This window comes from Vanessa tameamea, chromosome 26, assembly GCF_037043105.1.
Source record: "Vanessa tameamea isolate UH-Manoa-2023 chromosome 26, ilVanTame1 primary haplotype, whole genome shotgun sequence".
NCBI classification, from domain to species: domain Eukaryota; kingdom Metazoa; phylum Arthropoda; class Insecta; order Lepidoptera; family Nymphalidae; genus Vanessa; species Vanessa tameamea.
In genome coordinates this window covers 3,501,203-4,375,499 of record NC_087334.1, presented here as the reverse complement: position 1 = coordinate 4,375,499, position 874,297 = coordinate 3,501,203, and the positions used below count along the sequence as shown (strand labels likewise).

Sequence of the window (874,297 nt, the reverse complement as noted above, 5' to 3'; positions counted from 1 at the left end):
AATAGTTAATTGTCTTATCTAAATGTATCTATATTATATGTATGTATATATATTATTATAATAATATATTTAATTATTATTTTAGGTAAAAAAATGAAAATTTACAAGGATCTTTGGCGCAATGGCATCGGATGCATGGCATGGCATCCATGGCAGCATATGGATCGCCTATTAAATATCAAATAATGTAATCGCAAGATCAATGGGATTATAACGGCAAGGGCTAATGGGTTATAACAGCAAGCTTCCCATTACGGAGCGAAGAAGCCTCTTCTATTGAGGATTAGGCTTGGACCTTATTCCACCTCACTACATATTATGTGGAACAATTTCATCAGTAACGTGCTGATTTTCGACACACACACGCTGTATTTCTCAACTGCTAAGCATGATTTGAATTATAAAAACAAATGACGCCTATAAAATCTCGCTGATACAAGCTCGGACTTTAACTCGCAATACTCCATTAAGGGACGTGTGCTCTAACCATTGCGCCATCTCTCCTAGTTACTCCTATTAATTCCAGGGGTAATTAGGAATACTGGCATCCTTATAATTCTTTTTTTTTATTTATAACAGTCTTAGTGTATAGATACGGATATACCGAAATCGCATTTAGTTTTGAATGTTTTTATTTACCTAATTTATGTAATGTCTAGCCACTCGTCGAGAAAAATAACCGTCAATTTATACCATAAATGCTGCAGAGATGTTTTACTACTTTATATATTCTACTAATATTTATTAATTACTAGCGACCCGCCCCGGCTTCGCATGGGGGCAATGCTGCCACTAATATTACTATAGCATGTCTTACGTTACAGTTTTTCAGTCGTTAGACAATACAAACAGCTTTGTCCCTGTGTTTTAAATCTATAATATCTTCGAAAATATTCATTAAAATTACATGCTGTCACTTAAGGTACTTAATTCGATAAGGATTCATGCTATATTGCTTAAAATCGCTTCGAAAATAAGCCATTGTTTCTCATAAAAAATGCTTATTGTGGATTGTCCCTAAGAGATAGACACATACCATCGCATTTTTGAAGACCTCTTTAGGGTGTACAATACCATAATACATTGTTTTGAATTTTAAAGATCTAAGCATACATAGGGACAGACAGCGGTATGCGACTACTTTTTAATGATTTAATAATTATATATTTTCTAGATCGCTTAATATATTTGCATTTGTAAGTATAAGTTGGGTGACGAATATAATACATTTTAAATTTACACCTTTCAACACTACCTAGTTCGTTTTTATATATATTGACTGCTTCATTAGTCTGTGGCTGGGCTAGAAGGCTGCCGATCTCGAGGTCTTCTCAATGCATATAAATTTTACGCATGAATGTTTTGTTTCTGCGATTTATCTATATTTTTGCTGTTTGCTGTTAAGTGGTCATCAACGCCAAAGGAAATGGGCGCTGTAATTATAATAATATTTAGTAAATATAACCTGCATTGAGATCTCCGATGAAATCCTTCCGAGAAATTAGAAGTAATGTAAAGTAACTTTGTGGCTGTAATTACACTAGCTCCCTCACTTTTCAAACTAGAACAATACTAAGTAGGTGTTTAGCGGCAAAATAAATGTTCAGTAGTCGGCACCCATTCATACAGTTTGTGCAAGCGCACAAAGTCCTACCATACATAATATACAAATACTTCGATGCTGTTTTATGTAGCCATGTATTTATATATGGCACTAATAATAATCACAAATTTCATATATTTCTACCAGATTATATAAATCCACTTACTGGCAACCTTTGGTTGGCACTGAAAAAAATACGTAGAGATAAAAAAAAAACTTAATTATTTATGCTTCAAGTAAAAAAAACACTGATCTGAGTCAGTAAAGGAAACAAAATAGCTTCTATTATGAAGGTCGTAGAATCAACTTCATTATTTCGACTCGTAACACAAAAAAACTAAATCGAAATATAAATTTTATCCCCGGCGGGCAAATATTTTACGCATGTACAAGAAATACAAAGGTTGATCAATGTCTTATCGTAACTACCACAACATAGCAGTACCATATATATTGTATTCGGCTTCGTATCTATGGAAAGAGTAACCTGTTACTGGTATTCTAGCAGAGCAGCGCGTCTATGGTAGCGAAACAGCCATTTTTGATGTTGTTTAAGAAGAAATAGGAATGTTACCAGGGCGCCAATTCAGCGGTGATTTGCTATTTAATATTAAATAATTATTACAGTATTGATTTCATATATTTGATCTTAACTGTTTGTGGAATATTATAATACTTTATCACATGTAAAAGATTGTTTTGTATTTTTTTTATTAATTGCCCACTATACACGCTGACCATTATGAATTTTGATGAAGGTCATCCTGCGCTATTATATTTATATAAAGATATTGTCAATAAAATATAATCAGTTTGTTTTATTGGTCTAATAATTAGCTTTTAGTATTTTTTATCATAACGTTGTGGCGTCTTTTCCACTCCATAGATTTCGATTTAGATTGAAAAAAATCAAATTCTCCAAATGATTCCGAAATGCTGCCAGGAGACAGGCGATGACGCGATGTTTCGATGTAAATTTAAAGGATGTCGGCGTTTTTCAAAGCGCGCTGTCTACGAATACACCCGACTCAGATATGGCAAAAATAATATAGTTTTGATTATAAGGTTATTATTATTGTTGGTGGTGGTGCAAATATTATTAAGGGAACTATAGGCCTGATATTTAGTTTTGTCGCTAAAAAGTCCCAAAAAAACAGATAAAAAAATTACACGAGTATTATGAATTGTGTATTATTTTGATGCTCTTCATTTTTTTTAACCTTTTATTGCTTCTTCGTGCAGCTGTAATTAACTATGTTTTTTATCGTCTTAACGTAACGATTTGTCCTACATTTACTTATAAGCTGAAATCTCATTTTATATATTTTAAATAGAGCCAGATACAACTTGAAAATTACCTTTGCAAAAAACTTATTTTAATATTATGTTACTGTACATAACCATGATTACAGATTTTTAATACTAATAGGTACGAAAATAAATAAACTTTGGTAGCAATAAAATATGTATAATAATAAAATTAATTATTGAACTCCCAGGAAAAGGATAACAATTTATTATAATATTAAGAATATGAAAGAAAAACTACTACCCCGTCAGGACCTATAGTTCTTTTCAAACCGGACAAACAACACAAAAACAGCGAGTTTAAAAGAGTCATTTTTTATAGATGTTTAAAATTTTCAATAATGTAATATTAATATTAAGTTTTATTAACATGCTATGCATCTTATCCCCAGAAACCGCTATATACGTACTTATTATGAAGTCATTAGTCCAAAAAAAAGATTACGTTATTATTTGCTTGGTAAGCAATTGAAACAACTGAAAATATTTCAGTCTCAAACTTTACTTAGTGGTAATTCTTTGTGCAAGTCCATATGTGTGGGTACCATCAAATCATCATTTATCCTACCGTTAATGCATTCACGATGTAAGGAATGTTTACATTTACGGCACCTATATCTATTGGCAGAAGTCCTATTTGGTTTCATTTGCCCGTCCTACCTGTGCCATAAAAATACATTTCTACTCTACACGGTCGAAGACGCAGTTATAAGCTAGTCAGCTAGTCATAAAAAAAAACAAGTTACCATATTTATATAATTCATTTATTTAAATTGTATAGTATTCACATTGTCGCTACGAGTTTCAAGACGTGAAACACCAGCTTTACATACAAAATGAGAACACAATGTTTCACAAATAAACTAAGTATAAAGAGAAATGCAGCATTCAACGAAAGCTATAATAGTAACTAGGGGTCCGCTATACATAACCTTGGGATATAGCAAATTATACTTATAATTAAACGTACTTGGCAGTTGAATGAGACTTGGTGAATGATTTAATACTGATCATTGCCAAGCAGATAGCTTATGAGGCTGTGAGGCGTCGATAGAATGATTTACTTTAGTGAACACCCTGTAGATAAAGGTGCTATAAGCTATTAGTATACACAAACCTGTATTCTCATACCACTTGTGCGTTACTTCACAAACACATTGCTTATAATACCGATAATTAATTTATTTAACAATAACCTCACAGCTTATTCAATGACATACAAACGCAATAATTATCATAAGCTATCACAATTTTAATTCCATGTCGACTTCCACGTTACATAATTAGTGTACAGTCAGCTACAAATATATATACTTCAAACAACCAATAAAATTAACTGTTTATAATATTTCAACTAAATTATCGATATGTCGATATCGATTGCCATTCTTTTAAAAAATAAACATGTCATTAGAAATGTCAATAAAATTATTCAAGTCACTGTTCGTACACAATGTTCAAAGAGAAAAAAATATACAACAAAATTCCACATTACTATGCAATTAATTTTTTATGCTGACTGTACTGTCACGTATATCATTGAACATGTGAAAAGATCGTTCGTGGATTGCCTCCCAGACGAAGCCATCGTAAAATAAGCTTTACAATAATTGACTAAATACCTTAAACCGCTATTCGGATAAAAAAAAATAATAAACTAATAACACCAAACGGCTGTGTTAGCTATGATATAAATCTATTGAGCATAATAAACGCAGGGCAGTCAACTTAATACAAGTAGCCAAAAACAAATGCTGTATCGAGTATAGTTTACATTCAATGAAATAAAATTCAAAGATTATTCAACTATTTAATTTAAAACAATTCTCTATACATATTCGATATTCTATTACCAAATCAAACGGTACGCGCAAAATCATCGAAATAAAAACAATTTATTTATTCTTTACAACTAAATAAAGTATTTATTATCCTCTTAGTCACTATTTGATTCCGTGAACGAATTTCATTTTATAACTAAAAAATATCATTATAAACCATGTTTACCACGAGTTGCGCAAAGACCGAACGGATTAACTCATAATGTGCATTTCATTGAAATTAATATAATTTATGTAATTACATACATAATGAATTATCTATAAACTATATGAAAAATAAAAATGCATTAGTCGATTATACAGATAATATAGGCCTTTGTAAAAATTACAAATATTCAGGAAGACAAAAAAACGAGACGTTCAACGAGTCGAAATTATTGCACTGAGATGTTCCGAGGGATGTTACGCTGCCAAATTAGATTGCACGTCGGTATCGATACATTCCGTAACGTTTAGCCGGCGCGTGCATAATGGGACGATATTAACAATAAAGGAACCATTTGTTTTATAATGAACCGAATTATTATGTACTTTAATGTTTTGCAATAAAGTTTATTTTTATGTAACAGCTGTGTGCGAATTTAAGCGCTTCTATCCACTGAATAAATCATTTCAACCCATCACATCCTTTATACTATTATCCACCAAATTAATCGCAGTTTCCTCAACTACATAAAAAAAGGCCTTGCGACTAACTAACCTTAAATCGTTTAAGAACTCCGAATATAAGGTCACCGACACTATATCACTTGAGAGATTAACTTATTAGAGACTTAAGTCAAATCGTAAAATTAAAATTAGAAAACGAAAAATCATAATTGTTGTAGAAAATCGTTTTTTAGTCACACACATAATAGCTTAAACTACGGCTTTCGAGAGAGAATTTTCAAAAAGAAATAATAAAATTATTGACGCTCCGTGGCTTCGACGAACTAAAACAAGCGCACAGATACGCGTGACATCAAACCAAATTCAGTTAAAATCTTGTGTTAAACGCGACAAGATTCTACGAACTTTCACAGCGCACGTTCAAACCGAAGCGTGACTGTGAGCGGCGAAAAAAAAAATTCAACTCTCGAAATTACAAGTCGTTTTTCGGTAAAATGTTCAAAGAGTTCCCTTAAACAGTGGTCGAGGTTTCCTAACACTAAACAAGACTTAGCAGGCACTAACATCGACACGATCGACTCACAAACGTCCTTACGTTACATGTATAATACATAGAAAACAGTAAAACACGTTACTCGCACAATTCCACTAGATGTCCGCATATAATATACGTTTTTGTAGTCTTTATTTATTTACTGAGATCAATTTTGCCTCTATGCACTAGATTCATTTGGACGCTCGCCGCCAAGCGAAATTGTTCTTTATTGCCCCGCTATTGCGTTATAAACGTCAAAATATTGATTAAACACTTAGGAACATGAGCCTTTATGAACGTAAATTACACGATTCTGTTCAAACGACACAGATTGGTCTATTCTTGCGCTGTGTCGATTGTAGAGAATCGAAATCTTTTATAATATAACTTTACTGTAGATTACACTTCCAATCATTCGATGTATAAGCTTATTGCATCATTACATATTCCGATAATAATTTACACTAAATGTTACGACGTTTAATATAAAATTTTAAATGCAATATTCGATCTTAAAGCTTAAGTAATAAAGTCTACGATATCTAAAACTTTTTCGAAGTCATAGGCGCTAGGCAGTGTAGGGTATATTTAATCTGTACAAAGCATTCGTCGACACTGAAAGACTAAGGACGCTTTATAAGGCAATAGCGGGTCTTATCGCCACACAACACACTATTGTTATCACTTTCGTCCGGCACCAGGCCCGTCACCACCAGATAAGCCACACCACCACAGACTGCATCGTGTTTCGCTTCTGTGTTCGTGCTATTTTAAGCATTTGAGACCGAAGACAGCGCCGTGTAAAAATGTTTCAGAACAGCAGACACGATTCTCCACAGAGTTGGTCCAATGTACGACACTATTTCGAATTGAGTTAGAGTCATCCTCGCTTGCGTCTATACTGGTACTTTCAACTGTGAATTGATCTTTACTCTCTCGAGGCTGACAGCAAATAACACTGTTTAGACTTCCCAGTCGGTGAGAGTTAGAAGTGGAAGGTTGGGGCGTGCCTCTAGAAGACAGACTGCTATCCCGTTGTAGTTTTCGAATATTGTCGGCTGATTTAATTGGTCTGTGCGTGCCAGATTGTACTTCAGCGCGTTGGTCGTGACAGGAGCATGCACTCAGATTCGAAAGACTCCAACAGGAAGAACGCCCGTCGTGCCTTCGGTACGGCTCAGCCGTTTCGGAGCTGATATCGCTAAGGTTGAGGCTGTACCTTCTATCGCTCTCGTCACTTCTTCTGCTATCGGACGACGACAAGTCGGACGTATTTGCACGGAGTTTAGCGAAACTACTCCTAACATTTACATATTCTGCGGTTTGCGCGTCTGCGGCGTGGTAGTCGTGGGACCGACCGAACTCGACACTGTCCCGGCGTCGGCCAGATCCGAAGCCGGAACCGAAGCGGGATCCGCCGGGTCGATAGGGCTCGCGGGGCTCGAGGCGCAGGCGGGCGGTGTGTCCGCAGCGGTAGGTGACCTCGCTCCAGCGGGGCCCGCGGTCACCGGCGCGGGGGGGCGCGGCGCGTCGGCGGGGGGGGCGATCAGACGAGGTGGTCGCGGTCGTCGAGCGAGGCGTCGGAGTCGCGGTCGGCGCGCAGCTCGCGCTCGAGGTCGAGGCTGCGTCGCTCGAGCTCGAGGCGCGCGCCGACGACGCCAGCTCGCCGAGGAGCCTCCAGGGATGAGACCTGCCCGAAGGAAATATTATTAAATACTACGATCTATTCTTGTTCACCTCTCGGTTAGCGTGCTTTATTGTAGACTGCATTTACATTTACTGTTCAGTTTGTATGTGGTCTAAAACAAATAAAAATTAAAAATGCGTAAAAAATAGTTACTCGCTCTGTTTCCGACTCACTAGTATTAGATTAGCCGTATAGCTCTGAATAGTTAAGGCATAAAGGAATGACTGTCTGTCAGAGAGGCTACAAGTGCGAGTGCTGTCTCACCTTGGCAAGGCGACGCACAGAGGGCGGGCGCTAGGAAGGCGCCGGGAGGTGCGGCAACTTGCCGGCCGTCCAGTAGCGCCCCCCCACGCCTCCCACCGATCCACTCATGCCGCTGCTGTCCTCGGATAGTGCGGCTTGTAATTTTGCTTCTAGGAAGTTAATATAATTATACTGAAACTAATGTTATACAACTGAACGACGTTACCTACTTTAAGTGTTACTGTACCTAACGTGTTCTGGCTTATAAATTTATATAAGTCGTAAATAAATCTAAAAATTAATCGATTCAAGGTTAATTTATCTGTTAATACTCTGACCAGTTGTGCTACAATAATATCAATTAAGAATGACAATAATTATCATCCATACGATTGAATCTTATGTCGATAATAGTACATATGGAATCATGCAATAACTTTGGCTTATCTGTCAATTATATATTATTAATATATTATACTGCCAAACAGTAATACTTAGTCTTGTTGTGTTCAGTTTGAAGGATGAGAGGCAGTGTACCGACGGACACAAGGGACACAATATCTTAGTTCCAAGGTCGGTGGTGCATTGGCAATGTAAGGATGTCTATGGGCCGTGGTGATCACTTCCATCCTATTAATTGACGACCTCCGTGGTCGATTAGTGTATACACCGGTTTTCATGAGTACACCACTCCGACGCCCCGGGTTGGATTCCCGGACGAGTCGATGTAGAAAAAGTTCATTAGTTTTCCATGTTGTCTTAGGTCTGAGTGTTTGTGGTACCGTCGTTACTTCTGATTTTCCATAACACAAGTGCTTTAGCTACTTACATTGGGATCAGAGTAATGTATGTGATGTATAATATTTATTTATTTATTATTAAATAAATAAAAAAATATTAATTTATAAAAAAAGTGATCGTAGGAGATCGGTACGAGGTACCGGCTATGGACAGCAATGAAGTGAACTCACTGGCGACTTGCGACGCGTTGAAGGTGACGGGCGTGCGCGCCAGCGGCGTGCGCAGCGAGCCCCCGCGCGCCCCGCACGCCGCGCCGCAGCCCGCCGCGCCCGTCTGCAACGCGCAACCGCCGTCAGCTACTTCAACCCAGATCTCGATATACTTTATACGAGTTGGCTTTTACATGCAATTTTGTATCGTCATACTACCCAACTTCATTAAACATGAAGCTACTCCATCGCTACCCACCCGCGCTCGTGTTCGTCTTATTTGTTTTGGGTCGAAGCATGGATCCAATTTAACGATTTAAGGGGCAAGAAAAGTGAAAAACATTTAACGATTATATTTATAACTATATAAATTTCTCTCCATACGTATCTGGGGGCACGGTAGTGCCCGCCAAGTTAATTTTTTACAACCCCGTTCCCTCCTTGGGAACTCTTTAGGTGGTGATTGGTTTCCGATCCATGGATGTGCCTTTGTTTAGAAATGACTAGATCGACTTTCGAAGCTGAGAATGCGTCGAAAAAAAATAGTAAGCAACAGTGGGCCACCAAGAACACGCACACAAGTAAGTATTCTACGATAGCTATACAACTCAACTATTCTACAGTACTAATGTATACTATAATAACTACAATACTTATAACCCATGTAGAGTATGTAGAGTATATACTCTCTGAGCAAAAGGAGTAGAGTTTTATAAACAACTTTGATATTAAATTGATATGATATCGGTAGTCGAAATATAAAATAATGTGAAATCTGTTATGGATTCGTGTTTTTTTAAGTGTGTGAGATTTAAGGCCTTATATTGTTTTAAATGATGGTATATGTATTTCAAAGGTCGCTAGAATGAATATTTTTTTCACAAAAGATATTATAATTAGACTACATTTAAATCATAATTAATAACTAATACCAAATAGATGCTCATACCGACTTTGCACGGGTGAAACATAAACTTAATCAAGCTGTTACTTTCCGGGACCTTTGCAACGTTTCCAACTTAAACCACGCACACACACACACATACAAAAATAATCATATAAATCTGACTGGACCTATTATGATGTCGTTTGTTGTGTCTAAGGAGTTTAATGACAATCACCCGTACAAAAGAATTATACATATATCTAAAGATAGAGATAGATTAATAAATACTTACTTTATACGATCTAAGATTACTTTATAAAATTAATTGAAATTATATCACATATTAATCTTAAATTTAATAAGAACCTTAAATATAATTAATTAACATGTATATAAATAAGAAAAATAATAATAATTTGCAAATTAACAATAATAAAATAAAATAACTTAAAAAAATAAATAATAATTGGTGATGCTTGTGGTTTTAATTTAATATTTTATATAAAAAAAACGCGAGAAAACAAATATGTAGCAACGTCGTAATTCATTTTATAAAACCGTATGTTTGAAATAAAAAAAAAGTATATTACGAAACGAATATGTATAACTTCTGAAGAAAAAAATACTATTCGTATATTTTTAAAGCATAATTCGTTATCAGCCCATTATCATCTGTTGGAGGACACAAAGCTCTCCTATGGCACGCCAATGAACCAGATGTTCGGCTTTTATTTTAAATTATTTGTTAGAAGGTCAGATGTTCGCTTAGGTTACGTTCTTAACTGTAACCTTGACAATGTATAGTTACATTTTCATGATGATTAGTTGAAACATAGTACATTCGAATTTATATAGTACTACTTGTCGCCCGCGTCTTCGCTCGTCAGATGTGTTATCAGTTGTTAGGAATAAAAAAGTAGCCCGGGTCCCTCCTTGGGGTTCAAGCTTGCTTCAAACCCAATTACATCAAATTCGGTTCAGTGCTTCGGACGTCAAAGCGTAACAGACAGACAGAGTTACTTTCAAATTTATAATTTTAGTAACTTACTTTAGTAACTAAAATATTATTTATTTAAAATTAAAGAAAAAAAAACGAGATGCGAAGAAAGCTTCATTCGACTAATTTTAAACAGAATCCAATTTCTGCCACTGTCAATAAATAAATTTTATGTATATATACATTACAAATTAATATAAATCAAAAAGTATATAATTAATATACTAGATACATATATTCTCCTTACAAGAAGCTTTTATCAAGCTGCGGGCCATTATAGACCCGACACTTAACTTTAAATATATTATGTATATATGTATTTCTAGTCGATAGTATATTTATATGCATCCGGCTTATGACTCGTTTGATTTGCAAGCCGGTGATAGTTTAACGTTTAATTAAATATTGTGAACACGTTTTAAAAGCGAATTATTTGTTGATTTGATACATCATTTTTCATCATTGCATTAAATACATAATTGTACAATCAAATCGCTAAAAGCATATAGGATATATAGGTAAATTTATAATCCAATCAACAAATCAATTCAGTAATTTATAATATGTAAAGTACATTTCTGTTAGATAAGCAAAAGTGGACTTACGGAAAGTCACTTATCGTACAAATTAGAATGCAACGCCCCTTGAGACAAATCGCACCCACAAACTACTCACACCGCGTTAAACTACCTATCGGAGTCTCTCGCAGCAGCCGCGCGACTACACCCTACGAGTACTCTATGACCACAAGCATCACGCGATAAGAAGCGAACTCAAACAAACCTATTTGTCATTGCACTTGGTCTGCGCGAGGCGCTTGACGTGGTGCGCGATACTAACGTTGGCGGGGGCGGGGGGCGCGGGCGCGGGCTCCTCGTCGTGCGGCGGCCGCGGCAGGCGCCGGCGCAGCCACGCGTGTCGCAGCGCCTGCACCGGCGTGAGGCGCTTCTCGGGCTCCCATTCTAGGCATCTGGAATTATGCATCGATTTCATATATAGTATCTATTATATAATATTTATATCATAAAACAAAAATAAACAATATTGTCTGTTAATAACTGCGACTCTCTTTCACGTATATGCCATTGAATTTAAAACTTATATTAGATATTCTAATTTGAAAATAAAAATATTACAATAGTACATTTCGAACGCTTTACATCAAAATCAAAATATACTTAATTCAAATAGGCTTTTACAGTTACTTTTGAATCGTTTAAAGTCATTTAAGAAATTGTATTAAGTGAAGTTACCACCGGTTCGGAATGCAGATTCCACCGAGAAAAACCGGTAAGAACCCATTAGTTACTCTTTTTCAATATTTAAAAATATAAAGCCACAATTATATACCTATGTATTTAAAACAATACTTTTAACTCTAGTATATAAACAATAATGCCAATATATAATAACAAGATAACGTTACGAAAGCAATATCAGTACATTGGCTATATATTACGATGTTGGAATAGTGAGATGTATTCAATAATAATAATAAAACACTAAGTGACACATATTCAGGTATATAAAGTAAGAGTCCTGATTTTCAAATTCGTGTCGTTTTCAGGACGAACCAACATTTACAAATCGAATAATACGATTCAACAATATATTAATGACAATTGATAGAGTATCATTCAACTCACCGTCTTATAAAGTCGATGAAGTATTTGTCCTGGCAGCCCTTGAGCGCCGTTACGAAGCTCTTAGAGCCTGGGAGACCTCGTGGCTTGCCTCTTCTCGACATACCTGAAAAATTTATAAAGCATTTTTAGTAAAAATCCAATACGACTCGTAAAACTATAAACTACAATAGTAAAATATCTCTGATATAATAAATTAAAAAAAAAATTAAAATAAAATAACATTGACGAGATTTACCCAATTTGGTTTATTAAATATTATTTTGGATCTGATAATATATAAATAGCTGGGTAACGGAATGTACTCTCCCTATACGCTGATTGGTCTAACCAATGTAACAGACTATATCCTCGCTTTGGAAAATATTATGAATACGGATCTAAGTTTTAAAAATATTTTCTTGATCTCAAACCGTCTGTTACCGTTCAAACGCAGCCTAATTGAAAACGATCGAAAGTACTAACATCTTAAAGAAATCGGACACCACCGAATTAAATCGATTAATCTTCAAAAAAACAAGCCCTCGAAGTAACCCAATAGTATTACATGTTGTGATTATTCAAAGCATTACGTATTCGTTGGCGCTTAACCAAATATAAATGACGTTTTAAATTCGGAGAATACACGGGCTGGATGCCATAAGTGTTACAAATGCTTTAAGAAAAAATGAATTTATTTAATCCCTTAAATCGCTATTAAACTATAGTAATCATTGTTTAAAAATCGAATCACATGCGCCAATTGAGTGGAGTGACGCAATCTGCTGTAGAGTTAAGAAAAAATAGACATGCCAGACTAGAATTATACAGAACAATCAACTGAGAATATCTTATAAATTAAATAAGTGCTTGTTATGATATCCTCAATAAAAACAGCGTAACAAGTCAAAAACCGGTACAATTGGATTTGTTCCAAATTGTGATCAATTACATGGTGTTTTCCGAGCTCGCCCACGTCGTGTCTGGTATTGAAGACATCAATATTGATAGAATTAGCGGAATTCCTTAAGACGCTATTAAACCGACCATCAAATTGTGATATAGTTACCAAATAACCTATCATAAAAAATATTTTAATTAACGATGCTAAAAAACTTGCAAGGTAAAAAGGTAACTACAGGCACGAGGGACGTAATATCTTAGTTCCCAAGGTTGGTGGCGGATTGGTGATGTAAGGAATGGTTAATATTTCTTACAACGCCATTGTCTATGGGCGGTGGTGACCACTTACCATCAGGTGGTCCATTTACTCGTCCGCCTACCGATATCCTAAAAAAAAATAAAAAATCAACTTCAGTTGTACATGTCTAACTCTTATTTATCCGTCTCAATTATTTTATCGTTCTTGGGTGTTACAAGAGAAATCTCTTTAAAAGACAAGCAACTTTATTTCACAATACTATATTGAAATTCATTACCTAATGTCCGGTTACTATATTCAAGAATGGTTCTGATTTATCCATTGTCTTGGACGCGTAATTGGACGTAACCACGCGTTATTAAATAAGTAACGTAAAAACTTATAAACGTAACAATATCTGAACCGTGCAATATATAAATGATTCAGTTTTCGAATAGATTCAAATTTACGGTAAACAAAAACATAAACAAAATTTGATGTATTCCTCGTGACGTTTTCACGTTTACAGAATATTATACGAATTGTTATCGAATCAAAGCCCCTTCGTAACATTGCAAAATTGATTATTGTACTCTCCATTACGTTACATGTTTTAGGGCGACTGTAGCACAAACAAGTCAGGGGGAGTAGGAAATGAAGTACCGACGAGACTTGCAACCCTTTCCGACATAAAAAAAACACGCTGTATAAATTTCTTTCCGTCTGATAAAAGTTGAGAATGAGTCACGAATTGGACAGACACAGCGTTTACAGTCACTGTTATTATTTACAATGACGATAGTTAGCAAAACATTTGGAATTTAAAGAAAACTCTTCAATTATTTCGTTGTGGGTTTGGTATTCGTGACTCATTTTATTTACCCGTTGCATCTTGAATTTTGTATACAAGCTGAAGAGTTTACAACGTGACAGTTCAGATATAAATAGACGTGATTAGACGTGATGAGGTGTTAATATTTCAAGTCTATGATTAAAAGTTGTAGAACCCGCTATCCCTGACGCATTCTAATAATATTTCAGTTTTAATGAAACGTAAGATCAAAGCTGATTTTCGTAACCGTATACGATAAATCATCGTGTACCATTTGGGCTATGTTATTTACTCTTTTATTTACAAATAACAAGTTAAGCTACGCGATCCAATTCGCCTGCTTAGGTCTCCACTACATTTACGGAAAAGATTCAAAGTTTATTCCACCGTATTACATACTTCAATGCGACGTGGTAGAAATTCTCGTACATATAACAGATATATACTTGAAACATTTAGGTTTTCTAAAAATGTTACTCGCAAATTAAGTATAATATGAAAATTCAATGGTGCTTGTCAAGGTTTGAACCCGTAGTCTTTGGAAAATATGGTAAGTGGTCACCGTCACACTGTGGCAGTAAGAGATTTTAAACATTCCTTAAATCTCCAGCCTTGGGAACTAAGATGGTATGTCTCTTGTGCCTGAAGTAACATCGGCTCACTCAACCTTCAAACCAAAACAATAATACAAAGCTGCTGTAGCTGCTTGGCGATAGAATAAATGATGAATGGGTGGTATGTACAAGACGGGCTTGTACAAAGACCTACCACAAAGTGAATCATCAATATCGGTTCAATAATTAATATTATTGCAATAGACTTTTTAATATTAAGGTAATTTCACAAATCGATGTGTATGATGTATGACAATGTGATGTATATCGAATAATTCCAACTTACCACCACTGAGGACTGTAGTTCCGTCGGCGAGCGTGGACGCCGTACAGTACCGCGGCAGTCCTTTGCTACTTATGAAGTTTTTCGAGCGTTTGCCCTGTTCTATGAGCCTCTGGGGAGGCATTCCGAGTAATTCTATGATGCACGCCATTTGATCAGCCTCATCCTCGCCGGGCAATAAGGGGAAACCTGGAAACATATACGAATTTTTAAATATATCATCAGGTATTATTACGACTGAAATTTTTGGATGTTAAAGTAACAGCTCGATAAAATTTGGCCTCTAAATACGAGGCAACTGATCTTTGGTGGTGACAAACGCAGAAAGATATTTATAATGTAAAAACGTGACGCTTACCTGAAAACTTGGGACTAAGATGTTACATCCATTAGGGTTGTAATTACTTTTGTTTTAAAAAAAGCATGATTTTTAATAGTAAATTTCACAGAACATATTTCGAAACATGCTGGATAATTTACAGTTAATGTAAGCATAAAAAATCATCTAGAGCTCAACGGCGATCAGGATTCAAATTTCTGACTCTTGGTTAATATAAGATAATAACCGCGTCATCTGGACTTTCGTGAAATGCATGTGTAAAAATTACTCTGTGTATTTGTACATAGTATATTTATTTGATTAAGTCGAAACTTCGATAGTTCGTAGAGTTGTTTATGACCGTATAACTCAGCGTAGAATAGTTGACAAAATTGGTAAAAAAAAATAATAATTAAAGAAGTATTACAAATAACTTAGTTTAATTCTGATACAACGCACCTGTGAGTAGTTCCGCCAATATACACCCAAGCGACCACATATCGATTGGCATGCCATACTTAGCGCCCATCATCACTTCGGGAGCGCGGTAGAACCTCGACTGTATGTATGTGTAAACACGCTGGTGCTCGTAGCATGAACTGCCGAAATCAATAACCTGAAAGAAGATAAACAGAAACATATCAATATGGATACAACGCACATTTTACAAATGCAAACATTTTAGATATTCATCAATATCTGAATTTGTTTGCAAAATTTAACAGGTAGCAAAGTGAGCGGAGTGTTTAACCAAAATTTATTATACAAATTGATTAGTTTGAAAGGTTTTAAAAAGATTGGGCTTACGTTAAAAAGGATTGCCTACCTAATCGACGGACAAAAATCTGCAATCGACTTAATACCAAGAATCGTCAATGATAATATGAGGATGCGGATTCCATCGCGACTTCTTACACTACCATATCATGTTACTAGTTAGGTTAAAAGACCGCTATTTCAAAATCAAATATAAGCCAAAAAAAAATAAAGAAGTTTGGATTTTATAATGATTAAAATGTCGAAAACAAAATCGCAAAAGCTTTCAACAAAACCAACATAAACATCAATGTTGAAAACAGTGTATAATTATAAAAGGAAACACAACTCGTTAACTTTGTGTAATCTAACTGTACATTTAACAAAGTCTATGTTGAAATGTTATGTTTGAATGCTTGCATTAAATATAGCGAAGTCTTTGTAAAACTTGGTGGTAGGGCTTCGTGCAAGCCTTCCTCGACATAGACGAGTAGCTCTATCTACCCAGATAGCACTTACTCGTCATATATTTTACCGTCAAAAAGTAGGACAATGTCTATGGATGGTGATCGCTTATTAATAGGTGACGCATTTTGCAGTCCGTCTATACTCTATTCCAACCATAAGGAGAAAAAACTAAATCAACAACATTTTACAGCAAATTGACGTGTTAGCACTGGTCGCTTGATTAACCTATGATATTCACTATTTACCCGTCCAAAAATGGCGTTTTGAACGTCGACGAAACTATTATCGGAATTATGGAAATAAAATTAAAGTGAAAATAAGTAGTTAAGTTCAATAGTGTTGTATTATAAATAAAGATATATTAATCATAAACTCTTAGTAGTACCAATATAGCTGAGTTATTAGCAAATCGCATGAAATACGTAAATCTAAGTTTTGTTTGTATATTCCTACTTCGATTGGAATAGCTATATCTTTTTTATATAGTAAACAAGACCCATTTTGACGTAGAAAACAATCGCTTCTAAAGTAAATCTAAATGCATTTCGATACAATCCATTACGGAGAAAAATATACGATAATAGTCCATTCCGAAGAAAACTTTCGGACGATGTTTGAATATGCAATGCGCGATAGTTTTCGGATCGTTATATTTTCGTTGGCTTTTATTTCTTCGATATTATTTACATTGATGTTACACGATTTAGAAACTTTTTGTTTTCAATTAAACTTGTTTTGTTGCGATTTTGAAAGACTAACTTACGTATTTATTGTAACCAGAAATACTGAAACGATAGAAAGCGCGTTCGCCAAAACTTAGTTGCAATTATAATAAACAATGAATTTATTTCATTGGATTCAAATAAAACGATTTTTTATACGTATGATGTTATAATTATATTATCGTATCTAGTTGCTACAATATAACTTATATTATAAATGGAAAAGTATTTGTTACGTTCTAACGTCTAAACTATATTCAATCAATATTTTGCATACACGTCGTCAGAGTATATACCTACAGAAAAGTTAAAGTTACTTTACCCCCCCCCCCCAACTAGTACTTATATAAAAGTGAAATATCACTACCTGTTTAATAACGAAATCTCATTAACTATAACACCTACCTTGAAAGGTAGGTTTCTTATAGGACGTAGACATCCGTTATGAACGGATTATACGAAACTCCACCACTAAGGGGGTAAAATGGGATTTGTAAAGCAAAGCCGCAGGTTCAGCTAGTCAATCATAATACCATCAAATCCTCGAAGCATTCAGATTTCTGTTACGGCAACAATGGTAAACCAATTACCAGGTCTTGGAATCAGTTAAGCATAACAGTTTCCGATTATACGGCAACAACGAAATTTGCGCGTGCGCGTATTGACGCACGGCGGCACGAGGCGTTTATTATAGCCTATTGTGCTTGCTTGTTAATCTTAAAAGGTATTGCTCTTGGTACTATAGTTAGCCATAATTTATGGCTGTGGATGTCATACGAATAGATTCATAGTTATAACATCATACTTATACTACTCAGGGCAAAGCTATTTAAGGAGTCACCTTGGACTATGAAACTTCTTTTAATCTTGTATATAAATAATTAATATAATTTCCTTTAATGTAGTAAGTAAAATACGGTCTGTTAGAGTCCCACGGCTGGCCTGTCCCCCTGTCCAAGAAACTTATTTCACTGTTTAAATTCGGTTTGGTGAATAAACTTATACCAGAATTTCAGTGCAATTATGCAGGTTTCCTAACGATATAGTCCTTCGCCATAGATCACAAGATAAATTATAAACATAAAATAAACACATGAATTCAGTGGTACTTGTCTGAATTTGAACCCGCAATCATCGATTAAGGTCATTGCGTTCTGACCACTGGGCCATCTTGACTCTCTTTAATGTGATACATACATAAACTTTTTTTTTTCGTATTAGAAGAAAACATAATTTATATCTTGGAATTGCGCCAAATTTGAAAACAATACATGAACCTTGTACGTATAGTTCCGGTGAATGGAAATGATAAACGTAAATAAGACTCCAATAGAACAAATCACTCGTCAAATTAACGTCGACACAGGAATAGCGATAACAAACTATATCACGGCTCCCAATGCCAAGATTTCAAGATAAACACACGAGTTATTGTGAATATATCTTTCGTGAGTAAAAAATCTGTAAATCATAATAAATTCTTTTGATGGTATAGATAGGGGGACGCGCAGATGGGCCACGTGGTGGTAAGTGGTCACAAGAAATATTAATCATTCGTTACCCATGCGGCCGTACTCGAAGTCCTACCACCAAGTAACAACATCCACGGCTCTGCCCCTTGGATCCGAGCTTGATGTCGTACAGTCAATAATAACCTTGTTCCAATAATGGACTACTATTGATTTTTTTTATATGCATGTATATATGAATGATTTTTTAATTACGAATGTTTTTAGACAGACAAGGAGGTTCAAACAAAACAATCATTTTTTTTTAGCTTTATAATTAGTAATACAGATGATGATGTCATCCTGATGGCCATGTCGGCCAATCTCAAAGGTGACCAGCCAACTACGCAAAACATATGTATCACAGTGCACAAGTGTGTGCACAAACACAGGTGCACTCACTTATCCATCTCGCTCATAATCCGATAGGACGGCAAATCCGACTTGACTAGGACTTGAGGTACGTCAGTGTATACACTTCCGACTTTCAGACTCCAGGCTGTTACTGAGTATAAAAAAACCAATAACTTTTTATCGGCTCAACCTGGGGTTTGATCCCAGGACATCGGGATCTGCGGCCTTATATTTAGCCACTATACAAACGAAGCAGTATGGATTTAAGACCTCATTTTTATTCAACATCTTTGGGGACAATAAAGTACTCAAATAAGTAGCAACGATAAGAAAAATCAATTCATGTAACAAGTGATCGACGTCTGAAATTTAGGGCATAAATTCTAGAATTCTAGAACGGAACTAAACTAGAAACTTACTGAACCGTGAAAACAACCAAAATTTGGATACGAGTCAACGAACTGTGACATATAATTATTCGAACCCAGGAACGATTGCAAGTTCCTTAGAAAATTGTTAGCGACATTAATATATAAATACGTTCCGAATTCGAGTTTTCTGAGAAGCGCCAGGTCTGGCACGGGGCCAAGGGTGGTCGTAGACAATACACGTACGACGTGTTATTAATGTTTTTTATAAACTTAGAAAAATAAAGCGTTATTACTTGGTGATGGGCTTTGTGCAAGCTCGTCCAAGTATGTACCACCCACACTCCACCACTCACCATAAATTCTTTCACCGAGTAGCTATACCTAGTATTGTCGTGTTATGATTGGAAGGGTGATGAGCCAGTGTAACAAGCACAAGGGACATAACATCCTAGCTTCCAAGGTCATCGTGAGCTAAAGCATGCTTATGTACTAAATATTTCAGACATTCTAGAACATGAAAAAACGAATATATTTTCAACGAAGTGAATAAATAAAATAAAAATGATTAATTGACCACTTACGTTTACCGACAAAACTTTTATAGCGTAATTCTAAAGACGAACTCGTATGTTAATAAAAAAAAAAAACATTTTTCGAAGATACATTATTCTTAAAACCTTACTTTTGGATATTCGCCCTATAATATAATCCAACATTAAATTAGAAGTAAAAGCCAAGCTTACACATTTCCAAGAAAACATATTTTAAACGTATCTGGACTTGAATATGTATCTTATTAACGAATTTGTTTTATCAAACAAGGAAAAATCGTATCAGTGTATTACATATGAAGCGGCCATTTTTTTATGAATCAGGTACCAGGAAAGACGCGCCCGTGTGTTCTGTTAAACTTGGCAAGGTGTGTAAAAAGTTATGAGAATGATTGACGTCTCGCTTCTTAGAACTTATAGACCGAGTATATTTCGACAGATCTATTGTGCCAGCGTATAAAAAAAACTTAAGGTAATGAGGCAATTTCCAAATACAAATTACCAAGTGTATTAGGTATTGGTCGCCCATGTATTGAACATGTGACGCGAGATGACGTACCGGATAGAACTCATGGCAATTGATGGTCGCGAGTTGAAATTCTAGCGAGCATTATTTATTTTTTCAAGTTACTATTTATTTTGTTAAATGACGATTCAAAAGTGCTTGTAAAAACCTACTTGAATAAAGTGTATTTTGAAAGGAAAATATCAGAAAATGAGGTTTTGTTATGTTATCCAATAATGGACACTTAGGGAACGTCACGATAATTTAATTTAATTTATATATCAAGTCAAATCGTATAAATACTTTGAACAATCATTTCATTTCTAAATTGAACGTATAACTAAAACATGTTGATCAAAATCAAAATATACTTTATTCAAGTAGGCTTTTACAAGCACTTTTTAATCGTCATTTAAAAAACTATTTAAAGTAAAGCTACCACCGGTTCGGAATGCTGATTCAACCGAGAAGAACCGGCAAGAAACTCAGTAGTTACTCTTTTTCAACGTCTAAAAATACAGTCATGTTAGTTAAATACAATTATATACGTATGTTATGTCTCCTGCCTGGAAGTCAACAAGCATTAACTGATTGTACTGAACCGACAATAAACTGGGTAGTTACGCCTTTTTACTAATTATATTATTTGTAATGAAATTTAAACAATTTTGACATAAAAATAACGAAAACGACCTCAATGTGGCTTTATCTTCATAATTTTGAAGACAAAAAAATTATAAAATTTAACTGTCGACAGGATTACGCTTGACCACAATTATACTTGTCCAATTACTGATGCAGTCTAACGACCGTTTTCGATAACCTATCTAAGATTACGAATAAATCCTTATCTTCGCATCGTGTAGTATCCAATTCATGGAATCGTAGTGCCAGAAGTATGCGATGAAGGGTCGATATACCATGATTTTTGAAAAAAGATCGTCCCGACGACGGATGTATAGTTTCGATAGAAAATGCCACGTCGATAGGTTTATTGAAAAGAAATTAACGGCAAAAGAACAGATTGAGCTATCTCTAGTTACTATAACTAGGAATAGATAGGTCATTGAAAATGGCCGTGTAGACAAAACGTAATAAAATCAATATGTTATAGATTTACGTTCAGGAAAACTATTTTAAAAGCTATTTCTATTTCGTGAAAACTGTGAAATAAATCAATTTAAATTTTGGAACACATCACACAAAATAATGAAAAACGAGTCCATAAATTTTATCCTAATTAGGTTTTCATCTGAATACGAAAATCCCTTTCATTATGCGTTAAAGAAATTTCTAGACATCCTAAACATAATCTTAGAACATATGCAATATATTTTATCGGTATGATCATATTTAATAATACGTACTTCTTAAGTACTTACTTACCAGTAAAATCATTATTAAGAGCGATCATTCATATAGGATAAGATCTTAGTTAATCTACTAGCTTTACGATCATGACGTCGTATGAGTAGACTAGTAGATATATAACCTATTTAATATGTATTTCATAAATTATCTTATAATATATATTTTAAAACGCAATATTCGCCTTCGCTTTGATCTTTCGATCAAGTATACATTTCGATATGTAGTAAAAACTGAATTAGGCACCTTTTGTTTTTTAATTACGTTCGTGCTTCGTACGGGTGAGATTTATTAGTAAAGAAAAAGAATATCTAGAACATCATTTAGAATTGGTCACGTCTACTAGAGTTGTACTGTTTTACGAGGTTTTTATTTTCGACTTGTTATATAAAACTATGATAGCTCGGTTAATATATAATTTAATATATCATGCATACTATAGCAATAATGAATAATGTTGTGTTATAATATGGAAAATAAATATAAATGGATCAGTAATTCCGAAGAGTAACGCCTACATACAAACTAACAAATTCTACCTCTTTATAATATCCGTATAGATAATCATAATATCTAGATAATTTTATATTACACAGCTACATTACATTTTAACGATTAATTAAACAATTTCTCCCTCTCATCATCTTATCAATACTTAATTATATACTCGTAATTAGGGTAATTAAAATTAAAACAAGCCTTAAAAGCCTGTTTATATATATATGTATAAATATATAATCCCATAAATATTCGACATATCGGCAAAGATATCTCTTAAGGAGAAGATTGGGAACTCGAATACGTTGCTGCAATGTTTGTTTGTGTATACAGATATGTCAGAATTACAAATGACTCTGGTTTCATCACGACTACAATATGAATTATAAACACAAATTAAACACTTAAAAATACAGATTTGCTCGACATAACTTGAATTCTTAATCCTCGACAAAAATGCACGCTCTATCGTAATATGGTCCATATCAGTACTCATGTGTGTGTAAGTTTAATTCAAAGAAAATCAATCTCTTGAATTGTATTAAAGAGAAGTAAATTTTTCCTTGATGATTCCTTGACATATTTTTATCATCCACTGAACGCTATGCGATGTTCATGCTAGTGGAAATAATGTTATATCTCACATGCTGTAATAATGAACTTTATATATGGACTGTCGAGGAAGAACTTACAAGTAATAGAGACTTGAAATCGAAGTTAGCCAAGTGAATGAATATGGATTCTACTTAGAAGAAAAATCAATAACATTTATGATCAATACAATTTTCTATAATTACTAGCTGAACCTGCGGCTTTACCTGCGCAAATTTATAAAATAGTACTATCACCTCGCATTTTACCCCTTGATGGTTAAATTAAATAAAGTAGCCTATGTCCTATTTAAACTATCTCTATAGCAAATTTAATCTAAATAAGTTCAGCGGCTTAAGTGAAGAGGTAGTTTCGCATTTGTAATCATCATCATTACATAGTATAAAACAAAGTCGCTTACCGCTGTCTGTCCCTATGTATGCTTAGATCTTTAAAATTACACAACGGATTTTTATTCGTTATTTTAATAGATAGATAGATTCATGGGGAAAGTTTATATGTATAATACATGCACAATATAGTAAAGAAACAATGATAATTTTCGAGGTTTCTGAAGTCATGTCGTAAATAAACACATTTTTTTGCGCTTAGTTTAATGACTGAAAAACTGTAAAGTTTGTAAGACATTCTGGAGTATATTTAGAATCAGCATTGCACCCGTGCGAAGCCGGGGCGGGTCGCTAGTATTAGTATAGATTTACAATCAAAGCAATTTTTCTTTTTAATAGCTATTGATTTTATCAAGCATAATGCAGTGGAACACGATCTTGTAATAACGTAAAAATATGTGTTTTGCGTAGGCGCGTAATACACATTAAAGTTTTTCGAAACACCTTTCGTGATATTCCGCTCGGAATTCGGAGCGAATTTAATAAATTGCTAACGGTTTCATTTTGCGAATTTATAATCCATGACATTTTAATGTTAAATAAGACATGACATTAATACATTTCTTAAAAATAAAAATTTTGTGTTTACTTTTATATTTACGCGTTTAATTAAACAAAATCATATCCCGTTAAAAGTCCCACGGGTGGGCTAACGCCACTTCTTTTGGAGGAGAAGGTTTGGAGCTTAATTCATGATGTAATTTCAATGTGCATTGGTGAATACCGGTGGCAGAATTTAATCCAACATCCATATCCTCACGATGTTTTTATTTATCTTCAAAAGCAGCTCCTTGTTTGAATATTCTTATACAGTAAATAAATATAAAACAATATTATGTATATATGTATATCAGCTTAGTATGCAAGTATACATAACGCATATCAATAGAGGAAAGATTTACAAATGTAAGTACGGTCAGAAAAAAAGTAATCACTAAATTAAATTGAATGTATATTTATAGTGAACATAAATAAGGTTATGGAAGAAAATAAAAGAAGTTAATTATAACTTTTTGTTCGTCTACCAGATCAAATGTTTTTCTTCAGAGTATTTTATTAATTCATCTTTCGTCACTCCGCAAAACTTAACCCCTTTCAGGAAAAATCATTTAACGGTGACGATAGCAATTAACGTACATACTTGAAATGAAAATTAAAAAGTAATTAAGACATGTTCGTCGAATTTTTAAACGTAAAGTGTACAACAGAGTTGCAAGCCCGTCTGGGTAGATACCACCCACTAATAACATATTCTACCCCTACACAACAATACATAATATTGTTGTGTTTCGGTTTCCGGGCAAGTGAGTGTAACAGATTCAAGGTTCCCCTACAAGTGTCATAGTTCCTAAGGATGGTGGTACATTGGCTTAAATAAATAATTCTTACGCTACCAATATTAATATTACCAATGTTTGCTAGTTTGTTCATTTAAAATTAAAAAAAAATATTCTATCTTCTATTCAGACACAAAGAGGCAATCTCTTCTCTTGAAAATTATAATAGTGTTTAAAGAGAAGAAATTATTTCGTCAATGTCACGTAGACTGGAGAATACACGACGGATATTGATCAGTACATCGGGATACCAAATTACATTATAATTCATGGAATAATTAACAATTACTTTGATTGGCAATACTTTAACCAATCAAGACACCTTATTCAGGTTTTCGAAAATCGAATAATGAATTCGGATCTTAATTAATTATCACCAGCAGATCAATGTTTCAGATTGAATTTGTTGTCCGTTATATGTAAAACGGAGATTGTATTTGATTAATCTATTCATAGAAAAATACTGTTGATATACCAAAAAAAAACTGAATAAAATTGCAATATTTTTATATTAAAGGAAAAGAACTATATTTACCCATACCAATATGAGAAACCAGTCAGATATTATCATTTTTTTCTTTAAACACCGGCTCTTAAGAATTCCTCATAAGTATCTTAATGTAAAGGCGCGTTGCTAATGTTTACGAAGTTTTTTAGTTAATTTATCCATCCGCAGTTCCGTCGGTGCTTGTTAACAATTAATAATATTATAAAGTGAATTTAGGTATTATTTTTAACAGCGAAATTTATTATTCGTTCAACTCGATTGTTATGCTAATCTGAATATGAATTAATTAACTCCACGATAAACGCAACCTAACGACGAAAAGACTTTAGTTATTATTATGGAAATTTGATCGCCACGTACAATATTTCAGGATTTTTTAATTGTAAAAAATTTACTGAATCATTGTGAATAATTTATTTTTATCTTACCCTTTTAGGATCAAGACTGCGGTGATTAATATACATAAAAGTATAATAGAGTACATCCTTAAGTTATATATACATATATGTTCCAAAGTATTCCAAGGAAGAACATAGGCTACTTTTTATGCATTAATTATTCATACTTTCAACCAACCCCAAAAACGCAAGCAAAGCCGCGGACTACAACCAGTTACTATAGATAATGTTATATCTAATTGTGAAAAATTATGCTGTTTGACGGATTCTAATAAAGTTTGATAAAGTAGTCGATTATGTGTCATCAAATTAAGTATGGTTTTAATGAATTGCCTAACGACCCAGACGCATTAGAACTATAATAATATATATTTGCAGCCGAACTTTTGAAACACTTCTTTACTTTGAAGAAATTCATAAATTATGTCTCAAATAGAACGTGTTAAAAAATATGTGCTGTAGGAACAATCTGTATCAACCAAGCCGGATAAACTCTTGTTAATTGACAGCGCCGTGTTTATCTTAACTCTGTCGTCACGTCACAGCTGTTTTGTGATTAAACAAAACAAACGATAGACAATGTCGTTTATTTTCCACACCGCTGTCTTTCCACGGATTCCCGGCGCTAATTCGTCCGTCGCGATCTTATTTACACTTAGAACCAGGTCACGAAAGTCAAAACCGAAGCGGCAAACACTATGTAACCTTCAATGAAAAACGATCGCGAAAAAACACTCAGCTCGTACACTCGAATAACACTTCATACACTGAGATACACTTAGACAATAGTGTCTGATTTTGTTTAAAGGTAACGTAAATTGTTATACGTAATATTGTGTCAGTAATCTCAGGACAGATGTGGGCTGCGACCCCGTTACGAAGCTGTAACGATACGGTTTGTAATTAAGACGGCATGAGATCCGTGTCATTAGATTTAAGAATAATACATACAAAATGATACATTTTCGAACGTCTGAATAACACTTGATATTCCAAGAATGTTTTGAGGATCATGTTTTTTTTTTAAACGTAGTGAAAAATTCGTTCCGTTCGACCCGGTTTTAATTACTACGAAAGGGCGATTAGTCTTCTCATCCGAATATAATTTTTTTCGAAAAATATGTATTAATAATTTTTTTTTTTTCGAAATTCCAAGAGATTTAGAATGACATATTATGTTTAGTAATATAACGCAGTTATGAGTTGCTTTTTAAATAGTAGCAAAAGTGATTATTTACGTTCGTCGTAATTCTGTAATTTTCAATAATCTACCCGCATTCCGTTTAAAGTACATATTTAGTAGAGTATTTAATATAACTTGACACATCAATGATCGTCGACGACGAAGGTGCACGATAAAACTCAAATGAGTTTATCGTTACGTATAAAAATTGTACTCTTTTATTTGTTTGAATTAAATTAAATAATCAAAAAGTATATTTTCGGCTCAACTGTGTAATAACATAACGATCTATAACTTATCATAGTTTTAAATACTTTTCAAACAACATGTATATTACTATTAAAACGTACTTTAAAATGTTTCAATGACAGTTAATCTCGTATTATAATGCAAACGAACTAATTAGTGACTGTTAAATTTATTCGAAAATATATTCGTTTTACTGAAGGATAGTAGAATTGAATTGACGTTTAAAATTAATTTAATAAAATCAGGACTTATCTCTCGTATATCCTTTACATCTAGCCTTTTGTAGTACTTATAGCATTCCAATGAAATCTTCTTAATATAATATAAATAGCAAAAATTGTTTTTCATCAAATCAACGTAAACACCGGTTTGCCAATAATATTTACGCTACAAATAAACTTAATTAATAATTATAAACATCATTCCATAATATTTGTATTGAAAACGATAAGGCGCACGTGCGCAACGAGATTGTCGCAAAAGTCAATGATTCATGACATGGTCGACTCACTTGTGTTAAGTATACACAGACTTATACCTAACACAAACTTAGCCACTATAACATAACATATAGAAAACTTACTTCACATTAAGATTATAAGATTTTTATATATAGATATTTTGATATAGATAGACAATTATAAATACCAGTACCAATAAAAAAAAAACACAATATGGAATCTATTTCCGGTTTAGATCAACTTAATGTTTTTATAGCGTGACGAAAAGACACCAACAGTACCTACTATACTGAAAATGTCAAGAAGCACAGCTTTAAATGGTAACATTAATTTGTTACTTCTACTCAAGACAGTAACAGATTGTAAATATAATACTGAACAGACTATCTTTAAGCGAGGGTTAGGATCATATTCCGCTTAACTCAGGTTTAATACACAAACACGTGACAAAATCACGAAAATTCTACCATAACCAAACACAAGGTTAAATAAAACTAGTGTTCAGATTTAAATCCAAGTTCTTTGATATACATTTGTCTAAACCATTGGGCCAATTCAGCTTTACAACGCAAAATATACAATGTAAATATATTATTCTTCACAGTTCCGCCGTAGTCGAGTAAACATCACTCGGTACATTATTCGTTTCCCATATAAAAGCTTGTAAACACGAACGTTAATTGTGTACCAGTGAGGAAAACAGTTACCTCGTAATCATTTATTTCACTAAACTTTTACAACTAAACGAAAACATTCAATAATTACTTCCAAGATAAAATGTAAAACATCGATGTGTGCACGATAATCGAAAATGTATTCGCGTATTCAATATGTATTATATAAAATATAAATCGTTCAAATTCAAGGGAATCAGCTTTGTTTGTGCGAAATCAAAAGCACGATCTGTTTACCTTGCGTTTTACTAAATTCGCGAAGATAGAATAACAATGAAAAAAAAAAACTCAGAATTATTTACAATCTATGTTCACGTTCCAAATTTAAATTTCCTTATTCATGTGTAAGCACTACACTAGTCTTATTGATAATCAAAATAGCAATTACTTCATTTAACTTCAACGTTTTCTATTAACATTCGCTTATAGGCCAATGCTGCGATCGTCGAGTATTCTTACAATTAACGTAACGAAAAAACCGACTGGCCAAGAATTACTGAATAGAGCGAATTGAAAAACAAAGTGTAGGAACACGGACCCTGTCACGAGACAAATGCTAACAAGTCAAGATAATGTTATGATTACCATACAAATATTACGATTTTCTAGAGCAACTTTCACCTACTTACTGTGATTCCTCTATCACATACTATCTCTGGAACATTAAGTGACTCACCATCAGTAACCTTCACCAATAAAAATGTAAATAAACAAGTGGTCTCATTTTTTTCTTGTTTAATACATAAAACCTCGTTTTTGTCAATAAAACTTTTCCTCGAAATACCGCATCTTCAAACCATTTAAAGTTTTCAAACATAAAAAATATTATGTTCATATTTTACGCGCCTCGATATTAAGGTTTATTGATTTTCTTCAAAATCGACTGGCTGTTAATATTTCTTAATTAACCACTTTAACTGTGTCAGTAACACTGAAACGAGAAAGTGTACAAGATTTAAAGATAAAATTGTCAATATTAAAAAGTTGATAATTGCACATAAAGCTGTCGGAGACGAAATAATTTAAAATTCCTTAAATATAAATCATTCAGATAAAGGAATTCATTTGAGAGAAAAAGTTTAAAAAAATTTACTGTATAGTGTTAATACATAATGTTAGTTCTTGGAATGATTCTCTTCCGTAAATCGGAACTGCTGAACTTAGCAAAAGAAATGGGGTCAATGTAAACGAACATGAAGAAAAATAAACAACGGTAAATAACGAAGAAAAATAAGAAGCACTTAGCCTCAAAGACGAAATCTCGAGTTTCAATCGTATGAAAAGGGGAATACAAACAGGAAACACGACAAAACAATACGCAATACACTTTTGTATCATTTAAAAATCACTTGAAAAAATATTCATAACTCTTTAAGATAAAGGTCAATTACGTCACCAAAAATGCTGTTTAACATAGCGTCCCTTATTTGGATATTAATTTTTTTTTTATGTTAGAGGTGGCAAACGAACAGGAGGCTCACCTGATGGAAAGTGACTACCACCGCCCATGGACATCTGCAACACCGGGGGGCTTGCAGGTGCGTTGCCGGCCTTTCATGAAGGAGTACGCTCTTTTCTTGAAAGTTCCCAAGTCGTATCAGTTCGGAAAAACCGTCGGCGAAAGCTGGTTCCACAGAGTGGTTGTGCGAGGCAGAAAATGTCTTAAAAATCGCACACCGAGCTTTTTTGATGCCAATTTGGCTTTGCCTTCCAATTGACCGCGGAACTGAACGAGGCTCGAAATATCGATGCCAAGTATTCCGATACTAGCTGTGGCGGCTAACGGAATGTTCTCGAATCGTGGAGATACGACAAATGGTGTTTTTTTAGCAGTTAACGCGCAAACTTGCGTCTTTTTGGGGTTGAAATGGACTTGGTTTAGCCGACCCCAGTTCGAGACTTTGTTCAACGAAAACTCGATTTCAGACACAAGTTTGTTCCGGTTTTCTTCGACGTTTTCCCGAGAAATATTAGCACGGCCGGTGTATGAGGTGTCTACGGTGCTATCGTCTGCATAGCAGTGAATGTTACTGATTTGCAACAAGTCATTGATATGCAGAAGAAACAGAATGGGTGATAGAACGCAGCCTTGTGGAACACTAGCATTGACGAATTTTAAGTCGGAGCATGCACCACCACAAGGTCGACAACGACCTTGATGCTCCGATCTGCCAAACAGTGACAGTGGTCCGACGAGCCCAGAGGGGGATCGACGATAACCTGGTAGCCATCCGGATGGGAAGTCAGCAGAAGATCCAACAGGGAAGGTATATGATCCTCCACGTCCGGTATTCGAGTTGGCGAGGTGACCAGTTGTGTCAAATCATATGCTAAAGCGAAGTCAAGAACAGATCTACCTGCATGATCGGTAGTGCATGATCCAAGCCATTCGGCATGGTGGGCATTAAAATCGCCAAGAATTACGATCTCTGCGGATGGGATCTGCTGCAGCACGGAATCTGTAGCCATTTGGACGTGCTCAACCAGTCGGTCGGTTTCGGCATTACCGCTACGGGACCTTTTAAGGCACGTGTAGATTCGCGGATGGTCGTCGCAGTCTACACGCAGCCAGATAATCGATAGGTCCTGCCCTTCAAGGCTGCCGAGAGCAGATATCATCTCTGACGTAAACGCACACCCCAGCTCCTGGTACAAAGGAATGTTCCAATTTGTACCCGGGATAAGAAAGGAAAGTCGTATCGGCAGGAGAGGATATCTGGGTCTCGGTAAGAAAGAGCAAGGCCGGCTTCGTCGTCTCAAGGTGAAAGTGAACGGCATTCAAGTTGGAGTTGAGTCCCCTTATGTTGCAGAAGTCCACAGTGTGGGTGGTAGGGGTTGCCTTATGATGCCTGCTCCGCTTGCCCCGAATAGTGGCGAGCGCAAAATTGCCCCCCCCAGAATTCGAAGGGCAGCCTGGGCATCCCTGCTCAGGTGGTGTACGTCCTGAGCATGGATACCCAGAGAGGGATTCTCCACCGCAGTCGTTGATGGTACCCTCCTGGAGTAATGAAACCAAATTCGGCACAACCATTATGTTTTGGGGGGGACGGGGATCGGGCCTGCGGGAATCTCACATACCGGACGAAACGCGGTAGCATAGCTACCACTTTACGCCGATTATTTTTTTAAGTGAGAGAGTGGTACTTCCCCGGACGTGCCGGCCCATTCGGCTGCAACCCGAAGGTATGCAGTGTGGCACTACCACTAGTAGTTAAATTATGAACTAATTATATCCATAAAATTTCTATAATACATTAAAGAGAATTGTAACAAACGAAAGTTTCTTTTGAAAAATCTTAAAAAGTACGTAGGTACATAGTCCAACTTAGTATACAATATTGGTAGGTCTTTCTTGCTTGTTTGGGTAAGTCCTAGTCATCATTCTACCGCAAAACATCAAAAACTTGTATTTTTCGTTCAAGATAGATAAGCGTAACTGTTTTTTTCTTTCCTGAAAGTACTTCTATGACCGATGAATATTTATCATCAAATCCATCAGGTAGCCCATTTACACCTTCGTCTTCGGACTTGATATATATATATAAAAAATACAATCTCAGAATGGAGCCGTTGTGTTACGTTAATAAAAACATGGAATAATACGGTTTACCGAAGTGTTTGTCGTTACAAACGATGTGATATTATTGAATGAGGACAAGCGTTCCTCAGATTCCGTATCAAGTTGCGTTAAAGGAATAAGGTTACCGATTCAGTTGAATTTACCTCATGCCAATTCGAATTGGCAAATAGCTGTTTTATTATGTACAATATTATGAGATATAGACATCTACATAATTTAAGCATCTCTTTGGACTATAAAGTTATAATTTTTTTTTAATTAGTGAATGATATATGACTATTCCATATGACTCTATTCCAACCATAAGAGGAAAAAAGCCAAATAAACAACATTTGACAGCAAATTGAAGTGATATCATTGATCGAGAGCTTGATTAATCTATGATATTCACCGTGGAATTGCGAAAAAATGCCGTTTTGAACGTCGACGAAACTGTTATCGGAATTTTGGAAGTAAAACTAAAGTGTAAATAAGTAGTTAAGTGTAATAGTGTTGTATTATAAATAAAGATATATTAATCAAAAACGCTTAGTAGTGCACAATATAGCTGAGTTATTACCAAATCGCATGAAATACGTAAATCTAAGGTTTGTTTATCTTTTTTCCTACTTCCATTGGAATAGGCTATACATAATATAAAACAAAGTCGCTTCCCGCCACCTGTACACTTAGATCTATTATAGATATTAAATTAAGAAACGGATTTTAATACGGTTTTCATAATTAAACAGATTGATTCAAGAGTAAGGTTTACAGGTATAATAAATATATTGTAGAGAAAAGCCTAGAATTTCAACCTAACCGGTACAAAACGAGATTTTCTTTTTATGTTTCTATGGTTCTTCTCAAAGGTGTTTAGACCCTTATTGAACCCTTGTAAAGACGAGACGTGTGGTTATAGTATATTGTACAAATGACAAGTCTTAACAATATTACATTTTATATATATTATGGTTTTCCTAATAATCTTTAAACATATATATTGCGTAACCATATTGAGTTAACGTTTAGTATGTGCCAGGTTTTCGTATGAAAATATTCTTAAAAATCTGATTAACGTCCTGTAAATACATATATTATATTTCATACAAAATAAATGACTAAATTTTATAGTCATAAATACTTGGTTTAAACAATTTCAACGAAATTCTAGAAAAGTATTGGCATCCTTATTCTTACACTTAGTCTATTTTTGTATCATGGTTTAAAATGGTCGAAAGTAATTTAGATTGGGTTCATATAAAGAGTATATGTCTCATCCGGTCAGAGCATACAATAGAATCATATACATGAGCCCAATATGATATCACAAAGGTTTGGACGACCTCACTTAAGCTTAATAATATAACAAATACTTGCATGCGAAATTGATATTTAAATGAGCGCGATAACGTTTATATTGGGTCGTATAATTTTGGACGTAATTATGTTGTGCCTGGGGTGTTATCTGATAAAGCCGCACGAAATTGGTTGTAATGAAGTGGTGGGCCATACTAGTCGTATCAGTATATTTATAATTTTGTCTCGTATATTGCAAGCGATGTAACACACTAAAGATAATCCTGACAATTTGGAAAGGTCGAATATAAATAGTGTTTTTACGAAATGAAAACACGTTTTGAATTTTTAGTTCAATATGCAATATGCAATACATGAATATACATCAGGGAGACAATTTCTCATATCCATAAACAGCTGTAAAAGTCTCTTAGTGTCATAATATAAATATTTCAATGAAAATATTCTTTATTTAAGTAGGCACATAAAATCACTTTAAAATCGTCATGTTACACTGTTGAATTACCGCCAAGAATACCGCTCAGTTAATTTTTTCCACCATTTTAATTACAGAGTATTTTAATTATATAGATACGACAATCAACGAATAAAGAATACAAATATTATTCATACCTGACATTGACGCGTAACACGTCGGAAGTAATAAGAAAATCCAATTAATTATTAGACGACACGATGCTTCTGATCTAAATTAAATCGTCACAAAACATTGACTCAAACCGGTGACGAATGGTTAGTGTTAAAACGATTCACGCACGTCGCGTTAAGTTTGTAACGTGTCTCACCCTACATCTGATTCAGTCCAGTTTGGTTTGTAAATAAAAATGGAAATGAAATGTCAATAGCATCAATATTGGATTTTATTTGACGATCGTGTTGTTATCTGGATATTTGCTCCCAGGCAGGTGTAAAGCGAAATTTAAATTTTATAAAAAATATTTTGTAATGTAAATATGTTTTATGCGTATACGGTTTTTTTCGTGTGTAATTCTGACTACAGAACTTTAATAAAAATACACAGCTTTTATTTTATGACGTATAATTCATGAGACCAGTATAGATCCATTCGAGTGACACTAGTGCTCACAAGATCTCTTTGTATGCGTGTTATGTCTAATGTAAAAATAAAGACATTCAAAAAATACAAATTATTTTGAGATTTAATTTGAACGGAGAATATATTCGAAAAGACAAATAACCAAATGAGATTTATTATATTTATAGGCGAAAGGAAAGAGGCTAGGCACACTTCAATTATGGATCATAGGGACTAACTGTGAAGAAATAACCCGGAATGGAAATGACTACATTGAAACTCAACAAGATGATATTTTATACCAAACAACATATTATGAAGATAGCCGCGATGATCCAGTGGTTATAAGACGTGAATATTAACCAATGTTCTGAGTTCAAACGACAATTTTGTTTTTATAACGCATTTCGTACTTGGCGATGATGGAAAACATCGTGAGGAAACCTGCACGTAGTGGATGAGAGTCTACCATGTGTATCCACCAAACCCCATTGCAAAAAGAGAGAGGAGGCATTTTTCCAGCAGTGGGATGTTAATTACAATCCGAAAACTGTGTTATAACTAATAGATACGGGAGAAATTCTAAATAATACATTAAAAATATAATTACAATTCTAATATTTCATTAACTTACATTATCAGTTCTATTTATTATTAAATTCTATTAACAGTTCTATTTCGTACTGGCAAATTACTCAACGTAAAGTCGTATAAAATAAAAAAAAATAAAAAACCCTGTTCAAAGTTTACATATACTATCTATATATATAATTGCCTGAACTGTATATGTAGTCAAAAAAAAATCACCGTAGAAAATAAGATACATAGCCGATTTAATGATAATATACGTTATTTTGAGAAAAAAACAATAGTGCATATAAATTATAATTCATAGCCTATAATAATCCCGTAACTCCAAATGGTTATCCTGGTTTTAAGATATTACATACAAACTGATAATTAATATTCCTATGTATAATTCAAACTTTATATTTTCATTATGACATTTTACAAATTCAACATTGTATTTAAACACACAATCGATAATTTTGCTTAATTTAATTTATTTTTAACATTTTGACATAAAACCGTATTTAGACTGTTTTTTCTATTGTCTCTTTATTTTTATTAATTTTATAATGTTTTATTTTATCAATTAGCTTTTTACAATGTTGACTTATATTTCAATTTCTAAGTAATCTTAGAACACTTGTAAAAAAAGTATGCAATTACCCATTTACTTATTATGACTTTTGGTTTACCGTGTATTTTTGTTGTACTACTTGTTGGTGTTGTCAAATAAATAAATAATAAATAAATAATTGATTTTATTTTTTATAACGTACAATATATAAGAGGAATTTCACGAATAACTGGATGACGCTTTAAAATATAAAACATTGTTATTAATACAGCGTATTGAATTGACGTTTTAATTAAAATTTTAATTGTATATTTTATTGTTTTCAATATTACTTATGGCATACATCGATTGGTTAAACTGGTTATATGCAGTGAAAACCAGTAAAGGCTCTTTGGATTAAATAAATTTCAGGTTCAAATCCGGACAAGGTTTTATTTATAGGTACTGTATCACCGCTTTGTGATAGTAACACTCATCAGATATTCTAACGTTATACACATTGCTGTGTTAGTATTGACTTAGTATTGTCATGTTACAGTTCGAAGGGTGAGTGAGCCATTGTAACTACAGGCACATGGGACGTAACATCTTTGTTTCCAAGGTTGGTCTCATCCAAGGCGATGTGGGGAATGGTTTATATATCTTACAGTATCAATATATGAGCGATAACCATTCACCATCAGATGGATCATTTGACAGTCATATCTTTTGCTTAAAATACCACGTGAATGACATTAAAATCAAATAAAACACAGCAGATAAATGTGGTCTAGACTTTACTAAATAGAGGACTTCGACCAGCCGTCGTGCATTTAGGAACTGTTACTGATCATAGTCGGTTCGTGACTTAGACATATTTCAAAACCTATAAATACACGTCTCATTTAACAACGATTCTTTTAACTGAGACATTCATTCCATCTCATTCGTGTCAGAGTACAATACATAAAGACTCGTTTACACAGCTCACATCTGGAGCATTTATACCTCGCTGTAAATTCAACGTTGTTTTTTAGACTTATTCTAGTCGAGAGAAGCCACAAAAATCAGCTAATATTATGATGGAATGCGATTCCGATTTCCAAGTTCATGTATTCATTGCTTCAGGTCATGACCAGCTCGATGCATTATAGCCACGTAAGCCGATTAGCAACAATCTCCGGTATATTGCTATTTCGCGTTAACAGTTTTATTATGTTTATAACGTTTTCCTCTGAAATACGAAGAAATTTTAATTATGATGACGTTCTCGTAAGCGATTTCACGTCGGCCATTTTTAATAAGTCAACTGTATTATAGGGCACGTGTGAAATATAAATGCTTCCACCCATTATAATCCTGAAGTAAGCAGTAGCACTCTTTGAAACTACGCTCTGCTACTGGGATTTTTTCAATCGCAAAATCTAATAACTTTTTATTAGCCTCAACACAAATTGAACTTAGGACCCAGGGATCTACAGCCTTATAAACTGCCATAGACCAACGAGGTAGTAGCTATAAAATATAAAGTTATGGTCTTCCGGCTGAGTTGATGATCATAACAAACAAGCAAGGGTAATCTTGTTTTTAGATCTAATAACCTTTTTGGTCGTTCGTAGACGAACCCAACAAAATTTAACCACAATAGGACGAATGGTATAGAAACGCATAACAATTTTATTTAGGTATATAGATAGATAAAAGATAAATTTCCACGCTCCTCTATAAAGCACACAATTACACCACGATTTTAGCACAAAGTCTAACGATAAATAATATATATTTAACATTATATTACTCTAAAGAGAAAGAGCATACAGTCTATAGTGCGGTTCACCATAACCATTAAACACGTTAATTGTAGCCCGGCGGGAAGAGAGCGTGACAATGGCCCGACACTGAAAGTCCGGGCTGACGTGACGGTGGGACAAATAATGCGCTTGGTTAAAATATACCTAAAGTTTTTAAAACGACTCTTCTTTATTACTTTCGTAAATAACATTTGTTTTTTCATATGAATACGGTCCCGGATTTGATCTCGTTCTTGACTTGCAATTGAACAGCATATATGTACTTGTGTTAAAAGAAGTCTCATTATTGACCATAACCAAATACGTTTAGAGTTTATTTAAAAACTGAATTATATAATCTTATGTATAAAAAATATAATACTTCGATACTCATAAGTTTACCGTGAGATTTAGTATATAATATGCTATGGAATTAGTTGAAAATCGTCGCTAGATAGCGTTTCAATAAAATCGGCCTATTGGTCGCCATATCAGTTGGAAGATATAGTTACACATTCAGAAAAACCTTACTAACAATTTTAGTTTGTAATCGCTGAAGCGCTTTATGATACAATGTAACTAATCTAAATATTTTTTTTATAATACAAAAAAAAGAAAAAATATACTAGACAATCACCAATAACAATAGTATATTATTATATTTCGTCAATAAGTTGTTGACGCGTCCACTTACGTTACGACTCGTATTATACCGAAACACATCGATTATTCGTCGATGAAAAAGTATAACATAAACAATAATAATATTAACGCAGTAATAACTCATAATATCCGAATACATATTAAATTAATACATAACCCTTCACCTTTATCGTGATCAAGTAACGCGCAAGTCCAAGTTACATCGTAACGTGGTATTTCACTCAATACTCGCTCCACCTTGAGTAGCGTAACGTAATCGCTTTCAGAAGTAATCCCTCGGATTACTTACAGGTTTGGTTTATGTTCATGTGGAATTGGAATGTATTGCGTCTTGATTGATTCAAAGTATCTATACTATTATATCAATAATTTCATCGTTCAACTGCCCCGTTAGTCGAGTGTCTAACTCACGCAGGTACAGATTTCGAGGTCCTGGGTATATATAATTACGTATAGGTAGTATATAAATGATGTATTAGTATATTTTTATAATTATTACTAAAGGTAGGCAGACTGACATGTCGTTCACCCCATGATAAGTGGACAAAACTACCTTTATATAAACATTGGCATTGAAAGAAATGTCTAGCATTACATAACAAAACATGACATCTCATCTCTAACCAATCTTGGGAACTAAGACATTGTCACTCACTCTTCAAACCACAATACAAAGTATTGACGGTGGTAAATATGATGGATGGTTATGCTACCCAAAGGGGCTCTAGTTCTGAGGTCCTAGATTAATGCCTTGAAAACGTGATATAGTATGTCCAGAATAGAACCCGAGTCATTTAGTTAAGAAAGAGTCCACTAGGCTGTCTCAGTTCTAAATTTAAATTAATAATTTTAAATGTTCACACTCATCCGTAAGATTCTAGGAAGGTAATGCGATGATTACGTGTGCTGTAAATCATAGCCTCGCCTCTTTATATATTTAGCTGAAAAAGATTCGATATGCTTATAGAATATAATACCATTTTTTTTCAACGTGTTGCTCTTATTTGTTTATTAAATAAAAAAAAAAAAACATCTATGTATCAATAACTATTTCATATTATATTTTTTACATTAAGTAGATTTTTAATTATAAAAATCAAATGAAATTCTAATTATATCCATGTACAGATATGATTTTTTTTTTCTTTTTCTTATCTAGTTAAAAATACTGAACGTATCGATATTATTTAACGCCAAACGAAGGGGCAACAACTAGTTTTAATATAAAATGATAATATAAAAAATTATACTACATTCAAGTACGTTCATGGTATTTTACAGGATTAACTTGAACACTGCCATTGCTACCTTTAGTTTAGACTGTAGACCAGACCTGTATCTACTGTAGAATTTACTAGAAGTTACTAGTAAGTTTTTATCCAAAAGAGAAAACATAATCGATACTTTTTCATCGTCTATAGCAGTGATTCCCAAAGTGGTCCAGGTGGACCCCCAGGGGTCCACGGGAGACTTGCTGGGGGGTCTACGTAGGTGTGAATAAAAAATGGGGGTCCATAAGATGTTAATGGGGGTCCACGAAAATTTGATAGTAAAGAGCAAAAATGTAAGCATAGTTTTTATAAGGGCCTACGTACATAGTTTTAAGTGCCTAAATAAGCAGATAATATTTTAATAAGGCAAGCGACTGTTACTTGTCCAAACCTGCGTATTCGATATTACGTACAATTTCGTGTACAGACTTGCAAAGCGCTATCCGCCCGACAATTCTTAATGCTTTTTCAAACATGAACTTGATCACCACTATAAATACTTGATGCCAAAGGTAACCTACCTTTTTCTTTTTCGTCATCAGTTTGAGAAAAAAAAAATCATAGATTTTAATTGCTGAAATACTCGTAGGGTTACTAAGGATAGAATTAAAAGCACCAATATATAGGTGGTCCACGAGAAAAATAAGTTAGGGAACTACTGGTCTATAGTCTTGGATTGAGTAATATAATTAACCTAATATATTAAGAAATGTTTTTGTGCTTATTTACATGTATTAATATTATATATAAAATCTAAATATGTGAAAACGTAAGAAAGTTCAGTGATTATAACGATTTAGGTCACAGCCCCGCAGCTCATCCGACGTGACACTTGCTCCAAACCGAGTTGACTTCACAGAAGCGGTGTTATGAGAAATAGAAGTACTTAGCGGCCGGATTACATTAACACTATTACAGATACGAAAAATATATTTATGACAATATAAAAAAAAAGTACACAAATTTATCACTTCCTAAACTGATCAAAGCAAAAAAAAATTACACGTTTTATTTTTCTTTTAAACTATTAAGAATAACATATATTTTTTTAAGAATATAATTTATGTACTGAAACATATAATTTACGTATTTTTATGGGCATCATCCCACATCCGTACAAAGGTTGTTAAAACGAACGTTTCAGAGTTTATTTCTCCCCAAATCAATACGGGTTAGCGGATTATCAAAATAAAAATACATTCAAATTTCTTTTAACAATGATGCAACAAATTTTCGTCTTTAAGAAACAATTAAGAGATATACAATTTCGATCTTCCTACATCTCAGCCAGAGAATATAAGTAGGTCAATACATTATTTATAGTTTGTACGTCAGCAGACAATCTTCTGCCGCCAGTAAACAAAGTCGAGGCGCACGTGTGTACGAAACACGGTATACTCAGGGCTACCAACCCTACGAACATTCCATACCTTAGCAATACATAAACAACCTGTAGGGGGTCACAATGCTGGACTAAGGCCATCTCTCCGTTTAAGAAGGTTCTTCTTGAGCTTATACCACCACGCTGATCCATGCGGATTGGGAGATACGCCCATATTTTATAAATGTCAGACATATTACGATATTCACGTATTGATATACCCTAAAGATAACTAGGGCTGAAACGTCGAGCAAAATAAAACGGTCATAACTAAAGCTATATTTATACGAATTAAAATTAAAACATCAATCAAAGAGATCATTAGACAATACCGACCCACGCCAAAATCGTATAATCACATTTTTCTTAAATTGAGAAGTAAGCATGTTATCCAGAGTTAATCTTACATGTCTCAACACCAAAATTTGATAACTGGTTTTATGCGAATAAGCGAAGAAGCCTATCATTTGTTTTTTGAAATTTATCCATAGTATTAAATTCATTAGACACCATCTCCAAAGACATAGCGATCGCTTCTGCTAATATAACTAGAAGTTAATAAGTCCATCTATTCATGAAAATAATTATCAGTCACCAATTTATTACAAAGACGCACACATTTATGGATTATAGATAAATAATTATAAAATAATTTAATCATTAGTAATAACAATGCACGATTACAATTTCATTATAAACAAAATAAAAAATATATTAGAAATTTTAAAAACTACTTTTATAAACTGGCAACCCTTAAACTCATTACACGGAGACATTATTCAAAAAAAACAATAGTACGTATTACCTACGCTACGGATTGAATTGTGAATAACATTATAGTATCGTAATCACTGAAATAGTTATATGGACTATTAAACAAACGATTAAATAAATCATACTTATTACATATGCGAATGTATTGACGTGATGCCTTTTGTTATCAAACTGTGAATTGATTTTACACTTTTTAAACTTATAAATATATTTTTTATTGTAACGTTTCCATATGTAACGTCTCAGTAAAATGATTTTGAATCAAAATGGAATTTCACGTAACTTAACTTTTTTTTGTTGTGGCCGTAACCTTCATCATTATTGTTTATTAGTATTGTTAAAAATTTTTATAAACAAACAAGTAACACAAGAGTATAATATAATTTGCATATATTAAATTATTGGTTAATAGCGGCTGCGCAGGCGCAGGTGTGCGCAACACCTGGCTTGTGGCTTCACTGAAACACTATACTTGTACCGTTATTACTAGATTTGTTTCGGTTTTATTGCTTAGTAATTATTATTACACAACTAACAAACACAAACGTATATTTGAATAAAAAAATTATTATATTGATATTTTGATTGATTTCATAATTAATAAAGGTTTTGGACATCGACTGTAAAAATAATGTAAGCTTTTAGTTTACAATTTACCTTAAATTTATGAATTTATTTTTCTAGATATCTAACGTACATGTGTGTGTCACACAACATGCATATATTTTTACTTAACATTTGCACACATACTACCTTTCGTGTACGTTTTGAAGTTGGTAGAGAATGCAGTAACGTTAAGCTCACCTTTTTGTAAAATTTAATTATGCTGTGTTTATAAGGTATATAAATAGTAGTCCGCCCCTGGGTTTGGAAGGGGAGGGTGTTGTGTGGCAGGTTTTAGCTACCCCTGTCTTTTCTTGTACCGCTGGTAACGTGTTTCAAGATATCATGATCGGTAGAGAAGTTAATACGACATAACTTAACAAACAAACTCACGATCTCGTTTATAATATTAGTTAGGATATAATTTATAACTTTGTTCAAAGTTACGATCATATTAAATATATATTAATACAATATTTGTTTACTGATAAAGGCCAGTTTACCACTGGCAGCTATCACGACCTATAAACATTTAGCGACGACAAGATATTCCCCAGTCATTACTCAGACACTATTAATAATTCGATATCGTCACAGGAGGAAATAAGGGGCGTATCTTGGAAATAAATCGAATCGGTACGAAATTTATTAATAGCAATTTCTAAATAATACGTATGTTTATAATTTACATCATATATGCAAAATATACTATGCATACCAAAATATAATTGTTTATAACTCGTTCCGTGGTCGGCGGTAAAGGAAAACATCTTGAAGAAATGATTCAATTAAATTCAGCCATATGTTTGTCTATCAACTCTCGTTGGAGGAACGCGGTGGAATTAGCTCCAGTATTAATCCACGAGAGGATATCCTCATAGCTCAGCAGCGGTACTTAGGCTGTTACTTTTTTTACATCAATAATTTAAGAAACATGTAACTAATAGTGTAATCACAGGCACAAGGGACATAACATCTTAGTTCCCAAGGTTGGTGGCGCATAGGTGATGTAAGGAATGGTTAATATTTCTTACAGCGTCATTGTCTATGGGCGGTGGTGACCACTTACCATCAGGTGGCCCATATGCTCGTCCGCCAACCAATGCCATAAAAAAAAAAAGCAAAGTCATGTTAAAATTATAGTTTAAATAATACCATGCTTATGTACCTACATACATACTTAATATATTTATTTCTTGTACATTTTCAGAATAATTCTTTAAAAGTCATTTATACATTGTAACAAAAAACTTTAGGCAACGTTTTTTAATAACATATGTCTTGTCATTTAATCAAAACTCCAAACTAAATCATTTTTGTTTTTTTTTTTTCAGTGGGACGATAATATTATAACCGATAACCCTATATTCAGAAAAGAGTTTTGAACGAGATTCTGCACAGGAGTATTATTTAGCTTTTTCCATTCTATTTGTATACATGGGAGCGCTGTTATAAATTCTACTGTAATTTCAAGGGTCATTAGTTCGACTTCCGCCGAATATATTCTTCAAATCAATATATTGACAGGATACTTTTTTTTATTATTAAAACACTTACCAAAAACCCACGTGAAACTTTATCGCCATTTAATATGATGACTAAGCACTACACGTTCGCAAAAATTTCGTCCAACTTTCACTAAAATTACCACTTAACCGAGATAAAAGCCGTTAAATTTATTTTAACCTCATCATGTGAATATATTAAAAAATACTTTATGATTTTAAAACGAAGTAAACGATCTTGACATTGAATTTTAACATTGATTAAAAACGTCACAATTTTTTTTTAGCCCTTAGCCCTGACAATGGTAAGTTGTCACCACTGCTCATAGATATTAGGACTGTAGGAATTTGTTATAATGTTAATTCCCTTATTCCTGTAGTGACACTGGCTTTAATCACGCTCTTTAAATCGGAACAATATAATACTACATATTGTTCGGTGTTAGAATATTCGATCAATGGATGATCACCGATATCAGTAATGACCAAGAAAAATAATCGCTAGTAGGTAATTCCAAATACGGTCATAATTCATACAGTTTTGAATGGTAAACAAGTTTTTTATTTTAATTTTACATTGTTTTGTTGTAGCTTTAAACCATCATCGGGATTACCCCTTTTTCGATTATATGTAGATAAAGAGAAATCCAGTGTAACGGATGAATAAGCTCAATCATCACAAGTTGAAATGTATTTTCCAATTCGACGCGGTATACAAACTGCATGCGTCCGTCAACTAGCCTCGTTTTCCCAGGATTCACTGTGAGTTGCGTTTCAAACTAACGGGTGGTTTTATGCAAACATTAGAAACATATTCATTATGAACTTGTTGATAGAACCGAGACGGGTAGCCGACGTTTTAACGTATAGTTTTATCACTACTTATTTCGTCATACCAAGAAATTCTTTGTTTCCTTTATTTTCATCATAAACTCTATAAATATAAACTAGTACGAATATCAATGTGTTCGAATACGCTTTTACTTCTGCACTTCAATATGACTACGGCTTCTACCGCGTTGTCAGATGTTAAGTATCCTGTCATTTTCTTTGTGTCTGACGTGTATGCAAAATTTCATGATGGTCAGTTGAGTACTTCGTCGTGAAAGCGTCAAAAACAAACTCACTTTCGCATTTATAATATAAGTCAGGAAGGTACGTACGTATTTTATCGATAAACGTTCGTGTATTATGTATATTCAAAATAAAATAGAACTTTTTGAAACATACGGTGACAATCAGTGTACAGACACGAGGAAAGATAAACTAGTAAGACCTAGTTTCCGACTTCGCAAAGCCCATACATCGTTCTTGGGGCACGATATTCGTTTCTATAATAAGATTCCACATTTATTTTTAACTTGACCTATTCAAAAATTTAAAGTTCATGTAAAAAAACATTGGCACATACGGCTTAGTACTCAAGATAACATTATATTAATGATAAAAAAGCTTGGACTTAGTACTTGTTACTTTCTAGGCAGGATACACATAAATATAATTCTACTTTATTACCATACTCTGTAATTGAAATGGCGGAAAAGATTGCCTACTGAGTTTCTTGGCGGTTCTCCTCGTTAGAAGCTACTTTCCGAATCGATAGTGATTGATATTTCATTCATACTGGAAGAGGACGATTCAAAAGTGCTTTTATGAGCTGAGTCCTCGAATAAATATATTTTGATTTTGATATCATCGAAGCATAACAAGCCACCATCTATTCACTCACCAATTTCAAACTAATATCAAAAATCTCTTACGCCACCTTTGATATATTCAAATCATTCTCATTTTTCTTTCATCGAACATTCTTACAAATTCATATATATTTTATGTCTATTACACTATAACACTATTCAATTTCAGTTTGAATTCGGAACAAAGTAAACAAACGGATCATCTTAGCCAAAAACCCTATAATATAATCTGTAATAATTCGGAGTAACGAAATTACATAATATTAACCGTTATTGGATGAAATCCAGCCGTTTTTCGGGACAAAGATGAAATCATTTAATGAGCTTGTAAATCATTTGTACGAAATTTTATTGTACCTAATTTACACAATCGTAATACGGTTTATAGTAGTTGCGGTCGTTTTAATTGATTTCGTCCCCGATGTTGAACTGGAACATTGGAATGATAAAAATATTATAGCGGATTTATGTTTCATACACAAATCAAACTATCAAACGCAAAAGAGTTACAGCCAAATATTTTGACACTTGAAATTTTTTGGAACAGAATTTAAAACTTCACGATTGGTACTATATATCGTTTTATCTCTTTCTAATGAATATAAGTCATAGCTCAATATTGCATTAAATTATAATGCCAATGATCTTCAAAGGGAATATTATGTTGCTGTCACCAATGTTCTTTGTCACGCAAGGGAGATAGCAACAACATTATCCTTACTAAATGACCATGCATAACTTTAATATTTAGCCATGACTAGCTATAGTATTACATTAACACATCATACTAAACGTTACAAAAACATACCATTACAATATTACAAAAATAATTTATATATCAATTTTGACTGTTGAATACGTAATCTTGATACTTTATAATTAAATGGAAGTCTGTATTAAAATTATAAATAATAAACTTAACTTGGCAATCGGTATATCTATAAATAATATAAATACTAATTACAAGTCTGTAATATTTACATACGACTGTACGTTCTGTACGACTACCTTCCAAATTAATTCCTACTACGTACCCCCGTGAAACTCTAAGCTATCTATAAAGGAATTGGTCACATTTTCAGCATAGCATTAAACCTTAGCGAGCTCAGCACACAACAGTTTAACACTAATGAGAAAACAATCAACATTACTGTCGCATTCAGCATTACAAGGGACACGTTTGATCCCCTTTGTAGTCGTAAACCCTTGTCAGACGTCTAGATAGCTGGAAACGTGGCTTAATTTAAGCGAATTAAGCGAGCGGTTCCCTTTTAAGCGGAGTTATTGAGCGAACTCGGAAACATTTTAGCTTTATTACTTTTGTTCTGAACCATTATTGATTATTCTGTTAGAGTTGCCTGAACTAAAGGTTTAGCGATGCAGAATAATTAGACGTTGAATTTTCTAAAGGATCTATACTTTCGTTTATCTGGCTTTATCATAATTTACATGAATATGAATTGCAAGATAAAATCGCCAATACGTTTATCTAATCTGGAAGAACAATTGGAAAATATTGGATTGCCGTCAGATTAAGAAGAATATGACCTTTAAAGAATTCTCGCACTTGGTTTAATCCCTTTCGTTGCTTATCACTATCATAATTTATATTGTAAATGTGAAAGTGAGTGTGTTTATATTTGTTTGTTACGATTTCACGTTTTAACTTCGTCTTATGATCGTGAAATTTTGCATAGATTTTTTTTTTAGTATCAACATTATTATTTGTTTTTTAACTTATTTTTAATTAACAACTACAGCTACCGTTTCTATAACTTTTCTCTCTACCTAATAACAACCCAATATTATCTGGCTACCAGAGAGTGGTAACCACATAAGGTTACATTTATTTGGTGAAATACATGTCTTTATTTGTATGATATATGCAAGCCACAAAACTTAGACACATACGAAATATATAGAAAGGATATAATATCTTAGTAGACATCATAAATCGACTTATGATTTGATTCAAATATATTTTTTGATTTAACCCCAATTAAATTTATATTGGAACTTACATAATAATAGATGAAGCGATTCTCTTGAAATATTAAGGTCATTCCTTACATCTAAAATCGATTGAGAAATAATAATATACCATTAAAGGTTCTTAACCCTTTTAAAATAAAAATAGTTAATTTAGTACAGACCCAGTATACTGTTATCGGATCAATATAACATCCGTCGATCAAAATGGTTTGTTAGCGAACCATGGAACGTCATAAGCCGGCGACCCCAAATTTATATGATGTCATTGACTGTACACTCTACGACATAACCCGCACATAGTCCTTATTGATTATCACATAAGGGTTAAAATACAATCGTCTAGGTTGACCACCGTACAGATTCAAATTGGCAATTGCAATGACGTAAATGCGATGCACTCGAGTTGCATCTAAAATTGAACTGAGCCTAAAGCAAGTTGTAAAACGGTAAAATCGTTCTAAATGTAAACAAATTTAACTACCTATACTTAGTATCGTTAACCTAAAAATAAAACAAAGAGTGAACCATAACAGACTAGTTATAAAAATACATTTGATTTCAGTACAGTAAAAGCCTAAAGGCTATTTTCTTTAGGAGAAGGTTTGGATCTTATTCCATTACGCGGATCCATTGCGGGTTGGTGAACACATGCAGGTTTCACAATGTTTTCTTTTATCAAACTCTGTGCGGCTTACGGCCACATGAAACCTTTCCTGAAACTTATTATATTTTCCGGTGCAATTAATTGTCATTGTCACGTTTCACTGATATTATTATTCTGTACCTCGTCTGGCTGATTACCAACCTTAGAATAACCAACAAATACAATGATCACTGTGATCCGATTTGATTGATAAGCTTATCATTACAAATACGAGAGTCTTGAATTGAGACATATTTTTGCAGTGTCAGGATCTTTGAGCAAAGATCACTGATCATCTGGTGACCAGTGAGACTGTGAACTTTAGTTGAGCTCGAATAGTTACAAATAGAGAACACTAATCACATTGTAGCAGTACTCTTTCATTTGGAATTGCTTTGATTTGAATGTAATTGTTACTGCGAGTATGTTTGAAAAATAATTCATCTCTAAAATGGAAACGTACATATTCAATATTCATCCGTTTAAATCAACGATCGGAAATGTTTTGTTTATGTTTTTGATCGATTTCAATAAAAAAGATATACATTCTATGGAAAAAATGTAACGAGTTGATACCAATTTAAAAAATATCCTCTTAGATCTCACTCTAATCGGATACAAATTACGTTTCTGATTCAAAGAATCTTTTGTTTAAATGTTTGAAATGTAGTATTCTCGTAATGGTTAGTGGAAACACGAAGTACGCACACTAACGCACGTGTTTATTTCCTACAGTTTGGCAGGTCTCCTCTGTTAAAGAGGAAGTATGGAGCTTACTCCACCACGCCACTCCATTGGGTGGTATTTTTTGCTATTGTTTAACATCATTTCAATTTGTTTCCACAATATTACACTATGTAAAAAAAAAAAACGATATATATACATTGCAAGCGTTAACTACAACTGCCTATGTGGATTCAGCACCGTTACTTAGGAAGCTTCACCGTTCAATGGTGCGATGGTTACATGTGTCAGAATTATCACGAACGTAAATAAGTATAAAATTTAAACTACACACAATACTAGAACCATTCTTGAAGCTTAATACTGAACTATCATCTTTATAAAAAACAGTTATTTATTAAATTATTAAATTCTCATTAGTGTCATTTCACTAATATTGATCAGAAAATGTAATTGTTTCTTAATTATGTACTTTAATATCAATAAGCTTGATTTTACATAAGCATAATGAAATCGACATTTATATTAAATAACGTTACACTCATCATAAAATGCGAATTTGTAAGACTAATCAGCTGATTTGAATTTTAAAAAAAATCGGATAATTAGTCTTGTAACACTTTACGGGCAAGTCACGAGTAAGTCTAGTTAAACCGAAAGTAAAAAGCAGTACGAGTCAAAATTAAAAGAAATTCTCCAAAATCTAATTATAATTCACGATTCTAATTAAAATATAAAACTCCGCACACTATAGTGCTTCTATAGAATTTCAAGACATAAATAACCGAAACGCATTTGAAATAAAAATAATAAAAGAAAGAGGGTCGCGACGCTATGCTTCAAGCTCTAATAATTTTTAAAGATCAACATGTCTTAAATGAGAAGAATTATAACTGCAATATAAATACATACAGTTTTTGTATTATCGTGGTAGAATATCATCGGACACATGCAGGTTTCCTCGCGACATTTTATTTCAGACAGACAGAAAGCTCGTTTTAACTCAGTAATATAGTTTGGTTAATTTAGCTGTGTTCCGTTCACTAGTTATCTATACCTACTTAAATCACAATAATGGTCTGCGCAATATTTTGTTCTACTTAAAATAGGTAGGCATCGGGCATTTGGACTACCGGATGGAAATTGGTCACCAACGCTCATATACATTGGTTCTGTTTTAAGGATTCCTTAGAACGCCAACGCGTCGCCAACTTTGGGAACTAAGATGTTATGTTCCTTATACCTGTAGTTAAGTTACTCTCTTCAGGCGCGGCATTGTGTTAGTACACTTGTGTTGTACAAGTAAGACGGATATTGTTCTTGGAATTACCTTCTTTCAACAGAAGAGGTATTTACTCAACAGAGGTATCTACTAATTCAGATATGTAATTTGAATTCAAAGTAATCATTGTAAGCTGATGTAGTCCATCATGAAATTGAACAAGCGAACAAACTCCTCACAGCACATCTCATTTAGGATATTGGACTTTGGACGTTGGGGGAGCAAAAATAGTCCGAACCTTTTCTTCATTTTCGGTCCTTTCGTAGCGATAAAGGTTTTTGTGACTCATCAAGACACTTGCGAACAATATCGTATCCCTTGTTTTGTATTCGTATAAAGAAAAATATCTTCCGTACTGCTGTAATATGTTTAGACGTATAGATAAAAATGTATGTTTATTTAAATCTGTTTATAAACATTCGGATGTATTACGTAATATGTTCCAAGGTTTATATTATATGAGATATTAAAAATATAAATTTATTAGTTTCCTCGCAACTCGTCTAACTGTCTCGAACTAGGGTAATATTAAATCAAAAACTAATTTACTTTAAATCAAAACCATATATAAAAACAGGTAAACCCATTTATATCTACAAATGGAAGTTGAAGATTTTTTTTCTGTGAATATATCAGAAATTATACCGACAGAGATATGATATCTACAGTTAAGCTACATAACAAAAACAAAGAAACAATCTATCAAGGCTAAACTCATGACTCAATATGACACAATTCGACAGAGGTTAATGCCCTAAAAACATCGCCACAGTGACACAAAAACACTCTTAGCGGAAAAAATGTCTCTAAAACTTCATCCCGGTATCGGGAATGAGGTATACCTGTGTAACACTTTTAGACGGGCTTCCCCGAACTTATATTACTTGCGTCTAAAATACGAAGGCGTGACTACGTGTTAAGTGGAAGATACTAACGTTTCGTCTTCCTGAATCCCGCCCTCTCCCGTCTTGCCGACCTATAAATATGATGCTGAAACTGTTTCGCTTCAGTCGCAAAGGAAAGCGCGAAGTGTATACAGCGTGCCAAAACCCGATATTCCCGAGTGACAACGTGATACGAATCGCGTACACCATAATTTTGTCTATTGCTCAATATCGTTTCGTAATACCAACGTGTTATAAAATAATATAAATTTTGAATTGTGTTTTGGATTGTGAACGGAACTGTGTGGACAAGATGTTGGACAAGTCCATCCTAGGCGGTAGTTGGGAGAGCGTGGTAAGTTCCATATTTAAAAATTTCCATATACGTAATAAAAGCCTTTAACAGACGCGTCCTCGAGTCCCACGTATTTTTCATTATGGTATCGTCTGTTGTCTCTCTGAGTTACGCAAACTGCATGGCGAGTTTAATGCGCTTAAAAGGCAACTGGCTTGTCTATGGTCGCTGTCAATGAACCGCAGCTCGTACGTGTCTGATGTTTGAATATGGTATTAGTTCTTTTTGTGGTTAAGATCTTGACATTGCCCTGATTTCACGGTTACCGATTCGGAATTAGCTGCATCGATGTTCGAATGTTATTAATCAAAGTTGAAAGCTCTCTTACGATTGATTACATTTTTCATATAGATTGGGTCTGTCGTAAAGTTAATTTATTTCATGTTGATGAAAACTCGAAAACAAGTTTGAGAAGTCATCAGCTTAACTGTTATACAAGTCAAGTTCGACGATTTATATTTACTTGGTTATTAAACCTGAAATTAATTTATTAGAAGCTTTTTCCAATACAGATTATTATTTAAAATCGATATAATGTGTCATTATTACGTGTTAAAAATATTATCATTAATTACGAGATATCATTCAAATTACCAAATTCCAAACATTTTACGTAACGTTCTAGTTTTTTTTTATATATATTTTATCAGTATTCCTTTTTGGAAAGCGTACAATTTACATTCGCTGTCAAAATTGCCGATTGTAAAATTATCCAGTTTTTATGTTCGATGTTTAGTTGTCACGAATTTTTACTTTCACCGCTAAAATTAAACTTGACATCGAGAGATGAATGTTATAAGAGACTTGGCATATGTTAAAAAAGAAAACAAAAAAATAAAATAAGGAACAAATAAATTTTAAATTTCGAATTCGATCTCAATTACATTTATTGAATAAAATAATATCATTATTTCTTCTTAGAAGAAAATATTCCTGCCAGTCATATATTATCAGTATCTACGTATAACTGTTTACCAGATAGGCATCTGACCTCCCAAACCTTCACGTACGAGCGTTGGATATCTCGTAAGAATCAGTGTTCCATTATATAAAAAAAAATATATATCACCTTGGTCATTTAAACGCGTAATGTCACGTTCGGAAACCAGCGTCTAATCTTTCGCTGTTATTCATATTCCGATTTCTAAATTCGAAAGTGTTTAACGTACCAAGTTGAAATAAAAAATAATGTTAATAGTATACAAAATTACAAATTAACAATTTTTGTAATATACCAAAAAAAGAAGATATTATTAGAATCGTTCCAACATTTTAACAAAGATACGACCATTCTTTTTTTAAAGAAATTATGGAATGCTTATAATCATAATTTTGATATATAACAGCAAAAATTAATAATCTATGACAAGAAACCTAGTAATAGATACCATATAATAATTAGTTATTACTAAATATTTATGTATATATTTTTTTTATAATTATAGGACGTTGGGGTGTCATCGTACCGATCGAATTTCTGATTGATCGAGCACATTTTTGTATTAATTCTGTTCTCCAGGCGATATAAGCTAATAAAACTTCTACTGACAGGAGAATAACATATAAAAAGTGATCGAAACAGCAATTCGGTATTCGGTTATTCAATCCGTACAATTTTACCCCAATGCCAATCTTGACCCACCTAGCCTATATAAAATCAAAAGGCATAACATAATAAAATAGAAAGTAACATATTTTACTTTATATGTTTCTTCTACAGTTTCTTACCGGTTCTTTAGAATTCAAAATCAACATTCCGAGCTGTTCGAAATTTAAATTTAACATTGTATAATTTCGATTCAAAATAATACGTGTAAGAGTTTACTTTAATTATCATTCAAAAATACTTATGCCATAGAGAAGCACGAAGACTAATGTCCAAGTAATGGGTGATAACTACAGACAGATAACATTTTTTCTAGCTCTATTTCACAAAGGAATTATTATTTTTTAACTAGACCTCCACAAAGTTTCGATTGACTTTAGTAGTAACAAGGCAGTTAACACATAATTTAAAAAAAATTGTAATATGTCTAAAAAAAATATTACTCATCGAAAAGTCACTGGAAAATCGAGCGTGGGCGTTAAAGATTTAGTCAGTGAGTTTACTCATAACTATTTTCAATTGTCACACAAATTTTTTGTATCGGTTATTAACCTTCGAGTTTAACTTTGTATCTATTTATACAATGTTATTGAAATAACAAGAATAGAATAATTAATAGTATATTATCCAATAAGTAGCTGGCATCAGAATCCATTCATACATAACTGTATTAAAGTCTTCAATAATAGCCTTGAAATTGTATACTAACAAATCTGCTTAATTTAAATAAAGAAAATTTTCTATGATATAATTTACTAGTTAGTAAATCGGTTCAAACGGCTTCTGTTTAAATAAAATCATTTTAAAATAAGAAGAGTACTTCAGAAACGTTCCATTTTTGAAATCACTTAAAAATCGAACAAAACCACATCAAATTGAAAATAAGCCGTTAAAATCCAAACGGTCTTGCATTATAAATTCCGAATCTCACGCATCGCTAAATAAGAACCCACACATGTAACTATCTATGTATGTGTCTGTAGCTGTAAATTAAAAGAAAAAACATCATCAGAGCGCAATGGTTTTGCGATTTCGCACACGGCTAACGGTATCTTACAAGTCATATGTTAGTACGCCCGTTTAACCGAAAACAACTCTGGTGTGTACGTCGTTTTTTTTTGTGAAGATCGTCATCCATTACGGTATTGAATATCAATTAACGCGTTGTCCGTTCGTCTTATTCACGATATACTGACCCACTCACACAAAAATGGACGCGTTTCCTTTTAATACATTCTTAAGTATAAAGTAAGTTGGTGCGATTTAATATTAAGCACAGATGACCCAAAAAAATCGCCTTTCATCGTTGAATCTTGCTATTATTAATTCTTGTTATTAAAATTTTGTATAAAAGTAAATGGACTTAAGTCCAGATAAGATTCGTTTAAAACTTTACATATGAATATAATAAGATGTAATTTCGCTTAGATGATGCATACTGAGAAACTTATGACTATTACTAGATAATTCTATTATTGCCGTAATAGACTTTCACATATCATAATATAATCATGCTAATTAAAAAAAAAACATCATATTTCTGAACGCAAGAATGATATTGTAAATTATAATTTCAAAAAAAGAACCTTTTAAAAAACTAAAACCGAGAAACGTCACGAGCGTAGAGCGAGCGAGCCGTTAGTATAAATATAAAACGAAACCATCGACCCTTGAATTGCATTGAACACTTTCAAGTATTGTCTAAAATAGCTCGTGACAAATATATCCGTGCCTATTAGTATCACCTTCGTATATTAATAACGTCCACAAATAACACGAAATATGCACAACCAGACAGAAATACTACACGCACATAGCGTTTAATACGCAAGATATAGGACGCGGGGATAACGTGGGAATCCGACTCACCGGTACATTACATTAGTCTTCAAATATTTACCTGAAATTAAAAAAACAAAAAAATTAATGCAATTGACAAAAGTGAAATAGTTTATACATAAAATCTAAAATGAACCGACATGAGCTAGAAACACGTCAATTAAACAAGAATATTGTGGCATAAAACCCGAGCAAGCGCCACCCACTTTTCATATGCCCAATTTGTATGCCATCTTATGCTTGGCACACCTGCATTTGTCGGAAATTCAGTCATATAAGTACCCCGCATAGGAAGAGAGTGGATATACGTCAAAGCATCCTCCTCCTTACCCCACTTATGGGATACATGACGATTAAAAACTGCTTTTATGAGCCTACTCGAATAAAGAATACTTTGATTTAGATCCATACACTTAAATTCGACTTTGAAATTCAATCCTTTCGCACAAAGTTCAACTGTTAATTTAATGTAAATGATGTAATACACAGAAAACGTAATGTTTTAATTGGGCCGTGTTAATTAACATCGATAATAGATCTGGTATTTTTACGTGACCCATTTTACTTTGCGACCCAAATTCGCGAGTGTAACTTTTAATATGTGACCGTTAAAAAAATGTTACAAAATACGACATGTCAAACTGTGACGGTGTAACATTTGTCGCGGCAGGAATGTTTGACGTCGAAATAATATCCTACACACCTTTTATTTAAATTGCTGAATAGATTCAAGACGATTTTTCAATGGCGAATTTAACCTGGTTCTTACGGGATTATAATAGAGATAGAAATAAAATTATAAAGTATTTGTGGAATAAATACGACTTCATTTAAAGTATTATATATTCTATGAACAGACAGTAATATTCATTATTGTTGTGATCCGGTTTGAAGGGTGAGTGAGCCAGTGTACAAGGACAGGGGAACATATCATCTTGTTTTCCAAGATTGAATTTTAAACGAATCATGTATTCACGGTTCGAAATTTTCTCGTAAATACCGATTGTAAAATCTAATTATAACTGACCCATTCTTTGACCAACGCTTGCTCCATAACATTATAGAATTTGAAGAAAAGCAATAAACAACATTGCACAATAGCACATAAAAAATAAAACGGAAAATTTTTGAAACATTTAAAAATTACGAAACTTTTATAGACGACTGCTTTTAATTCAATAAATGTTTTTTAACGAGATAAACAAAACGACATAATTTTGAAGGGCGCCATTCAAATTTCTCAATATCAACTATTTATATTCGATACATCAGCTTCGTTTTATTAACGACGAGCTACGGACGGATAAAGTTATATATCGGGAACGATCACTCTTTTATTTTCTGTAAACTTCCTTGACAGTTCACTGCCGAGTTAGTTTACAATCAACATAACATGTTGGCATTAGCTCCAGCGTCAGGGCATATGTCTAAGTCGACAGGTGCTATCAGACATGTGGGCACCGAGCGAAGGGCTCGAATGACGAAACAGAAAAAGACAGATGACAATATTTAAAACGTCTGAAAGGGACAGCGATACGGCCCTAGTACCGTTCGGTGTTATGTTCGAAGTCACGTACGACATTAATATATTAATACTTTAAATAATCCCCAAGATCTCTGATCCGACGTATTTTATGTGACAGCGATTAAAGATCGACCAATTTGTTGTTATTTATTCTACAATAATATTACTTCTCGTCTCATTTCTAATGGCAAATGTTTGTTATTTTTCAGATCTCGAGAGACGACTACGAGATCGACTACAGTCCAAGTCCAAGAGGATCACCTCTGAAGGAAACAACCAATATCCAGGAGGAGCAACCTTACTTGATCAGTCGCCACAATCCTAACAAGACGTTCCGTCGAGAGTCCGTCATTGCTTCCTGGAAAAGTTTAAAGAAGGAGCGAGAACAGGCCTTAGGGAAACGTGTCGTGTATGTCGACGCTGATAGTTATGAAGATTATTACGGGAGGAACGAAGTCAAACGTTGTAAAAGCGAAAGAACAGCAAACGCTCCTCGTGTTCTCAAAAAGGTCAAACGTACATATTCCGTATTGTATAGATACGACCCGAACGAGGAAAAGGTTGTAAAGGAATACAAATATCAACCGGCCAAGGAACCTGAAATGTCAACGATCACAAACCTTCAGAAATCTTACTCGGAACCATTTCTGAGGCCCGAGAAAACACCTAAGAAGAAGGTAAAGAGGTCTATCACAACGTTCCTTAACATCAAGACGAAGTTAGTCAGCTTATTCTCGTCCAAGAGTTAAGATTAGTTTTTTAGTTATTAGGAGAATAGTTGCTCAATTTAATGCATTTTCCTTAGGTTAAGTAAAATGAAACCATAGTTCAGAATGTTGTGGTTACGGTGGTTCAATGTGCTTGATATCTCATTTAATTAGGAATAGAAAGTAGTTATTAAGAACAAGTTCTGGCTGGGTTAGCGAAACCTGTCAACGTCTTCCTTGGAAACCAATTATTTTGGTAAAATTTTTGTTAATACATTTATTTGAGCACAAATCAACTTCATCACAGAAGTTTTTATGGAAGACATAAAAAGCCAAAAGATATTTATAAAAGTTTATTTAAAAAAAAAATCTAGTAATACCTTTTTTTTTTTAGGAATTACTAATATCCTATAATTCCTTCCAGTCTAATAGTCCAAAAGTGAGGATCAAACTAGCGTTGTTCACGTAGTTAAGACTCCCGTGTACCATTGAGCTATTAAGGCTTAAATACTTACAATATACATACATACAAGAAATAGTTTGGCCATAATTCTTCTACTCTTTAAACATAATTGACGTAGATGTTATAAGATTTTTTGTGATATTTCTGTGTGTTGTGATATATTAGTTTTAAACTACTTCGAATATATAAGGTCATACTTATATACTTTGCAAGTCGATGTATATGAAGTTAATAGCAAAATAAAAATCTAACATAAAATTAGTAATACATTTAAAAAAACTACTTGATTAATCTATAATTCATGAAAATATTATTTGATTTTTTAAAGTATATTTTAGTAAATTCATAATTATTGTACCTTATTTGCAAAAAAAAAATATGACGACATTTAAAATTGTATGATAAAAATTAAAAGCAACATTGTTAAAATATTTATTACACATAATACTTTAAAAGTTCATTTGTAAATTTTTAGTAAAAATTAAAATGTTCATAATATTTCACTATAATTAACATGATAATGTATTTGTACAAAATATAATTCTTTATATTTAATCATTAAATATATAAGCAATTATAATCATTGCTATTATAATTTTATAATACTCATTCCTTTTTAATATATAAGATTTAGTATTTTAATATAATACGAACAATTTATAAAGAGTCATTATGTAAAGCTTGAATGCAATATATAGTAATAGTAATTAATCTTTATGAATTAGAATAATTCAATTATATTATTATTAACAATTATTATTTAATCTTTAGTTTCAGATCAATAAATATTTGATAATAATTGTATTAAAAAAATGTGTTTCATTTATAATACTTCTAATTGGGTACCTATTGTTGTTCTTATAAAGTAAATATGCAAACGTAACCACGTTTGATGTCAATTGATTTTAATTTAACTTTCAAAATATAATTAAATACTAAATTAACCACAATATTATTTATTAAATCCAGTGTCACGTACATTATTTATCAACAAATACAAAAATGCCCCCATACTATGCTTATAATATAGTATGGAATACATTATAATATAATATATAAAATTCGAGTATAAGTATTATAATATTCGTATTTCGAATATCTTGTTGGTTTTTTCGAAATCCATTAAAAACAAGACTTCGAAAAACTTTTTATTCTATAAACATTAAATAGTTTTCAATAACAAATGTAATTATAATTAAATATACAAAGAAACGAGTACACCGTCACGTTTATAAAGATAAATTCCGATTTGTTTTCAATATTTACATTGAAATTCGTGGATTTGAAAAAAAATTATAGAACGCGTATTCTAAAATAACTCTGACGATCTCGGAAACATATTGAAGGTTTAATTTGAGCTATAAAATATTAAGGGCAAATCGGTTATTGCGTTTATAAAACTGTGATTGATTTCCAGCTTAAGCTTCACATAGTTTAGTGAAAGACTAAACTATGTTGATGTATATTGGGTAATTTATGAATTATGCGAAGAGTTGGGTATATAGGTCATTACATATTATAGGCGATAGAAATATGTAATTTAATATCAATAATCTGTACAATTATATATTTGTTCATAGATATTTTGAAATAGATATTAAATATTTAATTGCACACATATATACTGTTGTTTACATAGAAAGTTTTTGTTATTCAAATGAGAATTACTTAATATTTTGCGGCGGAATCTACAAGGATATTATATTAAAATAAACAACTTAAAACATTAGTAATATAATTTATTGATTAACCAATAATATATGTACATAGACCAGATTTGACAATGTGTGTGTTAACTAATATCTACTGGTTATATACAAAGAGACATACATACAAGTTTCATAAAAAATATAGAAAAAGAATAAATAAAATTCATGGAATACATAAACGGATGCCAATTTGAAGAAAAGCCTACAAAGCCAGCGGGCTTTGTACAGGATTTTCAGGAAGCGTTTATGTGAGAGAAAATGAATTTATAAATGCAAGAAGAAAATGGAATTTTTAATAAGAGCTCTGGAAATGATAAAAGTTAATTTGTTCATTTTAAATGTAGCCATAAAGATTCTTTACCTTCGATATTAATTTGGGATTAATTGTGTACGTTTGCAAAATTTAAATATTTAATTGTTATTTTTTTTTATCTATAATCCTTTGGCACTGTAGCGATCAATTCATCGCTAATTAATATGTTTTCAGTCTCACGCAGGTACTCTTTCTCAGGATGAGTTTGAGTTTGAGTTTAAGAATCATTCTCGATAGCGATGACCTTTGGTGGCGGACACTTATGAGGCATTCATAACACTAAAAGTCACACTCATCATACGGATTTAATCTGCCACCTAATGTCATCTATCATCTAAAGAAGGCCAGTAAGTGTTCTCGGTTCCCTGAGATAACCTCAAAGCAAATGTTTGTAAGCAGAATACAATACAAGCACAAGCGGTACAACATCCTATGGTGGGCAACTTGGTAGCACATTATTCATACTGTATGTATTATCTTACAATAAAAATGCCTGTTGAGAGACGACCGGTATGTGGTCAGCTGTTCAAGTGGCTCGTTAACTGGTCGGCCTTTCTACTTTGTGCAAAAAACGACGTCTGCGGTAACGGTCGCGGATTCGATGTTTACATACGAGTTAAGTTTTAGTCGTAGTTTCTGCTTGTCTTGACTATATTAATATTACTTTACCTTGAATCGAACATGCAGACGTCAGACTTGCATTGCATAATGAATAATTTATTAATTACCTACATAATTAAAAGATAATATAATCTTATTAAGAATTCACCATTGGAATTACTATATAACTTCACACTTACTAGTTCAATACGTAGTATACTATGTATTATACTGTAAGTATTTATATGTTCCTGCTAAATGCTAGCTAATCTCTAAGAGCTATACGACAAGATTTTAATTATCTCACGTGATGTTTATATGTGTAGATCATACCTGACAAGTCAATTTTGAATAATTCCATTTAATCGACTGTACAAAAGTGCACACAAATTTTATAAATTTAAGCTCAACATGGTTCACGTGTGCGGCTTGCATTATTTTAATAGATGTTTGTCTGTGAAGTATTACCTAATCAAGCGTTAATCGCTTAAAACACTCACGTAGTAATATTGAACACATGTTCATGGAATACAAACGGACCCCATTGCACGGCACGTGTGTCGTTTTCCGTACCTGGTGCCAATCGTGGGAAGTTCACGCTTCACGGTCAAGGGAAACAGACTGTACCTACACCTTTATTAACCTATACAAACTATTTATATACTACGTTTGATGTAAGTTGGTTAATGTCATACGCGGTTATTAAAATAATAAAAAGATTAGTTTTTTTTTTAAATAGGTATATCTATTTTGTGCCAATAGTTTAGCTATAACATAAGTTACATTAATAATTTTCAAGTACTTTATGATTTCAGATAGAGATATATTCTAAAAGGAAAGTCCTGTTTACACTTCTAAAATGTTATCTTGACTATTAGAAAGCTAAGATGCATTAAGATAGTCAGCGGGCGTCAGTCAGTCCAAGGTCAAAGATGAACGACGCCGAAACACCAGACAAAACAAGATATCTATCATTTATATGCATTTCTTTATAATAAACAAGCGACCTGTCCCAGTTTCGCATGGAATGATATAGTATTCAATAAGTGAAAAAAAATATAAGAACTTGATCATTAGATCCGGAGACTAACCTTTACATACACACAAACAAATATTAGTATGTATATACTATATTAAAAGAATAATCGTGATTTCAGAATCCGGGTAAACACCACTTTTAAGTGCTGAATTTATATTAATAATATGTATATCTCAAGCCAGGAAGCAAGTGATGTGGTGGATTGATCTCCAAGCAAAGGCGAATGCCCAGCATTGTGATATTTTCAGAATGTTGCTTATATTATTTGTCCAACAGCCTCCAAAATTCCATCATTATTTAGTTATGTTAGTTCACTGTGACACAACATTTTATATACAGTAGGTATTATTTTACCACGACACTTTTTAAGCGCTGTATAATCGCTGTAAATTGACCTCGCTATATTTATATCTACGAAGAGCATACATTATGTCGGCTTAGTATCGATTATGCGGTGAAGTTACAAAATGGCGTTAAATGCGAACCAAGTCGATCTCAGCTTACTTCTCACTAATGTAAATAAATACGTTTTATATCTATACTTTAAATTCATTTGATAAATTTCCATTTAATTAGATTAGTCGCTTGACGTGTTAAGCAAGTTATATCCGCCATATTGGATTTTTTATGACATTTATGACACACTAGATTCCCAGACTAAGTTATCAGCACCTTTAGTCGAAAAATTGTATGTTTCTTAAGACTGATGGTTTTGGCAGTTTTTACGGCCTGCCTTACGTAAATCTAAATTGGGAAAACTGTTGCTGGTGGAATGGTGACTCGCCACATTATTGTTATGTATTGTAGTATGCACTTAACTCAAATTTTAGGCATTTTAAATGCAAAACATGACAAGCCTTCCACCATCGCATCACCTCTTCAATAGAGCAATATGTTTTATCCAACAAACTACAGACACACATAGACACAATAAAATTAAAATCTATGAAAATAAAATGAATTCCGTTTTCGAAAATATGCTTTCAAAGGTCAATCCTTGAACTCGCCGATAATCTATCAAAGAACACGGCTTGGACTAACGGTTACCAAATCGATGTTTTGCTTAAGAATATTTTTAGTTCAATTTAAGGCTTTTGAGTAACGGAACTTATGTTAGAGAAATTGCTTTGCAACGTTTCATAAATTTAATCCATGTTTAGACTATGCTTTAAAAAACGAATCAATTTAAAATATCTCGGAAGCAGAACGTATATTTGAAAGAGGTCTTAATTTATTTTGCTTCATTGCCTTTTCCTTACAGGACACAGTATTCTTTCTGAAGCCATTAAAAAAAGGCGGAGGTCTCAATTCTCCGCAAATATATATAAATCAGCGAGTGCCACATATTCATCACGAGAACTACGAAAAGACTAATGCGATTGTCTTGAAATTTATACAATTACTCCTTTGCTTCGTAGACGCTCCCAAAGATAAGATTTTGGAGCTTAAAATTTCAACTTCAAAGGAGAAGTGGGAGGCGTAACTTTGTATGAATTAATGATAGTAACTAGAAGTATCTTATATGTTATATATGTTCGGGGTAAAAACATTTTCTTTTCAATGTTAGACGATTTTATTAAAATACTTCCTATGTTTAACATGAATGTGTTTTCTTGTGACAATACAATCTAAGTATATAAGATGTTGTTAGATTTCTCTGAGTGCTATTCTTATGACGTCAGACATTTAATATGGCAGTTAATAGCCAGTAAGTGACTTTAGCTCTAACTGAATTGGATAATTCCACTAATGCACTCTTGTTAATCTTTGCAGCTAAATAATTTTAACATTTTGACTTGACTTCAAAACCAAAAAAAAATATTTGTTTACGAACATAGCACAATAATCGAATTTAAAAAATATAAAAGTGTAATTTAAAGTTACAGTCCGAAAATATCCCACTGCTAGGTAAAAGCCTTCTTTACCAATGCTGCTTAAAATTGGACACAAAAGTGACAGAATTTCGTCCGACGTTAAGACAATGCAGGTTCAATCATGATGTTCTACTCTACCACTGAGTTCAAAACTATTTTATACACAATTTAAGCAGAAGTCAAGATTTTCTAATCACTGGATCATATGAAATCGAAATTAGAAAATTATTTATATAAAAAGTAACTGACTAACTGAAGCTGCACTTTTCTCTACTGGGAAATATTGAATACACTGCGAACCCATCCTGTATGTTTATTTAATCTCATCACACAATAATACATAAGAACAGATGACATGTTTGAAAATGTTTTTAACTTGATTTGATATTCTGAATGAACGCTTTTAAAACAAGATTTGTTTAGACTGTTGGTGAAATAAAATTACTACTGACTTATAGGCACAAGGTTGAAAAAGAATCTTGAACTCAACCTCTGACGCAGCAGCAGAACTAATCGTTCGTCACGGTTACCAATCTGTAAACTATTATTTATTTAATTGTTTGGCTTAAAACAATTGGGAAATATTTTAATCAAAGCTCTATTCGAGTTTTTATAAGTATTCAATCTTCGGACACTAAAGACTCAAAGAGTTTTAATACATCTGTACCTAATAAAACCGTTCGGATACTTCAACAGACAAGAACTTAACCCAACAATCGGACTCTGTATTTCATTATTACCTACTTAAAAATTGTGTATTCTGATTATTTGATAATGATGATGAAAAACATTAGGACTCCATACTTCTGTCCACAATTTCAATAATAAATTGACGATATTGAAACTTCTCATGTATCAAAATATTCGAAGCGAAAAACCTCTCCCCTCGAGCTTCTCATGACTAACACTAGCAGAGCCTAGGCCACTTCAAATAGACCATTTACGACTGGTAAATGGTCCATTTACCAGTCTTCCTGCCTAAATTATAAAAAAATATATATTTCATACAGACGAAAAGATTAACGATCTTTAGTTAAAATAAGATCATAAACAATGACATAATTGTATCTTTAAAATATACCGGTATTATTAAAAGCGATTTATTTTTTCTGTGATTTAACTTTGAATGTTTATATATGAAAAAAAAAAACGAAATGAAAAATACGAGGCTGAATAGTACAAATATCCGCTATACTACAAATAAAACAAAACATAGCACCGACCACGTGTACCGATTCAAAAATAAATACACAATCATTTCCTCTCAATGAATATTAATATTAGGGAAAGGTGAATTGAACTCACGATATTCAATGTCAAAAACGTTTGCTTAAAGTCCCGATCGAATATATAATATCAAGAATAAAATATAAGTACAAAATTATAGTATGATAATAATTCGGATTAAACGTTAAACCTTATACGTTAGCTGCGTAAAGTTAAGCCTACACTACACCCCACAGCTGGACAAATGCATACTTGTGAAAAAAACTTATAGGAGCTTATTCTATGACGCTTATCCAAGGCATGTGATGAGAAACGATGTGAGAAAACCTGCAGTTCGCTCACGATGTTTTCCTTTTCACCGAATTATAAACACATATGATTATTATAACACAACCGGAGGCCAGTTATACTATTTATACCAATTACGATACGTTCTCAATTCCATTCCCACCATTCTTCACAACAATACTCAGCTAAATCGTAACTGGCTACCAATTCTACTCGTTTTTAACAGTTACAATACATCTCGATGTTATTCCGATCCAACTTCGATCGAACATTTTCATTTTACATATTGACATAATAAAGTATTTATTTATATAAATAAATAAGCTGATTTCATATAAACGTATAGGTTTGTTAATTATAAAGTTGAAAACCACACTCAAATTAATACAAAAATGGCGTATAAAATATCTTTGTGTATAGCACATAAGACAATTTAACACTAGAATAACTCTAGACAACGGCAGAAAGTGTACTTAACGGCGTAAATAACACTTAATTTAACAATGAACGCTATTTAAAATAAACATTAAACATAATAGTGAAATTAATTATCTTATAAATTAAATCACACGATAGGAGAAATTTTAACATGAACAACAACATTGTACGCCATCTACCGGAAATAGAAAGTATTAAACATGTTAAGACGCTTTCGAACTATTAAATATTGTTATAAGCATAACGATCCAAATTTATATTTCATCAGAACTGGGCTAAATCATTAGGTAATAGAAAAAAAATTACTAACATTTAATTTCTTCTTCTATTTCGATACACTGCCATCTAGCGGGATTTCTATGAATTGTCTGATCTGGGATCGATGTAAGCTTTCCCGACTGTTCCCGATTGTACGAGTGCCAAATCGTTTTCAGCGCTCGGATTTAGTTTGGAATAACAACACCCAACGCTTTCCTCACACAAATTATTCGTTATTTAAAAGCAATGCACGTATACGAATTTTCATGGTTGCGCACCTATAAAATTTTTTTAGGGGTTGATCCGTTAAATAATGTTGCGACTTCTTCGAATGCCAAATCAATGATGACAAAAAAAGAGAAATACTTAGTGTGTTTAACTCAACATCCTCGAATCACTTAAAGCCTTAAAAATGCCTGTATTATTTAAAATGAGTATAGAGTCGGATGGAGTATGCATCTGATTATGGGAATTTCAATCATTTTAGGTAGGGCTTTATACAATTTGTACGGGTAAACATATATTCTACTGCAAACCAGCAATACTTAGAATTGTTGTGTTCTGGTTAGGAAGGTGAGAGTAAGGAATGGTTATATCTTACGGCGCCAAGCCGATAAAAAAATCTTTTTTTTAAATAATAACAATAAGATTATGGATTATATTTAAATGAACTATATATAGAGGAAAACTATTTTAAGTATATCATTACAACTTAATATGAAAATAAAAGCAAGGCAGGCAATGATGCTATTTATATGACACAGGTGACACAGGTGACACAGGCTTGATCTGGTACAAATTACATACTCACATAGAAAGTAAATACAAAATTATAAAAAATCAAAATTGAAAGTCGTAGGTTTGAGTCTTAGAAGCAATCATTCGGTTGATTAGTTTGACAAAAAAAGGTCATTGGATGGCCTTGTTCTGACTTTGTTAAAAAGTATAACTAAATCAGTCAGAAGAAATCTCTTTTTTTCATATTCATATAATCATCACAAATTCTAATATTTAGCCGAGATTGCCGGATTGTTAGGTCACGTGAATATTAATGAAGACTACAATTTAAAATCAAGACAAACACCTCTTAATTTTCCTGTGCTTTATAATTTACCTCGTGATTGATGATAAACCACTCGCCTGCCGTTACTATCTATAGTCAACTATTGTGTATGTTTTGTACCGATGTGTTTTGGTTTGAAAAGTGAATCGCGAAGAAGCCAATGTAATTACAAACACAATGGACAGTATATCTTCGATTCACACGAGCTGGAGATGATTTGACCACTCAAGAACTGACTGAGGTTAACACTTTAAATGATCAATAGCTGATATATGACTTCTTTCCATCAGGTAGCCGCTTTTCCGAAAATAAAAAACAACGGATGACAAATTGAAATTTTAGAGTAGTAATCTGTGTCTATTCAAGATTTTTAAGCAGTATTTGCCGTATACGTCATTTCTCCGCCTACGCACAAAATTACAAGTCTTGGACAATTTATCATAATTATAAAATAATTAAATATTTCCTTTTTTGAAACGGAAAGAAAATAAAACAATAAAAAATATATGACTGAACTAATTTAAAAGTCAAATTCATTCTAATCACCATTTAAGTTGGAAAGCAATAAAAAGGTTTAAAAAAAGTTAATAATTAATCAGAAGATTTCTTTAAAAGCCAAATATAAGATTAACTATACACATCAAAAAGAGCGATCTATAATGAATTATACAAATCGTCATAAAACAAAACATAAAATCAAGGCAATCCATTAAGATTTAAAATCAGCCTTATAAGACCATCACATAAATTTCTAAGACAAAATGCTAATTTACCGTTAGTTGATTGGTTGCGATAAAATTGGTATTTTCTGATTGGTCAATGAAACAAAACCAATAATAATTAATATATATTTTATTAATCAAAAAGAACCACTACATAAGCACTTCCAAAGTCCTTGAAAGATCATTTTTTTGTCCAAGAATTTTAACTTCCTCTGGTGAAGATCAGATGAACGAGGAACCGATATAACCAGAACCAAAAAATCTGGTCTAATCGACCAGAACGAATTATAAAATTAAAAAAATAAATCTTTATAAATCTTATATGTTCGTCTCTCGATATAAATAATATAAGATTAAGACATTATTTAACAACGCAGATCAAGATTATTCTGATAATTATATCTATACCAAAAAAAAACATTTAGAGCTGAACTACGTAACTTAGCTTGTTAGAAAAAGTAAACGATCAAATGTACGATTTTCCAATCAATGTTCGCGTCAATCAAGCAATTAAAGTCATACTGATTTACTCGCATAGTTTAGAACTAAATACTTTAATAACAAAGTCTGGTGTCTTGGTAACGAAAACTTTCAATTGAGTCGAACTAAAAATAGAGTGAGTTACTTTCGTACTTTAATTTTATAGCTCCTCTCACTTCTTTTGAATATTTCTCTATAGTAAATTAAAGCTTGTACACGTGTATTCAGGAACTATGAGAAAACTACCTTAAATATATAATAAGAGCCTTATTTGCCGAGAGTGTCATAATCGTAATGAAACAATTTACTTAAAAAAATTAAAACTCAGCTTCAGTACAATCCCATAAATGTCTCATCGATGGAACCTCTCATCTTAAGGATAAAGTTTGCTTATTTCGCCCACCACGCACTATTTTAGTAGAGCACCACTGCAAGATTTTGGAGATAAGTATATGTGGCAGCGATTGAACTAACAAGTTAAGATTTTCTTCCGAGTTTTCCTTCACCATTAGTGGTGAAAGAAAACACGGTTTATGAATGCACCTAACTAAATGGTGCATTCATAAACTTAGCTTTTATTAATTCATAAACAAAGCTTGATTTGCTTTAATTCGTAAAATTTAAACATTAATGACTGCTCGGAATGTCACTCCTTTAATAAGAGCTTCAGTTTATTCATTTTCGAGATAGAAAATACGACATACTCACGCACTAGTTCAGTTGATTATAATATGGGGCGAAATAATATTTGTAAATTACCTGTGAACAAAAAAAAATATAATTTAGAAAAAGTCGCTCATTTTCAAAGTCTAGTCAACTGCTCAGCAAAACTCTCAGTTTTTATAACGATAGTAACCACTGACCAACCTTACTAAATCGGGGCCACTGTTGAGTATTACAAACATCAATAAATAAATCAATAGAATTTGAATTCAGGAACTTGGAATCTGCAGCCATATTAGCAAACCACTTGAATTCATCATTCAAAGAGGCAGTGAGTGTTCAATTACAGGGACAACGACATCTTAATCTGTTTGATTGTTTTTAAATCAAAAACCGGTGACCATTTATAATGAGGTTGATTTTTGCTCGTCTGAATTATTATTCCTAAAAGCCACGATTACAAATTTAATAGGCAGTAATTGCAGAGTACCTACTATCTACAGTATTCTTAGGTTTCGTCAGACATAGATACGTCACTGTTATAGCTTTATAAAAAAAAACGATAAAATAAAAAGAATATATATGGCATGATGTAAAACCAGTAGTTCACACGTTTCTTTATAATAAAATAATAATATTGCTTTTGATTATCATAATCGATACCGCCAATATGTAAATGAGATTTTGGTATTATAAAAAATATTAATTTAAACATAGGTATATTACACGATGAGATATAAACTACTATTGATGCAAATCATTTAAGTACATAATCGCTTTCATTATGAATTTAATGCATTCCCTTATTATGTAAGCATAATATCATAAAATCCAAGGATTATCTTTGTATATATAAAAATAAATACATTTACATACAACATATCTTTGGTACCGTCGTTACTTCTGATTTTCCATAACACAAGTGCTTTAGCTACTTACATTGGGATCAGAGTAATGTATGTGATGTTGTCCAATATTTATAATTTTTTTATCTATAACAAGTAATGAATATAATGAATCTTTATTTGTAAAACTGTGTACTCTGATTGAGAGTTTGTCCAGGTTATCTATTTAAGATCTTCAATTCCAAAAAATGCAATTCAGTAAAACAATTACCAGCAAAAATAATTCAGAGGTACACTTCACCTGATTTGCGCTTAAAATGATGAACTCCTGATAAAAACACTTCCTAAACCAAACCAGAGTGATAGACCTTAGTTCAGTTGTATTGTCGCGTGACTACGACCCTGACCTTGGCAGCCATAGAATAGAAGAATAATTTATAGCGGCAATAAAGAATAAGGCAGCACTTATATCATAGAATCTGGAAGCGAATAGACCGTGTGTAAAGTGTCACCGATGAATTTGAAGGTTACATTGTGATACTTTATCACATTCATTTAGGAACACGAGACAGTTACAGATCTAGATTATATGTTATAGCTAACTTTGAAAATTTTTTTAGTAACGTACTTTTTGTGTTTGTTGTTATTACGAGACAATCGTTTATAAAAATAGCACTACTCGTGTTAACGAAATTGAAAGAGTAAATATCCTTAAAAATGAAGATAATTTCACGAAACGATATGACTTTTTCAATTTTATATTTTTAAAGTTGAATTTGAGAAAATATCAAATATTCTTTCGACTTCTTCGATCTCGAATGTTATAAAATTTGCTCTTTTAAATCCAACGTAATCTAAAGAAAATCCATTTGCAATATGGGCAAGTGAAAGTTCATCCTTTGAAGATTATGCCGTCCGTCTAGTCTAGACTACTAAATATCTAGTCTGGCAACAAGTGATCAGTATTCCAATGCCCGTATCCTGACTGTGGAGTCAGTGACTAATGTTCGCAGCACATCCGGAAAATCGATAAACATATACGCTAATGGATTTTTTGAATTAAAGTCATATTTTAACTTTATTAAAACCTGTACTACTTACAATTTTAGTATAAATATCCATTAAACCACTAAGCACTGAATATTCTAATTTCGGCATGAATATTTTGAAGGCGTTAAGCTTTAAAATTAGGTTACGAGCGTAAATATTCTAAAGCGACCAAAAGCAACAGGTGTTTACGACACTTCCATCGAACAGGCAGATTAGTGAGATATTATCATGACAAAGGCAATGCTTCGTAATTTCAGCACAACCTATATTGTGCTTACAGGAATACTGAACGCTTTGTGCGTCATGTAACCCTCAGGACGAGGGCGCATTTGAACCGGCTAGCTATTCAAATCCATAGATGGAAGAACCTACCACTAGAGCTATTGGTGGACCACTTGCTTTGAGCCCTTTAGTGTAACTTGTTGCGTGGGGAATCAATGTACAAAATGCAGGCTCATTTCGTCAAACGTAAAGGCATCGTGAAAAGCTTTTCAAGATGCATAAAAAAAGAATTGTACGTGTAACAGTCAACTTTAGATAAATGTATGTGCATTGTAGATTTGGTGGTTTTCAACATGCATGTTTTTGTAGTTATTTTTTTTTAAAGCATAACATTGTTTTCCATCTATGAAACGAATTATATAAAATATAACAATATATATTATTTAACAAAACACATTTTTTAGTGATATTTTTTTAAATAGGAAAGAAAGTATTGTAGCGACAATCAGAACATACCATATCAGAATTACCAAATATTCCATGTGAAATTAAGCGATACAATCCATGATAGATTTATGCGTAGGCGCCACTCCTGTATCTGCCCTCATAACCATTATAAGGCAGTTATCAATTCAGTTCGTCCAATACAAACAAACCATAATAAACGAACAATAGCACCCCCCACAGAGGGCTATCGTTCCTTATGGAGGGGAACTGGACAGATTATATTCCCCATTGTCCGAAAGCGAGAGGGTGGTTTAATAGTGCCCTGCGATTTCCTGCAATATATTTGAGCCGCATGTTTATAGCTTTTATCCTAAAACGTTTCGTCTATACAAAGTCGAAATGCAATGGCTTTCAGGTTTGTATCGTGTTCCATTAATAGAAGCATTTGATTCAAAATCGAAGGAAATGTGATATTATAGATATCTGTGGCAGGACATATACTAATGTTTACATTCCTATTGAGGCATATTCGGTTAGAGGATAACATACAATTCTGAATACAATACAACAGGTCATCAAGAAACTCTACACGATGGTATGTGATCTAAAAGTGCGTTCATAAATAATCCATAGTATGCCCTTGTAGCGAGACAAAGCCGTGGTTGTTATGGCAGTATACCTAAGTAGACAAAGAGGCAGACAGACAGACAAAGGCACGATGTGCGGTCCCTTGGATGTGTGCCAAGATCATTTAGAACATGAACACGTCATCAAACGGGTACTTAATAATCGTTGCTGTATCTTAATACGTTCAATCATCTTTTACATATTTACTACTTTTCATATTGTTTTTTATAATGCTATTTATGTCTTCAAGTGGTTACTTGAATAGTTGTTGTATCAACAAGATTTGATAATTTTATATGCTTGGACAAAAATTCTGCTATCTTTGAAGGTTATAAAATATGCAGGTTTTAAAAATTGAACCATATTATATATCCATGCTGAACTTAACTTTAAATAATGGTTTAGTGTTGTCCGTTCTCCTTATCATTTAGGCTAAATCTTTTGCTGATGTAATTTTACTAAAATACATTGTAACGAATTTACATAAAAATAATAATATTTAAATCGTGGGCTTTTCATTTACAGAATTATAAAATGTGTTTTGTGGGTTAATTAACACTAAATAATTTATATATTTTGGGTAAATAAAAAAACTCAACGAAGCCATCACACGCATTCCACATATATGTTAAAGTCGGGGTCACAAAATATAAACACGACGCTTCAATTTTTTCATAGAATCATGCCGTTATTTAATTTTTTCCGTCCCGTGGGAAAAGAGCATCATGTTCCATCTCTCTTCATATTTCTGACACATTTTAATGGGATGGCTGCCCTCCCCGCCCCAATTACTTACGATAGAATGGGCTCGTTACTCATAAATTGCATTTCACACTCATTTAAGTTGACGTTTTATGTGGGTAGTTTACTAGTGTATTGTAGACTGTTGGAAATTAAGTAATTCATCGTTAATAATTCTTTGTATTATTATAGTACGGCTAAAAAGTATCTATTCAAATTTAAATACTATTAAATTTATTTTTTTCACACGCGAGGTGTTATGTCTGTTAAAATTTGAAAGCTTACATAAAATAGATGCGCAATAAAGTAGACAGTAAAGACAAAAGCGTCTCATATAAGATATTGCCTGCGGAGCCTGCCAAAGTGCCAGCACAGATCGTCTGCCTGCCAAGCAATTACACTAAGGGCCCTTCCAGACGTGATGACTTTTCAGCTCCGTATTTCTTGGCATTTTGGCTTTAATAGCCAGTATTACCTAGCTTGAAACTATTTACAATTTTAGTAAACATTCAAATATTTTTGCGTTCTAAGAGTCTAGAATAAAAATTTTAATTGTCATCAAGAAATTAAATTAGAAATCATCTTGACTTTATTTATTGCAAGAACAATGCTGTAATTTTTACGAGGTCAAAGAAAATGAGATTAAACTATGAACAGCGTTTCGTTAGTTGGAACAGGCGGTACTGTATAAGAAACATCGATGTTATAATACAGAAATCAGATTTAAAGCAATAGACTAATAGTGATCCATAAACCATATCCTGTTCGCAGATTCTATCACGTATCATGTGTACAAGCTCTTATAACTATTAAATTATCGTTTTTATAACAGCGAGTGTGTCGTAATGCGTTTAACTACTACGTAGGTTTACATTAATTGCGACGCATATGATAATGTTCACTTCCTGCATATCGACTAACTTTTATGATTCACTCAGAAACGCATTAAGTACATTATATCGTTCGAGTCACGTGGTCTGGTAACGTGGCGGGAACACAAAGGGATATTATTATATCAGACGATAATATGCGGTTTTCATTGCATTATATTATTATTGTTTAGTCGGTTGAGTTTTTAAATGAAAAAAATGTACTTTGTAACAAAGACTTAACTATACAACATTAATTTATAAGACCTCCTTGATCAAACACTGTAATCGCCAGCTACGGAAAAAAATCTCATCGAGATGACACGCGTGCACATAATTCAAGGTTTTTCTACCAAATTCTTACTAGTAAGTAAGTACTTCAAATAAATCTATCGAAGAATATTTGGTAACCATTTCGATTTGTTTATCGTAATTTCTAAACTTGAAACGAGACTCTAATAAAGCTTAATTGAATTAAAAATATGCAAACAGTTTAAACAATAACATTAGCACAAAAAGGCGGTGATAACGGTACTTGAGCCAGTTTTCATTGGACACCTTTCGTCGAAACTTTGGTTCAAGGTGTTTCTTCGACCAGTTTGTGTAGATCAAGGTTAGTTCAAGGCGCTGGAGAAACTCGACCTCCCGATTGAAGCATGTCGCTTTACCATTTAAATAATTACAACCATTACGGTATCAACGCAACTCAGATAAACATTATATCTGACACTATGCGCTTCTCACTAATCTCCTAACGACGGATGTTTGTTAGTAAATCACGGCAGATCGGCCGAACGAATCTGAATGTAATTTGGCACAGTTTGCCGGATTAGAACTTAAGGTACTTTTTATTCCTTACACTTGCAAGAAGAAATTTTAACTATTCATTAAATTGTTAATACGTCACCTACCTATGGGGATTACGATGTTATGTCCATTGTGCCTGTAATTACACTATCTCATGCCCCCTTCAAACCGAAACAAAGCAATACTAAGTATTGCTACGTGACGGTAGAATATATAATGAGTATTGGTACCTACCCCGACGGGCTTGCAGAACCCTACCACATAGTAAAATGTTATTATTGTTATTGTTGTAAATAAAATGAAACACATTAATGATAAATCATGTACTTATATGACAAAAACCATGCCGAATTGATTTCTATCAACTAATTAATTATCAGCCAATCACAAAATTGATTTGGTTTCGATTAAACCTTTACTATCTTAGAACACCGATTCCGAAACATTCACGTAACATTTCGTAATATCTTGTAAAAATCAGTTGGTTAAAGTTTACCTCAAACAAAGATGGTATAAGTTAAAAGGAGCGGTGTATAAAAATGTTGCAATAACACTAACTTTGGGCGAAACTGGAAGATTTTATCTCAGTTCCCTAAAGGCGTTACATCACTCGGAGGCATCTTGATAATGCATCTTGAAATTTATTTTGGAGAAAATCGTTTTAAATTTATAATCATTAAACGTAAACAACTTTTGGAATAAAATGATGGTTTTTTTTGGATATGCATATCAATTATTATTAAAAAAGGATCCAAAGATTGATTAACTTATATTTAAAATATTATATACAAAGAGTTTAAGGCTTTTTTTTAACTATGTGTCGTTACTTAATCATTTATTATTGCTTAACTTAACTTGAAATTATAACAAATTTGACACAGTATACAGACATCCATCTAATAAAACAGAACAGAATTTGGCGACCTCAACTAAAATGGTATATTTTATCAAAAGTATTTTAAAATTCGAAAAATCCGTACGACTTCGAACCGACGGAAAAATCCATCGAAAATAGAATCGTTTGACAAAATTAAAAATATATACTAAATACAAATTCCAGTAACGACATACGAATGCGATGATTTTATTATTAAATCGTGTACAAAATTATTATGTATTGTTTTCCGTCGACCCTTCGCATCCTTTAATAACAAAGGATACCATCAGACGCTTCTACGAAAACGACGTCTGCGCATGAGCAAACTCATAAAAAAAATTCATTTTAAAATAGACTTTATTTCTATAAACTTAAAACACATTTCAACATTTTTCTTACAAGTGTCATTTGTGTCATAACGAAACAGCTTAAGTTTTTAAGCTACGTGTTGTTAAACTGACTGAAGCAAAAATTAAAATAAATTCATCTGAACGCTTTTATAACTTTAAAACTAATTTGAGCAATTACAGGAGTTGATTAACGATTAAAATAAATAGTCTATCTACTCTAAATTCTCTGTTACAGAACGAAAATGTGTCTAGTTGTAGGTAAAATATACCAATAAAATTAGTGGACGGAAGGGCATAATTTTTTTAACAAGACATTAAATGTCGGGTCCATTTTAAAGAATACTATAGTATGGAAACAAGTTGTGTGTCGGTAGCCCATCGGTCGATATTGATGACGAATATAAACTGTTTCATACACCTTCACCTTTGTTTTTAAATACGTTTAAAAGCTTTTGTTTAACTTGATCTATTTGTTTTTTCTAAGACATATCTTGAACTTTGTTTGATATAAATATAATGTGTTTTATTAATATTTTCTATTATACACCACAAACATAAAGTATACCATAAATACGGAAGAATTGTAGAATAAGGCGATATTATCACTTATTTGAAATCATGCTTAAACCGCTGAATTGATTTAGATGAAATTTAGTGTGGAGATAGTTCGAGTCGCGGAGAAAGACTGAGGTCACTTGTTTTAATTCTAAGCTATAGCTACAGGTCAAGACGAAGGTTCAACTAGTACTAATATTAAAAATGCACAAGTGTGTTTATTTTTTAGCCTTTCGCGTCTTAACTAGGAGCTTATCATCATGATATTTTGCATACCTAACACATGCGAGCGAAACCGCAGACGGGAAATAATTATTAATAATTATGTACATATACAAAAATTCAAAAAAACACACAATTTACAATTACACATACAAACGCTATGAAACGGTCATGGAATCTATTAAAATTGGTACAGTATATCATTTTGACTAATCCAATAACCATTAGGGTGTGGGATGTGCCCCCTCACATTGATAAATCAACAAATTCAATCTACCAGCTCTATGCCTCGCTTGGCCTCGGTAGAAATATTTATGTCATTTGCTATTGAATATGCAAAATAAATAAGGTATTTCCTGTACCTTTATTGCATTTATATTTGTAACAAATGTATTATTAACATTGAATATTGAAAATTATATTTTTTTGTTCCATTTTAAAACTACTTCAATAAATAAAGAGTTTCTTTGTGTAACGTAAAATCGATTACTACGTTACATGAAATAAAACCGACTCATTGTAAGCTTCAATTTGCAAAGGAATCAAATTGTTCCTCAGATTAAATACAATTTTATCATAATTTATTATAATATAGGTAACTTGGATAAAGTCAGCACAATACACGGAGTCGAGGACTTTAAATCTTATAAAACTGTCGTGAAATCATAGCACATAAATCAAGATAAATAATTATTATTGTTATTAGTTAAGTACGTCCGTCCGTACTAGCACGTAAAACGAAAATAATTGAACATTTTATTTATGGATGAAATCTGCAACAATTGCCATATTAATATATATCAAGTACCATTTACATCTGATAAACAAATTGAGAGCAATCATTTGATATTACATTGCTTCATGAAAACTATATTCCACAAGCAATGCGTTTTCTCTAGTCTACCAAATTCATTTACTAGCGATTAAAATCTTGATGACAATCACTATTATGATTAAACGTATCTACATTGTCGTCTAAGAGGTCAAATGTATAATTCGATTTAACTGTCTTTGTTGTCTCGTTGGCGAATTAGCGAAGTTCCTTTCTCCGCTCTTTTCATTATCAGTTGCATTTTTTGCTTTCAAGGTCTAAAATGTTCTTCACATTTGCTCTTTGTAAAGGTGCGTTTTCACTGGAATAGTTGGCAATTTTTCAGAAAACAATCTTTTGTTTATACTAGGAATTGAAATCAACACAGAAAACGCTTATTCATTTGATGTTTACCGCCAAAAATACAAAGATTATTATCAATATATATATGTATGTATATGTTTACAATTTTGAACTACTTAAAGTAATTTTGTTTTCAACTTTCCATTCGTGAAAACTCACATTAAGGTAAGGTAAGATCAGACTAGAAACTCGACGTGGATTTCGAAAGTGAAATTTAAATATCGACTTTGAGGCGCTATATAAATTTTTACATCATTTAATTATCATGTTTATATCAAATTTTGTTATTCACACTTCTCACTCGAGATTTCGCATATACATATTTTTTTATAGAAAAGCCTACCGTTTTGTTTCGGTGACGTATCGATTTTAAACCTAAAGAAATCAAATATTACGTTGACTTGAAAAAAATTGTTTGTTTGTTTCGTTTTCTTTAAAGTCGAAATTTCTTTTCGATAATATCGACTTTTATGACGCACTAATTATTATTTATATTTAAGATCAATACGTATATCCAAGAAAGTTAAAATGTCTCATTTAAAACAATTTTAATTCGCATTATATTGCCATCAATAAACCGTTTCCCAGACAGATACGTGATTTAGTTCCGTCGACTATATGATTATCTGTTTAAGTACTGATTTGAACTCAATACCTCTTTAAAAAAACGCATAAATAATTTTATTGACATTCGTTCTCTACTATCGTTTTCGTAAGAGTATTAATGTAACGGTACTTCATGACATGAAATACTAAGATATATATTATGATACTAATCATTTTCACAAAGCAGGTTATTTGATATAGGTGGTAGTCAGATGAGCAAATGGACCTGGTGGTAAGTGGTGGTGGTAAATATTAACCATTTCTTACATCCTCAATGCGTCATCAACCTTGGGTACTAAGATGTTATGTCCCTTATACACTGGCTCACTTAAACTTCAAACCGAAACACAACAATAGTGAGTACTGCTGTTTGGCGGTAGAATATCTGATGGGTGGCTGGTACCTACACAGAGGGGTTGCACAAAGCCCTATATAATAACAATAACAACAATATAACCAAGCTTTTTATATATGTACATATATACAATAACTAATCAAAATAGAGACTAAAAGAACTGTTTTCTTTGCGTCACATAGAACATTAATAGTATGCATATAATTATCAAATTAATTACTAAACGAGATTTTCTTTCTTTCTCTGTTAATGACACAACCATTTATCAGCATATTCAAATAATTTCCCCACTCGATGCTAAAGATTACGTGGTGCATTATAAATGGTTAATTTAAAAAACAATTAAAGGATTTCAAATAAATAAATAATGACGAAGCTGCAATAATCATTATACGCATATCATCTCTCAGTATCAGCATAGATATGCCACGAACAATAATATAATTTCGATTTTATTTTATATTAGTTTAAAGCTAAACTACTAACTAAGTACTTGTGTAATTAGTTGTTTCATTACGAGCCTATATACTAATGTAATACTGTTGTATGCTAACTTTCGTTCCAATTTAAAAAAGAAAATATTTCAAGTACGGTCAAAAAATTCCTCGAACACGAATGAATGTAATTTATACTTTATTTACAAGAGCTAGAGATCAATTTCAGACGATCATCTCAGGTACGGTCAACAGTGTTATGTCCGATATGATTATAGTACGGACAGCAAAATAAACCGGGTCAATGCCCTGTAGTAATTGGGCATGAGAACAATAGATCAACTCTAAGCTAGATTATAGCCAGGATCGAGATAAACGATCACGACTTAGCATTAATCACGGCTAGACACGATTTTTAAACTACCATTGTACTGAGGCTGATATTTTTTATTTATTGATTCTATACATTCGAGATATATAGTATGTTCAATAAAAACACTTTAAAACATTAAGTTTCAAGGCTCAATGCTACAAGCAATACGTGCCAGCTCACGATTTGACAGATAAAACTCCGATTCGATTTTTGAAAATAGAAAATAGGATAACGTTATTCCTACATTTGCTCTTTGTTTAGCTTTAACGGTAACTCGTTGCGCGTCTTTTCTTAAAATTTATTTAAATAAGATACATTTTAGTAACCTCCAACAGAGATGAGTATAAGAGTGCTCTACTAAAAGTTGTTAAATATACCTACATATTCTTAAAGTTCGTGGATGTTTTCTTTAAATAAAAAAAATACTTAAAGTAGCGACACTCGTTTAAATTCGGTTAATTGTTTTATCTACTTGAACATCTCGGCTCTTATTGAAGTTCTTAGAATGAATTCCACTAATAAATAATTTAGCAGAAATAAGAACATTACATTACCTTTATGAGGATGGTAACTAACAAGCAATTACTCAACAATTTTCATCAGATAACGCCGAGTGGGGCAATGGGAGATCGAACTGGGCTAATGCCTTCCTAGCGCTACGAAACCGAACCAACCAGACTCACATCTTGTATCCGAGTCTGTCTCTACTTTTGGTGAAATCCTATTGAATTTGATTCAACACAAAGTTTACACATTTTTTAACTTTTTCATTTAACAGAGTAACATTACTAGATTCACGGATATATTTTATATGTATGTATATGTTTAACTGAACATTATTATTTTCTGTATATGAAGATTGAATAATATTACTAATATATAAAATAAAAACTGGGTTGAAATTTTTAACTTTTCTCATGTATAATATCTGTACTATGTATTTAATATAAACCTTCCTCTTGACTTCGCTCTGTTTTTTTGTTGGAAACCGCATTAAAATCCGATAGTTAGTTTAAAAGTTCTAAGCGTACAGACAGTAAGCTACAGTTTTTATACCATGCAGAGACTAGTATATACTTTACTCCTTAGTTAACAATACTTTTTTTAACACACGAAAAATATTCTTTCTCCTGAGTAGTAGGATTATAGTTTTATTTCCTAGCAAACGGCAGACGTTTTCCTGTCTGTACTTTTAGAATATAGCCTAGTAAATATGTCGATCGGTGTAGAATTTGATATGCTAATTGAGTTAAAACAAAAGTGAACAGTATAAAAACCGTCTCCATAAAGAAAAGTGTTCTAACTATCACGGCGATCAGTCAGTGTTGAAGTCTATTCATCTCAATGATATACATCTATTTTTATATTTAAGATACTATTTTTGTATAAAAATAATGGAATCTTGTAACTAAATCTTCATTCCCTTCCAGTTTTCCAAATAATGTTCACTTCCTCACGTTGAATTTATAAAAACTTCCCACACGTGGTCGAATAATATAATATTATTGAAAATATTTACTTATAAATAGTTTATAATTGTATGTAGAGATATTGCATCAGTCGTGTTGTGTGGAATCCCTGATTGTGTTTGGCAATATGCTAACTTACATTGTAAGTATTGTAACCAATTATATTCGATTCGTTTTAATTACGTTCACACGAGAAATAGTCTGTTCTTTTATAACTGTAAGAGCAATCGGTGTCTTTAAAGCTGATAGTCATACGTTCGATTTCACACAGAGATATGATTTTGGTTTCTTTACCTAAAGAAAACCCTATAAAATCAACGACGTCTGTCTGGCACATGGCTGTATCTTAAGTATTGTAATAGCTATTGTATATTCCAACCACTGACTACTGGCGGCGAATGCTTAAATTCGAATCTCAGATTGTCACTTTACAGATGAGTGCTGTCGGTGTCGGACCGTCTTAAGAAAACAATTAATAATATTTTAAACGTCAGTAAGTAATGATGATTACGATATTTTTGCCGACCGTTCTATAACCTCATTAAAAATTGTTTTAAAAAAAATATTTCAATAGATTAAATAACTCAAATTAAACAAAAAAAAAAATGTATGCTTGGTATCTGCTGCTCTCATGGACTAGACGCTAATTGGTACTTAATATTAAACGCATGCCGTGTCTACATCATGAAAAATGTAATCATGTGTATTTTTGTGATTGTCATTTTGTTTTGTAGACCTTTAAATATAAAAATAAAATAAAAAAATAAAAATGATCTAGATTTCTGAGGATTATAACATGATAAATTAATATCACTTGTATGTATTGTTATTTGTGAATTGATCGTATTTCCTACTCCGAACACTTATAATATGATAAGGTTTTTCTGAGAAACGCTCAGTGAAAGTCTGTTGTATAAATAAATATTTACCAACTTATAAAAAGTCAGTTTTCATAACACTTTTATAGTCATTAGGACTTATTGATTCTATGATGCAAAAACAAAGTAACTCAAAATCCCAACATACGAAACACTTATAATTGTTATTAAGGTCGAAAAGCCGTTTTACGTGACTGCTTTTAAAACGAGTTCTACATATACTTGTAAAAAAAACGAAAATTTAAGTACACCCGGTTGCACCCGGCAACTACATGTGTCAAAAGTAAAACCTTTATGCGTCAATAACGTTGTTATTGTCACTTAAACTTGATATGGTTTTAATTGAAAATTTTGTATCCTTTATATTGTATAACATAAGTGATTACTCCGTGCAATTTCAATAAAATCCATCCAACTGTTCCTACGTGATCCACACAAACAAAGCAACTTTTTTATATTGCAAATAGGTAGGTAGACTGTCAAATGGGCCATCCGATGGTACATGGTCACCACCGCATAAGAAATATAAACTATCCATTACAACTCCAAATGTGCCACTAACCTTCGTAACTAAGATGTTATGTCCTTTGTGCTTGTAGTTACACTAGCTCACTTACCATTCAAATCGACACACTACAGAGCTGGTGAGTACCACCAAGGAACCGCTTTTCAAATATTAATATATTTACATTTTAATTACAATATAAATGAAATATTAGGCGTTTTAAACCAATACCATATCCGCCCTGACATTTACAATTCGACACGGACTTGAATTCGTTCCCACCGACGGACTTATAGTTTATAGATCAATTAAGAGGTACCATTAATGGATGTCATCGACATCGGAAGGTCATTCAACTATCAGCTGTTTATTTAATATTTAAATATGTCATGATATCGATAAAAAACGAATAGAATATTAATAGTTCAGCGTTTCTAATCGATTTTAATGGTTTTCGTATTTGTTTCTCTAGGATTGAAATTTACGATTTACGAATTTGCGCAAGGTATGTTATCATGCATCGGCTACTGCTATTATTATTTGTTTATTACAAATAATTGTGTTCATATAATTACGTCGAATTACCGGTGATTATATTTTACGTAAGCAGTGACTACTTTATTGAGTCGGGAAACGGTAAATATGTTATAATTTATTTATTTATTAATAGATTACCTACTAATTAAACTAATCTTTTTCATTAGAAGTGAACAACTGTTCTTATGAGTTATTTATATTTAACCAAACTTCTAAATTCTAAATCTAAATAGGTATTAATTAACTACCTATGTTGGACGTCACAGCACACCACTATAGAATATATACTTTCAATTGAAATTTTACTTTAAGAGTGCAAATAAAGGTACCATCTTTTTAACAATACACTCACAAATTATATAGGTGCCTCATCACTAATTGAACTACTCATGATATTGAGTAGGCTCAGTGGTTTAGAACACGTGAATCTAAACCGACGGTAACCGAGGAGTTTGACGCATGTAAACATATTCATCTACCTACTCTATGCGGCTTATCTTATATACCTACTAATATATATATAAATAAATGTTTCTTTGTTCCGTTTGCACCGTATGAACTAAAACAGTACAGTTTGTACAACTTTGTTCAGTTGTTGACACTTGCGTTATGGTTTCTGATATAGTAACGTAACCTAGAGCGTATTCCACTGGGAGCAGGTGTAAAGACATATAAATCATAAATTAACGTATCCCATACAATTTGATAATAGCTCTGATATATTCAGCAATTCAAAGAGTTATTTATGATAATATTTTTATTTTATAATTAGTCGTCGCCTTCGGCTTCGTTCGCATTTGAGGGGGTTAGTCGTCAGTTGTTAGGTATTAAAAGTAGCCTGGTTTTTCCTTGTAGTTCAAGCTTGATTCATACCAAATTTCATCAAATTAGGTTCAGGTAGTTTGGACACGAAAGAGCAATAGATATACAGACACAGTTACTTTCGCATTTATAACATCAGTATAGATGAAACACATTCACATCTACATTATTACATCCACTACCTAACTAACTAACTATTTATATCCACTTTAATTTTACTTACTTAGTTACAATAACAACTTCGCCGACATACATAATAAATACTCAAGATTATTCAAGATCTCATACAATGATATCCTGTTAATTCAATGTCAAAGTTTTTTATTTTACCTTACTCCTACTGCCATCGGAATACAACAATGAGTGGCACGTGAGTACTATCCGATATCGTTTACAAAAAAATAAATAAAGAGGCATTGCAAGGTCTGGCATGCCAAGAATCCATCTGACCACTAAGTCGCTTAACAAAAAGTCAAAACTTAATAACTGTATCAACTTAATCATTTAATAAAGAAAACAATTGGTATATATCACTAAAAACACTTTTTGTTACATTTATGTAATTTCTATGATATTTATGTGATTTTGTAAATCTTGTCTAAACTAAGCAGACACTTCACATTTCGCGGTATTACCAGATCCAATAGAAATATCAAATAATAATATAGGTAGTCATAAAAATTCTGAACAACGAAAAACTCTATCCAAACTATATTTGGTACTGTTAGAACGAAATTTTTGTCACGTAATATAAAAGGCGAATGCCGACGTATAAAAAAAAAGATTTGATCTGACGATTCAAAGTACCGAATAGAGCACCTATCCTGCATGCACAGATTGTACAAAAATGTGACAAACGTTCGAAGCATACCCAAGTGAAGATACATTCAATTGTTGGACATTTAGATACAGACACTATTCCCATAAGCATTTCGAGAACCTCGTTTCTTCTAGTGGCTATTTTATAAGACCGCAAACTTCGAAGTACTGCATTAAAACCCTGCGTCGGAACAATGAAAATTTTACTCGATTTTTACGTAGATAAATTTTCAGTAGCAAATCGGAATCTGGGATTTGCCATGACTTTGATTTGCATTGCCATGACTACAATCCCTACCACGAAAGCGCATAAAGCCATTGGTCCTGCTCATGATATCTGTTTGTGTCAGATTTCCCGTCTTATCGGATTATGAGAGTGAGGAAACAGAGAGTAGACTCCTTGAACACACGCTTGTCCACTATAATATGTCCTATTCATATGGTTAATATCTCTTGTAAATGGTAGAATTCTGGAGAATATTACCATAATAAACCTAACCGACCAAATTAAATATATATATCATTTGTAAATCAAACATTTATTTCAGAAAACGTTTTCGCAGCAATCACAAATCTCTATTAAATCTTTATAAGCTCTTGCTGAAATTCAACACATAAAAGTCGTCGTAGTTATCTAAAAGAAACTTCAAATCTCTGAAGAAACTCAATAAGGCGAGGATAATTAGAATCCAAGTCACAGTGAGGCTATGTAAGGAGAAGTTCCGATTCTAAAGGAAGCCTTTACTCTAGAACACTTATAGGCTGTTCTCCTTTCAGAACTTCGTAAAAGCACTTCGTCCTTTATAGACGTAATAATCAACCGGAATAAAGATGTTAACTTGTACTAATTACATGGATTTCTGGGAAATCTATTATTGCAAGAATAAATACCACTATTTAAATAACAAGGAAAATATAACTAGGAACTTAATACAATTTTAAAACTGATCGACTGGTGTGTGAGAATTTGCACATAGTTGTAAATTAATCTAATTAAAGGATATTTGTAATTTATTGGAAAGTTCTTTATGATCAACGTTCAAAAAATCGGTAATAGGTTCAAACGATGGACCGAAAAAGTTTACAAAGTACTCGAGCAATAATTGAGTCCTATAAACAAACCGAAATTTATTCTAAATTTAAATCAAATCAGTTTTTTTTTTTTTACTTCAAGGAAGATTAAGTCCAAGTCCGACATTATAGAGTATATGCCCTTCAACTATATTTGGCCTTTGACCTACAATGAGCACAACGTGCACGATGGTTTTACCGCTACAGCACTTTACATGAGTAATGATAATGGGTCAATTCTTCCTCTTTCCTACTATTTCTTTGAAACTGAATACGTTCGTTAACCTTATTAGGAATTTATAATTGACCTCTTAATTACACCGAACGATCGATAGGAGAGTTTTTCCAATTAAGCGTGAACACATTCAGAGCGCCTTGATTTCAACCAATAGAATAGCCAATTAAATTCATGTCGCTCAATAAATTATTAAATTATATTTAAAACTCGATTTATTTAATTTTATAAAAACTGTATACAAATAATTTTGACAAAAATTCGGGTTAATCTTATTTACTATTTTGTGTATGTGTTCCAACTACGTAAATTAATGACTAATTAGTTTTAAATTAATGTCATCGAAGCCACAACACTGCAATTAACAGATAAATAATTGACTAATGGAAGGATTGTTATAAAAGGACAATAATATTTATTGAACTAGTTTTCGCCCGCGTCTTTGCGCTTGCTTAGGGGTCGATCACGAAAAAAAGAAGTTCAAGCTTTCTTCATACCAAAAATCATCAAATTCGTTTCAGTGATTTGACCGTGAAAGAGCAACAAACATACAAACAGAGTTATTTTCGCATTATATATATAATTATATTTATATTACACAAAAGTTTACATAAATACAAGATTCAAATAAGTCTATACTGATAAGCTATTCAGGTGTCTTCTTTGAACGGAAGCGTGAGTCTAGTGACGCCACGCGACGATGCGCATCGGCGCACAAAATGAACATGGCGATCAGACGATGGTACGCGTGTGTGCGGTTCCGGGAAAGAGAAATACATACTTAACTTAATAACATGGTCTCACACATTGAGGAAACAAACATGTTAATCGAGTATAATTATTTCACCGGATAAGATGTAAAAAAAATGGCATTGAAGGCCGTTAACTCACAGCAACAAATTGACATTGTAACTTAGATTTAATTGTATAATAAACGCATAACTTTTGATATTGACACATTAAACGTTTTATTTTTTACCAACTCCGAAATGTAGCGATACCTAGCGAGTCTGAAGAATGTATACCATCTAGAAATCCACTTAAACATTATCAATAAAAAATATCAAAATTCGTCCAGTCGGACGAAGTTAGTCGGACTTCAGTGACACGTAGGTACATAAAATTTATGTACATTATGATAGTTAAGTCAAAGAAAAACGAAATATTTCTTCGTTAAAAATATGAATATTAATGATAATACTATTCGAGCTCCTTAAATTCAACTAAAGCATTGAGTACACAAACATATAATTAAACATAATTTTAATTTCACCTCAGACTCTCATAAACTAGTTACATAAATAAAACTTTCTCGAATTAAAAAGCCCACAAACGACTTCGCGTAACATATTCACGAAAGCGAAATCTTAATAAAACCTCTGACAATTAAGATAATTCGAAACGAAGTCTTAGATGTAATAGCTAAAAATAATAATGTCGTAAAAAAAAAATAGACGTAGAAAGCGAATCCTCGACTGATAGCTCCGTCGTGTATTCCATTTCTTTGATACTTAATGAGCAATAAACGATCTCTAACGAGCTTTAAGACAGCGCCACGGCTTCGTTTAAATTATATCGTGATGTATATAAAAAAATCGAAGTTCACTCACATACTATATTATATAAATTCTTAGATAAATTCTGTTTAAATTCATCATTAGATATGCATTACGTATTATGTGACATTTTAACTATTTTCTATATGCAACGTTTACAAATAAGTTAACGATACTGTACGACTAGTTGCGTTTTGTATACGTTTAGTGAGTTTTAATAAATACTTATAAAGTGTTATCTCGTATTGCGATGATGGAACAAATATTTCAGTAAACGCGGGCTGTTTCAATCTATATGGTAATACGTAGGTATTATTCTGAAGAGTCTGTGCAAATGCATTATACACATCACTTACCCCGAACACGACGTTTCGCTTATAAACTGGACAACGTTAAGAATGAAACTTCAAAGATTGTCTGATTTAGACATTAACTTTGGATAATGTAAATTTTATATAAAACGTTATCGATACACTAATAATTATCATGTAAGGATAACCAACGTATCTTAAAAAAAACTTACATCTTGTTTAGCAATGTGTTAAAAGAAAAGATGTCTCCACAGTACCTAATCTTTGAATGGATACAGTATACAACATAACAAAAAAGACCATACAGCTCACAATACGCTAGACACATTTAGATCCGACATCTGGTGGCTCACGTGAAATGCGCATAAATATTTCCGTTGCAACCAGCGCAATATTAACTTCGTCTAAAACAGGTCTCATTGTCTCAACGTTGCCACATTTCTCCGTAGCAAAAAAAAAGGCGAATTTAATCCGGCAGTACAAGGACAGGTTTTAAAAGAACGAGACAGACATACCTCCAAGAGTATAATATGAGAGTGTGAAGGCGAGACAAATCGATTTGTGCAGCTCCATAACATGAAATTAGATTGGAGAAAGAGATAATGCTATATAAGATCCTGGGGGAGAAAGGATGGTAACGAGATTTGGTTCCAGTATTGTGCCTCGAAAGATGCCGTATAAAAACGAGAAGCTTTTGTAAGGATTGCTTTGGGTAAAAAGTTTAAAAACAATTTGGAATGTGGTGGACGTGTTATTTTTAACCGTAAATGGTATTTCGTTGTATAACGTTCGTGATAAGAACATTCTGTTATCTCGACCCATCATTAGTTTGTCTCGTTGAGGCAATTAGACTTCAAGGGAATGACGCCAGGACTTTAAAATTTTATGAATGAAGTCACTTAATAAAAGTGGAATCTTGAACGATTATTCTGCCTTAAATTAATGATAACTTCTGGCGAGACCTTAACAAAACCTTTTATTCATAAAGTCGGACATCATTTTATAATTAGAATTTTAGAATTATTAAACGGCAATAAAAATATTTTGTGTATTATCTTATATATAAAAAAATGATTTCAGTAAATCTGTTTGCAATTATAGACCGTAAAAAAACACATATGTGTATGTTTCATGAAGGTTTTTTTTTTTATGGTGACTCGCTGCTGGATGGTACTTCAGCTCCCTTAATTTTATAGCGTTTAACGATCGTTGTAACAATTGATATATAGGTATGAAAGTAAATTTCTAATAAACTCCCAGTAAGCTAAAAGAAATACTTAGATCATCAAGTGCCCCTTACACTTAGGGCATACTTTGCAACAGGGCTTCAAATCGATAAAGTTCAATTAAGACCCTTCAGCTCTAGACAGCGGTCACCCTAGTTAGGTATGATCAAGCACCCCATCTGGTATTGATGATGGGGCATAGTTTGGGAGGGTGGTATTGATTTTACCACTAATTTATTCGAGCTCGTAGTGTTCATGAATTGTTTTTAGTTTGTTTGTACTATTTTGTTTAATTATTCATAGTAATTTCTTCAGTTAAACTTTCTTCTCGGTTGAATTAACATTCCGAACCGGCGATAGCTTGATATTAAAATAAATCTTGTAAAATTACGACCCAAAATTTGTAAGAGCCTATTCGAATAAAGTATATTTTGATTTTATTTCGACTTTCACGGCGTTCATTTTAATATGACATCAAACGAGATAGCTTGATTTCTGATTGGTACAATGTTAGATTACATTGAATGTTTGCGACAATGTCAAGAGTTGGAATCTCAAAAACGATTGTTGTTTTTGTTGTGTTTATAATATTATTCGTGTTCGGTTTTGAAGAAAAATATCGTAAGGTAACCTGCATGTGTCAGATGCAGACACATGGTGGCTTAGTTCAGTAGTATTTACAGGTGGTTACTGTTTTCATGGTTGATATTAAACCTACCGCATTAATACAAGCTAACATAAAATCACCATCTTACAGACGGCATTGGAAAAAGCTATATATGTAATATTACTTCCATGTAATAATGCAATGCAACATAATAAGATACTGTTGCGTAGCATTGTTAAGGTGAGATGGGAGTAACACATGATACATGGCTTAAGGTCAATGTTGGTATTCCAATAGCATTGTTCGTACCTCTCGAGAAGTTAAATGACCTCAAAAATTTAATTTACTTGAATTTTGAGCGATGACAGCTGTACAATGCACAATTTGGCAACAAATGTCGGTCAAGTAGTTTTCCACTTGCATCATTCCTATGTAGAATTATCGGTATCTAATATTTTATATAATGCATGTAATTTATAGAGATTTACGGCCTTACTTATAAACATAGCAGTTGTTTAGCTATATACTGATCTCTCTCTTTCTTTCTTCTTTGATTTAACATTAAAAAGAAGAAGACAACATTGCATTGACAACGTAGGTCGTTACCTATAAATGTTTTTGGGAGCGATCATGCTTTTAGACTTTTCAAACTTTTAGGCTTTTAAACTTAAAAAAAGTTTTTTTTTGTTAGCTTATTATAAAAAATAATGGTAATTTCTTGATGTGGTAGCATGCGTTTACCCTCGTTCAAGTCACGTGCGAGACTGGGCTAGTGGCGTGTTACGACGGAAACATGTGATTTTTACGCGCTCTATTTATACTCTGTAACTGCGCGGGCGCAACAAGTCTTGCCATTGGTGGGAAGCAATTTAGTGTTGTTTTGATAAGATTTTCATCGATGTTGAAACATTATTTATTATTGATATTTTCCTGCCATTAATCTGAATTAATTCACCTGAGTGGATAAGCCATGTTAATGTTAGTTTAGATGAACACTTTAACTGAGATTGAAGGGAATCGTATGACTAATATTGATTAACACTTTAACATACTTAACTATGTCATAAATAAATCCAAGTGTACAAGTAAATAGATAACCAATAATGAAAACATAACAATACTGTTACTGTAAATAATTTTGGTACTGTTATTGTTGACTTGCAACATGCATTGTGCAAGCCCGTCGTAAAAATAAAATGCACGATCCTGTGACGTGTATCAATAAAGTAGTAAAGTAGATCCTGTGACGTGATTCAATATTATATTATGTAAAAACTAAAACTCATGACTAAATAAAAAGATAAAAAAAATGTTTTGAGTGGGTTGATATTATGATTCTATTTTTTAACATCAATTTATAGTCATACTCATATATAATATATATACCGAAGGGGTTAAACATCAACTCATTATCAGACATGATGATATTCGTAATGTAATTCTATTTGTTCACGTTCGTGATATATCCCTTTTTTTATTCCATCAACTCTGACACTTTTGGTTGTCACGATTTCTCTACGCCATACTGACGTTGCCAGCATGTACGATAAAAAATAAAAAAATCCAAATTAAACTTTTTGATGCTTCGACATATATATCATTGACCATTATGACCATAACAATACACGTCTTCATTATATAATTGAATATCGACAAATATATTCAAATTTTGAAATCCCTAAATTTAAATATAGCGTCAGTTAACGTCAAAACTGGCTCGTGTTCAGACGTACTTTTCTATAGGTATGGCAGAATTTTATTCGATTATTTGATGTTATAATATACGAGCAGTTATTTGGCAAGGCTAACAGTTCTGAGCAATAAATATTTGATGTTACTAATAACACACTACACGTTACGTCGAAACTAACTGAGCGGCTATTTTCATACACGGATTTGAGCAGATTTTTGCGATGTTTTCACTAAAATTTTAATAGGTTTCGAATAAAGTTTGAAACCGCGAACATACTTAATACCTTGCCAAACGATTTCACTTGTCTACCGCCAGCATTATTGCAGATCACATTGCAATTGATTTGTTGTTAAAAAGCATTAAAAAATATAATTATGTAACTAAACAATATATAATTATTGTAACCAATTAAAAAACTATTAATCAGTCAAATATGAAGTTGATTTTAGTATTGGATGTTTTTCTAACTAAACCCATTGTGGACGCAGTCACTACCAACACAAACAAATATCCTATAATATAACATAAAAAAATCGTACTTTTAGTATCCCCATTGCATGTAATTGATACCCTTTTGATACAAGGAAAACATAAAATATAAGAGAACAAGTTCAACTTTGTACCAGGAGAACAGGACATTGTAGGGCGTCGTCCGGACCCGTGGCTATTTTGAGCTCAGACGATATCATGGCATATCTATCGATCGTTTAATACGTCGCAGAAGTTGAAACGGGGCGCCCGTCAGATGTCTTGGTTCCTCATTTTTTACAAACTGGTAGTATAGCCTGTCATTTCATATGAAAAGTTATGAGTAGGGATAAATTTATTGGATTTGATAATTCGTTCTCTGAACAAAATATCTTTTGTTGAGAGTTCATTGAAAAATAAACACTTAGTATATTGAACAATGGCGTACATTAAACAGTATATACTACTAGTATATCAATATTCTAAATTTAAAGCGAGTGAAACTGCTAAGCACAAATACTTATATGATAATATTATATATTAAAACATTCACCAAAACGCGCTGTACCTTCTGGTATAAGTTTTATGGAATATACATTTAATTTTTTTCATTACAAAATCGTCTCCTCCAGTATCGAAAATTCTAAGTTAATCTACTCAACGAAGTATACTGACGTGAAATCTTAAAAAAAAACAGTGACTCCATAACAACTGCGAATAACTTCGAAGTTTAAATTTTATCAGAACGCATATGTCCGGTTCGTTTGAACCGTTTCATTCGGAGTAAACTTACGGGATGAGTTTAAAAGGCCACGGTTTGAGGTTAATCGTGGTAACTTTTAACATTTCCGACGGACTGAATGCTAAATACATGTGAGCTTTATGAAATTTCAACCAACGAAGTCATGAATAGTACGGACAGTTTTAATAATTTAAGTTCTAAAACTGGAATTAAATTTAACACTAGCTACGTAAGCTTGTGTTTCGAGTTGGATTTTTTAATACATCATTTTGAAATTGTTAATGTGTGGCGGACTAAGATCCAAAAGAGTGGACCTTTGTTCAGATATGAGACATTTTAAATACGAGCAAGAGATATTTTCTATTCTTCCCCAATTGACAAAGGTGTTTAGGAAATTATGTAATCAATAGTGTTTGATTATTCAAAAGGTTATTAGAAGTGTAATTTCTACATCGTTTAGACAAGACTAAAGAATAATGAATTGTCGATAGAAGAAACTAAATGTACATTTTTTTATTATCCCGTCTATCACAGTCACGCCTCTGATCACAACTCACAAATATAGGTTCGATTTTTTCGATAGTATCACTTCCGAGAATAAAACTCCTAAACGATACTGTCAAAATTGTATTCGATATGAGCCAACAATCTGTTTGCTGTCAAAACTTCATTATAAAAAAGATAAAATCAACGTCTTTAGAAATACATTTATTCATTAATATCATCATCTACATTCACAGCTTCCTCGATCCCACAATTTGGTATAGGCCTTTCAATATGCAAGCCATCTGTCTCGATTCGAAAGATGAGCTAGTGTAACACGGGACATAATATGTAAGGAATGGTTAATATTCTTTACAGTCTCAATGTCTATGGACGGTAATTTTTACGTACCATCAATTGGTCCATTTGCTCGTCCGCCTTTTTTTATTTTTATAAAAATCTATAGCAACGTGTTTTGCATTTTAACAATAACAAACTAGCACTTGGAGATTCGAGTATCACACATCACGCCATTCTTACAAATATATTCAACAATTTAAAAAAAAAAGCACGTATTGGAATAGTGCGATAGTATAAACCAAATCTTCTTGAAAGTGGAGCTGGTCTAAACCCAGCTATGGGAGATTCATGATCTTTTATACTTCAATATATATAAAATCAGGCCACTTTTACTTTCATAACATAAAATCTATCACTAATATAACATAATGACATACATCATTCACTTTCAGATAATGCACAAAATAAAGTGTCGAGACTAACGAACAATGGTTCACCGCGAGACTTTCCCTTTACAGAACATAGTCCGATTTTCCAAAGATTGAGTTAGTCTCAAATCGCTTATTCAAAAACGTCTATTGTTAACGAACACCTCATCGAATTTGAAGTATACGTTCTATCACGATGGGATTTGGGGGAGAAAAGGTTTTCTTGTTAAAGAAACCTTCTAAACTCGGAATTGTATACGAAATCGATACTATCTTGTTTCTGACAACGATACAGATAAAAAATAAAAAAAAAAACGTATGAAAACACTCAATGAACTATGAAAATTAAATACAATAGAACTTCGAATACAATTGAACTAGAATGCGTGGTTAAAAAAAAAACTCGGTCAAGTGTAAATTTAATGTGCCACGAGTCCCCTCACATGCAACTCGTTTTGTTTTTAGCTACAGTCTAATTACCGAGTTATTTCAATCGATAACGTAACATATATTTCAATAATTAGTATTTTGATATCAGTAGGCGGATGGGACAATGAGCCACCTCATGGTAAGTTATCACCACCGCCCATAGACATTAGCGCTGTAATAAATATTGACCATTCCTTACATCACCAATGCGCAACCAACCATGGGAGCTAAGATGTTATGTCCCTTGTGTATGTATTTACTGGCTCACTCAACCTTAAAACCGGTACTCACCAATACTAAGTATTGCTGCTTGACGGTAGAATATATAATGAGTGATACCAGCCTATACTTGCACGAAACCATTCCAGCAAAAAAATAATAGTAATTATATGAACATTCCGTTTATTACCTGTGAACCTATTAATAATAACGGTAGTCTGAAAAGCCAATTTAAACCTCCTTCTAATTTTTTATAAATAAATAAATATAAATATTGAACAACATCACATACATTACTCTGATCCCAATGTAAATAGCTAAAGCACTTGTGTTATGGAAAATCAGACGTAACGACGGTACCACAAACACTCAGACCCTATATAATAAAGATAAGAGCCAGTTTTATTTTTAAATTTAAAGACTAAAAACAATGTACTGTAATCACTAATATTGATTTGGATTGATGGAGGTTGGATTTCATATTCAACCTTTTTGGTTAAACTTTTAAGAGCTTTTAATTGAGCATTGTGAAATTGTAACTCTAAATTTAATAGCTATAGCAGAGCCCGCTCGGTTATGACGCCTACTAAAAAGTTAGGTAGGTGACTGAAGCGGGTATATGTAATTGAAGAAACTATACAGAAGATACGATCGTGATTTTATGAGATTATCATTTAGTCTATAGACATAAGTTATTGTTATAAATAATAGCATTACCACGAAACAATTCATTATCTTCTCAATGCCAGAGCAAAAGGGTCAATTACCTGTAACAAAAAAAAAACATTGTTAAAACATGTAACACAATGGGAATGACCGGTAAAAAATATAGCAATAAAACATAATGTTATTACACACGACTTTAATCCATATTTACACATGGAAAATGGGTCTATAATAGTTTAAATGTTCACGATAAAATTCTATTTCGAAACCCGTATGTTGAGGAAAATGTGTAAATTAAACAACCTTAAAAAAAAAATAATAGCACTAGATTAATATTTGTGATTTTTCTTTAAAGATATAATTTCTGATGAATCATACACGATAAAGGATTTTATTTTTTTTATTTAAAGTAAGTTGCGATATTATTTATGACCAAGGCGTACGACTATATGGTTAAATCGTTTAAAATATTTCCCTAAAATTACTACATAAAGTTACTTAGAAACACGACACTTTATGGGTGTTCATATAATTTAGGTCCCAGTGTAAAATTTTGTTAAATTACTCTTTATTTAAATATGTATATTTCTAAAAAGCAATAAATTTTTACACAGTTTATAATTATAACATAATTTGTGCCTTAGCTCAATTATTAAGTTAACTATTAACAGTGCTAGTAAAAAAAAAATAACAGAAATATCCTCGTAACGAGACAATACTACGTTCAATGGTATAATGCCATATTATTTTATTCTAAATGTACCTATAGCAAGTTTATATAAATAAAACTCATAAATAGAAATATTTGTCACGAGCGGAAATCAAATCGGCGCCGGTTCCAGTGAAGACTGCAAAAACTCGAGCCAAATACCTACGTTGTAGTCTCGGCACTTCTAGTCAGCTTTATTTTAGTAAACTATTTTGTTTCTATTGTTACTACGATTAAAATAATAAAGATAATCCTTTATTTCATATTTAATCACTATTTTATACAATTCAATTGAAAGTCTACAATTGTGTGATTGCTATTGATATTTCTTCGTGTCAAATATTAAAATATTTATAGAATAATAATCAAAATACATAACCAGCTACTGGTGCCGGCTACATACGGGTACAATATGTATATGGAGCCTTATATAAAACATGAACAAACATAAAAAGAAAATTCTTGTTTTTTGGGCTAACGTAGCTGAAATTCTCGGCTTTTCTCTAATATAATATGCATGTTGTATATATACTGTTGTATGTAATTATATGAAGATAATTCAGGTGCAATTTCGATTGCTAAATATGGAAACTTTACTAAAAATTCAAAGTACATTGAAGTGCAGTATCGTTATATAAATGAAAACTATGAAAAAGGTATAATTGATATTGTCAAAATTGATTCAAAATTTAACTTGGCAGACATTTTAACTAATAGTTTAGATAAAAATAAATTCTTAAAAAATAGGATAGGTTTAAGATTATCTTAAGTTCAGTAAATGGAATAGTATAAATATATAAGTGATAGATAGGTATATGACAATTATATGAGGTATTGTTCGTGCTAATGGTATTATTAATTATATTTATGGCTTCTGTCAATAGGTTGACAATTCTGCCAGTGTCAGGGTTGAAAAATACACGTGGTTGCTTGGAACAGCACTTTTTCGTTCTGCCAAATGACTAGTATGCTAATAGTAAAATAAAAGATTATAATTTAAGGAGGCGTGTTGTAATCTGTGGTAAATTTATATTTATAGTCTGTTAACGTCTAGCGCCACCTATAGTTAAAAGGTGAAAAACTCTCTGTCATAACCTTCGTACCGATGTAGTCGATATTTTGTAAATCTCTGTTAATTAAAGTATAAAACAATAATTCCGCATTATTTATTAACATCACCAATCGCTCCAATAAATAAAACATATACAAACCTTCTAATACTCTGTTTATTGATGAGAACCGCATTAAAATCCGTTGCATAGTTTAAAAGATCTAAGCTTACAGACAGCGGGAAGCGTCAGGCGTGTTTTATAATATGTACAAATTAAAAAGACTATATCGTGACGCATAAAAGACAAACTACCATCTTTACTTACGTCGGTTTTTAATGAGAAGACCTGGAAAGAAAATCGACAGCTACTCTTCACTATCCTAAAACATAATATATATTTTTATAACTTACAATTACAATTTAAATATACCCTTACCAACCCTTAATCGGGTTGCTTGTTTCACGCTTTTATAATCTACTATCAAAATCCGGCACGTATCTGCTTTGTGTGGCTGTGTATACAAATATTCTTCGGTCGAACGGTATAGAAGTTGATTAAAAAAAAAAACAATATTACTTAGCTTTCCATATAGTATATAGTAATCGATCAAATGCCTATTAATCTCAAATAGATAAATAAGGCATATTGCTCAATACAAGATTATATTAATGATAAAAAAGCGTGGACTTAGGCATTTGTTGATTTCTAGGCAAGAAATATATATTTCTTTATTTCATTGTACTTTTCTGACATACTCTGTAACTAAAATGGTGGAAAAGAGTACTGAGTTTTTCTAGCCGGTTATTTTCGGTATAATCTACTTTCTGAACCAGTGGTAGTTTTATATTTAATACACTGTAATATATTCAATAGTGCTTTTATGAGTCTGCCTGAATAAAGAATATTTGGTTTTTAATAGATGTACCAATATTTATTTTTGTGTACGACGCGCATACAATGGCTAGGACAGACTAATGTATACATTTTGCTTTTGTATATTTATAAATCAAAGTTAAATTTAGTAATAGAACTATAATCGAAAATTAAGTGCTACGAAAAGCCCTTACGTCTGAACATTAACACGATTTAACCTATCATTCAATATCATTCAAATGGCACACGCGATATTAAGTTAATTCAAATCTCATTGGTAATGTTAAACAAAGCGACATTAATAATCCTGTTAAAATCTTGATGACTCATAACAATATATCATATTAAGCCTCGTTTACGCTTAAAAGCTTTGCTTATATAAAAGTACTCAACCAATCAGACACACTATAGCAATTTGAATAACAATCTTGAATAGATTGAGAGTCGTATAATAATCATTTACACATCAAAAGATTGATCGCTTGTGTCATTTTTATAATAACTGCGAAAGTATCTTTGTCTGTCCGCCTGTTGCATATCACGGCCAAATTACTGAACCGAATTTGATTAAATTTGGTATGAAGCTAGCTTGAACACCTGACGACCATCTAAAACGCGAGTAAAGCCCTGAGTGAAAAATAGTGACAAATAGATATATGAAGGAAATGTACTAACTGTCTTTTCTTGTAAATTTTCATTAGCCTGTTGTATGTTTCTTTCAAAATCAACGACGATGGCCGATAGTGTTAATTAATAATTTAAAAAAAGGTAACGTAATATATTTTTAAATTTTTCATACAAATTATTAATAATAACTGTTTAAAATATACTATTTTCTAACACTAAATTCAAGTATGTATGTGCTTGCTTTTATCAAAGCTGTTGCAAATTTTTTACATGTTTAGTAGGTATATCTGTATATTTGAAAATGTCCTCGTACAAAACCGTGCATTATCCCAGTTGATGTACATTTTTTTCTTAATCCTCTTCAAATACACGAGCTTAAGCGAGAACAATTGCCATGGGATCAAAAATAAAACGCTAGCCTTCGAATACAAAGCTCGACTATGTAACATTAAAACGATAAAAGTACATGCACTCAGATACTGGAATAAATAACAATGTTGCCAATCGTAAAAACAATTATTAGTTATGACAAAAGTTTACGTGCAAATTTATTAATATATAAAATTAAAACGAACGGATTTCGGAATGTTACACTGAAAACATTAAAAATCCATTGCACTCGAAAATACGAATATTTACTCGAACCGAAATTATTTTAGTGTTAAAACTTAAGTTAAAACGTCTACCAATTTAAACCCTTAAAAAGTTATTATCACATTTTTCTCCTGACGGTATAAAAACTGCGTAAATAAAATAGTATCTGTAGGCGGATGGGTAAATGATCCATCTAATGGTAAGTGGATCCCATAAACATTAGTTGTACGAAATATTAAATATTACTTACATCAACCATGGGAGCTAAGATGTGCCTTTAAGTATTGCTATTTGACGATACAAACCACCAAGTACAATTATATTATTAGTCTTTGTTAGCACATTTGTCTGACTGAACATAACAAAATAATTTTAATAATTGACAAATGCGTGAACGAACGCGAGGCTAACACTTATAAACGACAATAAACTTAAATGAATACCACCAACGCAAACGCACTCGGAATTACAACAAAGGGTTATGGCGATGAATCAATCAGGGAGATCATAACAATATCAACAATTAAGGTCCAACGCCCGGTCTAGACTAGAACATCTCGTGGCCGATGAACTCAGGTTACGATCTAGCTATTACGCGGAATCGTACTTCTTATACTGTGTAATGGACAGAAATTTATAACTTAGGTAAAATAGACTTCAGACTTTAGATTGCTTTTTGAATTAAGAAATACTAAAATTTATTTAGATATATATTATTTATTTATCGCTGAAGAGTTTTTGTTTCATTGAAGGCGGTAAACTGATCTAATAAATATTTTTTGCTTTATATATTACGAGCTACGAGCTTTATATATTTATAAGAGCCGAGATGGCCCAGTGGTTAGAACGCGTGCATCTTAACCGATGATTTCGGGTTCAAACCCAGGCAGGCACCACTGAATTTTCATGTGCTTAATTTGTGTTTATAATTCATCTCGTGCTCGGCGGTGAAGGAAAACATCGTGAGGAAACCTGCATGTGTCTAATTTCAACGAAATTCTGCCACATGTGTATTCCACCAACCCGCATTGGAGCAGCGTGGTGGAATATGCTCCATACCTTCTCCTCAACGGGAGAGGAGGCCTTAGCCCAGCAGTGGGAAATTTACAGGCTGATTATGTTATGTTATGTTATGTTATGTTTATGTTATATATTACGACTAACGGATCAATTCATTATTATATATTTACTATAAATGGAGAAAAAAAGAAACTTATCTGGCAATACATACGAAAGGAAGAATAGTTCATGCAATTTAATTTAATAATATAACGAATCCTTTACAATAATTGTTACAGGAATTATTATAATTTAGTTTCTAATTTATGTATATCCGAAATTATATGCTAGAATTAATAACAATGTTTAATACTGCAATTATACGTACCTATGTTATATAATTACAATATCTCATTCTAGTAAATATTAATTTTAATTCTACATCAAATACTTCACAATTTTAATGACTAATATAATATTATACGGAAACTTTAAGTACCATTAAAGTATTTAGTAGAGCAATAGTTTGTAACTATGACCATTAATTGGTATTTTTCAATAAGACGTACATAACTTTGGCCTGTGTTATATTATACTACAGTATAGTACCAATGTATACTAATATTATAAACGCGAAAGTAACTCTGTCTGTTTCCATTCACGATTAAAGCGCGGAACCGATTAAGATGAAATTTAGTATAGAGATAGTTTAAGTCCCGGAGAAGGGCATTGGCTACTTTTTAATTCACCCCTAGAGGTAAAACGTGGGGTTACGGTTTGTGTGCTAAAGTTTTATAAATCTCGCGAAGGTAAAAACACAGGTACAGCTTGTCAATACATTACATATATGGTTCAGTTGGTAAGTAATCCGTCATCAGATACTCTACCACCAGACAGCAATACTTTCATAACATAACATAATCAGCCTGTAAATTTCCCACTGCTGGGCTAAGGCCTCCTCTCCCGTTGAGGAGAAGGTATGGAGCATATTCCACCACGCTGCTCCAATGCGGGTTGGTGGAATACACATGTGGCAGAATTTCGTTGAAATTAGACACATGCAGGTTTCCTCACGATGTTTTCCTTCACCGCCGAGCACGAGATGAATTATAAACAAATTAAGCACATGTAAATTCAGTGGTGCCTGCCTGGGTTTGAACCCGAAATCATCGGTTAAGATGCACGCGTTCTAACCACTGGGCCATCTTGGCTCTATATACTTTGTATTGCTGTATTTCGGTGTGACGGCTGAGTGAGCTCGGAACTACAGGCACAAGGAACGTAATAACTTAGTTCCCAATGGCCATGCTTTGTCAGTCTGTCCAACTATTTTAAATTAAATAATACCTTCATACATTACAATAATTTGATACGACTAACACGTAAACTACTGCGCGTTGTCGGTACTGTATCAGAAACATTTTCGCAAGTGGCGACGACAAAGTTAATATGTAACAAAGAAACATACATATATGTCATGACTCAAATACTCAATGAATAATTTATGATATTACCTATTAGGTTTTTAGAAAAACGTTCTTGAAACAAAACAAATTTTTATTTATACCTATCGATTTGCAATGTGACCGACATTTAATTTTTCGAAATTATTCAAGAATGCAGTTATGTAGTTATTATACTTTTTTAAGCGCGTCGAGAGTACACTTTTTGGTAGAACGGAAATGACAAAAAAAAATAATAAAGAGAGTTAAATATATAAACTAACATATATAACTGTTATAATCGTCATCATGTCATCAGTCATGTTAGTTTATAGTGACACAAGTCAATTTACCGTGCTTAAAAGTCATTAGTTAGAGTGGAGTCATTTGAAGCGCGATACTCGAATCCAGAGTGATAGACAATATTTTCCTTGACAACCATACCTTTAATCAAGTAAACGTAAAAAATATAGGAATAGAAGTTTAATTCAAATCACTTTTGCAAAACAGACATCACCTAGTTTTAATATGTAAACTTATTACAAAGAATAACTTGGTATTCATTAAATACTGTGCTGGCCCATTGGGTAAGTACGTAGATCTTAAAAGAAGATCGCGGGTTCACAACCGGACAAGCAAAACTGAGTAGTGTTGCTTCGATGTGAACCGGACTTTTGAACCGCGAATTTATGCGCTTCATTTGAAAGTTGAAACGTGACGAAATATGCATTCGTTGGATGAAATCTCACAACCAACAAAAATTAGATCAACATAAGCTTTAAACATTTTCCAAGATGTTCCATACTCAGCAGTGGGAAAATGACAAGATTTTAGTTTATTTAACTAAATATTCTATAAAATATTTGAATCTCACACGTTGTACATAACAAGGAAACTAGAGATAATACAAGTACAAATACTTATATTTTCACGTATACACTGACATTGTTTATCAATCACACGTCAGTTCACCTCAGTCCATGATCCGTGTGTGACGTATCAAGAGAACGCGTGGGCAACGCTAGGTCAGTCATGTCAGTACGATAAACCACAGGACACTGACCTATCGTGTCTAGTGTTGACTTATTCTCATTAACTTTGTACCGTTTACATTAAAACGAAACGGTTATTTACAGAACAGAATAATTCGATATTATTTTTTTAAAAATGATTCCATTTTTAAATGTTAAATCTTGTGTTTCAGACACAGATCACAAATGATGACTCAACTTCCTGGATAAAAGTTAGTTACGAGGCTATAAAATATGCATTGCCTGCTTTGACTGGATAATGAACCCATGATCGATTGGACACTTCGGCTGTTAAAGTGAGGACACTTTATTGTACACAAGTGTGGTTTGTATTTCAAACCAGTACGAGATCTACAACCTCGTACCTTATAAAAACTCATTGTCTAAGATTGAAAGTTGTAGAAAAAACACATAGGCTCATTTGGGTTTTTTTAACACCACCTAAACAAAATAATATTAAAACTAAAATTAAATTATATATTGTACATTTCTTTGACGTGAATAATGAAATGTAACTGCGTAATAATTTATTTTGTTGTAAATAACGTAAATATTTTTCGTTACTGACACAGTTCGGTTAAGGCAGAATTTTAAAAGGACAATGACACATCTTTCGTAGACTAACTCATTACACGGATCGTTGGTTTTAAGAAATTATTTACATTATGACAGGCAGTTGGATATTTTCCAATAAAAAAAAAAACTGTCAAAAGCTTTTTATTATTTAGCGTTAGTCATTTCGTTTTATATTTTACCTATTCATATAAATTATTATATATACCATATTAAAATGTATGAATGTATTAGAAACAACATGAATTCTATACATATATATAACTTTAAACCATCTCTCTTTCAAAATGTCCTTTTAAAAATACAACGAACTCAAAGGACCTTAAACAGAGATTTGTCGAAATCTGGCATATATATAAAAATTGGAGAAATTCCAATGAATTCCAAATTTAAAAGAGTATCTTTTAAATTAATAGAGACATAATAGATATAAAACCTGATAGAAGTGAAATATGTACATTTGCTTCATTAACTTCAAAACTTTGAAATCTATACTAATATCATAAATGTGAAAGTAACTCTATCAGTCCGTCTGTCTGTCGCTCTTTCACTACCAATCCACTGAACCGAATTTGATGAAATTCGGTATGAAGCAAACTTGAACTCCGAGAAAGGACATTGACAATACAAGGCTACTTTTTTGCCTAACATATGACAACCAACCCCTAGAATGCGAGCGAAGCCGAGTACAACAACTAGTATTAAATAAAGATATTAGAATTTACAAAAGCCGATAAGACATAATGTAAACGGTACAAACGCTTAAGGCAATATACTTTTATTACTTCCATGTGACATAGTCTATACGTAATTCATCAACGTTCTTGATTACGCCAAGGAATTTAATGAACTAAGTGATCTTCATAGATAATAATAACGTCGTAACACTTTAATGTTCTTTGTTATGAATTTTCGAACAACTAGAATATAGAACAGGTTGGCATGATGAAGTCGGTCGAAAATTGTCGGAGCGATTTCGATCTTAGTTCGATCTTATCTAAATTATTCAATTAAATCTACTGTTGATCACGTTATAAATCGAATATGTATGACATTTCCTTCGACAATAGCTATGTGACTTTGTCTAGACCCGCAGGTGAAATACATTGTCTTTATTTTCTTAATATACAAAAATGTTTTTAACGCTCCAAATGTTTTTGTTTTTTTCAAAGAGTGATTCTTTACAACGAATAAAAGATGGACAACACTAATTACATTTCCAACGTAACGTTTCCTTTTGATCTGTAAGTTTCCGCAAATTAAAAACGTTCCCATTCCAGTCATTCACACGCAGCCGCGACGGATCAAAAGAACTCTGTAATTATAGCCAATATACGAAAAACGCAGTTTACACTAAATATGTCCGGTATTTGTTTCATAAAGGAAATACACTGTTTAAACTAATGAATATTTATTATGGTTCAAAGAGTGATCTGATCGTTTGAATTAAAATTAAATGCATTTAAAAATTATTAAACTATACTACAGAACATTGGAACAATGTGGCGAAATAGACTGTTTTTTATGTCATAGATAATCACTGATGCTAAGTGGTCACCACTGCCCATAGACATTCGTACTGTAAGATATATTAATAGACTCATATTAACAATGCGCCAAACCGGAACATTAGCGGTGGAATATATGATAAGCGACCATGCGCATACCCCTCCTCCAAGTAAAAACGAAGAACTCCTTAAAAGAAGAGGAGGCCTTAACCCAGCACTGGAACATTTACAGGTCGCTAATGAACTTTACCTCAAAACTATGTTACTTATCGTCAATGGAATGGAAGAAAATCTTAAGTGCCACAATGATACTCTTTAAAATATGAGGTTTATAGTTTTTGCTTTAAATCCTTTTTTAAATTAGCGTGTCTTCGTATTCACTTGACGATATTAAATAGGTAGGCATTCTCGCAAATTGGTCTCCTAATAACAAGTGGTCACTACCGTCCATAGACATTGCCAATGTAAAATATATTACTATATTCTTTTCAAAATCTCTATTCACCCAGTTCCAGAACTTTCTATCACTTTAACAAACACGACTCGAATGCTGTGATTTTTTACTCGGTTGGCCAAAGCAATAAGAAATATAACGCACTGTAATAAAGTCTTGAAGTTTATCTCGAGGAAACATGATTCATGTCGTATTTAGCAGGTAGCCTGATTCACGATCACACCACAAAGTTATAAACATGAGAATTAGATGGAATAAGACCGCACGTTACATGAAATAAGACTGATTTTCTCATTCGTGTCTTTTGTTAGAATTTATTGCAATAGATCTTTTTGAATTTCTTTTTTGTGTCTGTTATTATTCTCTACTTGATACAAAAAAAACACAATCTCCTTTTTTTTTACGTGACGGCTATTGTGAGCGTTTACAAATACCCTCGAACCAATTTGATATTAGGAGGCTAGATGATGAAATTTTCATATATGAATTACCATCCAGGATCATCCTAACAGGCTGAGCGGGACATATTATATTTATATATTTTTTTTTATACATATTATGTGTTTACGCAAAATTAATAAGTATTTAGGTATTGACCCGACGCAGGTTTTAATAAAATTGGAAGACCGACAAGGAAGTCAAAACATTGGATACTTCTATCAAGTCAAATGATCCGAATTAATCCACCACGTAAATCTACAGGGTGACTATCATGTAAGCTAGTCTTTATTAATCTAACATATTATAAAGCATCAAGGTCGCCTTATAAACCATCAAGATTCTGAGTTTGTGATACTGCATTAAATGCTGAGAATCAATTTTGCGTCATAACTAATACTTTACAAGCCTACAGATAGATTGATAATTTCATACCCTTGAACAGAATTATAAAAAAAAACCTATTAATATCAGGCTCCTCTAAAACCTGCTTTGAGTATTGATTTCTGTTCCTGGGTAGGTACCAACCAGACATCACATACAGCAATACACAAAAACTTAGTATTGTTGTGTTTCGGTTTGAAGTGTCAGAGCCAGCGTTACTACAGACACAAGGAGTATCATCTCAGTTACAATGGCGGCGCATTGGCGATGTGAGTTTATATAATTACAGTGCCAATTTTTATGGGCGGCGTTTTCACTTACACAGTTAGACCATACTATTTGACAGTCCGCCTAACTAATTTATAAATATTAGTCACGACCTGAAGAACTAAGTAAACGTGGGGTCAAACAGTGGAACGAGTAAACAACATTAATTATACAAAAATACAATCAGTACAATTATTCATTACATTTAAATCTATTTGCATAATTTATTTCCAGAGTTCCTTTTTAGACTTCGATAGTAGTTTATTCTTCAATCTGTCTGTCGCTCTTTCGCGGCCTAACCACTAAACCGAATTGGGTGGAATTTGGTATGAAGCACACTTGAACTCCAGGGAAGGACATAGGCTAAAAAAATTGTTTAAATAATATTATATAAAACCGTATATAACAAAAAGAGACAGGGAACATTTGAAAGAGAGGCAAAGCGCTTTTTCCGTACGTGTCTGTAAGTTCACTCTACTGTAAGCCGCGTGTAACAACTTCGTTCCAATTAAAACATCTGGAAGCATCCACACTAATAAACTGAGTAACCAAATCAAATATACTAATGAGGCCATTAATAATACAATGGCAATAAGTACATTGGTATGTCAATTGTCTACGATAGTATAGCTTTATATTTATAACTACTTTACTTGCTATATTATTTGGAAATTAAAATATACTATTTAAAAATGACTCGCTCATGATTTTGAGTAAAATAGCCTAAAATTTAGTAGGTCGAAGTAATGAAGCAGGATTCCTAGTCGGATAATAATTCACTTCATTTAACAACTTTATGCCTAATTGTTCATCCGACAGACGGCTTTACAACCGAAACTTAAGTCAACTATGTTCACAACAATATAATTTGTAGCCGCGACTGTGTTCTCGACAATTTTATATAAGGAATTTCATAAAATGATATCCACAACTGTGAGCAATAAAGATGGTGGGCACGCGAATATATAAAATAAACAGTTATTAACTTCAGCGCTTCAAGAAAAGCAAATTTAGGATTAAATTTGACTGTCAAAGGCAGTATTTGACTGAAAATAAACGCAGTATTCTGATGAATCGTTTGTAAAACGTTGATCCAATGTACAAATACAAGATATTTAAGAAAACATATAATATAATAGCCTCTATGAATATAACACGTGAATTTTAATTTAAAGTTAAAATCGGGGCTAAGCACTACTAAATTTTCGCGTGCTTTTACAATAATTTATGTTTTAATATCGGGGAAAATACTATTATGAGACATCGTTAAAGTGTCGGAAAAATACTCTATATGTACATAGTATACTCTGGAATGTGTGGGGAAAAAGGTAAATTCAAATTATCCTGTCCTAAAACTAGGACAAACCGTGACTTGGTGTAAGCTATTACCACAAACGTTGTCTTAAACATGAGAGTAGGATACACCATCCCCCGCCAATATAAAATTAACAGACTTTTCAGTAATTATACATTAGACGAGACCTATTTCAGTTCCACATGTATAAAAATAGACGAGCATTTAACTAGAAATGGTACAAAATATGAGACCTAAAAGTCTAATTAGTGTAGTAATTCTGCTTCATTAACAACTTGGTACCTAATTGTCCGTCAGTCGCTCGACACGGTACACTCAACTATGTTGTAGGGGGGATATAGGTCATGACGTCACGGTGTACACGCCCATCGTACCTAAATAAATATATTTTTTTATGTAATGGACAAGGATATACAGCATATTTTACAAACTTAGAGACAAACGTTTCAGCAATTTAATTTACACTAAAGTTATTATGTATACATATATGTACCTATATATATGTATCTCATACAGTATTATTATAAATATATATATTTTAGATGACTGATTTATTATATGATTTGAACTTAGTATTCATTTATCTTGTGTTTGGCAGTTTTGGGAAAACATCGTAAGGAAACCTTGGTATCGAACCAGTTTTAGCAATATTCATAATATAACTCCAAAACATTAATAGAAGAGGAGGCTTGTGCCAGTATTCGGTATTTCACACTATAACTTAATAATAATATGTATTTATAAAATATTCATTAAGATTGACTTTTAAGAACATGCTTGAACAGATTACATTTATATTTCATTTAAAGTAGAGCATATTTTTTCAGTACCTATACAATTTTGCTACTAAAACAAGTCCTGCCTCAGTAACATTTAACAAATGTAGAGCATACTGTGGTGTCTGCTCACAATGGATATGGTAATCCCATTGTATGGTTTTTCAGCTACACAAACGGTAGTCAATTGACATAGAGATCGCGCGTATACGATTTTGAGCTCAGGACTTATTGCTAGTGACAGCGGTTTAAAAAAATAGATGAAAAATTCAGTTTGAAAAGAAAAACTTTTATTACGATTTTTCATAATACAATTCAATGATACATATATATATATTTTATTAATAAAGATAGATATCTAATGTTATCCAACATATTATATTTTATTACGAATTAAAAATAGGTAATGTTTTAGGTAGTAGGGCTTTGTGTTCGTCTTCAAAAACTGTTTGTTTTAATATTTATTTACCTTAAGCATAGACCCTAATAATGTAACTAACATACGACAAAGTGTAATATTTATAACATGATTCAGTAGATTGATTTGTGATTATAAATTTTCCCATAGTTCAAGTTCCCATAAAACTAAAACCTTCAATTAAAATATCTGACTACAATATATTTATCTAAGTAAAGATAAAAATAGCTAACATTCTTGGTAATAGAATTTCGAATAAATATGAGTTGTTCATGGCTAAGGGCTTTAGACATACATTTTAACTGAAACCGGATTTCAATATCGATACTAATATTATAAATGTGAAAGTAAATCTATATGTCTGACTATTTGTTACTGTTAATGGCTAAACCACTGAACAGATTTTCATGAAATTTTGTATGAAGCAAGCTTGAAATGAAAGGAAGGGCATAAGTAACTTTTTATACCTAAAACCTACGACCAAACCCCCTAAAACGCTCGAAAACTATTATCATACATATTGTATTTATGTGTAGTGGTGTACCTATGTGTGTAAAATGTGTGTGTGTGTCTGTGGAAGTGAATTCCTTTCTCTGGGTATTATTATATAAGAAAGGTTACTCAAAATATATTTAAAAAATTATACTCCCGAGAGAAGATTCAATATGAAGAACAACTTGTTAAGTATATATTAATCAACAATTTATTTCAAGTTTAAAATAATTAAAAATAATTTTTAGCTACATATGTCGATATACATCCGTTCAGTTAACGATGCATAGGATTAATTATATATTCTGTTCATCTGGAAAATTAATGCCTAGTACGTGTATTATAAAAAAAAAAGTACAGAGTCATACATCCTGTTCCCAGTACTTTTCGAAAGACATTTTCATTGACAATGAGACAGTGATTTAGAATCTCCAAATCCCTTATCTAAACATGATCGTCGTAATTAATTATTCCGCGTCCGCCTGTGCGTAAAACCTCTAACTCACGTAAAAACCTGTCTCCGATTCATATTTAATCAAGCATTGAACAAATATCATTCATCGTGTAACGGTTCCGTTGATTTTTGTGATTGCCCCCTGCGGTGTATGTACTTGTGGATATCGTATGAAGTATACGTTACACTAGCTGTACACCATTTTCATTACACGTTATATTCTTATCGATTTAGTAATCTTTTTTACTATTACTACGTTCAAAGCAATCGTCTGAATTCAATAAGTGCCCACACTTAATGACAGTTTTAGACTAGACAATGGTTGTATTTAATTTAAACAAATAAAGTGCTGAATTAATTAACGTTATCATCAGGTGTTCGGGAAGCAATCATTGTCCGGGTTAAATTAAATTAGACATACGAAAAAACATACAAAAAGACGCGGAAGCCGCGCGTCACAACGCAAAAACTATCGCATAAACGCAAACACAAATATTCTTTGAAAATTACATAATCGAAATCTGGGTCCTCAGAAAACGGAAATTTCCTACAACAGGACCTATTTAACATCTTTCAAATATATATATATATATATATATATATATATATATGTTGATTTTCCCAAGTTAACAATACGTATTTCTACGATATCAAATATCAAAGCTATTATATATTTATTTGTTATATAATATTGATTTAACAATCAAATATTTATTGAATCCCCGAAGTTATTATTAAATCATTAGATTACATGCAATTCACTTTAAAAAATTTAATACTATACCATATTTAAGTAACATGAGGTTCAAATGTATTGCCTTCTTTGTACGTTAATGTAAATAGAAATACCTGAAACAAAAAAAATACACATTTAATTCGACCTTAGATTAAAACAAATGTTAAAAAAATATATAATTAAGAATAACTTTATTAATTATATAAATTTAAATGTTTGGAAACTTTAATAGGCGCATTATAAAACAATAAAAACGTCAGCTGCTAAACTATTGAATACGCTAAGCATCTGGCACTTGGACATAAGTGTTACCTATTTATTATTAACCGTTGATCGGCAGCTAAGGGAATCCTTCATATAAAAACTATTATATATATATTTTTAGCTTTCATTTAGCTTTCTTCCTTGGCTCTTATATTTTATTTAAGAAATAAGAAATATATATAATTTTTTTAATAATTACTGTTCTACGTTCAAAAACTAATATTATTTCAATTGTTACAAAACAAATTCTAGACACGTTTTTCATACAATGTTGCTTCCTGCTGCCGTTGACCTTAAACCGTGCGTGTGTTATTTTACCAAACCCAAACCATTGGTCTTTGTTATCAAATATATACTTCGTTAAAATAACAAACAGTTTCATTCGGAATTAAATTCCCTTTGTAGTTACTGTTTCATCCCCTACAATATTTACAACAGCAATCATAAAAATGGTTGATCTGTAATGTATTTACACGAGAGTACTAAAAAAATAAAAACCTTTGAAAATTAATCCCGGAAATAACAAAAACCGTGTAAAAAACATGTATTCTATTTTAAAATCTCAGAGATTACAGAATTTCTCCCAGCATTGCTCTTTAAAAATATATTCACTACCAAATTTACATTAGAGTGATTTATTTGCCAGCCGTACGGTATTTTTACTGTAAGTCATCTATTATATTAACCAATTGATGTGTAAACGCGGAAGTTAAATTATCCAATGACGGACGACTGCACTACATCATCAGCCAATACACTCAAGGAAAGTGCTAAAGATATGTGAGAATTTTATGAAAGTCATTTTTCATTCGTATCAAGTTGGATGTGCGCTTTCTTAGTTTAAAATAATTGTACTATAAACGAGTAAGTATATGCATCCTTATATATAGTTATCGGCTTGTTGTATGAACCGTTTAAATAATAAATCAAGCCAGAAATAAGCTGTCGATAAATTATGAACGACGTATATTGTATTTAATATAACGAGCGAATTCAAGTTAAATCATAAACAAACTAATTGTTAGGTTAGTAACATAAAAGACTATAAACGCGTTTCATTGTCGAATCGAATGTTCCGTTCACATTTTTACGACATTTTACAAACAGTCATTTATTTTTAACTTGGCCTATTAAAAAAATTATATATTTAAATTAAAAAAAATAACATTGATAAACAAGGCATAAATGCGTGGAGTTAGTATTTATTGATTTCTAGGCAGGATATATAAAAATTTAATTGTACTTAACTGACATACTCAGTAATTAAAACGGTGGCAAAGAATAACTACTGAGTTTCTTGCCGGTTCTCCCCGGTAGAATGTATTTTCCGAACCGGTGGTATCTTTACATTTAATTTAACACTGTACGACGCGACCGATTCAAAAGTGCTTTATGAACCTACTTGAATAAAGAATAATTTGACTTGATTTGTCTAGACTTATAAACCAACGGTCCCTATAATTTTACGGTTACATATCTTTTTTTTTATGATATCGGTAGGCGGACGAGCAAATAGGTCACCTAATGGTAAGTGGACACTACCGCCCAAAGACAATGGCGCTGTAAGAAATATTAACCATTCCTTACATCACTGGCTCACTCACCCTTCAAATCGAAACACAACAATACTAAGTACTGCTGTTTGGCGGTAGAATATCTGATGAGTGGGTGGTACCCACCCAGACGAGCTTGCACAAAGCCGTACCACCAATGAAATAAATAATGGCTAAGTTTTATCAAAATATATTTAATTATTTATGTTCATATTTTGAATACATAAAACAAAACACAATTCCTATATAATATATATCTGCTATGGTCCTTATTTTAGTGTTTGAAAATTATATATTTCCAAAGGATTACATTATAAAATTATCGTCTTGAAGCAAAGTCAATATAATATTGGCTCATTCGCACTTCGTACCGAAATATATCACGATAAACAATTGTTATTTGACGATAGTATCCCGACGAGTGGGTGGTACCCAGACAAGTCTACCGAGATTAACATTAATATAAAGACTTGTTATTATTACACAACTTTATCAAATTAAAGAATTCGTAACAAAACAAAATATTGGAAACATTCTCAGACTTGTTATCAAATTTATTTAACCGTCTAAAATTCTTTTGGGAATTGTTTCAATGTACAAAGAAATTGTACAAAAACTGAAATTGGTTAGAGTTCTAGTAATTTTACCTGTATATTTCATTTTATTCTACAAACGTTATAGAATTACTTTGCCTTCTAATAAATTTTACAAACTTATTATAGAAATGTTGCATTAAATTTAACCTTGAAATTTTACTTTCAAAAATCCTATAATACTCCACCGGCACTTAAACGTCATAATCGACTTCTATACCTCATAAGTATCAAGTCATTCGAACATGACAAAATTAATCATAATAAAACATTTTAAATCTCGACGAACATTAATGCAAAATTAATCTCCATTGAAATGTAATTGACAAGTATAGAAGTCAAGAACACATAGGGTTATATTTCATCCGTATGACGGAAACCGAACACGAGCCGTTGATTAGTCATTTCGTAATACCGATGTTGATAACGGCTTTCAAGGCGCGGTGTTATTTATACAAACCAAAGCATTAATTATTATAATAGGCAACACGCGTTTTACATTCAGACCGAAAAGTTTAAATATATATCAACTTATAATGGTTTTAGCACGAGGCTATCCATTGAGGCATTTGGATTTGGAAAATCTTACTCTCGAACTGAACAGACGAATCAATGATTAACGTCACAAAATTGAAATATGTTTGCGATAAACACGTTGCACTCTAAATCGACCTCGTCTAATCTCAACCAGTCCAAAGAATATTCACACCAAAATGTTGAAATTCAAAATTATTGCAACGAATATTCATATTTGTTACGAAATAAAATTTAAAACTGCTTAAAAAATTATATATTTCCATACGTATGCCTCATATATAAAAAAATATATATCAGGTTTTTTATTTAATGAATGTAGGAAAGATTATATTAGATAGCCGTCCTATCAATGTAAAATTTCAACCAGTCATTCCAATCAATAATATTATAAACGTCGCAAAACCATTACCATCAAGAATCGCCACAGTAATGACAGTCATTACCGTGAAACTTAAAACGTCCTCCTAAGTCATTACAAGACGTTTACCAGGACGTGAAGAAAGAAGACTCCCGCTGGGCTCATAAATATATTACTGTCACCGGACACACATGGCCTTTCTAAAATACAGCGGGCCACACACATAGGAACATCTTATCGACTGTGCATAAATTATAAAATAATATAACATTATGATAGATGAAATACATATATAGAAAAAATCTCATTACGAATATTGCTTACGAGAGAAAAATGTAACAAAAGATTTAAAAAGATTTATATTTTTGATATCACTACATATAATAACAACCACAAAACAAAACTTATAGTTATTATTGACCTGTTTTCGCCCATGTGAGTGTAGGGGGGGAGGGTTATGTTTAGAAAAAACCTAAGATTTGGGGTTCTGGCTCCATACTTCATACGTGAAAGTATAACAAACAGATAGAGCTATTTTTGTATTCATAATATTGTCTACTACATATATATGTATTATAAATAATACATAACTAACTACATAAAAACAAATACAAAAATAAACTCCTTAAATGTTTTACCCAACTACAGAAAAAAATAGTAAACGCTGTTGATATTCAAAATCAAAGCTATTTAAAAAGTTAATTTCCACGCCAATGAATGTGCAGTTGAGTGTTGCACTATAAAAATATATTTCAAACTCGTATAAAGATAAGGTATTTTATCTCTCCTATCTACGTTTTCAGGTTTAATCTAGGTCATACGGTCACGCTATCCTATATATTAGTTACGTATTGACTTCTTCCATTGTATCCAATACAACACAAATATTTGCTTTTAAAATAATTGCGAAATAGAAATGTTGAAGCAGCTATTATACTGCCAATAAAAATGTATCCAACTGTTCCTCAGTTTTGTGTGATTTAATTATCAATGCAACTGGCCTGTTAATAACACACAGATCCAAACCTACAATAGTTCAACATGTATGTTTAATTTGAGAAAATTAAAAATCGAACGATAAATAAATAGAGATGAACAGATAACTCCTTTGGGAAAAAAAATGTTTAATATTGTACGCTATCTAGGATTTCAGTTACGCGACTAAGTTAAGTTGAAATGTGATGATGAGTGTTTGTTAGTCGGGCTTTTACTCCTTAATTTGTTCGATATTGCCTTATTATTCACGAGACATATTTTAAATGACGTTCTAAAAGTAAAAAAATAAAAAATATTGTGGAATAGAAATGCATTCTTTAAAGAAGAAAAAAAAGACTGAGCTCGTATTACTTATAGTACCTACTCGTATGTTTTTTTACGAAGTACTTTTTTTTATATTCAATTAGCAGCATTTTTTTCTTTTTTAAATTCCTTTTTCAAATACAAAGTATATATATATGTATGTGACATGTGTGTGGCAATACGAAGAGTTACGTTACGTGTTCGTAAAACGAGTGTGTTTTTCGTTTCTTGAACTTTGTCCGACAAATTTAGATGTTTTGTGTTAACGAACGGCCGTGAAATGAACTTTCGGGGGTACTAAAATGTCTTAATCCTAACTAATATTATTATATGAAAATTAGTCTGTTTGTTACGTTTTCAGGACTTAACCAATAAAAGGACGTAGGTACCTAACATCTAACCATCAAACGTGAGCAAAGCCGCGGACTGAAATATTGAGTAGTAGGATTATGATATTTGATAGTTATGGACACAAAATTATATTAAACATACTAATATTATATAAAACATAATTTTAGTATTATTTTTTTGTTCACAACTTACTAATTCGATTGATATGAAACTTTCACATAAGTTAAGAAAGTTATCATTCTATTAAAAAAATATAATAGATACAAGAAAAATAAGTACGATTATTTGTAGATCTTCTTAATATTTGCAAAAATATCTTATCTTTTATAGAATTATAGATAACTGATAAGTCATTTTAAAATGTTGCATTAATAAAAAATAACAAATAAAACGCTTATTTTACTCGTACGATGTTAAGACGATTAGCGTATATATTATTATTTTAATTTAATTAATGACTAAGTACGTGACTAAACAGAATAAGTAAATATTTAATCACGATTGACTAATTCCACTGACAAGTATACATTATTTATGACAGGAATTCAGATGACAGGGCTTTGTAAGAAGCTCGGATCGATGCCAAAATAAACAAAAGTATTTGCACTCATATCGATGTGGCATTTTATATGCCCGGTGCGTTGACCCTTGCGAATCGCACTGTTGTGCAACTCCTGCGCGTGTCCAGTATGAACCAGAAATTTATTTTGACTTACGTGTTCGGGCACGCATTATTAAATAAAATGTATTAAAATAAAAATAAAAAAATCAATTTTATTACAATAAATTAACATTATTGTTACTATTCTTTAAATTCTATTTAAATGAACATATACATTATATAGGTACATATTTGTATTACTTGACTTGAAGTATTATTATTTTAGTTTTTGAAAAAGTATCAAGAATCTTCAACCGCACATTAGCATTTAGATAGTTCTCAAAGACCAAAAATGGTAAAACCTCACCATTGTTCAGAGTTTTAAGACGCGTTAATCTCAAATAAATCGTGGTGCAAGCAGACAGCTCATTTTGCATTCGTACAGTGACATGTACCGTTACGGCATACGGGTACGTCTTCTCGGAATACTCGAATTTTCGTGTATAACGGCTTCAGTTCAGACTTTACACGCTAATGTTTTAAGGACTCTTTGGTTTATCTTTGAGTCACCAACGATTTAGTACTGTTAAAATACTTGGAAAAGTTAATGACAAATTACTACATTCAAGAACGAATTTTAAATTATGTTTTATGACGGACGAGCAAATGGACCACCAGATGGTAACTGGTTACCACCGCCCACAGAGAATGGCGCTGCAAGAAATATTAACCATTAAATCGCCAATGCGCCATCAACTTTGAGAACTAAGATGTTACGTCCCTTGTGCCTGTAGTTACACTGGCTCACTCACCCTTCAAACCGGAACACTGTACTGAGAACTGTTGGTTGGCTATAAAATATATGATGAGTGGGTGCTACCGAGACGAGCTTGCACAGAGCCCTACCAAAAAAAAGATGCCTATAAATTAATATAAAGTCGAAACATTCAACTTTATTCGCATCTTTGCAATGGACACATTGATTCTAAACGTAATGAAATACAAATCTAATTTTTCAGTCAACGCTCTGCTATGAACTCATCATCGATACCGTTTAAATATTCATACTTATCACAAGATAACTGCGCGTGCGCCGTAATTGGCGTGGGACTTACAATATTACAGATCATCTCCGTTTTATCAATTCTAGATTAACGCAATTTATTTACAGCCCTACACGGTATCTACTCGTTTGGTAGGTAATACTTACGTACCTACTAGCATTCTAATTTAAAGGTTGTAGGTTTCAGTACAAGTACATCAGCAATGTTAAACTTCGATTGTTGGGTTCCATTCGGATACTGGACTTTGAATACGAATTAGTTGAACTTGCTACAATTTATTACGCGTTTGGAATCCAATTAATTCCTACAAACATTGTAAATGTTTATTAAGTAAGACCAACAAAAATCTACTAGCAGTTCGTAAAGAAACAACTATTTCTGTTGGTTTAGGCATGTTTCATGATATTAGTTATATCTAATTCGATATAAACGAATTAAAAACATAAATAAAATAAAGTATATTATTGTAATTCATTCGATCAACCTTTTTTATATTATAATACAAAATATAATACTGCCAAAAAATAATGCTTTGTATTGCTACTATTCGGTATAACTGTGAATTCACCAATACAAACTCATTACACGAATTAAAGACGTAACGATTTAAAAATCACGATAGGCAACGCAGGAAGTGATATATACATATATATGTATGTATGTGTTACATGATACATATTATATGATTACAGAAATTAATCTTTACTTGAAAAACAATAAACAATTATATATATATATTTTTTAGTGTTATATATATGGGTTGGTACACTTGAACCTTAACTTTAACATGTAAATATATGCCTATTCTACAGAATTGGTTTTTATTTATATATATAAATCTTTTATATTATTACTAAAAATATGTACAACAATGTTACATAATATACAATATTAAGACAGCTATACTAATAGGCAGTCTTATTACTAAAGCAATTTCTGAGAAGAGAAATATTATTACATAAACAAATAGAGAAGCGGATAGCAAAACTATCTGTAACATATAACATTAAGAAAAAAAAACTACTTAGATGAACACACACATATGTAAGTAATGATATATAATAATTACACACTAATGCTACTACTATTAGTAGGCAGTTAGTGGCGAGTCGTTTGGTGACATAGCTGTGAAATTACAGTATGTTGTGGTATTATTGAAATGTACTAAAACATAAGTTTATATATTCATCGAGTTCTTGGAGTAATTAAATAAATTAACTTCAGCTTCCTCACAGAAACCGGTTTAGAAAGACGCGTTAGGGTTCTTACACTTAAATAAGTTGTCATGTATTTTCACTTTGAATTTTAAAAATATTTTCTCAATCTAGATTCTAGATTATGTACCGTTGTGTATATTATATACGGTTTGAGTGAATCTACAGTACATATTTAATTTTTTTTCATTTTTTTTTATTTAAATAATGCAAAAATGCTCTTAGTTTGATTTTGTAATTTTATTTTATTAACATATATACATAATATAACATTATAATTCTGTCTTATGGTATTGTTAATAATTATCTTTTCTCTTTATTTAATTTAATGTCCTGGTGGTTCAAGGTCGTGGGGAAGGAACACGTCCGCGTGGTTAATATCCAACAAGATGGACCGACATAATAAGATCTGCTACTTGCTTATCAATTATAGAGTGTTCTCGCAACCTCTTCAATGGAAGCCGTTGGAAGAAGACCGCAAGAGCCGCATCAAAACAATATATCTGGTAATCACGACCACTCTGGCGAGAATGAATGACGTAGAAGAAAATTTAATGTCCAAAAGCGGTCTGGAAGAGATCCCTCCTTTAGAAATATATACGTAATTTTATTTTACTAGAAATTCCTTGTACGACGAATAATATTCGAATTTGTAGATACATTGATTATGTATAAGACATACTTTTTTAATAGAAAATTTCAGTATGCAAAAATATCTCAAGATATATCTAGACAAAGAAATGAGGGCAAAATAAGCAACGCAGATTCATAACGTATTACATTTCAAATGTAAACTACAAGATTGTTGAATATGATTGAACTCAATAAGTGTAATAGTATAACCTGGTGTCGTATAACCTGAGAACAAAGAATTGTTTGGAGTAGAAGGAAAGAATTATTTTTAATCTTATGCTGATGTTTGAACTGAGATAGTTGACGTTCTGTGTGCAAGTCACCTTCCAAAAAGTTTCAATGCTAACTGAATTAAATAAAAATTTTAAATTTTGTGTGAACAACATTAAAATTTAGTTTATTCTTTAAGCAAATACGCATATCAATATTTTAATAGATGTTCGATATAATATGGATTTTTTTTTTATCACAATACTGCCTCAATAAGAAGGAAATAAATAGAAGTGAATTAAAGTGAAATGTAAAGACAGGAACAGTTTCTTGCATTTTTTATATTTATTAAGACATTTTGAGTATACCTCCGGATATATTTCTCAAATTCCCTGTTCTGTGTACAGTAATGAATTCTCCGTTTGCGATGCGATACGCATTTCAAATATCATCCCATTAGACGTAAACGCATGACGCTTACTGTTTACTGTGATCTTACTTTATACAATGTTGCTATACGAGAACTCGCTAGTAAATCCAACACATAACCCTGGGCACTTGAAGTAGATATATAAGGTTAACTTACAAACAACTTAACTTTTATAACTTCTACCTAGACTAAAAAAAACTTAAGTAAAATTAAATTAAAAACATAATTAAATGTAGTAAAATTTAAAACAACCCAAAAATAACCATGACTCAAACATCAAAATATATCACAATTAAAACTAGCTTATGACAATAAAAAAATCCGTAACACATAACCGTTGTACATCACAATAAACCAGATGACATTGTCCAACAGCGAACACTGACATATATTTTGTTTCCCGCCAAGCGACAATGCACGCGCCGTTATGGCGGCCATTGTTTTTTGTTTTTTTTCTCACCAAGTTTGGCGACGGCATGTGGGTGTCACTTTTTATTCGCACGAAGTTGCGATTATAATGACGAATTGATTGGGCCAATGTTTGTAATGAGGACAGTTGTTTGTAAGTGGGAGTGCGGGTTAATGATTCGAAGGAAGGCAGTAATGATCAAGACCGTTGCTTCGACCTAGATTATGTATTTTTTATCTTTACCAAAATTCATTGAGTTAAATTCGAGATGATTAATTCATATAATGAAACAAGAAGATTTCTTAGTCATCCTAATAATAAAATAAATCATGATATCATTTTTCCGTGTAATTGTTCCATAGCCGGGTTAAGACCTACTCTCCTTTTAAAAAGGTTTGAATTGTATACATTCATAAAATTCTGAGCTGAGGTTGGCCCGGGTTTGAACCTTCTATGTTTTATAGTAAGATTCACGTGTTCTTAATAGTTAACGTTTCTTTTGCGTACTAATATTGGAGTTCAAATACAAATTTAATCATTTTTTGGTAATTTTATAACGTACATATCAAGATAACTTGAATTCATATAACAGCTGAAAGAAAACGACGATGGAGGATATTATGTCAATAAAGATTTAATATCATGCTGCAGAAACTTTCCGTCCTGTCGAGTTTAATATACAAAGTAGGATATCCTGATCTCATAACAGTTGTTGATTCTGTTATTCAGAAAAGATTTATTGATGGAAAATGTAATTTTCTTCTCGAAGGAATGTTTCATATTCAATTGCTATATGAAATTATTGTTCACGATTTAAAGAGTCCATGTTCAATATGCCGTATGGGCTTCGGTAGTCGGTCACGATCGGACAGACTTCAGAGGCAGTATCAACTACTTCACAAGCATTCCAATATCGAGCTGCTGATGAGAATGTCGAGACGCAATAACTATATATCCGGAGTTTGAATCCAGGACTGGAACCTGCAGCCTTATAAGCTAGTCACTAAGTCAAAGAGGCAGTCAAAACAAACAAGATTTATAGGTACATATCATTATTGATATTCGTTATCTCTGTCTAGAGTACCTATTGCTAAATAGGAGTATATATACGAATGATTAGTTCTGTTCGTTGACTTTATACAGATCCAAGTAGGTACAATTTAAACATCAATTATTCTCCTACTAAACCGTAATACTAAATAAAATATTCAGCGTAATTTCAGGCACATGTGGCATAATAGCTTAAGTCAGGTGCTTGTAGCGAATTGACCACTATTCGAAGTGACCTTTTATACTCTGCAAATATTTAATTAATACATCGATATTATATTGTAAAAAAATAATAAATGGAAACCTAAACTAATATTATGAACGCGAAAGTAAATCTCTCTGTTTTTTCTTTCACTAAAACCGCTGAAACTATTTAAATGAATTTTGTCATATAGATAGTTTGAATCCCTGGGAAGGTCACACGTCTTTTATAATTCACCCCCGAGGGTATAAATGGGAAGTGACGGTTTGTGTGCTATAGGTAAAGTTTTATAAATTTCGCGTAGGTAAAGCCTAGTTTATAATTAGTAAAACATTTCATACATTATTAAAATAAATAGATAATTTTTCAACAAAGCAAGAATTGAAGCAAAAAATCAGAACAACAAACTTTCAATGCGAAAGGATCTGTATAGTTATTAGTCACACATCATAAATTAAACATAATTAGTTAAACATAACTGTAACAATTTCCTGTTTAAATATACCAGTAATGTTATGTACAGTTTAAATGGATAACGGTATTGCCTCGAGATGTGCAATACAATATACTCAACGTGTAAGATATGACTTTAAGCTTAAGACAAAACGAAAATGAATTACCGTTTTGCATACAATGCAATAACGTATTTACTAATATCATAAATGCAATGGAACCTTTGTCTGTCTGTTATGCTTTCACGACCAAAGTACTGTCAGGAATTTGATTTTTTTTTTTACCTACCAGTCCAACCTCTATAACGCGAAGCCGCGAACGACAAATAGTTCATAATATATTTAATGAATGGGTATTTCGTTATTTATATATAGGACAAGTATGGAACATGTGTCATTGTGTCGTGAATTGATCTACAAAGTGAAAAGACACTTGAAATAAAAGCGTTAACGACTATTACTGGTGCTTGCCTCGATCATTGACTCATATGGCTTCACAGACCAGTTCTTTAAAACGAATCACTTCCGTACAGTCACATTAACAGAGATAATTGTCATTTTAATGACTTACAAGAACATATTAAGATAATATGAGTAATACTGAGTACTTTTGTTCTAGATCAACGGTTTCCTAACGTGTTTTTCTCCAATTAAGCCCTTAAACAGGACTTGTTCATATCTGAATGCTTCCTTTAACTAGATAGAAAAAATATTTAAATTTGTGTATTTATATGCATTGGTTTATAGTATGAAGTATAAGCGCGTGTCAAAAATATACATATTTATTTATTAGGAAATCCAAAGCAATAATACCATAGCATATGAAAAGATCTAAGATATTATGCTCCTTATGCCTGTAGTTATGCCTCACTCACCCTACGAATAGGAAATCAACAACACGAAGTATTGTTATTTGGCGGTAGACTATGTGATGAGTGGATGGTACCTACCGAGGCGGGCTTGAAACGAGCCCTACCACCTAGTAATCATATTATAAAATTATAAATAATTGATATTCACTTTGATAATGATGACCACATAGTATCTACTAATTTAACTATTATGAAAAGCATACCGACTCATAAGCACGAAGATGAGGGATTAGAGACCTGCAGCTCGTGCAGAGTACTACATGTATACATTCCGGAAGTTCGAAAGCATAATCAAGATGACCGACTAATCGGTCATAGTGATTCATCTTCCAAGTTCGATGAGGCAATGCATATCGATCCGTCTGCACGTGATTTATCTACGAAACTGTACAATCATCGAATCGCCTTATCGCTTCTTTGAAACCCGATCCATAACGCGAGATAAATATTTTGAAATATTTCAGATAAAATGGTTTTCTGGTTTTAGAATATGCAGATTTATTTTAGAATAATTAATAAATTTATTCGTACTTCTAGATTTAATAACTTGTATCAACAGATTTTACTTGCAAATTTATTTTATAACTAAAGAAGTATTAGAGTTTAAATAAAGCTTTAAGTTAGTTTTGCAAATGTTTTTTAAGACAATTATTGTTTTAAAAGCATATTGCCTGCAAATTATTTACTTATTAGGAATTTATTCGTAACATAGTACTTTTGTGAGTATAAAGATCTACCAATATAAAGTCTACCATCTCTGGTAGAGGTCTTCTTGAATCATGAATATTGGCAATGTCAAGAGTGTAATTTAAATTCTAAAATAATATTAAATATTGAGACACAATGACTTAAATCGGCGTCCAAGGTGATTTGCCATTTAAGATATGCATCGGAGTGTCTGCAGCGGCGATTTTTAAAACGATGCATGTAATAAAGTTGAAATAGAAAAAAATTATACATTTTTTTGCTTATTAGAATCAAAATCCAAAACTTCTGATGTCGTCCAGACGATTTATAGGCCACGGCGCCCAATCTCAAGGCAGTCAACTAAGCTGGACATATTATAGTGCACAAGGGTTTGCGAAAACACAGATTTCTCACTCTCATAATCTGATGTGTCGTCAAACCTGACTCGACCGGAAAGAGTTCAGCCACAGGACTAACGGCTTTAAGTGCTTTGTGTGTACATACTTCCAACTTCAAGACTCCATCACCGAGAATTTTCGGCAGAAAAATCCAATAACTTTTTATCCACCCGACTTTGGGTTTGAACCCAGGACCTCGGGATCTGCCTTATATTAAGCCAAGAGACCAACGAGGCAGGCCGTAACTACGATACATTACACTACATACACTATATTGCAGAACATGTTAAACCATTAATGTTTCATTATTTAGATGATCATGAATGGAGAACCAAAATGAATCTTGAACGAATATTGCTGGTTCAAGCCCAGGCCAGTACAATTCCTTCTTCCTTCTTAAAGACAGGAGACCTCAAACAAACAGGTTGTTAGTTTAATTACTTAACTATGATATAAATATGATATCCGGGAAGATAATTTTATATTCATTATTGGGTCGCAACTTACGATAACTGCCACTTACCTTACAGTTATATCTTTAATTTTTTATTTGCTATTGATTTTCGCAAATAAAGTCAATATCATACGAATGGTTCTAACTAACGTGTAACATGTATCTATTTACACTAGATTTACATTCGCTCACTCGATGTTTACACTGATACACAAATAACACACAACATTATTAACTGTTATAGAGAAATTCATAACAAAACGTATCATAACAATTGTTTGCACAGCGTATTGAGGTCAGACGTCTGAGATAAGATATGATATAGTTACATATCTATCTTTAGTAATAATATGCCGTAACCGAATATTATTTAATTTCTATTATAACAAACTATCAATATAACTGTCTTGTATGGAGTTCAATGTATTATGGTACTAACATAAATATATTGTTTAATAACATACTCTATAAAATATAAAATACCATCATATTTTTTCGTATCAAATTTACTTCGAACTGTACTTATAATCTTTTATTATTTTATTGAATATAGGTAGACAGCCTGGCGAATGGATCACCTGATGGCAAAAGACTACAACAACACTATTAATACTACAATAGAAGTAATTAGTATATAGTACAAGAAGAATTTCCTGTTTGTAATATAAATTTCTAAATACATTTGTTGCAGTTACATTGTTATTCATTATGTATTAAATAAATTAATTACGTATATGCAAATACTATTGTAATAAAGTCGTGAATTACACCAGCGTCCCTTAGACTTTGGAAAATGTATTAAATGTCAGCACCTCGGTTTTGGTCCGCTCATGACTATGACAAGTTAACTGATGAGTGTTTTATACCAATAATTTTGCACAAATACCATAGAATACTACATAAATAGATTTGAAATAACAAACACATTTCGAATAGTATATGATTTTGAGTGGCTACGTGCTTCGGGCTGATATAAAAAGCCTTTTTAATAGCTTTGCTGTCACGGTTCGGTAATTGTAGTCTGTGAAAACTTAAATTTATAACAACGATATGGCCGTACGTTGTCTCCGTTTGTTATTCGTTTTTGTTCGACTTTATTTAAAACATTTAAAACGTACGAACTCATAGATACACGAATAATTTAGATGACAGCATAGATTCACATGACACTTTACGTAATGGCGCTATTTGATACATAAAGGACGACAGGGGACGTCATATGGCACACATCATGTTGAACTGAGGAAGCTTTTCGTGGGCCGGTCATTTACAACAGGCTATTGGCGTCATATTAAAAACTTCATCAGTAAGTGAGCTGATGCAGAGCAATGAGTCAGCAATTAATTTGTATATACGATGCTAACTTTGTAAACTGAAATAATAATTTTACGCATCGACGAAAACGAAAATGTTTATTTATTAATTTTGAAAGGACAGAGAAGCGAATGGACCGTCTGGTGGTAGGTGTTTGTTGTAGCCCATGGACACACACTAAGAAATATAATAAGTCCCACACACTAACAACACCAGTGCACCGCCAATTAATAATACACAGTAATCCAATAATCATATACAATTCAATTTATAAATTCACCATGAAAATCATAAAATTCTCCAAGATTTTAATCATATTATATACAGTTTTATACACAATAATATGCCGTATTTATTATAGCTCAAAATTAATTCATTTTATTTATAAAATATAAAATGATAAAATAAAGCATAAAGTGAACTATTTAATGACATTGAATAGTCGAAAATTTAATTATTATATGTTATTTTAAATTAACTTTGAAAATGCGTGAATTTGCTAAGCACATGGACCACTTTAGGTAAACTGTATAGAAACAATATAGTAATAACTATTTAACTAATTATAATATACTTTACTTGTCTCAAAAACTTATTAACAGATTAATTTAGTAACAAACCGAGAAGGTTATTAAGAACATTTGAATAATTGCACAATTCATCAGTACCTTAACTTGAGGCGAAGTTTATTTTAATTATTATCTAAATTATTCATGCACGTACCTCGTTTCTAGTTTTATAAAATAACTAGGATACCGCTTTTGGCGTTAAATTACTGTTAATTGTATCCTTAGCCAAAATAAATTGTTAAATAAAATAATTATTCCGGATATTTTTTTATTAATTTAACAGATAACATTTAAAAAAAATGCATCTAAAAAACAATTGGACTAGAAGATAAAGTTGTACACAAATATTTCATTTCAAAAAAACCTCATCTAAATGAGTTCAGGCTTATGCGATACAGAGAAAAATCAGGTCACGTGGTATACAGATTATTATTAATCAATATTTACACTTATAGATTAACCAGCTGCTTTTGTGAATTTAACTTTAAACAAATAATGACGATGTCCTCCTGACTAGTATCGCAATAGATTTTAACTATTACTATATTAATAAAATCACTTATGCTTTTTTAATTCCCTTACTCGATGTCCTCCTGACTAGTATCGCAATAGATTTTAACTATTACTATATTAATAAAATCACTTATGCTTTTTTAATTCCCTTACTCGATGTCCTCCTGACTAGTATCGCAATAGATTTTAACTATTACTATATTAATAAAATCACTTATGCTTTTTTAATTCCCTTACTCGATGTCCTCCTGACTAGTATCGCAATAGATTTTAACTATTACTATATTAATAAAATCACTTATGCTTTTTTAATTCCCTTACTCGATGTCCTCCTGACTAGTATCGCAATAGATTTTAACTATTACTATATTAATAAAATCACTTATGCTTTTTTAATTCCCTTACTCGATGTCCTCCTGACTAGTATCGCAATAGATTTTAACTATTACTATATTAATAAAATCACTTATGCTCTTTTAATTCCCTTACCCCGGGCATAGAACAGCTGCAGAGCCCACGTCTTGATACAAAAACCCAACAACTTTTATTAGTCTGATAGATAGATAGTCCATTATTAGAGTTTAGGATATCATTTTCTCTGATGATCGGCAGCCGTACATTCTAGCTACTAAGCCGACTAAATGCGAAAGCAACTCTGTCTGTTTGTTCACGGCTAAACCACTGAACGAATCTGATGAAATTTGGTATGAAGCAAGCTTGAATTCCAAGGAAGGACATACACATAACACGCAAGCGAAGCCCCGGGCGACAGCTAGTGTATTATATATCGATTCTAACTTGATAATAATCGAGTACTTGCCTTGATTGAAATATAATTAATACGTGTGGATTATAAATTGAACCATAACCTGGTTTTAATTAAGAAAACTTAGTTTGCACTTAACTCTAGCCCAGACTTCCAGGTCAGAGTCGAGTATTATTAAAGCAATCAGCTTTCCCCCACTAAGATGAAATCATAATTCTCGGCATCAGAGTGAACAAGCTGTAATATAGCATTTATTCTTATATAATTACGGTTTAAAGTCAAATGTATATTCATGAAAAGCCGATGCGTCGTTCCGTTGCACGACGTCTAGTTATTTTATCGGTACGATACGAAACATCATCAACGCAATTTAGACTTTACACTTAAGGTTTCAAAGGTTATTATTAAACTAATTATTCTGGTGGTAAGCGAAGTTAAGTTAATCCCATTCGAGGTATAGAATTAATATGTCGATATATGTACATTTTCTTCTCCGAATTGTCGATAATTTCCTTATCAGATCAAATATGACGTTCCGAGTACTTTGATGACGTAGTAAGTAGTGCTTATTGTTAAACAATATCGATTACGAAGTATATTGATAAAATTATATTTATTAACTACTGACGAGTGCAATTTATTAAAGATACTATAGCACTCAAAAATAATGTTGGATTCTACCAGTTTCTATTCTTCAGATTTACCATTTTTAAGAATTGTATCATTTGATCCACATATAACCCCCTATATAAAAACAAATAAATGTTACCACTTTATAATATCTATTAATTTAGATAACTAGTAACGATGCCATTCGTTTTCAATTGAATATTCTGGTATTTGATAACACTTAAGGCACATTCCAATAAGTCATATTATGATTTTATTTGCCCATTCATTGAATTAAAACTAGTCGAATTATATACGTCAATTTATATAAAGTATATGATTAGTATTCATCTTATGCGAAGGAATAAGGACTATGTTGTGAGGAAGGTCTAGAGCATGGACGTGGATGGATATAGACGAAGGGGCCGACCAAAGAAACGATGGATGGATTGTGTGAAAAACGATATGGCTGGAAAGAATGTTAATTGTGAGATGACATCCGACAGAGAAGTATGGAAGAAGAAGACACGCTGCGCCGACCCCAAATAAAATTGGGATAAGGGCAGGAGGATGATGATGATAATTAGTATTCATTGTTTAGTTAGTAGTACGCAGTACGAACTGTAACCGCTGAGTTTAATTCGCCGGTTCTTCTCAGGTCAGGGTATTTTCTTTCCGAACCGGTCGTAGTGTTAAATTTGACAATAAATAAGTGTAATGCTTCTATATTGAATAAAGGGATTTGATTTGATTTCTAACTGTACAGTCATATATATAACAGAGTTTGTTTAATTGTTTGAACGACTTTATCTCAGGATATACAAATTTGAGAATAACTTTTTTTCGTCAGTCAGTTTTAATTGAGAAAAATTATATAACCTATAGAATGGAGGAGAATAGTTTAGTTCAGGCAACACAAGCCAGCACTTCTTACTAATATTATAAATGTAAAGTTTGGATGGATGGCTGTTACTCAATCACGCCGCAACCGCTGCACGGATCTGAATGAAATTTGGCACAGAGATACATTATAAAATAGCACACAGGTTACTTTTTAACTCGGATATATTTAACTAACGGGCGAAGCGGACGGAAACCAATCATACATATATATAGGTATCTACGTAATCTTTATAAAAAGAAATAAAAATGTATGTATCGTGTATTAACATTGTGAAATTGTATGTCTATATATTCTACCGTTAAACAGTTCTACTTATTATTGTTCTGTTCCGATTTGAAGGGTGAATGAGCTAGTTTGATTACAGGAGCAATTGACATAACTTCTTACTAGGGTTAATGACGCCTTAGGATTGTAAAGAATGGTGAATATTCCAGCGCTAATGTATATGGGCTGATGCCATTTACCATTAGGTCTCCTTATGTATGAAGGTGGCGGACATAGCTCAGAGGATTAGCCAGCTGAAGTGACAGTGGGCCGGTCACATCTGTCGAAGAACCGTACCGTGGCAAGAAGGTTCTACAGTGGAGACCGCGAATCGGCAAGCGTAGTGTAGGACGGCCTGTAGCACGGTGGAGCGATGATGTACGGAAGGAGGGTGATATTCTATGTTTTGTACCTACTGTCGAGGTTTTGTATGGTAGCTATGTTTTGTACCCTAACTTCTAGACATGAGACTGCTCTATATAGTATCTCAAAGTCTTTAAGTTTTCCCATTTAGGGCTGTCAACCGTATGAGAAATTTTATGTCCTACTACCAAGGATAAAACAGTTTTTTTTTTTAAATAATTTATGCCTTCTTCCTTCTACTAATTTACCAAGATTAATTATTTTTTTATTAAGAAAGTGGATGAGAAGGACCGAAGATCAGGCTCAGTGGCGCGCCTTGGGGGCGCTATGTCCAACAGTAAATTAATACAGGCTGATTATGATGATGACTATGTATGAAATTATATAATAGGAAACAAAACAATAAAACATGAACTCTTAGATAAAACATGTTACTTTTATTTATTACCCATTTCGATATATTACATTGTTAGATAACAACAACTTAAGATCAGTTATACGACTTTCTCGCCTCACATTACTCCAACTTAACGTGCACATAGAAACACTAACTTGAAGGTAAAATATATACACTCTTAGACATAAATATACATTGTACACGAGTGTACATTATTTATGCAGCCAGACTTACGACACAGATCAACCTAAAACGTCAGACGCGTCAAATCATTATCGGATCAGATAGTCGAAAGGTATAAAAAAGGAAAGGCTAACCCACCCACTTTCTATACCACAATGCGCGGATCATCTCGCGATGTGCGTTTGCGCAAACCGGATACGTTTTGTGCGCGAGCGCTCGTTTTTTGAAAGTACAACAATATTGCACCGTAATGTTTGAAACTGTATGTATATAATGATAGATTTATTGCGGATCTATGGACCATTTATATTGTATAGACATGAATGAATTAAATTTTGACTCATCATTTTAAAAAAAAAAGTAAAAGTATTTAAATAATGTTTAACAAATCAAAACTATTCTTTGTATATTTAAACTATTCGGTGATTGGTTGAAAATGGAAAATTTAGAAAATATTACATAAAAATAAACATAACTCAAATTATAGGCACACTTACAAGCACACTATAAATATAATGAATTAATTAAACATGAAACTTCGGAAATTGAAGGTTCGGAATGTAGTTCCTACGAAGCAGAATAGCCAAGAAACTAAGTTACTCTTTTTGCTAAATAAACACATGTTCTTACTTTATTTTCTTTAAAAGCAAAATATCCCGCAGATCCTATTATATTTTATAGAAACAAATTCAATCACGGAACAGTGTCAATTAAATATCCAAAGAGCGTTTACTTCGAACTGGTTCAAACTGGTTCTCGACGTATCAACAATTAAGACTTCCTGTGTACAAGGCCCATGCACCAACAGAAGTTTATAATGTACCATCATCTCGATCAATGCAACACGATGTAAATTAAATAACGTGATAAGATTAATAAAGATGTTTTTTTCAACATATTATGGTATATAATCTATATATATATATATATATAAAATATCTTTATATATAAAAGCGAAATACCACTCACTGATTAATCAAGAAATTTCAGGAACTGTAACACCTACAAACTTGAAATTTGTCAGCTACGTTTCTAATAGGATGTAGACATCTCCTAAGAACGGATTTTACTAAACTTCACCCCTAAGGGGGTAAAACGGGGTTTGAAAAGTTGTGATTTATAAATTTCAGCTAGTATATATAAATGTATATAAGTGGATGGTAATATATTTGACTGATATTAACAGACTTCGACATCGTTAAACTGATTACCAACCATACCATACAAATGTATCTTTTAAAAGATGTCTTCAAACTATTTACTTTGTTGTAACTAATCACCAGGTTGCGCTTCAGCACATCAACTTCGATACCGTTCAACTGGTATTAAAAAAGCCGAGTTTTGCTAGTGAGTATCAAAGTTGTAACTTTTATTAGGATAATCAAAAATCTAATTCCATTAAACCACTAACAATGACATACAAACGGTAACCCGTTATTATTATACGGAAACCAAAACACACCTGTATGAACAGTAATTATTTAATAAATAAATAATATTATTACTTCGACATTACAATTACGAACAGCTGGTAGCCGCACGTTTAATCGACAAAATAATAAAGAGGCGATTTAAGTGTCCTTCAAAGACTACTTTCGTACGGTTTATTTTGATTATAACCATCGAGGTGTATGAGAAACTGAACATAATTATACATACCTAAGAAATATTTTAAATAAAAAATATATTTAAAAAGTCAAACGTTTGTCATTGTTTTGTTTGGGATTTGTCACAACGAAGGATCCAAAACTCAAGGTAGCTTTTAATAGCTATTGAAAAGTTTCACTATTACCTCCTAAAAACAGATCAGCTAAATTGCACCAAATTACTGTATTGTCATTACATCTGTTACAAAGTGTTAAATACATATATTCCTAGATATTTATTTATACCGTGATTATTAGGTACATGTATGTATGTATGTATGTATGTATGTATCTATGTATGTATTTGTAAAAAAAAAATAAGTATACGATATAATAAATAGCAATGACCATCAATAGCCCTATATGTAAGAAACCACAGAACCAAACAATCGGTCATGTACGATTGTTCTAATAGCAGCTGCAACTCAAAAGTCAACGAATTCATTAAGTTGCGTACGCGCATACAAATTGTTTTATTGTTTTAAGCAACTGTTCCGTGAAAATAATTCTTTTTAAGTTCATATTATGCACAAAATGCGTCCGCGACTTTGTCCGCGTGAATTTAGGAGACGGAGGTAGGATTCATTATTAAATACTGAATGTGGAATATGGAAGCTAATAAATAAAACGTAAAATAAAGCGCATTTGACTCTGTACTATGTACGGAGTATTGTACCTTAACCTTTATTTAATAGAAATGTTTCATACAAATTCAATATCAGTTTCATTCAAAAATTTATACACCACACACACCACTTTAAACATTTCAATTAACAAGTTTAATATTTATTTGGTAATTTTATTATTATCAATAGTTTCTTTAGCCTTCAGTAACTCTATTGAGCTGAAGGCGTTAAAAGCTATCAACACAGTTTAGTCGATTTTATACAGTTAGTGTCTCGTGGACTTGAGATACCTATTGTTACATGAGACTTATTATAGAATTATTATCGTTACGTATTTAGAAAAAAAAAAGAATCGCAGCGGCATTTTAGACTATGTGTAGAGGAATACCTAAATGATTTAAAAAAATTGCTAATACCCACTCTAAGCGCCTACACATATGTATCTTGTACCCTTGAACTTGAATTAAACGCCTTATTTACTACCTTTTTTTAAATCTTAACACAACGTCGTAACGTTCAAATCTTATTCGCTTTATTCAACGACTACTGTATTTAAATATTTAATGTTATAAATAAATTTTCATGGCTGATCCAACGTCGTATAAACACATAGAGGATGTTCTACTTGTATATATATAATATATAAAATGTATAAAATCTACTATATTATCTATTTGACATGGTTGATTTATGTTAACGATTATTAGATAAGCTTACGATACATCCTTATACACTGAAAGTTTCTAAAAGAGGTATCATTGGAAATAATTTATCCTACGTATGTATACTTTTTTCTTGTAACATATTACGAAGTAATTACTTCATGCCAAATAGAGATAAAATGAGACGAGATGATGAGTCTTAAGAACTACGAGTAAATTATGCAAATGCGAATCAGGTGTTCATTGTAAGGAATATTTCTAATACCTTTAATCAGGTACTTAATAATTAATGATTTATATAAAAAAACGTAAAAACAATTACACACACATTTTTAATTAATGGATACAGTCAAGTCAATCTGGTTTTTTTTCCTACTAATGCTAGTGCTACACATGAGTCATTACTGTAACGATACTGACATAGCAAATTTTTAAGGTATATTCGGGAACTATTTTGAGAATAGAGAATTATATTAGATTGCAATACTGTCAGTATAGGATAACACACAGACTATATCTCGTTTGGCGGCAAAATAACTAAAGCTAGATAAAACTAGTATTGCAATACCTGTAAAATTTAAATCTATACTAATCGATATCAAGAAAAACCCATCTGATTTCGTCGTCTCATTAAAACCTGCTTCAAAACTTGACGCTTATAAGTGTTTTATAGTTGTTTGGTGAGACTTCAGACCTATCACATAGTTTTTACAACAAGATACGTAATAAAAAATGATTTCATTGTAATACAGGCATAAACGTGCCATTGTGATTATTCAGTAATCGGACGATAATTTTTTACGTCTTTGTTTTTACTCGTGCGATATTTTCACGTTCCATATTTATAAGGCGACCTTCCGCGAGTGACGCCAAGGGCGAGAAATTTGTGTCTTTTTTTAGACTTTGACATGGCGAAAGCGAAGCTTTAAAGATTTTCCTTAAGATAATACGTACGATAAGACTTCAAAAGACTCTTATTAACCGAAACTAAACCACATATATGGACTTTTCAAAGAGTTTATGAATCATTCTTTATATTGTCATTGTTATGCTTGGAAAGGATTCTATATAACGTATCTTTAGTATTACTTAAACTATCAACTTAATTGTTAACAAGAATAATTTGTAAAAAATATATTTAAAACCCGAGAAAGACTTCTCATATAGACAAATAAGGATCAGAATTTATATATTAGTATAATATCTATGAACGAAATATTTTAATTATTTATCATTCTCTAATCTATAAATCTATCATGTCGGCCAGTCATGTTTGTCTTGACCTCAGGGCTTTTGTTCAGTATAATTATGCATTTCGTAGTTATTTTTTAATTAACAACTAACCGTAGAACCATTATCGATCACATTACTTATCTCGAATTATAATTCCTGTAATTAAATATACTACAAGTAATATTTAAAATATGTTAAAATGTTGTAAAATTTCTTTCTTTTTTATCACGGCCTGTTTCTCAAGGTGTACAATCTTAAATATTTTTACTTTTTATATTTAATTTTTTTAAATTATAACATACATTTACAATAAATGTTTAAAATGAAATAATTTTTGTTTTATCCCATTTTTTGACGTTCACTTTAAACAGTGTGAAATATCGTATTTGGTACAACTTCGTTCATTCAATAAATAAATATAATAAATAAATATATAGCCAAGAAATTATAATATTATTCGCTTTGCCGAACTTCGGTTACAGAAACAGATTTCAAGGAACAGCTAGTAAAAAATACAAGTGCGTGCACAAATACAGTGCGCTTTCCGTTCTCTCGCTTTCGTTATAAAATGAAATCGACGGCAACTCGGCACAATCCGACAGTTTTATTTGCTTTACGAGGCATGGGAGAAAAACCGATATGTTTTCTCAGCACGGATCGAGATTTGAAGCCAGAACTTGCGTAACTGGAGTCGTATAAGCTAGCCACTAACCAAGGAGGCAGGGGAGTTATAAAATTTAACACAAGTAAAATTTATAAAACCTCTTAAGGATTTTAAGCTTTGCAAGTCATTATATTCCAATTCAAGCTGCCGGTTATTGACTTCGATATTACCGATAAAAAAAAACTAACACTGAGCTAACAAAAACTAATAGATTAGGCAACGGGTTTACAATACACAAAATAGCTTTAATATTCATACACACACAGACACACATTCATAAGACTAGATCTTTTTAAAAACGCGACTTTCGGGAAAAATCCCTGTCTAAGTCCATAAACTACGTGAAAATGACATCAATAATTGGCTCCACTAATTAATGAACAAACACATTATCGTATTTATAATATTCTAGTTTTCAACTGCGGCTTCGCCCGTGTGTTGTGGGAACGGTCGTAGATTTTACGTATAAAAAGTAGCCTATGTCCTTCCTTAGAGTTCAGACGTGGAAGTGCATCAGACACACAGACAGAATTAGTTTCGTATATATAATATTAGTATACATGAACAAGTGTGTCCGTGTGAAATAAAGACATTTACATAATGACTACATCTGAAAAATATAAGGGAATTCTTGCACGTTTTAACTAAACTGGTTGCTGGAGCAGAAAATGTAAATCATCACGATTTTACCACGACTTTATCAGTTAATTTACAAACAATCCTATGTATTTCTGTGGTTCACTATCAAAGCGATTGAACCAATTACAGGCACAAGTGACATAACAACTCAAATGTTAATTATGAAGCATTTATAATTGCAATACAGTTACAATGCTGTATGTACACAAATAGATAATTATAACGGCAATAGAAGACTCAATCGCTCTTTCCATAGAAATAATATTATTGGGTTTGTCTGTGACATCACTATAAGAATTTCAACTTTATAAAAAACATCCCGAACGGGCTATCGAGCCTGTCATTGTATATACATATATATTTTATGGTGTGTATATATATATATAAACCAAACTGTCTAGGCACTTCTTAGTGGTAAGTAGGGCTTTGTGCAAGCACGTCTGCGTAAGTACCACCCACTCATCAGACATACTACTGCCAGTAGCAACAGCAGTACTCAGTATTGCTGTTCTCCGGTTTGAAGGTTAAGTGAGCCAGTGTAACTACAGACACAAGGGAGATAACATCTTAGTTCCCAAGATTGGTGGTGCAATATTGATAATTGGTAAGGAATGGAAAAGAATTGCTTACAGGGCCATTGTTTATGAGCTGTGGTGACCACTAAGCATCAGGTGTCGCATTTACACGCCTACCTCATAAAAGAAAAATATATTTTAAGAAAGTGTTTTAAAAATATTTTTAATATTTTCACCATTATATCAGACATTACGCTTAAAGCTTGTTAAAATATAATTTCATCTTTTCACATTAATAATAATATAAATAAATGTAATTTCGTTTATTTAAATAAATAATTAGCACACGTGACGCATTTATAATTGCGGTGATATTCGAAATGATTGGACTAACGAGAAAATTTTCATTACAATTTTTTGCTATCATAGTTTTTATTATATTCGTATGAAAATGTATATATATTATATATTCGAAAGAGAATCCATAAAGTCTTAAAGCAACAACTATTTTTCTTGTCGGTTCTTCTTGGTAGAATTTACATACCGAACCGGAGCTTAACGTTTAATACAGTTCTGTAAATTGTCAATTCAAAAGTGCTTTTAAAAAAAAGGCTTACTTGAATAAAGTAAATTATTTTGATTGATATGACTTAACATTTATTTTATATTAAATTTGAATTTTAAAACAAATTTCGAGATATTGAATAAATACTAAGACTGGAACTTATGTCATCAGGAGAGCTAACTCAAGCTCTTATTTTCACAAGGTAAAGTGCATATTGTACCGTCTAACAACAGTACTTAAGATAGTTGCGTTATAGTTTAAAGTGTAAATAGGCCTCAGTGTAACTACTGGCACATGACATATGTTAGGCTAGGATGTTATCCAAGGTTATCCATTGACGCATGGTGTCGATGTAAGGGATGGTCAATTTTTCTTTCTGTGCTAGTTAGGTGGTGACCACTTACTATCAGATGCGTTATTTGCCAGATTTAAATTAGATAAAATAAATAAAAAAATCTTGCCAGTTCTACAAGGGAAATAAAACTTTTTTGATATTTTAATATATTTATTTAAGACAATATTTGTTTAAAATAAATTATTTTAATTGTGAATACAGCGCAAGGTGTTCAACGACTATTGTTTTAGAAAATCTACTAAGCTTGTGGTCTTGTGAAAGTCTAGAATACTGTGGAAATAAAACCCTGGCCGCAAGATTTCTAGTGTCTAATGATATTCAATGTTCTTTAATTCTATTCACATACACACACATAAATTATTTTTTTATTTGATAAAAATAAAAATAAAATATTTTCTATTTATACTTATTTTATAAATGCAAATGTCTGTCTGTCCCTCATTTACGCTTTCACGACTAAATCACTGAACCGAATTTGATAGGATTGTGTATAAAGTATCTTTAATCCCAAAGGTTATTTTTTATAGATAAAACATACTACCGCGCCCATCCTAACACGAGAACAGAACCGGTAAATAACAATAGGTATATCTAAATAAACCTTTTTATGAGAAATGTCAAAAAATTCAGATTTTAAGCAGTTCATTTACACTATGTTAAGTTTTAGCATAGTTGGTACTAATATTAGCTTTGAGTATAAATCTATTTGCCTGAATCGACAAACCATTTTGCAAAAATTGAGGCTATTTCGTTACATATATAATACAGAACGTGTTATAATTTATATTTGTAAATAGATATGTGTAGTACTGCCTGATGTATACACAGGCACAGGCACAGAGACAATAGTATCAATGTCACTCACGATTAATCTCACTGATATTTATAAATGTGAAAGTTTGTAGGTATGTTTGTCACTATGCCGCGCGCGGATGGAAGGGTTCAAAATAAATTGGACATATACATATACGTCATAGAATTTCCTACGAATACTTTTTTATATTTGGCTTTGATGATTATTGTTGATTGTTTGATTCAAATTCAAACCACAGCATCTCAACATAGTCAAGTATTAGTCTATACTAAAATAAGTTTAATTATGACTTTAAATATTTATATTTTTGGATATAAAACTGTTAAATAACCCATGAATGTCGACGACCGATGAACAAAAGGGCACGAAAATGTCATTAAAAACAAGGCCTGAGATAAAAATAGTCAAGATTTAAGCCTCATTAGAGATGCGCGGATCATATTGAATGCATCGTTTAAAACAGATTACTGAAGTTGTTACGGTTAAATGAACGAGAGGTTTTCAAAACATTTTCAAGCGTAGAGTATATTGTCCGCACTATAAATAGGTTAATTTGAAAAGATAATTATTTCTATTTCAATACACTGAGCAGAGATGGCCCAGTGGTCAGAATCTACAAAAAATGTTGATGAAACTTGCATTAATCAGATGAAAATCTGCCAAATATGCATTCACTAACTTGCTCAGAAACAGCGTGGTGAAATAAGTTCTAATAATTCGCCTAAAAAGGAAAATGTCTGCCTTCATAAGTTTTATGAAAAAAAAAGTATCTGATTTCTACGTTCAAAATGAGGCCTTCAATTTCAGGCCGTGACAAATATTTATAAAGGCATTTTCCGTATTGGTTTTGCGTGATATGGGCACATTTATTATTTATACATACAACGTCTTTGTAGAGGCGATTGGTTTTTTTCTATTAGGGAATATGAGCATGAGGATATGGTCGCTTTTGGTGCCAGGTAGAACGGTCACAATGCACAAAAAGTCAGCCTTTTTTTATTTCACTTTACGTATTGACCTTTTTGTAAAATCTATCGATGTCTGATATTTTATAATGTTTGAAGGAACCGTGACGTTAATAAAGGAATAAATGAAGCAAATGAGAGTTTCGTAATTTTCTCCTGTACTTTTACTTCACGTAGCCAACGTAAGGGCGAAATCATAATGGCAACAAACATCGCTGATATGTATTTGAATTCTAAATAATCATCTTTAACATAAACCGTCCTTCCATAGTCCTAAGTCTTGTCATATTTTTTCATATTTTTAATTTAAATTTTTGTTTGTTACTTTGTTTAGATCAAATCTTAATATTAGCCAGTTCTTCTTAGACTACGGATTGAAGTTATTCACGTCGGCTCAATTTCGCTGTCAATTTTTTTTTTTCATGTTAAGCACGATTTGATTGTACACCTGGATTGGCTACAGACAAGGGAACTCCTCACAGCATAAAGATGATATTTTTTAATTATCACGACTTTTTGAACGTTTTTTTTTTCTATTAATTTAATATCATGTAAATATTATAAATTTATTAATCAAATGTAATACAACGCAAAATGTGTTGTAAATTACTGTAAAGTTTATTCAAGGGGCGTAGAATTAGGCCGTTACTACTATTTCTGTCCGTCAAAATGTCATGCGACGGTTGCGCAAACGCATGTCGCTTACGACACTATGAAAGTGGGACTCGTTACAAAAATTAAGATTAATTAGTGAGATGCAATCTTATCTTTAAACAATTGTCTTGTATGAATCTGTTATAATCAAAAAGGTTTAGTAACAATGAAAATAAGAATTATATATGAGCAGGATTCCTGCGAAAGTTATGTAACTTTTATATTTTATGTTTGTTATTTATAATAAATGAAAAATTAAATGATTCGTATTTTTTTTTATTAGTTTTTAAACATGCTTATTCATATAAAAGAAAGCCTTGAGTCCATGTAAACTAAGGAACGAACGTCCATATGTAATTTCATCTACTACGTAATCACTTATAAAATGATGTTTATAAGGTTAAAACTGATTTACTCTTTTATTTAATAACTACAGATTATTAAATTAATCGTTATATAAAGAACATTACGTATTAAATTAGTGGCACATGATATAAAAAAATCGCTTCAAATAACAAAAAGACGGAGATTTCTAATCGGTTCAAATTTAGACCGACTTGAGATAAGATCAGATCGACCGCGTTACGAGATAACTTCGTTTGTTCTAGACAAAGTGTACCCGACGGTCTAGACTCGAACGATCTCTGGTCGAGATGGGATATTAAACTAAGTTTAGTCGTACCCGTATAGAAAGTGTTCCACTGATCTTTCGCTTTTAATACGATTTGTTATCTTGACTAAAGGCTTTTGGACATTAAGTTTTTGTATGAGTACTCTTTTCCCTATTATTTACTTTATTTCTATATCGGGGAATAATATCTTATAATAATGTTATAATGATAGGCCTTGGTGTTAGCCTGTCTGGGGAGGTACCACTTACTTATCAAAAATTCTACCGCCAAATAGCAATACTTGGTATTGTTGTGTTCCATATTAAAGGGGGTTTGAGCCAGAGTTAGCTCAGTTCCCAAAATTGGTGGCGCATTTGTGATGTAAGGGATGGTTAATATCGCTTACTGCGACAATGTCTATGAGCGGTGGTGAACACTCACTATTAACACATTTGCCTTGCCACTTATAACATCAAAAATATTTGAATATACATACATACTTATAATTTCCAATCAAAGTACTGAATATATTATAATTATAAATTTAGAAAAAAGAAACAATTAAGAAACACAAACCTCTTTCTTTGAATTAATTAATTAATTTCCTATAAATTGTTTAACTCACATAATTCCCGTTATAATACTTTAATAGATGCAGGGCAGTCAAATATTTACCTGTAACAAAAATAAATATAAATTAAAAAAAAAAAACAAAAACAGTTGCGGTTTTGTTACCATTGAATTTAGTCTATTTCAATTTAAAAACGTGCGTAGATACGATATCAAATTACATTCTGACGAACGTCCCGCCAAGGTTTCTATAATTATTATTAATAAAATAAATAATACTTCGAGACGCGTGGTTCAGATTTAAAATTCAGATAAAAATAATCTCAATGTAATTTGCAACATAATATCACCTAAGGTTAAATTAATTATGGATTTGGTTTGTATTAGTAATGTCGAGCGCAAGAGCTTCGAAACGAAAACGAAACTCGTAAACGCATGTACCGATTTAGTGTTTTTTTTTAATCTTAGTTATATTTAGCTATGAATCGGTTCAGACGTTTCAAGATCATCAACAGTGGGCCAACATTACCAAACTTCGACTGTTTCTCACAAAAAATTGCAGCAAACACAGAGTAAATTGAAGCCGTGTATATTTTTATTACCGAGTTTTACTTGGAGTTCATAACAATTATTTTTTTTCAATAGATTTCGAAGAGAACTATAATTACTTTGGTAGTCGGATTTATGAATAGCTTAACAAAAACCTACACGTGACTAAATCATACATATAAGTTAATAACAAAAAGTCAAGGAGGTATTTTTTTTTATAAATAAATAGGTAAAAATGTCATCGTAGTTATGTCCGTACATACATACATACACAGTGAATGCAAAATTAACTTCAGAATTCTGTTACATTTCGAGGACTGAAGGACGAGGGTTTATCCAAATTATATATAAGTTGGTAAGACAATCCAGAAGGTAAAATAATATAGCTGAATTTAATCGTAATGAGTAATTTTATTACGTTTTAACTTTGCCATATTCAATATATGGTATAGATTCAATTCGTTTCTTAAAAATATATTTACAAATAAGGCATAAAGGATAAAAGCGTGGAGCTCATTATTGTAAACTTTCTGGTAGTATCTTTATCTTTACATAGTATAAAACAAAGTCGCTTTCTCTGTCCCTATGTCCCTTTGTACGCTTAAATCTTTAAAACTACGCAATGGATTTTGATGCAGTTTTTTTTAATAGATAGAGTGATTCGAGAGGAAGGTTTTTGTATATAATACATAGACAATATAGTTAAGTAACACTGATAATTTTAAAAGTTTCTAATGTGATGTCGTAAATTTATACATTTTTTTGCGCTTACATTGGAAACGCTGGCTGAACCCTACTAGATAGATCAAAATAATGTACTACAGAATTGTACACCTCAAAAATGTCTACAAAAAAGTCCGCGATGGTATATGTCTATCTCTTAAAGATAGCCCACAATAACATTTTTTTGTCATTTATTTTTTACCACAAATATTGGCCAATTTTCGAAGCGATTTTAACCTATACAGCATTAATCCTTATCCAATTAGTACCTTAAATAAATTGTGCACTCAATATAGATCAATATGGCCCTTTACAGCATGTAATTTAAATGAATATTTTCGAAGATATTACAGTTTTAAAACGCAGGGACATAGCGGTTTGTCTTTCCTAATGAGTGAAAACTGTGTGCGTTGTACCTGTTTGTTATCACTATATAGTATAAAACAAAATTGTTGCCGCTGACTGTCTTTTTCTGTCTATGCTTAAATCTTTAAAACTATGCAACGGATTTTGATGCGGTTTTTTTTAATAGATAGAGTGATACGAGAGGAAGGTTTTTGTATATAATACATAGACAATATAGTTAAGTAACACTGATAATTTTAAAAGTTTCTAATGTGATGTCGTAAATTTATACATTTTTTTGCGCTTACATTGGAAACGCTGGCTGAACCCTACTAGATAGATCAAAATAATGTACTACAGAATTGTACACCTCAAAAATGTCTACAAAAAAGTCCGCGATGGTATATGTCTATCTCTTAAAGATAGCCCACAATAACATTTTTTTGTCATTTATTTTTTACCACAAATATTGGCCAATTTTCGAAGCGATTTTAACCTATACAGCATTAATCCTTATCCAATTAGTACCTTAAATAAATTGTGCACTCAATATAGATCAATATGGCCCTTTACAGCATGTAATTTAAATGAATATTTTCGAAGATATTACAGTTTTAAAACGCAGGGACATAGCGGTTTGTCTTTCCTAATGAGTGAAAACTGTGTGCGTTGTACCTGTTTGTTATCACTATATAGTATAAAACAAAATTGTTGCCGCTGACTGTCTTTTTCTGTCTATGCTTAAATCTTTAAAACTATGCAACGGATTTTGATGCGGTTTTTTTTAATAGATAGAGTGATACGAGAGGAAGGTTTTTGTATATAATACATAGACAATATAGTTAAGTAACACTGATAATTTTAAAAGTTTCTAATGTGATGTCGTAAATTTATACATTTTTTTGCGCTTACATTGGAAACGCTGGCTGAACCCTACTAGATAGATCAAAATAATGTACTACAGAATTGTACACCTCAAAAATGTCTACAAAAAAGTCCGCGATGGTATATGTCTATCTCTTAAAGATAGCCCACAATAACATTTTTTTGTCATTTATTTTTTACCACAAATATTGGCCAATTTTCGAAGCGATTTTAACCTATACAGCATTAATCCTTATCCAATTAGGTACCTTAAATAAATTGTGCATTCAATATAGATCAATATGGGCCTTTACAGCATGTAATTTAAATGAATATTTTCGAAGATATTACAGTTTTAAAAATTGCGGAACGTAGCGTTTGCGGTGGTACCGGCCGGCCGGGGCGGCGGGAGCGTGCTATAGGCGCGTCGGATGCCGCGGTTCTCCCTGTAGCACTTTGAATTTAGCAGCGATCGGACGCGGTTATTATCGGAGCTCTCTAGCGATTGAAATAACAATCCATACTTCCATACTAATATTCTAAATGCGAAAGTAACTTTGTTTGTCTGACTGTCTGTCTCGCTTTCACGCCAAAACTACTGGACCGATTTAAATGAAATTTGGTACACAAATAGTCTAGAGCCTGAGAAAGGACATAGGCTTTTTATTTGGAAAAAGTGCTGTGAAGGGTTGAAAAGGGGGATGAAAGGTTGTAAGTTGTTGAAAGTATTGTCATGTTTAGAATTTTTAGAACTAGAAGCATAAAACTTATATTTTAGGCTGTACACTTATAAAATAACATAATATCATGACACCCACTCGGGAGCGAATTTTGGATATTCTACCCCTAAATGGGTGAAATAGGGGTTGAACGTTCGTATGGATTTCTTTAAGTTAGAAACATGAAACTTTATTTTTGGGATACTGATTAAAAAGGAGTAGATACTTATTTAAGTGTTTCTGCATATTCTACCCCTACGGGGGTGATATAAGGGTTGAAAGTTTGTATAGAAGTCCGTCATTTTTAAGATAGAAACATGAAACTTTATTTTTGGGATACTGAATAAAAATGAGTAGATACGTATTTAAGTGTTTCTAGATAATCTAACATTAAGGGGGTAAAATAAGGGTTGTAAGTTTTTATGGAAGTCGTCATTTTTTAAGCTAAACATATGAAACTTTATTTTTGGGATACTGATTAAAAATGATTATATACGTATTTAAGTGTTTCTAGATATTCTACCTCTAAGGGGTTTAATAGGGGTAGGACATTTTTTATATAGGTTAGTCTGGAAATCCGTCATTTTTTAAGTTAGAAGCATGAAACTTTATTTTTGGGATACCGATTAAAAATGAGTAGATACATATTTAAGCGTTTCTTAATATTTTACGCCTAAAGGGAAAAAGTAGGGGTTGACATTTCGTATACAGGTGTTAGTCTGGAAGTCCGTCATTTTTAAGTTAGAAGCATGAAATTTTATTTTCGGGCTACCGATTAAAATGAGTTGATACGTATTTAAGCGTTTCTGGATATTTTACGCCAAAGTGGAGAAATAGAGTTTGACATTTCGTATATAGGATAGTTTGGAAGACCGTCATTTTTGAAGTTAGAAGCATGAAACTTTATTTTTGAGCTACTGACTAACAATGAACAGATACGTATTTAAGCGTTTCTTGATATTTTAGACCTAAAGGGTAAAATAGTTGTTAACATTTCGTATTCAGGTTAGTCTGGAAGTCTATCATTTTGAAGTTAGAAGGTCGAAATTTTATTTTTGGGCTACCGATTAAATATGAGTTGATTCGCATTCTAAGGGTTGAAATTCATACCAATGTGGTATTCAAAGAGGTATTACATTAACGTAACATTTTAAATTAATTTGTAAATATATTCATATTCTACGCGAGCAAAGCCGCGGGTAAAAGCTAGTATATTACATAACTTTAATTGTATTTAACACTGAAATAACTTTGTACTTCAAATGGCGGAAAACAGCAACTATTGAATTTCTTGTCGGCTCTTCTCGGTAGAATACACATTCCGAACCGCTGGTTGCTCTTCGTTTAACACAGTTCTGTGGAATTACGACTCGAGAGCGCCTGCATGAGTAAAGTATATTTAGATTTTGTAATATATTTTTTTAACAATAGTTGGCCTTAGTCATCAATTGTTCTACAGATCGGCAATACTTAGGAAAATATGTTGTGTTTAGAATTGAATAATAGTGTACCAGTATGAAACAAAAGAGAGAAATTCCCTTAGCTCCCATGGTTGGTAGCGCATTAATGGTAAAGTCTATTAGCGGTGGTGACCACTAATTTCACACCTTCCTATTACAAATACATAAAAAGAGCTGTCGTGATACACCTAGTTGAAACGAAGTTTCTTTCGCTGTAATAATAATAAATAAACACAATTATATACATTATACAGAATAATTAAATGACAAGATTTTTTTTATTTTTAATAATCTCGTGTGAATTAAAGAAATTACAAAAAGTACAAATAAACAGAAAGAGAGAGAGGGAGAGGTCATCTGGAGGAGTATAGCTCTTTTTCCTCACGTGATAATTTTTACCATTTCACTGTATGTAAGCGTAGAAGAACTTCGTTCCAAGATCAAAACAAGTTAGATTAAAAATACAAATTAGTTAACAACTATATTAGAGATAGCATTGGTAGATTGGTGGCTGAAGCAAACGCAGCCGATATAGGAAACCGTGCGGAACGAACTAAAGGACAGACATCGATTAAATAACGGTTAACTTTTCCTAAATACATGTTAAACAATTTAGAAATCTTGAAAAACTTCTTGCGTTGCGTAATTCGGAATTCACCTTTCTACATTACAGTTTAAAAAGGTAAGCTAATTTCTTGCTTATTCTTAAATACCTATGTACAAATGTACGCGTACATACTATTGTCAAAAGATAATTGAACATTTTACTTGCAATTAAAATATTTCCAAATAATATTTTTTAATTCATTGGAAAGTAAATTACGTCCCAGACATTAATTACTTAGTTTTTTTTTTCTTTGCCATAGGACATCCGCTGTCGATTACATAATACGTATTTAAAAGATCTTTACGTCGATTTAAAAAAAGAGATTTCGTTAAAGCTCAATATAAACGTAATACTATAAGTTTCACTTTTGTAACTATAAAATATTTAATTGAAACCATAAAAAATAAAACACCAATGTAACCAGTTCTAACCAGTTTTTCTCGGACAAATCCAGTTTAAACCAATGTTAACTCCACTTTTGATATACACTCGTATGTTAAAGTAACGTAACAGCTTGTAAAGGCAATGGGAACTACAGCGTCCTCTCCTTTTGAAGAGTTAGTTTGGAGATTATTCCACAACACTGCACCAATGCGGGTTGGTACATACACATATGACATGTTCTCATCTGACAGCTATACATACTTGTGTATGTATATATATAGAATGCATAATTAAACAGAAATTCAGAAGACTCGGATAATATTTAAGATCACGTTTTAAACTAAACCAGCTCGGCTCTTATCTGAAGCAATATATATAACGTAAGCTATTTCTATCCTCTTCACGCTAGCGTTATAAAGTCGTATCTACACTTGCGAGTACAAAAGATCGCTATATTCGGATACGCGGAGCTCTCCGTAAACAAACAATCGATCAACGTCTGATTGATACCGACCGGGCTATGGAGGGACATGATATCCGTTTCCGATCACATATGACGCATGTGTATTAATATCGTTGTTACGTTTCTTGTAAATCTATGAAAAACTAGTTAAACCTGTGGGTTTACTTGCACAAAATTTGTAAAACTTAACCAATAGCACACAAACCGTCACGTCCTTTCCCACGACTAAAACTCGGTTCATTGGTAAGCGTGAAGAGGTAACAGACATAATTCCTTTGACATATATGTATAATTTTAGTATGGATATTTTATTTTACCAAATATATAAGTATACAAGTTTTCTTGGCAGTTCTTATCAGTATAATCAACATTCCAAGCCGGTGGTGCGTTTAGATTCAAAAGTTATTGCAACATTCTCATTTCGAAACTTATTTAAATTTAGATTCTATTTGATTGTTTTTTTAACTATTATTGAACTAGAGTTTTGAAAATACAGACTAATAAAATACAGATTTAATAATAATGTTTAAATAAAATTTAGTAACAACCTGCAAATGTCGAGGAGGTTTGGACCACCTTCCTTATTCCACCACGCTGATCCAATGCTTAATAATTGTGTTTATTGGTTTAGCTGTATATTTAATTTTATTATTATGTCCATACATACATTTTTGAAGTCGACTAGAAACTCCTCAACTAATTTGTTCTATATACAATTTGCTTTCAAGATATTTTTTTATTTATATTTCTTTATAACAATAATATTTAAATACTCAGTGGTATAAAAACTACACATTTTTTTTCTACTGATTGACTATTTTTTTTACAAATCGAATTGCGATTGTCTCGGTAAAAAAATTAAAATGCAAATTTTATCATTTTCTAGAATATATGCTTCAATGCATATAAATAATGTCAGTTAGACATAAATCGTCCAAACAAAAGCGATTTAAATATAACGATTCCGGCAATTGTTTTCAACCGGACGGAACAATGGAAGGAAAAAGCTCTTATGTATATAAACATTTAACAGACTTTCTTTGTAAATAGACTGATTTCCAACAGTTAAAAGAGATTTTTTTTATATTCATTTCGTAATTATTTTTAAAATAATCTAAGTAAAGCTTTTGACAGTACACGTAATGGTTTACCTGGATAGTAACAGTCTGTATATGTCTCACTGCTGGACTAAGACCTCCTCTCCTTTTTGAGGAGAAGGTTTGGAGCTTGCCCCACCAGTTTTGGTGAATACACATCTGGCAGAATTTCATAGAAATTAGTCACAAGCAAGTTTCCTCACGTTGTTTTCCTTCGCCGCCGAGGACGAGATGAATTATAAACACAAATTCACCTGAAAATTCAGTGATGTAACCATCTGTGAAGATGCACGTCTTCTAGCCACTGGGTGATCTCGGCTCATATCATATCAACGTTGATGGATACTCTTTACATGGATACGTATGTATAAGAGCTTTGAGACAATTTAAAAAAATAGAGTATCAGCCAATTATACGTCATAAACATGCAGCCTCCATCACGATGATAAAACTTCACTACCGAAACTAAAACAAAAAACACGCCAAATCAGACAATGGATTTAAAACCGCTATCTGTCATCATCCACGAACTCTAACCACTTTGCTAATACAAATAAAATCATAAATGCCATATAATTTTAAACGTCAGTCGTAAGCGAGGTTAGTACAGCCATATTACGGTCAAATAAATAAAGGCAAGCGCAATCATATCGAGACGTACGAACAATGAAATGGCCCTTAAGATCTACTATTTAAAGACGAGATTTCTTAGATGAATAAATTAATGATACTTTATGAATACAGGCTGATGTGAAGTGACAGATAGCAACAATCAATTGGTGGGAGCACCATTTGACCGTTTCTGTGAAGAGCTCAGAGAACACGGATTTAACTAGAATGGCAACGAACTTATTATATAGAATTTATTAAGGTTATGAAATTAATTGATTTGAGTTACGTGATTTAATATGCGTGTGTATGGATTGAACTATTTGAGTTATAAAAGAAAAAAATAATATACCAAATCGCAATGGAGTAGTTTTGACATGAACGTCTATGTTACACAAAGACAATATCTAAACTAATATTATAAATGTGAAAGTAGCTCTGTCTGTCTGTCCGTCCGTCTATCTGTTGCTGTGTCACAACCAAACCACTGGATCGAATTCGATGAAATCTGGTATGATGCTATTTTTTATGCCTACCATCGCTGTTGGTTATCCCAACTGAAACTGCGAGCGACAACTACTATTTTATAAACATACTAGCTTTTGCGGTTCTATCCGCAGTAATCGTAGCGTTATCTTGTATATTCTAAAATCATTCTCAAAAAATATACTATGTCACGCAAAACGATTTATTCACGTAGCGTATAATTGTTATTTAACTTATTTTTAAAATCGCAAAATTCTTTATATACTCACAACTGGAGATACAAATAACTAGATATCACTAACACAATCTATATTAATAATATAAAGATGAAAAGATTTGTTTATTTGACATCGATAAATTCTTAAACTACTGAACAAATTGTAATAAATCTTTGACCATTACAAAACTACTTTATTCAGATTTATATAAGGCTATATTTTACTTCAGTAATAATAAAACTTATTGAAATTAATCCAATGCAGGCGAAGCCACACAGCTAGTAATATATAATTTTAACACAAATGTGCACCTGCCACTTCTAAAACACTTCTCCGTCCGAGGTTCAACTGGTAACGTAAAACGAACAATACGATGTTCTATAAATACCTTAATGTATTCGAAAAACGTGAGCGAACATATTTTATATTAACATAAAGTGTACGTTATATCTTCTCTCGAGATATTCTTGATGTACATTAAATTCTAAGGCTTGAGAATATTTGATGGGATACGGTTATATAATAAAAAAAATGTAATGTAATGTAATCCAATTCATTATTTACAGAAACAAATCTACGCCTTATTTATTTGAAAAAAAAAAGAATAATAATATGAAGTGGTAAATTTAAAAATTAAATTGTAATTTTATTGCCTCAACTGATTAAACCGAAATTTTGTACACACTAAGGTACAAAATAATTTATTATAATTAAAAATTTGTTCTTATTTTTTTTTAAACGTACCTTTTCAACCTTTTTGAATTAACGGTATTCTCTCACGATTTCTTGGTGCAAATACTTGATTAAAAAATAATTAGAATTTAACCTATAACATTTAATTTAAAATAAGAATACGCTATGGATTTTTTGCGTTCGTCTCAATTTTTTTTGTGGCAAGACAATGTATAAATAATTATATTTCTGGTTAGATTTCATTAGGGTTACGGATCGTGACTACATTCGTGACTGAACGGATGAAATAAACGTTATGCCCATTAAAATAGTGGTTTTCAATTATTCAGCCTTGGATGCAATTTTAATCTATTATTCTTTAATAATACCTATAAATATATACAATTCAAACCGTTTTTATTTATTTGTTTTCAAAAACTGTTTAAAGTCCATTTGAAAAAGTGGTATATTGTTGTGGCCATGAGCATTTGCACGGTTAGAAATATTAACTAGCTCCTGCGTACGGTTTAACACGCGTTAAAAACAAGAGTAGGAACGCGGAGTTTAACTATTATTTTTAAAACGATACTAGCCAACTGTCCAATACAAGGTACGCAAACAAACTTTTCTCTTACTTTAAAATCGGATGCAAATCCTAGTAGGATCAACGGCTTTATGTGGTAGCAGAGACCCGGCTAAAAACTTCAAACTTCCTTACTTCGGGCTACTGCTGAGAATTTCTCGTTAAAAAAACTCAATATATTTTATTGGCCTTATGGGGAAGCCATTCGACCAACGAAGCATTCAAGGAATAATGAAACAATAATATCATCAGAGACCTGAGACATATAGAGACCAGCTTCCACAAAATCTTAAACATCAGTAAGCATTAATACCAACAAAGCCGTTTATTTAAGAAGTTACCAAAATGTATCTTGATAATGCAAGAAAGTGAGACTTTAGCCCAACAGCGGTACATTTACGAACTGTTACCATTCAATATCGCAGCTAAGATTAAAAATTTCTGATATTGTCGCCGAATGAAATTAAAACAATGTTGAAGCCATTATTTTCGTAACCTTTAAATGCTAATCACAACAACATGTTGCATCTATTGTTGTTAAATAATTTCGTACAATATTCACCGGTGTCAAGGTTTCATATTGTAATTATTATTGCCTTCGCATGTCTAGTGCTCATGATCGTGTTAATATGTGGCATGGCGCTTGTTCCTGTTTGCAATCCTCAACAAAACCTTCCACAAATAATAGTATATTTTTTAGTTCAATGATTGATTGGAAACTATTTCAATTAGAACGCTTGCATCTTAATCGATGGTTGCGGGTTCAAGGTACCATTGAATTCTCATGTGCTTAATTTGTGTTTAAAATTCATCACGTGCTCGGCGGTGAAGGAAAACAACGTGAGAAAACCTGCATACGTCTAATTTCAATAAAATTCTGCCACATGTGTATCCATTAACCCGCATCGGAGCAGCATGGTAAAATTAGAATCAAACGTTATCCTCTATGGGACAGGATACCTTTGTCCAGAAGAAAGAGATTTACAGGCTGTTACTTTACATCCAATAACGATCAAACAAAGATAAAACCAAAATCCAGCATATTCAAATAAAATATATATAAATCAAAGAGTTGAATACGAGGTAAAAAAAAAAAACGACGTATGATCCAAAAAAAAACTAGTACGCGTCGAATTGTGAACGAGATCAGGCCAATTAACGGATTCTCCTTCGTATGTGCTTTGTATGATTGAGATACATCGATACAATACGCCTACAATACGATGTAACCGGGTCGAGTAAACGGGCTAAAAAACTTAGAATTATTATTATTAATAGAGATGCTTTATAATGCCTTCTTAACTGGGTTAAATAATACTAATTGATATATGATATTAAAGTTTATGTTTCATTAATATCATCTTTATTTCGTAGTGCTAAACTATGTATCACATACATATAATAAAATTGGAGTGTACATATGATTGTAATATTAATATAACCGCTTTTTATATACATATGTATGTATACACGGTACATATATCATAAATAATCTTTTTTCGAATTTTGTCTGTCTGATTGTTTGTTCCGGTTAATAAAACGGCTGGACTGATTTTGACGGGATTTTCACTGGCAGATAGCTGATGTAATAAGGAGTAACTTAGGCTACAACAATAACTTTTTTGTTCAATTCAAACGCACAAGAAGTCGCGGGCACAGCTAGTCGTTAATAAAACTGAACAGGGTAATTTCAATTTTTTTATTTCTGGAGCTGTGTTACAAGATGGAGTAAAAATAACTTAAAGTTATCTTCAAGACCCAACATATTTCTATCTTCAACTAACTTACTAGTACCTGTTTTTAATAGCTGTTTTTTAACAAGTACACGCTTATTCGTACACGAAATTCGAGGAAAGCATACATGAGTTTGCGAGTTTCTAACATTTTTTTCTACACTTGTTTTTTTTTTATATACAACTCATCAGTAATCTCATTATAAAAGCTCATCAGTACAAGAAATGAAGAGAAAATCGTTTGACAAACAATAAAAGGTACTGAGGTGTTTTGTCGTTGCCATTTTTACATATAGATTTCAACATTTGATATTTGACATCTTGAAAAACTATATCCTAGTATTATTTCACATAAATAAAAGCCTATTTTTTATTAATTTTGCTATCAACCTCAAAATTGCTATAATTTTCACTTGTTGCTTCATAATTTTTTCTTTGTACTAATTATTTTAGAAGTTCGGTTATTAACGACAAAAAAATACGTTCTCTTTCTATACCTGTAATTTCTCAAGAGTCTCGATTCCTTTTGATTTAACTTGAAACAAAGGGAGCCCTGAAAACAACTATCTCTACTATAAATCTTAGTGGTTTCTTGAAATAATGTCATCGGTGACGATAATGCGAAGTGACCTACAAAGCAAGCGAAATGGAACGTATCGGATACAAATAACGCAATGTACACCATTAAGTAAGGTTAAGGTATGCAAAAATATATAATTTTTTATCTTTTCAATTACGAACAAGTGACACAGTTTTCAACTCCAAAAGAGATTTTTTAGACAACTTACGTAATATTAAAAGGTCACAAAAAGTTTTTTTGGGTATTAAAAATTTATATTTTTCAATTCATTTAATAAAAAAAAACAAACATGTTCGTGATGAATCTCCATTACAATTCCCGAATTCATTCAAGTAAAATAATTCTTAATTTTTTTTTTTCTTAATTTAATGATCTAAATTTAAACGTTATAACTTGTTTTTTGTATTTACTTAAGGTTTATGTATTATATGACTTCGATAGTTTGTGGTATTCTTACTTTGTACCACCCAATCATCTGATATTTTACCGCCAAACAATTGTACGAAATATTTGGTATTTTCACAGGCAAAAGGTACGTTAATATCTTAGCCCGATCACTTGGTCGATCAATCGGTACACATATTATGAAAAATTTTCTATCCCAATTTGGTGAAAAAAATTAAACAGGATAAAAAAATAAAAATAGATTCAAGTCGTATGTCAATCAACCGTGTGGCACAGGTCGTGTGGGTTTGACATTAACCCACTTTCAAAAACACGTGGGAAGCAATTTTAAAGATATGATTAGAAAAAAAAACGCCAACGTTTGTTTGCACTACGTATACGCAACGATACAACGGTTAAGAATAAGTACGGCATTGAATTAACTAAACGCGATTGACGGTGACTAATAACAGTAATTTTACGCGTGGGTGGGAAATGCAGTGTGCAGATGTCCTAAATTCTTGACTAGATTGACACAGATTTAGCAGTGTATGGCTGATGTATTGCGATTCACGAAGTCAAAATTTTAGAACAATTTAAAATACCATTAAAGCTGTAGCTAACTTTACCTATTTATAAATATTCGGAGCTCTAAAAACATGAAGACCAAATATACTATGGAAACAACAGAAAAGTACATCAATGTCGTAAGAAATTTACAGCAATATAAAAGACTACAGTTCCTTACTGCAGAGTTGAAAGTAATAATTCACTATCTTAGATAGCGTATAGAGAACTAAGATAATGTTTACTTATAGAATTACGTGTAGCGGTAAAAGCATCAATAATGGACGCCTCTACTATTTTCATTCATCAATCAGACAGATCAAAAGAAACTTACGGTAACTAAACATTCAAAGTAGGTAAAATTAACCGACCTGAATTTTCAGTGAAAACAACATCGATGGCATTAAAACATTTAATGAATTCAACTAGCTCTAACATTCTTCGTGTCATGAAAGACCAAGCTTCAAAGAGACCGATATTTTCACCTTTATGCTATTGTAGTAAAGTATATATTAGCGCATCACTTATTGTCGCGTGCAAACATACAACCAATGCGATACGTATATCCTCACAAATTTGAGTTGATTACGTAAAGGCGACTAAAAAGCATGATTCGTTTGAAATCACTCTTTCGAATTGATTTTTAGATTATTTTTGAAAAATAACAGCTGGTTGTTGTCTGAAACTGATAAAAAAGCATATAAATAAAAATAAAATGTTGATAAATAACATTTTTTTTAAAATTGTTATCAATACCTATTCTTATCAATATTTTTACGTATAAACTAAATAATAAATAAGTAATTTATTATTTTTATCTCGAATCACGGATGTTCTAGTTTTTAAAAATACTCAAAATACCAATCGTACTGTGAATAATTTTATTTCGCAAGCTACACTTTAATAATTTCATACAATCGTGAGTAATCAAATCTCCATTCAAAGTAACGCTTCTACTGTCTAACCAACTTGATCTCTTTCATGTAATTTTGAATGAAGCGTTCAGATGACATTATAGACCTTGACGGAAGTATTTTTTATTACAAAAATAATGATGATGCAATATTACGTATACACCAACAGCCCAATGTCCCACTGTTGGGCTAAGACCAATAATGTAAGAATTTGTAATTGATTTTCCTAGCAATTTAAAAAACACAATAGATAAAAATGAAACTAAATTGATTACCCATACAAGTTACTAAACTAGCTAAGCTGAAATGGACTCTGACATAATCATTTAAGGTGATATAAAAGGGGTTTCGATCGATTTAAAGAACCACTTACAATAATTGGATCCTTCCCTACCGAAAAGTAAACTGAACGCCAAATATTTGAAGAAGGCGACGATTGCGAACTTCGCATAACGAATATAGGTTATCAAGTTTCGCTGATAAGTGTGTTTGCTATGATAACAAGCAATGCGCACAAGTTAAATAAATATATTATCTATATTAAAGGTGATCTAAATCGACTTATAATATATAGTAATTCAGTTCAATAACCTTTAAAAAGTATTACTACAGCCAAACTACATAGAAAGGCAAATGACCGTTCAAAAGTACGTTACTATTTTCGGCCCCTTTTTTATTCATAAGAGCTGAAAATTTTCTAATTAAATTAATTACTGCATAAAGCAGCCTCATTTGCTGAAACATTCAGTTTATAAGCTCAACGCTTACATAATCTAACCCGATTTCAAATTTTACATCATAATTACAACTTCATAAGGGAACGCCAGGGAATTTCTCGATGAGTTAATTAATAGCTCCTATGTACGATGTAGCTAGCTATCGAATATTCCACATAACTATGAAGTTTATGCACAATAGACTTAATGATACGCTCTTAGCTTTGAGCCGGCTCTTGTGAGCTGTTAGAATCCTCAAACCTCGCTGATTATCCTGAATAAGTGATTCACTTACAGTTGAAAAGGTTGAAATTTCTACCATGCATTCAAAATTAAATTGTACGGAATTGCTGAATACAAAATTTAGGTAATGAAGTAAAATTAGACAGATCAATAACATACCCAAAAGACAATGTAAGAAAAAGTATGATTTTTATTCTGAATTGTTAATTGAATTAGATTTTAAGAAGATCCCGAATTGTAACAATTTCTCTATGACTGCGCACAGAGGTTACCATTCTGCGTACCTGAGTTAAGTAGGTCATCGCCTGATGGGAGCGGGATCGATGAAACCACGCAATAAGATACCGTGAGGTTGTTGCACTACGCTGTTTGTTTTTAATTTACGTTCATCAGATCGTTGGCTTTTTGTACGCAGTCGAAATTTAAAAGCATTTTGATGTGGCGCCAATGTGATTCAAAATGATTGCCTACTATTGTCTGATAGTAGGACAAAGACGTTTAGTGAATTTTAAGAATAACTATCACGTTCGTCGATGCGTCACGCAGGCAATGTAATCATTGGCCGAGAACTTCTGTCTTGACATTAAAAAAGTCGAAGGCAAAGACCTTCGAGGCAAGTCGAGTACGATTGTTCGGTACTTCAAACAATACATTATTATTGTATTCGTAAAAATTCCACGTTCCATTAGAATTGTTGCCATTTCCGGATTTAAAATGATTCCTATCAACAAAATATCTTCTCTTTAAGACATTTTTTATATTCATCAATTACTTTTAATTTAGTTAAAAGTAATTTAATAAATTGTGTTTAGTAAATCATCTTATAGCTGGCTGTTACAAATTATTACAATTTAATTGTCTGATCAAAATACTTCTGCTTAGATCTATTAGGTATTATGCCTGCTTTGATAATTGCTTAGTAACAAAATCAATTTGTCCGATCATTATCCTATCAGCAACATTATGAAATTAAATTAAGTGACTAACATATTTACAATAAATTATACATTTTCATTAACTCTATGTGCTGTTTATATAAATAAAATGAGCTAATGTAATGAATAGTGAACAGCAAACAAGGCTGGTAGAGAATGGAAGATATTATTGACATAGTAAAATTGCGTAATACCAATTGTAATCAAGGTTGCTTCAACAATAATAAATTGAAATTAAAAACATCAATGTTTTATGAGCTAAAAGTTAAGAGCTCATTTAATACGATGAAATAAAATAAAAACAAATGCAATGGCCAAATAATGTTATAATCTTGAGCAACAATGTTAAATATTTAACGCGCTGACTGAGGAAATTTCAAAATAGAAAAGTAATTGAGATTTCAAAGCGTTAAAGCATAGGACTAAAACTAGTAAGCCCAAGGCGACTTCAGTGAAGTCCACTTTAAAAGTTTCCCAACTAGATGGAGCTAGTTGCGACTTCTTTAACCTAAACTCTTCGTTGCATTTGAGAGCGCATAGCAACAAAGCCTTCGGGTCTTCTGTATAAAAATATCTCAAGAGAATAACCCTTCAGTTATATTTAGATTCCAACACTTACTTTTAATAATGTTATCATATTCTAGAAAATTGATATAATGAAATAAATTGGAAAAAATGTTTAATATAAATATTCATAATTTGGTAAATATCAGTGCTTGTTTTGTGCATCAGCTAACTAATCTTAGAAAAATATACGCACTATAAAATCCATCAGTAAGTATCTTTTAGCGGGTCTATTTTCAAAGCTCGTTAGTATAATTAGGTGGCCTGTCAGACGTTGTTGCGACTCGATAGCAGCTTATACTATGACCTTATTACCGGTAAAATGCCCACGTGTCGCAGTGAACCGTTCCGATTTAAGATCAGCACATTTTACTAATACCTACACTCTGTATGTGTAAACTTGAATATTACAAGAATTTTCTTTAATATCTTGGACGTATTAACTACACCCAAAATACGTTTTATCCGAATAAAGATTTTACCAGACCCGAATAGGTCGACGACCTATAAAGAGAACCGGAAGCTTTGGTCCATCTTGAGAGAACCCCATGTCCAGCAGTGGATTGCGTTTGGCGGTTGATAATGATAAATACTTAAAAAATTGTAAATATAAAGAGATTTTATTATATTATGTTTCACATTGAATTCAGTTTAAAGGTCCTTAAATCAAAGAATACTAACGTTATAAAGTATAGATTCATTCCAGAAATTCCTAAAACATTTCGTCGTTCTTATAACTTTTCGTAGCTACCGATATTATTATAATATTAATTTCGTGTCTCTCAATATAATTGGCAAAGCTTTTGTTACAAATAGTGCACGTGCCAAACGTCATGCCTTGAAAGCAGTCTACGTTTCCACAAGGCATGTCTCACGCCGATTGTTTGTGAACAACGGTTTAATTGATAGGCTACTGACAGGTAAATCATTTACTAGACGTCTTTACTTTCAGCTCAACGATAACTTCCACCGTTCTTCTATTCAGAGATCAAAATCGAGGGTTTTTACAAGTATTTCTCATCGAATCCACAATCCACAGTATCAAATAGAATATAAACTTAACACCAGCTTAGCAGTTACTCATCAAAAAACATAAATCAACTACAACACAATATTGACAATAAAATTCTGTGTCATTGACCTGCTGATATATAGCCTGTAATACTATTTAAAGTTTAAAACAAAAAACAAAACGAATAGCTTTTGGTTTTAGGATTTTGAGATTTCAACACACCGAAGACTCGTGTTTTGCTGGGAACGAGGCATACATTTAATATTAAACCAAACAAAACGCGTGGTCTTTTTATATTTTTTGCATTTAAAAAAATGATTGAAAGCTGTTAATGTACAATCTATTTTTAATATGTAAATAAATATATTGAGAATATGCACATTTATAAACTTTATTTTTACTTATGTACCTATCTCCAATATTTACGCAACCAATAATAATCATTTTCAGATACTTCAAGTATTTTGTTAAATAATATAGAAATCGCTTTACGCCAGTCACTTAACGTTTCAGTCACGATTTGCGTAAGATGGTAAAATCGATAGAAGCCGTCGCGACCGTATGACCCAATTTATCTCACAAGGACTGCGAATGTCATCCTATCTTGAAAGCGGATTTCGGCAACGGGTCATTAGATCAAATACGATATGCGTCTCGTATTGTTGTCGTTTCGTACGCACGGACTTTTTTTATTTTACTATACCAACCCATTTCGACGTTGACTTTTCGCTTGGATATAAGTTAAGTGTGATACAGTTTCTCATTTTAAAAATAACTGTAACACACTAATTCCAGCCTATCACCTTTTTTTTTTTTATTTGTCTATCACCTTTGTCTAGTACAGCAATAAATTTTCAATTCAATTGCCGAGCTCGATGCATGAAGCTCTTTTTGTCCCATGCTTGGCATATAATGGGATTATTAAATTTTTCTGACAAGATCGTCAGCATTATTCTGTAATGCAGAAATTAACTGTTTTATATGGCTCTGTAAACATGTAAAGTCGTCCGTCCTGCACATGATTTCTTTCCGGTTGCGTTGGATTCCTTTTCAATAGGATAAGGAAATAAATATTACACCTGTGTTTGAGCACAGGTGGCAAGTTGATTATCTGCGACATTCATCTGATTCATCGAGGAGACATCTCAATAATTTATAAATTTAACGACGATCCATAACGCCAAGGAAACTATAAGCTATCATGACGTAAAGTCATATGTCATTTTGAGGTGAAAATTGGGAGCTTATCCATATTGGTAAAACAAACTATTAAAACAAATAAGTCTACTTCACAAATAATAAAGAAGTTCTCTCGGATAGTAAACTATTGATTTTCTTAAGGTAAATCTTGGTTTTGATAATTTTAAAGAATCTACTGTAACATGGGATATATTTAAATTATTTTATTTCAGACTAAAAATAATTAAACTATACATTAGTCCCAGTTTTCACAACCAATGTGACCAATGTCTAATTGCAAAGGTTAATCTCGACGGTATGAACAAAATGTACTGCTTTATACAAAATTTAACTTTATTCATAATAAAATAAAGATACAATTACCTTGATGTAAAAAAAAAGCCTAAACGCATTATATTTAAAATACATAAAATAAATATGCTTAATTAATATGGACAAATAAAATGTTAAATACATTTTACGATATACATTATTTGCGTGTGTAATCTTACTTAAAATATTCCGGTTTTTAATATGCAACCGGCACATTTCACATTAACAAGATAAAATAAGTATTTACCGCATAAACTTAATAACTACTAACGTTTAAAGTAATCTTTATTACTGTTTTCTGGACAAATGTAAATGTATGATGAGGTTACAACCCTTCGATTGGTGCTGTAGGAAATATAAATATTATACTAAATAAAAAATAGTAACTACTGAGTTTCATGCCGGTTCTTCTCGGTTCAGTTCTCGGTAGAATCTACATTCCTAACCGGTGATAGCTTTACTTAATACAGTTTGTAAAATGACGATTCAAAAGTGCTTGTAAAAGCCTACTTGAATAAAGTGTATTTTGATTTGAAATATTAACCATACCTTATATCGTAAATTCGCCACCAACTATCTCAATCTAAGATGCTATGCAAGTTGGTGAGCCAGTGTATTGGTAAATGCACTGGCTCACCAATGTTCAAACTCATTCTCTCATTTGTATCGTAAAACGAGCTTTTTTTTTATTAATTTGGCTTCCTTTAATCGAAAATCGCGTGTTCTTAATCAAACTCGATAATTAATCCAAATATATACTTTATGAGTTCAATGAGTTTTTTAACATGAGGTCATTAACCTTCATATTTTTCCTACATCGCATTATTAAGGGCAGTCAGAAATAGAATTTATCGAGCCTTCTGTATTGTTGTACTGATTTATTTTGACTATGGAGTTCCAAGCAATTTTAATTATTTTAGTTCCTTATTACTGGACGATAAAGTCTATTTCGCACACCCCATCCCGGTTGCGTCCGTTTGCTTTGTGTGACAAACCTGTTTCAGGTTAGATATATAAAGCTACCTGGTTTCGTACAAGTGTATCGGGTATTGTATACACTCCAGTCATCTTGCGTTTTTTGTTAGCAGGTCAAATTTTAGGGTCCCACTTTCTGTATGTACCTACATTTAATTTTTTTGAAGTTAATAGTGACTTTTTTTCGAAACAGAAGTTCCGTTATTGACACAATAATTTGTTCCCGGCAGTTTAATTTCATTGCGGCAATGCGGGAGCGCACACTCGAACGGTAAATATTTGACGGCAAGCGTAAATGTTTTCAAGCATCCTTCAATTGCATTCGATTGCATTACATTATTTAATTCTATAAAAAAAAAAAACAATTTGAAAATAGAGCACCTTTCATCAATAAAAGTAACGAAAGTTACTTCACTCGTAGTTACAACATTATCGTTAAGTAAATTATATTTTCTCCAACTGAGCGAAAGTTTTTCAATTGACAAACTTGACATAAAGAAAGTTGGAGACAGACACGCTCGCTAGCTTGTCATTTAGTGGTCGAATGGGATGATTGGTTCCGTTTAAAATTGCTGCGTGACTGACTGACGTCGTTGCAGCGGTAGACGTTAAGGAAAGAGCTTGGAATAGTTTTCGGTTAGGATAAAACAAACCGACACCGGCTGACGAATTCGCAACAGGCTGGATGAAAAAACATATCGGTCGCTTTGAAATTTCACAAACATTTCGCAGAAAAGTTGAAAAAACTGCGGTACGCCGTACGTCGAACTCGAGATCAACTCCCGCGACAGATAACATCGGCAATAAAACTAACATACATTGAAAATATATATATAATACCTATGTTTGGTAAGGGCCAAAAACGAATAAAAAGTAAATATTTCTTCTTACTTAAAATTTTAATTCATCTCCAATTAAATAATAATTAAAACGATATTTTCATAATATAAATATTAATTAATAACAGAATATAATGATTAAAGCTTTAAAAACCAATAATTCGAAATTATTGGCTTCGAACCGGTTCGTAAAAGAAACTACCGCTAGGTGCCGTCGTCACGAGAAAGGCTACCAACATAATAAGCAAAAAGACTATTTATTTTTATAAAAGTTACAAAATAATATTTAATTTCTTAGAGCTAATGATTCTGTTTATTAAAAAAAAACGAAACATTTCTGACCGTCTGCCATAAGTAAAAAGTTTTAACCTAATATGTAATATCATTCAGATGTTTTTTTTTCAATTTAATTGATAGAAGCTACTAACACTCTTGCCAGTTCTTCTCGAACATTTCGAAACAGTACGTTTAATGTAATCCTTTTCAAATCCAAGAGTTTGTAAGCAAGTTTATGTTGTATGATTATATTTGATCGTCTACAAAAAAATACAATATAGATAAATCTTTGAAATAAGTTGACAATCTAGCTCATTATTATAGATAATATTGATAGTACTGTCAACGTGAGATGGTGTCAATAAATTTTGCAGCAAATACATTTTTGTAACCGTATTTTCGTGATAACGTAATCAAGAAAAAAAAAAGTTTGATACAATCGGTTATAAACAAAACATTTATATAATTATCTTATCGTCGACATTTATAATCTGGCGCCTAACATCTAAGTAGGACTCACCTGAATAAACAAAAAGTACTGCACTTGTACAAATTCCTACTGTCCCTATTTGAATTGTTCAATTTATGTAATTTTGCGGAAAAGTATTACATTCAATTAAGATACACACATGTTTTTATATTCATAATAAATTATTAAACATGCTCTCAATATATTATGAATAATAATAAACCAACATTTATTTTTATTCTAGGTGATATTAACCTTCAAAGAAAGTAGAAAAAAATCGGAATATCGAGCGTGAAGCATTAATTTTAAGCCTTCAAGTTTAGTTGACGACGTAAAATTGGATTTCGACAACGATTTCACTCAGGCATCACCAAATCATCAACTTGTAGGTCATACTTCGTTCACAGACGAGTGAATGGTTGAAGGTTTATTATTCGCTCATAAATAATATAATCATTTGTTTGTAACGAATGACATTGACTTGAATATTTTTAATTGCGAATCTTCAGTCTTGTTTTGAAATCTTACGGATGCGTTCTGACGTAAATAACCGACTAAATCACAAGAGAGCATAGCGAGTTACTAAATGTATCGGGAAGCTTTAAAATAGAACTGGATGCGTGGCCGGTTCTGGGCGACTTTGTAACTCGTTCCGATAACGTTTATCATAACGTCCATGCAATGAGAAACATAATAAAAGATCGTGTATCGCAGAACGTTGCCAGACAGATTTCTCAGAGATTCGAAGTAATAAATGTTTATTTTTCATCAGGTCAGGTTAGGAGTTGTAAGAGGCGGGTGTGGCCAGCTGATCGCAAGGCACGCACTGGGGCAGCTGTTCACAACAACTGTTATCGATTTTACCCGCCCGCGGCCCATCTCGTACGTGAACAGGTGTTTAGAAATTCGGTAACCTAATAACTGTACTGTAATATAGCTGATCTGTTTCGCATAGTTTATAATTTTAGGTTAAGTTTGAGTTTAAACTGTATATTATTTATTTACCTTGATTCCAGAGCGTCCCTGTTGCTTCAGCAGTACATTTTCAGGTTTCATGTCGCAATGAATGATCCGGTTCTTGTTAAGTGCGTGTAGGCACTGGAGCAGGCTATGCGAGAACTTGCGTACCAGCTGCAAGGAGAACCCGTGGAACTTATTCTTCTTTATCAGCTCGTAAAGGTTGATAGAAAGAAGTTCGAAGGTGATGCATGTGTGATTCCTGAACGTGAAGGAATCGAACATGTGGATCACGTTCATCGTGTTGTCCTGGTCTTGTTCGCGGAGGTGTTCAAGTATGCGAATCTCCTCCTGCGCCTGACGATGGAAACGCTTTTCGTTCCGTACCATCTTCAGGGCGACATTCTCGCGCTTTTTATGGTCGTAGGCTTTTACCACTTGGCCAAAACTGCCCTTTCCTATAACCTTGAGTACCTCGTATCGGTACGCTATGTGGTCGTGTGGTATGTGAATGTAGGAACCCTGCTCGTTGTCATACTCGCAATTGTTCGGAAAACCAACGAGACCGGGACGTTTCTTAGCATTCGCGCCTATGAAGTACACTTGGGGGTAGTTTAATATCTCACGATGTTCATATGGGGTAAGTTTGTTCATATAGAGCTTCATGACCTGCTCAGGGCTGGCGGCCGCAGCCGGTGGGCGCTTGTCAGGCGGCTGCGCGTTGGCCGCCGGTGGAGCGGGTGGACCGGGCTCCAGCGGCGGCAGCGCCCCGTCCCGGAGCAACGCGCGCCCGAACGCGTGCGCGCTCCCTAGAGGCATGTCGCCGGTCATGGCCGAACGGCCGCCGCCACCTCCGCGCACCTCGCTCGCCGTGGCCGAACCGACCCACGCTCGCTCGTACACACCACTGCACCTCACTGCACTTGCACTGTTAGACGGAGCCACCCTGGGGCACTGCACGACATTTCACATAGACCGCGACGAGTGAAAACCACGCTTCCACTTATGCGGACACATTCCGTCTCGGACACGATGCGATAGAACCGTCACAGATGATACCGTGCGACGCGAACGTGAAACGCAAACAAAGACCCCCTTCCTTGCGGGTCGACCCGACGACAGAACCAGAGAGAAAATAGAAACTGGTCGCCAAAGTCATTGAACCGTTCGACTGCGAAGAACACACGAGTGCGAGTGAGAAGGGATACGTTTCTTTGATTTTAATGTCTGTTCCTAGAGGGCGCTGTATGTTTTATCATTTGAAATGTGAATCATTGTGAAAGACCCAATAAAATTGTTAAGAAAATAGTCAGTGTTGCTATCTTTTTTTTTTTTATTGTAAATAAAGTATTTATTTACATAAGAATAACTAATATGAAGGCCTTAACTATCAACAAATAAAAATAGAGGAAACTGATAATATTCGACATTTGTACAGTAACAAATAAGACAATAATGTTAAGAATGGTGCATAAATATTAATAGCAATATTAGCTTAATTTAAGTTTTGTTTTTACTTTTATTTCATAAATTCGTAAAACATTTTAAAAAATAGGTTTAAATTGCAGCGAATATTTATTAAAAACTTCTCATCTAATTTGCTAATAAAGTACTGTAATAAAATTATTCAAATGAAAAAATAACATCTTATCAGTAAGTTAACATAAAATGTATTTACGTATTAAGAAAACTTTATATTTTGTAAGTATTCATATCTAAAGAAAAAAAGAAATATTATAAATACATTTCAAAAACAAAACTTCTAAAAAGTTTCTCATGAAAAATTGTGATTTTGAATATTTTTTGCTATTAATCTTTTATTTAATACCAACTTTGTTATACTATAATAATTCGTTAAAAACAAGATTAATCTATTATAAAGTTACTTTGAAATTAGGTCTTTCTACAGGACATATATTGTCTATGACTTAAGCGATAGTGTCGCCATCTGTTGAAATCTTCTAAACCAAAGAATAGTGCACCTTCCATCCAATCTAGACGTCTTTTTTCACTCCGTTGTTTTCTGTCATTTATACAATCGTAACTATGTGGTAATTTTATTTTTATTGTAAAGAAAAAAATATGCACAGAGACTATTGTGTAACAAATCAGTGTTAGAAAACAGAAGACGATAAAGTTGTGTTGTTTAATATATGTAAGTGTACCTCATATTATTAATGATTAATCTTCGACTGATTTCTTTTTTGTCGTATTCTAACTGCTTATGTTCGTCTGCTAAATTTAATCTCGATATTTCGGAGACGACACAATAAAATTCCCATTGTGAATTCGACGATAAGATTTGGTGTATTAAAACATAATATTAGGATGATAAAAAAAAAGTTTGATGACCATAGTTCGCGATATTTTAACCATTTATTTCGATTCAACATAAATTATATTGATTAGTACTTGGAACGATACAGCCCAGGATGCAAGTACGTGAACTCTTCAAGGTAATTATAGGCACTGATATGGTATGCAGTGCTGTTATAAATTCTCGTCATCATAAGACTCAAAGGCGCATTTATATATATTATTCAAATGTTTTGGACGTAAGCCAGTGCACCAATACAAATCAACACGGTATTTGGTTGTGATTAAATTTTAAATTAAACAAAAAGCTTTCTTTTGTTTACCATGCAACACTGACTCATTCAGTAGTAAGGGTAATAAAAATTAAATGCTTCAAATTAGTCATCATGAGAGTAACTTAAAGTTACATAAGCAAACACGTTTTATGAGCAGTATATAAACTATTATGGAGTGATTATAAACATCCTTACTCTATTCTTAGCCCATGGTTGTGTTGTGCAGTTAGTTAATCTTGATCTATTAGTTAAAAATATTTAACAACCAGTGACAATTATCAATACTGTGTGATTAAACTATATTATATATTACTAAAATGTAACATCTTGGTCTCTATATAAATAAGTACCTAATGTAGAGTGATCATTAAAATTTCCTCACTAGTGCAGGGTTATTTTAATAGACAATTCATAATAAAAAATAATGGTACCAATGGATCCCTCTCTATAGAAAATATACATAGTAATTTAAAATTCTTCATAGCAAACTAATGCAAACACATAACTGGTTCAATTTATCTTCTATGTGCATTTGGAGAAAGTATGTTTACAATTAGATGGTTCCAAATATAGCATTAGCTTTGAATAAAGACACCAAATGAACGAATTACATATAACATTTGAAAGAAATTCACAGTCAATTTAAATTCTATTTACTTGTATTTAAAAAGTTCCATGTCTCTTGGAAATAATGATAATACAGTCACCTAAGTGTTTAAACAAGTTGTCTGGAGAGTAAATATTATCTTAAATGTACAGTCCTACTTACAGCTAGATTTTATTATATTTATTTCGATAAATAAATGTTTTCTGTTCTTATTTTAATAAACAAAATATCTATAAAGTTATGTTTTATGTCAAAGAGTCTTTATGTGGTAATTTAATGTTACTTGTTTTCTCTATTTTCAGTGATAACTTTTAATACTTTTTGAGAAAAATATATATATGATGTTTTAAGTTCCGAGTTTATGGTAGATTATACTTGAAGATAGTTATTTAAGAATTTTTCAAGTAAGATTTAATTTTAAACTCTTGAACTTGAGTGCTTAAACTTTTAATTTTTTTTATTAGATAAATTTGTTCTATCCTAACTTTACATAATCTTTCTTTAATATTTATATTTGTAAGTGGTATAATTCATTTCCCGATTGGTTTTAAGTACTTTAATTTTAATAAAAACATTATTCCTTAAAATAACGATTATCTTTATAATATCTAAATTACACATTAAACAAACGTAAACTCATTCTATTATAATGTCAATGACACTAATTAACATTAACTGAATGTAACTAATTATTATAATAAAACCTAGCCATGTGTGTTTTATGGCTTGTAGATATAATTGTTGTTTAGAACATATTTAAGTATGTTCACTATGTTTAACACATATTTCGCTTTGCAAACTTATAATGATGTATCCCTTCTTTATTAAGGCTTTATATCTGTGAAACATAGTGTGGATTATTTCACACATTTATTGTTGCAAATATACTATTTAAATTGACTGAAGTTGTCGCATTCTTATTGAAAGGGTTACAATATTTGTTGCTCAGAAGTAGGCTATATAATTAGCTTATAATATTAGCTATAATATTTTTTTGTATATCATTTTCATATGATCCTTTCATTATCAATAAGGGTTGTAACATTTACCGAGATTGCTTGAGTATCTTTTCTAAAATAAGTATACATTAGCTTTTAACACCAATCGATTTATGGCTAAATTATAATATTGTTAATTGATTAGTTAATTTGTTCTTGTTAAAATTCAAATGCATTATAATTGCCATCGTTCTAAATATTATTGTTTACCATTTTCAGAATGTTAATCTATTCTCTGAGTCTTCTTCGTTGACATTTATAGTGATTTTACTTTAAATATTGAAGATGTGTTATTTATATTTAACAAATAGTACAAGTGAGTATTTTTATTTTATTTTTTATTTGTGTTTGTTAACAATACAATTTGATAATATTGAATAAAGAAAATTATATTTACATTTTAAGACCATTATAGACCCTTTATTATGATAATAGACCTTGAACACATATACATTTTCTTTATAGTAAATTTTTAGGTTAATAATCGAAATTTGAAAGTATATTAACTAATTAAAATTACTCAATGCAAATGTATATCTATATTAGTTAACTAGGTTACTGTAACAAGAAAACAAACATGATGAATGAAAAGACCGTAAGATCTATCCAGTCTAGAGTTGTCAATTGATATTAATTACTTGGTTCATATTAATGGACGTTTCATGACGCGGTAATTAATTCATGACAGGGTTACCGCCTTTAAAAATTCTTCGAATATCATTCGTATTGTTATTGTTAGATAAGATATGATACGCCTTTATCAGTTTTTGGAATAGTGTTCCCGATACAATTGTTAAATTATATACTGAAATCTAAGATTAGGTTCATTCTATTATCGTCAAAAAAAAAACAATTGAAATGCTTTTATATGCATAATTAAAGTAAATTTTTCCCACGTCATTTGAGTTATTGAATCTTGATGATCTGTCTGACGTCATCATGAATTAAAAAAATGTTTTATGAATAGTATAGGACTGATTTAAATATTTATCCATTAGAAGGAAGCAATTCAAGAGATTAATACATAAAATTTGTAAAAGACGATGTTTTTATAAATAATTTAATGACACTGGAAGCCATATTGAAGACTTCTTAATTAAATTTTGTTATTTAAGTAGCTAGGGTTACCAAAAACCATTTACGATGTCAGCCATTTCGGGGCTTTCGTTGTTTTTTAATCTGTATTTATAAAAATAAATAGTATATTTTTACACGAAATCTTCGTAGCTTAATTTAAGTAAGGTAACTATCACTTATGTGTGTCAGTATTTTCTAATACATTATTTATATGTAAAAATACACATTTGAATACAAAAAGTAATCTAAAGTAAGCATCAATTAGACACATATCTGAACATAATACTCAAATCCGTATGGCTTAGACTGGGATTATACCTAGATCATTCTACGTAACAGGAAATGAGACCTTCGCCCTGAATTGAAACGTTTACGCGCTGTTACAGATATGGAGGGTTCAATAAATTCAACCTTTAATCAGATCAGTTCATGGACGGCTTAGGTCCCAGAGCAGGTAGCTAGTTAGTTGTTTCTTACCTTATAAGTATATATATATTTTAACTTGGGTGACGTCATATAAGTAGGCTAATGCTTATTAAATCCTACTAATATTATAAATGTGAATGTTGTACGTTTGTATGATTGTTACTCTATCAATCAAAAACGGTTCGACGGATTTTGATGATATTTGGATCAGGACTCCCTGTTACACCCCCGGTTGAAGCTTCGAGCAGAATCTTGTATACCTAATATTTATACTTGCGTGACTTTATTCGTAATCTCAATCAAACAGCAAAACTTCGCACCTTTATTACAATGTTTTGACAGGTGATTAAGCAAATATAATTACAGTCATGACGGATATAATATCATAGATCACGTTGTATTCGTGATGTTAAGAATTGTATATACCCCATAGTGCCAATTATTCGGGCAGAGTAGACACTTATCATAAACTGGTACATTTACCCTATTAAAAATACTCTATAACATAAATACGTATTAAATAAAACTGAACTTACTTTGAATTTTATCCATTTACATTGAAGTATAATCCGATATTATTTACACAGCGTATAAATAACATCTGCTAAGACCATTATACCTGATGCACGTTTTGAGTTCTATAAATAAATAAACAATGTCTATGAATTATAAAACGTCTGCGAATAGGACGAAATGTTTAGTTTTGGCGGGTTCGTAACATTTTTTTAAGCATATTAAAAATGAAATAGTTGGAAAAGTTAATCGTTGTATTAATGGTTGATGATGATTTCCTACTGACCGATTTCGGCCTCCTCGGCTATTTTCAAGAATTACTTGCTAACCACGCAGAGCATATTATAGAGCACTGTATGCAAACACACTCGTGCATAGATTCTATTATCTTATTCTTATATTTCAACCCAAAGGCAAATCGGACACGACTAGAAAGAATTCAGGTGCTAGAAAACCCCCAAAAAAAGACGATCCTCCTTTCGTCTTTTTTCCCAATAACTTTTTTCGGCTTGACCCAAGGTTTAAAGGTCGGTAATTGCAGGTTCTTAAGCTAGCCATTAAATCAACGAGGCATTTATAAATTTACCCTTTTTTGCACCCAATAAAAATATATATAATACAAATCGTCTCTTACAAGTACTCTTGACGGTTTACAAGTCAGACTTATATGAACTTATTGCCGGTTCTAAATGCAAACCCTATTGACAAGAACGTATAGAAACCCTGTACTTACCCCGTCCTACATACAAAAGTACTTATATTAATTATTTATATTCCATCAATTCTGTATGAAGATCAATACAAAATATGTTCGCGGTTTTTATCATCTATATAATTGTATATGGAGTACGCCACGGCGGATAGTCTCAAGAGTCTCCCTTAGACCGACTGTGCAGGACATATAGTGCACAAGTTTACGCTAAGATGCCCTATATTCCTCAATCTCATTATCCGATGTGACGGTAAATCCGACACAACCGGATAGCATTCAGGCGCAGGACCAACGGCTTTACGTGCTTCCCGACGCACGGAAGTGTACACTATTCCATAAATAGCAATTGCAAATGACCCACTGCAGGCCCCCAGCAAACTTTTGAGGAGAAAGTTTGGGGCTTACTTCACCGCGCTGCTCGAAGGCGGGTTGGTTGGATATCATCCGATACATGCAAGTTACCTCATGATGTGTTCCGCCTAACACGAGATACATTTTGTAAACATGATATTACATTTAAACTATCTATGAAAAAATCGGGTAAGGGTATATGCTGTCGCTGACTTTTCTAGAAACTTAAGAGATCTAGAAATCTGTCATATAGTTTTTGTGTACGCTGAGCACTTTTAAACTGCGCAAAGGATTTAAATGCGGTATTAATAAATAAACATATTGATTCAAGTGGAAGGTTTATTTGTATAATACATGGATAGTACAGAAAAGCCGATACTTTTAATTTTCCTAGTCGAAAAAACAAGAAATTTATTATTATGTTTGTTTTTCAATCTAAAAATTGTATATTCGATATAAGTATAGTACATTCTTGTACCCGTGTGACGCCAGGACGAGTAGCTAGTCAATTATATGTTTTGGCAGCGTTCGCTGATACATTCTGAGTACGTCCGCATATTATCTCCGTACTGAAACGATGAACTATAATAATATGAATTTTCTTTCAATAGAATTAGTAGTTTTAACGAAAATTGATCATTACCGATTTATGTTAAAATAAACTTTAAAAACATACCTCATTTAAAACTTTCGTACTGACGTATGAAAAATGACGCATACCAATCAATACTAAAATTATAAATGGACAAGTAACTCTGTCTGTCTGTAACGCTTTCACGATTACTACACAACCGAATTTGATGAATTAGTTACACTTTTTTTATTCTTAGATATAAAAAGTTCATGTAACCTACGACTGTAACACACGGCCTACCTTCTATTTTAAATTTAACAAAAATAAATTAAATTGAAATTACTATAAGAGGGTTTACTGAACTTAAAATCGGCTTCACCGGAATTTATATATATACAAGGCATTTGAAACGTCGGTAACAATTTTCAGGTTTCTGTGATAGTAACGTTTGTTGACATCATATCAAAGTCGAGATAGATACATTTGAAGTGTCTTTGTTTATACTCGAGACGACACGATTTTTTTAATATAAATATTTACAATTATAACTCACGTGTGATTAGAATCAAAACTCATGAAAGATTTTAACCGACAGGAATCTGTGTGCAATTCTTCTGTGCAAAAAACTATACGATCAAAGATACTCTTTTTTTACGGTGTTTACTTTTAATCATTATACGAATAAGAAAGTAATAAAGTATAATTGTTCAAAGTAATTGAAACAAGCCATCAAGATTAAATAAGATGTGCCCACTAATATTTTTTTGCTAAGATCACTTAACAGTTTCTTCATCACGACATTTGACGACCTCCGTGGTCGAGTATGTAGAGAGTGTGTACACCGGTTTTCATGGGTACGCCACTCGGAGGTCCCGGGTTCGATTCCCGGCCGAGTCGATGTAGAAAAAGTTCATTAGTTTTCTATATCGTCTTGGGTCTGGGTGTTCATGGTACCATCGTTACGTCTGATTTTCCATAACACAAGTGCTTTAGCTACTTACATTGGGATCGGAGTAATGTATGTGATGTTGTCCAATATTTATTTATTTATAATATCGAGACAAAAATCAATATTTCACTCGAGCGAAACCGAGGCGGTTCGCTAGTAACAAATACAAAATCTTCAAATCAATTGTGTGACGTAGGTTTGTGTATCGATTTTCCACAATAAGCGAGCATTTAACAAAAGATATTATGTAACTTAAGCTCTGATTTTCTATTCAGCTGATCGAAACAGTTAATGAAAGTCTATTGTGTCGACTCTCAGTTCTTGAAAATTCTAATTCACTTTGAGAGAGTTGTATCTTTTTCGATCAAAATTCAAATCAAAACAAAATATTCATAATTCAAGTAGGTTCGTGTAAGTACGTTAAGGCACGTTTAGGAACATTATTAAACAATGGTAATTTAATTCCACCAATTTACAATAAGCATCTGAAATCGCTCCAGTTGTATTAGACTATCGTCATTAAATTGTAAGAGGTAGGTCGCAGAGACTGAACCTGCTTTATATAGATTTATGTAATACTAGATATCGCCCGCGACTTCGTTCGCGTTTTAGGGATTGGTCGTCAGGTATTAGGTGACATCGGTGGTTTAGGCATAAAAAGCCGGTACCCTTCCTTAGGGTTCAAGTTTGCTTCATACCAAATTTCATCAAATGCGGTTCAGTGGTTTGGCCGTGAAAGAGTTACAAACAGTCAGAAAGACAGAATCACTGCTGTATTTGTATTAATATACATAATATATGTAGAAGGACGGATAATATCTCCTACGATAGTCTATTGGGATTTTTTGTCCTGACCGAAATCTGTTAGGAAAATCTATTTGACACAATCTATTTAGACAAGATCAGTGGTTAAGATTATTAAGATATTATGTCCCTTGTTTCTTACACTGGCAAAGCGACCCTACACAAAATACTACTATATCTGCAATACACAAATACTAAGTATTAGTGTACGGCAGCACATGAGAGGTTGGTACTTACCCAAAGGGACTTGCACATAACTCAACTACCAAGTAAATATATACTATACAAAAGAACCTATACAGACGTATGTATACGAGCCTAGGTATTTCTACTGTACTACTTGTACAAGTATTGCATGTGATTCTGTAAGAATTCACTTCGTATCTCACTCTTGAAATGTTGACAATCGACTTACAGTGATACGCCATTTTGATACGTGTAACCTATTAAATAACTATTAAACTCAATGTAACATATCACATTCTGACATTTCACGCTAATGTTCGGTGTGATTCGAGTTTCTTGTTACAGAATAACCCTCATGGTACTGTATAGAAATTATATTGACGAGAATATTATATTTCGACTTTACTTTTTCTTCCGGAGCGTGTTTTATATTTATCACGCTTAACATTAATTAATTGTTACAGCACGTAACGTAACGTAACGTTACTTGTATCACGAAACGAATCGATAAATATTGGATTAATTTTACGTAATAAAAACTCTTTTTATATAATAAGTCTCTTACTGATATATGGATATAAGTGATGATATTTAATCATAAATATATGTAAGTGTCACTTTAAATATTATAGTATAAAGAGGTCAAAATTGTTTGTGCTTAGGGTGTAGGTAATCTTCGCATTTTTTTCATTGGTAGAAAGCTACGTTAATCCTGCTACAATAGGGTACGACCGTACCTTATATATTGCACTTGGAAAGGGTCAATGAAGTGAACCTGGAACATTTAATTAGAATGTATCATACTCACTTTATCTAATATTCTTTCCAGCAGACGTCTCTCGCTGACATTGATCATAAGACTAGACTCGCCGTGCGATTTCACCCACGTGACATTAAACAGTCTATAAATTTTCTTAATATATTTGGCTGTAAATAGTTTGCTCAACGCAATTTTTATTTTTAAATCATACTGGTTAATAGGCCTTTAAACACTTAGACTTAGTGGTAGGATTTTGTTCAGACCCGCCTGGGTAGGTACCTACCACCCACTCATTAGATAATCTACAGCCAAACAACAGTACTCAGTATTTTTGTATTCCTGTTTGAAGAGTGAGTGAGCCAGTGTAACTACAGGTACAAGAGACATAAAATCTTAGCTCCCAAGGTTGATGGTGCATTGGCGATGTAAGGAATGTTTAATATTTCTTACAGCGGCATTGTCTACGGGCGGTTGTGACCACTTACCAGCAGATGGACCATTCGCTCGTCCGCCGATCTATATCATAAAAAAATACTTCAGCTTTATATTAATTATGATGACATTGGTCGTCAATTATTATTATTGATTTGCAGTTGCGTATTGGCATTGATGATATGTATATATGTATATATTTGCTTACTTAACAAGCAATTAAGTAACTAATTACTAATATTTGAAAAAGATATATAAAAGAAAAAATCTCAACTAAGATTCCATTGGAAGATTCCATTCCAAAATGTTTAATATTTTTATTCAATGGATGGACGCAGTGCGTATGGATTTCAAAATTAGAATATATTGTTAAAGGTTAATTTTATATTATAAAAACTTATATAGATGTAAAAAAAGTGCTTGCCAAAGTCTAAGCCTTAGCGAGTACACAAATATTTGATCCCGTTAAGTAGATTAAGTGTCTTTGTTAAAGACTTGAATGTATCAAAGTCTTACGTTAACACTTTTCAATATTATATTATAACTTTATATCCTACTAACAATATAAAGGTTCAAGTTTGTTTGCTTGGAGGTTTGTTATTAAATCAAACGAAAACGGCTGGATGGATTTTGTTGAAAATTGGAATAGAGATACTTCATATCCTAGCAAGATCGCCTCATACTTCGACAGTCTTGCCGTCTCTTGTACCTATCGGGTAAAAGTGTTGTGCAATAATAAATACGAATATGTTCTTACGGATTCTGCATGAGATAAATCTAAATTACAGTTCGCTTTCGAAATTATAATTTTTACACCGGAAGTCGTGCGCAGGAAAAGTACAATTAGTGCAACAGCGAAGCTCCAAATAGACAATGCAAACTTGACGCACGAGATCGTTGACTCGTTCAAACAATACAAGACTATTAATATTGTAACTAATATCGCGTATTATGTTTAGTTAAATGCAACCTACGGCTTTGTTCGATAGCAGACGTTTGACTTTGCGAAATCCTATAGATTATGTTATTGTTTCAACATATTCATATAACATAATCAGCCTGTAAATTTCCCACTGCTGGGCTAAGGCCTCCTCTCCCGTTGAGGAGAAGGTATGGAGCATATTCCACCACGCTGCTCCAATGCGGGTTGGTAGAATACACATGTGGCAGAATTTCGTTGAAATTAGACACATGCAGGTTTCCTCACGATGTTTTCCTTCACCGCCGAGCACGAGATGAATTATAAACACAAATTAAGCACATGAAAATTCAGTGGTGCCTGCCTGGGTTTGAACCCGAAATCATCGGTTAAGATGCACGCGTTCTAACCACTGGGCCATCTCGGCTCTTTTTCAACATATTCTAAGTTAATTAATTAAATGAATTTATAAGACCTATGTAAATACTTTTGTTTCAGCCTTTGGTCTGAACATGACGCATTATTCCATCGATGACTAAATAAATAAACCGTTCTAGAAACTTCTATATCTTCAGTGAAATTCGACTTAAAATTCATTGATCATGGATGCAAAATGTCTATGTTTTTATGTATGACGTGTTTATATAGTAATACATACGCAAGTTTTGTTTGTTAATAATAGTTTAGAGGAATGAGCCACCTGGGGCTGTTGAATAGCGCAATGGTAGACCATTAATTTGCGTGACTTAGCTAGATTGAATGCACTAAGTGATACCTAGAGTTACATACAGTGCTTTAAATACTACTGTTACGAGGTCGCATATAAACTGACTATACAGAGACTAATCTTACAAGACTTTGAGCATTGTTCGAAACTACATTTGTTAGGTACGTGGTCTTTTTAAATAAGTCGGTTGTTCCGGATTCAGAACATTCATATTATTTGAATAATTTAATATTCTCACGTATGTAAGGCATGTATGTACGTCATTGCCAATTGTAAAACTTCAATCTTTTAATAGAAGTTTATAGAGTATATCAGTTTTTCGGCGTCAATTGTAAATAAATACATATAAGTAACTACCGCTGTTTACATTTAAACATTCAAAAATACGTTTTTATTTTATAGTGTTTAATTGTACTTGTTGTTACTGGATATGCAATTCACATAATACATTATAAAAAAATGTTAATTATTAATTTATATTTGATAATTTTTAATATCCAACAGAAATGGAACACAATAGTATTTAAAAAGAAACTATACATAATAATTAACGAACATTATTAATAATTGTAATTACAAATAATATATATTATTTAAGATTGAATATAATATTTGTAGTTAAAGCTAGTGGAACTAAAAAGCGACATCGTTTCGTAGTTCACAGCTATGTCGTACGACTACTTATCTAGATGATCCAATTAAATTTGACTAGGTATGCTATTTACCTAATTGCGTGAATTCAACTTACCGAAAAGCTAATAAACTCGCATAAAACGTTTCGTTTAAATTTTACAAGCAATAAAACAAGAATTATGTACGTATATAAATAAAAAAGTAATTTAAAAACCGTTAGTTAGGATACAAATAGAATATTTATCGTATGGCTTGTAAATTTAGTCGTAATTAAATTGAATAATATTAATTTTTAATTGTTATTGTTTGCAATGTATATTGTTTGTTGATTTTGCGTTATGTCCGAGCTAAAGGGATTTGGTGGGAGGGCTTTGTGCAAGCCCTACCTACCCAGACGGGTAGGTACAACCCACTCATCATATATTCTCCGGTTTAAAGGGTGAGTGAGCCAGTGTACATGCACAAGGGACATAATAACTAAGTTGGTGGCGCATTGGAGATATGAAGAATGATTTAAATTTCTTAGGGCGCCAATGTCTATGGGAGGTGGTGACCCCACCTGATGGTAATCAGCTGGCCCATTTGCCCGTTCGCCTACTATTTCATATAAAAACATACAGAACCATTGCGATGGAATTGGCTTTATACAATCCGGATAGGTATATGACTCCATTCCATCTGGGTAAGTGGTAGTGGAGTCCAAACGCGAAGACGGCCAGTACAGTCACAGATAATGAACTGTACTAGTCGCCCTCGCCCTCTTTTTGCTAAACAACATTTTATGTTAAACTTTCTGTTGTCTATGTTTTTGTTCCGTATTGTGTGGCAATAAACACGTTGTTCTATTTATTCATACTAACCATACTAGACAAATGCTTCTCAAGATTTGTAAAACTGTCATTGAGCGAAAAGAGAATCCCAGGCTTATAGGACCGGTCGCAGAAAATGTTTAACACATATAAGTTTTAATACGTTTTACTTTATCACCAAAAACATTGTTATAACAAAGTATAGTTATAAAATAAAACAAGAAAAGTAATGCTTGCCCGGCATTGAACCCGCAATCTTTGCTTAAGATCGTCATGCTTGTGTGCTGAGCAATCTCGTTACAGTTTATCGAATGTACAATTTAAATTTTATTTATAAAGATAAAAAAAGCACGTGTAAATCTCTACACGTGACCGAAATAAAACCTTTTTCATCTGAATATATTCAGTCAAACGTTTGTTATAGAAATGCTATATTTAAATTCGACCTTGATATTGTACTCTTATCAAATTCTAGTTGGTATTGCGCTACATGGGCATTAAATAAATCTGATAAAAAAGAGGGAAGGAACAACAACGGGATTCCAATACAAGGAAAGAAATACATATTTACGTACCATTTACAGACCATTCAGCGTCCATTGTCATAGTCTTATACCGATACGTTCATTGGTTTTGACTAGATTGACGTGTACATACATACATTAACAGCCTGTATATTTCCCACTCCTGGGCTAAGTCCTCCTCTCCCTTTGAGGAGAAGGTTAGGACCATATTCCATCACGCTGCTCCAATGCGGGTTGGTGGAATACACATGTGGCAAAATTTCGTTGAAATTAGACACATGCAGGTTTCCTCACGATGTTTTCCTTCGCCGCTGAGCACGAGTTTAATTATAAACACAAATTAAGCACATGAAAATTCAGTGGTGCTTGCCTGGATTTGAACCAACAATCATCGGTTAAGATGCACGCGTTCTAACCACTAGGCCATCTCGGCTCTTACTAGGCCATCTCGGCTCTTCGGATTGACGTATAAAGGAAATATAAACATATGTACGTATATTTCATTAATAAAAATGTATATATTTACAAACCTATTAGTAATCCTATTTGTGACAAAATTGACACTGCTAATGCGATGTCAAACGGGTTTCATTTTCTATCCGTAATTGTGTGATTAATGACAAAAACACACGTTACGTGGAGTTTCATCATTGTGACATGAAATATGAATAAATAAATTACCATAATACATATATTTAAAAAAATAAAGTAATGAAGTTACACGGTGTCTCAATCTGAATTATTCTGACAATGGTTGTACGAAAACTTTTCTATTCTAGAATTTTCAGGACTTCATTTTCTCTTTGTTTTGCATTTTTTTTCTCCTTCTTCTCTCTGTACTAATATTAGTTTCATTTATTACATCAGATTTATACATGTCCAGACCACTCACTACAATACATATTTTCTTAAAATAGAAGCCTGATAGACGGGACTTGATCTAATTGTAATATTTGATTGTTTAACATTATTTGTAAACATGGAGTTTCCACCAATTGGGATTAAAAAGACAAAAATAGTTTTTTAACAGTTCTATTTGACCAGTGGGTCATTGTGTGATCAGTTGGTACTGACATTAGTCACAGCCGATTGAATTAGTATGTCATATCTTGTCACACAATTCAGTACGTTAACGAAGGGATTATAACTAGCCTGGTTTTATTATTTTTTTTTTATTTTTTATTTAACGATATTATATTTGTTAAACGCTGAATTTAAGTCTTGTTTTCGTAAGTACAGGTGTGTGAAATAGAGGTTTCGTGGGACACCGGGTTGGAACGAAGTGCTTTCCCTATGTATGTATGTATTATGTATTTAATGACACTATATAACTTTGTATTTTAAATGTTGGAAAAGAGTAACTACTGAGTTATTGCCGGTTCTTCTCGGTAGGATCTACATTCCAAATCGGCGGTAGGTTCACTTAATGTAGTTTTGTAAAATTATGTTTCAAAACTTTTAAAAACCTCATTGAATAAAGTATATTTTGATTTTGACAGATAGTGGAAAATGTTTGAGAATAACTCAATGACAAGAAACTAAATTGTTATTAAAATCTTTTTTTTATTAAAACAATAACAAAAAACAAAAAAAAAATGTTCAAAGAATCATTTATAAAACCGAATATAAAAGAAATAAACACACAGGGGAAGGTCACTTGGATAGACATAACGCTTTTTCCTTCGCGACTATTTCTGCCAGTTCACTCCACTGTTCTATACCGATGAATTATATGGTTAAGTCCTCTTCCTTGTACTGATGGACTGGGATAGTAATTGTGATATCCATACCTATTCGTTGAATTTCCTGTCCATACTATAATAATAATCGGTTGCCAAATCGATATAAATACAATATTTAAAGACTGGATAAAACGATCGTTATTCTGTACCGATGAAATATATTATCAGAGAATTCTTTCTTCGTATAGTAACGTAGTGTTTTTTATTCACGAGTCCGGAACGCGACTATGAATATTAAATTTCGTCAAATGACAGATACTCGTGCCAAATCTTTATTGCCATTTCTACTTCGTTCCGTATAACATTATATATATCGATGCATGAAATTTCCCACTTCTGGCACTTTGTAGTCGTTAACATTGAAATACGGAATATATGTTCAAGTTGAACAGTTTACCGCTTGTCTGTGATGCATTTTGGTTTAAGGATTTAATGATACGTACCTCCTGTGCAATCTGATACAATATCATGGAATAAAATGTTATTATTTAAAAATGTTTCTATTTCTTTTCTTTTTTTTTGGCTATGCTATGTATTGTTGAGAGGTTTCTTCGTTTTGAGTCAATCTTGGGACCGAATCTACTGATAAAATGATACTTTATCGCAATCAGATCAAAACAATAATTGCCGTTTAGCCGTTTTGCTATCATAGCAGAATCCATAAAGATCCAATTGCAATTCGGATCGGAATAGAATCAGATACTTATCGTATTCTATAAATTAATAAAATTTACCCCTAAGTTCCGATTAATCTGAGGTCCCTCTCTGTGACCGTTATAAATGAGTAGAATTGCTCCCATGTTTTGTCTTCGAAACTATACTAACATGTAAGGTTTAAACTCCATAGCATATGAGGAAATGGTTCTAATTCAGCTCGCAATATTTGATTTAAACACAAACATTGCAAGTTAAATGAAAGCTTGTGATTGAAAACAATAATAGAACTGTGTTGAACATAATACGTTCCATCGAACTGATTATTTATTGAATACGATTTAACGCACTATTGGCTATACCTACAAGTTGTTGTAAACAAGTAACTCCCTAAAGGGTGAGATTAGATACCATGTTGTCTTATTCTTTCGAATGTCAAGTGAATTTAACAAAACAGCCGCTAAACCGAGTTAGTAAGTAAAGCCGTATTTTTTAGTATATTTCGTTATATTCTTCGTGTTTAACATCATACGAGTAAAGTAGGTGTGTTTAAGTAGGTATATAGGTACATATCGTGAAAAAGCACCTTGTTAGATCGATAATGTTCCATCGAACCGAGTATTTGTCTGATATAATAGTTTATTAATTAACTTACCTTTTTTGTAATTAATTAATTTACATATTGTGATTGAAGCAGAAATAGTTGTAATTACACGTTAGAAATAATACGTTTCTCAATATTCATAAAATTATATTTCGAGTGGAAAAATTATATTCTATATATGTGTGCATCCAAACAACATATAAACATTTAGTAAACAATATTGTACGTGGTATGCATTGATTATGCATGTGCGTGTGTCACCGGCTTATAACAACAGATAGGGCATTCTGTTTGTCTGTGTGTGTTGCCGTTATCATAAAAAAACTGGACTATTATTAGTGGATATGTTATCTGAAAGCTGAGATAAAATCTTATTAATAATATTGGTAATGAGAATGTATTTTTGTACTTGAAATTCAAGTTTAAACGACTGAACGGGTTTTATTGAAAGTTGATTATGTCTTGGAAGAGACATACTAAAATATTTATTTTTAATTTATATTTAGACATATAGTAGACTGACGTGAATTTTAACGGAATATTGTAAAACTCCACATTTTTATACACCAGTGTGTTATTAGCCTTTAAATTGCACATTACATACATAATACTAATAGTACTTATAACCCCTTCCAATCTATCAATGGCTTGCAAATAGGTAATCAATATAATATATCATTATAATAAAATATATTATGTATGCTAGTAAGCTTATTCGCTTTGAATTTTCGATTACTAACATGAATTGGTACTCGACAAAGGTTAGTCAGCCCTCGACCTCTCAAGCGCGAGGGGAGGTGTTTATGAGCCCGCATATTTCTACCCTCATAGCCGCACAAGATGCCGCTAAATGACCCTGAAAGTCGTTCGTAATTGTCCGACAATATCATTTTATTTGTATCTAAATAAGGCCGCTTAGTAAGGACTTATACATGATGGTACAAGTCCACCTTGATTTTGTAAATACAAAAAAAATATTGTCAAAAAATAAAATTTCGACAAAGAAATACAGTTTTTGTTTTTCTTCTCTAAAAGTTGTCCTTGTACAAGTTATTTGTTAAAACTTTATTTTTAATAGATATGCGTTAGACTAATCGGGTACTATACTTTATACCCGTTTTAAAGATTTATCAAGGCAAAAAGGACTGAAAAACAAAAAATGGTTTTGTTAACTCGTAAACAATAAATAGGTATGAGACAATTTGATTCATTTGTATACTGAAATATGTTTATAATTCCTTAAATTATTTTTTCCTAATCATCGACATTTTATAAAAACAACCCACATTTTTATTTATTTTACAACAAACTGATTTATGATTATCATTTCTAACGTAATGGATTTGAGAACCGTGTCCTTGTTCTTGTGGTCACAATTAAAAAGTAAAATTAAAAAACATTTATTATTTTAAAATATTTCTTATAATACCTCAGTATGTTTACACGAACATAAATCTATCTCTTTTTAAATGGTCAGATTTGTGAAGAAAGAAAGGGACGAAAGTATATTTCACTCTGGATGAATGATTTAATTGGTATCCACAGGAAATTATTAAATTATGGGGTCAATGACTCACGGCCCAGACGTCTGACATAGCTCATATCACCCATTCACCCAGCCGCCGTGTCAAAGTTCAACCATTAGGAACCAACTGATCATATCAACCATTTTACAGCCAATTTGTTTCTTTGATTTTATTTTTTATCAATTCGTAATTGCTACGTATAATGTCTGATTTTAAATATACAGCTGTAGGCAATTTGAATACGGTTCGATGTTTTATCACCTTAGAGCAGTGATTCCCAAAGTGGTCCAGGTGGACCCCCAGGGGTCCACGGGAGACTTGCTGAGGGTCTACGTAGGCGTGAATAAAAAATGGGAGTTCATAAGATGTTAATGGGGGTCCACGAAAATTTATCTGCTTTTGATAGTAAAGAGCAAAAATGTAAGCATAGTTTTTATAAGGGCTTACTTACATTGTTTTATCTATTGTAGTACCTAACTAAGCATATAATATTTTAATAAGGCAAGCGACTGTTACTTGTCCAAACTTGCGTATTCGATATTACGTACAATTTCGTGTACAGACAGACTTGCAAAGCGCTATCCGCCCGAGAATCACTAACAAATTCACAGATTTTAATTGCTGAAATATTCGTAGGGTTACTAAGGATAGAATTAAAAGCACCAATATTAAACAAATTTAAATTTAGTTCATATTTTAGTGTTTCTCTCAAACTGTGGTTACGGACACATGCCAATAGATGGTCCACGAAAAAAATAAGTTTGGAAACTACTGCCTTAGAGCAAAACCAGTATCCATTTTAAAGTTCATTGTAGATCAATAGCCACGCTGTAGTTTAGCTTTACTTTTTTTAATCCCAGCACCTGCTGTGAGCGGTCACGTTTGCCAACACACAATGAAATTATAAGAAGTATTATTTTGTTCAGGCACTTCCAAACATTAAACTGATATACTTTTACTCAGTGGTAACTGCTTTGTGCAAAGCTGTCTGGTACCCTCAGACACTTTACCGCCAAACAGAAATATTTAGTATTGTTGTATTTCGGTCTGAAGCAACGTAACGAAAGGCAGAAGGCGGTGGTGGTGGTGACCAAATAATTCGGTATGCGGAAGAGGGGTAGATTGTATGTAGTACTCATTCGGGTGGAGCTGTCATAAGTGAAGTTTTCTTATAACGTTATTAATTACTAGCGAGTCGCCCGCGAATCTTCGCGTTTATTCAAAAGATTTTTTAGGTATTTCAAAATGACTGGTTTTGTTTTGATTTCATTTCATTGTGAACTGATGAAACCTTTTTTAAATGTCTTTTTTAATGTCAAATAGTTCTCTATAACCGGCCAGTAAATTTTATCCGCTCTCTAAAATTAATTCATTATTAAATTGTAACAATTTTTAATATATTATGATCAAGAATCCTCTTTATTTTTCTGCACATCTGTGACTGGAGCTCTTCAAAATGAGACCATGACCGATTTTTTATATGCAGCTATCGTCCCATAATCACCGGGACAAAAATCGACTTACGCTATTAATATATAAGATTATTATGATTTATAACTCTAAATTGTTTAAATCTGTTAAGATCACTTCGATTCGTATTGATAATAGACGCATTAAACCCCGTCCGCGTCGTTGTCGGAAACAACTGAAGCTAATGGAAGCATTGATAAAGTTATCGGCTGATTACAAATATTTAATGTTCATTCAATTGTTACCACACAATTTGTTTATGTATTTTTTTTTATAAAATAAATAAGTATGTTTATATAATAAAACGTCATACGTATATTATATACTATTTATAATCTTAAAGCAGATATTTTTAAAGTCTACATTCAATAGTTTTTGTTTATAATTCATCTCGGGCTCGGCGGGCGGTGGCGAGAAATATCAAAAGTAAATCTGTATGTGATAAATGAATTACGCCACATGTATATCCGCCGAAGCGTATTGAACCAGTGTGCTGGAATAAGCTCCAAGCCGCCCCTTGAAGAGGAGTCTCAGCTGGGACAAAATTAAATGTTTATTCTTTGAAATAAACTCGTCAAATGAATGTTATGATTGCAATCCCGAAGAACTTGCTGGTAAACACCTAAGACTGAGTCCCCGTCATGAATAGGATGGTCACAAATTCTTGTGTCAACGGATGCCAATACAGTTTGACCCACATGACAACACATGAATACGTGTGTTTCCCAAGTTTCCAATCGCTACAACAAATAGAAGTAGGTTAATAGCTTCCTAGATTACATACTGACCTTTGACTGACGGTAGTCACATAATACAAGTTTGTCTTGTGTAAAGTGAAGCTAAAAGCTAGTGTGTGGAGAAAAGAAACGATTTGAATTTTGATTATGTTCCAACTATAAATCTGAATAGCATTGCAAGTGGCACATTCACGACATTTCAGTATTTGGTTCGTATTTACTGGGGAACTCGAAATAATTCGAAATATCAAAACAGATTTTTTAAATAAGAACGTACATACATTATCTCGATAGTGATAAAATAGATTTGAATGAAATAATTTTATAACAGAGACGTCACTATTACGTCTCGTGATCGTCATGAATGCGAAAATAAACTTTATATTTATAAACGCTACACTTTCCCTGGCTTTGTTCGTGTGGCTTTGAATAAAAGACATTTATTGAACATCTGAAAAAACGTCATAAGTAATCAGAAGAATAATAAGTGAAAATTAGCTCGTTCGAGCAATTCCTTCTTCATTCTTTTTATTCGGAATGTATTTTACTCGTAGCCCTAATGGCTTCTACAGCATCACTGGGCGGGGAGGCGAGTTAAAATACTTAAGTCAGTTGGCAGCCCGCTCAGGGCTCAGAGTACACGCTTCCTAAGGGTGCCTCTTGTTAGCCGGACCTCGGCTTAGGACGCCGTTGACGCTTCGATGAGTCGTAACGAATAAAGGACCTCGACCCCGCCGTCGGGGTCGGCGTGTGTTGTGTCTGTTTCCTAACAAATCGATGTTGTTAGCAGTAAGTCTGTCAACGGTATAAGACGTGCTCAGGGCGCCTGCGGATCGGATAAGGTTGCTGTTGCCTATAATTTGTTGCTTACATTTTTATAACATTTTTTTAACATTTTTTTGATTGCTTGCGAACTTTACATCAACTATTTATTGTGCGACACGCTATGTGAAATATATCGTAGTTTTTTTTGACGTTTCGGATTTTCATTTAATTACACTTGAAGCAATACCCATAAAGAGTAATATAAATCCTTCGCGTAGTTTCCGCATGATTCGTGCAGTACTGAGAGATTATTTATTGTTTTTTGGTAATACGGATTACCATTAATTATATATATTAAAATATATTATCAACTATGTGAGTATGCCTTAATGTTTATGCATCGTTATATGTAATATTTACTGTAATAAATTAGAACATATTAATATTTCTCTGGACGCACATAAATAAAATAAAATCAATATGCAAATATAAAATATGATCGGCTTACGAGGTCGTTACTGTCAAGGACGTGCTCGATTGGTTTAGTAGCTTTGTCTATATAAGGCTGCCGATCTCAAGTCCCTGGGTACCAATACGGGATGGGGCGAAAAGTTTTCTTTCGGCTTTTCCGTCAGTAAATTCTCAGTAGCATCTTGGATTTAGTAAACTGGCAGTGTTACAATTGCTGCGTCCTATCGTTTTCGGTGTGTCGATTTAAATCTCATGTTTGCCCGCTCACTTGTGCACAATGTGTATGGGGAGTTAAAGAGTGGCCAGGTTCAGGGTTTTAATTTTTTTTAGCGTGACGCGATATTCTCAAAAGATATCCCACCAGATATTTACTTTAATCATTTAAAGCAGCAGCCTAAAACCAATCAGCAGCTCCTTGTGATAAAATGTTTGTAATGAGTCTTCCAAATTTTCTCTGTCTCATTGTTTAAGCAATGCGTTGGTTCTCAATCATCCTTTTATAACGTACATAAAAACTTAACCAAAGTTAAAGTTACATTAAACACAACCACAATACTGCACAACATGTTTATGTAAATCACAATTCAAGTAGGCTCGGTTTAATTATGTCACTTATACTACATATTGGTCGAATGCCAAGATCACAACAAACTCAATTCTCAGCTAAGCTAACAATACTGAAGAAAATATTGCCCATTTTAAAGTTTGTGTTGCGTTTTAATATTTACTCTATAGTTTATTACGCGTGTAATTTGTAGCGACTATTATTGTTGTTGGCTAAGTAAATGTATAAGTTTATTCGTGTGGTTTCGGATATATTTTTTATATATATTATTTATAAAGGTGGATTTACAAGTAGATCACGTGATAGTCTGTGACCATCGCCCATATACATTGACGCTAATCATTTCTAACATTCACTAATTTTGGGAACTAAGAAGTTACGTCCCTTGTGCCTTTAGTTACGTGAACACTAAGTAGTGTTGTTTAGCGGTAAAAAAAGTAAATGGTGGTTCCATTTACTTTTTCATCCAGGCTTTGCACAAAGCTCCTAACTCCGAGTAAATAAAAATATGTTCGGAATTTCTTATCTTTGTAGATATATTTTTTTATATTATTATTACCTAGCTAAACCTGCGGCTTTAATGTCGCGAATTTATAAAACTTCACAGCACACAAGCCTTCATCCTCAGTTTTCCCCCTCGATGAGTTACATTCATTTTAATATAAATACAGGTGAAGATAGATAGTTCTTTTAAAGGGATTTCAGTCATGGGAAATTTTAAGGACTATTCTGGACTAGTGTTCGTCTGTGTTCAAACTAAGGAGCTCTCTCTATATTAATATTATCGTTCGATCGGATGGCAATCCGTCACGACCGGGAGCGATCAGGCGCAGGGCCAACAGCTTTACGTGCTCTCTGATGCATGAGTGTGCGACACTGCCAACTACATAACCCCTAGTTGCGACTGAAAAATTTTTGATATAAAAACTTTTTTTTATAATATCTTATTCAAATAGCATTGGTTGTCGTTTTAGAGTCTCATTTGTTACTTGTACTTTTTTGTATTGTCAGTGCGCTGCAAATAATATATGTACATACATTTTAATAAAAGTGCAAAAGAATTTAGTAGACATATTTTATTACCTACGTGTTTATATTTACATAGACTCGATAGATAACCGAATAAGGTATGTAAACGTTATCCTAAAGAGCGATACTAATATATTATTGATAAGACAAAGATTGTCTTCATGATTATGTATAGAGTTAATCCCATTTACCATATATTATGTAGGTCAATTGTATCTGTAAAATTCATACAATCCATGCAAACAAATGCTATTATATAAATTTACCTTAAAAATAATGGAAGCGTCATTAATTTCCCACGGTGATCGTTTAAAGCATTGCGTAGTCACTGCGTTTAAACCCAAGTCGCTTCCCGCTGTATGTATGCTTACATCAATGAAACTGCGCTACGGATTTTGATGCGGTTTTTTTAATAGATAAAATGATTTATATGTATTATACATGTGTAATATAGAAGAGAAATGATAATTTTGAAGATTTCTAATGTGATGTTGTAAATAAGTATTTTTTTTTAAATAAGTTTTGTTTTTCGTCCTATACTTTTTACGAAAAATAATGGCTTATTTGCGACGCGATTTTAAGTAATACAGCATAAATTGTTATCCAATTAAGTAAATTACATACATTGTGCATTTAATACAGATCAATATGTCCCTGAACTGATTGAAAAAGCTGTGAACGTTGTTTATAAAGACAATCGGTAGTATATTTAGTATCAGCATTGCACCCTTGCGCAGCCGGGGAGGGTCGCTAGTATTACAATAAATTAAGGACATAGCTACAGAAACAGTTTATATAATGTTAAACGGTTATAGTATTTTTCAGGCGTGTGTAAGCCAACACGTTTTTACTCTGTTTTTACTCAATCTCATATTAAGAGGATACGATAGCAATCCTTTACGATGTGTACGCTTCCCGTGCTGTCCAAGTCCCAAGAATTTAACTGACAAATTTGTAAATCTGCTACAGAAATTTTCTTGACTCAAACAGGATTTGATATTAGGTACGATAACAACTAAGAGCCGAGTTTAAGATCGTCTTACGTCTTTCCACTATTAATATTAATAATTTGTTTGTTTAGATCTGTGATCTTGATCTTGATTGATCTTGATTATGATTCGTTTAGCTCAACAGCTAAACGAATCATAATGATATTTGGTAGATACATACATATGTATGTCTATTATATTATTAAATAGGACCTATGGTACTTATTTTATGATTTACGCTTAGCAAAGGTTTTACACTAACAATGTGTATGTTTAGTAAAATTCTAAATAATTTTGATATCGTTATATTACCAAATTTTCTTACCAGAAAGATAAAGACAATTATGTCTTTATAATATTAAAGACATTTGTTTTACAACATTCAAAAACATATATTATCTTCATCACTACACAATATGTTTCTGGTAACTTTCTAAAAACGTCAGCAATGTCACATATATACTCTATACCAACCACAAGAGGAAAATAGCCAAATAGCCAACATTTGACAGAAAATTGACGCGATAAAATTGGTTGAGAGTTTGATTAATCTATGATATTTACTATTGATATGCAAAACAACGTCGGCGAAACTGTTATCGTAATTTTGGAAATAAAATTAAAGTGGAAATAAGGAGTCAGGTTTAAATAAAGATTAATTAAGTTGTATTATAAATAAATATGTATTAATCATAAACTTCCTTCTATCCATTGGAATATTATGTAACTCTTTTTAAAATTTGTGGTTCCTAAATTACTCAGCCTTTTTTCGTATACCAACCAATTAAATTTTTGCATCAAATAGCACATCTAGAAGGGTTCTATAACAAGAATATGTGCGCAGGTTGCTCGAATTTAATTATAACAATATTTTTTTTCATTGTTTTTTTTTTTATTTCATTAATATAGTCTTATAATCTATAACATATTTTCCACGTAGTTATTACAGCAGTTGACATTGGGAAAGTATATTACGAACTATGTATTAATTAGCATATTATTTTGGTATGCAATACGCGCCATCGTGATTGACAGACAAATGATTTACGCCGTGAGCCATACGTCGAAGACCAGTTTGTAACATGATTGCGTCGAATAAGGGTTGACTACCGTTCTTTGTGCTTATTAGATTAGCTTAAGGCTTTTGCAAAGTTACAATGTATTAATCGGTTCTACGTTGAATTAATGTTAACAATATTTTAAGATATTATTACAGACTTAAGAGAAAATTACTAGGTAGGTTCGAAAATTGGTATTACACCTCAATATTGAAAAAAAAATCAACTAATATTTCGGTAAAGTTTTGTATAGTCTTTTTGGGTCGTATTTTAAATAAACCTTTATATAACAATGTATTTTTAATTATGTACAGTATTCAATATTGTTCGTTTATTAATATCGGGTAGTAGTGCTTGAACCTCCATTGACCCTTAATTTTCGCAGTATAGAACCCAAATGAAAGGAAATTATTTTCAATTATTTTTTTTATAATTAAATATATAACTTAATCGAGACATTTGTTCACATTCACACAAGTTACATAAGTTCAAATCCTTAACCGAAGTACCTTTATAAAAACAGGAAAAGATTCAACGCCCTCGCGCGTTTGTCACTATGAGTCATAGTAAAGCTACCGTCCGATCAGACATCTGTCTCTTAAAGATATCTTATTCGCTTCGCCGCGCCGTACGACTGTTCGCTATCCTTAAAAACCATTTGTCTGAATCAAATATTAATAGTTCTGTCACTAAGCCAATAATGATAGATAAACATAAATTATATTATGTTTGTATTTATGTGTGCCAAAAGCTATTAATTATATCGTGTTATACGTTAAAACAATATGAATGTAAAATACTGGCAACACTGTTTCATTGTTATCTTAAAGAGTTGAAAGTATCTTTTGCAACTAAGTTTGTTCTTAACTGGCGGGAATCGTGACGTAAGCGTTATGCCCCCTGCAGGCGATCCTTCTTTCTCTTTCTGTTCTTCTCTGTCGCTTTCTATTAGTATGTAATAGAAAGAGACTGAGTTTTAATAACAATATTCAAACTTTTTTATTGTTATTGTTTTAATTTAAATGGTCGTTGTTAATTTATTCCATTGTGTTATTTAATAAATAATATTCTATTCTATTCAATTTCGTTCTAACTTGTTGCCTATAATTTTTTAATACAAATTGTTAAACGGTTTTATTCAAAAGTTGCTTACCACACTGGAGACTTTCGGTTTCTGAATGCACTTTTAGAAAGAAGGCTCATGATGGCTTCTTGCGTCTTAAAACTGTCTGTTTGATTGGACGTATTCATATGATATGAAACGCCATGATTCTCTTTTTGAAATTGGAACCAAACATATTTAAAAAATAAAAAAGCAGTCATACGTTATCCATTCGTTTTTTTTTATAACGGAAATAAACAATTAAGTTTCATATATTTATATTAAGAAATACAATTAAAACAAGCTTCCTTTAATAATGAGTTATGAGTAATGATCGCTTAAACAATTACGACGTACAAAAGAAAACAATACTAATATATTAATTAAAGGTTAGACATTAATAATTATTTATTACGTAGACTACCGAAAAATATCACCACGAATGGGATATTAGATAAAATATTCAATGAGCGGTACAAATGGGCTAAATGTCTTAACAGCATATAATCTGGTTCTTAAATTAATAATTAATAAGTATTATTTTATGATCATTGTATTATTATTATTAATAATAAATATATTTTATGTATGTATTGTAAGAAAAATAATGAATTGTATTCATAATCGGTACCACATTGTGACATCGTGGCCTTTGATGAGAAACACGATAATTATTTGTAATTGTTAAACATTTTTCTAATTGCAAACTTAGATTGAATTTTTTTTTCTTTACAGATAACTCTCGAAGGAATGGAGCTAACGAAAGTAACAAAATACTTATGAAAAAATAATAAGGCATAGATCGCCTCGTAACAAGTCCATGTAAGGTGATCCGGTGGCGGGGTTCGGTGGTAAGGTGGCGCGGTGGCACGGTGCAATGGATACGTTGCATGTGGGGCAAGGGCACAGCAAGGGATCGAGTAGGAGTCAGTCGCCCTCCGCGGCTGATTTACGCGACCCTGCTGTGGTGACGGATGACGTCATTCGGTCAAGGGTACAGTCGCCGTCCACAGCACACCATGTAAGTTAATAAAAGATTTTCGTTCATCATTCGCTTTACCTATTCTATTCTACTTGCTTGGGATTCAGAGCATTGTGCGTGTCTGATAAATCGCCTCGGGAATGCATTCGTTAGTGGTGTGCTCTCCCGCCACAATAGGGATTGTTCGAGCGCTTAGTGCTGATGGTATTGACAAAAAAACCTTCGTAGGCTCCTTTGACATCACACTGATTAATCCATGCAAGATTGTATCTTAGTATTAGTTGATTTTCATGCAGGATATACGTTTACGGATATGTAATTATATATTGAGTTCTATCTAAACGGTATGTACTTCGAATCAAAGAGTTACTGATGAGTTACTTGCCGGCTCTTACTTGAATCCACAATCCGAACCGGTCGTAACGGTATAATTGACGACAGACGCAACATTTAGGAATGAAGATTCAAAAGTATGTTACTTGTCATAACCTAAAAAGTCTAATGACTAACTTAAGGCAGACTCCGATTTCTCGAGTTTCCGTCCCAGGGTCAGTAATAAATTGTTTTTCCTTCAAAAAATTTATGTAGCTGTAGTATTACACTTCCGTGCCTTGCAAAGCATATAAAGATGATATCTCTCGAATCTTGTCGGATTACCGTTTAATTGTATTATAAAGGTGACGGAATAGAATAGTGCAACTGTGTTTGTGCTCGCACACTTGTGCACTGCAATGTCTTATGCAGTTAAATAGTCCTTGAGATTCGCGGCCGTGACCAATGAGACTGGAAATATAAAGACTTCAGAGTCGTGCGTTCAGCTCATTTATACTTAATATTCATTTCCCGAATTGGTTAATAGAAAATCAGTTACAAAGTATTTTTATTATCCATAATACAGAGTGTTCACATGCCTCAGTGGTTAAACACGTAAAACTTAATCGAAGATCTGGGCATCAGTGAATTTTCACGTGCTGAATTTGGGTTTATAATTCTTGTTATGCTCGGCAGTGAAGGAAATGCATCTGTCACATATAACAAACTGCCATATTTTTAATCACCAACCCAAGTTGGAATAGCGTGGTGGTATTAGCTCCTAACCTTTACAACAAAAAGGGGAAAAGGGCTCAGCTCAGCATTGGGGATTTTATAGCCTGTTTCTTTACTTTTATACAAATAATCCTTAAATATCACGCTATATAAGGTGAAGAAAATGAGTAGTCTTATTTATATACTCTAACAAACCCTAAGATTAATTAAATAAAAAAAAATAACACTTGTGGCTAACCTATACTTCTTTATTTATTTATTTATTTATTTATAATCGAACACAATTACCGTCAGTATATAACTTTAATCAACTATACAAGAATATTTCAATACATAAAGAGTTAATAATTATATAAGAATAGTAAATATCACGACCGATACGAACAGAGTCGGACCTAATCGACCGACAGACAACCGAACATTAAACCCGTTATTAAGCGCTCTGCCGTATTTATGTGATTCCGCTCGGTCCAGGCTGAGGAGAGGGTAGTTCTTGTAAGAATACATATATATATAATGTTGTTGTATATATTATTAATAATTCCTTACTATCATCAAATACGTTAAAACGGTTAATAATTCAAAGAAACATGAGGTCTTTAACATTTGACATGCATCTTAATAATTAGCTCAGTTTAGTAACTGATAACGTTATCAGGCAACAAGGACGAGGCGAGACGCAGTTTTGAAACGTTTTATGCTATTGCATATATTAGATAAAATATATCGTAGAAAATTAACTTCCGTTTATTCAAGGTTATATTTAAAAATGTTCTATTTTATTTTACATATAAAATATAAAAGTTACGTCCTTTTTATTTATTTGATTGAAATTAATGACTTTCTATAAAAATATTACAAATATATTTTTTATAGTCTGTTTATATATTAGGGCAATGAAATTTCACGCTCAGGCCCTAAGTAATAAGTTAGTAACCAATAAATCTGACGTACAAACTAAAACATTTATGTATAATCTAAATTTAACTCAGGCAAAATCGCGTGGGACTCTTAGTTTTAATATCAACCTACAAGTTTAAGCCTGTTTTTAAGTTCGGGTATGGATAGTGGGGGGGGGGACGTCTAATCTAAACTAATTAGGTCAATTCGTCTACTCAGCCTATAGATTAGTTGGTTTCTATAAAGTTTTAACTGCCTCACTTGTCTAGGCTTGTAGATAACTTAAGTTCCTCTTGATTTGTTTTGGTTTTACGTCAGTATCATCGAATGGATTGGTTGATCATAAATGACAGTAAATGATACGCGATATTGACTGTAATAATAATAACATTTTAAACACACACTGATCAAAATAGCATATCATTGTAACCCGTTTTCAACATTTCACGACTGAGAAACTTTGGACTTTGGATTTACAGTCTTATATACTAGTCACTAGACTAACAAAACAGTCAGGAACAACTGCAATGTTTGATTATTTATATACAGTTTCATTATTTATTTAAAATCATATCGTTAATAAACTTAACTCAATATTTAATAGAGAAGCAAAGACAAAACAGTTAAGAATATTTTTCTCACTTTGTCAACCAATTTTCTTTTTATAATATAATATATTAAGTATCTGCCATAAATGTTGATATAAGAATAGAAATAAAAAATGATCGAAACGTGTCAATATATAAATGTTTTCATTATAATAATTGTATTCTCGTCGAATTTCAGCCACTTGCCGAATTAATTAAGATAATTAGACAATAATAATAAAAATGTAAATAGAAAAATCTTCCATTGTTCGTTGTTTAATAGGAAAACAAACACAGTACTTACAGTACTTACCGGAAACGCAGTCAATATCAATAATATATACTCGAGGCCGACGACTCACAATAATGTATGTGTGTTCCGTTCAATTTACATAAACATACGAATTGTTTTATTTTATTTAGTTTTGTCTGTTGTTCAATATAGTAAACTAAACTCAATGTCCATCCAAGCTCCAACCATTCATTAATTATTCTCCTACGTTTGGTCTAAGCTTGGGTCAGTTCGGCATTAGGGACAACTTAGTTAAAAATATACATATATATGTACTTTATTCAAGTCGGATTGTATGTGACTGTTTAAATGGTCAATTATAAGATTGAATCATACGTTAAATATGACTGGTTCATAATATAGTTTATGATATTGATATAATTATATCTAAACTAAGAATAAGAAAATGTTTATTCAGCACAAACATACATTGCAAAAATAAATAATAAAAAAAAACATAGGAAATTAAAGATTAACTAATGACTATAAGAAAACAACAAAAAAAAAAGAACTAAAAAATTGAAAAAGAATAAAAAGCGCAACAAATTTATATAAACAAACAAAAGAAAATCATAACTTATGATGTCTGCCATCGTGATGTGTCCTGACTAACATTATAAATGCGAAATTAACACTGTCTGTTACCTCTTCACGCATAAATCGCTGAAACGATTGGATTGAATTTCGTATGGAGATAGTTTGAGTCCCGGGGAAGGACATGGATACTTTTTTTAATTCATCCCTCGAGGGGGTAAAAATTGCGGTGACGGTTTGTACGCTAAAGGTAAAGTTTTATGAATTCAAATTAAATCAAATTATTTTATTCAATATTGATTATAATGAAATTAAACACTACCACCGGTTCGGAAAAGAAAATACCCTGACCTGAGAAGAACCGGCGCAAGAAGCTCAGCGGGTCTTTTCTCTTTCTAATGTAAATCTGTGATTATTTACAAATATTCTATATCAAAAAAGAAATAACCTGGCAGCGAAAAACTTTCGCTTCGAACTTAAAAGTTATCAACCATGAACTCAATAAATAATAAATAATATAATATAATATATAATATAACCTTTCGCACACAAACGTTCTTTAACATATTTTTTTTTATTTAGCAACAGAACAATATCGCTCAGGTAAAGTCGCAGGTTCAGCTTACTATGGTATAATTGTTAAATTAAACAGTCAACTATATATATTTGACGACCTCCGTGGTCGAGTATTGTGTACACCGGTTATCATGGGTATGCCACTCCGAGGTCCTGGGTTCGATTCCCGGCCGAGTCGATATAGAAAAAGTTCATTATTTTTCTATGTTGTCTTGGGTCTGTGTGTTTTTGGTATCGTCGTTACTTCTGATTTTCTATAACACAAGTGCTTTAGCTACTTACATTGAGATCAGAGTAATGTATGTGATTTTGTCCAACATTTATATTTATTATTTATTTAATTACATATGATTACGTTTACATATCCTGTATGGGAATCAAGAAATACTAACCTCTAGAACATATACTTATATTTAATCTTGCATATTTATGTCCTTGTTTGTTATTATTAACAACATATAAAATATATGATATAATAATTTACAATAATGATGATTTAAGGAGTCATCGCGTCACGGGGAGAGCAGGGCGCACCATGTCAAGTCTCATTCCAGAGATCTCGGCAGCAGCCCGATGTCCAGTAACACAACGGCGAATAGTTCTAGAGAGTAAGTTAATAATTACTTTTGTACTAGTTTCAAGCAATCTTTAGCCGCCATCGTCATCTTTGTATTGTATTCTATATGAGGAAAATTAATAACAATAGTATTTATTATGAATCATTTTTTTTTAATTATATATAAGTCATATTTGATATAATATATTACGTTAATAAGATGGACAATATCTGTCTAGTAACGTTGTATATCTAATGTTACTCGTAGAGAATTAATGATACCACTGTTTTTTAACTAATAAATCGATCGTTTATATTATTGATAGCAACACTCGAGTCACTTGCTTTAAAATTGTCATTGATTTACAAATGACATCAGGATAACTCTCACGGCGATTAAATCGACGCTTGTACACAATACTACACTAAATAGTATTTGTATTGTTATGTACTGTATGAACTATGTTATCCACCAATTGAAAAAAAAATAATATCAACAATACAACGGGTTATTATTATTTATTCTTCAATTAAGTATAAAACTTGTGCAATTATTGTATCGCTAGGTGGTCCGTGTCATCATAGAGATATTGAAGATTAAATATCTTTTCAGCTTAGAAGATTCACCCCAAAAGAAGAATATGTCGAATATTTTGGCGCCCGGTGATTACGCGTATGCGGTTTGCAGCCCGAACGTGTCCTATGCATTGTCGTCGGCCGATGAATACGGCTCGCCGGCTTATAGAGGTGAGCGAGATTAATTTCGATAAACTCTAGCGTTCTCAGTCGTAGCTATGGGAGTCTAGTTTTATGACTATCGATTTTACGATCCGTGTATTGGATAAGACGTTTCGTAGAATGCTTTTTTTTTTTTTTAATTCGAGATTGCTTCAAGCTGTAAAGTGTTAGTAGCTGAAAATATTCATAAAACAGAAACACCAAGGAGGACCAAATATAAGGTTGCGATTTTAATTCATCCTTTTAAAGGCAAGAAATTGATTTTACTTGGTGATAGGGCTGTGAGCGAGACCGTCTGGGTAGTTACCACCTCATAGTAAAAGATACAAGAGACATAACATCTTGGTTCCGAAGGTTAAGTAGCCAATGAAAACCCTTCGCCAACCAAAAAAATGCACATTCAAGACATAGTCTTGTATTAGTTATTAAGAAAATTATTAAATAGTATTGTAGCCAATAATAATATAATAATAAATGTAAACGACCAATAGAATATAAATAAGTATGCAATAAAAAAAAATCTCTGCAACTCTCTCTGGTCGTGTCTGGACTACCTGAATTTTATATCTCATCGAAATTTGTCAGCAGGATACACAAAGTGACTTTTTAGTGGTTTTCTATACAATCATACATTACATATGAGCCGTTCCACCCGGACATCCGTTTTGTATTCTTGACCGATGATTAATTTAAACCTAGATAAGTACCACTGAATTTTCATATTCTTATGTTTCGTTTATAATTCATGACGTGCTCGGCGGTGAATGAAAACATCGCGAGGAAACCTGCGCGTGTCTTCAAAAAAATTCTGCCACATGCAAATTCCTACACACATGATGGATGGATACACATCCACCAATCCGCACTGGAGAATTGTGGTCCCAATGGGAGAGTAGGCCTTAGTCCAGCAGTAGGACATTTCCAGTTTTACTTTTTATAAAATTTGACAACGAGGATGGTTATGACAAATATATTATTTCTCTGTTCACAGGTCAAGATGGAGATTATATCAATCAAGGTACACTTTAATTTTTCTTTAACAAAATTAATAATAAATAAATTCTAGAAGCTTCTTTAAAACTCTATCTATCTATATATACAAAACTATACAATAGCTTAAAGTAATATTTTAACATGTAAATATATTCAATCAATGTCAACTAAACGTACCTTATTAACGTCATCAATCAATATGTAAACGATCGCTTTTCCCTGTAAATTAATTCTTGTTCTTTTTCTTTTTCGTATGCTTCATTAAAGTTCAAATAATACAAAAGATAAACAAAAAATATGATAGATATTTTATTATTTCAATTAAAATAGTGTCCGTATTCTCAGTAGTAGTGAAGCCTTAGTGTTGTTAATAAAAAAAAAAAGAAACGTTAATTTCAGGCGACGAAATGGACGGGGGCGCGAACGTGACGTCAGCGAAGGCGCAGGCCGCGATCGCGCACCTCAACAGTAAGATCGAACGGACCAAGGACCTCATACGTCTCGAACAGACCATTAGAGATGGTGAGATGCAAAATATCATAATTGGTTTCGCTGCTAGTCAATGTTTACCTCGAATTTACCTTTAATCTATAGTCTATTCCAAACACGAGGACAAAAGCCAAATAAACAACATTTGACTTTGATTTGACGTGATATCATTGGTCTATGATTTTCGTTCTGGATTTTCGAGAATCGACGTTTTGAAATTAAATTAAAATGGATATAAGTCGCTAAGTGCACAATATAACCGAGCTATTAGCAAATCGCATGAAATACGTGAATCTAAAGTTTGTTTACCTTTATTCCTTCTTCGATCGGGATACACTATAGATGTTTATAACGATCCCCTCTTGCTATTTTGTAAATTAAAAAGTATGAGTGATATCTTTTTTTTACACACATTTAAGAGGAAAATCTTTTAAATATTACAGATCATATGCGTGGTGTTTTAAGCGTTTATATACCAGATTTAGTTATTTAATATTTGTTTAAAAGTGTTTCATTGATGAAAACGAATAATTACTGAGTTTATTGCCATTACTTCTCGGTATAATTTATATTCCTAACCACTGAATCATCGCAAACACCGCCGAATTCAGTCACTAAATTTATTAACTCATTAAAAATTTTCAGATAACGTTAATGAGTACCTGAAGTTAGCAGCTAACGCTGACAAACAGCAGCTGCAGCGCATCAAAGCGGTGTTCGAGAAGAAGAACCAGAAAAGTGCACTATGCATCGTCCAGCTGCAGAAAAAGCTTGACGGTTATAACAAGAGGATTAAGAACTGGGAGGTATGGCATAAAGACTATGTTATGAGCCGTGCGAACTTGACTGACTATCGCGACCTGGGCTCACACAACGCACCGTTCAATCGCCTACCTTGGAAGATCGGGTCGGCGAAGTCGGTACGTTTTGTCGGTTTTTTGACACAGATCAAAGGTAAAGGCGACCGTAGGTGCAGCTTGTGTTCACGCTTGTGAAAACACAGTAAAGTGAGCTAGTTGGTACGGAGTAGCTATCCGCACGACCAGCGGGCGGGTCGGCCTGAGGCTCGCTGGGCTGGGATTCACGCTTGACACGCCTGCGGCCCGTGTGACGTCATGACACGTGACGCACTGCTTAACCACACCTTTACAATATTATAGTACTGAAGTATTCATCAGCAAAGTGGAGTGATTTATGACTAAAAAGTTCTCTATACTTCATTTCAGCAACACGGAACAAGTGGACAATCACACAGGCAACCTCGAGAAGTTTTACGGGACATGGGACAAGGCCTCAAGTTAGTATCGTTTGTTTTTCTCATATGATGTTGTAACCGGTTTATAATATGTGGAAGCTTATACCTCTTGTAGATTTTAAATTTGTTGAAAAAAAGTATTTTTGTAATTTAAGTAACTCGCCCCCTCTTGTAACTTAAAAATTGCAAAATTCAGATTAACCTTTCACAGTAGGTTAATATTATTCCAGAAGCTTCTTCCAGTAGATTAAAATTAATGTAAAGCTACCAATGATTCGGAGAGCTAAGTACTATACACCTTGTGATTTGATAAGTAACTTATTTCAAGAATCAATTAAACGTAAAATTTGGACACCGAACGCATTGAAATGAATATCTAACCAGCATTAAACGTAGTATTGATTTATGTCGGCTACAATGCACACTAACGTACGTGTCCCGCACTGTTCATCCCCAGGAACGTGGGCGGGAACATCCGCGACGGCATCACGGGGCTGGGCGGCAGCGTCATGTCGGCGCCGCGCGAGTTCGCGCACCTGTTCTCGCGCTCCAACCGCTTCGGCTCCGCCGACAACATCGCGCAGCTCGCCGGTCGGTACACGCGCCTGCCGTCTCGCTCTCGCACACGCCACCTCTACACACCTCTCTCTCGCACACTGGCGCCCCCGCTACGAGCCATGTCTCATGAATGGTCGTCGCTTTACCGCGAAGCTTCTCTGCCGCTTTTTTTACGATATATTTTTTTCTGTCTTTCTGTCTCACTCGTACACAAAAACACAGGTACATCTTGTTCGGTACACCGGAGCCTATTGTTGTTCCACCACTTCCCCGACAGCTACATATGAATGCATTTTTAATATCAACATTTTTTACGAAATACTTTATTATTCAAACACTTGTATGCTTTTTAATTATTTTCAAATATTTCTTAAAAATATTTTAATTTATATATAAATGGCTAAAATATTACTTCATAAACTATACTTTCAAATATTATTATTACAATATCCTCTATGCACTGGAATTATTTTAATTAGATCTCTTTATAATAACAATTCAAAATATATATTAACTTTCCAAGTGATCAGAACTCGTCTTAGTTACCATATTTTTTCATAATAACTTTAGTTTTCTACTGTAGAAAACATATTCGATATCTATATTATTGTAAGATATATAATAACTATGTATCAGTAGTCATTTACCTTACCTAGCTAGTTTCCATGTCATAAATATTGCTATGTGATACTTATATGTTCATATTTTCTCTCGCAGAGAACACGGGCCCTTGTAAGTATGTCGCATAGATATAATAACTCCTGCACCTACATTTTTAATATTTTTTGTTCACATCGTAGATAATTCATCTGTGTTAAAATTATACTGACTAATATTTTTATATGAATACAAAAATTTTAACGTTAATACTATTTTAAAAAAAAAATTACTCAGACAACTTTTTTTTTTGTCTTTTTTGGTCAATATCACGTTAGAATGAAATTGGATGATTTCTTAACATTAAAAGTCAAATTATTTATATTTTATTAAAGTAGTCACAGCAAGTAGTTTTGAACAGTCAACGGAAAATAAATATAAAGTTAGTAGCACCTGTTCTTTTAGTAGATTCTACCGATAGAACCGAAAAGAAACCCGTAGTAGTAGTTGTCCTCTGCCAAAATTGAATTAACATAATTATTTATAACAATAATAATATATTATTAGACTTATATCCTGCATGAAAGTTAACAAATAACAAACCTATGTTGAAACCATTTATTTCATCCCCAATGCGCCACCGACCTTGAGAACTAAGATATAACGTCCCTCGACCATGTAGTTACACTGACTCACTGACCCTTCAGACCGGAACATTTCTGTTTTGTGGTAGAATATATACGTAATGAGTATCTTCCTTGTCGGGCTCGCGCAAAGCCCTACCACCTAGTATTTATTTATGTAATACAAGCAAAACCGTGTGCAGACATTGTCTGTCTGCTGTGTATTATATACTAAAACCTTCTTCGAAACGCGCTATACTGATATAAGTTTTAAATATATATCGTAATGAACACTAAGCCTTGTATGTTTCTATAAAAACTTAAATTACCTAAATCTTTCCAAATAATATAAAAGACTATTTGATTAAAATGATTAAATTCTACAAAAAAAAATTAAATAGAAATGATGTCATGCATACAGTATATATCATGACTAACTTACACTTGATATTTGACGGACGTATCTCAATGTGTCTAAGCAATGCATTATGTAAATACGAATATGTTTCATTGTTAACTAACATTCATACGTTATCTTAACATACGAAGGTCACTGTTATGTTATAGATTATGTGAACCAAAGATAATTGTGATGTAGTGCCAAGCTCATAGACAAATCTATAACTTGTGACTCAGTGCCGCGCAACCTTCAACGTAGAAACAACGTATTCACGTAGGTTTCGTGCGAATTAATTCCTTATTCGTTATATATTTAAACACGTGAATCGCTTGCACGACGACATAAAAATGTAACAGTTTGAAGTTAAGTGAAATGTTCTTTAAAAAGTGCAGGAAATGTCGACGGAAATGTAAATTTTTTTTTGGATTTTTTTTTGTTGTATGACTCATTTATTTCGCACAGTAGTTAATAATTGCATACAGTTTGTACTTGTTTTACATACTACGACTTTGTTGTTGTGTTTTAATTGATATTTTCCCGTCTTTCTGTGTCAATGATATTATTTAGCGGCAACTCTTATATAAAAAAATATAATACTTATTTAATTTTCAAAGTAATTGTTTGTCTATTCAATTTTGGAATGCTCTGTTTTTATTGGGAATTTTCGTCTTTCTTGATTAATAAGATATTACTGACGGGAACTTAAACTTTTATTTGATTTTCATAATAATAATCGTTGTTATATATTCGGTATGTGACAGTTCCATTTTTAAATTATATTTCAACAGATGTTCAAAAAAAATTACATCAAATATTTACTAAATCAAATATTTTACTATCTATATAGTTTTACATATAATTAAATAAATAATTATTATTTAATAATTAAATTAAACTATATTATTATTAATTCTCAATATATATATATAATATATCATCTTTAATCTATCCTCATTCGTATTCTCTAATTATCTGTGATCATCAATTCCATCCAAATGTGTGCTTATCATTCGTCTCATTCTTGCACGCCAGCCCCACAACACGCGGAACTGAGAGGTAAATAAGACTTGTATTATTTTATTTATTTACATATTACTCTATATGCTATTTATATTATAGATCTTCTTTATAGTGTGGTGATATAATTTTTCTTATTACGATATGGGTTTAACTAGCTTAACAACTTTAAATCATGAGAGATCGGGTTCCGGGTAGGGAAAATAAAAGGGATTTCTGTCAATAAATTTACAACACTAGGATGTGTTAAACTGCCGTGCCCCGTATAGCACGTATAGCTATAATTCCGGTTTCCGATCTCACTCCGGTCGTATCAGATTGAAATCCCATTCGACTATGAGAGTTAGGGGATACAGATACTTGTTCATTAAAGTTTCATGTGAAGCAGCTAGAATAGTATAGTACGACTTAAACAACCAATAGAAATAGCTCCCTATCGCGCTATTCGACGCTATTCGACGCTAATCGACGCTATAGATTCCCGCTTCAGTTCAACCCGAGACAGCGAAGGGAATGCACGCGAGTGAATCATTTTGTACACTGCGTGACAATTTAATGGTAAAGTAAATATTATTTAATTTTTGTTATATTTTCCAATATGACATCGTTGAAACGAGGTAAGCCATATAATAGCCAGAGTCGAGAAATAATTTATAATGTTTATCAATTTATGAGACGAGAGGCCACAGAGTCTAAAAACATAGTTCATGATCATCCAAGAGCGAACTGCGAAAGCAACTGGTGTGTCGCGTAGAACAATAAGCGCTGTTTTGAAGGAGCATGACGATGCCTTGACTTCTACTAGTTCAGCTGTTGATTCTGCTTCTTATAATGCCACGGCTTCGACTAGTTCAAGTCGTGGTCCCTCCCTGTACCTTTTAATTCACCCCAAAAGTCTAGAAAAAAGAAAGTACATCGAGAAAATTTAGATGATTTTGATTATAATGTCATTAGAAGGAAGATATATATATGAGTTTCATCTTACAGAAAAAAGGATGCCTACAATAAAATCATTATTAAACAAATTAAAGGAAGACATAAAATTCACGGTCTGTCGAGAAACTTTGGGAAGAATATTGCATGAACTAGGTTTTAAATTTAAGAAAATTACGTAGCGGATTAAGTATCTTCGACAGATACAAATGTTTAGGAGTGAAGGTCGGGATATAATTTTTACTGATGAGACTTACATACACGCCACCCATACAAAGGAATATAGTTGGATGGATAAGTCTAAGAAAGGTTTAAAAAAACCGATCTCAAAAGGTGATCGATTAATCACTGTGAACGCTGGCAGCTCAAGATGCTTTGTACCTGGTGCTCTCTTAGTTTACAAATCATCGCAAAGTACTGGCGATTAATATTACAAAAAATGGTCAAAACAACACCTCATTCTGAATTTACGACCTAAAACAGTAGTAGTCGTAGATAACGCTCCTTACCTACACACGAATAGACAATTCACCGAATTCCAGCTCTCTAAAAGCAACCATGCAATCATGGCTTTTATCTAAAAATATACCCTTTACATCAAACCTACTGAAACCGGAATTGTATGAAATTATTGAACATCACAAAGCAAATCATATTCAATACTCAATCGATCAAATATTGTCGGAGCATGGTCATTCTGTTTTACGGTTACCTCCTTATCATCCAGAATTTAACCCAATAGAAAATATTTGGGCCCAAGTTAAAGGTCACGTTAGTTCGAAAAATGTCTCGATGAATTTAACAAAAGTCAAAGAACTATTGATGGAGAAATTTGAATCTATTGGCGTATCCGAATGGGAAAAAGTAGTCAATCACGCGATAAAATGTGAAAAAGAACATATGAAACACGAGGACATAACAGATCAATATGTGGATGTATTTATCATCAACCTGAATGACTTTTCATCAGATAGTGATGAATCATTATCTGATGAAGAGTTATTTAACACGACGATGAACAACGATTCATATCATCGATTTTAGTGGTGCTATTGGCAATGAGGATGTCCGTTTGAATGCGTGATCATTCCAATAAGAATAACTGTATTCCACAACATCAGTTGTCATTAACTTAATAAAAATTTGTTACCTTGGAATTTTTGAATTCTAGCTATTTACTATATCATTTCCATCAAATGTAAATAACTTACCTTTTTGAAGTGAGTTAAAAACAAATAAAAATTTAATAATGTGATCATTTATTTTGCTATCAACTGTACGTAATTTTTTGCGTCAATTTGACGAATGTATTTGGTTATATGACATCACTAGTTATTACGTATGCGTAAAGATCATATTCACATAAGAAATAAATAAATGTTGATGTTTTGGGAAGGCGTGCTTAATTCGGATGTGATCGGTTTTACGAATTTTGCCGATGCTACATGTAAGTTGTGTCGTACTATACTTTGTTAGTAAAGGTTTTGTTTGAGAATCTTCAATTGAGTATACAAGATTATATCACCATACAAAGTATGACTTGCCTGTACACGTATTATATATATAGGCTATTTTCTTTTAGTTTATTTTGATTTCCGCTCTGTATTAGTATTTTATGCATTATAATTCCCACCTTAAACATTCCGATCGTTTCACAGTGCTTGATGCATCTTGTGCATTTCATATGTATTGTGTGGTCCAAGCATATGTTTGTACACTTATATTAATAATAATAAAACAAATTAAAAAAAAATCAAATATTTTTAAACCAATTAGTTGTTCTTAATTTAAAAAAAAAATGTTTATTAGAATGTAAGCAAGTAAATATTTAGTAATATGTGAATGTTACCCGTATTATTAAAGACGCATGTGAGACTTATATATGAACTTGCATGGCAAACGATAGCGAGTATTTTTCTTGTATTATTAATGGTGTAATAAAAGAAATGAACTGAATATATTAGATTGTGTGGAATGATCAAAGTAATCCAAAAAATCCTGTATTTGGGGGGGGGGAGCAATGAAAAATGCAAATTAATATCACATACTAAGTATCGGTAACAAAAAGAAATAATGTCTCCCTACCTGCCGCTGCGACCCCCGGACCTAAGGTGGCAGGCACCGCAGGCACGGGGCAGTCCGTAAGACGGCAATTCGCGTATTGAGCTTCTACAACTCGCAGCGAACGCGTCGTCGGAAGGCTCGCGCGCGTCGGAGGCGGGCGAGGCGCGCGGGGAGGGGCGCGGCTCCACGCTGCCGCGCGCCGCCACCGCCAGCGCCGCCTCGCCCGCGCACAAGTACTCGCCCGACGCCTCGCCCTCCTCCTCCGTCACCAGCGAGGGCGCGCCGTGAGTGCCCCATGTTTCTACGTAAGATCAGCGACCGGGACGTCGGTCACCGCTGCCCGTAGACATTGGCGCGAGAAATTTTAATCATTTCCGATGCGCCCCCAACCTCGGGAACTGAGTTATTGTGTCCCTTGTGCCTGTTACCCTGGCTCGCTCGCCCGTCAAACCGGAACACAGAAATATAAAGTACTACTCCTTGGCGGAATACATAATCTGTGGGTGGTACTTACATCAACGGGTTGGCACAGAGCCCTCCCACCAAGAACTGTCTAGACTATATATATAACACCACACGATATATATTTATATATATACGATGACGGAGCTCGAGAATAAAATTTTTAATGGTACCGAACGATTGCCGTAGGTATCCAACGCAACCTGGGTCGAATAACATGTCCGAAGCTACCTTCAGTATCAAGCCCATACTGAATGAGCTCCGAGAACGGCGGGAGGACTACGAGCGGTTAGCGGAAAAATTAGATTCCATAAAGGTACGTTATTTATTAATTTGACCAATGATTAGATGATTACATATAAACAAACCATAGATTGACATATTCCTTTCGATATTCAAACAAATCTGTGATATTATCGCAAAAAATTCAAATTGGTATAATTCTGACCACACAATAATTAATGACCCTTCAAAATTCTCGTTCTTATAAACAAATAATCAGCTTAAATTATATTTTATGAATTCAAATTTGATAACTATTAAAATTAATATATAACGTTTCACGTTAGTAATAAGCAATATCATCATGAAATTATCTTGGAAAATGTGTTGGTCTAACGGCCGACTGCAGCACCGCGCGCGCAGTCGAATCGAATAGAGCGCACTTTCCCGGCTTCCTGTTACACATTTCCGTCCCTTATCACGAAATCTTTCCTATAGATTACAGGAAATCGTCGAGAAAGATGTAACGCATTAAAAAATAGTAAAATCTATCTTTCATTCATTATTCCACTTTTGTGTGAAGAGGAAACTTAAGCTGTTCCAAAGATATACAGATATGTAAAAAAACAAGTTATTTCCACTACAAACGACATTAGTTGGCAAAGACTGCAATGTTTAAAATTATTTAAAATAAAGTTTTTTTCTTTCTATTTAAGGCGTTTATTACAACCGGACACTTATTTTAACTGTCCTTTTAGTTTATAAACATTTAAATTTAAAAATATTGTCTTCTATTTGGGTCTGTTTCAATTTTTTTATTTAAGGAAAATTTCTTCGTTTTCAGAATTTATCGCAGGACGTGTCTTTCTTGTCAGCTGCGTTACAAGAGGAACGCTTCAAGACTGAACGACTGGAGGAACAAATTAATGATCTCACTGAACTGCACCAGAATGAGGTATAGTATTAACATATACGTACATGTCGAAGTAACACTATAATCCTGGACATTTTAATTTTTTGTCTAATCACTTCACAGTTATAAATATTAAACCAGTCAAAAAACTAAAAACAATTATTTTGTCCTTCTATGATTCACCTCGACCAAGCGTCCTAACCGAATCCTCATTTTAAACAAAAACAAGATGGCGCTATGACCCAGCTCGGAGCCAAACCTCAAGACTTTAAGATTTTGAACAGTATATAAAATATAATGAAACAAATATATATATAAACTATTTCAATTATAATCAACCTATAACTTGTGTTATATAACCAACAATTAACTGTATTGCGTTAGTTCTTCGACATATAATAAATAGCTGTAAATAAATAGTAAGAAAAAAGTCCGCACAAGAAGTATTTAAAAAAATATTGTATTATATCCATAAAAAAGGTTATTGCACTTACAAAATACGGAAAAATAAGTCAAAATTGTAAGACTGTGAATATTATTTTAACATATATAATCATTGTTTTATCGCTGAAGTTTTAATTCTCTTCTAGACAATCTCACAGTATTCACGCTTATCCTTATTATAATTCAGTTTGAATGCGTAACAATGCAACGCATTCGCACACGCCAGTGTGCGTAATAAAAATATAAGTCAACATTTTTTATTTAATTCCGAATTGTTTATTTTCAGGTAGAAAATTTAAAACAAGCACTCACGGACGTCGAGGAGAAAGTACAGTACCAGAGCGAAGAACGAATACGAGATATACACGAGGCGCTCGATCTGTGTCAAACTAAAGTAAGATCATAAATAATATATCGGGTAGACCGGTTCCTTTTGATACAACACATTAAACCCCACACGTCTCACCTGTCCCGACGCGTCCGTTGGTCCGCTGGTAGTTGTTCGACAGTGTGGCGAGACGCTAATGTCACACCTCGCGCCTCAGATCAGCAAGCTGGAGCAGTGGGCGGCGGGCGGCGGCGGGGCGGGCGGCGCGGGGGGCGCGGGCGGCGAGGCGGGCGGGGCGGCCGCGCTGCCGCCGCGTCTGCTGCTCGTCAAGCTGCTCAACGTGGCCATCACGCTGCTGCAGCTGGCGCTGCTGCTGGTGGCCACCGTGGCCGGCGTCGCCATGCCCTTCCTGCGCACCAGGTACTCGCTACTATCCATACTTCAAAACTGTCACACATAAGCACCAGTGATTCTTCAATACTCCTGTTTGTGATTAATTTCGTCCAGTGCTTGACAGTGAAGCAAAACTTAGTTAGGAAATTCTGCCACACGTGTAATATCTTATATAATAAACTACAAACCTTCCCTTAAAGAGGAAAGGCTCTCCTCTCCTTGAAAGTATGACCCTCTGTGGGTTGTTATTTTACTTACTCTTTCATTTTGGTGTCACTTATCGAGAAATTCTTGACATGTTCCGACGGATAGCAATTTTCAATCGAAATAATGTTTTATAAAAAGATATTCTAATGTGTTTCAGGGTGCGAGTCCTTACAACAAGTTTAGCCGTAATGGTCGGTGTTATGGTCTTGAAGCAGTGGCCCGAAGTCACCCAGCTATCAGAGCACCTGGTCCGACGCCTCAAGGAGTACCTCCTAGACAAGCACCACGACAGGTAATGCACACCATAACTAATGTTACGCTTAGGGGAAAGAAATCGTTTATTTGGACAGTAATAGTACGAGGTTAATTTAGCCTTTACGTTCTGGCAACAAATGTGTTTCGTTCGGGCGATGATATATGTTGGCAACACTGGTTATTGTATTATGTTACTTACGGTGGATATGGTCAATGATACATTTTAACGCTTTTTAATCCGACTGGGTTTGGACTGGTAGTTATTTAAAGTTGCTGTCATTATGAAAGTAGATTTAAGAGATAAATGTCTTAAATTTATATTTGTGATTATTTATCTAGATGTGTTTTATTATATAATATCAATACTGTATCTGTATTTGATTATCGCCTGGTAATCTATATATTTTTTTGTTTATTTTGTTCTTTCATATGGTTATAAATGAACCATAAAAATAGATCTGTAATAAAAAGTACGCAACTATTCCCTTATCCAGTACAGACCCAATTATCTCAAAATAAAGGCAATATTTCCGTGCAATATTGAAAAAAAAAAATTAATTAGTAGAAAAAATTGTTATCATCATTCAGTCTGTATATAGGCACTGCTGGGTGTAGAGGCGCCATTTTCGTTACGCCAACTTCAATAGTTCTATGGTCTCCATGTCCACTAATTTCCAGCTTTACCGAGAATGGGTTGCTGGTTGCCCAAAAATAGCATTAAATTAATTCAAATATTATTTTCATACACATTATAGCTCAAGTCTGCTAATAAACATATTCAATTTTTGTTTTAAAATACATTTAATGATTATTCGAGTTTTGCTAGAATTTAAACAAAAATAATACATTAATCTCATACAATTTTGGACCAAAATAAATTATTATTCATGAATATATTGCCTTTATTTCGCTATTTCATGCTTATAAAGAATATTAATAGGGCGTTAAAAAATAGTTGCATTAAAATAATTACTACTGCTCAATGTTTCATTTCACCCCAAGTCACCCCTAATATATTATTAAAATGGTATACCTACTAATATGTATTATTGCAATAAAGGTTGGATGGTATTCAAAACTAATATTTAAATATTTGGTCGTCCGGTTTATAAAAATAACCATGAGATTTTATTCCGACACGCTTATTAATAGTGATAAGCATGTTATTGATGTGTCTTATAAACTTCGAAGCGGATTTGAGGTTTCAAATGAACTCAAATAATATAAAACCTTATGTTTTGTATACTTCGCATTTTCGTTATTTTAACATTTCATTATTTAAAAAAAAGTATCTGTCCTAAGATTATATTATTTTTAATGAATATAAAAACTCTTTGAATACCACCCGTTCTATAAATAACTTATATTTTAACGTTAAATTAATAAAAATAAGTATATGTATATGAAACACGCTTTGTTATGTACAATTATAATGTACAATGTATGTATAGCTATCATATCAAGTGGAATGTGTAATTTATTAGGTAAAGAGAAGTTTATGTAATTAAAAGTAACTCATCATCGATTTATGTTGTTAATATTTTATGAATGGACGCAATTGCAATAACAATATTTATTATTTATATTATGTTTTATTTATTTTTTAAAACATTCGAAATTAATTTTGGTTATGGCAACATTATTTGCAATGTGTTTTTGTTAGCTTGAAGTTGCTTTGTATTATTTATATGTATGTGTATAATACGGGGTTAATGGTAATTCGACGTATTCCCGTTAGGAGGTGATAGGGGTGACTATTTGCGATGGTGCAAAAGTGAGCCATTTTTGAGTTATCGTGTTTTTTAGATTTTTTCAAAATAAGTCAAAATTGCGACTTCAAAAATTTATTAAAAAAAAAGTTTCGATTAAAATCTACTTTTTTATTCTGATTTATAAAAACGATTAAACACTGGATATTTTTCAATATTTTAACAATAATTATCGGACCAAATTTAAAAATGCGAGACTGAAAACGATATTGTTTCAATATATTTCCCTCAAATATACCTGAAAAACAAAAAAAAACATTATAAAACTTGTTCTACACATTATTTTAAAAATATAATTGTTTAATTAGCTTTCCGAAAATGTATAAAAACTAGGAATTTATTTCAAACAAACCGAAATAAAATGATCAGAAAGGACGCTGGCGGAAATTCGTATTCGAACATGACCGAATTCGTACTAAAGGTCGCTCTTTAAAATTCACACAAAATTGATTTAAAATAATAACCAATGTAAAAAAAAATACTTATTTACTTAACTTACTTACTTAATACAAATTTAAAATAAAATTTATATATATTTTGTAATTTAGCCTAGTTCTTGCTCGAAGTGACTTCCCCTATTGCGAACGCAAAGTCGCATTCTTTTTCTAAGTTGTGACTTAACTACCGAACTAGTCAAATTATTCCGCATTGTATTTGAAGCGTTCATAATTCTTATTTTGATTTCTTCCACGGATGACACGGGCGAGACGTCATAAACTAGGGATTTGATCTGACCCCAAATATAGAAATGTACCGGCGTTAAGTCCGGACTCCTCGCGGGCCACGGGATGGGTCCCCTTCGGCCTATCAAGCCATCGCCTAACATTGATACCAAAATGTGCAGGACATCCGTCTTGCTGGTATAACATATTACGTGAATTACCAATAACCCTGTATATATATATTTAATAAAATACTAAAATTATTCGAGAAGTTATGTTGAATTTATTATTTATAACATTTGAAAATCGCTTTCTATGCGATGCTAGAAGACTGAACTAATTGTTCGCTTCCAAGCAAATACTTAGAATCCAAAAGTAAAATGTATACTAAGATTTATTCGAATGTACTAACTAAAAAAATATCTTTAATAAATCCTATTTTAAGGTACGACATTTCAATCTAAAGATATTTCTCGTTTTTGAAATAAAAATATCGTAAAACTTTTGATCTATGTATATCTTCACTCTAAATTTTATAATACTTCTAAATGTTTACAAAATTATTATTACTTTTTAACTATATTATATTTTAATTTATTTTTCTTTTTTTTTTAATTCAGGTATGAATGCAAGTCATTGTGTGGTTGATATATATCGGCGTTTTTTTCGGAGATTCGGTGATATTGCAATTTTGTCCTGATTCGTTATTGAGTAAAATATAAAGGTATTGATTATGGAACTAAATGTTTTAAAAATATATTAACCTTTTAAGTGGGACAAGATAAATAAGTATTCATAAACGTATACGTGATTATATTGGAGGTGAAATTATTAAAATATACTCCATTACAAACGCAACATACTTTTTTTTTATTTTATTTAAGATATATGTGATGAAAATAAATGTACTGACTGTGATTTTATTTTTAATTATAATGTATTATGATTTATAATGTTTCTTTAATACAATAGTATTTTAGAAAAATATTCTTATTTATCTTGTTTCATAGATGAGTTTTTACAATTATGAAGTTGCCTTACAGACATATTGTATGATGGATGGTAAATAACGGTCTAGACTTAGTTTTATTATTAAATAATCTAATAATATCTTTCATATAGAATTTTATGAAACATTGTATCCCTCGTACCTATTATTAGTTTGAACAGTGTTGCAATTGCAATAATTAAAAATTTATGAACAATGTTTAGAACGGGCTGGATCCCTATAACTAGTGATTTATTTTAATGTGGATTTTCAGTCCTTAAGTAAATTGATGAAATTGTAAAAATAAATGATCGCACATTTAGAATTTGAAATGTTTTAATTTTTTTTTAAATTAAATTCATTAACGTAACTTAACTTTTTTTTAAAAAAATGTGTAATTTCTCTGCCATTCTAAAAGTGCGACATATCCTATCAATAGTTAAAAAATGTCCGACTTTTAAAATTAGCGAATTTTTTAATAACGATTCTTACTCATAGATGTTTAGCTTTTTTTTATTAAAAAACGTACCTCTATGTAAAGGCTGATCGAAAAGTTAGTTAAAATAAACTCGAATCGATTTAAAATAGCGAAATGTGACAAGTAAATAAGGTGATGGAGTTTCTTTTATTTGCAATTATGTAATTTTTGTATTATATAATGTAATTATTGCTCGGTTGCCATTGCGTTAGAGTTTTAGCTGTTTATAATTATTGTAAAAATATTTTTTCAATGAAAAATAGTTTTAGTAAAGAGAGTGAATTGGTAATGAAATAAATATTTATTTAATTTAAAGTTCAATAATGGTATTTGTAATAGGAAAATTAGAAATTTGAATATTCGGTCCTTTATAAAATGGGAATTACTTAATTTAAATTGTTAAATTATAAATTGGTATTGTTCCTTTTCATATAATGATTTAAGTTGTGTTTGTATCAACTGCTTTTATTGATGTTAAAGAATCAGTGAAAATTCTAGTGATGTTACTGCGTTGAGAAACGATTTTAATAAGTGACGAGTTTAATGATTTCACATATTTTGTTATTGTAACACTCGCCCCTGCGCTTCGTCGAAAATAAATGAATAATTAAATTTTTATCGTTTTATAGTGAGATTTTTCGTAAATAATATTTTTATACGTTAATAAAATGTATAGTTTAGCAAAATACGCTATGAAATCATTACTCTAGCTTTGATATTCAAACTACTATTTAGAAAAATCTTTTCTAATTATATTGATATTTGTAAACATTCCAAATTACTTACTGATCGAATAGTTTAATCGGATTGACCTAAATTATTCTAGAACTAGACTTAATTCCCGGTTTTTATCCTCCACCTTCTTAATGTAAAAATACTATTTTTGATTTTGTTAATCTGTATATTGTGTAAATACGTTTTTTTTTTATTCAGGGCTGTAATCATTTCGTCTCTACTTTTATTTCGTGTTTGATTCTGCTGTAAACGATAGGCAAGTTTGTGTATCGTATTGTCAATGCTGTAAAAATGTTTTGTATAGAAAGCAATATGTAAAATGTGTGTATTTTATTTTTCACTGAGATTTTTGTTGCGAATGAACCATTTCACTATTCCAAGTGTTTCTTTTGTTGTCAATATTTATTTAGTATTGATATGTAAACAATTTCATTTTCTTTTGCCGGCTACGGATTGAATTAAATCATCACAATTTTATTCAAAACTGTCTTTTATTTAATAATCTTTAAAATAATTAAGGAATTGTCATTTAAGGCTCGGGCTCTAGACTTTTTATCAGGATTTGTAGATTATATGGATTTATAGGAAACCTTGACGAATGGTATTATAAAACTTTATTAAAATAAATAACCCATGAATTTATAATAGTTTCCTTGACACTAACGCAATTGTCTAGTCAAATAAAATTTTAATCGAAATTACGTTCAAACAAAATAATTTACCGTAAATTTTGACAAGAGTAGAGTTTGAGTAAGGCTATAAGTTAAAGTGATGCTATAATAAATACTGATTATCCTTTAATCTTGTACCTGAAAAAAAAATACATAATACGCTTAAACAAATACGCTTAGCCAAATGAAAAAGGAAAAAATATTATTAAAACTTTTATTTAATACCCATTCATGTAAAACATATAAATAACTTTTTTAAATGCAGTTAATGCATTTCGATGACTTTAGTTTAGTTTCATTCATGTACATAAACTTCATATCTCTATGTTATCTCCATATTCATAATATTGTCAATAAATAATCATAAAAAAATAAACTATGAATCTTTCAATTATCGTTAAAAATGTATATAGCATTTGGTATTACAATTCCTCCTTGGCGGAGGTAACAGAAATGGATCGTGGTAATGGCGACAAATTTTCTGGTTTCGGTGGTAACATCGGTTTTTCGACAAATTCAACTCTCAAGCCCGAATCATTAATCTCCTCAGTGTCTTCAGCGTGGTCCACAACTTCGACGGGTTCCAAATTATTATCTAGAAATGATCCTTGCTCTAAATCACTGTTTTCTACAACGTGTACGCCAGACCTTTAATAAAAAAAAAATATTCATTTTATTTCGAGACAAAACATGTTGGGTAACGAAAAGAAAATCTTCAAAATAGAGATGGCGTGTGTGGACTAATGCTATAAAGTGAATGAGATATTCTTCTGTTCTATCAATACCATTGCTATAACTATATATATTCAGCGAATGTACTAGATTATTCCTTTGGTGTTCAAAAATTTTGTATTCGTCTCTAAAGTGACGACCATGTTATTTTTTTTCCGCGTACATACCTCAACGGACTTCTCACTTGGTCTGACCATTCTCAAAACTGGATTACCTGTGCTTAACAGGAAGAGCGGAAAGCAATCTCACACCAACAAAGGAACAAGAAAACACAAAGCCCCCAAAACCAGACAGAATGTACTATTGATTTAAATATATAGTTTTGAAGAGAGAAGGTGCACAATAGTGTCATTAAAGGTGTGGTGAAATGAAAAAAATATTCAATTCCGATTTTATTTATTTATATGCTTACATATTATTTTAAACATTAATGACAGCTAGCATATCGCTATATATGTATAGAGTATAGGGTAAAATAGCTTCAACTATTATTTTGATTCATATATCTATGCTATTACGAAATTATACTTCAATTAGCATTCACTATCAATCGATCACTTAAAAATATCTAAAATCGAATAAAAAAATACTTAATAACATAAAATGTCTAACAAAATAAAAATTTACATTAAAAAAATCAAAATATGGTATAAAATAAATCGTTGTATTCCGTGGGAATGTCACATCAATAAATCTATACGAAAATATTCCAAAATAATATAATTATTTGTATAATAAAAATATACAATTTAAAGATTTTTAAATTATATAAATAAATGCCAATCGGGAATAAAAGTCGGAATGTAGTATCATTGAAATTTGTTAAAAATGTTAGATATTAATTAATCCAAATTATATACGAAATTATGTACCGGTTAAATCTCGTAGCGTATTTACTGTACGAAATTTAATAGCAAGTTTAAAGACATTATTCAAATATTGACTCATTATTTATTTAAAATACGTTTGGTCGTATTATTGTATAAACTTAGCTAGTTTACTAGCGCTCTTAGGCCAGCCTATTATAGCGATAGGCATTCTCGCCAATTAATGACATTTAAGTACCAATATTAGGAATTGAATTACTTAAAACACATGAGAGTCAAATAGAACACGCAGACAGCATTAGCGTCAGAGCCGTGCATGTGTCGTTTAAAAATCTTACTATCGTAATTTGAATTCGTTGTAAAAATGTATAAAACCATTGACACGTTTTAATACTAAGTACTATAATAAGCCTTTATGATTTTTATACGAAATATATTAGGATTCTTGTTAATTTTCAAGACTCGTCCGTCTCAAATAAGTTATACTTAATTATATGCATGTTACGTACACAATTATTACAATCTTAACACTAGCTAAGACTTAGCGGCGTAGCTTAGCTTTCTTGGCGTTAGCTTTCTCTGGGGTGGACACAGGGCTTATTTATTCTTGAGTCACCTGGATTTACTTGGAGAAACAAAATACTTGCCCTTTTCTAGCTACGCCCAAGTCTAAGATTACTACCTCCCGCCAGGCTAGCGACATTAAATCGGACATCACAACACAAACAATTCCATCACCGGGTGACAGTATAAAGCCAGGAGACCAGCCGAAAGGGAAATGGCCAGTTTACACAGAGTAAAAACTGCGGTAAGATTAATGTGCAAATATTGTGATTAAAAGCGTGTAAAGCCTTCCGGGTGACTGCTGCTTTATATACTGTGACCGTCACCTGCTTACATTCTATATATACTCGTATATAAAGGTACTCGGAATATCGGAATGTACGACAGTCTATAAGTGGACCTCATTTTAGGTCATGATTTCTCGTTATGTCATTCAAAATAGTGAATACATATCTTATTATTATGTTGTACGTGTTAGGTGGGTTCAAAACATCGAGTCAAGATGACTCTTGGCCTTTAATTTGTTTTTCATTCTAAATACATCCCAAGCTTATACCCATCGTCGTTTTTGATAAGAGTTGTAAATCAAGTAATTGTATTTTAAGCTTTATTTTCTTATAAAAAGAAGTATTAAAAAAAAATGATAAATGTCTGATATGCTTATTTACAAGACTAATCAAAATGTATAATATAACAATGAATGATCAACCATCGCTTACTTATTGTCCGTTTCATATGTTTCTAGTACTGCTTGTACGGATAGGTAATGTAAATATGTTTAAATAAATATATGAAGTTATAATTCAAACGGAATGATCAGACATGTTTTGAGTAAATTTAACGCAGGAATTAATAATTATATATAATATTTATGGCTTCCACGATCACATTGAACATGCCCAAATTAAAATCTCATAGATACCGCCGCGTCATTTATTGGTAAATTATTAAAATCGACATACCCTTACGAGATCGGTAGCCCTCAGAGTAATTTTGCCTGCGATCTCACGTATCGAAGACAAGAAAAATGTTTCATTATATACAGGGTTATTGGTAATTCGACGTATTCTCATTAGGAGGTGATAGGGGTGATTAGTTGCGATAATTTTAACCCCCATATAACCCCATATAAGACGAATTTCCACCAGCGTCCTTTGTGTTCATTATAGTCATTTCGGTTGTTTTGAAATAAGATCCTAGTTGTTATACATTTTTGGAGAGCTGATAAAACAGTTATGTTTTTAAAATAATCTGCAGGACAAGTTTCATAACGACTTTTTTGTTTTCAATGCATTTTTGTGGGAAAAAAACCAAAAAAATTTGAAATATCTTTTTCCGTCTCGCATTTTTACATTTGGACCGATAATTATTGTTTATATATATATAATTATTGATTATATATTGACTATAGATTAAATAAATTTTTGAAGTTGCATTTTTTGACTTATTTTGAAAAAATCTAAAAAACGTTATAACTCAAAAATGGTTCACTGTTGCATTATGCATGTGGGGGTTAAAATTATCGCAAATAATCACCCCTATCACCTCCTAACGGGAATACGTCGAATTACCAATAACCCTGTATTTAAAAAAATGATCGACCAACGAGCTCCTTAACTACACAAGACGACCCGATGGTATCTACAAGAAATCGACGTTTCGAAATATATGGCTAGCGGCAATGACGTCACACCACCATTCCCCCGAGGCGGAGGGCGGGCTTACGGCAGCGTGGGCGCGTCCATGGTGGGGATGTAGTCGAGCGCCATGAGGCAGGCGAACACCGTCATGATCATCTTGGGCTTCCGCTCGGTGATGTCCTCGGGCAGCGCGTACACGCGCGCGCCGCAGCGCCGCGCCATCGAGATCGCGTACTTCGCGTTCGCCAGTTTGTCCTGGAAATTTCAGTGATGCGAGTTTTATAAATCTTGCGATAGTTAAATGTAAATGTATTATGATGGTCAAATCACCAAGTCAACTGTCAACATCGTAATATAATTCACAAACTATATACATTAAATTCAATATATTACCTCTTCAGTACCACCGTGGAGTACCAGATCATAATTGATGGCACCAGGTTTGATGGCATCTATCAAGTCCAGCACCACCTTGCCATCTGCTAAAACTTCATCCTGAAATATATTTAAAATATTGTCAAAAGATACATAATCTTTCTATAAACGCGTCCATCGATTGTCGCACATTCCTGTGCCAATATATTACTGTTAACCACTGTTTAATCATCTACTAATACGATTGCTTCAAGAAATGTGCCAATGGCAATATTTATTCAATAAAAAAAACAAATAGACCTTAAACATATATGGATTTCGTATTGTTATTGTAAAATATAAGTCACCTGGAAACTCTTGATGGAGGATGTTTTTCCGGCGGAATTGAGCTTGGTGTTGACCCACTGGACGATCTCACGCTCGATGATGGGGTTGCCGGTGTTGGCGAGCCGCGTCAGCACCGACAGCGTGTACGCACGCATCAGCTGCCAGATTAGCGCTGGAAATATAAATTATTACAGATTTAACACATTGACATATTTTCATTTCATTTTTTTTTCTATTGTACAGTCTCAACTTATTATTAATAATTCATAGAATTTTGACAATCCGGTAGAGTTACGAAATTATGGAAAAAATCTTTGTGGGAATATATTTAAATTCATTAAAAATTAATCTCGAAATATATGGAAAAACAACTCTATTACAAAGACAACATTGTCCCAAAATATAACATATAAATTAAAAAGAAAGAAGAAAAAGACGTTCTATATTCTGGATCGTTTTGATAAACAATACATAAATAATACAATTACTACTTTTTTGCAATTAGTTGCAATGTTTTAAATATTTTTTTCTCCTATTGTCCATCACATAAAGTCATGATCATTTTTGAATAATGTAAATCTAATTACCGAATTACTATAAGATATTTAATATATTTAAGATAAGCTGACGAAACTGAAGACCGACGATCTTATGTATCGTCCAAGCCTGAGCTTTTGAGAGAAGTTGAGAAGTTCTACGGACAGTTATACACGTCGACACGAAAATCTGTCACAAATCTGGAGAAAGACCCCAGAGCCAGATTAACCCGACACTATACCGAAGATATCCCGGACGTCAGTCTGTGCGAGATTAGTATGGCTCTCAAACAGCTTAAGAATAACAAGGCGACGGGTGATGATGGAATTACGGCTGAGCTGCTGAAGGCAGGTTTAGCCGGTTTTAAAATCCCTTCAGAAACTTTTTAATTCCGTCATACTCGAGGGCAAAACGCCACAAGCTTTGAGCAGAAGTGTGGTGGTGCTTTTCTTCAAAAAGGGCGATAACACCCTACTGAAGAATTACAGACCCATCTCACTACTGAGCCACGTTTATAAGTTGTTTTCGAGAGTCATTACGAATCGTCTCGCACGCAGATTTGACGACTTCCAGCCTCCCGAACAAGCCGGTTTCCGTAAAGGCTTCAACACCATAGACCACATACATACGCTGCGGCAGGTTATACAGAAGACCGAAGAGTATAACATGCCATTTTGCTTAGCGTTTGTGGACTATGAGAAAGCTTTCGATTCGATCGAGACTTGGGCTGTGCTACAGTCTCTCCAGAGGTGCCAAATTGACTATCAGTACATCGAAGTGCTGAAATGCTTGTACGAAAACCCCACTATGTTAGTCCGACGACAGGACCAGAACTCGAAACATATTCAACTGCAGCGAGGAGTGAGACAGGGAGACGTTATTTCTCCGAAACTGTTCACCGCTGCTTTGGAAGATATTTTCAAGCTTCTGGACTGAAAAGGATCTGGCATCAACATTAACGGCGAGTACATCAGTCATCTTCGGTTGGCTGACGATATAGTAGTCATGGCTGAAACCATGGAAGACCTAACCACAATGCTCGATGACCTCGGTAAAGCCTCCGAACGATTGGGTCTTAAAATGAACATGGATAAGACGAAGATTATGTCGAACATCCATGTTGTGCCCACTCCCATAAAAATCGGTGAATTTACACTCGAAGTTGTCGATGACTACATATACCAGGGACAAACGATCCAATTAGGTAAGTCCAACTTCGAAAAAGAGGTCAACCGTCGAATCCAACTCGGTTGGGCAGCATTCGGGAAGCTACGAAAAATCTTCTCGTCCCATATACCGCAGTGTCTCAAGGCAAAAGTCTTTGAACAGTGTGTGTTGCCAGTGATGACTTACGGCTCTGAAACGTGGTGCTTCACAATGGGCCTCATAAGAAGGCTCAAGGTCACCCAAAGGGCAATGGAGATGGTTACGCTCGGAGTTGTGGGCTGCACAAGACCGGTCGTTGTGGCGATCTTTGGGGGAAGCCTATGTCCAGCAGTGGACGTCCTTCGGCTGACATGAATGAATGAATGATAAGATATTTACCAAGGGTAAGTGTTGCGTTTCCCTCATTGATGTCAGCTCCAGCGATACCAACTAATGAGAAGCCAAGTTGTCTCCCGAGTTCCACTGCGTAGTTGCAGTTCTCAAGTCGCTCCATGAACTTGCGGAGTTTGGAGAATTGACGGTGTACCTGAAATGGCATATTTATATGATTTATTTATGAACCAATTTATCTTTACTGGTAGTTGTTTTGTCGTTCGGGTCTTGTGAGAGTTCTTCTGGGTAGGTATGGTGGTGGTACTTATGACTTCAATTCATTATATAATTTAAAAAAAAAAAAGATTGTTGCCGTGTTTCAATTTAATAGGTGTGAAACGAATGAATCAGTTTAATTGTAGGTAACTGAGACATAAAATACAACATAACATGTATCAAAATAAGTAGTATTTCTTAAAATGGAAATCAGAACTTAATATAAGAATGTAAATTAATCTAAGGTCATTGATAATTGTTTTGATCTTTAGTAATATTAATAAGGTAATTTTTCCTATTTTCCATAATCATCATAATCATGAAATATGTATATTCGAATCGAACCTTCTTCCAGTTAACAATGCCGGGTTTAATAATGTCGTAGAGCTGGAAGATGACGAGTCCGTCGGTGAGGTCGGAGTACAACCAGTTGACGTGCGGAGCCACGCCCATCGAGTTCATCCAATTACGGTACGCTGGAAACAAAAAGACGGTTATGAAATAGGGTAGGTAAGTATTATTTTAATAATTATTATATTCAATCTTTTTTGTAACTTTTTTTTGCCTTTATCTGCCGTAAAATTATTTATTATTATTATTAAAAGTAAATCATACTCTTCTCTTCTCGTGTCTCATCGAGCTGGTGGTAAGTGTCGTTGTCTGCGGCTTGTCTTTGCAGACCAGGGTGCTGGTTGAAAAGATTGGCAACGAAGGCCAAGTTCAGCTTGTAGACTCCGCCCACAACGTCGGCGGCCGTCACGAAGGCGCGACAACGCAGCTTGGCAGCCTGCTGCAGCATCACTTCCGCGCGACGGAGTAGGTCGGACTCCTGGAAAACCGATAATAAAGGATTACTTTGAAAAATAACAAAATAATCAATGATTAATTTATCTTTCTTGTACTTTATCAACCTTTTTTTACTAACTTTAAACTTAATAATGGTTATGTTAAAAAACCACAACTGACCCGCAAGGCATCAAGTGTGACTCCAGCATCATCAGGTGCAATTTGTTTAAGCAGGTACGAATATATCTCTGAATCAGCTACGTCCTGCTGGAAGTTGGTACAGCGTCTCGTAACTCCAGCGCTCTGCAACTGGTGATTGACCCAGCGAAGAAGGATTGCTTCTGGAGACAGAGCGAGAAGATCTTCGATACGTTCCTGAAATACAATGTTGCCAGTATTAATAAACAAATTATAATAAATTAATATATCACGAACATTTAAATATGGAATAAGTTTAAACATATACACAATTAATGGTTCGATTAAGAAATCATAAAAAAAATTACAAACTTAAATAATTATTAACATCTCTATATAAGATTTTTGATAGGACTTTTAGAGCTGCCTTTTAACTATAGTAGTTAAAATTATTACCTGGTCATTGAGCAGTTCTGTGAGACCAGGGCAGTGTTCCAGTGTGATCTGGTTGAAGAGACCAATACGAATAATTTGCCATAAAAGGCCGAGCACCAAATGAGGTTTGCCTGTGAAAAAAAATATATAAACAACTTAATACTAATTTAATATACTATAATCAAAGTATAAATAGAGAAATGGCCTTTGAAAAATCGATGCATTAGTATTTTTCCATGACCCAATTTTCAAGGTTAGATTTACTCACGTTTTCATTAAATTTGCTTTTTATTAGTAACCCATACAACAGAAATATTTAATTAACTTTGTCTAAGAAACAGCCTGTAAGTAACCGTCTGCTTAGCAAAGACAAGACAATAATGTTATTCCTCGTGATGTTTTTCTTCCCCACTGAGTATAAAATCAAAAAACACAAATTGAATGCTAGCAACCGAGTCGGCTTTTGTTTTTTGTATAAATAACAATTCTATATAAAGCATTGAATGATTCTTTTTTCATTTCATTTGTTTATAATGAAGTCTTACCTTTAGCCAAGTCGTGGGCATCGATATTAACAATATTACAACCGATAGCCTGGGAGGAGACTAGCGCCAGGGTGAGGTTCTCGTGCTTGGTGTAAAGTGTAAGGTTCTTCTTGTTGATGGCCCTCTCGTCGATTGTGTCTGGGCAGGAGTGGTTGATTACCTTGCTGGAAACATTTTACTCTATTAGAATCTTCAAGACCAGTGTATTTTACGTTAGTTATACATGGGTGAGTTTAATAGATCGCAATTTAGAATTTGTAAAATATTGTTAACATTAACACATAAATTTGGTAGTCATTTCTTGAACAAGGACAAAAATAGAATTATAGCTTCTCTTTTTAAATTGAGCCCTACAACATTTTTAAAAGCTATTCATATTGTATTTAAAATTTTAAAACAGTATTTGATTACTCATTCAGTTATTTCACAGCATAGTTATTTTAACGGTATACAAAAAAAAAACCGATAATATTTTTAAAATTCACAAGTTCGATCCTGACCTATCTTATTATTTTCCAAACTCTTATAACTACGCTTAATAAGAGGATAAAATTCCAAGTCATTTTTTGCTTCAGATAGTAAAATGATTATAGAATATCATATAGTTACGCGGGTTGAGAATGTATTTATGAAGACACACACACAATAGTCTAAGAACTTACCATAAAATAAGACCATCTTTTAGCTTTTCGTACAGCTGTTTGCCCTCAGGATCGATAGGCAGTAAATGTTTTAAGTCTGGATCGTGTTCCAGGTTGCTATTTATCCAGCCAGAGAACGCCATCTGTTCTTCGAGACGAACTGAGTGTGTTGTACCTGAAAAAAAATTAGAATTAGCCATCAATGTGATAATCATGTTAAAATGTAATATTTGGTAAGTGATTACCACCACTCAAAGATATTAGTTTTGTAAGAAATATTTATTCCTCATTTCACCAATGCGTCAACAATCTTGGGAGCTAAGATGTTACGTCCTTTGTGCCTGTAGTTACACTGGCTCACTCACAACTGGACTCACAAAGAAACACAATAATATTAAATATTGCTGTTTCGCGTTGGAATATATTATGAGAAGGTGGTACTTACCCAGTTGGTCTTGCTCAAAGCTCTACCACCAAATATTCATAACATACATGTATAAGGCACCTGTTGCTAAACAATAACCTGTTACCAGTGTTACTTAATTCCGTAGTTAGTAACTATATTTCCGTAGCATACAATTATACTACAGGATTCCAGAAAGCGTCCTCACAATGACTAAATTTAAAAAACAATACACTTTTATGTGTAACTTGGATATTATTTATTTTCATAATAAATATAAATTAATGTCTCCTATTAAAGTTACCTTTGAATAAATACATACAAACATTATACAATCGAAAGTGAGTTTATTTGTTTATTGTTACGTTTTTAAGCCTAGTCTAAGTATGACATAGGGTACTTAATACCTGCCCCCCGCCCTCCCTCAATAACCAAGTACAAAATGAACAAGTACTTAATAATGATCTTCTAAGCCAAATGAATTAGCTTCAGTTCAAATACATTCATCTGTTCATGAACGATTAATCGCTTTCATTCGGAATCAATTATTGATGCTATAAACTCGCTTATTAGTAGGGCATCAACACCGTCGCTAACATAGATCAGTGTTTAATAGAAGTGGCACGTCATGAAAATATTTTAATATAAATGTCCATCATTTATACATCATATACATCAAATTCGTTTTTGTACGTATTCTGTGTATCGAATGCTTTCGATCGAGTTGACACTTCTTTGTACAGTTGTTAGTACTGTAAACATAGACCAGTGTTTAATAGAAGTGGCACGTCATGAAAATATTTTAATGTAAATGTCCATCATTTATACATCATATACATCAAATTTGTTTTTGTACGTATTCTATGTCACGCATCGAATGGTTTTTGAGTTGACACTTCTTTGTACAGTTGTTAGTACTGTAAACGTAGACCAGTGTTTAATAGAAATGGCACGTCATGAAAATACTTTAATGTAAATGATGGAATACATCAAATTAGTTATCGCACGTACGTCTGTCACTACTGTCACGCATCGAATACAACCAAATGAGTTGAAACTTTGTACAGATGTTAGAACTTGTTAAAGTTTTTGGTAAAGAAGTATCAGGTGACTCGCGATTCGACACGAAGCAATTTTTTTTTTTTAAATAATTCAATGACAATTAATGGCGAATATTAGTTAGAAATATATAAAATAATATATAGTAATACATCGTCCAAAGCAATTGAGGATATCAATGGATTGTAAATGTAGATGTTTTTGTAAATAAAATTGGATGACTGGTGAATTTGATGGATTGGTGAAAAGTAAAGAAATTTTCAATATGTATGTATATATCTATATATATCTAATATGTATGTTTACCGTCGCTGGACGCTTCACTCATGCCCCCCAAGTGTTCAAGGTTCTCCTTTTTACTGACCGCCTGTTTGAATGTACTGGAGACCTGTAATAAAAAAAGTTACTATTTGTTAAGTGTACAAAACAACCGAAACGGAGCTGCGTACATGGTATATAGAGTTTAATTTCTATGTTCGCAACATTTATAAGTACGAAAAAAGATAATATTTTTATTTACAAGGAATTCATTTTTATAATAATAATAATACATATATAATTTGAAAAATATAATTGAATGCGGTTTTTTCTTATAAAAATGAATACTTAAAATTTAAGGTATTATAATATATGGAAGACTAGTTGTCATCCTTGGTTGCGTTTGCGTTTTAGATTTTATAGTCAGTTATTAGGAACAAAAAATTGTCTTTTTCCGTTCTTGGGGTTCAAGCCTGCTTCATACCAAATTTCATCAAACTCGGTTCAGTAGTTTGGCAGTGAAAGCGTAATAAACAGACAAACACACAGACAGACAGAGTTACTGTCGCATTTATTATATTAGTATAGATAAGTATATGCAACACAGATCTAAAGGCATAAAACAGTTTAGTCGTGGACAGCGTTATCTAAAAAAATTACGCTTCACGACCAAAGAGGATTTAATACTTTAATTCAATTCTATAATAAGCATATCCTTGTTACTTATAAATAATTGGTTTATTAATAATCCCCAATAAAGGGTCGTTTAATACGTTCTAACGTCTAGTTAACTCATAAATGACCTTTGTAACAATTTCTCGCTATTGACTTCTTTGGCTTCGAATTGACACATCGGATTAGGCCGATTACGAATATATTCAATCGGTTACAATTGAATACGATAACATATTAAGACAGAGTAAAACAAATTGCTCTCTATCTGTCTGTATGTTCGTATCAATCTCAATTAAGCTGGTTGGTTTTTGTTTTTTCTTACAAACTTAATTCAAAATAAAATTGTTCTCTAAATTTGTCGTCTTGAAAATATGCTTAAGCCTATTCGGCCAGCTGGTAAATCTACCAGAGCAAATGTCTTAAAAATCGAATTGTATACGTAAGGTTTATGTGCGTCGGAAGGTACTTCACCTGCTGTGCTTTGAGATTGGCACACAGTTCTTCGAATTCTGTGAGAGAGATGCCATTCTTCCTCGCATCGCCGTTCATGCTACCGTTGACGCCACGACCACTCTTTCCACCATTATCGTAATACTCTTCGATCATACAGCGAACCTGAAATATGAAATACAAACCTTAGCTTAGAAGTGTTATTATTAATAATAATAATGATGATTTATATTCACGTGAACATCTAAGGAGGATCAAGGAATTCGTTATGTGTAGACGGTGTTGTCTGCCCAAGCTTTTAAACAGATTTGTTGGCTCGAGTGACACATGCACATGTGCAAGATTCTCATCCGTCACAGCTAGTTTTCCTCATGATGTTTTCCATCGACACGATCACAAGATGAATTTTAAACAAATTAAGCAAATTATAATTCAATTGTGCCTCGGTTAAATTTGAAGCTGTATGTTAAGTCATGATTTTTCTATCCACTGGGCCATCTAGGCTAAAATGATAAATGATAGTATTCATTTTAGTAAATATCTATATTTAAACTTATCGCAATTAAATTTTCTAAAAGAATTTCGGAGCGATAAGTTCTTATCGAAATAACTTAATTTATTGTGTACCTGATTATTATTTATTAATATCTATGCATAATTATATGAATTTTATTATTATATCGATTTAAACCGACATCACTACAAATATTATCGACATTTTATTAAAAACTGTTGAATTCAATGTTACTAGACTTTTCGAATAATTGTAACATTAAGTTAAAAAATTGTCGACGCTCGAATACGTCTTCCTTTAAATGTTGCGTATGTGTATAAATGACATATTCATACAGTATAATAATTTATAGTTCGCACACATAGCAATTATTATATGTGTGCTATAATATATAATGAAAAAATAATATATAGATCTATAATACGACTAAGTTGAAAAGTTTAAACGTGGCAATGCTGGCGTCAATTCAATTTGACGAGATTCTCCGACTTCTCCTCATTGCTATTGAATCACTCTCTCCTGATAGAATTGTAATTTATCAGTCCTTGTTCCTAATCTAGAAAATCCATTGCTTAGTTGGTAGTGTTACAATCCCGTGCCTCGGAAAGCACGTCAAATCTGGCTCTGCGCCTCGAAATTTGTGAGCGAGGGAATATAGTGTACATGGGTTTGGATACTCATTTATGCACCATAACTCCTACATAGATGGTATAACACATGACCTATGCATGAAAGAGATAGCAATATTTTTAATCATAATTTTGATGACTGTTACCGATACTAAAATATATTTTACGTTAGTTATCAGTCAATTTATCGGATTTCAATTTTTATTACATAGAAAATTAATTCAAGCTCTTCTATCTTCTTCATGACCCTGTACAGTATAATATGCTTTCCTTGTAGTTTTTTTTTTTTTAACATAAGTATATAATTTTGACTCACCTTCCAATGCGGAATTTTGTATCCGACGCTGTCTAACGCATCTTTCAGTTCCTTCAAGTCAATACTGCCGTTGCCGCTTGTGTCGAGCTATAATGAGATAAATTGATTGTTAACATGTGACCTCAAATAATTTATTAAGCATTATTGTATATATTTTTATAGATAACCTCAAGGAGTACATATTAATTTGATACTAATACTTAATACATGAGATGTTTCTATTTTGTAATGCCTAACAAAAAAATCTGCTATTTATAAATAAATTATACGAGAAGACGCTGCGGAGTAGTTTTTAGCTTAGATTAATTGTATGTCAAAGCTAAGATCACGTCGGAAAAATAGCGGCCACTACATACAAGCACACTTGTAAAGTAGTATGACTTTGTCAAGAGTATCTATCACGCACACCAAGATAATAAAATTGGCACGTTTGTTTTAGTCCTTTTGTAATGCGACATTCTATCTAGACATATAAATAATGTAAGGGTTTTCGTATATAATTAATATAATTACATAAGTGACGGGCATCAATTTTATATTATTGTATAATATGTGTATATAACATAAAATAAATAGTATCAAAACACATATACCTATAAGTATGCTATGAACTGTTGGGTATTAAATTTTCTCCAATAGACAGACTAATTTGCGAGACAGGTTTATATATATTATCTGTTTTATATTTAAGTTGTGAAAGTACGCAGACTTAATCCACTAATATGATGATATCGTCGTGTCCCTGGGTCTCGATGGCGTGCGATTCGTAAATCGATATATTTATTTGAAAATTGCGTTTCGTGGAGTTCCCATACGTTCATAAGAAACTATCTACTTCATTCCGTAAGCCTTTCCTTCAACGCAAAAACTTGAGCTAAAAGAAATAAATATTAAAAAAAAAAGATTCAATATTTTAAAGAAAAAAACGGAGTTGACGTCGTCTTTTTTAATGTCTGAATATGCAATTACGTAGTATTATGCAGTGCTATTCTTTTTAACCTCATAAATAAGAAAGAGACAGGACCATTCCAATATTTATTTAAGAACAGCATCCTTAATCCGCAATGATATATAAAAAAATTAATAACTCGTAAAAATCTATTTACTATGTAAAGAACTCCCCTCCGTTCCCAACGGTCTCCTCATAGGAGCTTATCCTTATTATCTACATATTTGCACTATATACACAGGCGTGGTAGTAAATAAGGTTTTTCAGAGGCTTTGTTTGGATAACTGAGCAGCCTTTACCGTGTCTTTGACCTTTTGACATTAACATACTGAATATCAAACCATTTTACCTTTAATGTTAATAGCGACGTAAAACTTTGCCATTGTCAAATGCTGTTCGCTCGAAAATCAAATATATGCTCTATAAGAAAAAAAAATATAGTATAAAAATCTTTTTAGAGAATAAGTTTTGATATGGGAGTCACTTTAAAATGAAATTTGTATCTTAAATTGTATTGTCACCGATTTAGTAATCGCTCTTGTGAGGTTAGACGCATACGCACTAAACGGTAAAAAAGTATTAATTTATATACGAAAGCCAATAGTAACTGAGGTAACCTTAGATGTCATGTAGGTAGGTTATTAAACAATTAATGAAAATAAAAATTAAAAAAAAAATTAACAAAAGGAAACCAGCAAAGCATGAACTCGAGTCTAGGATACAAAATCACTTAAAAAAATACATTTAACAATACAATAGCGTTCCTATATCAAAAAAAAAATATATTGATTGAAGTGTAAATACCAACGCAAACAATACATTAACTAAGTAGATTATATTTATTCCTATTATTATCTACACAAGATATATTCATTACTATAACAAGGTCATAACAAATTGGAACAAATTCAATTCATTTACTTAATTAAGCAAACAGCTGACTTGTCAAGAGTGTCAATAAATCTTTCTTTGTATAAATCAATATATACATTCACAGTAAATTGTTTACCTTCGATATTATACGCGTATAATTGCATAAAACTGTAAGGACTAATGTTTAAATAATTGATTTATTAATAGCATAAATAATTATAAATACGTAATAGAACCCATACTGGTATCTAAGATGCGAAAGCAACTCAAATGTCTGTCTATCATTGGTGCTATTACGTTTATAGCATAGCAACTGTTGCTATCAAATATTTGTTGTTGATTGATAAATGTTGCAGTCGATATATCAGTATTGTGGAGTATTATGCTACTGCATAGGTCCATAATACTGATCTTAATTTTTGGTTTGATTTCATATCAATCCGCAACAAGTATTTGATAGCAAAAGTTGCTATGCTATAACCGTAATTGAGCCACTGTTGTTCTTTCACACCCAAACTACAGAACCGAATTTTTAAAATTTGGTATAGGTAAAACTTGAACTCCAAGAAAGGACATAGGCTACTTTTTATGCCTACCACGTGAAAACCGAATCCTAAAACGCGAGCAAAGCCGCGAGTAACAAAAAGTAGTTTAGTATACAAAAATAAAAAAAATCGATAAAATATTTTCCAAACACGTTCAATGAACTAGTTCATACTCATAGGGATCAAAGTTTAGGTTTAAGGGTTAACAAGGTGTTGACAATATAAATGTTAATTCCCTCTACAACGACAATTCGTATAAGCAAAAGTTCCCACTACCACATCGTATTTAATAAAAATAATATTACGAATTAGAAATTCAACATTTCAACAACAAATTAAACAGCGTATCGTATATCCTTTTCCAAAATGATTGGTAAAATTTCCTCCAGATCGTTTTCGATAATAACGGCCATTCTCGTTGCAGTTTAGCTAAACACATACGAAATACAACAGATAACTTTTACTTAGCATTAGCGCTTTGTGCAAGCCCGAGTAGGTACCACCCATTCATCAAATATTCTACCGCCAAACAGCTGTACTCAGTATTGTTGTGTTCCGGTTTAAAGGGTGAGTGAGTCAGTGTAACTATAAGCACAAGGGACATAACATCTTAGCTCCCAAGGTTGGTGGCGCACTGGTGATGTAAGGAATGGTTAATATTTCTTACGGCGCCATTGTCTATGGGCGGTAGTGACCATTTACCATCGTCCGCCTACCGATATCATAAAAAAAGTGCACAAGTGTGTAAGATGTCTCTATTTCCTCACTAATAGCAATACAAGACCACAGAAGAGATATCAGGGTAAGGATCAATGTTTTTGAAGTGATAACTTCTTATGGGAGGGTAAACCGCTTTGTAACGTAACGTAACACAGCAATAACCGTATTTCGGTTAGTTTAGGTTATCACTTCTGTCGGGCATCCCTAGACGCATTGTTTTTTTCGAATCTAATGTCTTAACTCAGGACTGCTACAGATGATAAATTTGTTAACAGAAATACTCAATAACATTTGTCTGCGGATTTACGGACCTCGTATTCTGCAATCTCATACGCCACTGGATAAATGAGATTGTGATCGATCAGACACTCAAACACACGAAATATATTGAGTTAAATATTAAATAAGTAGCTTCATTTATCAGATTGCATTGAAACATTTTCAATATAATCGGAAGTCGTAGTAGAACGGGTCGTTAAATATCAATAAAAATATTAGCCGTGACTGAAGATAAATTGAAAGGAATATTTTTTGGACCTTGTTATACCGTATTCGTTCAAGTCTTGTTTAATATTTATGGTAATGAGAACACTTATGCAGTTTTATTTTGGCGCCATTAAGCGTTTTTATCAAGGAAACCTCACTATATTCGGAAACTATATTTATGTTTGCATGCAAACGAGACTATTGTTGTGTGTTCAATGTTTTATTGTAAACAATTAATTTTTTTTACATAAATACTGATGAGGCAATACGGATAAATGGTGATTATTGGGAAAATTAACATTATAAAAAAGAAATCTTCTCTCAAGTGACGTCATTTGAAACTGTAGTCTTATACAACATATGAATAGAACGGCTGTACCGCGAACAGCATTTGTTCGTGTAATAAGCGATGATTGGACGATATATTCCGTGATCAACCCTTACATACATTTATGACCAAAAGATACTACTACGCCATATTACATTGCTAAACATAAGTTGCTATATATCTTTATAATGAGCCCAACTAGTTAAGTAAGGTTAATTTAGCCGACGATTACTGTTTTTATTTTAACAACATTGGTAGATGGATGGACTAATAGCCCGTTTGAATGTATGTGGTCACCACCACTTATACACATTGATGCCGCAAAAATTACTGTGAATATGTTTATAATTCATCCCGTGCTCGGCATTGAAGGAAAACATCGTGTTAACGAGGAAAACATTGTTTAAATCTTTGATTATTTATGTCTTAATATATCGTTAAAGCTGAGAACACGTCGAAAAAACTTGTGACAATCAATTTGCCTGTAAGTACAGGCACACTAGTTAAATAGTTTGACTTTTGGGGAGTGTCAAAAGCCATCACGCACACCAAGATAAAAAAAATGGGCTCGTTCGTTTTCATTTTTTTTAAGTGCGACACTCTAAATAAAACATTTTATGAATAATAGAAATTCTACTAAAACCAATAATAATTCCTAATTTAACCATTTAGGAATAAAGCTTGTGATCAGGATCGATCCACCAGCTATCACCAAGCTAAGCGACCTGGATACAATTGATATGAAACCTTACATTACCTAACCACTTAAAACTTTAATATAACAGAATATTCGAGAAATTATCTATAGCATTCGTGTATTTAAACATTCATATAAACCGACGTAATAAAAATCCATTGATTCTGAGTGACAATTGAACAATAACATGTTTATTTAATAATATATCGGCGTAACGTGGAATAATCATCAATGTTATGTACGATTAATTGTGTGTTATACAATCGTGACGTCAGTTATAGTATATTCATGATGTCCTGTCGACTGATTTCGGTTTATCGGACAATTCGTTCATCTAAGTGTAGAAATGAAATTAAGGTGATATGATCTCAGAGAATAGCAATCATGTTCGCCTAAACTTACTTTTAATTGCATTTTATAAATAATTGTCAGAAATGATTATGACTCATATTAAGGAGAATTATTGAGGCCGTTTAGATTATTTCTACGATAGAAAACAAATTAGCAATTTCTTATAATAATCATAAGATTTTCAGACTAATGCCACTTTCGGACACATTTTTTATTGCTTTAGAATAAGAATGGTTCATTGAAAAATATATAATTGTACTCAATTTTTATTAAACCAAGTGTTTCAAGTGATTAAAACTGATTCCTAAAAAAAAACTAAAATTAGCACATATCTGTTCAAAATAATCTATTCCAGAGGTCCCGTATGTCAACGACGGACCACACCTAAGTCTTAGGAATTTATCTAAATGTCGGAAACACTAAACATTATCTTTAATCCTATTTAATTTGAATGGATTTAGCTGTTGAGAATTTATCATTACCCGGAGTCAATGTTTAACCTGCCGCGCCTCAGACATCACGTAAGGCCCGTTGGTGCTCAACTCGACTCCTTCCCGGTCGTATCAGATTGAGAGAGGGAAATGATAGTACCCTACACTAGAAATTGTGCACGCAACTGTAAATGAATATATGTCCTGCGTAGCTATAGCTAGGGTGACGTTGAGACTGGACGCCATATCGGAATTTTTTAAGGACATCATAGTAATTTCTGTTTAATAAATTTAAACTAGCACTATTATACATAGCAGTAGAATTATACATTAGTAGCCTGTAGATTTCCCACTGCTGGGCTAAGGCCTCCTCTTCCTTTGAGGAGAAGGTTTGGAACATATTCCACCACGCTGCTCCAATGCGGTTTGGTGGAATACACATGTGGCAGAATCTCGTAGAAATTAGACACATGCAGGTTTCCTCACGATGTTTTCCTTCACCGCCGAGCACGAGCTGAATTATAAACACAAATTAAGCACATGAAAATTCAGTGGTGCTTGCCTGGGTTTGAACCCGAAATCATCGGTTAACATATACGCGGTCTAACCACTTGGTCATCTCGGCTCATTAGAATTATAACTAATACAAATATTCCCTACGAGACGTATTACACGTTACCAGTACAAATAGTTGAATGGAGACAAGAATTATTTTACAAAACTGGAGAACTATATTCTTTCTCAGTACCATGACCAACCAAGCTACGCTAATGATGGGGGTAGCTTGCTCGTTATAGACTTAATAATATTTAATAGTAGTTATTTTACCTCTGTTACACGTGGAGTAATCGTACATTGTTTATGAACGTGTGATTTATTCAGGTACAAACCAATTGTTCCTAGATCCTAATACATGTTTTTTAGTTTAACAATCCTATTTGTTCTTGGTGCGTTTTCATGCAGGGTAAAAAATAAACTGAATTGTATTTCATCAACAAACCTATGTTAATTAGTTTAATTAATAGATTTACATTTGATTTGATATTACGTAATATGACTATTCAAAGTGGAGCAACATGATGTCTTAAATACATAATAACTTCTGGATGACACATATGGATTTTTTATGTATGTCTCTATGTGTAAACGGCTAGATAGATCACTTTGGGTTTAAATTGTAATCTAGTAATAAATAGATTTGTTCATAAGTAGACTTATCGGCGTTATAATATAATAAACTTGCCTAAGTTATGCTTGGGCTCTCACACACACCAAGACATTACAAGATGTTTTGGTGTGTGTGAGAGCTTGAATAAGAGTAAAGACAGCAAAAATATAGATTATATTTATTAAGCTAATTTAATTAAAACATCGATAATTAAACATGTAAGGGCGCGCCTTCGTGAATGAATAGCTCTTTAAGTCCCCAGGTGTTGTACGGTTTTATTACTTTACTTTCTACGATTTTGCTGTTAGTATTTATATAAAAAATAATTATTAACATTACGTCCTTAACAATATACAAATATGAATGAAAATTAGTCATGATCGCGTGGAATGGTGACAAGAATGCTAGCAGCATTACCCCGTTGAATCGCAATTCCGATTCTCTGGACAAAAAACCAGCCCTCCTGTCACCAGTGGAGGTAAAAGAGGCGAGATGTTATGCTTTTAATAAACTACTACTCGAAAGTTCAAGAGTTTTAACAGCAAATGGGACAAGATCATAATTTGACATACGACACGAATGGAATTATGAATATTCAATATCGTAGTTAACTATTTCATTATGATAACGAATAATGGAAACGATATATTTTTTTTTTTTTTATTAGCAGCCTGTAAATTTCCCACTGCTGGGCTAAAGGCTTCCTCTCCCTTTGAGGAGAAGGTTTGGAACATATTCCCCCACGCTGCTCCAATGCGGGTTGGTGGAATACACATGTGGCAGAATTTCGTTGAAATTAGACACATGCAGGTTTCCTCACGATGTTTTCCTTCACCGCCGAGCACGAGATGAATTATAAACACAAATTAAGCACATGAAAATTTAGTGGTGCCTGCCTGGGTTTGAACCCGAAATCATCGGTTAAGATGCACGCGTTCTAACCACTGGGCCATCTCGGAAATAAATATTTTTAATAATAAAATGTTTTAAAGAAACGATGCTATACAATTAGTTTAGTACGACAGTATGACGAGTAATGTTTTATTAAAGAAGTTACGCTCCGTTCGGTCGAAATATGGTAACAAGGTCAACCATTTGTAACTAGTTAAACAGACATACAACATACACTTGTTATATAAACGTGAATAACGTTGCATAACTGAATAACGTATGCAACGTCGTTAAGCAGTTAAAGTACGCGTTAATTAAGAAATAACTATGTTGCTTTAATTACATAGATAGGTTTAAATATATTATATTTATATAAATATTTTTTCTAGGTGTGTATGTCACTGAACTTTGACAATTTAGATTGGACCCGGTATGAGTTTACTTGGTGGTAGGGCTTTGGGCGGGCCAGTCTGGGTAGGTACCAGCCACTGATCAGATACCGCCAAACAACAGTGCTCAGTGTTGTTGTGTTCCGTTTCGAAGGATGAGTGGGCCAGTGTAACTACGGGAACAAAGGACATAACATCTTAGTACTAAGGTTGGTGACGAATTAGTGATGTAGAGAATGGTTATGTTTCTTACAGCGCCATTGTCTATAGGTGGTGGTGACCACTTACCATCAGGTGGCCTATTCGCTCGTCCGCCTACCTATACCGTAAAAAAAGGGTGAAAAATTTAGATTTCAACCAGCGTTGAATAACAGATCCAATGTTTTTTTGCCAAAAATAAATATAAAGGAACATAGTACGAAGTGGGGACAGGCAGCTAGATATATATATATATTATTTATTTCGGATTTTTCAAGTACTTACGTGAATAGTTAAAGTTTAAATTAAGGTCTAACATTAGGGCAACGATTTACTTGTCACGTTTGAGTGACGTTTTGCACGAACAAAGAATTTAGTCGTGACACATTTTTTAATATTGATAAGTCGAAGTACAGAATTTTGATATTAAGTGACAATCTTAAATATCTAAGTAACAATTTAATAATTAGTAATTTAAAAAAAGTGTCAAGATTAATTCGAAAACAATATGCCTAATTGTATGTGCCCGCATAACGCATACACCGCTTGATAGCGATACACGAACGAAGCGTGGTTACAGAACATTAGTTAGAATACTATTTATTCCCTTCAAGTAACAGCCTGTAAATCTACCACTCTTGGGCTACGACCTCCTCTCTCTTCGAAGAGAAGTTTTGGACCTAATTCCACTACGATGCTCAACACAAGGCTTCCTCACGACATTAATTAAGGAATTACTAATATTCCTATTTAACGCTCCTTTTAAGCATATCACTTGTGTTAGCGGGTACGACAATAGCACAAGGGATCAGGATCTCAATCGTCGATCAGTCGCAAATTCTGCGACTTTTTACATCACTAGGCGCCCCCTAAACCTAAATTAAGCACATGGAAATTCAGTAGTGCTTGACTGGTTGAACCCACAATCATCATGTTCTATCCACTGGGCGATCTAAGTTTATATATAAATATATATAAAAATATACAAATATGGAATAATTAATTAATACTGTAATATATTTAAACTGTACTATGTCATACAGAAAATAACCAACACACAGATTAATATTATCATTGCAATTATTGGAGACACGATAACCTTCGTCCGATATCAGTGTAATTGAAAAGTACGCTGACCTATTAAAACCGCCGGACGTGGACCGTTCAACTTTTAAGGTCAATATCAGATAGGCAACATGTTCTCGTTAGCTATATATATAGTTCTATGTGTTTTGTTATGGATATTTTACTTCTAATGAATTAATTAATGTTTGTTGTAATGTTTAATAGTCACCACCGCTAATATACAATGGCACTATAACAAATATAAACCATTCCTTACATCGTCAATGTACCAACAACAGTGTTATGTCCCTTGTGCTCATCCTTCAAACCGGAACAGAAAAATACTAGGTTGGTAGTTTGGCGGTAGAATATCTGAGTGGGTGGTACCTACCCAGACGGGCTAGCACAAAGTCCTACCACCACGTAAAATCTAGCGGTGCTAAGGAGAACTCGGGTCGTGCATATAAAATATAAAGAATTCGTGTTGACATTCGCATTAGCTTTCAGGAGTTATGAATGTTGGCAGTTTACACTCTCGTGGCTCGAAAAAGCAAGTAAACCAAATCTTGCGGCTGATCTCTTCCACTCATGTTGTATTTACCGTCATATCGTGTTTCGCGCAAACAAGCGACGAAAACCGCTTATCTTTGAAGTTTGTTAATAGAGCCTAAGTGCGACGCAATTTTAGCATGATTAAGCCCTCACGAACAAAGTGGCAGGAGTCCAGTGGCAGCTGCGTACAAAGATCATAAGAGCACGAGCAACGTAACGTACACTTACACATCACTTACGCTGGTAACACTTAAGTAACTAAACTTTGACCGTATAAGGTAATAGTCCTGATTTAATAAAAAAAGTATAATTTTCCTATTAGATCACTCGGTTTACTTAATCCATACTTACTTCTGTTGTTACTATTTCAAGGTCAAACCACTGAATCGAATTTGATGTCGTTTGGTATGAAGCGAGCTTGAACATCAAGGATACTTGAAGGAAGGACATAGGCTACTTTTTTAAACCTACAAATTGACGACCAACCCCTAACACGAGTGAATTCGCGGGCGACAATTTGTTATTTATATATTTATTTTGGGTAGATTTTTCGCCATGTTAGCAAAATCATAAGTATGTGTCGGTTGGAGCTATGAAGGTATATTATGATGCTTACAATAGGATCTAAAATTTCTTACGCTTATAAATAATGAATCGAGCTTATACTGGTTTAAACCGGAAAACGGCAAAAAAGTGGATATTGCTAGGTTTCAGAGTAAGTGGTAGATCTTCATATAGAGTCTTGACGAAGCTGCTCATGTTGGCATTATTTAACAATCTAGAATCTAGATTCTCGATAGATCGCCTTCTCATTTCATTCATCGCCTATGAATGAAGGCGATGAATTCGATGCATTAAGACTATTGTGACGAAATTAACGAATATACTCTATACTCTATTTCCTACACTCAATTAAACAATAAAAAAGAAAATTTCAACTTTTTAAGGCAACTACCGGCTTCTCTTTTTGGTAATAATTAACAATCTCGCTATCTCTCTCTCATGCTTGTCTTCGTGATTTTTGTTCTCTTTCTAACAAACATCGAATCATCCAAACGGTATCATCATATCGTATGTTAGCTACGTGACCATTTAATGTATATTAAAACATATAATAAATTATTAATTTATTCAACATTCTAATACTAACAACCCAGTAATCGGTTACACAAAGGAAATACCAAACCAAATAGGCCCAAATAGGGACAAACACAATTCCCGTTCCATTACAATGAAGTATGCGGTTATTCCTCATAGTCTTATAAAAATTACACTATTACAAGAACGAATGACTCATATCGTATATGTGATTCATTCGAGGACATATCTTGTTTACATAATATAAATGTGTTATGTATTTAACATGTTATGACCGTTTTTGTATCGTTTTCGGAACGCGTGAAATGCGGCGCGGAATATTCATGAATGATTTCGAACCACTAATTAAGATATTGTGAGTTGGGAGTTTTTGTTTCCAAAATATAATAGAGCAATTATTTATAAGCTTAATAAATCTAAAGCTGTTAGCCGAGATGGCCCAGTGACTAGAACACGCGAATTTTAACCTAAGGTTATGGGTTCATTGCTTGTTTATAATGAAAATCTGCGTCTCTTCAAGATGATTCTCTGATCTCTCTTCAAGGTGATCCCTTGCCCAGCTGCTGCATGAGTTTGGCCAGATAACCTTGCTCAGCAGTGAGGTAGTAAGAAGGTGCTCAAATATAATAAATAACAAATTTAACACGAGGAAGAACGTATTTTTTATAAGGAAGGCGCACGAACAAGGTGCCCAAGTATTTTAAACTGGTCGAAAACGCCAGAGACATTGACAATGCCATGACACAAGGAACTATGATCATATATTTTGAACTTGTAATCTTAAAACAGAAATCTTCTGATTCTTCTTATTAAAATCGATATGTTTTTAATATTTAAAAATATAATGTCACGTACATAATAACGATTATTATAAATTATATATTATATAACAAACAACATATATAATCACTGAGATTATTTTAATTCAATACAACTTCTAATCTCGACATGGAAATAGCATTAATTAATTTGTTTGTCGTTTGATAACGAGAAATTCAATTTTCAGTCTTTGTTATCTATGTCCATCTTTGAATTCGGAACATTTCGGTTTATTTAAAAAAATATATTAATTGCAAACTCCTTTGTACATTTATAATTATTTTAATATACAATACGCATTATAGCTTTCACAATAAAATTGGTAGGAATTTCTGTAGACCAGCTTAGACGTGTACCACCCACTAATTAAACGTTCTACCGAAAATACCAACATTATTCGTCACGGTTTATTTAATTTTGAACCATATTTCTTGTATCATAAAAGTTGTTATCGCTAGTTGCTAATAACTAGTACGACACTTTTTAGGACAAGTTTTAGTTTTCAAGGACGAGTAAGCCATATAAATACAAACATATAATATTGTTAGATAGATAGGTACACATTGGAGATGAAAAGAGGTTTTACTATAAGAATTAAACATTGGTAATGTCTATGGGTGGTTGAACTTACTATCTGGTGCCCCGATTACCTACCCTTTATAAAATACATTATAACCTCGTCTGTTGCCGTTGTTATTTTATAATGTGCAAATTACTTTAGATTATATTTTTTATGAATTAAATTCAAATAGATATTATTAAAAAGATTTACATGTACATATACGAACATAAGGCATTTAATTATAAATATAACAGAAGAGATTATACCTATTGCAATATTCATATAGATATTGTATGTATAGTATTTGTTTATACTTTATCTAGAAGTTGGTAAGACAATAAATAGCTCAAAGGGTCACGATTTAAATTACGACGCACACATCGCTAGACTCACTTGTATAAATTGACCTATTAAGAATGTTAAATTGATTTGATCGTTCTAGATATAAGTATATGAATCTTAGTGTAAGGTACAATCTCTGTACAAAGATTTAAAAAGCCGGTTTCAAAAGCCGGTACGGTTTCAATTTTAAAATAAATAATTATATTGAAGTTCAAAACTTGCCATATAAGAAAATTGCATTATTAATAAAGATTTTACACGAGATATTTTTTTGTATCCTTTAACTGTCTGTCGCATCGCTCTGTCAGGTCAAGGACCCCAGCCGATGCTAATTCGATTAGAGACCATTGACCCAATACGTCAATGGCTTTGAATTATGCTTATCCAATACCAGAAATGATTTGTTGAAACTATTGTTTGGATACTTAAAACATATTTACAGAATCAAATATCAAGATTGATTGCTTAATAAAATGTTGGATTTTATGTATAATTTGTTGGAGTTTAAAAACTCCTTAAACTAGATAAATATAGGTACTAGTTTAATAAACATGTTATTTACAGATGAGCGTCCTTGCCCTTAATTAACAAAACCGATATTTTTTTAAATTTTAGTTTGTTCATAATGAACATTGCCAGCATTAACTTAACCCGTACGGACACATACTGATCGAAGATCCATTACGGATACATCACCGTCGCTTAAAAAGCTTGAGAGACCAAACTCTACGACTCCGGAGAGGGCCACGTGAGAAAGAGCTGTGTAGATGACATGGGAATTAAGTAAAAAAAAAAATATAAATTGAAATAGATAGAATATAAACGAACAAAGAGTTAAGCTATCTCCATACCGATCACGTTTATGAAGAATTCGCTATCAAACGATAAAGCCTCGTTTTAACAGACTCTTATATATTATGATAAGTGAAGTAAGTGTATGTGTACATAACGAAATAGTATATAGTATATATATATATATATTTATTTGATGAGATCTACAAGAGTAATGCTTAAACAGAATAACATAACGAACCTTAATAAAAAAAACTGCGATTTAGCAAATTCAATTCCTCGAGAAGTCTCGGAAGTTAATACAAGATAACATTACGAATAGCTTTTGTTGTAATGTTATTCGTTTATAACGAATTTCAATCATTGCACAATAAAAATAACTTAGCAGTACAATTTAGAAGTAATTAAGATTTTTATTGACCAACCTTATATATAACAAACCTCATTCCCATTCAAACGAATAACTAGGTACCTACTATGAATATTTTTTAAACTATTTCAGGTTTTTAGTATCGAAGTTTCACTGTATAAACAATAGTATCTATCGTAGTACGAGACACGTTCGTACTGTAATAATATTTTGCATGGAATTGGATTATAGAATCCTTATTCTAATATTATAAATGAGAAAGTGTGTTTGTTACGCTTTAACATCTTAACTGATCAACCGAACATCGTGAAAATTTTTATTCCAATTGTCAGTTGTACAAAAATGTACACTTAACACGTGCCCCACACACGCGGGAACTGGTTAAAAATAGAAAATAAAAACAATATTAACGATACGATACAATCAACTATCATCGTACGCATGTAATAGTTGTAATCATAAATATTAATTAATCAATTAAAAATAGAAACAAAAATGAATTAAATAATTGCAAGTTTTTTTTTTTTATTGCACTCTTTTCATAAACAATAAGACGGCGAATGTTCATAAGTGCATACATGAGACCTTTTCAAACTAAATATTGCAACCAAATGATATAATATTCATTATCTACTACATATAGTTGATATGGGTCGCAGATAAAAGCTATTGAAATTTCAAATGTCTTGCTAAGAATCAATATCGTTTACCGTTATTTAATTTTAAACTTTATGTCTAAAGAATTAGATGTCATTTTTGCTGGTTATAACCAAACAGCTGAATAAACAGTATGTTTTTGTTGTAAGGCTAGAATGACAAAATCGTCGTATGAAACTAAAAGTTTTAAGTTCGTATTGTTAAAGAAATTTGTGTTATAATTTTTAATTTTTAATATCTGTATTTTCATAGACGAGATGTCTTTTGTGTATCTTATATTTAATTGGTATTGATGTGCAGCCATTTTTTTATTACCACGCGCCACCACAGTAGGGTTTGAACTCAGAACCTCGGGTTGTGTGGGCATATATATAGCCACTTCACCAACGAGCCAGTCATAGTCATAACTACATATATATATAGCATTTAGTCATAAATGTACGATACTATATAGTAATTAAGTAAATTAATAAATCCAGAATCACATAGTTTTCATATGTTTTTATATGGTAATACCTAACATCTGGCTCCTGCCTCTTGTGCTATTTTATTTGATCAAAAAACGAGGAATTATTAGTAACAGCTTCTTCTTGAAAAATAATAAGCATTACTAATCTAAACTAAACTAATAAGTGTTACTAATCTTTAGTATTATTCACATAAGGGTTGGTGGGAGTCGAACTAAAACACAATAAAATCATTTTCTATTTTTTTTTTAATGATATAGATAGGCGAACGAACAAATGTAAGAAATAATAATCATTACCAATGCGCCACTAACCCTGGGAACTAAGGTCTTTGTCCCTTGTGCCTGTGGTTACACTGGCTCACTCATTCAAACCGGAATTCAACAATACTGAGTACAGCTGTTTGGCGGTACAATATCTGATGAGTGGGTGGTATCTAACCAGACGGGCTTGCACAAAGCCCTGCCACCATGAAATGAAATTCTAATTCAATTGAATTCCTTAATATTAATCGATGACGTCATCGATTGAGTCGAACAAAATAACATAGGGACACTAAGGATCTATGAAACCTTATAATAGGATGCGAGTTAATAACATTTGCGGTTAACGAGTTATGTATAATGAAATGAGCTAGCAGTCACGTCTAGTTATGAAATATGAACTATTGAATTACATTTGTAATACAATTAAATTGTTCAGCAATGAAGATAATTAATTCAAGAAACGGAATATAGTATTACGATTTAACGGACATTCCATTGCAGTTTATTTACAATAAAACCTCTGCATCGAAGTTCGTTACTATATGAATAATTATTTTAATAACTAGTATTAAATATCTATCTATTTATATAAAGCGTTAGTTATACACAAATAAAAAGTTTAATTTATTATGGTACGAATCGTGACTGCGAGGAATGGTGGTATGAAACAGCATTTCCACGTTGAAGCGCAATAAGTATTAGATTTTATTATTATCTAGTTTTTAGATTTTTTTCATTAATTTCTTAAAGCTTTTTAATAAAAGTCTGATGGTAGGCCACCAGATAGTTTGTGATTTCTTCCAGTTTGAAGGATGAATGTGTGAAACTACCAGTTTAAGTGATATAATATATTAGTTCCCAAGTTTGTTTGCATATTGATGACGTAATGGATTGTTAATATTTCTTAGTGTTTATGGGTGGTGGAGAACACTTACTTTCAGCTAATTCTGCCTAATAATTTTAAATAAAATATAAATTTGCCTTTAGGTTAACGTTGAAGTTGAAAGTTTTCCTTGCACAGGGCATAGAAGTAAGTAATATTAACAAGATTATTAAAGTAATGTATGATGTGATTTGTGAGGAATGTAACAATAATCTTGATGTCTTTTGTGAAGAATGTATTTGAAATCTATATTTACAATAACACACTTTTTGATAGACTCAGCGACAATAGCACAATCACGAGAAAACGTAAACTGATGACATGTTTTCGACTACTATTTAATTTACATTTGATGAAATTCTGTAAGATAACAATTCAACGGGCCACCGAGTGGGATAGTCGAAAAAAAAATATAGATTATGAAGTTTATAATTTTTTGCCAGCTTATTAAATGGGCCACCGGATGGCATGTTGGGATTCGCTCGTTGACACTGATAAAACCATTCGTTTATTCGTCTTCGAAAAATATGTTACATCCCTCGTGGTTTTAATTACGCTGACATAAATATTGATGTTAGTGTTGAATAATTGAAAAGAAAATACGTTCAAATCCAGACAGGTCAGTGACCTGATTTAAAAAATATAGACAGACTTCTCACTTAATACTAGAAAGGCATTATTCACAACAAACATTATTGTAAAGTACTTTTAAAGACGTTGGGGCGATTACCCTCATTGATTTGTCAACCATTTGTTTTTTCTTTACTTTTAAAAACAGCATTGGCTCCGTTATTTATATTTGCTTACGACGAAATCTTTAGCAAAGCAGCCCATTTTCAACATTAACGTAACAAGTTATCATATACCTTCAACTTGGAAATCATTTCTGGTATATTATGACACCGCCTATTTTTAAAGAGAATCCTTTGTATCCGTTAAATTAGTAATACTTCTAATATTTCTTGTAATATTCTAAACTACTAATTTTTTAACTTATCTTTGTATCCGTTAATACTCGACAAATTTAAAATATCTTGAATTGGAATTCATTGTCAATCGATTGAAACAAACGAACTATCAATGGTTAGATCTACATATCAAAGGTTGAGTTTTGTCTTTACGCGATAACTTCAAAGACCACCGAACGGATTTTTGTGCGGTTTTCACCAATGGGCTAAATAATTCATAAGATAGGTAGAGATGAATAATTCTTTATGGTTTGTGTAAACTGGCTACATGCCGACTAATAGATATTTGTATTATGTTTTATGTAGACCCTCTTAATTCCCGTGGGAAGGCGGGTCTACTAGTTAGTATTAATATATATGTAGTTTCTAATTTAAAGATCATGTCTGATATTAGGTCATAGGTGAACTAACAAATGGCCGGACATTTGTTACCTGCTACCGGACGCTCGTAAGTGGATCACGAGGGCCATTATTAGCATCCTTTAACATTTATTATGACGTCATCGGTTAACGGTAACTTTAATTATAAGAATCGTAAGGCGGCAGTACAGTTAAGTACTTATTCGAAGAGTGATACGTCATTAAGTGGCTGATTAAAGTTTCAACTTTGAAAAAATACACTTAAAACAGAACCAGAACACTCATCACGCTTCGGAGTCTTTAGTCTATACTCCATACTATTATTATTAAAAAGCAATATTTATTTGTTTGTTTGTTTTGTTAAACAATTTATATGGAAAGTGACTACCACCGCCCATGGACATATGGCTACCGGGGGCAGTAGGTGCGTTACTGGCTTGTAAGGAATGAGTAGGCTCTTTTTTGACGGTTCCACTGGCTAGTTTCACAGAGTGGTTGTGCAAAAAACTTAATTCTTTTCTGTCATGCTTGTTTCTATTTCTAGTATATTAAAGTATTAACTAAATAAAATAGCAGAGCAGATCAGATCAGATTTAATTGTATAACTTTGTATGTACATAATAATACCTTTTGCTTTTACGTATAACTTAATTGCCAAACCAGAAAAATGATATTTATAAAAACAATACACGCGAACCGTTGCGAGAACGGACGGATGAATTTAACGGTATCGGATTTGAAACTCATTCGGATTCATCCATACAATTCGTAATAGCAAAAAAAAAAACGAACAAAGGTTTTAGTTAAGCAATGCAAAAAACTAAGTCATTAAAATGCACAGTACAATCGCAAATGATTCACGAAACTGTCTGGTCGCCTGTATGTCTGAGAAGTTCTGAGAAATTGAACATCAGAATCATAAGTTATCCTCTGATAAGTAAGCTCATTAGAACCGACCTTGGCACCGCAGCGGCTGCTTAATGAGCCCATAATTAACTCTAAATGACAATGTTTGACATTTTTATTAATGTATTATAAAATACTTCATAAATATTTTCGTATTTTGAAATCAATTTGTCTATTTTCATAACGGTTATTGGAAAACTATGTTTTGATTCGTGTTAATTGTGTTCAGTCATATTCATTACAAATAAAGTGACAACATTGTTATAAATATAAAAAGGGATATTCCCGAATGTACTTATTCACATTCAAAGAAATATTTTGTATTAGTCATTAAAGATCATTTGTTATTTGACAAGAAAACTCTTTGAAATACTTTTCTATGTGCATAAAATTTATCATTTTAAGTGATTACGTTGTTATCAATCGAACTGCAGTCCAATAAAAAGAAATGTATTTACTAAGTGTTATTTTTAAAAAACTTCTTCGTGGATTGATTTACAGCAATTCGATGTTCAACACAAGATATTCATCTGATACATTGCGAAGTCTCGGTAAAAGTTTTATTAACAAAAGTAATATTTATACGACGCGCTCCATTGTCGCCTGGCCGAGAGACTGAAGGTTGACGATAATTATCTTTAAGTGCTCTCGAGGTGACACAAAGCAGCTCTGATCCTTAAAACTGATATGACAAAAGAGCTGTTGCATGTTCTCTACTCCTTAACGTGATTCTCCTTACTTATATTTACATAAACTACCAAAGAATAACATGACTTAATAGTTTTATTCTAAGTTTACCTATACGTTGAACTAAAACTATTTTAAGCTGGTTGTAAACGCTTGATTGATCTTCACTTATGACAGGATTTGAATGATTGCGTTAATTTTTGTTCTTTCCGTTTATTATATTGCCTCCGTACATCCATCAAAGGTCAGGTCACGATGATTAACGTTCAATAATATGTGCTGAGAAACAGAGCATGGGAAGCGAGCGGTAAACCTATGTATGGTGTATGAGCGCAGTGCGCCGGCGCACGGAAGGTTCGCACGGTATTTAAATTAATGTGGAATCTGACGGTTGCCACGGATTTGTTCTCGAACTAAATATACTATTTGCATTTCAATGCAAATTATATGGAAGCTTTAAGAGTTTTAGCTGTTTAAACCATCCATTTGTAATCTGATTATATTTGAAAATGCTAAAATAATTGACAAAAGCCTTAGTTCTTAAAATCCTTAAAATAATTTTATTCAAATTAGTTTTTATTGACATACGAAAAGGGTAACTTAAAAATATACAGATTATTAGATCTGATAATATATTTTACGTTTACATAAGAATTTTTAACATTAAGGCCTTAGTTCAATACAAAATAAAAATAAAATTGCTTCTGTACAAATCATGACGTTCTCAAATAATGGCAAGAATGCTAGCGACATTAAATATAAAGCAGCCCTCCTGTTATCAGTAGAGGCAATAAGAATAGCTGATATATTATTAATAAAGGTGTTTTGCACTAAAAGTCCCAAGTGTTTCAACTGTAAACGGAACAAAGATAGAATTTGAATAAAAGACGAAAATTTTTCCACCGTATGTTTGCTTCATTTTTTTTCATCTTGACACGTTTGAATCTTTAAATTATTTTATTATACCTGTTATTAATTGGCCGGTACGATATTCCGTGACAAGTCCTTTAATAAATAAATTATTCCGTAAAAAGTAAAGTAACAGGAAACATTAAAAATTCCTGAACAAATGGTTGTACAAAAAATGTTTACACTTTTAGAAATGCTCACGAATACAGTATTCAGAAAGTATGCATGGAATCGAATTACGATCGAGTGATTGCGCTGCGATTTTTTTGCATAACTCGAAACTCGGGTATGTCGTATAGTAGTAAAAAACAAAATCACATTCTATGAATATTGGACGACTACACAACCTACCTACAATAATCAGCTATAAAATGTGCTACTTGATGGTACCCACTGCTCATAGATATTGGTACTGTAGGAAATATTTTTTTTATTCCTCATGTCATCAAGGTGCCACCAACCTGAGGAACTAAGATGTTATGTCACTTATTCCTTTAGTTACATTGGCTTATTCACCTTTCAAACCGAAACTCATCAATACTTATTACTGTTTGGCGTTAAAATATATGAATGGGTGGTATTTACCCTTTAACTTTAACGTATATATTTATCGTATATATACTAAATTGTTATATATACTAATATAACAATTTAGTATATATACGATCACATTGTATACATCAACAAAAGTTTGTCTGAAATTTTATACAAATCGTTCAGTGACAAGATTTAACCCACACCTTAAACCGGATGATGTTATACAAAAACTTTTTTAAATTAAACAATTAATTTAGCAACAGTTATATTAAACTGCAAAGCTTATTTTATGTATATTTATTTGAAGACTGACTGTACAAGAATCAGAGTCCAATTAAAGACAAAACCATGCCTCTAATGACCTGAACGACCCCTTGTAATGAATGAGCATGGTAATTAGTGCCACTTGATATTTTCATATTATGAATGAACGCTTTGTTCTATGAGAAAATAGGACCATCAGAACTTGATAGAAATGTAAATTAATGATATTAAAGTATGGTTTAGGTTAGGTTAATTTTATTACAAGGCAGGAAGCCTTGTAATAAAAATATGCAGGCACACTAAAATAAAAATAAAATACAAATCAAAGATAAGATGACTGTGGAGACAGAACAGACTTGTTTTTGAATAGTATTATGAGTTTAGTGTACAAGAGCTAAAATAATTGTATCTAAACCCAAGTTGGCGAGTTGAATCCCGGGTGATAAGTACCATTGAATTTTCATGTGCCTCATTTGTTTTTATCATTCATCTCGTTCTAGGCGATCATCTCGATGAAAACTTCATATTTCGAATGAACTTCTTCCACAAACCTCATCATGTTCCAATCATAAGAGGAGAAAAGCCAAATAAACAAAATTTGACAGCAAATTGACGCGATATCATTGGACGAGAGCTTGATTAATTTATGACATTCGCTATGGATTTGCGGAAAAATGGCGTTTTGAACGTCGACAAAACTGTTATCGAATTTTGGACGTTAAAGTGGATATTGGTAGTAAGTGTAATACTATTGTATTAAAAATAAAAAATATATATTAATCAAAAACTCTTAGTAGTGCACAATATAGCCGAGTTATTAGCGAATCGCATGAAATACGAAAATCTATTTGTTTATCTTTATTTCTATTTCGTTTGGAATAAGCTATACTTTGTTTTATTTTAATTGATATATAAAAAATGTACCGATTTATGATTACTCATCTATTGGATATTTAATTTAATATATACGTGTTTATACAGTTTGTCCCCCGATAAAACTATATTTAGAACAAAACAAATATAACAGAGGTCCAGTCATCATCGTTTACTCTCGGTATTGTTATCAGTATCCGTTAAAAGAACTATACGTGACACATTTCTGCACTATTGTGTTATGTATCTGCTTAAAAACAATTATTATGTTCATAGAATATTTTTACCTTAGTCAATACTTATATTACAAATGTGCAAGTAACTATGTCTGTCTGTTGCTCTTTCCAAACCACTGAATCGAATTTATTGAAATTTGGTATGAAGCAAACTTGAACCTCAAGGAAAGACACAGGCTATGCTATACTAGGCTTTTGTGCCTAACTCCTGATGATCCACCTCTAAAACGGGAGCGAAGTCGCGGGCGACAACTAGTCCTATATAATATTATAATTGCGATAATCTGTCATCATGAAATTTTGGATACACGTTTTTTGGGGTACGATAAAAGAAATAGGGTAGCTAGGTAGGGTTTTTTACACAATAAAACCTTCATATAGAGTTCATAGGTCACTTTGTCACTGAATTCACTGAATTTTAAACTCTAAAGAGATAACATATTAGATCCCATGGTTGGAGCGCATTGATGGTGAAATATGTTTCATACAGGCAAAAGTGACCGCAGACCAACAAGTGGTATGTTTGTTCGTGTTCAAAAAAACATATGACAAAATAATTACAGTTGTTAATCTTTTAAAAACATATATCTCAGTACAATAATTTAAAAAAAATATAGTCGAATGTTTAGACCATGTGCGTGTTACAAGCCTGTTCGGAATCCTAACGGAGACACACGTTTTTATGAAAATATAAACTTTTTAAAGTCATTCTGTACCTTGGGAACTAAGATGATATCTTGTGCCTTTAGTAACACTGACTCACTCACTCACTCACTCTACTAACCGGAATGCAACAACAATAAGTATTGCTGCTTGGCGGTGGAACATTTGGAGTGGATGGTACGTACCGAGACGGGCTTGCACAAAGTTCTATCGTCAAGTAAACTGGTTTAAACGTAAAACCTTATCAAAATTAATTGTCTTTAATTGCAATTAACATACTACTATGAATGCAGTCAATATTTTCACTTTTTTCATAATAATTACACAATTAAAACTGTTTTAACAAATTATATTACAATTATATCTTTATTTAGTTTTGACATCTTACGAGGTGTTTTCTTTTCGTTTTCATTTGTAAAATTATATTAGACAACCTACATTCGCCTTTAAAAGCATAAAAATAAGATCCAATATTGAAAGAATATTTAATTTAACGAATGACAATAGCTATGTTCATAATTTAATTAATGTGTTCAAGACACGCGAGCCTTATTAATAAATTATGTACCGAGATGAAAGTGGCACTTTTGAGACATATATGATTTGAACACGAATAAAAACAATCATGTATTATTTTAATGTCGTTTTATGAGTTAAGAGACATATCTTTAGCATCGTAGATAGATCGATGTTTTTTGTGCATGAGCGTTTAATGTCTCTTTTATACGGTGTAAATGACTGTTTATTATTTAGATACATACCATTTTTTTTTCTACACAGGTTGGCGGACGTGCAAATGCGTCGCCTGATGGTAAGTGGTCACCACTGCTTATATACATTTCGAGACCAACCTTGAGAGTTACCCGGGCTCATTTACCATTCCATTCGAAATACAACAATACTTTGTATTGCTTCTTGACGGTAGGATATGAAGAGTGAACAGTGTCTACCCTGATGGGTTTTTATAAACCCCTACTCAAAGATTAGATTGTTATGACGTAACACAGTACTCACATTTAAGACACTGACGGGACATCCATGAATCTAAGTTGAGTCTTTCAAAATGTTTTTATTTATTTTATAAATATATGATATTTAAATGAATCGTGCATCGGTAACGTAAATGCGTTGATCCTGCGTCTAAACTCTTTCTGTTCGTGACCCGTGTCGGACTCGCCGTCCCATCAATGTCGTGTCGTGTCGTGTCGTGCCTTATGCCAAAATTTCAGAATGATGTCATAATGATCATTTATATGAAAGCCTAGCTGATTTGATACATAATTGAAAGCCACGATTCTAATGTAAGAAAGACGTGGCCTAACTGTATTGTGTTCAGAACTAACTGTCAATGTTGAAACCGTGAGCTATACGATTTGGAATCAGCCCGAACTGTCGAATATCTGACAATGAAAGGCGATACCGGTGCTTTCTGCTACAGTGTGTAAATTTTAACATAGCAAATAAAAGTTTTTTGAAATCTTGTCATACTGAAACTAAGACTTTAAAAAATATGTGACTATAAATTTTACTTGGTGATAGGGCTTTGTGCAATCCCGTCTGTGTAGGTACAGACGTTATATATTGTATCGCAAAGCAAAAATACTTAGTGCTGTTTCGTTCTGGTTTAATGTGTGAGTGAGCTGATGCAACTACAGGTTCGTAATATCTTAGTTCCCGACGTTAATGCGCTTTGGCGATGATAGTTAAGGTGAAAATTTTTCACGGCGTAACCACTTACCATTTGGTGGTCTTTGAGACGATGTTACGAAGATTAGCACTCATACATATTAGAAAATAAATAAAATACAACAAATACTAGGAATACTTGATTTTTGATCTGATTGATGCTGCTCGCATTAAGCACTTTTTTGTGATGTAAGCATGTGACAAAGATTTGTGTGATATATTTAAGCTGAGCTTGAGCTCCTATAACTTTACAATCGTAAAATCGTTAGTCCATCGTTAAAAGCATCCAAAACGAAGTTAGAATTAGCTCGAAAAGCAATTAGCAGTTCCGTTACACGGAGTAGTAATAAACAAACAAGTATGGCTATTGCCAGCATACTATTTGTGGAGTGAAGCCTGCGCACGTGCAACGTTCAGGGTAAGGAGAATTTTAACGGTTTTGATTTGATTTTCTTAGTCGTACGGCCTTATACATAAACATTGTTAAGTGAGCGTATGTATCTATTTCTGTCAATAGTAATTACATATTTGAAAGAATATTGCGAAATAAACTCTATTTGCAACTTTAATTAAACAAGAGCCAATTTTTTTTTTTTATTATTTTATTCATTGTTATTTATCCATTTCAACTGTATTCGTTTATATGCCAATATGAATAAGTAATGTTTTTTCCCTTACATTTTCACTGCTAAACAAAGTTTGACGAAATTAAATTCATATATAATTTGAAATTCACATGGAAGAAAACGATTAATTTTTTTTTAAATCTAAAAATAGTAAAAAAAAATATTAATAATCACTCATTACAACAGCATGTACTTCATTATTCTAAACATTTATTTTTATACCTAATTGAAATGTAATTGTGGTTCAATATAATTTGCTCAAGTGTGTTCATGGTAACACAAACGAAATATTTCACGTTCAAAGTTGAGTCGAGAATTATTTACTATGCAGACTAGTGGGAGGGACCGAGGTGTGATGAGCAACTACTAAATTAAATACTTGAATAGCAGAATAAAGCTACAATATGTATGACTTAAGACGGGCTTGTGGGTATGATTACCCAAGTGGATACAATATATTCATTATGAATTTATTTAACTGAATGAACGTTTGCTCAAGATTTTTTAATAATATTATGATAAAGTTATTGTTGTAGAGCTGTAACTATTTAGTATTGTAACGAAATATTTACAACTATTACGATTACGATACTTTACGTCCGAGGTGAGTGTGCCAATGCTTGTAGTAAGCGGCTACAGGAAAAAGGGACCTATAACATCTTTGGTCCCAATATTGGTGGCGTATTGGCGATGTAATGCAACATTTCTTACAGCGCCAATGTCGATGGGACCATTAGTTCATCGACCTCTCCGCCTAACTATATCATAAAAACTAAAGGTGTTTGCCGAATATGAAATCTCGACCTTCGATTAAGATCCACGTGCTCTATCGACGAGGCCCCTCGAGTTTGACAATAGCTATTAATACACGTATAATATCGTTAGTTTGTACATGATCTTTAATAATTAAAGTTTAAATATAAAGTTTTTCTAGTTTATTATAGTTATTATGTTAGATTCCTAGGTACCGTCAGTATGAACTCTTAACTTTAAGAAAGAAACTCTTTACTAACTTCAAGAAACAAAGTTATGATAAACGGTTTTTTTTATTTTTTAAATATGTAGTTATATATTTACTATAGACTGATTTTTTATTGAGCTTAACATTTTTATACCTATTAAATGACGATTCAAAAGCGCCTTTAAAAGCCTCTAAGATATATTTTTTATAAGTAACGTTTCTGACCCAAAAAGTAGTTTGACTTCTTTCACCAGTAATAAGTAGAAAGCTATTGGATTTTAAAAAAAAATATTTTATAGCATTTTGATAAATAAATGCTTAAAGTGAGATTAATTTAAATACTATTGTTGCTTGTATCAAGGTCTTATAATATGTGCGTATACTAAGTAAGGAAATTGAAAACATTGTAACCAAATGAATCACAAATTCAATTCTTCGTCAAACAATGAAAATTCAATTAACTATACAATGTTGAATGTTACGTGTCTTTGTGTCTTTAATAAACTTGAACAATTTATAAATTAAAAAAAAAAATTGTAATTTTTTTCATTTAGAAAATATATCAAGAACTACAATTAGATTTCATTTGAACTAATTAATCATATTACATTCAATCAAATCCAATAAAATAAAAGCTTCATATAAATGCTATACAGAAGCCATTCATCTTTGTAAACTTATTAACGTTCAATAAAAAGTTGCCGCAAGTCTTCATATTCGATCGATCGATGTTCGTCCATTAAAATTTCAATAACTGCTTTTAGCAGAGATATTTAGACAGTATGTGAGAGAAGCATATTCGAATGCCTTAAGCTCACCTTACAGCTGATGCGCAGTAGTGAATCATCGTCTGTTGACCTAAGCAGAGCGAATAAAACGATTTGATTGTGTGTGTTAGCAGTAGGACAAACCTTCTTTGTGATTGTGCACACACCGCCATCGAGTTATGCGAGCCTGGTACTTTTGAACTCTCAGCGATTAAAAGGATTTAATAATTATACGTATCCTTTGATACGGCGGGATGTTGTTTAGTTATGGGATGTCTAAGATGAGAAAAAGAGTCGACTCATGTAAAGGAATTTCTTTGGCGGTTCAAGTTAAATTCCTGACTACTTGAAACTAAAAGCTTTACAATCGAAGATGAGTTTATCTTCAGGGAGTTTAACTCAAGTTACATTATGAGTACTTATTTATTATAAATATGATTAACTAGCTACGCATCCCGGCTTCGCTCGAGTAGAATAAGGGTCTACAAACGTTTATATATTGATATACATACAACTATATTGATTTACGCAGCATTGGCCAGCAAAGCTCTCAGTCTGCATTATTTTTCTCGACATCTTCAACAATTGTCGTTACATTGCGGCTAATTTACACAAACCGTCATTGAATTATAATATTCTCGTTGAACACTATCCATTGGTGAAAACTGTATTAAAAAGTAATTTTTGATGTTTTGTGTTCAGGTTTTGTTTCATAATAAGTAGTGATAATATAATTAGTGCTGACTCAGCCCGGATCGAGGAACGTAATAAAGTTGATAATTCCGTCCGAACCCTAACAGATAATATAAAATATTCGATAAGAGAAAATTTATTTACTAACGCCATACTATTTTAATAAATTATACTTCAGCCAAGGACTTTTGAGATTATCATCAATTGTAGAAAAAAAAATAATTAAAAACTGCCACAAACTTCGGTCATATGACGTTCACTGAATTAAAAAGGGGTAAGAACCCTATGCATAATAACTATTGATTTTTGAACCCTTTCTAAAATGGACAACGGAACCGGTCAGATTGGCAACAATTGCGTCGTAACAACTAGTTACCTTATGAGTCATGACTGTAGTGTGTATGTAAAGTTTATGTTAGGTATATAAAGTTTATTATTATGTACTAAGAACGAAAACAAGTACAAACAAATACGAGGGAACTGATATGAAATCAATTATTAATTAATTTTGGATGTATAAACTGCTACCTTTATTACAAAACTATTCTAAAAATATATATATTATCCATGGTCATTTTGATAGCACGTTTAAAGTTTTTAATGACTGTTATAGTTTATCTTATCTGATATTATCTATTTTATAGGAAAATAGTACTTTATAGCTTTAGTTTTAAATTATTTGTTACTTATCATAAAAAAAAATTCGGAAAACGTTGATTAGGTATGTTTTAATCTTATCAATGTTATCTGTGACGTCTTTCAAATGAGCCGAATTCTTTATGCAATATAATTTCAATGTATATGTTAAAACGATCGATTGCTAATATAACATTCAATAAAAATACCGTGATTAAAAGTCAATTAATCATAATAAGTAAAATTTTACGTATTTTAAATATGGAAGAGTTTGCGTGTTTTTACATTAGTCAATCACACCGTAACTTCTGAATGAACGAATGAAACTCGATACGTAGGTAGAATAGGTCGTTGCGTACTTTTTAATTTACTTTAATAATTAAAAATAACCGAGCTGGGACATATTGACATTATTTCAAAGCTAGCGTCGTTTGAGCTGCTGATGTTCAAGTAGTTGGTGCGATCCGGCTCCTTGGACTATTACTATTGCCGCACAAACTTTTACTTTTTATTTTATTTTTCCCAGGTTCAAAATAAATATACAATCAAAACAAGTCTGCGTCTATTACTCAAAGAATGCTAATATTATAAAAATAATGTGTTATTATAAGGCAATATATGCTACTGTTTTTATTTTTTATAATATATGGTCGCAGCACACTATAATAAAAACATAAATTAAAATTAACCTAAATACCACCAAAAGATATTTACGTATTTATATGTTAAATGAAACGAACACCATCTCAACTTCAACATACATTTTGCCTCAGCGTTTATTAATGTTATCAGGCAATTGTTCTAAGAATATGTATGAACCTAATCAGTGTCGTCACCAATTGAATATTATTAGCGAAATCAGAACGCTGTTGATTCACCAGCTGCGAGGAATAATTTACGTTATATAACTTTGTAAAGGATCCTTGATAGTGATGCTTATTACACAGCGGGAAAGGGATATAGGAATCTGATAAGTGTATAACAAGACTTTTGACATTTCTTTTTAATTCAATGTTCCTTTTATATTTTATTTAGAGAGTTGATGGCAAATAAACTGCGAAGCCGGGTAGACTTTGACCTGTCCGAAAATATTTTATTTTTTCCTTTGGAATCCTATTTTTATTTAAGCGTTCTAAGTTACTCCCTAAAATATTTTAGGAAGTAACTTAAAACGAATTTGATTTTATTAATTTTAGCTATCGGTGAAAGTCTCGTCAAAATCGGTTCATTTGGAGATTACCTGGAACAAACAGACAGACTTAAATTTGAAATATTTCTTCTTAATAATTTTTGAATATCATGTAAACATTGATAGACATTTATAAAAGACTCTTCAATTTTATTTATTTGTATAGAAGTGACTTTTACAAGTCACATTTAAATATTAAATAACATAATGCTAAAAACACTTAGTAAAACTCTTGACATAAGCTAAGAATTTAAATTAATAGAAAGAATCAAACTTAAGACTTCTCAAAATATTTCGAAGATATTCTTATACGAAATAACTTTTTACGTGTCATTCATATTTAATAATCTAAACGTTTATATTTTTTTTAATTTAACACTTTGAGGGACAGCACCAAACACACAATAGCTAAGTTCGTTTATACTGCCCCCGGAAATGTAGAAACACCCGTTCGTAATATACCCTCTGTGACGTCACACTAAGACCTATATATTATTTGATGACAATATGAAATAGGCTAGGCTATAAGCCAATAGCCTACAATGACTAGAATAAACTGACTCATTTCAAAATTTCCATTACAATATTACGTAAAATGTAAACGTAGGTTGCGGTCAACTTTCAAGCAAAATCAAACGTAAATGAATGATTCATTACTTCACAACCACAATAAAGTAATAGTAATGTCGACGGTCTTGTGAAAGTTTGCGGTATCGAGTAATAAAACAGCGAGATATTACGAATCGATTTACAGCTACTTATAATCGATATTGTTTTAAGAATATACGAGACAACGTAATATAAATTTGCCGGTCGTTTAAGTAAATTAATACTACATCCATATATATAACACATTTTATATACTTAAACGGAGGGCAATAAAAACTAGTACGTTATATATATTTTGGAATATTCATCTTTCATATTTCCGTTATTTTTCTCCGACGATCTCTCGTTTCTTTTTGGTACTTCGGTTACCATCTGCAATAGTCTCTCTTTCATAAACTAACAAAGGACATTCCGAAAATTATGGTTCTGGTATTCAATTCCTCTCACTGGATGATAATCCGATGTGACGTCACTATTAGTTTCAGGCGGGCTTGGCGGACAGTTCCAGCACTAACTGTCGTGGCATAGCTTTGGCTCGTCTTAGCATATAACGTGGATTTACAATACCAATAAAATTTTACTAAAGGAACCGAGGGAGCACTAATGTTTTGTATCGCACAATTAAACTAGCGGAAACATTAAATTAATTATTGTGAGAACGCAAGTAAAGTAGTTAGAAAAATAACGTGATTAATCCTGGCAAACAATGTATACGTCTCGATGTGGGCTGGTAGAAAAAGTTCAACTTCTGTGCAATAAATATGCACGTGAAGAAATTTTGAGAACTTGGGTTATTTGGCTGCCAGCGCGTGAGATAAATTATTAACACAAAAAAACTTACGTTAAAAATATATAAAATTTTGCAACAATTGTTTCTTATGATACAGTATCTTTGGAAGCAAACTAACATCGGTCGATTTAATCTTAAAATGTTATTATTTGAATTCCATGAGTGTACAAAAACTTATTATTTTTATTAAAAGTTACTTATCATAGTTATTTATGTTTATTTAGCGAGTATTACTGGCATAACAAGAAAGCGCCAATAGAACAATACCGTGACATTCATAAGGTAACACTAGCGGTCAGTGGCTTTCAAACTGTACGGACAAGAGGTCACGCGCATCGTATCAACTATCAAGTAACTTGAGTCACTTGTTTTTTTTTTTTATTACTTGTATTGTTTAATTAAACATCAGTATAAAGACCACCTGAGAGTAACATCTTAAAGCTAGTTATGATTCATATTGTCCGGTTAATAAGTAAAAACACGCAACGTTTGTGAGAGAGAATTAACCGTTTTAGTCATATATCTTTCTCTTTTTCTCTCCTGATACGCTACTATTGATATAACGCAGAAGTATGTTTAATAAAAAAAATAGTCACCAACAAGATTATTTAAAACTCGACGAATATAATCCACCACGAATATAATATATACATATGTTATAGTTTTAATAAGGTCTATATAAATTATTTTACGTAGGTATAAATAAACAAAATTAGTCTAGTCAAATAAAGGTTCGTTGACCGGGGTAATTTGTTGTCATTGGTAATGCTAATAAAAAAAAAATCCTTTAAAACATTCATTTTGAGAAATTAAACGATCTCCTATTTAATTCCATACCTAATATATTACATGAAAAAAGTATCAGTCATGCAGTTTAATCGAAATCTATACAGCTACCGCGTAACGACAGACATGAGAATATTTTAAATAATTTTATCCTCAATGTTAACAAATAGATACGTTGTAATATTATAAATGCAAAAGTAACTCTTATAGAAATATATATGTTACCGTAAAAGCTCGAACTACGGTAAATCTTAAGACTTTCCAGTAAAACCTAAGATTTACCGATTATGAGTGTATACAGTAACATATATAACTCTTCACGCTTAAACCGCTAAACCGATTGTGATGAAATTTGCTATGGAGATAGTTTGCGTCCTTGGGAAGGACATAAGCTTTTTTAATTCACCCCTCGAGATGGGGAAATGGGAGATAGGGTATATAAAACTTTAGCTATAGCTAAAGATTTATAGATTTCGCGCAGGTAAAGTCGCACTTTCAAAAAAAAATTTATCGAATCCTAATACCGTTAATTGAAATTACGATACATTTGTTGTACATGATAAACTGATATATACGAGGATATAAATATTTGTTTAATAATGTTTTCGTATAAAAAAAAGCGCCAACGCAAGAAATTAGATCTACAACACAGTTGTAACGCTAAACCAGCTTCGGTCACTGGCATTCAAAACTGTGCCGAGACGGAGGTCATATCGAATTACTTATTACCGCTATCCTTACATTTAGATATATTTAACATACAATAAATTTAAAAAATATAATACATCCTATACTAATATAACAAATGACTGTCTTTCTGTCTGTTGCTCTTTCACGGCCAAACCGCTAAACAAAGTTTGGTGAAATTTGGAAAAAATTGAGCTTGAACTCCAAGGAAAGACATGAGTTTTTTTTATGACTAATACCTGAAGATCAACCCTTAAAACGAGAGGGAAGTCACGGGCGACAACTTGTACTATTTTAATTAGAAACTGTTTAAATTGATTTGAACAAAGGTTAACAAATCATCTTATTTCATCGGTATATGATTTTTAACGACTAATTTTATAATTAAAAGAGAAACATAGCAACACATACTGTAGGATAAATATTAGTTTAATTGTTTTTAATTACCTATGTAACTTATTTGTCGGAAAAGAGTAACTACTTAGTAAGTTTAAGTTTTTTGGTAGAAACATTCCGAATCATTGGTAACTTTAAGTATAAAATGATCTTGAAAAATGCTCGCAAGATCCTACTTGAATAAAGTATATTTAAATTTGATGTGATTAGATATTTATAGAGGTTTAGTAAGTATAAAAGCTTTCAATAAAAACATTTTTTTTTTTAGTACATTCTCCATTAATTTTGAGGTCGGTTTAAGTAATTTCATATAAGACAAAGAAATACAAGGTGTTATAAGACATTTTCCTCACACACGAACGCACAATGTGATCATAAAAGTGCTATTAAAGTACATATATGGTATACACACATATAAATGTTTTTATCAGTAATAAATTGTATGCTCGCAAAGTTCGTGACGCGATATGCCTCGCGGATTTATTTCATCGATCGTAACGGTACATATGTTAAGAATAATGCGTGTTTTAGTGGGTTCTGATTCTGTTTGTCTTTCAATGAAGCAAGCAATCGACGACATTTTTTTAAAGAGATAGTCTATGGACTGTATGATGCGGAATTCATCCCGGAAATTTGTATGTATGAAAAATTATAATGAACAGAAAGTCACTAAACATAATTTATATTACACTAGCGACCTGCCCCGGCTTCGCAAGGGTGTAATGCTGATACCAAATTATACTACAGAATGTCTTACAACGTTCACAGTTTTCAGTCATTAGACAATAAAAACCGCTATTTCCCTGCGTTTTAAACCTTCCTCTGGAATCAATCTACCCATTAAAAAAAACCGCATCAAAATTCGTTGTGCAATTTTAAAGGCCTAACACAGCGGTAAGCCACTTTGTTTTATACTATGTTATGATATAACAATACGATACCTTACATACCTATTTATTATTTTTTTCAATAAAAAGACGTAAATGATTGTTAAAATAATATTAGTAAAAGAATAAAAAAACTAACTAATTACAATTTATGATTTATTTCTTTTATTAGATGTTGCCATTTAAAAAAAAACATAACAAAAAGAAATATTTGTAATATAGACTTATCTGACATTACTAAAATCAAACAGCTTTTTATTTTAATGGTTTTTGTTTATGCCAACAGGGCAAAGATTATTTTGCTAGTGACACGTGCGAATACAACTTATTATGAACATGCTTGACAATTCGTTAGTTTGACTTGTGTGCATGGAAGCTGTCATTGGTGTGTATTTTTTTAGTTAAATATAAAGCAAGTGCCACGTGTTAAATAAATTAGATGTACAATGAATAAGCGTTCTGAGAATAGAATAAAAACTGTAATTGCATTTGGCAGTTTTAATTTTCTTTCCTCTTGGCAAAGGTATGACACCATACAGCCTCGTGTTTAGTTTTAACCTATACCTACTCCTTTAAATTGTGGCATCAAGCCATATCTATCTTGTATTGACAGTTTTATATCGCGTCTGTCAGTTGCTTGCATTTTTTTATTGTGTAAATAAAGCAATTGTACTAGTGCCAAATAAAGTGACATTTTGTAAAGAAGGCGAAACGATTAAATCAACATCACTACTCGGAATTCGATGTCACTCGGCAGGTAATCGAGTAAATAATCTCGCTTCTCCATGCAATGAATAACATAGGTACCTAATATATATATATTTTATAATGCTAAAGAGTATCCTCCGTTTTATTCAACAGCATAATTCACTTCATCCGAATTCGTCCTGTTATTCGTGATCGAGTAGCAAAATTCCAAACACCACTTATCGTTTTAATTCAAGTAAGATTTATATGAACGTATCATGTTCTAGTGAAGTTATTTTTTTTATAATTTAGTTATTTCGAAAAATATTTTCTAGTCCATAACAAAATCCTTGTTAAAAGGTGTTTTTATTACGTAATAAACCACAAAGAGTTTATTGTGCAATATTTTCCAATTTGAATAACAAATAAGAGTTGATACTAGGAATATATTTATTAACATGATTGTTTATCCAACCATTATTTTTAGATATACTTGATATGTAATTATACTTACATATAGAGATGTTAACTACCAGCTCGCACTGTAATAGCTTGGTGGAATAAGCTCTAAATTGAGAAGGCTTCTCAAAGTAGTGGGTCATTTTCGGACTATGGCTTTACTTATAGAATCTCAACTTCATTGTCTTATCTAAAATTTAATACGCTATCAAATATCTATTAAGTTTGTTTCTGAACTTCAACGGATAAAATATACTGGGTTAATAATAAGCTTAAAACTTCTTTGAGGCATAATGATAAATAGGCGTGTATTAAAGTTTATTAATAAAAAACAATAACGTTGGAACGATTCTAATAAAATCCTGTACTGAAGTCGATGTGGTCGTCCGAATTTATCATATTATATTTATTCATTTTATTTTAATTTAGGAATATTATACTGAAAACATTTTTTATTATTTTTATTTTAACTGGTAAACTTTCTCAGTCCATTCCAAACGGGTAGAACAACAAATAATATATATATTTTATATTAATGGTGAACAATCCTAAAGTAATTCTGTTTACTGCACCAGGAACCCTCGCAATATACAGAGGAACCCGATTTTCGTCAGAATTGATTGAATACGACTTACGAAATGGCCTATGATACCTAGTTAAAAAGTAACTTTGCCCCAATAATATTTTTTTATTATGATGCATATAATAAATCGAATATTTATAAAACCACTCTATATAAATAAAAAATATTTCGTTCAAATAGTTAGTTATTTCTTGTTGAACATTTTATGAGTTCTTGCTGATGTGTTGTAAAATAAAATTTAAAATCGAATAGTAATACTTTACTTATAATATACAAAATACAAGTTATAATATACTTATAATATACAAAATATAAGTTAGAGTAGATAAAAGAAGAAAAAATCAGACAAATCAAATATATTTCTCATTCGATGTTTTAAAAATCCTAGCTACTGTTTTGCGTAATTAAATTTAAAAATCGAACGTTATTACTCAACGCTCGACAGATTAAAAAAGTGGAACCAATATAGAACATAGTATAAATAAATGAAAAAAAAATATTATGTTCAAGTAGTTCGAATACATTTCTTATTGGTTATTTTATAAGTTCTAGCTACTGTGTTGCGTCATAAGGTAGGACAAAGGCTGGAGTGACCACATTCCAAACCAAGGTCGATGCACATCGCTCCGCGGATAAACTTGTAACTTGTAATTAAAATATGTGAATTTTAGATCAGCAACGCGCTGTCAAAGATTAATATAAATCCTTATAACTTTATTTTTTTTTCTTTGTGATAATTTTGCTGGTTTATGACACGATTTTGCTTTTCAAACGTACAGATTAAATTTTAAGGCGTTATAAATAAACAACTATATAGGTAAATAAGATGTCTTGAATAATACTTTATTTTACTAATGTGCTTAGAGTTCATACTCTAAGCACAAATATAAAATATTAATATATTATTTTTCTATATTATCTTCGTAGATATATTAACTTTTTACTTACTTACGTCAAAATAAAAAAAGGAAGCAAATGTAGAAAAAACAATGGTATATGTTTTCCTCTGATTGTGTTCGCATTTCGACGTCTGAACCAACACTAAGCTAAATAAAGGCCTACAATTTGCGCAAAATTATTTTGTTCTAATTCTATATTATCAAATCGACATACGACTTATTGCCCGTCTTAGTCACAGATCTATACTTGAGATATAGACTCGGAATTTAAAGAGGATCTTCACTGCGTGATGTAGAAATGATATACAAAATTCAAAAACGACGCTGAACTACTTATCTTCGTCCAATCGATCATATAAATGTGTAAAGTTATCACTAGAAAATTGACGCAGTACGTCACAAGATGATTTACGGATTTTGAGACTAATCTAAGAATGAATCATTACTCAGGGCGCCCATTTTAAATGTCACTTCATCGAGATCGAAGGAAACAATATCGTTGCACTTAAGACGTTTTTCTACTCTACTAACACAACGACCCAGCGATGTGATTCTGTAAGATTCCATTTCGCATCTCACTACTGAAATGTTGACAACTGACTTATAGTGTAACGCCATTTTCAAATCAATTATATTTATTAAAGTAAACTTCACAATGAATAGTCGATATTTAAGCACTACCACCGTTTCGGAAAGCAGCCTCCAGCTAGAAGAAACGACAAGAAACTCGCATAGTTGCTCTTTTCAAATAAATAATATTTACAATGCAACAACATAAAAATTCACAATTAGTGTTCAATCGATCCTGTTATGGAACCCGAGCCTAAATTCATGCGTTTTTTTCTAAAAAGTATTATTTTAATGAATCATAAGATTTATTAATTTAACTTAAAAAACGCTTAAAATTTTGATATCTGTATTCCATATATATTTAAAATTATTTGAGTCAATGTCATATACCACACTGACATTTCACTCTCGTATTCTGTGGTGAGATTTGAGTTTCTTGTTACAGAATAACCCTACAGTTGTGGTTCGGTTGAAGTTAGATAGGAAAATAATCGAAAACGTATTATAACCGTTATATGTTAGTAGAATTTCACCTAGGAAACTACGTCAAAACGTTACAACAAATATTTAGGACACCAAGTCAAATGCGATCTTAATGTTTTTCGGGATAATACAAAACAACCCCCGCCCAAGAACTCTCTCGAAAGAACGGACATATTTCTTTTGACTAACAGTATAAATAAATAGTAAATGCATTGAAATGAATACAAACTTTGCGGTGAAATTGATAAATTATTTAAAATAAATTAAACAACAAAATTGCAGCAGTATATTAAACCATGAATGGTCAGAGTTTCTAATTACTCATATTCCATAAATTCTTGTGTCAAACTCGGTAAGGCGTTATGACTCATCATAGATAACCACTAGATGAATGGCAGACCGGATTATGACGTCACAGTTTGAGAAAGAAGTCTTAATATCAACATTGCGTATCTATTTCATTTCATAATACTTGTAAAGTTATCAATAATAAATAATAATAGTTTATTGTTTGCATCGACATGTATGGAATGCACTTAACATACATATATAACATACTCTCTTTGATTGCGTAGTTATCGGATAGAGAATTTAAAGTCAATAAAATTTATACTTAATAAATCCATTATGAAAACGTTGCTCTTCCAAAATAAAAATAAAATCATTTAAAAATATGTAATTCTTTTAATGTGGTCTATATCCTAGAATAAAAAAAATTAACCAACGAGCACAAGCTCCATACCAATCAATTAATATTTTTCAGCAGTTTTGGCGCGATTAACAGACATCCAAAAACATAAACTTTCGCATTTACAATATTAATTTATTATATATACATAATCATAAAACATAAATAATGTGGCAGAAATCAAAGATTATCTCTATAATAATAGATTCCATCCAACCACCCAAGAGGTTGAGCAAATTAAAATTAAATATAGTTATGAAGGTACAGGCTAAATAATAAAATATTATATACATTAGTTAAATGGTGGTCGGGTAGTTAGGGTTTGTGTCTGGATCACCCACCCAAACATCACATTCTACCTACAAACGGCAATATTTAATATTGTTGTGTTCCGATTTAAAGATGAGCCAGCACAAAGGACTTAACATACAGCCATCAGTCAACCTATTTTGCCTACCTCGTATAACTAATAAAGAAAAAAAAAAGTTATGTACAATATGAAAACCGACACATCAAAGTAGTGTCTATAATTTACAAATTACCTTTCCATACATTTTGACAACGTCGAGTATATTTTCTGAATAAGTTATTTCCTTAAATGGTCTTGTTTTAACGTCGTACAATCTTTATAAGCAGTACCGTTCAAGGTAATGACTCATACCGGAAACCTTTTAGCCTACAAGGGTCACGCCGAAATTGTGACCGCATTCTTAGTGAATTTATCATTTTTTTAAAGCAGTGATCAATTAAATATGAATATAATATAAAACGTTTAACGCCTCTATAATAACGATAATGCGTTTAAAATCATGAAAAAGTTAATTATGAAACAGATTAAAATATTTTTCACAAAAAATGTACCTAATTATTAGAGATATATATATAAAACTCGTCACGAGACCACTTGATCAAACTTACCCTTTTTGTGCTTGAAACGCAACACATAGAATCGTCGATGTTAAATCTGATCTTGTAATATAATTCAAATTACACCAAAAGAGGTAACAGTGTATCGACTAAGATTTTCGTCTTCGATAATATTATACAGTAGTAATAATATAATTTATACTATTTATTATAAAATGTTTAGAAGATATAGATTCTAAAATCGGTGTAATGGGTAAACCAACCATCTGTGGTGTTTATTAATCTGTAACATGCATTTAGACGTTTCAACGATAGTAAACATCGAATATAAACAATACAATAGCTACTCAAAGCTTCTCAGTCTAAGAGGTAACATAAACACCATTAAGGGCTGACGTTACCAAGAAAGTTTGTTTATACAAAGAAATCGGCATTTTTTCACGTTTCAAAACATGTGTTGTTACACTTTAGATTGGTTTGAAAAGATTAAATAGTTATAGAGTACAATATTATATTATTATATGCAATAAATACATATAATAAATCTTATAAAAAGCAATAAAAAAATAAATAATTACAACGTACATTTAGTTACCTTAGCTTGAATATTATATCGAATTATTTTCTAATTTATTGTATTTAATATTATTTAAGCCAGAAAATAAACAATAATGTTACCATAAGCCTTTGTAGTACCTCCAATTTCATTGTACATTAGTCTCGCATAATTTTTTTTTTTTCTACTAATATTCGTATTTAAGAACCACGTGTATCTCTGAATAGAGCCGATCAATACAATACAGACGTCTAGGGGCGAGACGTCTTAGTTTCTACTTGCTAGACTTTTAGTTTGCTAAACGTAAAAATTTGGAAAAAAATATTACAAGATTAAAAAAAAACAACATGTGTACAAGAATTGTTGTCATAATTTTTTATCTGTTAATTAAAAGTCGGTATATTAAGATTTTACAAACTTAATTTTTGTATTAATAGGTATATTTTAGAAATGTATTAATTTCGACTTGCCGACGTCATCGACGTCATGTCAATGATTCCAAAATCAAAAACATTTTTGAATTAATTTTCTACATAAGTAAAACTAATCTTATTTAATGCTGATTACGTTTTTAATCAACATTTAATAAATATCAGAGGATCAATTAAATACATTTTCTGTGATCATTTTGTTTTTTTTTTACATGTACTTTATACTTTTTTGTTGCATTTGAATCTCACGTATATTTTCGAAAAAGAAAACAAACTTTCATTCAGTAAACTAATCTCATTTTATGATAATTGATAAAAAAAATGGAAAACATTATTTTCAACAATACTATGTAAAGTGAGTTAAATAGGATTCTTGCATAATACCCATAAAAAAATCAATGCAATTGCTATAAGGATACAATTTGGTTATTGCCTGCTGGACAATATGGTGTCAAGGCAAGATATCTACAAGTTTGGAATACTAAATAGTGCTGTAACGCAAAATTGCCTCATGGGTAATGTATAATGTATGACACATGCATGGAGTATTTGTTACATTACACAACTTGTGTTCCCATCCCTACTTGTCATTTAAAATTACGATAAAGCATTTAGTATTTTAAAGTCAAGTACTTTTATACTTACTATAATACTTATTTTAGAGTTTATTTCAAAGGTTAAAATTAAAGGTATTGCTTTTTAACCAATGACAAAACAAGAGGTTCACACTTTGCTTATATTTATTTTTATTTGTAAGTTCCGTTAAGGATTTGTATTGGTATAAACGATCCTTTCTCAATTACATTGAAAAATGTGTGAGATATTTTTATTTTAAGCATACATTCAGGGCAATTTTTAAGTTTTTTTTTTTTTGTTAAATGTTTGTCTGTGATTTTCATACCATAAACAAATGAACTTGTCTTGATTCTAAAAAAATGTTTACATATTATAAAAAAAATCATAATATTAGTATATTCATGTTATTTGTACAAATAAGTCTTTAACAAATAATCATTCTGGCTTTGAAATTTGAATAAGTGGCATTTTAAATCTTATATCAATATGTTAGAAACGACACCTCCATTTAAGATAAGTACTATCATTAGTTTGCTATCTTGTCATGAACTGATACCCTGTTATTGTTTACTGAAGGACGTCGGATTGATATTTTTTTTATGAAAGTAAAAGTATAATTTTTTTTTAGGATTATTAAAATAAAAAACAATTGCTATCTGAAGAAACTTATAAAATAATGCCTTTAAATTATACTAAATAAAATATACAAATGATAGTAAATTTCAAGATAATACTAAGATGTGTGCTAAAATATTATAACAGGGCAGTATTTATTAAGACTGTTTTTAATTTTGTAAACATTCATAAAGCATTAGTGATGTTTGTTTCACAAAATAAAGAAATAAATAAGATGCTAAAACATCCAGTAATTTATAATCAAAAAAATGGATTCATGTCAAATTATAAATAGATTTTAGTAATATAATAATATATAAAATTATAATGAAATTAATTTACGACTAAATCTTCGTTGCTGATTAGTATATAATAAACATTAACATAATTATACAATGCAATTTTATTTAAAATTATTTATTAAACATTTTTCTCAGGTTTATAAATAGATGTAGCTTAAAAGAAAAAACATAATTATAATAACTACCTCCTTTACGATTTTCAGAGCATAATTAAAGTAAATTGGGACTGAATATTTTTTCAATATATTACTGATTTATATTCACGCATTAAACCGTCTTTATATCGACCACACGCGGACTCAAGGCTAAGCAAGCTAAAATTCTCTGGTAGATTCCTTAAACGGCAAACAAACTCGATTATTGCAAAAGGCGGCATGTGCACCATAATCTCAGAGTAGAAATAAACACCCCACTGAACTCGCGCACTTGCCTGCCATGCCCATGCCGGCTAATAACACGAAATAAAATGTTTTCATACCTGTGAAAACTGTTCCCTTATGTCGGCTAACTCCTCATCGGTCAATTTTGAATTGTCTGCCATTGTCGCACAATTAATATCACAAAAACAAAAATCACAACATCTACTGTAAAATACCGCAGTTGTAAAAAAGTAGTGTTAAATCACTTTAGTCTTAAATTAATAAGTATGTATAAAATACGGTATATAAATCACAGCACACCTTATTATTTATAAAAAAAAAGACGCACAGAAATTATCACAATTTCACAGTCTGCAGTGTCTTGCGGTAATACGTTTACTACGAAAGTATGAAACTCAAGTCTACGTAGATGCCGATGAACGACCAATGGACAGCCCGGGCTACCTTGAGTCTTTGCTTTTCGATAAAACAAGAAAATTGCCATTAGTAATAATATATATTATTACTAATGGCAATTTATTAAAAATAAATAATTAAAATTTAATACATAAAATTATGATTTTATGTTTTATTAATACTTAAATCCTTTTTTGACTATAAATTACTGCATTACAAAAAAATAATTAAAAATAGTTTACAGTTTTATAGATAGATGGCAGTATACATCAAATGTAATATACTTATTTCAAATAGTTTTACTACTGGACAGCAGATGTCGCTATAAAATTCCGGAATTCTCTCGAAATTTTGAGGTATCAAGTCTGTTTAAATTTTTAACAAAGAGTCGCTTCAAAACAATTCAAAAAATCGTTAATCACAGTGAATATTTAATATACCTACATTTACTTTTGAATTTATTTTTATTATGAAAGTACTTTTATTAATAATTTGCTACTGCCGTATTAATGGCACCGCAGCAAATATACTAAAATTATTTAAACGAACGGTACATAAGTACATCAAAAGCGGTATGGAGATTGTCGGAATTTTCTATACATGACAGACACCCTAATGTAGTCATACTTTTAAAAAACGGACAAAGAGTATACTTTCACCGGTAAATGTTTAAAGAATAGCGGAAAATCCACCAAAAACAACTCTAAATGGGATGGGCAGTTATATGTTGGCTTATCTTAAAAATGTTTACCGACCAACGAAGTGGTTATAGGTAGGCTATTTATTATAATATACTAAGAAATCAATAAAATTTCTATAAAAGTAAATATAAATATATATATATAAATTCATATGAATAAAAAAAAAATATTAGCATTTAAGTAGGAATACAATTTACAATTACCTACCACTTAAAATATAATGAATGAATGAATTAATAAAGAGAACACAAAAAAAACAAGTTATTAGAATAATAATAATAAAAAGCATGGCTAATTACTACGAAAAAATGTATATACATTATTTAATTAAAGGTAATATTCATTTTAAATTGCTCTAGTGTTATTTGTAAATACATATATAAATATCTCCACTAAAATAAAAAAATACCTTCTGTATATTCAGTTAAAAATAAAATAGCAAGAAGTTAGAACTAAATTTAAGCCAAAATTTACGTTATAAGCCTGTAATATCTATATATTTACTAATAATATTTATTTGAACCATCATACATTCAGTCCAAATAAAAAAAACAAATGCGGCCCCTATTTGAGAATCCCTGACTTTGAATAGCTCGTTCTCGAATGCTCGACTCTCGAACGTTCTACGTACGACTAGAAACACGTCTGCGCGTTTAAATACGCGATTCAAGCGCTGTCCTGTATCATTTGTAAACAAGCAAGCGTACGAATCTCTCGACTTGTGAACAGCGATTTTGGCGCGACATTTCAATTTAATTTGAAACAAGAATTGTTAAAAAATGGCTCTACTACCGTTTTTGTTGGATTACGAACTCGAGCGTCCTCGCCGCCTCATTGACCAGCACTTTGGGTTGGGATTAACTCCTGATGACCTTCTGGGCGCTGTTACTGGTCCTATGGTCAATCGTGAATATTATAGACCCTGGCGTCATCTCGCCGCAGCGGCACGGGATGTCGGATCCAGTATTAAGAACGACAAAGACAAATTTCAAGTGAATCTCGATGTTCAACATTTCAACCCTGAAGAGATAAGTGTCAAAACTGCAGATGGTTATATTGTCGTCGAAGGCAAACATGAGGAGAAGAAAGATCAACATGGCTTCATTTCTCGTCAATTCACACGTCGGTATGCCATTCCCGAAGGCTGTACTCCAGAGACTGTTGAATCGCGTTTGTCATCCGATGGTGTGCTAACTATCACTGCTCCGCGGAAGGTGCCTCCAGCGGTTCAAGGTGAACGTGCGGTTCCTATCACGCAGACTGGCCCAGTCCGCAAGGAAGTAAAGGATCAGGCGAATGGCGACAAAGCCGAGTGAACTAGCGTTTTTCAGTATTTTATTTTAAGTCATTCCTTCAAGTTACGTTCTTATAAGACTGATTAATTTCAATAAAATATTTTGTGTTCGTATAATTCAAGGCTTTTATTTATCTTAGTTTTTATTCGTAAAAGTGGGTCAAGTCGTCTAATTTGCCTTAATAATTTAGTTTCGAGGCTTCTAATTAATGTTTATTAGCAGTGTTGAATTGTCTCATTACTTTGTACTTTAAAAATATATTTCTTTTAAAACGTAGATAACAGAAAAATCATCTAAATTTTGCATAACAGTTTGCAATGATGTCTCAATATTTTTTTTATTTTTATTGTTTTCTGATAAATTTGAATTTAGGAAAAGGCAGTAGGACATCGAGGTGGCACTAAGCTGCTTCAGTTAAATCTCTTGTAGTGATGCCTATGCACGCCAAGTCAAAAAAAAAAATACATAACATTTTACTAAAATTCTATATGTATTCCATTTTGCAAAATAAAAACTGCACAACTAAATTAAAAATACATCTACCTACATCAATCACTTTATTTCATGTAAAAATAATAAAAAAAATTACCGACCTCATATTTTTCGTCATTTAAATGGGACCAAATAGGTAGTATGATCAAACAGACAAAAAACATTTCGTTCATAAATGTCGGGAGTTCTCAAGTAACAAACATTCGAATCGAGAACCTCCTTTCTTATCTCGGTTAAAAACATCTATATTTTCGCGACGTTTTGTCACTATTTCTGTAGCTGGTTCATAATGATAAATCAATGAAGTATCTAAAATTGAGGTAGATTATATTTTTAGCTGTAAATCAATGATATTCTAATAAATAATAATAATAAATTTACTAGAACATCATTGCTGTAAATAAATAATAACATCTAGTTCCCTACATCCTTCCTGGGGCACGATATTCGTTTCTGTACCGTATATACATAAATTTAGTAAAAAGCGGTTATTTAATATCACAAACAGTCACAAATTTTATTATATGTACAGATTTAAAAGTACTTTATAGACATGACATATATTTAATTATAATTGTGTAACAGCAAGGGCATATTATATTATGTATCATGGCAAATTGTTACGATACAAACTGAATATTTAAAAACTATACAGTATACCGATTAACCCAGCGGCTGGGTCCGAGAGATTAACTGAAACCACCGTTAAACCGAAATAAATGTCGTGAAGTTAATAAATATTACAATCTAGTATATACAATTTTCTGGTTTCCAATATTGCTTACGATAAAACTTTATTTTTTTTCTTAAATAATAGGTTATTTAGTTTGCTTCTAGCCTCTAGTTTCTATTCCTTTGGTTCTCTTCTATTACATGATTCAGTTTTGTGAGATATCAGTAGTTGATTGAACTGCGGGCTACTTGCTGTTTCAAAAAGTCCAGTGAGATTTCAATTGAAGATATCGAAGAGACGCAGGTTAATCCTCTCCCTGGATAACCCGACCCCGGTTAATCGGGGTTAACTGTATATATCAGGAGCGCCGACTCCATCTGTGCTCGCGGACTTCAACAACCATTAAATTCAAATAGAACCCAATATTTGGAACATAGCATATATGATCTCTGCCTCATCATTATCGTCATATCAGCCGTAAGACGTCCACTGCTGAACATATACCTCTCCCAATGACTTCCACCTTGACCGGTGAGTAGCGGCCTGCATCGAGCGATACCCCGCGGACTTGACCAGATCGTCCGTCCATCTCGCGGGGGGACGACCTACGCTGCGCTTGCCGGTACGTGATCTCTGCCTGCCAACCTTAAATGTCCCATTGCTGGACTAATGCTTCCTCTCATTTTGAGGAGAAGGTTTGAAGCATAATCCACCGCGCTGCTTCAATTGGGCTTGATACAAGTTGTGCCAGATTTTCATCCCACACATTTAGGTTGAGTTTCTTCACCATCGAACAAAAGATGAATTGTAAACACAAATTAAGCACACTAAATGGGCATTCAGCGCTCCTGATATAATGTACCTAAAACTGTACACCGAGAAATGTTAAAAATGCTTGCTTTAAAGATAACTATTTAAATTTTACTAGTTTTAATTTAATCGTGAGTGAAATACGACGTAGACTGTATTCGTTTCATACAATTGTTTTTGTGGAAATGCTAACTATATTTAAATCCTACGTCTTTAGACAGGTGATTTTTATTTTTATTTTGGACATATACCACTTCTCTTAAGTTTATGTGACACCATCGGGGTTAAATAAAGAAAATCACCAGCATATTACCTAATATGCTGGTGATTTTCTTCCTTAAGGAACCTTCCTTATGCTATTTTTTGTACCCTCGATAACGGGTATGCAAACTTTTTTATGTGCAGCTATTGTCCCATAATCACCGGGACAAAATACGGCTAACGTTATTAATATATAAGATTTTATTTTTGTGAGGAAAATCCGAAGCTGAATCGGAATATAAGCGGGGTGGTACCATAACCTTATATGTTAGTAAAATTAGCTCCCAAGTCTAAGGTATTCGTTTCTAAACCAGAGGTAGTTCAATGAATAAACAAGTGTATCTCTTCAATATTTAAAATTAAATGAAGATTTTTACTTAAGTGTTACATTTATTGCAATTTACAGTAGCTTAGATATTATTATACAAAGATCGTGGTCATAAATAGTCTTAGCATGTCATAAAGTCATATAAGTATTGCTGTGTTTTTGTAAATACTGACAACTTATTTTGCAATAAAAATAGGTCAGATTATAAAATCTTATTTTATTAGCTGATCTATACCCAGTATCAGAAAAAGGGACATAACATCTTAGCTGCCTAGGCAAATTGGCGTTGTAAGAAATGGTTAATATTTCTTACAGTGTCATTGTCTATGGGCAGTAGTGATCACCATCAGGTGGCCAATTTGTTCATCCCCCGAACTGAACCATAAAAAAAATTCTTGCAAGCTGAATTAGAAGCATTTCCTCTTATCCTAAACAATTAAAATTTTACATTTTCGTTCAGTTCTGATGAGAATACATTCTTATGAAAAGCTTGATCCGATTCTATATCGTTGAGGAGTTCCTTCGTTTGGGGCCAATACAGGAAATGGTTCCAGACGAAGGAATTCCTCAACGGTAAACAACTTTGAAATACAACAGATCTTTAAAAATATTTTTTTTACTAATAATTTATTTTAAGTTAGATTTATCCAGTACTTACCTTACCTTACATACATATATTTTTATCCATATACCTTGTTATAGTTATGGGAAAGTTTGCTTAGAAAGCTAGAGACTGACAAGTTTTTCCTCCGATTACATTGGCATAACCACCTATACCGGTATATTGTGTATGAATATATAAAGAAAAAATATATGCCGAGATATTTCTCTTTGTGTCTTTATTGTCTTCGATGCTAGTAAATCAACAAATTTATTTTATACCGGTAATAGAGGGCAATCGTATTCGATAGCCCTCTTTTACTGTATATTTAGAGTATACAAATCCATTATTTTTTGGGTTCAATACCTCTAAAGGAAAAATAAACCTTCATAGGATCACTTCGTTGTCTGTGTGTTTGTTTGTTGTATGTATGTAAGTTTTTAAATCCTCTAAGGAAATCCCTAGGGGTTTAAAAACTACTTCATTTTTTTGGCTCCTTTAGCTTACTGTAAATTGTTAAAATAAACTTTTTTTTGTAGTTGACTTGTATTTTACCTATATTTTTTTTTGTAGTTGACTGTGTGTACCTAATTTTAAGTTTTGTATTTATTTTTTATTTTTAAATCCAATGCGACACTAACCGAGGGAACTAAGATGTTATGTCTAGTTAACCCTTCTCGGTGACTAAACTTTGTTGAGCGGCTAGATCGATTGATATAGATAGAAAAGTACTTTAATATTTTTTTAATAAAAAAAAAAAAAATTGGTCTGTATTTTAATATGAATCATGATACATAAAACCATTTTTCTAAAAGTAGAATCAAACGATTATTTTTTTTATTCCGCATCTTTTGACGCTTTTTCACCTAAAGTGAAACATCTAATTAAAAAAAGGAATACAAAGTGACAAATAATTTATAAGTGAACCGATCCAACAAAGTTGAATATTGACATTCTGCCGAGTAATATTCACTCGAGTCTGATACCTTAACAACTGTTGTGATTACCGCACCATAATAGTTTAGTTAAATATAAAATCTAGCTTTATATTTCAGTTGACAGCCATTACAGCTTCAGGATGGCTCTCATTAACTGCCGGCTTTGCTGTCGGGTACAGTGCGGTCCTCCTTCCAGACCTTGAGAAGGATGAAAATTTTCCTTATGATGATAATCTCGCTTCTTGGATTGGTGAGTAAAGTTTTCTACATTAACAGCCTGTAAATTTCCCACTGCTGGGCTAAGGCCTCCTCTCCCTTTGAGTAGGTTTGGAGCATATTCCAACCACGCTGCTCTAATTCGGGTTACTGGAATACACATGTGGCAGAATTTCGTTGAAATTAGACACATGCAGGTTTCCTCACGATGTTTTCCTTCAGCGCCGAGCACGAGATAAATTATAAACACAAATTAAGCACATGAAAATTCAGTGGTGCTTGCCTGGGTTTGAACCCGCAATCATCGGTTAAGATGCACGCGTTCTAACCACTGGGCCATCTCGCCTTTCATTAATCTGCTCAAATATATGGTTGTTGTTAACCGCAATGTTTTAGAAATGGTTAAAAAAAAAAACCGCAATGTTAATACATATGTGTATTTATTTTTGCTAATGGTATTATTTTTAAAATTAATTATACTAGAACTAGAACGAGAACGCACACTATTCGTTACGATATCTTTTATGATAAACGCAACGACATATGAAATAAAACTTTATCACTTTAATTAAGTTTTATGTGTATTTTATAATTTAATTTATTTAAATAGTTAAAGTTTCTACACGATAATCAGTTTGTAGACAGTTGTAAAACCAAATTTGGTGGAGAGCAAAAACTACAGAAACATTAACAAATTCAAAAAAATATATAATCAACTATTAATTTAATAATTGAATACTAAGTAAATATATAAAACAACTGCATTATAACGACATAACCTACATTTTGCAATGGAAAAACACTTACTGGTACACCGTAAAAACGTAATTGCTGAATTGTGATATGTTAATGTGTTACCATTATGGACACGAAACACGAACTTGTCTGATTAAATATTCTATTTAATACATTTAGCTTACATACTAACGAGAACATGTCAACCTTCACCAAAAATTATATATTCAAACAAAGAAGGCACCACTGAATTTTCATCTGCTTTGTATTAAATTTATCTCCTGCTCGGTAAAGGATATTGTGAGTCTACGTGCGTTGGACGAAATGTACCACTGATGTATCGCTCAAACCACATTGGAGCATCATGTTGCTTTTCAAGAGAACAGGAGAGGTCTTAGCCCAGCAGTGGCACACTTACAGGCCGATTCCCTAGTTTTTTTTTTACTTAATAGTGTCTAATTAAACTTCATTTCTCTTTACAGCTTCAATTATTCCACTATCAATGATTATCAGTTGTGTCTGTGCGGGATCATTTATCGACAGATTTGGAAGAAAAGCTGGCCATATTATACTCGGTGTGCTGTCGATACTTAGTTGGCTGGTAATAGCATTTTCCACCAATATAACTCTTTTACTCATCGGTAGATTTGTTTCTGGTTTTGCCGTTGGATCAAATAGACCAGTGACTTTGGTATACCTTGGTGAAAACACTTCACCAAAATACAGATGTTTTTCTTTATTATGTCCATCACTCTCACTTTCAACGGGCATCCTTCTGAGTCATATAATAGGAGGATATATCTCATGGAGAATTAGCAGTTATATATATATCGCAGTCAATATTTTATGTTTAATTTCTTTGTTCTTCTTAAAAGAAACTCCTTTGTGGTTGATATCGAAAGGAAAGATCGATGAAGGAATTAAGTCATTTTTATGGTTCAGAGGAAAAGGAAGTGAAGCAGAGACAGAACTGAAATTAGTTTTGCAAAGGCAGAATGAAAAAACAGACAAATATTTGTACAAGGATGTTTTTAATATAGCATTTATTAAGCCGTTTTGTACAGCAATATTATTAGCGATAGTTACACAATTTAATGGAGTGAATTCAATAACATTTTACGCCAAGGAAATACTTGGAAATACTGTAAATGGTGAAATCGATCCATTTATACTGATGGTAATGTTTGACATCATCAGACTTTTAACCTTCATTCTGATTTTTTGTTGTAATAAATATATACCACGTAAGATTTTATTTTTAGGCGTAAATTTTTGTTGCTGTTTTTCGTTATTTGGTCTAGTTGCCTTCTTATCTCTTATGAACGTTTCGGAATACATATGGTTAGCAGTGACACTTATTATTTTATATACAGTGTTTGGTTCAAGCATTGTAGTCTTAGCTTGGACATTTATACCAGAATTATTTTCTAATAATTTAAGAGGATTAGGATCAGGACTATCAGCTTCTATGTCATTCTTACTGCTTTTTGTTTGTGTGAAAATATCTCCAGGTTTTATAGCAAATTATGGTGAAATTTACATGTACGCTTGTTTTGGGGGGATAACAGTTGCAACGACTATTATATTGTGTTTTATTTTACCTAAAACAAATGGCCGAACGCTGCAAGACATAGAGGATACTTACAAAAATAATAATACTGCTGTTTAATAATAATTGTATATTTAAGAACTAATATATATAATATAATTTGTTAAGTTGATTTCTGTTTTATTTAATTTTAATTATGTTTATTTTACTAATTGATCGCTAAAAGCAGAATAAGTAATAAAAATGTTATGAAAAAAAAGTTCTAGTGCCAAGAAACACTCTAATCTTATATACACTTAAATAAAACTTCAATTAGTAATTCAAAAACTATTTTTATTCGAATATAACATTCTTTCGGTGTGATACTTTATCAATATTTCTCATGTAAACAAGATAAAGCTTTTTAAGTGTTTCTCTAAACATTTAAGCGTGTCCTTTATGTAATAGTTTAATGGTTGCTTACTTCCTTGTAATTTATGGTTACATGAAATAATGAGACATAAAAAAATATTAATATATAAACATCGTTCCAAGGGGTAGTATGGTGATGCAGCTTACCGCATGCTCTACGTTTTTTGATACATGTGTTTGTTAAAATTCACTGTTTTATTTCTAAAACTACTGGTTTTAACACAAATTTAATACAAATTTACAAATTATATTATTTTTTAGAAAAGTTAAGTAAAATACCTACGTTTTCTATTGTGAAGGAGATTAAACATTGCGTGACGAATAAATAGCACTGATTACAATATCTATGAGATACCTGATGTTTTTGTAGACCATTTTGAAGATCTACCTATTCAGTAATACATTAATTTGAAGATCTACCTATTCAGTAATACATTAATTTGAAGATCTACCTGTTCAGTAATATATTAATTTGATGATCTACCTATTCAGTAATACATTAATTTGAAGATCTACCTATTCAGTAATATATTAATTTGAAGATCTACCTATTCAGTAATACATTAATTTGAAGATCTACCTATTCAGTAATACATTAATTTGAAGATCTACCTGTTCAGTAATATATTAATTTGATGATCTACCTATTCAGTAATACATTAATTTGAAGATCTACCTATTCAGTAATACATTAATTTGAAGATCTACCTATTCAGTAATACATTAATTTGAAGATCTACCTATTCAGTAATACATTAATTTGATTGATCTGCCATTTTTTTACACTGCAAACACCATGTTAGCAATGTAATAACGCAGTGTCGTAACAAAACATCAACATTTTATATTTTTATCGGTTTTTATATATACTGATATTATAAATAGATAAGATTTGTTTGTATGTATTGTACCCAATTTCTATAATTAATGATCAATTCTAGAAACTTTTTACTGTTTGAAAGTTAGATTATATCTGATTATAAATTATTTCATATCGTATTCTTCATTCATTTATATGTGCGAAGCTGGGTCGAGTCGCTAGTTAAAAATGTATATATGGGTATATAGTATGCCTGTATTATAGGAACCTACTTTAGGAAAAATTTAATAAATGATAATGTCAATGCGTCAAATTCCATAGAGTAAAGAGCAGAAAATGGACAGGCGAAAAAAAAAAATAAAATCCACATAAATGGTAAAAAAAGATACTAAGAGAAAATACTTTAAATAAAACTTGTACTATATTAAATATTTAATATCACATACATTAAGAAAATGTTGGCCGAAAAAGTATACAACGACAACAAAATAATCTCAACATAAATTTAAACCAATTTCAATAATATCATAATCTCGATTCACAGTCTCATTAGTCAGTCATTTTAAAAATAAAATTCACTATAGCTATCGACGCGTCAAAATTTTCACTTTTCGATAATTTGCTCATTTAACGAATCGTCTTTCACTTCTTTCCGGACAGGGCCAGTGTGTGTAATGGGTACATTTCTTTCACCTTGTGAGCTTTCCTTTCTTGAAGCCAAAACAGTCAATACACCATCAGACGACAGCCTTGACTCGATCGCATCAGAATCCGTATCTTCTGGGATCTTGAAACGCCTTACAAATTGCCTGGAAATAAATCCATGCTCATCTTGTTTCTCTTCGTGTTTCCCTTCCACAACTATGTAACCATTGACAGTCTTGACGGTTATTTCACTCGGTGCAAAATGCTGCACGTCGACATTAATTTGCCATTTATCTTTTTCAAGTTTGATCGAGGAGCCCGTGTCCTTTGGCCACCAGACAGGGTATCGAGGCACAATCGGAGTCGACGCAGTGAAGAGGTCTTCTGGCGACAAAGTGAGGCCGAAGTTTTGATCTGGTAGACGTTTAGGCCATCGAGGCATGTCGTAGTTGAAAAGAAAAGGTGCAAAAGACATTTTAGGTTTTGTTATTTCTCAATATGATGCACTGAACGCGAACGTATTCGATATGATGCTGTTTATTCAAAGCACTTCTATTTATATAAGCAATGACGCCATATGTATGTATATTTGTAGTAACGTACGTGTTCCCAGGAATTTTCTAGGTGCAGACGAAATTGTAGTTAAATTGTTTACATGACTACATTACGAATTGAACATCCTATAAATACAAAATACATTTTTATTAGTCACCATTGGTATAAATAGAAATGTATTTTTATCCTTTGGGTTTGTTTGTCAACAAGATAAAAATAAAAGTTGGCACCGCCCACCTTAATTCAGAGATTCAATAGCATGTATTTTGGACTGAGCGTTTTCTGGAACGTATTACAGGTGATTTCATAATGGCATGATTAATGACATTTCTTATCTGACGGTGAGGTAGTTACGGGTTTGTCTCCCATTAAACTTGATGGTTCAGCATTCTTCGATGAGTAACTAATTGGTACAACAGTTTCACATGGTAAATTTATGTCACAAAGATTCCTTGGAGCTGTGATTGTTAAAAAACCGTCCTTAGATAATTCAGATTTCACTTTCTGGGGATTGCAACCTTCGGGAAGTTTGAACTTGCGCACGAACTGACGGACAATGCAACCTCTTTTCGTCTTCCTTTCCTGTTTCCCTTCAATGATTACGTATTCTGAACGTGCTTTTACTTGTATTTCGTCTTTTGTAAATTGATGTACGTCTATGCATACCTGGAACTTATCTTTGCCTATTTTAATGGTCGGCCTTATGTTTCTTGTTTGTTTAATGAGTGAAAATAATTTTGGACGCAGATTTAGGTTTAGCAGAGGACATAGAATCATTATGTGTTACTAACGTTTCTTTTTACAAAATATTAGTATTTGATTTCAATGATTTTAAACTTCTTATCGAAGATTAGCTATATGTTGAAATATTGACAAACTTGTCAATTAAATGGTTAAAATATAGAGTTATGCAGTAAAATAGAAAAGAGGTTATACATATTCATTTTATCATATATTTTTAGAAATAAGTCTGCTTACTCTATTAACGGAATTGAGACACTATGTTTATAAAATTAATCGTGTTTTTTGTTCTGTTACTCAAATTCGTATGAAATTAACTAATATTAAACGCTAAAAAGCTATGATAGAAATGATACATAGAAAAATAAATAACTGTATGTATATATCTATATTTTATCATATTTTTCGTTTTACTTTCGAAAATACTTTAATCCTACATGTAAATAAAAATTACACAACTTCTAAAACCACTGAAATACGCTCAAGAGTTATCAGTAATTAACATTGTGTGATATTTTTATACCAACCTTATCTGACAACCAATTCGCATATAGTATACGTTAGACATAGATAAATAACTAATTAGATGTACATATTTATGTTTTATAATATTTTTTCAATTTTATTTCATGAGCGTAAACTTATTAAATTACATGATGTTTATTCCACGCTTTTTTCCGAATCTAAAGTTCGAATTTCGAATTGCATTATGATTCCTTCCAAGCCCTTACGTCGTCCAAGTGATGATGTCCTAGTAGATTCGACCATGAAAACCATTCTCAAAGAATGATTATGCTTTCCGAGACACAAGAGTGTACATTTCTAAACTCTGGGTTGCTAGGAGAATTTATCGACGAAAAAATTCATTAACATTTTATTGGCCTAACTTAGGGTTTTAATTTAGGTATAGTCTCATATGCTAGCCACTAGACCAGCAAGACATTATCTTTACATAGTATAAAACAAAGTCGCTTTCTCTGTCCCTATGTCCCTTTGTATGCTTAAATCTTTAAAACTACACAACGGATTTTGATGTGGTTTTTTTAATAGATAGAGTGATTCGAGAGGAAGGTTTTTGTATATAATACATAGACAATATAGTTAAGTAACACTGATAATTTTAAAAGTTTCTAATGTGATGTCGTAAATTTATAAATTTTTTGCGCTTACATTGTAAACGCTGGCTGAACACTACTAGATAGATCAAATATATATATATAGATATTTTAATATTTCTTACAGCGCCTTTGTCTATGGGCGGTGGTGACCACTTACCATCAGGTGGCCCATATGCTCGTCGGCCATCCAATGCCATAAAAAAAAAAAAAATCAAAATGATGTACTACAGAATTGTACACCTCAAAAATGTCTACAAAAAAGTACGCGATGGTATGTGTCTATCTGTTAGTGATAACCCACAATAACATTTTTTTGTCATTTATTTTTTACCACAAATATTGGCTAATTTTCGAAGCGATTTTAACCTATACAGCATTAATCCTCATCCAATGAAATACCTTAAATACATTGTTGATTTAATATTGATCTATATGGCCATTTACAGCATATGATTTAAATGAATATTTTCGATGATATTACAGATTTAAAAATTGCGGAACGTAGCGTTTGCGGTGGTACCGGCCGGCCGGGGCGGCGGGAGCGTGCCTATAAATAGCGCGTCGGACACCGCGGTTCTCACCCCACCGACTACGTTCTGAGCCGAGGTGTGAACTCATAGAAGACACCCTCAGGACGAACGTCAACCTCGAGCTCAGCGCTCAACTTTAGGGCTGAGTCTAGCAATCGCCCGAACGCCCGGTGACCTGTAAAGGCCAGTAATCAAATCAAATCAAATCAAAAATCTTTATTCAATATAGAAGTGTTTACACTTGCTTATTGATTGTCAAAAATCTACCACCGGTTCGGAATTTAGCACCTCGGACCTGAGAAGAACCGGCGAAAGAAACTCAGCGGGATATTTTTTTTTTTTTTCATTTTGCATGTACAATAATTATTATATTTTAGTTATTTGAAACAGCCTGGAGGCGATCATTTCATTCCCAAGGTGTGCAGTCAACTAAAAAGTCATTAGTGTTGTAATATCCTTTAGCACACAAACGCTCTTTAACGATTCTTTTGAATTTTATAATTGAATAATTTTGAACGTTTTCTGGGATCCTGTTGTAAAAACGTATACATTGCCCCAAAAAAGAGTTACTAACCCTGTGTAATCGGGTACTTGGAGTAACAAGTTTATTCTTGTTCCTAGTGTTAATAGAATGTACGTCACAATTTCTGGGAAAATCGTTTATGTTTTTGCGTACATACATAACATTATCAAAAACAAATTGAGAAGCGACAGTCATTATTTTAATTTCTTTAAATTTATCTCTTAACGAATCTTTTGGGCCCAGGTTATAAATTGCACGAATAGCCCTCTTCTGCAGTACAAAAATAGTATTAATGTCAGCTGCATTACCCCAGAGTAGGATGCCATACGACATTATACTGTGGAAATAACTGAAGTACACAAGGCGAGCCGTATCCACATCAGTCAAAAGTCTAATTTTTTTTACCGCATAGGCTGCAGAGCTGAGTCTATTCGCCAACTTATTTATATGGGGGCCCCATTGGAGCTTAGAGTCTATTGTCATACCAAGGAACTCTGTTGATTCTAAAACATCTAATGCTTCCCCGTTTAAGCATACACTCGTTTTGACACATCTTACATTGGGAGTAGTGAATTTAATACATTTAGTCTTTTTACTATTTAACATTAAATTATTAACACTAAACCAATTTACTATTTCAGAGAGAGTATTGTTCACATCGTCATAAATTGAAAGACGTCTTTTTATTTTAAAAATTAAAGAAGTATCATCAGCAAACAATACTATCTCGAGTTTATCACCTAGGAGATGTGGCAGGTCATTTATATAAACAAGGAAGAGGAATGGTCCAAGAATTGATCCTTGAGGGACCCCCACAGTAACTGGAGACCCGGGAGATCTCTTTCCATTTACATCAACCCTCTGAATCCGATTGCTCAGATACGAAATCAGAAGACTGAGTGCAGTGTCCCTAATTCCATAATGACGTAGCTTCCTGACCAAAGTTTCGTGTTGCACGCAATCAAAGGCCTTAGATAAATAGTAGTAAAGTAGGGAAACAGCACTACTTCAAACAAGATACAAACCGCTTTGAATTTAGCAGCGATCGGACGCGGTTATTATCGGAGCTCTCTAGCGAGGGAAATAACAATCCATACTTCCATACTTACTTAATATTATAAATACGAAAGTAACTCTGTCTGTCTGTCTGTCTCGCTTACACGCCAAAACTACTGGACCGATTTAAATGAAATTTGGTACACAAATAGTCTAGAGCTTGAGAAAGGTCATAGGCTACTTTTTATCTGGAAAAAAGTGTTGTAAAGGGTTGAAAAGGGGGATGCAACGTTGTAAGTTGTTGAAAGTATTGTCAAGTTTAGAATTTTTAGAACTAGAAGCATAAAACTTATATTTTAGGCTGTACACTTATAAACTAACATATCATGACACTCACTCAGGAGGGAATTTTGGATATTCTACCCCTAAATGGGTGAAATAGGAGTTGAACGTTCGTATGGAATTTTTTAAATTAGAAACATGAAACTTTGTTTTTGGGATACTGATTAAAAAGGAGTAGATACTTATTTAATTGTTCCTGCATATTCTACCCCTACGGTGATATAAGGGTTGAAAGTTTGTATAGAAGTCCGTCATTTTTAAGATAGAAAAATGATACTTCATTTTTGGGATACTGATCAGAAATGAGTAGATACGTATTTAAGCGTTTCTAGATAATCTACCATTAAGGGGGTGAAATAAGGGTTGAAAGTTTTTATGGAAGTCATCATTTTCACTCTAAGGAGTTTAATAGACAGTTCCTTCTGCAAATTTAATTTGAAAATAGTTGTAAAATCAGATAAATGGATAATATAAATCTTATGTAAATTATAAAGTTTGGAATATAGTCGATTTTAAATAGTGATAAGTGTGACGACTGTGATCTATATCAATAGTTATAACTGTTATAATAAGTGGACCAAGTGCATCTATATCAAAATACCCTCAATTATAATATCAGTGTTTGCCGTTACCGTAAAGAGTAACCGGAGCATTGTTTACTGTGGGTTGCCGACAGTTACTATAAGAGCATTTATTACTGTGTTAAGATTAATAAAATTAAAACAATCAATCAAAAGATTTTTCACTTTTTTTTTCAAATGGCATCAAGTTCATTAAACAAGTGTGGTGGGTGTCCGCAACTTATTAAAGTTAATGAAAAGTTTTTGACGTGCTCATCGTATCATAAAAATCATGAATACTGTGTGGCATGTAAAAAGGAAGAAGAAGTTATTGGGATAGATACTATCTGGCTATGCCCGGAATGTAAACCCAAAAGAGGTAATGCTGATGACACGCCGGTTAGATCAAGGAAAATAAATTATAAACAGCCAGATCAAATCAATATCACTCGCCGTAAAAAAGAGAAAACTACAATTGCCGACGTTTCAGATATGTCTATAGTACCTGTTACACAAGAAGAAATACGAAGTATTGTCAAAAATGAAATTCAAGGCCTAATAAAACATTTTAACGAAACAATACGAAAATCTATTGAAGATGAATTAAAATCAATTATGGATGAAATTTGCTGCTTCAAGGAGTCTATGAAATTCATGAATGATCAATACGAAGAAATTAAATCTGAAATTAATTCAAAATTTAATCTTGTGGATAAGCTGTATAAAGAAATCGAGCAACTTAAATCAACAGTTCAGGATCTCGATACACGCTTAAGTATAATGGAGCAACAAACAAGAGCATGCAATGTCGAAATTCAGTGTGTGCCAGAGTATAAAAATGAAAATCTTATAAATACTGTAATTAAATTAAGTAAAGTAATATCTTGCAATTTGAATGAAAGTAACATACATAATGTCACACGTATTGCTAAGCAAAACCCTAAGACTTCTAGACCAAAATCGATTGTTGTTCAATTTAGTAGTCCTAGAACTCGAAACACCTTTTTAGCTGCCGCAATAAAATACAATAAAAATAACTCTGAACAAAAACTGAATACAGAACTTCTTGGGATTGGGGGGGGGGGGGGCTAAAGTAAATGTTTACATAGTAGAGCACCTGTCACCGAAAAATAAGATACTTCATGCTTTAGCGAGACAGAAAGCAAAACTAAAGGATTCGTAATGGTAGGATATTTATGAGAAAATCCGATAACTCAGACTATAAATATATAAAAGATATTTCATCCTTAGATAAAATAAACTAATCGATTTTAATTTTTTTCTTTCTTTTTGTTTATCTCATTAACTTTATTAGTTTGTATAAAGTAACCTTCGATCAATTAAGTGTATATTACCAAAATGTAAGGGGTTTAAAAACAAAACTTAAAGATGTTTATTGGAAAATTTCATGTTGTGATTATGACGTTATTGTGTTCACGGAAACATGGCTTAATATAAGTGTTCTTGATTCAGAGATATTTGATGATCGTTACGTAGTGTATAGGCGAGATCTCGTAGAACAATAACTAGATTTAATAACAAAACTGAGGGTAGTGGCGTATTAGTTGCTGTTTCCAAAAAATACAAGTCACGGCGATTGTTTGACTATGAGAGTTTAAGTGAGGATATATGGATAAATGTTACTCCATCGGTAGGTGACCGATGAAACATTTTACATATGTGCCGTTTATTTGCCGCCGCCGATAAATATTAATCTATTGTCCCATTTTGTTGATAGTGCAAGCAAATTACTCGAACAAAATAAAAATTGCGTTATATTGGGTGATTTTAATATTAGTTCTTTAAACTGGTTCGACAATAATGGTAAATTTAATTCTACACCAATGCATGTAAATAACAACGTTGAAAGAACGTTGTGTGAATTTCTTGCATCAAACAATTTGTGTCAGTACAATAATTTGAGGAATTCTAATGGCAAGATTATTGATCTTGTGCTATCTAATTTAACATATTTAATGATCGATACTCCTCGAGACGACTTAACTAAAACTGACACTCATCACCTTCCATTGATTTAGGATTTATTATTTAGGTTATTTTTAAATTAAAAAATTACGTATTATCAAGAACACACAAACCTAAATTATTAATTATTATTAACCTTATTATTATTAACCTAATAATTATTCCAGAGTAATGCACAGAAACTATCAATTCCCTTAACTTTAATATTCAATATATCTCTAAAAACTGGAAAATTCCCTAATCAATGGAAGGAAACCAATATCGTACCGATTTACAAGGACGGTGACAAGTCTCTTATTACTAACTACAGACCAATTGCTATTCTGTCAGTTTTAGCAAAAGTTTTTGAAAATCTCATAAGTCCATTTCTTACTTGGCTTGTATCTCAGTTAATAATTGAGGCCCAGCACGGTTTTTACAAGGGGCGATCTTCTGCAACTAACTTGACTTCATACGTCGAAGACCTAATTGATGCTGTAGATAGAAGAATCCAGGTAGACTCGGTGTACACCGACTTCAGTAAGGCCTTCGATACCGTAAATCATGTTATTCTATTAGACAAATTAAAATCTTACGGGATATCGATGATTTGATTCTTATCTGATATGGTTTGATTCTTATCTGATCAATCGCAATGCTAGAGTAGTGGTAAATAGTTATACTTCCAATTCCTTTCAGGTTTTGTCTGGTGTCCCGCAGGGTTCCCATCCACAATTGTTTACAATTTTTATAAACGATATCGGTGAATGCTTTAAAAACTCACAAATATATCTATTCGTAGATGATTTAAAAGCTACGGCTAGGGTTAAGGATACTTCCGACTCTATTTTATTTCAAAATGATTTAGATAGACTTGCAGAGTGTTGCACAAAATACTAAATGGCTTTAAATGTAGCAAAATGTAAACATATTAAATTCACAAAAAACAAATATAAAAAACCGACAGTATATAATATAAACGGGGAAGTACTTAAAGAGGTAGAAATTATTCGGGATTTGGGTATAAATTTGGACCAAAAACTTAAATTTGATAAACATATCGAAATTTTAGTCCTCAAGGCATCAATAATACTAGGATTTTTAATAAGATAATCTAAGAACTTCAAGCAAGCAGATACAAAAATTGTTATGTACAATGCATTGGAGAGAAGTAATTTAGAGTACTGTAGTGTAGTTTGGTCTCCTAAATACAAGAATCATATCGATAGACTTGAATCCATCCAGAAGAAATTCATTAGACATTTAACTTTTAGTTGCAAGCTTAGCAAAGTACTAAAATCTTACGATGAACGTATTGAATTTTTCAAACATTTTCGAAACGTAGAAGTCTGTTTCACTTAATACTTCTAAGTAGAATCGTTTCTGGGTCTATTATTAATTCTGACCTATTACAAAAGCTTACTTTTAATGTTCCCACCAGATTACCTAGGTCAAATAATTAACACTTGTTTAATAAAGCAAAGCATCGCACAAATCTTAAACTACATAGCCGACTTTCACAAATGTACAATGCTTATGATGAATATCAAAACAGTGTCGATCTAAATGTTATGTCCATTGCGTCCATGAAAAAGATCGTACTGGGCAGCAAAAATAATGTCTAAATTGATACATTCTTATATTTTTATTACATAGTTTTTTTTTTTTTACTTTTATTTCCTTTTAATGAAATAGTTATTTTAATTTTATTTAAATAGTTTTCAAATTAGGTTAAGATGTTGATTGTTTTCTTTTTGTGTATGCTGTGTTCTTCTTTAAGTAATTGTGACACTTAGAATATAATTTTACTTTGTTATATTATATTATTATAATCAGTGTAATTGAAATTATGTAGTGAAATTATGTAGTTGAAAATATCTAGGAGAAAGTTTTTATGGAAGTCCGTCATTTTTTAAATTAAAAACAAAAAACAGTTTTTGGGATACTCATTAAAAATGAGTTGATTCGCATTTAAGCGTTTTTGGATATTTTACGTCTAAGGAGAGAAATTGAGTTGACATTTCGTATATAGGATAGTCTGGAAGACAGTCATTTTTGAGGTTAAAAGTAGGAAACTTTATTTTTGGGCTACTGATTAAAATTCAGTAGATACGTATTTAAAAGTTTCTTGATATTTTAGGCCTAAAGGAAAAAATAGGTGTTAACATTATATAATCATATTCTACGCGGGCAAAGCCGCGGGTAACAGCTAGTTATTTATAAAAGAAATCACATTATTCATTCGAAAATCACCTATCAAATTCATTGTCATTGTCATTCATCGTCCCTTTGAGAGTTTTATCTATCGAGTGTGGGGATAAAAAATATTAATTTTATTAAGTTATATATACAAACAGAGAGTGTCTCTCTTTATGTACAATTTACATAAGTAAAATTTTAAGGAACCAACACTCGGTAGACACAGAGCAAGGTAAGAAAATGGCCTTCAATGGGCTTAATTTTAAAATTATTATATTAGTCAAATTTATAAATGCCAAGGAAAGCTGTATTGTTAATTTAAGGTGATATTCTCTAGCTAACCTTACCATTTTTCAAACTTTTATTTCCTACATTTTGGTAAATACTTCATCGAGTGAAGAGCTAATTATAATTCTCCTTACACTTCATAGTTTCATCGTTACGATTCGTTTTATGTAGGTACTGTTGCTGCAAATTCTCGCCGCAGTAGTATTATAAAATTTGAACTCTTTAAATTTATCGTAAAATAAGATTATGTCTATGTATTAAAATCAAATTATTCTTTATTCAAGTAGGCTTATAAAAACACTTTTGAAGCACTTTTTCAGTGAACTGTAAGTCTGTTATTTTCTCCACGTATTTATACTTAACTAATTAATTTGTGTAACAAAAATAAAACGCTTATATTTTAATAGAACAATAGCATAGACAATAAACTTTTTTAGCAGTTTTAGGAGCGAATCGATTGTCTAATTTTATCTCTCTATAAAATTTGTCTCTATAATCTATTTATATATATATCTATGGAAATCATGAATAATTAAAGCATTGCTATATTTTTTTTGTTATACTTAATTTTCCTCTAACTATACAATTCTGAGCGAATTTTTGACGAAGAAAATTGTACATAAATTAAAGGTTGTTACATGAATAAAATTATGTTATAAGATTTAATTTTGTGTCAAACTATTCATTAAAAATCTGAAATATTTATTTGAATAGAGTTATGACAAGTTTAAAGAAATAAAACAATCAGAATCAGAATTTTGAATAGTTTACTATTAGAAATTAAAAATAAAATCAGTCTCTAAATTATACTGGTGGAGGGAAACTTATTACATTTTACAATACTTATAAAATAATGAATTCAGTTTTTATCTTCTTGTTCACTCGAATCTTTAATTTCCTTGCGAACAGGGCCGGTTTGTTGAATAGCGACAGTCTTTTCGTTCTTCAAAGCGGAGGGTTGTCTTGGTGCTACGACGGTAAGTACGCCGTCCGACGAAAGCCGAGATTCAACTGTGTCCGGATTGCAACCCTTGGGAAGCGCGTATTTTCTGACAAACTGACGAGAAATGAACCCATGTTCATCCTTTTTCTCTTCATGTTTTCCCTCCACAACGATAAAACCATCAGCTGTTTTCACGGTAATTTCGTCAGGTGCAAAATGTTGAACGTCCAAATTTACTTGAAATTTGTCTTTATCCGCCTTGATGCTGGAGCCGACATCACGAGCTGCATTTGCTAATTGACGCCATGGCCTGTAATAGTCCTGGGAGACCAGGGGTGCAGCGACCACGGTCAACATGTCGTCAGGTGTCAACGCCAGGCCAAAATCTTGGTCCAGAAGACGATTTGGTCTGTAGTAGTTGTTACCGAATAAATACGGTAGAAGAGACATTTTTTAAATTATTAATCGTACTTAAATATAATCAATTGAACACTGAATAAAATCCACAGAAACTTCTCTGAGATGCTTAGCGGTTCGAATGCTTGATTCAAATACTATGCCAGAGCGCGCTTCACCGCTGTATTTATACCTCCGCACGCCATCTAGTGGGGTATAGAAATGTCTCGAAATATTGAGTCAGTCGGCGTTCGTTCCACTTTGATAACCGTTTCACGAATGTTCTTGAAGCGGCGCGACCGGCGAATTTGTAAACAATAATGTTATTGATCTGTGAGAAAGAAAGGAAAGGATGCTAATTTTGAATACTCGAACATTCTGCTGTTGAGTTTTATTAGTTTATCTCAGATTAAATATATGGGTTATAATCGGAGTTCTTTTTTTAGTTTTTAGGATAGGGTTTTTGAATTAAAATTTACTTTCACGAGTTAAAATGTTTAGTAGTTATGTTTTACTGTACTTATTAAGAGTTGAATTAAAAATACGAAATGTTGTGTCTTAACTATCAAAATAAATATTTTGAATATAAAGGATTATGCATTATATATATTAATGTTTTATACTTCCTTTATTTATTTTATATTACTTAATATAAAATACTTAATAATAATAAAATTATTAAATTACTTGATATCTAGACCCTAAAATAATATCTAACGTATAAATAAATAATACAAAATGAAGTAAAATCTTTACTTAAAGATTTTATAGAAATATTAAAGACAAATCCAGAGATTTTTTATAATAGTAATAAAATGTATATAAGTTTATTATATGAATACATGTACATCGATGTATTTTTATGACTTCCTATACAACACACACATTTGTTGTAATAGGTATGTGTGCATTATTTATCTATAAAATGGCATTAACTTAACATTTTTCATTAATTAATGTACTTCTTAATTAAGCTTATAATAAAACAATAAAATTCTGCAATAAATTCTTATTGGCTTTAAACGACATCATATACTTAAATCTTCCTTATCTTGTACCTACAATGGTGTGTATCTCAAGATATGTATTTTACAGTGACCGGTATTTTGTATGACAAGATATCTTATTTCTTGTCAATAATATACATTCATAAACATGAACTGAATCAGCCCCCTGCTCAGTTTCTAAAAACTCTTGTATTGTATCAATGGCCGCGATAAAATAAACTTCATCCAAAAATTTACGTCGCAGGCGCTACTAGGCTAGACAATATCAATTTATTATGTCTGAAACAATAATTAAATTTATTTGTCGCTTTCGATAACTATGTTAATTTCTTTAAGTCAATTTTATTTTAATTAAATTAGTTTATGAAATTAAAGAAAATAACAGTTTTTGGAATACCATCATTTTAGTAAAAAATAGAATAATTGTCTATGTCTAACTCATTATTTTTGAATTGAATATTTATTTTTGATATAGGATATCAATATCATATCATATCATCATGTTTTATAATACTTCAGGTGGCTATGTAAGAACCCCTACTTTATCCATGTCTCTGTAAGTCAATAGTAATAATTAAACATGCAGTTGAATCGAACAAAAATTAAGAAAGTATTATTTTTTAAATAGTTACAATAACGCTTGGGGGAAAGATACTAGAAACGATCACAATAACACAACTGCTCTACTCATAACCTTATTAATAATAAGTTAATAATAATTTACAGGCCATTCTTCGTTTGATAGAGAGTTCCTTTTAAGATATGAAATTATTTCATCAAAAAGAAACATTTCTGAATATTGACGTTAAGTTCTACCATAATTTTTCGTATAACACGATTCTTTGACAGTTATTTTTCTAGAAATATGTCTATTTGTAGACAATTTAGACAAAGACGTTTTTGTATTTGCTATGAGCTGAATATGTTAAAAATATTCGAGAATATTCCCGAGCATGTGTACTGTATTGATTGGGTCACGTCGGGTGTCAACAGCTGCAATGAAATGAATTGAGAGCCGACATTTCTAGAACCAAAAAAAAAATAGAATTCTTTAAAGTATTTGACATTTATCATTTATTTATCTTTTCATTTCTTGTTTTGTCATTAAATCCTCGGATGTAGTTAAAAATCAATCACTGTTAAATGTTAAAATTATTTAATCAATAAGGGATAAAAATTACGATATTTCATAATACCCTTTCCCCTACTCTTGTAAAATATCTTCTTTAAACCAAGAGTTTTTATCTTAATATTTATGTTGAAAAAATATTTTTGTTTCAATAATATTTATAAAACAAATCATGATTCATTATTGTAGCAAAGTTTTTTGAGAGTGACTTTTCTATACCTAATTGATATATTGATAATTTAGATAAAAATTGATTGATATTGTTATCTAGGAGTGAAATAGCTTTGTTAAAAATATTCGCGAATATTCCGGAACGTGGGTATTGATTTCGTGGCCGTCAGGTCCGGTGACAGACAGCGGATACAATTGAATTTTGAGAGGAAATTTATAGGTACTCGAAAAAAGTATAGATTTGTTTGATAGTATTAATAAATACACCAGTACACAGAATATTTATTTATTATTTGTTTTATTTTATAAATATTAAAGTTCTGAAGTTAAATATCCAATTCACAAAAATCGGCTATTTTCATTCCATACGTGACTCTCTTTTATTTTTTTAATAATCCTTTTGCGCGGGAAAACATCTTGTATTATATTTTAAAGCCATACGAATGACGTTCTGAAATCGATTACACTTTTATGAAATCAGATACAATAACAAAATATGAGTTTATTAAATATATAATTATAATATAAATGTAACTACATAAATAAATATTTCTAACAGTATTATATCAAAATAAAATAAGTTCATAAATATTTATTATAATAAATATCTTGTATACATGATTGTGTTGTTTTACAAATTAATATTACGAATTTATATGTGCTGATATATCAGCATAAAATAATTATAATAAATCATCATCGTTTCTTGTATCAATCGTAGTTGTATCATGATATTATCAGAAATTTGTTTATAGATATCTAGATATTTAAAAAAAAACAATTGGTAATGTGTTTGGTAAGAGTGGAATGTGTACGTTATATTTGTAAATATTCATGATGTCTGCGTGCGTAATGCGTATTGATTACGTCGCGTTGGGCTGACAAAACTGATAGAAATATCTACAAACAACGAATACAATGACGAATTAAATGCAAAATTTTGTAAAAACTATTTTTATTAAATATAATTGATATATATGTAAGTTATTAATGAATAAAATTAAATAATTCCGACTATTTGTGAGAATCTTGCTGGTTCTTCCCAGTAGAATATCCATTTCCCGGTAGAATTTTGGAAGTAAAATCAAAGTGAAAATAAGTAATTAAGTATAATAGTGTTGTATTATAAATAAAGATACATTAATCATAAACTGTCAGTAGTGCAATATAGCTGAGTTATTAGCAAATCGCATGAAATACGTAAATCTACGATTTGTTTATCTTTTTTCCTACTTCCATTGGAATAGGCTATATATATACCTACATTATACCTAATATATAAAACAAATCTATTTAAGTGCTTCTATTATTTTGCTTTTGATATTTTAGTATATTATTGAATAGCTATTTAGTTCAAAAATTATATGTAATAAATTAAGAGCTATTTAGCTAAAATTTATTTTAATATTTCACACAAACGATTGAACTACCAAGAAATAAATATTGAAACTTATTTAATAATTTTCTAAACGATTTTAAATGTTGTACTTAATTAGATATTTTGTTTCCTTAAAAAAACCTATGGTAATAATAAAATAGCTAAAAGCCAATATTATTAATTTATTCAATAGATACTCATAACATTGAGCTATTATTACTACGTAGTACATTATAACTCAATAACTCATAATGAAAATATTACATTGAGATTAACCTATACTTATAGATTTAATAAAATCAACTAACGATAAAAAAGTAAGTAAGATTTAGATAAATTTATGAGATTGTTTATAAAGAAAATGGGAAAAAATATTTCATAATTTAATTAAAGCAAATTTCATTTGTAAATTATAATAATGACCTTGATACTGATCTATCTCAACGCAAAAGCGCGTGAACTAGCGAAGGTTCGAGAAATTACTCGGTGCACCGAGCAAATCGTTCGAACTTCGTATGTTCTAGACGTAACCGGTCGGTGACACGGCACCAGGGGTGATCAATTGCGGTCCGCTGATTTTAATATCAGAAACGATATTTTGTTTTGTAAAATGTGATATTATTATCTCAATAGTAGGTGGTTCTGATATAAATCGTTTAAATATAATTATACTTTTAAATTTAAAATAATTATATAAAATAAGCGAAAAGTGCTCGCAAGAGGTAATTTGTGTGAAGTATATTTTTATTTATATGTTTATATTATATATATAATATAAACATATAAATATTATATTTGATAACAAAAGTTGTTTATTAAAAATATTAAAAAAATGCTTTATTAAGTTGTCTTTACCTTAACTTTTGTACGTTTTTTATTATATCACATCATGTTACGTAATGTTCTTTTTGGATATATATTTTGAGTTTTAAGTTCTAATATTGTTTATGTTTCGTTTGTTTACAATATAAATTATTTTTGTTGCTTTTTTTTACCTATCAACTAAAATGACTAATATATTTTAGAAGGAACATAACATGTTAAACTAAGAAAAAAAGTCAACCTCATAATGTTTATTTGTTATTTATTAACCACAATATTGTAAATTAGATTAGTTCATAACACATTTGAAAATTCTGATATACAATATAAATTTCAATAATATTATTTCATTTTAAATCAAAGTTTACAATACAATTTATATTTAAAAGTCACTTGAATACCCCTGTCAATACACTCACACAGATACAATTAACATCTAGAATTATCTACTCCATACTAGAGGGCGCTGTTAGTATAAAAACAGCTGCTCGCGGTAACGCTCTTCAGTTTTGAATTGAACACAACGCGAAACACTTGAACTTCAAGTCATTTTGAGTGTCATTTGATAACTCTCATTATCAACAACTTCTACGCGCATTCCTTCTTTACTTGTAAAGGATATAAGGCAAAAAAATGTCTCTTTTACCATACCTGTTTGACGACTTTCCGGTCACACGTCCACGCCGTCTCATGGACCAGCACTTTGGTTTGGGAATAACACCTGATGACCTGCTGACAATTGCCGCTGGCCCGTTGCTTAATAGGGAATACTATCGACCATGGCGTCAACTAGCTGCTGCCACACGAGACATCGGTTCCAATATCAAAGCCGACGCTGACAAAATCCAGATTAACTTGGATGTCCAGCACTTCGCGCCAGAGGAGATCTCTGTAAAGACCGTTGATGGATTCATCGTGGTGGAAGGAAAGCATGAAGAGAAACAAGACCAGCACGGTTATGTATCTCGTCAGTTTGTGAGGAGATATGCTCTCCCAGAAGGCACCTTACCAGAGACCGTCGAATCGAGGCTGTCTTCAGATGGCGTGTTGACGATAACAGCCCCGAAGAAGGTTCCAGAAGCAATCAAGGGAGAGCGGAAGGTTCCCATCGCGCAAACTGGACCAGTCAGAAAGGAGATCAAGGATCAGAGCGAAGGAACCAATGAGAAGCCTCAGTGAAATGTTAACTAAAAGTATTCCAAAGATGGGCAGTGCCATAAGACTGATTTTTGTTTTTTAATTTTCATGTGAATTGGATTTTTTCAATAAAAACCTTTTTTTAAGTATTTTTTTTTACTTTTTGTTTTATTTAAAGTAGGTTTTTTTGTTAATTTGTTTTGTACTTTCTTGGTTATCGTAAGAAGTTTATTTTTAAAACAATATTTTAACAATATTCCAATGTTTATTATGAGGTTATTTAGTATCAACACCTTTTTTTTTTTATTAATAATTTGATATAAATATTGTCTCGTATATTTTATTGTTTTTTTTTTTATGAAACACTATATTTCATTTATTCAATAAATGTATTTTTATTTACGTTTTATTGAATTCACTGTTGCCTTCATACATTTTTATTTATGATACACTTAATATTTTATCTAATGTTGGTATTTTTTAAAAAAAAAAAAGTGATATACTTATTACTTTAGAGAATGTTTGTTATTTTGTTCAATATAATAGTTAAAACTAACAATAATATTTCAGAAATCATTTATAATCATTATTCTATATATAGTTTCAATGACAATAAATATCATAACAATAAATATAGCCAAAATTTGTGCAAGTGTATTTGTTCTGTTTCGTTCCCATACATTCATAATACGTGTGAAGTGTATTTAAATTTTTCGGGTATATTTAAATAAAACTCTTCATAATTTTATACGAATCTTTTTATTAGCTACAACAAAATGACAGAACCTTGTAAGTGAATAAATAATACAATATATGATTTCAATGTACGTATGTAATAGTGTATAAAACAGTTTTTACTTTAGAAGCTCTGTTACCGCATATCACTACTGTGCTCTGTATTTTTTTATCAATATCGGCTTGAAAATTGAATCCATAGATATAAATATTAAATATATTAGCAACCAACATATGCCATACATTACGCAATGTCATAAGGCTGAAAACAAAGTTACATAAGTAGCATAATTAAAAAAAAAATCTGCTTTTTTAATAAAAACAAAATGAACGAAATAGTATTGAATAATTACGATTTTTTTTATCTGTTAGGATATGTCAAGGTATGGAATCACCCAAGCGTAAACGTCGTAACAGGATGTCGTTATAATCTCTAAAGACTAGAATCATATTTCTTAGTTACTCGTATTACCTCTCGGCTTTGATGGATACATAGCTTTAAATCCACTTATTTTAATGAATTTGTTGTTAGAATACTAATTAAAGGTGTAAGTAAATTGTTTTTGTTTTATTTATATTACATTCATATTATTTTTACAATATTTTTAATTTATTGTTACCCACTTATGCATAACTGCATACTTGAAAAGAAAATTAAATCAATACAATGAAAATTTAAATTTACCTGATCAGTAATAATTTAATGTCATCAAATATATAATTCATATATATTATACATCAAAATAATCACGCTTTTATATTGTTAGTATAAGATTTTTTCCAAGCCGATATTAAATATTTCTACATTCTTAAAACGTATTGCTATACATTGAGTCTACATGTTTTTGCACATCAAATTTGCACTAAACATAGATAATTATATAGATTCCCCGATTTTCGTAAATAAATATGAGATATTTTTTTTCCTTAGATCCCTCGTGACGTACAAACATCGTGAAATCAATATTAACTATCAGTGGAACTAACACACAACAATTTAAAGCGACAGATTAAAAAATAATCCTTACAATGATTTTCTTATACCATAGGTGTCATTAAAAAAAATAGTTAACTTATAATGTATTATGAGTGATATATAACGTATTATTTAATTTATTTACTTTAAGTAATAATATATATGTATGTTATTCATTGCTACATTCATACTTATTACGAGTAGGTATCTAGTACCACATTTAGTTTTTCATTGCATTTTTAATAATTATATGTTTTGAAACATCTTAAGGAAAAAATGTAGTGTAATTATTATTACAAGAAAAATAATTTAATCACTGCACGAAATTCATTCTAGAATGAATTTAGTTAAAAAAAATTGTCTGGATGTTGATATTTTAGAGGCATATCTAAATTTAGCGAAAAACCAATTAATTAGTCACCTACATCCTCTAAATGATACAAAGTACATTGATCTTACGACAGTTTAAAAATGTTGTCAGTTTATTAAATAAAATAAATTATTTTCGTAGATAAGTAAATAATTTTTAACATCACCAGAAACATGAGTGTAGTAAACTTATATAACAAAAAATCACACATTAAATTTTTTTTCCCAATGAGTATGCCGTATTCAAAAAAGAAATTATTTTTACTAAACTATCTGTAATTTGGTTCAAATAATTAGATTGACTTCAACTGATATCACATCAAATACTAGATATACAACAATATAGGTATATGCATACAAAATATAACATGTAAACCCAGAATTAAATAAAATATTAATTAATTTTGTAAGTATAAATGTAGCAATTAACTTATTTAAAAATGTGTCCTGTCACCATTTTACTGTGATACAATAAATAATTTACGATCTATTTTTGAATATCTTTCTCGACAATGCACATACAATAATACATAACAGAGTAATCATCGGTGATTTTTAGTACAATTTTGTTAAATATTTATATAATACTGTTACAATAAACATCTTAAAGTTTTAAAACATTACTTGTGCAGTGCTCTGTGTAAATAATTTAACAATTTTTTTTAAAATTTAAATAATATTTTGAAGTTCTTTTAAGTGTCAGTAAAATATCATTTTTATATTTATTTACATGGAAGGCATGAGGCGTGCAATTCATTTATATATTTAAAAGATTCTGCAATATAAAATTTTAGTAACATCAATATAACTTGTCTAATTTAAAATACGAAAACAAACAGGAACGAAAATATAGAAACGTTGAAATTTAGAAACATTTTACCTATTTTTATATTAATATCTAGTTTTTTCTATTTTCTAGGTTACGCCACTTTGCCTTGTAACATCTAACGCTAGGAATAAGTATAAAATTGAGCCTTGTTGATATGTTTCGTTAGAACAAGTTCGCTAAATGTTCGTGTTAACAGCAAAATGTTAGTTGCAATAGTTAAAAAAAAAAATTACATAAAATTGATATAAATACGCTCATGTATATACACGAAAATGTTATTATATATATTGATATGTATATATTTTGATATTATAAGCATTAAATCTAACCACACTTAGCCATTAGTAAAGAATTCTACTTATAAATATTATTCATTTATTATAATAAAGGTTTTATATGTATAAGTTTTTAAATACAAACGAAGTCTATAACAGATTACAGATTAAAAATATATAGATATTTGGGTAAAAAAATCAATAGTAACCATTTTTCGTTTGAAAATATTAATCTAGATATGATTAATATTCCAAAAAATACTTTAAAAATCTTCCGTTGAACGTTTTAAGTTACCGATTCTTTTTGGAGTCGATGTTACCAAGGATTAAGCTTTATCTTTCATAGTTTTTATATTAAATATCGGTAGCTAAAAGCAGGTCAAATGAGAGAATGCCTCATAGAGAAACAAGTGATGAATCGCACAGTTTTTTACCCTGAGTGGTGGATTTATACGTCTTCAGACTGTCAAAGATGAGAACGCGGCGAAAAATGGCCGCTACACACACTAGTAAAGTAGTGTGCCGTTTGGTGAGTGTAAAGTGTAGCTGTGACGCACACCAAGATAATCAAGTTAACTGGTGTGTTTTAGTTATCTGTAGAGCGATACTATAAATAATCTAAGTTTCGATTAAATAAATTTATAATCGGCGTAACGAGAAATATAACAAAAAAATACAAGGGATTCAATTCCCCTTATTTATTAGGTTTATCCTTACGGATCTGCTTTTTCAAATCGTACTGTTACTCTCGTGGTAAACGTATCAAATGACAAAAGTAATTATCAAAAGCGGTTCACAATTAGCGTAGCAATCGAGCTGTATACGAAGATAAACATTTGTTTTGGATGTCGTCTAAATTTAAATTCATATCATTCGAAACTAACGATTTTTGTTTGTAACTAAAATGTAAACAAATATTTTTGTAGTAAATAATCAATCTCTCAAATTATATCCAAAGTTAACATAATCCACTAGTTGGCGTTTAGGGTTTTTTTTTATCAACGTTTAGTAACGTTTCTTTACAAATAGTTGATTTGTATAAATTATGTTAGTTCGTAAGACCTGAAACCCCCCAGTGGTTAGAACGCGTGCCTCTTACCGATGATTGTGACGTCATATCACGTAAGCACCACAAAATTTCATGTGCTTAATTTGTGTTTATAATTCATATTTTCTTTCTATTCGAAATTCTGCCACATGTTTACCCAGCAACTCGCATTGGAGCAGCGTGGTGGAATAAGCTTCAAACCATTCTCCTTAAATGGAGAGGAGGCCTTAGCCCAGCAGTGGGACATATACAGGCTGTCACCAAATCATATCGTTTTCTTACAACCTTTTTTTACAGTATAAATTACAATACAAGGACGTACTACTAATTTGTAATATGTTACTTATTTTTAAAATTAAATTCTTTTCTCTTGGTTAAGGCAAATGCCATACAGCCTTTGACTTTGATATGTATCGTTGATATTATATTTTATATAGATAATGACTAAGTGTGATACGCGAGTTTTATACAACAAATAAATAGTATTCCATTAAATAAATATTACAATTAAGGCATTATTTATTTTATATTATACCTACATATGATAATATTACAATTGCAATTTATTTATACGATAAAATAGCATGTTTGACCTTCTTTGAAAATTAGGACTGTTAATGTACTTGTCAAATAATTGATATATTGTATATTCTTTGATTATTTATATGTATTGATGCACTATCGGAACGGAGAACGCGTCGAAAATCGTGGCTAACAGTTGGCCACTAGTAAAGTAATATGACGTATGGCGAGTGTCAGGCGTAGCCGCCACGCACAGATAATAAATGTGAAAAACTTGAAAACAAGACGCAGGTCTCAAAGAGTTTGTATATGAAATAGTTTAGACAGGTACTAACACATCTAATTTATTTAAAACTCTTTCGAACACAAGAATCTATTCTACTTCAAATTAAAGCTTCTCTTATTACCAATTCAACGCATTACCCTTTGTAATGTACCTGATATACAATTTTCTAAGTGTCTTCTACATAATATATTTAGTTAAACGACGGGCAAAACTTCGCAACAATCAATTTTAATCACCATTAAGCTAAATTTGCAACAAGTACCACGGGCGTAGCCAGTTAACGGCGTCGAGTGGCAAGGCAGAAAAGGTAAATAAAAGGTGCTGGATATTTAGGTAACCCAGATTAGGGTAAGCGCCCTTATCTTTGCATATTGTCTAGCCCTTCCGAGATTAAAAATTCGGTTCTGTACGATTTATTTCTATATTTAAACCAATCATCGGCTTCGTCTGTCTGAGTAATGTGGATTTTAACTAAACTCGATCCGAGACATTATCTTTTGTCAAAATTGATTTGTAGGTTTGGTAATATTAACTATCTTGTCTTTTGCTCAACTGCGAATTGGTACATATGAAACTCGATCGAAATGTTAAAGTGAATTAATAATAGAATAAAGGGATTATGAGAACCAGAAAGAGTTATAATTTTTTTTAATTATGTCTCAACCCCACCAGTCACTCTTTACAGTCTAAAATAATCCTGACTTTTTAAACCATAGGAAAATGAAATATCGTACTTATAACTCATAACATTTAACGTAATCATAAGTCATACCAAACAGTATGTAAAAAGTTCTTCCAAGAAGACGACAAGCTCGAAGGCCAGCGAAGATCTGCTGATGTTCAGTAAAAATATAAAATAACGCCACAATTTATAAAAATAAAATGTAAAAAAAGGCACGGGCAACTGTGAGCCCGTGGATGTTGTAAAGTAAATAAAAAAAAATAAAAAATAAATAAAAAAAAGTATGTAAAAAGTATGACTTTGTAAAAAGGAAAAAAAAATTAGGTAATTTTCAGACTAGCCTGTATGTACTTCGACCTTCATTACCAATTAAGTTATTCGATATTCGAATCCGTTCAACAAAATTAGGTGTGATTACAAACCTCCAAACATTAAACTTTACATCAAATTAGGTTCATAGATCTCAGTTCTGTCATAGACAACAACTCCCCTTGCTCATTTTGCCCGTGTGTGTTCTAATCGTGCGTTCACATTGATGACAATAACCTCTACTTACAATTACCTAACAGAAAGGCGCATTTTCTACAACAGACTACTCCTATCTAAGAGATCCAACATTTTTCGTTTCAATTAACATAATCACCACATATAATTTTACATACATTACAAAACATTTAAACAATAAAAACATCGAATATCACCTGGATAAACACTAAACACGAAAATATCAATATCAATAAACTAAGTGACACATAATAATTACACTAATTAAACTATAAAAGAGAAACAAGAAGCTGCAATAGCTACTACTGTACCTAAAACATTAATCATTGAAGTAATAGAAAAGAACTCTAACAGTGTAAAAGGCATAGTACACTTATTTACAAAACCCAGCCTTAAGATCGACCTACAAGCACCAGTTCTAAGTCGAAAATAAACGAAATACACTTAACTATGATATGTTTAATTATCATCTCAGTCTTCATACTACTACTAGAGTCAGTCCTAAGCTAACGGATTTTACAATCCCATAAGAAGAGGACGCGATTTTTTCAAAACATAATTCACCAAAAAGCTTCTCCGAATTTATAATAGTACATCCAATTTCATAATACACATCTCTAGAAAAATATTTAGGTATAATTGCATTAGCAACAAGTTCATTTAAATTAGTAGATATTGTAATACTCACAGCTTTAATGATATGTTTCGTTTCCTTACATTTATTTACATCTATGTCACTTACAACTATGATATCTTCGGTGATATGTTTTACTTGTGCGTTTTCTAAAGCGAGTGCATCGTGCGAAGTATCAATACAATTTACAACAACTACTGTATCGTATTTTATAAATTCTTCATAACATTCCAAAATAGATAAAAAATCTTTTATAATATAATTCTCTGAGAAAGGAACAACGTCTAATGAATTTGAAGGTGAGAATCGTTTTGTGCTAACCTTATTGATATTCATTAAATTCGTTAAACAATTGACGATATTCTTGAAAAAGATGATCGTTTTGAAGAAGGAGATTAATTGTTGTAAGTTATAGATAATGGTGAGAATGGTGATCATAATATAGAGGGTAATGTTGGGGCCGTTGGAGTTGATTGCAGAGCTGGGGGGTGCGGGGTAGACGACGTCGACTTCGGCAATTTTGAAAATAGAAAGGAGGAGATGAGACGAGATGTCTTCGTGTTGCGAGTTGATGTGAGACTTGACGATCTTTAAGACGTCGATGCATGCCTCCTAGAAAAAAAATATCTTACCGTATTAGCTAGAGCAGATTATAATTTTCATTCAGTAATATATAATCATTTCAATTTATTCCTAAAAGATCATTAAGATTTGAATAGCAAGATTAAACACTATACACCAATTTTTTAGCTTACCATAATCAAAAGTCGCCCAATAATTGAATTTAATTAATATTTAAAATTTCTAGCTGCCATTTCTATTCCGTTCAGTCCATCAGGCTGACATTGCTGAATATCGTTAGGAATGTGAAATGTAATTATATACAAAAGTGGTCATACCTTTTCTCTATCCAGAAGACCTTCACCAGCTTCTCGGAGCGTATCCTGTTCTTTTTGCGGGACGCTGGCAGATATTATTACATTTTCGTTGCTTATATTAAACAGGGTAAGGGTGCAGTTTGTCTGAAAATGAAATAATATTTTTTTAAACACTTTATAAAGAATAAATAAAACTATGTAATGTAAAAGTGTCTCTTATTAAATAATTTTCATATTCACTGGTACGAGGCAACTCTTGGCAAAAGGGACTTTCCAAGGTTGTTGGCGTATTAGCGATGTTAGGAATGGTTAATACTTCTTATGACACCAATGTCTATGGGCCGTGGTGACAATTTACCAATTTGCCCGTCTTACCAACACTATAAAAAGAAATAAATACTTACTAAATAATTTTATTACAATACCAAATTAATACTATAATAAACCAAAGGAATTTTCATCGATTTAGGTTTGTATATCCGCAATCACTTAACGCTTACTTCTCCGTGATGTACAATATGAAGATATTGCTGAAGTAGACGAACGGCATCCTCAGCACCGAGCCCGGTGTGTGGTCGCAGCAGTGCCTCATCTACTGCGCTAAACCCGAGCAACAGGTACACTCCTTCGGGAAGCTTATATTCTCCTGAAATCAAAAACATGTAAGTGAGATGTTGGTAGATTTAAGTAGGTTTGAAGTCTTAAAAGAGTTTAAGCTCGTAAACCCAAGTCGGTTTATCTTATTTCAGTTTTTCTATTTCTATTGTTTAAGGGTGTATCGTATTTTCCGATTTCGTATATATAGTAACATTTGTAACTAGGTATAATCATTTTAATCTAGGTATAATAAATAAACGATAGGGTGGTTATCGTCGAGGAGACGTCGGCGTGCCTCGTGCACTGACCGGGGTTGGGCCGCATGCAGATGAAGGAGCCGGAGTAGCAGTAGCAGCGGCCGCGGTAGGCCTGGTAGGCGGGCGCGGCGTGCGAGTAGTGCGCGAGGCGCGACGAGCACGGCGCGCGCGGCACGCACGCCACCTTGCACGACACCTGCAGCGACGCCTCGCACACGCACAGGTCCGTGCACTCCGCCAACTCCGCCGAGCGGTACAGCTGCGATGTTACACCGTCAAATTTACAACTCTTCTTCGAGTACAATAATAGTCTATGATTTGTAGTATTTTATTACAATTTTTTAATAAATATTTTAAGCTTATTAATGACGGCTAATATTCTTTGACTCGGGACAGTTTTTGTTTAATATTATACTAGTTGTCGCTCGAGATATCGTTCGCGTTTTAGAAGTTGGTCGTCAGATATAAATAAGTAGCGTATGTCCTTCCTTGGGGTTTACGCAGAACCGTCGCTTCAGACTCAGACAAAAGTCATCAAATTCGGTTAGGCCGTGACAGAGCAACAAACAGACAGAGTTGCTTTTGCATTTATAATATTAGTATATGTTATAGATTGCGAATAACATTGTAAGGTTCCCCTCAATATGAGAAAAAAAAACCCTGAACTTATATTGTACTTTCTCTCGACTAATCTTTTGAAAAAAGATATTGAATGTCTATTATCGTATGTAAATAATTATTCATGCCTAAATATTTAATTAAATATATTCGAATATGCAATCGGTAATATAATTTGTCTTCTAGTGATACAAACTCACTCGTCTCGTCTCCCCCATCTTAATATACTGCGCTTGGTCATCACTCTCCGGTTTTTTCACAATGCAATACTTCGCCGGTTCTAATGTTGTTGTCGGACGCGGTGTCGTCGTTGTCGTCGTTGTTGTTGTTGTACTTGAAGTAGTAGTAGTGGATGTTTGGGTAGTGGTTGTTGTGGCGACTGTCGTCGTAGCCGTTGTCGTTTCGATAACAGGTTCAGATATTTGGGCAACCTCATTCGGACCTATCGTTTGCTCTGACATTGTCGTGATAGGGCTGAGTTCCTCTCGGTTTTCCTTTAAATTAAAAATAGTGACAACGTAATAAATATTTTATTAACAAGTCATTTAAATGTCTCGTTGGTCTAGTGGCTAGGTATTGGGCTGCAGATTCCGAGGTCCTGTATTCAAAAGTCGGGCCGATAAAAAAAAATTGGGTATTCTTTTCAAAAATTCTTAGTAACAGCCCGGAGTAGTAAAAGCCGTTACTCTTTCGGAACTTATCGTATCAGATTTGCCGTCCAATCGGATTATGAGAGTGAGGAAATAGAGAGTGCACCTGTGTTTGCGCACACACTTGTGAACATACATAACATACATACTTGCAAATATACCTAATGTTATGTACATATTATATGTCGCAGGCGTCTAGCTTATTAGATATTCAATAAACAGTCTGGCTTTTTTATTAAACGAACTCAGATTCATAATGTCGTAAGTTACAATCAAAATTTCTAGAAGGTATAAACCAGAACCAAAAAAGTGGTAATACACGATACGATTTTTTCAAATAAAAAAAATCACTAAGAAACATACCTGCATTACATTAACTTGCGATGTTCCATGTTGGGTTGTATGGCGATGATGGTGAGTGGTGGTACGATGGTGGATTGGGGGCTCGGGAGGTAAGGTTATGTATCTGATACCATTGTCGAAATGGGTAGTAGTGTGGAGCGATCCGTAGGTCTTAACATGGTAGTCGCTTTGAGATTCAACTGCAAAAAAGGTTAAGTTAGGTTAATTATTATGTTATTAATAACTTATTAATATTTTTTTAAATTTTCCAACGTCCGTAAAACAAGATTAACTAACTATTTCTGAAGTTATTAAAGCTTCTAATGTAATGTAACGTTTAAATCGAAATGAACGAAATCATAATCATTTATAACTTCTACCTATACGACAGGTCGTATAATAACCATTATAAAAATTACACACTGATATAATTGACCTTGAATAAATATAGTTATTTATACAAATATGAAAAAAATATATATATATTTATATAACTCTCATATAGTATTTTAACGAAGCGACCCCGCCCACGCTCGAGCATTTAAGAAAATCCAAATTCATTTAAGAATCGACATTAGATATTTGAAATTTAATAAGCAATAGTATATCGCTAAATGTCCCACTACTGGGCTAAGGGCTAAGGGATTTCTCTTCCAGAAGAAGGTCTGGATATTATATCACTTCGCTGCTCCAATGTAGATCGGTGGTTGAAATTAGAAACATGGAGGTTTCCTCACTATGTTTTCCTTCACCGCCGAGCAAGAAATTAATTTTATTAATAAATAAGCAAGTGTAATATTTGGCAAGAAGAAATTCTTACCGACACAAGGATTCAGCCATAATAGCCTCTGCCAACCGAGACAATCGTATAGTTGCGCGAAGTCAGTTCCTCTACAAGCACACGCGGCCCTCAGCTGGGTTCCAAGCACAGCCACCACTGCAGCTCGACAAGCGGCTGGAGATCCAGCGCAACCTTGAGTCACAGCGTCCACGGCGCACCATTGCTCGTAGTTCTCCAAACGGATTCTGGGAATTCAAATAGTTCGGATAAAATATTTGTTCATTTATTTAATTCCTCATTGTACACCACTGATATTCTAGCCATGAACTTTTTCCCGTAAAACGACTGGAAGAAAACCAGTGAGTATGAAAGTAAATAAGTTATTAAATAGTACATAAAGTATTGTTTTAATATATATATATACTAATATTATAAATGCGAAAGTAACTCTGTCTGTTGTTCTTTCACGGCTAAACGAATTAAATGAAAAATTTCGTATGAAGCAAGCTTAACCGAACCAAGGACTACTATTTTATGCTTAACACTTAACACGACCGACCTATTAAACGCGAGAGAAGTGGCGGGCGACAACTAGTATTGAGATAATAAGCGAGAATAATCTTATAAACTCGACAAGTAGAGGTGAACTGATACCACCAAGTTTTTGATTCCGCAAAGTCAATACATCCTTCTTGGTTCGAGATAATCCCTTCAATAATAAGATTCCATAGATATTTTTAAGTTTGTTTATTAATAAATTTAAATCTTATTTGTTATAATAGAAGAATATACAAATGATTAAATAGAGGACTTTGTATTCGTTGTCTATATCTATATTAATATTATAAATACGAAAGTAACTATGTGTGTGTGTTTTTTTTTTTATGTTACCTCTTTACGCTTCAGCCGATGAACCGATTTAGATGTTTTGAGTCTCGCGGAAGGACTAGGCTACTTTATTTACTTTTACTTTTTACTTTTACCCTCGAGGGGGTTAAATGTTGGTTCATGGTTCGTGTGCTAAAAGTAAAGTTTTATAAATTTCGCGCCAGTAATTTCAGGTTGGAGGCTCAGCTATTAATTATTAATTTAATAAACACGACAATGAAATTTAATTGATAGAAAACCGTAGCTACCGAGTTTCTTCTGTCTCGGTAGAATCTATATTCCAAGCCGGTAGTAAATTTTTTATCTTGTATAATGACAATTCAAAAGAGTTTGTAAGAGCTTTTAATAATTTTACACATTTTTTTTATTTTCATATTTAAATAATTAAGAATACGGTTGAAAAATGAATGCAATAATTATATTATTTTGATTATTTTAACGAAAAATTTTAATATCAATATCATAAGATTATATACAAAAACAAAATTCTGAAATAATCTTTATAGTTTTATGTTAGATTTGCTGAAGATATTATATTGTTAAAGAAATTTTATATAAATTATATTAATAATATACTTGATGGTAGGGCTTTGTGCAAGTCCGTCTGTGTAGGTACCACCCACTCATCAGATATTCTATCGCCAAACAGTAGTACTTAAAATTGTTGTGTTCCAGGTTGAAGGATGAGTGAGTTATTGTAACCACAGGCACAAAGGAATTAACATCTTAGTTCCCAAGGAATGGTTAATATTTCTTACATCGCCATTGTCTATGGGTGACCACCACTTACCATCAGATAGCCCATTTGCCCGTCCACCTACCTTTATATGTATACCATAAAGAAACTTAATATCTTAAGTAAATCGAATATGAAACTCGAATGCAAAAACTTTCATTTTTCCGTCAAATTTCCGACATACAAGAGGAAAAAATTGAACTGGAAAATTGAAAACTAGAAACAAGGGACCACTGGCAAGTCTCATTACGGTCAACTGTAAATTGATTGGTCGGCCTGTCAATCCGCTTTAACAGTGGAAATTCCCTCGGTTCGGCGGTCCGGTGATAGTCCATAACTACATACATACATACAAAGGTTACGAGTATCGAGTTTAACTATTTAAATTACATAGTCTTTTAATTTCACAGTACTATATTGTGAGAACTTATTATTGTTGATGTTATAGTGCATTAAACACAAATAATCATAAATTGACAAATAAAAACAAAAACGGTGCGTTTCCTTATGTACGCGCGTGAGATGTTTTACTTCTTCTGCTTAATTATAAATAAATAAATAGATAGAAAATAGAGTTGCTTTCGCTCTGTATTAAATAACATTCAATGAAAAATCAACAACGTTTGAGAATATGTTGTTTACACCTTTAAAGACGTATCACTTTGTATGTTACCCAAGTCAGATATTGATTTTAAGTGCTTAGTGATAAGTAGATGGTGTAACTTTTCCAATAAATAAATAAATAAAAATAAATAAATAATTAAAAGACAAAATGGAATATTTTTATTACTTATTTCATATGAATAAAAACGGTAACTAAAAAGTATATACATATAAAACCGTATATATACCGTAAAGAGACGAAGAGAAAGTATAGAGAGGGGAGGATCGCCTGGAGGGGTCATAACGCTTCTTCCCTACGTGACGATTTCTGCCAGTTTTTCTACTCTACCATAAGCCGTCTAAAAGAACTTCCTTCCAGTATTATTAACCTACTTATTAATAATACTATTGATTAATATAAATTTTGATAAATATATATATATAAATATATTTTGAGCGATTAAATATAAATATATATATATATATTTTGAGCGATTTGACACGTAATTGTCAGTTTAGCGGGCGACTTTAACGTGTAGTATTAATGTTACCTGCGCGCGCATCATAAAAAATTTACTCCACATTTCTCATAACGTCCCAAGCGGGGTATAACTTCAAAAAGTGCACAAGGGCTTATTTAAATAATTGTTATCACTCGCGACAAACTTTGTATCACTCGTGAAATTTCGAAAATCGAATTCCGGTGGCTGTTCGCTATTGCGTTATACGTATACTAATCATTTGAACCGATGTGACTCAGTGATTAGAATACGTGAATATTAACTGAAGATTAATGATTTATCTCACAATTCGTCGAGTCCGAGCTCAACGGTGAAGACATTGTGATGAAACCTGCATATATCTTATAAAATTTTTAGTTACGTGTGAAAATGCTTAAAAAATAGAAGGTACATCTAATTTATTAAAAGTATTTCTATAAATTGGTTCGATAATATACCTCATTTAATATTTGATTTAATGAATTATATACCGAAATTGTCAATTGCGTTTATTTCTGAAATAGTATAATCCTTGGTTTAGCTTCTCGTAGTTATGATAACGAGGAGCTGAACTGTACGACCTCAGTATGCCTTCAATTATGCAAGTGTGGTTGATTGAAACGGTTCCGGAGACGACAACAGGCTTCGCAACAATTAAATTCAATACTTCAATATTAATTTTGACAATCAATGTAACGAAATAAATGATAATATTATTGTTGATTGATATCAAGACAAAAAAAAAATGTTTATGTCAATTTAAGAGTTAATAAATTAATAAATTTTAATGTAACCTTTTTTACGTAATTTCCTTTTACAATATTAGTTTTTAAAATTATGTAAACGTGTATTAACATGTTTATTATCGTAGTAACATAATCAAAGTTAAGGTTGTCTGGGCAGCACAGTCTTGGTGAGCTTTGTAAGCCCGTCTGTTTATGTACCACCAACTCATAATACATCTTATCGCCAAACAGCAATTTTTAGTATTGTTGTGTTCGAAGGGTGAGTGAGCCAATGGTCGGTGACCACTTAGCATCAGGTGGTCCATTTGTTTGTTTACGGAGTCGAATCTGAATAAGGAATATCTCGATTTTGATTTTTCGATTTTTAATTAATCTAATGATACAAATACTTAGTCCAAAAAAAGAAGCTAAATTTATGATCACACTAGTTATTGTATGACAAAATAAAAATAAAAACTGACATACTTTTATCATCTATGATATACATTACTCAATTACAATTCAAATAATTCAAGATCTTTTTTATACCAACAGATATGATAACACTGCACCCCAAAGCGACGTACTGAGGTCCCTACACGCACACATTGACAAATATAAACGTGTACAAATGGAATTTTGTATGTGAAGTCCTTTTAAAATCCTTCTCCTAAAGCAAGCTTTGTAAATTTCAAATTACTCGGTCTTACGTTAATTATTTGTTTTGCATATGTATGTATTTGATGGTGTCTCGCCTTCATTCGAACTGGAGCCTTGTTATAAACGAACAAGGTTCATTATTGGGTACAAATAAATATTGCCATTGCCTAATTGAACTTTCGGAAACAGGTCTCGTAGCGACGAGGAAAAACAAGGCTGTTTCATATTTGCTTCTACCTACCCTTTGCCATTTAACGTATTATCTGATCTCGAGCCGTGAATTTTGAAATTCGAAATTCGAATGTGTTTAATTCGATGGTTTTTTTTATAATAATTTATTTGTAAAGTAAAATTGCCTTTCATTTTCAGAAGGCGTGGGGCTTGTTCCACCATGCTGCTCGGATGCGGGTTGATGGATATGATACACGTGGCAGATCCACATTCCTCACGTCAGGTTTCCTCGCGATGTTTTCCTTGACCGATGAGCACAAGATGAATTATAAATAAGCACATGAATTAACCAGTGCTGGTCCTGGGTTTCAACTCAGAATCATCTGGGACATTACAGTACTATTATTTATTTAATAAAATATTAAATTAAAATTCCTTTATTCATCTTTATTATTGATAATCTTTGTTTGAATATAGAAGTAATCCCTACATATTGCGTCAATACAAACAGCCGTCGACGGGTCTGTCGGTTTGTCTGAACGGGATTAAATCAGAAACTACCCAGCGGGTTTTCAATACGGTAATGGAAGGAATATTAAGCTGTAGAATAAATTGAGGCTTTGTAAAAATTGATTGAAATATGACAATTATTGTTGAACATGTCTTTAAAAATCATGTCGAGTACGTTTAATTTAATGGTGTGCGTTACGAAAACCAAGAGAATCGTATGTCGATATTTTAGTTTTATGTATACCTTTATTCGAGCTGTGCGAAGCCGGAACGTGTAGCAAGCAACAAATAGTACAAACTGCCACTGGTTTGGAAAGGAAAATAATCTAACCCGAGAATGGCCGGCGAAAGAATTTCAGCAAGTAAGTGTAATTTCTTTTACGTGGCTGACAGTTGAGTCGACTGGCAGAAATCGTCACATATGCTTTCGCCCCCCTCTGGGAGACCTTTTCCTTTCTGTATGTAGTGTATACGGTTTTATATAAAATTATTTTTTTTTGACATTTTATATTAACATTGTAACTTTATCATTGTGATTTAATTATCTTCAAACAACAATAACATTAACAGCCTGTAAATTTCCCACTACTGGGCTAAGGCCTCCTCTCCGTTTGGAGCATATTCCACTACGCTGCTCCATTGCGGGTTGGTGGATACACATCTGGCAGAATTACGTTCAAATTAGACACAAGCAGATTTCCTCGCGATGTTTTCCTTCACCGCCGAGCACGAGATGAATTATAAACACAAATTAAGCACATGAAAATTCAGTGGTACGTGCCTGGGTTTGAACCCGCAATCATCGTTTAAGATGCACGCGTTCTATCCACTGGGCCATCTCGGCTCCTCAAACATTGATCATTTATTGTATTGTGTAATATTTAATACATAATATAAAGCGAAAGCTACTTCATTTCGACTTAGTGTCCTTTGATTCTTCTCGTTTTTTATTATACTTATATAAGTGATTACGTCATTCATCTCGATATTACAAATGTAACGACAAAAAATAACTTATTAACATTTCATAAAGATTGCCGGAAACGTGATTTTAACAAAACAACGAAAGTTATAACATATCTAGAATCCAGTTAATTCTCTTTCATCGGTTTTATATTTAAAAAAGGATTATTTTATTAAATTCGAAACGCGAAATAAAAGTTTCAATGACACAAACGATCCAGACAGAGTAATTGGCTATAGTGGCTTATTATTTCAACTCTCGTGAACGATATTTACAATCTCACTGCATTCGGTCATTCGTTCCAATCGACTCCATTCAATTTAGGCATGCTCGATTTTGCTGGCGAAATTTATTCGAAAACCTAAGAGTAAGTAAGGGTCGCTGCACATTTATGAGCATGATTTTTTGTTCGTCTGTTTTTGACGTATATATTTTTTTAATTTTAATAGTGTATACAGCTTATAAAACACCAATGAAATATTAGATAAAAGTTGGTATACAAGATGTATTTTTGTTAATGTATTTTTATGGCGTGGATTGACATTGATGAAATGGATTACTTTGAGTTTTAATTTTGAAGAATTATTTTTATAAAAATTTAATGCAAGCTTGATTTTTTTTATTTAATAAAATTAATGATACACGTCTTATATTACAAAGATATCGGCACGACTCACTCACTGATTGTTATTAAATCGGACTGGAAAAATATCAAATGGCTTCAACGGCCTAACGTGCTCTGGAGTGTTATTGAGAACATTTTGACCGATCCCATTAGTTTTATTGGTCCGGATCTACTGCTTTATAAGCTATCTACTCCAAAGAGGTATTTCTAAGTGGAAGAGCCAAGCTACACCAACACCAGTAGCTTAAAAGGGCCATGCTCGAACCGGGTAATTACCACGCTCTCACAGATTACCGTCGTGAAACAGCAGCTGCTGTGTTTTGTCAGGTGAGTGAGAGTTCCGGATGCCCATAAATGGGGATTGGTCTGGGTGGTTGTGCTATATTAGACAGCCGTTTGGGCTCGCAAGTTATCGATGCATTATGTCACTTGTCCTGGAGGTCAGCGGGATCCGAAGAAACGGTGCTCCGCTAGCCGCCCGTGGTTTGTAGGGGCCCCAACTAGCGTACTAGCCCCACGTGAAAGGCTGCCCCGCCGGCCACGCATAATCCCGGAGTTGCTCCATCGTGCCGGTTGGCGACCGGATGGAGAGGACCCGATGGCGACTCCCGGGGGTGTTCGGGCGTCCCCGCGCTCTCCAAACAAGTTCCCCATCGGTGTATTGTTCCTTGCGGGCTGCTTGGCTCCTGGTTTGGTACTGCTGTCAGCGTCTTCGTAACTTGGAGGATCCTGAACTTTCTGTTTTATGGGTTCTGATCAAATAGTTTACGCCAGTGTCTACCGTTCGCATAGCGGGGACCAGGAGACGACTAGGGTTTTTAACCATCTAAGTGAAGCTGCAGATTCGGTCCATCGACGCTTTCTATCTGCGCAGTTGGTGTTTCTTGGGGACTTTAATGCACACCATGAAGAGTGGCTGTACCCGTATAGTGACACTGACCACGCTGGAAGAAAGTGGATTGGGATGAGATGCGTCACTTTTTCGCCTCTTATCCTTGGAGGCAGGTATGTTTTTCTTCTAGAGATCCATTGTGCTGCGCAGATGCTGTCTCGAGTGTGATTTATCAAGCTATGGAGTATTTTATTCCTTTTGCTGAAGTATCCCTTGAGACCAAAGCTCGCCCGTGGTTTAATGCTGAATGCCTCTTAACTGAAAAGCGTAAGCATGGAGCCTGTTTATCCTGGGCTGACGCTCGTAAAAGCAAAGCCTTGGATGTCCAGGCAAAGAAGAAAACATACAACGCAGCTACTAAATCTTGTGAAAAAGAGATAAGAAAAGCTCGTTTTGACCACATTGGCCGTATGGGGGGAAATTTAGTCTCTTTTCCCTCAGGGAGCAAAGCTTTCTGGAGCCTCGCCAAGTCGGTTGAGAAAAACTTCTGTCGCTCTTCGCTGCCTCCTCTGCACAAACCTGACGGATCCCTGGCCCACAGCGCTAAGGAGAAGGCAAATTTATTTGCCAATCTCTTCGCAGAGTATTCTCGTCTGGACAGCAACGGTAAGTGTCCACCTCAATTACCTCCGTTTAGCCCTAAAATGAGCGCCGTTAAAATCCACCAAAAAGAGGTAATTAAATGTTTGCTGAACCTGGATGTTAATAAGGCCAGTGGTCCTGATGGCATTCCAGCAGTGGTACTGAAGTGTTGTGCACCCGAGTTGTCCTCTGTTCTGACTCGTCTATACCAACTGTCTCTAGAAACTGGTAAAGTTCCGAGATCCTGGAAGCTTGCTAATGTTCAGCCTATTCCCAAAAAAGGAAGCCGTGCAGACTCAGCCAATTACAGACCTGTCGCGATCACCTCTATAATCCGTAAGATTATGGAGCGTATCTTAAATAATCGTCTCCTAACATATCTTGAAGCAAACGAGCTGCTTAGTGATAACCAAAATGGCAATAGCCGTTTCATTAGACATCTCAAAGGCCTTTGACCGGGTCTGGCACGAGGCACTACTTAGTAAGCTTCCAGCATACGGCATACGTACTGAGCTCTGCGATTGGATATGTGACTTCCTGAGGGAACGGTCGATTCGAGTTGTCTTGGATGGCTGCTCTTCCGATCTAATGGCAATCAATGCTGGGGTACCTCAGGGATCTGTTCTCTCTGCGACCTTGTTTCTGTTGCACATAAACGATCTTTTAAAACCTGGTATTATTAGCTACGCCGATGACAGTACCGTAATTGAGAGGTACGTGTCCAACTCGCGAGCTAGTCCAGAGGAAATGCGGTCCTTGAGAGAGTTCATGATTGAACGGGTGAATGAGACATTGCAGTGGGTGTCCGATTGGGGTGACGCCAATCTTGTCCAGTTCAACCCTTCCAAAACACAGGCGTGTCTTTTCTCCGCGAAAAAGAGTAGCTTCGATTTAACACCCACTTTCGAAAGTGTATCCTTACCGATTACTAATCATCTAGGGCTTCTAGGTATTACCATCACCTCTAACATCAACTTTGGCCAACAAATTGAGTCTATGGCACAAGCGGCGTCCAAGAAATTATCAATTCTTTCAAAGGTTCGGCGGTACTTCAGCTCTGAACAGCTGCTTAATCTTTACACTGCCCAAGTTCGATCCCGCATGGAGTACTGCAGTCATCTCTTGGACGGTGCAGCCAAATATCATCTGGAAGCTTTGGATTCAGTTGACCGAAGAGCCCGTAGGTTAATTAGCAACGAAAAGCTCTCAAATAGCAGACTACACACCCATGAGCATCGTCGTCGAGTTGCCAGCTTATCAGTTTTTTATAGGATACACTTCGGAGAGTGCTTGAAGGCTCTTTTCCAACTGATCGAGCCATCTCCATTTCTTTATCGGACTACTAGGCACAGGCAAAAGTTTTATCCATACGTTGTTGACATACCCAAAATTCGAACTAAACGTTTTGATAGGTCGTTTTTGGTGAGAGTCGCCAAAATTTGGAACGATCTGCCTGGGTCTATTTTTCCTGATGAGTTGAGTTGAGAGCCTTTAAGAGTAGACTGAACAGGTTTCTTTTGGATGGGCGTGTACCACCTTCGTCTTCATCTAACCTTTCCATCATGTGAGATGGAAGACAAACGCCTATTCCATTACAACTATAAAAAAAAGAGGACACAGAGAGAGCACCAAAGTACTAATTTGATTGCTATAGAATTTTGACATAGTAACCACTACGTGAAAGTATCGTCGTGGAATGGGAAGCCTTCCAAGTGATTACGGTAAAAATAGTCAAATATATACATAATAATTAAAATTTGAAGATTTGGTTCTCTCCGGTAAGGGTATATTTTCGATGGTACGTTAGTTTTTTCTTTGACTATGGATAAGTGTAATGTTTCTATATTGCATAAATTATTTTCAATATCGTTTTTTTCAAGCAATACTATTTCATTTATTCATCTCTAAATAACATAACCTTCGATATATAATTCTAACATTTCGTCTAGCTTTTGACTTTCGTTGAACCAGATTTGATGGTTCAACGATGAGGTGGAAAATACCCGTATATAGGTCTTGTGTGAGTGATGTCTAACATACGTCGTGGTTGCATCGAATGTTCCTCTCTGATAATACTATGAGAGCGCAAATGTGATTGCGATTGACATCTTTGTATATTTTTTAATTCATTTAGCACTAATTAATGTTGATCTTTGATCAATGTTTGCTCAACTTGATTTGCTTCGATTTCTGATACTTTGAAAATAAATTATTGAAATCAAAATTAAGATATTCCTTATACAAGTAGATAAAAAAATCACTTTTGAATAATGCTACACCATTGAATGCAATATTTTATGTCACCAGTTTGAAACGTAGATTCTACAGAGAAGAATTAGCCATGTCTATACCATTATATGATACATTGACCCTTATTTTCTCTTTATCTTTATTAGAATATTCTCTTTATAAGGAATTTAAACAGTTGAAAAATATACTAGCTAAATGTAGATGACATTCAACCTTTCCGTTTGTAATAATATATCTTAAATTCGCTTGAAATAGGTTCGTATTATAAGATGTTGCAGTATTGTCAACTATTTTCTGAATTGGCACTGCTTCATATCTCAAAAAAAATATAAGTCTGATACAAAAACAATTTCATAAACATATTTATTTTATTATGAAGTCTTTAACGGTTACAATTCTATATATTATATTTCGAGATTAATCAAATTAAATTTTATATATAATTTTGTTTTAAGTATTTTTCGTTTATGTTCATACATGTAAATAACTTCACCAGATTTTTAGCGTATAAGGATAACAGTTGTCCGTATCGTGCGGATTACGTTAGACGTCTGAGGCATTTTAAAATGGATTCATTACAGAAACGCCGCTCCGTTAACGATCTTTTATTTCTACATAAATTAATAAATGGTAAAATAAAATCGCCAGAACTTATATCTAGTATTAAATTGCATGTCCCACGTAATCTGCCTCGACACCCTATTAAAAATACGTTCGCTATACCTAGACACCGTACGAATACAGAGAAATTCTCGCCTATTACTCGATGCATCAGGACTTACAATTCTATAAACAGACTTGAAATAGATATCCACTATCAAAAACCCTTTAGCTTATTAAACGCTATAAGTGGGTAACATTGTTTGTTTTTATTGTAATTTTATTTTTATTTTTAGAGGTTTATAATTGTTACGTTTTTATTAAGCCTTAAGCCGTATCCTTTGCCTAAGTTTATGCTTGTTTAGTTACTATTATTATTATTATTAATTTAAGAGTGTATTACTTTTATTGTAATTCAATAGTGCTGTAAATACCTGTAGTGGTGTATCACACTGCATTGGTCCGTGTACTTTTGATTGAATTATTTTTGTGAATATGTCGATGGTGTTTCAAATAAATAAATGTATCAGATACATCAAACCAACGCAATTTATATTTAAGTTATAAAATAAACAAATACGTTCGTAAACAAATACGTTAAGTTATAAAATAAACAAATTTGAATGTATATGTACTACACTCATAATAAGAAATAGAAAATATTTCCTCAGTCTTTGCTCGAAGAGTGAATCGAGTTATACTATAAAGAGATTTTTGGTTGAAATAAATTACCTGCACTCCGGATCTTCTCGGCAAGCATGCGCCAGGGTATGGCAGGCGGGGAGGGGTGAGCCGACCGGCGGTCGCTGGGCGCAGGACGGGTGCAGCCTCTCTTGAGCATTCATGCATGAATCTTCTTTATTGTCAGTTTTCCTGTAAGCGTTATTATATTGAGAGCAAAAACCTTTGACGTTTAAGGTATTTAAATGGCTGGTTATGTCTGAAAGGCTTTGAATGCTTACAATATTGAAATATATTTTTACTACGACTATTCGTAGTTTTATTTATTGTTGGATATATTTCTGAAATTACTCCTTCTAGTTTTCATATATTGAAAACTTCACGAGTTTTTTTTTTCTTTTATTAATATAGGAAGCGAGACCTGCAAACAGACCAGCTGTAGATTCTAGTGTTATGACCCTTGATCTTCTTATTATTATTAATACATTAATTAATTACACTGTCAATGTTACGGGGGTGAACCCTCACCGACAGATAATCCTCTTGCCTCCCTATACATATAAAAAAAACTTAACTAGACGAACCAGCATAGAACTCTTATCATTATATGGTACTATTTATGTTATATTGTTTATATTTCTAACTATTTTTTTACAACTGAAAAAATCACTAACTTGCAAAGACAAAAGGCGATTTCAGTATTCCATTGCACTCCCGGTTTCCTATAAAACCCACGCAGCGCAGTCATGCACCCTTCGCGGTCGCAGTCGGTGGCGTGGCATTTCTGTAGTACCGGCGTAAGGGATGCTACACACTCGCCGTCTTTGATGCACGTGTCCAGCGCCACGTGGCATGTTGATTGTAGCGCCACTTTGTCATCACCTGCTTTACCGTTCTCTTTGGCAATCCTCTCTGTTGGTCGGTGGTTCATGTTAGTTATGTGTGTGTGGTTGTGATGGCATCATGTGATTTAATTGGTTTAAATTCGTTGTCTGTTTTACTATTTGTCGTTTATATGTGTGTGTGAGACAATAACACATGTACACAGGTTATATTGTTTTTTGTTTTCACGTTTATTTTATTGTTACGTGACTGACTTAATGTTAGATTTATATGAGATTTAATAGTAATTATTAGAATATATTTTGATATATTATAAATTACATATATTATTTTTATTACTTACAAATACCCTCGATTTTATATTTCGTCGAAATTTGAAATTATTTTTGATATAATGTTAATTATATAGAATATTGTTTAGTGTTTATATATAGCTTCTTTTTTTAAATAATTTTAATAATTAAATACATTTTTATAAGAATAATTCAAATTATAATAAGAATGTTATGTATTAAAATAAAAAGATGAACGGAAAAAAAATAGTACAACTAAAATACTGGTTTATGGAAATAAAATACAAGACAAGTGTGGGATAAATACTTTAATATACTCATGCTTAAGAAGAAAAATATAAAATACTGTGTTATATAAAACGATATAATAAATTATGTGGAAATACGTGATTTATAATTCGAAAACGTTCGTCTTAAACTCAAAGGATAACCAGCGACTTATTTATGAATTAAATATTCAATTATCAAGCGATATTAGTTTACATGCTAAATATATTGATCGTTTTAAATGTTTTCACTTACGTACATACTTTAACGACTCGAGGATCTTGTATTGACTTACCGTTGAGCAAGATTTCAATAAAGATCTCGCGCTATCTGACAGTGCTATCCAATAAATCATGGCTGATAAATCTTTAAATTTTTAGCTTAAATTGCGAAGCTTCCCCGAGATTTACGCGTTTAAGCGCTTTAACAAATCGTTCCTTTTCAACTAATTCTTCTATCTTATCTCGGACCAGGAAGATGAAAGCAGATTTTAAGATTTCTAAAGCTCTAAATTAAACCTCTCTAAGTGTTTTCACTACGCAAAGCTTTTATCAAGTTATTTCTCGTTTTAACATCTTCCATCTGCATTTTATTATCTACTCTTCTAAATCCGATCGTGAAAGATCTACTAGAGTTTTAACGGGGTTTTAATGAGAGAAACGAAGGGAATGAATGAAGAGTGGACTCACGGAAAGTGCTATGAAAAGGGTACCACCGTGTTTTCGATGATATATTACGGGAACCTCTAGGAATGTACAATTTTGAAGCTGGAGTGTCAAATACGATATCTATGGTTAGGTTGTCTGTTGATTGTGTACCTATTCGTATTATCTTTAAACGTATTGCTTTCATTTTCTCAACTAATCTCTCAATTGTATTAACAATTACCTTCTGCTAATGTTTGTCTAGAGATTAGGAAACGTATACGTACGGTTTTCATCAATGTATCCCTGTCCGTAGACTGTCTTGGTCGCGTACAGTGGATCTTCACTCCCCCCCGGTTCGTGATTCCAGCGGTGGTAATGGTGCCCGTGGGGCTTGTAGTGGGGGCTCGAGTAACGATGAACGTGGGTCATTATTTTATCCGGCGCTATTAGGTTGCCGTCCTGCGTTATCGACATACCGCCAATCCATGACGTCACACCCGTTGCGTTCCGATTCGCGGTGCGTCCGTCGGACATCAGTTTTACTGGAATTGCATCCGTATCGCTTAGCTGTGGGAAGCGACTACCGGTCCAAAGCGCGAAGGTACTCACTTAAGAGCGATCGCACAGGGCCGGTTCGGCATAATAATAAAAACCCTATTAAGTTAAAAAACGACAAAAAACAACGATATCGACAAAATTACGACAAACAACGGGCAAAAAGTAAAATTGCGTTAAAATTTCAAATTCGGTCTCTGATAATATTAGCAAGCCTTCCTGAACGGCGGTTTCGTCGATTATCATCAAAGCCAAGTCTATGCCGCGCAGTAACCATAGAGATCGTAGAAATAGTAGATGCAGAGAGAGTAAACATGCAGTCATGCTTGAATTAAGAGTGGAAATCCATTTTAGACTTTCAAGGCGGACGCGTTACAAGAACTAAACTTAAATTCCCTCCATTGAAAGTCTAGACTGGTTTAAAATTAAGGAGTTAAGGATAATAGCAGATTTTTAAGCATGCGGGCATAAAGTAGGAGCGAATTATTACTTGGGTTGATGAAAACAATAAATAAACGATGGTTTTATTTATTCATGTCAGATAACGTATGGATTTAATGATATGTAATTAATATTTATACGAAAATTTCCTTAGTGTACTTTAGCGATACATGAGACTATTATTGATAAAGGTATTATGGGTACTAAATTTCACCTAATGTTTATTTTAATTATCTAACGCTTATTTAAACTTGATGTGTTTGTTGCTTCAACTAATAACGAAGTTATACTTAGCATAGACACCTAAATACTATGTTTGTTTTCGTCTAGAGAACGCTCCTACCTTACGAAGCATAGCGAAGCGTGCAGTGCGAAAGGCGACGGAATCCGATAGACACATAGAGAGAGAGAGTGGTGCGGCGGCGGCTCACCATGGCGGGGCCGAGGGGGACGCGGGGAGAGGAGGGCGGCGCGGAGAAGACTGGCGGCTGCAGCGCGTGTCATCAGCCTCGTCCCGTTCTCGGTGAGCAGCAGGATTGTACCATCGGGCGCAGCGTACCGCGTGAGGGGGGGAGCCCGAGCAGCTGGCCGTTGCGGCTCGAACAGCGCTCGGACCGCCGGCGGACATTCGCCCCACGCCGCCGCTGCCCCACAACCACGTTACCAAAAACCACTAACCGCCCCCTTGCCGAGCCGCAAATGCGGAACACACTTAACGGACTTGTAACATTGGAATATGAATACGATGACCTTGAAAGTATCCATTGACATTCGTGATTTAAAGTAAGTACATTGGGTGTCAATAAGTGTTGTATTGTTAAAAATGAGTCCCTTAAGAGTATTCCCTTGAAGACGAAACAGACGTGAGAATTAAGATATTGTTCGCCGCCGACTATGATCTATCAGTAGCAGTCGCAGACCATTCACCGAAGGCCGAAGGTGTGAAGCCAAGAGTTGAGGTAACTGCGGGCATTTGTACGGTGTGTAAGGTCAGGAGTACACTAAAAAGAAGCTTTGTGTCCGTGAAACATAAAGGTATACAGCTTGGTGTGGTTAAGTAGTGATCTAAGTTATCCTAAGGCCTAGCATCTAATCGATTTACAAATAAAATAGGCACGGCACGTATAACAAAGGAACATGAAAAATAAAATATTACGAAACAGAACACGTTGACGACTATTGGTTGAGTCTAGTACTCTTTAAAAGCGGTTTAGGGTGAGGTGTTACTTTGTTGTCTTTTTTTTTTTTTTTTTTTAACTTTTTAGCTCTGACCTTGTCATATTCATTTTAAAGGAAGTGTTTGATTTAAATGTACGATAAATAATAAAGTTCTAAGTTCTAAGTGTTTGTATAAATGGTGTCCCGCAAGGCACGATTTAGTTTTGTGATTGATAATACACATTGTTTTTTTAATATTTTGTGTACATTATGTTACGTTTGTACCTAAGTGTTAACACTTAAAGCTAAATAATACATCCGTTACATTTTAAAATCTGATTTTGAGTGAGAAATTGGTATTTTAAAAAAAAGGAAAATTACACTTAACGTTCTCGATTCTCACGCGTTTGTGAAAATATTTACACATATTCGCGTTAATTACTTCCATTTTCAAAGGCGATGAGTCTCATTTCCATTTTAATTGACGATTCATCAGAAAAACCGCTATTTTTCAGCGAAGGGTAGCGTTTAAAATTGTATTTTTCAACGGATGCGATATTTTTCGCTTGTAAGTTAGTAAAGTTTGAACAGTTGTGTATTTTCCCACGACTGAAAGCGACCCTGAACGAAATTCATTGTGTGCCCAATGTTCTCTATTGCTTTGTTAAAACTAATGTAGACTCGCTCGGGTCTGTTTACTACCGCTTGTTGTAGTTTCAACATCATTTATTTTGTTAATGTTTCGGGTGTGGAAATTAAATAACTTCATGTTTAGTGAACGAATAAATGCGAAAACTGCATTTTTCTTTAATATAAACGTCGCGTACGACTTTGATTGGAAGCCAAGTAATAATATATTTCCCATTATATATCTTTAAGTGAATAATCAGTGACGTATATATTTATGAATCTTATCAAACTGTCGCAGCTAAGTATATAGTGTTGTAGGTATAGAATTTTTCATTTTCATTCTTTTCACATTTCAAGGAGGAATTTATAAATATAAAAATAATTTATTACTTCGAAAATAATTTGACGTTGTTTTTAAATACAATATCTTACGAAATTATTTATTACTAATCGATTTTGTGTGTGGGTTCAGTGTCTCATTCGTTGTGTTCATGCGTGTCAACGATAAAAATAGACATTTGTGTTCATACAATATAATTTTATCGTTTAAATCATCATCTAGTATCATTGGAACAACAAAAGCCACCACATTCGATTATTTTATTCGAGTCAGTGATTTACTATAAATTATTTGTATTTATTAATGAATTATTAAAAAAAGACAATTTATTGTTATTATTTATACCAATATATTATCTTCGTCACAAATGACAATTATTGATAATTTAACATTAATAAACGTAATGCATTATCACAATGAAAAAAAAAATTGCCACTTCTCGTATAATGTAAGTAACATTATATGTTTAATTGTATGTTGTCACCGTTAAATTAAATGGATTATTATTATAGTTTAATAACTATAGCCAAATTATTAAATATCGACAAAATTGTGACAGTATTCAAATTACAATATAAGGCATGTCGATATTTTATAATCTTTTAGATTAGTATATATGACAATATATTCCGAAAATGGTTTTTCGGAAGTTTACTATTTAATATTTTTATAATTGGTTGTAAGTACCGTTAACCAGTATCATATACAATATATATAACCTTGTTGGATTCAAAATCAGTATCAAAATATTCTGTATTCAACTCTTTATTCGACTCCTAATAGCACTTTCGAATCGTCATTTTGTATTAAATATAAACCTATCACCGATTACTATAAGAACAGAGAATACCAGAATCCTACCAACCATCAGAGAAATTATTTGCTGATAATATAAAAAAATTACGAAATAGCGTTGCAAAACATTGATATAATCGTGAAAATTGTTAACGAAAGAACTGTGTCAAAGGCGAAAAAGAAATCTTCATAAAGGTTTCCTTGTATAGAAACCCACAAAGCACCCTCGATACAAAGGGAAAAAAAAAATCGTTGAATGGATTTCCCTTCTTTTGTTTCTGCACTGTATCGACTCTTGACTTCTAAATTAATCTTCGATTGATGTTTTTGGTGGGGTGGGAGACCTGACCTTTGTTTTGTATGGAATGAATAGAAATTGTGATTTATTTTTTTGTTCAGTTACTTGATTGGCTAAAGGTATTTTGTTATATATGATGTTAAACAATTGTATGGCACAAAACGTTTAGGCATTTCGCTTCTAGACAATCGCATTGCTTAAACGTACGTTTACAAGTAACAGAAATATAAGAAAGTACAAAATATAATATTATTTTTAAAAGAATTACACTCTCCATCAAACGAGCTATTTTTAATTCTTACAATTTGTAATGTGTTACAAATCGTGTATATTTTAGACATTTTTTTTATTTTTTTTTATGGCATTGGTTGGCGGACGAGCATATGGGCTACCTGATGGTAAGTGGTCACCACCGCCCATAGAAAAAGGTGCTGTAAGAAATATTAACCATTCCTTACATCATCAATGCGCCACCAACCTTGGGAACTAAGATGTTATGTCCCTTGTGCCTGTGATTACACTGGCTCACTCACCCTTCTAACCGGAACACAACAATACAGAGTACTGTTATTTGGCGGTAGAATATCTGATGAGTGGCTGGTACCTACCCAGACGGACTTGCACAAACCCAGGTAGGGCTAAGTTCACCAATTAGAATGAGTTCTTTATTCAAAAGTAGTTTTAACTAAAATAGAGAACTCCGGTCAGCTTGTAATCGTCATGTAGTTCATACTTGTGCCTAGATGATAAAGTTACTGAAATAAAATGTTGTGACGTACATTCTATTATCACTAGGAACAAGAAGAAACTTTTTACTCCAAGTACCCGATTACACAGGGTTAGTAACTCTTTTTTGGGGCAATGTATACGTTTTTACAACGGGATCCCAGAAAACGTTCAAAATTATTCAATTATAAAATTCAAAAGAATCGTTAAAGAGCGTTTGTGTGCTAAAGGATATTACAATACTAATGACTTTTTAGTTGACTGCACACCTTGGGAATGAAATGATCACCTCCAGGTTGTTTCAAATAACTAAAATATAATTATTATTGTACATGCAAAATGGAAAAAAAAAATATCCCGCTGAGTTTCTTTCACCGGTTCTTCTCAGGTCCGAGGTGTTAAATTCCGAACCGGTGGTAGATTTTTGACTATCAATAAGCAAGTGTAAACACTTCTATATTGAATAAAAATTTTTGACTTTGACTTTGACTTGAAATGAATCTATACTATGTTAATATTCAAAAGTAGTGAAACTGTGTTCAGTCAGTGAGTGAGCAAACATAAATACAACTAGGTAATACATGGATTCTGTTCAAGTCCTGAGGCTCAACAGACTATGATTGGTCCATTTTTCTAATCATATCATCTGATAACATTTAAAGCCATAGATAACACGTGTAATTACTAAGTGGTTTTAAGTGAAGTATGGCGTGATTGATGTAATCAGTAAACGTTATAGTTTCATGCTTTTGAATAAATTAATATCCAATATTTGGAGTACAACTTCGAAATTCAAAAAATTAAATATGAATATTAAAAAAAATATTAATTTTCTGTCTCTGTCTCACACTTATGGAAGCACATAAAACGAATGAGAGGCTAACTTGAATTAATTTTCATTAATTTTGGCATTTTTGCCAGACTAGCAATTTGTCATCACGGCCCATAGCCATTGGCGCTGTAAGAAATCTGTTACCATTCCTTACATCGCCAATGCTCCAGCACCATTGAGAGCTGTGAAGTTATGTTCTTTGTGCTTGTTACACTGGCTCACTCATCCTTCAAACTTTCAATTTGTTGTAAATTAGTTACATTCGAACGCAATAATTCGCATTAATAAAATTACTATATGTTTTTGAATTATGATTAAAGAGGACTATAAATATTATAACTAGACTATTGGCTATTATTATTATTTTAAGTATACTTTACTGGTTCAATAAATAATACTATATTTTCACAAGTAAAGTAAACATTTTCTTCATTAAATGGTAAAAATACATAAATACTCCAAACGTGTAATTTATTATTACAAACAATTCGACGAGACACCAAATAATTATTACACAATAATTGGAGTGGACAGTCAAAGCAAACAAACGCTTATAAACAGGAATTGTATAATAGTATTACTGTTAAGACAAAAATGGGGGACATTAACATTATATTTGTAGGAAAATGATTATTCTAAATATTTTAAACTATCTGTCATTATCTATTTAGGTCTCAATCAAAGGTAATATATAGATAAAAGACGACGCCCGATTCCGCTTCACAGCCTACATGAGTGCACAAAAAAATAAAATTAAGTATATATAAGATTAAATGGTCAATCTAAGCCGAGATGGCCAAGTGGTCAGAACGCGTGCATCTTAACCGATGATTTCGAGTTTAAACCCAGACAAGCACCACTGAATTTTCATGTGCTTAATTTGTGTTTATAATTCACCTCGTGCTCGGCGGTGAAGGAAAACATCGTGAGGAAACCTGCTTATGTTTAATTTCAACGAAATTCTGCCACATGTGTATTCCACAAACCTGCATTGGAGCAGCGTGGAATGTACTCCAAACCTTCTCCTCAAAGGGAGAGGGTAATTTACAGGCCGTTAATGTTATGTTATGTTATGTATGTTATGGTCAATCTGTATAGGTGTTTCATCATCAGTATAATATTTATTCGATTGATAAGCTTTGTATCATACTAGTTTCCACCGGCGGCTCGTTTTTGAGGTTGAACCTCAGATGTTAACCCATATCCTTCCTTAGAGATCAAGCTTGTTTCGTACCAAATTTCATTAAATTCGGTTCAGTGGCTTGGCCGTGAAAGAACAACAAACAGGCAGCCAGACAAATAGAGTTACTTTCGCATTTTTAATATTAGTATAGATAGTAATGATTAGTTTCGTCATAATAATCCCTTTATACTCGCTATGACTAATAAATTTTGATCCAATACAAATATATACAAAAAAAAATCGTCTACTTAATATTCTACATCGAAGTCCTTTTAATACCGTTTACACCACAATACAAAAGCACCATATCTATTCGTCGACAATATTGTTGTATTGTTTTAACAACATTGTATTATATATTATTGTAATTAATGTTCCATTAAAACTTTGTTATTGCTATGAGACTAGGGTCGTTTTTGAACGTTCCCTTCAAGGTCAAATTAGGGTTAACCGCCAGAATGGCTGCCCTAAGGCAGGGGACTGGCTTCGCTCTGCAAATGACAGCTTGAAAGAAAGTAAATTAATGTAGGGTTAAATACTTCTTGTTATAATTACTCGTGTGGAAAATGCTTAGCTCTCGATTCATTTATAGTTACTATGATGATATTCTCATATTTTGTTAGTTATATCAGTCATAATGAACTTTATTTAAATCGGCTTTAGAAACTATATTTGATTCGTCATTTTAAGTATTTAACTAATTGTAAAGATACTACCACAATCATATACTAGATACTAATTCGGATTGATGATTACACCTAGAGGGACCCGTAACAGATTCACCAGTTAGCATCAGTAAATATGGTTCTCCGCTAAGTAATTTGTAATTACTTTTAATGAGAGATAACTCAGTAGTTAACACGTGAATCTGAAAAAGGACTAGCAATAGGGCTATTAACCATTGCCAAAAGACAAAGGCGCCGTCAGACATTTTACACACATCCTTACATCGATAATGAGCCACCTACCTTGGGAACTAATGTATGTAATATGTTATGTCCCCTGTGCCTTATTGTTACACTGTAGTTATACTGGCTCATTCACCCTTCAAATCGGAACCCTTAAATAAGTATTGCTATGTAAAAATTTATGATGAGTGGGTGGCGTAGCTAGGTGGACAAGGGCCCCGGTATACAAGAAAAGAATCGGGCCCTCACCCCTTCTTCCCACCTCTTATTTAACTTATATTGCCCTTCAAAATTATAGATAGGAAAAAAAATCTTGTGAGTAGGGTTGATGTTTTCTAGTTTCAGGAGCTGGCGAGTTGGCTGAACCGTTCTTTTCAAAGCTTAGGTTAGAGCCCCTGAGTTTCGGGGCCCTGGTGCGTTGCACCACCTAGCCATACGATAGCTACGCCACTGTATCAAACTTTTGTATAAATATACGAAACGTATAAAAGATGAAAAAAAAAAAATTCTACAAATAATATTTAGTTCAATGTCAAATATCATCATCATGCTCCAAAAATTTGAAAGTCACAAATTCACAAGGGTCGTTACTTGAATCTCGCTTTAATGAGATCTTCAATAAAAATTGATAATGAAATATATCTTAACTTTCAAATATATATAATATAATATGATAATCATAAATAAGATTACTTAGTAGATATATGTAGTGTACAGTATTTAGAGTTACATCTAGATTCAAGGGTTCAAACCTATTAAAAACAATATACAAATTGACGATTTAAATTAAATTTAATACAGTCGGTTAAATTTAATTTTTATTTAAAAACAGAAAGAAAATATATTATGAAACGCAGATTTTTTTGGATTGATCGATTATTTTTATTTGATTTAATTCTGTTATTTATTAATTATCATTGAAAAAATGGTAGAATTTTGTTGATATGATATTCTTGGCATTTAAGGTATTTTATATATAAATTTTTTTTCATCTCAAGATTTCCGAAAGGACTGTCAAAAGAGGATTTATGAAACAAACTTCAAACGAACTCGAGAAACGGGAACTGGTCCATTATAATAAAATGCAACATTTATATTATATATATATTTTTCTAGTCAACCGTCTCAAATGCACTGGCAATTTTTTTTAGTAAATGAATTCCGGACTTTCGAAGCGAAGAATACAGTCAAATATTTTCAAAGATATCTGGCCTATGTTCTGATGTTCCATAAGGGTAGGCGATGATAATCACTTACACTACCTAGTAATACCATGAGAAACAAATACTCACATCGGGGCTGTTTTATAATTGAATTATTTTTTTCGTTTTGACTAAATTATACTGTAAAAATAGGTACCTAACTACTTTTGATATTTGCTGCACATTTGCACATGAAAATAGAAATGAAAACTCTGTAGACAATATTATAATTTTTAGTTCAGGGAAGAAGCGTTTATCAAAAAGTATCAAAATCTAGACAATTTCGGATTTTTTAAATGAATTATTATTTCTTTTTGGATGAAGTTTTTATTTTTAATCTATTAATACCGCTCCTTTTTAGTTTTTAATTGTGATGATTGTTTATGGCTGAGTTTCTTGCCGGTTCTTCAAGATATAATCTACATTTTAACCGGTGGTAGCTTTACTTTAAATAGTTTGTTAAATGTCGATTCAAAAGTGCTTGTAAAAAAGCATAATACTTGCCTACTTGAATAAAGTATATTTTGATTTGATTTGATTTGGTGGTAGCTTTCATTTACTTCAACATTTAATTCAACCCTGTAACACGACAAATCAAAAGTGTTTTTATGAGCCTTCTTGAATAAATAATTTTGATTTTATTTTTATATCCTAAAGCTTTTTCCCTTATGATTTTATTCATAAAACCCTCAAACAGCAACTATGCATGAGGGTTTTGTCATACATACTGCAAGTGTGTACTTAGCCTTATTTCATACGTGCATTATACTTTCTTATGTAATAAAGATTTTCAACAGTCAGATTTAAATTACGTTTGTTAAGCCAAGCTGATCTTTAAATCCCCGTGTTTCTATTTAACATAACATATATGAAGAAAATGTTTTCTCAGTTGTATGAAAATAACTTCGATGTTACGAAGAGATGTTGTGGAAGATTAGGGAATTTTACATTACACGGGAAATATTTTTATTGTTTTTTGTAATATTTGTCTTTCCTACGTCTTTGATATTAACGAAGATACATTTTTTAGTTTGAGTTTTTACGAACTGGTTTGCGGTCTCCATGCAATGAATTATGCAGTTTTTACTGACGCAGGCTCCTCTGTAAGGGCCCGTCGTACTAACCAAATGTCAGTAAGTTTCTTTAAACTTTAGTGAGCTATAGTGAGCTTTCGTGAGCTATAGTGCGGACGACCCGCACTTTCACAGTTAAGACTAGTCTTAAACTGCACAACAGGCTACGAGTTCTGTTGAAGAGAAGATTTGTCTGTGACGCGGACGCGTTCACATAATAAGACTTGGTCTGTAATCACAGGCCATGCCAACCCACCTTACAGCTGATTAGGGTCCATCGCATTAACACAAGTACGAGGCGGTATGGCTTTGTGCAAGACCGTCTGGGTAGGGACCACCCATTCATCAGATATTCTACCGCCGAACAGTAGAACTCATTATTGTTATGTTCCAGTTTGAAGGATGAGTGAGTCAGTGTACTACACATACAAGGGACATAACATCTTAGTTTCCAAGGTTGGTGGCGCATCGGTGATGTGATTATCGATGGGCGGTAGTGACCGCTTAACATCAGGTGGCCTATTCGCTCGTCCGCCTATCTATATCATAAAGAAGGAGATAAGCTCAGTACATTCATTGGTAAGATGTCGTGGAATTTATTAGTATTCACTTAAAATACTCAGGTAAATAATAAAAGTAGTGTCTTTACATTTTGAACGAATGATAATGATTTGAACGACGCAGATACGACCTTGGGCTTTTGTCGTCCCCTCGTCTAAACCAAGCATTATGCTTAACTCAAGGGGAAATCTACATTGCTAAGATTTTATTTATAAATGTTATCATGGTATTAAAAAGGAATATTAAAAATGTTGTCAATCTAGATAAGTTCTGAATCAAACGTCATTGCTTATAACACGCTCCATATTTTGTACACCAGAGTTACTCAACGTTGGTTTTGCTCGGTAAAAAATAACATTTATTCGCGTGTTTGGCTTGATAAAATTAGATTAGTGCCGGTATATTTTTACCGCGTAACGTTTTATTTTATTTTAATTTATTGAACGATATCATATAAAATATCGTACGGGTTGTGTACCTTTTTATGCGAATTGATTAAGTTAATCTGACATCAGCTCATGAAATTTCAGTGCGTGTTTATTATTTCTTTGAATTTCTCTGATTTATTTGTTGGTTATATGGCTATACGTTGACTATATATATTCACTGACGGTAACGGCGGCTATTCTTAAGAGAAAGATTAGCCAACTAGACATATTATATAACGCAAGTGTGTGAACTAACACAAGAGCACTTTCATTATTCGATGGGATAACAAATACTGGAGAGTTCAGACGCAGGATCAACGGCTTTACGTTCTTGCCGACGTACTGGAGAGCAAACACTTTCAATTTCCTAAATCTGGGCTACTATTGAGCCCATAAAAGTCAATAACTTTTTATTTGTTTGATACTGGGTGAAATCATGATCTCGGGAACTATGGTCCCATAATTATCTACTGATCAACTTTATTAAAGATCTATACGTATTTTATTGTGTATGTTTCAACACAACACTAAGTTTTACTTGTCAAAGTACGGTAAACACATTTTAAGGTTCACGACACAACGCTTAAACGTATGACTCTTAACCTACAATGGACTCACGACGTTTTACAACGCGACTAAAGAAAGTCTCTCGAGGAAATATGTTTATGTATACTCCGTAGTCAATTCGGTTACGTTACCTGTAGTATTTACAAATTTCAACCACAGACTATACTAGTAAATATAAATTGGCGACGCTTTTCGATTTTGTTTTGTAGATGTCAGAATGAGACAGATATAGTTTTGACAGGACGTCAAAATAATTTAGATTTTGAGATGTTAATGTAATTATATTAATTCGAATATTACGAGTATATTGCTATTATTATTTTCTGTTGAAATTTATTTGTAATGTTTAATGCGAAATTCATTTTATGGGTGTGAATTGGGCTGGACAGATTCGTATAGCATTGGACATATAAATCGATTAAATTAAAATGTTTTTATTCTTATTCAAGTAGGCTCATAGCGAACTGGCTTTGGTTTTGAATTGCCATTTACACCCGACTTCATAAAAAGAAGTAGATTCTCAATTCGGTTATTTTTTTTTAATTTAGACCTTTGGACGATGGCATTAATTTCGTTTGGTCCCATTAAAAATATATACAGGGTTATTGGTAATTCGACGTATTCCCGTTAAGAGGTGATAGGGGTGACTATTTGCGATAATTTTAACCCCCATATGCATGATGCAAAAGTGCACCATTTTTGAGTTATCACGTTTTTTAGATTTTTTTCAAAATAAGTCAAAATTGCAACTTCTAAAATTTATTAAAAAAAAAGTTTTGATTAAAATCTACTTTTTTCTTCTGATTTATAAAAACGATTAAACACTGGATATTTTTCAATATTTAAACAATAATTATCGGTCCAAATTTAAAAATGTGAGACGGAAAACGATATTATTTCAATATATTTTTTTATATTTTTCCCTCAAATATGCCTAAAAAACAAAAAAAACATTATGAAACTTGTTCTGTAGATTATTTTAAAAACATAATCGTTTAATTAGCTTTCCGAAAATGTATAAAAACTAGGAATTTATTTCAAAGCAACCGAAATAAAATGATCAGAAAGGACGCTGGCGGAAATTCGTATTTGAACATGACTGAATTCGTACTAAGGGTCGCTCTTTAAAATTCTCACAAAATTGATTTAAAATAATAACCAATGTAAAAAAACTTACTTATTTACTTAACTTACTTACTTAATACAAATTTAAAATTAAATTTAGATACATGGACAGTTCAGTAGCTCAGTTACAATTAAGATATTTTGTAATTTAGCCTAGTTCTTGCTCGAAGTGACTTCCCCTATTGCGAACGCAAAGTCGCACTCTTTTTCTAAGTTGTGACTTAACTACCGAACTAGTCAAATTATTCCGCATTGTATTTGAAGCGTTCATAAGAACAAGTTTCATAATGTTTTTTTTTTGTTTTTCAGGCATATTTGAGGGAAAAAAATAAAAAAAATATTGAAATAATATCGTTTTCCGTCTCGCATTTTTAAATTTGGACCGATAATTATTGTTTAAATATTGAAAAATATCCAGTATTTAATCGTTTTTATAAATCAGAAGAAAAAAGTAGATTTTAATCGAAACTATTTTTTTAATAAATTTTTGAAATTGCTATTTTGACTTATTTCGAAAAAATCTAAAAAACGTGATAATTCAAAAATGGTTCACTTTTGCATCATATACATGGGGGTTAAAATTATCGCAAATAGTCACCCCTATTACCTCCTAACGGGAATACGTCGAATTACCAATAACCCTGTATATAATAATTGAAAGCTGATTTTTTTTTAATTTTATATTTATAAGATTAAATTGTAATTAAAATTAAAGCTAGAAACATAGCCAAAGGACATATTTTTTTAACTATTCTAAGAAAGAATCATTGCTATAATTAGGACAGGTAATCATATAATGTTTATACGAATATATGATATATAGTATAAAAATGGATATTAAGAGAGAAGAAGTATTAAAGGGTTTAATAAAAGTCAAAGCTACTCGTAAAGAGAAAGGTCAAGATTGATTTACAGAACTACGGTCTTAGCTAGGATGCTGGGAGATCTCGACCGCGGATTAGACCGTTATAGGGTTGTCACTTTCAAAGATATTATTTAATATTAGATTTTTTATTTAATTTAAATACTGAATATACGCTATTTTGATATATAAGCCAAAATAGCTTTAAGATAGAACATAATATGAATCTTAGTTGAAAGCTGCGAGTTCAAACCCAGACGAGTTTCATTGAGTTTTCATGTGCTTATAATTGTCATTTATTATTTCTGTAAGTCACAGATACACATGGGGCAGCAATTCACATGACACATGCAAGTTATCCCACGATGTTTTTCTTCACCGATCCCAAATAGTGAATTATAAAGACATCCGTGAAAAATAGTGATATAGCATATAGATAATATATAACTCAAGTGTTTATATATAATATTACTAGTACAAATTTATAGTGTAACATTTTTATTTAAAACGTTGCAATTTATCCACTTACGGCATTTAACACGAAGTAAATAGAAGCATGCTAAGTTACATGTTACATAAGAAAAATACCAGTCGGTCACGCCACCGCAAACAATTTTAATTGGTCCGATACATTGGCTATGAAGTTGAAACATGCAAGTTAAATATTAAATTTGTGGTCAAAAGTTCACTCAAAAACCGGAGATACGTTCGCCACACGACGTTTTATTAAATACCAAAATTTTTCAGTGCAATGTACTGCTATCAAAATATGTTATATTTTTTAAACAAATTATGTCCTGGGACCGGCCTTTTATAACATATGGGTTATTACTTAATTTACGGCAAACGCCCGAATTATATTTTCAATAAACATTGTTTAAAAGAAAAAGAGAAATTGAGTTAAAATTAAACACCTAGATATTTACAAATAACACACACATAATAAATACACATTTATATTATGTTTATAATGTATTTTATTGTACACAATCTTGGCAGGACTGTGAAGCATAAAAACTTTTATAAAAAATAGCGGATTCATTTCGGTATGTTTTTTTTTTGTATAAATTAGCCATTACCATATAAATTTATATAATAATGAGGTTATATTTAATTTACTATTACAATTTATAAGTAATATAATGAATCTATATTGATTAAGAACGGCTTCGCTTTTATATGTGGTTCAGTCAAACACTGAGTTTCTCTTTCTATCCTTATTGATTTGACATTCGAAAGAAGAAGACAACTATACAGATTCATTAGTATTGAGTGACGCCCGTTCTAACAAGATATCTTAGTGTGCATAAAACGATTAAAATAAAAGCAAAGATATCAAAAATAACTATTTCGATTATATGATTACTTTTGTTTTTGAGTCTCACGTGTAATTTAACGTGTAGGGTCGTGCCTGTGTGAGTGAATAAATTTATGAACACTCGATTCTTTTAATATAGCAGCAGCCCTATCCAACAATAAGAACTTAGAGGGGATTACGCGAAATGAATCAAACTTTCCTACGTATATTGAATCATATTCCTTTATTGGATGCGATATTACGTAGTTATGACTATTATATTAGTTACTTAGTGGTTATTGGAAGGGACGTGGACTGATACTTGATAAGATACATTAATTATGTACTTCGTTATTAATACCTTTTGAATGTTCTATGGGTGTAAAGAGAAAATTTAATTTATAAATTTTTTATTTTAAATTAAATAATTAATCTTTTAGCGTCAGAGTTTTCATCTTATCTAAAATTAAATAAAACAAAAAGTATTTATTGAATGACACATAAACAAGCTATAATATAATATTATCTGTATTATTTTAGCTTATTTATGAAAAGAAAAAAAAAAAAAAACGAACTCGTAAAAATAGTTTCCAGTGGCTGCCATATGCCACAAGTAACTGGCGATGATGATAATTTTTAATATAATAACATTACATTACTATAAATAATTATGAGTAATTCGTACAAAGGTTTTCAAAATAAAAAATAGTGTTTTATAAATAATACTTCTAAAATATTATTAGTCAAGATTCTTACTCTAAGATTATATTTTTTATTAACCTTAATCGTTAATAGTAACGGTAATGTTGATAAAATTCCGAAAATTGCCTGCAGCATCTATGAATACGACACGATTACCAGTGAATTTAATTCATTGGACAATAACGCAGTTTTAAGTCTTGAGTTTATTCTTGAACGGCTTAAATTAGTTCGAGAGATAATGTAATTAGAGACGATTCTATATTTTAGTATTTCATATGTATTTGTTCCCTTTATTTGTTATATTATAACCCTGAGTAAGCTTGATAAAAGCTTTCACGCCCCTTGACAACCATTGTCCAATATTGGGCGTGTATTTTAAAAATCAATTTCGAAATGACTTTCCTATTTTCAAATAATTCAATAATGTGTAGGAAACCATTAATTTAACATTTTAAATCGTTTCGATTTTATTGATTTTTGTCAATAAAAAGGTTTTTAAATTAAACAACGCTGTTTCAATATCAATATTTAACGATGACGAATTAACGAAATTTCTCACTCAAAATCGATACACAGATCTAGCGAATGTCTAACTCACCGACGCACGGGTTGTGGTTGACGACAGCGAAGATGCGGTCGCAGCGTTTCTTCATGTGAGTGTTGGGACAAATACAACCAAACAGTGGAGATAAGCGCAGACCGGCCCAGGCTTCGCGGCAAGCTTCCCTGTTTAGATAAAAACAGTACATAAGTTTTGAAGATACATATTATATGCTGGGGGACAAAAATGCCAAATTTTTATAGCATAGGCAGCAGGCCAAATGGGGCCATACCTGATTGTAAATGGTCATCATCAAAAATAGACATTAGCGCTGCAAGAAATGTTAACCGTTCCTTGCATCGCTAATGCGTAACGAATCAGGTGACTACCAGGGACCAGGTAACTACGATGTTTATGTCCCTTATGCCGGTAGTAATGCTGAGCCAGCTTTAGTACAGGCCTCACAGGACTGACCCTTTAAACCGGAATCCTATTTGGCGGTAGAATATCTGATAACTAATCTACCCAGACAATTTTAGACAAAGCCCTATCAAGTAAGAGATAGAGATGAAGTTTATTTTATTTTTATTTTTTTTTCGCAAGTAGCACGAGTACCAATATAAATAATCTCTTACACTGTCTATACGGGTCATCAATAAGATCTATGATGTTATGCCGATTGTAATTAAACTACATCACTTACCATTCGAATGGTAAGTAACCAACTATACCGCAAGCCACATTTGACGATGGAATAATTGAAAGAATGGGTACCTAATTAGACGGGTAAGACCAGTCATTAATTTAATCTGAACATGATAAAATCGATTAAATTTTAATAGTTTCTACATATTGCATTTGAGTTTCATTTCAGCCGCTTATAAAAGAAAACTAAAGAAATAATATATTTAATAATTTAAGTAATGATTAATATAATACGTATTGCTCTTTAGAGTTTTAAGTTTTAAGGAAAATTTTATATAATGACGTTATTTATGAATAGTTCAAATTTATAGCCCATTATTAACGGCTATAAATACCTCCAAACTTCCATCTCTATCAGATCTTTAAAACTTGATAGTACGTAATAACCATGTTTCAGTATTTTTGAAAATGTTTTCGTTTTTAATCGCTTTATATGCCAATTGCTTGTGACATTGAAAAGTAACACCCCTTCCGTGCCTATAAAAGCTCATAAGCCGGTCAAATCAAATATCCTTGACGTGCAAAAGGTCAGATGGTAATCAGAACATTTTAAAATTAATGGTGTTTTAGGTCCAAGTCAGATAAAATTTAATTCTAAAATGTTATGCTTCAAGAATATTAATTTTAATTCCATTGTGACAACATCAACGATATATAGAAAAAAATGTTTTAATTATGAATGTTAAATATTATTATAATATTGGCAGGACCGAATTAAGCAGCGTAGTTAACTGCATAGGACTATTTTGTCTAAAGGCCTAGGGTTTTATAAAATTCATTGTTTATGAAATTGTTGAATAAAAATATTTCTATTGTTTGAATAGGTTGTTATTAATTCTTCTTAATAAAGCTAAGATCATCTTATTTATGAATAAAATTGCGCAGTCATAGATAAACTATATTGCCTCGGGCTCCAACATGGTTAATCCGGCCCCATCTGTTGTTACATAAAAGTAAATTCTATGTATTGATGTGTATCAGTATTACGCTCACGTGAGCTAGGTCAGATAGGTTACAAAAAACCCCTTTGAAAACGACCTTAACATGGTGGTCGTTTTTATTAAACTTCAAATATAATGTAGTACATTGCATTGTCACGACTGAAAGTCGTTTAATTTTAAAATAAATGTTTAAAAATTTTCATGATCGGCCCAGTGGCATCACACGTGTATCTTATACGAAGATTGCGGGTTAGAATTACGGGCAAGCACCAATTAATTTTCTTGTGATTTACTTTACTTTACTTTATCCTTTATTGTACACCACAAAGAGAAAATAAATAAATCATGGATATAGCCTAGATAAAAGAAACGTATAATTTCGGCAACTCTTCCAGGCCAGGTGAGCTGACCTGATCACTCTTACGACGAGATTTTCCCATCAATGGACCACTTACTCATTCATGTACATATAAATATTACCAGAATTATAACAGCCACAAATAATAACAGATATGCATTTGCAAATTATTCAAACTGGGTGACCTAAAAGCATACAATGGACAGCCATTAGAAAATTACTTCAGGGATTTGCCACTTTGGATGGGGGACATGTTTGATGGTACACAATAATTCATAGATGACACAGCGATTATGGAATTTACAGTCGAGTGTTTTTAGTTATGGATGTATATATCGTATAGCCTATTTCAATGTCAGAAGGAGTAGATAAACAAATCTTAGAATTATATATTCCATGTTAATAGCTCTGCTATATCATATAATGCAAAAAGTTTTTTACTTTATTTATAATACTAAGTAGCTAACTTATATCAACATTAATTTTGACTTCCAAAGTTTCGATAACCACTTCGCTGACATTCAAACCGCAATTTTTTTCAGGAATCTATAATGAACACCTTATTTTTTTTAGATTTGATGATGTCATTTTAATTCAAGGTCAATTTTTATATCTTTATTCCATGTTGTAATGTGAGCCGAGATGGCCCAGTGGTTAGAACGCGTGCATCTTAACCGATGATTTCGGGTTCAAACCCAGGCAGGCACCACTGAGTTTTCATGTGCTTAATTTGTGTTTATAATTCATCTTGTGCTCGGCGGTGAAGGAAAACATCGTGAGGAAACCTGCATGTGCCTAATTTCAACGAAATTCTGCCACATGTGTATTCCACCAACCCGCATTGGAGCAGCGTGGTGGAATATGCTCCATACCTTCTCCTCGACGGGAGAGGAGGCCTTAGCCCAGCAGTGGGAAATTTACAGGCTGATTATGTTTATGTTATGTTATGTTATTCCATGTTGCCATTGGAAAAGACTGTAGCATAGATTTGTTTGATCAATTTTAATATTTAATTGAATTATCTTCAATTAACTGATTATTGCCTTGAAGAATTGCGATATAATTGAAATTCCATAATCAACCCTCCTTTTTTATAATAACAACCCAAAGATACAATTTATAATAAACTAACAAATTTGTCTTTATCTAATAAGAACAGTCACAACGCTTACTAAATTACTAAAGGTCGAATCGTTCACGCCCTGACAAATTTCCCAAAGTTTTGGAGTCCAATTTGTTAAAAGTGTCAGATAAAATTGGACTATTGATCGCGTCTCCACAAAATTAATTTTAACTCGTTGCTATGTTTAATCTAGGTTAGTCATTTTGAAATTGGGTACTGTGATCGTTCACGGATTTGAAACAATTATCCCTTAATATTATTTTACTGGGAGAAAACCTCGTGATTAAAGCCCAGTTAAAATATTGAAAAACCATTCGTATTTCTAACGGATACTCTGTAGATTTGTTTCATTGACATTCATATATATTTTTAATTGAAATACTAGTATACATCATCTTCATCCATACATTATTTAGCAGAGGTAGCTTTTGAATTACGCCTCATTGCCAATTCTACTAGTCGGTAGCAAAACGAATTGTTCTTTGAATAAAGTAACTAGGCATATGAGGATTTAAACCAATTAGAAAACTTTTAGCTTTAGTGATTAAATTTCATAATAATTTCCGTTATGGCCTATTCTCTTATATACAAGGAGAAATGTCAGAAGATAGAGAAGTAAAGATGAAACTATGAATCTTTAAATGATGTGACGATATCAGTATTCACAGAATTACCTGTCTTCCATACGGCATTCGCCATCACGCGCTTTGCAAGCGTTCTTAAAGCGTTCAAACAGCACAGAGCAGGCTTTTTCATTGTGGCAGACACTGAGAGCATAGGTGCAAGTCGGCAGAGTCTCAACTGGATACGGATCTTTTTCTGTAAGAAAATAAATATATTAAAATAAACGAGATATGAGTCCCAGATTTTCTATATAATGAAGATAATGCCTTATTAGCAGTGTTAGAATTATTCAAAATAATAAACAAAAAAATCTTAACAACAATAAATAATAATAAATTAATCTTTGTTTATATATTTTATTTATATATTATATATATATATTAATAAGAATTATTGGGAGTAATTTTAAGGAATTGAGGTAAAAGCAAATGAGATCAAAGTGGTCAAAGTGCTTCCTCATATAACTTTTAGTTTCTTTTTTATTAAAAAACATATCAAAATAGAGACCTATTTTCTTAAATGAAATATATGTATATTAGTCAACTATATACAGTTTAAACATTTCTGTTGTGTAATTTTGTGGAAAATTTAAATTTAATTAGTTGCACTAAAAACATTAATTACACAGCCTTAACTCCTGAAACTACTAAACAAGACTGCTGACATGACTGTTCTTAGTTTGTCTTAAGGCTCTATGGCTAAATCCTATTCTGTAATAAGTATCATTTATTTTTGGAGAATTCATAAATATTACCTAATTAGCTTGGCCTTAGGTTTCCAATTAGTTGGGCTCAGTAAAAGAAATAATAATATTATTTCAGGTACCAATTAAATTCTTTTTATTCAGACTAATTACCATTAAACGCGATAAAACTTATAGCCTACGACTCACGTCGTTTAGATATAAGTTTTATTTCTTGTGATAACAATTTATTTGCAGAAAAATGTTTTAATTTCTTTGAATCAATTACGGATCAAATGTATATTTTCTTAGTTGACAAATTGCTTGCGTTAGGTACTTTAAATACATTTTATGTTCAATAGTTTATCATAAATTGAATATTAAATTTGTATGTATGACTATGCTTGGTTTCGGTTTGTTGGTTGTTACACGAATATTCTTATTTGTTAACCTGCTCGACTGTGGAGTCTAAAGTAGATAGGCAGTTAGGCAGATTGGGACACAAGGCACAATGTAATCTTTTCTATAAACCGATATTTATAACTTTGCCTATTAATTCATTTACATCCAAGGATTTAATAAAACCTTACTTGATAAAAAGCGAGGGTTTAATGTTCGTCGATTTTAATATTGGACGTATTAATTTTGTTGTTAATTTATATAATATCTATGCAATTCATTTACTAAACAGTTTTTCTTATCGATTCTACTACTTAAAAGCTACCCAGTCGGTAGTTTTAAATTCAATTTAATCACGGCACCTTTTCGATTCAAAAGCCTATTTTGTTAAGATTTTTTTGTTTATTATTTTGAATAATTCTAACACTGCTAATAAGGCATTATCTTCATTATATAGAAAATCTGGGACTCATATCTCGTTTCCTTCTATTTTAATTACTCTAACACGTTCTTCAGTTTCAATTCTAACAATTCAATTCAGGAGTGACATTACTGAATAATTAAAGTTATTGTTACTCCAAATTGTATCGATTCGCTGTCATTGAACTTTGAGCCAATAAACTGTCCGCGCGCTACCACGTAAGTAAATGAACGATACATTTAATTTTCGAGCTAAATAAATAATGAAGGTAGTAAAATTAGAACCATTGACATTATAAACACATATTAAGCACGTAAAAGTCAGACAACGATTGTCCGTTTTTTAAATCGATCAAATCATTTGATTGTTTTAGTAGAAAAATCCAATTTATTTTGGTTATACCTATAAAGTAATTATTACCCATATAATCATTAGCAACATATACTTATAAATGTTGTTTAGTGTGTTTAGTTAAATAATGATTTCTTCCTTTCTATCATCATTGATCGGAAATTTAAAAAATTGGAAAAAATAAGACAGCATTGTTTTACTAATCAACCCCTAAGCAACATTTGTAAGTATAGCTGTAGAAAATTTAGACTAAAAAATGGATAGAATTGTATGCACGGTAACATTTAATCGATAATAATTTAGACTTTAGGATTCTCGACTAGTATTATACAAAGCACCAAATCCTTTCTCATACTAGAAACCTTAGTGTATTGTTCCATTTTTTATGGCAAAACTCGCGCTAGGTGTCGAAAACAGTCTTTGAAACACGAGGGAGTGAGATTTACAAATACATGCCAGTAGAATTCCTGTTCCGTAAGACTCGGGACATAGATGAATTCGCAAATCTGATAGCTAATCCCTAGTAATGTGCCTCCACATTACTGGAAGTTAGCCATCAGGCACCGCGAGAAGAAATATTTTTTTCTTGTTTTGCACAATTATGATGATGTCCCTTGACAGATTTTGGCCATCGTGGGTATTCTCAAGCGAATTTTGCCAACGGCGCAAGAGCATTTTATAGAGCACAAGTGTTTGATTAAATACAGGTGACGGTACTCTTATGAGATGTACCATATATACTAATTGAATTATTTCAAGTAGTAAGTACGACCGGAGATAGTATAGGTTTAAGTTGTAAGTGCTTTCAGAGATTGGTGCTGATAATTTTTTCACAACATTCCAGGCTGCTATTGAGATTTTCTCGACAGAAAAACCAACGACTTTTTATACGACCGGAGTTGAACACATGACCTTAGGATCTGAGGCCTTAAAAGCTAGCCATTAGCTCTACTGCAGTCGATTATAACCCAGCCAATGTAGGGTAAGAAAAATCGATACAGACCTTCTAATAATAACATTCATGGCCTCTTGCAGGTAGTTCTTTATATCTGGACCAATGCCAAATAAGACCTGTGTTACGTAAAAGTATATTGCCTACTGGTTAACCTTTAACCTTTCCATTTTGCTTATTTCATGCCACTGTTTTTTCACATATTTCCGTTTTATCAATCTGAAATATACGATTTTTTAATCATAAATACTATTTATTTTCCATTTCATTTATTAAAATATTCGGGGTTTAACTGTGACCTTTTTCTACCTGACAAAGTTTCTCACGTATTTTCTGATTATTAAATAAAACTCGTATTATTCAAGATGATAACCGAATTGGCTAGGATAAGAAAATCGTTACAGGTTAGATTTTGTTATTGAACATAGTTTGTGTTTATAATTATTTTCATGTTCGGTGTTGAATGAGAACATCCTGAGGTTATGCATGTGTCAAATGAAATCTGAATGTGAGCATGATTGAATATGCTTCAAGCCTTCTCAGAAAGAGGGAAGTCTATACTGACAGTTTTATATTCATTCGATGTTTTATAATACAAGGTCTTGAAATTCATGAAGGTTATGTTTTTATTTATTTCAGACAGGTTTGCAGATTGAAACAAGATGTAAAAAATAAGTTGGCAATATAATAGATTATCAAGTGCGTATATAATTTAAATTTTCGACATTTTGTAATAAATTAGCTAACTATGAAAATAGACCATCTGATGCCAACTGCTCATAGACATTATTTATTCCTTGCAATGTAAAGGCGTAATCAACTTTAGGATCAAATATGTTATGTCCCTTGTGTACCGGAGTACCGGAGTACATAAAGACATTTGAGTAATGTTTATAAGCATTGCTTAAATGTTATCATCATCAATGTTTTCTTCTTACCTTTCTTCATTACAAACACGCAGGGATGATCGAACAAGAAGTCGCGGAAGGAATTGCACTCGGGATCCACGTTTGGTTCCCGACAGAGGCAGGTCGGCTTGAAGAACGGAAATGCTTGCAGGGTACGAAGAGCAGCTTGGCACTTGGTCACCGTAACGGTTGAGCAAGCCACTGTAACAAAGACATATTTTATTAAGTTAATTTTTTTATATAAATGCACCTTTACTGTACCAATCTCCAATAACTTTTAGAAATGTTAGTTGATTTTTGTCAGAGATAAGATTTCCTCTTTACTAAATAAAATAAAAATGAATTTTACTTATGAAGCCACTGTAAGACATTTTCAATCTTGTTTACAAGATGAATCGTAAAGCCCCCCCTTACATCGTTATCGTTATCGTCAAATATAAACTGATTAACAGTCTGGTAGATCTAGTGGCTACATATAAGTTTGTAGACCCTGAGATACAGTGTTCAAACTTCACGTCGGTCAGATCAGAAGTTATTTGGTTTTCGAAATTAGTAGCAACCCAGGGTCTGGAAGTTTGAAGTCTGTGCACTCCCGGAAGCACGTAAAGCTGGTCGTGATCCTGAAATATATTCGGTCGTGGCCGATTTGCCATCCCATCGGGTTATCAGCGTGAGGGGAGAGTGCACCTATGTTTGCGAACAAACTTGTGCACTGTGTCGTTTGATAGCCTCCTTGAGCCGCCATGACCGAATATTTTTAAAACGTTTTTACGAAATTTATGCGCCTAAATCGCAACCTTAAGCAAAATCAACCATAAAATATTTTCCCTTTAAATTCATTTCAGTTCTGTATTCTTAACAATATATTACAAAGAATAGAGTAGATACTTATTGTAGCGTATATGATATAGCCAGCAAGCAACCGACATCCGACAAACATTGTCCAGCCCATGTACCCATTATTATAGCGACCGGTTGAACGGTTAAAAATGGTTGCGCTACCGGACCACCAGGTAACAAGATACAGCAAAATTGAAAGCGTAAAAAACTTGCCATCGCCATATATTGTCATTAAGTCAAGAGTCAACTTTCATCATGATCGGTCTAGCAGGGTCGATGTCTCGAACAGATACTTACATTTATTATATAAACAAAGTACTAATTAAGTAAATGCAATACACTCTATTGCTTTGACTTGGTCATAACATTGGTAATAAAAGACTTTTCCTTCAGTTAAAGATATAATAAAATTGTATTAGAGATAGAGAAGAAAATTTCCTAACTTTCCTAACATGCAAAAATAAACTGAATTTGTTTAAACATAAAGTTCGGATTTGCTTGTTACTTTAAATCACATGACCTTTTCAAAAGGTAAAAATCTGAAGTTCCTTCCGCTGTTAATACGATCAAATAGAAATTGACAAAGGTTAGTATGCATGACCAGTTCCAGAAACTTTTTGTATTTAAAGGATGAACCGAAGTTTAAAATAGACTCATTTTCGTCATAAGCATATTCACTTCGGCAATATTTTTACGCTTTATTTGTTACTCAAAGTCAATACCTCTATGCAATATAAGCTATCCGTTCCGTATTCCTACGGTTAAAATAAGGATTTGATCTAGCTAAACAATATTTTCGCGAAATTTTAACTGTATAGTTAAACAGTTGCGTGTATAAGCAGCGTAGTAAGCTTGAGGACGCACGACTTTTTCCGACTAAGTGGACGAAAATCATCATGAATTAAGGTAATATGCAGTACATAACCCATGTCCATCTGGAATAATGTACCTTTCAAATAATAAAAGATTTTTCCAAACAGTAGTTCCGTAGTTTACTTTTAGTTCTATACATACAAAACTCTTTTTATGACATTATTATTCATTTTATTCAATAAAAGAGCGTTAGACTTGCTTATTGACAAAAATCTACCACCAGTTCGGAAATAAATATCTCAGACATGAGAAGAACCGGCGAAAATAACTCAGATGATTTGGACGTATAGTATATAAAAATTTGGAATGTAATTTTTTCTAAAAAAAATCCTGAAAAAAAATTCTGAAAATGTATGTGTATATTGTATAATCTGCCTGATTGTATATTGCTCGAATGACCCTCTTCTGCAAAACCAAAATCGTATAAATATCGTAACGTATCGTATATATATAAAAACCATTTTATTTATAAGTATTGTAAAATTAGCCTTTACTTGCGTGACGTAGGTTTGGTGGAAATAGAATCTATATATGCAATGTTCGCATGTTTAGATTTAGCCGATATGAATTGTCAAGGGTAGTGAATGGGTGTTTTATTATTAATTCGTTAAAAAAAAGTAAATATCATAATGCTCGGCGAAGCCTTATTTCTCCTCATTGTTCCGGGTACACATGTGCCATAATTACATCCGATACAGGTTTCCTTGTAACGTTTTCCTCAAGAGAAGAGCAATATATGAATTATAAAAACAAATAAAGCTAAAAAAACAGATCTCGAAATTTTCGAAATCTTTGAAAATCAATTAATTCAAATCGAAAAGCAAATTGAAACAAATCTATTTTTGGCTCAACGGTTTTATAATTGACAAATCGACTGATGGTCACCACCGCTCATAGACATTGGCAAGAAATATTAACCATCGCTCTTACAATGTGCCAGTATGTTGTGCCGTCAAATCGAAACACAAGAATATTAAGTATGGTGATTGGCGGTAGAATATATAATATGTTGGTGGTACCTATACAGACGGGCTTGCACAAAACTTTATCTTTTTACTAATGTAAAACATAATTATACTCGGTAGCTTACTTTCAGTAATTAATTGAGATTTCTATTCCCATGTACTGAATGAGCCAAATCTGACTTAGCCGATCCTCCCTACATGTGATTATCTGAAGTATTAGGGGAGTTTTTGTCATTAGAGAGTAACCAGATGACTTCAAGTTTTTCCCTATCTGAATGAAGTGATCGAAAGTAATTAGGACAGTAATGACTAAATTATTAATCGCTTTTGATCAATTTATTTCTATGTTTAGAAGACAGGTAGACGTGAAAATTGGTGACCCGATAGGAAGAGGTCACATTTGCCTATATTTTAAACAAGCTATGTCCCCTGGCAATTAAGCCGGCGACTCAAGGGAGACAATGGTACGGCAACATTTGACATGACTGAAAAAAGTTTAGCTGTAGGAATATAAATCAAAACAAAACTATTCAATGTCATTTGCACCTAGAATCCTTCGAGCTACGATCTTATAAACTAGCTATAAAACCAATGAGAAAAAAAGTGAATTACACCAGATAGATTATATAGCCTTTACTATGATCTTTTCTGTAACTTGAAAGTAAGCTGATGTAACAATAAGGATTTACAAGGAAAACAATTGGGAACTAAATTAACTGATTTATTTTAGAGGTTTTTTTTTCTTTTTAAAGCATAGTAGGAGGACTGGCAAATGGGCCACTGAATGGTGCTCAGTACTGTCTATCGACATTGTCGCCATAGTGATTTTAACGATTCCTTACATCGCCAATGCCTTCAACCTTAGTAACTGAGATGTGATGTTCCTTGTGGAACTTTTGTGGTTGAGTGAGTCAGGAGTGACCTGGAACACAACTATCCTAAATATTGTTGCTAAGAGGTAGAATATATGATGAGAGGGTGGTGTACCAAGTACATCATTTTATAATATTTTTGTATTTTAATATAATTCGTTTCATTTGGTACAACTATTATAAAATTTCAATATAATAAAGGTTATATTAAAAATAAAAACCTGGCGGAATGGAATTCATGCCTTAAGTCCCAGGATAATCAATAACACATCTTTAAGGAATGCAGGTTATAACTGACTCACTAAAATACACACTAAAAACCAGTGTTAATGAAGAAACTGCAACTTTATTATTTGTACTTTATTGAATATAACGGAAAAATTAAAAATAACCATTACTTTATATTGCATGTTTTATAAAATAAATTTTAAACTTGCAAATGTTAAAATGCGACATCACTAACGTCACGTCAATTTGACGAGGGTAAGTTATCGATATCAATACAAACGCTCAAAAATTCACCGAACATCCCTAATTTGTCTTTCGCTTAGAGCCGGTAAAATATGGCGTCATTTTTCATACGACGCTTAAGCACTTATCGTTTATTTGTATTAATTTCGTTTGTCTGACTAGAACTTTTTCGCGTTTAAATAAATAATAGGCATTGCAATACATGAATCTCAATCGAAGATTACAGGTTCAAGCTCGGCCAAGCACCATCTAATTTTGTCATGTTTGGTGGAGAAGAAAAACATCATACTATGTCTATGTGTCGGATGAAAATCTTCCACATGTGCAAGATCAGCCTCAAAATTAGGCCATAGCCAGTTGAATATTTACAGATTTTTACTTTTCTTTTCTATAATAAAATAAAATTAAAACATTTATTAGTACTTCATAAGTGGGATTGAAAAAAAAAAATCAATGCATACAGTCTGTATAAAGCTTTAATTCAATCAAATAAATGCTATACGTATGCCCAAAGGTCAAACGAAGAAACTATACATTTTGCATAGATAGAAATATGTAATTTTAATATAAATGTTAGTACCGGTCTAAATTAAAATTAAATGTCGATATAATTTTAATGTTGGCGAAGCGGCGGACTACTAGAAAAATATACATGTACATAAAATTATACAAGGCAATGTGTGCAGTAGTTAAAGTATGTCACCCTTGGGTATTAAAATATTTTATTTCCACGCAGTATACATTAAATTAATTACTTTTACCGGAATTGTTATGTACATAAAATTTAAAATAGTAATTCATTATATTATGAAAAGGAATAAAGTTATAGTTATCGTTTGTTTATTGTATATGATAGCTCAAACAAACAGATTAGTCAGATGCAGTGGTGTAGCTATCGTAGGGTCAAGTGGTTCAGTGCATCAGAGCCCCCGAGACCAGGAGGCCCTCTGACCTAAGCTTTGAAAAGAGCGGGTCAGCCAACTTGCCAGCTTCTGAATCTAGAAAACGTCGAACATGCCTACAAGATATTTTTTTCTTATCTATAATTTTGAAGGGCAATATAATTTAAAGAGGGTCTGGTCAGATTATTACAAATATAATATCTTGACACGTATGGTTTGTTACACGAAAGGCGTAAACAAATATTTATCTTGAACGAGGAACGAATTTATGACTGAAGTATTCAATTTTGTTTAAACCTAAATTAGTAGAAGAATGGGCTCTCCGAGGCGAGGCCATCTCTATAACAAAACACTGGCCTTACCAATGATGAATGAGTCAATCAATCGTCTCAATTCAAGTATTAATCTAGAACTAGTAGTATTAAAGAACAAGGCTAACTTTGACTTGATTGTGTTGCATAAAGATGTCAAATTTGTTAAAAATCAATTTACCGAAAATGCATTAATATAATTGTTCTAAGCCTCATTACATAGTTATTCGCATACCTACCTTTGAGGTTAAGGACAGTATACATTTTTAATTCAGTCACATGGCAATTTAAACGTGCTTTCGAGAGTTTTGAGAGTAATAAAGTATAATACATATTTAGATTGAAAATACAACTACCAAAACGAGTGTAATAAATAACTGTTTGTTGGTGTTATAATGATATTAATTTTATTTTCACAATGCTTAAATTATTATTAAAATATTTACTTTTTTTATTCATATCAATCGGAACATCGTTTATTATTATCGTTTATTTGGATGAAGTGGTAGCACTGCGTCGTTCGACGTTCATTTTGTTGCCAATTTATGCCTCTTTGGCAGTTTGTAATTGACACCGTCAACATCACTGTTAAATTGTCAATGCGCAACTGTCATGTGCATATGCTGGTCACTTTTATTTAATGATCATTAAACTAAGAATTGAATTGAATTTAATGATGCATTAATTGCATGATTATTAATATTAATAGAAAAAATAAAATACTATTGATTTTTTTAAGTATATTGGAGATTGGGCACTTAATAAATTGTTTATACATTTCGTATATTGGTTTTTACATTCGTTTCTGATTATTTATAATTTGTTTGAAACGGTGAGTTACTTACATTACATCATTTACTTAATTTAGGTACTTAAGAGTTTTGGGTTACCAAACCGTAGGTAAAACAATTTGTATTCTTTTAATCGAGGCATCTTAACTGTGCTTTGAGTTTTATTTAACTCGCTCTTCGTTTAATTCCAGTCTTTGTACTAAAACTCGCCACTTGCCTGGCCACACCTGTATTTCGATACATTTAAACACTCCTCTGGTGAGATGCGTGACATTAATTAATATTCAAAATTTTAATCACAGTATTTGTTTTCATTAATTTCTTAATATTTTAGTACAAACCTAAAAAAAGATTTTGTGAATGCCCTAGATGAGCAAAGTTGAATCCTAGTGTTTTAATGGTTAGCATAGAAATGCATATACATACGCATTAAGCATTAAAATAACATAAATAAAATATAAAAATAGTACCGACAGCATGTCTGTTGAGATACAATAAATACATTAAAATTTAAAAAAGGTAAAATTTAATTTTAATTATTTAAGTATTGTTATTGCATCCTTATACTACTATATTGCTATATTTCAAGCAATAATTTGTTACTTTTAATGTAAAATTATATAACTATGATAACTTATTTTGATCTGTACCTGCTTCTTAGACATTATTAGGAAAAACTTAGTATTTATGCATGATAGGTGGTATGTTGTGTTGTCCACATGGAGTGCTTTTTATTAATTTGGATATTATAGTACAAAATTGATAAATATTGTATGGTGCATTCAAGCAGAGTTTTTGCTGAGTTGAAACTGTTAAAGGTTATGCTGCTGTTATGTGCCTCTTTGCTCTGCTTCTATTTTTACAATGAAATATTTTTTTCTAGTCAATTCTGCATTTAAAGTGACCTATCCTGCATTAATTTTATTATCAAAATTAAAAACCAACACCAACACATACACTAATTTTGGAATATACCTACTTGTTAACTTGACAATTAAATTAATGTAACTGTAATTAATCCAACATAAAACTTTCAAGGATAATGTTTGTTGTATATATATTATATTGGTGTTATAGTTAGACATTTTTACATGACCAGATATTGTCAAGGGTGCATGCCCGGTTTGTTTAGTATAAAGTAATACATTTTTAATAAATAAATAACATTTTTTGAGTTGTGTTATACATTTTGCTGTCTTACTTAGCCTATTAAGTTAATTTATGTTAACTTTACAATATACTCTCTTGTCTGTAACTGTCTTATGATATTGTTTTACAAGTGAAGGCATACTGGTCATTCTTTAGATTTAATTTTGTTAAAGATTCCATAATTAAGTATAATTTAGTTTTTTTTTTTTAACTCAATTGCATTTTGTTTTTGATGTTTGCATTATACACTACATATATAATATTGATATGAAATGGATTATCCTCCTATTCATTTTATACTTTATTAGTTTGTAACCGTAACTTATTTAATAAAGCTTGGGGGTTGAGCAAAATGCTATCACCCTGTCTGTATGTCTCGAATATACCCAAGGAAAATAAATAATACAATGTTCGGGTGATAATAACCACTTGTACGTAGAAGCTTATCTATGATTACTTTAGTTAACAATCTAACCACACATAAATGCTGAGTGGTACCTTTTCAGAAACACGTTTCTAGACATCGCAACATGATAAAATTGCCTTTATGAATATGTAATATATAATTTATTAATTTAATATATTACAGTTCTTTTAAACCTATGCATTAGCTGCCCACTTGACTCATAATATCATACATCACATACAGAAATAATTTTGTATTAAAAATGCTTAATAAAAGTTTACATTTATCATGTGGATTAATAATAATATTATATTGTTATTTTATATTTAAGTAGCTATATTAAATATTAACATGACTGATTGTCACAGTCCATCATATCTAGATAGGGTACCATTAAAATCGGCATTGGGTTTTGAATCCCATCTTGGAAGCTGAATGGTACATGATTCATTGCTTATCAAATCCCTTATTTTTTTCTTTATTTTTTTGTTGTGTTTTTTTTTTGTAAATTAAGTAGTATATTATTTGTTTAATTTTATTTTTTATGTACTTTATTATAACTGTGCCGTGTCCCAAATAAACTTTTCTTTCTTTCTAATAATAAAAAAATTTAGACATCACGATAAAGGCTTAAGGCAACGTATATCCGACTGTTTTTTTTTATTTTGTCCGTAGAATGTGTTATCTTTATGTCTGCACTGTTTGTCTTTCCTGAATAAATGTTTTCTTATTCTTAAGTAGTAATTCTATCTAAACTGCTCGCAGATTCGATCTTCAATCAGATGTTGTTCCAGTTGCAGAGATTTGTGGAGATATATCTAAATGGATACCACACACTCACTAATTATTCTACAACTATACCGTAATACAATTATTGTATTTGAAGGATGAGTGAGCCAGTGTAAATACTGGCAAGAAACATTAATTGATTAGAGGCGCCATAATGTTTATAATTAGTGGTTCTTTCTCAAAGTCGTTAGTATCCTCTTAAATTTATTCATATATATAATACAAAAAATATATTACGAGAAACATTATTGAAAAAAATCGTAATATCTTCATTTCACGAAGCGTTTCCGTTTTATTTTTCGCAAAACATTGAAAAATCGTACAAAGTAGATTCCAAAAAGTGGGCCTTGTTTCAATATTTGTTCATGCGACTAAACGGAGGGCAGATTTGACCTTGAAGGTATTTCTTGTAGGTTCTTTGAATGATATTGTTTACTTCTTTCAATATTATTATTTTATCCATAAAATCTTGGAATGAAAATACGTGACTGGCGTTTAAATGATTAATTCTGATTTTTGTCTTTGACGCGAACCAACTACGTGGAAGATGAAAAATCCTAGAGATAACAGTTTAGGCAAGCCTCGAAATGTCAATACAAAGTTTGGACCATGAAAAAACCTCAATTCATAAAACGTAATATCCTATCGAGTGCTTTCACTGAAATAGCAATCTCGGCGCTTGCAGCATATTTCCCAATTCATCAAAAAATATCAGATTTTTGGAGCAATATGTTTGTGGGAGTATTTAATAATTTGTCGTAGATAAGTTATGGAAATAGTGTTTTCATTAATATTTCTATTAGCAAACAATTCATTTTCCTCGTTCAGTTGGCTCACCAGAAATCAATACCTATTTTTAACGGAAACGTATAGATGACATTCAAAATTGCGAGACCTGGCAATGCTGTTGTTCCATTTGGTTACAATAATAATTCAATATTTTTAGAGTCAGACGAATACCAAATATAAAATAATAAATTATATTCAGGCGATATTCGTTCAAATGTTTAGTACTTTGGATTTATTTTGCTTATTATTGAATAATTTATTTAATTATGACGTATATATTATCCAACTAATATTATAAATGTGAAATTGTCTGTTTAGATATTTGTGACTCACTGTTGTAAAAACGGCTAAACATAACTTGGTGGTAGGGCTTTGTGCAAACCCGGGTAGATACCACTTCTCATAATATATACAATTCTAAGTATTGCTACTTGTTGGTTTAGTTGTATTCAACAAACAAGCACAAGGGATGTCTCTTGTGAACACTAGCAAGCACTAACAAGCACAAGGGATGTCTCTTGTGCTTGACACATCTCAGCTTAAAATTTATTACGGGCTAATGTCTTTCGATATAGGTGACGACTTACCATCAGGTGACCTATTTGTAGTATATATTATGCTACAATAAAATTAAATAGAATAGATATATAGCTTATACATAATACATTAGTATTGACTCAACATTTATACTCTTAACACTCTATCCTTACTCGTCCAAAGGATTGAATAATAAAACATCTATATCTTAACTAAAGTCAGATTTAATTTCTATATTAGCAGAGGTATGTTCTATAAACAAACTCGTAATTCACCGCAGAAACCGATCATCAAATCTCAGAAACTGAAAGCGATTTTGACTACAATAATTTAAAAAATTAAAGCATACACGCATCAGAATACCGTATCAATGTAAGTCGCTTTTCACCTTTCATGACTGAGATACAGAAGTGAATTACAGATAGCATTGCTGAAACGTTTCAGACTATTCAATTTTAAAACTGCAATAGCTATTGGTCGAAATATTATGTTTGAAATGAAATCATTTGTTACAAAGACGTAATAGTAGAAACTGAAAACTCAACGTATCATTCGTCCCTGTCCCTGAACTTGGGGACAATGGGGCAATATTACAAAAGGTTCCATTGTACTGCACTCGTTTGAATCTTAAAAATACAAAAGGCTCTTTTGTACTTTATTGCATACTACATCAGAACAGCACGAATAACTAGTTTAGTCTTTCTTCCTTTTTTAATTGAAATATGATTTTATTTTTCTATATGGGTAGTATTGGTGCTATACCGGTTGGAAAGGTACTACCGGCTTGAGTAGCCAGGTACAAACGTGCTTTATATAATTCCTAATTGTTTATAGGCGTTAGTGATCGGTTTTTCAGGTGATGGAACAATTTGCCTGTGCTTTTTAAGATAGATTTAGAGAATAGGATAAAACCGACTCGTATATCGTAACGCGAAACGGCATGGCCTCCTCCTAAACCGCGTGCGTAGTAATATCTTATTAAAACGATTTGTGTATTTATTTTATCAACAAAATACCTTTGATTTTACTACATTTATACATTTATTATCTTTAATTATAAACATTTAATAAATATAATAATTTAAAATAATATTTTAATGACTAATATCAATCTTCATTAAGGTGAAAAATTAATTGTATTTAAGTAAAATATCTGTTTAATTTTCGGTATAATCTACATTCCGTGTCCGTTCCGTGTTCCGCGTTCCGCTTTTCATTCAATGTAATATTGGAAAATGACGAATCGCATTTTTGAAAGAGCTTACTTGAATAAAGGATATTTTTATTTTGATTGTATATCATCATTCTACGATACACAAAATACATTATTAGAAATACAGGTCATTTGTGGAGTCTTTCACAGGTTAGTACCATCGTTTTATCATTATCAAGTAATTCAGTCAAATCAAGCCGTATCATTAGTTTTCTTTCTATCATTAGATGTGGCTGTCATCAACCCCTCAGTTCTATCGAATAGCGACAAGGCTTTTTATTTATGTGTTCCGGTTTGAAGAGTAGTACTTCTGTCACAGGCAGAAGGGTGTAACAAGTTGGAAATAAATAAAATATAAGTGTCAATCTGTTATCTCAAAACAACTGGCTTTTTAAAGTTATTAAAACGAACCATTATCTTTTTTTCATAATCTTAAATCTATTAAGAGGTTCCAAGAAATTTTGTCGAGACCAGTAGTTAGAATATAAAAATCTTAACCAATAATTGTGAGTTCTAAATTCGGGCAGCTCCTCTGAATTCTTATATGCTTAATTTGTATTTTCATTTCGTGCTCGGCTCCAAGCTCCTTCCGAAAATGAATAAATGAGGACTTATTCCAACAGTGGGACATAACATTTACTTTAAGCACTTATGGATTGGAATCATGTCAATGGAAAATAAAGCTGCCATTAGTTCGGTATGTAAATTCCTCGCAAAGAATCGGCAAGTAACTCGATAGCTACTCTAGATTCCGTACCGGTGGTTGAATTTACAGTTCGGTATTTAAATTAACTGTTAATAATTCCAAACTTTACTGCATCATCCTCGTGAATTATACTGTTTTATACTCTAACATCTTACTCAAACTGAAATCTAAGTCAAAAATATTTGTTCGTATCGGTCTGGTAGACCCTGAGTTGAACACGTTCAAACAAGTTCTACAGCTGTATAATGTTAGTGTAGATCATTCATTTTTCTCAAAAGAGAGCGATTTTCAAACACCGTATTAAATATCATATCCTAACCATTAAAGATCACTTATCCAATGCATTGTGAGCGCTGTCAGCATCCACAATAGGAGGGACTTGACGAAGGATACGCCATTTTGTCACGGCTAATTTTCACAAAATTTTCCGTCAACCGACGTCGTTTTTGCCCAAAATTTCTTTGAGTTTTGTGTTTGGAAACAATGGACTCAGCATTAATCTTAAATAGTCGCCTTCACGACTTATCAATGTCGAAATGAGTAAGAACTGTTTGTAGAGATGATGAGATTTCTCTGTGTCTCGAATGAATTAATATATTCGGTGTTAATATTGAAAGCTACGATCAATATATATTTTTAATTTAAATGTGTCAGTTTGAGAAACTTGTGGCAAAGATGTGAATACTTAAAGTTGTTTATTTTTTAAGTTCTTTGAGATACTATGTTAAACATAAATATTTTAATAGCCACAAGGGAAATTTTTATTTTGACGTGTAAAATACTCATTTTTTTACAAACTTATATAAAACTATATTTGTTAGTTTGTTTAGGTCTTATCTTAGTAATTTTAATTAGGAACTCTTTCTCTTATACTTTTGAGTTGAAATTTTGTGCGTTGATTCATTTCCTATGACAACGATTCTTCTATACCCAGACCGACCAAACCGGATTCTATACCCAGGATTGGATTCTGACGAAGGAACAGCAGCGCTCAACATGAATTTTTGTATATAAAAGTATGTTTTTCACTATTATATTTAGAACTGAGATGGCCCAGTGGTCGAAACAAGTCAAAACATCGTGAGGAAATCTGCCTGTCTAATTTCAATGAAATTTTGCCATATGTGTCAATACCAATCCACCTTGGAGTATTACGGTGAAATAAATTGTAAACTTTCTTAACAAACGAGGAGGCAAGCCAAGCTGCCTTTTCGTCAAGCATTTACTGCCTTTTACTGAAATATTATATTTAAATTTATTTAACATTAGCATTTTAATTATTAACGTTTAATGCTTTTACAGAACGGAATATGCAATATTTCGTACTCATTTTCATTTCTGATAAGTATTTAGGTACAAATTTACTTAATATAATATAATGTTTTTATTCACAACAACTACTTAATTTAATGTACGTTGTGAAATAAAAATATAAGCATTGCGAGTATGTTTGAAAACTCTTAATAAATATCTAACGACTTACACAAAAGTTATGAACTTCGACTTTTAAGTCTTTGTACCTAACTTCTAGCTCGTCTTATAAATTGTAGCAATATCTTGCATTTGTATTCGTTTGTTGCATTTATCAAGTTTTGCAGAAGCATACTTGATCATACAAAGAGTAAAATATTCTACGAGTTTTTTTTACGAGAAAATTAAATTACTATTTTACAAAACCATTTCTATACCTTTACGCGTATATGTAGATCTATCTATTCTCGTTGGTCTATCTATAAGGCCTGGCCACTGTCTTAATTTTATTTATTGTCGAGTTCTACTACTAATAATACATATAATGATTATATTAATACAGTCTTCCACAACAGAACATATTCTAACATAGCCTTTTGGCGAACTGTCAAATATTATTCAAAGACAATTAGATTTAGACATAGACAATTTTAGTATTTTTTACCAATTGTTATTTTGGACCCACAATCAAGAGGTTGGGTTTTTCTGTTAAGAATTCAACGGTCTAAGAGGCAAGCGAATTTTTGGCCTATATCTCGTTATCGAGCAGTATCTAAAATGATGACTTCCTTGTCGGGAATATTCGTACGATCGAAATAACACATGTAATTTCACTAGTTTAAGATGATAAAATAAAATCGTGTTTTATAATAATTCTCCAACAAATATTATCGCGTTTTATTATAATTCTCCAATAAATATTTTTCAATAATTCGCAATCATTTCATTATTTCTTGTGACAGATCCATCTTTTTAAAAAAAGAAGTATGTATATGTATTTATGCCAGTCTTAATGTGTCAAATAAAATAGTATTAATTAAAGTTTAACACATTATTATTAAACAACTAATTATAACAATAATTTTATAAGTACATAATAATGTAAATATAGATTATAATCATTATATATAATAATATGATATAATTAATTATGACATCCTATGACGTAACACCGTATTGAAGGCTAGGGCTAATCGCTAACAAACATGATGTCGATAGATTAACCTAAACTTTCTTATACAAAAATAGGGTTAGACATTTTTGAATTTCATAAGAAATACCTTATGTAATATATTTTTATTCCAACTTTATAGAAGTTTGTAAATTGAATAATCTCACATCTAATACAGCTATGGATATCATGAAACAAGTAATTTCGAGACATGGTATACATAACTGATATTGGCAGTTGTTGTCTGGCTTTAAAAGGTTAGGTTTTTAAAGGGAATTTGATCAAGTTAGTTCTTTTCTGAATTATGCACAATCGAATGGGAAAAGTTAATGTACGATGCAAACTATTCACAATTTATTAAAGCAGTCGCTCTTAGGTATCTAATGGAGATTTTTTAGTTCTTTTTAATTTCAGATAGACTCCTGAAGTTTTCTAGCTCAGCAACTAATGACTTGGAAACTTAACTTTGTATGAATTGTACCCTTATGAAACCGGGCGGGCAGCTAGTATATGTATACATAATAGGGTATTTTCGGCAGTGAAAAATATTATAAAAATTAACATAAATTTAGAACTATATTTAAATATTTTGATTTTGAGCCATAAAAGCGCATTATTAATTTATTATATTGAAATTTTAAGTTGTAATTGTTAGTCTGTATAACACGTGACCTAAAACACCATGGTGTGGAGTCAGATAGGCAAAAAACTTTGATAAACAACTTTTCTGGAGTATTAATGTTAGTATTTGCACATTACCCTCCAACGATAGTGATTGTAATTCATTATTTTCCCAAAAAACACCAAATATTTATAGCTGTTAACGTTGAATGAATGCCAGTCGTATATACACAACGGTTGTTTTTATCAGTGTGACGTCACCAAAACGACTGACAGCGTTTTTGCGGGACGAAAAATCGTTTAGAATTTAATTTAATTTTATGGCAAGAAAACGTGTTTATTTTGCCGAAGTATATTTTTTTGTGGCTTTTTATTGGGAAAATTAACATTTTGAAGTAATTTTTCAAACATAGTAGAATATCCTATTAATGACGCCAAAATCGTTAATACGGTAATGTAATGCTGCCAATATACAAATGACATCACTCCTCCATTGCCTAAACGGCTACATCGACCCACGCGTTTTGTGTGGATAAATCCGGCTTAAGGGTACTTTTTGTAAGGACACGACGTCAAGCACCCTCAAACTCGCCGCGGAAACCCTTAGAGTATTATAAAGATTGTTGGATAAAAATAAGGTCAGATACTTGATTTGATTGTGGTGGTTCTGTTCGCGAACCAGATAATGGAATAATAGAATCTTACATACAAGTATTAAAAATGTTACTGATTTCATTTCTGTTCAAATATGTATATTATTAATTGAGCGAAAGACGATGTTGAGCTTTCAGAAGTATTGTCTTATGTCTTGAACTAGCTTTACTTTATTTGATTTAAAAAAAAAAAAAATGTGATCACAGGTAAATGACCTGCTGCTGTACCCTACTATGGTCTTCTCTCCTTTTGAGGAGATTTGGTGCTTATTACACCACGCTGCTCAAATGCGGTTTGGTGGATATCATTGAAATTGGACACAGGTTTCCTCACTATGTTTTCGTTCACTGGCGACTAAGATTCAGTGACACACGAAAATTCAGTGGTGCTTGCCCTCATTTGATTCCGCGACTTTCGGTTAATGTGCGCGTGTTCTAACCTCTGGACAATGTCTGCTCCAAAAAATAAACATAAAAATATAATAGGCTTTGATTTATTTTTTAATTAAAGTTTGTAGTTCGATTTATTATTAATTAAATAAATTAATCTGAATGTTTATGAAGGCCTCTTGTAATAGAAAGAATTACGGCATTATATTCGCAATACTTTGCCAACATTTTACATACGCATTTTTTAATATTTTAATTATTATAAACGCGTTAGTAATTCTATCTGTTTTGTTCCTCATCACAACTTAACTATGAGTAACTAAGCTACGAAGTCGATCGTAATGAAATTTGACGTTGAAACCTATATTATATTACAAGGATGCAGGAATTTATATTATTTACGAAAATAAAAATGACAAGAATAGATTCGCGAGGAACAAACAGTTCGAACTAAATGAACGAATGAATGGAAGGTTTCTATTTAATAAATTATCAATTTTTGAATTTCGAATAATATTTTGAAACCATAATAGTGATGAACTTTTGTAGCATTATCATATAATAAATTAAAAATCGATATTTGATTCGGGGTTTGAGTGAATAAACTTACTGCTCCCGTGACCTACTTCTGTTCTATTGTTGCAATAATTATAATATTTTAAACCGTATACCATGGTGTTAGAGTTCAAAATGATTGTATACCTGCGGTTGGCTACTCATTGTTGTAAAGCCTTTGTTATCTATATCACACTATAATACGTTAACATGTATCTGTGTACACAATTTACTTTTTTAATCTATTGAAAGACGTTGGAACATTTTGACGTTACTATATTTTGTGGAATTGCTTTTAAATTGCTTTTAAATTTTAAATAATATTCGCACGTGACATTGGCGAAATAACGTGTGCCCTCTCGGCACAAAAAAAAAAAACCAAATTAAACAAATAAAGAAAGAATAGTCAAAGTCAAAGTCAAAATCAATTATTCAATATAGAAGAGCAAGGTTATTGCTTATTGATTGTCAAAAATCGAAATAAACACTTCGAACCTGAGAAGTACTGGCGGAAGAAATTCAGCGGGTAAATAAAATAGTTTAAAAGTCAGAGGAATACTATTTTTTAAACCCCATCATTTAAATTTAATGCTCTTGTCAAACACGAGCATTCAGTGCGATAATGCATCGTTCATTCAATTAAGATTGAAATTTACATTCAATTTACATTCAAAGGGGCGTTGCAACGTATTAGCTATTAAGCATATATGTACATATTTTCAGTGTGAAATTAGTTGAAAATACATTACTAAAAAAAAAATGTGATGGATTTATTTTTAGTGTCCATAAAAATTCGAATGTTATTCGATTTTTTTTTTTTATGATATCGGTAGGCGGACGAGCAAATGGGCCACCTGATGGTAAGTGGTCACCACCGCCCATAGACAATGGCGTTGTAAGAAATATTAACCATTCCTCACACCGCCAATGCGCCACCAACCCTGGAAACTAAGATGTTACGTCCCTTGTGCCTGTAAACACTGGCTCACTCACCCTTCAAACCAGAACACAAAAATACTGAGTACTGATGTTTGGCGGTAGAATATCTGATGAGTGGGTGGTACCTACCCAGACGGGCTTCCACAAAGCCCTACCACCAAGTAAACACATACACCAAGATAACATATTTATTATTTTATGAATATTACTTTGTGAATATCTTTATCTAACTCCATTACTCCACAACCTACCCATATAATAAGTCTGATTACCAAGTTAGGGTTTTCTAAAAGCCCATTACAAATTACTTATTAGTCGCCTCACGTACTACACAATATCTATCTGGTGTAAACTATAAATAAAAAAAAGTAAAATACATTCAATTAAGAGGTCAATTCTGACTTTTACTAATTCAAATTTCGAATGACTTCGTCTGGACTTGAACCGCCGAACTGTGAAAACAAACGAACAAATAAATAACAAATTTCTATCTTCTTGAGGAGAATGTTACTCTGCATTGCTCTAATAAGTGTTGGTGGATACACTTGTAACATATTTCTTCCGCCAAATGCAGCTTTCTCGAGATGTTCTGCACCATCTAGCATGACATCAATTATTACTTTAAATGAAGCTAAGTGGTATTTGTCCGAGTCTGAACTCGCAATCTTCGGTAAAGGTTCACGCGTTCTAGCCACTAAACTACACACTGATAAGTAACTGTGATATGATAATTTATCGTTTGGAAAGTTGAGCTCCCATCCATAACTAAAACCGGACTAGTTACGTCTATTTATAAAATAACTTTCAGATTTTAAATTCGAAATTTAAAAGTCTCGGTATCGACTGTTCTTTTTTTTTATTAACGGTCCGTAAAGCCTTTATGTTTTAGTTTCAAGATTGCTTTCACGTTGGATTTGAAACTGGGTCGGTGGATACTCAACTTGCTTAAAGAAGCTAAGTTTAGTTCTCGTATTCATTCAAATATTTCATAAAAAAATTGGAATTTCAAATAATGTTGATGGAGGTCAGTCTTTGTGGGATGGTTTAAGTTTTTTTTCCATTCATTCTTTCGTGTATTCATTAATTTCGTTAACCTATAATAAAGCATTGAAATATTGACTACTTTTTAGTCAAACCTTGCTCATTGCTTAACAAATTTTTATCATCATTTTTAGGTCCATTAACTTAAATATTTTGACATTAGGATAAAAAATAAAAATCATGCAAAATAGGGATTACGCTGAGGGAATATGGAAAGGAATTTTGCCGCCAAAGGGCGCTTGTCTGTCCAAAAGAAGACGTCCTGTCTGATGTTATTGGTTTAGTAATTTTCTTTACAGTTAAAAGTTGCCTAATAAAGTAATATATAATTGTATTTAAAATAATTAAACAAGAAATGGTTTTACTTTTTTTCTAAAAGATTTTTTCAAATAATTTTTTTTAACATTTTCTCCGCAACCTAAATAAGAGCCATCAGCAGGGTGGAATCTCAGTGTGTACTGACATGTATTGAACTGTCTGAAATTCACCGAGACACGTTGCTGTTTTCCATAGGCCATATTAGTTGACATTTACATGATTTACTTCAATTCGCAACTCGCGTATTGGAGAACATCGTGTAAGAACCAGCATGTATCGAAGGAAAATCTGTCACATATATGTCCCAACATGGGCGCCAATTCTTCTAAAAAATTATAACTTTATCGCAATCGAATCAAAATATAAACGATGCTGAATGATGATGACGTTTTCTTATTGTAGTAACACCAAGATTCAGTTGCGGTTCACTCGAAGTTGGATCGGAATGTGATCGGGGACCTATCATAACTATCATGTCCTGAATTGGTCATCTGGATTGAAACAGTGTTGGGCTAAGCTCCAAATCTTCTCTAAAAGGAGAGGAGGTTTTAGCCCAACTGTGAGATTTTTAGTTTTGCTAAGGGCACGTATGCTTTGTTTGTGTAAATTCAATGGAAATGTTTTAGGAAATTTAATTTTTTTTATTACTGGTATATGAGTAAAGGTTATATTTTTGTAATTTGATATTCTTTGATAAATCATGCTCAACTTGACATTGTTTTAAGAAAATAAGTACTGAATCGAACATCGTATTGTATTAACCTCGTTACCCTTTAGGAATAAATATTTTCATCAAATTTTAATTGGATTTTTTAACCTTTAGGGACGTTAAAAATAAAATATTAATTTTAAATCGTAATATCTGTAAAGATTTTGTATATAATGATTTAGTTTGACAATCCGGCCGGAATGTCGCTGGTATAACCAGATCTCATACATAGTGGTTTCCTCACAAAAGAAATGCTTCCGTCATAACAAACGGAGCCTGAGAAACTTTGTACAATGCTCGCTACTTTTAATTGCGTTCGTTTTGAATACTTGAACCTAGAATTCTTACAATGTGCTTGTCTTGTTAACATTGAATAGATAAAAATGAGTCTACACACATCTCTATGTCTCAGTTGTTGGCCCAGTATTTTATAGAAAATACACTTGGTGGGCTTTGCCAGCCTGACTGGATAAGAACTGTTCATTCATGACTTATTCTACTGCTAAGCAGCAGTACTGTTATGTCCCGGTTTTGAGATATGGCAGCAGCGTCTTCAATGCTCAATTCCGCAACGGCAGCCTCGGATACCATGTCAATTTATTTTGAGCTAAAAGGTCAAGACCTCGTATCAGTAAGATAGTTTGAGATTAGTTAAGAACGGTATCATAGGTTCAATAAATTATAATAGTTGCCGCGTAAATCGTATCTGATTTATAAAAGGTCCTGCAACGAAAGCCACGCCCTGACTTTAATTGACTTACTGACTAGTTGTAAGTACTCAATTAAATATAAACAGTTCTACTAGAATTATTGACAAGCTCCTTTTTAGTAACTACGGAGTTATAAGTAAATAATTTTTTTTCTTGCTAATTTTCTACTAATTTACAAATACAAGTGTAAAACATCATAAACTATTAATTCGGCTTTTATGAGTTAACTGGTTGATACATTGTTCGACCATTAACAATATTATTATAATAGGCAAGATTAATACGTCGAGTGTATTAGTACATAAACATATATAAACCTAACATAACCGTGTAATCAATTAATTTAATTACAGCATTATTACTGTGTTGGTCAATTAAATCTCAAAACACTTGACGTGATTTATATAAAATGTACATAGATTTTATTAATACAAAAACTCGTTAATAGCTATCTCATAATAAAAAGTAAACTGTGTGTCATTGCATGATTTTTCCTTGATTACTCGTAAAGGACTGGAGGGTTGTAGTTAAATTTTGAATTAGATTATATACATATATATAATTTGTCATGCATATGTCATAAAATATTTCAGTAACGTAATACAATTTATTGATAAAATCATTAAGACTAAAAGTATCAAAATTGCATTTAAGTTGAGCTAAGTATGAACTTAACAACTTGTATGTACTGTCCCAGAAATCAACGTAAAGCCGGCAATGTGCGATAGGCCAATTGATGGGGGGTAATCGGAAAAATAAGAAAATATATATACATAAATAATTTAAAAAACATTGGCTTTTTAAAAACAAAACGAGAAATAGACATCCTGTGACAGTCTTTCAATCTTTGTGCCTACGAATCTTGACCATGTTTTGATTTTTTGTCATTCTAATAACCCTCCATCAATTGGCCTATCGCCCATTGTCGGCATGACGTTGATATCTGGGACATCCTGTATATTATATGACAAATCTGGAGAGTTTGTGCGTTCAGCACAAATCTCTGGAACAAAAACTATGGTTACAAAAAATATTTTTCTACATCGGCTTTATAACTCAATGTTAAGCAATTAAATAGTACAAACCTTATGAAGCAGACATATACATAAATTCCAAATCAATATTTGAAATTTTGAAACGTATTATCAAAAGAGAAAAAGATTTTCGGCAATTGGTATATGTAACCTTTTTACAGTTTTGTGTAACGTAAATTAAAAAATATATATATTTCAAATTTCGATCATATTTAAGACAATACGTCTTCAATAGCTTAATACAACTAATCCTTTGATCTCCAGGTGACCTAATAGCATTAACTATTACAACTGTCGTCTTGGCGGATGTCCTAACTACTCCAATAGCGATATATTCTATGTTATGTAAACGATTAATGGCCTATTATATATAAAATGAATTATTATACAGGCAACATTGTTGGGCTATAGATTTGCTCATTTATTACATTTACATTTTTACATTAACAGCCTGTAAATTTCTCACTGCTGGGCTAAGGACTCCTCTACCTAGCCCAGCAGTGGGAAATTTATAAGCTGTAAATGTGTAATGTATGTAATGTAATGTATAATATTTTAAAAGTGTTAAGCAGTGTTGCATATTTATGTAGAGCCATAGAAATAATGCAAATTCGCTAGACAGTATATTACGGTTGACTTTTTTTTACCACTACTAATTAATCTTCGGTTTCAGTTCTCGTACGGTTTATATTTGATTGTTTCTAGTATCAAATTATACAATATTGTCTATTATACACATTGGATATACAAATTTTGTATCCAATTATACGATTTCGCAGCCCTGGTCATAAATATTTGCCAAATAATCGTACAATTTTTAAGAACTCTGCGCAGCTTGCTCTTTGAATTTATATGAGGACAGGAGAATGATGTATTTATAAATGATTAACTCACCAAGCTCGGATCCACAGACGCGCGGTATAATTTCTAATATAGCGGAGCAGGAAGCGTCTTCGAAGCATAGTTGCCTCGCCAGCAGGCAGTTCAAGATCGCCATGGTGCCTTTTATCCCCGGCCCTGTAACAAAATTAAACCTTAGTCATTTTTTTATACGATAAAAACTAATTAAGTATCAAAGATTACATGGATTATTTATAAAATAAATATTGCTATTGTAATTATATAAAATAAAAGCATACATTTAAATTGTCTTCAATTAATAATTCTCTTGGTTATAGGGCTCTGTGCAATCTCGTCTAGGTAGGTATATCAGATATTGTACCGCCAAACAGCAGTACTCAGCATTTTTGTGTTCCGGTTTGAAGGGTGGGTGAGCCAGTGTAATTACAGGCACAAGGGATATAACATCTTAGTTCCCAAGGTTGGTGGCGCATTGGAGATGTAAGGAAAGGTTAATATATCTTACAGCACCATTGTCTATGTCCAGTGGTGACCACTTATCATCAGGTGGCCTAAAAAATAAAAATAAATAATTAAAAAAAGGTCCGTAAACGTCCCAATGTTAGGGAAAGAGCTACTTTTCAAGTAAATAGAAAATTTTAAATCTTTTTCCATAGCAATTCTCACTCTGAACCGTCGCACGAGTGGTGAATTACAAACGCAAATGAGAACTCAGCTATGCTTGCAAAGATTTGAACCACGATCTTTCGATTAAGATCCACACATACCATCCACTAAGCTGGCTTGACTTTGTCTATATTCAAATGAAATAATTAATTTGCTTTATATTTTTTAAATCAAATTGTTTTCGCTGTAAACGAGCGAATTATTTAATTATTCATACTTCGCCCGCAGCTATTTCGACGTTGCTGCCTTTATTAGAGACCAAATTGTTTTATGTGAGTCGAAAATTTCTCAGCGTTCGTCTTGTTTTGATTATTAATATTATTTTTAATTTCATATGTAACTGCATCATCGTATCATTAGCTAACTGATGAGATTTTGGAAGTCGATATTTTTGGGTTCGGTATTTTCTCATTACTGTCGTCGTACGAAGAATGGGCGCTACTTACATAATAATACAAAATCTTTCTTTCTTTATAAAATTACTGAATTCAACTTCAGATATGGTAATATAAAAGGGCATAATGGCAGTTAGTTTTTGCTATTTCTACTAGGAAAGAGGATATAATAAGAGGAGGTTTACATTCTCACAAAGCCTTTGTCCATGGATAAAGGTAATGACGAAATCCGTAGGCGAACCAAAAGTATCGACATAGCTCGAAAAATGGTCAAATTGACACGGGGCGAGGCATAAAGCTCGTAAAAGCGAAGGCCGTTGGGGCAGGAAAGTTCTCGAGTGGGGACCACGAAACTGAAAACGCAGCGCGGTCAGGTCCCCTACAAGATGTACTGACGATGGAGATCTTTGACGACTTTCGGTTGAAATTATGATGAAAATGATTCCGAATATTCTCAATTCGCTCAAAACGTATATAAACTATCTTCATACGAGTAGAGTCAGTATTTGAAAATACAGTCATTATACATTTGTTACAGCTTGAAAACGAATCCTTTGAATATTTCGTTTAAATTCAACTCAAGGGAAAACAAAATATTTAAATTTAGAATATGAAATCCGTTCTTGTAATAGCAGCAATTGAAGCAACAGTACGTGGTATTGGTCCCAAGGTGCTCGGCCATTGTATCATCCGTGTGCATAGCCGTTGTTTTTAATGCATATAATTGAGATCATTATCGATTTAATCTTGTAAATCGGTGAAAGAACTTTGTTACAGGTTTTTTCTTGCTGAAAAACGTGATGACGTTTGATGGTGGAGTATAAGTGGGACTTCTGTCATGCCAGAATACCAACTAAAATCAAATGGGATACCTCTGTGCATTAAAAGGACGCATCGGGATATCTTGCACATTCCTCCATTGACGCTTTTAAACCTGGCTAAGTATTATTCACCATATATTATATACTACTGAACTATTCTTACTTATAACATGCTCTTTTGTTTTTGCGTATGTGTGTGATTCATATAATATTTACTTCGTGTTATATATTATGAAATATAAAAGTATTTATTACAAGTCGTTTTTCTTTTTATTTTGCTACGCGTACATATTTATTTATTGATTTTCTTTCATTATACAATACATATTCACATGTCAAGGAGTATACTATTTTGTTCTTAACATCTGAGTGTTAAGCATAAAAAAGTAGCCTATGTCCTTCCTTGGAGTTTAAGTTTGCTTCATATTAAATATGATCAAATTCGGTTTAGTGTAATAGGTAGCTAAAAGAAATATTGTTTTATTTTAATGTTGGTTATAAGATAGGGGAATGCCTTCCATTTCCTATTATTAAATAAATACAATAATAATATTCGTGTATTTAAAATAATTGTAAATACTCGAAGTTATCAATATTGATAAATATACAAAGGCTTTAAAATGTGTACTTGAAAGCTCTCGGTATTTTTACTCCATTTAAATAATAATATAAAATTATTTATTGTGTCTGTGAAATAAAATTCTACGGGTATGCAATCTACAGTATACTTATACAATAATTTATCTTAACTGCCAACCCACCATCAAAACTACTGAGTCCAAAATACTGAAATTTTGGACAAAGATAAATCTCATTACGTAAGCATTCGCTAAGGAACGATTTCTGTTTTTTTTTTAAATAATTAATAAGAGTAAATGGGAGGGGGACGGGTAGCTATTTGTATTTATTAGGTAAATCTAACTATAAGGGTTGTATTTGAAACTGTATATGTACTGCAATAAGCAACGGGAAAGGTAATCTAACGTAAATGTTACTGACTTACGACAAAAGTGTCTACAGTTTCAACTTCAGACAATTTTGTCGGAATTGGAGTCCACTCTTCTAATCATCTGTCTTCTAACGGAAACTTAAAAGAAGATTAAAAGAACATTTAAAATTAATAATATTGAATTTACAATGAAAAATAAATAATTAAATTCTGTAATCCAATTGTGATACAAAAATTGTTTTATTGTGTGTTGCTGGGAAATGTTTCTAACTCAAAAAAGGATTTTTTCTTTGTGTGTGTGTACTTAATATACGTGTTATGTAGAGTCTTAGTCTATCCCCGTGAAGCCGGAACAAATGTAAATTATGTATAGGAGGTGAACCTTCACACAACACTAGTCAGACATTGAAATAGTTAAAACTTATTGATCCGTCAGTGTGCCACCATGAGATCTAAGATTCTATGTCCATTGTGTCAGAAATTACATCAAATCACCAATCAAACCAAATTATAAAAGCGAAGTATTACTGTTCAGCGGTATAATAATTAATATAATCGGTTCCAGAGCTGATAGGCCCACATAAGCTACTGGGTAAGCCCTTAGATAAAATTGTATTAAATCGGAAATTCGTTCGACGATTCTAACTAATATAAATGTCAAAGTAAGTTTATTTGTTTGTTACGCTTTCTCGTCTTGACCACTCAACCGATTACCACGAAGGTATGTATACACTTTTGTCAGAAAATGACATTGGTTATTTAACACCTGACCACCAACGATGCCTTGGTTTGGACTAACTTGACTTGGTAAATTTGTTGTTTCAATTAATTTTAGCTCAATATTAAATTTAAAAAAAAAAAAAATCACGTAGGATTGTAGAATTGTTTAATTAAAGTTTAATTTTTTATTGAATAATTACTAATCTGCTTGTATTTACGTCTGTTAATTGAAGTCTTCTGAAGCTGATTAATTTTACAAACTATTCTAAAATAGTTTGTAAAATTAATATCATAAAAATACACTTTATAGTTGCGACAGTCTTAATTTAGTCTGCGCATAGCAACCTCGTAGAATATTCAAAAGCCGAAACCGTGCATTCATTTGACGATCGATACGAATCTCGGCTATTTTCAAAGCGAAGATATTTTCAACGGCGTCGGCCTCAATTATACTTATTCAGCTGGTTTCCAATGTACGCTACATTAATTTGCTTTTAGTGTAGTTTTGGATTTAGTTAGATATATTGTACGATTGTATATTTATGCAAAGTAAGAAATATTAAATCGTATTCGAGGTTTTGATACTATTAATGCGTTTTAGTATTAGAAATATGAATATAAATGAATATAACTATGTCTGTTTGATACGTTTTCAAGGCTAAACCGAGTACCGAATTTAATGGAAAATGTTTTCTTTTATGTAAGAGTCGATAAGCATGGTAAGTGGACGCCACAAACCATAGTCACAGGCACTATAAGAAATATTAATCATTCCTTGTGTTCCATTTGTTAATTAAGATTTTATGTCCTCCTGCTTGGTCCGTGACTTTTCAAAATGGGACACGACAATACTCTTACTTAAAATCTCAATCCCATAATGAATCCCACACAAAGTAATTTGCAGATAATAACTATATTATATAAATTATATTAGACTAGATGAAAATCCGACTTCGCTCGGTTAAAATAAATAAAACTAAACAAATACGGTATTGATAATTTATTGTCGATAAATAATCAAAACCCGTAAACGTAAAACATGGCCGCCCGTTGAACTTCATGTCATTGAATTTTTTGGATTTGATATCTCTATTATACGAATCTTGCGGATATATGTTGTCGACAACAAATAATTATTTTTTATCTATAATTGTGTAAAGTTTTCAATTGGGTCCATCATAGACCTGCACGAAATTATCAATATAGATAAGATACTAAAGGTGATTTCTGGTCGATCGTTTGTGGAAAAAATCTGTTCTCAGCTAATTCGATTTATCATAGAATGGTCATACGGGACAGCCCGCCTGTTTGATTTGAGGATGAGATTACAAGAGGAACATAAATCTTTAATTCTAAATGCAAAGACCTTTCAGCAGACTTCTTTGAAATTTAAAATGTCAACATGAAACTTATGTTTCATGTTGACAACAATATTAGTTTTAAGCAACAGACATATATAATTAAACCAGAAATTAAAATACATAAACAATATTAGTAATTTCTTGTACTGAAAAACTTAAATTTTCACTACAAAAAATTAATTACTAATATTGTGTTTATGTATTTTAATTTCTGGTTTAATTATATATGTCTGTTGCTTATAAATTAAATAAAAATGAAAGACAAGTTCCAATTTAATGTATAATAAACAGTTAAAAATATACAACAAAGAAAAACTTAAAAAAGTAGTCTAGTCTCCTTCATCACCACCTTCCTCTTCTTCATCGAATTCACCTTCTTCCTCAGCAGTAGCATCCTGGTACTGCTGGTACTCTGACACCAAGTCATTCATGTTGCTCTCAGCTTCAGTGAATTCCATTTCATCCATCCCTTCACCAGTGTACCAGTGCAAGAATGCCTTACGTCTGAACATAGCTGTAAACTGCTCAGAAATTCGCTTAAAAAGCTCTTGGATGGCCGTCGAGTTGCCAATGAAAGTAGCAGACATCTTCAAACCTCGCGGAGGAATATCACAAACTGCAGTTTTGACATTATTGGGAATCCATTCAACAAAATATGACGAATTCTTGTTCTGGATATTCATCATTTGCTCATCAACTTCTTTCATTGACATGCGGCCTCGGAAAACAGCTGCCACAGTTAAGTAGCGACCATGGCGAGGATCACAAGCAGCCATCATGTTCTTCGCGTCAAACATTTGCTGTGTCAATTCTGGTACTGTCAGCGCTCGGTACTGCTGGCTTCCTCGAGATGTTAGAGGTGCAAAGCCAGGAATAAAGAAATGAAGACGAGGAAAGGGAACCATATTTACTGCTAACTTTCTCAAATCGGCGTTCAATTGACCAGGGAATCTTAGACAAGTGGTAACTCCAGACATTGTAGCGGATACAAGGTGATTCAGGTCGCCGTAGGTCGGTGTGGTCAATTTCAGTGTTCGGAAGCAAATATCGTACAGTGCCTCATTATCTATACAATAGGATTCATCAGTATTTTCTACGAGTTGATGAACAGATAACGTAGCGTTATAAGGCTCCACAACAGTATCAGATACCTTGGGGGAAGGAACTACGCTGAATGTATTCATAATGCGATCAGGATATTCCTCTCGAATTTTCGAAATCAGAAGTGTTCCTAGACCGGCTCCAGTACCACCTCCAAGTGAGTGCGTCAATTGGAAACCTTGCAAGCAATCGCAACCTTCCGCCTCTTTCCTCACGACATCAAGAACAGAATCAACCAATTCTGCGCCTTCAGTGTAATGACCCTTAGCCCAATTATTTCCTGCACCAGACTGACCAAAAACAAAATTATCCGGACGAAATATCTGTCCAAAGGGTCCAGATCTGACAGAGTCCATAGTTCCAGGTTCGAGGTCCACCAAAATGGCTCGCGGTACATATTTACCGCCAGTAGCTTCGTTGTAATACACGTTAATCCGTTCCAATTGAAGGTCGGAATCGCCGTGGTATGTGCCAGTTGGATCTATGCCATGCTCGTCCGATATGACCTCCCAGAACTGGAAATGCAAGATTTATGTTACTGCATAGTTATACAAGCAGTATTAGTGTAAGTTTTATTTGGATTTGTTCGGCTACGTTTTGGACTGATATTTTTCTAAAAATTGTATTAAAATGAACTTAACCTTTGAGAGTACATTATTTACTGTATCTGTAATTGTTTTATTACATTACATATATTTGAAAAAATATCTTTTATTTAAATTTTCTAGAAATTGTCAGACAATATATTACCTTGGCGCCGATTTGATTGCCGCACTGTCCAGCTTGTATGTGTACAATTTCCCTCATAATGGAATTATTATCTTTAACTTATATATGATTTCAAGACACCGACCGCAGAAGTTCACGACCTACCAGATAGATGGGCTTAAAACAAATGTGAATTTTCAATAACGTTCTCTTTGTTATTTCAAAATATTTAAAATTATATTTTATTTTTTAAATTTAAAATACCTCGTTGGTTTTGTAAAAAGGTTTTTATTTATAAGTTGAAAAAATACCTATTAAAAAAGTATTTATTAATAAAAATAAAGTTTTTCTTCTCCTCTTTTATCCAAATACCTGAAGTAATTATTTCTATTTCATAATCATAATCAAATCAAAATAACTTAAAAAAACAACAGTTTTTTTATAGCAATAACGTCTTAAACAAAATAAATTTAATTTCGTTCTCATTGAATAATGCTAGTATACAATATAGGATTTTTTTTAAAAAGTTGACATTCCAGCAGCTGTGACGTCATAATTTATTAAGAAAACTGACATTTGATCATTGACAGATCGAACCCAACTCGTTCGTCGTGATTGGTGGAATAGGAAGGCGGGTAAAACGCAACGATTACGTAGCCATTCGGTTGTGATTACGTAACGATTTGTTGAGATGGCCCAGTGGTTAGAACGAGTATATCTCAACCGATGATTGCGGGTTCAAATCCAGGCCAGCACCACTGACTATTCATGTGTTTAATTTGTGTTTATAATTCATCTCGTTATCGGCGATGAAGGAAAACATCGTGAGGTAACCTGCATGTGTCCAATTTCAACGAAATTCTGCCACATGTGTATTCCACCAACCCGCATTGGAGCAGCGTGGTGGAATATGCTCCAAACCTTCTCCTCAAAGGGAGAGGAGGCTTTAGCCCAGCAGTGGGAAATTTACAGGCTGTTACTATATTATAATGTTCGTAACGTTAGTTTCAAAGGTTCAAAATCCACTCAGAATTTGCCATGTGATCAGTTGTCATTCAACGACTTACTAGTAACTCAACGCTATATCAAGAGTAGAATTCTGCTGTCAAGATGAAAGCTCACATTTTAATATTGTAGTAAAAATACAAAAGAAAAATAATTCCGTTAGTACAAAACGACGCGTCTTTTTGTTAAAACACCAAAAGTACTGTCACTTTAATAATGAATTATTGAAGTATTAACAAATTGTTAATTACAACACACAACGGGAATTTGCAATTACTTTTGATTTCGTATTCGCTTTTGTTGCTTCACTAAATACCATACCGTCTGGCTTAAAGAAAAAAAAATTATATGCAAAAAATGTTCATATACTATTTTTTCTGACCATGTACATAACTGACTATGTATCATCACCAACTGAAACATCATCCTAAGATATTTTTCAAATATTATGTGTGTGTTGCAATTTCAATGACTAATTCATAAATCATCTGACGCATAAATGTTTGTTATCCCTATCACACAAGTAGTATGTGATATGCAGCTGTCTTTTTCTTTTACCTGACATACGAGGTCGTGTTATGTAATTACATATTCGAACGAACCCTTTTATGTGATTTTTTTTTAACAATTTTAGGGTTAAATCTCGAAGATAGTTTTCCTTATAAATGAATCAATTGATTATACAATTTGAATTCATTCATTCAATTCACTTTGATTTTAGTGGTTAAAATGAAAATCAAATATATATTTCTTTTAACCAAACTGCAAACCAAAATAAACAAAGCTGTGCCCGCGGTTTCACCAGCGGTACACTTGTACATAAAATAAATTTAAAGTAAATTTTCAATCGTTTCATCTTGAAATATTTCTATTAATCGTTCAGTAATTTTTAACCGTATAGATTATACTAGGCAAATAGATAGACATACAGATTTTTATTATTTCGAATACTTCTATTCTTCTTAACTTGAAACAGACAGTTATTTCGAAATGACAGCCAAACACGTATATTTTATTTATCTGTGTTGAATTATCTATATTATTTTTAAATAGCTTCCTCTTTATTGATTTTTACATCCTTAGTTTATAATTACATCACTAGATGTCCTTCGTCATTTTTAGATTCACACTGCTATCTGTGGTCGAACGAGTATTCAATAAAACATTGTGGGCAACTTTTAATTACCTTTTATTTCACTAAAAACAACAATCTGTATTTACAATAACATAGTTTTGAAACCAGAGTATCTGTCATCTTCATAGATCTATCCGACTATCTGTCTTTTTGTAAGTAGCAAGTCGATTGTAGCTTCTAAATTATACCTCCGAGATATGTTTCTTGAATATAGTAACGCGGCATTATTGACTGTAATCATTCGACAAAAACGCTGTATTATAGAAACTCTTCACAACTATTGAAATATTTCAACAAGATTTGTACCAAATAATAAAAGAAATACGCGTGCGTTTCGGGACGCTCGACAGAAATAAAACCTTTAACTAATCGCTGCTGTATGCGTAAGAGAAAGGAAGGCCAGACAGACTGGCGCCGTAACGCGTTACGTAACGAAGCGGTTTATCCCATAAGAAGTTACGACTTCAAAAGGAGTGTTTATATTGTTTTTGTTTGTTTTGAATGATTTCTTAAGACATTCACTAAATTTTGATGCTTACATTTGTAGATATGGACAGTGACAACCTTGAAAAGCAAGATTTTTTCCATGTATAAATATAGATATCCTTCAATAAATAGTTTTTATATAGATTATTGCTCTATCTGTATGAAGCCGCGATAGTTGGTCAAATCAAATGAAATCAAATTCCTTTATTCAATATAGAATCATTACACTCACTTATTTATTGTAAAATAAACACTACAACCGGTTCCGTAAAGAGAAGACCCTGACCTAAGCAGAATCAGCGAAAGATACAGAGCGGACCTTTTTTTGTTTTTATTTATAAAATAAATTAATGTTTTATTAAAATAATATATAACTAAACTATCAACATATATAGTATAGTGAATAATCCTAGATATATGTCATGTTTAAATATAGGCTTACACGTCGGAAATCCCTGGTGATGTATACGCGAATCCGAGTGAAAGCATCTGTTATCTGATTAATTAGTCTAATGCATTTCACGGACCTATTCGACCGACGAACATACATAAAATCATTCCGTTGAACGACACAAAGGTTTCGATCGTATAAATACAAATGTATATATCAGAAGTCTGTTATCTATTATACACTAGCTGTACCCGTGGCTTTAACTGGGCGAAATTTATAAAATTTTATAGCACACAAATCTTCATGTCAATTTTGAGTCCTCGAGATGTCCTTCGAGGACTCAATCTACGTCCGTACTAAATTTCATCTAAATCGGTTTAGTGGATTAAGCATAAAATGGTAATAGACATAGTTACTTTCGCATTTATAATATTGGTAGGGGTTGTAATGAAGACATGTACCGAAACAATTTTTCAACAATTATTACGAAGTCTCTTGAAAGTTATTCTCTTTAGAGCAGTAGTGCCCAAAACTTATTTTTCTCGTGGACCACCTATTGGCGTGTGTCTGTAACCAATTAAAATCTATGAATTTTTTACTGATTCTCTCAAACTGAAGACGAAAAAAAACAGTAGGTACCTTTGGCATCCAGTATTTATAGTGGTGATCAAGTTCATGTCTGAACAAGCATTAAGCATTGTCGGGCGGAAAGTGCTTTGCAAGTCTGTACACAAAATTGTACGTAATATCGAATACGCAAGTTTGGACAAGTAACAGTCGCTTGCCTTATTAAAATATTATCTGCTTAGTTAGGTACTTAAAACAATGTAGGTAGGCCCTTATAAAAACTATGCTTACATTTTTGCTCTTTACTATAAAAAGCAGATCAATTTTCTTGGACCCCCATTAACATCTTATGGACCCCCATTTTTTATTCACGCCTACGTAGACCCCCCAGCAAATCTCCAGAGGACTGCTGGGGGTCCACCTGGACAACTCTGGAAATCACTGCTTTAGAGTATATATTACGAATGAACAATTAGGATATCTTTTGTTTGGCATTGCGTAGATGCCAACGTCACGTTGCGCAGAAACGTCGAAATTGATGGTCATGGGAAGAATAACTAATGAAAGAATAAGAAAACCAATGAACGTATAATACAATAAATAAAGGAGTTTAGTTAGTATAATGCGCAGTCACAGATTCAGTCGAAGAAGCAATGATGTAGGCAAACAGCAAACGCGTCACGCAAAAATATAAAAATTTAAAAGTCCACTCCTAAAAAGGATGGATTTTTCTCTCCAAATTTAAATCAGATCAAACGAGAATTATAGCGTTCAAAAAAAATCCAATTAAATTCATAAATGACAGAGTTCTATGGTTACAATCATTAAAAAAACAAATAGAGATTCTTCTTCATTTTTGAAGTCGGCTAAAAAGCCGTAGAGTTTGCATGACAGCATAAGAGAATACCATGCTATTTATCGTTACGATATTCTTAACAAGTCATTCGTTTTTCAATGAAACTGCGAGACCCTTAATATTTTCTCGAGATCCTTTTATTTTCGGAAAATGATAAATAGAATCATTTTAAATTCAATTTCAAGGGTCGATTGAACTTAAGGAGATCGTCAATGTTGCCAATTAATGTATCTAAAATGTCCATATCTAACAGGAATATAGAAATACAGAGTATTTATGGCGGTATAATAAATAAGCGTTATCAATACAAAGTAGGTCAAACGATATTTATATAAACATTTACATCAACAATGACGTCACAATTCAAAACGAGTTAGAACATTTCGAAAACGTCAGCTCAGAAACAATATTAATATCTGTTCGTGAAAGGATTTTTAATAAGCCTTTTAAAATGTAGCCGTGACCGCAGACCGCTGGATCGTGTCACTGTCGAATGCACGTACGTTCATTATTACGACGTAATGACATCAATTAGTGTTATTTTAGACAATTAAATAGTCGCTTTCTGATACTTCAAAGCATTAAATTAATTAATTAGGTTAAAAAATCGACCGATGGACGGAGTGTTTCATGAGGAAGGTTTAGGTTTATAATTGATTCATGATAGTTATTAATGTTTTGTTTAACTTCTTATTCAGATCATATATAAAGGCCGGATGCTTAGTTATACATAAGGCTATAAATTGTTCCTAAAATAGGAGCTATGATTTTAAACTACTCGTCACATGATATTGTTTAGGCATTTTTTTGTAGTGTAACATAAAAGTCTAATTATGATGTACCTGTATTTATCCACGTATATTTTTTTTCAATTTGTTAAAAATTAAAAAAAAAAATGTATGTAAAATGTTTGGGTCAAAATAAAATTTTAAGGATATTTTTTTCAATATAAATATTTATATGAAGGCCTTAATGAAATACAAATATATATTAAAAATAGGTACAATCAAATCAAATCATGACCGCGTGGATAACTCATATTTAAATAATATTTTGTGTAAATAAAGGCGTGTGTACATGACAATAGGACGTTGACAAGGCACTGGAGAGAGAAGAGGCATCACGAGCCCACGAATAAGTACGCCACAGTACACACGAGCTAATTGTCAACGTAAAACAAAACGTTCTCATTTCAAATTTACCTCTATTTATAGACAATTATTGTTTTTGGAAATATTATTATAATAAACGTCCAAGAACTGTCATTAACGGTATCAATAACGTGACTGGATATCCTTTATGCTTGGAAATACATGTCCCTTGTGCTTTTATATATTGACTCATCAAATTGTCTAAAACGTGGTCGTCACGTCGAATTAAATTTCGAATTATTTAATTATATTATATTTAAAATAGCCGTTGGATAAGTGGTCTTTGATTTTAACATTTTATCTATAACTAGCTATTAGCTTACCGGCATTATAGTACTTTTAGATAAAAGAACAAACATAAAAATAAATATTCTTGTATTCGCTTTTGGATAGGATAGTTGACGTTCTCGGATTTTCGCTACTATAATATGCGTATATTATAAATAGAACCCTTCATCTTGCATCTCAGTTTGATAAAAACCGCATTAAAATTCGTTGCATAGTTTAAATGATCGAAGCGTACTCAAATACATAAATTAAGTACCTTAAGTACATTGTGAATTTAATATAGATTAATATAGTCCTTTACAGCGTGTAATTTAAATGAATATTTTCGAAGATATTACAGATTTAAAACGCAGGGACATAGCGGTTTGTATTGTCTAATGACAAAAAAAATGCTGTGAACGTTGTGAGACATTCTGTAGTGTACAAGTAGTTAGTATCAGCATTGCAACCGTGCGGAGCCGGGGCGGGTCGCTAGTTGTTTTATAATATGTAGAGATTATGTCAACATAATTATTCACTTGACTTTTTTCGATTCTCTTGGCTTCATCCATTCAACTATCTTTGGAAATGCTTCTGCTGGTGACTTAGTTTACCCAATAACAATTATTGGGTAAGCATTACATACAGACAAATATGCTTGTATAAAGGATGCGCTTAACAAAAGTTTCACCGGTCGCCTCTTAACATCCGCATACAAAGGAGTCCGCTATTGAATAAGAACCACAAAGTACCATGCAACAACCAGGGCGCTTCTAAATACTGGCGACATTGAATTTTGACAAGTGACATCTAGTGGCAAGGTTTTTTGGTTTACTTCAAATTGTGTTCTTAAGTGACAAGAAATGTTTGGAATAAAGAATAATTTCAATTGGGTAGGTAACTAATACCTTAGACCCCCCCATCTTTCACGTTAACGAAGCAATGGACTGAAATAAGTAAATTATAACTTTGTAAACTTATTTTCAAATTAATACGCCACAATTATTTTAAGATTATTAATATTAAGCGCATAATATCCAAATTTAACTTGACATTTTAACTTTCAGCTTCCGGTTTCGAGTTGCTGTATAGTTATACTTAGTCGACCTTATTTCCAGATATTTCTAGACTTACTTCCTTGAGGCAATTTGACAGTTTGTCTAATAGAATTTTATTCTTTAAATTAATGCACGTCGCTCTAGGAGCTACCTTATATAGTCTTCGAGGTCTTGGGTTCAGATATCGATCCAAAGAAGTCTCTGCCAGTCCGGATCAAAGAACATGTTGTGTTAGAATCGTTCCTAAAATACCACAGAGTTGGGTCCTTGATCTTTCTCTGGGAATATCTGGTAAGTTGGCTGGTTTACCAGTTACCTAGCAGCGATACTTATTATTGTTTTGTTCCAGCTTGAAGGATAAGTGAGCAAGTGTAACCACAGGAGACATAGCATCTTAGCTACCAAGGTTGTTTGTTCTTACAACGCAAATGTCTATGGGCGCTGTTGGCATTTGCCATCAAGTAGCCCATTCGAACACCCAACGTTATTAAAAAAAAAGTGATAAAAAAAGTTAACGCCTACTGTCCACTAATTATAAATATATTTTATTTATGACTGCACTTAAAGCCCTGTATGAAATTAAGATAAGAATATAAATAATTTTAATCTCTTCAATTAGCCACCTTAAGTATACACAATTTGCAAGTGAAGTATAAGGTTTAATCACCCTTTTTTTAAATCACGATAGCGTTATGACCACGTCAGTATAGCAATTAACAATAATGTATGCAAAATAATTAATCTCGTGCTATTCAACACGTAACAGAAGTAAACCTATATGTGGCCTTATACAATGAATAACAATTTAAAAAAAAATTGTTAATAAAAACACTTTTTCAATTCCGCCATCTTGTTTATTCGCCATTACTCAAATACCCGTCACAGACTACATAACCACTACGTATTTCCTGCCAAAACGTTAAGATGGCGCCTCGACCCCGATAATGGATAATCCTACTATATACATATTTTTATTTTTATTTTAATCATATCATATTATAAAGCAAATGTATACACGTGCCACGCACTAACAACTGAGTATAGGTTACGCCCAACGCGCGACCGTAAGTCTATCGTATAAAAAAAGTTTCTTAATAAATATTTTTTTAATAATGTTTATTAATATTAAAGGAAGAATACATATGCATATTTATAGTATGATGTGTTATTTATTTTGTAAGCCTATGATTGCTATATAAGTTTCTTTCTTGGTACCAGTTTTGCTCGCATCACGTTAGTATTGCAAATTGTTATAAAATTATAGCTATTTTAGACGACTGATTAAAAACTAAAAGTGATGATTAAAAAAATAATTTACTTTTAATATCGTTGATAAGGAGAAGCTAAAACATAAATAAAATAAAATCGGTATAATAATTGAACTTTTGATCGTTTTTTTTTTCTGAATTTGATTACTTTTCAGTTACAAGGGGAGCAAACGAGCAGTACGTACTTAAATTATTTAGTATTTTATTTATTATTTTTAAACGACTACTATTAAAACATAAATTAAAAATCATAAAAAAAAAATTGAACATACAAGACAATTGATAATTTTATAGTCTACTTTTAGACTTTAAATTACGTCATTTTAAAGTCACATAGAAACGTGTAATTGTTTATGGTTATCGAATAAAGTGATTTGTTTTTTGGAATACTTTACCATTATATTCCAAGCACTCGTTAAATTAATTTACGAAAATATTCAATGTAATCAACAAATCAACAAAGAAAATGTAAAATTGAATATTAAATAAAGATTTGACATTGCTTTTAAATACCAATTAACTTCCACGGACTTTTGCAAATACAGTTAAAAATTCAGTCGCAAATGTACGGTCGTGTGCATTAATCTACTCTAGTTCTATTTGTCATTCCATAGTAGCTATTTGTAGCGAAAATACCGTTATAAAGTTCGATTTTACTTACTCACGTTTCTGACTAGTAAATTATTTTTAAATAAAGAATATTGATTTCGCGAAATTTCTCGTCTACATTCCTTGTTTAAAAAACAAACATTCTTTATTTAAAAACAATTTACTAGTCTGTTGTTTTTAAATCCTACTTTAGTATTATAAAAGTGAAATTCAACCTTGGGAGCTAAGATTTTATGTCCCTTGTGCCTGTAACTACACTGGCTTACTCACCCTTCAAACCGAAACACAACAATAGTGAGTACAGTTGTTTGACAGTAGAATATTTGAGTGGGTGGTACCAACCAAGATGGCCTTGCACTAAGCCATACCACCAAGTATATGTAATAATACTATAGAACATAAAAAAAATTATGTACTATTATCAGTAAACACCGAAGAGCCGAGATGGCCCAGTGGTTAGAACGCGTGCATCTTCACCGATGATTTCGGGTTCAAATCCAGGCAGGCACCACTGAATTTACATGTGCTTAATTTGTTTATAATTCATCTCGTGCTCGGCGGTGAAGGAAAACATCGTGAGGAAACCTGCATGTGTCTAATTTCAACGAAATTCTGTCACATGTGTATTCCACCAACCCGCATTGGAGCAGCGTGGTGGAATATGCTCCATACCTTCTCCTCAACGGGAGAGGAGGCCTTAGCCCAGCAGTGGGAAATTTACAGGCTGATTATGTATGTTATGTTTATGTATCAGTAAACGGGCAACTGTAATCTTACCAGTTGATCGGTAGACTCAACGTAGACTGGTTGACATTTGAATGGCAAGGAGATTTATTAAAATTAAATTATCATTAAAAAGCCGTTATATATAATAATTTAAAATTGATCGATTTTAATAATTTCTTTGTCTATACTAATATTATATACGTGAAAGTAACCCAGTCGGTCTGCTACGCTTTTACGGCCAAACCACTGAAGCGAATTTGATGAGATTTGTTACTAAGCAAGCTTGAACCCCACAGGTATTGGCAACGTTTTTTATACCTTACCTGACGACGAACACCTAAAACGCGAACAAACTACTCTACTAGTCTCTTATGTGTTCTAAAGTACAAGCACGTTGTAAAGTATTTAAGAATACAATCTTAGAGAGTTGAAGCGCAATTGGCTCTCTTGAATTGCTGAATAAGTATTTCTGAATACTCCATAATAGGAATCATAGTGCTCCCGAAAAACGAAAAATAATTCAAGACAAAAGACTTAAGTTAGACTGGAATTATTAATAATAATGTGAACACTTATGATTTATATTTATTCAAATTGTATTTGTTTCAATATTTTAATACAAATACTAAGCTCTTCTGCCCATAGTAACAGCATCAAATATACAAATATTTAATTTATTTTCATTAACGTATTTTTGGAATTGCCAGTCTTGGCTATACTTCGAAGGTGCTGAAAACAGTTTGTCGTTCGATAAAGTTAATATTTATAATATTCACCCTGAGGGCTTTGTACAATCTCGGCTGGGTAGGTACCTCCCACTCATAATATATCCTACTCAGCAATACTAGTATTGCTAATTGGCGGTAGAATATTCTATTTGTATTTTTTTATTCCAGTTTGAAGGATAAGTGAGCCAGTATAACTACTGGCACGCTGGAGATAATATCTTTGTGTCCAAGGCTAGAAGCGCATTGGTAATGCAAGCAATGGCGAATCTTGATGGTGGTATTTTTTACAGCGCTAATATCTATGATGAGAGTGGAGGTGACTATTTACCATCAGGTGGCAGACGTCTCAGTCGACCTACCAATCCATTAAAACAAAAAAATAAAACACGTTTCAGGAAGCGAAAACAATCTAGCCAATATCGTTTTATTTTCTAAGCACACTATCTAATTGTCGTTACGACATCGTGTCGTAGTCGTCGACACTAAAATTTCATATAATAACAACAGAGTTTACATACATTTACATAGCAAAACGACATTTGCTCGAGCCCGGACAGATGATTGTTCGTTGTTTGTTCGAACTTCAGGGTTCACTAGATTTCCCTGATTTGTTGGAGGAGGGGCAGAGGGATGGGAGGTTAAGTTTGCATTACATAAAGTCGCTATTACGTATAGTTTTACAAGGAACTTTCTGAACTGACTGTTGAATTATTTGGTCGGTGTAGTTTTGAAAAGAAAACAAAAGGTACAAAGTTAGTGGTAAGTTAACAGAAGTATTACGGAAGTCTTCTTAAGTTTTTATGTATAATTGAGGCGCCTGTGTTCAACTAAAAGTATTTTTATCTTGACATGAACAAAATTGACGAAAATATTAGTAGATATCTGCTTCGAGTAAAATTTTCTCTAAAATTTTCTCTTATTAAAAAAATAAATTAGTGTATATAGACGTAACTCAAAAGTAAAGTTATTTTTTACATATAAAAAAAATCTTATTAGAATTCGCAGTGACTGTAGTCCAACCGAACGAATTGTCAATAAGTCGGTAGCTGCAAAAAAGTTTTTGCTAACATCACGCATTACTACCAACAAAAGAGTAGTCTACAGTCGTATCAGGTTGTACTAAATAGTACATCTCTTTTATACTTGTGAAAAGTCATCGGTAGAGACTAGAATCTGAACCGAGCCGGTCTAGTCCAGGCGTTTCTACGCATTGCATTAAAAATATATTTTTATTTTTAGAGAAAATAATACATTAAAAAACTTGTATTGATTGATTCCAATCAAAGATTATTAAACTTAAAAATACTCTATCCTTTCAAAGCACAACAATCTCTTTACATATTTAAATCTCAATCACTAAATATATTTATTTCTCTACAACAAATATTAATTTACATATTCAAAGACCGTGTTGAAGTTTTTAGTCAGTAAAACAGAAAATGTAATCTATTTACACACTAATCCTCACATCAGTAATCCTTTTAATCTAAAACTGTGCAACTTGTGAGTGGTTCACACAGCGACAAAGCCTCGTCATAGTTTCGGTGCGCTGTTCCTAAGTTGTCGAAGCGTATATGTTATGTAAGTTTCGAAATTATTATAAACTTACTAAACGAGTCAGTCCAGTAGATGGAACATTTTGATCTTAGTTAATCGGTTCAAATTTCTATGTACTCGTACAACATGTGTTTTGAGGGTCTTTATTTGTGATTGTAAACTTATGACGGGCGATGAAGATGAACATCGTGAGGAAACCTGCATTTGTCTAATTTCAATGAAATTCTTTTTTTTTTTTTAATGTTCAATTAATTCACGTCATAATTGTTTGTTCAACGATCAATCATTTTATGACAGTCAATACAATTATTGAACTATTAATTGATTTTCTTTTAAACAATTGCAACCTTTGTCTAAATTATAAAGAAGTATTGGACAACATCACATACATTACTCTGATTCCAATGTAAGTAGCTAAAGCACTTGTGTTATGGAAAATCAGAAGTAACGACGGTACCACAAATACCCAGACCCAAGAAAACATAGAAAAATTAATGAACATTTTCGACATCGACTCGGCCGATGAAAACCGGTGTACACACTACTCGACCACGGAGGTCTTCAAATGCCGCGCGTGTATCCATCAACACGCATTAGAGCAGCGTGGTTAAGTAGGATCCATACCTTCTGAAAAATCAGTGGTATTGCCTGGATTGAACCCGAAATCATCGGTTAAAATGTCACGTGCATTTTAATCTTGGCACCATATAAAATAACCGATTTAAACTCCTATTATCGTATAAACGTTTTATTTAAAACATATCTAATAAGAATAGAACTGGTCACAAGTGACACAGTTCACTGGGCGTTTCAAGCTCTGAATGTTACGAGACAATCCTGTTGTTTAAATTCAACAGCGTTCATTCATTTTCGCGCAGATCTTATATAATGCAAGGAATTGTGATATATGAGATAAAATTTGTCAAACACGACTGTATTCTTGTTGTGATTCAGTACAGTAGTATATATTATGCTGCTTAATGTGGCTTGGAGAATTCGTGGGCTTACGTCATATTTATCCAAGTCCTGCATGTAACTTGCTGACATGTTTGTGTTAACTTTTGATAGTACATGCAAAATATAATTTTTCTCTTGTGATTTGAATATTTTTAGTTTGCTTTAGTGAATTTTAATTTTAGGTTAACACTTACAAATCACGTAGTATGTCAATTTAATTAACAATGTATTATTTTTCCGCTACGTAATATATATGTTAGCAAAGTAACACTGCCATAGTTTATACGTTATTTTTTTTCATCGACCATATTTAATATTTAACAAGCTTTTGTTTAACTTCTCTGTTCGTATGTGTGAGTCAGACTTTGGAACTGAATTTTAAACCTATTCCACACTAACAATTCAGCTGATATGCGGACACTTTTGTTACTGGAGACAATTCTATCTAGTTTAGTACAATTTATTCGTTTTAGTAAATATGAATAAGAGCTTGTTTTTTATAATATTATGTTATTTACTACAAAAAAGTCATAAAGTATAAATTATTATAATGAGTATCATCTAAAGAATGGATCACATCAGGATAACCACGTAAATAAATAAATGTAGAACAAACATTTTCCATACATGCGTATAAAACGATCACGAAATGCCCCATTTCGTGGAAGAAGTTCATTAAGAAACCGGTCAAAGGTAAATGAAATTTAGACGAAAAGTCCAATTCTATATTCAAATTCTATATTCAAACTCTGTCTGTCTATCTGCTTGTTACTCTTTCACAAGCCACTGAACTTAATGATGAAATTGGGTATTAAAACTTAGACTTCAAGGAAATAATTTTTTTAATGCCCAATAATTAATCGACGAATACATGCAAAAACGCGAGCAAAGTCACGGGCATCCATTAGTAATACATATCTATATAGAAATAATAATAATAACTTACCATAACATATCTATACAGATTATAAAGACTAATAACACATGACAGTAATTTTAGCATAAATATTCTGTTCGGATTCTAAACTCGAGTGAAATGATGCATGATGATCTACTTGATCTACTAAGCAGTTGTGTATTGTGATATAAAAATATCACAAACTTAATATTCCCGAATAATATAAAAACAGTTGACCGTAAAAAGTCTTTGGTAGTCTGAATTTACCCAAAGCTGGTGCCTCGTCTTGTTCATTCATATACCTTTACGGTCCTGCGTGTTACATGAGACGACTTTAGAGGATTCACCGAGGCTGCAAGCAGCCAGTTTCCAGTGCGACACAGATCGACGAGCCCTCATCAGCAGAATATAGGTTTTGTAATTAATATCTGAACTTAACATTGTTCAGGATTGTCTCAAATTATATAGTATATTTTTTACGTTATTGCGTCGAGCATATGGGCCATATGACTGTAAATAGTCACCAATGCCCGTAGACACTGGCTCTGTAATAAATATTAGTCATTCGTTACATCGCCAATGTGCCATCAACTTTGGCAACTAACTAATGTTATGTCCCTTGTGCCTGTAGTTACACTGGCTTACTAACGATTCAAGCCGGATACAACAATACTGTTAGGCGGTACAATATCTAAATATAAGTGTGACACGATCTTATATCTTTGTTTTCATATTGAACTTCATATATATTTTAGATCTTACAATTCTATGAAGTGCTGATATTTCATATGTGAATTATTATTTATAAACGAAAAATATTTTGAAAATAGTATAATATTCGGCATGTTAATTAAAAAATACATATAACATTTAACTAATTATTATATATTGAATTCTGTAAATATATATTATATACATTAATTAATTATTGAACGAGTTAGCATTATGTTAGCAGTTGTCCAAGTGTCAATAAGATTGGGTATATAAATCATTGGTGTTAATATGGCTGTAGTGCTATCTACCTAGTGGGTATACTAAGGGCCTAGTTATAATGTTTATTTTTAAGGTCAAACATACTTTTTTTTTGGGCCGGCTACTTACTCCTACGCCGATACCAATTTAGTATCATAATTGGATGACAGGTTTAAGAACGTATACCGAACAAACATACACCATTATTGTTTATTAATTAAGTAGATTAACATTGCAATGGCAGATTTTTCTACCGAATTAAAAAATATATATACACATGTATTTTGTCAATGTAGATTGTCGGTTATGTATGTATATAAGGTTATTTATTGTATAGAAAAAATACATGTATGTCTCGGGACGCCCGACAGAAGTGATGACTTAAACTGTCCGAAATACGGCTAGCGCTGTGTGTTAGAGTGAGAGACGAGGAGCCTTTCGCTGCCGTATGCATAAGAGAGAGGGAAGGCAGAAAGACCGGCAACGTAACGCGTTACGTAACGAAACAATTAGCTTCCCATAAGAAGTAATTACTTTAAAAAATATTATATTAATAAGAATTTTATTAAGGTAATAATCGAAGTCAAGTCGTGTCTAATATATTTTACTTTTTGTAATATATGTTGGCAAGAAAATAGGTTGGAAAACATTTGCCATAAACATAGTCCAATTGCATACGAAGTTAGGCTTTTTAAATAAAATTCGATCGAAAATAGACTACGACGGCTATACAGTATCGAAAGTCTGGAACTCAAATATACTTTAAATTATTAATAAAAAATAATAATCACGTTAACAATCAATAAATATTTATTGATAGCCTTATAAATCATAGCGTCAGGGAAAAAAAAATATTAATAAAAGTGTATTCGTTGTTAAAGCCTTTAAAAAAAATCAAAAATAAAAATATTATTTATTGTACACCAATAAGCACATACATAAGTCACATTCAATAATGATTCACAAAAGGCAGCCTTATCACTGAAACATTGATCTCTTCCAGGCAACCTTAAGGTAGAGGAAAGAAACAGAGATAAAAAGAGGTAGGGGTGTTTATAGCAGAGATAACATAATTACAGTGAAATAATAATATATTAAAAATAAAATAATGTACAATAATTTATATATAGGTACACACACATACACAAATGTATATAGATATAATATATGTATATATAAAATTAAATAAAATCCTTCTTCTTAAAGCATATATTATAATTTTAAGAAATGGGCTCAAATAATATAATATATGTTAAAATGAATACTAATTATGAATATGTTAAGGATGATAGAGGTTCGTTTGCCTACAATTATGAATTACCTTTAATTACATACAATTAAACGCATAATTATAAACTTAACAATAATATTATAGGTTGTTACCAATTTAATTAACAAAGTTATATTGGAAATAATTACAGTATAATAATTGTTACACATCGGGTTAAGTCTTTTTCTTAATTTCTTAATTTCAAGAAAATTTAGTATTGATTCCTCGAGTTTGAACCCACAACCTCTGATAAAAATCACGTGTTCTTACTACAAGGATAAATCGTAATATATTTATTTTCATTAGGACAACCAAAAGTAGATACGATATTACATGAAAATAAAAAAAAATATATATTTCAAAAATTATCTAGGAAAAAGTTCTACTACTTACAGGTTGTCTCACCATGCAAATATAAGCAATAATTAGAGATAAGAAGTTATAATATATTTTTTAACTATTATATAATTAATAAAACCAATAAAATATACGATAAAATTAGAAATGAGAACAAATATTTTTTTTTATTTTTCGATTGAACTGAGGGCGACTATCGTGAGATATGTCTAAATCTTTTCCTTGATTACTGATGCTGATGTATAACAATGACAATCTAATAAATAAATTAAGTCAATGAACCTTTTGTACACATCATTTATAAAACCAAAATACCTAAATAAATAAAGGTACAAATCAAATCAAATGAAATCAAAATATACTTTATTCAAGTAGGCTTTCACAAGCACTTTTGAATCGTCATTTAACAAACTATTTAAAGTAAAGCTACCACCGGTTCGGAATGTAGATTCTACCGAGAAGAACCGGCAAGGAACGTTCGGTAATTGTGTTATATTAAAAATAAAATATAAATAATATAATTTAAATCGAAGTTATAAAAAGTCTTATATGCGAAATTATTATACAAACGTTATTATAATGTACCGTTCAAAGTTGTCCAAACATATTACAATAAGTGTAATTACTGTTTAAATCAAATTAAACGCTACGCATTACGAGTATTAGACCTATTAGAAAATAATATATAATTATAATATCAATCAAGATTAACTCCTAACTCTTTAGCCATTAAGCTTTCTGTCAAAACGCGTAATAAGACCGCATTGCGGTTGAAGTGATTTTTGTAAACAATAACCACCGTTAACGCCACATTCTTAGAACTAAAAATAATGTTCTCTTTGTAAACCCTCGAAAAAATGTTAAGTCACGCACGGTAACGTGTGGAGCGACCTCTTAGGGTGTGCGGTGTACCTTGCATTTCTTAAAGGATATTTACATAGCGGATTTAAGTTGATTTTTATATTTTTATGATACTTTTTTTTAATACAAACTGATATTAATTTAAAATACACTTTATTGCACTCTTAGTAGCATGAATGGCATGAGGTCGTCCTCCATAGATATTGGCATTGAAACAATTATTAAGCATCCCTTAAATCGTCAATCCCACCAACCTTGGGAACCTCGTGGTTTGTAACACAGTGATAGTGTTTATGAGTGACAGTGAATCTTATCATTGGTCCCGTTGCTTGTCTGTCTTCGTAAAAAACGTAATTGGCTTTAGGAAGAAAGAACGAACATGTTACCTTTCCACGCGGTCGTGATTCGTGATTATAATAATTATATTGTCTCTGTATATATTTGTGATGTTTGTGGATAATAGAAAGGACACGTTCAATTGCTTGTTAGTTTATTGCTAAGAAGGACGTTTCCCGTAGCAACCCGAATAACAATAAATACGAGTGTCAACCATGGCAACACGTATAACATATATCACAATATTAAAGTATATTAAATAGATTCTTATATTTTGTAAATATATTTTAGTTTAATGAATACATATTGTTTTTCTTCTTGAGATATTATTCAAACGTTATTTATTTTTTTCATATTGTTTATGCGGACTGGCAAATGTACCATCTAGTTGACAATAGCGTTCACTACCCATAGACTATTAATAGTATCTTATATTACCAATGCGCCATCACCCTTGGGAATTCAGATGTTAGATCTCTTGTACCTGTAGTTGAACTGGCTCACTCACACATCAAACCGGAACACAATGTTACTTAGTATTGCTGTTTAGTGGTAGAATATATTATGTGTGGGTGGTTACGTTACCTCGTTAAAGTATTTTACTGTATGTTTACTGTTATAATAATAGCATAGTAATTATTACAAAAATAAAATCTTTAATAATATACTAGTGTAAGTATTAATACTCATAAACATACGTTAAAGTTAAACGAAAATAGAAATAATTGTAATTTATAAACTTCCTTCGCAGAAAAAGAGGGCGTAACGATCAACGTTACTTATTCTAGTAAGCATGTTTTAAGTCGATCGCGTGATTTCTGTTTATATGAGTAAAGAAGTAAGGCATTTTACAAACGAACGACGGAATAAACGTTGCGTTTGATAAGGATTATTTGTCCAATGATAGCCGAACCAACCTTCGTCAGGTTATTGCCAATGAAATATCAACTTTGATCACGTTGAAATAAATACTAAAAAGAAAAAAACAAGTATTTTATTTCAATTTAAAATTCATCGCCTCTGAAAAACTATATTAATTTATACCTCAACATTTAATATTAGCTTGCAATATTAAACGTAAAAGCATATATCTACTAATAGTAAATATACATTTTTTAGTGCGATGGTTACAGTTATTTAAGTAAAAAAATTTAATAATATGTATAAAAAATTATTAAACCAGTGTATCTCTGTAGTTACACTGGCTAACTCGTTTTTAGAATCAAAGATGTTATGTCTCTTGAAAAACATGAGCCGTAAATAAAACGTAAAAATAAGCGCGAACAATATTTATTTAAATTAAATTAAATTAAAATTGTCACACTCATAATACATAGAAAACGCTGTGTTTGTAACTGGCCTTAGTTAGATGACCTCAATTGGCGACAATGTGCTTTATAAACATAAAATGTCTATAAAGTAACTTCAAAATACTTTCTTATAGAGATATTATTCATAACTGCATTTTTAAAATATGATTATACGCTATCAAATATCGTCAACAAGTATATTGTAAAACAAAGTAAATGAAAATAGTGTAAATTTCACTTGGTGTGGAATTAACACTTTTTTTTATCCTACGTCTAAACCTGTAGCGTTCGGATTTAAAGGTCGAGTAATTGCAGGCACAAGTGATGTAATTTCTTAGTTCCCCGACGTGGTGGCGCATTGGCGATAAAATTAATGGTTGAAAAAATGACAGTGCCATAATTTATCTTATTATCTTTGCTGTTAAAATTAACTCTTGACTGACTAAATATCAGAATTTTCACTTTAAACGTAGGTCATCTTGGAGATTATCTACCGCGCTGTTCTGCTGCGGATTGGATATACATGTAGCAGAATTACTTTAGACACAAGCAGATTTTGCTTCGAAGCACAAAATGTAGCGCGTGAAAACTTAGAGGTAATAGCCAGGAATTAAACCCGCCACCATCGTTTAAAATCAAGCTATTCTATTCGATGTGCCATTAGCTATTTTTATGTATATGGATTATCCACAAATAGTAATCACTCAACCTTAATACGGGAATTTTGTAGATCATACAATGTGATATCATCTATTAACGAAATATAAAAAAAGTTAAACACCTCAACATTTTTCGATATTAATGATGTCGAATGTAATTTACTCGCAATGATTTATTGGCCTGATTACGATCGGGTTCAACATACGCTTGATTATCCGAAAACTTGAATTAAGTAATGCGACGAAGTTTAATATACAATTTTTTCAATATGAATATTTATACCTTTTTTTTTTTTTGTTATTATATTGGACAACATCACATACATTACTCTGATCCCAATGTAAGTAGCTAAAGCACTTGTGTTATGGACATCAGAAGTAACGACGGTACCACAAATACCCAGACCCAAGACAACATAGAAAACTAATGAAGTTTTTCTACATCGACTCGGCCGGGAATCGAACCCGGGACCTCGGAGTGGCGTACCCATGAAAACCGGTGTACACACTACTCGACCACGGAGGTCGTCAAAACTTACAATGTATGTAACAAATACTTAACATGTATGTAACAAATTCGCTTCTACGTCTGTAAGATTAGATCTATTTAACTACGCAATGGATTTTAATGCGGTTTTATAAAATGATGCAGATCGATTCAAAAGAGAGGTTTATATGTATATATAATACATGTATGTTATATGTATGTTATATATACTTATTTTTTTCCTATATGGAAAAAAATAAGAATTATGTTCTTGTTTATTTTTAAATATAGCCTTTATAGAACCATATATAGAGCCTTTTTGTATCTATGTGAAGCCAGGACGTGTAGCTTATTATATATTGAAAACTGTTTTAATTTTTCGGGAAAAATAAGTCGTTGAAATAGGATTATAAGCTTTAGGACTTAGATCATTTAGTATGATTATCGAAAATATATAATAAATACATACAAACGCAGTCGCTACTTACTAGGACCCACACGCACACATACCACAAACAAAAAAAACACACACACATTTATGCACAGTCACAAGTCGAGTATAATATTACCATACTCTCTTTCTCTGTAAACATGTGTGTTATGTAAACGTATAATGTCTCTGTTTTATTATCTATATTAATAATTTCGTGCAGGCTACGATAGACCTGATCGAAACCTATCTACATTTATAGATCGTTAAAAAATAATGACTTTTAGTCGATAACATATATCCCAAAAAATCGTATAATCGATATTAAATTCGTGAAATTCAATGACATGACAGTTCAACGGGCGGCCATATTTGACTTTTACGGGTACGTTCGGAAAGCTACCCAGACCGGTTTGCAAAGCCCTACCTACCTTCACCGCTGAGCACGAGATGAATTATAAACACAAATTAAGCACATGAAAATTTAGTGGTACTTTCCTGGGTTTGAACCCGCAATCATCGGTTAAGATGCACGCGTTCTAATCACTGAGCCATCTCGGTTCGGCAAAGAAATGTTTATTGGTATAATATTGATTGAATGAGTGTAGTCGTTCCGAAAAATGTCGAACAATCGTAATAATTTATATAATAATTAAAAGTAAAAACCTTTAAAAAACACAAAGCATTTATTTAAATGCGGTAAAATGAAAAAAAAAAAAACTTTTACTGTTAAATTATAACGTCGTTTCAGATTTGACACAATTCATATGATGTAAAAGCTTGTCGCGAGATTTAAGTACTCGTATTTACTTTGTCTGAAAATTTAAATAGATAAAATTATTCATATCAAATTATTAAATTCACTTTTTATACACAACAATAAACCTTTAAACTAGAACACAACAATACTGGGTATTGTTGTGTTCAAGTAGTAGAATATATGAGAAGTAGGTGGTACCTACTTAAATGGGCTTGTATGAAGCCCTACCACCAAGTGAAATACTACTACTTGTTTAGAACCAAATAATGATATATTTTAATAATAAGCTATATAGAGACAAATAATTTGTTTTCATGTTTCATAAAATAATTATTGTTTGTAATTTGGTAAATATTCCAAAAAATATAATAAAATTTAGACGTATTAAGTTTATCCTATTAAATATAATCGTATAGTTTATTTATAATTATAGTTTGAAAATTTTGAAAAATTCTACTATATTTAGTGGAAATAATAAGGCTATTCCGTAACACTATTCTACGTTTTATCGTAGACAGTGCTACGTGTACGTAGCAGGTGTCTACAGCGGACGTTTGTATCGAATGAAATTATCTTTGTAGTTTTCCAAGTAATAACTATAGTATATATTTTATAGTATTGAATTTATAAGTTGTATAGTGTAAGGTGACGTCGTTATTTTTTATATAAATTTCATGTTGAAAATATTTTTTCCTTTAACAGTAAAACTTTGTTTGTACAGTTTAAATTTACTTATCAATTGTTCGAATAGAACTTTTTATTTCAAAGGAACTTAACTGGGCTTACACGAATAAGACTTTAACAATATAATGTATATTTTATAAAAGATAAATAATACCTGATTATATAAATGATAAAGTATTTATTGTTATTTACTTGTACGTTATGATCGATAATATTATTCTTGATTTCTAAGATCAGTGAAAGCTTCATCTTTAAATTTGATTCTTATTGTTGATTTAAATTATTTTAAATAAAAACAACTAGAGAATAAGAATTTAAGCGATTTAGATGAAAGTTAATTACTGTATAAAAAAAGAAAATGAGGTTAAGATTTAATTCAACTGACCATTATGAAAATTTGCACACACATTGTCAGAATAAAAAGGATATAGAATGTCTAACATCTGCCACCAACCTTTCAAGCGTATTTAGTGAATTGAATAGGGAAAATAAAATCTATTTATATGTATTTTATTTTTTAATATAATTATTAACTTCGTGTCAAACTTAACAAGATAAGACAGTTGATGTTGCGTTACAACTTTTAAGCTGTTAAATTTATCGTTTGATAAAACTATATGAAGATATTTTTTTATAAATGAAATGCAATAGAACAAGATGTAAAATTAAAGCATCTTTAAACGAATTCACATATTAAATATTTTAAAAAGTCGTAAATTAAATTGCAACTACGATTTGATTGTTCAACAACTCTATAAATCGCTTTGGTTGCAGATATTATTGTTACGTTACACTATCTCAGCATTTTAATGGACCTTTTAAAATTTCTTACATAACGTTTAACATAAAATCTATTTCACAAAACTTTCTCATTACTCAGCTCAACATAGCCCACGTTGAGATGTCTATAGGAGAAGAGTATTTACGCAAGACGTTTTAAAGCCTAAAATTGTAGAAACATTTCATTTATACAGTTCCACAATTATAACAACTTTATAATGAACTTCGTATTAATGTTTGAATATGAAACGCCTGGTTGCTGTAAAACTGCCTTGGGTAAAGTTTATTCTTCATTACAGGACTTTGTTCGAATTTAATGTTAATTTCTAATTTCTAATTTCATGTGTGAAATTACATATTATGTAGTTTGATTGAAATTTTACCCATTATATTTTATAACATAAAAGTACATTGCATAACATAGTGTTTAAACTAAGGCACCCATTGCCTTTCCTTCGATTTAAGGAGAAGGATGGATCTTCCAATGCGCTGCTCCAATGCACGTTGATGGCTACACGAATGGTATTTCATCCGACTTATACAGGTTTCTCTTCTTGATGGGTTCAAAGTCCATCACGATATGATTTAAATAAAACAAATAACATGAAATAGGTTAATATAAAAAAAAACTTGCTATAACTTGATACTTTTGGAGTTCTATTTAATAACACTGCCTCGTGGCTCTAGTGGTTCACCCACCTGGGGGAAAAAGTTATTGAGGTTTTCTATAGGAAAAAATTCAGTCACGAGTCTGGAAGTTAGAAGTGTGTATACTCCCTCGGATCTCTTTCCGGTGGTGTCTGATTTACCGTCCCATCTGATTATACGAGAGGAAAAAGAGTGCATCTGTTTTTGCGCACGCAATTGTGCACTATATTACGTCCTGCGTAGTTGGCTGGTCTCTGTAGAGATTGATGCCGTGGCAGAAATCAGTCAGACAATATTATATTATTATAACGTTGTGTCATGAAACGTTTTTACACATTGTAATTTATATATATCAAATCACTCTATACAAAGCGTATGATTTTGAACATTTATTGTATAATTATATATTATAATAAAAGGCGAATAGGTTTCAAATAAACATATATAAAAAAGCTAATATATTCCGTGATGTATACTTAGATTGAAGATTATATTTTACGAGCGAGAATCGAACTCCAGCCCCGATATAATACGACTCAATCCTAATAAACCATGGAAGTGTATACTTCTATATGAAAAAATTAACAGCACTTCAAAAGTCCAATAGCTTTTATGGTAACTATCGCGATTGGCGATGTCCCAATAAAGTGCATGTGAGTTATGACCACACCCGGTTTCTGTCCATCTGGATTTATTCCAAACTCCATGCGATTTGAAGATAGTAATAAAGTAGTAGCTGGATTACTTGCTTTGTTTTTGAAGGGATTCGAATTTCGTTGATCGAATTTATTCCTAAGAAATACGATTGATATTAGATCTGAAAATAATTATGGTGTCAGGTATTTGTGTAAGACTCTTCTTCTGAATCAGACCCGCCGATCATCGCATGTTAAACCGGTAAACTTCAAATCTTGACCATAACGTCATAGTCGCCAAAGCTGGTAGTGCACTAGCTGGTTAATATTTCTTCCAGTACCAATATCTATGGTAGTTTATGACCATTTACCATCAAGCGACTGATTTGCCAGTCTGACTAACTACAATCAATTAAAAAAAAATCTCTTAAAATTCATAAAAGTTTTTTGTACATTTATTTTAAGAAAACTATTTTTTTTCAGTAATGTAATTTTAATACATAAATTATAACAACATAGTATATATTATATGTGTGAAGACATTACAGACGTTTCATTAATTTTAAAATTTTTAAAACAGACACAAAACAAACGTAGATGCAGTTGGAAGTTCAAACTACTCGTAAGACTATTCTTACACAGGAAACTTTAAGATTGAACGATCGTAGTTCAAATATATATATATATAAACCGATGTTTATATATCTATGTGTTGAGGATACATTCAACTTTGTGCAGGAAGTAATTTTATTTATTACGTTTTCAATGATAGGAATACTAGCAAGTTATTAAAGCTGAAATTGATTTTCTATTATTAAAATATTAATAATTGAATATAAGATTCTAGTATTATATTTTTTTATTAGTAATAAGGTTAAATTTATACAAATACGGAGTGTATTTTATTTAACTGATTGATTATTTTTTAATCTAATCATTTTATATTATTTACGTTGTAAAAGAAACCTTTGTTCCTTTGTTATTAGATTCAGTTTTGGCTGTGTGATAATCATTAAAAAAAAACATTTATTAGTAACTCTAGAAGAGCCTCCCGTTTGACCGAGGTAAAACTAAAAAAAAAAGACACCATCACATGAATTTCGATATTTCATACGAAATAATTAGAGTTTGGTAACATTAACCGAGGTAAAATTCTAAAAAAATAATCCCTTATCTAACCAATTTCGGTATTTCCCATAATAAATTAAAAAAGTGGTTGCTATAAGTAACACTACGCATGCATTACATTGCAAATGCGCCTTGTGCCGGTAGTTACACACGCACACACAGTTCAAACCGGAATACTACGCGTAGCTGTTATTATGTGGCGGTAGAATATCTGATGACTTACCTACCGAATTTATAAGCATTGCAAAGTCTTAACAAAATACTAATGTCCGTATCATTCCGTCTCACTCAATATAAACCGGTAACTTTTTCGAAAATGCCTTTTTTAGTCGCTCATAGAACATTTAAAAGCCTTATTATACAAATTTACATCAGAATTAAGAATAAAAAGGAAATAAACAAGATATTCGAAGCTTACTTTACAAAAGCAATAAAAACTTTTTACTTCGAATCCGAGTGCAACTATTCGCATTAGCGACATCTTTTCATCCTCTGCTGAAGACAAATCTGCGAAGTTTTAACCCCCCCCCCACCATTTTAGAGTCAGAGTAAACGGAGAATGTCCAAGAGGGATTTTGAAATGTAAATATATGTTTTTTTTTACATTAGTAGCCTGTAAATTTCCCACTGCTCGGCTAAGGCCTCCTCTCCCTTTGAGAAGGTTTGGAGCATATTCCACCACCCTGCTCCAATGCTGGTTGGTGGAATACACATGTGGCAGAATTTCGTTGAAATTAGATACATGCAGGTTTCCTCACGATGTTTTCCTTCACCGCTGAGCACGAGATGAATTATAAACACAAATTAAGTACATGAAAATTCAGTGGTGCCTGCCTGGCCTTGAAATCATCGGTTTAGATGCACGCGTTCTAACCAATGGGCCATCTCGGCTCTTTATAAATAATCAATATATATATAACCAGTTATCGTCTGCGGCTTCGCTCGCGTTTTACGTATTGGGCGTCGAGACTTAGGTATAAGAAATTAGCCTTTGTCTGCCTTTGGAGTTCAAGCTTGATTCATACAATTTCATCAAATACGGTTCAATGATTCAGACAGACAGATATACAGAGTTACTTTCGCATTACTGCATAAATGCTGATGAAATATATATTATAACAGCAATTAGATTCGCACCAAGTCGTATCAAATCAAATGTTTCCTGAAATTATATTGTTAATAATTTACATAGAATACATTTCGTTAATTTATTTATATGGTCTTTTGAGTTCATATACTATTATATATGTTATATGTTTTATTAAGTGTCATTAAAACTTATATTTGGAAATTGAGCGCACGTCATGAAGACTAGCTGAACCTGCGGCTTTGCTCTCGCGAAATTTATAAAATTTTACTAATCGCGCATAAACCGTCACCCCTATTTCATCCCCTAAATGAGTGAATTAAAGAAGATACCAAATGTCCTTTCCAACCGGGACGGGATTGTGTCCATACTAAATCTAAATCAAATAATTTTAGTAGGGATTGCCTTAAAATAATTTGTATATGTATAATGTGTATATATATTATATCTTATGTAACAATGAGTCCCTAAAATTCATCATACAAACGTATCTAGAACGACTGTTTCCTCTTTTAAATTATAATAACTTTTATTTGTGACATTGTAGGTTGGAAAATTTATTTATGTATAACATAGTCTTCGTCACTTAGAACATCTTGTGCCAGAATCGTTTTCTCGATCCCAATAACGTTAACAAGTGCGTTTACGAGACAAAAGTCCTAAGATGTTATTATGTACGAGTACCACACATTGGTTGAGATACAAATACTATAATGAATGAGGATGAATGAAGTTACCTGTCGTGAGGTGAGTATAACATTACACTGACCATTTTAATTTATTTTAATTATGAGTGTTCATTTGTTTATCAAACTATAGACGTAATTCATATTTAATTATAATTTAGAATTTCTTGTGCCAAAGTCTTTACTGCTGAACAGTAAGTTAATAATCTATGGTTTTTCAACTACCAATAAAAATGAATGAATAATATTTTCTTAAACAAATGCTATTTTTAATTTGGAAAAGTTATAGAAAAAGTGAAGTTCAATTGTTTAAAATAATGAACAATGAAGTAAAATAAATATCACGCTTCTTCTGTGTGGGTTGGTGGAAAAATATTTACGATCTTATCCGACAATTACTTTACAAAATTGTCCTCCAACATCGATAAATGATAATTCTTAAAATATAGTATTTAAAGTACTATATACAAAACAACATACGATTAAATTTATGATATCAAAAGCGATTTGCTTTGAAAAATATATGTTTCAAGTCTTAAAAGGTTATATCTCATTCTCAGCCTCTCATAACATCATGGAGCTCTTATTATTTGAATGACCGAAGAAAGTAATCAGTTAAAACGATTTTATGAGTATCGTTCGACAATTACTTATTTAAATTTAATTAGACGATAAGGTTATTTTAGTTAGAAACAGTTTTTAATTAAAATAATATTAAATAGATTTAGAAAACTAAAGATAGATATTCATTTGACGTTGAACAAATTATATTAGCTTATCGTTTTAGTTTTTCGACCTCGGCAGCTTTTTTCAAAAGAGACTAGCGAACTGTACATTATATACTACTCATATGTGTGTGCAAATACAGCTGCATTCTCTTTTTTCTCATTCTCATAGTTAAAACAGCAAATCCGTCACTGGTAAGAGTTCAAGCGCAAGACATAGGAGGATTTACGTGTTTGCCAATTTCGAGTCTCCGAGCTGTTCCCGAGAATTTTTCGTGGGAAAAATTCAAACATTATAATGTCCTGATCCGAGTTATGAACTCAGAACCTCGAGATCTACGGCCTTATAGACCGACGAGGCAGATAAGCGGATATATAAATCGGAAGGCATATGTTGAAGTTAAACACGTGTAATGTTCTATCATTCAAACAGCGGTACATTTAAATAGCTGTTATTTTACTATGAACATTTACAGCACAAATTACTAGTATTTAAAACTATCCGCGAATGTCGGAATTAGGTCTGAATGATATTATTAATCATTACATAGTATAAAATAAAGTCACATACCGCTGCCTGTCCCTACGTATGCTTAGATCTTTAAAATTACACAACGGATTTTGATGCGGCTTTTTTTAATAGATAGATCGTTTCAAGAGAAATTTAATATGTATAATACAAGCACAATATAGTAGAGAAACACTGTTAATTTTAAAGGTTTCTGAAGTGTTGTCCACAATAAACACATAGATCAAATCTTCCCTACGAGATAGAGCAAAATAATGTTCTACAGTATTGTATACCTTAAAAAGGTCTTCAAAAAAAGTCCGCAATGGTATATGTCTTTCTCTTAGGGTCCACAACAACCATTTTTTATCCTTTACTTTTTACGAGAAATAATGGCTTATTTCCGAATACATCATTAATCCTTATCCAATTAAGTAAATACATTGCACATCTAATATAAATCAATATGTCCATGTACAACATGTAATTTAAATAAATATTTACGAAGATATTAAAGATTTAAAACGCAGGGACATAGCGGTTTATATTGTCTAATGACTGAAAAACTGTGAACGTTTTGAGACTTTCTGTAGTATATTTACTATCTGCATTACACCCGTGCGAAGCCGGGGCGGGTCGCTAGTATAATATAAAAGAAGAAACGGATCGAATATTATATAAAAGTGCAGTCTAACGTTTCTCTCTAAAAATTTTTCACAGATAAAATACAAAGGGGTCCAATAAAATCGAGACATTATCTCTCGTTCTCGGCAAAGGATTTTTGATAATTCAATCGGGAAGGGATGAAATGGAGTGTCAAAGATTTTATAAGAACTCAAAAAATACAAGGGTAATAACAATTGCTATTCTTTTTAGATAAAATTAATACAAATAACTTTAATTTGCGTGTAATTTTCTCACTTTTGAGTATTTTTTTTTGGTATCTGATTAGACATTGGCGCGGAAGAAATAAAAAATATGAACCACTCGTTAAAACATCAATACGCCCCCGATCTTGAACAATAAGATGTTATGTCCCTTGTGCCTGCAGTTACTGGCTAACTCAACTTTCAAACCAGAACAAAATAATACTGAACAATGCAGATTGTTGGTAGGCTGGTGGTCAATTGTTTGGCAAATACCCAGGCAGCACAACGCCTATCAGAAAACATATCTACCAACCTAGTTAAAAAAAATAACCAAAAAATAACACCGTTGCCTGGATTTGAACAGTCGAAAGAAAAAAAGTATGAGCCCATAAATGGCCACTGTTGTGTTAAGACCATTTGTTCTTAGAAGGCTCAAACATGACCTAAATGCTCTAGAACAAAAAGAACACATTGGAATATAGATTCAAAATTCGAATGCAAACTTCGAATTTCAAACTAAAAACGTTCGAAAGCAAATCCTATGTTATATAAGGAAGTTACAATCGTAAGAGGAGATAACAAGGATCGGTATTACGGCGCTCGCTGAGGTGTTTATTGGAACCAATAAGAAAGATACCAAATAAATCAGTGGGTACAGTTTCGTGGAGCCGAGACGTAGAATATAGTTTTGTGGTAGTTTTTTTCGTTTATTTCGATTGAAAATGGAATTCTCTACTTCATAAAAATAAAGCTTTATGCTACAAATATTTAATGGTTTCGTTGAGTTGTATTTTGTGTTGTCGCTTGGCGCGTATGTTTTCCTTAAATTATTACGATATTTGCTAAAAATGTTTCGATAAAAAAAAAATTATACATATAAATTGTATATAATAATATTTTATTCTTCGCACAGGTAGAATCAGGGTCTATATGTAACGTTTATATTGAAGGGGAAAAATACTTTTTTTTTTACTAGAAGTCATAACTTCATGCACAGAAAAATATTTTTTACATTTAAACCTTTTATCAGAATCGAATCAATAGTTTAGGAGAATAGAGAGAACAAATATAAAAATATTAATTTTCTTCTGGCTGAAACTTGACTAAGGCGGTAAACAACAGAGACTTTTCGACATCAAAAATCAAAATCAATATTTAAAATACGTTATTCAGGTAGGCTATTGCAGACAATTTTGAATCTTCATTTTAAAAAATTGTGTTAAAATGTACAGGTACTACTAGTTCGGGGTGTTCCATTCAAAAGAGAATTACCGGAAATAAACTCAGTAGTTACTCTTTTCCATCATATGAAATACAAAATTGTGTCATACATATATTTTAAGGATGTATTTAAAAACATATACACATTATTGCCTCACCGACATAGAACTTGCGTTGCTTAGCATATGTTCCATACATAAAAAATCTTTTAAATATTTCTTGTATCTATTAGTAATAAGCTAAGTTGTTTTTTGCAAGCATTGGATGACAAGCTGACACACCAGACCGATCAGACGAAGCAGACAGATTCTTATTGGCCTGAACCAGGATTCAAAACAAGAACGTCTGGATCTGTCTAATATGTTAGGCCATAGAGTTTATTTAAACAAGTAATGATATGAAATGTTGCTTAAAATTCAATATGGTTATCGCTTTTAATTTCAAATATACATATTTTAACCACAATATATTATGTTTAACTATGAACGTTATGTATATTAACCCGACCGCACGCTGCTAATGACCAAAATAGCTATTGTTTAATAATTTCACCTGTTATATAAATAATAAATAATCTTCATTAAGAAGCGTCAATAGCCCAATGATTTACGGGCCGCATAGCGATGTAAAAGTCGCAGGATCGAACCTGAAGCGTGTTATTGTAGTCCCCGCTTCTAACACAAGCGATAAGCTTAAGAGGAGGGGTAAATAGGAATATTAGTAATTCCTTAATTGATTTGGAACATTTCTAATATTTTTTTTTATTTAAAAAATATTAAATATTGTTTATAGGATGGAAGAGTAATTATTAAAATCTATGTGAGCATATGAGTATATTGTTTATTATAAATTGTTCTCGTCTTGCTTGAAAAATAACGACTGTAAACATCTTGATTTTGATCATCCATAAAGTCTTAACGAATATGAAACCTTATTTACGAATGAAATTGTTGTTGATGAAATTAACAGCTCTACTAACGTAGGTAAAACAAACTTACCCATTGGTTGGACTCTTCTCCTTTCTGAGAAGATTTAGACCAAAATCCATAGAATTCAATTTTTTGGCGGTGCGACAAAGCAAGTTACGACATATATTTAGACGAACAACATAGTAAATGGTCGCCACTGCCCATAGACATTCTCTACATCACCAATCCGCTAGTCAACTTTGGAACTAAGATGTTATGTCCCTCGTACCTGTAGTAACACTGGCTCAGTCACCCTTCAAGCTAATACAACAATATTATTATTAATATTACTATTGTTGTTTGGTGGTACAATATGTGATGAGTGACAGACCCTACCATCAAGTTTATAACATATTGTTATGAATAGGTTTCCGTAGTTTGAGACGACTTATATATGCAAATGAACTGCTTGAAAGACAGACGTCAACCCAGATTTGATATCTTGGGATTAGTAACAATTCGTCATCCCCGGACGATTATACAGAATACATAACAATTAAATTACATATATAATATCATATATAATGGATATTTTAAATTTTAATTGATTATTTTAATCATTAAAAATCTTACTTAAAAGAATAACACCTCGTCTTATTGCCTTCACTGGTGACAAAGGTGGTTCATTTTTTGACCAGAAAATCGGGATTGCAATTCAACGGGGAAATGCTAGCATTCTTGCAACCATTCCTCGCGATCATAATTTATACAGTATCTATTTTTAATTTTTATATGTATATAGTTAAGGTCTCAATAGAAATAATTAAATTATTTATAGAACATCAGTTTTACAATAAATTACGATACTAAATTCATAACATCTAAGAAATTACAACGATGATTTACTAATGAACGTCGAGTACATCTGTCGAGCTATTCTATGAGAAAAACTCGAAACTCACCGCAGAACACGAACGTAAATTGTGTCAAAATTTGATATAAGATATTGACTATAATAATCATAAAATGAATAGTTAATTCTTAGAGGATCGCACAGAAGAACACAAATCAGTAAATACGTTCAAGTTACTTATATTTATTATGTTTTTAAATAATTAAAGGATCGGTGGAAATTCAAAAAATATTTTCCACCGTGAAAAGAAACATTTCTTTAATATCTAAAAGTGAAAACAAACAGCTGAAACGTCTATACATTCAATAACTTTCACCTCACGAAGAACATAAACAAACAAACAATAAAACAAAAGAAAATAAAAAAAAAACAAATCGACTCTGCTTTGTATTCTTGACTTTCAATAAATAACGATTCCTGCTAGGTGAGAGAAGAGTCCTACTATTTGCTCATGAAATATTGCTTCGAGTTTTTAGTGATATTGATGTGACAAGAGTCGATTGAATAATATTACTATATAAAGTTCTGAATCAGATTTCCTTTTGGTGTACGAATAGAAATAGTTTGATTTGAACCTGTATTTGACTGCCCATGAAAACCAACATGTAAGTACCATTTGCTTACGATTACACCGAGTTACAGAAAATATTATTTATATTACTAAATACAAATAAACCCAGTAGAACACTGAATATTATATTTTAAATTATTTAAAATGATTTCGTTTATGTCTTATCGGTGAGTTACAAAAACATAGTAGGAGTTGCGCTGTGAGATGTTATGTAAAAATTGTTTAAGCTTTTGTACAATTTCAATACTTATTTGAATATAATAACAAAGTTTATTGTCACTTTAAAACCCCAGCCATGTTAATTTAAAGGTTGGCTTGGTTTTAGAAAGCGAAATGTGAAATATATTTTAAAAGTTTAAGAATTCTTGTTAAAAGTTAAAAAATTCGAGTACAATTTTTCCATTTTGATTTTGGTCTGAAACAATTTTATAGCATATTGTCTGCTGTATTTTATTCAAATTTCTTTTCTATACTTTGTCACAAGCTAAATGCATTAAAATTATTAATTAAATTAAAATTTCAAGAACATGAAATTCGTGCTTGTCACGTCAATAGTCTTTATTAAAAGCCGGTGAAATTGCGAAGTGCAGTTACTGATATAATTATATTATATAAGAAAACTTTCTCCGAAATGTGTTGCATTTGCTGGTATAAATTTTATGTACATATTTGTTTAGAAGTGTTTTCAGTTACAATAAAAACATCTCATTTAGAAGTATAGATTTTCTTTTGTATCAGTAAAGCGTGAGATTACTTTTGTTTTATTTTCTCTTAATATATATCTCACAAACATGGTTTTTGTTTTATGATATTTGTTACTCAAAAGACTTGCAGAATCATTTATACAGAAAATGACAATTAATTCAACAAAACATTGTAAGTTAATTACCGTGATCAATATAAAGGACTATTTTTCTTGATTTTTATATAATATTTTTCATTATTTATAATTTATTTCAATAATCATATCTCGATGTTTCAGACGCCCCCTACCGGTTGCATTCATTATATGTTTTCCTATTGTTTTAAGAGGAGATAATATGCAGGCCCTTTAATGCTTTCAATAAGACATACGAACCATTACTTTGATAAAGCTGGATCTGATTTGTAGGTCACGAGGGAGCGGAGATTAGACTATGAAATTACATAATACCATTACGGAGAGTACACGCGATCGAATACACAGAATAAATATTATAATGTCCTGAGTTAATGGTTTTATTTCTGATAAAAAATATATATGTTAAAAAATGGCGAGATGGCCCAGTGGTTAGAACGCGTGCATCTTAACCGATGATTTCGGGTTCAGGCAGGCACCACTGAATTTACATGTGCTTAATTTGTTTATAATTCATCTCGTGCTCGGCGGTGAAGGAAAACAACGTGAGGAAACCTGCATGTGTCTAATTTCAACGAAATTCTGCCACATGTGTATTCCACCAACCCGCATTGGAGCAGCGTGGTGGAATATGCTCCATACCTTCTCCTCAACGGGAGAGGAGGCCTTAGCCCAGCAGTGGGAAATTTACAGGCTGATTATGTTTATGTTATATGTCGCCCGTTATATTTAGTATTCGTTGTTGTTGTTGTCAATATTTTAGGGGTTGTTTGTCAGGTGTAAGGCATAAATTAACACATGTCCTGTCTCGGGGTTCAAGCTCGCTTTATATCAAATTTCATCAAATTTGGTTCAGGTTTGGCTGTGAAAGAACAACAGACGGAGAGACAGACAGAGTAACTTTCGCATTTATAATATTAGTGTGGATTTAAACTCGAGAATTTAGTTAATAATAAAACTCACTTCGTATCACTCAGGCGATCTTTAAATTTATCTTGGTGGTAGGGCTGTTTGCAAGCCCGTCTGGGTAGGTACCAGCCACTCATCATATTCAATCGCTAAGCGGCAATACTTAATGTAATTGTTGTGTTTTGTTTTGAACGACAAGCCCACGTAACACGGGAAATATTAATTTTCAAGGTCGGTTGCGCAGAGGATCATTTAGCAGTATGCCAATGTCTGTTGGTGGTGGTGACCATTTAATATCTTGCGGCCCATTTTCCAGTCCGGCTTCCTATTTGAAATAAAATAAAATGGTAATATTCTATGCGTGTATTAAACATATAACTATCTGATATTTATCATTTCGAAATTTGTGGATATTCGACCTTATATATTACAAAATAACTCCACAGCTGTATTTGTCTAGTAGCAGAACTTTTGCCGTATAAATGTTTTAAATATATTTGTACATAGCATACATATTTATATAAGAAAGTGTTTGATTTATCTGAGTCCAGCTCTCATAAAATCATAAATTTTCCATTTCGAATAGATCCCGCTAACCTGAAGGGGATTTAAATTTTCGCAGTGAGCTAACAAATGGTTTACGAGGACGCAAGTAATTTTTCACCTTGGGCGGATTTCCAACGTTATCTAAGGATAATCTTTTCTTCATTATTTCCTTTTTTGTAACATGGGCGTGTTATGAAATATATTTACTTGAAAGAAGGGTTATATTACATATTATTTATACCTATATTTAGATTGAGTGTCGTACTACAAAAGAACTAAAGCAAACAGGCCAATTTTATTATCTATGTATGCGTGATACGTTAAACATTCGCGAAACTTAATTCATATTGTATAAGTGTGCGTGTATTTAGTTGCACGCTTTATTTTTCGACGCGTTTTTATAAAACTAAGCACACAAACCATTGAACCTCCTACACATTTTACCCTTTGGAGAGTTGAATAAAAGAAAGTATGTCTGTATATAAACTATGTCCTTTACCTCGGTAAAGGTAGTTTAAGTCTCGACTTAAACTATCTTTAAACCGAATTTCATCTTAATCGGCTTAGCATTTATAATATACTATTACTTAAAACTTATCCGAAAGCTTTACATCTTCTAATACAAGTTTTAGTATATTGGTTTAGAAATATATGTATTTAATTTTTTAATACAGATTTAATTCTAATAATTTTATCTTCTAATGAGGTTAATCTAAACGAATCTATTTTTAAGAACTATTTATATTTAACATAATTATAATTATTATTTAAATGTAATTTACTAAAAGGTCGGCTAAATATGAAAATAATATACGTTTCTATCGAACACTTGTAAAAATATAGTTTAATAAGTTTAATTTGAATTTATTTATATTTATCTTTGAATTTCACAGTCGAATGGTTCCTTTGATCATTGATTACACCCACAGAATTCCCATTTAAATGGGAAACCGTGCGTATTTTAAATGGCAATAGTTCGTGTTTATTATTGGTATTTAAATACTTAAATATAATTATTATATAAAAAATTAGTAGTTAGTAACTTTTTAACGATTTTACATTGATTACATATCATGTTATAGTATAAATATCTACGATAGCCCGATAGTCCGTTTTCATGCTGAAATAGCTTTTTTTGTTCAGATGACCCAGTGGTTAGAACGCGTGATTCTCAATGATAGCGGGCTCAAACCCAGCCAAGCACAATTGAACTCCTATGTGCTTATTTATTGTTTATAATTTTTCGTGCTCGGCTTGGATGAAGGAAAACATTGTAAGAGAACCTCCACGTGTCTAAGTTCAATGAAATTTTACCACATGTGTATCCACCAACGTACATTGGAACAGCCTGATGGAATTAGCTACAAACCTTGTCCTTAAAGAGACAGGAGACCTTAGCCTAGCAGTGAGATATTTACAGGCTTTATATATATTTATATATGTGCATTTATGTGAAAGAGCGACATCTGGTGACATGTACAGTACTATCATATATTTGAAAGGGATTGTCAACTTCAAGGTATAAAAACTTCTTGAAACTGTTAAATAAACCATTTTGATTTTAATTTTATTTATTCCATCTAATATAATGATTTTAATTGCTCAATTTCTAGTTCGTCAAATTTATATTCGGAAATGGTGTTGTAATTTTCCATCAACTCACAAAATATGCTCAGTAGTTTAAACGCGTGATTCTCGGTGATCGCGGATTGCTCTTGGTGGTAGGGCTTAGGCAAGCCCATCTGGGTAAGTACCACCATAAGATATTCTACCGCCAAACAAGAGTACTCAGTATTGTAATGTTCTGGTTTGAAGGGTGAGTCAGTACTAGTTACTACATGTACAAGGGACATAACATCTTAGTTCCCAAAGTTGGTGGCGTATTGGAGATGTAAGGAATGGTTAATGTTTTTTACAGCGCCATTGTCTATGGGCGGTAGTGACCACTTACAATTAGATAGCCCATATCCTCGCCCGCCAACTTACAACAACCATATAATAGAGCGTTGTGGAATAAGGTCCAAGGCTTTAGACAAGGTAGGAAACATTTACTTTGTACAAGGTATTAGAAATTACAATTGAGAAGTGCTTGTAAATTTTAATGACAAATATTATAATTTATAAATTATTATTGATATGCATTCAAATAAGTATAGTGCAGTAAAAATTTTGATAGTTTTTTGTGATATGTGATCAAACTATCAAAACGAATGTATACAGTTTTTTATTTTCTTTCACGTGAGTGACGTGGTCGATGTGAATTTCGTTGCGAAATTAAATTAGTTGAATAAATGTCACTGGACACATATTGAATAGAACTTTTCACCCGTGAACATGTGTATAGATGATTTTACAACGCTTTAACATATTTTAGAAAGACCAATTTTGTTTAATAAATGTAGTTAACAAAACACTGTTTTGCCAGGCGGTTTATTTTCTCTTCAACATTAATAAATGAAAGAGTATATTTTAATCAATAAAATGTTTTTGGGTTAGAAGAGGTTTTTGAAAATGTTTCAATAATAATTTATATATATATTCAAAACAATGGAGTCTTGATGTGAGTTGATATGCAAAAGATCACTTATTGGGATGTTACTTTTTATTTGGTGGGAGGGCAGGAGGGGAGGGTAGACACCAACCACTCATCAGATATTCTACCGCAAACTAGCAATATTCAGTCTTATTGTATTTCGGTTCGAAGAGTGATTTAGCCAATGTAACTACAGGCCTAAGGGACCTAACATCATGGTTCCAAAGGTTAGTGGTACATTGGTGATGTAAGGAACGGTTAATATTTCTTAAAGCGCCATTGTCTATTCGCGGTCGTAACCACTTACCGTCAGGGTGCACATTTGACCATCTACGCCTACCTATTTATTAAAAAAAAAACAAACTGTAGACTTTCATTATCCTTAGCTTTTAGATCCCTTTATAATTATCAAATAATAAGGTTGCACATCTAAGCATCCTCTTTAAACGAATGGCTGAGCTTAGAATGTCATCCTTAATTTTTCACCATAATGTTAGATCTAGAACGATAAATCAGGATATCTACAAAATATCAAGTAGATGTCCAACGTCTAAGTGGCGGGATACTGTCTAGAGCATGCTAATGAGCCTTAAGGGCAGCTACAGACGGGACTTTTGTTGTGCGACCTTTTGGAAGATATTATAATTTTTTTTTAACGATTGTGGAAAATTATGAGCTATTTGCCTGCGAGCGTTAAAATTTCAGCTCAATATTTCTTGAGCTATGGATAATTTTGAAGAAAAATATCAGTCATTTCGCTAAGATATTCAAATTACTGATTTTTATTCTATCACCGTTGTATGAGCGATATATATAAAGGTCAAAGAACAAAGGATTTAGTCATCTGGAAGTTTATTTATTTATTCATAGGTTCACAAGAATAGAAAACAACCAGAACATACATTAATTACAGATTTTCACACTTACTTTTGAGCTAGATTACATTCCTAAGCATACACAGCATGCTCATAGCAATTACATTAATACAATCAGGTACATTTTTATATAATAAGTAAAAGTCAATAAATTACTGTAAATATATAAATTAAATAAATTTAAATTATGTAATGTTAATACTTAAAATTGATGTTACGAAGATTACAGAAATATATCGAACATAGTTCTAGCGTAAGGTTTTAATTTATACTCGAAGAAATACCCAAACTATAGCAGGTATGATAAATCCGATCCGTCTCGAGTTGGAGGTGGACAGAGAGGATATTTGAGTACATTACTCAAATATTTGAGTTGTGATGGCCCACTGATTTGCTCAGCCGTGGGACGTTAACCGGTTGTTACATTTAATTATTTTTACTCAATTATTTGAGAGACGTACAATATATAATACAGAAGAATTACAACGACAAGGTATTGAAATTTAATTTTCCTTTGCCTCCTTGAGTGGACTATGAATGAGAAAATAGAGGGCGCCTGTATATTTGCACATAATATATGTGTAATATATTATCCTGCACAGTTGCTAAGGTGTTGTTTATAATGGTCAATCTGGCTTAAATCGTAAATGATACAAGCAGACATCGCTTATAATATTTGGTTATTATTTAAAACAATTCACACAAGCAACATATAAATTAAGACTGTAAATAAAACAAAGTTTTTAGTACGTATATACTCCGATTTAAGAATAGAACATCATCTATCTCCATATACATACATTTTGTTAAACCATTTACAGCAATAAACATTAGAGAAAAACAAATCTCAGTGGCCAGTAGTTTAATTCACGAAACGAAATAAATACGAAAGCGTGAAAATCGCTCCGTGTGTAAGCTGCTTAATCTCTTTATATCGTTCACGTGCTCTATCGACAGGTAATAAATCGGCTTGAATGCGATTCGTTTAAAAAGTTAAAACTGAGGCCAAAGAAATAACGAGCGAAAATAAAGGTATTCGATAATGTATTCAAACCGCGTATGAGCAATTCCTGTGTATTACAACAATGGAATTCGGTTTTTAAGTTTGGACACTTCGAATTTATTCGTTACGGTAAATTAATTTTACTATGATTTATTTTGCTTTTCTATAAGAAAAAAAAATCGGTACTCACCGCAGAATTCGATCGTGAATATTGTGTATGATAACTATAAAATTATGCAATGCAATTACACTATTAAGCTATTCTGTATACATTTGTAACTTATTCGAAAAATGTCGTAAGTCGACATACGTTGATACGCTATTTCGTTTCGTATATACTTTAGATGTTATAATTATTAATACCAATTTCGCATATCACGTCTTAACATTTCAGGTTTGTGATCTGTGTTAATACAATAGCTACCTAATAGCTTATCAAACAGTATAGGGCATAAGGATTTCCTTTAAGATTTAATACATCTAGACAGAATAACACATTGACCATCTGATGTTAAGTGGTCACCACGGCCCACAGACATCGATTATGTAAGAAATATTAATCATCCTTTACTAAGATTCTATGTCCATTGTATCTGTAGCTTCTGTATTAATATTGCTGTTTGTGTTTTAATGAATCTGATTATATAACAGGGTTAAACAATTATAGACTAAAATACTACCTGTCATTAAGGTTATTTTCGTTTGTATTTCACAGTGAACTTAAGTCAGATATATACGTAAGTCAGTTAAGCTCTACCGAAAAAAGAATGTACAGTAGTAGTCGGCTGGCTTGCAAATACATGTAACATGGGATCAGAAAAGGAATAAAAATTCAACTAGGTCGATAGTGTTACGTTTCCACCGTTTTTTCAATGTTGATGGTCAACGTTATCACGAATAATGGCTTTATGTGTAACTCGCGTGAGTAACTGTTACGTTTAAAAAAAATCGAGTTTGCGTGAACATTTAAAGTTAATTTAGGAAGATCATGTTGAAATTACTTGAATATAATCTTCTAAGGGTAAGTATTTTTTTATAATTTACTGTCTTGTTTCCATCAGATACTCAACCGTAAAACAACGGTACTCAGTATTGTTGTGTTGCGGTTTGAAAGGTGGGTGAACCAGTGTAACTACGGTCACAAGGGACATAGTAATTTAGTATCCAAGGTTGGGGACGCATTGGCGATGTAATATGGTTGATATTTAATAATGTCTATGTTGACCTATTTTACCATCAGGTGGCACGTTTGCTCGTCCGTCTACAAATATAATAAAAAAAAAATCTATTATGATCCTCTAACCCGTATTGGAACAGCCTGGTGGAATAAGCTCCAAACTTGTCCTCAAAAGGAGTGTAGGAGGCCTTAGCTAAGTAGGGAATGTAATGTAACTATGCTCTGCCAACAACGAGTACCCCGGTAGAATGTCCTTGCACCGGTAATGATGTAATTACTTGCTCACATTTCACAAAGTTCTTATACGGTACTATTAGAAGACTAAGTATATCTCCAATGTGGATCACATAAGCAATTGGGATGTTTCAGTTTGACTTTACGTACAGTTTTGTAAACATAAATTAAGCACATTACAATACAGCGTTGATTGCCTGGTTTTTAACCTGTGTTTATCGGTTAAAATTCACGAAAAATTCAAAGACCTAAAATTAAAACTATTAATATGTACGATGTATGTTTTTATTTCTTTTTAATAATATTTTAATTTTTGTATAATGAATATTTAATTTGTATATTATAAATATATTTTATGTCATGTAAAACTCTAACTCTCCTTTTGTTTATTTTTCTCTACTTTAAGGTTACCTGGAAGAGATCGCTGTCTTAGCAATAAGCCTTTTGTACATATATCTTGTGCGTATTTTATGTTTAAGGTCGTTCTTGTACAATAAAGTATATTTGTTTTGTATTGTAACATTCGATTTTGAAATTTAATTATCTTTACATAGTATCAAACAAAGTCGCTTTCTCTGTCCCTATGTCCCTTTGTATGCTAAAATCTGCGGATTTTGATGCGGTTTTTTTAATTGATAGAGTGATTCGAGAGGAAGGTTTTTGTGTATAATACATAGACAATATAGTTAAGTAACACTGATAATTTTAAAAGTTTCTAATGTGATGTCGTAAAAAGACACATTTTTTGCGAATATATTGCAAACGCTGGCTGAAAACTATGAGATAGATCAAAATAATGTACTACATTGAATTGAATTATAATTATAATTATACAGAATTGTACACCTCAAAAATGTCTACAAAAAAGTCCGCGATGGTGTATGTGTCTATCTGTAAGTGATAACCCACAATAATTTTTTTTTGTCATTTATTTTTTACCCCAAATATTGGCAAATTTTCGAAGCGATTTTAACCTATACAGCATTAATCCACATCCAATGAAATACCTTAAATACATTGTTGATTTAATATTGATCTATATAGCCCTTTACAGCATATGATTTCAATGAATATTTTCGAAGATATTACAGATTTAAAAATTGCAGAACGTAGCGTTTGCCGGCCGGCAGGGGCGGCGGGAGCGTGCCTATAAATAGTGCTTCGGAAGCGGTTCCCAATACACCTCCCTCAGAGGTAATCTACCGACCAGACTCAGGTGACCTATGCACGTCTTGAACGACGAAGACGATAGCTTCACTATCGCAAACGCGCCTTTCGTAGGGAAAACCACCACACTACACAACTCACACTCACAGCGTTTCCGCCGGCGGAGACGAGGACCCAGACTAGCGACGTCACGGAGGCGGCCGTGACGTCAGTAAATTCTATCAGTGCTTAAATTCACACTCCACCGACAACGTTCTGAGCCGAGGTGTGATAAAACCGCGGTTCTCTCTACAGCACTTTGAATTTAGCAGCGATCGGACGCGGTTATTATCGGAGCTCTCTAGCGAGGGAAATAACAATCCATACTTCCATACTATAATATTATAAATGCGAAAGTAACTCTGTGTGTCTGTCTGTCTGTCTGTCTCGCTTTCACGCCAAAACTACTGGACCGATTTAAATGAAATTTGGTACACAAATAGACTAGAGCCTGAGAAAGGACATTTTTTTTGGAAAAAAGTGCTGTAAAGGGTTGAAAAGGGGATGAAAGGTTGTAAGTTGTTGAAAGTATTGTCATGTTTAGAATTTTTAGAAATAGAAGCATAAAACTTATATTTTAGGCTGTACACTTATAAACTAACATATCATGACACCCACTCAGGAGGGAGTTTTGGATATTCTATCCCTAAATGGGTGAACGTTCGTATGGATTTTTTTAAATTAGAAACATGAAACTTTATTTTTGGGATACTGATCAAAAATGAGTTGATACGTATTTAAGCGTTTCTAGATATTTTACCTCTAAGGGGTTTAATAGGGGTAGGACATTTTTTATATAGGTTAGTCTGGAAATCCGTCATTTTTTAATTTAGAAGCATGAAACTTTATTTATGGGCTACTGATTAAAAATGAGTAGATACGTATTTAAGCGTTTCTTGATATTCTACCTCTGAGGGGGTGAAATAAGGGATGAAAGTTTTTATGGAAGTTCGTCATTTTGTAAATTAAAAACAAACTGTTTTTTGGGATACTGATTAAAAATGAGTAGATATAATTTCTGGATATTCTACCCTAAGGGCTGAAATACACACCAATGTGGTATACAAAGAGGTATTACATTAACGTAACATTTTAAGTTAATTTGTAAATATATTCATATTCTACGCGGACAAAGCCGCGGGTAACAGCTAGTAATCAAATAAAGTAGAACTTTAAATATGTAGGCAGACTGGCGTAAAGGCATTGAGTGGACATTTACACCCATAGACATTGGCGCTGTAAGAAATATTAACCATCCCTTATATAATCAAAGCACCACCAAGCATTGGAACTAAGATGTTATGTCCCTTCTAGTTGCACTGACTCAATCAGCCTTTAAACCGGATCACAACATATGATAAGTAATACTGTTTGGTAGTAGATTATGTAATGTACGTACCTACACATACGGACATACATAAGATCCTACCACGGAGTAAAGTATAGCTTACATTTTCTAAGGTATATTACGAGCTGATATTACCTCTCAAATCTTAAAGTGTATCGTATTGTAAATACGAATATGCGTCTGGTTATTTGTTTCTAACACGTCTTAACTACTCAAGCGATCATTAAGCGTCACCAATGCAATGGTTTAAGGGCCGCCTAGCGATGTATAATGTCGCAGGATCCTGACTATTGTCTATTGTCATCCTCACTCCTAACACAAGTGATAAGCTTCAAAGCTTTTATTTACCGCTCGTATATAGGAATATTAGTAATTCCTTAATTAATTTCGGGCATTGCTAGTATTTAAAAAAAAAAGGGCCAATGGGTAGAAATAAAGACAAAGGAACTTAGTATCCGTCCCCATCACACTCAGGATATGCCTCGTATTATATAAGCCTTAAGATTGAGGAGGTAAAAGCATCTCTGATAGATAAATTTCCGAGCAAATTAACATTAGCTGGCTCAAGGTTAGATTCTTTCTACTATATCAATTTTAGCTAAATCGTGACGTGACTGTAGGTGTTCCTCGTGACTCAATTAACTTCTGTTGAGTCGCTGATTAGTTTTTAGAAACGCTTAACCTTTATTGAACGGATACGGTTTCCTAGTAGTTGTGTGTACTTCTGACGTTAACCTATTTTTTGCACTTTCGGATTTGTGTTTGTTATTATGTCTTACTGAGAAATACGATTAACAGGATTGCAAACTGAATTTTAAGTTGTTTTTAATTGAACTCAATATAAACGGAATAAATTTAAAATTAGACAACTGATACATTATAAATTACTTTCTTTGTAAGAGCAAAAGGTATTAATATTAACTAATTCCTATGCAGTTACGCCATTTGTCGAGCAACGTCTAGCGTTCTTTTCATCTTCTTTTTTCAAAATCTCTAAAATAAAACTGTTTAATGATTCGTTGCAGCGAGTTTAATTCTTATTATGCGATAATATTTTAATTATTTCGACTAATTTGTACACTTTGTTTTCGTAAGTTTTATAAAATTCACAAAGAAATGCAGTTTCAGACGCTGTTAAAAATTCACGTTAAAAGTGACAAGACTTCTAGTAGCCCTACGAACATCCGCAAGATATCAGGTATAACTAAAAATAGATGGCATTTAGAAAGAGTATAAAAATATATATAAAGCTGACACAAATGGCTTAAAGATAATATTACATTTTAGCGTACCATTTTAGTTTCATAATAGGTCAATTAAATTTTTTATACATATAATAGTAACATTTTCTTGGTCGGGTTTTTTGCAATTCAAATCTCATGAGCTTTTCTACGGCCAAACAGCCGAACTCAGTATTGTTGTGTTACCTTTTTGAAAGGTGAGCCAGTGTAACTACAGGCACAAGGGATATAACATCTTAGTTCCCAAGGTTTGTAGCGCATAGGTGATGTAAGGAGTGGTTAAATTTCACACAGCGTCTATATTTACGGGCAGTGGTGACCACTTATAATACGGCCACATGAATAATAAGTGATGGTATAATATATTCAAATCAGGTCCTTCATTTTGAAAAGTAAATTTGTAAAATAGTGTTGGTGTGAAAATTATAAATGTCTTTCGAAATATTTGAAATGTCATATGTTCCAATTAAAGGGGGTTGCGGAGCGGACGTAACGTATGACCTTGCTTGGACGTCAGTAATGTGTCTTGAATTTAAGTAAAATAAGCGAATATTAAGAGATGAACGTTAGAGAAAAAATGTTGGCCGGTATTTTTTTTTTTTAAATGACTTTTGCTCTTTTTTATTTTTGCTCTTTCTTTGTGTAATTCGGTTTCGACTTTTTAATTTTAATGTGAAGTTAAGAAGAATAGTGACTGATTTCAAAATCAAAGTAAAAAAAAATCAAAAATTGCAAGACTACAGAGCAGATTTTTAATATGTACCTCAAGATTGATAGATAAAGTCATTACTACTTAATAAACGCAGATTTTTCGCGTAAAATCGATTCAATACATATAATAATTAATCATTTCGTAAGATATAGAACGGCTTTAATTAATGATATACCAATATTTAGGTATATATATATATGTTTGAGTATAATTTATAGCACACATTTACATTACATTATATTAACAGCCTGTAAATTTCCCACTGCTGGGCTAAGGCCTCCTCACCCTTTTGAGGAGAAGATTTGGAGCATATTCCACCACGCTGCTCCAATGCGGGTTTGTGGATACACATGTGGCAGAATTTCGTTGAAATGACACACATGCAGGTTTGATCACGATGTTTTCCTTCACCGCTGAATACGAGATGAATTATAAACACAAATTAAGCACATGAAAATTCAGTGATGCTTGCCTGGGTTTGAACCCGCAATCATCGGTTAAGATGCGCGCGTTCTAACCATTAGGCCATCTCGGCTCATGATTACACACACATAAAACAAATCAAAATCAAATCAAATTACTCTTTATTGCACACCAGTAAACACATACTTTAGTCACGTTTAAGAAAATGCACAAGAGGCAGCCTTATCGCTAAAAAAGCGATCTCTTCCAGGCAACCTTAAGGTAGAGGAAAGAAACAGACATAGAAAGAGGTAGGGGTGTACAAGCCAGATATAAACAATTTGTCGTTATTGTTAAAATATTTTCAAAATGTTCTTATATAAATAATATATATTAAATATATGTATCTACATAACGAATTGTTTTATTTTACAAAGTATTAGGTAAGGAATATTAAAATAAATACCGGTATACCAAGATTTCAATTTAGCAATTAAATTTATTCACTATTAAAATGTCATAACATCCATTAATATAATATTTAAAAAAACCCTTTTTACAAAAATGTTTTTGTAAAACCCCTTTTTTTTGTTAAAAAGGTTTTTAACAGCATGAGTTTGTGAGTGTGTTGTTCTTACACACACACTTCAAATTTTCAAAAAAATCTGTGTTACATTTAACAGCTATATATACAATACACACAAAGGAGATATCTCTTAATCCTGAATGTCATATCAGAATTAAGAGATTTTTTTTTTCCAGAAAACATCGAAAATACATTTTATACAAAAAAATAATTGAATTAAAATACATACCGTTAGTACGAGTTTTAAATTTGAAATGATTCATCGGTACGTACCTGGAAACAAAAGGATTTTTTAATTAAATAATACAATAAAATTAGAAATTATTTTGTGAAAATCTGTAAGGGCTTTAATTGTAATTTTTACTAATAATTATTGATACAATATTTTGATTCAATATTGTACGCCTCTAAACGTGGTTTTACTCAAAATAAGAAATACGTATGTATCCAAGTTATATAATATAGAATTTAACAAAGAATATTCGAGAATGTTGTTTGTTTCATTCCATCACAACGTTTCTTTTACAAAAAACCTACCGGTACAAATAACCAAAATTATCTCTGGATTTTGGATAAGCCTTAGTTTATTAATAGCATTACTAGCTAGTTATGGAACTCACGGCTTTAGCCGCGCGAAATTTGTATAACTTTGTAGCACACAAACCGCACCCCAAATTTACCCCCTCGAGAGGAAAAAATAAAAAAAAAAGTAGCCCTAGTCCCTTCCCGCAATTAAAACAATCAAAATACCAAATTTTATATGAATCGGTGCAACGATTTAAGCATGAAGAGTTAGCAGACAGAGTTACTAACACATTTATAATATAATAAATGATTATATAAATGTAAATATTATTAATAACCAATAAAACTATTAATATTCAATACGTGCCAGAGTTTTATCAATTCAAAATATCGGAATAATTTATGAAAACAACCTCATATACCTGAAGCGAGAGTTAGTTTAACCGCTGGCGACCTCTAGAGAGTCAGTGTGATCCTACATTTACAAACTTGAGAGAAAACTATGGGTACATACGTATACGTATCTATTCCTTTAAAATACAAAATATTTTAAGACAAGTTTGGTGAAAGAGTAAGTAATAATGTTAAATTCTGAACCAGTCTAAAGTGGAACGCGGTTGTCTAGAAGATGCTTTTGGCTTTATGGGTATTTTGAATTTAATGCTCAGGATTTACGAGGAATAAATAAGTAAGCGAAATGCTTCTACCAACTGGGTGAAATGTCGATGATATAGTCTCTCACAGCGCCTTGCTGATGTTAACGATAGCGTCTCTTGGTAGAAGGGTGATGGTACCTCCATAATCCGTCTACCATTCAGACAGAACTCGTGTTTATCTCACCGCCTTTAGCTTTAAGATCTTAAATAATTACCACAAAGTTGTCGTTGCCAAGTATAAGACAAAGACGGAAGATAGAAGAAAAAAGAGAGACAAAAAGTAGCCAGTTTTACAACTGAGTTGTCATCACATAAATCAAAATATAGTTTATTCAAAAAGCCTACTCTACTTGAATGATTTATTTTTCAGAATATGTGATCAATTATAAACATTAATAAAGCTAAAGAAAATTCAGTAGTATTACGCTTTGAAGCAAATGAATGCCTCTTATGGTTTCATTGAGCTAGCATAATTATAGGTAACCGCATAATGAAGGTCTCATTTTATGATATGTAGGTTGATAGGTAGGTAGCCCATGGCCCATCTGATGGTGAGTGGTCACCACCACCCATTAACCATTACATAACATTGCCAATGCGCCATCAACCTGCCGTAGTTACACTGGCTCACATACTCTTCAAACCGGAACACAACAATACTGAGTACTGTTGTTTGGAGGTACAATAGATAGTACCTAACCAGACGAGGACTACTACCGATTAGATAATTTGGCAACGTAATAGTTATGATAGTTTTAATGTTGATTACCATTAGTGGAAGATTACAATAGTTGTCTCTATTAAGAAGTCTAATCTTGATGTGTTTTACAATAGAACTCGACATAAGCTTTGAATTTCAAATACTCATTTAAGTAACAAGAATGTCAAGTTCCTAAAGTGGTGTTCACAGTTTGTCCTGGAAAGTTTTGTACCCAACTCTGTGGTCTGTACAACTTGCAAAAATATAGGCTAGATAACTATTTTCAACGTATTTATCTTGGAAATACTCTATTTTAGGAGCCATGCAAGAGATTTAAGAATATACAACAAAGTCCTTAAATTAAGGCAGAAAATAAGTAGGAAATTTAACCTCCTGGTATAATATTACAATTGTTCTTATAATGTAATCTCGAAGATTGAACTGTCGAAATCGAAAATGTGAGATACGACATTGACTACGATAATTTTATAAGGATACACGTATCAAAATAACGTATCACTGTAAGTCGGTATTCAATATTTCATGTGAAATATGAAGTGATTTCTTATGACATGAATGAGTAGAATTGGCCCTCAGTTAAGATTAAGCTGGTGTCTATTGTTGTGAGGGATATTCAAAGTTGAATTGGAATATATATATATGTCGGAGGAGCAGGATGCCGAACTGTTGGGTTCGGGGATTGATCCGACATTTGGAAGACTATGTGGCCGTGCAATGGAGATATTCACAAAATAAGACGTATTTAATATCGTCTAATCACTGTATTAATTGATTCAATAATCGTACACCACAATAATATCAAAATAATTCATCTCGATTAAGAGCAAATGGGTTTGTAAGCAACCATCGCATTCGAATCGCTTGTCAAAACATAACGACTCGCGTTGCCATGACACTTACAACTCCATTCGGGGTGACCCGATGGCGATCTTATAAGTAAATCAGCCATCAAGCATTATTGCCAACTACTCGATTTCTTAATTATCCAAATCAACAGATAATATATCTTATATATTATATAGAATATGTATTATATATATCGGACAACCTCACATACATTACTCTGATCCCAATGTAAGTAGCTACAGCACTTGTGTTATGGAAAATCAGAAGTAACGACGATACCACAAACACCCAGGCCCAAGATAACAGAAAACTAATAAACTTATTCCACATGGACTCGGCCGGGAATCGAACCCGGGACTTCGAAGCGGCGTACCAATGAAAACCGGTGTACACACTACTCGACCAAGGAGGCCGTCCATAAAAATCAAAACCGTATCATCATCAACCATAAGTTAACAGAATTAGACCGTAGACTCTGACAAATATAGAAGAAATGGCAAGAATCAATCATATCATATATTTATGTAATACTCATATACAATTAAATTAATACTTCATGAAAATCAACGAATACTAAGTTTTTTTATCATCTTTATACCTGTTACCATTTTCTACAGATTTTCTTGAAGGTTGAGTTCGCGCTGGTGATATTTCAACGGCACAACGCATAAATTTGTTATTCAACTCAAAAATACTGATAAAGGAGCGACTGCCTCGTTGAATCAAATCTCATGACAGGTGAACAAAACGTTATTGAATTTTTCTCTCGAAGAATTCTGTTTAACAGTCCAGACTCTTAAAGTTAGAAGTGTGTGCACTGCTGTGCCTAGAAGGGCATATAAAATCGTTGGTCCTGCGCCTGAACACTATCCAGTTATGTGATTGGTCCTAGTAGACTCATAAAAGCACCTTTGATTCGTAAATTAAATATAAATCTATGATGAGTCAGGGAATAGAGAGATTGCAACTGTGTATACACTTGTGCACTTGAACGAAATTGGTCAGGAGGACATGCAGACAATACTGCAGGCAGCTAGCAATTTATAAGGAAGTATGTATCACGGCACAGAATTTCTTAATTAATGTCTATGGCGTGATAAATTAATTTCATATTTAGAACGTAAAAATTGAATAAAAATTCACTAGCGTTTTTGTTTTTTTTTTTTAAATAAGTTGCTCATAACAATTACACTCGATTCTAGTCAAAGCGATTTTTAACGAATGCGTTCTGTCAATCTTTAATCAACTTATAAGTCCAATATTAATACAACGCACATATGAGTAAGTCCTTTCAATAAACATTGGTGCTATAACTGTTATCGAATTCGTCAAAATAGTCTACGTCCACTTTTTTTATTAAACTACTGAGTTAGTTACCCGTTGGGTAAAGTCGACGTTCTTCAGTTGACCTTGTAAAGCACTGATTCAACATGAAGACCTCTTTGAATGAAGTTTATAATTATCATGTAAACGAAAAAGGTTTTCTAATTAGTTTATTCGATTTTTAAATCAGCAACATTAGTAATTAGATTTCATGTTTAATCGTATTATAATGAATATTATCTTATAAAGATAATAGTTTAATCAGCAACAACTTCATAAATATTAACCTCGTTACGTCGCCGACAGATTAAATAATTACGATGGCGGTACCGAAACTGAATTAACTTCAAATTTCTATCATAGACTAGCTGTTATCCGCCCGCTTCGCTGGGCACTGAAAACAAATATCGCTTATATAAGATAATTAATACAAAATTAATGATTAAATTTTTTGCTATTATATATAGTGTATCATTAGCGCAATCACATGTTTTGACTATATACCAATTTTCATAGAGATCAGTTCAAACGTTCTTGACTTATAGCCGGACATAGAGACAGACAAAAATTTCAAAAATGGTAAATCTAATGTCAGTTTGTCATAAAAAGAATATTTATAACGAAATTCGACAAAAAAAAAATTTAGTGTACAGACAGACTACCGATTTATAATATAGTAGTATAGATTAGTTGATTAATTTCGTAGACGTTTATCTTGCGGTTTTCGATCTGAAATTTTGTTACTTAAGCTAAGTTAAACGATTTTTAAGTTTTAGGCAAGTAATGATGTGAATTATTTGTTAAATATGTATTGATATATTCAAATATATTTCTTTGTGATTAGTTTATTGAACAATTATTTATTAATATAATAGTAGGGCTTTGTGCAAGCCCGTCTGGTTAAGTACCACCTCGTCATATATTCAATACTAAGCTACTAAACTTAGTATTCAGGTTTAAAGGGTGAGTAAGGCAGTGTAACAGGCGCAAGGGATTCATATCTCAGTTACCAAGGTTGACGGCGCTTTGGCAATGGTAGGACCATTCCTACCAGGTTTTTTTTACGGCGCCCATATGCAGATATGACCACATACCATCAGGTCGATTATTTGCTCGTCCATATTTATGCCTATACTTATTGATTCTGCGATTTGGTACGTGTTTTAAAAAATAAATTATTTTCATTGCAAAATTGTTTCGTATTACGGATTATATATATTTCTCTTTTTGAAATTTTCTCTACATTAAATAATAACACATTTATAGAATTTAAAATATTTCTGAGTTTTATATTATTGTTTTGTATCCTTTGTATTAATTTTAACTCTTATGAAACTTATACTTGTTTAACATTTCAATAAAATATTAATTTGATTTTTGAACGTATTGGCGTTTTATTACGTTTTAAGACTTAACACTATTTTACGTTATTTTTTTATAATTAATTTATGGAACCTAAACGAAGATCTAGACCAGTAGTTCCCAAACTTATTTTTCTCGTGGACCACCCATTGGCATGTGTCCGGAACCACAGTTTGAGAGAAACACTAAAATATGAACTAAATTAAAATTTGTTTAATATTGGTGCTTTTAATTCTACCCTTAGTAACCCTACGAGTATTTCAGCAATTAAAATCTATTATTTAATCTAGAATTTGTTAGTGATTCTCTCAAAGTGACGAAGAAAAAAAGTGTATTTATAGTGGTGATCAAGTTCATGTCTGAACAAGCATTAAGCAATGTCGGGCGGTAGCGCTTTGCAAGTCTGTACACGAAATTGTACGTAATATCGAATACGCAAGTTTGGACAAGTAACAGTCGCTTGCCTTATTAAAATATTATCTGCTTTGTTAGGTACTTAAAACAATGTAAGTACACCCTTATAAAAACTATGCTTACATTTTTGCTGTTTACTATCAAAAGTAGATAAGTTTTCGTGGACCCCTATTAACATCTTATGGACCCACTTTTTTTTCACGCCTACGTAGACCCCCAGCAAGCCTCCCGTGGACCCCTGGGGGTCCACCTGGACCACTTTGGGAATCACTGATCTAGACGATTAGAAGAAGAAGAAAAATGATCACACGTTCACAAGAATTTTATTATATAGATAAAGATCAAATTTATTAATAATAATTAAATATATAAAAACTTTTTAGTTCATTTATCAATTACTATTAATAAGCCACAGATAATGTATTACCGATTGTACGTTTATTAAAAGTTTCTAGACAATGAACTAACTTTATTGTTATCTACCTACCCAGCTTCATACGGGTAAAGTATGGGTCTTCATAAAAAGTTTCTATAACATATTATATGTAATACATATGTTTATATTATATGTTATACATCTATCGTAACAACGATATGAATTTTCCTGACACCGTCAACATCAAAAATTCGTTAGGAAGTTTTTGATTTTTATCTCGATAGACAGACAGACACGGCGGACATTTGTTTATGATATATAGATATTAGCATAATTATTACGAGCTAAGACTATATTACCCGAAAACGCTATTTTTGAGAGCCCGATGTCCCGGTTAGAACGCGTGCATCTTAGTCGATGATTACGGGTTCAACTTAGGTGAGCACCACTGAATTTTCATGTGCTTAATTTGTGTTTATAATTCATCTCGTGCTCGGCGGTGAAGGAAAACATCGTGAGGAAACCTGCATGAGTCTAATTTCAACCAAATTCTGCCACATGTACCTACTCGCATTGGGGCAGCGTGGTTGAATGTGATTGAAGTTTTGAAAACTTCTCCTTAAAGGAAGAGAAGCCCTTAGCCCAGCAGTGGGAAATTTACAGGCTGTTAATGTATATATGTTATTTTTAAATTGGCCTATTAAAACAATGATAAATAAAGTTTATTACTCAATGCAAGATTATATTAAAGATAAAAAAGCGTGAACTAAGTATTTATTGATCTCTACGTAGGATATATAAAAAAATAATACTAATTACTTTACTGACATACTCTGTAATTAAAATGGCAACACTGAGTTTCTTGCTGGTTCTTCTCGGAATAATATATTTTCCGAACCGGTGGTAGCTTTGCAATTAATTCAGTTTAAAGTGTTTCTATGAGCGTAGTTGATTAAAAAAAAATTTGATTATGTAATATCATTCTGACGTCAAGTGATTATCATGACGTCAATCATAATAAACAGCATAAAATTAAATATTGACTACATATATTTCTCGAGTTACGTATACCTACATGAATAATTTCGTCTACCATAAATCCGATCGAAACATATACCCAATTATACATCGTTAAAAAATAATTATTTTTAGTTGACAAAATATTTCCGCCAAATTCGTATAATTAATATATTTCGATATTAAATCCATGAATTTCAATGACATGTCAGTTCAATGGGCGGCCATGTTTGACGTTTACGGGTGAGTTCAGAGAGCTGTGTAAATAAAGATTATTGTTAGTTTACACTTTTGACCAAAATATAGATGTTTATAAAAAAAATAAATGCATGAAAATAAATGATAAGCCGTATTTGTTTGTTTTTATTTATTTCGTCCAAGCGAAGCCCGGTTTTCATCTAGTAATGAAAAACCGTCAAATGATATAATTAGTACGATAAATGTATTATAACACTATTTCGTCGAGTAATTAAGTAACTAACATTAAAAAAGTAACATTCTGTTAAGGCCTGTTGGACTGAGGTCTCCTATCTTTCGAGGTTGAATATTAAAATGTTATATTTCCTCAAATTATAAATATAACAATTGAATTATTTATATTTACACAAAACTGTTATAAACATAAAATTAATTCAATTTACGAGTGAACCTACAGGCCGAGCCTTGTTATCTAAAATTTATAGATTCTTGTATCGGTGCTTTCGAGGGTGAAATTAAAACACCCCACCTAATTGAGAAGTTTCTGAACTTGACAATCTTCTACCTCCGGAATATTTCATGGGACCCTTGGGAGGGGATTTTTAAATTCGAATGCGTAACTTTTGCCATATTTGTTCGGATAACAAAGATTTCATACATTTCGTATCGTAACTCGTTTAATATTTCCAACCGGCTGAGTATTTTAAGGTCCGCCCAGTGACGATCAGCAGAAGCCACTAGACAAAAGTACTAATACTTCGAAAAAAAAAGAACCATATTATTCCGGTGAACGGAATTATAATGTTAATTGATTATTTTTTAATATTGGGATGAAGTCTATGTAAATTATAGGCTCAAAATAATCATTAGATCTGAAAATAACTTACATATTCTATAATAAAATGTATCGTCTATGTAAATAATGTTACAAACTGTATCATTGTTAAATGTTATTAAAATCCATTCAAAGAGATGTTACAAAATCTATCCTAAAAGCTGAAAAAAAAAACGAATAAAATCATCCAAAAATTATTTATAATCAAATTATGACGTGTTAAAGCTCAATCTCTTTACCGGGTTTATCATTTAGCCCTCTATGGCGCACTTATGACGTAAGAAGTAAACATGAGCATCAGCTATCAAATATTTACGTTCAGGAAATGGGTCAGCATAAACAAGTCTTTATCCATTTAGAGTTGCGGGTAATATATAAATATATTTACGTAAGCTCTTAATCTGAGTGTGTGTTATTATTTATTTAACAATAACTATTTAGTTTTGCTTTCAACATTTGTATTGATTATTTATAAAATACAATAAATACATTTTCCTTACGAGAAAACCTTTCTTTTAGAAACACTTTGGAATTACGTCACGAATATTTAATAGTTGACTGAATATATTAATAAATAGGGATTTGTTTTTTTTCTAATGCCTCACTGAAGAAACTACTAAACCTTGTACATGAAGATGCAGCGGGTTTCGCAGAAGGTTGTAGTATATAATTTTATTATTTAAGCAGCTGCACTACACAGTTCCGCCGGCTTTTAATTTAGACTACTATAGTGACAAGCGTAAATTTCATGTTCCTGTAGTAGTATTTTATTCGTTTTTAAGACGCGACGATATTATATTTTTATTTTAACGGGACTTTCGATAGACTTGCTTTGCTGTAGTTATTGACTGGAGTTAATTGTCGTCACAATTGAAGTCTCAATCTTGATAGCACACGAACGAGTAAAAATGTTTTTTTCTCCATTGCGTTATAAACAGGTCAACTACCTGTTTTTGGAAAACAGTCAGCTATATAAATATCCTTTAGTCGGGTATAGGTGTCGTTTCTCTTTCTATCTCTTTATTTCTATTATATACGGTTCAATGTTAGTGTATAATATATATTATATATTACATTAAACTTTTCACATGATATTTTTAATTACATGTCTATTTAATTGTGCCTGTTATGTAATACATAATATGCAAAAGCAACTTCGTTCTCACCTGGTGTCCCATGACACATTTTTTTTAACGCTGATAAATCTGTTTCGAAGTCAAACCTGTGACCCACGTTACGACTGTAAAACACAGCAATCATATATTCGAGTATGAACTTTAAGACAGTTCCAATTAGTTATTAACTTAGTAAAAACGCGCCAAGTCACGTTATTCGCGAAGTACTTGAGTGTACCCAATTAACTTGAATTAATATGCAATAGGTGAAATTATATTTTACTATTTAATATATAAATTAATTCTTGTGACTACATACAGTTAAAATAGTTTTTTAATTACTATTATTTAAATAGACGCTAATAAAATATCCACGATAGGTATGTAATTAAAACCCTATCGCTCTAACATTTTATTTAATTAAAACGAAATTCAATGTTACTCGACTGACAGGTTAACAAGACAAGGACCTTGATTGTTACTTGTTAAAGTTTCAAACACCGCAATACGGCTAACGATAACGTGTTCGAAGTGGTTGCAAATTAAAGGATAGTGGTTGGATCTGTCGCAGCGCCTCTGCAACTAAACCCCAAGGAAAGTTTAATTCCGATTTCAAAACGAATATTCGAAACGATTATTTTATTCGATTCATAGAAAATAGAGAATTATATAGAATGGAATCGAGATGGCCCATTATCAAAACGGAAGATTGCGTGTCGAAACTGGATGATAAATAAATCATCAAACGTCACATACATTATTCTGATCCCAATGTAAGTAGCTAAAGCACTTGTGTTAAGGAAAATCAGAAGTAACGACGGTACCATAAACACCCAGACATAGGACATAGAAAACTAATGAACTTTTTCTACATCGACTCGGCCGGGAATCTAACGCGGGTCCTCGGAGTGGCGTACCCATGAAAACCGGTGTACACACTACTCGACCACGGAGGTCGTCAAATATATATAGCATCAATGAATTTTCATGTCATTTTAAACACAAACATCGTGAGGAAACCGTTGATGAATACACCGTTCTTGGATAAAAAAAAATAACATGGGCATCCATAGTTCTTCTTATGTAATAAATTATTTTTAAGATAGAGTTAAGAAGGTTCTAGAGGCAAGAAGGTTCTAGAGTGGAGAACGCGAATCGGCAAGCGTAGTGTGTAACGCCCTGCGGCACGGTGGAGCGACGATATACGGAAGATGGCCGGTAGAACATGGATGAGAAGGGCCCAAGATCGGGCTCAGTGGCGCGCCTTGAGGGAGGCCTACGTCCAGCAGTGGAATGACACAGGCTGATCATGATGATGATGATGAAGATAGAGTTTTGGTAAAACTGAAAGATATAATTAATTATCCATTAAACGATCCCATGTACTACACAAAAATAATTAATTCGTTCTAAGTATTTTTCATTTCTTCTAATTCATCTAGACATTTAAAGTGCTTTAATATCTTCCATAACAATAATATTAGAGAAACAAAAAAACAATGCCGTGCAATTAGAATGAGAGTTCATTTATTAGCACAATATAACATATCTCGCGCAAAGTTAAATACAGACATTAAAATAATCATGGACAGTATAGGTCTGCGGAAATATACCTAAGAATACTAATTCACTCAATTCATCATTATTTTATACATAACATTGTTTTTAATGGCGTAGTTCTAGATAAATTAGGTAGTTATATGGTATTCGTTGGCCCAATAACATACATATTTCTAAAACAATCAACAAAATGTCTATCAAATATAAATGATATTGCACGCGTAGCTTAACGACCTCGTAAATTTCTTTTCGTCCTGTAAGAATATAGAAATGACAACACTACTTCGAAGGAATTGTAATAAAATATGGTACGACAGTTACGATCCTAAATAAATTTAACTTACGTTATTTAAATAATTTAATCGCACGGACAAGCCGTTATTTGCGGTTTCAACCGGTTTGTAGATTTTTCCGAATAATCCTCTTTAAACTGATTCAAAAGTAATGGCTGACTTCAATTAAGTATATTTTTATTTGATTTGATTTATATATCCATACTAATGTTACATATAAAAAATATTGCGTAAGTAACTCTGTCTGTCTGTTGCTCACGGACAAAAATCTGAACCCTGAATTGACGACTACCCCGTAAAACGCGAGCGAAGCCGTGGGCGGCAATTAGTTTTATATATGATAATGAATGATATATGATATATGACGATGCAAATAAAGTTGGGAATAAGTAAAGATAACTTAGCAATCATACTTTTTTTTATGTTAGAGTTGGCAAACGAGCAGGAGGCTCACCTGATGGAAAGTGACTACCACCGCCCATGGACATCTGCAACACCGGGGGGCTTGCAGGTGCGTTGCCGGCCTTTCAGGATAGAGTACGCTCTTTTCTTGAAGGTTACCTAGTCGTATCGGTTCGGAAAAACCGCCGGCGAAAGCTGGTTCCACAGAGTGGTTGTGCGAGGCAGAAAATGTCTTAAAAATCGCGCTGTTGTGGATTTACAATTTAATTTAATTTATTTACTTTCGTTTATTTATACATATGAGGAAGCCTTAATGGGTTCAGGTCTCAAGCATAATATATTTTTATACGTCAATAATAATTGTCTTTTTTATTTATAGTACTCTCTGTCTGTTATAATATGTATATTAATTTGACTCGTCTAGTGTCTTCCTTATGAAACCCCGAGGCAATCAAAAATAACAATCTATAAACGATTATTAAATTTTGATGTTAAAAACATTCCGAGAGTGTGGCACTACCTTAATAACTCTATGTTAATCATAGACTTATGAAGGTAGTGCCACACTCTCGTCTCGGATAGCACGCAATTCATATGATATACGACCAGTCCTTGTTTGACGTTTCATCGGATTATGAACTTGTGAGATAGAGTGCAAGTGTGTGTGGGTCTCTATACACAAACTTGCACTGATGATGACTTTAATGTTATCTTTTTGTTAAAATAGCATTGTGATTGTTTTGAGTAAAGAACCATATGTAAAAACATGTTTCATCCGCTTAAGCGTATATATAGCTTCATTACAATATCTAACCTGACTCTTAAGATAGAATTATTAAAGTAATTCCCTTTGTTAAGTACGAGTATGTACCAAGTAACATGCTTGTAGTATACGGTTCATGATAGATTACATTAAACTAGGAGCTAATGAAAGGTCACTCGAGTAAACCTAACGCGGTCGTGCTGTTAACCTGACACAGAGTATAAATTTGCCACAGAGTAAACTCAAAGTGAAACATTTCACTTCTCAACATGATTTATTTATTTCTGGAGGAAAGAATTACAAAGAAAATAAATCATCTATTTTGTACAAAATAATGATAGCTATTTTTTACAGTTGCAGAACTTTACTGGCTCACTCGAGCCGGAATAGAACAATATAAATAACATACAGTTTGAGTGATCGAATTATCATCATTTTAAAAGATTTATTTAAACTTCAAATTACTTAGACTCAGTCGAGAAATATCGGCATGAAACTCAGCAGTTATCTTTCTCCGACAACAGATAATAACTCAGTTAGAGGTACCTATTACGCAGACGAATTTGCTCAAAGTGTTACTTGCCTACCTCCGGTGGATATTAGTCGTGTTAAAAGAATATTTTTCTTAAAGTTTACTAATTAACTAAAGGCAAAAGACCATTGAACTGTGATAATTTTTCAATCCCAATATATGTATTTTTTTTTAACATATGATCACGCAATAAATCAATTAAAGTATAATTAAAAACCTCAAACGTATTAGAAGTAACTAAAAGTTTTGCCTGACTAAAGAAATTTACAACTAAAAACATGAAAAGACATATTCTGCACACGCTACATTCATTTATGAACTAAAGCGTTCGTACAATGTTGGAGCGAAGTGAAAATGAACTTTATATTTAGGGCTATTAAGTTCAAAATACGCTGAAACTAACAACTATTTGAGATACCGAAATTTGACTCTTGCGTTTTACCCTGAAAGGTTAGTTTTGAATGCGCGATAATATCCGCAACAATCTATGGAATGCAAGCAATTAGGTACTTTCACATTGCAGATTGCGGATGCTTTTGAAATCTATTAAAGTTTCATACATACCATCCGTCGTCGAAGTTATATTCATCTTGACTTTATAAAAGACCTAGTAGGGTCGAATGTTGTTAAACGCCGAAAACTCGCAATCGATATTAACGATTTAGAAAACGTTCTAAATTTAAATCAAAATTCACAGTTTTCTTATTCAGTCAACTTTAACATCCAGCCAGTCTAAATATGTCAAAGTAAAGCACTCAATACCGAAGATTTGCCACGCGGCTGAATCTGCAGCCGCTCTGCCGTATTGCAGATAAATCAACCGTAAATCTATACCCGATAAAAGTCTCTTTACACTTCCATAAATCACAAGATAATAGGCGTTCACACTTTTAAATATCGAACACGCGGTCAAACGTCAACTATTGGCGCGAACACTTGACAGATAGTTGATTGATACCCATCAATCGCGGCGAGCGCGGTTCTTTTTTAAAAAGACAACAGCCAGGGATAATTTGGAACTCGGATTCACAGCAATTATGTAGGATAGATGTTACTTTGCTAGCAATCCAAAGGTTTTTGATAGTGTAACGACAAAACAAATAGTCCGGAATGAGTGAGGTCCGGACATGCGCAGTGAGCACTGCCGTATGCGTACATTCTTAAGCCGCGGTTACCCTTTGTTAAGTTTATGATTTTTTTTATGATTCTAACACAATTATCGGATCAGTGAGTGATATTTTATACAAATGTCACATATTCTCTTGACATTTATACCTATTTTTGACCATAGTTCTAGTACTCGTAGAGCTGATATTAGTTCTGCTTCATTAGGTATTAACTGAAATCGTTTTTACTGATCCATGAAATTGCGTTAACATTTTATAAATATTATATGAGTACCATTATTGGCTGAAAAAAATAGCATTTTTTTTTTAAATAAAAAAAATCTGTGTCAACTTAAATAATTAAAAATATATATATGTCGATATATGACGTGTTATTTTCAAAATGTGTCCCTGTGGACATCCCCCTACGTCTGCAGTAAAGCTAGGTAGGCACGTACCGCGCAGCCTGGCTCTTGAGATATTTATCCGCGGGTGACGGCTACCTGATACGTACATGTATACTGGGCTTTATAAACAAATTTATATATCAATAGTTCTTATTATCGCCCTTATAAGGACTATAATACAACGAAAATATTTTCCTCTTTCGCGGATCACCGTATCAAGCTTTGATGTAGATATAGCATGCCCGTGACAAACATGTGTACGTTGTATTTTGAATCTTAAATAGACGGAATTTAGTTTATATTTGCTTACGTTGAATACGTTCTTATACACTCGGTGACATTGTAGAAAATCGTGCAAGCGATTTTTGTGTTTATTGTGTAAATATATAAGGATGAAAATTATGTATACAGTTTGTTTTCGTGTACAATTATGTGCTAAAGTGATAAGATAAATATATGTCAGTCCATGTTATGTTTGCTTCCAAATTGAATTTTAATTTGATGTTTTGACGTTATCTGTACTTAGAGAAATTTATTTAGGATGTGTTTCCCTATTGATTAAAAAGTTATTGAAAACTTCCTATGTTATGTATAAGTTTTAAGTTTTTATGGTTGTTGGCTCATCAATTTAATATTTTTTTACTATTGGCTACAGCGTGAATGTTTATGGATAGTGGTGACCACTAACCATCAGGTGAATCATATGTTAGTCCGTTTAACTATATAATAATAAAAAATTATATACCGGTATATTAATAGCTACTCTGTTTCGTGATACGTGCTTTGAAAAGCAACTAAGAGTTTTATTTATCCCACAAATTGAACTTAACAAAAATTTAATCTTAAAGATCTTAAAATATATACTCCTTTTATATATAAAAAAAACATTTATTCGAATTTTAAAAATAATAAATAAATAATTTTCAACGTTCAAATTTTGAATACGTGTATTTATTTATATAAAAACTATTTGCGAAACAAAAAAAAACATAAGCGGGCTTAACGCTAGAAGCATTCTCTATAAGTCCTTAGGATGTACAGGAGTGAACCTTTTTAAGTGCGAAAAAAAGTAGTTCGCGTAACATAAAAAAAGCAAAGGTACTTTCGTTTAAGTTTTAAGAGTGCAGGAAATAAAAAGCAGACCTAATTAAAATAATGATAATAATTAAATGAATAATTAATTAATACTATTAGTAAGACCTATGTGCAAACAGCCTAATCTTAAAGCACAACACGCGTCCGATTACAAGTAATATTTAGGCGTTACTATCCCCCCCCAAAAATAGATTTTTATGGTCCCCTTCAGATGGTCCAAGATTTGATCTTCATTGGGCCCGCTGACTTTATTTTGTTTTATTTTGTTGACTTATAGGTAGGATATATAACATACATATATAATTGTATTTAACTAACATGACTGAATTTTTAGATGTTGAAAAAGAGTAACTACTGAGTTTCTTGCCGGTTCTTCTCGGTAGAATCTATATTCCGAACCGGTGCTAGCTTTACTTAATATAAGTTTGTTAAATGACGATTCAAAAGTGCTTGTAAAAGCCTACTTGAATAAAGTATATTTTGATTTTTGATTATTTCACCGATTCGTTGGTTAGGGTATTTCCTTTTCCGAATCCGTCTTAAATTGACAATTAATACGTAAGTGTTAATTAATATTTTATTGACGTAAATTACGAGTAAAAAAAAGTTTGATAACGAAGGTGCAGTCTTAACTCCTTCACTCTTATTGAACAACTAGCTCAGTCAATCCCAAGGATGCTCCACTATAATAACGTTTTACTAATAAAACTATTAGGTGCCACTGGTAACCATATTTATTCAAAAAAATCCCAAATGCTATATGCAAACAATTAGCGAATCTTGCCATCGCGATTTAGAATTATCTACAATTTGACATAACGCCATCTAGTATTTATAAGTTGAAATATATATGTACATTAATTACGTATACACTTATGCAATGGAACGGATCATCAAATCCATCACAAGCGGAAAGCTTCAAACATTGCACTAACCGAGATTATTTTAGTATAAGCACTAATTTAGGACTGCTGACTGCTACTGCGAATTTCCCAATATTTTTTTTAATGGATGGTCCTAAATTACAATATATACTATGATCAGCCGGCATTCCTTACGTTGAATTGTTTAAGCACTAATAATATCAATTAGTGAGTTAACCGCACTGGCAGAAGACCGTTTAATAGCAAATGGTCATAGGTCGTCATACGCTTGAGTGTCTTTTAATTAATATCAAACATCGATAACAATTCCTACGTAAGATCTTATTCGATCTCGATTGATACATCTTATTCAATCATGATCACATCGAAACTATATTCCGAAATATATATTTTTCATTTCCAACTATCTCGTTATTTTTTGCAGCATCACATGGTAAAATAAAGAGCCGAGATGGCCCAGTGGTTAGAACGCGTGAATCTTAACCGATTTCGGGTTCAAACCCAGGTAGGCACCACTGAATTTTCATATGCTTAATTTGTGTTTATAATTCATCTCGTGCTCGGCGGTGAAGGAAAACATCGTGAGGAAACCTGCATGTGTCTAATTTCAACGAAATTCTGCCACATGTGTATTCTACCAACCCGCATTGGAGCAGCGTGGTGGAATATGCTCCAAACCTTCTCCTCAAAGGGAGAGGAGGCCTTTAGCCCAGCAGTGGGAGATTTACAGGCTGCTAATGTAAAAAACATTGTAAAATATTTAGTATAATTGTTACCCTCTATTCAATGAATATGTAAACAAAGCTTATAATATAACTCCGTACTTATACCCGTATTGATTTTACTTAATATATTCGTACGCTTTTATTCAAATATCTTGCATTATATTAATTCACGAGCGAAGGCTCGTCCCTACACATTAAATAATTATCAGCGTGCTTTTGTAAGAAACATTGATGCTTACAAGATGGCTTTGTGTGCGTGAGGCGACTAAGAGTATACCTACGTGATACAAAGAGATTTTTTTATTAAAATGACAATAAATTGTCATATTGAATTCGAATTATGTATAACAAATATACTGTACTTAAATCATGTAGCATTTTTTTAAACGTAATTGATTAATGTGCTTTATAAAAATGTTATTTTTAAAATTTAAATAATATGTGCGTCCTCGCCGTTGTCGTCGGACTTTTTAATTTAGTAGTGTGTTAATCTGTTGTGGTTATATTAAAATTTTATTCACGTGACCCGTGGATGTTTTATTAGAAAATTAAGAATTGTTATTCTTCCTATTAGGTAATCCCTTCATAAGCTGCTCAATTAACTATTTATCTAGTTAAAGTATTCCCAAGAAGCGTTGCTATGAAATTGTGCAAAATATGTTTTCATCATACTGCGTAGAATAAAATTGTCATGGAAATTTATTAATAAAAAAAAATGTATTTTGAAATAAACGAAATGGTACGAACAACAAAATCTTTAAAAATGCAATAAAATTTACTAAATAATAATATTATTTTCAATAGTTTTCTAGTCCTTGTAATAATTAAATCGAAAATAAAATATAAGAGCAATGTAAAACAAATTTAAAAAGCTGTTATTTTAATTTCAGGTTTAATGTAAACACTTAGTGCTTTTAACTGACCTAGTTTAAACGAGTCTGGATGCTGCTAGCATTTCATAGTCATTACTATTTACGAAGATTTGAACTGTCCTAACAAGTAACTTCAAATTATGTATATACTTATAGAAATATAGATTTCATAGATTATTTTTAATTAAGAATATATAACAATTTAATTAGCGACAAAAAAAATGCTTATGACCGCTGTGGACCAAATTTTTTTTACATAACATACGTTGTTAATAATAATAATCTACTTTTTGTTTGATTAGTAACATGCTGATTAGAATAGCTATTTTTTATATTTAATAATATAACAGATATCTTAAGATGTCCCTTACCTCAATGTGTCAAATAGTATATTTTTCGATAGACTTTACTAGGTGTTAGAATCGATCGGATTGTTGCTTGGATTCTTTGCCAAAACTAAGTTGATGCACAACTTAGTTTTGTCAAAGTACTTGGCGAAGAGCCGTCAGCCTAAACATCAAACAGACTAAATAACAACAATAAACAAATAAAGTATAAAAAAATATATACAAAATATTATCCAATGATGTTGCTGTCGGTACCGGTTGTTACCGATTTCGGTTGTTAAACGTTCTAATGAAGTGCGCATGTTAACGGTACATCACTGGATAACAGACGATGTTACAATACACCACAAGAGCTGAGCGAATACTTATGTTTAATATAATATTCTGAATCGTTAAGACTGTTATTACATTATCTTCGTAATAATGATAATCTATTTAATATTAAATGATCCATCTGCCTTCTATACTTCTGTCCACTACTTAAAACTTAATATCATATCAAAGTTTATTCACCTTTATTAATACTCTTTTTTTTCAAACTCAGATTCCTTTATTCAATATAGAAACATTACACTTACTTATTGATAGTCAAATTAAACACTGCCACTGGTTCGGAACAGAAATTACCCTGACTAGTAAAGAACCGGCCAAAGAAACTCAGCGGGTCTTTTTTTTGGCAATTTTATTGTTTACATACATTGTATATGAATAGAAATAGCCAGGAGGCGATCGTTTCATTCCCAAGGTGTGCTATCAATCATAATCTCACTAATTGTATAATAACCTTTCGCACACAAGCGTTACTTAACATTTTTTGTTTTTGATTAGGCAACAGAGGTATTTTGAACGCTTCCTGGGATCCTGTTGCAGAACCGTATACATTGCATCACGAAAGAGTTACTGACTCCATGCAATCGAGTAACAGGAGTAACAAGTTTGTGTTTGTTCCTTGTATCGTATCAATGCTATGAGTATCACATATTCTCACAAAATCATTAATATTTTTCCGTACATACATAACATTATAGAATATATATTGAGAAGCAACACTTACTGTTATTGGAATAGACTTCATGCACGTGTTGGATGCCTCGTTGGTCTAGTAGTAAGGTTATAAGGCCACAGACCTCGAGGTCCTGGGTTAAAATCAGTTAAGTTATTGTGTCTTTCGATCGAGAAATTACCTTTCAGCCCCGAAAGTGGCAGTTGGTAGTTTGTACACTTCATTGGTTTTAAAAACACACAGAACTTTCTGCCTGCGTCCAATTTGCTATTCCATCGAATTGTGAAAGTGAGAGTGAGTGCATACATTAATCACTTTAACAGAATCAGTGATAATCATTGTATGTGCACGAGACGTAAGGATAAGCTTATAACGCCAAGTTTCCGACTCCGCAAAGTCAATACATCCTTCTTGGGCCATCCGTATAATAAAATTCCGTAGATATTTTTAACTTTACCATTTCATAAAAAAAAATACATTGGTAAAGAAGGCATATTATTCAATACAAGATTAGATAGATGATAAAAAAAGCGTGCAGCTAATACTTGTTGACTTCCAGGTAGGATGTATTATATGTTTATGTACATATGTAATCGTATTAACCTAACGTGACTTTGTATTTTTAAATGTTGAAAAAGAGTAACTACTGAGTTTCTTGCCGGTTCTTCTCGATAGAATCTGCATTCCGGACAGGTGGTAGCTTCACTTAATATAGTTTGTTAAGGGCTAAAATAAGTGGCTATTTATTAAGTTTAAAATAAGTGCAAAACATTTTCACAATCTTCACCATGTAAAGGGTTAGTCACCATAAATACACCATCAGACAACCATCCTCGAAAAAACCCCATCTCCTAAGATAAACATACATTATTCTAATGTCAAGGTTTAAAACAATACAATATTTTTCCACGGCTAATAAATGTCACATCTATGTTGGGGATGTGCAGGTTTTTTGGGAAGTTTCATTCAATATTCAGTGAGCCTCAGAGATGTGTCGCGCGATATCTTCGAATCCAATTTAAAAGCTCTGTGTTAAGCGTTGTTTTTTGTAATTTTACAATGTTGCCTTGTCAATTATTTTTTTTAAATTTATTTTCGAAAAATATTATTTATTATTAATTGTTAAAAGCTTATTTTTATAATCAATATTTGAATATTTATATTCAAGTGTTTAAAACTACCCATGAAATATTTACAGTGTAGCATTAATCATTCCATATAACACAACAGAATTAATTATACATTAAATATAAATATATAAATATTGGACAACATCACATACATTACTCTGATCTCAATATAAGTAGCTAAAGCACTTGTGTAATGGAAAATCAGAAGTAACGACGGTACCACAAAAATTCAGACCCAAGACAACTAGGACCTCGGAGTGGCGTTTTTCAAGTGGTAGTGCCACACTGTATACCTTCGGGTTGCAGCCGAATGGGCCGGCACGCCCGGAGAGGTACCTCTCTCTCACTTAAAACCGGCGTAAAGTGGTAGCTATGCTACCGCGTTTCGTCTGGTATGTGAGAGTCCCGGAGGCCCGCTCGCGTGTGGCACAAAACGCTTCTTTCGAAGCTTCCTTCCTATGGGCTTCCCGGGAAATTATGCAATTGGATTACCAGCTTTTTGGCAGATCGGAGCATCAAGGTCATTGTCGACGGTGCATGCTCCGCCCAATAATTCGTCAATGCTGGTGTTCCACAAGGCTGCGTTCTATCACCCACCCTGTTTCTTCTGCATATCATTGACTTGTTGCAAATCAGGAACGTTCACTGCTATGCAGACGACAGTACCGTAGACACCTCATACACCGGCCGTGCTAATATTTCTCGGGAACACGTCGAAGAAAACCGGAACAAACTTGTGTCTGAAATCGAGTCTTCGTTAAACAAAGTCTCGAACTGGGGCCGGCTAAACCTAGTCCATTTCAACCCCAAAACATTCCGATAGCCGCCACTGCTAGTATCGGAATACTTGGCGTTGATATTTCGAGCCTCGTTCAGTTCCACGGTCATCAAGGCAAGACAGTATTTCACGTCGGCCCATCGCCTAAGACTATACAAGGCGCAAATTCGGCCTCACATGGAGTACTGCTCTCACCTCTGGGCGGGTGCTCTCCAGTACCAGCCCCTTCCATTTGACGGTATCCAACGTAGAGCAGCTCGAATTATCGACGACCAAGCCCTTTCTGATCTGCTCGATCCTTTGGCTCTGCGTAGAGATGTTGGATCACTCTACATCTTCTACAGAATTTTACACGGGGAATATTCCGAGGAATTGTTTGGATTAATCCCGGCAGCTGAATTTCACCTTCGGACATCTCGTCAAAATTCTAAATTTCACCCGCACCACCTAGATGTCCGAAAATCCACAACAGCGCGATTTTTAAGGCATTTTCTGCCTCGCACAACCACTCTGTGGAACCAGCTTTCGCCGGCAGTTTTTCCGAACCGATACGACTTGGGAACCTTCAAGAAAAGAGCGTCCTTATTCCTTAAAAGCCGGCAACGCACCTGCACCCCCCTGGTGTTGCAGATGTCCATGGGCGGTGGTAATCACTTTCCATCAGGTGAGCCTCCTGCTCATTTGCCCCCTATAACATAAAAAAAAAACCATGAAAACCGGTGCCTACAAGCACTACTCGACCACGGAGGTCGTTTCCATATAACACCAATGTATCGTCAATCATAGGAATTAAGATGTTACGCCCCTTGTTAAATTTTTGGGGGGTGGTGCCACAAAAATAAAATTTAAAACAAGCTTTTATTGAATTCATTTAATAAAATGTAGACCTAAACTTTAATTCATTCGGTTGTGTGGAACTAGCATAAAGTTTGTTCACAAGATCTGACTAACAGATGAAAAACGAGATCAGCAACAGTTATTAAATATGTTTTTTTTTTAAATAGGTTTGCATACTCTTTGATTGGCAACATAATGGTAAGTGATCACCAGTGCCCATAAACATTAACCCTGTAAAAAATATTAACCACCCCATACATTTCCAATGCGCAACCGACCTTGAGAACTATATACGTTTCTTCTGTTTGTAATTACCCTCACTCACTAGTTCTTTGGCAGTAGAACTTGCACAAAGTCCTACCATCAAGTAAATTTAAAAGGCATAAATTTGCAATTTTTTAAATTAATTGGCGTATACGAATAATGACTTAAACTTAGATAAAATTTATTATAAATAAACTAATTTTGCGCGTATTAATTTGAAAATTTAAGCTGAACTCAGTTTTCAGAAGAAGTTTTTATGTCTTCATTAAGTAGATGTCGCTCGAAGTATATTTCGAAACTTTAAATATAAGGTATGTCGAACGGAAAGCGATTTTATATTAATATTAAAATTTTAAAATATCATTCTTAATCATTTGAAATACTAATTTTCTTTAATATATCGATATATTTTTTTAAATAAAATCGATATTTATACTGTTAGGTTAATTTTTTTTATGGTGTAGGTAGGCGAACGAACAAATGGACACTTGATTGTAAATGGTCAACGGGGCCTAGACAATGGCACTGTAAGAAATATTAACAATTTGCTATCTGTAGAGATTATAATATAATAGCAGGGAAATCAAATAATGCGGATAATTTGACTATCGATTGAAGATTGAAGATTGAAGATTGTAGATTGAGACTTTTGTCAATGGAGCGTTCTCTTTCTAGCAATGTTTTTTTTTATGCATGTAAGTGTGTGAAGTGGAATATAATTTCAACACTTAGTTACCGCAAACGGAAACTACTCCTGAATTTTAATAATATGATCTAGATTCTAGACAAGTTGCTTTAGCGTAAATTTAATCTACGTAGGAAGAATCTACATTAATAAAATGTATTTTGGTTTAATATTGTACATAAATTTTCCCAATTTTTATAATTAAGAATAATGAAATATTAATAGTAATTCAAGGGGGTAATGCTGCTAACATTCTTTCCACCATTCCACGCGGTCAAGGTTTATACAGTAACTTTTTTTAACTCATATTTGTATATATTTAAGGACTTAATGTTAATAATTCTTATGTAAATAAAATATATTATATTTACCAAAAAAAATGATAATAATAGTTAATATAATTACTGTAATAAAACTCATTTATATTAGAAAAAAAACGCCTTGATGTTGTAAGGTTAGCATAAAAAATATAAATTTTTATTCATAATCATTATCTATATTCTAGACTAAACTATTCATATATTTTGAAATATATATAATTGTTATTTTTTTGTCTTCTCAGACAGATTGTCCGTCCCCCTTGTTTATCTTTAAATTGTATTTTTTTTAAAATTTAATTTAGTGCGCCTGCATGTTTTTATTACCAGTCAATTTAAGATTTTTATTTTGAATTAATTTTATAGAATTTGTTATGAATTAATGAAGATTTATTAGGAAGGTAAAAGTTTTTCCGATTCATGTTTTGCTAATGGAGTACAAACCGCTGTTAGGCGGTCCTTTCTTTATCCTAAGTAAGGGCTCTTAATGCGATATACGTATATTAAGAGTTCCCTCGACACACCTTACATTAGTTTAAAGTACCGCATACATACTTAAAAGCATTACCGCAGCCTTAGTTAAAATTAAAAAAAAAGAAATAATTTGAAAATAGAATTATCAATATCATTAACAATATCATTTCATATAATAGTGTTACGTTGGCATATATCGATGTTTGTTTTCGCTTATTTTAAGTGCCTGAGAAATGAGCCACCTGATGGTAAGTGGTCACTATCGCCCGTATAAATAGGCACTGTGTCTAACGACCTTGGGAACTAACATGTTGGTAGCTAATTACAAATGAGCAAATGTCCACCGACAGGAACCAATATACGCATGATATTTATAAGAGTTAGACAAACTAGGAACATTAACAAAATTAATATATTAAAATGAATGAATGAATATAGTATGTATATAAAAAATCGAATTGTTTGTAAATGAATGAATGGATTAGATGATTACATAATCAAATCTTCGCACAAATTGGGACGAGATTAATCAAGTATCAAATTTTCCATGAATAATTATGTTTAAGAAGTTCGGGAAAGTTTTAGATTCAAATTAAAACGAAACGTGTTTCTTATTAATTTCTAATTTCTGAGAATAGTTTATTTCAATACAATATATCACAGTTGATGTTTACTATACTGCGATTTACGATTTTGATGCGATTCTAAAATTAACAAATACATTATTATGTTCTACTGGAAACGTACAAATTTCTGTTTTATTTTATCAACGAATAAATCAAACAAATCACGTGAAAAAGTTCAAAAACAAATTATTTTTTACAAGACTACAATTATCTATACTAATATTATAAAAGCGAAAGTAGCCGTTTGTCTGTCTGTCTGTTGAGCCTCCACGGTCAAACCACTGAAAATGAATTTGATAAAATTTGGTATGAAGTAAACTTTAACATCAAGGAAGGATATAGCTGCGATTTATACTTAACATCTGGCGACTAAGGCTTAAAAGGCGAGCAAAGCCGCAGGTGACTACTAGTATATAACAAAAAATAGTATTCGTTGATTTGTATACACGATACTCGAATATAAATTGTGTAATGAGCAATGAATTAGGAATTTCGACTTTTTCTCGCATCTTACATTAAACATCCAAAATGTCGGTAACTTCAAATTTAACTTATCTTATAAAATTCAAAAGTGCTCGTAAGAAACCATTTGAATTATTAAAATTTTTGATTTAGATTTTACCTTTAATTTCTTTAATATACGGTTCTATTAATTACTATTTATATCCGTTCATCGTTAACAATTTTTACTGCGTTCAATGGAACGAATGTGCGACTAAATCAAATCTAGAATCCTTAAAAAAAAAAATCGAAACCAATAAACATATTAAAATGCATGAATCATAAGATGCATTTCGGAGAAGGTTCTAGAATATAAGTACCACTCGCTTTAAATTTCGACTATAACAATAAGTAGCGACACATTATGCTCTTGTATATAAAGAAAAATGGTAATATCTACGTTGATTATATAACCTTGGTGGTAGGGTTTTATGCCAATCCGTCTGGGTAGGTACCACCATATATTCTACCACCAAGCAGCAATACGTAGTATTGTACTGTTCCGGTTGGAAGGGTAAGCGAACCAGTGTAGGCACAAGGCATTCAACAAACATCTCAACATGGCCGATGTAAGGAATGGTTAATCTTCCTTACAGCGCTAATGTCTAAAGGTGGTACTGACCACTTACCATCAGCTGGCCAATTTGTCCGTCAGCCTAGCTATGTCATAAAAAAAGATGTATAAACCAAAAGTTATTTTAGAGATTGTTTAAGGAGTTATAAATTTATTATTTTTTTAGAACTAATTAAAATCTCTTACGGCTAATATATGTGGGCGGTGGTAACCACTTACCATTAGGAAGCCCATTTGCCCATCCACTTATCAATTTCATAAAAAAAAAAAACTAACTATGGTAAGCGTGCACCAATGAGGTTTCATTTAGTCTTCAATAGTTTGGACGTACATAATTCTGCCAACTGAATTAATTCCAAATCTCTTAAATGGGGTTGTTAATTTACTTTGTATTTTTTATTAGTAGTTACTTCTTATTCGTCTTTTATACGAAAGTGAATGGATTAAGATAAGGAGTCTGCTAAATCTTTCGATAAAATTAATAATATAATAAAATTATAAATTCGAGGTACTTTATATTTTCGTTACATTTTAATAAATCCAGTGCTCTATTTTCTTAAGGGATAACAAAGTATGAAGTACTTAATTTTAATAGCTTTTCAGATTATAGTTTTATATGAAATATAAAATCAAATTAAGTTCAGTAGTGGAACATCAACGACGTTACTTTTTAATATACCTTAATATAAAATAAATATTAAATTAAATATCGGACAACATCACATACATTACTTTGATCCCAATGTAAGTAGCTAAAGCACTTGTGTTATGGAAAATCAGAAGTAACGACGGCACCACAAACACCCAGACCCAAGACAACATAGAAATATAATTAATTTACATCGTCTCGGCCGGGAGCTCGGAGTGGCATACCCATGGAAACCGGTGTACACACTACTCGACCACGGAGGTCGTCAAAATATAATAATAAATATTGATCAGGGGATGATAATATAGTAATCTGTTTTGTGTCTTAATTCTTCCCAATTCAAAATATTCTTTCAGTAGACTCATGAAAGAACTTTTGAACTTGTTTTTGTTTTACTGACACACTCTGCAATTAAAATGGTGGAAAAGACTAACTATTTAGTTTCTTCTCGGTAGAATCTACTTTTCGATCCGGTAGTAACTGTACATTTAATTCGAAACTTTGACATGACGGTACAAAAGTGATTTTATGAGTCTACTTGAATAAATAATTGATTTTGATTTGAATATGAATTATCCTAAAAATCATTTTCAAACGCGTCACGTACAATCTTTTCAAGTTTAAGCTTTCAGTTATAGACATAAAGTGTTAATTACATGTCCTTTCATCTCAATATAATTTAATAAAAACAAATAAACAGCAGCCTAAATCAAAAGGGCTTTTAAACATAAAGGGAGTCCTTTGCATACATAAAAATTAGAACGTGTTTCTTGTGAACTACTTATCTAGTTGTCATTTCACTGAAGTTGGGTCCAAATCTGAATAAAACATTAGGAATTTTGTTAACACGAGCCCTGAACTAGTGTTTAATTCATACAAGGAACCCTTCGAAGTACATCAATGTACTGTGGTGTGAATACGGAATTATTTTCATGGAAATTTTACTGCTGGACACTGGAAGATAAAATGCCATTTAACGTAATTAATATCGTATGATGTTACATATGATACAGATGAAATTGAACCTTAACGGGATTTAATATGGTATTAAATTAATAAAAACTCTTTGAACATACGATAGAATTCACTGATCAAAAACCTCACGCTACATTATATTTTTGGTATTTATTTTTGCCAGTATTTAGTAACCAAGGAAAATCTATCTATATATAGGAAGGCAGACTTCTCCCACAGTTAAGGAATTCCTCAAGCTGAAGATACCAGATATTTGGGTATGCATCTACATCAAAGAGTCACCTGGAGAAAGTAAATCAGGACCAAGCGTAAACAGCTGGATGCGAAGGTCAATCCATGTACTGGCTGATAGCTCGCAAATCAAGCCTGTCACATGAAAGCACGATAGATATTTACAAGATCATCCTTAATCCAATCTGGATTTACGGAATCCAGCTATGGGATACTACTAATAATAGCAACATAGTGACTCTTGAAAGATTTCAAAGCGAGACATTGATAGCCATGCTAGATATACCCTACTACGTAAGTAACAAATATATACACAAGGACCTAAAGATCACCACCGTCAAATGAGAAATCGCTAGATGAAAGTTATTAGAAGTTAGAAGAGAATATCGACTCACGTCAGTGAATTGACATCCAAACTAAAGGGCATAGGAACTATTACACATTCCAGATTGAAACGGCATTGTGTCACATACTTACCGTGTGATTTGGTGACACTAGATGAATATGATTCATAGGAATTCCTTCTGTTAACAAGACATAGATCGAGATAACTCATCAAGCTAGAGAATTCATAAAAAAAAAGTATTTAAATGAACTTGTACCATATAAGTGTTGAATGGCTGCATAAAATAAGAACTACGACAACCTTGCATTTTACTCTGTTGAATGATAAAAAAATAATAACAATAATATTACAAACTTTCAGTTAGTAGTTCCCTCCCTGCATATGAGAAAAGGGGATCATATGTTTTAGAGATAAAAAGTAACCTATGAGCCATTCGAGAGTGTAATCAGTCTCATAGAATAGTTGGATTTCAAAGAAAATCTTTACCAAAATCGACGTTAATTAGATGGAGTGTGATATACATGCTAATGTGATGGTTAATATCGTAATAGATTTGGAATTTTAATATTTCTTGCTCAATCTTTTAAAAGTGTCTACGAAGCATGGCGATAGCCAAAATAATGACGTAAAAGCTAGTTTTAAAATTAAAGACTGACCCATTTCGAGTCAGCATTAGAAAATTGGAAAACTGGTAATATGCTGTTTCGAGCATTTCATAATTTTATTAGGTCACGAAAGCATATTAAAATAATATTATAACAGCCCCGTGGCGTGATGTTGTGGGGCGATTTGACACATTTAGGTTACAGGGGACGCATTTGAGTCGTTTGATCTAGTAAACTCGATGGCGTGCCGATGTTGATTACGCTATCGTATTATGATTTGGGACCCTCAGGTCTTGAACGTTGAAGGACATTGGAATTTTCTTTTTACATGTTTTGTTTTCAAGAACAGTGTCGTCTGAATAACTTCTCATTTACTTAAGAGGGGGGGGGGGGGATTACAAAAATTTACTTAAATTTGAGCCCAAGTTTAGTCCTTCTCTATTCCCTCGTGTGGCACTTGTACATGTACATTTTCTTTGATATATATTATTATAATATCCGTTGCTTTAATATCCTTTAATACCCATCAATTTTGATGTTTTTAATTAGATATTTTTGGTCCTTTATATGTTTATCGTTTGTTTTTTTTTTGTATTAATTGTGCGTGTATGTAATGTGTTCTGAATGCAAATTAAATGTTTTTAAGATTATCTGTATCGTAACGTTTATTAAGCATTCCAAATTTAAATATGCTCACATATTATTTGTAACTTGAAAATTTTCATAGTGTTATTCAATGGTATTTTTTATTCATTTGTAATTTAGTCTAACCCTATTATTGTAATCATCGATGTGTTTATTAGGTTAATTAGTGATTATGGATCGTTTATTGAATTTGCATTAATTATTATAATTACAAATGAAATAGTTTTAGCTCCACAAGTTATAGATATATTCGATTAAATACAACATTAATTCTATTGATAGATTTACATTATTATGATCAAATAATGTGTAGACATTGCGCCAACCATGACATCCTAGATGTAATGTCCCTTGTGCTATTATTAAACTGGTTCACTCACCAATAAAACAAAATAGTACTATTAAGTATTTTTTAGCAACAGAACAACCAGTGAATAGGTGGTACGACAACCACACAACCCAGAAACCAAAAAAAAAATGCCTATAATTTACATTAAATAAATGGTAATTTAATTTTTTTTTATCCATATTATACTAAAATCTTATATTAACCACAATAAAGTATTCCACTAGCCGAACATTATAATAAATCATGAACATGCCATTTTTCACTAACGTTTATGATAATTTCTTCACACTAATGCATCGATGGATGGAAAATTAATTTGAATCGTCGAACTTTTGAGCTCCGTTTAATGGTACAGGGACTATAATCCCGTGGGATGAAATTTGTCCACCGTAACTTCGAAACCGGTGTTGACTTATGGAAGAAAACTTGTAAGATTTTTCGTTATTCCCCGGACTTTTCGAATCTTTTTATTGGTGACTTATAAATAAGGGAATTTAGCTGTTTGCTAACTTTGATTTAGTTGTTTGCGGATTGTTTAACAGTTGCTCATATCAATAAGGTGTTTCTAATCATCATCATATAATTTGTGATAATTAGTGACTTTATAAATTACAAACCGTCCCTCGAAGTTTTGTATAATTTAAATTTTATAGATATTTGTTTAGCACATTTGATGAAACTGGATAACAGCTAGTCCGCTGTGTTAGGATGCTCCGACACTAGAACGACTACTAGACGATTCTAGAAATATTTATCCAATTTTTTATGTTTGTTGGTTCATGCACAGAGATCCATTGAAATTAGTTCCGTAAGAAATAATAACTATTCCTTATATCGCACCAATGTACCACCAAATTTGGAAGCTAAGATACTAAGTCCCTGTAGATACACTGACTCACTAACCCTTAAACTGGGACACAATAATAATAATAATTACTGTTTGGCCTTAGAATATCTGATGAGTGGTAATTACCAAAAGGGCTTGAACAAAGCCCCAAAAAATGTTCTCGAATGTTTACCTCTACACAACAGTATATCTGTGTTCCTTTGCGACCTTCACTTATTTTGGACCCCATGGTTGGTATCGTACAACTATGTGTGAGTATCTTACACTTCTAAAAATGTTTATATATGTACATACCTATTACATACAAGTTACAAGTACCTTACCACCTAACTCATTAATAAATTTTAGCCTCTAAATACTTACATATTACATAATTTAGCTTATGTATCAAACTTAGAACTAACATAAAGAGTGTTTAACCTAGATTTAGTTATCAACCGAAACGAGCCGCAGCCTGAAGTTTGTATCTAGGCCGATTAAGTTTCAGATACTTAGCACGTTTGCAAAACATTAAACTACTTGTATAGAGAATGTTGAATATGTCTTCGAAAGATGGATTTGCTTGAAATCTTTGCCTAATGCCTTTAAGGACGCTTTACATCATGTTTAGTCAAAACTTAGTAACGAGATTTAGTTAAATGCTGTAATGCAATTATATATATTTTATTGGTCATTCTTCATCTTAAGGGTTTGTTAACTACGTAGATTTTATCAAGTATGTGCACAGGTGATGTAATAGAGAGTATTTCTCTATTTGCGATGAGACGGCACGATTTGAAAGAAAGAGAAGGGCAGGAGTTTGACACTTTCCACTTCAAAGCTCCGAATAAACTTTATTTAAACGTATTTAGGCATTGACAATTGCGAAATGTAGTACGCTGGGTTCCGTATTGTAACGTAAACTTAAGCTTGCCCTGTAAACCATAATATAACTTTGCGTTTGTCGGTAAATCTTTTTTATGAACCCAAATAAATTGAAATAGTAATATGTTTAGTGGCTTTTTTAAGTTTTGTGTTGTGTATCGGTAATGTTAGTAATTATTAAGGAAATAAAATTTAAATTGATCTTTATTCATTTTTTTTTATATCGGTATGCGGACGAGCAAATAGGTCACTTGATGGTAAGCGGTCACTACCGCCCATAGACAATGCGCTGTAAGAAATATTAACCATTCCTTACATAACCAATGCGCCACCAACCTCGGGAACTAAGATGTTATGTCCCCTGTGCCTGTAGGTATACTGGCTCACTCACCTTTCAAACCGGAACACAACAATACTGAGTACTGCTGTTTATTTATTTATTTGATTGCATTACTCTTTCTAATACATTATATTCTGGTTGTAATCAATTTACAATAGACATTCTTAGCAATGGTTACCGGTAGAAGTTTTATTCAGAAACGATCATTGGTATATGTTTAATGAAATCCTCTAATATGATGACAAAAATATACACATGTATAAATATATAAATATATAAATGTGAAAGTAACTCTGTCTGTCTGTCTGTCTGTCGCCCTTTCACTGCCAAACCAATGAACCGAGTTTGATGAAACTAGGTACGAAGCAAACTTGAACTCCAAGGAAGGACATAGCCTACCTTTCTTGCCTAACACTTGACAACCAACCACTAAAACGCGAGCGAAGTCGCGGGCGACAACTATTACGATATAAATGTGATTAATACCCTATGGCACTCAGGAATAATGTAGCTTTCTAACAGTCATTTGGTTTTAGACTTAGATATAATGATCTTACAATTATGTTATATACTTAAATAATTTAAAATTGGTACAATTGTATGTTTAATTCTTTAATATCAGGAACTAAATCAACTACGTTACTATTTCATTATAAGCAATCAATAATTCATATATTTTTGAAAAAGTTAATTGCTTTATAGCCTCCAAGTTAGGCAAACAGACACAAATAAAACTATACGTTTGTAATTAATAAAAATTACATTTTTATAAGCAACTAAAGTTGACTAATGTTCCGGAATTACATCCTACGTACGAATTTGACCACTTTATAATATTATATAGTATAGAATTGATTCCCCATACCAAAACATTGATATGTATCAGGCCATGCAGCTATAATATCTAATCATAACACGTTATAAAACCCACTCAATAAACCCATTTTCCTCTAACCTAAACGTGACTGGTGACTAAAAAATAAAAGCTAGGCATTATGACGGCTCTAATAAGGGAAGAGGAATGAAAAGGCGACAAGGCATGAGAGGCATAAGAATGAAAGGAACGGTTGACGTATAAAGTCCCTGGAAGAGATAGCGAAGCTAAAAAATTGTACGCTCATAGTTTTGAGCGTAGTTGTTTTTTTTCAATGATCTTATATTTCAAGTGTAAAACAAAGTCGGTATCTGCATCTTTTGTCTGTTCGTTTGCTTATTTTTTTTAACTCTATTACCCATTTTGATGCGAGTTTATCTTTTAATTTCTTTTAATTAAAATTGAATCTATTCGAAAAACTTTCAATTTATAAAAAAATCTATTAATGATAAATTAAATTTTATCGAAATAAAACAACATTAATATCAATAGCTTTTTTTAAGTAAAAGTTTGTTCTTTACACTTTGAAATTTAAACATCACGTGTATTTTATCAATATTTGAAAAATAGCTTGGCTTGATAGTATTATAACATAATGTTTATAATTTAACGGATAAATCCTATTTATATTGGGATATATAAATAGGAAAGGATAGTCATAGGAAATAGACTTAATCCTGATAAAAGCTTAAAGATTATGATTAGGTTAATATCACGAGTACATGTTCATAGAAGATATTTAGTTTTTAAGAAGATATTAAATACATTATTTTGAAATGTTATGTATTATGGAAACATTGTATTTAAATATAACCTTACTTTTAAAACCACTACTACCGAAAAACCTTTTACGTTGATCACTCATAAACAACACATAACATTAATCATTTCCAAATATAATCATAATACAATTTAATTAATGTCGCGACATATCTAGATTGATGTTTTATATCTTTGTAGGAGGGAATAACCCTCTTGAAATTAGTCGGAGAGGCGTCCCGCATCCTTGCGTTTTTATTACGGGCTTTTAGAACTAGGATATCGTTTTAAGGATTTGTACACAGACACAGTTTGATTATCTCATGAATATGTATGTAGGCATACTGATTGTATTTTAAGCTTCCTATAGGAGTTTAGTTCGAATTTTGAAAATCTAATTATAATTATATATAATTATAATTATATATCTTCACTTTTGGAACTCAATTAAATTCAACACTAAGCGTTTTATAGAAAATTCTTTGTGTGAGCGTGTATCTATATAAGTATGTTTGTGTGTGTTTCATCATTTTTATATGAGTTAAAATTCCATACGGAAAGTTGTAACTATGTATTAATCTGAGCTACATTGTGTTTATTTTACTTTTATGATGGAATCATATTTACTTGGTGGGATGGGAAATCTGATGAATGTTAAGAGTATACTCATAGGACTGACGACTTTAGATGCTTCCCTTGATTCGACCCGGAGTTTGAACTTAGCGCTGGTTCTTGGTACCTTATACAACAAAATATGTATTACTAGTGGCAGCGTACGGCTTCGCTTGAGTTTTAGAGGTTAATCGACAGATGTTAGGTATAAGTTTCATAACAAATTTGATCAAATTAGGTTTCTTGGTTTGTTCGTGAAAGAGCAATAGACAGACAATCAGAGCTACTTTCGAATTTATAATATTATTATAGATATTCAAATAGTTCTATTATAGTTTATAAAGTCACAGTTTCTGTTATGCTACTCAACTGTCGTTTCTGCTACTATTCAATGAGTTTGCGGTTCGGACGCGGCTCGGGTACGGTTGCGGAATGTATTGCGGTCCGGCGATGCGGCTGAACGCTATGTACAAGAATCTTAATTGCCGCTTATATTAAAGCTTTCAGTACACGTAATAAAGCATTTTATTAGATCCTTTCAAAATGAATTCCTCGTTAGTTCTAATAATAATTAAATTATTTTATTTTTTGGCAGGGCTTCATGCAAGGCCTTCTATATTACATGTATTACCCATACCAGCGCCAATGTCTACGGGTGGTAGTGACCACTTACCATCAGCTGGCCCTTAGGCAAGTCCAGCTATATTATAAATAAATATATATTGTTGTATCTGCTGCACTATTTCAAGGTTAGTTACAATATATATATACGAATTGATTAATTTAATTATAATATGTGCATGTACATGTTTGGGATGATATGATATCATAATCAAGCGACATAGAAACAAGCAAAAACCGTACTGCATTTAAATACATAATATATAAAAAATCTGCCCATAACTATCCCACTTAAAGACGACTCGGAACTTTCCGCAAGTCTGAAAGGAGAATTGGATTAGAAGACTTCTACTTGATCTCCCCCCATATTTAATAAACACGCCCCGAGAGACTTTAGCTGCGATCGCTCATGCTTCCCATCATGTAACGCTAGTCAAGTCAGGAAATATGAGGCAAAAATTCATTCAAGACACTATCCTCGCGATATTTATTTCACTGCTCAGAATTCTAAAAACATGATAACTAAACAGTAATGGTCAGAACGCACTGCGTTAAGCATGGACCAGCTATGCCAGTAATTCATATAATAGATCAGAATTCCTTCCCCGAATTAAAGCAACATAATACATACCCTTACAATTTACTAAAGCTTTGTAGGATAACGTTAATACGGACAATTTGTCACAGCCTAACTTATTCTTATATTCGTAGCACGTTCTACAACATAGGACGTTTTACTACGGAACGGTTAGGTTGAATCGATTACGTCACGACGCTGGGATAATTGAGTCGGCTTTTATTCGTTAAGATTAAGATGAGATGAGATCTTTGATTTTAAGTTTAAATTTACTTTAGGTATTTAATATGTTGGATTCCATATATTATTTTTTGTACAGCAGCAGCGACATTTTGATACAGGCTTCGAACTGGTGCGTTTAGCGACAAAATATTAAGTAGGCATGTTTATATTATAGTTTTTTTGGTGTAATAGGTAGGCGCTTGGGTAAATGGACCACCAGAAGGGTGAGTTATCCAGTGTAACTACAGGCAAAAGCGACATCTTAGTTCTCAATGTTGGTGGCCCATTGGCGATGTAAGGAATGGTTAATATTTCTTATAGACAATGCTCTGGTATGATGACCACTTTCCATCAGGTGGTCAATACGCTCGTCCACCGATCTGTACCATAAAAAGAAACAGTCCATTCGCCATTCATTCATACGGATTATCTTTTAACTTAAAGCCAATTTTATTCATACCCAAAACTATTCCGATAATCGCATACCTTTCAGATTCTCTGTTACTCTTACTACTGCCAACTTCTCAAACGCACATCAGATACTTTTTACACGCTTATAATCAGCATCTTCAAATAATACAACCAGCATATTTTGTTCAAAATTTGAATATAATTCTTTTTTTTCAAGTAGAGAACTTTCAGTCATTAAAATATGATATTAAATTTTAAATTACAGTCGGTTCGGAATGCAGATTCTACTGAGCTGAACAGGAAAGTGTTTACTGTTTGTTATTTTTTGTCTGGTAACTATCATGTGACCACGTTTTGGTAATGCTGAAAACCCTTGACGCGTTCTGTACTTCAATTTTTTTTTACATTACATACATTAGCAGCCTGTAAATTTCCCACTGCTGGGCTAAGGCTTCCTCTCCCTTTGAGGAAAAGGTTTGGAGCGTATTCCACCACGCTGCTCCAATGCGGGTTGGTGGAATACACATGTGGCAGAATTTCGTTGAAATTAGACAGGTTTCCTCATGATGTTTTCCTTCACCGCCGAGCACGGGATGAATTATAAACACAAATTAAGAACATGAAATTCAGTGGTGCTTGACTGGGTTTGAACCCGAAATCATCGGTTAAGATGCACGCGTTCTAACCACTGGGCCATCTCTTTTAACATCATCAAATCCTCTCTAAATCCCATATCCATGAAAAACACTCGATTAATTTCGATAAAAATATAAGCATGAAATAAAATAACATGTTAATATATATACATACGTATAAATAGCATGTTTTTGAATAAATTGTTCGAAGTTTCAATGTCACATCGGAAATAAAGATAACGACCGCCGCCGGTTCGAATTCATATCAATTCAACGATACAGTAGAAATGAAACAATGCAAGTTACTTTAAAGGGCACTAAAATTTTTTATACATGGATTTTTCCAATTGTTAAACGCGAAATGTCAATTTCTTATTAAGTGTATGCCCAGATAGCCCATTGGAATTTGAATCTTATCCGAATACTGCGAGTTTAACCAGAGGGACTATTGAATTTTCACATGCTTAAATTTCTCTAGAGGAATGGAGAGTTTAGCCCGGAAGTGGGGAATTTACATTAAATCAAGTTTAACGATCTTTTCACTGGTGTAAGTTATATAATTTATGACAGATCTTGCAGAATGTACATAGTGTGCTTATATATTATATATAATAGTATTGTGTTTTATGCGAATAAGATCGGAGTGATTAAAAAAAATCGCATTTAATAATTGTGATAGATAGTGGTTCGAATGATCTTAACCGATCATCGCGGGTTCGAATTCAGGTCAAAATTAGTGCATTCATGTGCTTAATTTGTTTAATTCATCACATGCACAGTTGTGACGGAAACCTTCATGTTTCAAATTTTAGAGTTATTGTGGTGGTAGAATAGTAGTGGTGGAATAAGTTCCAAATCTTCCCCTTAAAGGAAGAGGAGACCTTCACCCAGCAGTGGGGCTGTTATAAAAATATGCAAATAAACTTACCACTAAGATTTAGTATAAGCCCATTTATATGATTTAACAATTATTTATTCAAAGCTAAGGCTTTATTGAGATCTAGACCACGTGAGACCACCCCAACTAAACCCACACATGTCTAAGCTAGAATTATACTTTCACAGATAAACACGAGTCTGTTGTTTATAGTTAAGCTACGTCGATTTCGATAATGAATACTAAATGGTTTTTGTAAATATTTTTTTGGACCGCCTGATATTAAGTGGTCACCAGTGCATAGACATTGGTTCCGTAAAAAAAAAACATTTCTAACATCACCAATACGCCACCAACCTTGGGAATTGGAACACATCAATAATAAAGCTGCTTGGCGGTGGAACATAAGATAAATGCCTGGTATCTAAATAAATGGTACCTATGCCCCACTACTAAGTAAAATTAATGAAATGCATAAATAATTGTTTGCGTTGTGGCTCACTCAACTTTACAACAATACTATGCTTGGGCAGAATATGTGATGGTTGGGTGCTACCCAATGGACCAAATGGACTTGCAAAAATTCCTTCCACTGAGTAAATTAAATAAATGTTGATCCTAGAACATTAAGAACTATCGATGGCAATTGACATAGTATCAGTTTAGACGCTATAGTGGAACAATCCCCAAGGAATAATACCTACAATTCTATCGAAAATTCGCGTGACTCACAGCTCGTCTTAATGTAAAGATGGTATATATTTCACTATTCTCTCCTGACTGACCACGATGCTTCTTAAACAGCTCCCATGAGATATTAGATGTATTTCAGCCTCTTATAGATAGCGTTCTGATTTACGATTCTCGGAACACTTATATTATTCATTTATTCCATTCAGGAATTTTGATAGGCCTTCGAATAAATGAAGACGGATTCGACCTTGGAATTCGTGATAATTTATTCATCGTCGAATGTTTTAATAGACCAAAGTATTTGATGAGATCTAAATTTGAGTGAAAAGGTTCGTTCAACTTGTTAAGTAAACTAATCAATTCATACTTACTTGAAGTTATTCAGGTATAATTTATCGGGAAATCCAAATAATATTTGGTATACAAAAACGACTAGGTACCTGAAACCTATCAATCACTTTGGATACATCGTTAAACCTTATTATCTTGACAGAGAATCTAACTACGCTTTTGCTGGATAAACTGCAAAACTGGAAGCGTCAATAACGCAATAGTTTACCGACCGAATACCGATGGAAGCAGTCGCAGGGTCGATCCAGACCCCTATTGAGACAATGACTTCCGTGGGAAGTCCGTGGGGACTTCCTAGCACAAACTTTAGGTTTTATTTGAGGGGTTAATAGGAATATTAGTACTAAAATGGGATATTGATACAATTCTTTTAAAAAGAAAACTCTGAATTTGAATGGTCTGGTCGGAATGCAGCCTCATGTTACCACCCGTATCGGTATTTATTCATTATCATATTATCAAACTTTTTTTCTGAGGTTGATAACTTCTATTAGTGATGTTCATGATACCACATATCATAAATTGATCCACTCACCTGTCTAACTCTTGTTCATAAACCCATAATTACACTATATCTTAATAAAAGTAAAAATTCTGTGTTAATAAATTCAAAGTTGTAGAAAAAAAAGACCAACGACATTTTTAACTACATATAAATTAATTAGTCACTTGCCTACAATGCTAATTGTAAAAAAAAAAGATAGATTTAAGAGTAATGACGTAGCAACGCTGACCTAGCATTTGTGCTATGTCAATAGAGGTCAGGATAGGTCAGAAAAAATTGCCTCGTTAGCTGCTTTGAGTCAGAAATACAGAGGCTTTTTGTAATGCAAAACGTTTTCAAAGTTATAAGAGTTCGTATAATCTTTAATGCTCTCATATCGTATTATTTAAATCTTATTTCTTAAAGTAACAACAGTAATTATTTGTCAACAGAAATCAAACTTTAACAATATATGTTATAAGGAAAGAAGGTGTTTTTTATTTTGTTTAGTTAATATTTTTTTATCATAATCATAATTATATTAAAATCCACGTGTTCAAATCTCAGGGCCGACGGTACGGTAAATATTACTGAAATTTCATGAGTTTAATTTATGTTTATCACTAGCGACCCGCCCGGCTTCGCACGAATATATTGCTGATACTAAATATATATACTAAAGAATATCATACAGCGTTCACAGCTTTTTAGTCATTAGACAATAAAAACCGCTATTACAGATTTAAATGCAGGGAGCATTTTAAATCTGTAATATCTTCGAAAATATTCATTTAAATTACATGCTGTAACGGGCCATATTGATCTATATTTAATGTACTGGATTGGATAAGGATTAAAGCTGTATTGCTTAAAAATAAGCCATAATTTCTCGTAAAAAGTAAAGGATAAGAAATGGTGAACTTTTTTGAAAACCTTTTTAAGGTGTACAATATTGTAGTACATTATTTTGCTCTATCCCGTAGGGTTTGCAAGGTAAGCGCAAAAAACGTGTTTATTTATGACCTCAGTTTAGAAACCTCTAAAATTATCAGCGTTTCTCTACTATATTGTGCATGTATTATACATATAAATCTTCCTCTTGAATCAATCTGTCTATTTAAAACAAAAACCGCATTAAAATCCGTTGTATAATTTTAAAGATCTCAGCATAGGACAGAAAGCAGTAAGGGACTTATTTTTATATCATGTGATGATTTCAGGCTCGATGGTGAAGAAAAAAAATGTGTATTAACCAACACGTATTGGAGAAGCGCGGTGGAATATGATCAAATTATTCAAAGGAGAGAAGGACTTAGCCCAGTAGTGGGATATTAACAGACTGTTTATTTTACTTCTTAAGTATATTTTCTGGTTGTGTGTTACTGGTTTCTGTACGTAACCAGTCCGTGTTACACTACCAACATAAGCCTCCATTTTCCATCCTATATGAAATCAATAGATGTTAAAAATAATATTACTAAAATATGTTGTACTGAGTTACGTTCTAAACAATGTAAAATATTTTATATAAACATTAAATATAAACGCAAAAACATTTCCATAACACTATTTCTGTATCTCAAAAAAGGTTTTTTTTTTACTGTAAAATAAAAAATTATTATTACCTTAATCAAATAATCTTTTTTTTAATATTGTGAATATGATAAAATACTCTTTAAATTTAATTTATAAATAACTTAAACTGTAACTGAATTGTTATAGATGCAAAACTTATCAAATTGCATGAACTTTAAAAAATATATGTACAGGAAAATACCTAGATATTTTCTAGGCTAGCAAGGAGAGCTCAGACGATTCAGGCACGCTGAGACAAATGAAACGTACATAGGCCGCGACCTCTCTTGAGTCCTCTCCAAGCTAGGCTGCTAGTGATGTTCTATCAATAAATATAAAATGTCGAGTTCAGACTTTATTATTTTATGTTGTTGATCATTTCTCGTGTTCACATAATTCAACTGTACTTTTAATATGATTATATAAAGAATATTTTTTTATTATTGTTAATTATTATTAAGACATTTATGATTTGATATCAAACATTACATTTGAATAACTTCTGAATTGACATGTCTTAATATTAATGGCATTGTTACAGTATGTTATTTTCAACTTGTAAAAATACATGATAGTTTTATTTACTTGTTTCAAATCATTTCTCTTTCGTCTCGCACCAATGCAATGTCGTAATATGGTATCAACGCAGGAATTCAACAACTACTAATTTTGAATTAAATTAAAATTATCTTTATATAAACGCTAAATTATAGTAAATGTCACTAAAATCTGTAACATAATTTATATAATATTTAATTATAAAAAATAAATAATAAATTATGATATTAAATTTATCGATACATTTTCCGCACTATGCCGCCTCACAATGCATTCTTGCGAAGCCAACGTACCTAAACTTAAACATTCTTCTACATGTCGTGGTCCTTTTAATCTCATTTTCTTCGTACATGCGATTTTCATCGTCTTTTTAAAACAACTACAAATTTATTCCAGTCGTTTTAAATATAAGAAACAATATCACAAACATTTGAAATACTTGAGTATCTAAAAATAAATTTAGTAGTAAAAAAAGGCAAAGGACTTATTCCTGTTTAAGGGGAAGGATTTACAGCTCGTTCAAATTCACTGTACATATATTTTCATGCGACACATGCAGGTCCTTACCATTTTCTTCCTTCACTTTCGAACCCATGATAAATAATTATAAACGATTTCAACACATGAAAAATTATTAATATAATATGGTGATGGACCGGATTTGAACATATTGTATGTTATTACACATGGCCTAACTTGACACTTATTTAAATTAAGAACACTTAGTTTTAGCAATAAATAAAATAATATAAACCAACAGTGTTAAAGCTTTTTGACATCATATAGATCCTAACCTTTAAAAGAAACAGCTATAACACACGTACTAACTTCAATATTACATACACTATATAGATATATATTTGATTAAATTGCTTATTGGCATTATAAAATTTGCCAGTAATAAAAATATCCAATAAAATCTTAATAAATAAATGTAATATATTTTTAGGCATACTAAAGTTATATCGATATTAATTACAACACTACAAGGAACACGGTTACACAATGCACTCTAGCGATCGTGTCCCATCCTAAACATAACTAACACATACAGCCTTCCTGTTATAATAAATTTTTTAAGCACATTTGCGTAATTTTTTTTTTTTTATAAAAGTCAAAGATTTTGTCTGTAGAGGTTTTATATCTGTCCTTCAGATATTAAGGTATTTATAGAAATGTATTTCATAATAATATAAATTAATATCTACCCAATAAATATAGTCGTTACAGGTCACAAGTATGTTATCGGAAAGTAAATAGTACTGCTGTAATCCTTTCTCATACATTAATTTATACCTCGTTTGAACTTACTAAGTATTAGTTCGGCTACCACATCAAACATAGTTTTAGAATTACTGTGAGACCTTACACACACGGACACAGATATGTGTTGATTATTTGATCGTTAATTGAGAATCGAGGAGTAGTCATACTAGCTTGGGAGATGTGTTCACTTCTTTTAATCGAACTAATACTTTTGGTTTTGTCAATTAATAAACTTGGTGCGTCATATAAAGTCGACGTTACAGTTTCTTATCTTGGGTCACCGTATAACATAATATCTTATTAGATAGTTTATGGGTTTAATAATATATAAAATACTTGCCCATTAAAAATACTACAGGAACCAATATAAAATTATAACAATTATTTAAATAAAAAATAACAAAGAAATATCACAAATTAATGTCTCGTTATAATTTATCGAAAGACGAAATAAGATATTTTTCGACGTCGTTAGTTCAAAGAAACAAAAATATTTTCGGCTCATTTAAATAACAACGTCGTTTGGCGAATTAAAAGGCATTGATGTCTAGTTAGGGAAATCTTTTATCTTTTTAATTTATTATAATTTTTATAATAAAATCAAAATGTTTGACGACGATACGACCTTTTTTTTTATAAACTTTTTTGCTGTTGCAGAGGGTTTTTGAAGTTTGCTAATACATATCAATCTAATTGTTTATATTATATAGGTAGATGCACCGTCAAATTTGCTACCTGATGGTAAATTATCAGTACCCACTGTCATTGACACTCACAAAGTTTCTCTAATGCACCATCAACCTTGTGCACAAAAATAGTTATCTGTGCTTGCATTAACACTGGCTCGCTAACCCAATAAATCAGAACACAACACAAGAATAGCATGTATTGCTGTTTCGCGGTAGAAAACATAATGAATAGGTGATGCATATCCAGACGGGCTTGCACAAAGCTTTGACGACCTCCGTGGTCGAATTGTGTGTACGCCGGTTTTCATGGGTACGCCACTCCGAGGTCCCGGGTTCGATTCCCGGTCGAGTCGATGTAGAAAAAGTTCATTAGTTTTCTATGTTGTCTTGGGTCTGGGTGTATATGGTACCGTCGTTACTTCTGATTTTCCATAACACAAGTGCTTTAGCTACTTACATTGGATCAGAGTAATGTATGTGATGTTGTCCAATATTTATTTATTAAAACACCAAGGAACCTTACCGTACTTTCCATAGACACATAGAACATGAATATCACGCTTACCACGTGTATCTAAAATTATATTCTAAAACCTTCTTCGAAACCGTGTATCTTCCGGTAATTTTTTTATGTAATAAGGCTCAGTCATTTTTTCAGATAGGCATTACAAAAAAAGTCGAGCCGAGATGGCCCGGTGGTTAGAACGCGTGCATCTTACCTGATTTCGGGTTCAAGCCCAGGCAAGCAATGCAATTTTTCATGTGCTTAATTTGTGTTTATAATTCTTCTTTAGGAAAGGAAAACATCGTGAGGAAACCTGCAAGTGTCTAATTTCAACGAAATTCTGCCACATGCGTATTCCACCAACCCGCATTGGAGCAGCGTGTTGGAATATGTTTCAAACCTTCTCCTCAAAGAGAGAAGAAGCATTAGCCCAGCAGAGGGAAATTTACAGGCTATTAATGTATGTGTCTAACAAAAAAACGTCACTCCCCTTAATAGGACAGATTGATTTAGTTCTTCGTTTTTTTAATACAATTTTCATAATTCCAGTTTTTCAAAATCAAATAAGCAGTTTCTATCGATGAATATTCACCTTAAGGTAATTAATTAATAATGTTAATTATTATATTATTTGTATTTATATGTCGTGGAAACCTGCAAGTGGCAGACGACCAACTCGCATTCGAGTCGTGCGGCGGAGTAAACTCCAAGCCTTGTCCTGAAAAAAGGAGCGCGACTTAGCCCAGCCGATGGAATTTAGCAGTCTGTTACAGCACTAAAATATTCGATTAATTTTTAAACATAAAATAACGTCAACATTATTTAGAGCATTTATTCTAATAGATATATAACTATTCATGATCCCGACTTTGAAGAGTAGAACCGTACGAGTACTAATTACTTCGACGCCTTTGAGTCTACTGTCAAATTTAAGAAGGATAATTATGCTTGCATTGAGATAATATATTCTATATGAGAGACGGGTGAATTAGTTTACTTCGTGGTTTGGTGCAAATATATGTATCCTGTATAGAATCAACGAATACTAACTACAAGATTTTGTTATGTACAAGTGGTCGCCCGTTGCTTCGTTCGCGTTTTAGGGGTTGTTTGTCATGTACTGGGCATAAAAAAGTAGCTTATGTTACCTTAACCTTCCTTGGAGTTCAAGTATACTGCATACGAAATTCCATCAAATTTGGGTCATTTGTTCGATTGTGAAAGAGGAACATACAGGCAGATAGACAGAGTTACTTTCGCATCTATAATATTTTTATAGACTAGTAATTGCTGAATGGTCAAAATTCAACTATTACTCATTGCAATAAAATCAAACTTGACATTCATAGAACCTTATGTAACTTTTTATTTTTTCCTCTACGCATTAATTTTCGAGATATAGTTGGTGAAAACTACTTTTTTTTTATAGTGTAGGTAGGCGGTCCATCGGGCCACCTGATGATAAGTGGTTATCGCCGCCCATACACATTAACGCTGTCAGAAATATTAACCATTTCTTACATAGCCAATGCTCCAATAAATTCGGGAGCCAAGGAGCACTTGTGTCTGTAGTTGTGCTCACTCACCCTTCAAACCGGAACACAGAAATACTAAATATTGCATTATTCTCCGCTGTCAGTACACCATGAGAACGAAAATGGTGTACCGATACTTACTATACTATAGTATGTAAGAATACTGAATAAAAACTGACAACAGCAATAAAATAATGATTTAAATTATTAGGTTATGCTTTACGCTTAAATAAATATTCGCTACGGAAACAAAAATATAATTCGATTGATATTTTAAATTTAAAGTAAACAGTATTTAAAACGGGATATTTACCATGTTTTTTATTTTTATTTGGTGAGTCTCGTGAACAAGACATTCGTAGATAATGTCGAAATATCGAGCTCCACCAAATAAAAATGAAAAACATGGTAAATATCCCCTTTTAAATACTGTTAGTAATAAAAATAACCATGTTAATTTAAAATCTTAAAGTAAACACTTTTATTATTAAGTCTTTTTTTATATTTTGCAATAATGATGACATTGTATGATGATTACATCCAGTAATGAATGGGTTTCCAGTGAACGAAGAACATGCTGTATAATTTTTTTTTCAATTATGCAGAATTAATAGTTTTAGAAAAACTATAATAAAAGAATATGTTTATTTCACGAGAAAACATCAAACGATATACTCAAGTAAAAGTGTATGCAAATATTAATTTAGTAAGCCCTTTATACCCTGTATCCGGGCTGGGTTAGGACGTGGAGTTTACGATGCTATAAATTTTGCAAACTTTGACTTATACGCGTTGTGTGGGCTAAGACACCTAAAGTATATGTTTTAATGATATGACGCGGCTTTATGTCGGTAGGGACAGGAAATGATGATTTTGGAGACATTTTTAAGAAATTTGCCATATTGTTGTAAGTTGAATTAATTAGAGATTTTCGTTGATCGTCTAACTTTATGGCATATGACAACTTTTATGGCATAGTTAGGCAAACTTGAAAATAGGTTACCTGATGATAAGTCTGATTAATATTGGCACCGCAAATAAATTAACTATTTCTTCCATCACCATATGTGGCATCAACCTTGGGAATTAAGTTATTGGAAACTTCAACCCGAACACAACGATAGTATTGCTGTTTGGCGATAGAATGTATGATGACTGAATGGTACCTACCCAGACGGGCTTGCACAAAGCTACCGAGTAGTTCATTAATATCCAGTTGAGAGTTGAAAGAATCGCAATAGTGAGTTCACACCAACTAATACCATTTTGAAAAGGCTATAAATATGCACGCCCTTTGGATCAGAAGCGTTACACTGCAACGTTACAAGCAAAAACTCCAATACGACCTTGAGATTTAAGATGATTGTCGATTAATGATACCGCGCCCAAACAAATTTTACTTCAGATATTTACAGATGAACAGTCTCTTTGGTTATTTCCTACAAATACAACAGTTAATAATAAAAAAAATATCACATAATGTACTCGTTTAATAACAAGATCTAAACCTTTTTAAACCTAGGCCTTGATCTGGCTAATTTTATAAGGATACAATTTTCCATTGTAAGATAGCATAGGATCTTTTAAACTAGTAATAAAATAATAAAAAGGCTCTACACTCTAAAATATTAAATACCCACTTTAAACACCCGAAAGGCTAATGAGGTGGTAAGTGTGAAGAGTATTTTGTGTATGTAACCACCCTTCCCACCCGGAGAAGCCTTCTCATTTTACATCAGACGACTACAATAATCAAATTACGCGAATTTTATTTAAACTTTTGTCCTGGGTATCGTTTTTTTGTTTAATTTTTACACGACTAAAGCGGACCAAAACGTAATGTATGATGTTAACAGTTTATGTATGTATGTATGTATGTACGTAAGTATATTATATATTACATATCAGTTTTTTTTTTAAACTATATTCAAATATGTTTTATTTTTTATCGCGTAATAGTTATTTTAAAATAATTCTCGTCAGAAATATGTTTATTTACAAAAGAATTATTAACTTTTAATAATTTTATTAAAATAAAATTAAGACCGATTTTTTTTTACTTACTTAACAATATGTTTGAAATGGTCAAACATATAACATTGGATTTGTGAATAACTGATACATTTTTATACATTCTATTCTATATTTTATCATCTAAATAATGTTAAAAAACAGATTGAAAACGAATATAATAATTTTTATATTTCACACAGATTTGCAATTTATCTTTAGGAACCTTACGTTACCGTTTAATAGGCAGAGTTTATTTGAATAAAAATTGAGATATTTCAAATAAAATGTTTTATTCATATTCCGATTACCATAAAAATAATTAAAACAGGTTTAATTGATTCAAACGCAATAGACAAAAACGTATAATGAAAGAATTACGGTAGCGATTTGTTAGAAAAAGAAAATATAAAACTGTTGTTAACAATTTTTTTATGACTATATCAAAATTGTACAAAGAAGAATATTTATATTGTTTATATATATATATATTTTTAATGCAATAAATGGAATTACAAAGTTCATTCATTGATCAATATGTATAATTTAAACACATCTCTTTACATAAGAATTACTGACATTCCATTCCACGCGATTATGATTTGTACGGTAACTATTTTATTCGATTTTATAAATCAGAATAAAAAAAATAACTTTTATTGGTACTTTTTTCTAAATAAATTTTTTAAGTTGCATTTTTGACTTATTTTAAAAAAATCTAAAAAACGTGATTATTCAAAAATTCACTTTTGCATTATGCATATGGGGGTTAAAATAATTGCAAATAGTCACCCCTATCACCTCCTAACGAGGATACATCGAATTACCAATAACCCTGTATAGTTGAGAAGTTAACGTATACATTTAAGATTAAATTGTACATCTCCTTTAGCTTTAGTTTTAACAGTTTGTTTTTTTATAATGCAGGGTACAATAAAGCGTATCTGTATGTAAATTGATGGAGAAGAGTATTTTCAGTTCCTCTCTGTATTTACTATCGAAAACCGTGTTAGTTTAACATTTAATTGACTACAGAATATGACGACCCAAAAGTACTTCTATAAGCATCTCGAATATTTTAACTATAGTACAAGACACATAAGCCCTACGGCTTTTTATACAGGCCTATTAAAACCTTTACTTGGTGGTAGGGCTTTGTGCAAGCACGTCTGGGTAGGTACCACCGACTCATCAGGTATTCTACCGCCAAACAGCAGTACTCAGTATTGTTGTATTCCGGTTTGTAGGGTGAGTGAGCCAGTGTAACTACAGGCACAAAGGACGTAACATCTTAGTTCCCAAGGTTGGTGGTGCATTGGTGATGTAAGGAATGGTTAATATTTCTTACAACGCTATTGTCTATGGGCGGTGGTGACCACTTACGATACATCAGGTGGCCCATTTGCTCGTCCGTCTACGGATATCATAAAAAAAAACACCCGATCACTTAAGTAATTAATATATTTTTTACCTCTGTTAAACGAGTTATACATTTCAATAAACCTACTTTTACTTAGGTGGTATGGTGGTTGTAAGTTACATGGCTAATATATAAGTTTCCCACATGAAGTTACCTAGTGGTAGCCTGGACAGACAGAACCCGTTTCGACCACCAGTCAACGGTAAAAATGACACCTGCTTCAATAATATAATAATGTATATTATGTAATAAATTTATCGATCCCATCTTCATGTACATTTTACAACGTAGGTACATGCCCGCAAATAGAGCTTACACCAAATACGATAGGCCTTAAACCAATGAATAATAGAAATGGCATCGACCGTAACTATCGTGTCTAAGTTGGTGTGATTGACATAGGTGTTCTAACTTTCCTTGAATTATTCAAACGGTTTGATAGAAATAGGTCCGTTTAAAATACCACAAGCTATACAAGTGAACTGTAGGAAAGAAAATCTTTCGTTATTAATTTTATGTGTGGTTGATACGTCATTATGCAACTACAACACAATAAGATTTTTTTTACGTAATGTTTTTTTTTTATAATGTAGGTAAGCGGGCGGATAGAACTTCACGCCGTAAGAAATATTAACCATTCCTTAAAATAACAAATTACTCACTAACCTTGGAAACTAAGATGGTATTTCCTTTGTGCCAGTAGTTGTGGCGCACTCAACCCTCAAACCGGATTACAATAATACTGAATATTGCTGCGTGGTCAGATGGTACCAACTTACACGCAAAATGTCTACCATCGAGTAAACCAAGCTTGACAACATTTAAATATTCCTCATTTAAGACACATAAAATAACTTGAATCTTCACGTTACCGATAGAATTATTTGTAAAGTTCCATCCTGTATGTGGAAACTACTGAGAAGAAGCGGACAGAAACTCGGCAGTTACGAACAACGCCACTTCTATAGTACTCTCAATTCCGAGTAAAGAACACGAGGCTATCCAATAGCGAATCCCCGAAGATTTTCGATAACGCAAGACGCTCCGAGCAATAATTTAAGTAAGTTCACGAGAACTCTTGAACTCAGCAAAGAGTTTTTTAAATTATCAAGATACGAACATACGTCGAACTTTATTTTATACGTACAATATATTGAAAATTCATTTAAAATTCCAGTCTATACTCGCGTATCGTTTGGTACTTTTCAACTTGAAATCATTTAATTCAATCGTAGAATGTTGTCGGAAGTAATATTAATAATGATAACAGATTACGCACAAAACATGATTATGTTAATTAATACGACCAAAATAAGATTATCATTCCATTTACAAGAGATAACGTAGATGTAAGAAACATTCATCAACAACATATATTATTTTTTATTTAATAAAATATCAATTGAGCCTCCAAATTTTTTTTTTACTGAATTAAGTTGTTTGTTTTAAATGCTTGCAGTTTGTTATACTACGCTGCTTTAGTGTGCGTAGGTGAATGTACATTTCGATTGTATTATTTTGTTTGTTACCTCAAAACTCCGTCATTTATGAACTGATTTAGAAAAATACTTCCTGCTTAATCCCATATACATTTGAAATAAAAATACCACCCCTAAAGAAAAACACCGAATGAATTTTTTAAAGGGCCTGATTTTTTTTATAAATTATTTTCTGTATTTTTGAGTACTATTTGAAGTCGTATTTTTTTTTTTGTTAAAATTTTGTGTTTTACTTATGGCTCGTAAAACGCTTATAAATAGTCATTTCAAAAGATTAATTAACCCGACATGGCCATTCGGTATAATTTATAATGGTCATTTAGAAACACTATCTCCGAATAGCAAATAGTTTTCCATTTCACCGTACAGAAAGTAAAAAAAAGTAAAAGCCCCACTGCTGGGTTAAAGCATCTTCTCCCTTTTGAGGAAAAGGTTGGAAGTCAACTCCACCACGCTGCTCCAATGCGGGTGGCAGAATTTCATTGAAATTAGATACGTGCAGGATTCCTGACGATGTTTTCCTTCATCGCCGAGAACGAAATGAATTATAAACATATTACAAATATTAAGCACATGAAAATTCAGCGGTGCTTGCCTGGGTTTGAACCCGCAATCTTCGGTTAAGATGCACGCGCTGTAACCAATGGGCGATCTCGGCTCAGTCTTCAATTTACTTACAGATAAATAAAATAAATCGTGCGTTCGTCGAGTGTAGTCGTTAGATCATTTTTATTCCTGTTACATATTTAATTTTAGTCCTGTCAGTGTTCACACGAGTTCGCATGAGAAGCAAAATAAATTAATTTCTGTTACACTGTAAGTAGCTTTCTTTTTAATAATAATATCACTTTTATAAACCTGTGGTAATAACTCATGTATTTTATTAAACTATGCCAAACGCTTCAAATTTTGTTTGTTGTTCATTCGCATACTGTTAATGGTTTTGATTATATTCAAGTTAAAATACAATATATTTTTTTAATGATTCCTTGTAAAGTATATAGCCTTTCAATTAAAATTCTACTAAATTATATATACTGTAATAAATTTTACCTATTTCAAGATATTGCACAGCAGCTACTGGGTTTCTTGTTGTTGAATACATAGTTAGAATTAGTGGTAGTTCTTTTTTTTGATGTGTATGGCAAACTCGTAGGAGACTAACATGGTGAAAAGTGACTAGAAGTGACATCGGGAGTCTTGCCTGTTTACATGATGTACTTGCCAATATGAGGCAACAAAGGTGCTTGAAATTATCTACTGAAATAAAAATAACTCATACCCTTCATCAATGACAACAAATAATAACTCATTTAAATACACAGGTAACTAAGGACTGGTTTAAAGCGAGCTGTGTAGTACAATTTTACACAGTTATGATTTTTACACGAGTAGCTTTTTTATACTTATTTAATAGTCGAGATTGCCCAGTGGTTAGAACGCGTACATCTTAACCGATAATTTCGATAGAATTATACAATCATTGTCTAAACAAGAGAAGTCAAATTAAACTTGTAACACCAAGTTTCTCACTCCGCAAAGTCAATAAGATCTTCCTGATCTTAGCCGACAATTGTAGGTTCAAGCCCCGGCACTATATTTCCATGTACTTGTAATTTGTTTTTATAATTCACTCGCGCGTGGCGGTGAATGAAAACACATTGAAGAAACCTTCATGTGTCTAATTTCATCGAAATTTTGCCACATGTGTCAACACCAGCTCGTATAAGAATAGCATAGAATAAGTTCCAAGCCTTCTCCTTAAAGGAAAGAACATTACTTTTAAACTTATTAAAGTCCAATGAAAATAATTCTTATTTAAATAAAGTATATTGATATTCTTTTCTACTAAGATGTTGTATGCAGTAAGAGAAAAATTTACTTAAACAATAAACGAGTCTATTTCTCTTCAGATGTAATGTAAACGCATACATCAGCCAAAACAGGTCACGCATTACAGTCGAACTTCGGCAAATTTCTGCAAAAACTTAGAAGCTAAGAGAAAAATATGTACCTTTTAAGATTGAGCCTGTATTGAGACTTCATAATAATTCAGTGATGGTATACTTTATATACTAATATAGAATGAATGGCTCGAAGTAGGAATGGCTCGGTGACTTGATATCAGCTTTGTACATAATATACCTAAATATCCATCCTTTCCTTTTCTCGAGACACAAAGTACGCACGTATATTCAAGAAATAAATCATAACTATGTAACTTAGTATGCAGTGTATATAGTACTTCAAGATTAAGACAGATAGACACACAGTGAATGGTTTGAAACTCTTTATATGTATGGTTTAGTTTTCCTATCCATTTGTCAGATATTCAATCACCAAAAAGCAATTTGTTTGTATCGTTGTGTTCCGATTTGAAGGATGAGTGACCCGTATAGATACAAGGGACATAACAACAACTCCCATATAGTTTTCTCAAGGTTCCCTTGCACCTTGTAAGGAATGGTTAATATTTCTTACAGTGGCAATGTTTATAAGCGTCTGCCCTTCCGCCTACAGATATTGTATAAAATAATATTATAGTTCAATTTTATACTAATGGTATTAATAAATAAAACATATTATTCTGCACAATATTATATGGATAATAAAAGAGCTTAAATGTAGAGTTCGTTGATCCTTTTACAGGAAACATAATTATATACAAATATTACATAAGCAGTATTAGATGAAGTAATGAATTTCTAGCCGGTTCTTTTCTATAGAATCTAGATTCCAAACCAGCGGTAGTTTTGTATTTGATGTGATGGTATAATGATGATTCAAAGAGCCTTGAGTAAAGTATATTCTGACTTTGATTTCAACTTTGTGAGCGAGTATATAAAAAACCAAGACTTAGAGATGTTTATTTTTATCAGAACGAAGTCCTTTTAGGCGGCTTACAATAGACTGAGCTGATAGAAATCGTAAGGAAAAGCGTTATATCTCTCTGACTCTTTCTCTCTCTGACTCTCTCTATCTCCCTCTTTATACGGCTTAATATAGCATGATTATTTTTAGCTATCGTTTTAATTCAGTCGGTTTTTAATATAAATTTGTCATAATCATTTCCTTTTTCTCAAACGTTGCTAATTTATTTTATCGTGTCTGTTACTCGGAATTAACCGTATTTCCCACGATATAACTCATTAAGATTTTAGTAACTCTACAGTATTATCATAAAACGTCCTATGACAATTTAACCAAAGTATAGCTTACCCTCAATATGTTCAGCTCTGAACATTCGCATTACGAAACTGCCTGTTAACACGCAACCGTAATTGTAAAAAACAAGAGACAAGGTCGATGTGTGTAGCGGTGATGAGCTGTGGGCGTGTCGTGTAGTCTGAGGAGAGCTCAGGATTGCATATGGTCTAAGTGATAAACAAACCCAAATAAGCACTACAGAATTTTCATGTGCTTGATTTGTGTTTACAATTAGTCTCGTCAAACCTATATATAGGGTCTAATTTTAATAAATTCCTGATTCATATGTGCATTGGAGCAGCGTGGTGAAATACGGTCCAAACCTTCACCCACAAAAGAAGGCCTTAGACTATCAGTGAGATAGTTACAGTCTGTTTACTTGACTTTTTTGATTTAACCGCTTAGTGTTGATTTAGTGATGATCGGTACTCATTCTCAGTGACCATTAACCATACAGGAAGTACTATAATGTCCATGTGTGTGTGCAAATGCATGTGTACTCTATAATCAAACGGGATGACGATTCACTACAAACAGATATAGTTCAAGCTTACAACGGCTTCACGTACTTTCCGACGCGCGGGAGCGTAAACACAACCGACTTCAAAAGTTCCAAAGGGTTCTACTTAGAAGAGAGATTATCAGGTATCCAGAAAGAGAGAAAACCACAAAAATTTAATTAAGCATTACAGTCAGTCAGTCACTTAAACAACGAGGAGTGAGTATTTTTAGTATGTTTGGGTGAAAAATTACGCAAGAACTTATAGAGCTAGAATGTTGTTAAAAAAGTTTTTGTTTTTTTGAATAATTAAATTATGATCTTTTTACTATTGCAATACTGAAAACGCTTTTCAATGTTGCTATTTGTTAAACATTTACCGTAAAACAGGATGTCAATTTAGTAAAATTAAGCATCGAAGGCGATTACGATTTATGACAAATTTAATTTAATGTAAAATAGTTCTAACCTGCGGTTCTTTCGCGTTATAGGTGTTGTTGATCAGGTGTTAGGCATCAAAACGAAGCCTATTTTTTTCTTGGAGTTCAAGCTTGGTTCATAAAAACTTCATCAAATTCGATTCAGTAATTTGGCCTTGATAGAACAACAGACAGACAGAGTTACTTCCAGATTTATAATATCAGTATAGATAAATATATTCCTTAATATATATATATATGGGTATTTTTAAGAAGGGTTCTTTTTTTATAAAAAGTATATAAGGAACTCGCTTACATTCTAAATCAAGAAATAGTAGTATTTTTTATGGAGGAATAAAAAGGTTTTCTGCAGAAAGTCAAACTTTATCTCTTTGTCCAAACTTTACGTGAAAGGGCAGCAACAAAATCCCATAAAATGTTACATATACATAGATATAAAATATACCTGCATGTTGATTTTCAGACAGATGTTTTTACGTTATACAAGTAAAATTAAAGTTATCTATCTATTCTTTCGACGCGTGCGTTGCATCATGATGTCTACCGAGCCCATAAAACAAATTAAGCAACTCGCAACTAAGGTTTCAACTCGCAATCTTTGGTTAAGTTTGACGTCTCGGCTCCTACCGGGAACTCCATACAAGATAATTAAAAAAATAAATGGATATTATCGACGACTCCGAAAACAGACCTTTATAAAAGTTTTAGATAGAATTAAAGTACCTTAGGCTTAACTTTTCATAGAATTTTTTGAAAGGTTATTTGTTATAAGTCATTTCAACCTAATCTGGACGTGTATTATATTATATCATAGAACCAATATATCCTGATTAGAACACGAGTATATAAAACGATGGTTTGGGTTCAAACCCGGGCAATCACCAGTGATTTTTATTATATTTATAATAATAATGTATTTGTTTATTTCATTATAAATAAAAGAAAAAAAAAGTGGATTATCTCAACGGCTTTTGCCCAGCAGTAGGACAATTACGGGTTGTTTGATTACTTTTATTTATTAATATTCTTTCTTATCGCTTTATAATCGTCTTTTAAAAAAAAGGAGAGGAGGGGTTCGTGTTAGACAGTTGTTAGTTATCGTATGTCCTTTTCTGTGTGTTTGCAAAATTCCATGATAATCAGATCAATAGTTAAGAACACTATTTCGCACTACAACTCTCTGGAACCAGCTTTCTCGGCGTTTTTTCCGAGTCGATACGACTTGAGAACCTTCAAGAAAAGTACAGTACGTACAGTGTACATTCCTTATAGACCGGCAACGTTCCTGTAATCCCCCAGATATCCATGGGGGGTGGTAGTCACTTTCCATCAGGTGAGCCTCCTGTCCGTTTGCCAGATTTATATATGTATATATATATAATATAAAAAAACTTACAATGAACAAACATTCAAATAGTCAAACTTATGCATTTATAATAAGCAGGGTTTAGTAAGTATAGATTAGAAAGTCTTCTAAATCCAACGCTTAAGTTAATATGAACTACCCTATAGCTCTTTCGTTACATAATATCATTATCATAAGATCATTATAAATCTCATCCCTCCTCTTCCTTAAGGAATAACAAATTAAGTACTTTATTTTAGTATATTTACAGTTTACAGTTACACTTCGTCTAAAATATAAATTAAAATGTATTTAGTATTAAAATAGATCTTAGTCGAAGATGGCGGATTAATAATCAATTATTTTTAATTTTTCATGTGTCGAATGTGTTTATGTTACATTTTTTTTTTAATATTATACATAGACGGACCGCCTACCATAGACATTGTTGCTGTCAGAAATATTGAACAATCCTTACATCTCCAATACGCCACTAACATTGGGAACTAAGATCGTTGGGAACTAACATCGGGCTGACATAGTGAAGAATTCAATTATACCACATGAGCGTTACCATGCAGATTAAGAGTGAAGTCAGGAGTTTATTGACCTCATCATATTCTTTTTGATTTATTAGAATGCTTATAATACAAAAACTGTATCACGGTTTATTGCAGCTAAAGGTATTCTTGAATATCAGTGTTAGATTTTCAAACCGGATATAAAAACTGATACGTTTGTCTATATGTAATACATTAAAATTTACATGTATTAATTGTTATTTCTTCTTTTCTTATTAATTATAAATTATAGCCATTAAGATTATTATTTACTTTAGTTTTTATGTAGTTATAATCTCGTGCTGCACTCCCTGATAAATCCTCAATAATCCTTTCCATTCTATATTAAACTGCGAAACGGGTGTATATTTATTTCTTTATTACATTATCAAATTGACATTCGAAAGAGGAAGACAACATGACACACTGTTTCTTTTCAAAATCAATATTTCACTAGTATCAGAAATTTCCATACGTAGTCGTCAAAATTCAAACTATTTCAAAATCACGGCTAAATTAACTGGAAACTTATTTTAAATCGCTATCGCTTCTGATCGAAAACTTAGTTAAAACGCCCCCGCTTCTACCCTGCGCCTCTCTAATATCCGCTCGTTTGTATGTCCGTATCAAATTAGCCAGCAGATTGCCCCTTTGGTCCGCTAACTGAGCTTAATGTTCTTACAGTTTATAGCGCGTTCGTTAAATTTGTTCTAGTCGTATAGTAATAATAAAATCTTTAAATGGCTCGCTTTGTTTCAGAGTTAAATATAATGAATGTAATGAACATGATTTTAAATAGTATTAACGGATGTAAAGGTTTTGATTTCGATATGATTTGTTTATTATAATTAAAAGAATCCTTTAAATTGGTATTCATGATTCATCTTCATTATTACTTAGAAGTGTTTATTACGAATCAGTGATCGGAACAAGTTAATTTTAATCGCTGATTGTGGGTTCGAACACTTTTTATATGCTTAATTTGTTCTTCTAACTAATTTCGTGCTCGGCGGTTAAGGAAAAGATCGTAATATCAAAGGAAAATCGGACGTAAGTCATATTGGTTCGTCGTGGAATATTTTCCAAAACGATTCCCTTAGAACTGAATAGGTTTTAGCCCAGCGGGACCTTTAGAGACATTTACAGTAGAAATAATTCATGGTTCTTAATCGACACCGTGCGTTCGAATCCAAGTAATCAATACGAAGGTATTGATGTGTCGCTTTTGCGTCTTGACTGAGGACTACGTTATTATATTAAACAGTATATAATTTAAATCAAATCTTCGTCAAAATCGTGTGTATATTATCTTAGTCAATAATCTTTAGCATCTGTGCAGACGTGAATCAACCAACCCGCAGTGGAGAAATGTGGTGTAATAAGTTCTAAGCCAACTCCTTTGAGGAAAGAAAACCCATCAGTGGTACATATATAGTTTGTTACTTTATGCTTTAAATAATCTTCATTAAATATTCATGTTTCTGAACAAATGGTGCTTTGGTTGGAGAAAGAAAATCGCTTTGCTAGGTATGTATCGCTGTAACGATATCTTCCTGACCTATTTCCCCCTCGGAACTTATTCTCAAGGGAGATTAGCTGTCTGCATGGGACATATAACAGTGCACAGGGTATGCGCAAACACAGAGGCCTTCTCTATTCCCTTACTCTCATATCAGTGTGACAGGATATCCGACACGGCCAGAGAGAGATACAGCATAGTATCAAACTAAACACCATCTAGTTTGAGACTTGAAATTGCTACTGAAAATTACTCGACTGAATTTTTAACGCTGCTCCAGCTTTGAACGCTGGACTTCGAAACATTGTATAGCCCACAAGATCAATGAGGCAGACGTAATAGAGTAGGTATAAATAAATATACTGACGAATTTCTATAACGTCGCCGTCAAACAGCATTAAGTTGGAAGGACAAGCCTGTAATTACGAGTATGATCGATAATCTTCGCTGCTGGCGACGGTCGGTCTGGACAATTACGACTATATTCACTGAACTTGCTTTTTCTCGTGACTACGCTTGGAAAATATTGCCATTGCTAATATATTAGGTTTTAAAATTTTTACTTTTCGTGCTATTAGAAATATAATCCATCACTTACTTCGGCAATGCGCCACCAGCGTTGGGCACTAAGATATTATGTCCCTTGTGCCTATAGTTACACTGGCTCACTCACCCTTCAAACCGAAACACGACAATACCAAGTATTGTTTCTTGGCGGCAGAATATCTTAGTATATCTTCAGAATATATTAGTGAGTGGTACCTATCCTACCACCATGTTAAAACTTTTTAAATAAATTAATAGGTTAAACATTATTGCACCGCAAACAATAAGGATGGGAGAAAGTAACCCCATTACTTTTCATGAACATATAATCTAATCTTCTGGGAGCTTTTGTTTAAACTTTTTATGACTCGAAACAATTTAACTTCGGGCAAATTAACCACGCATAACGGATCGTTTAATTGTCATTTTATCATTATTATACTGTTGCTTTGTTGGTCCAGCGGTAAAAAGTTTCAAAGTTGCATATACTGGGTTCAAGCATCGTGTAAGGTCAGTAATCTCTCTGGTTCAATCATAATTTAACCCGAAACAAGGATACAAAGGTATTTGATGCTAGTAGAACTAGTAAGTAGAAAAATTCATTCAAATGAATCAACGGCCTGGCCTACCATCAGTAAAATATAAACGAAGTTTCTTTTTAATATTCATTTACTTTGAAGAATGCATGTCGGCAATCCTACTATTTAAATTACGTTGCTATTTATAAACACATGCAGGCACATAAAAAATACGACGATTTTAATGTACATATAAAAGCATTTTTTTTTATTCGGGTAATGACTCAATAATGACGTCACAACGAAAAGACATATCCAGAACGTTGGTTCTAGAGAACCGATATAAAATTTTATTACAGATAGTGCCCCATAACTTGTTTAGCGACTGGACTTTTTCCAATGAAATAGACAATAGATTTTTACGACATCGCAAATTAACAAGATATTTTATGCTTGCTATTGGTATTTGGTTTATCAATGAACAAAATTAGTTCAAGGCTTATATATAGAGTGTAGATATATAGTTAGTTTAGTCATAGCAGGCAAAGGTTAAGTACCACTGGTTTCATATGTAACTAGGTAGGTGATCATTCGAAGGAAGACATACAACATAAGAGTCATATATAAATCTATAGAATAAAATACTTTATTGCACATGTAATACAGCTTAAATTAAGGCAAAGTATAATTTTTTTCTTATGATATCGGTAGGAGGACGAGCAAATGGGCCACCTGATGGTAAGTGGTCGCCACCGCCCAAAGACAATGGCGTTGTAAGAAATATTAACCATTCCTTACATGATCAATGCGCCGTCAACCTTGGGAACCAAGATGTTACGTTCCTTGTGCGTGTAGTTACACTGGCTGATTCATCCTTCAAACCGGAACACAACCATACTGAGTACTGCTGTTTGGCGGTAGAATATCTGATGAGTGGGTGGTACCTACCAAGACGGGCTTGCACTTAGCCCACCAAGTAAATAATAATGAGAAGGGCGTGTCTTTAAAAAACATATATTTACATAATATTGTGACCCACCAAACGACGTTGGAGCATCATGGTAGAATAGAGTTCAAGCCTTATTATCAAGAGGTGATAATGACTGGGTTTACTTTCACATAAAAAAAAAATTATACTGATAATAAATAAAAACACACACAAAGGTAATTGTAATTCTCATAAAAACAAATTAAAACTAAACTAGTTTAATATTGTTTCTGATAGTCACAAGTAACAGTAATACAAAAACTATTTATAAATTAACAAAACATATAAGGTTGCAAGCATAAAACATTACTAGCATATTTGTTCAAATAAACTAACACGCGTATCGTTAATTTTTTATTACAATATTATTATATTCAATTACTCAAATTATATCATTAATTATGTAATTGAACTCAAATATTTCTATAACATTTTTTATTCGAGTACATTTTATACTTATATAAAGTTAATCTGAAAACACACAACATTCGTCAAACACAGTCAATTTTTTAATGATTCGTGATGTATATTTTATGAACGATATTCGGCTTTTAACCACGACATGAGTTTCTTTCTAAAAGTACTAGAATATCATGAATAAGAATTATGATAAGTTACAGCTAGTTACATGTATCGTTTAAATGTCCTCCTGGCAAACAAAATTGATTTTATCGTTGAAGTTACACCGATGGGGGTTACTGGTTAGTCAAGAAACACATGACAGACTATAATGTATTTATAATTGATATTCAAAGTTCGTCTTCTCCTAAGGAGTGCAAAAATAAACTACGCCACCTTTTGAAGACGAGCCCCACCCAACTTTTTAAGATCATTGGTACACTTGGCCGGAAGGTCACGCTGCGATTGCTGATCAATATTCTCCACTCTGGGGCTCGTCTGTTCAAACGACCATCGGTCCTTCGACATACAACATTCTTAATGATCCCTTATAATTAGTCAACTTTCTTCCACGCAGAAATAATCTCCTAAGGATACCCGAGCCATAGAGTAAAGGAACTCTAACTCTTACGATGGACATCGTCGGACACAGATCGGAGAAGATGCGTGATTTTAACATACACATCCACTGCCTCTCCCTTGATGGAACTCTCTTCTCGTTAGCTAGGCACCGACTAAACCAATAGGAACATTATTGAAACGATCATTTTTATAAAAATAAGTCATTAAATCTCTTATTAATTTGGCCAACATATATTACAAGCGCACTAGTTACTCCATAATTATTATTAGATGGGCTATTTTTTGCTTAAATAAAGCTATTAATATAAGGGAAAACCACTAATGATTCATGCAAAGGCTTTTAAAGGTTAGAGGGTGCGACCCCAATCGAAGTGAATGTTTAAACTTATTTACAACAGTATTCCTTTGTATAAAAGATTACATTCAGTTTACAGTTAACATAGTTTAAATAGTTTATCTTAAATGCCGAGCAGTAAGCTATATTATTATTAATAATTTCAATTTTTAAAAGCTATTATAACAACAAATTAAGTGACTACGTGCTTTTTTATTAATATTTATTTGAACTTCTAATGTTTCGGTTTCTGTCTTTGGTTTTTTTTCGCGAATAATAATGAAGTTGTTTTGACTAATTATTTCAAGTCAAAAATGTATTCTGTGAAGAACTTATCCTTCAAAGGATTTATTTATGAATTCCATAATTTACCGTGACGTTTTGTTTATTAGCGGACCGGCAAATGGATCTGGTGCTACGTGGTCACCATCGATTATACAAATAGGTGTAAGAAATATTATATAGCATTCTTTATATAGCTGATGTTCTTGAAATCTTGCGAACTAAGATGTTTCAATCCTTTGTCAGTAGTTACACTGGCTCACCCTTTAAACTATAATACAAAAATGCTAAATATTGCTGTTTGTTTAGAATATGTGATAGTAGAAAGCCCAAGTAGTCTCTACTGGATTACAAATACCTTTACTAATATTGTAGATTCGTAAGTATGTCTGTTTGTTATGTTAAGTAGGTATACAAATCGTAGGACTTGCAGAAAAAACATTTTCACTTGGTGGTAGGGCTTTGTGCAAGCCCGTCTCTCACCACCCTCTCATCAGATATTCTATCGCCAAACAGCAGTACTCAGTATTGTTGTATTCCGGTTTGAAGGATGAGTGAGTCAGTGTAACTACCGGCACAAGGGACGGAATATCTTAGTTCCCAAGGTTGGTGGCGCATTGGTGATGTAAGGAATGGTTAATATGTCTTACAAGGCCACTTGGGTGACCACTTACCATCAGGTGGCCCATTTGCTCGTCCGCCTACCGAAAGTAGTCGTGGGAAACAGCATATATATATGTAACTAATTTATTTATTAGTTTATATAAAATTAATATCTTGTTTCGTGTGACATAAAGTGGTTGAAGCTTCTAATTAATAATATCACGGCTGCGACTTTTACTCTCAAGAGATGAATAAAATAGTAGGCCATGTTCTTCCCTGGAACTCAAACTATCTCCATATCAAATCTCATATAAATCGTTACGAGTTTTAAGCGTGAAGGTAACTGTCCGAGTAACTTTCGTATTTATGTCATTAGTATAGATTTTATTATGCGAGTAGACATAAACAGGAAAAATGAGTACGCGCCTGCGCGGCTGATTTGTGTCGTCGTGGAGAGGAGTCGTCATTTAGGGTCGACATTCTAACTTTAACTGACCGTCTATACATTTTGGTCACCACTTTTTGGATTTTTAATGGATAAATAAAGTATTTAAGTATTACTATACGTTTTCAAGAAGAAATCTGTTTAAGCAGATGTTTTATGTTATTTTTGTAATGTGTCTTCTTTTATAATGTCGTGTGAGTTCAAGTAAGGGTTTTTTCTATGAATTTTTGTTTACATAGATTAATCCCACTAGAAGATCAAGAATTATTTGTAAAAAAAATGAGTACCATTAATACAATATAACAAAAACTGAACAAATTATAACCCAATGACCTTTATAAGTCGCTATTGTTAGCAAAGTTCTACAAAACAACAATGTAAAGGAACTCGCAATCAATATCCATCCCTAGCACTTTACAAATAAAGGTTATAATGCTTGGAGCGAGTTTTAAAAAAAGGGATAAGACGATCCAATGGACCTTTTTATTCAAGGGCTCTTAAGTTCACTGGTAACGAGTTCGGTGTCATGTATGAGGGAAGGAGATGGGAGATCTATTGTTGTCAGGTTAATGACATCGATTGTTGTTTTTTTTGCGAGTTATTACGTTCCGTCCAATTTTTGATCTTAAAAACAGTTTGAAAGGTTTGTTAGAAATTTTTCGAGAGCCTTTTTCATAGTTTACGAGCAACCGCGTGCTCAATTAATATAGTTTACCGACACATAGATATCGTGTATTTTTATTTTGTAATTTTCACGACGTGTATAAATATTGTTATTATTGTATATGAAAAAAAAAAATACCAAGTTATTACTCTATCTCATGTTATGTATTCTGTAGAAACACAAAAACTGCTTAATACCGAACAATTCGAAATTATCTCACTGTTAAGTAAAGCTAAGTGTTAAGTAGAAGATTATAGTTCCAACGTTCTGGTCCATTATAACACAAAGTTTCTTTTAGTTGTTGGTTATACATGGTGTTTGTTTTATATATTTTTTTACTTTAATGACTTTTATTAGCATTGAATTTAGTCGACGTGTGTCTGGGTTATATTTTTAAGCATTTGATAGTGACTATTTTAAATTTATTGATCAATTTAAATTTGTAAAAATTTACATATCGTTAGCCTTTATTGTAAATCAGTAATTAAACATTAACAAAACACTTTGTTTAACTATTTTATTATACTATTTTAAGTTAAAATATCTAATAAGAATATTTTCAATTAAGTGTGTTTTGTTTAGATGGGGGAAAGTGGACATATTACCATTTATAATCTCTGTCAAACAGTATTAACTTCATTTGAAATGTCTTGAAGTGATAACTTCTTAGGGGGGTTTGTTACGTAGCGTTACGTGGCGCCAGTCTGTCTGGCTTCCCTTTCTCTTACGTATACGGCAGTGGTAGGCAGGCTCTTTCTCTCTCACTCTAGCGCTAGTCGTATTTTGGACAGACTTTTTTAAGTTATCACTTCTGTCGGGCGTCCCGAGATACACTCGTAATTTTTTTTAGAAGACTAAGTATCTAAATTTTAACAGGTTCTATATGTATGTATCATAAATTATCGGCAAAAATATATATTTTACTAGCTACCAGCCCCGTCTCCGCACGGGCACTATAAGGGTCTATTTACTAATTTTATATTAATCTAAGAAAAGTTGAAATTACATAATCAACTTTAATATACATACATATAAACCTTCTTCTTGAATCACTTCGTTTATTGATGAAAATCGCTTTAAAATCCTTTGCGTAGTTCAAAAGATCTTAGCGTACAGACTTTGTTTTATACCAAGCAGAGATTTACATACATAAAAATATATGAAAATTTAGTACTTAAATAAACATAAACAATATAATACAATACATAAGTATATAAATATATATGTAGAAGAGTACGATCAGACAAAAGATTTATTTTATAGTTTTCGTCCTAGCTACCTTTTTTCATTTTTCATTTTTATATAAACGAATTACAAAATTTATCCCAAGCTGGTCACTTTTATGAAAATGTTACGTATTATTGTCATTCTGTAACAATTTTATTTTCTTAATAGAACAACTAGGGGATTCCCTACAGATTAACATAAATTTTAATCTAGTTAACGAGTTAATCCTTTAGTCTTAATCAATATTAATCACACCCATAACCGATAAAACTGAATTAACCCTTCACTAAGTCTTATCTGATAGACGCTTGGGATAGCTCAGAACGGGGTATTTAGAAATGGTATCGCACACTGGTATGACAATTTATTTTTTCAAAACTACGATACACACACATATAAAACCTATTTGATAATTTCAAACTTTTATAATTAAATAATATTATGTGATATTTTGTTGTGTAACGATGTTCCGGTTTTAATGGTAAGCCAGTGTAATTACACTAGGTTTATAATCTTAGTTTCCAAAATTGGAAGCGCATTGGCGATGTAATTAATAGTTAATATTTCTTACTACGCCAACATCTATAAGCATTGGTGACCACTTACCATTAGTTGGCATAATTTGCCAGTACTTGTATATCTTTTTTCAAGTTTAATACCACTAATTCATCGATTATTCTACAATTAAACATCAATATATTTTTGCCGTGTTCCAATATAGTTAAGTGAGCAAATTTTGAGTATTTCGGTCGTCTGCCTTTTTGAAATAAATTAATAAGAAAAATCGATTTTTCTGCAAACCGTACAGGTTACTTCTATAGATTACAATGCTCTATAATCTTAGTATTTACTAAGATTACTCGAGTTAGAGGGTTACCGGCTTAAACGTAACAAATCGCCGCCCGAAGTTTCGCGTAATGGGCGATTTTATTTTACAATCTCGCTTTAAATCGAGTTCGAATGAGTCTTGTTCGAGATATTCAATTTTATGATGGAAAGTGTAATTTAAAAGTTTGCAAGAAAAGTCTCTCGGTAATGTCGTTCTTACGTTCTAATAACGCTCGGGAATGTTTTAATTAAAATGTATTTTATAGGATTTTTTAGTTGAGTTTTTATTGCAGAAAATAGTATTGAAACAGTGATTACTGTTTCTTAGAAAAAAATAATTCCGACATATTAACTGGGTAGTTGGTATGTATGTAACAAATATTCATCAAAATTTTTATTTATATATATTTTGTGAAGAATTTATATAACATAATATATATTACATAATTTTATAACATAATATTTCTATCAACGTGTTACCGTAGAAGTGCTACGAGAATGTAGAACTACGTGCTACGGATTATGTTTTACAAGCCAGTAATAGCAAGAATAGATAAACATTTTCATTGAAAATAACTTTGATACTACATAGCAATCTACATGTTCTTGAACATGTTACAGGAATGCGGTGTAAGGAAACTTCGGAAAAGCTTAACGGTGCTACGCAAGAATGAAAGGAAAAAACCTACGACCTTAAGCCTGCCGCTCCCCTCGATTTATTAGGTAAAGGTGGCGATATACGTCTTGCGAAATATATTGCTATTATACACAATACATTTGTGCATTTTTTAGGTTTTCATATATTTTTTTAAATATTGCAATACGTTTCATTAGAAATGTATACTATAGTTGTACCCATAATATATATTTTTAAATAGATAGGCAGGCAGGCCTACCTATTAAAAATATGTATAATAACTAGCTGGTGGTAAGTGTTCACCACCATAGACGAAATATTGTTTAATTGAAAAAATATTTATATAAAGTAAATATAGCCATAGTTGTATGATATGACCGAAACCTATTCTCTAGAAGAAATGATAGTTATACAAGGAGATCTTCTTAAATTGGTTGTAGACAAACCTGACATGGCTCCGGACAGAACTCGATTGCCTGCCACTTTCCCGCGGCTGATTTATTTTGTCATTACGAGATGTACGGTAATGTTGGGCGTTGTTCCTTAAGATTGATCGTTCAGGACATTTAAATATTATTAAATTAGCGTTATTAATAAAATTTACTGTATGTGAAAGGAATAATAATTTTATACCTTTGCCTAAAATTATGATACCAACAGATAATTTTCTATTTAATAATAAACAGTTAATTCATGAAAACTATGATGAACGGTATATTTATAATTTATCTTTAAAAATGAAAGAGTCTACTTGAATATACTATTTTTTTTATTTGAATATATATTTCTTTATATAGAAACTACCTACATATCGATGTTATTTTTCAAATTAGTTTTTGTGCTATATAAATAGATATCACATTTTAAACGTCACTTTTAATAATTTAAAATGCATCATAATTTAAAATTTATAGCAAAATTGTAATATAAAATTTCTTTATTGAATAACACAAAAGAGTACATAATTATATGCAAATAAGTCACCTCATGATAAGTGGCCACACAATCACCCACAAAGATTATTGCTGTAAGGAATATTAACCATTATTTATATCGCCAAAGAGCCATCGACCTTGGGTACAAGGCTTTATGTCCCTCGTACCTGCTTCGCCCTCACAATACTTCTAAGTATTTCTGTTTGCCGATTGAATCTATTATTAATGTTAGGTACACAGCGTGCACAAAGCCCTACCAACAAATGGTAATGTTATGAATGACAATATTACATTAAAACATTTTTCTATGCCTACCCTTAAAAGGCGTCAAATTAAATGAGCTCTGGACTTTGAAACTGAAAGGCTGACACAAAATGAATGAATGAAAAACTACAACGATGGAGATGAATCTCAAGTAGCAAGTTGCTAGATGAACGAAGTGTTTTGTCATAGAAATGAAATAAAAAAAAAGAGTATTTACATTTCTGGTACGAAAGGATTAAATACGAGCGTGAAAAATAAACGAGGAGTTCTTATTCTACGACCGTCGAATCGAAAGCCATTTCAGTTGAGATCTGTAACTGGACTTGAGTTTGCGTAATCAGAGAAAGAAACGAATACAGGACTTGCTCCATTTTATTCATATACCTTGTTGAGTTCTAAATGGCACATCAACATGACCAATGGTAATTGGCAATGTTGGCAATTTTTGGAAAAAATCAACCTTAATAGTAATAGTCATAGAAGAATAGAGTGCAGTTCCCGCGTCGAGGTTTTCCCTCAATTCCCCAATGTTATCAACGCAAGGTAAGTTATCCAACTTGCTTACTCGAAAATCGTCCAAAAATCGTTATCAAAATATCGTCTTCGGACCTTTGGGTACAATATTGGTCTGGTTATTTTTTGAACTTAGAACGCAGGTTCGAAATCCTTTCAAATAAGAAATATATATACGAATTTGTTTAAATAACAATATACCCTCAGACATTAAAAATATTCACTCGTTCGATATATTCAAAAAGCGACTGTCCCAATACATTATTACAAAAATATCTGTCTAAGTATGTAGAATCGTAGTTGTGTTTGATGATTTCATGATTTGTATGTTATTTTCTACAGTGGAAAATGTAAGTACGTAAACGAATATCTGTAAATTGTTTTAATTTTTTTTTTAATTGTGTTCTCATGTAAGTGATGTAATTGTCTTTATGAGAATAAATAATTTTTAAACCTAATAAAGCTAGTTCAAAGTGCAAAATCAAACAGAACAATTGTAACACTCCATAGTTATTAGTCTTAAACAATAAAAGTTTTAAAAGGTTATCATAAGATTATTTATGCTAAGTTGAAATTTATTATTGTATATTTGAGACGAGATGGCCCAGTGTTTAGAACGCGTGCATCTTAACCGATGATTGCGGGTTCAAACCCAGGCAGGCACCACTGAATTTTCATGTGCTTAATTTGTGTTTATAATTCATCTCGTATTCGGCGGTGAAGGACAACATCGTGAGAAAATCTACATATGTGTCTAATTTCAACGAAATTCTGCCACATGTGTATTCCACCAACCCGCATTGGAGTAGCATGTTGGAATATGCTCCTCACCTTCTCCTCAAAGAGAGAAGAGGCCTTTTGCCCAGCAGAGGGAAATTAACAGGATGCTAATTGTATATTTATATGATAAACGATATCAATCACACAAGTATGTATATGTTACACTTTAAAATATCACCTAAAATAATATACTCTATGCGTATTAATACATTAATAAAGTTTGTATGTTATAATATTACAAATTACGAATAGAAAGCTGTTGATTCAAAACTAAACATTATTAATTAATTCAATTTCTAGTTCAAACTTGTCTCAAAGAAACTAGCAAACTCTCCACACTAACTTCTCAATTCAATTAATAATATAATTATTCATTCGTATATTTTTCTTTCAATATTTGATGTGTATTAATTACATAATTAGTACGCGTTTTTTTTCACTTTCAATATTCAATTTGGTGTGTACTGGTGGAGGGCGGTTGATACATCGTGTACCCAATGAATTGAGATTTTATATGTAGCCATTCTTACATATGCTAGGTCTATGCACAAAACAGCAAACGGTTATTCCCTTATGACGTTACAGAAAGATACAATTATAAGTAAAGATGGACAATAAGAGACGAGATTGTCCATGATTAGAAGGCTCTTAACCGATGATTGCTGGTCCAAACCCAGACAACCACTTCTGAATTTCCACGTGGTTAATTGAAGTTATAATTCATCTGAGACCTTCAAATACATTCTGCCATATGTGTTGTTGCATTGGAGTAGTGGGATTAAACAAGCTGCAAACCTTCTCCTCAAAGGGAGAGGAGAGCTTAACGCCCCCCCCCCCAGCTGTTACTTAATTTTATAGATAACTAGCTAAACCTGCGGCTTTACCCGTGCGAAATATATAAATATATATATGTATAGTACACAAACTGTCACCCTTTTATTCCCTCGAGGGGGGAATTATAAAGAAGTAGGCTAAGTCCTTTCACGGGACTCAATCTATATCCATACCAAATTTAAACGAAATCGGTTCCGCAGTTCAAGCGTGAAGAGGTTCCAGACAGAGTTAAATTCGCATTTATAATATTCGTATATAATATAAGTTTAAATCAAAATTAAAATCAAAATATTATTTACAAAATCTTTTTTGAATCGTTAAGTTACATTATACAATTAAAAGTAAAGTTACTACCGATGAATATTGAAAGTACCTTAAAAACACAACAGGATATCCAGTAGTTTCTTTTAAGCACCAATTTCCATTATATGAATTAAATACAAATAAATAAATGATTTATCCTGATTACTTCACGCTTTATATCCTTTCAAAGTTAAATTTATTCTAACTTGAAGTAAATTATAACAACTTGGTATATGAAATCCCATATCATTCATGGATCCTATTTAATTCAGAATAGCTTTTAACCGCATTTCAACATAACACACCGTAAACTAAACTTCCACGTATATGAATACGTAAAATTTTCTGTTTAAATCTAACCAAATTTGGTTTAAGCTCGCCCGTTTGAATTTACGAAATATTGTTATAACTTGTGCTGTTAAATTATTTCTATAGAAGTGTTATCTAAATATTCGTTCTATTAAAATATAACTGAAAAATCGCTTTTAGTATTCGATATATCCATATAGTTATTTATTTGAAACTAAAGATAGAGTTATTTTCGCATTTATAATATTAATCTAGACTAGTAAGTCGCCCGCAAAATTTCGCGTTTATTCAAAAGATTTTTTAGGAATTTCGAAACCTATGATAGGTTTTGTTTTGATTTAATTTCATTGTGAACTGCACGTCACTAATGTACATTTGGCGCCAAAATGATGAAACCCTATTTAAATGTTTTTTTTTTTTTCTTATACAGTCGTATCACCGCTTCCTAACCGGCAAGTAACTTATTTCCACTCTCTAAAATTAATTCTTTGTTAAATTATAACAATTTAGTAAACAACAATCAATAATCCTCTTTGATTTTCTGCACATCTACGACTGGAGCTCTTCGAAACGAGACTATAACGATTTTTTTATGTGCAGCTATCGTCCCATAATCCCATGGGACAAAAATCGACTTAAGCTATTTAAACATAATACAGAGAATACAGAACTCCTTTTAAAAAATTATGGTTGAAATTCGACCATAACCATCATTGAAATAATGTATCAATTATTAAATTAAAAATAACATCTCTTTTAACTTTACGTTGTTTTGAGACTAAACATTTTATTTATATTTTAAATTATATGTATATAATATAATATAATATAATTTAAAATGTAAACGTAATAAATGAAGTATGGTAAATGGTCACCATTGCTCATAGGTATTGATATTGTAAGAAATATTAATTATTTCTTACAAAACCAATGTGCCACCGACTCTATTGACTAAGATGTTATGTTCCTTGTGTCTGTAGTTATACTGACTCACTCATCCTTCAAACTGGAACACATTACTACTCAGTAATGTTCATTTGAATGGATGGTACCCATAAGGACTTGCGCAAACCCTGCCACCAAATAAACTCTGTATGATATATCTATATTTTAATATCGTACTATAAATTGTAAATGATAGATTTCAAAAAGTTAACAATCAAAGTAAAAAGCCGAGATGCCCATTGGCTAGAACGCGTGCATCTTAACCGATGATTTCAGGTTCAATCCCAGGCAAGCACCACTGGACTTAATTTGTGTTTATAATTCATCTCGTGCTCAGCGGTGAAGGAAAACAACGTGAGGAAACCTACATGTGTGTAATTTCAACGAAATTCTGCCACATGTGTATTCCACCAACCCGCATTGGAGCAGCGTGGTGGAATATGTTTCTCCTCAAAGGGAGAGGAGGCCTTAAGGAGGCCAGCAGTGAGAAATTTACAGGCTGTTAATGAATGATGTATGTAAAAAGTAAAAAAAAGTCCTGTAAATGTCCCAATGTCGGGCTAAGGTCTCCCTTTTAGAGGAGAAGGCTTAGAGTTGATGTTTCAATACGAGGTTAGGTAGATATTATGTTTGAAGTAAACAACAATACATACTTAATTAAAGTTTAACAAAACAACATTAATTAAAACTTAAATATCATATGAAAGAAAATTATGACGTAGAGCAGAAGTCTAGAATGCTAGAATTAGGTCACGTATACATAAGGGTAATGTAATCTAACTTGTTGAACCTCAAGTTTCAACATGTTAGGCAACTTGGTTAAGCACGCCCTCGTAAGATGGCTCCTGAAATGTATATTTTATGCCTTCAAGATATTTACTTACACAATCTTTGTATTATGAACTTGGTATAACTTGAAGTGTTTATGGCATTCTATACAATTACTGCACGGGATGCTTTTATAAATTAAGCGGTGCTTGGCTCAGTGGTTAATACGAGGGAATCTTGAACGAAGACCTTGGGTTCTCGGGTTTTTTCTCCGAATTCATCTAGTGGTCCACGTTGATGGGAAACGATGACTCGTCCGTATCGACAAATCCTCATTGGAGTAGAGTTGTCGAATAATAATACTGATGTGGTATATGTTATGTAGAATGTCGTATTCTACTCTGGGGTAATGCAGCCGTTATCAATACGATTTGTATTACAAAAGAGCGCTATTCACGCAATATATAACATAGGCCCCAAAGATTATTTAATATATGGGAAGCGCCGATATCGCAATGGGTTACGGGTCATCTAGCAATGTAGAAAGTCACATGTTCGAATAGGACCCCTTGGACAATTGTCGACCCAATCCCTAGAACAAGCTTTAAGATTAACTGGAGGAGTAAAAAGGAATATTAGTAATACCTTAAAACGGGGGATTGATTTTAATGAATACGAAATTTATTCGTGTTTTTCCCTTTTAAGAACAAATGGACTGGGTGTTAGAAACGGAACGTAAAATATGGTCTTTTTATATATAGAACATATTAATAGTGTAATAAATGTATACATTTATTCGTAATATTTATTAATTATAACGAGTACGGTATAAATCTTAACATACATCCGAACTTGAAAACTCAAATAATAGGGCCCAATTAGCGTACGCACAACCGAGAATCAAAAGTCGATAACCAACTATCAAAGTGCTCTCAACTGACAACTATTCCATCTCGGTCGAAATCACCACTTTGACAAACCAAGGACGTAAGTAATTCGATTAGTAATTGTCAAATGAATAATGATAATTCCCAGACAGGTTGCTGACGTCATTAGGCTTTCATTGCAATATTGTGGCGTGGAACTATTTTTGTTAATGGATCTTCTTTGTACGCGATAATCTTGAAATTTTGATATCGATTTCGAAGGGGAAGTACTTCGTGCAACCTCGTCTTGGTAGGTATCCTTCACTCATCACATATTCTACCGCAAGACAGCAATACTTAAAAAAAGTTACGTTCATATGTAACCATTTAAAATTACTTTTCTGATGTAGTGATTTATTTTTGTTTTGGTTAGATGTTTTTATTTGACTGCTATCTAATAATTTAAAATTATAATAGTTAACATATTTTTCAGTACATAAGAGCAATAAAGCTGTTAGAATTAATTTCGTATTATGTATAAAACCTTACCTTAATATAAGCTGAATTTTCGAAATTACTGTATAAATTATGACAACAAAATGCTGGCAAAATTTCCTCATAGCATAGCAATTTTGATTCTTTAGCAATATGAATCAGCTTTGAATGAAGAAAATGATTCTAAATCTTTTAAAATGTTCATAGTTGAAATGTGTGTGTGTTGAAATGCTGATCAAAGTTAGATTAACTAATTTGACTTTTATCGGAACGGCAATTTGTCGATGCTACCTGATGAGATAATCGGCTACCAATCAGCGTTCGAAATTTAAACACACTCTGAAAAGGGTACTTTTGAAACTCAAGTGAATTTCTGTAAAACATAATTCGACATCATTAACAGAACGTAAATATCACAAACGTCAGAAAGATTTTCGTCCGCATAAATATGATTTTTCATAGCGCAAACTTTGAATGGCATGACGCAAAATAAATTCTGAAGCTGTGTTCCGTTAAAAGGAAGATTGCTCTTTTTAGTTATCAATGCCCCTTGGTGACAAAGGCCTCCGTAATAAGGGGCTTCAAATAAATAAATTATTCGCTTTATATATTGGGTATAGAATTTTGAATATTATTACTAATGAGAAGACCTTGAAATGCCAGTTGTGATAGGAAGGTTGATGGAAGATGACATATTTTACCTAACCGGTTGTGTCTTATCAGGTAAATGATACTGGCCTCATGACTTGCTATGTAAATAAACAGCAACCCCAGAGAAACGGAAGAACGTTAAAATATATTTCCATTACGGTAAACCTCACATTAAGAGAAACAGTTCTCTTTGTAGGAGACAGACAGAAGGTTGACAAATGATTTTTGGGATTCTATTCGTTCGATAAATATGTCTACGACTAATCTGAGTAGACGTTAGCCTATTTCAATTGATGTTTTCAGTAAAAATATATTTATGTATTGATATGTAAACTATAGCCGAAACAAATCTTCGAGTAAGAAATGTGTAATGAAATGAATCGTAAACAAATATTGCCTTGTCAAATTCAAGCCAGCCATCTTGTTTCTCGTTTTCTTGATTCTTGTTTCATATCCCTAATTTGTTTTCCATTATATTTTTATACTTTTTAGCGAAGGAAAATATTTGCCTAAAAGTTAGAAATTAACAAGCTGTTATAATCACTTCATGGAGTATTATAAATAATAATAGTTTATTTTGTAAAATATTTTATTTAAATTGCTATGTTTGATTGTTAGTATGTTTTGGTCAAATTTTTCAACCTGAATTACAACCCTTCCTCGTATCCTATGATTTTTTATCGATCTACTAGGCAGAAGTTTTACACACATGGTACAGTTTTGATCTTAACGCATTTGTATTATACCAGTAAGCTTGACCTGATTCTAAGCTCATGATTGGTTCCAGACGAAGAACTCTTTAACGGTAAACTGAACAGATAATAAATTCAATACATAACATTTGTTTTTTATTTCATAATAATAATGAAAATGATATGCTATAAATATAAATTTTATTGATAGGATATCATTTTATTTATTATTAAATAACATCTGAACAAAACAGAGGCCGGTCACGAGTTATAGTAAAATTATCAAGAACGATGACCTTTCCGCATAAAATTCTTCGCCGAAAGAAAACAGCTATAAGAACGTTTGGGCTATCATTTTTATTCTGCTATTCCATCCATACATTCCAAACCAATTTTAAACGATCTTTAGAATCGTTATTATTTCTAAAAATCTAACAAATGTATGATAGCTTATATCCAAAGTCAACATTTATTAATATTTCATCTTCGGAAAATAAAAATGTTACCAATTTGTAGTCAAAATACGTTCCCTCTTTGACAATAGTCAATAGCTGCATCCTTTTGGTTGCATCTAATCTTAAATATATTCTCTTCTCTCCGCGAAAATTCTTTTAAAAGCCTACTTGAATAAAATTTATTTCGATTTCGATTATTATTATCTGGTGATCATCTATATCACAGTAATATTGAACGATATTAATTTCACTTCTCTCATTTTGAAATATACGATAACATTATAAAAATAATCTTTTAATAGTGTAGTTATAGTATTTTAATGTGTCTGTATATAAGTAGACATATATATATATATATATTAGTTTTGGTATAGCTATTTCATTTATGATCCGATTTAAATTATATTCATTATTCTTATGTTCGGTTCAGTTTAGCTTTAAGGTAAGGGGATATCTCATTTTTATTGGTTTTGGACGTTGTTAAATTTTTATTCGAACAATTCTTGTTATTTACTATCATCACCAGAATAAATTTATATTTTGTTTTTTTTTTATTTTTTTTGAACAGTTAATATTTTGGATTATTAAATTCATCATTATTCATAGGAGTTTTGAATGATAAATTGTAAAGTAACGTCCTGAAAATTTCCCACTGCTGGGCTAATGGGTGAAATCTATCACGCTGAAATTAGACATGCAGGTTCCCTTACGATGTTTGAAAAATAATGACTAAAATTGTCTGTATTATAAGCGAATTTTAATATACGTTCATCGACCCTAAGTACTGAGATAACCCTTCAGGTTTCATAATAGCAAAGTGATTTGTCAGAGGGCTCAATGTCGCGTGGCGTCGCGTGCCCCAGGCAGTTACCGGTTGGGGCAATCCATTTCTTTGCCCCTGACTTTTGCGGGGCAGTCGATAGTAGCTTTGATATAGGTCTAACTCCATCAATGTAAATGTTTTTTTCAATTCGCGTGTTAGTTCGAGAGAACTATGTTTAAACGATATTTACGTATGTATTTGTCGTGAGTTAAAATTGAAATGTAGTTGAATTAAATTTTCTGTGTTCTTTGCTGTTATGATGAGTTATCTTTCGATTGAGTTTTGTTGATTTGGTAGTACAATATGATTACTGAGACAGGCTTGTACTTGCTCTACTACTAAGTTTTTAAATTATTCAAAAGAAGGAAGAATATAAGAAGTGCAATTTCAATTTGACCTTTCTGCCTCGCACAACCACTCTGTGGAACCAGCTTTCGCCGGCGGTTTTTCCGAACCGATACGACTTAGGAACCTTCAAGAAAAGAGCGTACTCTTTCCTGAAAGGCCGGCAACGCACCTGCAAGCCCCCCGGTGTTGCAGATGTCCATGGGCGGTGGTAGTCACTTTCCATCAGGTGAGCCTACTGCTCGTTTGCCACCTCTAACATAAAAAAAAAAAACCTATTCAAATAATATAAATAAGGATAATATTTTGTTCGCTCAAAATGTTAAATAGATTCAAATTAAACTATCTAAGTCGTACTCTTTATTCTGCCATGTAAAGAAGCGTTTTTGAGTCTATTATTAGTACAAAGTGTAACTAATTTTTTTTAATTTAAATTTCATATTTTCTTAGAATAACGTTTGATGATGCGGATACCAGCTTTGACCGAATTCTGAGACGCGTATCATGTGCTTGTTAGATGATGAGAGAATTATAAATATAAAAAATAAAACAAAATGTAATAGCCTAGACAGCCAGACTGGAAAATGGATCAGCCATTACACACTCAAGGTTTAATCACACATAGACATTGGCACTGCAAAATATTTTAAACACCCCTTACGTCAGCAATGTACCACCAAGATTGTCCCATAAGCTAGTACACTGGCTCACTCACAATTCAAAACGGTGTAATGTTATTTATTTAACGTAAAAGTAAAGTTATATATTATAACAGTATTCGAAATGTAGTTCTTTAATCAAATTGCTTTTAGCTCAAGGGTTAAGTCTTGTCCATATTGATACTGGACTTGACCGACTTTTTCGTCTTGCACTGATTGAACAAATATGCCATAATATCCTTTAGCAAATAAGGCATGTGACCTAAAAATATATATTGCAGTATATTAATTAAATAAATATGAATTACAGTTATCATCTCATTATTATTTTTTTTACCAGCTGAGCCCGTGGCTTCGTCCACTTGGATTTCAGTTTGTGACGAAAGCGCTTCAAAAAGTTTACAGTCTGTATCGCCAATAATCCAGGGAATACAAAATTTCTTCGAAATTCATTTAGTCACTTAGCCGTAAAAGCCTAACAGAGAGACGGACAGACAGAATTACTTTCGCAATTATAATATAAGTAAAGCTGTTCTGGACGATTAATTATTACGTAAAGTTAAGACTTATTTATGAAATAAGAGTTCTATACCTTAATGTATTTACGATTAGATTGTTCGTCTACTGGAAAGCTAATATGGCTGGACAGCTCGGGTTCAAAACCCAAGACGACCTACACTCCTAAAAGTAACTAAGTTTTTCAGGAATAAAAAATACTAGAAGCAGCTCGAAGTATAGAAGTTGGCAACGTTGGCACTCCCTAGCTTCGTACATCGCCATTAGCCCGCGCTAAACTCTCTCCAAGTATACACATAATTGTGCACTATAAAATATTTTGTGCAGCTGTGCTCTGTGAAGAAAAGCCGTCATTAAGAGGACACCCATTAACCAATATAATGAATGTACTTGCAACCAGTATATTTATATATTCATAACAATTTACATACTACTTAAATAAATGAATAGTTACATCATGATTAACCCATAAATAGCAACATAATACAGGTTTAACAATAAATACCACGCTTGTATTCAATTACTTAAAATAAATACGAATAATTGATACTTGCTCACTAGTGGCGCCAACTAGTGAGCTACCTGAAAACCCTCATTGATTAACCTAAATTATAAAAAAAGTTATTTGAATAACATAACGCATTGTTAAATCTATATCAGTAGATACGATGTATTATATAATTAACAGTACTGTTTATATATATTCTTCCTACTATGAGTAATTTATTTACTCATCCTCGTGTATAAAAAGATTGATCAAATATAACTCTTACCTAGGTTTTAATAATGTAGGTCACACATACGAAGCAAAGTAGGTTGCGAGAAAAAATGTAATTAAGATATAATGTGTACCCTCTCATTAACATATATTCAACACAAATAACATGAACGTATATTTCAAATTAAGTATGATAAATTAAATATTGAACATTTCACGAAAATACTAATCTCTAAAACTACTAGCAAATGTGTATATATATATTTTTTATATCTATTATTCAAATAGATAGAGGTTTATTAAATAGATATATGAATATAAAATACAGTAGGAGGGAAGGCTGCCAACATTTTGCCTCTGTACAGCTGAGCTAATTCTCTGAGAGGAAAATTGTCGGCTACTAGCATGCTACTAGCTCGTAGACGCATAAAAGGTTACCACACTTCACAATAATTGTGATAATCTTCGTCAAGTAAATTGTATTAAAAATGATTTTAAATATTTTTTTTAATTTAAAAAAGTTAACACACGCTAGAGCCGAGATGGCCCAGTGGTTAGAACGCGTGCATCTTAACCGATGATTTCGGGTTCAAGTCCAGGCAGGCACCACTGAATTTTCGTGTGCTTAATTTGTGATTATAATTTATCTCTTGCTCGGCGGTGCCGGAAAACATCGTGAGGAAACCTGCATGTGTCTAATTTCAACGAAATTCTGCCACATGTGGATTCCACGACGAGCAATCCCCGTAGAGTATGTGGGAGAGCCTGTAGTTTTTGCCTAAGGGTGTTACCGGTGGCCCGGGTCTGGCTTTGCTGGGAAATCGACATCGGGTTTGTATTTTGAGTTTTGTGTTGTGGGAGGGTTAAAGATGGTGCAGCGGACGAACTATATCTTTTTGCAGCTACTTGGGCGGCTTTTCTGGCGAATGCGAGGAACGGTGTTCTTGTATCCTCCTTCTCCATGATGGTTTGGAGAGAAGACTGGTCCAGTCTGGTTTGAATCTGGCTTTCCAGTTCCTGTCTTCCTAGGCTGAATTCCAGGATTATGTGGAGAATTGTTTCCTCGCATTCGGGGTCACAGACGCAAGAAGGGCTATCTTTGATTTTAAATCTGTGGAGGTACGCCGCTAACCCCCCATGGCCGGTCGGAATTTGAGTGTCGGTTGGTGTTAGTACCGATGTTCTTACCAATTTTTTTCTTTTCTTTATGTCTGGTAAGAATAATTTAGTGACTGACCCGGTTTGTGAGGAGTCGTAGCGTAACTGCCACCTTTTGACAGTCTCCTCTCGTATCTGCCTCCGGACATACGATATTGGAACTTTATCGTAGTCAGGAGCCGTCTTTTTTGTGAGAGCTGCTTTTTTGGCTAGCTCGTCCGCTCTCTCATTGCCCGGCATTCTTACGTGGGCCCGTAACCAGAAAAACCGCACAGTTCTTCCCTCCTCTTGGATTTCTCGTATGCACTCCTTTATCTCAAGGGCCAAAGGATGAATTACCAATGGACACCTTAGTAGGTCAAGTGAGGATCTTGAGTCGCTCAAGATGTTAGTAGAGCGTTGCTTCGATTTCTTGACCATTTTGATTGCTCTGAGGAGTGCATACATTTCCGATTGGAAGACTGTGTTGTGCGATTCCAGACGGAACGTGGAGTATCTGGATTCTCTTCCTTGATCCCACCATGTTAGGGCAGCACCGACTTTCCCTTCTATCTTGCTGCCGTCGGTGATTATAAGGGGGCCGACTATATGGTGTTCTTCAAGGGTTTGTGAATCCAGGCTCTCTAGACGCACATACTCAGTTGTTTCGAGTAACGATGGGTGGGGGTTTTGCAGAGGACCCACCCTGCGCTCTAATTCACGTCCAGGTGGTAGGACATCCACGCTGTAGCCTTTTTTTATTTTGAATAGGGTGGCAGCCTCTCGGACGTGGAGGTCAAGGGGGAGTAGTCCTGCTAGGGCTAGTGCCAATGTGAGAGATATTGTCCTGTACGCCTTGCAAATCTTTAGGGCGAAGTCTCTTTGCAGCGAGTTTAACTTATTCCTTAGCGTCAACTTATCTGCTGCGGCAGACCATACGCTAGCCGCATACAGGACGATAGGCTCTATAACCGTCACGTGGATGATTCTGACTATTTCTCCATTGAGACCCCATGTCACCTTTGCTGCACGTGCAAATTATTTTCAATCTTATAAATGGGAGAGTTTAGATAGATGGATGTTTGTTACAAAATTACGCCAGAACAGCTAAACGAATGTAAAGAAAATTTGGCACAGATAGATTATTGTTTGGAATAGTACATACGATACTTTTTATCCCAGAGAAAATTTATCTAGCAACATCCACCCCTCTCCCCTTCGCCCGCGAGCGAAGCCTCAGGTGGAAACTGATTTATGTATGTTTAAAATAATATATATCATTTCGATAGAATCAGACAATCATTGTATAAACAAGAAAAGTCAAAGTAAACTTGTAACACCAAGTTTCCGACTCCGCAAAGTCAACACGACCTTCCTCGGGCAAGGTGCTCCTCAATAAGATTTCGTAATTTATGTTTTATACTTTGTCTATTAATAAATTTAAATCTTATGTTAACTTAAGCTATATCTGACAGGGTCGTTTTTACTCCTACGAACACACACAAAAAAGTTGAAGTTCTACAATAAAAAAAATGATTATATTAAAAATATTATAGGCTGAATACGAGAGCCGAGATGGCTAAGTGGTTAGAACGCATGCATCTTAAGCGATGATTGTGGATTGAAACCTAGGCACACTGAATTTCTATATATTCAATATGTGTTTCTAAATTCATCGTGAGGAAACCTGCATGTATTTAATTTCAATGACGTTCTCCCACATGTGTATCCCCCACCTGCATTAGAGCAGCGTGGTGGAATTAGCTCCAAACCTTCCCTCCAAATATAATACAAATAATAAGTACCAAATGTACTATGAAGTTCTTATGAGAAAAAGTGTTACTACTAATCTAAATTCCAAACTAGGTATTTTACATTAAATTGTATTCTGTATAGTTACGATTAAAAAGTGCTTTTAAATGTATACTAATATAATAAACAGGTAAAATGTAGGGAGTAATCTTCGGAACTAATGATAAAATTCTAAAAATGTTTTCATTGAAAGAAAGCTAAATCATTGCGGATCGCTACTGGGTATAATACATTATATTCATAATATTTTCTTTTCGCTAATAAAGATTTTTTAAATTCATCACCATAAGTTCTTAATTGCATTTTTTATATTATAAATTATTGGTTTGTTTTTATAAGATAAATTTAATATTACGTACAATTTTATCTCCAATTTCCGTTTTAGAAATAAATTTGATATTCAACTACTTTATTATTCGAGTTGTGGCTTTAATCTTGAGTCAAATCAACATTACTAATACATTTACAATCTTGCTCTATATCTCAACCAGGTCACGTACCGGTGATGACGTCACTGGACAACATTTGCTAATGAATCAACGCTTTAAGTTTATCTCGGAACTGTCAATGTTTATAATATTCGATGTAAAATGTATTGTGTTACAAAAATCTATGTTTGTAAATGAGGAAAAAAATACAAAACTTATACCAGAATATACATATCGAACAATGTCTGCCGGTTTTGCTTGTACATAACATTATTGTTTTAATTGTGCCGATTGGACTCAAATTACAATAATTTGGTAGAAGGAGAACTGAAAAATGAGATTAAATTGGTCAAAACAGGAAATTATTTTAAGATATATTTTTTTTTCTTTTTAATATTTAATTAATAATTGTTTGTAGATATTGTTTTCACTTATAAGAGTTATTTAAATTAAGTCTTAAATATAAACCTTCAATGTGAACTTGACCTTAGTTTTAATAAACTAAGCTCGCTAAGAACGGTAATGACGTCACAAGATGACATTTAATATAATTTACCCGTAATATGTTCTGCTTGATTAAAGCGTTTCCTACAAAGTATATAAAGTTTAATCAGATATTTTTACATTTAATAAAACTTAACTAGGAATATGTGTGTGAGAAAAGTTATTTTAACATAATATAATTTATGATTCGAGATCTTTCTTTATTTCAATGAATATTGTTTCATCGTTTACTTTAAGTCAAACTTCTTTGTTGCTATGTAGCAGAAAAGTTTGATTTCAAGGTCACGTTACGTTTTTCCCAACAAAGACACAAGAATATATGTATATACCACGTGGAACGTATATTCACTGCTATATTAACACGAAAAAATATATCAATTTATTTCAAAATCAATGTTGCCATAATCAAACTTAATTATGTTCAACTTGACAGCAGACTACTAAAAGAGCAATTATCGTCATTAAAAGCAAAGCTTCGCAGTAGAGGTTAGCTAATTAACTGCCTAATGGTTTATTGTATCTTACAATAATGAGTTGTGTGCTTTGCAACATAAATAATAATATAGTATATGTTTGTTGTATAATATATCTATTAAATAAAGGTGCAAGTATTGAAGTACCGTGTTATAATTATAAATGTTTTATAAAAGTTAAACTAAATATCAAAAAATCTTTTAAATTAAAAATATTTAAATTAAAAAAAAGGCTATTACATAAAAAATATATATTTTTTTTAGCTCGTTAATTCAGTAAATACCACTTGGTGGTAGGGCTTCGTATAAGCATATCTTGGTATGTACCACCCCCTCGTCATAAATTACCGGTAAAAAGAAAAACTTACAAATAGTACTCAATATTGTTGTGTTCCCGTTTGAATGACAAGTAAACCGGAGTAATAGGCACTAGTGTTAAAATATCTTCCCAATACCAATAAAAAAAAAATTGCGATGAAATTGTCGTCTAATTTATTGTTTAGTATAATCAGGCCCTAAGCTTTAATGAACTAGGTCACGTAGGATGACGTCACAGGACAATCGTTGACATAGACCGATGTGTAGTAATTAAGCCCTTACTGGGAAGGGTTGGATACAGATGACTGCAAAGATATAAATAAGGCTAAGCTTTAAGGTATCATAGCGTAGCGTTTTTCTTAGTGTAACATACTTATAAGATTAAATGTCGTTATTTTTTTTTATTAGTAACTTAGGACCTTTTACATTTAAATAATCGTAGTTATTTCAAAAATGGAATTGTGATTCGAATATTGGCCGCAATTGTAATCGTACTCCTCGTTGTTCGTGGTACGAGTATGTTTCAAACTATCATAAACTAGATGAGAAACCCGGCTTCGCTCGGTTAAAATAAATAGAACTAAACAAATATAAATATATTGACTACCGTACCCCTGCACCAAACGTTTATTTGGAACACTCTTTCTAAACGCATCCGTCAACGTGAAACACGCGACCGTTGAACCGTCATTTTGTTGATACATGTTACCAATTAAAAAATCATTACTTTTTAACGATCTATAATTGTGGATAGGTTTCGATCGGGTCTATCTTAGATCTGCACGAAATGTTTGATATAGATAACGTATATATAAATATGTTGTCATAGATGACTGTGACAAGCTGACACATATTCAATATAATATATACCGTTAGAGTGTATGTTCGAAATCTAAAAACAGAAGTGATTCTTTAAGTTTACGAATTTAATAAATATATAAATATTAAAATCACCGTTATCATACCGATCACAAGATATTTCAAAATATATTCTACATACGAATAAAAAGTATATATAAGCTGTAAAACATTCTGTATAGTTTTTTTTAAAATCAACACATTTCATATTCAAACTTTCCTTGTATCAGTCTTGCCCGAGTTGATTTCAAGAGTTTACACACTGTTATGTTTCTATTCAAACACTCGACGTGACTATTTGGACTAAAACTGATATATTTTTTTAAATATGACTGTACTATATTTCACTGTTTTAACTGCCTTTTAATACGTCGCCTTACAATATTTCATGTCTGTTGAAGTTTATGTTTCGTTAAGCATCGGCTCTTTTATGTCCCAGCGTGAATTTATATCTGTCTAATGTAAAAACTATTACTAAAAACTACTATAATAAAAAAGCTTCTAATGACAAACTTTAAATTGCATAAAAGCCTAAATAGATAAAAAAATCTCAAACTAAATTGTGATTCTCCCGACGACCTCCGTGGTCGAGTATGTACACCGGTTTTCATGGGTACGCCACTCCGAGGTCCCGGGTTCGATTCCCGGCCGAGTCGATGTAGAAAAAGTTCATCAGTTTTCTATGTTGTCTTGGGTCTGGGTGTTTGTGGTACCGTCGTTACTTCTGATTTTCCACAACACAAGTGCTTTAGCTACTTACATTGGGATCAGAGTAATGTATGTGATGTTGTCCAATATTTATTTATACATATATATTAATATGGGATCTTTAATTATAATTTTATTGTAATCGATATTGCTGTTACTATCCAAATTTCTATTAAAGTAAATTTTTATTTATTCTTGTTTTGTCATTCAATTTGATTTCATAAGTAAAGGTAGAGTCTTAGTAGTTGAAGGTTAGGGAGCTATTATTTTTGTAGCATAATAAATCTAAAAAAGTTTTTGATCCGTTTAATAAATGTTAAGATAAAGTTAAACTTCTATGAAATAAAGTTTAAGCTACAAGATGGTAATTAGACTTCAAGAGAGGCATATTATTCCATAAAAGTCTAGAATAAAAAGATTACTAATTTCATTGTATTGTAAATAACGTTGTAATAGATATAACTCTTGTCAATTGTTTCAAGAATAACCTTCTTTCTACATTAACAGTACGTTCATATTGTTAAAATGAACATTTACTAAAAGCGTCCAAACTCTTTTAGATATACCCCCTTAACTCTCAAGCCATTAACAGTCATTCGAAATCAAAAATCAAAATCAAATATACTTTATTCAACGAGGGTTTAACGAGCATTTATATCATTTTACGTACTTAAATTAATTTCAAAGCTACGGGTTCGGAATGTAGATTCAACTAAGAAGAACCATCAAGAAACTCAGTAGTTACTTATACGAGAGTCAGTTATATACATTATTGAATACATTGCTACATATGACTGACTACTCTGCTATTTGATTTACCTGTCTATTCTTTCTTCGTGAAACTTTTGCTAGGAATGGAGACGAAGCCAAAGGAGCCAAAATCGAACATATTATTTCCCCTTATATTGATAAACGAATGTAACGTAATGACGTTTAAATGATTTACACAAAAATTAAGAGTTAATTACTTAAATTTTTTGTACCCACAATCGGCCAGCAGAGGAAAGTGACTACCACTGCCCACAGATCTGCAATACGGAATGTCGCCAGATGCACTGCGGGTAAACTATAGGCTTTTTTCTTGAAAGATTCCAAGGCTGATCAGATCGAAAAAAAACTCCGACAAGTTCCCACAGATTAGTTTTGCGAGACATAAAATGCCCTAGTAATCTCGCTGTTGTGGATTGCCAGACATCGAGTTGACATTTTAAAATAACATTTTAATAGCTGTTTTGACATTACCATCTCAAATAAATCTGAATAAATTTATACAAGTTATAAACAAATCAAAATACTTTCTTTTAAAAGTTAGAATAGAATGCCAAGTTTTACTTTTTGTTTTAAAAGATACATAATTCATCAATCATAAGTATGAAAACATTAAACTAAAAGCGTTCTCTAGTTAAAAATAATGTTTCAACGAAGTTGAGAGTTATGAATAAAACACGAACATACTAAAAACTTGTAGGACTTTTTAATGTATGTAATGCATTAGACGAATTGAATTTTAGTTTTTAATAGAACATATTTGTTTTAAAACTCACACTTAAATTGATATTTCCGTACTCACTTCGCTCTGTCGTGTCACTTTGTTCGAAATTAGTACTTCTGCTGCGAATAAGGGTATGTGAATGAAATACGTTGTGCATTAAGTAGAGCAGAAATGAGCATTACAGTGCTAACTCCAGCGAGCGAAACCGCACCAAAGAACTAGTAGTAGTAGTACTAGTAGTAGTACTAGTAGTAGTAGTAGTAATACTACACTAGAACTGAACATAAAAATAACTGCCTCGCTTGTCTAGTGGCTTTATATACGGTCACAGATCCGATCGGTTTTGGACATAAAAATCCAATAACATATTATTGAATAAGTTATTGGATTTTTATGTCCAAAAATTCTCAGTAACAGCCCGAAGTCTAGAAATTGACAGTGTGTTTCTGGTAGGGCTTTGTGCAAGCTCATCTGGGGAGGTTGGTACCACTCATCAGATATTCTACCGCTAAACAACAGTATTTAGTATTGTGTTCCGGTTGACTGGGCTTCCATGAGATTTACCGCCGTGAGCGAAATCAGCCGAACAACATCAATACTATAATAAAACTGGACATATGGACATAAAGAACTATAATACTATTAATGTACCGTACATTAAGCAGCATCATTAAAGCGTTATTTAGAGTAAATGTAAATTAAAAAAATATATATAATTTGACGAAGACGTGACGCAAAAACGATCGGTTTTCTAATGTACAATAACAATTTGTCAAATATAGGAACCGGGCATTAAACCAGTCCTAGTCGTAAGATCGTTGACTCTCAAAGTCTAGACTAGTTATGCAAATATTGGTAGGATGGCTCACAAAAACTTGAAGGTTAGAAGGCAATGGAAAATCAATTGCGAAATTAGTGTTCCATATTTTTCTATTACGAAACAAAATTCAATAAGTTTGTGATACCATTCTGTGCTCACACATTATTCGAATGACTACTGATCTTTTACAGACGGTGTTTCTGGAATTAGGGAAGAAACACTTAAAATTTTGCGTGTAAAAAAGAGAGTTTTCACTACTACTTGTAAAATAACTCAAATATCTTAAAATTGACAAGATAACAAAGAAAGTTATCTTTCAGCTACTAAATGTCTGCCAGCATTAAAACGGTATCTTCTCTTGTAAAAGACTTTTCGAAGTAATTCTACAATGACATTCCAATACGAACTTGTGGGTGTATATACCACAAATCAAATAGCTGAAAACTAACCAATGCATACTGAATTTGAATCTTTAAATCTATTCTAACCGCTGTGCCAACTTGTTTGATTAATAGACTACAAAATAAAAGATTTAATCACAAACAAAACGGGCAGATACTAAAAGGTTTAACATTTTGGCGACCGTCCGCTTTATATAGATTCTAATAGCCCATTAAAATGGGAATCATACTGAATTTTGACAATCATTTATCAAAATTAGCTATACATTTGGGCAATATTTTTGAGTGTTCCGTACAGAAAGGGTAAAACGGGACCCTATTACTAAGACTCCGTCAGTCCGCCTGTAACCATAATAACTCATGAACCATCATAGACACTTTATTTTTTTACAAATGATGTTTTTCTGTAGCCGCTGTAACAATAAATACTAAAAACAGAATAAAATAAATATTTAAGTGGGCTGCAATACAACAGACATGGTTTTTTTGCCGTTTTTTAGATAATGGTACGGAACCATTCGTGCGCGAGTCCGACTTGCAATTGGCCGGTTTTTAAAATCTTATATACATATCGGATAGATGGCATTCTTGTAATAGTTATAAGACATTATACGGACAACATACATATATATGTATATGGGTAATCGAACAGTGATATAATAATCTTCATTCAACTTTAAGTACTTTTAAAAATTGATTGAATTCATACGTCAATACAATAAAACATATTTTATTAATTGCATGTGCCGATCAGATTATAGCCCGACTGGTTTCCATCATCAAGACTCCGTCTTAGGGCAAAGGTTTCATGCAGCTCATCGTTTAGAGACTGTATTAATGACTGTCTCCAACATTAACACACAGGTAGTAACAGACTGTAATTTTCCCCCTGCAGGGCTAAGGCCTCGCTATTTCTTTGCCTCAATGCGTGCTCCATTATCACATTTTTTTGTGCGTCAATCAGCAAACTATCAAACTTATCATTAATCGGTATGAGACTATTACAAATCGAAATTGAGTCGTCCGTTGATAGTAAATAGCTATAATTTTCTGAATTTCGTTAATATTTTCCTCTTTTTTTGCCCAGCAAAGCTAGTCTTTGCGTTAATATAGTATTAGCCTCATTAGTTTTTAAATCAACTGTAAATTAAATATGACCTTGGTTCTGATATCTTTATATTCAATACGAGTGATGACGTATGATTAAAAAAAACTACTCTCATCCATTTGTATACTGTTAACTTAAATGCAACTTTATAATAATTTTTAACTTAAGACAAGAATATTTTGCACTACTCTGCGTATTATGTATATGTGGTAGAATTCTTCGCTGTTATATTAGTTCTAATAAATTTGTACGTACATGTATATTACAAATCAGTATGTTTTTGGTATAACTTCGGAAGTTTTATAAATAATATAAATCCATAATGTGGTCTACATTACTGTATTTAAGATGAATACCAAGTTATCGCTAAATAATAATTGTGTTATAATATAAAATACATATTTTGCATAATATTAATATCTTAACCTGCTAGTGCAAGCGAACCCTAATTTGCTGGTTCCATTTATATTCATAAACATGGGCCGATGGTCTGAGCCGATTGCTATTCGGGTTCGGTGCTAGTGACAGCGGGAACGCTTCGAGTAAACTAAAAAATACGATACGTTTCATCTAATACATATTAATCTTATTAAATTTATAAATATATTTCTATGAATAATACCATGAAACGAAAAAGATTCATACAATTTGTTATTCAAACGCTATTTGATGTAAATCCTCAAATGATACAATATGTATATATGAAATGAAAATGGTATTCTCTATTTGAAATAGAAGAAAATTTGTAAACAATTCAAAGACGTTACATTTATTATGAATGTTGAGTCGAAGAATAAAATCAGACGGAATTATTCTTAACGTAATATTGAAGAATTTCGACATTCGTATCTCAGGCAGATATGTAGGTCATACAGGAACGGTGCAATTCCATATGATCTGAAAATAAAGTGGATCTGTAGAAAACAATCTAACATTTGATATATTGTGTTTCGTTGCTGTTGAGTTTTCTTTGTATCAAATTCCTTTTCTTGTTCAATTTTTTTCAAAATTTCAAAAAAGGAATCACTGAAACTTTACAACGATTTAAATGATAATCTGACTATGACGTACATAATGACGTACAACCTATAAATTGATTAATTATAAGAATTTTAATTTTTTTTTAATTATCAGCGGTGAATTTCGACTTACTTATTTAGTAAAAAATGTATGCTTTTAAAAAGTATTAAAAATAAAAATCGAAATTAGTAGTTAGTACGGTAAAGTTTTTAGAGAGTCGATATGGCCCATGGTTAGAACGCGTGCATCTAATCGATAATCTCGAGTTCAAACCCAGGCAAGCACCACTGAATTTTAGTGTGCATAATTATTGCTTATAATTCACTCGTGCTCGACGGTAAAGGATAACATCGTAAGGTAGCTGCATGTGTCTAATTTCAATGGAATTCCCCGTATTGGAGAAGCACGGTGCAATAAGCTCCAAAAACTTTAGGATGAGGAGGCTTCAGTTTAGCAATGACACATTAACAGGATATTACTATTAGAAGAAAGTTGTTTATGTTTTATAAGGCTATCATATCAGTATAATTATTATGGTTTAGTTTATTGATGTTCTGATTGAGTTCTACGAGGCAAAGACCTCGTAAGGACGTCTGCGACAATAATAAGCAACATGATACTCTTTTATTCGCTATTACGTATTTATTTAGTCTACATTTTAATAGCGTGTCGTGTTACATTATAAAAAATAAAGAATTAACGACATCCATTCATACCGTTAATAATGCCGGTTGTTATATAAAAAATAAATATTGTCTATTAGTATCGGTAATGGAGAATAAACAAATATATTAAATATTTTATCAAAATATTTATTTCATGTTAACGCTTATTGATACATTTACATGTTATGTAATTATAAAGTTATATTATCATCAGAAAAAAAAATATTGGGATTTTTTTGTCAATAAAATATCAGCAGCAGTCCGGAGCTACTGAACTGTTATAAAGAGTGTTTGCGCTAGTATTTCTGGACCTTTATATCACCAGCGTAAACGGTAATCGCATTCTATGTGACCACAGAGGCAGAAATTCGGTAAGACCATTATTATTCATGTAATCTTTTTTTATATTACTATAGCAATTAATTTTATTGTTGTATCTCTGTTTAATAATGATTCGTATGATGGGATGAATAAATAAACGCACGGATACTGCTGTGTAAATGCATTATCGTTGCTGCAAAGAACGCCATTGTATAATTAGCTTGTATAAATATGTTTATTTTTATAAATTTAATACTAGATGGCAATGTAACAATTTAAATCAAGCTATCGTTAGTAATTATTTTTATTATGTAATTTAAAAAGTGGCAAATATTGACGTGATGTATTTGAGAACAATAAAGGCGTAAGTTGATTTACAAATATTTAATTGTGAACTCTATAAAAAGTGTAGTAAATTGAGAATACAATGTATATCGTACAACTACTATGATACTTTGATACAGATCTCATGTTTGTATAATATTCTTTTATTACAATTATACAAACAATATTCATAAAAGTTTATATTGTACAACGATGTCATTACATACACACACATACATATTTTAAACTCGTACCGTATATTTTTCTAGTCCGACATTAAAAACGTTTAAAATGAAATCGTGAAAAAAAATTACAATCGCTTACAATGAAGCCCCACACATTATTCATGAACTGATTTGTTCTGGAAATGACCTTTTAATAACCGCGGCATTTTCGCATTCTGTGTAGTAAAATTGCATTTTGATCGCCTGACCGTCGCCCGATGGCTATTTTTTATTAAAAAATAATTGAATATACTATTAATTACATACGAATTAAAGTCATCAGTGTTAATTGACTTGCATTGTGTTATGTTAAATAATATTTATTATGTCTTCGGGACGATTTCCGACTACTGCGCCTACTACGCAGAGAATATTATAATTAGCACTGTAGAGAGAGAGAGAGAGATAGAGTGAGATAGAGATAATATTATTTAGTTTTTTCAATGGGATGTAATCCAACACGATCGGATCCAATCAGACGCAGAAACAATACCTTTTGTCAAAGGCATGGAGAAACACCCCGCTATCTTCGAAACTCCAGGGCGTGAATTCTACTAACAATTTGTCGTTTTATCCCAATAGAAACAAATGTTATCATTGTCGTTAAGCCGTTTTCCTATCTATCTATCAATGTATAATTGGTATCGTATCGTTACTGATATAAATAAAATACTTAATACTTGGTGCTTGGGCTTTGCCCGTCTGGGTAGGTACCACCCACTACCGCCAAACACCAGTATTGTTTTGTTACTGTTTGAAGGGTGAGCTAGTGTAATTACAGGCACAAGGTACATAACATCTTATATCCCAAGGTTGATGGAGCATAATATTATATATAGCTATGTAAGGAATGATTAATATGTCTTATAGCGCTATCGTCTATGGGCGGTGGTAACCGCTTACCATCAGGTGACCTATGTGCTAGTTCGCCTGCCTATATAATATTTAAAAAAAAAATTTAAATGATAATTAAAATTAATATTTGTGTCGGGAATGGATCCGTTATATAAAAGAAGCACTGAGGATGCTACAAATTGATATCCAGGCAAAAGGAGGAGTAGTTAGAGCTCATTCCACCACGCTACTACAATATCAGTATTCATGACGTCAGAATTCCTTTCCACATACGCAAATTCTCACAATATTTTATATCATTGGTAAGCATAATACGAACCAAAAATCAAATGTGCTTGATTAAGATTCTCGTCTTCTAACCTCTGAGTCAAATCGGCCCCGCGTCGTGAAAATACTTAGAATATTATGATAATTTTATTTTAAGTATAGTCATTATGTTTATAATAACGCGAATAGAATTACGATCCCAATCTTTTCGTGCATCTAGCACTTAATTATATCCCAAGCTATTTAATTAAATTAACAACGAAGTGTGACTTAACGCGACTATCATTTAAATTTTAAATGCACTATATATAAAATAATGTTGGCATATTCATACGATTTACGCTTAAAAGCATTATACACGTAGTAACTCGTGAAGTAGACACCACGCCCCTAATCTACACACACACACATACACACATCCATCACGTAATGTCACAAGGGTTAGACTGAAATAATATCTATACATATAATAAAATTGGATTGTCTGTTTGTAATATTAAAATAACGGCTTTTTACTAAATGCATATTTATGTATGTATACACGGTACATATACCAAAATAACATTTTTTTTTATTTTTCTCTCTATCTGTCGGTTTGTTCTGGCTAATCTCTGGAACGGCTGGATCGATTTTGACTGGACTTTTACTGGCAGATAGCTGATGTAATGAGGAGTAACTTAGGCTACATTAAATTCAAACGCGCACGAAGTCACGGGCACAGCTAGTCCAATATAAGAATGTATATGTTATATATGTCCATATGTATATATGATTGATATTAGCATAGAGAACACAGTAATCATATGGTATTGCCCCTCCCGGCTTCACTGGGTGCAATTTTTAATAAAGAAAATGTTATGATATACATATATTTTAAACATATACCCTATATCACATAACATTAATGTATATATCTGCCAATGAAAAACATTTTAGAATTGGTTCATTAGGTCCGGGGATTCCCCGTAAAAACAAACAAATTTCAACACTTTATAATATAAGTGTAGATTGTCTGTAAAGTAACGTAGCCCGGCAGCCTGTCAATGTCCTTCTGAGCTAAGACCGGAAACAATAGCAATTCTTAATGAATTCATATCTTATTAATGTATTATAAATCAATTTACATATATACTATGATTATAATAGTCGATACTGCATTATCATTTAGTGGGATTATACGCTCGTGTGAGAAAAATGGAAACCGCTTTTGTTTTAGGACATCGTGTTTTTATTTAATACTAGCGACCCGCCCCGGCTTCGCACGGTTACAATGCTGATATTAAATGTAACAACGTTCACAGTTTTTCAGTCATTAGACAATACAAACCGCTATGTCCCTGCGTTTTAAATCTGTAATATCTTCGAAAATATTCATGTAAATTACACGCTGTAAAGGACCATATTGATATATATTAATTGCACAATGTATTTAAGGAACTTAATTGGATAAGGAATTATGCTATATTTGTTAAAATAGCTTCGAAAATAAGCCATTATTTATCGTAAAAAGTAAAGGATAAAAATGGTTGTTGTGGGCTATCTCTAAGAGACAGACATACACTATTGCGGACTTTTTTGAAGACTTTTTTTAGGTGTATAATACTGTAGTACATTATTTTGATCTATTTCGTAGGGTTCAGCCAGCGTTTGCAATGTAGGCGCAAAAAATGTGTTTATTTACGACATCACTTCAGAGACCTCTAAAATTATCAGTGTTTCTCTACTATATTTTGCATATAAACCTTCATCTTGAATCATTCTATCTACAAAAAAAACTGTCTGTGTATTCTTATAATTATTTTCGATATAGATTTAAACCTGTGACTCGTTTGCGTTCCAATCTCAAGAGTCTTCCCATAATTTATTATTATTTTTTGCCCTCGGCTTTGCCCGCTTGTTCGAGGGATCGTAGATTTTAGGTATAAAAAGTCTTCTTTAAAAGTCTGAGAGCCGAAATGGCCCAGTGGTTAGAACGCGTGCATCTTTACCGATGATTACGGGTTCAAAGCTGGGCAAGCACCACTGAATTTTCATGTCCATTATTTGTGTTTATAATTCATCTCGTGCTGGGCGGTGAAGCAAAACATCGTGAGGAAACCTGCATGTGTCTAATTTCAACGAAATTCGGCCACATGAGTATCACGACCATCTATGATGACTTCCGTGTACACCGGTTTTCATGGGTAGGCCACTCTGAGGCCCCGGGTTCGATTCCCGGCCGAGTCAATGTAGAAAAAGTTCATCAGTTTTCTATGTTGCCTTGGGTCTGGGTGTTTGTGGTACCGTCGTTACTTCTGATTTTCCATAACACAAGTGCTTTAACTACTTACATTGGGATCAGAGTAATGTATGTGATGTTGTCCAATATTTATTTATTATTATTTATCATCAACCCGCTTTGGAGCAGCGTGGTGGAATATGCTCCAAACCTTCTCCTCAAAAGGAGAGGAGGCCTTAGCTCAGCAGTGGGAAATTTACAGGCGGGTAATGTTAAAAAATGTAATGCTTAAAAGTCTTCCTAGGGGTTTAAATTTTCTTCATACCCATTAAATTCGGTTCTGTGGCTTAGCCGTTAAAGTGTAACAGACAGACAGAGATACTTTCGGACTTATAATATTAGTATAGATTGAATTTCTCCAATTCATTAAGCGTAGTTTACATCCCATACAAATCACTCGACTAACTGGATTAGTGGCTAACAAATATATTTACAGATCAGTTCATGATTCGATTTAAGATAAAATTGACTGCTTTTATTTCGGTTTGCGTGCCAGCAATAAAAAACTTACAATTAAAAAATTACTTATTGTATATATTGCAAAATCTATCTTGTAATTTGATCAAAAAACGAAAAATTTCATAGTAAAATAACAAAAGAATTTTATACTACAAAAATACCGTTGTAACTCATAACAAGATGGAATATTTCTTATTCATGAATATGACAAAGACATACTTAAGGATATTTGAACGCGATAATGATGTTCTTATACGAATTTATATAGCAATTGTGTTTATTTTGTCGTATCTTATGTATAAAAAGTCGTATTTAATAATACATAACGGTACAATAAATACTCCTACTGCTGGAAACGTCTACTAGTCTAGACAAGGAGTTAACAATGTACATGCTGCATATCACGAGGTCATGGATTCAAACCCCGTGTAAAAGTAATCGGCTTTCTTGTCGAATATTTTTCTCAGTAACAGTCCGCAAGCTCAAAATTGACATCGGATCCATTCCATCGCTCAGACAGCACGTAAAGCTTTTGTATATGGTGTACCCTTTCTCTCGTGTTTTCTTTGCTCTCCTATTGGAATATGAGAGTGGGAAAATCGAAAGATTACTTAAATAATATGATCGCTATAGAAAACGGACACTCTGACCGAAATTTAACGTATAAATTATTTACGAAAGATGAATAATTATGAAAGCAGCATGTAACTTTTGCATATACTATACAACCAAAGAATCGCGTTCGAGAAATGTATCTACCGTCATATAGTTCACCTAAAATGTAGGATAATATACAAAGATGAGAAATGTTTTTTGCTAATATATTCCTTATATAATAATTCTCATATGTATTGTATCGATATTGACGAGATGGCCTAGTGGCTAGAACGCGTGCGTCTTAACCGATGATTGCGGGTCCAATTCCAGGTAAGAACCACTGAATTGTCATGTGCTTAATTTGTGTTTATAATTCATATCGTGATCGGCGGAGAAGGAAAACATCGTGAGGAAACCCGCATGTGTCTAATTTCAACGAAATTCTGCCACATGTGTATATCACCAACCCGCATTGGAGCAGCGGGGAATATGCTCCAAACCTTCTCCTCAAAGATGAGGCATTAGCCCAGCAGTGGGAAATTTACAGGCCGTTAATGTTGTATATGTCTTGTATCAATAAGAAATAAGCTAAAATAAACAAACTAGGTTTGAAGGTCACAAAGAAATGCCTAAAACATATTGTAATTTATTTAGTTACACAAATATATTAGTTAAACATGTTTAAGATATTTAAGGCTTTTACAAACTGCCAGCGTTACTTAATAATCGTAGATGGACATTAATGGTCTAATTCGTTTCTTGCAAAATATATTCATCCCATAATTTCCATATCCTAATTTTTCGGCGTTCTCTCTAAAGCTCCAAATATTCAGGTCGTACTTACATTTACAATCTGAATTTCATATTGCAACATATAATAATAGAATTTTTATAAGGAGAATTTATAATAAAGTATTGTACAGTATCTATGCATATAATAAAATTGGAGTGTCTGTTTGTAATATTAAAATAACCGGCTTTAACTAAACGCATATGTATACACGGCACATATACCAAAAAAAAATTTTACAATTTTTTCTGTCTGTTTGTTCCGGCTAATATCTGGAACGGCTGGACCGATTTTGATGGAACTTTCGCTGGTCGAAAGCTGATGTAATAAGGAGTGACTAGGCTACAATAATAACGAATCCAAACGCGCACGAATTCACGGGCACAGCTAGACTTTCTATAAATTACTTTAAGTAAAAATATCTTACTTACATATATTAATTTTGTATTCAATTGAATTTCTTAAATTACTTATTAACATATTGGATTTTTGCTCTCCTAAACAAACTGAATGAATCGAGATGGCCCAGTGGTTAGAAAGCGTGCATCTTAACAGATGATTTCGGGTTCAAACCCAGGCAAGCACCACTGAATTTTCATGTGCTTAATTTGTGTTTATAATTCATCTCGTGCTCGGCGGTGAAGGAAACCTGCATGTGTCTAATTTCAAGGAAATTCTGCCACATGTGTATTCCACCAACCCGCATTGGAGCAGCGTGGTGGAATATGCTCCAAACCTTCTCCTAAAAGGGAGAGAAGGCCTTAGCCCAGCAGTGGGAAATTTACAGGCTGCTTATGTATTAAATAATATTATATTTCAGATTTAAATATATATAAATGTATTTATTTATTGTAATTATATAACAATTTATCACGGAACGAGTACGTCTTGTGCACCTCTACTTGGACTCATCTTTGTTCTCTCAACCTAAAGGTCGCCTGTAAGAGATGGCTGTCATAACGATACGGCTGTTTCTTAGAATTATATTCTTTGTTTAAATTTTATTGGTAGGTAATGGGTATTTAAAGCAATGAAACAGTTTATTAACGACCCAAGGCGAAATGAATTATGTAATAATTTATGATTGCCTCGTCTAACTGTAGTATAAGACCACCGAACCCGAGATCCTGAGTCCCCAGGAGGAGTAGATAGTTGCGTTTTGCTGTCGAATATTTTTTAGTAACAGCCCAGAGTCTTGAAATTGCAGTGTGACTGACTCCTCTGCTTTGGAGAACATGTAAAGCCGTTGCGCCCGAACTCTTTCCGGACATGTCGGAATTACTTTCCCATTGATTATGAGAGTAAGGAGATGAGAATGCTGAGAGGAATGTGTGGTGTTACGCGAATGGATAGAGTTAGGAATGAGTACATAAGAGGAAGTTTGAAAGTGGCTCCGGTAACCGAGAAGTTATCTGGAAACCGGCTGTCTTGGTATGGGCATGTTATGAGGAATGAGGACCATGTTGTGATAAAGGTTTTGAGAATGGATGTGGATGGATATTGAGGTAAGGGACGACAGAAGAAACGATAGATGGATTCTGTGAAAGACGATATGGTTAGAAAAAATGTGACTTGTGAGATGACGTCCGACAGAGATGTATGGAAGTAGATGACATGCTGCGCCGACCCCAAGTAAAATTGGAATAATGGCAGGAGGATGATGATGATTATGAGAGTAAGTGAATAGAGAGTGCACCTGTGTCAGCGCACATACTTGTGCAATATATGTCCTGTGCGCCTTGGCGAAATCGACAATACCATAATCGTACAAAGAAGCTCATGAAAAATCAGTGATTCCATAAGACTGATCTATTCTAGCCACTAAGCCATATCGACTCTCGGCGTTTATACTTATGTAATAAAAACTTGTATTATCGTATTATATAATAATAAACCCAAGGAGATATTGTGTGTAATAAAAATACTAGTACATATATCCGTCTGGTCAATGTTTCTTATCATGAAACGGCTATAAAAGTTCATAGAAATCTCCGTAAAGTTATTGGTATTTTTTTTTTATCTTTAACAATGTAATGTTTGATTTCTATGTAATAAAACGATAAAACGTATTACTGTATGTATGTTAATTTTTAGTATTTAGTGGAATTTTCGAACAGCCTTGCGCTGTATAGATCTGTTCGCCCAATAATGCGCGCCCAAGGTTAAATTGTAAGCTTACATTACATTAGTAGGTGAATAAATCTAACTCATATCGTTTCAGTTTTTATATAGGTATGTATAGTTAGGCGGGCGGGTAAAAGGGCCACCTGAAGGTAAGTCACTGCCTCCCATATAGTTTTATTTAATAAACAAACATCATCATAATACAGTTTGTACAGTTTCTTGCCGGTTCTTCTCGGTAAAATCTACATTCCGAACCGGTTAATCGAATAAAGAATATTTTGATTTCGAATATAAATATTATATTTTTAATGGATCAAATCAATTTGTAATTCAATTAATGAATATATTTTTGACTAAAAGTGAATTCAATATAAATATTTAACTAATTAGTTATTTAATCACAATTAGTTAATTATTTTGTAAGTATAATATAGTATATAACGTATATATGAATTTGAATATATAGTGGAGTGCCTAGAGAGTCAAAATCATGCAAACCTCGGACTTTTGTTACAGTGGATGAAAAAATAAATGAAAAAATGGAATGTTTAGCTAATAACATAAATAAAAAAGTTTACCTATTGAAAATTTGTGCTTTTGATTTTTTTTTTTTTTAAATATATGATTCAAATAGTATGAGGCATATTAGGCTGTAAAATGATTTTTATATAAAAATTAAGTTAATTTATATTTTTCTATAAGCGTAATAATTGGGAAAATGTAGTAATTAAATGATAATCGAAAAAAGTTACATTTAAAATAAAATTTTGGTTTATTTAGGCATTTTAAGTCATTGATCTCCATCAAATATTCTCTTCCAATTCAGTTATTTTAATTTTTTTCTCTTTTTTGCAACGACATTTTTTTAAAAAATATTTTTGACATTAAAAACTTTAAAGATTGCGGAATTGACTCATCAATATCTTTAAACATTTTGTCACTTGCTGTGTAATTTTTATAATCGTAAACTTGAACTCTTATGTCCCTTCTAATAATTTCGCGAGCCCCTTTTAATTTATTTGAAATTCCGCTTCTTTTTTTATTATTGTGTATTTGATTGTAGCAATTTTCTGTTAATATATGATGGTTGATTTTTTAAAACATATAATGGTATTGGATCTAAATTTATTCGAAATAACAATGTCATCGTGATAGCGGACTATGAGTCGTTTTATTTAAACTTTGAAAGTTGTAGTATAAAGAAGAAAATGCCGCCTCAACCAAAAAAATTCATTCACTGAAACCATTTTAGAGGTCAAAACTCTTGAGCACTCCACTAATATGATAATTCATTGTTTCCTGTATAATAATATTGTATTTCTAATTTCAGTATAATTAAATATAGCATCCAAAAAATACTCATTACGAAATATCCTGTATAAATAAATATGTTTAAATTACAAGCCATAATAGCAGACACGATTAAATAAGGAAACTTTTTTTTGTAATACCTAATTGAATAATTAAACCAATATAGATTAAACTTATAACTAAAGATTTGACGTGCTTCGAAAGAGGTAACTCTGTCTGACTGTTACTCTTGGTCGGCCTAACTACTGAACCGAATTGGATGGAATTTTGTATGAAGAAAATCGTAGCCGAAGCTAAAGACAAGACTTGGGCTACAACTTTATATATATAACAGTGCTTGGCTGTTAAACTCGCCTTAGATTTAAACTATGAACATGATAAGCTCGAATTTCATGCTCTCGTATTAAACAAGCGAAGTATCACATAAACCGTGTTCAAATATCGAGTTGACATATTCGGACCAATCAGCACACATTCTAAATACAAATTTTGATAGCAGAAATCAACGTATGAGTGAAATCAGAAAGACGATTGGTCCCGATTTAAATACATATGTCAGACGTGTGTCAATTCCGATTTACGGATTAAAGACGAATTTACGAAAGGAATATTCCAATAAATGTAGCTTAGTAAGATTCTTTATGAATTTATCCATTTGATTGAATGATTTGATGAACTATATTGAATGTTGATTATTTTTTAATGTGTCTTTTGCGCGCCTTGGGGGTAAGATCGAAGCCGCTTTTTACTCCCTAATCTGTGCGTGGCGCGTATTATATATGTTAATTTAATAAGAAGTAACATATACGTATCTTTCTCATATATTTTACTATCTAAATTGTATGTTTGTATTTATTTTTCTTTAATTATAAACTATTTCAATAATCATCAATTTCGAAGTTTTTCGTAACGTTTTTGATAGTATTGTTCATCTAAATTTTCCCTAACCCTATTAGTAAAGCTTAGTTTTTAATAATTTAGATAAATCAAAGCAAATACAGTCACAAATAGTAGCAACCAATTCGTGTAACTTCTTCTTTTAAAGCTGAACATACGGAACTATGACTGCACATATTCATACTTTGTCTGGAACACGTGTAATTTATTTAAATATTGTGAGTTCAACACTGACGTATTACTTTAACAGCCTGTAAATTTCCTACTGCTGGGCTAAGGCCTCCTCTCCCTTTGAAGATAAGGTTTGGAGCATATTCCACCACGCTGCTCCAATGCGGGTTGGTGGAATACACACGTGGCAGAAATTAGACACATGCAGGTTTCCTCACGATGTTTTCCTTCACCGCCGAGCACGAGATGAATTATAAACACAAATTAAGCACATGAAAATTCAGTGGCGCTTGCCTGGGTTTGAACCCGAAATCAACGGTTAAGATGCACCACTGGGCCATCTCGGCTCAGATACTGACGTATTACCCTATACACTTTGTTTAGGGATTGATTTGTTAAACTCTGCTGTCTTATAGTATCAAATGTCAAATTAAGTAGAATAAAACGAGCCAAAAAAGAGTTTTTAATTAAATACCTGTTAAACAAATTTTATAAGTAAGGTCGTGCTTTTTTTCCCGCCTAATTTGTGTTTATGACTCCTCTCGTGATCGATTCAAAAATAAAACCATATATTTATTACAAACAAAATCTACTTTATTATAATAAAACTTTCAAAGAATTCTTTCAAGTAAATAGTCGTTCGATAATGCATACACACAAGTATCTGTACATGTTGTTTAGGGGTTGATTATTTAAACAATAGTTCGTCTTCTTTTTTTTAAATGTCAATCGAGGATGAGAGAAAGAGACAGATCAATATTTATCTGAACATCTAATCAACGTCGATTTTATACATAATCTAAGAAGTAAATAAATTAAATGTATGCATATAATAAAATCGTAACTGATCGAAGTCCGCACATGGAAGATATTTGAGAAAAAATATTACTGGGGGTATCTACTTGGCTTAACCGATTTGGATGCGGCTTTCCCTGATATACTGTAGTTGCCTTGGGGTTACATAGCATTTGTTTTATTAAAATCGGGATGTTATGGAACCTGGGAAATATAAATATGAATAGGTACGGTGCAGATGATTTTAAGTTTAAACCCCGGTTCCTTCTCATTCCAAACAGGTTTTCGTTTACTTTTAAGCGAGTCTATTTTCCAGTGCCAGCTTTATACGGTTCTGTCACGTGTTCGCAACTCCAAAAAAATCTATGCTTTAATATCCGACGGCACTACGTGTAATATCGTGTTATATACATTACACAGTTAGACAAATACATCCTAACTTTTTAATATTACAACATTACATGATAAATTTAAAACGTTTGTTTGTGGTTTGATTCGAGATATATCGACAGCAAAGCACTCATAATCTGTCGATCTATTTGGGAACAATGCCACGGCAGACGCAAAGATACACAGATATTTCAATCATATAATACCCCTCTTGAGACTTGAAGTTACGCGAACGGAGTCGCGGGCACCAGCTAGTATGAAATAGGTCAAAACTATCATCGCCGCGCTATATTAATAAACCTCCACACGTAGGCACGTTTAACACAGACGTTGAGTGACGAATTGTATATTAATATTCGGATTAATTATATTAAATGAGATACAATGATTCGAAATTTGAATTGTTTAAACTTTTACAGCTTTACATATAAATTTTACTGACAGGCTGATTTGTCAAAAATGCTCTGTCTTCTTCTTTCAAATGTCAAATCAATGATGACTGAAAGGGAGAGATGATTGTTTAGCGAAACACCCGCTAAACAGAGTTTATAAGTAAGTTACAGTTTAACGGATGCTCTGAATTCAAAGTGGCTGAATTGCGTCATTGCGTTAGACGCAATTTTCAATTAAAGGCAGAAATGTTTTTGGCAAAATTAATTATTGTAAACTAGTCGTCGTTGGCAGCATAAAAAGTAGCCCTTGTCCTTTCATGGAGTTCAAGCTTGCTTTATACTAAATTGCATAAAATTCGGCACAGTGGTTTGACCGTGAAAAAGCAACAGACAGAGAGACAGAGTTACTTTTGCCTTTATAAAATTGGATTAGATTAAAAAAATAGCTAACGTCTATAGACAATTGAAATTCAAATCTTTACAACCCTATTTAATATAAAATACTTCGTAATTGAAGTTTTCAATAATTATTATAACTACCTATACAAAGCCGGATCTCGACAGCAAATACCTACGTATAAATACATTAAACACTTTCATTAAATAAACACAATGAAGCAATAGGTTTAATATCATTTTGTTTTAAAGCTATATTTATAGCCGTACTGTTTTTGAAACGTCAAAAGTCAGATAGGGTTGCCAATTATTTAAAAAAAAAAAACTTTAAATTGTTTGTAAGAAAAAAAATGGCAGTCATCGGACGCCAACTAGATGTACAAAGCATTTATTATAATAAAAATATACTATAAATAAATATGGAGTAAATAAATAAGTATATAGTTTGGAAAAAAAAATATTATTGTTATATAATATGTACGCGCCACACTCTCGTGAGGAAGTAGAGAGTGGAGGCCGCGGCGGAGAGAGGGCATGACATCATAAAAGTCATTTGCCGCCAAGGCATATAAGTAGGTACCCACTCCCAATGCGCGCCTATATGAAATATTTCTTTTAAAAGTAACTTTTAATCAAATGATTTAGTTTTTCGCTCTGGTATCTTTTATTGCTTCCTGGTTTATTAATGTGAAATGAATAAAACAGGAAGCAATTATTATTAATTATAATATCAATTTCTAAAATCGAACTCTTATCGATTCAAGTGTTAGGGTTATGTGATTTGTGTGTACCACTTACTTATGAGATATTCTACAGTAATAATCAATATTGTTGTGTTTCGGTTTGAAGGGTGAGTCAGCCAGTGTAACTACAGGCACACGAACATAAGGTCTTAGTTCCCAAGGCTTGAGGAACGGTTAATATATCTTACGGCACCAAGGGCGATCACTTACCAACAGATAGTCAATTTTATAAAATAAAAAAAATCACAATTATTTTCAAGTTCTTTTAACTCATATGGGCTCAAATCGATTTTTTAAGTTTGCATAAATATTAAGTATGCATGAATATCAGTCAGATTGTGAGCAATACAAATCTTATCGTGTCCAAAGAAGTTTAACATAAAAAGTATGATTTAAAAATTTATACATGTAAAAAAAAAAGTTGGCAACCCTTACATAACATGAGGTCACCTCGATGCATGTTTACGTAAGCTGGTATTATTGTCATTCGATAAAATATGTGATACTTATTACGATATTGGTGCTATGTTGGATCAGCTATATGTCTATATGATAAGCTATTCATATGCAGACTGTAAAACGATCTTAAAATATTGTATATACAGGGTTATTGGTAATTCGACGTATTCCCGTTAGGAGGTGATAGGGGTAACTATTTGCAATAATTTTAACCCCCATATGCATAATGCAAAAGTGAACCATTTTTGAATGATCACGTTTTTTAGATTTTTTCAAAATAAGTAAAAAATGCAACTTCAACAATTTTTTATTTTTTTCATCTGATTTATAAAAACGAATAAACACTGGTTATTTGTCAATATTAAGACAATAATTTTTTTGGATTGTTTTTCCACAAAAATGCCTTAAAAACGAAAAAAAATGTTATTTGGACGGATAATTATTGTCTTAATATTGACAAATAACCAGTGTTTATTCATATATAAAAAATAGATTTTTATTGATAATTTTTTTTTAAATAAATTGTTGAAGTTGCATTTTTGACTTATTTTGAAAAAATCTAAAAATGGTTCACTTTTGCATTATGCATATGGGGGTTCAAATATTGCAAATAGTTACCCCTATCACCTCCTAACGGGAATACGTCGAATTACCAATACCCCTGTATATATATATATACCGTTTTAAAGCAAATGGTACGGTTAGCAAAATAAGTGGTACTTTCAAAAACATATATTTTTATTATCAACAATAAATCATTAATTCCCACTAATATTATGTTTATGTTTGTATGTTGGATGTTTCATTTTTAATCAAATCAAAATGGCTGAACGGATTTGAATGAAATATTTGTAATGTAAAAAGATTTATTTTACGCACAAGTTACCTGACATTTGACACGCCTGCCCATCTTACAAGCGGATGAAACAGCGGACTGAAGCTAGTTTAATATGAAATATTTGTATAGGTTATTTAGTTTCAAGTATATAACATTTTATTATATACGACGGAGGCGGTTAAATTTCAAATCCAGCGACAGCGACATCGTGCGCTAGTGGCACGTGCACCGGACGTCATCCCCCCCCCCCCCCCGACTCCCCACTAGGCGCTGATAGTATAAAAGACTAGACGCGCCGGGTATCGGCATTAACCAACCGATACCGTGGAAATCGGAAGCCTAATACCTTGGAGTCACTCTAGATAGGAAATGAAACTTCAACTCACATATAACCAGAGTCCGAATCAAAGCAGCGTTCGTACTAGGAAGACTGTATATGATACTATGCGGGCGGAGTAAAATGTCTCTTAGAAATAAGACGACACTATACAAAGCCTGCATTCGTCCTATCATGACCTATGCGAGCCCTGTCTTTGCCCACATCAAAGCGTCACAGATCAAAAAATTACAGACCATCCAAAATCGATTTCTTCGTATCGCCACGGACTCGCCGTGGTACATCCGTAACGTCGACCTACACAAAGACTTCGACGTCGATTCGATCGCGAAACACCTCAAAATACTTTCCACGGCGTATTTTGAGAGAGCCAAGCAACATAGCAATCCGTTGATAGCACAAGCCTGTCAGTACACCTCCCTAAGAGGTAATCTACCTAACAGACTCAGGCGACCTATGCACGTCCTGAACGGCAACGACGATAGTTTCACTATCGCAAACGCGCCATTAGTAGGGAAAACCAGCACACTACACAACTCACACTCACAGCGTTTCCGCCGGCGGAAACGAGGACCCAGATTAGCGACGTCACGGAGGCGGCCGTGACGTCAGTAAATTCTATCAGTGCTTAAATTCACACTCCACCGACTACGTTCTGAGCCGAGGTGCGATCTCATAGGAGACCCTCAGGACGAACGTCACTCTCGAGCCCAAAAGGGTTCACCTTAAGGCAGAGTCTTAACACTCGCCCCAACGTTCGGTGACGCTGTAAAGGCCAGTAGGGCCAACAGCAATACTCAATCCAGATACAAAGGGTATCGGCACGCATTTCTAACGATTGCGTCTCGGTGCACGTACCACTGTCTCAGTGTAGTCACCACCTCCCTCACTGCCCTTAGTCGATACTAAGTATAGGTATTGCTTTGTCTGTGTAACACCGCCCTTACTTTGTTAATTTATTGAAATTATAATAAAGCGATTATAATTATATTGGTTGCGTTTTACTTCTGATCTCTGATCCTATTCCAACATATATTTATTCAAACTAAATAGTTTATACAATAACGAATGTTTTCTTTAATTAAAGTGAATGTATGATATATGTATATACATATACATAGGAATATTTCCTTCAATCACACTCAACGGCAGTTCTAATGACGTCATAGAATTTATTATTTACAATTATGTCGTGTAAAACACGAAATCATTTTCATTATTATTATTTTATGTAAATATATAAACAATATACATTTTATTAATACTTTTAAGGTATGAGGCATGTAATATAACAATAACATTTAAAATAATTATTTTGACATTTATGACAGTTTTTTCTTTTAATTTAGTAGTGCGAAAAACGATTAATTAGGTGAATACTTTGTCACGCTACGTACTGATGACACGGAGATTCTAATGAATTTAAAACACCATGATAAAAGATCAAGACTAAACGAACGTTCTATTATCGAGGACGACCTCCGTGGTCGAGTATTGTGTACACCGGTTTTCATGGGTACGCCACTCCGAGGCCCCGGGTTCGATTCCCGGCCGAGTCGATGAAGAAAAAGTTCATTAGTTTTCTATGTTGTCTTGGTCTGGGCGTTTGTGGTACCGTCGTTACTTCTGATTTTCCATAACACAAGTGCTTTAGCTACTTACATTGGGATCAGAGTAATGTATGTGATGTTGTCCAATATTTATTTATTTATTTATTATTAACGAATGTTTTCATGCTTACAATTAAAAAAAACAAATTTTAGATTCTTTGGAAATAAAATAACACGCATAACACTAACTATTATGTCAATACTGATGGACATTAGAAATTTTTTACAAATTTAAACTATACTGAAAATCGTAAGGCAATATGTTAAAATGATTTGGTTTTAATTAGCTCACTCACCTTTTAAATTTGGAACATAACTGTACAAGCTACTTATATTTGTCAGTGGAATAAATTATGACTTATTGCTTAACCTTAGGATCCCCGAAATACATAGATTTTTTGCCAGGGAATTGAAACGTAGTAACAGTTGGAAAGGTGAAGAAATTCCCAATGGTTAAGGATGAGGGTATACCTTATCTTTTACCGATTGGGAATATCAGTATTGATATCATAGAGTTTGTCAAATAAATACATAATATCTTAACATTATATATTTACTTTTACTATTGTGAACGTCAAATTAGTAAAGCCGAAATAGCACAGTCGTAAAAACGTAAATTTTAACCAAAGACTGCGGATTTAATCCGGGCAAGCACAATTGAAGTTATGTTTTATTGATGTTTATAATTAATATTCATTGAAAACACCCTAAGAAACTTGCAAGTCGTTGACCAAGTTATCCACAATAAGAACCACACTGCGTTAGCGAGGTTTTTGCCCAACTATGAGACATTTGAGGAGAAGATTTAGAGATAATCTTACCACGCTGCTCGAGTGCGTTTTGCTGTACACATGTAGCATAATTCATTTAAAATTAGACACATGCAGGTGTGAACACATATTAAGTAAATAAAAATTCAGTGTGTTTGAACTCGCAATTCTCGGTTAAGATGCACGCGTTTGCAACCACTGGACGATCTCTGATTTTATGTAAAGTATGTTGTCCATTAAATTTATGCGTTTTTATTTAATAAGTGTTTATATATACATATATAATTGAGTCATGCCACGTCGCCTCGCTTCGAAGTCCAATATGTTCATATATTTAAATTATATTTTACAAAACTATCGAAATTTAGACCATCATAAGATACATAACCAGTAATCGTGACCCCGTTTCTCCATAAAACTTCTAGAAGATCGCAATATCATTATATTTGTTTATACCGTAATTGCTTTGATTATGTTAAGTTTCTATGTGTGCATCATCGTGATTCAATCCGACTAGCACAAAAAATTTGAATAAAAGATAGCACTAATGAAATTAAATGACTAGTTTGTGTTAGTGTTAATTTGTGTGTAAATGATTAGAATGTGAAAAAATAAATAAAATCACCGTCGTAAAAACTATTAGTGTCAGACGACATTAATTTGACGTGACACTCATATACGTTTAAACATTCTGACGTGACTAACAAACATACGTCCAAAGTTTCGCATTTATAATATTAGTTATGTTATGTTCAAAGCGAAAATGTATCTCGTTTTTATAAAAAAAATATAGAGTTGTTTGTGAACTCTATGAATTCAATAAATATTTACTGACTGTTAGCTGAAGATACTTTAATTAAATGATACATTACTTATATTTGAAACAAATATTCCTTACAATCCACGACCGAGTCTAAATTAAAGATTAAATAAATAAATTTTATGTAGTTATGAATATAAGTAAATAATTGATACCGACCTGGTCCGGACACCTTGCTGACGGGATGCGTGACCGGCGCAGCGGCCGTCGTCGCCGTGTTGGGCGGATACACCGGATCGCAGCATTCTCTCTCAGGGAACTCACTCGCTCCGACAACCACAAACCCCAACATTAAAACCCCCACAACACACCCGACCCTCAACCCACACATAACCCACACGTTTCTAACCCTTAATCCTGTCAACCCCACTCCCTGCTCATAATTATCCGCTTGTGGCAATTCGAATCCATTATTGTTTACAGTCATCTGTTTAACATAACTCTTGGGTGTTATTTTGTTGTATTTTTTATCACTAGTTTGATATGAATAGTTTTATTTACACATACTCGCACATAATTGACTTAGTTATTGCTTGGAACGCTTCGGTTTGTATATTCAACGTATTTCATTTAAAACTGTTAGGTCGAATATAAAATTTAATAAAACTCACATGCTCAACTAAAAAGCGAATAGTTTAAAAGTTAGTCGTTGTAATCTATATACATATAATATATACATACAGTAATATATAGGTAAGTATACACACAACTATAATATATAGATTTGAAACAAAGTGAAGACTTTTTTCTAAATGTTAAAGAAACGATAATTGATTAATATTAACAGAACGACATCTTATGTCATTATTATTAACATTCGTTTTATTAATAAATAAATATTTAAATATATATATATATATACTTGCCATTGACACGGAAATATTGTAATACAAAGTATCAGTGTATTTTTCGGTAATACAGCTGATGTGTAGATCTAAATAAAACCACGCGCAGTCTAAGTTTGCCGGTCGGAAGTTAGGCTTTGCGAAACGATTGAGCATGTATAGCTTAAAAAATTACTATAATTAACTATTTACGTAAAATCAATCACCTAATATACGCATATATAGGATTTTTATTATATTGGTAAGTGGTTACCACCACCAAGAAGTTCATTATGGTACGTTACTGGTGCCTGTAGTTACACTATGTCACTCATCCTTCAAACAGAAAGACAACAATATAAAGTATAGCTGTTTGGGTGTAGAATACCTAATGAGTGGATGGTATTTAACCAGAGCTCAAAGTCCTACCAAGTAAATGTTACTAGTAACAGCTCGCTTCTTCTCCTTCGGCTCTATGCCCTTTTCTATTTGCACTATAACGTGTTTCGTAACTCCCATTATTCAGACCGATCAACTTAGATAGCGCGGATTGTTGAAAAACATAAAATACATTTCAAATATGAAATATATTAATTTAAAATCAATCAATTGCGCTTTAAATTCTACTTTTAAGCATATATTATGTATACGTTATTTGCAATTATAATTATAAAGTTATTCAACCGAAAAAAATATTTGTATTGCAAATAGCTTCAGGTAATGAAATAATTTGATTAATAAATGTATAAATTTAACATAACATATGACATTTCATTGTTTAATATCACTGTAAATAATTCCCGTACTGTTACATAATATGCATTGAAATTAAATTAAAACACAATCGACGTGACTTGGACGTTGCATAATGAATAAAACTAGAGAGATATTAAGTTCCATTAAATGAATATAATATATTCGTTTAATAATAAAATAAATTATGACAAATTAGTATTGAAGAACTGTTAATTGTAAAAATGTGTCGTTAATATAAAGTAGACAAAAAAACGTCAAATTTTAGCGCCTGCTTAATTTTCAATATTTAAAATTAGAAGGATTTAATTATTAAAACATTGTAAAAGGAGGGTAAGGTTCCGTATGTGTACAAATTATAAAAAAAAAAAAAACATTTTTTATTTTTGTATGATTATTTAAAAAGTATTTTTCATAATTACTTCGTATAGTATCCCGTATTTCAAAAGTTTTCTCTGCTTTTAAGGCTTTGAACAATTGAAGAATTTCAATCGCCTTAAAGATATTCAGTGATATTCTACTCGATATAGTTTATTAATTATTATTACTGGCAACAATAAACTCATCTTCAAATAATATACGAATCAAACTTCTCTATCCGACATTAATGTACGAAGCATTCAAGAAATTGAATTCGTAATACCATTTAACTTTTTGGTGGAGATCTCGACGCGTATTACTTTTGTTTTTTTTTTTTTAAACTTCGCCTATTTAAGTAGAATTTCATTAAAAGGCATACAATTATGGAGTTTTCTCATTTATTCTTTTTCGTAATTCCTCTGTTAAACATTTGAGCGGCGTATTTCTTTTTAATTAGATCGTATAAACTGTACTTAGTGCTTAAGCTTTTCTTGTATTACATCTTAAATGTTATTTATTTAATAACAAAGGCTGATCATTTTTTTATAACAGTTGTAATAAATAAAAAACAAACGACTATCTAGAAAGTCGTTATTGAAAGCGGAAACAATTAACAGAACCAGAATTATAGAAAAGGCGCTTGTGTACAATTATTTAAAAAATACTCTTAGTCATATAAATATTTAGTTCAGTGTGAGTTGGACAAAGTTTTTTTAAAGAATTCGGTATATTCTTTGTAACGTAAAGCACGTAGTAATGTTGGTTCTGCGCTTCCCTGTCATGTCATCTTATCACAAGTTTCCTAAACATGTGCGTATATTGCATCTATTGCGTAAATGGCAAGTAATTGATACTGGCCAATTAGGCTCAACAGCGTGATGCTGTAGTAATTTTAAAGTAATTGTCAATAATATAGAAAAAAAAAGTAAAATTACAAATCTTTCATTTCCGAAATGTTTAACTATTGTTTTAAGAATTTAAAGATTTGTCAATCAAATTATAATCCAATTATATTAAAAGTTACTTATGTTTGCGTAACATAACCATACGACCATGAGAGCCCAAATTCAAGGGGTTATTTTGTTTCGTCATGGAATCAACTCGACGGTACAGACAGCATGAAATTGCAATCGATAAATTTTGAATCGATACGACAACAAGTAGGTGAAATATGTATTTACATACACGTACTGGCTGGTGTATTGTATCACGTGACATTAATATAAAATGTTTAAAAAACATAACTTATTTTTTAATCACAGCGGTCAATCTCAACGGAGAAAAACGAACTACAGGCGACATTGAAGAGCACGTGTATGCGCACAAATTCACACACTCATTCTCATAATCTGTCCAGACGGCAATCTGACATGTCTTCAGATAGTCCCAAGGCAGGGCCAACCCTCTCACAAATAAAAAAAAAATCATTACACATAACTTTAATAAAAAAGAAAAAAATGTAAATTAAAAAAAAAATTGGTTGGGCTTTGTGCAAGTCCATCTGGGTAAGTATTACGCTTATCAGATATTCTAGCGCCAAGCAGCAATACTTAGTATTATTATTTTACAGCTTCGAGGGTAAGTGGATCAGTTTAACAGACAGAGGTATATAACATCTCAGATCCCAAGGTTGATGACGCATTGATGATGTAAGGAATGATTAAAATATCCTACGCCGCCACCTTATTCACCATTCCACGCGGTCGAGATTTATACAGTAACTATGTTTAATTTATATTTGTATATATTTAAGCACTCAATGTAATCAATTCTTATGTTAATAAGTTTTATGATACCTTATTATATTCCAATCGAGATATAACAAAACTTTTATATATGTTAAAAAAGTAAAACATGCTATCTTTTGTATTGAACGTGACGAACAGTACAATCTTAAACTGCTTAATCACAAGGCGCTTAGTTTTTATATCTACAAGTCATTGTAAAGAAAATCAATAAACGCGAAAGACCCCTGGATATTTTCCCGCCGCACTGGACTATAAATAAAAAATGGCCGACTTCCGGTCGAAGCACGCACTACCCCTTTCTTATTTAGTCCTCACTTCAATAAGAAATTAACTTTCAAGCCATTAGGTAATTATTTTTTTATTGACTTAACGTAAATGATTTCATAGTCAATATTAATATATGGAAAATATATAAATTATTTAACATATAACAGACTAATATCTTATATACACCAAAGCAATATATGCTAACTTATATTTATAACTAGTTAAGTATTTTATAACCGCTCAGTGTTTAAAATTGATGCAAAAATAGTATTAATTTTTAACGGTTGCAGGATGGCTAAGCGGCATTTCCCCGTTGAATCGTAACTCCGATTCTCTGGACGATAAATTAACCAGGGTTTACTTGTGCACAAAGGCGAGTTTTTAATAAACTCTTCAAACAATGATAATTAAGATGATTTTCTTTCCGGTTCTTCTCGGTAGAATATACATTAAGAACCGGTGGTAGCCATACGTTCAATGCAGTTCTGTTTTATGTATTAAATTAGTCGAACAGAATAATTAGCTACTGAGTTTCTTGTGAGTTCTTTTCGGTAAAATTGACATTGTTATCTATTGGACTCTTTACGATTAATACTTGTACAGTTCTGTAAAATGACTATTCAAAACTGCTTGTAAAAGTCTACTTGAATAAAGTATATTTTGATTTTGATTTTAACGTCTTCAGTGATTGACAATCATTATGATGAAAATACAATTGAAAAAAACTGCTTATAAAAGTCTACTTGAACAAAGTATATTTTGATTTTAATGCTTTCAGTGTTATGTATTTTCACTTGGTTGTACATAATACTATATATTATATCTTAAAAAATATCTCGCTCTAACAAATGTCAATTTTCTTTTAAAGAACTTATACATGCAGAACGTTTTGAAGTTTCCTTTATAATCATTAAAAGAAACGGCCAACAATGCCTTCATGCTAATGAGCTGTTTACCTTCATTTAGCTGGAGTTTGCGAGACAGGCTGCCTTCCCAAAAGGTATTAAAGTTAAAAGACCGTATGATATTCTTGTAGCCTTGACATGAAATCATTACGTGATTATGCCTAACTTGAATACTATTTGTATTCGAATATTATGTAACTTATTTACAGTTTATTATATTGTTCGTTTGTATGTGGGGTGTAATCTCCGGACCTAATGGTCCAAATCTATAAATCTTTATGGTGGGTGAGCCAGTTTACAAGCTTTCGATTGCCCGTCCGCATACCTATACTATAAAAAATCTCAACGGATATAACATCTTGGTTCCATGATTGGTTTCGCATTGATGATGTAAGGGATGGTTGATATTTTTTCATCAGAAATGTCTGCGAACAGTGTTGACCATATGCCATGAGCATTTGCCATTCTGCCTATATGTATGTATATTTTAAATTAAAAAAAAAAACATATTGTATCTAATTATATGTGAATCGACTAATTGTTACTAATGGTCTTATGACGACATAAACGTATAAGTTTTAACAACTTAAATGTATAAGTTGTCAGTAGATTAATATAATTATTAAAAAAATATATATATTTCTTTTATGTATGAGGTTAAAGAAATATTTCCAATATCACACAAACAAAGCTGCAGTAGAAACATGTCTTATATTGAATAGATTGTTACTACATATTGGAAACATAAATGTTGATAAAAAACGGGTGGGTAAAAAGGTTTAGCCCCACTGATTTATTTGTTCCATCAACAAACGGAATAGAATCCCCACTACAAGTAATTCTGCTTTATTTTCGATTGCATACTTGCTGGCTACATCGTTTGCAAACCAAAGAGAAAATTTATCCGACGGCTTTAAAAAAAAATCATATAGATAAAATAGAATAAGTCGTTTTACACTAGCAGCTCTAACTTAACTTAAACAAACAAAATGAATACAATCCGCTACGTCGTAGCCGTCTACGGAATTTCGTAGACTTGCTACAGCTTTCATGCAAGATAAAGTCTAAATATTAAAGCACCTAATGCAGATAAAAATCGCTCGAAGAGGGCGTTATTATGTAAAACCTTATCATAGTCAGTACAACCTAATTTGCTAATAGTTTGAAGTACCAAGTAGTAATAACGTAAAAGAAGATGGCTTCTTATAATTTTATTGCCGCACTTGCTCAGAAAGCCTTCGAGAAAATGTATTAAATTATTATTTTTGTAAAAAAAGAAATATTGTGTTTACTCTTTAAAAAAAATCAATCGCATAAACGTTTTTTTATCATGGCTATTGATGTTGCAAAAGTCAATATTTCAGTGTTTTAGCTGGATGAAAAGATGTTTTTTTTTAATGATCTGTGTACAAAAAATTATAGCAAAGGTACCTGAACTGAGTGTTAGTGTCATGCGGCTGGGTAGCCCACCTATCCATGCATTATATACTATCGAAATTATTATATATATATACCCAGCCATAAGGCAAATAGTTCTTTCAACGAAAATACATTATTTCATTGAAATTATTTCATTGCCCACAAAGGTTGCTTGACGGTTTTCTGTATGTCATCATCACTAAGCGAAGTTTCTATGCTAATTATTTTGATATTTATTACCGTACCATTTGCAGAGGTCAGGTGGCAATCGATCCGCAAACCGTTCAGATCTGGATTAGCCGATTAAGTTGAGTTTGGCACAATGCCGGGGATATGCTAAGTAGGAGACATTTGATAGTCAATAAAGTAGTGAGCAGCTCGATTAAACAGCAGCGAAAAGAATAATGTACTTACAAATATTTGTACATTAAACCTAACTCTAGTTTAACATTTTTTTTAATAATACTAGCAATTCCCCACTCTAAGGAATTACTTATATTAAGCCTCCAATTAAGCTTAAAGATTGTACTAGGAGTGGGGACGCCAATAGCCCAAGGGGTCAAGACCGTACCTGCAACTTGTTACATAGCTATTCGGCCATTTATGAGTTTTATAGAAGTATTATGTATGTATGTATGTATGTATGTATGTATGTATGTATGTATAATTTAAAATATAATAAATACATTTGATTTATTAAAATAAAATTATTTTAAAAGGAATACTTGGAACAGTTCGTGTGATGTAATCATCCGAAAAACACAATGTTACTATTAAATATATTTTTCGTGCAAGCATTTTTTTTTTTTCAAAATAAACATACTGTATATAAAATATACGAAATTAATAATCTTAGCTCAATTCTTGTGGTACATTTTTATATATAAATATGGGCAAATCAAGCTTTATGAACGTGTACAGACGTTGAATAAATTATCGAACACATAAATCAAGTTATGTTGTATATACTATACATCGAAATTCCGTAACCTTGGACGAGCAATTTAACCTGCAAAGAAAAGGCGGCACACAATGTACCATCATTTTTCATAAGCCAAAGTTTTCTTTTAACATAAGGATTTTCTGACAAATCGTTAAAGTTGAAAACGTAAGAAATATTTTCTTTAAAGAGGTAATTGTTTCTAGTTTCGCTTTCGTTACAATTGTTTTTTTAACTGACTTAAAGTAAAGAGAAGGCTCTCGGCTCGTTTGTAAATTGTTTTTAATATAATTCCGTGTGAGTTCATCGTTATTTTTTTGGTTCTTTATTATTATGTTTTTATTTTTCGGAATGGATTGTAAATAGAGAGTATCCCTCTTGATTTGATAGGTATTAAGCATTGTTAAGTTTTTATTTAACCGTACATTCAGGCTATTTTTTATACAGTTTTACTGAATTTTACTTATATAACTCAGTAAGTGACTTTTATTATTTGTACATAGCAATATTTTATTTGGTTGAGAATATATGAATGTGTTACTCTTCAATTAGTCTGGGGACAATATTTTTTTTAAATTTCCGTTTACCTTTTTTAAGCAAATGGGCCATCTGATTATAATCATCATTGTCCATATATATTAGAGTAGCAAGAAGTACAATCCACGAACCACTCCTTAGCAACTGACTGATAATATTGGAATGAGATATATATATAAATATACTCGTACAAATTAGAATCAGCATACGTTGGCGTCGTTTACTGTTTTATTTATATATATTTAACACAGATTAAAATTATAACAATAAGAACGTGATGTTTTTTGATATTATTTGTGTAATATTCGAAACTCAATTTGACAGCATCAATAATCATTCGAATAAAACGAGAATTCGATTGCTTTTATGGACTTAATATATATGTCCTTATATTTACGACAAGTTTAAAATGGAAATAAAAAACAAACGTAAAATATGTATATTACATAACATTTATATTTGTTTTTTTTTTAATTTTCAAGACTAGCAATGGCTAAAATTATCGTATTATCGTACTATTTATTATTATTATTATTTTTAATAATGTTGTGTACCTAGGTATATTATACTGTAAATAGACGAAATTTAAAGCTTGTATTGAAAATCGATTTCTTGGCCTTGTTCTATTTCTTTTTAATATTATCTGTCATAGTATTGTTTAAAATATCATCATGGTTCTATAGATACAGTCTTGTGATAGACAGTCGGATAGACGCTTGGGATAATAGTAATACGGTTCCCTTTCAGCGAGGTATCCTAAAAACATCGCATGCCATGTGACGGGTAGTATATTCCTCAGTTTGACTATTCCCATTTAAATACTATATAGTTGCGTATATTACTGTGTCTTATTTTTAAATATGAAAATTCTATTTAATTAATTCACAGGATTTTACTGTTTCAAAAAAATATGTAAGTATTTTAGTTCGTAAAATAACTTTGCCAAAATGTACATTTGGTGAAGTTGTTTTATTGAGATTATTTCATGTCACATTTAGTCTAATCGATTTAAGAAATAAATAAATGTCGATTGATTATTGATAAAGTTATTTAATTATATGACAACCAAACAAATTACTTTTATAGGAAACTCAATCATCTTAAAAAATATCATTAATATTATGTTATCTGTGCCAATCAAATCCAATCAATCTCATGAAATAAATTGATATTTTAATTTCCGATCCGCTTCATAATATAAGGGCCCTTAGATTACAGCCAGTTTAAGCTGTTAATAAAATTTTAATACGTAGTCTGTATCGTTCCCGCCGTGCATTCCCGCGCTTTTTGCACGTTAGAGTTCTATATTTAAAATTTCACACGGTGACTCTATTATCTTTTCTATATTTAAAACTTTCCGAATGATTTTTTGATAATTTAAATACTTATAGATTAGTTGGTTTTTTTTTTTATACTTTATACTTTGTAGCTCAGAAATTTTATATACGTTTATGAGATTTTTTTGTTAATTAACTAAAAGTAGAAATAAGTGCATATAGCTATCAATGTTAAAGAGGAATTATCTAATCCAAATTTAAAATGAGTAACCTCGTCATGTTACATAAGAATCCGAATCCATTACTAACTTAAAGTTAACACATACCAATAGACGAGATCGAGAGTAGAACTGTAAGTCCATACACAATGCTATCAATATTTAGAAGTTATAATATACTATGTTTTAACATCTATAACTAGGTCATATAAATCCGGTTTAAAAATATAATTCTCTACATCATAGTGATAACAACGTCCAAGTCACAAACGATGGCTAATGCATCCACTACACATGAAGGATAGTATATAAAAAAGGAGGGAAATGTAATTTACTTTAAAAAAAATCGAAAATCGCCCGCGCGTTCCATAGCGCGTCATGCGTGCGTGCAACACGACGGACGCGGTGCTACTAACGTAGTAGACCTGGAAAGGCTTCAGCTGCCCCCGCTCCAACCCTCACCCCTCACACCCCTTTAAGCCCTCTGCCCAGGCCACTGGGCAATATACAAAATAACTTATATCATATAACATACGCACACAAATTACAACTCTATTTCAATAGATTAAGGTTCATTTTAAATACGATCGTCATCTGATTTTCCAACCGTAAGTATGTGTGCCGGAAAAGCGAATGCACGCCGACAGACTCACAAGTCACCGTTTCAGTTATACGTTTCTGATATTTAATTTTGATCTCTGATTTAACGGAATATGATCTACTTTCAATTAATTTCTGTCGGATGACTAAGAAAAGGTTTCAAATGTGTGCAACGAACACAAATGTCCGAATTCGATTACGTTATAATTGTTATGAAGCGTGCAATACAATAGCTCTTATTTTTATGCCTACAAGAGTCATATTCGTATATCGGTCATCAGTTTTTCGAATGTACTGTTTGCTTTCCACGGTTCATATTAGCTAGTACTAAGCTCGGAATGAGATTCCAATTGAATTTGATCTTTTATGAGTATGTTTTAGGGTCGTTTTTTAAATATCGTTTTATAATAAGAAAAATCGAAATTTAACACCGAGGGACGTTTATTAATGTCGAATGTAAGATGTGCAGTCCTCTTGACAAATGGATGCAATATTTTCGAAATATGCGTAAGTGTTCATTTTCCAAAATCAAAAACATAAAACCCTCCACGTTTTTCAATCGTAACCGACTCAACTTCATTCTTAAGTAGTAGAAATAAGTGAAGATTTTTTAAGCCGAAAATAATATTTTCAAAATAAAATAACTTTAAAAGCATATTATTGTGCTAAAAATAAAAAAAAAACAATATATTCATTTATTTATTTAGTTCACCAGTCAAACATTGGAAAACGCAAGCAATTGAAGAAAATACACATTAGATACAAGATAAAAATCTTACTTGAAAACATGACACAGTTTACATAAAATATAGGAACTGTGATGTTATGATCCTTATGCCTGTAGTTACACTGGCTCACTCATCCTTCAAACCGTAACACAATATATTATATCTAAGTTTGCCGGTCGGTAGTTAGACGATATTAATGCATAAAAAATCATGATAATTAACTATTTACGTAAAATAAATCACCTATTATACGCATATATAGGATTTTATTATATTGCTAAGTAGACGAGTAATTGTGCCATCTGATGGTAAGTGGTCACCATCACCAAGAAGTACATGATTGTTTCAAAGTGATTCAAAAGTGCTTGTAAAAGCCTACTTGAATAAAGTATATTTCGATTTTGATTTGCTGCTTGGCGGTTGAATATATGATGAGTGGGTGGTACCTACCCAGCCGGCCTGCACATAACCCTGCAACTAAGTAAAGCTCATCGCCGCGTCATTATAGATCTGTCTCACTCCGTTACTACTCTTATAATAATTATTATATTTGTATACATTAAATATTATTGTTATATAATATGAGCCGAGATGGCCCAGTGGTTAGAACGCGTGCATCTTAACCGATGATTTCGGGTTCAAACCCAGGCAGGCACCACTGAGTTTTCATGTGCTTAATTTGTGTTTATAATTCATCTCGTGCTCGGCGGTGAAGGAAAACATCGTGAGGAAACCTACATGTGTCTAATTTCAACGAAATTCTGCCACATGTGTATTCCACCAACCCGCATTGGAGCAGCGTGGTGGAATATGCTCCATACCTTCTCCTCAACGGGACAGGAGGCCTTAGCCCAGCAGTGGGAAATTTACAGGCTGATTATGTTTATTTATGTTATGTTATATAATATTATACTTATAAGCTTTACCTCAAAACCCTAAGGTTGCCGGAACGAGATCGCTATTTAGCGATAAGATCGTTTTATTGAGCATCAAATGTGTTACTTATATTGTGTGGGTTTAGTATTTTTAATATAAAATTAACAGCATTTTAATGTACACCAGATACCAATATTAATATGTGTTTTAATATTTCGAAATGGCTCGGTAGTTATAAAACGAGAACCCTAACCGAAGATTACGCGGTCAAGCACCACTAAAGTGTTAAATTTCAAAATAAAAAAATAAAAAATATTTGCTCGAAAAGCATAATTCAATTGACATGCTACAAGTTTTTTTAAAATTTGTTAGGCGAAAGAGTATGTTGTCTACCTGATTGTATAGGTCTCCATTTTTCATAGACATAGCAGCCCTAAGAAATTGGAGTCATTCCTTGCATATCCAATGCACCACCAACCTTGGGAACTAGTTTATTATGTGACTTGAGCCTGTAGCTACACTGGTTCGATCACGCTTCTCCGCAACCCAAAAAAACTACGATGATTTAACAAATGATATATCTATGTTGCATTCAATACAATTTCCTCAGGACAAATATTATAGTGTCACAATAATCGAATCCTACATGATGGTAGGGCCTTGTGCAAGCCCATCTGGGTAGGTTCAGATACAAGCAGGTCCGGTTGAAGGTTAAATAAGCCAGTGTATCTACAGGGACAAGGGATATAACTATTTTGTTTTATATATTATCTTATCCTAATTTAAAAAATAAAGTAATACGGAGTTCACGGCGACCTTCTGCTTTGGATTGAGTCGTACCTTACTAACCGTAGCCAAGCAGTCACCATTTAAAGATCATCTTTTATTCCTGTGCCTTTTGGTTTCCTCATGGGTCCCATCTAGATCCTTTACTATTATATCATAATGATATCAACTAAATTTTTAAGCACTTCAAAATTCAATGATATGCATATTATAATAAAATGTTTAAGATGATTAAAAAAATTAATGGCGTATTGGTTATGAAAAGAACGGCATATATATTTAACGGCACCAAAATCTATGGGCAGTTGTGACCTTATGGCACTAGGTGGCCCATCAACTTATATACTTAATTATATTATTAAAAAAAAAGGTTAAATATAGCAAAGAAAACAGCATAAGTAGGATTAAAATCTGTCACTTGTTTACACCAAACGACAAACAGTAGCAGCGTTATTTACCTTAAAAGGAACATTTATCTGTTACTTTTTATGTAATTTTTTATGCTATTTATTTACAAATAATAACTAAGTATCAATCTACCTGTTAAGGATATAAACATAACATAACATAATCAGCCTGTAAATTTCCCACTGCTGGGCTAAGGCCTCCTCTCCCGTTGAGGAGAAGGTATGGAGCATATTCCACCACGCTGCTCCAATGCGGGTTGGTGGAATACACATGTGGCAGAATTTCGTTGAAATTAGACACATGCAGGTTTCCTCACGATGTTTTCCTTCACCGCCGAGCACGAGATGAATTATAAACAAATTAAGCACATGTAAATTCAGTGGTGCCTGCCTGGGTTTGAACCCGAAATCATCGGTTAAGATGCACGCGTTCTAACCACTGGGCAATCTCGGCTCTTAAGGATATAGTTCATACATATCTGAAATCGTTTTCATATATTATTGATACCATTCGATATTACAACTTCTGAATGTAAACCTTGCTATGTATATATAGAACGGATTGAAATCATAAGTCATCCTTCACAAAGTATTCTTAGCGGCAAAATTATTTTCATTCGTTCAATACTCAATCAGTACAAATACTTCGCTACTAGTAGAAGTCAAGGTTTGTATTAACATCTAAAACGTTTTACTGTAAACGTAGAATTAATTTAAAATTAATAGAAATATTATTCTAATCAAATATGTGACTTGAACACTGAAAAAGGTTGCAGGTCAGATCGGGTTACTGAGATTAGATGGTTATCGCGACATTTTAAAACAAGTAACCAGAAAAAAAGTTTCATGCGAGCAAAACGAACATTAAAATTCGGAAAATTATCGGTCCTCATCTGACATTTACATTTAAAATACGAACTGATTTTTTATATCATTATAGTAATAAGTATCAAAAAATATTTATTTTAAACTAATTTAAAGAAAAAGAAATTTATTCATTTAAGTATATCAAAATTATTTTTGAAATTTGTCAAAATTCGTGATTAAAAAAAAAAAGATTGTCTATGAAAGATGTAAAATATCAAAAGTACATATAACCAGTATAGCCATGAAAAGCAATTGAAAATATTGCGTGTATTATACCTTTGACCCAGACGGTCGACCTGTATCGGAATCGTACACTGATATTTAGTATACTATTGTTTAAAAATAGTGAATGCATTTTTCATTCGAAATTCAAAAGGCGCGCCTTTTGTGTCAGCGTGGTCGTATTTTAAATTTCGAAAGAATTCGTTTTGTTTTTTTTTTAACGTATATAGATTATTTGTACAAAAGATTTAGTATTCGTTCATCGTATTCGAATCTTTTATAATATTGTTGAAATGTTTGAATATAGTAAAACCTTTTTTAGTTTTCAATTTTATGAAGCGTTAAATCCTCATAACATAACTCAGTCAGTTTTTACATATCAAATAATAAATATACTATAAAGCTTACATATTAGAACCTAAATATCTTTTAAAATATTTGAGAAAGTTCTCAACTTCAAAATCCAAAACTCAAAATGATAAACTTATAAGTACAGTATATTATTTATAAAAGTTACTTTGAATCGTTATCATAATTATTTTGTAATTTGATTCCGAGAAGAACCGACAAGAAACTAAGTTATATTTTTGAAACATAATTTACAGATGTATATTAATTAAAAACAAATAAATTATTACATACTCTGTATTCAAATTTACGAATATGAATTCGATGTTTTAATATATTACAATCTATAAATATTTTATCTGTCATTGAATCATAGATAGGCAAAGGTAACTAGGAACCTTTCCAAAATCAAGATCAAAATTTAAACTTAAATTTGCTTCCTGCAAGGACAAAAAGACACGCAGCTACCGTCAAACCTTCTCTCACTAATCTTTTGTATAAATATATAAACTAAAGCCTTTCGTAAATACAAACAAAACTAAACAGTTACAAATTAGAATCGCTATATTGATTTCAAAAATCGTTTTAAATTTATTTTCCTTCTAATATTTCCGAAAATGTAGACGTATAATATATTACTTTTGATCTAACAAGAAGTGTTGCTGATGAGAAGTGAAATGATAAGTTCTTAACTTTCTGCGTGAGAATGATATCAGGTATCGAGAACCACCCTTCCTCCAATCCACCAATTATTTTACGTATTTTTTTTATATTCCTGCTATTTCTCACTCCAATGATGGCGTAGGTTTTTATAAAAAAATTTTTGATGATGTAACAAAAACTGAAATGATATTTTTTGTCGTAAAACGATTTAAAAAAAAATACAACTTAAATATCCAATGAATACATTTGAAAGTGCACAAACATTTATCGTCGGAGACGGGCGCGGTTATTTATCGTACCGAGGGGTTAAACTAACTTCCTTAACAAAATACCAATTGCTAGAATCTTGCACACCCTCAGCTGCCGACGGAATCCTGCTAATAATTTCTTGTGTTTATATATTTGGTACTCAATCATGCAAAATTTGCTGAACAAATTTTGATAAAATTCGCAATGGAGATAGCTTATACTCTAACTTAACACAAAGGCTACCGTCCTAATCTGAATTACGCGCCGAAAAATAAAATCCGCCGTCGAAAGCTAGTTGATATATTTATATTTAACTGTCTTTGAACGAATTACAAAACCAACACTTTGTCTTGGGTTATTATTTAGGTATTAGGATTGTTCTGTTATAAGTTGTAAGATATTAATAAATACTCGCAAATATTCCGCGTAGTTTAGTAGATAGTAAGATAAACTTTACTTAGTGCTAGAGCTTTGTGCAGGCCCGTCTAGGTATCCTATCACCTATCACATAGAATACGTGCTTGTTTGGGTACACTGTATAACAATACGCAGTATTGGTTTGTTGTGGTTGTTGTGTGGTGTTTGTTGTGGCGAGTGAGCCCGTAACAGACACAAAGGTTTTAGTTTCCAAGATTGGCAACGCGTTGGTGAATACATCTTACAACAGCTATGTCAAAAGGAGGTGGTGACCATTGACCACGTGACTATGAAGCAGGACCACGAGTCTCACAAATGTCCGCCGCCTTACTAATACTGTTATCCGAATTTTGGAAGTAAAATTAAAGTGGAAATGAGTAGTTAAGTGTAATAGTGTTGTATTATAAATAAAGATATATTAATCATAAACTCTTAGTAGTGCCCAATATAGCTGAGTTATTAGCAAATCGCATGAAATACGTAAATCTAAGGTTTGTTTATCTTTTATCCTACTTTCATTGGAATACGCTATAGAGATACTTGGGTAAAGATAACAATTAACTATATTTTGATGGTTTTTTTTTATTAAGCAAATTGTATATGTAATTCCGGAGTACTTTTGTTCTTTGTTCTTATGGAGTCGCCTGGAAAAGTATTAGATATAGTTAAACCCGGTAGAAGGTGATGTTACGGACATCCTGATGAAATTAATTATTATAATAATTTGTGAATAAAAAACATATAATCCTCCTTTTATATACCAACCCACGTGTTGGAGGTTGGGGGGGGTTCGCCGGTTTTAGGTTCAGACAGACAAACAAGCAGTGAGACAGATATAATTACTTTCGCATTTATAGTACTAGCTGTGCCCGCGACTTCGTACGCGTTTGAATTTGACATAAAAATTTAAAGAAAATGACAATATTTTCATACACCATTTCATCTCCCTTTTCAAGCCTTTTTCTAATTAAAAAGTAGCCTATGTCCTTTCACAGGCTCCAGACTATCCGTGTACCAAATTTCATTTAAATCGGTTCAGTAGTTTTGGCGTGAAAGCGAGACAGACAGACAGACAGAGTTACTTTCGCATTTATAATATTAAATATTAGTATGGAAGTATGGATTAGTATAGTCCTCCCAGAATCTCATAATATTATTGTCTTTGTTTTTTATTTTCACTTATTATTTAGTGGCAGAATAACGTCAGAACCACCCGATGGTAAACTAATAATAACCTACAAGTTACAACAAGTATGCAATATATCGTATAAGACCTCGCTTCGATATCATTGTTCAAGCAACCTTGACCTGAGTCGACATACGAAGGCTGACCTTGTCTTTTTCGATATTGACATTTTCATTTCCAGTATCCACGTTCCATCAATCTTAAGACTTTAATTACGTTACAAATTATTCTGGTTTTCTAACATATTTATTTAATAATAAATTCCAATACTGTATAAAAAATTAAAAAATAATTATGGTGTACGTTGGCGGACGAGCAAATGAGCCTAAGTGCTCACCATCGCCCATAAACAATAGCGCTGTAAGAAATATTAAGCATTTCTTACATCGCCAATGCGCCACCAACATCAGGAACTAAAATGTTATGTCTTGTACCTGTAGTTACACTCACCTTTGAAACCGGAACACAGCAATACTGAGTACTGCTGTTTGTCGGTAGAATATCTGATGAGTGGGTACCTACCCAGACGGGCTTGCACAATGCCCTACCACCACGTACGTTTTCATTTAATATTGTAATTTTATATTTTATAGGTATATGATCACTGCCGTCCATAGATATTTTTACTGCAAGAAATGGTGACCATCGTGAATACCCGCCATCAAACTTACGAACGTCTGTACTATGTATCTATGATATGTAGCTTTGTGTCATGTGCATGAAATGACACTAGCACGTGAGCTACCCTTCAAACCGAAACACGACGATACTAAGCGTTGCTGAAGAGCATTATAATATTTGATGAATGCAACATACCCAGAAGTATTTATATTCAACTATTACAAAAGTAATTAAAAAAAAATAACTTACTTATTTAATTATTCGAGCCTTTGTTACAGTTATAGTTAAAAAAAAAAAACATTCTCGAAGTTGACATATGCGCTAAGCTCACACAGTCACTCGTGGTGGAACATTAAATTAAAAAAAAAAATAATGCCATTCTGGCATACTGCGTAATTGCATATGTACCAATAGTAATTGCACTATTCAGCTACCTTTTAAAGCAATAGGGCTGTATTTGTAGACCTTTAATAAAATAAATTAAGTTACTGAAATAATTATAATATATTGGATATACACACAGTTAATTTTTTTTTTTCCAAAAACACTTTCTTAAAAAAAGTCAAAATAAGTCTATTTTATTACGTTCCCTTTTTTCATGCCCGAGTTAGTGTTAATTTCCTTTCTATAAAGCAAATTTGCAGCATTTCTTGATAAAGTTCTAATATCGCATTCGGTGTTGGAAATATTTTTAAATTAACTATTTCGTGACATCGTGACCGCGTTGGACACGCACGGGCCAGCCTTTTGAGTACGTTCGTTTTGTACTCAGCGAATTTTTGCTTTACAATTAAAAGTAATAATTACAAATGATACGATAAATATTCTATATTATAATAAATATATAAGCTATTTATTTTAGCTGAATTTTAATTGTATTCGTTAAAATAATTTAAATTTATCACGCGATTTCATTTTTATTTATTCGTAGTATAAGGATGCTGATTTCGTACTGACCGATCTGTCATGGTGGCCCCGTTTCAAGGGAGACCAGCGAACTACGCGGGATATATTCTAATGCACAAATGTGTGCGCAAACCCAGAAGCACTCTCTATTCACTAACTCTCATAATTCCATGGGATTAAATCCGATACGCATGGAAAGAGTTCAGGTTCAGGACTAGTTGATTTACGTGCTTTCCGAGGCACGGGAGTGTAAGCACTTCCAAAGTTCCAGACTCCTGGCTGTTTCTGAGTTTTTTTCAATGGAAAAACCCGATAACTTTTTATTGGCTCGATTTGAGGTTTGAACCCAGGACCTTGAGATCTGCAGCCTTACTAACCATTAGGCCAACGAGCCAGTCGAATTCCTTATCATTCGTAATATTCGTAGGAAAATAGAAGCTATACATGGAAGAGATTGTCTGACCAATAATTATTCTATTGACATCGAAATAAGTTAGAAAAGTTTAAAATCGATACGACGGTTCGAATTTAAAATCGACTTTCTACGTATGACATGTTAGATTATGACCTTCGCTTGAATATTCTACAATCTTAATGTATCGTATATTCAAACGACTGTTCAGAAAACGTTTTTAGAATCGATTTTTTAATATAGCACGACATTAGTACATTAGTTACATTATTTGTTTTACGTAATACCATTTCATGTTGCACTGATTCTATGTAGTACATATTTAACTAGTATTTATGGTTATTGACTGCACGTGCCTCGGAGAGCACGGTCTTGCGCCTTGTTCATGTGAATTGTTTCGTGTCGAATTTGCTCATTCAATCTGATTATAGAGTGAGAGGATCTATCCTAGTACACTCTAGTGTACTAGTACTAATATTAGTATTATGCACTCAATATTTCACAAGTGAGATACGAAGTTAATTCTTCCGGAATAACACTGCTGCAGTCTACAAAAAAAAAAATGGTTCCTAAAAGTGACATCAATTTAATATATTGTAATAGTTTATAAATTATTGCGGGCAATTAAAAAAAAAGTGCCTTCGCAAATATTCACTTTATACTTAAAAAAATAGGGATCTAGAAGTTTTTTAATTTAATTTTGTTACATAAATAGCAATCTTGTATTGATATTAATAACTTAAATATCATATTTTATGGACAGACAGCAGTTTTATAATACGTATAGACTATTTGTAGACTGAGTTATATTCAGACGGATCGATGGGGAGCGTCTGACACTGTTTAAGATCTATTTCACGAGTCGGTTTTAAGTTTAAGCCAACTTAATACAAATCACACATCACTGATACCGTTTACCGATTTTAGTTTAATAATGGCCCAATGGCTAGATTTGATGGCTGCGTATAACGAGGACCTGAGATTCAAATCGAACAAACGAGGGTCGACAGGATGACATATCCTAAGTATCCTACCTATAGATATAAATGCAAAAGTGATTTTGTTTATGAGTCTGTTAACTAAACAGTTCATCGTGACATTTTCCATACATGTTGTCAGGCATACAGAAAAGAGAAAGGGGAAAAAATGGTCTGAAAGAACAAACGGCAGGCTCACCTGGTGGAAAGTGACTACAACCGCCCATGGACATCTGCAAAGGGAGGTTGCCAGCATTTAAGAAATGAAAAAGTATATTACTTTTAATTTTATTTATAAAATATAAAAACTATATTAATCACAGTTATTAGGACATAATTGCCCGATTACAATGGAATATCCCAAACACAAGTACAAGGATTAATATAATTTTAACAACTAGTCCTCTCCAACGACAAAGGCATTGCGAATAATGTTCCGACGATCACAGACGACTTTAATAAGCGTTAAAAAACTAAATTATTTAGACTCAACGACCACTGGATGCTAATGCCAAGCGAATTTTGATGTGAAACGTCTATTTGGCAGTAAAATCGGCTGGTTTGCAGGCACGGCATACGGCATGACGCTCTGATACCATCATTAGCACACACAAAAAAAAAACACTACAACAAGTATTTTATTATGCTTAGCACTAACCTAACCTACCCAGCATTAAAAGCATTAATTTATTCTGATCAATAACGAACGTTTCAACCAGAGTGTTTGTCATATATTTCGACCCCAATTAAAGATTAACATCTATTTTCTATCAGAATATGTTGTCCTCGTTCCCAAAAGGGTTATGTTTATTGTTCAAAATCAACACGAGTAAATTACCACAATGGTACTACGAATTATTATTACGCCTAAAAAGATATCATGTATCATGTATCAACATCAATATCAACATGTGAGATGAATTATAAACACAAATTAAGCACACGAAAATTCAGTGCTTGCCTGAGTTTGAACCCGTAATCATCGGTTAAGATGTACCTACGCGTTCTAACCACTAGGCCATCTCGGCTCGGGTGCCATATATGATGACATGTATCCACCAACGTGCAAACTTCTCCAAAACGTCGCCTTTATGCTGATATGGATGCGTTTTAATCAACATAAACTGTGCTACGTATCGCTTTAAATCCAGTGGAAGCAAACCTTTACGACTTTAATCAGCTTTTAAAAATGCCTTTAACCGCTCATTTCTTACAGTCGCCTGTACTTAGCGTGATTGTACAAAGAAAACAGCCTTATTATAAGTCGAAATTCAGGCGTTCTATTTTTAAAACGACGACAAAGAACAAACTAATGTTTAATAAATCGAAGAATCGAAATTTCTTTTAAGAAATAAAATTAAGCGAAGACACTTGTACTAACAGCCAATTAGTTTTAAATTAAATTTAATATTTGCATTCAAAACATTATATTTTTGTGTAACTGGTATGGCATTTGGTTTAAGAGGTGATTATTTTGCATAGAATTTTCAACTATACATAATGATTATAGCAGGGAACCGTACAGATAGAATATTATAAGACAGCGATTCTGGCTAGAAATAGCAATAATTCTGATGTACTCAGAGAATTAAAATATGAACAAAAACATAAGCTTTAAATTCGCTAGTTTAAAAACTATTCGCAATAAGCATTCTTAAAACGTGGAAAAATGGAAAATATTCTGTCGATTCACGCTACAAAAGATAATTTTGTATTCAGTTCATTTTTATTGGACATTCAGTAAACTGACTTATAACATGAATAATATTAAAAGATAAATTAATAAGATTATAAAATTTATTTACATTAGAATTATTAACATTAAATCCTTAAATATGATTATGAATTAAAAATAGTTACTGTATAAATCATGACTGCGTAGATTGGTAACAAGAATGCTAGCATTGCTCAATTGAATCGCAGCTCCGATCTTCTGGGCAAAAAACTAACCACTCCTCTTGTCACCAGTGGAGGCAATAAGGCGAGGTCTTCTTTTAAAGAAGCTTTTTGCACTACTACTCCAAGGTGTTGAGCCGAGATGGCCCAGTGGTTAGAACGCGTGCATCTTAACCGATGATTTCGGGTTCAAACCCAGGCAGGCACCACTGAATTTTCATGTGCTTAATTTGTGTTTATAATTCATCTCGTGCTCGGCGGTGAAGGAAAACATCGTGAGGAAACCTGCATGTGTCTAATTTCAACGAAATTCTGCCACATGTGTATTCCGCCAACCCGCATTGGAGCAGCGTGGTGGAATATGCTCCAAACCTTCTCCTCAAGCGGTCACGATTTGTACGGTAACTATTAATAATTATTATGTAAATAATGTTCTATTCTTATAAGAAAAATATAACAATTAGTATATAACTCATAATGATTAGCACATTTATTTGAGGTCGGTTGTCATTACAATATCTCAAAACAAAAATACCATCTAAACTAAAAGACGATACACGCCTGCTTAAACGCATGTTTGTGTTTTAAAAACCTATATTTCAAATTATAAAGAGATTTTTAATTTACGACATTACGACTAATTCCGAACAAATATATACACATATACCTGTACATATCAAATATATATTACTAAAAAGCTTTACAGGGAAACGTAAGGTCCCTAAATTCCCGGGAGATAGAGTGGTACGGAAATCTCTCTAAGCGAGTCTAACTCTTAATTGAAGTTCATCCTCATCATCAATCCGAATCCTTACCTACAAAGAATTTAGCCAGGACAGACCGCGGAGCCTAACCTTTAAACGCAACTATTTACTACACTTTGTTAAATCATATTCAGTAAAGCAATGTTAATTAAAAATATAAATGAATTACTTTCAATTTAGTCATTTTAAAATACATAATTCCAATTACTAAATCACTAAATACTCCTACATTGAATGCCATAGCCACAAAATTTTAAAAAAAGTGTTCTAATTACTTTTCACTACGAGTATATCTTAGTCGTGTCTTTGTGTTTATTAAAAAAAAGTCGGTATTCAAACGAAACGAGATAACAACAAAATGCTATTACGGTAACAACGAATGTTCTAGAATTCAGTAGCTTATTCGAATGGCAACGTGTGTTAGTATTAAAAATAAATGACTTTCGCGAACTTTAATAGTCGATTTATAGACCAAGATTACACCGTCTTGGTAATATACTTTTAAAGTGTGTGGAAAACACTAGTTTTAAGAGTGCTTGTAGCAAATAGTTTTTAAACTTGAATATTTAAAAAAGATATTGCATTTGTTCGTACTGCCAGTTTTAGCCAGTAGGTGATGAGTCAGATAAAATGCATATTATTAATAGTGTGGTGGTTGCCCAGTGGCAAATTCGACCGTAATATTTATTGAAAATTTACCGCTACCGAATAAAATCTACTAAAGTGTTGTGTCTTTGTCCTGTTATATAAATATAGCTCAAGATTTTAAAAAATTAAACTACCTTTGTTACGTGAAGAAGCTGATTTGTACAAATACCCTAAATCAAATATATTGATAATACCATCAATTTATATATGTAATACAGAGTAACAGATACTACGACTATGTTTTATTAACAACATATCAATAACATAACGTAAATTTTCCCCGGAGGCATTCACTCCTAACATGTTAGGATTATTCCACCAGGCTGCTCCTACAAGTTGATAGGGTATACGTACAATGTCCATAATTTCTTCTGTTACATGCAAGTTTCTTCAAAGAAGAAACCTCGATCATTAAAAAGAAATACTTTATCAAAAACATATTTTATTACACCTGGAAATGTTTTAGATTTAGCGCAGTTCACTTTATTAGAGCCTTAAATACAATTATCTTATGAACGTAGAAAAACTGATGATTTACAAATTAAGATGTACGAAAAGTTCTCTCTCCGACTTATAATAATTACGCAATTATCTCGAAACTTCGGAACGGGACAAAGTTTCCTTCAAGACCCAGATAATATATTGATTAAAATGAGAAGAATCATCTTGACTAGAATCGTTTATTGACTTAACAAAATAATATATTTAAAAATAACGTGTTTAAAATTATTAGTAAACATTGAATGTTTAGGTAACTATAGATTGCTTTCGAAATTACTAATGTTGACAGCTACGCTGTTATCTGTGTCTAATAAATGACATTCTTCAAAATCGTTTCGTTTCTCATCGACTTTCTCATAATTGCTCTTACAAAGAAAATCACTGTCACATACGAAATCATTTCTACCGTCTTCTATCATGGAATCATCAAAACTTGAGTCCCTATACCGTTTCTCGGTTTCATTGTGATAATTTTGGTATCTTTCAATTTCGAAATCTGGTGATATCGTCTGACCTTCTAACACAGATTCTTTGCCTAGAATATCATCAGGTTCTAACGAAGCTTGAATTGAATTCGTTATTTCATTGTAAGATCTAACGTTTTCGTTTTTTACCTCGTATTTTACTTCGGCCATTTCTAAATTTTCTCGATTTTCTAAAAGCGGTTTTATGTTCATTAAGTTAAAATTTGGCATCATTCTTGTATCCCAAGGATTCTGAGATTGATGATCCGAGGTTGAAGCTTCTACATCTATCTGTGCATCTTCTAACTTCTTAAATGATCCTAAATTGTATTGAAGTGGTATTGAAAACGATGGTAGATCAACTTGGCTGTTCTGTCGAGTTGGTAGCGCTGATATGTGTATGGCTGGTCCTTGTTGCTTCGCTTTTGACATATAGTTGTTTGGATTCGATGTTTCAGCCAAATTTATTATTTGTGATGACGACACTATAAAAAAAACGTTACAATAGAATTCAAGTTAAACAATAACATTTTTATGTCCAAAATTATACGATTTTGTCATTATTACCCGGTATGGTGATGAAGTCTCTCATCTCAAGTGCTAGAGCTGATGGAGATCTGGGGTCCGGAGATCTCGTAGATCGAGAAGGATATGGCTCACAACCAGCTTTCTGCTGTTTACGCCACTTTGCGCGCCGATTTTGAAACCATACCTGGTTAAAAAATATTTTCAAATAAGAAATCTAACTAAACATTATTTTATATTTATTTTTATAATATATAAATTATTTTCCCACAGTGATATTTATATAATATAGTATATACATATAATATTATAGAAAAAATAGCGCATCTTTATTGAAAAAAATGGTGACACTTCAAACCATATTTCACACCGAAAGAACCGTTTTGTCGCTTTAGCTTTTCTTCCTTTCTACTGACGATTATATTTTAAATTATAACAAGAAAACTGATTTGCAAGTGTTTATTTTCTTATAAAGTTTTACGATAATTCTAACTTTTAAAATCGCATAATTTACGTAGGTATTTACGTATTTATATTAAATGTCGTCTTTGGTAGTAAAGAAAAAAATATCCCGACACAGCCCGCATCAGATATAATCACATCAACATTAATTAAAATCGCAATGGACTAGTCCAGCTATGTTACGGTTTTTACAAAATTTTTATATTTAATAAGATAAATTATAATGCATCGAATTTTCAAACATTCCTTTTATCCCAAGTGACCCACGCTGAGTCTAGCTGGCATATTTTTTAATTATCTATATTACCAAAAGCTGTAACTAAACTCAGAGATCAAGATCTGTAAATTTAGTTTCTTACCATTAAATAGATATGTAAACAAAACTTTTTTCTTCAAATCCATACCCACAGTAAAAATGTAACAGTGTAGTTTAGAAGCTTATTACATCAGGCAACAAGAAGAAACAAGATAATTCTTTCTAGAGGTGCGATCTATGGCTATTAAAGTGATACAATTTCAAAAAATCACAAGTAACAAAAAGTGCCATACTAACTTGAACTCTAGCTTCTGTTAAATCTATCCTCATCGCGAGTTCTTCTCTAAAGAAAACATCGGGATAGTGAGTTTTATGGAAAGCTGCCTCCAGCTGCTCCAATTGGACATTCGAGAATGTCGTCCTTGAAAAAAAAAAACATTGCGTTTTAAACAAAAATAATCTCTACAATAGTTATCAAATAAAAGAATTATGTTTGACTGATTGAAAGACTGATGAATCTTAACCGATGGTCAGGTATTTGTTTTGAGCATTTCTGAATTTTTACATACTTAATTTGTGTTAATTATTGATCTCTTCCCTCTTTTAATTTACCTTTTAGAAACCCAGCGAAACGGACGTTTTAACGTAAATTTTTAATGTTTTTAACGTAATTAAAAAAACAAGCTTTTATCGAACTAATATCGAGTAAAAATAAAAAACATGGTAAATATCCCGTTTTAAATACTGTTAGTAATAAAAATAACCATGTTAATTTAAAATCTTATATAAACAAGCTTTTATTTTATTAAATAATAAAAGACTAAAAAAGAAAAAGTATAATTATATCCGGTTTGTTCTCCTACCTGTAACGCCGTTGTTTTCGTTTTGGGATGTCGTTCTTTGAACCTGAAATTAATATTTATTTTATTAGTAAAATTACTGTTTGTTAATTTAAATTAATTTTAACATTCTTCTTTCTTACTGTTAGGTGAATATTCCTCATCTTCTTCATACTGCTGGTTGTCCCCGGTCTCATCTGAGGGTTCTGGGTTAGAAGTGTACGTGTCATTCACCTCTGTGTCGGGACGCTCGCATAGAACTGATCCGGGGCCTAGACTGGAAGTTCAAAAATATTATTTATTTGAATTTTATTTTACATTTATTTTTTCAATAATAATTTCAAAAGTGTATTTTGATTGTTTTTGTTCTGTGAATTATTATTAATAATGTCTAAAATAAATGAATTTTATTTTACATTTATTTTTTCAATAATGATTTCAAAAGTGTATTTTGATTGTTTTTGTTCCGTGAATATTATTTAATTAATAATGTCTGAAATAAATGAATTCTTTTAACAAAATTAAATCATTCAATTTTTTTTGCATAGAACTAGAAAACATGTACTTTCTACGCAATAATTTACTTCACCGCCGACGACAAGATGAATTATAAATACAAATTAAGCACATGATTCTAAGGTACTTGCCCGGGTTTGAACCCGTCATATTACTTACCCATTAAAGAGATTTGGTATATTATAACAGAAGCTAGTGGTGGGTGAGACGTCATCGTTTAAAATGGCTGCGGAATCGAATCCAGACGCGCTGGCGTTCGCTTCACGATCCAATGATTCCTCCATCTGAAATGAGATTTCAAAAATATTTTGATGATCTAATTATTTTAAGTACTTGAAGATATTTCGTAAAATTATTGTTTAAGATAGTTTTCCCTAAATTATATTATTATGAACTAATAAATATAAAAAAATTGAACCGTACCATGTAACGTTGTACTTTGTATTTTATTCTAAAATATTATGTGTAGAGAGCCGAGAGGGCCCAGTGGTTAGAACGCGTGCATCTTAACCGATGATTTCGCGTTCAAACCCAGGCAAGCACCACTGAATTTTCATGTGCTTAATTTGTGTTTATAATTCAACTTGTGCTCGGCGCTGAAGGAAAACATCGTGAGAAAACCTGCATGTGCCTGCTTGTGTATTCCACCAACCCGCATTGGAGCAGCGTGGTGGAATATGCTCCAAACCTTCTCCTCAAAGGAAGAGGAGGCCTTATCCTAGCAGAGGGAAATTTATAGGCTGCTAATGTAAAAAAAAATAAAGAACACCATTACACGCTCACAAATGCTTTTCTTTCATTAAATGTTTTCGTCTAATTATGACAGTTGTCCAATATCTTTATATCTTTCTATCTATATCTATACATATAATTAACTCATAACTGATCGAAATCTGTATCACACAGATCACAAAAACATGTTTTTTAGAATTTTTGTCTCTTTATCTGTAAGTTTGTTACCGCTAATCTCGGAAACGCCTTTACCGATTTGGATGCGGTTTTCACTGATGTACTGTAGTAAGCTAACAACGAGGTAACATATAGGTCGTTTTATTAAAATCGGTTCACAGATAAAAAATCTATGCCAATTAAAAAAAAAATCTATATATTTATTTATTGATCAACCATTCATACACCTACTTTTGGGACTTAAAGTCACGCGACCGGAATCGCGGACACCAGCCAGTATTTAACATAATCTTTGTATATATAATGCAAAGTCTTGAAATGTTGTTTTTAATTCACAGGCGAGTAAATACTTTTTAAGTGATGTGCGAGTAAATAAACGGTACTTATGTATATAATATATGTATATAATATATGTATCTAAAATTGTTATTTCTTCGCATGTAATAAAGCGTATTGTTATCATTATATTAAAAAAAATATGACGTAGCATTATTAATTAAATTATTTTTCTTAAGTTACATTGTCGTAGTATTATAATAACATTTTGTATAGAATTAATGTCGTGGCCCAGGATATATGGTAGTTTTATGGTTTAATGTATTCTATGCTCATTTAAAACGGTTATAGAAGTCGTAAAGAGTTTGTTCCAAGAGATCACTAAGATTATTACCCATTTAAATCGATAAACTTGAATTGGTATTCACTTAAAACACAAGTCAACGATTAGTTTTACCAAAATACGTTCTGACGTCAAAATAAACGACTAGCCTACTCGGCATATTCGTTGTAAAATCAATGTTTTCCTTCGAATAACTTATCGCGTGCTGCCAGAACGTATTTAGTTTAACTTTCGTATTAATCATGCGACTTTTAGAAAAAAAAAGAAACTGCTTCCTTCGCTATTATTCTTGGAGTATTTCTTCATTTGGTTTGAACTTGGAAAACAAACTGTTCTATATATTCCTTAAATATTTTAAATAATTCATAAACGATGAACAAATTTTTAACGTTGTCATTATTAAATTTACTAAAAAAAAGTATTACAATTTTAATTTTTAAACACAGGTAATTCATCTCGTTAAGTAAATAATTATGAAATCTTAACAATGTTCTTATATAACTGAAAAACGATATTATTCTTAAGAATGCTGTATATAATTAAAGGTATATTAGTTCAGAAAAACTGTTCAAGGTCAAAGGTCAAAAGTATCGGTTGAGCAATTTTCAACTCTATACGAATCATTCTTAAATAAAATATCTGTCTTGACAATTATTTTAATAGTTTTTTATACTCTTTACCAGTGAACCACTGCTAGGAAAAGGCATCTGCTCTTGAAGACAAAATTTGGAGTTTATTCCACCACGCTACTCCAATGTGAGGTCATAGAAGCAAGGCAAGCCCGCCTAGATGACTACCATTCATCATTTGACAATAAACCGCCAAAGAATTCTATTTAGTATTGTGCTCCGGTTTGAAATGTGAGTAAGCCAGTGTCAGGGACAAAGGACATCTTTGTTCCCAAGGTTAGTCGCATTGGCGATTTAAGGAATGGTTTATATTTCTGCGCCAATGTCTATGGCCAGTTATGACCACTGACCATCTACAATTACGCCCACATATATCGTAAAATAAAAAACAATATGCACATATTTTAAATTAGCCTTTTAATTAAAGAAATAGCACTATTGTTTAAAGAGAAGATTTAGAGCTTATAATATCACGCTAATTAATGCAGGTTTTTATAACACGGACTGGTATTCTATGGTTTTTCACAATAAAAACCTTTGATTCATAGTCGATAAAATGAATAAGCCGTTTGTATTTAAACCCGCGATCATCGGCTAAAATTAGCATACAATATCCACTGAGCCATCATAGTTATCACCATAAAAATTTTAAAATGATTTCAATGAAACTATACCTTATTAATATTTAATGTACTGTATTTAACTTCGCTCCGAAATGACATTACTTTTTTTATTGGATTCCGATTTTAAAAGGCTAAATAAACAATTTTAAAGCTAGCTATAAGATATTTATTTTTAAATGTAGCACGACACATCATTGAATGATTTTATTTTATTAAATGGACAACTCATTCAATGCGTATATATGTATTTCGAATATCTAAAATGTATATAGTATTACTATAAGTAGATACAAATATTTGATCGTTAATTAATTACGTTTAATATGTCGTATACAAAATAATTCGAAAGAGAGAATTTAAAAATCGAATATTTAACACCCAAAATAACGTTCTAAAAACAAGATTTTATTATAGATTTGTACTTAAATAAAAAAAACATCGTTAAAATATTTTTACTTTCTTTAGTGAAATTCATAAGAATAAATCAACCAAGGAAATATTTTAAAAAGTTTTTAAACAAAATAATATTAATTAAATCAATGAAAAGTTCAATTATGTTGTTTGTTTAGAAACTATGAACACGGAAGGTGATTGACCGTCACAATGCAAACCGAGCCGCGCCGACAATGCTTAAATTGAATTAAATGCCTATAATTTAGTTAAGTTTATTAAATTACTACTAAATGAGGATAATTTGTGTTTTCCCTTTACAACTTAGAAGACAGTTTTGTTGGCGCGTTCGCGGCCGCGCGTGCTTCTTTTTCGCGCCAAAAGTTTGACATCTGTCACTAGTTTGACATCAATAATAAATGTAATGGCGGTTTTTTACGTTCTACAGTTAAAAAACCGTTTAGTGAAATTACGTCTAAAAAGAAAATAAGGTGTCGTGGTTTAAATGTTTTAGTGTTTTATTATAAAATATTATTGATTTAATGCAGTGCTTAAATTAAAGTGAAAAATTATTCAATAAGACAATACTTTTGATTTAAAATTACAAATTATTTAAACAGAAACAAGTGAAATTTGAATGAACTACTAAGCTTAATGAAAACAGTTTTTGATACAATTAAAAATATATAATAATACCTAGTTCAAATTCTCTATGAATTTTCAGTAAAAATAGGAATAATTCCAATGTTATAAATAACCCGATAAATGTATTGTTCTAAGAATAAATACATAAAAGAATAAAATCATTAAATATCTAAAATTCTCATATCGTATCGTAAAAAGTTTCATGGAACTAACGCTTAAACACATTAATCACACATAATTATATATTGATAATTAGTTTACAATATAATTTAATTAAAAAACTCACCCTTATAAATATGTTTCCATGCTTTATAAATGCTTTTCGATAAATGAAAAATCGCGTCGAAGGCAGCAACTATTGTCACGTGGTCGGTTGTACTGAAGCGGACAGAGAGGATCGACTGACAGTATTGGACTATAGAAACGAATGGAGCAGCTCTTATTTTTTAGTAGTTATTTAACTTATAAATTATTATTGATATTTTTGTACTTTCTGATGGAATTTTTTTTTCGGTATACACATTTACTTGACATTCCTTCACCAATATTTGTTTAGATTTTATGATATAATGCATAAAAGTAAAGATATACTAATGTTAGAATTGACTCTAGATATAACAAATAACTGAATCAGGTTTACTAGGCTTACATTATTTTTTTATTATTAATTTTGTAATAGACCTTTAATAGTATTTTGCATTATAACATTTTTAAGTAAAAAAAATATTGAAATAAATGAATGAACGAAATAACACCAAGGTATTTTTACGTTTTTCGCGGCAATTTTAATTTTGGAGCTAAAGAATCATTGGGGCATAAATTTAAAGAAATCAATATATTGTAATGATTTGCGATACTGAATATATATTTAAAAAAAAAAAACCACTGAGCGCCGTCCGTAGGTTCTTCTCAGATCAGGATATTTTCAAATTAACAAACAATAATTAAGTACATATTATTCTTCTATATTTAATAAAAAACTTCCAGAACATTTATCTTGCATTTGATTTTTTTATATCATAATTCTATAATAAATACCAGTTATAATTCCAGAAACTATACCTATGTATAGTTTCTGGAATTATAACTGGTATTTATTATTATTTATAAATCATTGGTGTTAAAAACTTAACGTTCTTAAAGTTATCTGCTTAACTCAGCCCAGGGTTCATAGATTTTGTGCCTAATTCGATGCTCACTGCATGTCTGATTATATCCTACTATGAGAGGAAATAGAGAATGAATGAATTAACGCGTACATTGCGTACTTTGATTACCATCGGTTCTTTTTCTCTAAGCAATTAGCTTCCTTATATACCGAATTTAATTATTTAACTTCATCGAAAGAACGATGTAACGAATATGTAAAAAAAAAATGTGTAGTAAAAAGTAAAAATATGGATTACAACAACGCATGCCATTCATAAAGTAATTAAAAAAAAAATGAGTTGAATGATATATTCAAAATAAATTTATATAAGTAATATCTCATAATCATCTCCATGTCTTTTTATCCTGCCTAGAAAACCAGTGACGTTTACTATTACGAAACCTATATAAGTATATGCACCGTACGTTTCGGTGCTAAGCCAAGCTCAGCTGGGGGAGGCGGGCGGTGATACCGTACAAGTGATGTGTATCGCTGTCGGTGTTGCGGCTTTAAGCGTACGTTGGGATGATTCTATTGGTGTTATTATTCCGACGATTGACAATTGAAAAACTTTCACTTCAGACTGTCAAACGTTTAAATCAAAGTGACGGTGTTGTTGTCTACGTAAAATCCGATCTTTCCTTTACATACCATGAACCTGATTTTCAAAATTCAGCCTCTGGCTTAATAATTATTCTTAACTCCAACACTGCTATTCTTTGTATATATCGATCACCATCTCATGGCAATATTGACTCTTTTATTTCTTGCCTCGATATTATAATTACAGGCGATATTAACATAGATATAAAACCTTCTTCTTTAGATTCACGTTCCCAGGATTATCTTAACACCCTTGCTTACCATGGCCTCCTACCCGCTCACACTTTCCCAACAAGAGGCAACAATTGTTTAGATCATGTCATATTACGCTCAGAGTCTCCGGCCAAAACACTCATATTTAATTCATCCATCACTGACCATTCTCCAACTCTCATTGGTCTTGCAAATCGTAATTGTTTTAATCACTCGAATTATATTACAAACAAAATATCCAAAACAAATTACGAAAAATTAGACAATGTATTGAAAAGTCTAAATCTTCAAATTCGGATATTGCTACAGATAAACTTGTTAAGTCCCTATCTTTAGCAGTCGCTGAATGTACAACAGTCTTAAAGGTCCCAAGAAGAAAGAGAACATTAAAACCATGGATCACTCAGGGTTTATTGAAGTGAATGCGAAATCGTGATATGATGCACAAAGAATCTCATAAATTTCCTAATAATGAAATTCTCAACATAATATACAAACGATACAGAATTTTTTATTCCAAGATTCTAAAAAAGGCAAAAAGATTATATGACACTCAAGAAATTAATAAAGCAGGCAATAACACTAAGAAACTATGGGAAACTCTTAATAAATTATGCTTTACTTCGAAAATTAAACAAGCATTAAACAAGCACAACTCCGCTACAAGCATGCAACAATATAAATGAGTTTTTTGTCAAAGTCGGTTCTAATCTAGCTGACAAAATTAATCATAATATTGATGATACAATTTTATCTTCACTCGCACCCTCAGCAAATAACCTATCATCTTTTGTTATGGAACAAACAGATTCTGATGAAATTGTTACTATTATAAAAGGCTTACGATCAAATTCCACTACTGGTTGGGATGGCATTTCATCAGTCATATTTAAAAGGTACTCACAAACTCTGGCACCTATCCTATGTCATATTTTTAATCAATGCTTCCACATGGGCATCTTCCTAAGATCATTCAAGAAGGCTATAGTAATTCCTATATTCAAAGGTGGAGATGTGAAATCCATAAATAATTACCGTCCTGTTGCAATTTTAACAGCCTTATCGAAGGTTCTTGAACGTTTAGTTTATAAAATACTTGTTTGCTATATCGAACAATATGATCTAATTTCTTCCCAACAATTTGGTTTTAGGAAAAACAAAAGTACAACAGATGCCGTCCATGAGCTTACCAATTATGTAGTCGAACATCTCAATAACGGACACAAAGCTTTGACAGTATTCCTAGACCTTACCAAAGCTTTTGACACCGTTTCTATTCCCACACTCCTATCGAAACTTGAGAGACTAGGTGTTAGGAGTACTCAAGACAATTTTTTTCGCAGCTATCTTACTAATCGTTCTCAAATTACCAAAACCAGCAACCATGTTAGTGATGAGCTGTCGATTTCTTACACGGCGTTCCACAGGGTAGTATTTTGGGGCCAATTCTATTTCTTATTTATATAAATGACCTTTGTGGAATGCATATACCCAATGGACAAATTGTCTCCTTTGCTGACGATACTGCTATTACCTTCATCGGTAAATCTTGGCCTGAACTCCAAACTATAGCCAAGAATGGACTGAACTCCGTCCTGCATTGCATCCACTCTCTGCACCTTACAATCAACGCTACAAAAACTAATTTCGTAACTTTCTCCATTCGTTCAAACTCTCAACCAAAAACTCCAGTATTCCTCAAACTTCACTCTTGTTCCAATAAAAACAACCCAAGCTGTCAATGTCCATCTATAACCTCTTCTGAAAAAAATAAATAACTTGGCATTGTTCTTGACAAGCATTTAAATTTTAAAGATCATATAGAGTTACTAACAGGCAGAGAGCGCAAATCAATTTATTTTTTTAAAACACTAAGACATGTTGCTAATTTTTCAATGATTAAAAAAAATTATTATACATTATGCCAATCTCTCATTGTATACTGCATCTCATGTTGGGGTGGTGCACCAAAAACTACTATGAAACCCTTAGAAATTGCTGAACGTGCCATCTTAAAGGTGGCAACTTTTCGGCCACATCTCTATCCCACCAATCTGTTATACTCAAATTGTGGGGTTCTTAGCGTAAGAAAATTATTCGTATTAAATTTAATTATATACCAACATAAGAGGATTCCGTACACTGCTATTGACAAACGACGCAAAAATAACATTTGTTGCTTACACACTCCAAAATTTGTTTTCACTAAACGATTCGGTTATTATCTTGTTCCTTACTTGTATAATAAGCTGAATGCAGAACTGTTTATATATAAATTGCCACTAGCTCTGTTTAAAAATTGTATTTGCGTTCCTGCTTAACAAGACGTACGATGAAACAGAAAAATATATTACTTCTATAACCTAATTTCAACTGACCCACACACCTACACGCACGCACACGCACGCACATACACGCACGCACACGCATATACAGTAACACGCAGGAACACTCCCGCACCCACAAAAAAAAGCAAAAAAAAATCATACCTCTTAATTATTACCTATTTTAATTTAATTAATTACTTACCTATAAACATTTTACATAAGATACGTTTTGTAATACCCAGGCGATAGATCTCTAATGTATTTTAATTATTTCAACTATCGGGGAGAGGACTGATTATCCTTAACACAGGCTATTTAATTTAGCCTAGCTAGGATAGCCAGTACTTGACCTGTTTTTCTTTTGATGACCATATTATATTACACATTAAGTCTTTACTCATAGTGCAATCATGTAATAGTTTTATAGATGTTTTCTGTGTGAAATAAAATAAATTAAATAATAAGAAGATGCCCATTTCTGCATCGTAAATAATTTCTGAATATAAAATATTTTCTATACTTCTATACTAATATAATAAATGCGTTAAAGTAACCCTGTCTGTCTGTTGCTCTTTCACGACCAAACCATTGTACCGAATTTGATGGCATTTTGTATAAAGGAAGTTTTAACGCCAAGGAAGGAGAAAGGTTACTTTTTATACTTAACATCCGACGACCAACCCTTAAAACGCAAGCGAAGCCGCAGGTGACAACTGTATCTATATTTTTTATTAATAATATATTGTTATATTTATATATGAGAAAATTTATGATATTGATAGTGGCATTAAATATAAAAAAATATTAATGATTTTATTTGTTGTTAAAAATCACGTTTTATAAGCAATCAAAATGCATATAAATTATTTATTAACATATATCTTAATAAAAATTGTTTTTATCGTTCAATGTGATAACTATAGCCTCAACACAGGCAACGAATATATTTAATAAAGGTTTGGACACTCTTGCTGCATCTTACCAGGCAGTATACATAGAAGTTCTATACAATGAGTTTTGTTCGTGATCTTTGAAGGATAAAATCAGAAATTACACTATCCATAAGAGATCAGTAGATAATAACATAGAATAACATATTATATCGAAGGGCCGATGTCCGTTGCAGCTGGCGAGTTATAGAATGGTCATTACCATTCTAATAAATTACATTCAATTTTAGAGAATACTCTTAGAGAATATTCTCGGTGATCCATTCCGAACTGGTGTTACCTTAATAATTAATTTATCATGTTAGATCCAAAGATATGGTAGAAGTCTATCTAAATAATGTATTATAATATGAAACATCCATCGTGCTTTTGGGGCAATACCTCTCGTAAACCGTGACGGAAAACGGCATGTTGCCGTCTAATGCCGTCACGCCCCCCCTTCGTCACCGCCCTCTACTCCCTTATATGCGAATGGCGCCTATGCTATAAACTCACTGCCTTTATATATTTCATTATAATAAATAAGTAAGATATCTTAATCTTGTTCCTTTATTTGTCTTACGATCATTTTAGTTCCAAACTTAGGCTCGAACTGCAAGCGGGGTCTTCCATATCTAGTAAAACCAGATCTTTACTAAAACTTATGGTTTCGATACAGAAAATGTCATTGTCATAGATAGATAATCTTATTTGATTTAAAATTTAACAGTCAAAAATAGCGTTTTCATCAGAAACACTGACATTATTGATTCGTTTAAAATGAATGTTAAAAAAAAATATGTTCATTATACAAGATTCGTTATTTTTATGCAAACGCTCATCAAAAGGTTTTACTACAAAGCAGATGCTTGTTCGATTTTACTATCTCATTTCAAATTGACTACAAGAATCTTACAGAGCTAAATCGTTACCCCTTATAATATATTTAAAAAAAAAATAAAGGACATAGAAATAAAACAACAAAAACCCTCATGAATGTTAATTCATATTTAATAAATAAATACATTTTCATGTTTTTTTTTAAATAAAACTAATGTAAGTGACTTAGTTACTTAGTTGTAGCAACTCTCAACAACGTTATGATACAACGTTCAGACGTACAGGGAGACGCCGAACGCGTTTATTGCTTAATACTACATAATAACAATTACCAACTAAAAATATATATATTAGACAAACTCTAAAATATACATACAAGTTATATAAGTTAGTATGGTTTATATTACAGAAAAAATAAACTTTCAAACTAATTATCAAGTCCCACGTCACACTAAGTTCTTCTTTAATAGAATCTGTATTGTTTTTAAAATTAGTTTCCATGTAATTAATTTTAGTCGATATATTTTATTATCATTTAATACTTCAGCTTAATGTGACATGGACCTAATCTATAAAATTACAGATAACATAAATTCACTTCTTGTTTTGATTCATCAAACAAATCAACTTTGGAAAAAATATACAATTTAACGAAAAAAAAACACACGTTCATTGGAATATTAAGTGAACACAATCAAAAATACATCTTTGGCTTCAAGCGAAATTTACAAAAGCAATACAAAGACCATTCCACACAAACTTTAGATGCGTTCCAAATACGAATGACATAGTTTTTTTAAAGTGTTACAAATAATCACCTGACAATTTAAAAATAAAAGTTTCCAGTCTTAAATATTTTTAAACGTTTAAATAATCGATTGAAAGTGTATGTGGTTAATGATTAAAGGACGCATTTGGCGCCATACTGAAAAAAAAAAATTCAATTTAGTGTTTAAAACGCAAGAAAGCGTACAAACTCAGTTATCTTCAATAGATAAAACGCATCTCGCTTGAAATACGTACACGAAGTCATCACAAACAAACCTCGCACACAATATTAAAAGTTATTACGTTATAATATAGTTCAAAATCCAACGACAAAACAAGTGATCAATTCCTTTTATATTAATGCATTACTCTAAGATTAGAAATAGCACAAACATGGATTTTTTTAATCATACGAGATTCAATCAGCCCCAAAAATTTTACTAAAATTCATATGCTTTTAGTATTATTTATAATATATTTTAAAAAAAAAACATATATCATTATTTCCTGTCAACCATACCAAACGACAACAAAACAAATATCTCTAAAAGACTGTAAGCATAAATGTAAAAGAAATTTCATTGGTTTAAATATTTTGCAAAATCCTTGTGACCAATTAAACCTCTTACATTATTAAATTTGAAATAAAAACTTACAATATACGATTAATAATGGAGATTCAACAGTACAATAATTTTATTGGACAGAACATTCAGATTTGTACGGTACGTATACGTTATCGTACTTTTGTACAAAGATAAAAGCTGAAAGGAGAAAAAATCACAATAGCAGAAAATAATAGCATTCTTTTTAAGTTAACTTTAACAAAAAAAAAAAAACATCATTAATTTTGAAAAATGTAATTAATTCAATTGAAAAACAATAAAAGTAAGAAAGTATGACAAAGTTTAAAAGAAAAACAAAGCCAAGGATACGAATAATCATGTATCTAGGTAAAGTAAGTTTTATCAATATTATCATTCAAACAATTTACCATAGATCCTAAGTACATTCCCCGTAACATCCTCTTCATCGCCCGTACCTTAACACGCTCGAAATAAGAGTCAAAATCCAAGTCAACAAGTCAATTATTTGTCTATCTACCCACGTATCAATCAGTAGAAACAACGAGCCTACATAATCGATACAAAGTCAACATTATTAACTAATTAATATAGAAAACTTTAAAAGTGGGGGTACAAATTTTTCAGTCGATCTCAAAGATGACAAATTCACATTAAATATTAGCAAATTTGCTTAGTTCTCTCCTACCCTCTTAGTTCTAGATATGGTTATGTTAGAACAACAATTTAAACTAACCATAGTTCTCAAGAAAGGCAAGCAAAGTTTTAAGGAGGATTTTTGAGGGATTAAAACTGATGAAAATATTGGATGTGTTAAGACACCAATATCTGAGAAAGATTTGGTAATTAAATTTAAATAATTTATTGAGAAAATATTCGAAAGAAAAAAAATAGTATTGTAAAAATAAAGCATTCCTATTAAATAAAAAAATGGTAATACAAGAAAGTCTGGTAACAACACAACTTAAATTTATTTAGGAAGAAATATTGAGGAATTCAAGACGGAATTAATATTCCAATAAATACAGTAATTAATTTTGAACCAAGGAAAAGAGATTTTTGGGTTACGCGAATATTTTTATTAATATAAATTTAATTCACGAAATAAAGTATTTATATATCAAATAAACAAGCAAACTTTGACTAAACCAATGGTGTATTATTGTCAATATAAAGATAATATAGGACACATTTTTTTTTTATCTAAATGGACAAGAAATTTTATTTGGCGTAGGATAAATCTATGGACAGAACCCGACCAGGATTCGATAGAATAAAGGTTTTTAAAAACTCTATAGAAATGAATTTGTACGGCTATAATCGCCAAAAGCTTATATTTTATTGAAGAATGTATATCTATAACTTTTCAACAATAAATCGTATATATTTTTTTTATATAATTTATGCGTTACAATAAAATGCCTTGTGCCGAAAGAAATATTAAGAATAATGTGATGTTTATACATTATCTATGGTATCCTATATTCTGAACGTATTTACAACTATTCTAAAAAAAGATAAAATTCTTTGATTTAATATTAACTTTTTTTTTATCAAACGAACCTTTAATACTTCTTGGCTGGTAACGTGCAATGGATTATACGTTTAATGATCGTAATTTTAAATAATCACTGAATACAATTTCGAAATACCTTTATCTAAACTATGTTCTCAAAAATGTAATTAGTTCAATGCAAAACAATCGTATCGAATTTTGGTTACGTAACCCTGTGTCTCAGCGATATCTTAAACCACATCTACCGTCCAAAAGTTTTCAGAAAATAATTAAATTTCTAGAAAACCTTCCCGAATACGTGGCCCCAAAATCTTATATAATCCGTTATATTTCGTTGTTAAATCCGAATAACCTCTTTCCGCAATATTTAAAAATTAAATCTTATATTACGAAAGAGTCTACGTATGAAAAAATTCAAGAGAATGATGTCAATATTATGTATCGATGAATTATAATAATGTAAAGTCGAATGATAGTCATATATCATTGGCACGTCTAGTATAATGAAAACATTTAATAAACTGTTTCCCGCCTCCATTGTACCCTGAATTATCAACTTCCACCTTATAATACTCCTAAAGTCCCTCAAGTCTCTCAACTATCGAAAGATGTCCAAAATCCATTAACCGAGATACGAAACATATTTCGTATAATTTATAATTCAATTATTCGCCCTTAATAATATCGAATAATTGCAAATATTAAGATTTATGTAATGCACTTAAATAAAGTCTACTCCCGTTTCAAAGGGACTCGAAATTATCGTAAAAGATGGCACTTAAGAAAATCCGAACTAGCTAATATCAAAAACGTCTATCCGGTTACAATATAAATAGCAAGATATAAAATCAGATAGCAATCATATTCAACGCTTATTCGACTATAATCGATTAGAAAAAAGCATTCTGAATTCACAATAGTTCAAAGATATTCCCAAAATTAAACCTGAACGCAAATATGCTTTTTTTTTAAATAAATCCTTCAGGGTTTTTAAGGTTTAGAAGAAATTGGTAAATAATCGATATAAGATCGATTTCTGATCTTTAAACCTCTGTGCTCTTCCCGACTTGTCCTTGCTTAGTGTCCGGGACGCCTGATGCACTCAATTTCCGTTGACGACCAGGAAATATGCCTCCGAACAATCGACCTGAAGGATGAAAGAAAATTGATTTAAAACATTTATTACCATCACCGACCACCACTATATCACCGACCGACCAATAACCACCAATGAAACACAAAATAATTAATTCAACAAAAACGTTATGTTTTCGTTTTATGCTATCTCTACATAAAATGTCACCGAAATTTTTGTGAGACATTGTACATCTTAAAAAATTGAACCGTCTCTAAAATATACATACAATTTTAGTATATTGAATTATGTAATCGGTAAGGTACAGCCTGTATTAGCAAAAATACTAATATTGTAGCTGCGTGAATAATTACTACATCACATATTATTCCTTAACTACCAAGTATTCAATATCTGTGTATAGAAAACTAAGCTTAGCATATAAAATATTGACATGGTTAGGTATATAATATATTTTTGTATATATCAAGAGCGTTATATATAGTAACTAATATGTTGTCTCGTGTGACTGTTACTATAGTCTATTCCAATCGAAGAAGGAATAAACATAAACCAACCTTAGATTTACAAATTCCATGCGATTTCTGAACACCTTTATTATGCGCTACTTACATCAACTAAGATGAAGAGTAATATGTTTTTATTTATAATACAAGACGATTCAACTTAACTAGTCATATCCAATTTAATTTTACCTCCAAAGTTCCGTTAACAGCTTTGTCAACGTTTATAATGCAATTTTTTGTTTAAACTCGTATCGCGTCAATTCAATGTCAAATTTTCTTTGTTTGGCTTTTTTATTCCTCTTGTGTTTGGAATAAACTACAGGATTATAACCGGAACTTTAGAACAAAGTGTCGGTGCTGTCGGTACTCACCGGGGGAGCGCTGCTCGGGGGGATGTCGGGGCGAGGTGGCGTGCAGCGCCGTGCGACTGCCCTGCTGGAACGACACCGACATGCCGCTGTCCAGCGAGCCCACTGAGCCCCGTCGCTGCAGGCGCTCCGCTGCGAGAGCCACTGGGGACACGGCATACATTATCAATTTAACATTCGACGTCATTAGCATTCGTATGGTCTTATTCTTAGGTTAGTATGTGTTTCATGTGAAAGCTGCATCGGTAAAGTGCTAGCACACTCAAGCCAACTCTTCTTGATATATTTTTTCAGACTATATGGGTGATTGAAGCGTTCAAGTTATATGTCCCAAGTCATTTTGGTTTTGAGGGTAATTTTCAAAAGAGATTAACTGAGCGTGCAAGATTCATTATAGCGCACGAGTACGGACTATAGCACAAATACAGATAGAATGCACACGTGTTTACTCTCCCCGAAAAGAAGACGAACAACCGCGAAAATTCAGTAGTTGTGCAATTTAAATCCGCAATCTTCGGTTAAAAATCTCGCTATCTCGGTTCTGTATGTAAACCTCAAAGGGAGAGGAAAGCTTAGCCCAGTAATGTAACATTTACAAGCTGTTTTATATGCGCAGGTTGAATTTGAATAACAGATGTGTGGCCATACCGGGATCATTGATGTCGACGAGCGAGTTGCTAAGTACGTTCCGCTTGATGATGCTTGTCGGCGGTGGGTTCTGCGACAGTCGTGATGGCGCTGACGGGGCTGGACAAGATGGTGGTGGGGGTACTACAACGCTGTAACAACATTTTATTTAGTTTTTGCCATTTTATTATTCACAAAAAATTGTAAAATGTTAAAATTAATATCTATTTTCGTGGGTATTCAACGCATTAACGTATCGTTTTTCCGATTACTGAAACTTTGTACATATTACAAGTATTCTTGACACTTCGTGAAGTACTTTTAGCGTATAGCATCGAATAAAAAGTCCTTGGCCATTATCGACATCGGTTACTTAAAAAAAAAAAAGTATATCGAAATTACTACTAATTCCTTTTTATACGTAATTGTTGTTAATACCCTTATTTATTTTATTCAACAAAGGATATATCAATATTATTTACCCGTGGACATGCACATGATCCATGCACTGTTGGTGATCGATTTCGACGTCCGCTACTCCACTATCTCGATTCTCCATCACTGCGGAGATGAAAGGGATATTTTAATATATAAAAGAAATCCATAAGAAATAATTGCCGTGTAATTTAATTATTGCTTAGTTAGTAAAGTTTATGCCAACGTTTTGTCATGAATCCAAGTTGGTATGGATCTTTAATCTCACAATTTTAGAAATATTATTTTTTATTATTCCACGCGACTTATATATAATTTGGTCATCACGTTCACATACCATTCCTGGAAGCGTTCCCCGTGTTCCTCCCCTTCCCGCGGTTGAGTTCGGCTTCGATCCTCATGGCCTCCATCTCGTCCATCTCAGCAACACTCTCCCGAAGGTCCTCCGCGAACTTGCATCTGTCGTGTTCGTTGCGCGCATTGAAAGTCGCCAGTCGGCGACCGTCGACGCGACGAGACAGACGTATACCGAATGGATAATCTGTCGAACGAAAAATAAACAGTCAATAGATTTTTTCTTTACTAAAATTCATTTAGAGTTATGGTAACGTCAAATTAACGCAGGTACGTTGTGTCGTAATATAGTATATAGTTAGATAATCTTTGGAAATTTTAGATTGTTGACAATGCAAAGACAGTTAAAAACAGCCTGGGAAGGTAATAATTGTGACTTATTTGACAGAATATGACTCTACTTTTATAGTGAATATGAATTATAGTAACATATACAAAGTATGTTACTTTAATTCAATTCAGTGAAAACTAAACCAAACAATCATTTCTTAAATCGCCAATGCACTACAAGCGCTTACCAACTTAAGAAACCAAGATATTATGTCCATTCCGCCTGTAGTTACACTGACTCAAAACAGAATACAATAATTCTCAGTACTGCTGTTTGGCCGGAGAATATCTAATAGGTGGATGGTACCTACTCAGACGGACTTGCACAAAGCCTTACCTTCAAATAAAACATACACAGCCGTAACTTTTACTTCTTTGCAATATATAGACTTATCAAAGTAAATTGACAATACACAGGCACCCATACGACGATAATAATAAAATGTAATACGATTAAAATTACATGCACAATCACAGTAATACGGTCATCATACTCACGTGGTACAGAGAAGAGGTTGACGAGCATGCCGCAAAGCGGAAACGACTGCCTGAACGTGTACGTCACAGATGACTTCTTCTTGCTGAAGATCTTCGTTATAACAAGTAGATCATTGAAGAGGAACACCTGCGAAAAATTACATAAATATTACAAACGGGTTAACTTGGATTTTAATCTAAATGTTAAAATATTGAACCCTGATTATAACATTTAGGACGATAGCAAATTAGTTCGCAAGCACCTTTCCATGAATCAAATTGTTCATACTGAGATAGCTAATGTTTATTCATTTTAAAAATAAGGCTAGAATATGCACCACAGTACCGGTAGTAAGTACAGTACAGTACAGTAAAAACAAATAAAGACTGTGTTATATAATTTAAAGCAGTCCTTATTTATTTAAGTAGTTAGTGAAGTATTTAGTAACAAAAAAAATGCTTCAATGTTTTTTTTTGTCAGTCACAATTGTTATAAATGTCGCTGAATTTTCGATTCTTGTAATTATAATTTAAAGTAATGGTTACGCCACTCCGAGGACCCGGGTTCGATTCCCGGTCGAGTCGATGTAGAAAAAGTTAATTCGTTTCCTGTGTTGCCTTGGGCCTGGGTGTTTGTGGTACCGTCGTTACAGATTTTCCATAACACAAGCAATGCTTTAGCTACTTACATTGGGATACAAGTAACGTATGTGATGTTGTCCAATATTTATATTTATTTATTTAATAAATTGACTATCGAACGCTGAAATATTTAATATAATTAAGGATCTACCATACTGAGATTAGCGCGTTCAAACCAACAGACGAAAAACAGACTTTAATTTGATACGAATTATTACATGACTAAGTATAGATACCTCTCTCTGGTGGACTCCAGGGCGTTCCTTCTTATGTATGTCGGGTATTTCGTAGAGCCGGCAGTAGCAGACCAGGCGACGGTGCGGCAGAGCCAAGTGAGGCTTCTTACCGACGATGGTAGCTTGTACTTTCATCACCTGGAAAAATACATTTCAGTTAATTTATTTCATATAATATAAATTGCGATAAATTAATATTATTAACGATATGATTCGATATTATGTTGTTTGTATTTTCTAAACGAATTGACTGACAGTAGAATTATTATGTCGAATATGTTTTTTCGAGAGTACAACCAGTCGAAAGCTGATTTAGAAAAATAAGTGCACATTCTCACTGAATGTCCTCGATTACAGAATCTGAAGGCTTTTAACGGCTACGTTGCTACGGTTTTTAAACCTCAGGACTGGACTTGACCTTCAAAACGGAACGCCGTAGGTATATCAATCGTCGGATTGATATTTTTTTACTTAATCAGACATACTGTCGTGCGAGGCAACTCGAAACATGTGTGTGTTTGAATGTAGTCTAAGAGAATAATGTAAGCGGAATCTGATTATTAAATATTATTATGATAAGTTCATAATTGTTTACTATACATTCAAAATTGAGTCTTATTACCTGAGTGACATGGTCGCTTCCCGGCCTGAACTCGCTCGCCTTGACCCGGTCGTATATCCCGGCCAACATGTCCCGGTCGATGTCTCCGCAGTCGTCGATACCGCGCAGGTTGCGCACGAAGTCGTCGAGAGACATGCGAGCCTCGGGTTTGAGGTTCGGAGTGTGCAGATCCGTGTTAAGCATTATTATTGCGAACGCTAGCACGAATATCTGAGGGAGAAAGTTCGGTAATATTTAATTAGAGTGCGTGAAAAATTACTCGAAGCTTAGTAACTTTGACAAGCGAGAAAAAATGCTCTTTTTCTGTTTGGTATAACTTAAAAAACAAATCCTAAAAAATAAAAAAAACTTTTAAAAGATAGTATATTTCAAAACAAAGAGAAATCAGAGTAAATATAAATACCGTATCCTGTGTACGCAGTCTCTGCACAAAGTCAGTGTTGCACACACAGTATCTTCTAGCGAAAGCCTCGACCAGTCGTTCTATCTTCTGCGCCTCGCCCGGCAAGCGGAAGTGCGCCTGGTATCGACGTAGAGCGACGTCGACGGCCATGCCGGACAGATCGAGCTCGTTCACGAAACATCTAGATAAACAAATATAAATTAACGCCATACAAACTGACTGATATCGTTTTGTGAAAAAACACGTTTAGCTTACTAAAAGGTGAGGTGGGTACTGATACGAGATAATTTAACTTGACCATTTAAGCCATTTATGTTCTACGTAAATAGATCTTGATAATTATCTTTAAAAAGTAAGTGAATGTGAGTAGAATTATTAGTCATATATATATATTAAGGATTAGGTATCCTTTTTCAAAGCATAATTGATGCCCAAAAGTATATAATATCGACTCACTCTAAAACAGCCATGTTGAACTGACTCTGCAAATTTCCCAAGTACTCCCCAATCATCTGCTTGCTGAGACCCTTCCTCGTGATGAGGAACCTGGCGACTCCTCGGGGAGAGTTCTCGAGGAACCCGCGGGAGATCAGGTAAGCTATACCGCGCTCCGGTTTCTTATTGAACAAGTTCAATCCGACTCGATATTGACGTTTACGGACTGTTTCTGATACCTGAAAACAATTAGATTCTTCATGTTAGTATTCACTCATAGCAGCGCTTCGGAAATTGTCGATCGCAATCCACTGACACACCACGAATATAAAATGCTTCAAAAATCGCAGCAGATCAAGTTGGATATATCATTTTCAATAAAGATTAAGAAGTTCTTACTTTAAGAGGCTGTTGGTGCGTATGCGGGTGGTGGTCGTGCTGCGGTCGGCAGCAGGTGGCGGGGGGAGGAGCCTCGTAGTAGGGCGGGGCCTCCTGCCTCTTCCACACCGCGTACCGTTCCCCCTCGTACAGCGTGCCCGACGCCGTGCGCGCGTGTTGCTGGAACTGCTGCTCTTGGATGTGGATATGAGGCTCCTGATAACGACAAAGACCAAATTATTGCATATTTAAAATGTATGTGTTGTTGTCTGTCCTACTAATCTGATTAAATATTGTACGCTCGTTGAATCAAAAAATAAATTAACATAAATATAGTTTCCTGTTTCTACTACATACGATTCAAATATTTAACTTAACAATGGACATATTTTTTTATCGAAATGATATAATAATCGTTCATTCCGGCGACTCCGCTCGCGTTTCTCGCTCAGGATTGGTCGTCAGGTATGAGGCATACAATGTGCCCTTCATACTAAATTTAATCAAAATTTTGCGGTTAAATATAATACGCTCATAAAGTAACCCAGGTACAGCAATAGTATTACAAGTGACACTCACCGGCGCCCTCGGCTGGTAGGGCTGGTGGTAGTGGTGGCGGTGCTCCTGCGAGGAGGAGGACGACGACGACTGCACGGACGACATGGAGCCGCCGCGCACCACCGCGCCCACGCACTCCGCGCGCCGCAGCGACACCGGGCTCTCCGCGCTGGGGGGGGGGGGGGGGGGGACATTATGACACGGTCAGACACAATTAGATAAAGTACAGTAATAGCCGTAAATAACTTTATCCTCCTTCATCCATCATAACATCAGCTGTATTAGTAAAAGTAAATTATTCCTGACACTATTTCCAATGGACGTAATTTCATCTTGGAAATAAACTGTCACAGACTGTCAAACTACTTTTAACGACATCAAATATTTATCTTAATTGTTGTGCCTATTTTATACAACTAATATTTTAAATTGGTCTTAATTTTTTTTTAATTTGCGAGCTTTTTTTGAACCTTATTTCAGACCATAGAGTACATACTTGAGTGTTATGCTGCTGGTCCTCTTTGGTACTTCAGGTGGATGCCGTCTCGCGTTGGCTGCTTGTATCGCGGCGAGCTGCTGCTGCTGACGAGCGGTGGGTGATGACAGCGGCTTACCGCCTGACGAAAGCAGGTTACCGTATATGGGACCTGGAAATAATAATCATTAAAACAGTTCAGTAATCACAAAAAAAAACTCTGATTTTTCTGAATATTATAGCTCAGGTATGTGAACCATACAAAAACGTAACACACACTAAGAACCGTATTATTTAGTGTTTATCTTCGCCTTTCTAATACAAATTTCCACTAAACCGACGGACTCGAAAATCGATATGTAAAATCTAAACTTTTCTTGTTAAAATTTTAATGATAATACATAACCAAATTAGTAACCAACCTAATTAGATATTCACCTGAATTATTTAACAACTGATGGTTGTGTAGAGATTCATTGTGGGATGAGGAAGTTGATATATTCGTCACGGAGCCGCTCACTGAACAGCTGCATACCTAAAAAGAAAATAAGTAAAATGAAACATTGTAAAGTATGACTAATTGATCTTTATTTATAATGTGCAGGTATATGGGCAGTATGCCTTGGTAGCTAACACCACCTATAGACATTGGCGATAGGAATTCTAACCATTTCTTCCATCCCCAATGTACCACCAAGTAGTGCTGATCAGCGGTGGGATAAATGATGAGTGGGTACCCAGACGAGTTTAACAAACTTTACCATCAAATAGTAATGTTATCATTATGAATATTAAACATAAAGTTTGACCGAATATCATTCCGATCGGAAACCAAAAACAAAATTAAGCTACAACAGGATATTAAAAAAAAAATGATATACTAAAGGCACGAACAGTATGTCTTTGTAAATTTCAATTTATATAAACAAAGATATACATGAGAAATAAATTTACTGTATTTTTTATAGTAAGTATTGTTATAAACCTCATGCAGTAATATCTTCCTCCCTGATTTAGTGGCTAGCTAATTAGGCTAAAAGTCCCGAGAAACTGGGTTCAAAACCCAATAAACCCCTCACGCCATATTAAGAATGAGTTTTTTTTTAAATAAATGTTTTTATATATAAAAAAAAAAAAAACATTTATAACTATAAATAAATGGATGTTCCAATTTCATATACAAAATGTTATCTCAGCATAATTAGATATGAATTACATTTTATCAAAAGACAATAACTGAGCATGAGCGAATGCAGAGCCGGAACGAGATGACTTTATCTCAAATGAAATATAAATAAGGAAATAATATTAAAATAATAAAATAAGTGTTGCCATTATTATTCTGTTCGTAGGATCATTAATTTCTATTTATCTACTTCAATAATTTTATAGTTTGGTAACATAAACTTAATTCAAGGTTACATATATTTGTTAATTTATAACAAGAAAGTTGAAGCAATATACTTCCTGATAAGTTATGTAGTTACCTCCAAGTTGCTATCGATATTGGTTGGAATTCCTGACTATAAGGAGACCTGACCTTGAGAATTAAATTTTGCCGTTTTTGTTTTGCGAATATTTCTATTACTCTAGTGATAATTCGATACACGGCTCGATAAATATAGATCCTTGGAACTTTGAGAAGGTCCTTTCGAAAATATTTAGAAATCTTTTGGGATTTGATTCACCGTCTAATTTTTCAACGACATCTTGTCTACCTGGTCAATGAGTCATTCCGTGGGATTTCTAAAATTCATAATTATTGATTTATATATATATAAATATATATAAATAAATATATTTAGATAAACTCAACAGGTGTTTAAAAACTTACTTTTTACCCCCCCTTCCCCGAAGATTAAACATAAGACAAACACGTAGACATACAAAAATAAAATATATTAAGGTTTTAGTAATTTGTAAAATTATTTTAACTTTTAAAGGGAAATTATTTTAAAAACACAGACAACCTTCATTTCTAAACATTTGTGTTTATATTGTTACAATATTTTTTTTAATTAAAAAAACAACCCACTTCGTAATTCATCTTCGTGCCTCCCCTCCACATTCGAATTTTCGTTACTCTGTTTATAATTACTAAATTACTATTCCTTAAGATCTTCTTTAACACTTTTTTCGTTTTATAGTCCATTTTGCAATAAATATAATACACAGAACGTTATTTGACGTGATCGTCACGCGAATGACTGATAAAAATTGTTACGTACGTTTGCGAAGTCACCATATCACTATAATCAAAATAATTAAAACTCAAGCAAGCTATTATCATTGCTATTACAGGTGATCAAAGACTAGATTTGAATGGATGTAATATTGTAATTGCCCTTGGTACGGAATATCGGTCGTATGCGATAAATAAATGCTCAAATATTTAGATTATGTCTTGAATAAATGTATCCTTGCAGTAATTATACTATAAACAAGTAACATCTCGTACATCTAATTATATCATTTATTTAATGATAACTTAAAATGTATATATATATTTATAATAAGCATAACGACAACAACGATAATTTTTACTAACGATAATAAGAGATTGCTTTAAGCAATAAGACCGCCTTTGCACGCTTCTCTTTTTTGTTATATGTTCTTGTAATGTTATGTACACTGTATCTTTTGTCTTTTGTGTGCAATAAAGTGTTTATAAAAATAAAAATAAATAAAAATAAACAATATAAGCCAAATAATTTGTGTTTGCAATGTTTTAAGGTGACTCATAATAAAACTATTTTACATCTAAGCCCTATAGCCAGTTCATACGACGAGACTAGACCGTAAGTTCTTAGAAAAACTATACGCCTTACAATCACATGAAATAGGGGGGGTTTTGTGGGCCTCTCCGATGCCCATACGCCGCCCTAGTACACCGGAATTTGGTGGTAGGGCTTCGTGCGAACCCATTTAGGTAGGTACCACCCACTCATCACAAAGTCACCCGCCAAACGACATACTCAATATTATCGTGTAAGTGAGCCAGTGTAACTTCACAGGCACAAGCGACATAACATCTTAGTATTCAGGGTTAGTAGCATATTGATTATGTAATGAATAGATCATATTTCTTACGGCGCCAGTGTCTATGCACGATGGTGACCACTTACCATCATATGGCCCATTTGCTCGTCCTATATTACTAAAAAAACATTTAGCTAATATGAAAGATTATTTTAGATCTCGACCAATGATATCATGTCAATTCAAGGTCAAACTTGTATTGCATCCTAACTCAATTAAAAACACATTGAATTCCTTACGTGTTCTGCTTAAATAGTAAAATTAATGTTACTATTTCTATAAAACATCAATTCCCTTTTTTATTGTTTTAGTGTTTCAAATAGTTATAATTTATGCATGTGAAAAATCTCTCTGTCCTTCTTAATCATAACAGGACCCACCCCGCTGTCAGCATCGCCGCGATGATGCGGCGGTATCTCGGAGGCTATCATGTGGATCTGGTGCGCCGACTGCTGCACGCGGGCGACCATCGCCTCCACTTCGCTTTGAGGGTCCAGCGGCATGTGATTGCTGGAAACAGGCGCAGCATTGTATTAACATCATTTAAACAACACTAGACTATTTGAGTAGCGCTCTTAAGCTGTTTAGTAATTTCAGCGTTTTGGTGAATTATGGAAATCCGATCATTGTATTGGACTACCTGAATCGATGGCAATTAGTGACCTTCATAGACATTAGCTGTGCACCAGATACAACTCACTTTTTGCACCATTATATAAGGACCCACCACAGGATATATACAATATTCCAACGGCAGAAGTAAAGATAAACAAACCTTAGATTTACATATTCCATGGGATGATTACCTTGTACTTCTGTTATATTAAATATTATAAGCGTTTCTTCAATAATATATTATTATTAAAAAATCAAAATAAACTTTCTTCAAGTTGGCTTATAAGCCTTTTTAAATCGTCATTTTACATGATTAAATTAAATTTAAAGCTACCAACGCATTGGATCGTAGATTCATCGAGAACTTGGAAATTTACAGGCTGTTAATCTATGTATATAATGACGTCAAAGTTTGTTTATCTTTAGTCCTGTCATTATAAGACGATGTTATTTCTCTTTCCGAGACAGCTGTTCAACGAGTGTTCTACTTTATATATAAAGTTGATTAATACCTCATGTCAATATCATGCCTTTCGCGTAAAGACATGGAACGCATCGGTCTCGATAGCGCGAGTACTTTCTCAGCGCTGCCCGGACTTTTCTGCATTAGCGTGTTCGCGTAGATGTCATTGCCTGAAAACATTTTTAAGAAAAATAATTGTTAGAGCACTGCTATCTTTTCGAAATTTTATCGATTATGGAAGCCACAAAATTGATTAGGGATTTGATATTATCGAGTTCAGTTTATAAATTTCGAACTGAATGAAAAATAAACTCCTCGAAGTCAGGTAACTTGGTCATCTTTATTATTAAGTAATACTACTGAGTCTCCCGCGAAACTTCGCGTTTATTAAAAAGTTTTTTTAGGAATATCTAAACTTATGACAGGTTTTGTTTTGATTTCATTTCATTGTAAACTGCAACTCACTTATCTATATTTGGCGCCAAAATGATGGCACCTCTTTAATTTTTTATTAATATCAATTGATATACATTAGTTCAGTTCGAATGTTTACGTTTTAATTTTCTTTCTTATAGATACAGCCTTAGAACCGCTCTCTAACCAGCCAGTAACTTTTTTCCTCGGCTTTAAAATATATAAAGATTACCAAAGTGTGCAGAGACAATTATTTGACATTTTGCAATATAACCAATAATATTTAATCACCGTTAACTAGTAGATGGTCGGAGCCATCTTGGAGCCTCCTCGCATTCGAGTCGGCGGCCTTCGCCATAGCTGTGATCGCGCTGAACTTTTTCAAAAGTTGCCTCCTCCTGAAGGCCCTCTGTATAGTCACCGCTGCTCTCCTAGCCCTGAGCCCTCCGTATCGCCTTTCCAATATTTCGACTTGTTTGTCCAGCAGATCTTGGGACATTTCATAGCGACTGAAAATACAAAAAAACATTATTGAAATACGTTCAAATATCGTTATTACTAATAAATGTTTCTACAGAAATAAAAACAAAAATTCGATTGATTTTCAGTGTTGCATTTCGTGTCTATGACGTAACCGACTAAGGCGGTAGGAAAGACTAAACAGAAGACCAGATCAAGAGGGTAGTATTTGTGATAGATCGATTTACCTAATAGATAATGAAAGAGCTCGAAATTGATGAAATTGATATACGAATACTCATTGTGATAACGAATCTATTAAACAAGAGATTATGAATACTATAGACAATATCAATAACGCACATGCGAAATCGAAAGTATTAAGTTGATTACGTTCAGTATTAATAGAGACTACCGTGAGATATTGCGTTGATGAGTAATCTGTTCGATATTCCACTGATACAAGTCGCAGACTGAAATGTTATGTATAGAAGAATAAGCATTAATCGTCAATTTTCAAACATGCCGATGGATTAGTAGAATATTAAATGAATAGGGGCGTGGTAGTTTCGAATGTAGACCTTATTATCATGCTTAATATGGATTAGAGTCGAATGGACTATAAAATTATAACAAATACATTAGGTGGACTATAAATTGTGATCGTCAACGACAGGACGAGTGATATGGGTGAGTATTTTTTTTTGGTGTGTTAAGGATTTTAGGTTGAAAACGCATTCCTGAGGTTAGGGGACATACCCTCGGGTCAATTTGCCCCGTTTTTGTGGCAAACTAGGATCTTTTTGCGTTATTCCTGCCGTGCCAATGATTCCAACGTCTGTGCCCCGTCTATGGAATTAGATTTACAAAAATATCGTCAGTGACTTAATTCTCCTGTGAAAAAAATTGCGCCAACCCGCTCAGCAGTATGAGTTATAATATCGTCGCCATTTGGATACGAAACGAGAGAAAAGTTATAAATAACACAAATGGAATCGTAAATCAAGCGTTAATTGTAAATTATGTTCAAAAACAATTAACTAACATTAACCGTAGTTAAGAATTACTCTCACTGGCGAACCAAACATGTGTTTTCAATTAATAAGTTACCATAAATCACAGACTTGTAAGATTAATGTGTGCTAAACCTACGGGATTTATACGAAAAGTTATCGTTGGATGCTTTTCGGATTTCATATACAAAAAAATTGCACTAGCGTATCGCTAGTTTAAAAAATTAATACAATTTAAATTAAAAAAAAAAATCTTTTTTAAATACATTGGCGAATGTAAATTATTTTCTGCTGAAACGAAATTTACACTTCACGAAAAAATCGTTTTTATATACCTTTCAAAACAATTTCTCTGTCCATAGTTATTATCTGTTGATTACATGCATTTTCTTGGAATTTATTAATCTTAAAAAATCCAATAGCTCCTTAAACTACTGTATGTACAGTCAAACCAAACGCTTATGTACATTTTCTATAACTTTAAGCTTCGTCTTATCTTGTCATTTTACCTGTTGGTATGAACAGCCAGCCCGAAGCCCTCTGGCGGTGCGGCGATGTACAGCGGCGGCGCAGGTTCCGCTGCGCCCGCGCATAGACCCGCGCCCGTCGACGCGTTGGACGCCGACGAGCATGACGAGTTGGAGTGATTTAGTGCTGAAAACAGAAAAAAATTAATTAATATAAAATTGGAGTGTCTTTTTGTAATATTAAAATAACCGCGTTTTACAAAATAAATATATGTATACACTGAACATATACCAAAATAACATTTTTTACATTTTTTTTCTGTCTGTGTGTTTGTTTTGGCTAATCTCTGGAACGGCTTGATACATTTCGACGGGACTCTCACTGGGAGATAGCTTATGTAATAAGAAGTAACTTAGGCTACAACAATAACTTTTTGTTAAATTCAAACGCGCACAAAGTCGCGGGCACAGCTAGTTTTAAATATTGATCCATTTTTTGTCACAGCAATTAAAGAAAAATTACCTGAAACTTTATATAATACCTATTGCATAAGTTATTTTTAACGCTTTTTGTTATACGGGCATTATTATTTATGGCAAGTTTTTGCCTTTTTTTCAAAAGAAAGTATGTTATATGACGTTAATATTGATATTCGTAACTATTGATTAATATTCACGTTGATCGTAGTCAATCCAAAACAAGACGAGATTTAACTAAAAAAAAATGGAAGCGAAATCACAACATTTAAAAATAATAGCAACATATTTTAAACATTTTACTTAAAGATTTCTTCATATTATAAATATTATATAATATTACAATTCATTACGAGGAAATTGTGCGGGATGTATATGAAAAAATAATGGCCTTATAATCGTTGCTTAAGGACTGTTTAGATAAACATAGATTTATCTCTTTCTGTCATTATTGATTTGACATTCGAAAGAAAAAGTCAGCGTCGAACTAAAAACACGCTAAGCAACGTTTATAAATAAGAACCAAAAACTAATGTTGATACTACTAATTATAAAATTGTTAACCAAATATAAAAATACGTAGCACGTAACAGCTTGGATACTCTATTCCAACCATAAGAGGAGAAAAGCCAAATAAACAACAACAAAAAACAAACAAAAAATTCAAAATCATTGGTCGAGAGCTTGATTAATCTATGATATTCACTATTGGATTGGCGAAAAAATAGTTTGGAACGACGAAACTGTTATCGGAATTTTGGAAGTAAAATTATAGTGGATATAAGTAGTTAAGTGTAACAGTGTTGTATTATAAATAAATATATATTAATCATAAACTCTTAGTAGTGCACAATATAGCTGAGTTATTAGCAAATCGCAAGAAATACGCAAATCTAAAGTTTGTTTATCTTTATTCGTACCACCATTGGAATAGGCTAGACATTTTGAGGAGACGATGACACCAAGTGCAAATTACAAAATCTTTCCGTGACACATAACAACCGAATTAAAAAAAAACATATATAAAAAAAAAAACATTCAACAATAAATATTCATGTCGCAATTAACGTTATAAAGTGACCCAACTGTTACACGACCTCATCACATTCTCCTGCTCTTAAACGAGGATTAAATTTGATATTCGTGGCATTTTGGAGGAATTTACTTTGAAGCAGTTTTAGAGAGTTACAATTGTGAGTTGCGACCGAGTTTAAGCCGTGGCTCTTGTCGTTTTATAAAAAAAAAAATATACGAACAGCTACGAACTTGTTAAAATGTAAGGTTTAATTTTAAAAAAATAGGCCGTTTCAAATAAATACATACACTGTTTTTGTATAAGAAAATGTTAGGTATATCCAATTATTTTTTATCCTGACATTAATATTATAGTAGTTTTGTAGTATAACTAATATACTAATTTATAAATGGTAATAAAATTTCCAATTCCCACCGCCGAGCACGAGAAGAATTATATAATCACAAATAAGCATATGAAACTTCAGGGGACTTGTTCGGGTTTGAACTCGTTATATTCGGTCAAAATTCACGAGTTCTACATCTCGACTTTGTCTTAGAGATTGATATTAATAATATGTGTAAAGAACCAATTTAAATCACTATAAGGAACGATCATTTACGGGACGAAGTACTCTTCTACTAGTCACTATACCATCGGGGTAATCTTACCACGCGTATTAATCAACGTAGTACCTAGTAACTATATATTAACAATAACTTCTCTGTCAACCGCAACAAATGAACTCGATTAAATTATTCAAACATACCAAAGAAAATCTTTGACATTACTATGAATTTTATTTATTTATACAATAAACATTATGATATCAAATTGTTACATAGCTTATATAAATATTCCAGATAAAACCAGTTTTATCTGATAATAAATCATGATAGTCCAAATATAGATTTTTGTCGTTTCGCATTAAATTATATTATTTACTTTTATTTACATTATTAATAATGGCTTGTTGATAATATATACTTCTATACTAATATTATAAATGCGAAAATTACTATGTCTGTTCGTATTTCACGGCCAATCCTCTGAACCGAATTTGATGAAATAATAAAACATTTCGATTCGATGATGTAGATGGTTTAAAACTGATGTACTAAATCACGTGTTCAGAAGCAAAAGAAAACACTGTTCAAGTTTTATCAGTCTCTTGTAATTCAGATTACTTAATAACCTTAAGTCTAGAAAAGGCACCATGACCAGTTTCGACTCCATACTTTAACTAATTCTGAAGATATTTCTTAAGAATTCTAAAAGCATTCAAAACCTAGCGTGTCACATAAGTCTTCCAAGAAAAATGTACCGTATATGCAAAGGAGGAAGGACACTTACCAGGTAACGGTCGGTGTACAGCTGTAACGTATCGATTGCCCTCCATATAGCCCCGGTCAGGCTCCGACTGATGAGCATGGTGTCCGCTGTGTATGCTGTGCTGATGAGAGTAAAATCCGTCCGGTGGATGTAACGCCACCCCACCACCACCCTCCTCTTCGTCGACTTTCTGGGAGAAGCTAGAAAGGATAGAAAATGAATATCATAAGTATAAATTCATTAACATCATATTATCACGTCACACCAATTAATGGTGTTAAATATAAAAGAGCTAATTAGCAATTCATCTAAAATTTTTAAATTAGAAGATCTTTAAGAACGACATAAGCCGGATCCCGCAATACTCCTTCGTCGAGACAATAAAAGAAAAAGAAAAATAAGGGCCCGAATAACATAATGATAAATAATAAGGAAGTGCTTTAGCTTTGTAAGATTATTTAATGTAATTAATCAATTCACAGTCGAACAATCAGATACTTGTACAATTAAAACTCTTTGCTCACATAAGATAATTTGCATTTGGACAGTTTTCAAGATACTTCATAGAAACGTAAATGCGGTTTTAGTTTCCTTAAACAAATATTACATCACGAACGTTCCGTTGGAATTTTCAAGGGAATTTGCATTCAAATGTATTCTAACAAGTACATATTATAAAACAAAGTCCCAGCGCGTTTGCAGTGGTCTGTCCGGACGAACTTTTGGAATTACTACATGAATTTTGCTTTAATGCATCTTTTTATAAAAAAAATATTTTCCGGTTAGTAAATTCAAAAAACCATTGATTTTACATACTCTAAAATTGTCTGAGAAGTATAATTCAAAGAAATCCCAAATAAAAAACGTTTTACAATATTCGAAGTAGCATTGATGGATCACACGTCGAAATTAGCGGTTCGTTACACTGAATCCAGTAATTTGGAAACGATTGATTTCTGATATTAAATAACGATCAAATACTGAGCAAAGATTTTATCACCAATGTCTGTAATTTTACTGGGTCACTCAACTTCATAACGAGATACAACGAAACAAAATACTGAAGTTTTCAGGGAGAAGATATTTTATTGCTACCTACAAACGTTACGTCTAGTAGGTACGAGTAGTACCCCTAATGGTTTTGTTTATTTCCGAAACATTTCCCTTAGAAGATCCTGGCAAACGGTTGAATGAGTTTTTCAGAAGTTTATTATATAATTTATTAGTCCGGATTAGTATATTGAAAAAACAGAAAAATCCTTGTTTTTTTCCTGCGAAAAAAAGAAGTCGAAATTCTCGGCTTTTCTCTCTTATAATAAGCAGGTTTTATACGTATAAACGTTCCTCTTGAATTACTCTATTTATTGATGAAAATTGCTATAAAATCCGTTGCGTATTTTAAAAGATCCAAGCGCACAGGCAGCGGTAAACGACTTTGTTTTATACTATGTACATAGAGATCAGTTAAAAATTACACTAGAATAAACTTCAGAAATAAAAATACAATAAAAAATATATATACCGACGATGTAATATGCGATCTCGTTACCGCAATACGCTTTTAGCGACGGAATGATAGCCAAGAAAATATTATATTCAAAATGATTTTAATTGCGACCTGATTCCTAGCGGACTACACATATGATTCTGCCAATTCGGCTTCTTATGTGTTTATTTACCGATCGCAAATTGAGTCTAACTTAATCTTTTCGTAGATTATATTTTGAAGATGGTCCCGTCACCTATGTTCATTAGAAGAAAAAAAATAATCACTAAGGGAACCACCCTTCACACTATTTTAGGAGCGCTAGAACTACAGCTACTAATAAATAATATAAAATTTAACCATGTCTTTAATACAGAGTTTGAAATGCAACTTTTATACCAAATTTAAAATTAATTTAAATAAAATATATATTGAGTCATATTAACTAAATGAAAAATTATATTCAACTAATTCTGGTATTTGAAGTTCGTTAGTTCGTTTTGGAGGAGTTTCGATAGCTAAAGTTAGCATAATCTCAGCAAGTCTAAAAGTTAGATAAATGCAGGCAAATATTTGATGTCAGTCTTGATATATTTTTTAATTAAGTTCATATCATAAGACGGAACAGATTCCAAGAACTGTCAAGTTTCTCGTATGTAGGTTAGGTGAACGGGCTTTCAAATGGTATTTCTTTAGACGTATTTTTGTTCGTAGCTGACACGATAATGATTACTCACGTAATCTTTGACTTAAATGATACTTTCAGCTTGCTAGTCAGTTTTAATAAACACATCATACTATTACTGTATGAAAAGGGAGAGCCTTTTCATTTCAAAAGATGGACTTAAGCAAAATGCGACAATTTTACTTTTACACAAACGACGTTGTGTGTCTAAGTCAGTTTTGTATAGCCGAGTAAAAAATTACTGGATTTCAGACAATATATACCATATATTTAGATATAAAAATGTATTTTATTCATGTTATAAAAAAGGAGAAAAAAAGCTAATTAACATTATATACTCCTATAAAGAGGTAAGATTTGTTTGTTTGTATGTAAAGGTTTAGATTCGGAACTAATAATCGAATTCTAATTTATTTTCACTGGTAAAAACCTACATTATTCCTGACTGCTATAGGGTATCAATTATGTTTATATCATAACATTTTAATAAACCGCACCCGTGCGAAATCAGGGCGGGTAGCTCATAAAAAATAAAGCTTTATTTGTTTTGATTCATACTAAAATTAATTGATATAGAACTACAAAAATAGTCCATTATGTCAACGAGGTCGCAAAGAACATCGATCACTGCAGTACAATTCTGTAAAAATTCACTTCGTATTTCAGTCGTGAAATTAATGACAACTAACCTATGATGATACGCCATTTTGATACGAGTTTCTTATAATTTTTATAATTGTTATAATCAATATCACTTTCGGACAGTTCACGCTCGTGTCCTTCGGTGAGTTTCGAGTTTCTTCTTACAGAATACCTCTACAGTATCGATCCGCTTCGAAAAGGGTAACAGTTGGACGACATTTTGTAAAAAAACATAAGATCTTTAAAATATTCAAAGAAACGTCAAAACATGCGATAGCATTAGATACGGTATCTTAAATAGATAAGTCGTTTTTTATTAAATAAAATCTTTTTTTAAATTTCATATCACATGAGTCACGACAACGTACAAATAGTTTAATAAATAAGGAATTAGCTTTAATACAAAAATAGAATCTTTAAACTTAAACAGATTGAGTTGAGATTGCGCCTTTTACATTAATTAATTCTTTAACTTTTAATAAATCAAAGAATATTGTTATTTATTACATAATAAAAAGTATATATGACACGGGAAAATCATTTTCGCTAATTTTCCTCTCGGACATGGTATGTACAGTAGTTACTTATAAAATTTATCTGTATATAATTCGGTAATATCTAGTTTCTGAAACGTCGGTCAAAGATTAACGAAATTGACTTCAATCTGAACGCTCATTGGTCAAGTTTTGCGTCATCAGCTGTCACCAACCAATGACCTGTCGATTGAAGTCAAAATTGTTAACTTACCTTTGATCACCGTTTTAGGGCAAAACTCAATGAGCAATTGTTATTCAATAAATGTTTAACGAAGATTTACTTATTTTTCATAATAAATCATCGTAATATTAGGTACATAAAATACTATACTTAAAAAAGGTAATATTTGAGTGATGTATTGAAACTTATTAAAGTTAATTCTAGTTTCAAACATCTATCAGACATTTTTAGTGAAATAGTCGAATAAATGTCGGCGTAAATTGTCTTTCAATTTCATTTCCGGGAAATGATAAAAGTGAAAATGTAACTTCAGGAGATATGAACAGGAAATACCGGTTTATTGGCATAAATTACGTGGATTACGCTAATGACTTCGTTTGGGTTTACTTTGAAAATTGTAGCATATTTAGTACCTCACATCTGGTAGCACGTTATTATCAATATAATATAAATTCCAAGTTTAGTCGGTGTACATAGAAAACATTCAAATGAAGGTAATGATTGTCGGATACCTTACTTGTATAGGTACCTATGCCGAAAGACATTATGGAATAATAGTCCTCATTATCCCGAGTGTAAGTTTTTGATTAAAATTTTTAAAACTATATTTCTAACATTTAAAACTATGATACTATGATATTGTTTTCGGAAAGGAACACCTCTTTCTTTCAACGAATCTCCCCGAATATTAATGTTATATTTTCCTTGTTTTATCGCTTCCATTTTGAATAAAGAAAATTACAATTTCAATTCGATACACGATCAAACTTTATTACGACAATCAGAAAACCAGTTACAGTCAAGTTTTTTATATCCACGAATACATTAAACGATACACGTATTTACGTACGTTTACGATTAAGAAAAACAATTCGTACTATCAAGTAGTTAATATAAAATTAAACCATCGAATAGCTACACAAACCACAATCGGTTTATGTTAATAACGCTCCGAATAAACATTGTCAGAATACGAAAAATGGTAGCAAATATTTCAAATAATTCTCATCAGTACGTTACATGCGTATCACTGAAATACTCATTTTGTAACCGAAATATATCGGAAAATGTTTTGTTTGACTTAAAATTTGTTACACGCAGCTCGCGTGTAAAACACGATGTTGCATCTCCGGCACGCTGACACTAAAGCTCGTGTGGAGGTTTATCAATTAAGGGTAACCTATTTACCTCTGTTGCTCGACAGTTTCTTGTTATTCGCTAAAATATTTACACTAGGTCATGTTACGGAACGAATACACACTTATTTTTTACTTAAAAAAATTAAGTACCTATATTTACAGAGCATTATTGCAGACTTGGAAAATATGGTGTCTTTAGTGTCTGATGATATCCATACATCGTCAATGTGCCGCGAAATACGGAATGATGTCTCTTCAGCCTGTAATTACACTGGCCCACTTTATATTCAAACTGGAACACAGCAAACAAACTATTGCTGTTTGCCGGTATAATAGTGCTGGTGACTATCTGTATACGCCTACCTGTACCAAGTCCTACCATCCAACCGAAACAAGTCAACAACGAAGCGGAACCATTTGGTGGTAGAGCTTTGTGTAAGTCCGTCTGGATAGGTACCATCCACTCATCATATATTCTACCGACCTCTAATATTTAGTATTGCTGCGTTCCGGTTTGAAGGGTGAGTGAGCCAGTGTTACTTTAGACACAAGTGACGTGACTACTTAGTTCCGAGGGTTGGTTGTGTATTGGAGATGTAAGCAATGGTTTCAATTTACGGCGCCAATGTCTATGAGCGGTGGTGACCACTTACCATCAGGTAGCCTATTTGCCCGTACGCCTATCAATTTAATTAAAAAGAAAACAACTTATTCAAATTCAAAGATCTCTTAGTACCAACAACGTAAAACTTCTATATGATGCCGCATGCTGTTACCTTGTGTAATATCTAACCTGTTTATGAAGCTAATGAATTCAATAGTATAGTGAAGAAAGTTAATGAGCTACGAGAGATTATCACCTAACAGTACATATAATATGTCAGTAGGATGTCCGTCGGAGCGTACTAAAATTACCGTAAGGCGAGAACAGTTTGACTCGATCACATGCAATAATCATTGAAACTTTATTCCTTGCACAAAATTATTTATGATTAAAATATTCATTAATATTTTTATATGATATTTATTATATTATGCGTATTGAATTATGTATTGTATCAAATGATTATGGGATTATTAAGTAATCGCCTCTAAAATTGTAAAATTGACGACCTCCGTGGTCGAGTAGTGTGTACACCGGTTTTCATGGGTACACTACTCCGAGGTCCCGGGTTCGATTCCCGGCCGAGTCGATGTAGAAAAAGTTCATTAATTTTTTATGTTGTCTTGGGTCTGGGTGTTTGTGGTACCGTCGTTACTTCTGATTTTCCATAACACAAGTGCTTTAGCTACTTACATTAGGATCAGAGTATTATATGTGATGTTGTCCAATATTTATTTATAAAAAAAAATGTCCATGGTGAGAGGAGGCTCTTCTATCGAGAGAGATGGATAGGCACGTAATCCTCTACGAATTTCGTATGGCACATGGACATTGCACCACGATCAAAAACACAAACTAAACACATGAAAATTAATCGGCGATGAGGCTTGGAATTGCAACTGTCTCAAGAAAATGTTTTTCAAAACACACTTGAAATCCCGTATGTCGTTTAATCCAAAGCTCAGGTTGCCAACAAACTGACCGGTAACATAAAATTTATCTAGCGAATCGCGAGTCTCCTGCCAGTGGCCGAATATGGTATGCAATTGTTATTTCATTCATTCGCGTTTACCGACGCAGAACGATGCGTTTCCTTGGCAATGACCACGAGCGGTCGAGCGAGCATCCTTTATTTAACCGTTTAAACTTTATTAGGAAGAAAATTATAGTTCTGAGGAACAGTTTTTATTCCTTTTGTAACCGATTTTTAGAAGCAAATGGTCAGTTTTGGGTTGGTTGTATCGTACTATTAAAAAACGTTTAAAGGAAGGCCCGCCAATCCAAAGTCCAATCACATTTGAGAAATTATTTTATAAGATTAATTATGATACAAATCATTCCACGGTAATTTACAAGATTAATTAAACTTTAAATGGACAACAAAACTAATTCAATTTAGCTTTCATCGTATCATGCGTTTATTTATATTTTTCATAGAACAATTAAGGTGATGTAGATGAATTTGAATATTTCCATATGTATAAATTAAGTTTAAGATCTCGATTCTGACCCAAAATTATATTGCTATTATTATAAACTGTACATCAGAAAAACTCCACATACTGTATTTATGATCATGGTTTATTATTGTAGATAAAACAAACAGTTAACTTGAGAGCACAGTGGAATATTGTAAACACGTATAATATTTGAGGTTACGTCAAGAAAAACATGTTTTGACGGAGGAAATTTAAGTCGTTTCTATTCAACGGCTACGGAGAAAACAGACCGACTTGTAAAATTTTTGTTTACTTGGTATAGATTTACAACAATAAGAAATAATACTTTATGGTTCTAGATATTTTGGGTACCTACCCATATTTCGACGGTTAGATATAAGTAACAATACTGACCGCGTCACAACACAATGCTGAATTCTTTTTTGAAGCACTATATACAAAAAATGAAGCTTAACGTACAATCTGACATATCTGGACCGATTGGATGCGTGGTTATCTGCCCTATAAACTCTATCGATATGAAATGTGAGTCACATTACGACATTCGCGCAAGCACAGGTATTCTGTAAGAAACTCACCACAAAACACAAGTGTGAAATGTAAGAAGGTGATATGCGACATTGACTATAGTCATAGACCATAGTTATAAAATTCAAAGGAAAAACGTATCAAAATGCCGTATCACCTTAAATGAGTTGTTAAAATTTCACAAGTGAGTTACGAAGTAAATTCTTACAGAATCGCACTGCAGTTCGATAACCATGAGGTGAGATAAGAAATAGTAAGCCTCACATATTTTATCTGGTTCAACTAACATAACGACACCAGGGAGTAATGAAACATAAGGAGAGGCATTATCACTAAAGGTTTATTGTCGAAGACGGAATATTCAAGCAAATATACTCCTAAAGTCAAACGTCTTAAGACTGAAATCTCTGTAACCGTTAATAAAGCCTATTTCTAAAGTAGGAGGTTTACCAGCTTAGCTGAATCCTCACCTTGCAGTTTCGAACAACAAACTTTAAACTAAACGTTCTGTAACAAGTTCTGTACCTAGCATTCATCGTCACAAGATGAAAACAGTTTTTTTCTTAAGAAATCTTTATTAATTAACTAAATTAAACTCTTCATTATTAATTATTTTAAATAATTCGAAAAGAATAATGAAAATACATTATAAGCAATATTTACGGAACGTGTCTAGAAAACACAGTCGAATCGTGTACTAATATTTAGCATCGTGATTATCAAGCGATAGTCACGACTTTATAGAAAGTTCGTGAAAACCACCGCAGACTACAATTTGAATAATATAATACCTGATCTTCTGAGAGATACAATAGTGTTTAGAGGTGAAATAGAACGGAACGTCGTTGTTAAAATTAGGCCGGCAATAATTTATCTTACAATGTAACTGCCAGCGTTATTATACATTACACGTATTAGGCAAAGCAACTTTTAGATCCTGGATTACACAGATTAGCTCAGTTTTATATGAAATATAAAAGTCAGTCAGGTCAGACACAAGTGTCACCTGATGGTCACGACTGCCCTAGGACATTGGCCTTATTAGGAGTGGCAATTGTGGCTGCTATTGCAGTGGCTTACTCATCCTTCAAAACCGGAACATAACAATACTATTGCTGTTTGGGTGTAGAATATATGCGGTACATACCTACCCAGACGGGTTTACGCAAAGACATCTACTATCAAAATAATAAATGGGGGGCATGAATCGCTATAATTTTTGCAACACTGACGATATACATACATATATATATGTTATAACTATAATAGTTCCGACAGAGATAAATTTACACAAATTTAATTCTTTAACTCGTTACTGTATTTAAAGTATTTAGTAAGTTTTTACTACGTTTATTTTATTATTATTGTTAATCAAAGCTGGTGTTTATCTTTTTTATTATTAACAAATTAGTTTATTGGTTAATGCTCTATTTATTATTAGTTTATAGTAATTTATTAAAGTTTAATAAATTGTTCAAAAACCAAGAAAAAAAATGCATCTGTTCATTTGCATAAACATAAACTTCCAACGAGTAACAACTTACTCTAGAGACTCCAAACGAAGGAACTGACAATTAATTCCAAACAACGTCTAAAATGATAAGAGTAATTCATTTATACAAGAAACTCGATTATTCTTTAAATATAAACTTAAACAAAATCGACATATTAATAAATACATAATGACTTAAATATTAGATTCATTAATCGTATCTACAGTATACACGTTACTTGTGAGTGACGATTCAAAAGTGACTTTAGTACAAAGTTGGGCTATAGTAGCCTCTCGTGTTAATTAAGAGCTTAATCCACGAAGCAGCTCAACTCCAGCTTGATGCTGAATTACATGCAACTACCCTAACGATGGTTTCCTTCCCCGATAAAGACGAGATTAATTTCCACATATAATCTCAGTTGTGTTTGCCCGGATTTAAACGCCTGATCTTCACTTACGGATCGGAACGAGACAATAATTAAGAAGATAAATTTAAAGTTATAGTTACGTTCATTTTATTAAAAAAAAACAGCAAAGGTATAGCCCGAGCATTAGCAATAAACTCGTTATGAAATTTTGGTTCAGTTAATTACAGTTCTGTTACAAATTCAAACCGTCATAATGAAATAGTTCACCGAATATAGGTAGCCTTCCAATACACGTGCAATGAACGCCCACGTGAAGTTCGACCTAGCATACCAAAAACTGGAAAGCTAAATTGGAATACAAGTTAAATGTGAATTCTATTGCAGCGAATTCACGGTAACATTTACTAATTTATATGTCAAATACATATAGTGAAATATAGTGAGAATAAGCATACAAACAATGACATATATCTGATCAAGAGTTACAGAGAGAGACTGGCTTTAATGTATATGTTTACGTCCGCTTTTTGGAAAGGGAGAAAGATGTTAAGTATCCAGTCGTTTTTGTGCCCTTATATGTGAAAAGTTTCACAATAATCAGTTGACTAGTTTAGACGTAAAACGTAACAGACAAACAAATCAATTCACTTATAGCCTATTCCAATGGAAGTAGGAAAAAAAATTAACAAACCTAAGATTTACGTATTTCATGCGATTTGCTAATAACTCAGCCAAGAGTTTATGATTAATACATCTTTATTTATAATACAACACTATAACACTTATTTCCACTTTAATTTTACTTCCAAAATATCGATAACAGTTTCGTCGACGTTCAAACTGCCATTCTTTCGCAAATCCATAGTGAATATCATAGATTAATCAAGCACTCGACCAATGATATCGAATCTGCTGTCAAATGTTGTTTACTTGGCTTTTCTCTTGTGGTTGGAATAAAGTATACGCATTTATAATATTCGTTAGGATTTTGGTTCGAAGTGTCCCATAGATTTATTATTACTATCTCTGTCAGACACCCTATGATAGTTGACAATGATTTATGTAACATGTCATGTTGGTACAGCATCAACTCATACTAGACAATATTTATTAAAGTAAAGTAACATCGCTTTAAAGAGCTCTCTTAATGAAATTATTTGGAGCTTCTTCGATACGGTTTGATACACACGTGATAGAATTTCATCCTTCATATAACTTTCCTTACGATGTTTTCTTTGACCGAGCATGATATGAATTATAAAACACACAATAATCTCATCACAAAGAAGAAAGGAAGAAAAGCTAAAGCGCCAAAATTGCACTTTCGTTAAATGAAGTTTACTAGCTTAGTTTTAAATTTCATTTTCCAAAAGTACCATTATGGCACTATAGCTTTTCCTTCCACTGTTCAGTTTCCACAGACAATGTGATAATACAGATGTACTTGTCCGGTTTAAAAACCGGGATCCGGTATTCACATGTCATTACTAGGTCTTTATAAATCAAAGTAAAATTTATATTTCAATGGCACTAGAAAATTTACAACAAATACACGCGGGAGTTTACAGCGAAAATATTTGCTAAATAATGGCGCAGTAACGTTTCGTTGTTTTCGATTTCGCTTTGTTTCGACGAAAACACGTTCTCAACAATTCATTATAAATGCATTCTTTTTATATATGACTAATTGTCGCTCGCGGCTTCACTCGTGTTTTAGGGGTTGGTCAATTTTATTAAATTCAAATCAAATTACATCAAATTCGGTTCAGTAGGTTGGTCTTAAAAAAGACATACAGACAAAATTAGTATAGATTAAGACGGTAATTATGAAACATTATTAATGATTTTATATAATAGACCATTGTAGGATATAATTACGTAAAAAAATTTAAGTTTGTCAAATTTGACAATACTTAAATCTTTGGGTAGGTAAATTTTGTTTACGTTTCGATGAAACATAGATATCTCTATCTTTCGACAAAAACCATACAAACTATAACGAACTTGCTTGATCGATTAAGTATTCATTCAGATGTAAACAATAGAAGAATAAACACTGCTAACTATGAAACTTCGAGCTGATATTGGGAATCACTGAAAAACCCAATCACGAAGAAGTTTCATTAAGGATCTCGGACATGTAGTCTTAGAAGTATAAAACCCAAAATTAACTTATATAATGTTTCTTTTTTAATTAGATTATTATTTATTTCGCCGTTTTGTCGAATAAAATATAAATTTATAAAATAGTTCATAGGTATCTTCGCAAACGTTTTGTTGCGGCCTGCCTACTGCCTTCATAAACGTGTGAGTCGTTTTTGTTTTGTACCGCTAGTGCAGTTGTTCATTTATGTTTATATGTATAAATGTAATTCCACTTGCGAGCTATAATAATATAAATCGCCTTCATTAAGAAATCTAACAAGAGTTTTATTGAAATACTGCATAATTCCAATACGGTCTAATCAGTTCTGAGGAGCTCTCTCCGAATTTTTGGTAAATTTTCTTTCTTGACAATCAATAAGTAAAAGTGTTTTATAATTAATAAAGAGTTTCGACTTTCATTTAATTTTGGAATAAAGTTATTAAAATGTTCACCAAGCCGAATTGTTTATCGAGATCATTCGAAACATTTATGATTTTCGATTATAACGACGATAAGCCTTCCTTTAATCAGTTCTCAGAGTCGAAAACATAATTTAAGTTAATTTATCAAACAGTATAACTTTCGAATAAACTCAGATATAATCCGAGGTAATGTTACAGAGATTTCGCTCATTCCTATTTACCGTTTCGATCCGTATTTGCATACTAGGTATTTACGTTTACTTTGAAGATCAAATGAATGTGGTTCGGCATATATTAGCTTTTATATGATAATGTGGCGTTAATATGATTTAAATTATACATTTGTTTCTATGTTAATTGCCTTTTATTAGTTTATTTCACTGTTTGCATAATATTTAGTAACTCATCCATCGTCATAATTATTAGCGTCAGAACATTTATACAATTTAAATATTATCGAAGCAAAAGGTGTGTTATATTTTTCGTTGTATAATTTTTTTATGTAATGCTGTTAGCGATTTATTATCTTTATTATTTATATTATGAATGAAAATATTTATTTTCGTGTGGCATTATCGTTAGATTGTACGTTATATGCACTAACTGTATTTACAAATAATGAAGCCCAAATAATGGCGCATATTATTCTTATGGTAAACGTAACGTCTAACGTTAATGTAATGTCTATGGGCTGTGAAGACTTACCATCAGGTGGCCTATTTGCCCGTCCGTCTAATTATACCATAAGATATATAAAGAACCAAAATAAATTTTGTACGTGATAACCACCGTCAACAAACATAGGCGCTGTAAGAAATATTGACCAATTAGATCAAATCTTCAATCAAACGCTTAATTACCGCATCGTACTCGACCAATGAGCTCAACTAATCGCTTTTACACAATTGGCTTGTTAGTGCTCTAATGTTAAATTGAAAATCAATGTTAACAATGACTTTTTGCAACTCACCCGCCCTCGCTATACCGGTCGCCAATTAATATGTAACACACTTATGTTTGTTGGAGCGGAGCCAAAATAGAACCTTGCGGTATGCCCAACGTTGAAAATTCGATGCTACGGTTTAAGCTCTGCAGCGTTATTTTTAGCACGGGAGGGAACTCAAAGGGAACTCTTATAACATTTGGATAAGAAATTTAAATTCATATATAAATTTCGCTAACCAGTTGAAACATTACAATATTTATTATTAACTTAAAAAAGGAACATTAAGAATATACATATTTTACATTGAACTATATCAATTCAAAATGCTGCTAGCATTCTTGTCACCATTCCACGCGGACATGATTTATAGAGTAACTATTTTTAATTCATATTTGTATATATTTAAGGACATAATGTTAGTAATTCTTATGTAAATAAAAATTAAATAAGTACACAATATTTATAATATACCATACGAAATGATAATGTAATTAAACACTGTGTTCTAGTTACTAAGCACAGTTTGTAAATGTCTCATTAAGATCTCCCCTTCTTTTGAAGAGAATAATATTTCTAACTTATTGAACACGCATGGCGCAGATTTTCCAATCACATTCACCGCCATGTCCGATAAGAATTACAAACACAAACTGATATGTAAATCCACTTCGAATTCGCCATCTTCGATAATAATTAATCACGCGTTCTAACTATTAGGCAATCTGGATTCTATATAGAAACATCACTATAAACATCAAAACATTTAAGCTTTAACAACTGTGAAATGTAACTTAGAATATCCTAGCATATAAATATAAATTCGAATTCGGTTTTTCCACGAGGCGGCCGCAATTAAAACGATTTTAGGTCAGGTTGGGGATGTTTCATTAAAATACTGAAACATTAAAATTTAAACTTAAAAAACTTGCACGAATAAAAATAAAACTCAATTTTATAGAGTCCCCGTGGTTGCACAGTGGTTAGAACATTTTAATCTTATCGAAAATTTGTGTTTAAAATTATTTGAGCGATCTTAGCCGAAAAGTACGAAATATTACTTTAATTTTCTTTTATAAAATAATGAATACAAGGAACGATGTATGTGATCGTGTGCTTTAAAAAAAGGTTTCGCTAGTAATTCATTAAGGATCAACAAACTTTCCGAAAGTTCATCACTCCGGCCTATTTAGGGCACTTGCTAAGTATCGCGAGTGCAGTTTATTTGTCAAATGGAGCGAGACATCCCTTCCATTGTTACTAGTGGGGGTGGGCCTCTATTCAGTTGCACAGACTTGATTAATACGGATGAATGCACCCGCTCGGTGCAGGAACGACCTAGTTTCAGTAGAAAAAATAGTCGGTTATTAAAATGGGCAACGTTTGCGAGAGTGAGATTGCCTGGTTTGACGAAATGGGTTGCGGCTTTCGTTTTTAACGATTTCATTCTAGTGGATGAAAGCGAATTGCTTTTCTAGAACTTTGTTGGATATATATTTCTTTTTTTTTTCATTCGGATTTCGTAGATCGAGTTACAGTGTGTGTTTTAATCGAAGTTGGCAATTTCAGTGTTCGAATGGTTTTTTTATTAATACAGAAACGTGAAACGAAGATAACTTTTATTAGTTTCACTAGTTTATTGAAAAAACACATTTAATATAACATAACCTGCTTAATTACCAAAAATTGCGAAATCTTCTAAAAAATCAATTCCGTTATTTCCAAATAAAGACATCTTCAATTAATCATGTAACTTACATTTATAAATTAAACATTCAAAATTCACAACCAAAACTTACGGTCGTATCACATCAATTACACTTACCCGTAATCAGGCCTTTGACAGAACCAGGACCTTGTTAGCTTTGCAGCTTCAAGGAGAACTCCACCAATATCACTGATCCTCATGCCAGGACAACAGCATCCATCGCTGTCACCTTCGCCCACTAACACAACACGAGACTCGGACTTCGCCACTTTGAACTATTAATAATTATTTCGACCACCGATTTATTCCACTTGTTTTTTAATTTCAGTAATGTATCATTGTAAATTTTTGACACTTAACTTTTCGAATTTGAACCGCACACTGTTCTCTTCTGTACACATTTCACAATTAGATTAAAGTTAACTCCAATAACATTTACCGAACTAGAAAGAGAAAATTAATTTAGCCATAATTCAAAACGAATTTGCTATTACTCAAATAGCAGCAATTATATTACCAAAAGTAGTAATAATTCATTTTAATGCACATTTACTGAGAAACACACAAATTATCAAGTTTCCGTCAACCTAAATGTTTAACGACGAGGTCATAATGTACCTACATTACTATAACGCAATTAACAGAAATGACCAATATACAGTTGATAGAGTATGTCAAAGGGAGTTAACATGACGATTATATTAATCACCGATAGCTAGCTTAAGCCCGGTAAGCTTTGAAATAACTCTAAAAAATAAAATAAGAAATTAAAAACAATTATTATACGTCAGTGAACTTCATGTAAGTATCAATGACCGTTGTAGAAACAAAAGAAGTCCCATGAGGGAAAAATAGATCAAGATCGTACACTATTTAAAAATAAATATTCGAAAAAAGAATCATTTTAAAGTAACAAAGAAAAACAATCACAAAAAAATGAAAGCAATGTTATTATGAGTAATTTGAGCAATAATAGAGAGGAAAGTACAATGACTAAGGTGAACACATCAGATTTACATTACCATATAAATACTGATATCAAGAAGGCTAAGACATCAATCATCGAGATCATTTGTATGACATATCCGTGACTGGTTGGATATACTGACCGACTTGGTAACGATATGCGGAATCAAAGATCTTTGTTATGACAACGTCAGTACACAAAACAATACTTGAACTGGAAACGGGACGAGGTTTGAATGAGATTATAGAGCATCTGCTTCGAGACAAACGACGCCAAAACTCGTACGAACTAAGAAATTCTTGATAATAAATTCTAATAATTGGTTTTATTTTTTATCTATATTTAATGAAAATTTACAGAATATCTTCCATAATTCAAGTCAAGCTAGAACATAAAAATAATAACTTAGTGATACTAACGAACGAAAATAATGGTATATTTTTGATAGATAAAATAGATCTCAAAAAGTTTCTGTAAAAATATTTGGACCACTAACAAACATAACTCATAAGTTAATTCAAGTTAGGTAAATAACTATTACATTTATTATTTCAGCGGACGGTACCAATGTAAAAATTTTGGCAACAACAAATTATCTTACAAAACGTTTAAAAATACTTCTTATAAAACTGATCCTATTTTATTTTTAAAAAGCGATACCAAATATAAAGAATTTTTTGATGTTATTATGTGATATTGTTATGCGTTACGAATCTTAGGAGACCAATAATTATAGATTTATGAACAGTATTTCTAAGGCATAAACGCTTACCATATTTGTTCAAGCCACATCGTAATTATGTCATCTTAGAGCATATAGCCAAATGATGTCATTGTTGTCATACATCCATACATTATAAAAATAAAGTTATTCATATTTATCATCATCAAATGAGTCTATGTAAGTTTCTAACAAAAAAATGGCGGGTATTTTCTGAAACTTTGAAAAAAAAAACGTCATAAACTGATTCATTTCAGACACAGATGACATTAATAAAAATTCTGGGACAGTATAAATGGTGTAATATTTCTCAGCGAGATAATCTTTCAATGTCATCATTCACACGACGGTTTCGATTACTTTGTATTAAATATCTGTGGACCATTTAAAAGTAAATATTAATTAGAAACTTGACATTACGACTTACGAGATACGCGGTAGTCGTTTCGGAAACATGAAACTCACAACTTGCAACCAAAAATTATTACATACGAGATAAAAGAATGTATAAATATATCTCAAGATATGTAGTATATAAAAGCTTGTAAATATCTCAATGCTGAACTAAGAAACTCCTTTTGAGGGGATATTTTGGATGCTATTTCACCAATCCTGGTTGTAAGGCGTGATCAGGAGAACTGGGTTATTAGATCCGATACATGTAGGATTCCTCGTGATATTTTTCTTCAACGCCGTAACGGTTATAAACTGGTGACCATACAGAAAAATATGCATTGTGGTATAGCTTTGTGCAAGTTCCACTGTGTAGGTACCACCCACTCATTTTCATTTAACACTTGAGGCCGCAAAGTTTACACAAACGGTGATAATATTATACACAAACGCAAACACTAAACAACAGTCATTTGACAAGAGTAAAAACTTGCTATCCTTATTGACAGCACTCATTAGAAAGAGATAAAAATTGTTTAAATATTGATGAACTGTACGATAGATTAGAATGTCCTGGCGATGTGCGAAAATGGGGTCAAGATTATATACATTAACAATTTAAAAAAATATATTTTTTTACACTTCTATCCACCAATCCAGCAGCGTGGTGGAATATGCTCCAAACATTCTCCTCAAAGGGAGAGAAGGCCTTAGCCCAGCAGTGGGAAATTTAAAGGCTGTTAATGTTGTTGACACTTCTATCGATATAATAAGTCTTAAGCAACGAAGAGTCCGCCTGTAAACACGCAGTATAAACTTAAAATTAGAACGGAAAATACTTTAAATGCATTTTGATGTAAATGAAATGAAGACCTCCGTGGTCGAGTAGTGTGTACACCGGTTTTCATGGATACGCCACTCCGAGGTCCCGGGTGCGATTCCCGACCGAGTCGATGTAGAAAAAGTTCATTAGTTTTCTATATTGTCTCGGATCTGGGTGTTTGTGGTACCGTCGTTACTTATGATTTTCCATACTACAAGTGCTTTAGCTACTTACATTGGGATTAGAGTGATGTTGTCCAATATTTATAATATTTATTTATTTTATAAGGAACATGGTGGTCCAGACTGTGACCGGTGACTGCGTGTTCGACGAGGAAGATTCACGCGCTTAACGTTTGTTTATATTTCATCTCGTGCCTGGCAATGAAGGAAAACATACAGATATATAATATACAAAAACCCTATTGCGTAACACTATACTCAAAATGAGAGGAGAAATTGACCCAGCAGTGGGACATTCACTGGCTGTTATTATGTATACTGTAAAAATACAATATTATAGTCATAGTAAGCGTATTCGCGTAGTAAACGTATTTTGCAAGCAAAGATCAATTCCAAAGGTCTATAAACGACCTTCTCAATTAACCAAGGTTTTATCTAAATCCTGTCTAAGTTATAAGCGGATACAACTGGTTTTGAGCAGATAAAAATGTTGCAGATTTCTTTTTCGATTTTACTATGAAACATTTCAGTAGCTGTAAGTAATATTTTATGTTTATTTAATATTTACTAGCTGCTTTCTGTGAGTCCCACCGCAATCTTTGTAATCCCGTAGGTCCCAGGATATTTCAATGTTATCAATTCACTAGCCGAACAGAGAAACACAGAGTTACTTTCGAATTTAAAATCTATATGTATCATATAAAAGCGAAATACCCACTCACTTATTAATAAAGAAATCTTAGGATTATAATTAACTCCACCCCTAAGGGGCTAAACGGGGAAGATTGTGTTTTATAAATTTCGCGCGGGTAAAGCTGCAGGTTCAGCGAGCATTAGTATATAAGGTAATGGTCACATCGTTGATTTATTTGAAATAAGGTATATATTACGTATATTATAAGAGTTGTATTTAAGGAAAAATATCTCTGCTTAAAAAAAGCGTTCACATTTTATTGTTAAATAAAAATAATAAAAGATAACTTGAACATAAAAATTAACAATTCCTCATTATTTCTTATCAGCGTAAAATTACTTATTTTATATGTTAATTTTCATTAATAATTATGTAAGTACCTTCAAAAATGACTATCGTGTGATATGTAACAACGAAATTTAAGAATAAACTGTAATATCAAAATTATTCCGCAATACTTAAGGTTAAATGTTATAATCATTTTATTTAAAGTCTTTTTTTATTTAGGAAATACAAGCTTATCAGTTAAACGCGTTTTGTTTATATCTTGGAACAAACGTAATCGAACACGCCAGTCGCCAGTACTGGCCGGAGATGTCGCTGCCTTACACTAACCGAGGCCATGAAAAAGTAAACTTAATAACCATATAGATAGAACATAAAACCGAATAACTGAAAACCTTTTCATTTTATCCACTCAAGGAAATAAGATTTATAATTCAAATATCAATAAAGTACATTTTACGTTACACACACAAAATAAACAACAATTAATAAAATTATTTTCGTAATATAAATAAAATTACACGTAAAGGTTATTGCCGATCTCTAGATTCAATATTTAGTTTTTGTTTTCGTAATCTTAAATAAATTTCAACTAGTCCAAACCAAAAGTCATGTCAGTCGGTTGTACAGTATAGTAGTTAATATGCCGAAACGCAATCTGGCAGCGAGTTACAACAATGTAGATAACTTTTATTATTTATTTGTCTAGATAGACTGTCAAAGCTGAGAACGCGTCGATAAAAATAGTGGCCAGCAGTTGGCCACTAAGTACACACACACTAGTAAATGACGTATGACGAACACACTAGTATGACGTATGGCGAGCGTAGCTGTCAGGCACACCAAAATAATGAAGTTGTCTCGTTTATTTTAGTTGTTTTGTGTTGTAACCCCAATAAGTATATAGTATAAAAAAAATTAAAGAAATAAAATATATTAAATCTCAAACAGATATAGATTATTTAAGATTTATAAACACAGCGCTATACGTGGGACTGAAGTTTCTCGTGTGAATATAAATCACAATAGAAAATCCATTGAAATAAATTCTCTTAAATTATTAACTCTACTGAAAAACCTAGACAATTGCCATAATCTGTGATTTAATAAAACAATGTAATTCTTGACGTAGCGTTTGCTTTCCCGCGTTTTTCGAATTTGAAATCCGAAACCGGCCAGCTAAGACTTTGACATTCATTCGAAAATTTCGTTATGCGAAGTGATTTTTGTCTTCCGCATACCTACACCTTACACCATCTAATTCACAAATGCTCGGTTACTATAATATATTAAAAAACTATTCGTTTTGCTTAGAGATAGTAGCAGTCCTCACGAGACTTCCATTGATTACCTACATTGGATCAGAAGACTACATCTATCTAATCTAATGTATCAAAATTAAATTACACTTTGAATAAAAAAGTCGATAACACTATCCACTTAAAAATAACCGTCATCAATAAACCATCACGTGCATAATTAATGTTTATAACGACTTTCCTGTTTGGTATCTTAACATATTTTTTCATTATCGGTCTATTTACATTATTGTGCATAATATTTTTTTATTTTCATGTCCCACGCAAAGGTCGAGTTTGATTCGGACCATTGGGCCATGATCTCAATAAACGTCGTAGTAGTCAGAAATAATAAAATAATATAAAATAAATCAACTCAATAGTTTGAGTTGAATAATCCTATTAATATTATAAATGTTTAATTCGAATGTTTCGTATTTTTGGTACTCAATCACACAATAACGATTTAACGCTATTAGAAGGGAATTGACATAAATTTATAGACTGACTTAATAATGTTTGACTTTCAAGACTCGAATAAACCCCCCACTACAGCGGGTGAAGCAAAGCAAGTAGATAATACATGTATTTCGAAAATAAAATACCAATTCTGCTCTATATTCATTCACCTAAAACGGTAACGCCATTTGGAATGAGTAGCTTGACTATTAAAACTAAATCAAAATATACTTTACTCAAGTTGGCTTTTACGTATACAAGCACTTTTAATCAGTAATTTTAGATTTTAAAGCCAACCGTTAAATTCCTATGTCCTTCGAGATGAAACGGCTAGTAATTATATACTTAATCATATACAATTAAATGTTTCCTGCACGATACCTCCTACGTTTTTTATCATCTTAAGGTCTTGGAGCTGGCTAGATTTTATCGGCTCATTGGTCGTTTACGATGATATTGTAAGTCCGATGACCACGATCCCAGGATTTCGAAATCAGGCAAGTTATTATGAGAGAGCCGAGATGGCCCAGTGGTTAGAACGCGTGCATCTTAACCGATGATTTCGGGTTCAAACCCAGGCAGGCACCACTGAGTTTTCATGTGCTTAATTTGTGTTTATAATTCATCTCGTGCTCGGCGATGAAGGAAAACATCGTGAGGAAACCTGCATGTGTCTAATTTCAACGAAATTCTGCCACATGTGTATTCCACCAACCCGCATTGGAGCAGCGTGGTGGAATATGCTCCATACCTTCTCCTCAGCGGGAGAGGAGGCCTTAGCCCAGCAGTGGGAAATTTACAGGTTGATTATGTTATGTTATGTATGTTATTATGAAGACATCATGTCGATTCTGATTACTGACAGTTGAACTCGAGCCGCTTAGAAACGAACATACAAAGTTCTATTGTTTCACACTATCGCCATCAAGATCGCTTTAAGTTGAACACCTGTTAGACACTTCACGATTAATCTTAAATCTTTTCATTGTATCGTTGTTAAATTAGCAGTTGAATTAAATACATATTAATCAAACAAATTGCTTATGTTCCACTGCTTTGCAAAAGCCTCTTTTCTCCCCAAGGAGAAGGTTTGAAGGTTTCTTCAGGTTTTCCTTCACCTCCGAGCATGATACATAAAACAAAATAGTCGCACGAAAACTCAGTTAAAATTCACGTATTCTAACCACTGTGAATAATGGGCAAAAAATCAATAATTGAGTAATTCTACACATTTCATTTTCTATATCGGTACCATTTGGACTGTCTCGAAAAGGCAAAATAGGTATTTCAAAACGAGCACAGATAACAAAGGCAGAGGATGGCAATCGCCTCTGACAGGTGAATACAGACGGCATGAGGGCGATAGGACGCGTTCCATTCACTTTCGAATTGTTTACGGAACGTGCCGTTGGGAATTTAGCTTTTTATGTTATTATGCGAACGCTGATACCGATTGGATTAATTAAATTGAATTATATGTACGGTTTGATTATATATCACAAATGAACAGAGAGAACGTAACGATCACAAACAAAGGAATGCTGTAATTTTATCTTTATAAATGCTTTTGTGAACATTACTGTGATCAAAAAATTTGGCTTTTGGACTTTTAACCTTTAAGTTGATAGACTAAATAAAAGAAAATATTCTAGTACCTACATACGTTTAGTGTGTGACGAACTTAACTTGAAATAACGTAAAATAATAACTCAGTATAACTGACAGTAATGTATTCTTGTGCGCGAGGAATTATTACATAATCGTTGCATATAGGACCGTTGCTTTCACGTATCACCTTGAAATTTTACTGTCAACTGAAGAAGTATTACGACGACGACTGACGACGAAGAAAATAAGTAAACATAATTATTATACAAGTTATAAATATATGTTCGGACCTAATTTTAATGTCACCCAATCACCTACCCCGGGATAAGAAAGCTGCAATCAGAGCAGATCGTTCCACGCATGTTACGCGCGACACGCATCATGTTGCGCACGCGCAGAGAAAACGTGCTGGATATTAACGTAAATATAGACCATTTGCATGGTAATAAAGATTAGTGACGAATAAAAAAGTGCCATAATTGAACGTTTTAAACGTTTTACAACACGTGAAGGACAAAACAATGTAAGAATTAACTAATATCACGTACACGTGCCATAATATAGAAGTAAATAACGTAAATGCGATTACAGTAAGAACTACAACACCTAACTATATACACATTTATGATATCTTTTCTCTTTATTGCCAATCTACTATACATTGAAAGCTTGATCGTTTTCTAATAAGCTTAATCCTAAAATTCCACACGGATTTATCTGAATTAAACTCAAGTGGGTCGTAACGTGAGATTACGTAGTCTATAGCAATCTCTAATATGGGATGTCTAACTCGAAAACAAATAGATCAAATCAGATTTGTAGATCCTGAAATGAGCGCGTTTAACACAAATAAACGCTTTACCGTATATACGTTTTATTTGTAAAGATCTTATTTATTTCTTCATGTAAATCAGCTTTAGTTTCCGTAGTCATAAATTATTTTATTTTTTATACTATAATAGTTAAAAACAAGATAGTCCCGAGAGGGTGATCCTAATAACATTAACAGTCAACCGTTGTCTAGCACACCTGCAGTGCCCCTTCATAGGAACATCTAGTAGCTGCCTTAATTAATTTATATTTAACGATGACGACATTTAACAAAACGATTTTATCTGAGTCTTGAGCCAATATTTCAAGATCAACTTTTATTAAGACAATATCATTATAGTTCTAAAAATGATTATTAGAAAAACAAATAATAACATAACAGCCGATAAAACAAATTAGTAGATAATTGATATATAAACGGTACAATTAAATTAACATAGTATTTGCTACGTTCAGTAATGATGACGGAGCAAATTCGTTTCAAAATGAACACGTTATATAAATCACGAACAATTACAAAGCATTACATTTCGCAAAATATTTAGTTTCATTTGATCATTGCTTTTATTCGGATTTAGTGTTTTACTTTCAATTCACACGAACTTGTAAATAACAATTAAGATGAATTTAGAAAAGACATAAAAAATGATGTAAAGCACCTTTTCATTCGTCTAAGTCTGTAATCCTTACAAATCTTCCAAAGCATAGGGCATACATGTAATGTGTCCTTTACGAATCGTATTGCTTAACCTTTTATTCATTTTTACCAATGTTATTCTTAAGATAGCACCATCCTTAGATAGTGCTAACTGAACTAAAAAATTCGCACACACATGTCGTGAGCAACTAAGTTCACCTGTTGATTTATCTATATTCAATTCCTAAAGAGCCAGTGAGCTCTTCTGGAATATTCTAGTATTAGATAATCAAAAATAAATCGAGGAAATTTCTAAAATAACAAAGGCACTAATCCTATCCGATTAATTACCAAGCCCTGCCCATCCTCTTATTGCATTAAACGTATTAACTTCAGCCAACACTATACGTACCATAGCCATCCGATACAGTTTGCGCATACTAATAAGTTAACACAATACAGCGATTAGTAACGTGTACAACGATGAATGACATTGAACTACTAATGAATTAATGATTCGGGGAACTCCATGACTGTCATAACACGAGTTGATCAATATAGAACATCAATATGTCGTTTATAATATGAATTAAACAAGGAATATCTAATTTTGTAGCATGCTACAATATGCTAGGCTCTTTCGTAATCAAAAATAATGAGAGCTTGAATTATATAGAAGCCTAGATAATTACCGACAATTTCCTATTTCAAATTCAGCAACAAAACGCAACCACACGCTCACATGATAAATTTTTGATCAGATAAATGTCTCATAAGCTTAACGGTATAAGATTGAAGACCCAAAGTTTGCAGATGCGGTTCAGCTTCGATACGAACTTCTGAATTATTCTTGACCCCAAATCTAGCGCAAGCTTTACGTTTAGATGGAGTGGAAAAGTTACTTCGTTGTTTTTTTGAATATAATCAACATTCCGAAATTCTGTCGTTTTAAAACTTTGTTGATAAAGTTACAAAATTAACATTTTCATTAGAAACTCCGTTATCCTTTTAAAATGACCTTTAAAAGCATAAAAGGGTTAGAGAAAATGATAACAATGTTGATGGATATCATCGATATCGCAATGACCCCTTCACACAATACATTTCCACGACGCTATTGTCTTCACTCTTGATACAGGGACATATAAACCATCGTACTGTAATACACGTAATAGTCGTGTGAAGCTGACGTTACTGAGAACAAGGTATTACACATAAAGAGACCGAATTGTCTATTGTTATGATGCAAGTTGGTCAATTTTGCATAACAGTTAACGGGGAAGTTGCTAAAGGCTTTGGTCAACGCGTAATACGCGTACTGACCAGTACATTAATCGTATGTAATAAATTCAATAAATTGTATTGGATTACGAAAATATTTAACATTAAAAATGTCTTTACATGTTTTTAAATATATAAATGGAATGCTATAGTCTAGATAGGGACAAAAAAAGAAGTAAGTTCATGATTATTTTTATTATAATCTCGTATCTTCAAATAAATCAATTCAAAATACCGTAAATAAGGCTCATCAGATCACTAACAAGATATAAAATTATTTATAAAATTTAATAATGATTAAACCGTAGACCACAATTTTATTAATATGATAATTCTGATATAATTTAAAAATTTAAAGTGTCAGAATATTATGTACGATTACGACAAAAATGAAAATAAAACGCGATAAGATCACAATGTCTCCGCGAAACCGAATAATTTAAAATTTGAAAAATCCAGCCGGCGAAAGTTATACTTTCTACCGATGACTGACTATGTACGTGACAGTAGCACCTTTACCTCCAACTTAAAATCTTAACAATGGATCATTAACGAAGACAAATAATAATGAAACAATAGAAGCAGATCATACAGAAATCACACATCGTATCCAGTCGGGCGTCAGAGCAGAAATAGTCACTAATTAACCTAAATCCGTTCGTGCCTCTATAATGCGAGCTTATTTACGCGCAGACGTTGAATTAACACATAAATAGGACAATATGTTGAATGGTGTCTGTCAACGCGAACACGTTCAGGCTATAATTAGCATAATTATCAAGGGGTTATATGCGAAATTTCAAATTTTCTCACACGTTTACATACGTATACTTAAAAAACTTACGATAGATATAGATAGATATAGATATTAATAATTGCCGAAAAAAAGAAAAAAAAAAACATAAAAAATATTTTATTGGTCAGTTTATATATTACTGGCATAATTAAAACCGGCGCTGGATTATGTCTCAATTTGGCTTATTGGTGAAAAGGGCTGTTATGTAGCAGCTTTAATCGTAACGGACTATTATGTAATGTTAACACAAATTTCTTATAAAAGGTATATAAAAAATAATATTTTTAATTAAATACTTTACGTAAGCTGCAAACTTTGATTAGAGGTCAGGTAATTAAGATCATTGGTACACCTAGACTTTTATTATGATAGATTCGCAAATGGTCATACTTTTTTTGTACTTTTAGTTTCAAAGTGATATTTATTTCACGTTTTATACCATTTGCTGCTATATGAATCATCTGATCAACCCAAAGAGACTCATAAACAATAGCCTACACATTTGATTGTGATAATCATAGCGAGTCATCCTTCAGTCTTCAAATTGTTCCTTACGATATACATAAAAGGACATCGCTGAGGTCGCTGATATCTGAGCACGTTCTAAATTGCTCATTTGAATTTCAATGCCTTATGAAGTAAAGCTATTTACAAGTTCGATAAACGATAAGTGTTTATTTCGGCAAGCCAATTAATGTGCCGCGATAAGTTGCTTAAGACGTGGTAATAACAAAGTAAACGTGCATTACCTTGGGTTATTTATATCCTTAAATGTTTACGTCGATTAATTTTAAATAACTTGATTAAATTTTATTTTTATGCAGTTCACTTATTCAAAATTGCCAAAGCTCTTTCCGCATCTCTGGCTACATGATGTGGATGATTAAAAAGATAAGGCACGTGAGGAAGTGCATGCAATATCCGTCAGGCCGCTTGGTATTCCTCTGACCTAAAAAGGTCATTGTCAGCCTGACCCGCGTCGACCTCGGGATGACTGATCGAGGAAACAGGTTTCGCTATTAAGGTAACCATTACAAAGTTATGAATATAATATGTAAATGTTAGGATAAAACAAAAGAAAAACGTTTTTTTTTAACAAACTGTTGAAGATAATTCAAAGATACAATAAAAGTATATTTTTGCAATTGCTTTAACAAAAAACCGATTCGATGGTGAAAGCGAAAGTTAAAACAAACATCGAGGTCTTAACTTTTAACAAGTCCCACATTATAGACACTGAATAAAATAATTATTTGCATAGAAGTTGAAATATAATAATGAAATGTTTTATTTGCAATTTATGATTTGAGCAAGCGAGACAGCTTTAAAACGTTAAGGACTAATCCGAGTCCTCAGAAATCGCACGATATTATTATTAACAATCCAGACATCAAGGATTGACAGAACCACTACGTGTTCAGTTTTAAATTTTTCCGACATAGAAGTTGTATTCAAATATATTCTTTAATATAAAATTTTAGTACAACAAAGAGCAATCAAATATATATCAATAAATCACAATAAATATAAGAAGAAATCAATGATTTGTTTTGAGACCCATTTATTATTTTAGCTATACATATGCTATAAATTTCTAGATTCGAAAAACTAGAGCTAAAACATGTGGACGTGGATCTCATATATCTATTATACACTAGACTTATAAAGACGACATGTTTTCAAGGATACTTTTCGCAAGACATGCTCGCGTGGATAAACATAAAACACACATTGTTCCAACTTTACGGATGGAGCAGCATTATGAAAACATGGGCCTTGCGAAGAATAATAAACCAGGCCAGATTTATTAAGCCTTACCTCGTGTAAATTTATTGGTTTCAATTTTAAAAAGCTTTAAGACGATAAATTAACTTAATATACTAAAATTTTGACCTTCGAAAATGTCAAGGAGTGCTGAACAAGTTTTAAATTCATGTCGCAACTCGAATGTAAGGTTAACAGTTCTGCTCTAAACTTCTCGAGAAATTGTGGGATTAATATTAATTACGATTCTCGAGATGGTTTTGAAATTTTAAATTTTATTCTAGACGCGGCATAGTCATAATTAGATGTTACCTTCTGTTTACTACCTACAAACTGTAAACACAATTTCTTCGCTCGTTTCGTTTTCCTCTTTTTATTGCCTCTGGTTTAAACAAGTGCGGGTTCATGTGTCGCTATTATTTTTATGTCGTGTGCCTATGTGTTTATTGTTGTTGATATTATATTTTTTGTATTACATTCTCTGTTCATCTTAGGATTGTCTAGAAGAGAATACAAATATATTTCAAATAAATCAATTAAAAGCTTAGTGTCTGTTTTGCATGTCGTGATTATATAAAAGAATTGCAACTGCAAAATTTGTATAGGTACTGTTAGTTTCTAATAATAACTGTTTGTCATTTAGGTAATCCTAAATGAATACTAAAATTCTACGTAATGAGAATATTATAAGGGAAGGTTTTTGGGTGTATGGGAATTCTCAGAGTAACAATCAGTACTGCACAGCGCCGATTATATCATTTTCTCGACTTAATAATCACGTTCAGTGAAAGTGAGAGCGCCATCTATCGGCGGTGACGTAACGTGGCGAATCGGCGATTGTCCGACGTTGCGACAAGAAGTTTCGACATTTTGCATTGGCTCACAGGCTTAGTAACGCTACCTTCAATTCTAGGATCGTTTGAGGACGTTGCTTTAAATGGTTATATTCTTCTATCAAGTTTAGAGACAAATAATTTTGTTTCGTGTAATTTGCATCAGAGTTCTGTAGGCATAGAAACTATATCAACATAGCCAGTTGTAATATAACGAAAAAAAGTCTTAATATTGTTAATTCTAGTTTTCTTTTGGTCTAAGCGAGTCAGGTAAAAAAGTGAAAAATGTTGTAGACGCCAATATAACTCAATGTTATTCATTGATAAACAAAAAATGTGTCGGTAAATTGCGATTGGCTGCGGTTTTTGTCAATGACCACTTTGACGAGATGATCAATTTTTTGTCCGGCAAAGTCAATCTGTGATTTATGACTGACAATTACGTATTAAAATCAAAGGATAGAAACAATTTAATCGAAACAAATACAAAAGAAAGCGAATGCAGTAACATATAGCTAGAATTGTCTAGTTAACGTAAAGTAGCTGGAAAATACGTGTTCTTAACACGTTTAAGATGACTTCTGCGTTCAGAACGTAGACAATGGACTGCACAATGCGATACTTTGGTTTTGACATGACAGCCATCAACGAGTTCTTTAGTCAGCATCGGTTCAAAACGAGTGCACTTCGCGTAGTATTGCACGTTATAAAGTTGAACTGTGACAAGCTGTTTTATATTCTCGTGATCTCTCGTATCGCTTTTTATGTTCTTCCGACTTAAGTACTTCGAACCGTCCGAAAATTTTACGCGATACAAATAACAAACGATAAATATATACGTAACGAGACGAAAGTTGCAGCAATGAGAACCAAATTCACTTTATAAACTGAGAGACACTGTGCGATCTTTATTCATTGTAGTTACGTAAATGTTTTCGATAAAAACTTAAAGAAAACAGGAACATTACTGGAAACTGTATTCGAGAAGCGAAAAAAGATAATCCAACTCTAATTTACATACCAAGTTTATGCAAGTGCTCTTAAATGGTGTAAAAGTCTGACCACTTCAACCATGTACCACTTACAGAACAGATAGAAAGCTGTACAGGTTAAATCAAGCGTTAGGTTCTGTTTACATTTTAAATATAGACATAAGTTACTTTGTCAAGCTACTTTGTTACTTAATGACATGAATGTCATGTTTGAATTTTCTATTTAATTTTAAAGTAATAAAATTTTACTTATCTGATTACCTACATATTAACATCCGGTATGAATATTTACATATTTCATTTCCAATGTCATTTTTTCCTTTTTTACCTTCACGCCATAGGTATCTTCGAATTGGCTAAATTTAGCAATTATTTATTTATTATTATATTAAAATAAATTCTGCTTCCTTTTAAAATTATTTTTTTTATTTTATTGTTAATTTTCAAAAAGTAATTCGAAATCACACGGTTTTATGTACAAGGAAATGTTTTGAAATAAGTGCGTATATATTAGTATACGAAAATAAATTTCATTTGAACATTATCTGTGCCTTTCGAGATGCGAGCAGTACCTACTTACATCGTCGCGTCGATGTGTAGTCGTGGACGTTGACCCAGGCAACACGAAACAGTGACCAGCTTCGCTAAGCAAATAACGATCTTAAATCTCTACAGCTCTCTGAATACTCTGTTAACCTTTTGAAAACATCCAAAGATATATTCATACTCGTACAAATGCAGAACACTTACTGTATAAATCATCTTAGCGTAACTGTAATATTGATGGATTTTCATTTTTAAAAGTCAATATAAGAAACTAGTGCCATCCCTTATGGTATTTATAATAAATAAAAACTTCGTATTTTAAAAATGGAACTCAATTGAAAACGTAGCAAAAATACCTTTAAAAAGATATTTTGAAACTTAAGAAAGAGATCTCGAGTACGTTTGAAAAATACTTAACAAGTAAAGGGTGAACGCTGTTAAAGAATACAAGTGTGATATATCCAATTCACTTTAGATGCTTTTAAAAACGAACTCCTTCAAACAGATAGTAAATACAAAATAAAAACTGGATTTAAACAAGACTCATAACGACAAATTGGTATTCAAGAAACTCGATTTAAATATCAGTACACTTATAGATTTAAGGCACTATGCTGACATTGACAAAATCAAACATTTTTTTTTTGTTTTATCTTTTCATATCATTGTGTTTTATGCCGTTGGTGTATATTTTATTATTTGGACTTATGGAATCGTGTTATTTTGATGTGCTTACATATTTTTATTACTAGGCAGTATGACAATCGAAATTTTAGATTTTTTCATGTTTATACTTTTCATTCGTCTGTACGACGACTTCTTCTTTCTCTTCTCGGTATGCCAGTTGTCTTCCTAGAAAGGGTTTAATCAGGATGTCAGCATCTATCATGACGCTTCCCTTAAGCTCATTTATCTGTTGTAAGAAGATATCAAGGAAAAAGAGTGTCAATTACGAAAGGCTAGTTACGAGTTGAGGAAGAGGTCTAATACTCATATATAATACATCAGATTGACATGTGACATAACTTTATCAGCGATATATCATTTCCTACCAAAAATATATCTTGTATTAAATAACTATCATTGTTTCCTAACATAAGCAAATCAGGAAGATGAAGACAACCTTAGCAGAAAAAACATCAAATCAATAAAATGACTACAACGTTTATCTTAATCGTGAAGTCATTTTGACAAATAAAAAATAATTTTGACCGTGAATTCGATATAATAGTTTAAATGTGAAAAGGGAATCAGCCTCAAACTTGAAAAGGTCGCATTCACAATTCAATTTCAGTCAAGCGTAACTTCAGCAGCTGAGTAAACACGAACGTAATCACTTAACAATTCCGCTAATTATTAGCCCAATTGTTTATTCATTTCCTTTATAAACATCAATATAAACAAGAAAGATATTTCGTCGGAATAAAAATGCTTAGTTATTTACAATTAATATGATATGAAAACAACCAGCAACCGTTTCATTACAAATATCCAAAATGGCAATACACACTAAAATCGACATATTCGGTAAAAACCGAAAATCAATATTCGAACACGTCGTATGTTCGTTAATACAATTCCAATAAGCTCCCAATTACGCCTTGAGGAAAATTCATTCCTACATTTGTGACCCAAATATTACCGAATCCATTCAACCATATAATTCGTAAAAATATCATACGTTACGACCGTATATTTAAAATATAGATTTAAAGAGGTAACTGGTAAAAAAATACCGACAAATATAAACACACACTACAAGAACACATCATGTATCAATGATAGACATTTTTATGACAACAGTCATTTAAAAAATGTACTAAACGACATTGTGTATTCATTTAAATTTAAACTCTACGGTAAAACTATTAGTCTTTATGCATACGAAAATGATAAATATAATGACCAAAAAGAACGAAAAATAGTTCCTTGTCAGGAAGATACCGAAGAATATCTATTACCGTCCATAAATCATCTTCAAATGAATAGCTCGTAAGTCTTAAGCGATGCTTCGCTCATTTCCTGATATTTTAAAGCGAATTTATATTCCTTATATAATGATTTTCATATTTACAATATTATTACGCAGCATACACAGAATAGAATGGAAATGAATATCACATATCACTCTTATTAGAATGATTTCAAAGAAAGTGACATCTTTGACAGAGAACTTTGAAACTTTAACTTGGTGGTAATGCTTGAAAGTCCGTCTGGGTAAGTACCATCTCCTCATCAGGGATTCTACCACCAAACAGCAATACTTAATATTGTTGTGTTAGTTATCTTAGTTTTATTTCATATTTAATACTTTACTGTTATGCGCTATGTTTTCATTATAGACATGGAAGCATTGCAATTAATTTATAAAATATTTGCATGCGAAGAAAACGTGACATTGTCTCAAACTCAAAATAGATCCTGCTTGCCATGCAAACTAAGTGAACGCATTACGGCTACGTGAGCTCATAAATTCAACGCCCTTTTATTCAAACTTACGACACGTTCACCTTCTCGTATTTATTTATTCAGGAGCGAGTTTTGTGTGAGTAGGTGGGTAGTTCAAATCGGTATGATAAATACTGTAGTTCCAACTACTGATATCGGGTATGATATAATGGACCCTTGGCTTACAGTACAGTTAACGCTAACTCTACTATTTTAATATCATAATCTTACAACATTTATTTACATAACATAAACATAATCAGCCTGTAAATTTCCCACTGCTGGGCTAAGGCCTCCTCTCCCGTTGAGGAGAAGGTATGGAGCATATTCCACCACGCTGCTCCAATGCGGGCATTTATTTAAAAGTCTAATATTTCTTATAATATTAATAAGTCATTCTAACATCACTATGAATATGATATATGTTATGTTATTCCAAAAACAAAATATTATCCTACATTGGGGTAAAAAGTCTTTCTCGATAACTTAAATGGGTACGATGATTCGTTTTTAATTGACATTATCATTAATTATAACATCAACGCCTTTAGCGATACCGTCTAATGCAGTCTTAATGACGTGCCATGAGATAATTCTATCAATTACTTTAGATATTTAACTATCATTGAACATAGCAGGTAATTTGATAACGACATTATCAAGAAAACGATAAATGATAGTACAGTGACATTTTTGTTATCATCTTTTATATGAAACTAGTGGTCGCACGCGGCTTCACTTTTTCCTATTAGGTATAAAAAGTAACCTATATCCTTCCTTGGATTTTATGCTTGCTTCATACGAAATTTCATCAGATTCGGTTCAATGGTTTGGCCGTGAGAGAAACAGACGGACAGACAGAGTTACTTTCGCTTGTCTTATTAGTATAGATGAACATCTTTCAACCGCAGAACTCAAAGATTACAACAGTGTATTTAAGTAAGAAATATATTTAAAAATGATCTCCATCTTGAAATGATTTTTTTAGTGCCACTGGTACAGATCATTTGATAATCATCAAAAAAAGTTATCAACGAAGAGAAATCTAAAAATGATTAAAATATTGCAGTAGACGGAAATGCAAAAACTTATAAAATCTAGAACGAAAATGGATAAAATGAAGCTAAACAAAATATATTTCCGCAAAAGGTCGACTTTTACATACACGATGAGAAATCAGCGCAGTTTAATAGCTTAGTAGGTAATTAATGTTTAATGAGACTCGACTATGAAATGAGATATTTGGACCGAACTTCCTCTAGAACACTAACTGAAACATTGCTTTTCGTAATACATTGTTAACACTTTATAGCACCACGGAAGTACTAATTAATCTTTTATTGTGTATTTCAACTGTATCTGATGGTTTCACTCACATTTGGAATTGAAGTTTAGCTTTCATTTTTTTTTTATTAAAAGCAGGAACTAGACAACCCTAGCAGCTGATCTTTATTCAGCTCTGAACATAGACGTTGTTTTATCGCTTTCATTTTTTTATACCCACTTTAATACGAAATTAATGGATTTAAAAAAGTTACGATTCACAAACGACGTATATTAAGATAAATCTTACGATGAGGAATCACTTTTATGTTCTAATTAATTTTCTAATAAAGATAATGAAGCAACCGAATTACCTAATAACCTGCATTTAATAGACAATTTTTTACGAAGCGATAATTTAAAAGTCAAAAATCGTAGTGAAATGTTGCACAATGAAATGAAAATTATTTTGCATGAATATAAAACGTGAGCTTAATTAGACTACGTAATAATAAATGAAAACAAAGCTGTCGTAAACTGCTTCGTATTCGTTGTAAAGGTGATGAGACTAAGAGCAAGTCATGATTATCTTGTTCAGATATCATATCTCGCTTGCAAGGAGACAAACAATACACCAATTGTTTTATCAGAACAACAAGGTTCCAAACAATGATATAATTAAATGATAAACAACCTCAAAGGCTTCTACGAAATCTTCTTTTTTGAATAACGATTTTTTTTATGACAGTTTATGAAGACTGTCTTATTCACGTGTATGGAACAAATGATCAATTACATGAAGAGGTTTGAGATCTTTACTATCGAACATCGAACATTTACATATATTAAATGTTCTGTCTGGTCCGTAAATGGTTTTATATGAACATTTGATGTCAAAAGTCAAATGGTTAAAATCGCATTTTTAAAACAAACAGAAAGGATGGATGTTGATGATTCGAAGACTATCAACATATTATGTGGACTAAAAGATCTTAAATTTTTTCAAAATACTCTATATCAAAAGATTGTGTGAATGAATTCAAATGCACTTGTAATAATAAATAAAATAGTTCAATCCAGTTACAACAGTTTTTCGCAAACTCTCCAACTTTATTTTCACACTCGGTATATCTCGATTGATAACGAATGCGTGAGAAAATAATATATTTATGCTATGGGTATCATTTGATAAATATACTCTCACGAAATTTCCAAGTTATTGAGATCATTATAGAGGTGACAAAAATAAAGCATTTATTATTATAATTTTTATTTCGCTTCAGATATTTCCTGTTGACGTTAACCAACATCGTCGAATTATATTATTATTATATAATAATTAATAAACTAAGCTGTTTTTTTATATTCCAAAAATGAATTAATTTAAATATAAATCTCGTCTATAAAAAGACCGCAAATTCTCTATTGTTCTATCTAAGGAGAAATATACAATAGCCGGTTTTGATGAATCTCAGATTCGTTTTCATCTAAGATTTCACCTTCGACTATATCTACTTGTAATACTTGAAGGAAACATAAGGCGTCAAGTGGGCTAAAATCCCACACAAATTTTCGTATCCTTATGTATAAATGATTCATTTTATGCATAATATTTGAAAGGAGTAGTTATTCCATACGAGACAAAATTATAACATCACGAGACCAAAAATATAAAAATAAAATTCGAAGTCACGTTAAGTATACTAATAGGGGAAATAATAATGCATAAGTACCGATAAAAAACAATCAACAAGCGTGACGATATCAAAACATTCGCGATTCTCCAATTTTTTTTCACTTTAACACATTCAACCTTGGAAGTCCAAGTGTTTAAGCACGAAACATTTGTTTTTGCACTGTACACTTTAACGTTCGGATTAAAACTTGGTGACGTATAAAATCTTAATTGTTTATCGATCACAAGATTCGAGAATAAAACGCGTGCGGCCCAACCGAACGGCCGTGAGCGACTGGCTTGACGCATGCGTAGTCAGCGACGTGTCGCTTAATGGAAAGCGTGCTCTAGCGCATAATAACATTAAAGTCTTCAAGTCATAATAAAACAAGCGCTGTTTTGCTAGCAGATATAAAAAAAGAAATACTTTCTATATAATGGTCAGTTTCTTCTCTTCGATATTAGGTTCCCTAACTTGTACTAGTACTGCCTGCTTGTAATCACTAGGTAAAAGCTATGTTGATATTTAATCTGTAAATATGATTCAACGGAAACAATTTTTGTTAATTTTCACTGTTGGCAGGATATTAATCTTGACATCCTCTGCCGTGTCCCATATGCTTCTTCCCGTATCGCCACTAATCTGTGAAGCCTTACGTGTTGTATAAACCATCTGTTGTATTGCTTGTTTTAGTGCGTCACATCGCACATAGCGTGAAACACCTGTTGCTTGACAACAATAGGATTCGCTCAAGGTGATAATACTGCTGAAGGTCAATGCCATTACATTAACAATAACGATGATAGCTGTCCACAATGATTTAGTTATAATAAAGACAAAAGTCGCACAAAAACAGAAACACAGCGATTGTTACTTTAACAGAACGTAAAGATTGTTTCTTTAAGGTTTTGGAGATTTCATTTGAGATTAACAAATCTTTGATATTGAGTGAGAAAGTAATCTCATTACAAAGTTTTTAATAAATCAAGCGTTGTAATTAACATTAAAAAAGTATAGATACCATTTCAAAAGCTTATCAACGAAACACAGCTGACAGATAATAAAAATAAAAACAATCAGTTGACAAACATTTCAAAGCATCATAGATCGGCAAGTGAACGTGCGCCTGCGCAAGGTCGTTAAAACCGGTGCTCGACTGACCAAATACAAAACCAGCACCCAGTCTTAATACTTAAAACAATACTCCACTTAATAAAATTACATGTGTGATAAAAGATTCACAAAGCGAAATCAAAATTGCAAAATTCTTTGACAATAAGAGCCGCACAATCTGTTTCCATTGATAAAATGTCTTCATTATTGATGCAAAACAAACGATTACCAGTTTTGTAACAGAGATCACACCATAAGAACGAACTACATTTGACAATGAACATATGACTTTGATTTATTATTTACACGAATATAAAATCAGCTTAAGAAATCGCTATTGAGATATATTAAGCTATCTAAGAAATGTGGAATGAATAAATGTAATTGAAAATAGAAGCGCGATCACAAGGCCGGCGCCGCGTCGCAACGGTCTGCGGTTGACCCACTGCTACGATAACCCGAAACCGGCGTCTAGCCTTAAACTGCCATTTGCTTACACTGATAACTGACAACTTTGCATATAAATTACAAGTATGTCATACATATGTATGAAGATTCCTTGATGCAAAACACCCTAATAACAAGTTACATTAAATACAGTATGGTCTCAATTCTTATGTTTCAGTCAAAGAATATTGTTCTAAAGTTTTTCTTAAGTTGACGCTTCTTATTAACGTCCTGTCAATAGATTTGCGCATGTACTAACAGCGACGTAAAATTTTTGCAACATTCATGATTTTAATATAGTTACAATTGTTCAAAACAGTTACGCGTTTTGGACAACGGACCATTTGCAATAACAAGTAATAGCGTTAACTAGGTGAATGTGTTACGCGCTCCGTATCAATATATCTTTCATAAAATTATCTACGGTAGTATCATTCGTCTCTTTCACGTTTCCGTAAATCGTTATGATTAGAGAGAGACAAAATATGAAGACTTGAAAGCACTCGAAGTCGCTGTCAGGGAAATAAAACGAATCGATGCAAAGCAAGTAGCGGTTGGACGTGCTCGACATACAGATTTACACGAAAGAAACAGTATTATTGTTGAATAAATTGGAGCAATGCAAGTTGAAAATAAAGCTGTTATTTTCGTTGTAATAAAATTTGCAATTATGATAATTCTCAATAAGTTTTTTTATTAAGTCAATCATCAGTTGAGGTTCCTTACTTAGTGCTTGCTGTGAACGAGAGACGATAATTTATATTTCCACAGAAAATATAATATATTGCACGTACGGAATAAGAATAGAAAGAATGAAAAAGAAAACCAATATAAATATTTTCGAACAAGTCATTTGAGAGGTCCAAATAATCTCAGTGTTTGCTTAACAAAAATAACAAACGGAGTAGAGCAAGGTTTTCTCATATTTCGTGTTATGTCTATGTGATGAAACTATATTATATTCGTTCTTAAAAATTGCCTTGCAAGTTAAATACATTGCGAAATTTACGAAGAAAGATACGAATATCGATTCAATACTCACGTGTTGACTTGCAACATTATTATTTTCGTATCTTACACATGCATAAGTACCTACATCGTGGAGCTGGCTGAAAGGCCATCGGTTACCCCGTAGAAAAATTCCACTACAACTACAAGTTTTAAATCCACTTAGATCGCCTGAAGGAAATACAGCAAAGTTTAAAAGTATAGTTTGACTGCAACTGTATGCAAAATTGTTTAAATTTGAACATTTACATACATAAATTTAATTATTACAATGTAACGGCTGGTTTAATTTTTATGGCACAATATATTACAAGTTATGAATCGATCAGATTACAAAACCTGCAACCCAACGTCAGGTTTTATACACTTACATAAGAGCAAAGGTATTACAATTTACAAGTGACATATTTGTGTAATTAACTGCGCATGATCAAGAAATTCCGTAAGACTTGACGACTGGTACAATTTTCTTGACTTTCATTTCCTGAATTAACCAATAAGAGATATTTTTTTTAAATTAATACATGTCCAAAACAATATTTTATTTTGTAGGATTTTATGAAATCCTCAGAGATTTAGAAGGATAGGGCAGAAAATAGTCCGATATTTCGCTCAAGCCTTGCGTTATTTATTCCAAAAACTTTCCCATTTATATTTTACACGGACATCTTTATCTCATCTTACCTGACAGAATACGATGAAGGTAATATTGGTAAACCAGTGAAATGAAATGGGTCGCCTTTATATGGTATAAATTCCTCCGAACAAATTTAATATCAATTTGCTGGATCGGTTTACCAAGTTGACAAATATTATCAATGATTGAGCGAAATTATTTCAAATAACCATTAACGTAAAAATTAATTGCATTAAATAGAAACTTTATTAAAGTATAAACATTAATGTTATTTGATCTTTTTTATATAACAGCTACTAAAAGACTAAAATTATGATTTGCAAGAAGACTAACATTGATTTCCTTATAATGTAATTTGAATTAGCATTAGGTGCCATTTCTTGCGGTTGATCGTAATTTTATCCAAAATTTCTCAAGTCGCTCTCAATGTCCTCAGATTTGCGTGATCGCTTTTGAAAACATTACGAGATGTTTATGTAATTTCGAATACATTACAGCTGGCAGTAACACTGAAGCAGGTTTCAACCTTATGGATTTGCTCAATATCATCGTTTGCCAATTTCCTGCTTTACTTGACAAACATGTTCAAATATTTACAAATGAAATTGCCTTTGGCGGTACAGTTCAGCAAAATTCACTCAGTTTGTTTTGATATAATTGGCATTTTTTTTGTACATTACTTAAAATAATGTTTTATGACATTGATTTTGTTAATAAACTATTAAATTAATATCTGCCTTATGTCCTTCTAACGAAATAGGTCAATGTGAAATAATAATCGCTAACTTACCTCTTATAAGGACATTCGCATTCAGCACAAACGCAAATGTATTTAAAACTAGATTGATCCGATTGTATTGCCAAGACACGCATTGTTCCACTTTAAATAAACCATCGGATTACTAAGTCAATTTGTACTGATAACAAATATCTACACAGATCGAGAAACTAAAATATTTTATTTGAACAATCTATTTTAACCAATAGCAATTAGTGTTGTTTTTATACAAACTGGTACGTTAATTGACAGTATCAGAGAGAACTAACAATATGAGAATGAACGAAGAGTTTATCTTGCTGATGATTAAGGCTCATTTACAATGTCGATTTTACCAAATGCGTTTTTAACAAAAAACATCTCGTCAATGACTTACATGTTTGACATGATTATAACTCGCAATGTATTTAAAAACTTAAGTATGAATACACATCTAATCGAAAACCAGTGTTACCATTACCATACAACCTAGGTAAGGCCAAGTACCATGAAGGTATTTATCATAAAGGAGAACGAGTTTCACGAGAACAAAAAATACACACTCAGATAAATTAGACACAAATTATAAATACTGTCATTATCATTCACTGACCGCAGTTCCAGTTTGAGAGTCAAGGCCCCCCTCCCCCGCTAACCACTATTTATTTTAGCGCCAAAAATTGCTCTCTGCTTTTTGTTTTATATATTTGAGGTGAATTAAAAAAATATTTAGCTAAGAACGTAGGAAAATAAGTTTCAGGGCTGGTAGATTTTCTACCAACAATTCACTTAACTTGTTTAGTGAATGCTTTTTTTGTGCTGCTACTAAAAATAAATTTGAATGAAATGAATTTTACTTATGTCATATGGAAGTATTGGCAAATGTCCGTTTAATATATATTGGATCGGTTTTGTCTACAGAAGAATTATATTCAAATCGTTCCGTGGGATGGAATATCATGCTTTACATGCAGTGGGGTGCCTCGCAGATATTGGTAAAGACAGAGTCTATCGGTGAACCGACTAGGTCTTAAAAATATTTTTGTGAAGGGGAGATCACCAGAACTCTGCTTGCACCCGGTCACTTGTTGTGCTTCAGTACTAAATGACTTAAGTAACGTCACGCTGATTTACAATAACGGTTCGTTAAATATAGGAGCCGGGAAGAATTATTATCCGATATCACAGAAAAGAGTAAAAGCGGTCGACAATCTGTTTCCTCATTAAATTTTAAACACATCGACGTGCATATATTTTGTCATATCTAATGAGCTCTGCAACATCGTCTGTTGACACGATATAGGAAGTATTACGAAGAAAGAATATATTAATTATTGTGTTATATGCAACAAAATATCGCAGCGAAAGCTTAACAATTGTGTAATCAGATTTATTAATTCACGTATGAATAGGGGCGTTGATTATATTTCGAATGGCTTCAACAGATACATGTAACAAGGAATAAGGGGCGTTTCACAGATGTCATGACGGCGCGTCAATACTTCGTTTAAAAATATAGAGTTTTGGTGTAATATATTTTGGAGACATAGAAAAAAATGCTTTATTATTTGACCAGCCATTCATGATTATTATCCTTCTCTAATTATTATAATATAACACGTTATGTACACACAAACATTTAAAGCATGTATGTTTCGACAGCACGCGTGGCTGAGTTTCATTAAAACAATGACGGAAAAAACAATATTTTAAACAAAATTCGTTCCAGACATATGTACCATCATTAATATAAATCAAGAGGTGTAATTTTCTAATATTCAAAATCAGAAACGTTAAAGCTATTGTATTTTAATTATATATCATATAAAATCATTCGACACACGAGTATAAATTTATTTTAAATAAATAAAGAAACAAAACGAATTATAAAATGTTATAGTTTGAAGTCGAATCGCTGAGAAAACAGGATTTTAAAATTAATTCACGTAGAATGAACAGCATAAGTACTATTCATGGTCGCATTAAACGAGATAGTAAAATTAATTAAAGCGGACACTTGAAGAATTCTCAAAGACAATGTCCTCACAAACGATCCTTTGTCGAGAGCGGAATGTAAAAATATAACAGACAGAATATTCTAGAAAATGCAAAAAAACATCATTAGCAAACGTTTATATATTCCACTGGTAACTTGTTTTGGGCGCTTATTTAATATTTAAATATTTGGTATTAGGGCTTTGTGTAAGCCCATGTAGGTAGGTACCACCCACTCATCACATTCTACCGCCAAACAGCAAAACTTAATATTGTCGTTTTCCGGTGCAGCTAGTTCCCAAGGTCGATGGCGCATTGACGATGACGATATGATTAATGAAAATAATTCGTACAATGGCAATGGTTATGGGTGGTGACCACTTACCATCAGGCCAAGACCAATTACCAGGATGACAAACCTATTAAAAAAAAAATAGTTACGGGCTTATATGCTCTCATTTCCTCACATTTTATTACACTGCTAGACCACAATTCACATCACACCGCGTCTCACAATAGAACAGGCTTAGTGCCAAAACATATCGGTCCCAACGACGCCATTGCGGTCCCCAAGTCTATGAATGCGGGCACAACGGCATATCTCGTTTAAAAATCGCAGGCCGTCTCTTTCTTCATAAAATAACTTGGGACTGGAACGACACAATCATATCAAGTAAACTGACGCCGTTATTGTGCTATGGAAGACACACAGATCGTTGGAGACGCCACGTGTTTTGAACTATATCCATCCTACTCCCGTTTGTCCGCATTAAGGGCGGGAACCGCGGCGTGCAATGTAGAACATTCCGAATGGCCTAAGTATTTATTCATTGGTGAAGGCCGAATAGTGACGTTGAAAACATTTCGAACTTGGAATACCTTTAACGAATCTAATATGATATATTCGTATCGAGCCAAAATTGGTTCAAAGTAAACTAAACTTTATTTCTTATAAATTAATAATATGTGCACATATTTATATAGGTATGTATAGGTAGACTGTATGACTTGAAATCAATAGACCTCGACACCGTTTGACCGATCACCATGAAAGTTGGCACTTAAATGTATTTTTTCATGGATAAGGTTTTTTTACGATTCACTTTGGTGAAACACGCCACTAGATGGCGTAGCAGCTTATTAACTACTTTCAACTGCTCGTCATGGTATATAAGAATTCACAGGTAGGCAAACGTCTGCCAGTTTTGCTCCTATTATACATAAAGATAATACGGCATTTTCGGTAGTAAAGATAAATTATGAAATTTTGATAAAAAATAAAATTTATGTAGAAATACTATATATGTTAAATATTTTGATTTTGAGTCATAAAAATACATTGTTTTATTATATAAAATAAAGGCGTAATTTTTAATCTGTATATCACGTGACCTAAAACATGCCGCCATGGTGTGACGTCATATAGGCAAAAACTGTCAGTTCCGTGTAAACAAATAGGTACATATCCATCAACTTTCATAGTAATTGTAGGTGGATCAACTTCATTGCAGCAAAAAGAGCAAAGTATTAATAGATTTTAATAAGGGGGCTTAACTAACATTGAATGATCCTCACATAAATACAATCGACTTTTAGTTGATAAGGATCTCGTTTTGCGAGTTCCAACCAGACATTCCTCATTCCAATATCATCTGGCACTTTGTAAACAACTTTTCTGGAGTTTAATGTGTGTAATTCATTATTGCCCCAAAAAACACCATATATTAATAGCTGTTAACGTTAAACGAGTGCCGATCGTACATACGCGACTGTTGTTTTTACCAATATGACTTCATCAAAATGATTGACAGAGTTTTTACAAAAAAGGTTTAAAATTTAATTTTATGTTAAAAAAGCGTGTTTTTTTTTGCCGAAATATATTTTTTCGTGGCTTTTTATTGGAAGAAAATCAACCTTTCGAAGTACTTTTTCAAACATATTAGAATACTCATTTTGAGAGCTGAGGAGTTACATATACATATCATTAAGGTTTATATTTAAAAAAAACAATTAAAAGTGTACAAAGTAAAACCCGATAACGTAAAAATCGCGAAAATCACGTGACGTGATTTTATAAGTTTAACCGAACTAACGCGATAATGCTAGCAAAGCAACAAAGCCCATTTCACAAATACAAATTATATTTATAATTCAGGATCTTAATGTGATCTAGAGTGCACCATAGTTAAGTTAAACATTCCAGCTGAATTCAGGCTCCGTAGTCGGGTACCGAATGTTTATTTAAGGTAATTTCGACAAATTAAATCATTTAAAATACAATGTTAATCTTTATTCAATTCAAGAAATGAGAGTTAGTTTTCGATAGTCAAATCATATTTTCATTAAATCTGTTTCCATTCGTTTAATCGAATAATGTTATTTTAGGAATCTATATTGGCAGACTTTGCTATCTGTCCTTTTCCTTTTTGGGTTGCTTTTTCTATTTATTTCAGTCAAGACTATCGAATATCGGCCTTTACTATAAATTTCATTTTGGGATTGATTAGTTAAACAATACTTTTTCAGTTTTCTTATTCGTCAGAACGACTAAAAGTATCAATTTAGTCATTACAAGTAATACGATTATAAGATTTAATTGCCTAATTAGATAATTACAACATTATAGTTTTTAGTAGAGCAGTACAACTTCTTTAGACGCAATTATACTAAAATTTCCCTGTTAAATAATTTGACTGCGATGTTGCTACATATCGTTCCAAAATAAAAACGCTTCTGAAGATTAACTTCTGCCACGCACTTTATATTTTTTCCATTATAAACACCTTATACCAACAGTACGTAATCCAAGTCTATATTCAGTAAGTATTATTTACAATACTTCGCAAGCGCTCTGGTTTAATGGAAGGAAGTTAGTTGGCGCTGACAGATATATAATTACGTCAGGTGTTCTAATTTTGTTCACTGTGCTGTGCTATGAGTACGGAACAGTGAACTTTAGAAGTGGTAGACACGATCTGATCACAATCTGGAGGTCAACTTAGTCCAATGTCCAATTTAGGTTACAGCAGTTATCTCTTTGCACTCATTCTTATAGAATACATGATGGTATCGTCATGACTGCATCATGTAAATCTCAAGGAAAACTAGCCAACCTCGCTGGACATATTATAGTGCACAAGTGTGTGACAAATAAAGAAGCACTCACAATTCCTGCCCTCTCATAATCGGAAAGAATGGAAAATCTTACACGACCAGAAAGAGTTCAGTCGCAGGACGTGGGCTTACGTGCTTTCCAAGGTACGGGAATGTATCTTCCGATTCCGGATTGTTACTGACAATTTCTCAATAGAAAAACCCACTTTATTAAAAAACTACGTCTTTATCGGCCAAACCTAGGATTGGAACCCAGGGCTCGGGATCTGCGGTCATAAATCTAGCTACGAGACCAACAAGGTCAGGACAGGCAGTCAAAATATACGTTTTATAGACAACAAAAATATCTGGAAAAAAAATTAACCCCTAAGCAAAAGCTTTACATCTTTCCTGAGACAAAGGAATGCAGTGCTAACTAAGACCCTAGACTCTTATAAATATCTTGAGAGAAAAATTCCAATAACTTCTACTGACGTCACTGCCAGTGGTAATACCATATGTGGTGTGAGTATGTACATTAAAAGGTAAACACATTAAATCTACTGAGTGCTCTCTTAACGATTGCTATATGTAAGGCTTAAAACAGACTATCAATATTTTCATGAATCAACTTGATGTCATTTCGAGTATACTCTGTTCTGAGGTCGTACGAACTACAGGTGTTTATTTGTTTTACTCCCAGCTCCATATACAGAATGTAAGGATACAGACGATAACGCGTGCGTTGATTCATGTGTTCGTGTGTGAAATAAAAATAACCAGCTCAGTGTGTGTTACGAAAGATTGCATTTTTTTAATTTAAGATGAAATTTATATTCGTACGCACGTAAGATCCAAAACCAATCACGATCGTGTTCAACTGGTAGCGTTTACAAAGCAATATTATTTCGTTCTATTTGTAAACTTGCGCTTGCAACTGTCCAAATAATAAGTTTTGTTATAGTCCGTCTTAAGGATTGTTACCAGTTAGTGTCACTGCACTACACTTAGACACAATTATCAAAGTGTTTATTGTGTACTATAAGTGTTTATTGAATTATACTCCAGCACCTCTTATGCAATAAAGTTGATTATATATTCAAGAAAAGTTTGTCATGGCGTTATGAATTGTATAACCACTTGTATCCTTTTTTATCTAACTGGAAAAACGTGGTATGCGTTTCCCCAACGTGAAATAGGGGGTTTATGAGACTGGCCGGTGCCCAGGATACCGTGTGCGGCCTAGTAAACTGGATTATACAATTAAAAACGACACCACAAACCGGGCGGCTGGCTCTGCTATAGTATACATTACATGATATATTATATAATATAATTTGAGTAGCATATAGTCTACTTTTTATGCATTCTATTATATACGATTTAAATTGAAAAACTATTCTAGTTCGAAGGAACTTGAAAATAATTATTTAATAATATAATTTATTTACATTTAAATAACATTAACATTTGTATGACCACAAATAGAATATATATACTCAACGTACTTCGTAAAAAAAATATTATGGATCTCGATTCGGGTGAAGCTCATCAAAAACATTCCCCGAGGTTGTTTCTTTGACCTCAAACGGGCGAAATAAGCTGAGACCTACGCAAAACGTGGGCGGGAAGATACACGTACCCATACGTCACTGAAGTCAAAAACAGGTTGACAAGGTAAAATTATATTACTTCATTATACCACGCGAGGCTACCATGAATGTTTCGACATAAAGGGATTCCCAAAGTAACATTATACCCATCACTGGTACATATATATATACATAATATATAAGGCTATGTCCTGGTCGACTATCAACGGGGTTAAAGTGAACATAGATCCTTGGAATTTGGGGAACGTTGTCTCGTAATGTTGGTACGCATGAAAATATTTCATTATATTATGACTTTGAGAGATACGCCCTTATGTGTATACTTAACTTCAATAATCACCTTTGTGTTTGTGTCGCTAAAACAAACATATATTGTTATATCTTATTTGTTTTATGCGTTTCTTGATTTAGAGAAACGTTTTGCACTAAAAACGCAATAATATATTTTTTTTTCATTCTCTGCGATTAATCATTACGGGTTGTTCTACGTTTAATGCATTTTGTAGATAACCAGTCCATACATATTTAACTACTAAAAATGCTTCTATCTCATGTTAAGGAGAAAAATAACTCCTTAGTCTTTATTAAGATAAACTGCTTTCAATTGGTGGTAAGCTTTGTGCAATCGTCTCTGGGTAGGTACCACCCACTTATCATATATTCTGCCACCAAGCAGAAATAACTAGTATTGTGGTGTGGCACAAGGGACATAACATCATAGTTTCGAAGGCGGCATATTGGCGATGTCGTGGATGGTTAAATACATACACATATTTTGATACATTACAAATATTTATAAGCGATGGAAGGAACTTACCATTAGATGGTCCATCTGCCCGTCCACCTACATCATCATCATCATCATCCTGCTCTTATCCCAATTTTATTTGGGGTTAGCGCAGTAAAAATTCTTCAACCATACTTCTCTGTCGGACGTCATCTCACAAATAACATTATTTCTAGCCATATCGTCTTTCACACAATCCATCGTTTATTGGTCGTCCCCTACCTCTATATCCATCCACATCCATACTGAGGATACACTACTACATATATTATAAAAATAATAGATTTCGTCAGTATCGGTATTTCTGTCAGTCCACACCGAAAATATTCTAGTACACAAACGGTGCAAAGATAGATGCAAGTTATATTCCTCCGAAGAAAGGTAAGCGTAGTGTCAAAGTAGTTACGTGTTTTCCGAAGCTAAGTTGATCATATGGATATAGTACCTACTGCCGACTTCCTATAAAGTAAGGATCAAATAGTAACTTACCTAAAATCTGCTCCTGATACATAGCTCTCTAGTGCTCATACGTCATACATTATACCTTTTTTATCTCACATTACAACAATACAATACCTAACGAACAATGTACTTAACACGACCATTAATTATTCAACATACAAATCTAAAGATTGCATATCAGGTGAAGGCCAATACCCTTATGTGACCGTTTCGCCATTAATTTGGTAACCGGACGAGCGTAATGTCAAACGTGTTAACGTATACCGCACATTTTAGACTGCAGACGAATAGACAATATATGTAAACGGTACCTACATATAAAACATTGCGTTACAGTTTAAAGTAATTCAATAGAAGATAAAATAGCTAAGACCAAAAAATATATTACCACATTTAGATACTAACAGTGGTTGTGTTGAAAAAAGTAATCAAAATCTCATTAAAGTTAAAGTTACTATCATCATCATCCTCCTGCCCTTATTCCAATTTTACTTGGGGTCGGCGAAGCATGTCTTCTTCTTCCATACTTCTCTGTCGGACGTCATCTCACTAGTAACATTCTTTCTAACCATATCGTCTTTCACACAATCCATCCATCGTTTCTTGGGTCTTCCCCTACCTCTATATCCATCCACATCCATTTTCAAAACCTTTCTCACAACATGGTCCTCATTCCTATAAAGTTACTATATGAAACAGAATGTACTGTCACGGACACCGACATTTGACAATTGGGATGTAAATATGGGAATTGCCTCTCAAATTTACTATTCACATGGGTATTGTTAAAAAAAATCACTTAACAAATAAGATTTACAATAATGAATAACCTAAAAGCTTAATTGACACATGAGTTGTACACAAGAATGATAATAAATAAATGAATATCACATTCAAATAAATAGTCTTTAATGTGCGCTTAGAATAAATGTTCACACTTCTATACGTATATAAACATTACAACACCTCGTTGACTAATAATTGGCGTACCATCAATGTGTTTGAATTAACAGACGAGAAAAAAAAACAAGAAATAATTAAACGACCTTCGAAACAAATACTCAAGTACAGTTAACATAAAAATTACTCACCTAAATTATAAGAACCAAAAATATAAAGCAGTCTATCCACTGCACCGTCTCATACTATGAACATGATGAATATCAGGTACGGAAATATGGATTACAGGAACTACTATGACCACTAGAACGTACCAACGTATCACATCCACGTATAACGGTTTTAGTGACCGTACAAACCGCGTGTCAAATTTGTACAGTTCTCGTTAAAAAATATTCACAATTGTTGGCGAAGATTGCCGAAGCCACACAGACACATCAGGTAAATAGCGCGCGACGGTGTTGATCGACGATAAAGTAAACTAAAGTATCAACCTGAAAACACTCCGCGGCTGAACTAACGTCTTCTTAGCCTTTGGGAAGAATGTATGGGACTTGTTCCTCCACGCTGTTCCAATGCGGGTCGGTGGACATATTTATGTGGCAGAATTTAATTGACCGAAAAATATTTTTTGACCGTCACGCTTCTAGCTCAGTATGAGTGTAGTGAACATACACCTTAAAGTGTTTGGTTTTCCTTTAATTAGTAAAGTAAAAACAATATAATCAAGTTGAGTATATCACGATTTTTATTTTCTGGCGAATAATAGAGCACTAACACGCCGCGTTCGAGGTGTGCAAAGTGTAAACATTTGGAAAAATAGGTTACACTATGTCACGGACGTGACGTATCATCTATGAAGCTATATATACTAATATTGTGCTAGAGTTTGTATGTTTTGTAACACGCCAAACGAGAACTATTAGTCCAATTTAAAATCTAGGATAAATTCACGATATTTATTTAAAACTTGTATTTTACAATGAAAACACGGCTAAAACCACGAAGGACTGCTATTTTTAAATAAATAAATATAAATTATATCATTACATAATAACTATTTAATTTATTTATGTCCTATTACTTGGCAAAGGTCTCCTTTTCTCTAGAGAAGATTTGGTGATTATTTCACCACGGATTGCACGTGGTTAAATATGTCAGAATTTGTAAATAAGTTATGCATATAATGGTTTCCTCGTGATGTTTTCCTTTACATACTTGAGCACTAGATGAATTATAAACACAAAAACACATAAAACAATTAGAGGCGATTGTTCAGATTTGAACTCGCAATATTTGTTTTAAATTCACGTGTAGAACACGCTTTTATGACTTAAATAAAATATAACTGTGTAATACAAAGACAATATAAAAGATAGATCCAAAATATCGAAACAATGCAAACAAAAGAAAGTGAAACAGACAAAACAGACCAAAGAGGTAACGACTTTTGGATGAAAGCAAAAGTGATCAGATTTCAAGGTCACGGATGACGTAACCGATGGTTTCTATGTGATCTACGTCAACACGCTTCATAGCCATATTAAAAGACTAGTTATGATAATACCATTTTATATAATAATCTGTAAACTCTTGTATATTTGAGACTCTATTTTTACAAGCTTTTAAATAACTTGCAATGTAAGTATGTACGGGTGAAATCTTGCCACTCAATTTAGAAGCAGATATCTTCAACCGATTGAGCTGATATTTTGCAAACACGTTCAGTTTGGATCACAATGAATGGTCAACTGTGTGACGTCATTCTAAATCCTGCACGGCGGAACACCCAAGATGGCGGATATTTTTTTTTAAATACATTCTTACAATATGGGTATCAAATGAAAGTGCTTGCTGAGAATAAGTATATATATAAGTATGTATAATTGCTGACAAAAAAGTGACGTCACTGTAAACTAATATGGCGGAGTAGGTTTTCTTTTTTTAAAAACAAGCTTTTAATTAAATGACAAAAAAAGACTTTAACTGTTAGCTTATAACGTCATTTGACATATTTGACACAATTTATATGATATAAAAGCTTCTCGCGAGATTTACTTTTGTAGATAAATAAGTAAATTAAATAATTTGATGTGAACAATTTTATCTATTAAAATTTTCAAACGTTCAAGCAAACAAACAAACAAACAAACTTTTCAGTTTAACAATATTAGTATAGAAGTATAGATTAATGAATTAATTTTGAAAAGCTAACTACTTTCTTTCTGGGTTGTTTCGTAAATGTTTTACGGTTAATAATTGGCAAAGGTTAAAACGGATAAACATACAAAAACACTAATTGAAATCGAGCCGCACTATCGCGATACAAGATAAAACATCGCCACCTCCAACGGTAATCAAAACGACAGTCCCGAGGGATCAGTCGAGGGCTTTCAAGGAAACATTAACCTAATTGAGGTTAAAGACGGCTTTCGGTATTACATTTTAAGAAGTCGGCTAGATGATTACGTTTAATGGCGGCTTTACTAATAACTATATCGAGTAACGTATAAACATCAAAATTATACTAAAACATTAATATTAATTCGTTATTTATTAGGTCATTTAAGGAAATTGTTTTAATTTGATATTTGTATTGAATTAAGCAGCTACTTTTGTTTTGAAGATATAGTAAATTTGTCATTACTGGCAAACGACCTCCTATGGAAAAAGGAATTGCTTTTTAATTCACCACGATGCTAAAATGAATTCCGATACTGAATTCACTTAATCTTCTAAAATGACGAAAAGCGAAATAAAGTTTACCTCTATCATTCGATCTGTGTAGGCTTCCTCGCGATGTTTTTCCACTAACAATGATGAACAGATCGAGATGAAAAATATACACAAATCAAACACATGAAACACAGGTTTGCTGGTCTGTTTACATTAACGTGTTTCATCTATTGGACTATTTCGTACATTCCTTAACTCATACATATAGACGTGTTGTTTTAGATCTGTGAATAAAAAACACTATACCTTCTTATTAAGTTTATCTTCAAATATCGAATTTTATTTTTTCGACCGTATCTTCACCATCATTCGGCTATATGTATGAATACACTTGTACAAACATTTCATCTGTATTCATATTTAAAATGAGCCATGAGTGTGAAATCGTTCTCGGGAACTTTGATTATGGATATTGGGTTTTCGATTGTTGTGAATCAACGTTTCTCAGCAGGATTAGTACCTACATGTTGAGCGGAATATGTATGAACCATAATTGTCACGTTCAGTAATATTCGCACAGTAATTTAGGTACCTACCTAGACTTACAACCAAGTAATAAAAATAATGAACGTTTTAGTTTCGGTAAAAAAAACTTCATATTAACATTAAAAAAGGAAGTTCATTTGTAATGACTAATGACAGACAAACACTTAACATTTATTTATTTGTGTGACACAGCTGACGATGTTTGGTCACAATGACGTACTCACACCGAGCGCTAAACAGTTGAACACAAGAGCTCTGATGTGTCGAATGTTTTGTAACAGTTGAAATTTCACTCACTCTTATGACATTTTTACTATGCAAATTACTGACGCGGAGTGCGACGGCAAAACGAAAAAGCCAATTTAGAAAGTAAAATAGCGTTGGTGGCGACACTCCGATGACTGATGGTATTATATTACCGCGCTCGTAACCGCTATTTCGTTTGCATGGACGTTGAATGCCAATATATATATTTTTACCGTCCCATGTGTAACTGGGTTTCAGGAATAAAAATTATTTAAACTTTTACGTGTACGAAGTTTTCCGTGAAAGGACATGAAGAGACAGAATCTACTTTCCGAAACGGTAGGTTTAGATCAAATTCAACACTGCAACATAACGATTCAAAATCGCTTTTATGAACCTATTTGAATAGATAATATTCTTATTTCTATTGTATGTATAAATAAAACACTAAGGAAACTCAATCGATGCGTGTACATGCCACAAGCTCAAGCGTTCAAAACTATGTTTAATACTGAATAAAAACGAAAACTACGAAATAAAAGTTCCAGTAAAAAATAAAAAAAAAAATAAGAAATATCGAAGTTAATACTGATACTTGCCGTTTCTTCTCGGTAGAATCTACATTTTGATATTAATAGTTTGTTAAATGACGATTCAAAAGTGCTTGTGAAAGCCGACTCGAATAAAGTATATTTTGATTTTGATACAGCCCAAAAAGACAAGTCACTAAGAATAACACTAAGTTACTTGCTGTCACTTACAATACAAAGCAATGATTTTGATCACCTCGATACTAACCCGTGATCTTAACTTGACTCTATAAACGTATACGTACGTGTACATAAGATAACGCTTTATTTATAGCGTTCATAAGTGAGCACGAGTCTCTCTTGATGCTGTTATTGTGATTATTATATAAACCGATTGATTAACCGCCGACAACGCTTATGTTACTTTCCTTATTCCCTTATCGTCCTGTATATGTAGTTACAAGGACTATATCGCCATTGAAACCTTTATAAGTCGATTTAATAGCTAAGTGGAGGTCCTACACAACGTTTGCCGAGACGCGGTCTCCACTCTAGAACGCGATATCAGGCACGGTGGAGTAACGATTTGCGCAAGGCGACTGGCAGGAGCTGGATGAGAGTTGCCGAAGAAAGACCACAGTGGCGTGCATTTGGAGAGTCCTATGACCAGCAGTGGACGAATGTGGGCTGATGATGATGATGATGATGATGAGTAAGTGGTCACCATGCCTGCACAAAGTTCCATCATCTTCCATTAGAATGAAAGTAAAGTGAGCTACACTAACAGGATGAAAGGTGATCAAATAATAAGCTAATCATTTTAATATGTGAAGATCTACTGAGGATCTACTGAGAATCTACTGACAGAGGTTACTGAACCTTAGTGTTCTCTTTTTTAGTGATAAAAAGGCGTATGACGAGTTAATTATTGAAAGGTGCATATATATTTGAATATACAGTATATTCCAATGGCAGGAGGAGTAAATAAAGCCAAACCTTAGACTTATATATTCCATACTATTTTCATATATCTCTGCCGAACTATGTACTATAAACAGACCTTATCATGATAATAAAATATATATATTTATTTATGTATTAGGTTTGCTAACGATTTTTACATTTGTGATTCTTACATAAATATACAATTACGTATATACATCCATAGATTATGTAAGATCATTTAAAAACAAATACTACATGTTAATTAAACTATTAATTACGATTGCTTGCAACAACAAGAAAAATGAAAAAAATAAACAAATAATTATACATTTAAAATACAACACTATTCCCCATAAAGAGTATCTAAACCGTCCTAAGTTCCGACAACAATTTCGCCGACATTCGACACGTCAGTAATTTTATGACATTATGAACACCACGGATTATTTAAATCTCGAACGATGTCAATTCAAGGTCAAATATGTTTATATATCTTAACACCTCCTTCCATTGGAATCGACCATAGTACGGCGTGTATCAGATTTTTTAGTTATGAAACGCACGTACCCGAGACGACGGTACCATTTTTAGTCATATGCTTTCAATTTATATGCAAAACATACATCGTCTACACCTTGCATTTGAATAAAAATGGAAGCATCGAACGGTTCATTACGCGCAGTGAATTTGCTCTTCAAAACGTAATTTAATTTCAAGATTTGTTACGATTCCATTCGGATTTCGAATTTTCGAGATAAATCAAGCAGAGATTGATAAAATCGTATCTATTGCAACTTGTCTAAAATTTAAGTTTCTATTCATCGAACAAGAAAGTTCGAAGTCCCTGCGATTCCTAAGGCGGTAACTTCAGAGATAACTTACGAGTAACCGGTGCCTCTTGCGTAACATTCGATAATGTCATGTACTTAAAAAAATATTTTATTAAATTTAATTGACTATAAATTACCTCTTTAATGCATATTATTAAAATTACATTAAATATGAATCAATTTACCGTAAATGATGATAATAAGCATAATATTTGTGTGCATAATTGATTAATACAATTCTTTACATTACATACATTAGCAGCCTGTAAATTTCCCATTGCTGGGCTAAGGCCTCCTCTCACGTTGAGGAGAAGGTTTGGAGCATATTCCACCACGCTGCTCCAATGCCGGTTGGTGGAATACACATATGGCAGATTTTCTTTGAAATTAGACACATGCAGGTTTCCCACGATGTTTTCCTTCACCGCCGAGCACGAGACGAATTATAAACACAAATTAAGCACATGAAAATTCAGTGGTGTCTGCCTGGGTTTGAACCCGAAATCATCGGTTAAGATGCACGCGTTCTAACCACTGGGCCATCTCGGCTCTTAATACAATACAATTATTAAATTTATCAAATGCGATAACAGCAGCAATATAGAGTAATACTAGTCGAACTAACTACTGGACTAAGTTTAACTAAGTCATTTGAAACTTTATTATGACGCATCACACACGAGTACATAAACCGAGGCACACAAACTTCTTACAAATGCAGGTATAATTAAATTATTTTTTTTCGATAACATTTATTATTCACACGACGTTTATTCATATCGGGAGCTTCTGACGCGGATATTTTATACGCTTTGTGGGAAACGGCAAGCGTAGTGTAGGACGCCCTGTGGCACGGAGGAGCGATGGTGTGTGGAAGGTGGCTGGTAGGAAGAGGATGAGAAGGGCCGAAGATCGGGCTCACTGGCGCGCCTTGGGGCAGGCCTATGTCCAGCAGTGGACTAATACAGGCTGATTATTATGATGATGATGATGTGCGAACCAATCTGGATAGCTGGTAAGTATCATTGTATTTTTTACCACTAAACAACACTGTTTAGTATTGTTCTGTTCCGGTTTGATGAGTGATTTAGCCAGTGTAATTACAATGATAGGGAAGATCAATTCTTAGTTCCCGACTTCAGTGGCGCAAAGGCGGTAAAGAATCTACACTAACCTATACTTCTACATTCATATTATAAATTCGAAAGAAACTCTGTCTGTCTGTATTTCTGTTGCCCTTCACGGCCAAATAACAGAACCGAATCACATCAAATTGATGAAAAGTATTCAAGCTTGAACTCCCAGAAATCGTGTACCTTTTAAGCATTACACTTGACGACCAACCCCTAAAACACAATCAAAGTCGCGGACGACAACTAGAGTGTAATATTTGATCACTAACATCCATGTCTTAAGTAATTTCCCCATCTGCCTATTATGCCGTCTGTTAATATTACAAATTAAAAAAAAAAAAACGAACCTATTCGTATACACATATGGTAACCAAAGCGTATTATTACTCGTTCGTTTGCGAGTGAACCTAGACTTGTTCCACTATCGAGTTACAATAGGACAAGTATGATCAGCCGCGTTTGAACTGTGAACGTTACACTTAAGCCCGTGTTTTGGTCGATAGCTCAAGGATTATTGCGTAACTCCATACGTTCAGACTGTTTCTTTGCGGTTACTTACCTACATATATTGGTATTCATTATTTTTGAAATGAGAACTTTTAAAAACAATAAATTCAATAGATTAAGAATATCTGTTATTATCACAATTTATAACAAATGGACCACTGGTAGGTGGTCATCACTGTCTATAGACATTGGTACCCTAAGAAATAAGCAAACCAATTCAATAATGATTACTGAGAAATTATAAGTGAATATTCGGTATTGTAAATAGCATAACAGCAAAAATGTTGTATAATTGTCTACATGTTTTAAAAGTAGTTAATCCTTTGGCTCATTTCATTAAAATTCTATTCGAGATAATCCATCAAACGCAGCTTGGGATTCAATAAAAGAATATTACCTTAATTTTGTTTTAATCAAAATCTCTTTTCGTTGAAGCTTTAAAACATATTCCGAATCAATCTAAGTTCTCAGTATACTGTAGAGCTATTGAGGTCTAAGAGCCGTCCTTGTTTCTCTGTTAGCACGTATAACATGAAAATGTTCGATGTTTTTAAAGTGGATATATTTTCATATCTTTCACCCCCTTTACGGTTAGCCTACTTATAGTTCAGTGAGCAGGGAAGTGGGCAACGCGAGTATTTAAACAGGCACTACCTTCGTCGCCGCAACAAAGTATTTTGGGTTATGAAGGCGGAACGAGAAGCGTCAGAAATAAGCTCCAAGTAAATATTATACCTTCGATATGAATACAGGTTACGGGGGATATAAAAGAATATATATATAAATCCTTTTTTTAACCAGTTTTAACATTACAAAGATAATTATACCTACTATACTAAAATTGTATCGATTATGCGCCACTTAATCAGAGATTACGGGTTCAAGCCCGGACATGCAGCCCTGCTTTATATAGTAATTTTGAACTATTCTTGCGTTTGGCGGTAAAATGAAAATTTGTCACAGATACCAAAACCGCGTTGGAGCTGCCCTTAGCCCAGCAATGACATTTACTGACTGTGCCGTACTGAAGATATAAGATGTCTCTAGATATAAGATTTTACCAAAGGGCTTAAGAGCCGTTAAGTTATTGTCATATGGAATCCTCATATTATTTTTTAATTTGTGAACTAAAAACTATAAATGATTACCAAGGATACCGGATTAGAAATCTTTTTGAACACATTCTAGATTATTCTATATAACTAGACAGGTATTAATCAAAAATCCAAGATAAGCGATTCAATGAACTGGATTTTTTTGACAGCTTAGAAGTTGATCTTATCTTTAACGTCAATCGCAGCACAATCCTATTCAATTAGATCATCAAACTCAAACATAAGATACTTCTTATAAACATCGAGATGTAATTACATCAAACTATGCTTTTACAACAAATTACTAAATAAAATATTTTGATAGAAAATGACGAATTTGCAAGTCACGTATGTGTATTACCAATGACAAATTAGTCTAAATCTTGTCCACTGGCTTACTTCCCGTAATAAATAGAACAACGGGTATGTAGGTATTATCGACCACGATCTACCAAGTCAGATAAGACATTTTAAATATAAATTGCATTGAGATTAATGTCACTTGATTAAAATAAATAAGTAGAAGGCTTGACCGCTCGCTGTATCGATCAAGGTCTTTAAGTAAACCGGATTCGAAGCATTCTGCTAGTTTAGCGAACAACATGCTGATAAAACAGTACACTATATAATAAATACACTTTATAGTGTACTTAGACACTGGATAAAGTGGCGGCCAAGTGCGAGCCAAACTCGCCCATGAAGGGTTTCGTAGCAGAAAGTAACATAATATAAAAAATCTTGTAGTTCGTTGTGACTCTTGAATGAAAGGTAAATTGCGGTTTACGATTTATGACGTATAAAAAAAATAGGAGTACTTACTAGATCTCGTTCAAACCAATTTTTGGTGGAAGTTTGCATGGTAATGTACATATATCATATTTTTTTTTAGTTTTATTATTCTCTTTTTTTTTTTTGAAGTTTTACACACACACACACATTTTACCTTAGCGGGGGAGAGGCTTAGAAAAAAATCATATTAGAAACCTTAATATAATTTTTTTAAGACTTATCCATATATACATATATACAGGTTTGATGAAAAAAAAATTTTGAGTTTCAGTTCTAAGGATGGGGAACCCCCAAAATATATTGTTTTATTTTTCATTTGTGTGAAAATCTTAATGCAGTTCACAGAATACATCTACTTACCAAGTTTCAACAATATAGTTATAGTTTCGGAAAAAAGTGGCTGTGACATACGGACGGACAGACAGACAGAAATGACGAATCCATAAGGGTTCCGTTTTTTGCCATTTGGCTACGGAACTCTAAAAAGTAATGCAAAGTGTTACAAATAACAGAATTTGATGTCCTCTAGACCAATTCCGGTCATGACAGCCATTTTCGAGCTAGACTGTCCATGTATGTAGGAAATATTTGAATGCACAAGTGTGCACGCAAATAATGCTACACTCTCTGTTGCCTGACTCTTATATTCCAAGGGTACAGGAAATCCGATTCGACCTGAAAGATTTCAGGCACAGTACCATGGCTTCACGTGCTTTAAGAAGCCCCGGCTTTAAGAAGCTCCCGGCTGCTGCCTGAAAGAACCTAATCGGCCTTAAAAACTAGTCCCCAGAGACTAAAAAATGAACCACTAAAGTCAGTTGTTAAATAAGTAGTAAAACTAAAATAAGTAAAAGTTGGACCGGCTTTAAATTTTGATCAATGAAGTCACAAGCTTAAATTTCATGTAGGCATATTTCATATAATAAAGCAATTAAACCAACATACAAACTAAAACGGAGACAAAGAAATCTACCAACTAGAGTTCTCAATGAAACCCTTCACTAACAATAGCCAAAAAAATAATGTCAAAACATTTTGAAACCCACAATTCTGACAACTTCATAGTTACACTTCACTTAGCGGCATGTCAGAGGCTGCGAGGGGATCTCTGCCGGCAATGACGTCAGGAGAGTCGCGCTGAACAATGGCAATAGGGACGCGGGTATGACAGTTACAAGCCACAAGAAACCGCGGGGTATTTATGAACAATTTAAAACTATTACTAGTACGATTTAAAATGTTAAAGTTTTTTTTTTAAGGATTCGTTGAAATAAATTATCACCGTTGCCCATAGACGCATGAAATTTTACACAATCAGTTCGCCATCCACCTTGGGAACTAAGATGTTACGTCCCTTGTGCCTTTAGTTGCACTGGATCCTACATTCGACATGGAACTCGTATTTACATACACTAACAAAACCCGGCAGACGTGCTCCTGCCTGTATGTATGTATTGAAGCTTCGGACATAACTGTATCCAAACTTCACCTTACTATAATATAGGAGATTTTATTAAAACTATTGGTCACCCATTGCGAAAAATTCGACCATAGTTCATTGTTAAAAAACTGACTCTTGACAACGTGGTATTGTAATACATTGGTTTTAAATAATCCAATTAATGTGATTCCAAATCCAAATCTAATTTTTGGCTACGTACAAGTTTCGGAGATTTAGCTCATGTGTTTTTATAAATACTTTTCTATAAATCATAGGTAGAAGAAATCATAGGTCTCATTATATGAGACATTCTCAAATTTTATTTGAAGCGTACATTCAGAAAAAACTCTTAAAATCGTTTTTATTTTATTAAATATTTATCGTCTATTTCATTTTACTTCAGTGCTCTTTTCTAAGTAATCATTTTCCATAGTTGCTTATTACTTGTCCATGGCACTGAGCATGGTGTAAGAGGTTCTGACGAACAGTCGAGCCTTACAAAGGACGCAAGACGAAGGAACCCCTTTTGTTTGTTCGGATATAGTTTTTACTCTGTCATATGTATACGATATTGTTTTATTTTGACTACTTTACAAGCCTCCAGCAGAACTCGAGGAGAAAACATTTTCCGCGTTATTTTAACTCTTATGTTTAAGATTCACGACAACGGGAAAAGGGGGAAATGAAATATGTACATAGCAATTCACATAAAGTTGATGTAAATATCAGTTTTTATCATTTAGCTTTAATTGTATTCTTGTTATTGCTATTATAAATAACATAAGTAGGTATATTCTAACATGACTTTACCTGGAACCTGGATCGCTACTTAAGAATAAGGCAACTCTTGGTATCTATTCTAGCTGTATTTTGCGTTTAGGATAATTCGTCTACATACATTTACGAATACTTGTATATTTCAGGGTTAAGTATAGATATAATACATTGTATTGGTAACATTAGTGTTGGACTGAAAATCTGCTGTCAGTTGAATCTACAATGTTTCCTCTGGCATTTATGATATTTGTGTATCATGCCATTTACTTTTAAATGAAAAGAACTCTATCTGTCTGCTGCTCTTTTAAAGCCAAACCACTCAACCGAATTTGACGACATTTGCTATGTTTCTAACTTGAACTCCAAGGAAGAACATATGCTACTTTATTATGCCTAACACATAATGACTAACACCTAAAATGCGAGTGAAGCCGAGAACTATTATTATCAAACATATGCAATAACTAAAACGGTTTAAAAAAAAAGGTAACATTATGAAATTAAATATTTGCTAAGCAGTTGCCTTTAGAAAGTAGAGAAATTGTACGATGGGACGCAAAATAAATAATTCTGTCACAACAACGTAGTCTGGCATTTATTAAATGGAAACTAGTATTGTACTAGTTCCAGAGACTGTTTCAAGAATATTTTATACCGTATCTTACTGATAATATAAATGCAAAAGTTTGTATGGATGTTTGTTACTCAATCACGCGATCTCAATCAGTTCTGATCGGATCTGAAAGATTTGGCACAGAGGTGGAATATAGTCCGGAATATCTGAGGGCATATTTTTCCCTGACCTGCAGCCTCAAACGGGGGCGAAGCCAAGCCAGAGACTAGTAATTTGAAATATTTTTTAAAGAAAATGTTTAAATTCCATGATTTTCTTATTAAAGATTGAATATCGACCACAGAGGGTCTATGCTTATGAAGTCATTAGTCCAGATTAACTACCAACGCATAGCCTAAACAACAGAGTTTAAAAAGTTGGATTTTTTTTTTTAATTTCATAGGTTTATCTAACTACGTAAAGATACGATAAGAAAGGAATTAGATATTTCAAATTTAATGGCAATAGTAGAGGTAACTTTATATGAATTTTACCGTAATTAAGTTGGGACGAGCGGTTAGTTTTTGTATAAATATTTTATAAAAACAATAAAGTCTTTACTTTACTGAATAGCAACGGTTAACTATTATAGAGGTTGCGAACGTTCCTCTTACCAGAGTTTTTAAGCCGATTGAGTTTATTAAACTAAACACAAAGTATAGTAGGTATATTTCTATAAAAAACAAGATTATATAAAAAGGATTTTTCATGAACAAAGTTCGCCGGGATACATTCTTGCCACGTCAACGAAAATAACGAGGCGTCATAACTTCGTCTGATATCAAGATTCGTAAAATAACAGGAAAACAACATGTTTGTGCCGGAGATAACAATATTGAAAGAAAAAAAATAAAGTAACCTCGATATAAGATTAAAAAAGAATACAATTAAACGCTAAACAAACGTAGTACACTGGAAAAATATTTATTTTTAGACGCCTGTCTAAAAAGTATGTCTCCTATTCGAAGATATTCTATTGGGCACAATAAAGTTTGTCTCATATTCGAATTACAAATATCAAAAAAAAAGTTTTACTAACCTGTCATCGTGCATGTTCTTCAGTTCACTAAGTTCCAGCTCCCTTCTCAAGTTGGAAACCTCGCATAGAAGAACATCCCTCTCCGATGACACCTTCTCGAGCTCGGCCCTGAGCCGGACGACCTCGTTCGTCAAATCCATGGTCGCCATTGCAACGGCTATCGATATCCACTATCGACACAGCACATCACTCATTCATTCGATTTCAAAATACACCAATGACGTTCACGCATTTTAAACATCGATTAATCTTTAACGCACTATTGTTCGATTGACACTTTTTCACAGCACTATGCGAACAATTCGGCTACCTTCGTTGCAGGCATCTGAAACGATAAAGCATTAGGTTAGCGAGGCTGAAAGAGTCGGTATACGAATTCGGAATATTTTGTTCATAAACTACTCTATAGAGTAAGTGAGTCAGCTATGTTCAGAGCATGAATAACTGAAATTGTTTTGCTCTATACGTTTCATGAAAATAGAGAGCCCACGATCTCGCAAACATAGTGGAGCATAGAAATTCTTCCATTGTTACAATATTAATGGTTTGTTTTACTTGACCTAAATAGAGTCACATCTAGTAGCGACTGATTTATTAAAGATGATATTAATACGTTATACACATAAATTACATAGTACGAGAATGGCTTTATTCGGAGCCAATAACGTCTTTATCCATTGTAGTATTTTTTCAAAACTTTTACGATAACGTCATTTTACTTAAAGTAAAGTAACAGTTTGCACGTGTCCCACTTCTGGGTTTATTCTTCATCACCTCTTAAGGGCGATACTTAAAGCTTATTGCACTAAATCGCTTCGATTCGGGTTGGTGGATATACACGTGGCAGAATTAAATTGACATTAGACACATGCAGGTTTCCTCGAGACGTTTTTCTTTGACGCCAAGAACGAGATAAATTATAAACACAAGTTAAGCACACGAAAATTCAATGCATGCGTTCTAACCACTGGGCTATCTCGGCTTTTTTCATGGGTTCATTTTCATGAATGTTCACTGTAGACACATTGTGTTACCATGTGTTATCACTAGCAGATTCATGCACATCGACTTCTGTACCATTCAATCGATTGCCATTACTATTGATTTGAACACAGGCAAGACAACGGCCGCCGGATTTCGATAGCATACTATACATATAAGACCCACACGGACGTAGAAATAATATTAAATTCGTGCGAAACCGCGTCGAATAGTTAGTAATTACGTGAAACAGAACAATGTCTGTTTCAAACTATAATGTTTACGAAGTGTTATTTCAATTAAATCAGATTATCATTTCGTAGTAATGTTTCCGTGTCGCACTATTTGTTATCTTTAAAGGAATCGAAACTTATTTTAAAAGACAATGGCGAATGGAAAACTGTCTGGCGTGTAATTATGCAGATTGCATCTTAAACTCGTCATAAATTTATTATTTTTATTTTGTCATAATAGAATTCAAGAAAAGGGATTTTATTCTTACTTGACTGCTGAAAACAAATGTGTATTGATTCTAAGATTCATTTTTGTTTGTGTATAAATGAGTTTAGTCCAACATAACGCCTTTTATATTTCAACAGATTTTGATATACGGTAACGTTAGAATTCTTACATCATGCCGAGTGGTTAATAATTTCTATCAACTAAAAAATTCGAAAAATTGTTAAAATTGTTGCCGAGATGGCCCAGTGGTTAGAACGCGTGCATCTTAACCGATGATTTCGGGTTCAAACCCAGGCAGGCACCACTGAATTTACATGTGCTTAATTTGTTTATAATTCATCTCGTGCTCGGCGGTGAAGGAAAAAATCGTGAGGAAACCTGCATGTGTCTAATTTCAACGAAATTCTGCCACATGTGTATTCCACCAACCCGCATTGGAGCAGCGTGGTGGAATATGCACCATACCTTCTCCTCAACGGGAGAGGAGGCCTTAGCCCAGCAGTGGGAAATTTACAGGCTGATTATGTTAAAAAATTCGTTAATTTAAGACTGTCGTGTTTTTAACTTTAAGGTAACAATTTTTTATTCTTAATTATATTGAATGAAATCATCTCCGTGTGAAATTTTCTACATGGACTCAGAAATTTTCTTATTTTTTTTCTCATAATCAAAATATATTTTTCTAAAGTAGACCCTCATAAGCACCATTGAATTGACATTTTACAAGGTTAATTATACTATCAATACATTTATTTATTATTTTCACATTTAATATTATCTATTTCTATTTCTTTTCGGTACATTTCTAATAAAATTAACTTAACCAATCAATCAAAATATACTTTATTCAAGTAGACTGTTACAAGCAATTTTGAATAGTCATGTTACAAACTACTTATATTAAGCGAAGCTACAACCAGTTCGGAATGTAGATTTTACCGAGAAGAATCAGCAAGAAACTCAGTAGTTTTTTTTTATGGCATAGATTGGCGGACGAGCGTATGGATCACCTGATGGTAATTGGTCACCACCGCCCATAGACAATGGCGCTGTAAGAAATATTAACCATTCCTTTCATCCCCAATGCGCCACCAACCTTGGGAACCAAGATGTTACGTCCCTTGTGCCTGTAGTTACACCGGCTCACTCACCCTTCAAACCGGAATACAACAATACTGAGTACTGCTCTACTGCCAGACGGGCTTGCACAAAGCCCTATCACCAAGTCCAAATTCTATTAGAGAATAAACGTAAAGTGATTTCTAGCTCGATTATTGTTATGATAATAAACGTATAACACTATTGAATTGGGTTTAATGGAGCAGTACTTTCAAAGATTGTCAGACCGCTTGAGAACAAAGATGCGTGGGGCGTGCGGTGCTATATATCGTGCCGTGTAGGATGGGTACTAAAGATCTCTCGGCGCGATACTAATTATATTAGTATCGTAATAATTTGTTTATCTATAATAATATAATATTATAAATGCGAAAGCAACTCTGTCTGTTTGTAGCTCTTTCTCGACCACATCACTAAATCGATATTGATGAAGTTTGGTACGAAGCAAGCTGTAACTCCAAGAACATAGGGTTCCAACAAATTTCTAAAACACCAGCGAAACTGCGGCCCATAAGTCTGTATCTGTGTCTGTATATTTGAAATATACTCTGTGGTGAGCTTTTCATGATACATGTTTTTTTTTCAGAATATTCAAATCGTTTCAATTGAAAACTACGAGATAAAATCTTTAAATTGACATTTTGGTAAACAAAAGTGACTCATCCCGAGATTCCAAACCCATAAGTCCGATGGACTTGAAATTTAGTATAGTATATATATATATATATATCCAAAAAAATATTCTTTACTATATATATATATATATATATATCTCTCGGCCTCGTATGGGTAGTATTCATACAAAGTTACCCCTCCAATTCACCCCCTTGAACTTAAAATATCCAAAAAAATATTCTTTACTATATATATATATATATATATATAGTAAAGAATATTATATAGATATATATATATATATATATATATATATATAGATAAGAATAGTATATATACTACCCATACGAAGCCGAGAAAGGCAGCCAGTCGTATAGACGACAATCTATACTTCTTTACTAATATTATGAAGAAGAAAGATTTTAATTCCATGCGGAATTCGAATCCTTTTTCTTTTCATTGAGGCCGCGGTTACAACCACTATATTAAAAATGTAATAAATTCAAATTGTAAACGCATTTAAAACGAGAGAATTTAGAATATTTTCGAATCACCGAATAAGTTCTGAATTCAAATATTCAAGTTAAGAATCTTGAGTTTCATAACTTAACCGCTGAGTAGATACTTGTGTTGCTGTTGGATATTTTATCCGAAAGTCATCTAGAAATTTCTCCGAATCTCCTCTCGAGATATCATATCTCAAGATGAATTGGTAGTGATATTTTTAAATTTTCCGCATTCAGAGAATCCAATTATGAGTATATATTAAAATGAAAAATTTTCATTTCTTTACTCAGTTTCCTCGGGCATATTACAGGATTTCTACGACCTTTTATTTAAATGGTCTGGTTAAGCTAATTATATAGGGGCAAATCGTCATACGCAGGGGTAGGTACAGTTGGTGGGCGGCGGTATGCATTGTCATTATCGGTCCATAGCTACATCATGACTGAATTGGGTCATATATTATATTATGTATCGCATCATCATATATTTTGAAATTGTTGGATGTTGGAAAACCATATTATTATAGTTTACCGGTAACCCAGGATGTATACATAGAATTGTCTGACTGGCAGTAGTGTAACCTGATAAAAATGCGCCGGTGGTCGATATAAAGTCACTATACACGTGTAAATCATACCTTACGTAATCAAAGCACAGCTAACTATGGTACCTTAACTCAATCACACTAACACATACAATACAATAAAAATTGACAAATAAGGCATATTACTCAAAACAAGATTTTATTAATATGATAAAGTCAAAGTCAAGTCAAAGTCAAAAATCTTTAGTCAATATAGAAGTGTTTACATTTGCTTATTGATAGTCAAAAATCTACCACCGGTTCGGAATTTAACACCTCGGACCTGAGAAGAACCGGCGAAAGAAACTCAGCGTGATATTATTTTTTTTTTTTTTCATTTTGCATGTACAATAATAATTATATTTTAACTATTTGAAACAGCCTGGAGGCGATCATTTCATTCCCAAGGTGTGCAGTCAACTAAAAAGTCATTAGTGTTGTAATATCCTTTAGCGAAAAAAAAAAAAAAGCGTGGGCATATTTATTGATTTTTAGGCAGGATATAAATAAATTGAATTATAGTTTACTGACATGCTCTGTTATTAAAATGTGGAAAATAGTAAGTGATGAGTTTTTGCCGGTTCTTCTTGGTCTAATCTACTTTCCGAAGCGGCAGCTTTACATTTGATTAAACACTGAACATGACGTTTCAAAAGTACTTTTATCAGCCAACTCGAATAAATAATATTTTGATTTTATATCTGATGAGTGTATACAACCACAGCTTTGCACACGAACAACCAGAGTGATTCATCCAGTAAACTTTAGACGAAGTTTCCTTAATTACAAGTTCCAGAACCTGGCACGTAAGGTAAATTCAATTCCCACTAGCAAATTCGAATTCGCTACAGAAGGAAAACAGGGCGAGTGTTTTAATTCACTTTCGTTATTCTAGTTACATGAAATTTCCAGGAAAACGCGGCGCGGGTATCAATTAACCGCTCCCCGTAGAAAACTATATCGTATTATTTCGAGACAATATAATGGAACTACATTAATAAGTTACTATCAATTTGAATACAACCTCTCAAGGAGCTCTTCCTCTTTTAAGTTGGATGTAACAAAATATGGCTTATTTGATATCGAACAGACTTTCGATACTTTTATTTAAAAACACTGGGAACATGAGAGACATGCGCGCATATTTATCGGTAACGCCCAATCGAGCAAAGTCAACGAAGACATCAACCTGATAAGGTTTTGATGGTAATCCACCATACAATCCTAACGATGTTTGCTTTATCTTACGCGCTTCAAACGTGTTTATAATTTAAACACATTTGAAGCACAAAACATTCAATTCTTTATTTTGAAAATTTAATTAATTTTTTTAATTAAATTAATTTAAAATATAAATGTTTCGGTTCATACATTATTTAACGCTATTGCAGGAACGAACTACTACAAAAAAAAGTAACTGATCTACAAAGATAAACCGGCAGCGCCATCTGTGAACGATCTATGACACGAATAGCGTGTGTATGTGCTATTCCCTAATGATGTTAGATGGCGCTGCTAGTCTATAAAAACTTTGTTTATTGTTTTTAATTGGACGTGTTTCGTATTCGTTTCGTAAAATTGATTCAAGCACGAACTGTACCTACATGTATATAAAGTCACGCTGGAGGTTCTCGTTAAATAATCAGAATCAAAATTATTCAGTGAAAGTTGGCAACTTTCGGGTTTTCTCCCCAAATTTAGGGGAAATCAAGACGTACCGGGGATTTTAAGGGTTACATTTATTTAGTGGATTTTTTAGGGGCAAAATTAATAATAGAAAACTTTTAAAATAATAAAAACATTAATTGAAATAACACGAATACAGAGTAAAATGTATGCAATAAAAGTCAAGAACAACTAAATTTGAGGCTAGAAAAGCAAATAAATATATTTTTTAAATTTAATTTCAAATGGCTCAAACTTATATTTGAAATTTCCTCTCAAACAGGGTGTACAATAAAAACTTTACAGGTTGTATAATTGACATTCAGCCTTAATTAAGGGAATTTGAAGTTGGTCCTAGGGGAGACAATCAGTACAAGTTGGCATCACTGGCATCAACTATCTTATACGGATGGCTTTTGTTACGAACGTAATGTGGGAAAGTATACTTTTATCGTGTATATTGTATGGAGGTCGTAAAGTTCGAGGTCAATGAATTTTATTTGAACAAAAATGTGAACCTCATCTCGAATTAAACTTACTAATATTATGGTACAATTGAATGAAATATTTACTACCGAGGTACTAAATAAAAACAGGTAAACTTTGCAATGTGTTTTTAATGGTGAGTGAGTCAGTGTAATTATAGACTCAAGGGACATAATATCTCAGTTCCCATGGTAAGGGGCGCATTGACATTGCAATTGTAAATGAAAAACGTTATATAAACCCGTCAATGTTTAACGGCTGATCAAAGTCCTCCCTTTTAATGAGAAAGAGATAGAACGATACACTCGGATAAACATATCATAGATATTACAGTTAATTTCTTCGGAGATTTGTCGATTACCCCATAATATATTTCTTAATTAGTTTTTGTTACATTTTATCATTACGGAAACGTCGGAAGGGAAACTATTAAGACTCTGACTGGTGGATTTTTGATACATTCAGAATTTAATAGTCATTACGCAATATCTGTATATGAATAATACACGTAAATAAAATCTCTAGTACGACTTTTCATCATTCGTAACATTATTACGTATCATATGAAAACATGTCATTATGAATCGGAATGCTGAGCCGTGAAGCAGAAGGATGAAATTGCACCTAGCAGAGATGAGGATGTTGAGATTGATGTGTGGAGTAATGTGCTTGGACACAATAAGAATGAGTATATAAGAGGAATCCTGAAAGCAGCGCAAATAACAGAGTAAGTAGAGTGTATAGTTTGAGTTGGTATGACGTGAGGCAGAGATAGAAGATAGTAGAAGATAAACAATATTTTGTATGTATAAAGCAACACACACCACATGCACATCAATCATACATACATACATACGTGACGTATGTGACGTCACACTCGCCTCACAAACACACACACAGGCACTTAGAATGAATTATTAATTTCAATTGTATTATCTTTATTTATATTAATAGTTTATATATTATTTAGTTGAATGCCTAACACACGATCTTATTGTAGACATTGTATCCTTTTGACACGAGTATGTTTTATGCCGTGGCAAAGACACATTTTTTTTTTGCAGAGAAGTCACACGTGTAACTAATAATAACTAAAATATGAGCATAGTGGGATGGGGGGGGGGGGAAGAAGACATGGATGGAGTGTGTGTGGAGAGAGATGGGTGTGAACGATTAGGAAAAGACATCCTGAGCCGACTTCAAATAGTTCGGGACAAGGCCAGTGAAAAGATGGTAGATAAAAAAAAACTGTAAAATATAAATTTAATTATGTATTTCTTTTGAATCTATACTAATATTATAAATACGAACGTAACTCTGTCTATTGACTCTTTACGCTTAACCGCTGAACTGATTTAGATGAACTTCGGTATAGACATAGTTTGAGTCCCGGGCAAAGACAAAGGTCAAGGGGGGCGGGGGATTTGATGATTTCTGTGCTAATTATAGCTTCGGTTCTCCTTGAATACAGTAGCCAGTAATTATTGCGATTATTACGTAAAAACGATCAAAAAATTCATAGAACGTAAGGTACCGATACTATACGTAACAATATTTAACTATCTGGGATACTGGAACGAGATTTTTATGGTTCTTTGAATTATACGGATTAATAGGACGATGGGAATTGTTTATGTTATAGAAAAAAATAGAACTATCGAGATTGAAAGTATACAGAAGGCATCGTGTGAGGGTTTGGCGTTTATTTATAAAACATCAAATTTTGTTGGACGTTTTGATTAATTTATATCGTTCAAGTATCAAGACCATTTATGTATAACTAGCGATCCGCCCGGCTTAACTCGGGTGCAAATTATTAATAAAGAAAATAATATAAAATAAATGTAATTTATACGTTATAGTACTCAGGAAAAATTTAACTTTCTACTTGTGAAAATTTTATTAAAATTGGATCAATAGTTACGGAGTTTACCACCTACATACAAATAAACAAATTTTACCTATTTATAATATTTTTATATAGTAAGCGAACTATTTAGGTTGTTTCCGTTTTGATGTTTGACTACAAAATTTTACAAAGCAATTACACACACTTTGTTTTTTTATTTTTAAATTTACTTTCTTAATAAACAAACATAGCGATAATTAATCCTCCCGACTGAGAAATACGTAATATATTAAATCTTCTTCTAAATATAACAATATTCTTTATTCAAGTAGGCTACCACAGGTTAAGATTTAACAGAGAAGAAACGGCAAGAAACTCGGTAGTTAATCTTTTAATGACAGAGTATGTCAATTAAGTATCTACAATTGGAACCCACCTGCCTGCCTGGAAATCAATGAATACCAAGTCCACGCTTTTTTAAATATCTTTTTAACAAAATCATATCAATATTTATCTGGAAGTCATCGTTTAAAGCAATTACAATTAATTAATAATAATTCAATTATTAATGTTTATTTTATAATAAGCCAATTTATCTCTCTCCAGTTTAAAAAACCCTCATATAGAAATAACATTTACAATTATAAAGCGTTTTCCGTAAATTAAAAGTGCCGTTTAAGCTTTGTAATTGGACCAAGCTTCACAAATCTATACATACAATAAAATTGGAGTGTCTGTTTGTAATATTAAAATAACCCATTTTTACTAAATACATATGTATGTATACACGGTACATATACCATTTTTACTAAATGCATATACCAAAATATATTTTTTTTTAGAATTTTTGTCTTTCTGTCTGTTTGTTCCGGCTAATCTCTGGAACGGCTGAACCGTTTTCGACGGGACTTTCACTGGCAAATAGCGGATGTAATAAGGAGTAACTTAGGCTACTTTTATTTTAGAATTATATATAGAATAAAAATAAAATCACGCTACAATATCCAAATAACTTAAATTCAAACAACGCGCACAAAGTCGCGGGCGCAGCTAGTATTACAATATATTTGAATAAACGCATGGAAATAAGACCTGGGGCGTAAATTTATTAGATTATAAGATGACCGTATAGATTGCTTCGCTTGATACATAATATCTATACGAATATTATAAATGCGAAAGTAACTCTGTCTGTCTGTATGTTGTTCTTTCATGGACAAACAACTGAACTAATTTTAATGAAATTACGTATGAATCAAGCTTGAACTGCTAGACATAGGTTACTTTACACACTTTTTTTATTTATTGTTTAATATTTTTTATGCCATAGGTACGCCATAAGAAATATTAACCATTAACCTTACATTGCCAATGCGCCACCAAGTAAATATTATAAATAATTTACTTAATCCACGTAATTATTGCACGCTTTTTTATTGACCCAATAGTGACGCGTTTGAGATAATTTACGCTGAATACGCGAGTTTTCTTGTATTCCACTTTCGTTGGAGACGTGCCAAATAATACGCTCGAAAACTGATGATATAGGGATTCAGAGTTTTATGGGCTTAAAATTAATGTACTTGGGTCAACTGTAACGTTGAAAGAACGTTACGAATGAAATATTACACATGCTATTTACGATAGAAGTTTGTTAGAAGTATATATTTTTTTAAATCTAAACCTCTAAATTATATTCTAACATAAATAAGTATTTCATTTCAGTAATAATAAGAATAGTCTGAAATAATGGTATTTTGTAAAGCGAAGCAAGATGGGGGAAAAGTTCTAACGAGGTTTTATACCCTTTGCGCGTAAGTTGTACCCGCTTATTTGTCATAAAATGTATTCCACGTGAGCTAAGCCGCGGGCACAGTTAGTGTATGACCCAGCATGCATTTAACTTAACATTTTCGTATGAGTGGGTTAAAATAGCTCACTTATATGTATACATTAACTGTTTTATACATGTAGACAATTCTAAGTGATATATCTATACCGATGAATAGCCGAGATGGCCCAGTGGTTAGAACGCGTGCATCTTAACCGATGATTTCGGGTTCAAACCCAGGTAGGCACCACTGAATTTTCATGTGGTTAATTTGTGTTATTTCATCTCGTGATCGGCGGTGAAGGAAACCATCGTGAGGAAACCTGCATGTGTCTAATTTCACCGAAATTCTGCCACATGTGTATTCCACCAACCCGCATTGGAGCAACGTGGTGGAATATGCTCCAAACCTTCTCCTCAAAGGGAGAGGAGGCGTTAGCCCAGCAGTGGGAAATTTACAGGCTGATAATGTAATGTAAAAAAATACCTAATTCTAATCACGTGATGCGATACGAAATTAAAAACTTGATAATTGAAGTCTCATATTATAGTGAAATATATCATTAACGAAAAAATATATTGTGTTTACGTTTAAACACTAATAATATCTCGTGGGCTCTCACCAAGTCAACGATTGACGTGACACATCTATAAGCAAGCGTCGAGGGAAGACGAACTCATACCAAGAGGCCGTCACAGCAACATGACGTTTGCTCCTCTCCGCCACCGATCTCTTACCCAGTGTGTATATGGATCGTATGCTAAATATTTATACTGTACTAAATTATACTTGGTGTAGGGTAGTACCACCCACTCATCAGATATTCTAGCGCCAAGTAACAGTACTCAGTATCGTTATGTTAGCTCCCAGGGTTAGTGGCGAATTGTCTATGGGCGGTGGTGACCACTTACCATCAGGTGGCCCTTATGCTCCTCCGCCGACCTATGCCATAAAAAAAATTAAATACATCGTTTATATATATTTATATTTTTTTAAAGAATAACATCAATGCCTCATATTGAATAAGGAATTACTAATATTCCTATTTACCCCTTTTAAGTATATCACTTGTGTTAGGAGTGGGGACGGCAATAGCCCAAGGGGTCGGGATCGATCCTGCGACTTTCTACATCGCTATGCCCGTAAACCATTGCGCTATTGACGCTTGACATACGTATTAATAAGAAGCTCGTTAACGATAATATTATTTCGCTCCATATTTATCTAACCAATCATTTTCGATGTTCGACATTAGCTGAGCACTCAGTAACGCTTAGTGTTTTTAAATCTCTACATTATTAGCGGTCAGTCAGATTCAGTAAATACCATACGGTATTTATAGCCCGGTGGTGTTAACGAGAGATTTATGGGAAACCCTATAAAATCGACAGCCCTAAGCCAATGGTGGCGGGTTCCGGCGGGAATAATTAATTGGGTCAGTTGAGCTTTAAATTTTTATACGATGGCCACCCACTTGTAAATAATCATTCTGTTTAAACAAGTGTTTGCGTTCAACATTATGATAACATATATTTATCAGCAGTAAATGTCCCACAACAGAGCCTTACCTCCTCTAATTTCTGAGGAGGCTTGGAGCGTATTGCACCACGCTTCTTCAATACAGACACATAATATGACAGAGTCTCTCCATGAGATGAATTATAAAGGACATGACAAATCAGCGGTACTTGCTTATTCACGTGATCTAATTATTTCGTAGCATTGGTTTTAAATTTATTAATTGGTAAATCTAACATTAATATACCAATAAATGCATTTATTGCTAAGAATTATTAACAGACAAGACATATTATTAATGTATAAGAGATCAATAAGGTTGTTGAACTTCTTATATATTAATGGCGTAGACGAATTTTGTCCCAGTGATTATGGGACGATAACTGTACATAAAAATCAATTATGGCTTCATTTTGAATTACTCCAGCCACAAATATGCAGATAAATATAGAGGATTCTTCATTGCAATTTACTAAATTGTTACAATTTAACTAATAATTAATTTTATATATAGGAAAAAAGGTACTCGCCGGCTAGAGAGCGATACTACGACAGTATAAGAAAAATTAAAAACTTAAACAAATAGAAAGTAAATTGTTATCGAGCAACTCCAATTGTAACAGAACTAATGTATACTATTTGACATTTAAAAATGGTTTCATCATATTGGCGCCAAATGTAGTTGCAGATTGAATTTATTTATTTATTTGACAACACCAACAAGTAGTACAACAAAAATACACAGTAAACCAAAAGTCATAATAAGTAAATGGGTAATTGCCTACTTTTTTACAGGTGAAAATCATAGGTTTCAAAATTCCTAAAAAACCTTTTGAATAAACGCAAAGTTTCGCGGGAGACCCACTAGTATACTGTGTCTGAGAAAAGAGGATAGATTCCTGGTAACATTTTGCCGACAACTTTGAACATTCCTAATTCCGATTCCATTTTTAATTTAATTTATTTTGTATAACGACGATTCAAATATGCTTGTTAAAATTGCATTTTGATAAGATAAGGTGATAAGAAAGCGCAGCACTTCGTGCGTCAACAAATAATATGAGTAGGTTTATTAGTAAACGTGTATCTCCTGACTAAAGGACATTACAACACTAATGACTTTTTAGTTGACTGCACACCTTGGGAATGAAATGATCGCCTCCAGGCCGCTTCAAATAACTAAAATATAATTATCATTGTACATGGAAAATGGTTAAAAAAAAATAAAATATATATATATCCCGCTGAGTTTCTTTCGCCGGTTCTTCTCAGGTCCGAGGTGCTAAATTCCGAACCGGTGGTAGATTTTTGACAATCAATAAGCAAGTGTAAACACTTCTATATTGAATAAAGATTTTTGACTTTGACTTTTGACTTTAATTCCTTTGAATATTTTTACACTAGATTTTATAGTTTAATTGTAATAACGTTTCAAAGTGCTTGCAAGGAAGAGCCTTCTTCAATGAACTATATTCAGATTTCTTATAATATAAATCAAAAATGCGACGACCTTAGAATTCTTCAGGCAGGAAATATGTTAGTTATAATAAAAATATGTTGGTCAAAAGGCGACCTTACCTATCGCTAAGAAGCGATCTCTCCCATGCAACCTTGGGTCATTGAAATGGTCAAATAAATAGGTATTCCAGTTAATAACTATCTGCTAGTCTCGACTTTACTTGCGTTACAGTGATTTTTAATTTCAGCACGTGTTTGTGGCAATAGGATGGCATTTATGGAAAAAAATTACGCTAGATTAACTTAACAATTAAGAAAAAGAAGTTGATCAATTTTAAATAAAGATTTATTTATTTCCAAGAACATGAAATTCACGCTCAAATTAATTAGCCTGTAAATGTACCACTACCCGTTATCCTTTTTTTGAGAAGTTTTGGAAATTCTTCCACCACGCTGCCCCAAATTGTTCGGGTTGATACACGTGACAGAATTATATCCGGCATTTACCTCACGACGTTTTCCTTCAATGCCGAGCACGAGATGTATTAAAGGCACAAATTAAGCACCTGAAAATTCAGTAGTGCTTGCTTGAAACATGGTTTTTGTACATATATTGGTTTAGTCGTTTTTTTTTCAAGAAAAAAAAACCGTATCCTTGTTTACTAGAATAGTTTTTTAAATGGTAAAAAAGATTCAGTACCTCTGATTTAATCGGTTTATATTTGTACAGCGAATAAACGATTAATACCTATCCAAAACGTTTTATTCTATTATCCTTGGATGTGGGATACGGGATATGGAAGGCTAGAGGTTTTGAAGTTTCCCCTGGGTATTTTATTTATACAGAAAGAGATGGCGATTATTGATTTAACAGGAAATAAATAATATATTTAACATTCCTTTCATTATTATTTCCTTTTTTTAATTTATCATCTATAATAATTATAAACTATGTCATGAAAGTATATGTCTGATGCTCTTTCACAGCCAAACTGAACAGAATTTGATGATATTTGGTTTTTATGCCTAACACTTGACACCTTTAAAACTAGAGCGAAGACGAAGGCAACAACTAGTATCTCTTTAATTAAAATTTATTGTAAAAATTATAATAATTGTTGGTATATAATGCTTTTATTGTTGTAGTATGTATAATTTATATAAAAAAATAAACATAAAAATATGCATTTATGGTAACATGGAGGGCATTTTTCGCAGAGGATAGGAATTGCGTTGCGACGGCGAAATGCTGCTAGAATTCTCGACCCCATTCCACGCGATCATGATTTTTACAGGAGCTATTTTTAATTTTGATTCGTATATACTTAAGACTTATAGATGATGAAAATTCGTGGAGCTAATACTTGTTGACTTCCAGGCGGGATATATTACATACATATAAAATTGTATTTAACTAACATCCCGGTTCTTCTCGGTAGAATCTGAATTCCGAACCGGTGGTAGCTATACTTAATATAGTTTGTTCAATTACGATTCAAATGTGTAAAGCCCTACTCGAATAAAGTATATTTTGATTTGATTTAATTTGACTCAATGTAAATAGTTTTTATGGAAATAAATTAATACACAAAGTGAGATTCGCGATCGTTGTTAGTTTTTTTTTTTTTTTTTTTTCTCAATCAGACTGCACTTACCGTTCTCTTAGCAAACTTCTTCCACTGGAGTTCATGTTTGATAGATCGCTATAATCGATAAGAACACCTACGCACGTACTTTATTTCTGTCATTCGTAAATCATCTGTTCTTAACATGACGTGTCATAAAGCACAAGCAAACAAATAAAATAAAGGTATTACACACAAATATTACCGACAGTATAAATTGACTATCACTATAACAGTAAGTATTACGACCGAAGGTTTAAATCAACTTGACGTTTACGTTCTTAAGATGGCGTCATATAGCAATCGTGTCGCAAATCCAAAGTGAAAACAAAGCAAAAATAACGAATGTTATCCTTCGTGAATACTGTTAATAGTAGGGTGACCACCATTCGTAACTATATTATTACTCAACATACCCAAAAAAAAACAATTAATTTATTAATCAAACTAGTCCTTAATTCCTTGTTTTGAATCGAATATTTATTTTATCACTGTTATTATCAATTATATATAAAAAGTTAAAACCATTGATCCCTCCCGGAACTTTGAGGCTGTTATGAGTATATCTTAGCTTTATTTTCCATTTATACTTGCAACACCAGGATTCAAATGTATTATATGTATCAAATGTGTGTAAGGAGTTTCGAGCCAGCGTATTACAAACACAAGGGACACAACAACCGCATGATTGTTGAGGGAATTACATTGTAAGGAAAGGTTTATATAGGTATTTTAAGAGGCAATGTGTGTTTTAGTTATAAAGGCGAAGGCGCCATTTACTATTAAGGATTTCGTAAGTCTACCGATATTCTACAAAAGAAAAAAAAAACACGCATTTCAATAAAGAAATCGAGTACTTTTACATTTATGTGTAAGAACTGTGTTTTTAATTACTGTTTATAATGTTCAATATATTAATAACGCTTACAATTAGCATATTTAAGGACAAACCGTGAAGTTAATGTGGGATTTGTCTAATGCCTTTTAAAATGTCCATAGACAACAATTACCATGTAGTGAGTAATGACCCTTTGGATTTAAAAATATTTTAATACTTAATTTATTAAAATCTTAAAACTTAACCCAAGTAAAAAATATTCTAGTAAGTACGACATTAAAGAATTCATCAAATTGGGTCGAATCAGCAACATCCATCATGATAAATATAATACGCAAGGCATTCGGCATGCTTTTCTTAAAATTTACTTAAAGTTTAAGTATATTTGAATCAATGTAAATTGAAAAATCAAGTTATTTAAAACTATTGTCTAGAATTAGTTTACGTGGTGACAGAAGGATGTATCATACATTGTATGTGTGACTCACCCATATACATAAACTGTATGTACAATTGTACATAGGTACACAATGATTCAACTATGTTAAACTAATTTTATTGCTTTTAGTTTACGATAAAAATGTTCCATGAAATAATAACTAGCATTATTTACTGAGTTCTAAATACAAACTTTTAACGTTTAATTGCAACATATTATTATTATTTTAAAATTAGTATAAATATAGTCTAAGAGATAGTCTCAGAAATTATAATTAATAAAAAATCGATAGTAGAGTTTGACCGAGCAGTGTCATTAACGGACTCCTACTTTTATTTTAAATAAACTGCCTTACTAGCAGACATACATACAGACATCTCTTTCTCTCATCAGTAATTGACATTCTAAAGAAAGAGACAAAGCAATGTGTAAATATTATACATATAGAGGGTAAAATATTATAATTTGAGGACTGTCCTATTGACGTAATTAAATATGGATCACCGATCGATGCATCGGGATACACTTTTACTCGCATTCCTAATACGGCTCCAGCGCAATTTCTCTCTGCACGCTCGCGGCATACGGACTGTGATTTATGTTGACCATGATGCATCTCGTTCTCACTTAAACTACTTAACATTCTCTGTCTCGCTCACACCATTTATTAACTTTATTCACTTCGATAGAACTGTGATAAATACAGATTACGGAACCCAAAACAGAACAAGAATTCCCTTTTACCGAGTATTCTAGTGTTATTACAATAGTTTCAATTCTAAATCGTAAACAATAGATAAACCTACAAAAATTGATTGGTCATTCGAATACAAATTTATAAACACAAACGGAGTTATTTCGAATATCGCTGTATAATAGTGATGTTGTGTATGATAGGCACGTGTCCAGTAGGCGAATAAGTGATTAATCAAAGAAACCGAATAAGGCTACGAGAGCCCTTTGTGCCAAAACATATTTCAAGTCTTCATAGCTCCATTGTGTATTGATGGTACTATGATATTTGATCTTGTTATGAAATATACACTTAAGAGCTATTCTACAAGAACAAAATCGAAACTCACCGCAGAATACGATCGTATCTCATGATCTAGCGAAACAAATTGAAAAAAAAAATGTGTAAAATAACGCATTTATTGAGAAAGATTATAAAATATATAATTAAGACTTAAGAGGTATACCTTTGCGCAACACACCACCATGCACTAATAACATATTGGCCCGTTAACAAAAAAAAAAATTGTCCGATTTAGAGGGGAGTTAGTGTAACCAAAGGCACAAGGGACAACACCATAGCTCCCAAGGTTGGTGGCGCATTGGCGACGTAAGGATTGGTTATTATTAATATTTCTTATAGCGCCAATCTCTATGGTTATTAGCGACCATTTACTATCATATAGCCCATTTGATCGCCCACCCAACTACAGCCTATTCCAATGGAAGTAGGAAGAAAGATAAACAAACTTTAGATTTACGTATTTCATGCGATTTGCTAATAACTCAGCTATATTGTGCACTACTAGGAGTTTATGATTAATATATATTTATTTATAATACAACACTATTACACTTAACTAGTTATTTCCACTTTAATTTTACTTCCAAGATTCCGATAACAGTTTCGTGAATATCAAGCTCTCGACCAATGATATCGCGTCAATTTGCTGTCAAATGTTGTTTACATGGCTTTTTTCCTGTTCTAGTTGGAATAGATATATAACAAAAGTTGAGAAAGGATATATAACATATGTATATAAGAGAGTAAGTAGTATATGTTAACACGGGTGAAAACACGGAGCAGCTCAGTGTCTCATAAAAACTCACTTTCATCTTCACCCCACCATTCGACCTTGATATTGCCTCGCTGATACTTTGAAAGAACTTACATTCCAAATCAGTAATAGATTTACTAGTAAAACTAATAAAACAAAAGTGTTTAAATTAAGTACTATGGATTGTGACATTACATTACATTCAATAAAAGCAATATATTATATTTATGAAAGCAACGGCCCTTAAATGTCCCACAGCTGGGTTAAGACCTCCTCTCTCTTTTGAGAAGAAGGTTGGAATCCTACTCCACTACGCTGCAACAATGCTGCTTGGTGGACCCATGTGGCAGAATTTCATTGAAATTAGACACATCCTTTACCGCCGAGCACGAGATCAATTATAAACACAAATTTAAACACATAAAAAAATCAGCGGTGCTTGCCTGGGTTTGAGCCCGCAATCATCGGTTAAGATGCGCGCGTTCTAATCACTGAGCCATCTCGTCTCATATTATTATATTATTAACGACTTCATAGATGATGAATGTGGAATGCCTTGGGAATGAAATGATCGCCTCGCGGTCGTTTCAAAAATATATAATTGATCATTGTAAACGAAAATTTCTGACACAAAAAAAAACGTTGAGTTTTTTTCAAAATATGTTTATTGTTAATATACCTTATTAAATAAATAAAACAATTATTATAAATTACGTTATAACCCAATACGTACACAGACAGAGAGAATAGATCTAGTTATGATAACAGTATTATGCTAATAAAAAAAAATACTATTAAATTTACTGTTTTAGTATTTCATAACAAAAACTAAACTATACTCTTAAGTATTTATTAAAAAATATTTAAATCTATGAGACGTTTTTTTTATAATGTCTGACTGAAAAACTGCAAAGCTTAACACATAAAACTTATACCGGAAGATGAAGCGCGTTTCGGAGGGTTCAGTATATAATTAAAATTATATTAAGCAGCTATGCTTTCCAGTTTCAACCGTTTTAAAACTATGGTCATTTAGTTTTAACTAGCGACCCGCCCCAGATTCGCACTTCTTTTTCATTAGACAATACCAATCACTATTTCCCTGCGTTTTAAATCTGTAATATTTTGGAAAATATTCATTTAAATTACATGCTGCAAAAAGCCATATGGATCTATATTAAATTCACAATGTATTTAAAGTATCTAATTGGATAACGATTAATGCTGTATTGCTTAAAATCGCTTAGAAAATAAGCCATTATTTCTCGTTAAAAGTAAAGGATAAAAAATGGTTAATGTGAGTTATCCCTAAGAGATAGACATATACCATCGTAGAATTTTTTGAAGACCTTTTTAAGGTGTTCAATACTGTAAAAAACTATTTTGATCTATCTTGTAGGGTTGAGCCAGCGTTTGAAATGTAAACGCAAACAAAGTGTTCATTTACGACATCACATTACAAACCTATAAAATTATCAGTGTCTCTACTAAATTGTGGATGTATTATAACTTCCTCTTGAATCACGCTATCTATTAAAAAATCCGCATCTAAATCCGTTGTGTAATTTTAAAGATCTAATCATACACAGGGACAGACAAAGAGCGGTAAGCGACTTTGTTTTATACTACTTATGTATTGATGATGCCGATATAACGAAAAAGTTACATATGTATATATTGTTAATATAATACTGATTAATGATTATACTTGTATAAACAACAGATTTAATGAAAAATAAAATATATATTTAATAAATATGAACGATTACAAAATCTCATAAAATATTTATTAAAACAAAATCAAAACTATACGAATATGTAAATTGTAACTCCTTATACAGTTGTAACGAAGCAATTATAATACATTATAATACCGTAACAGGCTTAATTGTAAATTGAATTTATATATTTTAAAAAAACCATCATTTTTTTAAATATTTATATATTATAACACCAGACATAAACATCCTATCACTATATAAAGAAATATTTAAACAAATGACGAATAAAGTATAGCAATAAAAAATAAAGCTTGTAGCACACTTGCGCGCTCCAACAAAGATATATAAACATTAAAATGTAATAATAATACGAGGCATAGAAAAAAAAATCGATGTGCGCATATGTAAAGCAAGCGCCACACATGAGGAATAGAATCCTTTATCACATGACAATACCAAATAAAAAAATAACGATAAAATACACTCGCTCGCTCAAGAGAAACTGGTGCGACCATTATGAATCATCTTCAGTATTGAACCAAAGTACCTTAAAAATATAAATCGTTGTAACATACTTCATCACAAATAAAAATAATCATTCGAGACGCGTGCATGTGTGTGAAGCAAGCGCCACACATGTGCCGCTAAGCGAGTTAACACCGACCGAGTATTCGAACTCGATTAGTCGTACATGTGGTTGCTGCTCACAGATGATTATCACGATCGTTACAGCTTCACTAGCCCGATGACTACTCAATTTTAATTACATTAACAGCCTGTAAATTTCCCACTGCTGGGCTAAGGCCTCCTCTCCCTTTGAGGACAAGGTTTTGGAGCATGTTCCACGACGCTGCTCTAATGCGGGTTTGTGGAATACATATGTGGCAGAATTTCTTAAAAATTAGACACATGCAGGTTTCCTCACGATGTTTTCCTTCACCGCCGAACACGAGATGAATTATAAACACAAATTAAGTGGTGCTTGCCTGGGTTTGAGCCCGAAATCATCGGTTAAGATGTACGCGTTCTAACCACTGGGCCATCTCGGCTATTTTAATTAGATAACCGAAATCAAAATAATATTTGTATCAGTTAATTGGTTACTAGTATCATGAAGTTATAATAAACAAATTAGTTTGAACTTTTATATAAGTCTTTGAATTGATCACTTTGTTATAATCGGTTGCGATGTCATATCAAAACTTTTGACCTTCTTAATTTGTAGGGCATTTTCACGCACACACACAAATACCACACACACGCACATACAGATACACTTGCAATAAGAGCTTTGTTCACCCGTCGGGATAGGTACCACCCACTCATAACTTATTCTTCCACTATTAATACTTTGTATCGTGTAATTACAGGCTCCGGCGACATATGACCGTTAAGCTCATGATTCAATGTCCACCACATTGACGCTACAAGGAATGTTCTAGACCTAGAAGGGAGATAATGTCTAAAGGAAAGACCACATACTATAATATAATGTCGTATATGTAAATCTGTCTTTTTTATGATATTGGTAGGCGTACGTACGTACAAATGGGCCACCTGATGGTAAGCGGTCACCACCGCCCAGACAATGGCGCCGTAAGAAAAATTAACCATTCCTTACATCACCAATGCGCCACCAATCTTAGGAACTAACATATTATGTCCCTTGTGCCAGTAGTTACACTGGCTCACTCACCTTTCAAACCGGAACACAACTGAGTTCTGCTGTTTGGCGGTAGAATAAATATCAGATGAGTAGGTACCAACCTACCCAGGCGGACTATCACAAAACCCTACCATAAAGTAAATTCTTCCGTTTTCTCCAATTATCTGCATAATCTTTAACCCTGTAATATGACAATCTTCAAGTAATTTGGATCGCTGTGAAACATATCTTCATATTTCGGCTTTCCCTTATTTATCTTATCATTCATCACAACTATATTGTTATCAGACGTTTTTATTGATATTTCTTCCGTTTCGACGGCAATGACGCAGACGTATGTAGATATTTTTGCTAATCTCCTGCATATTCTGGTGCACAATATCTGGCTACACGTCGTTTTTGCTCCTCTAAAAACATTTTGGAACTTAAAATTACAAGAGAATGTTTCATACATATATAGTTTAAAATCTTTTGTGACGTTCATCTTTCAATCTTTAAAAACAATTGAAAAAGTTTCAGACGACGAATTGAACAAATCAATATATCTATAAACTTCGATTCTCACTTGCTTCCCGCAATACATATATAGACTCTTCGAAGTATCCTACTTCGACCAATCGAAGTAGGATTAAAGATAAAGTTACATTAGCTTAATTACTCCATGCGATTTTCGGTTTTACAGTTCATGATTAATATAAGATCTCATCACTTCAATTTTACTTGCAAACGCCATTTTTTGACGAATTCGTATTGAACGTCATAAATTATTTATTCAAGATCTCGACCAGCATCACGTCAATTCAGTGTCAAATTTATTTAGTTGTCTTAACTCTCATTGTGGGAATACTGTTTTGACAGCCTCGTTGTTCTAGTGGCTGGATACGCTGCAGATCCGGAGATACTGGGTTCAAGTCGCAGGTCAAGCCGATAAAAAGTTATTCGGTTTTATTATAGATACATTTTCAGTAACAGTCCAGTCTGGTAGTTGGAAATATGAACAATCCCATGCCTCAGAAAGCACGTTAAAGCTGTTGGTTGTGCGCTTGAACTCTTTCCGTCGTTTCGGAATTGCCGTCCCGTCGGAGTATTATTTATTTTTGATGAGAGTGAGGGAATAGAGAGTGCACCTGTGTTTGCGCCAGGTTTTGCATTAACAAAACATTTTGATTTCAATCATGAGTTAATAAAACATGTTTAATTTCACTTTCTTTCATAGAAATCAACATGAAAAACAGATTAAGAAATTATATTCAAATTACTAATTATAATAATAATAAATGTTTATTTCATCAATAACCAACACAGTACAATAACATCACAAAGGTTGACCTCTTCTTTTGAGTGCCGTGAGCTCCCGCGCCAGAAGAAGTCGCTCTTCCTTAACGCACTCATAGTTTAATTCAAAGTTATAAGATGAAACAAGCTAAGAATTACAAAAATACTAATGAAAATAGTTAATGGTAGAAGTTAGGGTCATTTAAATCTAAGAAATCAATATCATTATTATAATATTTAAATAATAATGTCCCAGTCGGTTTCTAAGTTTGCCATGAACAATTCCAAAGGTGGAAAACACTCTCGGAACCACAGCAGCTGAAGAAGCTATCGCCTCAAGTAATTGCTTGACCACCGAAATCTTTTTTGACCATTCCACTTCACAAAATATATAAAGTTAAATTAAATAATAAAACCTTAAATCAAAACAATCTTGATTAATTAGGTTTTTTTTAATCGAGTTTTATTCGATATTTTTTTAAATATTGATTTTTTCAACCCTGGTTTGCACGCTCAATTGTATACTAAGTATCTACATGTCCTGCGTAGTTGACTGGTTTCTGTAAAGATTGGCCTGTAAGACGGACGAATATACAGACCGAATCACAAAAAATAATCGTTGGTTTGGTTTTTAATTGTATTACTGTAGATGTTTAGGTGACTTGTATCACCATTAAGTTAGAGATCGATATATTTCATTTACTTAATTTTCTCTGGATAATATTCAAATCCATTGTGTGAAATGATGATTACTAATGATATTTTCATATGAATTTCAATATTCGTCTATTACTTCATTGTAAAACAAAATTAATTTTACATAAATGCCGAGCGTAGCAATACGAATGAGTAGGCTAGTAGGGCTTTGTGCAAGCCCGTCTGGGTAGATACCACCCACTCATCAGATATTCTACCGCCAAATAACAGTACTCAGTATCGTTGTGTTTGTACAGTTAGAAGGGTGAGTGAGCCAGTGTAATCACAGGCACAATGGACATAATATCTTAGTTCCCAAGGTTGGTGGCGCATAGGTGATGTAAGGAATGGTTAATATTTCTTACAGCGCCTTTGTCTATGGGCGGTGGTGATCACTTACTATCAGATGGCCCATATGCTCGTCCGCCAACCAATGCCATAAAAAAAAGGTTTTGCATAACATTTACGTACCTACTGCGATATGTTTTACCATGATATCCGATTTTATTGATACTAACATATAATTTAAACATAACGTTAAAAGACTTTTTCTTCGTCCCAACGTCATAATATCCGTGTACATATTTTCTTTCCTTCATTTAGTTTGTCCTTTGAGACGAGTCCATATTTTTCTTTCCAATATGTGTGTTCACTAAGGTCAGCTTTACGTTTAAGTTTGTATATTATGTATGTGTGTGTTTGTTTACTTTTGTTATTTTACGACGATATACTCTCAGTATAGAGACTCTCAATATATAGTATATATATAGTATAGTGTTTTGTCTTTGTGTATTTATAGTACCTATAGTATAGAAGAAAATGCCTTTTGGAATTACTATAAATTTGTGCAAATAAATAAATAAATTCTTATTAGGTGGGGGCATCAAACTACCGCCTTAGAGGTGTTCTCATATCAACTTATTCAATATCTGATAGGGAGATCCATGAGAACCCTTAAATTTTCAATGGCATCTGTACGCCATATGGGCGAATAACTCTTAGCCTGTCAACCGATTTCAAATCTTGAATCTTCGTTTTCGACAGGAGATACTTCAGTTGGAATTTTATCTAAACCGATCAAAAAGTAAATTTCCACATGATATCAAACAGTACGTGGATTTTTCAAAAGTTTCCAATACAATGCGTCCTTCATTTCGGTTATCGTTTAAATAAAGAACACTCAATTCGCACTGTAGTCTTATGACTGTTGAAATGTAATTCAATTAACGCATCATTGTTCTATCGAGAGTTCCGTAAATCGTAATCCGTAGTGCGATGACCTGCTCTTTTGTTATGGTATCGATTCACTAGACTGGAAAATAGGCGTAGGATACCTAATGACACCTATTGATTTCGACTTAAATGCCATGAGAGAATATTATGTCGGACAATAGAGATCGTTTAGAGACCTTTTTATAGTTTTAAAAAAAGATTTTCATTAATCAGTTTCAAGAAATAAAGATTTATTTTGCAAATAACGTACGGTATTCGTTTTAATCATCATAACCATGGTCAGATAATCGTTACCCATTGCTGGCTAGAAACTGGATATAGTTCTTTCTTAAGGTACATCACATATCCGTCTCCGTCTTCCGGATCCAGTCAGGGCCCAACACTTTCTTTGGGTCATCATTACATACTATAGTACCCGTCGCGTCTGTCTGTCTACCTGGACGCGATTAACTCAAAAATTACCGAAGGATTTTTTTTAACAGTTTTCGCCTATTGAAGGAGGACTAGTAGGTATATAATGACTTAAGATTTTACCTAAATTAGAGAGTAGAAAAAATCATGCCGACTGAGAGCTTACTAACGTGCGCAGCGTGAACCAAAGTTGTATGTATTACGATAAACATTTTATTTGACGACCTCCGTGGTCGAGTAGTGTGTACACCGGTTTTCGTGGGTACGCCACTCCGACGTCCCGGGTTCGATTCCCGGCCGAATCGATGTAGAAAAAGTTCATTATTTTACTATGTTGTCTTGGGTCTGGGTGTATGTGGTACCGTCGTTACTTCTGATTTTCCATAACACAAGTACTTTAGCTACTTACATTGGGATCAGATTAATGTATGTGATGTTGTCTAAAATTTATTTATTTTCATTTTACGTACCCGTTTAATAGCTAAATACATAAATACATAATCAAATAATTATGAAAGTCTATTGAAATACATTATTTATTTTAATTTAAATAAATTGTTATCTAATGATTAAAATACCGACATCTGGTATGTGATATCTGCGCCCACGTGCCAGTGTGCATCTTTTAAGAAACAGGCAGATGTGTATCCGCACCTGGCGCTATGGCTTCGAGATATACATTTCTTTACAACCAGTTTGTAAAGCTGCTAAAATATTTAACGTATGCTTGTTTATGTTTTTTTTTCAACTTGAAAGGCTTCCTTTTTTAAAGTAAATCAAATGATAAAAATTAATTTAATAATTATACTAAATTCGTAAAGTAAAATGTTATTACAAATATATATCGTAAATTGTAGTACATTATGTACATATTTTTTCAATTCCCCTTTAAAAAAAGTACTTATTTTATTATCTACAAAAATACATATTATTTTCATGTTTTTTTATTAATACTTAAATTAAATAAAAATAAAAATACAGTGTCCTAAAAAATTTCGAATAAAACTTTCTTGTCTCGTAAAATAATAAATATTTATACAAATTATCTATTTCCTTGTAATTGATTAAGGCATGCGTTACATTCTCACACTCTGTAAAATTATTTATAAGCAATTCTAATATAATAAATGTGCGCCCTGTATTGTACTTTGATAGTACTACCAACGTACAATACAGGGCGCACATTTCTTATCATCACGCATATGCCATGACCATATTAAATACGAACAAAAGCAACAATAAATTTTCATACATAAGATTAAAGGCAGCATTTTACTATACAAACATATAATTGTCGGATCAGACAAGCAGACGATCACCCGATGGCAAGCGGTTGATCATTGACAGTGATATTACATTAAAGAATAAATACTTTTAATAAATAAGTCGGTATGTTAAGTTTATGATTTCGCCTTTGAGTGTGTGTGTGTGTGTGTTTTATTACTCTTACGTTTGTTCGTGGTTTTAAGTACAAAAAACTGTCCTTCCTTGCATTTTAAACTTCATACCAAATATCATCAAATTCCGTAAAGTGGATTAGCCTTGATAGCGTAACATATATATATATATATATGTTATACAACACAGTTCCTTTCGCATTGATATTTGTATAGATATTAGGTTGAAGCTTGAAAGTGGCACCGGTAACCGAGAAGCTATGTGGAAAATGATATAGGCATGTTATACGGAGGATTGAGGACCATGTTCTGAGGAATGTCTTTAGTATGGATGTGAATGGATATAGAGGTAGGAGACGACCAAAGAAACGATGGATGGATTGTATGAAAGACGATATGGTTAGAAATATTGTTACTTGTGAGATGACGTCCGACAGAGGAGTATGGAAGAAGAAGACAAGCTGCGTCGACCCAAAGTAAAATTGGGATAAGGGCAGGAGGATGATGATGATTTAGATACTAGTACAGAGACAAGACAGCTTACAGTTAGTATTCGTTGATACCCATACACGATACATTTTAATTGTAATACGATTGTTGCATGTGTGTAAGTTTGACATTGATTAAAAAATGAAGTTTCTTGCCGGTTTTTCTCGCAAGAATTTTGCATCCGAACCGGTAGTAAGTACAATAAATGTTATCTTTTAAAATACCGTTTTACATGTGCTTTTGGAAATATTATAATGCGTAACCGTACACAGAAATGCGCCCGCAAAGTACAAAGTACAACTGTGCACTGCGCAAGTGTTTCTTGGTGGTACAGAAGCAGCAGGTGAGATATATACCTACGTGCATTTCTAAAGCCTGACAAGGGCCCACAACTTTATTCTTAGCACCATATTTTAACGTTTATAACGATGCAAAGTTATTAAATGCATTGTCTTAGTTGCTAAACTTTGAAAAGATGAATCTTCTAAATTCATTGGTTCATTCACCATAATATATATATATATATTATATAAACATAAACACACGGTTTAGATTAACTTAGAATAAATAATAATAAGGCACTTTAATTGTAAGACTTTGTGATTATTTTATGGGAAGGAACTGATTCCAGACGCAAGGGTGACACCAGGAGAAGGATTCAGGAGTCACGGCTTTTTTTATATGTTTGTAATGGATAACAATAAAATATTATTATTATCATGCAACATATCCATTTTATTGGTAATAGATATTGTACACCACATTACATTGAACGTTTAGACAATATAAAGTCAATTATAGACTCATCACAGAGAGAATAGATGACGAGTATTCATCTTTATTAATTACTTGATAATATTTAATATCCATATCATTTAATTAAATATGATTCACAAGATAAAGCGCTCAGATTTCCATACCTCATTGCATGCAAGTGACATATTATACGGGTCATGACGTCATCAACAGATACCAATCACGCGTGAATAACACCCAAGTCAATTATACCCGATATGATACACCATCGTTTCCAACATATTGATATTAACGTATTCACTTGGTGGTGGAGCTTTGTGCAAGCCCGTTAGGGTAGGTACCATCCACTCATCAGAAATTCTACCGCTAAACAACAGCGTCAATAGCGCAATGGTTTACGAGCCGCCTAGCGATGTAAAAAGTCGCCGGATCGATCCCGACCCCTTGGCCTATTGTTGTACCCACTCCTAACACAAGTGATAAACTTAAGAGGAGGGGTAAATAGGAATATTAGTAATTCCTTACAATTAATTAGGGGCATTGCTAGTATATTTTAAAAAAAAACAACAGTACTCAGTATTGTTGGGTTACGGTTAGAAGGGTGAGTAACAATTTATTGATAAAGAAAATGATAAAATATAAATATGATCTATACATTATAGCACTCAGGAATAATGTTGTTTTCGACCAGTGGTGACAATTTTAGAATTCGATCATTAGTTCCCGAGAACACTCCGTACCTACAAACAAACATTTTTCATCATATATATATATATCTATTCTAACGCCCAGCAGCAATACTTAGTATTATTGCGTTCTGTAGAGCTATTCTGTAAAAATAAACTCGAAATCTCATATCAGAACAAGAGCGTGAAGTTCAGAATGTAATACGCGACTTTGACTATAAACATTATATAAATCAAAGGATATACGTATCAAAATGACGTATCACCGTAAGCGGCTTCTCAACATTTCACAAGTGAGATACGGTGTGAATTCTTACAGAATCGCACTACCGATTTGAAGGGTGAGAGAGCTTGTATAAAACTACAGGCACAAGGGACATAACATCTTAGCTCTCAAGGTTGGTGGCGCATTGGTGATGTAAGGTATGTTTAATATCTCCTACAGAACTCTTGTCTATGGGCAGTGGTGGCTGCTTATCATCAAGTGGCTCATTGGCCTGCCTGCAAACATATATCATAGAAAAAAAATACTAGCAAATTTTAACTCTTCATAATATTAGTATATACTAGCTGTGCCCGCGACTTCGTGCGCGTTTGAATTTAATAAAAAAGCGTGACTTTATTATTATTTTACATATCATTCTATTCCTTATTACATCAGTTATGTCCCAGTGAAAATCCCGTCAAAATCGGTCCAGCCGTTCCAGAGATTAGCCGGAACAAACAGACAGACAGACAGACAAAAATTGTAAAAAATGTTATTTAGGTATATGTACCGTGTATACATACATATGCATTTAGTAAAACGCGGTTATTTTAATATTACAAACAGACACTCCAATTTTATTATATGTATAGATAACCGTCATAATACTAGCTGAACCAATGCAGACGCCAATATAAAAGCAGGCGGGAATTTTTCATACATAATGTATTCTACATAAGATACAGGTAATAGATGTTAAATATTATTTTTTTAATAAGATTTTTATAATGAAGATGTTATAGGATAAGTTGCGAAAAAATAAAATATAAATATTATCTAATATTCCAAGGCTCTATAGACAATATAGCACCGTTAATAAAATTATTTTGATATTCATTCTAACAGCGTGATCCAAATTCGGAGCATCCATTACTAAACTTTTAAACTAACAAATACCTAAATGTTGAATCGATAAGAGTATATTTAAATTTGAGTATAAGTTTCTAATATTTATTGGATTTTTTAAAAAGTGAGTAAATAATACACAAGAGGTATTATTTTATATATTCATTATTATATCAATTTTAACGTAACTTACAGTATTTAAATATTTTTTGCTTAATAGTGCATGCTATGGTTTCCTAATTAATTTTAAGAGAATCTTTTATTTTGTTGGAGAATCGTGAATGAAATAAAATTAATAATTTACACGTGCCATAGCACGCGTCTGTGTCCGGCGCAGGTTTGAGAGTGAATGCCTCGAGCCTTGCCCGGGCCAGTCGATGCAGCCGCACTCGCTTCGATGCGTCGACGAGGCAGCCCCGAATATTATATAACCAGAAGCATAAATTGAGGCTATTTTTTAAAGTGAAAAAATATAACAACTTGTTATTGGTAGCGTGGAGTTAATGCTTATTGACTTCCAGGCAGGAGACATAACATACATATATAATTGTGTTTGACTAACATGACTGTACTTTTAGATGTTAAAAAAGAGTAAGTAACTAAAGAGTTTCTTGCCGGTTCTTCTCGGTGGTAACTTTATTTTAAATAGTTTGTTAAATAACGATTAACGATAATGATAAGTATATTTTGATTTGATTTGATTAACCAGATTGATTTGGAAGAGCGATTGTTAAAATCATAGGGTTGTTGAATGTAAGGGCATACGAGGTCTGTCAATTAGCATACAACTTTAAATATTCTTTATAAATTGTTAAGTAGATTTACTTCCGATAACTATTAAATTAAAATCGTATTAAAAATGAAATTATGCAACATTAAACCGTTTATACAAATTAATTCCGACTTTAGGGCATCTCTAGTGAATGTAATTTATGTACATGTTTATCGGTGTACAATAAAGAGTTATTTGATTTGATTTGATTAATATCATAATATAGTTTAAACAGTATTTCTAGTCCTAGTTGAAAATGATTAAGAAGCATTTTTGGTTGTTTCACAAATTATTTTCGACTAAATATTATAAAGTAGCTTCTAAGGCCTACTCTTGTATTTGAGGAGAAGGTATGGACACCAGCACGTTGCTCCAATGAGTGTCAATGATGACACATGGACATGCAGGTTTCCTCACAATGTTTTCCTTCACCACCGAACACGACAAATAGATAAACACTTAAAATACATACAAATATAGATTTATTTAGATAAGATTCACGTATTTTAATCACTGGTTAATCAAACCTCTAACGACATAAGGGTTACTAATTACCAACTATTTAGGACATATTCATATTAAAGCTAAGCACCTAATTAAATTGAAAATGACCTTAATTTAAGAAAACAAATAACTCATAAAATGTTTTATTTATATTGTCTACTTAACTTTATTGTATTATAATGAAATATAATTTAAAGTATTGCCGATATAATTGCACACAATTTCTAATATAAAATATATGTATATTTTTTCAACAGTATTAAAATATTTCTATTCTTTCTCTATTAAGACATCAAAACATTTTTAGTTTAATCATTGTTTCTTGAAGGCGACTCCGTTTGGGTAGATACAACCCATGCACCAAATATTCTATCGCCAAACATCTATACATAGTATTGTTCTATTCCGGTTCGAAGTGTGCGTGAGCCTGTGCAGCTTCATACACATACAAACATCTTAGCTCCTGAGTTAGATGGCACATTGGCTATGTAAAGAGTGTTAAAAATTTCATACAGTGTTTATTACCACAACTCGATGGCCCATAAAACCGTTCAAATATCTATATTATAAAAAAATACATCAGTGTCAGTACGTACAATAAAATTGTAACGTAATTTCATTTAAATAAAAATGACCTGATTGACACACAAGCACACACAGAGTTATGTGTACAATGACTACTGTAACAAAACCATGGTAACTCTAAACATTATAATAAAAAGTACTCGCCCATAAAAATCAAAGAGTCTAAAGCGTTCACTTTTAACGCCTCTTGAATATTTGATATAGTAATTAGCGTCCTGGCGTCCTGCCGATGACGTCACAGGAAAAAAAACCCGCACCGGACTCTAGCTTTGATGTTGCCGAACCCTTTTCGCAGTTTATTTTTAAAATTTAATGCAACCGAGCGTCCGCGATTTTTAAATAAAACTCGCTTTGAATTTAACTAAGAGTCTTGGTAATTAGTGAATATTAATGGAAACGTGACTGTGTTTGTCTATCCATATAGAATATAAAAATGATATAATATATATGTTAGATAGCAAGAGCTGAGTGGCTAGAAAATCGGGCAAGAACTAAGCTTCCATATGCTTAATTTGCGTTTATATCTAATTTAATTATCGGCGGAGACGGAAAACATTCTGATGATACCTGCATGTGTTCCAACACATGAAATCCTGTCACATGTGGACTTAACGAGAAGCGTGAGACATTTGCCCAGCAGTGGGGCATTCACAGGCCGTTATTTACTATATCTATCTAGCAATATCCAACGGAACTAATAGGATTCCGTCTCAGATTTTGCATAAAACAGCTTTATATTGATGCGTTCCGGTAAGGGTAAGTGAGCACGGGTCACCACAGACACAAGGGACATGACATATTATTCCCAAAACTGGTAACGGCAGTGGTGACCACTTACCATCAAGTGACCTATTTGACAGTCCTAACTATGACTTAAAAAAATATATGTTATATACCGTATTCAATCCGTTCATTTTTATTAAGAGGATAGATTAATATGTTTAATAGGGCATCTTTAATTGATACTTCATTTCTTTTTTGTTTCATGTCATACGCAGATTTTTTTTAATCACATCATTAGTCTCATATCAGTAATCATATCACATATGCAAGTAATGTTACGTAGTTCTATATACGTTATATACACGACTAACTTACTATTTCGACGATACAATGTAACCAAACGTACCTGAAACAGAGAGAGGAAAAAATTAAAAAAAAAAAACATAATCCAATCAAAAAAACTTTGACGTCTCACGACAATTTCAACCGAAGCAAACTATATAAGATCGACGTATATGGTACTATTCACACAACAAAGGAGGTCGTTCGTAATAAAGCTCCGACCGCATTATCATTTTAACGTCGAAAGTAAAACCTACATGCATAATCCGTCGAAGACAGTACAATTTATCTAATGGATATGAAAAGCAATATCATCGCCTTCTAAGGGAAACCACAACTCTTTTGCATTACACACAAATCCAATAACAAAAGTAATGGGCAGTATTTCATTTCTGTAACCACATAACACAACATATGGACAGCCTTTTCAATCTCGAGGTAAAAATCATCAGTATTGTTACGATGTATTTCATTTTTTGTGCTTGTGTTCGTTGCTGTTGAAGAAGTTTTTAGTAACCTAGCGGCTTTATTTTATTAGTTGTAATCGTATTGCCATTAGTGAACCGCAACTTGAGAATTACCTGTCATATGCTTCACTGTATGAAATAGCTTTTGTCTCATCGTAGATCGTGACCCGATTTACAAATACAAAGGCTTACTATGAAATGTTGAACCGTGCCTGCTTTTGATGTGAGATTTTCCATGCATCGTTCATTTGAATGCAGGTGAAATTGGATCAGGGTATGAACTCCGTGCGCATTCAACTTTCAGACTAACTTAAAAATGTTTATGTTCGAAAAAAAAATCCCTTTTCGAATATTTATGCAGACTGCGTGGAATATTTTGAACTCATTCATTTGACTACCTCGTGGGTCTTGTAATGCCACAGATCCCGAGCATCCAACCCTCGAGTCGGACCAGTTAAAAGTTATTTAATTTTGCTTTTAGAATATAATTATAAAAAATATATAATGTTTTTTCTTAACATTATTATTTTCAAATGGGTAAAAATTATAAGGCAAATAAAACATAAATTTAGATTTAATTTTTTTATTTTCATCTAAAACATTTTGATAACGCTTAAGTTAATTACTAAACTTGATATCGTGCAATGTTTTCCTGAAAGCAGCTTGATGCAAAATGAGGTTTTGATCAAAATAAAGTGCACAATACACGTAGAAAACAAATGTGCAGTGCGCTTTCCTTTACAGAGAGATCATGCGTATGAAATGAGACAAAGGATGGATAGCTGATCAATGATGGAATGATGTCCAAAGGTACCAGTTGAGAATGAAAAGGCAAATACATAGAACTCTAACATATAATGCAATAAGTTAAAGAGGCAATAAATAAAACACTAGAAACGCGAAATTGTTTCGCGAACAATTACATTTTTATTGGAAAAATCTCAATATGTGTTTTATAGTTTAACAAAATTCGTATATCAGATAATTGGCATATCTGCTTGAGATTAACAGACTTCGACACCGTCCCATCGATCGCCATGAAAGTTAACACATATATATATGTATATTTTCTACTTTGTCGTAACTCGTCGATAGATAGCTCTGCAGTAGATCCATGTTTACACAGTTGCCGTGACATTTATACATATCGACAGACTTGACAACGTCCGCCGGTTTCCGCTAGTCTAGTGTTTTTTTAGAGAATGTTTTTATTCTCCATGTAATTTATTTGATGGGTAATTTTGTATAATCTTATAATATCATATATTTGAACATGATTTCGTGCAAGTCCATGTCCACCACGGCTGGCTCGTACATGACATAATCTGGAGGTACTATTTTTCGTCTTTAAAAAACATCCTTTATTTTATAAATGAACATTCCGAACCAGTAGTAGCTTTACGTCTAATACATTTACGTAAAATGACAATACAATAGTGTTTATAAAAGCCTACTTGAATAAAGTATATTTTGATTTTCGTTAAATAATATTGTGTAACATGTAACATGTCTCATTCTGGTAATAAGCAATATATCCTCTCGGGAAATGGGTTGGTACCTTTTGAATGCTAACTCTAGCAGCGCGCGCGCTCATTGGTCAAATCAAATCAAATAGCGCGCGCTTTCCCGGTTTCCTGTTACACACTTCCGTCCCTTTTTACGATATAATTCACACAGATTGCAAGAAAAGCAAGAGGAAATATATCAATCTTAATTGCAATAATTCTAAAACAATGGTAATTAATATAATACATTGTTAAATAATTACAGTAATAAATAATAAAAAATAACACTTATTAATAAAGAGACGCGCTAACCGGAGCGGGTAGAAAGTAATTAATTGCAATTATTTGTTTCATATTTTTCTGTTGATAAATATAGAAAAATATTTTATTTACTTTGCAACATATATTTTTCACTAAAGTAAAGTTAGGGTTTATTTATAAACTTTAATCAAAGAGTGAGTAATTAAACAATCTTGTCTTCTTCTTTCGAATATCAAATGAATTAAGATAGAACGAGAGAAACCGTTGTTCGACAGAACACCCGCATAGCGAAGTTTACAAGGCCGTAAATTTTTTAAAAGCAAACTAATTATTATGTCAAGATACCAAAATAACAGTTCCTAAAGTCTCGTTTTTCAATCAAGCTAAAAGACAAAGTTTAAGATAAAATAACACACAATTCGAATAATTATAGGACAAGCATGAAACTTTTAAAGTTAAATATAGTTGGCCTCTTCGGAGCACTTGTTACTAAATTATTAAAATTTATTTCGTCCAAAGTGCCCTTTAAATATTTATCTTGATTTACTTTACTTTTTATTTGTAAATCTAAGCTAATATTTCATGGAATAATATCGACATTTATAGGATATTCGAAAACTTGTTAAATTTCGATGTATACTCGTATATTTTCCAAATGTTGTAGTGAATTTTATCATACATTTAGTAAAATTTATAGCAAAACATTTGCTCTTACCGACTAAAATTTACGACCACTTAGATATCCTAATGTAGGATACAAAATTGTCTCCGAACACCTGAGTCTTAATTGCCGGCTTAAAGCAGAGTACATTCAGTTAATCGCGTAATTGCTCCGTTACTTATGGCATTGATTTTTATTACTTTACTACAAACGTAAATCGTTTTTAATTCGTCGAAGTTGCAAAAAAATATATAAGATAGCTGGTTGATATAGCTAGCTTATACGGCTGCAGGTGCCGAGGTCCTGACCTAAAATACAGGGTCGGCTGAAAAAATTCCCAGTAACATCCCAGACTTTGGAGGTCGGCTCCGTTTATACTCTTTATTTTGCGCCTGAAGTTTTGTATCGGATTTAAGGTTTCATTGAATTATGAGAGTGAAGGAATAATGTGTGAATGAATAAATATATGTGTGTGTGCACTATAACACAATTATTGGCTAATCTACCATAATCTGAGAAAAGGACAGGACTAACAATGCAATGCAAACAATATTAAATTGAAAAAGGAACATTTGTGTTCTAAATGCTTATATTTTAAATTTTAAATAATATTAATCCGCGTGATACTTAATTAACCAAGCCATTTTATCCTATATCCGATACTGTGAATGTAATCAAAATTGCACACGATATAGACGAAACTCACTATCTGCTTGGAGTTATCGAAGCGTTGAAAATTTAATTATTAGCCGGTAGATTATTGCTAATTGATATATTACATTTTAAAATGAAGTCCATAATTGTGAACTGAAATTTACTACAACGACGCGTAGTAAAATATTACGGACATCGTGTATCTGATTGAGATTAATATACTTCGACATCGTTTGACCGATCACCATGAAATTGGGCATATGATTTTTTTATGCTGTAAAAACATAATCATATACATACATATGTGTATTCATGTGTACCTATTATGTATATATTGAGTACTGTACATTATTATATTTTAAATTTATTATTTCACTGTATTTATATATAATGTTTATCTCTGCTATGTACACCCGTACATCTTTTTATCTATGTTTCTTTCGTCTACCTTAAGGTTGCCTGGAAGAGATCGTTTTAGCGATATGGCCGCCTCTTGTGCATCTTTCTTGAACGTGACTAATTTATGTGTTTATTGGTGTACAATAAATAGTATTTTGATTTTGACTTTAATACTACTCTTTTTGTTGTGACCTGTCTAGATTACACAGCAGTTGTTACATCAACTTCAATACCGTTGAACTGATTATGACAATTGGCATATATGTTAAGAAAAGACAAAGACCGGTTTTTGCCAGTTTTATATGTACTAGAACTTTCCAAAAGTAAAGTTGACTACCAAATAAATGAAGTCACTAAAAGTTAGTGTTTGACCAAATCACGCAAATACAACAATAGGGAACCTTGATATTCCTGAAATCGGTTAAGAACAGGTAATTGTTGATTAATCTATATTGCTTAAGGAATTTCCATAACAACTAATGAATCAGACGACACCTGTGAAACTGTTGGTTTCTTTAATGTTTTATCAACATCAAGACGTAGTAGACAAGCGTGTGAATGGTATTTGACTGAATCATTACTTGAGATAAAATAATCTTCTAACCATTCGATTAGAACGAATGAAAGATTGATTTTGATAATCATCTGAAACTACTAAAATCGAAATACACGTAATAATTGGCTAAAGACTTATAGCGTGTTTACATAAATCGATTTTAACTGTGACGCCAAGAATGTTGCTCTACAAAAAAATTGGCTAAAAAACTTTCATTTTTATTTTTATTAAAACGATATTTGTTGCAAACAATTGAATTCAAATTCTGTTCTGACGTTTAAATTCGCTTTCAATTAAGAAGGTGATTGCTTAAAATCGACACGTGAACACGGATAAACTATTATATATACCAAAGTTTTAGTTTGTATGCAAAGAGTAACCGTTGGATTTTATTGAACTTTTCCAATTCTTAAGTAAGAGTTTAGTTTTAAATACATCTTTTTTAATATTTAAAAAAAAACGACTCTTCCGAGAAAACGCTAAGATAGTTCTTAGCGTATTCTCGGAAGAATCTACTCGTATAATCCAAACAGGTTTTAATTAGGTTAGGTTTAAATTAATCTTGTAAATTAGTGCTGTAATGGTACTCAAATAAAGTTAATTTTTATTTGGCATAAGGTGGCTTACTGGATCTTTTCATTCTTTATACTATAATGCAAAAGAAACAGTAAATAATTTATGTTATATAATTTACATAATTACAAGTTGTCTTTTCATTGATTATTTGGTTAATGTTTCGGTTACGTGTTCTTTGTTTAGCGGTAGAGTATCTGATGAGTGGGTTGTACCTAGGGCACTACCACCAAATAAATGACTATATACAAAAATACATATATTTTTTAAATTTTGTACTAAATATCAACGTGTATGCTATAATGTAGTTATAAGTATTCATAGTATAATTTTATGAAACTTTGTAATCTTAAGTTTGTCGGGATTTAATCGCAAAATCAGCTATAAGGGCTATTTACAAATGTGTCCTTAAGCTCGTTTGTATTTATTTTATATGTGGGTTGCATAATTAAAGACTATCTATTTAGCTAAGCAAACACTTTGGTTTTTGGTTCAATTCTAACGCGCTCTTAAATGGGTTTCTAATCATTGAAAACAATTGCCATTAAAGTTCCGGAAACATTCGAGACAGGGCATAACGGGAGAAGGCGGAAAGTCGGGCGGGACACACCACAACGCTTCCTACAAAGTAAATTTCTACCTCAAACGATGTTACCGTCAATGAATTGGTTTTTATAACCAAGACACGAATCGTGGAAATCTATTTGCTCGAAGTATAGACACTTGTCTCGTGGTTGCAATTGAATTACTGCTAGACGAGATCGCCGATTCAAGTGTTGTTTTAAGTTGTACAAAAATGTTTCAATTTATATTTCTCTAGAGCAATGTACCTTTATTCAATCATAGGTGTAACTTTATTATCTAAAATAAAATTTAGCATCCCGTTAAATGCAATATTTGGATAAGGTCCGGTTATTTGTTACAAAATTTCTTATATGTGCCCAAATAACTTACAACGAAGGGTTTCGTCACGAAGTGTCCCTTGGTGGCAGGGCTTTGTGCAAGCCCGTCTGGGTAGGTACCAACCTCTCATCTGATATTCTGTCGCCAAGCAGCAATACTTGATAATGTTGTGATACGGTTTGAAGGGTGAGTGAGCCAGTGTAAGTAAGGCACATAACATCTTAGTTCCCAAGGTTGGTGGCGCATTGGCGATGTAAGAGATTTGTGATCCGGTTTGAAGGGTGAGTGAGCCAGTGTAAGTAAGGCACATAACATCTTAGTTCCCAAGGTTGGTGGCGCATTGGCGATGTAAGAGATTTGTGATCCGGTTTGAAGGGTGAGTGAGCCAGTGTAAGTAAGGCACATAACATCTTAGTTCCCAAGGTTGGTGGCGCATTGGCGATGTAAGAGATTTGTGATCCGGTTTGAAGGGTGAGTGAGCCAGTGTAACTAAGGCACTTAACTTGTTAGGTTAGGTTAGTTCCCAAGGTTGGTGGCGCATTGGCGATGTAAGAGATTGTTAATAATTCTAAAAGCGCCAATGTCTATGGGTGGTGGTGACCACTTAACATCATGTGGGCATAAAATAAATTTAACCACCACTATCATTATATAAAATGAGTGAAACTGTATATGGCTGATCAAATCCAGACTAGAGTTTTCTCTGTTTATAATTTATACCTGGCGGTGAAAAAACATCTTGTAGAAATCAGCGTAGGTCCAATAAAATTCAATGAAATTATCTAAATTCGTGTTTCACCAACGTGCAGTGACACGTGTTCGTCGAATAAGTTCAAACCTTATGTTCCAGAAGGGACCATCGCCCAGAAAGAAATTTTCTGGCTCATTAACTTATGATCGTCCTCCGTTGGACATAACCTTACGAAATGACGCCACTAAGCCGGATGCTTTGGTCTTAATTTCAACCTACACGACATTAAATTTACGAAATAACGAATTCGTATTAACCAATTAATATTTGAACTTTTAACGAATACCCATACATACATACATATCTATATAACAAACACATTAAACATGTAGTCAGGTAGAAACAAATATATAATATAAAAAGGCAATAAAATATCGAATAATCAAATATTACATTAAATTAATAACAATGTTTAACGAAATATCAAAGGTTCGAATTTGAGTAAACAAAATCGAAACCCGTGGAGATTTCGGCGTGGGAGACATCAGAAATAGTAGAGTTATTACAAGCCGTGCAAACAATGTAGGTGGTGCAATTCCAACTCAATTAGTTAATAAAAGGTATATTTTAACTTTATGCCGTATTAGTTGTCGTCGCGGCTTCGCTCGCGTTTTAGTTGTTGGTCGTTAGGTGTTAGGAATAAAAGAGTTGTCCTCTCTTGAAATTGTTTGGTTTTCTCAGTGGTTTGGTCCTGAAAGAGCAACAGACAGACAGACAGAGACGGATTTATAATATTAGTATAGATCAATTTACTTTTATTAAGAAAATAATAAAACTGTTCATTATACACAAACTAAAACTTTTGATAAAGTTCAGTTCTTCAATTTATTACTATTTTAAATTTTAATAATAAAAATAGCAATTCGGTTTAAATTTTACAGCATTTCGGCTCGAGTTTATTATATTACTCGGAGCATGGATTAAGTAATTTAAGTGCTACAGCTCAGACGTCACAGTTTAACTCGTGTATGTAAGCTATGCTTTATATGTTTGCATTTGAAGTATTTTGTAAGTCTCTTTTGATAGAGAGAGGACCCACTTGGATCATTGATTATGAACTATTTATTTTACGTATGTATTAGAGTCATGTACATCATCAGTCATGTTGCATTTAAAAATATAAACGTTCTAACCGTTATTAAATATTATTGATATAGGATTTCGGTCCTTAGTTTAGTAAGATTAATGACGTCACTATGATGAAAACCTGTACGGAGTCATGTTTCTTTTTAAATTAAATAACTAACTAGATTTTTAAATAAAAACTTATCGTTCAGTTTTAGGACTATTATACTAGGCAACAGGGATCCGTATGAAATGAGAAACTTTAATAAGAACTAATATAAAAAAAGCGTGGGCGTAAAGAACTCGCGTTTACTTTCCAGCCGTGACCGACACCGTCCTACGCAAAAACTTGATAGGTCAATACATTTATACAACGAAAATACTATCGCTTTTATACGTAGTCCATTTAATTGGCAAAAGGAGTCAAGATTGACAAATATTTTATTTAAATATTCCATGCGATCTTGTTCTACGCAATAAGGACAATAGTTCGCATATTATATATTAGATCAGTTCTTGATTAATACATTTTTTTTTATGTTAGTTGCGGCAAACGAGCAGGAGGCTCATCTGATGGAAAGTGACTACCACTGCCCATGGACATCTGCAACACCGGGGGGCTTGCAGGTGCGTTGCCGGCCTTTCATTCATAATACATATTTAAAATAAATCACTCGTCTACTTAACTACTTATAGACTATGATTGTACTTCCGAGTTTTCGATACCGAGTTCAACGACAGTAAAAACGCTATTTTTCAGAAATATATTGAATTTGAACAGCATAGATTAAATTAGGACATATCAATTCAAGGTCAAAGTTGTTTTTTGTGTTTACTTCTCCTTCCATTGAAATAAGCATTTACATTATCTTGTAACGTTCGCAAAAACCTACCTCATAAAACATATTTATATAGTCAATTATTAAGTGTAAAGTACCAAATGATGGTAATTTGGATACTTTCGAAAAGACACGTTTCACGTCCACGATCATGCAAATTACAATTTCTACTAAGAAGGCTAAACTGACTTCTAAACTATTGACTCGGTACGTATTTTACGGAAAGCCAATAAAAAGTTTTAGAAGATAAATTTCATTGTACATGTTAATAAAACAAAATAATAGACAGTGAATGTCCCACAGTCGGGCAAAGAATCTCAATCATTTTCTTAAAATTTGGATGAAATATTGATACATTGGTTTAATTTTTATTATACAATTTAAAATATATCCGGCCTGCATTTTTGTTTTTTTTCAAGCGCCCCCAACATATACAACATATATTATTTTATTTACGATGATTATTAGGTATTGTCGTTTATTCCATGATCAGGTCACCTATCTCTATATTAGAAACCAACTGTTTTATAGCAGATTCGAATAAACGACAGTTCCTTAATCGAGTCAATCAAAACAATTCATTAATTACTTTTTGAAAAATGATAAGATTTTCATGAATGAGAACTCAGATATCATTGTTGACAATCCACTGGCAAAGTTTCAGAAAAAAAATCCAAATGAAAGTTTTACAAACATTGGTACTCTACGTTTTTATTATTCAGAGAACGTAATCCACGTCCACGTGTTGCGGAACACTGGTCCCTAATGATATTACCGGTGTCGTATGACGTCACATCCGATTAGTGCGCGTGCGCCTATGACGTGGGTGTGTGTAGTAACGCAATAGGAATAGGTGATGAAAGAAATATCGTTTGTGAAATTTATGTTTGTAAACAGAATAAGTAACATTTTTATATGTTTTTGTGTGACAACAAGTTTTCGCTCCTCCACTTGGGGGGGGGGGGGGCAGGTGTTAGATTCCCGATGTATTTTTCTGTAGTCTGACCTTTAATACTAAAACAAATCAATTTAATAATCAGTTGAGTAGTTAAGTTGTAACAAATAAGCAAACTAATTGTCACATTTATAATATTAGTTAGAATTCTTATTTATTGCAAAACCAACCGAATGTTTTTTTTTATTTTTTATATAAATCTATTTGCTATATCTATCTATATATATCTTAACCTATATAAAATAAATATATATATACTATTTAACGAGAAATTCGTGACATCTTCGGATGTCATCAGATATCGGTTAGTAATAAATAGTTACAAGGCAAGCTATAAACCGTTATTTGTTTCATTTAGACTATATATCTGTTTGTATGTAACATCCTTTATTTGTATATATTTAGTGATACACGAGCGCACACACACACATATATTTTTACACTCAGACTTTGTCAAAGACTGGTAATATCATATTATTAAATTGAAAATATCATGTTTTTATTATTAAAGACTTGATCTTACCAGTCTAAACCGGTTTATAAATTTGAAATCACAGGAGAAAGTATACATACGGACGCCGCTTAAAGATATAATCTAGAAGATAGTCAATATTCATAAGCTTACCTTGATGTTAGCTTATGAAAAACTACATTATAATAATGAGTGCTTGATCACAGTGTTTTGATTACGTAGTCAAGTTCAGAAGTACCGCTCCGTCTATTGGCGTGATAAACCCGCTTACTATATTTAAATTATTATCCTACAAAGGATTAATTAACATATTATGCAATGTGGCACTTAATCAGAAAATAGTACAGGACAGTTGCCCTGACTTTTATCTTCTCATCATATATCATTTAGTTGGTGGTAGGTTTGTGAGAGCGTCGGGGTAAGCACCACCCGCCCATCGCATTAACTACCATCAAACAGTAATACTCAGTATGTTTGTGTTCCGGTTTGAATGGGGAGTGAGACAGTGTTACTACAGACACAAGGGACATAACATCTTCTCCCAAGGTTAGAGGCGAATTGGAGTTGTAAGAAATGGTTAATATTTCTATCGGTGCCATTATCTATGGACGATGGTGAACACTTACCATCTGTTTGCTCATTTAGCCATCCACCTATTTTATATAAAATAAAAAAAATCACCACACCATGTAAACTCTTACAGATCTTTTTACGCGTGATGCGTCCATATGTTTTACTAAACCCATATAACAACAATATTATTTTAAATCAATTATATAGTACATGAAACGGGATTAAGGCTATCATATCGCCGACTTTCAATTGAATTGGGCGATGATTACTTATGCGATACGCACTCAATTGTTCAGACAACTATCGTTCAATATTAAATAAACTATATTAAAATAATAACTATAATAATAATAATATTAAATAGTTCAATATCTAATAAATAAATAAAAAATAAATAAATATTTAATGAAAAAAAATCGATTTTTTTTTCTAAACCATTGCATTACAGCATTTAAGGACATGTTATTATTCATAAACTAATAATTGTCACCGGCGGTTTCGTTCGCGTTTTAGGGGTTAGTAGTCAGGTGTTAGGCATAAAAAGTAGCCAATATCCTTCCTTGGATTTCAAGATTGCTTTTTACCAAATTCCATCCATCCAATCAGACAGACCTACAGGACAGATAGTAAGGGTTACTTTCACATTTATAATATTAGTAGGTATATATATATATTACATACCTATATAGAAATTGATAATTTTTGAAATCACTTTGAGCTGCAGTCTCGCTGCATAGATACGCCCTATATAAAAATATGGTAAATATATTAATCTTCTCTATTTTAGAGAAGCAAATAAAATATAGACTACCTGATAATATCACTCATAGACACGTACTTACGCCGTTATTGCGCTGTCAACTACAGGATCAGAATATTGTTTACATTGAGTTTGTATAGTATATATAATAATGGCAAACATACATACTTTCAAACCGAAACACAGCCATACAATTACTGTAGCAGAAGTTTCTCTAGCACTGGTAAAAACCTTACTATTGGTAGTATACATTGCATTTTTTTGTTAAGCTATCATAGATCAGCGAATAATGACTGTATCTCTAAAAAGTTTCACAGAGTATCCAAGTTGAGAAGCCGACATAACTTTTGACATACCAAGCAATACATAACAGTTACGAAAGTTTTGAAATAGGGCAGATCACAGTCGAACAAATCAAATGACATATAGACATACATTGTTAAACACTTGACGTGTTGAACACATTGACACCACCTTTTTACAGTGTGTAGACGAGACCAATCAATCAAGTTGACACGATTTGAGAATGTTCGGATAATGCTCTACAAATTCTACGTGCTTTCATTGCTCTACAAGTTAAAACATATTTTTTTTTAAATGATTCATTATAACTTAGAAACATTTTGTTTTTTTTTTTAATAGTAGACGCTATTATACCTTCGCCTTTGGATGAGATTTGCATATTAAAAAAATATTTATATGAAACTAAAATAAAATCACACTTATATTATTAACCAGTTGCAAAAAAGGTAACATTTAAAAAATTTCGATATATAAATTTACTAGCTGAACCTGGAACTTTACCAGCGCCTTTTTAAATATTTACCCATAGTACAAACATGCCCTCTTACACACATCTAGGGGTGAATTAAAAGAAGCCTATGTATTTTTCCGAAGCTCCAGTTATCTCGATACCAAATTTCGTCTAAATCGGTCCAGCGGTTTAAGCGTGAGGAGTTAACAGACAAAGTTACTTTAGCATTTATAATATTAGTAAGCAAAGATTTTACAATCAGGTTTGTTTTTAGAAAACAATTTTTATTAGGTTAGTAGTTAAAATAGACAAAGAAAATAAACCACTATCATTTATTTATTAATTATTCTGGAAAGAAATAATTTTATTTAAAAGATTTAACAAGCTTCCTTATTTCGGTCAATGGTGGAAAGGCTGGTAGAATTTTAATTTAAAGGGTATTTCTGCAAGAAATGTTGCCAGCATTCACGCGTTTATGATTTGCACGTTATTGTTTATTATTGATCTGTTTTAATTTATTCCTTTGGTTAGTTTAATATACATCGATTTTATTCATAATTTTAGAGTCACTAAATTTCAGCAGAATTTCCCGAATGAAACTATTGAATTTTGGATTATGAAATATACTGAGTTGGCTGTTGAAAGAGATATATATACCATAGACAAATAAATAAATATACCATAAATATACCATGGTCTACATCGTTAGATTAAACGACAAATCACAACACAGCACTACTTCCGTAAATAAGCAATACAGAGACGACAGAGTTTTATTACAACACTAACTTTGCTATAATAAGAATTAAAATAAATTTTATTATATAAAGATACATGAAAGAGAAAAAAATTAATTCGAGGATCATAATAAAAGCATTCAATCACAACATCACGAACAGAATTGAGTCATTGAGTTGCATGCGTACGCAACTTTGCCTCTTTAATTGAATGATTGCTTGGGGTCATACTAATTCGGAATTTATGCTTTTAACTTATGTCATGTCAGTAATCTCATCGTTAAATCGAATTAACGACGAGAATCAACTCGTTTAATTTTAGAACGCACTTTTTTTTACATTCAGAGTAACAGCTTGAAAATGTTCCTCTGATTATCAACGGAATTCTCTCCACTTGAGGTTTGTGGCTTATTCCACTACGCAGATTTGTGGATAGTGGAAACACATATGGCATATTTTCATTCGACGCTTTCAAGTTTCCTCGGGATGTTTTCATTCACCACCAAACATGATATAAATTAATACCACAAATAAATCTCACGAAAACATTGATACAAACATTATCTTGGTTTGAATTGGCAATCTTTGGTCAAAATTCACGTGTTCGAGCCACTGGACCATTTCGGCTTATTGTGTTCCATTTCAAAGAACAGATTACAATATTTTTGAACATCAACTGCCTCTGAACATTAACCATACCTTTATAATGCACTTAGTGGTTAGTATGTTGTTACATCTCTTAAGTCTAATTGCACTTAAACACAACAACTCAAGCTTCGTGGCAGAATATATGATGAGGTATGTATTACTCACATAAACGGCTCCACGCGTAAATTATATAATTTCGAACACAGATGCGCGTTGGCGTCTTGTTCAAACTTTACTGTTAACAACTTTTATTATCTTAAATAATAACTTTTAGTACTAGACGGCCACTTAAGTCCTGCTAATAACATTCGCGAACTCTGCTTATTTCTGAAGTTTGCCAACAATGGTTCCCCTGACGTCTTATTAATATCCACACTTGTAATTCATGAAGGAAAGTCTGAGTATGTTGCACATTCAGAGTCGATCCATTCATCGTCCGCCGCCGCCTCATCTATGCTCTTGTCACAAGCCATCTCTCAGGACCCGAGAGGAAGATTGCAAAATGAACGACGCGATAAATTATAAAGAGGGCAAGTGTACTGGCACTGGAGTACGCTATACTAATGACGTCTTCACACGTCCTCTGCAGTCAGAGTAATTATTGTAGTTGTTTGTACGCGATTCAAGTCTTCAAGGATCAGTTTTGATGTTTAAACTACCGTACTAACTTAATCCTTTAAAGGAATACTTAAGTCAACCTTGAAAGTAGCGTTAAAATAAAATGAACATTAAACGCTTTGCGTCTCGTTAAGTCTACGTTAAAAATTGCAAACATCGTTAAAGAAAATAAAAAGCACCGACATTTTTGTTAAATAAATACCAATCACACTTATAATTAAAACACGTGTTTTAATAAAGAAGAATTAGATTATAGAATTTACTTACTGGTTGAGCGTCTCACAAGCTCTTCTGGTTAGTTATCAATCATTGCATATTCTGCCGTCACAGAGCAATACATAGTACCGGTTTAAACGGTGAGTGAGCCAATGTAACTTCAGGGTATAATGGGGATACGGGATATAACTTATTAGTTGCCAAGGTTGGTTACGTATTGTCGCCAATAAGTAAGGTATTGCTAACATTTTTTGACAATGTCCTCAGTGGTAACCACTTACCACCGGGAGACCTATTAGAGAGTGTGCCTACCTAGGTTAATTAAAAAACCACTCCTTGATATTAATTAAATTAAATATGTAGTTGCTAATTAAAAATGACACGTGTACGGCAAAAATCAATACTTACAGTGTCTACAATTTATATGGGTCATCGGGCAGTCAGCATTGAAACCAGCCATACGGTGGAAATAAATATATCTTCAGCGTTTTATGGCCACTTTTATCGTTCGTAACTTACATTTCCATCGTCTGTCTGAAACTTTCGTGAAATATAACACGAGAAACAAGGAAAGTTAATGTACGGAGCGAGCTGAGTCAGCGCGTTTAAGTGAGATTTAAAACATTTCTATATTGAAATATGTCACGGCCGTAAGATATTATTATTGCCGTCATTGAAGGATACAAAATTGTATACGTCAGGCATAGGTATTGTGTTTCGATATTGACAGCAAGTCAATAACACGTTCATCTTCATATATAGATAAATAAATAAAAATGAAGTGTCTGCCTGTGATTTTAATATTATAAGCCTTTTGAATTAAGTATGAGTATTTGCAATTTACTACCAAAGCAATCTCTACTCTTATTTCTGTGTGTTTGTCAGGGCTAATCTTGAAAACGGGTAAAACAAATACATCATAGATATTTTCCCAAAATATTGGGCAGTTTTTGCTAAACCAGACTTTAAACTTTACGTTTACTTTACTTTAAGTTTTTACTAAACTTAATTTTTATGTTCATACGTAACCTATTCCAGGATTTTCGAATTTCGAATACGATAAAGAGCATCGTTTTGCTACCGTTAATAATGTTAGGTTTGAATATATTAACGCGAGTAAAGCCGTGAAGTGCCCATATATAAAACACAAACATGACGAGTACCAAGTTCACTTAAAGCGTGTCATTTAAAAGGTAATGGTTTTTCTTATTTTCAACGAAGAGAAAAACGTCAATCTATTTTGCATACATTAGAATGTCATCGTAATACATTCATACTGCACAGCTTTCCACTTTCATTGTTCACGTAATTACATAACAAAACGTATCTTACTTTTATTCAAACGGACTGTAATAATAAAATAAACGAGATTTACAAACAAGATATTTTTAGTAAAAGAACCGTTTGACCCGTGGTCTTAAGTGGCCACGAAAGTTATAAAACCGTGAAATGTTTTTGGAATTTCTAACATTTGGTAATTCAAAAGAAAAACAGCCATTACGACTTAATTCTTAGATTGTTTTGCTCATAGTCAAAAACGTTAATATAAATGAAAAGCGTTAGATAGTATGATGATTCCTCGAAACGAAGAGAGATTCTCGCTTAGTGGCTTCTAAGGCTGCCGATGCCAAGAATTTACATATTTTCCAAAAAGTTATTGACCTTTTCTTTCAAATGATTTTCAGAAACGGTCCGGAGTTTGGAAGTGGGCATTTTTTTTAGTAGGCTCAGAAAACAACCATCAATGGTCGTGTTAACGCACACTTTTGCATCATAATATTTTCAAGGCTCTTGAATTATCTCTGGGAAAGACCGTAAGGAATCGTTTGGATGAACATTACCATCATTACAATCAATAAAACAGAAAAGGAACTGTATCTGAAGATGAAGTAGTCTTTGATGAGACTGGTCATGCAAGCCAATTTTCCATTTAATAAAGTAAGTAGGTACTTAATTCTTTCAAGCTGTTCCAGGGTTCTCCGAATACAATTGAATAAAACGCAATGCCTATGTAGAACGCGTTTTATCTGAACTAAATATTAAAATATACCTTTATAACGAAAATATTTATAATGTAAACATTTACAAGAAAAATAATTTCTGAAATAACTTACCTATTACCTGGAATTTACTTTGTTTTATAAAGAATCAAATTACTTCTATTGTCATTAAGTTCAAAAGTATTTCTAAGGCAGCTGACTGAATGTTTAATACTTGTTATTATTTATTCTAATACTCTTAACATGAACATCTTATAAAAATGTATCTTTTATAAACCCTTGATTTGCTAATTACATAATTTTTGATAACTGATTGGGGTACTTTTTTATTAATACACAATCACAACAATTAATTACTTATAAACAAATTTCTTAATTAAATCTTTAGTGGTAGACAGGCATTGCAGGATAGATTTAAAATGCCGATATGGCATAGTGATTAGATCACGTGGGTCTACTTTAACTAGGTAGAAAAAGCTTAAAAACTTTTTCTTTTAAGGGTTAGAGCCTGATGTTGCTAAGACCTCCTTCTGTTTACTATTGAAATATATGTCAAAGTGTATATAAGTTTTGCTACGTAATAATAGAGTTCTAAATAAACAAATTAATGAGGTAGTTATTGCTTGAATACCGGACGTATACAATTATATTCATTTACTAATGGTTTTGTTTACACGTGTATTACTTACTACCTATATGATATCATCATAATATTTAGCTTTCCTGCAGTTCATCGCTTAATCCTTATATTTGCTCGTGATTAATTTTATAATCGACTATTTATTTGATTCTACGAATATCGAATATAAGCCCTATAAGTAAACTGTATAAGGTCAATGTTATTTTGCAAATTTAACACGGACCAAAACGATAATAAATATATTGATTTTCTATATACAATCTTAATATGTTAGAATCTAAGATGTATTTCATAAATATTTATCATTCTTTGATTTCATCCGCACTATATCCGATTGAATGAACTTTTCTTTGAGCCGTTCATGGTATAATAACATTAAAATAACTAGTATTAAGTGGGAAAAAATGATACATTAGTGTCTAGAATTAATAAAATACACCTTACAAAATAAATAACAAATTAATGTTTATATTGTATGAGTTAAAAATATTATTTTCTGGGTGTAAGACAGACAGACATATACATAGTAAATAATGTATTTTAAAAGTAAACATTGTATGGTTTATACGTGGAGAAACTATTAACAAACGCTAAAACTCGTAAATCGTCCCGTGACACCTTATAACTGGCGCCCAAGCTGGGGCCGAAGGTACTGTAAAGAGATTTTCTGTTCATTACAATTATTATACTTAAAACTACGTCATTACAGTTCAAAGTCTTTTGTTTGATGCGTTTTCCTGATTAAATATAAGTGATATAGAAAAGTTAACTTTAACACGTGGTAACAAAGTTTAGTTAGAGAAATCACATGAATGTTAGGTTTAATGGCTTAGGGTCTAAGTATAGGGGAGTGAGCTTGGGATCCGAAAGACCATTTCACTGGAATAGACACACGAATAAACGTGAAAATCATAAGGTACAACTTTGTTTAGTTTTAGATATACATACATATAAATATGTGTTTCTGTGGTCTTCCTATTTACTGTTAAATATTTATAACAAGTCAAGAATATTGAAAAGCATTAAAGGAATTAAGAAACATAATACCAACCAAATTTTCACATTATTATAATGAATTTTTGTAACAATGTTTGTATTTAGCTTTAAAGCCGCCCTTTGCTAATCCGTGGAGAGAAATTTGTAGTCTGTCTGGAAAGAGCTATTATTTAACAAGATACTAAAAACTATGTAAGCATGCTGAACTCTTGGAAAACATGAATAATTTCGTGAACAAATTTATAATAACAAAAACATAATATTTTAGCAAAGTATATTTAACAATAGTAATCATATTCTTCAGTGTTAAAACTAATATTCCACATGGAAGGAACTATTACAAAACGTATAACTTCATACCATATTTTTATCATGATACGATAACATAAAAGTAAATACGGATCTACTGATAACACAATTAATATCAATATTGAATGAAACAATTCATAAGAAAATCGTATTTAATCCTCAATAGATTCTGGATTTATGTCAGATCAAATGTTTAATTGAAGGTCGTCATTAGCTTGTTTATTTGAATTGGTATTATAATATTTCCTGGTTGCTTGTAAATATTGTTCAATTCATAAAGTCTATATCAATTTATATCGGTTTGGCTTTTACCGGTGCCAGAAAATATTATCTATCTTTGTAAACATTTATAAAAATATTTAGTGCAATGTATACGCACATTTCACGTTATATAGATCAACTAGCCTTTTTATTTCAATTTAAAATGAATGAAAAGCATTTTTCATTCCACGAATCCACATTCCACGAATAAAACCACACCTATATTGAATTTCAGTAGAAGTTATCCATTCGTTCGGGCGCGATCGATTAACAATAACAAAATCAAAATATTCTTTGAGCAGGCTCATATAAACACGTTTGAATCGTCACGTTACAGGATTAAATTGAATGTAAAGCCACCGATTCGAAATATAGATTATACCGAGAAGAATCGGCAAGAAACTCTTCATCTCAAATGATAATGGATAAATTGTCAAGCATACTCGATTAAATTTATATTCGTTGTATATAAATCGAAATCCAAATATTCTTTATTCAAATGATGAGCCCATTTGAATAGGCAATATTGAAAAGTACTTTGAATCGTCATGTTACACCGTTAAATTGAATCATAAGCTACCATTATGAATTCATATTACAATATTTAAACACATTTGTTTTGCATTTATTATATTTATTATCACTAAATTGATTTTTAACAAACGAATTTTCGAACACATCATTTCTCCGAATAAACTTTATACTACTTTTTATCGATTCAACTAACATCATACTAGCCACACCCTCGACATTACCAACACGCCGTGTACCCATTCAAGCCCCCCTGTCTGGCCTTCGAGCGATTTGTCAAATACCCCGACCTACCCTCAAGTCCCCTCGATGCATAAAAAGCATTTGAATAATCGAAATGACATGGAAAGAAAAAAATGTCAATATTCGCTACAGGTGTGTTAATGTATCGATGGATAAGAATAGATAAATTTAGAATGAATATTTTACCAATAGATAATTAAATGTTGTTAATTTAAAAAACCAACTGTAATCACTTTTTTAAGACTACAAAAACAGAGCATAATAGGAATACGCGGTTACAATAAGAAAGCGTCAGTCAAACTCATTTACAATGATCAAACATGGGGTTCATCATCGTGGAAAATTTGTATACATTTAATCAGATGAATGGCTTTTATAGGATCATTAATACGAGCACCCGTGGGGGAAGCACAGGAGCGAGTAAAATTACATTAACAACATCACAATGAAAATACAGTGTTTAATAATAATTTGCGGATAACAGATTTTAAAACTATATTTGTTATAGATTTAAATTGAATGCAAGTACGTGCTGAAGAATTCGTTTTTTTAAAGTACTACATTAAAAAATAAATTTTAAATCAAAATAAGTGAAGCGATGACAGAATTAATAGACCAGATCTGATGTCTTGAGCTGAAGAAAGTGAACATCAATTAAGAAACTAGAACGTCATACAGGTAGTTGACAGTTTGTTACATCACGGCGACGCTCTCGTTCGGAAACAATAGGTTTTTAGTCACGCCTTACAAATTTACAAAGGACCGGGAACACAATATGTTGATATAAAGCAACACCTTAGTCGTTAAGCAGGTCATCAACACATGGGAGCAGGGCTTACGCTGCACATTGAAGCAAACATTCCTGCAAGCGTTATGATGACTGAGGAGGAATTTCGTGAGGTATCAACTTAAGTAGCCTCTACTAAACATAAAAACTAACAACTGTAAAATAGATAATTTAATTGATGGGTTTATTTGCTACTTGTTAGCAACTGCACAGCTAATACTGAAGCTCGAGTCTTCGCAAATATTCGGAAATACCCGTTGAACTTCGTTAAGCCTGTTTGGCGCAGCTGAAGAGAATCAGCTCGTCCATAGATTCAGCTGATTCTGAGATAAGCGAATAATATGTAAGTATAATTTCCAATCAAGATATTAAATATCATCTTGCATTATACTTGACAACTTATCTTTATAAATCAACAGAGAAATATTCAAGTATTTATAGATTCAAATAAATTTATTGCGCATTAAGTGCATTGTTGAGAAAAACTCTTTAATTTTCTCATTCATTTTGATGTTTTGCATGTCGATGAGTAGAAATTGTTATCGCGCTATCTAATATTCGAAATTTAAATCGTGATAAAGTATCTTGACATCCTTTTTTGGCTGAAACAATTTGGCAATTGATAAAGAAACATCGCGTAGTAATTTCTGTTGATATTTCGTTTGTTATTTGACTTCGTAATTCAATGTCATTAATTAATAGTTCGGACAAAAATTACAATAATTAAATAACAATCGCATATTATAAATTATGTAAACATTTCAATACCTACTAAAATTCACAGGTGCGAGATTATTGAGTCTTCTATTTTATGTTACGTAACATTGAAACCTTCGCAAATAATAAAGAGACCATTAAAAAACCCGCAGATATATTCTCAAGCGCACCGGTTTCAATTTTACATCAGACTCCATTTCCACAATTTTCCAAGTTTCAATATCTCGGAAAATTAACGTCGACACGTCATAAGAAATTGAATGGATTTTAATAACGTTTGACTATATATGTGAAATTGTAAATGCCGTTAGATTAGAATCTATCTCGCGAGATTGTTAACTATCGAAATATACAACCGTACTTCATTGCTTACAATTTAGTACATTATTTTTAGTTAGTTTATAATCTATCGTAGTAAATTTCAATTAAATTATTATAAACTCTAACCTAAACTAACCGATATATTATGAACTATCGAAATAGTATGTTTTATAAGTTGATTAACCGTTAACAATATTTCGACAGTTTACAAATTTTACGGTGATATATATATTCAAACCTGATATATCGCGAAAATTTTCACTGAATAATGTAATAGTAAAGTAAACGTTTAATGATCAAATTGTAATAAATAAAATGTCGTGTTCGTATTTCTTCATCTGGTGCCAATCATGTGTATAAAATCGCGTCATTCTAAAATTAAGAATGCATTGTCATTGTTACGGTACATGTTGGTTACATGTAAAATTTCAACTGCACAGGATAAGAGGTAGGTGGTTCTAATTCAGCCTACAAAGATCTGACGACGGGCTGACGAGCGAATGGACCACCTCAAGGTAGCTGGTCATCACCGCCAATTGAAATCGGCAATGTTCTATCAACCTAGGGAGCTAAGATGTTATGTCCCTTGTGCCTATAGTTGCACTGGCTCATTCACCTTTTAAACTGGAACATACAAATATTAAGTGGGTATTGCTATTTGGCGATATATTATCCTCTGAATTGATATATATCCACGAAGATTTTTATCGAGGTTTTGGAATTATAAAACATATATGCAGCTCTTCCATAAGTATTCGAATAACATTAAACGAATTAGGAACACAAATTTGACATTTGAAATTCTTGCTTGTTAACATTTGAAATCTAAATATTCTATTAAACCTTTGCGGTTGTCTAGGGAGTTCAGCGTAGTTTACTAATTGTGAACAAAGGTATGTTGTTTCGGTACCTGATTATATAATTCATCAAACGACGACGTCGAAATTGTTTATAACCTGTTTAAGATTACGATTATGAATATTTATGATTATAATACTTACTAAAAGGGTAATAAAATAGGACGTATTAGATATCAAAGTCAATATAAAAGATAAGCTATTCTTCCATAAATAATAGCTAATACTAGAGAAATAGTATAAAAGATAAAAAATATATTTCGTTGTAAGTAATTAAATAACAATGTTCATTCTGCGCAAACAAAAATTCGCTGCGAAAAAAGAAATTTCCGGAGAGAAATAGAGTTTGCTTGCCTCTGTTATTCTATACAATATTTTCATACATATAGTTGCACCAGTTATTAAAAGACACCAAAAAAGGAGGAGCTTCTCAATTGGATGTTAATTATTATTTTTTTTGACGGGTTTCATAATTTCTTTTTTTGTTCGAAAAAGATTTATCTGAAATAGTTTCAACTTTAATTTAAATTTTGTAAACATCTGACGATTCATTTTATTATTATGCTATCATTTTAATTATATTTATACTTTATTATTATTAGAAGAACGATTAATGATAAGACGCAAATATAATTATAAAAGTATTAAATAGTATTGATATTTAATGTATGTAATTAATTCAAAATAGCGATAAAAGTAAACGGAGCTAAAATTAATATAGAATAAAAAGATGTTTTAGGAATGTTAGATGAAGTTTTCATAAAGCACCATCTATTGAAACCAAAATCTCATCACTTCACCTACCGATTTCATTGAAGTTTTTTGTTTAAGTATTATGTCATAATATTAAGTCTACCTAAGTCTATTTATCTACTTCCTTATTTTTAATATTGATTGAATATTGTAAGCATTTATAACATTTATAAAAAAAAAGTAGTTTTCAGCTTTATATTAGGAATAAGTTTCTAGCATAATGTCAGACAGAGCAACTTATTGATGATATATTTTATGGCTAGAAATTAGCAGTGCAAGAATTTGCCAAACGCATTGCTGGTAACGTGTTAGACAAAGGACTGCTAATATTTAATCACTCAATCTTCAAACCAGAATATTGAAACGCCTCCTTTAATACAAAATTTTAATTTCAAATTAACATCAAAACGCTTGACGTATTCAATAAAAAATATTGTTAATAGAACGTAAGTATAAGCAAATAATTTGGGCCACCTAAAAAACCCTCAGGAGCAACCCCTCTAAAACTAGTTATATTACAACAGAAAACATACAGATCACGCAATAATACACGCGAACACGTGGGACGGGGGGCCCATGCACAGTCCCCATTAAAAAAATACACAATACACTTTATAGCCATTGTAATAAGGGTCAGGGAGATTTGGTCAAAAAGACCCCTTCCCAGTAAATCACTTGAGTCAGTGCAATTGCATTTTGGATCAATAGTACGGTGTATTTAGACTCGAATGTTAGTAATTTAGTCTCGACTTATGCGTTTTGATAAGTTCATTTAATTCTTAATATAACTTTATATAGCGTAGATATTAACACCATATAATAATTGAGTATCTATAATTATTAAAATAATATATTATTTAATAATATTGTAATAATTATGACTTCAAATATAGAATGTACGTTACGACACTTTCCCAATTATTGTAAGCCGATTTCCAGGATTGTTTTTAATGAAATTATATTATATATAATATATCCCATTTAAATATAAAGATAAATTCTAACCTTAAATATAACATTATATGAGGATTTGTCATTTATTTGTGCCTCTATGTGTCTATGTGTGTATAATTGAAATTTTCCGCTTTTAATTTTTTTTTAATTGTCTTGCTTTGTCATGGTTTATTCTTAATAAATTTTACATACGCAGTAGCAAAAAAATACTTGTACGTCAAAAATCACAATGAAACCGTATCATTTAGTATAAATTTTGCATTTCGCTAATTTCAATCACCAAATCCTTGGACTTGTCATTGTATTACGTAACTGTATGCAGGCCAGGCGGTCTGTTAATGTTCAGATAGACTGCCATTGACCTTATACTATAATAACGATATAAAAATAACCAACAAATTTAAATACTCGAAATAATAATACGTTTATCTAACAAAATGTATGATTTTATTAATCCTAGAAAGTAAAATTAGTAAGTTATTTTTTTTAATGGCAATAAATGAATACAAGGACAAAATATATTCTCCGCCATACAAATATAGATGACAAACTAACCCGCGCGTTTCAACCGTGTTAAACGTAGCGTTATGTTATATTGTCTATATATCTCCGACCTCAATAAATGGACTATCTAACGCAAAAATATTTCACATCGGACTGATAAAAGTTAAACTCGTCAAGTTAATATCACACCGGCTACACGAAACAAGTGTACAAAATAGTTCGTCTAACATGCATGAGTATAATATATTAAGCCTATAGTACTCAAGAATAATGTACCTACAGTTTTTTAACTTTTTAATTGTGTCTTTAGTTCCCGAGGTTTACCTCATCATACAAACAAACAAATTTCAACTCTTTATAATAAAAGTATATCATTCTATTAAATAAAAAAACTAAAATTATTAAAAAAACTGGAGAAATTTTTAACTGTCAAAAAATTGTGAACGGCAACGAAAAAGCTTAAGCTGCTGAACCGATTTAGCTGAAATTTACTGTATGAGTTTGAGTCCCGGGAAAGTCCACAGGCTACTTTAATTCACCCCTCGAAGGGTTACGCTGCCTTTTAAGTTGTGTCGTTTGAAATAAGTATAGACAATCTAATATATTATTACCATTTATTGTTTTTCAAATAATTCTCCGCGATATTTTATACACTTTTGCATGCGTTCAAACCAGTTTTTAAAACATTTAATCCATTGTGAATTCTGGGGATAGTCAAAATGGCCGATTTGTATGCGTCAACAGCTTCTTCGGGTGAGCTGAAACGTTGTCCACGAAGACTTTGCTTAATTTTGGGGACCGTAATAAAAACGTGAGGGCTTAAGTCAGGGCTGTAAGGCGGATGATCTAATATTACGATAGTTTGGGTGCTAAAACATCTTTGTTTGGCAGGCGGTGTGCGAACTTGCATTGTCATGGTGCAGTATCATACGACGTCTTGAATTGTTTTTTCGAAATTCGGTGATGACGTGTGGCAAACAAACAGTGGTATACCAGTCAGCGGTAACTGTCTTGCGATCTTCTCGTACGATAGTGGCGAAGTGACCACCCTTTGCCACAAACGAGGTTACCATTTTCTTTAAGTGCTCTATGAGCGTATGAGTTTGGTCGGTTTTGGTTCATTCTGGAAGACCTTGACAGATGACTGGTGCTTAGAATCTGGATCGTAAGCATATATCCACCAATAACCATATCATGCTTTGACTCTCCTCGGTTGAATCGCTGCAGTTTTGCGACACCAACTAACACGGGCTGTTTTTGGTCGTCGCTATGCAAATGTGGCATCAAACGAGAGATCAACTTTCTTACGTCAAGTTCTCCGTGCAGGAATTTTTGGACAATGGTCCCTGAAATGCCCACGGATGCCTCTACTTCATGGTATGTCACATGACGATCTTCGAGGATTAGTTGCCGCACTGCTTCGATATTGTCTTGCGTCATGGCGGTTTTTGGAAAACCTTCACGTGGCTTGTCGCTGAGGCTAGAGTGCCCATATTGAAATGCTAAATACCAGCGTTCTACAGTCTTGAGACAGGGTGCTACATCACTTGGCACAGAAGTGATCTCCTCAAAGCACTGAAGTCGCGATAATCCCATTTGAAAGTTGTAGAAAATTATCATTACAATTTTACTGTGTACATATATGTCATACTTATATATATTTATGACGTAATTTGTTCAAAGGGAATAAGTAAAGTTACACGATTAATCGTAAGTAATAGAAATAATTATTGAAACATTTTTCATCCATTAAACGGCTATCGTCAAGTCAGTTAATGCCTTAACTAATAAAGTTATAAACATTGTTCGATTTGCTATGAACCTTTCCATGAACTTGGTATTGATTTCCTGAAAAAGAGGGCAACGGCCACCGCAGAGCAATATGACGCAGTAGAAATGTCGACTTCTTTAGTACTTAAGTTCGAAAAAAAAGCATATCATTATAGTACTTTTGACATAGACTTTAAGGAACATTATCGCTTGTAAATATACAAGTATGTTACATACACGTTATGAACATCTGTCAGTATTAAGTAATAAACCATGACTCAATAAATACACTGTCACTGACTGCCGTAAACGCTATCGTAAACCAATAGTAGTTTTCCACAACCAGAAAGTGTTTTAAATGTTCATGGAAAAAATCATTAAATATTGCAACGAAATTCTCTTGCTCTTTTTTATTACTTACCTTTGTCCCTCGGCTTTACCCGCGTCGATAAACATTTTACAATACTAACATTTCATAATGAACTTTGTGTTGAAAACATTGATATAAAGGAGCAAATAGCTATTAAGAGTGAAAACAAAAGTTTCACAGTCAATTAGATCAGAAAGGAGCTTGCGGTCGATAGGGTTATGCGCCAATTAGAGCCAGACAATTGCAAACACTTGTTATTCTGTGACGCCATTTAAAAACCGAACAAAAACAAATAGCGGTTGCCAAAAAAAGTACCAACCCGCATTGGCACAGAAGAATAAACTGCAAAAACTTTCTCTATAATCTAATTTGTATTTTTTTAGTTGTCTTTAGGTATTTTCGGCCATCTCACGCACACTAAGATAACTTGTAAGGACGAGTGTCACTTACCCACACTAATACACGCCGGTTATAATTAAACGTGGAGGGGCGCACCTTCTTGAGTGAATAGTTCTATAATAATTATATCTTATATATTTATAGCGTAAGACGATTTTTGTCCCAGTGATTACGGGACGATAGCTGCACATAAGAGATCGGTTATAAGAGTTCAAGCCATAGATTTGCAGAAAAATAAAGATAATTCTTGATAGCAATTAACTAAATTGTTAAAATTCAAAAAATAATTAATTTTTATAGAGCGAAAACGTTGATGGTCGGTTAACGGTTAAGTACAAGAAAAATTAATGAAAAACATAAACAGAATTAAAGTAAATTGTTATCGACAGACTCCGATTCTAACTTAACTAATTTAGACTATTTGACATTAAAAAATCATTTTAATAAAATTTCATCATTTTGGCGCCAAATGTAGATGAGTGACTTACAGTTTACATTGAAATGAAAACTAAACATAACCTGTCATAGGTTTGGAAATTCCTAAGAAATATTTAAGAAAAGCAAAATGTCGCGGGCGACCCACTTAGTTTACATTTCATTAAGATGAGTTTTAAACTTTACATGCTCGTCCCTCTGATTAGTCATACCCCAAAAAAGCAACAAGGAAATAGGACCGGTTCGAAATGTTAGCCAATTCTTGTTATTTCATAGACATGGGTGTGTCCTATTTAATTCTGTGCATATCCGTAACCGTAGAAGACGATTCGGGATATAGTTTTAAAGTTAACTCGTCTCGTTAACTAATTCTGAAACAGATAAGATTCATAAGCGATATTGATCTCATATTTAAAAAGTAAGTTGCAATGGCTCAGTGGTTCGAATACGTTAGTCTTGAGTGAAGCTATCGGGCTTATTTCGTAAAATTTTTCTCTGATATCCATGTGCTTAATTTGTTAGGAAAAAAGAAAGGAAAGAAAAATATCGCGAGGACCGTTGCATATTTTATAGCAGGCGGATGTAGGTGGACTGACAAATGGGCCATCTGATGGTAAGTGGTCACCACAACCCATAGACATTGGCGTCATAATAAATTTCAACAATTCCATATATCGCCAGTGCGCCACCAACCTTTGGAACTGAGATGTTATGTCGCTTGTATAGTTACACTGGCTGACTCATCTTTTAAACCCGAACACAACAGTATTAGGTATTGCTGCTTGGCGGTAGAATATCTGATAAGTGGGTATTACTTACCCAGATAAGCTCGCACAGAGCCCTACCAAGAAGAAAGTTGGAACAAATTTGCAGCGTTGGGCAGCATTGTGGAATCTCCAAATCTTCTTCTCATGCTAAGATGCCTTGTCCAACATCTTATCCAATAGGTGGAAATTACACTCTTACTTAACTTTTTCTCTTTACTATGTATACCTACTCATTCTTGTACACATCACGCTCTACTTAATATTTCTAACATGTGTTGTTTCTTACGATTTCAATATTTTTGAATGACGTCACTCCTTCATTGCATGTGTAGGAGATATTAGTACGTTTTACGAGGGTGCTGTCTGTTCCAGGAGACTTAGAAACAAAATCAATTCAATAAATACAAATATAAAACAATCGCGCAACGCTTTTTAATATACTAGTCTGCATTTCCTGTACAAAATAAGGAGTTTATCCAGAGATTTTTTTTAGTCAAATGCTACAGACCAATAAAATTATGAATATAAACCAATCAGAGGTACTGGAAGGCAGAATATATAGGATTTTTTTTTTATTATGTATTAATAAAAAACCTTGTTGTCGGCTGGCGCCAGGTCTAACTATACCTATGAACCAGCCAGAGACACCAGATGTTCAACAAAAAATCATCAATATCGGTCAAGCCCTTACGAACACACACACACCGAAAATTTATACAAAAAAGATAATATACAAACGCAAACTAATAAAAAAAATCAAACAATTTCATGAGATAATTCTAAAACCACCATTAACGTATAATACATATATTAGAATGTAATTCAAGACAAAATTGTAATCAACTAACGTACTTTGCTTGCCAATACAATATTAATTGTGTTAAGGAAATTACTTTGGCCGAGAACGGAGAGATAGTCCGAATAGATTACCCTCGAAATTTATTGTCTAAACACGTTTAAGATACGTTACCAAGGATTTCCTTTATTGGATATATCACTTAGTTTGTTCCACATTGCCATTTATATAATACGTAGTCGGTTGGTTATTGACTTAGATTTATTGGTATTCTTTAATTATCCTTGTACATATATTTACGTGACTGATTAATTTAATGCAACGGCCCGTAAATGTCCAACTGCTGGGTTAAGAATCCTCTCTTTTCGATTAGGTTTGATGCTATATAATTTATATGATAGACAGACTGTTAAAGCTGAGTCTTCCGTTGAATAAAATAGTGACCAACAGTGGGCCCCTAAGTTCACGCACACTAATAAAGTGTTGTGACGTTTGGCGAGTGTCTAGCGTAGCTACTACGCATACCAATTTTTTTTTTTGTATGTTATAGTGGGCAAACGAGCTGGAGGCTCACCTGATGGAAAGTGATTACCACCGCCCATGGACATCTGCAACACCGGGGAGCTTGCAGGTGCGTTGCCGGCCTTTATGGAATGAGTACTCTCTTTTTTTGAAGTTTCCCAAGTCGTATCGGTTCGGAAAAACCGCCGGCGAAAGCTAGTTCCACAGAGTAGTTGTGCGAGGCAGAAAATGTCTTAAAAATCGCGCTGTTGCGGATTTTAATAAATTTGGATCGTTTGTTTTAATTCTTTTGCAGTCCGACTCTATATAATCTAAGTTTTGATGCATCAACACAGTGTGGTGTGTTGCAGGCTTTCTTACGATTATATCATTCACCAACATGAGATAAATTATAAACACAAATTAAGCAAATACAAATTCGTTGGTGCCTCTCTGGGTTTAACTTTGCTATTATTGATAAAGATTGTTCTAACCACTCGTTCGTCTTAGCTTATATAAATTTACTTGTGTTGAATTATCAACTTAATTAATAATATTGAAGTCTTAATTTATTATATAATAAACTCGTCATGTAATCAAACTACCGTCATTTAATATAATATAGGTTCCTAAAAAAAAACTTCTACCTAACTGATGCTGGCTCTAAATTTAATTTATCTTTTTAAATTACATATCAAGACTCAAAAGTGCTTGTAAGTTTCTACTTGAACAAAGCATGTTTCGATTTTGAAGTTCTATAGTCCCATTGACCCCTCATAAGGGCATTTAACTGGCACTGATTTATCGGTTATCTTTAACTGCGGTCCATGCGTGACGGATGCCAATCAATCCCATTTGAGCCCTTTGTACTGTATTCCGTTGTAACGATTTGGAGAAATTGTAAAAATAGGATAAAATAGACTACATCCTGTCAACAAAAAATCTAGTTGTTCGATTTTTTCACTTGAAATATCGTTAACAATATTATAAATACAAAGGACTTGTTGTATATTTTATCCATTTACGCGATTAAAAATGACGTATATGTATATCGAAGCATTTATTTTGAGGTTTATAAGTTCAGAAAAGAAAATTTATTCAAAAATATCGAGTAAATATATGGTTAAATAAAAACATTATATTATTACAAAAGGTCGTATGTACCAATGGAGTTCCAATTTCAAAAGTGCAAAATTCCTATACTTTTTTTGCAGTTCTTTTTTTTTTATCATAAAACTTCAAAAGTCTCTACTCCTTACGACTAGCGGCTTTCAATGATGAAATAAAAATAAATTAAATTGGAACCCTTGTTACGTGTTACATTTGTATGTTACGTTACATATGTATGTATGTTATATATAAGACATCATCTAATCCGAACTACACAACAATTCTTATTGTGGCAAATAGAAACAAAGTAAGTTTCTCTTTATCCAGCCGTGGCCGGAAACATAAGTTTTCTTTGTAATGGATTTACAAAGGAGCCATTTTTTTTCCTCTGTATAATATCGTATATTGTGACCTCTTTTTTAAGTTAATAAACGAGCAACAATCATTTGGGATATGTTTACTCTAAACTTTTCATGTAATTTTGTAAATGCTTTTTGAATGAAACCTAAAAAATTTACCTATCGCCGATCGTATTTTAAAATAAGGTCGTATTGAAAAATATATTCTTCGTAAAATATATTTTAGTGTTTTTCTATGATATAGGCGGCAAACGAGCAGCACCTGATGGAAAGTGACTACCACCGCCAATGGACGTCTGCAACACCGGGTGATTGCAGGTGTGTCGCCGGCCTTTAAAATACATTATCTCTACCCCTATTCTCTGAATCTTATGTAACAGCAATACAACACGACCGGAGAGAATTCAGCCACGGGCCCCACGGCTGCACGTGCTTTCCGAGGCACGGTATTGTACACACTAAACTACCAAACATTTGTCTACTACTAAAAATTTTATTGATCCGATCCAGAGATTTGAACTCGGTAAATTTGAATCCGGTAGGCAGTCACGATATTTTAACTAAAATAATTTGTTTTGTATGAAGTAAAACACGTATATGGCAAAAGGAAAATCTAATTTACATATGTACTGTATGATCGACATGTACACAACTGGTATAATTAGGGTTAGAGATGAATAGAAGCGGAAACGCAAGGGCTTAGACTAAATCATAATTAAAGACCATCCTTATTTCGTACACTTAGCTCCGACTTCAGATAAACGGCATACATCATAATATTTTAATCACAGAACATCAATCAGTAATAACAAAGCTGTTATACGGGTGCAGTGGCCGTGTGCGACCGTGAGTCATCTGTCAAGTGCATTTGAAGCGCGCGCCGATCGAATTAGACCGCGATAACATGTTAGGCGGTGGAGATTTATTTTTGGATGAGGTAAGTTATACTCTGTTGTTATTGAATACAATTTGGTATTTAAAGTTTAAGATCTTTTAACGTTACGGTTAACGTTTATTATCTCTAATAGGATTAGAGAGCGGCTGTAACTTAGATTAGAGAGTGTCTAGATTTGTAATTTACTTATTATATATATTAATGATGTTTGAAGTAAATGTATTCTGGAGTAGACAGCGCGCATTGTTAAACGCAGCGTAAATGGTCTTCAAACAATTGGATCGATGGCCAGAAAGGAAAAATTCCATGCCTTAATGGGCGCGGATGGTGGTTCATTTCCAGTAAAGGAAATCGTTTGGCAGAATGATTATTATAATTATTATGATCACATTCATATAATATAGGTAAAAAGAAATACCCAGATCTGATGGCATTTTAGTAAAAGTATCCAACGTTATAGACATAGTTTAAAATTTGAATTAATATTCAGATAATTTTTTAACCATTAATAAGACAAGTAAATTTGATAAATCTTAATTTTTTGTAATTAAGATAAATTTTAGAGAATAACATCGCAAACACAAGATAATATTCGATATAAAGTATCAACAAAAACTTTACTAAAACTATTTTCCTCTAACATCGAAAGTAAATCAAAATACTCGAATTCGGAAGAACAACATCCCTCTAAATTGTCAAACTTTCCGTCATTCCGAAATATTATTTCAGATGAATCCGAACTCACAAGATCCCAGCTCTCGACAGCAGCGGGAGCGATCCTTCTAAATATGGGTTTACCAACGGGGAGTTCGGATTTGATTATTTTGCGAGATGACGATGCTGAATAACTAGTTCCTGATTAAAATTTCAGATCTGATTCATGGTTTATTTATTTTTATTGTTAGGAAAATTCTATCCATATTGCAATGTTAGAAGACTATTATATAAAAGACTATTATACTAAATTTAATAGACTAACAGATAACTCTATAGTGTCAACAAATAGATAATTCGATGATAAAGGATACTAACTTAAAAAAATATTTATAGATAGATATATAATTTCTATATTACTTAATAAGAAGAAAGCCCCTAGCTCTTATGACTTCCATTATGCACTAGTATTATTATTATGTTATATTATATATATGTTTTTACTAAAGACAGTATAGATCAATATTTATTTTGTATACTATATGTATGTATATGTTTTTTTATATGGTTTTATATATAAGTATGTATGTACATGTTATAAGATATATTGTTAATTAATTATTAATTACCGCCTTCATAGTTTTCTGTTTAAACTAAAGGTTGACTGGCAGAGAATGCCTTCAATTCAGGCATAAAGTTCGCCTTTGTCCCATTTATTTTGTGGTGGTCAATAAAGTATTTAAATAAATAAAAAAAAAAATAGAACACGAACGAATAGTATAGAAAAATTATAGCCGTAAAGACATTAAAACAGATAATTTAATAATAAAGGATATGTTAAAATAATTAATTATACAACTATTCTTCAGAAGTGAAGTATTTAAGGAAGAAGATAGGAAGTTCATTGATATCATTACACATGCGAAGTACATCATGTAAATTGAGGTCAATGCCATCAGCCTGCAGTAATAAACAACGGACAATAAGACATTGTTTTTGCCTTTCGTTTTCAAACTTAACTGATTCTGAACACGAATTATAATTTAGACGAATTTTTATATCTTAATTAAATATAAAATTACGTTGTATGTAAATTAAAATTTTAGAATAATTACGAAATTATGATATTAATAAAAACTAGTATATTTTATACCATTTAAGTGTTATGAGCAATTTGAATAAAATCAAAACTTTTTAGGAAATTTATATATATATATATATATATTTATTATTAGAGTAATTATTATTTTTATTTCGACTGTTGAAAAGAATTCTGTTACAATATGACTTAAATTGTTTACTTATACATTTCGATCGATTGTTTAATTAAATCAGATCTTAAATAAAACCTTGAAACACATTTAAATGTCTGAAACCATTCAAATTAGCAATTATACGCGGTTAGTTAAAATTTTCAGAGTTAATTTAATTTCACGCCATACCCGTCAGTAAACGGTTGAAACGACTTTAACATCATCAATTAGTTTAACTATTATTTAATAAGCTCGATTGTTATACAGAATACGTTACGTAATTACCGGTGGTAACGTTTTGTCCGAGCCGAGATGGCCCAGTGGTTAGAACGCGTGCATCTTAACCGATGATTTCGGGTTCAAACCCAGGCAGGCACCACTGAATTTTCATGTGCTTAATTTGTGTTTATAATTCATCTCGTGCTCGGCGGTGAAGGAAAACATCGTGAGGAAACCTGCATGTGTCTAATTTCAACGAAATTCTGCCACATGTGTATTCCACCAACCCGCATTGGAGCAGCGTGGTGGAATATGCTCCATACCTTCTCCTCAAACGGGAGAGGAGGCCTTAGCCCAGCAGTGGGAAATTTACAGGCTGATTATGTTATTTATGTTATGTAAGTTTTGTCGATGATTTTCGTGATGTTGCTCTATAATGGTTTGCAGGACAAAGGACACAGTATAATCACTGGCAGAGACATAATATCACGATTTCAAGTTTCATCTTTTTTCAGTACTTACGTCTATTAGGTATTTGAAATCCGATAAACAATTTGCTCTAAAAACAGCAATAACAAAACCACCGAGCGTTTTGAACCCCACAATTGACATAACTTTCATGTTAAAATACTAAATCCACCACACTTTTCTACTGTAGATATACATGTCAAACTTCTCTGAAATACTTATTTTCTAGAAAATATTTCTCCCGTACTAAACTCCCATTCAATATTACCTTGAAAGTAACCTAATTTGTCTGAAACATAATACAATTCCCAAAAAACGTTAAACGATTATATTATTTAAATTTCGAAAACTGCAAGAATTAATTAAAGAATATTACACTTGGAATTGCAAGGCATTTGTTGGCCAGTTACCCCTTAAATGATGATTGCATAAGAGTTCCTAGCGTCCGGAACTAAGTTGAGTATGCTTTATGAAGAGTTCTCGTTTCATATCCTCCCTATCCGCAGAACCTTGTATAAGTTTAAGCGTACTTTGTAATAACCTCGTTTCTGTGTATTTTACTTCGTAACTGGGGCTCAGCTAAGACTAACACTACGATGAATAACCTAAAGATTCACTTCCAAGAACTTATATTATTCTTTCTTAGATAGCAACAAATATTTACGAGCGTTTGACGTCAATTATATACAAGCAACGAATAACAAAATTATATTTATATAATATCTATCTAGATATCAAGATTTATCAAGATTATATAGATGTTGAATATTTTGAATTTCTTTGTCGGTGATAACAATTCCTGCATTGATTATTATGTAAATTATTGAACATACCCATATTCAAATTTTAGCAGAATTTCTACCTTTTTAAAAACACATATACAACTTGCTTTCTATTATTAAAAAATAGAGATTACATTTATTATTGTAGTCTGTAACAATAGATCATAAAACAAAGAATGAATTAAATATTTATATATATTATAATATTTCAATACGAAATATAATTTAATCAAACAATTCAATTCAAACAAAGATCTGATTACTGCAACATGAAAAAAAAAATACAATTATACGTCACAGAATGATTTATTTGCTCGATAACTATTTGGCTGTACACTACATACATATGTAGTATAGTATTGTTCTATTTAATAAACTATCATTATATATTATGGCAAAGATTTCAGCTGTAAATATATTTCTTAAAATACTTTCTCCAGGTCCCATTTAAAATATAAACACGAGGTAAATCGATCGTGACAATAACGCGTTGGAGTGTAAGTGTTCGCGGTCACTTCACACTGTTGGACCTCGTCCATTACACTATACGAGCGCTCCTTAGACGAGTCGATATATTCAAGTATACGGTTCTAATGTTTTTCTTTTCCTTCTACTGAGCCATAGGATAAAATAATTCATTTCGTAAAATCAGGCACTAACTATTTCCTGAATAATAACTGCACGAGTTGATCTTTATTTTTTACAATAACTTACTCCGAAATAAACGTATGTACATCTTCTTGGAAATATTGGAAAATATCACAATATCATCGGTCAACCGAGGAAAATATTATGTCGCTCATATTAAATTTCATATTTAGAGTTTGTACGTCGAGTATTAATACAATTTATAAAAATCTAGACGTTTAAAAGTAAAACTTTTCGTGGCGAAAACATTTTAGTTGAATTACAAATCTCTCTCAAAACTACAAAATTCACAGTTGAATTTTAGCGAAAGTTAAAGCATTACGCTTTGAATTTTAAATTGACTTAAGGAGAACTATTTGTTAAGATTTTAATCAAACGCTTCGTTAAATTTTCCGTAATATAATTTCATTCATAACATCTTAATTACATTTATATCATTTCATAATGAAGACAAACAAGAAAAAGGGCTCAATGATGAGAGGTCACATACAACCATAGACATTGACACTTTAGAAACTTTTGAATAAGTTAGGATGTTATGTCATTTAATATCACTGCTTCACTGGTTCCCACAAACACAAAAATACGAATTATTGATAATCAGCGTCATATGTGTGTGTGTGTGAGTGAAGTAACTTACATAAAGGCCTAAATCCAGCAAGAATTAACCATGCAAATATTTTAAAATAAAAACGACGAAGACAATAATTCTCAATAGAAAACTGATCTATATATAAAGTGCCGTAAATGCATCAGTTGGAAAACACGAAGGTATTAAAAGAAAAGAGATTGCAATAATTGTTCATTGGATCGTGAAACGAGTCGGTCGTCCGCAACTGCGTCACCACGGTTCGTACGCTTGTTTATTACTTAATGTGTCATATCTTGAAACCTTTTACTCCCACGTTGTAAGAAAATGAAATTTTCCTTACAAATTTTTCACCACATAATAAATATAAAAGAACCATGTACGTGGCGAGGCGCGACGCGTCATAAGGATATTAAATATCATTTTCGCTTTTAGATACATACATTCTTGTTACCTGGTTTTCTATATGTATTTTTTTTTTATATTATATTATTTTAACTCGTGCTACTTAATACGGATAGCAAGCGAATCAATACACTTATGATTTTAGACATTTACCTTCTGATAACTCTTTCCATTTCTGTCTGATAATCATTGATCATCTTCACCTATAAACTGGAACTGTAGGGAGTATGAATCACAAGTCATACAATCATATCGTCGCCAGCTATGGGTTCTAAGACGAAATCTTTATTTTTACGTGCTACGCTCGCTTTTCGAACTGGAATATGGTAATACCGTAATTACTGTTTAACATTATCATATATAGACTTTCTAATAGTTATTCGTTGGAAATAATTTGTCCTATAGATTTATGATATTGTGATACCTGTATAGGTAATCATACAATTATTAATCATAAGAGTCTTAGGCTTTGTTTTAATAGACCACTAGTGTTTACAATAGTTTCAAAATTTTCGGTATTGTGTTGAAAATCATTGATAGCGTCAAAATATTTAGATAAACACGGATGATCGAGTCAATTCTCCTTACTGATAGGTAACTACTGACCCCGATTTACTACGTCGCTCCTAATGAATTATTACTGGACTGGAAAATTGTCTTGATGAGTTTTGTCACCGACCTTTTGCAAAGTCTGCTGCTCTTTGAAAACTGTTTCATTATGAATTAATGAGTGACCTTTGCAATGTTTCAGTGTATATATAATTTAAATTTCCAGGTTTGATTAAGAATTCATAATGAGTATTTTAGTAAGTAAATATAGCCGAGATGGCCCAGTGGTTAGAACGCGTCCATCTCATCCGATGATTTCGGGTTCAAACCCAGGCAGGCACCATTGAATTTTTATGTGCTTAATTTGTGTTTATAATTCATCTCGTGCTCGGCGGTGAAAGAAAACATCGTGAGGAAACCTGCATGTGTCTAATTGTCAACGTGTGTCAAAATTTTGCCACATGTGTATTCCACCAACCCGCATTGGAGCAGGGTGGTGGAATATGCTCCAAAACCTTCTCCTCAAAGGGAGAGGAGGCTTTAGCCCAGCAGTGGGAAATTTACAGGCTGCTAATGTAAAAAAAATAGCCTTGTTGCCTAAACTCATTTAAAAATAAACTTGGTTTACTATTAATAAAATTAAAAGCCTAACAGGCAACCATCGCTCGCAATCAATTGCGAAAGAGAACTTTTTATTCTTTTCTTGACTACTAGTTGCGATGGAAGAGTTTTTTTCAGCACAACTAAAAACTACTCAAAAAGAGTAGTTGCGATTTAAGATTATCTTTTAATACTAGCTATTACAAATACACAACTAGGCGCTAAATATCAATACAGTAAAATTATCCTTTAAATTTTTCCGGCAAAATATACTCTTACAATAGTTATGGTCCTAATTTGAATGCCTTTAAACTTTTTTTCATCATTTGTTTCTTTTACTCATTCAATCTGTTCTTTACGTATATGTTATACAACAAAAGAATACATAAATAAATCTATCAGGTCACTAACAGCATAGCAACAACTGAAATCAACCATCCTTCTCTCAAAATCTATCGACGAATTCAATGCCACAACAATCCAAACTTTTCCAATTACGTCAATCTATCAACGACATAGTTCTTTCCAAATAACAAAAGGTAAGATAAATACTTCGAATGACTTTCTTAAGAAATTTTTGATTAACCTTTAATGAAGAATCAATCAATACTATCAATATTTAAAGCTAAAGTTAAAACGTTTGGTTAGTACCTAGTGGATTTATATGATAGGCTCTCATCGTGCAAGATGTCACAGAAGTTTTTTCTCAACGTAAATAGAAAGCCTCATTTTAGTACATTTTAACAGACTCGTTGTAAATAATTTTTCCATATTGTTTAATTCGTTTTTTTTTAATTAAATTTGTCTTTTCCTCTGTATATTGCTTTTTATATACTTTTTTCTATGTATTTAATGCTTGTAAGTTTTATCACTTATGCGTTCCTGAGCCATTCTGGGTATGATGTTGAAGGTATAAGCCAACAAAAATATCATAATATTATTTTGTTTTTCAATGTAAATGTTTTTATGCAAGCTGTTTAATTACTTAATAAAGAAATTAATATAGCCTTGGCCTAAATATCCTTATAATTGAGTAGATCTAAACCTTCTCGATATAACTGAAAACATTACTTAATTAAAAAAAAAAAACTGATAAGTATTTTCTTTTCATCGAGTTACAACCGTTAAACTACAGAGTATAATTGAATGTCAATGACAATTCAGACTAAACTAACATCATACAATTGAATAAGCCAATGATGCAACAGTCATTATCACAGTTGCAGTATTATCATTGTTTAGTAAACCAGCCTACGCTGAACTCTTTGGGACTGACGTGATTTAATTAGTTCTGTGAAACGCATGGCTCTCATCAAATTGGGTGCATTGTACACCTGAACCAGATTACCTTGAGCTGTTAGATCGTTTATGTTTATTTCGATGTTGTCATATTTTAAGAGAGCATCAAAGTGCAAGTAGTTTTGGTCGTAGTGCACCATAACAGCGCTCGGCCTCTTTCGCAGCTTTTTAAACTAGTTATATTATCAAGATCGTACCGATTCTATTCTATTATAATGTTTTTACCCACGTGGTTAATTTTTATGTTTAATATGAAAACAGTTACGTATGTACAAATTTAAATGAACGTGTTAAGACTTTTATTTCCTTTTTTTTTCTATATTCGTTAGTAGGAAGGTTCTGGAGTCACGAATAAGTTCGCATCATCATATATATATATATGATGAATATTGGACAACATCACATACATTACTCTGATCCCAATGTAAGTAGCTAAAGCACTTGTGTTATGGAAAATCAGAAGTAACGACGGTACCACAAACACCCAGACCCAAGACAACATAGAAAACTAATGAACTTTTTCTACATCGACTCGGCCGGGAATCGAACCCGGGACCTCGGAGCGGCGTACCCATGAAAACCGGTGTACACACTTCTCGACCACGGAGGTCATCATAGGAATTAATTTATTTCCTTCTGGCTATGAAATTCAGCATATATAAATTAAACTATACGATGTGGTGAAAAAGAATACAAGCTGTTATCAATGTAATTTTAATTAAAATCCATTATTTCCGTTTCGTTTGATGCGTATTAAAACTTACCCACAAATACCATAAAAACTCTACTATTAACAAAGCGTCTTTCCTATTTCGACCTAAGTTTAATTTAGTCTTTAACACTCAAACTTACAAACGTCCTTTTAATTCTGAATTATTTGACAACGACAAAAACATTTACAAAGGCTGTGAACATTTTTAATGTATTCCTTTTGTAGCTTATATTTTAACTATGCTAAAATGGTATGACCACATCGTATATACAGAACTATGGTTGTTGTAAACAAAAACCATACCTTTTACGCCGTTACCAAATTAGGCACCGGCGCCATATTAGAAATATATTCGGGTAAGATAATAGTTTAGTGTGGACATTGAACTTATCATGTATCTTCTGAACATGGAATTGTGTCATCTAGTCTTCCTGAACATTAAGAGATCAAGGTTCAACTTAATTACTTAGCTAAACTCCCTGGTTAAGTTGTAAAAAAATTGTAGGCTAAGTAACAAATAAATGCAATGATAATTTTACGTATTACGTTGACGTAAACTTCCTGCTCATTGAGCTAGACCTAAATATTGACGTAAGAAAATATTTGATTCTTTAAAATAAATTACGAACGACATAATCGACTACACTAAACTCATTAGAATCCGTCCCGTCGTTTGTGCAAACTCAAGCGTTTATAATATTAACTAGCTACCGATCCCGGCTTGACACGGGTACAATAAGGACTGAAAAGCAATTATAGAAAACAAAAAAAAAAAAAGTTTTTGTATTGTACATATAAATCTCTCTTTTCGTAGTTTTAAAGATATAAGCGTACAGACGGCGGGAAGAGACTTCGTTTTATACTATGTAGAGATACTTTACGCGCAATATATGTTGATCGGTCCGAAATTAGCCACGAGGGGCTGCGGTGACATAAAACAAATATAAATAAACATATATGTATAACACTATTAAAAAATAAATATATAAATAGTTTCTGGTCCTCATCACATCTTTTTTCATTAACGTGTCAGAGGACCCACTTTATTCCACGATGCGTAAAAGATGCGCAACCCTAGTGCGTAAAGTCAGTTGCAGCACCAACAGCATACTAAGGATGATCGCCAGCAGACGTGATTGCTTGTATATCAATCTCTAATGGAATCGCGCAGCAGTGATTGTTAACAGTTCTTTTAATTTTTATTTTTGTTTTTTTCTCTTTAGTATTATTTATTGTACTAACACTAGGATAAGATAATTGTTACTAACAAAAATAAACATACAGTCTGAAATAAATAATTTATTTTTATTACTATTATTATATTGTACGTATACTAAAAACGATGATAAAATAATATATTTCATATTATAAATAACGCAAAAGAGCGCAAAAGAACAAGAAACGCATACGGCTAGTGCATCGGGTAGGCCAGGTATGCAGGGGGACGGAGATCGCTTGATACAATTATGTTTTAATACGCCATAATTTGATATTATATTACGAGATAAACTTTAATAGTACCTCTGTGATGTTAAAGCGGATAAATTTAATAGCTTTATTTATACATAATTATAAAATGTAGTTTTACCGTGTAAACGGAGTTTTAATTTTAGGTATTTAAAAATAGAAGATTATAAAATAATTATTTATCTGTATCTATAATATTATAGACACAGATATATTCGTTAATAGTTTGATTGAGTGATGTATATTTTTAATCTGTAAATTATTTATGGTATATTGTATATTTAAGTATGTTATCAATATTCAAATGTATTGATTACAAATAATACATTTAGAGGATATCATTAATAAAAATATAAAGTTACGCTATTTCATAAATAAATTTATGTTTTCTGTATTAAAATCAACGCCACACTAACTCCTTCGGTAAATAATTCCTTTAGTTCATAAACAAATCCTAACAGATACCTAAACATGTTTACTAATATCATAATCTGTGAGCCTGTCTGTTGCTCTTTCACAGCCGAACCACTGAAGCGAATTCGATAAAATTTGTTACGAGGCAAAATCCTTTATTACGACCAACCAAAACAGCTACTACAACTAGTATAACAGTATAAGAGCCAATGAAAAGCCTTCAGCTTTTTCGAAGTCTGTTAACAAACGAGATATATATATTTATAAGTTACACAATAGTAATACCTATTTTAATAAATAAATACCTATTATTAATAACAAATCAAGGTTATTTACCAAGTGACTATTTATCCTGTTATTACGTCTAATGTTTTCTAATACTTAATCAAAATTAAATAAATATACTGAATTGTTTGTGCGAGAACTCGGAACAATGAAACCGCGATTTGAGAACTATAATAGAAAAATGGAATCATACTTTAATTACATTACATTAACAGCCTGTAAATTTCCCACTGCTGGGTTAAGACCTCCGCGCCCTTTGCTCCAATGCGAGTTGGTGGAATACACATATCATTAAAATATAATTATATATCTTACTAGGGGAACTCCCCAGAACTCAAACTATCCTCATAGCAAATTTCATCAAAAACGTTTCAGTGGTTTAAGCGTGAATAGTTAACTTTCAACTTAATTATTAACTTTTTTGAGTTACTTTCGCATTTATAATACTAGAAGATTTATTTATGACGAATAGCTAGTACATATTTTAAATATAAATAAACGCACTGTTTATTTAAAAGAAATATACTACACAGACTATGTCGACTTAGGAACTGTTGGAGCACATATCTAGGTCATTAGCAAACAAAATCGAAACTGTTCCGGTCTGATCGTGTCTAACTAAAGTAACATTTACACACGAGTTTAACAATAAAGTTACAGAGACACTACACTTATGATTTTTCTGTACTAGTTATTAACTCAATTCCCTTAGCATATAATCTATACATATAATAAAATTGGAGTGTCTGTTTGTAATATTAAAATAACTCATTTTTAATAAATGCATATGTATGTATACACGGTACATATACCAAAATAACATTTTATGCAATTTTTGTCTGTCTGTTTGTTCCGGCTAATCTCTGGAACGGCTGAACCGATTTCGACGGGACTTTCACTGGCAGATAGCGGATGTAATAAGGAGTAACTTAGGCTACTTTTATTTTAGAATTATATATAGAATAAAAATAAAATCACGTTACAATAATCAAATAACTTAAATTCAAACAACGCGCACGAAGTCGCGGGGACAGCTAGTACAACATATAAACATTCCTCTGCCGATTCTTCTCGGTTGAATTAAATTTCTTCACATTTAATTCAACACTAATATGACAATTCAAAAGTGCTTATATGAGCCTCATTGAATAAACATTTTGAATTTGATCAGAAGCTCCTCTTTCTTAAGGAGGTTTGTAGTTTCTTCTATTTCGCTGGTCTAGTGCGGATTGGATACATATGTTGCCGACTTTCATTCGTTACATGCAGGTTTTATCACGCGTACTCTTAAACCGATGAGTAGAGACGGATTATAAACCCAAATTAAGCACTATAAAGCCAGTGGTGCTTAACCGAATTGTAATTCGTCATACATGCGCCCTATCCATGGCAAACCTTTTTGTCAAGCAGGGAAATCTATAAGATATCCCTAGTCCTATATGAGAAGCGTTTTTTTTTGTAATAAGCCGGCGGACGGGACCATCCGATGGTAAGTGGTCACCACCGCCCATGTACATTGACGCTGTAAGAAATAATATCCATTCCTTATATCGCATCAATGCGCTATCCTTCAAATCGGAACACAACTATACTATATATTGCTGTTTGGTGGTAGTATATCTGAGGATAACGTGGTACCTTCAGACGCAAAATCTTATCTACTAAAACCTCTGCGATGATGAATATGATTTACGAACTGAACTATTTCATAAAATGTATTTTGAGCAACTCTTTATCAATACCGTCACGGTACAGAGACAACAAGGAATTGTTGAAAACCACCGTTACCTAAGTATGATTGATGTATGATATTTACACGTGCTTACAACGCGTTAAATTTAATTTGATTAATTTATAGAAATCGACGGAATACACTTAAGTACTCAATACTCTGAATTCGAATTACAAAAAAAAAAAAACTTATAATGGCTTGAGGTAATCCTGACCGAATTCGATCAGCGCAGCCGTTGTAAAGTGGGACTACCCATACATACATTAGCAGCCTATAAATTACCCACTTTTGGGCTAAGGCCTCCTCTTCCTTTGAGGAGAAGGTTTGGAGCGTATTCCACGCTGCTCCAATGCGGGTTGGTGGAATAAACATGTGGCAGAATTTCGTTGAAATAAGACTCATATGCAGGTTTCCTCATTCCTTCATTTTTTCCTTCACCGCCGAGCACGAGATGAATTATAAACACAAATTAAGCACATGAAAATTCAGTGGTGCATGCCTGGGTTTGAACCCGAAATCATCGGCTAAGATGCACGCGTTCTAACCACTGTTCCATCTCGGCCATCGGACTACCCATCTGCGCGGGAAATTTTATTGACGACAAGTGTGTGCGCAAACACAGGTAAGCTCTCTATTGCTATCAAAATCCGAAATCCGAAAGAGAGTAAAAACGTAGGACCATCAGATTTACATGCCTCCTTCTCTTTCTTTCTTTCATGCACGAGAGTATTTACAGAACAGCCCAATTTTAAAACATTTATTGATCGTAGGACCTTGTAATCTCCCCTATAACCTAACCTTACTAGGTATATAATTGCTCCGACGGCATTTATATAGCAAGTACTAGTAAGCATTATATACTTACTATACATATATAAGAGAATGATATAATTACATATAAAAAAAACAGCTGCATTACAGAGATGTAACTTGTGACGTTTATTTGCATCGTAATTAAAGCGATAATTAAAGGATTATTTTATAAAAAAAACTTGATGAATCAAATATTAATATATATGACGTATCAAGTATATCTTATTTTGATTTATATATTATATCAACGGAAGATGTAAGGCTACCAAAAATGTAACTTATCGTTTAAAACGCGCGTATTTAGAGTTTAAGTCACCGTGTGCATACATCATAAAGTGTGTCACCGGCTTTATACTCGTACACTTAAAGTAAATGACAATGACCGAGATCGTGGTCCTTTTCTCCTTCGAGATCAACGTCTCGGAATAAATACTGTCGCAATTCCGAAGTCGATTTAAACACGACTTGTCATTCGAAAATGAGGGTATTTTCACTTTTGACGGGTTAACACTTGAAAATATATTAAATTGTATTTTTTTAGACTATGAACTTGACCCCATCAAAATAATAATTTTCGTTAATAAAAATTGTTAACACATACAAATACTATTAGTAACGTAACGTAACATATTAATGTACTACTGTTTGGCTTAGTTCTGCATTATGAAGGGATGGTCTTGAGCTTCCACTGCGCTCCTATGCGCGTTGGTGGATTCTTCCGCAACATATTGGTTGTTTTCCTTCACCACCGAACATGGGACGACTTATAAACACAAATTAAATACATAACCGGCAACTGGGCTTATATGTAAAAGTATATAAAATTTAAAAATATTTCAACGATAAAAAGGGATACCTATGCGTACCGATATTAATGAAATTTAAGATAATTGCATCAACATGCATGCATGCTATTATACTATAGCCTATTTCAATGGAAAAAATAATAAATATAAACAACCTTAGATTTACGTGCTCCATGCAATCTGCTAATAGCTCAGCTATATTTCTTGATTAATATATTATATCTTATTCTTGTATCTTACTATGCTTAACTACGTATTTAAACTTTAATTTTACGTCCGATAACAGACCGACGGACAAGAAGCCATTTTTTCGCAAATGAATATCATATATTAATATTCAAGCTCTCAACCAATAATATCGTGTTAATTTGATGTCAAATATTGTTTATTTGGCTTTTAACCCCCTTTTGATTATTTTTTTTATGATATGTGTAGGCCGACGGGCAGATGGGCCACCTGATGATAGGTCATAACCGCTCATAGACAATGGCGCTGTAAGAAATATTAACCAGTCCTTACGGCGCCAATGCGCCACCAACCTTGGAAACAAATATGTTATGTCCCTTGTGCCTGTAGTTACACTGGCTTACCCAAACGTCAATCCGGACCACAGCAAAACTAAGTATTGCTGTTTGGCGGTAGAATATCTGATGAGTGGGTGATACTTACCTAGAAGGACTTTCACCTAAAGAAAAAACGACCAAGACCTATCAACAAGTAAATGAAATAGGTTATATATACTAACAACATAAATAGGATAGTATTAGTAGTCAAAATAAAATTAAGCATGAGCCTTGTACTGAAAATTGTTATAATATCAAAAATCAAGATAACCACGTAACAGAGCTTACGGCCGTTAATGGATCTTCTATTATAAAGGCGGGAATGAATGAGGCATGTGACGTCACGATATGGTACAATTCCATATGTGGTGTGTATGTGTGTGTTTGTGTGAACATGTAAACAGTGTTTCGCCACATGTGTGACAGATAAAAAATAAAGTACAAGCTTAGGGCGTTGCTCTGAACGCTAAAGGAATACTAATTTTAGATTATCTCTTAAACTTATCTAGAGAGCTGTTTTCTCTTATTCACCAGTTTCTCGGTAATTAGTTACAGTAAATGAGTTCGAAAATATAACTTTGATTATATTTTATCCATTGTATTAAATTTGAGAGATGAAAAATTTATAAGGTTGTTTGTGAAACAGCTAGCCAAGTTTATATAAAAAAATACGAGTTGCTTTGAAATTTATAGAAAGTTGATTATAGCGAAGGTTACATCAAATATAAAGGAAAATAGTAATAAAACCTTTTTTCTAAAACAAGAAACGAGTTATTTGTCTAACTGTGAAACATTGGCGTGCGTTTTTCATTCTCATATTCAAGAATAAAATATAAAGTTAGTACCTCAAGTTTGATTTATAGAAATATCATATGTTCAAACGTGACTTATACATAAACATAATTATATATATATAAACTAAATGAGAATATTAAAAAAAAACATCGACGTTAGTCTGCTTTTTACTGTGCATAGAATAAATGTACCTACTCTATGTTAACATTTTATTTAAAACGAGAAGCACAAGTACGTATTTATAATGCCTCAACGGACTCGTGTTACAATGATTCTTTATCTGTGCTATATCTATATCGTAAATCAGTCAACCGTCTTTTACTGCACTAGTTTATTTTACTTAATTTTCTATACATTGTCTGTTTCTACGAAGTGGAATTATTTTATCTACCCTATGAACACTTTTTGAATAATAACTTATTACTATAGTATCTAAATAATTTACTTTTTCGATTCGCGTTACAATTTCTATTTATTAAGCAATTTTATAAAAAGTATCGATTGCTTTGAGTTTTCATTAAAATTATACTAATAAATGAACGATATTTTATTATTAATGTAGTAAAATTCGTTCGTTCGATTTCACATACGTTATTTATCGTAGAAGATCGACATGTATCGGAAGAATAGGAGGATGAAATGGAGGGGGGACTCCATGATGGGGATGCCTTGTCATCACATCGCCGATAGTACAGTAGCCACAAAACATAAGTGAAATGAAATACCTACTTAATAATAAATGATAATATTGAAAGTACACTTTTAATATAATTAAAATGTTTATTTTTTTTAATCATTTGTTTCACAAATATACCTATATATTTTTTTACGTATTTATAACAATCTGATTGGTGTAATTTTTTGTACGGAGAAAGAGACAGCATTACTTTAACACCATACAAAGATAACATAATTTGAATTCTGTACAATAAGTATATTTTAAAAACTGGATACAATATAATCAAGATGTGTCTATTTAAGAATATACTTTAAAATATAAAAAGCGATTTTGGCTATTGAGTGTTAAATTATGATAAAATATTCAACACTCGTGACTCATTTAGAGACAATTGTTGCTCATATTTAATAATAAATCAATTAATAATATAAAGTTTAAAACGAGAATTAATTAAATTTATTTTATTGTAGAGTTACATCATTTTAAACTGATATTCGGTATCACATATTCCTATTTATAAAATACATTATACTATTTATTGTTTTTCTTTAATAGCTTATATTCGTAAGTTTTACTTTGCTTTAAATTTTCAACCTCATTTTGATTTCATTTATTTTATTCCATCAACAAATAGTATAATAATATCAATAATTTTTAATAAACTCAAGAAATTTCATAAAAGCCATCAACAGATTCGCTGTACCCAAATTAACATACTCTTTTGCTATTATTAAGTGGACAAAATCTGATTTAAAGAAATTGCAACGTACATTAAACACGACTATGACAAAGTACAGAAAACATCATCCCCGCTCAGGTATTCAACGTATAACACTTCCTAGAAAAGATGGAGGAAGAGGCCTAATTGATATCGTAAATCTTCATAATAAGCGGATAACCACATTGCGAGAATTCTTCCACCATAAAACTACATCATCAATTTTACACAAGGCTATAGTAGAAAACGATAACAAATTTACACCATTAAACTTGAAAGACAATAATATACAGAGAATTGAAAATTTTGACTGACAGACAAATGAAAATGAACGAATGGGCCCGGAAGTCTGCACGGAAGACACTATCAGGATTTGAACCAGGATTTAACGTCGACAAATTAGCATCGAACGCATGGCTCAATTGTGGTGCGCACTTCCCTGAGACGGAAGGCTTTATTATAGCAATACAGGATCAGGTTATTGAGACACACAACTATCAAAAATATATTATGAAAAATTCCACTATACCGACAGACATGTGTATACAATGCAATAGCTCTTCTGAAACCATACAACACATTACCGGTGCATGTAAAACAATAGTTCAAACTGACTACAAGCATAGGCATGACCAGGTTGCATATATAATACACCAAAAACTAGCTTTAAAATTTAACCTTATAGATCCCAAGAATCATACAGCTTACTACAAATATAAACCCTAAACAGTTTTAGAAAATCAAACCTCCAGACTATATTTTGACAGAGCAATTTTAACCGACAAAACAATACCTTACAATAGACCTGACATCACTGTTATAAATAAAATAAATAAAACTGACTACATTATAGATATTGCAATACCAAACACTCATAATTTACAGAATACCATATCCGAAAAATTAGGAAAATACACGGAATTAAAAGATAAAATAACAAGAAATTGTCATTTACAAAAAGTAACTACAGTACCGATAGTTCTTTCTACTACAGGCATCATCCCGCAACAACTACATCAGTCACTTAAAGCACTTGACTTACCTTCACATACATTTATTCAGTTACAGAAAGCTGCAATACTGAACGCATGTAGGATAGTACGAAAATTTATGCAACCAGATAAAGATAATATTACATTGCCAAACCATTGCAATAATTAAAATTTTAGAATAGGACCCAGATGATGCTCACTTGACTTTGGTCCGTGATCATTACTTACCAGTGTACACCGAGACTTGAAAAATTTTATCAATAATAACATTCTATTTGTGGATATAAATTATGTCACTATTATATCTTATGTTTAACTAACATTGCAATGAAATAATAATAACAACTACAAAACATTACACAAAGTTTGGACAGCAAATCAAATTATAATAATTATTTTTTATAATTTAACATAGATAATTATTAATTTATTTTGTTTTATTTTTTAAATAATGATACTTGGATAAGAACCATAATTATTTTATCATATCAATTGCTTTTCTTAAATAATTTATGTTCATATTAATCAGTACTTATAAAAAAGAATTGTAATTTTTTAAAAGGTCATTGTATGTATGTATTTTTATTATTTCTTCTTCTCTTGTATGTATTTGGTAATCAAATGTTTGTTGCTTTCTAACTTTTAAATATAATGGAAATGTATTTTTATGAAGTTTAACTTTTTTTTCATAAATATTAGGCAACAAAACAAAATTATACATTCCCAAAATAAAAACTAGTTGCATTCTTATATGAATTGTTCAACTGACAATAAAATTAGTCATAAAATATTTCCAGTGCCTTGTCTTAAAAAAAGCATAAATTAAAAATATAATCAAGTAAACAATCTCCTTTGTTTATACGTCATAAAATCTTACCATATTAAGACATACAGTTAAGTATGAGAAAGTTATTTTAATTATTCATTATGGCAACAGCCAAGAAACACAACTGTAAAGATAAACAAAAAATAAAACTTCTCTAGCATACTTCCAATCGATCTTGCGAATCTACTAGTTAGTTAATTGGCCAGAACCACTAATAATGCAATAGAAAGAAATAACTTGAATGTTTGAAGACAGTAAACGATGTAAATCGGACGTAATCATGCGCTTAATAACACAAGAAATAAACGCTATTTACGGTATGTGTCGTTGCGAAATATTGTCAAAAATATGTAACAAAAAGTCCTGAAGCGTGTTAAAAACCAAAAAGCTGCACGATCCCGAATAAAAGGGGGTAAATATCGATTGTACTCACCATAACAAGACAGCCGGCAAACTTGGTTTAACACAGACGATTTTTGACTACTACAGCATGTTTTTAACACGAAAATGTTAACTTAACAACACCTAAATCACTTCACTTAAACTTGAGATAAACAAACCCACAAATTTGTATCAATGTCAGTCACAACATTTAAAAAAACAAATAGCATCTACACGAGAAATGTATTTCGCACAAACGACACAAGCCACTTCCAATAGAAGCAGTAACTGACTGTCAGAAATTGAACAAATCGGACCATAGACACGCGCTTTGTTCTGTATTGACTACAGCGCTACGAGATTACTTTTCATATTACCCTACTAAATAAAAATGCCATTACCATAGCTAGAACTTCTTACTTTTATGAAAGCATTCTTTATGGTCGTATTATATTAACGCCATCTATTAGATTATTTTATAACTAATTCGAATTCACTGAACAAAAAAAAAAGAACGACATCTGTTAGATACGACTTGACTTATGTTAAATCGTATTTGAAAGATTACCTTCTGGTAATCTTATTACTAAATACGTTCAATAGATGGCGCTTTAAGTTTAAATTTAATCATTTATTTATTAATAACCTACATACATTAATATTATACTTAGATTGTTACAAACTAAGATTTTTATCTTAGTTTGTAACAATATTTCAGGTTTTTTTTTTGTTATAAACCGAGTAGTATTTTAGTTGTAATGTTAATATGAACATAATTATTAACGTAGGTACCTACTGTTAATTTTTTTTATTCACTTATATTGCTAGTCACTCAAAGCACTTTTTATTTTAATCTTATTTTAAAACTGATACGGAAAACCTGACCGAGTAAAGTGCTAATAAATATATAGCTTTAACAAAGTTTATTTAACGCCACGGTCAGTTCCCATCACAACCACAATCCTATCCTACAATCACACTTTTTTTTAACTTTTTGGGATCGTAAAGTTTTCGGGAGGAGGTTAATGATAAAAAAACGGCTGGAACCAGAAATGAACGGTTTCGTTCACTTCCGCTAGAAATGACCGCTGGGTCGCGTTGTAGGCGCGAATTGTAGGTACTTGGAAAGATATTGAGAAGTTATTTATAGCACATATTTTATCTATTAATACGTTATGTTAGCTAGTATATTTTTAAAAACGAATAAGTACTTACCTAATTGTAAGAAATTCGAATTTTGTTTAAAAGCGTTTACATAGTTATTTTTTTTAAATTATCTATGGTATAATTCTTTATCATACCATACGTATGCGTTTTATTATCGAAAAAAAATAATAATTAAATAAAAAGACTTTTAAGCTCGGCCTTTTAATTCTAGTTAACATTACCGACTCCACTTCATTCGTTAAAACGGCGTGAAGAATGTTATTAACTGGATGAATAGAAAAAATAAAAAAGGAAAATATCTCTATCTATCGGCTCAGACGTGATAATTAGTGGATATGGAGTCAATGTGGCGTCACGGACGAAGGCATTCTTATACTTCTTGTACACAATACTAAATCCACATAAAATAGGTAACTTTGAGTTGTACTTACTGAAGAAACAATGGCTCTACATGAATAATTTAAAGTAACTTTATATTTTATAGATAGATATTAAATTCTAAGTCAAATCCACCACTGCTTGGTACAGCACCCATCCGGGTAGGTACCGCCAAACAGCAATATTTATTATTGTTGTGTTTCGGTTTGAGGGGTGAGTGAGCCAGTGTAACTACGGGCACAGATCCATCATCTTAGTTCCTATGGTGACGCATTGGCGATGTAAGGAATGGTTGATATTTCTTACAACGCCAAAGTTTATGCCGTATGGCTGCCTACCAAACTTATCATATAAAAATTATATATAAGAAATGTATAAAGTACATCGTCTACATATTATGTATAACCTACTTACACTGTCAATACGAAGCAAGCAATGGTCCTAAAATGCTCCCGTACACACATTATTCACCTTCCAAATTCAATTGCATGTTATTAACTCACCGATTTTATTTAATTCGTGTCAAAGAGCAATTAGCCACTGAATTTCTTGCGAGTCAATATCGGTAAAATGGATACCGTTTACCGGTGGTAGCTTTACATAGTTAATTAATTTAGTTATGTAAAATGACGATTGAAAAGAACTCCTTAGAGCCTACTTGATTTAATGTACTAGCTGTCGCTCTCGGTTTCGCTCGTGTTTTAGATTTTGGTCGTCACTTAAAACAGGCATAAAAATGTAGCCTTCCTTGGGGGTTGAAGTTTCATAACAATTTTTATCCAATTCAGTTCAATTTCCGTAAAAGCGTAACAAATAGATAGTTGCTTTCGATAATTTAAAGGTTTTTAGGTTTGTTAAAGAAACAGTAAAGCAACAATTATTTATTTAATATTATTTTGTTAAGGAAACAAACAGTGCAAAGCAACACATTTAACAAAATGCATAGACCAATACAGTTTCCAATAGTAGAATCATTATATATGTATTTATGAGTAGAATGAATACCGAGATTCAAGTCATATAATCATCATATATTTATGTTGGTCAAAATTATTCTTTACATCATAAAACGGAAAACATATAGGCTTTGAATTGTATTACAATGCACGCATGTTTTTAAAAAGTATGACGTTTACGTTTTCATTATCATAACAGTACTTATTTACCTCTGTACGAAATGTGATATTAAAAATTTATAAATACTATTTTTGTTTAAAATGCTCAAGCCAATAAGATTAATTTAAAAATAATAATTATTGTAATGTATGTTAGAGTTGAGTTAGAGTCGACATTTTTGGAACGAAGTTCTTTTACGCGGCTGATTATAGAGCGTACTGGCAAAGGGTCACGTAATGAAAAAGGGTTATCCAGGCGACTTTCCCTCTCTTCCTAATGTATATGTATTTTAAAAGAATAATAGGAATGCCTCAAGATAATTAAGGAATTACTAATATTCGTATTTACCTCAAGCATATCACTTGTGTTAGGAGTGGGGACGACAATACCCCAAGGGATCTAAATCGATCCTGCGACTTTTTACTTCACAAGGCGGCCCGTAAACCATTGCGCTATTGACGCTATTTAATATAACCTTAAACCTATTTTCTGTTTCTTTTCTGGGATTTTTAATAACAATTTTATTTTTTTTCATTTATTTATTCAGATACGTTGTTGATTTACTCCACTGTGTTTGTTATTTAAAACAATATAGGTATATAGACTAAAAAACTTCGTTCTAACCAGGTGTTCCATGACATATATCTTTTTTAATAGTTCCAAGATAACAGACATGGTGATTCGTAAACATTGCATTTAAATATATATACTTTAACTATATTTAGCTTTAATTTAACGTTGGCAGACAGATAAAGTCTCGCTAACCATAGTTTGTGATGTTATGAGACTAATGCCTGTAATTACACAGGCTTACTCACAAAACAAAACAGAAAATGTTTATATTGCACGGTAGAAATTAATTTCGAAAGCGAAATTATCCTGGTATGAGTTTTTAATATACTTATCTTAACTTAAAGTTAAATTACTGACCGCATAGAGCCCAGGCTCGCCTTTTAAGGTACCCACCAAATGCTTTAAGCTACCGTACGTTGTGTAGCCGCATCAAAATAAAAATGTCGTGTGAATGTTTAATATTAGCGAGTTTTAAGTAGGCGGTCGGGCAATTGGGTCAACTGACATTGGTGCAGAAAGAACTATAAGCCGTTCCTTACATCGCCAATGTGTCACTAACCTTGAGAACTAAGATTTTATTTCCCTTGTATCTGCAGCCAATTGGTTAAATTAGCCATTTAATTAACAGCCTAGACACTTTACTAAGGCGCCTTTCAACCAGCGGCCTGAATAACAACTGTCAACATATCTTCCATTCATAGAATTAATCCTGGAGTGTTTTTTAAGAAACCGCAAGCACGAAGGTGGTGCAGCATCCGCCTGCTGTAACAAAGCACAGGCACATTGTGCTTTGATACGAAAGGCGATGGTGCTGCACTGCACACTTGGTTTCGAAATTGTTGATAAACAACCTAATTTTAAGGTTGGAATTAGAATATTTATTTTTGTCAATATCTCAGGAGTCAATGCTCCGTCATTTTTGGTTAGAGTTCAGACCGAGAAGACCTATTTGAGTTGGAGAGTCGGCCTTTATTAAACAATTTAAAAAAAACCTATTCAGGCCGCTGGTTGAACAAAGCCGTTTAATAAAGTGGCTACAAGTTTAATTGCATGGCTAATTAAGTTAGTTGACAGTTACACTAGCTCAATCGCTCTTGAATATAATATCTGATGGTAAAGAAGAGAGTGGTACCTACCAATGGGTTACAAATAGCCCTACTACCAACTAGTAGTATGAATTAAATGTTTGCCCAATGCCAATTCAATTGTTACCAATTAATGTAACGGTTATTGTATCTAATTAGAGCATTGACCATCATTAATCCCTTAGTTCCGTGGGTATATTACTAATGTTATAAATCTGTACTAATTTAATACCATCACGCAAATACTTCAAATTTAAAAGTTATTACGTAACGGATATACAATTCTATAGTAGTTGTAATCCCGTGCCCCGGAAAGCACGTTAAGCATTCGATCATGCGCCTGAGCTCGCCGGCCGTGTCGGATTGCGATCCCATAGGATTACGAGTCTGAAGGGAGTGCACCTGTTTGCTCTACACTCTATAATACGTCCTTCGTTGAGAATGACCTATTTGGGAAAAATCAGGGGATGTAAACCTCATCAATATTGTTTACATACTATTTTTGTTGACGAGTTAAACTGTTATCAAGAGCTTATAAGAAAGTCTCAAAACCATTAATAAAGGAAACATTACTCGATAGAAGACTATATCTATACTAATATTATAAATGCGGAAGTAAATCTGTCTGTGTGTCTGTTTCGCTTTCACGGTGAAAAAACTGAACAAAGTTTTGATGAAATTTGCTATAAAGCTTGAACCCTAAAGGACTGGCTTTTTATATCTAATACCTGACAATTAACTCCTAAAATGCGAGTAAAACCGCGGGCGATGTTAAGGACTAGTAGATGATAAAGAGTAGTAGGTATTAGTGTTTTATTTTCTTTATACTTTATATTTATATAGTATTTTCCAATAATATCTATCCCGAACCAATGATAGTTTTACATTCCATTTAATACAGTAACAACGGTTCAGGTGTGCGCATACGAGCGTACTTGAATAAAGAATATCTTTTTTTAAGCTCATTTTATTATACGGATGAATTTAATTCTGAAATGTTCAGACAAGCCTGGTTCATCAGTAATGCCCGGTCCCTGTAAGACGCTATATCTCAGTGAGTAATCGTAGGGGTTTTAATAAAACACACTATATTGATACCGCCCGGTGTCGGATGCCTCTGTAGGGTTTCCAATAAAGCCTATTTGAATTTATTAGCTTGCTCTTTATGTACTGTCGCGGTTAAAAGTTACAATTATCAGGTTATATTTTGATGGAATGGGATTTTTTAATTTTCGTTACCGTTTGGTTTCTACTTTTGTCTAAAAATTAAAAATACATAGACCTATATTTCTTTTTAATTTATTATTTATTACAATATTTGGTTGTGTTTTGTAGTGTAGCTTATTTGTCAAGCTTACTTGCTCAAAGTATTTTTTGGTCAAGAGAGCACAGGTTATAAATGCTTGGTAAGTCATATAAGACAGAGAAGAGAAAATTAGGTTACGTTCTAATTGAAGGTATCAATAAGAGGGTCGCTTTAATTTAATAAATTAACAAAGTATTATTAAACGATTTCGAATGCTTCACAAATTTCTCTTATATCGTCAAAGTGATTTGTTAAATATGAATATACGATTAATTGTAGAAACATATTTACTTAGTGTCAGGGCTTTGTGGTCTGGGAAGGTCCCTTATATATTCTACCACCAAACAACGGTACTCAGTATTGTTGTATTCCGGTTTGAAGGGCTAGTGAGCCAGTGTAGCAGCAGGCATGAAAGATAGGATTGGTTTACGATGTAAGGTATGATTAATATTTCTTACAGCACTATTGTCTATGGGCGGTGGTGCCCCATTTGATCGTTCGCCTAACTTTATATAAAAAAGATTACATAATTAGAATGTTATACTTAGTAAAATCTCGTATATTATTATCTTATATTGAAATATTTATTCGATTTCAAAGTGTTTTATAAAAAATTAATTCAATAAAATTTTTAACACTTGTCTTCCCAACATTCTTTACTCGTAAACGCATCTTCGTTTTTGGAGAAAAAAGTATCGGGTAAGAAGAATCCAGCTGTGCGATATTTATGACTTTATATCCTGTTCTCTCTTTCACACATAACATAATTTATACCGCCGTCCTTTTCAAATCTATCGGGTTTAACTTGTGAGAATTGTCGTGGGACTTTTTAAATTTTAATATGATTTAGTTACAAGGAAAGGGCATAGGATTTGAATTTGTCAAGCTTCATAGCTGATGTGGCAATATAAATTTGAATAACGAACGGTTCTTATTGGTTGGTTTATTTGTGTCGTATATCTGCTGTAATTTAATTTGTGTTTGAATAGATTAATAATATTTTTAAAAAAAAGTATTTTTTTCAAACTTGGAATGCAATGTTATCTTCATCGTAACCGAACCTGTATATTGTCATTCAATATCCAGAGACTCGGTATCCGTGCTTTATATTGTTTGAATAAATCGATTTTTTTTTAATTGTGTACTAATTTTGTAGAATAAAGTAACAATAAATTAATACGTAACAGTCTGTAAATGTCCCACTACTGCGCTAAGGCCTCCTCACCCTTTGAGGACCTTCCCGTCGAGGCTTCCTCATGATATTTTCCTTCACCGCCAAGCACGAGATGCCTGGTTCTATTTGTAATAATTGGTTAAGATGCACGCGTTTTAAAAACTGGGCTCTAATAAATATATATTATTTTATAATTATAGGCGGAAATAAGATATGAACTCATAGTTTCTTACGTTGGTGGCCCATTGGAGACTGAGAGGTTCATATTTCTCGCACTGCCACTGTCTTTGGGCGGTGGTGACCACTTACCAGCCTATCTATTTTTTGCTTATGTCGTACAGACGACCGGTACTACTACATAGATATGAAGGATTACAAGATAAAATATAAAAACAAAATAAGCTCGAAAAAACATCAATTAAATAAATTCGGATTGAAATTCATCTTAAATTTTCCTAAAGATCAACTTGTCCTCGTCGGTTGATATTTAAAAATAAAGTAATAAGACAAAATATGACAAGGCTTTATATTTTTACACCTGTGAAGTCACAGAGCTGTCCAGTAAAAAAAAAACAAAGTATTTTTTTAACTTACCTATTCACCAATAATTTTGTTATTACTATATATACTTATATATATATGTTCAATGTTCATGCTTGCATACATGCACAATAAAAAAAAAAAATCTTAAATACAAAATTATTGATACCTACATATATTTATTGCACAAATAAACATTTGAACAGATCTCTGCTTCGAGCGAACTGTCACGCAACCCCAGGGAGGCTGGCTGAGATCAAACAATTCGCAGACATAAGACAGCCGGAGATTTCAGATTTCGAAGTGTCTCAGGACATCTTCTCTCATATTACGGAATTCCATGAGACACATCAAGACACTTTTTCTCTCCGTATCAGCTATCAAGGTTCTGATCAAACGGTGTGATTTGTGGTATGGTCTATCAATCTTTGGCAGGACCTTGGCCATCATTACAATGTTAGGCTTTTTGTCATCGACTTTTCTGTTACGATTGGTTCAATAGAGTTGAACTCCATAGCCATAAGTTCATTTGATATCGTGAGTACTAATCCTTCAGACTATAGAGAGAAGTTGTGGTAGTTTCGCGTCTTAACTACTTGATCAAGTATTGCTCAGACAAACCTTATATTTTTCCAAAAAGGTCAGCAAAACAGTGATACCGGTGAAATGTTTGGATTTCTTTTTTATCGCACTGGGCCTACTCGTTAAAAGGGTTTATTGTGTTCTATCATAAGGTGAAGGTAAGGTTAGTTTAATTGTACTTTATTTACATACCCTGTAATTAAAAGAGTAACTGTTTATTTAATTATTTATTTATATGTATAGCAACATCACACTTATTTAAAACTTAAAACTATGTTAGACTTAAAACAATTTCTTAAATCTGATATGAGTGATTATTATATACATAATTGTCACTTATTATTAATTAATATAAATTATATTAATTACATACCTACATAATTTGATATGTACATACACATAATAAAAATAGTGTCTGTTTGTATTATTAAAATAACTGCTTTTTACTAAATGCATATGTATGTATACACGGTACATATACAAAAAAATTTTTTTTTTGTCTGTTTATTCCAGTTAATCTCTAGAGCGGCTGGACCGATTTTGACGGGACTTTCACTGGCAGAAAGCTGATGTAATAAGGAGTAACTTAGGCTAAAAGAATAACTATTTTGTTAAATTCAAACGTGCACGAATTCTCGGGGACATCTAGTTAACTAAACAATTTAAAAACTAAAATGATATCTTAGAATCTAAATAAGACATCGCAAAAGAAAAAAATAAATAAACAAACTAAGAATAGATATTTATATTAACTACTGAGTTTCTTGCTAGTTTTTATGAACCTCCTTAAATAAATAATATTTTGATTTTGATATAAAATTGTTATGTCGACCGTATCAATGATTCTGATAAACTCGGGATAATAAATCTATCAAACCTTACTTATTAATAATAATTAAAACGTATTAAAAATTCCAATAAGGCAAATACACTGTAATAAAATTGCAAATATAATAAAAAATCTTCGCAATATTGTGTAAGCATGTCCGATAAATTACTAAGTATTACGTAAAACGATCCCACGCAGGTGTTACGAACTTGATAATTAAATACCAAGAATAATTGCATTTGTATAGCGGACAGACATGTATTTTATAAGGATCAATTAATAATTAAACATGTGCATGTTTAAAACTATAATAGGATTACTTAATATCATATTGCTAGTCAACAGTAATGCTAAACAATATTTTTTAATATGCAGCTTTTGCAGGTATTTTCTATAAATGTTTTATCTGAAAATTATTTTGCAAAATAAATTAGTATTAAATTTAATAGATATAGCTTTCGTCGGTTATACTAGTTTATTAATTTGAGGTATCAATTTCCATATTATAATACCTATAAAAGTAAAGTCTTGTGCAATCAATTAAAAAATATACGAAAGACTGAAACGAATGTTTCTTTATCTGTATTTTCTACATTTATATTATAAAAAGGTAAATTTTTGTTTGTATGTAGGGCGTAACCTCCGGAAGTAATAACCAAATAATAAAAAAAAATCACTGTTAGAAAGCTAGATTATTCGAAATTGCTATATTATTATAAATATAATATAGTTTTATTTATTTGTAAATTGAGCCCGTGGCAAGCCGGAGCAGGACTCTAGTATTATAATTCTCCTTTTTTAATTCATATGACTCCTTTCTTAGTTCACATTTTTCACAATAACAGCCTGGATTTCCCAGATTTCCCACTGCTTTTTAAAGAGAAGCTAGGAAGAGGAGGCTCTCCTTTTGAGGAGAAGGTTTGGAGCATATTACACCACGTTGCTCCAATGCGTGGTGGAATACACATGTGGCAGAATTTCGTTGAAATTAGACACGTGTATGTTTTCCTTCACCGCCGAGCACGAGATGAATTATAAACACAAATTTAGGACATGAAAATTCAGTGGTGTCTGGGCTTGAACCCGAAATCATCGGTTAAGATACACGCCTACTAACCACTGGGCCACCTCAGCTCTCGTTTTCTTAGTTCATTTTCACACTTTCGGAAAGCACAAAATAAGGTGTTTCTGTAATCAGGACTCTGAACTTAGACACTTCGCTCAGAACTTCGGTTTGAGGGTCGCTGATAATTACAAGCACAAGAGGCTCAACTACTATTAGTTGATAGTGTTTGCAGTGTACGAACCAGATTATTATTTCGAAGTACCAATATCTTTCAGCATAGATTACCATTAATCGTCATAGTGGGTACATATTCTTATTTTATTTATTTATTTATGATTTATTGCACCAACACTTAATACAAGATTATACCTAAACATTTACATTAAAAGTTGCACGAATGCAACAGACGGCCTTATCGCTAAAACAGTGATCTCTTCCAGGCAACCTTTGGGCAGAGGACTGGTCGTACAACTAATTTGGGAAGGGGTACAAAAATTTTGATAAATTATATATTATTCATAATTCTTTTATAGTAAAAAAACGTGGCACCCTGGTTGTTTCCCGTGTCTCTTTCGTGCTGCGTACGTTTGCTATGCCCCGATGTGATATTATTGAATTTTAACCATCGAAAACTCTAAAACCGGTCCCAAAGTAAGTGATCAATTTTATTACTAGCCGGCGTAAAACTTCTTTAAAAAATAAACATTTTGATAAGACACGTCACGAGTAAAACCATGGAATTTATGTTAATTGAGTTTGGTTAAAAAAACTGTAACGTCAGAAGATCGGTTACTATCTAATATAGAGGTTTAGGCACCTGTCCGTTTGTCTAATAAAAGAAATAAATGTTACTAAAGCGTGGCTTCGACGACATTAGCGTCAATCCGTGGTATCAATTCTCGGGCGGAGTGTTTGATCCAACTTGTTTGATGGTTTTATACAATATTTGTCCAATATCCAATGGATTTAATATTATAGAGGAGACTAGAATGCTGATTAAGATATGAATTACTTATAGTAAGTGATTATTTGGAACCCAATCTCTTCTCATCTTTGAATACCTTTCGCGCATGAAATTTATATGAGTATGGCATATTTTTCTGAATATATCTGTAGTTGGTGATGGTAAGTGGTCACCAACCTCCATTGACATTAGTGTTGTAACAAATGTTAACCGTTCCCCACATCACCGCCAATCTTGTGAACTATGGTCTTTTGTCGCAGGATTCAAATCGGAACAGAACAATGGTAAGTAATGTTTGGTTGTAAGATTCGTGATGAGTGGGTGGTACCTACCCAGACGGACTTGCATAAAGATCTACCACTAAATAAAAGGTTGTCGTATTTATACTTAACAACTTTCTAAATCATCCTACTTACTCTTTTTTCAATTTATATGTACATAATATACTTTACTACTTGTAAATTTAGCATCAAAATTGTGTATCTTCAGGGAACAATCACTCAGCGTAGGGCGTACATTTAATGGACGTTAGACGATAAATCATAAATCATCCCTCATCAGATAATAATCCGTTAAACAGCAATGCCTAGTGTTGCTATGTTCCGGCTTGAAGGGTGAGTGAGCCAGTGTAACCACTGATACAAGTAACAGAACGTATTAATTACCAAATTTAGTGGTGCATTGGCGATCTAAGGAATGGTTACATTTTCTTATCACGCCAATATACCGGGCGGCTGTGAACACGTACCATCAGGTGACGGTAGGTATATATATATAATATTCTCAATTAGGATTTATTAACCGTGCTTTATAATTAGAAGTATATAGTTAGAATGCTACATTAATGAGACTACCATGTTCCGAATTTAATAGTGATTGAGCCAGAGCAATCACAGGCTCAAGGATTATAACATTTTCGATTTCGTTGGTGGCGATGTATTGACGTTGTAAACAGTGATTTATATTTTTACAATACCAGTTTTAATGGGCGAAGACCACAATCAAGTAACAAATTACGTCGTTTGACTTTTAAAACAAAAAAATATACACAAAGGTTTTTGTTTTCCTTATTTTTTCAATAGAAGATTTTTATATTATAGATGATAAAAAGATTACATTTATATTACATTAGCAGCCTGTAAATTTCCCACTGCTGGACTAAAGCCTCCTCTCCCGTTGAGGAAAAGGTTTGGAGCATATTCCACCACACTGCTCTAATGCGGGTTGGTGGAATACACATGTGGCAGAATTTCGTTGAAATTAGACACATGCAGGTTTCCTCACGATGTATTCCTTCACCGCCGAGCACATGAAAATTCAGAGGTGTCTGCCTGGGTTGAACCTGAAATCATCGGTTAAGATGCACGCGTTCTAACCACTGTGCCATCTCGGCCAAAAGGCTTGGATTAAATATTCTATGCAGGACATATGGTAAAGTACCTATAGTAAATAATATTGTAATAACACATATATTAGAGTTCATATATGTATATTAATAGCTGATATATAATTAGTTGAAAAGAATTATTATTGAGATTCTTGTCGGTATTTTAATCCTGTGAAATGATCCAAATTTTATATATACGAAGTACTCTGAGTTGGAAACATTAAAGGTTAATTTAATGATCTAAAATGTAAATATAATATATATGTTATGTCAATGTATATTAAATTAAACATTCACACGATTCTCAGTGTCGACGTAACAACACTCAGCAAGATTGCACGTGCAGTGATAATATTTCAAGTCTTATATTAACTATATTAATTTACTTGTAATGTACATAAGGTTATGTAACATTATGTTTTAAAAGGATATTTATTTTAAGTAATTTAATATCACAAACATATTTTTTTTATATAAAAATTTATGAACGGGCCGTCTTATCGTATGTGAGTCATAGTAATTATACCTCACATCACCATACACAACCGATCTTTGGAAATAAGATGCTACGTCCCTTGTGCCTGTAGTTACACTGGCTCACTCACTCGTAAAATTTAGAACACAATAGTCCTAAGTATTGTTGTTTGGCGGTAGAGTATATGATGAGTGGGGTTCTAATTATTTATTAACATTGTTTTAGCATGATATTATTTTAAGTATTTTTTTTTCAAAAAGTTGAAAGTAGTTGTTCTGGCAAATTATGGTAAATGGTCGCCACCTTACATAGAAAATGGCACTTAAGAATTATTAACCATTCCTTACATCACCAATACATCACTGTGACTGAAGTTAAATTGGTTTATGAGTGAACTCACAATCACAAATCCAGATCAGAACTACCAGGTATTGGTGTTTGGCGATAGAATATGTTCAACGTGGGTTATATTACATTTAACCAGACACGCACAAAGTCCCACTACCGAGTGAGTTATACGGCTACGCCTTGCCCTCGTTTAAATTAAACGCAATTTTTTTATTTCACAATTTAAAAAATGCCCTTGTGTAACTTAAATGCAATTTTTTCCACTATTTAAAGAAAGTTGCAATTAATTTGCTAATTGCAAGTCTTGACAATAATTATAGGTATAAACACTATATTGTTTGAAAGTTGTGAGAGGTGAGGAACACTTCTCACTCTTCAAAACGAACCTCCGGCTACAGCAAGCGCTTCCATCACAGTTCAGTATCTGCTACGGCGCCTTAAACAAACGGATAAACCAAGAATTAAAAGTTGGACATCTTTCAGAAATCTGCTGAAAAATGTCCAACTTCAATTCAAAGCTGATTTTTCAGTGTCTCAGCAAGAGCATTTGTGAATTCTATTCAAACAAATTATTTAATTCGTTCTTTTAAATGGACTATCAGAATACATTTTTTGTATTCGGTTATCGCAGGACGAGCTTTTTATAAATCTTAGTTACTGACCTCTACGGTTACTTTGGTTTGAAGTTACTAAGCGTTTTCTGGCACTTGGAAAATGTTTAAATGACAAATTACATTAATAATTAGTAATAGTTTCTGTCTTCAATATTTGTACTTTGTTAAAAAAAACCTGTTAACCAGAGATTACATAGTATTAAAGAAAATCGTTTCTTTTAGATATTTACGCTTGAATCTTTTAATCTACGCAACATTTAAAGGCGGGTTTCATTAATAAATAGAGCGATTCAAAAGAAACGTTTATATGCATATTGTAGTTCAGAAAGGCAGAGAATTTTAACATTCCTAGCCGGATAAAAACAGAAATGTCTCTTTTATATATTACGTTCTTCAATCAAAAATTTTATTGTACCCGTGTTAAGCTGGGATGGCTAGATAGTGATCTATAAAAACGATTTTCCATATTATCTAAAACCAGGGGAATTCCGCAGTAACTTGTAATTACGTTGTGTTATGGATTTACCTGAAAACAATACGATTATGTAATTCATATCTAGAAATATCTTAAAATATATTAACATCGAAAATATACGCAGGTGTGCCAAGCAAGGAATTTAAAAATAACATCCAACGTAATATAAATAATTCAATCTTCGAGAAAAATAAATTTAATATATAAATGTTTTTAAAATTTATCATCATATCAATGAATCTGGACCAAAATTCGAACGAACATATTTCACAATTTTGGTATCCGTGAAGTCGACTTATATTGTTATTTCATTATTAATACACAAAATGTCTTAATTAAGATCAAAACCGGCGTAATAATTCAGAAAAAATACACAGCCTTTACTTCGGTCGGAGGCTGTGTTTTGTCCCTTTCTTGTGTAATACAAAAATATCATCCATCCTTCTTTGCACCAGACGAACTTGTAAATTGTTCTTTTTACGACACGCCCGGGTTGAAACGCCATATCGCTTTGTGTTTAAATTAAAATGTAGTCTTATAATATTGAACATAAGGTTGAAAGTTATTTTTATTGTTCAGCGTTTGTGACGTTTTCTTTTAGAAGTGGATGATCAAGTTATCTCGCTCAGACAAAACAAAATACAGCACAAGTCCTTTGAGCTTTCGAGTTTAGTTGCTTTACCGCGATTGCTTTTTGTAGCCCCGTCCCTTTTCTTGGAGCATTTCATTCGTAACGAAAACCTGTTCAATTTTAAAATCCACTCAAATCCAAACTTCTCCATTATAATATAATCTCTATTCGAAGACATTAAAGATCAAAGTGCGAATGACGATTGTATAAAGTTAGGTTATTTCGAGTGTTTTCGTTAAGATGTTATTGTCACGTTCTATCGATGCGAGATGTGATTTTTTTTTTTTGTTGGAAGTGCATTAAGACATACACAACATTGCTCTGTACCTCAGTCTTCGGAGCTGGATCATGCATGATTCATAAGCCCTTAGCAAGTGATGTGATTTCACGCAATACATTGACATTTTCAGTATACGTTCATGTGGGGTTTGTATTTCTAAGATCTCGTCGCTGTCAATAAACTTTTATGATGTTGATGATGTTTTCTTGTATTTGAATTGTTATGTTTTGTTAATTATTGGATTTATTTTCAATTAGATTTGGTATTTAGACCACGTAGAGTTATAATATATTTCTCTGTGAGATTTAACCCTAATTAAACTTTACTTCGCCCTCATAGACAGCGTAGTAGTAGTAGTCAAATCCGTCTTATAAATTTCGAAACAGGGGCGATCAAACAAACAAAATTAATTAGCTTTATAACAGTATACGATAGAAATTTAACCATTCATTGAATTGCTATCTACTACTCTATAAAAAAAGTTTTTTTATTATTATTATTTGATCAATAATGTCGAAAAAATCCAATCCGTTCTGAAAACAAAAGTATTATGAAGGAAGGCGCTACAAGTTACGACTCTAAAAATCGTAGCAGAACAATAAATAAACAAAATACTGAATAATGAGAAAGTAGCCAAGTTCATCAAATTCCCATAGATTAGCACAGATCAAATCAGTTTAATGCAATGATTGTTTATTTGCGCTTGTAACTTAAAATATCGCGAGTTTGGACCTGGTCATTTTTGTCATGCTTGATTTTTTTTTAATTCATCTCAATCGAATCGAATCACAACGGTAAAAAACATCGGTCTAAGAACACTGAGATATGTTATAGTACGAATTGTTAGAAGTTTAAATAAGCTAAGCCCAATCATAACTAGTTCAAGTTTTGTATAAATAAGGAATTCTCGTATGGTTTCCCAGAAAATTGGTAATACTTGAATAGTCAGCAATGTCATTGTTGAGTAAACATTTGTGTAGTAGTCACCGAAGCAAACACGCGCTGTGACGAGTATTTACAGATCACTTAACAAACAGGTAATTATTGCGTCCATCCCCTGAATTACTTACTGCATTTATACAGCTAACGATGTTATGGTAAGGCATTCGGAAAAAATTTAATGAGACACGACGTTTGAAAACTGAATTTTGGTTGATGTGATAAGTCACATAACACTTTTACTTGACAAATAACTCTTCTCTCCTTAAAAGGCTTGGCACTAATTCCATTTCGCTGATAGTATGCTAAATTACATGTGGAAGAATTTCATCTAAAACTTGAAATTTCCACGTGTTGTTTTCCTTCCTATTATTGTTGGAACTATAACCAATTGCTACGTCGTCAACGGTATTTAACGTACCCATCGTGCATGTAATGACACTGGCAAGTTAATATTGTCTATATATATGTATGTATATATAAATATGTTTCTATCGTTAAAATACTAATTTAAAAATAACTATTGCATAGAAAAGTTTCTATAATTATATTTATAATATCCTACTACTAGTGCTCCTAGGGGGGATAGAGTAGAAGTTAGAATTTTACGTCAGCGACCTTATGTCGAGGAAAAACTTAAGAATATAAACGTACAGTTTACTAATTCATCAGCTAAATTAAGCGTACCGTCCTATTTGGAATCTGTGGTCTGACAAATATGCAAAAATCTCAGCGATTACTGTTTTAGTGTTTGTGTGTGTGTGTGTTTTAGTAATGTAAAAATGAAAAAGTGCTTAGGGATGAAATTTCAGATCTAGATGACAGGAGTCGTAGTCATCACATCATCACCAACACCAGTAAAAGGGTACATTCCATTGATGATATAAGTGAATGTTATATACGCGCGGACTAAAGACTATATGTAATCTTCTGTCAATTATTATAAGGTTCATTTAATTTATATATCATATTATATTTTATTTTTTAAATTAATTGTAATTTTATTTAACGTCATTCATAATTCATGTTATTAGTTGCAATCAAATAAATGCATAATTAGAATTATTTATTTTTAGGTATTGATTATTGTTTGAAATCAAATTTTATTACTTTTAGTTTTATGCAAATTGAGTCATTGTTACTTGAAATAAATGAGTTTTTTTTATTTTTATTTTGGTATATATTTATTACTTACTTTAAGACTATAATGAACCCCATTTTTCTACAATCGTCTCATACAAGTATTTATCTACTTTGCCGATTCACAAATTCAAATATTATTATTTGCATTATAATATGCATATTATTCAACACAGATTATATAGATGACAAAAAAAAACGTAGGGCTAATACTTGTTGACTTTCAGACAGGATATATTTTAATTAATTAATGAATATTAATTAATATCATCTTCAGATTTTCAATAATTTTCAATTTGCTTTATGTGTGAATTTAGTTCCGTTCAGTTTTTATGAAATCGCAAACCTCATCAGTTAATATACTTAGTAGAATTTGTCGATTCTTATAGTCAAAGTTTTTTTTTTTATTATTTGAACTGTATGTTGTTATAACGTATTCAGTACAGATAATAAATAATGATAGTATTTGGTGTAGAAACCTACTTATATGGAATTTGAGGGATACATCTAATATCATCATAGTTTCTTGGTAAAAAAAATCTATTATCGCTACATTTCCAAGCCAAATTAAATGGTAATACACTCTAAACATTATTTATTATGTATTATTCGTATCGAATTATATAACGCATTGAATTGTTTTAATAACTCTTTACACAATGACGAAATAAATCGCATTATTCTGCACCATAAAAACCACATCTATAGTCAATGATTTGTTAATAATATACCATTATGAAAACGATCTTAACTATGAATACTAATTTATTACTCCGCCCACCCATCAAGCATATACTTACTTACCCATCGAAGTTGACTCATTAAAAACATTTTATCGTTCATGCAAATCCATGAATTATCATTGTTTATGTTAGTGCATCAGTCAGCATAGCGCTAAGAAAATGCGATTAAGACATTATCTGGCTACCACTATCCGCGCCAGACAGGGACGGAACACAAATACGCCCGCATATAATTTGTACAGAAATAACTTTGCGTGCGAGTGGGACGCCGCGATTGAAATGTCAGTCTCGACGCGCGCATAATGAGAAATCGGCCGTCTCTTTCGCTCCTGACGTTTTACAATCGCTTATTGTCATGTTACTGTCTCGTTTCGACGGGCGAGATTGAGATGAAATCGCCGGCAGCGGCCTTTCGGAGTCCTCCTATTGCTATATTGGTGTGCGCCGCGCAGGCGACGGACGTCGTCACTGCCCTTTTTTTCTTTTCGATATATTTTAATAAACAAACGCATTTATTTTTATTTATCAATAAAAAGTGACATTTGGGGATTCGAGTGACAGTGGATAATTGGATGTTCGATAAGAAATTTTAGTGTAATTAAGTTTATTTAATTAATTTGACAAGTGCGCGTGTGATTTGTGTTGTATTTATTATTATGCGAATGGATTGCTGCCGCCACAATACAGTCCGACACGAGGTGACCCGACATTTACTTATCAGTCATGTAAGTAATTCAGCTATGTAGAATCATTTTTAAAAATATTTGATGTGATTATTTTAGTCTGAAGCCGCTTCAAAAAATAAAAATAAATAAATAGTCAAAATATATATAACAGATCTTTAATTAATTGTCGATAAATCGTATTTATACCGTAACGTTTTCGGAATTCCGCCCGGCGGACCTTAAAACTCGTCCTTTTAACTCAAGTGACAAGTTTTCGTTTTAGCAAAGGTTTCCAACATGTGGTCCAGAGCATTTGTACCTGCCTCGGCCAGAATGAGAAGGGCCTTACTTTTTGTAACTTTAAAAACAAAGAAATCCAACGACGACGGGGAGCCCGGTCGGTGTTGTAGTTCGGTCACGTTTTTAGTCTTTCCCGGGAATTGCCAGGAATATTTTTTTATTTATCACCTAACCCCTTGTCGACGTTGCATTTTTATTAATGTGTTACCGTGTGTTTGTTTAAGTGAGAATACATTTCATTTAAATTAAATAATTATTCTTAACACATTCTACATGTTTCATACGAAACATTCGTAGTTATATATACATGATATTTTGCTTAAGTTACATACATACATATCTTTTACATTCAAGTAATAATATTGAATCCTTAAATATAATATTAGTTATGTAAAATAATATATTACATATATTTTGAAGTAAATTCGAGATACTCTTATCACAAATCACGACCCGAATTCAGATTCAGAAATTTCGATCACGACTAAAGAATGATATACGTTTTGAGTTCATAAAGGAATTCGATTTCTTTAGTATTTATTGACGCCTAGTACTCTAACTCCCCCGGGAACCGTTAATTGATGCTGTAAGGATACTAGAGCCAATGGAAATGGACAAAAAACAAAAATTACTTTTATTTATTTGAATATTTTTTTACATCATTATTAGTAATTAAAATATATTTTTTTAATGGTAACACTAAGAGTTTCAAGCTGTGATAAGACTACAAAAAATACCTCATTAAATAAATCAAATTAGTTATATCTATTTGAATGAAAAAATCTATATATGTATATATCAAAATATTTTCACATAGAAATATGACCTATTTAAAGAGTTATTAATGGAACAACATTTTAACGGTATTATTCGTTTCATTTATTTCTAAAACACTTTTAATCCTTTACTAAATGAATAACATATTAACTTTACATGTTACCCTTAAACAAAAATTAGCATATACAATGCTTTTTCAATTCAATAGTTTGAGAGATATTACAAGAAATCTGAATAGACGGATAAAAAAAAGCGTGTAGCATGCGATTAAATCATAATATTTACTCATATTTTCATTATTTAAAAGAATTTTAGGAGATAGCAAGGTATAAAAGACAATTGAGTACCAAGAGGGGTACGTTAGATAACGTAAATAACCGAAAGCTGCGGATTTAAATCAGTGCAAACACCAAAGATTTTTTCATGCTTATTTTGTGTTTGGCATAAAAAAGTTTTACCTTCCTCGGAGTTCAAACTAGCTTCAATACAAATTTCATCAAATTTCGTTCAGTGGTTTGACTGAGAAAGAGTAACAGACAGACAGATAGAGTTACTTTCGCATTTATAATATTAGTATAGATTTGCGTGCTATACGGCGAAAACCTGCGCGGTGGAATGATCTCTAAACCGTTTTAAGGGAGGGTAGAACTTAGTTAAACGAATTAATATAGTGGATATGTGCAGACTTCGCTTTATACTTTATCAAAGCAGTAAAAAATATAATAATTAATTGAATTTGATACCCGAATATATCTAAAAACATAGAAATATAGAATAGAATATATATGTACATAACATTTAAGAAGGTAAAAGTTATACGTCATTTTACATACATACCAAGATACTTATTAATTAAATCAAAATCTTCTTTATTCAAATATCATTTCGGTATTAGATTCTAAAGAAAGATTATGAAAGAAACTCAGTAGTTAATCTTTTCCACCATTAAAATTACAGAGTATGTCAGTAAAGTACAATTATTATCTTTATATATCTTGAAAGAAATCAACAAATACTTAGTCAACGCTTTTTTATTTTGAATATAATCTTATAATGAGTAATATGCCTTATTTATCAATGTTGTTTTGACATAAGCTTTAATTTTTTTAATAATATTACAAGAACAGGAATTGTTTAAATTTGAAGATGATGAAGCTGTGAAACGTACGTTATACATTCTTAAATCTTCTCTGAAACGCGACACAGCTTCTGGTATAAGTTCAATGTATATTAGTTTAGTAGTTTTTTTCAGTTAGGCAACACAAATAACAGTCTCCCCATTTGTTAGCATATATATAATTTTGTACACTACAAACAATATATAATATATATCTGATATGAAGACAGTTGTATGATATTATCGGTAGTTCGTATGTACACTATTAGTAAGTCATACCCGGAACATCGACATCTCAAAATATGATATCACGACCCGAAGTGCTCCGACCCGTGATCACGAACATTTCTCGGCATCACGGAAATGGAGACTTTATAAAACACATCCATACATACTTGTATTAATATTTATTATTTATGCCCGCGGCTTCTTCAACTCGGCTTTTGTTTTGAGGACCAGGAAACAAGCATTTCAACAAACTTAAGTAATATCATAAAACTTACTCAACTCATCATAATGACCTAATATAAAATAGTTATTTAAAAATGCATTCATTTATTACTGAGATTCAAATACATATTTGTATAAATCTAGAATCGCTTTAGACTGTCCTGAATGAAAGATAATTTTATCTCATTCATATCTAGTGACACAAAAGTTTGAACTTTGCACAGATAATAAATATTTTATGAATGGATTCTAAGTATTCAAGCGTTACATGCGTGGACTTTTATCTTAGAGACAGATTGTTTGCTAATCTTTATTCTGTCAAGACTCAAAAACAATATTCTTCAATCATTTGGGCTATAAGCTTGTGAGCTAGAATTTATTTATTAATTACATTATTTCATCATACGTAAAGCTATATAAGTTTATTATATTCTACATATAATAATAATAATGCTTTGAGTATTATATATTAAGGTTGAATAGTTTTTACACTGTTTAAAATCGCTCTCGTATTTCTGCCTTGAAATTTGAATTTATATATTGTTATAAAGCTTGTTTGTTTATTTGAACGCGCTTATCTTAGGATCGAACAGTTCGATTTAAAACGATTTGCGTTAGATAGCCCATTTATTGAGAAAGGCAATATACATTGTATAACATCACGATACGACCCACAGGGGCGGAAAAGTGACGTTTAACGCGAATGAAATCGCCCAGAGACGCTGTTCTATAATAAAAATAATATATCTTCGTATAAGTAAGAAGAGCTGAAGCGCCAAAATGGTGCTTTTGGAGAATGCGGTTTAAATTTTTACTTTAAATGTCATTTTTCAAAATTAAATTTTGGCGCTTCAGTATTTCTCATTTTCCACTGGCAATATGAATCCTTTTCATTATATTTTTTTCATATAATTTATACTTGTATATTCATGTATAGATTTCTACTCACAAATTTACTCTTAATTCAAGTATATCTTACATGCATATAAGTTTAATAAGCAATGTCCTTAGTTTATAGCTCAACTGTATAAAACATACATGGCATTTGGCGAAGATCTTTGCCTCATACTGCTAATGATGAAATTATGAAAGTTATTAACGACACTTTGAATTTAGAACACTGCTTTATGTTTTAATTCATCAACTGTAAAATAAGTGTCATTATATTTAAAACAGACTTATCTGGTAATATATATGTTTTTCGGATTCGATAAATACATAGTATGCACAAATTTATTTTCTATTTATTGTCGTATTATATGTAAAAAGCTACAAAACATATAACAAATATATTTATTTATTTATTTTCTCTTCGTGGTGTACAATAATGTATAAAAGTATTTATAAATATATGTATATAGTTAATTAAGTCCATAAAGAAGAATCAAGTTGATTTTGTTATTTGTTAAATATGTCTTTAAATTATTTATGATTATCTAAATTATGATTATACACAATATAGATGACATATTATTAATATGTTTAACTGTATGTTTGTTCTCGATAATCTAATCTTATTAATGTTATAAACGGGAAGTTTTTGTGATTGCATTTTGTTGCCTAATAACACCAAAACATCGGAATGAAATTACTCTTAGAACGTCAAGAGAGTATGGGAGATATGTTTGAATACTTACATATATTAAAGTGACCGCTAACTACATAGTAATATATGTCTATCGAAGCTGACGAACAATAGCTTATTAGTATATCATAATATGAAAATAACATATTTATATTGTGTATGACTTAGATATTTCAAAGACAAAATAAATCTTCGAATTGTAATTTATTACTTACCGTTCCTTGTAATAAAGAAAATAAATTATATAGCTCGGTTTGACCATTGCGTAATTATAAAATTACATAGAATATATCTTCGTAAGTAGTCATTTTTAAATATTAACATAACTATGAGAGTTAAATGATACGTATGGTTTCGGTAATTGCTTAATCAAGTCGATTGATCATCAATAGAGCGATCGAGCTGCGCGGGCGCATGTCGACGACCGACCGGCGTCGCTAGTGATGTACCATCGGATACGGATGTAGATAATATCTGAATAGCATTAATTTTATTTATCCTCCTCGTTTTATGTAAAATGCATTCAAATCAAAACGATATCTTTAATTCATTACAGTTTAAAAATACTTTAAAGATTCGTTAAAAATGTTTCGTTCCTTTCATAAAAATAAAATTTTAAAAGAGTTGCAATGATATGGGATCACACATTAACATTAACCATTAAACGAACCCAACATAAGTAATGTTTAAAAAAGTATACATTATTAGAATACTTTTAAAATAAGTTATTTAGCTTGATGTTAGTTATCGTTGATTTCAGACACGCTGTATATACTTGTATATTTTTGTACCTATCGATAGGATCTGCTCGAATCTGACTCGAAAAGCCAATATAATTTTATATAAACACATAATTATTCTAAATTGCTCGTAAGATAAGACCTATACGAATTATATTCGATTTTCAAGTTAAAAAAAAATTCGGGATTTAAATCTAAATTAATATACATACAAGGAGACGATTTATTGTGTTTCCTAATTGAAAAAAAGAGCGGCTGAATCGATACACATATATAAAACTTATATCCGAGGGCGCAGCGTCTGCCGTCGCTTCTACTTGTTAAAATATATCGATAATTATCATGTTTTATATCAGTTTTCGATTTTTTTTTATTTAGTATCGTTGTGCCGGTTTTTAACATCACTACTTTGTGTGAAAGATCTGTTTTGTTTGTGGAACGATGATAATGTAATATTTCTTTATGCTTTCATAACCTTTATAGCAAATGCTTTTCGAATAAAGTTTGTTGAGAATAATCTAAATTTATCGTTCGTAACGAAGATTTTCGCGATTCTGATATATATATATTCGATACAAATAACAAGTTCAAGAACTTTGTATCGAATTTTTTGATACTTTCGTTTTAATTTATATTTGGAATATTGTCAAGTGTAACTTTTCTTTATAGTTTTCAAGTAAATATATTTACTTAAAAGCTAATTAAACTGTAACTATACCTAAAGCTAATACGTATAGTTATGTTATTTGGCGTAGGAACTGGTCGCAAAGGGTCAAACGCGGTCACGGCGAGATGAAGACATCGGTACAGATGCATTAGTACTTGATAATGGTGCTTTAACATCGAATTCTCTTATGATTAGTAAATCCTTTTTTTTTGGTTAACACGTTTTTTAAACGTTTTTACAAAATTCAGAAAAAATATGAAATCATTTTTAAAATTGTTTTCAGTCTTGTTTATTTAATGAGACATAATATTTGCTGAATGATTTGCGCACAATAAATACAGATATAAGTCAAATAAAAAAAAAACAATGTCAAATTTATCTCAACTTTGAAAATTATTTGAAAGATTAATTATGATTTAATTATAACTTTATTATTTTAAACATAAAATTAACATAACATATCACTTTATAGCACCCTTAAAGTTTATAGTCTTATCTTGTAACAAATAAACTGTATGAATAGAGATTTTTTTTTTATCTTCTATGTTGGCATCGTAATTTGTACCTTTAATACACTATAGAGAAATTAACAGACCAGTGGTAACTATTATAAAGTCTATATGTACATAACATTGTACAAAGCACATGTTAATCAAACCTGGTTTTATTATTTAGTAATTGTGGGAAGACATTCAATTTTTTTTTTTTAATTATATTAGAGATTTTTTTTAAATGATTTGTTTTTGTAACTTTGTAGATGTAGTGTAACGTATGTAATTATCAATATGCCGAGATGGCCCAGTGGATGCCGAGATGGCCCAGTGGTTAGAACGCGTGTATCTTAACCGATGATTTCGGGTTCAAACCCGGGCAAGCACCACTGAATTTTCATGTGCTTAATTTGTGTTTATAATTCAACTCGTGCTCGGCGGTGAAGGAAAATATCGTAAGGAAACCTGCATGTGTCTAATTTCAATGAAATTCTGCCACATTTGTATTCCACCAACACGCATTGGAGCAGCGTGGTGGAATATGCTCCAAACCTTCTCCTCAAAGTGAGAGGAGGCCTTAGCCCAGCAGTGGGAAATTTACAGGTCACTAATGTAATGTAAAAAAAAAATTTTACTTGCAATGGGGATGTGTGGCAGAATTTCATATGACACGTGCATGTTTCAATGACCAATCACGAGACGGATCATAAACACAAATTTACATCAAACTTAATCTTCGGTTAAATTTCACTCGGCCATCTTGGATTTTTTCAAATATATACGAATACAATTATGTAAAAAGGTATCTTAAGACAAAGCATGCTTAATGTTTATCTTTTGAAGAGATTTCTTCCAGCAAACCTACCTATAAGTAAATAAACGTATACTGAAATTGTGTAGATTACCAGAGCCGAATTAAGTACGAGATAAAATATATCCTATAACTATAACTATATATAGCACAACTAATTACAAGAGTATAGTAACTTGTGTCTACATATATAATAGGTATTTCATTATGTAAATTAGAATAATAATGAAAAATGCTCAATCAAATTCGTTCTAGCTTTTCATGTTTGATAAACAGATTGCATTATAAAATATATAATTTACTTTTGGAGACGAGAATTTATTTTATTACTATGTATGGAAAATTTTTAATATGTAAAATGTATTTAAGCGGGATATTGACCGGCTATCACTTATTACTATGATGTTATTGATTTTTACCGTAACGTGAACCTTATTAAACTATCAAATAAATAAATAACTAAATAAACACGGATAGCATTGTTCTTAGCAAAAATATGAATGAATTTTGAAAACTCAAATATTACACGAGTATTCATCGGAAAGGCGTCAGAGAGCGTGACATTACCAGAAAATACGACCACAAAATATTTGTACAGTCAGCATAGTAATAAACACACAGAAGCGAGTCAAATTCGGGTCTCTCCAAATAATATTAAAAAAAAAAAAACCGAAAAGCATCGACAGAGTCATCTTTCTAGGGTAGAACTAATTGGTGTTCGTTGGTTATAGTTAAAAAAGTTATTTGTTGTGTTCCTACGCTATTTGATAGACCCACCGAAGCGGGAACGTGAGTTAACAGCAAAAAATAACTTGACCGCTTGAGCATTTGCTTTTGGTAAAAATTCTAATAAATAGTCACGCTGTGTCGTAACCGAACGCTTGTATCTGCTTCATCATTGTGATCAATTCGATCATATGTGCTATAAAAATACTCAATTATAGAAAAATAAATCAAGTATCAAAACTATCCATTCGTGTTACATTTTTATATTATATTTTCTAATAAATTTAGTTATTTTAGTAAATTATGAGTTTACTTTGATTGGAGAGGATGAACGCGTTTATACTACCTGTACATGCGTACCCACTTATAAATATGTAGGGCTGTCCACACAAAAGAGATCTATCCGAAGACTTGCTAACAAGGGCTTAAAAAAAATCCAAGAGTGGCCGAATTTGTTGCCGAACAATGGTCCAGAGAACAGACATGCAGGTAGAATAAATTCCCTATTGTTGACTGCCATTAGGATGTAATGCTTTAGGATTTCAACGTAATAAATTCAATGAATGCAAGGTTTCTGTCAGCGCAATTCTCTACAAAAAGTGGGTTGTTAGCGCATTTCAAAATAATCTTCAACGATAATTATCAACCTAATTCTTGTCAAGACTTTAGACGATCTACAATTAGATTTGACATATTTAGCTTCAAAGTTTGTGCAAAGCTTATAACTGATTTGATTAACATATTATTTAAAGTAAACTTCAAATGTTATGCTAACCAAATTTTCGAATAAAGTTATCAGATATCAAGAAAAAAAGTCGATTCTTATTTTGAAAACTCATTAATCCTTTCTATTTTAAGTGATCTCATTTCTGAGAAACATCTTCGAAAACGAATATTAAACCATCTAAATGGAATAAAAACTCGATTCAAATAAAAACCTTTTCACGTTTTACATCTCGATCATCGAAAAAAGTTCGATCTGATATCGAAATTTATAAATTATTAAATAAATGTTCAGTACAAATCGCGATCCTGAGTCGATCGGTTAAATTAATGACTCCTCTTTCACCGACGAAGTGTCGGTTACGGTCCCTTCTACCTGACTTGACGAGTCTATTTAGACATCAAAATACACTTTTTTGTCGGTATATATCTGTGAAACTAGTTTCGGGAACACAAAACAATTTCCTTTGTTGGAACGCATTAATGATTTTTTCGTCACAATTTGGCGATTTTGCCGGCTATTCTGCGAAATCTATGGCATTTGGACTTACCTGTTTTGAGAAACAATATGAGAGGCGCATTTAGCTGTCAAGTGGGGTGTAATTTATTGTAACTGCTGATAGATCAGATGCTTACGAGGTGTCTTTAGTATCTTTGGACTAACAAATATTAGACGCCCAATTATCTGATTTATTGTATACGTTTTGGCACATTTGTGATTGCTTTTTGGTGTTATACGTCTATCAAATAGAACTATTTAACTAAACTAGATAATGTTTCGAGATACAGGAGCATTACCATAAATACACTTGAAATCTTGTTTCAAAAGTATCCCTTCCTCATTTAAGATGTCAACAATCTCTAATATCACCGGAAATGATATAAGCGTTGGTATTAAACAATCAAGTGTATAACCTTATCTGAGACAGACATACAGACAGGATGCCCGTGTTAGCTCCTGAGTGACGGACAGATCCCGAAGCAAACTCGCTTGTTATATGATTGCTTCATGTTTTGAAACTGATACAGGTCATGGATTTTATGTACAAGTATTTGAATGTAATCTTGTATCGTCTCGTTTATATGAATGATTCGTATTAATAAAATTAATACCAAATAAGATATGCTTAATATTGTCTTAAATTAAACGTAAATTGATGACTTCAAGTTTAATTACAAAATCAAAATTTTCTAATGAACACATAACCATAAAAGTCGATGAATTAAATATCTGTGATATTTGAATTATAAGATGTTAACTTGTGTATTTAGACTCGGATTTTAATGTTTCCTGAATATTCATACCTCGTACTGAACCAGTTCGATGGAGCAAGGTATATAACAAACACAGATATGCTTAAATGTAAAATCGCCCAAAATAATGATTTAAAAAAGAGCGTTTAAGTTGGAATTGTGATTATGAATTCTTAAAAAAATACATTGAAGAAGTAAGTTCCTTTAGTTAAAAGCTTCATTGAAGAGGTTTTTTAATAATTCTAATATTATAAGGAGATAGATTTTCTTTCTTCTTTTTATCCGATTTCTGTAAAAATAAATCGATTTATGTAGAACTTTTCATCTAGTTTTTATATTTCGATTTTTACAGCCTTATCTTATAAGAACGCACTTTGGTTGTTTAAACGTTGCCATTCTTTTATATTATATTAGCGTTTTTGGAGCGAAAATCTTTATAGTGTACTTAGCCGAGTATACTTTACCGGCCATAAGAATTTCATAATCTACACAGAAAAAATTACAATAGACGGTAACTTTTGTAGATAAGTAACATTAACAATTGTAATGTTTCTATCCGCCCTTCAGTATCAAACCTTATCAAAATAGTATCATAGTATTCATTTACATTTATTATATTTAAACATCGCAATAACAATGTGTTAGGTCTTAATTTTGCACGTGGAACAGCAGAATTCATGATCCTATTAAAAGTATGTTTTTAAATAATTTAACAAATATTATCTATATCTCATGCTTGGTTCATTTTGGTATAACTAAGATCAAATGTTTCAGTTCCAAAAAATCTTAAAAGGCCTAAATCAACGTGGAGATAATAATGTCCAAATATAAGAGATCCTCAGTAGCTCGCACTAGCATGCTAAGTGACAAGACAAACTGTTATTATCACCTTCGGCTTAGGGTAATGTGTTTGGTTTGGCTCTATGTGCTTAGGGCTTCATGTATAGAATGAAACTTTTCTTACATATTTCCAAACCTTTAATACTTACTAGTTTTTAAATAAGGTTATTACTACATAATTCATCTTCTATATTAATTGTAATAGTTATGATATCTATTAAACTGTTTCCATTAATCATTCTGTGTAAGGTATATTTTAGACATTTAGAAAGTATCTGTGGAAGCAATTAATTCGTAATTAAACATGTTCAATATAAAATAATGGTGTTATTTTTCTGATACACACGAATATATAGCAACTTTAATATGTGGCTTAGAAGAATAGATCGTATCAAAGAAAGTTGATAACGTTGATCCATTATCTGAGTCCAGTACGACCTTAGGTCGTGCTATAAAACTCAAAGCACTAATAGTTAATTCTATACCAGAACCAGTTTTAGTAGGAATGCGAGTGGGCGAGTTCGGATCCCCACTGTTTGTACAAGAAATGTTTCTACCCAATGTGATGCAACAGAGAAATGTTCTATTGAAACCATAGCTGATATCATGATGCCTGAATTAAGTTGTTATGTGAATGCATCAACATAATTTAACTCATCTTATATATAAATTGTCTTCGCAGTATGATGTTATACTTTTTACGAAATTACATTAACTCTCACGCGATTTTATGAACTGTAATAAAGCTCTATTTAAATGCATTTGAACTCTTATAAACCTAAATACAGAAAGTATAGATGGTACCAATATAAACTAATCTGTAAATCTTCAATTAGTTTTAAGTACAGCTAAAGACTTACTAAATGTTATTTAAGAATAAAACCAGACTCATAAAGTTTAAATACTACTTCTCAAGAACAAAGAAACAAAGGTATGTACAAGTTTATTATGTATCTGAGCCATGGGATAATAACTGAACCCGAATAAGCGCCTGAAGCATTAATTAAAACCATTGTTTTATGGGTACCCTTAGGTATAAAACATAGGCGATTAAAACACCCACTTAAAATACAAGCTGAAGGTTTGTTAATATTTTTGTTTGGTTGTTCATTACCAATTACAGATATATCTGTAGAAGAACTTTGGATAACTGTTTTCAAACGTTTAACAGGTAGATGCAGAAATTAGTACTATTAAATGATTATGTTGAAATATCAAGAAAATTGAAAAATGAATAGTCGAATGGAGACTAAACTGCTAATTATTAAATGAATTATTTACAATTTATTCCAAAAATTACAAAAGAGATAAATAGAGAGCTTTATTTTCTTCTGTATCGTCCAGATACTTAACTAAATAGTTGATTTAGTTGTGTTCAACAATGGATCTTTTCGTCTCATTTGCAGTTTTGAAGAGGGGTTAGAGTACTTTATTATGTAAAATCCTCGACGGATTGTTTGAACAAGTGGACTGTCTTGTATATCCGATCCTTTCCTCAAATATGACAAATGAAATGTTAACAATAGAATATAGGGATTAAAGAATATTATAACTGAGATTTTAAAGTGCCCAAGAAGTTGAGGATTTAATGTCATTTTTTCAATCAATGATGTTGTTGAGAATTTGTTCTGATCCTTTAAAATATGATATTAGTAATGCAACTATTTTTGTGTACATTTACAAAAGAATAAAATTGTCAACTGTTATTTGGAATATATTTGCTGCAATGACAATACAAGTTTCTGTATACATTTTGAATGCCCGTTGACAATGTAAACTTCTTGAATTTTTGGAATCTAACAGTATATTTTATACATACATGAATCGAAAGAAAAACTCTATCAAATGCAAGTTCACGCAACTGCACTAACACTTGAATATACACCTTAGGTTCTTATTCATTGAGAACAATTTTCTTTGCATAACCGTTATACTTATCACGGTGTCCAACAAGTCCAAATTGAAAACCTTATGGCGTTGAATTTAGAAGTCATTTTCCAAATAGTAAATTAAAGTTTACACATTCGTAGGGTCACTAAATGTAATACCAGGAAAGGCTTTAAGTATTATCAATATTGACGGAGCGAGACCGGGGGGCAAACGGTAGCTTATTGATATTATGGATTCTGGATCACGTGAGTCAATATTGATTTTTAACATTTTGCTGTCAAATTACGGATTTAGTTCGGGCTCAATGTGGAGGGATGTTTGTGGTAGATTCCTTAATGAAGACAGCAGATATTTCATTGAAAGCAAACAAGTCGTACCTAGATATTAATTTAAGTTATGTATCTTATATTTTATTATTTATCATGTATCTTTGAAGCAACCAGTTTACTGGTTACCAATATGATGCTGTGCTAATGGTTGCTGGTTCGGTCTCCTCAATACATGTATATTCTATTTGTGTGTTTCGTGTTTTTACAGGCTGTTAATATACTTTACTTATATTGAACTTAAACTACCGATGTAACTTTAAAGTTCTTAGTCAACATTAAAATTAAAGATAACAATATAAAAATTAGGAGATATAGATAAAAAATTAGTCCTCGCCACCTAAACAAATAGATAGAACATCTCTGTTTTATTAAGTGACATATTTATCCCCGTTATCATATCTGTGATGGGTATGGTGTGTGTGTGTGCTCGTATTTCAGAACAGCAATAGAAAGTAGATATCTTAAAGTTTGCTCTATAAGAGCACAGTCGTTATTCGAATGTATTCAGGGATGTCACTTTGAAGTTTTATCTTTCCTTTTTCTTTTTCTATCTTTTATTTTGTTAGGTAAAAGGATAATATAATAGTGTAAATTGTACTCTATCTACTGTTAAAACAGCATTAAAATAAGTCTATTTTAGTTATTCATTTGGTTGACTTATTTTATTTTGTTTATTATTCCTACAATTTTACATTTAAAAAAGTAAATATTGTTTATTTTTTAAAAAGCTCAAGCTTAGAAAGCTTACTTTAAATAAAACATTAAGCGTTAGCCCTACATGCGCCCGCGCAGGTAAATATTGACGCGCGCAGTAAGCTGCAGCGAGGCGTCACGGCAAACTGCCTCCACAAACATTTGCCGTACTGTTTGTCATCTACGAGTAGCGGCCATGATTCTTAGTTATCATTACGTTATGGGAGAGTAATTACTTTTATTTTTTATTTACTAACTATTCTGTCCGTGCCTTTATTTTTGGTACTTTAAAAAGTCGATCAGATATTTCGTCTTCATAAATGCCTTTTTAATTTGTATCAATAATTACCCTTTACCCGATAACGAATCTTCACATTCTGTTCAATTTTATTAAACACTTCTTAAAAACAAATTTGCTTATTTTCACTTATGAATAATGGCATACCAAGAAGTTCAACCGGAACATTTTCTTACCGAATAGTCTAAGAATCTAAAGCTAAGGGCAATGAAATAAATACTTATAGCTAATACTTAAGTAAGCGCTGAGCGCACGTTTCAGTCCTCAGGTGATAAAGTTGCAGAACGCGCTCCTAGCTAGTGATGAGCGAAACATCGATATCGATAACATTAAATCACTTTTAACATGTATTAAATTCACTCTGATTAATATTTATGAGTATGCTAAATTTATTGTCGAAAAATTAATTGTATATTCATGGCTTACGTTTAATATTATACACCGTTCTAGTTAATATTAAACGAATACAAATAGACAAGAAAGAGGCGTGCCGTGAAATAAATAAATGGTGAATCGTACGAGCTTATGATATATGTATGTATATTATTGGTTGTGGTTCTAATAAAATATTTGTAGACTGAATATATTTTATTACTGCATAATTTGACTTTATTGCAATTTTACTGTCGTGTATAGCCGTCATTTATATAGCATCGTCTTGATATTGTAATACTTGAATATTTTAATCGTTATTTGAAAATTTTGACATTTAAATTAGACGCTTTGCATTTCGATTGTGGTCTTCCGAGAAGGACATAACAAAATATAACGTTCATTTGTTATACCAGTTATTGATAGGATATTATTACGATATTAAAAATCAATCAATAACTGTATGATCGGATAAATATTGAAACTAAAATAATGAGCTCAAATATAAAAAAAAATCGTTCCAATCAAATCGTTATATTTTTTGTACCCAAGACCTAGTTGTAAATAAGTTCTACTCAAAGTGTACATTAATTAGAATAAAATATTTTAACAATAAGAAACGAAATGTTCTCGTTAACTAAACTGGAACGATAAAATACAATTTTGTTAGTCAAACAATAAATACAATTGCATTCAACATTAAAGAATGAATTGAACACGAACGAGAACACTTCATTACATCGCTAACACGAAACAAAAGTACAATAATATCAACTCCGAGTATCAATATTCGATAACAGTCGTACGCTTTCTTCCACAATAATGGTCTGGGCGTGGCGCAGGAACAAAACGAAGATCAGACCACAAACAGGTATATTGTTATTACAACGTGACGAATATGTGTAATGAATACGCACGATCTGTGTGCGCAAATTAATAGCTGTGTGTTGGTAAACGAAATTTGATATCATTGACTCCCGGTATTGATCGAGTGCTTGCACATAAAAATACATCGATAGTTGATTAATTTCTCTGCACTATTATTATAATATATGTACCTATTCGAACGCTATTTTATAATTATGCAAAGCTGCACTTGATTATCGGGTTTAGCAATGATTATTGCTGTCTAGGATTATTTTTAAATAGCTGGTTTGTAAAAAAGAATTTTCTAAGTGATCTTTAAAATTCGTGGATATAAAGGATTTGACAAGTTGCTGTTCATTTTATTATGTAGAGTTTAAATGATACAATTTCATCCCATTTGAATAGTTATCGAGCTTGTTAAACCATTTCCTAAGCATTAATAACTTGAATCGTGTCGAAGTCGATTTGAAAAGACGCGCACCGCATTACTCTGAATGTGCTTTAATGATAGTTACGGCCAGTTCTCGGTTCTATATAATTTAGTGAGGATTGAGTTATTAGAAGTACCTCGAAAGATACCGAAGCAAGCCGGCACTGGCTTAATGCGGTTGGTTTTTGAATGTCTTAATGTGGTTTTGATACGGAAAGTGTTGAGTGGCTTTTTTTCAGAGCACGAGTTTTCGTGTTTACAGAGCTCAATAATCATGAGGTTTGAATGATTTTTTTATATAAAGGTAATATAAATTTTATGTTCAAAATTAACATAACGAAATATCAGAATAGCATTTAGCACATCGTAAATATTATATTTCTTGGATTAAGTCATTAATTAAAAGCCGCGGACAACATAGATACATTTTTATAACAGCGGTTTGGACAGACGAACACTTTAAAACAATAAAAATCAATATATTTTTTACATGACACTAGAACTATATATTGTTTATCTTATTTAATAACTTATTTAACTTTAACCGATGTTAATACAAATAATTTCTATGAATTATAATTTGAATATATATTTTACAGGCAACATTATCATACGGGCTTACAAATTATATTTTAAATAAAAACAATCGACTTAATTAAATGTCTTTGTTTTTTTTTTCTTACAAATTACCTTATTATTCCTGGTCCTTCGAGCCGGATCGTGGGCGTAAGTTTGTCGCTTTCTTACGGCCCTCTTGAATTGATTATGGTTTTTTTATCTCACATTGTAGGGTAATCACCGTATGTTTTTATCGTTCTTAATGATCTCGAATTAACATGTTCTGATGGCTAGTGTCGGTGGATGACGATACGAAAATTTGGATTGTATTTAGAATACAATCATTTGTGTGCACGTGTTTCAATGTTAATTTATTTTTAACATTCTCTGTAAGTGTGTATGTGCCTTTAAATAATTATAAAAAGCTTTATACGACAAAGGATATATGTAATTATTATTTCGAATATTTTTCTATCAATAATTTGTTTTTCTTTCGTAAATGTTAGTGTTACACTGATGGTTATAATTTTTATTTGCGCAATAACAATTTATATTGTACTTATGTAAGCTACATCATTGTTGTCTTATTACATTTTAAAATACAAACTCTATTACAGTTACGGTATAATAATCTATCGAAGCGTCGTATACTAAATACGCCACGTCATGTAACATTTCTTTATCTATATCTGTAGGGGTTTTAAGCACTAATGACGTGAGTTGCTCATTTCTTTGTACGATAGTAATTAATTAATATTTTGAGAGCTTTTGTAATATTTTCAATGGCCGAAGCAACAATGTTTGGATTAAAATATTCTTGAGTTCCTAATCATGTATTTTATTGTCATTATTTTTTTTATATTTGCATCATAATGTTTGAGTTGTATTAATGCAACAAATGTTTTATTCTCGTATGAGATAGCAAATTAATACAATAAATATATCATCCTGAGTTCTTAAACATTTAATAGTAGTCTAACCCAGTCCACCGCACTGCATAACTTAAAACAAAAGAATCCAACAGTTTGAATTCGAAAGCGAACTGGAACGGGTCCTAACGAACTGAAAGTATCTTTTTATTTTTCTACGTTAGCAAGACAGCATGTCGACGAACGAGTGTTCCTCCGGGCGATTTGGGCATTTTTTTTCCTCTCATACCGATGTGCTTGCCCTCTCCGGGCTTGTTCTTCGGGTAATGGCTTCATTATACCATTCGGAATCTCGGAAAGCAGCTTGGGGCCGCCCGCGAAACTGGTCACCTTTACGAAATAAAACGATACTTATTCATACGGCGACTGTTTATAGTTTAGACTTTAACTTAAATTGGTTTAGATGTTTTATTTTGGCAACGAATGTTCAATTTTGTTAGTTCAAATAATATTTTTCTTCGAAATAGATATTTTAGAAGCAATAAACTATTTATAGGTTTTAATAAAAATAATATATTTAAAAAAAAATATTGCAATGCCAAACTAAAGTAATAAGAATTAAAAGCTGTAAAATTTTATAATAAATAAAATTATGACAACACACAGTCAAAATGCTTAAAGTAATCATTTTTGAGTTATTATGTAATTATGTCGTCAGTTTCGTGATTTTTCAGACAGCTCGTACTTTTAGCGATGCAATTTAGTTACATCAGATGATTTCTCAATTATATAATAAATAATAATTATAATATACAACCTTATTTTTCTAACTTCGTACAAATGAGTCGTTGAACTTCAATAACTTTATTTTTTAAGTCATTTTCGATAGATATATCGATAATTACGTGTCACAACACTAATTTACTACCTATTCTCAATCACGGAGGTCTTCGAACGGTTAAATAATGACAGGTTTTCACGCGAATTCGTTGAAGAATTATCTTCAAACTAATTTGAGTATCTGGTGGAAGCGCGACCATTTTACTTTCTGCCTTGTAATTATGCACCGGACCATCTTAACCACCGAAGTGTATGCCGTATTTTCGCGGAATATGCTATCGCAAAAATAATAGGCGTTGTTGGTTTAAAAGCTATTTAAACGAATGATTTATACAACGGTATATTAATGTATTTATACTAATATTATAAATGCGAAAATAGCTCTGTTATAGTCTGTCCGTCTGTATGTCTGTCTGTTGCTCTTTCACGGCCAAACCACTAATCCGAATTTTATGAAACTTGACTTCAAGATTACTAGGTTTGTTATGCCTATACTTTTATGCCTAGCACTTTTCGACCAACGCCTAAAACGCGAGAGAATCATATATTTGTATAACAAATAATTTATTAACTTTAAAATATTTTATTTGATACTAGCTTCCGTTCAAGCTTCCTCCCATTCTCTCCCATTTGTGGTTTGTTAGCTAGAATGTATTGTTTCATCAAAATCTATTCAGTTATTTTTGCGTGATCGCACGACTGAATAATTATAAAAACATTTTGAAATGACTTAAAAAATTACATATGAATTAATGACAGCTATTATTCAAACCTTCAAATCAATATTAAAAACCTTTCAATTATTCTAAGTGTAGTCAGAAATGTTGACCGCCATCTTTTGTACGCACACAAAAGCAACATTAATCGACGTTACATCTGTTTGTATATTTTTATTCAAACATTGAACGTGTAATATGTTGTAAATACAGTGAAACGGTGCGCAATTGAAACATACACTTCTTAATAATCGTACGGTTGAAAAGTAGTGATTACGCTATGTGGGCGGGTTATATCATTTCTGTAGGAGGAATGTGATTGTATGCACTTTATTCAATGCGATGTAGTTTAACTTATGTAATTTTACTGAAGACGTTTATTATTATAAGTTTTATATTTTATTGCTAATAGTGTTTTAACAGATCTTGTTGATATTATATAATATATTGCTTATGCAACTTGATTCTTTTATATGAAATAACTATTCAAACTGTAAAATAAAATATCTATTAAAGGTATGTTTATTTAAGGCTGTATAGTCAAATTAATATCCAATGGCATCTATCTTATATAATAAATATAATAATAATAAATATTGGACAACATCACATACATCACTCTGATCCCAATGTAAGTAGCTAAAGCTTGTGTTATGGAAAATCAGAAGTAACGACGGTACCACATACACCCAGACCTAAGACAACACAGAAAACTAATGAACATTTTCTACATCGACTCGGCCGGGAATCGAACCCGGAACCTCGGAGTGGCGTACCCATGAAAACCGGTGTACACACTACTCGACCACGGAGGTCGTCAAAATATTAAAAAAGAGTTAAAATTTGTTTATGCGTATGTATGTTATGATCCAGTTCTAAAAATGATCGCCTTGGTTAAAAGCTAAATTATTGCTGAGTGATATAGGGCTTAAATTATATTTCTTTATTAATATATTGCATCCTTGCGGGGCTGGGACGGGAGTAGTGCTATAAAGGCATAAGTGTGTTTGGTAGTCCGTCGGCAGAATGCTCAGAGATGCATTTAGTAAGCTGTAGAGCAGTTACTACTTTTTACCACGGAAAAAGACAAAAGCACGGTTAACAACTAAATAAAACACAATCGTATTCTATATTTGAATTTTATTTCACTCAGGTAAATTCGTGTTAAAATGCGCGAACATGTATTCTCTGATCAAAATGCATAATATTCGCAAGAATACCGTGCTATGTAAACCGCGGCAGTATTCCAGTCGCGTGCTGCCACAGTTTTGATGCACATGCAAAACTTAGATCATAAGATACATTGTTTAAGAGTATAGTAGATATGTAATTTTAAATTAAAAATACAAAAAATGTCAAACGCAAAAAAATATTTTACAGGTCAATATAAATGTATGGTGTACTTATTCAGTGAAAGACACGCTATTAAAATTAAAAAAAAAAAAAGACTATATTTCAAATTTAAGCTTATAACCGTACACTATGTGTGTGTGTGCGTGTGTGTATGTGTGCATGTGTGTGTGTGTGTTAGAGTAACATATATTATAGGGCAGGGAGGCTATTTGGTCATAACTTATAAGCTATAATTTATGTTACTGGATAATTGGACCGTATTGTGCAGACATGTTTCAACCCACTGATACAAAAATAAAAGATATTATGGTTTAAAAGAGTAAATCAATGTTATGAAATGTCTTTAAAAAAATATGCATTAAACTATAGTTAAGCACACATATATATATAACTAGATAAACAGGTTGCTTTAAATTTAAAAAGTATATTATTTTTTAAATCTTGATAACCTATGTTCGTGGACACATTGTTAATTGCTGAAAAAATAATATTGGCTTATAATGTTTTTAATAGAATCTCGTTCAAAAATTGTTTGTTCTCTTTTCAAATATTTATTACAATTATAGGTAAGATTTTTTAACCAGTAGTTATAGGTCATTAAAGCAATTCCTAGGCATATTTACCGCCTCAATCGTGAGATCAACACATTTAATTTAGTCGTTTAAATGAAATTATTAAAAAAATTACGGCAATCAATATAAACAGCTATCCCAAAAAGACTGAAGGGGGAATTTTGATATAAACTAATAATTTTATGTTACAACGAAACATAAACAAAATCGAAAATAATCACAGAGTTCGTGTGATAAAACCAGTAACCAGTATAAAATGCTTAAGTTTACTAAAACCAGTATATGATACATGCTTCAGAGACACTATACACCCCAGTGTGGTCGGAGCGTAATCGTATCTATTATCTTGCCATTCTTCACACCGTGTTTACTTTGTAAAACGATTTATAAGTTAATCTGCCAATGTACATTGTATTTATCAACGTATAAAAACAATCGAGACGGGTGTGCAACCGATTCTTATTCGATAGTCGTCACGTGTGGTCGCGATTATAAGATCGGATGAATCGATAAAGCGTATGTGCGATTATCTCGTGTTAGGCTGGGATCAGATTGTCGAGGATCACGAAAATTGGAATGTACTGATTTTGAAATGTGTATACGACCTTAGTTTTTCTGAATCTTTGAGCAGTTTTAATAAAACGTTTTTTAGGTTCTAAACGTTACGTAACGGAAACTGGATACATCTTTAACTTCGTTTGATATTTTATCAAATGCGAAAAAAATCGGTATTTAAGGTGTCATTTATAATAATTATCTATTAGAACAAAACATAGACTAGTTTAGAAGATAATTTTGTCGTCGTAAATAATGACGTAACATATGTTAACGTATAACATGAAAATTGAAACTTATTATGAGTCTTTTTTCATGGATAAGCTTTGTATGATATTCGTTGTTACACTGCTAGATGGCCCTGCAAAACATCAACTTATATACCGTTCATACAAACCCCTGACAAACGACATACATACATAGAGTTACCACAGTTTGTCAGGTATTACCCAGTTTAGTGACATCACGGAGTGGGCCGTGACGTGAACTAGATTCAATCAGTGCTAATTTCAAGATTTCATAGAAGACACCCTCAGGGCGAACGTCACTCTAGAGCTCGAAAGAGTTCCATTCAAGGCTGAGTCTTGCACTCGCTCCAACGCCCGGTGACGCTGTAAAGGCCAGTAGGGCCAACAGCATTACATCATACAGGAAAAAAAATTGTCAGGTTTTGCTAAATATTTTTCAGACCATGCGAAATATTGTCAAGAATTACTTTAATATAAAAATAAAACCTGTGCCATATTTTCAACAAGTGTGTACCGTACTTAAGGCCATATTTATTATGTCGAAACAACACGATTTATAAGTTAATTTCTCCCTCGAGTATTGTATACAGCCGTACTAATGGTCGGGTTTTTATTAGCGTTCTACTCTGATTTACGGCTCTGTAATTGAAGTACCTATGAACGGTTTTATTTATGAAAACACCACCTTGAACGCGTATCTTTATTGACATCTTGAGATTTATACACCTTATATACATATATAGTTCCCATTTCGAATAAGAAAACTTTTTTATTTCGCAGTCTGTAACCGCTCATAGACATAGATACTGCAAGAAATATAAACTTTAAACCGCAATACAACACTAAGCAAAATACTTCATGAGTACGTAGTACCTTATTCTTACACAAAGCCCTACCACCACGTAAACTCCTATTTATTTAAATTAGGAACACAAAACCTCGTCAATAACCGCTAAATAAAAAAAAAACAAAAAATGAATGGTACTGAACTGTTTCGTCTATGCCTGATAAATAATTTGTATTTCCAATATAAAAGATTCAGCGATAAAATATTATATCTAAAATGCCAACACGTATGTCTAGATGGAGGCGATGTAATTAGCCCTGGCGTTCATTAGCCATGCCCTTAACAGGGTGTCGTTCGACACGTCAAGGCGGGTCGAAGCTAATTGACAGGACTTTTTTTTTCTATCTACAATCGTTATAGGGAATTCTTGATATAGTTCGATAACTTTTTTGTTCATTTCTAGTGACATTGTTTTGTGAGTTTGCACGTTTATTGTCTGCAATAATTTTAATAATGTTATACATTTCTGGTTGCGACTTCATCCCTCATAGGAGGTGAGGTGTTGATAGGTAAAGTTTAGATGCAAATCATACAAGGGAGATAGTCAAAAAATATTCGTCGTCAAACTATTGATGCTGATGTTTGTAGCTGGTTTGTTCAGTCTTACTGATTTTACCTTATGTGCTCCCGATACTTATTTGATTGCCTCGGTGCTCTAGTGGTTAAATATACAGATCCCGAGGTCCTGGATTCAAAGCCCAGGTTGGATAAAGTGTTATTGATTTTTTCAATCGAAAAAAATCAGTATCTGCCCGAAACCTCGGAAAGGCTGATGTGTCCTGTGTAGTTCGCTGGCCGTCGTTAAGATTGGTTGCCGAAGCCGAAATTGTTCAGGACGATATCATCATATCATACTTATATTAAATAAATTTATTAATTACTCATTATAACTAACCAGTTTTTACTGTTCAAGTATAGATATCCTAATAACTCCGTAACCGTTTTGTTATATTAACGAACATTCATTTATGTATTTCAATGTAACATGTGTTTACGTGTGTGTGAGTGACCTACCTTAAAATTGTACGACAGTTATAGGTCAAGTTTTTTGTCAAAATATAAGTAAGGAAATTTTATTACAATTATCCTTGAAGTCACGGCCACGGGACGGTGTTGGGAAAATTAATGAATCCGTAGATTATATCAAATAAAACCAAAATGGTATTGGGCGTGACTCCATAAGTACACTGTAATTTACAAGTAGACTAATTCGTTAATACAACCTCACTTTAGGGTTGCCATTTTAAAGTAAAATACAAAACAAAATGGCGGACCAATTAGGAGATTTAAATAACTACGTAGGTGCAATACAGACGCCATAACGTGTCGTGTCGTCTACGTCCAAGGCAGTTTATGTTATTTTAATACACATTTGAATCGTAAATAAATAACGATTTATTATATTTGAAGTTTAATAAATTGATTTATAGTAGTTAAATAGCAATAATAAATGTTTTTATTAGTGTAACATGTGATTTATGAATTCATGTTTAAGATATTCTAAACTTTAGTAATGTGCACCGAAACCAACGATCGACATAGTTGAATGTATACACTTTGTCTCTTTCTCCTTTGGTACATTAGAAGGAGATGTAGCCAAGTTAATTTAGAGAGTTAATACTCTTGTATAATGTAACATTGTAATTAAATATTCATTTAATTCTATCGTCACCGATAGAAAGTAAAATGACAACGCACAGAACCAGTTCTCAAAATATAACGAACTTGGAACAGTTCCGAAAAAAAATCCATTGCAAAATTATTCCACTTGAATATTGCAATATTAATATTGTAACAAGTTGGTTTTAAGGTATGCATAAATAATATTAATTCTACAGAAGGTAGACTACGTAGGTAGGCAACGTGCTTAAGAGATGGTAAATATCAAGACAGCATTTGATATGGTACCAACCCTACGTTTACAATACGTTGCTAATAGGGATGTATATGTCACATACTCTAATAATAAATCTAGACAGATTGTAAATTGGCGAAAAATTATGAACGGCAATAGTTTTTAGTTCCAATTTAAATTAAATCATAGACACACTAAACAAACCTTTGAGAGTAGAGTTTCAATTATTTTCTTTCAAGTTAAATATTCATAATTTTCCGATACATTTCATTTTTAGACTCGAAATATTAGAAAACTAATGGTCCTAACAATTCCACGTTGATAAATATACGAGTGCAAAAAACATCACCAAATTTTTCGTCAATCTTTCAACGCGTAGTATACTGACACTGGAAAAGAATGGGTTGTTCCGCACCGTCAACTAGTACGTAGCTCTTAATTATATTTTTTTAATTTGCTAACTCAATTTAAATTTGCTTGATTCGAATACATATATACCTGATCGGTATCTGCTGTATCACGTTATAAATGATCATGATCGTTCCATTATTCCATTAGCCTGCTATCACTTGAGTTAATCTTTAAATTAGAATTTAATTAGTTTTAGTGCAGTATATTATTTCCGAAAATAGTTTTGGCTTTACGTAATGGATAAATGGTTGATTTTAAGTACAGTAAATTGCCCCAACATTGCCGCACTTTGTCTAAAATATAAACATTCTTATAACTTTGTTTTATTTTTATTTGCTTATAGAAAACATAGTAGTTAAGATAACTATAAATCTGTCAACCAATCTATATATACATATATATACGAAATCTTAAAAACTAAAAACGGATTTTACGAAACTCCATCCCTTAGGGGGTAAAAACGGGGTTTGGATGTTTGTGATTTATAAATTTTGCGCGGGTAAAGCCGTAGGTTCAGCTGGTATAATAAATAAACAATAATACTCAGTTCTTAAAACATCAATGGCTTATCTTATCTCGCCCAACAGTGGGACCAGTGATTAATCCTTTTCACACTTCGATCTTTCAATAAGTCATAGTGACTATCTGAGACATATCCCTGAAGCAAAATTAAGAATTTCATCTTAATAAGTTATATATCTCTCTATATTCAAATACGATTTATAAAAAGTATACAAAATATCTGTTTGTTACACATTCATAAACACATTAACTGTTAATAAATTTTTTTATAAAGTTATTCTAATATAATTCCGAGCTAATTGAAATGAATAACATAAATAGCACTAATTAAAAAATCTACTCTTAAATAAACTAATCCTAGATGTTAATTGGAACATAATTTCTACCCGCTCTGATCAAAGATAGCCAAGTTGACTATTCAAATATTGTACCAAAGTCTTTTATATACTTTTTTCCAAGTCGATCCTGTCTCCTAGGCGCGATGTTACCAGATAGGTGATAATGTTACAGTATCAAGTTTAAGATGTTAATCGCAAGCTGTATTGGCGCGTCTCTTGATCGTGGTATAAGTTACAGGCGATTATCTTTGTTAATTTCAATGACATTTAAAGATTTTTTTTCAAATATGACATTGTTCTTATTTATTTTTTTAATTTTTGTGTCCATTATATTTATATCGGTGTTTGGGTAGTTTCAATTTCGTGCTCTATTACATTACATTAGCAGCCTGTAAATTTCCCACTGCTGGGCTAAAGCCTCCTCTCCCTTTGAGGAGAAGGTTTGGAGCATATTCCAACACGCTGCTCCAATGCGGGTTGGTGGAATACTCATGTGGCAGAATTTCGTTGAAATTAGACACATGCAGGTTTCCTTACGATATTTTCCTTCACTGCCGAGCAAGAGATGAATTATAAACACAAATTAAGCAAATGAAAATTCAGTGATGCCTGCCTGAGTCTGAACCCGAAATCATCGGTTAAGATGCACGCGTTCTAACCACTGGGCCAGTTCGGCTCTATATATTTTTTTATTTCAAACATAAAGCCATTCATAGCTAACGCTCTTTTTTTAATATGTGGTCCGTCCCCCACCACAATTTCATATATAATAATCTCTTTCCTGTTCTCTTCTGTCATGGAAGTTTTTTTATCCCATCTATCTATCTTCAAATATTTATTTTGAAATGGGTAATTAAAAAAAAGTGAGACATTCTCCGACTTAATGTTTTCATAATATTATTAAAATGATTTTATTATTTCAAACCAAACGTTTGATAGTGCTTCTACTCGTTTGTAATGCCATTTACATACTAATATATACTAAACTACAGTTACGTCTCTATAAAGATCAAAACGAATCCTTCCTATTATCTAAAATATTGAGATAAAATTAATTTTAAGTTTAAATTTATCTTTATACGTATTTGATTCGTCGAATATTTTTATGTAACTTAGAACGAATAAAAGTTTATCCTAAATTTTTTTTGTCGCTTAATACTTGTGCCATCGAAAATTCCATACGCCATCTTAAACACTAATAAAGCATTGTGCTGGCAGTTAATTAACCCTCCCAGATTTATTGCAGCCACATTGTCCTGATATACTCGATACTCGAAAATCGATTTCATATCGAGGTTAATTGAAATATAGGTGATTAACGTTCGTTATTCGCGATGTTTAATCGATTTGTGTGTCGGTTTTTGCGTAACTTACGAATCCTTTTTTAAAATATGTTTGTTACAATTTAAGTAAATCGATTTAAATGCAACAGCGTTTATTAGACGGATCATATTTTATGACGTAGAAGTGTTGAAGTTCTAAATATTTTCCCGAGAAATACTAATTAACTTACTCAAATTTACTAGTTGTTTCTCCTCGAAGGAAAATGACTAACGATTGTGTTACAAAAATGTTGACAACAAAATCTGATTGTCAACATGTGATCGTTTTTTTTTTTAATGGCATTGTTTGGTGGACGAGCGTATGGGCGACCTAATGGTAAGTGTTCACCACCGCCCATAGACAAAGGCGCTGTAAGAAGTATTAACCATTCCTTACATCTGCTATGCGCCACCAACCTTGGGAACTAAGATGTTATGTCCCTTGTGCCTGTGATTACACTGGCTCACTCACGCTTCTAACCGGAACACAACAATTCAATCGTTGTTGAAGAATTTAAATCAGTTGCCAACACAGATATTTCGTATTATCAACTGATTAAGCATTTAATTAGTTGGTATTTCTGAAACTGGTGTTATTTTAAGTAAATTTTTTATTTACCCACAAAACTCAGGCAACATAGTAATGTTATAATTACATACTTCATGACATCGTTCTGTTGACTAAGACGTTGATACATTACAGCAATAATCCCATAATAATATAATTAATAAATTGCAGCTTAAAACGAACGCCAAACCTTTGAATAAGTATTCCCTTTAAATACATCATCTGACATTTCCATTCATTGCAGAAGTATATTAAAAAATTCTATAAACGAAGTGTGTTTATTACTTTAACAGTGAATTATAATGATCTTTTGAGTAAAAACAACTGTTGGAATTATGCTATACGATAAATATAGAGTACCTTGTGATGGAGCTTGCGCATGCTAAGTGATATTTATTTTGATGACATAATTATTGTTTGTGAATCTTCTCCATTTAGAAGACATTACATTACATTAGCAGCCTGTAAATTTCCCACTGCTGGGCTAAAGGCCTCCTCTCCCTTTGAGGAGAAGGTTTGGAGCATATTCCTCCACGCTGCTCCAATGCGGGTTGGCGGAATTTACATTCACATTCTAATTTCGTTAAGTTAGACACATGCGGGTTTCCTCACGATGTTTTCCTTCACCGTCGAGCACGAGATGAATTATTTTTGATATTTAGAAGAGTTATTTGTTAATTACTTACTGTCATATGATTTTCGACAGTTTTTCAGATTTATAATAATTATATTTTAAGAGGATATCATATTATTTTATATATAGATGAACGAGAAATTCACGTTTATAGTCTAAATTTAAAGCGGATGAAACTATAATGCAAAGCGTATCTATACTAAAAAACCTCATCCGAAACGCGTTGCATCTTATGTATGTTGGCTTAGTATAATTTCAGTTAATTAAAAAAAAAATAATAAAGGCGTCTCCACATTTATAAATGTAGATCATTTAATTAATAGAATCTCATAATATCAATCGACTTCATCCGATGAAAAGATAATGTATTCGAGTCGTTTAAAATTATAATAGACGTCGTTTTGTTTAATATACTAAATTTAAAAAAAAAGGTGTTCTATAATTAATTTCAAATATCTCAATAGCCGTTGGTGGTGTGCAATGTTACTAGTAAAGGCGGCTCCAGACCAGCGTTAAGGCGGGCACACATGAGTCGATAATTAAAGAGACCAGGATGATAAATAACGAACTGTCCGAGTTTTTACCGCAGATGTCATTATCTCGACCGACTCTATCAGCCGTCACTCGATTACGCAGTGAGGATTTCTATAGAGCTGCTACAACGCGCGTCGTTTAACTGCGCAGGAGCCATCCTTAAACTAAATAATGATAGTTTTTTTTCTTTCACATAATGACACAAAATATCAATGATCATACGTCTGTTTAAGATGTTATAAAGAATATTTTCTCGATTTTAAAAGAAATTTACTTTCTTTTTTTTTACGTATTAAATAATACAACTCTACATATATGTTTATTTAGTTCGAAGGTGGTATTAACATCTCTGTGTATATACACTAACATCTCGCGACACCGTAGCGCATGAATAATCGAAAAGCCAGACTTGATGAGAAGGCAAGCGTGAGAGCTTTTTTGTCGTGACAGCGGTCAATGCGTACAGTCCTTTACTTTTATATTATAACACATTTATTTGAATCTAAACCCTATATATAAAATCAAATGGTTGATTCTCTTTTGGTTCATTTATCGTATGTATTTTTCTTGAGCGATGGAATAGGTTGAATTATGAACCTTATTCGTATAGTAATTAGGTTGTTAGAAATATTTGTTGGTTAACGTATTAGTAAAAACAAAAAGCGGGAACAAATGATTGTTCGGTAAAAATGTCGCTCGTCTCGGCGTTAGTGTTTTGTTGTAATTGGATTCTTATTATGCCACTGAATTATTGTCTTCCGTCCTTTCCAGCGTGAAAATTACATTTCGCGCCAAAAATTGTCTGTGAAAATAATTCTGACAGATGTCAAAATCGTTTTAGAAAAGAGATTTTACTGAAATGTCAAATTTCACTAATGTCAACATATGTGAAATTAGAAGTTAACTCGACACAACTCTATAAGGTTTCATGGGTATTGTTGTTTTTATGTACAGTGTAATGTGTTTTTTTCAACTGGATATCTTTAAGGAGTCGAAGGCACGATTTTGATAAAAACTAAAAGTGTAACTATAAATACTTTATAAGTAATACTGGTAGTACCATTGTTAATGATAAGTATTGTTAGAAAAAAATATTAATTTTTACAATGGCAACATCTAGAAGGCAGAGAGTAATCGATGTGATCGCCATTTTCAACTTCATATAACTTGCATAGCAAGTAATCCGGGCATGATGACTGTTTTATATCAACGGTAGTCATTAATATTTTTTTTTCAAGTCAATTTTCATTTCAATCTGATGTTGATCTGAATCGTCGAGTTGCATTTAATATACAGTAATCTTATATAAAAAAATAAATTACATAGCGGCTCGCTATATGTAAACGGTGAAAGAATCCATGAAAATTACTTATTGAAAACTTACTTCTATAGATATGGTCATATCATTCTTCGGAATTGTAGAGTTACTATAAGGGATTTGAAAATTACTTTAGATAGATTTATATGGATTTATTTGTTTTGGAAATTTTTTTTTGCGTAGGAAATATGAAAAAAAAAAAAAACGTGTATTTAATTCATAGTTTTTTTTAAACTAATTTGTTGCCGTTCTTTAGTGGAAGCCTTGGCAAGTGTCTCGACACTTGAGTCTACATCCGATGATTAATAAATCCTTCTTGGTATTAACATTACCATGTTCATATCAGAATATATGAAATCGTATTGTCTTTTTTGCTTAAAGAGTGTTCAAAGTTAGATCGATCATAATAATAATTGTAAATATAATGTTAAGTATTTTTTATCAACAATATATGTTGTTAGAATTCAACTTATTGATTATTTTATTACAAAAAAAAATAAACATACAAATGGAAAAAATCTTTAGAGTACATACCTTATTTAAATCAATAATTAGAAGAAAATAAAAACCGGCTGGTCAGTCGTTAAGTGCGCGGTAGCCCTTAATCACTCGAAATATAAAAATCATGAATGCCATTCATTGATAATTAAAAATGAATTATTTTGTTTTCAGATGCAGCTGTGAACGGTGAATATGGTGAGTTCAGTTTTTTTTTTTGAGTTTGTACACTTTAACGTAATAATTTGAGTCAACTTCATCAACTTTCAATCAGCTCAAATGACATGTTAATATGGGGAAAGGATGCCATGATTAATAACATATGAAATTTACATGGAGATCCAAGAATCAGTTATCGAATTTCTTAATAATATCTTATAGAATTAATTTAAAAAAGGAACGTCACATTTGACATTTCCTTAACTATCATTTTTATTCTGTGGTCTTAGTTTAATTTGCGTTTGTCGGCAATAAGAGTCGCAAGAACGAATAGGTATACAATCTCATTGGTTGAAGTTAATACACTTTTAGCGCGATTTCAATATAATTTGCAAGTTCATAATATATATTATTATTTCAATTTAGAGTAATTTTTAAATATATCTAAAGCAGCCGAATATTTTTTTCTGTACACAATCGAATCCTTATGAAGTGCTACTTTCAGAGACTAATTAATTACTTTGTTTTCTTAGGCACTGATCTTATAACATAAGTACAATTTAAAAATGAAAAATCATTAAAACAGAAAAATTACTAATGACATCGTCTTTGACATTTTTTCAATTACTATCATTAAATAAAAAATGACCCTTATCTTCAAGTTATACAAACTTGCATAAATTAACATAATTCTTATCGTAGCGCAAATGATTCCTAACACAGACTATAAATCACCAATTACGCGCTAGTCCTGAGGACTTTAATTTCGTCGTTTAAAAAAATTACTCTCCTCGAAGACGCGGCTTAATGAAGTGTAATAAATAAAAAAGTTATAAGGTAGCACCTGCCAATCAAGATAAGTTAAGCATTAAAGTTGAACGTGACTTCCACTTATAAGGGTTCGGTATATATATTTTTTTCAATTATTCAATTGTTTGTTTTCACATTTATAAATGAGCTGTACTTGTAATTACGCTCGTGTGGACGGTTGATTTGGAGATACCGGTTTTTGACAATAATCTGCGAGGGTCTTCGTAAAAAGTCAACATTCAAGTCATTTTACAAACGCTTTTGATGTATCACGTCTTGTCACGATAGTTCCATGAAACTGTCGGTTCTGAATGTGTATTCATGTGTTGGATGAACATGTCTCCACATTCCAATTAATGGTGGAATAAGTTTCTCTAATGACCCTGGAGACCTAAGCCCAGCCGACTTTACGTTTTTATAAATGTAAATATAAATAAATTATTTTATATATTCATAAATGAAGATGTACTTTATATCGATCATTGCTATTGTCAAGAATGAATAATGTCTGGTTCTATAAATTGTAAATACGTTAATTACTTGTAAATACACCTTTTCCGTCATAAAAATTGTATACATTCAACACTTAATGGTAAATTGTTTAACATGGAATTGTTTAATTGATACGCCAGGTGACAGAATTGCTCATGAAACGTTTTTTTAATTCACCAACGGTATTCTAAAAGTTTTGATGATTATTTATAATAATTGTTTTTGCTCGGTGCGTTTTATAAATATATTATTCTTAATTGGTGCTATTTTTCACACTGCAATTTGCAATAATAGGGAAAAGTTATCAATTGCGTTTTTGTTTTAAGTATATAATTGCGTTTTGACAAGGTTGTGTTATAATTGAAATATGGAATAAATGTTGCATATTTAACGGTCATCGACCTTAAAATGTCGTATCGTCGCATTTGTGCTTTGAATGTTACAAATAATTATTTAATGTATATTTTATTAGTTTATATGTAATAAGACTGGAGAGGACTGGAGCCTCGATTATTAATATTGATATTAAGGAGTTAAAAGTATCTAAATTATACAACAATTAACAAACTTTATGGCAATTTGAAGAAAGCACAGCTACTTCAAGAGATAGAGTTGGTGCAGTTCAAGTTGATGTAGGGAAAAAATATTTATGAAAAAAAGTTGAAACGACATCAAATCGAAGTTCGATAGTCGGTACCAAGTTAGATTGGCCCTTAAAGATTAAAGGTTGCCTATATATAATATATATCATCCGCCCTATTTCTTATATAGGACGGACGGTCCCCCTGATGATAAGATGTCATTGGCGTTGTAACAAATATTATGTCCCTCGTGATTTTTCCACTGGCTCGCTCCCTTAAACCGAAACACATTTATTGTATACACGATACTAAGTATTGCTGTTGAGCGGTAGAATACCTGATGAATAGGAGCTACCTACCCAGACGGGCTTGCGCAGAGCCCTACCTTAGAGTAAAGTCGGTCATCACTTGTAACTCCTATAATACAAGTGTTATGTTTATGTGTTTTATTGTAAATTGAATGCACCGTTAAATTTTTCGACCATTTATAATCTACCTAGTTTTTTTTTTAATTTAATTTACGGTGTCCATTGAAGATAATTCTAAGACCATATTATTTGAACATATGAGTTCTATACTTTAAGTACGTCTTGTAATATCAACGATACATTGAATAAAATCTGAGAAACAGCCCCGGGGGCACTTCAGGGCTATTTCGGTTTATTAAACTGGTAAATATTTTATTATAGCATTGTAAATGTTAACATTGTAAGTTTGTTTATCCAACGTTTTGCTCGCGTATTTTTGAATTATTGTGACTTCGTTAAGTGTAAATTTGTACATTGTTAAATGTTAAGGAGCGTATTCGAGTCGGTTGGTCACGCACTGCGGGTTTTATTGTCGTTTTCGTAAATAAAATCTCAGTTAGCTCTCAAATGTTATTACTCGATTTTTGTTTGTTAAAATTATGGTAATTTCACTTATTGTTTTAATGCTCGGAATTTTTATAACTCAGGTCAATGAACTTTTAATTTTAAGGAAGTATTGTTCTGTTTGTGTAAATATCGCGACGTACATTGCTAGTTACTCCTTTTAGTGTTTGTTGCGGAAATTTTATGAAATGCACTGTCTTGCTATCTCTTTCTTTTTATTCTTTATTTTAGAATTCAAATAATTTAACTCATTTGTGTGTATAGCGTTGTAAACACGTCAACTAATTTCCTTTTTTTTTTAATTCAATGAAAATCTCTATTACTTAAGTAATAAGGATTTGAATAATAAGTTACGGAACAACAAGTTTAACATTAATGTAATTCAGTGGCTAAGTTTAAGTATAAATGTTCGCTTTCAACGTTTCTTCGTACGATGCATAGTCAAGAGACAGTGTTTGTTGTATTGAGACGTGACCGACTGATATCATCTGAGCTTTAAAGCTCGCATAGAAGCGAGATGACGTAGCTGTTAGGATTATCACATTCGATTGAATTTATCTAAGCAAAAGTGCGAATTTTGCGTTTTTTTATAACATGTTAGATATTTTAAATAATTTAAGACTAGATTTTGGGTTGAAGCAAAAAAAATGTTCGTTTTATTTCGTTTTACCTATCTAACTTTATAGGCGTAATTAAAATAAAATGTTATTATAAAGGTTGACTTTTGCAACGTGTATATGTAACGTTTAGTGACACAACATTGACGCTTTTTTTGTTTGTTAGTTTATCTCCATATTTCTCAAAGGATTAGAAATCTGTTTATACGTAACTAAAATCGAAAGTAACCGACACATTCATTTGTTAAAAAAAGTTTAGTTCAAACCCCCAGAACTCAGAACACTCCGTACATTTAAAGTAATAAATTAAACATTTTAAGGGTTTTTTTTATAAATGATGAATAAATTTTATTAAAATTACTCAGGGCTTTCTATTAACTCATAGAGAACTCTAAAGAAGGTGGAAATTATTCTCGAGCACAATAAATGCAGTGTCGCCGGCGGTTTTTATCTCATTTCTTAGAAACTGCTGCGCCTGCGCATACCGATTTGTACGCTACCTGATTAAGGCGACGCTGCGTCAATGTGACATTAAATTATTAGCAACAATATTTATTATTTTATATATTACTACTTAATAACTTAGTTCGGTAAAATAATGCTAATAAAATTATGATTAGTTTCAAATAGCATTCATCTCCGGGATCGAACTCGTGACATCGGTATATAACTACTAAGCTAAGCTGGAACAATAAAGTAGCTGAATCAATTGTCTATACAAATATTACAAATGCGATTGTTACTATGTCTGTCTGTATCGCTAAAATATGGTATGCAAGCATGAACTCTAAGGAAGGATATAGGCTACTTTTTATACCTAAACCTACGACCGTAACATCTCATCCCACTGAACACTCGGGCGATGCCGCGTCAACAAGTAATACATCAAAAATAATTGGTGATAGGGCTTTGTGTAAGACTGTCTGGGTAGGTACCGCCTACTCATTATATGTATATTCTACCGCCAAATTGTAATCCGTAGTTTTCTTGTCTTCCGGTTCGACAGGCGAGTGAGTTATTGTAACGACAGGGACAAGGGGCGTAACAATTTAGTTCCCAAGGTTGGTGGCGCATTGCCAATGTAGGAAAGAGTTAATGTTTCTTGCAGCGCCAATGTCTATGGGCGATTTTGACCTTTAACCATAACGTTTGTCGTTTTTAATTCAACGTGATAATTTTCGAGCATTCTGGCAACATTTCCATAATTTAAATTACATAACTAGATTAGTATTACAATTTAAATTTGGTGTTCTACGTAATTTGTAAGTACATGATATTAATAATTATTATTTTAATAAAGATATGTTATACGACCTCCCCTTAACAGTTTACGTGGACACAATGAAAACAATGTAGAATGTGTCGTTCCTCTGGCATGAATCGTATGTTATTGGATTATTTTTCAAGTAAATAAGGTTGTAAGTGACTATAGCTTGCCTGTTGTAAACGACAATTCGATAGCAGTAGTGATTTAAGACAAATCATAGAACTAAAATAGGTACCTTATGCCTGTAGTTACACAGGATCACTCACCCTTCAAACCGGAACACAATATACCTAGAGGTAGGTAGGCAGAAAGCCCTACCACCAAGTCAAATGTAGTTAATAAAAAAAAAGTTTATAGATTTTCAATCAGAAATAAGCAACAGGTAGCTGCGCAGCTATACTTTAAAGAACAACAGCGCAGAATACGACCGGGCGCTTAGGCGTTTGCATATGTTGATTGGTTAAAATTACATAAATAGACGATTATCGTAAATATTTACAATTAGCATTTGCCATTATTCGGAAAATCTAACTCCAGAGCGGCAAACTTACGTTGCGCGTGTTATACGGAACTGCATTGACCAAACTTGTAGGTAGTACAGCCAAATAATCGTTGCCAGTTTTATTCAACTAAGAGCTATAAAAAAATATTGTTGGACATACGTAACAATATTATATGCTTACTAATATGACCTTTGGAGTGAATGTATTACTTGTCCTAAGTCCGTAATTATCGTTATCCGTTGACAAAGACTTGTGACTGGTATGTAATTTTAATGAGAGGTATTTATCAGTACAACTTCCACAGAAGCTTCACATCAATAAAATTTATTGACCAGTATAAATGACTGAGGCGCGTCGTGTGCACTTGATTAATTGGGATAAACAGAAGTGTGTTAATCAAACATTATAATTTTTAAATCACATTTTATGTAAACGGTACTTTAGTAATTATATTGAATGGTAAGTTAGACATGTCTGTTTAAATATAGGAAAAAGAGATGTTACGTAATAAATAACAGATACATTGAAAAAAATTTACAACGTTTGAGGATATTTAAATGATAAGAAATATTTATGTTGTGAATTGAAACAATAAAAAAATAATTTGAATAATGTTATATAAACCACATAGCAAGAGAAAGAGAGAGAGGAAGGAAAAGATGTCCTGGAAAGAGGAAAAGGCAGTTATTATGGAACGATGCACATAAAACATCGGTTATAGTCTTATTTTGAAGAGCTCCAGAAGAACTAAAGAAGATTCTTGATTGCAATTCACTAAATTCATACGATTTAAAGAATTCATTTTAGAGGCAGGAAAAGTTAGTGGCCGCGTATTTACAATGAAATTAAATCAAAACAAAACCTGTCATAGATTTCGAAATTTGTAAAATTCTGTTCAGTAAACGCAAAGTTTCGCGTGCGACCCACAAGTCCATAATGAATATCACAGATCTTTCAAGCTCTCCACCAATGCGTCAATCTGATGTCAACTTGATGTCAATTTGATGTCAAATATTGTTTACTTAGTTTGGAATAGATTGTAGATAGTTGAATCAGAGACATAAATGTGTATATAATTGTACATTAAGCTGTAATAAAATCAACAAATCAATACTTGGAAAAATACAACGCTGTATGGTTTTAGCTTAATAGCAAATTTAAACGCAATTCTTAGACATCCGTTCCAAACTCGTTAGCAGACGTACGTATGTTTGAATAATAATTGTTAGTTTTAATTCCATTATCACTTTCAATTGTCCGTTATTACGTACCATATAATTTATAAGAACTTATTGTTATGAAGTGCAATCAGTAATTGTATTGATTTTTATTTATTTATAAAGATACACTCGTACATACATAATACGAATTATTTACATTTAAAATGCTAGTGTTCGCTCAGTGGACGAAATTTTTCCACAATTTACATGTTTCGTATTTTTTGCTTATTGATAACAGTTATCAAATATTTTTTTTGTTGACAAACAGAGAGACGCTATATAATGTTTGGTTTTGCGAATGTACATATAAATTTAAAGTATTTTTATAAATACACTAAAGAAATAATTACAATAATATTATATCTATTAAAGCATCGTTAATTTTTGTTATAATTCTGACGCTCGGCGTTGAAGAAAAACATCGTGAGGTATGCTCCAATGCATGCGTGGTGGAATTAGATCTAAACCTTCTCCTCAAGAGGGAGGAGCGATTGCCCAGCCGTGGGTCATTTACAAGCTGTTATAGTATAGTAGTAAAGTATCTTATTTCAAATCAGAAACATATTAGATACTCTTATTCATAGTTATGTTTGAGAAGTTTTTTAAAATCAAAATCAAAATATACTTTATTCAAGTAGGCTTTTACAAGCACCTTTGAATCGTCATTTAACAAACTATATTAAGTGAAGCCACCACCGGTTCGGAATGCAGATTCTACCGAGAAGAAGCGGCAAGCAAATCAGTAGTTACTCTTTTTCAACATTTAAAAATACAAAGTCATGTTAGTTAAATACAATTATATATGCATGTAATATATCCTGCCTGGAAGTCAACAAGTATTAGCTCCACGCTTTTTTATCATCTTAGGGATTTGAACTATAATATGAATTTTGAAGGATTCGTTGGGACTTGTAAGTCAAGTGTTTTCCAATATTTAGCTAGTTTATTAGTCGTGTATATTTAAAACTATTCTTAGCTGACGTTTAAAGAGCTTGTTTGAACGAATGTACTATTTGATGGATGCCGACCATCCTCTAGAATTTATTGGCATAGTTATAATAATAGCCAATACATTTAAAAGCAGCTAGAATAACCACTACCTATGAATACGATACTGAATATTTTTTTGACTATGTGTTATTAGGATTTTTTTATTTGTAACATTAAAACTTAGTAAAACTTTTTAAATAGGATTGAGGCCTGATTATTTGTCTACCGTTGAATCTATTAATACCAACGAACCACACAAGTATCTTATCATTATTCATTTACTTCTACCGTCAACAGATAACTTTGCTTATATTGAGATGTTACTACATACTGTATATTCGTAAAATTGTTTAACGTCATCGGAAGAGACTAGCGTCTGAGACAGGCTCGGCGTAGTTCAGGCGCTTGTACCCATAGAATAAGTACATTCAAATTGTAATATTATTCATAAGTTGTGATACAAGCTTGTACATTATGTGGTTTTGGTTTCTAATAAATATATATAATAATGTCTAAAAAAAAAACGTAGTAACATATAATTGATTTTATTTCATCTCGCGTTTCTTGAAGTCATGATAAATAGCATCAACTGAAATTCTACCACATATGTATCCTACCTACATTGGTACAGCGTGGTTGAATCCAAGTCGTCTTGTAAAGAGGATTACGTTCAGTGGCAGATTTACAGGCTTTTATAAGTTTTTTGTATCGTTGCTACGTAGATTATTTTAGTATGCCGCATTGATGCGGTTAACAGTTTACCGGTTACTTTGAAAGGGTGTAAAAAAAACGTGTAGACAACATTGTAACCGCAGAACTTAGCACGCGTTCGAGTAAGTTGATTGTATTACGTGGTTTTGTCCGAAGAATGCTATGAATGTTTTGTTTTTGTGGGATCATTATTTTTAATAACTTTCGAAGGTATTAAAGGTATTCGAACATTTTAATTTACCTCACAATCTTATAACACATGCATTTACTAATAAAAATATATAAATAAATTCCTTATAGAAATCATGAATAATTAGAAAAAAAAAGGAAGATTGAGGGGATTGAAAAAGGGAAGTTACCCCCTACATACAAACAAACAAATATTAACTCTTTATAATATTATTATAGATGTAACGACTAATTTTAATTAAAAAAATTGCTATTCACAAATGCTTTGTTATAATGCAATTGCGATTGCTAACTCACCTACTTTTAGTATTTTAGATACATTAATTTATTAATACCTAAGTCTTATAAAAAGCAAGTGATTTCGAAAACAGAAGTGAACTCACTATTCTGTCACTGTTATAATCCGGCATATTCGACACAAGATATCCTACATCCAGATTTTATGAAGTTATTAAAATTTATTCATCAGACTACAAATAAATTTTTAATTGTCTTCAATGGGCTTGAACCCATGGCTTAAGGATATCCACCCTTATAGCCACTAGACCAACGGCAGTCAAACGGAAAATAATTAATATTCAGATCACGGTTGAGTAATTTACACCTCCTTCTTTAAATACCGTCGAACTGACACCGTCTTAATAACAATTACTTGATTATGGAATATTTTATTCCGTGTGTGTTGTCGGTAGATTTGTAACGTGTTCTTGGTAGAAAGTGGGCAAGGGAGGGGGGGCTTGTAGTGATGCGAATATTAATTATGCCATACTACATTGTTGTAAATGACTTATGAGGCTATGACACGATTAAAAAGAAGGTGTTTTAAAATTGTATAGTATACATATATATTTATATATGTTTGCTCGGCGTAGAATCGAAAACGAATGCCGTTGATCATTTTTTTTTAATAGTTAGGTTTGTAAAAAATCTTAAATAGGGAAAAAACTATTAATGATCAAAAATGATTATAATTGTTGATTTAAAATTGCAGTATTTACAATTTTAAGAGATTTTCATTCAGTTTATATCCATTGATAGATTGATTATAGTCAAAGTAACGTTATTATGAAATTCGTTAATTATAGTGGAAAAATAAAGCTGCCTAAAAATTACAATAACGTTCGCCGTGACAATGTGAAAATATTTTATAAAGTTTGCAAAAAAAAGTCACGCTATAGAGTTAAATTCTGTACATAATTCTCCCTTACCTCGACTATAGGAAATACTTAATAAAAAATCTAAATTCAAATATTCATAATAGATGTTGTTCTAAAAAAACTTGCCAGATACGAAAAAAACATCTCATAAATAGTATATCATGTATTTCATCAATTCTAAAACATTCCGTATTGAAGGCGCCGAAAAATTTAGAATGTCGATAAAAGTCAAAATACAAATAAATATTACGTGGATATATCTGAATTACGACTTCAGTTTGGCTGAGATCCATTTAAATAAAACGCAGTGCACATTATAGACCAATATTGTTAAGTGGCTGTACGATACGAAGATCACAAAGTTTATCGAAGAATTTTTGATTTCCGATTATTATATCAAACGCCATCAATACTATTAATGATTTACTGATTTGAACGTTACAGTACTTAATGTGTATGTACCTTTACAATTTTAGTACTTAAATGTATTCGTTATTTTACTATTAAAACATTAATTTAATTCAATGCAGAATTACCGAACAAAATTATAGACATTTATTACTATTTATGTTGGTTTAATTTGATTATGTTGCAAAGTTCCGTCCAGACTATACAGGATTACCGTTTAGGGCACAAGAACGTCAAAACCTTTATCTATACTAATATTAAAAATACTAAAGTAACTCGGTCTGTCTGTCTGTTTGCTGCCCTTTCACGGCCAAATCACTGAACCGAATTTGACGAAATTTGATATGAAGTAAGCTTGAACGTTAAGGAAGGACACAGGCTACTTTCTATACTTAATATCTGTCGATGAACCCCTGAAACGCGTGAAATGTCGCGGGCCGCAACTAGCATAGTATAAATTCGCTTACGGTCGTATGTACGCTTAAATCTTTTAAACCACCCAACACATTTTAAAGGAAAGATCTTCACGTATAATACATTCATATTATAGTAAATAATTGCCGAGAATTTCAACTTTTCTTTATCTCCTTATTGCACCCGTGTGAAACCGAGGCAGGTAGCTAGTGATATTGAAAAATGATAAAGACAGATATTTTATTCATACCATTGTACATATTAAATTAAAAACATAATATTTAGTTTTGCATCTGCAATTTTATACAATAAAATACTGCCTACGTGTAGGAGTACTAGAAAAGATTAAATGGCGATCCGTTAAACGGTATAGAGGTTGATGTTCAAAGCCATGGACCGACGTGTTACAACAATATGGACGGCACAAAAACTTTCTCCATGAAAGAAATACATGTCCGATTTCATGGTGATCGGCCTAACGATGTCAAAGTCTATATATATACTATAACAAAATCGTTAAACCAGGATGAATTCCGAGTTAATTAGTCGGCGACAACCCTAAGTCTAGACAACAATTTCGCTAAGAATACTAATCGGTGTTTGGATAAGTTGATTCGGCGCCGAAATTTAGTCTCTCCATTAAAAATGCGTACTATAACTCCATTCAAGTTGATGTTTTTTTTTATTACATTTCGGCGTCGACTACTTAATAACCTGACGCCTTTGTTACAAATATATATCAACCTTTCATTAAATATATTTATAGACTCTATGTCTCAACTAATAAAGTCTAATATCGTTTATTTTTTGTTTTTAAAACACTTGTCTATTTTGTCATATTTGTTGTATTCCCGTCATGGTTAGAGGAAGTGACGCATAAAATGTCAGACCCAAATTTAAGGTTAGATAATAAAAGTTTAAGTTGAAATGTATTTATTACGATTACTTATTTCTATACGTGATTGGAACTGATCGCGTTGATTTATTAGGGACTCTTTTATGTGTGTTTTATTACACAAAATAATATAAAAACTTTTATTTGTTTTAATGGGAATTGATAAAGTACACTACTATGAATCTTAATGATAATGGAACACGTGATTTTGTTTTATTTATTTAATATAAAAATAATTAATGTAATTAACTGAATCTCATGGATATGAGAATTCTAGAAGGTTCTAGAAGCTTGTTCCACAATGTTGCGGCAACGTATTTACTGATGAGTATGGTTACCCAAGGTATGTCGGTTAGTACTTATCACACTAATCCCATGAGACTTCAATTTTTTGAGGATATTTGGTAAATTTTAGTAATTCCTTAAAATCTGGGGTTGTATGCTTTGCTATGGGGGTAATGTAGCTGTGGGGAACCGAATACGTACATATATATATATGATACATTTGTGTTTTTTCGTATTTGTCTATTAATTCGTTTCAATTTTAAACAACACAGTGGAGTTCTATACGATTATAAACTATAAGTAAACGGTGTACACACTACTCGACCACGGAGGTCGTCGAAGTTTAAAAACGTTAACGTAAAAGTTAACTAAATTATATTAAGTCGTGTTAACTTTTTGGGTATTTTTTTTAAATTACCGCCATTATTAATACAAAGCTTTGGTTTTGAAGAAACGTCATAGGGGTGACTTCATCAGAATGCGATTATTGTATCGAAGGATTCAAGTCGATCGTGAAATTAGTTAACTTATCAATATTAATAAATGTGCTCTCTAACAAAACGGCATGCGTAAACTAACTGGTGTAACATAAAAACTCCGGAACGCCAAACGGTGAATAGACTCACCAGCCTGACAAATCGTACAAACATTTCTAAGCATTGTTTACCATATGAAGATATAATAAACTATAAAATAGCAGACGAGTTCATCTCTAGTCTATTCTAATAGCAGAAGTATTAGAGATGAAATATCTACGGGCACTACCTACTGATATTTATGAGCAGTGGTGACCACTTACCATCAAGTGGCCTATTTGCCAGTTCGCCTATTGATGACAAACCCGGACATCACAGTACAAAGCATATCAGTGCATCAAACACAAACAACAATCAATATATCGATCTCTGTGTATGTACGTCGAGATTACGATAATTTATCAAATGTTAATTACATTTGATAAATTACATAATTCGAATTTAAATCAAAATATTCTTTATTCAAGTGAGATCGTAAAGGCACGTTTGAATCGTCAACTTAGTTTTGAATTAAATGCAAAGCTACCTAGCTAGGTTCGGAAAGTAGATTCTATCGAGAATAACAGGCAACAAACTCAGTAGGTACTCTTCGCGGTGTGATATGTGAATAATGAAAAGGATTGTGATAACTTTACTGGGTAGTAGGGATTTGTGCAAACCCGTCTGGGTAGGTACCACCCACTCGTTAGATATTCTGCCGCCAAACAGCAATACTTGGTATTGTTGTGTTCCCGTTTTAAGGGTGAGTGAGCCAGTGTAACTACAGGCACAAGGGACATAACATCTTAGTTCCTAAGGTTGGTGGCGCATTGGCAAAGTAAGGGATGGTTTATATTTCTAACAGCGCCAATGTCTAGGGGCGATGGTGACCACTTAACATAAAAAAAAAGCTTAGTATATTTTAATAGCTTAACTGATATCTTTCCACTGCATAACATACTTAAAACAGCCGGACGCGCACGTATGCGCCTCTTTTGGATCAAGGGCCATATTCGAAGCAAGCAGCGTTGAAACTCATTGTAATTTATGGATGTCCACACGCTCACTACCGCGAATGTTAAGTCAAGTTGAAAGGATTAGCCGCGGTCTCAAGTGCCCCACATGATTTATTCAAACTATCCGGGTTATTGCCTATTGGTTTGTCAGGTGTTGGGTTAGTTATGGTAAGGCCGGTTAACCCACTTCTGCTGATGGGACATTCCAATGAGATCCCATTGGTTGACATTCATATATTTTATTCTAACAGAAAATGCTTTTGCAGTTTTGTTTTTATCATTATAAATAAACGTATTATGTCATAACTTGTAATATGTTTATTATAAGTATCCTTACTTAGTTGTGTTTAGTTGGATTTAAATCTGTAATCTCCGCTTGTAACCACGTTAAACCCAGGTGACGGCACCGGTCTTTGAGCTAACTCGAGCATTTAATTAGATCTATAAATTAAGTAAATAAATGTTTATATTAACATAACTAGATAATTTTTAATTGTTAATTTGATCGTTAATAAAATAATGTAATACTTAAATTTTACTCATCTTCATAATTATTAAGTTTTTAAACTGTTGTTCTTTAAAATACGTCAGAGTATATTTCAAAAATGATCTATTAGAATAATAAATTTGAAAATCGAACATAATTCCAATCAAATTAATATTTGAATTAAATAATAATATGAAAAATAAATCAATCGCAACATTTCAAATTACCCATCGGATCACGACGATTCGAGTACATAAAAAACATTCGCCAATCCGACACGTGTTTGGCGAATAAATTAAAATACAGACATACGTCTAATAAGACGATTCGTGTTCAGATCACAGCACTGCGAGTGGAGGCCATATCTAATGATAGGATTGCTATTGCCACTATTGTCCACCTGACATATAAGTCGTGTCAGGGAATGGTTCCGTGAGCCAGGACACTAATGGCTGATTATCACTAACTTTGGTTATAGCTATACGCATAATTGACAGTGATTTGTTATTGAATATCAATTAAGGTGCACTTTTTTAGTTTGCTGTTGTGAAATATATTTCATTTATTTTAATAGATAATTTGTTTATTATTCTGTGGTGGTTGCCGATGTGATCTGGTGGTTAGGTCAAATCTTATTTATTTAATTTATACACAAACGGTATTATTACATTGAATTAAATAACACTTAATAATAACATATAATCTGAAAAAAGAAAACAAAATATTTTTTTCAAGTGACGGTGCCACCACAATAGTTTCCTATATTATATTAATACGAATATTAAACTGAAGAACATGAATAGCAATTGAAATAATAATAATAATTAACACATTGAATAAAAGAGAGACAGAGGTAGAAAGATATAGAGAGAGGGAGATACTATAAGATTTTTAGAGCAACTATTAAACCCATTTCGTCAAATTCAAGAACAGAACACGCAACAGCACACGCTCTAACAAGCAATGTACGAGGGACCCAGACAAAGGTGGCATAGTATACGAGTTTCTTGCCGTTTCTTCTCGCTGCTGCTTTCCAAAACGACGTTAGTGTTGACGATTCAAAAACGCTTCATTGTATAGTTTACTTGAATACTTTTGATTTTATTAATTAAAACACAATAACTACTCTTATGTATAAAACAAAAACAAAATCAGGTAACATTTAAACAATTTATTAAGAGAGAGATCAAATATGACATTATATTTAATCAGTTTATTGTACTGGCATAACTTCTATTCATAAAATTAACGGAATATTGCGGTTTCAAACCCGATTGAGCACCACTAAGTTTTTATAATTAATTTAAATAATTCATTTCGTGCTCGGCTGAAGGAAAATAGCTTGAGGATAGCGTGTCGGATGACACTTTGCCACATGTGTACATTTATGCGGTTTGCATTAGAGCGGCGTGGTGGTATAAGCTCTAAAACTTCTCCTCACGGCCTTTAACCTAGCCGTAGAATATTTACTAGTGTTACTTAACTACTATATTAACATAAAAAACGATTATCTAAACTATAAATAATCTTTATTGTCCTAATGAACAGACTACACCATTAGACATAAACTATATATGTATATAAATCTAATTAAAATATGATACCTAATATCTCTTTCTGAGATGACTCTCTGGAAGGACTGGAAATATTTCAAGCGTCATACCAACGGCTGTACGTTGTCTCACAGAAAGGGTGTTAACTTTTCCAACTAAACATCCGCCTACTATTTAATATCAATAATTATTCACAAGATCGAGATCTGCAGCTAGTTACAGAACCATAAAGTAAAAAAAAAAAAAATACTGACAAGTTAAATCAATTAATTGATTGATCAACCATCTTACAAACCGTCGAAATTACGTAACAGCTTAATTTCAACTTGCAATTATAATAACGATGGCCGTTTAAAAAACATCTCGACATTTTAAATGTTTAACCTAAATAAATTAAATATTTAAAAATTATATGTACAGTTAAATTTTATTAAGTTTATCGAACTTTTGCTTATAAAAAAATCAATGGTAACCAAAAATCTGGAATAACTGAACCTCATCTCGTAACACCATAAGATCTAAAGGGCTTCTCGGAAGGTACAAAACAATTCGTCGACTAAAAAACAATTAAATCGTAATTAAGGGCCGTATTGAGAGAGTCGGCATGCGCCAGCGCTTTACGGAACTCATTTTAGAGGGTAGTGGTGTACCCTTATATCGATATCATGTTTTAATTTTTAATATTAATTTTATATTTGAATTGAAATTGTATAATTGTTTGCATATTTGCATTCAATTCTACTTAAGAAAAGATTCGCTAAGCAGACAAATAATGCAATGCAGGTTTTTATGTAAATTGAACATGACTATAAATGTAATGTTTTCTTGTTTGTCGAGTTACGATCTTTATCATTTATATGAAAAGTGAATTTCGAAATTCGTCTCTAACTTTTGCAAAATGTAAAGAGATCTCCAACCTCTTAACATGTGCTGATTAAATATATTATAAAAAAGTTCAACAGTTTTAAATGACCCATTGCTGGGCTAAACCCTCTTCTATTTGGATTTGAGGTTATTTACGTGTGACAGAATTTCTCCCGAGAAAACCAGGTATCCACGGAATATTTTTCCTGAACTGCTGAGCACGAGGTGAATTGTAAACATAAACTAAGCACATACATAACTCGTTGGTGCTTACGAGTACCTGGGTTTGTACCGGGTTTAAATTTTACTGGGCTTTCGGCTTGTAATAATAAATGAAACCATTGAATTCGTTTTTTGAATGAACGATAAAAATCGAAACTCGAAGCGTGCCAATTCCACCATCGAAAACATCGTAAATCTTTTTCATCGACATTATATCGATTATCGACATTTTCGATGATTTTTTACGGGTCTATAGACTACGCCTTATTAAGAGGACAATGTACGAAGTAAGTTTGAAACAATCACATCTTCATTAATTACGCCTGGAATTTTTCTGTGATAGCTCTTCTTAAAATGGTTGTATAAGTTAAGAGTTAAAAACGGACTCGTCTCGACAAAAACCTGTCGAATTTAAATGTTCTCCATCTACAGATCGGGGCTACTTGGTAATCTTGATATGATTTCATAATTCTACCATATACGGCGCTCAAAGGAAATTTAATACAAATTAAACTTTTTCAATTGTTTTAAGGAATGATATATGAATTACTTTCTCTAAATGATACTCCTATAGAATCTAGATGTTTTTGATATATGTCAAAAGAAAATTTGATTTCATTTAATGCAAACGAAAGAGGTTTTATATACAACGTGTTTTAATTTATATAATTGTTTCCAAAAATGTGTTAAAAAAGAAATATCGGTCAAAATTCGAATCAACTTTTCTGTATGTGATAATGGCGATCCAGTCGACTCGATAAATTAGTAACATGATGTTTTGCCATTCCGGAGACTTGTTAAGATTTAACAGTAATTAACACTCATTCCGATGTTAACAATTTTGTTTCGAGTACGAAAATTGGAATGCGTATATGAGCTGGTAATTAACGCGGAATATTTTCGTATGTTTAAATATTTTTTACAATAAAACGACTTGAGGTCAAGGTTATCGATATCACCATCATCATCATCCTCCTGCCCTTATCCCAATTTTACTTCTTCCATAATGCTCTGTCGGACGTCATCTCACAAATAACATTATTTCTAACCATATCGTTTTTCACACAATCCATCCATCGTTTCTTTGGTCGTCCCCTACCTCTATATCCATCCACGTCCATTCTCAAAACCTTTCTCACAACATGGTCCTCATTCCTCCGCTTAACATGCCCATACCAAGACAGGTGTTATAGATAATGATGTGAAATTTAAAAGGATATCAATATAGTCAAATACAAAAGAATGAACCCAAATTTAGTATAACGTGTAAAATAGTAAATATTGAGGATAGTTATTGTCCAGTCCATAAAGACATAATAGAGAAAATTCAAACGAGAACAGGTCATGCAAACATCGCACGTATTTACCTTTTTATTTAACAACAAACAGACAACATACTAAACTGTAATTTAAAACCGCAACCGATTTTAAAAGGAAAACAATTAATTTTTAATCATCTCTTTGTTTCAGATAAAAACAGAAGAATGAGAAGCTAACAAGAAAATTATATAATCAATAATGTACAAAAAAATCCATTGTAACAATATAATGATAATGAAAAAGAAAATGGAGTTACTAAGATTCGAGTTAACTTGACGAAAGATTTAATTGGTGCTTTTAAAATCGTGATTGAACAAATTAGTGATGTTTATAATAAAACTGAAAAAGTGTTAAGTGTGGTGGGACTAGGTGATGACATATTTCTAGGACTTTAAATAATGCCTGATCGGGAGTCGGTTGGGGGTCCTGGGACTGCAGGCAGCGGTGGTTTCCTACCACTACAGTTTCCCTCGGCTTTTGCAGCTTTCCACGCTTCGACGCCTCCTGGTGCTCCAGCTACAGCCATGCACCACGCAACGCATTATCATCATCACGCACAGTAAGTTTTTTTTTACAATTATAACCATATGTTTTTCAGGTGGCAGCTATTCCTGTTGAACACCTGCCAATATAAAAGTACTAAGTTTTATGATAATACCTTTGTCATTGAATTTTGACAGTTTAATGTTATAAAATAATATCCGCATAAAAGCATTCCTTAACCTCAACATTACTTTTTAATTTGAAATACCATTCGAGTATTATCTGCGATACATTAACAATAATTTAAGTCGCTCTTGTCATAATTTCTCGGTAATATTATCAAATTGGCTAAGTATCCTCGTATCGAATGAATCCATCTATATGCATAATTTGATTATATACGCCAGCGAGTCAAGTGTCCTTTAGTATTACGACCGTTTCGTGCACTAGGCTCGTTCCAAAACGCCAAGTTCGTTTATAGGACTAGTCTATAAAATAGAGTGGTTCATTAAACATTTGTCCCTTTGCATGCCACGGGCTTATTTCATTGCATAACTGCAGCTACCTTTTCATGTACCAATTATATTCAACCACTGAGTACGTTTTGAATGCACATTCATTTATCCTTAGTGTTTAATGACGATTAACTTCGAATTTATTTTCTGCCTTTCAATTAACTAGCTGATACGATACATGATTAAAAAAATATATATTTCTTTATTGGTTTCTTGATCTTACATTTAAATTAAGAATAATGCGAGACGATCAAGTTTGTATACTTGTTTTGCTCACATGAATATTTTTATATTGCAACAACGGACATGTGCAATCAGATTGACAATATTAATCTCCTCTAACCGGACATAATAGCGGACTAAAAAAAGACCAACAAATCAATGAACCACTAAGAAATGATGAACAGGAAGCCATCAAAGGGATTGAGACGTTTACAATATTAGGGCGGACATTAATAAAAGCAGGTCGGTGATTTTCAACAAATGAGTTACTCGCTTCACTCAAAGGATATATGATGTATGGAGAGACCGAAGTTCGTTCGGCCGGCTGAGATGATTAATGTCGCCGCTGCTTTAGATGCCTTTAACTTGCAAATACTTTAAGAAATAAAACTTTCAAATTTACTAAGCACTTTAGCGGAACTGATTGATGTGACGTCAAAGTGTCTATGTCCTTCCAATAATGTCAACTTTTATTATTATTGGTTCGAAAATCAATTGACTCTTCGTTCGTAAAACAAATTGCTAGTCTAGAACCGAAGGCATTCTAAATCAATCAAGTCGAAAAGTATAAGGCGTGACTTAATTTATTTCATTCAAAATCCACTGTTTAGCTAACTAGTTTTGCTATACTTTAATTATAACGTTAAATTATATATAATATAGTATATTGATCATACCAATGATAAATGGTTATTGGTATTCTCTGAAGTCCACTGTCTCTTTCGTTTGGAAAGAATTCCGACGCCGGAAGCGAGAACGAGTGTACCCATTAACGACTCCACGGTGCCTCATTTAACCCGCTGCTGCGATAATTGCCACCACGTGTTTATTTCCAAGCGTTCTAATTTTATCACGCACAATGGGTTGGACACGATCAGTTATTTTGGCTCCGTTTGCTTCGTCAAAGTCAATTTTGTCCACAAAAGAGGTGTTGCGAGTCGGCTGTCGTTTAATTCATTAACTGGAAACCTTTGAACTGATGGATCGACATCTCTCGACATCTTGTACCTCGTCGCCTATTAATACTTAAAGCCTCTTCAGTTTCGCATCAATGATCTTTTTCACTTGTCAACTTCTATGCATTGATTGAGGATATACTATTTACTTTGATGCGTGCTTGAATGTTTATATGATTTGTGGTTTCTCCTTTTAGATTAATAAATTATATAAGTCAACAACTAGAATGGAATACAACAAATTATTTGTAACTTATAATAAAAATGTTATAAATGAATTTTTGATTGTGAATGATGATTGCGAAAAAAGGTATTAATATTACTCCCCTTCGTAGATGTTTCTGATAACGACGAAGCATCTAATTTCTGACACATGTTACATAATAAACTGCCACACACGTCGAACAATATGATAATGCTTTTGTTTTAGCGTTCTATTTTATATTTTCCAAAATGATTTGTGAAGACAGCGTGTACAATGAGATCGGGATGCGGGCGAGAGAATGGTGCATTGTGCCATGGAAACCATTGTGGAGACATGTGTTAGATGGAAGTTCATATAAGTGGCTTTATAGTCTTTTTAATACCATTTTACCTATATAGGAACATCCAAAGCGGATGGTATAGCTTTTTTCATAGGTAATCATTATTATTTATGACATCATTTAGTGATGTACTTTAAAATATTAATATTACCATCAACATGAATGGATTTTTGAAGAAATATAACATGCTGAAGCTACTACAGTTTAAAATTTAGATAGATAGGATTCAGAAAATAACGAAACAAATTTTATAATAAAGATTCCCGTTCGCGAGGTTTAGTTAAAATTCTGAATATTTTAAAGTCCAATTAAAATTGACTTAAACGTTAGCTAATTCAATTTTTTTAAAATAAAGATTTAGTACCCAGTCGTTATTTAAAGTCCATCGTTGGTACCTTTTGTTGGTTGTTGTGCGCACAACTCCTAAAGTTCCTGTTACATGAATAGACTCAGTTTACTGCAGTTCCCATTGGTCGTCTGTCCAATTATTATTCTCAGAAATGCAAAAACTGTTCAAACTGAACTTAGCACGTTCGCTCTTGAGTGATTTATATGTTTGTCTTGAAGGCACGTCTGCTTGTCATGAGAAAAGAAGTAAACATAAATGTCAAAAAATTAATTACTTACCGGTTGTGCAAAAAATGATACCCTGAAAAAATACATTCAACTTAATAGACAGACTTTATGTACAAAATTTCCGAAGTCTTTGCATCGACACAGTAAAGAACCGATTTAAAAAACTTGGCGACGTTAATAGTCTACGATCATCACTTGGTTCTCTAAACTGTTTCATTTCCTGAATTGTTTATAACATGTTCCTGACCCTCATCCCTTAAAAAAACTTCCAATCGGTCAATCGTCCCATAAACTGGTTCCGGTCATAAATTGGTCATTCGCTGCATCCTGTTACAGTGGACTATTGTCATAACCGTTTATAAATAGATGTGCCGGAGAGCTATGAGTTAGAGTGCAGATTGCTTGGTACATTGTAACTTTATTGGTCTTTATGTTGCTTGAAATATCCCATCCTGGATATTTAATGGTATCGACATAAACTTAATGGTACGGTCTTTTTTGTCATTACTTCCTTGATGTATTTCTTTTTCGTTAAATATTATTTTCGCTTTTCCTAAACTGGCAACTGAATTTAGTTTGATATTTAGTCTAGTTTGATGTTTTGTGTTTTATATTGTTTTTCGTCAATAATCCTAGTTAAAAAAACTTTTTTAAAGTCACAGCTTTTATTTTATCCTTGTAGGTACTAAAATAAATATAATTTGGTATAATCTAGTATAGATTCTAGAGTCACCACCATCAGCAAGGGGTGGGGAAAATTTCAACTCCATCGGTTAGATTGATTAATAAGTTATTTGCAAAATTTAAACCACATTTAGTATCAGGTGAAGATTCGTATGTGTATTTTTTTTATATTCGGTCCAATTTTTATTAAAAAAACATTTTTTTTAAGACAATCAAACCAAAATAAATATTATCAAATATTAGAAAAGTTTATCAAGAATTATATGAAAGCACAGCTGAGTTCAATAAATCATTCCTTACTATTACTATTGCCTATGTACAAACTATTGAAATAAAAAAAAACTCTATTGTTATTTCGATAGCCAATATGAAATAGTTTTTTTTTTAACTCAACTGGTCGGCAGACGTAAATAATATTTGGGCTAATCACCTTTAAATCATCGCTATGCATCATTGACCTCCCACTTCAGCTAAATATAGCACAGATTATATATTATTTTTGTTACACATTACGTTCCATAAGTGCAGGGTTTGCGACATCGTTTGTTTTCAATTACAACGTTGAATAACAATTGTGTTTCATAAAATGGATTTGTAATCAATTTGATCTCATCAATTAAAATTATATTATTTTTGATCAATAAATTACCTGAACTAAAATATTATTTATTGGGGCATTAAACAGTGTGGACTTGGCTGAAAGACTGAATAAAATTTATATATATTTTTGATAGTATTAAACAATAAATCTGTACACCAAAATTCGATATACAGACACGACTTACATTTTGTTACGTGTAGATCAAGAATGATGCGCTAACACTCATCTAACATATTATGTAATTTATGTGAGCGATGGATTTTCTTGTTTCATAAGTTAAAATCTTACAATAAATTCGCTTTCAACCTTGGTATTAATGTGGGATTCTGATAATCTGTTCTTGAGCTCTGGTTATTTAAATATTAGTAATACTTTATAGTATCAGGCCCCACTGGTGTTGAAATAGAAGTAGAACTTTATTATTGGAAGTAATATAACATTTGACTAGTATTTTGAATGTTCGTATACCATGCGCAAATTGAACAGCAACGTCAACAGCAGTATATCTTCTTTTTTAAATAATTTGTTTATCGGTGATTCACTATCAGGTTGTTTATTTCTTCATCTATTAACTTTAAATAAACTACTTATATAACTAAAAGGAGTTTCATGAACCAAATAAAAAAAGTGACCAAATACATAACTAAAACCCCTTTCCTCAAGCAACGCCTTAATGATACGTCTGTTTGTTCGTAAAGCAAGGAACCATTACTACATTAATTGTTTCGTTTTATACGTCATTGTTCTGAACCAATACTGGATCCCATTAAATTGGTTAAAATGAATAATAAATACAAGTACTTTTTTCAGTATTTCAAATTGCAGTAGCTAAACTACGTACAGTTTAACAAGAGTCAAATTTTAATGATGATTAAGTTTTTATTGTTGGTTTAATTTTTTTTCTTGACTGGCATTTATTTATCGGTGGCAGGAGTTTGTGTAGGATCGTTTAATTTATAAGTTATTCTACTGCCAAAAATTCATACTTCATAGTGCTGTGCACCGATTTGTCAGTTGAGGCCAGGGTAGCAGACACTAAACCATAATATCTTAGATGCCACTAAGGGAGACAGTATGAGGAATATGTACTCCTTGCTAGAGTGACTCATGCGCCTATGTGTCACCTGAAATTAAACAAACACAGAAAAGATATAGCTTATGCGTTCTAGGTCTATTATACTTTTTTATAGAAAAATTAAAAAAGCAGTTAATTATCTTCACTGCAAGGGTTCTAAGGTTCCTGTTAAAAATAAGCCAATTATTTCAACACGGTATTCTATCCAACTAGCAGTGGATTTGTCCAGTACGAGTTAGATGAATATCCGTCGGCATAATAACCGAAATATCCAGGTTGCATACGATGTTTTCCTCCACCATTGAGCACGATGAACGGCCTGCTCAGATTTAAACCTTCGATCTACGTTTAACTGGGCTACGACGTTTCCAATGTGTTTGTTATTAGAAATTGATAAATATCCTAATAAATAGCATGTTGAAACCATTAAATCGATCTGGAACTTAACACGCGCCTTTATAATGAGAACAGGAATAATGGACCAGAATCTTGCAATTGTTTAGCTACTGTCCACACGGCGCACGCAACGTTGCATGATGCTCCTCGCTTCTTGATTTATATTCGGCGTTCGAGATTATAGGAACAAAATTGTACTCAGATTGAATTCAACCCTAATGCTGCCATAATTTTGTTCCGAATCCGTGTTTATTATTGTGCGTGTTAGTCGATTTTTTATTTTTGTTTCGCTTGAATAATTTGTGCGTCAGGAAAAGATTGTCGTTCATATATAATCAAATCATAATTTTGTTTATCTACAAATTAGGGAATAGTTAAACTACCCTCAGTTACCCTTATTATAAACACCAAAAAAAGAAACTTGTTAATACCTTTAGATACTTTATATTGTAAATAGGTCTTTGATCTATGATTAAACAGTTAAAAGGTACCGAAATGTGGGATCTTTGAGTGTTGCTACAGGTTTAGAATTATTTGATCATCCATAAAATAAATATTATCGCAACTCAAATGATTTGTAGTAAGCGACGGAAATTTAAGATTGTATGGGGTTAAAGCTTGCTTAGTTCATACCAGTGGTTTGGCTATGATAGCGTAACAGACAGAGTTTCTTTCATATTCGTAATATTTATATAGATATGTTAATGAGTACTTGTGACGTATAAAAGTGTGATCTTTTGTAAATCGATTTCTATCTATGAATGTATGAATTTTTAAATAATTCCTTTTTTAAATACAAGATAACATCCTCTCCTGTCTTTGAGTAAAAACGTATAACTGTAATATTGGAATAAATCCCAGCGTGTGGAAATGTAAAACTAACTCGGTAACACAATACGCTATCAAAGCGACCGTTCGGAAACATGGCACCTGCTAACATGTTTATAAAGACAACATTTAACACCAAAGACGTTTTAAACACATTACTATAACAGTATGATTTGTTTCTATATATAAAAATATATATATTATTAACAAATTTTTTTTATACTACTATTTACTTTCATTTAAATTATTTAATAGAACATGTCATAGTATAATGAGATCATTTCAAAAATATTTTTTTTGATACATTCTTATATAAATAACCAAAAAAATTTTTTTTTTTTTTATTTTGGTCATCATATATGAGTACTAAATTTTAAATTATATAAATTAGACCGAGACACCAGATTAATAGTCATTAGGGTTCCGTTTTTTTATCGAATGTACAAAACCCTAAGACGTATACGAATAGAGCATGTTTTATTTACCGGAAAAGGTTTGCCATTTGACAAAGTATATATTTTTAAAACAAAGCCTTTATTGAAATGTTATTTCGATTTTATGTACCTACCTGCACATTACTTAAATGATATAAAAAATTATATCGTCATAAAAACGACAATTTAAATGATATAAAAAAGAAACGGATGCATATGTTTATGTTTTACACAATTGTTTGTATATTTATAGTATAAAACGAGGATACTCTGTATTACCTAACTGTAAAATATACTAAACCATTATACATCAAACTTATACCAGAAGATACGGCGCGATTTGGAGAAGCTTTAAGAGTATAATATTACTATGTAATTAGCTGCGCTTTGAAATTTCAATTTAGCCCATTGACGTTACAAACATAAACTTCAAATTCTTGCAAAAAGAAAAATATCAATCATTTAGTTGAGAAGAGAAGATAATCTTAGGAAATTCGGAAGGTACTCGCGTTTACCCTTCATTTGTTACAATTAAAGGTCAAAACCCCGCCAAGGGCTGACTCGCGGTCGTTAACCCGGCATCTCAATAAAAAATACCCTAGCGCAGCAACCGGGTGTTTTACGACTCATTTGGAGTTTTATAACGTCTATACATATAAATATATATTTTTTTATTAAACACAGTGCCCGTGTCTGACACCTAAATAAAAATTGAAGAAATTTAAAGCCCGGGAACTTGGCTTGTTTGTTTACGTGCTCCTAATTAGGTAGAGTCTTTTATTGTTTCTTCGACACGGACGCGCAGCCTCTGGTATGTGGTCATTTCCTTATGACTAATAAACAAAATCGTATTATTAAATCATAAACTAATGTAATGTGAAGGATCTATGCAATGAATTCTGAATAAATATTCCTGTTACCTTGGAGGTTTTATAGGTAGGCAAACTGGCAAGTGGGCCAAGATGGTAAGTGGCTACCACCGCCTTTAGACATTGTCAATCATCTAATCCATCTCTCGCCGATGTGCCACCAATCTTGAGAACTAAGTAGTTCCGAATACTTTATGAGTGGGTGGTACCACTAAGCGACAAAAAAAAATTACATATACGTATAAAAAAATTAAAGAATAATCAATTAGAACATATCTTAACTATTTAAACAATTTGCTTGATTGAATAAATTATTACAAAGCTAAAAAAAGGCAAGTTCAATCTATTACTCAGTAGTTCATATACATCTATACAGAAAGTCGTAAACGCAATCTAAAACAGCATTTGCGTACAGAGGACAAGAGAGGTTAATATCTACGTTGACAGGACAAGGGCGAAACTATCAATATGGATGGACATTACTAATGTGCGGTGAATGCACTTTTCATCGAATCTAAGCGAAGACGAATGTTATGCAGCATTCGCTTATGTCATGCCTGTTAACGACGAATAATATCATGATTATTATGTTTCGAAGTTTAAAGTTTCGATTATGTTCCAAATTTAAATTTTGAAAATTGACGTCTCAGAACTTTGCATCAGTTTTTGACTGTAATGGTTTTAACGGAGAGTTACATGATTGTTATATTTTGAAGTTTTAATTTTCGATTAACCGTGTTCTTAATTTAAATTTTTGTGATTGTTTTTTAGAACTTGGCATTACTTTTACTGATTGTAATAAAATTGTCGAAGAATTAAATGATTGTAATGTTCAGAATAACCAAGTTCTAAGCTTGAATTTTTAAAAAGGACGATTAAATTAGTAGAATATTGAAGTTTATGAAATACAAGTCATCGCTCGCGACTTCTCTCTCTGAAGTATAGATAAGGACTACTAACGATTTATTTTTATATAAATATCGATTATTCGCATTTTAAAAAGTAGGTAGCACCGTATTATTGGCAAATAGTTGTTCCACCAATTTATAGTAAATAAAGCATTAAATTTATCCTCAATATCGAGGGCTCAAGATAACTATTGCAAATTTCGTTACTTAAGTCGTTATGTAACAAACAGTCAAACATACTTCCGGATTTGACAAAGTTTGAATTAATATAATTTCTTCTTACTCCTTCACGCAAAAGTATACTGAAATATAATCATTACACTTATTTATTGGTTTTAAAAAATTTTAAATTTCCGGTTCGTTCAAAGTAAGCTTCAACTTGAAACGAAACGACGACAGAAACAGCATGATTGTTGGTTTTCTTTTTTTTAATTATAATGTCGTTTGTTTTAAATTCGACGTTTAAAATTACTTCTTTAATAATATTATGAATCGTTTCTCCTTAATAACATTAATAATGAACTCTTTATAATACTCTTCACTAACATTTTTGTAACATTACAAGATATCGGGGGTCAGACGTGATACCCTGTCGTATTTAAATTGATTACTTTACCTATAATTACTTGAAGCACAGAGACATCTTATAATTTACTCTTAATGATGTTCTGGATGTGTAAGGGTTTGTTTAGTATTTCAATTACATATTATTTAGTAAATCGAACAACAATGATTTAAAATATAAATATTTTAAATATTCTTTATAATTTGATTGACAAATAAATAATCCCAAAATGAATAGTTATACCTACATAAGATCGTAATGGTCTACACTCAATATTATAAGCTCAAGAAGTTTGCTCCTTTGTTTGTAAGCGTATATTAGGTTTATGCTATATTTTCTAATACTTCTAAAATTATTATTTGAAATTAAATGTTTGTTATCTGTACAATATGAATTGTAAAATACAAAAATATGAGAGATACTTTTGTATCTGTATATTTTTAATCAAAAACTTGTGCTAATCCTGATTATAATGTTTGGTTTCCAGCTAACTTATCCTTATAATTATATAGGTTTAATCCAGATGCCTTCTAGCGTTTTAACTACGACTTAAACATAGTAATTTTCATCTCAGGTAGGCTTTAGTATAAAGCTAAAGGCTTGAATCTTAGCATCTAACGTCATAATTCACGTGCCGAGTCCGATGACCCCACCGGAAGCGTACACCGGACCGAGGCGCAGGCGCAATCATATAATGCCAGATGATTTATTTGTAAACAGACTCACGTCAACGCGCGAGAGCAATATGTGCGTGCGCGCAGGACATTGTGTTTTCGGAGATGGAATATTTTTATGCTTAAATTTTTTATGGTTGAAAATTTCAATTAATATGTTTTATAGCAAAAAGTGTAGTTAATAGTTTGATTAAACATTCGTTAGTCTTGAAAAAGTTTAAAAACATTTTACAAGTTAAATTAATTGGGAAAAATAGACCAAAATTTAATATATAAAATTGTTTTCTAACATGATATTCAAACTCGCCTCGTCAGTAGTCTAAATTTAAAGCGAGCGAAACTGCGAAACGCCGTGAAAGCGCTGCATCTTTTAACATAAGTTTTATGTATATTGTGTTTCATTTTAAAGGATGAGTGAGCCAGTGTAACTACATGCACAAGAGACATAACATCTTCGTACCTATGGTCGTTTTCATATTTAATATTAAAACTTACAATAGCAAAAAATAAGATTAATTAAGTATCGGTTTAGATTATATAAAAAAATATTGATAATTAAATTATTAATTTTACTTGTTTATACATAAAGTACTGTTATTACTTAATAATATATAAAAAATAAAACTCTTCAGACGCTCCGCTCATCACGGGCGTGTAGTCATTGTTTACAATATGCGTTTGTTTATTTTCGCTTCATATGGATTAAAAAGCTCCCGAACTTCATTCAAGACGTTTATTAAACGTTTTATTTTAAACATCACAGACACGTTCTTTTTTCAGTCGTAGATTTGTGATGATCAAAATTGCATATTTTTATTTTGAATGATATTATTGAAGATCATATTATAAAACATAAGAAAACATAGCATTGATAAGTACTCGAATGGGATTGTACAGATCTTAAACAAAAACAGTTGATGCATCTGCCATCCTTTCATTCAGCTAGTAAAAGATATATAAAATATCCCATTCAAGTGATAGGTGTGATGAAAACTTGAGCCATAAAAAAAAATTTAAATCGTTAACCGTAACTGACAAAGTCGTAAACATATTTCGAACTATATATATAAAAAATAATTTCGACACGTGTCTATTCGAGGCAATAAATCTATTATTTTTAGTAGTTCTTTTATACAAGCAACGTTATTTTTATGGGCAATTTTCATTTGTAGGTTTCTGTTGTAAAGTTTGATGGTAGGAAGTGTAACTGACGGTGTAACTATCTTTATATAGAAATCTTCTGTACGTCTATATATGATTGAATATGTGACTGAACTTCTCTTGAGCAATTTGACCGTGTTTGTGGTCCCTGGATTAGCTTAATTCGACCGGGTAAATCTCGCTGTGATCGGGATGCAAATAAAATTCTTATTACACCCGAACGAATTCGGGACTAGAAGTTGGTACATTTTTAATGTAATTGTCAAATATACCTAAATTAAAACATACCTAAAATTCTGCATCTGAACTTGATTTTTTTTATATCAACGTAACACAGAATGTCTATTGATATGTTGGATTTTGTTAGGTCTTTAATTACCAAATCATTTTCTTAAATCATTTCCTTGTTTAATGCAATATAAAACATACCGATTGTTACAAATATATATATATATATATATATAACTTGTGAATATCTATAAACGTACCAGGAAGACCGTTAACAAGTTCTAAATATTATCAACTTAATTATATTAGTAGAGGCATTATTATCATATCATATTTATTGCAAAAGCTGTGCCCATACAAATAGTGCTCTATCTAATTTATGGCCCAATTAAACCCATTCTACAGACCGTTAGTGTTGTCGAACAAGACTCTGCCAAATGAATAAAGTCTTTGATATGTAATAGGTAAAGTTGAGTACCTAAATTAGTGCCTTGAGTGACGCCTAGCGTTCGCTAAGTTCAAATGATTAATTGCCTGAGTTGATGACTACTCCACTAAGTTTAGAAATGGCGCCTGGTATCTCGTTTGTTTGTATGTTTTTTGTTTCACTTTAATGGCGTATCTAGATTTACTTTATGGAGAGTAATAAACGATTTCTTATAAAAAAAATACGTTCAAAAATATAAAAAATTCCACCACGCTGTACCAATGTGGTTTTAAGGGTATGCTGCAAGTTTTAAAACTTCTTAAATTTCACAATGTTTTCACCTTTAAGGTAGAGCATGAGATGAATTATTAATGAAATACAAATAAATGGTGCTTGATTGTAATGGTATCAAAATGGTAGTGATCCTTTATCAAAGTATAATTTTACTTTACTTTAAATAGTTATATGAGATTATATTTTACTTTTGATAATACAACAATAATAATAATATATAATGACAGGGTCCTATCTACCGTGGTATGGTACCTAGGGCTTGCACAAAGTCCACCAGGGTAAATCAATTATTACGTAATCATATCCAATTAAGTTACATAACTTAAATTATCGGTTATTGGATATTAAATATATTTCGCTTACAATATTTATTGGACCATCTTAGCTCAATAATGCGATAACTATCAAATCGGTTGCATTAATTGATTGCTGATTAAGAAATATTATTTAACACTTAGACACCAAATAAAAAGATTATTAAATAGACGCGGACGATCTTTAACCTCTCGTTTATCTTAATTGTTTGTAACCATTTAGGCCAAATGATAATTCGGTTAAAAAAAACACAAAATATGGCACTGTTTTTATTACGCATAAAAAATTATTCCATTAATGTCTAGAACGAATCCGATCATTTAGGTAACTTTTTTTTTTTATTTGGCGACGCCCGCTTTCCTTGGTTACTAAGAACTCTTTGATAGATACGGGACTTTCCTCGAACCAAACAGTTTAAGTATATTGCTTGTAGTGTAAAGTTAGCTATAAAAAGGGGCACAATAAATAAACAAATAACTTGCTATTTATATTACAAACTGACAAGTCAATTTTGCTTCTCAACAGAGAAACGACTGTTTACCGTCGATTCTGAACGACCTCTTGTTTGAGACGCTGGTTAGTGTGACCAAATTTTCGTAAAATCGAATAGGTACTGCAGTACGATTCTTTAAGAATTGACTTCTTTTTCTTTGGTAAGTAACCACTACCGAAAGACATTTTAACCATCCTTTACGTCGTCGTACCATGTCCCTATAGATATACTGGATCAATCACCCTTTAATACGGAGTAAAACAATACTAACTATCGCCGCTTGGTGGTAACACATGATGAATGGATGATTTCTACCCAGACACACATATCCCTACCACCAAATAAGGTATTTATGCAAACATGCCCAGTGGTTAGTACGCGTGCATCTTAACCGATGATTTCAAATTTCAAAATTTACAATATTTTTTTTGTAATCTAATGTATTATTTAAAAAACAGGAAAGTCTTTAAATATTAAAATTGATATACACCCTACTTATCTAAGTCAAAGTCTTATAGACCGTCGGTCTAGCTTTGTGCCTAGACGTTATGGAGTTGTAAGAGAACTTGTTCGAGCTGCTTTATGTTGCCTGATCAGTTTCTATGTCGTGTAGTTTACTGTTCGTCTGTCAGGAATAATTAAAATGTTTTATCATTGCAAATAATGTGTTACTGGAGATTAAACACTTATATTAGCTTCGGGTATTTCATTTATAATTAATTTAACTGTTCTTTGTGCGAATCCGTTTGAGTAAGACTTCTCAGATAAGATCAATTATAATCCAGTTCTAAATGTCGATAGATTGTATTATAACAGTTTAAGAAAATCTACTCAATTAATTAATCATATAACTACCTACCTACCTACCTATTACTAATCATATAATGATAGTCAGGAATAAATGGAAGAAATAAAACATATATAAAGCAAAAATAAATATAGTAGGTAATTTACAAAACAGAAAACTCTTGAATAAACTGGAAAAAGCCTACCAGTAAGCAAGAAATTAATATAAAATGATTTCAAATCTAAATGTAATGTTGACGGTTCATAAAAGCTTTGATGTTATATAAAATTTTAATTAAATTAAAATTATTTCAATTAAACCGAAATGTTAACATGTACATAGGTATGTCATTTCGATGACATTACTCTTGGTTAAAAGGTACAGCGACAGCGTAGGAGTACATACAAAAGCAAAAAGAATTTAGTCACATATTTTGATACAGTTATGTTATTTTTAACAGTAAAAAAATAAAAGTAAGTTGTTTTCATCAGTGCTGAAACGCTTTATTAAATAATGATTTTTTAATAATTTTATAATTTATTTTATAATATTACACGTAGCAATAATTAAACGCTGGGCGCGTTCCATTCCTTATAAACAGTTTTGTATGTGGACAGTTTTTTTTTTTTTTTAATTAATAATTTGTAAGATGCCTGTATAGAGTGCATTCAACAACAGTCGATGCAATTTCGAACTTCGCTTACGTGTAAATCGGTGTTTTCTTTAGCATTTCTTCATTGATATAATACCTACTAGCATTATTTTCAACTGCCATATATTTTGGCTTTTTCTATAAACGGAACTATTACTGTGGCCCGCAGTTCTACATTTGATATAATTTAAAAAAAAAAAAAACGGTTGTATGACATTTGCCATTTTGAAATCTCAACGGGAGATAGGTATTTACTTAAAAACACTTGAAACGTCAAGTAAAACTATAGAAAGGCTATGAATTATCGTTCACAATAGCCGATCACCCGCTGCCTGCCTTCTCGGAAGAGAGAATTCACACCACAGGGTGATTCACATTTAGTTTCATTTATTTTAATTGAGCTGTCGGTTCGCGGTAATGAAAAATAAAACGTCAAAACGGCCGTGTCCACACTACGGGGGACCAAACGTTTGGCCATTAGTAAAATGTTCTCGTGAGGTCACGCTTATATTTGGTCATCGGCGATTTATTTAAATAATTAAATCATTTATCGATAAATATACGTCGATGTCTGGTACCCGGTATATGGAGTCATTATACTGGTAATTTAAAGTTGGCATTGCGCTTAATATTAATACTGTTTTATTGGAGTTTTTTTTTTTTTAATACGAGTTAATATTTCGACAACATTTTTAATTTATCGATTTATAAGCGAAATAATTCTTTCAGTATTATCATGTATGTTTTTTGCGTATAAATTGCTAAAAATTAATATAAATATAAACATCAAAATATAAATTATCGGATGCGTAACTTTTCTTTAAAACGTCCATCAGTCCAAAATCCAGTCGATTTGATCAAAATTTAATATATTTGTCAAGATGTAATAAACTTGTACAATATTTAAATGTATAACAAGAGATACTCTTTGATGTTGAAAGGAAATTATCTCAGTGATAATTTATACACGCGCCATTGGCAATGAAAGCAATTAAGAATAATTAAAAATTCGCCTAGTTCATAAACTAAATTCCAAAAATAAATTACCGGTGTAGTGGAATTTCTGTAACTGTTTTAAAAACGCTCGAAGCTAAATTGTATTCAGGCATATGTATTGTAAAAGGTATGTTGATGAATCAATATTTTTTTTGTCGATGGTACTCGGACGGTGATCGTTTACAAGTATCGATTTTATAAACAGTATCGATATCGATTATTTCAATTTATTTAATTTAAAAATTAATGTATAAATTTACCGTAAAAGTCCCACTTCTGGGTTAAGATCACATTTATATTTCTGGACAAGATGGAGTTTATTTTAACGTGAATACACATTGGATGGGTTTTCATTCAACACGAACACGAGATGAAATATAAATTCAGTTAAGATTCACGTGATTCTACCAGCATCATCTCTATTTTCAAAAAAATTAATATCTTTTATAATAAAAATAAATAATTATATTTTTAGCAACCCTAGCTCTTACTAAACGAATCAGATTTTTAGAATGCTGTTTGTGCTCCACACCTAATCCCGACCAACATGGGAGGCTTATATTTTTTTCATTTAAAGCCTTCATAAATCACCGTTGCCCGTGTTAAGGACCTGAGAATTAAGCTTCGGTATTATTTGTCAAGGGAATCTTTATAAACGAGAGTATACTTGTCCGTATTTAAATGAGGCGTGAATGTTATGGAGACATAAAACCTTCTTACGTTAACACATGAAAATTTATATATTTCGTTAATCTGTGTAAAATTTGTAACGAAGATACGAACGCGGGAATGTATTGGCACGGTTTTGAAAATTTTGGCAAAGCTATTTTTACAATTTTTGACTTTTAATATAATTTAAGTTAAAATGGTATAATAAAGTGTATTTGAGTTTTAAGTATATGTTGTAATTAAGACGAGGTTAGGGCTGCACTGAGTACGATACAAACTTATTTATGACATATTTTTAATATATTTTTTACCTTTTCTATATAAGAGGTAAAAGTAGGCTTGAAAGGACTTAATATTAATAGTAAGGTAGTTAAGTAAAGTAAAGTAGGTATTTAATTAAAAGTATAACATTCTGATGACCTCCGTAGTTGAGTAGGGTGTACACCGGTTTTCATAGGTACGCCACTCCGAGGTCCCGGGTTCGATTCCCGGCCGAGTCGATGTAGAAAAATTTCCTTAATTTCCTATATTGTCTTGGGTCTGGGTGTATGTGGTACCGTCGTTACTTCTGATATGCCATAACACAAGTGCTTTAGCTACTTACATTGGGATCAGGGTAATGTATGTGATGTCCAATATTTATTTATTATTATTATTATTATAACAATATACAGGTTGTTAGTAAAACAATCTCTATCGTAATATTTCCTAGAATAAAAATTCGACGTGACATAATAAATCGGAAAAGGACTTATATTAAAAGCAATTTCGAACGTATACAGGCTGTTTCTAATTAATCAAATTTTATGGTCTATAAATTCCCACGAGTTTGTAGAAAAAATATATATAGGCAGTTCATTTTATAAATATCTGTATTAACTCTTTCCGTCGTCTCGTCATCCAACCAATACACCGTAAAGAAACATACAAGCGACGAATGTCACTATCTACCATCACGTTATTGATGACACCCTACCATCTGATACGGTCACCACACGCGACTCTGACATGTCTACACATATAAATAGGTACGAAAACCGCTTGAAACTATATTAAAGCTATAATTTGCTTTCGATGCTTTTACAAGGAATATTTGTTGTTGGGAATTGATTTCGTTATCGGCTGTGGTTTCTTGTAACGCTGAAGGACATAATTATGTTTTGTTTAATTATATTTTAATAAAAAAATAATATATAAATATATTTAAAAATAAATATTAAATAGTATAATCCTATTTGGCATTTTGCTTACCTACTCTAATGAACACAAAAAAAAACAGAGTATCTCCTAAAATTTTGTGAGCCAATGAATGTAAAACTATGTTCCCCTAACTCACTGCTCAAATCGAAACATAACAATACTAATTATTTGTATTTGGCGGTAGAATATGTGAGAGGTGGTGGTACTTATCCAGGCGAGCCTGCACAAAGCCCAGCCACCAAGTCAAATAATATTAAAAAAGTAATATTTGAGAACATGTTCCCATATATTGTTTTGCACAAAACTAAGAATTAGTTTTCATTATAAAATTCCCATTTTGACTATTGTAATTTGTACGTAACAACGTATATATAAACTATTAATGTTTATTTTATATTTTAAACAGTTATAGCAGTAATTAGTGTAGTTATAAAGTAAATTATCCGCTGACAGACTATTATCAACTATACAGCTTGTAATTTTGGTCGTAAAACAAACCCTTAAGTTCCGACGGATTCTGCAATAAAATTAAATTAGACTTTGCGTTTTCGGTTGGTAAAATACTTTTTTTTTAATTTGTTTCATGTTTAGTAAATGGAAACAACATGAGAACCAAGTCCATTTTAATCGCAGTAGGAGTAACAGATAAGCTAACTTTAAATTTACATATTAATCAATTTGCTAATAGCTCTGCTATGTTACACACGTAAATATATATCTGCTATATCTCGATGTGGCTAAGTAAATAGTTGGATAAATCGGCAATCGTTCTTTCGTACTAGTGATGTGACCAGGCATATCTCGATCGGCCCAGTTAAACGATTGACCTACAATATATGTATACAAAATAGATACTCTTATCCGACTAAATTAAAATTACATTTGTTTATTAATTAAATACAATTGAATAATTATTTATTATGTTGCTGGCCAGTTAAGGTTTCTTATTAATTAATAGACATTTGGTTGCAACTTTATTTTTTTTTAAATAGCATTTGATCGTCTAGTCATTTCGTGGCCACTAATTAAATTAATTTTATTGGCATATTTAATTATCAATGTAACGTAATTTTTGGAAAATAGTTAACTGAGTTTCTTGCTGGTTCTTCTAGATATAATCTACATTCCTAATCAGTGAAAAAAAAACATTGCTTTAGTGTTTCAAAAAAACATTACCAAAATACATTTCCATTTACGCAATAATTATAAACTTGCTTAACGAAAAAAGATTTAAACGGAATTCTTAAAAACGTACAATTTTTTGTGCCATCTTGTCAACGTTCAATTATGTCGAATAACATACACTTTTAGAATGACCCTAAATAAAACATCAAAATCAAAAAGAGGTCGTCTGCGCGAAATCTGTAAAACTTGTTTCACATCCAGCACTGTTTTTAAACTTTTTTCCCGTTTAGAGGAAGTGTTTACTTAATACCGTCCCTGTCACACCTGTGTGTTTAAAAGGAGCAATCCCGTGTGCGATAAAGACAGCCTACATGAAGACGTCACGCGGGGCGCAGGCGCGCGTGTTCTTGCACTTGTTTTATTTATTTTGTTAGCCGCCATATTTTTTTCTTTTTCTTTCGTTTCTCAATGCTACGTCTTTGTTCGAGGGACGCAATCGTCTGGCCAGTAAGTTGGATAATTTCTTTATTCCGAGCCCACCCGACAATTTTCCTGCCGCATTATTATGTTATGAGTTTGATTTGTTTAATAATTTTATTACTGGGCGCATTGCGCGTGCGCTATTGTGTTTTTATTCGCTAGCGAATCGCTTTAGTCGATTTGTTTTTTTATATAAACGTGGGAAAGGAATACTGTATTTATATTGTTTGTCTATTTCATGGCTAACATGCTCTCTATAATTTTACTTATATCGTTATAAATATTTATATTTAATCTGTGTCTTTTATTAATCAATTAGATACAATTAAGTTTTTGATAATTAAATCAATTCGTATAAATACTTTGTCTATAAAGAGGTCTGTTATTTTTTTTGGTCAGTAAACAATCAACAAAAATATTTACTTATGTGCAAATAAATGTGCAAAATTCCCTTCGTTTTTCCTCTCCTGTCCCTTAATTTGCACCAAAAATGTCGCCCAGACGTCGCTTATTGCCCTATCAAATGTCCAGACATTTTACATCACAGATACCTTTGGACGAATTTTTAGGGTTCCCTAAATAATTTCGACTGAATAAAATTTGCAAATGGAAATTTTATTTAGAACATAAATAATATTATTGAAATTTAAACTAAGTAAAAAATCACTACTTTCTATTCGAAGAACACGAAAACACAAAGAATAGCTACAATTGTACTCTCAGTTTGGTCTAGAATTGTATTCGCAGAAATATATTTGAACAACAAATTTGATGGCCGAATCGTGCTTCACCAGTTTTTGCGCTCGAAACCCCACTGTTAGACCTTGAGGTCCGCACCGATGGTCTGAATACTTTGAATAGGGCAGGTGCTTTTTTAGTTGGTGTCCTTTGTGTCGTAGAAGTTTTATGACTTGTCAGATTGTTCCTATTGGTGGCAGCGCTTGTATAATTGCTTTCGAAAAGCAGAATCGAATTCCAGATCCAACGGTTATCGATTGATTTCGATCTTTCATGATTAAACATTAAGGCAGTTGAATATATTAGCCATCGTTACGCCCAAAATTAAGAAGCCAAAGAATTGAATTACAAATGTTTGTAAAATTTGTCAAACGTTTTAAATTTTTTTTCTTTATTGAGCCGTCAGAATCGGAGGAGTTGCTTTTATTGCAAGCGAGATTAATAATTGAGTTAGGTTCGGCTAAAATATTATATATGAATTGCAATAATTTTATTTCCAATCGAAGCAGTGATCATTGAGACACTCTATGGTTTATTAACGTAAATAATTTAATTATTGTACTTCGTCTTCTACTACTTTTTACATAATGCTCTGTGTCAATTCATTACTTCTAGTTCGTTCGTGATGATGGTTGTGATTATTGTCTGGGTGTCTCCTGACTCGTAATGTTTTCTGAGTGGCAAAAAATTAATCAATTGTATTTCTCTTGTTTATAGATTAGCAGCAGCAGCGGCGGCGGCGGCTGGTGCTACCAGTGAATTGAGCTACCTCGCCGCCCTCCACCCTGCTTACCGCCCCGTGCCTTATGACCATCCACTATATGGTGCTAATACTTTAAGAGGTAAGTTCTTTTATTTTTTTTCATCATTAAGTTATCACTTAACTTGTATTAACTTGTACTAAAGCAATAATCGTAACGACAATTAGTGAATTCGTCGTCATCGATGTTTAATATCAGAAAGTTACAAATGTTTATACGTGAAAGAACTTAAAAGTTACTTTTTGGAACTAAATAAGATTGCAAATGAGATAAATCGGCCGAAAGAAATCGTCAGTAAAAAGACAATCGTACAAATAATACGCGCTGATACATTATCAGACATTCGCCCATTCCTCCCACACCCGAGGAAACAATGAAAGGTGACTCCAATCGAACCGAAGACTGAAATGCAGTTCCAACAACATGGTAACGTTACAATGATAAGACTGTAACATTATACAGCGTGTAGATAACATAATATAATGGTGTCTGTTGTTGAGCGTTTCTCATGTCGTGGAGTTGCTTTTATTTCTATATCTGGTTTAATGTTGATAACAATTGAATTTTGTATTCATGGTTCATTTGAAACTATATTTACATTTTAGTGGACCGTTTGTTTTGGATTTATCGTCTTATTTATTATAAATATAAGTTTTTCCAGTCCTACCTAAATAGGTAGGACTTTTTTATGGCAACCGTAGTCGAACTGGCAAATGGGCCATCTGATGGTAAGTGGTTACCACTGCCTATAGATATTAGCGCTGTATGAAATGAAATCACATGAACAATACGCCCACCAACCTTGGGAGGAAATGTAATGTCCCTTGTGTCTGTAGTTACACTGGCTCACTCACTCTTCAAATCGGAACCCAATAATAACTAAGTATTGCTGCTTGGCGGTTGATTATATTGTGAGTGTATGATACCTGGTAGACGAGCTCGCTCAAAGCCGTACCACCAAATAAAATGTAGGTGTTTTGTACTACAGCTTAGAATATTTTTCATTTTCTAGAGTCAAACAAACGAATCGTACAATAAAATATACAAAAATTCAATAAGGACCGTAAATATACTACAAAAACCTGGCAAACGCCACATCCGTACACTATCGGTGCAATTTATCTATACACGGAGGTGTTAATTAGGATTTGAACTCACGACTGCTACCATTTATTTCCTAACTCTATACAACGCAAAGTCAACTTTATTTCCTTGAAGTTTAGTCACAAAATAAGTTGATGAACGTTGCGATTTGAGATACGAAAAAGGCTATTAAAGGACAGACGGTACTTAAGTCACGGGTTAAAATTGGCATGCATTTTAGTATCGAAGGGTTGGGATTTCGACCTTGCAATTAAGACATTTTAACGATTAAGTTCGTTACCATTTACGGTATAATTATTTTAAATATTTTTTTGACTTAGGGCGATTTAAATGAGGATAAAAGTTTTAATTTAGTATAGCATACGAGTGGTCGGAACGGTTTTCCTTGTAATAAAATAATACAGATCATCTGATCAATATTAAGTCATTCAAATTAAATTGATTTTGATTGATGAAGTAAATCAATGCGTTGTTTTTAATATAAATAAATATTGGACAACATCACATACATTACTTTGAAGCCAATGTAAGTAACAAAATGGAAAACTAATGAACTTTTTCTACATCGATTGTTGTTTATTTAACGTACACATGCAAAATATTAAACATATCTTTACGTTAGTTACAATTTCTTATATAATGTCAGTCAAAACTTTAAAAAAAATATATATATATTGTTCATTAGTTTCACGTTTAATGCCCTATTTAAAAACTCGTATAAAATCTATATAAAAAAACACTACCACCAGAGATATTTCACAATATAACAGTGCCACATGTGTAAAAATACTCGAGTGTACTTCATAAACTTTGATTATAACTTTTAGTACTGACCTAAGCTAATATTTTATAAGATTTACGGTGTACACCTTTTGTGCGCCGCGAGTACATATTAGCGATTCGCTGTGGATAATAGTGCTGGTTTGAATATACGATTAAGTTTGCTTGTTGATAGTTTAATACGACAGCCTTTCATCAAGTGATTGGTTTAAAACTCGGCCACATTCTTAAATTGTATGTGTTCTTTTTTTAAATATGAATCAACGAATCTCTAAGTTCTGAGGAATTTCGTTATTGATAATTGAATTTATTTCGAATTATTTGTTTCTATATTTTGTACCCGGTATTTGCAATAATTTTAACATTTCCACAGTTTAAATTTTTATTTTTTTTTATTTTAAAAATTTACTTTTTATATGACATTTAATTTACTTTAAATGATATATTCATTATAACTTGTCTAAATCGACTACAATTTCTTTTTATATATTTTAATCTTAAAATATGACATAATTTAAGTTGATGAATATTAAATGATATCTATATCATCGTAACTTATAGGTCTTAATCTGTACGAGTAACAGACGCGTAGTTCAGTAGGTCTGTAGTATATAGGGCATACACCATCCGGTGCAGGAAACCTGAGGCACAGATTAAAAATAATCGACCACTTGAGTACTGGGTAAACAATTCATTACACTAACTATAATGCAGGATGTAGCCAAGACGTTTAGTAAACCGAATTATAAAGTGTTTGCGGTGTTACATTTTCACATATCTAAAATATTAATAATACCAATATTTTATATTATTTGGAACTTAACTGTAGTTTTAATATGGTTTTATGATGGTGTGAACATGCTGGCTGAAACTCGTGGAATTTATATCGATCAGCACTAATTTTCCGTGTGCTTAATTTGGTAAAAATAAATCAAAATATTCACTGTTATAAGTAGTTTTGTATCATTATTTCAACGAAATGTAAAGTGACGACTTTTTCGGAATGTAGATAGAAGAACCGACAAGAAACTTAATAGTTACTCTTTTCCAACATTAATAATGAACAGTTTGGTTAATCAAATACAATTTCAAACAATTACTATTTAATATATCTTGCCTGAGAGTCAATAAATAATTCATCTCGTGGATGAAATTTTGCCACAAGTAAATCAAACAAGAGGCTCGCATTGCAGCAGCGTAGTTTAATAGGCTATAAACCTTTTCCTTGAAAGAAGAGTCCACTGTTGAGATAAGAGAGATCCCTCTCTCTTCTGTGTCCAGAAGCCGAACTTTTATTGGCAAGTCCTTTTACGACGATTAATTAAATAAATTAAAAAAAAAAACACTCAATGTCAAATTATAAGTTGTCCAAAACATTAATTGTATAAAGTAAATGGAATTATATAATTGGTCGTGAAATGTAAAAAAATGTGAGCAATTTTAACATCGTCAATTTGAACAATTTGTCTGAAATGCCAATGTGTACTTACGTGGACCAATTAAAACTACCAGTGGGACCAGTTGATTCCTGTCATAACTTAAATGAGTCAAAAAACATGACAACAATTTACAATGAAGTCATTACAGCAAAGGAGTTGAGTTATTCAGCTAATAGAATTTAAACTCATAAAAGTTGTTTCGACAATTAGTAGTTAATACTTTTCGTTTCTTACTTTTTCGTATAATTTTTACTTTATGATCAATTTTGGACTATTTTAAAAATGGAAAGTAATTTTAATAATTTTGTATTAATTACTCATTTCTTTCTTATTTAATACGATACTCATTTTTTTAAATGCCTTCGATTTGTGCTAAGTACAGTTTAGCTCAGTTGTCCAGTTTTAAATTTAGAAAATCATAATGGAACTCTTTGATTGGTTCCTTGTCTTAATATTGCTGTCATATTTCGCATAAAGCTATCCGTAATGAAAAAAATCGCACCTAATTGACCGTTATCTAAAGACGTGTAAGGAGACCTCAGCAGCCGTTGTAATCCGATATAGATTGCAATTTTTTCTTTTAACCATAAACAGATTCGATTCGACGCAGAAAATACCTTCGGCCGTGAAGGGTTAAGTTACTTTCGTGTTAAAGCATTTCGTTTTTCGTTTATTTCTTTCTTTGTACGAAATTCGGGTAAAATTTTGATACCTTAAACCAGTGCGTTTTTGTTTTATGTTTCAATATTGGAGGATGGGGATTGCAACATTAAAATAATTATAGACTTATGAATATTCATTGCAATTTTCAAAACTAACAACGCGCGTTTATTACGATTCAATTTAGTTAATACTGCGTCGATTATATTCAAATGTTTTATTCGTTTTTTGAACTTTTCATTTTACAATGGGGTTTTAATTGGTTTTTTAATAATTCATGTAATCAAGCTGCTCAATAATAATTTGTGATCAAATGCAATGTAAAGGCATCGTTTTGACATCTGTTAAATAAACCAAAGAGGTTTTAGTATACGTTATTTAACATTTATCTGTAATTTCATTGGTGGAAAATCTCTACTGACTGCCAAGTCTTCTCAGTAGAATCTACATTCATACATATAGTGCCATAAGTTATTACGTTTAATATAATATCATATTGTAAAATTATAGTTTAAAAGTTTGCTTGTTATCGAATAGACAATTTGATTTATTAAGTATATTTTGTATAAATAACTAATATTTTAATTTATATTTGACATGCTAAACCAGATTTAAGACAAATAATTACATCGATCAAGCAGTTCTATGAAACTCGCGTATTTTATTAATTTATTAGCTGCATTGTATATTATGGAATAAATTCATTAAAAATATTGTCTAGATAATGTAACGTATACCAGGATTCTCGTAACGTCGGAAGTAATAAAGTTTTATAATTTTTTACATAATATTTGGCCATGATTGTTTTTCACAAGTGTTCACATTCATAATGACAGGATTTTTACAGTCGAATGGATGATTTAGATAACTGATAAATGTTTTATAATAAACTTTTAACCTTTCTTCGTCTAGCCTTCGTTATAGTTTTTGCTCTGTGATCTTCGTACTGGTAAATTATGCTACTGATCATTATTTTTTTTACAGTTTATCACTTCCAATTAATTTCGTGTCGTTGATTACTTTTAGTCAATTTATTAATTCATAAAAAAAACTTACTGAATTGATTTATATATAAGTATTTTCAATACACTTAACATTGATGACTTTGGATTGTAATGTGATCAGAACTTCCAGTTTCGTATATAAAAATGTCTCGTAAACTTCGCTTTTATTTTTATGTTTATAATATAATAACTTATCATTATTTTATTAATAATATTACTATTAGTACATCTGATTAATATTCATCGTCAGGAATTTGTCAGGAATCACAAATATACAACAAATAAAGGAATACTTTCATTAGTTTCTCAAATAAATTTATAAAAAATCTCGTAAACTACACGTCTGCGTTTTTATGCAAAATATTAAACATCATCAGTGGACTGCGAAATTTCGCAACCGAAGTGACAAGCCGAAACTTAATAACTTACTCAGAAATGCACCAGCAAATTGGGAGCCGAGTCGTCCGACCGGCTCCGTAACCCAACACTGCCTTGCCGAACTCTCCGACACATATAAATTGTATTTTTATTCAAATCGAGCCTACGTGCCGCGATAAAGTCCTTTTAAAACAAACAACTACTCCTACGACACGAAACCTCACAGGGAATCATACCTTAACATTTATTGACAGAGTTTAAAATACTGTAGATACTTAAATGTTTCATGGCATAAATGATGACAACACAGAAAAAACAAAGGAACTCAGGCTTAAAAGCTACTGTAATAAAGATGTTGATTCATTTACATTACTTTCTGAACGCAACGAGAAATACGAGGGAACTTGCATCGAATTACCGTCATATTTAAATTGAAACTTAACAAGATTCTTCAGCTAAAGTCGAGCAAATTTAAGTGTCACCCTACATGAAAGATTTTCCATATTAACATTTACTAAATCTGCAAGTTGTCGCGCTGTGATTTCGTTTTATTTTAGGTCTTCAAGGAGATCCGGTCATGTCCAGTTGATTAAGTCTTCGTATTTACCTTAATGGACTCGTTTACACAGATCCCCTTTATTACGTGTTAAAGAATTTCCTCGGCAAACCTTAATTACTTTATCTGCCTGTCAGTTCACTGAGAATAATTTTTGAAACGATTTAATAAACCTCCGCGCACGAGAATTAAAATGGCGTTCATTATACGGAATCCAGAAAACGATCTCGAAATATTAACATGATATTAATAAAAAGTTCTCGAATTTGCAATCAAGTGGTACCGATTCGCATTAATTTTAAAGTCATAAAGTGTTTATGCTTCGAGTGTGAGATTATAAAATCGTTAAGCGTTTGTATCGTAAAAGTCGTCAATATATCGAAATATTATTATTCGTATAGTCCAAGTCCATATGCGTCTTCGACCTTCGATAATCATAAATTAAGGCCCAGCTCCGAGTTAACCGAGCGTAAAAACTGTGAACGAAAGATTGAGAGTTCATGTTACTCCCAAATTAAAATAAAACAAAAAGGCTTAAGCACCGTGGCTGTAAAAAGAGAAAGAATGATACCAGATGTCAAACGAATGGACAAGATACTGATATTGACAGTTTCAGAAATGTCTCTAAAAATTATTGGAACGTAGATAAATAGGCTAATTGTGATTACTGAGGTAAGAATGAACGTTTAATGAAACTCGTTGTACGTGGTACTCGTATTACGGTCACCGAATGTAAAAATACAAAGTGAAAAGTGTCAGTATTTGGTGACTTTTCATGTACTTAATTATCTTTGTCAAAGAAGCATGTTTCTGGACCCTAATCTTTGTCAAGACGAAACGAGAGGTGTACCGGAACGAGTTTTAGAGAGAGACGCAGAGATTGCGCCCGCGCATGACAAGTGACCGGATTAATGCATTTTAAACGTGGAAGGCTTAATTCTGATCTCGGGTCCTTTAATTGAATGACTTTTTATTCCGATTCACCGAAATGGTCCGCGGAGCGTCATTTCTTGTACAAGAAACTGTTTTGTATTATATTCTTATGCTTAATCAACATTTTACACATATCTCCAAGGTATTGTTTAAGTAGATTTAATTAAATAACGATGCTTACTTTGATTTTATCTCCTTGGAAATACTTTAATTGTATTATTAATGAATATATTAGCATTTGGAGAGCCTTTTTATTGTAATCAATAGAAACTTTAACCCGAAGGAAACAAAACACATTTTTCTCATCGTTTTATTAAATTTCAAACGTATTATTTGAATTTATAATAGTGGTTAAATTTCATTCTGTCGAATTTCTATTTACAATTCTACATCTACAAATTCTCATTAAATATTTGTTGAAAGGCAACGATCGATATAAGTATCGGTCTAGTAAGTTTTTCTTTTTTAATGTTGTGTTGAGAACCACTATCAACTCGGCTCTTACTAAGTGATCGACGACGTCCATATCGGATAGCTGACCTGCTGCGCTTGTAGCAAGTGAAACAATTTAATAAATATCTTTTATCTCCGCTTTAATGGCGATAATTTCTTTGTGGTTTATCGTGCTAGCATTAACATCATTCATATTGTCATTTTTGTTTACTTTTTCATCTTCATCGACTGTTTTATTGTTAAACATTTGTGCATTCTCAGGAGTTATTATTGTATTTGTATTTTTCTTTAATGTTTTATTTAGGTAACTTATAAGTAGTCTCGAGAGCTATTGACGTTTATCATTCTCATGTATTAATTAAGATCATATCATTTAAAATGAATTCGATATCACCATTTTTCTTAATTAGTGTCAAAATTGTAAGATTTTAATATTCGGAATAAAAATTTCGATTGATATAGAATATAGACAAATAATAGCTATAAATGTTTTGAACGATAGTCAACAATTTTTTTCAAGGAACCTGTTTGATCATATCCGATAAAAAACCCGTCGGCACGATTGATCCGGTCTGTATCGAGATTGAGACATCTCTGAAACAAGTTTCATCTTATTGGTGTAAGCTTCACAGCGGTCCATAGCATTGGCGGCAGCGTTATTAAGTTAACATTTTTAAATATATTTGGTTCGTTTGTATTTGGAATATTTATTTTTAAATAGCTTCTACGTTATTAAAAAAATGCGAGGCTTAAGTGAGATATGAAAACTCATACAATAAATAAAATCGGTCCATTTCTATCGAAGAATTAAATTGCGATTAAATTGGAAAACTAGCAATCATTCTTTTTGTACGCACTGGCGTATTCAATTTTATTTTTAAAAATCTTTTCATAAGTAATTGAATATATATATTCAATTGACTTTAGCGTATTGTTATGAAATTTAAAATGTTATATGACGTAATTTCCCTTTTACTTATGACTTATACCACACCGTTACGCCCACGATACACGCACATAATTGTTCCCAGAAACATTGATTCCCGTTTTTTAAGTCCCACTTCGATAGAAAACGTAATTACTTTATGTGTAAGACGTACGAGGGGTTAATCCTAATGCGATTGGCGTTTCGCCAATACTTAAAGCTGACAGTCCATCTGATTTAGCGCCAATCGAGGATAAAAAGTTTTATGTGGAAGTTAAATGTTTACGTGTTATATTGTCGAGTCATTTGATCGTTATGATTTAGTAATCTTTTTGGAAATGTGTCGTATATGATTTAGTAATCTTTTTGGAAATTATTCAATTAGTTTTTTTTTTTTTTTACTTTGCGAAACGGCTGTTAATTGTATTCAGTCTTAAATCGTAGTGCACTAGTATTTTCATTTAATTTTCAGGTTAATAACCTTCAAATTTGACATTTTCATAGTTTCGAATATATTTTTGTCTTACGGTAACAGAACATTACCTGCAAAGTACATTGATAAAGATAAAATTATAGGCATATATTCGCTCTACGTGGCGCTTTTATTTGATGGAATTCCAGCCTTATTCGATTCAATGATAATATCTAGTATCGATTATTCTGTGTGGAAATCGATTACAGCGGTGTCCATTAAGAAGTTGTTAAGGATGATATTTAAAGAAATAACTTGTAATCACTAGGGTCATCGACCGTCAACTCTATTTTTAATTGTATTTTGTTTTTGTTATTTGATTGGACGTGTTCGAAATTATTTGTAGATATGACAGATTATATTTTTTCTATCTTAGTTCTATTTGAGTAGAATATTCTACAAAATCGAAATATTAAATGAGGTTACAATATTTCAATAATTTCTACGTTCGTCATAAGATCTGTTATCTTCAATCGATATTGATATTATTTTCAATCCATTTCAATCCATCCATAAGTAGAGGCATTCTGAAGAAAATCGAAACTCACCGCAGAACACGATCTTTAAACGACAAAATGTGATATGCGACGTTAACTATAATAATAATATTTATAGGATACACGTATGAAGATGGCGTATCATCGTAAGTCGGTTGTCAAAATTTCACGAGTGAGATACGAAATGAATTACAGAAGGTCTAACGTATTTTACTTGTTGGTAGGGCTCTGTGCTAGCTCGTGTGGGTAAGTACCACCCACTCATCAGATATTCTACCGCCAAACAGCAGTACTCAGTATTGATGTATTCCGGTTTGACTCTGGCTGACTCACCCTGAGTGAGCCAGTGTAACACGCACAGGACATAACATATTAGTTCCTAAGGTTGGTGGCGCATTGGTGATGTAAGCTATTGTCTACAGGTGATGGTGACGTCTTACCACCAGGTGGCTCATTTGCATATCATATCATAAAATAAAAAATATATATCCTACAGTTTACAGAATAAAAGAAAAAAATACAGGCATTATTTTTAAATAACGTTCAGTAACATATTTCATTAACAAACATTAGATCTCCATGTTGTACGTACATTAAGTCACTTATCTCTAAATCTAATGTCTTATTTAGTTTGGTAATAAACTTATTACTGCCACGGGTTTTGATATTCCTTATCATTCACATCTTAATAAGTTAAATTAATGAAGCATATATGTTCGGGACATTTATATGTCATAGAAATATTGACTATATATTTGTATATCAGCAGCAAATAATAATCAAATGTGATACTGCATACGGTTGGCAAGGTTCTGCAAAGGAAAGCGTACAAGGATAGTGGAGGTTTTTACTTAGGCAATTTGTTTTTTTTATTTAATGTAATTCTTGGCTGAATGTATTTTCAACTCTTGAGAATACGTCGCTTAATCTACCCTGATGGTTAACTGCGAATGGCTGGTATACATATATCATAATTTATTCTGATCCGTCGAAGGTTTTTTTGTGATATTTTTTTGCACCAAAATAATTTACTGTAGTGTAAAAGATCGAGCAGTTTAAAGGGGCACAATAAACAGTATAGGTACTTGTATTATAACTTTTATTGTTATAAAATTAGGGATGATTTTCCCTTATATCGAATGTAGAATCTTCTGTCCATTAGTCTCAGGTCTAAGTTTGTATGTTATATTCATTACTGGGATTCGTACTGGTTTTTGCATTTTGCAAGCCCGTCTTGGTAGGTACCACACACTTATAATATATTTTACCGCCAAACAGCAGTACTCAGTATTGTTGTGTTCCAGTTGCAAGGGTGAGTGATCCAGTGTAACTACAGGCTCAAGGGACGAATTTTGGTGGCACATTTTCGAAGTAAGAACATTACTGTCTCTGGCCGGTGGTGACCACTTATTATCAGGTGGCCCATTTGCTCGTCCGCCTGCCTATATCATAAAAAAAGGAAATAACCAAGTTTTATAATATTCGTAAGGTAGACTTTTATTTTGTTGTTAGTATAACAATATTATAGCAGATGTTTTCTATAAAAACCATAGACATATTTTCTGCTATAGTATCCGGTCCAATTAATTGAAGAAAATATAAATTTTTAATGACTTCTGTATTTACATATTAACGAACTAAACAGTAGATGTTTTTTTTAAGATACTAATAAAGATATATATATAATTTAATCTAATTCCATCTTGTTTTCATCAATTATGTTTAAAGAGGTGTAATTCTTTAATTGTTGTTCAAGTGTGGTTGGAAGTATAAATCATGTAACGAGCTTTGTCGTTCCGCTGCTTTCCGAGAAAGCTCATTATCAAGTTAACACGTGTTTTTGTGCGCAAATGCGAATTCTCACATGTGGTGACGATGTGTTTTGGTTTTGAATAATATTTTAGGAGAAACACGTTTCGGTGTCTTCAGCTCGGATTGCATTTGAGTTAGTATAGTTGTATGTTTCCGGACTTTGCCTTATTCATTATTCTGCTGGCTAGCTTCTGGAGATACGGAAAACGATTCTCAGTTCAATCTCAGGGTCGGGCCAATAGAATTTTACGTTTTTCGGTAAAAAATATTCTTATTAACAGTTTGAAGTCTTTGTTCTCAACTCGAAAATAATAAAATCATTGATCCTGCGCCTGATTTCTCACCGAACGTCACGGTTTTCGTTCCAGTGGATTAAGTGTGTGAACTTGTCCATTATTTTCAACGCAATTGGCGTGTATTTACGGTGGTAATTACAAAAATTGGTCAGACGGACATTATCATAAACAAATGATTCCTTATATGATATTTGAAGATTTGACAACCTCCGTGGTCGAGTAGTATGTACACCGATTTTCATGGGTACGCCACTCCGAGGTACCGGGTTCGATTCCCGGCCGAGTCCATGTAGAAAAAGTTCATTAGTTTTCTATGTTGCCTTGGGTCTGAGTGTTTGTGGTATCGTCGTTACTTCTGATTTTCCATAACACAAGTGCTTTAGCTACTTACATTGGGATCAGAGTAATGTATGTGATGTTGTCCAATATTTATTTATTTATTTATTTATTTATTTATTTATTTATTTATTTATGAGTGGTCTTGGAAACAATTCTTCGTGAAAAACGTCGTTTATTGCTCATAGCGCATTCAGTTCAAACTATTATTAACCAAGAATTCCAAACAGACCCCGAAGAAACAGCATTAAAATCAGAAATTAGATATGTTCGAACATTAATTGTACAGAAATGCCCACTTGCTGACATACACTCGGATTTATAAGTTGTCATCTTGTGATTTATGTTATGACGAGCCGACGTACAGACTGACAAATAGCATGGATATATATTTAGGTGACAATTTGTGTTAATAACACGTCTTAGTAATATTACAGTCTGTCTATTTTATGGTTTCTTGCACGTAGAATTCAAATAATATTGTTCTTAATTTAAATAATTTTTCGTTGTATTTACTTATTGTAAGTGGAAGATTGAGTAGTTTTACTTTTCGGTTTTCCTCGTAGAAATCGCGTGGTGAATTTAAATTAAAATCTTGTAAAATGACGATTTAAAAATTCTTGCTAAGAGCCCATTTGAATGAAATATGCTTTGATTTTAGTGAGAGAATGAAAGTTTTAGAATCGGCTTAAGTATTGCAATGATTTTATTAGTAGCAAAGTAGACCTTAAGTTTTCTCCGGCTTAAGATTTGCAGCAAGAATAAACACCTAAATAAAATGCGATACCAGATCACTTATATATACATATATATATATATATATATATATATCCAGACTCTTTTCCAGCCCAATAACAAACACTACATTTACTGGCGGGCCGCGGAATAATGGTACTTTAAATTTATGGTATGGAAAAATTAAAATTAAATTACTTTGTAAATGTAATTCAGGTGGTAAAGAATTTTGAAAGATACATCTTTCCTTCAAAATTATCCATCTCAATGTAATATTCATATTTGCGGTAAATTAAAAATACGTCGCCGGCCAGACAGTCGTAAACTACGGGCCGTGCTTTGGACTTCCCTGGTGTAAAAGATGGTTGAATTTTTTTACAGTGCAAACGTTTATAAAAGTTTGACAATTTAATCCTTTACCTGTATTCCAAAATACAAATTAAAAAACAAATAAACGATTGTACTTATCAAAAGCAATGTAATCATTTAAAATGAAACGTAAAGGATATGTTCGTTTACGTTTCTAGATAGTTCTATTAGAAGTCGTTAAAACACGAAGGGTAGAGTAATTATCGGAAGAAATCGAATACCGACAAGCTGCGCCCACATGTCCTTCCGGCAACTAATCACAAGGGGTCTGTTTAATTATCCTTCAGAATAGTATTGGTTTGTTTTCGAACCCTAAGGGTGTTAACTATGACGGTCGGCGTGAAGATTTACAACCTTTGAAGATGGAATTAAGGAAGATAAATGTTTTCACAATACAAATAAAAATAATTGAGTGTTCATTCCAAAATATATTTTAATAACATATTGATTTCTTAATTTAAAATTTAAAAAATAGTAATGATTTATTTCATGAATGTATTTTCAATCTTTACTTGGTGCAGGTACGTCTCAGTAGGTACCACCCACTCATCCTATATTCTACAGCCAATTGATAATAACTCAGAAGTGAGTACAGAGCTCTACCGGGGCTATTCCACTAACAAATTGTCAATTATATAATGTAATCGTTTCGGTTCGGATGTTTTCCTATTCTACTTACACGGCGTTGCGGTTGCAGTTCGATTCAAGTTGTTATTAAAAGCTAAGGTTTTATTTCACGAGTAATAGTCAAACTTGTTACCGTTAGAAGTTAGAAGAAATACCCTCGATTAAAAAATAAAAAATGTACATTTATTAATGCAACAAAATACACGGGATATAAACTAGTGGATACAATCTATTTAAAATCTAGTACTTACCTTGTGCGTGTCAATCTACATTTGGTTCATGTGAACGTTCTGTCCTGGTTTAAGACCTATCGTAGAATATATTTATGCCAAAATTCATTAAAAACCCATTCATCCATTAAAGCGTAAATTGACTTGATATTTATAGATAATATCTACATTTTTCAGACACGTCTGGCTCGTGTAGTAGTGGGTTCGATACCTGATTGGATCACTTTTGATAGAATGATTTTCTGTGACATAAAATTGGGTGTTAAATTTTTTATTTGTCTAGCGATCTTACGAGCAAAATCTTATGAATAACTTAACCAACCTAATTTCCCTATAAAATAATTGGGATTATAACGCTTTGTGCAAGTGTTGGGCAGGGTAGCAGTTACTATACTGCCAACTGCTAAAGATCTAATACTTGGTGTTCCAATTTGAAATACTGCTAACCAACAAATACTTAGTACAGCTTCGTTTCGATTTAAAGGATAAGTTGACTAAAGTAACAGCTCGTAAAAGCCTTTGTGCTGGGCTTGTCCGGTTATAAGCTGATACCACACTACGGTCCTTTTATGCACGTCGGTACATGGGGCTGTTGGTTCCTCATGATGTTTTGCTTCGTCGATGAGCACAAGACGAATAATAAATATAAATGAAGCAGATGAAAATTCCATGGTGCTTGGGCTTAAAACTGCAATCATTGTTAAGAATTCACGTGTTCTTTGGATATCTCGGTAGGGTGAGTGAGTCAGTGTAATTGGTGCAAGATATATATCATCATCAATTCTGTGATGATCGCATTGACGTAAGAAATGCCTGTATTAGGTACTTATAATGCTGATGTCAATGACAGAGGAAAAAGTTACCAGAGGTCGTACAGGTACATCCAGGTATCCCGTTTGCTTGTCTAAATTAAAAAAAATAAAAGCTCAATTTGAACACCATGATACATATTTAAAACACTATAAATTCTAATGCCTAACCATCTAAAAACTAGTAGCCTGGAAGCAGAATTAATACCCAGGAATTTTAAACGGATCATTTAAGAATAAATCATTGCCGATTACCATGCGAACGGTAAACAGGGACAGCAATACTAGGACTTCCTATGTGTGAACGTGATGGATGTATGTTGCCTGGGTCGACCTATAATTATGTCGTCCAACTTAATTACGTGTTGGTGCAAGTCATATCATGATTTTATTTTAGAACCTTCTGGAAAGATTATGATATTTACATATTATTATAAATACGCTATTTATATCTTTAAATATCAGCATCAAAGATCTAACATAACAGTAATGAATAACTTCATCATGTTCATCTCAATTATTACGTCTAAACGTACAAGCATGGAATCCCGTTAGGATATTCGGCAAACGTTTTGTAAACGGATTATTGGAATACCAGTATTCATAATCTTTGTACATTTATTTTTTCTTTTCGTTATAAATCGACCTCTAGTTCTCAGTATGACAATCGTTGCTTCTGAATTACGCCACGTAGACAGTTCAACTGATTCGATTTGATTTGATTTGAAATAAGCTTAAAGGACAACTTAATACTATTAGCAACGACGTAACTTAAAAGGATAATTTTGACTAAATATTTAAGAACAGACGATCTCTGAACTAATTTGGCAGTAATTCTCGCTATCTCATTTTAACCCTACAAAAAGAAAAGGATAGCGGATGTACAACAAAATCAACACCAATGATAATTTCAGTTTACTCAGTAATAAAAAAAAGTATAAAATATAACATATTAATAATAATATTAACCGAATTCATTAGCGATTGTCAAACTAAAAATTAAATATAAATTTTAAACGCATAATCGTTTACCGGGTGTGTATAAAGTTAACTTAACGCGTCTGACAGTTTGCGCCTGCGCAGCAAAAAAAAAGGAGCATAATTTTAATGCGGCGGCATCAACCCCGTTCAGAATTTAATATTTTTTATCAAATTCTAAGAAGCACCTGCGTTCTATCTCACCACTACCTGTTACTGTTGATTATAAAAACCTCGTTAAGGCTTTTTTTTGCGGGTCCGACTCAGGGCTAATCGTTTTATGACAAGTGATGTTTTAAATAAGAATATTTTAGGATACTAAGATACATCGAGGATTATTTGATTGTCTTTCGATTTATGTATATTTATTTGATATATATAAAATGATTTAACAGCCGAGGTGGTTACAATACTTGCACCTTAACTAACGGAGGGTTCAAAACCAGGCAAGCACTAATGAATTTACGTGTGCTTAGTTTGTGTTTATAACTCATCTCGTGCTCGGCGGTAAAAGAATTCATCGTGAGTCTTCAAAGGGAGAGGAGGCCTTCACCAAGCGGTAGACATTCTCAGTCCGTTGGTTTACTTTTTTAAATAATTTCGTATCGTATCAAAAATAGCTGATTATATTTATTGTAAGCTCAGATTATAAAACAGTAACACTCGCGACATTATAGTGAAGCAACAAAATCGAAAATGACTTCAAATATTATCAACATATTAAAAAAACGCGCCGTTTTGCACCACCGTGACACTGTAGATATCTGCCTTTTGTTTTATCATCGGAGTAAGTAAATGAGCCGAGATGGCCCAATGGTTAGGACGCGTGCATCTTAACCGATGATTTGACCTGCATGTGTCGTATTTCAACGAAATTCTGCCACATGAGTATTCCACCAACCCGCATTGGAGCAGTGTGTTGGAGTATGCTTCAAACCTTCTCCTTAAAGGGAGAGGAGGCCTTAGCACAGCAGTGGGAAATTTACAGGCTGCTAATGTAATGTAATGCAAGTAAATACATATATTAAATTTGGGAAACAGTACTTTTACTTCTTCTGAATACTAAGCTTTCATTCAAAATACAGTACGTGTAACCGTTCACAAAAAAATGTGGTTTCTTTAAATTGTAATGTAATGATTATTAGCAACGTGTTGATCATTATAAAGCGTTAGAAGTAACAGTCTGTAACTTTCTCATTGAGGAATTTTTAAACTCATGTATGTCCAACATTTGCTCCAATGTTGGACATACATGTGGCTGAATCCAACACATGGTATCATCGCGATGTTACTTAACTTTTTTAATTACACTACGATATTATATGGCAAAGATAGCAAAGTGAAAACAGACACATATAGTCTCTTCAATATAATCCTTATTTTTAATTATTTCTTAATTATTGTTAGCGAGCAGTGTCCCTAGAAGACATTGGTATTGAAATTTCTTATCTATACTAATATTCAAATGCGAAAGTAACTATGTATGTCTGTCTGTAAATCTGGTACTCTTTCACGGTCAAACCACAATAACGAATTTGACGAAATTTGTTATAAAGGAAGCTTGAACCTCAAGAAAGGACATAGGCTACTTTTTTATGCTGAACATCTGATGATTAACCCCTATAACGCATACGAAGCTGCGGGCGACCACTAGTTTCATCAATGATTTCATAGTTAACTATCAAGATATACATAATATATCCAACTCATGTATACTTTGCTTTAAATTTATTGTTTAATAAAACGGGAAACGGAAGAAGTCAATATAAACGCTTATTATAAGTATTTTGTTAGCGATAGTGAATATTTTAAATAACTTAAAATAAAAATGTCTAACGCGACAGAAATTTACATCGCAACGCCTTCATCTTGCCGCGTTTCGTGAAATAACTAAACTCATAATTTACAGCGAGTCTCATTAGTATACGATGTTACAAAGTCACTACGTAAGCTATAAAGACGCCGCCGAACAAAGCTATTGACATTCATATTTTAACGCCAAACGTGACCACGAAACCCACACTAGATGTCATCCATCCCAACTAATTTTACGCCCAATCGAGAGCGATAAAAATTAATACATCAGTTGGAAACCGACTCGGCCACAGTCGAATAATCTACGAGCAAAAAGCGACTCACTCGATTCGCCCGATCGTTCGATATTCAACCGATCGAAAAAAGAATATAAAGTCAGTATTCGAATAATGTTTTTGCGCGCGGTTACACGAATGTCGTTAGGGTGACCATCGCGACCGGCGAACGGGTGGAATTCGGAACGGACTGGATTATTTGAGTCGATCGGTGATCGCTTTTTTATCAGACCGATATATCGATGTTCTGCCGGTTCTCACAGAGGATGAAGACATAAAAATTTTGGTAGTCGGGCGGCGCGTCAAACGGGCCCACATGCAATATTTTGGGATGTTTTCGGAATCGCGGTCGTTTTCTTGTTGGTGTGGGTGTCCGTCAAATTGGTGGTCCCTCGCGCCTTTTGCATCAACCTATTATTTCAGTCCAAATCGCCCGCCTCGGCTCGAAAGAGCGTGATCAACAAATCAAGATGTCTTGCTCGTTTTGCGCTTTAAAAACGTGTTTGTTTTTGAAGGTATAAGGCATGTAATTATAATGGGGATTCTCGAGCAATAACGTTCGTGACGAGGCTTTAAGTTGATTAGGTTTGATTAATAACTAAATAATCACGGTGAAGTAATAGATTGTTTTTCCTTAGCGCTATAATTATGCGGCATAAAATATGTGAGGTTGTTCCTAAATTTTTTGCTCGAAAACTTTTTGCGACGCGAATGTATTTACCTTGTAAGCAAAAAATACGTTAAATAAGTTGTTAAAATTTAATACCTGTTAAATGTTTGATTTAATATTTAATAAACATTAAATCCCAGGTAGACGATAAACATATATAAAAATAATTCCGAAGAATTTCGTAAAACTAATGTATAATTAAATTATCTTTTATTTTTATCAACGAGATACAATTTTGTCGCAGATCCAAATATATTCGAACCGTTTTATAATGAGTCATAAAATCCATACAAACGATAGAATTTCGAGGACAACAAACGAAGGCTCAGAAATTAGCCGACGCATATTTGGTAGCGTCTCAATTTAGCAAGCATATAATAATATCCAGTGATATAGCTCGTAAACGTCTAGCGGTACGTTACTAATCACAAACAGCGTTAAGTGGACAGTTTATATTCAAAGTGGACCACTGCTGACATCTCAATCTGTTGATATTAAGGTTTAGAATGACTAAAGTAACTTGATTTGTGTCTGAATTTAAATGAAGTAGACTTTGTCATGCATTCGGCGAATTGGTATCTATGGTTTATTAATACAGTGTATTGAGTTACAGCTTTATTTGAGTGATAAACGGTTATAAATTATTAACGGTTCGTGACTTTGATTTCGGCAGGAATTGTCTATGACATATCTATTTTAACAATCGAGGTTTTAACCAGTTATAGTTTTTGTGGTGTTTTTTTTTTATTATCTGTTTAATCTATTCACGGGTTTTAAATACAGTCTGTGCCTTAGTAGTAGATATATTATAAAGAAATGTTTTTAATACTCGTATAAAAGTGTTAGCATCGTTATGGACTATTTTTAGACGATTCTTTGAAAAACGTCTGAGTATTTTGACATTTGGAATGAAATATATTTTTAATTACTCATATTCAACTGATTATATAACATTTTTGTTAATTATCTGTTTTATAGTTCGTTTTTTTTTTAGGTAATTGACTCTAGATTGATAATGACGGAAGAGTATTCTCGTCAATTATCTATCTGTGTTATTAAGTAAGCCTAATATAAAAGTTAAATAAAATTTATTTTATTTGTTACAGGCTTAGAATATTTAAGCGCAGCCCGCAGCTTGCATCCAGAACTGCATGCAGGAAGTACGCTAGCGAGTCAAGATTTTCAGCTCAGCTTAGAAGGTAAAATACATAAAACGTAAATAAAGGGAATAAAATATTCACCTCAAATATGATCTTGGATTTTACATTTAATTTATTCGGTATGTTTTCAGGATCTAGGATAGCATCTCCAAATCGGCTTAGGTTATCAGGAGGAGCTATAGGCGCTTCTGCTAACAGAAAAAGAGCTGTATCCTGGAGTCCATATTCGGCTGAATCTTTAGACCTAGCGGCTGTGATCAGAGCATCACCAGCAAGCTTAGCGGTCAGAGCTCCATCTGCAGCATCTACTGGCAGCTATGGACATCTCAGTGCTGGTAAGTTTTAATGAAAAATGTTTGGCGTTATTTCATTGATTAAGTATATATAGACCAATTTAGTTTCAAATCAAACTTTTATTCCATGCATGTCAAGGATTAGGACATAACGTAAGTATGTAGTAATTTACTTAATACTGTATATTACATCGTGTAATGTGACTCGTGATCACATTACATGATTTGCTTGAAAAGTTTATAATAGAAGAGTTATTTTCTGTACTGTATCGTAAATATATTGTTAATAAAATACACAAATTTTGTTGATTTTCCTTATTTGCTTCCAAGCTAAAACTGTGTGTTTTTTTTAAATGTCTATAGGTGCAATATCTCCCGCTCTATCCCTTTCTCATGCATCACTTGCGCAACAACTTTTGGCTCGTGGTGGAAGTGGTGTGCTACCTGGCGGCGTCTTGCTCGATCCTGCTCACCAACAAGCGGCGGCGGCTGCTGCACACCATGCTGCCCATGCGCATCTCGTTGCTGGGATTCATAGGTAAGCATTATATGAAATTATATATTTCCAGAATATGTAATGATTTTATCAAATTTTTTCAAAAATCTTTTTCATCTTCTATAATATTTCAATATGAATTAAAAATTAAAATATATTCTTTTACAGATCTCACATATCTTCGCCTACGCAGTTGTTGATAGGTGGCCCAGTAGACGTAAGACCTGGATTGGGAACACCTCCCCAGCACATGCAACAACCACAACAACAACCTGAGATCACCAGCGTGATGGAAGCTGATAGGTAAGCCATATTGACAGTTTAAATTATGATGATCAAATTTTCAAGAACTTAGGCCACAACGGTTTTCAGAGTAATATAAGTTTTTGTCAAATAACGATGTCTTTATTAGGTTTGCAAAGTTTTATATTACTACGAAGCAATGGTAAACTTATTAGAAAAGCTGCTATAAAGCTTAGCGTCTACATTCTGGCAGTCCAACTTTTGTTCCAAATCATAAAATTTCGTTAAACGTTGAAGGTTTTTAAATAAGTAATAAATAAATAATTGTATGTAGGTATTATTTTTTACACAGTGCATCAACAGCTATGATCCAACGCAAGTCACCTCCGGGCCTATCGTCACATAGGGAGAACATGCACAGCAACAAACCCTTATCAGCAGCAGCAGAGAGTACTGTCCATGACGGTTTGGACTCAAAAGACGAACCTGGGGACTTCATCGAAACTAATTGTCATTGGGTAAGTTTTTTCCACAAACATATCAAACAAATCCATTATTTTATTCTTGCATTGAAAATATTGTTAATTTTAACAGATTTCGTATTAATGTAATGTGTCTTGAACTTGAAGGTTGTTTTAATAATTAATCAATAATTTGCCATTAAATAAATATATGAAATTAAATTGATATTCCTTTATTTTAACATAATCCTGTAAATTTTCACAGGTCGATTGTAAATTAGAATTTCCAACCCAAGATGATCTGGTCAAGCATATAAATACGGATCACATTCACGCCAGTAAAAAGGCGTTCGTGTGCCGTTGGGTCGGATGTTCCAGAGACGAAAAACCATTCAAGGCTCAATATATGCTGGTTGTGCATATGCGGAGACATACTGGCGAAAAACCTCATAAATGTACCGTGAGTATTAGGAGTGTCTTGTAGATAATCTACTTACTATTGAAGCAGTGTGATTAAAAATGTTCCAAATTTACTTAATTTAACGAATACCGATGTACGGATAAATCCAATAGGGTTTTTGTTACATCGTTTTTAATACAGTACAATATAAATAAAATGTATATTCAATTAAAATAAAATAAATAAAGAATACTTAACAGAAGAGGAGGCACCTGCCCAGTAGTGGGCTTACACGCTGTTACTTTTGAACAGAAATTGAAATTGTACAAATATAAATTTAACTGTCATTTTTTGTAATAAAATCTGTTTTGTTCTTCCAGTTCGAGGGTTGCTGTAAAGCGTACTCTCGTTTGGAAAATCTGAAGACACATTTACGAAGTCACACCGGGGAGAAGCCGTATACCTGCGAATATCCCGGTTGCGCGAAAGCATTTTCCAACGCCAGTGACCGTGCTAAGCACCAGAACAGGACGCATAGCAATGAGGTAATATTTTGTCTGTAGTTATTATTATTAATTTTTACTTTAAGAAGAATTGGTGCGCTAAATGTTAAGACCCTCTCGTCTTATGTTAGCGACACAATTCTATTACTTCTGCCATAAGGATTTGAAATACTTGGACTAATGTTATAGTGCAAAAATATTTCTAAGGGATAAAACACCCCTTCATATTTCTTGTGCTTGTCAAAATGTATGAATTTCAATACTCTGAGTGAAATGCTAATGCTATAAATATTATACTTCTCCGATAAATATTAATTGGTCATATCTTTTTAGAAACCGTACGTTTGCAAAGCACCTGGATGTACCAAAAGATATACCGACCCGTCATCCCTTCGAAAGCATGTCAAGACTGTCCATGGAGCAGAGTTCTATGCCAGTAAGAAGCATAAAGGTAAATTTTATACTACTTCCAATTTGAAAAGTGACTTTTGCATCCTTTATTTGGCATATTTGAGGATTTATAAATTTGCCATAGTTTAAGATTTTTAAGTATTGCTTTGAATCGTCTTATTGTCTCTATTGTTTCTGCCAGACTACTAAAGCATATAAAGTTAATCAAGTAATTTTAAAGTAATTGGATAAAATTATATGACATCTTTATCATTAATTGACGTAAATTTTCAGGTTGCAGTCGAGGTGATGACTCAGCAGAGTCAGGTGGTGGCGGTGCGGGCTCGTCCCCGCGGTCGGAGGAGGGCGGCGTGCCCATCGGGGTCAGAGGACACACGTCCTCCGCCTCCGTCAAGAGCGAGAGTCCAGCATCTCCCTTACCCCATGGTCTTCACACACCGGCACATCAGGTAAATTTGCAATTATCTTGCAATATCTTGCAAAGTTTGTCCTAAACTTTATAAATATTAATTATAAACCGTTTTTTGAAAATGTAATCGTTGTTTTCTGAATATTGACGCAATAATTTTTTTTATTGCAGTTGTCAGCACAATGCGGAGGAGATCTCGACTTCGGCGGTTCAGGTCTTGGTGGTTTTAGTGACGAGAACGGAGCACCTTACTTCAGACTTGATGGCGAGGTAATTATTGCTGTTAAATAAAATTGTTTACCAATTTATTTTTGATATGCCACCATTCTTCAGCGCTAATATAGACTTCATTAACATGAGGCAGATACATAACTTTTAAAAATGTTGAGTTTCCTAGATTTTGTACATATGTATATAATATTCATAAAAGAGTAAAGAATAGGAAAGGTTATACCGGAACACAATAAGGCGCAATATTTTTTCGGCCTAGTGGAAAACTTTGTGTATTTATCGAGAGTGTAATATATGTTATTACACAGGTCGAGCAAGAAGTGGTCGGTGAAGTTGGGCAGTTGCCACTGATGCTGCGTGCGATGGTCGCCATCGGCGAGCCGCGCGCGCACCACCACGCGCCGCGCTTCGGGAACAAGATGGGTGTCGGGAGACTGATGCCACCCATCCATGGCGCTGATATTGGTGGAGGTAAGAATTTCCTATAACAATACACAATATATAAAACCTGTTTTAATACATTTCAAATAAAATAAAGAGAAATTTAAGGATTTTTCATCGTCGTCAACGTTATTGTCTTGGATTACTTTTGGGGTAGATTTTTTTTCTTAATTCGAACAATTGACTGTCGACAATTATATGGTTGTCGTTGTATTTATGGTCACTACTGCTGTTAAAATGCCAGGATTAATTTATTCAAACTTGTTTTCAGGTATTATGCCAGGTAGAACAGAACTTGGCGGTACAAATGTGACGGTCGAACTCAAAAATGGTCATCCGAACACGAGGCGAGATTCTGGTATTTCTTCGGGCAGCAGTTTATACAGTGCTAGGTGATTATTATAATATATATTTCTCTCTATTACTATACTTATATTTTACTGCCAATGACAACTTTTTAAATAAGTTGTGTAATAAATAATAATGTTGACCTGATGTAATGACACAATACTCTTTGAAATAAATGCAATTTGATATCGAAATAGTAGGTGCTAACATTGATGCGTTCAAACAAATAAAAAAATCTTCAACATTGTAATATCACTTTGAATAGAATATGTTATAGGTATGAAATGACAATGAAAATATTGTTTTCCTGTTTCCAGATCATCCGACATCTCCCGCAAAAGCAGTCAAGCCTCAGTAGTGTCAGGTGCGGTCGCAACAACGACAGGCATCGCCGGCCCGCAGCGCTTATTATCACATCATTCCACTGTGTATGACCAGCTTTCTCCAGATAGCAGTCGAAGGTAAGATCTAATATTAATTACTTGATGACAAATAGTAGCTTATATGTACCACTTTAGAAAATATTGACCACTCTTTAAACTATAAATGTCAACCAGAGAAGCTAATTTGGTCTGCAAGACTAATTGGTGTTCTAATTCTATTCCGTACGATCGTAGCTTAAGTAATTAATACGATCACGAAGCTCAACAACATGTTTATATATAATGTTTTTTTTTTAATTCGAACTATAATAATCAATATGTTTTAGGTCTAGTCAAGTATCATGTGTGGGTTACGCGCCACCACCTTCATCAGCGCTGGCAGCTGTTCAAGCTGTGAGAACATCGCAAGGCAATCAGGTAACCATTGCATTCGTCATACAGAAACCTCTGTTGTTTGAAGTTGTATCGTGGTAATGAAATGTAATGTTGTATTGCTATAACTACAAGAAGTGTACCTAATATTAGTAGTCGTAATAACCCCATATTCTTTCAATTTATAACAAATGATAAATTCTATATTACACATAGTAGTGGTTTCACAATTTTAATATTCGTATTGTTATCCATAGGCCGTCTTACTACGAGGTGTTACATGTTCAGAAGTCAGAGCAGAAGAACTGACTTTGGAATTAGATCCAAATGTACAAGTAAAGGAGGAAGCCAGGAGACTCTCAGAACAGTCTAACCTCAGTGACCAAGCCCAGGGCTACCAACCTTACCCGTGTAACAATGATGATGTGGTAAGTAAATTATTTTGATAACAATAATAAACATTGTCTGCAAATAATAATCTGAATATAAATAGTTGTAAGTACTACTTGATTGTAAAACATATTTATTTCATCTACAGGGTGATGCACCATTTCCATTTAAAACGGAGGATGACCATGAAGTGAACTACAAGGAGTCTCGTTCGAATTCTACTACTACAGTGGTCATCACTACAGCTCAAGTTCATCACCCAAATCAAGAAGTTAACCTTGAACAGGTAAAAATCTTATACAAATAGCGACTTCAGTAAACTAATATAATTATTATTATCTTATATCCTTATAAATCAATTGTTTTCCTAAGGTGGCTGAAGGAGAAATGGTGGAGAATAAGCTGGTGATACCAGACGAAATGATGCAATATCTTAACCAATCAATATTGGGAACCGAGTCGGGAGCACCAGCTAAAACGGACTCCACCAACCCAGAACCTGCAGGAACAAGTGAAGAAAAAGACACTACTACCAAAGACACTATAAATAGTGAAATACGAAACACAAACAATTCCAGTGACAAAATCAGTGATGTTGCAACAAGTGACGATTCTCTTCTTAAAAATCTAGGTGCCATAGGAAGTGATCTCAATATAAGTGATATCCAAGTCGATTTAAGGTCGTTAGACGTTAGTATGTCTGGCAACAGTGGCTCTCTTTTAGTCGCTAAATCTCCAGATGACAAAAACCCCCCTCTCCAAGAACAAGTTATTCCCGAAGTGGTGACAGAAAAGTGTGAACAAGATTTTTCAAAACCTCCAAAATCTAATGCAGCAACAAATAATCCTTTGCAGTCCTTACAATCGATGACCGCAAATCAAACTGAACAATCTAATAGAATGAGAATGAACAACTCACTTAATCAAAAACCCGCTATGAGTCCTAAGACTATTGTTATGACCCCACAAACTGTTATGAGTCCTAATTTAGCCCATAGTATGCTTAGTCCTCAGAGTCTACCACATAGTTCAATGAGTCCTCAAAGTGTTAGAAGTCCGCAGCACATGCCTCATGGCGTCATGAGTCCTCCCAGTGTATATAACGTTATGAGTCCACAAAGTGTCATGAGTGTGATGTCTCCACAACATAACGCTATGAGCCCCCAAAGCATGCAAAGTCTTCTGAGTCCTCAGATGCCTAACCAAATGATGATGAGTCCTAGACATAATAATATCGGAAGTCCTAATTCCCAAAATATTGCTAGTCCCATGATGAACATGGCGAGTCCAATGGCTCAAAATATCGCTAGTCCAATGAGCCATGGCATGCCGAGTCCTATGCATCCAGGCTTACAAAGTCCCATTACAAGTCCAATGGTACAAAATATTTCTAACATGACAATGAATGTTCAACCCGTTCAAAATCAAAATCAAAATATAATGATGAATATGAATTCGTCGCAGCTGATGACAGCACCGCCATACAACAATCGTCAGAATTGTAATAACAAAGTCCCTAATAAAAACTACAATAATGTTCCTAATCAATACCAAAACCAAAACTACAATCAAGCACCGCCTTATCCTGTTCAAAATCAGGTGAACGTTAATATGAGGAATCAAAATATGCAGCAATACCAAATAATGCAGCATTACAATCAAAATCAAACGCAAGTGCCAGTTATGGCGAACCAGAATTTAGTTTATAATAATCAGATGATAAACTATGCGCAGCCGATGAATTATTCAAACCCAAGTAACCAGATGCACGCCTTGCAAATGTCTCGGTCATCTATGATGAGTGTTGACAACAGCGGCAACATGAGTCGTGGCGCTTTAAACAGTTATTGTGAACAACAATCTCACTGTCAACCGGTTCAAAATGCCCAATACAATCAAAATATGCAATATCCTCAACCACCCCCTTATAATTCCGTGACCAATGCAGCCAACGTAATGGGCCCGCCGCCTCCGAAGAACAACCACCAGTATAACCAAGCTATGATGAACAATAACCAATATTATAGCCATCAAAGATCCTACAATCAATGGGACTACCCGGGTAACCAATTCAATAAACACAACATGCAAAAGTCAATACCAAACTCTGTTAATATGTCCACTGGGAGTCAGAAACCAATTAACGGTACGAGAATACCCCTGAACTGCAATCAGATAGTCAAAAATGGGGAACAGCAAACTGATTGTAGTATGAACAGTTTGAGGAGTCAAAACAATCAAGCCGATGTTCAAGTGTGGGACATATCCCAATCTCAAATAGAGGCTACAAATGGAAGGAAAAAGAATCAGAACACTATGCGTCAAGAAACTTATCAGAGGACGTTGGAATACGTAGAGAATTGTGAAAACTGGAAGAGTTCTGAAATGGTTTCAAGCAGTACACATCCCTTACAAGGCGGCGACAATATGGTTGTGAATGATCTCCAAACTTCATTATCTTCGTTTTATGAAGAAAATCAATATTTGCAAATGATACAATAGTTTAGCCTTGAACGGGTCTTGAATTTTATGTTAACAGATTTTTTTTAAATCCTTAGAGACTGATTAATTTTAAATTCTAAATTGTAACTCTTTTTTAACGTTCGCTAGAATAGCGTCATTTAATATAAGTTCAAACCATTTCGAATTAGTTTAGTTGACAGACCACGGATTTTTGGTATCATTCTATAGTTGAAATTTTCGAATTCAGATATCTTAAAAATAAGAAACGCCGTGCTAGCTTTAAAAAGACACGCACAAATTAATTGTTGTAAATAATGTAAAATTTTTACAAATAAATTGTCTTCCAACCGTTGTAAGTACAATAGAAACTTAATAAAGGTTAAGTGAGTATTTTAAAGTGCCTAAATAATTGTAAATTTAACGATGAATTTTCAAAAAGTGCCTCTATATTTTAAAATAAGATTTATGTATTTTCATTGGTGCCTTTTTCAGGAGTAATATTAAAATTTATATAAGGAGTAGACATACATACGTATAAGTTCCCACTGAGATTATTAAATAAACTTAAGTGTACAAAGTAGATTTGTTTTTTTTTAGAATTTTTACAAATGTTAAAATTTACGTAAGTTTCTCTTTAAGGATCTATTTTCATCTATATTAATGCAATATGTTAAGCAGTGTTTCGAAGACGACGAATCTCCTAGATTAATGATTTATATGAGATTACTAGATTAAGGTATTGTTATTATTATTTAAAATAAATAATGAACAACGCACAAATAAAGTGTAATAGAAGGGAAAATACTGTATTTTGTAATAAATTATTGTTTGTAAAAAAAACCTTTGTAAACATTTTTCAATATTAATTTTAATGAAGCTATTGAATAAATTTCTTATAATATAAATATTATTTTTGTTTTCATAACCAATACAATTCACATATATTTTAAAACGCGTGTTCCTTCTTTTAAATATTATTATAATTATGGTAATTATAAGTGACTAAAAATTATCACAACATTCAGAATCAAATAAGATCTCTTAAACTTTAAACTACTTCATTTACGAAAATCCAAGGGCATAGGCTTAAAAGGTCTTACCAATTATTGTGCTGATGTGTCCCTTAACGCCCTAACCTCAATAACTTTTCTTAAATATTTAAGATCGCCTTTTATTTTATTATATTTTTATCCCATGTATTGTTGTGTTTCGGTTTGAAGGTTGAGTGAGCCAGTATACAGGCACAAGGGTCATAACATGTTAGTTCCCAAGGTTGTATGGTATGGTTAATATTTCTTACATTTGTGTATGGGCGGTGGTGACTAACCATCAGGTGGCCCATTTGCTTGTCCGCCAACCTATAACATAAAAGAAAAATCTGAACATAATCCTAAACTAAGATTTTTAAGACAATCTAGATATCATCTCTTTGACCCTTTTCGTTATCATTTCCAAGAAATATTAAACATTCTATGAAGCTTCTTTGCAACATTAATATTGGCAATTTTATTAAAATGAATCTACTTAATGGAATTTTAGGCGTGGGTCATATAGGATGAAATTTTGTACAAGAATTCCTTATAAAACGTAGCACTAAAATAAGTCAAAATAATATGTGGTGAAAAATTGCAATTTTTTCAGTTAGAAACATGGAAAGCGGTGATTATGCTTAGTCTATTCCATGAATTCCTTTTTTTATTTCAATGTAGGTATATTCATTGAATGTACGGTATCTGTATATTAATAATTATATACAGATATTATTACATCGTTATCATTATTTAAATAGATTTTATTACCTTTATAAATAATGCAATCATTGGCCTGCTAGAGATGTGACCTCTGAACGACTTGATCGAGTTCACATTCTCATGATATATTTTTGACCTCGAGACGATGGTTGAAAGATAGGCGTTGGTACGGTAGTTAAGTTATTAACGGACTGTATTTATTGACCAAAATGACTAAAAACAATAAATCTTGGTCAGCTGCCAAAAAAATATCAAAAATTTCACACACGACAGATGGCGCTGTTAAATTTGATTATTCGTATATCTTCGAGGGCAATGCCTTGATATACTTATCTTTTATATAAAAATAAGTGGCATTTTTCGTTGTCACTTTATAACTCAAGAACGGGCTCATCTATCCAAACCAAATTTTCAGCGTTTGTTCGGACTATTTAGTAGATGGTTTATGTGAAGTTTGCACAAAATCGGTCGAGTGGATCTTCATTTATCACATTTTTGTCACAAATGATTTCAATAAAGGACGGGTCATTTTATTAATGGAGGGCTTTGAGGAATTTCCCTGCAAATATTGCGACGGAAGAGCAACTTTTTTTGCATCTTAGTCGGACCTGGGACAATATACCGCAGCAAGACTTGGATAACTTAATCCAAAGTATGAAAAATCGTTGCAGGACCGTTATAAATGTCATGGGTGGTTTTACAGACTACTGATTTTTCATATAACTGTTAAAAACAATAACTTTTCAATTTTTTTCACTTTTTCTTGACAATATACATTAATTGTTAGTTTTTCTTTATTTAAGTATAGAATTGTTTACGCAAAATAATAAGGTTTTTTTTTATTCTGTGGTATAGTCAGATAAATGGGCTTTATAAAAATATAAACATGTTATCTTTAATAAATTTTGAAATAATTGAGTAAATTCCAAATATCCCTAGACAGTGTTGATGTGTGTATACAATATTGGGTTTACATGTGCATTTGCAACTTTTAGTTTACATTATTTAATACGAACCAAATCATACAACATAAGGTCCGCTATTGTTTCCAAATGTAAGTTTTTTATTCGAAGAGGTTTTTTTTCTGTATCTTGTATTTAAAAGACACCCTTAAAATGATTCTAACTATAATTGGTTCTTACAATAATTACGACAATAACAAATATAATTTTATTTTATTCGATTATTCGAATTGTTAATTATTGCGCAATATTATAAGAATTAAATTATGAAAAGATAACGATTGATTGATAAACAAAACTAATCAAATCTCGTCAATTATCAAAATGTTTAATCAAGTAATCGTTGCTTAAATTATAATTTTTCATCTCAAAAGACGATGATATAACCAAAATAACGGGTGTTGTCGTGTACATTCCATCCGGTTACGTCGGCAACACAAAAATAGACAATTATTTTGGAATATGTTGCCAGCAGACGCTATCAATAAAACGTTAGGAAAATCTTATTTCGCATAAGTATTAGCGAAAATTTTCTTTCCGATATTTAGCTGATCGTCGTTTCTACCGACAGTTTCAAAGACTATCTAACTGTGCAGCTTATATTAAAGTGCTTAAGTGTATGTGCAAACACATGTGTAATATTTGTATTCTCACTCTCAAACACGAACGAAAATCCAACACAACTGAACTTAAAGATCACGCGCAAAACCAACAGTTTTATTATTATTGATATTAAATAATTTACGTGGTACCGAGACGGGCTTGCTTGAAGTCTTACCAACGAGTCATACTAACTTCACGCTTTTTTATCATTAACATAATAGGGCAGCTAATGTATAAACTGTATATTAATCGAATAATATGTATCAAATTATTCATATTATAGATATAGAAGCATAACCTACCAAGCTGCTTCACTTCGGGTTAGTGGATATCCGTGTCTGACATTTTATTCGATAAACATAAGTCGCCCACAATAATGTCTTTCACCGCTGATCACGTGATGATAAATACGAAATCAGTATATAAAAACAAATGAAGAATTGCTAATTATCTAAGCGACGACTGACGAATGAACAAAATATAGGTACTGACCCAGATTTGGTTCAGCGTTCTTCGGTTAAGACGTCACGACTTCGATCAATTGTACTAAATTTTTAAATGCTTCTCTATTTATTTAGAATTACTAACAAGTATAATTAGAACTGAAAGGTATACAAATTATCTATAAGGATAATATTTGCCATACTTATACGTAACCATGACGTTTTCCTTATAGTCAGCGGATGTCTATGCCCCGTCGATAGATATATTGCTGTTACTTTTATTGACTACTTTCATTGATTTACTAAATAATATTCATAAAAAATATATTTAAGCAAACATTACAAAATTGTGCAGAATTCCATAAACATAAGAGCATATCCAAGAACTCTCTGTACCTCACTCATGTTCAAAACCTACTTACGTTGATACCGATGATTCCCGATGACTGCTTCGTTGGTCTTGTGGCAAGATATAAGGCCACATATTCCGAGGTTCTAGGCTTAAACTCCAGGTCAGGCCGATAAAAAGGCATTGGGTTTTTCCGTCGAAAAAATCTCAGTACCATTCCGGAAGCTGGAAGTTGGAAGTGTGTACATCCTCGTGCCTTGGAAAGTACGTAAAAGCCGTTGGTCCTGCGCTGCTTTCCAGTTGTATCGGATTTTGAGAATGAGGTGCAGGTGTGAGTGCACCTGTGTGTGCACACACTTGTGCACTATAATACGTCCTTCACAGTCGGTTGGTCTCCTTGAGATTGGTCGGCGTGACCGTAATCGGTCAGGTCGACTTCATGATCATCATAACGTTGTTACGCTATTCTGATATGTGAATTCTTTAAATTTGATTTTTATTAAAGGTCAATATTGCATGACACATTAGGACATTTCTCAATTGTGTTCTGTGTTGAGTTTTTTCAAACAAAATATTTCTTTCTTTCTTTTATTATACAAAAATGAATATTACAAATCTTGTGAAACGGATGCGGTGTTGTTGCCAAATTCATAGATCTTTTTATCAACAAAATATTTTTATGATCTTTGAATAAATATACGAAAACACAAAACGTATTAATAATTCTACAGCGAAATAGATATATCTTATTATATGATTATGATATTTTCAAAGCGTTCAAAATCAAAATTAACTTCTTATTTTAAGTAGGCTTTTACAGGCACTTTGGATTGTAATTTCTATGGTAAGTTCGAACGATATCGGAGTCTATTGATCTTAGCAGATATGTTAATATTTATTTATGTACACGGATGCGCCAATGGGATGGAAAAAATCCGTGAGCCGTTGCATCGAAGATACGAGTTTCTTTAATGATCGTCAACCTTCAAAATAAGGTGGCACTCTAAGAGGACAAGATTTTACTTGGTAAGGCAAACTCAAATTCCTCTATTCAATATAGATAGATAGATATAGATAGAAGCATTATACTTACTTATTGATAGTCAAATGAAACACTACCACCGGTTCAGAAAAGAAAATACCCTGACCTGAGAAGAGCCGGCGAAAAAAACTCAGCGGGTCTTTTTTTTGTCAATTTTATTATTTACTTACATTTAATATGAATAGAAATAGCCAGGAGGCGATCGTTTCATTCCCAAGGTGTGCTATCAATCATAAATTCACTAACTGTATAATAACTTTTCGCACACAAGCGTTCCTTAAATTTTTTTTTTAATTTCGCCGGTGTCCTGGACCTCGAGGGCGCCCCGGTACACCGGAATACCCACTAAAAAACCAGCGGTACCCTCTCCGTCTTTCGGCGGGCGCCACTGGATCGCTTTCGCATGCTACCGTAACGCCCTGACGGTCGGCCCGCTTGCGCGGGCCTCCAACACCTAGAGGGGGTTCTCGGGGTAGCACTTACACGACCATTTTTTTTTTGTTTAACGAGGAGGAAATGCATTTACGCATGCCGCCCGGTCGGGGGACCAGGACGGGTATGTGGGACTCAACCGGGATCTAATGCCCCGTGCCAGGGCACGCTAATGCTAATGCCCTGTCCTACCCACTAAAACCATCCTCGGGTTTCCACCATGCCGCCGAGTGGTGAGTCCACGGGATCGCCAAGGGCATGCAACCGCGACCCCACCAGCGGCAGCCGCCGTGAGGCGGCTGAATATTCATGAAAAGCGCGCCTAGTGTAAAACACCTGGGAGACTCGAGTAGCGAGCTCTCCCACTCCCTCCTAGCCAACGAGGCCACTCACATGGTCCGCCCTGACGCCGAGCAGGGACGTACCAGGAGCAGCCCCGCGGCATCCCTCCAGCCAGTCTTAGTCGTGGCCGACGAGCAAGCTCAAGCCGGCCCCGTTGCCCAGGGTACACCACGAGGAGGTGACTGACATGTACCCCAGCACTTACACGACCAAGACCAAGAGACGGATAAACAATAAAAATTTAATTTGTTACATATATTTCTTTCTAAAGGGCCAAACACGGTTCTTATGTATTTAGTAATGTTATATATAATATAATGTCGGTTAGTGCTTTTAGTGTTTTAGCGTCAGTTTTTTTTAGTTCTTTGTACGAAGCTCCGAATGACAAAATACGCAGAAGTAACATGATATTAAGAATTAAATTAAGAACAAAGAAATAAAAATAAATGAATTGGTAAATAAATACATTAACAATCAATAAACGTAATTCGAGCTGCGTGGAAGATATGACAACTTAATCATAAGACCGCTCTTTGATAGATTTTAGATGTTTGTTATTATTACATAGTGATTTAATAATATCTTATTAATGAAATATATTATTTAATATATCCTGGAACTAAAAGTTTATTAGTGCTGTTAAGGTGCAACAGACGGCGTGAGTGTCTTAATTGTTTACCAAAAATAGAAAGAGACTGCAGCGTAAATCTTACCATCAGCTAGTTTAAAATAAGAATGACTGACGCTTCGCTCTCAGACAATCCTGAACTCTTTCGTCAGTATTTTTAAACAACTACTAACAAAGTATTTTTCACTAACAATTAATACATTTTTTTTTTGTATCCGGTCCGGCAAATTGGCCCCCTTATGTAAAGTGGTCACCACCACCCATAGACATTGACGCTGCTAGAAATATTAACCATCCTTTACTACGCCAATGCGCCACCAACCTTAGAAATTAAGATATTATGTCCCTTGTGCCAGTAGTTACACTGGCTCACATAAGTGAATTGTATTCGGCTTTTAAGAATAACCTTAAAAGCCGAATATAACATTAGTAGTTATTGTTGTTTAGTGGTAGAATATCTGATGAGTAGATGGTACCTACCCAGACGGGCTTGCACAAAGCCCTACCACCAAGTAATCTTAATAATTGAACTTCCTGCATGTATCTACAAAGTTAAGCTGGTTCTTTTCGGAAGAATATAATATCGTCATTGGAAAGAAAGAAGAGCTGAAGCAACAAAATGAGGTTTTAAATTTCTTATTTAAGTCTCTTTTCACAAACGTGTATAATTCTGGCACTTTAGCGGTTATTTCTTTCCACTGACGATCTATTCTAACCTGATGGGAGCTTTATGTAATATATATTATAATTGAAAATAATGGCGATTCAAGATCCTAGAAAAACCAAAAAATAATATATTTTAATTTGATTCTTAATATTAATTTCTTTCACAATGATACAAGGAAAAACCTCCACATTTGAATTACTTTTAAATTATCTTTTGATCGGAGAGGCTGTGGGAGCTTTTTATTGATCGTCCTGTACCATGCTCCGCTCAGGTGGTGAGAGTTCCTCTCCTATTAAAATAATACCTAATCTATCTATACAAGAATATGCAATATAATCACACGAATATCATCGTTAGATAAAAGATTAACAAGCAGATACGGATCCACAAAAACTGTTTTCAGAGTCGTAAAAATAATCCAACAACGTCATAAAATATCTATTAATGTTTAATGTTTGTTCAGAAAGTTAAAAACCATTTGCAATTAAAGATGTACGCACTTTGTATATTTATAGTCTATTGTCTCTTTATTTTTATTAATTTTATAATTGTTTATTTTATCAGTTAGCTTTTTACAATGTTGACTTATATTTCAATTTGCAAGTAATCTTAGAACACCCGTAAAAAAGTAGGCAATTACCCATTTACTTATTATGACTTTTGGTTTACTGTGTATTTTTGTTGTACTGCTTGTTGGTGTTGTCAAATAAATAAATAAAATAAATAGATCTAATAAAATACAGGATGTGGAATCAGATGGCTATTTACAAGAAAAGTAGTTAAGATTTGGTACTGTATGTGTCGTATAAAAATCTATCACGTGACCACCGCCATAACCCAATAATGAAACATTTCCTTTTAGGCAATTCAAATTTATTCATTAAATACGGTCAATGTAAAAGGTACGGTTTACATATTATAAGAATAAGGGTAGAAAATCAATTGTTTTATTTGATATTTATAATGGTTTACAATTTTCAATTTAAGTATTTAAATTTCTCGATGCTATCTACCAGTAAACACCCTAAGGGACGATTGTTTATTCAAAAATGTGATAGCCTTCAAATGTTCTACTAAGCCATTTTTTTTCTTATTACATTTAATAAGTATAAGCAATGACTTTGTCCTTGTTCCATATAATACGGATAACATAGGGAAGACCTTTACCTAGACTTGATTTTCTCAAGTTGAATATCATATCGTATTGTTTACGACGTCTTACATCTGTATTTCATCATACTTAAAGCACCTGTGAGTAGTAACCTCTGTTATATATTTAGCCGAACCAAAATACCAGCCCAATTAATAGCGGACGAACAAATATATGCACTATACATTCAACCATTGAATATATATCGTCAAGGAATTTCGACTGTTAAGTCGAAGCGATAAATTATATTTTCGTTTGAAAGATTTTAAAGTGGTTGTTGTCTGATGAGTGTACTTGGCACAGACGAGAGATTATTGTGTGAAAAAAAAAAATTTAAGCGACAACCTATTTGTTAGGTTTGTCGTAAAATTTAAGTCATGTTAGTTATTTACTTTATACAAAAGAAAACCGAGACTTAAAATTATGATGTGTAATAAAGTTTTACGTTAAAATTTAAGATTGATAAAATTATCAGTCGAGTTTGCCAGATTGTTGAAGAGGACGGAAGAACGTGTTAGGGACTTTTCCGTGTATGCACAATTTCATTATGATTAAGTAGTTAAGACGTAAACAAACAGACTTACTTTCGCATTTATAATAAAGTTAGGAGGAAAATAAAACTTGACGTTCCAAGAGAATAAAATGAAGTAACAGCTTGTAAATTTCCCACTGCTGGGCAAATTCCTCTCGCAAAGAGCAAATTTTGAATTTATTCTACCAATTGATACGTTGTTTGTCCGGATTCGTATCTGCGCTTTCGGTTAAGATTCCCCATTCTATTCAAAGTCAAAGTCAACCCAGCTCTACGGAGAATGATAAAAATAAAACGAGTAGCTTAATTTGATTCTTCGTGACAGAAGGTCGAGAGTTCAGTATGACAAAGTTAATTCAATACTCGCCTAAAAAATATAATTTCGGCATGTTTTCGTAGCTGTTCTCCCCTTAAGCAGAGAAAATAAATAAAAATGAGCCCCGAAATACTGAAATGATACAACAGCGACGGTTTCAGCGGGTTAAAAAGTGCACATAGCGCCGACAACTCCTCCCCAGTCTTCTACAGTGCAAGGAAATCTTCTCACGTTTCCGCTCAGTTGCCTCCTCCTGCGACATGACATTTTCCATAGCATCTGTATGATTACGACCATGCTAAGCAGCGAAATATCAATATCTCCACTGACTATCATCACCAGGGAACACCTCTGTGGCCCCCACTCACACCGTTAGGGTATGATGCGCCGTGTCAAGTGGTGGACTAAATTGTAATAGGATGGTGATACCTTCGGCCACGCTATCAAGTTCAGGTATTTATCAAAACAGCAACGTCGGAAAAGTATTTGAGTCATCCTCTATGCAAGTGTGCCACCTGTTCTCGCTACCTATTGACTCAAGTGGGGGCGAATCGCCTCAACAAGACTGTTGATGGAGCTAGCTGGATAGTTCTGAGTTATTTTTCACTGTTGCCGACATCCTGAAATGCATTTTAATTCATCCATACGTCCATTTCTCTTAATGTTCCTTCCAATTTTTTTTTGTTAGATATCTGCCTTATTATAAGTATAGTCCCTAATATTCCGTCATCAAGCACTTGTTGAAGTGAAACTTCTTTAGAATTGTGATTTGAAACGATGAAACGAAAATACGTCACGACACGGGTATAAACAAAAAAAAAAATCTGTTTAAAATCTATTTTTTCCGAACGATGTCGGGATGGGTTGGAAATGCCAAAAAATTTCGTACCAATAATTTTGATCGATAGTTATACTTAAGAGAAATGGTTTCATAAAAGATATGCCTTCGAAACAGGTACCTTAACTTGAAAAGCAATAATTTTAAAATAATCCAAATAACATAAATACGATTAATAATAAATTACGTTCGTAAAGTTATGATATAGTACCGTCATTGGAACATATTTATGATTTGAAATCATCTCTACGACTAAGCTTCTTCTTCCTCGTTATATTTACATTAAACTTAAAAAAAGAAAATCATATATGAATATAGATTTGATTTGCTTTATTTAATAAACTGTAAGAGAACGACAAAAAATAAATCGAAATAATTGTTATTTGTTTTGGGGGTAGTTTCTTTTGAGCATTAAACTTGGTACCGACTAAAGATAAAACTCATATAGTTGATATTGATGTTTATACCATCAAATAATCAATCAATGATTGGCCAATCACAATCCACTGCTGGACGTAGGCCTCTCCAATTGGAACCAAAGCTCCCAGTTCTCCATCTTCAGATTCAGTCGGGTTCGACTACCTTCTTCAGATCATCGGTCCAACTGGTTGTCGCCCCGTTATATTTGGTCTCCACTCCACTCCAGCCTTCGACATACGTGTTCAGCCACTTCAGTTATTCATGTCATACTTCGCTTTGTAAAATTGTAAATAAAATGTTTTACTGATAAAAAATTGTTGTTTGTAATTGATAGATATAAACTTCTACTGATTATTCTGCGTCTCTAGAATGGGATGTTATGATGGATTATTATGTGTTAAAATTGACGTGAGCGTCTCTTTTTTACCGGCCCGCTTGTGAGGAGAGGGAGAGGTTAGTTATGGGCTATTTTTTAAGCCTAGTTATATATAAGTTATATATTCCAAAGGGTTCACCATGTTTCCATGTGAAATCTACATAGACGTCTTTTATGACATGGGTGCCTATATTATATTGCTAGTTGTTGATGTCTAGACATCATTGTTTTTTTTTTAAAGTAAGGGTTACAATGACCCTGGCTTCAATATTATATTTCAACAAAACTATGATAGATTTTCAAATGATATCAACGCGATTGAAAGCCAAATTTCATCCAGATCTGTTCAGCCGTTTAAGCGAACCTCCAATAATATTAGTACGAATTGTTACAGCACTATACATTTCATTTAAGATTATTAATATCATGAAAAGAACATTTTTTTTTTTTCAACTATTAGCAACAGTTACCTAATGCTTTTATATTTTAAATATTCTAAACATCACGTTGAGTTGAGGAATATTTATTGTATTTGCAGTATTAGTGGGTGTTATGATTTCACGGCCGATTTGAGATCTTTAGTAAATCTAATTACGCGTTATAATTGCGTAGACATATATAAGACAACATACAGAATTGATAGGAATGCTACAGCTACGAGAAGCTAAGATGATCGCGGGTTCAAATTCTCTTAATTTCCGTTCAAACCTCAACGACAAAGGAATACATTGCGAGGGAACTGTTATTACTTAGCTTTACTCGATGATAGGGTTTTGTACAAGTATTTTTGAGTAAGTAAAGTGCAATATTCAGTATTGTTATGTTCCTGTTGGTAGGGTGAGTGAGCCAATGTAATTACAGGCCCAATGAATATAACATCTTAGTTCCCAAGGTGGGTGGCTCATTAATGATGTCGTAATGATGAGTAATCCTTAATATTTCTTACAACTCTATTGTCTATGGGCGATGGTGACCACCATCAGTACCATTTGCTCATCTGTCTACAAATATTATAAAAAAAAGAAACCCATACGTACACTATATAGGTAACTAACTCGCTCTGTATCATTTAGACCCAGACTGTGCGCCTGGCTTCAAATTAATTTATTAAATGATTTTATCTATATAAAAGTAGTTTTCGCTTGCGGTTGCGACCTCGCGATTGGAGAGAGAGGGTTGCAGGTGTCAGGTATAGTTACTCTATGTCCTTTTCTGTACCACAGATAGCATGTAAACGTGAAATCATAACAAACAAACACACTTTTACATATAATTGGCATATGAACTACCACTATACCAAAAAATCCTCGATCCTATGCTCTATGTCAAACAAAAACAAATCCATCCCACGGAAACCAACGATTTTTCCAGAGCAACAAGTACATCATAATATTATGTACAAATCCAGACTATTAACTCTCTCAGTGCCAAATTTCATACAGATCCTTTCATCCGTTCAGGCGTGATTGAGTAGCAAATATTCATCCAATCTTTCACATTTACAATCATAGTAAGATAATATTCATCTCTTAAACCAAGGTCTCACCAAGGTCTCGTCAAAGTTCGATAGTGCCATCTCAACTCGTAGTTACTGTTTCATTTATCCATCAAGCACAGTAGAAATAATTTAATATGATGAGCCTGATGCGATATGAGCCTGTAAACATCTCTCAAAGACATCCTTAATGAGAGATACAGGTAAGTAGAGGTCAGGGAGAGACTGACATCGGCAAATTCGAAGAGGACTTAATGAACTTTTTGTCGGTTCTTTACGGTAAAATCTATATTCCAAAGCAGAAGACTTAAATTTAATATGCGTTGTTATATGATGATTGAGAACTGCTATTAAGAGCCTACACGAATTAAGTATTTCTTTGATTTTAACATCAAAACTCAAAGATTGTTTATTTTTAATACGCATGGGACAATACCAGTAGCTATCTGCTAACATAATATTTAACCGTGATTTCCATATAATATACTATTAATAAAATAATCACAAAATACTTCTTTTTATACCCAAAAATAAATCATCTTATTTCAACGTAACTGATACTAAATGAATCTTAAAAATAGTCATCCTGAATAAGAATGAATGTGGAAAAATTATGCTTTACGAAAAAAAAAAAAATTGTAAACTATAGCTAATTATTTTCCATTTTCCATTACTCCTGGGTAGAGTGCCAAAGCTATTATCGAAGCTCTCATTGTATGATTTATGCATACCAGATGATACTACTTCGGGTTAAGGATGCTTTTTCAACATCATACGAATTGAAGATTTCACTTATATTGTTTTTGGCGTAACTTTAATGAAAACCATAATTTTAAATTATATTACTATCTAAATTGGTCTTATTATTATTAGTCGTTATTCCAGTTCAATTATGCAATTTATCAAGAAAAGCACAAAACGGTTTACTAAGACTAAAGCTATAATCACAAAAACGCGCCTAAAAAAATTCACAGTTCGTTTGTCATGCGATTTTCAATGAAATATAAAATTTGTGTATCTGAGCTTTTTATAATTCAAATGATTTTTATTATTTCATAGAAAAATATTGTGTACAATTTTATAGGTTAGTCTTGTCTTAAAATACAATCAAATAAGAACAGCGATAGGTACTAGAAGTCCAACTACAACAGCAGCCAAGGATGCGATCTTATATTTGTGTTTCCTTGCGTTTACGTTCATATACGCTTCGAATCTTTGGTATCCCCTCACATCGTAATTCATCCTATGATACTGTTTCAATTGATTCACAAAACCAGGGTTAGGGTTGATGAACCTTCTTCTTTGCCGTACAAATGCGTAAGCTTGCTCAAACGTCAACTTGTATTTCGCCATGATGAAGGCAATGACGATGGTAGCAGATCTGGAAACTCCAAAATGGCAATGGACGAGCACATTGCCTTTCTGTAAGCCCTCCTCGATGAAAGCGTTGGCCATTGGGAAGTAGGGCATGAGATTGGTGGTAGGAGTGTCGTAGGCCCTAATGTAGAGTGTACTGATGTTGGTATCGATAAAAGTTGATTTTGGTAACCGGCGTGTCTCAACTGTGAGAACATGGGTGATCTTAAGATGGTCGAGCACATTTCGGTCGCCTGCAGCCCGTGCATTGCTCAAATATAGTCCAGGGATGATCTGACTGTAACAGGACTGTGTGCAGAGGTCGATCTTATTGTACAGCGCTTTCCTGGACCAGTGCTTGAGTCCCGTGAAAGCGACGACCGGATTCGGAATGCTGAGGAAAGCAACGACAAATGCGCTCCTCAACATCACCACGAGGAAACCTCTCACACTTATCATGTCAGTTATCTCTCACATGATTTAGTTTTTCGTTTTTATTTTGACTATCCGCGAATTTTGACGTGACATTTACTGGTAGTTTGATGTTTGATTTATTCTTCTCTGTCATCCATGACAAGGCCGAAGCTCTTTGATCCTCCTTTGATTTGTCAGTTTATGAGATTTGACATTATATTGCATCTATACGATCTTTTTGAATAGTTTTGTTAAGTAAATACAACGGAATTAGATTATTACCTAGAATCCTATTTGAATAACTGATTGTATACTTTGTAGGGGTTTAATGGTTCATCAATTATTAATATTATGTGAAGTAATTACAATTGCAATAGATTCCTTATATAATTGCTGTTTGTTGTCTGCCAAAAACATTGAATTGTGATAAGCATCCATATTTAATTTCGTAATGATTTACAGAATTATATTAATTTAAAATTACAGTCACGTGTACAATGACGTTAATAGGAATGATTTAATAGTCTTATTATTGAATCAAATTAATTATTTGTATAATGTCTAGAAAATATTGTTGCGATTTCAATTGGAAATTGTACAGAAAACAAGGCATATATAATGGCAACTAAACATCCCACTGCTGTGGAATGAGCTTCTGTTACGGTTGGCTGGTTGGCTGGTTTCGTAACCTATTCCAGAAAACAATTGTTGATTGGTAATTTAGAATTTCTTTCTTTTTATACTAGGCAGTTGGATTGGCAAATGGGCCACCTGATGGTAAAAAGTCACCACCGCTAATAGAAACCAGCACGGTAAGAAACATTAATATGACATCGTCATGCGCCTCTAACCGTTGGAATTAAAATGTTTACTTGTACCTGTACCCTCTCAAACCGGAACACAATAACATTAAGTACTGCTGTTTGGCAGTAGAATAAGTGATGAGTGAGTAGTACCTACCCAGATAAACTTGCTAAAACCCTACCGAGTATATAAGTCGAATGTATATCCAACAAGCCGTATTCGTGCAGCGTAGTCTAAAACTCGATTTATTCGAAATATCTCGGAAACAATCACGAGATATATACAATTGCTAATATTAAAATACTCACTGTCAATTTTTTTTATATTTCTTTTTTTCTTCTTATTAATGACTACTATCATTAATAATTATAATTTATATACGTAATAATTAATAAGCGCTTTACAGTCGACATTGGATTATTCCCAAATTATATTTTAACTATAAATTATGAATACTTATATAAAGGTATGAAATATACATAATTTTGATGACCTCCGTCGTCCAGTATTGTGTACACCGGTTTTTTTTTATAGTTGTAATGGAATGGGCGTCTTCCATCTCACCTGATGGAAAGTGTAGATGAAGACGAAGGTGGTACACGCCCATCCAAAAGAAACCTGTTTACTCATTGTTCTGTTTTCATGGGAACTTCTCTCCGAGGTCCCGGGTTCGATTCCCAGCCGAGTCGATGTAGAAAAAGTTCATTAGTTTTCTATGTCGTCTTGGGTCTGGGTGTTTGTGGTACCGTCGTTACTTCTGATTTCCCATAACACAAGCTTTAGCTACTTACATTGGGATCAGAGTTATGTATGTGATGTTGTCCAATATTTATTTATTATTTATTTAGACATCATATTGCGTATAAAATTAAAGTAGGCTATTTCTAATATATTATATAGATTATATGTTTTCAAAAACACGTTATTTTTACTGAAATACATATTATTCAGGTCAAGTGAACATTTGAGGCGACATTGAGTGACGTCATTGACGTGTACGCCTGTATTTCTAACAAATTTAGGAGTACATATTTTTGAAAAATACAAAAATTGCAGTTTTTTTTTTTTCAATTGTATTAAATAATAATAATATATTTATCATAATAGAAATATACTCATTGAATCTGTAAAGAATATTAATAATTATAAATAAATAACGTTATAAATATATATTATAATCACATTAACTAATTAACTCTACAGTATAGTTAAATTACTAATAGTAAATTAGTCAAATACGACAGAAATCAGGAGTAATGATATTTCTGAATTGTGATGCTAACGCTACGTTTTGCATCGAAAATAGTTTAACAGCTATGATTGACAGACGTGACAAACTTGCTCTTACAACATTAATACATATACATTTATAATAAATATGTAAGTTGGCTCTTAAAAATATAAATTTTTCATAGAACGGATTTTCGTATCTGGTTATTAGTACCTCGCAAGATGGGTAGATTTTCCTTGGTGGTATGGCTTTGTGCAAGCCCTTCTGTGTAGGTACGACCCACTCATCAGATATTCTACCGCCAAACAGCAGTGTTCCGGTTCGAAGGGTGAGTGAGCCGGTGTAACTACGGGCACAAGGTACATAACACCTTAGTTATAATAATAATAATAATAATTTATTTATTTAAGCGTAATATTGAACAAAAACAAGATGTGAACAATAATAACTGCGATAGTACAAAACTGTGGTGCAGTTATAATAGTTCCCAAGGTTGGTGGCGCATTGGTGATGTCAGGAATGTTTTTAACAAATAACCGACTTTTTTTAACATATTGTTAAGATTCTCCTTTCATCTCTGTATACTTTTTATGTATGTTCGGTAACTTCTGGTTTATGAATGGTTAATTTTAAGGTTTCATTGTTATTCGACATTTTTCGGCAGTGTTTTATTTTTTTGAAAAACTTTTTTTTTTTTTTTATATTTTACTCAAGTTAAAATATTTATGTTAGTACCGAATTTTATTTCTGTTATGCAAACTCACGACAACTAGTAACAAGTAAAGTGCGAAGTTTGGCAGACTGTAAACGTAATATCGCTATAAAGTTACGGAAATAGGTGCGAAGCAATTGAACTACAGAAATAGAAGTTATACCGAAACGCAGAAATTTGGACAGTGAACGAAATTAATCAGCTTCCAACAATTAAAACTTACGATTATAAATCGTCGATTAGAAGCCAGATGATCTTATTTATAAACGACGAAACGCTGAACATGTGACGTCTTCGTGGAGATGATGAATCGTGGAATGATGATGAATTTGTACTCCTCAAAATTTCCGCAGCAGCGACCAATATTAAAGCGTGGCCACTCACCACATTGAGTCTCGTAGGACTAGTCCATAAATTAAGATGACTGTGAGCTTTGTTGTGAAATATGAGAGCAATATCTTTGCAGGATAAAATCCGAAGAGACTATCCAGAGAAAAATCGGAGTTACCGACATAGCTTGCATAAATAGCAGCCTGAAGTGTCATTGGGCTTGTCACGTATGTCGAAATACCGATAGCAATTGCAGTACACGAGGCCTAGAGTTGACATCGCGGTCCGGCAAATGCAGCGTAGTTCACCTTCCAACCAGGTGGACCGACGATCTGCACCAGTGGGACCAGACTGGATGCAGAAAGCACCGAGCCAGAACCGGGACCTTTGGGACACCTCGTTAGAGATCTGTGTGCAGTATTGGATGAAGATAAGATGACGGAGACAAGTCTAGTGCACGTGTGTGCATAAATACATTGCATTATTTGCTTTATTATTGCATTTCATACTCTTATTTAGATTCATCCGATTGTACGGCAATTCGATACGTCATTCACGTCACGTAGATGTAGGACTTTACGTGAATCAGAATTATAAGCTTCTAGCACTTTAACTTTTTTATTCCAAGCTGTTATTCAGAATGCCTTGACTGATATAACTATGCATTGGTTTCTCGAGAATTGGACCCGCGGCATAAAGGTCTGTGGCCGAACAGAGTGGTCACTAGACCACTAACTAGTTACTGACAAACAATTTTGACATATTTTCGCTCGATTAAATAAAAACTACCCTCATTTGTTTTTTCTTTATCAGTGTTCAAATATTTTCTCTTCAAAATATTTGAGTTAATTAATTATATCAACATCATTGTAAATAAACAGGTTAAATTAGTCAGACAACATAGCTAAGTGAAAATATTTAACTACTAGAGGACCCGTCAGACGTTGTCGTCTCTTAACTATGGATATTGATTTGAATTGGTAAAATTAATTAAAAAAAAAATTCAGAAACAAAATGTTCATTATTCTAATGCTTTATGATATTCAAGATATTTTGTTTTTTTTTTCTTGACGCGTATAGTTTTCTTGGTATTCTGAGGAGAACAGGCATATAAATGGCCGTGTCAATGATTTTCAAGATTATATATGTTAACAGTATAAATTAAGGAGAAATTAATTACGCTGCATCATTTGACATGTTTTGTGTTATAGTTTTAGTAGTTTTCTAAGTTAGACATTACAAAAACTATCTTAAATTAATTATTAGACATGTGAATTTAAATTAGGACCTAAAATGTAAGAAAAATATTTTGGACTTTATGGTTTGATTCCTTAATATTAGTTCAACAAGGAAGATAACTTGAGTCCATTAAAACCTCGAAATTAAATTTATCTATATATCAATAAAAGCGAAATACCAGTTACTGATTAATGAAAATCGAAAAACAAATCACTGAGAAACTAATAACAAATGACACCTACAAACTTGGCAGGTAGGGTCCTTATAGGGTGTAGACATCCGCTAAGATTTACGAAGCTCCACCCTTAAGGAGTTAAACAGGGGTTAGCGCTATGCGCACCTTCTCCCCCCGCCTCAATAGGCGTCGCAGGGACTAGGGGGGGTCTCAGTACCCCGAGAACCCCCTCTAGGTGTTGGAGGCCCGCATAGGCGGGCCGACCGTCAGGGCATCACGGTAGCATGCGCAAGCGATCCCGTGGCGCCCACCGAAAGACGGAGAGGGTACCGCTGGTTTTTTAGTGGGTAAACCCGGCGTACCTGGCCGCACTCGGCGTCCAGGGCTCCGGGGAGTCCCACACCCCCCCCCCACCTTCCATCACGTGGGGGAAGCGCGTAACGCGTTTTTCCAGCGAGAAAAAAAAAAAAAAAAAGGTAAAACAGGGGTTGGATGTTTGTATTAAAGTCTTATGTTTTTTTTAAGTAAGAGAGTTGAAATTTAAGATACACGCTCTATGGTGTGGAGGTGTACTAATAATGTAAGTTTAGAAATCAACCCCCTTTTGGGGTTAAAACAGGGGATGGTTGTTTGTCACAGTTAAATATAATTTAGATAACTTACTATAAATCTATTAAATTAGAGTAAAGGACAGCTTTTGGAGTTCAGGCAGGTTTGTTATTCGGACCGAGGAATAGATTTATATTTAAGCATCTTGTAAATGAAGTTTTTTAAGTAATATAACTACTAGAGTGATATCTGTAAACGGGTTGGAAAAAATAATCATTAAAAGCTAATAAAATATTTATTTTTCGTCAAAGTTAGAAAACATTTTACCATACATTATAAAGCTGAATCCAAATAAAAAAAAATTCAAAAATTGATGAAAAATTCATCATACCTAAGCTAAGAATTCATAATAATTGTTTCGAAAACAATTTTGTATTAATTGCGCACATTTGCAGCTGAAGTACTGAGACGGTATTGTAATAGGTAGTTGCCTGACTGCAAGCGATCTATCTCTGCGATCTCTTGCGTCTGCGCGCCACTCGTCCACAGTATCCAGGTTAAATCATTTGGGTTAATAGCACCAACTGCATCTACTACTTTATACCTTTGCTGTATCGAACCCGTCCTATTAATAAACTTCTCCGAGATTTATACTAAAGCCTAGGTATTATAAGTGTTGTGAATGTACACACAATGAGGGGTATTTTTGGAGCGACTGGCTGCGGGTTTGGTCCGTGCAAAGCAGTTTAGCAGCGGCTGGCGCCGAGCGCGTATCGTCTCGGCAACGCGAACGTATACCGAGTGAGCAGTGACCGTGCAGTGAGGAGTGTAAGTTCGGAGGTGCGCTTATTAATCGATTAATGCTTCGAAGTGCTTCGGTGTCAGCGCTGGATTAAGTGGAAGTATTCGCCTGTGCTAACATACTAATGCATGACCGTCGACGGCGGGGATTGAGATCGGAATGGGAATTTTGAGTGGAGCGTGGGCGGTGGGTGTGGGCAGGGAAATTTGATAAGGCGATATGTTGGTCGGCCCGCAGACCACTTTTGTATGCAGCCCGGCGTCGGTCGGCGCGGACTATTTTTGAACTCCGACGCCGCGAGATATTTCGGCCATACACCAAGAGCCACCGTCGACTTCGGGCGTCCCATTAATCTCTGGATTATGAAATATACAACTATGATATGAATATCAGTGAAACATGTCAATAATATGCGCTTTGCATGTTAATATAATATTAATAAGATTATCAATATCTTACAAGACATGGATTTTGAGCTTATCGTGTTTGATATAACCAGAAACGCGTGTACCGTCTCCTAAAATAACTTAACGTGACGAATATGATATTAATCTCCATCGTATTTTATACTGTCGGTTATGTCATTATAATATAAAGTAATACGAAATATATATATATATTTAAATTGAATTATATACAGCATGACTAAAAAACAAACTATATTTAAACAATTAATTAAATACTTTTGTAATATATGTTGAAATAATTTAAAATGATATAAGGCTCGCTTCGTACGCCATATTGAAATGTATGACGATATGTTCGTTTAAAAAAATTTATATGAATGACCGCTCGAATGACAATTGTACTCTGTCATTCGAGCGTAATTAACAAATATCGGAAAACACAAAATCTCATTAAAAATATTAATAGATGTTATCACCAACTCGCAGTTGAATGCGTGGTGGAATGGGATCTCTGTCAAAGAAGAGATTTATACCGAGCGGTAAATTTAATTAAATTCGAGTTGGAGAATACTTTTATGTATCTGTGTAAGGGTTGAGATGTTCCAGCGGATAGAACGCATGCATCTCAAACGATGATTTCGAGTTCAAACCCAGGCACCACTGTATTTCCCTGATCTAAATTTGTATCTATAATTTATCAAATCAAATCAAATGTATTTTACTCAAGTAAACTTTAATAAATAAAATATTTAAAATGCTACAAAATAATTTTTTTGATGAGTATTTCACAGCTGTTGGTTATTATAACGTTTATATGTAAATTATTTGTTTATAATATTATATAGCAAGACGCGTTAGATAACGCAAGTTTTATAGTTCAGATCGAACAGGTAATATTCGTTCCTGGGATTCAAACAAACGAAATCTTGATGATATTCATAGCTGTTTAAATATGGAATTTAGTTTTTTTAAATATTCCACATATTATCTTTTGATTACAAAGATAATCTAGAAAGAGAGAGAGATAGATAATTATCTCACTTCGTACGAATCATTTACTTGGTGTTAAGACTTGTGCAAGCCCGTCTGGTGTAACTTTGGACACTAGGGACATAACCTCCCAAGATTGGCGGGGCATTGGGGATGTAATGTTTAATATTTCTTACAGCGCTAATTTCTCCGGGCGGTAGAGACCACTTACCGTCAGGTAGCCAAATTTGCCTGTCCATCCACGTATACCATAAAATCACTCAATTTGGTCGTCCGCCTTCGTATACCATAAAAATAAAACAGTTCAAAAGACATAGTTATCCATTAGTTATTTAAATAGTACCCAATAGGCAAATTACTTTTTAGACGAATGACACTTTTTTTAATAGTCAAAATAAAGTATACTATTCGAAATAAAAGACACCTCACCTTAAAGATATTTAAAAAGAAATTCTCAAACATTAATTTAGTGCACCTAAAACAAAAAATTAAATAAAAAAATAAGTTACTCAAAATCGCTTTTACTAAGACGTTTTTTATTATTGTATAAATTTAATAAAATCTGTGGAAACTATTATTTTGTACCATGTTAAACATAAAATGAAAACTCAGTTTACTTAAATAAAAATATACTTTATTCTAGAAAGTTCCAAAGCAATTGTTATTTTACACGATATGATTCAATAAAGATACGGGCTCCGATAATCTACCTAATCTAGAATCTACATATATTCTGGTATGTGCTGGTTCACCGACAAAACTAAAATGATATAAAAACGAAAAGTGTAGGAATAATTTCCTATTTTATAATATCATGAAGAAACCTGCAAATATCAGAATAAATTCTGCCGCAAGTCTATCCCGTATTAGAGCAGTAAAACTATATGTTCGAAATATTCTCTACAAGAGGTGACAGAGCCTCTGATAATACTACCCCTATATGCATTGCTTTATGAGACGATGCTGTCAAAAACTTTTGTTCAGCAAAAACGTTTAAGGGAATCACTCGGTTGTAGATCTTTGTGCGAGTTCGTCCGTCTGCGCAGGTTAAACACTCATCACAGTCATATTCTGTACCCAAACATCAATATTGTATTGTTGCGTATGTTTGAAGAGTGTGTTTGACGATTTAAGGACAGAATAGCTGAGTGGGATGTACCTTCAAGACCTACATACTTATACTTCATACTCTTAAAAGAATAAGTAGTTTATCTAAAAAAAGGTATTAAGTAACCTAGTAACAATATTATTAAATTATTTTTAGCATAGTACAAATTAGTTTAAAAAAATAATTTGTAGTACACAGATTTGAAATCAATGATAAGCTCTTGATATGTTATTATAATTAATAATTATTTTTTACCCAATAGAGATTGATCATTTTCAACTTTATTTCAATGAAAATGGACTATTTCGATTTTTATATTTAATGAGGCTGAAGGTTGACCGCTCGTATGGTGGTTATCCTTGGTCATAGATATGGCGATATTGATATAATTTTGTAAGACGTAGTTGCTATATACTTGTCAGTGTTCAATGTATTTCCAATGCTCGCCGTTAAATCAATACTTGGTTATATGAACCAGAACATTGTAACACAAAATCTTATGCCGTGACTGTCGATTAAAATAATAAATTAAATTGCACAATTTACATTTATTTTTTAGAGAAAAGCTTCTCTAAATAGTTACTTATCTATAAACATATAATAAAATTTGAATCTGTTTGTAATATTAAAATAACCACTTTTTACTAAATGCATATGTATATGCACCGTGTATATATATATATATGTGTATATATATATATATATACGGTGCATATACCAAAATAACATTTTTTTCAATTTTTGTCTGTCTGTCTGTCTGTTTGTTCCGGCTAATCTCTGGAACGGCTGAACTGATTTTGACGGGACTTCCACTGCAAGATAGCTGATGCAATAAGGAGTAACTTAGGCTACTTATGTTTAAGTATTATATATAAAATAATAAAGATACGCTGCAATGTCCAAATACTGTCCAGTACCGCGCTCAGCCCTCGCGCCGCCGTCATGTCGGGTTCGTCCTACTAACGACTTAAAATCACAAAAGCTGCCTAATACAGAATTAATAAGTTATAGTAAAATCTGTGAACTAAACAATAACTTTTATGTTAAATTCAAACGCGCACGAAATCGCGGGCAGAGCTAGTCTGATTATAAATGTTTTCGTTGATAAATAATTGTAAGTTCGGTCATTTCATGTCGCTTCATGTTTCAGTGTTAGTAGGAAAGACAGAAATAAATAAGGCCATTCTAATATCCTTTTTAATATTTAATTAATTCATAATAATCTAACGATAAAAATATTATTACTTTGTTTTTTAGGTACACTGTTATAAATACAAATCTAGAGATTAAGAGGCTTACCTTAAGGGCATATTACATAAAAAAGTGCTTTCATTTTTAATTGTTACGTCTCTAAAAATATACATGTAGTATATAACCAAATCTTTTCTTCAATATTAAAGGTTATTATAACAAAATAATTTAGTCATATGTCGTTTTATATATCCCGCAGGATCTCACGAATCATTAGAAATCAAAACGACAAGCAAAACTCTATGTAGTCCAGTAAATGTAACGGTATAATTAACCCAAGATGACTAATGGAAAATGGGTCGTGAACGCAACTTGATATAGTTGAACTTCTCCGAACTATCTAGCTGAAATGTTGATCAATGATCTGTCTGCATACTCAGTCTAAGACGTGTTCGAAGCTGAAACAAATTAATCGATTCGATTGGAATCGATTAATTATCGTTTGATTTTAGATCTTAATCCGATTCTTAATATCGATCGATTAGTCTTAATGCAACTGTAGACTTCGGACATAATTGTTTCTGCTGAATTGACAATAAAGATGAATATGTATATATTAATATTACTGTTAAAATTAGAGTAATTTTTGGCTCCTTTATTCAATACAATATTCAAATACAATATTTAATATATTTAAGATATCAGTTTCTAACTCTATTTTGGCCTTATAAAATTTACATCGACTTAAAATTTTGAATGTTGTTGGTTCCCAAATAAATAAATTGGAATTTACAAAGCAAAAATCTTAATATGTTATTCTTTTAAAAATAAGTAACATCTCTGACTATATAACAAATATTTAAAAAGAACATTTTGTCATTATTAAAGTCCGTTATATTAAATTGTAGGTGTATTGAAAATTAACATTTTATTGTTATGTTATGTTATGTATTAACATATTAGCCAAAAAAAAAAGATTAAATGCAAGCGAATGATGAACCTAAATTAGTTTCTGTCACAACACCAGATGTCATGCCTCCATTTGTCAGAAAGTCAGTCAGTCAGTTCCCAATAAAACAACAAAACATTTACTATTACGTAGTTTATGATTTATAGCGTGCGTTTGAATAGCGCACCAATGGTCTGGAACTTCTAAGTGCAGGAATGTTAGAACCATTCCGCTCACCAAGTATTCTCCGCCAAAAAGCAATGTTGTAATAATACAATACACTTTTAGTGTACCAAAAATATAAGTGGTTCTTATGTGTGACATACACAATAAATTTTTATGGTCTTCTGGAGGGCATTACAGGTATTTCGTATAATTTTAGAAGTTCTAGTTTTAATGCAATTTTATTAAATTGTATAAGTTATGTCTTCAACCTGAAATTTTAAAATAAAAGACTTAATTTTATTCTTTTCCACTCAACGACAATATCATAATTTAGGTTTTTCAATCAATTCATCTTTATTGATGATGATGTTCAGCTTTAAGTCAAAGATTTTTATGAAAATAACCTTTGTGATAGTTATCAAACTATAAATTCAATTCAATATGAAACATTATATGACAAATTATTAGATATTATGTCATAACAAAACAAACAATTATAGAGACTGCTGATTGAAATGAAAAACAAAAAAATACATAAAGTACCTATCTAGATTATATCTGATTTCACTGCTGGCTACGTGCAATAGGTCATAACTACAGAAATACTACTGTTAATAATCGCATGTCAATAACTTGATCATGTGACTATAAAATTTTCTTGTAATCAAAATCGATAGACTAAAATAGCGACTAAAATAGTATTCATTTCAACAGTGCGCAATGCGTTTTGGAATCCCAAGATTTCTTCAAGTATCATGCATGACCTTCATTCGAGTCTTCATTCGAGTGCTTTTTTCTGCATCACTGAACAGCTCATATAAATCAACCCTTCTCCCCGTTGCTGCCTGAAACACAAAAACACCTTTTCCGCATATATGCAACTAGTAGCTAACATAGACTAAAGGATAGTAATAGTAAAACTATCAATACATTGAACTGTAGCCAAAGTTACTTAAAAGGTGTATAACTTATATATTCTTGGACAAAACCCAAATACGTTCACGAATCTAAAACATTCAATAACTTTTAGCCAATATTATGACTCATTCAGCTTTGTCAGGGATAAGTTGGATGGTGAGCGGTATTTATTAGGAAAATTGTTTTTAAAATTGAACAGCTGTATCATCGCATGCTGATAATTGATTATTGATAACAAAAGTTGCCAAAATATTAGATATATATAACATATTTATTTATTTATTTATACTTTATTGCACCCAAACTTAAAACTAAAAATTACAATATTGAAACAAAAAGTTGCATGAGGTGCAACAGGCGGCCTTATCGCTCAGCAGCGATCTCTTCCAGGCAACCTTTGGGCAGAGGATCATAGTATTTACATATATGGGAAGGGTACACTAATTTAAGTCAAAATAAAATACATACATAATATAAAAATGTTAACACAATACACAGATAACAATAAATATATATAATATAAATATATACTATAATAAATATTTACATAAATAAATACATAAAATATATATATGAAAAAAAAAAAAAAAAAAAAAAAAAAAAAATTACTGTGAAGACATTTTCTGTCATCAAAAATTGATAGAAAAGTTTTTACTACTCATTTTTGCCAAACTATAGAGCTATTTTTGTTATTTTAGTCAATGTTTGATAAGCTGGTATCAATAACATAACGCATCTAACAATTACTCGTCTTACACATTATATCCTGACCGATTTCAGTAACGGCGGCCGCCGTACTGTTAGGCTATATTATAGTGGACAAGTCTGTGCGCAAACATAGATTTATTTATTTATTGATTAAAAAAGTTACACCATCAACTTCTCACTAATCACTTAGAATTAATAACTGATGTGGGTAACATATGGTGATAAGTCTTAAGAGGTGTAAACAACATTGATAGATGCACTCTCTATTCCGTCACTCTCAAAACCCGACGGGACGGCCAATCCGATAGGACCGGAAAGGATTCATACATAGTACCAACGGCTTTACGGGTTTCCCGAGGCACGGGATTGTACACACTTCCAACTACCAGACTTTTGGCTCTTACTGAGTATTTTGCTATAGAAAAACATTTTATCGGATCACCCTAAAATTTAATGGGGTTTAAATACTAAATAATCATTATATGACGTTTTATTTGGTAACGAGTACTCATAAAAAGTACTCCAACAATAGTTAAAGCAATGGGTATAATTTATTTTAACTGCTGCTCATTTAAAATAATTTTATTAACAGCCTGTAAATTTCCCACTGTTGGGCTAAGGCCTCCTCTCTCTTTGAGGAGAAGGTATGGAGCATATTCCACAACGCTGCTCCAATGCAGATTGGTGGAATACAAATGTGGCAGAATTTCGTTGAAATTAAACACATGCAGGTTTCGTCACGATGTTTTTCTTCACCACCGAGCACGAGATGAATTATAAACACAAATTAAGTACATGAAAATTAAGTGGTGCTTGCCTGGGTTTGAACCTAAATCATCGGTTAAGATGCACGCATTCTAACCACTGGGCCATCTCAGCTCAAAAATAATTTATATCATGTATATTTTAATCCCAAAATATTGCTAATTCTCTTGTCCTGCTATCAAAATCAAAATCAATTTCATTATTCAAGTAGGCTTTTACAAGCACTATGTACTTCAAAACCCACTGTATTAACAAAAATATAGTACTGTATTAACAATAGCATATACGTTTGTGTGGTCAGCCAGTAGAAATAAACCTAAATCATATTAATGAATTATTGCAAACAGACTGTTTGCAATAATTCATTAATATATTCCAGCTCGAATGATAAATCTCACAAAAATCTTGGACGTAACATTTGAGTCACTCTGTTATTTTAGATAATTTTAATTGTACTAATTGCGTCATTAGAGTTTATTGTTTGACAACTGAAGCGTACTGAGATACTATCTAATGGCAAATTGTTTATCAGATCTGGCTCAGATGCTGACAAAAATATTTTGACGAGAATCTCATTCTATTTAAACGGAACATTTTTTATCTATTTCTTTATTCATAACTATTTTTTTCTTAGATTTACGAGATGTGTTCAATAATTATAGCTTTTAGTCTTATAGTAATTTAGATAAATGCCAATCAATAGATCGAATTTGATTCAGCGTCCCAATAATAAAATTGAATACACCATTAGCGAAATACACATAACACTTAATTTTTATTATTGACATATTTGCTATTTATATCTTTAAAACATCTTTATTTTTAGGTTTTCAAGACAAGATTTATAACTGTCGAAACATATTAGAGGAGTGCCAATATTTTTCTGAAACATAAGAATCGTCCTTCTAAAATATCGGTTTTGTTTTTGTAAGAAGATAACATTATTCCCTGTTATTAGCTACATTGGCGACAGGTGGGCACTGTTTTTGGCCAGAGAATCGGAATTTGAAGTCACTAACATTCCCGCTATCATACTTCGCGAGATTTATAGGCTGATTATTTTTAAATTGAACTATATTTCTTTCGTTAGTATTTTATCAGGAATCAATGTACTATATGAGGCTACACCCTGTAATGTCGTTTATTGTAGGTTTTTGTTTCGTTAAGCGTTTCCTTATCTCTATATTATTATTATAAGTACTTTTAAATAGCAAATAAACTCTGTGATTGATCAATGAAAGGGATCTCCGAGTTTATCATTTATGAAATAAAATTCTAAATGCATTGTCACATAGATTTTTTTGTCCAGTAAAAATACATGATCACTTTTTACTATGTATTGGTTATAGCCTAAAATTTGATTTGAAAAAAGATCCTTGGTATTTGCAAGGATTAACTTCTCGTGGACAAGTTCTTTATATATAATACTTAAATATCTGCATGAAATCTCAGCCTATCAATATCAGCCCAATTTTTCAATATTTTCATTAGAATACCGCTGTCAATATTAAATTTTTTCACGATAAAATCAACGGCTAACCAGAAATTTCCGAAACGAAATTCAGTTAACCTTCATAGCGCGTCTCAGAAATAACCGTCCGTCCGTCTATTCATAGTTGAATTCATAGCAACAGAAGGCCTTAGCATAAATATTTTTCACACAAGATTATCACCTGTCCTGCTTCCACTCATGCGAAAAACCATCTCTGTCTCACTACTTACTGGCTTGTTGCCAAACCGACATGTTACGAAATATACAATCTAATTATGAAAACTGATTTTAATAAAGTTGCACTTACGTTTTCATAATTATATCGATTTTATCAGAATCAGTTTAGTTTAGACTTTATCTTTGAGGCTTATAAATATTTGTACAGATATTTACGTTGGAAAACAAATCGTTATATTTTAAAGGCAGTAGGAGATTTGTAAGCCGAGTATAATATACAACTAAATCGCGTATATTTTACATCTTTTATTCTTAACTAGTAAAGAAATCCTTAAAAGGACTAGAACTTAAAAATCATTCTAGATAGTATTTATTTGTTATCAATGATTGATAGGTTTAATAATCGTACATTCATTCATTCCTCTCATTGAAAAAAAATAACAATATATTTGACGAATCGCATCGCTGTTATAAAGTATCTCAAGTCAAGACTTGTTGGAACTACGGTTTCTCTTCTCACTTATTTAGGTAAAACAATTCCGTAATGTTCAGCTTCTTTAAATTCCTAACTCCTTTATGGATTCCTTCCTTTTCTTAGGTATGTGGATGGATATAGAGGTAGGGGACGACCAAAGAAACTGTGTATGGTTTGTGTGAAAGACGATATGGTTAGAAAGAATGTTACTTGTGAGATGACGTCCGACAGAGAAGTGTGGAAGAAGAAGACACGCTGAGCTGACCCCAAGTAAAATTGGGATAAGGGCAGGAGGATGATTAAACCATTGGTAGCGCTTTACGCAGGCAAAAGTGAATAGGCATCTTAAAGTCTTTTCGTAAATCTAGCATAAATTAAAATCATAAGCATATGTTTGAACCGCAATGGCGGCGATAACATCAGATTCTAGTAGTCCAATTTGACAAAATATTTTTGCGTTATATAGACATCGAGAATTATCATTTATTAAGAATTGTATCTTAAGAGATTAACGGACATAGCTTGACCAATCACCATGAATGTTGACGATTATTTTCACGGAGGTTAGTACGCTATCCATTTGGTTGTAAATATTTAAATATTTCGCCGCTAAATATTGCTGCAGCACATTAACTTCCGGATTATTCAAACAATCGCCATGGACTAGGTATATAACATCACTCTAAGACCGGCGGGGACTGAGTAGTAATGCTTAACGCAGGTAAAACCAAACCACGTGTATCGTATAAAATAAATGACGATATTTTGAGTCCAAATTGAAGAGATTCCAAAAAATAATTCCAATCTATAAATACAAACCCAATCGATAAATTATTTCAATTTAGACGACGAATAATATTTTTACAAGTAAATTAATATATTGTTTGAAAGCGTAAAGCTTTTCAACCACTTCAAGTTGTAGAATCTATTTCAACAGTCGAATTGGTCCAAATTAATGCACCTTCGTAGTCCCATTTCGGTTCTCCACGTCACATAATATCCTTGGTGGTTATTAGAAATCGAATATAATGTTATAGTTTAAGGTTAGAATTGTTATTTAGAATAATTGTTGGCACGCCTACTCCTATAAATAATAAGTGCATAATCATCACGACATATCAATTAGAGAATAATGCAGTTTCTTTGAGAATTTTGGCACAAGTTCCAACAATGTTTCAGAGGTCAACTGACATGTAGGTAACGGACAACGAAAAGATCAACAATGAAATTTTATATCTAGATATTATGTTGTACACATTTAGGAATTCGAAACATTGATAAAAAATTTATCAATTTTAATTTAAAAGATTGAAATTTATGAAACAGCTTTAGATATTTGAGAAAAGGAAAGAACAATGGTACTTTCATAAGTCATACTTTTAAAAGAACACGATTTTATCATTTTATAGGTTTATTGGTTTAGGTTCAAGAGGTAAATAGGTTTGTATACTTAAAAGTTGGTTTTAATTTTTAGAATACGTAAATCTTTATCGAAAATCGTGAGGAATAGGTCAAATCGTGTGGAAACTTAAAACAAATATGTAGATATATTAATAATAAACCACTGTATCCCAGTAACAATCAATGTGCACACGAATATATATACTCTGTATGTGTCTGTACACCGAAACCTTATAGATTTTTATTAAGTAATACAAAAACTGTACAAAGAGAAGCCAATTGCCCAATCGTGTGAGATATTTCTGGATTATTATTATTTTGATACGCCCGTCACTTTGTTCCGTAGACGCAGATCCGACTCATGTTGACTCTGAGTAATGGATATTATAGATTTTTAAATCCTACTAGAGAACTGGGCAAGCACTCCTGAGGAAGAAAACATCGCGAGCAAGCCTGCAAGCTTTCAAAGAAAGTCTGTCCCATGTATTATATCCCTCACTGAATAAAAGTATTGAATTAAGTTGCAAACCTTCTCTTCAAAAAAGAGCTGACTTTAGCTTACATTGGAGTTTTTACAGACTATTTGTAGTTTTACTCATTTTTTTTTAGATATTCGCATAAATACCGACTTACCAAATAAGGTCTCCAAAAAGTCCCAGTCCCTTAAAGTCATAGCGAACAAAGATACGGTTGCAAAACATCTATCATTTAAACCTCTCGAACTTGACCTACATATTGGAATAACATAGTATAAATATGGATATATTTATACCGATATATGCTTCGTATAAAGCATACACATGAGTCATATTATCAAAAACATCTGTTCTTTGATGTAAGATGTTATAATCACAACTCATGTGAATTTACACGTAATATCGAATGATACATATATTCACGATGATAATGTTTGTACTTAAATAATATTTATGAGCGAATGAAAATAATTTTCCTTTAAGTAGCAATAATAAGGCTTAATTAATGAAAATGAAACTTATAGGAAAATAGTTAGTAGTAATAATTAAATAATCTTAAATATACTAAACCACATAAATTAACTTAACAAGCCTACCTTAAACACATAGGACACATAAAGATGAGATAATTGCGCGGGACATTGATAAATCATGCAAAAAAAATATTGGGATCAAGTATTGTGGCGCCCAACGTGGGTCAAGTCTATCCTTTGTATCTAAATCTTTATATATACATATATATATATATATATATATATTATATTGTACATTCAGTGACTTAACATAAAAGACAAGATCATAAGAAAACCAAATGTTATCAAAATAAAATGATACAAACACAGAGAGATATTTTGTGCAATTATCGTAATAATATTAATAATATACGAGTATTATTATATTAACATGTGGGATGTGGATACAGCAGTTATTGTGCCGATAGTCGTTTCAGCGAATGGCCTAATGGCCAAGAGCCTCGACCAACACCTTAAGAGGCTCTCGTTAGGCAGCTGGGTCAAGGGCCTGATGCAGAAGGCAGTACCTCGGCACGGCGCGTATTGTGAGGAAGTTCCTCTCTCTGGGGCCCTGACCACCGATGGCTTGGACCCTGTTCCCGCCACTGGTTGGCCTCTGTATTTTATATTTTTAAATATATTTTATATATTTTATATTTAAAAATGTATGTATACATGAATGAGAATTAATAATATAACATTATATAACATTTCCGGTGGTCATCATATATACATTATATACATATATCGTCCAAATATTTTATTCGATATACATATAAAAAAAAAACTATATAAGGCCAGAAAGGTTATCAATTGAAGAATAAATAGCTCTAAAATATGAATCAGATGAATAATTTTAGAACGATACTGCACTTCTGAAATACTTGGACGCAAACAATGCATGCGCCTACGCAACTTTGCGTGGGCATCGCTGAAACGTGTTGAGTTATAAGTTGTGGCCTTTACATATAAGACATTTTTTGTCACACTGATATGGCTTAGCATATAGATCACATGAATTTCAACAGAAGAACTAGAACGTTCTAATCCTACTCTTAAATATTAGGTACTCTTATTATATCCATGTCTTGTAATGTAGACTAGATGATCCTAGAAAACCTAGTCAATAATTGCGACAAATATCGATAAAACTCTTCTAATTTTTCATGTGCTTAATATATCTTTATAATATTCATCTCGTGCTCAGCGTTAAGGAAAACACCTGATTTATCATGTTTCAGATTAATGTGTGTCAGCAGCACGATAAAATAATTAAAACCATTCTCATTAAGAAGACAACACTTACCCAGCAGTGCGATATTAAATGTCTACTTTTATATTTGTTATATGAGCATTTAAAATAAAGAACAACACTTTTTGGTACGCTTATAGACCTCATAAGAAAACAAGGTAGTTTCTAGTTGTTTCTAGTGGTACTGTAAGTGTTAAGATATTACTGAAATGTATGATAATTAACATCATAAATACAAAACACTGACTTCAGAGACGTAGACATTTTGTAGTATTACTTGAATCGAATTGTACGTAGCCAAACCGGCAAATAAGCCACCTGATGTTAAGTAGTCACCACCATATGCCCGTAGACAGTAGCGTTGTTACATTAACCATCCTTGGCTTCGCCAATGCGCCACCAACCTTGGGACATAAGACGTTGTATCCCTTGTGCCTGTTGTTATACTAGCTCACTCATCCTTCAAACCGGAACGCAACAATACCAAGTATTGGTGCTTGGCGGCAGAATATCTGATGATGGGTGGTACCTACTCAGACGGGCTTGCACAAAGCCCTACCACCAACTTAATCGCAGTTTTTAGACTTTTTTGCATAGTGATTAAGTTTTAGAAATAATCAGTAAGAATAAAATGTTAAGACAAACAACCTCTGTAAGGTACTAACCTATCAACAGATAATATTCTAAAGTCATTTTGAATTTAACTCCAACTCACAACTTTGCATAAATACGAAAATTTCACCAAAATAATTTGGCTTAAAGATTTATCATTATTTATTTTAAGAACTCACGCATTTCGAAAACAATGAGAAGGTGCGAGAAAACAGCCCACGCGTTAGTTGATAGAAATTAACTGGTCATTTTAGATACTCATTATGAACTAAAAATAGCATGTGTACTTTAAGAAAATTCTGGTTCTGGATACTTATTTCGAAATCGATGAAAATTTACGAATTTTTTAGTTTTGATTTCGTCTAACTTTTAATTTTTTTTTTTTCAAAAATAGTAAACAATCTAAAAAACAAAAAAAAATACGATACAATAATTAATATACTTCAGCCAAATAGAGAAGTTGAGGTAGAGGAGTGGAATCCACTAACTGAGAAAAATAAGAAAAAAAAACAGTTACATTAATGTACGAATAAAATCTTAAGGAGAGTTGTTCGATTTGAATTGTAAATAAATTTTGAATTTAGAATATATCAAGATTATTTACAAAGTCTGTTTATTATTAAACGTGTGGCGCTAAAATAATTAGACAGATTTAGGTTGATTTTTAGCAAATGTTTGGTTAAAGATTCCTGAAAATATGACCAAAGAGAAGAAACAGAACTGTCAATCGACTTACTTTGTTTTTTATCGTACAAAAAATACCTATTTATACAAAAACAACATTTCTGATGGCTTTGACGTTTTTTACCCATTTTATCTTTTTATGTTAAAGTTCTAGTTTAAGTGACAAGGATGTAATCACTGTGTTTCATTAAACCATTCGATATAATCCATAAGCAGTAACTTCTGGAAGAAAGGAAAAACTCGTCGGCTTAGGGTCTTTCTATTATTAAGTAATTTCTATCATACTCTGTGACATGGCTCTGTAGCTACGCGATATTCTTTTACAAAATTCTATTCCATTTTCAATGGTCCATTACTTACTCGTGTTTGAACTCAAAGATACTATTTTTATACTTTTTGCAGAGACAGTAGTACTCTAGTATCTAGTAGTGTACTCGTCTGATTTTATTAATTAAAAATAAAATGTATAAAGTCTTAGCTTTTTGTTTAATTTTATGATATATTTATCACAATTCCATTCAGAAACATTCATTTAAACTTTCAACAATGATATAGTCATTGGAATACTCCGTTATTTAATAAATCTTTCTAAATTAAGCACGTCTGTCACTATAATTGTGTACGTGCCTTTTAAGAGGTATCAGAAATTTCATCTTAAAGTATTTTCAGGCGAATTAATCACTTAGCGCGTGTTTAGTGAGTCGGCCAAATCACGAGACGAATGTAATTGATCATTTGTTTCACGAAATAGAGTGGCAGATTTCATAGCTTTTATTTGGCGATTTTTGGGTTAAAACTATTTATATATTTTCAATTGAATTACTACACTCTCGCTATATTTGAAATATGCATTCATCCCATTTTTTTTTTAGATTGTTTACCGTTTATATCTACTGTGTCGTTTTTAGACTTATAGTTTCTGTCCGTAGCACATTGAAACATACATATATAAACTACATACATAAACTCACTACGTTGTCATATCTTAAATATTTACAATACATAAAATATTGTTTGATAACTGGGCTCGCGTGAAACATTATACATAAAGGTGAGCATTTACACATCGTAATGAAGATTCATAAAAATTTATAAATAATAACAAATACAATGTAATAACAAATAGCAAGACCAGCAGGAAATCTAATTCAAACAATAGAAGACAAGAAAAACATACAAACGACCCACGCAGTAGATATTTTCGATGATCGGGACATAACCCCCGATTCAATCATTTGTATATTCAACGGTGAGACTGAATAATATAAATTGGCCCTTATATATTAAGATGTAAATGATTGAGATTCAGTTCGTCTGCGTTTATTTAAGATTCATATTTACACCATTTTGTCATTTTATGCTTCAATTAGTCTAGATTGATTTTCACTTTCTACGATTGTACTAACGTGAAACAATGTCACACTAGCGATAGACGCTTTAAAACATATAATCCTTTCCTTATATAAAATGTGAGAGCTGTTATAGTCCTTGTGTATTTAATTACAGTGACTGAAGCTTATGTGAAATGTCGGTGGCGCATACCCAGACAGACTTTTAAATATACCAATGACCGAGTAATATATTCTTTCTTGCTACTGATTACATTTGCAATGCGGTCATTATTCGTATCTGCGTTTAAATTGTTATGACTAATACGTGAAATAATCTATAGATATCATCATGTACCTCATTTATTACAATATTTTATTAAATGATACATTGTATAATCGTCCTGGTACAGTATTCATTTCTTGTAAAGCTACCGCTGTTTTGGTATTTAGATTGTACTGAATAAGACCCAATCTTAAAATATTAAGTTACTCTTTTTGAATTAAATACACAGTCAACTTAGGATATTATTTTCTATGCGGAAATCGACGAACTCTTTAAAGACTAATTTCTCAATCTTATTCATATAGCTATGGAGACCTAAATTATTGCAGTCATAAATTTTCAAATAAATCACAAGCATACGAATTGAAATCAACTCTCAACACAGTTTACATAACGTAAATATATTTTGGTAAGTTTCATTGACTGAATAATGACGAATTTAAAGCTACTTACCTGTGAATTTATTCGTCACCTGACCATGTGAGTTGCCAAGAAGCAATTTAATGAAGAAAATGAAAAATATAGTAAGATAAATGGATCTAATAATACTG

At 32.5% G+C, this 874,297-nt stretch overlaps 15 protein-coding genes across 28 annotated transcripts; 6 read left to right on the top strand and 9 right to left on the bottom strand.

Moving 5' to 3' along the window:
- Nucleotides 1-3,657: 3,657 nt before the first annotated feature.
- LOC113393351 (dual specificity tyrosine-phosphorylation-regulated kinase 2) lies at nucleotides 3,658-162,610 on the bottom strand. Its single transcript, XM_064219125.1, has 8 exons — nucleotides 161,454-162,610; nucleotides 15,930-16,086; nucleotides 15,155-15,340; nucleotides 12,306-12,408; nucleotides 11,443-11,629; nucleotides 8,798-8,900; nucleotides 7,848-7,996; nucleotides 3,658-7,586 (listed from the first exon to the last, which is right to left on the bottom strand). Exons 1-5 carry the CDS (start codon nucleotides 162,234-162,236, stop codon nucleotides 11,443-11,445), a joined length of 1,416 nt encoding a protein of 471 aa, XP_064075195.1. The 5' UTR covers nucleotides 162,237-162,610; the 3' UTR covers nucleotides 3,658-7,586; nucleotides 7,848-7,996; nucleotides 8,798-8,900.
- On the top strand, nucleotides 50,701-57,375 carry LOC113393392 (uncharacterized). Its single transcript, XM_026630254.2, has 2 exons — nucleotides 50,701-50,944; nucleotides 56,124-57,375. The coding sequence occupies exons 1-2, from the start codon at nucleotides 50,903-50,905 to the stop codon at nucleotides 56,661-56,663; spliced, it is 582 nt and encodes a 193-aa protein (XP_026486039.1). The 5' UTR covers nucleotides 50,701-50,902; the 3' UTR covers nucleotides 56,664-57,375.
- A 760-nt stretch (nucleotides 162,611-163,370) lies between the features above and the next one.
- On the top strand, nucleotides 163,371-212,190 carry LOC113393316 (transmembrane and coiled-coil domains protein 2). 5 transcript variants are annotated; one of them, XM_026630146.2, is made up of 18 exons: nucleotides 163,371-163,560; nucleotides 189,445-189,730; nucleotides 194,129-194,235; nucleotides 194,797-194,930; nucleotides 195,913-195,939; nucleotides 196,314-196,436; nucleotides 197,049-197,209; nucleotides 197,630-197,700; nucleotides 198,116-198,249; nucleotides 198,934-198,948; nucleotides 200,869-200,892; nucleotides 203,969-204,134; nucleotides 204,502-204,628; nucleotides 205,379-205,489; nucleotides 206,178-206,285; nucleotides 206,437-206,639; nucleotides 206,977-207,111; nucleotides 210,126-212,190. In XM_026630146.2, the coding sequence occupies exons 2-18, from the start codon at nucleotides 189,587-189,589 to the stop codon at nucleotides 210,151-210,153; spliced, it is 1,818 nt and encodes a 605-aa protein (XP_026485931.2). In that variant the 5' UTR covers nucleotides 163,371-163,560; nucleotides 189,445-189,586; the 3' UTR covers nucleotides 210,154-212,190. The 5 variants fall into 5 exon arrangements, with proteins under 5 accessions (XP_026485931.2, XP_064075193.1, XP_026485947.2 ...); XM_064219123.1 differs by lacking the exon at nucleotides 200,869-200,892 and having other exon boundaries at nucleotides 203,987-204,134; XM_026630162.2 differs by lacking the exon at nucleotides 200,869-200,892.
- A 387-nt stretch (nucleotides 212,191-212,577) lies between these two features.
- Nucleotides 212,578-267,541, bottom strand: LOC113393300 (plastin-2). Its single transcript, XM_026630118.2, has 15 exons — nucleotides 267,193-267,541; nucleotides 225,984-226,070; nucleotides 224,546-224,689; nucleotides 223,448-223,529; nucleotides 221,701-221,854; nucleotides 221,039-221,202; nucleotides 220,515-220,624; nucleotides 220,101-220,295; nucleotides 219,750-219,963; nucleotides 219,480-219,610; nucleotides 218,925-219,072; nucleotides 216,863-217,014; nucleotides 216,534-216,635; nucleotides 216,226-216,395; nucleotides 212,578-213,025 (listed from the first exon to the last, which is right to left on the bottom strand). Exons 1-15 carry the CDS (start codon nucleotides 267,253-267,255, stop codon nucleotides 212,800-212,802), a joined length of 2,142 nt encoding a protein of 713 aa, XP_026485903.2. The 5' UTR covers nucleotides 267,256-267,541; the 3' UTR covers nucleotides 212,578-212,799.
- Nucleotides 267,542-268,862: 1,321 nt separating this feature from the next.
- LOC113393404 (protein lethal(2)essential for life-like) lies at nucleotides 268,863-269,602 on the top strand. The gene has a single exon (XM_026630279.2). The coding sequence runs from the start codon at nucleotides 268,971-268,973 to the stop codon at nucleotides 269,505-269,507; it is 537 nt and encodes a 178-aa protein (XP_026486064.1). The 5' UTR covers nucleotides 268,863-268,970; the 3' UTR covers nucleotides 269,508-269,602.
- Nucleotides 269,603-271,779: 2,177 nt separating this feature from the next.
- On the top strand, nucleotides 271,780-276,217 carry LOC113393753 (facilitated trehalose transporter Tret1-like). The gene is made up of 3 exons (XM_064219189.1): nucleotides 271,780-271,785; nucleotides 273,707-273,839; nucleotides 275,023-276,217. The coding sequence occupies exons 1-3, from the start codon at nucleotides 271,780-271,782 to the stop codon at nucleotides 276,207-276,209; spliced, it is 1,326 nt and encodes a 441-aa protein (XP_064075259.1). The 3' UTR covers nucleotides 276,210-276,217.
- Nucleotides 276,218-277,728: 1,511 nt separating this feature from the next.
- Nucleotides 277,729-278,505, bottom strand: LOC113393427 (alpha-crystallin B chain-like). The gene has a single exon (XM_026630301.2). The coding sequence runs from the start codon at nucleotides 278,438-278,440 to the stop codon at nucleotides 277,925-277,927; it is 516 nt and encodes a 171-aa protein (XP_026486086.2). The 5' UTR covers nucleotides 278,441-278,505; the 3' UTR covers nucleotides 277,729-277,924.
- A 10,029-nt stretch (nucleotides 278,506-288,534) lies between these two features.
- Nucleotides 288,535-289,303, bottom strand: LOC113393415 (protein lethal(2)essential for life-like). The gene has a single exon (XM_026630290.2). The coding sequence runs from the start codon at nucleotides 289,173-289,175 to the stop codon at nucleotides 288,642-288,644; it is 534 nt and encodes a 177-aa protein (XP_026486075.2). The 5' UTR covers nucleotides 289,176-289,303; the 3' UTR covers nucleotides 288,535-288,641.
- Nucleotides 289,304-294,132: 4,829 nt separating this feature from the next.
- Nucleotides 294,133-294,924, top strand: LOC113393397 (protein lethal(2)essential for life-like). Its single transcript, XM_026630269.2, has one exon. The coding sequence runs from the start codon at nucleotides 294,262-294,264 to the stop codon at nucleotides 294,805-294,807; it is 546 nt and encodes a 181-aa protein (XP_026486054.1). The 5' UTR covers nucleotides 294,133-294,261; the 3' UTR covers nucleotides 294,808-294,924.
- A 6,003-nt stretch (nucleotides 294,925-300,927) lies between these two features.
- Nucleotides 300,928-534,182, bottom strand: Gfrl (Glial cell line-derived neurotrophic family receptor-like). Of its 4 annotated transcripts, none has more exons than XM_026630013.2 (16): nucleotides 534,112-534,182; nucleotides 524,688-525,104; nucleotides 364,774-364,896; nucleotides 342,904-343,074; nucleotides 339,211-339,355; nucleotides 335,467-335,594; nucleotides 319,470-319,727; nucleotides 317,810-318,047; nucleotides 317,187-317,327; nucleotides 305,788-305,993; nucleotides 304,989-305,167; nucleotides 304,176-304,469; nucleotides 303,409-303,616; nucleotides 303,004-303,149; nucleotides 302,525-302,647; nucleotides 300,928-302,237 (listed from the first exon to the last, which is right to left on the bottom strand). In XM_026630013.2, exons 2-16 carry the CDS (start codon nucleotides 524,953-524,955, stop codon nucleotides 301,470-301,472), a joined length of 3,396 nt encoding a protein of 1,131 aa, XP_026485798.2. In that variant the 5' UTR covers nucleotides 524,956-525,104; nucleotides 534,112-534,182; the 3' UTR covers nucleotides 300,928-301,469. The 4 variants fall into 4 exon arrangements, with proteins under 4 accessions (XP_026485798.2, XP_026485806.2, XP_026485822.2 ...); XM_026630021.2 differs by having other exon boundaries at nucleotides 524,688-525,147; nucleotides 534,112-534,176; XM_026630037.2 differs by lacking the exon at nucleotides 319,470-319,727.
- On the bottom strand, nucleotides 369,919-371,655 carry LOC113393367 (tubulin beta chain). Its single transcript, XM_026630217.2, has 2 exons — nucleotides 371,504-371,655; nucleotides 369,919-371,268 (listed from the first exon to the last, which is right to left on the bottom strand). Exons 1-2 carry the CDS (start codon nucleotides 371,558-371,560, stop codon nucleotides 369,982-369,984), a joined length of 1,344 nt encoding a protein of 447 aa, XP_026486002.1. The 5' UTR covers nucleotides 371,561-371,655; the 3' UTR covers nucleotides 369,919-369,981.
- A 13,833-nt stretch (nucleotides 534,183-548,015) lies between the features above and the next one.
- On the bottom strand, nucleotides 548,016-555,138 carry LOC113393378 (protein zerknuellt 1-like). Its single transcript, XM_026630228.2, has 7 exons — nucleotides 555,014-555,138; nucleotides 551,072-551,196; nucleotides 550,540-550,673; nucleotides 550,421-550,463; nucleotides 549,855-549,978; nucleotides 548,882-549,026; nucleotides 548,016-548,799 (listed from the first exon to the last, which is right to left on the bottom strand). The coding sequence occupies exons 2-7, from the start codon at nucleotides 551,194-551,196 to the stop codon at nucleotides 548,105-548,107; spliced, it is 1,266 nt and encodes a 421-aa protein (XP_026486013.1). The 5' UTR covers nucleotides 555,014-555,138; the 3' UTR covers nucleotides 548,016-548,104.
- A 5,796-nt stretch (nucleotides 555,139-560,934) lies between these two features.
- Nucleotides 560,935-724,439, bottom strand: Siz (schizo). 6 transcript variants are annotated; one of them, XM_026630064.2, is made up of 22 exons: nucleotides 724,189-724,439; nucleotides 641,712-642,036; nucleotides 580,915-581,093; nucleotides 578,112-578,256; nucleotides 577,349-577,438; nucleotides 576,422-576,639; nucleotides 575,766-575,886; nucleotides 575,019-575,148; nucleotides 572,038-572,134; nucleotides 571,621-571,771; nucleotides 571,146-571,293; nucleotides 570,588-570,782; nucleotides 570,210-570,427; nucleotides 569,754-569,934; nucleotides 569,351-569,560; nucleotides 568,729-568,866; nucleotides 567,872-567,998; nucleotides 567,027-567,230; nucleotides 566,737-566,815; nucleotides 566,276-566,406; nucleotides 565,631-565,771; nucleotides 560,935-564,804 (listed from the first exon to the last, which is right to left on the bottom strand). In XM_026630064.2, the coding sequence occupies exons 2-22, from the start codon at nucleotides 641,858-641,860 to the stop codon at nucleotides 564,701-564,703; spliced, it is 3,156 nt and encodes a 1,051-aa protein (XP_026485849.1). In that variant the 5' UTR covers nucleotides 641,861-642,036; nucleotides 724,189-724,439; the 3' UTR covers nucleotides 560,935-564,700. The 6 variants fall into 6 exon arrangements, with proteins under 6 accessions (XP_026485849.1, XP_026485867.1, XP_026485856.1 ...); XM_026630082.2 differs by lacking the exons at nucleotides 641,712-642,036; nucleotides 724,189-724,439 and adding exons at nucleotides 595,354-595,679; nucleotides 615,791-616,015; XM_026630071.2 differs by lacking the exons at nucleotides 641,712-642,036; nucleotides 724,189-724,439 and adding exons at nucleotides 595,354-595,627; nucleotides 615,791-616,003.
- Nucleotides 724,440-742,385: 17,946 nt separating this feature from the next.
- On the top strand, nucleotides 742,386-838,797 carry LOC113393200 (transcriptional activator cubitus interruptus). 2 transcript variants are annotated; one of them, XM_026629982.2, is made up of 21 exons: nucleotides 742,386-742,673; nucleotides 772,706-772,729; nucleotides 790,229-790,637; nucleotides 810,692-810,816; nucleotides 829,995-830,087; nucleotides 830,180-830,383; nucleotides 830,705-830,879; nucleotides 831,006-831,140; nucleotides 831,433-831,598; nucleotides 831,807-832,001; nucleotides 832,322-832,486; nucleotides 832,778-832,895; nucleotides 833,129-833,304; nucleotides 833,436-833,534; nucleotides 833,804-833,966; nucleotides 834,208-834,328; nucleotides 834,602-834,745; nucleotides 834,994-835,084; nucleotides 835,297-835,467; nucleotides 835,578-835,715; nucleotides 835,802-838,797. In XM_026629982.2, the coding sequence occupies exons 3-21, from the start codon at nucleotides 790,477-790,479 to the stop codon at nucleotides 837,929-837,931; spliced, it is 4,770 nt and encodes a 1,589-aa protein (XP_026485767.2). In that variant the 5' UTR covers nucleotides 742,386-742,673; nucleotides 772,706-772,729; nucleotides 790,229-790,476; the 3' UTR covers nucleotides 837,932-838,797. The 2 variants fall into 2 exon arrangements, with proteins under 2 accessions (XP_026485767.2, XP_026485757.2); XM_026629972.2 differs by having other exon boundaries at nucleotides 831,415-831,598.
- A 12,517-nt stretch (nucleotides 838,798-851,314) lies between these two features.
- Nucleotides 851,315-852,114, bottom strand: LOC113393388 (dual specificity protein phosphatase MPK-4-like). The gene has a single exon (XM_026630241.2). It carries the CDS (start codon nucleotides 852,051-852,053, stop codon nucleotides 851,346-851,348), a length of 708 nt encoding a protein of 235 aa, XP_026486026.1. The 5' UTR covers nucleotides 852,054-852,114; the 3' UTR covers nucleotides 851,315-851,345.
- Between the last annotated feature and the right edge of the window lie 22,183 nt (nucleotides 852,115-874,297).

Bases quoted from the DNA above. Each gene is read 5' to 3' on its own strand.
- LOC113393392 (XM_026630254.2), top strand. From the start codon at position 50,903: ATGTTGGACAAGTCCATCCTAGGCGGTAGTTGGGAGAGCGTG. The intron at 50,945-56,123 runs GTAAGTTCCATA...GTTATTTTTCAG, and splicing joins GCGGTAGTTGGGAGAGCGTG to ATCTCGAGAGACGACTACGA.
- LOC113393351 (XM_064219125.1), bottom strand. From the start codon at position 162,236: ATGACCGGCGACATGCCTCTAGGGAGCGCGCACGCGTTCGGGCGCGCG. The intron at 15,341-15,929 runs GTGCGTTGTATC...ATATGTTTCCAG, and splicing joins ATTGGCGGAACTACTCACAG to GTTTCCCCTTATTGCCCGGC. The intron at 11,630-12,305 runs GTGAGTTGAATG...GCATAATTCCAG, and splicing joins TTCATCGACTTTATAAGACG to ATGCCTAGAATGGGAGCCCG.
- LOC113393316 (XM_026630146.2), top strand. From the start codon at position 189,587: ATGGATACGTTGCATGTGGGGCAAGGGCACAGCAAGGGATCGAGTAGG. The intron at 189,731-194,128 runs GTAAGTTAATAA...TGATGATTTAAG, and splicing joins CGCCGTCCACAGCACACCAT to GAGTCATCGCGTCACGGGGA. The intron at 197,210-197,629 runs GTATGGCATAAA...ACTTCATTTCAG, and splicing joins AGAGGATTAAGAACTGGGAG to CAACACGGAACAAGTGGACA.
- LOC113393300 (XM_026630118.2), bottom strand. From the start codon at position 267,255: ATGGCAGACAATTCAAAATTGACCGATGAGGAGTTAGCCGACATAAGG. The intron at 217,015-218,924 runs GTAAATATCTTA...TTATATTTCCAG, and splicing joins AAACGCAACACTTACCCTTG to CGCTAATCTGGCAGCTGATG. The intron at 216,396-216,533 runs GTAATATATTGA...TGAAATTTCCAG, and splicing joins TCCACGGTGGTACTGAAGAG to GACAAACTGGCGAACGCGAA.
- LOC113393404 (XM_026630279.2), top strand. From the start codon at position 268,971: ATGGCTCTACTACCGTTTTTGTTGGATTACGAACTCGAGCGTCCTCGC.
- LOC113393753 (XM_064219189.1), top strand. The intron at 273,840-275,022 runs GTGAGTAAAGTT...TTCTCTTTACAG, and splicing joins TAATCTCGCTTCTTGGATTG to CTTCAATTATTCCACTATCA.
- LOC113393427 (XM_026630301.2), bottom strand. From the start codon at position 278,440: ATGTCTTTTGCACCTTTTCTTTTCAACTACGACATGCCTCGATGGCCT.
- LOC113393415 (XM_026630290.2), bottom strand. From the start codon at position 289,175: ATGTCTCTTCTACCGTATTTATTCGGTAACAACTACTACAGACCAAAT.
- LOC113393397 (XM_026630269.2), top strand. From the start codon at position 294,262: ATGTCTCTTTTACCATACCTGTTTGACGACTTTCCGGTCACACGTCCA.
- LOC113393367 (XM_026630217.2), bottom strand. From the start codon at position 371,560: ATGAGGGAAATTGTACACATACAAGCTGGACAGTGCGGCAATCAAATC. The intron at 371,269-371,503 runs GTAATATATTGT...TTGCATTTCCAG, and splicing joins GCAATCAAATCGGCGCCAAG to TTCTGGGAGGTCATATCGGA.
- Gfrl (XM_026630013.2), bottom strand. From the start codon at position 524,955: ATGACTGTAAACAATAATGGATTCGAATTGCCACAAGCGGATAATTAT. The intron at 319,728-335,466 runs GTGAGTTAGACA...ATGCAATTCCAG, and splicing joins CAACCACAACCCGTGCGTCG to TAAAACTGATGTCCGACGGA. The intron at 302,238-302,524 runs GTATGACCACTT...TTTTTTTTCTAG, and splicing joins GTCTTCTGGATAGAGAAAAG to GAGGCATGCATCGACGTCTT.
- LOC113393378 (XM_026630228.2), bottom strand. From the start codon at position 551,196: ATGGAGGAATCATTGGATCGTGAAGCGAACGCCAGCGCGTCTGGATTC. The intron at 550,464-550,539 runs GTAAGAAAGAAG...TATTAATTTCAG, and splicing joins TGAGGAATATTCACCTAACA to GTTCAAAGAACGACATCCCA. The intron at 548,800-548,881 runs GTAATAATGACA...TTTTTTTTATAG, and splicing joins AGACTTCATCACCATACCGG to TGTCGTCATCACAAATAATA.
- Siz (XM_026630047.2), bottom strand. From the start codon at position 616,041: ATGCGTCAAGCCAGTCGCTCACGGCCGTTCGGTTGGGCCGCACGCGTT. The intron at 581,094-615,790 runs GTACTTATGCAT...TATCCTTTCTAG, and splicing joins TTGTTGATTGTTTTTTATCG to CTTCTCCCAGAAAGTCGACG. The intron at 577,439-578,111 runs GTAAAATGACAA...CTAATTCCATAG, and splicing joins CTGGCTGTTCATACCAACAG to ACGGGGCACAGACGTTGGAA.
- LOC113393200 (XM_026629972.2), top strand. From the start codon at position 790,477: ATGCCTGATCGGGAGTCGGTTGGGGGTCCTGGGACTGCAGGCAGCGGT. The intron at 790,638-810,691 runs GTAAGTTTTTTT...TCTTGTTTATAG, and splicing joins CATTATCATCATCACGCACA to ATTAGCAGCAGCAGCGGCGG. The intron at 834,746-834,993 runs GTAAGATCTAAT...AATATGTTTTAG, and splicing joins TCTCCAGATAGCAGTCGAAG to GTCTAGTCAAGTATCATGTG.
- LOC113393388 (XM_026630241.2), bottom strand. From the start codon at position 852,053: ATGATAAGTGTGAGAGGTTTCCTCGTGGTGATGTTGAGGAGCGCATTT.